Source organism: Epargyreus clarus, unplaced genomic scaffold (assembly GCF_041222505.1).
Source record: "Epargyreus clarus isolate Ecla_fem2 unplaced genomic scaffold, WU_Ecla_fem_2.2 ptg000010l, whole genome shotgun sequence".
Taxonomy (NCBI): Eukaryota; Metazoa; Arthropoda; class Insecta; order Lepidoptera; family Hesperiidae; genus Epargyreus; species Epargyreus clarus.
Window position 1 is genome coordinate 7,623,449 of NW_027332218.1, and position 990,434 is coordinate 8,613,882.

Genomic DNA, 990,434 nt, shown 5'->3' on the forward strand with positions numbered 1-990,434 from the left:
AAATTGTAGATACTAATTTCCAATATTATTAAAACGTTAATAAGATAAAATGTCAATAACAATAAAATGTCACATAAAGATAAAAATGAAAAATGTATTACATAACCGAAAAATGAGAAGCGCTTGCCTGGAATTTGATTAGGCTATCATTGTTTGTACGGGCAATGCACGTACAGTCCTGTGTCAGCAATTTACACCCATTCATTGCTTTACTTTAGAATTGTTAATTAGTTCGCAATCGGTCATTAAGCGTACCGCGCGTCACTCACCCCATTTTTAGTATATTTCCATTAAGTAAGGAAATATAAAATTTTAAGATTCTATCTTTCTTTTATTAAGTTCCTTTAAACAGTTACGGTCTAACCCGTACATGGTCCTTCGAGCTTCGGAAAAGCGGGATCATTTCGCGATACACGTGTGTGATTTCGTTTACCGGACCCTATAGAGACATAGTGCATATCGCTGACAAGACATTTTAGTGTGTGCCACGTGCTGAAGAAATCTGTTATATTAAGAATAGCAGAGCCTGAGCAGAAGTTAAGGGTTCAGATATTCAGTGAGGTGCAGGGTGGTCAAAAGTAAGATCTATCCATTTTTCTTTTTTTATAATTTACATCTTTAACCATGTCTTCGGTCAGTGACCTCTTGGCCAACCAGCAGCAGCTGGCGTCGGCTATTGAAAGCGTGTACACCAATTTTAAGAAGGATGGTGCTAGTCGTAAGACCGCTGAATATATTAAGAAGAGGTTAGATTTATTGGATAGGTATTGGTTCGAGTATGAAGCCAACTACTCGAGATTGTCGGGAATGGATTTAGACGCCAATGTGCGTGATTTTATAAATAAGGATTTAGAGGGAATGAACGAGAGGTATGGGAATATAAAAGGTCACATACAAAGTAGTGAGGTGGCAGCTGCAGAAAGGCCGCAGTCACCACTTTTAAAACCGCCGACATTCGCGCTTAAACCGCAGGGGCAAGCTGATTTACCTCAAATTACTCCGCAACAGGGTAGCAGTAAGGCTGCCTCACAATCGTCAAGTTCGACGACAAGCTTAACGGAGGATATGCTTCGAAAACAGCAAAGTAACTTTAAGGCTTTTCACCGCACAATAGAATATATACACGTAGAGGATATAAGTGAAAGGTGGGAGTTGGAGGATTCCCTCCGCACTGTCCAGTCCCGCTGGTCTATTATCGACACGTTGCACTGGGAACTGGACAGCCAGCTGAACGGATCCAATGAGGATTATGAGCGTGCCTTTGCATCATATGAACGCAAGTACCAGGATATTAAGAGAGCCATTAGTAAGAAAATGTGGTCGGTTGCCCATTTGGAAAAATCCACACCTCAGATGGAAATACCAACATTTAACGGCAATTATAATTGTTGGGTTTTCTTTAAGGATCTGTTTAATGAAGCCATCCATAGTAATTTATCTATGTCAAACGCTCAAAAAATGCAATACCTTAAATCTAAGGTAAAGGGGGAAGCTGAAAGGCTAATTCAGCACTTGCAAGTTAGTACTGATAATTATATTGTTTGCTGGGATATATTAAACCAACGATATAACAACAAGAAGCTCATATTTAATTCTCATATGAACATTTTAACAAGCCTTCCAAATATACAACAACAATCTGTCTCTGCCATAAAACGAATGCATGACACAACTCAAGAGTGTCTCAACGCTATTAAGAATTTAGGCGTGGATATTAGTACCTGGGACCCAATAATTGTGTACCTACTGACACAAAAATTAGATTCAGCAACGTTCACCGACTATGTAGAGACCGTCAAGAAGCCTAGAGAGCTACCGGATTTGAAAGAATTTTTAGAGTTTTTGGAAGCAAAATTTACGTCTTTAGAATCGCTACGTAAGAATCAAGATAATTATTCTCTAAAGCAAAATTTAATTAATAAAGGTCAACTACATATTAATAAATTTAAAAATGAACATAAACCTCAATATTTTAAAACTTCTTACACGAGCAGTAAAATGACACCTAAAACGAAGAATAATAAAAAGGTGGCGTCATCAAAGTATCGGTGCTTATTGTGCAACAGCAATGAACACGGTATTTATTTTTGCCAACAATTTTTGGAAATGACACCCTATTATAGGCTAAAAACGGTCAATAAATTAAATCTATGCGTGAAATGTCTGTCCCATCACCCGGGAAAACAATGCGAATCAGATAAGGTTTGTCGCGAATGCAATAAGAGTCATAATCGCCTGTTACACGACGCGCTTGCACAATCACAAAATACCTACCCGACGAAAGAAATTGACCGTAGTAGAGAAGGCAACGACCTACGCGGGTGCAACGCAGCAGAAATGAACGGAAGTGCTCGGAACCTCGAAAAACAATTCCAAGGGGGGATACACGTGTCACTCCAGAATGACCCCTCTGAAGTTTTGTTACCGACGGCTATGATTAAGGTACAAGCCGCCGATGGCGAATACCACGTCATGCGCGCCCTCCTAGATCAGGGGTCACAGACGTCTTTAATAAGCGAGCGAGCAGCTCAACTCTTAAAAATACCTCGACAGAGATGCAAGGGGGTCATATCTGGAGTCGGCGCCAAGGATAGCAATTGTAAGGGGATGATTAGTATTCAATGTTTCTCGCTAACTTGCGATTATAGCTTCGAAACGGATGCTCTTATTATGAAAAATCTAATTAAAAATTTGCCTACTAGTACGTTTAGCAAACCGAAATGGTCATACTTAGATCAAATAAAACTAGCTGATCCCGAATTCTATATTAGTCGCCCGGTAGAAATATTATTAGGGGCGGATGTTTATTCTAACGTTTTAATGGATGGTGTTTGTAAAGGAGAAGCAACCCTACCGACCGCGCAACAGACCCAACTTGGTTGGATTTTAAGCGGGAACGTAAAAACTTTTCAATGTAACGTCGTTATCAACAACCTGGAAGAAATACAAAGGTTTTGGGAGATAGAGGATATAGCAGATTCATCAGAATTGTCTTTAGAAGATGAGCACTGTTTAAATTTTTATCAGGACACTACAGCTAGGAGAAAGGATGGAAGGTATGAAGTAAGGCTGCCATTAAAACCAGGTTATGAGGAAAAATTAGGCGAATCCAAGCCCAAGGCCATTGCTCAATTTTATCAGTTAGAAAAGAAAATCAATAAACAGCCAGAAATTTTAGAATCATATAAATTATTTATGCACGAGTACTTAAAATTAATCCACATGACGACAGCGAGCGGTAATTCTAAACCTAATTGTTACCTACCGCATCATTGTGTGCGTCGCGAGGACTCTACTACTACAAAGTTACGTGTCGTATTTAATGCATCGGCAATAACCTCCAGTAGTATGAGTTTGAATGATTTGATGTTTCGGGGACCGAATTTACAACACGATCTCCAAGATATCATCATTGCGTGGAGGCAGTATAAGTATGCCTACACAGCTGACTTAGAAAAAATGTTTAGACAAATCTGGCTGCATTCATCAGATCAAAATTTACAAAAAATCATCTGGAGAAATAGCCCATTAGATCATTTGCGAGAGTATCAACTAGCAACGGTTACGTACGGGACAAAGGCTGCACCATTCTTAGCTATGATGACATTAAGGCAATTAGCTAGAGACGAGAAGTCAAACTATCCAGACAGCATGGCACCTGAGGTATTAGAAAGCTCCTTCTACATGGATGATCTGGTGCATGGTTCTCACACCCCAGAGGAAGCAAAACAGTTACAAGTCGACTTAATAAATATTTTAAACTCAGGGGGATTTAATATTAGAAAATGGAAGTCTAATCTGCCGGAGTTGGTAAAAGGAGTCAACAGTGATAGCTTAAATCCAGGATACGACTTTAAGCAACCGGAGTCCACAAAAACATTAGGCCTCGGATGGAATCCTGAAGAGGATCAATTTACCTTTCAGTTGCAAATATCTTTATCGTCGGCAAGACCAACTAAGAGGTCATTGTTATCCGACACTTCAAAGGTATTTGATCCTTTGGGTTGGTTATCACCTGTTACAATAAAATTAAAAATTTTATTTCAAGAAGTTTGGAAAGCCAATTTAGCATGGGATGATAATTTACCGACTGATATTTGGCAGGAGTGGGAACGTATTAAGATCGATTTAAGAGGTATCGATCAATTTACAGTTCCGAGGTGGCTTAAGACACACCGCGGGGATCATATCGAGTTACACGGTTTTTGCGATGCGTCTACTAAGGCATATGCGAGCGTTGTGTATTTGAAGATTAAAAGGAATGCCTCGACTTCTGTCGTATTAGTTGCCGGAAAAGCACGCTTAGTACCTGCAAGTAAAACCGTATCTCTTCCAAGGCTGGAATTATGTGGAGCTCTTTTACTTGCACGATTAATGGCTAAAATTAAGAAATGCCTTAGCAGTTATGATATGAAAATTTATGGCTGGGTTGACTCTATGGTAGTGTTGGGTTGGCTCAATGGCGACATTAACCGGTGGAAACCATTTGTCGCGAACCGGGTACGACAAGTCACAGAGCTGATGCCACCGGATTGTTGGCAATATGTGGCGTCTAAGGAAAACCCGGCTGACTGCGCTAGCCGAGGTCTCACAGCGTGTCAACTTAAAGAACACAAATTATGGTGGGAAGGACCTACTTGGCTAACCATGTATACACCTGAGAATAAAAACCAGCCGTTATATGTTACAAATGAAGATATGAAGAAGGTTAAACAAGCTAATGTTGTGTTATCAAATAGGGATGAAATTATAGAGAAATTAATTGATAAGCAAAGTTCTTTATCCAAGACCATAAGAATATTGGCGTGGGTGCTTCGATTTAAGAGGAAAGCACAAAAACATGCCTATTTGACATTACAGGAGCTAACTAAATCTAGAAATTTAATTATTAAATATTTCCAGGACAAACACTTTATTGACGAAATGGATCGTTTGAAAGAATGCAAGACTGTAAGTAGCTCTAGCAAAATCTATAATTTAAATCCGAAAATAGATGAACACGGCATTCTGCGGGTCGGAGTTAGACTTAAGCATGCAAATATAGATTGTGACATGAAATATCCTGTTATAATACCGAATAATACAAGATTATCAGACCTCATAATAGATGAGACGCATAAACTTACCTTTCATGGTGGAGCGAGACTTACTACGGCATTTATACGGCGCAAGTATTGGATAATTGGTGGAAATAATGCTACGAAGAAGGGACTTCGTCGGTGTGTCCAGTGTAAGAAACAGAGTCCAATTCTTGAGCGTCAGTTAATGGGTGACTTACCTTCTGCGCGTATAAACCCGTCCCGTCCATTCTCTCACTGTGGTATCGACTATACTGGCCACGTGAGTGTCAAAGCCAATAAGGGCCGAGGTATCAGGACTAACAAGGGATACGTGGCAGTTTTTGTGTGTATGGCGACTAAGGCTGTACACTTGGAACTCGTTTCAGACCTCACGACGTCCGCCTTTCTTGCAGCGCTACACCGCATGGTTGCTAGAAGAGGCGTTCCCGACCATATCTATAGTGATCAAGGTAAAAACTTCATTGGAGCTGACAATGCTTTAAGACAGCAATTAGAATACATTAAGAATACCTACAACGAAGAACTTATGACAGAGTTGACTAGTATGGGCATAGAGTGGCACTTCAACTCTCCATCGTGGCCGTCAGCAGGTGGTCTATGGGAGGCTGCTGTAAAAAGCTTAAAACACCACCTTAAACGAGTGCTAGGTGACCAAAAGCTCACATTTGAAGAGTTTACAACGTTACTTAGCCGGATAGAAGGATGTCTTAACTCCCGTCCACTCTGTCCCCTCACGGAAGATCCCGATGACTTAAATTTCTTAACTCCATCCCATTTTTTATCTAGTGGACCCGTTTTAACTATTTATGATACGGAGAACGATCTGAGAACGAGATGGCATCTCACTCAGTAGATATTTAAAGATATATGGCGTCGTTGGCGTGAGGAATATTTGACATCTCTAACCGTAAGAAGTAAATGGAGAGCACCTAGGGAGAATATATGTTTAAATGATGTTGTCATAATTAAGGATGATAACCTCCCGCCCGGGAAATGGACGTTAGGTCGGGTCGTCAAACTGCATCCGGGAGCAGACGGCTTTGTAAGAGTAGTTACACTTAAAACTAAGAATGGTTCTATGCAACGTCCTGTAGTAAAACTTGCAATATTACCCGTGCATGAGACTGATCAAATTTCATCGTCAAGCACTTCAGTTAACTTAAAAGAGCCAAAAGTTGACCAGAAAGAAGTCCCTACCGAGCGTCATAGGAAGAAGAAAACATACAGCTTCATTTCAATCTGCATGTCTTTAATTCTATTCTTTATGACTATAATATCGTCTTCGGAAGCGGCTTACTACAACATTACGCCTTTGCCAAAAAATAATGGTCTCTATTTTGATAGTGTAACGAACCTACATTTAATACGCGACGATTGGAGACTCATTGTCTACTATGACATGTATCCATATCAACAAGGGAATACTGCGGTGACTCAGTATATCAAATATCTTGAGACCACATGCGCACGGATAAAAACACAAATAAATTGCGAAGGGGTCTTGTTGCAACTAAGGCACGAGTTCTCAGAATTAAAACACAATGATAATATTTTACTGAATCGTCAAGACAGCGCGCGTGCCAGGCGCCGGCGCGGTCTTATCAATAGAGTTGGTTCCCTAGCAAATAGTTTATTTGGTGTCTTAGATCAAAGTTTTGCCGAAAAATATGAAAAGGATATCACTCTTCTTAAGGATAATCAAAATCATTTAGCAAAATTGTGGAAAAACCAGACTTCTATTGTAGAAGCGGAATTTAATATTTTAAAGCGTACTGAAAACGTAATGGATAAGCAGCATAAAATTATAAATCAACGGCTAACTAACTTAGAAAACTCTGTTAAAATGATTAACACGGATCTACAGAATGTTACACTCTTGAGTGATTTCTTTACGTCCGCAATGATTGCAAATAATATTTTGTTTAGTTTAAAAAATACACAGGAATCAATAATGGCTACTCTCACAAATCTGTACAGTGGAAAATTAAACTTTCATCTTATAACTCCAGAACAGTTACAAAAGGAATTAAACATAATAGGAGGACAGCTACCGAGAGATCTATCAACACCTATAGAAAATATGGAATTAATGGCTATATACGATTTAGTAAAAATTAAAGCAAGATTGCTTAGTAATTATTTATTATTTGAAATAAGAATTCCCTTGATAGATAGAGACAGATTTGAAATATTTAGACTTATTCCCATACCCCAGAAGTCTGAAAGTCAAATGATAAGTGTAGTACCTGTATCGAGTTACGCAGCTATAAATTTACATAAAGATATTTTAATTCAAGTAACAGCGGACGATATGAACATATGTTTGCAGGCGTCGAGTTCACTTTTATGCCATTTAAATAAACCGATTTATCACATTAAGGATGATCAAGCATTATGTAAAACCAAATTAAATTCAAGAACGTGTAAGGAAATTATTAAACCCTGTGAAAACCAATGGATTCCGTTAAAGGAAATAAATAAATACTTTTACTTTTGCTGTGACATGTGTCAGCTGAAACTATTGTGCGGAGATCAAGTTACTTCGGTGCAAATGACCCGAGCCGGCCTTTTCGCAATTGTAGAAGGATGTATAATGAAGTCAGCTGATTTCTACATGTACTCGCAGCGTCAATCTTATGCAAACAAGATTACCATCAGTCCAGAATTAGAGTTACCCAAAATACCTCCCATAAATCACGTAGTTAACATATCCATTCCTCGACTTTCCGAGATAGTCTCAAACTCGACAATACGAGAAGATTACCGGAACCAGCTGCAACATTTAGAAGAAAAAATAAATAGAATGAAGAAGAGCGAACCCTTAACAAGTCAGGTGTCCTACCATGACGTCCATCACTACTCAGTGATATATAGCATCGTGGCCATAATTACAGTGATAGGCGCAGTGTTTTTATGGAGACATTTACGTCGTCATCAGCGTCGGCCAGCAGCGACGGAGGCGGCGGCGGCCAGCGCGGAGGCAGGCGCGGCCGCCCCGAGGCCGCACCCCGCAGTGCGTAGTGATAGTGTTAAGTGTTCCAAATTTAGTGTTAAAGGACCCAATAGGGCATATAGTGTAAGTGTAAGTGAAAGTGACACTGATAAAGTGGAAAGTGCGCGAAAGGTGTCTAAAAGTGTTAATCGGAGTACTTCGCCGGTCGTACTTCGATCCGTTTTTACCCCTTTTAGCAATTAAAACATTCATATTCATTTAGTTAGATAAGAATGTCCTTCAAAATCATCATTAACAAAACCAGCATGTTAGATTTAAAAAAAAATATGTCTTCACCTTGTTAGTCTAAGTTCACAGGGTATTCATCTCATCTCTACTAATCTCATCTCTTGCGCCCGGGAGCATGTACGGGCAATGCACGTACAGTCCTGTGTCAGCAATTTACACCCATTCATTGCTTTACTTTAGAATTGTTAATTAGTTCGCAATCGGTCATTAAGCGTACCGCGCGTCACTCACCCCATTTTTAGTATATTTCCATTAAGTAAGGAAATATAAAATTTTAAGATTCTATCTTTCTTTTATTAAGTTCCTTTAAACAGTTACGGTCTAACCCGTACATTGTTTGATCGTAAGTTCACATTTATTCGTCAGCAGTTACTCATATATAACTTATTTAAAATGCTGTGCATATATAATAAAATCCTTGTTGTGTGTAAAACTGACAGAAAAGCGCGGACGCCTGCAGGTGCACACACAGCGGGTTTCCTCCGCAGCGTTTTGCAAACTTACGTCAACCACAAATAAAACATTGCATTTTTCATACCTCCTTGCTTGGTTTTAAAATTTAATGCGGAATTTTATGTTGTGGAGCTGGAGCTACTTCAGACCACACCGCTTTATTAGTCAAATAATCACTCAGTAAGTACTCTTTTTTACGTAGCGTTTGTTTAATGACAACTTTTTTCTGTGAGATTCAAGATGAATGTTTATTTAAATCATAGTAACATGAAAATAAGCACATACCATTTTAAATAGTATGTAGTATATTTAACCATCTTCATTTCATATTGCTTGCAAACACTTATTTATTCATTCTGTACTGTAAACAAGTACTGTTTATTTCACAACGAAATTTGTTCCTACAGACCCGTTATTTAAAATGTTACTCACATTCCATATTTGGTGAGTAAATATTGCAATCCATTAAATATATTGTACATCCCGAGACCCTCTAAGGAAGACAGATTGACTAAATTTTCAATCTCATTAAGCTTTAATTTAATTGTTTTTGCTTTTTGCTCGTAATTGGATGACCAGGGTAAAGCCTGATTTATACATAAGCCTTCATAATAGTGATGCTAAAAGAATCATATGTGATTATAGAAGGTACATAGGTATAATCCGCGCCAAACTGCTAGTCCGCTCTGTTGTTGCGAGCAGTTGTCGTCATACAATTTGCTATGGCGACGCGATTCATTTCTATATTCAGAGCGGGCTAGCAGTTTGGCGCGGACTATATGTCAGAAGTTCACTATACAAATATATTCTTGCACAAATACAAACTTTTATTTAAGACAAGACCTCGGAAAATTTAAAACAATGAATTTAAGAAGAGAAGGCGATTCTATAATCGGTTCGAGTAGCATTTTTGCACGTTTTAAAATCAGTAATGTAAAGCAGTGATTATTTTAATGTAATTTAAATTGAATGAGAGAAAAGCGGCCATCTTATTGTAAGTTCCTGTGAATATATGCAAAAAAATGGAGTCGCAAGTGTACCGACACTTTTGAAGGAGAATTATTTTTCTTTGAGCTTTTTGAAGGCTCTCATTTTGTGTTTTTGGAATGCCCCAGCAATGACCAGCATGACGACTGTAGATGACGCACTGCCATGGACGCGGACACCGTAGCTCGTGTATATACCTACTATACAATACAGCTGATTTCCTTTAGTTTGCCATTTATCATTACTTTCCAGATTTGATCCTTTTAAGCGACACTATCCGATGATGGAATAATCCAAGGTGTGTTGTTTTTTCGAAATGAACTCGTTCGATTCCCGGCTAAGAAAATAAATTTTCAAAAATCAATGATGCAGTTTTAGTTTTTATCAAAATCGGCCTACTATAAGGATACTATACGGATTAGCTTGATCCTTATTTGAGGAAAGGAGTTACTCCTTTCAGCATTTTTAGCTGATCCTTATTTGAGGAAAGGAGTTACTCCTTTCAGCATTTTTAGCTGATCCTTATTTGAGGAAAGGAGTTACTCCTTTCAGCATTTTCAGCCGATCCTTATTTGAGGAGTAGAGTAACTCCTTTCAGCATTTTTAGCCGATCCTTATTTGAGGAAAGGAGTAACTCCTTTCAGCATTTTTAGCCGATCCTTATTTGAGGAAAGGAGTTACTCCTTTCAGCATTTTCAGCCGATCCTTATTTGAGGAAAGGAGTTACTCCTTTCAGCATTTTCAGCCGATCCTTATTTGAGGAAAGGAGTAACTCCTTTCAGCATTTATAGCCGATCCTTATTTGAGGAAAGGAGTTACTCCTTTCAGCATTTTCAGCCGATCCTTATTTGAGGAAAGGAGTAACTCCTTTCAGCATTTTTAGCCGATCCTTATTTGAGGAAAGGAGTTACTCCTTTCAGCATTTTTAGCTGATCCTTATTTGACGAAAGGAGTTACTCCTTTCAGCATTTTAGCTAATCCTTATTGTTTCGGATTTGGCACTAAAGGTCAATTTAAAAAATTCATCCTGTATAGCTATATTACCTCTTTTATATGTTGCACATGCATAAGAATGCAAACGCACAAACCCGTTTTAATAACAGGAAAATATCCCGAAATCGCATTTGAACTTTTGCCAACATTTTCAATTAACAACCTCTACGACCTATTTAAATCAGAAAATCGATAGCCCGTAGAGTTTTCTCGCGAGTAATTCAATTATGCAAAATACGTTTGATTTCCTTTTTACTTTTGCCTATAGTATCATTAAGAAGACATTTATTTTCTTGATCAGGTAAGATAAGGTAAGGTAAGTTTACTTGAAATTGCCTTATGGTGGAATAGTCTGCCCATCGATTTCAATTTGAGGGAGCCATATCTGTTAAAAGTACCTGACTCATTAGTACCACTATAAAACTATTATATTTAGTAAAATATAATAAATAAAAACAGTAGTTTTACGATAAAGAGCAAATTCTACATATATTATCTATTCTTCCAAAAAGATAATTCCCTTCCGTTTCATCCTATTACATTTATTTCAATCTCGTTACTTTCCATTCCGTTTCGTTCCATTCCTTTCCATTATATAATATTGTAATCCACCATGTAGTGATGCAAATAAATGCATGTATAATTAATCCCAAATAGGATTGTGAGTCTTATTTGATATGAAACAGTAGTGAACAAGCATTTAGAACACTTGATGGTAAGTAGTGATTGCCACCGATTGACATACATAGTGAAAACCTAAAAGAGTTGAAGTATTACCCGAGGGCAGCAAAAATTGCGTTGTTATCTACGAACTTGGACTACCTCGTATAAGGGTATCTCCCTTCCAAAAAGTACAGCAGCACTTGATCCTCCTGTTATAAGGCAGAAATTGGTGTAGCGATTGTGCCTCCAGAAATCCAAAGTCAAACTACCTTCGAAAGTTCGAACATAACATTACATAATTACGTAATAGCACTCACATAAACATAACTAACTGACTTGCCACTTGAGCATTATGTAAAATGTCTATCAATCATGACGCAGGGGAAATTTAATTTAATAAGCGCAAATAGTCACCACATCAATCACACCCCGTCTCCCGACAGCTGCATCCTTGTATTAAGTAGGATATTAACAGATGCATAATATGTAAATTCACTTTGAACAGAGATAGCTTAGGTATTAATTTTGTGATGTAACTGACGAGGTTAGGGATTTGGTATTAGTTTCGTTTGTTTGTGATGTAGAGCTGAGCCGTATATTATATAAGTTAGTATTACAGTTCTATTAGTTACTTATAATAAAGATATCAACGGAGCAACACGTCTTTCAATAATACAAGAGCCTACTCTACACTACGAGTTATGTGCCTGTTACAAATTAGTTTTATGTAAAATTTAACGAAAAGCACTAATTGCCTAGTGATTAAGAAACTCTTGATCGAGGGGTCCGAGGTTCAAACCCCAGGCACGCAATTCATTAAAATTATGTGCGTAATCACAGACCTGTATTTGAGGTCTGTGTGCGTAATATAAATTAATAATTACTTGCTTAAACGGTAAACATTGCGATGAAACCTGCACACCTGAGAAAAATTAAAAAAAATCAAAGGTATGCGAACTCTACCAATATTCACTTGGCTAGCGCGGTGGACTATGGCCTGATCTATCCATCCAGTAGTGGGGCAGTAATAGGTTGATGATAATGAGGAAAATGAGGATGATAAAATTTATCTAACAGCAGAGGAAAATATGTTCGTGAGTCATAAAAATCTAATTCCATAACGCGTCAATGTAAAATGTATAAAAACTAAAAATCTGCACTTAGCCAGTGTGATGCGCGCCCGACTGCAGGATTATTAGCTTTAAGTTAATGAAAAGTGAAAAACCTAACCTACATTCAGACATTAAACAACCTGTGATTACTTATTTTTAGGCGTTGTTAAAAGAATAACGACGTTCTTTCCATAGTCATCCGTTATTATATAGTCGTAAACTCAAATTTACGGGTTTAATAAAGTAGGTATCATTATATTTATAACAGCAATAGTTAAAGTCTTCCTTACCCGAGTTTTATGATGATATGGATTAAAATTGCCTTATTATTTAAACCTTATAATTAAAAGGTATTACATATTTACATAATTATGTTCTAGAAAATTCTAAGATTTGTAATTGCAACTTGATTCAGCAAATTAGAAAGCTGAATTTCATACGACTGACTAACAGTGGTAATCGCAAGCTGTTTAAATCAATAATACTAAAAACTTCATTGAACCCTACATACAAAGGTTAAACATGTATATAGATTACTACCCTGCCACCCTTTACCACGATGTCGCACAAACGGCATTTTAATACGAACATTTGTCATTCGAATTATCAATAAATTACGGCTCCATCGATACAGTTTGGATATTAACGATCGGAATATTTGGAATTCGACTCGCAGGGGATCGTCACTTTAATAATAATAATAATAATAATATAAACATTTATTGCCATTAAAATAAAAATATACACATTACAAGATAACTTAAAATTAATTCTGGGCAAAAGGAAGTGCCTCAGCTTTTACTGACAGAGATTGTTATCCTGTGCAGCGCTGGTTTTCAGTCACCCCCTTCTCCCTATGGTGTTATGCGGGAGAAAAGGTTCTGGGTTCCCAATCATTCACTCGCTTTTACCTTTAGATCGAAACTCGAAACAATAAAAAAAACGTAAATAAATAAACTTAATAAAAACGTATCATGCAGAGAGACAAACATATGAAATAGAGAAATAAGTAACAAACAAACATTTAACAAACTATGGACACAATCAAAAGAAGATATGTAACTCATGCGTGAGGGCGTTTATGCGTAATTGTGTGTAGGTGTGTGCGTGTGTGTGTGTGTGTTATCAATAATGACTAAAATATTTATTTAAATTTAAATATTTACTGTAGGCAGGCTTCAAGTTTTCTGTTGCAAGTTGTTTCCTTAGTAATGCTGTTTTGTATTTTAATTTAAACGTTTCTGTAGTCATTTTGATTCTTAAGGGAGGGGGTAAGTCATTCCAAATACTTGCCGCGGAAAACTTGAAGCAAGTTCTAAATCTTGACGTTTTATGAGCAGGTATTTTAAGGAGGGTCTGTAATCTAGATCTCTGGCTTCGATTACGAGAGTCTTCGAACCAGGTGAGCTTTTCGAAAAGATATTCAGGTCGTTTGTTCCAGATTACTCTATGAACCGTGGTTGCCAGGTGGAGATCTCTCCTAGCTCTCATGTTGAGGATACCCTTTCTATTTAAATATGGGGTTATATGTTCTCCCCTGGGTACGTTGTAACAAAAGCGAATACACGCATTTTGTACCCTTTGTATTGCTTTATCTGTGCTCGCATTAATTCTTGGGCCATAGATGGAACTACAATAATTGAATTGAGACAGAACTAGGGAATCACACAAGAGTAGGCGTAGTTCTTCGCTCAAATAAAATCTGATTTTATATAAGATCTTTAACTTTAGGTATGCGATTCTTATCTTATTATTGATATGGTCATGAAATTTTTGTTCCCCGTCCAGTATTAGGCCTAAATTGCGCGCCGAGCTTACCCGCTTTAGCGCGACCTTATTGATGGTTAATTCTTCTTTACAGTCCAAGGTTTTTTTGATCTGGTTTTTAGTCCCCAAAATTAAGACCTGGGATTTTTCTGGATTAAGAACCAGTCGGTTATTTTTCGACCAATTGTAGATGGCGTTAAGGTCGTCATTGATCTTTTTAATTGCTTCGCGCGAATTTTGGCTTTCAAACGAGTAGTATAATTGCGTGTCGTCTGCGTATAGATGGTATTTGCAATATTTTATTTGGGTAGGTAGATCTGCTGTAAATAACGAGAACAAAATAGGACTAAGCAAAGATCCTTGAGGACAGCCTCTTTCCACCGCTCTGAGTGACGAGAATTTCCTATTGCCGTCGACATCATCAGTTACTACTATTTGCTGTCTATCAGTTAAAAACGATTTAAACCAGGCACACGCATTTTTGGAGAATCCGTATAGTTCTAGTTTTTTTAATAGCAGTTCTGGATGTAGACAGTCAAATGCCCGAGAGTAATCAAGCAATACCATAATCGTACTCAGCCCCATATCAGAGGCCTCGGTAATGTCATCAGTGACATGAAGTAGAGCAGATTCCGTGCCGTGACCTTTTCTGAACCCTGATTGGAATTTTGGGATTATATTTGCACTCTCTACATACTGTAATACTTGATCTAGCACCACTTTTTCTACGACTTTTGACAATATTGGTAGAATAGAGATGGGCCGCAAATCTTTTAATTCATTAATGGGGTTTTTTTTGGGAATAGGTCTAACTAGTGCTTTTTTCCAGCACGACGGGAAAATACTTTTTACGATACAATTATTTACCATCCATGTAATAACAGGCAGAGTCACGTCTAATGTGAGCTTAATCATATCAATGTTTAGGTTATCATATCCTGCTGCTTTAGTTTTTATATTGTTTAAGATTTTCCTTATTTCTATTTCTGTAGTCGGTTTAAGTTCAAAGTAGCAACTTGGTAAAAACTTACATGAGCTTGTTATGTTGATTTCGCTTTCAGCTTGGTTGCCGGTTGGGAGATTTAAAAAATTGTCATTAATTTTATCGGGGTCATTGAGATGCTCGGGAATGGGGTCTGTATTCTTACTGTTTATCTGAATGGTTTTTCTTATATTTTTCCATAGTATTGCGGGCTTGTTTAGATTATTATTAATTGTATGTCTAAAGTAGGCTCTTCGTTCACGTTCAATTGTCGCGGTAACAAAATTTTTTAAACTACGATAATAATTTTTCGAAGCTTCGGTTTTATCTTTTAACGATTTGATTAAAGCTTTATTACGTAGACTTATCATAAATTTAACCATATCGGTTACCCATGGTTTCGGTTTATCCCTTATAACAATTTTAAGAATTGGTGCGTGAATGTCAAATAATGTAGTAATATATGTGTTAAAGACTTCCACCATTTCGTCCATATTGTCCAAAGTGTAGATAGTTTCCCAAGGAATACGAGTTAAGTCATGTTTAAATCACTCAGGATGCAGACGTAGTCGCAACGTGCCATTGAATTCAATGAGTCGCTAAGTGAATCCAATGCCTCTGGGACTCCCACGCTCTCTGGCCTATAAGCAGTTCCCAAAGACATTGTCGCTCCTGGTAGTTGGACTTCCAGCCACATCTGTTCCAGTGGAGATGCCGGATGGCGTCGTACCTTTGTAGTGATTCCCCGTCTAACATAAAACCCAACGCCTCCGCCTTTTCTAGATTTCCTGGCTCTGTGTATAAACTCGTAATTTGGAATCGCTGGCGCAAGTGCCTCTTCTCCTGTTTTTAGCCAAGTTTCATTAATAGCTAAAATATCGGGTCTATGGTTTATAACTGTTACAAGGAGCTCGTTTTTGCCTGTATTAAGTGACCGAGCATTTAATAAGCCCAATCTAAGCATGTTTTTCTTATTAGACATAATTCGTGATATTAATGTAATGATTAGTATTTCAGATTTAGCTGTATTGATTATAAAATTTGGTGTAAATTTGTTTGTGTATTTGGTGAATTTTAGTGTAGATTTGTAGAAAGTGTGTATGTTGTATTTATTTTAAATTTGAAAGTAGCAAGAGTTCCATATACAAAAGTTAAAAAAAATTTAAAAAAGTAACCAAATAATAGTAAAGTTAAACATGAATAAATCTGCTATAAATTAACATGGGGTATTACACTATTCTGTGTTTATTCTACCGAACACTCTTATTAAGTCCGTTTCGTTCCGTAGTCGATGTCGTATTTTCCCCTGCTCCTGACGTATGAAAATCTTTCCATCGCGTATCCATACGTACTTGTATCCAAGATCGCGAGCACGCGCGCGTGCTGTTTGAAATAGCAGACGGTTGTATTTTGTAAGGCGTTCATTTACAAATATTGGTTGCACGGGTCTGGATAATATCACACCGTCGCTGTTAAGATCACGCCGAGCTCGCGCAGCTTGCAGCAGAGCGTCCCTTGTAGCGCGGCGAACCAGGCGAACGGCAACCGGCCGCGGCCGCTGCGTCCCTCCGCTCTGTGTCGACAGCCGTACCAGGCCCGCTCGTTCCGCTGACATGACGTCTTTTTCGTCTATCTCGATTCCAATCTTTTTCGCGACCTTTAAAACTATATGAGTGCAATCTTCATTGGGCGATTCTGGACAGCCAGCTATCTCCAGATCGTTGGCGAGTAGTGCTTGATCTCGTTCTGCGATATCAGTTTGAATCTGGGATACTACATTTTCGATGGCTAACGCTGGTTGCGCCTTCTCCGCCTTGCACTCTAGTGTATTGACTCTGGCTTCAAGTTGCTCTATTCGGTGGTTTTGGGTTTTGATGGCCTCAGTCAAGCTGTTGATACTTTCTTTTATACTATCCATCTGACAGCGAAATAGATCTCTCATGTAACTTTTCAGATCATCGACAATAGCCGTATCAAGACCCTTATTACCATCATTGTTTGTCGGGCTGCTGTTTTCACTTGATGGATAAGAACGAGCGATCTTAGCTCGATGAGTGATATTGTTGTCCTCACTCTTTGTATTACGCGACAGGGAACAAGCACTTAACTCCTGTATATCCTCAGCTATTGATGTAGTATTTCGTACAGGAGTATTCGTGTTCCCTTTTTTAGGCTGTTTGCTTAAACACTGTGGACATTTCCACTCATGTTTCCTTTCCATCATACTAAGGGATTTGGAGCTAATATTGGCGCACTGTAGGTCATATTTATCCTTACATATGAAACATTGTATGAATTCTTTTTTCGGCAGTGGATTTCTGCAACCTGAACATCTTTGGGCCATATTCATGATAATATCGTTCACTATTCGAGTTGCTACGAGTTGTTCCGAGTTGTTCGAGTTGTATACGTACAAACTTGTTAGTTATTTATTATTATTAAAAGTTTCTTCTTTAAACCTTTTTTAACAATTCAATTTTTTAATTAATGTTCATTCCAAATTTATAAAAATAAAAATTAATATTTAAGAAACAAAAAAAAAAATAACAAAAAAATCTGAACTCCGTAGGATTTGAACTTAGGAACTACAGAGCGTTATGTCCAATGTTTTGCTCGCGGCGCTACGCACGCTACTTCTCGTAGAGTGAAAATTATAAACAGTTGCTTCTTATATTCAAAGTAGTTCTGGTTAGTAACAGGGTCATAAGTGATGATTCATATTAGCACTGTCTCTGTTCACTTGTATTTAACCGTCACTTAGTAGATTTGTTGAACTTGCAAATGTTTAAATTAACACAATTGCACACTTTTAGGTTTTGTCTTATCACTCGTACAAAGATGCGCGCTTAAACTTTATGTGTATGTTACTTTGGTACACAACACTATAGTCCAAACCACTTTTTATGATTTTTGTTTCGAGAGACACAGTAAGAACGTCTTTATAGCTCCGCGGGTGGCGGGGAACCTCCTTTATAGCTCCGCGGGTGGCGGGGAACCTCCTGCTTTAGGCTGATATATTGTGAGCAGTTAGGGAAACGTTACCCTTTTTTGTTCTGTCCCTTGTTCCCTCATCACCGCGTGACAGTGGGCTCGGACTAAGCTTGCCAACTTTCAAGCGCAGAATTGTGGGATTGAAAATTTAGCTGAATTAGATACTCGAGAGCATTCAGCCAAGTAACTCGCAGAGATGTGACGTTGCACACTATAAAATCGAGTTTTAATTTGATGTAAGCGTATTTTTTTATTTTTCGTGCCTTAATAATACTTATGCTATTATTGTGTCATGGGTCTACAAAATTACCGCTACGGCGTAGAGGGTGATGCAAGTAAACCTTTTCTGTTGGAAGTAAAATAATAATAACACAAGAAGTTCTTTGGGTCAATAATTCTTGTCCCTGTAGTTCCGGGACTAGAATAGTGCTACGGTATCCCTGCCCTACGGTAGCCCTGCCTGTCGTAAGAGGCGATTAAAAGGGAGCTTCCAGGGTTGCCGGCGGCAAGTGTGGGAGCTCGAACCGTCCGGAGAGCAACCCCGGGAAGGACGGCGGCATGTGTGGTCGCATGCCGTCGTAAACACCAGGTGTGCGGGAGGAGCGTAAAGTGCTACCCCCAGGGCAGAGCCCGACCTGGGCATCGCGCTCGGAGGACTCTGGTTGTGTTCCATCGGAGATCCCGGAGTTCTCCACCAAGCGCTGAGAACGGCCACCGGGGGGGTTTTAGTACGGTAAAAATCCCACATAACCCGTCGTCGTAACCCGGCGTCGCTCCCATGTCGTCGGGTACCTTTTGAAGGTTTCCCCTCGAAATAAAAACAAAAAGATCAATTCTGTATATCTGTATATCTGTAAAGGTCAAATTCCGTATTTAATATAAAAACATAAAGAAAGGTCAATAATTCAAGCTAAAATTAGTTTAACTTTCACCACTTGAACATTCATCCCTTTTTGTCCTGTCTCAGAGTTTTAGAAACATATTTAGTAGTCGTAACCTAAAACAAGATAGTTCTTTTGTGTCTAGCAAGAACCGCAACATTCAAGGCCGGCCAAACAGAACGCGTATTTTAGCGCCGCGCTAGGCGTCAGCGCTAGAACAAAACCCAGATGCCGCGCTCTAGCGCCGAGTTGTGTTGTACGGGGATACTACTGTACCCGTACCAGGAGTTTCTACGTATCGACAAATATGACTGTTTTGGTATTTGTTTACGTATTTGTCCATACAAATTCCAATCAGCGCCCCTAGCGGATTGTGTCAGAACTAGGAAATCGTATAGGCCAATACGTAAACAAATACCAAAACAGTCATATTTGTCGAAACGTAAAAACTCCTGGTAAGGGTACTGAGCGGTCACACAGAGCGCGTACGCATACGCTTGTCGCGGCGCTCGGCGTTCTTGTCGCCGGGCGTTGTATTTTTTACAGATTTGCGTACAAGCGTCATTATATGGGAAAAATTACGCGTACGAGAACGCGCGTACGCGCTCTGTGTGACCGCTTACTAGTAACTCAATACAATACAACTCAGCGGCGTCAGGATTTACTACTAGCGCTAACGCCCTAGCGCGCCGCTGAATACGCGCTCTGTGTAGCGAGGCCTTTAAACCGAGACATCCCAGCTTGCACAAAAATATTGGCAACCCTAGCTTGGAAATTCCCGAAGTGATCCTTCATTACGATCAAACGCCATTTAACAAACGTTCATCGGTTTTTTCGTTTATCGATATGAACACATAACTGCTGTTATGGTTTTAGAAGCTCATAGAACATTAGCAAATTGATCAAATGTTTTGCCGATATTTATTAAAAGTTTATTACTTATTTCTGTAATGCTTTCATCGGAAGTACATTCATTTCAAATGTACTGTTGCCATTGGCTCGGTGCAATAAAGGTTTGCTAATATGTCTTTTAATTACCAACTGTGGTGAAAACTTCAGAAGTAATTAGAATATAACTTATCTAATATTAATAATAAGTTGTACATAAGTTATATTTCTACAATGCGATGTGGGTGTAGTTTTGTAAATTATAAACGATGTTTAAGTAGAGTAAATATCTATATGACATATCAGATACAGCTTTTAATAACTAAATTCTTGTAGAAGTGAGTTTATCCATTCGTCGCGTATGTATTTTAAGGACCTATTTGTTAAGGAGGTCGTAGATCCTTCTTCATTGTTTCCCTTTTAAAGCAATATGAATAACGTTTATAAACGTTTATTTAATACATTACTATTTGTTTTTAAATAAAATTGACTAATAATATAATTACTGCAACTGAGATTACTATTGTTTGAATAACATTATTGCAACCGTGCAATAACCCGTTAAAGAACTTATTAAAAAGCTTATAAAATTTCCCCCGACGTCCATATCCAGGGAATTCGTACCAGTCCACACATGTTCGGGTAATATTTTTTGTTTCCAAACCTTGGGGTTCGCCAACGGCAATATTCAAGTCATCGTTATTCTGACGAAACGCAATTCGGCCGGAAAATAACCATTTCAAGTTTTGTTTCGATAACTGATATTAATGTACCGGCCCTTTTATAAGATGAGTCGGCATATGTAGTGAGGTCGTTGTACTTCGGTTTATAAATTAAATTTTGTATTAGCTCTAAAGCAGAAAGACGATTTTTGATTAGTTACATAAATTAATTTTAAATTTAAGACAAAAAATAATATATCGTTTTAAGTTTATGGTTTGTTAAGTTTTGTGTTTTGGATTTTAATCGGTCACTAAACTAAGTGCTTTCCAAATACATTCTATAGAGCTTATAATACAATTTGCCTTTTTTACTTAAATAGGTATTTAAAGACGGATTGAAAAATTAACTACCTGACTGATTTTTTATTCACTTTAATCTTAATTCCAAACTGTAAAACATATTTCAAACTAAACAGACTATTCAAAAATGCGATATTTTTTCAACATAGGCAATAAACTTCGCTCTTATTTTCATACAACATCCTCTGAACATACACGGAACATTATTTACGTACAGAAAAGAGAAAAAGTTTTTTTCCACAGAAAGTAACAAGAGTAAGGTGAGTTAGGAAACTGGGAAGTTTTTGTTTGCGTTTCGTTGGAATACGCGCTGCACACATTTACATGTGGTTCATGCATGATACGTTGATTTTGAACTATGTAGATTGTAGCTATCTGCATAATAATAATATATTTACCGTACGCATAACGTTTACTGCATAATAATTGATTTGAAAAAGAGAAGGGGCCAATATGCCTTAATATATATATATATATTTTTTATATTATATGGGAGTAGCAGACGAGCATGCAGTCCACCTGATGGTAAGTGACTACTGCCGCCCATGGACATCTGTAATCCATCCCAGATAGGATTAGATATTCCTACCTGAGGTCGGCCACAGATGCGCTGCTACCCCTGAGGACTAAGTTGGACGCCTCGGTAAAGTCTGTCTCCCTTACCACACCCTTCAAAACGGAACACAGCAGCGCCTAACACTGCTGTTATTAGGTAGAAATAGGTGTGGCGGTGGTGCCGCCGGAGTCGAACCACAAAGGGTTCTATCACCTTTAAATATGAATATTATACAGGACTCCAAATTACTGGTAGGCTACGGTGTAGCAACGAATTTGTTATTAATTTTATTTAAGACTAGCTAACCCGGCAAACTTTGTACCGCCTCAATATCTATCAAATATATTTCATATAAAATATAGCCTATGTTACTCGTCGATAATGTAGCTTTCGAATGGTGAAAGAATTTTTAAAATCGGTCCAGTAGTTTTTGAGCCTATTCATTACAATCAAACAAACAAAGTTTTCCTCTTTATAATATTAGTGTAGATTTTCCTATTTTCCTACTTTTATTTGTTAATTTATCGTTGAGCGACTTGTATAATGTTCAGTACAGTGATCATTCTCCATTCGAAAAATATAGAATTACATTGGTACCCATGTACAGTGAAGCTAATATTGGTACTCATACGAGGCCAGATAATTCTTACTTTACAGCTCCACAACGCAATTTATGTTTTAAAACCCATATGATTATTATTATTTTCAGAGTAACGTAAAATAACGAACGAAATAAAGGGGCTGTAAACATATTTGATAATTCACAGTAATACTCTGTTTGAGTACATCGAGGTCTGTTAATAATCTGTGAAACATTCCGGGTATTACGTTATGCAGGATTAGGGAGCAGATTGTGGTTGCTCGCGTCATTCTGCGCTTCATAAGGGAGCCTTTATGTTTACCTTCAACGTTGCAAATTATGAAATATAGAGATACTTACTATATAATCATCAGCAACCCATTACTGTCCCACTGCTGGGCACGGGTCTCCCCTCAGAATGAGAAGGATTAGGCCATAGTCCACCGCGCTGGCCAATTGCGTATTGGTAGACTTCACATACCTTTGAGATATTTTTTTTATAAATCTCATAGGTATGCAGGTTTCCTCACGATGTTTTCCTTCACCGTTTAAGCAAGTGATAATTAATTTCTAATACGCACATAAATTTGAAAATCAGAGGTGCGTGTCTGGGATTTGAACCTCGGACCCCTCGATCGAGAATTCGCGTTTCTTACTTACTATATAAACTGTATTCAAAGAGACGGGTATGCATTAGGTATCTGGTAAAATTATAGAAGAACATAAATGTAATGTTATTTTAGCCATATAAAAATATTAATGAAAAGCTTCTAAAGTTAGCCATACTTTTTTGCTAATTTTAAAAATAATGTACGTATGAAAATATTAAAAACGATGAATAATGTTTTATCACCTACTAGGTAATACCTAATTTTCGCTAGTGGTCGAAATTCAACCAAAACACAATAGAGGGTTTTAAAAATACAATTTGTTTTGGAGCGTATCGGGAATATAATGAGAATGATTTTACAAAACACAAAAAATGAGAAAAACCCTATGAATATATTGCATAATGTGCAATAATACTTTGTTAATAAACTGTGAAACGTTCCGGGTCTTACGTTATGCAGGATTAGGGAGCAGATGGTGGTTGCTCGCGTCATTCTGCGCTTCATAAAGGAGTCTTTATGTTTACCTACAAGGTTGCAAATTATGTAATATAGGGGTACTATGATTGTAAAAACTTTATAGACAAAGTGACGGGTACATTAGATGGCGTAAAATAATGATAAAACGTAAATGTTTTATTTTCTTTTAGTCCTATAAAATATGAACATAAATTTAATGTTGAACATCATTTATTTATCACAAATACTCTTCGTTTTACAAAATTTATTATTATTATCAGTACTCATGTTTGCCTAGTGGTCGAAATGAGATCGTAATCATAATTTTTCCATTTCTTTAATTGAAAGCTTGTCAATAAACAATTCATAGACAAAAATATTGATTGAAAAAATACAAGTACCGTATTTTGTCTGTACCTAGTGGTATAACGGTGGTAGAATCATTTGTGGTTCGACTCCGGCGGCACGACCGCCACACCTATTTCTGCCTCATAACAGCAACGTTAAGCACTGCTGTGTTCTGGTTTGAAGGATGTGGTAAGGGTGACATACTTTTCCGAGGCGTTCCAGCTTAGTCTTCAGGGGTAGCGGTGCATCTGTGGCTGACCTCAGGTAGGAAAATCTAATCCTATCTGGGGTTGTTGCAGATGTCCATGAGCGGCAGTAGCCACTTACCAACAGTATCAGGTGGGCTGCATGCTCGTCTGCTGCTCCTATATTATAAAAAATATATATAAACGGTCTTTCCCTATTTGTGTATAGATTTTGAGTATTTTTATTTATCTCGCACATAAAACGCAAACAATTTAACAGCAGTGATCCCGTTTATAAATAAATCCGGGGAACGCTGACTTTACTAAGTTATGCAGGATTAGGGAGGCTAAATTGAGATTGTTCGCGGGGCTGACAGACTGATTCTGTGCCTTGATGAAGATTGAAGACTTAATTACTACTTAGCATACTACAAGTCATGGGATCGTATATTGAGAAATTAACACGTTGACAGATGAATTAATTTAACTGTTCTGTGTTCTGTTGTTTGAAGAGTGTGGTAAAAGGAAAGTACTTTTACGAAACGTTCCAGCGTAGTCCTTAAAAACAACGTATTTATTGACGATTTCAGGCACAGCTTACGAGTAAGTTCTATCTACTGTTGATTGCACATGTCCATGGGAGGCAGTGGCCACATACGAGATGCTCATCTTTATATATATATATATATATATATATATATTGCTTATGGGCGTGTGTATGTCACTGAACTCCTCCTAAACGACTGGACTGATTTTGATGAAATTTGTTGTGTGTATTCAAGGGGACTTCAGAATGGTTTAGATTCACAATTTAGTACGTTTTTAATTCGTAATTAGTTATAGAATCGGAAACTATGCATTTTATCAAGTGATGATCTTTAGCAAAGTTGTTGTCCAAGAGCCCACGAGGGTTTGGGAGTTGGTAAGACCAATTTTCGACAGATGGCACCACTGTCATTCCAATGAAGGTACGAATTTTCAGTTTTATGTATGTTAGCATGTCATATTATTTCTTTATAATGCAGGCGAAGCGGCGGGCACCACTAGTATAACATAAAAAATCAAAATCAAAAGTTGGCTTACAAACATTTACAAATAAGATACCTAGTTTATTAGAAAAGCGTAAAAAATATATAAAGATGTAAAAGAATAAAAACAGATTGTATAGATTCACTTACCATAGTTTATCTTTTAAGAAACTCTAACTTTTTAACCCATGTGACATTGTACAATTTGCATATGGTTGCTACCTACTAGTTTACTTACTTGGTTTTTAAATTTTACTAATACCTCAACGAATACTTTTGAAATAAAAAAAAATATACTCACAAAAAAACCATACAATTTTAATACATTTTCATAATCATAAAACCTTTTAAATGGCTATATACACCTAGAAAAATTTTTCAATTGGTCCAACGGAAATCAAAATAAGTAAGGATGCGACAGAACTACAAACATCTGTGACTCGTTGCAGATATTCGTTCGAACCGCCTCAGGGCATCTATAACTTTGTCAGTGCTCTCGTAACTCTATATGAAATAAAGTTACTAAATTGTGCTTCAGAGAGCATCTTTAGTTCCTTTACACTCAGCTTCCTGACATACAATAATGTACGTAATATTATAAAGATGTATTTAAGTTGACCTAAATTGAGAATTTTTGTTATACCCAATCCCAGATAGGATTATATATTCCTACCTGAGCTCGGCCATAGATGAGCCCCTACCCCTGAGGACTAGCTAGAACGCCCCGGAAAAGCATGTCTTAATTACCACACCCTTCAAACCAGAACACAGCAGCGCTTAACACTGCTGTCATTAGGCAGAAATAGGGGTGGCGGTGGTGCTGCCGGAGTTGAACCGCAAAGGGTCTACCACTAATAACTACATAGTTACTAAATGTTAATTTGCAAGATGTGGGTACATAAAGCCCGGATTTTATCGGGATATCCACGCTAATAAGGACTAATAATATTATAACGTCATTATAATATTATTTTTCTACTTAACAAGTGTTAACAATTACACGATGTTTTTAAAAATCCTTTGTCCAACTTGTACAAACTTTTTTTGACGAGGGGGAGATCTTTAAAAGGCACCCGATGCCTTAGGAGAGACACGGAGTTATATGGGATTCTTACCGCACTTAAACCCCCCGGTGATAGACGGACAGGCAGGGGATACCGTAGTCCTATTCTGGTATCGGAATTACAGGGACAAAGTAGGTAGAGTCTACTGAATTCACAACTACTTTCAATTTATAATCATCGACATAACGAGTACAATTCACACAAATATATTAACATTAACATACGATGACACATGTCGTAAATTGCTTCGCTAGGGTATCAAAATTAGGATGTATGAGGGACCGCGTTTATACAGGAAATAGCTGAAACTCATCACGAATTGCGTCTTTTGAATAGGGATGCAACTATATATCGAAAGTTCGGCCCAAAAATATCGATATTATTCTAATGCCGATACGTTATTATATATAAAAAGAATTTAAATATTAACATCGACAATTTTAAATCTTATATATAAAATTCTCGTGTCACAGTGTTAGTTACCGTACTCCTCCGAAACGGCTTTACCGATTCTCACCAAATTTTATATGCCTATTCAGTAGGTCTGAGAATCGGCTACTATTTATTTTTCATACCCCTAAGTAATAAGGGTTGTTAACCCTTATTTTTTTATTTATAATAATAAAATATAATGTAAATTTAATAATAAAAAAGGTCGCCAAAATGATAATCATTTCGGTCGGTAAAAAAGAGGTCCTCCAGTGAATAATTTGTTAAAGTTTAGGATTATCGGTAAAATGAAATTTTCAATATTATTATTTGTCGGTATTTTATGCCTACGTTAAATTATATCGATAATTTCACCAACACCCCTATTCATGAAACGCTTGAGGGCATTCGTTCACTTAGATTTACAGAGCTTAAGCTTTCTTAATATAAATTTTAGTTTATTGTAAAATTATTAAATAAATTAAATTTTCATTATAATTTAACGAACAATAAAGTTTTATAAAGTTCATTGCAATGGAAGTGAACGGTTCATTAGAGCTGCGAAAGATATGGAGTGGGTTTAAACTGGTTTTATATGTAATATTTTTTTGATTAGCGCTTTATAATTTAGAAAATTATTATTACTTTTATAAAGTCGGGTTTAAAAAAAACTCTACTGGAATAAATAGAACAGACCTTAAATGATTAAGCTGTTGGGATTTTTGTTTTTATCATAGCTTTTTTAATTCTTTAGTAGGTTCGAGCTGTAGTTACCAATAAAATTTGGGATTTTATGATATCATCATCATCATCATCAACCCATTATTGTCCCACTGCTTGGCACGGGTCTACTCTCAGAATGAGAAGGATTAGGCCATAGTCCCCCGCGTTGGCCAAGTGCGTATTGGTAGACTTCACATACCTTTGATTTTTTTTTTTTATAAATCTCTCAGGTATGCAGGTTTCCTCACGATGTTTTTCCTTCACCGTTTAAGCAAGTGATAATTAATTTCTAATACGCACATAACTTTGAAAAATCGGAGGTGCGTGCCTGGGATTTTTTTTCATGATATATTTTGTTCAAATTTAAACAATTATTAAGGTCAAAATTATATCATTGAGGGAACACTATACATATTAATTTGTAACAACATATTTAACGTTAAATATAAGCAAATGTTTGAAGGTGGTAGAACCCTTTGTGGTTCGACTCCGGCGGCACCACAGCCACACCTATTTCTGTCTAATAACAGCAATGTTAGGCGCTGCTGTGTTCCGGTTTGAAGGGTGTGGTAAGGGAGACAGACTTTTTCGAGGCGTTCCAGCTTAGTCCTCAGGGGTAGCGGCGCATCTGTGGCCGACCTCAGGTAGGAATATCTAATCCTATCTGCGGTTGATTACAAATGTCCATGAGCGGCAGTAGCCACTTACCATCAGGTGGACTGCATGCTCATCTGCTACTTCTATATTATAAAAAAAGCAAGACTAATATCAGACGCGAATAAGGTCAACGATGGAATATACTTCCTATTGGTTTATCGTACGGCAGATGAGATTACTGTAGATCCTCTCGCTGCCTCATACTTATAACTTCAACAAGTAATATTCTCTGTTAAGAAACTCACACTGACTCAAACTTTGAGGTTTCGGAGTGCCAATTCACATGTACTACAAGTACCACAAAACACGGCAACGGTAACTGTGTGAACGGGTGTGATTTTGTATGAAATGTAAAAATATTAACATAAATATTAGTGAATAAAATTTACAAGGACTACTCGTTTTGCAGTTAAAATCTATATCGTAGCCATTTAGCAATCACATTGCAATTATTTCACAAAGATACTTTGTAGTTCACAAAACGTAGCAACAAGGGGCCGCACAAGCACGTAACCACTTGCCATATGCTTGTGTGATGTGGTTGTGGTACGTGTGAATAGGCACTTACAAAGCTAATATGACCCCATAAACAATAAATTGTCTTTATGATATGACACCAGTGATATTATTGACCTATAATTCCCAGAAGCTAATATATAGGCGACGCTTATGGCCGGCACTTGCGTAGAACCATTAGACTTAATGTTCTTAGTGGAACAGTTTGCACAGAGCACGTAGATAACGCAAGTCATAAACTGAATTAATATTCAACATTTTATTATTAGATCATCATCACTGTCCCACTGCTGGACACGGGTCTCCTCTCAGAATGAGAAGGATTAGGCCATAGTCCACCTGGATGGCTAAGTGCGTATTGGTGAACTGACTACACATACCTTTTAAAACGGCTTTTTTAAGATTTATCAGGTACATATGCAGGTTTCTCACGATATTTTTCTTCGCCGTTAGAGCAAGTGATAATTAGTTTATAATACGCCCATAACTTTAAAAACTCAGAGGTAAGTACCTGGGATTTGAACCTAGGACCCTTCGATTGAGAGGCTGCGTTTCAACCACTACGCTATTACTACTTAGCTGCTATTATTAGCTACTATTGATAAATAAAAGAAATTAAACGGAATCATTCTTCTGATACAATTGTATTCCTCGATTTGGTTCCGCGCCGATGCGCGCAGAGATTCATCCAAGCATTTTTTATTAAAATTTCAAAGTAATTAAGTTGAACCTGATTCGTTTATTTATAGAAGACTAGCTTTTGCCCGCGGCTTCGCCCGCGTTTAAAATAAAATAATATGACATACTAACATACATAAAACTGAAAATTACCGAAAAGTACCTTCATTGGAATGACAGTGGCGCCATCTGGCGAAAATTGATCGTACCAACTGTGAAACCTTCGTGGGCTCATGGACAACAACTTTGCTAAAGATAATCACTTGATCAAATACATAGTTTACGATTTAATCCTTACTAATATCGATTAAAATAATCGATTTTTTTGTTCCAAAAGATTGATTCTCCGATTAATCGATCTCAGATCGCCATCTCTAGTTCCCGTGGGATTTCCGGGATAAATCTATCCTGTGTCCTTTCTCGGGTCTCAGACTATCTATGTACAAAATTTCATTAAAATCGGTTCAGTGGTTTAGGCGTGAAGAAAAGAAAAACAGACAGACAGACAGAGTTACTTTCGGATTTATAATATTAGTAAGGATTATTTAAAGTAATATTGGAGCTGAAATAAATGGAAACTTCATACATGTACCATGTACAATCATATTATTTCACAGCGTGACGTAGGCCATTATTATAGTAGTTGACATGATATCTTGTGGTACAAAAATAACGATATGCTATATATTATACGGTATAGTATCTCAGTATACCATTATTTTTTACCAAATGATAATCATTATTAAATTTTTTTTTTCAATATAGATATATACTTAAAATTCTTTTATATTACACTAGCTGACCCGGCAAAGGTTGTTGCCATATAAATAAAAAAATGTTAAGGGTGAACAACCCTTATCACTTAGGGGTACGAAAAATAGATAGTAGCCGATTCTCAGACCTACTGAATATGTATATAAAATTTGGTGAAAATCGGTAAAGCCGTTTCGGAGGAGTACAGTAACTAACATTGTGACACGAGAATTTTAACATGCTAAATACGAGAAGTTAGGTTAGTTCGGTCGAAAAGTAAAACGAAAGCAATCGCGGGGTACAACTTGTCTCTAATATGTTATAATTCATATACCGCGTCTACAGGCTTATCAAACCTCAACAAACATGAAAATGTGGACAGTGTTTGACTTTATTTGTGTAAGCTTGCAAGCGCTAGCAAGTTTTTGATTCCCCAAATAAAACCAAACGTTTGTAGAGATTTGGAATTTCGGTAGTTCAAAAGATTATGTAAAAAGATTAGATAAAAGGTAGTATAAAAGAAGCAAGACCCAAAAACAACATTGTAGCCATAATAACTACAGTTTTTGTGTCTATTTGCGCTATTCTCTTGTTTCAATCAACTATAACTCTTGTCGGCCCCATTATCTCCCACCAACATGTTGCTTACGGCCTAACACATTGCGTAGAAGCCATTAGGTTTGATGTTCTTCGTGAAATAGACCGCTTTAGTAGATAGATAGAAACTAAGTTTGGTACACTATCTTTATGTAATTTTGCGTAAGAACTACCGTGTTTAACGCTGCTGTGTTCCGGTTTGAAAGGTGTGGACTTATCCGAGGGGTTCCAAATTAGTCCTCAGGGGTAGCAAAGCATCTGTACCCTTCTGTACCTACCTCAGTAGTTTTTACGTTTTGACAAATATTACTGTTTTGGTATTTGTAAAACATCTGTACCCTTACTTGTAGTTTTTACGTTTTGACAAATATGACTGTTTTGGTGTTTGTTTACGTATTTGCCCATACAATTTCCAATCAGCGCCCTCAGTGGATTGTATCAGAACTATATTGTCAGTAACGGAACATTAAATGTCTAAATCATAGATTAGTAAAGATGACTCACTCCTAACAAGAAAACGTAACCAGTTTTTGAGAGTTATTTATTCGTAAATTTTCTCTAAAAAAAGTTTTTATTTGTCAAGAATTCAAAAAAAGAACTAACAAATAAGCCGTTTGCGGCTTCATTCAATTTCGAGGCGGCGAAGTATCTTTACTAATCTATGGTCTAAATTGACAAAATGGCGCTTTATGTTTTGTCTCCCTTTTTGCGAACATGTGAGGTAGACAAAAAGACTCGAGCACTTACTTATTGTTACGTTTACTTTATCTACTAAGCAAACGGAACAGAATAATGAATTGAGTAAAATTGTGGGATGTTTTGAAAACTCATGGTAAGGGTACTGTGGCCGCCTGTATGGTGTGATGAATCTATGAAATGCCTCATATGAAAGGGATTGTTATTTTCACTTAATTGGATTGACCTCCACATTATATGCGTACTTTAATACCTTAATCTTACATCTTTTATGTAAAAATGACAAATAATCAGTCTATTGATATAAGGTGCAGCCCACACAAGTAAGTCACAAGGAAATAAAACGTTTGATTAACGTAATAAACGTAAATATAGAGCGATGCTCGAAGAAATGGCTTGAGTTGTAAGGGTGGCGTTTTTACATTGTACATACTTTAATGCCATAAAAATTTTCTTAAGAATACTATGGATAATCTCTTAAATTACTGGACTGATCGTAATTTTCTCAAGCTACAAGGAAACAAAGATGTATATTTTTGTATCATCATCAACCCATTACTGTCCCACTGCTGAGCACGGGTCTCGTCTCAGAATGAGAAGGATTAGATTAGGCTATAGTCCATCGCGCTGGCCAAGTGCGTATTGGTAGACTTCACATACCTTTGAGATTTCTTTTTTATATAAATCTCCCAGGTATGCAGGTTTCCTCACGATGTTTTCCTTCACCGTTTTTAGAAAGTAATAATTATTTTCTAATACGCACATAATTTCGAAAAATCAGAGGTGCGTGCCTGGGATCGAGAGGCCGAGTTTCTTAACCACTGGGCTTTTATTTTTGTAACTCACTGTTGTCAATATTGAAACCTCTAAAATACAGATGAAATTAAAACACTCTATGGAAAAATCAAAGACTTCTAATTCAGTTTTCTCCTTAAATAAAATTAATCATCCCTTAATATCAAACCAATATTCCAGCAAAGCCGCCGCCGCGCGGGTCTCAAACTAATTTTAGAATTGAGCAAGAATAAATCTGACGACCTATATTTTAGGTATTCTCTTACCTTACGTTGAGTAGACTATTTCAGGTACATATTTTTGGATTCATGGTTCGACTCTAGAGACACCACCGTCACATCTATTTCTGTCCTGTAATAAATATATTAAGTGCTGTATTGTAATTTAAAGAGTAAGGGAGAATAATTGGCCAAGTGTGAGTAAAATTATGTACCACACAATTTTCATATACAAATTTGTTTATTGTTAATATTTGTTATTATAGCAGCACAAAATTTGAACCGAGCGAAAAATGACATATAATAGCGTTTTTACTCTTTGGGTAAACCCTAAAAACTAACGGTAAAAATAAATGAATAATCAAACGGAGAATATTATTTTGTAAGCTTGATATTTTTTAAATCTTATACCTATATAAAATTCTCGTGTCACAATGTTCGTTACCGTACTCCCGTTACCGTACTCGTTCGTTAACGGCTTTACCGATTTTCACCAAACTTTATATGCATATTCAGTAGGTCTGAGAATCGGCTACTATCTATTTTTCATATCCCTAAGTGATAAGGTTTGTTCACCCTTTTTTATTTATATGGTAAAACAACGTTTGCCGGGTCAGCAAGTTTCAATATAAATTATTGTAACTATGTGAAACAACTGAATTCCTATTAAACTTTGCATTTACAGGTTAAAAATAACCTACTCCGGTAACAAGTAACCCGATTTTAGTTCCGAGAACCTTTTAGGAATATAAAATATCACTTTTATTAAATCAAAGCAAAACTCCATGCGAAATATCCAATATTATTTTACAGTTATACATACGAGTATTATGTAAGGGATACCAAAATTCTCTTTTGTATTTAAATACTCTGTTGTAAGCGGATCACTCCTTTTCGAAATGTCAACTGAAGTATATGACGAGCTTAGAATCTTAGATGAGTAAAATACATAGATTGATCACTCCTAACATAAGATGTTTTGAGAATTGAAATTGTGTGCGTAAATAAAGTGTTGTCACGTCTCCGTTCTAAAATGTTACAAATTCTAATTTAGTTATTACGTATTAGTTATTTATACGTAAATTTTCTCTAAAATTTTCTTTATTTGACAAGATCTCCAAACAATAATTGATAAGTTCATCCTTTTGTGGTTTCATCCAATTTCAAGGTGATGAAGTATCTTTCTATTTTACTTATCAATGATGATGAGTGAGTAAATTCTGCGAAGTTATGTTCTGACGAGGAAACAAGTCAAGCTCGTCATGTCTTTGAACTCTTGATATTCGCGGCAAGTTTTGATGTTTGTGACAGTTTTGGGGTAAACAAAAATACTTGTGTATTTGGATATACTTGAACAATTGTTGTTTCCACAACTTATGTAGTTGGTATTAAGCTGTTCTTTACTGGGACGACACGACACCGGCACAGACGCAATATGTATCAAAAGGGATATAACTCTTCTAGAAGGTAGTAGAACCCTTTGTGGTTCGACTCCGGCGGCACCACCGCCACACCTATTTCTACCTAATAACAGCAGTGTTAGGCGCTCCTGTGTTCCGGTTTGACGGGTGTGGTAAGGGAGACAGACTTTTCCGAGGCGCTCCAGCTTAGTCCTCAGGGGTAGCGGCGCATCTGTGGCCGATCTCAGGTAAGAATATCTAATCCTATCTGGGGTTAATGACAGACGTCCATGGGCGGCAGTAGCCACTTACCATCAGGTGGTCTGCATGCTCGTCTGCTACTCTTATATTATAAAAAAAAAAAAAAAAAAAAAACCCATTCTTTCAACATGTCCTGCCCATCGTAGGCGTCCAACTTTAATAAACTTGATAACTTTAGGCTCATCATATATATGGTAGACCTCGTGGTTGTATCGAGTTCGCCAAACCCCATTTTCTTGCACTGCACCGAAAATACGTCTCAAGATTTTTCGTTCTAATATTAGTAATGAGTCCTCGTCCTTTGCTCAGTGTCCAACATTCAGATCCGTATATCAATATAGGTCTTAGTAAGGTAGTGTAGAGACCAGCATATTACACTGAGCTAAAACTACGCATAAGATGAGTTCAAACGTAGAAGTAAAGAAAAAAGTAAATAGTAACATTATATAAACAGAAATGCGTGTGGTCAGAGAACATTAATCAGGAATGATGTTGCTAGTCCTCATTGCAAAATTGCAAAAAGTTTCCACGCGATCATTATTGAAGTTATACAACCGGCCGGTTACGACGCTAGTGTGCTTTGATCTTGTACGTACACACACACACTAGTTTATAGAATCGAAGAGAGAGAAAGAAAGTCGAGGGAACATGACGTTTTACGTGATATTTCACATCACCGTTTTGAAGGTGGTAGAACCCTTTGTGGTTCGACTTCGGCGGCACCACCGCCACACCTATTTCTACCTAATAACAGCAGTGTTAGGCGCTGCTGTGTTCCGGTTTGAAGGGTGTGGTAAGGGAGACAGACTTTTCCGAGGCGTTCCAGCTTAGTCCTCAGGGGTAGCGGCGCATCTGTGGCCGACCTCAGGTAGGAATATCTAATCCTATCTGGGGTTGATTACAGATGTCCATGGGCGGCAGTAGCCACTTACCATCAGGTGGACTGCATGCTCGTCTGCAAAAAATCAAGAAACTTCATTCCAAAAATGATTTAATCAAGAATTCACAGACAAACTGTAGATTTAATTAAGGAGTAAAGTATATAATGAGCGAAAATTACTTCTCTACGACTTGTATGAAAATGGAGATATTTGCGGTTAATACGGTGTATGTAATGAATATCTTACATGTACGGATTCCATTTTCATTAATGATTAATGAAAGCAAAGTGCAGTAAGGTGCATGTTCAATTAAAGTAGCCTCCATATTGGATAGCAAAGCTTTAATAAAAGCTTTCATTAATATAAAAGCTCTTTAATTAACGCGTGAGTAGGTACTGTGTAATCAGTGGAAATAACTTATCAGGAATTTTTATTAAGACGAATTCATTAACAAGTGTGAAGTTACAAGTTTATTTTTTTTCTTCTTTCTCTCCAGTAGTACTATTCTCTACATTGGATATATTAAAGCATCATAGATTTGGAGCGGTGCTATGTCACAAATGTTCTAACTACCCTATAAATTTATGTTTACTATCTTGCATATCATGGAACATACAAGAAAAAACAAAATTCTAATATGCCTGTTCCATCTGCTCCTGAACAATACAAGCCTAATAACATCTTACAGAGGAATATATCAGAAGGTTCGATATAAATTTGTAAAATCACAACTCAATTTTGTTTTGTGAAGAGTTTCAGCAAGGAGCTTGTTTATATAAAAGGAAATACAAGCTCTTATTAGTGGAAACGTATAAAGAACTATTATTGTGTTAATATTTCATATAATACTATGTTCTAGCCGTTAGTTTCCTAAAGAAAATAACATAACATTAGATGTTTAGAAATCTTCCATAGCGTGATTCAGCTATACCAGTAGCGCCATCTCTTGACAAGTTGCAAAACGCTTCAATGCTCAAAGCTTCCAAAATTAAAACCAAAATGGAAGAGAGTAGATTATTTCTTCTACGGCGAAGCTTTTAATTAAACCATGCTAACCAATTTAGACGTTAATGCAAACTTACCGCGAACAAGTTGTAACAGCACACTGAAAGTTTTAGTCTTGAACAAGTTCGCTACGAATTACTGTTGCAATTGTGACAGAAGCGTCAGATCTGCACTCAACTTTATTTTAAACTTGGACGGAGTACCTGATTGCTAATTTATAAAGCCAAGTTATATTTTAATGAGGTACTCGCCGTAAGTACTATTATATACCTCTAATAGTGATTTTGAGAAGTGCACCGTATAATTTGAGACCAACTGCGCCTTAATAGTAAGATTGACACATTTTTGATAAAAAAAACATAGTATGTCCTACAAAAACATCGCAAAAATCTAATATTAAATAAATACATTTTATATGTGCTCTTTGTTTATCCTAGTTATTTATTTACTTGCTATATATCTATTTACATGTCCTTTTGTCTCTCTTTTCTTTATATCTCATGTTTGACTTTCTCTTTCTATTCTTCTATTTTTTTATTTTTTTTATTATATTTAAAATGCATTTTGCGCCACTTTTATATTTTCTGCACATCCTTAAGGTTGACTGGTAGAAAATGCTACTTAGCATTAATTCACCACTTTTTTATTGGTCAATAAAGTGTAATAAAAAAAAATACTTGATAATTCATAAAAAAAATATACGTAAGTACATTTATGCTCAACTCCACTTATAAGGCGGCGACTTCTCAAGAAACGATTGCTCACGACGTCTGAATTAACGATATACATATAGCAATATCGTAAATCACTACTATCGTAATGTACCATCTTGTGATTCGACCATTGGTGTTGGAATTCAAGTAAAAACAATTTGTATTTCGTACGCTTGCGACACGTCCGTCTTTCGCCACTACCGTTGTAGAACTGACTCAAGTTCACCATTTTCACCAAGCGGGTAGTAATATCACATTTATTATACAAACGGTGGGTAGTACACTATAATATTTAATTATGGTACAGATGGCGACCCCAAGTATCAGGCGTTGTTCTACCACAAGAATAGATCTTAGCAGCGCCACCTATCGGACCCAATAATGTATCCATAGTACTTATGTCAATTACAAACTGAACTCAAATTATTTGCTATTCTCCTCCTCGGGACCTCGGGAGGGTTCTTCACAATTACCTACAGTTTCATGGCGATCGGATGTATTATATATTTAATATACATGAAGCACAGACAAACATACATACGTACATTTAATTATATATACACTTATATACAACTAGCTGACCCGGCAAACTTTGTCCTACCTCAAAATCTATTTATCAAATATATTTAATATAAAATATAGCCTATGTTACTCGTGGATAACGTAGCTTTCGAATGGTGAAAGAATTTTTAAAATCGGTCCAGTAGTTTTTGAGCCTATTCATTACAATCAAACAAACAAACAAAGTTTTCCTCTTTATAATATTAAGTATAGATAAACATATGTATACAAGATGTTCTTTATAAGTCGATGGGTGATAACTTTAAAATGTTATTAATAATTCTAATTAAGTAGCTGAAACAACAGCTATCAATATGACTATGAATAATTATATTTAAGTTTTGATTAAGTGACAAATTTCCTTGTAAACGTTTAGCTTGCCAGTAAAACATAGCCCGAACTTTAGTCGGCAATTAGTGAGAAGTTGCCCCCGGTTTAGTTTACATAACTGTGTCGTCAATAATTTCGTTAATCGAAAACAGGACACAAGTTATTTGTTTAATCACTGACTTCTGAAGATGGTAGAACCCTTTGTGGTTCGACTAGGCATGAACAACAGACACGAAGTATGTTTTAATTACAGCAGTATTTTTATTGACAAAATATAATCAGAACTAACTCTATTTCAACTTTATGTAATTGAAAATTTTAATTTTGTACTAAAGCGGAAAGCCGAGAGTATCCAGGTGTTAATCAAATGAGTGTTGTCTTCAACAACAAATCAGTACAACGTAATATACGACTAATTAATTTAGATTTCTATTCTATGTGTTTGTTTAAATGGCACCCATGACACAGAGAATACTAGTGTAGGCTGAGTGTAGGAAGCGTCTTTTCACCGTGTATATTCAGACCCATTAGGCACTAATGAGTCTGAATATAGTTGACTAAGTAAGGGAATTTATAGACTTAGATACTTAGAGTTAGACCATACTGACCAAGAGCGATTTCCTGGCTAATAAAATCAAAAACCAAAAATTCAGGATATCCGGGATGTTGATCAAACGTGTGGTATCTTCAAGCGCAAATCGGTGCGGCGCAAAACTTGGCGAGACGCCAGCAGCAGGACTCGCCGCTTACCGCACTCAGGGCACACGTCTTGTTGTTGTTTTGTTGCTGGCCAGTATTTTTTCAGATAGTTTTATTTATAGGATATTTAACCACTAACCAGTTTTAGTCCCATTAGGCACAAGGCTCTTAAAGTGCCAAGGATTGACGCCATAGTCGGCCACGTTAGCCAAGTGTAGATTTATAGACAGTGTTATGTTATCATCGTTAATACGAAGCTTGAATATTAACGATATCGCATTTTTATATTAGTACTTTAAAATAATAAGTCACTCATTTGATTACTACAGTTCAAACATAGATGCAGTGGGGATGTCAAGTGGGGATGATATCATGGCGACGCTCGAGTTAACAGAGAGCGACATTCTGATTTCTGGTCGGAGACTTCAGTAAGAACAGTTTAATAACGGGAATAGTTATAATACCTCTAATCACTAGTGTGTACCTACTTACGTGTAATTGTAATATCGTTACTCTGTACCGTATATGTGACTATATTTATACATGACTACCTTCAAGAAGGCTTCGATCAAAGTTACTCGTAGTAGACACTTAAAGTAGAGCACACGGACAAGTACGGTTTCGTAGATATTAAGTATGGAAAAACACCAGAATATCCGCGTGTTGACCAAATTTTAGGTATCTTCAAGCGCAAATCGGTGCAGCGCAAACTTGGCGAGACGCCAGCAGCAGGACTCGCCGCTAACCGCACTCGGGGCACACGTCTTGTTGTTGTTTTCCATTAATTTGTTGCTGGCCATTATTTTTTTAGATACAGTTATATTTATAGGTTTTTTAAGCATCGACTCGTTTCGGACCCATGAGTAACAAGTCTCTTAAAGTGACAAGGGTTTAGGTCATATAAGGCCACGTTAATTTCATAGTAACTATTTATTAATCTGTGACGTTAGCCAAGTGCACATTTATAGACAATTAGATACTTAAAGTAGACCACACTGACCAAGTACAGTTTCATAGACATTAAATATTGAAAATACCAGAATATCCGAATGTTGACCAAATTTATGGTATCTTCAAGCGCAAATCGGTGCAGCGCAAACTTGGCGAGACGCCAACAGCAGGACTCGCCGCTAACCGCACTCGGGGCACACGTCTTGTTGTTGTTTTCCAATAATTTGTTGCTGCCCATTATTTTTTTAGAAACAGTTTTATTTATAGGTTTTTTAACCATCGACTCGTTTCGGACCCATGAGTAACAAGTCTCTTAAAGTGACAAGGGTTTAGGTCATACAAAGCCACGTTTACGTAGTAACTATTTATTAATCTGTGACGTTAGCCAAGTACACATTTATAGACAATTAGATACTTAAAGTAGACCACAATGACCAAGTACGGTTTCATAGATATTAAGTATCGAAAATACCAGAATATCCGAATGTTGACCAAATTTATGGTGTCTTCAAGCGCAAATCGGTGCGGCGCAAAACTTGGCGAGACGCCAGCAGCAGGACTCGCCGCTAACCGCACTCGGGGCACACGTCTTGTTGTTGTTTTCCATTAATTTGTTGCTGGCCATTCGTTTTTTGGGTTCAATCGTATTTTTTGGTACTTTTTTAGAGTACCGTAAAAAGAAAAGACGAAATCTTTATAGGATCACTTGTTTGTCTGTCCGTCCTGTCTGTCACAGTCAATTTGCTTCGAACCTACTGGACCAAACGATTTGAATTTGGTAGTCATATGCTTCTCTGTGACCCAAACACGAAGGTATAATGAAAACAACAAAATTTTTAATTATGCGATGATGATGGGAGCGAAATAAAAAATGTAAAAAAATACAGTGTATCGAGTGGCATATAATATATATATGGCCTTGTGGTAAGGATCTCAAATATATTTTGGATATAGTTCTACAATTAATAGTTTTAAAGTTCCTAAAACCTATTGCGATCTAGACGTCACTGTGGCCCGTGGACATGCGCTATCAATTCTGTTGACGGAAGTTCTCCCCGAACTTGATGAAGACGTGTTGTTACCCCTAAGGATGCAGTTTGAATATTATATGAGCTTTACTTTTCAAACTAACACCGCAGAGCTACAGTGCTGCTTGACGGAAACAGGTCTAGCGTTAGACTCCGCACTCAAAAGTACGTACTACGAATAGTTATGCTAACTAAAACTGAGTATTTGAAGTAAGATTAGTCTTGTGGTCATCAAGTAAATAAATAACGCTTTTCTTCTACCTATGGAAAGAGTGTATTACTCTTTCCATAGATTAGTAAAGATACTTCGCCGCCTTAAAATTGAATGAAGCCACAAACGGCTTATTAGTAAGTTCTTTTTTCGAATTCTTGACAAATAAAAACATTTTTAGAAAAAAATTACTAATAAATAAGTAATACTGCGTAATTTACATAATACATAAATAATTATTGCAAATATTTTAGGGACATTTTAGCACGGAGACATGGCAAAACTTTTTACGCAACTATTTCAATTCTCAAAACTGGTTACATTTTCTTGTTAGGAGTGAGTAATCTTTACTAATCTATGACTGTTTCATACCACAACCTCTTGTATTGCTTGCGATAGATACACATTTCAATAATATGAAACAAAATATCGATATTTATGTCGATATAGAAATTATATGATTAGCCGATATTATGATTCTTATGGAAAAAATCGAAATTTTAAATCAATCATCATTATTTTCGAGCTTTCGATAATAAATATTGACACAGAGATTGATATTTTTCAAAAATTCCATCCCTAAATACCTACAGTCCTTCGGCCAACTTAAGTGCTTACTGATAAGGCAGCCATCGCCAACTTTATTTATATTAAAGTTAACATTAACCTCCATTATATACTACAAATGACGTCACTTAATTTTATGCGATGTACATAAGGCTTATATACCTTAATACGAATCAATCACTATCGGTCGCTAATCAATCTAATGGCTAGTGCACTGCACGAGCTTCTATTGCAATAAATAAACTGGGACGTTAGATTTATATTGATAAGTACAGTCAGCTTCATTAGTAGATGAGCAAATCAAAATTCCAAAACGTAAACGTTCATAAGTAGATAAACACCCCTTTTTGTTGACAAGGGGGAAACCTTCAAATGGTACCCGGTGCCAGTGATACAGAGTTATGTGGGTTTCTTACCGCACAAAATTCCCCCGGTGGCCGTCCTCGGCGCTGCGTAGAGAACTCCTGAGATCTCCAAAGGAACGCAACCGGAGTCCTCGTAGCGCGTTGCCCAGTCAGGCTCCGCCCCGATGACCACGAAGCTCGCGACTCCTTATGGAGCATACGACAATATGCGGTCACACTTACCATCGTTCTTTCCGGGGTCGCTAGCCGAGCGGTTAGGGCTCCCACTCCTACCACCCGCATCCCTTAAAGCTCCCTTTTTAGTCGCCTCTTACGATAGGCAGATACTGTTGCCCTATTCTGGTCCCGGAACTACAGAACAGAGATAAACACCCCTAGCATCATAATTAAATGAACATCGTAAAGCGTCAAAATCAGATAAACACGCGTCAGAAGTAGCCAAACCCTGATATATGCAAAAAATAGTAAACGTCATTAATATGATATGTCACAATTAAATTACTTTTGACGATGTAGTGTTTATCTACTTTCGAAACGTTACTTACTAATTACGACGTTCATCAAATAATGGTGTTAGTGTGTTCAGTTACTTATGAACCCTTATTTGTATAAGGGTACAAAACAAAATATTTGTGATTTTAAGAATCTAACGTTTAATGCGATAAGATTATATTACGTAAGGTTTTATGAGATTAAAGTAGCGAGTCAATGATGATGAATTCATGACTAAGTTTAACCAGCAGAGGTAGATGCTGACCAAAATTTTGTTTTGGCCAAGTTTATACTATAAAATGTTCTTCGGCCAAACAATTGATTCTGGCTAAAAGTCGGTCTAAGATTTCGGTTCTGCCGAGACGTATGATTACAAACTTTCGAAATTAGGACTAATACCGAAGATGTGTCTACTGTCTATCTCTGCTGACCACCTCCATATAGGATAAGGTTTGTAGTTACCTAAGTCAGCCAGCAAAAACACACATTTACCGAAAAGTAATAAAAATATGTCTTTGTTTATTTATCCGTACGTAATCATGTGGTAAGTATACATACTTATTCCACCTACAAAGCTTTATGCTAAATTAACAAATAAAAAAGAAACAAAAGGAAATTATAATAACAAAACAGCAATTCAATTCAAACATGGTATAAACATTATTCTTATTATTTTCTACGTATTATTCGTATTACGTATTATTAGTATTAGTAGGTGTTTTTTCTTATTCTTATTCAAAAATATAAGATCAATGAGTTTTACGAATTCAGACAATTATAACGTGGCTTTGATTCGTGAATATGTAAGACTTCGCCGTATACGAACATGAAATATTTAGTCTCATTGGAAAAGAATGAGCTCTCGTTTATTTTATTTGTATTCCTGTTTACTCATACCTTTGTAGGGTTCACGTGAGGTAACTGTAAAAAGTGGTCGGTCTGATGTGGAACTGCTAGTGGCAAATGTTTGGCTGCACCTCTTTTTATGAACTGTTGTTGGACATGGCTCTCATCCCAAAACTGGAGGCCTGGATGTAGGTACATCATGATAGTTGGTGTTGATGCGGCAAATGCTTAGGGTCACGTAAATCTGTTGATTATAGATAAAATTCTATACACAAATCTTCAAGGCGGTTGAAAAATAACAGACTTATAGACAAATTCTTCTTAGTACTCCAGGATGGGGGTAGAGTATAATAATAAACATTATAGAGAACTAATAATAAATATAAATTTATTATATGCACGAAAATAATTACCCGCTCCAGTCGTATGATAAAAATAAAAACAATTGCGCTATTAATACAAAAAATACATAGTTAAAATATAGGCTAAAAAAGATAAGGACTATATAGGAAAAATGATGAAATGGTGCATATATATAATATATAATATATATAATAACACAATCCATATCCATATATGATATTCCCAATTATATGAGCACCTCACGAGAACTAAAACAGGTCTGAAAGAAAACTAGAAGGAAATAAAGTAGACAATATAGTTACCGCTCCAAATAATCTTTACGGATTAATTTGCAGAATATCTAATGTGTATCCTAATAAATATAGGTAAGTGTACGTAACCCCAACCGGCCCAACCGCTACTAGACTCTTACTAATACGTACATGTTGTCTAACTAACCTACTTTAGGATTTTGTGTGTTATATAATAAAGTGATTTTGATGGGAGTTTTGATTAGATTTAGTTCAGCGGTTCTCAAATTTGTTTCATCTGGCATTTTTAAAATAAATTATCTGGCCCCCCTTACAGTGTTGGAATGATAATCTCAATTATTTACTTTACTTTTAAACAGAGCAGGATAAAATCAATACGAGTAATAATACTCGATGAACAAGAAGATAAGTTTGATTTAGATCTAAATAAATATGTAAAGGATATCACTATCTACGCTAGTGACATTCCGTTTCTATTATTTATGCAGTTATCATATAATGTATGGAACTATTAGCTGTGAAGGTGACGTTAGTGACGACGATAAATTTTAGAAGGTAAAAGAAAAACGTGGAAAATATTCTCCTGCTTAATGAAAAAAAAGAAGTATAATATGATGTAAACTAGAAGTAAAGGCATTTAATGTTGTTTCTGTTATTTCAGGTAAGCTATTCTGTTTAAAATATGTTTGTTATTTCAGAAAAAGCAATTACGTCTTTATTTCACCCGAGGATATACCATTTTAAATAATATAAAAAATATATAAAAATAATAAAAATAATAATAATAAAAAATATATGGAAAATTGCGCTTTCAACCTTCTCCGCCTTTCTTTGGGGCCTTTACCTTCCCGTCCACCAGTGGTCACAGACGTTAGCCTACTTTGAGAAAGACTGATTTAGTAGAAGCGGGCGAGTAAAGCTACACTTGATAATTGAATTATTCAAGCTCGGGTAGCTGAGAGCGGAGCTTGCGTAATTTAAAATTGCGGTGTTAAAATACGGTACTTGTCTGAGCACGTGTTACACGCGGTTGGGTAGAAAGCTGCAAGTATTTTAAAGTAAAGTAAACGCTTTCTACACTCACAGCCCCACACTAGGATTCCCTATGTCGTGGGTATCATGTCACACACATAGACAAATACACAAACACCCAGACCCAGAAACAGAAATCTAAATTCATCATTTAGATATCTGTCTGGCCGGAGATCGAACACGGGACCCTTTGCGCGTCAGACCGGTATGGTGGCCGCTCCGCCACGCGGGTCGTCATTTTACTTAAACAAAAGTAAATTAGACAATGTAAACATGTTCAAGAACATTTTCTTTACAGTACGATGAAGTACGATTTTATTCAAATTTGACGACTCGTGGCGGAGCGGTCACCATATCGGTCTGACGCGCAAGGGGTCCCGGGTTCGGTCCCCGGCCAGACATATATCTAAATGATGAATTTAGATTTCTGTTTCTGGGTCTTGGTGTTTGTGTTCGTCTATGTGTGTGTCCATGGCACCCACGACACAGGGAATCCTAGTGTGGGCTGTGAGTGTAGAAAGCGTTTAGCGTTTTAAATTTTATTTCAGTTATATAATTCAATCATTTTTGAATTATTTTCATTATTAATTAATTTCTTTTACGGTATTTGGCAGTCGCTACGCGTAAATACTAGAGACTAGAATAACTTTCTAGGTCTTCGCTTCGACTCTAAGGGAACCAGTGCCTTGTAAGATGTACTCGTATATAGGACGGCATTTTTTATTTACGAACCCAGGGGAATGAGTTCAACGACTGTTTTAACGGCGCAGGTGTAATACTGTAAATTTCGTTAATACAATAGACAATTGGTAACTTTATTTCCAAATTTTAAATTTTTTTCCTAATACATTTGTTATTATACTATTTTCACAAAATGTCTCTCAACTCGATGTGCCTTACGGCATAGGCCTCCTCCAACTCCTTCCATTGCTGTCTATCTTTAGCTACTCTTAGCCCCCCTCTGGGTCCCCTCTATCCAAGGTTAATTTTAGGTCGTCCTCCCATCTCCTTGTTTTTCTACCTCTTGTCCTAAATCAGTCCCGTGGATACCAGACCGTCACCTGCTTGCACCACTTCTCTATTCCACAACGGAGCATGTGTGAATTAACTTACTTAAAACAAAACCTGACTTGTCTAACATGACTACTCAAAACACGATTTCTATGCCAGGTTATGACAAATGAGAACGAATTTCAAGTTTAATAAATATTATATTTGAAACACAGACCTGATTTGAAAGGTGGTGATATAACCGATACAGTTCGATGCAGAGGTACCACCACCACACGTTTCCCTAGCGTGAAGAAGTTCTTGCAGTTCGAAATGGTGTGGTATGGATGCTGACTGACTAACACATGAGGCGACTATCTAAGTCTTCAGGAATAGCAATGCATCTGTGATTGGCGGTAGAATCATTCTATAAAGAATTGGTTTCAGGCGGGCGTACGTAGCGGGCAAAAACCATTTATGATCAGGTGAACTGTATTCTCTTTTTTTATTTAAATCTAATAAAAATACAACCAATAAATATAACTCAGGTGTAACAAACTATAGTTCGCTTTACATTTCTCGTTGACGGTGAAGCTACTCCCTAACTAAGTTTGGACTGCGGCATGAAGAATGTTAAGATATTTATGAGGTGAAGTTTCGACTGGCACACGCCCGCAGTCAATGTGGGGAACAATAGCCATATAATGAAGTTTCCATTCAATGCCCAACTTGGGAAGTTGCCCCGGGAGCTGTGCTTAACGTGCGAGGTTCATTAAATTCGGTGCAATTGATAACTTTATACATATCGGTAATTTTGGCTTGTGTCTAACATTTTAGTAACTTGTTAGAACTTTTGCAAGTTTATTTTGATACGGGATTTGCGGTTACCTACCCTGTCCAATGTCAAATTATTTTTAATGTTATAGAAGTAGCAAGTGAACATGTTGTCCACCTGCTAAGTGACCACTGCTACCATGGTCATCTGTAATCAATTCAAGAGAGGAAGGAACTATATGAATGAATAGTTTGGAATACTTCTGATAAGTATATCTCTCAACACACACATCAAAGTGAAACAAAGCAGCGCTTAACACTGCTGTTATTAGACAGAAAATAGGTGTGGCGGTGATGCCTCCGGAGTCGAATCATAAAAGATTCGACCACCTTTAAATCTTTATAAAAAAAGCTTTAGTAACGTTTTATATCTTATTTTATTAATTTTAATAACATTTTAATACCTACCTTTGGTATTAAAGCACAATAAAGTAAACCATAAAAACGGAGTATAACCCCCGCAGTAGGTAACCGGGGAGAGCGTTCGTCGAGATTTAATTTAATTAGCCAAAGACATTAGCACCTGAGTGTAGCACGAGTTGCTAAATTAATGATTCCGAAGAGATTAGCTCGCACTCGTAAAGGAAAAAGATGATGATACTTCATATAGTTGGAGCAATGTTTTAATACGGCACAGGTTTGTACTCGTATGATATAAGACATAATGTAGGTACGATTTTTTGAAGTGAATATTTCTTTAGCGGCATTGTGCACTTTTTATGATGGATAGAAAAATGTTTAACTCTCGTCAGGGCACGTGGCCTGATCGAAAATTTGTAAGACGGCAAAGCAAACCGCAAAAGTCAAGATGTGATGTGGTGTTAGCATATAAAAATATGTCAGTTTTATTTTTATCTATTATATTTTATTATTTAGGTTAGGTTTCGAAAGGTTTCACTTCTGCCGGTATCTCGGAGTGCAACCCGATTTTTAATGTGAAGTAGCAAAAAAGCATGCAGTCACCTGATAGTAAGCGTAGCCACTTAGTAGTAGCAGTAGGCTACCACCCATGAACATCAATAACCAATCTCAGATAACATTATAGTCCTACCTGCGGTCCACATACGCGTTACAGGACTAAGTTGAAATGTCTCGGAAAAAAATGTCTCTCTTAACAAACTCTTCAAACCGGACCTCAGCAGCGCTGAAGTCTGTTATTAGGCAGAAAAATGTGTGGCGGTAGTGCCACCTGAGTCAAACCACCTTAAAAGCATGAAATACCACCGTATATACGAAACGACAACACAAAACTTTTTAAATGTACCCAAGTAGAGTTAGTAGAAAATGCAACGTACTTTAAATACTTTTATAAATGAAGGAACCGCAAAATATCCTTTCATTTAATATTCCTGAGGTATAAAATGATTCTGTACTACAGTAATACTCTTGCAAGTGCTGACTTATGGTGGCAAGACGTCCTTTGCCGTAAGCCTCTTTGGGAAGCTCAGAGTCACTCAGCGTGCTATGGAAAGCGTGATACAGTTCGCAGAGAAGTTTGGAAATGATAACGTATTAGAAGGTTTAAAGGTGGTACAACCCTTTGCGGTTCGACTCCGGCGGCACCACCGCCACACCTATTTCTGCCTAATAACAGCAGTGTTAGGCGCTGCTGTGTTCCGGTTTGAAGGGTGTGGTAAGGGAGACAGACTTTTCGGAGGCGTTCCAGCTTAGTCCTCAGGGGTAGCTGCGCATCTGTGGCCGACCTCAGGTAGGAATATTTAATCCTATCTGGGGTTGATTACAGATGTCCATGGGCGGCAGTAGCCACTTACCATCAGGTGGACTGCATGCTCGTCAGCTACTCCTATATTATAAAAAAAAAAAACGTAGAGTGGCCTTACTAATTGCATAGAGACATGCTTTGTTATTTTTTATATAATTTATTGTTAGTCTTTGCTAAATTTTACAAGTACTCGTATATGTTATGTATCGAAGGAATAAAATATAAAGGTATAGCCCTTTGTAGTGGACATTGCAAAGATTGACATACAAAAACCTTCGTTCTGCATTCATCAACATGATCTTTAAGATTACTTTAAGATCATATTGTAAAACTAACACCATTTCACATAGATTGGTACTTGGCATATATTTCAAATCAACTTTTATCCAATTGGTGGACTCGTAGATACTTTTCCTCTATCACTACTAGAAAATTAGACGACCCGCGTGGCGGAGCGGTCACCATGCCGGTCTGACGCGCAGAGGGTCCCGGGTTCGATCCCCGGCCAGACAGATTTCTAAATGATGAATTTAGATTTCTGTTTCTGGGTCTGGGTGTTTGTGTATTTGTCTCTGTGTGTGTCCATAGTACCCACGATACAGGGTACCCTAGTGTGGGGCTGTGAGTGTTATATCGTTAGCATGTATTGTATAGAAAACGATACATTTTCCTTACTCTTTGTTTGCTGACCGTAATACGTTTTCGTGCATTACAAATGGCTTCAAACTAAGTGAAAGAGTTATGATCTTGATAAAGGTACAGAGAGGCTGAATGGTTCGAGAACTAGATAATCATAATAAAAACAAAGACCAAAGAAAGAAATGCTTTGAATCATAAAATAATTTCAGTTTACGTATAAAAGTTGTGCATTTTGCAGATTTTAGGCGAAAATGTTTTAACTAAATGTTTGCACCATTTTCATTTCAAACTATTTAAATAGTAGGAATACCAGGAGATAATGAACTAACTTAGATAAACAAGACTGCCCCAAAATCCCTCTTATACGAATTTCCACGATTACAATTTTTATAGGGACCCTAAATAAGTGTTTCGGATACTGCCTTATGTAATTCGTAACCACCTTAACACGGTAAAAAACATATTCTTTAATATGTATTTTTCTTCCAAATAATACGTTGTTAAAATTATGTAATTCACTTGTTAGTAGAGTAACTGGTACTTAACAGTTTTGAATAATAGGCACTATAGTCCGTGTAAAACTGCTAGTCCGCTCTGAATATAGAAATGAATCGCGTCGCCATAGTAAATTGTATGACTACACCTGCTCGCAACAACTTCAGAGCGGACTAGCAGTTTGGCACGAACTGTACCTGTGTTTCATTCAAAGCAGTTTAATCGAAGTTTTTTTGGTATTTATTCAATTGTTATTGTTTATATATTTTTCCTGTAAATATTTTCAGTTTACGTATCTACAGTACTTAATGAATTTAGGAGAAAATAGTTTAATCATATTATCTATGGCATTTAAATTACAAACCATCGAAATAATGTACCAGGAGATAATGAACTAACCTAGATAAACAAGACTGCCCCAATTCCCCGGCATACGAATTTCCACTATAATAATTTTTATCCGACCCTAAATACGTATCGCGGTACTTCAATATGTGCGAACATATTCAGTCGGAGTCGTCCTTGATGTCAGGCAAAATTAATTCCTAGCACCTTTTAACTGAGAGTCACTGGAGCCGACGACTCTCGAGGGACGGGAAATTTATACGCCACATTACCTATTCAAAAAGGTCTCTCGGCAACAAAATAAAATGAGATCGATAGAGACAAAATATAAATAGCAGTTGTGTCCGCTCCCTCCGTCATATATGAGTTCGGAAGCTTTGTTTGTCGTAACTTTTGTTTTACGATTGATTTGACAGGTTAGGCTCGGATGTAAGTGCTGTACGTTTGAATAGGTAAAGGATCTCGCTTACACACATGAATGAGTCCCTTTTATCATCTTGCATGTTGTTTTTCTATTTATGAAGAAATTGGGAAAACTGTGTAGAATACTATAAAGTTCATTTATCTATTTGAATATCCCATAAAGTCCCTTCAATTTGGATTTATTATTTAATATCATAATTACCTATTTTGAAGGACCTAGTTTGTAAAAACTGTTATTACAACTTATTTAACCATTACAAACTTTCCGTTTTTAAAAGTGAAACTTTGCTAACCATTCTTAAAAATAACATCATTCTATCACTCTTCAAGTAATTTAATTATATTCGCGCAAATGTATCTAGCTGTTTATGTTTCCCCTGACAAAACGAGTTCAACAGAAATGTTTTAATTACGCCCAGGATTAATGCGGGGAGCGTCCTGCATAAACAGGTCTTTTTTATCCTAAATGACACCACGTACGGCGTCGGCGCGGCGAGGCCTTTTGTCAAGTTAAATAAGATCTGTCAAGAGTGAATTTCACTCACATTGTGGAGTTTTTTATTATATAGACGAAATAAATAAACAGTCTACCTGATGTGGAGTAGCTACTGCCGGCCGTGGAGTCTACCTGATGTGGAGTAGCTACTGCCGGATTAGATTCAATTCCTGCCTGAGTTCGACCACAGGTAAGTTAGTTGGTACGTCTCGAATAAGTAAGACTCCCTAACCGCATCCTGTAAACCAGGACATAACCGCACTTAACACTGCTGTTATTAAGCAGACATAGATGTGGTGGCGGTGTGTTGTTTACCTTCGTAGTACTCAACAACATATATTATAATGGTTATTTCATAGATTAGTAAAGATACTTCGCCGCCTTTAAATTGAAGGAAGTCACAAACAGCTTATTTTATTAATTCTTGACAATTCTTTTTTTTAATTCTTGACAAATAAAAACATTTTTAGAGAAAATTTACGAATAAATAACTAATACTGCGTAATTTACGTAGTAAATAAATAATTATTTTAATTATTTTAGAGACAATTTAGCACGGAGACGTGGCAAAACTTTTTGTCGCAACTATTTCAATTCTCAAAACTGGGTACATTTTCTTGTTAGGAGTGAGTAATCTTTACTAATCTATGGGTTATTTATAGACCTTCGGTTATTTTTGGGATGGTAAATGGACATCTGTAACCAACTCCATATGAAACAGGTGTTCTAAACTTGAAAGTAAGTAAGTATATAAGTACGCTAAATTGCTTCACGCTCGTAATAGGTATGCACTATTTATCACATACATCTGCATTCCCATCCCATCTAGGTTCTACCACCTTTCAAACATTTGTCACTTCCGCCATACACAACACTATATCAATAATTACATTTTTTTATAATATAAGAGTAGCAGACGAGCATGCAGTCCACCTGTCGGTAAGTGGCTACTGCCGCCCATGGACATCTGTAATCAACCCCAGATAGGATTAGATATTCCTACCTGAGGTCGGCCACAGATGCGCCGCTACCCCTGAGAACTAAGCTGGAACGCCTCGGAAAAGTCTGTCTCGCTTGCCACACCCTTCAAACCGGAACACAGCAGCGCGTAGCACCGCTGTTATTAGGTAGAAATAGGAGTGGCGGTGGTGCCGCCGGAGTCGAACCACAAAGGGTTCTACCACCTTCAGACTACACACACTACAGTATCGCAACAATGAACGGTTGTTTGTATTTACGAACATAGCCAAATGCAGTTTCCAATATAGAATTGGACACAAGGCGGTTCAACACAATCCCACGGGGTATGAATAGCGTCAACCAATTGTGTTGTTGATATTCATGGGCATACTAATTTCGGCAGTGATAGTCTAGTGTTTGAAACTTGGCCTCTTTGGGGAGTCCGAGGTTCGAATTCCAGTCTCCTCTGATTTTTCTGATTGAAATTAATTATTGCTCGCTTTAACGGTGAAGAAAAATGCTGTGAGGATACCTGCATACCTGAGATTTTTCAAGTTCTCAAAGGTATGTGAAGTATACCAATAGGCAGTTGACCAGCGCCGGACTAAGGTCTAATCCTTCTCATTTGGAGAGGAGATCCGTGCCCAGCAGTGGGACAGTAATGGGTTGATGACATACGGTAGTGCGGTATGAATCCCACATAACCCCGTGCCGCTCCCACGGCATAGGGTACCTTTTGAAGGTTTCCCCCTCGTCAACAAAAAAAAAGACTAGAACAAAACATTGAAGCAATATTAGTAGGAATAATATATAGGACTGTATGTATATATACACTTTATACGGAATTACGCACATATCTTTATCATAGAAATGCAATGAAAGAAAAATTGTAGGAAAATAGTTGGAACATATTAGAAAAGTCAAAACTTTTGCATTATTCACGTAGAATGAAAGTCTTCGATACTTCTTTATAAGAATATAAGACTGAACTAGCTATCAACCATGCAGTCCATCTGATGATAAGTGGCCATTTCCGCCCATAGACATCTGTAATCAACTCTATATAGAACAAGGAATCTACCCGATAACCAGGAATAAATGATTGGTAAAAAAGAAAAAAACCTTGTTCAAAAAATCTACAAGTCATTCTTCAACGTCAGAAATAACTAAAAAATAATTATTTATTATTTTGCAAAAGATTACATCTCCTTTTATTATTTTTCTCCTTATATTTCAGTCTATAAGTAGTGAAGCGATGCCGTCCTCGGAGTGCTCGCTGAAACGTAAAACATTGCTCAGTCTAGTCAACTTTAAACTTGACTAAGTATTTACATAAATAGATATAATTTCAACAAAATGAGCTGCAAGATGAAGTGGCTAAGGAAAGCGAACGTAGTTTTTTTCCGACATCTAGCAAAATTTTGTTAAAGGCCAATTACTGGTAATCTCTTAAAATCATCCGTACAGAATATGTATGTAAGCTGTGTATAAAACAAACCTCCTTGAAATATGATACAAAGAAATTAATTATTGAATATTGAATTATAAAGTTCGCCTGTATAGAACGGAAAATTCTCTCTAAGTATCATATTTAAGGATAACGATGTAATTTTCCTAGCATATAGTTGAAATTGATACTAGTGGATTGATTACCGGCTTCCGAAATTCCGATACTTAACTAGTAACGTATATAGAAAACCGAATGAAAGGTCTAATCACAGGCTAGCATTTTTATACCTGTAACGTGCAGTTTAACTGTAAAATGTTGCATTATTATGTAATTCGTCAACCTTTGTATAAATAATGAACACTGCTTTTGATAACCTTTGCCAGTTACGGTTACCTGAAAATGCCGTAAGATAAACGTAACAGCGGAACTACGCGCGGTATTTATCCGAAACTGGTCCCAAGAATTTAGGAGTGACCAGTGGGTATGGTGCGAGTTATGCTGCAGTAATTTCACAAAAAGGCCCGTGAATAAGTGAAGCGACCGCAGCAGACTCGTTAGCTCGTGAAATATCGCTCGGTCTGCCGTTCTGTTCGAGCCCCTGCACTAGGGATGGGGAATATATGCGAAATTATCGATTTCTAAATCGTTTCGAATTGACGAATCTATTCACAAAAGTCGATACTTTTTGACAATTTGTTAATACTTTCGATAAATTCGATACTTTTGTGAATTGATTTTATAGTTTGTGGGTTAATGTTTGTGGAGCAATTAAATAAGCTTGAGCGTATCCAAAACTTATTTATCCGATTCATATTTGGAATTCGTAAATATGATCACGTCTCTGAGTATCGTAAAAAACTCAAGTGGCTCCCAATTCGCCTTCGTCGGAATACTCATATACTTTCTGCTTTATACTGCATCTTGTTTAACCCTAACACACCTAATTATTTAAAAGAGCGTTTCCATTACTTGCATCTGTCTCACGATACACATTTACTGCGCTCCAATAAAAACCTTTCCCTATTAACTCCTTCTTCTTCTTCATCATTCTTTAGTAAATCTTTTACTTCAGTGGCTGTGCGCCTATGGAATGCCTTACCAATTACTATCCGACGTGCGCAGTCACTGGATTCTTTTAAAAATCAGGTAAAAGAATTTTATCTATCACTATAATCTGCTTCCTAGTTACTCTGTTATTTTTATACTATTCTATTATTTCCTACTTTATGTATTCTCCTCTTTCTTTCCTTTTCTTCCATTCTTTACTACTCTAGCTGCTGATATATTTAAAATATAACTCTCGCTACATTATACTTATGTACACCCCTACCCTGGATCTCTTTTTATACATTATTACTTTCTTCCTATTTGTAAACGGTTGCCTGGAAGAGATCGCTATTTAGCGATAAGGCCGCCAGTTGTACCTTTAATTAATTTTTATTGTGTATTTCTGTTTGTTACTGTAAATCTGGTGTACAATAAAGAGTATTGTATTGTATTGTATTGTATTGTTAATACAATTTCGATAAACTGTCAAAAATCGATCTGTTTGATTGTTTATATCATTTTATTTATTTTATTGCTGCTCTGGGAACACTGCGATAAAAATATTACCCACCTACTCACTCGTCCAGAAATTTGAAAAACAAAAATTATTAAGGAAAATTAGGTAGCTCTATTAAAATTCTCTGACTTTAAAATGGAATTTGCCTTACAAGAGAAAAATATCGAATGTCGTTCACTCACTCATCATCGTCTCACTGTTTGATTTATAATGTATTTACATATTTTAATTAAAAAATCGATTCTCTGATTTGAATTTGAATCGATTAATCGATCTCTGATCGCCATCCCTTCTCTTTCATTCAGCCAGGTGTCCCGAGGCAATATTCATTTATCACCGAACAATAAGAAGCAATTTAGACTGCAGTGTGCACACGAAATAAATAAAGGGCCTACAATTTTTCGAATTAAGAACTCACTTGATCGTTTGTGCTGTATTTTCACGAATATGCACAGATTTACATATTGTCATTTTCTGACCAGGTAAAGTATTATTATGAGCAAACGTACAGTCATCATTTGTGAAAATCATCAATCATCATTGGTTTTTTTAATACAAAAGTAACTTGAAAAAATCGATTTAAATAATGTTGAGACTCTTTCTTGTATAAACTTTTTAAAGCCTTTGTGTTAGAATTTTAATATTTAATTGACAATAATAAACTAAGCATTAGTTTCGAGGGTGGTAGAACCCTTTGTGGTTCGACACCGGCGGCACCACCACCACACCTATATCAGCAGTGCCTTATAACAGCAGTGTTAAACGCTGCTGTGTTCTGGTTTGAAGGGTGTGGTAAGGGAGACTTACTTTTCCGAGGCGTTCCAGCTTAGTCCTCAGGGCTAGCGGCGCATCTGTGGCCGACCTCAGGTAAGAATATGTATCCTTACCACCTCAACATTATATTTGTTTCGTTCGTCTATTAAATTAAGTTATTATTGGAATTTTTTAGCCCGTAAAACACTTTTCCAGGAAGTCGACAAACATGAGAAATACGTTTATTTAGGTTTGGTTATATTTATTTTGGGTGCCAATATAAAACCGTGGAATATTATTTATGAAATATAGACATATGAATAAATATGATATTTTTAGATAAAAACGGAAGCCTATTACTAAGGCTCCGCTGTCTGTCCGTCTGTCTGCAACTATCTCTTGAACAGGATTACATAGACACTTGAAATTTTTAGTATTTCTACACTTTCTACACTCACAGCCCCACACTAGGATTCCCTGTATTGTGGGTGCTATGGACACACACAGAGACAAATACACAAACACCCAGACCCAGAAACAGAAATCTAAATTCATCATTTAGAAATCTGTCTGGCCGGGGATCGAACCCGGGACCCTCTGCGCGTCAGACCGGCATGGTGACCGCTCCGCCACGCGGGTCGTCATTTATTTATTTATTTATTCATTTATTTGGCAATCCAACAGTGTTACACATCGATAAAAGAAGATTTCAATTTGTTACATTCAATATGGCCAAAAATGGATTACTCTAAATAATAACTATGAGAAATTAAAATTACAAGTAGGTACAATAAACAATTAATAAACAAGTAACAAGTTTATGGTTGTGTTTGACTAAATTAGTGTGTGTCAGGTATATGTACAATTGTACATGTGTGTGTGTTCGTGTGTGTGTGTGTGTGTGTGTGTGTGTGTGTGTGTGTGTGTGTGCCTGTGTCTCTGTGTGTGGTGTATATTAATGTGGGTATGTCTGTTATTGTAATGTTAGGTGCATATGAGGTTTTGTTTAAATAAAATAAGTCTAAGTTTGAAAAATGTTATGATTAATGATTATGTACTAACGGAAAGTTTGTAGAAAAGTTTTCTTAAATCTATTTTCTAACCCAACTACAACAACACACTTAATAAGTGACTTATTTTTTCCATCAATATATCTAATAGCAATTTACTTCTAATTAATACAGAATCACTGTGACAGCCAAAAACAAAGGAATTTCATCTCAGTGAGACGATAACCACGAGACGTGAGGGAAATTCGGGAATAAACGAAGAGAGAAGATATTACGATAATTATTTCGGGCTAGTTATATCTACATAATTTATTTTTGACCTAATTATCAAAGAAGGGATCTCTGTAAATTACTAGTATTATTAATGACCAGTTTTTGCCCGCGGCTTCGCCCGCGTTTAAAAGAAAATAATATAACATACATAAAACTGAAAATCCGTACCATCAACTTTGCTAAAGATTATCATTTGATCAAATGCATAGTTTACGATTCAATCCTTACTAATATCGATTAAAATAATCGTAGTTTTGGGTCCAAAAGATCGATTTTCCGATTAATCGATCTTAGATCGCCATTCCTAGTTCCCGTGGGATTTCCGGGATAAAAACTATCCTATGTCCTTTCTCGGGTCTCAGACTATCTTTGTACAAAATTTCATTAAAATCGGTTCGGTGGTTTGGGCGTGAAGAAGAGACAACCAGACAGACAGACAGACAGAAAGACAGAGTTACCTTCGTGTTTATAATATTAGTAAGGATTTGGCAAGTACGAGTCGAACTCTCACATGGAGGCTTCGGTACCACCAAATATTTATTATTTTTTATTTTGTGGTATTTATTTTATTCTTTCTGACAATATTTGGTCGTACGAAATATACGTCGTGTCGATATAATTGTAGTAAGTAATGTCATATATTCAGTAGGACTACCATGAGTTTACAAAAGTATTACTCGCTAGCGACTGCGTAAAATAAATGTATGAAAAATTGTACAGCGCCTCTGGTGGTTACTCGTAGAACTAAAATCCGTAGTGACGTAACTCGATACGTAAAAAACCTATCGAAATCAAATCGCTAGCGAATGTCATTATGATCTATTGCCATACAAATTCGGTCCCATGAGTCATTAATTTGACAGACGTTGTCAAGAAATACCGTAACGATAGTAGTTATGTTATTCACTAGCAAAATGACAATAGTTTTCTATTTACCATTTCTATAGTGGCGTTTCTATGCCAACTCATGGTAATGCTACTGTAGCACTACCATGAGTTTACAAAAGTATTACTCGCTAGCGACTGCGTAAAATAAATGTATGAAAAATTGTACAGCGCCTCTGGTGGTTACTCGTAGAACTAAAATCCGTAGTGGCGTAACTCGATACGTAAAAAACCTATCGAAATCAAATCGCTAGCGAATGTCATTATGATCTATTGCCATACAAATTCGGTCCCATGAGTCATTAATTTGACAGACGTTGTCAAGAAATACGGTAACGATAGTAGTTATGTTATTCACTAGCAAAATGACAATAGTTTTCTATTTACAATTTCTATAGTGGCGTTTCTATGCCAACTCATGGTAGTGCTACAGTTCTGTATACTACCGACATAGATAAGTATAGATATCTCACCGCCTTGTAATTGAACGAAGCAATTAAATGGCTTAAACGGCTGACAATTCTGTCAGCCATTTCATGGCTGGCATAGTGTAATTTACGCGGAACAATGCCGACATGCGCAGTCAAATGGTGCAAAAATACGAAATCGAAGAAAAGTGTGGGACATATGGTTTTATTCGTAAATACTCTAAAAACTACATTCTTTAAATATTTATCAAACACGAAAATATAGGACAGACGACAGTGACAATTTCAATAGTCGAAACTGGTTACATTTTCTTGTTAGGAGTAAGTAATCTTTACTAACCTATGACTACCGATGTGTGATGCGCCTGACAACTTATTAATCTTATTATATTATGTGAACACAGATGGCGTTAGTGGTAACGTCTGGTTGTTGATTTCTTGCATTTGGACCCCCTTTTATCCCCCCCTATCCACTTTTAGTTTTTTTTTTTTTGTTATAGCGGCTTACCTTTGATATACACTGTAAAAAAGTGTCTATATATTACGGTTCAAGAGATAGAGATAGCTTTGTAATAGAGTTCCGTTTTTACCCATTAGATACGGAACCCTAAAAACCCTAAATAAGTTCTACATGACTACATGTTCTAACTTCCTTCTGAGGTATTCCGTGAGCGCTATAACATGGGGCTCTTCAAAAAAGGTGTAAAAAGAGCTCTCCTCCAAAACCGGCGATGCATTGGCGACTCCTCTGGTGTTGCAAATGTCCATAGGTGACGGTGACTGCTTTCCATTAGGTAGCCCATCTGCCTCATCGTTTAGTTATATTTATTAACAAAACCAAGAAACTTACAACAGGCGCATTGCTTCTGGTGGAACATAAGTATAACAATCTCATATAAAGTCTTCATCACATTCTGAAAAATCGCTTTTATATAAGTATTAACTGGAAAATAAATAAAAGGAAAAGTACCAGTACCTAATTGAACAACGTACATACCTATGAAAATATGAAAACTTAAATAAAGGTACTTCTGACCCAATTTATATTAGACAGAGCGTGAAAATAAAACTGTAGCTGCAGAATTTAATAATTGGAAAAGTTACAAAATCGCAGCCATATTACTTTGTTCTCAAATAAAAACCGTTTTATCATTTTACCGCAATAACTGTAGAAGCCAATAAAGTTGAGCGAGCATTTTAAACAGCTGGTTGTTTTATTGGATTCCAACAAATACCCAACGCATGACGCAAAATGGTGGTTTTATCGATATCTTGTTATGTTATGTGAAAAACATTTTTCTATATACGGCCTATATTAGGGTTCTGTACCCAAGGGGTAAAACCCCTGTTACGTAGCCCCCGGTGGCTGTCCATCTGTCACCAATCATCATACAAGAAACCGCTAATTTTCGGCATTTTTCGCTTTAAACCGTAATAGGTAGACAGTTCGTTCACAATAAATTTACTTGTATTCATCATCAACCCTTTACTGCCCACTGCTGGTCACGGGTCTGCTCTCAGAATGAGAAGGATTAAGCCTTAGTCCACCGCGCTGGCCAAGTGCGAATTGGTGTTACTATACCACCAATACATTTATTTGTATTGGTGGTATAGTAACAAATACTAAATATAAAAATAATGAAAAATAGGTGGTACGGACCCCTCCGTGTGCGAATTTGACTTATACTTGGCCAATTACTCTCTCTGTCACAGGGCTCTATCTCCTGAACCGTAATAGATAGTCACTTGAATTTTTTACAGAGGATGTATAATGGTGGCCGCTGTAACAACAAATGTTAAAAATAAAAAAAAAGGTTCGCTTCGCCTTTTTCGACATTTTCGCTTTACCTATTGAACCGTATTAGGGAGTCAGTTCAAATTATCACTAAACATGTACTTGAATGCTGCTATAAAACTAAATAATGAAAATACAAAAAAATAAAATGTTGGAAGTACGGAACCCTCAGAGTGCAAGTTGGTAAGGGATGATTGCTGCCCATGGACATACATATATAACTAACACCATATAGAACATATGTGGCAGTGATAGCCTAGTGGAACTCTGCGTCTCGATCGAGGGGTCCAAGGTTCAAACCCCAGGCGCGCACCTCTGATTTTTCAAAGTTACGTACGTATTGAATATTTAATTATCACTTGCTAAAAGGTGAAGGAAAACATCGTGAGGAAACCTGCATACCTGAGAGATTTATAAAAAAAATCTCAAAAGTATGTGAAGTCGACCAATACGCACATGGCGAGCGCTTCTCATTATGAGAGGAGACCTGTGCCCAGCAGTGGGACAGTAATGGGTTGGTGATGATATAGAACAGGGGTCCTCAACCTGAAGCCGAATACTGAGGTGTTGTTACTCCTGAGGACTAAGCAGCTGTATATGTAAGTCAATCGGTATCTATTATATTTACCTCCCTTAATCTAATTTATAACCATTAATTAAATCACAGCATATCCTCAGAACTCGCTCGCAGAACTACAGAGATATGGACAGGACGTCTATCGCAACCGTTTTTACAAAATGAAATAGTTTTCAAACTGCGGAACTAAAGTTAAGATAACTTTTTGAAGCTGGTAGAACCCTTTATGGTTCGACTCCGGTGGCACCACCGCCACACCTATTTCTGCCTAACAACAGCAGTGTTAAGCGTTGCTGTACTCTGGTTTGAAGGATACGGTAAGGGACACATACTTTACCGAGGCATTCCAACTTAGCCCTAAGGGGTAGCGGCACGTCTGTAGCCGGGCTCAGGTAGGAATCTAATCCTATCTGGGGTTAATTACAGATGTCCATGACAGCAGTCACTTACGATCAGGTGGACTGCATGCTCGTCTGCTAATGCTATATATATATATATTTAAAAAAATATATAAATTAAATCACAGCCTATTTAAAAAAAAAAAACCTCAACTCGCTCGCAGAACTACAGAGATATGGACATAACGTCTATCGCTTCCGTACAAAATGAAATATTTTTCAAGCTGCGGAACCAAAGTTAAGATAACTTAAGATACCTGAGATGTCACTCAGTTATCTTAAGTACGGTATCCCCGTCAAGATACAAATCCAGTCGGCAGCGACGTGAACCAAATCGCGTCAGGAATTCGACGAGGTAATCCAAATACGATTTGTTACCATCTCCCGTCTTCCAAAACGCCTCACTGCATAATGATAGGATTGGGACGAAATAACCTTTTCTGTATAGGCAAATATAACAGCAGCACGCTTTAATATTTTGATAGTTTACATTTACCTATTTACTAATATTAATTATTTTAAAAGACTTTTCTAAATTTTAATTAATTTGAATTAACCGACTTTTCAATTTAATTATCACATTGATAAAATAACTATGTACTTTTATTATGTTTATTTAATTGTGAAATAAACTACACTTGCTATCCACTTGCTATTGTAAACCAATATGTAATTAGTGCATGCATATTTCTATGTACCTCCACAATGTTGATTTTTTTATAATACTGTCTGTACCGTACCTACATGATTTCTCATTTGTATTTCTCGTGTTAAATGAATTGTATTCGAATGAGGGATAAATGTCTTAAACCATAATATTAGTAAATAGTAACATATCAACTGAGAACCCTTCGTTATTCAACTTCAGAAAAATCACCACACTTATTTCTGCCTTATAAAAGCAGTGGCAAGCGCTATCATGTTATTATGTTTTAAAGAGATAAGGGAGAGAGAGGAGGCTACTTAGTCTTCAGGAATAACGACACTTTTGACTACACACGTACAGCAGTAGCCACTTACTAGGTGGTTTAGTAATACAACTCCCAGCTACAAAGAGTTAAACTTAAACTCAAATATTCATACAGTCAGATTTATTAGTAGACTCCATCATCGCTGATGGCTAGACTGGTTTTTATAGCATAAAATATTTTTAACCATTTATATATTTTTAACCATATTCGACTATGTTTGCATGTGCGCAATTATTTTAACATGTGTGTTAATAATGAGAGATTTATTTTATGACAAAAGTGATATTAAACTGCTTTGTAAGAATTATCTGAAAAGATAATATTACAATTTTAACTAAAAACAAACTTAAACTTTCTAGGCATTCGATAAAAAATCAAAAATATATATACAAAACCTTAGAGATTAAAATCAGAAAATTTAAGATTAAAACCGACGAGTGTTTTATTTATAAATATCATTAAAGATAAACTTGGTAAAATGGCTATATTATCTCTCAAAGTTACTAGCATCCATGATTTATGGTTAAAACAAATTTATAAACCGAAGACAGAGGCGTGTCTGCTTATCTCCGCCTGGGTAAAGTTTTAAATAATCGATGATGCCTAATTCTATCTCAATTTATTTCTGGAAAAACCTGCAGGAAGATACATTTATATTTTTCTTAGCGCCCTGAAACATTGATGGAATCCAATTAATTATTCTCAATAAATGTACCTTTCCACGTACATAGATAACTGGACACGCTTTAAATCAATCTATCCAGTGTTTTCCCAATCAAATCCCAAAGATCAAAATTTTATAGTTTCTGCGTACTATTCAATTTATTATCGAAATCAATAAACATTGCAATTGCATTGTCTACATAACTTTCATATAATAAAAAAAATGAAATTATATTTTTTGTATATATTTTATGTATATCTTTTGTTAGAAATGTAAATATAATTAATTGTACAATTATAAACAATATATATGTTTGAGAAATACATTTCCATCGCTAAAAGTTATATAACTCCATCAGAGGTAAGGAATAACTGTATCCATAACAACAATATGGTACTCTTCTAAGTAATAACTCCCACATATCCGTTTATATTCCTTTTCCATTAATATCCCTGAAAACAGCAACAAACAGTTAAAAGCACTCCTACGTTCCATTAAAACTGCTCACAATACTCTATTATCTCTTTTCCTTGCAAATATCTATCCTTTGTTTAAAGTATCTACCTATTAGGGTGATTACAAACTAGACGATTTAAGTCGGACTCTTACCGTACGGCAGTATGGATGTCGTACTGCACACGAACGATTTATCTGTCTGGTTTCTGGTGGGAGGGCATCTTTGAGCAACCTGAGGTGGTAATCTAATGTTATCTGGGATTGATTACAGATATCCATGGGCGGCAGTAGCCACTTCATCATCATCAACCCATTACTGTCCCACTGCTGGGTTCGGGTCTCCTCTCAGAATGAGAAGGATTAGGCCATAGTCCACCGCACTGGCCAAGTGCGTATTGGTAGACTTCACATACCTTTGAGATTTTTATTTTATAAATCTCTCAGGTATGCAGGTTTCCTCATGATGTTTTCCTTCACCGTTTAAGCAAGCGATAATTAATTTCTAATACGCACATAAATTTGAAAATCAGGTGCGTGCCTGGGATTTGAACCTCGGACCCCTCGATCGAGAGGCCGCGTTTCTTAACCACTAGGCTATCACTGCTTTTTAGCTATCAGTGCTTTTTAGCTTAGTAGCCACTTACCGTCAGTTAACTTGTATGCTCGTCTGCTACCGTCCGTTATAAAAAAATATTAAAGCAAGAAGGAGTACATACTCCTGTACCACATGGTACGTGAATATGTTAACCTGCTCCCTCGTAATTTCTGAATAACTTACTAACTGAATAACTTATCTCTCTCTAGATATGGATATGTGATGTACGTTTTTTTCTAACGTATGAAAAATATCCGCACGACAATCGCACAGCAGTCGCGGCAGATATCCGACTGAAATCGTCTGAGTTGAAAACGCCCTTAGGTTTAGCTTTTATTACGTAGAGCAGCGTTATTGGCACCGGAGCTTTGAGCTGACCCAGTTTAGAATGAGGTTAACTCAGTTATCAGCATCACATTGTTGCCAAATTCACGGTAGTTAATTGTAAAAACATACTAGCGAGCGTTTAGAGCAATTTTAGATCATTTATAAAACCTTTATCATTTTCGCTCATCGATATAATTATCGACATTTTTTTTAAAGTTCATGTATTTTATAATACTGAAAATTACTATAAAAAGAAAATAGTTACAGAAGGTCAAATATATTCCAAATTAAGATAAAAACATTTTAAAACAGTACATAGCTTATTTTAATTAAAAGTTTTTATACGCTGCGGAATTAAATATGCAAACAAGTTTTAAAATTACTGAACTCTTTGTCGCCAACCATTATTGGCCCACTTACTAGCTACGGGTGTAGACCCTGAATAAGAAAAGTTTAGTCCATAACAGGGTTGTTGCTGATGCAGGTTTTTACTAGATCAGCTGATGCTGATGCTGATGCTGATTTTTTCAGATTAATATCAGCTGATGCTGATGCTGATGCTGATATTTAAAAATACTAAATATAAATATATTTTATACTGAGGTATTTGTACGTCCCTTATGAGAATAGTATTTTTTAACCAACTTCACAAAATGAGGCGGTTTCTCAATTCTACCGTATATATGTCTTTTTTATGTTTGTTCGCGGATAACTTCGTCGTTTATGAACCGAACTGGATAATTTTTATTTTGTTGGAAAAAAAGATATTTCCAAAGTAGTTCCATTATAAGAAAATAAGGGTCTGATGATGGCAGACCAGAGAAATCGAGGGGAACTTTCAAAAATCGTAAGGGCGACTAGTGCATTTGTAAGATTTTTAGTATGTCATCACTAAAAAAGGTGAAAAAAAAATAATTAAAAAATACAATCAACTTCCATGTCACTACAAAGCAAAAATCAACTGAAACAAATTTTGGCTCAGCACATATCTCCGAAGCCGGCGCTCATATTGAACACGCTGTCTACGCCGTTATCCATATTTATATATTTAGCGAAATATATTTAGCACCGACTTCAGAACCATGTACCAAACCAACATCCACTTCAGCTACCCTCCACTTTGCAGTGACACAGAAGTCGGCATTTATTTGTTATTTTTTTTACATAAACTAACTGTGTCGTATCTTTGTTCAATAACGAAATATTTGGTCATATTGCACTTTTCACTGATTGTGGCATTATGAATTAAATACATAATTCTGTTATTGATTGATTGAACTATGATCGAAAGTTATTGATGTCTGACCAGATTACGTTGTCAATACAATCGAATGATTGTTTGATGACAACTTGTGTTTATAAACTTCTGTGATTGGCTAAAACTCCACGTGATTTAAGCTCGGTCCCGCCTTCAACGAACACGTTACCATTTCAATATCAGCATTAAATATCAGCATCTTTTGTTGCGGATGCGGATGCTGATGCTGATATTCAAAAGAAAGCTGATAATCAGCGGATGCTGATGCTGATGCTGATATTCGCAACAACCCTAGTCCATAACGCCTTGGCTAAGTGCAAATTAGCATACTTACATCAAAAACATTTAATTTTTTTTTAAAACAAAGGCGTGTAAACCAATCCCTCACGATGTTGTTCTTCACAGTTAAATCAAGTGAGTGATACGCAGATGCTTCGAAAAATCAGAAGTCTGTTATTTTAAGTCAAGATGTGCGTTTTACTCTACATGACAAAATAATTGTAAAATTGTATATTTTTACCCGCCGGCGGAGTGTAATGAAACGCTTTCTACACTCACAGCCCCACACTAAGCTTCCCTGTCGTGGGTGCTATGGACACAAACAGAGACTAATACACAAACACCCAGACCCAGGAACAGAAATCTAAATTCATCATTCAGATATCTGTCTGGCCGGGGATCGAACTCGGGACCCTCTGCACGTCAGACCGGTATGGTTATGCCACGAGGGTCGTCAAAAAAGTTTCTAATGTCCGGTTTTATTTAGCTTGACTGTAGTAGGTCAAATGTAGTAATTGAGATCCTAACCTCTTTCCTACTAGGGGCGCTGATTGGAAATTGTATGGGCAAACACATAAACAAATACCAAAACTGTCATATTTGTCAAAACGTAAAAACTCATGGTAAGGGTACAGGTAAAACCTGTTCATCTGAAATTTGGCGCATTTGACAATTTTATTTTTATTTTATTTATTTAAGTTTCAAGTTTTTTTTTATTGTGTTTACATATTTTTTTTTATTATAAAAAATCACAAACAAAGAAACATTAACATAAAATTAATTAAAAAAGAAAGTTTCAAGTTTAATTTTAATTTCAGGCAAATACACATTTAGAATATTATATAAAATAACATTGCATAATAACATGTCGAATGGTAGAGCGATAATACGAGTACCTACAGCTATTTCTGATTCCATGCTCAACTATCATTGGCAATCTCGATAACGTAACAACCGTGAGATTGGTGACGGATTGAACTTAAGAGAAATATTCCAATCATTTCCCTGACCTATATTCGGTGCATTCAGTAAGTTAGGAACGTTTACCTGACATTTATTAATCGAAAAATATTTTTAAGCCAAAATAAGATACTGTGCATCCAAATTAAGTCGATATTGCCTACAAAAATCGATACTAGATTTTCCTCTGTTGCCGAAAACATTTTTTTTGTGTTGATATTATATTTATTCGTATCTCTAAAAGGTCCTCTAGTCCTTAAAATGTTTGTATATTCATTCTTCCGACTTCGATTCGATTTTTTTTATAATATAGGAGTAGCAGACGAGCATGCTGATGGTAAGTGGCTACTGTCGCCCATGGACATCTGTAATCAACCCCAGATAGGATTAGATTTTCCTACCTGTACCCTTACCATGAGTTTTTACGTTTCGACAAATATGACTGTTGTGTAAACAAATACCAAAACAGTCATATTTGTCGAAACGTAAAAACTCCTGGTAAGGGTACTGAGGTCGGCCAAAGATGCGCCGCTATCCCTGAGGACTAAGCTGGAACGCCTCGGAAAAGTCTGTCTCTTTTACCACACCTTTCAAACCAGAACACAGCAGCGACTAACACTGTGGAACCAGAGTTGAACCACAAAGGGTTCTACCACCTTTATATGGTCACCTTCGAATGGTTTCAAAATGGCTTTTTTGGGCAAAATAGCCTTATGCCTAAACATCCGTAACGTCGTCCGCTTCACATTTTGTTATTACTTAATAGAGGTAGATATTTCTCATGTGTTTCAATATTTTTCATGTTAACTTGTTACGTAACTTTTATTTTTATTCTTTTGATTTTACCGTGATCCAAATTTTTAAAGGTTTTATTTCTCATCTTTTAGAGTCATAGAAATATTCAACTTCATTCGTGAGGTATTAGCTTTTAAACAAATATTACGAAATATCAAGCTAACTATATATGTATAGTAATACTTTGAGAGGTACCTCTAACCTGACGTACTTTGAAATAAAATTGTTTTCTTTTTTAATTTTCTTGTAACGCTGTAAATATTTTACACAATAAAATTGAGTAAAAATATCAATACCTTTTCCATATTTCTTCAACTATTGATAATATTGTTATTTTAGGTAAGAAATATCTCTTGTAAGTGTATGTTTTAATATCTACCTATCAAACTGGTGCACAAAGTCACTATTTAAAAACTTTAAAATAAAATCGTAAGTCAGAAAATGCAGAAATTAAAATTCCAGTCGGGGCTCCCGGGAACATCACGGCAGCCAGACTCTTTAATAACGAATAACATTATTATAACTAGAAAATGCTTTGAAGTTTACAATCAAGTTTCGCTTTGTAAGTACCACATAATTGCATTCTGTGCGATACTAAACTTCTTAACTAACTCGGATGCTCTTGGCAGTGGCATCCTGAATTTATTGCACTCGGCGTGTTTCATTAAACGTACAGTAGGGTTCAGTCTATTTTTAATCGCGTATGAATGATACTACAAAGCGCCGCATCCTCTCAGCGCCGCTCGAGGTCAAGATTAGGGTTGCCACCTTTGAAAAAAAATCACATTTTGCCAAAATATTGCAATATTAGTTGTTTTGGGAAATGCAGGAAAACTATTCTATTTTCTATTCTCATCGACTGGCTACATACTGCATCGGTACTTCATTTTTTCGACAATCGGTTCATTCGCTGACAGACACGGTCATTGTAGTCCCTGTTTATACAACCTCACATAAGATTAGAGTTCTACCTGAGGTTGACAACAGATGGATTAACAACCTTGAAATCTATGTTGGAACTTTTTCCTTAAGTATGTCTTCATTACTACACACTTCAAACCCAAAACACAAATCACTTCAAACCGTTGTAATTAGGCAGAAATAGGTACCGGAGGTGCCTCCGGAATCGGGGTACGAAATAAATAATTTTGTGATTTTGATTCCGGGGGCACCGCCAATTTAAATTATGGTACGGGTGGCAGCCCTAGTCAAGATGGCGCACACTGTTCAACGTTGATATCCTCGGTCTCGCCTATTCGACTGCACGTATTGCAATCGATGCATAATGTTGAAGCATAGAAGAGATTTTCCTCTATGATTTTCCATAACTATGTCCGTATTAGAGTCGCTAGAAATTCGGCTTCTCGGAGATCGGAGATTTTAATATAAAGCACACATCTCTGTTTTTTCAGTTTCTTAAACAGCTGGAAATCTACACGCCTAAGAGTTCCTTCAAAAAGTTCTCAAGGGTGTGTGAATCGACCAATCCGCATTTAACCAGCGTGGTGAATAGGCTAGGTCCTTCACACTTTGAAAGAGGACCCGTGTCCAGAAATAGGGCAATACTGGATTGACAACATGTGTGTATTAGAATTAAATAACCACATTTCCATATGTGGAGACTTATAAATGGCCATTATTGTACTACGATTTCATGTTATACTATGTACTAGCTGTAAGTTTTCCAAAATAAAATAAAATAAAATAAAAAAATATACTGTAACGAAGGAAACATAATGAGAAAAAATGCATGAAATATCTGTAAAAAACCTTCTAAAAAATGTATGAATACACACTTTATATGCCCTTAACCCTACTAAATAGGTATATGCGAAGACCCATGCCGACAATCCGTGTACCTAAAAAATCCTTGGCGGCAGAAATACGCTTAACGGAAAATGCAAACAACGTCACAGAATAATGCAAAAACAATACAAATGTTGCGAAAATGTAGCTTGTTTTCCTTGGAGCGAAAAGCCGGAAAACATAAACATATTTTACGTAAAGCGTTCATGCAGATAGAAGTAAAAAAGCCTAATCGCATTAGCAGCGCAGAAACATTGTATAATATGTAGGTTACTTCAGTTACGTATATGCAGTACATACGTATTGTAATTAACATTTGTAATTCGTCATAAGTAATACCATAAGTAGTAATTGTTCTTAAAGATGGTAGAACCGTTTGTGGTTCGACTCCGGCACCACCGCCACACCTATTTCTGCCTCATAACAGCAGTGTTAAGCGCTGCTGTGTTCTGGTTTGAAGAGTGTAGTAAGGGAGACATATTTTTCCGAGGCTTTCCAGCTTAATCCTCAGGGGTAGCGGCGCATCTGTGGCCGACCTCAGGTAGGAATATCTAATGCTATCTGGGGTTGATTACATATGTCTGGGCGGCAGTAGCCACTTACCATCAGGTGGATTGCATGCTCGTCTGTTACTCCTATATTATAAAAAAATCGGCCTTTGTTTTGTGTCCCCTCGACGAATTTTGCAAAAGGAGATCTTCCGCCGGGCTAGATGATCAGGCCCAAGGAGCGGCCGTGGTCCGTTGGTTAGTCTCAGTTAGGAGCTTGTATATGTATAAGATGTTTAGAAAACTTCGACAATGTGATTTAGAATGCTCGTGGCGCCATCTCTTGACGAGTAGCGGGAAGTCGCCACAGTTTAAAGTGTTTTTTCTAACGTGAAGCATTTCTACATTTCAGTGGAAGGGTGTGGATGCGGACTGACTTAAATATGAGGCAACGATCTCACACCAGTTATTAACAAATAAAATCATAATAAAGTAGGCTAACAACCATTTTAAACTCCTCGAATAAGTGCCTTACCAAACCCTTAACACTGCTATTGTGTTTCCGCAGTCGAAACACAAAGAGTTTTAGCACTTTTCATGTTGTATTTTCTTTAAATTCGGTTCACTTATTACGCGTAGCTTAGTTTGTAAACAAATGAAATAGAATTTCAGTCTGAAAATCGATTGAAAACTTCACAGACTTTAAACTTTTGAAATTTGTTTTCATGTTTCAGATAGAGCTAAGGGATTTGCAGTCTCCATGATCTTAAGTGGTCACTGCAGTATGCCGTTATTTATCTATAAACTGTCTTGGATGAAGACAAGTTCACACACATGCTGGTATCATCATCAACCCATTATTGTCCCACTGTTGGGCAGGGGTCTCCTCTCAGAATGAGAAGGATTAGGTCATAGGCCACTGCGTTGGCCAAGTGCGTATTGGTAGACTTCACATACCTTTGGGATTTTTTTTCTTATCTATATATCTCTTGTATGTAGGTTTCCTCACGATGTTTTCCTTCACCGTTTTAAGCAAGAGATAATTAATTTCTAATACGCACATAACTTTAAAAATCAGAGGTGCGTCCCTAGGAGGCTGAGTTTCTAAACCATTAAGCTATCACTGCTTTTTATGCTGGTATCACATTAGTCAAATATGTCTTAAGAAACTCAATTTCAGTCAATTTCTTCTACATTTATATTAAGTGCTCTTCCAAACAATATTTGGATTATATGAAAGTACAAAGCTATATGGTAAATAACTTTTTAAATTTGTATTTTAATATAACATACAACATGACTCGGCGTTAACTAAACTACTCCATTTGAACTAGTGTGTCATTAAACACCGCGCGTTTATATGGGCTAATCAACGCGCGGTCTAAGCCAATCAACGTTTAGTCCTCCGCTCTACATATAGTCCGCGTAAAACTACTAGTCCGCTTTGAATATAAAAATGAATCGTCGCCATAGCAAATTGTATGACTACACCTACTCGCAACAACTTTAGAGGGGACTAGCAGATTGGCACAGATACTAAATATACATTCAAAAATCATAGTCTAATTTAACCATATTTCCCCTGTAACGGAAAAAAAATATGCTATTAACTACACGAAGGTGGTAGAACCCTTTGTGGTTCGACTACGCCGACACCACCGTCACACTTATTTCTGCCTAATAACAGCAGTGTTAGGCGCTGCTGTGTTCCGATTTAAAGGGTGTGGTAAGGAAGACAGACCTCAGGTAGGAATATCTAATCCTATCTGGGGTTGATTACAGATGTCCATGGGCGGCAGTAGCCACTTACCATCAGGTGGACTGCATGCTCGTCTGCTACTCTTATATTATAAAAAAAAAGGATTTATACAAACTGACAAAAAGGGAATTCAAAACATATTGTGCAGTATTATACTAATACTCGTATATATGTATCTAGGATTGGAAAATGTCTTATACTGTGAATTGGCTTCCCGAAGTAAAGATGCTACATCTTTACTTTACTCGGGTAGTTATTGTTCAAAAAGTCTATTTCGCTATACTAGTATTGTATAAAAAATGGAATATTGATCGTATCTTTGAACGAGTTGCTCGATGCACAAGTTGTGAACGCAAACATTCTGTCCTAGCTCATAAAGATGCAGATCGGGTAGTTCCACAGTATTTTAAAGTGAATTTAAACTCTGATTCTACGGCGCCTGGTTCTGCATGCCTTCAAAGTTGACGTTTGTTAGAACTTAGCGAATATTTTAATGTAATAATAAGATATTTTATAAAGGAACTGGTAGTGGAGCAAAGGAGATATAAATAAAGGTTCGACTCCTAAGGGTGCCCCACTACACCTATGTCTGCCTAATAACAGCAGTGTTAAGCGCTGCTGTGTTCTGGTTTGAAGGGTGTGATAAGAGATACATACTTTTCCGGGACGTTCCAGCTTAGTTCTCCTAGTAGCGGTGCATCTGTGGCCCACCTTAGATAGGAATATCTAATCTTATCTGGAGTTCATTACAGATGTTCATTAAATGCCTGAAATAAGTACCATATTTAAAATATTATCACGTACCTAATCAGGAGGCACGGCAGTACCTCCGCCATTATAGTTTTCACGAAAGTATACGTTTATGTCTTTGGAATCCTTATTATTACATTTTTTCTTTTAAATACGCATTTGAAACTTTCATTTAAAATCCAGAAACCTATGAGTGCATATCAGTCAAATTGACTTTCAAATTAGTATCTAAAACATATTAACGTATTGATATGTAGCGGACCAACAATTAACTCTACATCCAACAAAACAGTAATATAAGAAATTCAAGACCAACACTTGTAATATGTTCCACGTGACATAAAGCCGAGTTAAGTCCCCGCGTGTCAACTGCCAGTGCGTGACAATCTTCAGCGGCCGTGAACTTACCATCCGCCGTGTCGTGTCGCGATTATGTTTATTTATTGCAATTTGTTGCACTGGCCTATATCGTGCCCCTCTGTCGTTGGCCCAGGGGGCCTACCACCATCTATTAAAAACCATCATCTGTTCAGTTCAGTTCAAGAAAGTTTTCCTTCCTTAAAACTTAAAACAGTTTTCTTTTATTCCTGCCGAGTGATGTAAAATAATTAGTAATTTGTCTATTTCTTATCTAAGAGAAAACGAGACATCGGATCTAGTGTCATCTCTTTCGCACCAATTCCTGCAAAAACGAAGAATGAATAATTTCGACCAACATAATACAAAACTCCTTATTGTAACATTATAAAAACAACCTTACTTTAATGACGCCGTGGTACGAAATTTAAATGTATGATTAAAATAATATTTTTTATGAGATGGTAGTAACCCCCCAGGAGGACAACACGGCCTCGCCAATTTTGTTTTGAAAGACCCTTTCATTGGTATGCCGATTTAATGTATTGTAATTTGCAGTTGTGAATTGGAGCAAATTCTTTAATGTTCCTGTTATGATGCTTATCGGTAATACACATGAAGGTCAGATCTTTACAGTATTATGATCATCATATTTAAGTTAATAAAAGTGAAAAAAGTATAATGTTTTTGTGCTAAATCTGTGTAAAAATGTAATAATTCGGTACCTAATAATATACTCTACCGTTCATATACTATTCTCTACATACCAGAAATAAAATCAAGGCCGTTTTATGATAACAAAGTTCTTGAAGACTACAAACATAAAAATATTTAAATCATTATATAGATAGAATATTCTTTATTGCACACTTCAATAGATCATAATAATAATAGGTATAATAATATACCATTTTATTAAGAATATAATATTTTTTCTCTAAAAAGAAACAAACTTGTATGCATTCCACGGGTTCGGCCACGAATGCGATGCTTCTTCTGAGGACTAAGTTGAATCTTATAAATGTGTTTTCCTTTAAACTAAAACAGATCAGCACTTAAAATTAGGCAAAAACAAGCTGAATTAGAGATAATAGTTCGTAGCTATTAAAATAACTTTACACAACAGATTGTACTATGTAATAGTCAGTAGTACAGTACTTGTTGGTGTTTCAGCAAAAGATAATTCCATTTGTTTACTGTGGTCGCTCTGAAACAGAGAAATTATTTCATTCATTGCGTTAATTGAAATTGCAATTAAAGCCACTCGAATTCATTTCGCTCGTAAACCACGGACGGAATACTTTGTTACTGTAATTAAATATGTTTGCATTTATTTTTAAAATTTACAACGATTAATTTAATGGTGGTAGAACCCTTTGTGGTTCGACTCCGGCGGCACCACCGCCACACCTATTTCTACCTAATAGCAGCAGTGTTAAGCGCTGTACAGCAGTGTTAACAGCTGTGTTCCGGTTTGAAGGGTGTGGTAAGGGAGACAGACTTTTCCGAGGCGTTCCAGCTTAGTCCTCAGGGGTAGCGGCGCATCTGTGGTCGGCCACAGGTAGGAATATCTAATCCTATCTGGGGTTGATTACAGATGTCCATGGGCGGCAGTAGCCACTTACCATCAGGTGGACTGCATGCTCGTCTGCTACTCTTATATTATACAAAAAAAAAATTCGGAATCTTCTTAAATTCTAAAAACCATGCATAGCATTAGCATAGTGCAAAAATAAGCGGCAAAATTTGCCAAAATTTATTACAAATTAATTTATTTATTGAAATATACAATGTTGTTGTTGTTGTCCTCCAAGACGTATACTACGGCGACCCTTCAGCAGTGCACCTGGCGTGTGCCCTGAGGTGACTTGCAAAGCCAAATTTGGTTTTAAAAATTTTGTTGCATGCTGCACAATATAGTTGCCCATTTTGGTTATATGTGTACGTATACGAGGTCTTAGAACGAGACATGCGAAACAGTCGCTTAGCTTCAAGATCTTTACGACGATTCTGTTCAAAAAATTGTGCTTTTGATTTAATAGCGCATCGCCATTCCGACCTATTTTGCGCAGTCTCCTCCCACGAAAGCGCAGATATTCCGAAAGCACTAAGGTGGCGTTTTAAGACATCCTTATACCGTAGATATTGATAATGTAAGTTACACGCACGAAACGAATTGCGTTTAATTGTAATATATTTTAAGAGATAATATGTGTTATTTTAGTCACGAAGGAATTTATTTCAAAAATCCACCACTAATATACATATACATAGAAATTAAATACAGCTTGAGCCCCATAAAATTACCTTCCCTCTCCTATCATTGAACTATTTGAACTATTTACATAACAAACTTTCTTATACTCGCATTTTGTACTTTTTGCATGTTATTGAACAAGTTGATAACACGGCAAACAATATACAAATATAATACAAATCGTACGCCAAGCAAGGAGATAAGAAAAACAAAACCATGTACCTGTTCGTAATGTTTTATCGTCGAAAATACAATAATAAGGTTAGCTCTGAACAGTGAATAATATTCTCGCATCTCCATGATAGCAATTTCCCCAGGGCCTTACATATTTATTACAAACACGAGTACATTCATATCCGTTAGTGGAACGTGAGCGAGTCAAACAAGCCCATATTATGTTACCGACATAACAGTGGAACAGCCTGAATGGAAGTATCTACTGCATGATTTGGGTAATGTTCTTAGCCCCTTATAACTTATAACAGTAACATACGGGATACTATTCCTAGTTCAATCTGTAATTATAGGTGATAGGGATAGATTAAACAAAGGTTTGGTTGACTATAAGCGCGATCCAAAAAGCTGGTGAATTATGATCTATTTGAAAAGATATGCCACAGATGAAAATTATACATAGGAACGTTCAGGCGCACTCTTGAATATTAAAGACTACAGAGCACATAAAAACAAACACTCGCATGCTGTGCTAAGTAAAATATAAAGTATTTATTTATTTATTTATTTAATCTTCTTATACCTAGAATATGGTACAAAGGCGGACTTAATGCCATAAGCATTCTCTACCAGTCAACCTTTAGGTTAAGCAGAGGTCAGCGAGGACGGCACTAGCAAAATCAAATATGTATATCACTAAAGAGTACATTCAATATACCTACTAATAATATTGTATACATAAAAGTATCATATAGCTATTTAACCACATAATGAATAAAATAAATACATCAAAAGGTAATTATTAAAATATATAGACCGTCGCCTACAGTACTAAAGCGGTGAAATGGCACGCCGTAATCTATGGCACTGCCATCGTAAACTTATAACAGGTAATGTTATATTAATATGGCGTTTGTATTTTCTAAGCTATATTGTTACGGTTCAGCAGCTGTTATCACATACCACCAGGTGGATTGCAGAACTTTTTTAGAACATTACAAAAATAAAACAAATATATCTTATATATAAAATTCTCGTGTCACAATGTTAGTTACCGTACTCCTCCGAAACGGCTATACCGATTTTCACCAAATTTTATATGCATATTCAGTAGGTCTGAGAATCGGCTACTATCTATTTTTCATACCCCTAAGTGATAAGGGTTGTTTAGCCTTAACATTTTTTTTATTTATATGGCAACACAACGTTCGCCGGGTCAGCTAGTTTTTCTATAAACATACCACAGAGTAACATACTCATACATACCACATCGCTAAACAATGCCATGACGTAATAGTTTACGCTGTATTGGATATTAAATGCAATCCACTGAGAAACCTTAACCGTGCACTCGTCGAGATAATACCCCATCACGACAAGAATACCTACCAATGTTAAGGTTTCATAAAAGGAGCCACACGCGTTGTTAAGTGGTTTAAGATCAACATAATAGAGTTTATAAAACGTTATGTGCATCTTCGCTATCTACAGTCTCAAACGCAACTATTTTACTTAAGGAGCCTCTTTAAAGTATTAAATCATCTTGGCTACAAACAAGATTTGAATCAAGGCTTCTTAGCCAACAAATGTTATTTACTTACATAGGTAGGCGGGTTGATTGGTAGAGAAGGATTAAACATAATTTTTACTTTATAAATCATGTAGAGCTCTAGAAGCTTAAGGGGGGGAGGGGAAGGGGCTGCACGCCGCGGGCCTCCGATCTTGGAGAGCCTCCAAAACACGGTTGCTAAAAAAAGTCGTCACCAAACAATCTATATGAAATGTGTATCCGTCATCGAAAAAAAAAGGTTACCGAATCACAGGCGAACTTTTTACACTGGGGGCCTTCATTCAACTCTTTCCGCCCTGGCCTCCGATAACCTTAGTCCGCCACTGATGCATGCAGAGGAGCGTGCAGACGTAGCAAACAAGCATGCAGTCCAGCTGCCGTCCATGGACATTTGCATTCAACTCCATATAGACGAGGGATTCTACCTGAAGTGGTCACAGAATAGTTGTCACTCTTGAGGTCTAAGTTAGTCACCTCATAGGTAAGTCAAACTTCATCCGAACCACGTCAAAAGAAATGCAAGAAGCTTCACGCTAGAAATAGATGTGGCGGTGGTATGTCCCGCCGGTGGTATGTCCCCAGTCGAACAATACTGGATCTATTGCCTTTCAACTACCATAAAATCATTAGTGCTAAAATAACAGCATCACATACCGTACCTACATCATTCTACTCTTTGCAATATCTTTCAAACACACTTTCAAACAAAATACACATAAAAAGGCACATCTACTTAAAAAATGGTTGACGATCACTGGTTATTACTCATTTTATCGACGGTAATTTGTAAGAAAAACCCCATATAACGTGTCGCAGGTAAATCTCCCCGTCGGGAAGGGTGCAAATCTATACAAATAGTGTCATTTATCGCGAATCGTACAACACCGGTGTCACCCGGAGGTGCCAAATGAAGATAGAACGCCGTTCTGCCTAACCTTAAAATAAATCTCCCTCGGTGGGATCCGCTGTGGGAATCTCTGGGTAAGCTAAGGGTAAATTAACGTATTAAATGAATGAATTGAAAAGACTGAATGTTTATCTGAATAGTTCAGTTGTAGGTAGTAGGTAGGTACACTGCTTCAGGAATTGGAGTAATAGCAAGTGGGTACTTTGTTTCACACCACTCGTTAGTCAAGGTAGAACCCTTTGTGGTTCGACTCCGGCGGCACCACCGCCACACTTATTTCTGCCTAATAACAGCAGTGTTAGGCGCTGCTGTGTTCCGGTTTGAAGGGTGTGGTAAGGGAGATATATTTTTAGACTTTCGCTTAGTCCTCAGGGGTAGCGGCGCATCTGTGGCCGACCACAGGTAGGAATATCTAATTCTATCTGGGGTTGGTTACAGATGCCTATGGGCGGCAGTAGCCACTTACCATCAGGTGGACTGCATGCTCGTCTGCTACTCCTATATTATAAAAAAAAAGATATTTTTTATACTAGAAAAATCAGACCCAAATTTAAAAGGTTTTAATAATAAGGTTTCATAACCAGGGACAGCCCCATTCTATAATTTGTCGAAATTATGTTCGCATTAGAAATTAGTTATCATTTACATGAACAGTGACCTACATCTGAGAATCCACAATTTTCTTAAAAATACTTACCCAAGGCCAACTATGGAACAATAATGAGTTGATTACGCTCTATCTAACTGGTCGTATATAACCCCCTACCATAGATTAGTAAAGATACTTCGCCGCCTCGAAATTGAATGAAGCCACAAACGGCTTATTTTAGTAAGTTATTTTTTTGAATTCTTGACAAATAAAAACATTTTTAGAGAAAATTTACGAATAAATAACTAATACTGCGTAATTTACGTAATAAATAAATAATTATTTCAAATATTTTACGGACATTTTAGCACAGAGACGTGGCAAAACCTCTTTACGCAACTATTTCAATTCTCAAAACTGGGTACATTTTCTTGTTAGGAGTGAGTAATCTTTACTAATCTATGCCCCCTACCTTAAAATCTGGAAGAATAAGAAGAATGATTGCGAAATAGTCCACGACCTAGCGACTGTGACCTCTAAAACTAAATGTCACCCAGTTGGCGATACCTGTTCTCACAGTATTTTTCCAGCTCAGCTTTTATAAAAGAACAAAAGCCCCATCGAGTGAAGACGTCGAAATGTCACCGAGAGGTTTCGTAGCGCATAACACCGTGATGCGCCGCATTGCAGGCCACGAGGCAAACCTAGCCGATAGCTATACGTAACATGTTAACGTAACATATGTGTGTTGCTTATCTTTTGTTTGTTATAGAAGCAAACGAGTTTAAGGTTCGTTGTTAATTAATCTATCCAATTATAAGCAACCAACATTTTAAATGTATTAATTTTTTGTAAGAAGACATGATCAAATACCGATCTTTGGAAGGCAAGATTGAGCATTAATAACAGACGTAAAAGAAGAATGGTTTAAAACTCTGCATCTCAGTGGGGCGGTCCAAAGTTTGAATCTTAAGAAATTACCCCTCTAAATTTTGTAGGTTCTATATATTTAAACATAATTATCTCATACCTAACGGTGAAAAAAAAACATTCTGAAGAATACCTACACACCTGAGAGCCCTAAAAAACGTTCTAAACCCATTCACTCTCACCAAGAAGAAGAAAATCGGTTAACAAGTAAAAGAGAAAAATGTTCTTAACACTAAAATGACTACACTCAAAAATCACTCAAAATTGAAATGTGGGGCAACGCACACCATTAAAATCCAGATTTTTTAGCTTGAAGTGGCGAACGAATTGCGTCCGGTGTTAATTGGCACTACAACTTATAAAAACCAACCCATTCAATTAAACTGCAACCTAGTGCGTCATACTACATAGCATTTTTTCATTTTACTAATTTATGTAGGTATTTTATTCACTACTACTTGTACACAACTAACCTAACCTAATCTAACCTAACTACTGTTACATTTAAATAAAGTCAGTAATTTATTACCCATTTTCTATTTAATTTAAAATATGTGAATGATCAATAAAAACAGCTAAAGCAAATGTAAATTGAGATACAATATACTTAAGTAAATATATTTGGTATCTTTGCAAGCAACGATAAAAATATATCGTGTATAAATGAAAGAAAAAAACAGGAAATAACTAATATAATTAAGGTACGAGAAAAACTGCATTTAGCCTGCTTAAATACTAGTAAAAATACAGACGTTTTTATTACTGATCTATACTTTTAACTACTAAGCTTAAAATGCTTAAATATTCATATTTGGAGCATAGATACAAATCTATTATTTGAGGTATAAAGTTATCTTAAAATATTTTAGTTACTATGTTCGTATGATAGAAAATATTATAAAACTAAATTACATTTGGAGCAAAATACCCCTACAAGACCACACTACGTGGGTGTGTGTCCATACATAAAAACCCCATGGTCCCAAAGGACCCCTTTACCCAAAACTAATTTGAATGTACAAAGGAAGGTTATGTTTACGTAATATATTTTCACTTTGACGTATCATGATCATTAATAATGTTATTTCAACAAAAGATGGCTACTCAGATACATAATGTGAGAGTTTACAGGATATACCTTCATATATTATAATCCCTCTGTCACACCGTACAACGTACCATATTAAATTAAATTAATTATCAAATTTGCATAAACCCTTACAATGATATTACTGAATTATTTAAATAAAATCTATGGAATATTATAAGTTTTAATGCATATGGAATTCAATATAGTTGATGGCACTCTTTCATACTCGTTCGCTGTTTCGATGATAAAACAAATACAAAAAAATCTTTCCAGTCCCATATCCAACGCTTGAATCGTTTTCTCTTTTCTACTCTTCAACGTGGACAGTTTCATCCCCGTAAAGAAAAATAAAATACACTTCAGTTTGGACGAGTTCGTAACAACTTGTCTACCTGTCCATATTTTATTAAGTTGCGTCATAGTTGGTTTCGTCATTCCCATTTTTTATATAACTATACATAGGCACGTATCATATTTAAGTGTTATATTATATATTTATTAATTTAAACATAATACCGTTGGATAACAGATCTTATTCTCATATTGGACACCCAGGACAGATAATAATATAGTTCCATCCAATGTTTTACAGATTCAACTATTTAATTGGTACGTGGATGTATCTTCCTACAAGTATCAACCGCTGTAATACTTTGCGCTATGATGCCAATAGAACCAACAAAACGAATATACACCGTACCGTCGTAGGAATAGCATTGTTTTTATAATTACAAAAAGTGTGTCATACGATAAACGGCGCGATTACCGAGCGGCGTCCGGCCTCGTCAACTATATGCTGTTTATGTATAACAAGAACTTATATAGCGAATACGTCATAATATAAAGTGTACGCTGCTCTACGTCATGCTACGTATGCTACGAGCGGACACCGGGCCGCAGTACGCGCGTAGACAGCGTACGCGCGAGTTTACGGTACACATTCAAATTAAAACACTATTATTAAGGTACATTTATATGCATACTCGTATTCGTAATTTGAAAATATTGTTCCATGAAAAATTTAAAGTTAACGTGCAAATATTTTTAAACCAATCCACTCAGACTGCGCAGTTTCTACTGAATTTTGTAACATTGTCTTTCTTACCTTTATTTTCATTTCTCATAAGTTTCTCTTAACTTCTGTGATTTAGATGGCGACAACAAGGCCGAAGTTATGGCTTTCAACGTCGAAAATACGAATAATAAACGTTGTTACGTTGTTAATGTTAAGTGGTGAGTAACCTTTGGCTATTTATTTATGTTAAAATTGATTAATGTGTCTCAATAAATTACACCCGACTTTTCATAATTAATTTATTTGAAAGCTAATGCGAAAGAATTAAATGCCTTAATACTACTATATTAATGTTATTAGTATTGTTATTTATGTCCAGATTTTTTGTTTGTTTTTGTCAATTGTTCAAAAGGTGGCGGTAGAGCAACACTTTTTTAACGTACAGACAATTTTCTGAAGGCTGATATTCTACAGTTCTACACTGTTGGTTACTATGAAGCTACGTTCATATTGTAGTGTACATTTAAGTGTAGCTTTCATCTATTAGTCGCTTACTCAGTTAAAATTTGTTTTAATGTATAAAAATATTTCTTTTTTCACGCTAAAGAACAACACACAATACAATTTCTTACGGACACACATAAAAATGTGTACTTAGTTTTTTCATTCAGCTATATATTTGTAAGGCTCATTCACTAATTGGTACCATTCCTACACACAATTAATGGAGCCATACAGAATTAATGGAGGGAAGGGAGGGCAGTGAAACTTCCTCCCGTTTCCTCCCGAGTATTATGATTTATGTAACCAATTCACGTATACCAATGAACGGCGGACATACACGTATTTACGTATTCGAATTACTCGTATTCAAATTCTAACCGTGCCGTAACAAAAAATTATGGAGATGCAAGAAAATTTTCAAATATTAATTTTAAATGCTTTTTAAACCAACCTATGGTAATAAGGATATTTAATCTCACTTACATAGTGTAGTGGGTTGAAATTCAGAGTGTATATCTAGTGTTTAGTGGTTCGACTTCTAGGATTCTCTACACCTCTGATTATTCGAAATTATGTGCCAAGAAAACATCGTAAGAAAACTCACTACTGGGCATGGGTTTCCTTTCCGGCTAAGAAGGGTGAAGACAGGGCCGGATTTAAGGGAGGGCAACGTGAGGTTTTCCTTCACCGTTTATGCAAATCATATTTATTTTCTAATTCGCATATACCTTTGAAAAAAATAGGTTTTGAACCTCGAACCCCTTGATTGAGAGTCCGCTTTACCAACCGCTAGACTATCAGTACCATGACGAAACATAGATATGTGAAGGTACTAAAGTCCACCAATCCACTATTGGCCAGCATGACTTGAACCCTTCTAACTCTAAAGTACATGCCCAGTAGTGGGACAGTAATTGGTAACATAAATTTAATCACTTAAAACAATTGAAATTTATCATTGAATATTTTATCGCTCTATGACCTACATTGGCAATCGAATGTACTTCATAAAATAATAACTGACATCATACGTCTTGGCCTTCTATCCACCTGTCAGGCTCTCACAGACACACGTTAAACGTGTCCTCGTATTAAAGTTTTGCATAATTAAAGTAGCCTTCAAAGCAGTCCACGTAAAGTCATAATGTAGGTAGGATTTTAAGCGAATAATATTCACCATTAATATGCATTTCTGTTCTACGATTTGTAATCTCAAATATGATTTTTTTTAAACATCACCAACCCATTACTGTCCTACTGCTGGGCACGGGTCTCCTCTCAGAATGAGAGGGATTAGGCCATAGTCCACCGCGCTGGCCAAGTGCGTATTGGTAGACTTCAGACTTTTTATAAATCTCTCTGGTGTGTAGGTTTTCTCTCGATGTCTTCCTTCGCCGTTTAGCAAGTGATAATTAATTTCTAATACATATCTTTGAAAAATCAGAGATACGTGCCTGGTATTTTAACCTCGGACCCCTCAATCGAGAGGCCGAGTGTCTTAACCACTAGGCTAACACTGCTTTTGGAAGTAGCAAACGTGAACGCATTCTACCTGATGGTAAATGGCCATTGCCTTCCGTGAACCCTTATAATTAACCACACAAAGGATTAGACACCTAACTGAAGTTGACCACAGACGGGACGTAACCTCTAAACACTAAGTAGGAACGCTTCGTATACTTAATAGTCTTTTCCTTGCCTCATCCCGCAATTGATTTTTTTATATAGGTATACTTGTTTTCCGTCAATACTGAGCTTAATGTTTCAATCACGAAGTGCCTAATTAACTGAAGTTTATAAATAACATTTATTAAAATATTTATAGATATATTGACGACCCGCGTGGCGGAGCGGCCACCATACCGGTCTGACGCGCAAAGGGTTCCGGGTTCGATCCCCGGCCAGACAGATATCTAAATGATGAATTTAGATTTCTGTTTCTGGGTCTGGGTGTTTGTGTATTTGTCTATGTGTGTGTCCATGGCACCCACGACACAGGGAATCCTAGTGTGGGGCTGTGAGTGTAGAAAGCGTTTAAGCGTTTATTATTATTCAAGTGGCTATTTCATATAAACTTTTCCATATAAATGATATTTAATGTCACTGTTATTTTTAGCAAAAGAACATGAGATTACACATAATTAAACAAGTTGTAAGTTAGTTACAGATTTGTCTTATTTACCAATTGCCCACACATAAAGTCCAAATCATACAGACTACGTTAGAAAGCGTCTCAGATAAGTCTTTACGTCGTTACTTATTCGTCCTCAACATTATGTAATGGAATATATAATTTAACACTGCACAAAAAGTCCACATTCGCAATTTTCTCATAACGTAGCGTTGACTCATTCACCAAGTTGTAGGTCCTTCAATGCAATATTTCCCGAGGCGAAGTCTTTCTATTTAGTCCGAGGCTTTAAATAACACTTTCTTGCTGCATTAACAATCTTTTCTTTAATCAAATCTGCTTGTTTTGATGTTTTATTTATTCTAGTACGCCGGTGTTATTATGGTAATGAAGAACCTTGTTTAAATAATACGACCTCATTTATAAGCCGTATCATACTGAAAACAAAACGGCCATTGCGACTAATCTTAATAATAAACGAGCTTCCGTTCCCGGCTCTGTCCGTGTACTGCCCTGTGCACGGTTTTTAATTTTTTACGCAAGATCCCTAAATCTGTTTAGGGAAAAGTAGCTTAACTCTTCATGAAATGACATAGCATTTTAAATTGCTTACTTTAATAGCTTCATAAACTAGCTTTACTTTACTTAAGCTCCTATTAACAGGGATTCTCATATTTTCAACAAATAAGCGCACTTTTTATCAAATTGCAGAAAATAATAATTATAATACAGCTACATAAGTATAGGTACAGCTACATAACTGTAGAAAATATTAACACTATTATAAGTTATGACCATCCCGTAGAGGCACCCGTAGATTTGTCCTTCCTCAGAAATTTACAACATCTAAAAAAATATATAGGTACGTAGACACTTAAATATTTTTTATTTACTTAAGAGTCTAAGTAAATAGACTTAAGTAAATAAAAAATAAATAGACTTTAAAATAATAGACTTAATAATAATAATAGACTTAAAAGTAAATAGACTTAAGTCTTAGACTAATAAATGCTAACTTGACTTTACTCGGAAATAAGTATTGTAAGAATACAATGTAAATAAAAAAACAATGTTTTCATTTACATTTTGTTTTATACTATACCTTGTAATAGCAGTGTTCAGCGCTGCTATGTTTCAAGGGTATGGTAAGTGAGACATACCTAATTATCCGAAGTATTCCAACTTAGTCAGACTTATTTTTTTTTCGCTTCGCTATATATCTATGAATTTAGTCCTACACATCTGTGGCCGACCTCGGGTAGCACTTATCTGGAGTTGACTACAGATGTCAGGAGCGGCAGTAGCCACTTTCCATAGAGTGGAATGCATGCACATTTGCAATAGTAGGTATAATCCACGTAAAACTGCTAGTCCGCTCTGAATATAGAATTGAATCGCGTCGCCATAGCAAATTGTATGACTACTCCTGCTCGCAACAACTTCAGAGCGGACTAGCATTTTGGCGCGGACTATACCTATATCATAAAATATCCTCACCAGTAGGATCTACCTACTGACGAGGCAATGACCTTCTGTCAACAATAACGGAAATATTGACATACATAGGCTTATGATTAAAGTACACCTAGCAACCCAACGCTCATTCACAAATTGTGTTAGTGGGTTAGCAGACACAAAGGGGACTCTAGACAGCTTTACGAGTCATCAAAACGATAACAGTACAGTGCTAGAGACAATCCAATTTCGGTCTAGATTTTAATGTGTTAAGTTAATCTGGTACATTATCATATTTATTATAAAATATCTACGTTATTTTTTATTTCAGAAAATTATATCAACACCCTGAAAACCGTAGCCCATTGCTCGTTATACTATGTACAAGTACATATAAGTAATTCCAAAATATACTCCCCTGTATGAAATTGCATTTTTCAAAATCGATTACATTTTTATTTACTAAACTGTAACAATACACTATTATATAAATACAATATGTTACATAATTACATTTTATTGGGTATATGTATGTATATAATTATTAAAACAATTTCATTTTAATATATACGTTTAATACAGCATCGTATATATCGTTCTTCGTAGCGTGGTCGTAGCAAGAGATACATATCAAATCATAGGTGTATTTTCATAGATTTAATCTATGATTTTATACACATTGTATACCTGTTATATTGTGATAGGTGCCTTGAAATAAATACTTTTTTATTTTTTCAAAACTACGTTCCAATTTTGGGTATATTTTTTCCAAAGTTTTATTTCTACGGCTCTATTATGAATGTTTCTTACGGCTCTATATCAATACAAAACTTAAGAATTTTCAATACAAAACTCACAAACAACAAAGTTAATAAAAACAAAAACAGGTTGAAACAAAGATATACGTCTTTATTAGTAGTATATCTATGGCTTGAAAGTTTTGACCTTTTCGTGATATCAACGAGTTATAAAGGTACATCCATGCGACCACACGCGAACCGTAATAATCGCATTTGTCAATATTTACTGCATCTGACAAATAGGCCGGCAGTAGGAGTAATCAACATTCGTTGGCGGCGAGTGGCCGCAATATAAATAAATTATAGTGTACCGACCACACTCCACCACCTGAATTAATAACAAAACTTTATAAAACTGCTGCACTACGCTGCGCTACCTTAATAGTTTTTTGCATAAATCATTCTCCTCTCGAGACTAGCTTTTGCAAAATACATTTTCGTTTCGTTCTACGATATGAAATAAAAGAATTTAAAAGCCTGTTCTTTCACTTCTATTTTCACATACTTCACTCCTACTTCTGTTATTTGAATTGTGAACTAGCAAATAAATTCTAAATTACTTGAAACAAGGACTACTACATTATAAAAATGTGTTATAGTAGGTAGGTACTAACTTATTACGTCACCCTGGCGGGCTTAGCCGTTGAACGAAAACTTTCATTATTTCACTCATAAACTAATATTATTTACTACTTTAATAAAACAACAATATTCCTGGTAATAAATTAATTTCGGCTCAGATGAATTAAAAATACGCAATAAAAGTGGTAAATAACCATTACGGTGTGATATTATGGTAATATTTCACTCACCACCACCACCTTTGTAGTATGTAGTATACGGCATGCGTACTATATATGTAGTGCGTAGTATACCTACTAAAGGTGCAAGAATCCATACTTGTTCAATTCCGAAAGCACCATAGCCACATCTTTTTTGTCAATTGTGTCCAGGGCTTCTGGTTTGGAGTGTCTATTTTTAGGGTGACACATTTTACACAGGACATTCCAACTCCTCAGGGGTAGCACCGCACCAATGCCAACCTCAGGACTCTAATCCTATATACAGTTGATTATAGATGTACATAGGTGGCAGGAGCCACTTACCATTAGGTGGAATGATTTGCTACTGGTATATTATAAAAGATATTAACTATTTTATTCTTGTGTTTCAGCAGTGGCAGTGGCAGACGAAGGAAACTCTACTCGTCAATGTTATTGGTGCGGCCCTATCGCGGAACAGGTGCAACGCAGTGATGTGGCGCCCCCTTGCGGACCTAAAAACTCCGTGGTGTTTAACTGCCAGGAAGGCTACAACTACTGTGCCATCGCCGCTTCTTCTCCACGTGAGTGTTAATATACAGAGTGAGAATATTTTCTGTAATATATATTTAGTCCGTACTCGTCATATAATTAGGCAATTATAACTTATACAATGCATATTATGCGCGCATCATTTTAACAACCTAAAATATAATTTTTCCCACTCATCACGGATGGGTAAGACAGCTTACTTTTCACTTAAAATGAAATATCTAGTCCCTAATTCAAGCTTGTCTTCCAATTTTCAGCATACATGGTATCGAGGTTCTGCAGCAAAGTTTACCAAGACGAATGTTACCCACAGTACTGCAACTCCACCAAGGTATGGAGGATGACTTGTACTTGCCGCGGTGATCTGTGCAACGAGAACATCACAAAACGAGAAACTGATGCCTTCGCAACGCTTCCACGAGAAGTAGAAGCAAAGGAGACCCGAGATAAAAGAGATACGAAGAACGCTAACTTTGTCCTTTCCGATAGTGAGAAGACCGTTATTATTACCAACTTATCCACCGTGCAGACAGATGTTGAAGCGATAAAGCCTGAAGGTAATCACTTAAAGAAAGAGAATGAAGCCGAAAACACTCAAATTATTGTATCTCAACCAAAAGTACCTGTCCAAATCGTTACCAAAGATGATGATATAGTCGCAAATGATACTGCAGATAGCGAGAGCATAGAACTAGAGGACAATCACACAGATGTTCTTAAAAAAGAGGATAAAATCATCAAAGAAGACAAAGTAGATCGTAAAAATGAAATAACAGAAACATCAGTTAAAGATATACTGCTATCGAAAGTCGTCGTTGGAACTACAAAAATGACGAAAGAAATTGAAACACCAGTGATTACAAATACTGCAAGGCCAAGCGAGAAGCTACCAACAGCTGAAGCTCTCCAACAAGAAGCTAGTTCAGAAAACGACGATACCAACACAGAACACACGACAGTCGACGACGAGACAACTGAATCTAGTGCTTCTAACGACGACAATGACGATGACGAACATGACCACGTCACAACAGAACCTAGCGATGCCGACGAGAGTTCTGCCAATGACAACAGTGCAAACATGTTGCTGCTCGCGAATGGATTGTTATTACATTTTATTTACAACCGTAAATAAATTAGCATCAATAGTAACACCATTTGTAACGTAAATGTCATATGAATATTAATTTTATTTTTCATGATTGTTAAATAAATGCTTCGTAAAAATACATTTCGTGAAGAGCAAATTCCAATTGTAATAATTTGCTGAAAATTTTAAAGAACTTCCTTCATGAAACTTTAGCGCTGTATTGCAAATTGATCTCTATAAATATTTATTGTTATTTGTGCAGATTACTTTGTGTTACATGAATATAGTGAATAATTATTAAATCATTTTCATTCCTGTTTAATTGTTAGCATGTCTATTTATGAAAATCATATCAAAAGTTAATATCTGCTTTCTTCCTATATGGGAAATATTATTTTCATTAATTTTGTATTCAAGTTCCACTGAAATAAGAACAATAGCTAAAAAGTTGTAAAACTATCGGAGAGTAGAGTTTATAAGAATAACATTTATAATTAAATCAGAAATTGAATGTCGCTCATTAGGTGTATTGAATTGAAATAGTATTTCCTTGACTACTAAAAATTGTTTCAATAAAATAACAAAAATACATATATCGTTTTATTTTACATCTGTCAATCGAAGGTGAAGTCATAATTCTTTGCTAGTTTTCTATTACCACATTTAGCTTCTAAACTCTTGGTACCCTGATCAAACGCTTCTCTTAAATCTGAATCAAAAGGTTTTTTAGACCTTATTTGTTTTGGTACAGGGCCGTAGTATTCATATGTCGGGGGAGGAGCAATTTCTGTGTGATTTGACATTAATTTCCTCTTTTCACATTTCCTGTTTTCAGAGGCATCCTTTTCTTCATCACCTAATTCGTTAACGATGGGTGCAGGTTCGTGATGGGTAACAAAATTCCGATACTTAACAATAGTCTCAGGTTTTTTAGAAGAGAAATAGAGTCCTTTCTGTGGTTCTAATTCAGAAACATCGCCTATAACTGGCGGTGGCGGTGTTTTAGCTTTCGGTCTAACATCTGCCCAACTCTTCGGTATCTTAGAACTATTATCATCAGTTTGTACAACTTTACCGTTACTATCAAAAGTATAGTTGCTGTCTTTATCACTATTCGAAGCTCCTACAGGCGCAAATTCTTTTATTCTTTTAGACCTCTGTTGTTCTACATACTCTTCTTGAGTCATTTCTCTAAACTTCTTGACTTTGTCATCAACTCCATCTTTACCTATATCCCACTCACGAACATAAGCTTCGCGTAGCTTCTGCCTTTCTTTTTCTTGTTCCTCCTTAATTCTTTTCTCTTCTTCCTTGGCTTTATTTTCAGCTTCATTCTTCTGTTGCGTCAAAAACTCCATAAGGCAAGTTGTAAAATCTTTTTGATTTTCTGTAACAATATTACATTTCAATTAATTACAACCTCCACTGCTGTATTAACTTCATTTAAAACTCAGTAGGTCAGAAGTGTCGTATTCGTTTTTATATAAAACATTGAAATACAAATGTAATCCATTTCATATTCCACTGCTATACCGTCTTTCCTCACAACCAGGGCAGGCATGGAGAGAATTCTAATGGCCTACTAAAAATTGTGCGTACTGTCTCCATACAAGCTGTTACAGATGTTCTAGTCGCGGTTGGTGGTCGAACTACCGTTGATGTAGAGTTTGATATGCCTAATAACAGTGTTAAGTGTTGCTGTGTTCTGTGGTAAGGAAGACATGCTTTCCCGAGGCGTTCCGTCTTAGGCCTCAGGGGTAGCGGCGCATCTGTGGCCGACCTCCGATACGAATATCTAATCCTATCTGGAGTCGATTACAGATGTCCATGGGCGGCAGTAGCCACTTACCATCAGGTGGACTGCATGCAACTCCTATATTATGAAAAAAAAAAAAAAAACGAAACAATAATTCCCATTTACCATTAGGATCCTCAGGCGGCAGACCAGCCCGAGCACGCTGCCTCGCTCGGGCAGCCTTCACCCGCGCCGCGATCAGCTCATCTCTCTGCTTCCTCATCTCCTCCGCTTCCTTCTGTGCCTGTAGTGTCGCCTGCCGCTCCTTCAACAGCTCTTCCATCTGTTTCCGACGCTCTGTCTCGTCGGTACTGAACGCGTAGTAACCGACGCCGTGGATGCGAGCCTCTGTGAAACGAATATAATGTATTGTTTTAGTAACCTCTCGTTACACCAGTGTCATAACGTAGTTTCCAGCTGTCTACGATGATGATTATGTGTGCAATACAAAAAATCTGTAATTTGTGAGATTTTGCGACAGAATGTGCAGCTTGGAATGGACTGTCCCTTCATAAAACTTTAAGCTAGTAGTCCAATATACACTATATACTACTATATATATACTAGAACTTGGGTCCATAGGGATATAAAAAGAAATCTGTACATCAATTTACACAAATACGCAGCCCAGGGATGTTACTGTTATCCCTGTAGTTCCGGGACAATAATAGGGCTACGGTATCCCCTGCCTGTCGTAAGAGGCGACTAAAAGGGGGCTTCTGGGGTCTCATTTGGGAGCTTATATAAAATGTTTAGAAAACTTCGCTAGCATGATTCTGAATACTAGTAGCGCCATCTCTTGTATTGAAGTAGTATAATGTCGCCACAGTACATTAATAATATAAAGAGATATACCATCAAAAAGCAAATCTTGATAATGAATATCTTTATCCTTAGCAAGCAATTCTCTTTCCTTTTCCTCCCATTTATCACGTAAGGATTGGAGATAATCATTGGTCTTCTGCACCAAATATGGTTTTTCAGTTGTCTGAAAACAAAAAATGAAATGTTTTAAATATCTACAACTTATGCAACAATAAGATAACAATATTGTGTCAAACCATAAAATAAAAACTACACTACTAATAGGATAATAAAGAAATCGTTTTTATAATGTAATCATTGTATCACATTTAATCATACTATCCATTAGTATTTAAAAAGCTGGTTAGGTCTATTGTTCAGGAAAAACAGATACCATCCTCCATATAAAAAAGCATCGCACCAATAATATTAACTATATCTAAGGATATCTACTGAAAAGAAAGAAAAACGCTACATTAAATAACATAAAATACAACTTTACTTACTGTTTCTTCTGTTTCATTTTCTTCTGGTATTGTCGTGAGCTTCATTAATTCTTTATCTCTTTTTTTATAGAAATCCAAATCGGACTTAAGGCATTTCCGTGTACGACCTAAACAGTCGGTAAATTCAATCCTGTAAAAAATAAGAATATTTACTAAAAAATAAAAGCCAAAGGAATGATGTTGCCATACAGGAATGATGTTTTTTAGAAAAGGTAGATTTTAAAATCACAAAAAGACTTCAATTTAGTCATTTTTGTTTATACAGGAATACAAATGCAATATCTCATGATGAAATCAACCAGTTCCATTCTAAAACCATAATACATAGTTATTAAGTTATTAATCAAACTGAAATAACTATTAATTATTATAAAAACTAAAACTAATCTGCATTAAAATGTAGCCAATGAAATTACCATTTAGAAAAATCCCACAATTTAGAAAAATCTAACGTCACCTCATATATTAATTTTTTTAAGTCATTTCAGCTGTAGTTTGTGACAAAAGAATAAGACAGACATATGCTACATATGCTAGAAAACTATTACCATCCATAGTAATAATGAAAAGATCATACCAATCACCGTCATCTTCACAAATTTTCTCATTGCATTCTTCTGGTTCTTCACTGGTCTCTTGTTTTGGTGGTTCCTGTTGTTTCTTCTCCTTGAAGTCCACGAGGAACCTACCAGCCAGCTCCGAGTTACCAGCTCCATCTGCCAAGTGGTTGTATAGTTCAGCCTTCTTTTCCAATGCAGACCTTAAATATGCAGTTTTTATTTTAATACAAAATTTCTCAAGATGTATTGAAGTAACCTAAATATTAAAATAAAGGTAAAACTAGTAAGTAATAATAAAGTAAATAATACATTATATTGTCATTGGAAAAAGGATATGCAAAAGGTTCACTTTGCATTTTAGACTTTTAGCTTTTACAGTGAAAATACCTTATTTTAACGGTTCTGAAATACTCAATTATTCTATTGTAAAAGCACTACATTGACACCTAATACATAGGTACTATAATTATAGTACACACAACTGTGGTAGACCTAAGGCCTAGTGGTTAAAACATGACCTCATTAATGGGGGGACCTTAGGTTTGAATCCCAGCCATGCACTTTAGATTTGTTACGTGTATACATAGATTAGTAAAGATTACTCACTCCTAACAAGAAAATGTACCCAGTTTTTAGAATTGAAATAGTTGCGTAAAAAAGTTTTGCCACGTCTCCGTGCTAAAATGTCCCTAAAATATTTGAAATAATTATTTATTTATTATGTAAATTATGCAGTATTAGTTATTTATTCGTAAAATTTCTCTAAAGATGTTTTTATTTGTCAAGAATTAAAAAAAAGAACTTACTAAAATAAGCCGTATCTGGCTTCATTCAATTTCAAGGCGGCAAAGTAACTTTATTAATCTATGTGTGTATATTACAAATTAATAGTAATTGTGAAGGAAAACATTATAAAAAAAACCTATATGCCTAAGAATATTTAAAGAAGGTTTTCCAAGGTAGGTAAAACACAAGCGCAGCGCAGTGGACTATGGCCTATACCTCTGACAAAAGACAAGTCCTCTGATTTTTCCAAGAGTTATGTGCATTTAAAAATTAATTATCACTTGCTAAATGGTGAAGGAAAACATCGTGAGGAAACCTGCATACCTGAGAGATTTAAAAAAAATCTCAAAGTTATGTGAAGTCTACCAATACACACTTGGCCAGCATGGTAGACTATGGCCTAAGCCTTCTCATTATGAGAGGAGACCCGTGCCCAGCAGTGGGATGTTAACGGATTGATGATGATGATGAAAAGACAAGTGCTTACTTAGATTTACGGCATGCTTCCAACTCTTCAGTATCAACCGCAACTAATCTATCTTTGAATTTCTTCTTAGTTCCTTTATCGGGATCAGTTTCTTTTTGCTCTGATGACCTAACTGGTTTAAAACATTCCACCTTATGCTGTGGCAGCTGTTTCTTTTCCCTTACTTCTTCCTGCTTCTTTAGAAGCTCTGCTTTCAAACTAAATAACTGTAAGTAATAAACACAATTGAGTGCATCATCACTGAGATTGATCAAATGATGTGAGGGTGCTGTGTGTTGGTTTACACAGTATAGTAAAGCAGACATGTTTCTGTATTATGACGATTTAATCTTGGGGAAGCAATTCATTTATAGTTAAGAAGGACTTCTGCCTTATTTTTGATTTGCCACTATGACCACATCAATGAAAAAATGGACATGAATTAAAGTGAACACTTATATTGCGTGAATTGTATATTTGTTACAATTATAACATGATAATAAACACCATAGGTGCTTCCTCTCTACATATAGAACATAATAATTATTCTATATACTTACTGTGGACTTATTGAAGAGAATCTTCTTTGAATTTGGTATATTCATTGTTGAATATTAATTACTACAAACTACAACATAATATCATACTTTGTATTAATTAAACAAGGGTACTTGAGTTGACCGTGTAAGGAAAATTTAATTAAATTACGAAATTACAATATTCTTAGAATAATGAATGAAAAACAAATATATATTCAGATCAGTATTATCGTCGAATATATTGATATGACAATTATGACATTGTCATATCAATATATTCGACCATCAAGATGGTAGTTGATGCAACAGACTATATAAAAAAAATAGTCTGTAATGCAGAAATAGTTAATATATTTATATGATATTACGAACATAAATATGTTCGTAATATCATTTGAATTCAAGATTAACTAAAGCAACCCTTGATCTGATTGTGTCTGATTCTATTTGAATTCCAAATCAACTAGTTTCAAAGTAAAATAACTTCATTAAAAATTGTTATTACATTGACTTTGAATAGTTATCTCAAACTATTTGTTATTTTTATTTTATAACATAATAAATAAAAGTAGAACCCACATTTATTATATTCTTTGAACATGGTATCTTCAGAGGTAACGCTTGCACATACATACACATTCATTTAGTTTTTTTATTTAAAAAATGTTATATTTTTTTGTTTTTGTATAACAATATCATTTGTAATAAACTGCAATGAATAAGGCAGAATAAACAATGTTTAATCACCTTTTTATTATTTGCCTATGAATTTGCTTGTGTGAGTGTGTGACACATTATTTGTCATCTTTGCATTGTAGAGATCGCAGCTCGTTTTTTTTGCTAATTTCATGGTCATCCTGACAACCTTTTATTCGGTCGTGACGACATAAATCTATTTTATACAACAAAGAAAGAATCTGCTTTAAACTTAGCTGTTAACGAGGCTGATAGTCTTCCAATACAAAATAGAAAACGTGACCTATAAGATTCAAATAACAATCTTCCAAGTTGAGAAATAATTGTGTGAAATCAAAATGTCAACTCCTGCCAGGAGACGTCTTATGAGAGATTTTAAACGGTAAGTATCTTTAATTTAGTGCATTTAAAGCTTCCTGTAACTATCGGGAAAGTCAATTTTGTGACGCTTGTTAATAAAATTACATCACTGCCTTCCCCATCGATTTCGTTCTTGGGTCGCCCATAGTTATTCAGCACAACAGACCAATTGTGGGCATTCTCTTTATCTTTACTTCATAGAAAACCGTTATGCAGTACAATACATTCAGATATTCCATATACATTAAGATTACGAGTAGTATATGAAGTGTGTGTGAGTGTAGAATCGAAAGTAGGTTACGAACTTTGTTCCATTTTGCCTGGAGACTAAACATAGACAACCAACATATTTCTTTTATTTAGGTAGAAAAACACTTAAGATTTAGAAAAAATTAAATACAAATGCCAAATTGCTTTTGTTTTCAGTTTACAAGAGGACCCACCTACTGGTGTCTCTGGTGCTCCTACCGACAACAATATCATGATCTGGAATGCTGTGATATTTGGACCTCATGATACTCCATTTGAGGATGGTACTTTTAAATTAACAATAGAATTTACAGAGGAATATCCCAATAAACCTCCTACTGTGCGATTTGTGTCAAAAATGTTCCATCCCAATGTGTATGCGGATGGAGGCATTTGTTTAGACATCTTGCAAAACAGATGGAGCCCTACATACGATGTTTCAGCAATTTTAACCTCTATACAGGTAAATACATATTTGTGTAATACTTATCCACCTTTTATTCAAATGTACTAAAGCACACTTGTATTAATAGTGTGGTTTTAACTAAATGTAGCTTTTATAATCCTGCTTAAGGTATCACAGATGTGTACTGAAGTCTAACCTACAGTATGTGGCCACTGCCACCCATGTATATCTGTAATCAATCCAAGATAAAATGAGTCCTACCTGAAATTGGGCTCAGATGTGTTGCTGCTACACCTGAGGATTTATATGGAACAACTCTTGTTTTCCCTTTCTCTTTCTTATTAATTATTTTCCCTTTCCCCATTCTCCAAATCAAACAACAATGCTTGACCCTGCAGTTATAAGGCAGAAATGGGTGTGGTCATGTTGCCTCCAGAGTTGAATCACACAAGGTATCACCTTCAAACATAACCTCACAATTACACAATGCAATATTTCAAGTACTTGTTCATTTTATCAGAAGTATCATTGAGCAGTAAAAAGTAATTAGTATTTTTTGCCTCCATACTGAATTAATTATTTTTTTCGTGTTGTACTAATGTTAAATACAATTTGCTTTAATGCTAAAGGAGGCTTAAATATTTTAGATTTATGTGTGGAATTTGTGTATGAGAACTACTAGTACCACAGCTACACCACTCTATACAGTGGACCCGCGGTAATCCAACAATCATTTTGCGGGGTAGTGCCGGACTATTGAATTTGTTGGATTATAGAGAACCTAACCTAAGGCTATAGTCCGATTTATTTTTATGAAAGAGTACTTTGTCATCATCCACCCATTATTGTCCCACTGCTGGGCACGGGTCTCCTCTCAGAGTGAGAAGGATCAGGCCATAGTCCACTGCGTGTGTCTGCATATTGGTAGACTTCACATACCTTTGAGATTTCCTTTTTTTTTTTATAAATCTCTTAGGTATGCAGGTTTCCTCACAATGTTTTCCTTCACCATTTAGCAAGTGATAATTAATTTCCAATATGCACACATATTTTATATACATGTGTATATGTAAGTATGTACTCTGAAGTACAAATCATACTTCATTATTTATGTCAAATTTAGTAAATTAAACAACACCGTAGAGAACTAACGTTTTATTATAAAATTAATGTCATTAATGTTATAGAACTTACAAAAAATATTGTCATAAAATATTCTATACATATGTATGTTATAAGTAATAGACCATGTCGATAAGTTGCGACAGATTAGACAGGGGCCGCACTACCGCTGTATAGATATAGGTTTCATCCACCTTAATTTATGACACCTGCATGTAGCCAATAATGGGTTGATAAAGAATTATCACAGAATAAACCATAGATGAATGTCCATTATAAATAATTAATCTATCAAATGGTATTTTTTACGCTTTCTACGCTCACAGCCCTAGGATTCCCTGTGTCGTGGGTGCCGTGGACACACACATAGACAAATACACAAATACCCAGACCCATAAACAGAAATCTAAATTCATCATTTAGATATCAGTCTGGCTGGGGATCGAACCCGGGACCCTTTGCGCGTCAGACCGGTGACCGCTCCGCCACGCGGGTCGTCGGGTTTTGCCTACCAATACCTGTTCTCCATGGGTGATAGTGGCCTATGTGGCCACATGGACATCTGTAACAAACCCCATTCAGTTTCTTACCTGAGGTCCATCACAAATGTGTGCTTTCTCTGAGGACTAAGTTGAAACTAGTGATGCCGTTCGATATGCTACTATCGATACACTATCTATAGTATTGTACTATCGATAATGTAGTATCATCGATACTATTGCACTATCGATAGTATTGCTATATCGATAGTATAGTACTATCGATAGTATTGTACTATCGATAATGTAGTATCATCGATACTATTGCACTATCGATAGTATTGCTATATCGATAGTATAGTACTATCGATAGTTTTGTACTATCGATAATGTAGTATCATCGATACTATTGCACTATTGATAGTATTGCTATATCGATAGTATAGTACTATCGATAGTTTTGTACTATCGATAATGTAGTATCATCGATACTATTGCACTATCGATAGTGTAGTACCATCGATACTATTGCACTATCGATAGTAAAGTACTATCAATACTAATGCACTAGCGATAGTATTGTACTATCGATAGTATAGTAGTGCAATACTATCGACAGTACTATACTATTGCAGTCCATCAATGATATTGACATATTTTTACTATAGATAGTATTGGTTCAGCATCGCTATTTAAAACACCTTAAATAAGTGCATCTCCCTTACCTTACCCTTAAAACAGGCTATGGTGTGGTCTGGAATCGAACCAAGGCTCTATCACCTTTAAATGGACTATGTATGGTATCCAAATTGATTGTATATTTAAATCTTTTCTAGTTTGTAGTTGTGTATTATGTTTTATTTAGGTATGTCACTGCAAAATAATCAACTTATGGGATCCTGCCTGCATTTGAATACTATAACTAGAGATGGGCAAAGAACCCGGTTTAAACCCTGTGCAGGGTTTAAACCCAATAAATACCCGTGTATTTCCTCCCACTGGGTATTTATTTGGGTGTTTATAAAATGAGTTAATAAAATCTACACAAAGCTTTTAAAATAGTTCAAATGTTTATTTAATAGATATACTATAGGTTTTTACTGTATTTCTAATGTTTTTACATTTTTAAATATTACATTTTTAGGGGTTCATCTATTTTTATTACCTTTTTAATTATTATTTGTTTGACGAAACAAATAGCGCACAACTAAAACAAATAAGTATACCTCTCGTATACTATTGCACAGGTGGTGTGGGAATATGGGCATATAATGTAAAATGTAATTCTTACGTATCTTAATATCTTAATAATTATAGCTTTAAGAAAAAAAATATGAACATTATTTTATAGAAAATTTTAAGAACTACAACTTTGGTCCAAGGTACTTTTCGATAAAATTTACCGTTTTCGAGAAAAATCCAGAAACCCGAAAATTTTGACGTTTGACCCCGAATAAGTGCCGACACACACATCGATGAGGACTTTTGGAACTTTACTTGTGATGGTAAACCCAAGGTCTCTACGGAAATTTAGCTTTATGTTATTTGATTACTATTTTTATGTTTAAATTGACCGGACTATAAAAACTCCTCTATCAAAATGTTTCAATGTCATTTTCTGTAAATTAATTAGAAAAAAGTTTAAAAAAAAGTCTTCCCAAAGTTTAATCTATTATTGTTATTATCTTTGTTATTTTTGGTTTAACGACAAAAAGTTATAGAACTAAAATTATAGATAAATCAATTTGAAACCATAATTGTTCTTACTAAATTTCTGTGCGACAAATAGTTTGCCTGATAGAGCGTAAAAACGCTTTGTGCCCCTTTTTTCAAGATGGCGGCCGAGGGACAACAGTTGGGACTCCACAAATTACGATTTAACTGTACACTAAGCCCTTTACACTAATCATTGACATCTATAAAATATAATTGGGTCTTCGAAAATTGCAATCCAAATGTAACACATCCGAATGGACTATAACAGCGTAATTAAATGAAATATGTGCTTTTAGAGTGCATATTTAGTGAATTGTTTACAATATTATTTTAAAAATGATATTACTCGAAGAAAATAAAAATATGAATGACAATAGTTTACACCCGCTGTTTGGGTGTTTATTTGGGTTTAAACCCTATTTCACCCAAAATACCCGGTTTAAACCCGTATCCACCCATTGGGTTTAAACCCTCTGCCCATCTCTAACTATAACATAATAAGAGCCATGTCATAAGAAAGCTCCACTTTTTATTATTCAAAATAACATTCCCTGTGTCGTGGGTACCATGGAAACATTCAAACAGACCCAGAGTAGAAATCAAAATTCATAATTTAAATATTTGTCTGGCCAGGGATCGAACCCAGAACCTTCTGTGCGTCAAGCCAGTATGGAGACTGCTCCACCAAGACAACATTAATTACACAAATAATTGCTGAGATTTATAATTTTGTTTCAGTCATTACTCAGTGACCCAAATCCAAACTCTCCAGCGAATTCAATGGCTGCACAACTTTACAAAGAGAACAGGCGGGAATATGAGAAGCGGGTTAAAGCATGTGTAGAACAATCATTTATTGATTAGCAGAGGAGCATTGCGATACTACACAGTATCACATGCAAACATATGCATTGCCAGTACTGGCAAATACCTCCATCAAAACTCATTGGGACAGGAGTTATTCTACACTTATTGAATTACCATGTACCATTCACTGTCATATTAGAGTTTGGCAGAGAAAAAAAAGAAAATTTTAGGTTTTGGTAAAATATGTTTATTAATAAGATTTTCAAAATTTTTTGCTGGTAGTCTAAAAATAAATCTATCTATTTCAAAATGTTTGTTCTCTTTAAGTATGTAGGAGCATAACAATGTGTGTATTGCAAGCCATTAATAATAAGGTAGTTGAAAGTTTAACATTATTACATTATCAAACATCTTTTGTTGTTTTACTTATAAACGAGTAACGCCTGCATAGAAAAATATCATGTTTGCTTCAAGTATATCTAAACAAGTCATTGTAGATATCTAGGAACAATAGGGTTTAACCTCTTATGCTTGAATTTATTAATATCTATACTTTATGTTTATTGTATGTTTGAATCTGAACAGTCACTAATACATTATATTTTCATGTAAACAATAATAATGCTTGCGAAACATAAATGATCTGATTCGAATCAGATCTTCAAGTTTAAATAAAGTATGAAATAAAATAACTTACAAACATTTTTCAGCTTTTTTTATTATGTTTGCCCATTTATGTATGTAAGCAATAAATAACTTGTGAAAATATTACAAAAGTAAATTTTTTCAAAGCCTTATTCACAACTATTATGAGCAATTATTGCTTTCTTTAAAATATATTTTTTTATAAAGTTTTATACCAAGTAAAACTTCCAGGTGACGTACTCTGTAATAATATATGGCAACTTGATTGTATTATAATTGTGGGTTCATTATAATTTGTGTAGGTATGTAATATTTTGTCTTTTAGTAAAATGTTATTTTCAGTTTCATAAATGTGTTTTAATTAATATTCATTAGAATAAGAAATACCCTCTGATATTATCACACCTTTTATCCCAGATACATTTTCAAGGCCTTGAAATAATAATTCATAGTACAAAAATATATTTATAAAATTGCCTTGTTTACTCCTTAATATTATAAGTATCAACTAATTTATTGCAACAATAAATAAATTTATACTAAAATTATTTCTCCATATTGAGAAATATCAAAAGAAACTTCTTACATAATATAATACATTAATTAAAATCATATACCAGTTAAGACCTGTCACAACAGAACTTAAATAAATCTTAACTATTCACCTTGTTTTTAAGTCTTCCTTTAATTTATAAAGGAGTAGTTCCATACATACAGTGGCATCCTCAGCGCTATCATGACCATCTACTGAATTTTGTATTATTTTCTTTAAGTACTCTGAAGACAAATTTCTTAGTGCCCTCTTGTATGGAGGGCCCATTTTATGAGGAAATAACACACTTGTATCTATTATAGTGTCATGGATTAACTTAAGAGCTTTAAAATCAGACTCCAAGCTGTGGCCAATTAATATTGTTTTGCTGCTAAACATAGTGAGTAAAGTTGCTTGGACTTCTAACAAAGTAGTTTTTACTTGGGCCATTTGTTCTTCAGTGATCCCTGAATATCTTGTATTATAATCAATGATGGGATGTAAAGGCCTTACTAGAGTTTCATAAATTACTTTACATGATGAGTTTATGACTGTAATTCTAGTTAAATCTAAACCTTGTGTAGTGTAACACATTTCACAATCTAAAGAATACACTCCGTAATCATCTGATACACTGTCAGGAGGTAATGTTTTCACGTAACCTTTTAAATTTTCATAGTCTACATATTCGTAGACATGGCAAGATGCAATACAACAACCGTCAGAAGTGCCATCTTGACTACAACACTGATATCGTACTTCACCACGTATCCTATATTTATTATTCGGATGATAAATGCATTCCTCTTTGTTCACAGGGAATCCTTTTTTATCAATGGTATATTCTTTCTTACATCTACAACAGGTTCTAAAATAACCCTTTGGTGGTGTTTGCTTATTTTGCTTATAAATTATTGCTCGGCCTTTTTCACCGCTGATATGAGGTCTTGGAAAACCGTTTTCTTCTAACTGTTCTTCGGTGAGAATCCATTTACTTATATTTTTGTAAAATTTTGCGCCACTCAATTGATCATTATCCACAGCATTTCTATTCTTATTTACTATACTCCAGGACCCTGTAGTACCTGATTTACCCGTTATTGTCTGAGTTTTTTGAAGACTATTAAAATCAGATCCAGATTTTTTAATCCCATTACATTCTTTAAGCTCCTTCTTCAATCTGCTGACTGTTAAGACAGCTGAATTTTTATAAATTGGTATTGTGGAGCATTTTTTACTAGTTGTCAATTCCTCATGTTGAGCTCTAGCATAAGCATCTTCAGGAGTAAGGTAAATTTGAAGGCAATGGTCTATCATCATATTCAAATACGTAGATCTAATATTTGCAGGAATTTTTGATGCTAATGGTTCGAGAACACCTGGACGGTCAATGAATTTTTCACTAGGCATATGTGCAACCCGTTGAGATCCTTTCTTAACTGTTTGCACTATGGTAGTGCTAGTAGATGGCTCAACTGAAAGTGATTGACTTGTAGATATTGTGGATATTGTTCTCTTAGCATTTAACATAGTTGAAGCATATGGGACATGAGCTATTCGAATTTTGGAGCTTCCACTTGCCGGAGCACTGATTGTTGGTTTTGTCACATTTAAGTTCACATGATTGGTTTCCATAGATTTTACTGGGTTTGTTGCATTTTTTGCAGCATGAAATTCTCTTACTTTTGCTAATCTACTGGCCATTGCTTGTACTGCATTTGCTTTAAAATCAGGTTTAGCTTGAGGTTTTGGTGCTACAACAATGTTTTTATCAATTGTTCTAGATATTCTCTTTTTACTTGGAATATACTCCTCATTTTCTTCAGCTTTCTCTGATTTGTTTTCATCTATCTCGTCATTAGCTACCTTTGCGACTGGCACATACTCTTCAAATATCCTCTTACATTCCAAGGCAATAGCTTCTTGGTCAGATTCTGATGACACATAAGCCTCGTCATTGTGAAAATCTGACCGGTCCTCATTATCAGATGAGACATTCCCTGAGGACTTTCTCTTTTTGTGCTTATCTTCCTTTTTCTCTTTTGAATGCTTATGTGATTTATGATTCTTATCATTTTTCTTTTTCGAATCTTTTGAATGCTTCGAATCCCTTGATGTACTTTTTGAGGATCTAGACTCCCTATGCGAGTCCTTTGAAGATGATTTCTTTTCCGATTTTTCTTTATCTTTATCTCTATCTTTTGATTTGCTTTTGTCTTTATCCCTTTCCTTAACTTTATCAGACTTTTCTTTATCTTTATGAGAATGAGAACTTTTGTGACTTGATTTCTTATCTGAACTTTTAGATTTTTTGTCTTCTTTATTGTCACGTTTTTTATCAGAGGAAGATTTTCTGTCACTTTTACTATTATGCTTTTTAACACTTTCTTCTTCTTTTGGAGTACTATTGACAATTGATTCAGCACCATTTTTATCATGTTTATTAAGTACAGTCTTACATTGTTCTTCAGATTTTTCTTCATCCAAAATTTGATCTAAAATATCAAATTCAGCTCCAAGTTCATCCAAGCCATTTAAATCATTTGATAACTTAATTTTTTTAGAGTCTGGTTCATCTTCATCACTTGAAAAACATGGTGCTAATGACCGAGGTGTGGGTTTGTATGTAACTGATGGAGTATGAGTTTTAACTACCTTGGTGGGTTTGTATTCCAAAATTTTCTTTTTACTAGCGCTTTTATCAGACGGAATATAATTTAATTTCTTCGATGTTTGTGTATCATCTGGAATATATTCTTGTAATTCTGCTCCCGTGCCAGGTAAATATTTCTCATTGCTTTCTGTCGAACCTTTTGGAGTGTATGGATCAGGTTCTGCATTCTCGGTAGAACCAGGGGTATATTTGGCTGGTGGTATGTATGTAAACAGGTTACACCCGTTACTGTCGACGGGTCTCTTGACAGGGACGCTTGCTGGTTTTCTCGGCGTGTACGGCACTGGTATGTGTTTCCTTCTCTGCTCCTTATCATCGTCATCATCATCACCGTCTGAATTATTATTGTTTATTTTATTTAATTCAGCTATAGGCGTGGGGTTATAGGTGGGTTTAGGTAACAATATCGGTACATTGTTAGGTTTTTTACTAGACTCGGGAACTTCAGTTGTCTGTGTTGGCGACGACGATCCGGCCTCAGTTTGCCGTAGAACTTTCTGTACCGCTGCCGATACCAATTTTTGTAAGATAGAACCACTGTCTATTTCATCGTTGTTTAGAGTTTGAGAATCTTTTTTAACGTGACGGAAATGACAATAAGGTCGCTCACAAAAGCCGCTGTCATAAAAGGGGCAGTTAATTCCCTTGAAATACCCCGTAGAAGGGAGCATATTAATGTACGAAACGTTTAAGTAAATTCACAGAATATTTCGATCGGAATAATAAAATCAAAACTCATAGAATCACCTGAACAACTGAACCAATTCAACATTTCAACTTGATATTTGTAAAAAAAATTAATAGTGTAATATTTTTTTTTATAATACACATAGGCAAAAGAAAATATATCATTCAGCCACAATGTACATCAACCCTGTGATGTTACATTTTTTTTTTAAATAAATTCCCGGTATTTTAGGTGGCTAGAAAAAAAAATATATTTATCAGACTTTTCTTATGCCAGTATAAGAAGCGTACATGTATAGTATACCAACGTCGTATTGGCCTGTATTAGTTGGAGTTGTGAACGCCTCGAGCATATGATGATATATTTAAAAAAACCCTTTTAATAATGTAAGTATAACAGGCGTACAAGTCTACTGTTTCCAAGAATATTATTATTTCCGCAATTGAGTAAATATTCCTATCTATTTTAAATAAGGCACGACCAGCTCACAAAGTGTTGTGGCATTCGCTGATGATGTCACACCTCAATAGTACGGTTTCAGGAAACAGTTTTGTTCTGTTGTTTACATTCATTTGTTTTTAGCTTTTGAGCGATTTTTTATTATGCCATTAAAGTATTTAGTTGGTTATGCAATGACCATCGATATACTACTAATAAAGACGGCAATGACCTTAAATTTTTTGTGAATAAAATATTTTTTTTACATTATTATCAGACATACGCATAGCAATGTAACCAGTTTTGACAATTGAAATTGTCACTGTCATCAAGTGTCATCTATTTTCGTGTTTGAAAAATATTTAAAAGTATAGTTTTTTAGATCATTTACGAATAAAACGATATTTCTCCGCACTTTTTCATCGATTTCGTGTTTTTGCATCACTTAACTGCGCATGTTGGCATTGTTCCGCGTAAATTACACCATGACAGCCGTTAAATGACTGACAGAACTGTTTAAGCCATTTAATGGCTTCCTTCAATTACAAGGCGGTGAGATATCTATACTTATCTATGAACATGCTAACTACGGATAGATATATAGAACTTAGTTTTTAGGTAACCTGACAACACTGTGATCGCCAGTGGCGCCCATCACAGGTCCGTGTTCCCTATATTAAGTGTATCATCTATGGGTCCGTGTCCATAGCCACACAGCAGTCATCGAGTACAGAACTATGGAGTATAGACTATAGACGTGTTCTGCCTAATGCACAGTAAGCACAGAATAGTTATAAGTTTTATGAGTATAGGTGTTCTGTGTATAAGTTAGTCGGATTCGTTCGACTTATAAATTTTTCGATTCGATTAGGATTTCGGACTTTCTTATTCGGAGTTATTCGTTTAAGTCACGAAGGAATCCGGATAACTTTATATGTAGTCCGTATAGGCGCAGACTAGTAGTCGAAAACTCTGAATCATTACTGTTGGCTGTGAAAGGCAGTCTATTTTGTTGGTTAGTTGCAAAATAAGTTTCGAAATGTATGTACGATGAAGGCCGTTTGAGTTAATGTTTGCAATGATTATTCGAGTCATGCCGTCATTTGAACCTCAGGTGTAACTGTGCAATTATTATGGATTTATTTGTGAGAATCCTACACCGTTACCATTATTCTTTCGTGGAGTTATCAAAACTAGTGACAGATGTGATTGATAAGTTATTGGGTACGTTTGAATATTTATATCCAGACTTTGGCATTTAAGTTGTAAAGATGTTGGAAGATATCGTAAAAGACTACGCAGCATACTTTAAATTGGACGTAACAAGTGGATTTCAAACAGTGCAAGATGTCATAGATAATATGATTACCCGACTGGAGGAGTTGACGAGCGTAGTTAAAATGATCAAAATGAAAAACAATGATTGCAGCAACTATGTTACAGGCGATATCAGTAAATATAAACACGAGATCAATATACTTTCGAAGAAAATTGCAACTTTGATGGAAGTTATACAAACATTACAAAATAATGTTGATGAACTTGAAAAACGTGTAGAGAAGGTTGAATCTGATTTTGGTGTAAATAATGATAATAAGTTGAAGAGTCTATTGAAACCGTTCTTGAAGAAAAATCCGCCGACCAATACTGTAATAAAACCTTTCGAGAAAACATACTTTACAAGTGTACTGGATAATTTCGAAGGAGATAATAATTAAGATTTATTAAATAAGTACAAATAATATGTAGTTATGTTTATACAAAGTTTATTTGGTAATCACTTAATATTATATTACAAAAAATGCCTTTTATTGAGATCCCGTTGACCCAAAACCTCCATCTGCCCTTTTTGTTTCAGATAAATTAGAAACTTCTAATAAATCGGGATAGAATATTTTCTCACATATGAGTTGTGCAATTCTATCACCCTTTTTTACAGGAAAATCTTGGTCAGAGTGATTAAAAAGTACAACTCCAACATTCCCACGATAATCCTCATCTATTACACCAGCTGAAAAAAAGAATTAGGCAAAAGTTAGTAAATATACACTTTCATACAGTCACAAATGATGCCGCTCAATATGCTACCATCAATAGTCTATAGATAGTGTGGCAATCCTGATTTTCGATGTCAACTATCGATAGTGTATATTAACTATCGATTTTTCGGCAAAATAAAAAAAATGTGTAAGTTTTACCATGTGAAATGTTAGATAAATAAATAATGATAAATACAGCATAACTGTAACAAATATGCTTAGTGAAATTCTATTGTACGAGTTATTTAGTAGTTTCTAATATTCTATTACACTTATAAATAGTTACACATATTTTATTTATATATTATACTAGCTGACCCAGCAAATGTTGCATTGCCATATAAATAAAAACATGTTAAGGGTGAACAACCCTTATCACTTAGGGGTATGAAAAATAGATAGTAGCAGATTCTCAGACCTAATGAATATACATATAAAATTTTTTGAAAATTGGTAAAGCCCTTTCGAAGGAGTACGGTTACTAACATTGTGACAAGAATTTTATATATAAGATGTAATCTCAATAATTGCTGAAGAACATTGAACATTTCAATACAGATTTCTACAATTATTTAGAAGGTGTTTTAGCTAACCAAAGTTAAAAATAAGAAAAAAAAAAGAAAATTGCAGTATATTACCTCCTACATCAATGAAATTTTTAACAGCCAACCCAGACCGAGGCGCCACCCTGCCGTAACATCCACTGGGCAATTCAATTTGCAAGTCGGTTTTTACTAATTCTTTCCCTCTTGCAGGTATCACATAATCATAGGCACTATAACAATAAAAATAATAACTGAACAATCATCAAATAAATCTATTAATCTATTGATGATATTAACATGTGGCATGTGTCTATAAATTATATGGTGTCAGCACTAAAATAAGTCCCCATGAAACAATTTGCAAGCTACTTAAGCTATATTTTAAATTTGCCAACATTATAAACATACAAGTATATCATTTTTAAAGCTTGGTGTATGATATTGTCTATTTAAAACTAAAGTGCTCAAATTAGCCAGCTATTTTATCTTATGGCTTTACCTTTACACTTATTGCTTTTATTTACCCAATCTTTCAGTAACCTTAACTTTAATAATAAGTACAATGCAATAGCGAGACCTTGAACACATTTAATATGAGCATTACAATCATAAATAATTAATTCTACACAATTCAAATTACAACACATTCAATTGAGAATCATTAATTGTCTAACATTATCATTAAATTCCACTCTGTTCAAATTCTAGATATTCAATGATGTTTGTGTATTGTAATCACTACTGTTGTGACATTACTGTGATTATTGTGGACAAATCATTTATGTGGTTTAGTTACAAAACGCATGTATAATAGACATCTAGCATAGGCATAAAAATAAATGAGTAAATAATGTGAATAAATCTGGGAACAGGTTATATGAAAATGATGAAAAATATTGCTGTACTACAGCCTAATCATATTGGCACCTTAAGACCAAGAGAAAGCTGTGAATAATAATGTTTAAAAAACTATTTATATTCTTGAAAATGATGTTGCTAACCAGCATGCTGCCCATGTGATGGAAGAAATGAAACGGGAATGAAGATCTACATGAGGGTATTAGGATGCATTTCTATCTTTGATGTTTAAGTTGGAATACCTAGGTAAGCTCCTTTCCCTTATGCTCTTTAGATCGAAACCCACACATACTAATCTCCTGTTATAAGGAAAAATAAGTTATGGTGTCACCACACGCAACCTATCATGCCATTCACACATAAGTTAGTAAATATTCTCATCGAAACCAGAACAAAAGAGTACAATGTAAGCTGAAATCTTGTTTAAAGCTATCAATTAAAATAACGGTTTTTCATTACGATAAAACCGAGATACTGTGCCGAGAAGGAAAACATATAGCATAATAATAAGTACACATAGCTTCTACATAGCAATGCTATAAGTTTTCAAGAGGCACACCCATAATGCTATATAGCATTAAGTCCGCTTTTGTGCCTTTACATTTCTGTAAGGTTCATAAAGATTAAATAAATAAATAAATTAATTAATTTGCAAGGACAAAGTAAGTTAACTAGATATACCTTTTTAAGTCGAAACCAGCTGCTTTTTCAGAACCCTTTACTGGCGGAAATGCATTGTCACTGAGGCGTGTGAATTTTAACGTAGTCTGTTCAGCGGCCGGCATCTTGAATCTTTGAAAGTGCTTCAGGAATTTATTCAATTTATGAAACAGTTTTACCGAATTGAATAACCGGTAATACAAATGCTTTATTTCGTGAAATATTAAGGGAGGACGGCGATATTGATTTCAAAATATGATGAAACAAACCTAAAAATAACAGAAACTGAACTTAGTTCTTTCTTTGTTAAGTTGAAGGTAATTTAACTTGAGTTTTAACGTTTTTAAAAAAAATTAACACCTTGATATGCCTTTGATTGACCACATTTGGCGCCAAATTTATATACGTCAAAAATGACAGCTTTTTATAAAGTGTTGCCCGATTTAATTTCGTACTGGATAATCGGATATCTATGCTCCAAGATTTTGTAGGTTTTTAAATATTTCAATTTATCAAATGCAGAAAAAATAGAAATCCAATATACTTTTAACTGGTAATTGGGTACTTGACAGTTATAACAATAAAATATGAAATATGTTGGATATGATAGCTTATAAGTAAACATAAATTATGCAGTATTTAGTTTATTTTTTAATACGTTCTAAGTATTTTAATTTTTAAAAATAAATTTTCGATTTTTTATCTGTGGATTTTAAATCCCAAAACGGCGACAGTGCTGCCTCAAATGTCATGTGACGTCACCACATCCAAAAGTCAAAACCAAACAAGACAAATAATAATTAAATCGTTTGCTGTTAGAGTTGGTTGAATTTATGTTGTGAACCGAAATGAAGCCATACTATATTAAAGCTGATAGCGTGAACCTGCTTAAAGAAGATCCATATATGCAGTGCAATAAATCAAAATGGATACAAAAACTTCCGTGAGATAACCTATGGAAATATCAAATAAACAACGTAAGTAAAACATTCTTTATATTTACATTTAATCATATCGGACAATTAAAACATTTCTTAACTGACTTCAGACAGAAGAAAGGTTGTCTTTAAGTAATTATTAAGATTTTTTTTAAATATACTTATATTCTTATGTGAACTGTTTTAAGGTTATTAATTGGTTATATTTATATTTACAGATCTTCCCGACAATCGTATAGTGACGACGTTATAGAGTATGTGCAGTTTAAGAGGAAGGCAAGTTTGTGTTTCATGAAAAGTAAAAGTTGTCCTGAACACAAGGTACATTAATGAAAATGAAAATGTGATGACTGTCCTGCCTAGAAGAAGTGAGGAGCCAAAAGTTTCGAAAGTGGGCACCAGTCTGAAATACATAAAGTAAAGGACACGGGAAATAGTACTTCTTTACTTGCGTAACCTACCTAACCAGATGAAGGAAGAAAAGTGACCATACAGTTCCTATTATTGCATTGCAATTTAATTCTGAAAATGACAGTGATAAAAATATATATCCATTTGTTACGGAAAATAATTTTAGTAATGAAGAAAAGCAGACACGCAAGCAGCACAAAAATTTAGCTTAGGTGATCTGTAGTAATTATTGTAACTGTAACATATGATAAATATATGCAAAAGTTCTACTGTGTGTACTCACTAATAGAACCATATAAACCAAATAAACAAAGAAATCGGTCAATAAAATACTAATATTAGCAAATCATGTATTTTTAATTATACAGTCCTGTAAGTTAATTAGTGCACATGCACAAGCAATAATAACACAGTCATGAAATATTTTAATTGTGTCCTATTAATTACAGAATGGGCCCTTAAAATAGAATTCTCATAGACGTCTTATAATTCTATATATTAAATATGTGAATACTTCCACTTGCTGTTTTGTTTTGATTACGTCCCGTTCCAATGATTTGGAATTGACGAATCACTCGAGAGTTACTAAATTTATTCCTTTTTCTCAATAATACTTCTCTTACATAAATAGTATAAAATGTCATTGCTTGCAAACAGAGGAATTAAACGTATAAGAATCTGCAAGTTCTTTAACGTTTATGAGATTTGGGTTTAGGAACTTGTATAAGCAAATTTGTTAGGATATTTAGCGATCGTACTTGTACACATCGTCACTGCACACGCCTTGTAATTTGACAATCTTGCAATTGTACTAATAAAAGTTAAATAATTCCCAAGATTTCCCCTGAAGTATATGTAGCGTCGAAGTTTATTTCTATATTTTCAATGTGTTGATGTCACGCTACGAAATGACACTTGACCGCCTGTTTTGGAGTAACGTTCCGTTTACCGTAATAAAAATATGTTTTTTATTAATAAATAGCACTTTTTTCGAAAAAATGATCAATGAAAGGCATATATAATACGTATATGAATTCATTAAAACAGTTTCCCAAAAAGTGTCAAGTAGCCAATTATACGCCGTCTAGTCAAGCCTAAAGAAGTACCGATACATACGCCATCTATCACTATTTTCTGTCAATGTATCTATCATTATAGATGGCGTTGGGGTGATGATAATTGATACCTAAACCAAAGAGTATAGTAGTCCATATACCTAAACAACGTATTATAAAATTAAATAACTATATTAAAATATGTTTTATTGTCCTTAGTTGTATTAATTATAACAGTTATAGTAGTAAACGATTTTGTAAAAAAAAAAACATTTTTTTTCCTAGTATGGTTTAACAGTTAGATCAAATATGCTAAAATACCGGTTAGTAGTATGGAGACCCCCTTTAATATTCAACTTTATTTTATTTTTAGTATTTGTTGTTATAGCGGCCACCGTTATGTACCCTCTGTAAAAAAATCAGGTGTCTATCTATGCCCTGTGACTAACGGGCAGACGGACAGACAAAGTCTTATCAATAGGGTTCCGTATTTTCCCTTTGGGTACGAAACCTTAAAAATCGCTCATGACACAAATGAAACGGCCACACCCACAGAAGAGTTTGTCGGACTATATAACAACGAAGTGAAACTTACAATAACTAAAACAATTGAAAACAGGTTCGGTTACTTAAATATAAATATTGAATAAATAGAACTTTGATATATGTTAAAATTACTTATTAAATTTATTTTAGTTTGATATTTTTCTTTTTATTTCAGCACCTTGGAACGTATCCTGTAATGTATGTATTGTATTTCATACAAATTACGATTCTGCAATTTGTTCATGTACAGTCTCTTAATTTTTTATTCATCGCGAATATTCGTAGCATAAAGAGGCGAAGAACTTATTGTATCATATACCTGGGTTATTCTTCGAAAAGAGGGTCCCCGACTCATTCGTATGACTCAATTTTGTTTTTTCCTTTTTAATATAAATAATAAACTGCTGGGAGCAATATCAGCTTTCTATATTTTTCGGTATTGTACCCTGCCCGTGTAAACCCTGTAAAGACGCTTATGTATCGTACCTCTTGTACGTTATACCTAAACTTAATACATTAATTGCATTACACTTTACTCATTTATTTATTTTAGATTAAGTCACGAAACACTAGTCTAAAAAAATTCACTCTAAGAAAATAGTTAAGAGACTAATCCCTTAACTTTTCTTATTCTTATTTCTTCTGTTTGCGTTTTCCTTTTAGAAAATTAGAAATTCTTTTACAAATGTTAACGTATTTAAACGCCATTACGTCCTATAGTATAATAATAGATATTTAATCGGATAGATAAGATAGATGAGAAACAGAATCGAGTTAAATAGAGATCAATCGTTTACACGTACAAATGTCGAATATACGAGATCATTTTATTTAAAATCATAGACACTTAATTTTATTTATTTCTATATATGTATGTATGAATATATTATTACGGGTAACCTTTTCATTTTGAGAGGGAACCTGTTCCCAGCAGTGGGAAAGTAAGGGGTTGACGATGACGTTATAATCTTAGGTTTCCGTAGCTAGAGGGTAAAAAGAAAAACGGAATCCTATTGCTCAGCCTCCGGTGCCTATCTGTTCTATAGATCTAAAATTTTACAGAATTAAATTTATTTTATTTTCTTTTTACACTTGAAAATTTTACAGAGTTTGTATAATGTGTAATAAAAGTAAATTAAAAATTGGTTGTACGGAACTCTCCGTATGCGAGTTCGACTCTCACTTGGCCCATTATATTGTATGGCTAAAGTATTACAAGTTAAATGAAATATGTAGATGGGAAATTCCTTACATCTTTCCATCATAAAAAATGATTGGAACGAAAATTGGCTATAGTAAGCGATGGTATATTTTTGTGACCATAAAGTAGTCTTAGGCTCTCAAGTTCTTTATAAATGATGTTTTCCACATAATATACAAATTATACAAATATATAAAAACAAAATTAAACAACTTCGGATTCGCCAATGTCCATACCGGCTTATTTGCTTCGTAAAGAACATTAATGCGCCCCACTTATTATCATTAGATAGCTGTATTAAACCATCTAGAAGGCGACAGCGGTGCGAGGGGTAGAATATCTGACCACCATATTTCTCCACTCACTATTGGGGAAAGGAACATGATGCATTATTTAGTTGGAAAGGAGTAGGTAAGCTTTTATGCTGCATAAGTCAAGGGGAAATATAGCCAGGTCGAATATAATATAAAATGACTATAAATGCAAACGAGGGTACAATTTGTGACTATAAATTTGTCAACAAATTGCACGCGATAGAGTACTCAATTTTTCTGGGTGAAAATAACACTGCTGCCTTCTAATAGAAATTGAGTAATAAAAACATGCACAAAAGTTTCAACCACATTTTCATTAACTTATAATTTTATTATATCAAATAAACTTTAATACAAGAAGATTTCAACTTGAACTCTATTCAATAACGAAGCTAAATCGATTACATTCAGCTACCTGCTTCGCAACATTAATTTAATAATAATATGTTTTACCAACTTCGATTTTTCAACTTGTATGAATCACAAACTTTTTTACCTACTCTAGTCAACCCAAATAATACAAAAAACTTCTACCTGCTCGCTTAGGACCTCACATTTGAGCACAATACGGATAGTAAGCGGCTGATCTACAGCGATTATCCTGCTTCCGAGAGGCGGTCTCAGTGAAAAATGTCCACAGACGGCGGGAGTCGCGTCGATCAATATTTTGTTGAGGGGTACACGGAAGTTAGCACCACAATTCGATACCGCTCAAATTTGAAACGCGGCATTCGTGTGTCTGTGATTACGAACTCTACACCCCGCGATCGCTTGTCCTATTCAAAAAAATATGTTTACCGAGTGAGAGACCGTATCGTAAAGTACTGTGATTCATTTGGGTGAGCCCCCAGAAGGGGAGTTTGTCCATTTTTATATTTACACCGTGTCCCTCGCGGCATGCGCGGCGCCTCTTTGCCAGTCTCGCTACTACAGTTTCACGCACGAACACCAGTGCAATGAAAGTGATGTAAATATTACTCCTACCATAATATTTACACGCGAATTGTTGTTTTCAAGTTGGGAACATAGTGTGTTAGTGAAAAAGTTACTAATATAAAAGAAAACATGTGGTGTTTAAGTGAAAATACGACGGAATTGTGAATTGTTTAGTTTCGATCCGACTGAACTGTGTTCGAGGACATGCCACCCGTACTCAATGTATTTCAGGAAGCGTTTCAGCAAGGAACTTTTTGTTCTCATAACTCACGCTAGAGGTCAGTATTAATAAGACAACATTAAAAATATAACGACAATGTTTCAAAAGCGTAAAATTCTCCGATTGTGTTTAGATGCTTGTAGCTATTTAGGGTTCAAGCACCGATGCTCTTCCCTTTTGCATCCCTTCTCCGCCCTTTACGCATGATCGACCGGTCGAGTTTAGGGGTTCACTGTAAGTAGGGTGCGGGTACTGTACGCATTTAGAACGATGTACCTATATGTTTATTGTTTGAACTCACACTGATTCAAAGTTTATAGAATATTTAACACTCACTGATTCTTTTTGATTACCTACCCACAGTTGCAATAACGAAATGAAATGTATTCAACGCAAAAATGGACTGATGTAATGTTGTTAATAGTATTTAATTAATAAATGGGTAATTTTACTGTAAATTGTTACTTTTTATTATTTTTTCTTTTATGAACTGTAAAGTTTAATACTTTTGAAATATTTCAACGCATAGTAAACATGAAAAATTAAAAATACAATTATAATTTATAACACTACCGATTACATTACGATTATAATATTATGTAATTCCAATCGCATATTTTTCTTTCAACGGCTTCTCTATTAGGTTCCATCAATAGTTCCATAATATTATTTAATCGGATTTATTTAAATATTTACGTAATGATGTTACGTTACGTACTGAATACAATAACAGAAATCATTTAGAAATAATAGCCTTGTAATATTTCGTTATCATACGTAAATTACAATAATAATGATAGATTATAATAAAATAAATGCTAACAGCGACCATGGACACATCGCGCAGATTAATCAAAACAACATTTTTTATTGATAAAGTAGTGAAGGAAGAGTGAGTGAAGCGTCTCTATGCAGATAGGCACTTGTAGAGCAAGAGCAAGACGTAGCGAGCGACATCGGACATGTTTGTTTTCATACCGGTCCGAATTAACGTCGCGATTGGTTCAAAATCCATAACTGGCCTCCGAGAGCCAGGTGTCGTTCACACCGCGGCCTCGCGCGCCTCGTCTCGTTAATCACTCGTGTTCGCTATTGTTATAGCGCGTCGTACAGCCATCTTTGTCAAATTACGGGCGATTCATTTCAATAATTCGGTTTGAGTTAACAAATGGAACACAACGTTGATATCGTTACTGACGCTTCGCGTGTTCGTATCGAGTATACTACTACATTCTCTTTTGTTTTATCGACGCTGACGCTCCGCTGAATGGAAGCGTTACGACTTACGGCGTTAACGATCAGCCGACCATTAAAATGATGGATGATGTCGTCTTTTGCAAAAACAGTGTAAAGTGGTAGTTTTAGTGGATAATGTGAAGGGTGCTATTGGTGTTTATGTTTGGATGTGCTTGTGATGAAAACTGCGTCGTAATTTGTCGTACACATTGCATAAATGAGTGGAATGGCGTTGCGGAGCGCGCGGCCCGGAGCATGCGCGCCAGTTTCCTCGCGATCGCTGGGAACGCACTAAATGCCCTTCGTTTACGTGCATAACAAAATGGGAAGGTCCAGGTTCCCCGGGAAACCGCTAAAATTCCAGAATAGAAAGCGTATTAGTGTTTTGTCGGGTGCTGTTTACCATGAGAATGCTCCGGAGACCCAGTCAGCCAACCGTGGCTCGGCTGCCAACGATTTTGCTGGGGAGAAGGAGGTAATGCTTTGAGGACGTGAAAATATATCTTTTGTGTTATTGTTACATAAAAATTAGAAATGTTCATAAGGAAATGTTATGTTTACGTAATAACTACAAGCGTAAACCAGGCGCCAAATGTATCGTAAGCGTTCGATTAACGTTCGGATGTGATTTTCGGGAATGTTTTATATGATATGTGATGTCAACAAAGAATAAAGATGTCAGAGCGAAGTGGTGCAAAGGCAAACATGAAAATAGTTCAGAATAGACGAATAATTTCATCTTCTGACTTCTTGTAGTTATTATAACCTAACTTTTTACAGTATCAGGACAATGAAGTTACATACAGTGTTTTGTAAGGTGTCCTTGATAAAGCATGATGTGTATTTATAATCAGACCATCACTGATTATATATATTTGTCATTTTTAAGATAAAACTTTATTAATTAACACAGTAATCATTGAATAGAAAGTAGATACAAATCATATTTTTATTTTTGAAAAGTATAAGAATTTTTTTGCTCAATTACATGAAAATGTAATTATCAACAAGAAAAATGTAGCGCTAAAGTTATAAAATATAAATTTTAAAGTAATATGTCCTTCTTATCTCAATGTCACAATATGTACAAATAGTTTGTGTGGCCTCAATGAAAGAATAACACAGATACATAATGTCATAATAATAATTGAGTTATTATTATTTCTTTTATGTGTAAACTGCAAACTATTTCTATACTATGTTCTTTAACCAGGAAACTGTTTCATTGAAACATTCACTGAGTTTTTATGTCTAACTTGATTAACAAAAGATCCTTCAATGCGGTTGTACTATTTTTGTGCAGGTTTCCTGAAGTAAATATTCACTCAGTGATATTTTTGGCTTAGATATTGTGTTTTGTTTCTGTCTTTGAACTCTTATCTTAATGATCTTAAGGTATCAATACATAAAAACAATTGATGAATAATACATACATAACTACAAATAAGTATAGTACAATATTTTGAGTAGATGCATATAATATATCTATCATAGTACTGTAGTCGTATAGTATTAATTAAATATAAAGCAAAAATACTATAACATAAAGAATTACTCGATCAATGAACCATTCTGTAAAGCTTTCACAGAGTTGAAGTAACTTAAAGAAAACTGTAACGTATATACACAAATGTTTGTTTACTTTTCTAGCTATTTTTTTCACCACTATTATTTTCCCCCAACAGTATTATTTTCATTAACTGATTAAACCCATATATTTGAAAAATCAATTTTTTGTGACTACTTAGGTTGTATCTTTATCTTGTTTTTGAATTGAATAAATTCATAATTAAGTAAAAAAAAAATATATAAATCTTTCAGCAAAATTAACCCGTAATTTTACTATACACTCCAAAAGACAGTGTGCCCTAATGAGCCTACATAACATATTTTGATTATACATTAATTTTAATAATTGTTTTTTTATTACGGAGTATCTTTTACGTTAAAAAACTATTTTATTATAGAGGCTATAATTTTTTAGAGCTATGTAGAAATTGTTATATTTACATACATGTTTCTGAAACCAATTAATGAACGATGTAAGGTTCATTTAAGCTATCTAACCATTTTAATAATAATAATGATAAAATATATTTCAGGAAGAAGAGAAGAAAGAAAATAATGAGAATGAGGCAAATGCCATTTGTGAAAATAAAGTGACTAACAGTATATTAAAAAGTAAACAAGATAATTCAGAGAATACATCTGATTTATCAAAATCACCAGTGCGAACAAGATCACAGAACAAAATGGAGCCAAATAAGGGAGACAAACCTAAACCAGTGAAGAAGACTGTGACATTTGGTACTGTTGAGAGCTGCGAAGACATTTTCTTGCCTCTTAAAAAGGTTCCTATCAAGCATCATGCTCCTCTTGTGTCAATCATTAAGAAGAAGTCATCACTAAAGCAAACAGAATACTCAACATTCAATGGTATATTGAAACCGGCTAAACTAACTGATTTAAGTTCTAAATCAACATCAGACCATCAAGAGGGATATATGAAAAAGAATCTAAACCCCTTGTCGAAACCAGTAAATAAGTTTTCACAATTCAGTGAGAGTCGTTGTATTTCTCCACCTCCAAGAAATGCATCACCAGTGGAGAAAGAGAGTGGCACTACTAAATTTGTTTTGCCAATGAGAAGCACTCATTCATCCAGAGTTATTAAGCCTAATAAAAGATTTATTGATGGGGAAGATCAACCCACTGTATCAGCTAGTGTAAACACTGGGAAGGTTCTCAAGAAGCCTAAGTTGAAGAGACTTGTTTTCAACAATTTGCATGATGAAGAAGATTCTGCAGAGGAAGAAGAATCTGAAAAAGTTAATGAAAATAAGAGTAGAGATAAAAATTCATTGTCATCTACAAATCTCTTCAAGGACAAGACTACACACTCATTTACAAGTTTCAATACTGGGTCAAGAAAGATACCAAGAGATTTGTTCTCATATGATAAGGAACAAGATTACTCTCAAGATGAAGATTCTAACATAGAGAGTAGGGAAAAATTGAAGTCACCAGAATCAAACAAGGAAGAGCGTTCAGGTCACGCAATGAGGAAGCTCATGGATATTTCAGATGCAAGTACATCAACAAGTACTAGCAGTGGCTCTGAGTCTGAGGAAAGTTGGGAGAGTGAGAGCCCTGGTGGTAGTGGCGACGAAGAAGCAAAGCAGCCCCCAGCTAGTCCAGAAAAGGAGAAATCGACAGCATCACAACTTTTAAGGGGAAAAGTGATCATCAGAGAGGCCAGGCTGCAATTGACCACAACACCACAGACTGCCCCTGGCCTAGACGGGCCTTTTTCTATCGTTACATCAGTTTCACGTAAGTTCCCATTTGCACACTTATTAAAATGTGGTAGAACCTTCCATGGTTCAACTCCAGAAGCAATATGTCGTAAGAAAGACATATTTATATGACATCTTTCAACTTAGTCTTCAAGGGATTTGCTATTTTTACAATTTAAAATCAAATTGTCACATATTAAGATTCTATAATATCATTACATTTTAATTGCAGCTGTCAACCTACCTACCACTGTAACATGTGGTGTATGTGGGGCCGTAAGATTCTACAGGTTTGTGAAACAAGCCAGAAAATTTGGAATATATTCATGTGAATCTTGTCGCAAGTTTATATCTAAGATGCTGAAAAAAGAGAAGATTTCACATAGGGCTGGAGCGATTGTGATGCAATGCTTGAAAGGAGAGGGTAAGACGAACTTTACTGTTATTTCTATTTACAAGTTATTGTTATTCATTGAAGAGTATTTAATAATTAATTCGTTTGTTTGCAGGTACTTGTCATGTCCCTCCTATAGTCCGATCTCAACAATGGAAATTACTCCGGTGTACTAATAAGACGCGCTGTCCTGCTTGTTGGCTAAGAATGTGCCTAAAAGCCTTCCAAGTGCCACCAAACATAAGAGCAGGACTTACTGCTATGCTGCCTCCATTCATGAGGGCTGAGGCTAAACAAGTTGGACCATTAATATCAGCCAATCCATTAAGGATTACTCCAACTAATGCAGCGAGCACCCAATCTGTATTTGGAGCTTTGTCTAACCCTGATAATGACACAAATATTTTTGGAGCTGTTGCTTCAAAATCCATCAAAAAATCTTCTGATGAAGTTGAAAAAATTGAAGTGAGCATTTTTAATAATATCAAGCAAATTATTTTATTATATTTTGAATTTTGTTTAACATGAGTTTTATGTATGGTTTACAGGAAAAGGCACAAAAGGACCCAGAATCAATCAATGATTCGAGCGAAGATTTCAATGCTAATAGGAAACGTCGCTTGACAAGGGTTAAGGTTCGGAAGAAAGAAAAGAGTGAATCAAAACAGGCAGAAGATCCCAAGCGACAGAAAATGGAGTTGAAGGGACCAAGAGTAAAGCATGTGTGCAGGAGTGCCTCCATTGTCCTTGGACAACCTATTGCAACATTCCCAACACAGGAAGAGAAAGCCAAACAAGATAAACCATGTCTTGTGGATGTTGAAGCCAATTTACGACCATTTGGAGAGAAAGATAGGGACACAGACTTATCCAGTTGCGATTCTGAAGTGGACACTGAGAATAAGGCTCCTCAGATAGTCCCAGAAGCTATCATTAGTAAGGACAGTGATGCAGAAAATCAAATTGAATCTAAGAAGAGAAAGATTGATACTCCACCAGCACCACCGCCTCTGCCACCACAAATAACGGTTGTGTCAACTAAATCACAAAACAAGACTGAGTCGAGTGAAGATGAGATTGTTATGGACCTGGTACCGAAAAAGTCAACAATAATGAAACCGTTGATGAATATTACAAATGTATGTATTATTTCTATAATAATCTCAATATTTTTTATAAGAAATGTTTTTTTTTGTGCTTTTTTTTACAACATAGTAAAACATGATTATTTTTATTAATTGCAGGTGCGAGGTCGATCTCAGAAATCGTATGTTCAGAACCGCCCAGAATTAATTTGTGTTGATTTCTGGGAGAGCTATGATCCGGATGAAGTTTGCAGTTCTGGATTTGGTCTTATTGGAACTGCTCCATTTACTGTCGCGAAATTATGCTTTTTATGTGGAAGCGCAGGAAGTGAAAAGGTATGTACTTATAGTCATTATGTCATTATGTACTAAATTATCCATTAAGAATTATTATTTACATATTTAGTGTCTATTTGTGCCTGTTTTGACAATTTTTTTTATATTAACTCCAGAGAATTTAAAAGTAAAAATTGTACAGCATTTCATATTAAAATGTAATGTTGAAGATATTAATTTATTATCCCTTTTTATTTGGTTTTATGATACAAGTTTGACAAGGTAAATCCCTAAAGATACTTACAATAGACTTAAAAACATCCTGAATAATTAGAGACAAAAGATATTGTAAAGGTAAATGAAGTCATAATGCAATGAGTTATTTTAAAACTATCTTACTTGTATTCACAACTAAATTAAATAATAATTTGTTATTATTAACTGTCACAGATGTTGGTGTGTTCGAGCTGCTGCGAGTGGTACCACAGCTGGTGCGCGGAGGATGCGGGCGGCGGCGGCGGCTGGACGTGCGCGCGTTGTGTTTGGTGCGCGGCGTGCGCCCGCCCCGCTGCCCGGCTGCGCTGTCGCTCATGCGCGCGACATTATCACGCTGCGTGTTTGCCCGCTGCGCCGCCGGATCATCGCAGCGATTGGCCGCAGGTGAACATATGACGTCTTTACTAAAGGCTATGTAGTACGACAACTAGTGCGTTTGATTCATGGCATACGCCTGCCCTGCCACCGGTCTGTGCTGTCGCTCCTGCACACGGCATTAACACGCTGCGTGTCTGCCGGCTGCGCCGCCTGACCATCGCAGCGATTGACCGCAGGTGAGCATGTGACGAGATGTTAGCAAAAGGCTGATCGAGGTACTTTAGTTCGTGCAGGCACACAACTTACCTGACCGCTGCGTCGCTGGACCACCATAGTGACTGACCGCACGTGCGCACGGTGAGGTAGTGGCGCAAGCCGCAGGTGAATATAACGGATTGATAGCTAAAGGGTAAAAACAGGTTGTGGGTTGAAGATATAGGCAGTGGCTGGATGTAAGTTGAAGCTAATTTTCAGCAGTGAACAAAGGTCATTTTTTAACTCTTCTAGAGAGGATCTTAGTCAGTCGGCTGCATGTAAATTTATCTACAAAACCCTAAATCATACTGTGATAACTAACACTTCATACTATTATTTTCAACAGATATGCAGTGCCTGCCTCAAATGCAAGAGCTGTGATGACCCACGAGTAAACAAGTTCGTTGGCAGCCTACCCTTCTGCAGGCCATGTTTCAAATTGCGCCAAAAAGGAAATTACTGTCCACTATGTCAAGCTTGCTACAGGGATAATGACTTTGACAGCAAGGTAATTATGTTCTACTATTATTGAAATTAAAAATTTGGATACTAATGCTGTAGCTTCAAAATCATAGTTTGAAAGGTGGTAGTACCAGTATAGTTCGGTTGAGAAGATAACGCCACCACTTCCACTTTAAGCGTGGCGCAATTTTTGTGTTTTAATAAAAATGTGTGTTTCCATCAAGTCTTTAGCGAGGGCCGCAGTCACCATTTACCATTTTTGATTACCATTAGTGAACTGCATGCTCTTTTATTACTTTATTTGTATTAAAAAAGTTTATATTTGGATCCTCATTGTTTCAACTTATCTTTTGCAGATGATGGAGTGTGGTTGGTGCGGCAGATGGGTACATGCGAGCTGTGAAGGTTTATCTGGCGAAGGTTACCAGTTACTATCAGCATTACCACCATCCATTGAATACATCTGCTGCAAGTGTATGCCCCATGATCCACCATGGAGAAAGATGTTAACAGAACATCTCAAAGGAAGACTGTTGCATCTTCTGAAACTACTGGCAAAGAATAAGAAGGCGTGTGCGTTATTAAAACTCACACCACACAAAAATACTCCAGTACCGAACAAGCCGTATAGGCTAATGTCGCCGCAAGCTATACGAAAACTCCACTTTGACGGCGGTGACGAATCCATGAAAAATACATCAGAGACAAAAGTTTACCGAAACACTGCAAGAGGGAGACGGAACACTCACTTCACACAAAACAAGTTCGAGAATCCAAGTATGTCTCAAGTGTGGCATTGCTCATCTTTACTCACAGATGTGGAAATGGAAAAGGAGGAAATTCCACATCCCTCACACAAAGTTGTAAATCTACAGGAGCCACTTATGCAAAATAAGGAAATATGTTTCTCTACTAGTCTCTACAGTACCAAAACTGAATTCGACACACCGTTTGTGGAGGTTCATGAAAATTATCCGCCACAAAACAAGGCAGAGAAGGCAACAACAATGTTGCCAACACTGCATGATGATAAATATGAGCCAATATCAGATGATGATGAGCCAGTGAAAAGCTTCTCTCACGCGCGCAGTGAGCAAGATTTGAGTCCTGCAGTCATAAGACATCCAGATACACCCATAGATGAGGTACTTGACGAAATGAGTAGGATAATATCTCCAACTCTACTTGATGTAAAGAAAAGAGTTAATATGGATGATTATGTTTCATTGAAAGACTTTAATCATGACATGAAAGCTGTTATTGATAGAACATCAAATATTGATCTTAAAACTATATACAAGGACTTATTCTCTGAAACATTCCCATGGTTTGACTGTGAAAATAATTGCCTACAACCTAATCTAGAGGTGGAAGGTGAGCAGGATGACACAGAGTCTCTAAAAGACCATGTAATGTCTGATACCAAAGGTGTTAAAACTGCAATGCACTCTGTGGAACGGCCATTAGATCAAATAGTGCCTAAACTGGAATCTGAGGGACAGAAAGAAGAAGAGGAATTGCTAGAGTTCTATCCTATGGTTGATTCAAGAATTTGCATTCTATGCAAATCTGTTGGCGACGGCGCACCAGCTATGGAAGGTCGACTACTGTATTGTGGTCAAAATGATTGGATACATGCTAACTGTGCACTTTGGTCTGCGGAAGTTTTTGAAGAAATTGATGGTTCTCTTCAAAATGTACACTCAGCGATCTCAAGAGGCAAAATGATTAAATGCGCTGTTTGTGAGACGAAAGGTGCTAGTGTAGGATGTTGTGCTAAAAACTGTAGTGAGACATATCATTATGCGTGTGCAAGGAAAGTAAGCTGTGCATTTATGGACGATAAGAGAGTATTCTGTCCTACACATGGCAAGGATGTGCCAAAGAAGTGTTTACAAAAAGATGCAGACTTCGAACTAACAAGACCAGTGTATGTGGAACTGGACAAAAAGAAGAAGCGATACAGCGAAATTAATAAAGTACAATTTCTCATGGGTTCATTAACAGTCAACAGCCTTGGGAAGATAGTACCATCAGTGTCAGACTTCGAAGATTTCTTGATGCCGGTTGATTTCTCCTGCAGTCGTTTGTTTTGGTCTTGTAAAAAGCCTTCAAAGATCGTAAGGTACACAATAAAGACTAAACTAATATTAGCGGAACCTCTACCCGGATTTGACTTTGGTGTGAACATAACTGTTGACCACTCAATGGATGTCCAAGTTGTGGACAGAGTGATAGCTGAGATTGGAGCATGGCATGAGAGCCTAGAGACTGGTTCTGGTAAATCGGTGCTTATGTTGAAAAGCGATAAATCACCAATAAAATTCGGTAATGGTCTTACATTGGAAGATTTAGCAGTAAAACAAGTTGTGGAAACTTTGCTTGACAGTGTTTGTAAGCAAGAGCAGCAGGATGACGAGGAACCACAAAATACAGCAGATCTTCTACCACCTGAAGTGAAAGACGCTATATTTGAAGATTTAAATCACGATCTGCTTGATGGTATATCAATGCAAGACATATTCCCGAAATTAATGTCCTACGAAGATCTAGTTGCAATGGATTTGAAGAATAATGAATTCTATGGCGCCTTAAGCCAATCAGATGATAAATCCGACTCCCGATCTTCAGATTTTATTGACGATCTGTTGAATACCCGTTTAGAATCAGGAAACAAAGAATTAAAGAGAAGCAAGTCGGAAATGTTATTACAAAATCATAATTTCAAAACTTTAACCACAGGACGTGGACAACAAAGATCAAGCAGCTTAACATGGAATAACAAATTTGATACCAACTTTTTGTCATCTACAATAAAAAGATGCAAAATGAGTAAATCCTCAACAGTCACTGGTAAATTGAGTCCAGTCCAAAGATCGATCTTATCAGAAAGTTCACTAGAAACAATAAAAGAAGGAGAAAGAGTGTCAGACAAAAAAGCAAAGGGAGAGTCTAGTACCAACAACTTAAATGACGAAGCACATTCATCAGGATTGAATTACCGAACCACGTCTCCTAAAGAAAAAGACGAAATTAATAACGAGAATAAGGCTAAAACCGAGGGCTACTTTCCAGATGTCATTGATTTTTACACTAAGATACAATGCAGTCCAATCTCGCAACTTGACGGAGCAGCTGATTGGTCGGGATCCGAAAGCTCTTGTAGTTCCCGCCCTGGAAGTCCCAACGATAACGACTTTACGCCAATTCAACAACTCGATGGCGCGGAGGATAACACAAGCAGTGATATGTCACGAAATCAAACAAATCAATTTTTGTATAGGGCTAGTGGAACCGAGAGTACATACACAGTAACCATTGCTGGAAATTCCATAAGCGGTCAGCCCGAATTTGTCATGAGACCTCTGGATGATGCCTCTGTTGTTGGAGGACAGATGGAACAGGTAGTGAGATGCGACAGGTGTCAATGCACCTATAGGAACAAGGAATCTTACGATAGACACATTCCTTCTTGTGATATGATGTCGACTAGTGAGAGTGAAAGCGAAAATCCGAAATCACCGGAAAATAGAACTCTGACAACGTTGCAAAATGCGTTCCAGGGTGCTTTCGCACAACCCATGATAATTCACGCTGGTGTTGTAAGTGGAACGGATAATACCGTTAAGGCAGAAGGTATCGCTGCGAGGAGAACGTCTATTAACACGAGACAGATTACAATCAACGGAACTATAGTCGAAACCCCTTCGCCGGGTCCCAATAACGAAATGACCATGACTATTACCGAACAGATGAAATCCGGCACTGTCATTTTCGATCAGAGTAAAACAACTAACGTTCAAGTGTCTGCCAATCAACAAGTCCTCTCATCTCCACAAATTGTTGTTACACCACAAATGTTGCTGCCACCTCCTAAGACAAGTTCTGCAGCCGGACAGAAAATAATGACGCCACAAATTATAACACAACCTGGAATTCTACCCTACAATATTTGTGTAAAACCAGGAAACGGAACTGCAAATTTACAACAAATTCAGAGTGGAGCAGATATGGCACAGTTGTTGTCTGGAACTGGAGGCATACAAGTGATATCGTCGAATTCCAACCAGGTCCTTACGATACCCTCTAATCAAGCAGGCAACATCACGCCAATGTACCAAGGAAAGAATCAAGTGACAAACTTTCCGAATATGGCAAGTGCGTCATCTATTGCTTTACCAGTGAATTCGATCCAAGGAATGCCAAATACGTCAATAATTCAGAACCTTCAACCAATGATTCGACCACAAATACAAGGAAACCCAACAATCGTAGTGCCTGCAATGACCGCACAAAGATTGTCTTCACCAAATTCTCAAAATAAACAGCAAATTATCATACCGGGTGTACCACAAAAGTCGCCCAAAAAGCAACCAGCGCAGGTTCAACCTAAGCCTATTTTCCAAAACACAAACCGTGGAAGAGGTAGACCAATACCAAAACCGGCTACTATAAAGAGGCAACAGACTAAGTTGGAGAAGACATTCACAACTATCAATCAGTCTCCTTTAGGAGCAGGCAATACCGTAATTCAATTGCAAACAAATAACCAGACTGGGCAGCCTTCGATCATTGTGCAACCAGTAGCAAATCAAAACATTATGTCATATGTAGAAGCCTTATCTCAGCAACAGAACCAAAACATGCAATATATAGCAACCATTGGGCCACAAGGAGATTTTAAGACAGGGCCTACACAATTTATTTCACAAAGTGGTCTTGTGCCTCAAACATTCCAAATACAGCAAACAGAGTCGGGAGGATTAGTTGCTGTGCCTAGCGGCGGAATACCAGTTTTGTTGCCTCAAGGTAATGTTGGAATTCTACCACAAGCTATCCAGCAAGGTGCCACGATTTTGCCTCAAGGAGCAATACAAGCCCAAGGTATTCTATCCCAAGGGCCTAATGGGCCAACGATTTTGCAAAATGGTACCACTATTATACCCCAAGGAACTATTCAGGGGCTCACTTCTGGAAATCTAACATCTCAGACAGCAACACTTCTTCCTAACAACACAATACAAACAGGTGCCACTGTAGTTCCTCAAAGTGGAATTGGAAATGGTCAAACTACTATTATACCGAATGGATTATCTTCACAAGGCAATACACTTATTTCTTCAGCGCCTGGAACAACGATCTTACCTCAAGGGACAATATTGCCTCAGTTTTGTAATGACCAAGTGTTGCTCGGGTCTACTCCAACCTTGGAAATGGTGACGGATCCATCGGGATGTATGTACTTGACCACAACTCAACCAGTTTACTACGGTCTTGAAACAATTGTGCAAAATACTGTGATGTCATCACAACAGTTTGTGTCGACAGCAATGCAAGGGGTTCTTGCTCAAAACAGCAGTTTTTCGGCGACAACAACACAAGTATTCCAAGCTAGTAAGATAGAACCGATTGTTGAAGTGCCGACAGGATATGTTGTTGTTAACAATGTTGGCGATGGTGTAACTCAAGCAGTATCGTCTGCAGCTAATGTTGTCACAGCACAAACTGTACAGTCTACACCTCAAACGCTAAAGACACTAAAGTCTAATGTTCCAAATTTGACGCTACAACCCTTACCGGATAAGCAACCTAATGCTAATCGACAAACACCTAAACTAATACAGATGAGTCCTGTTTCTATGGGCGGATCACAGCCTGGCGCTGTTATAACTGGCAGACAGAATCTTAATCCAATTACGTCTCAGATTCATAGCATGTCCTTGTCAAATTCACAAAATTTGCAAAGGGCTAATATATCTAAAGCTAACAATGTATCGATGTCTCCGAACGTGACGTTGATTTCATCGACGGGACAGCCAGTGATGGCGATATCGCAGTCTATTCCGAATTCGTCGACATCATTCTCAATGCAGTCCATACCTCTATCTCAGCCTATCGTGTCAAGCTCAGTAGCACCGTCATCGAATAAAATGAATAGTAACATGAAAATCGAAAATTCACATGTGATTGAGATAAGTGGAAACTTACAGGAGAGTTCAAACTGCACAAGTGTGCCTACAATAAGTGTGACTCAAAGTATAAAATCACCTACTCCGTGGCGACAGCTGACTACGAACAATGGTATGGGCATGGCAGATAATAAAATTGACATGCACAATATCACTATGAAGAACACAGCTACTTCAAGCAGTTCAATAAATATTCAAAATAACATCGCTATTGGTAGACAACATACTCATAGTGAAACTGAAAAATTGAATCAGAACTGCCTTCTTTCGGTATCGAATACTGGAAATGTGTCAGGCATTACTTCCCATCAATTTGATTCTAACATAAATGTCAGTCATCATTCTTCAGGACATTCCTCATCCAATAATGTCATCCAAATTACAGCGGGAAATATTTATCCACCTTCATCCATGACTAGTAACTTTGACGCCGATACAACAATGAAGCTAAGCAAGATTAATGCGCTTTCGAAAACTGAAGGTGGTCATTTGAATTTCTCACAGGAAATAATGGCATCCCATTCGCATGTTCAGAATGATAAAAGTTTCCAAAACATGGGGCCCAGTGACAATAAACATAATGCAGATGGCATGCAAAACCAAATAAATATTCATAAATTAAGCAGTTGTCAAGTAGCGGGTAATATGAACAACTCTCCAGCCATAAGCATAATACCGCACAATGTTATCCGCCCACAAATGCAAAATAACCAAAATACTATTTCTATAACCAATAATCAGAACCAGATGTGCTCAGCTTCAAACAATGCGTCTCATGGACAAGTACAAATATTGAATTCGGTAAATAATTCAATGCAAAATGTGAACATGGCATGTCAAGAAATGTCCATTAACCGGTCGAACGTGCAAGGCGACAATGGTAATCAGCAAAGTAATCAACAGAATGACATGATGAGTTCCTCTATGAATACATCAAACTTGGCCCATGGGAATATGCAAATGATGTCACATGAGAGTAATCAACTCACGTCTAACCAAATACATATAATGAATGGACAAATACAACAGCATCATCGTCAATTGGAAAATACAAATCAAATAAATCAACTTAATCAAGGAACGTCCAATAGATCATTCCATGATAACATGATAAGCAATCAACAAACACACAACCAGTCTAATATGCTTTCCAGTCGAAGTACTCCGGATACTAGCAACCTTATTAACCAGAATATAAATATGCATAACATGTCTAATAATCACAACTTAAATCGTTCCGACCTTAATGATTTGTCTCATATGCATTTGAATCAGACAATGTCAGGCATGAACAATATGCAAAACAATAGAATGATTATGGAAAATATGCAAGGACATGGACTTAACAATATGAACCATCAAATGCATTCAAATAGATCAATGGATTCTATGCACAACCAGCAAATGCATACCATGCAACAAATGAACCATCACATGACTAACAATGCCAGCCGCGCACAAGTCGATAACAATATGCATTTGAATCAACAAATGGCTATGCCACAAAATAGACAAATGGATAACATAGGACATCATCACCAACATCAAATGTCTAATGTTATGCAAATGCAAAATAATCGGCAACATATCGATACTAATTTAATGGGCATGCACCAACACGTGCCAAATCAGATGCATAACAGACAGACGATGGACAATAATATGCACATGCATCATATGTCTGGAAATTCGAATATGAATATGAACAACCAAATGGATAACTCCAATGTCATGTCCAACATTCATAATAATCGACACGATAATAATTCTATGTCTATGCCGAACCTCAACACGATGGCCCAAATGCAAAATAATAGAACTTCTATGGAGCACTCCAATCTAATGCAGCATCAAATGAATAATATGAATTCAATAAATAATATGAATATGCACAACAACATGCAAATTTCCAACACAAATCACCAGTCAATGAATAACCCCTTGATGCACGTGCCTAATATCCCTGACATCAAAAATGAAATACAAAACTCGTGCAGTGGTAGTTGCTCCAATAACTCCGCTCAGTTTTCAAGTAATCAGTCTACATTTGAAATATGCTCTAACATGAATTCCACCACAAACATGAATGTCAATAATGCAGGAAATGTAGTACATGGAATGGGAGTCAATAATACAAACAGTATGGTAATGAACAACGTAAGTAATAATTCCATGTACGGAGCCAACAATCAGAATAACTTAACTGGACATGAAATATTAATGAACTGCAATAATACAACAGACCATAATGTCAACAATCTGATGCCTGGTCCTTCAAATCATATGATGTTAAATAATTCACAGCCCCTCACCAATGGCGGCCAAAATCAGATGTTAAATAACCAAATGCCTGGAAATACGCAACTGAACATTAACAGCTGCAGTTTAAATACAAACAACACGACACAAAATCAGATACCAAATGTTGAAACACAAATTAATAGAACTTCTCTACCAGTTAACGAGTCACCTAAATTTGCTCCAGAAACGTTAAGAGGTAAAAATATTATGGGTCCGCCACCTGCTCCCAGTATGCCTATACCCAATATTCCGAGCAATGATTGCGCGAAAGTAAATATTATAAGTAACGACAAGCAAAACCACACGATATCCGTTAGCAATCAAATTGGATACATGCAGATGAACTCACAAAATAATAGAGTAATTAACCTACCAGAGAGGAATAGAATAAATAATGCTAACCTCGATAATAATATAAATCAACATGTACCCCAACAGCACAATATACGTGTGGTTACTAATAATAACAACAGCAATGTACCAGGAATTGCGACCGATCCATTGACATTCCAGCAAAAGAGCGAAAACAGTGGTACGATGATAAATGTGCCATTCCAGGCGATACCAAATAGTGCACCAATGAACATAAACGTTAATTCAAGCAATAACACAGTTAACATCACTGTGCAAAACAACTTAGTCGACCCTAAAATTGCATCTAAAGCAGCTGCCGATATAAATTTCCCTATTCAGGGTAATACTAATCTTCTTCAAAATCAAAACAATTCTAGTAATATGATTTGCATACCTGTCCAGAACAATACTATTAACTTACCAACTCAAAATAGTTCCAGTATTATGCTGCCTAAAGCGCCGCCGACGCAGCAATCTGGGATACCTACTAATGTGGTCAATCCTATGTCTATGCGGCCAATGAACAGAGTATTACCGTTGCACAGAGATGGTCAGAGTAAGGCTTCTACAAAAACAACGACCAACAGGGCACCACCGGTACCAAAACAAAGACCTGTTAGTCACGATATGCCTGATCTAAATATTAAGGATGAGAACGTAGATAGTGATCTAGAAAAGGCTATTGAAGAATCTAAACGAATGATGGAATTAGAAAGAGTTAAGAAAGAAAAAGAAGAAAGCGATGCAGCGAGAGCTATGCAGTTGTCAGCGGAAATGCATCAAGCAAATACAAGTTCAGCTCCAACACAAGTAGAAATGTCACGAAATATCGAGCCTGTGCAAAAAACATCTAAGATGGCATCGTTGCCAAGTTTAGACGCTGATTTAGGAACAGATCCACCAAAGATTCTCGTCGAGAAAGAAAGTAATAAAACTCCACTGACAGCAAAACTATCGAACTCTTCAGCAAAAGTCATGAAAAGGCCTTTCACAGAAAGGAAAACTGAAAGCAGTGAAACAGTCACAGTAAAGAAACAAAGTAAAGTACTAAAAGGACAAGAAAATAAGGCATCGCTTCCCAAACAGGCACCCGATCCACCAAAAGATGATGGTCCGAAGTTAATATACGAAGTGACTTCAGAAGACGGCTTCAATTACACCTCGTCTTCATTGACCGATCTCTGGGCTAAAGTAATTGACGCTGTGCAAAATGCTCGTAAAGTATCCGGTCTACCTCTTATACAGTACAATCTGACATCTACTCTTTCTGGAGCACATCTTCTGGGACTTAATAATAACGCATTGAGATACCTCATTGAGCAACTTCCTGGGGTAAGTTGAAACAAAACAAAATATATTCATTGATTGATAGTTTAGATGTGGTATTTAAAGTTCTAATTTTTGGTGTTTATTTTACAGGCGAGTCGTTGCACTAAATACAAAATACGACAGGGCAGGCCGCTTAGCAGCTGGGACAACAACTTGGACTTGAGCGAAGGTTTCAAGGAGAGCCCTTGGGGAAGTGCTCGTACTGGCCCCGTGTCTAGAAAACAAAATCACGACATGTTCAGCTGGATGGCCTCACCTTTCAGGGAGGAACCACCACCCTTCGGCGGACAAGAGGGTGATAGCTCTATTTCTAGGTTCGTATATTATAACTTTTATATCGTAACAGTCAAAGGTGATACTCGTAAAACCCTTTGTGGTTCGACTCCGGCGGCATCACCGCCACACTTACGAGGGTGCGTTTTTAAGTCCGCGGAATGGCGGGGTTGGAGGGAGGATAGCGGCCTCGTTAAGGGCGGTACGTGTTAAGTGACTCATAAATAATATAAATATAAAGTTTTATCACAATTGCATCATTAGTTTTAAAACTATCGACAATTAAACAAGTCAATCCGGAAGAAAATTTAAAGTATGGATAAAATCGAGCATCGCGCCGTTATAAAGTTCCTTACCAAGCAAGGAAAGTCTGTGCAAATCATAATGGAAAAGATGTCATCGGTTTACGGGGACTGTTGCCCTGGAAAAACGATGGTTTACAAGTGGAACAACCTTTTTAAGCTAGGCAGGGATTCACTTGAAGACGACCCACGACCAAGACGGTCTGTTGAGGTGACCACTCCGGAAACGATGGCGAAAGTCGAAAAAATAGTACTGGAAGATGCTCGGCTAAAGAAGGAACAGCTTGCAGAAATGGTTGGAGTATCGGATACAAGCATTTTTAAATTTCTGCATGACCATCTTGGCATGACTAAGGTCAGCGCGCGGTGGGTGCCGAGAATGCTCACGCCGCCTCAAAAACAACAGCGCGTTGAATGTTCCCGTGCGTTTTTGGACCTCTGTGGAGAAGATAAAGATATTGTATTGAATCGAATTGTTACTTGAGATGAAACTTGGGTTCACCATTATGAACCTGAGTCTAAACAAGACTTCATGCAGTGGCATAAAAAGGGTACAGCACCTCCTAAAAGGTTTAAGGTGTCACAATCGGCCGGAAAACTCATGGCGACAGTCTTTTGGGATTCAGAAGGAATTTTGTTAATAGATTATAAAGATAAAGGTGTCTCTATAACCGGAGAATATTACGCAACTATCCTGGAGCGGTTAAAAGAAGCCATCAAAGAAAAAAGGCGAGGAAAATTAACCAGAGGTGTCCTGCTGTTGCACGACAATGCGCCCGTACACAAAAGCCGTATTGCACTGGCTGCCCTGCATAAGGTGAGCTTTGATATTTTAAATCACCCACCCTATAGGCCAGACCTGGCTCCCAGCGATTATTATCTCTTTCCAAAAATGAAAAAAGAGCTTCGTGGAAATAAATTTTCTACAGACGAAGAAGTTAAGGACGCAATTTTTCCGACAAGGACGAAACATTTTTTATGAGGGTTTAAATAAGTTAATACAAAGATCTTAAAAATGTATTCGTCTTGCATGAGAATATGTAGAAAAAGAAAAATAATTTTGACATTTTATTTTCCCTCCTTGTCCCTCATTCCGCGAACTTAAAAACGCACCCTCGTATTTCTACCTCATAACAGCAGTGTTCAGTGCTGCTGTGTTCTGGTGTTGTGGTAAGGTAAAAATACTTATCCGAGGCGTTCCACCTTAGTCCTCAGGGGTAGCGAACCGATGGGCGGCAGTAGCCACTTACCATCAGGTGGACTGCATGCTCGTGTGCTACTCCTATATTATAAAAAAAACTTATTGGGTGATTATGAAGTTTAATATACACAGTCTTATGTATTGTTATTAACGTCATATATTGTTGTTTCTATAGGCGTTTGGCGACATTACCTCCGGCGATGAGATTTAGACAACTGAAGGAGACGTCGAAAGCATCTGTTGGTGTTTACAGATCTCATATACACGGACGAGGCTTGTTCTGTAAACGGGACATTGAAGAAGGTACATTCTATTAAGATTATGTTTTATATTATTTTATGATTTTAGAGTAATAAACATGGGCGTAAAACTTATATCAATTTGTGTTAAATTAAATCATCTGAACGTCCAGTAAATGGAAAATGGTATTTTTTTCACTAACAGTAACGTTTTTTAATAGATAATTTTGCTATACAATGAAAGTCGTGAAACTCTTCGTGTTTTGACTCCAAAGGGACCAAAACTTATTTCTATCTTATAAAGACAGTGGTAGCACTGTTGTGTTCTAGATTGAAGGGTGCAGTTTGAAGGGAGAGACATTTATTTGAGGTGTTGCCTACTAGTAGTACCCAAGGGCACCAATGTATCTGTGGTCAACCTTATGAAGGACATCAACCCTGTCTGTGGTTAATTACATAATAATATGTCTAATAGTGGTAGCGTGTAATTAACATCAGGTAGACTGCATGATTTCTTTCACATCCTTAACAAAAATCGAATTGCAAATGAGACGTTAAAATTCTTTCCAGGCGACATGGTGATAGAGTACGCGGGCGAGGTGATCCGCGCGGTGTTGGCCGACCAGCGCGAGAAGCGCTACGAGGCGATGAGCGGGCGTCGCGGCGTCGGCGGCTGCTACATGTTCCGCATCGACGACAACCTCGTCGTCGATGCCACGCTCAAGGGCAACGCGGCGAGATTCATCAACCATTCGTGTGATGTGAGTCCTCTTACGTAGGTTGTAGTTTAGACGCAGGTCACTTTGTAACGTACTACAGGCTACTGAACGCTAGAAACGCTACGATGAGTGAGCTACGTGGCGTCGGCGCGTCACGTTCCTTCGGTCTGACCTGCATTTTTATGTACTGCTTCTTATTTATTTATTTATTTACATGCCAACAGCAACACACACAATACATTATATAGTACTTAGAAGTACACTATAGTAGTATTAATAATATAAGGTTCGTATGAGTGCCAATTATAGGCATGAACAACGTTTATATTATATTAGTCTGTATTTTTAATTTGTATGGAAGAAATCGAACCATACGCAACCATTATAATGCTGACTGAGCATGGTAATAATGAAACAACCGCAACTGTTGCCCACTAGTTTCGATCTGTGCCATTTAACTATGATATAAGTTCTACTGATATAAGTAGTGGGACAGTAATGGGTTGCTGATGATGATGATAGGTGCTACTTATGTGCTAAAATTTATTTTTTTAAAGAAGATAATGTATCAAAGTAAATGTCGAATTCCTTATCTATATTGCATAGTCGGTTGTATTCGGCGCAAATTCGAGGAAGAGGGGAGTGTTTGAGGATGTTTGTTCTACACGCAGGAATGTGGAAAAGTTTACTAATGTGATGGCGTAGGTACCGAGATGGAACGTTCAACGTTCTTAGATTAGTAATTAAAATAAAATAGTAAATGTTGGAGAAATATCTAAAACAGTAACTGTAATCTAAATAAATGAATCGAATAACTACAGAATACAGATGCTTCAATAGCGAAGTTATTTAAAATTCTTATTATTTATAACCATCTGAAATTGTTACCAATCGCTTAAACACTATTCGAAAGACAGGGTGCAAGTAGAGTGCTTATTTATTAAGCTTCTTTCATCTAAACAAAAGTAGTTTTTAAACTAAATTGCTAATGATACTAGTGATATGGTTTTATGGACTAGACATTATTTCATACTTTTAAACTATGCACATTTCTGTCGTGGACCTCATACTACATTAACAAAATGTATAACAAATAATGTATTTTCTTACAGCCCAACTGTTATTCGCGCGTGGTGGATATCCACGGCCACAAGCACATCTTGATCTTCGCTCTGCGACGCATCACGGTCGGGGAGGAACTCACGTACGACTACAAATTCCCATTCGAGGAGGTTAAGATACCATGCACGTGTGGCGCTAAAAAGTGTCGCAAGTACCTCAATTAATATCGACGATGTGAGTGAGTGAGTTGTGTCAATTATACTATCAATACCGAGGAGTCCAATGTGGTGTGGTTAGATAATATGACTAGAAAACGCTAGCTAGCAAGTGTATCTTAACGTGAACTCAACTGTTTGTACTACAAATGTCAAGCGTCTAAATATAACATTCTCGTAAATAGTTATATGTAACAGTCTTTCTTATTGTGGCTTAGTTAACAGATTTATAGTATTTAATTATTAACAATATAAACAAAACCATTTTTGCTATAAACATATAAGTGTTTCGCATCAAGTCAAGTTGTCTAGGATTTTATTTTTTGATAGCATAATATAAGTACACTACATACTGATTTAGACATTAATACACTTTGTAAGAAAATACCTTAACTTAGGAGATGGTCAGGTAGAAGAGATATCGGGAATGGACGATAAACGAACTCTGCGCTCGTTTCATATATTTTCATACAAAACGTACCGAAGCGGCACGTTTACGCTAGATTGTTGGTGTATTTCATCCTTTTATATGTTTTATATGAAAATATTTGTTACTGGTGCCACATGTCTCTTCTGTTTGACCTGCACCTAAAAGTACGTCGTTGCTAGAACGGAAATGTTTATATAACAGACATGTAAATTGTTAGATCACTTTAGAATTTTAAATGTCTATAAGATATTTAAAATTTTAAGGACTGGATGTATATGTGCCGTAAAAATACTGGGTTGAGCACAATTTTTAAATGTAAATATGTATGTAAGACAATAAGTCGGAATCACATATCGAGTTGTTCCACATCTTTTGTTGACGTTTCGAATCCGCTGACGAGAATCGGATGCAAAGTTTTCATGAATCTTGTTATGATCTCCTTCTTGAATCTGCCCAGTGTTTAAAATTGTTAGATTGTATATTATATTGTTTTTACTTAAATTGTATCTTATTTTGTGATAAGTTTTACATATTATGTATATAAATTTAGTTGTATTTTTTTAAGAGAATGTGACGGTTAGCGGCTTAAGAGTGGATGGAAGTCTGCTCTCGGCCAGGATGTGATACGTGTTAGACCCACGTGGGTGCGACAATGGTTAGTGCATAGTGTACATTATTTTGTTCCTTATTTGTTCTTATTTCTTCACTTGTGATCAGTTAAGTCTCGACTAACATAAAGGTGTACATGTATATAGTCGATAGGAACTAGTTATTAATATAAACGAAATTAGTACATTCGAAAAAAAGGGTAGCAAGTTAAAAGTACAATGTTACTTTTTCGTAATTCTATTAAGTATTGTATGTATAGTTAATTTGTAAATAAGAGGAATTATCTGTCATAATAATGAGGTTAAGCGACAAATCGTTTTATTGTAGTCATAGTGGTAGGTTGTATTTTATAGAGCATTACTTATTGTGTACATAATAAGTTATTGGTGTATGGGGCGGCTCGGAGGGATTGTTGTCACACGGAAGCGCTCCGCGAATACGCGAGTACGCGAATGTAAACTCCTAGCCACACGGAATGATTTATCATTGAAATGCACATTTATTAGCTTTAATACATTTCAGCACAGTTTGGGTTTTAAAAGCGTTTTTTATTTGAATCAACTGTTTTTTTTATTATTGTTTTTTTTTTTAATTTCTGGGTGTTTTATCCATATATTAAATTTATACATAGAACTTAAGCATCACAATATCATCACATAATTTTGTAAATGAACCAGTGGATACAATTTTAATGTAACACATTGTTTAATAGTGTATAATTTAGATGCCGAGGCGCATATAGATGCAAACGTGTGGTTCGAGACTGCATCTGACAAGCAGTATTAATATTACATGTCCTTAAGTATTTTCGAAATCAATAGAGCTGATAACATATCTACTTTAAAACGATTAACAATTCAGCATGAACATAATGCACCAAATTTCAGACATTTACAACTTGAATAAGATAAATAATTAATGTATTAATTTCGAATGTTATAGTTATCTTATACAATTGAACGTTTTGAAACTTTTATACCAAAATTAGCTAAGTGAAAATTGCTTAATATTCCCATACTTGTATATGTATAGAAATTTATTGTTTAGATTCCAAACAATCATGATCGATTTGTAGTTTTTGATAAAAGATTCTATGTAACTTTTAGTCAGTATTAAGGCTTTACTACAAGACTTTAAGTGCCATCTATTTTAATGATAAAATATCTCTTATGTATAAAAAAAAATCTTCATTATCTTATCATATGTTAGAGGTAACTATAACATTCTAGAATATTTTGCAAGTGTTGTTCATAAGCATATTTTACTTTTCATAGTCCGCTAAAAACAATAGACTAGTTTTATCATAATGTGGATCTGGCCATACAAGTAGCAAGCCATGATTTATTTCATAGATTCTCTACATTTTGATACAAGAGGTAGTCGATTAGTCTACATCGATTTATGATAATAATAAAAGTACAGATAATTTTATTGCTATGAATTTGATTATTGTCTATTTTAATATTAGTTTTTTTATCAGATATAATTTAATTGGATTATATGTTTCCTTCTATACCTTCTGTAATGTCCATTTCCATTTCTTGTCCATTACATTATTTTGTTTTTGTTTGACTAATCTGTTTCAGAGGTAATTAGATGTGGTAGGAAATTATCCTAATTGCTTTAAAATGTGTGCATGTGAATTTTAATAATTTGATATAAATTATAATAAATTAGAAAGACCAAATCACCAAGTGATTACTGAATCATTAATCTTTCGTTAATTATGTATAAACGTCGGCTCTTGATATTATTTTCTGTGTTAAAAATAATGCTTTTATTTTTAATGTACACATGCCATTTTGCCTAATGTTATTATAAATTTTATTGCTTTAAAAGCACCAATTTTACAATGCATAGTTCTCTATGACCTGTCTATACATTTTATTACTTTATTTATTTCTATCATTATTTTGTATTATGGTAAATTTTACCAAAAATAAAAAATACTAAAATGTGCTTAACACTTTGTTTTATTTGAAAATCTGTCAATTTAAGTAATTATGTCTAATTCCCTACATAAAGGAAAATATATGGAGATACGGAGCAAGCGTTCGCACCGTAGGGCCTATTAGGAGGACCTAAGCCGCGTGGAGCACGTGGAATGTATTAGGGGTTAGGACGCACTTAGGACGAAAATAATCCAACGTAACGGTGCCACGGCGCGTTGGGTTTCTTTTGCAAGGTGCAGTAGACTTCCTCGCCACGGCAAAAGCGCACCGCTTTAAATACTAACGCACCGCACACGCAGCCTCGGCAAACTGAGCTGTTTGTCGTGTCGATTGTCGTGGATTGTGTTTTCGCCTTAGACGGAATAAAATATGGAAATGTCCAAAATTTAAAACGTTACCTAGAATATAAAGTTTTTTGCATTATTGCAGTTTTTCGTAACCTCGTTATCAATGAATTATAATATACCATTTTAACAAGAGAAATGAAAACAAAAATAGTTTCTAAAATTTTATTTATCATACCTGTAGAGCCATTGCCCATATATTCACTATACAATACATGTACTTATTTTCCCAGCGCACGGTACAGGTACCGTCTGTTGCGATGTCCCAGAAATATGCAGCTGCAGTATGAAGTCCCGAGCCGTTCTTCTGAGTCACAGTCATTCTCACTATAATGGGAAAAATAATATTTTTATAAAAATAATGATTATAAGAAAAAGATGTTCTATGTAGATAGGTTATTATATTTTTTGGTATAGTCCGCGCCAAATTGCTAGTCCGCTCTGAGTCGCGTCTAATAGCAAATTGTACATATTAGCGGGTCGAAAACGGGGCCCTTCCCGGTACCCGTACTCTGCCTGCTCTCGCCCATTAACAACGTAAGGGCATACTAACGCAGCTACGTACCTAGCTGCGTTAGTATGCCCTTACGTTGCTACGGAATATATGCTTGTAGTTGAGCGCAAAAAATTCAGAGCGGACAATCAGTTTGGCGCGAGCTATAAATCCTTTTTTTCGCTGATGGCTATGTACCATAAATATAGTAACACTGTAAACGAAAAAGTACTTTGATTCGGCACTCTGATAAATAACTGAATAGATTTCGCGACTGTAACATACTCTGGCCTAACCGCAGTACAGGAGGCGGTTAAGTGCATTTGATGATTTGAACTTGAAAGTTCTAAGCATAGATGTTATACATACAGTAGCTAAGTAAAAGTAACGGTGCCGAGACGTGGTCTTTCACTGTGAGCCCTATACGAAGACTCAAAGTCGCTCAGCGAGCTATGGAGTGAGCTATGCTCGGGATTTCCCTACGCGACAAAATCCGTAACAAGGAAATCCGTAGGAGAACGAAAGTTACCGACATAGCTCTCAAAATAAGCAAGCTGAAGTGGCAATGGGCTGGCCACATAGTTCGTAGGACAGAAAACCGATGGGGTAGGAAGGTCCTCGAATGGAGACCACGTCTCGGCAAAAGGAGTACAGGACGCCCCCCGACCAGTTGGACTGATGACCTGAAGCGGACGGCGGGTAACCGCTGGATCCAGATTGCTCAAGACCGGTCGGAGTGGCGTAGATTAGGGGAGGCCTATGTCCAGCAGTGGATTATTAAAGGCTGATGGATGGATGGATGGAAGTAAAAGTATACTATATTTAACGACGTTAAGTAAAAAATAATTACTTATGTATTTGAATGGCTTGTTTAATTTATTAAGTCTTGCTATCGTCTTTTCGGTAATAACTGTAATCCACTGCGGAGTTCGGGTGTGGCTGTAGATGTTACCTCCGAGACAAAGTTCAATGTTATCTCTTACTATCTTTTGCACTTCTTCAACATTAAATGTTACGTCCTGTATAATTGTATATTTAAATTAATGTTTTGTATAAAAAAACGAGATATAAATTTATCGAGAAAAAAATACAAAAACTGGTATTTATTCAGAGCCTGAGCGTTTTCAAGGGCGAAGAGGAGATTATTCGGAAGGCATATTTTTTGGGGCGGCAAAATTCTTCAAATTACGATTTTTTGTAGGTAATATATTTAATATTTATTATTCGCAGATTTTATATAAGAATACTTTTTTCTTATCACAGACCTATTTTTTGTACTGCACATTATCGTATGGAGGCAAAATATCAGGTTTATCGAGATAGTTTGTTAAACTATTGAGTGACATAGATTGTTTATGAGCGCTATTCATAATCGAAAACAACGAATGAGATCAACACGATTCAGTGAACAACGATAAAGATACTTGCCTCTTCGTCGTCTTCTTGAGCCATTTTTTATTTAAATATAATACGTGCGATAAAACAAATGCTACAATGGCCTGAAAATCTAAAGGCACGGCTGTGCCTTGGTATAAATTTCTTATACAATAATATGCGATACTGACAATATTTCGTTATTATTATGATATGATTATGATTGACAATATTTTCTTCTTTATATTGTTTTGATAATGATTTGAAAATCGAATTATTCGACCTGTGCTTAGCTTAGTAAACAAAACATTTTTGCGATTTAATAATAACATGGAGCCTCTATGTTAATATTAATGGAGGGCAATTTCGTGGTATTTAGTGGTATGTATTTATCAAACGGAGGGCATTTTATCTGGGTAACAGGGCCTACATTTTCTATAATCAAAAGTATTCGATTATTATAATGCATAACATCATGATTGTCAACCTAACATTGAAGTTTTTGAACGTGTGCGTACTGCTGTCAGTTACAAATAACATTGGAGTTTCCGAACGATTTTTCTCATAACCCACTTTATTTTTCTATTGTTTTTGGAATGTTTGTTTCGCATTTTAGCCTAATTTGTGTGTTAAAAACGTCGGAGACTGATTAATGAGGTCTATAATGGTGTCCTAAATGTGTGAATGAATAATTGGTGTAGTGAATTGTCATAAATTAATGGAGCTGAAGGTCTGGGTCGAGGGAATACAAAGGATTGTTTGTGGGGTGACAGAGACCACCACTTGTCAGGTCAGTGAAATAATTCTCTTCTCATCATTACATACAATGAACTAAAGGTCTAGCTTTCTAATTTTCACCACCAATCCTAGTTTTGCTTTGTACCTAATACTCAACATTATCAATGTCAATGTAAACCAATTAGTGGAAGTAGTAGTGTAAAAATAGATAAGTGTAGTTTTTCAAACGATTCCTAATTTTGACGAAATATCTTAGAAATTTGGTGTCAAATTGTTCTTGCTACTTTGATTGTTAAACAAAATAATGTTAATAGTAGCAAAGAATAGGAGGAGGTTCTTTAATCCATTATCAATTTTTAACAATAGAGTATTATATTTCAGATATAGAAGAATGAATAATATCAGTACATAAATATTACATAGTTAATGAATATTTGTTTATGAATTTAATAAAATGTAAGAATAAAATATGATTGTATTAAAATTGAATCTTTACTTATATCTATGTTTACAGGATGTAGTTTTCGCCTTGGCCCATGCCACAGGCAAAGTGGGCAGATTTACCTTGATAGAAAGGTGGAGGAACAATGAAAGACTCTTAGCTCCACAGGAGTTCCCCTTAAAGGTTGTATATTGTATTGTATTGTAGTTATATAGATGTAAATCTTGTTAATATTTAAAAGGTCATATATGTTTGGATAAATGTAACATATTTAAATGTTTGTTTAATTACCTTGTTATTTATATTAACGATACAAATTGATGTGTGTTACAATGAAATATGTAATGTATAGGATCTTCTTCCTATCATGTGACTGTGTGTGCATGCAGATATGGTCCCAAGAGTTTGTGTTAATGCACGCACACATGCATATGAAGAGTGACACGAAAGGCTCTTACAGTCACATTTATGTTTTTTTTGTTTTAGTACAAATTTATAATACTAATATTATGTCCACAATTATTACAGATTCTTATGAAATGGGGAGAGTATTCTAATGACATCCAGTTTATATTGAGGAGATCAGATCCTAGCAACAACCAAAAACCACCACAACATACTAACAACTCTAGATCACCAATAGGAAATGGGTATGTATCACTTCTTTTATGTATAACTACAGAAATAACTATTTATTTAATGATGATTATATTTGGCTACTGACAAATAAAATAGGCACCAATTGAAGAGCAAAAACTATGTATGTGACAATAGGGAATATGCACATTTTTATTTTATTATTTTAAACCACTTATCACATCGTTTTAACATAGTAAAGAATATAAACAATTTTATTAGTGTTTGAAATATTTTTTTAAAAATTATTTAAAGTATCAATAAAATTTGACACATTTGAACGCCGCCATTTTACGCGCTCTTTGAATGACGTCACGTAGCATGATTTGTATTAATGTTGATGATAACTGTATGCACATAAAGGTATTATTAAACGTTTTCAGGTTTCATCGCTATTTACATCATGGGAAAGGCTAAATAACCACTTTATAAATATTTCCTAGAGTTATTGTGCAAAACCAGTACCATAAATACATTATAGTGTTTTTTTCTTTTGTAAAAGATGCGAAAATACGAAAAATGTGGTGCAAGATTATAGGAAACAGATATAGTATCTCCAAAATCGCATTAACATTTGTATTTACTGAAACAAACAATAATTTTAGGTAAATGATTTTAAAATATTGCATTGATCATCTACTTCGTTAGGTACTTATCGACTTCTACAACAAACACTATCATTTGAAACACACACAATGCATTATAATCTATTTTAATATTATAAAAATAGGTGAAGATAGGTGATAGGTTGAAGGTGGTAGAACCCTTTGTGGTTCGACTCCAGAGGCACCACCGCCACACCTATTTCTACGTAATAACAGCAGTGTGTTCCGGATTGAAGGGTGTGGTAGGAGACAGACTTTTTCGAGGCGTTCCAGCTTAGTCCTCAGGGGTAGCGGCGCATCTGTGGCCGACCTTAGGTGAGAATATCTAATCCTATCTGGGGTTGATTACAGATGTCCATGGGCGGACTGTATGCTCGTCTGCTATATTATAAAAAAATAATATTAACATAATAAGTTATGATCAGTTAAATATTTCCGAATTGACCTATGCATAAAAAACAGTTTATTCATTTTGCATATTTTAGGTAAATAGTCCGATTGTGCTTTGACAAAACTACTTTCAATCATTGTTCTTGATTATTCCTAATAATACTATCTAGAAAAATCGCACTAGGTAATAAATAACACTGTAGGAATATAGACAAAAACAATTTTTCTCTCAAACAGTTTGAATATCGACGCCGATAAACATCGTAACACGCTATGTGACGTCATTTTTTGATTCGACCAATGGGAATGCGTTTTGCAAATTTGAATTTCGCGCGCATAATTTACGATTTTTGAATAAAGTTTTAAACAATTTAACACGAAATAAAGAAAAAATAATGGTTTAGATGTAATTTCAGGACCGTAATGTACCGAGGAAAAAAATAACAAGCAAATCTAAATCACATGCATATTCCCTATAAAGCTTTAATTAAACCTATTAGAATTATTTAGGTGAATGTCAACTAATAATTTTTTTGAGGTTAATTGTCATATCTTTACAAATTTTGTATTGTGTCATTGACTTTAAATTTACTATTGATACAGTTCGTGCCAAACTGCTAGTCCGCACTGAAGTTGTTGTGAGCAGGTGTAGTCATACAATTTGCTATGGCAATTCGATTCATTTCTATATTCAGAGAGAGCAGTTTTACATGGACTATACTCATGTTTTATATACCCCTGCGTTTATTAACTTAATAAAAGTTTAATGATTTTCAACCTATAATTTTATGTAAACCACTAATATAAAACAAATAATTATCACATGCTTTAACAGTAAACAAAAGCATTGTGAGACCTACACGCTCAAGAGTTCTTTAAAAAAAATCTTAAATAGTTGTGAAATCTTCCAAGCTGTGACTAATATATGTGTCAATCTTAAAGGAGATCTGTGCCTAACACACATTCAACAACAACTATGAAAATAGTAATAGTTGGCCTAACAAAATAATATCCTTAAAATACATTTAACTATTTCAGATGAAATCGGAGTTATCTTACATTAAAACGTGAAAATTGTAAATGTATTCACTGTCACATATTTTTTCTCCATCTCATACCATTTTCTATTTCCTTAGGGGTCATAACACATCAAGTCCTAACGTAGCAGATAATCAAAGCTCACCAAATAGAATGAATACCACCCCAACCTTTAATAATAATGTAAATAACACCTCCCCCGGGAACCCCGTCGGAGTGGTGAAGGGAGTGCAGCAAGCCAAAACGCCTGAATCCGATAGTCCTATGTTAAAAGATGTCCCACCTTACAGGTAATAATTAACTAAATACAATTAAAACTAATTTTGTTTTTATTTTCCTTTACTATTAAGTGTCTATATTATAGACATTACAAATTGTTATAAGGGATAAATTACTGATTTCTTACGTCCCAATAGACTACTCATCCCACAAAGGTTACCATGCTGTAATGCTAAGTTACAGATGATTTCCATTTTATCTTAGAAATTATAAATCATGAAAGTAGAATAATAAAGATGCTAAAAGTTAGTAGGACCAGTATGGTCCAAACAAACCATACCAGCTGCTTGCTCAAGAAAAGAACATCGCATTCACTCTTATTTCTAGCATGAATCAGTTAGATTAACACAAATTGCATTCATGTATGGATTTGTGATTTGACATTAAAAGCTTTCACTTACTTTAAGTGAAATATTAAATACTTATGTAATAAGACAAAGAAGTGCAGTGTCAGACAGAGGACACCGCCTTCATTATATGATTATTTAGCAGTTTAAATTAGCGTAAAATTACTCATTAGTCTTATAGTAGGCAAGATTGTAATAAATATAAAGTACCTAATTTCTCATTCGGTACTTTATACATGCGAAAAAAAAAAAACTAAAAGTTTACTTTTAAGTAACTTTTGTCTTCAATTTTTAGAGAGCCCCCTCCCCCATACCGCTCTCCGCCACCGCCTAGCCAAGCTTTAAGGAAGTCTCCAAACCGCACAACAAGGAACAATAGGTCTGCGCACATGTCGCCAGTGAATTTGACGGATGAGAGCCCAGACAGCAGGAGTCCGGAGGCAGTTAGTTATAATAGTCAATACAGGGAGCTGGTGTCTCTCGTCAACTACCAGCGGGAGAAGCTGTCCAGTCAACAGGTGGATCTTATTAAGGTGAGATAGACAATATAGACTTTAAAGAGAACTGATGCAACTTTTCTCTTCGGCCTCTTAACGCAGAATAACCGTTTTATTTTAAAATTCATAAGACCACAGTTATGTGTGATTACGTAGCCGCCACGGCTATTTAGTATAGTTCGCGCCAAACTGCTAGTCCGCTCAGAAGTAGTTGCGAACAGGTGTAGTCATACAATTTGGTATCGCGACGCGATTCATTTCTATATTCAGTGCGGACTAGCAGTTTTACGCGGACTATAACAGATTACAGTTATTAGATATGTTCTGTTTACAAGAATTTGACAAAAGTACTAATTCAGCGACTAAAGGTCAGGGAATTTTGCAGTTGTAGATGTTTTGTGTAAATGAAATGGTTCATTGTTCCCCTCATTTGCTCATTAACAGAACTACTCATAAGAAGTTATTATATTAAATCTTAGCATCACCAGAATGCCTTGCAGGCATTTAAAAATCATCTAACACATATGATTTCTACCATATTAATACCCATCTTTAATATTTAAAAGCCTATTTCGTTAAACCAGGCATGTAATTATTAATTTTCAGTATGATGCTGAGATTGGTTACTGGGAGAATAAGGGTCGTGAGCAGGAGAGGCAAGTGGAGTTGTTGCAGCAACAGATCAGTTCTGCCGATAATCAGCTCAGAATTAGCACCGAACAAGTTAGTTGTACTCTAAATAATCTAAATAGCAACTTTGCATTAATAATCAAAGAGTTACTGTAAAGTAAATATTGATTATGATTAATCATATGGTGATAAGTTGGGTTGAAATTAAAAAGCATGAATATTTTGCCGCATTGACATAGGACATGATAAAAATTGAGCCTCTAATATTAAAAAAATGTTTTTGATTTTGTTGGCATATATGAGGGCAGAACCTGCATTCAGGCTTGCTCGCATAAACATGCCATAGTCGTAACTACTATGAGCGACACATAAGAACTTTTTGACTAATGTCATACCAGAAAATCCGTATGTTACATGAGAAATTCTTTTGGAATTTCATTTCATTTCATTTTAAAAATTTGTATTATTTTCAGGTGCAAGCACTTACATACATAGAAGAAGAAAGCGAAATCGTGAAGCAAAACGAAAAAACGCTGCGTTCGGAGATAGTGTTGGTGCGTTCGAAGTTAGCCAACTGCGAGACGGAACTGTTGCAGTGCAAGAACAAGATACGAAAGCTGATGGAGGACATACACAACGAGCAGAGGATTTTGAACAGCCGGCAACAGGAGAATAGGTAAGTTTTTTGATTTTTAAAAATGGTAAGTAAGTAAGTAAAGTGGATTTAAAGAAAGAAGAATTTAAAGAAAGAAAGAAAAAACAAAAATAATTTATTTATAGACCTCGACAGTACAATCGCCATATATACCCCCACTTTGTGGCGGTGGTATATTTTTTTAATAATATAGGAGTAGTAGATGAGCATGCAGTGTTACAGTCGCTCATGAATATCTATAATCAAACTCAGATAAGATTAGACTCCTTGCTGAAGCAGGCCACAGACTCCTGAGGACTTCGCTGAAATGCCTCGAAAAAGTATGCTTCTCTTACCAGAGCTGCTGCTAGTGTATTGTTTGAGATTATTTTTTTTTTTTTTTTTTTTTTACTTATGTTCTTTATGCGATCTGTTTCTTGTGAACATTCAGCATAGGGTTACGAATTTATATGTTTGACTTGGGGGGCAGTCAGTCCAGCGACATACGCCCCTTGTGTTTATCATTCCCTACAAATCTCTAGGGGACTTTCTTTTCAGCCTTTTGAATGTTGAGGTGTTATTCATTAAGTGTTTAGTCAGTCTATTTGGATGGTTTTCTATTCTATTCCTGTAGGATTTCATTGAGTGCTTGATCTCTTCTTGGACTGTTCTGATTTGAAGGTCGTGGTGTAATTGTTGGTTTGTTATAAACCATGGAGCGTCTGTAATGATCCTTAGCATTTTAGACTGAAACCTCTGGAGTATTTCAAGGTTGGCGTTGGCGGCTGTGCCCCAGAGTTGGATTCCGTAAGTCCAGATTGGTTTAAGGATACACTTGTATATTAGGAGTTTGTTTTCCATTAACAGCTGTGACTTTTTTCCAAGCATCCAATACATTTTCCTCAATTGGATTCCCAGTGCTTTTCGCTTGGTGAAGATGTGTTTCCTCCAGGTGAGACGGCGATCAAGATAAAGTCCAAGGTATTTGACTTCATGTGCTTGGGGTATTTGTACTCCGTTGAGCTTCACGGGGGGACACGTTTCGCGTCGCGTTGTAAAGGTTACCTGAACTGACTTTGTTTCGTTTGCTTTTATCCGCCAGGTAGTTAGCCAATCTGTGATGCTGTTTAGAGAGCGCTGTAACATGTTACTTGCTTGTGCTGGTTCATCATGGGCAGTTAAGGCCGCGGTGTCATCGGCAAAAGTACCTATTACGACGCCATCTGTTGTTGGTAAGTCTGCAGTGAAGATTAGGTATAGGATGGGGCCAAGCACACTTCCTTGTGGTACCCCCGCATGGGCTCTGTGCAGTTTGGATATTTGTTCACCCTGCTTGACGTAAAAAAATCTGTCAGACAGATACGATTTTAGTGAAATGTAATAGTTTATTGGGAGGTGTTTTTTTATTTTGTACAATAAACCTGTGTGCCAGACTTTATCAAAGGCCTGTGATATGTCGAGAAATGCTGCACAGCAATATTTCTTATTTTCGAAACCCTTGTGTATTTCTTCTACTAGTCTATGTACCTGTTCAATAGTCCCATGTTTTTTTCTGAAGCCAAATTGGTGGTCGGGTATGATCTTATTTTGTATGATTACGGTGTTTAGTCGCTTTAGAAAAAGTATTTCCATTACTTTTGACAGGATAGGCAGTAAGCTGATCGGTCTGTAGGAAGATGTATCTTCAGGTGCTTTACCAGGTTTAAGAATCATTTTAATTTCAGCTACTTTCCATTGCGGAGGGAAGATACCTCTGGTCATTATGCAGTTGAATAGGAGCGTCAGAAAGCGTATTGCTATTTCGGGTAGTTCACGCAGTATCTTTGCAGTAATTAGATCGTATCCCGGGGCCTTATTCTGTTTGAGATTAATGAGACAAATAAAATAACAATACTGTATAGGTAACAATCTATAGGTACTTGTGAAGTAATAATGTTTTATCAAGCAGTTTTGTATCTATTACAGTTAGATTGACATGTTTATAGTGCAACAAAACGAATTTTTAACATTTCAGGCAAGCATTGGAGCGTTCAATGCTCGCTGAAATGGAAAACCTGCAGACTCAGATCCAACAAGCGAAACACGCCACCGAAATCAACCACTTAACAGCGGAGAACTTGAAGCGAGAGGTTCGTATTGGTGTCATTATTTAAATACTTTTTTTTATAGATTAAATAAAATTTCTTCTACTATTTCGGTAAAGGGCCTAAATCCTTTGCAATCTTTGTAATAATTCTGGGTAAGAAATTGCTTTGTATGGGACCACCCATTCATTTTACGTAGGACACTTAAACAGTCCACTAAAGAACCATAGGACAATTCTGGGATTGTTATTGCAACTAGCTGTGCATTACAGATAAAGAGATCCATTTTGTGATACATAAATGAGGATTTAGTTGATATTGATATTTAATTTTAATGAAAATTATCTAAATTTTGTTAAAATTAAAACCTACTCTCCTACAGGTTGGAGTGCTAGAAAATGCGATAATGGAAAAGAAGCGTCAAGTGGAGCGTTTGGTGCAGGAGATGAAAGAAGCCAACTTGCAGAGTTTGACTGGCAGCGTGGATGAGCTACGACATCCTCTCGATGGTAAGAATTTACTTAATATATCTTTTATGCAATAGAAACACCTTGCAACCGATGTGAATTACGTATTAGAAAATTATTATCAATATCTTTAGTAGTGAAGAAAATCTGTGTTGAGAAACAGTGTGCCCATGAGTTCTTAAAAAAATGTGTGAAGTGTACAAATTCGCATTTGTTCAGTGTGGTGGGCTCCAGCCCAGCAGTGAGACAATAATGGGTTGATGGCGACAAGGCGGTGGCTTATGATATCACAAATTATAAAAGAAACAGTTTTAGCGTTGTAGGGAACACATTTACCTAACTGTTTACAACAATATATAATTTTGTAAATATATAACAAATTTTAAATTACAGTTTCTATAAATGTATTTGTATCTTTGTGTTTTTGCTGTTCTAAATGAATGAAGAAGAGATTAAATGGTATTGATTTTTTTCAGGGTTATGCAAGGCGGGTAGTGCACGTAGGATAATAGGTTCACCGCGGCAGTTGGAAAACGCTGCGCCCACGAACAAAAATCCACACGGCGTATGGGTATAACTAAATAAATATAATAAACATTATTTATGGCCATTTATTAGGGAGTTTCTTCTCTTATACGCGTGGATGACTTTTAAACATTTTATTTAATAATATTAAAGTTTGTGTGAATGTTTTAGCACCTAGGTTAAGACTTCAGTATGTCGTATGATTATTTTAGTGGTGTATTTATTATTTTTGTGTTCAATTTAGTGTCATATTTAAATTAATGTCACAAATTATTACTTATAACATCCCATTTACAATGTTATAGGTTTCCTACTTAGTGGATCTGTTTATTCAAAGCATTTTTATGTTAATCTCTATCATAGTATTATTGATTCTTGCCTTATAATATGTGCATTTAAATGTGTATTCGATTTTAACTATACAAAACAAAATTTAAATGTTTTTGTGAAGGGGAGAGAATAGCTCATTGTCGCCATTTTATTTGTATTTTTAAAGTTGCAGCGCACTATGATCCTCTTATATAAATAAAAGACACCTAAATGAACAAAAAATGTTAGCAATATTCACCTAGTGTAAATTATCACTTTACTACAAGTTTTGTGTATTGCTAACATTTTTTGTTTGTTTATATTATGGTCTATACCTATATATACAGGTTTCACTATCCACCGTTGCATTGAAAAATAATTAAAATGGCGTCTTGTAGTATATGCCAGTTTTCCTACAAACTCCAATATGGAACCCCTTTGTTCCTTAATTCTTATAATTATGGTTAAAAACGAATTACGATTATTTAAAATTTTTGATTAAAAAAAGTGCCATCAGATGTAATCCTATCCACTTATAACTGTTTTGTGAATTTGAAATTATTATTGTTTCTTAAGCAATTCCATATGACATAATGTAATACATACAAATTATTTTATGATAAATTTGCAATATAGAAGTAATTTTATTGATAATAATAATCTAGTCGGAAATATAAGCCATTGCAATATATTATAAAAACCAATATTATAATCTCAATGTTTAGATACATTTAATAGAACTATGGCAAGTTAAATGAATCAATTTTAATAATGTAATCAAACATAATAGAATTTTTATTATGAAGAAATTTAACTATTTATAAACTGTATTAGTTTATTACAAAGATATTTTATACATTTAGATGAAGCAGAGGGCTTGGGTAAGCTGTATAAAAATATTTGGGGATAAAAATGTTGGCATCTATTGATTTTAAAGAAAAGAGAAAATCTCAAAGGTGTGTGAAGTCTACTAATTGAGACTTTTCAACTGTTGTGGACTATGGCCTAAACTCGTCTCACTCTGAGAGACCTGTGCCCAGCTGTGGGTTACTAGTGGGATGATGACGGCAAGGATAAATTGATTTTTCCATCCCTTGTATTTTGGTAGATACTACACAATTATCTCATTTGGCCTCTGACGAAGAATCTAGATGTATATAATATGTTTGGTTTATTGCATGGTTACTAATAGGTGATTTTGTGTATATTCATATATCAAATAAATGAATTTGGAAAGAAGTATTGTTTTAACTTTAAAGGCATTGTTTAGTGAAAGAAATCAATCTGTTAAACCTTATTTATTCAAAATGACGAAATTAAATCTGTCGATATTATTTTTTATTATAGAAAACATTTTTCTACACATAAGTATTATAAATGCGTCAGTCCAACGCTGTACTTCTCGTTATTAAAATCTCTGTTCTTTACCACAAGAGAAATATACAATCATATCATATATACATTACTTATCAATAAAGAACATTTAATAAAAACAGATTTAATCACAACAGTCCCCATTTTACTCTGTCCGTTCATGGAGATTCTTAAGTGACAACATTTGTAACAGGAAACTCTGTTACAAAACTGTTAATAAAATATTATATCCATATAATTGTAATCACATTTAAATATGCTTAATATGCAAGCTTCACTTAGTTGTGGCAAAAATGGGTGACTGGCTCATACAAATGCTCTTTACTGGTACTCCTGGCTCATATAAACGATCAGATGAGATTGAAGAGCGAAGGCAATGTCAATCAATGACTTTTTCAAAAACAATTTAAGTAAACAAAAAATATTCTCCCCTTATTCTTAAATTAATCAATACAACCAAAATTGACTTTAATCTTATATCTTCATGTAATGATTTAGTGAAAAAAATCTTTAAAATCAAAAGTAAAATTATAAAATCGGACAACATGCAATTGTTAATCGTCAATCATTCAAATAATTATTGCCATCGGTCCAAAATCACAAATCAACCCCATTCCCACACCATACGCACTATCACAATCCCAAGGCATCTAACATAGGACCATGTCACCTCACTTTCACGCTTTAGTCACTATGCTTTCTCCTCCTTCTCCCTATTATACCGTTCGAGTTCTTTTAGAAACTGTCCTTTAGGTTTCATCACGTTTGGTCTGTCGCCGCGGCACTTCGGACAGAACCATTTTCCTTTAGGTTTGGTGGTGAGTGATACGCAGGAGAAATGGAACCATTCGATGGGGCATAGGTCGTTGTCACATAGGATCATTTCGCCGAAGGAGATCTGGTCGCAGAGGCAATAGCGCGGCTCGTCGGGGTCGATAGGGTCTGTCTCTTCGGGCGGCGTCTCCGAGCGCTGCGCTGCTTGTCGCGCTTTGCGTTTTTTCTTCTTTCCTATACCTGCATAAAAACATACATTTGTATTACAGAGAAATATTAGACAACTTAATATAACGTTTTTGTTTTTTTTAATTATTTAATATAATGAGAAGTTTTGTATTTTAATTCTATTAAATAAAATTGGTTCAGACATTTCCATATAATCCAGATATAAAATTTAAAACCCATGGAGAAATTGGGCTTCAAATAAATTACTTTGTAATAAAATGTCTCGTTGTTGCATAAAGAGATTTACCGTACTCATTTTTCATGTATGACCATAAAATGATATAAAAAAATAACCTTTCTTGTGGGTAGTGTTGTGTGTGTGTCTCTCGCTATCTCGCTCGCTGGAGTCTGCTCCATCTGTAGCCGCATTTGTAGTCGTTCGTGATCGACGAGCGCGTTTCGACCAGCGTTCTCCTATTATCAAAATAAGATTAAAATTGTGAGTATAAAAAAATCTTTTTGAATTTATGAATAAGTAGGGAGACTATTTTAACTAACAAATATTTACCACAAATTTAGTTAATGCTGTTCCACTCATCTTATTTTCTATAAGACTTGCATAGCGAAACAGTGATGTTATATTTTTGTGCACAACTGGATTGTTAAAAGAAAGAGTTGAACACATACCGAGCAGAGCGAAATAGTATTGTGTCTTACTATAATGCATAATATTCCTGAAGAACACTGCATGAACATGTACCATGTTCATATACTAGGAAGCAAAGATATACCGAGTAATTTAGTGGTAAAATAAGGGAAATACACTTATGTGTGGCAATTCAAATTCGTCCTAGGGGTAGCAACATCTGTGTTGGAACACAGGAAACACTCTGATTCTATCTGCATTGATTATAGATGACCATGGGCGTTTATGACTAATCACAGGACTGTATGCTCATTTACTACTTTGAAGGTGGTAGAACCCTTTGTGGTTCGACTCCTGCGGCACCACTGCCACACCTATTTCTACCTAATAACAGCAGTGTTAGGAGCTGCTGTGTTCCGGTTTGAAGGGCGTGGTAAGGGAGACAGACTTTTCCGAGGCGTTCCAGCTTAGTCCTCAGGGGTAGCGGTGCATCTGTGGCCGACCTCAGGTACGAATATCTTATCTAATCTAGGGTTGATTACAGATGTCCATTGATGGCAGTAGCCACTTACCATCAGATGGACTGCATGCTTGTCTGCTACTCTTACATTATAAAAAAAAAACTACTAGAAAAATAAAAAAAAAATCTAATATGTACCTCCAGATTTATCTCTTTCCCCTTTATCTTTTTCTTTATCCGCGGTGCGTTCGGGTGGCGGGGGTGGTGGCGCATGCTGCGGTTGGACTTGCGGTGCGCTCGGCTCCTTATCTACCGGTCTCGCTGTTTCAGATACCGGTGTCGGTTCTTCCTTTGCTGTGCCATTGGTGTTCACGTCGAGACACGTAACTGACAATGTAAGTGTTATGTATGTTAGAAGTGATTAATTAATGTAATGTAGTTTGTTGACTTTCACAAAGCATTCTATATGAATCAATTTTGAATAAACGAGATTTGAATTTGAATTGATTTACTTTTGTACTAATATGTCTCTAGTAATAAATGTTGTTCATTCCTGCAATTAAATGTGTTAACGTAATACCAAGTTATAACAGTAAGTATTGCTATTTAAATTAAAATCTTATTCTTATAAGGCATACATTTTGATAATTTCAGGGATCTTTCTGTTTCAATTTGACACTTTGGTGTTGTGTCGGTATTGCAATGAAAATGGTAATAAGAAATTCCAATATGAATTGATTGAAGAAGTTTATGATTTATGAAAGTAAACTCAGCTCTTTGTTCAAAATATGATAATATAGTTTTCTTTAAGATTTATAAGCCTTTTTATTTTTCCCCTGTGTATGTGAATATACTTTGTAATATCAAATGTTTTTAACTTTTATTTTATTATGTTACAAACTTTAATGTCAAATATGTACATTATTATTAATCATGAATTAGGTATCAGTTAACTATACAATGAAGTATCTACAAGAGGCATTAAATATTTTTTTTTGTAAAAATAACTTTAAATTTTTCTGTTGCTTCTTTTACTTGTGATCTCAAATAAGATCCTCCAGTGGGTTACAATGTATAATCGAGAAACACTGTAGTAAAGCATAATATACTTTACAATAAAAATGAGATATATAATTATAGTTACCTAATTTTTTGTGATCAGCATCCAGTGATCTCTGTTTGTTGTCAATAAGATCTTGCAGCAGCTGGACCACTTGTAGCTTCTCGTCTCCGATCTCCTGTGCAGCGACGAGGGCTGTTTGGAGACGTACAGCTGCTCGCCCTCGTCTTCTTTCTTCTGTATTGGGACCTATACATACCGCTAGGTGCGTTTCAGCATCACGGAGGCATTCTGCAGAAGGTTAAAGGGTTAAGAATATCGCCTCTGTATGCTGCTTATTAGTAAATGTGTAGGTGTTTGTTAATGTACTGAGTAAAAGTAATAACAAAGGTTTTAAAAAAGTGTGTATGATAATGGTTTTAGATATTAATATCAAGAGACTGTAGACAATAAAAATGTATATGTTTAGGTAGTATTTTCAATATGCCTTTTTTTTCTAAGAGATGATGTATAAAACAATGTCAATAATGTTTTTAATAAGAAGTAGTAATGACTTGAGAGAAATTCATACATGAAAAATTATATGGAACTTACTAAAAATATTAAATGAAATACTTATTAAGTTGAATCATATACATCTTAAAGGCTTTTCTCTTCTTCTTGTCCCACTTTTGTGTCAGAATAATAGAGTAATAGGATTTTAAAATTATAAATATTAACCTTAGTTGTACAATTGTGGTAAAAACTAGAAAATAAAGAAGTATGGAATCATTTGGTTGTGGGGGACGAACAAAAATAGAAATTGATTTGTGTTATTTTTGGCCATAGCATCGGAGAGTTGGTGTTGTGGAGAAATATGGACGTAGCACTCGCGTCTGGGTTAAAACGTCAACAAATGCCGCCTTGACCAAAACTGCATATAACATTATCATACCTTAGTTTACAGATCATGACATGTAATGAGATAACACAAAATAACAACAATATTACCTCTGTAAGTTACGTCGAGCTCTCGCATACGTGATAAATGTCGCTGCAGGTCATTCGGAAGATTTTCAACACAATCTAGGTAATTTTCAACGTAAGTCGCCGAAAGCAGCGCCTCCGTTGAAGTTTGGTTTAACATGGTTAAATATTTCACACAGTTTTTATCATAACGCTCAGAAAATACAAGTATTCTACTTTCGAAGCAAATAACAAGTTATTACACAAAACACCCGTCAAGCATCAAAACGACAGAGACCGTTCGGAAATCAGTGACATGACGTTAACTGTCCATAGACGCTACAATCCACAGACAACTTAAGGCCATTATGTACAATTTATTTCATGATTGTAATTTAAAATGATTTAAATCGATATTGAAGTGTACAATAATAATAGCATTTTTAATAATATGCATTTCGAAAATAATAATAATTGTATAATTTAGTCAAACAAAGACACTGTTATCTGGAATTTACATTTAATAGGTACGAGTACGTATGTCTGAAAATAATAAAGATAAATTAGCAAATCTGTTTCTTTTCTAATATTTTTAGTAGGATGTTATGAATGACGTAAAAAATATTATTTATTCAAACGTCAAAATATTTCTGAACGAAATTGTGTATTTTTTTAAAAATTAAAGCTATAGAAATTTTATAGACCTCAAAAATATATAGAAATAGATTATATATAAATTAGAGTATAATACTTAAATACCGCTACTACTTAATGTAGTGTAGGTGATTATTTTGGCCGCCCCCCGACCAGGTGGACCGACGACCTGAAGAAGACGGCGGGAAACCGCTGGCTTCAAAGGGCACGGGACCGGTTGGAGTGGCGCCAATTAGGGGAGGCCTATGTCCAGCAGTGGACCTCAAAAGGCTGATGGATGGATGATGATGGATGACTTAAATACAGAGATACCGGTGTTTATCGAGAATAAGAAGGTCATGTTTTTATCTTGGACACCCGAATATTTCCCCATGCACTGAATTGATCAATTCAGAATAAAAAATGTCTTCACCAACAATCAATAAAGTTTAGATCGTAATAGTGCTTAGGCCTTGGGGGATTAGGTCATAATCTAGCAAATGCTAATTTTATCGCCGTATGAAATATAGATCGCTCGTGAACAAAAAGTTTTATTTCTTTATTTGATATCAATTATCCACGCATTTTGTTGTATATTCGAATGACGAATATAAGTATTTACCTATCTCAATGTCTAACTCTTACTTTCCAATTACCATACTTTGATATTCAATTTCATTTTTTTTAAGGTTTCTTATTTTTTTATTATTTGTAGAGATGTAGTGTAGGTGATTATTAATGTTATTTATTCAAAGTAACAGCTGAGTACCTACTAAAAGACTGATTAATATCGTTTTCGTGTACCTACAGTTACTACGGTTACTAGTACGATTATAGCATAGGATGGTCCTCTATATATTATACCTACGCCTTATACAAAATACTGATCGTTCTTTATATTAGATTCATCGCTTGAACAGTAACTGCTAGGCGTTTCAACACATTAGTTTTGAACAAAAAGTTATGTTTTCGGGCTCACCAGGTGATCGGGTGTTTATAATGTTTCATCTGTGGTCCACTGCACGCAGAGCCAATCTTATTTTGGCTTGATTACAAATATTCATGGGCAGCAGTGACCACTAGATCATCACGACGCCGACGAAATCTTACTTTTCCGTTGCCGTTGTTAGCAAATATACATAAAAATATTCATTTAGCTGTAGGTATACCTGCGTGATTATAAGGTTACTATACTATTTGATTATAAGATTCTATACTATAGATATTTTATCACACAGTGGCGCGCGATTTGCTCTATATCTATATTACAAGAATTGTATATATTAACAGTGCCATGACGTAACGCCTGGAAGAGATGAATAAATTATGATAATTACCCACAATTTTAGTACCTACCCACTGACGCTTCTATAGGACTTTGTTCGTTATGATAATGAGAAAATATTATGTTAGTTTTAGATTTCTTAGTAGGTAATGTTTGGCTTAATCCCGCAGATAGAAAGAGCAAATATAATGAGATCTATTTTGGAATTTAGCAGAAAAGGAAGCCATTATTTTAGATAATAATGCAGGCAACTTAGAGCGGAGGCCGACGTGAACACCTACATAAGCTTCGCCCACGGCGCTTTGTCATAAAGTTAAACTTTGTAAGCGACAGTTTGCCATATAAGTGCGAACATACTGGCGCGTAAATTATCGTTGTTTTTATTTTGATACACTCTGTCAGTATATTGACAACTCCGGTTAGTAGCGTTTAGGATTCTGGGCTTTTTCTGCTCAAGTTAAATTTCCGGTGAATTTATTAGTGTTTTGTGATTTTCGTGTAATTAGTGTGTGTACCAATGTCGTCGACGTTGATCTTTGTTGGCCTGCCCGAAGACTCGAAAAGCTCCATAACAAAGTATGTTTTTTTATTTATAATCTCATTTTCCTCTCCAATCGCATTTGTTAATAGTTTTTGTTTGAAAACTACCCACGTTACGGCGGGATTCTTTCGTTTTTCTGCTAAAAGAATCATAGACTTCAGCTTATTCATGGTGTGCCTGTAGTTTGAGGCATATCCGTTTTTAACGTATATCCAGAAGACCTGGGGGCCTATCACCATATTTTATAAACCATCATAGTTCAGGAAAGTTTTGTTTCAATATTGCATCAACATTATTTTTTTCGTACCACGACTTCCTTAAAACAGGTCGTGGTACGAAATTTCAATGTATGACTAAAATAATATTGTTTTAAGAGATGGTAGTAACCTCCCTGGTTTTATTACAAGAAAAATCATTAAAAACTTTGATTTAATTTTACCTATGAAGGCAAAAAAGCTACAAAAGAAGATTGAAAAATTACGGTGTTCAGGTAGAAATTCAATATTAATAGGTAATTAAAAGTTCAAGTCGTAAATATTTTGTCGTTAAGTAGGCAAAAGGAATAAAAATGGGAATAGGTTCTGATTTATATTTTATAAAAAGTTTATATTCTTAAAACATTATAAAACGTATATTGTAGAAGAGCGCTTTAAATTTGTATTACATTCTTTGTGTAATGTAACACGACTAGGTTTACCTACTCACAAGTTTTGTTCTAGAAAATATGGAACATGTAAAGCTTGTGATTATGAATAATATATATTTGCAATGGAAATATCTACAATTATTGCAATTGTTCCACGTAAGACCAGTACAAGGATTCTCGGTGTTTATATGACGTTGGGTCTAATTGAAGGTGTGGGCTGCACCAGATTTATTCCGGTGGCCACCGTGGGCGGCGCGCATTCGCTCCGCTCTTCCCAATTAAGGAAGGCGACAATCTTGTGTATTGGCTTAAATTGAATATTGTTTTGTAATACACCAGAAAATATGTAAGATTCGTTTAGGGCTAGAATTAAGAGGATAGAAATTACAGTTAGGTTTAGTTAGAGCAGTATTGAGATTGACCCCTTTTGCATTTTTATGTTGATTGGCATGTAAAGGTCTACTCGTGTGAAGCGTTCTAGCTTAGTTCTTAAGCTAGCAACGCCTCACTGACCTTACTTTGGCTTCCAGATCATTTTTTTTTTATAATTTCAAGAACTTTCACTTTAGACGTTAAAATGATAATTTCAATTCGTATTACTTCGACTTGAAAGCAACTTAAAATGCTCATATTCCTTATGAGCAATAGCTCATATTCCTTATGAGCATTTTACACGTGTGTAGAATTGACAGTCAACCTATTACTGCAATGTATTTTTTCTAAGTTTATTAATATATTATAATATCAATAAATCAATCTATTTAATGCTTTGCCTACTTACGATACTTAAATCGTAATTTGACTCATTTTGCCTACTAGTCTATTAGAGCTTACTGTTTCATACATTGTTTATTTGTATTTCTTTATATCTAAAACACCCACTACATGTAAATGTAGGAAGTACTTATTTCATATTTTGATTTCTTCCTTAAAGTATACAGTCGAATTTAGTTACCTATCATAGCTCAAATTAAAATTATTGAAGGCCGCAAAATTTAAATGTACGCTCACCCTAAATAGAACAAACAATTACTAAAACCCCTTTATAGAGCCATTGCAAATGTTCATGGTACTACAATTACACAAGGGCCACGAGAGGTGGCAAACAATTGGTGTGTTTTCTTTGATAATTCGCCTCGCCATTGCAAAAGGTTCGTAAAACAATAGAATTGTATCCTTGCAAGCAGACGCGTGCAAAATTATCGTTCTATTACAGTGTTTCTCAAAGTAGGCGATGACATTCACATAGCGAAGGTCTACAGGAAGCAGGTGAAGGGCCCAGCGAAAAGGGCGTTGAGCGGTTTAGGGTGACAAAGGAGGATTTGTATTTTTCATATTTCCTGAGATTTCGAGTTACTGAAATAGGGGTTTATTTTTGCCAACTTGTTTCAGAGACAAGTTATTTTATAATTTTATAATTTGTTGCCAACGCCTAGCGCCACTTCTGCTATTAACCGTGCGTTTGACATTTTGGGGGCGTTAAAAACAATTGGTTCTTAAAAGATTAAAAGACGAAATAAATTTGAGAACCGGTGTTCTGTTACGTTGCACTGGATTTCCTATTGGGGTTGAGATTTTCATCGTGTTCGTTGCGTAAGTTTAGTGAAAGGCATGATTAACGATCGGAACAACATATCGCTATTAGACAATAACCCAGGTATAATTACGAGGACTAGGTACAAGATTTCACATCTAACTAGAACAACTAGTGTACTTATAAACGTGGGTAGATCGTTCGAAGGTGATAGAATCCTTTTGGTTCGAGTTTGTGACACCATATGTGGCACATATGTGGCGAGTATTTCTTCCTAATAAACGCTTTCTAAACGCTTTCTACCCTCACAGCACCACACTAGGATTCCCTGTGTCGTGGGTGCCATGGAAACACACAAAGACAAATACACAAACACCCAAACCCAGAAACAGAAATCTAAATTCATCATTTAGATATCTGTCTGGCCGGGGATCGAACCTGGGACTCTTTGCGCGTCAGACCGGTATGGTGACCGCTCCGCCACGTGGGTCGTCACATAAAAGCAGTGTTAAACGCTGCTGTGTGTTAGAAGGGTGTCGCAAGGGAGACATACTTATCAGAGGCGTGCCAATTTAGTCCTCAGGGGTACTGATGCACCTGTGACTGACCTTTTGTGAAATTCTCATCTTATCTGGGGATATGAAGATGAGCGACTATGGCCACTTGACGTCCGATGGTGGCCTTGCTTTTTGAAGGTGGTAGAACCCTTTGTGGTTCGACTCCGGCGGCACCACCGCCACACCTATTTCTGCCTTATAACAGCAGTGTTAAGTGCTGCTGTGTTCTGGTTTGAAGGGTGTGGTAAGGGAGACATACTTTTTCGAGGCGTTCCAGCTTAGTCCTCAGGGGAGCGGCGCATCTGTGGCCGACTTCCGGTACGAATATTGAATCCTATCTGAAGTAGATTACAGATGTCCATAGGCGGCAGTAGCCACTTACCATCAGGTGGACTGCATGCTCGTCTGCTTTTTCATATTTTAAAAAAGTGCTCGTTTGCTATCTATATTATAAAATTAACATCGGTTTGTCTCTCTTCAGACTTGGATTGCACCCCATACTGATGTCAACAAGTATTTTGATATTTGACCTTTTTTTTACCATAATAAGTATCCTATGTTAACTTGAAACCATCGGAGCATTTCAAACCATTTGCACCTTCAACCCGCGCTATATTATAACAGGATTACTGCAAGCTCAGACTGCAGGACAGTAACAGGATAACTGGCAGCTAGTTCTCCGAAGCCTCACAACGCTATTCTTCCGGTTCAGTAAAGATTTTAATAATGCGGGCGTGTTGGCGAAAATAGGGAATTCTTTTCTCTACGGAATTTATACAGCAAGGAGTAAAGTCGTATAGTATAAAAGCATAATATTTAACGGGTCTGAAATTTGGATCTACAATGTGGAAGTTTCAGGTTCGAATTCCAGACCTATTACTGTATTAGGCGTAACAATGTACATGTGGTCGACATAAGGACTTATCATTTGCAACGATTACTTACCATTGAACGAACTGCACGCTATATATATGTCTGCAAGAAAAAAAATAATAATGATTACCATCAATTCTTATTTCATACACATTTTCCCAAATACTTTCCCAAATGCTTGTAAAATTATTTATTCATTGATATTCTTACTTCGGCTTACGAATCACGTATAAAATTATTTCAGCGCGCGTCAAGCCTCGTTATTATACCTAATGATGTGATGTATGTGCAGACGTCTGCAGAGACAGCAGTATATACGGTATACCTACATATATATGCGTAGGTATAACGTCGCAGTTTCCGCGAGGGAGCGCCACCATTGTCTCGTAAATGCTGCGACCTACCTCTAGGCGTTTTGCAAACAAGTCATCGATTAAAATTATATTTTTAGTACGAAATGCAAATGAATTGTGAGCTTAATAAGTATAAAAAATCGTAGTAAATACAGGCAGACACTGTTGGTTTGTATCATAAATAAAATGTAAGTAATAATATTTTGGATTTGTATCGTATCTCTATGATGCTTTAAAAGTCTCCAGCTTGAAATAGGCTCCTTCTATGTTACACTATTTCTACAGGTTTTCACCCTTCTTAACTGGTGGTTCTTTGCTATCTCCTTCAGTTCGCATATCTTACGTTGATTGATATGTAGGTAAGGCAGTCTGCTTCTTTTATTGGCGTTGTTAGCATTTGAGGTTTTCTTTCCCTTTGATTATTAATCCATTTAACTAAAAGCCTGTTGTTTGCCGTTCTAGCGTGGTAATCGTAGGACTGGAGAAATCCTTTTCTATTTCTATTAATATTATTTCTATTCGTAAACGTTCCTATGTTAACGTATGTCTACTATTCAGATTTTGTCACGTAGAGAAGTACCGAACTTAGAACTTAGTAGTTTCTATGGGTCCCTTAGTGATTATAAGTTTGGCCACGTCTCAGCGCCATGTGTTACCATAGTTCAAATCGAAGGCTCTCCTATTGCGGATTGTAACAATTCATATATCTTTGAAAAGTTTATGGAAAATAAGCAAAGTAGTCCCCTCCCCTGTAATCATTAAATTTCAATAAGCACGTAATCTGAGGTTAATTTTTGGCTTTCATTCCTTGGATGACCGTTGTGAGATTCTGATGTTTTTTATATAATATAGGAGTAGCAGACGAGCATACATTCCACCTTATTGGTATAGGTATTCCTACCTTAGGTCGGCCACAGATACGCCGCTACCACTGAGGACTAAACTGGGACGCCTAGGAAAAGTATGTCTCCCTTACCACACCCTTCAAACAAGAACACAGCAGTGTTTAACGCTACCGTTATGAGGCAAATTTCTGCCTCATAACAGTAGCGTTAAGCGCAGGTGGTGCCGCCGGAGTAGAAACACAAATAGTTCCTTTAATTTGAAATTTAAACCACTGGACTTACTGTAGTATTAGTAGGTAGATCTCAATAATTTACAGTGAGAGACAAACGAAGCAGTAACGAAGCGTGAAATGCGCGCGGCTTCCGCCAGGGAGCGCCGTCATGGTGCGCGCACCGTGGCCCTGACTGTCGCCATACGCCTCGGGATGTCTTATAATAAATACATTTTTATTATTATTGCCTACAGTATCTTATAAAAGTGACTTATATTATATTTATATTACTGTTATCAGCTAGTCATATATGCAGGGCCGGATTTAGAGGTCTAGAGGCCTTGGAGCAACAAAGGAGTGGAGGCCCGCTGGCCCCAAAGTATTTTCCGAATAAAATAAACAATTTTTTCAGTTGAGTTTTTCAATAAATATTTTATTGTAGCAGGTACGCAGGTAGATTCTTCTAGTATTCATATTTGTACAAAGTACTGTAGATAAAGGTAAAACAGCGAAAAAAAAGCGAAAGGAAAAGATTTTTTTTTACTAGTGTTTACTAGTCTAGTAAAAAAAAATCCGACGTCTCTATTGTGGGGGCCCCTCTTTTGTGGAGGCCCCGGGGCTACCGCCCCGGTTGCCCTCCCTTAAATCCGGCCCTGCATATATGGAACAAAAACATTTTGGTTTAATTGTAATTCACTTGTCTGGGATTATTGGCATTTAATACCGAGTGGAATTGGACATAGGGAAGATTAGGATTAAACTGTAACGATTCATGTTAGTCTGCCTACTTTTTAGCTTCAGATCAGAATGTAAGAATAATCGTTAAGTGTTCGGGTTTATACCATACGAGTATAGTGTACCTACTGGTAGCGTTTTAGGAGTCAACTTTTAATGATTTCCGGCATAGGTATATAAATGCACAAAGCTTCTGCATTTGCACAAATCGGTCGCAGCGGTATCAATTGCTATAATATTTTGTTTGAATATCCCTTATATGGAGAATATCTTCTCATCTCAAGTTCTTATCCCAGGCTATATTTTCTCAAAATTTTCCCTTAAAATATTCTTAATCATCCACTTTAATGAGCTATAGTGAATAAGACTGTAGAGTGTCCATATAATTATTATACGTGGACTCCGACAGAGGGCGCCGGTTGCGTTGTTTTTCGTCAACCCTCAGGCAGTCGCCGCTCGTTTTTTGTTCTTCTGGGATGAATGACTGTGGATCATAATTATGATACATACATTCAATATTTTAAAATAAATGTCTACCGTATTTTGACATAATGGTATTAACTTATCTTTTATTAATTTTAACCACAGATATTAGGGAGGGCCAAAGCTGGTGATAATGGATACAAGTTTTGTTTAATAATTATATTATAAATAAACTGTATTTGCTAATACGTACTTACCTAAAAATTAAAATTTAATATCCATTAAATTTCAAAATTATTTATCACTTTGGGTATAGATATAGCTAGTGAGTAGGTACCATAAATCATTAAGTCGTTCTCGTAGCCTTTATTTAAGCCGAACACAAGAAGAATAAATAAAAATAATTACCTGTCCATCATAAGACGCAAAAATTGTCGTAATTTCACCTTTGCATTCTCCACTATACCAAGGCATTATAAAAAAGTAAAGATTTTTTACAGAAAAATGAGTCCAATTGTGTCCCATAAATTAGAAATCATCGTTTTGACGTCGGCGAGACGGTCTAGTGGCACATGGCGCCAAATACGGTGTTCTTCTGACAGGACTAGTCATAAGTCGCGATATGTGGTGTTGTTCGCGACACCTTCGACAGTTCTCGGTCAAATGATTGACGTTTTTACAACACTCTTCATATCGGTCTAAATGGATCGCAGTCTACAAACTTGTGACACGAAGAAAAGTTTGCGCGGAATCTTTTAATTGCGATATTAACATTTTTATGATAAGACGAGCTTTTGCCCGCGGCTTCGCTCACGTTAGGAAGTAATATTATTAACTAAGAAGATTTATACAAACTTTCATCCCCTATTTTATCCCCTTGAATTGATCAAAATCCTTTCTTAGCGGATGCCTACGTCATAACATCTACCTGCATGCCAAATTTCAGCCCGATCCGTCCAGTGGTTTGGGCTGTGCGTTGATAGATCACTATGTCAGTCAGCCACCTTTGAGTTATATATATTTAGATGTTATTGAAGTACGTGAAGTCTATCAACTTGCACTTGGTCAGCATTGTGACCTTGTGTTATTGCCAACCAAATAGGTGTTGTTCGTATACGCGATACTATGAGAGATCTATCAAATTATATGAAAGCTTTTTACGTAAATTATCTCTCGTCACATATATTGTTTAAGTCGGGGGTTATTTCCATTACATTTTAACCGTAGTGCGTACTTTACAAATTTTTAATTTTGTTTTTTCCAACAATGGGACACTGCAAAGGTTTATATTACATCATGACTTTGTTATTGAAGTTGTTAATTTGCTATAATAAATTAAACGTGCAATTACAATGGAAAGTTCATTATTAGTATTTCTTTTATAACTGGCGGAAGAATGCCGGTACAACGTACCTACAATGTTAATGTACAATGTTTGAGATGTTTGCTCGGTAAATTCCTGAAGTTTTATTCACCAAAGAGCAAATATACAGTCAGTAATATATTCTGTGTAAAGTCTACTTAGTTTTACAGCCCAATATTTAGGGCAAAAAGATTGTTGCATATAGGTAACGTAAGTATCGTTTTCAAAAAGTTTTACCACGATCTTTGCAGTAATGCCTCCGGCGTTAATAGAACAATTTCGCCACTTCTTTTTGTATGATTTTACTCATACATAAAGATCGAATTACTTCAGCAAGCAAAGCTTTTGTTTACTCGTTTGCAAGAAACAAGTCGGAAAGAGTCGTAAATGCTTTGATCGTGGTCCGAGAAGGCTAGTGATTGTTCGCTACTCGCCCCATCTCGACAGCGATATCTGTTAATTAGAGGGTTCGATACAATAGCTATAAAGACAGATAGTGTCAATTAGAGACTGGAACGGCCGATAGTAACTCTTTGTATTTCGACCCATATAGAACAAATTGGTGGGATGAGATATAAATTAAAGGGCGCTTTATGGCTTACAAATTGTTTCCTAACTTTTCTTTGAAGTGGAAATAGGTGAGGCGTGCCGGTTTGATTAATGTCATGGACGTAAGGATGTGTTAGGAATTAAATGACAGATGTGAACGAGGTATTTTATTGTAGTCATGTAGTGTTTTTATAAGCTTTTTAACTTGCCGCGTTTGTTAGTAAGTAGGTATGTACGAGTATGTAAGGATTGAATGTTCCAATTAAATTTGTTAACCGATGCAGCTGAAATTTTGCATACATGTTTGTTTTGGATGACAGTGCATAGATTAGTGACGTTATTCTAAATCTAATATAGCGGACGCCCCAATATGGTTTGTCAATTGTTTTTATGCAATCCCTTGATTTAGCGATAAAATAGATTTTTGAGAAGAATAAAATAAACGTGTTCTTAGGTAAGAATGTCTTAAAGCACAATATAATCTTATATATAAAATTCTCGTGTCACAATGTTAGTTACCGTACTCCTCCGAAACGGCTTCACCGATTTTCACCAAATTTTAATGCATATTCAGTTGGTCTGAGAATCGGCTACTATCTATTCTTCATACCGCTAAGTGATAAGGGTTGTTCAGCCTTAACATTTTTTTATTTATAATTATTTACCAACACAACGTTTGCCGGATGAGTTGGTTTATTAAAAAAATATGGTGAAGGAAAATGGAATGGATGTAACTAATTAGGCGAAATTTTGGCGTGCATTGTTTTAAGTTTACACAATCTGGCTGAACTCATCGCCGGAGGTGGTAATTTCCGCAAATGTTATGGTGGGCGTTGGCGTTGGGATGAATCTACCTATAGGTATACTAGGGATGGTGATAGTGCCCGAAATATATCGATTTTGAACTCGATTCGAATTGACGTCTGTAAAATTTATCTATAAACATATGGAGGACATAGGAAAATAACTAGCAATATATCGGCGAAAAACGGCCATGCGCCTGTATATTTAGTCAATAAAGAAAATAAGAATACGCAAAATTTGCTATTATATTTTCTTCATTCAAATTGCAAAAGAAAAAATGAAATGACGTTTTTTTGGTCGGTAACTGGGAACGATTCGATATATCGATTCATAACTAATTATTGATTAAAAATCATTCATTTTAATAGAAGAATTTAAATGAAGGTTTTTTTTTAAATCGGTAACTGGGAACGATTCGATGTATCGATTCATAACTAATTTTTGATTAAAAATCTTTCATTTTAATAGAAGAATTGAAATGAAGTATTTTGGTTGGTAACTGGGAACGATTTGATGTATCGATTCATAACTAATTATTGATTAAAAATCATTCATTTTAATACAAGAACTGAAATTAAGCTTTTAATTGGTAACTGGGAACGATTCGGTAGAACGATTCATAACTAAATATCGAATAAAAATCAAATGTTATGGTGTATGATCGATTCTTCGTTTAATCGACATCCCTAGCATGTACATACGTAAGTACAACTACACATCTTTATATATATATTTCTTATGTGCGCGTGTTTGTCACTGAACTCCTCCTAAACGACTGAACTGATTTTGATGAAATTTGTTGTGTGTGTTCAAGGGGACTTGAGAATGGTTTAGATTCACAATTTAGTCCGTGGGAAAAGGTTTTTTTTTAATATTTTTTTAATTCGTAAGTAGTTATATATAGAATCGGAAACTATGCATTTGATCAAGTGATGATTGTTGTTGTCCAAGAGCCCACGAGGGTTTGGGAGTTGGTAAGACCAATTTTCGACAGATGGCACCACTGTCATTCCAATGCAGGTACAAATTTTCAGTTTTATGTATGTCATATTATTTCTTTAAAATGCGGGCGAAGCCGCGGGCACCACTAGTACATACATATAATAGTGAAATTCGCTTTCAAATCCAAAGTAATGGCCGTCGTTCGACATATTAATGGCTGCCGTGCGAAGCCGCGTCCGATACACTTTGTTTTAATATAATTATAAGTAATCGACTTGTTTTTCACAATTTGTCCCGCTTGCAGCTAGCTAACTGATAATAAATTAATATGCACAGATTTATTAATATCTTCCTTTAGTTTAATGCAAATTTCTCTAGTTTAAACTTAATAAATTAATACAGGCAGATAGAAAAGAATATGTGATGGTGGTAGAACCCTTTGTGGTTCGACTCCGGCGGCACCACCGCCACACCTATTTCTACCTAATAACAGCAGTGTTAGGCGCTGCTGTGTTCCGGTTTGAAGGGTGTGGTAAGGGAGACAGACTCTTCCGAGGCGTTCCAGCTTAGTCCTCAGGGGTAGCGGTGCATCTGTGGCCGACCTCAGGTAGGAATATCTAATCCTATCTGGGGTTGATTACAGATGTCCATGGGCGGCAGTAGCCACTTACCATCAGGTGGACTGCATGCTCGTCTGCTACTCCTACATATAAAAAAATGAGAACACTTGATGTTATAGTTTATGTATGTGTTTAGTGCTTTTTGTTTTATGCACATATACACATATTTTACTCGGAGCATTATTCCGGTATAAGTGCTTCTGGTACCTACAGTAACGTTGTTTCAAGTAATCTCACTTATGCGTTATTATCCTTAGAGAATAATTTATGCCCGTTGTTTATACTCAATCTTCAAATTTTACTCTAAAGATTGAAATTTGTCAATATCTAGTATTAAGAAATGGTAAAACGTTAATCTTTTGTAGGCAAAACGTGGATTCATTATTAATAACGGGCGTATGTTGAAGCCACGATTTAGTATCTCTACCTTCCGTGACGAACAGTTCTTCGATATATATATATAAGTCAAGATACAAATGCGACTGAAAAGCTATATATCTAGATTCATTAATGATTACACTTATTAGTTTATCACGGTGAACGTAAGTTACTACTTATTGCTACGGATAGAAATGATTACTTGGTCAGTTTACTACTAGCTAACTAAGCAATCATTTTTACCGGATTTCTTATAGAGGGGTCATTAGAAAACCGCGTAACTTTTTAATGTTCCACTCGAATGACAGCGGTCTTGAGGCAGCAAATGACTAGGTTTCATGTACGCTAATGAGCCCATACTATAGCACGTACACAGAGGTACAAACAAAATCGACTCCCACTTAAATATTTTATTGAAGTCCCATATTAAAAGTCTGTGAGGTTAAAACTCTACGAGGGATAAGTGATTGTCTAATTAGTGATTTCGAATGAAGTCTGATTGCTTATGGATGTTGCTTTAGACTATAGATAAATCGATTGAATCACTATGCGTTTGTCGGACAAACTTATTTTAATTTTATTGTAAAATCTTGCACAATTAATTTTACAATAACATAAGCTGACAGTGGCTCTACACTAAATTTTCTGACGGAAGTAGTAATATGCTTTTGAAGGTTGTAATGGATTTCCGGTTGATTATAAACATCGCCAATTGGCATATGGCATCGCCAATTGACCATAGGTAAATTAAATGAAAAGTAACAACGCGTACCAGCAGTAATTTTATTATTAAGTTAAGATTAAAACTACTTCGCAACAATCCGCTACGGTATGACTTAAGAAACTTAACGATTAACCGTCGTAGAGTCAACTTACCCTGATGATGCTCCGTTTTGGAGCAAAACACGTGTTGGTGGTGGTATGTATGGTGGTGTATATTTTTAATTTTTGCATCTTCACGCATCCTTTGAGGGAGGGAGGGTGGTACATACTGCATGGTTTTAAAATATATACCATCATACATATTTGTCGCGGATTGTTGCGAAGTAGTTTTAATCTTCACTTAATACCATGGATTTCCGCAAAGTAACGCCTGATACAATTAACTAGTAATTTTATTGGGAACAGAAGGTGTATAATTTAGGAGTCTATTAGATTATTTAGCAATGGGTGTACAATACAGTTTCACGCTACCGTCGGCTGCCCCAGGCCATTGCCCACTCACATTATGGTTATTAGCGACCTATTGCTGGCAATTGATTGATTGATGGCGATTGATGAATTGTATTGATTGGAGGAAATTAGATTTGATGGATTTTATACTGTAAATAAGGTTTTAGTATTTACTCAATGGTTTTATTTTACAAGATTCGAATAGTAAATGAGCTTGTAGTTCTTCTGATGGTAAATGATGACAATCACCCATGGATATCTACAACTAACGCTATAAAGTACAGGGGTTCTACTAGAAGTCGATCACAATTGAGTTGGCACTCTTTAGGGCTAACACAATCGGCTTATATGTAAGTCAACCGCTTCATATATGAGTCAGCCGACTTATTTGTGAGTATAACGTGGTCAGCAAATACTTAGATAAGAGTGATCGTGGCAATCCTTTTTGAACTTAGGCATTATAAGTACCTATGTATATAAAAAAATCTAGATCTTTGTGTACAAATCTTAAGTCAATTTATCGACAGTTTTTTAGTGTTGACGAAAATTGAATTTTAAATATAAAGATGTAAAAATACTGCAAAAGTACCTACTAAGTGCTCCTAACCTAACTTATCCTATTCCCTTGTTCCTATATCCTTCCTATACCTTTATTCCTTTGCTCCTTCTAGGGCTCTCTCTGTGTCCGAATCCGCTGTCGCTGACTTGGCTGCCGGGAATCTTGATATACCGGATGGGATAACCGGCGAAGATACAGCAGATAGAGGGTGAGTTGGCATACGTTATATGACTAAAGTAGATATTGTAGAGATATAAATACATATATCTCTGGAAGAAAAACGTGCGACTCATGTGCAATGAGTAATCTAAATATATATAACTCAAAGGTAACTGACTGACATAGTGATCTATCAACGCACAGCCCAAACCACTGGACGGATCGGGCTGAAATCTGGCATGCAGGTAGATGTTATGACGTAGGCATCCGCTAAGAAAGGATTTTGTTCAATTCTACCTTCAAGGGGATAAAATACAGGATGAAAATATTACTTCGTAACGCGAGCGAAGCCGCGGGCAAAAGCTCGTACCTAATAGAATACATTGCGTTTGTAAGCAATCTTTAACGTTACCGTAAATACTATACGTTAATTGAATAAAAAGCGGTTAAACATTTTTGCGACAAGATTTTGGCTTTCTAGTAGGCAGAAATGATCAAAATTCAATCTTTGATAAGCAAAATATTGGCTAGATTGATTATTAATAATGGATATTTGGCAATGTTGTTTATAAATAACATAAAGAAAAATACGTTAACGACAAGATTTTGGCTTTCTGGTAGGCAGAAATGATCAAAATTCAATCTTTTATAGGCAAAATATTGGCTAGATTGATTATTAATAATGGATATTTGGCAATTTAGTGTTTCTATGTAACGAGCTTGATTTCTGTAGCAAAGTGCTTCTGTAGTTTTGTCTTTAAATACTTTACTAATATTTTTCAATAAATTATATGTTTTACCGACGTGATTATAGTATACAGATATTTGTAATAATAGAGGTTTTGTTTTTGGATTCGAAGGATCTTTCAGCTTTTATAGGTACAGCAATACCTCGGAACGGAAGTAATACCGCGTAAGTCGAATTCGCGTAAGTCGGGGTATGCATGTACATACAATGGTATGCTATGATTTCGAATGTGTTGACTTCGCGCAATAAATTCAAATGTTTACATGAATAATTGTAATTGTATTGGTTAGTAGCTTATTTTTTTATAATCGGGAATTACGGGACACTCAAACCATAGGAGAATCGACGAGATTTGAAAATCGCGTAACTCCGAATTCGCGTAAGTCGGGGTAGCGTAAGTCGGGGTATTACTGTATTCATGTAATAACATAGTTATCATGAAAAAAATATTCGGAGGAAGGTCATACTACTATTTGCACACGCACTTGTTATGTGACTTCATGATTAGACATTGTTTATTTACTGATGTAAATCAAGACTATCTGAAATTATGATTCTAGATATTAAAAATGTGCGCTTCACTAGTGTTACCCACAATATTACTAAAGCAGGACATCTCTAAAATAAAATTTCTCATTTAATATGTGAATATTGAGTAATTTATAATGAACCATGTTTGTTCTTTTTTTTTTTAACTGACCTAAATTGCTACTTATGTTGCGCGAAAAAATAAAGGTTTAAGGCATATTCAAAGTGATAGTATTTTCTAATGTTATCACATATTAGATTAACGTTTTTTCAGTAAGTATCTGTAAGACTAATTCCAACAAATGTATTGGTTTCAATATGCGAATGGCCGGGTAGAGTTTGCAAGGTTGCAGAGTTGACAAAAAGCAGATTACTCCATATGAATTTTTGAAGTGAAAACTTCTTTATGGGCGTTATGGACGTTTGGTGATGGGTAAAAAATGGTAAACTCGCGGAGCCTGATCGAAAATTGGAAAGATGATCTTTAATGTAATATAAAATGTCATGTTTGTGTACCATGGCGCCATGAATGAATATTGTATTTTACCACATAAATGATAGTACTTTTATACTGATAATTAAAGTAATTTGAGCAAAATTATTCCCTAACCATTCCAAATTATCAAAAATGCACAACGTCCAAGTTTTCACTTCTGCCGGCACTCCCGGATTGCAACCCATTGATTTTTTTTTATATTTTTAAGCCTCAAATGAGATTGTCCGTGTAAAGACAAACTTGCATACATAACAACACTACTTCCATCGAAACATGAAAGCCTGGGACGCCGTCCCGTCGCCGCGTGGTACGTTCCACTTGCGGCCCGATTTCGAAGGAATCGATAAAATAAATAATGTTCTTGATTGATGACTCCCGCCGAAGACGCACTGCGCCGTGCACAGACCGATTGTTGCTGACCCGCTTCTGAAACGTAGGTAATTAGCGATTTGGGAATTTGGGACACATGGAGCCAGTGTTCTCGAATCTACCGATTTTAGCCCTGTCCTACCGAAATACCGAAATGCATTAATTTTTCCACGATTATTGAGAATGTATATTATACTGATTTTTGATGCAGAATGGCAAATTTTAAGAAATTATTAACATATTAAGACATTCCTGATCATTTTGAACTATTATGGGATGTAGTCTGTTTAGTAAATCGATGGATAGTCAATCATCAGCGAAAAAGAAAGCTCGTCAGGACGAAATAATGTGTGAAATATCGATAGGTATGTGAAGGAAAACATAGGTCGCCAAAATGGAATAGTGTATTATTGTTGTGTCATATACCGATTTTGGGTACGAATATACCGATTCTAGTGGGTAACTTTACCGATTTCCTTTATTTTCTCTCAAGAACACTGCATGGAGCATGTTTGATAGAATGTGTGTTAAGGAATGTATGGAGATGCAATGTATTTGATGACTCCCTCCGAAGACGTACTGCGCCGTGCACAGACCGATTGTTGTTGACCCGCTTCTGAAACGTAGGTAATTAGCGATTTGGGAATTTGGGACACATGGAGCCAGTGTTCTCGAATCTACCGATCTTTGGGTATTTCTACCGATTTTGCCCCTGTCCTACCGAAATATCTAAATGCATTGATTTTTTAGAATGTAAATTATACCGATTTTTGATGCAGAATGGCAAATTTTAAGAAATTGTTAACAAATTAAGACATTCCTGATCATTTTGAACTATTTTGGGATGTAGTTTGTTTAGTAAATCGATGGACAGCCGTCAAGAAAAAAAAACAACAATTATACAAATACATTGATGACTCCCTCCGAAGACGTTCTGCACCGTGCACCCTCTTCTAAGCCGTAGGTAATTAGCGATTTGGGAATTTGGGATAAATCGAGCGTGTTTGATAGAATGTGTGTTAAGAAATGTATGCTGATGCATTGTATGTTTGTTTAGGAATATGATTTTATTTTGACTATTAAATATGTTTTGGAGTATCTACAGTTCAGTTTGTATCTTAAATATTTTGTTATTTTCTTCTGGCCTTCATAGCCGGGAAAATCAGTCTAAAATGTAATCTATCTAAGATTTCTTTGTATATAAATCTACATACTCGTGCTTCACTGTAAAATGTTAAGGTTCATACATTCTTCTGAGTTAGATGGCTTAAGTATTTATTATCCTTCTAAGGTAGGTAGTTGGGTAAAATTATTACGAATACTTTACTACTTTTAATGTTAATTCTCGTGCCTTATAAGAATTATAGAGATGTACCAATTCATAAATCAGAACTCTAATTAGAAATTAAAAGATACATTAATAAGCATATTAACTGCTAACAGCTATAAAACCCTCGATCATTACTGTAGATTTATTAAGCTTATAAATTTAGCGGGTATGCGCAATGTTCAGCTGTCCAAGCTCAAATCGTGTGAAGCATCGCTAGCCGATAATCTCCTAAGTACTGCAGATATCGGTATAATAATCCGGCTCCATCACGCTCCGACGCATCGCTCATACCCCAGTATCGGTGATCTGCAGTCTCTTCCACGTATACTAATTGAATAATCCCTTCCTGTGAGATTAGAGTCAACTTTAATTGTGCGGAGTAAAAGTCAATTACTCGTGGCGTGTTACGATATCTAATGACGTTGGTGCGGCTCGTTCGTTACTCCGAGCGAACACCGATATCGGTGTGGGATTACGGTTCATGCTCATTTAACAGCGGTAATTCGAAATTAACTCTACTAAAATGATCAAACTATAATAGTAGCAGAGTAGACATCTTCGATTCTGTGCTAGGGAATACTGTTCTGTTCCTATTTACCCGACTGCCAAGGAAGGGTTATGTTTTTCGCGCGTATCTTGTATGTTTGTCTTTCTTTATTTGATCCGATCTAACAAACGGCTGGATGAATTTCAACAGTTAAAGTGTCATTATATTTGTCTCAATGACCCGAGTGTCCTTAGATAGGTGTTAGTAAAAAAAAATCAAAATGGCGGATTTTTGGCGCGAAATAGTAACACATTTAAAAAAAAAAGTTAACCGAACCTATCGAGTAGGGTATCAAATGAAAGGAAATTAAACGGAGATTATAAAAACATATTTGTATATATATAAAACAGTAAGGTGACTGACTGACTGACTAACTAAATGACTTTTTCATTTTTCAGAAATCAACGTACAGCCTAAACCAAGGACTTTACAGTTCTGAAATTTTGCACACAGGTTCTCTATATAGCTTGAATAAGTACTAAGAAAGGCCTTTTGGAAATTCTACCCTTAAGAGGGTAAAATAGGGGAAAACAGTTTTTTTGAAATCCTTTAATTTTGAAGCAACTACTATAAAATTTTATATTTGGCTGTCTGGATAGGAACAAGGACGCACTTATTTATCCCCCTCCGAAAAATCAACCCCGTAGAGGGTAAAATAAGGGTTAAAAGTTCATTTGAACTATCGTCAATTTTGACATTTTGACATTTTGACATCGTCAAACACTATGACATTTTGTATCAGGCTTGTTGGATAAAAATAATGAAATGCTACCTCTAACGAGGTAAAATAATGACCGAAACTTTGATTTACTGAAGTTATATATTTTATAGACCGTAAATGGTGAATTTTTTCGCGATATAGTAACACGTTTTAAAAAAGTTAACCAAACCTATCGAGTAGGGTGTCAAAATAAAGGAAATTAAGAGGAGATTACACATACATTATATAATATATCTTATATATAAAATTCTCGTGTTAGTTACCGTACTCCTCCGAAACGGCTTCACCGATTTTCACCAAATTTTATATACATATTCAGTAGGTCTGAGAATCGGCCACTATCTATTTTTTTTACACAAGGGTTGTTCATCCTTAACATTTTTTTATTTATATGGCAACACAACGTTTGCCGGGTCAGCTAGTACATATATACTCGTATATACACATCGAGATGACTGTCTGACTAAATGAGAGAGTTGATGTGCCAGAGATCAACGCAAAGGGAAACCGCTGAAATTAAGCGTGCTGGAATTTTACACATAGGTTCTTTATATAGCGTAAATGAACACTACGACGATAAAATAAAATAGGATAATATTGTTTGAACATTTTTTGTTTTTGAAGCAGACACCTACTATGAAACTTTGTATTTGGCTTTCTTGATAAAAATAATGAAATGCCTATTTCACTGCTTTTGGAAATTCTACTTCAGCCTTTTTGGTGCAGTCGGGTTTTTGATTTTTTAAATTAATTACTTGTTTTCCATTGTATTCCACATAACTCCAAACGTGTTTGGTTTTCATGTGTTACTTAATAAACCATGAATTAAAATACTTCGCAAAAATATGAAGTAAAACTGTTAGTTCTAGCTTTAGTTTCTGGGATTTATAAACTAATAGATTAGGTTAGGTTAATTGCCGTGTGCAAGGTTCAGCTCTCCAAGTTCAAATCGCGTGAAGCATCGCCAACCGATAATCTCCTAAGTACTGCAGATATCGGTATAATAATCCGGCTCCATCACGCTCCGACGCATCGCTCATACCCCAGTATCGGTGATCTGCAGTCTCTTCCACGTATACTAATTGAATAATCCCTTCCTGTGAGATTAGAGTCAACTTTAATTGTGCGGAGTAAAAGTCAATTACTCGTGGCGTGTTGCGATATCTAATGACGTTGGTGCGGCTCGTTCGTTACTCCGAGCGAACACCGATATCGGTGTGGGATTACGGTTTATGCTCATTTAACAGCGGTAATTCTAAATTAACTCTCTTACTATTATCTCTTCTGTTCTGTGCTAGAGAATGGTATTTTCTTTCTTCTCCTTTCTACAAACTTCTGTTTCTATTTCTTTAAATAGGTACTCTACATCTTTTCAATCTTGTTTGGTTGAGTTAATAGTTTGACATCTAGTTCCTACAGTTTTTTTCTTGATAAAATAGAGTTATTCCAGTTTAATCGCTATATACCTGACATGGTTTAATTCTCTAGTACTGAAATATAAATTTCATGAAGATCGTTTGATAAGTTTACATTAATATTGAGCAAAAGATTAAGGGTTCATGTGTTTTGACAGACACAGAGCATGTAAGATGCTTATTATATAGGATAGTATGTTTTTGTCTGCTACGCTCTGTGCCTGACACAGTTCTATGTCTGTAGATATAAATGGGGCTTAAATTTTGCAATTATAACAATCACGAGTAGTATTGGTACGGTTCTATTTGTGCTAAGTGTTACAACAGGGTAAACAATGTGATAGCAGTGCACGGCCAGACAATAGTACAATTATGAGCTAGACTGGCGTGAAGGGTGTAGATAGGTATAGAATGTATCGTAGGGAAAGAAGTGTTTTGCAATAGAAGGACCAATAGACTTTGAAATAAGAGAATACTTACTTTTAAGAATTAAATTGTACTCAAAATAAATTAATCGTAGTCTTTTGCTTCGTTTGATCTTGTGAGTGATCGCTATATCACTGATGAGATGCCCAATTGGCATTTAGACGAGGGGTTCATCAACATTAACCCTTTAGTGTTCTCCTTCTGAATACAAGTCTCCTTACATAAGATTTATCCAAGCGAGATTTATACCATGGTCCACCGTGTTGGCCAAGTGCGGATTGGTAGACTTCATATATTATTGATATATTTTTCAAAGAACTCTCCGGTATGTAGCTTTGTCATGGATTTTCTTTATATTAATAATTATGTTAATTTAAGAGAAAATCACTTAGCAAGCTAGGGAGTCGAATCACGGACCTAGTATAAGTGGCCGAACCATTAGACTTCATAAATATAATATAGTAATAAGGGAAATATTATAAGGGAAAGTATTCCGTATATTTATTTCTAGAAAGGAAGGAGGTTAATTATTTTTAATGGCTAAGTACTCGTACTTTAAATAGCTAAACAGTTATAATTTTACGACATGCAAGTTATTGCGGGCTTCGATATTGAATTTATTTAGGAAGTAATTAAAATGGGAGTATATTTTCTAAGTAATGACCAGTAAAGTTAACGGCGGTACTAATTGACCTTATTTCCTTATGGGGCATGAATTAATAATTAATTTAATTATTCATTCATTATCAACCCATTACTGTCTCACTGCTGGGCACGTGTCTCCTCTCAGAATGAGAACGGTTAGGCCGTAGTCCACCGCGCTGGCCAAGTGGGTATTGGTAGACTTCACATACCTTTGAGATTTTTTTTAAATCTCTCAGGAATGCAGGTTTCCTCATGATGTTTTCCTTCATCGTTTTAGCAAATGATAATTAATTTCTAATACTCACATAATTTCAAAAAATCAGAGGTGCGTGCCTGGGATTTCAACTTCGGTCACCTCGATCAAGAGGACGAGTTTCTTAACCACTAGGCTATCACTGCCTTAATTTAATTGTTAGTGCGTCCTTATTATTCTAAGGGCGTCCACCATATTGGATTTAGGATGACGTCACTAAGTCTAATGTCATGCAAACTAAACGTGTAAGCAAAATTTCAGCTAAAATCGGGGTTAACTTGTTTAAAGTTCAGTTGCAACATTTCACCCACACATAGACATATGAGCCACCCACCCACACACACACACACACACACATACACACACACACACACACACGAATATGACACTTTATACAGAAACTATTAAAATATGTTTGTTTTGTGTATATAGTTATTAAATAGAAGTAGTCTAACATTCATGTTTTTGTTCACTCCTTTCTATCAATGGTTTTTTTACAGACAGACTACTAGGGCAAAAATATAAGGTGCGTTTGATTTCTTACGATTGTGGGATAATAATGGAATAGAATGGAAGTAAAATAAAAATAATTCGCCATGTACGAGTCGAACTCGCACATGGAGGCTTCCGTACCACCAAATGTTCATTATTTTTTGTTTTTATTCATTTTATTATTTTCAACAATACTTACTTATATGAAACAACAATAGATGGCGTTGGGGTGATGATGTATGATACGTAAACAACGTATAATAAAAATAAAATAAGTATATTAAAATATGTCGTATGTTTCTTATTTGTATTTATTATAATACTAGTTATACTAGTAAACGGATTGTAAAAAAACCAACCGTCTTCCTAGTACGGTTAAGCAGTTAGATCGAAAAATGCCGAAAAAATCCGGTTTGTTGTATGGAGACCCCCTTTAATATTCAACTTTATTTTATTTTTAGTATTTGTTGTTATAGCTGCCCCCGTTATGCATCCTATGTAAAAAAGAATGTGTCTATATATTACTGTTCCGGAGATATAGCCCTGTGACAGACGGACAGACGGACAGACAGCGAAGTCTTAGTAATAGGGTTCCGTTTTTACCCTTTGGGTAAGGAACCCTAAAAAAAGAAAATGGGCCATTACAAACACATTTACATAAATCCCAAAAATCTTTAAAAATAAGTTTAAAAGCGTTAATTTTTTTAAAATAATATATAGGTATATATAATATATATTATTTACCTAATATTTGATATCTTTATTATCTTACGGTACTTACACTTTACTATTGTCATTTTAAGAAATTGTTCTGGTAGCAAAGCTGTTACGGTTAATGAGGAAATATAACATCCTCTCGTGACTCGCTCCTATGCACTTGTTGCACAAAATAAACCATAGCCCCCAGGCATAAGCGATTTAACTGTAATCGATCGTAACAAATGTATCCGTATTTCTACAATTGTATCATATACAATGACTGTTTTATACCATAACTTCGAATGACAGATCGAACAATGCGTGTATTGTATGCTGTTCAAGTTTGGGGTTTCGAAGTTTTCTTAGTATTATAATATTTAAGCCCCCAGGGGACATTTTGTCTAGTGTTTAGTGTTGTCCAACACAGTTGTTTCGAGTGCGTGATGTCACGATCCCGTAGAAACAGTATATTGATGAATAGCCTCATTTAATACTGGTAACTGTCCTTGTACAGAAGGTCTCGGCTAAGGAGAATAGTTTTCTGTCGCGATTGTACGAATGGAATTATTTTGGGTTGAAGTAATTCCTGTTTAATTTCTTTAGAGGTTGTCCCAATGTGTTTGTAGATATCTCAGAAAACTACTTAATTTATGCGTACGTTTCAGTCATTTCGACTAGTTTTAGGTTCATTTTACCTTGCTTTGTATAACTGTAAGGTATTTGCAGGTGATATTTAGTCTTCGCTCTTCAGTGTGTCCTCTACGAGAGATTCAGCTCTTCTTGTGGAACTTATTAGGAACTTTGAAATTATATAAAACTTAGTAATAAAAGTAATCAATCTTTCAAATTTTGGTTTACTAAAGTTCACAATTTATCAATGAAATTATTGTCAAATTACGCAATTACGTAAAATTTTCTGAGATTGATTATTAAAAAGAGCGTTATTTATGCGTTTAATAGAATAAAAAAAGGCAAAACTTTAATGGCTTATACATGTACCTATGTGTTATTGAAGTAACAAACACGAAAGTAAAACAACGTACAAAGTAAAATAACGAAAGTAAAGGAAAGCTTACATTTCTTTCACACATTGCCTACTGAAGAAGCCTTCGAATGTCTGTAGCAGAATTCACAAGTAGGTAACAAACAGATGATTATATGGTAAGGTAGACGTTATTTTATATCTCACACCTTTATCTTTTAAAGTCAAACAATGCAGAAGAAATGAATGCAATAGATGGTCTGATTACGGATACGGTATCGACAAGTAATCGATACTGTATTACTCTTTGAAGTAATTTAGAAAATAAGTATCGTACTCATGAAAGTATTGATACTTTTTGGGGCCTACTGCTCATACAATTTCAGGGACTATTTGTGACTTTATTTTGAGAATGTTTCTTTTTGCCGGCCGATAGCGGCCTGCCATCGTCTCAAGTAGCTATTGCGTGGCCGTCATGACGAAAAGGTAGCCGACCACTGTTTCACAAGGATCGACATGATTGAACTAAATAGCGCGGTTTTAAGTAGGTTCTTTCTAAGATTTATTCGGTACTCCTCATTGAGTGTAAGTATCAAATGTAGAATATCAGAATCAGGGGCCGGGAATAGCCGGGAATTATATCCCACGGAAGAAAAGTCATGCCATAAAAAGTTTAAAAAAGACGAAAGGAAAAAAGATAAGGAATAATTTCTTCGGGCCCGCAACAAATTTTAATACACTAACCGTCTAAGTTATTCTACGTCACTATATCGATTATAAAAGTATCGGTATCGTAAGGAAACGTATTGAAAACTTTTCAATACCACAAAGTACCGATACTTTTTCCGTGTCCCTAAGACCGGTTGGTGGGCGTAATTAAGACTCTTGTAAGTTACTGACGATTCCTATCCCTACCAACATGCCGACAATGATATATGACGGTTTCTAATTGCCAATGTAATTGCATTCGACACGCCTATAAATTTCGAAGAATCGTTGGGATGATGGCTAAAACAAGAGATGCGAAATCGAACATAGTTTTAGAGAAATGTAGATAATAAATTATCAATTGACAGTTCAAAGTGTAAGTAGTGAGTTGTGAAATAAAAAGTACTTATACGAGTGAATTGAATATAATAAAATAATTTGTGGTAAGAGAGACATTGTTTTTCGAATTCTAAGAACTAAGTTGATAAGCTTAGTTCTTAGGGGTAGAAACGTATGTATTTCTGGTCGTATGTAGGTATGTATGTATGTATGTATTTTTGGGTGATCTCAGGAATTCGGAATCAAATCTTATTTGGGGTTGACGTTCCAACTTAGTTCACAGGGGTAGCAAAGCATTTGTGGCTGACCTCAGGGAATCTAATCTTATCTGGGGTTGATTACAGATGGTCCTGGGGAGCAGTACTTACCACCATGGACTGCATGCTCGTCTGCTACTTAAATGTAATAACTTATTTTTTTTTAATTTGGAGTAGCAGACGAGCGTGCAGTCCACCTGATGGTAGGTGGCTACTGCCGCCCATGGACATCTCTAATCGACTCCAGATAGGATTAGATATTTGTACCGAAGGTCGGCCACAGATTCGCCGCTGAGGACTAAGCTGGAACGTTTCAGAAAAGTATGTTTCCCTTACCACACCCTTCAAACCAGAACATAGCAGTGCTTAACACTGCTGTTATAAGGCAGGAATAGGTGTGGCGGTGGTGCCGCCGGAGTCGGACCACAAAGCGTTCTACCTTCAGAATATTTACATTCATATAATTGTGTCAAGCCTTAAAAATTAACTTAAGATCATAAAGTACTTATAACATTCCCATTCATCTCATATCAATCATCGTTAAACCGAAATCCGGCTCACAGACGGAAATATTAATGTCCGGTAATTGTGCCTACTTAGACAGCGATGATAGTATAATCTGTCGATAATTGTCAATACGATCTTACTTATAATCTTGAAAGGAAATAATAAGTTTATAACTTAATCTGTTTAGGAAGCTGGTGTTATATCTAACAACTTAGTGAAGTAAAGAAGTTATTTTTGTTTATAGATATGTTAGATTTTCATTGATTTTTTACAGACATTTCTCGAAGATTGAATGAAGTATGTTTAGAAATCTTTTCTAAATTTCCAAATGATGACAAATCATCAGATCATCGTGTTATTACAAATAATTAAAATACCCAATTTTGTTTTGTTTCTACAACCAACATCACCTCATAATAATATGAGGTCAGTATTAAGCTGACAGCTCATAGGCTACTTGCATAGGCTTCCAATTTGTCGCTTAAGCTCTCCAGTCGCTTATTGGGCGTTATCCACTGTTGTTCGAGCGTCTAATGTGTAGTTTGAGCGACCGACTATTTTATTTTATTCAAAAAAATCTGTCAGTATTTTTATATTAAACAGTTACAAGGAAACTTGATAGTCGCGTTAACAACTACCCAATCGCTAAAGCTACTCAAGCGATAGTAGCCAATGGGCGGTCAGTCTTTCATAACATTGTCTTAATACGCTTATGTATGATGTATCGATTATTTCCATTTGGATTTTCCTTTACACGTCACCTCCAAATCAGACATACCGATATGTCGCAATTTTCTAAATCTAGACTGGCAATCTGGTATGATAAAATAATCCAGCTCTTTCCAACAAGACCATAGAATCACTTACAGTTGTATATCACCGACTCAATTTGTGGTAACGGTCACTCCACCGTCCATACGTCTCGAGTGAAACCGGGATTTACTATCGCATCACGTCGCCTGATAGAACCGATGTGAATAAAATAAGCACATACTACACACGTCCGTAGTTGGATTAGAAATAGTTGATGTAGGAACGTGTGATTTGAAATTTTTGATGCGAAATAATTTATATTATTCTGTGTAAAGCAAAAGCATTTTATATACGAGTATCAAGCGAACATGCAGTCAATCTGATGGTAAATGGCCACAACAATTTATGATCACCTAAAGTTATAAATTATGCATGATATCGAGTCGTGAATATTGCTAATTGCGAAAAAGATAAACTTGGTAGATGAATTTATATCACTTTTTAAAAAAAAATCGCAGTACGCATCACCAATTTTGAGATACGATACGATGTCGCAATGTGCCACGATTTGATTGCGTACTGTTTGTATTTTGTATGTGTTTCATATCTTGTTAACCTAATATATAAAGGTTAAACTAAAAAAAATGTAAGGTCTGTGAAGTCTACCAATACGCACTTGGCCAGCGCGGTGGATGGCCTAATCCTTCTCATTATGAGAGGAGACCCGTGCGCAGCAGTGGGACGTTAGTGAACTAAACTACATCGCATACTATAATATGTACCTACCCAATCAACTTACGACAGGTTTTCATTTATCAATCATATTATTTTCACAGTTTGATAATTAATTTTCATAATGAGATGTAAGTTTAAAGATTTTCTTATATTGTTTGTTAGTTATTGAAGCTAATATAACACATGTAAAAACCAATGAAGTATCTGCAATGAAATTTTCCCAAAAGGCAGCGGAGTGAGAGTAGGATCGAATATCATTATGTCAAAAGTTATGCTTCGTATTTCGTCTCTCGTTTGTATTCGTCAATTTGTCATCCGATACCTTGTGAACTTAGTGAATACGTTTCACTTTTTAGTACGGAATGTTATCGCTTTCATCGATTTTCTAACTGTACACTTGTACATAATTGACAATACTGTAACATTGCTAGATGCTGTTCGCTCAGACTCTATTATCTGTGATGTGTTCGATCTCTACGTGACATTGCAACTTTGGTCCAATCATCGTACCAATATTGTATAGTAGTGGTGTAAGCTAGTGATGTCGATTAAAGTTAGGAAAAATCGAATTTTGTTCCCAATTTATCGATTATAGATATCAGAAAATCACCAGGTGACTTTTACAGTTGCAGTTGGCTAAGTACCTAATGTTTTCGTATGTATGCGTCGTTTTTCGATCCATTTTCTGAGCGCTATGTAAGAATCATCTTTTTTTTCGATTCTCAGAGCAGCAAATAAAATAAATCGGTCATAGATTTTTCGGAAATCGATCTTTGATTTATCGTCTTAGATATTTTTGGGAATCGATTCTTCGGACTTTGAATAGAATCGAATACAAATCGATTTCAATCTCTTTTGGAATGAATCTCTAACCTAACCTAAGCTTTGAAGTCAATATTAAAATGAAGCTATTTAACAAGGCGTGAATGTTATTTGCTTTATGCAACGATCGAGTGCGCTTTCTCCTGTATTAGCTTGCATCTTCTTTAATTCATGTCATACAAGTGTTGGACTTTCTTTGTATATGTTTTGTTGAATGACACTTCCATTTACGTTTGTTAACTTATTCGAATTTATGTACATTTAACGAGGTACATAATGTTTTTGTAAAGTTGGAATCGTATGTTAGCCCACGGACATCTGTAATCAACCCCAGATAGGATTAGATATTCCGGCCACAGATGCGCCGCTACCCCTGAGGACTAAGCTGGAACGCCTCGGAAAAGTCTGTCACACCCTTCAAAACGGAATACAGCAGTGCCTAACACTGCTGTTATTAGACAGAAATAGGTTTGGCGGTGGTGCCGCCGGAGTCGAACCACAAAAGGTTCTACCACCTTCAAATGTGCGTTAGTTTATGAATTATGAATTTATTGAAGTTTCTATTGAGGTTTTTAGTACAGATAATATCTTTCGAGATTCGACTGTAGTTGTACCACACTGTTTCTGCCCTATAATTGGAGTCTTCCTCAGAGCTGTCTTTGAAGGGTCTGATAAGTAGAGACGCACGTGTCCTCCCGACTTTATCCTTTGTTGACCTAATCCTTTGTTGTATGCTTTTTTATATTTCGTAAAAAAGGCTAAATCAACAAATGACGGTTGATCATAGAATCGTTAAAATTAAAACAAAACGATTAAAATTTAACGATTTAATTACAATGTTCATATAGCGGAAAAGATGTGACTACGACAAATGAAACTCTTTTAATACAAAACACTAATTTATCACTTTCAATAAAATCCACTCGTATTATATTCAAGTCATTCGTTAGCTTGAACCATATAAATATCTAATTAAGTGTCGACAGTCCCACGTGAATCAAGCTCTGTGGGTATAAGCAGGCATAATTTATCGTAAGCTCCAATGTAATCTATCAATTTATTATCTAATCAACCGTACGGCTGAATTGAATAATGCTTCACTTTATTAGTCTAAGAAGTCTTAAAGGGGCTCTCATCATATCATTACTAATCAGCTCGAATAAAATGGGTTTATGCCTCGTAGTTAACTTGTATACTTAAATCTTATAACTTATATGTTGACACGAGAAAGTTTGGCATATATGTAGGTTTAGAAATGTAAGTTATTGGCTGTAATGGTTATAATGTTTTTTTTATTGTCACAGTGTTATATTTTCCAATTATTTTAACATAGGTGTTATTTTTTTAAGTTATCAACAATTTCGTTTTGTTACGCCAACTAACGCCATCTCTCAGACGATTGAAGTACTAACCGATATTAGGCGTTAAAATTTTACATTAATTTTAAATGCCACGATAGATAGCACTGCAGAGAACATGCATGCTTGTGAATAGCTCGTTCAATCAGATTTTCAGATACCCACTAAATATAAGAACTATACAGATAGAGCTAATATAAAGTTATCGTACAATATATAATAGTTATATTATAACGATATAATGCTTAGTATTAAAATTACAATTCGTTTTAAAAATATATAAAAGTTGGAGCTGGAACACACTTATTGCCTGTGTTTTCTATCATTTTCAAAAACCATTTTTAATCTGTACTGTTATTGCGTATGCATTGTAGACACATGATATGATTTGGATAATGTATTTTTGAAACATTAATTACTTGTACAGTATAATCTTTAAATGTCATTTTGATTAAATCTGAAATAGTAAATTGCCAACTTTCCCACAACCCACCTGGAATTCGGTGTTTATCTGATATGTGATAAACATCATCATCAAGACACCTTGATACTGATCAGAGTATTTGCATTCGACCTGGTATTTATTTTAGTCTACTTGAACTTTGTTCGTAGCTACTGACTGCGACTCTAATGATATCCCACTGCTTGAATCTTTTTCACTTAAAAATGTTCAGGAATGTAACTATGTTTCTTCAAACTGTATTTTTTCGATTCCGTTGCCAAAAGCATAGGACCTTAATCGCCGTCCATCTGGTCGTCACATGGCTCTATCATTAGAGCTATTATAAAAACAGACAGGTGATTTTGAAGGTGGTGGTTTAACTCAACGTGGTGGTGGAGGTCAACGTCATCAACCTATTTCTAAAAAAAAACAGGCGCTAAAATAAAAATTTTAAAATGATAGAGATCCATTCATATACCAGAAACCAGTATTTTCCGGTTCTCCGTTTATCCAACCGTAATAAAAATATGCATTGTCCATATGAGAAATTCAATTAATTAACAGATTAATTGAATGTCGAAGAAAAACTTTGCATATTTCAACATTATTTCCTACGTTCAGCAACCGAATAAATAATACGAGAATTTTACAAAAAATTTTAACCGACTACAACAAAGGGTGGAGTTTCTCAATTCGTCGAAATCTTCAAGAGTGTACAGAGTTTCGTCAATTGGCCCTTTAAGCTCGGTCGCAGAACATCGATCACACTGCGGATACCCGCTGCGCAACACTCAATCAATTTTGAATGAGGGTAAGGAGGACTTTAAATTTGCAGGCTTTATATTTGCTTCTCCGTGATGACGAGCACGTTTGTGGTACATTATTTCTGCCTTATAACGGCAGTGTTAAGCGCTGCTGTGGTCTGGTTTGAAGTGGTCTATACCCTTTACCACACACGGAGAGTCGTATAATCCGTCATAATAACATTATGATGTTATTGTAGTGATTGTTCTGAAAGGTGGTAGAACCGTTTGTGGTTCGACTCCGGCGGCACCACCGCCACACTTATTTCTGCCTCATAACAGCAGTGTAAAACGCTACTGTGTTCCGGTTTGAAGGCTGTGGTAAGGGAGACATACTTTTCCGAGGCATTCCAGTTAAATCCTCAGGTGTAGTGGCGAATTTATGGCCGACCTCAGATAGGAATTTAATCTTATCTGGGGTTGATAATGTCCACGGACACTTACCGTCAGGTGGACTGCATGCTTGTCTGCTATGCTACTATACCAAACCTTGAAACCAGAATACAACAGCATATTATAAAGCGTAAATAAATACGTGTGGCGGTGTTTCCTCCTTAGTCAAATCAGGAATAGGTGGAATCAGGTAATAATACCTTCTTGTTCAAACATAGATATCTATAGACAGCGATAATTTCTGATTTCATGTTTCTTAATTCTGCAATAAAAAGTAAGCTTATATGTCGTTTTGGTATTCAATTTAAAGGTATACAAGTCTACACACGTCTGCCAATAAATCTGTTTCTATGTGGCTTTCTAGTCAGGCCAGCGATTGACACAAACATCATTGACATTAAACTTATCGGAACTAACTTGTAAGTAAACCCCAGGTACGAGAGAGTTCGGTTAATTTATTCTTCAAATTATAATCTTCCAACGGTAATATGTTGGTCTTTTGAAATACCTATAGTGACATTTTGCTTAAATTTAAATTAAATTTGAAATACTTGAATTGAAAATAATTCTTATGCCAAAATTGAGAATTGTAAGTTAAAATTCGAATTAGAATGTATTCTTAACCAGAAATTTAATTTTGTTATATCTGTAAGAGATTGGTGTCAAAATAATTGTTACTCTATTTTCATCCTAATTTTCCAAATCAGGAAACATATTAGATACTACATGTATTTAATATATTGTACAGTTGAGAATAATTTTCGGTAATCCTTTGTTTTATTAGGACTTCATTATAAATACGTTGAGGATTTATATCTCATTGATATACCAATATTACAAAAGTAAAGTAAATACACACGGTTAACACCAATAAATGTAGGGGTTTCTTCATTTTGTTAATAATTCGCTGTAATTTGCCGTAATAAAGCATTTAATGTCTAAAACATCATGACCTCAGTGGAGTTTAACATTAAACTTATTGACATCACATCGTAAATACCTGTGAGGTACGACCGACGACGGCTAATTTCTTCTGGGCTCGTATAAATTATTGTATCCAGCCGTTGTAGCTTCACTTGTCGGAAGTGCTTGAAAATGTTATTTAAACTTATCTTTCCAGTTTTAAAGGGTCTAGAGATGGATAGGTTAGGATAGGATGGATATATGATAGAAATTGATGTCGTTGGCGAAAGTAGGTACTGTGGTATATTATTTAAACCGAGGAATATTTAGCAATTTACTTTAATCACAGTTTAGTTGTGATGTTTACCGTTAGTCTTCTCATCAGGTAGATTTCTTTCAATAATCCTAGTGTTACCATCAGCATCAGCATATAACAGCGCTACCTGTTGTTATATAGTCAATGCATAACATCGTAATTTATATCATGATTGAGTGTTCATCGATTTGTTATACGTAAATGTCATCGAAAAATCAGATGTGTGTACCAACCCTGACACACAAATAAAAGAAAAACAAAGACTTAAAACAGACAACACCTTAAATTTTACACCGGGAGCAGGATCGATTATCGTTAAACATTATCAATCAAACCTACACACGTGAATATCTCGTATCTCATGAGTAACTGTGTTCTAAAACGAACTGTGTATACTACTAATATTATAAAAAGTTTGCATGTTTGTGTGTTAAACACGCCGCGACTACTGGGGCGGATTTTTATGAAATTTCGTATACAGATAGGGTATTAGCTGGATTAGGTGATAGGATGCGTTTTCTTCCGTAAAGTTGTGCTGTTTCTCTGGGATGAACAAGATAAACATGTGAACATCAGTTACTTTCAGTTGAAGGTATATAACAATAAATTTTTTTTAAATATAGGAGTAGCAGACAAGCATGCAGTCCATCTGATGGTAAGTGGCTACTGCCGCTCATGGACATCTGTAATCGACCCCAGATAGGATTAGATATTCCTACCTGAGGTCGGCCAAAGATGCGCCTGCTACTGCTGAGGACTAAGCTGGAACGCCTCGGAACAGTATGTCTCCCTTACCACACCCTTCAAACCAGAACACAGCAGCACTCAACACTGCTGTTATTAGGCACAAAATAGTTGTGGCGGATATATACATATTTGTACGTCATGTTGTTTTGTTCAACGCAGGTGTAACCGCGGGCGCAGCTAGTACGAGTAGTACATATTATAATGTGTTCAAATGCGAGCAGACAACCCTATGAGCGATGATGGATTTCACAGGCGCGTATCTAATTATTTCGTGTAAGATAGTTAACGTGGGCCAGTTTTGTTTACGCCACAAATAACTTTCGACAGATGCAGGGCACGTGGAGTTGTGATATAATGGATACGGCAAACTATTTTACAAAAAAAAATAATGTAAGGCTGATTATCACTTTTACGGTTACTATTATGAGATCTTTGTGTAGTTATTTGATGTTTAACTTACTGAACAGTTGACTAATCCGTTGTAGCTCGGGCGAAGATATTGTTGTTTGACAAACTTATGACAATCGCGTTAACGACCACTTAGTCGTTAAAGCTCGTTCGTCAATTAATGGTAGTCAAAATAATTGTTATTAGTTAAATTGTTTAGAAATACCTCATAGATTAGTAAAGATACTTCGCCGCCTTGAAATTGAATGAAGTCACAAACGGCTTATTTTAGTAAGTTCTTTTTTTGAATTCTTGAGAAATAAAAACATTTTTAGAGAAAATTTACGAATAAATAACTAATACTGCGTAATTTACGTAATAAATAAATAATTATTTCAAATATTTTAAGGACATTTTAACACGGAGACGTGGCAAAACTTCTTTACGCAACTATTTCAATTCTCAATACTGGGTACATTATCTTGTTAGGAGTGAGTAATCTTTACTAATCTATGAAATACCTATACAATATATTGTTAATATTGTTATTGTTTACATTTTATTAAAAGGCTACCTTTAATAATTTTATGTTAAAAAATGTTGAAGAAACTAGAGGATTCATTATCGTATTTTTCGTATTTTTCCCATGAAATCCTTTAATTTAATTTAATTTTAATTGGAGTGTCCGCTTTTTTTAAATCATGCAATCCGTTGGGCTTAACTAGTTTAAAATTTAGAGTCAAATTTTGTCCAGCACATACTACTTAACAATCAAGAAAAAATATATAAATGCTTGTAAAAAAATGTTATAACTATGATCATACATATTACTTACCAATTATTTAAAAACTAAGTTATTTATCCAATCTTGTCTATTACCACATCCACACGCACCGCTCTATGGTCGCTCCCGTTTCCGTGTGCGGACGCATTCGCGGAACAATGCGCCGGCGCGGGGTCGTCGACCTCCGCCGCCGGGCAGCCTCACTGCACTTTGATTCATCTCTATCGTCTTATCACTCTGCGGATAAAACTATGTAACATTCTTAATATAATAAATTTAAGTAAAGTAGGATTTTTTTGTGTGGAAAATTTGGAATACATTTTGTAGATTTTTTATTTCTTATAATATGAGGTAGAGCGTAATAAAAATATTATAATATCACTTAACGTGTTCATTCCTTACATTACATAAATTTTACTGTTTAAATTGAATCGAAATGTTATGTAGCCTATGTTGATATCTTTTTCGCTTTATCAGAATAAAATGTAATTTCTACAAGACTAATATTATTTAGGTATACAGTTATAGGTACAATTAGTTAACGTGAAATGGTTTTCAATCTACAATTTTGAAAATATTCCTCTTAAGTATTGGCATAATTTGGGTCTAACTGGTGATAAATGCTTTGGAGTGTAACAGTAAGGATAGATTGCAACTTAATTTAACATAAAATAATAATAATTAACACGTATAAGGTATCAGAGGCTCATAGTATGTCACGGGCGATGACTAATGACACAGATTAGTAGATAGTTTGAATATCGATCGGTTATTTATGGACATTACGACCACTTAGCTACTGTGGTTTGTTAAGAGTGTGCTATAGAATTTTGTATTTAAGGTTTGTAGGTGGTAGAACCCTTTGTGGTTCAACTCCGGCGGCGCCACCGCCACACCGGTTTCTGCCTCACAACAGCAGTGTTAAACGCTGCAGTGTTTTGGTTCGAAGGCAATAAGGAAGATATAATTTTCCGAGGCGTTCCAGCTTAGCCTTCAGGGGTAGCGGCGCATCTGTGGCCGACCTCAGGTAGGAATATCTAATACTATCTGGGGTTGATTACAGATGTCCATGGACAGCACTACTCACTAACCATCAGGTGGACTGCGTGCTCGTCTGCTACTCCTATATTGTAAGAAATAACGTACATATATGTATTCCTGATGGCAAATAGGCGGTCAGCCAAAAGCTAGCAAATCATGTGTGATCCACATCTGATAGAACTCTGGTTCGATTTTAAGTCCATGCGCCCCAATAACCGCTTAAGATATGTACTGCACTCCCGTTTGATATATCCATCGGATACCATACATTAGTAAAGATACTTCGCCGCCTTGAAATTGAATGAAGCCACAAACGGCTTATTAGTATGTTCTTTTTTTAAATTCTTGACAAATAAAAACATTTTTAGAGAAAATTAAAATGACTAATAATGAAATAAATAACTAATACTGCGTAGTTTACATAATAAATAAATAACTATTTCAAATATTTTAGGGACACTTTAGCACGGAGACGTGGCAAAACTTTTTTACGCAACTATGTATTTCAATTCTTAAAACTGGGTACATTTTCTTGTTAGGAGTGAGTAATCTTTACTAATCTATGTCGGATACATAAAAATAAACGCATGACTGAGCGTACAAACTACAAAGTATCGATGTTAAAATCGAACGCCTATAAATTATTCTAATCGTTCTAATAGATACGCATAAGTTATGAGCGATAAATTATATTTTCTCATACGTAATGATGCCGGTGAAACAGTGCAGATTTTAATGGTGGTTAGTTTCTGTTGGGGCAGTGTTTTTCAAGTGGTGGTGACCCCCTGGGGGTCGCAAAGTCTCCATTAGTAGGTGTCGTGAAGTCGCGTTAAAACGATAAAAGAAAAAAGAAACAATTAAAAAGTAAAATATTTTCCTCTGCAGTATGGTAAAGGAAAAAATGTTTATAAAGTATTTTTACTAAGAAAAGGTTAATAAAAGTATATTTGAAGTTTCTTCATTATGTATTAAATCCGTTGTTTATTATGAAAATAAACATTAACTAAAATGAAATATTTTGTGTGGATTTACTACTTAGTAACATAATCAAAAAGAAGGTTTGAAGGTGGTAGAACCCTTCGTGGTTCGACTCCGGCGGCACCACCGCCACACCTATTTCTACCTAATAACAGCAGTGTTAGGCGCTGCTGTGTTCCGGTTTGAAGGGTGTGGTAAGGGAGACAGACTTTTTCGAGGCGTTCCAACTTAGTCCTCAGGGGTAGCGGCGCATCTGTGGCCGACCTTAGGTAGGAATATCTAATCCTATCTGGGGTTGATTACAGATGTCCATGGGCGGCAGTAGCCACTTACCATCAGGTGGACTGCATGCTCGTCTGCTACTCCTATATTATAAAAAAAAGAAGTCATAAACAACGGGGAATAGGGGGTCGCAATATACTTCCACATACTAAGAGGGGTCGTGCCATGAAAAAGATTGAAAGCCACTGCGTTGGACGGTAATTTTTATTGCGTCTCTGATATGAATATGCTGATGAGGCGCTTTTGTTTCTAAGTAGTGCGCGCCTAAATCAGATTATATGGAGTTATTGGGTCAGTTAGATACTGCGTGCGTTTTACGTATTTTATGCCTACTTTCTTAATGCACATGCACAATGTACATGTACCTCATTATTCATAGTTTTAATACGCATCAAAATTTGCATAAATATCTATTCATTGTGTATTTTTCATGAAACAAAGAGCTGACGCCCCCGGTTCCGTTTTTAAATTTTTATTTGTTACACAGGATCCATACTTTCTTTCGGGAAAAGTTTAAGAGGTGCTTTTATGTAAGGACTATTTCGCTCAGCTGTTTCCAAAGCTATAATGTAGGTACATAACTACAGATGGACAAGTAAAATGTACAAAAACGTGGTTTTATATTCCGGTAACGAAACGATATTTTACCTAACCTGACTTATAAAAATATTTCGAAAATAATCTGTTTCCTTTTTATAATATACGAATAGGAAATGAGATTGCTATTGTCTCAACCACTTGACGGTAACTTGTAAACTTGATGTAAATTATGATTATAATGAACCCCAGATTGGATTGGGATCTTGCTTGTGGTTGGTCACAGATTAATATTTAATACTTTCGACGTTGATAGCCCCTTGCCAGGATATTTCTATGTCGTGGATGCCATGGATACACACAAAGATAAACATGCAGACCAAGAACAGAAATCTAAGTTCATTATTTAGATATTTGTCTGGCCGGAGATCGAACCTGCAACCCTATACGTGTCAGACTGGCACGGTGGCCGCTCCGCCATTTTGGTAATCGCAGATTCGTTGCTATCCAAATATTATTCGCTGGAACCGCTATATCATTATCAAATTTCAAAATTTAAAACGTATACCCACCGTTACGAGATCCACGAGTCGGTGTTATCTTCGTGCATACATATTTATGAATTGTTTGCATTGGACGATATTAATCCGTATTTTATTAAGCACATTTAGTTCCGTTGGTTGTTCTAAGTAAAACGCCGTGCAATCTACTTACACATTACAATTGAATTATAATTTTTAGATTGCACGAATTTTACATAAAGTTTGCAAGTTACTGTAAATTTGAAATGCATATTTAGCGTCAAGTAGATTTAATTTTGATGGTACGGTGTAGATGCCGGCTGTCCTATAAAGGGCGGGATCATTTTAGTCCTCTGAAGTCCTAGAAGCTCTGCTCATTGCTCTGAACTTAGCTTATAAGTCTATTCTTATCTATCTTATAAGAATGCAGTGACCACTTACAATAAGGTCTTTTTCATAATTTTCTAAAGTCCTTCTTATTCATAACTTCAAAAGTTTCTTACCTACGGACAATTATGTGACTAATAGAGACAAAAATTCATGCGCACTTCCGTTCTTCGGAGGCCTTCGTGATTCATAGCCCCTTTAACAATATGTATTGGAGCAACATTGTGGAACATGCTACAGACCCATCCCAGTTATGTAAAAGACTCATATCCAGTAGTGGGATCCATATAAATATGGTCGTGCCACGTGACGACCCGCGTGACGGAGCGATCATATACCGATCTGACGCGCAAAGAGTTCAGGGTTCGATTCCCGGCCAGACAGATATCTGAATGATGAATTTAGATGTGTGTTCTGGGTCTGGGTGTTTTTGCGTATTCGTCTTTGTGTGTGTCCATGGCACCCACGACACAGGGAATCCTAGTGTGGGGCTGTGAGTGTTTTTTTTTGGGTGGCATGCAGTCCATCTGATGGTAAGTGGCTACCGCCGCCCATGGACATCTGTAATCAACCCCAGATAGGATTAGATATTCTGAGGTCAGCCACAGGTGTGCCACTGCCCCTGAGGACTAAGCTGGAATGCCTCGGAAAAGTCTGTCCCCCTTACCACACCCTTCAAATCGGAACACAGCAGCGCCTAACGCTGCTGTTATTAGGTAGAAATAGGTGTGGCGGTGGTGCCGCCAGAGTCGAACCACAAAGGGTTCTACCACCTTCGAAAAGTGTAGAAAGCGTTTACACTGAAATCACAGAATCCCAGTATTGGGCTATGTGAATAGTGTTAGCATGTTTCATCATACAATTTAAACTTGAGTACGCAGTTACGCACACAATCACACCGAATCTAAAATAAGCTATCTGAAGAACAATAATTATGTTATTTTTTACGTTTTACGACCGACTATCAAAGAAGATGAATCACCGGATGCACATCAATAGTTCTAAATCTATCTATACATATAAAAATGAATGTTTGTCTGTATGTCCTTTATAGTATCGTAAAGTATGCATTTGATCATGTGATGATCTTTAGCAAAGTTGTTGCGCATGAGCCCACGAAGGTTTCTGAGTTGGTACGATCAATTTTCGAAAGATGGCGCTACTGTCATTCCAATGAAGGTACAAATTTTCAGTTATATGTATGTCATGTTATTTTTAAAGTGAAAAATTCTTTAGCAGCGTTGTGAACCTTTTGTAATGAGTACAAAATGTTAAACTCACGTCAGGACGTGGCCTGATTGAAAATTCGTAAGACGGCAAAGAAAACTGCAAAGGTCAAGATGTCATCCGGTGTCAGCATAGAAAAAATATGTCAACAGGTGTCAGTTTCATTTTTTATTTATTACTAGCTGACCCGACAAACTTTGTACCGCCTCAAAATCTATATACCAAATATATTTCATATTATTATAAAATATAGCCTATGTTACTCGTGGATAATGTAGGTTTCGAATGGTGAAAGAATTTTTAAAATCGGGCCAGTAGTTTTTGAGCCTATTCATTACAATCAAACAGACAAACAAAGTTATTCTCTTTATAATATTAGTATAGATATTTTATTATTCAGGTTTGGTTAGGTTTCGAAAGTTTTCACTTCTGCCAGTGCAACCCGTTGATTTTTTTAAAATGCGAACGAAGCCGCGGGCACTGCTAGTGTCTTCTAAAATACGAAACGCGGTCAAGTGGTTGGTGCAATGGTATAGTGATTAATAGTATTTGTTTGCAATTAGAACAAAACCAAATGCATCCTCGTGAATCTCGTGATGTACAAATCTCTCTCGATGATATACAATTACAATAAAATAGTGTATTCATAAATAAAATGGAAGTTCGTCTGTTCGGTATTGCAAACTATAATCTTCCAAGCTTAAAATTATGACTTTTTTTATTAAAATATAAAACATGTTTTATAAGTGCCTAAAGGCCGACTTAAGATATTGTCTTTCAGACTTTCAGGCTTTTATCTCCCATTTAACGCTCAGGGAATGATCGAAAATGCTTAGCATCTTTTATACTATTTTCACACGGTTTTCATTATTCAGAGACGTATATTTTCAACGCATGAAGTTGGCCCTAGTAGCATAAGTACTGTCTCTGAAAGTTTTTTTTCTATAATATAGTAGTAGCAGACGAGAATGTAGTCCATCTGACGGTAAGTGGCTACTGCAGCGCATGAACATCTGTAATCAACCCCAGATAGAATTAGACATTCCTGCCTGAGGTTGACTACATGCGCCGCTACCCCTGAGGACTAAGCTAGAACACCTCAGAATACTTTTCTCCTCCCTTATTACACTTTTCAAATTGTGTTTCAAACCAGAACACAGCAGCGCTTAATACTGCTGTTATTGGATACAAATCTTATTATGGATTCTAGTTATTGGATCTGAAGGTGGTAGAACCCTTTGTGGTTCGACTCCGGCGGCACCACCGCCACACCTATTTCTACCTAATAACAGCAGTGTTAGGCGCTGCTGTGTTCCGGTTTGAAGGGTGTGTGTGGTAAGGGAGACAGACTTTTCTGAGGCGTTCCAGCTTAGTCCTCAGGGGTAGCGGCGCATCTGTGGCCGACCTCAGGTAGGAATATCTAATCTTATCTGGGGTTGATTACAGATGTCCATGGGCGGCAGTAGCCACTTACCATCAGGTGGACTGAATGCTCGTCTGCTACTTCTATATTATAAAAAAAAAGATATGGCGGCAGTATCGCCGGAGTCGAACAAAAGGTTCTTTCTATCACCTTCAGCTCATAGCTTTCTATCTATATGGTAGTCTAGAACCCTCTACGCCACGCGTGTATCATTCCTACGTTCTTTGAACCCGAGTGAAGTAATTGGCAAACGACCAAAACAATATACTCGTAGCGTGGCGTTGCACAACCTGCTTACTCTTGCGTCACTCATCTGTTCCACCACACTGAACTGATTGTTTCTTTGCCCTACGGCTTTATTTTATTTTCAATAAAAAATCAGCTTGTATGGACGTGTTGGTAGTGAATTTATTTGGAATCATGTTTGTCGGAACTAATGTACCTACTCGGTCAAGTGAAAGAATTTACAGAATGATTTGTTAACATTTATGAACTTTCGTTGATTATTTTTGTTTTCTTATCTACTCGTATTTATTATGTGAAGCGAAAACTTGTGTCAGATGGTGTTTGGTATAAGTAGTTCAAGTTTGTATGGATAAGTAGTGTACAAAGTCAAAATTATCATCAGTATTTCTGCCTGGCAAAATTGTTAAGTGCTGCTGCGTACCACAATGAAGGGTTTTTTTTTTATAATATAAGAGTAGCAGACGAGCATGCAGTCCACCTGATGGTAAGTGGCTACTGCCGCCCATGGACATCTGTAATCAACCCCAGATAGGGATACATATTCCTACCTGAGGTCGGCCACAGATGCGCCGCTACCCCTGAGGACTAAGCTGGAACGCCTCGGAAAAGTCTGTCTCCCTTACCACACCCTTCAAACCCTTCAAACACTGAAGGGTGTTGTAAGGGATACGTATGACATATGCGGCTTTCTAACTTAGCCTTAGGGGATAGCAAGAAATCTGTGGCTAACGTCAGGTAGGAGTTTAATCTTATCTTAAAAGCCCCTTGCTTTAATTTTGTAAACTAAATATTTTCGTCTTTTTCATGTAGGTTACAGGTAACAGTTGTTTTTTTTGATACATATAAGTAAAATAAAACTATAAGTCGCGAATGATGAGGAAAGTAGTCGGTAGCTTACGGGACCAATATTTACAAAGAACTTTAAATAAAATTGATTACTAAGAAAAATCGGATCGGTTAAAAAAGGTGCAAAAAGAGCTCTCATACAAAGCCGGCGATGCATTGGCGACTCCTCTGGTGTTGCAAATGTCCATAGGCGGCGTCGACTACTTTCCATCAGGTAGCACGTCTGCCTAATCGTTAGGTTAAACTACAAAAAAAAAACGATTTCCCTACCGATCGTACGAGTTCAAACAAGAATGTTAGAGAATTACCGAATTATGCGCAGTTCGCAGATGTTCGCGGAAGCGGGGACACCGTCCGCGGGCTATATGCGGCTATTCCGTAACTAATTCCGTATCGTCGCGCGCTCGGATCCACTAGGAAGCGTGCCGGCCTATTTCTGACGGATTAGGGTTACTGGTTCTAGCTGTCGGTGCGGATAATCCTAAAATATACGATGTTTTTACATACATACATTCAAATTTAAAAGACGCAACTCTATGTAACAGTTCACAGGGGGCTGAAAACTAGTTAGAAGACCTCACTCTAAACACTATTGTTATAAGACCAAAATGGCCATGGCGATAATGCCTCAGGAGTAGAATCATGAAGGGTTAGGTTTCTGTCATAACTGTCTTGCACCTAAGTACTAAAGAATTACAATAAATCTTGTTTAACGATGGCTATTGAATGTCAAACGTTTTCGCTTTTCGCCACGGACCATTGTGTTTCTTGGCATTGTCTGTCTGTGCAACCGCAATGCAGGGATTCTAATGTCTGGCTATGAGTGTAGAAAGCGTCACGTACTCACATATAGACACGGGAAGGTTCCTATGTAATTTTGTCCGAAATAAATGCCTGTTTATGTTCTGGTGCAATTGCGGATGACCGGAACTACTATTATTATTAGATAGCTAATCCCTACTATACTTGTATATTAATGTATATGTCGTTGACCACGTTCGAAAAAGTGAAATATCAGATTTTAGTATGGATATATGGAAGTTCAGTACCCTTACCATGAGTTTTTACGTTTTGACAAATATGACTGTTTTGGTATTTGTTTACGTATTTGCCACTACAATTTCCGATCACCGTCCCTAGTGGATTGTATCAGAACTATAGTGCCAGTAACGTAACATTGAATATCTAAATTGACAAAATGGCGCTTTATGTTTCGTCTCTCTTTTTTGCGAACATGTTAGGTAGACAAAAATACTTGAGCACTTACTTATTGTTACGTTTACTCAGTCTACTGAAGCAAACGGAACAGGATAATGTATTGAGTAAACGTAAAATTGTGGGATGTTTTGAAAACTCATGATAAGGGTACAGGACGCTTGCTAACAAAGATAAGGACGGTTCCGTCTTTCATCGTCTATATAGACACTTGACCAAATTTTATGGACTTTACTGTTTTTAAGGAACATTTGCTGTTTTTTAATTCGGAAGGGTTGCCAATGTTCTTAAGCCTTTTTTCTTTGGAAAATCATTAAAAAACGAATATTGAGTTCAAGACGCTTGCTACCGATGATTAGGACGTTCCAGCAAAGCATCTTAGATCTGTCAGCCCTACACGCAGCCCTTTGTTGTCGTTTATTTGTGTGCAGTTCTCGTTTCGTAACTTTACGAGCGGCATCGGACGCGGCTGTTGCAACAGTTATTAGCGGACGCAAGCGCCGAAGCTGATGAGAAATGCTCAGTTTACGGATTATGTAATGGAATTGTATCGATTGTAATGTATAGAGTTCATGGGTTTCGATTGAAGTGATGTTAAGTGATTGTTGGCAAGTTAAGGTTTGTGTACAGTAAGCGATACTTTAACTTAAATGTGATAAGATAAATGTAGTCAATATTTAGGTTTTTTTTTTAATTAGCGTTTCGGTGGGTGGGTGTAATGCCGGCTTTACATATGAGGCGGTCATCTTAGTTGTAAGGGGTGGAAAATTATCTCTGATCGGCTTTAGGTATATCTATTCTATATGGATGGTCACAGATGTTCACGGGTAGCAGTGATTACTTATAATAAGGTCGACTGTACGCTCGTTTGCTACTCGTAATTCAATCAAAGATGCATTTACGTGGACTAAGTTGGAAAGGAAAGTGTCTTCGCATTACACGTCTTTCAAATTTGAACACAGCAGTGCCTATATAAGGCAGTAATAGGTAATGATATTCCGTGATATTTGAATATTAGTTAAGGATACCTTTAAGATTATAATTTAATTTATTGAAATACATAATCCATATTCAATAAATCTAATCTATATTCCGGAATAATTTATATAAATCTAAACTATTGCTTGAATTCAAATTCAAATTTAATTGCACGAATTTGCCGATTTCCGATAGAGGCTTAGCGAAAGTTGTTATTAAATGAACACAGAAAGTGAGGTACAGTCAGCTCCAAAAGTAGATGAACATGTTATGGTTTCATAAGTACCTAAACACCTTAAACGTTCATAAGTAGCTGAACACAATTATCACCATAATTGAATGAATTAAATGAACACAGAAAGTGAGGTACAGTCAGCTCCAAAAGTAGATTAACATATTAAGGCTTGAAAAATACCTATGCCTAAACCCAAACGTTCATAAGTAGCTGAAAACAACTAGCATCATAATTAGACGAACGCCGTAAAGTTTCAAAAGTAGATGAACACTAGTGTCAAAAGTAGCTGAACAATGACATATCATATTAGTAGCTGTTTTGTACACACGTTGTTCAGCTACTTTTGACGCATTAGTGTTCACCTAATTTTGATGCTTTACGATGTTCATCTAATTATGGTGCTAGGGATGTTTAGCTTGTCCCTGTAGTCCAGGGACTAGAATAGGGCTACGGTATCCCCTGCCTGTCGTTAGAGGCGACTAGTAGCCCCCTGGCTTTAGGGGTTGCGGCCGGCAAGACTGGGAGCTCGAGCCGTCGGTGCCTTTTGAAGGTTTCCCCTCGTTAACAAAAAATGGGGTCTTTAGCTACTTATTAACGTTTTGGTGTAAAGGTATTTTTGGAATCTGGATCTATTCATCTACTAGCGAATCTGACTGTACAGTGATATTGGAACAGAATAGCCATAGATGTAATGGTAAGTAATGATTGGGCTCCATTAGGCTAGTATTACACAGAAGCGTATTATCGACCTATGCCCCGTTCTCACATTTGATTCGCTTGGCGTTAGAAAGCTCTGAGCACCCATTCACACATACCACATGTACACACATAACAATAATTGTGTGGGCGGGCGGAAATTTGTGTGAATTATTGTTTTGTACATACGGACCATTTTATGTTAAATAGCGTAGAACAGCTTTTTAGAACGTTTTTGGCTATACATGCTGCAATGAGGTAAGGGACGGGCCGTAATTTGAAGAAGTCTCTAAAAAAATCTGTCTGCGAAAAAAGGTAGTTATGTATAAAAAAGATAGTCTGTTCTTTTTGCACACTTTTTGTAGCTGCTATTGTTGCGTTATGATGTGGTACGTGTGAATGGACGTACGCTTCATACACATCACAAAACCAGTAACTGGTATAGTAATGTAAACGGGACATGTTATTATCGATTTAGAACACATATTGTTCAGGTCATCATCAGACGGGCCTGTTGTGCAACGGATCCCGGGTTCGATCCTGATCGAAAACCTGGTTCTAGAGACAATAATTAAAATTGAATTTAATTTGAATATTTTATGTATCTGCTTTAATAACTTGTGACATACGCTCTGGACTATGCAAAAGGCTCTGTGTTTGTGACATACGTTCTAGATTATGCAAAATCTCTAACAATATATCATAACACAATGTACAGTGCAGTAAAATACTGTTTAATTTTATATCGCTACACGCACGAACACAAAGTTTTTAAGCTACTTGTTGGAAGTTTAGTTAACGGGCCCGATAATTCTTGTTTTTTTTCTAAAAGATCTTAGAAATATTTAGACACGTGTGAATTCTAGTAAAAAATAACAAAATCTCGTCTTAATTATTGTTTCAACAAATAATGGTCTCATCTCATCATTCATAATTATTAAAAGAACAAATTATAAGTGTTACAAACTAAAAGAAGCGTATTCATTAATCTACACTAATATTATAAAGAGGAAAACTTTGTTTGTTTGTTTGTTTGTAATGAGTAGGCTCAAAAAATACTGGGCCGATTTTAAAAATTCTTTCACCATTTAAAAGCTACATTGCCTACGAGTAACACAGGCTATATTTTATATGAAAAATATTTGATAAATAGATTTTGAGGCCGTACAAAGTTTGCCGGGTCAGCTAGTCCTTTTTTTTTTCTTCTCGAGGGGGAAACCTTCAAAAGGTACCCGATGCCGTGGGAGCGACACGGGGTTATGTGGGACTTTTACCGCACTAAAACCCCCCCCCCAGTGGCCGTCCTCGGCGCTGCGTAGAGGACTCCGGGATCTCCAAAGGAACGCGACCGGAGTCCTCTCAGCGCACTGCCCCGTCGGGCTCCGCCCAGGTGACTATGTGTCACCACACCGTCTGGTATATATGACGGAATGCTACCACAAATACCGTCGTCCTTCCCGGGGTCAGGGGCCAGCTAGTCCTATATACATACCAAGTATGTAAACGTCTTAGAATTATGCGCAAGCGCACGGTAATGCATGTGCGAGATTTACGCGCAGTTTTTTTGCGATACAGTGCGGAAAAGATTAATTGAGACTGCCGTTCTGTTGCGCACGAGGTGATGACTTGGGCCTCTGTAATTTGCAACAATCGTGGTTGTACGTGGATTCATATCTGCTACTCTTCTCGATAAGAAGTGATGTAGATATGTATCTATATACACTGATTCCCAGCGCATAACATTAAGTACACATTACCAATGAAGCTTCATTTCGTGTAGGAAACAATCTAAATATATATAACTCAAAGGTGACTGACTGATATAGTGATCTATCAACGCACAGTCCAAACCACTGGACGGATCGGGCTGAAATTTGGCATGCAGGTAGATGTTATGACGTAGGTATCCGCTAAGAAAGGATTTTGATCAATTCTATCCCCAAGGGGATAAAATCGGGGATGAAAATATTACTTCGTAACGCGAGCGAAGCCGCGGGCAAAAGCTCGTACGGATTATATGGATAAGTTATTTGTGTATGATTTTTGCAGGAATAAATTTCAAAATGTCGCTAACATTGAAGTTGTGGTTTGATATTATCACGTACGAAACATGTTGTTTTTTATGTCAAACTAATAATTTAATGGTAATAATGGTAATTGAAGAAAGATATAAGCACACAGTTCACTTAATAGTCCAGCACAATCAGAGCTCCTTCTGAAAGTCTAATACAAATTTGTGTCTACAAATCTTTCAAATCACTACTTGGCTTAGCATTCATTGCTGTTGTAAGACAAATAAAAATGTGTGGCTGACAGAGTAGGGCCAAAATAAATTTGTAGTGCTCTTGTAAATTTCTCCTACTCATTCATTTACTTTTTAAATTAAATATAAAATTGTCTTAGTTCTATTAAAAATTCCTTTATTTTTAATCACGTCGTAGTCAATAAATAATTTATTTATTCAATATATATAAATTCTCAGAATAATGACAATTTTAAACGAACTCGATTATGAAATTATTGCAATGAAGTCCAGTTAAAAATCAAATAATGAGTTACATTCGCAACATTAATGACTTTTACAATTTTTCATTACACAGTTGTGTAACGCTAATACAGTCTAAAATCATAAAGAACGGAATTGATACACGTAATGCGGCTTTATTATCGAAAGTTTGCTCCGTACTGTTGTAATTATAGAATGTAATATCAATTTTATTACATTACATCGATCTCGAGACGAAAATTACATAGTCGTGAATGAAATTAGGTAGATTTCTTTGATTAAGACATAGTTGTTATGTTGTTTTTTTAAAGAAAGTTGTGTTACGAGTACGTTGTTCCGAGACATGTGGAAGTTGATTTTACGGTACTATACTGAAATGTTAAGACACGTAAGCTTATATTCTTTTTAAAAGGTAGAAGAAATCCTTTGTGATTTGACTTCAGAGTCACTGCCGCTACACTTATTTCTGCTTAATAACAGAAGTATTAAACCGTGCCGTGTTCCTTTTGAAGATATCTTAGGGGTAGAGACGCATCTGTAGACGAATTCATGTTGGATTCTGATATTAGTTGAGATATTCTTACATTATAAAAGTTTTTAGACAAATATGGATTGGTAATGTTGGAAGTATTCAAGCAATTTTGAGAAAACATACTACGAAAAACACATATGTAGAGACGTTTCCTCATAACTTCTTCAAAAATCTTAGAAACATATAATTTTTACTATCTTGACATCTTCGCATCCAAAAATCTAGAATATCCAGGATCTGAATCCATTCCTACGTTTAATATGTTCGTGCTAAAGTTATAAATAAGTTTATCGGTATTTGTTTTGGTTCCTATATGTTTAGTTTATGGGGTATTAAATTTACGTACTAGGAAGCGCAGTCCATTACAGTTAGGCGAAAATAGCGACTATGGTAGCCACTAGGGATGGGATACTTCCAGAAAAAGATCAATTTTGATATCGATGTGAATCGAAGTCAGAATAATGGATGAGAATATCGAGAATATTTGAAGTATGTATCTTTGACTTAATCTTGGAACATATCGACGAAAACATGGAAGAATCAGAACGAAGAAACTTTACAAGTACGTAATTATAGCAGGAATTTTGTTAGCTCCATTCATTGCTAAATATTGTTTAAAATAACGCTTTCTATATTCACAACCCTACACTAGGATTCCTTGTATCCTACTATAAACACGCACAGAGACAACTAAACAAACACCCAGACCCAAAGACAGAAACCTAAATTCTTCATTTAGATTTCTGTACATATGTGTAAAAATCGATTTATCGCTCTCAAATCGTCATGCCTACTAAGCAACGCCATCAGAAATCATTTCCTTTGAGTATGCGCAAGCGCACGGAGCGGAATAAAACATTAGCTTTGAACTTAATAAACATTTCCATCACGCCGATCTCGTTTTCACGCATCGAATAAACATAATCTTACCGTATAAGTTCGTATCAAACGCAAATAAATCTTGAATGTCTTGGCTTCGGTTCGAATCGTTATTATTCCTTGATTGGAAACTACCTTCTTAATATTAATACTATTGGTTAGGTTGAGTGTACATCGCCTTATATCCATTTCTAAAAAAACTAAGTTTAAGATTTTTAACTTAAATCTAATTGATAAACACATACTTGTGTCGTAATATTTAAAAAAAAATAAATGTGATAATTGTTATTACCTGATTAAACTATGTGTTTGTATATAATATAGGAGTAGCAGACGATCATGCAGTGCACCTGATGGTAAGTGGCCACTGCTGCCCATGGACATATGTAATCATAAGATTAGTTTACTATTTGAGATCGGCCACAGATGCGCCGCTACCCTTGAGGACTATGCTGGAATGTCACGGAAAAGTATGTCTCCCTTACTACCCTTCAAACCAGCTATAGTTATTAAAAAAATATACAGAGTAACTATATATCTTATCATATCAGTGAAATAATAAACAATTTTAAATGCATTGTTTCCTCTGTTTTTGCAAAATGTAACACAGTTTCATTTACAACTACATGGCATATTCATACACTACCATATCTTGTTCGAATGGCTCTGTATTATTGGAACTATCTGCGTCCATTGTGGCAGATCTGATTGACGTGTCACAACGGCATTCCTATGATGTAACTGTGCACTACTTTCTGTGTTATTAAAACGCGTTGCAGCAAATATATAATTGTTTGATACATATACATAGTTTATAATTATAGTAAAAAAATCTAAAAAGGAGAAGGTATATTTCTATATGAATTGTCTTAAAATTAAAACGGTAAAGTTAATTTTGCACCAAACCACTGCTTCTTAAAACTTCTATTTATTTAGCAGACGGTAAATCGGTAAGACGGTAAAGTTTTAATTATATTTAAGATAAGTAAATAAAAACACGTTAATATGACATAAATGATTAATACTCCTCCGAAACGGGTTTACCGATTTTCACTAAATTTTATATGCATATTCAGTAGGTCTGAGAATCGGCTACTATCTATTTTTCATACCCCTAAGTGATAAGGGTTGTTCATCCTTAACATTTTTTTATTTATATGGCAACACAACGGTTGCCGGGTCAGCTAGTTTTATTTATAAAAAGACCTACCTTAAGACTAATATACTAGTGCATTAGCTTATGAATGGTAAGTTCAAATAATCGACAGTCATTACCCGACCGGAAACAGATATAGCCTTTAGGTATTCCCAGGGAACTCGGCATTAGGTGATGATGGCCATTAATTCTTTTATTATTTGCAGTTAATAAAATTGCCTAGCGAAAGGCCGCAACCGGTTCGCAGCGACGCTGTAGGTAACGATATTAAAATAAGGATTAACGTACGTACACTTGTCGCACTGAAAAAGATTAAGCGATATGAACGAACACAGATTTTAATTATTTACGAGCTTTTGCCCGCGGCTTTGCTCGAGTTACGAAGTAATATTTTCATCCCCTATTTTATCTCCTTGGGGGTAGAATTGATCAAAATCCTTTCTTAGCGGATGCCTACGTCATAACATCTACCTGCATGCCAAATTTCAGTCCGATCCGACCAGTGGTTTGGGCTGTGCGTTGATAGATCACTATGTCAGTCAGTCACCTTTGAGTTATATATATTTAGAAATAATTGTTGTGCCGAAGTAAACACTAAAACATTTATTAGGCGTAGCTATACAAACTACAATTCACAACACTATAACGAATAACAATACATTTTGAATACATAAATTTAGATAAAAAATATTAATAACATTAACAATAAATTATATCAATATAATTACATTATAATGTTAAAGGCAACCAAGAAAAGAAAGATTTTGCTCTTTTTCTTTTTTTTAATGAGATTGATGTGCAAACGAATATGCAATTCAACTGACGGTGTGTGGTTACTACCTATGGATATTTGTAACCAACTTAATATAGAACAGGTATTCTGTAAGAGGCCGATCACATATGAGTTGATGAGTTGCCGCTCCATAGGACTACGATAGTTTCTTTTCCAAAGCGTTCCAGCTTAGTCCTCAGGGGTAGCGGCGCATCTGTGGCCGACCTCAGGTAGGAATATATAATCCTATCTGGGGTTGATTCCAGATGCCCATGGGCGGCAGTAGCCACTTACCATCAGGTGGACTGTATGCTCTCTGCTGCGGCTATAATATATAAAAAAAATTGGTCACCTCATATTTAAGTAAGTCGACATCCACACCTTTACACTGAAATGCAAGAAAATAATGTTCCAACAACATGCAATAACACATACACACACAAACACAAATACACACACACACACACGATACAAAAACACATCTTACAGAAAATATTGCAACCGCCGGGATTAGATGACCTATTTTAATGCAGCTGCAACTCGTATATCTTATTTAAACAACAATGTTTGGATTTAAAAACTTGTCACTCTACGAGGTCCAAAAACGTTTCAATCTCAGCAGTGTGACACTATAATAAATAAATAATTACAATATCCTACCTTAATTCGCTGGTCGCCATACTGAAACGGTGAAACAAATCCCTTTTAAATGAACGCTTAAGATGTAATGGCCGCAAGTGAGATAAGACGATCCACACCGCTATCGTAACGACCACAATTAGTAAATATTTATAAGAAAGTGCACAATACTTTGCGGACTGGAACTATTTCGACAATGATTTATTGTCCGTTCGATCGATATTGCGTCGAGTTCGAGATTCGTGCGATAAAATAACGAGCGAGATTTGCGTCTCACGTAAAAAAGTGTTGTTTAGAAAGTCGCTTGACGTTGTTTGTACGTTTCTTTTATTTTTTCTTTTATTTATTTTTTGTTGTCATAATGTTGTAATGAAATGCGGTCATGTTATTTCTGTAATAGTGTTCTTTTTGCATTTTTTACGGGTGGAATATTATAAGTAGAGTACAATTTTTATTTTGCTACAAAAGTAGGTACAAATGTTTAGGTGAGATTAAACATGTCAATTCGTAACATGTTTTTTTTATGATAGTTATCATGTTTCGTATGCGATTTAACTAAATTTATACGCAAAAAACTTACTTTCTTTTATCGCTGTGATTTTGAAATAAATGCTGCTTGTTTTTTTTTGTTGATTTCGAAGTTACCAGAATTAAATATTCATTTTTAAATTCTTTTGAAGATGACCAAGATTAATGACTTAATCTTGAAGAAAATATTTAATTCTCTTCTTCTTTCTCTGATTCTTATAGTAATTTCAAGCACAAATACAAATATTTTCCGGGAGTGTTAAAGACTACTTCTTAATTGAAGAAAAACTGGATTTGTCCCGTTAAAATTTAAACAAAAATAGCTTCACACAAATGAAAGGCAACTCGTGATTTTTGTATGTACTAAAAGGTCTTATATGGACTAAAAATATTGTCATAATTCATTCAGTAATTTAGTTACCTATTATCTGCATAATGGGTGGGATATCCGGTAAAGTAGTGGAGTTGGCTTAGTAATTGCGGGAAGCGGGGAAATTGCGAGTGGGAGCAGTTCCTCACGTCCGTGTTAAGCGGGAAATGGTTTCAGGAAACTGTACCGAGGGAAAGGTGTTTGATTGTAATTTAGTACCTGTGTATTTTATTGATTTAAAGTGTCCACTGGTCCGTATTGGTCCAAATTGTTGGAACCCGTGCTCAGCAGTGGGACAGTAATAGGTCGTTGATGATGATGTTGGAATTCGTTGAGGTCCACTTTCAGTTCTTTCTTAGTTCATGTTTCCTTGTAAGAATGGTCCTTCTTATTTCTCGGACATTAAGGGCTTATGTTGGAAAAAGGAGGCTCGTTAGGCTTTTAACGACACGTTATTTTCCATATTTTTTAAACGTTTTTTATTTGATACTCATATGAATTAATAATTAATTAGTATTATTAGGGTGACCGCCATATTGGATTAAGAATGACGTCACTAAACGAATCATTCATTGTCATACAAACTAGATGTGTGTGCAAAATTTCAGCTGATGATGGGAAGTGGGTTTAATTATACTCACAAGATTTGTACCTCACATACATACAAATTAACAAGACAAATTAAATAGAAGCTTGTGAAAAAGCTTTTAAAAATAAGTATCTGGTAGCTTTGCCGCTATTACGCCAAGAATTTATATTTCTCTATGTTTAGCTACGGGAATCTACTTAATTTGAGCAATTAACACGTCTCCACCAATTATATGTCGTTTAGGTGTGACATCCAAGATTCATGCCATAAACGGTAGAAACTAGAAAAGGCTCTCTCATTCAGGGCATAGACATTTCTCTTGAAAAATGTCAATGAAAACATTACGTGTGCCTTCATTTCTCATTTTAATATCACAATAAAAATGCTTTTGCTTTAAAGCTGACCGTACATTGAAAGAAAGAAAGAAAGAAAGAAAGAAAGAAAGAAAGAAAGAAACATTTATTTGTAAAAAATACTACAACATTATGTGACATAAATAATAGTAAACATAACTTTAAAATCTAAACATTGCTGCAGTAAAATTTATCAAAAGGGTCCACACTCAGCCTCACCGCGGCGAATCACGGCCACTGATTTTCAGTGTGTCCCAATTCGACGAGTAGTTCGGTCGGGTGGTGCGTTGCCAAAATTGGATACAAAGAAAAGATACAAAACAATACTTAAAATTAAACTTAACTTATTAACACGTGTGGTATTGGATACTATCGCTTAAGCAATACTAGTGGTTTTAGCGATTAAGTAGTGGTTAAGGCGACTATCAAAAATTGCTTAGCGAGTATTTAAATACTTAATACGGGCGTATAGGAAGGATCGTTGACAGGTTTAAATTTTTTTTCTGATTTTTTAAATAAGTTCACGCATGTGCCACTTGTCAGTTGCGCAAATGACATTAGACTTCCGAGCGATTCAATTAAGGGATGAACTGCAAAATCTTCCGTTGATGATGTTCATGTTTAAAGCGATGTGTTGGTGTATGGCCTGTATGTATTGAAGAGGACACCAGGCTCCTAAGGGCTAGCTGATGATTGAATGAAATAAAACTAATTTGAAGGCAACAAAATGCACAATTCTTTTTTATTGTAACGCAAGACAGATATTATTTCACGAATTAATTTCATATAGTCAGATTTATTATGCTCACCTATCTACTTATGCTCACATATGCTACCTTCTGTGTTTTTTTTTACTTTTAATCACATTAAGAAGCATTATTCATTAATGCTCTTAGCATTTGACTAGAAAATTAGGCCAATTGACTTTGATTAATTACTTCTATGGTATTAACAATGAGATCAGGCAACGATTAATTAAATTATCATTGAATAAACGAAAAAAATCAAAACGGCACATCGAATTTTTAATACTGATTGAGACGTAGGTAGTATCGAGGATACAGATCAGAAATTCGAGCAATTTGAGCCTGATTAATGACTCGAAGACGACCAAAAGGAACGAACGCTTGCAATTTAACCAAAGACAGATGGGTTCCGACACAGCGAAGACGAAAGATCATCGATTCGAATCTCCATTTCAATTTTATTGTGCTCAGTCTCTCGTGGCTTGTTTTCACTTAATCCATTTAGATAAAATCGGCGCACCACTTTAATGATTTTCGAAAACTCGACTAATAAATGGTGGGCCCCGTTATAAATTCTGCATCGCAGCATCAAATATTGTTATTACCGGACAATTTATTGCTTGTTACGGTAAAATGTTCTACGTTTAGGTACGGCCTGAGCACACATGTTTTTTTTTTGTGTTGGCGATTCGCGTTTCGGCGATTGCGTCGATACTGCATCATGTTTGTCAAATTGCTGAGTTCGGTTGTGGTATCGAAATCAAAAATAAAAATAAAAATATGTTATAATTGTACATAGATAAGTATAGATATCTCACCGTCTTGTAATTGAAGGAAGCCATTAAATGACTTAAGCGGCTGACAGTTCTGTCGGCCATGTAATGGGTGTCATGGTTTAATTTACGCGGAACAATGCCGACATACGCAGTTAAGACACGAAATCGAAGAAAAAGTGCGGAGAAATATCGTTTCATTCGTAAATGATCTAAAAACTACATTTTTTTAATATATTTCAAACACGAAAATAGATGACAGTGACAATTTCAATTGTCAAAACTGTTACCACATTTTCTTGCTAGGAGTGAGAAATCTTTACTTATCTATGTTATTGTAAATATATCTTTTATAGAGTTCTTTTTGAATGTCAATAATCTAGCATAACCTACATACAAAAATAATATAATGTGTCGAGCTCATGTGGAGCACATCGTTTATGCGTTGAGTTTCGGTATCGAAGGTTTAAAAGTAGTCGCGACTGGCGCTAAATCGCGCGCGGAAAGTAGCGTTTGATCGTTGCATCTTGCTTCAGTCGATAAGCAGTTAAATCGCCAATCGCCGATGCTAAAAGTAGCATGTGTGCTGACGCCGTTTATCGTAACTGTGCGTGTAATATCTCTTATCATCCGTGGTTAATTGTATTGTCGTGCAAATTGAAGATGCGAATAAAATTATGACGCGTTGAGACACTCCAGTACCCTTACCATGAGTTTTTATGTTTTGACAAATATTACTGTTTTAGTATTTGTTTACGTATTGGCCCTTACAATTTCCAATCAGCGCCCCTACCGTCTTGTGTCAAAACTAAAAAATCGTATAGGCCAATACGTAAACAAATACCAAAACAGTCATATTTGTCAAAACGCAAAAACTCATGGTAAGGGTTCAGATGAGACCTTTGAAATGACCTGTTTTGTATTGACTTTAATCGGTTGTAAACTGTATTGTTCATGACATTTTCAAATAATTATGTATTTTATTTATGTGTTACTTTCATTAAACATGTGTAATGAAAACGAATCGAATTGAAAGTAAATTGCTATCAGGGTTAGTCATGTATCTTGTGGAGGATTTTTTATTTTTCACACATTTTTTCAATGTTTGAGAAAGTCAACCTGTTAAGTTATTAGTAAACAAAACCTATGTATAAGAGCGTATTACATAACAACCACTTATTACAACGATATTGTATGGTCCAAAGAAGCGTTAGCGTAATATGATTTTTTTAAAGATTTGCGTTATGGAGTTTCTTTCGCCGCCTATTTTGTATAACGAGATATCTTGTGAAGACGTACATTATTTACGTCCAAAAAGACATTTACCGCTCTTAAACAGAACAGCGATCTGATAGATATTGGAGGATAAATTCGATCCCTTTCTGAAGACATTTTAATGCTTATAACAAAATTACAAAAGCATATAAAACTGTCATTATTAGATGTAACACATCTGTGATTGAGTATCCTGTCTTCTATGGACTTTTATTAAAAAAATGTATCTTCATGGATGATCATGAAGTGATAATTCATCTACCATAAGGTAGATTGCAAATTCATAAAAACTGATATAAAAAAAAACACCAACAAGCTGTCAGACCATTTCGTTTCCACTACGAATGTAGCATAAAACCGATATAATTCAACAAATTAAAGTTACGTAACATACTTTAATAACTTCATTCGCATCGTGGGATTTGATAGAAGTGTTGAATTTAGACAGCGCTGATTAAGGGCATGTCTGATGCTGACTCGGTATTTGATACGGCCGTTCTATTTCGTAACTACATGTATGTACGTATTATGTATACTATAAGGTGGAGCGTTGATTGAAATCAGCGCCGTTGTGAGATGTAGCTTAAGGCTGCTATCACACTAGCGATTTTTTGACGACGATTAGCGTTAGCGTTGATTGAATGTAGTCTCGATGTCGATCGTAATATCGCGACAGTAACGCGATTGAATCGTAACGTTTTTTTCGCCGCTGTCTATGTACTTTTCTATGGTATTGAAGTTTAGTTTTCTCTATAATTTTCGTCTATCATCTATAACTAAAAATAATATTATCCCGATGCATATTTTGCAACCGTATTTGTCTAATTTTACTTAACACGTCCAAGCTTCGATTGCTCTGGGATTTGGTGTCGAAGAAACCGAGTAGAATCATAGTGGTGTATTTATCTCTTATTTATTTTCAAGTCAGAAAAAGTGGTTCTCAACATTGTTGTTCAACGTTGTTATTAAGCAGAGATAGGTAATGTTAATAGGTTCTTAATACTCAGTTATCAAACGGAAATAGGTGTGGCTGTGGTTCCTCCGAAGTAGAACCACAAACAGCAAAGAACATAGTAGAACGCTATGTTATAGGTTTAATATAGCTAGCGGCGGTTTAGTTGCGACTTTGCTTGCGCTCAGAAAACGCTAGTGTGATAGGTCTCTAAGACAGATGGAAACTGACGCGGCCTATACATCTAGTTGCGAATATCGGAGAGTTCTCGCTCACCGATCCCTGCCTTACAACGCTCCGTCTCGCTAATCCCTTATCTTTCCGTGTTTTTGCTCGTGAAAGTAGATACAGTCCGTTTTAAATTATTTCACTACTATCCCCTTACACGGCACGATGGCCTTTCATCGTTTTCACATTTGAGGTTAATAATAAACGTGTTTATAAATTTCGTTGAGAATTATAATCAATATTTAGTAATTAAGATAGGGTCAAGTTTATTAACATGTAAGTAAAGTTCGATGTAATTTTACTGTAGGTTGATGTGGATTAAATTAAGTGGTTGTTATTGTATGTTTTAATAACCTCCTCTGTAATATCTTCAAAGTAAATGTTTTAAAACTTTCTTTTAAAGCTGTAATTAAATAATACTTCAAAGTTACGTAGTGTAGTGTAAATTCTAATGTTATTGTACATTGTACATGTCGTAACTATATCCAGACGTTGAAATAATAACACTCTTTTCACCTTTTTAACAATAATTTATTTGCTTCTTTTACAAATTCACAATTACACTGACATACACAGTTACGACCGTTCGCGCTCAGAACTAAAAGTCGAATCCCACTTTTCGCACCTTCCAACTACCCTTGGGACCGGAACAAAAACTAAAGAAAAGGAACTGCTTTTATAATACCGGAAATGGCGTGAGCGATAATAATTATTCTTTTAATTGTTTATAAATTACTTAATTTGGCAAAACACTAATCACAAATACAAATTACACAAAATACACTATTAAAATATTATATGTTAAATATACAATTTATCTTACAGTTTTAACAATCTGTTTTTATAATACCGGAAATGCCGTGTGAAATTATAATTATTCTTTTAAATATTTATAAATGAACTTCATTCTAAAATACACAATCCCAAATAAAAATACACTGACTAATAAATACAAAGACACGATTTATCTCATAGTTCTTACATTACATTACATATAAAATTGTAAAATGGACATCAAAATGAAGTTTACAGTTTACAAGTTACATATTTATTTTCGTGAGCCCAGACATAGGTAGTAGAGCCTCTTACAAATATCCGCTATAAAATCGCTAAGTGCTTTTCCTATCATGTCTTCATCTAACCACATGTAGCAGAGGTTAGCGTTTATCGCCTATTACCAGTCTTTATAGACTTCTAGGCATAGATTTATGCTTTTGTTCCTCTGTCCCATTCGCACAGGTACTAAAACTAACGTGTGAACGAGATAGATATAGAATTAACACTACATTTAAATGTTCAATTGCAAAATGAGAATATTACGGCGTTTGCCCGCGGCAAAATCCGCGCGCATTAATCATATGTCCAATCAAATGTCTATGTTATATAGAATTAATGCTTTGTAATTGATGCTATCAGATAAATTATCACTTAGTGTTTATAATGTCGTACGGTGAATTATGTTTTTGATGCGCAGTCTGTCAAGCTAACTATTTTCACAAAAACAATGAGAAATTTATTCCGTAGCAACGTACAACGAGTATAATAAAAAAATCCTTTTAAAATGCAATTGGACTCTATTAAACACTAACTATAGTAATATTATTACCAGATCAAAACCAAATAGTGGTAAATGTGGTTGTGTTCTGGTTTGGAGTGAGGTAAAGTAGAAATACTTTTTTGACGCATTCCAGCTTTGTCCTCAGAGGTAGCGGAGCATCTGTGGCCGACCTCATATCTAATCTCGTCTTTGGTTGATTACACATGTCTGGGTAGTAGAAGCCACTTACCAACATGCTCGCCTGCTATTCCTATATCATAAAAAATAATACCATCGTTGTACCTACTAAAAACTCCGACAACACCTTTTTCCTACATCTTACCTAAGAACGCCATATTGAGTCCAACAAACCCACTTAAATTGCAACCATTCTATCAAATTGTTTCCTTTACCACACAAATGGATAGAAATTTCCATCTTAATACGAACATTCTCAAGCACGGCCAATAAAACTGTGGGAAGTGAACATAATTATTATGTCACTCTGTTACGCTCGCTTCTGATCAACGATATTAAATATAGTAGACTACAGAATGGACATTACGAACATTCGAAGGTGATAGAACCCTTTGTGGTGCGACTCCGGCGGCACCACCGCCACACCGATTTCTGCCTCATAACAGCAGCGTTAAGCGCTGCTGTGTTGTGGTTTGAATTGTGTGGTAAGGGAGACATAAGTTTCTGAGGTGTTCCAGCTCAGTCCTCAGGGGTAGTGGAAGTAAACTATCATCATGAAGAGATCACAGCAAAGATAAAGCCTTTTTCCTGTCACATGATATTGTTGTATCGGATCTAGTGCGCATGCGTGCTACTTGTTTGCTTTCCTTTAAGATTATTTCCTGTCATGCAAGTTACAGGCATGTTGGACACGAAGATAGTGTAGTACCTAAGTTAATCACGTGTCTCAGTGGATCACGCGTACAGCGTGACAGGAAAAAGGCCTTAACAGCACGCAATGCAATAGCTGAGTCACTAACCAAAAATAATATCTACATTATATATATTATTATTATATCACTAGTTATAAATAAATACCATTGAAATTTGAAGGTCGATATTTTAATGGCGATAAACTCAATTTCTTCTAAAAAGGAGAAATATATACGTTTTATAGTAATTTGGACGTTAAGTACGCAATACCAATTATTGGTATTAACTCGTAACTCGTAAACGATAGTTTTCTTTGCCATGTCCACTCTATTTCTACTATATACTTAAGTCTTTGCCACTGATAAACTCGTCACGAGCAGATTTTAATTGAGATTTAGTCAAGAATAGTTTCCACTTGCAAATGTAACGATACTAATTACGTTTCGAAGACATAGAATTTTATCTTAATTATGATTACGGCTAAGAATTAATTGGATGTTAATGGCAGGGAAAAGGAATGGAGTAAACAACGAACTTTTTATTCTTTTATCCGAGTGCGGAGGGTAATGTATAACGAGTGTACGTATGTTATTGTATGTGTGGAATACATATGTGTACACACATACATACATACACACTGTGTATGTATGTCTCATTCGGTACGCCCTGCAGCAGCCCCTGTTTGACGGATTTTAACGTATGAGATGTCGTTAGATTCGTTTAGAACTTTAGATTGTGGGAGTGATATAGGGTATAATATTTTTAATTATTAATTACTAGTTCAAGTCCTTTTTGTGTTTTAGTATTTGAAGATGTCTGGCAGCAGATGTCGCTTAGCATCAATCAAAGAATATCTAGTGGCAACAAATTTAATTCGTGAAATGAAAAACTTCTGTATATATAATTCCTCATAATTATTTTTAGTGTTCAGAATTTATAAATAGGTTTGCAAGATCAATAGTATATTTACTGCTCTATAATTTATACTTATGTATATTTAATCGGACAAAAGACAATGAAGTCAGATCAGCGATTCAGTTCTCATTTTACTTATCTCAAATTTTAAATTGGCTTATTATTCTCATTGTCATAGTAATCATTTTGGACATTCATTGTAAGAGATAATCTTAGAATTTACGATATCTCCGGCCACATTATGTATATCGCTCTACTTGCAATATGTTTTTATCTATACAGAATTAATCAGCCGTAGTGTCAATCTGTCAAGTATGGAATTTTGCATCATGAGTTTTTGTGTAACGTAAAGGCGGTTTTCTGTCACGCATGATAAAGCATAGCCTAGTGGTTAAGATACTCGGCCTCTCGATCGAGGGGTCCGAGATTCAAATCTCAGGCACGCACCTCTGATTTTTCAAAGTAATGTGCGTATTACAAATTAATTATCACTTGCTAAACGGTGAAGGAAAACATCGTGAGGAAACCTGCATACCTGAGAGATTTATAAAAAAAAATCTCAAAGGTATGTGAAGTCTACCAATACGCACTTGGCCAGCGCGGTGGACTATGGCCTAATCCTTCTCACTATGAGAGGAGACCCGTGCCCAGCAGTGGGACAGTAATGGGTTGATGATGATGATGATGATGATGATGATAAAGCATGCACGCGTGTCCCATCGCCCTGTTTTTTTATGCACCCCCGTTAGTACTAGCCGGACATTGACATGGACATTTGAGAATTCTGAATACTACATTTTTCTAATTTCGATCTTTGAATGGCAAAAATTATGTAGGTACATTGATTAATATATTGATAATAACGGGCCTTAGATAGTCTAATTAAAGTTCGTCATTAGAGATTATTTCGTCAATACAAAATAATCTCTGATTATCTAATGTTTTTTTTATAAATTGGAGAATTTTAATTTGAAACATTGATAACACCATAATGATGGTTAGTGTTACAGCTTGAAGTATGCATAAGCGTTTTGTCAGACTTATCACTGTCTTGAAGAGTTAAACCCATAAATGATATTTTATTTACTCTGTTATTTAGGACTAGTTTTACTAAGATAGGTTTTTAAGTACAAAATAAATACTAATATACTATGGACCATGGTCTGAATTAAATGGAAATAAATAATTAGGAAGGTGAAATTTCAAGGTGTCTCGATTTGCTCAGAAGTATGTTTGGACTTTATGGTTACTTATACTCATTATTCACGTAACAGAATAGGTACTTTCTATTATTTTTTTAGAGTACTTGTCTAAAAATTTAAAAGCCGTTTGCAAACTCAGGCGGAGCAGAAAGAAGCTCGGTGTAAAGGTATGTGAAAGTCTGCTTATAATCGTTTTAGTCGTTTCCAAGATAACAAGAGACAGATCAACGAAATAAATTAAATCAGTTTTTCCTGTTTTGGTATCGTGCAGATAAGCACGTGACCTAAGACTCACAAGCATCCCCAGTGAAATCATACAGGCTCGTATTCTTCATTGTTCAAAAGTTAATAGATAATTTAGCTTTTCCTCTAGTACATTCCATGTTAAGCGAGTAAGTAAAATGATATATACTTTTCGGGAAGATTAGAGTAGAGTAGAGTAAAGTAGTAATAGATGATCTGATCAATCCAATTCAGTGAGAACAAAATATAAATAAAACAATAATGAAAATAAATTCATTTTGATAAAAAAACACAGTGTGTTACAAGAATACTCATAATATATTCATACTCAAAAGGTATTTTTTAATCACAGACAGACACTTATAGTCATAATATGGACATATATATTAGGTAGTATACAAAGGCGAGAAATGCTGTACAGAGACGCGTAGGCGTCGTGCAATCGAGCTTACGTTCTTACGAAGATGCGCGTTCATCTTTTTGTTCAAAACCCATTCGTACCGCGAATTAATCCGTTATTAGTGAAAAGTTCTCATTTAGATGGATTTAGTTTGATTAATGAATGGCGTAGTGAAAGTGAGTTGGTCTCTTATCGGCCGTGTCTTTGTTTGTTGGCCAATCTGCTTTAACTTCGACTTCACTTTCATATTTAACAATTCCGCGTTATTACTGTCTGTTCTATTTGCCCGGTTCTGATTTATGTTTTTTTATCCGTTACGGTTGTTAAGAAGGAAACGAAAATGGTTCGTTATTGTGCTACTGTTTTGATTTTAGTCTTAGAACGCGTTTCCTGTCGCGCGTGTTAATGTATGTCTCGCGTCACGCGTCACTTGCATTTTTAATAATAATAATAATAAATCTTTATTGAATAAAATTAGACAATTTAGTACACAATGTTATTAGGTGTAGGGTAACATTATAGTAAGATGGGCGAGAACCTGTAATATAGGCAACTGATCTCTCCCGGTGTGAATCTAACATACTATAACTATTTGTACTATATGTTTACTATATCTTTTCGTTTGATACGCACACGTATATGGGTTGCGAAGAGACTGCAGCGCGTGCGGGCGTAAACACGTGTGGTAGGAAAACGCCTTTTCGAAGGGCGGATTGCAAAAAAAATATTATTATATGTATTTATTTGTATATTTATTGTAACACAAACACAAGGTTAAGGTACATCAGGGCAAGCTTAATGCCTGATGACATTCTCTACCAGTCAACCCTTGGTGAATGGAGAAAATGTATGGTGTTTGTCATATCATAGTTTTCATAGTTCCGTTCTTCATTGTATGAGCAACATTGCTACAGCTGTTTATATCTTACATATGCAGTGTATTAATGTATTTTGATTATTATATGAATATTTGAGATTTTGAGCTTTTAATAAATTACTAATTCAGCCATTACCTTTTTCCTCATTTCTACGTACCGCGCGTTGTGTAATATCATCCATATACACCTGCTCAAAACTATGTACATAGCAGAGGATATAGTACATACTATATGTCTTTCCATTTTGAAATAGGAGCGGCAGTGGTATCTCTGTATTTGAACCACTACATACTATTTTACAAAATCTTTGCATCCACTTTGCTTTCTCTGCTTATAGCGATAAGTCTATTAACGGAACCTTAGAGTGACTTATATGGACAATCCGTCGGCTTTATTATAAAAAACGTTTTATTATTACTTTCATTTTTTGTGCATAATTTACTTTTATACAAGTATAATTAGTAGAAGTACATTTACGTATAAATACATGCATAAGTATATTTAATTAGACGAGTAATTTAGAAATTTGCATAAAGAGATTGCCTCAATTTTGCGAAAGTATTATATGTGGATTTATATCTCATATGATAAGAAGTGGGTATGTAATTACCATAAGACAGTAAACTAACTGTAATGATTAACGAGTAAAAAAATAACTTGGATACATAACTAGGTTTATAAAGACTAGGATTATGTTGGTTATTAGATAAGATGGGTAAAATTGGATAAGCATTTTCAATATAACTGTGGCTCAAAACTGACGCCTATTATATATAAGTTCAATATATAATGTAAGTCTTTATATTAACTTTTATCAAACAATGAGTAGTAAGTGATAAGTACAATTATTTTTCTTTTTTAATATTTTTTTGAATGAGAAAATGAGCATGCAGTCCTCCTGAAGGTAAGGACTGCCGCACATGGATATCTGTAGTCAACTACAGATAAGATAAAGACTCCTATTTGAGGTTGGCCACAGAAGTGTTGCTACCCCTAGTGTGATATTGGGGTGTGTGTTTTTACCTTGTGATCTAGTGTATTGACCTCCAAAATCTTATGTATTACCTTTAAGAAAAGTCATTTTAACTTTAGTTTACAACTTTCCTCTTACCAACTTCCGTCCATCATCAGAATCAGCACTTATATAAACGTTAAGTCGTCTAATCCGTAATAAATATTAGAGTGGCTACGAATTACCCCCGAGTGGGTCAGTGTACCGCGTATTATAGTACCGTTTATGAAAAGTAGGTGTCTTTTGTGAACGAAAAAATGACTGCCAATTGTTGGTAGGTACAACGTTTAAATGCACAATAGAGTACAGTACTTTCGTGATCATTAGCGGTGGCCACTGATGCCGTAGCTGGCGACTAATTTCGTTATTATTTTTTTAATCTCGTTCACGTCATTAACTGTCATTTCGGGGCATTTCACGAACCGTTAGATGTCTGACAAGCGTACGTTCGACGGATTAGGGTGCGACTTTTGGTTGGAATTATAAATGAGGAAATAGTGAATGTGGTTGTGAAGGTGGTAGAACTTATTATGTTTCAAGGGGTATTTAAATTCAAGGTAAAGAAAAGGGTGACCGAGCCTTCAAGTAAGTTGTTTTGAATAGTGAGGGATGGCCAACTAATAAGTGCCGACTGAGCCACCAATATAATTCAGAGAAAATATTTTGAGCATGTTTTATGTCAAATGATCCAAAAGAAATGAAGAATCGAGCATCATTGATATGACTATCTAAATATGGTGAATAGAGAAAGAGAGAAGAAGAAAAGTGAGAAGAAAAAAAAGAATAAAGCCTTGTCTATAGTCGTTCAGCTTCAACAGTTATGTTCTGTCATGATCCTTTTGCTTTGAAAACGAGAGAATACGTTAAACATTTATTAATGACTCTAAAACGGTCGCTTTAGCCAAAATCTCTTTATAATTTTTTCGGCCAAGGAAATTGTTTCCGTTTAACACACTTTTGGCAAGATTTCCACAGATACTGAAACGTCGCACCATCATCAGCACGACGTGTCATTATTAGCCAGACAGAAAGTTCACTTTTCCCGCCCAAATCGCTGTCATTGTCATGAGCCGGTGTCATGGCCGCCTCGCTCTCGATTCTATGTTTTTGATGAATCGCAATTAGAGTAAAACACTACTAAACTGTAATTTGGCCAAATGTCCGTGCTTAACACGCCATGTAACTTTCTTTTTTGTAACCAACAGATTAAATAGACTGTAAACTAAGCTCTGAGCAATTGTTGTTCACAGCTACTATACTATTTCCTTAAGTATGACTTTAAAATGCAAATTGTCCGTAATCCGGGACCCTTCATTATGTAAATTCGGTGGTGGGCAACGTAGCTTTAGTTAATTAATGGGTAAAATTTTACGAACCATTTTTAGATTTTTACAATAGGTAAACATAGATTAGTAAAGATTACTCACTCCTAACAAGTAAATGTACTCAGTTTTGAGAATTGAAATAGTTGCGTAAAAAAATTTGCCACGTCTCCGTGCTAAAATGTCCCTAAAATATTTGAAACAATTATTTATTAATTATGTAAATTACGCAGTATTAGTGTTATTTATTCGTAATTTTTTTCTAAAAATGTTATTATTTGTCAAGAATTAAAAAAAAGAACTTACTAATAAGACGTTTGTGGCTTCATTCAATTTCAAGGCGGCGAAGTATCTTTACTAAATCTATGGTAAAACACTACTGAACTGTAATTTGGAAAAAATTTCCGTGCTTAACACGCCATGTAACTTTCTTTTTTGTAACCAACAGATTAAATAGACTGTAAACTAAGCTCTGAGCAATTGTTGTTACAGCTACTATACTATTTCCTTAAGTATGACTTTAAAATGTAAATTGTCCGTAATAACTTCCTGATTCCGGGACCCTTCATTATGTATCATTAACTTCGGTGGGTAAAGTAGTTTTAGTTAATTAATGGGTAAAGTTTTACGAACTAGATTTTTTACTACAGGAAAATAACAAAAAAATATTTGATTCTTTATTAGGTAACCTGTGCAAAGGGGCACTTGAGGCATTTATAATATGTTGGATGGATTACTTAACAGGAATATTAATACATTCCATTTATCTATACGTCAATCCTTAGAAGCTTACTATTAGATACTTACATACCACTCTATACCTGCCTACCAAATAAAAGAGAACCTTTCTTTATCAGTCCCATCATTTACCGTATTCATTACGTTGGGTTCTACATATTGATGATAGGAATAGAACAATGTTTTCCGCAAGTTCTGATCATCTCTTTACGAAGGGAAAGATGTGTTGTTCCACGCACACATACACACATGACACTACATTAGATTAATGTGAAACAGCCCTAAGAAATATTGCACATAATACATTTGTAAATGTATTTACCGGAAGATTTAGTGTTACTTTCGTCGCAGCTAATAACCGTCTTGAAATTGTCGACTCACTGTGAGAGCGTCGTATTGAAAGGATTTGATTCATACGATCTGACTTTTTTTTTATAATAAAGGAGTAGCAGACGAGCATGCAGTCCACCTGATGGTAAGTGGCTACTGCCGCCCATGGACATCTGTAATCAACCCCAGATAGGATTAGATATTTCTACCTGAGGTTGGCCACAGATGCGCTGCTACCCCTGAGGACTAAGCTAGAACGCCTCGGAAAAGTATGTCTCCCGTACCACACCCTTCCAACCGGAATACAGCAGCGCCTAACACTGCTGTTATGAGGCAGAAATAGGTGTGGCGGTGATGCCGCCGAAGTCGAACAACAAAGGGTTCTACCACCTTTGAAATGTGAAGCAGCCCTACGAAATATTTCAGATACGAGTAATACATTTGTAAATGTATTTACCGGAAGATTTAGTGTTACTTTCGTTGCAGCTAATAACCGTCTTGAAATTGTCGACTCACTGTGAGAGCGTCGTATTGAAAGGATTTGATTCATACGATCTGACTTTTTTTTTTATAATAAAGGAGTAGCAGACGAGCATGCAGTCCACCTGATTGTAAGTGGCTACTGCCGCCCATGGACATCTGTAATCAACCCCAGATAGGATTAGATATTCCTACCTGAGGTCGGCCACAGGTGCGCCGCTACTCCTGAGGACTAAGCTAGAACGCCTCGGAAAAGTATGTCTGCCGTACCACACCCTTCAAACCAGAACACAGCAGCGCTTAACACTGCTGTTATGAGGCAGAAATAGGTGTGGCGGTGATGCCGCCGGAGTCGAACAACAAAGAGTTCTACCAGCTTTGAAATGTGAAACAGCCGTACGAAATATTGCAGATAATACATTTGTAAATGTATTTACCGGAAGATTTAGTGTTACTTTCGTTGCAGCTAATAACCGTCTAGAAATTGTCGACTCACTGTGAGAGCGTCGTATTGAAAGGATTTGATTCATACGATCTGATTTATCCCGATGTCGATGATTTGTGGTATCGGTATGCAACACGGAGATATGATTGAAAGCTTTGGATGAATGTGAAAGCTATTTATAGGAAATGCTATTGCTATTGCATTTGTAAGTGTTTACAAAAGTGCGATGTGGTCTCGTGCGCAATTGCTGAGTCAGAGGTTATGACTTTTATTCGCTGTTTCTTTAAAAATCGAGCTCGTAACGTGTTCATACAATTTAACTCGATAAGCAGACTTGCTATGTAGGGTCTTATATGGTAATATTTTATTCGTAAAAGTTTTCATATTACTCATACTTTTTAGATATTGTTAAGGATAGTCTTTTGAATGTTTGTGTAAATCTTTAGTATGTGCCTTTTCATCATATTATTATCTACTGGTATACATAATGGTCTGTCAAAGCCCAGTGATATCGTCCTGAAAGTCTGGGTTCCAAATCCTAGATACGTTGTACGTGTATCTTATTTATTCTAATGGCTTTATAATTAGTAAATGTGAACGAGAAACCATTCTGCTTTTCCAGACATAGCCCTATTTCATGTTTAGTGGGGTTCTTTTACGAGAAGCGCTTAGCAAGCAGACGCCAGATGTGCACAGAAGAGAAAGTCTTTTATCTATTACTTTACCTAAGTTAACAAGCTATGTATGACCTTAAAACTGCAATGCAAACCATATTTATCATTAGAAATTAATATTTCCTTAATAAACGTGTAACGGACATTTTCTATGAAAATATGCAGTGCAATATAGAAAAAAAGGAATAAACATTTATTAACATAATTGTTTGCGGTCATTAGATAAGGCAGACGATGCTAATCGCTACAATAATTGCCATTACAATTCTCACAGTAACAAGGTCGATAGAGAAATTTCTGCATCTGGTAGATAGGAGCAACGTTGCCGTGTACAATCGCGCACAATATTATAAACGGTGGTTTATGCTTTAAAATCTAAATGGACATGATTTAAGCATTTTAAATGTATTCATTTTTATTAAATACAAGCAGTTAACGAGTATGCAGCCACTCAAGTGGTCATTTTCTGCATCTTGTAGATAGGAGCAACGTTGCCGTGTACAATCGCGCACAGCATTGCAAACGGTGGTTTACCTATGCACTTTTAAGCCGGAGTTTTAAGTATTCAAATTGAAATGGATATGATTATAATGTTTTTTTTTAACTCTAGCAGTAAACGAGCGTACAGCCTTTTTTATAACATAGGAGTAGCAGACGAGCATGCAGTCTACCTGATGGTAACTGCCGCCCATGGACATCTGTAGTCAACCCCAGATAGGATTAGATATTCCTACTTGAGGTAGGCCACAGTTGCGCTGCTACCCCTGAGGACTGAGCTGGAACGCCTCGGAAAAGTCTGTCTCCCTTACTACACCCTTCAAGACGGAACACAGCAGCGCCTAACACTGCTGTTATTAGGTAGAAATAGGCCTACAATGTAGTCAATTTCTGCATTTGGTAGAAGCAACATCGCTGTGTACAATCACGCTCAACATTATAAACGGCCACCATTTTATGCACTGAATTCTAAATAGACGTGATTTCAGTATATTTAAATGTGATATTTTTAACGTAAACTAGAAACAAGCGAGCATCCTACCAAGTGGCCATTTATTGAACCTTGTAGATAAGAGCAACATCGCCGTGTACAATCGCGCATGACATTATAAACGGTGGTTTATGCTTTAAAATCTAAATGAACATGATTTAAGCATTTTAAATGTATTTATTTTTATTCAATGCAAGCAAGTATGCAATTATGCAGCCTTTCAAGTGGTCATTTTCTGCATCTTGTAGATAGGAGCAATATTTCCGTGTACCTGTGCAATTGCATGCAACATTATTAACGATCGCCGTTTTTACACTGAAATCTAAATAGATATGATTGAATCACTGCATAATAGTCCGGTCAAGTTAGACAAATGAAATAGCAAAAATTCCGGAAAAGCTAAATTTTCGTAGAGACCTTGGGTTTACCACTACAAATAAAGTGTCAAAAGTCCCCATCGATTCGACGTGTGCGTCGGCAATTATTCGGGGTCAAACGTAAAATTTTTAGGTTTTTTGGATTTTTCTCAAAATGTATGAAGATTATTGATATTAGTTATTGAGTTCAACTGTCGTCCTAATTTTTTTGTTTCTACGAATTTTTGCTATTTGACCACTATTTTTATGTCTAAATTGACCGGGCTAATAATTTTTAAACCTAAAGTAGACTACATAATTTTAATTACCAAAATTTCAGTAGCATGAGTGGTGTTCATAGACACCAAAGCCAGCAATGTTAAACGCTGCTATATTGTGGTTTGAAAGGTGACGTAAATTTTTGAGGCAGTTTAATCCTCAGGAGTAGCGGCGCGTCTGTGGTCGACCTCGGGTAGGAATCTAATCTTATCTGGGGTTGATTACAGATGTTCATGAGTCGCAGTAGCTACTTACCATCAGGTGGACTGCATACTCGTCTGTTACTCTAATATAACTCGTTATAAAGAAAAAATACAGCATTTTTACATGCCTGAGGAATTTTGATAAAATACCGTTGTGAGATATTTATACAGAATTTAAATTATAGCAAAGAAGAGTGATACATATATCCTGTAATCTGACGTAAATGTTAAAATAACAGATTAATGAGAAAGATATTGAATTTATACGTCAAAAAATGGAATGGCGTTTTAGAACACGGATGTTTTTTGTAACTGACATGATATTATCAGTTATCAGTAAACTAAGTAAGTTTTGAAGGTGGTAGAATCCTCTGTAGTTCGCCTCCGGCGGCATCATCGCTGCACTTATTTCAGCGCTGTTGTGTTCTGCAGGTTCTGCTTAGACAGGTGTAGTAAGTGAGACATTCTTTCCGAGGCATTCCAATTTAATCCTCACGGGTAGCGGTGCAGTTATGGCCGACCTGTGGGAGTTTAATTCTATTTGGAATTGATTACAGATATCCACGGGCGGCTGTAGTCACTTAACATTAGGTGGACTGCATGCTCGTCTGCTACTCCTATGGTATAAAAAAATCATTTATAGTTACAGAATTGTGTACAGGTTATCTCTCTTATGGAGGAGCGTCGAGTCCACCACGGTAAGCCACTACTTAAGTGCCTGTACCTGCACTTCACACTTATTTTAATTCCTTTTCGTAATCCAACTGTAGAAAGTAATGTTTTACGCGCATACGTATGTACGTCTCAATCTTTGGCATGCCCTTTTTTTTTCATGCACGGATTTCAACATTATGAGAGAGAGGTAGATTCGTTTATTTTTTGAAGTAACATATGAAACATTTTCGTGCAGCTGAGTTGTTAGTTTTTATAATTATTCGTCTAGTTTGGACAATCCTCCGGCTTGTAGGTTCCCTCACGATGTTTTCCTTAAATAAATCTGGAGGGTAGAGTTTTAACTTCAAAACCCAATAGTTGTGGTATAAATCTACCGTTTAGTTCGAATTTCATATCGCTAGAGTATCACTACAACGGACACAGAACAAATAGTTAAGATGATAATTATACAATACAAATTGTGCGCCATTCTAAGCGCTATCTCGGTCCAAGCGAAACTTAGTCGCGTGTTCTCGGTCCATTCGTCTTCCATTTGTTTCTGCTCTCGCGACGGTAACTTAACAAGCGCTGTGTTTTGTCTTCTACATCTTTATGCATAAAGCTTAGAGCATACTATTGTTGTGTGTGTGATTAAGGAAAAAACTTCTTCGCGACAGTCCGCTATCAAAATGTTTGATGATATATTTATTTTTGGTATATACAAGCAAAAAACGGTTTATAGTATATCTAATAGTAAATTACCACTACCGCCAATGGACACTTGTAATCAACCCACATAAACCCGTTACTAAAAAAACTATCCATCATCATCAGCAACCCATTACTGTCCCACTGCTGGGCACGGCTCTCCTCTCATAATGAGAAGGATTAGGCCATAGTCCACCGCGCTGGCCAAGTGCGTAGTGGTAAACAGCTTAAAAATCCAAAAAGCAAAAAACTATCCACAAAATGTTATTTCTATGAAATATTGACATTTGGCAAGTTCTGCCTAAAATATTTTGTCAAATTTCGATATTTTGCAGGCAAAATCTATCTATTTATATATAAGTCAAATCAATTTAAACGAACGAGATAGTTGGTATCCTATCTGAAATTAGCCACAGAATATCCGAAACCAATTTCATATCGCTATAAGGAGCACATTACAAATCGTTAAGATGATAATTATACAATACAAATTGTGCGCCATTCTAAGCGCTATCTCGGTCCAAGCGAAACTTAGTCGCGTGTTCTCGGTCCATTCGTCTTCCATTTGTTTCTGCTCTCGCGACCGTAACTTAACAAGCGCTGTGTTTTGTCTTCTACATCTTTATGAATAAAGCTATGAGCATACTATTGTTGTGTGGTATCAATATAAATTAGGAAGAAAAAACATTTTGCGATATTCCGCTATTAACATTGTTGTGTGTTGGATTATTGTAAAGTTAGGAATCGCTACTTCGCGACAGTCCGCTATCAATGAGTATGATGGTATTTAAAGGTGGTAGAACCCTTTGTGGTTTGACTCCGGCGGCACCACCGCCACACCTATTTCTACCTAATAACAGCAGTGTTAGGCGCTGCTGTGTTCCGGTTTGAAGGGTGTGGTAAGGGAGACAGATTTTTACGTGGCGTTCCAGCTTAGTCCTCAGGGCTAGCAGCGCATCTGTGACTGACCTCAGATAGGAATATCTAATCCTATCTGGGGTTGATTACAGATGTCCATGGGCGGCAGTAGCCACTTACCATCAGGTGGACTGCATGCTCGTCTGCTACTCCTATAATATAAAAAAAAATGATGGTATAATTTTTCTGATATAGAAGTAGAAAATGTGCATGTAGCCATCTGCTTGTAAGTTCTACTGCCCATGGAAACTTATAATCAACCCTTTATAAAATGAGTTTGGATTTAGCCACTAGTGTGCTACTCCTGAACACTAAGTTGAAATGTCTTAGGTAACTCTCTTACCCCTCTCTCAAAATAGTATTCCGGTTTCAGGGTATGCTAAGAGCTAATAAGCACTGCTGTAGTGCAAAGCACTGATTTTATACCATAAGACAAATAGTTTTGGCGGTAATGTCTCGGGAGTCGAACTACAAAGTCGATTCACGTTGATACCACGTTCTATCATTTTTTTCATACTTCTCTGTCTTGTAAAAGTTCTTTAATACTGTCGAAAAACATAAATACAGCATAGATTCATTATAGCGGGTAGTTACTCACAAACTCCGCAACATTATGTTCATACCCTTAGTGTCCACCGAAGATATAGAATTGATCGATGCGAAATTCGTGTTGTATGTCTCCACGTCTCGTTTCTATCTATCTTAATAATTACTGACGTGAATTGTAGGATGCAAGTTAACGTACGTTGAAACGGCGTAATCTGTTGACAGCTACATGTAGCGGACCTTGGATGTACTAAAGGCTCAAGGGTCTTCGCACACTATTTTTCATAAATTGATTATTAGTTTTTAAAATGATCACGTACTACGGGGTAAATTTCTGGATAATATGCCACATCTAGTAAGTTTAGTGTTCTTTGGTATTTTTGACAAATCTTGTGAGCTTATGCCAGAAAATTTTATCGCAATTCCGTAATTATATGTTTACCTAAGTAATATAAACAACAAATATCTATAAAAATGTATATTTCTTCCAAAGCTTCATTCAAAATATTTATATATTTATTGTGTATGCCCTTAATTACGTGAAAAGGTTTGTGATGTTTTATGAGATTCAATGAATTGATTGATTGATTACCCTTTATTTATCTTAATTTTATTTATGTTTGCCTTTATTTCGTTACCATGAAATATAAAAAGATTATAGATAGTATTAAGAATTTATGTTGAAACTTTTCACATAGATACTGCCTCAACAAATGCGAAGTACTATACCTCGATCACTATTTGTCTTCATAATTACGGGTATAAACTACCCTATAGTACCTTATAGTATAAACTACAGGTATAAAGCTAATAATCGTAAGTTGAAATCTCGTATCTAAAAATTTACACGTGACGATGTTCCGTGTCGTGAAAGTGAAAGGACATTTATTAGCATTGCTTGTTTTTTGTTTTAAAGTTTTTTTTTATATCGGATAGTGTAAAGGAATTTAAAGGTAAAAGGCGGTAAGACGTTTCGTGATCACTTGTCAGTATGTCAGCAAAATGATGATCTGTACAGAGGTGACGGTTTTGAGAAAATATATATCTGAAGTTGATATAACCCTTTGTGGTTTGACTCCGGCGGCACCACCACCACACCTATTTCTGCCTCATAACAACAGCGTTAAGCGATGCTGTGTTCTAGTTTGAAGGCTGTGTAAGTGAGACATACTTTTCCGTGGCGTTACAGCTTAGTCCTCAGGGGTAGCGGCGTATCTGTGCCCGACCTCAGATAGTTATATCTAATCCTATCTGGGGTTGATTACAGATGTCCATGGGAGGCAGTAATCACTTTCCTTCAGGTGGACTGCATGCTTGTCTCCTACCCCTATATATATTATAAGAAAAAAAATATTTTTGAGCGTTTCCGTACATTGATCATACAATCAGAGGTTATATAGTGACAGACAAGAATGTTACATAACTGAGAAATTTCTATAAAATGACTTTTCACCCCCAATTAGGGCTATAAGACCCGTTATCTAAGCCCTCGCTTAGATAACAATTACACGGGCGTAACCGTGGAATCAGATTATGTTATACTTTGATTGTTACGCAAACAAGCGACGCAAAGCTTTGGCGATCTTAGATAGTAAAGTACATAGATAGTGCCATAGATTAGTAAAGATTACTCACTCCTATCAAGAAAATGTACCCAGTTTTGAGAATTGAAATAGTTGCGTAAAAAAGTTTTGCCACGTCTCCGTGCTAAAATGTCCCAAAAATATTTGAAATAATTATTTATTTGTTATGTTAATTACGCAGTATTAATTATTTATTCGTAAATTTTCCCTAAAAATGTTTTTATTTGTCAAGAATTCAAAAAAAGAACTTACTAATAAGCCGTTTGTGGCTTCATTCAATTTCAAGGCGGCGAAGTATCTTTACTAATCTATGTTTGGTCGTTTCAACCAATTTCAAGGCGGTGAAGTACCTTTCTATTTATCTATCAAAGTTCGCGATAGATAAAGTGTTTAAACATTCACTTGAAGTGCATTTACGGAGTCACAATACACTGGCTATCTCGGATCTCTACAAAGCGGTGTTTAGCGGACAATTTGCTGTTGAAATGTTACGAGGAAAACCGGCTAAGTACAAATGCGCTAATGTACAGATTACGACGTAAACAATTGTGTATTTTAAGTTATTATCTACGAATTGAAGGCGGCCGTCTTTCCTGTTATAGTGCGATGTGACGTAGGTATATAAGTAATATATAAACAGGTATTTTCATGTCGCGCGTGTTTGCGCCTACACGCGTGGCTCGCACGCACACGTGAATTGATTCGCTTCAGTCTCTTCGCGATTCATGTGCGTGTGTGTAAAACGATATGATGCAAGTAGCGCGGTTGGGACGCGCGTGTGGACGCGTGACAGGAAAATCGCCTAAAAGCATATCCTTATATTTACCCTAAAAAATATTTTTGCGGATGAATAGACAAAATTATTTCAGTGTGCCTGAAGTACTGTGAGTAAGATGAATGACTGTGTTGTATTCAACAATGTAACAGCATTAACTAAAGTGAAATACTTAAATAAATTCCTTCTGCCGTAGCCATTGTCACCTAAGAAAGTTGATATTAAAAGATAAAAACGGTGTAATACGACCGTTGCCACGCAAACATGGAGTAGGCAGGCGCAATAAACGTGGAATACAATAAACGACTTCCTTCATAGCCAACATCCTTCCCAAGTTTATAGAAAGAATAACTTTCAATACGGAAATTAATGTCCGAACTAATAGCTGAGCTGTACCCTTACCATGAGTTTACAAAACATCTCACAATTTTACGTTACATTTACTCAATCCATTATTCTGTTACGTTTGCTTCAGTAGACTGAGTAAAAGTAACAATAAGTAAGTGCTCAAGTCTTTTTGTCTGCCTCACATGCTCGCAAAAAAGAGAGACAAAACATAAAGCGCCATTTTGACAATTTAGACATTTAACGTTACGTTACTGACACTATAGTTCTGATACAATCCGCTAGGGGCGCTGATTGGTAATTGTATGGGCCAATACGTAAACAAATACCAAAACAGTCATATTTGTCAAAACGTAAAAACTCATGGTAAGGGTACTGGGCGGTCATTACATTGATACTAGGGATGTCTGTATAATGTCGATTAATCGATGAATCGATTTTTGAACTAAAAGCATCGGATATTTGAAAATGCAATGTATATTAAATTTTTTTCTGTTGTAATTACAATCTTGCTATATTTTCATGTGAAAAAAAAAACAGCAAATGACTGTTTTTTTCATTGAACTGAAATTAATTCTGTCTCTGATATTGTCTGTTTCAGTAGAAAAATACACCGAAGACCGATTTGCAAGAAATCAACTCTCGATATTTTGATCTTGTCGATATTTTTGTGGTACGATTCTTCGGACTATCAAATTCAAATCGATATCTCTCGGGAAGAACCGCCATCCCTAATCGGTGGTAGTGCCAACCTTATCTATATGGGTTATTACTATCTGTGTGCAAGCCTGTAATACGGTCAAATTTACGGGTTCGTACCTCTGCAACAAGTGTGCAGGAATTAGAGGCACTTTGGAACTTATCGGTTATCGATGTATTACAGTTTGTAATTTCAGTTCTAGCCGCGCTCTACGTAATTACGTTTGCACAGAGTGCACTGCCCATAGACGGGAAATATGTACGGGAATTGTTCGAGATATATTTTGTTATGTTGGAAAATATTTAAGGCTCATTCTATAGTGGTCAGTTCAGACTATGGACATTGGTCATACTTTGCATTTCCTAAAGTATGACCAACTAAGGAAACATAATGTGTACCTCGTTCTGGTTTGGAATCTTTCCTTTATCACTAACGAAAAATAAATCTCTTATCGATGTGTATTATGGAGTTTGTTTCGCCGCTTCTTCTCCATAACGAAACATCTTGGGAACTGGCGGTACATATATTGACGTTCAAAAAAGTTCTGTATAGAATGTACTTTGAATAAAATATTTTTGTCTTAAATTAATAAATACTTGTTTTGTCGTATGATGTTTTTCTGTTATTTTAAAATTATGTTTGTATTTAAGTTAATTATAGATCGTGGCCTGCTACCATTTCTCTCCATTATATTGCAATTTTAAGCTATATGTGTTGAAAGTGTTTTATCATCAAATCGCTCTTAAATTTTTTATTTCATTTCCTAAAAACAGTTGTAATTTCAGTACTAAATGACTGTTGCACAATTACCCGCTCTCAGACCTAACCAGCAGACTAGAAAATAAGCGACCTAAAGAAAAGAGAAACGAGCGAGTATTAGGTTTTTCAGCTCTCAGCCCACAAGGTACAAAAAATCCTAGGGCTTTGTACTGGCGCAATCGTGGTCGTTAAGCACGAAACGCCTCGATGTCACCCAATTAAACAGCAGAGTATTTTGTTAACAGACTTCTTTGTGACGCCTCGTTTTATATTCTACAAGTGCTATCAGTATATTGTTTTAGTACTGAAATATGAATAGGTAGCAAATTTTAAGAATTTTTGTAATAAAAGTTACTTAATAAGTCATAGCTATATTATATGATTACAAATAGAATAAAAATAGAATAAAAAGGTATATTATATTACTACAAATAAAATAAAAAAAGAAAATATGACCATGAGCTACAATAATTTTAATGGTACAACGATATTTTCTACATTTCTTCCTGTAAATCTACAAAAAAAAAAACACCCAATATTATTATTTGTTGCCTCCCGCTATAGCTAACAAAAAAGTCCTTTAAGTTAAATTTGCCGCACCTAAAATTTGTCACCCCCACTGTCCAATCTATTCAGCCTATTTTAAATCCGCCACTTCATGTATGTATCCTATGTAGGGCCAGCAGACAGCGCGGGTAAAAGTTTCTTTTTTATTTTTATGTAGAAAATGTTAACAAATCTCTTAAGTATGTTGAATGTGTCTTTCATCTTAGCGTGGTCTCTACACTGTAAGTTACCTACGCAGTAAAGAAAGGCGTAAGAGCGGAACGAGCACGCGGCGTACGTATCCGCTGCCTCCCTTATAATTGCCGCGATAATTATCGACTCATCTCGACGATATACGACTGGTATTATTTATAGCATGGTTATAAAAAAAAGATAAATAAATAAAAGTATGTATGTACAATGTACATATGTATGAGTCTTTGGCACGTCCTGTAGCCGTAACGGCTTGAGGGATTTTTATCTATGAAGTGTCGTTGGATTCGTGTAAATTTTGGGAGAGACTTGGATTATGTTTTCAAGCGATTGCTTGAAAATATAATCCACATCCACGGGCTTTTTGCTTTCATAAACATAACGTTTATAATCATATATTTTTGTAGTCTCTATGCTATAATTGATCTACGTAGTAAAGAAAGGCGTAAGAGCGGAACGAGCACGCGGCGCACGTATCCGCTGCCTCCCTTATAATTGCCGCGATAATTATCGACTCATCTCGACGATATACGACTGGTATTATTTATAGCATGGTTATAAAAAAAGATAAATAAATAAAAGTATGTATGTACAATGTACGTATGTATGAGTCTTTGGCACGTCCTGTAGACGTAACGACTTGAGGGATTTTTATTTATGAAGTGTTGTTGGATTCGCATAAATTTAGGGAGAGATGTGGATTATGTATTCATGCAATCGGGCTTTTTTATTTCATAAACATGACGTTTATAATCATATCTTTTTGTAGTCTCTAGACTACAAGTGATCTACGTAGTAAAGAAAGGCGTAAGAGCGGAACGAGCACGCGGCGTACGTATCCGCTGCCTCCCTTATAATTGCCGCGATAATTATCGACTCATCTCGACGATATACGACTGGTATTATTTATCTTTTCAGAGTACAATTTTTAAGCATTCTAGTGTTTTTTTTTTAGTTATGAAGATGGTAGATCCTTCTCTGACTTGACTACAGCGGTATCATTTCAATCCATCAATAGGTGTGGCTGTTTTTGCTTATTATCGGCAATGTTTAGTGCTGCTGTGTTCTGGCTTGAAAGGTATGATAAGGGAGACATACTTAACCGAGGTCCCTTCAGTCATCATGTAGCAGTTTAATCTCATTGATTGGGGTTGATTACAAATGTCCTTGGGCTGCAATAACCACTTACTATTAGGTGGACTACATGCTTATCTGCTACTCTTATATTGTAAAAAAATATTTAATTTTTGTTACGTAGTCTCTATGCTATAATTGATCTACGTAGTGAAGAAAGGCGTAAGAGCGGAACGGGCACGCGGCGTTCGTATCCGCTGCCTCCCTTATAATTGCCGCGATAATTATCGACTCATCTCGACGATATACGACTGGTATTATTTTCCTAACGATTTCCAACTTTTTGAACGGCACCGATATAATTATATACAATTACAGTAACGAAATTACTGCCTATTCATATGTACTACAACTACACCACAGCATAACGACAAGACGACGACTATTTGGGCGAGTGCTACATATGACAGTTTTTTTTATAATGTAAGAGTAGCAGACGAGTATACAGTCTATCTGATGGTAAGTGGCTACTGCCGCCCATGGACATCTGTATAACCCCAGATAAGATATTCCTACCTGAGGTCGGCCACAGATGCGCCGCTACACCTGAGGACTAAGCTGGAACGCCTCGGAAAAGTCTGTCTCCCTTACCACACCCTTCAAACCGGAACACAGCAGTTCCTAACACTGCTGTTATTAGGTAGAAATAGGTGTGGCGGTGGTGCCGCCGGACGAACCACAAAGGGTTCTACCACCTTCAATCAGTGTTTTATTAAAACGATTCACATTTTGCTATGTAAACGAACATAATAATAACAACACAACAACAATTACAAGGTCACGTGCAAATTTGTATGAAAATGCGTAAGTTGTTTAAATTAAACGTTATCCGCCAAATCTACAGTATGGATGATACTGACCATATTGCAACTACAACGCAACTACTAGTTTTGTAGTTGCTACAACACAGCTTCAAGCTTGCTTGCGGCTGTGGTGTATCTATGTGCTGTAGCTTAGGTAGACTTTACATACCTTCGAAAACTTTTTTTTAGATTTCTTAGGTATGCAACTTTCCTCACGATTTTTCTTCACCTTTATCAAGTGATAATATGCAAATAATTTTGGTACACTGGTTCACTTAGGCAGCGCGGTGGACTATGGCCCAATTCTTATCATTCTGAGAGGGGACCCGTGCCTAGCAGTGGTGCAGTGATGGGTTGCTGATAATGATGAAGTGGTGTAGTTACTGTAGTCGTCGTACGTGTGAATAGGCACTAACACTTTTAGTATTTTAAAGTGAATAACGCGATAAGTCAACTCGAGTCGGTGACTACGCTAGAATTAAAGTCTAAGCAAATTGATTTAGGTTCCGTGCGACTAAACGTTTTATGAAATGTATCGTTGGAGTATTGCCACTTACTATAGTGTATTTATCTTCTTTAAACACGATTTTTGTTGAAAACATATTACTTTTGGTAAAATCAGTGTGAATTGTTCGCAATATTTTATTATCAAAGTTTTTTATGAGCAATATGATTAAAAGATAATTTATGATGAGTATGTTATATAATAATATTTTTTTTTAAATTTCAGAAGGTGGTAGAACCCTTTGTAGTTTGACTTGAGTGGTACCACCGTCACACCCGTTTCTGCCTAAATGTTATTAGGCGCTACTGTGTTTTGGTTTGACTAGTGTGGTAAGGGAGAGACAGTGTTTCAGCTTAGTGACGCATCTATTGCGGACCTTTAGTAAGAATTTGATCGTATCTGGGGTTGATTAGTTTTGCTAATCGAAGAGAAATTTATTGAAAAATAGTGATTTTTTAATTGATTTTCCGTATTAAGTTACTCGTATACCATTGTATTCAGTACGTAAAATGATATATGTATATATTATTTATATATTATTATTTGTATATTATTTCATTTACAATCAGGTGGCTTGCATGCTTGTTTGCTACTTCTATAAAAATAGGATCACTTCATGGAAGTAACACACTAATACTGCATCTATCATTTAATTGCACCCTCCCTATTATTTTAAGTCATCTCTTCTTTAACTCCTCATCCTAAGGTTGTCTGGAAGAGATCGCTGTTTTAGCGATAAGACCGCCTTTTGTATCGTCCAAAATTGTATGTTTTGTTTTGTGTTCTTTTTTGGGTACAATAAAGAATATTATTATTATTATTATTATTATTACTAATCCCCTTAGTTAGTGTGGTAGGCAGATTGCATTCAACTTGATAATCATACTACAATTTTATGCAAATGTATGTACGTAAATAAAAGTTCGAAATGGAAAAAGAATGGTAATTATCTACCAGAAGTGGAACTGCGTATTCAATGAGATAAGATTAATGTAAGAAAAAGTTGTTTTATCGTGAAGAAAACATTGATTTTAGACAACACATACATCATTTTTGATTGGTCATGTATGGTGGATGTCATTCCACAAACGAGGGAGCAACATAAAGCTATATAACGTAGGTATAAATGGAAGACACATATGTAAACACATTTATAAAAGCTACCTTTTAGGTGTACCATTGCATGAAGGAGGTAGAACCCTTTATACTTCGACTCCGCAGGCAATACCGCCACACCTGTTTCAGCCCACAGCAGTGTTAAGTTCTGCTCTGTTCCGCTTTAAACGGTGTGATAAGGATATTTCAATAGGAATCTAGTGTTATCTGGGGTTGATTACAGTCCATGGACGGCAGTAGCTGCTTACCATCAGGGGGTTCGCATGCTCGTTCTCTCCTTCCATGTTATAAAAATGTTTTGTTTGAAGAAATGTGACATAAATAAAAACTAAAGGTTTCAAAGGGCAAAACTAACAGTAAAATAAGTCATAAAGAGCTAATTTAACAGTATACGGAGCTATAAAGAGCGAAATGAAACGTATAAGGAATTAAAAAGAGCAATGATAGCGATCAATTTCGTGTGAATATAGAAAATTTGTATCAAGTATTAATGTGAAATATAAATTTGATTTGACGATAGAAATGAAGTGTAAGTCTTTCTCAGACAAGTTGCTTGATAATTTGCGGTCCGCGGCTTGCCGCTTCTCTTGTAGAATGGTGATATTAGAATGAACATCTCGCTAGAAATTCAACTTTCAATAGATGGGAAACTGTGAGAAATAGTAGTTTTGAAGGATGCGGTTATCGTGCAGAGATTTGCATTAATTACTTGATATTTTTTTCGGATTTAAATGCTAACGATTATTTTATTAAACAACCAACTTTAATATGGACTTGGAGGTACTCGTAATACGCAACATTTCTTTAAATTAGTACGTTAAGTTAGTTAGTTAATTATTTTTATTGTAATTCATACTCTCTTTAACTCTTCACCCTAAGGTTGTCTGGAAGAAATCGTTGTTTTAGCGATAAGACCGCATTTTGTGTCGTCCTAAATTGTATGTTTTTTATTTTATGTTCTACACCTGGGCACAATAAATAATATTATTATTATTACGTAGTAGTGAAATGAAAAAAGTTTAAAAGGAGGATATTTAAATATTTTTAATATGATACGGTAATTTGCTATCATACATAAGTTGCAAGCCATCTGTAGCCTACTTAGATAAGTCTAAAATTTTATTTATGGTCGATTACAGGTATCCATGGGCTTCAGTTACCATTTACCAACGATCGACTACATTATCGTTTCCTGCTTCAATAAAATTAAACAAAAAAGTCGTTGGGGCTGAACGGAGTTTAATTAGCGATAAGATTACCTTTCACCCGTTCACAGTTCGTATTTGCTCTCATTTCGTCAAATCAACAGATTTAAATTATTCAAATCGATTCGTTACGCAATTGTGGAGCAATCGTTTCTTCCTATCGGAAACGGTGAGATTGTTTAAAACGATTCACCCATTTCTAAGTGTTGTTTTTGAATTAGGGTTCCGTACGAAAACGGTAAAAACAAACCCTATTAGTAAACCTCCGCTGTCTGTCCGTCTGTCACAGGGCTCTATCTCTGGAACCGTAATAGATAAACACTTGAAATTTTTACAAAGAATGTATAACGGTAGCGCCGCTATAACAAAAATTACTAAAAATAAAAAAATCTTGAAAATAAATGGGGACGCCATACATATTGAACCGTAATAGGTAGAGTTCAAATTTTCAAAATGAATTCACTACTATGGCTGCTATGATATGATAACAAATACTAATAAAATAAAAAAATGAAAATTTTCGTGGTACGGAACCCTCCCGGTGTAAGTTCGACTCGCACTTGGCCAATTTTTTTCGCTCTTTTCACGTTGAAGGCTCCGTGACAGGTTTTGTTAACGATTTGTTTATCGAGGTCGATTCGATTTAGTGTGAGATAAGTTCAATATTATTGTGTCTATTGATTCTAAATGGGAATTGTTTCCTTTTCCTATCATTTTTGTCTAATAAAATCTTTTTATATATAAATCACTGGGATTGTAGTAATAGTTCGTACATGCTGATCTCCACGACTGTTCAACTGATTTCAATGGAAATTTGGGTGTGTCATCATCAACGACCCGTTATTGTCCCACTGCTGGGCACGGGTCTCCTCTGAGAGTGAGAAGGATTAGGCCATAGTCCTCCGTGCTCCGTGCTGGCCAAGTGCGTATTGGTAGACTTCACATACCTTTTTGAGATCTTTTTTCTTTTTTAATAAATCTATCAGGTATGCAGGTTTTGCTCACGATTTCTAATACGCACATAATTTTGAAAAATCAGAAGTACGTGCCTGGAATTTGAACCTCGGACCCCTCGATCGAGATGCCGAGTTTCTTAACCACTAGGCTATCACTGCTTCTTCGTGTGTGTGGTTTGGGTGTGTATGTGGTTGAATTCAGTTTCATGGACAGACATAATAGTGCTGTTGTCGAGATCTGTTTTTTTTATGATTTGACAACCGGGCCGATAGCCAAATTCTAGCCAATTTTAGCCAAATTCTAGGTGGTAGAAAATGTCAAATTTCAGTTTTTCAAAGCAAAAAATCTTACAAAGTGATATCTTTTGCTCCTGTCACAGACAGTAGTATCACGTGGTAGCCAGAAAACAAACAGAAAACAAACTCTTTATCTGCCATACAATGAAATGGTTAAGAATAATTAATTTAATGATTAATAGTCTTTGGTTTGTATTTCCTTTAGCTTTGAAAATAGGTTAAGTACATAACTAATCTATATAAAAATTAAAATCGTAGCGTCTGTCTGCTGAATAACTGTTTTATTAACTTCGTAGGTTTATATATATAATAAAAGCAAAAATGACTTACTTTTCGCCTTTTTATTGTATTTTTGAGTACTTAGCTCCTTTTTAGGCAAAGACAAATCATTATGTAACATAGACCTCATTTTATAAAAAAAATCAATATAATTTATAAAAAAATACAAAAAATGCAATTGTTCATTTATAAAATGCATGTTTTTTTACGAAAATTTAGAGGTGGTTTTCGAACACTGCACTTCTCCGGCAAAACGTCGAAGTTATTATAATAATATGAAAATTCGTGAAGGATAATGGAAGGTACAGTCGCGCGCACAAACTTGTTCAATGTCGTCTCCATGACTATTATAATATTTAGAGGTACGGTACGAAAGCCTTTTCTTCTCGATCCCATTGTTGGTCCATCTTTCGTGTACTTAAAAGAACATTAGGGCAGTCGTCACAGACGTTTGAATGGCTTTTCTCGGCTCTTTTTAATTTACCTTCGACCATTAAACTGTCTACGTGTTACTCTGTTGTGTGTGTGCTAGGGATGTTCTGTTTATTTACTTCACGTGATTTAATGTTAGTCGTAACTATTCTGTCGGGTTAAAACGAGCGCGGATGCGCCATAGATGACTGGATTTTTGACGAATTTATCTATTTATTCGATGCTATTTAAAATAGTAGATATTTAAAAAAGATCTCAGTGATATTTTTTTAAATGATAAGTAATGAAAAAGGAAACGAGTATGCAGTCGATCTGATGGTAAATGGCTATCTCCGGCAATGGACATATGTAATCAACCTTAGATAAGATTAGAGTATTAACTGCTGACCACAGTTGCCTCTGAGGACTAAGTCGGAACGTATAGGATAAGTATGGCTCCCTTACAAGAAGATGATTAAATTAATTAATCTAAACATTAATAAATTAATTAATCAAGAAGATTTAATTAATCCCAACTAGGATACATGTGGAGCTTAACACCATTGTTATTAAGCAAAAATTTAGTGCCGGTGGACTCGCCGTAGTCGAACTACAAAGGATTCTACCACCCGATGGGACGTGGCTACTGTTCACCCATGGATATGTCTAATAAATCCTTGATGACGTTAAAGTCCTATTTCCGTTCAGCTACAGTCGCCTTGCTATCTAAGGACTAAATTCTTTGCTGATCGTTGCTGCTATTAGGCGGAAATAAGTGTGTTCCTATCTCAGTAGCGGCGTATCTGTGGCTGACCTCAGGTAGGAATATCTAATCCTATCTAGCGTTGATTACAGATGTCCATGGGCCGCAGGAGCCACGTAACATCACGTGGCCTGCACCGTCTGCTACACCTATATTATAAAAACACACTTTTTACATTATCCATCCCTACACGTTGGGGCCACGGTCAGTCCTCATAATATCCTGTTAATCGCAAGTTCCTTTGTATGGTAATAAGATCCAGAGTGTTAATATCCCGTCACCCGCCAGCCCGACACAAAGAACGAGCGCATTGTTGATTGAATCTCCAGTCTATTCAAATACGTGTATTGTTTCTTGGTGTATGGAATTGAATGAATCGTCTCTTCAGATGAGCCCTGCTATGGAAGGGCTGGCGAGTGTATCAAAAATGTATTTTATTTATCCGTTTTGTAAAATGTAATTGACATTTTAACCGTCGTGGGTTTTGTCAAAAATTTTAATTTTGTTTTTTATAATTTTATTATGTTACCGTCCTCACTATTGTTGAAGACTGGGAGAAATTTAATATTTATGACAATTTTAAGATCCATATATACATTCATTATATTCTTGCAAAGGAAGTAGAGTTGCAAGAAATATGGTAGTAAATATGAATCATTGATGCCTCTAAAATCCTTAGCTCACGATCGTAATTACACCATTGGGATTGACATTTACTTGGCATTAAGCTTAGATCTCAGTTAATCGCTTGTAATTTATAGCGTCGTGTTATTTTATTTTATTATTATTGCACTGTTAAGAAATTAATATGTTTATTTATATTGCTGTTCATAAAATTGTGACAACCCTGAGAAAGTAAGGGGGCGGTATGGGAACCATCTTAGAACCCTTGTACAAAAGTAACTGTATCTAAGTACTTTTTTATTTATTTATTAACCTTTCATAAGCAGTGATAGCCTAGTGGTTAAGAAGCTTGACCTCTCGATCGAGAGGTCCGAGGTTCAAATCCCAGGCACACGGCTCAGATTTTTCAAAGTTATGTGCGTATTAGAAATTAATTATGACATGCTAAACGGTGAAGGAAAACATCGTGAGGAAACGTGCATACCTGAGAGATTTATAAAAAAAATGTCAAAGGTATGTGAAGTCTACCGATACGCACTTGGCCAGCGTCGTGAACTATGGCCTAATCCTTCTCTATACGAGAGGAGACCCGTGCCCAGCAGTGGGACAGTAATAGGTTCATGATGATGATGATGATGATGATCCTTTCATAAAGTTATGTTTATTACCGTTATTTGAACCAAAGGGAATACATTTAAAGGGTTATACAGAACACAAAAATGTCAAGATTTTCAAACAAAATCTTTCATTACGCTTCACAACTACCAGTTTGCCAGTTGACCTAACTAATTGAGATCGACTTACTACCAAGTGGAAAATATCTCGATTCGGTTTGGTCACTGGCTGGTTCTAGCATTTGATATAAAATTGGAGGAGCATAGTAGAGCTCCATATGCTCCATGTAATGTGTTGTAAGGGAGACATACTCGTCTGAGGTGTTTCAACTTATTCCTCAGGGGTAGCGAAGCATCTGTAATAGGGTGCTTAAATTACGTATTCTTACGCGATGGGGTCTACATTAACACTGTAAATATATTTTGATTAAGTATTGCATGTTAAAAACATCATAAATGTTAAAGTCTATGAGTAATCTACGATCTTTTAAAGGTTTTTCTTACCTTTGAAATTTCCCGAGTTCCCGGGATCCCGGTCCATTTACCCCGTCCCGACTCATCGTAGATTTCCCGGGAATTCCCGACCAGAAACCCTAATCCGTCACTGACCTCAGGTAGGACTCATTATTTTATCTGGAGTTGATCAGGTGGACTGCATGCTTCATTGGTACTCCAATTTAAACCAAAGTATCTCTTGACTTTGAGGAGCGACCCATACACTTGAATATAAAAAAAAAACATTTAGCCACTATCTGTAACGTTTTTGATAATACTTTATGCTACTCCTCAAAATATTTTATGACTAATAATATTGGCTTAAATTTAAGTTAACCAATAAATTAAGTGTAAAACTTAATGGACTTGTATGACGCCAATTGCGATAGAATTCGCCGCGTCCGCGATAATGCGCTTATATTGGCTTATAGCGGAGATAAGGCGATAAGCGCGCCTGTCCTTAAATGCGCGTTAAACTGTTATTCTGAAGATGTAAATGCACAGTAAGATATGTATCGGTAATATTGTCAAAGACTCCTTTGTACCAATATCGCCATAGCGTTTTTTACGAAGAGGGTTTTCGGTTCGATTTTCGGCTAGGTATGTATCGAAAAGATTAGTTTAATTTTATACAAATGAAAAATACACGTAACACAACTTTTGAAAATGCCGTATAAGTAGTAATAAAATAAGTAAAATTATAATATATAATAAATATTTAATAAATGCAGAAATTTAAGTTTATCGATAAATCAAGTGATGAATACTTAACAGACGTTTGTTCGACGCCGATCGCGATAGAGTTCGCCGCGTCTGCGATAACGCGCTTATATTGGCTTATAGCGGCGATAAGGCGACAAGCGCGCCTGTCCTTAAATGCGTGTTAAACTGTTCTGAAGATGTAAATGCACTGTAAGATATGAATCGGTAATATTGACAGACTCCTTTGAACCAACATCGTCATAGCGTTTTTTACAAAGAGGGTTTTCGGTTCGATTTTCGGCTAGATATGTACCGAAAAGATTAGTTTCATTTTATACAAATGAAAAATACACGTAAAACAACTTTTGAAAATGCCGTATAAGTATGTCCAGCATAATACAAGTAAGTGTAGTAACAAAATAAGTAAAATTATTCAAAATCGCATAAATTTAAGTTTATGGATAAATCAAGTGATGAATACTTAACGGACGTTTGTTCGACGCCGATCGCGATAGAATTCGCCGCGTCAGTGATAACGCGCTTATATTGGCTTATAGCGGCGATAAGCCGACAAGCGCGCCTGTCCTTAAATGCATGTTAAACTGTTATTCTGAAGATGTAAATGCACTGTAAGATATTAATCGGTAATATTGACAGACTCCTTTAAACCAACATCGCCATAGCGTTTTTTACGAAGAGGGTTTTCGGTTCGATTTTCGGCTAGGTATGTATTTGAAAAGATTTGTTTCATTTTATACAAATGAAAAATACACGTAATACCACTTTTGAAAATGCCGTATAAGTATGTCCATAATACAAGTAAGTGTCGTAACAAAATAAGTAAAATCGCATAAATTTAAGTTTATCGATAAATCAAGTGATGAATACTTAACGGACGTTTGGTCGACGCCGATCGCGATAGAGTTCGCCGCGTCCGCGATAACGCGCTTATATTGACTTATAGCAGCGATAAGGCGACAAGCGCGCCTGTCCTTAAATGCATGTTAAACTGTAATTCTAAAGATGTAAACGTACTATAAGATATAATGGAACCGCTAATACTGACAAAGACTTGCTGATTTGGTTAGATATTAATAGACGACCCAGTACCCTTACCATGAGTTTTCAAAACATCGGACAATTTTACGTTACGTTTACTCAATTCATTATTCTGTTCCGTTTGCTTAGTAGACTGAGTAAACGTAACAATAAGTGCTCAAGTCTTTTTGTCTACCTCACATGTTCGCAAAAAAAAAAAACAAAACCTAAAGCGCCATTTTGTCAATATAGACATTTAATGTTACGCTACTGACACTATAGTTCTGATACAATCCGCTAGGGGCGCTGATTGGAAATTGTATGGGCAAATACGTAAATAAATACCAAAACAGTCCTATTTGTCAAAACGTAAAAACTCATGGTAAGGGTACTGTACGGTAGAGTATGATCGAATAGTTTTTGTCTCCAATAACAGGTATTCTGGGTCGTAAAAGCCATTTTCTGTCCAAAACACAATTTTACGTTCGTTTTCCTCATGTGAAGTACGTGACAATGGTATTTTTTAGTTTAAATACAGAATACAGTTAACCAATTTAGAAATCATAACGTCTGACTGTGTGATTTAAATTGTGTCCGTCTTATTCTTTTGTGTGTTCCATTGGATTGAACGTGCAACAGTTAGTTCGGTTTTGAAACTGTCTGTTTGGAACTTAGATGAGTAAAATACATAGATAGAACACTCCTAACAAGAAACTGTAACTAGTTTTGGGAATTTAAAGTGTTGCGTAAATAAAGTATTGTCACGTTTCCGGGCTAAAATGTTCATAAAATGTTTGTCATACTATTTTATTAATATGTAAATTACGTAGTATTCGTAATATATATTTTCTCTAAAAATATTTTTTATTGGTCAAGAATTCAAAAAATAACTGACAAATCGGCCTTTTGTGGCGTGGTCCAATTTCAAAGCGGTGAAGTATCTTTCTATTTTCCTTATCGGTTTAGAATTATAGAAATGTTACGATGCGCTTCGGGTGGTAAACAATCTTTTGACGAACGAATGAATTTATTTTTAAAATGCTCGGACGCCTGTGGTCGACTAATTAGGAACATTTAATCTAGCTAGAACTCTTTATTTTTTTTTGGGTTCCGTAGGCGAAGGCTAGAAACGAAAGCCTGTCCGTCAATCACAGGGCTCTATCTCTTGAATCGTAATAGAGAGATACTTGATCGTGTAGATAGTTCCAATTTTCACAATCCATGTAGGTTGTAGGTATCAATTGTTGCTATAATAACAAATACTAAAAATTATAATTAAAATCAAAATATAAAAACATTTTTGGTGGTACGGAACCCTCCAGGCGCGAGTTTAACTTGTACTTGGCCATTTTTTTATCTATACTACTTAGCATAAGTATACGGCTACTGTGTTTCGAAGGATGTGGTAGGGTATAATGTTATAAGTAAGCTCGAATGGCCCCAACGCCTGGTGAACGATAGCGTTGTGATTAGAAGTTGGCCTCGCGATCTGTTGTCAGAAGATCGATTCCCAGGCACGAAGCACGTGTGTTATTTTATATAGTATTGGACATTGAATCACTTGCTACAACAGTGAGAGAAAACGTGGGAGAAGATAAGAGCGACCAGAACGGCGGACTCACTTTAAATGGAGACGCAAAGTATATGGTTTTTGCGTCTCCTTTTAAAGAGATGGTGTAACATAATATAAATTCCGTTTTCGTCCATTCAAATAATTCCTTAAATTCCTAGTCATTATCTCATGTCTCCATTACAAAATTATAATCTGTTAGCCGTATTCTGTTTAAAACGTGTCTACTTAAAAATTCAGTTTTGCGATTAGAAAGGCCTCAGTACGGCATAGATTAGATAGTTGCTACCGAAATGGAATACGTTTGTTTATAAATTCCATAAAAGACCATTAAACTATCAGCATTTTTAATAAGATGTCTTTGTAAAGATAACCATTTATTTTCACATAATATTTACAAACATTTTGAAGCAATTGAAATAAGTAAGGTCTTAATTTAATGGTCATAGGATTAGGTTTAAGAATTTTTATTTCTCATAAGACTTTTTACGTCACTTAGAATGAGAAACTTAAAAATAATTATAATTATTACTGGTGTCCGGTATGCCTATGTGCGTGTGTGTGCGTGCGTGTGTGTGTGGAATTTATTGGTCATACATATTTTTTCTTCCTACTTAAATTTTCTTGTACATAGTGAGTTAAGCTTATCACTGTAACTTTTCGATATTTTCGAGAGTAACACCTCGATACAAGGATACTCTGTTATCGTGTATTGTTATCGCTGACACATATAGACAGAAATACAAACATATATGTAAGTGTAAACATGCATATGTACTGTGTCGGTACATACTCTATATAGAACAAGGATTCTACGTAGCCACTCCTGAGGGCTATGATAGTCTTTGAATATGTAAATTACGTTTATTATGAGGGTTGTGGAACCGTTTGTGGTTCGACTTTTTTCTTTTTTTTTTTCATAATATAGGAGTAGCAGACGAGCATGCAGTTCACCTGATGGTAAGTAGACTCCGGCGGCACCATCGCCTATTTCTGCCTCATAACAGCAGTCTTAAGCGCTGCCGTGGTCTGGTTAGAAGGGTGTAGTAAGGAAGACACATAATACTTTTCCGAGGCGTTCCAGCTTAGTCCTCAGGGGTAGCGGCGCATCTGTGGCCTCCCTCAAGTAGGAATATCTAATCGTTGGGGTTGATTACAGATGACATGTCCGGCAGAAGCCACTTACCATCAGGTGGACCGCTCGACTGCTACTTCCGTTATAACAAAATAGCTGATTTTATATAATAACCACTAAGCCACTCGCCTCGTCATAATAATTCGGTATAATTATAAGTAATGGTACAACAATGCGGGAGCACTTTCGAAATTAACACCATTATAATTTAAGTTACTTTCGTTCACGGAACTTAGATAAAGAAGAGTTAACCATCTTACGGTAGCCCGAGAAAGTTGTAATCACAGTGAGATAATGCATGTCGATTGAATTCGGCATTAAATCGTTCGTCATAGATAAGGATTGATAAATGCTCTGTGTTCGGAGATCGACGCGTGAATCACGAGATTGTACAGTCAGCATAGGAAATTAATTAAGTCGTGAAGGAAAAAATTGGGTTCGGATGTTGGTAGGACCCTATGTGGATTCTGGAAGCATCGCCATAGCTATTTCTGCCTAATAATAGCTGTGTTAAGTGCTTTTGCGTTTTGGTTTGAAGGGTATGGTTATAGAGACATACTTACCCGAAGCGGACATCTTAGTCGTCACGGGTACCAACGCATCTATGACCGATCCCAGGTAGGTTTTTAATCTTTTAAAAACTAAGTAAATTATTGTGAAAAGTAAAACAATTAAACTAAGAAGTGCTGTAACAGTTTTATAGACAATCGAACTAGCAGTGTGGCGCGAACTATACAAGTATTAATTTTGTTTAACATAAAACCTGAACAATGGGGTTGATTAAAGATGTTTATGTACAGCAGTGGTCACTTACTATCAGTATAACTGCATTCTCAAATTGCACGCCTAAGAATTCTTAAAAAAATGTTTTCAAATTTGCACTTGGGCGGCGCGGTGGATTAAGGTCTCAATGGTTGTCAATCTGTGAGGAGATCCGTGGCCAGCTGTGGAAAAGGTAAAAGGCGTGTAAAAGACTGTCGGCCAGATAAGAGTTGATAAATGCTGTAAATCATTCACGCCTAGATTGCTCATTCAATATTTAAAAATCAAATATCTCTTACTTAAACTGTGAAGGCAATACATCGCGAGGAAGTCTGTACTTTGAGGAGAGTTCTTTAAAAAATGTTGTTAAAGGTGTGTCAAGTGTACTAATTCGCACTTGGCCAGCGCGATGGACTATGCATCAACCCTTTTAACGCTATCCAGCAGTGGGACAGTAATGGGTTGACGGACAGATAAGAAGTCAGTTAAGTGGTTAAGAAACTCGCCCTCTCGATCGAGGGGTCCGAAGTTCAAATGCCAGGCACGCACCTCTGGATTTTCGAAATTATGTGCGTATTACAAATTAATTATCACTTGCTAAAACGGTGAAGGAAAACATCGTGAGGGAACCTGCATATCTGAGAGATTTATAAAAAAATAATCTCAAAGGTAATTGAAGTCTACCGATACGTAATCGGCCAGCGCGGTGGACTATGGCCTAATCCTTCTCATTCTGAGAGGAGACCCGTGCCCAGCAGTGGGACAATAATGAGTTGATGATGATGGACAGATAACTGTTGATAAATGCTGTGTGCCCTCTTCGACGCGTGAATCACGCGTAGATCGCACAGTCAGCGTTCTATAGATCGTATCGATGTTACACGCCTTTTATTGTACAGTATATACGCACGAATGTGGCATATTGGACGAAACGTGATTTTGTTACGATTATATATATGCGTTTGTTTTTATAAGTCATAAAAATGTGTTGTCAGTTGTGGTGTTCCGAAATTATGAGAGTCGGAAATCAATGAGTTTACAGTTCCATTGATTTGTATATCCAGATTTATGGACGTTTTTAATAATCGAAATATCCAATATTTTGCCTACTAAATATCAACATTCGAAATTTTTCCACGGAAGAAATTGTCAAACTGCGATCTTTGGTAAACACACTTTTGATAGATTGAGTATTAACAACGGACGTCAGTTTGTTACATTTGTCTCTTTTATGCTATGAAACCGCTTGCAGTGTACTTAATGTTAAGGTTTCACTGTCGCTCATGGTCATCTGCAAACGAATGATCGTTTGTACCAGACTTAAACATAACATGTCACATCCAAATCCAAAATTAGAATCCAAATTAGATTGATAATGTAAAAAAAAATACTCACGACAAAATTGGTGTTTAAATCTAAGAAACATTGTAAAACCGCGAACGCGGTTCCGAAAAATTAAATTGCCATATATAAATAGTGTTGAGGTATTGAAGAAAGCCAGCTGTATTACAAGCCAGGTGAATTACAAACAAACAACATGAGATAACAAACGCGGCGATGTTATCTAGCGTAACAGAACAACAGGAAATACAATCCAAACATTGATTTCCATAGAAAATACCGGTGTTTCTGGTGTCGGCGTGTCAAAAATATAGAACAGTATCTGTTAAAACTTTGTAATGTTTTTTTTTATAATGTAAGAGTAGCAAACGAGCATGCAGTTCACCTGATGGTAAGTGTCTACTGCCGCCCATGGAGAGTTGTAATCGACCCCAGATACGTTTGGATATTCCTACTTGCGGTCGGATCCACATGCGACACTTCCCCTGAGGACTAAGCTGGAACGCCTCGACAAAGTATGTCTTCCTTACCACACCCTTCAAACCGGAACACAGCAGCGCCTAACACTGCTGTTATTAGGTAGAAATAGGTGGGGCGGTGGTGCCGCCGGAGTCCAACCGCAAAGGGTTCTACCACCTTCAGATAATAATTTGTAAAAATGTTCGCGAATTCTATTATATAATACGGGATAATCTTGTGTTATTATAGCTCATACATTATTCGTGAACCAAATTTTATGCAAATCCCTTCAGCTGTTTTTGCGTGATTGAATATCAAACAACATAAGTTAACAAACGGAGCGATATTATCTAACATAACAGAATAACAGGAAATACAATCCGAAAATTGATTTCTATTGAAAATACCGGTGTTTCTGATGTAGTTGCGTTTAATATATAGGCCACAAGGTGTTATTTTTTCAATATTACTAATTTATAATCATCGTTGTCAATCTATTACTGTCCCACTGCTGTGTCTACTCTCACAGTGCAAGGGGTGTAGATCTTCACCCACCGCGCTGGACAAGTGCAAGTTGGTAGACTTAGTAAACTTTACAAACTTTTGAGGTCCTTTTTATTTAAACCCTAGACGGGCAGGTTTCCTCACGACGTTTTTCCATTAGAGTAAGTTATAATTAAATTCTAATATGCACCTCGTGATTCGAACCTCCGACCCCTTGATTGAAAGACAGGCTTTCAACCATTTGGCCGGGTTGTCATAAGTTAAAATATTTGTAGTAATATTACTTTTTATTATACATTACCTATGCCTTAATCCAGGTCATAAATTATTCATGAACCAAATTTCATGCAAATCTGTTCAGCTGTTTTACTTGATTGAATATCAAACAGTATTCAAACATCTAAACTTACAAGCTTTCACATTTCAAAATATTAATGGGATAGGATTATGCGTGTTAATAAATATTAATTATTATGACTGATTTTACATTATTCTAATCAGAAATATTACTTGTATTATCATAGCTGACAGGGTCAGAAATTCATTTTCTTGACGTATCTTACTTATAGTATATAAAATAAATATAGTTCAAAAAACTAAAAAACACGCTTTTATGATAAAATTAACTAAAAAGTAGAAAATCTAAATGAATCTAGGAATCAATTAAGGAACAGTAAATAGTATAATTGTGAAATAAATCTACAAAGTTTGAACGAAATCTGGCCGTTTAAAGTGGGTCAAAATCGCGCCCAAAGAAGTCGGTTACAAACATACAAACAAACATACAAACATACAGGTGAAGCTAATAAAAAGCGTGTAAAAACAAAATTGATGCGATATCGGCATTAATGATTGCTGATGATTTACATGGCTATTGTAGATGCTGTTGCCTATATACAAAAAATGATCTCTTACGAAATTAATGAAATATGCTTAAATAGTATTTTTAAATTTTGATTTCACTATTGTATGGTAATAATTTTAATAGACTAATAATAATACTGAGGTATTATCGGAGCGCTATGACATGGGGCTCTTCAATAAAGGTGCAAAAAGAGCTCTCATACAAAGCCGGCGATGCATTGGCGACTCCTCTGGTGTTGCAAACGTCCATAGGCGGCGTTGACTATTTTCCATCAGGTGAAAAGTCTGCCTAATCATTAGGTTAAACTATAAACAATAATGATTATAGTTCACAAACTAAAAAAACACGCTATAATCGCTCAAGGCAAATCGTTAATCCTGATTCCTGACGATCCTGATAAGGAGAATGGGGTAAAGTTATTAAAATCGTGTATTGTCATCGGTTCTTGATAATTGTTCAAAATATTAAATTAATCGGACCGTTCAAAGTGGGTAAAAATCTAGTTCAAAGATTCCTTTACATACATATATACATACATAGATACAACCCAAGCCAATAAAAGCGTGGTAAAAACACATTGCACAAGTATAAAAAACGTGACATGTTTTTATCGAATGTGCTACCAAATAATGTACTAAACCAACGTAATAAAATGTCGGATATTAGCCAGAGTAATTTATAAATCATCGCAGCTTTAATATACATAATTAAAAACGTTTAAACGTGGACTTGAATATGTCAGTAATATATGCCAGTAAGGCTTTGATCCACGCTTTTGATCACCCCATATACGCATGGATGCATTAAATGCACTGCCCTGCATTTCGTGCATAAACGACACATGCATGGCGCTTTCATGCTTTGATTTTTATGCATCATCATCATCAACCTATTACTGTCCCACTGCTGGGCACGGGTCTTCTATCAAAATGAGAAGGATTAGGCCATAGTCCACCGCGCTGGCCAAGTGCGTATTGGAAGACTTCACATACCTTTGGAAACTTTTTTTAATATTTCTCAGATATGCAGGTTTCCTCACGATGTTTTCCTTCACCGTACAAGCAACTGATAATCAATATCAAATGAACACATAACGTTGAAAAATCAGAGGTGTGTGCCTGGGATATGAACCTCAGACCCCTCGATCAAGAGGCTGAGTTTCTTAACCAATAGGCTATCACTGATTACACTGATTTTTTATGCGTATACCCATAAGGCTGAGAATTGATTATTTTTTGATTATGATTCGCGTGAAATAGTGCTACAAATTGTATACGTGGTAATGGTGTGGTGTTGAAACGGGGAAGCTCTCGGCCGTTTGACGTGTGCCGCTCAGAAGATGGATGGCGACGCCGCTGGTCCATGTATGGTGACATACGGTCGTTTAATTTTGCGGCGAGTACGCCGGAGCGGGCAAACGCTGTTGTGATTCAAATCGATAAAATGTGTGGTATGCTTAAAATAGAAAAATCGTAAGCCATAATAAATATGAGCAACCATAATAATATGTATAGAAATTGGTACTTTAATCTTATATTAAATTATATTAGGATAACTTTTATAAAAAAAAATATTTCTATATTTTTTCGTAGAATAATCGTTAAAGTAAAGGTGAAATTTAGCATCATTGAGTTTTTAAATGAAGTAAATAGCCTTTAAACAGATCATAGAGAGAAGGTTATCGATAATTTTATGGTTTATAAATACATTAAAGTTATTTTTGGTGATACTAAATTAATTGCGTAATTATGATATTCATCTACCCTAACTTCAAGCTTCATGAAAACGAAATGACAGCTTTTAACATTTCTAAGTAGAACGTCATCATTCAAAATATTCGCCCGTGTGTTTCAATTCGCACATTAGTCGATGTTTACGGTTCACTACTTAAGCGGACATGCGGTGATTTAAGTGCAGGTACGTAAACATATTCCCACAGTAATGCATTTCCAAGACACTCGCTCCTATGGTACACTAATAACTTTCCTAACCTCGTGTTAACCTCGCCAAAAGGTTTTTGACAACATTATAGATGTAACGTTGACGTTGCAAGTGGCTTTTACTTTTTATCTACTTTCGAGTCCTTTGTGCGTTATGTGTTGCTAGTTGTGGCCCGTGGGTTTGCCTGAGCTTAAAAATAGTGTCTCGTAAAATGTTTGAGGAGCCGTGTGACGGAGCGGTGGCCATACGTGATTTTTTATATATATTATAGGAGTAGCAGACGAGCATGCAGTCCACCTGATGGTAAGTGGTTACTGCCGCCCATGGACATCTGTAATCAACCGCAGATAGGATTAGATATTCTTACCTGAGGTCGGCCACAGATGCGCTGCTACCCTTCAGGACTAAGCTGGAACGCCTCGGAAAAGTATGTCTCCCTTACCACACCATCCAAACCAGTACACAGCAGCGCTTAACACTGCTGTTATTAGGCAGAAATAGGTGTGGCGGTGGTGCCGCCGAAGTCGGACCACAAAGGGTTTTAGCATCTTCTTACCTACCTTTGTGTACGCGTATGTACTCCGCAATCGCATAAAAAATATTACTGTTTTCAATGAGCTCTCGGTACTGATGCGTACCGACTGAGTAGGTACATACAAGAAAACGTACAAGTGCTTAATGAACAGAAGTCAATTATGCAGCAAGTGCGTGATTCATGAATTAACATTAATGATCTATCGCAGGAAGATCCCATTTGAAATGATATCGGCACACTCGAGCGCTGCGGTGCTTTTAGTTGCTTGTTTCATTTATGTTTTGGTTAGTAATGGATATTATAATATATATATATATGTTTTTTATAAACCATTTAAGGTTTCTGCTCTCCCTCGCTTCTTTTTAGCACGACATTAATTTCTTTCTTATATACAGTACATACTATTATATGTTACAAAGAAATTATGTTAAAATATTACTATTAGTTATAGTTGTTTTGTTATAATAAATTTACGTAATGAGATGATCCAATTTACTACTCAGAAACAGCATATGTGACTTTATCACACCTTTTATAATATTCAATTGTATTTTCTACACATTCATATACGTAATAGGGTTTTTGCATTTAGGTTGTATGTAGGTATGTAGGTGGTATGTATGTATGTATGTTTCATTCTTTGGAGCGCCTCGTATCTTAACACTTAACACGTTTAAATGGCTTAAAGGATTTTAACAGCTGAGAGAGATGTCGTTGGATTCGTATCATATCACGTCAAAGGTAAATCCAATATTTAGACGATACAAACATTTTGAGGCCTCGATAATTTAAGTGGTGCATTATTGCATTTATTATATCTTAATAACTCCAGAATCTACTGTTTATTGCTTATGTACAACAATAGTACTAATAACAGCAGTATTAGGAGCTGCTGTGTTCCGGTTTGAAGGGTGTGGTAAGGGAGACAGACTTTTCCGAGGCGCCGCTACCCCTGAGGACTAAGCTGGAAGCTTAGTCCTCGCCGCATCTGTGGCCGACCTCAGGTAGGAATATCTTATCTTATCTGGGGTTGATTACAGATGTCCATGGGCGGCAGTAGCCACTTACCATCAGGTGGACTGCATGCTCGTCTGCTACTCTTACATTATAAAAAAAATAGTACGCTCGTGACGTGTATAACTGTATATAGCAGGTAACATTAACCTGTGCTTACAAATAACATAAAAAAACGTCACACGTCACGTCACACACGTCGTAGCTCAAAATATGTGATGTATTAGTTTAAAAGGGAGAGTTATTTGGCTTCCGAGGAAGCGACCGGTTCCATGTCAGTCATCGAGACGTTTTTTGTGTCTGTAACCAGTTTACCCTATCTGTTGACACGTGTCATCTGGCCGGGGCATATGTCGCGCGCGAACAGGACCACCAGGTGATGGTTGGTGGAAGTAATTGGTCAAGTGTGAGTCGTACTCATGCACGGAGGGTTCCGTATCACCGATCTTTTTTTAATTTTTAGTATGTTTTATTGCAGCAACTACAAAAGTAGGTACATGCCTTGTTAAAATTATTAAAAGTGTTTAACTATAAAGGTCCAATAGATACAATGGATAAAACGTCGAAAGATACCAGTTTTTTTATTGGGACTCTTCTTTTAAAAAAATATTATTTATTTTAGTATTTTTTGTAATAGCGGCTACAGTATTCACTTTATGGTCCTGAATTGTCACTTTACAAATCAAATCAAATAAATTTAAAGTGCTGTGACAGGCAGACAGACAGACACACAGCGGAGGCCTAGTAAAAGGGTTCCGTGTTTACCCTTTGCGTACGGAACCCTAAAAAAGCAAAACAAGCCGCACGGAAGCGGTGAGCATGCGCGGTTCACTTTTCACGCGCGGGCGGAGGGTGGTGCCATCGACTTAAGCGAGGGTACCGGCCCGCGCGCGCTCAGTCAGCTGACGACAGCCGTAACGGACGCACGTCGATCTATCACACACCATCTGCCGGTATCGCGCAGTGTTCCACACTCAGTGCTAATCCCCGTGTATCAAAGAAAAAAACTACGATGGCCACCTACGCCCAGTTCAAGCACGTCGAGCTCTACAAGATCGGTCATGGAAAGAACAGGTATGTACGTAGATTGTAGGGTTGTTTCTGCGCTGCGCGGATGCTGCGGTAGAGCTTTCAGCGTTTCAGTTTTCAGTAGGGCTTTGTTTTGGAAAGGTCAGGGTTGGGATTGAATATTTTATTGCTGAGGTCCAAGGTTAGGTAGACAAAAATCTAGTTCGTGAGAAAATAATTTTCAGAAAGATAGGGAAACAAAAATCTAGATTTAGATGAAATATTTTTCAGAAGCAATTTTTTTCGTTTTCAGAAATAAAGATTTCAGTTACGTAGCCAGGGTTATGTGTAACCCGATATTACAAAATAACCAATTTTTTTTTTAATAACGAGGAAACATTTTCAAAACTATAACATTACAATATTAGTACAATTATATTACACTGAAATTTAATATAACAAACATTTATTAAATATTAAATTGAACTCTTATTAGGCCTTAGGTATATATTATTGCGGAGGCCGCATTGTAAGTTTATCAAGATTTCAGTGCCAGCTGTTGGAGCTTTTATGAAGTTCTAGAACGTTGGGGGCGTAAAGTTCGTGAACTTACAAGTCTCGGGGTTATTCACACCTATCGATATTATAAGTCTAGGTTAACGAGCCTCTGTGAGCTGAAGATAGATCGTTAAACGCAGACATATAAAAAGCTTGGAATATTTTTTATAGATAGCGTTCTGATTATACAGTTTTATGACGTAATAATTTTTGAAGAAAAGAAAAAAAGGTTCGTAAAAAATCTTGAAAATAACGACGAATAAATTATCACTAATCATCGAAAAGAAATATTCAAAATAACGACTAATAAACTGTTAGTTGGTAAATATCGCGTATATATAGGTTATTATGATAAAAAAGAAATTATTTCATCAATAAAGTCATCGTTAGTTTAGTTTTAATGGTATTAATTAGAAAATGTGTTTGTTACATATCTCAATCAATAGCCTTTGTATAAAAAAATAAATAAATAAAACGCCTTTGTATAAAAAATCTATAACGTGAAATCATGTTTTGACAAGAACAATAGCCTTTGTATAAAAAAAAATTAAATAAAACGCCTTTGTATAAAAAATCTATAACGTGAAATCATGTTTTGACAAGAACGACGCTATTGTAGAGATGTAGAGACGAGCTTTAAATAAACCGTATATGTCTTGTCCAACATGAGATAAAAAAAATGTTTTAAGTATGTTGTACCTTTTTCTTACATAATTGTATCGAAAGAAAAATATATTAATATAGCTGGATTAGGAATTAAAATATTGATATTGAAATATACCGTGATGAAATGGCGTCTGATTTTCGCTTTATGCTGAAAGTCGTGTCATATCCATAAAACATGAGTCTTGAAGTCATTCCCATAAAGGCTATTTGATTCCGCTTTACATTCCTTAAAATAGAACTCATCCTGTTTGTAACACCTTCCCCTTAAAACCTCAGTAGAACTTAGTAGCGTAAATTGCATTTATTACAGAAATGGTTGCAATACAGCTGACATTAAAGACGCAAGTCTAACCATTTCTTAAAAACATTTTATGTTCTACGCGTGTCTTTCGAGCATAGATCGAAAGAAATTCTTAGTCACATGCCGCGATGACGAGGCAAATTCGTCGAAGCGCCAGATTGCATTGTATCGCATTCCGTGACAAAAAAGCAAAGAATGTTGCTCCTACTGTAAATTCTTACCGTTCGGTGAGCAACTGAGCAACGCCGCATGAGCGAGCGCCGATGCGGTGCTACATCGCCCGCGGGTCCGGCAATATCGCCGACACACTGAGTGGACACAAGCGATGATGAACGATAAAGCGACGATTAAAGTCATGACGTTACGTTTTTTTACGTTTGTGTACTCGTGTTTTTTGCTCAGTCTAGCTACCTGTTTAAATTTTGGTGATACCAACGGGATTTGTTATCTCGAGCGAAATAAAAAACCTAATAATATGGCTATCTGGTTGGTTGTAAATTTTTACATTATTTTGACATTACGTTGACTTTCAACACATTACGCACAGTCGAGGAATATTACAAATGTACTGTAATAATAGTGTATTGTACAAATTTACTTAGTAAATCACTAACACAAATTTTCGGTTGAGATTTTATTAGGTGAAAAGGAATATAGCTCGCAATAACCTCCCTTTTAGTGTTGCCTGACGTTTTTATAGATATTTAGTAGGCTCATTTGATTTTAAGTGTTCACTGTTGTTCTTAGCGTTCCTCTATGTAGCACATAAGCCGTACATGACGTCGATCACAGATGCATTGTTGCTACTGAGTAGTCAAGTGCCTAATATTAGAACCTATATCTGTTTATCACAACAAATTAGAATACAGTATCACAACATCGTCAAAGATTCAGACGTTACAAGAAAGATTTACAGCTGTTACAAGGCAGAAATAGGGAAATATATTTCGGCTGTTTCCCCTTTCTCATAAAGGATGACAGATGAGGTTGGCGCGGCGACCGAGCGCCATTGCGTAGCTATACGGCGCGGATCGAACTAAAACCGCGCACCCCTTGCATATGCATGCATTGTGACAAGATAATTATCCGCTTACAACTTGTCTTTGTATGAAAACCCTTTCGAAGTATTATACATTGTAGCATTCGATATGTGGAGGGTTTGAACTTTGAAGTGGAGTTAATTTTGATATAAGTTTTAATTACCTTCTATAGCAATCCTCACTCGTAATAATGCGAAGACGTCGATATATTTCGCAAAAAAAATACTTATCAGTCCTGAGATAATTTAGCTATTTTAGACCTAAGCTAGTCCGTAGAAGATAATTATGTTATACGTGTTTGTCGGGGGTGTTTTTCATTATGTACATAGAATTCGGAATAAATAATTAAATTTATCATTTACATTTCCGACTGCCCGAGACTCGAACCGGCAGACCAGAGTAATTCCTTACAGTATACGTCGATAATATTTTTATCAGTGTCTGAAGCTGAAACCTAGACTTTCTAGAAACCTTAGGCTACGTTCAGATTAAATAAATAACCACAAAATATTATTTACATTGCGACCAATAATCATTATATTCCATTATACTTTTTCTGCGAAAGTTTCAATATTCAGAATTCGATTCTATGAAACAAATCGCGTAACGACTAACTGCTGTTATAGTTATAACACTTTCTTTAGCGAAATTTCGGAATAAAACCTCAATTGTATAATAGACTTACATAATTGATATGAAATATCAATTATATTTCGGCGATATTTGTATGAAAACACGCATTTACATTCGATACGTGCTCAATAACATAACGATATTATAAAATATCTATTAATAACAATCGATTTTAAAGTTGCGCGAGTTGCGAATATCTTTATGAATAGATACTTTGAAGTTTGAACCATGACTAAATGTTGTTTTTTAGTGAATGGGGCAATCAATACACCAATATTGATTGGTAAAATCAATTTGTTTGTTAATTTTTTTGAATTCATTAATGTTTGCTTCTAAATGCTTCTAAATTTTAATGTTTGCATTTTGGATTAAATCAAATGTTTTTTTTTTATTTATTTTTACGCTATCTAACGAATTGTTACTTTACGGTACATTTCATGTTACTGACATAAATTAATTCGTAATATGAATAAAAATCTAAACTAAATGTAAAAGCGGAATTTGTAGTCTATTAATACGGAGTAGGAAAACTGTCATGACAAATATAGAACAAAATTCCTGAACAATTACCCTGTTACTTTGCAAAATTAAAGCTTCATTAAGCAAAGTATATTTCACTTCTAAATTTGTATGGTAGTGGTGTATGTTTTATCATTTTGAGTTTTTTTTGTCTAAATAAATCCGAAAAGACCGTATTCCGTGGTTACAGCTGATTATCAGAAAAATATACGACAAATGAGCATGCGAAATGGTCATATCTTCCGGTACGAAAATACACGCAACGCCATGTTGCCTACTTTATGTATTTTAGGCGAATTTTCTTTCGTGCCATTCATCCATAAAGCCTCATGTATGTTTGATTGTGATTACGGAGTATGAAATATTTTATTTATATTATTAATTTCGTAGTAAACTAATTTTAATTAGTATTTCAAAGGTTGAAGAAACTATGAAAGTGTACCTAAGTAAAGGAATTTCCTTTAACATTCAATATATAGTCATATTTTATTGCTAACAAAGGTGTTATTATTAATTTCGTCTCATATTAACAGAAGCAGTAACAGTAATAAAAATAAGGTATTCGTACCTAACACTATCTAAAATAATAAGCAATTATTGGTAGGCAAGTAGTAGATACCTACTTAAACAATCTGCCCTTTCAAAATCAGCAACGCTATAAATTCCATTGTGTGACATTGATTTTAATCCTAAAATTCGTCGCAGGAGCCCAGACTAATTCGTTGGGGAGACGGGGGTGGCGGCGTCGCCAGACGGCACGCGCTTTGTGTCACGATTTTTTACCCTCTTCAAATACTAGTATAACGAGCTTCTTTCGTATATAGTTGCAAATGGTGCGGTTAAATAGTGGCTTTGATGCTATTGTATCAAATTATGTGGCAGTGATAGCCTAGTGGTTAAGAAACGCGGCCTCTCGATCGAGGGGTCCGAGGTTCAAATCCCAGGCACGCACCTCTGATTTTCAAATTTATTTATTAAATTTATGTGCGTATTAGAAATGAATTATCACTTGCTTAAACGGTGAAGGAAAACATCGTGAGGAAACCTGCATACCTGAGAGATAAAAATCTTAAAGGTATGTGAAGTCTACCAATACGCACTTGGCCAGCGCGGTGGACTATGGCCTAATCCTTCTCATTCTGAGAGGAGACCCGTGCCCACCAGTGGGACAGTAATGGGTTGATGATGATGATGATGCTATTGTATACGACTCGTTACTATCACACTGTTAAGAAAAATACAACCTCTTACAGTGAAAGGGAATTATGGGCCACGCTGGCGAAGTATGGATTGTTAGAGCTCAAATATTGTGAAGTTTTTAAAACACTCAAGTGTGCATGCCTCACGATGTTCTCTCTTCGCTGGTAAAGCAAGCGATAATTAATTTCTAATTCGCACATAACTGCGACAATTCGGAGGTGTTGGGGATTCGAACTATGGACTCCAGATTGGACCGAATTTAAAATTAACTACCCATCATTTTTAACAGTATATAATGTATGTATATGTGGCTACTCCCTCCCCCTAAGGATAGAGTAAAAATTTCTCGTGCATTTTGTTCAGAGATCGATGATACCGGCTTTGCCCAATTGACCTATATACCTTAAACACTTTCAAGCATAAAAAACCCTTAAAACATCGATAGTTCCTACACCTATCCGACTTTAGTACCGTCGACATATAAACTCGTAGATGTTCCAAATTACATTAGCTAAAAACCTCAACCCGAAGAACGTTTATTAAGGACCTAAGTCTATTTGATCTTAATAAATCCCGTTGCGTATTGATCGCATTGCGTAACAAGCGCTTACAACACGCCGCCTGTATTTTGGAAGGGCCCTAAAATTGCGTGACGGTATACGGATTAGCATATCCGTAGGAAGCGTCGTGATTACACTAGACGCTTAGTCAGAGGGTCTGCGATGCTAGACGTCGGGACATTTTCTAATTAAACAAATTAGACTAATATAAATTATAAGTGTGAACGAATTGATACGATTATTTATTTAACGTTTAAGTTTATGTATATATTGGATTAAAACTAAATTAACTGATTGCTGTTACTTAAAATTTTTCAAAGTATTTAAAAAACCCGGGTTACAATTATCTTAAAATTTGACTAATGAATTCAAAAAATAAATATTAGAAATGAATGCTTAAATGAATTTCAAAATGTATTTTCTTTATAAAAACCATTACTATTTAGCAGTAGTAACTTGTGCATATTGTTGCCGTTTTCAAACAAAGAATCTTAATCTATTCTTTCCTTTATCAAAAGACGTCAGCCCTAAAATTACATTTAGTATTCTGTATAGAAAAGCGGGTACCGTCCTTGGCCCGCCCCTAAAGATATATGACATCGTTAAACGGTTAAACTGCGATAACAAACTGTTAAATAACCACAAGGCCAATTATTGAAAAGGCGAGGAAAATCTAGAACTCGAAATAGTAACCTCGAGGCCTATTTAAAGACAAGGACTCAATTTATTATGCGCGAGAAATGCTTTCTTTTACCTACTAGATATAGGTATATCAAGTAGTATATGTGAATTCTTTTGAGGGTTGTTTTCTTTTTCATTTAAACCATTCATTTAAAAATCTTAGAATGTAAAAAAAAATTCATCATCATCATCAACAACCTATTATTACTTTTTTTCATTCAAATTTGATTCCCAGCAAGATTATTTTAACAATTCAAATTTTGTTTATTACAAAAAACTGGTAAAGTATTACTTTCCCAGTATTACTTTTAAATAGCTCACCAGAATCACACAATAAGGGGTGTCGTGGTATAGTCCGCTATGAAGTTGTTGCGAGCAGGTGTAGTCATACAATTTGCTACGGCAATGTGATTCATATCGATATAGATATTCAGAGTGAACTAGCAGTTTTATGCGGACTATATTTATAATAAAGTTGTGATACAAAAAATTAGAAAACATACAAGGTATATGTACCTAGAAAAATGAATACCTATGTTTTATTTATGTCTAACATCCAAATCACAAGGATTATTGTGACATTACTCACACAACATATTTGTAAATATTTTAGCCTTATTCTATTATATTTCTCACACTTATCAAAACATAATAATAGCAGTTCAATTACATCCAAGTTGTAAGCTAATAAGAAATTTTAATTTTCTACCTTATTGACTTGGGTGACGATAGCATCCAGCACCTCTCCCTTGAAAGGGCGGAACACAATGGCCTTGTACTTCACTGGGTAAACCACAAAGCCTTGTCCAGGTTGAATGAGACCAGCACCTATGCTATCTATCGTTGTCACTGCTATGACAAAACCATATCTGCAATAAACATGTTTCAATGTACACATATTGGTGTTTAGTATTAGATGAGTAGATTAATGAATTAGAATAGCATGAGGCATGACTATGAAAACAAATATTGAAGGTCCTATGTGGTAGATACTTCATAGCAGGCCGTTTAACTTTGTTGAACTCCATTCAGGATTGGTTGAGTTGGTTTGAAATATATTTGTCCGCTTAAATGCTCGCTAATATTTGAATCAAAATAACCTTTAATCCGCTCCAAAGACTGAAACATACATACATCATCGTCATCATCAACAACCCATTACTGTCCCACTGCTGGGCACGGGTCTCCTTTCATAATGAGAAGGATTAGGTCATAGTCCACCGCGCTGGCCAAGTGCGTATTGGTAGACTTCACATACCTTTGAGATTTTTTTTTTATAAATCTATCAGGTATGCAGGTTTCCTCACGAGTATCAGAGGTGCGTGCCTGGGATCTGAACCTCGGACCCCTCGATCGAGAGACCGAGTCTTTTAACCACTAGGCTATCACTGCTTGTTAAAAAATATTTATTTTTGACAATTAAAAATAATTCTAAACAATTTGTTCTAAAAATCACTTTTTCTTCTTTTCTTAAACTTTTCTGAGGCTTTTATCGTATTAGCGACGTCTTTATATTTAATTCAACTCTACCATTTTAAAGTTTGCAAAGTCTCTAAGTGTGTTGAAAATAAAAAAAATACAAAAAATATCATCTCTTCTAAATATCGCACTATATTTATAGTGCGATTTTACCTAAACTATTTGTGGTACGTGTTCCAATAATGCAACACATTGTTTCAAGAATAACGGTGATCATTCACCATGAAATAGACCATAAAATGGGCCCTTAAATCGGTAACTGGGTTTTGGGTGATAACCCATAAATTAACCATGTTTTATAGTTGCATCACAACAATGTTTATCCAGGAAATACATTAAAATGGTGACACATTAAATATATTGTATTTAAGGCCTTTTGAATCGGTCTTTTCCCGGTCACTTTCAGACTTTTACGGATTTTAGACTTTTTTTTAATAAAAAAATTATAGTACCCCTAGAAGTTAGTATTGCTTTAAAATAAATATACAAAATTCATGCATTCAACATTAACATTAACAAATTATTTCATTCTTCTCTATTACAATTGAAAAATCAGATATACAAATATAAATGTAAAGCGTTAAGCACCACTCATTTTTAAAAAGATTGTTTGTTCTTATATAAAAATCTCACGCGATTCGCATAACTCTTAGGCACAAGATTTTTCTAGGTTAACAGTGAACTTAGGTGTAAAGGAAAAATCTAGGCTACCGTGTGACGCTAGGCGGTTTAATTCAGTGTATTTTTGTTCACAAATTTAATAGAAATCTCCACTTAACCCGTGAAAGGCGTACGGCTCTCCAAACAACATTAATGAGATTCTTACATAAAAATACATTCATATTTGCCCATAGCAAACAAGTCTACAAGCATTTCTGTTGTAGCGTTCCAACATGCGACACGAATTTATTTGTTAAACTCATATGAAAATATTTAAGTCCAAATTAGAATTTCGTTGCAATCGCTTGTATGTATGTATGTATTTATGTAGCGACAAAACGTAAAAGGGGTAGATGTCACGAGCGGTTTTCATTCGCCCCGTGCGGATGTGAATTAACTGTTTTATTTAAAAACTCATAGACCGCAGTTGTGTGCGGTTACGTAGCTGCCGCGGTTACGCTACTGCCCCCAAACTTGACGACTGTATACGATCGCAAGTTGGACGGAAAGAGATCGATATAAGATTACAACAATAATCGCCGATAACGATAACCGAAATAAATTAATATATTAGATTTTCATATTTTTACGAGTGTTGCGGTTCCGCGTCCGCGGCGGTGACGGAAGAAAAACGCTCCGTAGTTCTTAGTGTTAGTTACAAAATTGTTTCCGCTCTTCGGAATTCACTAACATATTTTCTTAAAATTATTGAAGATGTTACAAGTTATTGTTTTATTACATAAGTACTTATTTGTACAGAATATGTATAATTAACACTTTCACATTCGTCTGGAATGTCGTTTCAAGTGTCTATACTTGTGATTAGTGGTTGTTATGTGCCTCAACGATTAGAAGTTTTGCGGACGCTCCCAGATACATTCGTACAAATGTTTATGAGTGGTATTATAAAACATTCAATCATATTTTTAATTTTTTTTTTATCTTCGGTACACTTTATTTGTATTAAATACAATATGATATAATTGGTATAAACTAAAACTTTTTTATCACATTTTAATTTTAATCAGTTACATTGTTGGTTATCAATTTTAATGTTAAACAAAGAAGCAAAAGAACACAAATAAGCACATGCTTAGTTAAAGTAAATCGAGCGCAATATTAAAACGCGGTTCTAACCGACACGCATCGCTATTCACAATTCATTTTAATGCCGTTCTCTTAATATCTATCGTGTAAAAAGTGCACTTGTCTTCTCCGCCGACGCTCATATTTCTTTCTAGATCGAACGTTTTAAATTCCGGCTCGTGCTTGTCCAGTTACAAGCGCGTTGCTATGTGAACGTCACCTGCCCGAGATGCGTTCAATCTACGGACGAACGCTTTTTATATACGGAATTGCACCACTGGGAGCCTACCACCATATTTTAAAATCATCATAGTTTAGGAAAGTTTTATTAAAATATTGCATCATCATTATTTTGTTTCGTACAACACAACAGTTAAGCAGTTTTGTTTTAGCCCTGCCGAGTAATTTAAAAGAATGAGCTATGTGTCTATTCCTTGTACGAGAGGAAACGAGACATCGAAACTAGTGTCATCTCTTTCGCACCACTGTCTTGATTGTGTTCCGTTATACGCAGTGGAACAAGATTAAACCCTTATTAATTTTTTGCTTATCCATTGAATAAAACCAACTGAAATTGGTATATATTGCTAAAAAAATAAATTTCCTGCATAAAAAGAATGAATAATTTCGACCAACATCATACAAAACTGCTTATTGTAATATTGTAAAAACAATCTTACTTTAACGAGGCAGTGTTACGAAATTTCAATGTATGATTAAAATAATATTGTTTTAAGAGATGGTAGTAACCCCCCAGATGGTAATGCTTGGATCGCGAGCGACAGAATAAAAAAGGCAGGCGCATACTGCTCGCATTAAATAGATAATCGACGTATTGGAAAAAGCTCGAACGTCAGTTTCAAATCGCGTCCGTTCTCTACACGTTTCTTGCGCATAATTATGTTTTAATAAGGGCAAAATAATGCACCATTGACGATGATTTCACCTCAATAAATAAATAACTACGTGGATGCGTCGTGCGTGAGAACCGCGCTTATTACGATGCCTTTAAAAATGACATATGGTCGCCTAGACTGATGGCGTTTCATGATGTAGGGCCATTTCGTAGCACACATTAAGCATATAGCAAGATTTATTGTCAAGTAATTTATAATATCAAATTCTCTGGCTTATTCAGCAAAAACTGTTACGTAAAAATGTTACACTCATAATTACATTAAAGTTTCATTGCAGGTTCTATTTCAAAGTCTCATAATTACGCAAGAGTTCCATTGTAGGTGCTTCTTTGTAAAAAGTAAAAGATTAAAGCCGAAAATACTATCTTCAAGTAAGGACGCTTTTCCTGTCGCGCGTGTTTACGTTTCCACGCGCATGCCTCACACGCACATGAGTTAACTCACTAATAAAAAATAAATAAATAAAAATGCATTTATTTAAAGAAAAATCCTTAAAACTAGTAGTCGTGGCTTCCTGGTAAGTTGTCAGAGACACTTGTGATAGGAACGCCTCGCTCTTCCACTGTTGGATTTCTTAATTAGGATTATACATAAAAGTATTGACACTAAATTACAAACATAGGATTAACATAAATATTACACCATATTGAGTACAATGTTTAGATATCATTAGTGCCCTACGGAATCATAAAGATATCCTTGGGATCGGAGGCTAAATCCACATATAAAAAAATTATCTAGTTGAAGATGTTAGACTCAACTCCCTGCAGTATCTTCGCGACCCTTATGTATGTACGTATTAAACGATTGGATCCAATTGGCATGCATGTGGTTGGGACGCGCTTGCGTACACAAACACGCGCGACAGGAGAAGTGTTGTAATACCTGAGTATGTTTTATTACCTTTAAATTTTGAATACAAAGGGAATAGGTACTGTCATTATTTTATATATAAAATTCTCGTGTCACAATGTTAGTTACCGTACTACTCCGTAACGGCTTTACCGATTTTCACCAAATTTTATATGCATATTCAGTAGGTCTGAGAATCGGCTACTATATATTTTTCATACCCCTAAGTGATAAGGGTTGTTTACCCTTAAATTTTTTTTATTTGTATGACAACACAACGTTTGCCGGGTCAGCTAGTAATTAAAAAAGCTTGTAAAAAAGTCAAGTGCTGCTATCTTTCTATCTATCTCCATATGATACTCGTAACATACACGCTCCACATAGGTTTACTATTGATTTCCAGTTACGAAAATTACGTAAATCTTTGTAGGTTTCTGGGAAGTTGGCGGTTTAGGCATTTATTGTTGAGGCTATATACGGTAATAATGTCCGCTAAAGGTCCAAGGCCGTACGTCGCGTGTACCACGAAACGGATATAAGATTTTCATGTCGCGTAACGTCGTGTCATGACAATTTGGCATGATGAAAAATGCCAAAAGTGATATTACGTTTGGAATCGCAATGCGAAAGTTTCGCTCGATAACGTAAGCACGAAATGTACAGTTTGAAAGCGTCTTCCTCGTAGAATAAAAATTGTATTTATATTTTGTAAAGGATAACTTTAGTTTTGGAATTTGATTAAGAGTTGAATTAGGGTCAATTGAAATGTTTTGAATGGAAATAACTAACTGGTAAATAACACTTTGATACCGTTTTTGTTTGATTTTTTGGTTGAAGCAGACTGTGGAAGGTAATATTTTTGTCTGCATGTATGTATGTTATATATAGTATATTGTCTTTATGTCTGTCACATTCTTTAGCACGCTCTACAGCACAAACAACTTAATGGAACTTAATATATGAGATGTTAAGGTTGGTTTCTCCTAATTTGTCCCACAAATCATCATCAGTCATATGCTACATTTGTAAGCAGTCAGGTTTATTTGTTTTGTTTTTATAACTCTCTAGTTTAACGATATTATTCTTTTATTAGTCATAATTCATATTCATATTCATATTAGTCATAATCTTGACTAATATGAGTTTGTCAGTGGCAATTATCAATAAGTAAGTACTAATCGTTTGTGCTACATATACTTTGAGCTGTATTTATTAGGTTTCCTGTCCCGATACCCAAAAATCCTTTTCTAATACATCGATGTTGGACTTTCTCCACGCATCAATCACCTGGATCGCGTCAATGTTACAAAGGGCTCTTTCATACGTTTTATATCTGTTATAAAGAAAAGGCCAGACAGGTTTTGAACCGTTAACCTATTATCCGTATAAAAGGAATTTAGTTATGCTTCAAATGACTTAGTCGCTCTTCACACGTGCCACAATCACGACTTGTCTTTTTTATTTTAAAGAAGTAACAATTTAATAAATAAATAAATGCAACGAGTATGCAGTCCACCTAATGGCAAGCGGAAACTGCCGACCATAGACGTCTGTAATAAATCTCAAATAAAATTAGAGTTTTACCTGAAGTCGGCTACAGTGTCGGTGCCCCTGAGGACTAAGTTGAAATGCCTTGGATAAGTATGTCGCCCTTTCCAAACTCTTTGAACTTCCATAGCAAAGTTTATCACTGCTGTTATTAGACAGAAACAAATGTTGCTAATGACACTGCACGAGAGAGAACAGTTACTCGGTCGCAAAGTGATATATTTGTAGTTACCACAATAAAGTTAAGAGAAACTGTAGCGATGTTATTCACACGTAACCACAACTTGTCAACATTTTGTCGCCGCTGTGTGGCGTTGTTGTGGTACGTGTAAATAGATTCTTATTAGTGTCAATGTATTTTTACACGTTAATCTTAGAAACCGATTTCAATGAAACTTTACCAACATCTTTTAGTAGCTACCACGATGCAGCTACACGAAACTGGACGTGTTTTTCACACGTTACTAAAGTTTGCCCACATTTTGTTCCCGTCGTGTGTTATATTTGTGGTTTATGTGAAAATAACTTAATTCCGTCCGTACATTTGATGGTTTCGTGGATAGTGAGTTTTATGATGACGACGGAGAAAGGTAATTACAAAGAGTGGACATTTGTGGTTTACTGGGAATTGTCAGTTGCTTTATGAGTTGGTACCGTGTTATCTGATTCACGAATCACGGAAGAGTTCTCTTTTCCCACAAATCAAAATGTTTGTTTTAACGTTACTGTAACGTGTTTTTTTAATGTCTTACGGTTTAGATTGTCAAGTAGCTTTTTTTATAATATAGAAGTAGCAGACGAGCATGCAGTCCACCTGATGGTAAGTGGCTACTGCCGCCCATGTACATCTGTAAACAACCCCAGATAGGATTAGTAGTTCCTACCCGAAGTCGGCCACAGATGCGCCGCTACCCCTGAGGACTAAGCTGAAACGCCTCGGGAAAGTATCTCCCTTACCACATGCTTCAAACCGGAACACAGCAGCGCTTAACACTGCTGTTATGAGGCAGAAATAGGTGTGGCGGTGGTGCCGCCGGAGCCGAACCACAAAGGGTTCTACCCTAAAAAACATCTAAAAACTAGAAAAAGAAGTATAAATTTGTTGCTTATTCAGTAAAGTGTGTATAGTACGAGTTATACTGAATCCTGTATTCGAAACCGTATAACGTACGTTAAACCCAAAACTGTCTAACACCTATCAGTCACATTAGTGCTAATGTTTTCGTCAATTATTGCGTAATCTAAAAATAATCATAAAATTCGCAACTTGACATTTATATCGTCTATTGTTTTATGTTCCTTTTCTGCGGAACGAAACTACTGCGGTCTTCATATTTGCTACAAAATTTTGGATTTGTATACCTACATCATTTTGAATTAATTTAAAAATTTAAATGAGCAATCCCATTTATTATATCATATTTTACTTCCGAGATTACGGTATATAGCTAGATATCATTTGGTAGTCGCTAATAACAGTTTTATCGTATTTCAAAATTCACTACGCCCCATTAGAAATCTATTAGATCGATATTTTATCGATAAGTTGATATCGCATCATCATGTTGAGCGATTCTTGTAAATGAATCGAATATAAATGAATAATAGAATTGGATTCAAATTGCAATATTTCATCGGAGTGTAATGAACTGTATCGATTGAGGTGGTCCGCTTCGAATATAAATTTACTTTTCTACGATGATGCATGAGTTTTGTGTTTTGTAACGAGTCTTATTTACGGTTCACACTTAAACGTTGACGATGTAAAGTTTGTACGGATATGTTTAATAGTCTTTCGTATGTGTCTCTTTTCAAAGGTAGAATGAAAATGATTCGACCTGGGAGGTACTAATACACAACACCTATTTCCAGTGTGAAGTTTCGGTGAAAGGCAGACTTACGTATGAGGAGACTTAGATCTAAGTCCTCAGGAGTGTCAACGCGTTTGTGATCGACTTCATGGTTGGTTACAGATGTCTATGGGCGGTAGTGGCCAATTATCAATAGTTGGACTACATCTTATGTATAAAATTCTCGTGTCACAATGTTAGTTCCCGTACCTACTCCTCCGAAACGGCTTCACCGATTTTCACCATATTTTATATGCATATTCAGTAGGTCTGAGAATCGGCTAATATCTATTTTTCATACCCCTAAGTGCTAAGGGTTGTTCACCCTTAACATTTTTTTATTTATATGGCGACATAACGTTTACCGGGTCAGCTAGTACTATTATACTTTGAATGGTTTGCTTCTCCAAGTATTTTTTTATAACGTTATTATCATTGACGCATTTTTTTAATTTAAGCAAAGTATGACAAATAATTTGTTATATGCACAAAACATCTTCGGATAAACTTTCTTAAGAGTACTATGGAAGTTAAAAGCTCTAGCTTTTAATCAACTTTGCAAACTTTTCTGCTATATAATATACATTGGGAAACTTCCTCAGACATTGCGCGGGCGCAGCCGTGTGCGCGATGACGGGCGGAGCGCATCGCTCGATCCGTTATGAGCTGGCGCGCTGTTTTTTTTTATCTGCGCGCGATTATCGCCGGCCCGTTAGACCACCGCACGCGCACAATCTGTGCACTCGAGTTAGGGATGGTATTCTTCCCGAAAAATATCCATTTTGAAATCTTAATCGATTTTGAAGAATCGATTCACAAATTATTCAAGACTAGAAGGTCGGTTTTATGAAAAAATAGAATCGGTTTATTTTATTTAGTCCTAGAAAAAGGTCACCCGTTTTCTATAGGAAACACATACTTTGTGATGACAAATTTAATAATAATAATAATAATTTAATTTTAACACTTAAAATATTATGGCGATAGAAAAAAATAAAATATCAATTTTTGGTAATCAAGCGAATATCTTTTCGAATTCCGAGCTTAACATCGATTTCTAGTTTTTGGACGAAAAATCGATTTCTCGATTAATCGATACCACATCGCCATGACATCGCCCTACTCGGCGATCGTCGGCACGAGATACCAGCCACGTTGCATCGACTAATTGCTAATGTAAAATTATACGTATCGTACCCTTCCTCCGCTCGTTGATTGCTTCCCTGCTAATTAATTCTGTTAAAGTTATGTATAATAACGAACTAACTATATGTATGCACTGTCCGCCCACAATGTTTTTTATATGAAAAACTAGTAGCGAACGGGAGTGTGATTCACAAGATGGTAAGCGGTGACCGTCACTGTAGAACTAACTTCAATAAGTCAAACAGGAATCTTGTTTTGAAGTCAAGTAGATGACTAAGTTAAAACACCTTTAATTGTGAACAGTATTAAATGGTGTAGTGCATATTATAGACGCATTATTCCTGAAATACTAATTTATATGAAAAGATTCAATAACAACTCCATTCTTTATTTTATCTGACAATCGATTCTATGACATCTTATTCTTTAAAGTCTAAACAATATAATATCCTTCTTTTTTACATAGTTTCCCGCTAGATTGAAACAATTAAATAGAATCCTATTAACATGATAATAAATAATTAATTTAAAAGTATTGTAATTAAATATACCCTTACAATACTTATATTGTAAAGAAACAGAAGGAGATGTGTCGAAGGTGCCACTATAATCGGACTATTTGTACTAATTACTTTTACTTTGACGAGCCCAAGCTTTTTATTCTGATAAAATGTTTTAAAGTGTACAAAGCAACGCGTGTTCGTAATAAGAGTTATTTGTCATTTGCTTTAATGTAAAGATAAAACTTTACAATAACCGCGCCCATCTGAAGTGATCACTGAAATGTAAATATGTAATACACTTGAAACAGCATTAGAGTGCTAATTGAGGTCGGTCCCGGATGGGTTGTTACCCCTGAGAACTAAATATAAACGCCTCGTGTAAACACTTACGGGACACCCCATATTACATTTTTTTATAATATAGTAGTAGCAGAAGAGCATGCAGTCCATCTGATGGTAAGTGGCTACTGCCTCCATCGACATCTATAATCAACCCCATACAGGATTAGGTATTCCTACCTAAGGTCGGTCACAGATGCGCCGCTACCCCTGAGGACTAAGCTGGAACACCTCGGAAAAGTATGTTTCCGTACCACACCCTTCAACACAGAACACAGCAGCGCTGAACATTGCTGTTATAGGGCAGAAATAGGTGTGGCGGCTAGACAGGTATTATATGTAGTGTCGCCCGCATGCGCCACGGTGACACATTGCAAATGTATGCAAATCAGTGATAAGATACATCCTACAGCGATTTTACGCAAATAAAACTACAGTTATAAATATCTACACTGCTATAGTATGTGAGTTATTCAAAGAATTTCATGGAAATGTATACTTTCATGGGATGAAAGTAAATGAGGTTTGGGGTGAAAACTCCTTGAGCACCATCGTAATACCTCTTTCTGCCTTATAACGGCAGTGTTAAGCGCTACTGTGTTATGGTTTGAAGGATGTGGTACGGATATTCACACGAGGCGTTGAAGTTGAAGGTAGCAATGCAACTGTGGCCGACCTCAAGTAATGGTTATTTTCGAGGGGGAACCTTCAAAACGTACCCGACGACGTGGGAGCGACGCCGGGTTATGTGGGATTTTTACCGCGCTTGGTGGAGAACTCCGGGATCTTCAATGGAACACAACCGCAGTCCTCCGAGCGCGATGCCCCGGTCGGGCCCTGCCCTGGGGGGAGCACTTTACGCTCCTCCCGCACACACCTAGTGTTTACGACGGCATGATGCCGCCGTTCTTCCCGGGGTTGCTCTCTGGACGGTTCAAGCTACCACTTTTACCGCCGGCAACCCCGGAAGCCCCCTTTTAGTCGCCTCTTACGACAGGCAGAGGATACCGTAGCCCTATTCTAGTCCCGGAACTACAGGGACAAATGGTTATAACCTAGCTGGGGTTGACTATGTCAATGGACCTTTAGATAAAGGAGAATTGCTAAAGTATCAGGAAAATTACTAAAATGCAATTTATGATCAAATAATACCTATAAAGCAAAGACTTGATATTTTAACGAAAAAATAATTTATAAAATGTACTGTTAATGTTTATGTATGTAATATTTATGGTAATTGGTCACAACTTATTTGTATCTTTTTTAAGTAACCGTTTATTGATATAACCTTTGTTATTATTAAGGATATACATTAATAGAACTTACTTCATGCATTGCAGATATTTATAAATCCAATAAGAATTTTATCGCTAAGCCGGTTTATAGATTACAAAGCATTTTTAATCCGTGTGCTTTTCGAGTAAATAAATGCATTAAAAAGTGCGCAGAATAAATTACTTCGAGTTAATCGCAAAGAGATGACTGAGTCTGGTTGTCTGTCAAGGATCATAGACATTATATAAGCTAGAAATGGCATATATATTTTTTCTTTTGTTATTACATTTTGTTTTGTTGTTGGATAAATAATTTCGAATTAAAAAAAAACATTTATTCAGTTATTTATTCTTCAACGGCTGGATTTTACTCGCAGAAGGAGAAGACCTAGGGCTAGTTGACGATACAATAAGTACTCAAATTTTATTATTAGTATGTCTGGAAGTCGATGTTTATAAATATCTTCAGTTAACCTATTAAATATAAATACGTGATATTTCTAATAGATAATGTATTCTATGTCACCGACGGTGGGTAATCAAGCAAAGTTGATAGATATTTAATCTCGCGGGGCTAGAAGTTTTATTTTTCATATCACATTTATTTATATTTTACTAGTCACATATATTGCTGTCAGGACAAAGTGGCTTGAGTGAGAGTTATTGTATAAGGGTTCATTTACATCTACAGGCATAGAGCGTATAGTGTCGTAGTAAAAAAAAAGTATTCTCCTATAGAATGTGTATCGACGTTTTTATGAATACCGTAACATAGCCACACATGCATGGGCCAAACCTGTCAAAATATTGTATGGAAAAATTTATGCAATATTTTAATTTAGTCTACACCAGTCCATGGCTGACACGATAAAACTGTCCAGGTGGCCTACCACCATCTTTTAAAAACCATCATAGATCAGGCAAGTTTTGTTTCAATATTGCATCAACATTATTTTGTTTCGTACCACGACTTCCTCAAATGAGTTTTGTTTTATTGCTGTCGAATGATGTAAAAAGAAAGAGGTTCATTTTTCGTTTATCCATTGTTTAAAACCAACAGAAATTGTCATAAGTATTTTGCATAAAAGAATAAATTACCTGCAAAAACAGGATGAATAATTTCTTACATATACACATGCGTCGTACACAACTGCTTATTGTAATAATATAAAAATGTAAATTAGGATAGAACATTTTCAATAAAATTTTAAATTGTTAACAATTTACGTACGTTTACTGTGGTTTAAACTCGTATGTTTGTAGTCAACATGGGCGTAAAGCCTTTTACTTTTCAGTTTAAAAGCTTCCGTTTCTATCCACATAACCTGTAAGTTTATTACTGTAATTACCACCTTTGCTTCAAGATTTCCCTCGTAAATCTTTTCAATATTTGATTACGTGTGTTGACATTGTACTTTCTGTCATAAAAGGAATGCGATAACATAATGAATGGGTTTGAAAGCGGCTACTGTTGAAATTCGTGGAATCTACTTGCGTCATTGTTAAATGTTAGGAGCTTATGAGTATCAAAAACATTTTTTTTATTTTTTTATACTACAGAAATAACAAACGAGAAATTATGTGGTAAGGGAGACATACTTTACCGAAGCGTTTCGGCTTAGTCCTCAGGGATAGTGGCGCCTCTGTGGTCGACCTCAGTTAAGAACATATAATCCTATCTGGGGTTGATTACAGGTGTCCATGGGCGGCAGTAGCTACTTACCATCAGGTGGACTGGATGCACGTCTGCTACTTCTATTATTATATAAAAAAACAAACGAGTATGTATGTTACCTAACAGGAGTTTTGACTACGGACATCTGTAATCAACTCCAGATAGTTAAAACCTACCTGTTGACCGGTAGAGATGCGTTCCTACCTCTTAGGATTAAATATGAATGCCGTATAAGTATCTCTTCCCCACAATACCCGGTTAAGAATTTAACGCCATAGTTGTAAGGTAGATAGGTGTGGTGATGTATGCAACTCCGGAATCCTGCTGTATAAATAAACACTAATAAACGCTTTCTACACTCACAGTCCCACACTAGGATTCCCTGTGCCGTGGGTGCCATGGACACACACATAGACAAATACACAAACATTCAGACCCAGAAACAGTAAGCTAAATTCATTATTTAGATATCTGTCTGGCCGGGAATCGAACCCGGGACCCTTTGCGCGTCAGACCGGTATGGTGACCGCTCCGCCACGCGGGTCGTATTATTAAAACGTATGCCGTTAAATGCATTTGTGGAAAAAGTCAACAAAATGACACCGAAATAATAGCGTTGTAATTTGACTGCATTGTTCCACAAAATGCAGTTGAACTGTGATAGTTAAACTGCATTATTACACTAAAAGTGCTCACTTCCTAGTCGCATGGTTTCCAGTTCACAGTTCACAGTTCACTTAATTTTTTTTTCAATTTCCCGTGTGGTGGATAGTTTAGATGTGGTGATAAATGAGTTCATTGAATACAGTTGTTGTAATGTTAACAGTCGGGAATTGTGATTTAAAAGTACTCACTGTCAATATTATAAATAATTGTTATGTTCTGTGAAACCGAAATTTGTGTTCCAGAATGATCACTTAATAAATGGAGCTCGATCCTTGACATATGAATTGGATTAATTAATTTTAATTAAATTGGCACCAATTTTGAGATATAAGGCATCGCTTGGATAAACATTTTGTAATAACATGGCTCTATTATAAAGTAGACTGATAGAATTTGTACAAAAAAATGTCACTCTTATATTTTGAGATTTTCCATGATAATCTGCTAGAATATTCTATGCACATTTTTCCCGTTTTTGTCGTCATAACAGATGAACATTGGATGTATAAAGACACTTCTGCACATTTGATTGGATTTAATCCATAACTTGCTTCCTTATCAATGATAAAGAAGGGTGAACTATTTGAAGCACATAACTTTATTGTTTATTGGTAGTCAAATCGCGTAATTTACTTAATAGCGAGAACTGTGCAGGTGGACGCAGCACGGCGCGACTTCTTAATATGTTCAACTCATTAACATATACCGATCACAATCGGCATACATCAGTCATCAGCAACCCATTACTGTCCCACTGCTGGGCACGGGTCTCCTCTCATAATGAGAAGGATTAGGTCATAGTCCACCGCGCTGGCCAAGTGCGTATTGGTAGACTTCACACACCTTTGAGATTTTTTTTTTCATTAATCTCTCAGGTATGCAGGTTTCCTTACGATGTTTTCCTTCACCGTTTAGCAAGTGACAATTAATTTCTAATCGGCATACAATCTATTATAATTACTTGAAAATGTAACGTGTATAAATGTATAAAATTTTCCATTTACATCTGAGTTATGTCAATTACATAAATAATAATAAAATAGTGTACGTAGCGACTTTCACAATTATTATTTTGAAATGATTAACGGTAATCAAATTACTTTTTAAATTATAGAATTTTATAGCGTTTTTCTATTTCTCGTTACAGATATCGCTCTATTTTATTATTATTTATATCGTAATATAGTTTTATAGGTGTTAATTTGCTGAAATAATAACTATTTTATAACTTTGCGTAACGACATAATTCTCTGCGGTTTTTCTCACTGATCATATAGTTTTAATTTTGTAAAATGCGCTCGTTTTCCGAAGTTCCGTTAGATTTTACTGCTAACTTTAATTAAATTTGATTAAATCCACATTTGGTTAACATAAAATTTCATGTTTATCACTACTTTTATTTCTTAATTGGCATTACTTAAATAATGCAGATAATATTAAAAGTTTACTGTTAATATAACTTCGTTGTATAAAATGTGGTGTTTTAAGTGTTTAAGGTGGTATATTAATGTAAATTGCGGTCCAATTCTAAGTTATTCAATTCTAAAGGAATCATTTATATTTCTGTCGTATAACAGCAGTTTCAAGCGTTGCTGTGTTCTGTTTTGAAGTGTGTGGTAAGGAAGATATACTTTTCCGAGGCGTTCGTAGAGTGTCGCATGTGTAGCCGACCTCGGGTAGGAATATTTTATCTTATGTGGGGTACAGATGATTACAGATGTCCATGGGCTGCAGTAACCAGTAGTAACCACTTACCATCAGGTGGACTGCATGCTCGTCTGCTACTCGTATACTGTAAAAAACAATTTCTATTTCCTAAAAAAAACCCTAGGGACAAATTTTCAAAATTCAGCCATTGTTTAAATAATGCTAGCGTTGAGCTTTTATAACGGGTTTTGCTCCATTTAATGGGAGTGGAGTAAGGGTGCTTCTTAGTTCGTAGCCATCTGACGCAGAAGCATGCCTGCTAGCTGTGAATATGTAAGCTATGCAGGGTCTAATACAGAGGTTCTCAAACTTCCATTACTTAAGAAACTTTCATAAGTTAGCGAATTACTTACCATCCACGTTTTGAATAAATTATTGTGTAGCGGTTTTATTTTATAATAACAATAAGTATATTTCTGAAATACGTGGCCAAAAACATGATCCTTCCGCTTTTTGCCTAGGAAATTGAAGTATCCTCTTAGAAGGGCCTTCTTTTAATGTTTTAAGTTAATTAAAAAATATATGCGGTCGAATTGAAAAAACTTCCCTTCTTTTTTAATGTTGCTTAATATTAGAAAAATATTACTTAATCATAACACCTTAATCACGTTAACTCATCCCCATTTCTCTGGGCCTTTTGCTGCATCTCTGTAGCCTTTCAGCGACCACAAGGACGTGGTATTACCCACTTTGAGAACCACTGGTCTAATGCATGCAACGCCTTTGAAGCAAACATGTATACTGATTGTAAGCATCGCGGACTCGTTGGTATTTGCAAATGGAAAGGAAAATTCAAAGGAAACATAGTTTGTATCAAGAAATACCATGAGATCGCTCGTAAGAAACACGTAAGGAATGTTTTCAAATACGTAGCGAACGTATTAGCTGACCGATAATGACTTAGTGTCGTACGATTGAAAGAATCTTAAATATTTTACATTTATTTGAATATAACAATGATAAGCCCATTTGCAATAACAATGATAGCTAGATAGGAATTCGGCACGCATCTCTCTTTTGAAGTTATGTGCGTTCACTATCACATTGACAAAAAATGTACGAAATATTATTTTTTTGTATTCTATACACCGTAGGTGGTTTGAAGGTGACACATTTTGAAGTTGGTAGAACCCTTTGTGGTTCGACTCTGGCGGCACCACCACCACACCTATTTCTACCTAATAACAGCAGTGTTAGGCGCTGCTGCGTTCCGTTTTGACGGGTGTGGTAAGAGAGACAGACTTTTCCGAGGCGTTCCAGCTTAGTCTTCAGGGGTAGCGGCGTATCTGTGGCCGACCTCAGGTAGGTATATCTGATCCTATCTGGGGTTGATTACAGATGTCCATCGGCGGTAGTAGCCACTTACCATCAGGTGGACTGCACGCTCGTCTGCTACTCCTATATTATAAAAAAAACGCCTGCAAGTGAAATTATATGTCTGAAAGAGCCTTGTCTTTTCGCAACGCAACAATAAAAAACTCGGGCAATCTATGTACTCTAATTAACTCGGATGCTTAGTGATCTATGCCCCTCCGAGTTGGGCCGACTGGCCGTCACGTCTGTGAGGAAAGCGTGAACGAAATGGTGCATTGGATGTCCGAGATTTTCGCTGCGTACGACGTTGTCGGGTCAAGCTTGGACTGATCAAATCCATCAGTGCGTCGGATGCTTTTATGAAGGGTTTAAGTTTGTGAAACTTAATTTCATTATTATGTTTTATAATATGTATCTTTTATGTTTTCATAGTATTCTACATACCTATTGATTTTTTATTATTTACATACTTTTTACACTGAGATTAGCGAACTATGAGGCACCAGAAAGTTAGTTTCGTTGTAGTGGATTCATAAAAAAATCTCCCTATTCGGGGATGAATTCGCAAAATTCCTTCATTGTCTTCATCTACATTATAGGTAGGTACCTATACTCACAAAGAAAGAAAGAAAGAAAGAACGATCAATAACTCATAATATGCATAATTCCATGCTTTTTAACCCACCACTTCGTACAATAGGCATTTTTAAATGAACGAACAGAACTAATCACTAATTAAGCTACATAAATAACTTTCAATCAAAATTCAATTTTTAAATAACTCACTCGATAAAATTGCACCAAAATTTCACGAAACAGAAAGTGGTCGTGGTCGTGGCCGGGCGGAATGAAATCTAACGGGCCGGCCGGTCGTGACGTGAAGCAACACGTGCGCCTGCCACGTCTAAATTTACAGGTGCGCGTGCGCACGAAAAGTATGATCTGTCCGCTGATAAGCCTTTATTGCCCAGTTAAGGGCCGCTTCTGCTCTCTTTAATCATACGAAACAGTAAGGGTTTGGTTATAAAAATAACGATAAACTATTAAGTAACTTTTGCCTTATTCTTGTTTCGATTTGTCGCACATACATAAATTTCTTACGCATAATAAATTTGTGCGTACGTACATAGTTACATTTATATGTCGTTATAAATTCACTATTTTTTTTTGTTTATAAATTTAACTTTATTTTATATACACAAATAAATGTAACTGAGCAAACGATCCATACAACGAAAGCAAATAATACAAATAAATTATGTGTTACATCGGCTCCCGCAATACCGTCCTATGCTAGAATTAACATCTGATCTAACTTAAAACTGAACCTAGAAGCCACTGCTATATTTGTATCAGCTAAGAGACATTCTTTATTTTAAATTGTTTTTCCATATTTATTATATGCGGTGAATGTGAACGAAAACTTTATGAAAAATCATACTCGATATAGAATAGTTCCTTTCTCGGCTATACCTCTACGCTTTTATCAATCAATAGTAATTTTTCATGTTCATCGATTGTAATAACCACTTAACATCGAGTAGATGTCTCTCGTCGATATAAAAACCTGACCGGTACCTAATGAGTACGCAAAAAAACTGAGAAATTGTCGCGTGCTCACTTTTTACCTGTTGCCATATATAGTAGGTGTCTACATTTTAATTACGATATAAAAGTAAAAGTCGCATCGTTAAGTCGAGAGGCTGTTTGTTTTCGTATCTATATCTTCGATCACAAATATCTATATAGATAAACTTGTACCCGTCTGTCTGTAATTTCAAAATAGTGTTTTTAAAGTTATATTTTTATTTGATATCAAAATCTATTGTTTTGTGTTATGCTATGGGATTATTTTGAAAAGTACCTACTGCTCTGGTTCTTGAAGTTCCCATTCTACATGGGTTAATATGCAGTACTCTTAAGGGTTTATTTGCATTACTTTGTTTGTCACGGCGCGTGTTTGAAACGTCCAATGTAACACACAATTAACGAAACCTTATTTTCTTTCTTACTAAATATGTCATAAAGTTCTAGAGAGGATATCGAGAAGTATAATTATAAACTGAGCATATTTCCTTTAACGGACAGATAAACAATCCATCGAGTGGTCTTATCAGGGTTCTGTTATTTTTTATTTTGACGTACGCAACCCTAAAAACCCCTAAAAATAGCAGTAAAGCGTGGTCATTGTGCGATGAGTTTGGATGTGGGTATGTGAGCACGCGCCGGTCGCACGTGGACACTACGTTTGCGGCGCAAACACCGCTAGACATGGTGACCATGCGTAACCATGTAATTGGGACTAACGCGGACATAAAATATTTTTTAAGCAGGCCATTTTTACTGTTTAATATGGTTAAAATGTACTTTGAAGCCCAAAACATGAAGGATACAAGACGATAAAAAAATCTGTTTATCCTTCACCAGATACGAAGACAATTGTTTTTGTCAAAACTTAAGATATGTATTCATGATTTTATAAACACTTGTACTAGAAAACTGTTGATCAAATTTGGAAGTGTTTTGGTCAGTTTAGACGTATTTTACTAGGAATATTTAAGTACGTTATATTTAAGGTTTTTTAAGTCTTATGTCGCATGATGTAATATTTGGAGTATTGAACATCTTTGAAGTCCGGTACGTAACCGATGATATGGCCATCCTCCACCAGACCGTGGATAATCGTACGAAGTCGAATAACCGTTGTAATCTCTTGCTACCGCGCTTACGAGACGTGTCCATCCATTCTATACCAAGTTCACATAGCACGTCTTAATCGACTGCACGTTGACGTTTTTGCTATGAGTATTTCGTTTCAACTATGGTGACTGCTCGTGTACAACGGTACTTGCTGTAGAGAGATCTAAACGTGTAATATTAGCAAAATATGTTATAAGTAATAAACTTATATGATATTGAAAATATTTTATATGACGGTACTAATTATACTACTTGGTGAGGATAGAAGGATGTTTGTTACCCTTTCACATACAAATTGCTGGTCGGATTTAGATGAAATTTCGCATACATATAGTTCCTGAACGGCATTAATACATAGAATACGTTTTACAGTGGTAAAGGTAGTATTTTTATTATTTTAAGAACATAAAGTCCTTATTTAAGTCATTGTATGGCATATAGCAAAGATGGAGGTAAACGAATAGATTCATGAAACTAGTAAGTTATAAATTATACTAATACTAGCTGACCCGGCAAACGTTGTGTTGCCATATAAATAAAAAAAAAATTAAGGGTGAACAACCCTTATCACTTACGGGTTTGAAAAATAGATAGAATATTTGAAACTGCGATGGTAGCGAAGTCTGTCGAATCCAATATGAAATATTCCAAAATCACCAACTACTTGCGAATTAAAAATTCATTAAAAAACCTTTTCCCACGGACTAAATTGTGAATCTAAACCATTCTCAAGTCCCCTTGAACACACACAACAAATTTCATCAATATATATATATATATATATATATATATATATATATATAAATATAAAAGTAAATATTATTGGATTCATTGGCCTAATATAAAACACGTATTGCGTACAACTACAGGAAAACATAACACATGTGAGTTATTACTATTATTCCCTCAATACAGATGACGACACACGTTGATAAATTGACAGTTATTTATAGAATCAAGCTATTTTCCTTAAATGTCGATAATTGCAGTGGCCCGAATTGACTAAAACAATTATTCGACACAAAGCTATGCTTTCGACAAATTGTTTAATGGTTCCTAATTGTTCAATTGCTCAACTTCCTTATTTGAATCTTTTCTTGCAGTCGTTGTACTTATTTACCGATGAACAAATCTTTGAATTTAAGAAACACAATGGGTACATTTTATTTTTGAAAAAAAATGATTTAATATTTTGTTTACGTAAAATAGAGATTCCAATATTAATGTGTTCCAATATTAGTGTGAATATGGTTACTGGTTACACTTACTACTGGTTACTTACTAATGTGAGTTATAGAAAGCTTAAGGAGCGTATTCCGAGTACGCAAATTAACTTTTTATTTAATAATTCCTGAGACTGCAGTTTTGTGCGGTAAGTATCCGCGGTTTCGGAGTCGCCTGTAAACGTCTGCAAACACGATCATTAGTCGGATGAAAGGAGATCGATTTATATCCGTTATTCATAAACTTAGGTAGGAAAAATATTGGATAGATAGATTAATAATAACAGGGGATAAGTTGCCCACCATTACAACGGAGACATCAGCTGCGAAAACTGCAACTGTCTTTTAACATTTTCCTATTTTTACGAGTCTTGCGGTGGTACCGCATCCGTGGCGGCGACGGAAGAAAAACGCCCCGTGAGTTTTCACCGTAATACCATACGGTACTTTGCGGATTTCAACAATTATGTCCGATATTTATTGAGTTGAGACGGCAAAATCACCGTTAATCCAATAATAATGTGCCAATATAATCTACACTAATATTATAAAGAGGAAAACTTTGTTTGTTTGTTTGGTTGTAATGAATAGGCTCTAAAACTACTGGACCGATTTTAAAAATTCTTTCACCATTCGAAAGCTACATTATCCACGAGTAACATAGGCTATATTTTATATGACATATATTTGATAAATAGATTTTGAGGCGGTACAATGTTTGCCGGGTCAGCTAGTTAGTAATATTATACGACAATGTGTAATTTAATAGGCCGTTATTTATAATTTCTTTGCACAGATTGTATAACTAATTAATTTCATATCTGATTGCTTTCTTTAATATTCCATTTCTGAGTCACGTTTAAAGAATTGATTAACTTTCATATTAGTTTCGTGTAAATCTTATATTATTAGCAGTAATTGAAACCGTCAGCCGCCTGAGGCATATATCAATTTATAATACAGTAACGGTACAATTTTTATTTTTACTATAAAATATATGGTCTTTAGTTAATTTTACATTTGTGTGTATATTAGTTGGGAAATTGCGGTGATGTGCACTACTGAACTTTTATAATACATCCCTTAGTTAATACTATACTACGTTAATATTATTGTTGCGGACGGCGAATAAAATAGTCTTAAGTTGTGATTATAAATTGTTTTTTAAATGCATAAATTGTTATTTAGTTAAGGTTTATGTTATATTACGTTTTGTTATGTATTAGAAATAAGTTTTATGTAAATAAATAAAGGAAAAATATAAAAACCCCTAGGATAGAAAGAGAGGTACATGTATGAGCGAGATAGCGTGTTAGAAAGAGAGGGCTATAGGAAGTGAGCGAGACGGGAATAAGAGCGACTGCTGCGTTAGCCCCCCGTCGGTTGTAACACTCACTTTGCCACTTAAGGTGGCTAAAAATAGGGTCCGACACGCTCCGGAAAATAGAAGAATATTGTAAATGGTCAAGAAAAGAAAATACAGGAAGAAAAATTCAATTGGAGTTTTTATTGCAAACCCGTACTCAACATTGGTCCTTCGATCGGCGGATACAGAAAAAAGAAGCAACCAGCGCGTCTACAATGAACACACGAAGCAAGAAGACCCACTCCGAGTCCGGCATCGGCGAATCGGAGCACCCTCCACCAGGTGGGCGGGGGCTGTTCCACCGTATATATGAAGAATCGCCGAGATCGCCATCGACCGCAGTCCTCACCGGGACGCCCGCCGGAACATCCGTCGGGAGGATCCCACCAGGAAGGGTCCTCGAGCGCTCACCTGTACGCAGCACCGCACACCCCGAGCACCCCACGTCGCAAGAGATACCGTCGCGCTCCAAGTCGCCTATATGCCGGCCCACGTCTCCGGCATATAGCGCGGCGCCCAGTATACGTTCGCATCGTTCGTCGGTCAGCGTCGCGGCACGAGTTAGGCTAGTCGAATACGAAGCGGAAAAGGAGCTAGCTGAATTAGAAGAGAGAAGAATACAACTTAAGAAGACGCTAGTAAAGAAGCGGCTAGAAGCGGAAATCTCTGCGATCGAAGCGGAAGAGGGGGGGGAAACTATCTGCGACCAAGAAAGAATACACGACTGGGTGAACAAGAGCCACGAACACGCCGGAACGCAAGTACACAGGGAACAGGAGGTCCTACCTCCCCCGTTAGAAGTACGGGGGGAGGAACGGCCTCGGCAGAGGGGAAGGGGCATCGAACAATTAGCAAACGCCTTAGAGAAGATGATGCACGTACGACCCCCGCCGCGGCAAACGTCGGAGCTCCCAGCATTCTCCGGGTCCGTCATGGAGTGGCTACCCTTCAAAGCAGCAGTAGAAGATTCGACGCGTCTCTACAAATTCAGCGCCACAGAAAATTTATTGCGGCTTCGAAACAGTCTCCGTGGGGAAGCGAGAGAGACAGTGCTCTCTCAACTGTACACGGCGACTCACCCGGACAGCATAATGAAGACGCTAGAAATGAAATACGGTCGACCTGAATATATCTTCGATAAAGCAATGGAAGAACTGAAGAGACTCCCCAAGGTCGGCAACTCCAGCAGCGAATTGAATGAATTGGCCATCAAGTTACAGAACGTCGTCTACACTATGAAGAGTGTGGACCACCGTGGTTATCTACGAAATCCATTACTGATAAGGGATGTAATGGAGAAGCTAAGCCCTCACCTGGTGAGCAAATGGGCGGAATACGCGGCGATCAACGAAGGGAAGATTGCATACAGCGACGAAATTACAATACTCTCGGAGTTCCTGATGGGTGAAGCAGACAGGGTACTACGCTACACGCACACGGCGAGGAACAGCGCTCCGGGGCTTCTCAGAGGGGAGAGGCCAGTAAGGAGGACAGCACCTCGGGAGAAGGTCTATTCTACGAGTGAATCGACGCGTGAAGAGCGAGCACCTAGCTGTCTACGATGCCAGTCTACAAGCCATCACACTCCGAAGTGCCCTCAGCTGAAGGAACTCACCATCAACGACAGGTGGAATTGGGCGAAGGAACAGCGGTTATGCTTCAAATGCATGACACGAAGACACAGTAGAACCACATGCAGAGCGAAGCCGTGCGGAGTCGACGGGTGTAGCATGCAGCATCACGCCATCCTACACAAGACTGCAGAGCCCGCCAGGAGGGTGGAGACTTCTGAGTGCACAGATCAGGGTGCACCCGCAGCGGTCATGAGCGTCACATCAAAGGTGGCACCAAGAGCGGTGCTATTGAAGACATGTGAAGTAAAACTCAGCGGTCCACGGGGGGAGATAAGGACGCACGCCCTCCTGGACGAAGGGTCTACAGTAACCCTTATAGATGAAGAATTGGCAAGTCACCTCACCAGCGGCGGACCGAACCAACCTCTAAACATAAGAGGTATCAATGAACAAAGAAGAATCGACAGCAAGGCGGTCAAGATTCAAATCAAAGGTCTACACGAACATGAAGCATACTCCGTGACAGCCCGCACGGTGAAGGGACTTCAATTGCATCATCAGCGCGTACCTCAGAACCTGGAGCGGTATGCACACCTGCGAGTCGTAAGGGAGAAAATCAGCACGGGGGAAGCTCGACCTCGCATACTAATAGGCACCGACAATTGGCACTTAATAGTGTCCCGACAGCTGCGCGCCGGCAAGAAGAACGAACCTGCCGCATCAAGAACAAAGCTGGGATGGGTTCTACATGGGTCGGTACCTAGGAGGTTCGTCTACCAGGACCAGGCGGCCGTGCTTCACGTCTGCACGGGCGACATACAGTTACAGAAGCTCGTCGAGTCGCATTTCGACGTGGACTCGCTCGGCGTATCTACGAAAGAGAAGATTAACAAGTACGACAAGAGAGCCAGCGACATCTTCGAGGCGACCGCCAGACGGAAGGACGGACACTTCGAAGTGGGTCTACCTTGGAAAACTGACAACCCCACACTCCCCGACAGCTACGAGCAAGCATATAAGAGGTTACGCACATTGGAAAAGAAGATGGAAAATGAGCCCACATTCAAGAAGGAATACAGCGCTCAAGTGGCTAACCTGCTGAAGAAGGGTTACGCAGAAGCATACGACGGCAACGAAGAAAGAAGTAACGCCAAGACGGTACTTCATTGGATAAGGAACGATAAGAAGAAGTACACACCGTTCGTGGCGCATCGATTGGCGGAAATAGGCGAGCTGTCCCAGGTGGAAGATTGGCGATGGGTGCCCACGGCCGACAACGTGGCCGACGACGCCACGCGAATCGAAACGAAGAAGATCACTGGCGCAGACCGATGGTTCACCGGGCCGTCATTCCTGGGCTTACCAGAGGAGGAATGGCCTACCGAAGCTACAAGCAGTGACACTTCAGAAGAGGCGGCGTATACCATCACCACAGACGACATCACGGACCGCATGGGCTGCCTGCCGGACATAACGAGGTTCTCCGCCTACAGACGACTCATAAGGGCCACAGCGCTAGTTCAACTCTACGTACAGAAGCTAAGAACAAAGAACAGAAGCCTGCTGTTAGAAGTCTCCCACATACAAGACGCCGAGCTGCGGTGGATACGACAAGCACAACAGGACTCCTTCGGCGAAGATCTACGTAGACTGCGGGCTGGACAGCACTTACACCGGCATAGTAAACTAGCGAAGTTGGACCCCGTCATCGAAGAAGGAACACTGAAGGCCCGAGGCAGAATAGGAGCCTCTAAGACGTCGACGCACTCGAACCGACCTGTAATATTGGATGGTGGTCACCCCTTCACACGCCTACTAGTGATGGACTACCATCGAAACGCCGGACACGCTAACAACGAGAGGGTCGTAAACGAGCTGCGACAAAAATACGTTATATTTCGACTACGACCGACAGTAAGAAAAATGGCTAAGGAATGTCAATTTTGCAAAATAAGGAAAGCAACGCCGCAAACACCGCCACGAGGGGACTTACCAGAAGAGAGGACAAGTCCAGGGCATCGACCGTTCAACTACTGCGGCGTGGATTACTTCGGCCCCCTAACAGTCACTATTGGGCGCCGACATGAGAAGAGATGGTGCGCACTGTTTACCTGCTTAACTACACGAGCAGTGCATTTGGAGTTGGTGTCATCGCTGTCGACCGACTCGGCAATTATGGCACTCCGAAGGATGGCCGCCAGAAGAGGATGGCCACAGGTGATCTTCTCAGACAACGCAACGAACTTCAGAGGTGCTGACGTCGAGCTAAGAAACGCGTACCGGGCATGGGGTCCGGAGCTACATAACTTCTGTCTACAGTATGGAACCAGCTGGCGTTTCATCCCACCGGGGGCTCCGCACATGGGCGGGGCATGGGAGCGGCTCGTGCGGTCAGTCAAGACCGCGCTGAGCACCACACTGAACGAGAAGTCACCCAAAGAAGAAGTCCTTCAAACCCTACTGGTGGAGGCCGAGTACTGTGTCAACGCTCGGCCACTCACGCACGTCTCCGTGGATCCCGCCGACTCAGAAGCACTAACCCCCAACCACTTCCTGATTGGGTCGTCGACCGGGCTGCCGCTGACGGGACCCTGCGAGGAAGCCGACCGCAGCGTGTGGAGAAAAGCACAGGCGCTGGCGGACCAGTTCTGGGGGCGGTGGGTCAAGGAGTACCTGCCGACGCTGATACCTCGAGGACAAGAGACAAGGGCATCACGACAACTACGGGTCGGCGACCTGGTCATCGTGGTCGACAACACGCTACCCCGCAACACATGGCCACGCGGCATCGTCGAGCGAGTGCACGAGGGACCCGACGGCATCGTTCGCTCAGCAGACGTGAGGACCAGGGGAGGAGTCTTCAGGAGGCCCGTGATGAAGCTCGCCGTCCTCCAGATAGGGAGGGCTACGACGGAGCTGCGCCGGGGGGAGAATGTTGCGGACGGCGAATAAAATAGTCTTAAGTTGTGATTATAAATTGTTTTTTAAATGCATAAATTGTTATTTAGTTAAGGTTTATGTTATATTACGTTTTGTTATGTATTAGAAATAAGTTTTATGTAAATAAATAAAGGAAAAATATAAAAACCCCTAGGATAGAAAGAGAGGTACATGTATGAGCGAGATAGCGTGTTAGAAAGAGAGGGCTATAGGAAGTGAGCGAGACGGGAATAAGAGCGACTGCTGCGTTAGCCCCCCGTCGGTTGTAACACTCACTTTGCCACTTAAGGTGGCTAAAAATAGGGTCCGACACGCTCCGGAAAATAGAAGAATATTGTAAATGGTCAAGAAAAGAAAATACAGGAAGAAAAATTCAATTGGAGTTTTTATTGCAAACCCGTACTCAACAATTATACTAGATATAATCATCATCAACTCATTAATGTCCCACTGTAGGGCACGGGTCTCCTTACAGAATGAGAAGGGTTAGGCCATAGTCCACCGCGCTGGCCAAGTTCGTATTGGTAGACTTCACATGCCGTTTGACAACTTTTTTTTTTAATTTTTCTCAGATATGTAGGTTTCCTCACGATGTTTTCCTTCAGCGTTTCAGCAAGTGATACTTAGATTCTAATACGCACATAACTTTGAAAAATCAGAGATGCATGCCTGGGATTTGAACTTCGGTCCCCTCGATCAAGAGGCCGAGTTTCTTGACCACTAGGATATTACTGCTTTATGGTAGGTACGTTAGGACGTCTAAATCCAGCGGTTTCCAGACCTTTTCATCCGCTCGATAATGTTTACCAACAATGTGTCCAGCTCACTACTACGAGTACTTCAAATTTATTTTAATTCTTAGCTTATATTTAATTTAATTGACATATGAAAATAGTTATCACAGACACCAAAGATACGTACTCTCAAGTCTTCCTCTCAAAAGTCTTCCTTACCACACCCTTTAAACCAGAACACATCAACACAGCAGCGCCTAACACTGCAATTATTAGGTAGAAATACTCGTAGGTGTGGTTCAATTTCCTTTGGAACTGTAAACTTATATTTCTTATAATTGGCATATGAAAATAGTTAACAAAGCTACTAAGGCTACTTTCACGAGATGTCGCGTGTGGTGCGGCCGAGTAGAGAGATATTAGGGGAATGTGCGCGAAACACCGGAACGGTATCACTGCACCGGATGCATTTCAAATGTGCGCGTGATGCGGTAAAGTTTTGTTTCTTGCTTGTTTTCTATGCTCTTCGGGGAAATGTGACCAGTTTGAATTAGTTATTTATACTTTGATATGCTGTTTGCCTGATTGCGCATTATTTTTTATACTTTTATATACCTACCTAACGGCTAGTTACTGCGATATACTGATTTACTGTTTACCAAATTAGTATGAATCTGCTATAAACCTTTCTTCAAGGGCCTGTTTTTAATGATCAATTTATCTAATTTTCTGGCTACCAAGGATAAAAAAATGACAATGTCTTGTATGACGAAATTGTCTTGTATGAAGAAAAGGTGATCTTGGATTGGTAGGTAAAATTTGGGTATATGTTAAAAATGGATGCAATAAATAAATGGATTAAGACGTATATTCATGATGGTCGTATATTAGATACTGTAAACTTCGGTCTAGTGGATTTTCAGAAGTCACGTAGTAGTCATTAGTTGTCACTTAGTCTTGTTTTAACGGTAAATCTAGCCACATACACGTATATCTGAAAGCTTTCCAAAATGTTATCTAAGATATGAAATCTATCAATGCCCATCTTGATGAACTATGACCTGAACTGGAATGCTATGAACATGAACGTGAATGGCCGTTCGATCTGTAAATCAGATTCTAGATAAGATAGTGTAAAAAAGATAACGAAATGATATTAAAAGATAGTAATAAAATATAGTATAAATTAGAATATAAAAATAACAAACGAGCAGTTTATCTGATGCGGTTACTGTGGTCCATCTGTATTGGGGACTGGGACGGTCTGCAATTTGATGAATAAAGTAATGAGGGGGTCCTAATTCCTTTAATTGAAGACTAAATTAGAAAGCCCCATATAAATGTGTACCTTTAAAACAGAACACAACAGCATTTAACATTGTTTTCGTGTATAGTGGCTTCAGAGTAGAGGTTTTACTACCTTCAAACACATTATTCTTACAACTCAAATATTGTATTAACGGTATTATAATCTACATATATCTATTAACAAAGAATTTGAATTTGAATTCGAACAGTTCAGAGATTTCACTGAACTCTTCATTTGATTTACAACGAAACACAACACAATAACAATAGATTGTTACGAAGAAATTAATTTTAATGTAACATTAGTCGATATTGTTTGAAAGATGTAGAGATAGGCGTAGTGTTTGAAAAGGTCACTCGGATTGCAAATATTCGATCCATTGTCCGTCGATCCGTTATGAACACATTCACGCCTGTATTAAAAACTTTCTCTCGTATTTATGTAGGGTTATAACTGTATTATTTTGTTATAATTTTATAACAATTGTACTGTATAAGGTCCTCGAGTGGCGACCACGCGTAGGCAAGACGAGTACAGGCCGCCCCCCGACCAGGTGGACCGACGACCTGAAGAAGACCGTGGGAAACCGCTGGCTTCAAAGGGCACGGGACAGGTTGGAGTGGCGTCAATTAGGGGAGGCCTATGTCTAGCAGTGGACCTCAAAAGGCTGATGGATGGATGTATTGCTTTACAATCGATGACAGGATCTGATGATAGGATTACATTTTATTATCACTTCGCTACGCAGGTCGCCAATATGATCTCTCTATCAGCGTTTAAAAGTCCACTGCTGGACATAGGGCTCCCCTAGTCTGCGCCATTCCCACCGGTCTTGAACCGTTAGCATCCAGCGGTTATTCGCTGTCCGCTTCAGGTCAACAGTCCACCTGATCGGGGTCCTGTACTCCTTTTGCCGACACGTGGTCCCCATTCCAGGACCTTCCTACCCCACCGCCAATATGATAAATATGTTAAACTAACCTAATGTTATACGAAAACTATCTTATATTACAGCGCCTTATCTCCACACTACATGATCACCGTACCGGTCTGACGCGCGATGAGTTCCTAGTTCGATCCTCGCTCAGACAGACATCCGAAAGGTACAATTGGATATCTGTTCTGGGTATATACTCGTACGTAACAAAACGTCTGGGTAAATACCCAGAGTATTTGTGTATTCGTTTTTATGTGTGTTCATAGCACCAACGACACAGGCAATCCTAATCTGGGGCTGTGAGTGTAGAAAAATTCTTCATGTACAATTGTAAAACCTTTCTTACTCTGAGAATTGCATACTTAAATTTAAATCCCGAATTTCGTTGCTGCCAACCCTGCAAGTAACGCATTGAAACTTCAAGTGAGGGTAAGCATGTATTGAACATAGTAATTGTCGAACGAAATTATTTACGTAAGTTGTAGCGTAATGGACTCAATTTTGCTTTGTCATTGATTGGCAATTGAGATGTGTCGGTTCTTTTTTACATAACTTTCACGTGCCAGGCATTATATGAAACACTGTCAATTGATTCGAGTTTACCATTAACATGATATTTAATCTCTAATTCGTAGCAATTTGAATATGTAAGTACGTTATATAAGCTTTTAAGTTTTTTTTTTTGGTTTTTCTGATAAATTATTAATTTGAATGCGACGTACAAGTTACGAGAACGAGTCTGTTATTTATTTTCAATAATACTTGTATTTTACTGCGCTTTATTCAAAATGCTTTCAACTCAATTACTTCCCTATCTATATAATTGTATTAAGATTATTTTTAATTTTTTTGAATTATTAAATGTAAATATAAACGCGGACGGAGAAGCGGGTAGATAATGGGGTCGATTTCCCTGTCACGCGTGTTTACTCCCGCACGCGCGTTACGAGGCACGCCTGCCACTTGCATCCTTTCATTTCATACGCACACGCGTACGAGTCGCGAAGAGACTGCAGCGAGTTAATTCATGTGTACGTGTGGGACACGCGTGCGTGCATTAACACGCGCGACAGGTAAATAACTTTTAGTAGAGTTTTATATATGCGTGAAATACGTGCAGTATGTGTCTCTTTAATTGAGTTTTGTATGAGCTAATGAGCGAAAAGTGATGCCGTCTGGTTGTAGTTTGAATTTTTTGTTATTCTTGTTGTCATCGAATGACGTAGACGTTCAAGTTTAACGTGAGCTATGACGTACAACATATACAATACCAGACCTAACATAAAAAAATTAGACGTATCACATAATATTCGTAACGCATCATTTTGCTGTTGGGGCGTTAAATTGAATGAGCTATTAAACGGCGAAGTCAACGATGGCTCGTAAGGATGAGTACCGGTAATTATGGACCCTTCATACCGCACATGCTAGACGGATAACGGGATTGGACGCCTACACAACCTGATAATAGTCATAACGAAATAGGTGCGTTTATAGAGATTCCGATTATCGGAATTGAAGGTGGGCGATGTAAGCGTCATATAAATGTAATACGATGTATTGTACCTATAAATATATTTAATTTGAGCATGTAAAAAATGAAATATTTTTACGCTCATAGATCCAGACTAGGATTCCCTATTACGCACACATACATACACACAAAAACAAATACACAAACACCCAGACCTAGAACAGAAATCTAAATTCGTGATTAGATTTCTGACTCGGGACAGAATCCATTTGAGATTCAATGTAGGAATACCCTTATAAATCAAAATGCAATACTTACTATTATTTTTCCATTTCTGAATATTGCTTTCATGTCACACGAACACAGCTTTAAATAATCTATTCTAACTGACATTTCGTTTAACTTTATTCCAAGTTCTTGTTTTTTTTTTCTATAATCTATGACTATTTCCGTAGATTATAAAAATAATTTCGCTTTACAGCGGTAGGTAGTCTGTGGTAGCAATGGTTAGCTTGTAACACGTAGGCCAGGTTTATTGACCGTAATTTTGTGGTCAAGTGACCATGATTCCAGGTTTCAACGCTTATAGAATGCAATCGGAGGCAATCTACCTTCAGTCAGACGGTAACCAATGCGTTTGTGGTTCATCGTACTTCATAATGGCTAAAGAAATCCACTTCGTAATGAAGTCTGTTAGTATTTTACGGATAAATTGGAAAATAAATTGGACCGATTCTTGCTAGCATAGCGTATGTATGTATGTCTCATTCTTTACCATGCTATTTAGTCGAAACAGGTCGACGGATTTAAACATATGACGTATCGTTGGATTCGTCTAAATTGTAGGATTAACATAGGTTATATCATAGATTAGTAAAGATTACTCACTCTTAACAAGAAAATGTACCCAGTTTTGAGAATTGAAATAGTTGCGTAAAAAACTTTTGCCACGTCTCCGTGCTAAAATGTCCCTAAAATATTTGAAATAATTATTTATTTATTACGTAAATTACGCAGTATTAGTTATTTATTCGTAAATATTCTCTAAAAATGTTTTTATTTGTCAAGAATTCAAAAAGCGGCGAAGTATCTTTACTAATCCATGGGTTATATATATTTTTTTGTTTTTATAATAATGACTATTTAATATTAATGATTAAAGTCTACGTTTAGTTCATACTAATTAGGGAAAAGAAGATTGTGGAAAAAATTGTTAGTCATTTAACACGCCTAAAAGATATATAAACAATCAAGGATGTGTGAAGTCTACCAATCTTTTCTTGGCCTGCGTACTGGATATTGATCTAAATCATCTCAATCTATAGGAGACTCGGCCAGTATATTTAAAATTCAACGATTCTATTTCATAATCAACCTTTTACTGTATTTTTATTATGAAATAGGATCGTTGAATTTTAAATATACCCCAATCCAAAAAACAGAAATTAAAAAGTAAATACAAAATTTCGCTTTTTAGTAAAATACATATAAGTAATAAAAATAAGAAAAATATTAAGTATAAAATGCTGTGACACTTTTCTCCTTTAGTCAGTCGGCATTGAAGTTTTAGCTGTATCTGGAAACTTTATAAGGCCATCGGAACGTTGTAGGAAAAATAAATTTCGATCCAAGTAGCACTTAGCGCAAATGGATTTTGATTTGTCCTTCCATTTCTCGGGTTTGCAGTAAAGATTATTCTATGGAATTACTAGCGATCTGTTGCGGCAATTCTGCGTTTATGAATGGTAATAATAAAGTGGGTAATTTATGTATGTATGGAAATGTACTTAAGGTATAGAGTTACTATTGGGCCGCGTTAGTACGGGATGTGCTGTTTTAAGTGATGATAGTGATGCGCTTGTATGACAGGAGGAGCAATAAAACATGTATTTTATTATAGCAAGTAGCTATCGAGCATGTACTTCATTTTTTAAGGGTGGTAGAACCCTATGTGGTCCGACGGCACTAGCACCACACCTATTTCTGCCTAATAACAGCAGTGATAAGCGTTGCTGTTTTGAAGGTGTCTGGTTTAAAGGATGTGGTATGGGAGACATACTGCTCTGAGATATTCCAGCTTAGTCCTCAGATGACTAAGTTGAAACGCCCCGTGTGCGTCTCTCCCTAACCGCTCCTTTCAGACCAGAACGCATCGTTTAACAATGCTGTTACAAGGCACAGATAGGTGTTGGGTCTCCGAAGTCGTACCATGAAGACTTCTACCATGTTTTACATTCCCCTACACATAAATAAACATGATTTTAAGCATTACACAAATCTAACAAGGTAGGGAGTGTACTGAAGCCATACAAATGATGTCTATAGTCAGCTGTATTAAGTCATCATACGAATAGGTGTTTTAATAGTATCTTGGGCTTATGGCTTGAAACATGGCTTTCTTTATGCTCGGCATAATGATATATTTTGTTTTATTATTATTATCATCAGTGGATTTCGTTTTCATACAAATTTCTGTTATTTGGCGGCGAAGAGTAATGTTTAATGAGTATAGATATTTATTTATTTATTTATATATTTATTGTAACACAAATACAAGGTTAAGGTACAACAGGGCAAACTTAATGCTGATGGCATTCTCTACCAGTCAACCCTTGGTGAGTGGAGAGAATTTGAGGCAGGTGTCAAAATACATAAATATTATAATACTTACTACATATATAAATACATATCCAAATATATAAATACACGCATATATCTAAAATATAATAATAAAATATTATGTCTAATTATTTGGCATGCCGTGCATCATCATCACGAATTAACAGATTTTAACAGATGTAGTTGGATTTGTCTAAATTGTGGGAGTAACATTGTAATACTTTCCTTTTAAGTTGGTTATTTTTAAGTAGTCTTGTTTTTTTTATATAAAAAATATTAACTTATTTTATTTTTTACCTTAATACGCGATAGCTTTTCCTAGTAGATTACTTTATAGCTAAATTAAAAACTCTTTGTAAATTTTTATTATTTAAGGACAAAGTAGGTACTTATGGCATTGAAATTAATAATCGTCATGATAATAGGGATATGACATCCAAGTATCAGGTTTTTAGGACGGATATAATGAGCAGTGTTAAATTTAGTATGAAAATTGAAATTCATACACTGGCGCGTGAAAATAGTAAAATTAGCTCTAATTAAACGCTTGAATACGATACTCACGATACTCTTAAACTTGTGAACTCTCATTAAATTGTGTAAAAGTTTGAAAGATTTTTCAATTGTTTATCTTTTTGAGAGTATAAATTTATATTTTTTACGCTGCTTTACTAATATAATTTTTTAAACATTTATTTTCTAAAGTACAATATTTCGAGTATTTTTGCACCTTTTTTGAAGAACCACGTGAACACCTCAGAACTATTAAGATTAGACTGAAATTATGGTGCCGTGGCACTCAAAATATTAGTTTATTATGAAACCCATGTTATAAATTATGCTATCGGCAAATAACACATATTTATTATTCATACATGTAAGCCGGTTTAAAACCTAAATATTTCTGAATGAACAGCCATCTACAACAATGGTTCCGAGTTGAGAAGATTTTATCATACGTAGTTTTATCGCCGTGTGTGTTTGGCTCATTGTGTAGTTGATTTTTTATTAAAAAAAATGTATGTCTATTCAAAAATTATATAGCGTGTATTGTTTTAGACGATGTAGATGTGCCGAGGCACGGCGTGGCGTTGACAATACTTCATTGTTTAGCGTCACGCATGAATAGCATATTTTTGTTGATCCCACCGGTAACCAGCATGCATTCAGCATGAGGTAATTGATGTCATTAAATGGCTTTTTGCCGACAACAATACCTATAGTTTCCGGTTGAACAGAGAAAACAAATGCCCCATTAGGACCTATTGCGAATTTTCAAGGGCCGTCGCGTAAAGTTTTTTTTTTATATACCCGTCAAGTTGTATACAACATTGTTAATTAAGTATTGTGCACGTTATTCCGAAGTTCCTCTCGCGTTGGGCTAAAATATATTTTTTAATTTGATGTTTGGATACTTTACTACGCTACTGGGAAATTTTAATGAGTTGATCGATCTCTTGCTAAATAGGCGTAGGTACAGTCATTAGCTTATATCCCAACGCTCGTATAAATTAATCACTGTTTTTATTCACTTTTCAGGAAAAAGCGTATCTGTAATTGAATGTTTGAAATCAGCCTGAGTTACATATGTTTTTAAACTTCTAAAATTCAACAAACATATTATATTGAAATATTTATTGCATGCTATAAAACACTTAGATTATTGATGTAATAAAGAATAGTAAGTATAATAAATTATTGAATTTAAATGCCAACGCATATCCGAATTTAGATAACTTATAACAGCAGTGTTAACGCTGCTGTGTTCTGATTTGAAGGGTGTGGTAAGGGAGACATACATATCCGAGTCATTCCAGCTTAGTCGTCAGGGGTGGCGGCGCATTTGTGGGCGACCTCAGGTACGAATCTAATCTTATCTGGGGTTGGTTACAGATGACTATGGGCGGCAGTAGCTTGCCATCAGGTGGACTGCATGCTCGTCTGCTACTCCTATATTATAAAAAAATGAAGTGTGTGGTATGGGAGACACACTTATCCGAGGCGTTCCAGCTTAGTTCTCAGGTATATAAAAAAACAGCTCAGCGACCCGCCGTGGGCGTACACGCGTCCATCAACCGTTCCACAGATGATGCGTCTCGAAGGTGTCTACCTTCGCTTGATGGTCGTCTGATGGTCGTCTGTTACGTTTCGCGAATATCGTCTAAGCCTGACCTACATGTTTATCAAGAAGTACAGAGTGCGTTACCAAATTCCAGGAACGCACGCATTAGGCATTATATTTATACTTCTATGTACATGATACATGTAACGACAGCAGTTATAGTATAATGGTTTAGAAACTCGGCCTCTCGAACGAGGGGTCCGAGGTTCAAATCCTAGGTACGCACATCAGATTTTTTCAAAGTTATGTGCGTATTAGAAATTAATTATCACTTGCTTAAAACGGTGAAGGAAACATCGTGAGGAAACCTGCATACCTGAGAGATTTATATAAAAAAAAATCTCAAAGGTATGTGAAGTCTACCAATACACACTTGACCAGCGCAGTGGACTATGGACAAAACCTTCTCATTCTGCGAGGAGACCCGTACCCAACAGTGGGACAATAATGAGTTGATGCATGTACTGGTCTAACACCTTTCATCACTTAGCCAGCTCAGCGTCTGTCAACCATGATACGTCTCTACGGAAGACGATCATTACGTTTCGCGAATATCGTCTTCAATCAAACCCGTATCTCGCATCAATCAATGAAAGTACACGACTCTTCCGTTCATTGTTCGCATGATCGCGATCGCTATTGTCTACACTCGAACATAATCCGAATACACGTGATTTATGTATGTTTATCGCGATGTTTTGAATGGGCACCGGAATTAGGATGATTGCACGCTTTGAAATATATCGGATTTTTTAACTTAGTAGTAGATTGGGCAGACGTTGTTTTGCCTTAGAGAAATGATTATGGCAACAACGCCACTTAGGTATTTATTTTCGAATAGGTACTAGAATTAGGAAGATTGAATGACGAGCAGACGATATTATGTCACACACAAATATCGATAATATCTCCATGTTTTGAAGGTGGTAGAACCCTTTGTGGTTCGACTCCGGCGGCACCACCGCCACACCTATTTCTACCTAATAACAGCAGTGTTAGGCGCTGCTGTGTTCCGGTTTGAAGGGTGTGGTAAGGGAGACAGACTTTTCCGAGGCGTTCCATCTTAGTCCTCAGGGGTAGCGGCGCATCTGTGGCCGACCTCAGGTAGGAATATCAAATCCTATCTGGGATTGATTACAAATGTCCATGGGCGGCAGTAGCCACTTACCATCAGGTGGACTGCAAGCTCGTCTGCTACTCTGATATTATAAAAAAAAAAAATGTATCTGACTAAGTGCTTATCATAGTTATCTTTCAAAAAAACCCATAAAATTTATTCAAGTCTCTGGAGTCGTTGTTCAACGGTTAATATTTCAATGTCTCTATGGTAAAATTGTACTTAAAAGTACACTCTAAATATTCATTTTAAAACAATAAAACCTTTGTTTACATGAAATATAAACTGTTTACCTTATTTCCGTCACCGAAGCATTTAACTTATCATGCACGTTCCACAAAAGGGGTTTTAAAATAACCCTTTGTAATTTAAAACGTTGAGCTTAATCCACTTAGCTTTTGAGGGTTAAATAAAATATGTATTTCTATGAAATATTTTGTATGAATAGGAAAGGCTAGTTATAAACTGTGAAAGATATGTTTTTTAATTATTATATTATAATTTATGCAATGTTACGGTAATAAAGTTAAGTCTACTTTTTACAAATATGGTATTTTCGATGATTTAGCATATGATATTCTTGTCCTACATTTGAAAAATGCGCGCACATGCGAAATTTATATAAACTGCGACAAATGTAAATAATTTTTGAAATGTGTACAAAAAATCTTCAGGTCTGCAAATATTCAAAATACGCAATAAAATTAAGATGAATGTGTTTAAAGGGTTTAACCAACTTTTTGCTACAGTTATAATGCTAACGTATCTAAAAAAATCGGTTCAAGAGACAGAACCCTGTGACAGACAGACAGACGGACAGACAGCGGGGTCTTAATAATAGGGCTCCGTTTTTACCCATTGGGTACGGAACCCTAAAAACTATCGTATTATTTCATTTCAATATCATTTAATTCACACCCAAGTAATCAACTAATTCTTGAAACTTTTCTTCGCGAGAAAAACAACGGATACATGCTATTATTTATAATTCTTATAATAATAATAAGCCTACTTATGAGACATAATAACACATCAGCAAACGTTTTATTTTACATCAACTATTTAGATTTCTATGTCGACAAAAAGAAAGCTACTAATTTGCCTTATTAGCGAGGTAACGTATAACAATCATTAAAAGAAACGTTCTAAACACAGTTTACATTATAACAGTAGTTAAAATAAACGGTTTAAATTGAGTATTTGTCGTAATTGCTGTGTGTGCGGTCGGACCGATGCTGTTCACCATCGGTTTAATAATCTAACAGTTTCTTCGACGACAGAGATTTAACACCCGCTCATTAGATTTTTTTTAATATTCTACTGCACGACAAATTCAATTGTATCTTTATTTTCCTTCAAATAGAATTTTAGGTATCTTTAAGGTACAGATGCATTATGATTCCTGAAGACAAAATTGAAACGCATTATATTGATCAATCGTCATCAACCCATTATTGTTCCACTGCCGGGCACGGGTTTCCTCTCAGAATGAGAAGGATTAGGCCATAGTCCACCGCGCTGGCCAAGTGCGTACTGGTAGACACACATACCTTTCACATACCTTTGAGATTTTTTTTATATAAATCTCTCAGGTATGCAGGTTTCCTCACGATGTTTTCTTCACCGTTTTAAGCAAGTGATAATTAATTTCTAATACGCACATAACTTTGAAAAATCAGAGGTGAGTGCCTGGGATTTGAACCTCCGACCCCTCATGCGAGAGGCCGAGTTTCTTAATCATTAGGCTATTACTGCTTTTTGTTATTGATGATATGTTTGCTGCTATTGATCAATCACAATACATCAAATAGGATGAGGTTTATATTCTAGGGTTCTATCTTAGACTACCAACTGATGCGCTACGATTTCTGAAGACTAAACTGAACTGAACTGAAGTACATCATATTGATATTATAGCCACTTACCATCAGGTGGACTGCATGCTCGTCTGATAATCGTATATTATAAAAAAAAATCAGGTAAATAAGATTGGCGCCACATTTTAATAATAGAGAAATGTAAGCAAAACTTTAATCACATAAAATTTCTTGACTGTGAAGAATTCTACTTAACTACTTGAGTAGGAAGTATTGAATTGATTATGCTGGTATCTGAAGACGTATGTCTTAGACCTTAGTGGATGGGAATATTTAAAGGCCGGATGAACAGTAGGACTTAAGAACCCGTACTTGATTTCATTCCATTTAAAATTAACCATTGCATTCATGTTTTAAAATTAAACCTGTAATTAAATTATACTGTCCTAAAGGAAAATATTTAAAAAAATGTTAGTCTGTCAAACTGATGAATCGTTAAAATAACTCGCCATCTTTGCTTCGAGTAGACTTGATAAAAAAATATTACGATTCTTAGGTGAAAACTGAAATAGACTGTGTAGGTTAAACCTTAGGTATTACTTTATACATGGACCTTTGCATTAAGACAAGTATACACTTTCAATGGCTATTCAAATTCTATACACAGTTTTACGATACCGATACTAAGTATGCATTTCTAATGGACCATTCATACACATAACAAGGTTAATATTCAATCCCATGGCTATCGTATTCAAATGAATTATTACAAAATCAAATATTTTGTCAAGTTGTCGGATTACTCGCAGGTGTACGGCCCGACCACTTTCTTTCTGCCCAAATGCATAATTTCCCTTTCAAGGGACCCGATACTGACCTCCAACCTGGTCTGTAGAAATGTTCATGATTAATATGTTAATACTTTTACGCACGTGTGACTAAATATTGTTTTCTCTTTGCAGGTAAGGAATTTTCTTATTCGTTAGAACGCCGGCCGGTGCATTCCCCAAGCGGGTAAGAGCATACTTCTACTGTTTAATGTTTTACAAAGTCGTAGTCGAACATTCTTTGAATGTGTTTTCGCTTAGTAAGTATGGTGTTGAGTGCTGAAGCGTGAATTGTTACAAATAAACTACTAGATTAATACTTCCTTTAGTTTCTAACTTGAGTTTTATCAGAACTTTAGCACATTTTTCAATGCTGCATGTTGCGAGGAAAAATGGTGGAAAGACGGAAATTATATATGAACCTAGACTTATAATAATAGACCTTTAACTAATAATTTATTGAATGTAGTTAATTATGTAGATATCGAGGATTACATGTGGATTATTTTACATGGTGACTTGCCGGGTTGCATGGTGAATGATTGCGGTGCCGCGTAAGTCATCATATAAAATATATAGGAACTATTTACTCCTTATGATGATTATTATACGTATACGGTACCAAACAAGACATCATATGAAATATATAAGATTGACTTAAACTTGTAGCTTTGCCGCCATCCAATCTATTTTTGGTAGCATTACCATCTTTGATCATAAACATAATAATGAAGATACTTCGGAAACGTTCAAAAGAAATAAACCCCATAAATAAAATCATTTCTAAGGGTCTAACCGGCAGCGTTTGTTGTGGGTAATGAGAATTGATGGCCAAAGTACAAAGCAAGCGATTTGTATCCGTAATACTTGTTGAATATTTATCCACTAGTTTTTGCCCGCGGCTTCGCCCGCGTTTAAAAGAAAATAATATGACATACTAACATACATAAAATTGAAAAGTCGTACCTTCATTGGAATGACAGTGGCGCCATCTGGCGAAAATTGGTCGTACCATCTCTAAAACCTTCGTGGGCTCATGGACAACAACTTTGCTAAAAATCATCAATTGATCAAATGCATAGTTTACGATTCAATACTTAATAATATCGATTACAATAACAGATTTTTTTGGTCCAAAAGATCGATTCTCCGATTAATCGATCTTAGATCGCCATCCCTAGTTCACATGGTCTCAGACTATTTTTGTACAAAATTTCATTAAAATCGGTTCAGTGGTTTAGACGTGAAGAAGAGACAATCAGACAAACAGACAGAGTTACTTTCGGATTTATAATATTCGTAAGGATTAACGAAGGTACTCATTGCGTAAAACTTCACATGGTAATGATTACCGAGCAATACGAAATATGACTTATAATAAAAACAGTGAACCCGGCTGCTTAAAAATATCTCACTTCCACGATTGAGACGAATCTTACGACACCTCATATGTTAAAATCCGTCAAGCAAAGAATGAGCCATCAGACGGTCGAACATTACCCTCCCCACTCGGGTAAAAATATTAAACTTGGATAATAGTAAACTGAAATAACTTTTATTATTGCCATTATTATTACACATCCCTTCTTTTATAAAATAGGAGTAGCAGACGTAGGGTAGAGGCTACTGCCGCCCATGGACATCTGTGATAACCCCAGATAGGATTAGATATTCCTACCTGAGGTCGGCCACAGATGCGCCGCTACCCCTGAGGACTAAGCTGGAACGCCTCTGAAAAGTATGTCTCCCTTACCACACCCTTCAAACCAGAACACAGCAGCCACTGCTGTTATGAGGCAGAAATAGGTGTGGCGGTGGTGCCGCCGGAGTAGAACCACAAAGGGTTCTTTTGGTTCGACTCCGGCGGCACCTTTGATAAAAGGACGCTATAAAATTAAAAGTGCATCAAATTTAAAATCAAATGGAATTAAACGGGAAACATTTCACGTAGAAGGTAATGAAAATAAATAGAACTCAGTATACTTTTGTTTATGCGCCAAATTGAACGTGAATTGATAATAATGGACGTTTTACTACCTCTCGTTTTGGAAAATGGGCCAAAATAATTACGAATTCCATTCACAAAAACGGAAGCTATAAATAGAACTACGTAAAAGGCTCGAATGGATAATAATGACACCTAATTACAGACATCGTTTTACAGCGCGATATATTAGTCATGTATTGAGAAGTTCGTGTATTGTACATTGATGTACATATATGAAGATGCGTAAATCATAATATAATATCTTATATATAAAATTATCGTGTCACAATGTTAGTTACCATACTCCTCCGAAACGGCTTTACCGATTTTCATTAAATTTTATATGCATATGCAGTAGGTCTGAGAATCGGCTACTATCTATTTTAATTTAAAAATACGTGTTTCTTCATTCCTAACGAAAAAGCTTAATACTAAGTTTTATAGAGCTTGCTTCAAAATTGACGGATTTTCAAACAATCTTACAACCGTTATAAACACCTTTAGGCACGGGTAGCAAAGCATTTAAAACAAACAGTATCAAATCGCAGTTTGTTTTAATGCCAATCTATCCAATATATTTAAACAAAAATATCTTTTGGGAATCATAAAGCACACTCTGATGTGAATACAGAATATATTTCAAGAATACCCACAGTATTAATAAAATAAAAAAAACCCTTAGGCGTGAAATATCACAAAATTCTTCCATAGTTGATGTTTACGTCCCAAAAAGAACCTATAGCCCAAATTATATTGTCAGTAGTTTAGGCTCTACTATGATAAATCCGTCAGTCAGCCAGCAAATTATTTTAAAGAATAGAATAGAATAATTTATTTGTATAGAATAGGTACATAATCAGGTGTTACAATATTTAGGTCCTCTTATTCTGCTAACAATATGGTAGCATGCAAATTTAAAAAAATAAAATAAAAAGTAGTTATCATAAAAAAATATACAATTATAAAAAAAAAATGTCAATAGAATCAATTGCATAGAAACTCATTTATATTATAAAAATTGTTCAACAATAAATATGCCCTTAATTTTGTACAATTTAGTACATAAATATATCTTTTGTTACCAATAATTTCAGTTTCGAGTATAAAGTTATTACGGGATACAGGAAGCTATGAATAAAACTACTTTGAAGGCTCGAAGGGAACTGTTGAGGATGGTAATGAGAATTAATGTTCACAGCGCAGTCTATTTCTGTGCGCATTATTTACCGAATGCTAATGTGTTGTGTTGATTAGTTTGCTGCAAACTAGTATTTTATGTTGAACGTGTTTCATCTGCATGCATTGCTACATTTTCTTACCAGTCTTTAGAGTTAATAAACATGACGAGAGTGACGTAGTGAAACCGTAAGATCAGAAAAGACTTGGAATCTTTCTTGCGTAGTCTTTCTTTATTTAGCAAGTTCTATATTTACTTATATTGTTGCTACTATTCCTGTAGTATTGAAGTGTAATTTATCCTTCATCATTTACGTACACTACTATTAAGTTATTGGACATTAATCTGAATCTCTTCTTAAATTAAGAAGATCCTACTCCACAATATTATAAAGTATGATAAATTAAAGTAGTAAGCCATATTAAGGATCAGTGATTGTAAATATAACCGTATCCAAACGTTATATGAAAGAAAGTACAAATAAACAGTAAACGTATACCTTAGGGCAGAGATTAAAAAAATACAGTACCATTGTCCCATTTCAATCCACTGGAACATATTCGAGTTCGCATCGAATTTATAATATTCAATAACAATAATCGATCACTTAAACATGTCAACCGGCGCGATCTAGAGTCGATTGTGTCGGGCGATGTGTGTGAAGATCTCGCTCGGACCATTCATACGAGATTATTATGACAAACAATGTTAGGTAACAATGTTGTAGGAACATAAGTCGGGCTGCGATTGGCGTATCATCTGATAATGGACATGATAGATTCGTTGTGGTCCGGATTTTGAATGCGAGCGCACTCTCTCGTTCGTCGTATTTGCATGATATATAATATAATCTTAGTTTCACTCAGTTTTATAGATGTAGATATGATGTATGTTATGTGTATTTGACATGTAATGGTCTGCTAATAGTTATTTAGGCTATATGTTTTGTATAGGTTTATTTTGTTATAAGATATAATGCTTACTTTCAATTGACTGTACTTCTCTGATATTTTAAAAAACGGTATCATGATTTTAGGTTTCAAATCAGTAATTCTTCCGTCTGCATATAAATTAAGACGGTTTATAATCTGTGATAATCAGTGTATATTCGGTGGAATTCAGGCGTGTTCTTTTTCTTATTTTCTATTCGTCGATTCCAGTCGATTGAAACATCATTAGGTAATTTATAAAAGTTGTCCGAAGATGTGTGATCTCCACTTATACTCCTACGATCAGGGTGGTGGAATAAATTTAATCTGCCCTGATTCCGAGAGGTCAGTCGTTCCAGTAGTAGGATAGTAAATACCTCTTTTCATGACGATGACGTCATACGTCAAATTGCACGCAATACTATTTCTGGTAGAATCAGAGGAAACAAATGGAATTATCCTCCTATACTCCTATACCCTTGAACCCATCGACATAATTCAGATTTTGAAGCGAATATCGGCAAATCGGTACATGCTACAAAATATACTTATTATGTAAATGTTATTCCAATTACGTGCAAAATCGCTCGTCCTATATTTGGGAAATAAGGTCGCGTGTACCTTGCGCCAGATTGCGGGTAAATAAATAGGGTGGGTTTATAGTTTGCTTTGATCGTAATTTCTTGTCCCAACTCCATTTCGTTTAATAGATTTGATTAACTGATTTCTTTAATTAAAAAATGTTTTCTTTTGTTGTTCTTCTTTTAGCGTAGTGTTAATGATTAGAATTAGATTAGCGTGAATTTTTCAGAATGAAACTCAGAATATTTTTCAGCATAAGTTGCGCACGTCTAACACGGGATGAAGTACTTTTATTTACGTTTTAAAAATAGTAAGGGCTTATACTAGGATAGTTAATTTATTGATACCTGCCTTATCTGTCATGACAATTAATTTTCATTTATATACATTCAATTGAAATAGATACATACACAATAGAAGAATCCTAATACATAATTTTGGATTTTTTAAATGTAGGCACTTTTAAGGTCTTTTTCGTTTTTTTTAAGCTATCTATCGAGTTAATTAGTATTAAATTAGGATTGAACGGTATCCAATGTCGCTACGTACTTTCCTGTTTACAAACATCGAGGGGGAACACAAAAGGTAGGTACATTGGCGTGCAGGTAAGAGTTTCAAAACATATGTACGGGCCCATTGTAATAGCTCTCTAAATATTTAAATGTCACTGTCAATTGTAGGAAGTTCATTGACATCCGATAGAAATAGAATACGTAGATCGGATCGTAGGTACTCTACGGAGTGTCTGGGAACTATTGAATGAAAGCTCTAACTGGTCTATATTGAGAATGGGTGCGATTAGATACTCGAATACAAACCGGCTCAGAATAAAGTGATACAAGTAATGGTGGTTTGTGGATGTTGTATAGTGTCGTAAACTCTAACCGTAAAACAATGTGTTGACATTGGAGAAACAATTTCTTTTGGGATCCAACCATAAGAAAATTTCAAGTGTCTCTCTATTGCGGTTTAAGAGATAGAGCCCTGTGACAGACGGATAGACGCACAGACGTTTGGGTACGGAACCCTAAAAAATGACGTAAAAAAATGGTTATTATAATATAATCTTTTCCGGATTACTCCTACTTTATTATTTTAGTGATCTAGATCTACAAAAAATCAGTTCTTACTTTCATTCTAAACTAACACCTTTGAAGGTGGTAGAACTCTTTGTGGTTCGACTCCGGCGGCACCACCGCCACACCTATTTCTGCCTAATAACAGCAGTGTTAAGCGCTGCTGTGTTCCGTTTTGAAGGGTGTAGTAAGGGAGACATACTTTTTCGAGGCGTTTCAGCTTAGTCCTAAGGGGTAGCGGCTCATATGTGGCCGACCTCAGATAGGAATATCTAATCCCATCAGGGGTTGATTACAGATGTCCATGGGCGGCAGTAGCCACTTACCATCAGGTGGACTGCATGTCCGTCTACTGCTCCTATGTTATAAAAAAATCCTAATCCACAACAAGTATCTTTATATCTATATATAAAGATACTTGTTGTGGATTAGGTTATGTATTGATTCGAGAGACTCTATAGTCTCTCGAATCAATACATAACACAACTGAACAAGCTTTCACGCGATAACTAATACTCACTTCATTATAATCGTACCCTTCAGCCCGATAGGATCGCGTCGATGGATGGACGGTCTATTAATATTCTTTAGCACATACATCGATTTTCAGACGTCGAGGTGAATGTCATATGAGGTGCCGTGCCGTCAAAACGATTCGACGAACCGAACAATAAGTGAAAGGGTAAACGAATGACCCAAATAGACCCACTGATCCAATATAATAACGACCCATAAAAACGAACCGTTATATCGTGTAAAGGATGCGATTGATACGTGACCGAACACGTGAATGAATGAATCGCCTAGCTAGCAATTAATATTGGAAACAACGAACGATTGTTATTCGCTACGTACATATTCCCTTAAGGTTCCAGTTAAATAACCGTTCGAAAGTGCGGTTCAGTTCTAGCGATGCAAAATAATGCCGTGTGTTCTAACTGAACGTTATACGATATGCATATAAAGTGGATTATGAATGGTCGCGGCTTATCATTCAGACTTGCGGCTTTTATTTTTCTAAGGGTAGACCTTCCGTATTCGTTTTATAATGTGTCACTGCCCCGTGATTTTTTTTATAATATAGGAGTAGCAGACGAGCATGCAGTCCACCTGATGGGAAGTAGCTACTGCCGCCCATGGACATCTGTAATCAACCCCAGTTAGGATTAGATATTCCTACCTGAGGTCGGCCACAGATACGCCGTTACCTCTAAGGACTAAGCTGGAACGCCTCGGAAAAGTCTGTCTCCCTTACCACACCCTTCAAAACGGAACACAGCAGCGCCTAACACTGCTGTTATTGGGTAGAAATAAGTGTGGCGGTGGTGCCGGCACCACCTTCGAATGTTTAAGGACAAATTTTAAGAAATTTTATAACGTGCATTTTGCCTTTAAAACTTAATGGATTATGGATCTATGATCGATGGAGGAAACTTTTGAAACCCGAGTTTTAAATTTAACTATAACGATAATACTCTATTCATATTGTAAATGCAAACAATAATCATTTAATTACACTTTATAAGTTTCTTGCTCTTAATAATAAATTTATATTCAATGTTCGTGCTTCAGAAAGGTCAATCTGTGACGATTTTAACGTTGGAAAAAAATATCACATCCTATTCTGTTTTTGCAAATTTGCAAATGTGTTTTCTTTGCAAAATGCTCATTATGATTAGCGTTGGCTCGTAACAAAGTTGATTTTGTGCCTCTGGTTCCAAATTATTATTATTTATATCGTAAAATCTTGTCCAATAAATATATTTAGTACAAGAACATGAAGATTATCAAATATATTTCATATAAAATATAGCCTATGTTACTCGTAGATAATGTAGCTTTCGAATGGTGAAAGAATTTTTAAAATCGGTCCATTAGTTTTTAAGCCTATTTATTACAACCAAACAAACAATTTTTTCCTCTTTATAATATTAGTATAGATATCTTTGTATCTTTATATCTGAGATCTAACACGTACTTCATAAACGTATACATACAAAAACGTTAACGTAAACAAACAAAACGATCTGTTCCAACTATACAATATAACATTACAATATTAATACCTATAGATAACTTTCTTTGAATGAACGTACCGCACGTATATTCTCCAGATTGCCATAAAACCAAACCGTAGTAAATAGTTCTGGGGTTCGAGGCGTTTAACTTTAATCGATACTCGATATCCGACAGCAGGTGTCGAAAGCAACTATTAAGACTTCAATCGACCAGTGTTATGGTGCACCGGTGTCGTTGACCTTCCCCATTATTTATAGTGTACTCTCGAAATATGTTCTTTATATCCCGAGTACCAACGATGTTTCTACCGTGATGTAATTTTAGATGAAGCATCTGCCTTGTGTATCTAGGGCTGGCAGAGAAAAAATAATCCAAATGAAATATCAATTAAAATCAAAAAAATATTAAACAAGATGAAAATCAAATATTAGTCAAAATAATTTGTGCAATGTTTTTTTTTGTTCTTGAACATGAACATCTGTCACTATATTACTACATTGAGACTTGAAACATGAAATTTTACTGTTTTATTTAATACTAGTACTATTTTGTTTAATTGAAAACATGACGTATTTTTTACTGTTTTAGTCGTAAAATTGTAAGTTAATTAATTGGAATTAATTGGAATTAAAGTGGAGGGAATGCTCCCCCCTGAACGCACTGTTACCGTTTTTTTAGAATAATTTACATTCCACCTTCCTAAGATTAAATGAAGAAGTATAATTGGATTGGATTTATATTCTGAAGGTATACTAAGTCTTACTACTGTATGAAATAAACGACAATACAGTCCACCTCATAGTTAGTAGTCATTGCCATCTATGGAAATGTATTTTTCATTATATCATATCTATGCATAGCTACAATTGAAGCTTAAAAAAACACGTGCTTCTTTCTATTACCATACCATACATGCAGCAAAGTACATCAGTGCTTGGAACTTAAATAATAGGCATAGACAGGCAACAATGTTTTACTTATGCAAATATCAAAGTCTACTCTGAAGGGTACGACAGCCCTAGCGGCCAACCCTTTCAGATTCAAAAGAAACTTTTAAACTTCCATGGCTGTGTAGGACAGCTCTTTCCTGAAACTGAGACTTAATTTCCTGCACGATTCAGTTGCTTTGCGCAAATTTTCCGTTACATTCATTCTTAGTTACCTATAGTCCGCGTGAAACTGCTAGTCCGCTCTGAATATAGAAATGAGTCGCGTCGCGTTAGCAAATTGTATGGCTACATCTGCTCGCAACAACCTCAGAGCGGACTAGCAGTTTGGCGCGGACTATACTGTATTTTCCAGTTCTATAAATAACAGTTTAATAACACATTACAACCGCGTAGTTAAACAATTGTTAGTTGGCAAAAAATCAGCGATCGAAATAATTCTCAACCTCAAATCAAAAATGATTTACCTGTTACACAAACATAATTACGTGTTTGTAATTAAATGATATTGTCATGTTATTAATATGAACAATGACGCAAATTAGACTAATTAATTCACGTTTATGTTACATGCCAAAACATTTTCATGGTATTAATTATTTTCCGTAATATGCGCATCTGTCTATTTACGGCAAAATTACATGCCACCAATATTATATACAATTGGTATCGAAAGTTATGATAGGTGAGTTTTTTGGGGTAGAGGCGTTTATTTCTTAATTAAATTTATTATTAGCTGCTTTAACGGCGAAGGAAAACATCATGATAAAAAGTTATGTGATTGAAAGTTCTTAAACAAAAAACTTAAAAACAAGTAAAAATTACCCATTTGCAATTGGCTAGCGCAGAGATACTAAAACCACTCTCATTTTGAGCCCGTGCCCAGCTGTGCCCAGCTACTACGAGTAACATTGCTATACCGACAAGGTCCTAAATGTCATATATTGTGATCGTGAAACAAATAATTTCATTTTATTATTTCCGACTACCTATCGTTACACACATGTCATGACAATTACGTTAAATCACGTCAATATTTACACTACATTCACGTACACGTGTAAGTACTTCGAATCGATTGATTGAATGCGATTAACATTCTGTTTGTATATTGTTATTCTGTTAGAATCATTTTGAAGAAATCAAGTTAGTACTGTGTTAATGTAATGTGTAAGGATAATACAGAACTTAATTGTAATGTGTAGAATATTTTACTGAGTTTTATGTCTAGTTTGTTACAAAACTTTATCTTCACAACCATTTAATAAATTTCTCAAATGACGTTTGTTATTTTTCAATGAAATTCGTCTCTGAAATCTAGTTTTTGATTTTAATGGAGTCCCTTTATAATGAGACTGTAATTTTGTAGACGTAAAATTACGACTTCTGATTGCCAATATTAATATCAGCACGCAATCGGGATACCTAATACCGTGCACTAATCCGTATCTCCCTGTAGTAATTGGCATATTCGCGCACAAGACTGTTATCGGACGTAATTTTACGGTAATTCATCATTATCGGTAATTCTTTTCTTGTAAGTATACTTTTAAATAATTTGACGTGAAAAATAAATGACCTTTTTTCCTTTCAATCGTACACATATTATTCGTTCTCGATGATGAAGTTTTAGGTCGAATTTTTGTAAATCTATTTAGCGATTACTTATACTTTCACTTATATTTTCAGACTGAATTTTTCATTTCTTTAATGACGGTTTTCTTTCGAATTCAGTATGTATCTTTTTATATCGTTTTTCTTTTAATGGGTGTGTAATCTTGTAGACTGTATACAAGAAAAACCGTGGCTACTGATTGCCAATAGAGTAACTAATCATCATCATCATCAACAACCCATTACTGTTCCACTGCTGGGCACGGGTCTCCTCTCATAATGAGAAGGATTAGGCCATAGTCCACCGCGTTGGGCAAGTGCGTATTGGTAGACTTCACATACCTTTAAGATTTTTTTTTTATAAATCTTTCAGATATGCAGGTTTCCTCACGATATTTTCCTTCACCGTTTAGCACGTGATAATTAATTTCTAGTACGCACATATCTTTGAAAATTCAGAGCTTGGGATTTGAACCTCGGACCCCTCGATCGAGAGGCCGAGTTTTTTAACCACTAGAGTCTAGACTAATACAGCACACTAATCCGCATCTCCCTGTAGTAATTGGCATATTCGCGCACAAGCACGGCTATCGGTCGTAATTTTACGGCAATTCATCATATCGATCATCGTCGGTGTGGGTGTACTATTAATTGGATAATTTTCTACTTGTATACACGGAGCTGGCTAGGCGGTAGCCGGTTTCGATCTAAATCCGTGTAGAGTCGTGTATACATAGATACATGATAGTGATTGCTAATTAGTCTAATTATTACCGCGCTGTTATCATAACCGGTTAAAGTTGTAACAAATAATTTGAAGTATAACGAATAATTTCTGCTTTTCTGTTAATGAAGGTGGTAGACTCCTTATGGTTCGACTCCGGCAGCACCACCGCCACACCAATTTCTACGTAATAACAGCAGTGTTAAGCTCTGCTGTGTTCTGGTTTGAAGGGTTTGAGGTAAGGGCCTCGTACACGTCATGAAAAAGACATACTTTTTCGAGGCGTTCCAGCTTAGTCCTCAGCAACAGCCCTGTGGACGACCTCAGATAGGAATGTAATCTTATCTGGGATTGATTACAGACGTCCATGGGCGGCAGTAGCCACTTTCTGTCAGATGGACCGACATCTATGATCGTCTTCAAGTAGAACTTCTGTACTATACAGGGTGAATTTTTCAAATAGGCCTTCAGGGCCAAATCCGAAACTATAAGGATTAGCGAAAAATGCTGAAAGGGGTTACGAGACCGATTTTGATAAAAACTAAAACTGCATCATAAGTTTTTTAAAATATCTTTTTCCTTAGCCGGGAATCGAACGAGTTCATTTTGAAAAAAAAATACACCCTCTATATTATTCCACTATCTGATAGTGTTGCTTATAAGGATCAAATTCTGGAAAGCTTTGATCCTTATAAGCGTAAAATAAAATTAAAATTTTTCGCTAATCCTATGAGGAGGATTAGCGAAAAATTTTAATTTTATTTCGGTTTCGGATTTGGCCCTGAAGGCCCGTTTGAAAAATTCACCCTGTATATTAGCGAGTTGGTTACGGACGTTCATGATCCGTAGTGACCACCTGATTGATGGTTGACTGCTCGGTTGTTCCTTTAATCATGAAATACCTTTTGACATAAATCGACTTTACATAACCATAAAGATAGAGAATAGAAAGTTTTTAGTAAACACCCATTACATATTCGGATTTTTATTTATATTTGAATAACTTTGACACGATATGACATATTGGGTATATTATAGTATGAGTTAAAGTGAGCGAAGCGGTGCAAGATACATAAATATAGATAATGGATCTATGTGTGAATGAATTCATGTGTAGATTGAATTTCTATGACAGGTGTGACGGTGCCTGCCGAGATTGGTGTCAAAAGTGTCAGTGGTTTTATCTAAGTGAAAATATCATAATGCAAAGCTATCGTGGGCATGTAGCGTTTTTAAATTATAATAATTTGAAATATATGCATGTGTAATCACGTTGGGTATATGTAAATGCAGGTGTGATTGTGTTTGTAGTTCTTTCCCTTCTAAATGGCTTATCCAATTTTGATTATTGGGTTCAGCTGACCCATATGTCTTAGCCGAGTCTGACCTGGTAGAACACATTGCTGGTGAAATCTCAATTTATTTTTAGTTTTTTCACCACATTGTTATTTAGTTTATTATTTTAGGTTACCTCACGTATGAAACATATCATTCACAATTTTTACACTTCCAGAAACTCTTTAAGTATATTGTTTATTTTGTATTCTCGAATTATATTTCATATTTCTATTATTTATTATGTACATCACAAAAAATATTGCGTACATGGCGTACACAAATTAATGAAATGCTTTAAATAAATAAATAATTAATGCTTTACTCCTGTTAAACATAAAACAGTCTGCCTACCAACGAGTCGTGTCAGATTGCGAACTAGGAACCGCTCAGATAAATGTGCAACAGCTGAGTAGATAAGGTGTAATGGTCACAGTATCTCGGGCGACGTATCGCACCGCGGCTTAATTGGGGCGGCAGACGCGACCCGCCGCGCGTGCTCCGCCGATACTGCCCTCACGATCACACCGTTAGCTTGGTCTCACCACAGTAATCTCAAACCTAATATAGTAATAATAATAATATACACGTTCATTTAAAATTTAACTTAATAATGCAGCTTGGTCCAACTATAATAATCTCGCACTGAATACAATAATAATAATATACATGTTAGTTTAAGATTTAATTAGCAATATATCATAATAGTTGTGTTTCAAGTGTATTTGGACACGTTAATCTCCGAAACCGCTTAATCGATTTCAATGGAATTTTGTGATTGTGTGATAGTTCCAGCTTGAATGATAGGACACTTTTGATTCGGATAGCTGACGCTATTGTCGAGATTTTTTTGTGGAAAGATAACGTCTACCCGGCACACTATTTCGCACAATTTTAAAAATGGAATGAAAATATGTTACTATTATTATTATTCTGATTATTTTTTATTTCAAAACATTTTTGCATCTATCAAGAGTTGTGTCAAATTGTTAAGGAACTAGGATCTACACAGAACTAGGGACCGCCGCTCAGATAACTGTGCAACAGCTGAGTAGATAAGGTGTAATGGTCACCGTATCTCGGGCGACGTATCGCACCGCGGTTTAATTGGGGCGGCAGACGCGACCCGCCGCGCGTGCAGTCCGCCTATAATACACTCACGATCACACCGTTAGTTTGGTCTCACCACAGTAATCTCTAAACTTAATATGATAATAATAATACTCAAATCAATGTCACATTTAAAAATTTTATATATTAATCACGTATTACTGTGTTTTCCCGCGCTAATCTCCGAAACTGCTTACCCAATTATAAAGAAATTGTGTGCGTATGTGTGGTTCCGATCTTAAAGATTTTTGAGTCCAATATATGAGTGGCAATATTTTCAAGATCTTTTTTTTACACTAATTGGTATAAGTTAAAAATGAATAAAAATATGTTGAAGTATTTATTTTAATCTTAAAACAGTCTTGCATCTATCAAGGGTCGTGTCGGATTTTATCAACAAATCCAAAACAAAATTCATCATTTTCATATCTATTTGACCGGGGATCGAACCTGGAGCTGCTTGTGTGTCATACCGATAGTATATTGTGATTGTTCCGCCACGTTGGTCCTCATTAGGTACACAGAAAATTATTTTGAATCTAGCTTTTTCTTACCCAACTGACGTTAAAATTTGATTTCCCGTTCAATCCTAGACGCCAGAGAATTGGTTTATACCTGAACTAATATCAAATTAGATTCAAAGCGAATATGGTATTGCAGTTGGACTGCGTGCCAGTTGATCCCTGTCAAGCAGGCACGGTGGAAATGAGGTGATGACCTCATTAACCCCGTTCTGAGCTACGACTGACGCAGTGTTTTAGTGCTTTTAAATGTATGAAAGAGTTTGGGTGTGACAAGAACTGTGTTAATTTGTTTGTCATGTGTCATATATTGCCTGTTTAGTTCAGATTAAAACAACTTCTACTAGTTAAAAGCATGGATTTCCGCAAAGTAACGACTGACACAATTAACAAGGATTTTTTTGAAAGCTATTTATACCTACCTACTGGAGAGTTCTGCATACTCTATTATTCTTGTTCTAAGGTCTATCTTCTCTGTGTTTTGAACGATGTTTGCAATCTTTCTCTTGTAGGAGTAGTACCAAAAATTACTTCAAGATTTTTTAAAGAACTCTCAGATGAGTAAACTCACAATGTATTCCATCACCGTTAAATAGAAGATAATTAATTTCTAATAATAATTTCTCGGATCTGTCGATTGAGTGGCTACCACTGCTTTAGTACGCGTACATACATACATACATACATACATACATAATTATAAATACATTCTATGTGTACGCATTTCACACAAATAGAACCGTCCTGGTTCCATTGTTTCTACTGCATTAATTGTGAATTCGACCGCAGACGGTCGGTATGAAATTATTTCGATGGTACACCACCACTGTGGTACAACGGTAACGTGGTCTGTGTCGACTGCCGACGGTGACCACTCACTGACCATTTTGCGGTCAGACCATAATTCGAGTTGACGTGTAGAAATGTAGTAGTCTCGGTATAGCACGTAGACCATAAATAAGTATAGATATCTCACCGCCTCGTAATTTAAGCAAGCCATTAAATGACAAACAGCTGACAATTCTGTCAGCCGTTTAATGGCTGTCATCGTGTAATTTACGCGGAATAATGCCGACATGCGCAGTTAAGACACGAAATCGAAGAAACAGTGCGAAGAAATATCGTTTCATTCGTAAACGATCTAAAAACTACATTTTTTTAATATTTTCAAACACGAAAATAATTGACAGTGACAATTGACAAAAGGTTACATTTTCTTGTTAGGAGCGAGTAATCTTTACTAATCTATAACGTAGACATTATTTTGTTTTTATGCTTATGTAGTTTGTGTTTTGATCAAAAATTTTATTATACTAAGGTATAGTGATGTACTCGATAATAATAAATTAAGGTATATCCGCGTATACGGAAAATTAGTGTATAGATCCGCGGATCTTTTTCTCCCTTGGATATCTGTAGATAGCCTAATCCTTCTGATTACGAGAGGAGATCCGTGCCCAGCAGTGGGACGTTAATGGGTTGATGATGATGATGATGATGATGATGATACTAATACAAATCCGGCACATCATTACTAAAGTGTCTGTAGTTTGTTACAATGGAAAGGATAATTTATACGAATAATGAAATTTTAGTGTAGTTTTAAATATTACTATATTCAAATGTAAAGTCTATATTAAAAAACTAAAAAACACGCTTTTATGATAAAATTAACTAAAAAGTAGAAAATCTAAATGAATCTAGGAATCAATTAAGGAACAGTAAATAGTATAATTGTGAAATAAATCTACAAAGTTTGAACGAAATCTGGCCGTTTAAAGTGGGTCAAAATCGCGCCCAAAGAAGTCGGTTACAAACATACAAACAAACATACAAACATACAGGTGAAGCTAATAAAAAGCGTGTAAAAATGAAATCTGTTGTTTAAATTTTCGAGTGTCTGTCTATCCTTAAAACTAATTTTTCAACGATTTTTTCGAAACTTTTACGCAAAGATTCTGCGCAAATTCTATAAATTTATAAGTTCCCACATTGTGTCAAGATTAGCCTAAGCTGCAACCAGTTCTAGATTGGATTCTAGAACGGATGTAGCAATATGAATTATGTTTACAAGTTTTAAATCGCGCAGTCTGAAATAAAATGTTACTTTTTAGGGTTCCGTACCTAAAGGGTGAAAACAGAACCCTATTATTAAGCTACCGTTGTCTGTCCGTCTGTCACAGGGCTGTATCTCTTGAACCATAAAAGATAGACACAAAACTAAAAATAAATAAAGCTTAAAAAAAAATGGGTGTCATATAAGACACCGTTATTTTTCAGTATTTTTGCCGCCATACGTAGACAATGAAAAAATTCACAATGCATTTATTTCTATGCTATGATAAAAATTCTAGAAACGAAAAATAAATGAAAATTTGGTTGTACGGGACCCTCCGTGTGCGAGTCCGACTCGCACTTTGCCAATTATTATTTCCACGTGACTTGTAGTTTTATAAGTCGCTAATTTACCTTCTCATCATAATCAATTTGTTTAGACATTGTTTATCGTAAGTTATCGTTCAAGTAAATTTTTCATTAATGCTTACAAGATTGCTCTTGGGCATTTATAAGCGAAAACCAGTATTACCCGTTTGTAGTGTGTTTGAAGGAGGGTGGCGCGTCTCAAACTGAAATTATTGCCATCTAGATGATAAATAGTTATGAGACGATAGTATGACTTCGTGGTTTCGTGTGTTAGATGACAGGGTTTGGAATGATTCGCATTTGCTGACGGCATCCGGCTATCATTGAGCTACTATATAAATAAACAACATTAATGTTATAATAACAATCATTAAAAAAGTTTTGAAATTTATGTGAAGGCCAACCAATTCGGAGTTGGCCAGCGCGGTGGACTATAGCCCAATTCTTCTCATTCTGGGAGGAGACCCGTGCCCAGCTGTGGGACAGTAATGGGTTGATGATGAGTTCTAGGGTTTGAAACTGCCACTCTCTGAATCTCATCAATCTCTGCTGATTTTCAAAGTTATGTGCATTTTAGAAATCAATTGAGAAATTGTTAGCGTTAAGTGGGATGAACTTTTTTGTATAAAATTCTTGATGATTAGAGATTAAATATGTTTAGGAATATAGAATGGACATTCCATTCTATATTCCTAAACATATTTAATCTCTTTCGCTGAAACACAGCTTACACAGCCTATACCTAAGTAACTAATCACGCCTCGCCAGCCCAGCTCGTAATAAAGATATAAATTACTAAAAGTTAATTAAAACGCTTATCTTCCGGAACACGCCCGTGATCCGATCGCACGAAGCGTCCAACGGCAACGTTCGATCGCTTTAGAAAATGCGCCAGATTTATTAGCGAAAGGTGAGATATTTCACGCGTGTCGGGATTCGTTTAGCGACGTTCCAATCGCCGTATTATTCGTGTGATTTCTACTCGATGATCTGTAACGGTGCTGTAGTACGCTTGGTTGTTCTTTTGTGCATTTTAGACGGTAAAGGCTCATGTTTACATTGAATGTATACAGACAAAATCATATTTTTTCTGTACAATATTTTGAAAGATATGGCTAGTGTTTGCAGGGTAGTGTTATGGAAGATATAAATATGTCCATATACTTAGGTTTTGAACAGAATATTATTTTGATTTAGATGTCTCATGTCAGACACTTACGATGTATGTTGATACATGTACCTTAATATTTAGAACGTCTCAATTTTAATAGTTCGAAGGATTGGCCGTTGCTGGTCCCATTGCTCGGCATGAGTCTCCTCTAAGAATGATAAGTATTTAGGCCATAGTTCACCACACTTTAAGACGTTTTTTTATACGTCTCTAAGAACATTTTTAAACCGTCAGACATGTCGATTTTGGCATGATGTGAATGCGGTGAAGCAAATCACCGCAAGAGTAAGTGATGAAAAATATTTACAAATGTACCTGGGGTTCGAACCTCGATTTCCTTCATTGAAAGGGCAAATTTCAAATAACTAGGCCATCAGTGTTCCTTAATTTAATATTTACTTTGTTCGTATCATGTACGTTTAGTATCGAAGGAATATTTTATTGAGGCTTTCGTATTTCAGAACAAGCTATTTTGTAGGTACCTGACTTACATATTATAGTATACCTTTATGTACCAAATTCGTAATAATATAAAACTTTTGTACGTTTCTATATAGGTAGTTAGTATATTTTTAATAGATTAAATATTCGAGGCACAAAAAAGTTAGACATCTTTTTATCTATCTATAGATATGAAGATGAATGTTTCTCTGTATGTCATTTATAGAATCGTATACAATGCATTTGATCTTTCGCAGATCTTTAGTAAAGTACATGAGCCCACGAAGGTTTCTGAGTTGGTACGACCAATTTTCGATAGATGACTCCACATTTCAATTAAGGTACAAATTTTCAATTATATGTAGGTACATATGTCATGTTATTTATTTAAAAACGCGACCGGAATAGGCCACTACTAGTCATCTATAAATAAAATCAGTATCCTGCTGTCTTGTATAACTATCTGGTTAAGTTATATGAATGTTATATATCATCATCAATAATCATGATGCGATCGTGAATGCCTTCTACAGTCAGTGTTCCCTGGGGAAGAGCAACGGATGTATTGCTTTCACCACGGTTCCCCAGGGAAATGACGGTAGCGCAAGGATTATAAAGTTTCTAAATAATTCCTTTTAATTAGAAATATTTATTAGGATTAATGATATAGTCGCGCCTTTTAACAAAAACTTTCATTCTTACGTGGCTAAATGTTTTTCATATTTCATATTTTGTGTTTAAAAATATTTTGCTTTTTCTCGAAGGCTTTTTCCGACTTTTGGATGGACCAGTATCCTGATAGACCGCGTCAAACTGCTAGTCCGCTCTGAAGTTGTTGCATGCAGGTGCAGTCATACAGTTTGCTATGTCGATGCGATTCATTTCTATATTCAGAGCGGACTAGCAGTTTTACGCGGACTATACTTTTCTTTTTCCGAATTAAATATAATGAGTCACATATAATACTAACGTTTCATGAATTAATTGATTAACTCAATTCACTTTCACTCGACAATCATACTCGAATCATGCAGTGATCATGCATAATGAAATCAGCGCATGTCATGACCAATCATGATTGATTGATTATCTTGCAATATTTGGTTATATTTGACAACGTTAACGTTTTCATTATGAATGTGCATTAATTATTCTGTATTCAGTTTGTAATGTTAATTGCATTTCTCTTTTGTAACCGTATCTCCTACAGATGGTCGAAATGGTTGATTGTAACTCGATTTGTTCTAGCGAAAGTTGTATTATTAATAAGTAATAGGTACCTATATAGACGTCTCATTGATATTCCCGTATATAATTATAATGATAGTTTGAAGGTGGTAATGATACTTTGAAGGTGGTAGAACCCTTTGTGGTTCGACTCCGGCGGCACCACCGCGACACCTATTTCTACCTAATAACAGCAGTGTTAGGCGCTGCTGTGTTCCGGTTTGAAGAGTGTGGTAAGGGAGACAGACATTTCTGAGGCATTCCAGCTTAGTCCTCAGGGGTAGCAGCGCATCTGTGGCTGACCTCAGGTAGGAATATCTAATCCTATCTGGGGTTGAATACAGATATCCATGGGCGGCAGTAGCAACTTACCATCAGGTGGACTGCATGCTCGTCTGCTCCTCCTATAATATATAAAAAAAAAGATATGACATGATATAATCGTGTTATAGTTAATTTAATTTTAGTAAAGATTTACAGGTTTAAATTCTAACTTCATAGACATCTTAAATTCAGTAGGTTGTCCGTGTTTTTGTGTGTCTGTTGTTGTTGATCACTGAGAGATAGGTTTGTGTGTTAATGTATTTAAAGCATCCTTTAGAGTCTTTTTCTTGTCACGCGGGTCGCAGGTGTATATTAATCCGATGGGGTCTCGTAGCCTGCGTACGCGTAGCTTATATGACAGTGGAAATGTATATAAAATTATGGGATTTGAGTGGCAAGCATCAGGGCCAGAAGCCCACGCGCAGAAATCCGTACGAAAAATCCGCATCAATAGACCCTCACTATGTGTGTACAGTAGGTATATTTAATTTCAAAATAAATAATGCGTGATTCAAAAACATTTTTTTAATGTTTCGTTATTGGATTCTTAATAATAAAACGAACTTAGAAAAAAAAGACAGTTATTGTCAAATTACGCGACTCTTTCAGCTTATATTTATTTTTATATAGTTGCGGATAACCGCTGATCTCTAACTCATTTAACGGTTTATATATCTAATACGGAATACTAAAATGTCTATTTTCTCACGAACAGCAATTTTATTACGGCCCTAAAGTGTGTGTTATTAAAATGAAACACGTTTTACAAGGAGATATATGCACTTCATCGTCCATTAAATGCAAGCAATAGATGCGATTAAACCAAGTAAGTTGTTAAAATTAAACGTCAAACTATGTACTTCGTTACATGTTTATTACATACTAACATTTCCATAAAATACATTTCAAGATAAATTAATAACGTCTTTATAGTTACTGTCTTACGCTAGAATTATCTGCGAAATGTCTTTAAAATCTGTTCCCTTCACAAGAGAGATTTAGATTAGCGTCTTTGGTAGTGAAGAGTATAAAACAACGTCGGAGATCAGGGGGCCTACTACCATCTCTTAAAACAATATTAGTTTAAGCGTACATTGAAATTTCGTACCAGGACTTCGTTAAAGTAGGATTGTTTTTATAATATTACAATAAGCAGTTTTGTATGATGTCGGTCGAAGTTAGTCATTCTTTTTTTTTTGCAGGAAATTTATTTTTTTAAGCAGAATATGTCAATTTCAGTTGGTTTTCAATCAATAAGCGAAAAATGAATAAGGGTTTAAGTTTACATCGCTCGACAGGAATAAAACAAAACTGTTTTAAGGAGATCGTGGTACGAAACAAAACAATGTTGACGCAATATTGAAATAAAATTTCCGAACTATGATTGTTTTTAAAAGATGGTGGTAGGGCCCCAGATCGAATGAACGGTTATGCGAGATTAGTAGATATAAGCGTATCGTTCAGTTCCATGAATGATTAGGTCGCGTCACCGACTCGAAACCATTAGTAACCCCGCTAATGGTTGACTTTCGAAGTGGCTGGCTTGCGGCTTGCGATAGCGGTTTGCGATTGCAATTCATGCTGCCCATATTCGCATTTTGATAATGATAATTAAAAAATACGAAAATAAAATCCGTGAAATAAATATTTGGATTTAATCCGATTAAATTTAATGAAAGTGGCTTGGCGTAACAATTTAAAAAAAAATAGAAATTCAGAATATAATAATACAAAGTAGAATTTAAGAGCTAAAGAAACATATTAAAAATGTTTTTTTTTTTGCTTCCTTTTCCAATGAAATTTTCGAAATAAATCAATTTTTAATTGTTTGTATCTAAAAATTGAATTAATAAATAAAACGTGTTATATACGTGTAAATAATAGCAATGAAAAGCATTAAAAATTATAATCCCTGCTAAAAATATATTTGGGATACTATTTTATTTTGACTGTGACGCAAGCCGCAAACGCAAGACGCGAACGCAAGCCGCATCGTCAACAAGCAAGTGAAACAACTATTACGGTGAACCGAACCACCAAGACGGCACCGTAGATTTATGGTACACGTCTGCTATAATTTTTAATGGCGAATCATTGTGGAATCACGTTTCCAATGGATTATGATTAAGTAAGTGCGCTACACCGTTCCAACTTCCGCGTTTTTGTTCAGAAAAACGAGATCAAAGAATCGTGTTCGAGATAACAGGGCATTGTTTATTTTGCTCCGTGTAGGGATTCTTTGCGAAAAGGTCGATTTTTTAAATCGATTCAAGTGAATGTTTAAAGACTTGATTTCAGTATCGAAGACAAGAAGATCGATTTCTCAGAAATCGATTTGTTTTCTTTACTCCTTTGGCTTATGTTTTCAAAAAGATCTTCGAATAACATGTTAAGTTTAATTTACTCTTCATGATCGGCGAAATATAGGTCAAAATCACAAAATTCGGATACTTTTTATTTTTTTGTTTCATATTAAATTATTTGATTGCAATTGATAAAATCGAATCTTCTCGATCCATTCTCTAGTTTCAGAGATCTGTACACTATTTAATGGTTAGAATCGATTGAAAAAGTCAGAGCTTTCGAAACAAAAAATCGATTTTTCGATCACGAACCAAGCCCAGCCCGGTGTTTTGTATGACGTTTAGATAATGCATTTCGCTTGTTATTGTTTTCAGTGGAAAGTGATATACGATCGGTCTGTCCATTGAAATACGTTTGACCTCGATGTTTTACAACAGCACCTTTTACTTGAAGGGATTATGGAAGTAACTGGGCCGTTTGATCGAGTTAATAGCTAACAGTTCCTGGTTCAGACTTCAAGGGTTCGAAACTGATCGAAAGTTCAAAAGTGTCCATTGAATTTATTTCATTAACTCACTATTGTAAATTTAAAATTTTGTAAAAAACATCGTTTGTATCTAATTGTGTGGTTCTTGAAAAGTCATTTTAGTTTAAGAAACTATGATATTGAAGTTATAGGTTTTACTATAGGCAAAAGCTTTCGAAGGTGGTAGAACCCTTTGTGGTTCGACTGCGGCGGCACCACCGCCGCGCCTATTTCTACCTAATAACAGCAGTGTTAGGCGCTGCTGTGTTTCGGTTTGAAGGGTTTGGTGAGGGAAACAGACTTTTTCGAGGCATTCCAGCTTAGTCCTCAGGGGTAGCGGCGCATCTGTGGCCGTACTCAGGTAGGAATATCTAATCCTACCTGGGGTTGATTACAGATGTCCATGGGCGACAGTAGCCACTTACCATCAGGTGGACTGCTTGCTCGTCTGCTACAGCTATATTATAAAAAAAATAAGAAAAAAACTAGAGGCATTTTGTTATTTTTGTTTTAACAAATTATCAACTTTTTATTCTATTATTATATGTAGGTTTTGTAGCAGTGTTGTATTTTTTTGACATTTTTTAATTATATTTTTGTATGTAGCAGCGTTGTATTTTTCATGTGAAAATTTAAAAAAAATATAACTTTACTGAACTTTGTATAATAACCTCCGTTATCTAGGAGAGTTGTTCAAATGAACTCAATTTAGCCTTTGAAGAATACCAATTGTTTTTGAACCAAGTAGACGGCGAACGAAATCGCTAGCCAAGACTAATTCATGGTTCAATGATTTCCCAACCGTATCAAGTTTTAATAAACTACTTAAGCAAAATATCAATAAATTTTAAGCAAACACATCGCATGCCACTAATGGCGAATAGAGTTATCCAGCGCGTAACCGTAACGTGTCGAGAAAACCTTCACTTATCCGTCAATATCTATCTATCCGTCAATTATCTTCAATCGAGCCAATGGCGTAATTAGAGTTTCTAATAAACGACTTGCCCGTTCCCCACTATATTCTAATCTAAGCTGACATCCTTCCATTAAGTCAACAAAACCAGCTGGCATTAATTGAAAAACGGCCCGCAGTGCTATCGACGCTGTATTTCTTCCTGACTGACTTATGTTTGTTTACTTACTTTTTGAGAAATAAAAATAGTTTGGTTGCCTGTTTCTCTATAGTCCTAATAGTAAAATCCTAGTAGCTATCCAATGTTAACGAAATTTGACAATGTCTGTACGTATTTATGAAGAAATTTTAAACGTCGATCTTAGATAGATAAAACGTTGGAAAGATTGATTATTAATAATGAGCGTTAATCTACTCGATATTGTTTTCCTAATAACGACTGCATCATTAATCTCCTTAACTCGCTTTAGCTATTAATTTCTTAGTGGAATGTTTTTCAAATGACGTTTTGAAAGTGTAGTTTATTTTACTATTCGGTATAAATATATGCTTTCTCAATTTTAACTCATATTTAATGTGATACTGTCATACTACCAGAAAAAATATTGCCTATTACCATAGATAAGTAAAGATTACTCACTCCTAACAAGAAAATGTACCCAGTTTTGAGAATTGAAATAGTTGCATAAAAAGTTTTGCCACGTCTCCGTGCTAAAATGTTCCTAAAATGTTTGAAATAATTATTTATTTATTATGTAAATTACGCAGTATTAGTTATTTATTCGTAAATTTTCTCTAAAAAAGTTTTATTTGTCAAGAATTCAAAAAAGAAATTACTAATAAGCCGTTTGTGGCTTCATTCAATTTCAAGGCGGCGAAGTATCTTTACTAATCTATGCCTATTACAAAAGTCATTCAAACGTGTTAATAAGTGGAATTTCGAAATAATATTGTTCCAAGTAATTATATACTTTATTAAGCGAAATAATAGCGAAGTCTTAATATATAGAGCATGACCATTTCTAAAATAAATTTACAAAGTTCACAATTGTGTGAATAATTGAAACAGAAAGTGTTGCTGGGAATTTGAATTTCAAATTCTAATTATTTCTTCGAGCTCGGTGTTCTCGTAAAATTGTTTGAATAAAGTGTTATATTTTAGGTCTAATGAGTAGTACATTTTGTTTTTTATAATATAAGAGTAGCAGACGATGCAGTCCACCTAATGGTAAGTGGCTACTACTGCCATTGGACATCTGTAATCAACCCCAGATAGGATTAGATATTCCTACCTTAGGTCGGCCACAGATGCGCCGCTACCCCTGAGGACTAAGCTGGAACACCTCGGAAAAGTCTGTCTCCCTTACGCTCCTTCAAAACGGAACACAACAGCGCCTAACACTGCTGTTATTAGGTAGAAATAGGTGTGGCGGTGGTGCCGCCGGAGTCGAACCACAAAGGGTTCACCTTCAAATTTAATTATTATTATAAGGGATTTAAATAGGGACGTTTATCGTGTACCGACTACACTTTTATACATGTAGTTTAGTATCATTAACGATTGTTAGCCGTTTTACATTCTTCGACTTTTATCCCTTCGATCAAAGTCAATTTAAATTAAATGAATGGAAAGGTAAGTGGGTACTTGTGAATCCGTCTTCATGAGAGATCACGATGGATTGTTAAATGTCGAGTTCGTGATTAGTTCCCTGGTCAAGAAATGTGAGCCGAATACTTAGAGAGCCGTTTGCTTGTCTGCGAATAATTCAATCGGTTCGATTCGACCACTACATCTTAGGCTGTCTATGCACTTGGCAAATATTAATTAATAGCCTTTTATAAGACGAATCAATATTGATACAGATAATATAAGCATTGGTTGAATATTAGTACTGATAAAATGCACATCACGGCATGCTGTTTTGTGTCAGGGAGCCTACCACCATCTTTTAAAAACCATCATAGTTCAGGAAAGTTTTATTTCCTCCTTAAAACAGTAAAATATTCCGTCATACACAGTTGAACAAACTTGAACCCTTATTAATTTTTCGCTTATCCATTGTATTAAACCAACTGAAATTGTCATATTTTGCTTAAAAAGTTAAATTTCCTGCAAAAAAGTGTGTGTGTGTCAGCTACGACGCACGATTGGAGTTTACTCCTTACGAATGATAATTATGATATATATCGAATAGAAAAAAGGGTAGGTAAATGAACGCATCTGCTAAAATGATAAGAGAAACAAACATATATCTGTAATTATTCGGATTATTTATATTACTTCAATAATGCGTATTACATAAAGTATGTTACAAAATAATATAAAATAGCGCCATCTAGTGGCAAGTTTTATAAATTGTAAGTTTGCAAGTTTATCAATCTATGTATTTTGGTTCCAAATATTATAATGGTAACTTAATATAATTGTTTATATTAAAGTAAATTTTAATATAATATAATTATTTATATTTAAAACAATGTTAAACGTTTTATAACTTAAAACTTAATAATTATAATTTCTTTGCCATCTATAAAATATCCTTGTTGCAATTTACGGATGAAATTTATATGAGACTCAATAAACATGTTATTATATGTAATTTGGATTGTTTCTGAATGTTTTATAATTCTAGAATTCATTTAAAACGTATTGCTAATTGTATATAACTTATTTTGAACATAATTCATTAGCAATAATTCTGTAATAAATATTAAATAATACTGTTTTGATTTTGCCCGTTTATCGTTGATAGATGGTGCTGATCAATAATGCATCCATTTTATTAATACGCTTTTATTAGCTTCAGACGTATGTATGTTGGTATGTTGGTATGTTAGTATGTAACGGAATCTTTGAACATGATTTTAACCCCCTTCAAAACGTCGGATTAACTTGAAATTTGGCATACTTATTAAGGACCGATGACAATTCAATATTTTAAACATTCTGACCCGTTATCCATACTAGGATAATCAGGATCAGCGATTTTTGTTTTCCTGAGACCCGGAAGGTCTGCGTTAAGACCAATAAAGGAATCTACCAGGCGCGCCGATCACCTAACCTAACCTGACCTGACCTGACCTGACCTGACCTGACCTGACCTTGACCTGACCTGACCTGACCTGCCTGACCTGACCTGCCTGACCTGACCTGACCTTGACCTGACCTGACCTGCCCTGACCTGACCTGACCTGACCTGACTTGACCTGACCTGACCTGACCTGACCTCAACTTCGACGCGTCCGTTGTTAATAGCATCATGAAGCGGTGTCTCATCATCCTTATTCATTAGGCACTTCAACATCTGCACCTTCCTTTAACAAGATTTCCACTATTTCATTGTTCCCATTTCTTGCTGCCAAATGTAAAGGCATATATGATTTCAGCTCATCGTCATAGTCACAACTTATATTATTAACTCGAGCTGTAAAATTAATTAAACTACTAACAGTTTTAAAATCTCTGCAGGCAGCAGCAACACAAAGAGAAGAAATTCTAGAATTATTTTTGATATTAACATCATCATGCTGTAATATTAAATCGATGATTGGACGACGTCCTTTTGAAATGGCTAGATGTAAAGCAGTTGACCGTTTTTCTCTTGAGTATTGCCATCAGCGCCTGTTTTTAAAAGATGCTCTATCATCCTTTTTCCGTGATTACTTTTATCCAAGATAGAGGACCTGGGATATGGTATAAATTATGAAAGAAAGCAGTTAGCATTGGCAATTCGGATGTCATTCAACAACTCCTCTGGGATTTTCACGTTAACAATAAAAATAAACACCAATGTAAAACACCACTTCATACAGCTGCGTTAAACAAAGACCCAATATTCATTTTTGCACTGCTAAGCAAAGGTGCTGATGCTGATTCGAAAAATAAACTTGATAATACGCTACGTAATAATCGTTAAAATAATCGCTAAAATAATCACTAAAAAATGAAAAATAAATAATAGTTTAAAAAAACTAAAAAAATACACTTTTTATAGAAAATCCAACTAAAAAATAGAAAATAATGTTTTTAAAATTTGAATTAAGAATAGTGTAAATAAGATAAAAATATTTTTTATTGTAAAAAAAGCGTGGGGTGCTTTTTAAGATATTATCAAAATGATAATCCTTTTACTCAATATCTATCAATAAAATATTTATAACTATTGACACCATGCACCCCACGCTTTTTTAATACGCTTTTATTAGCTTCAGACGTATGTATGTTGGTATGTTAGTATGTAACGGAATCTTTGAACATGATTTTAACCCCCTTCAAAACGTCGGATTAACTTGAAATTTGGCATACTTATTAAGGACCGATGACAATTCAATATTTTAAACATTCTGACCCGTTATCCTTACTAGGATAATCAGGATCAGCGATTTTTGTTTTCCTGAGACCCGGAAGGTCTGCGTTAAGACCTATAAAGGAATCTACCAGGCGCGCCGATCACCTAACCTAACCTAACCTGACCTGACCTGACCTGACCTGACCTGACCTGACCTGACCTGACCTCAACTTCGACGCGTCCGTTGTTAATAGCATCATGAAGCGGTGTCTCATCATCCTTATTCATTCAACACTTCAACATCTGCACGCTTTTTTTACAATAAAAAATATTTTTATCTTATTTACACTATTCTTAATTCAAATTTAAAAAAATATGTTTTCTATTTTTTAGTTGGATTTTCTATAAAAAGTGTATTTTTTAAGTTTTTTTAAACTATTATTTGTTTTTCATTTTTTGGTCGAATTTTTTATAAAAGCGTATTTTTTAGTTTTTTTTAACTATTATTTATTTATAAGTTAAATTAATATATCAGTAACTTACAAAAGCCTCTTTATGTTAAAAACTTATTTTGCTAATATTATATCTTATTCAATTGCTTACTGATTTTATATGTTACTCTTCTTTAAAAACGTTCATAAAAGAATGTTAATCATATTATGGCGCCAATGTTCATATTTTTCACAGTGTTTATAAATGATCAAACCTATAACTTAATTTATGCAAAAATGTAAATAAATTAGTTAATGACGTTTTAATGTTTTATATATTGCTAATTATTTTTATTGTAATAATTACTTTCATATGGGATTTGAACTTACTGTATTTTAAATTAATAAAAGCACTCTTGATTCATATTTTGGTTTCCGTTACGCCTCAACTTTTCGTGTTACACTTGATTTTACTCCTCATAAAATTTCCGTACCGGGCCTTATAACTCAAATCGTTTCTTAAGGAGTAAACTCCAAAAAAAAATGTAAAAGTATGATTAAAATAATATTGTTTTAAGAGATGGTAGTAACCCAGGTCTTAGATTCAATTCCTGGTTGAGACATGTCTATTATGTAATGAATGATTTGATGTCGGATACTTGTCATATTTCAGTGTCATCCGTAACATCGAATCCCAAATTAACATATATAGTTTTCCTATTTTTTCAAACTTGTCTAGTTACAAAAAGTTATAATAAAGTTTTTCTTAACGCAAAAAGCATGATAATCATTTACTCTGTCCATATTTATTTACAAGGAATGCATCAAGATGACTAATTATAATATCAAGATTCGATAAGAATCTGTAAGTTTACTTATATGGAGAATATGTTAAATAGAATTTATCGTATGGGCTGAGTCACGCGAACCACATGTGGTTTCGCAATGCCCGCTAAGGTTTTTGATGATTTGCACAATTTGCACAAGGTAGACTCGACGGCACCACCGGTCCACCGCCATACCTATTTCTGCCTAATAACAGCAGTGTTAAGCGCTGCTGTGTTCTGGTTTGAAGGTTGTGGTGAGGGAGACATACTTATTCGAGGCGTTTCAGCTTAGTCATCAGGGGCAACGGCACATTTGAGGTAGCTTCGAGTAGGAATCTAATCCTTTCTGAGGTTGATTAATATAGTAGTGGCAGTAGCCGCTTACCATCAACTGCATGCGTGTGCTATTTTTATATTTAAATAAGGCTTCCGTTTTACGATTTTTCTTACGGAACCCTAAAACAATATAGAATTTATCGTACAGGTTGAGTCGCGCGAACCACATGTGGCTTCGAAATGCCCGTTCAGGTCTAATGGATGATTTGCACAATCTGTAGTGATTGAGACGTGATAGAGCTGTTACTCGTAAGCTGTGTAGAATTAATAAGACCTCTCGAATCACTTGGCAGTGGTATGTGAATTGAGAGTGTTATCTCGGTGGAGTGGTGATATTACTGTATGTCGGTTTGATTTGCAGTGGGTTTCGGGTTCGATCCCAGGTCAGGCAAAAGTCTGGATGATGAATTTAGTTCTGAGTTCTGTGGTCTGGGTGTTTGTTTACTCGTCTTTGTGTGTGTTCCTCTGACCCACGGCATAGGGAATACTAGTGCGCGGCTAAGAGTGTAGAAGCTTTTAAAGCGGCACTTTAGAGTGGTCCCAGTGACTAGGTTCCTCCCAGAGTGAGAGCGGGTTTTCGACCGTAGTCCAACGCGATGGCGAGTTATAGATTAATAGACTAGACAAACCTTTGAGTTTTTTTTAACTTTAAATTGTGTTGGTTTAGGCATAGGTAGGTTTTATTTAATGTTGCAAAAGATACTTAATTTCTTATACGCACATAATTCAAAATCAGAATTGTATTCATGGGATTCGAACCTCGGACTCCGTGAGCGAATTTTGAAACCACTAAGCTATAACTGTTTTTTCACACCGTAAAAAACCTAATTCGGTGCACTATTGTACCGCTGTCGAACGATGTGAAAGTCCAAGATGGCGGAGGTCGGCGGGTTACCTGTCAAACTGTTTTTTTTTATCTATTTTACTTTTGCGCGTGTTTTTTGCCCACCTGATGAATCGCCGTTTCAATAGAAAGTATTTTATGGTGTTTTTTCACTGAAAAATGTACGAGTAGCTGGTGTTTTGATTATGAATCAGTCTTTTTAAGTAAACAACAAATTTTACGCATCGCTAGTAAGAGTTCATATTTGCTAGTGGACTTTGTGAATTGTATTTTGAGTAGCAAAAAGGTTGATGTTGTATTGTTAATCAATGGAAATCTGTAACTAACTGTGTAACTAACTAAAAATAACAAATATGATATCCAAAGTCGATCACAGTTTTTTTCTCCTGGAGGACTAAATTTCTGATTTACGAGTAGTCACTTTTTCCTTACCTTTTAAAATGTCCATTATACAGCAAACTTGAAGAGTTCTATCATCTACAAAGTACGAGTATATTACTGGTGTGATAAAGTTATTGTGTTTCCGTGGAAAGATATGGATGCCGGTTGACTTCAATAGGGCAATTCTCTTAGTCATTAGTCCTTAGGGATTGCCGCAGAGGTGCCACGGGGAAATTCCTGAGGTCTAAGATGAGCACCAATGAGGAAGAACGTAGCACGTAACACCAATACTAATGATTACTGGTGGACTGTATACTCATTTGCTATTTCATTCCTATAAAAGATATATCTGCACTGACCGGAAAATGTATTTACGTAGCGGTCGCAATCCTATCAGAAATAGTCTTCAACTAGACGCACTGACGTTATTGGATTCTAATTATAGAATCCACGCATAAACACTAACACATGTCGTACAAGATCTTAACCATATCCTGGATACGTAATGAATATTCAATATCTACCTCATACGCATACGCATTTCCCATAAATGAATAAATATTCAATGACGAAAATATCTTCAGAGTTAATGATACGAGTTGATTTACATGCTATCATTCGAATGATCTGCAGCTTTTCTGTACTTTATACATAGATTAGTAAATATTACTCACTCCTAACAAGAAAATGTACCCAGTTTTGACAATTGAAATAGTTGCGTAAAAAGTTTTGCCACGTCTCCGTGCTAAAATGTCTCTAAAATATTTGAAATTATTATAATAAATTATTTAATTATCATGTAAATTACGCAGTATTAGTTATTTATTCGTAATTTTTTTCTAAAAATGTTTTTATTTGTCAGGAATTCAAAAAAAGAACTTACTATAATAAGCCATTTGCGGCTTCATTCAATTTCAAGGCGGCGAAGTATCTTTACTAATCTATGACTTTATATAATTGTATTGAATAAAATATAAGTAAACAACTGTAAAACCACCTTTTAAGTTGTCGATAAATCAAAATGATGCCTGCATGGCTATTATTACAAATATACAAATTACTTAAAGATTCGAGAAAGAAACCTTGTCCGGTAGTTGATTACTAAGGGTTGATAAAAACAAGAGCTTATATACCTATAAGTTTAGTTTTTTTTAAAGAACTCTTATCCGGCAGTTGACTACTAAGTGTTGATAGAAGGAAGAGTTTATATATATATATATATATATATATATATATAAACAATCATTAAAAAAAAACTAATAAGCATTTGAAAACAATCAAGCAACAATATTCGTGTTTGTCTCCAAATGTTTATTTACAAAAAGCAACGAAGACTCCCAATTCGAGCGTAGAATGGTGCGTCCTGTCCTCACGTCCGAACAAGCCGCGCGCATATGTTCGCCACATGCTTCCAAAACGCTATTTCTAGCCAAATATGCTATTACCATTTCTGTGTAAGATTGAGCTGAGGAATTTTGATGTAGTTATTTTCGTTCGCCGACAAATATTGAAAGCATTTCTTCCCGTCTTTGTCCATTGGCGGAATCTATTAAGGGCCCTTTTGTTCGGCTTTATTGAATCGCATTTAGGTACCTATAGAGCTGTTATTGCCTTTTTTCGGTATTGATAGATAGAGAACAAACTTTCTACAGTCTACGTAATCGAGGATATTAATCTTTGAATGATCTTAATTTTGTAAGGCTATTTTGGCATTAAGGAATTAGTCTCACTTTGAAGCTAATAAAATATTTAGATGTTATTTTACGTAGCTGATGTTTTAAGTGATTCGAGATTCATCATATAAGAATGATGTTGTGTTGGCTGCTAATGACATTCGACTCAACAGAAATATATGCCAAAGGTCTTTCAATCCGAAATCGAATTAATTAAGTTTTTGTATGAAAATCGAGTGACTTTGAAAATCTAGGTAGTTTGATTGTTTCTGTTAATTTTCAACGCGTACCTACTAGCATTATTCAAAACAAAATGTAACAAATCAGATAAATTTGATAAAAATATTTTATGATGGAAATGTGTGATGATTTTTCTGTTCCAACTCTACATGTAGAGTTGTACAGATCTTGTATACCTAAGTCATTCAATTCAACATTCAACATTATTCAATTCACTGGAGAAATTGAATGTTATACGATCAATCTCTCAACCGCTCTATAAGCGGCATTTACTTTGAAGTACGATTCGTTATAGTTACAGTAACTTTAATGGTGTACTTGTATTTTTTATAACGTTACGTCATCAACCCATTATTGTCCCACTGCTGGGCACGGGTCTCCTCTCAGAATGAGAAGGATTAGGCCATAGTACCGCGCTGACCAAGTGCGTATTGGTAGACTTGACATACCTTTGACATTTTTTTATATATAAATCTCTCAGGTATGCAGGTTTCCTCGCGATGTTTTTCTTTAGCGTTTTAAGCAAGTGATAATACATTTCTAATACGCACATATCTTTGAAAAATCAGAGATGCGTGCCTAGGATTCGAACATCGGACCGTTCGTTCGAGAGGCCGAGTTTGTAAACCACTGGGCCATCATTGCTTTTTATAACAACTCATAATAAATACGAAATACCGTTTTTACGCAAGCACTCCATAGTGATGTAACCGCGAATTTGTTTTGTTCCAAATCGCTCAAAGAGGCGGTTATGTAACTTGTAACGGTTGAATAAAGAAGGGAAACAAACAGAGTCACAATAGATGTGATGAAGATTGTTCGGGCTTTTGTTTGTAAATCTTTGACTAGTGATGTACGTTTGTCGTCGTGTTACGCATAATACGAAAAGAGGACGACGTAATAAAAATTGGCCAAATGCGAACCTACGAGTAGCTCTTGTTATCTTTAAATTCGTTTTACTTTTTCTTGATGGTATTTGCTGTTAGCGGCCATAGATATATACTAGGATAGAGAGCGGAGTCTTAGTAATAAGTCCCGTTTTTACCTTTTGAGTACGGATTCATAAAAAATACATAATAATGTGCTTTAGGTAAGTAAATAGTTATGTAATTTTCTAATACGTTCATGAAAACTATTTATGCCAATTGAAATCCGAAATACAACGAATCAAGTTTGATTATTGCTTTTTAAAATAGTTAAAATCATTGTCATCGTCAAGATAATAATGAATTGTACAAAGCGAAAACTAGAGTTGTATTTCAATAGAATTTTACTTAAATTTTCACGGTATGAAAAGTATAAAACAGTTTTTAATTTATTGTTATCCTTACCTTTGTAATTTGCGTGTCTCTAATTTAAGAAATTATTTTATAGAAATACCAAGAAATATACAATGCAAAACTAGGGCTGTCTACAACTGACATACGAGTACTTATTTCACTAGTTTGGACCTTCAATTTAAGGAATAATTTCGTAGAAATACCAAGAAATATACGTAACAATACTTAGGGTTGCCTACAATTGACATACTTATATCACTGTGTGTGTGCGTGTGTCACAAAAAACGGTATTTATTGACAAAACAGAGCAACCCGTGCCTGGCCCGGTATCGAGTAAAAAGTGCCGTAAAAACCGCAATACCCTTCGCACGATTATCGAACACGATACCCTATAGGTACTTGTATTCGTTGAAGTGAAATATGATGCTCTTACTTTGACATTTAACGTATGTATTTTTAAATTTTGAATCATGTCATTCAGGTCATTCTTCCATTAAATTGGTTGCCAGCTTTTTCGCCGCTAGAGTATGGATCTCTAGGGTATGGTCATAGGACTCCGGTTGCGTTCCTTTGGAGATTCTGGAGTCCTCTACGCAGCGCCGAGGACGGTCACCGGGGGGGACTAAGTGTGCTAAAAATCCTAGATAATCCCGTATCGCTCCCACGGCAATGGGTACATTTCGAAGGATTCTCCCTCAAAAAAAATTGGGCCATAATCTACCACGCTGGCCCAGTGCAGATTGGTAAACATCACACAGCTTTCACAACATATTGTTTAAAAATCCACAAACGTATACATATTTCACGTTTTTTCCTGTTCCGTAAAAACGAGTTATAAAAAGAATGTGCATACTTCGAAAAACCAGAGGTACGCGCTCGGGATTCGAACCAGGAGCCCCAAATTGAAAGGCCGGTTTCCATCACAGCTGCAATTCACTTTATCTTGTGTTAAGTGTCGTATATGTTACAGCAACATAAATAACATAATAGTAATAACTGATATGAATGAAATGTGTGGAATTTAGAGTTTGCTTTCTAGCACCAACTAATCAAATAGCTTCGATAAAAATATGACTTCATAGGTGGTCTATTACCACTAAGGGCGATTTAAAGAACAATAAATTAATCGTAATATAACTTTGATTGAACACATTAGATAGGCAATAAACAATGATTAAACTTATCAACAAATATGCTAAGTTTGTATTTGACCTTTCTATACCTATTAAAATTCCCATTTCTCTAAGATAACAATTATGAAGCCTTATGATGTTTTATTACAAATAACAAATTTCTGAAGTATATTAAAATTAGAGGCGTCGTCGATGCCACAAACCTACATTAGTACTTATATTTTTTTCTGATTTTTTTTTATAATATTGGAGTAGTAGACGAGTATGGGGTCTTCCTGATGGTAAATGGCTACTACCGCCCGCGGCCATCTGTAATCAACCCCAGATAAAATTAGATTCTACGGATGCGTCGCTACCTCTGAGGACTGCCTAGTCCTCAGAGGTAGGTCCCTTACCACACCACTGAAACCAAAACGCAGTAATTCTTAACATCGCTATTATTAAACAGTAGTAGGTTCTATCTTTATAAAAGGGGCTTCCGGCGTTGCGGGTCGTAAGAGTGGGAGCTCGAACCGCCGGTACACCGACCCCGGGAAGGACGGCGGTATGTGTGGTCGCATGCCGTTGTGCACACCAGATGGTGTGGCGAGCGTCATGCTCACCTGGACGGAGCCCCGTGGGGCAACGCGCTAAGAGGACTCCGGTTGCGTTCCTCTGGAGATCCCGGAGTCCTCTACGCAGCGCCGAGGATGCCCACCGGGGGGTTTTAGTGCGGTAAGAATCCCACACAAAATCCGTGCTGCTCCCACGGCATAGGGTACCTTTTGAAGGTTTCCCCCTCGTCAACAAAAAAAAAGTAGGTTCTATCACCTTCACGCTCACCTTAACGTGAAGGTAATAGAACATTTGTGATTACACATAAGTAACTCAACTCGACAAAATTAGTATTACTTATCTATAACAAAAAAATAAAATGCAGTTTTACCATGTCGTACGTATTACCGTAACACACAAAAAATCGACACTCGATACATTCAATGAATGAACTTTCATTTTTTATGTTTTTTTTTCTCGACTCACGGAACACTTAATCGTCTGTCAATTATAACGATTTAGCTCGAAACTGAATGCGAATTGATTGATGAATTTACGCAACGCGCAATCAATAATGTGTTTAAATACTTTCGCTTATGTCCATACGGTTTGTTCAAACGTTAAATCATTAATATCGAGATTTATTGCATACTACACTGGCGTTAGTTGTTTCTTTAACGGTACATGTATTGTAGGTATTTGTAAAATATTATTTTTGCGTTCGTTTGCGATTTATTACATGCCGTTGTGGTATCTACCATTGTGTTGATTTATTTCCACGTATCAGTAAGTAGGACTAATGAATTAGTTTTGATATTCGAAGTAATTTAAAACTGATCAGTCATCATCATCATCAACCTATTATTGTCTCACTGCTGGGCACGGGTCTCCTCGCAGAATGAGAAGGATTAGGCCGTAGTCCACCGCGCTGGCCAAGTGCGAATTGGTAGACTTCACATACCTCTGAGATTTTTTTTGTTAAATCTCTCAGGAATGCAGGTTTGCTCACGATGTTTTCCTTCACCGTTTAGCAAATGATAATTAATTTCTAATACGCACATAACTATGAAAATCAGAGCCGCGTGCCCGGGATTTGAATCTCGGACCTCTCGATCGAGAGGCCGTGTTTCTTAACCACTAGGCTATCACTGCCTTATCACTGATCAATATATAACTACTTTAAGTATGTAACTAAATACTTATATTATTGAGATATTTTAAGCAAAAATATCGTAAATTTAATTTATGATAATAATTAACTGAAGCAGGTTAATATAAACTGATCAACTTATAGCTGATTAACTTTGAAAATTGGCGATTTGCTTTTTAACGATTTACTTAATGCTTTATCGCATTTTCGCGTTAGTTTGCAGTATCTAATAGTAGATTTGGCCGGCGTATTTAATTCCTGCGGAAGCTTAATTTCTCAAAAGCTGTTAAATCATCGGTCACCGATGTTAAAAGTAGTTAGTCTCTACCGGCCCTTAATCTTAATGTCGCCTAACACGAAAAAAGACTTTTATTTACAAAAGTTTGCGTGTTTAGTAGGTAAAACAGTGTTTATTTTTTGCTGGAACCCGATGCCAATACCATTTCGATGGCTGACAAAAAACAGACATCAGATAAGGTCACCTTGGGCGACCGTGACTGTACGAATCAAGTGTCTATGTCCTGGCACTAAACAGACATGACGGAGAAATGGTAACGTCACACTTATTTTATATGCTCTTTTTATATGTGGATATTTGCAAACTGAAGGTTATATAAAAGGCATTCGACATAGATTACATAATAGAATAGATTTGAACATTGAATTCGTTAAATACGAGTAGATTTCAGCATTTTTTATAGCTCTGGGTTAAGGTTAATTTATATCTATAGACATGTCTGTCATGGTTCGTGTCTGACACGGTTATTGACTGTACCCATAAATGGCGCCTTAAATTAGATATTAGAATTAGATAAATACTTTTACCGAATGTCACAGTAATTGCTTTTATGCAAAAATAGAGCAGGTTCTTGCATACAAAGTTTAAAAATTTCATGAATAGAGTTGTTTTATTTATTTATTTATGCACACAGATAACCAATACAAAAGACTTGTTATATAGTTTCTTGAGAAAACTTGTGTTCCGATATCCGTTTGAAATTTTTCATATTGCATAGAAGAATTTATGCAAAATGCGCTGTACGCACGTCAAATTATCTACATCTCATTACTGGACATCATTTCACACTTTCCCATCGCGAATGGGAGCGGTCGATTGTCTTATTGGCTTCCGTTCGATCGTGACGATAGGGATGGCGATTCCTTCCGAAAAAGATCGATTCGAATAGAAGTAAAATAAATCGATTCACAAAAAAATCGAGGCCCAAAGAATCGATGTTCCAAAAATCGATCTTCGATCTTTTGAGTTAAAAAGGGTGAAGATAGCGACAAAAAGTCATCAGGAAGAAACAAGCACTGAAATACGTATCCGTCGGCAAAAAAATGTGTACAACACATTTAACGAACATCGAAGAGATCGACTTTCGATTTTCTAGGATGAAAGACCGGTTCACTGAATCGATCCATTACAGGCGATCGATTAAAATAATCTATTTTTTTGGCCCAAAAGATCGATTCTTCGATTAATCGATCTCAGATCGCCATCCCTATGTCTTATTGGCTTCCGTTCGATCGTGACGATCCGTTCCGCGTCGCTTATCCGATCTGTTCTGTCGATAAACGTTAAGCAAAACAAACCACCGTCTCGATTTCAGACAATTGTATCTATCGCGCCGTCGATCGGTCCATTGATCGGTCGGCCGTGAAATCCGCGCATTGTAATGGGAAAAGTATTCGCGATAACTAATACTGTAATGGATTCTTTTCAATTAATTCGTCTATTAAATTTGTAATCGATTGTCGTTGTTGTAACAAACAAACAGTCGGTGGAAACTTTGCCTCTCACTTAGGGGTTCGAGGTTCAATCCCATGTACAGTCCCATCTGTCGTAAGAGGCGACTAAAATGGGGTTTCCGGGGTTACAGGTGGCAAGAGTGGGAGCTTAGACCGCCCGGCCAGCGGCCCTGAGAAGTACGCCGGTATGAGTGGTCGCGTACTGTCGTGTACACCAGACTATATTGCTAGCGTCACGCTCATCTGGGCGGAGCCCGACGGTACAACGCGCTAAGAGGACTTCTGTTGCGTTCCCTTGGATCCCGTAGTCCTCGGCGGGGCACATTTTAGTGCGGAATCCCACATAACTCTGTGTCGCTCCCACGGCACTGGGTACCTTTTGAAAAAAAATGTACAATCCCATGTTACATCACTAGTTATTATCGTAAATGAAAATCGTGAGGAAACTGCATACTTGAGAGGTCAAAAAAAATATCTCAGAGGAGCAAGAAGTTTGCGAAATCTCACCTGGCTAGCAGAAGATTATGGCTGAGGTAAACCCTTTTACTCTTAAAGGAATCTGTGCTCAAAAACAGTATAGTAATGGGTTGACGACGAAAGAATTGTTGAAACTTTCTGTCAACGAGGTGAAAGTTTGATGACAAAGCTGAAGAACTGAAAAGTGCAGTATCATAGTATAGCAATAACATGGATTACTCGGTGACATGTTTTCTTTATTGTGGAGATTTGCATTGTACGGTATAATGTGACTGACATTTCAAATAAACTGTACGCGGATGAATCAGGCGATTTATAATGGGTTTTGATATCATGATAATGTAAGGCTTTTTTTAATATTTTTTAAAAGTTTTCCCTTTTTCGTAACAAAGAGAGACGAAGAGGTATATTAGTGAGGATTGGTAGAAATATGTGTTAGTAGTAAACATATCCGTCACTCGATAAAGATATGGATAAAGATCTTTTGGATATGTCAAAACTTCGTATTGTCGAATGACATTCGTCATTTTTGGACCATTATTTAAACGACGTAGGACATGGGTAAAGTACTTTTTTAAAGGTACTTATGGTAGGACATAGGTACGTACGTACGTGTCTTAGTTGTACTACTAGTATCAAACTTTATTAAGTCTGATCTTATTTTTTTGCAATTCTAAGAGTCTAGGGTAAGATAAGAATATTTTCCTATTTAATCCCGCAGAACACAAATGCTGTATCTGAGGTCTACCTCCTGTCTAGTAGGAATCTTAACTCTTGCACTGTCGCTATTCATTCCTGTTGGAGTCTGTTACTATCATAACTCCGTTCGCTATTCATTTACTATTTACATACTCCAGTAGCCCGTTAATATGTCCGCATTTGGATACTTGCAGTCTTCTTCCATTACCTACACACGAAGATAATTTTATCAATCTACAAGCATAGATTGGTAAAGATACTTCGCCGCCTTGAAATTGAATGAAGCCACAACGTCTTATTAGTAAGTTCTTTTTTTGAATTCTTGACAAATAAAAATATTTTTAGAGAAAATGTACGAATAAATAACTAATACTGCGTAATTTATATAATTTATTTTTTACGTAATTTATAATTATTTTAAATATTTTAGGGACATTTTAGCACGGAGACGTTGCAAAACTTTCTTACCCAACTATTTCAATTCTCAAAACTGGGTACATTTTCTTGTTAGGAGTATAATCTTTACTTATCTATTTCTACAAGTATAAACTTATTAACATAGCGCAATGAAACTTAGTTTAAGTGTGCCAAGCATGAAAAACGCAGTGTGAAAATGTAAAACTGCGCAGACACGTCGATCGCGGCAATTAGCACGAACTCGTTTTTACCGCTGACTGTCATTAGTTGTGGTTTTAGGGTCCCGCATATAAAGAATAAAAACTAACCCGTCACTGTCTCTTCGTCTGTCATAACTCTTTCTCTTAAGCCGTAATAGAAAGTCCCTTGAATTTTTCAAAGGGTATTCATAATAAAAAGTTATTTCGTATTTTTATAACTTTTTATGTATCATTTCTATAACTGTTATATGTTTAACAATATGGTATTTTTCGATGTTTTTATCATTGAAACTATAATAGATAGGTACACGCGTTTCCACAATGCATCTACTTCTATTAATGGATGCCATGATAACGATTACAAAACTAAAAAAAAATGATATGTAGTACGGAACCCTCCATGTGCAGATGCAGCTCGCGCCTGACCGATTTTTTGTTTCACTGTTTTGCTTGAAACTTTTTGCCCGGCCACATTCAGAGCGGATCAGTGCGGTACCGTTTCTTACCGCTCAGCCGCCGATTAGCGCCCGGAACCACTTAATGAGTTTATTATATGCGCCACCATTGTACGATAAAGCCGATAAGCATCTGCATACTTGCTGGTTGCTAGTTGCTTGTAAGCGTATCGGTTATGCGCAAATCGGAGGCGTTGGGACTCCTTAATATCCTGTCGTTAAATGCAAGGAGTGTTGTAATGCAATGCTTTGGAATTTCAATGGGCTTTTGTTAGTGTTTATGGTTGTAGCTTTATTCGTAAGAGTATATTAAGCATTTTCATTTAAAATAATTGGTCAAGTATGATTTGGACTCTCGCACAGAGGTGTAGGGACTCATAGTTATATAAGTTAGGTTAAGCTTAGTATTAGAAGAGTTACAATAAAGACATACTTCAATCAACACGCATTCTTTCTCTACATGACGACCCTGCCAGGTTCCGTACCATTATTGTTTATTTTTTATATTTAGTATTTGTTGCTATATAGACCATTACAGTCACATTACACACTCTGTAATGTGACTGTAACATATGGACCGACGATCGCACAGTGAGCGGTGGCTTAATAAGGAACCTTTTTTATCTTTCGGTTACGAAACCCTAAAATGATTGATATTTAAATCCCGCGTGGCGGAGCGGTCACCATGCCGGTCTGACGCGCAGAGGGTCCCGGGTTCGATCCCCGGCCAGACAGATTTCTAAATGATGAATTTAGATTTCTGTTTCTGGGTCTAGGTGTTTGCGTATTTGTCTCTGTGTGCGTCCATGGCACCCACGATACACGGAATCCTAGTGTGGGACTGTGAGTGTAGAAAGCGTTTTAGTTTAGTTTAGTTTAAATTGTATTTACTGTGTAGTGTGTTACTATTATTAACATATTGTGTGTATGTGTTACCATTAATTTACTAATGGACTTTATTTTCTGTTTCAGGTATGTGTTCAAAACGTCTTAACAATAAAGAGTAAATACAGTAAGTCACTCACATATGGTATGTTGTTATACTTTAATTACTTCAAATACAAACTTCAATTACTTAACATTAAACTTAAGTTCATAATAATATGCTGTTTCTTAATATGAATATCGAAAAAAATACGAAAGTAATTAAATGAAAGAATTGTCATAATAATACAGTGTAATCGCTTTAAATTTATGTATATAATGTAATAAATATATAAATAAAATTGTAATAAATAATAAATAAAATACTTATAAATAAATAAATAGAATTGTAGTTAATACATAAATAAAATTATTGAAAATAAATTTCAACAAAATTACGTCGTAAGTCTGAACGGAGTTACTGACTACAAAATCGAAATTTACTCGTAACTTGTACCAACCGAGTAGTAATACTAGTTTCAATCACATATTTCATTATCATACTCATACAGCTATATAATTTGTTGAATAATTGCCAACACTGATTGGTTTATTAGCGAGCGCTAATATCTTAGAGACTACGACCGGGATTCGAACGTGGGAGTGAAAGATTCGTGCACATGCATCTTTGTAGGGATGGAGATTCTTGCTGGAAAATATCGATTTATAAATCGATTCGGATCAGTCTGATCTGAAGAATCGGTCTACAAAAATATCGAAGAATAATTGATGTTTTTTTTTGTAAATGTATCTGCGTTGGAAATATATCTACGGTGTTCCGATTAGGTGGAAAGTGGATAGATCCATAAGCGGCCAGAAATTAGGTCCATAAAAAAGTTGCAGTCAAAGCACTTTGTTAATTAAGTAGCTTCGATTCAGTTGTTCGATTCATGTTTTGGTTGTAGCAGGCTAATAGACAGACATATCAATAATCTTATAAGGGTTCACTTTTGTCATTAGCATACAGAGAACCCTAAAAATCAACACAAAAAAGTAGCAAGCTCTGATTCACTCGATTCAATGCTTAGTAACGATTAAAAAATCGATGTTTCAGTCTAAAAAATCGATTCTCCGTCCAATCGATTTGCGATCGCCTTGCCTACGTCTCGGTGGTCATTTCCCACGTGCCCCGCGGCGAATGCGACGTCGTAAATAAGTCTTTGGCGTTTAATTTGCGATAACACAGTAGTTGGTCGCCCATCCACTCGTAAATAACACGAGCTAGTGTTGTGCGGACCCACACGGATGCTATAGATTTGGGCGGGGACATTTCTCCTCTTATTTCATCCAACAACAGCTGCGGCCGCAGAATCGACGACGCCGCGGGATGTTTTGATCGCGATTCTATTCTGTTAAGTTATGAGTGGTGTAAATATTTGTGTCTAGGTATGTGTAGAATGTCCATAGGAATGTGTATTCTTAAACACGTGTTAGTTATTGAATATTTTGCCCGTAATATTTCGAATGTTTATTTTAATCCAAAATTTTTGAGCGATATCGATGATATAAAATATTTACGTAGAGTCTCGTAGCGTATGCTACACAATTCGTACATTCTTATATATTTCACATATTATTATATGAAATTATAATTTTTGTTGTACCTTTTTCCGGAAATGTTAATATATTTAAATATAATGATATCCTCACCTGTTTAAACATTTGTATCTACTGCTATGTAGCTACAGTAATTTCTGCGTTGCTTAACAACAATTTTTTTTTCAATATTTACGCTTTTTGTAACCATACTGTGAGTTAAGTAAATAGTCGTAATATAGTCAGTTAAAATAAAATGGTTTGCATACATACAATCATTCTCCATGAAAAAGTACATAAATGTACCAAACGCGATCCGTCAAACGTTGTTTAACGATCACTCATACATACATACATACAAACATGATTTTTTATATATAGATTACCTAAAACATGCCATCGGACGAATGACATGTGAGGAAACACACGTAACTACGAATATATTGCATTCCACAAACGTCATTGCGTGTAGCCGGTAATTTGATTACATGTAGGTCGTACGATACGGCAGAGGCTTCGTCTAATGACTAAGTAGGTACAGTCTCCGAAGGTTTGTTTCTTTGATCGCGTTTGTTTATTGACATCCGATTTGATCCGATAACAGGATTAGAGGTTTATAGATTCAGTCGACGTAATGATCGACTCTTGAATGTCCTACTGGCATAGGGGTCCTTTTGGAATAGGAAGAGTTAACAATATGACCTTGGCTACATGTAGATTGATAGATCAGACCTTACACTTGTTTCTTGGCTCAAAACTTGAATCAATAATCTTGTACACAAACCATTCGTGATGTCTAGGGGTAACAAAATTAATCCATTAACTTAAAAAAATATTAATTAATTTAAAAATTATTAAAAGGTAGGGAACTTAAGCCTAAATCTAAAATTATGCACTTATTTCATTAAAAATCACGATTTCGATGGGGTGGCAAAATTTTATACGAAGATCTGAGCCCATGAAAATGTAAAGTGATGTATTTATTTATGCGTCGACTTACGTCTTAATTAGAGGGAGAGAGATTCTTTAGATACACGCCGCTGCCCAAATGAAAATTCTGAATCCGCCACTTCTTCAAAGTAGAAAGACAATCATAGTCATTTTTTTGGTGACGTCACAGTGTTTGCGCAAAAACCTCTGACTTATCCCGTAATCTCGCGGTCAGCGCCGGGTCACACGTCCGCGAGCGTGTCTTCATTGCGGCTCGATTTGCAGCCAATTTCGCCACCTTGTCGACACGTACACACCGATGTTCCCACGTTGCACTATCAGCGGGTGCGCTTGCAGCAAGAAACGTGTTATTGCAATATAATTCCATCGTTAGTTTGAAGATGTGTTGATATCCCGTTAGCAATAACTGCAATGCGAATTCAATTCGAGTCAAATTCAATTTTGATTTGTATTTCTATCTTATAGTAGTGGATTTCCAGAATGCACTAGTTTGAAGGGTTTTAAGGCACACGAGGGTGTCATGAGGCGTTCTGACTTAGTTTTCGGTATGGAAACGCGTATGAAATTTACTTAATATTACGTGTTCCTGTTTAGTTTACAATTGTGGCATCTACATAATTTAGATTTGTTCCCACTTAGTCTTTTGGCGATGCTTGTATAATACATCTAATATGAGTAAATCCATCTTGGTTATCAGTGGCAACGCATCGGTAATCTGCTCGATATGAATCAACCAACCTTGTTCATGGTTTTTGTAAAATAGCTGTAATATACCTATGAGGCGTTCCAAATTAGATCGCATTAGCGATAACGCATCTATCATCAATGCTGCAATGTTGAATATAGAATTTATCAGTTATCAGTAAACAGAATGCTCCTTCGCCGCTTTACTTTAAAAATACGCGATTACTTTTAAACGCGAAAAGCTACAAACAAATAAACAAGCCACATCTACTTGGCGTTTTTGCTACAACTACTTTTGCTACACGGAAAAAGCGGCACGTGTAGCACCGTGAACTACAAGCACAAGAAACAAGTGGACGTGATTAAGTTCAGCTAGGGATGGGATTCACTTCCGAAAAATATCGAATCGATTTCAGATTCGTATCAAAGTCGGAAAAATTGTTCCACGAAAATATCGCGGAGTAAGTATGGAGGATCGTAAAGTTCGTGCTAGGGATGGGAATTACTTCAGAAAAATATCGAAATTAAATCGATTCGAAGCAACGTCGTAAAAATTAATCCACGTAAATATTGCGGAACAAATATAGAGATTTGTTTGCTGCATAATAATTGATGATCCTGGGGATCATAAATTGATGATTGATTTATTTCGTTACTGTTCTGGGGATACATTGGGACAAAAGAAAGACAAACACCCTCGTGCCACCCAGAAATCGACTTTTTGTACGTCGTCTGTCTTTACAGATCGCGAAAAAAGCAGCCACTTACAAATTACAATAGCAGCAATTGACCTACAGCAGAAAAAATAAAACATCAATTTGTTTTGATCGATTCGCGACTTGGATTTATTCCGTACCTATATTATACCATTTATATTTTAGGTCCAAAAACTCGATTCTTCGATTAATTGGCCATCCCTATTTTGAGCTACTTTTACGAGTATATTTAAGTTTTGTCCCAGTAAACGTACTTATTTTGGCAGTAAGATTTCATTTTATTATGATGACATCGCAGAATCTACGTGGGAACGTAGATTTATAACGTTTTACGTAACGTAGTACGTGTACGTCTTAAAATGAAATTAGAATGTAAATTGGATTAAGTTTATTTTAACCGTTAAAGTCAAAGTTGTAAAGTGCTCCCCGATTGGTACTTAGTCCAAGTATAACTTTCGTTAGACGAGATTTATTACTTATATTGGTATTGCTTCAACCTTTAAGGTATAAATTTTTTTTATTAGTATCTATATATTAAAAATAATTGGATTTTCAAAGATTGACGTGGTAGAAATCATCATATTGGTTTACTAAGCAGTTAGTTCCGAGTTCAATCCCCCGGCCAGGTAGTTCAGACTTCTGATCCTTGTTGACTTGTCATTTTCAAATGCTGGCGTTGTATATATTTTCATATTGGTTTACTAAGCAGCGGGATACGGCTTCAATCCTCGGTCAGGTAATTTAACCTTTTGATCTTTGTTTACATGTCCTTGTGTATCCATGTCATCGACACACTGAAGTATAAAAAAGTTATAATTATATTGAAAGATAAAAGAGAGAAACCTTATAATAGCTGCAAATTTTATATTAATTCAAATTACAGACATTTTAACCACGACTTACTAACTTACTTACCCGCTAAAACTAACTTTCCCGTTTTAAATCGGTCCGTACATTGTCCAAACAGACTCGAAGATGTTTAACTATCTAGTTGGAATCAACACAGTATATTTGCACAGCGAATTCTCCCATCTCCTCTATAGCAGTGAAGTCGATGCAAGGTTTTTAGAGCGTATCAAATATTTGCATTACCGTTAACTCTACATCTTTGCGAGAGAGCAATATGGTTGAATATTAACCGACTCGTTTAAACAAAGTAAGTCAGATTTATGATATTACCGCAGTGATAGCCTAGTGGTTAAGAAACTCGGCCTCTCGATCGAGGGGTCCGAGTTTCAAATCCCAGGCATGCACTTCTGATTTTTCAAAATGATGTGCGTATTAGAAATTAATTATCACTTGCTTAAACGGTGAAGGAAAACATCGTGAGGAAACCTGCACACCTGAGAGGTTTATTAAAAAAAAATCTCAAAGGCATGTGAAGTCTACCAATACGCACTTGGCCAGCGCGGTGGACTATGAATCCTTGAACGAATCCTTCTCACTTTGAGAGAAGACCCGTGCCCAGCAGTGGGACAATAATGGGTTGAGAATGATGATGATATTACCGGGTAGATTAACACTTGTCATTAATATTCAATCTGTCCAATTCTTGCCTACCAAAGATCAAAACTTGACCATTTCTGGTAGGTAAATAACTGCTGTTTAAATATAAGATGGTTTACGAAATTATTATTTTAAGTTATTATTTTTTTAAAAGACACGCACTTCTGATTATGTACGTGCTTTTAATATAAATTTATCGATTATCTTTTGATTTGGCAGTGAAGAAAAATATCTTAAGAAAATTTATAATCCGGAGAGCTCTTAAAAACAAAAAAAAGTTTTCAAATGGTTTTCAAAGTTTGGCCAATGTGGTGCCCTGAAGTAGGATAATAATGTCATTCTTACTAATAACAAAGTTGAACAGGAGTGACGTATTATTTATCTGCAGCTTACTCCAAAAATCGCAAATTTAGCGAAGCTTCTTCTTATTCTTAAAGGTAGAATATTGAACATACTGATTTAAGAATAATTTTACTGACGTAGCTGATCGTCAAAAAATACTACATATTAATAATAGACATCGCCTAATTAAACCTGGTGTTAGTGAACAAAACCCATTAGCTTTCTATTATATTATTATCTCCTTGACAGATGACGCGCGCGCGTCAGTTTTTTATGCGCACATCGATCGGAGCATTCGTACGAGGCAATTTAATTAATTAAGATAGTTTAAGGCAGTGTTTCTCAAACTTTTTCATGATACGACCCCCTTTGTAAGTGAAAATGTTTCGTGTTAGTGTAGGGGACACTACTTTTTGTCTAACCTGTATTTTATTATGTTACAAATAACCTTATTATTTATTCTCATAACGGTAAAATGAATAATTAAGCACTTACAAATCATTTAATTCACATTTCCTCAGGGGCTTAATCCAGTCCAGCAACAACCGATTGTCACCTGTCGTCAGCGACCGTCGCTGACTGTCGCCGTCTGTCGTCAGCGATAATTCGCAACGAACGTAAATAGGAACAGTCGCTAGTGTATTGTTTTTCCTTCCTTAGTGAAAACATTGTTTGCACTTTATAATGTCGCTTCTCCTTACGACCCCTTTGCCATCCAGGGGGTCACGATACACTTTGAGCAGCGCTGTTTAAAAGAAACAACTGTATCAATTAATGTCACAATCCTACCATCACAAGAAACCGTAACACGATTATATTATGGTCGCTATCTACTCCTCCATGACTCGACGTCCTACGCGATCGTTCCGTTGTAAATTATTGTCCGGTTAATCGAATGATTGTTATTTAAATGAAATCGTGTAGTTAAAGTAATCAATTTGTTAACTTCGACCATATTCGTAGTATTGCGTCGTAAAAGGCAGCGAAAGAATCAATTTAGTACATCTGTTGTTTTATTTCTGTATAGGTAAGCACAATTGTATTCATTTTTGTGTATGTGTGCACAATTTACATTTTCTTTGTGTGTCGCAATCAAGTAGCTTAAATTAACCGTTTAATTAATCTAGCCTCTTTATTAAACGGTGCCTTTTAGCGCCGTAAAGTCTAATATGACATTTAATGAAATGGCTGGTTGATGTTTAGGCCAATCATACAATAGGCTGTGATGACAAAAAAAGCTGAAATATCCCTGATCTAAGCCAGAGAGAAGAAACAACGTAAGCCTAGGTTAAATTGGACACATCATGACCCATCAATTCTGAGTCTTGGTGATACAACATTCCTATTATTCTTCATTCATATGCACACGTATGGAGTTTCTTGCGCCGCTTCTTCTCCATAGCGAAATACTTTCCGAAGCAGTGGTAGTTTGTTAACTTTCAAAAAGTATTATATATGAATCAATTTTGAATAAATGAGATTTAAATTTGAATTTGGGATACATTTAACGGGATAGACAGCAATAGTCTAGAAATCAGTACTTATAGTAGCTGAGCTTGTTAACAAATAAATATAGTTTTGATGGTAAAATTATCACTATTGAAATCCGCAAAATTTGCGTGAAATCATCTAATTTTCCAGCTACGTGCTTTTGCTATTGGAAAGTAGGTACGTGTATTAAGATGGCGAGTCTAGGCAATTTTATACAGACGTGTTCAAAGCAACGCGTGTATATCCGCAAACTGTACTCGCTGGCTGTAATCCAAAAAGAAATGTCGGTGTATTGATTGATAAGTTCGTGGCAGATACTGTTAGACACCTAATATATCAAGGATAAATGTTTATCCGTTTCCTTAATTTTCTTATGGTCTTGCTGGATTAGCGTGATTTTGGCAATTTTCTTGTCACGCGGGTTTATGTCAGCGTGCGTGTCTCAGTCGCATGCGTGAATCAGGCTTTTGCAGCTTCTGTGCGACTCGGGTGTTCGTAGCGTATATGGACTACATAGCGGGAAGATTATCTAAGAAGCCATGTCATGCAAGTGGCACGCATGCGGACCTGAACCGCACGTGGGTTCTAACACGCATGATAGGAAAAGGTTCTAGCTGCGGCGCTGTCGGTATTGTAAGGGTCGGTCGATTGTAAGGGTATATTTTTATAACAATACTTTTTAGTTAATTTATGTTAATAAGAGTCTATTTAATTGCTGGTGAGCAGCAATGTAGCGGGAAACTATATAAAAAGAAAGAAGGATTTTATGTTTTTTAGAGAATAAGATGTCATGGAATGAATTGTTAGAGAAAATAAATAATGGAGTTGTAATTGAATCTTTTATTACATAAAATAGTATTTCAGGAATAATGAGCTTACAGTATCATTTCTATTTTTCTACGGCATCAAAGTTTGCGGTATTGTTTTTTCGTTTAAGAGTGTCTTTCTACCAAATGCGCGCAAGGTAGCTGATCCATGGATGTACATATGTCAAATCCACCAATAGGAATTCTCGATTTCATTTCAATTTTCGTTTTATTGAATTTATTCCAAATCAATATTATAAATGGATTGCAGCACACATATTCACACCAGACATACACCCATAGCTTAGCTAAGTCGCATATCTCTGATGGAAAAACAGCCTTAGGCTATAATCAGGTAATTAGGTACATATATAAATAACATTTATTATAAACACGCGAGCTAATCTTGCCGATAAATTGTTTCTTTGTTAATTGTTTTAAGTCAATATAATGTATACGTGGAAATACAAACAAAGTTTACTGACCAAGTTCAAAACACAAAAGACAATACTCATTTACTGACCTCGTGGGAATGAATGAGTCATTTGAACAAAACAAACGAACATGATTGTCTTGTAATACGTTAAAGTTAAAGATTGAAGATTGCGAAAAGACAAAGCTATCGGAAACATCAAATGCAACTTGCTTTTAAATGAAAAACTGCGCTCTTCAATTAAGAAAGCTTATGTTTCTTTGTTGATCGGTAGGCGTGAAATAACATCAGAATATTAGCATAGAATATCGTCTTCATCATCAATCCATTACTGTCCTACTGCTGGGCATGGGTCTCCTCTCAGAATGAGAAGGATTAGGCCATAGTCCACCGCGCTGGCCAAGTGCGTAATGGTAGACTTCACACACCTTCGAGATTCTTTTTTATAAATCTGTCAGCTGTGCAGGTTTCCTCACGATGTTTTCCCTCACCGTTTAAGCAAGTGATAATTAGTTTTTAATACGCACATAACTTTGAAAAATCAGAGGTGCGTGCCTGGGATTTGAACCTCGGACCCCTCAATCGAGAGGCTGTGTTTCTTTACCACTAGACTATCACTGCTAGATTGATGATGATGCTGCTGCTGCCACCATAGAATATAATATTTGCATATTAGAAGATGGTAAAATTAGTATGATTTAGGTAAAATTAGTATTCTTGTTTCGGTGGTAGAGTGAGGATACAGACTGGCTTACGTATGCGGCTACCATCTTAGTCGCCTAGAGTGGCGACACGTCTGTGATCGGTGTGTGTCGGGGTAGCGGCGCATGTGTGGCCGACCTCAGGTAGGAATATCTAATCCTATCCTACAGATGTCCATGGGCGGCAGCAGCCTCTTACCATCAGGTGGACTGCATGTTCGTTTGCTACTACTATATAAAAAAATATAAAAAAAGGTAGAGCCCTTAGATGTCAAGGAGCGTCGTACATACGAGCAAGTTGACTGAATGCTTGTTTGCAACAACAAGCAAGTGATAATTAATTTCTATTACGCACATAACTTAATCAGAGATGCGTTCTTCGAATTCAAACTTTAGAACCCACATTAATAGACCGAGATTCTAACCACTAGGTCATCACGGCTTATGATATATGCTATTCTATCTGACAGGAAGGAAATTGATCCGGTAGCAACTACAATAGCGGCCACATTTACATAGATATGAATCACCATACAAATCAGTTTGATTGTATGCATAATTTTGACTATAATTCGCAACAATATATCGATCTCTCTTACCGATAATCATCTCCATGTCATGTCCTTTGAGAATGAAACGCCTCGATCGGCAACAAAGCCGAGATCCGATCTTATCTCCACGTCAGCCAACATTGAACTAATGCCCACGGTAAACATCGATCGTTACAATTACACGTTCTGGATAATCCGAGCGTACAAGCCTATCGTGAAAGTTCAGATGCATTACGGTTTTTGTGCTCGGCTTTTAACGGCGAAACCATGTCAGCGTTTCAATGGAAATGGAACAAGCGTTTAGGTACTAGTTTCGGTTTAGGTACATGGTGGAGTGAGGTCGTAGACGCCCGCCAGACGCTCTGCCGGGTTAATGGCCGGGTTTCGTGCCTGAAGTAGATCTACGGAATACTTCAACTGTCAGGGACTATCGGTGTTCTGGACACTACGATGTGACTAATAGTTCGTATTACTACATTTTTTATTAGGTGTCTACCGTACCTTTCATTTTATATTATTTGAAATGAAAAAGTGGTTCCGGTTTTTTGTCAGATAATGTTAGTGACTAATCTAGCTTTAATCTCAATAACAAAACGATAATATTTAAGTTACAAATTCTATTTACTTCTCATATATGAAACTCTTACAGTACTCCATTTTATTTTTACACTAGCTGACCCGGCAAACGTTGTGTTGCCATATAAATAAAAAAATGTTTAGGGTGAACAACCCTTATCACTTAGGGTATGAAAAATAGATAGTAGCCGATTCTCAGACCTACTGAATAGGCATATAAAATTTGGTGAAAATCGGTAATGCCGTTTCGGAGGAGTAAGGTAACTAACATTGTGACACGAGAATTTTATATATAAGATAAGTAAAAAATGTGTATTTCAGTTGGACTTATCCTAAGTTACAAAGAAGGCTTTACTACAAAATTCATTTTAAAGCTTGAAGGGACTGAAGATGAATTGAACTTAGCTAAGAATATTTCTGCTTAAATACTTGCACAGCATTTTTAAATATAGCGCTTTAATATCTATTTTTACTTTGCTTACTTTATTTTAATAACAATAGGTAATGTAAATTCATCGTTTACAATTATGTCGGGCCGGAGAACGAACCTGAAACCCACTGCGCGCTACACCGGTATGCTGACCGCTCAGACACGCGGGACGGTAATAAATCTGGAACTACATATGAGACAACCAATTAAAGTTAATACGAAGACAAAGACTGAATGTAAACAAATCTTCGTGCATATCGTAGATGTGTCTAGAATTTTGTACCCAGCATCAAAAGTATAAGTATCAGTGTTGTATAACTTGTGAAAACACTTCTGCGATGAGCTAGGGCTCAACACATACATACGACACGACATGATATCGTGACACCTATTTCTGCCTAATAACAGCAGTGTTAGGCGCTGCTGTGTGGTGGGGGTGTGGTAAGGGAGACATACTTTTCCGAGCCGTTCCAGCTTAGTCCTCAGGGGTAGCAGCGCATCTGTGGCCGACCTCAGGCAGGAATATCTAATCCTATCTGGGATTGATTACAGATGGCCATGTGCGGCAGTACCTACTTACCATCAGGTCGCCTGCATGCTCGTCTGCTACTCCTATATTATAAAAAAAAACATCGTGACGACGTCGTGATGTGAAATTCATCGGCATCAACCCATTATTGTCCAACTGCGAGTTTACTCTAAAAAAAAAGAGGGGCGTAAGCCATAGGGGATAGGTTCACTGCGCTGCGAATGCGCCATGTGCGAATTGATTAACTTCAAAGGATTTTATAAGTTTCTTTAAATAGCCCTCATATGTGGAGGTTTTCTTACAATGTTTACTAACACTGTCAAGCAAGTGATAGCTAATTTCTAATACGCTCATTACTTTGCAATGAAAACGTGCGTACATTTCAACGGCGTACATTTCAACGGCGGACGATTTGCAAACCTAAACAACGAAATGAAATCAAATCTACGTCGTGCATCGTAAAAATTTACAGTTAAATTATTTCTATAATATTGATATACTAGCTGACCCGGCAAATTTTGTACCGCCTCAAAAATTTATTTATCAAATATATTTCATATAAAATATAGCCTATGTTACTCATGGATAATGTAGCTTTCGAATGGTGAAAGATTTTTAAAATCGGTCCAGTAGTTTTTGAGCCTATTCATTACAATCAAACAAACAAACAAAGTTTTCCTCATTATAATATTAGTAATAATATTAGTAATAGATAAGTATATTTTATTTTTTAATATTAAATTTACGACATAACATCGCAGTTCGTTGTGTAACACGACATGTCGTTGTTAAGTATCACGTGGTATCACGATTAAGATGTGACGTCGTGTCGTATGCATCTATTTTAGCCCTTAGGGATCTCCGCAGGTGCGAAATATGAAAAATGCGAAGGAACAAAGGTCTATACACCCGGGGTAGATTAACACCTGGATGCTAACTCTCGTTGGGTAAACTCATACACTATGGCACGCCTTTGGCGAAATTAGAAATTCAATACAAAGCCCTTTGTTTTGCGATCTCAAAGGGTGCTAATGTTTTAAAGTTTGCTAATGATTGTATCGTGTCTTTGTTGTAGATGGATTTAAAATGTAGGTACTGTGTGTGTGTGTGTGTTTTTTTCGTGTTAAATGAACAAAGGGGTAAATACGATGATTATGTTTCTATTAAAATCGATTCAAAATTATTTATGAGACATCTATTCTGAATTAAAACATTTTTTATTTAAACCTGGGCTTAAAAGCGCGAAAGGAAATGAACTGCTTATTCTTAGTAACTTGCCTACGTAGTAACTTACCAAGTAGTCAACCAAGAAACCAGGAAAATGTCTCTGCTTGTTCCTCATCAACACATTTTGTAGTGTCATCCTCCGTAATGTAAATGTAAGAGTATATGAGAGAGCTAATACACAAACGACGGTCCATGTTACGAGTTGAAGAGATACAAGTCGACGACAATCGCTAAAGGCAGGTGGTGACAATGCGGCAATCGGTGACGATCGTTGAAATGAACTGTCGCTCGTGTGTAACCACCCTAACGGTTACAGTGCAAAATACATAAATAAGCGTACATAGCGTAGAACGAACGAGGCTCCATCTATTGTGTGCCCGCACGCTATTAGTTCCTGACAAGGATTTGCAATTCCCTTTGTTGAGAATGTTCGGTGTCTATTTGTTTTTTCGTCGGTGTTAATGTTTATAGAGGGACAAATAAAGCCTGAGAGAGATTTGGCTTTTGGTCATTGGTGAAGTTTGCGTTGTTTTGAGACAAATCAATAGTCTGCACATCGCAATTTTGAATGAGATTTGAAGTTTAACTAATTTTAGTGATAGTAAAACTTGTCAACATCGTCATCAACAACCCATCACTGTCCCACTGCTGCACGGGTAATTTTTATTTTGAATTCTCAGCTAGTTACTACTAACACGATATTTCCATTCACCGTTTAGGCACAGTATAAGTATCTATAGATCCTTATACTGTGGTTTAGGTAAGTAAGTATCTATAGATCCTTATACTGTGGTTTAGGTAAGTGATAATTAATTTGTAATACGCATAACTTTGAAAAATCAGAGGTGCGTGTCTGTGCTTTGAACCTCGGACCCCTCGGTCAAGAGGCCGAGTTTTTTATCCACTAGGGTATCGTTGCTTTTTTTGTACATATATAATAATATACTTACAATGTTCTACACAGTTTATTTATGCAATACTTATCGTTATTTCACTTCGATAATGTAACCATTTGAAAATCCATTTGTCCGTAATAAGTACAGTGACAGCTAATAGTAGTAGTGTCGTGAGAGTACCACTCTCGTGAGACTGACATTGGGTTACTGTAAATTTTATAAGAGTTATGTCACGGTATGTTAATTATTTTTTCTAGCTCATACCTATGATATATTTTTATCAAATCAAAATAGGTAATTTGTGAGCAGTCCAAATGATACAGTAAGTTACTTTCGCCCATTAACGTAGTATCTAATCAATCACAAATTTTTAAAGTTCTGATTTGTTGGCCCCGATGAGTTGTCACTTCTAAGTATCAAGTCAGAATATCTCGAATTAGTCGGAAATTTCTATCAATGTTCTAATAAATTAGCGCTGAAACAGCGTGGTGGAGTAGGTATATCCAACACATAATAAGGGCCTGATAGTGTACCGATTATTTTATAGCAAATGTTTTTTTATATCGAAGTCTAGCTGACCCGGCAAACTTTGTACCGCCTCAAAATCTATTTATCAAATATATTTTATATAAAATATAGCCTATGTTACGCGTGGATAATGTAGCTTTCGAATGGTGAAAGAATTGTTTTAAATCGGTGCAGTATTTTCTGAGCGTATTCATTACAGTCAAACAAACAAACAAAGTTTTCCTCTTTATAATATTAGTATAGAAGTATAGATAAATGAAAACTTCTATTCTCTTTACACTTCATTTTACATTCCAATATATTCCCATTGATACTTATAATATTTCTCTATAAAACACGTCAATAGAGGTTATTTATTTAAACTAATATTAAAAAGTTTTTCATAGAAGCTGATTTTAGTCCTGCCTATATAAGGTAGAAACGTGCTAATCGGCTCATCTATAAAACAATGGGCCCTGATTATGCAGTGTTCAACCACCGACATCTAATTAACCAGCTTGTCACATACCTCAAACCTGCTTGTCACATCATCAAAGCTCAAACTTACTATGGTTTGAGCTTTGATCAATTGTGTTGCTGAATGGGTAGAACCCGTATAGGGTCCGGTGAGGTACCCCCGCCACAATTATGTCAATGTGAAGTTGTTTTGCGATTCGGTGTTGGGTGTGGATGCCTGATTTGCATATGAGAGGAGCATTTCTATCCTCCTAAGTGGCAACGCATTGACGTATTACTATGAATTTTTGAAATAATTTTCAGCATTTTCGCTATTTCTTATAGTTTCGATTTTTTCCTAAAGGCCCATATGAAAGTTCACCCTGTCAAAAACTAATGATACCTCATGTACTATCTGTTATGTACGGTATACCAAAATAGAATGATAAATGATACATACTATCTGTCATGTCCTATTAGCCAGAGCATACACTAAAGTAATAGATAACATACATACATTTTTAATGATAATAAAGTTTCTTTATTAAAACACTACATATCAACACTCGAATAACCTGACCCTTGCGTCCCATTCCGTAAAAACTATACACGCGAGAAAACTTGAGAAACTCTTTTCTTTAGGAAGTCTGTTTTAAAACCACATCCTAAACAAATTTCCCTCCAATCTCTTCAATAATAACAAGATTTCAACTCGATGTTGAAACTATCTTTCACTCCGCCTATCTTATTGTACTTGAAAGGCTTTGATAAGTAAAATAGAAAGATACTTCACCGCCTTGAAATTAAATGAAGCAACAAAATGATGAAATTATCCTTTATTGTTTGAATTATTGACAAATAAAAACATTTTTAGAAAAAATGTAGGTACGTATAATTAACTAATACTACGTAATTTACGTAATAAATAAACAAGTATTTCAAATATTTTATGGACATTTTAGAACGGAGAAGCGCAACACTTTATTTACGCAACAATTTCAATTCTCACAACTGGCTAGACTTTCGTGTTAAGAGTGATCAATCTGTGTATTTTACTCATCCAAGTTGGAAGGTTACAAAAGAAAATATGTGAAGAATACAAGAAGCCGGCCGAAATTGAAGCTCCGATGGCCAGAGAAGGTGTAATTTGATCCAATTTGTGTTTTTTTGTGTGCGAAGGTACTGTTGAGCGTACGGTTCTTTGTATCGTAGTGTTGTACGATAACAGTATGTCTTATCGATGTTCACCATACGTAATGCAGTAGTAGAGGAGCTTATTCGTTAATATAATATGATCAATGACGATCGCTGTCCGTGAATATCGCTAACTAATCGCATATGCAGCAGATGTTCTGATTACAAATACCTTTTTTCCCTGAGGACTAGCTATTCTTTTCTCTCAGGACATCACTCATAGTCGTATATACATTTTCAAGTAGTTTTACGTTGCTCTTTCTAAGGACTAAGTTAAAACATCTTATATTATCTATAATAAAAAAGAATTTTAGGTGTGTTTAAAATTTGCCACCTTTAAACGTAGTATCGATAGTACAATTGATAGTACGTGCCAGTCAGAATGACTATTATCGATAGATCAACTACCGATATGTCTACAACACTAGTATCTTGTTTACAATCGAGAGGTGAGGAACGGACAGTCAATTACACAATTACAACACTAGATTCCGTGTCGGTTTCTAAATTTCCCATTATGTTCAAGTAGGTGTGTACCATCATGAGGCTCAATTGCCTTTGTACTTAAAGTATTTTGGGAATTTGAGTGATGAAAGCGGAGAAAATTAGGAATGTAATTTATTTGCCAGTTTAATTGTGTATAGGTGCGTTGAAGTGTAAAAAATACAGCAATATACAGAGTTTAATCATTATTTTAATATTTTTGACAACTCTATAAACTCGGTGGTACGAATCGGAAAAAAAATTAAAGATCAAAAATATTAATACTTTCAAAAATATAAATAAAGATCATAAATATTAAAAAAATTATAAGAAGCAAAGATTAAAAATAAGTGTAAATTATTTGTATTAATAAATTGTGCTATAAGTGAGAAATATTTTGTAGCCAACATTAGGTACATAGGTAGGTAGGATATGATTAGGATTCTACCTAAGATTAGCCACGGATGCGTTTCTACCGGCTGTGTCTAAGTTGGAACGTATCGTATAACTGTATCTCCCTGCTACTGAACATTAATTAATAATTTAGTTACCTATTATTACCAGGTTAATACCTGGTAATAATAGGTAACTAAATTATATACTTGCTCTTTTTAAATGTCACATTAAATAATAACCAGATAAATAATAACACCATAGATTAGTAAAGATACTTCGCCGCCTTGAAATTGAATGAAGCCACAAACGGCTTATTATTATAGTAAGTTTTTTTTTTGAGTTCTTGACAAATAAATACATTTTTAGAGAAAATTTACGAATAAATAACTAATACTGCGTAATTTATATAATAAATAAATAATTATTTCAAATAGTTTAGGGACATTTTAGCACGGAGACGTGGCAAAACTTTTTTACGCAACTATTTCATTTCTCAAAACTGGGTACATTTTCTTGTTAGGAGTGAGTAATCTTTACTAATCTATGAATAACATAGAAAACCTAGTAAACTAATCCTATAACATAAAAAAATGTATCAGACGTATTACAGCGGATTAACCTTTACTAATTGTGTTCGTAACGAGTATTTTTTATTCATTTTGCGTTTATTAAACCCAAAGCCAGTAAGCTTGACGGTAATTGACCAACGCGTTAAATGTTCCTTTTGTTGGAGCCGGAAAAATGACGCGGTGTCCGTTCTACCAGAAATATTAGAAGTGGTGTATTTAAACAGTAATGAAATCTAATGAAAGTAGTTTGATTAGATGTTAATTATGTTATTGTTACTCACAGATTGATTTTTATCGAATTATCGAAAGAATAATGAATGAAAAATGACGACTTTTGTCATTAAAAGAACATCCTATATTATTAAATGATCTGAACGTGTCGTTAATAAAAAATAATTTGTGTAGTTTTAAGAATTAGTTTTTTTTTTCTATTAACAAATTAACTTTCTTAATTTTAACTGAATTCCAACGTAGGTAGGCATTTTGTTTTGCGAAATTTGTTTTAGTCTTAACTAACATAATCATTTCTGTTTATATAAATTTTTTGCTGATTGACGAAAAAGTAACTAGGTTTATAGGCATATAAATAGTTATATAGGCAATAATAAATAGGCATAACCCAGATAAATAAAATCAATAACAGAACACAATTTCCTTGTTACGACTAAGCATTTTATTTGCAAGCGAACCGATCTGCGAATCAGCGATGCAAATGGAATTAGTATTTATTATTTATGATCCACGATTTTCAAAATTATGGACGGAATCATTGCATGATTATCGTGGGACAGGTCTTAAGATTACAATACTAAAAGTTGGTCAGTCTCATTATATTTATTTGCATAAGGAAATCAACAGCCAACAATAATTCATAATCACATTGAATAAATGATAGAAAAAATAGAAGCGTGAAATTTGGACAATACTCTTAGATTTCTTTTATAACGTAAGCATTTACTAAGGAAGATTTTTTTGATATTTCACCCTTAAGGGGTTATATAGAGGTTGAGAGTTTGTTTGAAAATCCGCCAATATTAATGCAAGTTAATGAAACCTAGTATTTGGCTTTGTGGTTAGATCTATATCAACTTTTTTAGAAAATCAACCCTAAGGGGGTAAATAGGGGCCGAACGTTCGTATAACATTAAAAATAGAATAGATTAGAACAGGCGTAAGTCCGTAGATATGTATCAAGTTTTTGTATGAGATAGAATATTTATAGTTTCTATAAATAGTTTATTACGTTGGGAAGTCGTATCATTAGTATAAAAACGACATCAAAACGCAAAACGGAAACAGAGTGGGCGTTGAATTTATATATATAAAAAAATCGGAATTGAACCGTTTATCAACGAGGCCATTAAATTCAAATTGCCGTGAAAGTGCAACAATCTGTGTTCTCCTTTGATAAATGAAATATAAAGATACTTCACCGCCTTGGAATTGGATGAAGCCACAAAAGGCTCATTTGTCAGTTTTTTTTTTAAATTTTTGACAAATAAAAAACATTTTAGAGAATATGTATGTATAAATAACTAATACTACGTAATTTACGTAATAGATAAATAAGTATTTCCAAAATTTTATCAACATTTTAGCTTCGAGACGCGGCAAAACTTTATTTACGAAACAATTTCAATTCTCAAAACTAGTTACAATTTCTTGTTAGGAGTGATCTATCTATGTATTTCACCCATCTAAGGTGTTCTCTACAACGTCGTAATGTATTGCCTTTCATTTGAAAACGAAGAGCGTTTTCTCCTGTCGTTCCGCGTATGATAAAGTTACGCTGGCTCCCATTACCTTTGGATATCATTAACGTGGGCTCTCGTTACTCTGACGTGTTAGGGCTATGGATAAATTGGGCTCTGAACCAGTAGGAGTAGGAGATGAATGTTTAACTCGCGTGGTTGTAGCGGGTTCCTGGATCGATCCCCGGCCGGACAGATGTATAAATTAATTTGCATTTGTTCTAGGTTTGGTGTTTGTGTCTTTGGGTGTGTTGACGGAAACCAAGTTTAAAGAAAAAAACTGGTGTAGAAAAGCATTATAGTGAAACTAGTGGTTTGAAACTCGGTCTTCCAATGCTTTTTTAATCCTATTCACGCACTTCTAATATTTCTAAGTTATATACTTATTAGAAATAAACTTTCACTCGCTTTAACGTTGAACGAAACCATCGTGTATGGTTTACACGCCTGAGAATTACAGAAAAAACTTTGTTTAAAAATAATGCACCAGAGTATGAATTTTTTTTAAACGATTTAATTACTTCTAAAATATACACAATACACAAGTGTTATTTGCATTTTCTTCGAGATGAACAACAACAAAAAGTCCCAACAAGAATGTTCTAACACAACATGCTAATTAATTACATACATTCAACTATGCGGATGTAGTGGACATATTAAATTGACGTAAAAGGCTTATATCAGAGACGATAGGGGGACACAGGACCATTTATTCGCCCGACCGCTTTTGATATCTCACGCCGCGTCAAACCCCTGCCATAGATTCATAGCGTACTCCGTTCAATGAATGACGTTATCGCGTACAGCATCTCGCTGGTGTAAGGTGGCCCCTAGACCTACAATACTTTTTATTGCACAATACGATTTAATGACGCTCTGAATGCAAACGAGCGATCCAAACGATACAAATAAGTACTGCACAATGTTTACGTGTTCAGTAGGAGATTGGTATTGATCCCGTGCGAAGCAATATGTTCGAACAACACTGAAAAATATTGCGCAATACTGACCCTACACGATGCAATGAAAAGATATGGTGCCATAAAAATTAAACTCGTTTAAACTTTCGGTCAATAATTGATGTGAAACATCTATAGCCGCACGTAAAACCGATTTCTGGCGTGGCGACGCATGCCGTGGCGTCGCCACGCTATACGGTGGTATATATATACAGTCTATATGCAGTAGTGTGTACGGTGTGGCGACGCGTCGCCATGCGCAATCGAATTCAATAAATAGTCATCGTTATCTGGAAAAAAATCGTAATATTTTATTTTATCATTATGACATATTTAGTTCCTATCACAATATGTTCTTTTCTGCATATTACTTTTACAAAATAATGTCGATGTTTCACATCTGCCAGGCGTCCCGTGACAGCTCACATTTTTTTAATATTAACCTTAAACGGTCAGTAATATTACACAATTCGCAATATTGCACAATATAATTGACCGTTTAGGCGGCCTCTAACGCAGACTCATGTGGGTGACGTCGCGTTAGCGTCAAATAACGCGTTTATGCTTGCGTGTGACAATATCGATGTAGGGCGCATCGGGGTAGGGATAGGAGGCATTTAATCATTCATTTTTTACAAGCTTTACAATTTGTCTTTTTTTTTATAATATGAGAGTAGCAGACGAGCATGCAGTCCACCTGATGGTAAGTGGCTACTGCCGCCCATGGACATCTGTAATCAACCCCACATAGGATTAGATATTCCTACCTGAGGTCGGCCACAGATGCGCCGCTACCCCTGAGGACTAAGCTGGAACGCCTCGGAAAAGTCTATCTCCCTTACCACACCCTTCAAACCGGAACACAGCAGCGCCTAACACTGCTGTTATTAGGTAGAAATAGGTGTGGCGGTGGTGCCGCCGGAGTCGAACCACAAAGGGTTCTACCACCTTCAGACCTTCTTCCTTGTCATTTTGTCACCCTAATTGACAATCTTTTGTCCACACGTACAATACGGTTACTCTGAAATTTGTCGCCTTTTTTATAATTAGGACTAGGTACTGTGCATGGCCGTCCATGGACAGTACCTACTCCTAGATAGAATTAGTTTTCTACCTGAGGTCGGCATCAAATGCGCCGCTACCCCTGAAGACTAAGCTGGAATGCGTCGGAAAAAGTATGTCTTCCCTTCAAAGCAGAATACAGCAGCGCTTAACACTGCTGTTACATCATATCATATTTGTTATATTATAATTTTCATAATAAAAATTACCATTGTCTACCGACTAACCATTGTTACATAATCAAAATATATTGTTCTTGTCATAATTTCTTGTAGCAGATGAAATACACGAGAACTAATTAAGACAGGACATTTGGTTTGACCGGCGACTATAAATGCGCCATAATTTGTATTGCTTTTTGCGCCATCCGCATGATCAATAGTTCGAAGGCTCACGCACACAGATATACGAGTACATGCAGTGTAGGGACGCCCTGCAGCTACACATAAATTTAAAATGAAACCATTTCTCACATCCTATGAATATCTGAAACCTGAGATATATCATTATCATCATCAACCCATTACTGTCTCACTGCTGGGTACGGGTCTCCTCTCTGAATGAAAAGGATTAGGTCATAGTCCACCGCGCTGGCGAAGTTCGTATTGGTAGACTTCTCAAACCTTTGAAAACTTTTTTTTTCAGATTTCCTAGGTATGCAGGTTTCCTCTCGATGTTTTCCTTCACCGTTTAAACAAGTGATAATTAATTTCTAATACGCACATAACTTTGAAAAATCTGAAATGCTTGCCTGGGATTTGAACCTCGGAACTGTCGATCAAGACGCCAAGTTTTTTAACCACTAGGCTATCATTGCTATATATTGCTGGATACTTACAAACTAAACAGTGTCTAAAGAGGCGTAATGTTTTCATTAGGATATATTTGTAGTTTATTATTACCTTCCGGGCGACTGTTTTCTATATAGATCCCCTTTGTCAGCTGTTTATTTTTGTAAGAGCACCCTGTCGGCGCTATGGTGCACATTGCGTGTGGTGTGTGCAGTTACCGCGCGTCCACACACTCGACGTATCGAGGTAAGTGGACATGGGGCGTCGTGTGGCCGGGCTCTCGGCATCCTCGTCCTGCCGCTCGTTTACCGAATTTTGTCGACCTTTTAAGATTGCCAGTGGTTAGAGAATAGTATTGTAGTAATATATGTTAGTCGATCGTACTATATATTGTCTGTCAATAAATCATTTCGTACAAAAGATACTATAGTATCATGGATATCCAGATGTCGTAGTCATTTCCTAAATTCATTTCATGACAATGTTTTCAAAATAAAATCATCTGAAAAATATAATATACGTTTTTCCTGGAGTTTATTATAGAAAAAGCTTATCAGAAAAATGTATGTACTTACTCATATGTTAATCGGCGAAATTTGTACCTACTACCTACTATATATTTTTTCCTAAACCACTTATCATGTTTTTGTAAGAAATAATTTTCCTTCAAAAAAAGTGGTAGCTGACACGAATAGGGCAGTGTGTGGCCACGACGGAAATGAACGCGGCAACTCGAGCAGCGCGAAGAGCAGTGCGAGTAGACGGAGTAGTAGGTGTAGACGCACCATAAGAATGCGTTCTATGTGTATTACAAAACATTTTACCAGCACGCACTTTCTTCCCGTAACTAATTATAGGATTGACTCTGCATCGCTTATTTTGAATGTTTATAATGAAATGCGTGCGTGCTGTTAAAAACATACGCCTGTCCGGTTCTTTGATGTATGTATGCATTCGGATGCATTATTTTGTAAACAGAATAGAATCGTGTCTATTAGGGTTGGCGACGTTGCGGGATATTCACAATGAAACTACAAGTGAACCTCAAAAGATTGACGGATGGATGGATTTGTTTGTAATATAATATTCTGAATACACTCAGCTTAGAAAAAGCGGTTATAGCTAGCTGGTTTGAAATTCGGTCTCCCAATCGGGGGATCGCAGGTTCGAATCCCAGGTCTGTGATTTTTAACGTTATAGGCGTATTAGAAATTAATTCAATTACTAACTTAAACGGTGGAGTATACCGATGGAGTAAGAAAACCTACATATCTGCGAGTTCTCTTCTCAAGGATGGAATCAGGCAATCAGAAAATTTTCAAGGATATGTAAAGTCCACAAATCCCCATTCAGTCATCACTGTAATCTTCGCTCTAAACAGCCCTCATTCTAGGAGGAGACCCGGCCAGCTGGACCAGCAGTGGGACAGAACTTAGAATTTAAAACGGCGCTGCGTCTCTGCGTAGTCGCCAACTCTGTGCGCCACAGACAGACTATTGTGCACGCAGGGAGAAATTTCAATCAAAACAGTAGTGCTATGAAGGGTGTGGTAAGGAAGACATACTTTTCTGAGGCGTTCCAGCTTTGTCCTCAGGAGTAGCAGCGCATGTGTGACCGACTTCAGTTGGGAATATCTTATCATATCTGGGGTTGATTACAGATGTCCATGAGCGGCAGTAGCCACTTCCTATCAAGTGGAATGCATGTTCGTTCGCTACTCCTATATAATAAAAAAGATCTTAGAACTTAGAACGGCGTCTCTGCGCAGTCGCCAACCCTGCGCGCCACAGACAGACACGCCATCTATTGTGCACGCAGGGAGAGATTTCAATCAAAAGCTATTATCAGCTACCGCGAGGCACGTATTTGATTACGCGGTTATGATGATGCGTAATATACGGGATTCGCTCGCGGCTACGCGCGCCGACACGCGCTCTTCTACGCTCTTTGTTTGTCGCTACGAATGGGAATGATGGACGGTTGTGTGTGACTAATGCAAATTAAGTTGTAGTAACATAAACATTACTCCGACATTACAATGTTTTAATGACATTTTTCTCATCAGATTGAAGTCGCAAGTGAACATATAGGCCATTAGATGGTAAGTGATGTCGTCCATGGACATCTGTAACCATTTCCATATAGAACATGGATTCTATCTAAAGTCGATCACTTCTGAAAACTAATGTTTAATTTATACGTCATCTACATTTTAGTTTCTATGGTGGTCTTTTGACCCCGGTGGCTCCACCACACCTTAGTCTGTTGAAGGGTGTCGTAAATGAGACACTTTTACACAAGGCATACCAACTTAGTCCTCAGGAGTTAATATACGTATGTGGTCGAGTTTCAATCATGTTATTTGTGGTTGATAACAGACGTCTGATAGAGTGGTTACCAACTCCGATCATGTAAGCTGCATGCCCATTTGCCACTTTGACATAACTACCTAATAAGATCACTATGATTTCAAGTTAATGAACCATTGTAATGATACAACTATTTACTAAATCATTTTGAAGCAAAGCCAAGTTTCGAACTTTTGGAAGATTATAGCCCAGAGAGGCGCTACAAATGAGAAACCAATTTTTATCGTAAAGTGTAATATTTCTCAAAATATTAACCACTAGCTGACCCGGCAAACTTTGTACCGCCTCAAAATCTATTTATCAAATATATTTCATATAAAATATAGCCTATGTTACTCGTAGATAATGTAGCTTTGGAATGGTAAAATAATTTTTAAAATCGGTCCAGTAGTTTTTGAGCCTATTCATTACAACCAAACAAACAAACAAAGTTTTCCTCTTCATAATATTAGTGTAGATTATGTACGTACCTAATAGAGCAAGATCCCAGGGCCACCAGACGTCACGTATTTTCTGACGAAGGAAATGTGGACGATTGAGTAGTGTTAGTATGTACTAAGAACGCATGCCTACCTGCTAGCTTGCTCAGACGGCCAATTTTCAGGTATCAGGTAATCAAGGTACATAAAAACATTACTTACCTCACGTAAATTCTCCAAGCTGATTTTTACGTATATTTTAGGCAATATCCTTAAAAATAAGTCGCCAATACTCCCAGACACTTTCCGTCGGCCGTATTGCTTTGCAGACGCTTTAAAGCTCCCAAAATAATTACTTAACTTCACGTAAATTCTGATGCTCCATTTTTATATATGTCTACCAGACAACTATTTTAAAATCTTTTACAAGAAGACAGACCGATCCAAGGGGCCAATCATCCCCTAAGCTCAATTTTAATGCCTCTGTGGGTAGGAGCGCGAGGGCATTATCCACGCGCATGAGACTGAGTGAGACATGTATTAGGATATATTGACCTCTCTCTCTCTCTCACTCCGTTACAATTTACTCATATAACTTAATTATTAATATTAAAAAAAATCAGCTAAAAATTAAAAAATCAGGTAAACAATTAAAAATTAACTTGTAAAAAAATGCTCATTTGACTACAATAATTCTAGAATTTTATCCTACAAGCTGTTTTGATAAATTCGAAAAAACTTCAATTTTTTTTTTAAGCAATATCAAATACTCGATAGTGTTAACGAATTCATTGAATAACAGCAATTTTTTTTTAATTATTTATTTATTGGGAATTAATCATAAGTAAAATACAAAGTAGAAAAATATTAATCTCTCAAAATTTCTGAGTAGTGCCTCTAATCTTCATTATCATCGTCATTGAAATTAGACAATTCATCATCCAGCCAATCTTGATATTGAATATCTAAATCGTCATTGTCGCTATCAACATTGTCCTCATTTCCTTCCACTGTAAAAAAAAAATTCAAACAATGAAGATCTGAAAAAACTAAACTGACACAAAAAATATGAGAAACGAAAATAAATTACCTGATTGTTCTTCTAGCGACTCACTGACAAAACCCGGTAATTCATCTCCGTCGAACCAATGAAAATCATATGTTCCATCTTTTAATGTCCAGCCATTATTTTCGGGTTTGAAAATATTTATCATCTTCATAGTTGCATTGTTCCAAAGACTAGCAATATAGTTAGCTCGTCGGAACTGTTGCCAAAGCTCACTTTTGCAAGGTGGTAAGCTGCTAGCATCGAAGTTTTTAAAATTTTTCCGATTGAATTCTTCATTAATGTCAGAAACCATATAATTGTTAATAAACAGTTGGAGTCTGGCAGCATCTACATCAATTATTCCAGGAACGTTGTATACATCACAGATAAATTTTTGTATTATGTTGAATACAACAACTGTTAATTAACAACTATAACTATATATGTTATTAACTGTTTATTAACAATTATATGGTTTCTGACATTAATGAAGAATTCAATCGGAAAAATTTGAAAAACTTCGATGCTAGCAGCTTACCACCTTGCAAAAGTGAGCTTTGGCAACAGTTCCGACGAGCTAACTATATTGCTAGTCTTTGGAACAATGCAACTATGAAGATGATAAATATTTTCAAACCCGAAAATAATGGCTGGACATTAAAAGATGGAACATATGATTTTCATTGGTTCGACGGAGATGAATTACCGGGTTTTGTCAGTGAGTCGCTAGAAGAACAATCAGGTAATTTATTTTCGTTTCTCATATTTTTTGTGTCAGTTTAGTTTTTTCAGATCTTCATTGTTTGAATTTTTTTTTTACAGTGGAAGGAAATGAGGACAATGTTGATAGCGACAATGACGATTTAGATATTCAATATCAAGATTGGCTGGATGATGAATTGTCTAATTTCAATGACGATGATAATGAAGATTAGAGGCACTACTCAGAAATTTTGAGAGATTAATATTTTTCTACTTTGTATTTTACTTATGATTAATTCCCAATAAATAAATAATTAAAAAAAATTGCTGTTATTCAATGAATTCGTTAACACTATCGAGTATTTGATATTGCTTAAAAAAAATTGAAGTTTTTTCGAATTTATCAAAACAGCTTGTAGGATAAAATTCTAGAATTATTGTAGTCAAATGAGCATTTTTTACAAGTTAATTTTTAATTGTTTACCTGATTTTTTATTTTTTAGCTGATTTTTTTTTATATTAATAATTTAGTTATATGAGTAAATTGTAACGGAGTGAGAGAGAGAGAGAGAGGTCAATATATCCTAATACATGTCTCACTCAGTCTCATGCGCGTGGATAATGCCCTCGCGCTCCTACCCACAGAGGCATTAAAATTGAGCTTAGGGGATGATTGGCCCCTTGGATCGGTCTGTCTTCTTGTAAAAGATTTTAAAATAGTTGTCTGGTAGACATATATAAAAATGGAGCATCAGAATTTACGTGAAGTTAAGTAATTATTTTGTGAGCTTTAAAGCGTCTGCAAAGCAATACGGCCGACGGAAAGTGTCTGGGAGTATTGGCGACTTATTTTTAAGGATATTGCCTAAAATATACGTAAAAATCAGCTTGGAGAATTTACGTGAGGTAAGTAATGTTTTTATGTACCTTGATTACCTGATACCTGAAAATTGGCCGTCTGAGCAAGCTAGCAGGTAGGCATGCGTTCTTAGTACATACTAACACTACTCAATCGTCCACATTTCCTTCGTCAGAAAATACGTGACGTCTGGTGGCCCTGGGATCTTGGACTATAATAGAAAGCAACTAAATTATTTATAAAAATATCGCTGTGTTATTCCAGATGTCACATCCCTAATACCCTTTTTGAAAGTACAACAGAAAACCTTAGAAAAGTATACGGTATTACGGCTTAAATCTGTCTTTAAGTAATGATGGAGCTACCAGCGGTTACTGGGGAATATTTTCGCTACAATTTCGCCTTTAGTTCTATGTTATGAAGCACACTTAGTGTGATTGTGCAGCGGTATAGGGAAGGCGATTCTCCCCGACAAATATCGATTTTGAAATAGATTGGAATCGAAGTCTGAAGAATTTTTCCACTAAAAGTATGAGGACATGACCGATTACTTAATAATCGATCATTTGTTTATTGCTTGCGATTTTTTTTATTGCTAACTTAATATTAGCAAAAAAAAATAAGGAAAAAAGGTCACCGACTTGTGCCCGTTTAGATTTTGAGATAAATTTTGTCGACGAACAAAGAACATGAACACACATGTACATAAAATATGTAATGTCGTAAGTTTTTATGTGCCTACAGTAGAAAAAAGTCTGATATCAATTTTCAGGTAATAAAAATCGATTCAATGCTTAGTATTGATAAAATATCGATACTTTTAGTTCAAAAAATCGATTATACCACCTCAAACTCACATCCCTACACCGGTACGCCTCGGGCTACCGGCGTGCTAATGCGTGGGCAAGCTATTACGGTTCCCCGTAAACGCATTACACGCTGTTGAGGTTATCAACACGATCGATGGCGAATTTGTTTCTAATTTATTTGCCTACAACAATGATATATTAAAACTGTAGATACGTTACATACCCACTAAACGACACAAAAAAGTGAGCGAAACGCAAGCGCGTTGACAGCACACATGCATTCCATTCCATTGTATAAAACTTTTTTTTACAGATGTGTGTTATGGAGTTTCTTTCGCCGCTTCTTCTCCATAACGAAACACCTTGTGAATTGGTGGTTGTATTGACATTCAAAAAGTGGTCTGTAAAGAACCTATTTTGAATTTTAAAAAATCATTTGATTTGATTTTGCACGTTTTTCATTTTACATAGACAAATATTCTATAAGAGACAGAGTTATTGGAACAATATGATAAAAAAGACTAGTGTTTGACATTGCGTTTCAAGTTTTATTCATACGTAAATATCTGGAGTCGACAAACACCAATTGGTTGCTTTTGTACGTTTCAAGTTTTGCCCGCTAGTAACGTATCTTTAGTTATTATATCAATGCCCTACAGTACCTATATGTCGTACTGAGATCACATTAATGTACCGCTAGGATCCTAATTGCTTCTGTATGCTCTAGATAACTTGTCGTTACGCTTGTCATGTTTTAATCCGCACTTTTATACGATTGGAGTAGCAAACGAGCATGTACACTTGACGCTCATGGATATGTAATCAACTTTATGAAGAACGGGGTTTTATATTCATATTAGAGAAACGGGGTTTTAAGTAAAGCCGATCACAGGTGCGTTGCTATTCCTGAGGGCTAAGGCGGTCGCTTCAGATGATAATTAGTCGGCATCTACACCTTTCGTAACGCAGAACTGCTTTACCCTAGAAATCTGGGACTTATGACCCGTACCCAGCGTTGGAATATAAAAAAAGGGTTTCAATTATCTGTGTGTTTTTATGATGTCAGTTATGGAGTTCCTGTCGCTACTTCTCTATAATAAAACATCTTACGAGGCGACTGTTGGTGCATGACTCTAAAAAGCAATTCTGTAAAGGAGTCTATTTATTTAGACTTTAATAACAGATTGTCGCGAATTCAGTGCTGGTTTTTCACACACTTTTTGCAGCGATCAGACAGAGGTCCGTGAATTTATTCTGTCGTTAATTATTTACGTAAAATATGGAATGAGGGCGAGGGCGGCATTTCGCCTTGACACGAGATGCAAATCTGCCTAAAGACGGCCCGGGCCACTGGAAAAGCCTCAGTTAAATGTCCCGTATAAATCTACGAGTATGTAGAATATAGAATAGACAGCTACATATGTCTGCTTTTTATGTAACCGAAGTCAAACGGATATACATTTCTAACTACAGTTAAAGGTCACGGTGGCTCATGAATGTTAGAAACTAACTGAATAAAACTCCTTTTAAAGTAGGTTATAGAAGTGGGTGCTATCCCTCTGGATTAAGTTAAAACGTATGTGACATGGGGCTCTTCAAAAAAGAAGCAAAAAGAGCTCTCTTTCAAAGCCAGCAATTTGCATGCATTGGCGACTCCTCTGGTGTCAAATGTCCGTAGGCGACGTTGACTACTTTCCATCAGGTAGCACGTCTGCTTAAAAAAACACCTTGTCACATCCGTGTTTGTAACCAACCCCTGATAGGATTTAAAGCCTACTTGAGATCGGCTATCGATGCATGGCTATCCCAGAGGACTTTAGAATGTCTCGTATTAATGTATATTATAAGTAATTTTACTTTGCCATGATGTTAAAATCAAACACAGAAGACTAAACTCTAGTACATAACAAACCTTTGTGGTCGTGCCGGCTTAATCAAACCATAGAGAACTCTATCGTCTCTAGATAGTGCTTTGATAGCATAGAGTTTGTTCCTAAGGACAGGTCCGAAGCCGCACTGGCGTGCTATCGATTGCCTTTGTACCATCTGCGATGCGGAATCATTTCATCTTGTCGTCCACACATTACTATGTCCCGCTACTGCGCATGAGTCTCCTCTTAGAGTGTGACAAGTGCTTAGGTTCACCACGGTGACCAAATGGAGATTTTTTTATAATATAGGAATAGCAGACGAGCAAGCATCTGTAATCAACCCCAGATAGGCTTAAATATTCCTACCTGATGTCGGCCACAGATGCGCCGCTACCCCTAAGGACTAAGCTGGAACGCCTCGGAAAAGTCTGTCTCCCTTACCACACCCTTCAAACCGGAACACAGCAGCGCCTAACACTCCTGCTATTAGGTAGAAATAGGTGTGGCGGTGGTGCCGCCGGAGTCAAACCACAAAGGGTTCTACCACTTTCAAATTGATAGACTTCGTACACTTTTGTTAACTTATTTTTAACTCGATTTCCTTTACAGTTAAAACAATTAGTAAGCACATAATAAGTTACCAAAACACAAACTTACGAAAAATAAGAGTCACAATTGACACATTGCTTATTTAGGACGGGATTCGAACCTAGCAACACCAGATTAAGAGCTGAGCAATCACTCCTATTTCATGTTGCATGATCTAATTCATCTTGTTGTATGTATATTACGATGATCATTAATTATATGCGCAGATGCTCGTGTTGTGTCAGGAATGAACGATGCCCCTAGATTGCGGATAGGCTGAGCGGGTTACACATTATTCGCCTGTCACTTGAAAGGGTGTAGGCAGCCTGAAGAAGTGTTTGACGATTACGGCCAGAGCAAACTAGCTACTCGCACTTTTATGATTGATATTATAGTTTTGGTTGTTTAGCGCGTTCAGTTGCTGCGTTGAACTATAATACATAGTCAATACATCTATGAAAATATTATGTATGTTAAAAAAAAACACTGATAGGTTTGAAAAAAATAGTAACCACCATAAGTTTCAATACCAGAAATAGAAATAAATTAGCAATTCCGAAACATAGACTATGTAAGGTGGCTAGATCTTTCATGGGCAACTGTATTCGCTACTACAATAAAATACCCGACCACATTTTGAATCTCACAGAAAAAAAAGTTCAAACATGTCATTAAACAGACGCTGTGTAAAAAAACGTACTATAAACTAAGCGATTATTTGACTGACAAAACCGTGTGGTCTGAAGTAGCTCCAGCTCCACATGTACCATTACGTTAAGTTTGTCAATGTAAAAAACTTTTTTTTAAAAGATGTGTGTTATGGAGTTTCTTTCGCCGCTTCTTCTCCATAACGAAACACCTTGTGAAGTGGTGGTAGTTGTATTGACATTCAAAAAGTGCTCTGTAAAGAACCTATTTTGAATAAAAAAAATTGATTTGATTTGAAATACCAAAAGAAGCTCAGAATGTAGCTCCGTTGTAATGTGTGCGGGGTATAATGTTTGGTCGCTGCCTCTTGTTTTTGAAAAGCCAAATCGTAGATCGCGGTCGAAAAGTAGCATATCTGCTGCGATCCTTAGATGGTACTGCAGGTATAAAAATAACTCCGAAAAGTATCCGAGTATAAGTACTTAATGGGTAAGTACCGAGTATTTTATAAGTAACTGCTAGTGCAGATACTCATTCTGATATATTATTATATTGGTATTGAAGATTAAATTCAATCGGCATTTCTCTACGACGCCATTCCTAGGATATAAAAAAATATGACTCCCAAAATAGATTAAATTATTGTTTGGTAGTTATTAATTGACGAGCTTTAGTAGCTACTCAATAAAAATGGATTTATAGTAATGGATAAATTTCTATCATTGTGCGTATTTAACCCTGATAAATAAAATATTTATCTCGGATATTAAATCTTATATTAAAATAAAAGCTTTTAATATAAATAGCCTCTAATATTACGTAGTAAATCACACATTGACTCGACTCTGATTTATAAGGAACTGAAGAATTATTATTTGTATTACTCACTAGGTATTTAATTTAAACCCACGCTCTGAATGACCGGGGAATAAACATTTTTGCGTGTGAATGAGGGCCCTGTAAACGTCGGCATTCGTTCATTTTAGCTCGCTAAATTGACATCTCGCCATCGGTAGACAAGCTGCTTCGTTAGTGTCTACTCACACGTACTATAACTACTCTACATAGCAGCGATATAATGTTAGCAATGAGAACTACTTATTGCTGACATTATATCGCGTACGAGTAGCATCTCCGCACATTCTCGTAGCTGCTTTTTCGCGTAGCTCAAAGTTACCTGTATTTTTTATAATGTAGAGGTAGAAAACAAGCATGCAGACTACCTGATGGAAAGTGGCTACTGCCATCAATGGACAACTGTAGTCAACCCCAGATTGGAAGGTGGTAGAACCCTTTGTGGTTCGACTCCGGCAGCACCACCGCAGGCGTTCCAGCTTAGTTCTCAGGGGTAGCGGCGCATCTGTGGCCGACCTCAGGTGGGAATATCTAATCCTATCTGGGGTTGATTACAGATGTCCATGGGCGGCAGTAGCCACTTACCATCAGATGGACTGTATGCTCGGCTGCTACTCTGCTACAGATGCATTGCTGCCCCCAAGAACTAAGTTGGTTAGCCTCGGATGTTTATGTCTCCCTTACCTCAACTATCAAACCAGAACACAGTAGCGCTTAATACTGCTATTATTAGATGTGGCGGTGGTGCTTTTAGGGTCGAACAACAAAAAAATACAAAAAATAGTATCCTGTATATTGTTGATTTTGACGGCAAAATGTGGTCCATATTGAGGTAAAGGTATGGTCGTAAATAAATAATTGTCGTTATAATGTTGTTGTCGTGTAGTTGTCGTACGTGTGAATCGCCACTTAGGCGCCGGTTACCGCTCTCAGCGCAGATGCTGTGAACGATAACAGTTCCCACTTATAAATCCACATATTTGCGCTTCGAAACTAAACGCTATCTAGCCATCGCCGGCTCGAATTAACTGCCCGTCTAGATTTATAATCACCGCCACATTGCCGTTCGAGTTTAACAGTTCGTACAGTTCTATGGGTGTTGCGCACCGAGTTATCTTCGAGTTATGCAGTTGCGTTCGCGATTCGCGATTCGCAATTCGTTGCAAATGTTGCATGGTAATTATGTTTCATTTATTGAGTGCGATTTTATTTATGATGGAACATGTTTAAAGTAATTACTTAGGTTAGGGCCTGGTTCACAATGTTGAGTATAGTCTTCAATAAGCTACTTGGAGATTATACAACGAACAAAGGCATTATTTAAGTTTGAAAATATTCAAATACAAGTAAATGATAAAGCATTCGGGATTTCAAGTGACAAACAATCCTTAAAATAATTGTTTTGTTGAATAACTTTACTCTGTCAATCACAAGGGGTATTTATTGTAAAGAAATATAATGTTTAATAATAATCATACATTTGAATTTTATTGACATTATTATGTTCTAGAAGAACTCAAAGACAAATATAGTATCAATTTACCTACCGTCTCCAAATAATGTTATTTTTTGTATTTGTACTATTTGGCTATTAATACCAAATTACTTGCGTGTACCATTATAAATCTAAAATCAGGGCCCCGGAATACGCACGTCGCGGTCGTTTTTCTGTCGAGTCAATGAACTTTTGACGTTTTACCCTTCGCTCTATGTGTTTTTGACTGGAATTATGCTATTGATTTGCGTTGCTGACCAGGGGGCCGCCGGAAACGGGACCCTCCCATCAGCGTGTCCACTCAGGTGTGGGGAAACGTGGTTATCCTACACTGTTTAATTTCAATGTGCGTGCATATACAATTTCTATGGCGATATGGAATTAATATTGACCAGTGGTTTTATAGATATCAAATTTACGAAGTACGTAGGGCGGATATTATGTTTTTTTTTAATTAATAGAATGGGTTGTTAAATGTATTGTACAATTATGAACCATTTCATCTAAAACTAGCTGACCCGGCAAACGTTGTTGCCATATAAATAAAAAGAATGTTAAGGGTGAACAACCTTTAGGCGTATGAAAAATAGATAGTAGCTGATTCTCAGACCTACTGAATATGCATATAAAATTTGGTGAAAATCGGTAAAGCCGTTTCGGAGGAGTAACTAACATTGTGAAACGAGAATTATATATATAAAATGAAGTTTACTGGTATTGTATCAATAAAATTAAGTATAATACATTTACTAATGGAATGAGTACGTACCTACCTACAGGTTAGTATTCCAAGTTCTCTCGGCAATATTCTTAAAGTTTTAGATAAGTATATCGAAAACATAACCGCCACAACTACTTTTGAAAGCCATAGAATATTTTGAAATTGATTTTCGACAGTCATTTAGAGTAATCATTTTTAAAAGGTATCCTGTATAAATGTAGCATGTCTGTTTCTATCGTTTATTGTATAAAAAGACCCGTTACTTACGTTCATGAGCAGGAGCCACCCCAGCGGAAACGCGCTAAGCCCGTCCGCTCTGACCGCTCAGGTGTGGGGCGTCCGTTATTATCCTATCCCATTTAATGTTAATGAGCGTGCATATCGAATTTCTATGACAGAAGGGTATTAATGCAGCTCGCACACGAGCTATTTCTCAGCGGATGCGGAGATCGATGTCGCTGCTACGATTTGATCGCAATAATGACGCGGCGATTGGCCAATGCAGACATGCGTTTACCATCAGTGTTTGACGATTCAACTACTTTTTGTATTAACTTAATGCAAACGTTAATGCAAACGTTAAGTGAACGTGAAAAACGTGATGTGTGAATGTGTGGAAAACGTGTGTTTTATGTTCCCGCGACTGAATGCTGCAAGTGGAAATTGATGCAGCATTGATACAATTGCTAAAACGCGAATCGCCGATAGCCGATCGTTAGGGCCGTAACGCAACGCAATCGCTGTGATTTGGGAACCGTCGTAAAATTTGTGACTTTTTTATGAGAAATGTGGCATCAGTTTCTCAATAATTTTCATGAGGAGTTACACTAATATATTATTTCCTCATCAGAATCCATATTTGTTTCATCTAACTTTATTAAACAACGTCAAAGCTTCGACTTTTCTGAAGAAGATGAAGAAATCGCATAGTCGCAACTGAACATCGCCTACGCCTATAAATCGCTAGTGCGTTAAATCTCTAAGACCCAATACGGACGAGTCCGGTTCGACGGATTAAATAGATTTAATTTATTATCTACCTATGCGTTACGAAATGTTCGTGTTTCAAAGTCATTAAGAACGGATTCATTGTTAAGTTTGTGTGTTAACTAATGCGATGAAATATTGTGATTATTAAACATATGTACGTAGCTATTGATTTATTGTTGTGTTTAAATATGGCATGTATTCAATAGGTTAGGTACATTCTATATGTAAGTAAGTAGGTGGGTACAGCGTATAACAAGTGAGAATTTTATAACAACTTTATATTATTTAAATACAGGAATTATTTGTAGTCGAACAAACACGAAATTGGCAAATGTAATGTGCCGTAATACAATTGCAACTCTTACGATCTGTCAATTTCTCACAAAAGCTAAATCGAAATCAATTTATTCGTTTGTAAGCTACGATGCTACAGACAAATACACATACACACATTTAACGCTTTTGTAACAGCCTGCTTTTTTGCGTTTTCGGTTATAAATATAGCAGACGATTAATAGATATAGTATACTCCGGAATATATGTCTGACGTTCGTTTTTCTCCATTGCAGAGTTCCCAATGCACCAAAGAGCTGCATCGCTGAGATATTCAGCTCGGACGCGATCGACGGCGGCAGCCCCGTGAAGAACGGCAGCTCCCGTCAGCGCGTCGTACGCGACACGCCCACTCGCCCCCGGGACACGCACTCCAGGCTTTTTGGACAGGTACGCCAAGATCCACTTGATTAGATACCGTTCAGCTCGGACGCGATCGACGGTGGCCCCGTGAAGAACGGTAGCTCCCGTCCGCGCATCGTTCGCGATACGCCTTCTCGCTCCCGGGACACGCACTCCAGGCTTTCTGGACAGGTACGCTAGGATCAACCTACAATTAGGTACTGTTCAGCTCGGATGTGATCGGTAGAAGCAGCCTCTTGGAGGACAGCAGCTCCCGTACGCGCCACGCCTACTGGGCCCCCATACACGCACTTCAGGCTTTTTGGATTAAGCAAAAATAGGTACTCTGTAGGTGGTACCTATTTCTGCTTAATAACAGCATTGTTAAACGTTATTGAGTTTGAAGGGTGAGCTAAGGGAGACATACTTATTCAAGGCATTCCAGCTTAGTACTGTAGGGTAGTGGCTCACCCCTGGGAGATTTTTGGACAAGTAGGTTTACCCTGATCAGTTTAGCTAGACACCTTTCAGCTTTGATACAATAGACGGTGGCAATCCTGTGAGGATTTTTGAACTTTTTGCCGTCAATAATCTTTTACCATCCATAAGGGTTCGTACACAAAACTGCGATGCGACGTCGCATCGCAAAAATCTGCGAGCTCCCTCGACGCATCGCAAGAACTTGCGAATTGATTCGCATCGCACAGTGGTTGTTGTTGTTGGTCACCCTGAGAGACGCTACGCCGCACGATATCGCATCGCAGCAATTCGCATCGCAATTTTCTGCGTTGCGAATTCGCATCGCGTCGCATCGCAGTTTTGTGTTCGAGCCCTAAATCATGGTAGCTTGTTTGATACCTAATGCAACAAGAATACATTCAAATGTTTTCTTTTTTAAAAGACATCCCAAAGAAGAGAGGTTATCTATTCATCGCGTATACTTTTTTTACTCCGTATTTTCGGTTACAATTCAATCGAAATAGAATAACACGGGCTCAACCAAGTGTAAATTAAGGTTGATGCATAAATTTGATATTGCATGTCATTTAAAGATACCTAATAGTCTAAGACAGAACTTGGTTCTTGTCTCGGGCACTTTGATGCCATGTAATCTGGACGAACGGAAATGCACCTGCCATAGACGGCCCATAATTTGTGGGCATGACAGGTGTGCAAGCGTTCTAGATTATGGTCCGACAAACTTTTCTGTGCGTGTAGCGGGGGCGCCACTAGCGACCTTAGTGTTGCTAGGCTTAAAAAACAACTTAAGAAGCGGAAAATTTAACGATTTTTTTTTATTAATCAAATCGAAAATATTTTATTCAAAAAAGAAAATTCTTTGCAGTACTCTTTTTGAACAATGCATCTACCACCAATTTGCATGGTGTTTCGTTATGGAGAAGAAGCGATTATATGATTGTGTCTTTCTAAGTAACACTATATTCAAAATTTTTAACAATATTACCATGAAAACTTGTTTAAGAGTAAGAATTTAATAAATATACGATATATTTATTAAATTAACATAAAAAGTAAAAACTTTTTACCTGGCAAAAGAGGTAAATCGTTGATGGAACTGGCAATAAATGACCATAGACAATAGAGCATAGCTGTTTTCGTAAACCGCCACACGCACAGATAATCTTGTCGAACTATAGTTAGCTTGTTGCTCCTTCAGATACCCGCTTAATTTAGTTTCTACGCGGAGCACAGATAAACACAGATAGCACTGGGTTTGTTTATTGAGTCTGGCCGGTACGAGATAAACTGTGTAATAATAACAATAAACGATATCTGAGCACAGTCCCGCAATAGGATTTCCTGTTGGGCGTTAAATTATTAAACAAAGGTAGGTGCACAAAAAGTCAGTCTAAAGTGTTTATAGGAAAACTATTTATTTTCAATTTTTTTTATAATACAAGAATAGCATACGAGCATGCAGTCCACCTGATGGTAAGTGGCTACTGCCGCCCATGGACATCTGTAATCAACCCCAGATAGGATTAGTTATTCCTGCCTGTGTTGGCCACAGATGCGCCGCTACCCCTCAGGACTAAGCTAGAACGCCTCGGAAAAGTCTGTCTCCCTTACCACACCCTTTAAACCGGAACACAGCAGCGCCTAACACTGCTGTTATAAGGTAGAAATAGGTGTGGTGCCGCCGGAGTCGAACCACAAGGGGTTCTACCACCTTCAAAATTTGCAGGTTTTGTGTTATTTTTCAGTACCTATATAATTTCCACTTCTTATTGACGTGTAGTTGAATACTGCTCTTATGGATAAAAGTAAGTAAGTAAGCTGGTAGAATTTTTCGTGCTTCGCCTCCGTAGGCACAACTACCAGTCGCATGCGCATTCTTGCCTAGGTTTCATAATGTGAAATGCTGCTGTTTGGTTTTGTAGGATGTGATAACAACAACACTTAAAATATGTATGTATTCCAACTTAGTGCTCAAGGGTAGCAACACATCTGTGAGCGGCATCAAGTGGTACTATTTGAGGTGGATAATAGATAACAGCAGCAGTGACTACTCCCAGCAAATGGTTTGCATGCTTACTTCTACTTCAGTGTTATTAAAAAAATGCTGTAGCAGTAGCGTTATGGTCGCGATTTATTTATTTATATTCATTCAATTTTAGTCCATTTCTGATTATAACCATTGTAAATTTCAGGTCAACAACTCCCCGGTAGCGCCGATGGTGACAGACACAATCCGCAGCCACATCCAGTTCGGCGACTCGGAGATGAACGGTGGCAGCCCGTCGCACTCACCGTCCAAGATGAACGGCAGCGCGTCCTCCACGCCCAGCCGAGGTGAGACGGAGGTCGCCGAGCACTGTGAGTCGATTCTGATGTAGGCACGATGACAGCACGGTAGCGAGGCTATGGGCGAGGATCACGTTCGAAACTTGAATGGAATAGTGTTGCCATGTTAAAAAGTTATGACGTTACACTATGGTATTATGCCATAGAGTCATACTAATCTATGCTGTTGTCAAAATTGTACAGAATCGTTATAGTTTAATTATTTAGTTCGATTACAGTAATAAATAGGATAGTAAGAACGAAACAAAATTAATTCTTTTGACAAATAACCATTTTTAAAAACAGTTAGATTTGGAATAATAAATAAATCCGGTAGTGATGTTAATTTCATTCCATTTTCGAACAATATTGAACCGTTGAGAGAGCTTCAATATATTTATAATGCCCTTTATCAAGAAAGGGATCAGCTCTTTGAACGGTCACGGTGGAGCACCGCTCGCGTGCCCGGCACACATTCGGCACTCGTGCACGCTAGGATGTTCATTTACATGCTTCTTAATACTTGTATAGGTATCGCCAAATTTTATGGCCGCTCAGATATTGCTGCGTTTCGCAACGCAGTAGGTATGTACCTTAAGGACTCCGTATACTGACTTTGGGAATCCTCAAAGCGGTGATAAATTTTGGCGCGGATCATACATAACTATCGATTTACTCTCTGATACCCTATCATTTCGATTACCAAATAACTAATGTCGAATGATTTCATAATTACTTATCTGAGATAACATGACAATAATAGCAGAGCTTTGCCTGTGAGTACTTATATGAATGAATATATAATCCAGAACGTTTGATTTTAAAACAATAACAAAAGGACTGACGTATGCGATTGTAACTTGAGATTGTTACTAACGTAACACAATAATAAATAGATTCTATTAAATAATTAATTAAAATGTTATTACTCCCATGGAATAAGTACGGTTTATTTTAAAAATAGGGGTGTAAGAGCAGGGTCAACGTTTCTTTTAATTCTTAACCTTAATATTCGTAAAAATGGCGGCTTAATGAGAGTTTAATTATTTTACTTTCGAACCAAAAAATGAAAAGAGTTTTTGTTCATTAACTTGATTATTTTTTGTTGGATCTACGTGAAATGAAACGTGATGAAACGTTGACCTTGTACAATTAGTATACAAATAAAAACCGTTTGTTCTGTAAATGGTCAGTATCATACACGCCACCGAAGAGGAATCCAGTGACCGGTGACGGAGTGGTAGTGCCACCGCCGCGCCGTCGCCACCCGGCCGCCAGCTTGCGAGGTGCCGACCCGACCCTCAACTTCCCCGACCTTGAGCTCGACTACCAACCCGTGAACCCTTACCTAGAACCCCAGCCGACCCATCGCTACTTCACCCGCGATTGGCCGCCAAAGCCAGCTAATTATTATGTAGAATCGACCACCAAACCTAGTGTCGCTGTCCGTCAAACCCCATACACTTTACTAGGCCTCAAAACGGACGACCCTGAGAGGAGCCATCCTATAATTAATCCCGATTCGTTGTCCCCACAACTCGTTCTCGATAAGCACTGGCCTCCGTTTCCAGCGCAACATTACCTCGAACCGACTGAGCATCATATTCCCCATCATCCGCTACCACCATACGCTTTCGTCGGCATGACTTCCGCTTTAGGCGAGAGACCTATGCCCGATTACAAGTACGATCCGATTCCCACATTAGACGGACCTGTCGATCCTTTCATTATTGCGAATACGCATCCACCGCCTACCCTTTTTAAATATGAGCGTGACGGTCCAATACCGGATGTGATTCCGCTGCAAACTCCCTCGGCTCCAGGCCCGGCTACCTTGACAGGATTTCCGCCCATATTCCATAAATATGTCCCCGGATATTTGTTCGATGTCAAACGGCATGCAGAGGACTTGAAACCTAAGACGTACTATGTAGACTATGTTCGCCGACGAGAAATGGGTGGGTGTTTAATTTTGTAGAGATTGAAGGAGAAATTTGCACTAAATCTAAACTTACTTAATGCCAAATGCGAAACAGTTCACTAAAACAAAGCTTTTGTACTTTGCAAATCAAATGGTTAATTAAGAAGATATTTTTGCTTGCTACAAAAGGACTGCAAGACGATTCCTTCAAGACGTTTAAATTAAGCACTCACAGCCATTTTATTATTTGCTTTTTGTATTTGAAATAAAATAGTTTGATAAATAAATAAAATTGTAAGGCTCCTGAACGACGGGCTTGTTTCAATAATAAAAACAAAATGTTAGAAACTTCGTTTTATACACATTTAAATCTTCTACAATAACAATATCGTTACGTAACGGTGACATTACACTTATTTCAGAAGTAGGCGAAATGCAATTAGAGCACCATCCAACTGAAATTCTGCAGTCAGATGGTGGTACTACTGCAATTTTGCAGTAATTGTGGCGTCCGATATATTCGTCCGTGATATTATCACGCGTTGCAAAACAAACGCCCGTCGCTCAGGGGCATCAGCCTTATTTCCAAAGCATCTTATATCGATATAATTAGTTTAATGATGTATTTACTTGCTTGTTGTGATGTGACCTAAATTGTAGATGTATTCTGTATTGTTCTTTTAGTATTTATGTAGAGCGTAGATTAAAAACTTGTTTGAATTCCTATCATTTCGGTACCTAGAAGACTATATTTGTGGGTAAACTTGAAACCTTAGTATGAGTTTTCAATATTAAAAAACATAAAATATAGAAATTACTTTATCTAAAGTTAATTTAAAGTTTACATCAAATTATATTAAATATGAATAACTTTTACTTATTGCCTACTCGTACTAATTTTACATTGTTTTAATCTATAGTGGTTTTCGAAGGACAGGAATATAAATAGACCAAATTATGAAATGAAAAAGAATTCAGTTTAAGCTATGTTTTATAAAATATGTATCTACTTGTTATTTTCCAACTATCGCACGCCTATCCAGTCTTGCTGTAACGCTATGTTGGTTTGGGTGTATAACGTCAAAAAAGCAAAATGCCATAATTATCGAATTGTCAGGTGTCAGTATTTTGTTGCAAATTCCCGAATCCGCAAGTATAAACCTCGTTGTAAAAGACAACTATGTTTTGTCTGTTTTCTCATTTGTACACGTATATTGTGTGTCTACCCATGGGGTATAAGACTGCTGCGTGAACTCGTAGCCTAAGAAGAGTTTCTAAGCGTTGAACTCACGATTTGCACATATATGGAGCACGTCTTTCTAAGTTCCTCAGGAATGCTCTTCCTGATTTTTCTTCATTTTCTTGTAATAATTTATTTTAAATGTATTTACTTCTTATCTATTTATATCTTATTTCTTTTTTCTCTCTCTTTCTCTCATTCTTTCTTTTTTATGTTCTTCTTTCTCCCCTTTTTATTATTTTATTTTATTTCTTATTTATTATTATTTTTTAGTATAGTTGTACCGCCTTTAATTTTTCTGCACATCCCTAAGGTTGACTGGGAGAAAATGCTATTTAGCATTAAGTCCGCCTTTTGTACCACATTGTTTTAACATGGTCAATAAAGAGTTAATAATAATAATAATATATCGTATTAAAAACCTAGCATTTTACAAATTCGTCGGCAAATCTGTACCTTTACAATTCGCTAATATGTCGTTCTGTGTTTTCGACGTTATCCACCTAAATCGCTACGTTGTATGTACCCTACCTGTATTCTCTAATAAGTTGTTTCCTACGTTGTAGATAGAAATTGTATTTGTATAGTTGTAAACAAAAAGTATAGCTAATAGCGTAGATAATGACACTGTGTAAGAGATCTAGCTACTATAGTTTACATTTATAATTACTGATGTAGAAATCTAGTTATTAATTAAGAATGCAATTATTGTAAAATAGAAAAGTCACGTTTGCATGTTGTACGCAAGTTAATTTACTATAATAATTTACGTGTTCATCTTACTGTGAAAGAGTATGTAATAATTGTGCTTAGAAAGTGTTTCATTTTGATGATTTAATGAATCTACAAAGATCTTGACATGTCATTATATTCGCATAAAATTTTGAAATTTCTTAATGGTCACATGACGAAGACTACGGTTTTCTCTCACTGAGTGCGTTTTGTGGATGAAAAACCAAATGAGTTGAAATTTAGACTTTATTTTAGATCATGCTGGAAACACCATAGAGAATGTATTGGCCTTCGATAAAATCAAGATACAGAACGCACTCTGTGTGACATTGCCTTTACTGATATTTTAATGGCATTCGCATTGTTTCAATTGTATTTATGTTATTGCAGTGTTTCGGCTTTATCTTGACATTATTTTATTTCATCGCATTGTTTAATACTCTCCGAATGCCTCAGCTGGCTGATTCATAATGACATGTTATTTAAAACTGTATTGCAGTTTGATGGTCGTACTTCAAAATGTACGACCAAAATATCCATTCTCCATGTAGTTACTGCATTCGGAGTAAAACTTCATTGTTGTGGCACGTAAACATTACGTTAAATGCTACATTGTTACATATGCACGATTTTTTTAAATATTTTATACAGATTTTTTAAAGGTAATTTAATTTTTCCAGAGGGCAACCCCATCACCGGTGACGGCTACAAGTCGATGAACGGGCAGATCAACACGGTCACGTCGTTAAACGGTAACAGCAACATGATCAATAGCCGCGTACCACCCGGCGGGTTCTCTTCCGGACTCTGGTAGACCGCAGCAACCAACGCCACCACACTACGAGCGGCCAACCACTATAACTCCACTGCCGTCACTATATAAGTGCTCGCACACGCGCAATATTATCGATAACTTGACATCACTAATAATTTATTGTAATGTTGACAGTAGTTCGTTCACAAACGCAATTCTGGCAATATAATGTATTCTTATTTGTAATATTGTGCGTGTGCGGGCGCCTTTTCGACGACGACACCGCGAATTTACACCCAGATTCCATTGTGCGATCATTCCCACACAAAAAAAAATTAACGCGGTGGTAAATTAAAACGCATTTATTTCTTAAAGTTACTATTATGATATTCCTTTTTTAATTAACTAAATTCAAGTAGCATTGGCAACACTTAGTAACTTGCACAGATAAAAAATCCAACGTCCATTATAACTGAAAGGGTATATGTTGTTTATAAAAATCCTTAGCCTGTCCCAGTAACATCTTACTCGAATAATTTAGACTAGATTATTATTATAGATATTTTTGTAATAGTAATTAATATTTCGATAGCTATTAAAGGTAACAGATTCGAATGGGACTTTGAAAACGTTGGAGATTCGAACTTAGAAACTGCGTTGAATGAAGCGCGGCTAACGATGATTCCAGAATGTTTCTCCCGTGTTTTCAAATGTCTCCACATTTTTAATTAAGACCATGAAAATTGTAATCTTTCACACTTTAAGCGCATGTTTACGGATTGATATCTTGAATTAGGAGTGAGGATACGTATCAGCAATATACCAAAACGAATAGTGCCTTGATCGGTGATGACGAGAAATTCTATAAGAATCAAAGTACGATTGGTTTAGCGTGGAATGGTAAAATCACGTAAAAGCAAGAAAAGTGATTATATATCTATATATCACGGTATAGAAATAGTAATCATGCGGCACTCGGCTAATTGATAATATTAATTAACTTAACTTATATTCGACACTATTTAAGGATCATTTTATCTCGTTTGTTGATTCATTATCATAATATTTAAAAATAGAGGGTTTATAGATTGCATTTATTTTGTCTGTTTATACATTTTTTTAGTTTATTTTCTACTCGTTTAGATTAAAATGTAAAAATGGATTTGAATCTTGGTCGATTATCTGTTAACAATAACTATTATTATATTATGGACCATAGAGTTGTAGAACATTCTCGTTTAAATGACATAGACATTTTTTAGAATTAGCGTAGGCATATCATCTTTGTAAAAACGTTTATTATTATTATTATAACATAATCGCTGACACACTGGCCTAACTTTAACAAGTGTTAATAGATAATAACCATTACTTCAAAATAAAGTTTTTTTATTAATAGTGTAAAGTGTTATTTTATTTATTCACCCAAGTCATACGTATATAAACAATAATAGTGAAAAATTCAGTCTTATTTTTTAACGAGGCGATCATAGATGCGTTACTTCCTCCTTAAACTCGAACGTCTGGATCAGCTAAAGTGCTTCTGTATAATCCACTTTATCATACTCATCAATTTATTATCTATCTTTTTTATTATCTATGGGCGGTAACGCTGAATTGAGAACGGTGGCGCCAAATTCGCGCGCTTTTTGAGTGTCCGTCAATTATTTGTGTGTTAAATTGTTGTATCAACTAAAGTAAAAATATAAAAACATTATTAGAAGGATAACTAGTTATATTAATACACTGAAGACGGTAATAGTATGGCAGAATATAAAATACATTTTGAGGTAGGATTCCTAATTTTCTATCGTATTCAGATTCGAAAGATGTTACATTGACATTAATATCAGGTGTCCGATGCCTAATAATAAAACGAAACATTCAGTAAATTCAAAGCACAGTATTGTTCGAAATTGATCCACTTTATTGAATTGAAATAAATCAGTATATTAATGAACGTAAACTCCTGCTGGGAACGATTAGCAAATGTACAAATATGCTAAAGAAAGATAAACGTATAGGAGTACCATGCAGGAAAATATTTAGCACAATAGTTGCCTGCAAAAGTTGTCGTCTGATTCCATAGCTCTTTATAAGAATTATATAAAATAGGCGCAGTAGCAATAATCAGAAGATACAGATTAAATTTAATGATACACCACAATGTCAACGCCTCGCCGATAGATGGCTCTGTTAGCATTGAAATGGATTTTGAAGCAGATGGCGACCTGGACTTCTGTATCAATTTGAATACGGATAGGAAAAATATATGTGAAAAGTACTATGTTATAAAATAAATTGAAAGAAAACTGGACACGACATTTTATTGTGTTACACTAAATTTAATATAAATAAACATTTATTACTTAATTAACTTGAAATATTCTATCAACTATCTTCCCCTTTTTCTACAGCGTCAGTTGTTTCAGTTATTGCAGGTTGATTCTTTGGCGTTTTGGTGAGAATTGGAGATTCTATTGAAAATGTCACAGGTCCGTCATTTTGTATGTAAACTTGCATGTATTCACCGAACAACCCGTCTGAAATGAGATATACATATTCTTATAGTATCACTAAATTTGGTCGTACCAACTCTGAAACATTCATGGGCTCATGGACAACAACTTTGCTAAAGATCATCACTTGATCAAATGCATAGTTTACGATTCAATCCTTACTAATATTGATTAAAATAATCGACTTTTTGGTCCAAAAGATCGATTCTCCGATTAATCGATCTTCCCTAGTTCCCGTGGGCTTTCCGGGATACAAACTATCCTATGTCCTTTCTGGCGTTTTAGACTATCTTTGTACAAAATTTCATTAAAATCAGTTCAGTTGTTTAGGCGTGAAGAGACAACCAGACAGACAGACAGAGTTACTTTCGGATTTATAATATTAGCAAGGATAAGGTAGTACGCGGAGTAGGCAGGCCAGGCAGTTCTACTCTGTAGACATCACTGCCACACCTATTTCTATCCTCTAACAGCAGTGCTTCTGTGTTCTTGTTTGAAGCATATCGTAGGAGAGAGACTTATACAAAACATTGCTGTCGAAAGATTAGAGTATAAACTTACCTTTAACTTTGTCAGGCACATATGCCTGTTTTAATCTTTGTAAAAACTTTTCATAGAATTCCTTAGATTGTGCAGCTGGCATTGACTTATGAAAATCTGGTTTGGTGCCCTAGAAAATAATTATTAGGTACTTAGTAGGAATATTTCACAAATTTTACAATAACTAGTATTCCCTGAATGGTCGAAATTTTAATGGTCAGATTTTTTTAATGATATTATAGTTTGTCAATAGCTACCAAAAGAAACGAGCAAGACACTAAACTGTTTTGCCTTTTCTTATTTGATTTTAATATTGTAAGAGGTATGAACAAACGAAAAACGAACTATATGTAAGGTAGATAGATTAATCTACCACTAGCGCTTATAAACGAATTCTACTGCCATCGCAGTTTCGCCGTGACCACGATCTATGTAACTGGTTCGAAATATCGGCAATAGAGGATATGAAAAAAACGCGTATTGTGAGTACCTGTACCATAATAAAATGTATCAATTCCGTGACATTCATACATTTTTAGTTAGACTAAAGGCATCAGTGACAAGCCTATTTCTCTCTAGGTCAAGATAATAAGGGGCAATACTTCCTATAAGGGAACGTACCCATACTACGTGACTCATTTAGGGGGGGGAGGGAGGTCTTTAAAATGTTATGCTAAATCACAGAAGTGGAGAGGGGCTTAGATTTTTGTCACGTAGTAAAATTCATCGAGAGAAATCTCGCAAGCAAGCAAGTCGACGAGAATCTGTGCTACAGGTGTATACAATAATTTCGTTGTACGATCGGGGCTCAGGACACAGTTCCCGTTTTTTTTTTTTTGCTCGTCTCGCCGGCTTATGACATGTTTCCCGGTTTTTTTATTTTGCTCGTCGCGCCATTTCATGACATGTTTAAGGCATACCTAATCCCAAATTTACCTAGTACAACCCATTTCTAATACTACGTAACAATTTGAGGAAGGGGGGGGAGGGGTCTTAGCATATACTACGGGTGGTCACAGAAGGGGGGGAGGGGTCGAAAAATATTAAAAAATAGGTTACGTAGTATGGGTACATTCCCTAATAGTTGTTCTTACTACTAAGGTAATTGTTGCAATGTTCTGGTTTGAAGGGAGACATATTTAGGGAGATATATTGGAGAGATTGGAGGCATTCCAACTTAATCCACAGTGGTTGAAATGCAACTGTGACAGTCAGACAGTCTAATGTCTCGAATCCCTTCTGAAGTTGATTACAGATGTCAGTTACAATCAGGTGAACTACATGTTTGTTGTATCAGATGGACTACATAATACCAACCTGCCATGTATTGTAGAGAGTAAATTGACTAACACAGAGGATCTCAAAATTCTTATTAACTATATTCGTCTTCCATCTCTTGTTGTTGTCATCGTCAAATAGTTTTATGCTTAGAATTTTACGTACACTGAAATAAAAGAAAAAACAATTTTATTACTTTTAATTTTTAACAACTACAAACATTAAGTAAGTACCAAAGGAGGATGGGAAGGTTTTTAATTCGCTTATTTTTTACTATTATATTAAATATAATCCAATCTAAACAAGTCCTGAAATTATTGAGTCAATAACAACTTTATATACTATATCTAATTTTTAGGTTGCTAGCCACCCAGCTTGATACTTTTATTTTAGAACTAAATAATACTTTTAGATTTTAACTGTAGTTGTCCATTGCTACTTAAGAGCATACTAAAAGTAAAGTATAAGTAACAGATACTTACATATATTCCATATCTTTTTCAGTATCGGTAGTACATATACCGACAAACACACAGGCTCCTTGACCAATGCTACCGACAACTTCATCATTTACTGAAAATGAAAATTTAACTATTATTTATTGGTTTTGAGTTATAATTAACAAAATTCCTTTCTTTCTATTATTTTGAATAAATGTTTAAGTAAATAAAGTCAGCCATTTAAAAGTGGTATACTTTTTCAGAAGTTAAGAATTAAATCAGTACCAAATTTAAAACTAGCATCAATTTAAATCATATTATTTTTATACTTATACACATTATTAAATCTTAGTAATTATGTTTGTTAGGATAATATTTAGGCCAGATTTATGTAGTTTTCCACATAAATGAAATTTCAGAATCAACCTGTGATCCAAAACATATGGTTTTACGCCAGCAATGATATAACCCTAACTAAACTTACATATTTGTATAATTCAATAAGAGTATAAAAATTATTATGATTGCAATCGATGTTATTTTTAAAATCGGGGCTTATTTTACTTAATAGTTTAATTTATATCAAATCAAATAATTAATCCAGCATAATATTAAAAAATCGTGTGTACTTGCCTGTAACTTTAAGCTAAGCGCTCTCATTTTCGGACCTTATGTTAAGATAATGTACTCTAATACTCTTAAATGTGTTCCTTACCGAATATTTATTGAGTATATTTAATATATTCTATTTCATAAAATAAGAAATGAATTTTTTAAAGAATAATATTGATAAACCGGCAATGACTGTTTGTCAATCTGACATTGACTGCTGACAGTCTGATTTTTTTTATCTATTATTATACTGTCTTAGCTTCTTGTCTTTCGGCTAGTATGTTGCTAGTATTAATCTCGCATTCCCAATACGTGAGTGGGTGAATTTAATATTTTATTTAGTCTAATGTAAATTAAGGAAGCTAAGTACTCATAGTTTTGTTTTCCGAGTGCAGTACGACTGCGTGTAAGTTCGCAGATTTTATCAGGCCGACGACGACTGGTAAGGTTTTTGTTAACGTAGGGTAGATTTAAGTGTTTGCGTAATATTAATTTGTGGATGAACAACTGTCTGACGGTAAGGACTTTAGCGACTTTAAAGAGTTCCGCGGTAGGAAAAAGGATAGGCTTGTAAAGCATTACTTTAAGAACTGCCCTTTGAGCTCGCTCTAGATGAAGAAATCTCGTTTTAACTGGACCGCCCCAGACTGTAATACAGTAGGACAACACTGATTGTACGAGTGAGAAATAAACTAATTTTAGAGTTTGGTGATCTACGACAGCTCTTAAGGTTTTAAAGATGTATATAAGTTTCCTTACTCTGGTAACTAAGGCTTCAAATTAGTCTTTTCATGTTAATAGGCAGACTAAGTGGACTCCTAAATATTTTACAGTATATGAATATGTTAATATTGAACATGAGCAAGAGGTCTCATCTGCATTACAATTATGCGCAACAATAGAAAATGGCAGTCGGGGCATGGCACTTATATTTAAAGCAAAAGCGGTGTAGACAGTTTTGTCGAGGTTTATTGTAAGTAAATTCTTTGTCAACCACTCCATAACAAGGAAGGCCGCATGTTAAAGTTTGGGGGAGACTAAGGCAACCACCAATTTTCACACGTTGTGTACGATTACTAAGGTAGCTTTTAAATAAATCTTGAACAACTCCTCGTACACCAATATGCTCCAATTTGTTTAAAAGAATGGGGATAGAGACGGTGTCAAAAGCTTTGGAAAGATCTAAAAAGATACCAATCGTTTTTAATTTGCTATTAAAATTTCTCACTACAGTATTAGTCAGTTCTAGTACGGCATCTTCAGTTTCGAAAGCCAAACTGTCGATCGGAGAGAATATTGTACTTATTAAGATAATTAACTAGTCTATTGTTTAGTACTTTTTCTATTATTTTAGATAAAGTCGAGAGAATAGAAATGGGCCGGTAATTGTTGACACTGCCTCTATCTCCACTCTTGTAAACTGGAAGCACTAATGCTTCTTTAAACACAGTAGGAAAAATGCCAGATATGAAACAGAGGTTGAAAAAAAGTCAGTCATTTCGGCGCGGGGACGAGGAAACGCACACACACAATTTCAACATTAATTATTCTTTCAATCACAACGCCATGCACGCACTTAATAGATTAATTACAAAAGATTACAGAATAAAAAGATATTTTAAATGATTATGACTTATTTATTAAACAAAAGTTAACGTAACTATATTTATATAGTTAACGTAATTATTTTCTACAATATGTTTGGGTAATTTATGATATTTGATTTTAACTGCATTATATTAGGAAAATGCAGTGAATTTAATATGTAATAATATTGTGTAGAGAAAATTGATTTTCCAGTATTCACTTTGAAGTGGTTAGAAAGTAGTCACACAGATCATTTTAAGACAGAAATTATGTGGATTTTTTTTTATAACATCGGAGTAGCAGACGAGCATGCAGTCCACCTGATGGTATGTGGCTACTGCCGCCCATGGACATCTGTAATCAACCCCAAATACGATTAGATATTCCTACCTGAGGTCGGCCACAGATGCGCCGCTACCCCTGAGGACTAAGCTGAAAAGCCTCGGAAAAGTCTGTCTCCCTTACCACACCCTTCAAACCGGAACACAGAAGCGCCTAACACTGCTGTTATTAGGTAGAAATAGGTGTGGCGGTGGTGCCGCTGGAGTCGAACCACAAAGGGTTCTACCACCCTCTTAATATTTAATTAATTGATTAGGATTATTTAATTGTAGGTATTTAAAGGACTGTTTACATCACATTGTAACTAAAACGACATGTTTAATTTTGAAAGACTAGTTTATTTTCAAATCTTACTTATAATCTAAATCTTATGCCACAAATAATTAAAACAAACAATAACTAAGAAGTCTTAAAATTAATAGTTAAGCATGTAAATACACAGGGAGATTGTGCAATAAATTATATTTTAAATTAACACTCATAAGGAATTTACCGAAATTCTTCTCCCTTTAAAATTTGGTCAAATTACTCAATTTAGATCACATACAACACAGGCCCTCTTGCAATTTCAAAGCGATATTCTTATAAATTGATATAAGGTACTATGTAAGAACCTAATAAGGTTTTTTGTCATCACTGGATAATTTGTTTACACCAATCGCGATATAAATATGGTAATTGATATTTTTATTTATATCAACAAACAATATTTTATCCGTAACTCAATTATATACTATAAACATTTTTCTTTATTTAAAATTGGAAATAACAAATCAATATTTATAAGCTTAGTTATGAAAGTTAATAAATAGTTTTAAATTAATCCTTAGCGACGCCTGTGCCGTTGTGACAAAAATAATACTTAAAATATAAATTTTGTGAATGTTTTATCGAAATTACATGAACTACTAGGTACTTTAAAATGAACACAGTGATTGGTAGATCTGTGCATTAATAACTACATTCTATTAAATGCATCTAAAGTAATAAAAAGTGGCGAAAAACTAAACTACATACATAATAAAGGACGAGGTATATGTAAGCTAACGGGTATTTTCCAAAACTGTACAATTACAAAATAACAATATGTTTAGATTTTACAGTAGGTAAGTATTACAATAATTAGCAAGTATTTAACATTTTTTGTTAAGTATGCAGTATTTTTAGAGAGAGTTAGGTATTTTATAGGTTCCTATCTAAATTTAAAACTAATAATGATAACGTAGATTTTTTACTCCTGGGAGTTATATTTTTACAGATGGAATATTCAAATTATGATCTATTTTCCTAAGTTTTCAATACGAAAAAAAAATCGAATATTAATGTATTGTTTATGGTCATAGATTAGTTTCTATGTTTATGGTATAAAATCATTGAAATTTAAAAAAGACAATATTTTAAAACATACATAGACAATCAGTCAGTTTATATATTTCTTGCTGTTTTCGTAAGTGTTTTCGTATTGAAACTCAAAGGGCCTCAGTTAATGTTTCATGATTTCGATTGACTATGAGTATGAGATCTATTCAGTCACATAATATATGAGTTATTTTGTTATACAGCGAATAATTCCATAACAATATGATGATCAATCAAATTGTCAGTTACATATTTCATAAATTATTTGATACAAAACTTATTTTATTTACCAATATGACTTACGTGTGCTGTTCCTGTACGATTAACATAAATTTTTAGTTAATTTTCAACATTGACGACCGAATTTGCCAACTATTTGTGTATAATTTTGAGATTTAATAATAATACAATAAAGTTTAAACATTAAACAGCCTCATATTACAACCTCATAATAATAGGTATATTATGATTACAACAAGAAGTATTCTTACATTAACCACAACATTTTCAAAGACACTGCATTTAAATATTATTGCAGGAAGGTAAAGCTAAAACAATTTTAATATTTTCGAAAAGGTTTTCAATTTACCTTCACAATAAGTAGTGAAATCGCTATCCATGACGCCTTGCGATAAATGACGTAAACGCGACTCATTTTTTTAAAAAGCTCATAAAGGACAGTCAGCCGCTTTTTATCTTAACACATCATACATTATGAATATAAGACAATACACTTCACTAATCACTAACAATAAGATTTTTTAATTTAAACGCAACAATCCAATCATTCAATGACAATCAGATTTTGAATTTTACTCCAATTCAAAGTCAATAATACTTCAGCACTTAAAAATACGACACAATGCGATCAAAACAAAATGAATAATTACAAAAACAGCGCAGTCACAACGTTTCAACCATACATACATTATTCATTCGTTTCACGATAACTGAAACGTGTCAAGCTCAGGCATTTACACCTTGGGCTCTACTTTCAGGGGCAGACTTTTGTTTTCCACGGATTGTACTTGCGCCTGTGATTGCGCTTGCGCTCGTGCCAAAGTGTGAAGGCGGACGTGCTCGAGATACCGCTGCCTGTTTTCAGGGTTGTTCATGACGGAAGCGACGAATTCTGAAGTCTCTTTTTGCAATGCAATTATCTTCTGTTGAATTACTCTGTTTTTGTGCATGAGGGCGATTGTTTTCCATGCTAGTTCTAGGATGACGCGATTTTGGGCGGCCTTGTCCACTTGCGGTGGGCAGGGCGGTGCAACAGTGGTTACAATATTTGGAGACATCGGCGAAGCTAGCCACTGTAGTCTCTGCATCCGTCTTGCCTCGCGCAAACGAGTTATCTGCGATCCTGGAACAAGTAAAAAGTTTCATAAGACATCGTAGATATATTACAAAGTTAAAATATATATTTTACAGATTAAAGTAACGTAGGTAGTATTTGATAGGATATCGTATAATAAAACGTGTTACTCTGATAACCATAACACGCTCTAGTGATTTAGCGGAGATTTATGCACAATTACCTACTTATTTTACGTAATAAAGTAGATAACTTGTGTAACCTACGAAACAATATGCGACTAATAATCTGTAGGTACCTAATAATGTTATTTTCGACGTGTTGTTTATCAACACCGTATTATGTCTGGTACTAATCTAAGTGCTCAATTGTGCCTACAAATATCTAATTTTATACTCCACGTCAGCCGTAAGGCACGTTCAAGTTGTTCCAAAAATAAATATTAACAACGTGGTTAATTCAATTCACGAACAGTACCTTTAGTATGAGTTTTTACGTTTTTACAAAAATTACTGTTTTTGGTTTTTGTTTACGTATTTCTCATATATCATAAATATAATTATATCATAAATAATCAATATCAAAAATATAATTCTCATAAATGTATGGGCAAATACGTAAACAAGTACGAAAACAGTTTAGTAAAAACGTAAAAAGTCATACTAAGGGTACAGACACGAACGTCTTTCGTTGCATTAAAAAAACGTGTCAAGTTCAGTCACGTGGCAATAGCGCGTGTTCGAAAAGCGAGTGCCAACAAAAACGCGACACTTGTTGTCGCCACGTGAGTCAACAACAAAGCTTGCAGGTCTGACTAGAGCTTATGTACAAGGTATTTATTACAAAAGGGTTTAACTGTCCAAAACGATGATATACTGGCTTGGAATTCAATTTCTCATTGGAGGATAAGTATCAAATTCGTTAACAAAAGTTATATGGATTTTAGATATAAATGATAATTTTTTTGGTCATTATTTAAATTAAAGAAAAAACATGAGAAAACCAATACGCATGACAGTTCCTTAAAGAAAGTTCGGAGAGGTGTGTAAAGTCCACTAATCCGTACTTAGCCAGCACGATGGACTATGTCCTAAACCCTTGTCATTATGAACCCCGTGCCTGGTTGAGGCAAAAATGGGTGGATGATGACTCCAAGCGCTGTCTGTGTGTGTGATACATTGTTATCCAGACGTTAGAATACGTCCTACGCCTTTGTTGTTCGAAACGTGATCTTTATCTTCTCGGCGCACGTGGTCTAGCTTTATGCTCTTATTATTATCACCACGAAGCATAAACTTCGTCACATAACATTTATAGTCATCGCTTTAAAGCTGCGCCCACAACACTGCGTTATTATTGATATTGTGAATGTTTTTGGGAAATGTTACGTCATCTTCACAATTCTCAACTCACAGGTCAGTCTAAGGGATATTTCTATTCGTGTCCGCGGATCTGGTCTTGATTATAACATTCTTACCAAAAGATCAGAGTGCTAAAACACGAGCGTCTTTAAATACATGCGGCATAACTATAGTTTCGGTAGTTATCATTTAAATTGCATTATGTTGTTGCGCCCACCTGCATGTGATAATTTTACATTAGAATAGACAATCACGTTCTTTGAAACGCTTTTATAATACCTGGTTCTACGTATTATATCGTCAAACTCGTTAGTCGTATTATTGTCCTCTCGCTGTACCACGGTACAAATATCTATATCCTTATACTGTGGCTGTACACTGGTCTCCTCTCAGAGTGAGAAGGGTTTAGGCTATCCACCACGCTGGCCAAATGCTGATTGGTAAACATATAATTTTATTCAAAAATCTCGTAGGCATTTAGGAGATTCCGTTAACGAATTTGCACAACATAACTTCTAAAAATCGGTGACCCTGGGATCTGTTCATTAGATTGAGAAGCCAAAATCACTATTTTAACACTGCATTTTTTCTACATCTACATTACAGGTTTTTACAGGTATTTTCCAACGTAATTAACTATGTCACGGTTTGAGTGGTTTTATCACTTCTAACGGAAGATGTTCTTGTCAGTTGACGTCAAATTACGCGTATCATTAATAATCGTGACGTAAGAACACGTCCAACTACTAACGATGAAAGAACAATTAAACAACGTGACGTGTTGGTAGACATATGTACATGTATAATGTATCGCATAGATATGTATCTTCGTAAAGCTGAACTTTATCGATTTATCGTATTCGTAATCTTAAATTCTATTGTTATGAAGCTAACGCTACTAAGCCTCAGGATTTAATACCACTTTACGATGACAAGCCGTGAATAATTACATTTTGAACAGTTAGAATAATGGGTTTGAATGGTAGTAAAATCCTTCACGGTTCGACTCGAAAGCAACACCAACATTCCTGATTTCACCCAATAAAAGTAGTGAGCTCTGCTATGTACGAGTTTCAATGACATGGTTATGGAAAGTTACCTAAAATATGTATTTTAACTTAGTTCTTAGGGCACGTACTGTCCATCTCCGATACCTTTCATTCTACCCGGAAGTGAATGCAGATGATTTTATGTTATGGTAATAGTGACCCACCATCATATAAATAGCATATTCCTTGACTATTTCTATTTCCTAACACACAATTACAATGTAATATTTCTATGTTTCGCTTTGATTAATTGTTGAAACATAGGAATATTCATAGTACCAGCGTTTCTAAAGTAAGCCATGATCTAATACAGCGTTTATATGTATACTTCCTTATCGATGGAGGTGTGGGGCGTTGAGTAGACGGTCGGTGAATGACCTGTCATCACACCGTTGTATGTAAGTGTGCGTTATATTAAAGTTATATTTACTTATACTTAAGGTGTTATCCTATGCTATTGTTCCTTGTACTTGTATCTAGATTATTCTGTTTTATGTAACTAGCAAACGAGCTTGCAGTCTACCTTTTTTATAATATAGGAGTAGCAAACGAGCGTGCAGTCCACCTGATGGTAAGTGGCTACTGCCGCCCATGGACATCTGTAATCAACCCCAAATAGGATTACATATTCCTACCAGAGGTCGGCCACCGATGCGCCGGTACCGCAGAGGACTAAGCTGGAACGCCTCGTATAAGTTATTTTTGTAATAAAGTTTCTAATTTACAGTATTTTTACTACGTCTAAATTATTAAATCCAGTTTAATCCAATCTACTCCAATATAGTTTCCCTAAACATAAGAATAAACTGAATTACGAGTTTTAATATTACTTAAAATTAAATAATACATAACTTTATATTTGGCTACAAAATTGACACGTAACTTTTACTAGTACCATGGTAAATGACCTAACAATGCTTTTACGGTTTCTCCTTGACACTTCGTGGAAGGTAAGCTCAGGTTGATTATGAAACGTGTATTGAAGACTTATACTAACATTGTTTAACGTGAAATTCCTCATGGCCTCATTCACAGCGGTTCTTTTGTTTAGGTTTAAGCCCCTTATTTCGAAGTTTGTGAAGTCTTTAAAACGATATTTTGAAGAATTTACTTTACGTATATAAAAGTATACTTAAGTAATTTATATTTGACTGAAATTTAAGCAATATAAATTTTTCTAATTACATAACCAACAATCTTTGAAAGACAGGCTTTTTTCTCTTTTATTCATATAAATACCGGTACCCCACATTACACCACTACAATCTGCACATTTGAAGGTAGAACCCAAAAGCTTCTCTGAGGCTATCTTAATCAAATGTAGAATATCTAATGCAAAAACAAGTAATTACATACAAAATGTTGCAATAAGCGCTGTATTTATATGATACATACAGGAAGTTACACAACAAACTGTTATTAGTTTTTTACTTTTATTTTTATATGGTAGTACGTACGGTTGAGTACGCATCATATGTATACTAATTTGTAATACAACTTTTGAATAGAAGTCACACAAAACACAGGCCTACATTTTTATATTTATGTTAATCAGTAAAAATACGTAAAAACGTGTTAAATAAGTTCTTTAACGAGTTTTTATCTATTTTGAACTGTTTTTTCATTAGATATTTCTTTTTATTCACACTTACAGTTACAAGGCTAGATGGTAAATACAATAAATAATCGAGCACTTTCAATATTTTCTTTATCACTATATCGGTAAATACACTACTTAAACAATTTAATAATAACAATGACTTTTCATTGTTTGCGGTAGGTCAGTTGTTAGTAGGCCCGAGTTAATATTACTAAAAACAAGAATATAAATAGCACCAACCTTTCTTGAATTTCCTTCCGCGTTTCTCACACATGTTGTTACACAGTTTGGTAGAAGCACAACACTCAAAGATGAACCGATATTCGGTATCGAAACAGTTATTACGACGAGAAAACAATGGACGCGTGCGAACCGATTGAGCTCCGAACGTAGAATGTCGTTGAGTGCTAAACGGCGGTATGAAATCGAAGGCTTGTCTCGTGTCGTACCGCGAGAAGTCAGAGTGAGATGGAAAGTTGTATTGTCATGCGAAAATTTGCATTACCATAGTAGACGGAAAGTGTCAACGTTTGCCCTATAGGTATGTGTTTATTGTTTTACGGCGTCTGGAGCGCGAACAACGTTTAAACGAGGAATTCCAGAAATTAGCATATTAACTTGAATTGTTAATAGTATAACAGGCACAACTTTATTATAATAATATTAAGTACGTAAAGTACGTTTTAACATAATACTAAACACTAGGACCCATGTACTTAATATCAATAGCGAACCATTTGGAGCTTTATAAATATGCACTTTGATAAGAACAGCGTAGATGCATTATTACGTACTACGTACGTTACAGCTACGGTACGTCATAATTATAGCACGCTATATACGCTATAGCATGTACGTATATTCATTGCCTTATTTTAGTATGTTAATTTTGGGTATCATATAAACACAACACTTGGTTACTCTTCATTATTGTTACATTACTTTAATAGACAATATTATAAATAAATAATTCCTCCTATATTTAGGGGTAAATCTCCCATTCTTGAGCTGGTAACCCGATGACGCGGCGGCTTCCCCTCCCTCCTCGAATCCCCCTGACACCTCGTAAATGAGCACGTGTTTTCGTTGACAACTTTTATAGCTATCTGCAAAGAGAATATTACCGTTTTACGAGAGCTCTTTGTAGATGCAATCAGCCTTGTGATGGGGTAGCCAGTGGTAGGGTTAGTGGTATGATGATGGTAGGGTGGCAAATGATGGTGGTTAGACGGTTAATAGTAGTAGGAAGATAGTACCTAGATGGTAGGTCCGACATAAATAGAGCACAGTTCCTTAAGAAGAGTTATAGATATTTAATTTATTATAATATAAAATCATTATGTCTTTAACAGCTGCTACATGTAATGTGTAATCCCTGTCTGATAGAAACTTTAGTTCGAAATATGTTTTGTAACCGTTTGTTATATTAATATTGTTTTACTCACTTTACAATTATGTATTCATATTTGTACACTATATGAATAAATATTTGCTACTTCCATATACTGTATGAGTAGGCGGATTGCATGATATTTTACAATTTATTTCGATAAAATAAAATTGCTAGAAATATTTCGTTTGCATTAGATTGTAACGTGACGTAACGTCAATTTCCGACAGAAGATAAGGCACGTGTCGGGATGGACAAATTATTGGACGCTATAATTATTATAAATTGACATACGAATAGTTGCTTAATAGAATTTTCATGTATTAATTTTTTGCTCTACAATCTGATGGCTTTTCTTATTCCCTAGGAACATTTATATTATGCCTGATTGTTTTACAAATTACAATTATTAGTACTCCTAATTCTAGCAATTTAGTTACAATTTTGAATCACTTGAGGATATTTAAAACAACAGAATTCTGTGAACTAAAACATTGTATCTACTGAATAACTTATTGGCAGCATAAACGTGATGGTAGCACGTAAATTAGCTAAAATATACCAATAAAATTATTATTAAATACAAAATATACAAACAATAATAGAATGTATTCCAAGAATCATCATCAATTCCATCATCAACATTATCAAACGTAACAACGTTCTAAATTCAAATAAATAAACTCCGTTCTACGTAGCTCGTAGCCGTGCACGTTGTCGGTGACGTATGCACGAGCCAACGCGACATGACTCACCGCGACGTATGTACTATGCACGCGCCGCGCTCACATTGATAACAAATTACTGGATGACTCTCATTATTTAGGTAGAACTGTCGATTTGTGTCGTTTGTCATATCTATTTTTAACCGACTTCGAAAAAGGAGGAGGTTACTCAATTCGACCGTATATATATATATATATATATATATATATATATATATATATATATATATATATATATATATATATATATTTAAATCCCGGTATCATTTCTGCGTCCTTCCACAGACCAGCATTTCTGCGTCCTCTATTTATTTTCTCTTTTTTGCTTATAGTTGCTGTGTATATTCTTTAATACATTACATAGATGACATTACTCACATTTATTTAGACATAACTGACAAAAATGACATTATACACATTTTTCATTTCGCCCTCCATATTACATCCAAATACTCCGCCGCCAATGTTGCCTCCATTAGAGGTCAATGCTTCGAAAATGTAGGTATACAGCCAAAGTGTCCTTGAAGAACTACCTACGTACGTACGAAATAAACTCCGGTAATTTTTTTAGGGAACGGATGTTTGAAAACTTGTATATTGTCTTTATTCATTAAAGGCATCCCTTAAAAACAGACGACCTCTTTGTTATTAGCAATGTCTAAACATTTACTTCCCATCTTCAGTTTTTTGTTTTAATTTATAATAGGGAATATGCATGTGATTTAGATTTTCTTGTTATTTTTTTTCCTCGGCACTTTATGGTCCTGAAGTTACATCTCAACAATTTTTTTTTATTTATTTCGTATAAAATTGATTAAAACTTTAATCAAAAATCGTAAATTATGCGAGCGAAATTCAAATTTGCAAAACGCATTGCCATTGGTCGAATCGAAACATGACGTCACGCACGTCGGCGTCGATATTCATACTGTTTGAGATAAAAAATGTTTTTATTAAGATTCCTGCAGTTTTTACTATTACCTAGTGCGATTTTCTATATAAGAAATAATCAAGAACAATGATTGAAAGTAGTTTTGTCAAAGCACAATCGGACTATTTACCAAAAATATGCAAAAATGGATAAACGAGTTTTTATGCTTAGGTCAATTCAGAAATATTTAACTGATCATAACTTAAATGTTGTTAACATTCGCCTATCTTAATCTTTATAATATTCTAATAGATTTTAATGCATTTTGTGTGTTTCAAATGATAGTGTATCATATAGATGTCAATAAGTACCAAACAAAGTAGATGATGAATGCAATATTTTAAAATTATTTACCTAAAATTATTGTTTGTTACAGTAAATGCAAATGTTAATGCGATTTTAGAGATACTTTATCTGTTTCCTATCTTACACCATCTTTTTCGTATTTTCACTTATTTTGAAACGGAAAAAAAAACACTATGTAATAATTTAAAAAAAAAATATTTGAAACACTAATAACATTGTTTATATTTTTACTACGTTAAGACGAAGTGATAAGTGATTTAAAATAATAAAATAAAATTGTGCATTTTCTCTATTGATAATTGAAGGATGAGTGCTAGATCAGATCGATCCCGGGGTCGTAGCTCTTCCGTCGAGAGTCTCTGGAGTATGCAGCGATACTGAAACATCTTTGAGTAACGACAGTCATAGAGAGTCAGAGCTCTTGACTGGTAAAAATTCGATGTCACCAGGAAAGTTCAGCTTGGTGGATTCAGACATGACGAATTCAGAAAGTAGTGACTCAGAAATTATTTTTCACTAGTTTATAAAGTGCGCTCTTTGTGGAAGACACAACAGCATCCCTAATTATAATTACTGCGAAAAGTATTTCAAGATTAGAAAATATTTCCATTCAAATTTTAACCGAAAGAACAAAAACTGTAAAACCAAAGATTTCAGTAATCAGAATCAAGGGAAGACAGAATATAGTACTGATAAAGACACAAACTCATATAAGCATTATATGCATCGCCGTAGAACCTATTATAAAGCAACCATTGAAAAAACATGCTAACCAAGATTTAAATGTTGCGTAGTACTTAATAAAAGGACATTTCATAATATACTGAAAATCTTGATGTTCGGTTGCTCTTGTGGTATTTCAAGTGGACATGACCGACTTTAATGCTTTAGGTGCCTGAATATACTTACGAATAAATTTAATATAATTTATCATTTATTTTAGCTCATAAAGGCTCTTTTGTTTATATTTACTGCACTTGTGAAAGAAACAATTAAAAAAACCTACAAACATCTAAAATTGCGCGAACGAACTTCATCTTATTTTTTTGTTTGTTTAGTTTGCTATTAATTAGTAATTATAATATTGTTTTTTATGAAATGCGAAACAAATACACGTTTCGCAGAAGTGCCTAAATACCTACTAAATTAATTGATAATTTATTTCTGTTATGAAGATTAAACTTTCCATCGAGACATAGATTCCTAGCAAAGAGGCACCTTTAAGGAGCACAGGTGAGAATAACCGGTTAGAACCAGTTTATCCATAAAATACTTAGGACGCGGAACAGTCGTTCAGATGGTTCAAAATATACGTTTAAGGGGTGAGGTACAGAGGAGAGGAGATATACGTAGGCGCGTCCAGCGCCTCCAACGAGGTGCGGCTAAGTTGCGAATTAAAATTTCACTCTTAGAACAAAAGTGCGTCCGAACAAAAATTGAAATTAAGTAGCATAGATGTCAGCACAGTACATTACCAAAAACTCACGGCGATTGCAAAACTGCGTCCGTATACGGAAGCAGAAACGCGGTGGACGCAACATTAAATGATAAGTTGGCAATAGAAGGACGCAGGAATGTTTGTGGGATGTATATATATATATATATATATATATATATATATATATATATATATATATATATATATATAAATATATATATTTTTTTTTATGTTTGTTCGGCGATTTTTTTTTTGTTTTATAGTAGCAGAAGTGTTAGTATGGCGAAGTACAATAGCATACATGCTTTGTAGCTTGTTGAGAGGAAGACTAAACCATGTGGGTTTAATTTATAGGCGAAAAAAGATCCTCCTATTTGAATGTTATTTTTTCTTGCTAAAGCTAAGGGAGAGGGATCAGAAATCAGTACAGACATATAGACAAAAGGCAAGCGGACATTTAAGTTTAAATACATTTTAAAGCTTAGAATCAATCATACACGGTTTGAAGTTACGGGACAAGAAAAATAAAACAGAAATGATATGTTCCAAGTACACATTATACTTCAATAATCTGTACTTGGAAATTGTATGTATCGTACAATAGAGTTATTTAGTATTGTTTAATATAATTAGCCAGTAAATCTCGATTATTAATTGTTCTATAAAAAGTATACACGTGTTGGCTTCATAAAATAAGTAATAATAATATATGAATTAATAAATATAGGTACATATTTTATATAAGAAATAGATAATTATGTTCTAGATGCAATAACTATGGCAAAATTTTAGTTTTTCAGATTCTTTCGATAATACACAGCTGATTTTAAAGGCACACCATTTTTATATCCTTTCCCAAAGAGGAATAAGTCTACTATTCTGGGAATGCTTAAGAACAGCTGTCAGTAATCCGCGGACCTCCCGCCGCGTGAGATCCGCGACCCTTTCCTTGCGGCTCGTGAACTTTCCATGCTGTTAATTTCTTGCGTCTGTAATTATAGGGACAATTTATTCTTGATGTTTTTTTTTTTTTTTTTTTTTTTTTTTTTATAGTATAAGGGTAGCAGACGAGCATGCAGTCCACCTGATATCCGCCTGTAATCAACCCCTGATAGGATTAGATATTCCTACCTGAGGTCGGCCACAGATGCGCCGCTACCCCTGAGGACTAAGCTGGAACGCCTCGGAAAAGTCTGTCTCCCTTACCACACCCTTCTAACCGGAACACAGCGAGCGCCTAACACTGCTGTTATTAGGTAGAAATAGGTGTGGCGGTGGTGCCGCCGAAGTCGAACCACAAAGGGTTCTACCACCTTCAAAACCTTTTTCTTCAAACACAAATTTTTAACGACATTTTGTTTTTATACACGATAACCTTTTTTCACCTACCAATTTAAGACTATGTGGGTTGCCCAATATATTGCCGATCCCTGCTTTATAAGGTCTTATAACACCATACACGTGTTCTTACAAAAAACTCTCTTTATAGTTTTGAAAGAAACACGAAAAGCAACATTATATAAAGGTACCTTATTAAACTTAGCTTATTATTATTTCAGATCTTGCGTAAACATCTAAGCTTTGGCTCAGTGGGCGTTCCATCCCAATGGAAATCATTACTATAATTAGATACAAAAACAAAATCGTTCTAGAAATATGAGCAGCTTATCGTCTATTCTGTCGTTCGACGTTGGCTTACGTAAGAAATGTAACAATATTTATATTATCCGCTGTACCTGGGTGACAGATCTATACGTTTTATAAATTTTATAAGTTATACGAGTATTTATATCCAGTAATAGATATTTGACGACGTAATGTTCACTACAAACAATTATGAAAAGTCTCAATTATTGTACTTTGAAAACTATGTTTATACTTATTTCTACCTGTAACCTATACCTAATTCATGTATGACGTACCTCCTAGTTTATAAAATTGGAATAGCAAACAAGCTTCTCGACATCTGTGAAAAACTCCATATAAGAAAACAGGTTCTACTTGATGCTTATTACAGACACGATGCCACTCCTGTACCCTTACCAGGAGTTTTTACGTTTCGACAAATATGACTGTTTTGGTATTTGTTTACGTATTTGCCCATACAAATTCCAATCAGCGCCCCTAGCGGATCGTGTCCGAACTAGGAAATCGTATGGGCCAATACGTAAACAAATACCAAAACAGTCATACTTGTCGAAACGTAAAAACTCCTGGTAAGGGTACTGAGGTCTAAAATGGTCGCGACATACTAAAGTCAGCTGTCTACTCTTTCTCTCACTTCTAATTCTCTTCTCTACTCTTCTCTTTTTTATATAAGTAATATTGATATTTTTTTCTGATTATTTTACAAATTGCAATTCTTAAGGCTCCTTATTCTAGAAATTTTGTTATAATTTTGAATCACCTAATGTAATAATACCCCATCATTTTATATTATCAATACAAAATAATGAAACAATAATATGTATTTCGATTGAACCAGCAACGAAATTGAAGATAAAATATTATTATCGAAGCTTCCACTATTTCAGGCACGACTTTATATAGAGTATCGGGTAACAACTATTCCGTCTTATATTTTGGCACGTGGCACAATACAAGGTTATCTTATTGTAAGAAACTATTTTATATAATGTAATAGGAAGATATTGTTCTGTAATTGAAGTTTTAAAATGAATCAAATAAAAAATGTTTAGCTGAAAAATATGGTTTAATATACATTTCAAAGAATTTGTCCATATAATTAGTATCCAAATATATACTGTGAAAAGCGGTGATCCTAGTTGAATCGAATTGCCAGTAGCCATAATTATGATCTTACGTATGTACCTAAATTAATAACACTTTTGAAATAAAAAAAGGAAATTTGATACAAGTTACTACACGAATGAAATTTTCTAAATACAAATTCTAATAGTATAACTCTTATTAAAACTGAAGACCCTAGTCAAGTCTATGAGCTCCTAAGATACGTACCTAATTTTTAAAATTTCTCATTTTACATAACACCTAGTCAATCAGGTAGTATCTAATAATACATTTAATACACAGGAACTTACAACATCAGACACATAAATAGGGGACACAACTTTTCTGTCACGGTTGTGCCACGAGGTTGAGTCAGGTCGGGCACGTCACGTTGTGCAGCACGTTCTGACGCATGTGCTCAACGTCAGCTATGCACTTTCAAGCATTTACTACAGGTATTGTTACATATAATATAAGCAATTAGCGATATATTTTAGCGCTGTTTACATTACGCGTTCATGTAAGTTTGTTTTTGAATTTGTTATGATGTACCTAACGGACGGTAACTATATAGTATGTACGGACTTTTAGATAAGTACTTACTTTACACCATAAGAAATTTAGGCACAAATTCAGTGGTTATCATTATCAGCTGAAATCTTGCTGTAACTACAGCATCCAAAATATTTAATTAACACCTCTTACTTTGGGCTCGAATTTAAATATATTTTTGATAATAGAAGATTTGATTTTCGTTTCCTGTTTTGTAAGTATTATCTTTTGCTTTGAATCTGAATAAAGGTATCAAGAAAAACAAACTTGTACTCAGCCAACCAACTATGGTCAAACCGGTTTAGTTTAGATCGTATATTAGGATAGGTTAAGTTAGATTAACGATGGTGGATCAGTTCGACATTTACATAGATAATTTAATTCATAAAAAGCAGTTATTTGAAATGAGGAGCTCTAGCGGCTTAAGGGGGGGGGGGGGGGTCCGCGTTGTGTTGCCATATAAATAAATAAAATTTAAGGGTGAACAACCCTTATCACTTAGGGGTATGAAAAATAGATAGTAGTCGATTCTCATACCTACTGAATATGCATATAAAATTTGGTGAAATTCGGTAAAGCCGTTTCGGAGGAGTACGGTAACTAACATTGTGACACGAGAATTTTATATATGAAATGTTATAAAATAAATTATCTTTAACTAACCTAATACCTCTTGTATCGCACGGACAACAGTTCACATAGACAACCGTCGTTGATGATTGCTGACAGTCGGCAATCAGTGACAGTTTTCGATATAAACTGACTTTTGTGTATGAGCACCCACCCTAAGGTAACTTTTCAAGTAGGTAAATAGAAAAACGTTAATTAGTTATAAAATACGTGGATAATAAATGCGTGAATAAAATATTTATGTGTTACAAATTAATTTCAGTCAAGTATTACATAGAGTTGGTTATATTTCCAATTATTGTTTCATATTTTCATTGAGGCCCCTATTATAACTTGTACCGACATAAGACTCGGACACGTGACTGATGTGTAAAATGTGACGTCATTATTCTAAATTTTATACGTTAGCAATACGGTGCGAAATGAAAGCTTTTAAAACACGTGACGCGTTGCAATATTTGCAAAACTTGATGGAAATTTTAATGTTTAACATTAGGTATTGCAGTAGGTCGCGCTAAGAGGACTCCGGTTGCGTTCCTCTGGAGATCCCGGAGTCCTTTGCGCAGTGCCGAGGACTGCCAACGAGTTTTGGTGCGGTAAGTATCCCACATAACTCTGTGTCGCTCCCACGGCACCGGGTACCTTTCGAAGGTTTCCCCGTCGAAAACAAAAAAAAAGGTATTGCATTAGGTATGTTAAAAAAACGCTTTCTACACACACAACCCCACACTAGGATTCCTTGTGTCGTGGGTGCCATGGACACACACGTAGACAAATACACAAACACCCAGACCTAAACAGAAATCTAAATTCGTCATTTAAACGCCTGTCTGGCCGGGGATCGAACCCGGGACCCTCTGCGCATCAGACCGGTATGGTGACCGCTCTGCCACGTTGGTCGTCATACCTTAGTCATAGGTACATGATGTCTGTGTTACCTAGTATTTAAAATATATTTTAATAATACAATAGAGTCCAATAGAGTTCTTATATGATTGTAGACTAAAATTATCGCATTTTAATATGTAATATAAACATCTAAAAACAGTGTTCAAGTAGTAAAGACGAAAATAAAAAAAAATACGACACAAAAGAAAAAATAAGATAACATTATTCGGCAACTTATATTTTACTTATCATTTAAGCCGACAATTAGTTAGGCCATAATAAGTTACAATTTAATATAATTATTAAATGTCATGGTACTCGTATGTCATACGTCACTTCAGAATACTTGTTAAACAGGAAAAAATGTTTGTCATATAGGTAAGTACATTTTACATTGTTAATTTAAAGGAAGCAATGTTATTTCCCACCATCTAGCAACAACATATGACGTGTGTAACTGGAAAAAGAAACAAAACAATGACGTAATAGATTACACATTTTTATGAAGTGAGTAATGGTTATGTACTGTTTAATGCTAATCCACTTGCTTGTTGGAAGATGGTAAGCTCGTGGTTCGACCCCGGAGTCACAACCACCAGTTCCTGCCTTTCATCAGCAGTGCTAGTTCGTGGGCACCCTTCCTACAAAACGCAAGACCTACTCCATGCTAGAAACGTTGTATCTTACACGTCACGTCTACTTGACACGTCTTATCTTTGTATTAAATTGCTTACACTCATACTGAACGTACTCATACACGTTATTATATAACAGAGACTAAAAAGCTATAAGTGATAACAATATACCATGGCAAACGAAATTCGTATCTCCATAATGATTTAGTTCTATATTTCTTCGGCCTAAAATCTTTGGAAAATTTGATAAACTAAATCCGATCGAAAGACAAGAACTATAGTTTTACTCATTTTTATACCTAAAATAACTGGTTTTATTATGAATACATTTAACATTTAAAAATTTTAACATACTACATGGACATGGAAATAATATTAGAATTACCTAACAACATAAACATTTTTATATTTAGAATTCATTTTAAAGAATTCACTTCAATAGCCTATATTGTAATTATTTCTATTTTATACAATACTTATTGATTTCATGAAGAATATAGAGTTACAAATGCTTCTCTATAGCGAGCTAGAGTCACGTTTATTTCCATGCTCTACAAGGCTTCCATGTGCTTCCATTCAATGAATCCATAGTACCATCATTTATAGATAAAAACGCTTCATGCTCAAGTGAGAAACAATTAATTTACATTCGTAATATAAATTGCATTGTTATCATAGATTATTTTCAATTACGCCTGTCACGTTTAATCCTATGCTCAACATGGATTCAATGTACAATTGTGTAATAAATGCACAGCTTTGTAAATGATAGCTAAAAATTGATGCTCAAATGAGAAATAATTTAAATTCATAATTTAATGTATATTAGAGTCACGTTTAATTCCATGCTCTACACGGCTTCAATGTACAATTGTATAATGAATACACAGTTCTGTAAGTGATAGATGAAAAATGATGCTCAGATAAGAAAACATCATAACTTTTGGTATTTTATTGTGAGTGATTTTCAATTGCGACCCCGTCACGTTTAATCCCATGCTCTAAACAGCTTCCACGTGCAATTGTTTAATAAAGCACAGTACTACCAAACATGGGTAACAATATGTTCAAATGAGAAATAATGTATAATCGTAATTTAATTATATGATTGTTATGGTGAGTGATTTTTAATTTTGAGCCTGTCACGTGTAATCCCATGCTTTAAATCGCTTCCACGTGAAATTGTTTAATAATGCACAGTACTACCAAACGTGGGTAAAAAGTTTACTCATATGAGAAATAATGTATTTTCATAATTTAATGTATACTATTGTTATGGTAAGTGATTGTTAATTTTGAGCCTGTCACGTTTAAACCCATGCTCTAAACGGCTTCCTTGTGCAATTGTATACTTAATGCACAGTACTACCAAACGTGGGTAAAAAGTTTGCTCATATGAGAAATAATTTAATGTTTATTATTGTTATGGTAAGTGATTTTTAATTTTGAGCCTGTCACGTGTAATCCCATGCTTTAAATCGCTTCCACGTGCAATTGTTTAATAATGCACAGTACTACCAAACGTGGGTAAAAAACTTGCTAATATGAGAAATAATTTATATTCATAATTTAATGTTTATTATTGCTATGTTAAGTGATTTTTAATTTTGAGCCTGTCACGTGTAATCCCATGCTTTTAATCGCTTCCACGTGCAATTGTTTAATAACGCACAGTACTATCAAACGTGGGTAAAAAACTTGCTAATACGAAAATAATTTATATTCATAATTTAATGTTTATTATTATTATGGTAACTGATGTTTAATTTTGGGACGGTCACGTTTGATCCCATGCTCTAAATCGTTTCCATGTGCAATTGTTTAATAATTCATAGTACTATCAACCGTGGGTTGAAAGCATGTTCAAATGAGAAAAAAATGTATTCGTAATTTAAGATTATATGATTGCTATGGTAAGTGAATTTCAACTGCGAATCTGTCACGTTTAATCCCATGCTTTACATGGATTATATGTACAATTGTATAATTAATGCATAGTATTACCAAACGTGGGTAAAATATGTTCAAATGAGAACTAATTTATATTCGTAATTTAATTATATGATTGTTATGTTGAGTGATTTTCAATTGCAAGCCTGTCACGTTTTATCCTGTCATATTTATTAAATGGTTTCCATGTGCAATTGTTTAATGAATGCACAGTACTCACGTGATAAACAAAATGTGATGCTCAAATGAGAAATAATTTATATTCGTAATTTTCTACAGCCTATGGTATATTATTGTTATGCTGAGTGATTTTAAATTGCGAGAATGTCACGTTTAACTGCTGCTATTAGGCAGAAATAGGTGTGGCGGTGGTGCCACAAAGAACCACAAAGGATTCTACCACAAAACTCAAACTACTTATGCTCAACTGAAAAATAATTCATTTGTATTTGTAATTTAATAACAATATCAGAATTTCATTATCCTTTGCTTTTACAGCGCAGAAAAACATCGCGATGAAAAAAAACACAAAGGTATGAACACTCTACCAAATCCCCCCTTGGCAAGTGTGGACTATGACCTAAACCTCCCTCTGAAACGTTACCTGTACTTAGTAGTTAGAAGCAATCGCTCAACAACTAAAAATGTAAAGTCTATTGCTTACGTAAATGTTTTTTTTAATTGTGTGCTAGAGTCACGTTTAATCCCATGCTCTACAAGGCCTCTGCAACGTGTTTCCGTTCTTGCAAGTAGGGATGGCGATCGGAGATCGATTAATCGAAGAATCGATCTTTTCGACTAATAAAATCGATTATTTTTACCGATCTCCAGTAATGGATCTATTCAGCGAATCGATTTTTCTACCTAGAAATTCAAAAGTCGATATTTTTGAATGTCTTATAGATATATTTTGTTGACAGATACGTATTTCAGTGCTTGTTTGGCCCTGGTGACCTTTTTTTGCTTTCTTCGGCCGAAGCTGAAGCTTTTTAGGCTGAAAAGATCGAAAGTCGATTTTCGGAGAATCGATTCTTTGGGCCTCGATTTTTTGTGAATCGATTCAAGAATAGGTCTTTATCGGAAAGAATCGCCATCCCTAGTTGCAAAGGACCGTTAAATGATTTCGTAACAAAACTCGATGAGAACAAAGTTTGTTGAATTCAAACAATAAAAACTTTGTATTTATAATCGAAATGAGTGGATTAAAACGTGAGTTAAATGCTTTTAACAGGTGGGATATTTTACGTCTTAACAATCGAAAATTTTATGTTATGTAATTACATACATTATGTAATAACATACACACACACACACATACATACACACTCAAAAATATTATTTTAATCGTACTATTGAAATGATTTCTTTTATTTATGTGTATTTCGTTGGCAATATAAATAACAATTTGGTTTATTGTAACTGTGAAAATAATAGTTATACTTAGGATACATTTATTTTTCTAAAATTTCAATTTCTTGGAGCGATGAGTTTGTTAGTCTTTCAGTATTGTAACTTGTAAGTATGGATTGTTATGCAAAAAGATAAAACAGACTAAGTACTATTTTATAAGAAACAGTGAACCTAAAACTATATAAATAAATAAATAATATTGTCATCGTAAATGTTTTTAAATTGTGTGCTAGAGTCACGTTTAATCCCATGCTCTACATGGCCTCTGCAACGTGCTTCCGTTGCACTCACTCCCACACACCCACACTCACACACACACACACACACACACACACGCACACACACACACACACACACACAAACTACACACAAACAAACACACACACCCATGTGCACGAACGTACGCATAAACGCACACCGTCAATTGTCAAACCAAAATCCGTTTTGGCTTAATTTACAACATGCTGTATATATTGTGAAAATATGATATGTATCGCTGTTGGATTACCTAGTAAATAAATAATATTGTCATCGTAAAAGTTTTTTATTGTGTGCTAGAGTCACGTTTAATCCCATGCTCTACCCGGCCTCTGCAACGTGCTTCCGTTGTTGCAACGGGCCGGTGAAAGATCTCGTAACAAAACTCGGTGAGAACAAAGTTTGTTGAATTTGAACAATAAAAACTTTGTATTATAATCGAAATGAGTCGGAGTTAAAACGTGTTGTCTCTTCTACAATGCTTTTAACAGGTGGGATGTTATACGTCTTGACAATTGAATTGTGTTATATAATTATTTTTTGTTTGTACTTACGTAACTAGATTATTATTACTTACGTAACTAATTTAAATAATTCGTTTAAAATTTAAATTAATTTATTAACTTATTAATAGTTGACAATTTTAATAGCTCTTAATAATTAAGTCCTTTAGATAGATCATTATTTCTAAAATATCCCCCTTTTAGTCGCCTCTTACGACAGGCAGGGGATACCGTAGCCCTATTCTGGTCCCGGAACTACAGGGACATGCTTTGATACACCTAAGCACTAAGTTGGAAAGTCTTGGATTAACACTGCGAACACTCAGCGATTAGTACTGCAATTATTAGGCAGAAATAGGCGTCGCAGGTGTCGCCTTCAGCGTCGAACCACAATGGTCTAACATTAAAATATGTTGTTCACTTGTAACGTATCTACCAAAATATACAATCTACTATACGAGTATTTAATTTGAATAAATGATTGAGCCATGTTCGTCACGTCAATATTATTCGTCACGTTTGTTTCCATGCCTTCATTAAATTGCTTCATTCAAGGCATTAGTTACAAACTTTGTAAAAACGTGCCAGAATTGTATCATTGTGAAATGATTGTTGACTAATGATTTAGTGTTAGCTCTTTGTCTCTTTGAATGACTAATTAATGACTAATGGAATTAACGTGATTGATCTTCGTAGAAGTGGGACATGGTATTTCACAAAAAATATCCTTCAACATTTTTATTGGGAGGGATATAAAGTTTTTCGAGCTTTCGAGTTTGTCTCATTCTTTGGCACGCCTTGTAACCCAGACCGCTCGGATTGTAACTATATAAAGTGTCGATGGATTAGTTTATATTCCGTACCCATTTACTTTATTTCTTTTACTTTAAAAACTCTGTAAAATTTTAAGTGTAATAAGAGTATATATGGTGTAATTTACGCCATTAAACGGCATGACAGCCATTAAACGGCTGGCAGAATTGTCAGCCGTGTAAGCATTTTAATGGCATTTCAATTACAAGGCGGTGAGATATCTATACTTATTGATGATTATAAATCAATATTATAAATCATGCAACCTTTGAAATGAGTAATTTTTTATATTATTAAAATGTCTGGTAAACAAAATTTAATATTACACGGAAGCACAAAATGAGTTATGAGATACCCGCCCACCCAACCGTTGTTTTGGTAAAGAAAACTTACAATAACAGATTGAATTACGTAATATGAACCGATCAAAACAATCATAATTATCGTAAAATAGAAATAAACGATAAGAAACATAAAATGTTGCTAAGAATGTCTAAATTTCCTAGAAATGATACCTAATCTTAGCTTAAAATGATGATCTTCTTAGAAAGAGGGTATACATCGGTGATCAAGTATGGGTGAGGTACTTTCTAGATGTCACACATCTTTGTTATATTATGGAGCTTCTCAACTGTCACTGAATTTTATTTTTATAATAAGTATAGAATCCTTGAGGATTAAGTAGAAATGCCTGATATACGTTCATCTAATTTACCCTTTAAACACAGCAGCGCATATACTATTGTGACTAGGCATACATTTTATATAATATATAAACAATAGTAAATGCGCTACTAGGCGTAAATTTTACTACGCATAAAAGTTTTACTCTTTAATTGTCTGACGGAAGGACGGAAACTTAAGTAATATAATTCTATCTGTAACTAAGAGAATAGTTTGGTGGTGGTATGTATGGTGGTGTATATTTTTAATTTTTGCATCTGCATGCATCCTTTGAGGGAGGGAGGTACATACTGCATGGTTTAAAATATATACCATCATACATATTTGTAGCGGATTGTTGCGAAGTAGTTTTAATCTTAACTTAATAAGAGAATAGCATAAGATTCCTCTAACCTTCTAATTAGCCAAAATTGTATTAATCTTGTATCAAAATTTTTACATCAAATATGGGTAGAGTAATTTATGGATGTGTTACAAATGCACCAATATGATCAAGGACTAAGGATTGAGCTGGAACTTCTCGGAAGAGTACGTCTCCCTTACGACATCCTTCAAACGAGAACAAAGCAGCGCTTAACACTGCTGTTATTAGGCAGAAATAGGTGTGGCGGTGGTGCCGCCGGAGTCAAACCACTGAGAGTTTTATCACCTTTTAATAATACTGTTATAATTCGGTTGAATTATTTAGTACGTCCTTGACCCGAACAAATAAATTTAAATAATCGCCATTAGTTCATTTCGTATTATATTAAAATACATTACCAAATGTACATAAAATATGGTTACTGAGAATAAACTTTTTATCTTAAACTATCGGTTTAAATTATCATGATAAACAGTTTTTTCAATGTAGCTTTTATATTTAATTTAGAATAGTGTTATATTATATCATTTATCTGTTTCATATTATTTCAATTATAGTAATGTTGTTGTTTTTTAATTGTTGTAACATAGACTATTTATAAACAGTTATATATAAATGAATATTAATTACATTTAGTACCTTCGTATTTTGTTGTTGTTATTTGTCTGTACACACTATGTATTATTATTATTTTTTATATTATAGGAGGAGCAGACGAGCATGCAGTCCACCTGATGGTAAGTGGCTGCTGCCGCCCATGGACATCTGTAATCAACCCCAGATAGGATTAGATATTCCTACCTGAGGTCAGCCACAGATGCGCTGCTACCCCTGAGGACTAAGCTGGAATGCCTCGGAAATGTCTGTCTCCCTTACCACACCCTTCAAACCGGAACACAGCAGCGCCTAACACTGCTGTTATTAGGTAGAAATAGGTGTGGCGGTGGTGCCGCTGGAGTCGAACCACAAAGGGTTCTACCACCTTCAAATTATTAAAATAAGTCGGTTAAAAAGTATTCAAAAGTTGTGTGAAGTCTACCAACCTGCAATAGGCTAGCGAGGTAGACTGTGGCTTAAATCTTTTTCGTTCTGAGAGGTGACCCGTGCCCATCAGTGGAACAATAATTAACAACTTTGATGAGACAGATAGACATATTATGCTAAAAGTATTAAAAGCAGTTCATTTTCATGACTTTACGAGTTTTGGATTTTCATACTAGTTTTCTAAATCTGCTTTTATGAGCCTTTTAAGTTTTTACCTCTACAAAGTTGTAAATATGTAGGTACTACATTTTGTTCACGATTAACTAAAATGTGGAAAATACGGCAAAAAGATTGTTTTGTTACGGTCCCTTATCCATTTTTATGATAATGTGTTCCATAAATGTGAAAAATCATTTAAATATGAAAAATAATACTGTAGGTAGCCTGCGCCGAGATTGCTAGGGCTGCCACTACGTTAGTTATTGAGCGAAAGCAGTTTGAAGCGAAATGTTAAGATTGAATTAGTTATGCGTACAAGTATTAATAGTTTTGGTAATTGAATTAGGAACGGAGTAGGTTGCAGTTCATGTTGTATTGCAAGTTCAAGTGAGTATTACACGCCATGGACTTTTGCAACAAACTTCAAGCTCTATCTAGAGTCAGCATCAGGTAAATTGCTACCCACTAAGTTTGGTAGTGACTTTTGGCTTACCATATTTTTCGAAACAAAACAGAACAGGCTTAAACACTGCTGTTATAATATAGAATTCTACATTGTACTATGTTCTACCGTCATTAAGCATACAGGTGTTAGGTAGAATATAATATTTGAATTATTACCAACATATTAAATATTAATTCATATGCTTACTGCTAATGTGTGTACCTATACATCAATACGAAATAGGCCGAAAACATTATAAACAAACTGACTAATAAATAACCTACAAAACCTGTTCCAAATAAACAAATCAAAACAATAACAAATCACTCAACGCCGAATTCTCCACACTTCTTCAAGGGCGTTTAATCGACGCATCATATCATTCAAACACCTAAACACATAACAATAACAAATCAACACGCCGAATTCCCTACACACGTTAAACGGAGTTTAATCGACGCATCATATCATTCAAACACCTAAACAAACAACAATAACAAAGCAACACGCCGAATTCCCTACACACGTTAAACGGAGTTTAATCGACGCGTCATATCATTCAAACATCTAAACAAACAACAATAACAAATCAACCCGCCGAATTCCCCACCCATGTTAAACGTTTAATCGGCATCGTAGCAGCCCTGAGTCACGTTGTGGCCACGATTCGGTGCTGCACATGGCCGACCACGCCTCACGTTGCTGACATCGACGATACATCACCTACGTTACAGAAATACTGTCGCCCCACCACGTGTCGGCCCAATATTAATACATTATTGAATAGCCGCTTATGTTCAATTTATAACTCACGTGGCGTTGGACAATGGTAGCCAATGCGCGCATTTTTTTATGATTGTGTTTTCGTTTATTTTAATTTAATCTTTCCTTAAACTAAATCAGATCTGGAAATAAACTGTATATAATATACTAATGCATCGTTACCTTTTGTTGAATCTACGCATAGCGTAATAGTTTTTCATGAAACTCGAAATAGCATTTAACATATAATTCTATGATAAATTTAAATATTAATAAAATGCTTTAATGAAACATCGTTTTATAAAGGTCATTAATTTAACTAGATATCTGACAGTTTGTTAGTTTATTTTTTATTTTTAATTAAATAATTTTGTCGCTGAGCGATCATATGGTTTCGTGAATATTTTATTAGTTATTTTTTGCATTAATCAATCTGAAAAGCAGCGATAGCCTACTGGTTTAATCTCGGCTTTTCAATCTAGGGTTCTCAGGTTCGAATCCCAGACAAAAATACAAATAAATACAGACTAGTCCTTTCATCAAAATTACCTTTACACCTGCTTTAACGGCTTACTAGATCTTTAAAAAAATATTTTTAGTATTATATGTATTTTAGTGTAGGTATGTCTACCAATAGCTAAGCCATGGAACTAAAGGTGGTAGAACCCTTTGTGGTTCGACTCCGGCGGCACCACCGCCACACCTATTTCTACCAAATAACAGCAGTGTTAGGCGCTGCTGCGTTCCGTTTTGAAGTCACACCCGTCAAAACGGAACACAGCAGCGCCTAAGGGAGCCAGAGTTCGAGGCGTTCCAACTTAGCCCTCAGGGGCAGTCAGGGGTAGCCGCGCATCTGTGGGCGACCTCAGGTAGGACTGCATGCTCGTCTGCTACTCCTATATAATATATAAAAAAAAATATATGTCCTAATCCTTTTCATTATAAGAAGAAACCGAAGCCCAGTAGTGGGACAGTAAGCAGCTATTTTGTTAGAATCGATTCCGTATTTCCTAGTTTCGAACATTAGCACGAACAGTGATATATTTTTAAGATGTGTGCAATGGGACTTAACTAAATGTCCGTATTACAGTATTCTAAGTATTCTGACGCTACTCAACTACTTAGTGTGAAGTCGAAAGTCCATTACAGTCGCCTGATAGTATTTGCAGTATCGACAAGTTTAATAGCTTCAATATTTACATAATAATGGCGTCTACGACTTAGCATGATTCATGTTAATTATTGGTATCTATATTATTATTATATTATGGGCATTTATAGGAGGCTTTAGAGGTTCCTTTGCTTAGTCAATAAAAGAAAAAATCTTTAATCTTTTATTTTTCGTTGATAAATTTTGTTTTTTTTTTATTTCGAACTAGCTGACCACCAAACTTTGTACCGCCTCAAAATCTATTTATCATATATATTTCATATAAAATATATTTTATGGTACTCGTGGATAGCGTAGCTTTCGAATGGTGAAAGAATTTATAAAATCGGTCCAGTAGTTTTTGAGCCTTATATTTACAATCAAACAAACAAACAAAGTTTTCCTCTTTATAATATGTATTAGTATAGATATTCCCGTACTGCTTTGAACCACAAAATAAATGTGATTGATATTCCCGTTTGGTTCCTTCCTGTGTCAATAAGAGGCCAACGACATACTTTATTCCGTTGCCCTAATTTGGTGGTTTTCCGGCACACTCATTAACGTTCATATTCACCGATATAAAAACGTACCTACTGTATATACTTCCTATTTTTTGTAAATTATACTTAGCTTAGAGTTATTTTAGCTACGAGTATATAAGGTAAAAGACATAAACATTTGGTCGGACAAGACCGATAAAATCCAAACATTTCCGTCTAAAACCGGATAGATGGTAAGCCCCATCGCATAGAGAGGATTTCCTGAGATTGCTTATAGCTCATGTACACAGATCTTCTTGATTAATCTAAATATATCTATATCTATATATATAAATATATATAACTCAAAGGTGACTGACTGACATAGTTATCTATCAACGCACAGACCAACACACTGGAGGGATCGGGCTGAAATTTGGCATGTTGGTAGATGTTATGCATCGCATCGTAGGCATCCGCTTAGAAAGGATTTTGATCAATTCTACCCCCAAGGAGATAAAATAGGGGATGAAAGTTTGTATAAATCTTCTTAGTTAATAATATTACGCTTATACAATAAATATTTGACGCTTTATACATTCATAGCCCCATACTAGAATTCCCTGTATCGTGGGTGACATTCAAATCGTCTATGCAAATTTATCATTTACATAGACGATTACACAAACACCCAAACCTAGAAAAGAAATGTAAATTCAACATTCAGTGTTTGGCCGGGGATCGAACCTGGAACACTCTGCGTGTCAGATCATTATGGTGTATGGCGCGACAGGGCTCTATAACATTTATGTGGTAATATTTTTCGGCGCTGGTAATATTTACACAACCTCTGATTAATCTAGCCATCACTACATTACAAATGTTGCACATATTGCATAAAACCTTCAATACCTTTATTGTTGCAAATCACCATATTTTTATGAATCCACGTGGTCGGCAATATGGGTGTTGAAAAACAGATAAACAGACATTTTGCACTAGCAACAACGGCCTTGGGGAGCACGCTGGCATACATAAAACATCTGGGACTCATACATAGAATACATTAGCTAGGTACATACATTTCGTTAACAAATTCTTTTACAGTTGTAACGGGTTATTGAGTTGGATGTGGTTTAATTTATTTTACACTTTCGTTTGTTTTTAATTTATAAATGTGTCTGTAAGGCCCGTCCAGACATACCACAAACATTTGAACACATGTTTGAAAACAGTGAAGAACTGGTATTTGAGTATTTGTTCAAAGCTTGCCTCAAATATTGGCACTTTGCCATTTGGTGTCGGTTTTTCGAGCGCACATCAAAGCGTTCAAACTTCAAATATGTGCGGAGCCTGCTACACATGCGCAAAGTCCAGTTGCTAGGAGTGTTCAAATGTGTGAACAAAGCCTTTGTTCAAATATTTGTTTATGTCTAGCACGAGCCTTTGTTACGGGTCCTTGAATGTAGTTGAGTTTTCGTTGTCGTATGTACTGTCCCACTGATGGGAACAGGTTACTTCCAGATTGGCAGGGATTTAGGTCATGATCCACGGCGCTAATCTAATGCGAGTTGGAAGAGTACAAACATGACTTCTCTTCACATTAGATTTATGAGAAATTACAAGTTTATTAATAATTAATTAAGTTTTTTTTTAAATATAAGAAAGATATATCTATACTAATATTATAATTCTGAAAAAATATTAGAATTCTGAAGGTGGTAGAACCCTTTGTGGTTCGACTCCGGCGGCACCACCGCCACACCTATTTCTACATAATAACAGCAGTGTTAGGCGCTGCTGTGTTCCGGTTTGAAGGGTGTGGTAAGGGAGATAGACTTTTCCGAGGCGTTCCAGCTTAGTCCTCAGGGGTAGCGGCGCATCTGTGGCCGACCTCAGGTAGGAATATCTAATCCTATCTGGGGTTGATTACAGATGTCAAAAAAAAAAAAAAAAAAAATATATATATAAAGAGGAAAACTTTGTTTGTTTGTTTGATTGTAATGAATAGGCTCAAAAACTACTGAACCGATTTTAAAAATTCTTTCACGATTCGAAAGCTACATTATCCACGAGTAACATAGATAGCCTATGTTTTTTATATGAAATATATTTGATAAATATATTTTGAGGCGGTACAAAGTTTGCCGTGTCAGCTAGTAGGTAATATAGGAGTTACGAATTCCGCGAGAATTGTTTTCTTATACTAAGGTATATAAAATCTCTTCTATGTATAAAATAATATTACCGATTACTTAAATAAATAAATACCTACTACACTATACATACATAATTTTTTTAATTAATTAAATTCAAAGTTTTACATTTCATTGTACGTATAATGTGTATTTACTTGTAAGTAGATACTAAGGTCAAGTTTATCACTTATTGAAATAGTATAAGGCGCCTCATTCGCGTCTAAGTAGGTTGGAGGCAGGGTTGCCAACAAATAATTATAAGGTATACCTAGTAATGATGCATAACAATTTTTTACAAAACAACCCAATATTTTAAAAGAAAAAAGTGCGATTTCTTTTTTATTTCTACATTTAAAATTGGGTAGGAAAATGTGAAAATGTATAGAAATAAATTCAAATTTCTGACAAGTAGACAAAAAACTGTATTCTCAAAATAAAATCATTTGTGTTTTAAATACCATAGAAATATGGTATAAATTATACGTTAAAGTTATAGTTGGCAACCCTATTAGCGCACGTGGCGTGCGCTCTCCGCACGTGTGCTGGCACCCCTGACACCAATTGCATCTCGGGTTACGGCTTGTATTTTAGTTTAATTACAACTGTTACGTGTATATATGTTGACCGTAAGAAATGGTAGAATTTTTCGTACGACTAGGATGCCCAATCGTTATGCCCATATCGCCTTGTAGGAGTAGTATTGTGTTGCTTTTTTTTTTTAATTTATTTATTTTTATTTATAGCAAACGATCCAGTCCACCTGATGTTAAGTGTTTTTTTTTTTTATAATATAAGAATAGCAGACGAGCATGCAGTCCACCTGATGTGGCTACTGCCGCCCATGGACATCTGTAATCAACCCCAGATAGGATTAGATATTCCTACCTGAGGTCGGCCACAGATGCGCCGCTACCCCTGAGGACTAAGCTGGAACGCCTCGGAAAAGCCTGTCTCCCTTACCACACCCTTCAAAGCGGAACACAGCAGCGCCTAACACTGCTGTTATTAGGTAGAAATAGGTGTGGCGGTGGTGCCGCCGGAGTCGAACCACAAAGGGTTCTACCACCTTTAAATGTGAAGTGATGGACTAAGTTGACTCTCCCGGACAAGGATGTCTTCTTCCTCTTACCATAGAGATCAAAAATTTGACAATATCTAATGTTGATTTTTGTACAGTTGTAAATTATGAAATTTGAATAGTTGGTACGTAAAACATTGGATAGATCGATTATTAATAATGAGCATCAATTGTGAGGAATTGCAACACGTCTGACCTCAGCTAGGACTCTAATCTTATCTGGAATTGATTACATATTATTATGTCCATGAATGACAGTGGCCACTTATCAGGCGTAGCATGGTCATTTTCTACTTCAATATCTTATATATCAAATGGTCGATCACAATGTTAGTTACCGTACTCCTCCGAAACGGCTTCATCGATTTTCACCAAATTTTAATGCATATTCAGTAGGTCTGAGAATCGGCTTCTATCTATTTTCCATACCCCTAAGTGATAAGGGTTGTTCAGCCTCAACATTTTTTGTTTATATGGCACAACGTTGGCCGGGTCAGCTAGTTATTATATAAACATCTTATCTTCACTTACGTATCGCAAATGATCAAATCAAATCAAATCAAATCATTTATTTTGCTTAATATAGGTATACAGTTGTTATATCCTCAAAATTGTCCTCTATATTACACCTCTTAGAGGTATGCAAAATTTTAATTAATACATAATTGTCTTCTTATTATTCAAATTAAATTTTAAACAGTCAATTTATAAATTTAAAACATTAACATAACAATATTATTAAATTATTATTATTAAATTAATTATTATTAAATTATATATGTCATTATTATTCTATACATTGTCGTTTAAAAATTCTTTAACGGAATAGTACGCTCGTACGCATGATCTTTCAGACATCCCTAAGGATAGTTGATGTAAACGTTAACAAAAGGTATGTTTTTGTTTAAGCCATTATTTTATAATCATGAACTTAAGTGTTTGTATATTTTCTCAAAACAATAGAACGTTATCCCTTGCAGATACAGACAAGTTCCATTGATTATTTAATTAATTGGCTAAATGAATGGAGCTGGCGATAATCACAGAGTCAACTTACACTCTTAATTAATAGAAATAAATAAGCAATTCCTAAACATACATTATGTAAGGTGGCTAGATCTTTCATGGGTAACTGTATTCGCTACTACAATAAAATACCAGACCACATTTTGAATCTCACAGAAAAAAAGTTGAAACATATCGTTAAAAAAACGCTGTGTAAAAAGCCTAGATACTATAAACTAAGTGATTATTTGACTGACAAAACGGTGTGGTCTGAAGGATTTCCAGCTCCACATGTACCATTAGGTTAAGTTTAACATTGTAAAAAAACATTACCAGCCGCTTAGCACATCTAACCAAGTCACCTAAAGTAACCGATATTAACCAATATCAATATCAACCAACAACAAATATCAGATATCAAGTTTGTTGATGCATTAAATTAAATTTTAAAACATCCGATACTGTGTTATATAACGTCCAATGGCTTAAAAGATAAGTCACGCAAATCCAATTTAGCGGCCATCATGGTCGGGTCAGTGCACTAGTTAATGCGTATCCGGCGTAAATACAGTACTTCAACTACATACAATAGTAGTATAGTGTCTGATACGATATATGAGATAATATCCGATTTTAAATACAATCTATGTATCTCTTTTATTGTCTTTGAGTAGCAAATGAGCATGCAGTCCATCTGATGGTAATTCACTGTCACCCATGGAGATTTTTAAACCGGAACACAGCAGCGCTGAAAAACTTATTAGGCAGAAATAGGTGTAAATGTAGTGCCTTTACAAATAAACATTTATTTCTTTCTTTTGTTTATTATAGAAGAAGCAAATAAGCACGCAGTCTCCCTGATGGCAAATGGCCACTGCCGCCTATAGACATCTATACTCAACTCCAGATAAAATTAGTTTTCTACCCTTGCGACCGACCCCAAGGTGACCTTGCCGGAAGCGCCGCTACCCCTGAGCACTAAGCCGGAATTCCTCGATAAAAGATGTCTACTTTACCACACCCATCACACCAGAACACAGCAACGCTAATCACTATTATTTACACAGAAATAGGTGTGGCGGTGAAGCCGCCGGAGTCGAACCACAGGGGGTTTTACCACCTTCAGGTACCAGCCTCTGTAGACTCAGAAATCAGTAACGTACTTATTCTACGTCTTCTATTTGCTATGCTTCCGCTATCGATATAAGAACCAGTTTATCACAACGATATCAAAAATCAAATATCGGTTATAACAACTAAACTAAACCGAAAACGAGCATTATTATCATTATCATCACCAACCCATTAATGTCCCACTGCAAGGCACGGGTCTCCTCTCTGGATGAAACGGATAAGGCCATATTTCACCGTATTTGCCAAGTACGCATTGGTAGAGATTGAAGGTGGTAGAACCCTTTGTGGTTCGACTCCGGCGGCACCACCGCCACACCTATTTCTACCTAATAACAGCAGTGCTAGGCGCTGCTGTGTTCCGGTTTGAAGGGTGTGGTAAGGGAGACAGACTTTTCCGAGGCGTTCCAGCTTAGTCCTCAGGGGTAGCGGCGCATCTGTGGCCGACCTCAGGTAGGAATATCTAATCCTATCTGGGGTTGATTACAGATGTCCATGGGCGGCAGTAGCCACTTACCATCAGGTGGACTGCATGCTCGTCTGCTACTCCTAAATAATAAATAGAAAAAAAAGCTTTTAAAACTTTTTTTAAATTTCTCGGAACGTTATATGGTTTAGAAGTTCTGCAGTTTTATCCTCAGCTCACATTAACGGTAGGTGGTCACGTAGGCAGTGGTCACGTGTGCGGCAGCCCTGACACACTTCGTGCTGCCCGACGTCTCAATAGACGAATGTCGTAAACGAAGGCTTTGTTTAAGGCTAAATACAGTTTTTCTCGTATTTTATTCAATTCTGATATAAGTATATATTTTTTTTATTTTTTATGGTTACTGATACCATTGATACAATGTTTTGTTTTGGACTCAACCGAGATTCGAACCCGGCTACCCTTACCTTTTTTATTTTAAAGATTCTTATTTTATTTTTAGATAACTTATAGGTATGATAGCGACTCTACTAAAATCATCCGTTAAGAACATAATTACATATTACTCTCGGTATTTTAAAATGTAATTATATTATCTTGGTGGCCCTCTATGTGAACTTTTTAAAGAACTTTCAAATATAATATGCGATGCCTCGCAATGTAGGTATTTCTTCATCGTTAAAACGAGTCATAACACGAGTATTACTAATAATCAAATGTTGGCCTGGGATTTGAACATCGAACTTCCTGATGGAAAGGCTGAGTCTCATGTGTTAATCCAGGTCATAACCGACCCGTATGCATAATTGTATCCAAATCCGATCCGTAGTTTTTTCGTGAAAAAGTAACAAAAATCCATCCACCCATCCATCAAAACTTTTGCGTTTATGTGAGATATAACCTAATCAATTTTATTCATATAGATTACTACACGTGAAGTAAGACCATGTGACTAACGAAATTATCAATTTACAGTGTCTGTTCTAATTTCTAACTCACGTGCTGGCTTATCACCGCGCTGATAACAAAGCACGTGCCAAAATATATAATTATATTAGGTATATAAATAGTCATAGCGCCGCAGAGGTGTTCATCTATACTCCAAAGTAATTTTATCTACAAAGTTAAGCAACGTCAGGCGCGGTCGGAAGTTGGATGGGTTACCGCTAGTGGCAATCATGCGCGCTATCTTGCTTGACGTGCAGGACACGCTAAGCGGTTATAAATATGGATTTGTACTAACCCTTCCTTTCTACACCAACACAATGGAGCAGCGTGGTGGAAGTTGCTCCCAATCTCATCCAGTTGTGAGGAGAGACCCGTGCTCAGGAGAGAGACATAAAAATGTATAATAAATTATCACATATGAACGACCATATTATAGTCTTTGGAATGACAAGATATCCGTAATGAGCAACATATATTTGCCACTTACCATTATGTAGAATGTTAGCTCATTTGCTTCTTCAGTTTTATAAAAAAAATCCAATTAACAATATCTTATCACAGAGTTTAACATTTGCATTCTTCATGTTGTTTAACTCTATGTTAATAGCACTACGATAATTTTGTAAATATTAAATTGCAAAAAATATATTTAATTAACTTATATGAACATACATAATTTTATTTAACGTGAGTCAGTCGAACCCATAATTAATAATTTACAATGTAGTACAACTGTGTGAGTTTCAACAGTGGCGATGCCTTTTGACTATACTTAAATATATTTTTTATAAAAATAAAAAAATATTTATATTTTTTTTTATAAAAATATATTTTTTTATAAAAATGGTGATAGTACGTGATAATTGCCTTGTGAAAATTTCCATAAATTCTTTCATTTCTGGATTTTTTTTTAATTAGACATTAGCAAATTTGCTCTAATGGTATTTAGCTTATCAATATTTAATTAATTAATGTTTCGTTTGACCGTATTGTTTTCTGTTTTATTTTTATTTTAATTGCACATTTAAATCAAGATGTAATGCTTAAATTATTACTTTATTTTAAGACGTGCTGATAGAATTATCCAATTCTTCAATAATCCTTAGTTTGTTAAATTTATAACGTTTTTCGAGTTTTTGTTAAACTAGCACGTAAATAGGTGCTTTATCTTACGATTTATAAAATTTATTGTGGAAAGCTACTATCACTAACAGCTTATATGTTTACACAATCAATTAGTAGGTTTCAAATCGGAGAGCGCTAATCAGGAACACGTACACGCAAATAACAAAACGTGTGCATCGAAATTTCTGGCAGTAGATAAAAAAATCCCGTGAGTCGTACGACATACGTTCGTGTGTCACGTTGAACAACACGCGCCTCTCGAACTGAACAACACGTTGTCTAGACGAAAATATCACTCAGAACACAGGATAATGAGTAGGCCGTTTGCTTAAAGTATTTGCGAATCGTATCGTACAAATAATCAGCAGTTATCGATTACGTGTTACAGAAATATAAGTAATATTTATTTTCCGATGTTTTTCCGATTTGTCTTCTATTCGTTTAAAATACGCCTGAGTTTCAAAGCTTAAATAATGAATGGAGAGTTTCCTTTGTCCTCAAAAATAAAAGGAAAAATAATTGAGTTTACATTTTTAGTTCTGTTTTTATACGTTACTTACAATAAATTAAGTTTTATATGCCGAAAGAGCTGCACGTGGTATCAGCCCCATGTTTCCTTGTGCACTCTGTTAATTCTACTTTCATTATAATTAAATCAATTAAGCTAAGAATATACATTATATGAATATTTTATTTTTATATGTTCTCTTTTTTTTTGTTGTTGTCATTTTTCTAACTGACGGACAATAACATATCATATAAAAATATGTATGGTGTATGTATGCATAAGAGATAAGTAGAGCAAGATATTTCTAATTATCTCATACAATGAATAACGTAATTTTGCACATTTATGTCCTAGTATGTAGTATGATGAAATAATTTTCAGTTTTGTATTACACGATATGATGCCAAAATTTAATACTGTGAATTTGATCTTAAAACTTTGTGTGAAATCAGAACTGTAATTGTAGTCTTTCTCTTTGATGTGTACGTAATAAAGTATCAAGTAAATAGCTTTTTTGGAGGTACAAATTGGTGGACCGTAACTTTTTCAAAATAAATATCTTTAGTACCTGTCGCACCTCAGCATTTCGCATTTTTAATCTCCAATTCTTGGTTGTTTCTAAATTCTAGAAACTAGTCACTCTGTCTATTGGTCAAATCTATATTAAGCTGGAGAGCAGCAGTCCATTCGAAAACAGTGTACTTCCTAGGAAATAATAGGTTAAATTTTAGAAAAACTTATGTTCTATTTCAAATTTCTATTCATACATTTATCCGTAAAATCTGGCAATGTCTTAGTGATCTTTAGTTATTCAAATACCGAGATCTTTAAAAGACTCATCACTTAAAACTCTCTCTACATTATGTCACTTAAAATTAATTGTAATCTTAGAATAGACATCGCTTTCGTTTCTCGTAAGCAGGCACGTGATTGACAACGTGAATGTATAAATTGACATTGTTATTTTGCTAACGACACTTATAGAATTTAAATTAGGTAGCACTGCAATAACCTTTTATTTGTTCAAACAAACTGTTTAACAAACAAGTTCTATAGTTGACAATGGTAATTTAGCTGTTTAAGTCAAAAATATAAATATTGAAGTATGTACAATTTTGAATTATCTGTTATTTGGTATAAAAACCTTCTTATTTTAAAATGCCAGAAATGAAATAAAAATGATATAAAGGATGAATTTCAAATGGTCCTTCATGGCCAAACCCGAATCTATAGGGATTAGCGAAAAAGGCTAAAAGGAGTTACGAGGCCGATTTTTATAAAAACTAAAACTGCATCATTAGGTTTTTTTTAAATATCTGTTACCCTAGCTGGAAATTTAACGTGTTCATTTTGAAGAAAAAGAACCACACCCGTTACCACTATCTTCCACTTTATTCCACTATCGGATAGTGTCACTTATTAAGGATCAAATTTTGGGATGTATAAGTAAAACAACAAACAAAATTTTTATTTTTAAAGGTATCTTAAAGGATTTCCGTAAGAATGAATATACGTTTCACTGGCAGTATAAAATAGCTTTTATTTATTTGTATAGATTTTGATAAACAGTAATACGTGGAAATAAATATGGAGTGTTTGTTATTAAAACCATATTTGGGGGAACATATAAATGCGATATACCTATAATACGAAGATGTTAACTTGTATGTTGTATTCTAAAATTGGAACCCGACATAGACCTGCTTCTAAAAAAGCCATATTTTTCACTTAATTTTTCATGAAATTGCACTACTAGGAACATGACGTCATAACTTCCATAAACATTTCAAACAATGCCGTCTCATATCTATTCAGATTTAGTCCAAGTTACGCCTATATTTCCCTTGCCATTATGTACAGCTAGGTAAGTAAAAAGTAATCCCCGGAACATAACTCGTAAACAAAGTCACTCGTAACGTTTTGACGTCGCTTTCCGTGACGGAACGTGACAGAAACGTGACAACAACGAGAAACGTTGCATTCCCTCGTGAACCCAACACGTTTTCGTTGCAGCTGTGTATTTTAAGGATTTCAGCGACTGTTTTGTTATGGTTTGATTTATATTTTTGAGATCAAAGATTGTTTTTGCTGAGAGGAAGTAATTAGTTGGTACGATACATAAATAGCATTGGAGTTTGTATATTACGTCATACTTAGTCTTTCTGATAAGCACGCATAACCCGTGTGACCATTTAAAATGTGAACAGAAATTACCAGTGAATAAGAAAATATTAGTGCAATAGTCCATGACGTGATGGTGGTAGAGTTAGTATGCTTTGACCGGGAAGTTACCACCTCCATACATATTGTTAGCTAGCTAGTTACTAAGCAACACATCTGATCGGCTAAATATAGTATGTAAAAGTTGGTTACAGATGCCCATAGGACCACTTACTATTTGTCCCTGTAGTTCCGGGACCAGAATAGGGCTACGGTATCCCCTGCCTGTCGTAAGAGGCGACTAAAAGGGCGCTTCCGGGGTTGCGGTCGGCAATAGTGGAACCTCGAACTGCCCGGCCAGCAACCCCGGGATGGACGGCGGTATGTGTGGTCGCTTCCCGTCGTAAACACCGTGGTGGGGAGGACCGAAAATTGCTCCCCCAGGGCAGAGCCCGATCGTGGCATCGCGCTTGGAGGACTCCGGTTGTGTTCCGTCGGAGCTCCCGGAGTTCTCCACCAAGCGTTGAGGACGGCCACCGGGGGAGTTTTAATGCGGTAAAAATCCCACATAACTCGGCGTCGCTCCCACATCGTCGGGTACCTTTTGAAGGTTCCCCCTCGTAAAAAAATACAAAAAAAACGGACCACTTACTATTAGGACCGCATTCTCGCTTGTAAAAAGGGTGGCTAATTGTGAGGCTTCCCTAGCCCTTTGAGAATATAACGAAGAACTTTTAGGCATATGTGCTTCCAATAAATGCAATCCGCAATCCATATATACTTTCTCCATTTTCATGCAAACATTTGCTAATATTTCTACTCGCATTACAGTATGTGCGTTCGTGATATCTCGAATTGGGTTAAAACAGATGACGTAATCCCGTTCCTAACGAATACACAGTTCGTTCTAGTTGTTTTTTGAAATTTTAGCACTCTCGTGGCGCTGGTATCTATAATATTATTTACTAGCTGACACGGCAAACTTTGTACCGCCTCAAAATCTATTTATCAAATATATTTCATATAAAATATAGCCTATGTTACTCGTGAATAATGTAGCTTTCGAATGGTAAAAGAATTTTTAAAATCGGTCCAGTAGTTTTTCAGCCTATTCATTACAACCAAACAAACAAACAAAGTTTTCCTCTTTATAATATTAGTGTAGATTAAATTATCATCTTCCAGGAATTTACTGATGGTACCATTTACGTAGAAAATACATACTAAATACATATAATAGCTTATTTTACGCTAGGTGTGTCGTGATTTACGAATTTGTGTACACATGTGTTTGGTTTTTATTTCCTTTGATAATGTTCAATATTTGATCACATAATTCGCTTCTGCCCTGAGGACTAAGCTAAGAGGACGCTTTATTTTAATATTTTTTATTGAAAACGTGAAAATTTTCTTCAAATCAAGACAGTAGTGCATCTCTGCTACAATGACTTATAATAGTTTTTATGCCCTCGACTCATGACTATGACCTAATGGTATCATGACCTATGCGGTCGCAGCAATCCAACAGGACTCAAAAATTCAAAACGATAATGTTCCTCGTCAAACACACATAGTATATGTTCTTTATACATGCATTATGTATATGCTATATTAAATGATGTGATAATAAATCCTTATCGGATCGCACTTAGTCTAGTAATGTTTACCTTGTTACCTAAATAAGCTTGTTATGTCAGCGGCGTAGCATGGCCTCAATAAATTCGTATTTAGCCTGTAAGAAGTCGGTTAAACAAAGAATAACAATACAAGAAGGTTAGTTAACATATTTTTTCGTAACTACTATATACTTGATTTGTAATTATTGTTATTTGAAGTTAGACTTTAAAATTATCGTTTTGTATTTTAGCATGAAAACGCGTTTTTACTGTAAAACAGATTTTATTTAACAACCACTCTCTTTCCCTTTGAATCTTGTAAAAAGTGAAATTTCTAGTTGAATATTCTATCTACTACTAGGTATACAGTAGTATTAGTACAGTACAAAACATATAACATTTTAATTAAATTTGGTCCAAAAATTTAGGTCATAATATGCAGCTTATCCAGCAACGAGATTACGAGACGGGCTAGGCTGCCCTATAAATAATAACATTTTCAAAGCTCATGCCCATATACATCAGACACATACAAAGATGAGTAAACAGTTAAACTAATAAATATAGTTCAAAAAACTAAAAAAAAACACGCTTTTATGATAAAATCAACTAAAAAGTAGAAAATAATTTTCTATCTAGGAATCAATTAAGGAACAGTAAATAGTAATAATTGTGAAAAAAGCGTGGGATGCTCCATTTACAGTTTTCGAAAAGCGCATACATACTCGTACATTCAACCCAAGCTAATAAAAGCGTGTAAAAAACGGTAACTTAAATTCATCATTAAGACCTGCTTGGGTATTTAACTTACGAAGACGACTTATAATAACTTATAAAAACGAAGAGAACTTTTGAATCAGCAATGAATGATTTTTTAACGTTAAACGTGACTCGCGTGGCGTTGTCACGTGAGTTGACGGCAACGCAGCAACGCCATGCGATCACATGGACACGCTTAGATGTTTTCACGTTTTCTAATAAATCCACTGATAACGCCCATCGTTCAGATAACTGTAATCATACAGTTACGCGAGGAAGTTACCAGAGTATAGGTTTGTTTTTTTATTAGTATAGGAAAATTATTTGTGTTATTATTTTCTCTATCAATACGCACTTGGCCAGCGCGGTGGACTATGGAGAGAGAGGAGACCCGTGCCCAGCAGTGTGACACTGATGGGTTGATGATGATGATTTTGTGACATAGTATTTTCGTAATAATTTAAATAAACAGTATTTTAGACTTTATTTATATTACTTTTAAGTACATATAATATCATTTGTCTAGAATTATTAAAGGTTTTCAAATGAAATAAACTTTTTGTGTTGTTTTGCAAGCAGCCCTAATTTACCGGTCCCTGTATTGTGGGAAAAGATCTGCTTCCAGGATTGGGATATTAAAAGGGTTGCCATTTCCACAGTACAGTTAGGAACATCATCATGAGTGGTCATAAAGGGGGTTTAAGCGAACCAGATCCCCTGGTAGCATAGGCAAAAAAACAAATAGAGTGACCTATTTTTTAGTCCAAAAATTTCAGACACTAGCTGACTTTTTTCGCCACCATGGCCACTTTATCAAGAGTGAACTGAGGAGGAGCTATGCCCAGCAGTGGACTTTAAATAGGTTGAAACCAAATATATAACTGCAGTGTTAGGTGCTGCTGTGTTCCGGTTTGACGGGTGTGGAATGGGAGAAAGACTTTTCCGAGGCATTCCAGCTTAGTCCTCAGGGGTAACGGCGCATCTGTGGCCGACCTCAGGTAGGAATATCTAATCCTATCTGGGGTTTATTACAGATGTCCATGGGCGGCAGTAGCCACTTACCATCAGGTGGACTGCATGCTCGTCTGCTACTCTTATATTATAAAAAAAAAAAAAATTATACCATTTATGTCATACAGAGTAAAGTATCTAGATCACGTGTAGGAATAATAGTGTTTACGGAAATTACAATAACGCTTATTAACATTTATTATGGAAATTAATACCTGGACCCAGAAAACAGAAATATTTTTCCTCGTATTTTTATCATCACCATTAAATAATGCGATTTACGAGTACATATAAACAATGCACATGCAATTGTTTTTTATTCAATGGCGCTTAAATTTCCTTCTTGATTTGCCTCGTTAATTAATAATGATGATAATTATAACGTAACAATGAGAAAGATGCATGAATAACAACTGATGAGCGGTTATAAAGGGAAATAACATATGAGATAAGGGTGGTAGATTCCTCTGAACTCCAGAGGCACCACCGCCACACCTTTTTCTGCCTAATAACAGAACTGCTGGGTTCTGATTTGAAGGGTGTGGTAAGGGAGACATACTTGTCTAAAGCGTTTCAGTTTAGTCCTCAGGGGTAACGGTGTATCTACGTCCGACCTCAGGTGGGAATCTGATCTTATTTGGAATTGCAGACGTCCATAGACAGCACTACCGACTTAACATCAGGCGGACGGCATGATCTGCTATTCCCATATTTAAAATATACTATAAAATCCATTGAACCACAAAGTAGTACTAATGTGGAGCATAGAGCAGTAGAGAGTAACAGTTGCCGGCTGTATCTATTTTCGCGGTGAGCGGCTGGCTGGCCTCAATCGCTATCTGGGAAGCGACGACCTCGGATCACGTGCACGTGACTATTGCATAGGGTTGACACTCATGTATATTTTTATGTATATTTCATATTTATGTATGTTTTGGTCATAAGCAGTGGATATATTTTATATATATATATTTCATTGTTATGTATGTTTTAGCCATAATAGTGGATGAGTAGGTACTCATGTGGATGAGAGGTCTCAATCGAGGTGACTAAGGATTAAATCCCAGACACCTCTGATTTTTCAAAGTTATATATGTATTAGAAATGGATTATCATTTCCTTAATCGGTGAAGAAAAACATCGTAAGGGAATCTGCACACCTATGAGTTATTTAGTCCAAGAGCGACAGCCACTTACCTGGTGGAATGTATGCTCGTCTGCTACTCCTATATTATAAAAAGTTCTAGTTCTGGTTGGCGTTAGTTCTATTCTAGGTAGTGCCTACAACCCTTTAGCTACGCTATGATACGTCATCGACCTCAATACTAGTATCGCTAGAAAGCTGTTAACTCACGTGTTTTATTCATTTGTAAGATGAATGGTTTCATATTTACTGTTCTAAATAATTTGCAACATTTTGAGTTACATTTTATTAAAGTGAAATAGGAAACGGACTCGAAACTTTTTTCGACTCCGGCGGCACCACCGCCACACCTATTTCTACCTAATAACAGCTGAAGGTGGTAGAACCCTTTGTAGTTCGACTCCGGCGGCACCTCCGCCACACCTATTTCTACCTAATAACAGCAGTGTTAAGCGCTGCTGTGTTCCGGTTTGAAGGGGTAGCGGCGCATCTGTGGCCGACCTCAGGTAGGAATATCTAATCCTATCTGGGGTTGATTACAAATGTCCGTGGGCGGCAGTAGCCACTTACCATCAGGTGGACTGCATGCTTGTCTGCTACTCTTATATTATAAAAAAAAGAAACCTTTTATATGGTTACGCCGGACTCCTACCGGATAAAACCCATGGTGTTCTTCTGGATACTTTTTTTCGGAACCACGCACTCGTCTCCGGACCCGACGGCGTTTTCCCACGTCCGGGCCCATCTCGGTTCGGGATGGAGCTGGAGCTACTTCATCCCATCTTTGAGGTGCATCATGAAGGTACATAATACACGAAGTCCACCTACTGGTAAATAACTATGGCACATTGACAGAGGGATCAGTATTTTACCTGATATTGATGCGTGGATGGCCTGAAGACTAAGTTTGAACGCCTTTGTCTCTTTTATCGCACTGTTAAAACCAGAATACAACATACCATACCGAAACTTTTATAGGGCAGAAATAGGTGTGGCGGTGTTGCCTCCGGAGTGGAAACAAAGAATTCTACGACCTTCAATATCATCATTACTGTCCCACTGTTAGGCACGGCTCTCTTCTCCGGTTGCGTTCCTTTGGAGATCCCGGAGTCCTCTACGCAGCGCTGAGGACGGCCACCGGGGGGGTTTAGTGCGGTAAGAGTCCCACATAACCTTGTGTCGCTCCCAAGGCATCGGGTACCTTTTGAAGGTTTCCCCCTCGTCAACAAAAACAAAAAGGCACGGATCTCTTACCGTATAAGTCTCTTCACTACATTTTATCACCGTTTAATCAAATGGTGCGCACATAACAGAAATATCAAAGGTTCGAACCGTAGAGCCCAGTTTAGAGGCCACGGTTATTCTATAATACGTAAATAACTTCGAAATATCAAAGCTTTGAACCTTAGAGCCCAGATTTAGAGGCCTAGGTCGTCCTAACCGTGAAATGAAGTAGATTTTGTATGCCTACCATTAAAGGTACACTTCATGACATGACTTGTGTTGCTTACTGAATAATTTTGAATTAATGAACTCGTCTTATTTTGTATTCTAATTCAAACATTCCTTTATTTCAAGGGCTTTCCTTGTACTGTGTTTATTTTGTTAAAGTACTTAGAAGGGAATTATAATTTTATGAAATCATCATCATCAATACTGTCCCAGTGTTGGGCACGGATCTCAGAATGAGAAGGATAAGGCCATAGTCCACCGCGCTGGCCAAGTGTGTATCGGTAGACTTCTCACACCTTTGACATTTTTTTATAAATCTCTCAGGTTTCCTAATGATGTTTTCCTTCACTGTTTAAGCAAGTGAAGTTTCTCATACGCATATAGCTTTGAAAAATGAGAGGTGCGTGCCTAGGATTTGAACTTCGGACCCCTCGATCAAGAGGCTGAATTTCATAACCACTAGACTGTTACTACTTTTTTATGAAATAGCCAACATTTATTTGGTGGTTCGTAAACCCATTACTGTGTCTCTGCTGGTTATTTATGAGCTCGTAGACTAAGAAGGGGTAGAGTAAGGTCATACGTTAATGGCCACATAAGAACACTAATCTTATCTGGGTAGATTACAAATGTCCATGGGCGGCGGCCACTTACCATCAGGTGGCCTGCATGCTCGTTTGCTATTTGTAAATTATAAAAAGTAGAAACTTACACGTACTTAATATTTGTCAGTTTTGTTTAAGCAAAATATTTTTAAAACACAAACCAATAATTTTGAAAACCACTACAGCCGAACATTACCTCCTCTCTTTTCAATGTTGCAATCTAAATAGAATATACTCGCGTTAGAACCCTACATCTACAGTATTTGCTAACAGAGTACCTTAATTTCTAAGTCCGAAAAGATATTTAAATAACAATACGTACAATTATTCATACAATAGCCTTAATTTTTAATTCTTAAGTCACAATGCTCATAAATATTCTGTAAAGTACTCGTATTGACCTTAAAATTACACGTGACGGTAAATTACCGTTAGGGTTTGTACACGACTTGCATTTTGTAATATGAGTATATTTTGATAGATGTGGTATCTTTTTAATGTAATGAACCTTTATTATTTCTTTATTTGAATTTCATACTTTTTTACAATCTTTTATTTTGTTTCACCTGTCCCCATCGAGTTGGGGCTCGTATTGATCGTCTTAACGAGTACTTTGGTGCTAGACCACGGGCTACATAACCGAAAAACTACTAAAAATTTAGAAATAAAATCAAAGTTTTTTTTTAAACAAGCTTTTATTACTTGTTAATAAAAAAGAACTAAAAAGTTAAAAAGAATTGGAACCCGATGTATTAAATATTTGCGTTTTTTAAATCAGACACAAAATTTTATAAATAAAAGCGTGTTACATTGTGACTGACAAACAAAAAACCATTCCGGTGTTATAATGCTTTTTTAATTACGTATTTGCCAATACATTTCCAATCAGCGCCTCAGCGGACTGGATCAGAACTGATTGGAAATGCATGGGAAATACGTAAACAAATACAAAAACAGTCTTTTTTTGTAAAACGTAATAACTCATACTAAGGGTACGGTAGTGTGTATCAACCACACATCATTATTAAACATGCGTGAATAATGGAGTCGGTCACGTGCTCGCTACGTCTGCTGAGTATAATTTATGTCACCAATATCCACATTATCACATGTCCCTGCTTAAAAACCATATATTTCCCGTTTTTCCTGTCGAATACGTTGTCAGACATTATCCTACTGAATATGGTGGTGAAGGGAATTATAATTCGGCTGTTCACGGCTGCGGCGAAAATAGTCGAGAATAAACTTATACAGGTACTTACTTACCGAAGACTTATTATCTGAGATAGAAACTTAGGTGAAACAGTTTTTGTTACGGTAATGGTTATGCTGGAACGATTAGAAGAACGTTACGATTAGAAGTAGATTTTTAAGTAAGTACATTTTAAACTACATTTTTAAAATATTTTTTTAAATTAGAAATATCAAAGGTGGTAGAACCCTCTTTGGTTAGACTCCGGCAGCATCACGGTCACACCTTTTGCTTAATAACAGCAGTGTTAAGCACTGTGCTTTGATGTGAAGGGTGTGGTAACGGAGAAATATTTTTCCGAGGCATTCCAGCTTAGTATCAAGTGCATCTGTGGCCGACCTCAGGTAGGAATATCTAATCATATCTGGGGTTGATTACAGATGTTTATGGGCAACAGTGCAGACAAAAAAGCAGTGATAGCCTATTGGTTAAGAAACGCGGCCTCTCGTGGGGTCCGAGGTTCAAATCCCAGGCAAGCATCTCTGATTTTCAAATTTATGTGCGTATTAGAAATTAATTATCACTTGCTTAAACGGTGAAGGTAAACGTGAGGAAACCTGCATACCTGGGAGATTTATAAAAAGAAAAAAAAGCTTAAAGGTATGTGAAGTCTATCAATCCGCACTTGGCCAGCGCGGTAGACTATGGCCTAATCCTTCTCATTCTGAGAGGAGACCCGTGCCCAGCAGTGGGACAGTAATGGGTTGATGATGATGGGCGGCACTCGCCGCTTACCATAAAATAGACTGCCTGCTCGTTTTCTACTTCTATATTATATACTAGCTGACCCGGCAAACTTTGTACCGCCACAAAATCTATGTATCAAATATATTTCATATAAAATATAGCCTATGTTACTCGTGGATAATGTAGCTTTCGAATGGTGAAAGAATTTTTAAAATCGGTTCAGCAGTTTTTGAGCCTATTCATTACAACCAAACAAACAAACAAAGTTTTCCTCTTTATAATATTAGTGTAGAAAAGACCTAAAAACTTGTCCGACGTATATCCTAGCGGATAAAGTAGCACAATCTGCCTATCAACAATAAATAACCAAGAGGCAGTCACGTGCCACAGTCTCGTGTACAAAATCATTCACCAATGTGCCTTCAGCATTATCACATGCGCTAGCATAATGTAAATAGGTAAAATTCAATGAGGGGTCAAGTTGCTTAGAATAGAATATACTTTAGTGCACACATACAGTAGAATTTAACAGTAGTATTAATTAAGGTTAAAACAGCATGCAATAGGCGGCCTTATCGCTAAGCAGGTAAGCAGCGATCTCTTCCAAACAACCTAACCCTTCCAAAATAACAAAAGCGCATCAAATAAAGTAGCAATAATAATAGACAGAATAAAAGATATAATAATAATAATTAAAAAACTAAAAAAAAAAAATTGTGGAAATGACGAGAGCAAAGGAGGAAAAAAACACAAAATTATAAATAAAATTTTACTCAGTTGATTTTTAAATTTGTAGCTTAGTCGGTTAAATTTACCACCCTTTGGAAATAAATTGGTGAAAAATTACCTCTTATTAGAAATTTCGTCCTTTACAAATTGAATTTGGCTATTAAAAAATAGGTATTATTCGAAATTTTGCCTTTTATATCTACCTACATTGTTGTTGTTTACTGCAAGTGGCAACTTTGTTTGCTTTCTCCTGTCGGCATTAGTTTACTGTTGGACGTATGCCTTTTTTATAATATAAGAGTAGCAGACGAGCATGCAGTCCACCTGATGGTAAGTGGCAACTGCCACCCATGGACATCTGTAATCAACCCCAGATAGGATTAGATATTTCTACCTGAGGTCGGCCACAGATCACTACCCCTGAGGTCTAAGCTGGAACACCTCGGAAAAGTCTGTCTCCCTTACCATACTCTTCAAACCGGAACACAGCAGCGAATGCCTCTCCCAAGGTGCTCAAGTAAAACCGATCTTCAGCTCTGTACATATTTTCCACTGCTTAACTGCTTTCCAAATTAATTTTTCCAAAGAAAAATAGAGTCACAAATTAACGAGGTTAATTTGTATTCCTACTGACAAAAGTCCAATATTAATAAGCAATCTATTCCATTTTTACTTACCAAAAATTGGAATTTGTCTTATACAAAAAATTGTTATGATGTAGATCTTAGGTAACCAAAACATTAGATAGATTAATTATGAATAATGAGCGTATGTAATATATAATACTATAATTAATCGTCACGTGCTTTACTTGTCTCGTGTTTCCTTGAATGTGCGTGAGTATTATCACATTTAGTACTCGTTACATCAGTATTGGTACTGTCAGCAAAAAAGGAATTATATTACAACTATTTTTCTTTATTAATGAAATTTAATAATGTTTTATGTCAATAGTTGCTATAATTTTTGCTACATTACTCAAGCAAATCACAAAATCTTATTTTTATTAAGTTCAACCCGAATAAGATTGAAGTTCTGTTTTTTTAACCTGAATTTGCCACATTAACTTTGCGACCATTAAGACTAAGGTGGAACCGTCCAGCAAGTAACCCCGGGAAGGACGACGGTGTGTGTGGCCGCATACCGTTGTAAACACTAGGTGTGCGGGAGGAGCGTAAACTACTCCCCCAGGGAAGAGCCCGATTGGGGCATCGCGCTCGGAGGAGGTTGTGTTCCATCGGAGATCCCGGAGTTCTCCACCAAGCGCCGAGGACGGCCACCGGGGGGGAGTTTTAGTGCGGTAAAAATCCCACATAACCCGGCGTCGCTCCCACGTCGTCGGGTACCTTTTGAAGGTTTCCCCCTCGCAAACAAAAAAAAAAAAAGGTGTTTCAGCATTACATTCAATCCAAAATAAATGATGCCGAAAACAAACGCTGCTATTATAAAACAGAAGATTCTACGATGATATTAAAATGAAAATGATGAAGAGTTGTACCACTATCAAATGATAAATGATTATTTTGCTAACGGTACCACCGTGACCACGTGAATAGTGACGGTACTAGATATTACCAACTACTCATCTACTCTACTAATCAACACGTGAATCCAATAGTCACTCGCAGGAATCACATTCATATTATCTTCAAGACTTCAACGTCATATATAGTACTACATACTTAAATTAATTTCTTCTTCATAAATGTCTCCTTAAATTTGGTATACACCTTTTTTATAATATAAGACTAGCAGACGAGCATGTAATCTACCTGATGGTATGTGGCTACTGCCGCCCATCTGTATCAATCCCAGATAAGATTAGATATTCCTGCCTAAGCTCGGCCTCAGATGCGCCGCTAACCTTGAGGAATAAGCTGGAACGCCTTGGAAAAGTAAGTGTCCCTTAATAGAACACAGCATCGTTTAACACTGCTATTAAGAAATAGGTGTGTAATGTACAAAATGTACAAAAGGTTCTACCGTCTTCATCTAAAACTATTTTTGGTTAAGTGGTTAGGTTACAACGATTCAAGAGTTTTTTTTTTTTTTTTAATAATATAAGAGTAGCAGACGAGCATGCAGTCCACCTGATGGTAAGTGGCTACTGCCGCTCATGGACATGTGTAATCAACCCCAGATAGGATTAGATAATCCTACCTGAGGTCGGCCACAGATGCGCCGCTACCCCTGAGGACTAAGCTGGAACGCCTCGGAAAAGTCTGTCTCCCTTACCACACCCTTCAAACCGGAACACAGCAGCGCTTAACACTGCTGTTATTAGGTAGAAATAGGTGTGGCGGTGGTGCCGCCGGAGTCGAACCACAAAGGGTTCTACCTACTTCAGATAGAGCCCCTTGATAGACGGACAGACAGACAGCGGAGGGTATACTACACCTTTTTACCGTGTTTACCATTTGAGAACGGAACCCTAATAAAAAAAATTGTATATCATGGAAAATACAAATAGAAGGTACCTTAATTAAATAGAAGATTTTATATAATATCAGTACCTCCTCTTATTTGCTCTTTTCGCCTACAAATGTCCTTGAGGCGAAGATAGCAACAAATTTCCTTTGATATATAATACCATCAAAAGCTATCGGAGAAATGTTAATGAGGAGGCATGTAGGCGGAAAATGATGGAAATAGGGTTGCTCAATTTTCTAAATTCGCTTGCTTTTAAAAATTACTCGCTCAAAATATTGGCTCTTAATTTGTAACTTAACAACTTTTGGTTTCATTTTGTTGGTCACTTTCGTATATAAATAAAAGCATTGTTTTATAATATATAAAATTGAGTTTTTTATTCTTTTTGAGTGAATTTCATTTTTGGTTTATTATTTTATTCGAAAAGCTCGAAAAATTTCAAGCTAAACCATAGGACATTTTTATTTAATCTTCATTCATTTCTCCCATGTGTTATCGTTATTAATCTATTCTTTAGCTATCAGCGTCCTATTTTTTATGAAATAAAAGGAATGTGAGCCATTTAAATCCACATTATGTCCCGTGGCATATCATTCTGAAACTCCTCATGCTGCAATATAAAAAAAAAAACGCTTTCTACACTCACAGCCCCACACTAGGATTCCCTGCATCATGGGTGCTATGGACACAGAGACAAATACACAAACACCCAGACCCAGAAACAGGAACCTAAATTCATCATTTAGATTTCTGTCTGGCCGGGGATCGAACTCGAGACCCTCTGCGCTTCAGACGGGTGACCGCTTCGCCACGCGGGTCGTCAAAATATCATTCAGTTGAATTAGAGATGAACATATATTTTTTGTACCATATTCATGATATATTCGTAGAATATGTACATTGTACAATTGGCTACGTCGTACGATACTTATTATTATACTAAGGGAGGCAACCCTAGATAGAAAGTATCAAAGTATGTTTATAGAAGAAAACATTGGCGTGGTAGTAACAGTAATTTTATGTGGAAAATCAATATAATATTCCTTTTACGTATTTATTTACGAATAGGTGGGTCGGTGGGTGGTTAGGTGGCGAATTTTGTAGGTATTAGAAGCTTTTATTGTTCGATTTCGGGGCCACCACCGCCTTACCTATTTCTGCCTTATAACAAATGCTAAGTTTTCTGTTTAGAAGGGTGTGGTAAGGCAGATACTTAATTTATAATTACTTTTAAATTATTTAGGATTTTTATACTCCTTTGATGTTTAAATTCTGAATGTTTATATTCTAGCCTACCTAGAGTCTAGTCTCTAGAGTATATACAAACCGTGCAAATCCGGAAGAGCCTTGCAACCAAGACCTCTGGTACACGCATCCATGCGTTTTACAATCACATTGACACGCACGTGAATCTTATCTCATTTCAGTCTTAAGTTATGTGGAGCTAACTGGTAAGTGATATTTATGCGTGTTTTTAATATCAGTTATAGGCAATTTTTGCCTACCAAATATTGATTCCTTCTCATGCTGAGAGGAGATCCGTGCCCAGTAGTGGGACAGTTACGCTGATGATGATGATGATGATAAAAGATTGATTTGTCAATTTTCTACACTAGGTTTGATTTGATTATTTGTAACGGTTCGGGTTTGCGCAGAATTATGTTTTATTTATATTTTAAAATTACAACAATATTTAAGATTTATTTTTTCAGTGTTTTATTAACAACATCTGTTTAATATAAGGAAATTTTAAGGAAAGTCGACTAATCTAAGGAAACCTACATGTTTGAGAGCTAAAAACCTTCTAGCTAGACAGATAGATTTATAGGCGAACCGATCAAAAGAGACTAAGCAAACAGTTAGTTGACCATATATATAGTTGACTATAAAGTTGACCAGTATTTTTTTGTTTAGGTTTTGATGAATTCTTTACATAATTGCATTGCATAATTGCAATTGTTTTAAAATTACTGATAGTGGCTTCAACTTTATATATTTGTACTAGCTGACCCGGCAAACGTTGTGTTGCCATATAAATAAAAAAATGTTAAGGGTGAACAACCCTTATCACTTAAGGGTATGAAAAATAGATAGTAGCCGGTTCTCAGACCTACTGAATATGCATATAAAATTTGGTGAAAATCGGTAAAGCCGTTTTGTAATTGTTTGGTAATTTTATATATTTGTATTTGCCGGTCAACAACAAACCACACATCCGTTCGTGATTGTATTAATTCATTTAAACAATGAGTTGAATTCGCCAGAAACGGTTTCACCTCCTGAGTGGGTCTGACCTCTAAATTCAATTAGAAAATCGTTCTTGATGCCACCGATTTTGTAGTCAAATCAATTGAAATATATCGCTCGATAGTTTTGGCGGTCACGTGTTAGCAACACAGTTTCAAATATTAATGTGGAGTTTTGACTGGACGAATCTATTTCAATGAAATATAAATCAGACCCAAATCTAGCTCTGTGAGAATAAAATGTGAAAAAACGTCATAAAGTGACGTGAGCTTTTTACCTAAATCTTTGGTACGCACTTTTTCTAATATAGTAGTATAGTATAACATAGTAGTAGTAGTAGAAGTCGAGCATGCAGTCCACGTAATGGTAAGTGGCTACTGTCGTTCATTGACATCTGTAATTAACCCCAGATAGGATTAGATATTCCTACTCGAAGTCATCCACAGATGCGCCGCTACCTCCGAGGACTAAGCTGGAACGCCTCGGAAAAGTATGTCTCCCTTACCACACCCTTAAAACGGAACACAGCAGCGGTTAACATTGCTGTTATTAGGCAGAAATAGGTGTGGTGGTGGTGTCGCCGGAGTCGAACCACAAAGGGTTCTACCACCTTGAAATATTATTTCTTCGTTCTACTTTTTTGGTGCAGCCCAAAAGCTCGACGGATTTTAAAATATGATCTATTGTTGGTTTCTATAATGTCGGAGTGACATACTTTAAACAGTGGGTTTTTTATTTTATAATCATTTTCTTTTACTCTAATAATGATAGATATTCAGTATTCAGATTAATCAACGCAATGCTTTCCTAATTTTGGAATTGGATGTCATGTCAGAATAGCAGTCAGCTAATTGCCAGTTTAAAAGAATAAGAAGTATATTAGGTGGGTATCCCTCTCTCCTAAACTAAAAAAAATCATAATCCTTACTAATATTATAAATCCGAAAGTAACTCTGTCTGTCTGTCTGTCTGGTTGTCTCTTCTTCACGCCCAAACCACTGAACCGAATTTAATGAAATTTTGTACAAAGATAGTTTTTATCCTGGAATACCCACGGGAACTAGAGATGGCGATCTAAGATCGATTAATCGGAGAATCGATCTTTTGGACCCCAAACATCGATTATTTTAATCGATATTAGTAAGGATTGAATCGTAAACTATGCATTTGATCAAGTGATAATCTTTAGCAAAGTTGAAAGTACGAATTTTCAGTTTTATGTATGTTAGTATGTTATATTATTTTCTTTTAAACGCGGGCAAAGTCGCGGGCAAAAACTAGTCATACATAAACCTGGTGAAGTGGTGGTAGATGTATTGAATTTCAAAAAGTGCTCTGTAAGAAACCTACTTTGAATAAAAAAGTTTGATTTGATTTGATAAGTTATCTGAGGCACAAATTTCATACAATTGAGCATCGATATTACTGATACTACTATCTTTCCAAATATTAAACTTATTTATGATATTCTTAATACTTGTAAACACAGTAAGTATAGTGGACACAGTTGTAACCTAGATATCAACTGATCATACACAAACACGCATGCAATTTATGTTGAATTAGCTAAATGTTCTAAAACAACATATCCGCTACACACACCACTAGTTCTATCATGTGTGTGTATACGCAATAGCACACATCGCTGTAGAACGCACGTGGCCGAACTGATTCGGTATCAGTGATGCGCGGGCGCAACCCACGCGTCGGATGCACGCACGTGCGCGGTCACGTGACGCACGCACATGCCCCGCCCGGGGGAACGACCTTGCTGCTGACCCTATGCTTTTGTGTAGTGTGTAGGTATGCACAGAGGATGTCTGGTTTTTATGTTTTCGAAACAACAATACACTAGGTATAGTCCGCGCGAAACTGCTAGTCCGCTCTGAATAAAGAAATGAATTGCTGACCCTATGCTGGTGTATGTAGTGTGTAGGTATATGAACAGAGGACGTCTGGTTTTTATGTTTTCTAAACAACAATACACTAGGTACCTACAGTCCGCGTAAAACTGCTAGTCCGCTCTGAATATAGAAATGAATCACGTCGCCATAGCAAATTGTATGACTACATCTGCTCGCAACAACTTCAGAGCAGTTTGGCGCGGACTATACTAAAATACTTGATAACAATATCTTCTTGATGTATTAGTCACATTTATAATTTAAGTCTTCGTTTGCTTGCAGCCATTGAACCCGAAAAATATTTGAGGAATGAACCTGAAACTAAACAAGGTTACATTTGTACATATGGTTGTTAGGGTTCCGTACCCAAAGGGTAAAAACGGAACCCTATTACTAAGACTTCGCTGTCTGTCCGTCTGTCACAGGGCTATATCTCCGAAACCGTAATAGATAACCACATGGAATTTTACAGAGGATGCATAACGGTGGTCTCTATAACAACAAAAAGTTTGGAAAATCCAAAAGTGCACGACTCATAATGCTCATTTAATTATGAAATATAAAAAAAAAAAAATTAAAAAAAACAGCTGTACTAGGAAAGTGATGCACAGGCGCCCCTGGTGGAATAAAATGTACATAATATCTATAGATATAGATATATCACCATCCATGTTAATTTTATATGGATATATATAGATATACAGTCTTGTAGTTTTCGTTTTTTATTAATTGCAATTAAACGACACTGAATTAATTAATTCGCATTCAGTGACCTACAATCGTCGATTAGAATTTTTAAAAAAAAATTAACTCAAATGATGGATTTTTTCACAAGTTACAGTGTTTTCAGGTTTCACACATGACGGACAGGAAATTTTTTTGACCTATTTTGGTGTTTTTTTCCAATTCTATTGCAGTAAATCAATTTTTAAAAAGTATGGAATTAATCTCCATTAAATTATCTCGACAATAGTATGCAAAATATCTTGATTCCGGGAACTATCAAGGCTATAATAATAAAAATAGCCGCCAAAATGAAGCGAGAAAAATTTTTCGATCGTAAAGCACTCTCTGATGCTTCGCATCATGAGTCGTGCAATACTAAAAATAAAATAAAATTGAATATTAAGGGGGGTTTCCATACAACAAACCGGTATTTTAACTGTTAAACCGTACCAGGAAGACGGTTGAAATTCTTACAATCAGTTTACTACTATAACTGGTATTATAATAAATAAGAAGGTAACAAATAAGAACCATAAAACATATTATAATAAAGTTATTTTAATTTTATTATACGTTGTTTACGTATCATTCATCATCACCCCAACGCCATCTATTGTTGTTTCATATAACTAAGTATTGTTGAAAATAATAAAATGAATGAAAATAATGAACATTTGGTGGTATGGAAGCCTCCATGTGCGAGTTCGACTCGTACTTGGCGAATTATTTTTATAATATGTTTATTTACAAGTTCTCTTAGCTACACCTTTCTATTTATGATAAAAATGTAAAATTGAAAGATAATTGTATTAACTGTAAAATCTTGTGAATAGATAATTTGTGTTAAATCTTTAAATTAAATTATAATTTTAAAATTGATTGTTTGATTGATATCTAAATTAATGACCAACAAAATATAGATAAGGCAAAACCATCAAATTATTGCTCCAACTCGCACAGATTGAAAAGAAGATTATTTAAAAATAATAGCATCAATATATTTTATCAACAGATAACAAATTGTGCGTATCGACGCGTAGATGTATCGATCTATCTATCACTTCGATCGACAATATTATAGTACTCATTGTTGATCGAACATTTGTTATTTTTATATTACGTTTCGTCACGCTTTGATAAATAAACGAATTATTTGAATGATGTCACGTTGATAAAAAAATAAACAACGTAGTATGCATTTTTTTTTTTTTTTTTTTTTTTTTATAATATAAGGGTAGCAGACGAGCATGCAGTCCACCTGATGGTAAGTGGCTACTGCCGCCCATGGACATCTGTAATCAACCCCAGATAGGATTAGATATTCCTACCTGAGGTCGGCCACAGATGCGCCGCTACCCCTGAGGACTAAGCTGGAACGCCTCGGAAAAGTCTGTCTCCCTTACCACACCCTTCAAACCGGAACACAGCAGCGCCTAACACTGCTGTTATTAGGTAGAAATGCGGAAGTGTTTAAGTACTGCGTGATTGACTGCGTGTCGAAAGATGCGGTCTGTTCTTGAATGAATGACCGTGAATCGAATGCAAATTTAATCAGGCATTAAATCTTAACAAAGGGTTTTAATTATATGTTTTTTTATATAATATAGGAGTAGCAGACGAGCATACAGTCCACCTGATGGTAAGTGGCTATTGCCGCCCATGGACATCTGTAAGCTACCCCAGATAGGATTACATAGGATTACATACTGAGGTCGGCCACAGATGCGCCGCTACCCCTGAGGTCTAAGCTGGAGCGCCTCGGAAAAATCTGTCTCCCTTACCGCACCCTTCAAACTGGAACACAGCAGCGCCTAATACTGCTGTTATTAGGTAGAAATAGGTGTGGCGGTGGTGCCGCGGGAGTCGAACCACAAAGGGTTCTACCACCTTCAGGTAACATCACTACAGTCGTATCCAATCAATGAATAGTAGGTATCTATAATAAAGTATTTACGAATAACGAACAATGTTTTAACAATGTATTAAAAAACACTTGACATAATTACGTAAAAATTAAGTAGAATGAATATTAAAACACACGAAAATATTATTTGGCTTGGTATGTTTTAATTTTCTTTTATTTAAGTCGTCCATTTGTTCAAGTTGTACTAAATTTTACAGTGAACAAAATTGAATCCAGCGCCATCTAACGAAAGATCTAATAACTATTACCCGACTGTTTGTTACGTATTCAGCTAGTCAGCTTTTAGGCTTGCTAGTTTCTACATTATCTAATAGATGGAGTCACTTGTTTGAATTATGTGCCTCTACAGTAATGTTACAAGTAGTGCATGAGGCACAAATAATTACGTACTGAAAATTCTTTGGTATATAATTTGTATTGTAGAATTTGCGAGCATGAAGAAGAGTAAAAGTCAAGTACAAGGGATTTTACCGCAAGTATAGCTTGTACGGAAAGATTTTTACGTAGATATCCTGTACCCTTACCATAGGTTTTCAAAACATCCCACATCCCACAATTTTACATTACGTTTACTCAATCCATTATTCTGTGCCGTTTGCTACAGTAGACTGAGTAAACGTAACAATAAGTAAGTGCTCAAGTCTATTTGTCTGCCTCACATGTCCGAAAAAAAGAGAGATAAACCAATGACATTTTATACTTATAGACAGGTTATACCCGTACTAACTTGACCGAAAACTTGAGCGAAACTCCATTGATAGCACACATGCACGTTTTTTATTTTACTTACCTTTCACTACTTAGACAAATGTTCTCTAAGGGACAGAGCTATTAGAACAATGTGATAAAAAAAGACAACTAGTGTTTGACATTGCGTTTAAAGTGTACGCCAATGTAAATATTGACCATGGAATATAGTGACCAATGATTACTTCAGTCAAAACGGGACATCGATTTTTTTATGTCAACTACTTTTTATTTGAAAAAATATGGTTTAAAATACTAAAAACACGTTATTATGATAAAATCAACTAAAAAGTAGAAAATAATTTTCAATCTAGGGATTATTTAAGGAACAGTAAATAGTATAATTGAGGAAAAAGTGTGGGGCGCTTTTCGAAAACTGATAAATGGAGCACCCCATGCTTTTTTCACAATTTTACTATTTATTGTTATTTAATTAGAAGTTACTTAATTAAACGTTACTAATAATTCAAGATGGCGGAAATTTGCTTTTAAAACATTGTTATTTTAAATTTATGGATTTTAATATTTAGTTATCATTACTGTTATTTGGGAAAACGGACCAATTTTGTGTCCCGAGGTTCTTTTCGGAGACAACGGGACGAAGCATCGAAAAAAGGGACTGTACCGTTCAAAACAGGACATATGGTCACTTATCCATTGATCCGCATGCTTGTCAAAGACAAAGAAATAATGGGACAGAAGGTAAAAAATATACAAAACTGTTGATATGTTTTAGTGCGCCGTTTACGTAGAAATTTTATAGTACATTTTAACTAAATAATTTATTATATAAATATATAATTTAAAAGTCTGATACAAAATATGTAGATTTTATGGTTTATTCTATTTTATCTTTAAATAATGTATCTATACAGATCGATTGGTTTAAAATAGACAATTTAAAAATATAATCAATTTTTTATTCAAAATAGGTTCTTTATTCTTTTTTAATGTAATTGCATCTACCACCACTTCACAAGGTGTTTCGATATGGAGAAGAAGCGAAAAATTTCTGGCTATACAAAGATTGTTTATCAAGTTCAATAAAGACGTAGATAGGTTACTAACAAAACAACCGGCGCTTGTTAGTGGCACTCATCGGGAGAAATACACACTACTTTATAAATATTATATTTAAACAACACACTAATAAATAGTTAAGAGGAGCAAGTAGGACGGCATGTTCGCCTCTTAATGTGCGGGCGATAGGTGCGCCGGCGGCGGCATCCGCGGCGCGCGGCCAGTCGCCCCACTCCTCGACCACTTGGCCTACGGCGGTGGGCAGAGACGGACGCTCGCGATAATTTGTAACCGATCCCAATTAAACAGTTAAAATGCAGTCCACTTCTTTCATTTCGAGCCCTATGCATATTAGGTTGTCCCTGTAGTTCCGGGACTAGAATAGGGCTACGGTATCCCCTGCCTGTCGTAAGAGGCGACTAAAAGGGGGCTTCCGGGGTTGCGGGCGGCAAGAGTGGGAGCTCGAACCGCCCGACCAGCGGCCCCGGGAAGGACGACGGTATGTGTGGTCGCATACCGTCGTACACACCAGATGGTGTGGCGAGCGTCAAGCTCGCCTGGGCGGAGCCCGACGGGGCAACGCGCTAAGAGGACTCCGGTTGTGTTCCTTTGGAGATCCCGAAGCCCTCTACGCAGCGCAGAGGACGGCCACCGAGGGGGTTTTAGTGCGGTAAAAATCCCACATAACCCGGCGTCGCTCCCACGTTGTCGGGTACCTTTTGAAGGTTTCCCCTTCGATAACAAAAAAAAAAAAGGCATATTAGGTGCTCTAACACGGCACGTCTAACTGAATATGCAAAAAAAGGATAAACATATAACTTTATGCGTGGCAATCATGATGACTATTCGTTAAAGATGAGTTTAAGTCTGATCCGTCTATATGAATTAATTGAATAGCTACCTATAATGTGCTTGGTATAGAGAGAATAAATTCGTATATGCATTAATTTAATATGGTATTAGTATTAAGGGAAAAATACGTAATTCAGTGCGTGTCTCTGCGTGAATGTTGCATGGAATGGAGAAGGGTGTTCAAGAGTGTTTTATGATTAACTACTAGTATGATTTTTGGATGCAGGCAAAATAAAAAATAAATTCTTTGGTTTTGTAAGATTTAATTATCATCGTCCATGGTATGTTCAGAGCAAGTCCGACTCTAATAATTTGGATGCGAATCGTCTTCCCTTCTTACCTTGCGAACAATGTCCAACCACTTTAGTCGCCCTATTTCATTTAATGGGAACCTAAAACATACACAGAAATACAATCACTACACAGAAATAGTATTAGAAAAAATATCGACTTAAACATCAAATTAATAAATATAACTTTCAAATTAGTAAATGATTTGTGTAGTTTCTTACGATATATATACCAATAATGTACCTTCTGGACTATTTATTAATTTAATCTATGATACATGGATACGCACAATTCATAACGCTTCTCTTTTACACTTAGTAATATGCCCATCTTTTTATTCGCTCTATTATCTGTGACATATATTTACGCTAAATTTAATTTGAATTTTTGAAAAATCGATAATAACTTCTTGAAATTGAAATACTTACGAATGATAAGTGATTCCACCACCTTGGGTGATTTTTTCGCTATAGTTTGTGCAAAATATCATGACACAAGACGGCATTTTTAATCACTTTTCAACACAGAAACTTTGACATAGACACGACCATTCTGAGAGGCGCGCGGCCCGTGACTAAGTTGTCATAGGCCAATTAGCCCATGAATCATGTGCCAAATTTCGAACGTGTATAACTCATCTACGTCTTTATTAGTAGTATATCGATGGAGATAAACATAAAGCGCCATTTTGTCAATTTAGACATTTAATCTTACGTTACTGACGCTATAGTTCTGATATAATCCGCTAGGGGCGCTGATTGGAAATTGTATGGGTAAATACGTAAACAAATACCAAAACAGTCATATTTGTCAAAACGTAAAAACTCATGGTAAGGGTACTCTGTTATAGGTATAAAATAGAATAAGTAACAAACTAATTTGCACTCTACATAATTTTAAGCATTCACTGAAACGAAAGGACATTTCGATTAATTTCAATAAAAATCTCTACTAGTCTACTAGGTAGTCGAAACCATATTGTTTCACTACTCCTGAAGTAATCCTCAGAGTTTCAGGTATTCAAACTAAGTTGTTGTATCGTAGTATTTATCGCGCCAAATTGCTAGTCCGCTCTGAAGTTGTTGCGAGCGGGTGTAGTCATACAATTTGCAATGGCGATGCAATTCATTTCTATATTCAGAGCGTATTGCAGTTTTACGCGGACTATACCGTATCTATCGCCATATCAATTGTTGATTAAATACTGTAATCATAACATCACAGTCAATATACACAAAATAAACAAATTGATCAAAACAAAATACACCTATTCAAATTAAGAAATATAAAAGTCAAACCTGACGTCATAAATTGCGTTAACAGTGATACATTAATTAAGATTAATGTGTTCTAAAATTTGTTAACAGCCCAAGAGTTAAAAGCGAGGTATCGATAAACCTACGTCTAATAGTTCGCTTTCGTGTTATCCGCTTTCGCTTGCGCTACCTATACTACTCATTGATATACCACTAGTAATAAACATAGATAGGTTACTACCAAAAAAATCGGCGCTATTTTATGACACTTATCACGAGAAATGCACACTACTAAGGTGAAGGAGTTGCGAATAGGATAGCGCATCTAAATTAATGTGCAAAAACATAAACATAGTTCGAATAACCTACGAATATTTCTTGTGCCACTTTTCGATTTTCGTGTATGATCCATCTCCGTTTTTAATAGTAATATATCAATAATATAAAGGAAGATTGTAACAATAATCCGAATTCGGAGGGAATTGTTTTTTGAACGTGTGCAAGTATGTCTCAATCTTAAGCAAGTCCTACAGTCCAAACCAAAACTAAAAGTGATTGGATTCGCCTAAATTGTGGGACTAACATAAGCTAAATCACTTCCTATTTCAGTTAATTATTTTTAATACAAAAAAATATTTATTCATATTTTGTACTCAGCAGCATTTAATACAGTAAGTACCTTATTTCTCATTATACTTTTATTTTGACACAAAAACAGCTCTATCTTTTATTTCACGCTTTTTAATAGAGATGCGCCGAATATTCGTTTGGTATTCGGTATTCGGCGTATTCGGCATCTTTTTTGCTATTTGTATTCGGCCGAATTATTCGGTTTTGGTGCCGAATATATTCGGTCCAAGTATTTGTATTTTCTTGTGTACACGACATGGTACAGGACTAAGGTACAAAATTTGTTACGTGAGATTTATGTTATATTATAAGTCAAACTCAAATCCTAGTAATAATGTGTTGAAAAAAGCTAATAAAATAAAGCATAATTGCTTTAAACTAAACTTCAAATCAACATTTATGTTAAAACCTCAAGTCAACACATCTATTACTTAATCTATAGATAGTATAGTCAACATTTATTTTAAACCTTAAATCAGTATTTATTTTTAAAACTCAAATCAACATTTTAAAGTGTTAATAAATACACATAACTGGCAAATTGACAATAAGGAAATGTAAACCGAATAATTCGGCCGAATATTCGGTTCGGTAAAGGTTAAACCGAATATTATTTGGTATTCGGTTATTCGGTGAAACCACTATTCGGCGCATCTCTACTTTTTAATAATCGCTACGCGCTGCGCTTAGTAACCCGCTTGTACTTGGACGAATATTTATCTAACATCCAGTTATTCAGAACCACTACACGTGCAACTGATAAACATATCTTTACTATTATTGAAATTTTATTAGTTAAAAAAGAAATCTTGTCCACAAGGCAGTGGGAAGAGACGGTATTGCGTGGTAGGTAATTTTGATTACATTTATACTTTCGTGTCAGTAAGTTTCTATTTCTCATTAATAAGACCATTTTAGAAGTCGTGGTGGTCACGATGGTCTTAGGACAATGGACGACCCGCATGGCGGAGCGGCCACCATACCAGTCTGTCGCGCAAAGGGTCCCGGGTTCGTTCCCCGGCCAGACAGATGTCTAAATGATGAATTTAGATTTCTGTTTCTGGGTCTGGGTGTTTGTGTATTTGTCTGTGTGTGTCCATGGCACCCACGACACAGGGAATCCTATTGTGGGGCTGTGAGTGTAGAAAGCGTTAAAAAAAATGGTCCTGAAACATTGAAACTAAGGATTATTGAAATGAAATGAAATTTAAGGTAGTCAATAACAACAAAAAATATTTTATAATACTGAACCCACGATCATGCAATGCAATTCATGGTAAGTGATTAATGCGGCCCATGGACCCTTGTAATAAACCCCAGATGAGTTCAGTGGCGTAGCTAGGTAACCAAGGGCCCTGGGGCAAATAAAAAAAAGGGGCCCCACTGCTATGGAAACTGGTTAGGTTTTATCAAACAAAAATATGAAATATACAAATACTTTATAAATGCTAAGCTATTTAAGCCCTTTTTTGTGCACTGCAGGGCAGGTAATAAAAATATTAAACAGTAACAACATAAATTACAATGAATGCTGGATGTAGGTTTGGCTAATAAAACGAAATAGGATCGTCAAGGATTTATCATATAAAGGTCGGGCCTAACTGACTAAATAACTATTTTATTTACAATCTTTCCTAGCTTTAGTTTCCGCAAAAGTATAACGTTTCCACATAAATCAAAAATGTTTCACTGTAGGGACATTTGTTCTTAAAATAGGCAGATCAAAGCGTCACAGGACCACGATTGGATACGACCCTATGACGCTAATGTGTCCGTTATATTTTCGCAAGTTACAAACATATATGTCATAACATCGAAGAATTAGTTGATTAACCAACAAATTCTTCCATGTCTTTATGTATAATCCTTAAGGATTAGTATGCAAATGTATGAAAAAATACGTATTTTCTTAAAAATTTTCCTTTTCCTTTAATTTGTCACATAACATTACTTACTTAAATAAATTAAGGGTCCATGTGTCGGCGCACCCCGATTTGATACGATTGCGCATTAACATGCCGATCAATACATTTATTGATTTATATATATACTCGTATATGTCTACCAAACCGCAATATACTAACAAATAAACACAAAAAAACATATGTCTGCAAACTATTCACATTTGTGCATAGGTGATCTGCACCGTATCCCTTAGCCGGTTCTTACGGCACCCACGGAAAGAGAGGGGGAGGCCCTATTTTACAACGCCGGGGCCCAACGGCGGAATACTTCCGTTAGGTCGCATTCTAGCACTCCATATTTGCTCATTATTTCCTTGCATGATTGTTGAACAGTCCATGCTTGAGTTAGTTGAGGTAAAACTAAGTACTAAGTTTCTGTACTAGAAAGAATTTAGGGGCATAACATTTAAATTACTTTCAACTGAGTTGTCATGTTTAAAGTGGGGTTGCAACATTTCATATTTATTTTGAAAATGGGAGAAATTTCCAAAAGTTCCGTTCGATCGAGATTTCTGGTAAGGGTTCGAGGGCCCCCTGAGTTTGAGGGCCCCGGGGCACTGCCCCGCCTGGCCCCTAGGTAGCTACGCCACTGGATGAGTTGCTACCCCTAAGGATTAAGTTACAACTTGTAACGCATCAGCTCTGAACACTGCTGTTATCAGCCAGAAATAGTATAAACCAAAAATGTTGTAAAATAACTGAAAACTGAAAACAAGAGTATTAATTATTTTTTTACTATTATTCATCTTAACCTCAGATATTTAATTTAGCAAGTTTCCAAAATATATTGCAGCTAGTGCATATGCGAGCAACAAAACTGCTTTTACACTTTTATACGACTTCCTGAAACTTAGATATCCTAAATTCTAGATCTATAAAACACTATATAGGTATAGTTTCTTAATCATGACATTAACGTAGTCACACTATAAAATAAAAATACATCGAAATACTATAAAAATATACTCGGCTTATTTACATACGGATTTCTGTACAATGAAATGCCTGCTATAAAATTTTAGGTAAATTGGGGTAATATGGGTGCGGGGTAAACCATCTTCCTATTCGCACTTGGCCAGCGCGTTGGACCTTGGCCTAAAATCCCTCTCGGCCTGAGAGGAGACCCAGCAGTGGGACATTTAGGTGACGAGAAGGTAAACCTGACTGTATGGTACGGTATGGTTGATTAAATGTGCGATATCATTCATACAATGCCCTGAAATGATATCTATTTTTTAAAACAAAACATAAATCCTGACTGATTGACTGACATCGAGGGTTTGTGGGTTTACGACGTAGATACTACTAGTGGGGGTAAAATAAGGGATAAAAATTGGTCAAAAACACGCTGGTTTCAAGCAACTTTCTGCTTAGTAATAAAGAAGCACCTATTTCAAAGTTTTCGAAAAATAAACTCCGGACGGTTTTAAATAAGGGCTGAAATAAGCTCTTACCTGTTTAATATTTAAAAAAAACAGTTAAACAATGCGACCATAAGTTTTATCTCTATATCGATAATACTCCAACTTACTTAATTAGCCAAACAGGAACATCTTTTATGTAAATAGGAGTAAATATATTTTAATTAATTATATGAGGCAATACATTATTGTTGACCTCAGACCAATGGTTTCGTAAACAGCCCATAAACAAAATAATTGCCTATAAAGTTCTTTTTAAGTTCACCGAATATTTCAATGTAAATAAAACTAACTGACCCTTTCAAACCGGAAACGTATGAGATGTAGGTATATATTAAAAGTTTTAAAGACATCCAATCTTCATCTTTTAAATAAATTCGCGTGTGTTATATGTGTTATAAGATAATATAACAGAGAACTCCGGTTGTGTTCCCTCGGAGATCCCGGAGTTCTCCAACAAGCGCTGAGGATGGCCACGGGGGGGGGGGGGGGGTTTAGTTCGGTAAAAATCCCACATAACCCGGCGTCGCTCCCGCGTCGTTGGGTACCTTTGCAAGGTTCCCCCTCGTAAACAAAAAAAAGTATATAGCAGAGCATGTTTAAAATGTCACAAAATTAGATTTTTTTTACCTGACTGTGAAGGGTTTATCGAATGTATTTACGTCTCATCCTTTGGCGCGCCCTGGAGTCTAAACGACTTGACGGAGTTTACGTATGAGATGTCGTTGGATTCTTCTAAATTGTGGTAAGTATAAAAGCAGTACAGACAGTTTTAAGCAGTCGATTTATTTGTATAATTCTCAAGATAATATTCGACCGACATTGACATTGCAGTTTACGTAATGGGAAATGGTCACTGCCATGGATACTTATAACGATAATAAGTGGTGTTGCCTCACGGACCATATTTTGCAGTCAAAATCAAGTGTGGACGATACTGATCTTACCGCAACCACTATGCAACACCAAGTATTACCGTGCGCAAGAAGCCGGTGACTCCACAAGGTGGTAGAACCCTTTGTTGTTCGACTCCGGCGGCACCACCGCCACACCTATTTCTGCCTAATAACAACAGTGTTAGGCGCTGCTGTGTTCCGGTTTGAAGGGTGTGGTAAGGGAGACAGACTTTTCCGAGGTGTTCCAGCTTAGTCCTCAGGGGTAGCGGCGCATCTGTGGCCGACCTCAGGTAGGAATATCTAATCCTATCTGGGGTTGATTACAGATGTCCATGGGCGGCAGTAGCCACTTACCATCAGGTGGACTGCATGCTCGTCTGCTACTCTTATATTATATAAAAAAAAAAAACTTAGACATTATAAAATATGTATGTCTAATATAGGAACCTCAGATAGGTTGATTACAGATGTCCATGAGCAATAGCCACTTACTATCAGATGGACTGCATGCTCGTCTGCTACTTCTATATTAAAAAAATATGGATCAAATTATTAATTCGTATAGATGTTATGGAAAATATTAAGTTTTGTCTTAAATGTGTCTTGTATGAGGATATAGTTTGATGCATACACGAGGCATTCAAACTTAGTCCTGAGGCGTAACGCATTCGTGACCGAACTTAAACAGGTATCTAATCCAGTTTGAAGTTAATTACTAGCAAAAAGCGCAGCTTTATAAGGGCTCGCGTATCGTGAATGGTATATTCAGTTTAAGATCCTATATCAAAGATGATGTGGTCACTTATTAATTAACAATAAATTATTAAATCTACCTTTCGTCAGAAGACCTATGAAGAGCAAAGCTACCTTTGATCCAGAACCAGAACCACTTTAAATGCTTGTGGTGGATAACTTATATTAGATCCATTTTTTGGGATTGTAATTTTTTGCGATTTATCCTTGGTATCTTTTTACTCTTGAATTTAAACTCCGCCATACTTATAAAATTATTGCGTCTGATTTGCAAAAAATATTTTTTAAGGATATATATATATATATTATAGATATATTAGGTATAAGCTATTTTGGATGTCTGGAACGCAGTACATTATAAGCTAATCTGGGGTCTGTTACCAATCAACAAGATGGTGAATGACCTTTATTATTACCTTCATGTCGATTTGGGTCATTTATCAGTGAATGTTGAATTCACCACGACTTCTTTAATTTACTAAAGCTCCGAGGGATACATTCTGTAAAGCTGCGAATGAGCTACTAATTAATTCTATTAAATAACATTTTTATCAATTGTTAAATTAACTATTAAATTTATGAATTAAATTAATGAATTATGTGTGTGGGCTGCTCAATTAGTTTTGTATTTTCTTTTATGTTTCTACCTAACATAACCAATTCTATACAAAACGAATTTCCGTAAAACACAATGTGATAGTCGCTAAATTGTAAATTTGTCACTGGGCTTTTTGTCACAAACAAAGTATTTTTTGACGATGGAAATGAAATTTGCGGATGGATTCTAAACGGGTAGTATTTAAACGAGTGACTGCAAATAAAAGTTTTGAATGACAAAAATAATGAATTTTGGTTATAGTATTACTAAGGGAGCAACTGGCTGCGAGTGACGAGAAATCAACAGAACAACAACTTACAAACATTAATTTGAGCGACCTAATATTTTTCTAAGTGTAAACATTACGTCCTGCGTTTTATTCAATATTTAGCAAATGTTTTTTTTTATACTGAGCAGCATTTTATTTTAAATGAAGTGTTTCGAGTACAAAAATCACTTTGAAAAATACTATAATAAGTAGAATATTGTGTGCTCATGTCATTGATCATGAATAAAGGTAAGGTCTAAATTCATACAGATTGGGCCCACCCGCTCGCTGGGCGCTGTCGCACCCTGCTCGCTTCGTTTAATATTGTCTTATATGTTCCAACCTAACCTAACCAATTAAATTACAAAAATCTAATCTATCTTAATACTAAAGTTGCCTCTCTATATTTCCAGTCGCTCACTAAGTAATGTAGTCGCTCACTTAGTAATGTAGTCGCGCAAGTTATTAAAACAGTATGTCATTATCAGTCGCTAAGTTTTTTTTTTATTTGATCGTTTTATAATTTCCCACTGTAAACAAAAACTTAGATTAATCGGATATGTGGAGTTTTTGAAACTGCACTGCGTCAAAACATTTATAATATCCAACGAATATTATAAAGGCGAAAGTTTGTGAGTATGGATGGATGTTTGTGCCTTATATTAGTCGGATTTGAATGAAACTTTACAGTATTACAGTCTATAAGTATACCAGTATAACCTGGAGAATACAATTCATAAAGATATGGCTATACTTGAACTCGGTACGCATATTGTAAATAGATTAACTTTTTCTTTGACACTAAATAAATCGGACGGATAGTTTAAATTAAGGTGGTAGAACCCTATGTGGTTCGACTCCGGCGGCACCACCGCCACACCTAGTTCTGCCTCATAACAGCAGCGCTGTGTTCTGGTTCGAAAAGTGTGGTAAGGGAAACATGGTTTTTCGAGGCGTTCCAGCTTAGTCCAGTTTAGTCCAGGGGTAACGGCGCATCTCAGGTAGGAATATGTAATCCTATCTGGGTTTGATTGCAGATGTCCATGGACGGCTGTAGCCACTTACTACAGGTGGACTGCATGCTCGTCTGCTACTCAAATATTATTAAAAAAAAAACTTATCTGAGACGTTCCAGTTTAGTCCTCAGGGGAGCGGCGCTTTTGTGGCCGACCTCTGTTAATTACAGATGTCCATGGGCGGCAGTAGCTACTTACCATCATATGGATTGTATGCTCGTCGGCTACTCCTATATTATAAAACAAAGAAAATCTTGAAACAAAACGCTTTTAAAATACACCGGTGAAACCTCGGTGAAACGCTGCCACGTTAGCATTTTCATATTTTTGATTGACATAATTATGTCATAAATGTCTGCATTCATCATGACGTTTTTTTTTATTCTGCCATTATTTAAACAAAAATAATCCAAGTCATACAGCCATCAATGTTACACTAAATTTAAATTTGATAAAAAAGTGTTTTTTTTTTGTGTACAAAACCTTATTTCAATCGTGTTGGTCCAATCTAGACATGACCTTAAGTAACTATGTTGAGTTTCAAATTTATAAGCCCTGTAGTTTTTTCAAAAAAGGGATGGAAAGCTTGCAAGATTTTCGAATTATAGAGGACTCGCTTCGCTCGCCCTAATAATGTCTATGAGCGGCAGAGGTAATACGTGTGCAGTTCACTTAATGGTAAGTGACCATTAGGTGAACTGCACACGTATTACCTACTTCGATTTCAATATACAAAATATTATGTGGATTCCAATAAATTTGCTTGGCCACGAATATTTTAAATGTGTGTGCAGTTATCAAATTTCAATACGATTCAGTACTTTTACAAATGACTGAATTTGCGTTTTCTAATCTATGCCATTCGATTTATATGAAATGTAACCTAATTTGTATAGTAGGCAATATTTTAAAAATATCCGTCATTGTTTTCAGTAATTGCCTATTTTATATAAATCAGTAATAAGAACCTTACCGTTTCGGACATAAAATGTTTTATTTCTTTTATAATATAGGAATAGCAGACGAGTATGCAGTCCACATGATGGTAAGTGGCTACTGCCGCCCATGGACATCTGTAATCAACCCCAGATAGGATTAGATATTCCTACCTGAGGTCGGCCACAGATGCGCCGCTACCCCTGAGGACTAAGCTGGAACGCCTCGGAAAAACATGTCTCCTTTACCACACTTTTCAAACCAGAATACAGCAGTGCTTAACATTGCTGTTATGAGGCAGACATAGGTGAGGCGGTGGTGCCGCCGGAATAAAACCACAAAGGGTTCTACCACCTTCAATATCTCCTTCATTATTATGTTTTATTATGACGGCGTCAGGCGTCAGGTACCAAGGGAAGTAGGTCCGAGGACTAGAGTAAGGGATACAAGTGAAAGTGACGAAATTATTATCAATATCACCGATACTTATATCTAAGAAGTTAAAACATCATTCTACCAATAATATCGAAACCTCAACACAATAATATCGATATATCGTATATTTAAAAGTTTCCTAATAACCGACAAATCATAATATAATTTGTCGGTTATTAGGTCATAATCAATAAATAATAAAAATATTATTTTCTTAAAAACTTTCCTAATAACCGACAAATCATAATATAATTTGTCGGTTATTAGGTCATAATCAATAAATAATAAAAATATTATTTTCTTAAAAACTTTCCTAATAACCGACAAATCATAATATAATTTGTCGGTTATTAGGTCATAATCAATAAATAATAAAAATATTATTTATTGATTGGTCTTCTTAATAAAAATCTAGAATCTAGACGTATTAAATTAGTTACATAAAGTATTTTTAAAATGTTGATGTCCTGATTGCATTTTATCGGCATGGTAATTAATATGATAATATACGAGTAGTATCGGCAATATTTTTAGTTCGACATAAATATCGATATTTTAGGTGGTTATATTATCGACATTTTGATATATTTTCTCATCCTTAGTTAGAATAATTCTGGAAGAAGCTATGCGATCATAATTCTTAATCAGCAATGTGTCTGCTGCCCACGACTTCCCCGCTACATATCATTCCAGCTATCCCGTAATATCTACTTTCTAGCATGTTTTCGTCATATATGTGAGATTGGAAAACCACAACGATGTACTCGTAAAATGCCTGTAATTAGGCAACATACTCGTGCACAATTTGACGACCCATGTGGCGGAGCGGTCACCATATCGGTCTGACGCGCAAAGGGTCCCGGATTCGATCCCCGGCCAGACAGATATCAAAATGATGAATTTAGATTTCTGTTCCTGGGTCTGGGTGTTTTTGTATTTGTCTATGTGTGTGTCCATGGCACCCACGACACAGGGAATCCTATTGTGGGGCTGTGAGTGTAGAAAGCGTTTAATAGGTCGAATAAGTTGTCGAACAATGAAGAGTATGTAAACGTTGTTCATAAATACCGTCTGTATTAACGTTAACGTCTGTATAAAACATTTATGTGCCCAGCAAATATATCATATAAATTAATAAACTTTAACTTACTAGATGTACACAGGGCATTAATAGAATTTACGATTATGTTATTATGTAATAAAATATTTATAGTAAACGTAATTGGATATAAAAAACAATTCAAAATAATGTCTTCAGATAGTCGTGCGTTCACCTAATAAATAAGTTGTTTACACTGGACAGCGCGTGCGAATAAAAATAAATTATTTCAGGAAAACAATTATATACCACTATAGCTAAAATTAAAAATAAACAACAAAATACGTGAGGCGCATTCGGTAGATAGATATAAAGCATATAGTTTATCAACCAATATATTATCTATACAACCACTTCATATATAGAAATACATGTGGCACCACCGCCACACATATGTATGGTTGCTGTGTTCTGGTTTGAAGAGTGTGGTAAAGGAGACATACTTTTCCGAAGTCCTCAGGGGTAGCGGAGCAATTGTAGCTGACCTCGGGTAGGAATATTTAATCCCATCTGGGGTTGATTACAGATATCCATGGGCGGCAGTAGCCACTTACCATCAAGTGGACTATATGCTCATCTGCTATATTATAAAGAAAAAACCTACTGCAAATGGTGTGAATGTGAAAGGCATATTTAACCTATCTAGGTTTTCTAGTAATAGACTCTAGTAGTCGTTTTGCATGGAATGCGCCGCACGAATTTTAGTCTGTTATAAAAAAAAAGTGAATAATGCTTTTTATTTTTTCTCCTAGAAGTGCATTTTTCATCTTTTCGTTATTATAATTTTATTAGTTTTATTGCAATACGAATCTGAGATTTATTTAAAATTTTAGATCTCAAACTCACGAGGAAGACAGTGTAAGATTAATTACAAAATTCCACACAGACAAAACCTGACGTTAATAAAAACGTGTTAAAGTTATAATTTTACATGAATGTCCTTCTAAGCCGGCTAGTTTGAATGAAAAGTTCAGCGGTCGCAGCATAGCGTAATCGGAGTGGTCGAGAATCAGTCCAAACTAATCATCGCAGTACGACGCTCTACCGGGAGCGACCTTACGCCGTACGCTTTGAAAGACACGTTGAAACCGCGAGTGTTTTGAAAATCGGGTACTGTGTTTACGTATTAAACTGGATGTTTTAGGCACTGTTTGTATGAAATTTTGGCACTCTTGTAAGTTTTTAACGGAAATAATTAGCTTGAATAATTAAATTTTTTCGTAATATTTCTACAATTACCTTTGACAATAACTTACATTACTTACTAATCTACTTTAAATTGCTAAATTTTCTTCTTATATTTATTTTCTAAAGTTATTATGGAGATGAAATATACAATTTATTTGCTTTGTTATGTTAGCATCGGATAAAAACATATTTATTTACCTTTCGGTGTCGCTTTTTAGACAAGTTTAATTAAAACAGAAATGTTATATAGAAATTTGAGTAATAATTGAAGATGAATGTGTTGATAACAATAATATTGTGAATACGGTATTCTCAACTAATCAAAAATTCATATTGTTGGCAAACTTTATCCATCCATGCGGCCCCCATCCATAAAACTTGTATATGGTTAGTTCATAGATTAGTAAAGATTACTCACTCCTAACAAGAAAATCTACCCAGTTTTGAGAATAGAAATAGTTGCGTAAAAAAGTTTTGCCAAGTCTCCGTGCTAAAATGTCCCTAAAATATTTGAAATACTTATTTATTTATTATGTAAATTACGCAGTATTAGTTACTTATTCGTAAATTTTCTCTAAAAATGTTTTTATTTGTCAAGAATTCAAAAAAAGAATTTACTAATAAGACATTAGTGGCTTCATTCAATTTCAAGGCGGTGAAGTATCTTTACTAATCTATGGATTAGTTGCAAACTGTGTTTTTATAGTGATTACACAATGTTTTGAAATTTGTCAAAAACAAGTCTCATCTTAAATCTAGGCAAATAAATAATATTTAGGTATTGTCATCCGTGACGTCTATAATCTGGAAATTATTATACCACTAATATTAATACTACAAGCACTATTAGAGAATCTGCCAAGTGCGAGTCGAAATTACACAAAGAGTTTCCGTATCATCATGATTTTTTTATTCGAGTCTTATAATTGTATAATGTTTAAAAAATAGTATGTTTGGTATTAATTATCATAGCAGTTAAAATATGAGTATTGTAAAAATTTTAAGTGTAGCTTTAACGGGTGAATATATAAAACGAAAATCGCCGATAGCTTCTAGTTACTTGTATAGTGACCTTTTTCATTTTTAACTTCTTTTATTTTTGTAACTTTAATACTTTCTATGTTTAGAGGTCCTAGGTCCTTAATACGTTGGAACAAATTCAGGTATATATGTATCCATATTTATGCTAATATAACTGAACCCTAAATTTTAGAAATAGAGAATTTTGCACAAGTTATTTTTTAAGGTACGAATTATTAATAATTATCACGATAGATGATAGCTACTTCTTCATTTTATTTTAAAACTTTGTTTAATATTTTATGACGTAGGCGCGAAAAGTTTTAACATTTAAACTGTCATGTTAAACAATACGCTATATTTATTGCTAGCTATTATTCAAACATTATTTCCATATTTAACATATAATTATAATTTTAACAATGATTTAATAGCTGTTAATCCGATCCCCATAGTTTGAATGCGGTAGAACTTATATAAATATGATTTATTGTGTATTAAATAGTTATAGGCATATAAAAGCTGATGGTTATGAACCATTATGGGTGATAAAAAAGATATATGTTTCTTTTTATAATATAGAAGTCCACGAGCGAACACAAGCAGACTACCTGATGGTAATTGGCCACTTAAAATTAGAGGTCCTACCTGAGGTCAGCCTCAGAGGCGGTGCTACTCCTGAGGACTAAACTGAAATTCATTGGAACTCGTATAAGTACTTTACCTTCCTTCAAAATCAGAACAGGGTTCAACATTGCTTTTATTACGAAGAAATAGGTGTGGCGGTGGTACTTTCGGAATAAAAAGGTTTCCACCACCTTCAATTACATGTTTAGTTTTTGACAGAATTACCCATTACTTAAATTTAAATAAACGTTACATTAATATACATTACTGCTAAACACTGAGTCCAAGAAAACATTGCTCACAAATGGTAATTCGATCATAAAGCCAAATAATTTTGATAAAAACACCGCGCTTCATGACTTACTTCGAGATTTCTTGGGTGATATTTTACGACTTTCTCAAGACTTTATTTCTGTTATAAATTAAGAATTTACATGTGTTTAGGGTTCTATATCCAAAGGGTAAACGGAACCATATTAATAATAACCGCTACATGCCCGTCGGTCCGTCTGCCCGTACACTGTCTGTCACAGAGCTCTATCTCTTAAACCGTAATAGATAGACACTTGAAATTAATACACAGTATGTATAACGGTGGCTGTATTACAACAAATATTAAAAATATAAAAAAATAGCTTGAAGATAAATGGGGGTCGCCATACAAGAAACCGCTATTTTCGGCATTTTTAACACGCTTTTATTAGCTTGGGTTGTATGTATGTATGTAACAGAGTAACGGAATCTTTGAACCCGATTTCTATCCACTTTGAACGTTCAGTTTAATTCAAAATTTTAAAGAATTATCAAAAACCGATGACAATACACGATTTTAATAATTTTGTACCATTGTCCTTATCAACATTCTCAGGATTAACGATTTTCGAGGCGAGAGAAAGTGCCTTAGAGAAAGTTTACGCAATGTTACTAGATTGATTTTTAGCTTTGAAAAATAATAATGTTATTTCCCTATAACTCAAATGTACTGAAACATATATTTAATGCCATCTTGTAGAATGATTTTTAGGATTCCGTAATCAAAGGGTAAAACGAAACCCTCCGCTGTCTGTTCGTGAGTAACAGGGCTTTATCTCTTAAACCGTAATAGATAGACACTTGATTTTTTACAGACGCTGCATAATGATGGTCGCTATAACAACAAATACTAAAAATTAATAAAATAAATATAGTTCAAAAAACTAAAAAACACGCTGTTATGATAAACTCAACTAAAAGTAGAAAATAATTTTCAATCTAGGAATCAATTAAGGAACAGTAAATAGTATAATTGTGGAAAAAGTGTGGGGTGCTTTTCGAAAACTGATAAGTGGAGCACCCCACGCTTTTTAGGGTTCCGTACCCAAAGGGTAAAAACGGAACCCTATTACTAAGACTCCGCTGTCTGTCCGTCTGTCACAGGGCTCTACCGCTTAAACCGTAATAGATAGACACTTGAAATTTTGACAATGTATATATATAGTTGGCACCTATAACAACAAATACTAAAAATAAAACAAAGTTGATTATAAATGGGGGTCCAAAACACGAAAACAACGCTCCGACCTTACCTGTAACGCCATCTGTGCCTTCTGTGTTCAACTATATCAGGTTGTCAACGCACACTGCACACGTATAATCTGAGTAGTGACAAAAATTAACAACAAACTAAACCTTTAAGAATTACACACATTTTAACAAACGCCCTATAAAAATAAGAAAGCATTCCAGTTCAAACACGACGATCACGAAAAACATGACTACGAAACGTTAAAATGTTGTCATTATCATATTTTAATATTCTACATAGATATATTATCCTACTGACGTATTATATATCTATGATATTCTACCATAAACAAAGTTTATGTTAGAAAATTAAAATGTGATAACGAAATAAAGTCAATATAAACATTGGAAAATGTGCATTGATCTTAAATCAATTGCATTACTATTTTATATATAATATCTTTTTTATTATAATTTTATTATATTATTATCGTAAAAAAACAACGACCATTTGCAACGTACCATTCATAACGTACTTTTGATCGGGTAACTCGGTTGTGTATATTATGAATGAGACTGAAGGTCAATGCGTACTCGTAGAATAGGGATGCAACCATGATGCAACTCTTTCCGAAAAAAAAAGATTCTTAAATCGATTCGAATCGAGGTAATAAATCAATAAATAAAAAAATCGAGGCTCAAAGAATCGATTCTCCAATTTTATACGACTATACACGATTTTAATCATTTTATTCCATTGAGACGATATTAGAGGCGGTATTTGAGGTAGGTAGCGCCGCGGCTATGTGGTGCGGACACAGACCTATATCTAAATAGATGACACATGTACCTTCATTTGTATGAAAACCAAGCGTGCCACTTTAATCCGATCGACTGACACTTGTCAAGAAAGATTTAGAGATGTGCATTGTTAATTCTCCGTCAGAGAGAAAATCGTTTCAAAAGTCGATTCGCTTCTGCTATAAAAATCGATTTTGAAATCGAAAAATCGAAGATAGATTTTCGAGAAATCGATCGTCTAGATTTATTTTACTAGTGCTCTGCGAATGTTTTGGTAAAAAAGTCGCCGAATCATCATTATCAAAATCTACCGTGTCGTCCATAAATTTAGTCAACAAAATAAAACAAGATGTCTACGGAAAAAGATTTAATACAAAATAAATATTGCTTAAACATTTATTAAATTCTGGTGTTAAAATAGTCTCAGCATGGGGCCAATTGAAGTCCTTCGACTTCAGTAGACCCCGTGTATATGCCGTATTATAAATGGATAATAGACCTAGAAAAACTTATGTTGCTTCATTTTTAACATAAGAACAAATACATAAAATGATAAATAAAAACACTTGCTACATTAAGGTATCTTACACTGTTTTATATACATAGTTCTCATAGAAAGTTGTAAACATATCGTTATTTGATTATGGCGATGGTGCGTAGGCGCACTCGCAATCGCAATGGAAACCTGTAAATTTAATGGTAAATATTAAAAAAAGAACAAAAAACATTAACATGATTAGAATAAAAAAAAATATGTTACAAAATATTTATTAAGACAACATTATTATTCATCCATTTCGAGAATCGATTAAATAATCGAGAACAAGAAACTGGCATGTACAACCCCAGGTACTCATTTTGAAATAACCAATGACAATCATCTTTAAGCAACAAGATGAAATATCGATCGTTTTACTTTTCATTGCGTGTTTTAATACAGATGCTTTACAACTTTGTAACCAAAATTTGCAATGGATTAATAATTTGATAAAACACACTCGGTAACTAATTGTCATTGTAAAACCACAACAAGTTTTAAATAATTAATTATAAAATAAATAATACATATTTTAAGAAAAACGTTACTTACGTATGAAAGGAAATATTTTCTTTATCGCGGCTACTTTTACTTGTAGAAGAATTTACTTGTAGAAGAAGAAGAATTTACACAATTTATTATAGCGCAATTCGGCATGTTTATTGCTGTCAATTGACATCCGATGACAACAAATGTTACTTTCGGACTAAATGACATTTCATCGAAGTGAGTTGAATCCACCTCCTTTAACCCGAGTTTTAGCCACGCTAATACGTACACATGCGGGATCTATTTAGATATAGGTCTGTGGGTGCGGATTAAATCATAACTAGTTGTCCAACTGATAATGTATCGATCTACGAAGCTTTCCACTAAGTCGCTAGATGGCGTTAACTACCAAAAAAAAATTTTAACAAAAAATACAACCGACTTCTATGTCACTACAAAGTAAAAAATAATTGAAATAAATGTTGGTTTAGTACATATTTGTGAAGTCGGCGCTCAATATATTTAATTAGATAACGATGTAAACAGCGTGTCTAAGTCTACCAATACGCACTTGGCAAGCGCGGTAGAGACTACGGCCTAATCCTTCTCACTCTGAGAGACCCGTGCCCAGCTGTGGGCTAATTATGGGTTGATGATGATGATGATGTAATTGTTATATATTTAGAGAGAGCAGGAAAATGGATCTAATATTGGCGAAATGTAGTTAATATTCACCACTTTATATTTTAAAAATGCATATACCTACTAATGAAGCTACTTCCTACTATGATAAAAAATACTAAAAATAAAAATAAATACGTGGTACGGAACCCTCCGCGTGCGAGTTCGACTCGCACTTGGCCAATTATTTCACAATTATACTATTTAGTGTTTCTTATTTGATTCCTAGATTGAAAATTATTTTCTACTCATCGATATACTACTAATAACGTCTTTATTAGTAGTATATCGATGTTTCTCTTTTTTAGTTGAGTTTATCATAAAAGCGTGTTTTTAGTTTTTTGAACTAAATATGTTTTGCTTTATGTATTGAACCGTTACAGTTGAAATTTTCACAATGTATTTAATTCTATAACTGATATGATAATAAATTCTAAAAATAAAAAATAAATGAAAACTTGGTGGTACGGAACCCTCCGTGTGCGAATTCGACTCGCACTTGGCCATATTTTTATTTAATCACCTGTTGTGAGTATGAATTAGCGTATCCCTAAATGTGTCCTTAGTTTAACCTTCAACCCTGTGTGAACGACATCAGTACTTTTTGGGATACCTTGAGATGCCATATGAGTTCATTAGCCGTTCATGGTTCATTGGCCATTTAAGAATATTTTTTTCAGTTTCTGTTATCAGAATTTGAACTCAAACCTAAATAAAAGGGTTTTTTATCACTTACAACATTTTATCACAAAATACTTTTTGTTGTTTATCAATAAAGTCAAGATTAACAAGTGTTTTATATTGTAAGACCGGAAATCTTCTTTTATATTGCATTTATTTGCTCCCCCTGGTGATGTTACCGTAACACCTAATTGCATTTTAATTGCGCCCCCTAGTTATTTGTTACCGTAACTACGATCTAAGAACATGCACCAATCAAATCAAAACCCATCACTGAAAACCGTATTAAAATCGTACCAGTGGTTTTGGAGATAAATCCTAACGTAAGTTTGTCCAAACGTAATCCTAAACGTAAATCCTAACGTAAGTTTGGTTGTAACGTAAGTTGTACAAACAATCTCTTACCCCAAACGAATAATAGAAAAATATACAAACGAAAGATATAAACATTTTAGAAATTAATTATCACTTATTAAACGAGGAAGGGAAACATCGTGAAGAAACCTGCATACCTAAGAGATTTAAAAAAAAACTCCAAGGTATGTGAAGTCTACAATACGCACTTGGCCAGCGCGGTGGAGTATGTCCTAATCCTTCTCATTATGAGAGGAGACCCGTGCCCAGCAGTGGGACAGTTATGGGTTGTTGATGATAGAAATTTGTATTAATTTATTATGTCTATTCTATGTTTATAGTAAAGGTAACTTAGTTGTAGTATAAATTTATAGACTAGTATTCCTATACAATTATTATACTAACAACAACAACAACAGCAATACTAACAACAGCAATAACAACAACAACATATTATTTACACCAAATATAAGAAACATATAAAACAACTAGCCGACCCGGCAAACGTTGTGTTGCCATATAAATAAAAAAATGTTAAGGATGAACAACCCTTACCACTTAGGGGTATGAAAAATAGATAGTAGCCGATTCTCAGACCTACTGAATGTGCATATAAAATTTGGTGAAAATCGGTAAATCCGTTTCGGGGGAGTACGGTAACTAACATTGTGACACGAGAATTTTATATATAAGATATATGACAGCATACAAAAAGGCGGTCTTATCGCTATAATATGACACTCCTAGAAAAAGTACAAAAGGAAATAAGAATATTACTAATTAATTTGTACTTTTTGCGCAATTAATAGACAGCATTCTGATCGCTATCAATTTTTTTACAAAATAATTAAAAATCAGTATAGAGCTCTAGATTAATTAATTCTTTTGACAGGTATTAATTACGATTCCGGATAATAAATACATGTTTGACGTTCTCTTAATTGGTGTTAATCACGTATGACATAATAATATTATCTAATACAACTTTTATTAATACTACCTATTTCTAATTCATTTCATATCAATAGTAAATATTTTTAATATTGTAATAAGTCTAAGAGGTACGTAATGTAGACTTGTTTTAGTTTGTTAATTGGGTACTCTGCCAGTTATCCCTAGGCGGATAGAGAAAATGCCAGCAGATGTTAATTATAGAATAAATAAAATCATAATATTATAAATAGATAAATATTCCTATTAATAAAAAAACGACAATTTTCAATTCTATTTACAAAAATAAAATTATTATTTGAAATATTGCCTTAACCTGAGTGGCACAATGGGGATCGGAGGAACGCGGAATTTTAAAAAAAGAAAATCCCTATACCTGAATAGGTTTATCGTTTTTTTTATTGGGAATGGTGGTAAAGAGAACATGCAAGTCTTACGACGGGGAAATGTTGAAAAGTTGGTAACCCTAGTTCTTGATTGTGATATAAGATTCACACTTGAAAGTTTGAAGGTGGTAGAACCCGTTGTGGTTCGACTCCGGCGGCACCACCGCCACACCTATTTCTACCTAATAACAGCAGTGCTAAGCGCTGCTGTGTTCCGGTTTGAAGGGTGTGGTAAGGGAGACAGACTTTTCCGAGGCGTTCCAGCTTAGTCCTCAGGGGTAGCAGCGCATCTGTGGCCGAACTTAGGTAGGAATATCTAATCCTATCTGGGGTTGATTACACATGTCCATGGGCGGCAGTAGCCACTTACCATCAGGTGGACTGCATGCTCGTCTGCTACTCCTATATTATAAAAAAAAAAAAAACTTCAGCATTAATATCGCTAAGATAATCATTGATCATTATGTCAAGAGTATCAATAAGAATACGTCAAGTAGTCAACTAATGTATTAATTATGATAAAATATTATTCTTAATTTGTCCATGCAACATTAATAGTTTTAATCCAACAGATCAAGGAGAGACATGACATTTTCTATTTGTAAACATTACCAGGATTTTTTTTATTGTGTCACAAAACGAATGCGATTGAAATTACTAAAAAAAAATTACTAAAAAATTACTAAATTACTAAAACAATTCTCACTCGCGCCATTTTTTCCCATCAATTAGTTAAATGTCATTGCCTTGTAAGATGTCATTTTAAAATGTTTTCTAATTATCAAAACTCTATAATGGTGCTTTGTAATATATATGGAGCGCTAATTACGTGCAAAAAGTACATATTATATATATTGGTGTATGTATATTTTATGGACAATCGAGCTGTCGAGTTCTCAATTCTATTAATCATTTGAAAACTCATACTAAATCTTCTGTAAATATTTATAGCGACAAAATCATCTTTTGGCTTTAAAATGCAATTTACCATACAAACATAGAAAGTACTATATTTTGTAAAATCCATACATTTTATATTTCTATAAATATACCTACATAAGAAGCTTAAATTAAAATGCAGATAAAAATTGCAGATTTAATGCTTTTAGTAAAGCTGGTCCCCACGATTCAATTGGTCCCAAGTGTCCATTTCGATCCCAAAATAACCCCAAAAATAAAGAACCCCAACGATACAACGGTCATCAAACTCCCTATTGCACCTAATTTTACAATTTTATCTTCGCGGTCGAAATGTTTATTTCTTACTTTTAAAGGTTTACAATACAAGAAACAATAAGATAAATCCTAAATGAAAATTGAACCCAAGTAGAATCTCTATATAAGCACATGTTTATCTATACTAATATTATAAAGAGAAAAACTTTGTTTGTTTGATTGTAATGAATAGGCTCAAAAACTACTGGACCAATTTTAAAAATTCTTTCACCATTCGAAAGCTACATTATCCATGAATAACATAGGCTATATTTTATATGAAATATATTTCATTTCATATAAAATATAGCCTATGTTACTCATGGATAATAGATTTTAGGCGGTATAAAGTTTGCCGGTCAGCTAGTAAATAATAAGAATGAAATTATGATTGGTTTTTAACTTACAAAGGGAACTTTGCATGTTCCATTATTATTTTAAAATATTATGATAAATAAAATATAACTAACTAATTAATTGAGCATCTAGTTATTTCGAGAAGGGACTTCTACATTCAATGTAAAGTTCAAATTTCATGGTGAAGGTCACAAAACATTTGTGGGCCGAACTTGTTTTTTAACATGCAAGTTTCATAATAATGACCAAACCATTATCTTATCCCGTGACCAGAAATGAGATGTAATCCAATTACATTTCAAATGCAGTTAAGAGACTTGTTCTACGTAACATCACTGACACTGGAATGTTAATAATGAATCACGAACAACTCGAAATTTTACTCCCATTATATACGCCACTTAATACGGGTGAAAGAAAGTGGGAAAAGTAACTTTGTTAAAATTATGAGTCAACATTTCAATTCTGTATTAGTCCGTTTATCCCACCTTTTGTCCCACTTCTTGGCTCGTATGAGGGATATGCGTTAAGGTGGTATAATTATTTGTAGTTCGACTCCAAAGGCACTTTTGTCAAACCTATTCCTGCCTAAAAAGCACTGTTAAGCGTTAGTGTGTTGCGGGGATGAAGTAGTAAGGGAGGCATACTTATACGAAGCGTATTTTTAGCCAACCTCAAATAAGCAGGTGGTTTTGAAGTTGGTAGAACCCTCTGTGGCTCGACTCCGGCGGCACCACCGCCACACCTATTTCTACCTTATAACAGCAGTGTTAGGGGCTGCTGTGTTCCGGTTTGAAGGGAGTGGTAAGGGAGACAGACTTTCCCGAGGCGTTCCAGCTTAGTCCTCAGGGGTAGCGGCGCATCTGAGTCCGACCTCAGGTATGAATGTCTAATCCTATCTGGGGTTGATTACAGATGTCCATGGGCGGCAGTAGCCACTTACCAACAGGTGGACTCATGCATGCTCGTCTGCCACTTCTATACTATAAAAAATCCATTATCCCACTTGGCATGGATGAGGGATTTGAATTCGTATTGCAAGCAAAATGTATCGACGTTGATTCTTTTATCCCGTTTCTAGTTCTACGCACGGGTGAGCCCCGTACCGGTCTCGACCATAACCATCATCATTATCATCAACCCATTACTGTCCCACCACTGCTGGGCATAGGTATTTCTCAGAACGAGAAGGATTAGGTCATTATCTGCCGCGCTAGCCAAGTGCGTGTTGGTAGACTTTACATACCTTTGAAAAACTTTTTTTTTTAGATTTTTCAGGTATGCAGGTTTCCTCACGATGTTTTCCTTCACCGTTTAAACAAGTGCTAAATAATTTCTAATACGCACATAAATTTAAAAAATCAGAGGTAAGGGCCCGGGATTTTAACATCGGACCCCTCGATCAAGAGGCCGAGTTTCTTAACCACTAGGCTATCACTGCATGCTACCATATCATCCCATCACTGTCCCTCATCAACCCATCACTGTCCCCCTGCTGGGCACGGGTCTCCTCTCATAATGAGAAGGATTAGGCCATAGTCCATCGCGCTGGCCAAGTGCGTATTGGTGGACTTAAATACCTTTGACATTTATTTTTATAAATCTCACAGGTATGCAGGTTTCCTCACGATGTCTTCCTTCACCGTTTAAGCAAGTGATAATTAATTTCTAATACGCACGTAACTTTAAAAAATCAGAGGTGCGTGCGAGGTTTTTCAACCTCGGACCCCTCGATTAAGAGGCCGAGTTTCTTAACCACTAGGCTATCACTGCATGCTACTATAACCATTACGTATTTAATGCCAACATGTGTGACGGAAGCTAAACTGACCGAAGGTCTACGGCTCTGTAACAAGGTTCACATTATTACATAACAAATAACATTATATAAAGTAATCATATACTCTTAATGCTACGCTGATCTCTGTTTGTTTATATTCACATTAAAGTTAACCGCACATTGGTCGCTATCGCTTGAGCAACTGGTAGCTTAATGTCCGTTATTAATAACCCATCTGTCAATGTTTTGCCTGTCAAAGATTGACATTTAATAATTTCTTCCTACTAAAAATTGTTTAATTTCGATCTTTTTGTAAAATGACAAAATTTGGATAGATTGGTTATTAAAAACGGTTATTAATGGATAAGTTTTCGTTAACTGAACAGTAGCTCCTCAGCGAGTATTTAGTAGCTCTTGCATCTTGCAGACGCGTAGACTGTTGACATTTTTTTAATATCGTTAATTAAACATGTATTGCTCGTTGGTAGCTCACAAACCAAATCGAACGCTCGAATGATAAGATTAAGCAACTGCTCAGTAGCTCCAACGACAATATGGTTGCCGACGCAGCTATGACACGATAGTAACCAATACGCGGTGAGCCTGTAAAGTCATATTATGTAACACACATGTCTGAACGAATAAGTCAAATCTATCTTTTTCTTGTATAAAGTCAGGAAACTTATAGAATTATTGATCAAAAATAATTAGCTGTGATATTGATTTAATTTGTCTATTACTATAACAACTAATTGACAACTGATCGATTATCTGTACCCTTAGTACGAGTTTTTACGTTTTTACAAAAATGACTGTTTTTGTATTTGTTTACGTATTTCCCATACATTTCCAATCAGTTCTGATACAGTCCGCTAGGGGCGCTGATTGGAAAAGTATGGGCAAATATGTGAACAATAATACAAAAACAGTCAATTTGTAAAAACGTAAAACCGCATACTCAGGGTACTGGTTGAATGTCTCGTTTCTCAGATTTTTTATTAATAAAATTGACCGATTGCTTAATTTTAAATTATATGGAAAATTTAGGGGGAAATCTCGTCGTTGTACTTTTATAACGTTACTAACGCGGCAAACGTTGTGCCATATAAATGAAAAAAATGTTAAGGGTGAACAACCCTTATCACTTAGGGGTATGAAAAATAGATAGTAACCGATTCTCAGACCTACTGAATATGCATATAAAATTTGGTGAAAATCGGTAAAGCCGTTTCGGAGGAGTACGGTAACTAACATTGTGACACGAGAATTTTATACATAAGATATTTTTATGCGGCTGGTGAGGGTAATGCTTCTGAGCGTATATTTTATCTATGCCTCATACTGTGGTACGCCCAGCGGCCCAAATGGACAAAAACTGGTGAGTAGCCAATTCTGAAAAATTGTAATTTTTGAAGTTAAAATATCTGAAGGCGTCGTTCATATAAATCATGTTTAGATTTAATTGTTTAACCTAACGATTACGCAGACTTGCCACCTGATGCAAAGTAGTGAACGCCGCCTACATTTGCAACACCAGAGGAGTCGCCAATGCATCCCCGGCTTTGGATAAGAGCTCTCAGATTAAATTTTGGTCAAATATTTATTTAAATTAATAAAGCCATTCAGGTCGCTTCTACGAAATATATAATTAATATATTTCGTGGAATCTACCTGATTGACTTCACCGTTATTTAAAGTTATGTCAGATCACGTAAGTCAGCGTTGATCGGTTATCAATATGTACTCGTACGACGGTTTGAAATTACACCCGCCAACGGTGCAATACACGAATATGCAAACATTATCATGTTACATATTTAAAGGTATTGAGTTGAAACATACTTCTATATTTCTTTATGATTTTTAGGGTTCCGTACCCAAAGGGTTAAAACGTAACCCTATTACCAAGCCTCTTTTTGTTACAAAAATATATATCATTAAATTATACCAAGGCTTATAAATCCTAAAGACAAATTAGTAGTTGTAGCTTAAAATTATAAATTTATATAATTATAATTGCTTTATTCAGAAGGCTGATTATAATCTAAAGTTGACAATAAAAATATGAGTGTCATTAGGGATTTAAAATGTTAATCTTCTAAAAATTAAAAGAATATTTAAGGAATCCATTAAGTAGCTTAATTATCAATCTTAACGCTGAAATAGAACGTCACTAAACATTTATATTTTTTTATAATATGGGAATAGCAGACGAGCATGCAGTCCACCTGATGGTGAGTGGCTACTGTCGCCCATGGAGATCTGTAATCAACCCCAGGTAAGATTAGATTCTTATCTGAGGTCGCCCACAAATACGCCTATACCCCTGAGGCCTAACCAGGAATGCCTTGGATGAGTATGTGTCACTTACCAAACCCTTAAAACCACAATACAGCAGCTCTTAACACTACTGTTATTTCGAAGAAGTCGGCGTGGCGGTGGTTGTCCCTATAGTTCCGGGAGTAGAATAGGGCTACGGTATCCCCTGCCTGTCGCAAGAGGCGACTAAAAAGTGGCTTTCAGGCTTGCGGGCGGCAAGAGTGGGAGCTCGAATCGTCCAGTAAGCGACCCCGGGAAGGACGGCGGTATGTGTGGTCGCATACCGTCGTAAACACTACATGGTGTGGGTGGAGCGAAAACTGCTCCCCAGGGTAGAGCCCGATCGGGCATCGCGCTTGCAGGGCTCCGGTTGTGTTCCGTCGGAGATCCCGGAGTTCTCCAACAAGCGTTGAGGACGGCCACCGGGGGGTTTAGTGCGGTTAAAATCCCACATAACCCGGCGTCGCTCCCACGTCGTCGTGTACCTTTTGAAGATTTCGTCCTCGAAAAAAAAGAAGGTGTAGCGGTGGTTCCGTTGTTGAACCACCTACTTCTACCACTTTCACATAATGGAGAGTTAATGATATTCTTTCTTCCTCTGTATCGGTCCTTCTAATATCGCACAACTGTAAATACTGATTACAAATCCCAAGCGTCCTATATAACTCGTAGTTGATTTAAAACAATCGTTAAAAGTTCTATTATCTCAATTGGTAGTTATTGACCGATATCATTATTGGTATGCAGTACGTATTTAATTCAGTTTTGGTCGCATATTAAATGTGTGTCCTAAAATTGAACGGATTGTCATATTACAATAACATCACGCGAGATCAATGCCCCTACAATACAATACAACTACCTACTAATCAGTTTATGTAATGTTTTGCTTCCCAAAAATTCACCTTAGCTAATTTGAGACTACTAGATATTGTCAACTTTCGATCTTTAGTAAGAGCTTTGATATTTTTAATATGTTTACGAGGGAAACCTTCAAAATGTGCCCTATGCCGTGGGAGCGACGCAGGGTTATGTGGGATTCTTATCGCACTTAAACCCCCCCGGTGGCCGTCCTCCGCACTGCGTTGAGGGCTTCGGGATTTCCAAAAGAACGCAACCGGAGTCCTCTTAGCGCGTTGCCCGTCGGGCTCCGCCCAGGTGAGCTTGGCGCTCGCTACACCGTCTTGTGCGTACGACGGTATGCGAGCACACATACCGCCGTCCATTCCGGGGTCGCTTGCTGGGCGGTTCGAGCTCCCACTGTTGCCGCAACCCCGGAAGCCCCCTTTTAGTCGCCTCTTACGACCGACAGGGTATCCCCTGCCTGTCGTAAGCCTTAGCTGTAGCCCTATTCTGGTCCCTAAACTACAGGGACAATACTGACTTACCTTTTTTTTGTTGATGAGGGTATCCCACCTTCAAAAGGTACCCGACGCCATGGGAGTGACGACGGATTATGTGGAATTTTTACCGCACTAAAACTCCTCCGGTGGCCGTCCTCAGCGTTTGGTGGAGAACTCCGGGATCTCCAACGGAACATAACCGGAGCACACTGACTTACCTACCAAGCGTTTATCTTGGCCCTTGGGAGTGGCCAACGCCTCACTAAGCAACTTCATGTGGAATCCCTGTTCTATTAATTTAGAACAGGGATTCTAAATTAATAGAACAGGGATCGTTATAGCTCTAGCAGGGAGTAGGGCAGGAGGGGGCGGTATGCCCCGGGCCTCCGGTCCTGAGGGCACCCCAAACACAGTTGGTAACGCTTCCGAATATCTGTGTACAAAATGTGCTAAAAGCTAAAAAAGAAGGTCGTTAGAACCAAGCCATCTGTGTAATGTGTATAAACCAGCGAAAAAGAAACCATCGCTGAAATACGTATACGTCGCCAAGAAACCCAATGACACATTGGTAATTCTGTAAAATATAATCAACTTTTTAGACTGGGGGCTTCCGTTCAACATCACCGTTCACCAACAGGTTGAATGCACGTTTGCTACTGCAAATCTTATAAAAATGCATTTGTGATGATCAAACAACACAGGTAATCTTGAGACTACCAATAAGGAAGACATAAAAACTGTTTATATATATGTGCATGAATAAATTAAGCTAGATTTTTGGAAACCTGATTGTATTTAAATTTTTCAATATTTTTGATTATATTTCCACATGATCACTGATCGTGATCGTGGCATCTTATGCCAAACACCAATTCTCAAACATTTCATATTTTTCCTATATCTTAAAAAATATGATCAAATGTAATCGTCCTTCTAGGAATTTGTGATCTCAAACTTAAGTAATATTACAATATTACTAGTATAGTAGTAGTATACTAGTCTAGTTAACGAATTGAAAAACGTGAAAAATAGAGTTAACGCTCCTAAAATATGAGAGATGGCTCATTCTATTCAGAATGACGTACAGAAAGAATATCACAAGGATTTTTCATCACATAAAAATGCATTTTCTTTTAACAAAACAAAATTTAATAAAAATTACTTTAGTTGTTTGTTAATAAATAAAAAACGACTATGAGTTAAATGATGTAAAAAGAAGATCCGGAAAGAAGAGGAAAATGCATGTATAACTTAAATTTAACACTGAATATAGGTCTCTACATAGTTTGTATTTACTATAATTATAAATTTAAAAATTAGGAAAAATTATCCTGTCATCCGAACAGTCGAATGAATAAAATCCCTTTAGATTTTTCTAAAGTTTATTTTTCAAAATGTTATTCGATTGTTACACATTTTTTCTATATTTCTGAAAACACTAAAATTGACGCTATATTTTTTTCCAAGAAATGTAATATGAAATTAAAATAATTTTTTTACATCTTATTTTGTTTAAAAAACTTTTTGTTTATGTGCAGAAATCCTTGAGATTATTGTTTTTTATAGATACTTTATTCTGAATTGAAACAGCTATTTGTCATATTTCATACTTTTCATTTTAGGAGCTTTATCTCTATTTTCCACGTGTTTCAATTGTTGACTAGACTATACCTATGTGCACTGCTATTAATCGCATGCTCGTTGTTTGAACGTCCTTGTCAACCCATTACTGTCCTAACGATGGGCACGGGTCATCTCTCCGATTGAGCACTAGGATATCGCAAAAGCCAAGTGCGATTTATTAGACTTCTAACCTTTGAGAACTTTAAAGAACTTAGATTGTAGATTGGCGTGTAGATTTCGTCCTTACGGTCATGAAGTTTTCCTTTACCGTTATAACAAGTAATAGTGATATCTAATACTCACATATTTGAAAAATCAGAGTACTCATACTACTCATCTACTTGAGGTCAAGATGAACGGAGTGCTTTAACAAATTTAGAGAACACATACATCAGTAATACATCAGACGTCAGTACATACACACCCACTGTAAACTACCAGAACGGTTCTATCATGTTTATCCCCTATAAAATGAACTAAAAAATAATCAGGGTATTGTACTTAAGAAAATCATGGCAAACACGCAGACAGACATTATTATTACATTCATAATTAAAAACAATAAATAGGTGACGACCAATATTTTTCTTCCAAATTGTTATTGACACCACATGACCTATTTGAATAAAATTTTTGTTGTTGTAAACTAGATAATTATGTTAATCTAAAGTGCATTTTTAGTTTATGAATGTGTTTCAACTTCGTAGACGCCGTGACATTAGACAATTTAAGGGCGTGTCGAAATCTCATATGTAGGGTCCCGTACTTACGTTTAAAAAACTATTTTAAACGTGTGTCATACACATTTTGTAAAGGTTTTAAGTTTCTACTGATTAAGTTTTTTGTTAACTCGGAAAAATCCTCTTGGATCCTCTTCTGCCCGGGGAGCAAAAGGGGTATGTCGGACTCTTACCGACTAAAACTCCGCGGCGTTCCTCTGTACGCTCGATGCCGGGTCATGAGGAGCGTGAGCATTACTTTCGCCGCCCGGCAACGTCGGCTGTTGCTGGTGTTAACGCCAGCCACGTCCCGAGAGGGAGGGGCCTATCTCATTGTGTCCCTCATAAGATGAGCGTGCAGAACGCACACACGACATCTCGAGCCCGTGACGCTGGAGTTGGATTCTCCCGAATCCACCGCCGTAGGCTCATGGGACTGCTTTCTTTGCATTCTGCCACCTTCAAAATATTTTTAGTAATAATGTTCTGTTCGCATTATTTTTGTATGGAACCCTAAAAAATCTTAATAATACATACACAAGTATGAATTTTGGATAATTAAATGTCATGACACTAAGATTATCCGTGCGGCATCGACTTTTTTTGCTAAAAACTATCTAAACTCTGAATTGTTATTCAGAGGTAGTACCGAAACAGTTCAACGATGTGAATATTAAGATGTTTGTGACATCTTTTACAATGTCAATATTGTTTTCTTTAATTTGTAGCTGTTTGCAGTGATCACCTTTGATGGTAAGGGACAACAATGTAACGCGACCGGCCGTCACGTCGCAGTAGAAATATTTCACGGTGTCCCAAAGAACAACACTTTTTCGTCAACTAATTCCTTTTAGGGAGGGGCGCCCACCACTGAAATAAAATGTTCCATAATAACATAGATTAGTAAAGATACTTCGCCGCCTTGAAATTGAATAAAGCCACAAACGGCTTATTAGTAAGTTCTTTTTTTGAATTCTTGACCAATAAAAACACATTTAGAGAAAAATTACGAATAAATAACGAATACTGCGTAATTTACATAATAAATAAATAATTATTTCAAATATTTTAGGGACATTTTAACACGGAGATGTTGCAAAACCTTTTTACGCAACTATTTCAATTATCATAACTGGGTACATTTTCTTGTTAGGAGTGAGTAATCTTTACTAATCTATGCATAATAAAAGTAAAATTCGTAAGTAATAATGTATATTACATTATTATTTACGAATTTTTACCCAAAATTGCCTACATTGTGGATTAGCTATTAACAAACTAATGGGGATTGCATATAAATGAACGCCATTTTTCAATTTGAACAATTTGGTAGAGGACATTTTATTCTATCGGTTTTTGGATTTTTTGTTGTAATTAATTAATGTTCACATTGTTCGCATTACTAAATGGAATATTATGTTACTGTGCGCAATTTTGTTCAATACTGATGCATGCTGATGATGATTTATACAAAGTCCATAAAAATGTTTATATATTTTCATTATTACTTGTTGGTTAAATAACAGTTGTTTAATTAGCATTTTCTTATATTAGCAAAAATGTAAAAAGATCTCTTTGGTCGTTTTTTGTACTGAGACTACGCGGACGCTCTGTACCCTTACCATGAGTTTTTACGTTTTGACAAATATGACTGCTTTGGTATTTGTTTACGTATTGTCCCATACGATTTCCAAGTTCTATAGTCTAAGTTTCCAATATAATCCGCTAGGGGCGCTGATTGGAAATTTTGGTGTGGAAAAAACTCATGGTAAGGGTACTGTAGAGACTTTGCCCCCTCAGGTGGTCATTTCACACTTTGAAAAACACTGATCTACATCAACAACGGCTATATACGCGCTGTCATCAAATCGTATGACGACATCATTTTTTAGCAACTAAAATTAGTACAAGTTACTAAAACATTAACAATAATTAATGCTACATAGACATTTGCATTGTTTTAAAACTGATGAGCTACGTAATTTAGAGAAATTTTATTATAAGCAATGTCGAAATATTGAATATAAATATTGCGCCACATTTCAACTTTTTAACTTAATTGAATGTGTGGTTAAACCTGTTTGCGTATATATTTGATAATTATACTCGTTAAATCTTAATCGTTGTTTTTTAAAACCATTATCGTTAAAAAAGTAAGATATTTTTAGGTGTTCTCTTAATTTCGTAATATTATTTATCAAATATGTATTTAAATATTAATCAAGTATACGATAAATTTATTATTGCCTGCAGCTCAAACGGCTTAACAGATTTCAACGTAAGAGGTGTCGTTGGATTCGTCTTAATTATACGATTTAGATAAGCTAGGAACATTTTTAAAGCGTCTGTTTTTTTTTTGTTTTTATAATTTTCTTAAACCTCTTCTAGAACGTAAGTCACTTATCTCATTGTAATTCTAAATGTTAGAACAGCTGTTAGAACATCTGTTTAAATGACATTTATTTATTTATTCTTAAAGCTCGAATAGTACACATTTCGCTTCGCATTTCGCATTTTTTAAATCTTAATTCTTTATAAACTATGTATAATGAATTTTAACGGCACCCGATTAATCGTCGTATTTGATAAATAATCCAAAATTGAATTATTTTTAAGTAGCCGTTGCTCCCGACTTTGCTCGTGTAGACTATTAAAAAAAGGCAACTGCCGCTCATAGACATATGTAGGTAATTAACCACTAAACTTGAAAATCCGTGTCACTACCCTCATCATCAAAAATCGGTAAATCTCATTTTACCACATTTAGTCTTGCCGAATACGGAATTTCAGGCGAAAAGAAACACCACACTGATTAGGCATGTTATTATTGGCAATTTGACAGCATAAAAATCGGTCGCCTATAACCTAAAATTGATCCGAATCACAGCTGAACACCTCAACACTGCTGTTATGAGGTAGTATCAGTTTATGGTGGAAACCTTCAAAACATATATTAGATTGAAGATGTACCATCGTTTTTAGTAGAATTTAAAAGATAGGTAGGTATATTATAGAAAGACTAGTTGACCCGGCAAACACTGTGTTGCCACATAAATAAAAAAATGTTAAGGGTGAACAACCCTTATCACTTAGGGGAATAAAAAATAGATAGTAGTCGATTCTCATACCTACTTTGCATGCATATAAATTTGGTAAAAATCGATAAAGCCGTTTCGGAAGAGTACGGTAACTAACATAGTGACATGAGAATTTTATATATAAGGTATACACAATTAATCATTGATAGCAGGGACCTATAGTGTACGTAGAAAATATAATAATTCTTCATGTAAACTGTATTAAAATCGTTCATTGATCTTTAATAGTAATACTATTATATCATAACATCACATACAGGTACCAGTTATGTAACGTTTAAAAACTTCTTCAGATAATTCATTTATCTCTTAATAAAACAATTAAACTATTAATCATAATTGCTGCGCATTTACTTGAAGTGTTATTGTTAAGGTGATCTACTGAGCTCAAATCACAAACAATCAGTGCCTATAATAACATCCCAGTGCAAACAGTTTTAAGTCCTCTATTACGAGATTAGTTATGCCTTGTTCACATATCATTTTGTAAAAGTGTTTGTAGATAAGATTTTGTAAAAGATTATGTAAGCGAGAATTTCATGCTTGACGAAAAGTATTTTTTATAATACCCATTAGAGTAACAGATGCAGTCCACCTGATGGTAAGTGTCTTCTGTAATCTGTAATCAACCCCAGATAAGAGTGGATTCCTACCCGAAGTCGACCATAGATGCGCCGCTACCCCTGAGGACCGAGTATGCCTCGAAAAAGTATGTCTCCCTTACCGCACCCTTCAAACCAGAACACAGCAGCGCTTAATACTGTTGCTATAAAGCAGGAATAGGTGTGAATCCAAGTTACCATTGATGGTTTCACACCCATCCACCAAAACGATGATGATGATAGATGAAGGTGGTAGAACCCTTTGTGGTTCTACTCCGGCGGCACCACTGCCATACCTATTTCTATCCAATAACAGCAGTATTAGGCGCTGCTGTGTTCCGTTTCGAAGGGTGTGGTAAGGGAGATAGACTTTTCCGAGGCGTTCCAGCTTAGTCGTCAGGGGTGACGGCGCATCTGTGGCCGACCTCAGGTAGGAATATCTAATCCTATCTTCCTATCTGGGGTTAATAACAGATGTCCATGGGCGGCAGAAACTTACCATCAGATGAACTGCATGCTCGTCTGCTACGCCTATATTATAAAAAATATAGTATAGTCCACGTAAAACTGCTAGTCCGCTCTGTATATAGAAATGAATCGCGTCGCCATAGCAAATTGTATGACTACACCTGCTCGCAACAACTTCAGACGGACTAGCTGTTTGGTGCCAACCATACCGTCCTGATCTACAGTGGTTTTACCACCTTTCAAACGTCAATGTTTTTTATAACACTAGCAGTGTAAATGACTTCTGGTTGTAAATTATCGTTGTCACATAGAATACTAGATGCGTTGCCGATTTTGTCATTACATGGTAAAACACTGCACATCCTACACGTGCGATAAATACAATTAGAATAAAAAAAAACTGGTGACGAATGTTTACGCAATAAAATAATAACATGATTTTCTCGCAATTAAACTCTTTTGTAAACCAGGCCTAACAATGCATGTACAGTATAAAATTGATATTATCATGTGATGTGTGCGAATCAACGTTGGTCACAAATACGTTATTTTGAGTACACTGGATATTTGTGATTGAAAATGACTACACAGAAGAGTGAGGGGCCCATCAGTCGAACGAGGGTAGTCTTATCTCAGGTATGTTATATTATATTAATTATATATTAAGTGATTATATGTGTTTAAATATGTACTCTTAAATAAACAGGGAAATCAGAGGCTTTTAGGGTTCCTTACGCAAAGGGTAAAAACGTAACCCTATTAATTAGCCTCCGCTGTCTGTCCGTCTGTCACAGGGCTCTATCTCCTGAACCGTAAATGTATGTTACGATCAAAGAAGTAATAGAACCTGCGGACCACCTGACAAGTGGCTACTGCCGTCCATGGACATCTGTGATCAACCTTAGATAAGATTAAAATCCTAGCTAAGGTCCCTGAGGAGTAACTTGGAACGCTTCCGATAAGTCTCCCTTGTCACACCCTTCAAACTAGAACACAGCAGCGATTATAAACTGTTTTTATTACATTATTTAGTACATATTTCTGAAGTCGGCGCTCATATTAGACACGCTGTTTACATAGTTATCCAACGAAATATATTGAGCGCCGACTTCAGAAATATGTACTAAGCCAACATTTATTTCAATTATTTTTTACTTTGTAGTGACATAGAAGTCGGTCGTATTTTTTGTTATTTTTTTTTTAATTAATCGGACTGTTCAAAGTGGGTAAAAATCGAGTTCAAAGATTCCGCTACATACATAAATACAGGTCAAGCTAATAAAAGCGTGGTATGTATGACTGTAGCATAACGTATTTTTTGTGGCTACATTTGTCTAAATTTATCAGATATTTTTTTAATGTTTACGACATAACGTATTCAAATTTTAAGCTATCATAAATACACTAAATTAGATAAGGATTTTTTATAACTTCTTAATTAAATTATGCCATAATAAAACACTTAAACTAACATTCTAGATTGTATTTAAATAATCAATTATTGTTAAGAAATACTATCAAAAGCATGAATGCATACCGTGAACACTGAACAGTAAGTATGTGGTTCGACTCAGGCGGTACCACTGCCTCACCAGCACTGCCTAATAACGGTAGTATTAAACGCTGCTATGGTGCGCTTTGAAGGATGTCTTATAGGAAATATCCTTATCCGAGACGCTCTAATATATTTCTTAGAGGTAGTAACCCATCTGTGGTCAACTTCAGATAGGGATTTATCTTAAATGGGGTTGATTACAGTAGTTAGTTGGAGTTTTTACGTTTTTTACAAAAAAAACTGTTTTTGTATTTGTTTAATAATTTCCCATTCATTTTATGATATAATCACTTCTGATACAGTCCGCCAGGGGGCTGATTGGAAATGTATGGGTAAATACGTAAACAAATACAAAAACAGTCATTTTTGTGAAAACGAAAAACTCCTACTTCTCATACTAAGGGTACAGATGTCCAGGGGCGGTAGTATGCACTTCCATTCGGTGAAATGCATGTTCGCTTGCTACTTCTATATTTCCCACTATTATTATTATTAAAGTATATTATTAATTAAAGTTTTATCGTAATAAAATCTTAACATGCTTTAGGTTACCATAGGTTAGTTCTCTAATCTTCAAAGGTAACTAAGTTGCGTAGTATTAATTTATTTGTTGTTGTTATACTTCTAAGTACATAATTTATCCAGGTCTCAGTATTTTAGGTTAATATTTTAATTAAATATATCAATTAATAGTTACATGTTATAACAATGTACCTACACGTACTTATCTGATTACACTTCATGGAAAGATTTATTTATAAATATTAGGTTATGATATTTTACTTAATACTACTATTGTTGCGATATAACAGAGGTCTGGTTTATATGCTATGGTAAACTAGACATATATATACTACAGTAATGTACTGATTATGGCTAACAAAACTATCGTCCTTATGGCCACGGACACCTAAAACCAACTTCTTATAAGTTAGATAGTTAATTGTATCAGGCGTTACTTTGCGGAAATCCATGCTATTAAGTTAAGATTAAAACTACTTCGCAACAATCCGCTACAAATATGCATGATGGTATGTATATATATATATAAATATATATATATATATATATATATATATACCGGTGATCTGTTCCAAGACGTTAAATTATGGTATTGTCATTCAAATTACATACATGTACGAAGTTTCACTTCGAAACGACAGTTCAAAGTAGGTAAAAATTGACTTAATAAATTGTAATACTTTGTTTGCTAGTTAGTTTCTAAATTTTTTTTTTTACAAATGAAGTATGATATTTTTAAGTGTGTGAATAGGTAATAATGTGATTTAGTACTGCCTGACACGTTGTGAGTCGGTAGAAACCGTAATTTAAATAAAAACTCGATCATAACGTTTTAGTTGGTTTCAGTCCCTTTCATGCAAAAACGGCCTTAACTTTTTTTTTCAACTTTAAATAGTAAGTGTGGTACCTTTTTCAAATCTCTTATAACTGGACATATTTTTTGGCGCAACGTACATTTATAGTCCAGTCATTTTTTTTTCACCGCGACGAGTCAAAGTTGAGGGAAAAATAGTAAAAAAATTAAAATCTAAAAATATCCCTATTTTTTTCATGGTTCCTTTACATCTTTTAACCAATTTACATTTCAATATGATACACCAACTATCTGATAGTATTTAACAGAAAAAATAAACACTGCATCATCAAATTTGTACACGCAGTTGACGAAAGATGATGAAGAGGGCTGAATTTCTCAAAAAATCTAAAACAATTGATAGTGCAAAAACGGTGACACTTTTACTTAGGTAATTTTTTTTTCCCAGAGAGGTCAGACCCTCACCTATGTTCTCCCCAAGTTAGTCGTGGTACTTACGGGACACCCTGTATATATATATATATATATATATATATATATATATATATATTTTAATATATATATATTTTTTTTTACTGCATGGTTTAAAATATATACCATCATACATATTTGTAGCGGATTGTTGCGAAGTAGTTTTAATCTTAACTTAATTCTTATAAGTGGCAGCAATTACCCTTTCGTTGCCACCCCTGGAGACTAAGATAGTTGCTTCATGGAAGTAAGCATATGTAAGTCAGCCAGCATCGACTCCCACGGCATAAGCACAAACTACTCACGGTAGAAATAGCTATGTAGGTGATACCTACCCAGTTGGTATATAAGAGTACTGTATCTACTTTTAAAGCTCTGTTGAGTTCCCGGGATATTTTATAAATCGACCGGTTATTGTAGGCAAATAAAAAATGAGAGGCATTGCGCTATGATTTTTCATAGCGCATTTTCTTTGGTATCTACCAAATCAATTCATCCTCAGATCAGATCAGATCAGGGTCCTTTTTACATAGGCTGGGCGGTTACCATAAAGATTTTATTGGCTCAAAATGGAACGACCGGGGATACAACAAGCTGCTTTAGCATATTTTCCCAAAAAAATGGAAGTATTTGAACCTGTGGCGGTTCGTTTAGTCCGTCACTCTACTGTTAACTTTATTGTACTACTTTACAGATATTTATAAATGTCTATTATACAACTGATTACTTACTTTAGAATATTATTGTGTCAATAATTATATTATCTAGTTAATTTATAATATTCATTTGTATTTCTGTATCTATGGTAAGTCTCGCATTTCTTTGCCACTGTCTATGGCAACACAGAGGCGTCCATGTTTTTTACACTCTTCGCACATAACTCCGTTCGAGTAAACGTTAAGATTTAAAAGCGATTTTTATTTGCGTAACCCGAAGATTAACACGCCCGCAATTTATACACCAAAAACCTTCTTACAATTTACAGCCTATTCAGACCCTAGTAGAGTACCTCTTGGCTACTTCGGTCATATAAAAATAAATCAAAATTGATTGATGATACTAATTATGAGTAAGTGGAAACTTAAACGAAAACATGTAATTTATTTACCCAAGAGGTCAGGCCCTTGATTTTAACTAACGGTGAGTAAAACATCGACATAGACTAATTATATCTATATAAAGTCGACATTCCGCGTCATATTTTGAAGGTGATATTTTTTTGTGGTTGAAAATCCTCCGAAGGTAATGCGACCGAAAAAACATATTTCCGTTTTCTGAGCTGACCTACGCCCTTTATCAATAATCAATCTGTCCAGTTTGACTACGTGATCAAACATTGACAATTTCTAGGAGGCACAATTTGACAAATTGACATTGGTATGCAAAAGTTTAGTTTAATTGATATTATTAATAACGTAACTTAATACGTAATATGTAATATTATGTTTTGAAGGTGTTAAAACTGTTAAAGATGTTTCTGTCGCCTGGTCTGCGACGCATACTAGAACTTAATGAGTCAAACGGATACGCCATGGCAAATCTATTTCTATCATATATCTCTGAGTAGAGTGCTGTTGTATCCTAGTGTACGAAAATAATACGCACATAATGTTCCCTACTTAGACCTCTGTCTATTCAGTCTTTACCCTAAGGACACAGTGGGCCCGCGCCCAGGGCCCCCGATATGAAAATGGCCCTAAAATATATTCAGTGTACACAACACACTAAGATTTACTTTTATCTTTTTGTTTCATTATTTTCAAGGGGCTCCGAATTTTTATATGCCTAGGGGTCGTGGCATTCCTAAATAACAAAAAAATAATAAATATCATTTATTTCAGACAATATAAACAAAGATACTAAAGATATAAAAGTATAATTGAATACAGAGGTTGCTTATACCTTACAGACTAACATAGATATACTTATAAAAACTGCCCTACTTTAAGGACATTGATTTTAGACTCCTATCAACCTATTTTTAGTAATGTTTGCTGTTGGGGCTTTCATTATAACGTTACATTATTGTTGGGTTGCCAACACTTGCTAGTTTAAAAAATATATTTGTCAACAGGTTTTAGCATGCCTTGCTTTGGACTTTCTTCTGGTGGGGCTGGGTATGTCGATCAGCTTCGTCACCATGGTCCTCCCTGACGTCCTTGACGCGAAAGTGGGGCTGTCATTGAACAAGAAACAGGCCTCCTGGTTCGGTTAGTATATTAATTTCGTTTTTTGTAACATTGAAGAAGGAAATTCGGTTAGTAGGTATATTATTATTATTATTTTATAACATTGAAGTAGGTAACGAGTATGCAGTTCACGTGTAAACATCTACTGTCAACCATGGACACGTGTAATCGACCCTGGATAAGATATTGAGGTAGCCCACAAATGCACCGCTACCCCTGAGGACTAAGCTGGAATGCCTTGGATAAGCATATCTAGGGTGGTAGAACCCTTTGTGGTTCGACTCCGGCGGCACCACCGCCACACCTACTTCTACCTAATAACAGCAGTGTTAGGCGCTGCTGTGTTCCGTTTTGAAGGGTATGGTAAGGGAGACAGACTTTTCCGAGGCGTTCCAGCTTAGTCCTCAGGGGTAGCGGCGCGTCTGTGGCCGACTTCAGGTAGGCATATCTAATCCTATCTTAGGTTGATTACAGATGTCTATGAGCTGCAGTAGCCACTTACCATCAGGTGGACTGCATGATCGTCTGCTACTCCTATACTATAAAAAAATCTCAGAACACAGCAGCGTTTAACACTGCTGTTAATATGCAGAAATTAGTGATGGTGCCGCCGGAGTCGAACCACAGAGGGTTCTACCACCTACAAATATAGCCTGTTATAGGACTAAAATGTTTTATTTATTACTGATTAATATACTCATTATGTGGATTTATAACATTTTCAATTTAACGATATACTTACCAAGAATTAATAATTTGTATGTAAATCAAATTCGTCAAAACATTAATACTTTTAAGGTTTGTACAACAGGTTTAATTTTTTATGTAATCACACCATAGTCTTAAATTTACTTTTTTATATTTAGACCATAGATTAGTAAAGATTACTCACTCCTAACAAGAAAATGTACCCAGTTTTGAGAATTGAAATAGTTGCGTAAAAAGGTTTTGCCACGTCTTAGTGCTAAAATGTCCCTAAAATATTGGAAATAATTATTTATTTATTATGTAAATTACGCAGTATTAGTTATTTATTCGTAAATTTTCTCTAAAAATGTTTTTATTTGTCAAGAATTCAAAAAAAGAACTTACTAAAATAAGCCGTTTGTGGCTTCATTAAATTTTAAGGCGGCGAAGCATCTTTACTAATCTATGATTTAGACCTAACGATAATGCAGACGGGCTAGTTGGTGGAAAGCAGTCACCGTCGCCTATGGACATTTGCACCACCAGAGAAGTCGCTAATACATCGCTGGCTTTTTAGGAGGGTTCTTTTTGCACCCCTCTTGAAAAGCCCCATGTCATAGCGCTCAGGGAATACCTCAGGAGGAAGTTTATTCCACATTTTGCACGCACGTGGCAAAAATGACCGTGGATAATCGTTACTTAAACTTTCGAAGTCAAATAGGTACTTAATTATTTTATAAGATGGTCCAACCCTTACTGATTTGACTCCGGAGAAATCACCGTTAAATTTTTTTTCTGCCTATTACCAGAATTATGGCTGCTGTGTTCTGGTTTGAAAGTACAAGAGAAACAGTTATACGTGACGTTCCAATAAGCGATTGCCACCTAACATTATATTAGTTTTGAAATACCTATAACAAATTCCAATATTCATTTTAAGCAAAGTTTAAGAAATGAATTCGGTAAATATTTATGCCGATCGGCAATATGAAATTACAGCTCATATGCATAAATTGATATGTAACACTGGTAGCGAATGACAATCGCTACTGTGCAAATATTAAGCAAATAATACATAGGCTATACTTATGACGACTGCAATAAAATATGCATTGATTAAGTTTTGTCAGTAAAGGAAGATATACATGGGATCGATTATTTCCCCTTAGGGGACATTCGCGATTCAAGGGACATCTGAAATACCGATGCTTTTTTTTATATATATATTTGAGCCTTACGATAAAGCAGACGTGCTACCTGATGGAAAGTAGTCAACGTCGCCTATGGACATTTGCAACACCAGAGGAGTCGCCAATGCATCGCCGGCTTTGAAGGAGAGCTAGTTTTGATAGTTTTTTTCGTACATATATTCTCTATACCATATGTGGGTATATGGTACACCTGACTAAAGTACTAGGTATATAGTACGAGAAAAGTCGAAACCTACTTTCGAAGCCTACTTTATTTTGGGGTATGCGATTTTAGTCACTTGCGTATTATTAGAGTAATTATTTACTTAAACAGTTAATTTTCGGAGTGCGACCCAAATCAACATAACATGTAAATTAATTTATTTTTAATTAAATTTTCGTCATGACCAAATCTAAATGTGTATGTAATGTAAATCTATGCGTTTTTATTTACCATAGAACCCAATGCACTACCTATAGTTAACCGCCTTTAGAAACATCCTGCCATATAATTGAATTCTGTCAATTTAAAATATTTAATCTGTTATCAAAACATATACTTTACAGGCAGTATGGCGTTTCTCTGCCAGCCACTGGGCAGTGTGTTCTCCGGACCACTTCTGGACTACTTCGGGCGAAAGAAGGCCTTGTTCATCGTCAATATACCACATCTGATCGCGTGGCTATTGATGTACTACGCCTGGAATGTACCTTCGTTATTCATCGCGAATGCTCTCCTGGGAATCGGTACTGGAATCATGGAGGCGCCGTCTGTCACTTACGTCGGTGAAGTTAGGTGAGAAATATTTTTTTTTTATATAATATAGGAGTAGCAGACGAGCATGCAGTCCACCTGATGGTAAGTGGCTACTGCCGCCCATGGACATCTGTTATTAACCCCAGATAGGATTAAATATTCCTACTCCTGAGGACTAAGCTGGAACGCCTCGGAAAAGTCTGTCTCCCTTACCACACCCTTCAAACCGGAACACAGCAGCGCTTAGCACTGTTATGAGGCAGAAATAGGTGTGGCGGTGGTGCCGCCGGAGTCGAACCACAAAGGGTTCTACCACCTTGTATATATCATATATCATAATTAAGTCCATAGAACCCCCACGTGGTTGCAGATTAGTGGCACCTTCGCCACGCCTAGCTCTGCCTATTAGTGTTAAGCACTGCTGTGTTCAGTGTTATAGTGTGAAGGATGTGCTAACAAAACGATACTTGTACGCAGCATTCCAACCTCAGATGGACTTAAGTCCTATCTGAGTCTTGGCTACTTACCCTCAAGTGGACTGCAAGATAGTTTGCTACTCTGATATTATAAAAAGTCAGTAATGAATATGAAATTTTCAATCAATTCACATGTATAACAATGAAGAAAGAAAAGAGTTAAAAACATATAAGCGTATCAATGTTAAAAAGTTGTGCTTACTTTTGCTAACAAGGGGAAGGCCGATTAAAAAACTAAACTTCTGCTTATGAGATTAGGTACTTAAGTGAACCCTTGAATCGATACTACAGCATCTACACTCTTTGCTCTAGTAGCAAATAACGGCACATATCGGATAAAGCTATGCTTAAAATGTCTCGATTTCAGTAGTTCAGCTATATTTAGCCCATTAGTATTACCCTTATCAAGACAAGGCCGATTTCTCAATATACGATACTAGCTAACCCGGCAAACTTTGTACCGCCTCAAAATCTATTTATCAAATATATTTCATACTAGTATTTGCCCGCGGCTTCGCCCGCGTTTAAAAGAAAATAATGACATACTAACATACATAAAACTGAAAACGTACCTTCATTGGAATAACAAGATCATCACTTGATCAAATGCATAGTTTACGATTTAATCCTTACTAATATCGATTAAAATCATCGATTTTATGGTCAAAAATATCGATTCTCCGATTAATCGATCTTAGATCGCCATCCCTAGTTCCCGCAAGATTTCCAGGATAAAAACTATCCTATGTCCTTTCTCGGGTCTCAGACTATCTTTGTACAAAATGTCATTAAAATCGGTACAGTGGTTTAGGCGTGAAGAAGAGACAACCAGACAGACAGACAGACAGAGTTACTTTCGGATTTATAATATTAGTAAGGATTATAATATTAGTAAGGATAAAATATAAACTATGTTACTCGTGGATAATGTAGTTTTCGAATGGTGAAAGAATTTTTAAAATCGCCCAGTAGTTTTTGAGCCTATTCATTACAATCAAACAAACAAACAAAGTTCTCCTCTTTATAATATTAGTATAGATAAAAGTGCGTTTGGCAATAAACACGTGTAATTAAATATATATTGCTCTTTTATTCAAATGATGTAAAGCTAAAAAAATATTCGCACGCGCCTATGTGTCTAATATGATAATTTAGAGCGAATTTATTAGTTTTTTAAAAAGGTTTCGCTCTTCATTGTATAATTTCTTCCTATTATACAAAACATTAGCATCATGTTAATTAGTTGGCGACAATTAAAAACGTACTTCGAATAAAATAAATAATTAAATACCAATAAATCGTGTCTATGGTTATAAAATTGCCTAAAAACAAACCTGGCACCTCAAATGGATGCGTAGATTTGAGAAAATAAAAACATAAAACTAACATTAATCTAATTATAATTTTATAGCTAATTGACTTTTAAAGGTTTACATAGCATAAGTTTGCGTAATAAAAAATCTAGGAAATTTGCAAAATACACGGTCGTTTCAGCAATGCTAAAATTAGACTGATTTATAGTTCTAAAGTAACAAATGAGTATTTTTTTTTTTTATAATATAAGAGTAGCAGACGAGCATGCAGTCCACCTGATGGCAAGTGGCCACTGCCGCCCATGGACATCCGCAATCAACCTCAAATAGGATTGGATATTCCTACCTGAGGTCGGCCACAGATGCGCCGCTACCTCTGAGGACTAAGCTGGAACGCCTCGGAAAAGTCTGTCTCCCTTACCACACCCTTCAAACCGGAACACAGCAGCGCCTAACACTGCAGTTATTAGGTAGAAATAGGTGTGGCGGTGGTGCCGCCGGAGTCAAACCAAAATGGGTTCTACCACCTCCTAAAATGAGTATGCAGTCCACCTGATGATTAGAAGACATTTATCGCGGTCACGGAACTACAAGGACCAGGTTACTACCCCTGAGTACTAAATGAAACGCCTCACATAAGTCTCCTTTACCACAACCTTCAAATCGGAACACACCAACACCACTATTTTGCGCCCAGACGAAAAGGGTCTAGGGCAACCCTGCGGAGAGAGGCGGTGAATGCTCGTAGCACTATTCTGGCCGCGATGGAGCCTGGGGAGTCAACCTTAAGGGATGCCTGCCCACTAAACTTATCACTGTCATAATTAAGTATATATTTGTATGTATATATTGTCATATGTATATATTATTGTATATATTATGTGTATATAATTGTATATATGTATATGTATATGATATCTATCTTACCTATCTATTTTGTGCACACTTTATTTGCCTTTCATACAATTTTTCTGACCATTGGGGCTGCTGGAAGAAATTCCAGGTTGGAATAAGTAGTCCTTTGTACTACATTTCTTTTTAATGCTCTATTTTTTTGTTATGTTCTGTGTACACAAATTTGTAAATAAATAAAATAAATAAATAAACACCCCCTTTCGGGTAATAGTCCTCGGGGACCGTATAGCCAACATTGGATCGCGACTTCTTATTCGGGAAAAAGGAGGCGCTAGAAAAAAAAGGCGCTAAGCCAGCACCTCACTTGTAATACCACTGCCACCGCTAAACGCATTTTTGCGTAAACGTGGCTGGGATTCAAATCTCGGACCCCTCAACTGAAAGCCCAAGTTTCAACAACTAAGCTATTATAGTTCTCGTCAAACTGCTAGTCCACTCTGAAGTTGTTACGAGCAGGTATAGTCATATAATTTGCTATGGCGACGCGATTCATTTCTATATTCAAAGCGGACTACTATTTTTATGCGAACTTTACTACGTATTATAGAGTACAAAGAATTCATTTTAATTCTCCTCATATTCCCCCTTCCAGTGAGCCTTCAATCCGCGGGATACTTACAACGCTGACAAACAGTTTCACCTCAACGGGTATGTTTTTGGCGTACCTCCTGGGAACAGTGCTGCCGTGGCGACAAGCTGCACTTGTGTCGCTCACCGTACCAGTCGCAACGATGGTCTTAGTGCTTTTCGTAAGTATTTTTAACCTTAAAACCCTATAAACAGAGGAGAAAAGGAGAATAGACGATAAATAGAGACTATTTATTCCAGATTCCTGCCTATTCCCTTAGTATAGAATGAAGAAAAGACAAGCCGGTCTTTTTTCGAACAATCTTCCGGACTTGCCCTTGCTTTTGGATCCCCTTCTACCAAATTCGTTCCTACGCCATGCCTATTTAAAAAGTATATGGGGTTCAGTAACTTAAATTTAAATACAGGTCCCTTTTTGCTTTAATAAATAGTATTATCAAAATTCTTAAATATGTAAAGTAAAACCCTTAACAGCGCCTTTAATTATCGTATATTACCTCAACGATAATATACTAACTTGCGAGTTGCAATTGTTATTGTAAAAGTAAAGAAGTGACTGTTGGTATTAGAACGCATAGGTAGTTATTATAAAATTAACTGATTAAGAAGAGATAAGAAGAGATTTTCTCAAAGTCAATAATATTACGAATCTTAATAATTCGTCTTAAATATTTTAAACATTCTAGTAAAAACGGCATTTTTTCCTATGAATTATTATTTCCTATGAAATAATAAAATATATGGTCAAACAGAAGTATTAATTTACGTGAATACCTATAGTAAAGTAAGACTTCTATTTTTAAATTGTTTACGTTTATACATATAATCAAATCGATCACGTGGATGGATATCTTTTATAGCCAATGTTTTTAGTACATATATGTAGACTATGACCGAACTCTTTCCTTTCGTTCATATGAGCTGCAGTGATATTTTTTTTAGTGTGTCCACACACCAATCGATCGAAGGTCGAGTTCTTCGATCGATAGTGAAATCGATCATTTAACGTTGTTCATCCGTTGCTACCACACCAATTCGTATCAACTGAATACCTGGTTGTATTTTCTTTGATTTGATACATTAAAAACAAAAATACGGTAGAACATCGATTAACTCGACTATTTTTTCTTTATTGGCATTTTCATAATCGAAAATCCGGATAATCGAATGTATGAAGGACAGCCGGTTCTGTGCACATGTTGTACATAATGTTATAAACAACAACAATACAATCAACGAAAATCAATATTTTTTAAGAAATTATTTAAAGATACATTTTCCAACATACGGTGTATTGAAGTACCTACATGCACTTTTTGCAAGATTCCTGGTATTTTATTCATCTTCTATGCTACATGGTTTTATAAATCTATATTACATTATTCATAAAAAAGCATATTTACATACATATATTAAAACTATATTTATGTACATATGTACAAAAAAATGGGGTATAAAAACAAAAATCATTATAAATAAAACAAACCATCTAAAATAGCCGTGTGAGGCATGGTTCCCAAAACGCTGGCGGCGTTCCCTTGCTGCACCGCAAGGCTCAGTCTTTGGGCGAAGTAGCCGCCAGCTCTTTGATCACCAGAAGCGAGGACAAGTCTGGTCGACATATCTGACATGAATTTCTTCATGTCAAAAATTTCTTCATTTTGCAAGATTATATTCAAATATACATATAGCATTAGTTGCGGTTAGCATTTCGATTTCCGGATAATCGTGAATCCGGATAACCGAGGTCCGGATAATCGAGTTTCTACTACGGAAATATTTAGTAGTAGATATTATTCGATATCGTAGTATTCAATACTTCTTTATACGCGTAATGACATTATATAAACACTCAATGGTCATTCATTTCTTTCTATAATCTGGTTGTTTAATAATTTAACCTGAACGGGATTTTTATTGAAGCAACCCGATAACACTAATGTCGTTTTCGGCTAGGGTTGCCACCCGTTCCTATTTTATAATAAGTATTGTTTATTAGATAAATACACTTCATATTTTAAAGGCCTATCAGGTAGGTTCATAAATTTTATTTTACCTATTTCAACTATTTGAATAATGACGCTTATAAACAAATGAATAATCTTAAATGAATATAACAACATTGGGTCACTTCCCTAAATTCAATTGAATATGAATTATACTAATTGTAAACAGGGGTTAAGACATTCTTCAGTAGAATTAAGTACATGGTGTTTAAAACAAGGTAACCACCTGAATAAATAATCATTTATTTTTAGATAATATAACTCAAAGGTGACTGACTGACATAGTGATCTATCAACGCACAGCCCAAACCACTGGACGGATCGGGCTGAAATTTGGCATGCAGGTAGATGTTATGACGTAGGCATCCGCTAAGACAGGATTTTGATCAATTCTACCCCCAAGGGGATAAAATAGAGGATGAAGATATTACTTCGTAACGCGAGCGAAGCCGCGGTCAAAAGCTCGTTTTTAGATAGTGTTCCTACTTTTATCATATATTTTTTTCTTTATCATAGAAAATGTAATTCTTAAAAAGGGCAACCCTATCTTCGGTCTACTTAACATAATCTGAGGTCGTGTAGCAGATAGAGCTATCGCGACGTTTCGACATCACTAATTCATCGACCTCGGCTACGATGTGGCCTTCATTTATACCTTACCTTATTTATCAATTTTGGATAGTATATAGATGCTTTACATTAGTTATAATATAGAGGTAGGAATCAAGCATACAGAATACCTGATTGTAAGCGGCCATCATCGCTGGAAATCTGTAATCAACCTCGGGTAAGCGTAGAGTCGTATCTGAGGTTCGTCACAATGACATGTGGACGTAGTAGGAACTCCTCGGATGAGTATGTCTCCCTTACCACACCCTTCACATCAGAACACAGATGGGCTTGACATTGCTGTTATTAGTCAGAAATAGGGATAGAGGACAAATAATAAAAAAAAAAAAAATTACTTGCGATTTTTACCCAGACTAATTTGTAATTACCCACAATAATTTGAGACATCTGTTGTATTAAGGTGAAATTCCTACTATAATCTAAAAATCAGTATGACATGACCGTCAATAAAAGGGTGCACTGTTATACCCACTACTAAACGTATTTGCGCACACATTTGTATTAATTAACACAATATAATGTACTGACACAGTGATATCAAAAGAAAAAAGCGACAAACGCAATTAACACACTTATTTTTTTACTTTCTTGTCGCAAATTCTAGATACTCGTAGACGTAAATGACATAATGATTACTAAACGTATTCAATATTTTTAAAGTTTTTGTTACAAATCAAATATGCATCATTATCAAATCATTCTCAGAGCAATAACCATGTCAATTCCTGTCTTTTTAAGTGTTAACCATGTCTATTAACTGTCATATTAGATCATAGATCATTACACGTCGCTACCTCCTAGTAATTTATAAACGACAAAAACTATATGCCTTATGCACTAACTTCCTAAAGGTTTGTTATTAAAAATAAATATCCATTAGAGAATTTATTATTATATTCCTGGACGCGTCAGGTGCAAGGGGATGCAATTGCACTCCCGAAAAAGTACATAGGCGAAGAAATCTCTGAAATGTGTATTTATTAGCAAAATAAGTGTCGTCAGAACCAAACAATCCATGAAATGTATATATATCTGAAAAAAGTGTGTATATTCATATTTATTTATTTTGTTTTACCGATTTTCACCAAATTGCATATGCATATTCAGTAACATTTTTTTTATTTATATGGCAACGCAACGTTTGCCGGGTCAGCTAGTTCATGTATGTATGCATACAATATTATTATGATGCTTCACATAGCTAAGGTCTCAGTCTTATATTGACTTCTATCGACAGTATATAATTATGAGCCATTATTCTACATATTTTTTGCCAATTAGGCACAATAAAGACGCGACTTAAAGTCTAGTCTTAATCTTAGATAAATTTTAAAATGCGAAAAAATCAGCACTACACACAGAGGGATAGGAACTAACAGTATTAAGAAGAAAAAAATGGCCATGTACGAGTCAAACTTGCACACAGAGAGTTCCGTACAATCAAATTTTCATGAATTTTTTGTTATCATAGTCCTAGAAGTAGATAAATTGTGAAAATTTAAATCGTTTACCGATTACGGTTCACTAGATAAAGCGAAAGAAGCCGAAAAATAGCGGTTACTTATATGGCGACACCCATTTATTTTGAAGCTATTTTTATTGTTTGTATATGTTATTGTAGCGGCCACCTTTATATATGGACCTGTAAACAATCCAATTGTCCATCTATCTATTACGGTTCAAGAGATAGAGCTCTGTTACAAGCGGACAGACAGCAGAAGCCCGAAATAGGGTCCCGTTTTTACCCTGCTTGCTTGTCCACCAACCACTGATACCGAGCCGATACCGATAATTAATGACGGCGCCGAAGTAGCGTACATACATTTAATATAGCAGCTTGTCCACCGAACGTCCGTCACCCGAGCACCGTCATCCCGGCCGCTGATATTCCGAGTAGATAGGCGTGACCGCTAGATCGGCGCCGAGTTTTTGACGGACCGACGTGCCGGCAATGTAAAACACATTGTAACATGTCCATACACTGCCGTCACACGAGTGACAACTAGAACAAAATAAACCGACGATATCGGTCGCAGTGGACAAATTATCGTCGTCACGAGATAATTAAAATCGGCCCGAAATAATCTCGTTTTCTGTATCGGCTCGGTGACGGTGCAGTGGACAAACAACCTTTGGGTAGGGAACCCTAAAACATGTATACGCTGACATTCAAATATGTATAATTTGTTCATTAATCATACGTAAAATTACATTTAAAAACTGATTAACTCTCTTTAAATATAATTTATGATGCAAATTTAGTTTTTATTTTTGATAAATAATAGGTACAACTTTTTGCTTAATGTCCATTAATAGGATAGGTTTGGATACGGTAATATTCCCAACCCGTCAGACTAACCATTATAGACTAAAACTCGACTTAAATAAGCAAACGGGTCATTAATGGAGTCTGGTGTATTTAATATTATTTTGATTGAATTGAATGCGCTTTAATACTTACATTTTATAACACGCTTTGTAACATAAAAGTGTAATCCGTATGAAGAATTTCGTAATTCCCTAATGGTGCTATTCATATGAGCAATATTTATCACAATTGAAATAAATCTAACGACAGGTTGTGTTCTAAGTCCGTCATGCCGTTTGAGCTGTAAGACATGCCAAAGAATGCCAATAGTTCCGGGAAATTAATTAACTTACGGTATCATCTGCATGTCGTAAGAGACGCCTAAAAGGAGGCTTAAGGGGTTGCGGGTGACAAAAGTGGGAACTCGAACCGCTCGGATAGCAACCTGATAAGGACGGCGGTTTGAGTAGCCGCATACCGTCCTATTTTTTTTTATAGTATAGGAGTAGCAGACGAGCATGCAGTTCACCTGATGGTAAGTGGCTACTGCTGCCCATGGGCATCTGTAATCTATGCAATGGAGGACTAAGCTGGAACGCCTCTGAAGAGTCTGTCTCCCTTACCACACCCTTCAAACTGGAACCCAGGAGTGCCTAACAGTGCTGTTATTAGGTAGAAATAGGTGTTGCGGTGGTGCCGCCGGAGACGAACCACAAAGGGTTCTACCACCTTCAAAACCAGACGGAGTGGCGAGCTTTATTCAATGCTTTATTAAAAGGCAATTTCGGAAATGTACCAATAAATAAAATTAAATAATTATTCTAGAATTTGCGCAATTTACGACCAGAAATAATGAATATTAATTTTAATATCATGAATTATTACTCCGACTAAAAAGTAATTCTTTAAAAAAATACCGATTTTTTTTCAACCTACCGCTAATTTTTTCAAGAGCTTCCTCTTAGCTATAAATTAGAGAAACCCTATTATATATCATTAAAAGCGATATAGAATAAAAACAGGTCACATTTATTAATGAGCTTGTCACTTGTACTGTTTCCTAATGGGCATTTGTGTTGCGTAACTATTTTAATGTGGATTCTTAAATCCGATTCGAATTCCTACTTATCATTTTTATCTTTTACAAGGACGTTAATATATATTTTATTAAATGTCTAGAGTGTAACGATTTCGTCTGCATTTTTATGTAATGTAGGAGTAGCAGACGTGCATGCAGTCCACCTGATGGTAAATGGTTACTGCATCTGTAATCAACCCCAGATAGGATTATTCCTACCTGAGGTCGGCAGATGCGCAGCTATCCCTGAGGACTAAGCTGAAATCCCTCGGAAAAGTATATCTCCCTAACGTACACCCTTCAAACCAGAAGACAGCCACGCTTAACACTGCTGTTATAAGGTAGAAATAGGCGTGGCGGTGGTGCTGCTGGAGTCGAACCACAAATGGTTCGATCAAATCAGAGGGTTCTACTACCTCTTATATAAAACAGTTTAATAGACATAATATAGTATGTGCATATAAGTTCAGTGAAATACTTAAAAGACAGAGTACCTACCTCTAATTTGACAAATTTATGTAAATTGTTCTTATTACTAAATAATTAGCACTTATTCTGACGACTTATTTGAAGGTAAACATAGTGACCACATACTCTAAAATTCTCCATAATATTTTAAGCTGTGTGTCAAATATCAATCCCAGATTATCTTCTGAGTTGAAGTAAAATATAGTACCTACTAAAATATAGTAGGTGCCTTTTAAATATTACGAAATCCCCATTTATTTAATATTGGCTATTTATTTCACTTATATTAGATACACTCTTTAAATTATGTACAACGTACACTATGCAACAAAATATAAATCACATTAAAAACGAAATATAATTAAGTAGAATTTAATTAGTATAAACAAATTGCAAAGGCAATTACAAATTGTGTTTTCTATTTTAAATCCGTCATAATAAATAGTTCACGGGGCAGTACACAAAATATAACTATTTTTCTAGGTATTTAGTACTTTAACCAAATTCGATTAAATAATAATCTAACAAATAAATTCTGACTTATTTCAGGTACCGGAGACTCCAATATGGCTGCTATCGAAAGGCAGACAAAAAGAAGCGTTACACTCCCTTTGTCGGCTACGAGGCTGGGCCAAACCAGAAAACGTAAAAGAAGAGTTTGACCAACTCCTCCAGTACCATGACGTCATCAGACAGTGTGTGATATGCGTTAAGGAAGGCAAATCAGAAATGTACCCATGCGAGCACTCATCTGCGAATATTATTAAGAAAATCGTACTAAAATTCAAGCATGTATTCTTTGTGAAGGAAACCATGAGGCCGTTTACTCTGGTAATGGCTTATTTCTTCTTTCACACCATGAGTGGTTTGATACCGGTTAGGCCCAATATGGTTAACGTTTGCAAGGCGCTGGGAATGAAATATGATTCCAAAACTATTGTGGTTAGTATTTTAATACATATTTTTATTAGTATAATATAAATATTTTTTTATCTGTTACTGTTACTGAGACTGTTATTGCCACTGTAAGGGTCGCTTGCATCGAAAGCCCGTTTAAAGTTTGCGTTAACGTTAAACATAACAATAACTTTGATAATAGCTATTTTGAGATTATCCCACTTCTGAATTAATAACACAAACTATTTTCTTGATCCAATTTACAACTTTTTTTATTCCCGCGTAAAATACAAGTCTCGCGTCAAGCGCGTTCTTTTTCTTGTTTTATGCTAATGCACACAATCGTATAACCCATACAGCCAATGACTATACAAATGGGCACTTATTATTATAAAAATAACACATCATGAATATAACACAAAATAATTAATTAAAACAATACTATAATTAAATAATTTGAATATATTTCTAACACTATGGAATGTAACAAATCTGTGTTGCACCAATTTATTTGTCGTTTGTCGTTTAACATCATTTGTGTGGCTGTCGCAACATTGACTAAAAATGTGGTATTTTACTCAGAACATAAATTGTTCTGAGGTATTTTTAGCCAATGTTGATAGATAGGAATGTTGACAAAACATAATGTTACTTTTTTTTATATAATGTAAGAGTAGCAGACGAGCATGCAGTCCAACTGTTGGTAAGTGGCTACTGCCGCCCATGGACATCTGTAATCAACCCCAGATAAGATAAGATATTCCTACCTGAGGTCGGCCACAGATGCGCCGCTACCCCTGAGGACTAAGCTGGAACGCCTCGGAAAAGTCTGTCTCCCTTACCACACCCTTCAAAACGGAATACAGCAGCGCCTAGCTTTGTTGTTATTAGGCAGAAATAGATGTGGCGGTGGTGCCGTCGGAGTCGTACCACAAAGGGTTCTATCACCTTCAAATCATCATCAATCGATGATTGATGAATAACACCGAATTATTATTGCAAAAGAAATACAAGGAAATAATTAAATATTCTCTATTGTTACAGGTCCTAGTTGGAGCCGTCTTCATCGTAATGAATTTAATCTCAGCAACTATAGTGAAACTAATTGGCAAAAGAAAACTTGTCCTCACTGCCCTACTGGCTACGGCTTGTTGCAGCTTTGGCTTGAGTGTCTACTCTAAGACATCACTACCATCAACCGTCTTCTCATATGAGATTCATACGTTTACCGACAAGAAAGAAATCTTGCCAGTTATTTTGTTTCTTCTCTTAGTCTCGTTCACTAGCTTGGGCATCCCGTGGGTTCTGCTGTCTGAAGTATTTCCTTTCAGGTAAGGCCTTTATAATGTCTAACAAATTTGTGATAAAAACTTTGAAGTTATACCTACAAATATTAGTGTCAGAATCAGTTATAATATTAATACTGTTACAATTAAAAGTTCATCTGAATTAGGTTAGGTGAGGTTACTTGTCTTAAAATAGTAATTAAATATTAAGTAGGATTAAATTAAATTATTCAAATTAAATTCCATAGGTTGGTACTTTTTTTTCTTTCTCTTATTAGACACTATGCAAAGATATAACTGAATATGATTAAGTCATTTTATAATCTTAAACTATTATCATCGTCAAATTTAATACATGTTTGATTTTATTACGTAACGCCGACTTAAGTCTCTTGTTATAGAATTAATAAATATTGTATAAAACCTTCTGAAGCTATAGAAATTTGATGATAGGAAGAATTTGATGTCAAATTTATTTTATTAATTATCATCATCATTTTTCAGGAGTCGTGGTATCGCAACGGGCCTCGCTGCTGCTATGAGCTACACAATCATCTTCCTGGCCTCAAAAACCAACTACAATCTTGAAGCAACTTTAAATTTAAGCGGCACCTTTGCTCTTTACGCTAGTTTAGGATTTATCGGTACTATTTACATGTATTTCTTCTTACCAGAAACAGAGAGCAAGTCCCTCGTTGAAATAGAAGCATTCTACAAGGGAGATCAAAAGATATTCGCCGATGATTTTCTTATTAATGCCTTCAGGAAGAAAAGAAGAAGCGATAGTAAGGCTAACAAACCAATGCTAGTCAAATAAATGAATCGGTTGTGTCCAGAGTTGCCAGCTCCAAAAATATAAATACCTAAGATTTTTTGTAGGCAGGATAAAGGATAAGAAATCATTTGCCACATTTTAAAGCTTGATTCCAAAACATATTATAATTAAAATTTAAGCCTGTTATAAAGTCACAAATTTTGCCCTTTTTTTGGGTAAAAGGACTGAACAATATGTTCAAAATGAGCTGAATGTCTGGCAACTCTAAATGTATCGTACATTCCTAGGTTATTGTCTCTAGAGCTAGTTACACAGTTAGTCATATTTTTTTATATTAGTTATAAATACTTCGACGCCCAATATTGTAGCACCAAATTAAGTAATAGTAGAAATATCGAAGTGTTCATAGTATTACTGATTAATGAGATTATATTTTTTAATATTCTTTTGCATTTTCCTGTCATGCGTCGCCAGTTCGCCACACTATCATTATAAGTATGTAAGGGTAAAATACATACATATGTATACGACACAATGTCACATTGTGACCCTGCCTGATTTCGGATAGCGAAAACATAGCGAAAATAATAAATAATATCGTAATTTTTTACGATGTACTTCAAAAATTTCCACGACACGATGTCGCAAAGTGTCACGATACGACTCCGTACCGTATTTGCATAAGTTTAGCCCTAAGTCCTGTATATGTAAATTAAAATGGATAAGTTACTAATAAGAAAACTCTGATTTTGAATAAGTTTTATGGTGAAATACCTATGTATTCAACAAGTGGAGTTTGGTTCACCGTTGGTACACGAAGTTGTGGCTTTCGACACGTATTCTGAAAGATAAGGTATCCAATTACTTGGGTACATTGCACAATAGGATAGATAATCGAATTGTTTAATCCAATAAAACTATTTCGTTCATGTCGATAATTAACCTCTCTTAGACGTAATGACAGACACAATACGCCCTTTATACCGGTATTATGTATACAGGGTGAATTTTTCAAACGGGCCTTCAGGCCCAAATCCCAAACTATAAGAATTAGCGAAAAGTGCTGAAAGGAGTTAGGAGGCCGATTGTGCTAAAAACCAAAACTGCATCATTAGTTTAATAAAATATGTTTTTGCCTAGCCGGGAATCGAACGAGTTCATTATGAAAAAAAATACAGCCTCTATATTATCCACATGTGATAGTATTGTTTATAAGGATCAAATTCTGGAAAGTAATATTAAGAGTCAAATTAAAGGAAAAGGAAAATTTTGAAGAAAATACATATTTTTTCCATACATTGGTACAGTAATCCATAAGGATTATACATAACATATGACTTATCCTTATAGTTTCGGATTTAACCCTGAAGGCCTACTGAAAAATTCACCCTGTATATGTATATATAACACTAAATCACTACTAATTTCCTGTAAAGTAGACTTTCAAAACAGGGACTTTATACCTGTACAATCAGGTAATTGTACTCAAATTTTGTTTTCACCAATATTCATAACTTGATTTCTGAATAACATTTACGTAGCATTATAATTATGTATTATGAAAATGTGTAATTGTATTTGAGTGTTTGACTAATGTACTCGTATATCCTACTGATGATGTTAAATATTAAAGTTATAGAACAAAGAGCGAGATTAAATGTTTACACAACAGATTGTTTTATATCCCTTTGTTTTGCAGCATTCTATTGAGATGATCATGATATGTCTCATTTGTTTAAAAATTGACAGAATGAATAATTATGTTATGTCAATGTCATATTAAGCTTTGTCCCATTGTGTACTTACTTACACAGTCTGATGATCTAAATACCCTTTTGTATTTAGTTTAAATTAATTTTGATAAAGGACACTAAAACCGTGCACTAAAGTAGATCAAAATAATATAATAATAAATACTGTGTATGGTAGAATAGATCTGTCAATTAGTCAATCAATTATTCAATATAGGTATCAGTCGATCAATCAATAATAATTGTCTTATTCGCAATTGCATGCAAACAAACATTCAACAATATAATTATTCTACAACTATAACCTATATCTATTTGAAAATAGTCCTATACTTGCAAATATTCGTATCTAAGATAATAAATAAATAATAAATAACGCTTTCTACACTCACAGCCCCACACTAGGATTCCCTGTGTCATGGGTGCAATGAACACACACATAGACAAATACACAAACACCCAGACCCAGAAACAGAAATCTAAATTCATCATTTAGATATCTGTCTGGCCAGGGATCGAACCCGGGACCCTTCGCGCGTCAGACCGGCATGGTGACCGCTCCGCCACGCGGGTCGTCATAATATGTTTTCAACGATGTATTTTCAGTACATACGCGTGCCGTAGTCGCAGTTATACTCATACATGTCACACGTGTCGAGGAAACCGCGTCGACTGCATCCGTCCTGCGTGGACGCACACACCGCGATACTGTCGTGTATGCATGTAGACGCCATGTTGCAGTAGTTAATTGGCTGTAAGCGAATATTTAAGTATTTTAGGTGGCATTCTTAACAGTAAAATAAAAAAAAATGTTCAAGGCTTTTCTAGTCGCGGGAGTTTATGTCCGCGTCACGATAGAATGCGTGTGACACGGATGCGGGCTAGAACCGCACGCGGGCACAAACCCACGTGATAAGAAAAATGCCCTATTTCTTCTCCGACTATAACATAATAAAAGATATATTTTAAAAGGGGCTCAAAAATAATGTTATTTTTTTTATATAATATAGGAGTAACAGACGAGCATGCAGTCCACCTGATGGTAAGTTGCTACTGCCGCCCACGGACATCAACCCTAATCAACCCCAGATAGGATTAGATATTCCTACCTGAGGTCGGCCACAGATGCGCCGCTACCCCTGAGACTAAGCTGGAACGCCTCGGAAAAGTATATCTCCCTTACCACACCCTTCAAAACGACACAGCAATGCTTAACACTGCTGTTATTTGGCGGAAATAGGTGTGACCATAGTACCGCCGGAGTCGAACCACAAAGGGTTCTACCACCATCAATTATGTAATAAGCTTTATATTCCTTTCGACATTAATTGAAATAATACAGTACCCAAATGATAAATATCGGTTTCTGCACTTGTAGCTCTACACTACGATTTAACTGTGTCGTGGGCGTCGTAGACATGCACAAAGACGAACACACAAACATCCACCCCCGGCAAAGAAATTAAATTATTAATTTAGAGATCTGTCTGGCCGGGGAACGAACCTAGGACCGGTAACCGGTATTGCGACGCCTCCACCACGCGGGATTATAATTAATTTTGAAAATTCACTAGCACTTGTTTCAAATGTTTACAATACAACATAATAAAATCGATAAAAGGTATTCGCTGATATCTCAATTAAGCTTTAATTACTGCCAATTAAATTTATTTCACGTGCTAAATGTGACTTTCCTGAAACTTACCAAGCCTGTTTTACTTGAATCTTTTCATGAGATCAAAATTATCGTAATTAAAATATTTATAATATAATGGTGTAAAGTAATAACATTGTAATTGTAAGGTAATTTTGGATACATTGTGCTAAAATTTATTGCCATCTTAGGATTATATATTTATATAACACGAACATTTCTCAATTTTCATAAATATACAATTATTGAAATAATACGCAAGGTTAACATTGTTATTCATATTTAAATTGTTTGCATAATTCTTAATACCGTTGAGGTAAGATACTGTGAGTAATATATTGGTTCAATGAACGTTTATAATCTTGTCACTAATTAAATACAGTACCTAGATTTGCTCTTAATAAGTTGTATGCGGTGTCATAGAACAAACATCCTTAGACATGACGAATCTGTCTAATAATTTCATATGGATGTCTTTAACTTTATATTAATAGAGGAACCCAGTATAAGACGACCTTCACCGAGCTGGTTAATGGATGAAAAGTATTTTAAGTTCAAATAAATATGTCTGAAGATCGTCTTATATCGGGATCGGGATCGTCATATGGATAACCGCCGGCAAGCGGGCCGGATCCGGCCCGGTCCGGGCGTTTGCAGGGGCGGCAAAATTCACCTCGCGGCCGGGGCATTAGAATATGCCCTTACCTTTATTCCAGTTCATTACATTTTAAACGTGTTATTCAAATTATCACTCATTTAAAATTAATTTGGCAATTATAATTCCGGTTTTATCATCTTTATTGTAATGATGCAATGATCTATACTAAGAATCGAATGTTATTTTACCAGACAGAAATCTCGCAAACGAAATTATGGGATGAATAAACTTTAACAGTATAATTTTTGGATGAATAGATTAAGTTAAGTTCCAATACCTGATTCCATATTGTTGTTTGAAAATGTACAATTTTCACATGGAGGTGTAAATGAAACAGACGTACAAACACAGAATCGTGATTTATGATATTGTTTATAGTTATTGGAACTGACGAGTAGATACATCGGGGAATTATGGGTGACTCAAAGGAAATTTCAAAGTTAACATTGGACTATCGCTAAATACTATATATATACTATATACTAAATGTATATTCAAATAAAATTAGGTGTATGTCTATTTGTAATTCTAAAACATAAAATTTGAAGAAAACAGACATTTGAAGGTGGTAGAACTTTTCGTATGTCGACTCCGGTACCACGGCCACATCTTTCCAATTACTATCTCAATTCTAATACTGATATCGCTGGTGTATTGTACGCCTGTCTAAAAGAACTCCTATAAGTACGCCTTAACTTTACCATACCTTACGCCTGACCTTTGCAACTAAAACAGAACTTTGACACTATAAGGCGAAACCCTAATTGTTCTAACACACTCAAACAATTATCATAATTGGCCCATTTATGTATTCTCTTTCTATAATGTTTTCACTTATTTTGAAATTCACTTATGTTGAACTAACCATATTTAAATATCAATAATATCAAAAAAATATCTTTTTTTTTTATTTTTGAAGCGGAAACCTTCATAAGGTACTCGACGACGTGGGAGCGACGCCGAGTTTTGTGGGATTTTTACCGCACTACAACCGCCCCAGTGGCCGTCCTCAGCGCTTGTAGGAAAACTCCGAGATCTCCGGCGAAACACAACCGGAGTCCTCCAAGCACGATACCCCGATCGGGCTCTGCCCTGGGGGAGCGTTTGCTCCTCCCACAACATCTGATGATTACGACGATATACTACCACACATACCGCCGTCCTTCCCGGGGTAGCGGACTGGATTGTTCGAGCTCCCAGTCTTGCCGTCCGCAACCCCGGAAGCCCCCTTTTAGTCGCCTCTTACGGCAGGCAGGGGTTACCGTAGCCCTATTCTAGACCCGGAGTCTACAAGGACAATAAAATACCTAATGTGCCCTCAAATATTAAGCGACATTCTTAATTGAAAATGTATAGTCACTGTGACCTAAATTTGTATCTAAAATGTCTCAATGAAATCGAAATGAATCGGGCCTTGACAAAGAATCTATCTTTGCTAAAGAATCTATCTAATGATATGTCATTGACCTTTATAGACCGTTTATAGAACATGTTATATGAAACACTGTACACACATTTTATATTTGTTTACATTTACGGTAACAATGGGAAGATCCGCGACATACAAACGTGGTTTTATGTCAATCCTCGGTAAACATAAGCCTTAACTGTACTTTATTTGAAAATGTCATACCAACTTGTTATAAATAATGTTAAAAAACACACTAGTAACGTTGAAAACTCACATGGACTCGGCGAGGAATCTGTTTTGATTCAAAACTTACGAGAACGCAATTTTGCGTGATTAAATAGCCGATGCAGGTATGTAGTTTAGGGGCACTTTAACCCTTTAGGGTACTTTAATGGTTTTGTAAGAGCAATCTCTTAAAATCTAGCCAGCCAATAACTAGCACTGTCTACGTGACTACGAGTATAGTATAGTTATTGATACTAAGATTAAAAAACAAAAAATGGTAATTTACGTATGTTAAATGTGCCTTCGCCCAAGGAATTGATATTAGCACTGAAAATAATCATGTCATATTAGTATTCGTTAACTTCACGCAATTTTTTTTTAATTAACATTTTAAACGCTTAGGAATTGTTTTACTCACGAAATAATTCCGAAAACATTTTTGTAACATGTTTTACATTGAACTTAGTCCATTTTAGGTTTTTTATACTTTATATTGGATTATTGATTGTAAATAAAATTCACATAAAAACAGTTGTTTTATTTTCAAGACGTGTCGCACACACAATTTTGACGTATACCGATAAAACAAAGATTTTTATATGTACAATTTTATTAACAGTAAAATTTTATTATAAGTACACTTACAAAGTGATAAATCTCTTAGGTGGTTCTACATACATTTTCAATATTTTGAATGTTAAAAAACTTCGTAATTCATCTGTGGAGACACTTGAAGGTGGTAGAACCCTTTGTGGTTAGACTCCGGCGGCACCTCCGCCACACCTGTTTCTACCTAAGAACAGCAGTGTTAGGCGCTGCTGTGTTCCGTTTTGAAGGGTGTGGTAAGGGAGACGTACTTTTCCAAGGCGTTCCAGCTTAGTCCTCTGGGGTAGCTATCTGGGGTTGATTATAGATGTCCATGGGCGGCAGTAGCCACTCACCATCAGGCGGACTGCATGCTCGCCTGCTACTCCTATATTATATATAAAAAAAACACTACTATTTTTGACTTAATAATACTTTATTTAATTATTAACAGTTTTGAGCCACTGTGTCCAGTTTGAAGGTTCTGGTTATTTAAAGATGTGGTGTAACCAAAAAATGAAATTCCTCGGGAGCATCAAAGATGTTTCTTAACGACTTCATCTCCTGTCCCATTTGAGGTCGTTTAGTAATCATCATCATCAATCCATTAAGGTCCCTCTGCTGGGCACGGGTCTCCTCTCATAATGAGAAGGATTAGGCCATAGTCCACCGCGCTGGCCAAGTGCGTATTGGCAGACTTCACATACCTTTGACACTTTTTTTTTTTCTATATAAATCTCAGGTATGCAAGTTTCCTCACGATGTTTTCCTTCACCGTTTAGCATGTGATACTTTACACATATCTTCGAAAAATCAGAGGTACGTGCCCGCGTCGATCAAGAGGCCGAGTTTCTTAACCACTAGGCTATCACTGCCTTTAGTAATATCCATACTCAATAGATGGCAGTAAGCGCCTAACATCAAATGCACCAGTTGCTAAAGAATCTAAAAAGTAAACACCAAACACCATAAAACATCTAAAAATATATAGTTAGTCAGTGTCTATAGATAAAACTAAGTACCCAGTTAAAAGGATTACCAGTGTTGAAATAAACTGACTAGGTGTTACATTGTTTCTACGATCCTTTGGTTACTTCATTCGGGGATCGAGAGCGCTCACGACCGGTGTCTTACCGTCAAAATATTTTTTATAAACCAATGCGTAGATTACGTAGTGCGTAAAAACTTTAGTTAAAAAGTGTTTAAACTTCAGTGATCTAAAAATGACTTAAGAAGATTATAAACATATTTTTTGTGATTTGTTTTTTACATTACAAAGTGAAATCAAAATGGTTTACAAATTAAATATCAATGAAGCACATCCAGCTACAAGCCGGTTGAGATGTGTGGCATCACAAGTGAGTATTTACGTTTATTACCGTTTGATCCATTTAATACCCGGTTTTTAAAACCGATTTAATGACATTCTAAAGTATAATTAAAGAATTTTCTGTTTAATATACTAAGTGAGGTAGTTGCAAATGTAGTATCATATAAAAAAGATTCTGTGTTAAAAATAAATGAAATATTAAAATGGATGCACCTAACTAATCAAAGAAAACCTCTATTTTCGAAAATTTATCTCTAAAATCTAATCTAAATCTAAAATTGATCTCTAAAGTTTAATAAAAAAATGACCGTATAATTTTAATTGTCAAAGATTTAACGCTGTCTTATTGTAAGGCGTTTCCTTATATATATACCTAGGAATCCTAGAATCATAAATCATTGGTATAAAATGAATGAAAATCTTTAATATACTTACGTATTGCCGAAATCCCAAAAATGTCATATGAATTCAATAACAATGCTTAAATATTGAGTATGACAGTAAATTAAATTGTAAATTTCATATGTGTATGCTGTCAACCATATGAGTAAACAAAATAAGATTGAGTTAACAGTAAATTTAAATTTGGTAGAATTATTCGTGATTTTCACGCACCGTCCGCCTAATATTACATATAACTACTAACCCTAGCATAGGGTTAATACTAAAATATCATTATTATACAGTAAGCAGAAACAAAGGACACAAATCGGAAACAAAAAGTACCAATTCGCAATTAGTAGTTAGTTTGTTTAGGTACAATTTATTTCTAATTTAATTTCTTATTTTTTTACTAAAAAACCAAAAAATAATAATAAAAATATTTTATTGATTAAAGTACAATTATATTATTGATTAAAGTAAATATAATTGTAATATACAAAACAAGGCGCAAGGGCCCCTGTACTGGGTTGGTAGCCCGTATTACTGGGTTACTTACTGGGGTTACTTATTTTATTTATTACAACTATTTAATTCCGAGAACTGTTTAACTCCGATTTGGTATGATACTACGATTCCCATCTTCTGACAGGTCTACGTCTTGGCTTACGATCTTCCAAAAACATACAAGAAAACAAATAAACCTCTGCTATGTCAACTCGATGCACTTGTTCTTTCCTATATAATTATTACAAAAATAAAAATTCCAACTGTTAAAAAATATAGCCAATATTCTTAGGTATATGTTAAAATTCATCAAGCCGTTTGAGCTGTAGGGTGTGCCAAAAAATGAGAAATAGGTACAACGGTACATACGCATATATAAATAAATTATACTTTCGTTAAGAAAACATTACCTTCAACATGCGGATAAAGATAGGTAGGTTGACCAATCAGTTGAGTAATCGCCATAATTATTTGCCTTGTTGTTCCGAATACAGGTAGAAAGTTTATTTATGTCTTACGTTGTAAAGAAACGTGCACGCTAAATACTGAAAAGACGGATATGACTTTAAGAGTATATATGCGAATGGAACTCCATCCTTCGGCGAGCAATGTGTTACTATAATAAAAATGTTATGACATCTTAATACTTCTTTTTCTCTCAGACCTTTAGTAGGTGGTAAACCCATTGCGGTTCGATTCCAGAGTAATAACACAAACTATTTTCTTGATCCAATTTACAACTTTTATTATTCCCGCGTAAAATACAAGTCTCGCGCCAAGCGCGTTCTCTTTCTTGTTTTATGCTTATGCACACAATCGTATAACCCATACAGCCAATGACTATATAAATGGGCACTTATTATTATAAAAATAACACATCATGAATATAGCACAGAATAATTAATTAAAATAATACTATAATAAAATAATTTGAATATATTGCTAACTATCGGCCATCCTGAATTTTTTGCCTGACCTCAGGCAATAGAAATACGAGTACGAAATACTCGTATATTTATGCAATTTTATTTATTTAACAAGTAAAATGCAACCAAAAATAATGCAACCAATACACTGCTATTTTACTCAATACCTGAGTTAAACTTAATTAATAAAAACATACAAATAAGTGTATAAATAAATCATTATTTTTGCCAACGGAATTATTTTGAGGATACATCAAACTTAATTCGTCATGTTGGTAATATATTCTTACCGGTAATTATATGAGGTAATATATAATTCGGCCATGCTTAATGATTGAATGAGCTCATTCAGTTACTTAAATTCTATAATGTTGTACCTATTTTAAAATATAATCTTATTTATAATATTAGAAAATAAAACAGCTAAGTTAATCCAAAATAGGTAATTACAAACTGACAAACCAATTACATTCATTACACTACACATGATTCACATTAACAAACAGGAAATACGCGATTATTTTTAATTGACCTTTCAATTCCTTCAGATTACAATATCTGAGCTAACGAAATAGAAAAGTCAAGTAAATGTCATCCATTTAACAGTGAAATACCTAGATTTTGAAAATGCCTGTTATACTAATAATAATAGGAACAACAGGAAAAGTAGTCAAAAGTTTACATAAAAACATTACAATAGACTATACTACAGATTGTACGGGGACAGTCTCCATTCAATCCGAAGCAATTGTGTTGAGGATGTAGCAATGCCTCGTACACGTGCAATCTGCACGGCACAGAGCGAAGTGGCCTCGCAGTTGGCGCCTCATGGCGCACGGCACAGAGCGCAGCGGCCCCGCAGTTAGCGCCGCATGGCGCACGGCACAGAGCACAGCGGCCCCGCAGTTGGCGCATCATGGCGCACGGCACAGAGCGCAGCGGCCCCGCAGTTGGCGCCTCATGGCCCACGTCACATAGCGCAGCGGCCCCGCAGTTGGCGCCTCATGGCGCACGGCACAGAGCGCACAGCACGTTGCAGCAGCCCGTTGTATATCGTTTCACCGCGTACACACACAGGATGTATCGGACTTATTTTTACCGCGTACACTCCCAGGGTGTATCGACCATGTAGTACTGTACTCTTACCGCGTACACTCCCGGGGTGTATCGGCCTTTTTATACTGTTTTTATTTCACGCACAGGGTGTATCGGCCTTGTTATACTATATTTTTTCATACACGCACAGGGTGTATCGGCCTTGTTATACTGTATTTTTTTATACACGCACAGGTGTATCGGCCTTGTTATACTGTATTTTTTTATACACGCACAGGTGTATCGGCCTTGTTATACTGTATTTTTTTATACACGCACAGGGTGTATTGGCCTTGTTATACTGTTTTTTTTATACACGCACAGGGTGTATCGGCCTTGTTATACTGTTTTTTTTATACACGCACAGGGTGTATCGGCCTTGTTATACTGTATTTTTTATACACGCACAGGGTGTATCGGCCTTGTTATACTGTATTTTTTATACACGCACAGGGTGTATCGGCCTTGTTATACTGTATTTTTTTATACACGCACAGGGTGTATTGGCCTTGTTATACTGTTTTTTTTATACACGCACAGGGTGTATCGGCCTTGTTATACTGTTTTTTTTATACACGCACAGGGTGTATCGGCCTTGTTATACTGTATTTTTTATACACGCACAGGGTGTATCGGCCTTGTTATACTGTATTTTTTTATACACGCACAGGGTGTATTGGCCTTGTTATACTGTTTTTTTTATACACGCACAGGGTGTATCGGCCTTGTTATACTGTTTTTTTTATACACGCACAGGGTGTATCGGCCTTGTTATACTGTTTTTTTTTATACACGCACAGGGTGTATCGGCCATCAGGTACACCAGAAAACATTTGTTATCATTATTATACGTTACCATCCATTATTTTAGTAGGTTCCATTATCGCACTACTGAATTAATAACACAAACTATTTTCTTGATCCAATTTACAACTTTTATTATTCCCGCGTAAAATACAAGTCTCGCACCAAGCGCGTTCTCTTTCTTGTTTTATGCTTATGCACACAATCGTATAACCCATACAGCCAATGACTATATAAATGGGCACTTATTATTATAAAAATAACACATCATGAATATAGCACAGCGCAGCATATTAACGCGCTCATAAAGCGTATAAAGGTTCTTTGTTCTACAAAATATTTTAGGAAAATTATCAATAATGTAACAAACAAGGTCACATCCGTGCAATACAATAGTTAGCCTTTTATGACGACAATGTCTCTATTACACCATGGACATTAATTTTACTAATTACAAATTAGCATATTTTATACAGCATTTTTTTAATAATATAGGAATAAAAGACCAGCATGCAGTCCACCTGATGGTAGATACGAGTAAGTGGCTACTACAGCCCCTGGATATGCATGTTTAAATCTAAACGTCGTTTATTAGAAATAATTTAGGGCTCATTTGCAGATTTCGGCAACTGTAACCTTACCATGAGTTTTTACGTTTTGACAAATATGACTGTTTAGGTATTTGTTTACGTATTTGCCCATACAATTTCCAATCAGCGCCCCTAGCGGATTAAGTCAGAACTTGGAATTGGCTGTAGAATGAGAGGCTGATTGGTTCAAGTTAAAACGATTTTGACAATACAATCACTACGATTCAAATACCAGGGATACATTTTTTCGACGACATTTTTCCAAGATTGTTTTCTGAGAGTTTTTATGATAATCTGAAGGGCGTATTAAGAATTCTACCAATTGCTACTGCATCCCAGATGTCCCATGCCCACCGATAAATAATACCTACCTACTACCTACCGAGCGATAGTACCTACCTACTAATAAAAGTAATACCTAATAATACTAATAAATAAGGCCAACATTTTTTAAGCCTATATTTAATCCGGATTCATTAATCTCTATAATTTAGGTAACAGTTAACTTAAATTCAATAATTTCACATTATTGTCGTGCCGACATTTCGAAACAATACTACTTACTATAGGCACGCATATCTATAATTTAAATCTATCTTGACAACAGTGTCTCAATTTTTATATGATAAGAGATTATGGATATTAAAGTTAGATAAACGCAAGATAACAAATGCATGCCCATTGACCAAATATCCGTCACCTTCACCTTCTTTAGTATTATTTCAAGGTTTGTTTCACCTTCAATGAGTTTCTTGTATGCGGAAACTGTTTAAACTCTTGAATCTTATAAACATCAACTTTAAAAATCTGTTGTTCAGTAGGTATGGCATCAATCATTAATTTTACGCGTTAATGGGCATAATATTAAGTGGTGGAACTGGTGGATATAAACCTTTATTGACCAACATTAAAATATAGATGAGAATGTCTTGAATATTTTTGTGGCTAACTGGCTACGTTTCAGACGTTTTACGTCATTTTTTAATAATATATAAAAGTAGGTAGGTACATTTATGATTTTCAAACGTTATACATGTGATCCAAGACTAAAACTTTTCGGATCCAAGACATATGAAGTTTTTTTTATAATATTGTAGTAGAAGACGAGAATGCAGTCATCTAATGGTAAGTGGCTACTGCCGCCCATGGACATCTGTAAGGAACCCAAAATAAGATTATAGTCTGATTCATAATTAGGTGTCCAAAACGTAAAAAAAGAAATGACAAAATACGATTACAGATATTGTAAACACTAACGAAGTAACAAGAAACAAAAACTACCCATAATTTAACAAACGCACAATGAAAACGAGAAAATATTCGAGTTGGACCACGATCACGAAAATGAATAATATCAACTACGAAACTTAAAAATAGCGGCACAAAAAATGTTTTGGATTCCGATTGTGTTACCATTATCACATTTTAATTTTCTACCATAAATCTTGTTTTTTTATTATTACTGTATGAAACGAAATTGACTTAATATGAATATTGAAAAATGTAAATTGATCTTAATTTTTTTAGATTATTATTTTATTATCGTTTTATTAATTTAATATCGTCAAAAATAAGAAACGACCATTTGAAACATATTTTCTTCATAGGTCAACACCTTTGTTTACATTTTGGACACCTAATTATGAATCGGACTATAGTATTCTACTTGCGGTCGGCTTCAGACGCGTCGCTAACCCTGAGGATTTAGCAGGAATGCCTCGGACAAATATGCCTTCCTGACCACACAAATATGTTGCTACTAATTTTCGTTTTTATTCCAGGTAATAGCATGTATGTGTCCAAATCTACTTTTGTTGGATTTGGGCATGGCAGTAAGCTTTGTCACTATCGCAATGCCAGACCTTCTGAATGCCAGCGAAGGATTATCTCTGGATGAAACCCAGGCTTCCTGGTTTGGTAAGCATAATTTTATTGCTTGATTGTATAATCGTCCAAAAATTGTAGATACATTTATTTTGAACTTGAGCAATTACCTACTATATTCCTTAAGCTTTTAAATTAAGAATTTACTCATAATATTCCAAATACATCTGTTTCAATTTCTATATCTTCATGATCTTCTATACATAACCATTTTAAAAACACATTCTATTCACTTTTATTTATTTATTTTACACGATAGCTCATTTGCAATTATGTATCTAATATATTGACTAATATCATTCTCTTTTTCAGGCAGTCTTTCATATTTAACACAACCAATCGGCGCTCTAGTCTCTGGTCCTATTGTTGACTATTTTGGCAGAAAGAAAGCCAATTTCCTCGTCAATATACCACATTTAGTAGCATGGTCTCTTATGTACTTCGCCTGGAATCTCCCTTCGCTGTTCATAGCGAATGCTCTCCTTGGTTTAGGAACGGGAGTCATGGAAGCACCCATCAACGCATATGTCGGAGAAATTAGGTTTGTATTTTCATGTTTGGAATTAAAAGTTGAAAACACAACTCAATCATTGATAGATAAATAATTATTTATATGGACGTATTTCTTAGCCGAGATAAAATAGACGTTACAAGATAAACGTTTATTTCAATATTTAATTTAATTAAAAAAAACTTCCTACCACCTCAATAAACATCAGAACTTTCTACAAAATACGGCATTATATTACTATCTTCATTCTTTCTTTTATCAAAAAATAAATATATGCACGCATAATGCTTTATCTAAGTCGCTTTGCGTACATATTTGTATACACATAGTTTACTTTATGTGGTCAAATATTTGTTCAGGATTGTGAGAATAAAAAACGATGAAGTTGCAAAAATAAAACAAAGTATATATTGTTGCTGTTAAGTTATATAGTAACCAAAGATTTATGAATAGATTTTAAACTTTAAGCGACCATCTTAGACCTCAAAAGTCGCAACGCATTTGTGATCGAGTTCAGGTAGAACTTCAATAACAATATTATACAGTTGCTTTTTTATAATACAGGAGTAGCAGCCGAGCATGCAGTCCACGTGATGGTAAGTATCTACTGCTGTCTATGGACATTTGTATTCAACCCCAGATAAGATTAATTTCCTACCTGGGAGTCACCCACAGATGCGCCGCTACTCCTATTCATTAAGCTGGAATGTCTCTTAAGAGTATTTCTCTCTTACCACACCCTTCAAACCAGAACGCAGGAGCGCTAAACGCTTCTGCTATTAGGCAGAAATAGGAATGGCAGTGGTGCCGCCAGAGTCGAACCATAGAGGTTTCTACCATCTTCAAATTGCTTGCAAATGCTTCATTCTTATAAAATGTTGTTATAATTTCTAGTGAACCGACGGTACGTGGAGCTCTTTGTACTGTCACCCAATTCTTCACATCAACCGGAGTGCTAATTATGTTCTTCCTTGGAACGGTGGTGAATTGGCGTGAAGCAGCTCTCATCTGTCTCGCTGCCCCTATTGCTTCTATGCTGTTAGTCCTTTTAGTAAGTCTGTGCTGTCACATTACCTATAGTATCAATTTTTTTAATATAATTTTATGTTGTGCTCCTAAAAATTATAATTTGGTAATATTGCATCAATATTTATTTAAGATTCCATAGTTGTAAATTGAACCCTTTAACCTCCGTACAGAATACAAGAGTCATTTTCTCAAGAATTTTCAAATGTTCCCGCCATTGAGCAGTAATATTACTAGTTTTATATTTGTTTGCTAATGCTTAGGTACCAGAAACACCAGTTTGGCTTCTCTCAAGAGGAAAAGAAAAGGAAGCGTTGAAATCCCTATGTTACTTACGAGGATGGACCACCCCTGGGAACGTCCAAGAGGAGTTCCAACAACTAACAGTGTACTCGCAGAAACTGAAACAATGTGTGATCTGCGATAAGACCAAGGGGTTAGATACAAAGGACTGTGAACATGTTAATATGAATCGGTTTAAAAGGTAAGTGTTTTATACACCCAAATCACGCTTTTATATAGAACTTTTGGGTAGGCCTGGTTGAAAAATAAAATTAAGTAAAATGACAATCGATTAATAAATTTGTATTATGAAGTTTCTATCTTCTGCCTCTCTACTTTCCTCCCTCCCTTCTTCTGCCTGGTGAGGCAGTGTTAACCTATTGTCTTTTAAAAAATCTATATGTGATCAAACCCTTTGATTTTGTTTTTATTTGAAATATAATACTCGTAGAACATACATATTTAAGTAAAAAAGTGTTTACGTATTTAAATCTAAAATTGTTCTTCTATCTTGCAGTATCTTATTTAAAGTAAGTTAATTAGAGTAATATTTTTCTTCCACAGGGCTCTCCTAAAGTTCAATTACGTGATGCTAGCAAAGGAAACAATGAGACCACTGACTCTCGTGATGATGTATTTCCTGTTCTACGTGATGAGTGGCTTCAGCGCTTTACGACCAAACTTAGTGAATGTTTGTGGGGCTTTAGGAATGCCTCAGGATGGAAGGAAAATAGCGGTATGTATCGTAATTTGGATACCGTGCTTTAATTTACCCATAATTTAAAGACTATTTTTAATAAGAGAAGAGCATTTTTCTTATTGAAAGATCAATATTCCTCAAAAAAATGAGACCTGAATGGATGCTGAAGGTTTCTAATATGCTGCACATTCGAATATAAGTATTGACGTAACGAATGTTTTGTTTCAATAGAATATCTACACGTACCTAAAAAGTTTAAGCCTACTTATTTCTGAGTCTCTTCACTATATTACTCTTTATTATGTAATATATTCTGCTCAATAACCATTTTAATCTTTCCAGCTAATGGTCGGCGTGATCACTTTCATTACCGGCTTCTTCGTAGTCGCTCTCATCAAGGTTCTCGGGAAGCGCAAGCTCGCCTTATCAGCGTTATTAGGAACTGCCATCTCCTCCACTGCCATCAGTATCTACGCAAAGAATAACTTAAGCGATTCTGTGTTCTCCTACGATACGACCACGTTCCCACAGGAGAAGAGCTACGTGCCAGTGGTCATGTTCTACGCATTTATTATGTTCACAGGGTTTAGCATACCTTGGGTTCTTCTTGGAGAAGTGTTTCCATTCAGGTAAGAATTAAATTTGTCTAGGATCCAAAGAATGTACCTTAAGTCCCACTAAATAATCCGATTTAAAAAAATAATATAAACTATTATAACTAGAGAAATAAATCTTAAGAACCGTTGCTCCGTATGTATAATTTAATTGTATATACACACATATCCATCTGGATATGTATCTAGTATCTACTAGTACAAAGATAAATAGTAATACGAATCTACAATGAGCGCCTGATTATTTGATAATAATCGTTACCTCTGCTTAAAAAATAAATGTATTATGTCATATAGAATTTACCACATTGTTTACTTACAACAATATGTGTCTAACCAGCTCTGTTTTGGACACAGCAGAATCCACGTTGCTAATTTGTACCGCATCATTTTCTCATTTATTTGATAATTCCAAAATTATTTTACTATTTTTATAGGAGCCGTGCATCCGCCCAAGGTATTGCAGCAGCCAGTAATTACGTATTCACGTTTATTGGAGCGAAGACTTTCATAGATCTAGAAATTAATGCCAGATTGTGGGGGACTTTCGCCACTTACGCTGGCTTTGGCTACATTGGCACTATCTACCTTTACTTCTTCTTACCAGAAACAGAGGGCAAATCTTTGCAAGAAATCGAATCCTACTACAGCGGGAAGCCTAGGACTTTTGCTGATGATCCATTTATTAACTTATTCAAGCGACTTACGAGGAAGCTACTACGAAGGTGAATTACAGAGGAGTTGTAAATAAATTTAAAGAATTTGTACATACTGTTATATAGTTTTAATATATTCATTCATAAGGAATTGTTTTTTCTTGAAACCAATGAGTATCATGAAGGATCTTCGATCTTAGCAATGAAGAGTGGTATCGAGAACTGACTATCCCACAGAACAGCTATGAATGGTCTATCAGCTCTGAATATGGTTGCCGATTCGTCGTAAGACAGAGCTACTGCAGCAAATGCTGTAGCAGCCGCAGCAGTCACTCCTTGCTCGTCCACAGATAAGAATCCAGAATGTACTGCGTTAGATATTTGAGGTGAGAAGTTTCGGTATAACCCAATACCAGAAAGATCGGTCTTCGATCCGAAAATATTTGTAATGCCCATCTGAAAACATAATAAAGTATATCAATTTATAGAAATGATTAGTGCAACATATTTATGTTGAGTTTAGTTAAGAATAGTATAGTAAAATTATAATAATTGATAACATTTTTATAACGATTTAAGTTATACAACTTGTTAATTTGTAGATATTGAAACTATTATGTATTTATCAATGATTTAGTATGCGAATATATTTTAACAACTCCAATACTAAGAAACTTATGAAGAACTATAAAATAATGTAAATATTTTCTTACGTTTTTCAATACGGGATTTAGTTCAGTATCAGTTTTGAGGGTAAACTTGGGTATTTCAACTTTAATTTCGACTTTGCTAAACTTATGATACGAAAGTAATTGTTCTACAGTCAGCGTTTCCAGTAAATTTTCAACATTATCGCTTTTCTTCGGTAGTATCAGCATTAATGAGTATTGTCGGCTCTGTAAATAAAACATTTTATAAACAAAAATTATATAGATTCTTATTCATCGAGAGAAAAATTATGTAAATTTGTGCTTCTGATATGTACGAGTATGATACCCTGAACAGGAAACTCTCTTCCACCAGTTCTTTTGTGCCTATCTGCTATAACTATTAAACCCAATTATTATAAAAGTTTGTTACTAGCGGTGAACTATGAAAACAACACTTCTCGGCGCAGTTTTGTGACACATACTTCATGTACTTTTATGATAATATAGAAGAAACAAACGACCATGAAGTCCACCTGATGATAAATGGTTACTGCCGCCAATGCATATCAACCCCAGACAAAATTATATTTCTACCTGAGGTCGATGACAGATGCGTTGTAACCCCTAAGGACTAAGTTGGTACGCCTCGGAAAAGTATTTTTTTTCTTTACCATATTTTTCTAAACCAGAACCCAGCAACGCTTAACACACTGTTCTTAGGTAAGGTATATCGGTGGTGTCAACATAGTCGAACTACAAAAGGATCTGCCACCTACTTTCTTAACCATTATCATCCGTACAAACTCCTCTAAAAATGAAGATCAGGCATACCAGACATAAAATTACACAACCTTACTACGATTTCCTACGTTGTTAATAATTAAATATTTTTACTACTTACTTCAAAAGGTAGAATAGTAACCAGAGCTCGTGTATTGAGATCAAAGCCAACTTGGAAAGAGTGGCGTATGTGCATGAAAGGAACTGTCTTCTTAGCACCAGATCTCAGATTGAATGGTTCCATCTGTGTTTTTTCGGGCTTGAATTTAGTCTCCCAAAGCCCCTTGAAGTAAACAGCGTTTACTAATATTAGTTGAGTATTTGCTGATACCATCCCTAGAAACAGAAATATTAAATATTGTAATTGAATTTCATTTTAAATTTTAACAACATAATAGATGGATTCCGTTAAAAAAATCGCTATTCTATATTTAAAGTAACTTTTAATTGGACATACGTATTGCTAATTTGGTGGATTTAAAAGATAATAACGGACACTTAAAGAAAATAACTAAAAGTACTACTGAAATGCCCAAAATATACTAATTTTCATAAGGAACATTTCATATTTGGATCTGCGGAGTACGAGTATGATGATAAGAATTAATTGGACGTATATTCATATTGGAGACTTGGAGTACCATGCGAATGTATACCACTACCACCTGATGTTAAGTTCTAGAAATGGGTGTGATCAACCTGATCGAACCATACTGGCTCTATCATCTTTCAAATTTTACCGTCTTTAAAATTACTCCTCCTATGTACACGGAGCATGTGAGACTATTAATATATGTATAGAAGTACCTGGCTGTAATAGATTTGTGATCTTATTGTTAGTTTTAGATGCTACCCATCCGTTGATCCATTGAGCAGCTTCTACAGGCTTTCCGAAGTTCGTGGGCGTGACCTCACTCCAGAACCCTCGAACGGCTAATGACTTGAAAGCATTGTTCAACTCGAAGGCATCAGCAACCAGAATATTGTTAGCTATAGACAAAATGTTGCGGGAATTCCTTTTCTGGAAGATAAAAATAGATTACTTAGGACGGTTGCAAAACTCTAGCAGATACATTTATTCTTCAATTTAATAAAAAAAACGTTGTGAGATCAATGAATCCTAAATTGAACACAGATGATTCACTCAGTCAGACAGTCAACTCAAGAAAAGCATTGCCTACCTTCATACAAAATGATTACAATATTGTTAATCATTAATATTAACAATTAAAAAAAATTGGCAAAATCAAATCCATTTAAATAGTGTCCATCCTCTGTCTTACCCGCATATTGGCTACGATGGATCCAAAAGCCATCTCAGACGCTTCTGGGGTCATCTGCAGTGCCCTGGTGATCTGTTCCCTTCCATCCCCAGTCGCTCCTTGTTGCAACAACGCCAGTACTGTGGCAATAGATGTTGGAGATATGATTATATTGCCTTGTTGAAGCTGGCTTGCAATCTGGAATTAAATAAATGGGATTAGTAGAATTTTTACGTTATCTATTACAGATAGGAAGAAGTTGCGATGCACATTTCAGAATAATATCGGGACTTGCGTAATTACTAAAATACTTAATATAAATTCATCATTCAATTAATACGTAATTACTGGTTTATTTCCTACTTGTTTGTTACACCTATTGCATGGAATAGAATTAGTAAACTTTAAACCTCTAGATGTGGCACCTTTTCTTGAGTTCTTGAGTTTTTGCAGTATTTTTTTCTTTGCAAAGCATTTCAGTCGATAAAATAACAAGAATTTGTATGTTCAAACTAGCAACGTTGTAGCAAGACCGATCATCAACTATGCTATTAGCAAGATATTTTTTATTATTATTTGCAGCTTAATAGCTAATATCGAGTAATCTGAAAGGTTATCCTTCTATGTGGCATTCATAACACTAGTAATAACACGTCTTCAAACTATTGAAGACGTGTTATTACAATAAAAAAATATAAAACGTTCAATTCGATCCACGAAATATTGTGCAATTTACTTAAGTTTATTTTTCCTGGGTCAATTTTATTTATCAAATAGTCTATTTTATAAGGTATACACAAATCTATTTTGATAACTCTGCCTCCATCTAAATTCTCGATAAGATGTTGCACATCTAGATCTAAAAAACGATTAACAAAAAAAATACTTTTTTCGAAAACCTGATTACAGCATCCCTGAGGGCTTCAGGAATTTTTGTCTTGTCTTTAGAAGACAGACAGAAGATTCCTTCGAATTCCTTTCTTACTTACTGACTACTTCTCCTTAATAAGAATTACCAAATCAGGCTGCCGAAAATAATTTAAGCTTCCAATTTTCATCTTATTTTCTTTCTTTATATTAGGTTAGTGAATAGTTTACTTTAATAACTTGAAAAAATTGAAACATACCTTCATCAAATTTAAGCCAAAGTTTGAAATAGCAACTGTCACATTATTCAGTCCTTGGTTGTCCACTTGAGGCTGCGTGACGCTACTTCCCTGACCTGTCTGATAATTTGTAGCCTCATCATAAGGTCCAGGGGTAGCCAATGGAGCAGCAGTTGCTTTTTGTTGCGTTGAATAATAATTTGGCGTTGAACTTGTACCATATGGTGGTGGCCTTAGTTCCAGACTTGGTTCAACAAAATGTATGCTTCCATCGCCATTTTGACTTGTCTGTTGTGGGTCAGCTAAGTTCGGATTTCTAGATATTGCTTGTACATAACTATCATAATCTGAAGCTTTTGACTTTTTTGTTTGTGCAATTGGTGCAAACTGATAGTCTTTTGATGGACCTATATTAGTTTGTCGAGTATTGAAAGCTCCGGCCACGTTTGAATTGTATTGTCCGTTTGCATCGTAATATTGAGATTCCACTCCGAGTATCAAAAGACATATAGGTAAGGCTGAAATTATAAAAAAGCAAATTAATATAACATAAATAGGGCGTCTTCGTAATTATATCGAATATAAATCGGTATATACCATAAATGTGAACGCATTTGATTTACTAATTTTGGGAACCCAATCTTAACTCTGAGGTAATTAAATTCCTACTTAACATTAATTAATTTTTAAAAGGTTTTTAATTTCTATCTTCACTTGTAGTCAAAGTCAAACTTTAACTGTCTTTTAAGTGTTGTATCGAAATAAAACTTTGTATGTATTGTTTTTTACAAGTAGTTCGGATTACAATACTGTTTGGTAAGTTGATCTTAGGATGGAGTCAAACGATAGGAAACAGAACTTTGTAATGGCTACTAATAAACCCTCGAGTTTGAGTGTATTTTATTTTTACACTACACATATAATTTATATAACGAAAATTTTGTGTATGAGCTAGATGTCTTATTAGAAAATTCACAAGCGAGCGACAATCGTTGATCTCTTCTCCAAAAGGCATTAATATTTGCAGCTTTAAGAAGTTTACCATATGTTAGCAACCTTGACAAAAATTTGGTACTTTTATCAGTAGTGACGACCAAACGAGATAGTTAAGGAAAACATCGTATAAAATCTACTGGTCAAGGTAAACAAATGTTTGCAAAATCTCTGGTATGCTCAATAAAATCGTATATTTTTTTGACTTATTAACTAACTAACTAACTAATTAATAAACTAACTAACTGATTAACTTATTTTAAAATATTATTTACACTTAAAATCGACTTACTGATTTCTTATAAACTTTTACTTTAATATTAATTTTACTCTTGGTATCTATGATACCAAAAATTGCACTTGTCATACAAGAATCAAATCCTCTTTATAAAATTGTGAAAGTTCATCTTAATTTATACCAATTGCCAATATGTCAATTTAATTATGTCAATCTTTATTATAGTGAACTATGATTAAACTCTATCATCTGGTGTAGATGTTCAAAGGTCATCCTTAACTACACTACGAATAATTAAATGATGCTCCCCTTATGCCATTTAATCAGACTCCCCAACGACGCCAGCCACAAACCACTAAACGTTATAGTCTTCATAAATCCTATACTAGTAAATGAACGGTGAATACTTACTTATTAACTTCATCATTACTATCTTTACAAATTGTTCACAAACACAATATTTGTTCAGTCTTAATAATGGCACTAGTAACGTATTACTACCAGTTGTATCACATCGCTTGCACTCGCCTGCACCATCACACGACACTTGACGAAGGAATACGTTAGTTCTGTGCGGACGAGCGTAAACAAGATTTAATCTACCACAATACGATTCGACTCATCAACAGTGAAACTTGAACCTTACAGTGCAACCACAAGACGCTTATTCAATAATAACTTGCTTTCGGCTAAAGATCTTTTGTTCACGATGTACGAAATACCTACGTAGATACGTTTGTGGTTTTTCCATCACAGCCGGTTTTGTTTCCTTAACGATTCTCGCAGCATTTATAGCACAAATCGATTAAAAGTTCCCAATATTTCTTCAACTAATTTACACTTTTAGATCCTATAAAATGTTATAATCATTTAACCAATTATTATGTTCATCTATGTAGATAGCTAGCGATAAAAATGTAAGCTATAAGAGTAAAGAAGTAATTTGTATAATGCAATGTCCGTCTACGGAATTCACCTTATTTGCATTTTTAGATGTACTTGTGCAATTTATAATTATAATTGTCTGTAAGACCTTCTGTTAATCTTTATCCTTTTGTCAAATCGAAAATAATATGGTTAAATTATAACGATTTTATTTTATTTAAAGCATATTGTCAGGTTTTCTAATCTTAAGCCCTATTAATGGAGTTTAATGGCGTTTCTAAAATTGACGTGCTAATTTTCGATCATAAATCATAAAACTTTAAAATCGTCTTAATATAAAAAAATCTAATTTTATATTAATGAATAATGCTTCTTTTATTTCAAAGAAGCCTGTGTGTTATTGTGAAAATACTGAAAGAAGTTTAGCGTTCTTTTAACGTAATAGCGTGTGGCGCGGCGCCATCTCTTGCTTAGTTAATTAATCTAAAATTATTGAAAATATAACTGTTTGTCGTAAATATATCAATCACATCAACCTTTTTTACATCGATTTTCAAAAGTGAGCAACAAGTCCATCTTTAATATTTTTATTAAAAAGTACCACAACTACGTATCTTTTTAAGTTTTCACATATCTACTAATCTATGTTTTCACACGAGAAATTAAAAAAGCCAATTTAGTTTTCTTAATATGTTATAATTTTCTTCAAAATAAAAAAATAATATATAAATAATGTCTTAGTAAAAAGAAACCGTTTTATTCGTTAATACTGATTTATTTGCAATCGACGTTACATGTTTTTATATACACGTGTAGGGTCTCCTTCTTATACCTTAATATTATATATTCACATAAATTTCGAATTGTAACAGATAAAAACGCAGTCTACTTCAAATACACTTATTATATTAGGCAATTGTAATTTTTTAGTAATCATTAGTTTTTAGTCCACCTACAAAGTTAAAACGTTACAATAAATCGCTTTAATCATATTATTACATATACTCATATATACAGAGACTTACAAGTTCTTTAGATTTATTACAATATAAGTAAAATAGGTATGTTTTGATTTTATAATAATTAACAGTCATCGTAAATGTAGGGCGCTTCTTCATTAGACGACAACGGCACGGCACGGCACCGATGTCAGAACTTCTATCAGTTCATCAGTGTCAACCATAGGCACAAATTAAAATAGATCACTATCATATACCATAATCTGTATGAAAGTATGGAAACCCGTGTACCATTTTGGAGATCCATTTGAGATAAATATTTGAACATCGATTTTAAGACCAAAAATATAGCATAGATAGATAGACAAATCGAGAAACTTTTAGCGATACGCAGCCATAAATAGATCTAGCAGAATAGTTCTTAATAGCAGCAATAACGAATTTATTATCTGTAAGAGCTATGCACTCCCTTTTGATACGCGAAATACCTTTTATTACGCACAGTAACACTAGCGTGAACTAGTAACACATCTATTTAGAAATTATATCTGTGCTTTGCCGTGCCGTGCCGTGCCGTGCCGTGCCGTACCGTGCCGTGCCGTGCCGTACCGTGCCGCACCGTACCGTGCCCTTATCGTACCAATGAAGAGGCGACCATAATATTTATATTGTTTATATTTTGCTATCTACGCATATCATGGGTTATTCCAACTTTTGTTGATAACTAGTTCTTGTCATAATATATCAACATCATATAATAATATAAGTTCATGCAAGTCAATTAATGGATACCTATAAATTTATTATAATACAATATTTTAATGAAGACGTCATTAAAATATTGTATTATCGGTTTTTTTCTACAAACAATGTTTTTCCTATCTACTATGAATGCCTAAGAACAAAAATAAAATTGTAGTTGTGACTGTCTCAATGTATATTATCTACCTAAAAGTATAAGATACGGCATTTTTTCCAATTATTCTTTCTTTGTAACTATAATAATAATTTAAACATATTTTCAGGACATTAAAATTGAAACATTGAACAATTACTATTACCAGCTAACTTTTCAATATATACAACGCCTTAAAAATAAAATAACATTCTACTTATCCTAAACTTATTCACTAAATTTATATTCTTCTCCAAACTCAATTATTCTCCAAAGTTCTATTGTTCTGCACTGACTATCCACTAGTTCCTGGTTGTAATCTTGAGTCCATGCCTAGTTCATTGGCCGCTTTGACAACCCTTTGTGCGATGTAGTAAGGGCGGCAGCTGTAGTGCTCGAAGGGAGCCTTGTATTCATATGAAGGGACAAACATCAACCGAACCGCTTTTCTTTGTACTGAACTCACGAAGGACATGCTTTGCGCTTTCTTTTCGATTTCTTTGAACCTGAAGCATTAAATTGGTACGTTTTTAAGCAACAGTCGCAGCAGCAGAAAGCCAAATGGTTGAAACATAGCCTGTCAATATCGAGTTCCAGGTTCGAATCCCAGGATTGATTTTTCAAAGTTTGGTGTAGGAAAAACTGTGAGGAACCCTTCACATCTGGAGGTTTCATAAAACGCGTATAAAGTTTGTTGATAGAACCTAAAGTTAGTTAGTGCGGTGGACTATGGGCTAAACCTTGCCCATTTTGAGAGGAGACCCGTACCCAGCAGTGGAATAGTAATGGATTGACGACGATCTCACAGTTATTTTCCAATAACGTACTGCATGATGACAAGAGTAACTCAATCAGACTATCTAAGATACAAATGTATTTTTCAGTTATAAACTCAATATTAAATCTATTCGCTATGATCTGATAAATTCAGAGATTTATTTTATAGAAAAAATCTCCAACAAACTGATTACAGATAACTTACAGACCAATAAAAAACTTACACAGGACACACCACAAAACGCATCATCGCGTCCTTCTTCTTCAGCAACAGCAAAGCGTTCCTGACAGCGGCCGCTCCGACCACCGACGGATACTCATCACACAGCGCCTTATCCACCATCAGGCCTGACAGGCAGAGGAAGGTAGCCGCCACCTCGATCTCCCCAGGGTGTGAGCTGTCGCACCACCACGACAGGTATGTTATGTAGTCCTGGGGTACCACGGGTTGACGGGGAAATCTCTAAAAATCAAGTTGAATTCTCTGGAGTATCAGAAATTAAGATTTTTTACACCTACAGACATTAACCGCACCAGGTACGTGCCGTGACAGACAAGCTAATATTTTTATACAATATTGAGTATTGACAGGCACAGCACGTGTCTATAGAACCGTGCTACGATAGATAGAAATTTGTTAGATCATTATATTAGAAAACTAGCTGACCCGGTAAACGTTGTGTTGCCATATAAATAAAAAAATGTTAAGGGTGAACAACCCTTATCACTTAGGGGTATGAAAAATAGATAGTAACCGATCCCAGACCTACTGAATATGCATATAAAATTTGGTGAAAATCGGTAAAGCCGTTTCGGAGGAGAGGAGGAGGACAGACTGTGTCTGATACTTTTTGTGTGTATATTTTTTTCGAAAAATGTCCATTTAATTAAATCTGTCCTTTGATTTTTAGTAATACTAATAATATTCTTTATTGTACCCAAAAACAGAATACAAGAATAAAAACATACAAATATTGAACGATATAAAAGGCGGAGTAATCAAGATAAATCAAGATAGAAGAGTAAAAATAGTTGTCAGCCATTCTTATGAAACCTGTCTAACATTATGTCGTTTGTTATGAATCACTCTATCGAAAACCACCGTTTCTCATAAGAGAGAAACTTTATACTTCCAACTGTACCTACTACTAGAACTCTGTAACAACTTACATATCTTTATTTCTCATCAATCCAAATAGATGTTCAAACATTTCTTACCAGTTTATACAACACAGCTTTCTCAGCAGCCATTAGCTGTTCACCAGTGAAGGCTCTGTTCGCACATTTCACCAGCCTCGACGCCTGCACCGAGGGCCCGTGCAGCTTCTGCGATATCCAGAAGCACGCAGCAGCGACCAGTTGCAACTTGTCCAGCTGAACATGCCCTATCCCTAGGACCGCGTCGAGATACCAACAGGCGGTTTGGACTATTGTTGGGTCACCGTCAGCGCCCTATAAAACAAAAGAAATATAAAATAAAATGCTATCTACACTCACAGCGCCACACTAGGATTCCCTGTATCGTGGGTATGAACACACACACAGAGACAAATATACAAACCGGGTCTGGGACCCAGAAACAAAAATCTAAATTCATCATTTGTCTGTCTGGCCGGGGATCGAACCCGGGACCCTCTGCGCCTTATCTTATAAAATAAATAAATATAAAGGTAGCAAATGAAGATGTAGTCCACCTGATTGTAAGTGGCTACTGCTGCTGGAACATCTCTAATCAACGCCAGACGAAGTTAGAGGCATACCTGAAGTCGGCCACTGATGCATTGCTAACTTGAAATGCCTCGGATAGGTTCCTACGTCTCTCTTACCACACCCTTCGATTTAGAACATAGCAGCGCTTAACACTGCTTTTATTAAGCAGAAATAAGTGTAGTGGCAGTGCTCCCGGAGTCGAACCAAAAAGGATTATACAACATTCATAAATATAAATAAATAATAAATAACGCTTTCTACATTCGTAGTCTCGCACTAAAAAAATTTGTGTACTTAGGATTTTCCAACAATATATTCCTAAGCGTTATATGTTTTTCAAGTAAAATCCAATAGCAAGCATATTGGAAACTTGACTAGTTATTTTAAAACTTGCTGGGGATTTCTAGTGTTTAATAAACAGGTTTTATATTAATATAATGTCGTATCTGACTTACGCTTATGCTTATAAAAATAAAATTTGACCTTTAAGTAATAACGACCAATATTATTTTGTATATTTTTAACAAAATTCATTTACTTAATTTTAAAATACAGAACATTTATGTTTTCTGTTAAAAAATGTTCTAATTAAACGCTTCCCCCTTTCCTGCTCGCTCCCGGACGCCCTTCAAACATGGGAATAAGAAACCCGTGGTAGGCAAGTAATAATAACTAACGTCAGGTGAACTATGTAAAAAAAGGCACCCCCTTTTTTTAAGAAGTAAGAATATATTACATTTCTTTCCATCGATCATGACAGCCATGTGTAGTTGATCTAATTAAGATTATATGACAGAAAACCTAATGACGCGTGTACTTACATTGACTTTAAGAAGCCAGTTGATAACGCAGGCGCGCGTTATACTCGGAATGCGGGGAACTATCGTTTTTTTCTCAGCACTCAGTAAATACATGTACATGTCACTTATGTAATCCCGGGAAAGACATGTCATGTACAACCTTTTAACTAAAACAAACACAAATACTTTAAAGAAAAGATCACTTGTTTCCTACATTTCGTATCCTATCCATGACTGATAATGTCTTTAACGACCATGACGTTACTTAGTAAGACGTGAATGGGTTTAAGTCAAGTGTATGAAATACGTAACGTTTTAATCGTAGACGAAGGATGTAAACACATTTGTATTCATCTATTTTTAAAGTTAAACAATCGATAGTAAATAAAGTTGTACCAGCCAGTTTTGGTACCTCAACTGGTTATAAACCTCTAAATCTTCCGGGTAATATAAAAACATTAAACAATTTAATTGTAAAAAAGACATATTAACTACTTAGTTATATACTTATACATTTAACTTACAAAACGTAAGTAATGAACCCAACCTTATCTTTAAAAAATACTGTTGATATAACTGTACAAAAATGAGAATGATGCAATTAATTAAATAAATGATTAACTACTACTAACCACAATCTTGAACATTAAAATTCCAATACTAACAATGATACAATGATAATTTCAATTATCATGGTATAATAAATAATTAATAACTGTGTGCGAAATCATATTACAATCTTCACACAATTCAGTCAGTAATTTATTTAAAAATGAAATCATAATAATTATAAATGTCACCAAAGTTGGTCTCGAAAATATTCCTACGCCTGATCATGTATATTGCTTACGAAGCCTGCAACTTTCTAGGTCATAAAATAATCAGACTAGTACTTATTATGTTAACTGCTGTCTCAGTATATTATATAAAGTCAAAGCCAATAAGTATAGAAACTAAATATGCATAAAGTTCAACCAGTTTACGGTTCTTAACATGCGCCTAAAACATTAAAATAGAATCTGCGATGCACAGTGAACGCGAAAGATTAAATCAAGGAGAAGTACGAAAAGTTGCACCATTCAAAGTCAGTTTTAACTGATATACTCAAGGAACATAGTGTTTGAAATAATACTTACAAAAATCAGGCGACTGTAATCTTTCATGCAAGCGTTCGTTAAAATTCAAACGCCGTTTATGTTTTTCATCCTCCTTTCTATCTTGTATAAGCACAGAAGAAAGCCCTTGCAGTTCTCGACTGTGAGGTCGTTTGAGACTCCGCTTAATATTCTTTATCCTGCTATGTTCGAGGGAATTTAGAACTGGCGTTGCATTTTTCTTTGCGTCGCCGAGACAGTTTCTTTGGATATTATCAGCGAAATACTGGACTTCTCTTCTATTATTCTCTATGTTATCTTCATCATCGCTTATTGATATGACACTATTTTCTTCCTCAGACTTATCTTTGAAAACATTATAATCCCAATCCAAGTCCTCACTCGCTTGTCTTAAAGTTACATGACGTGTGTCAAGCTTCAAAGGTTGCGCTGCTGTATTTAACACTCTTTTCGTTTTCTTGCTGGACCCTACCGAACCAGTTAAATTCGTTTGTTGATTATTAATAGTTTTTAAAGGATGCCTATATTCTGTTTCACTATTTCTCCGTTTTTTAAACACGTGACCCGATATCGCTGGCAATGGATCTAACGGTAAAGGTATTTTAGACTTCGTTTGTATTCTGTTTATGTTTTCCTTATCCATATTCATCATTAACACTATTTAATTATTTATAAGTTATGATCACACACGATTGATCACGACCAGCATGACCGTTAATGTTAATTATGTGTTGCGTAAGAAGAATGTTTGCAAATATTTTCTAACTACCTACATTAGAATTAATATTATTGAATCTGAATTTTTACACAATAAATACACATATCGAAAATGTGTCAAAATAGAAGATGATTAAACTTTTAACACTGGTTAAAAGGTTGCAGTAATAGATATTTCTTTGGGGTGTTCCAAATTACTCCTCAAGAGTAACTTTAATCTTATATGGGGTTGATCACAAACATCCACGGCATGGCGATTTACCGTTGTGGAACCATCGTGCTAATTATATAATTCAAAAAACATGACTGTTAATTTTCAGAAAATTTTCAGAAATGTTCTTTTGGTAAATCGAAGATATTATTGGCAAACACTCAAGTTGTTTTTTTATAATATGGGAGTAGCAGTCGAGCATGCAAACCACGTGATAGTAAGTGGCTACTGCCGCCCATGAACAACTGTATTCAACCCCAGATAGGAATAACCACCGACTGCGCCGCTACCCCTGAGGATTAAGGTGAAATGCCTCGGAAAAGTATGTCTCACACAGCATCGCTAGTTGCGCTTCTTGCCTGTTTTCTAAAATATAACATCTAGTGAATCTGGATGCTGAGGCATACCTGGTAAGGTGTTTGTAATAGAGTATAAGAGCTAAACTATGAAAGGAAACAGTCATTATTAATTGAATTTGAGGTACCTAATTTGTTGTAGCCAATTTCTTCCACTAACTCGGTAGCATATTCCATTATAAAGACATTCAACTATAGCAGCAAAAAATACATCGGGTATGGTAAAGGATATGTCATTATCGTATTATTTCTAATTGATAATAATTTGTGTCTCAAACGCGAAATATATTTAATCGCTATTCATTACATAAACCAATTTCAGTTTAGCCCCATATAAATAAATAAAACTACAATTTATTGTATGAAAATAAATAATTTAATCTTAAACATATCACAACGACCACAAAAATAAATAATAACTTAAGACTAGGTAGACTTAATTAGACTTAACCTACGCTGTGTACTTTTTCGCTATCAAATGCTTCTGGTTTATATGAAAAAATCTGTAACCTCCTTACAAAAGTAAAAACAGTAAACGAGTAAGTAAGCACAAGTAAAAAAATCACTGTTGTTAAAAATAGGGTGGGTTTAAACAATTTTAGTCGAATATTCGATTCACCTCCTACAGAAGAAGCTGATCATAATGAAACTGTTCTTACAAAGAAGTTAATATTTAGTCAATTGCCTTACAATGACAATATAAAGATCTCAGTATGCTTCGGGACTCTTAATCCTATTTAAAGATATTATTGTATTTTAGTCATCTGAAGGCGGCTGGGGGTCAGTGACCTTTCCGGCAACCACCACGAGGTTATCTAATCTATCCACAATGAAGAACAGGAAGGGATGCTCCACGGAAAAGCGACGCGGCGTGGTCTCGTAGAGCGGCAAGTTTTTCAGGGACTCCACGACTCCGTTGGAGGCTGTAAAATAGAATTAATTAAAAATAAATTATGTTAGTAAAATAATACGATTAATGTTAATGAAATTTCAGTAACATTATTATTTGGACATAACGAAAGGACAGACAACATGCCTGAAGATAAGTTACACAATCATAACGTGTGACTTCTATAAACATATTCTTATGAGATACTCTTAATGAAGCATAATAAAAAAAAAACTGTACAGACTCTTCCTTCCTTAGATTATTTAGTCACATAAAAATCAAAAAATAGATTTTTGACATTTTGCGACTCTAGTAGCAAATTTATCGTGCCAATGTTCTGAATTCAAATTCTGTAGGTTTTTTTAGTCAGTTAAGCGGACATCGAAATGATGAATTTAATTAATTGAAAATTGTATATATAAATATTTCAATTTAAATACACTGGCTCCATTTGTTTCTGAAGATGTTTGAGTGACAATAAGTATAAAATCAATTGTTAAATTAATCATTTTTGGCTCACCTCCAATAAGTGATGACGTAGCACCAGCATTGTCAACCCGAACCGCCACATTTTGCACCAGCTCCTGCACGAAGAGTCCTTCCTTCGTTGACACTCCAGACAGTTCTGCTTCACGGCCGAAAATACTGCTTACACCAAACTGAAAAATAAATGGAAATCACTTAAAGAAAGAAAGAAGAGGAAGAAAATTAATTATCTGCAATGGTGGATATTTTTTGCAATGGTCACTTCTGTCAGTGACTTTTGTGTTCTGCTCTGTTGTGTTCTGGTTTGATGGGTGTAGTAAGAGAGACATACTTTTCCGAGGCGTTTTAGCGTTTTTTTAATCCTAAAAGTTAGCAGCGCATCTGTGGCTGACCTCAAGTAGGAATATTTAATCCTATCTGGGATTGATTACAAATGTCCATGAGCGACAGTAGCGACTTACCATTAGTTACAACAACAAGTTCGCCGGCTACTCCTATATTATAAAAAATCTAAATAACCTACATTTTATGATGATCAGTCAAATAGTGTAGGAGATTAATGATCTTACAATATCAACACCCATTGTAACGTATAAGAAAATATGTGTCAATATAATTATTGCTACAAAAGAATACATAACATATTTTCCTTAAGAAGAAATACCTACCTTGGAGATGATTATTCTTATATTTTACGTCACTTCCGTGATCCAAATGAAGATAAGAATGTGGTTATGATAAATTAAATTGCAGTTATCCTTCAGATTTTAAACGATGTGATTTGCTTTTCGACCATATATAGTATTTGACTTTTTTCTTTCATCAAAGTAAGATGTAATTATAATGATGATCATTATTATAATCTTCCAATTTTGGGTTAAATATTTAGTCTTAAGTTTTTGTTATTTACCACAATAATTGAATAATTAGACAATGAACTCTTACTTCCCTATTTGTACAAAAAATCAATCTAATACTTTAAATCTGTACTTTAAATACTCCCTTCATTTAAGTTGAGTCCACTATTAAGAGAACGTTTCGAAGAAATACTAACTTTGGCCAAAGCCGCCACCGGTTTAGTGGTAGTCTCGACATAGTAAGTGGGGATAGAAACATCCAGCTCTTCATCGCTGAGACTCTTTTGGATCTCAGATATGGGTGCAGCAGGCAAGTCAGCAATCAGACGAGTCAAGCCATCTCTGGATCGAGGAGTAACTACTAAGAGTGCGTATCGGCCGCCCTGAAAGAAAAAAAAATAAAAAGTCTAATTTTGCTATATTCACTACTATTATACTCCAGGCAGATTTACGTTAGTTTTTTTTAATTTCATTATGCTCATGATATTATAAATTAGAATTTTTAAGCCACCACAAGCATATACGACATATCTTCTATTATCTACTTCAACATAAGAACATCGTTCGCATGTCCTTGTCAGGTGTTTTATATAAAGCGTTTTAAAGCATCATAAAAAATCCACAAAAATAGGATACTTTACATATATTTGTATAAAAAACTCAGTCTAAGATTCTTAAAATTATTGCTTATCAAACTCACATCATATGGTAAAAGAATAGCTTCGCTGTCTAGATCGGGGAGCTGTGCAGTCTTGAAGGTACCACGAGTCTTCATCATGGGGACTTGTTTCTTCTCGGTGTTGGACTTGTAGAAAACGCCAGGTTCGATGGTGTCGAAAGGTTTCTTCCAAGACCCACGGAAGTACATGCCATTGAAGAGCAGCATCAGGGCGCTGGTTGCTGAAAAATATTATTATAGAAGAATGAATTAACACTAGCAGTAAACACAGTTGTAGTAGGAAATTAAACCTTTAAATATTAAAGTTTTTATAATTATAGTTGATGTTTATATTAACGGCAACTTAATGTAGATATTAGCACATTAATAAACCCTAATTAGTCGTAATACAAACTACTACAGTTTGTAAATTAATACTTACTTTTGCTAGATTTCTTTCCAACGCTGTTTACAGAAATGCTGGAAGTGATGTCGTTTTTGTCTTGCAATACTCTGAGACTTCTGGCGTGATTTCTTGCCTCAACAGCGACCATAGTTTCTTCTTCTTCGCCAAACTCTTCTTTCTTGGGGTAAGTCTTGACTAACTTAATTTTCTCTTTGATATTTTTCGCAGGTTTGTATTCAACTTTAGAAATGTCCACTTTTTCTGGTTTATCTTCAACAGCAAAGGAAATCAGTTTCTCATCCGTTTCCTTAGGTGGCATTAAATCGGGAAGTTCTTCGATCTTTTTGTTATCTTCTGTCTTCTTTTCCTCTTCATTAACATCATCTGCTTCAAGTTTGTCTGTGTACCGTTCAACAGACCTCACATCAGTAAGATAATATTGTTCTAAAACTTTCTTGTAGTCCTCATTAATTGTGTAGTTCTTGTAAATATAGAAGTAATTTTTCAGTTCTGGTTGATTCAATTTGTATTCGTTCCTGAATTTAAGTCTCTCCATAATGTACCGGAATGTCTTTCTGGTTAGTGCTGGATCGTCCGGCAAATGTAAAGCTGTGGTAAGCTGTTCTCTGGTTTTCCCACTCGCGCCTTCAGCCAGTATAGCCAGGATCGCAGAATAGCCAAGAGGTGAAAACGCGATGTTCTTGTCATCGTCAATGTATCCCTGAAATACAATATTTTGATTATAAGTAAAAGACGTAGTATTAAACATTCTTCAATGAATCGTGCAAGTAACCAACACTAGAAAGTCCAAGAACCAAGTGTTTGATGAGATTTTTAAGATTTTATTTAGCTAAACTTTTGACTGATGATAGGGTATATTAAATTCCTACAGGGGTAGAGTGGGACGAGGGCGTGTGATTTTTTTTCTCATTGAATTGTACATGACACGTATTTCATTTCGGAGAGTGATATCTAGTGTATTGGACGATGAGGCTGGCCAGAGCCGGATGGCTAACGGCAGACGTGGTGTTATATAGTAAGTTTAAAATTTAGAATAGCAGTAATTTAATAATAAATTAAACATTTCCAAAAAATCCAAATTCTGACTGCTTTATTACATTCATTTACCTGCATAATTGCCGTAGATAGCTCATTTGTAGCTTCGCCGATGAAGCTCGTTTCTTTGGGTTGATCGGAGCGCCCGCGTCGAAGCCATCTCGCGTTAGCTACACCCACTGCCACCAAAAGCACTGGAAAAATAAGAACAATTATCACTATTAATGTGCATGTCATTTGAGTGTAACAACTAGTGGATGTGTATGGTCAACACTAGTTTCCATATTCAAAATTGTCTGGAAGACTATCGCATCAAATTCAGGAGACATATCAGACGTGAGATCTGCAGTATTAATATTGTTCACATAAATAAATGTTAGTTTGATTCAAATTCAAATACAATATAATACCCCTATGGATTATCAAGTATCAGAGTTTCTAATAAGCTACGTGTCTGTTTACTAATAGTTCATAGCAATAGGCTAAAACAATTCCATTAACAACTTCGTTCAAAATTTAATTAAATATACGCGATCTTTATAATCTTTTCCTTTTTCGAATATGCATTTAGACATTAAAACAAGAAACAAAATGACAAAAACCATTAAAAAGACAATAAACTGCATGTTTAAATCACACAAAAATAGCAAAGCTAGTGCAATTATTAGCACGGCGGCAATAACTTGCAGTTTCAAATGGACTTGACCTGGCCGGACCGTTAGCCATTGTCTCGAAACGTAATGCCACGGAACTTGGTCATGTTTACTATTTCGTGTGATAGTCATGTACGAGTATTTTAGGTTCTTGAATGTATGAACGGAATTTTGAGTTCCCATTTTCAAATAATTATGAGAAAGTTATGGATTAGTTAAAGTTAAAGAGAAAGATAAAGTTAAAGATCCAAATAGATTTGGCTCACTTGAAATGTATAAGTACGGTACGGAATATAAGGCTATAGGCTGAGACCGCACTGCGATTAAACGCAGACTGAATAAAAAAAGCTGAAAACGCCAAAACGCATACGAACACGCACTGCGGTTTTCTTTTGGCTTAATTTTATTTCAGTCTCATCATAGATTTCAGGCGAACAGCACGTGTTGTGGGGTTAGAGACTGAATAAAAAACCAATGATATTTAAAACTATAGATATGTTACCTGCCCACAAAACAACACAAATAAGTGTTACACTAAACACACAAATACACGTTTTTCTTTTTGCTTACCCGAAAGTAACTCATTCATTCATACGTAAATATGTACGTAAATTTTGCTTCTCTATTACTACTTGTGGAAGGAATACGTTATCTCTATTTTGTCAGTTACGTAATTATAGCGGACCAAGCACGAAAAACAATCAAGATATAATGATTTCTCCTCATTTACTTGTGAAATGTGATTCCATGAATCTTGGGTATTTTTTTGCATAATTTGTACATTTAAGCATTGCCCAAGAAGGCATTTTGAGGCTTAGAAGACTAAAATAATGACGTTAAACGTATACAGTGACATACATACGTGTCAGTTACTACGCCGCCGCGAGAGCGGCTGGAGTCGATTCACTCCAATTGGTGTATTTTGTATATTTCATGTTTTACCCACTAGTAACATATCTTTAGTTTATATCAATGCCCCACCATACAATTACTATGGGAGACAAAAAACCGCGCTTTAAACAAGCCGCGGTCAAAATGTAACAATAAATCAGTCGACTGAAAAAGTCACTAGTGCGTGCACTTGTATAGAAAGCAATATGTTTTATATTTTAGCGGTTTCAGTCTTGCGGTTAAACGCGTGCGTTTAATCGCAGTGCGGTCTCAGCCATAAGTCCATTATAACAACATCGATCTTCACAACGATTAGAAGTCATATCGATTTAAAACTTTGCAAAAAGCAATACAGATGACGCCAAATCAATGATTAAATATGTAATTGCTAAGTTGATGACGATTTTTATGAATTCGAAAAGTAACAGAGTATGGCAATTTTACAAGCCATTACATCTAAACTACACTACTAAAGTACTGCTACTACTACTACTACTACTAAATTACTACTTATACTACTAAAGTAAAACAAAATAATTCAATATTAATCCTATGTGTACTATCTCAAGGGTGACCTCATGGTCCCTATCTTTTAAAACCTAGAAACGAATGTAACTGTATATGTTAATAAAACACTAAACATGCCAAGAGGTCACAAAAGGACATAAAGATGTGTTTTCTACGATCAAAACAAGATTATGTCCTTGATAAACAAGATAGGATCTGGATATAACTGTGTCGTGATATCGATGGGACTGGTTCTTAAGAGAAGACAGGCGGCGAAGTAGGTCGAGAAGTAGCGGTATACATGCATTTACCCAGATAACTGTATCAGGTAATAGCTTATGTGATTCTAATCTTAGGCTTAGATTATGGAATATATAGAAAACGCATAGAAGAAAACTCATTTAAGAATCGTGTCTAGTTGTAATGTCATTTAAGATAATATTATTAAATTATTAAATTATAAACAGCTTAACAGATTCCAATGAAGTCTTGGTGTTGTTTGTTCGTCCTAACTCGAAATAATTTTGTACCCGAAAGGTGGCGCTATCAAAATAATCGTTTTTGAAAGAAATAAATAAAGAAACATTTATTTGTAAAAAAACACTACAACATTATGGGACATAAATAATAGCAAAAATAATTTTAAAATCAAAACATTGCTGCAGTAAAATTTTACAAAAGGGTCCACACTCAGCCTCACCGCGGCGAACCACGGCCACTGATTTTCAGTGTGTTTTTGAAGGTCGAAAATCCTTAGTGGTATAACTCCGGCGGCACTACCGCCACACCTATTTCGGCCTCATTACAACAATGTTAAGCGCTGCTGTATTCTGGTTTGAAGGGTGTACTTAGGGTGATACTTTTCCGAGGCGTTCCAGCTTAGTCGTCAAAGGTAGCGGCGCAACTGTGGCCGACTTCAGGTAGGAATTTTTAATCCTATCTGGGGTTAATTATGGTAGGATAATCTTCGCATGATATTGGTATAATACACGTTAAACATAATAAGAGTTAGTTATGTAAAAATGCTTTCAATTCTGCATAGCAACTTAAATATACCGTGAATTCTATTTACTTTAATATCTATAGCAAAGATCGCAAAATACCAACATTTTGTAGCGTGTGTTTATGGGTAATTTACTGAGTAGAAAGTAACAATTTCAATCTCAGATAGTAGATACACACTTAATAATAGTATAGAGTAAGGAATTTATTCGCTATACGTTACAATGTTTGCTTTACTTCGATGTTATATATTATCCTAGATTGGAAATAATGAGACAACTTTAGATAAAAGCTCTCGGGGGATTGTATTATATCTTATCTAAAGTGTTTTAAGGTGTATTCCAGGTATGCTTCGTATTTCTTGAAAATTAAATCTAAAAATGCTGCAGGTACACGCCATGGGGTAAATTGTAAAATGTAACAATGTTAAGATTAACTATAGTAATACTTTTAAGTAACTATAAATGCGAAATCATTTAGTATTTTCGGTTTTGTCGCAAATATATGTAAATGGATTGTAGCCGACACATTTGTATTTCTTTTTAAGATACTTCGTATTAAATGCTATGAATCCCAGTGTCGTACGCTGTTTGTCCACCGTCACAGAGCCGATACCGATAATTAATGACGGCGCCGAAGTAGCGTATATACATTTACTATAGCAGCTTGTCCACCGCACGTCCACCACCCGGACACCGTCATCCCGGCCGCCGATATTTCCAGTAGATCGGCGTGACCGCTAGATCGGCACCGAGATTTTGACGGGCCGATGTGCCGGCAATATAAAAAACATTGGAACTTGTTCATACACTGCCGTCACACGCGTGACAGCAGGAACAAAATAAACTGCCGATATCGGTCGCGGTGGACAAACTATCGCCGTCACGACATAATTTAAATCGGCCCGAAATAATCTCGTTCTCGGTATCGGCCCGCTAACGGTGCGGTGGACAAACGACCGTAGGCTGAAAAGTAAACCATTAAATGTTTAAATAATAAGCCCTACGGTTAAAACGCATCAAACGTATGGTTAGTTCTTAGCTCACTAGCATCAAATGATGACGGCTAGGAATGCAAGCCTCAGGTTGTTAAGTCAACTGTACTTACCTCGTACTACCTACAAGCCTTAATGACCAACTTAGGTAAGACCATAAGTACTTATGTGCGCGCTAAAGGGGCGACGTGATTAAATAAATCAGTGTTTCTTATGTAATAGAACCGTTATTAATAATCAATCTATCCAATGTTGTTTTGCATCATCGTTTGAAATGACTTCAGACGTCCGTTGAACATTCGTTCGAATATGTTGATATCAGTCAATATTCAGTCCATGCAGTATTTTGCCTCCCACAACATTTTACAATTAGTTCATACTAGACATTGACAAATTTCTGTGGCACATTAAACCTGGATAGATTAATTATTAAAAATGGACGGTAGTGAATTTAAAGCGTTTTTTAAACACCCGTGTCAGCTTTGTAGTCGCAGTATTACAGCGACAGTAGCTGACGCCAGCCGGCGAAAATCGATGTCGACTTGGAGACCTACTACCATCTCTTAAAACAATATTAGTTTAATCATACATTGAAATTTCGTACCATGACCTCGTTAAAGTAGGATTGTTTTTATAATATTACAATAAGCAGTTTTGTATGATATCGGTCGAAATTATTCATTCTTTTTTTAAGCAAAATATGAATGTCAGTTGTTGATTTTATAAAATCAATACAATGAAAAATGAATAAGGGTTTAAGTTTACGTCGCTCGGCAAGAATAAAACAAAACTGTTTTAAGGAGGTCGTGGTACAAAACAAAATAATGTTGATGCAATATTGAAATAAAACTTTCCTGAACTATGATTGTTTTCAAAAGATAGTGGTAGGGCCCCTGAATCGATGACGTATACTGTCGCTAGTGTATTATCTCCCTTATGTTCCTTACATTTTTTATCAATGTTCAATATTTTCAGTTTTATAGCAATAGAATCTTAATCGATTTTATATTACAGCAAGACATATCGCTACCTTAAAACAAAAGGGCCACAAATCAAAAATATTCAAAATCCTTTTTTTTGTTAAAACTCAAATTTTGTCGCTTATATTTTCATAATTTAAAAAGACTCCCATGAATTTTACACTTTAAACAATAAAAATACTACTGACGTCTCTTTTGTATTTTCGAATTTACGCTGCATCATTTGTGCAAAGCCGCCATTTTGTTAGTTGCGGCCCGAAAGTCGACGAGAGCTTACGTTTGTTTGGTGCTAAAGGGCCATAACGCAAAAAAAACTCTTGATTAAGCTTTTATTATTTAAACAAAAGTGCCATATTTTGAAAAACGTCCGTTTTGCATATAATATTCATGTAAGAATCATTTATTTTACTTAATCAAAAGGACCATATTACAAAAAGGCCTGTTTTGTTTATAACACTTTATAGAAGTTGTAATAACAATTTAAAAACAAAACTACCATATTTTGTAATAAGTATGTTTTGCATAGAAAATGCACTTAGGAGATAATAATTACGTTGTTTCAAAAGGGGCATGTTAGGAATACGTCATTTTTGCTGGTGATTTTTTCTAGGTTATAGTAAATATTCATGAATAAAAGTTCTTATTTTGATATACATTTGTATTGTATATTTATTTTTAAAAGTAAAATCATATTATTTTATGAATTCAATGGTCTGTTTTTGCTTGTTATTTTATTGTAAGTTTTTTATTAAGGTAAAGGTTTACTTTATACTATTATAAGCTAAATCTTTACCTGGTTTAGTTTATATATTATAGTTATATTTATATAGAATGAACAACAGAGCGCATAGGATACTCGACATGTTAAAGTACAATAACCAAATCAAACTAAATGGCAATGATGAAACTTTATTTAAAAACAATTACGTTAAATGTGATCCCTGTATTAAGAAGATGAATAATGCACCAGCATTGGATGACTCCTCGGACAGCGATTCTATTCCTGATAGTCAATGTAATTTCAGTTTATCTCTGAACAGCGAACCGGAGTTGGAACCAGGTTATAGAAATAATAGACCAAACGTAGTTATTGAAGAAACCGATTATGATAGCGACATTTCTGATTCAAGTTCATGCAATGGTGATTTTTCATCCGACGACAATGTCCAGGATCCAGATTTACAAATTAGAGACGACTTGCGGTTAACTGATTCTAGCTCAGATGACGATAATAACATCAACCAGTTTTCGCTTAAACCTGGAACTTCTGGTTTGAATGACGAGTCTGCATCAGTTCTTAAACCTGATGAGGTCTTATTGAGACCACCTTCTAAAACGGTTATTATTCAGTCATCGAGTTTCGTTTTACAGCACCTAATAATGACGATATTCAGATTCCTAGCGTTGTTACAATATTAAGTGTTAATACGCCATCTCCTTGTGTTGACAATGAGAATATTCAAAGAAAGAGTAGTAAAAGGCAAGCGAATTCACAATTATGGGGAAGAAACATGACGAAAATACTCAGAAACAGTGGTCAAGCATATACGTCCAAGTCAAAAACGAATAATTTTGGTTCTATGATTATGATTATGTTATTACTCTACTTTGTAAGGTTAATTATTTTTCATTGTTTTTTGAGATTGGTTTAATACTTGGCTAAAGTCTAGTTTTCATACTATTATTATTTTGAAGTTGATCACTGTAGTTATAAACTTTAGTTACGTAGGTAATAGCACTATTACTTTTGTATTTTAATAGTTTTTCAGTAAGTACAACATTTCATTTTGAGATTAATTTTATAACTAAAGTTTTTTTTTTTAAGTTACCTAATACGTAAAACTTCTTCTACTACTACTTGTTTGTAGTTATTTATTGATTTTTTATTTATTTTTGTTTGTTTGCCAAGTAAGTATTTTTAGTAAGTTGCATTTCTTTATATTTTACAAAAGCAAAAGTTATTTTTGTAATTATTTTTATGTGACATAGTCACTTTCTTTGGTTTATAATATATATTTTTTTAATTTGGGTAAGCTAGTGGCACAAAAAGAACCATGAATACATATTATTTTTAAAAATTGTGACTGTTTTAGTAAATTTTCCCCATAATTCAAACAATATATTTATATACAAAAGAGACTTATCTGCTCATAACTTTTTTTTTTGAAAAAAATACAAATATCCGAATTAATCATTAAAAGCAGAATAAAAATATCTTTCTAACAGTGTATAACACCTATTTATTAGTTTTAAAATTACAGAGCAATTATACAAAAACTGATTTTGAAAACTTTAAATGGCTCTCCTGTAAAATTAGGTCTATTCGCTTTGTGGCCCTTTTGTTTTGAAGTAGCGATATATAGAAAACTTCGCTCCTTCTAACAACTATATGGATGTAATGGAACTGCCTCTTACATAGAACTGGTTTTCGTCTAATCGAGGTAAACAAGTAAGTAGATTATTTAAATATTAATTGTTATTGTTGTATGATTCTATTTACGTATCTTACAAGTTATAAGTTAATTAATCCGTTCCTATAGCCAAGACATAATTACTGCCTCATACTTAGCTTTGTCATAAAAAGGCATTTAATAAAATATAAAAGGAATCATAACGTATTTCATTTACCTAATCTTTTTTAAAGTCACGTTTATTATTCATAAAAAAATCATGAATAGTATCTCATATTTATTATGTTTAGCTTTTTTTCTAACCTATAGGTAGGTAATTAAGTTTAACTGCTTCATTTTATTCTACCTTCGGTAAACCTTTTTAACAAAACTATAACATTGGGGCTAACAAACCTATGAGTTTAATTCCCGTTTTAAACCGATAATGAGGCAAATTTAAGAAAACCTAAGAGGCGTTGCACAAACATAATGCATAATTAGTTATTATTTTGTTTTTACCAATAATGTTACTTATAAAAATATCGTACTTATCGCAGACACAAGCTGCGACGAAATCTAAGATTTTATAACCAGCATGGTCATCACTGACCATCCTGATGTGTCAGCCCTAATTCAAATGCAACGTGCATTGCTGGCGCCGGTACCGTTGGACGCTCTGACCGTGACCACATGCGCGGTTTCTGCATCGTACAAGCGATATACTACATTTATTCAATAAAAACTAATAAGGCTTTGTTTTTATATCCCAAAAAAATAATTAATATCATTCCAATCAATTCACAGATTTGAATAATAATTTCTCCTTAAAAATACTTTGTCCCACCTGCGCCTTTTTATATATTTTTTATAAATAATTATTAGTTAATTTCATAAATAAAAAGGTCATCACTGACTATCTTGATGTAACATTTTATAACCAGCACAGTCATTACTAACCATCCTGATGTGTCAGCCCTAATTCAAATGCAACGTGCATTGCTGGCGCCGGTACCGTTGGACGCTCTGACCGTGACCACATACGCGGTTTCTGCATCGTACTAGCGATACAATCTTTCAATTAAAAATACTACAATATTCCTACAATAAATCTATAACCTTTGTAAATTATAAAAATAACAATATGTGGAAGAATATCAATGGTTGCAATATCCAAAAGTCGGTTAAAATCTACATTCATTCATGTTTGCCAACATGAAGTCTTGCATTTCAGTATCATATATTTTACTTTAAACCTGTTAAAACCACTTGCAGAGAAAGTTTACTTTCATTTTATGCAAATTGAATTATTAAGTTACCAAGTTATAGGCAACCTTTTCTCGAATATTTCTATAATTAAATAAAGATTAAATACAATATTTTAATGTTTTCATACAGTTTGCTTTTAAGTTAAAAATAGCTTTTAGTAATAATAAACAGATCAACAAAAACTCTTCTAATGGCGTAAATGAAAATTGATTTAAATCTAAGATCGCTAGTATGAAAGATCTATTAATAGTGCGAAACGGTGTGGCGGAAGTGGGTACGGCATAAAGTAGTTCATCTGTAGCAGATCTCTTAACTGTAGTAGTACTTACGTACGTAGTTAGATAAAAAATATTTGATCTCCCTACTAGCATACGAGAAAGCAGTGCATCTGATGGAGAGTAGTTTCGTGGTCTCTACCGCTCATATCTACCTCTTATCAACCCCAGATAAGTTACGAGTCCTACCTAAGATCGGCCGCAAATGCGTTGCCTCTGCCTGAGCACAAAATTAAAACGCATACATACATACATACATATTAAAGGTATATTTATATGAGATGTTTCTTGGAGTGATTACAAGTTCCTGAGACATCTTTGCACGGCAATTACCACTTACCATCAGGTAAACTATATGCTCGTTTCTTACTTCTACAATAAAAAGATGGTAGATCCCTCTGTGGTTCGACTCCAGCGGCACCACCGCCACACTTATTTCTGCCTCATAACAGCAAAGTTAAGCGCTGCTGTGTTCTCGTTTGAAGGGTGTGGTAAGGGAGACATACATTTCCGAGGCGTTCTAACTTAGTCCTCAGGAGTAGCGACGCATCTGTGGCCGACCTCAGGTAGGAATATCTAATCCTATCTAGAATTGATTACAGATGTCCATGGGCGTAGCCACTTACCATCAGGTGAACTGCATGTTAGTCTGCTACTCATATGTTATAAAAAAAAGAAAAATATATACAGCAATCTATGTGAGGCATTGATCACTTACCTCATATGGTCATTATTTACCCAATAAACATGAATATGTAAAGACCTGTATGATTTTACATATCATGCATGAAAATTTAACACATTCGTCAATGTTGACAATATCATTGACTTTGAACGCTGTAAACATAGGCTTAGCACATGTAAATGTCAGCCTATTTACTAAGAATATGAGCACCTGTATATAACATAGGTTATTTATACTCATATTACTATTATTTCCGCATATTTGTAAGTATTTTCAAACATGACAGTTCTCAAACTATTATAAGGTTTATAAGCAAAAATATTAACGTCATAGAGATCTATATCAAGATTTTCATACAAAAGCGTTTAACATCCTGAAGGATGGATTAATATGAAATATAACACCATTTACACGATTTCAGATAATAAATTGACATTGTTAATTTAGGAACGACTTTTTACCAATTGGTAATAACTTGATGACACTTTTCCTCTCCATGTCCACTCTATTCGCTTATATCTTATAAGGCAAAACACTCGTGTTCAAAGTTGTTACCAACTTGAAATTTGCCACAACTTTTTTACCGGATTTTTTTACAAGACAGTTAAGAATTAACACGAACAGCGTCGATTATAATAACGTGGGCCTAATTGTAGGCTAAACTAAACAAATGAAGTCGAGTATTTCCGTGCAATAAAAACATTGCTCGGGTAAGGCACAACGAAGCGGTGAACGCACTGCACTGACCCTAGCTATTGTACTCTCTAATGTACCGATGGCATAAAAAAAAAATTGTTACTTATTTTATAATATAATTATTTTTGAAAATCAGTAAATTACCAAAAGTTACCGACGCTTCGTATATTATTTATGGAGAAAGATTGGCAGAATTGATTGGTTTGTATGAAAGAAACGAAAGAAAATAATGCAGATTTTGTCTATAATGCAGTTAAAGTTGTTTTTGTACTCTATAACAAGCACTTTATCGTCACAATGTATAAAAATAATTATAGAATAATTCAGTACGTGTTTAATTATAAAATGGTAACTTTAAACTTCGTAATCGTAATTTCGATATAGTTACCTACTTAATTTTTTATAAACTTAAATGAAAAGTCAAAATTCCAACAAAATTAAAACTCCTCACTGCTACGTACTTATCTTTCTTTCGTAAATAATTTGTTTTAGATCTAGGTAGCAATAAATTACCAACTTTTATTGCTAACTATACAATATGCACATCTGAAATGCATTGTCAATAAAAAAAACTATTCTGCAAATATTGCATTATTAGAAAAAAATGAGAAATGTGTATGCTAACGGTAAAATCTGTAGCAATCTAGCGCATACCGCCTGGGAAAGTAATCTAGCTGCCCGGCCATATAACAAAATTATAACGCGAATGCAATTCCCATTCTAGCTATTTCTCCTCAGTATTTTCTTTTATAGGGATTGTAAGACTTCGGCATGTTATGAAAGTTAATTATTATAATTTGTTATTATGCCGTGCAGTTCCTTTCTTTAATTGCTTTAATACGTGTAATTGGAAAAGTTATATTCTTTTTCATTTCACGCAAAGTAAAACTGACTTTTGAATAATAATAGTTTTAACTATTGTATTGTAATAATTTTCGTCTGAAATTAATAATCTGTAACGTCTACAAAATTTATGAAATACTCGGTTTTAACGAATACAATTATATAGACTAAAACTATGAGTAAAAAATAACCCATTGACTTTCAAAAAGTAGATGTTTTCTTGGTTCCAACACAATTGTTTCCAAAATTAGCTCAGACATACAAAAAAATTAGATACATCAAAAATACGAAATACTTACATATAAATTTGAATATTTGTACATAATATCGACAGCATATCGATTATTCAATAATAAAATGACTTTATTGAAAATGAAATATAATATAAACGTGCCAAAGAAAAAAGTCTAAAAGGTAGTAGTCATATTTGTGCATGAACTATTACGACTTTTAGGAAGCAGGTGTTACGAAATATTTTCACCGACACGCGAACTACAACGGTTAGGTAATTATCACTTCCTTGGTTTATAGCGTTTATTGTTTAGAACAATATATCTAACGTATGAATAGAGTTTCATATTTTGAAAATAAATTCCGTTATCTATTTTTTGTCATTTTAAAATTGACACCGTATTTTTAAGTTTTATGTTAGGTAATTCAAGTAATGGGCCCGTTCCTACTTCTGCTTTATAACAACAATGATAAACGCTGCTGTATTTTGGTTTGAAGGGTGCGGTGAGTCTCTCCCTTACAACGCGCTTCAAACTTGTACGAAGCGTTTCAGCTTAATACTTAGTGGTAGCAAAGCATCTGTCGCCAGCTTCAGGTAGGTTTTTAATCCTATCTGGGATATCATAGATACCATGGGCGTCAATTGCCATTTGCCATTCCTTGCTTGTTTGCCATTTCTATATAGGTACGAGTAATATAAAATACCTAAAAGATTCATTTTCATACAAGTATGTGTAAAACTTTAACATTAATTACTTTATTTATAAATCGGAAATATAATACACACATGAGGCAATGTAATTAAGTGTTATAGAATGATATATAAAGTACCTATTTTTATATCAGTGAGCATTTTATGTAGATGTGTGTGTGTAAACCAATAACGTATTAACATACAAAAAAGAAAAAGAAGATGACGAGCCACTCAATCTTTCTTCATCAAAAGTCGAATGCGTCGTGAAATCCCGACATTTTTATTATTCTCACGTAGGATACCGACAATGGGCAGGCTGCAACGGATGTAAATAAACAAGTTGAAATTCAAATTAACCATAAATCACTATGCAGAAGTATCCTGACGTGATGCGAGCTTGCTGGGTTTCAAAGAATTTCTTCATTTGCCTCTTATAGGTATCTTTTTGTAATTAATTATCTAAGCAATTGTACTAAGTAGAAACGTCGTTAGTTTTAGAAAAATATAGATTTTTTATGTAACTGTTTTTTTTTTAATATTAGGCAAATAACATTTGATTAACATGAAAATTGTTCTTTATTTATTTATTTTCATTTATTATACTTTGCCATTTAAGAATAATTAAATACTATACTCGTATACAATACAATCACTTATATAACAAAGAAAATAAATCGTAGATATCTTCATTTTAAAATTTGAACGAAGATAGTTTTAATATCAAATACTTATAGTACATTTTCACAAATGCATAGAGGTCCTTAAGTTAAAATAAAATTGTTTTAACGTGACAATTTATGCTAATTAAGTGACTTAAGGAGCTATTGATATTTATTGGAACGGTCCTACTGATTAATCTATCAACAAACAATATTAGATTAAATATTCTTATTTCAAATGTAATTAAAACTTACCAAAGAATAAAGGCCGCATTTCACTGATGACTAGCGCCTTCCTTAAAAACTGAAAAAAAAAAAAAATAATACTTTTGTAATTATAGGTATGCAACTATAAAAACCCAAGAGATACAATTGTAATTAAAGAACCACAAAGCTCTTCCATTCTATGTCTATAAATGGTCATCCAGACTACATTGAATGATATTTTTAAAAATAATGCAGTCATATGAATTCGCATTATCATGTTTATATCATGGAAGTTAATTCACTAATGTGTTAGTATAGCAATTAAGTACATAGAGCATAGCAATGAAATATACGTATTATTGCTTTTATATATTATTAAATAAAAATGTAGGAGACCACGTATAGATCAGAACTAAGTGACCACTTACCATCGGATGAAAGCATGCTTGTTTGCTATTTCAATCACATAATAAATATATTTTCCTATATCATAATTGCAAATGATTAAAAAATGTTATGTCTACGTATATTATACCTATTTTCCATTCCAAGGTGTATAATAACATTACAGTGAATCACGATCAAGTGATTTCAATTTTGCTTAAACTAAGCATACCCGCATCCGTATACCAAAGAGTATAGTAACCCGTATACTAACTATAAATTAATTCAATTAATAATGACTACCATAAGACACATACATAATCAACATTGTAGAATAAACCATGATAATGCCATGCCGATAGTTACCAAAGAAATGACATTTGTGGATATGTAAAGATATTGTTCAGTTATTCTTTATTTTTTGTCAGTTGTTTTATATTAGAGTCACATAATTTATTGGTCACAGTAGCCTTTAGACCTCTGCCTTCATCAAGCCAGTACCATCCTACTGTTGAGCACGGGTCTCCTCTCAGAACGGAAAGGTTTTATGACATATACCTATCTCCTTACATTATAATAAGGTTTCATTTCTAATACTCTTTGAATATAGGTTCCTGGAATTCGAACCTTGGGCCGGCATCGAAAGATACCGGAATTCATACTAATAGGGTAAGCAATTCCAAAAACTAAGCCATGAGCCTTTAAATAAACAGACCTCCTTTTTTTCATATTTGTCTCTATGTATTTGATCGGGCTAACCTTAAAAATGACCAAATGGAAATCGATTTCATACAAAGAGGATTCTGTACGCTCAATTTCTTTATTATTTTTATTTTTAGTATTGGTTATGATAGTGACTATAAAATTACATGCATTGTGGAAATTTAAAGTGTCTACCTGTTGGTTCAATACGAGTATAAACCGAAGTTAACGATTTCTTCGTTGTGACAGTCTGTCAGACAGCGGAGGCTCGCAAATAACTTCTCGTTTTTCCCCTTGCTTACGGACCTCCATATACAATTCAAATATGATATCATTTTACAAGATGCACACACTGCGACAAAACTGTCTGATACTTAATAAAATACTTAGTTATTCCATAAAAGTATATTAAATAGATTGCAAGCAGGCCTAAGGTCTTACTCATTCGAAACTTATTTTAATCATCATTATTTACGTTTATGATGTCATGTGCGTTTTCTGTACGAATTAGCCGTCAACATTTTAGAAGTTAAACCGGCTTACACACGATTCGAGTATTTGTTTAAAGCAAACAAAATAGATTTATAATTTAAACGTCTGTGACATAAATAACTATAGAACAAGTCATGGATATTTTTGAAACGCATTAATTATGTTATTTTGAATGATTGTATGTAAATCGGAGATGAACTTTGTCACAGATTGATAGATAATAACTATAAATAATATAGCATACATTTCACCTTGCAATTAATTTTAACTTTGAGAATTAAAAAAATAGCAAACTCTGCCAAAAAAGAAATCAGTCAATTTTAGTAATTTACTTATTTTCCTTTGAGAGTATTACTATACTATTAGTAACGTTAGTGTCTACCGCTAATGTAGATAAACATAAAACTCCATAAGTAACCTAAAAGACAATGTTTACTCAAACTATGCTTCCATAGAACAAGCAAAAGCTGACAATTTCAAATCACAACAAAACCTTGCACTAGAGTCAATGACTTTAATACTTACATGTTAAAATGCACTAATTAGAACTGCACACTTAATACGTCATAACACAGGAGCGGGTGCGCGTGCGCAGAGCCCGATCGAGAGTGATTGCGCGGAAGCCACCACCACTCTTTATATCAACATTTAACAGTTATGTTAGATGCAGCCATAGCACGCATAGAAGTGGCTTCCTTAAACCTTTTACTACTTAGTTCAAATGATGTTTCAACTGCATATCACTAAAAATAGTATAAAATTTAGTCCAATCTGACAGGCATAATGCGTGTTTTTATTAAGTTATCAAGTCTATTATTGTCCTACCGCTGGGCACGGGTCTCCTCTGAGAATAAGAAGGATTAGGTCAGAGTCCACCGTTCTGACAAGTATTGGTAGATTCGCATTCACATACCTTTGAGATTTTTGTAAGATCTCTCAAATGTGCAGGTTTCATGACGATGTTTTCCTTCACCATTATAATTATAATACGCATCTACCTTATACGTGTTGTTTTGATTTCTTGAGCAAAAATAAATCTTCAGGTTTTGCCAAACGTGTCTATGAAAAAAATATGCTTTGTAGCATGGATCAGGATAAGTTGACGTCATCTCTGTTTGCACAACAGGAGGTCCCATTTCCACACCGATTCAAAAAACAGTAAAACTGAGCGCATGTTTCGATGTCAATATACTGTTTGGATGTTAACTTTACGCCAGAATTAAGTAAATTAACATTTTATAAGTGTGTCATCCAAATAACTTTGTGACTGACAACTTTGAAACTAATTTGCCAGCCAATAAACGTATGTATTTACATTGCAACGACATCTGTATTAAGTTTTCCCGACCTCGCTTTGTTGGCCTCGCCAGCTAATCTTCAAGTTACATAGTATGTTATGACATTATGTTCTAGTACGAGCGTATGATGAATATCTTTTCCCTAAAAATAATAGGCAATATATGCCGCATAATCCTACTTTGATACAGATTTTACATTAGACTACAATTCTAGTAATAGGCTTTATAGTAAAACAAGAAATGAAGATATAAATTTCTATTCCGTATTCTTTAGAAATAATTTCTAATTTATATTATTACTATCCATATATACCTACAATCAGATTTTAACAAAATCTAATATTAATTCGCAATTCTTATATTTTCAGAAAATACATTGTACTTCATTCATTGAAATATAGGATTCTATTTATTTATTTAAGGCTCAGGTCGTAAATAACGAACTTATACCTGTTAAGGAATTCCAATGTATAAAATACCCAAATAAAGAAAAGTTTAATATACGCAAATTAAATGGACCAAAGGGTCCATATACCTGACTTTTGGGTATCCAATAATATTCCAATAATGTCATTGACCCTAAAGGAAACGAGATTTAAAAATACCTACGTTCTACCCTAAAATAAATACATATATTTCAACTACTTATACATGCTATGTTACATAAATTTTCTTAAGTAACAAAAGTAGTGAAAATATAAATTTAATGTGTCATTTCTATTATTTCCTCACTCCGTTATTCGACTGATATTGAGCGCGCGAAATCGAATAAAATGCAAAAGAAAACGAAGAAATGGCGTAGAAAGGTCGCAAACGATGCCAACTTTATTATAATAACTTGGGCTTTGGAAAATAACCTTGAATAACCAACATTCACTAACAACCCATAATCTCACTACTATCTACTAAGTTCTCTTCCAGTATTTTATTATGTAACGGGTACTCACGATATGCGTTTTTTATTGCCGATATTTCGACCCAGTTGCATGGATCGTGGTCACGGCGAAACTGAGGTTGAGGGGAGAAACCGTTGACAAGTACTAGTGGTAGATTAATCTCTTCCAGTAAACTATACTATTTCCATATCTTTATTTTCTCGATGACAGTTCTTTGTAGTGTTGTGACCAAATAAGCAATGATATCGATCGCATATATTTATTATATGTATTTTGAACAAAGACAAATACAACAAAGCTTACGCCGTAAGAAAAATAAAACAATTATTCTAAGTAATCATTATGTGTAGCACATCACTACCTGTCCATGAAGTGCAGTATTATTTGTGTGCCAATTTAACGTAAACAACACAAAATTACATGGGCGTCGATCTGCCATCGAGAAAATAAAAAAATGGAAACGGTATAGTCACTAACATAAAAAGAATGCCATCCTTTTGGTGTCCTCCTTCTTCTTATAGGTATTCTGGCAATGATTTCCATCACCGTTTAAGGAAGTGTCAATTGATTTTAGTACTAATTATCACTTTGGAATACAGAGGTCCGTGTCTAGGGTTCGAATCCCGGATCCCTATTAATTGACCGAATTTTGAACCATACGTTATCACTGATAATAAACAACTATATTATAAGTACTAAATTTAAATGGTATCGGTCTATAATAGCATTACTTTGGGTCTTGTAAAAGGTAAGTAAGGGATTATATTCAGAAGATGGTAACAACGTCTTCCTACGTATAGGCTTAAATAAACGGTTTATATTTGAAAATTGCAGTACATAAAACAGTAAGTTGAGGCGTTTCTAGTTAGACGTCCGAGATGATATAGGTATTTGATTGACCTCAGGTCCAATCCTATTTGGAATTGATTGTAGATGTCGATAGACGGCAATGACCCACGTATAATGTAGGTACTTACATCTCTGTAAAAAGGAGTAATCATTTTTTATAATATAAGAGTAGCAGACGTGCATACAGTCCACCTGATGGTAAATGGCTACTGCCGCCCATGGACATCTGTAATCAACCCCAGATAGGATTAGATATTCCTACCTGAGATCGGCCACAGATGCGCCGCTACCCCTGAGGACTAAGCTGGAACGCCTCGGAAAAGTCTGTCTCCCTTACCACACCCTTCCAACCGGAACACAGCAGCGCCTAAAGCTGCAGTTATTAGGTAGAAATAGGTGTGGCGGTGGTGCCGCCGGAGTCGAAACACAAAGGGTTCTACCACCTTCATACATCGTTTCTCTAACTTTTATAAGAAATACCTACGAGAATTAGACATATTTCATTTCAACAGATGTGAACAAGCGGGATCTGAAATTCAGATACAGACTCTTGAGAAATTAATATGTAGCATATTATTATTCTTATCTATGTTCTATCTTGTTCTTCTTTTAACTTTTACCTACTCCACCACCTGTGTTCATCATCATCATCATCAGCAACCCATTACTGTCCCACTGCTGGGCACGGGTCTCCTCTCATAATGAGAAGGATCAGGCCACAGTCCACCGCGCTGGCCAAGTGCGTATTGGTAGACTTCACATACATTTTTGAGATTTTGTTTTTATATAAATCTCTCAGGTATGCAGGTTTCCTCACGATGTTTTCCTTCACCGTTTAGCAAGTGATAATTAATTTCTAATACGCACATGACTTTGAAAAATCAGAGGTGCGTGCCTGGGATTTGAACCTCGGACACCTCGATCGAGAGGCCGAGTTTCTTAACCACTAGGCTATCACTGCATTATGAACGAAACCATGCACCTGTGTTATGAAGGAAAATATGGTAAGGAAATTTATGAAAAGTTTTCATAGCGAAGCCAAGCAAGAAGATGAAGGTTTGAAGGTGGTAGAAACCTCTGTGGTTCGACTCCGGCGGTACCACCGCTACAACTATTTTTGCCTAACAACAGCAGTGTTAAATGCTGCTGTGTTCTAGTTTGAAGAGTGTGGTAAGCGACATATTTATCCAAAGCATTACAGCTTAGTCCTCTGGGGTTGCGGCGCATTCGTGAGCGACCTCAGATAGGAATCTAATCTTATCTAGAGTTGATAAAAGATGTCCATGGGCGGCAGTAGCCACTTACCGTCAGTTGGACTGTACGCCAATCTGCTACTCTTATATTATAAAAAGCAACCGCACTTCAGAGGTCTTTTACAATGACTATACTTATTTTTCATTTTGAGAGAAATTTGTGCGAGCTACTGCTAAACCCTTACTGTTCCCAACGAATAATAAAGGGTTTATGATTAATAAAAACTTTTACTGGATTGCTATTCCCATTTTAAATAATCATCCAGTTAAAATTTAATTGTAATTGCTATTAAAGCGCACGCGAGAAAATTGAATTTAAAATTGGCCTTTTATAGCACCTATAACACTTTTGAAATAAACATTTTGCAGAAACTTTCGACGCAAGTAAGAACTTTTATATAAACAAGCTGTAACACAACCAGAGCTTTCTTTTAAACTTGCTCCGGAAACTGTCTATATTGAACTATTTTTGTTAATTAAGTATAATTGAATTTAATTAATGTAGTTTATCATAAATATTTGGAGTCTTATTTATAAATAAAATATTATTTACAATACAATACAATACAAAACTCTTTATTGTATACTAAATTTAAAGTTAAAAATACAAAATTTTAAAAATAAACTAATGTACAATTGGCGGCCGTAACACTAAAATAGCGATCTCTTCCAGGCAACCATTTACTTGTTGCACAAGAAATATAAAATAAAAGAGATTCAGGGTAGGGGTGTACAAAGGTATACCTATAATGAAGCAAGAGTCATACTTTAAGTATATCAGCAGCTAGAGTCTTTAATCGTTGATTAAAGAATAAATATCTTAATAACGTACGTATTATGGATGGAAATAGGACATTTTATATGCAATAGTAATCACTTACAGCATACACCTTTCTTACACCTATTATATTTATTAGGTACCTATTAATTTTTATAAAAAATATATTTTTAAGGAATATAAATTAATTCAATTGTCACATAAGGACATGTACCTTTAACATTTTAACAATCTTCAGATTACCATAAGTTACCACTTTATAAACAGACAGCATAAAATAAAAATACTTGTATCAATTTCTTCCGTATTCGCTAACGTAATAGACCTATTGAGATCATTTGCACAGATCACAAATCTGCCTATCACGCTACTTGTTTATTAATTTATGACGTCATAAAACTTAATCAAGGCGGACGTTAACATGCAATGGCGGCGCCACGAAACTGGAACACGCATTCACACATAAACAGTTTAATCGTTTTGCCAGCTTCGTGACGAATTTTAATTAATAATATAGTTTTTTTTTATAATATAGGAGTAGCAGACGAGTATGCAGTCCACCTGATGGTAAGTGGCTACTGCCGCCCATGGACATCTGTAATCAACCCCAGATAGGATTAGATATTCCTACCTGAGGTCGGCGACAGATACGCCGCTACCCCTGAGGACTAAGCTGGAACGCCTCGGAAAAGTATGTCTCCCTTACCACACCCTTCAAAACGGAACACAGCAACGCCTAACACTGCTGTTATTAGACAGAAATAGGTGTGGCGGTGGTGCCGCCGGAGTCGAACCACAGGGGGTTCTACCACCTTCATTACATTCGGACTGTGAACTTCTTTGATAGTAAAACTAAAGTCTCTCTCTCTGTAGTCGTGCACTCTTGACAGAGTGGTCGCGGCATGATGATGACAACTGGTCAGTCATCACAGCTGTCTTGAACAGTAGCTCTTGCGATCCTTCGCCACCGGCTTCTGTTGGTATTGCGACAACACTCGACGACGGAACACTGTGTGCTAGACTTTATAAGATCTGTCCAGCGAGTAGGCGATCTGCCGCGTGACCTCTTCCCTTTTCCTAAAGTATTTTTGACTAATTTGAAAGCGGAACTAGAAAAAATTTAAGGGAATGCAAACGCATGTTGTATGCATAAGTAATGTTGATTGCTTTACGAATCTCTTTACTAATAATAATAATTTCTACACTCCAAAATCTCAAACTAGGACACGAGAAGCTAAATTTATTTCACTAGACCTACTAAAAGTACTATAATGATAGCTAGTAGATACATAGCAACTGATCAGTACAGGACTGTATTGGTATTAGTATTAAAAATCTTATATTTATAATTTGGATCATAGACCAATATAATTATATATCAAAGTATAATGTATATAAATATTAAAATTACGTAGTACGAGTATAAGTATACTACGTATATGTAAGTACATACACGCATTGGATAAATTAAAACATCTCGCTAAATCCGTCTAAAATTTGTTCCAAAAACTTGAATCTACTCGTAAACAGAATCTAATTTTAGTTATCAGTCATCGATCCACTGGCTGCACAAAATAAAGAAAACATCTCGCCGAATGCCCGATTCCTTTACACATTCCATTTTTTCTACGTTCCATGCCTTTCTTGGAATCTCAACGGAATTAATTTTAAATTAACGTTGCGCAAGAAATATAGATAACTTGTAGAATATAAATTTGTTATTTGTATTTTGTACAATACTCTTACATAATGTAAACAATACATTCTGTTTATTTAGGCACGAGTCTGCTCTCAGTGTGAAAAAGTTAAGGCCATAGTCCACTGCATTGATCAAGTACATTAAGGCGTGCAGGTTTCCTCCCAATATTTTCCTTCAGCGTACAAGCAAGTAATAATTAATCTTACATAACTTCAAAAAAGCTGTGATGCGTGCCTGGGGTACGAACATCAACCTCCTCGATTGAGAAGCCCAGTTTTAACCATTGCTTACTCTAATTACTATTCTGAATAATCCTGTCACTTAATATCCCGTATAATCAGTTACAGATATCTAAAACTAAGTACTAGCATAATTCAAAAGTACAGTTTCAAAGGTACAGTTTTCCCCAGTGCACCCAAGTCATTAACTAATGCCACTGATGCCAGACAGTACAGCTATCGCCCGTTCAAACCTTAGATAACTAAAATAAATAGATTGACCATCCTCACAACAAAGTGTAAACTGTTTTGAGAATTGAAATTATTGCATCAATTAAGTTTTGCCACGACTCTGTTCTATGATGTCCCTAAAATGTTTCAAATACTTATTTATTTATTACATAAATTACATATTATTATTTATTTATTACATAAATTACATATTATTATTTATTTATTACATAAATTACATATTATTATTTATTTATGCATAAAAATTCTCTAAATGTTTTATATTTGTCAAGAATTCAAAAATTAAAATCATCCTTTTGTGTGTCATTCAATTTGAAGGCGGTGAAGTATCTTTCTATTTTACTTATCAAAGGAACTAATAAATTATAGACGCCTGGAAAAGTAAATGATTAATTCGAGGCTTGTTTCACTCGCAACCCGTTCCAACTGGCCCGTACAACTTCATCTAAAGATTTCACCGACTTATCCTACTTAGCTGTTAGCAACACCTTTCTTTTTTAAGCTAATTTCTTTTATTACTTTATATTAAAGTTAATTTTCGTCGATACAAATAGCGAGTAGTTTAGACTCCTTAGAAGAAGGTCCTTTGTGTTTCGACGGCGAAAGTACCACCGCTACAATCATGTTGCCTTATGAAAGTAATGTTGAATGCTGTTGTATTTTGGTTAGAAGCGCGTAGGAAGGCAGAGAGACTGACGGGGCATTGCAGCTGAGTCTTCAGCGGTAACACCGAATCTGTGGTCTTTAAATACAATTTCAATCCAGTCTAACGGCGACAGTGACTACTTATCATCATCATCATCATAATCAATCCATTACTGTCCCACTGCTGGGCACGGGTCCACTCAGAATGAGAAGGATTAGGCCATAGTCCACCGCGGTGGCCAAGTGCGTATTGGTAGACTTCACACGCCTTTGAGATTTTTTTTATAAATCTCTCAGGTATGTAGGTTTCCTCACGATGTTTTCCTTCACCGTTTAGCAAGTGACAATTAATTTCTAATACGCACATAAATTCTAAAAATTAGAGGTGCGTGCCTGGGATTTGAACCTCGGACCCCTCGATCGAGAGGCCGAGTTTCTTAACCACTAGGCTATCACTGACTCTGACTACTTATCAATGAGTAACAACTGTTTAAAAAGGAAATGTATATGCATTACGCAGTTTGCCTAATACTATAGCTTTGTCTTACCAATGCATACAAAATAGCCTCGTTTACTACTTTGACTACATTGAAATCCTACTGTCTGTAAAAATCCTCGTTTTCAAATAGCTGTAAAAATGTTAAAAAAATATTTCATATTAGACGTGTTTTCAAATTACCACATTTTATTTACGTAGTTCAATCAAAAATTATTTAACTATATCAGAAATAATAGGTACTTAAAATCGAAATCTTTTGGATTGTAAGTAATAAATGAAATAGAATAACCAAATAACAACTGTTCTAGTCTAGGCGGCAATGAATTATTTTCTATACTTCTCTTCCAGCTCCCTGCAACATTCCATGGCAATTAAAGGAATTTCTGAAATATTTATCCGTCTAGACGTGGGCCACATTTTTTCCCGTCAGGACGATAGCTAAACATATTCCTATAGAATTCAAGTTAATTCTTATTTCTCTTCATATAAACAGGTTTATCAGTTTATTAACAGTGATAGCCTAGTGGTTAAGAAACTCGGCCGCTTGGTCGAGGGGTCCGAGGTTCAAATCAGGACAAAGGAGAGGGCAGGCAGTCTCCAGCCCCGGGCCTCTGATATTTTGGGCCTCCAAATGTTTACAAGGGAACTTATAGATACTTGCTTGTAGAATCTTTTAAAATTAGATCAACTTCTCAGAATGGGGCCTCGTTTAACTTCGCCACGAGCGTTATTAAACACTAGCTGACCCGGCAAACTTTGTACCGCCTCAAAATCTATTTATCAAATATATTTAATATAAAATATAGCCTATGTTACTAGTGGATAATGTAGCTTTCGAATGGTGAAAGAATTTTTAAAATCGGTCCAGTAGTTTTTGAGCCTATTCATTACAACCAAATAAACAAACAAAGTTTTCCTCTTTATAATATTAGTGTAGATTTCCGCCCCGGGCCTTCGACGAGCTTAGTTCGCCAACCAAACATATCAACCAAACCATACCAACCAAATATGTCATTGACTTTCGAGGTCTAGTAATTTCCTTTCCACTCTGGGTTCCACCTATCTCAGGTGTCTGATTTTTTTTATTTTAGGTTAATTTTTAATGAGGAAAGAAACAACGTGATATTCACTCTACGTTCTCAAAAGCGTATGAAGTTTATCAACCCGTCTTTGAAAATCGTGAACTACAACAAACAACTTATTTAAGTAACTAGCTGACCCGGCAATCGTTGTGTTGCCATATAAATAAAAAAATGTTAAGGCAGAACAACCCTTATCACTTAGGGGTATGAAAAATAGAGAGTAGCCGATTCTCAGACCTACTGAACATGCATATAAAATTTGGTGAAAATCGGTAAAGCCGATTCAGAGGAGTACGGTAACTAACATAGTGACACGAGAATTTTATATATAAGATGGTCAATGATTCTAAATGACTGATCAGTGAAATAACCGTACAACGTACAATAGTCGCAAGAATTTGGAGTAAGTAAATAATTTATGAATTTGTATATTGAATTAAGTGAAAGTATATTAATTGTTTTACTAGCATTACCTATATACTCGTAATGCAATAGACAAAATTGGTGAAACATCTGTTCTAATAGTGACCTGGATACTTCAAAACTTGCCCAATAGGTTTGGAATGCAATGATTATTTTTATAACTTTAGTCCAATGTATCCTGCATGACATATATCAAAATATATCTTATAGAACCTAAAACGAAAATAAGTGTAAACTCGCACTTAATAATTGAGTTGATTAGTTGACTCAAAACCCCATCGTGTCGTATAAGAGTCAATCAAAAATGACAAAACAGCTACAAGAATGACGACACGTCACCGGCATTTTTGGAACTGTCAGTTGACCCCATGTCACCCAACGTCATCGTTTATTATTGCTGCCTTAACCCAGTTGTAAATCATTTACAAAGATGGTAGAACCCTTTGTGGTTCAACTCCGGCGGCACCACCGCCACACCTATTTCTGCCTAATAACAGCAGTGTTAAGCGCGGCTGTGCTCTGGCTGGATGGTAAGGGAGATATACTTTCCGTTACAGCTAATCCTACCTGGGGTTGATTTTATTTGTCCATGGGCGGCAGTAGCCATTTACCATCAGGTGGACTGCCCGCTCGTCTGCTACTCCTATATTATAAAAGTTTTAAGCAATGCTACTGTGTACATAAAAAGAGGTTTTGAGCAAAAGAAATGGAAGTATTCAGAAAACTGTCACTCTTTTCTAGTGCTTATAAAAACGCGTTCTAAATAATTTCTTTGGTTACTTTTCATTACCGACTTAAAGTTAAAATGGTTTCAAGAAAGGAAATTGTAAGTTAGTAGCTATAAATAAATATAAGTCAATTTGTATTTTGTACTAATTTTATTTTTATTTTCAGTCTACTGAGTATTTGGAGTGCATCTAACCAAATATTCTTTTTAATGAGAATGTTCGTCTGTTATTCTTCGGCCGTGGCACTGGCTCTGTAACAAAAAGAAACATGCTTTTATATTTCATAATGTGCTTTATTAATAAATTGATGAATAAATTAATTCTATCAGTCATTTGTTTCAATAATCGCGATGTAAAATGTAGTAATAATGTTGATGTACAGTGAGTTTCAGAAGTAGATGAGCAGATTAAAATTTTAAATATATCTATCCACCCAAGCGTTCATAAGTATGTAGCTTAACACTCATAGCGTCATAATTAGATGAACATCGTAAAGTGTCAAAAGTAGCTTAACACCTATGAATGTTTGGGTGTACAGCTATTTTTGAAATCTTCATCTGCTAATCTATTTCCGAAGCTGACTGTACTTGTGTTCTGGTTTGAAGGTTAAGGGTTTTTTATTTTATCCGAGGCGATCTAACTTAGTCCTCAGGAGTAACAACGCATCTGTGACCGACCTCAGGTACGACTCTTATCTTATCTGGAATTGACTGAAGATACCTATGGGCAGCAGAACAACTGCATTTTGTTTGCTGAAATGATCCAAGTAAATGTTTTTATTAACTCGATAATTTACCTGGATTAACCTGATTTTCATAGAACGGCATAAAGGGATTTTCAATCTTGCCTTCAAAAAGTACTAATCCCAAATCGTTGTCCCGTATAAAGAACAAGAAAGGACGGTCAACACGGAGTTGTATCTCCTTATCTATAAGTGGTATGACCATCGCGGCGGTAGCTGCTGCGGCCACTGTACCCTGCTCATCAACAGTCATCTGTACTTTATGAAGGACACTATTTACTGTGGGGGATCCATTTTCATACATCCCTGATAAGTCAGCGTCTTTACTGAATAAGGTGTTTATTTCCATCTGAAAATAAATAAACATTTTTTTACGTATCGTCTCTTACCGTTTTTGTTCCTTAATCGGGCTATAGAAAGTACGTAAAGTAAATAAACAAGAATTATACCTTTATTATTACAAGCTTGTAATATTAAGTTTTTGCATGAAATCGATTCTGATTTATATTTATTAAGTTTGTGTTTAGATTCTAATCGTTTTGCGGTTAAACTGTAAAACCCCTTCATATTTGTTACTTGTTAGTGTTCAATGTAAATGTACCTATCATTGTGTGCGAGCTCTATATTCGTCTCAATCAACTGAAGCACACTACTTTAAAAGTTAGCGACAATGAGTCTTGTTACGTATTTGGGACATAGGTTTTAGGTATTGCCTACGAGGGGCTTTACGGATGGTTTGACCACATCCGTCACAGGTTGGTCAATAACCTTAAACCAATTCACGTTATAGCAAAGTGGTGGAATACCCAGGCTTCTCTCTATTGTAATGACAATATGGATAAAAACGATAGATATTTAATATTCATCACATCTTGGGTGCAGAGTTGTAATGACGACGTTTATGTAAATTATAATAATTATATTTTATAATAATTATTGATTACAAAAGTGTAATGTTAAGTTGTCTAAGGACAACCCAAAAGTGAGCAAGCTGTCATACCGGTCTGACACACAGTGGGTTCCGAGTTCGATACTGGGCTAGACATACATCTAAATGGCGAATTTCGATTTTCAGTCGTGGGTCTGGGTGTTTGTGCATTCGTCTTTGTATATCCATAGCTCATACGACACAGGAAAAATCTTACTGTAGTGGATTGTAGAAAGCGTTATTATAAATTTAACTAGCTGACCCGGCAAACTTTGTACCGCCTCAAAATCTATTTATCAAATATATTTCATATAAAATATAGTCTATGTTACTCGTGGATAATGTAGCTTTCGAATGGTGAAATAATTTTTAAAATCGGTCCAGTAGTTTTTGAGCCTATTCATTACAATCAAACAAACAAACAAAGTTTTCCTCTTTATAATATTAGTATAGATAAAACCACTTACCCGTTTAAGCGCCGCAACCATGTTCTCATTATAATCAACGGTGAATTTGGGCATATACAGAAACACATCACTGGGCTGCAACAGTTGTGATATCTGAGGGAGACTCATGTATGGAAGATCTCTGATGACTGAAGCCAATCCATCCCTGTCTTGAGGGACCAGTAAGATCATGGAATAGCGTCTACCCTGGAAATAGATGATTTTGTTTAATAATTTGTATTTATTTACAATATACAAATAAAAAATTAAAATAATCATTAATTTAATTAATATAGAGCTTATATATAACTCGTGTCACAATGTTAGTTACCGTACTCCTTCGAAACGGCTTTACCGATTTTCACCAAATTTTATATGCATATTCAGTAAGTCTGAGAATCGGCTACTATCTATTTTTCATACCCCTAAGTGAGAAGGGTTGTTCACTCTTAACATTTTTTTATTTATATGGCAACACAACGTTTGCTAGTTCAACTATATAATAATAAAGATGTATTTACAAAATGTACATAGGTACGAGTATAAACAAAAATGAGAAACAAAAACATAAACACTACCATAAAAGGAAGGTTCCTAAGATGCTGGCAGCATTTCCTCTAATACTAATTAAATAGAGAAACTGTAGTATATAGAGTTTCTATAATATAGAAGTAACTATTTCAGCTTATGGTAAGCCACTGCCGCTTCTACATACTATTACTATTAACCCCAGATAGGTATGAGTCCTGCATGAAACCGGCTACAAATGACCGTCCACACTAGCCGTGAGAACTAAGCTTGAATGCCACGTATAAGACAGAAATATGGTGTGGTAAGGGAGAGAAAACTTTTCAACTTAGTCCTCGGGGGTAGAGGCGCACGTGTGGCCGACCTCAGGTTGGGACCTATCTGGGATTGATTATAGATGTCCATGGGCGGTAGTAGCCACTTACCATCAGGTGGTCATGATCATTTGCCTTGATGTTATAAAAAATACAGCGCTTCCGAAGTTACGAAGGATTCTAGGTTCTTGGCTAACTTGATTTTTATAAAGTAAGTCAGAGTATAGAAGTAATAAATTTAAAGGAAAATATTCTATGACAAGAATTGTCATTTTTGCGACAAAAACTTTACACAGCCGGACAAACATATGACAAAATTATTCTTACTTAACTAGTTTTATTTATAGAATAGATGAAACAGGAAAACCTTGAATAATGACAATCAAGTCACCGCAGCAGCGATGAGTTAATTATATTTAACAATTTCATAGTTACGTATCGAAATGGTTAAATAATAGTTATCTATCGCGTGTTTATCATAAAGACGACTACATTTTTAGGGTTCCGTGCCCAAAGGGTAAAAACGGAACGCTATTACTAAGCTTCCCCTGTGTGTCCATCTGATCGTCTGTCACAGGGCTCTATCTCTGTAACCGTAATAAATAGACTCCTGATATTTTTACAGAATATGTGTAATATAACAGTGTTAAAAATTTAAAAAAAAAAACAAAGTAAGTAAAATTTAAAGCCACGGAACCCACATTGTGCAAGTTCGACTCGCACTTGGCCACTTATTCAAAAGCTTTTGTATACTGTAGGTATACACGATACGAAGGTTTATGTATATTATATGGTACTTATTACTACGCGTATCGTTTTTCCCCTTTCCCGTAAGAATTGTACAAATGAAGTGCGATGTTTAAAATTCGAGGAAAAAACCCGTCTGTTTACGAAAAATTACCTTTTTTTTATTATAAGAGTAGCAGACGAGCACGCAGTCCACCTTATTGTAAGTGACTACTGCCGCCCATGGACATCTGTAATCAACCCCACATAGGATTAGAAATTCCTACCTGAGGTCGGCCACAGATGCGCCGCTACCCCTGAGGACTAAGCTGGAACGCCTCGGAAAAGTCTGTTTCTCTTACCACACCCTTCGAACCGGAACACAGCAGCGCCTAACACTGCTGGTATTAGGTAGAAATAGGTGTGGCGGTGATGCCGCCGGAGTCGAACCACAAAGGGTTCTACCACCTTCAAAACGATTTCATGTACCAAATTGTCTATGTTACTCCCTCGATTTAAACGAATGTAACGAAATCTCATGTGCTAAAATCCAGCAAACCGTTTGGGCTGTTGAGGTTGCCAAAGATATAGAAAAGAAAAACATTAAGGGCTCGAACACAAAACTGCGATGCGACGCGATGTGAATTCGCAACGCAGAAAATTGCGATGCGAATTGCTGCGATGCGATATCGTGCGGCGTAGCGTCTCTCAGGGTGACCAACAACAACAACCACTGTGCGATGCGAATCGATTCGCAAGTTCTTGCGATGCGTCGAGGGAGCTCGCAGATTTTTGCGATGCGACGTCGCATCGCAGTTTTGTGTACGAACCCTAAGGCAAGAGGGTAAAAATAGCCTCACTTTCTTCTTTAACTTTACGTGAAAGTTTTATTAAAACAAGTTCCACCATTTCCAAGATAACCCTGTAGGGTTATCGTGTACGCAGATGGACAGACATGACAATAAATTTATACTTAATGTTATTTTAGTATGCAAATGAGAAAATGGCATTTATTTATATTTACTTGTTATGATAAAAAGTAATATCGAGTATCTTTTAAAACCTGTTTGAAGGTGGTAGAACCCTTTGTGGTTCAACTCCGGCGGCACCACCGCCACACCTATTTCTGCCTATTACCAGGACTGTTAAGCGCTGATGGTTTGTAGTTTGAAAGGTGTGGTAAGGGACACATACTTTTCCGAGGCGTTTCAGGTAAGTCCTGAAGGGTAGCGGCGCATGTATGGCTGACCTCAGGTAGGAATATCTAATCCTTGGGGTTGTTACCGATGTGCATTAGCGGCAGTAGTCACTTACCATCAGGTGGACTGCATGTTCGTCTGCTACTCTCTACTACTATATAAAATACTACTACTACTACTCATATAAAAATAATCCTCGTGCTTAATCTGCTTTGAGCGTTTATATTTAACTGTTGATGTCTTCATCAGTTTCGAGTACCTATTTACAACAAAATGTAAAACACATATCACATTCAATATGGATCTATTTTGTATTAAAGGAGGCTTAAGTGTCAATCATAATTTGTACGCTGCGAACGATTCAGACGAGAGCAAAACGTGAGAGGACCGGTATTATATAATGACATGTTTATAAGCATATCATATTACTTCTCTGAATATGTCATAAAAAACATAATTATGTCGGTTTCGTGTGTGGAACTTTTCCATGTTTTGGAGGCATGTTGAGATATTTTAAAAGTCGTTAAATATTTTGAAAGTCATCTGGGGATACGAACACTTCCCAAGAGGCAATCCGTACCTCCTACAGAGTCTAAATCAGTAAAATTTACTAGCATAGTAAGATTCTTAAGAAGACTATAGGAGTAGCAAACGAACATCCAGTCCACCTGATGGTAAGTGGCTACTACCGCTCATAGACATCTGTAATCAACCCCAGATAAGATCTGATCCTATCTGAGGTCGGTAACAGTTGCTCCGCTACCCCTGAGGACTAAGCTGGAATACCTCTGAACAGTATATCTCCCTTACACTCCCTTCAAACCATAATACAGCAGCTCTTAACACTGCTGTTATTAGGTAGAAATAACATTTGTATATTTAAGATACAATTTTACGTCAATACCTGATACGGGAGTTCAACAGCATGTGCTCGAAGATTATCCACGTAAGTGTAGTTCAATTCGCAGGAGAGAAACATCATAGCAACATCGATGCAGGTGCCTTTGGAGAAGAAGCAGTCCTTTTGGGTGTGACGAGGGTCAAAGGCACGTTGCCAGGTGCCCCTGAAGAACATGGCATTGGTTAACACCATGTCAGACGTCGCGCTGATGTCACCTGAAATGTTAATTATATTGTTAGTTTTAAAACTAGGAAATTAAGAAATTAGTGAACGTTATATCATACCTCTATCTAAATTACACACATTTAAAATGAATTGAATATACTCGTAATTCTGAATTAACGGATTAAATAAAAATTATATAAAACGCTTTCTACGCCTTCTAAGAAATATGTAGGAAAGTTTGTAAGGAATAGTAAAGAATAAAATGTCATTTGATCAAAAAACAGGCCAAAATATTAAAAAGAAAGCTGTTTCAAATAGACCTCAAGGTCATTTATTGCACATCTTTGAGCTAAGCTTCCTACGGAATCGTTTCCGATTTCGGTTCAGTACAATTATGGTTGACAGCCGGTTATACTCGTAGCTATTCCGTTCACAAATACGGAGTGTATTCTTCAAGTGGACTATAAGTCCATTTGGACAATGAATTAAGGTTCGAATGTCAGGAAACCTGTGGTGTGTAGAATGTATCAACTCGCACTTAGCGCGGTGAAATGTGCCCTTCTCACTCTGAGAGAAAACTTAAGTGCACAGTACGGGAACAGTAATGGCTTAACTACGACAATAACACAAATTGTACAATAAAACACCATGAAGAAAGTAATGTATGGTCTATCAGTATCTGTTACAGTTATCTTACCGGGCCCAACAACATGAGTGATATGCGCGTTAGTATTCGCACTGGTCCAACCATTGATCAAGTCTGCAACAGCAATAGGGTTCTTGAAGTCGGCGAAGCGTACTTCTGAATGGTAGACCTTGCGCAGCATCAGCTCGTAATCCCGTTTAAGTTGCAGCTTATTTGAGACGAAGACCGCATTTGCATTGTGTAGAAGTGTACCGGTTTTGTTACTCTGAAAGTAGGTTTACACGTTTTATATGCTGTGGAAAAGCGAAAATTTATAATGTGTGATGTAAACGGGTTCCAAAGTGATTTATGGTGACTTAGATCAGTCGATGTTATCGGAAGATATTAAAACCAAAAGATAAACAGTGATTCACTGCGATTTTTTTTTATTGTGGTCTTTATAGCCTAATGCGGTGACCACGGCAAACCACTCTAATAATAAAGACGGATAGACTAAGGATTCAACCAGAACCCGTCAGGACTACTTTGTTACCCACGAAGATTGTGAAATTTCAAAAAATCTAGAAAATAGCAGCTATGATCCTCATAAATTGAAATAGTACATTACGATACGAGGACGAAAAATTTTTTTCTGACAAGTGTGAGTTTGCAGGCCGAGCCGCAGGCGAGGACTGCAATCACACGAGTCAGAAAAACATTTTTCGTCCGCGTGTTGTATAAAATTTTATATTACGGGGTCGGAAATGGGGGTTTTGCGCACGCGAAGCGTGCGTAAAACGTCAATTTACGCACGCCGTGATATAAAGATATTTTTAAACTAGTAGATCATTTTGGATTCAAATATTGACATTGCCAACGCTATTTATATTTATTAGTCAGCAATGAACAACTTAAGGTTAATACTAATTATTTTATAATTCACCTATAAATTACTCTGGGATTTCCAGAGTTTAAACCACTTCTTATTAAAACCACTCCACTATTTCACGGCATTGAGTTTTAAACGACAGGCTTCATCTAAACATAATTACTCAATTTATTATTTACTACTTACATTTGAATTTACTTATAAATTGCACTATTGTAAAAAAGAATGCCTATTTTTATACTAACTATGGAACTCTATTGCAGCCCAATAGATAAAGGATTTAACAGTACCTAGAATTGGACACAAAAGAGAAGTGATGTCATTCTTTAAATAAACTGTAGGTTCTTTTCTTGGGATTGGTGGCAATTGTGGCATAATTTATAATTGGTTAAACATGATTAGCATTCCACCTTTTCTTCTTCTCCACCTTCAGTATAGAATTTTACATTTTACATTTTACTCTACATGTTTTTGACTTTAGTAGCAGTATTAGAGTGTGCTGCTCTATTCTGGGTTGAAGGATAAGGTTATATCTATCCGAGGCATTCTAACTTTGTCCTCGGGGATAGCAACGAGTCTGTGTCCGACCTGAGGTAGATCTTCATACCTAGAGTTGATTACGGATTTACAAAGTTGGCGGTAGCTACTTACCATCAAATCGAATACATGCCCGTTTGCTACTCGTATAAAAATACTAAGACAAATTTTCAGAATTATAAATATGTACTTACCATAAGTAAAGATAAATACAAATTCAGCTGTTCTCTATACTCCTCCTTATTTGGCGACAGTCGCAGAGCACTCCTGATTTCCGATTCAGTGTTCCCTCTAGCGCCCTCTAGTATCATAGCTAACGTGGATTTGATGCTGGCTGGAGATATCATCACATTTCCACTGTTATCTTCGGTAGCGTATCGGAGAAGGTCAATGTCGAAGAAATGGAGACGCGAGTTTTCTTTTAATCGCTCTCTTTGGCAGTCGAAGGTGTGGAGAGTTGCTAAGATTATCACTAAAATGATATAAGTACTTAGAATATTATCTTACTCTTAAACTCTTAATACTAATCGCCTATTGACATCTATCGTCGTCGTAGTTGCGTCGGCGACCATCTAGTCGCTTAAGTTACTGAGCAGTGTCACTCGGGAGAACAATTTGTTGTTTGAGTGACCGACGAGAGGTAGATACATGTGTGATTTTATTTGAAAATATCTGTCAATTTTAGATCATCTTCGCACTAACTGAGCAACTATTGCGATAGTATCTCCGTCGCGTTAACCGCTATTTAATCACATCTATCAGTTGCTCAAACGATAGTTGACAATGGATGCTTCGTCTTAGTATCAATCATATTTACTTAAATTAAAATTTAAAAGTACAGAACAGTTTCGGACTAATTGTTCTTTTTGTATTTCACTGGTATTAAAAGAACACTAATTTCGCCCAGAGGTCTCATGAAGAAGGATTCTGATATTTTTTTGAGTTTAATAGCCTCAGGAAAGCCCCAAATATCTTTGCGTGCAGATCTCTAAATGAATGATCAGTGATTTCCAAGAAAGACCGGTACAAAAACAGAAAAAAATCAAACAAGAAACATAAATATGTGAGGCATGCATATTTGGATTTGAAATACCTATTATTGAATTGGTTGTCATTATTAAGCTGCACTATATAGATACGTTATATATGACATGCCGTTTTTCTTAACATACGTATTTTTCTTCTTTATCCCACTCAAAGAAATAATAATAAAAATAAAAAAGTGTGTAACTTTTGCCATTATTATTCGCGTTTAAATTAAAATTAGATGTGGTTTACGGCAACTTAAGTGGTAAGTGCTTAGTAGGTACTCGTACTCGCAGTAAATACATATTAAGTATATAAACAAATAAATAAATTCATCTAAAATATTCAGAATGATCATCACTGGCTTGATTTTATCTCCAAGCAATTATTACTTTTTAGACCTATATCATTATCTCCAAGTATTTGCAAAATTCTGTTTAATTTAATCGGAATTAGGTACTAATCCGTCTAGTGGTAATAGGAATATCATCAAACAAGACCGGTTTACCTCCGTCATCATCTCGTAACTTGTCGTCGAAAATTAAAAATACATCTTATTCTTATTTGACCGTACAAAAACAAATAAACTGAAGGTTAGACTTAAGCATAATAAGCATCGCATGAAGTGTTTACAATTACTTTAAATGAACACGGTAGAAAAATACATTTATTTATGTTTTAATCGCAACTAAAATAAATAAACTCACCAATAAATAACATTAAAGCCATTGTAACTTTATTTTGAATACACAAACAAAACACAATATTACCGTGTACAACACAAACGCACTTTTATCGAACACCAAATCTTAAATGTTTTGTAAAAGGACCCATAATCTAAGTGCGAATTATGTGAATGGAGAATGGTTTCTGTTCTGAATCGCAGAGTCGACGTGAGGAATAATGACCTGTTGAACGTGATTCACAATAGAGCGGGACAGGGCCACTGTGACGGATTTAACGGAAACAGGGAAATTCGAGTCTAATGAGCGCTAGGAAATATAAGGGTCTATTTATATGCAACTCTTTTATCTGCTTATATTGGATTTTTAGTAAAATGACCTGTTGATTCATAATAGAGCGAGACAGGGTCGCGATGTGACAGATTTAATAGAAACACTGAAATATGGGGTCCAATGAGTGCAATGAAATATTAGGGTTTGTTTATATTAATCTTTTTTGTTTGCTTGTATTGGAAGGTTAATAAACTGGCCAGTTGAACGTGATTCATAATAGAGCGGAACAAGGCCGCGATGTGATGGATTTAACGGAAACAGGGAAATATCAAGTCTAATAAGCGCAAGGAAATATTGTTTGTTTATAGGAAACTGATTTTTATTTGCTTGGATTGGATTTCTAGTAAAATGACCTGTTGATTCATAATAGAGCGGGACAAGGCCGCGATGTGGATTTAACGAAAACAGGGAAATATTGGGTCTATGAGCGAAAGGAAATATTAGAGTCTGTTTATATGTTTGCTTGTATCGGAAAAATCCGAAACTGTTTATACGTTTGTTTGTATCTAAAACAACCTGTTTAGCGCAATTCATAATAGAGCAGGATAGGGTCGAAACATGAAAGAATTAACGGAAACAGGGAAATATCATGTCTAGTGAGTGCAAGGAAATATTAGTCTGTTTATATGTTTACTTGTATCGGGAAAATCCGAAACTGTTTATACATATAAACAGTTTCGTAAGTAAACATTTACTTGTATCGGGAAAATCCGAAACTGTTTATATGTTTCCTTGTAGCGGAAAAATCCGAAACAAAATAATCTAAAACGACCTATTTAGCGCGATTCATAATAGAGCAGGAAAGGGTCGAGATGTGAGAGATTTAACGGAAACAGGGATTCCTATAATTAATAGGAACCTGATTTTCGCATGCTTGTATTTGATTTTTGTAAGTTTCTTAATTGAGCTAGACTCTAATTTAGATGGCGGATTTAATACAATCAGTGAAACGTATGTTTTATAGAGGGCAAGAAAATATTAATTTATTTACAGTTACTATATTTATATATTAGACTAATGTTTCATTATCTTTATACACAACCTATATATACATACCTAGATAAGGTTAATTTAATATAAATATATGTACATTAAGGAAAAATATATGAATAAACGTATAAAAGATATAACTGACATTTACGGGACTTGTAAGACTACTTTTATAGATATACAAATTCCCATAATATACTCTATAACATACACATAAAATGGCTGCCATTTCATATCATTATCATCATCATTATCATTATCATTATCGCTGTTGGATTACCTAATAAATAATTAAATAAATATTGCTTAGAAAATAATGATAAATAATAATCTGTGATTTATTGACAAAATTAACCGTGTTCCACAGCATTAAAGATTTTGAATGTTGTACAACTCTATGTGGTTCGACTCGGGCGGCACCACCGGCACACCTTTTTCGACTTAATAACAGCAGTAGTTAGCGCCGCTGCCTTGATGCGAAGGGTGTGGTAAAGAGACATACTTTTCCGGGGCATACCAGTTTAGTCCCCAGGAGTAGCGGCGCCGTGGCCGACCTTAAATAGGAAACTAATCTTATCAGGGGTTGATTACAGATGTCCAAGGGCGGCAGTAGCTACTTACTCAGGACAGCATTTTCGTGTGCTACTCGCATAGATACTCCTAACGAGAAAATGTAACCAGTTTTGACAATTGAAATTGTCACTGTCATCTATTTTCGTGTTTGAAAAATATTAAAAAAATGTAGTTATCAGAGCATTTACGAATGAAACGATATTTCTTCTTTTTCTTCGATTCTAAATCGAAGAAAAAGTGCGGAGATATTATTAATTAATTATTGGTGTTTTGCACTACTTAACTGCACATGTTGGCATTGTTCCGCGTAAATCACACCATGACCGTTGGATACGTAATGGGAAAACAGTCAGCCATTTTACGTATGTGTCAGGCATTTGTGGCTTCCTTCAATTACAAGGCTGTGAAATATCTATACTAATCTATAGCTACTCGTATAATATCTATATAAATCTATGGCCGAACGCCTTGCATATTCTCACGGAACTGCAAGTGACTAGTCTGGCTAATCACTTACGTCATTTATCAGTGACTTGTAAGCATAATACCCATTACGTTCGGTCAACGCAGTTCAAGGAATGGAAAACACAGTCATTAGTATGTATTATCCTCATTTCACAATGTCACTTGTGTGCATAGGTAATATAGTATACTTAAACGATAAGTAGTATATTGAGTATGTATTTTAGGCCAAAATTATATTTAATATTGTACTTATAATAATCGATAATGAAATAATTTCAAACTAAATAAATAATCGTGACGACCCGTGTGGCGCAGAAGTCACCATACTGGTATGTTAAGCAAAGGGTTCCGAGTTCGATCCCCGGCCACTCGGAAATATAAATTATGAATTTAGTTTTCTGTGTCTTAAGTGTGTGTCCATAGCATTCATGACACAGAGAATTCTAATGTTGGGTTTTGAGTACAGAAAGGTATTTTTATTATTATTTTTTAATTAGTCAAACCTGTCATTCACAGACCTATATTTGTTTGTAATGATAGATGTAAGTTTTCATTAAATGAATTAATAACATTAAAATAATTTTAGCTAACGCTGTCATTAACACATAACTCGTCTCAATAAAAATTGTTATTTTAATTGGCGGGGTATTTTTTACCTCTTGTTCTCTATTACGTGTGAGCTAGGAAAATAATTATGCAAAAGTCGCCTTTATTATTTATCCATATTTCCTTGTGTACATACGTATTTACCTAAATACAATGCATGGCATTTAACATCGATGTACATATCTATCGTGTTACGTGACCATGCGTCCAATCCTTGTCCAGGATTGTCCCATTTTTAGATCTGTACCTACCAGTGTCCGCAAGAGCAACTCGAGGGCACCAAAATGTTCCGTTTTAGGAAAACCTTTTCGTCATAACCTTAATGCTAAAATATGTTAACAAATATATTACCTAAAATCATTTAAGAGAAGATTGTAAACTTCCGAGGGTAAATCCTTATAAGCTGTTTACCTTTTTTATTCTTTTAATTATCGTCTTAATAAGACTTCTCTTAAAGAAAAAATATATTATCACATAATTATTAACCACGATGCTTACGATCGGTAAGTGGAGTAGATCTGCGTGTAATTCAATGTTCCGCTGTCGCTTGAAATAGTTAAAAAATATGGGAGAAAAAAGCATAGACAACATAACGAAACACGTTATTTTAATATTCTTTTTACAAAAATAATAAAAATATTGTAAAATAATAATATTAAATTCGGATACATGAGTTATTTGATCTGAAATAGATATAAGATTTGGTACAAATTATAAATGCTGGTTTAATATGGAAAACGTGTATTTTTATGTAATTAAGTCTAGATCCAAAGTCGGGCGATCGTACCACAGATGCTTGCTATCTTTGAGGTCTAATGCTCGTTATTAATATTTAATCTATCCATAAGATACACACCAAAGATCGAAATTTGACAATTTCTAGTAGAAAGTAATTATCAGATTCTTCTCCATAGCGAAACATCATGTGAAGTGACGGTCGATACTTTGACGTTCAAAAAGAGTTCTGTCAAAATGTACTTTGTATAAAATATTTTTGATTTGATTCGAAAAAAATGTCGATTGTTAGTTGGCAAAACATTGGATAGATTGAATATTGATAACGGGCGGAAATTGAAATGCTCCATATGTGTGTATATGACTATAACACTATTGAAAATTGGAGCGGGTAGAATGAAAAACAAACGGTTATTCGTGTTCTTGTACGGTATCTAGACGTTAATAAAGTAGTATTTTAGATAGATTTGGAGTTGCCGTTCGATATGGTAGGGTCGGACAGCCTGCCCATGAAGAGCATTTGCTTAGTAGCTTCGTCCTGTATGAAGAACAAGAACGGACGGTTCGCTATCATTTCCGCGTTGCTCACCACGTCCTCTCCAAACTTGTTGACGATTGATATTTCTGAAACAAACCATGTTTTTTTTTAATAAATCTGGTCATTTTTAATGGTGGTGTTAGGATCGCAAATGAGAACAGAGTCTACTATAAAATTATGCCAATCACAATGATATACTCTCACACACACACTTTTCCAAAAGTCCAAATGTTCTTCATCTTTTTTCATTGTTTGACACTGTCTTATTGTTGTTCGTAAATGCATTATTTCAAACTCTTTGCAGCACCACTATTTTATGAAATACAACAGTTATATGAACTGTTTTATTCTGGTGACCACTTATAGGCGAAGGACTTAGGTGGTTAGGGTTAACGGGTAACCCCAACCACCAATCTACACCTCCACTCACACACTCTTGGGAAAATATTTGGAACATAAGAGGGTTGCCGTCATTACGAAAATCGTAAATAAAAAAAAATGGTACCCACCTGTAGCAGAATACGCCACGCTTCCCAGTTCATTGACTTCAATTCCAGACCTCTGCAGAACCTTGGAGATCTTCAGCCGTTGAGGTAAGTAGTTCCCGCGGGATATGCCAGGGAACGACGCTGTATCCTCAAATGCTTGCCTAATACCCATCTGAGGAAATCGTATGATAAAATGTTATTTATTTCCGAAACTTTATATATACACTTACATACAGGTATATTACAAGTAACATTAAAAATACTATGTAATAAATTAATAAGCTAAATATTACTTCGGTGTTAGGTTACCAGGAAAATATACTAATAATTCTTTGTTTTTTCAAATTGATCCCATGAATCCCAAATATAAAACATTTTTTTTAAAATGTCTGTCAGTACGGTTTAAGCAAAGTCAAATTATCGAAAAGGTTGAATCAATTTCCACAAAATTTACACCGAGTAAGGTACCAAAAAAGTGGATACCTTATACGAACATTATAAAATATATAACTTTAAATAAAATAATAAGGACAAGTCACTGCAAAAGCCCAACTTTTATGGCCAAACTTATCCATTACCCAAAATACACACGAATAAAAAAATAAAACTAAAAATAGTTTATTACTTTCAAATGGAGTCTACAAAACAAGTGGCAAGGACCCCTGTACTGGGTTGAAAAACCTGTGTTAGTGAGTACCCCGTTCTTCCAAACAAGGCGATATTAACAATTTGAGATCTAATTTTAGTCCAGAAAAAATGTATGAATGGTTACAATGGAGTTAAGGTATGTTATAAAAGTGTGTGAGAGGGTGTGTGTGCGTTGTGTGTGTGTGTGTGTGTGTGTGTGTGTGTGTGTGTGTGTGTGTTGTGTGTATGTTGTGTGTGTGTGTATGTGTACATGTGAGAGTGTGTGAACGCGTGAGTACGTGTAAGTGTTAATTAATCAAGTATGTCCAAATTGTACTGACCTCTCTCAGAATATCATCCAACAGAGTCGTATATTCAAACTGGAACTTGGGTAGAGTCACAGCCACCAGATGCTCTCGGAGTTTGAGCAATTCAGCGCGAAGGCCCGTGATGTCGTTTATGATCTGATTGAGACCCGTCAATGTGTCGGGTAGGACGATGTAAAAGGCGAATTTACTGCCCTGAAAATGATTATGGATTAATCTATTGTTTATTACATACGTTCTATTTCTAAGGTAAGAATAATTATAGTTTAAAAATTAAAAACCACGCTAAAATCGCACAAGGAAAATCGTTAATCCTGATTCCTGACGATCCTGATGAGTTGATTGGGTTAAAATTATTAAAATCGTGTATTGTCATCAGTTCTTGATAATTGTTCAAAATTTTAAATAAATCGGACCGTTTAAAGTGGATAAAAATCGATTTCAAAGATTCCGTTACATACATACGTTATACGAGTACATATATACAACCCAAGCTAATAAAAGCGTGCTAATAACAGTACCCTTAGTATGAGTTTTTACGTTCATCCAAAAACGACTGTTTTTGTATTTTTTACGTATTTCCCATACATTTCCAATCAGTTCTGATACAATCCGCTAGGGGTGCTGATTGGCAATGTATGGGCAAATACGTAAACAAATACAAAAACAGACATATTTGTAAAAACGTAAAATCTCATACTAAGGGTAGATACTGATTTAAGCGCTGCTGAGTTTCATTTGAAAAATGGCAGACTGACATTTTTTTATTATTATATTAAAACTTCTTTAATCACATAATTATTCTTTTCTACACAAAGTTGATTCAGTATTGGTTTTACATAGTGGACTTTTGTTTAATCGTGGGTCGATCGAATTAGGTATGCCTTAAATGACATTCTTAAGTACTTAATATCCGGCCGATCTCAAGCGTACAGCAATTACATTTAAGATTCATTACATATGTCCATGAACTGTAGTAGCTATTTTTGCAGTCATAATGAAGAACGAAGTATTTGCAGATAGTGTCGAGAAAATGCGTTTAAATGAAAGATTACTATCTAATCTAGTGCACTTTGCTATCAAAAGTTCTTTCGTTACTTATTACATAATAAAAACCTACAATGGTGTGCCGGAGCACTTACGATGTAGTGATGTTTGAGAATCTCCAAGGGCATTGACATTTCATCAATAATCAGATTGTGAGTACAATATACCTTGAAAGTCTTTCGTTATAAATAAAAAAGTAAAGGTAGAAACTCTTCAAGTTCCGCTTTGCTGGTAACATGTATATTACCAGTCAGTTTCCGTTTCATTATATTTTGGTCCAATAGTATTTAGGCGCAGGTGTCAAGAGGCGCGTCTACTGCATGCCGTTTGCTACTTCCATTAACCAAAAAATCTGTTAATTGGTTCTGCTTCGGCTACACGGCTATACAAGCAAAAAAATATCCGCCTACCCACTCTTTTGCTCACAAAATAAAATACGAGAATTATTCTTGAAACCTCATTTCTCAGTAAGTAATCTTTTTGGGAAATAAATAATGTTAAATCATAAAATGATACTCACTAAGTAAGGCAGTCTCAAAATTTTCGCACTGAACCTAGTTGATTCTGTGTAGTAAAACTTGTTCTTAAGCGTCATGAAGGAAGTTTCCTTGATAACGGTCGGTGTTACGTAAAAAATGTCGGTCTTGGTAGCATTTGGCAGGAACTGGTGACGCCATGTGCCCTTAAAGAATAGTGTGTTGATGACCAACAGAATTGCTCCAGCGACGTCATCTGAAATATGAAATAAGTCAAATAATGAGACACAGACTTTATAATGAAATGAAATAGAACGTTGTATCGAGGAGTTGTATTCTAATATTCAGATCTTCCTTTCTGTACTTCCTCATACAGCATTAAAACGATGTTGCTCATTATCTATAGGTATACAAGTTAAAGATCAGCTGATATGCTTATATTTTTTGGTCATAAGGTCTCTTATCTGAATAAACTTTTTAAAGGTCTGACAAATGTGTATATAGAGATTCGGATTTATAATCTTAGATGGCAGCAAACATGTAGATTCCTTAACAAAGCAAGTACCTCTCGCTAAAAGTATATCGTCAATAAAACAAATTGCAAAATGCCAGCTCTCGATGGTGACACACATTTGAGGGGACTGTCGAATGGTTAACACATATATGACGGTTTCAGATAGAACCTCTTTTCTGCATGGTGTTGGTTACAGATGTCCATAGATGGCAGTAACCACTAACTATCAGGACTGCTAGCTTGTTCGGTACTTTAGTATAGAAAAAAAATACGGTAACTATATTGAATTGTGACCAATCAAAGCGTTTTTCAGCAATTTTTTTTCGATTTTAGTTCTGCTTAACTAAGCGAATCATTAGCAAATTTCCAAGGTCGGCAATCTACGAGCGTTTCAATCTATTCTTTACTCGATAACAACATATTTGTAGGCGGTAGAATCCTTTGTAGTTCGACTCCGGCGGCACCACCGCCACATCTATTTCTGCCTAATAACAGCAGTGTTAAGCGTTGCTGTGTACTGGTTTGAAGGGTGTTATACTTTTCCGAGGCATTCCAGCTTAATCCTCAAGTGTAGCGGCGCATCTGTGGTTGACCTCAGATAGGGATTTCTAATCCTACCTGGGGTTGATTACAGATGTCCATGGGCGGCAGTAGCCACTTACCATCAGGTGGACTACATGAACGTTCTCCTATATTATTTAAAAAAAAAGTTTATCGTTTTCCTACCTTCGTCAACCAAATCAGTGATTCTTCCCATAGTGCTATTTGAGACCCATGTGTTGATGGCCTTAGCAGCTAATTTGGGCTGGCTAAAGTCGAGGTTGCTTATATCAGTCTTGTAAAATTCATGAGCAATGGAAGCATAGCGTTGGGATATCGTCGCATAGTTTCCAACGTAGATCCTACTGGCTAGGTTTAGAATGTATCGAGATAACTTTGTCTGTAAGTGGAATTAAATGTTATAAGTATATAAGTTTGAAGATAGTAGAACCCTTTGTGGTTCGACTGCGGCTACACCACCGCCACACTTATTTCTACCTCATTACAGCAGCGTTAACCGCTGCCGTGTTCTGGTTTGATCGGTTTGTTAAGGGAACATACTTTTTATATTTGTTTTTATTGTATATTTTTTTGCCGAATAATTTTTTTTCTTTCTTTCTTTCTTTTCCGACGCGTTCAAGCTGAGGGGCGCATATGTGGCCGACCTCAGGGAGGAATATCCTATATGGGGTTGATTACATATGTCCATGGACGGTAGTAGCCACTTACCGTCAGGTGAGCTGCATGATCGTCTGCTACGCATATATTATAAAAAACAACAATATAAGTATTCATAGACGAACGAATTTTACATGTCTATGATTTAAAAATATTTTTTTACACAAAACGAAATCTTAAATAATTTTATCTACATAAATGTTATACCGTTTGTTTTTATTTTGCTACGCATGTGCGGGTTAACTTTTAATCGATTAGGCAGACTTATCGACGCATTTCTAACAATCATTACTTAAATTGCATCAATCATTACGTTATCTATACGATGCTAACAGTATTTTCCTGCAGGTCACCAATCCAATGACCAATCCACGTACAATTATAAAATATAGTTGATTCACATGCGCCAATGCAATGTATAAATACAAACTCAAGTATTAATCAATGACAAGCAATGGATTTATTCAGGTATACAAACAAACATTATCGAAAATAAATCATCCACACTACTTGGTTTAGAGCAGTGACATGTTAATATCAGGCGAACTGCAAGCTTGTTTGCTATTTCAACCCACACGAGTCATTTATTCAGATAATTAACAAAACTTTGTATATTTCTTCATTAATCTGTACCTTAGTATGCGTTTTTACAAAAATGAGTGTTGTATTTGTTTAAGTATTTCCAATCAGTTCTGATTCAGTCCGCTAGGGACGCTGATTGGAAATGAATGGGCAAATATGTAAACAAATACAAAAACAGCCACTTTTGTAAAAACGTAAAACTCATACTCATACGCTGATTGTCCACTGCACCGTCACCGAGCCCCGAGTCACTGACGAACGTGTGGTGGACAAGCTGCTATAGCAAATGTATGTACGCTACTTCGGCGCCGTCATTAATTATCGGTATCGGCTCGGTGACGATGGCGGTGGACGAACAGCGTTAGTGTACAGTTGTCTCAGTAGCCGGAAATCGAACTTGACACCCTTAACGCATCAAACCGGTATGACCGTCGATCATGACCTCCACGAGTACTTACTTGCAGTGAATCTGTCATCCTTGAGAATTTCTGCCTGACTACACTCATGTCGTTATCGAACCCCAATACTGCGTTAACTTCACTCCGAGTGGGCCCCGTGGCAGCTTCGCTGAGGATGGCCATCGACAGCTTCAGGCAAAGTGGTGATAGAAGGAAGTTTTCACTCGAAAGAGATGCTATTCTCTGAAATCAACGGGTAATTTTGGGAGTATTTTGTGAATTTGAATGTTAAACGGATTTTGATTAGCGGGGCAATTCACGAAATAAGGCTTGTAACGATACTTCATCATGAGTGGATTGATAAAGATTTGTAGGCATGCTGATGAAAGTACAAAGGATACAAAAGTATAGATTTCTCTTGTGTACACATTTGAGTTACTTTAATCTTCTTTATAATCATGTTTAATTTATTTTTCCTTTTTAAGAGACTGATTTAGCTCATCTTATGATGGCTCGCCCACGGCAGATTTAATTTGTTCGGTCCAGTATGAAATATTACAGTCGCGAAATAGCGTCACTTTTTCGCTGGAAGACCTCAGCCATACATGATAAACCACAATAATATCGTACAAACGTTACATTTATATACACACTTAAGTGTATTTTATATACTTACATCAAGTTCCCAGGGGAAGAGAAATGTAACTTTTGTCACTTCCCCAATACATAATTAGTAGTAGTAGTCCGCCTAAAATTGATAGTCTGCTTTGAATACAAAAATGAATCGCGTCGCCATGGGAAATTGATGACTTCACCTGCTCGCAACAACTTCAGAGCGGACTAGCAGTTTGGCGAGAACTATACCAAACTGATCGATAGTCAGCAGCCAGGTTAGTTGGTTACCTAATTAAAAAATATCTTACTTTCGTCAGAGCCAAGTCAAACATGTCGTACTCAGCATCCGTTGGAAGATATTCGTCCATCATGTCATAATAGTCAATATCATCTAAACTCTGATTATTGGGGTAGACTGGTGTTACAGGCACAGCCTGAGTGCTGGGGTAGTTGGGGGTAATGGGTGTAGCCTGGTCTGCGGCGGGAATACTGAGTGTGTTCGGAGGTCTTCCGAAAACACTATCAATCAGCGGCTGGGGTACGCTTGCCCCGCCACATAACAGGATCGGAGCTGAAAATAAAATAAAATATCATTTTATGGACTAGGGAAGGAGCAAACGAGTTCCCAGTCAATCTGGTAAGGTTAAGTTGCAACTGCCGCCCATAGACATTTATATCATATTTTTCTATACACTCCCGTGACTACACGGCTATATAACACGCTCTAACAGTAGTAAATACGTTAACATTTTACTATAGGAGAATACGTTTTGTCTGTGTTTGTGGCTAAATGTTTATAAACCAGTTTATTTGTAATTCAATAGCATCTGCAAAATCTTCATATTTTGTCTGATAATAGTTCCTATAACGAAGCTTTATTTTACTTTGACAAATTAAAATGCATGAGGCATTTTGTCATTTGCTATTCAGTCCATAGAAATCTACTGCAGGATGTAAGACTAAAATAAAATTATTTTTAGCGTACTCACTGCATTTACATGAGTTTTGATAACGACACATAAAGAACATTATATGTTGACGCATTTATTTCTGACCATATCGTTTTAATACCATTGTTTATTTCATTTACGAATCATTTAGAAACCAAGAGCTTTTTCTGCGTACGATGCCCTCATCTATTTTAAAAACCCGCTATTTACGATAATTAATGACGTACCTACCTACCAAACAACGCTCGCTATCTACTATTTTCCCAACTTTCAGTCAAAGGCTAATTTGATAACTCATTATACATTTGATATACTTATAATACGTGATATAAGCAGCTAAGCAAATACTTACTAAATTTATTAATTAATTAGTTTCTCGTTAATTTAAAACTCACTATCTTAGTAGTTTTTTAATATGTTTACATTGACATTTCACCTCTGGGGTAAGACGCCCGGGATATATAAGATTTTTGCCGTTGGGTTTTCCCCACAACATATACATATGCGATGTCTAGCTGAATAGATCAAGTGAATACATCCATGTTATATGAATTAAGCATATGTGGGATTCATTTTATGAACATCGTTCAGCAATTTATAAAATAACATTAATTTATGAATAATTCAATTATTTACGCTATTATAAAAAAAAGAGATAGAATATGTTAATCATGTTTATGTATACTTTATTGAAAATATTTTCGGTAATCCCGCTATTTTAACACGTCCATTAATAATATCAGCTAACCCTATAAATGACCTCAGAGATAGCAAAGATTCAAATGTAAACATACGCTTACCTAAGTATATGAATAAACTTATTTTATAATTATTTTGTTATGCAATTATTTTAGTGGTATCTAAATTAAAGATCCATATACCTGAATAATATCAAAATTTTACAAGAACTTTTACTTAATTAACAAAAAACTTAAATTGCAATAGGTAAATAGGTAGGCAAGTAGTTAGAAGAATTTTTATAAGTCAGTAAATAGAAAGAGTAGGCGGATATTGCGAAATTATATTCTACGGGACCTTGAGAGATTCCTTTATTATTGTCCGAGCAAGCATTATAATGCCACAAAATTTGCCTTGCGGAAAATAAACATAAAACTCAGCGGCCACGACTAGTTCACGCTGTAAGACAAATAACATGTAATGACGTCACTAATATAGATATATTTATAATAATTACGGGGAATACTATTTTCCCTATATTAATATTCTACCCAATACGTTACCTACCTACTACATCGAACATATATGTTAAAGGTGACTTAGGTATTATTATAATACATATAATTATTTTAATAATAAACATTTACTTAAAAATAACTGTTGCTATGGGTAGACAGATATAAAAATTTTAAAGCTTTTCGTAAACGCGTACATAGTTGATTTTATTTACCTGTATATAAAGAATATATACCTTTTGAGACCTTTAACATTATATAGGACGTACAATAAGTAGACAAAAAACACTCACCGAAAAGAAATATAAGATACATCCTCATCTTTTAGCAGGCGTCCGTGATTGAGGAAAAAATATATTTACGTAAAAAAACGTCGTATGTATGTGTAGATACACAAATACAAAGCCGAGTGCGATTAACACTTAAATGCGTGGATAGTAACAAGATATCACTTATTATAATCGAACACAAAACTTGAGCTTTTAAAGATTCATTTTAGTATGGTTAAAAATACGTGTTTACTTGACAAAGTGCAAATCGCCACTGTTGACTGGAGGAAGGTTTTGTTATAACCGGTCCGACGTGGAATGATGATAGCGTGTTTAAAACCAAACTCATAACGATCAATATGTTCATTTATCGGATAACCGGACACGGTGATAATTTGCGGCGAAATACCCATTAGGATATCGTAAGCGGTCACAGCCGTTTTTTGTGACCAACTTGAAATACTATAGGAATCCTAGATAACGGTATAAGCATATTGCTACCCGCGAATACTATTTTTAGCCACCTTTGCATTTGTAGTGAGGATCATCATCATCATCAACCCATTAACGTCCCACTGCTGGGCACGGGTCTCCTCTCATAATGAGAAGGATTGGGCCATAGTCCACCGCGCTGGCCAAGTGCGTATTGGCAGACTTCACATACCTTTGAGATTCTTTTTTTTTTAAATCTCTCAGGTATGCAGGTTTCCTCACGATGTTGTCCTTCACCGTTTAGCAAGTGATAATTAATTTCTAATACGCACATAACTTTGAAAAAATCAGAGGCGCGTGCCTGGGATTTGAACCTCGGACCGAGTCCGAGTTTCTTAACCACTAGGCTAGTGAGTATGCATAGGTGTAGTGAGGATGCATCCATTAATTAAGAAGTTTTCAGCGATTTCCCGACCCACCCCTCCTCTCCCTCTTGTGAGATATTGTGGGATTAGACTCAAACAATCAAAAATATTTTTAGATGTGTTTTTGTAGTGTAAATGTGTTGGATTGATATTTAAAAGAAAAAAACTTGCATTAATATTTAGTTAATAATATTTTAGACTAGCTAAGATGCTTACATGCTTTTACTTACATTATATGCTTTAACACAATTTTCTCGCAATTATACTTCGTTTCTTGTGAAAAAAAAATACATAATGTTAGCCCAGATATTTACACAAAGTAAGATTAGATGAGATTTGTCACGACTCACTCCACTCCTCTCTAAACGCCTCATGTAACTAATGGACGCCCCCAAGTGAGGTATAGGTTAAGGTGAGGTCCAAGACGTTCCAACTTAATCCTCAAGGGAAAGCAACGCATGTATAGTTGACCTCAGGTAAAACCCGAATTAACCAGAATTAATTACAGATGTACAATTTTGTAGGCAGAAGCTAACTTATCATCAGGTGGATTATACATTAGTTTCTTAATGCTATACGAGTACTCGTATTTAAGAACACCTCATGCAGGCAACATGTACGTAGGTAGGTAACTATCTAGGACAGTTTAGAACAATAGATATAATTTTTGGATAGATAACATTCTCTGTCTATAGGATAATTCTATTCGATTCGTCTCTCTTCGTCTATATTTTTCATACTGCATACATAAAGTCGTCTTTCTAAGAACTGTTTTCGCCAGCCTGCCTTCGGCTGGGTCAAGTCCCCAAAACGAATTCCAATAACGAACGTGAACTGCATGCTTTATTAATAAGTATTACTGGTGTACGAATAAGTGGCTACTGCCGCGCATAGATATCTGTAATTAACCCCAGATAGGATTAAATATTCTTACTTGATGTCGGCCACAGATGCGCCGCTACCCCTGACGACTAAGTTGGAACGCCTCGGAATAGTATGTCTCCCTTACCACATCCTTCAAACCAGAACACAGCAGCGCGTAACACTTCTGTTAATAGGTAGAAATAGGGGTGGTGGTGGTGGTGGTGTCGCCAGAGTCAAACCACGAAAGGTTCTACCACCTTTAGTATTTAAATCCATCCATATTTGGTATATGAAATATTATAATATTGAATTACATCTTAACCAAGTCCATCCGTAAGTAGGTACACCGGGAAAACCACTGACTATATCATTCTGAAGGAAGGTTTCGCTAATGACGTCAAACGAGTAACGTCAGAGTTTTTGGAAACTGGAATTTGATCTTGAAGATGACCTAGGAAGGTACCTACATCACTTGATCATGTTTAAGTTATAACAAAATAATGTGTAACCCTTCCAAGCAAGTATTAACCTTTCTTTTCTATTTTTTTTATGTTTTCTATTTATAGTGGCATATTCATTTTGTCAAAATCGGTTCAGCCGTTCTAGTAGCTTTAAGTGCTTTGACATCAAAAATGTTAATAAACTGGAATTTTGATACAGAAATATTAATTATACATATGAAATTGAAAAGGACTTTTTAATTTTTCAATACATAATCATAGAAAAATGCAATCAAACTTGTGAAAGTGGTAGATACAGTTCTCTCTTTGTTGTTCGACTCTGAAGGCCACCTCCATAACTGGTTCTGCATAATAACAATAGTCTTAAGCACTGCTGGTGTCTGCTTTGTAAGGTTTTGTAAGAAAGACATACTTATCTGAGGCGTTCCACCTTAGTCCTCAGGGGTAACAACGCCGACCGATGCATCCATGGCCTACCTTAGGTAGTAATCTTATCTTAACTGGGATTGATCACAGATGTCTATGGGCGCCAGAAGCCAATTACCATCAAATGGAAGCGCCAAAAAAAATAAACGCATTAAGTATATACCTATTGATAAGGTTCGTCTAGCGTCAGTAATAGCACAGTACAAATATCTATAATATTTGTACTGTGCTTACAGTACAAATATCTATAATATTTGTACTGTGCTTACTTATAGATCCTTATACTTTGGTAATAGGCATTATTTTTATTTAATAATCGATCTGAAAAACCCAGAATAAAAATACAGTTACTACTACTACGTACCTATACCACAAAATATTAGTTTTTATTTTGTGCCTATACCTACGATGGTCGGATGTTGGTCGGAGACACCAAATTATGTCTCTATACGTATGGAAAAAAATATAAGTTAATGTTCTATATATAAATAAGGCTAGTAGACGCATCAAATACTACCCTGCATGTTTAGGCACATGAGTAAAGAAAAGGAAGTTTAGGTAGGTACATATTTCTCACATAACATTACAACCCAGAATTTGATCCTTATAAGCGACACTATAAGATGGTGGAATAATATAGAGGGTGTATTTTTTCAAAATGAAGTCTATCGATTCCCGGCTAGGGAAAAAGATATTTTAAAAAACTAATGATGCAGTTTTAGTTTTTACAAAATCGGCCTCGTAACTCCTTTCAGCATTTTTCGCTAATCCTTAGTTTCGGATTTGGCCCTGAAGGTCTATTTAAAAAATTCAGCCTGTATGTATTTTTTTAGTGTCATTGACTTTAGAGGTAGGTATATCGACAATCGCACAACCAATTTCAATGAAATTGTGCGTGTTTGGCTGTTTCCAGCTTGAAAGATTAATTATAATAGACATTTTTGGACTCTATAGCTGCTAGTAGGTGGTTGACACAAAAATTTAAAAAGTGGTACGGATCGCGTTGCGTCTAAAACCCGCATATATAATACTGGGTCACTGTGACTCACTCAAAATCCAATATACGTACGTACGGTTACGGCTTACGTACGACTTCTTGAAAAAAACAAAATACCAAACATCATTTAAAATCAGAAATAACTTATTTATTTTCCTCAAACATCCACAACTGTATTTTACCGATCGGGCGTGTATTACACCTGATCGGTAAAATACAATTTACAGTTTACAAAATGATTTTTTTACGCATTCTGAAGGTCATAGAACCCTCCGTGGTGTGGCCGATCTCAGGTAGACTAATCTGAAATAGTTCATAGATGGCACATGGCATCAGGTTTGTCAGTGTAGGAGGGAGGTGGTACACACTACATCGTTTAAAATATATACCTGCCATCATACAAATTGGTAGCGGATTAAGAAGTAGTTTTAATCCTAATTTAGTATTATTCACTGATTTTTACAAAGTTCCAAAAAGGAGAAGATTCTTGTTCTGAATGTATTTTTAATTCGCATAATTCAAGGTCATAAGTTCAAAGACGTACCGTTCAAATATTTTCGTCTCGTGCGAGAGGATTTGCATACCTGTTTAAAATCTTGAGTGTAAATAGGGATGCACCTTACCCCACGAAATTGGCATCAGTCTGATTTCAAAATGAAAAAATCTTATATATTTATATATTTTGAAGGTGGTAGAACCCTTTGTGGTTCGACTCCGGCGGCACCACAGCCACGCCTATTTCTGCCCAATAACAGCAGTGTTAGGCGCTGCTGTGTTCCGTTTTGAAGGGTAAGGGTGGTAAGAGAGACAGACTTTTCCGAGGTGTTCCAGCTTAGTCCTCAGGGGTAGCGGCGCATCTGTGGCCGACCTCAGATAGGAATATCTAATCCTATCTGGGGTTGATTACAGTTGTCCATGGGCGGCAGGAGTCACTTACCATCAGGTGGACTGCATGCTCGTCCGCTACTTCTGTATTATATATATAAAATTCTCGTGTCACAATGTTAGTTACCGTACTCCTCCGAAACGGCTTTACCGATTTTCACCAAATTTTATATGCATATTCAGTAGGTCTGAGAATTGGCTATCTATTTTTCATACCCCTAAGTGATAGGGGTTATTCACCATTAACATTTTTTTTAATTTATATCGCAACACAATGTTTGCCGGGTCAGCTAGTTTCCTATAAATATAATCAACCTTATATAAACAGTTACTAGTTTACATATTATAAAAAAAATCATCATCATCAACCCTTTACTGTCCCACTGCTGGGAACAGGCCTCCTCTCAAAATGAGATAGCCATAGTCCACCGCGCTGGCCGAGTGCGAATTAGTAGACTTCACGTACCTTTGAAAACTTTTTTAGATTTCTCAGGTTACCTCATGATGTTTTCCTTCGCCGTTTAAGCTAGTGATAACTAATTTAGAATACGCACATAACTTTGAAAATTGATAGGTACCTGGGATTTGAACCTCGATCTCCTCGTTCAAAAGGTCAAGTGCATTAACCACTAGGCCATCACTACTACATTAGAAATAGAGCAGGTTCTACCTAAAGCAGAATACAGACCCGTTGTTACTCCCAAGTAACACTAATAATAAAATAATTCTAAGAATAGATATCTTTAGTAGATACTTTTCGTGATAAACTTCACCTTGACATTAAACAACGTCTGTTTCCTTTTCTTATTAAAATCATAGGGAAAATAAACATATAATAATATAATGAAATTGTTTTTATTACAATTTTGCGATAGATTTGGCGCAGATTTAAATAATTTGATACATTTCGTTGCTTCAATTTTAATTTTGATATGGATGATGGTTAATCTAATTTGTAAATACATAAAACAATTGAAATGTGTTATTGACTCATGAATTATTTGGTAATTGGACATTTTTTACTAAAAATACCACGTCCTTTTTGATATGGTGCATCTACAACTATAGTTGATATACAAAACTAATTTCCCACAACATGTAAAAATATAGCTGACGTGTTTCAATAATGAATATTATAATAAAAATTTGCGACATTTAAATGTATATTACGGTTCACCGGGTGACCGAAATTCGATCATAAGTAAAACATAATCATAAATTTGCATACCTCCCGTACCGTCAATTTTGCCACAAAACACAAAAGTTCGATAATTTTGGAATATAATGAAGTTTTACATAAATAATAAGCAACTTTTTTATCCGAGTGAGGATGTCCTAATGTTTATTGACCGTATGTATGTGTTTCATTCTTTGCCAGGCTCTACAGCCCAAATGGCTTCACATCCTTTAAAATATAAAGTGTCGTTGGTTTTATCAGTCGAATATTTTGTTTTTATAATAATTCTCCAGATATAAGATTAGTAGAATACGCACACGCAGTCCACCATGATGGTAAGTGATCCCTACCCCCCCATGAACATGTGTAACCAGCTCCATATAGGATAGGAGTTATTACCTAAAGACTCACAAATGCGTTCCTGAGGACCAAATTTCTCGCTTCAAGTAAGCCAATTTTGTATTAGTTTTTTTTAATAATTAAAAGATAATATACTTTTATATCCCATTTTGGGAAGTCAGGAATAACAAAATACTGAAAACGTAGATATACATATGTAATGTCATATACATGTCTTGTAGACAATAATCACTACAAATTTCAATATAAACTATACTAAGAAAATAACTTTATTGCTTTACATACAGATTTCAAGGTACATAGTGATATTATCAACATTGATTCCTGTTTTATGGATTATCAGGACTTTATTGGCCTCGTCCCGTAGCTCTCTGGAGTGCTGGTGAAGAGTACTGTTAGAACCCAAAAATGTAGACCAATCTGAAACAAATAAACCTCCACTTAATTGTCCAACTCAACCCAAGGGTCCGAGGTCCGTATCACCTCCCTGGTGAGATGTCGTGAGATTTGGCTCAACCCTCTCCCCCAACCCTTAACCTCACGTATTATTTTTCAAGACGTGTCTGTCTCTCTATGGTAAATTCATTGAATTGTTTCTAAAAAGAAAAAAAACTTCTTCATATTTTTATTTGATAATAGTTTAGACTAGTTATGCGTAATCTGGTCATATTTCTATGAAGAAACATCCTTTATTTAATTTAATACTATTTTCTCACAATTTTACTTTCTTTGTTGTAGAAAAAAATACATGATATTTTCCGAGACCCCCCTGCTCCCCAAAGTAAGATAAGCTAAGATTTGGCTCGACCCCCTCCCCCTAAATACCTCACGTAATTAATGGACGCCCCCTTGAAAGTAAAATAAGCATGGATCTTACCATATAGAATATAATGAATATCCTGAACAGCGGGAACCTCTTGAGAATGACTCCTAGCCGCACGGACAGCTTGGAGAGCGGTGAGGGCGTGGGGTAGCGGGTTCGATTCCGGTTCTCGTCTTGCACGTGGATCACGCTATGTGTGTGATTCAGTCGCCGAGACGCCATCTCTGTTTTATATTTTGACTGGAAATATTTATTATTATATCATACATACACTATGCAGGTGGATTTGAATTCACGAAAGATGATGGCTTTTGAAGTTGGTAGAACCCTTTTTTCGACTTTGGCGGCACCACCCCCACACCTAATTCTCCCCCATAACAGCAGCCTTAAGTACTATTGTGTTCAGATTTGAAGGGTGTGGTAAGGGGCATACTTTTCCGAGGAGTTCCAGCTTAGTCCTCAGGGGTCGCGTCTGTGGCCGAACTCAGGTAGGAATAACTAATCTAATATCCTATCTGGGGTTGATTACTGCTGTCCATGGGCGGCAGCACCCATTTACCATCAGGTTGACTACATGCTCGTCTGCTACTGGTATATTATAAAAAATATTGAACGCCCTTATTAATAAATCAATCTATAATTGACAATGATGCTGAGGTCGTGATACTACCCCTACATCAATTTGTGACGTAAAGAAATTTTTGCGTTTAGTAAAAGTCGACAATTTTAGTCCTCAGGAGTGGCAATGCACCTGTGATCGGTTTCAGGTAAAACGCCAGTTCTATATGACATTAGTTATAGATGTTCAAGTCATAGATTAGTAAATATTACTCACTCCTAACAAGAAAATGTACCCAGTTTTGAGAATTGAAATAGCTGCGTAAAAAAGTTTTGCCACGTCTCCGTGCTAAAATATCCCTAAAATATTTGAAAAAAATATTTATTTATTACGTAAATTACGCAGTATTAGTTATTTATTCGTAATTTTTTTCTAAAAATGTTTTTATTTCTCAAGAATTCAAAAAAGAACTTACTAAAATAAGCCGTTTGTGGCTTCATTCAATTTCAAGGCGGCGAAGTATCTTTACTAATCTATGTAACAAGTTTATACTTAATAACAACAATAAAGATAATACTATAAAACATAAACAATACTCGTATTTAATTATGTGCCTTACCTCCAATTTCTCCAACTGTATCCTAAGTATATTATTATCAGCCAGTAGTTTATCTATCTTTCCCTGTCGTTGCACTAGCGTCTCAGTGAGATAGGTGATCTTGTCGTTCTCTAGGCTGTCGCGAGTGACGTCATAGTCCGCTACATTCAAGGCGCTGGTATCGGAGGTCGGTACAGTGGAGCTGCTGTCGCGAAGGTGTTGTAGTTCGTCTTCTTTATTCTGTAGCGCTGTCCGTAAACTGGCTATCGTTTGACCCATCTCTATTTGCATCGACTTGTATTCCTAGAATTAAAATCTGTTTACAATTTTTGACTAGAAATATTTATTTCATGTAACTGATACATAAGAAGATAAAAAAAAAATAAAGTAAGAGATAAAAAATATACAGGGTGAATTTTTCAAATGGGCCTTCAGGGCAAATTCGGAAACTATGACCAAGAAGAAAGAAGAAATGACCAAAAATGCTGAAATTATGATAAAAATTAAAACTGCATCGTTACATTTTTGAAAAATCTATTTCCTCGGCCGGGAATCGAACGAGTTCGTTTTGAAGAAATAAACTCACCTGTATTATTCCACCATCTGATAGTGTCGCATATAAAGAACAAATTCGGGAAAGTAATGATAAATGACATACTAAAGTGAAAGGCTCTGTTTGAAAAATCGACCCGTACATTAATTGTTTACTGGTTGAACAGAGTTGAACCGCAATTCGGTGTGATTCAGCCTTATATTTCGCATGAGAAGTTCGGCAAATACAATATCTAAATAATAAATACACTTTTACGTAGTTGCAACGTAAGGTAAAAATTTAGTGTAAATCCCTTGGCTACAATTCGAGTTTTGCGGTAAGCAAAATTGCGAAATTTGCCTGTAACCGTTTTATCATCATAATTAGGCAGTTAACAAACAACTTTATTCTCAGTAAAAATATGATTTCATACTATATTTTACCGAATTGTTTCATACAATTGTTTAGTTATTATTACCGCTTTCGTCATTGCTTTACTAAGTTTACGCTGTAATCACCACCTACAATGTATTAGTAAGAGCTTTAAGTAGGTAATATAACAATCTTATAGGTAATATAAGTTACATCATTATTTTATAGCAGCATTACTCTTTTTTTATTTAAAATTAATTTAAATTTGGTCCTTCAAGCTGGGTATATTGACATAGAAATCTATTTGCTTCGAAAATTTTGTAAGAAATTCGCATTTTAATTTATTCAAGAAATGATTGCCTTTGTCTTCAATATTAACATATTATACAAATCTTCATTTGTTATACTTTGTAGGCTGTTTAAAAATCTATTAAGATTAATCCGTATGGGTAAATTCTCTATGGCGTACATTCTACGCCAACCCCATTGGTGCAGCCTAATAATTTTCAAGACAAGTACTGTTTAAGGACATATAGGAATGCCGCATTTTTATATATATTTGAACCTGACTATAAAGCAGATGTGCTACCAGAGGAGTCGCCAATGCATCGCCGGCTTTGAAGGAGAGCTCCTTTTGCACCTTTTTTGAAGAGCCCCATGTCATAGCACTCCGGGAATACCTCAGGAAGTTCATTCCACATCTTGCACGTCCGTGGCAAGAAAGTCCGTGCAAACCTAACCGTGGAGGACCGCCAGGACACCAGTTGGTGTGTATGGACCTTCATCCTTCGGCGAGTGGTGCGCTGGAGGAATGGTGACGTAGGCACCAGCATTTCGCTGTACTCTGCACACGCTGCAGATATCGCCGACGATTGCTCGTCACACGCGACACCCGCGTACCTTGCCTACGGCGCTGCACTGCGCGTCGGCGCGGTTCCGGGCGGCGCGCTCGTCGCGCAACGCATCGCGCAGGCCGGCCAGCGCGCGCTCGGCCGCGCTACGTCGCGCCTCCAGCTGCGACATGCTCTCCCGCATGTCGCTACACTCGTCCCGCACTAGCGATATCGCCGAAGACAGCTCGTCGCGTTCCTCTCTGTAATGAACATATATTTTTTTAAGTTATACTTGAAAAATAATAGTAGAACTATCTTTCACATTGACAGATAGCTCGTCGCGCTCCTCTCTGTAGTGAACAAATGGTTTTTTTTAAGTTATATTTGAAAAATGATAATATTAGTTTTTTTCACATTGACATCTAAAACGGGCATCTTAAATCTGTAATGATAGGTGGCCATAGAGGGCCACCTATTATTACCGCTTTAAGTTCATGAGGCACTTTAGTAAGAAAGATACGTGAGTCACATGGCGGACTGCATAGTTTATTATAGCCAGTTAATAGTGATAAGCCATTGTTAGCCATGAAAACTGCACCGTTAGATTTTTTTTTAAATCCTTTTCCTTAGCCAGAAATTGAACGAGTTCATTATGAAAAAATAAATCCTGCATTATTCGACTATCGAATAGTGTCGCATATACTAATCAAATTCAGCGAATTAATTTATCATTACAAACTAAAGGACAATTTACATTGACAAACTGACTGATTTAAAAAAATGTAATTATGCAGTCTTAGTTTTATCAATATCGGCCTCGTAACCCCTTTCAATATGAAAAATTCACCCTGTATAATATCATCCTACAAACATTACACTTATAAGAAACATCAAATCACGAGTACTATTACATGGAGTTTGTGAGAGATAAGATTAATATTAATACTTATAAAAGGTTATCTTTTAAATATACTGTAATATTATAAAACATATAGAGACTACATGACAAACACTTTATACTATTCGAATATAAATAATACTAATATTTGTTAGACTAAATAATTTGTAACTTGTATACCTATTAACAGTAGTGTTAAGCACTGCTATCTTCTTGTTTGAAGGGTGTGGTAAGGGAGACATACTTTTCCAAGGCGTTCCAGCTTAGTCCTCAGGGGTATAGCCTTATCTGCAATCTGAAGGAATATCTAATCCTACTTTTCTACTTGATTACAAATGTCCATGGGTGGCAGTAGCCACTTACCATCAGGTGAACTGCGTGCTCGTCTGCTACTCCTATATTATAAAATAAAATCTTACTTCAATTTCTCCAACTCTTCCATGAGCATCTTAGTGTCCTCAGATATGTTGGTACCGTCTCGTAACAGCTTGATTTCATTATCCTTAGCGTACAACATTCCCTTTACCCTCAATTTGTATGACTCCCAATCTTTCTCAAGTCTGCGGCACTCTCCTGTACTCTTCTCTAGCTCCCCTTGCAATTCACTGTTTACTGATTGTGCGTGACGTAACTCGTTTTCGAGCTTAGCTTGTGCGGTTTCTTTGTTGGATAGCTGTTCTGTGAGGTTCTTCACTCTAAAGTGATTAAAGGAAATTGATAATTAATTTTTTGAACTATTTTTATAAATGCATATTTATGTGATACATTACAGTTAAATGAGGAAATTGTTCTTATGTGTAATGTAATGTACATTATTTTTACAAAGTTTTATAAGTATAAGTATCATCATACAGGTAGCAAAAATTTGTGATGGAAATCAAATAAAAATCCCGTTCTACATTACAGACATCCATTACTGACAGTTATTAGAAGTCCCTGATTGGGTACTCCGCTAAACAGATATTGCCATAGTTACCACATTTCTTTACTCAATCAATATTTGCAAACAAGTTTGTAATAAACCTATATTAATTCTAATAGCATATATGTTTGAGTAAATAATAAATGCATTTAAAAAGGTAAACCTACTTCTCTTCCAATTCTCTGTTTTTATCTTTTAAAACTGTTGTCTCAATCTCCAATTCCCGATAACTCTCCTTATACTTATTAATTTCCACATTGTTAACTTCATGGAGTTTCAATTGAACCTGATTCAATTGTGCTGTCAACGATTCCTTCTCTAAATTGGTTGTATGATTCAAGAGGTCTGCTTTCTGTAGTTTTGTTTGGGTATTTGTTAGTTCTGAAAATAAATACATCTGATTTATTTTAGGGATGTGTATTGCAAAATATGACTGTAATTTGTGTGTGTGAAAGAAATTGTAAGTAATGAGGTATGGTGAAAAGATAATGATTTTTAAATGTTTTTGATATCTGTTTATGTTACTTCATACATTTAATGTTGAGATTTAATTTAAATTAGCTTTATAAGGTTTAAAATAAAGCCATGTCATTAACATTAATATTTGAATAGTATTATTTGATGTCATCTCTAGTATGCAACATATACGCCTAATATTTTTTTGGTTTTTACATTTACAACTACTAGTCCTTGAGAAGTGCAAATAAAGCTTGAAATCAATGTCATTCAGACTAAGTCTGTTTCTATTTTAAAGTTATTATTTTGCATATATTACCATCTTCAGTTTTCCTCAACCTATCCAGCATATCTGCCATCTCTCTGTTTACAACATTTAGCTCATTCTTTAACATGGCATTTTCAACTTCTAAATTTTGCATCCTATATGTATAGGCTTCAGTGTTTAAAATTTCTAAGTCGGAAGGCAAGCTGTATCCTGTAATATTAAAAAATGTGTAAGAAACACACTTATTGCATTTTTTATTTATTCGATAAACACATATTGCAATAGGATAAGAAAGCAAAATATGGACAAAAGAACATAACATTCTATTAATAAATGTATTGTTGTTAATGCAATCTAGGAATATTCTAAGATAAAAATTGAGAATGCTCATTTGGTCAGTTTCATTGTATCTTTGATTAACTTCAAGCATTCTTTGAATAACTTCATATAAAAGATCTATCCATATTAAAATGCAGCATATGTCATCTAATAATGGTATATTTCTATTTATTTTTCAGTTAATGTTCACTTACTCCTCTGGCGCAGCCCAAAATGGTCAACAGACGCATCCCGGCCATCATGCTCCTCAATCAATGTGCGCGGACAGTTGTTAAGAGTGTACTGATTGTTCGCCTTTCTACTGGGCGACTTCCGGTTTCTTACATTGGAAAATTCCTGAGTTTCTTTAGCTAAAGATCTAGATTGGTGCGAGGTGGGTGAACTTTTCCTAGATGGAGTATTAGTGGATCTATTGTCTACGGCAGGTACTGTTTTCTTTGTATTTCGTAGCGCTGGACGCCGTTTTTGGCCAGACGTCTCGGGTTGGAACTCATGTTTTTTCGGTTTCAACGCGTTATGGTTTCGCAGAGCGGCGCCGGTCTGTTCGTCCAAGTTGTTCAGAAGGCTTTCCGCCTTGCCGGCCAGATCCGCGAACCATGACATTGAGAATTATTGTTTTACGCCTGAAATAAACAAACTTTACCATCGCCACTTTCATATACACTGTCAAAAATAATAAGCTCCATCTTAATAAAATACTGCAACACGTAAGGGAAACTTCTTATAATAAAACGCACCGATCATGAGGAGATTACAGCTGAAATACCTCCGCGATTTTAGAAAATTATTTGCCGAACACAATCATGACAATTTCACCAGTTGAAATTCTGAAATAAATAAATAATTACATACAATAAAACTGAAGGCCTGACATACCATATGACAATGACAATTGACAGTTGACACGTAAACAGACAAAACCACAGATAGGTGAGATGTATAGACAAAAACTTGTGATTGCGAGAATATAATCGATATTTTCATCGCGTAAAATTCAAATATATTGCAATCAAAAATGACGAGTTTTATGTAAACATGTGATAACAAGTGTTTTTTTTGCCGAAAAAATAAACATAAAGCTTAAAAGCAGAACCCTATTATTAAGTCGAGCACTATTAGAAATTTGAACTTTTTAAATTTCGATTTTTCCAATTTACCTCATAGAATCGATTTTACGATAAATGTTGCATAGATTTTTATACGCGTTGATTTTGATAATTACCATTTTGACAACTTTTACATGACTGTTTGATTTGACATTAGGCGATCAGCGATTTCGATTAAAAACATTTATTCTTTTAAATCAATAAAGTTAGTTTGGGACTTGGGTTTATATTATTATTTATATAAAAATATGGACTTTGAAAGTCCAGATGTAGAAAAGGACTTTCCAGGCTTATATGCTTCCGAATCTGGGCGGAAGAGTAATGAGAGCGATTGTAAGTATGCAAATAAAAACATTAACAGGCACACATACGCATTTCGCGATAATCTAATAACTGTTATTCTTATCAGTATGAACTGTTTTAGAATGCTACTCATGCATGAGGCTGAATTTCATTTCGTCTGATATAAATCCATACAAAATGTATGGGATATTTTACTGTTTTTTGTTTTGTTGTTTATTGTCACTTTTGTTTGTATAATAATTGTTATTTTTAACAGTAGGAACTGTATTAGAATGCTACTCATGCATGAGGCTGAATTTCATTTCGGATGCTCAGATAAATCCATACAAAATGTATGAGATGTTTTACTGTTTTTGTTGTTTATTTTTAACTTTAGTTAGTTTAAACAGTTAAATTTTCTACACTATATTTACTACTCTACTTATTTTTGTGAACTTATTCTAGAAATGCTAAAAGAGATTAGTGTCTCTAATTTTGAATAAATTTGATATTAGCAAGGTTGGCACTGTCTTGATAGCACTGGAGCCACACCTATTTCTTTTGTCACTTCTTTGGATTTGCCACCAGCCACCTTCCATATGAAGTGATTGTCTCCTAAGAACTGTGAGTGTATCTGTGATGGAGTTCAGGTAGAAACTGACACATTACAGATATCCATGGATGGCTGTGACTAATGACCAAGACTGCATCCTCATTTGCTTAAATAAGCATTTAACTGTAGACAATAACTATTTCAATGTGAATCATTACAGATTTTGCTTTCAATATAATAGTGAAACATATCTTTCATTTAAAAACAAATTATTTTTATTTTACAGTCAGTGATGGTGGAGAGCATGAGAAGCCAAGTAAGAAGGACTTGTTAGGAAGACGCAAGGAGAAAAAAGAATCAAAAAAAGACAGAGGTTATGCTGCACTGGAGGGAGAAAGCTCCCCTGAGGAGGACACTGATACTAAGTAAGATTCTATTGAGACTTTTAGTATTGGAAGTAGGCTTCGTGATTTTAGAACAGTATGCTTAAACATGAATCCTTTATCCTGCATCACATCTTTAGAACATGATGATATCACCTCATGATAGATATCTCCTCAAAAACAATAACTATAATTTACACTACAGATACCTAATTTGCTTAAATTAATATAATAATAATTAATACTTTAGCAACAATATAATTGCAAATTGTGGAGGTATCTACATTGAAGAAAATCTATAATTTCTCATATAGTATGAGATAGTATTTCTATGAAGCTGCTGTGTTTTGGTGCAAGAGTGTGCATACTGACTCACTTACATATGAGGCAACCAGGACTAGCAAATTTGTGATTGGCTTTAGGTTCCCTTGTCCTATATGGCTACAGATGTCCATGGGCAGCAGTGACCATTTACTATGAGGTCGATTGCATGTTTCTTAAATAACATAGAACGCAGCTATAAATTTAAAAATATACAACAGTAATTCTATTTAATGAAAGTATTTTAAGAAAGTTACTATGTTACTAAGTTTTATAATTATGTAATTCATGTTCATATAATATAATAGGGAATAAATGTTTTAATTAAAAAACAAGTACATGTTATGGAATAATTGTTTGAAGAAAGTTGTAAGATGTAGAATTTTGCATGTGTTATTAAATGATAAGATCATTATCAATTTAAAAAAATGTGCTGATAAAGTTCACTTCTTGTATTAAAACAATACACTTTATGACAGAATATTGTATAGTAGTGTTTATTCTAGAAGTCCATCCAAATCAAAGAAGACGAAATCATTCAAATTTCCAACGAAAAGCAAGGAAAAGCGGGAAAAATCAAGAGACAAGGAGAAAGTCTTAGAAGATGCAGCAAAGCAGAAGGAGTTAAATGAGAAGGAAAAGAAAAAAGAAAAGGAAAGAGAGAAGGAGAGGGAGAAAGAAAAGAAAGAAAAAGAAAAACGTGAGAAGTTGAGGGAGAAAGATAAGGTAAGACATATTGAAATATTTTTAGGTAATACTATCATTAAATGAGTAGAGATCGATTATGTTAATAGAAAAATATTTTTAAAAGGAAAAGAGATCAGACACATCAGATCCAATTTTGCAATCACATCCAGTAGCATCATACATAATATTATATTCTATGATAACCCTGGGAAAATTAAAAAAAATATATCTAATACAAGTCTGCTGAAGGTCACAAAAAATTATGCTTTGACAAATTTTTGACAGATGGCGCCACCTCCAAATTTTAGTTGGTGGCGTAGCTACGCGCACAGTGTACATCTAGTGGATAATAATTAATGTAAATAAAAGTGACGGTCTTTACTTCCAACAAGACATTTCTTTTTGTGTACTTATTTGAATTACTTTCTATAAGTTAAAATGTTGAGCAACATGCATAACTTTTTTTTGTAAATGTTAGTGAAAGTATAAAACTTTCTTGCTACTAAAACAAAGCAATAGTTAATAATTATTTATGAAGAAGTAGCAAAAGTACACAATTTTCTACACATCATATACACAGAAACATAATAAAATTGAATTGTTCTTATAAAATTTTATTTTATCTGTCAGTTTGTTTGAATCAATTTTGATAGGACTTTCACCAAAAGTTAAATGACCAATCCACACAAAGTAATTTATGTTAGGAATTAAAATTGAAAATCCAAAAACTATGACTTATATTAAGTTTTATTTAAAACGATAAACAAATTCTCGATTGAAACTCGTAAAGTTTATTAAACAATTTACGCTAAAATCAAGCGTTTTCGTTTGAACTCTTTAAGAGCCGTAAACTTGTTTATGTGAAAAAAGATGTAAATAGATAAAATATTATTTTGACGTTAATGAGACTCTGTAGGTTTTATGTTTCACCAATTTGAATATTATTTTATTTTCACGTATTTCACGAAACCTTGTTTACGGCTCATTAAGCAATGTTTGATAAACAAAGTCGTCAGAAAGCACAGCTACAGCAGAATAAAATGAGGCACATACTTTATTAATTAATTACTCAATGAATTGGAATGTGCGGAGTGTGCTTGAATGCGATTTACTTTAATTTTTAATTTATTACTTATCGTTTAACAAAGACGGGATTTTCTTAGAAATATAAACTGCCTGGGTCTTATATGGACACTGAAAAAAGGCCCTTCAAAACTAGGATTTTCATCATCAACCTATTATTGTCTCACTGCTGGGCACGGGTCTCCTCTCAGAATGAGAAGGATTAGGCCATAGGTAGTCCAACGCGCAGGTCAAGACTTCACATACCTTTGAGATTTTTTTAAACATAACTACGATAACTTTGGAAAAACTAAAGATGACAGTCCTTTGCCAGGACAACGTGGGTGGAGTTTAAAATACATCAGACATGATAAAAGTTGCTCTAATCAATGCTAATGTAATGCATTATGCAGAATAAGTTCGCCATAATTCCTCCAAGTGGCGTAGTTTCTTGCGAACGACGCAACAATTAGTCGTGCGATTCTTTCTACATGCATTCATGTTTTTTTTAATTTTCCTCTTTAGACTGCGACAATCTGTTATCATGTATCTCTGTATACGTTACTAGAATCGACTAATTTCATTTTAATTGCTATATTCTAAGTTAATTTTCAAAATGTAAAAATATAAAAAAAATTAAGGGGTAATCTTTGAAATGTGTCTACCCATTTTGAATACTATTTTGAGGAAACTCACGCACAAATAAACGACCTTACATCATAAATTACTTTTACCGAAAATTATTCAAGAAGAATTTAAAAACACGAATGCCCACGCCTACTAAGTAAATAAAATGTCACGGCTTTACATAATCCTTGTCTTACTATTCGGATTAACTTCACAAATGCAAAATAGACAAAGTGTACTTGAGCAACTCGTTCGATATTTTTACAGTTTGTAGAAAACATTTTTCTTTGGTGTTCCTAAGGGTGATACTGTTGGTCCGGTCTTGTAACTAACTAATTTTTATAAGAACAAAAAATCCGACTGCTTAAAAATAATATATTGAACAGGGACGTAATATTGCCTATAACACTCCCACAATTTAGTGGAAACAAGATACTTCATATTTATGTTATAATCCGTCAAGGTGTGCAAAACAATGTAACGTACATACATAATGCTCGAAAAACATAGTAATCGATTAAAAAGTAAAGCAAATATAATTTTAGTTTTAATAATAATATTTTATCACTATATATTTCTGGTATTATACTTACATTCCATATATTTTCATTACTCGTTAGGGGTAGCAATCCATCTACAGTATGATCAACTTCAGTCACGTTTCCTATTCTATTTGGAGGTCATTATGACGATCCATTACTATTACGATAGATAAGTGTCAATGATATCTAAACCACTTATGATCAGACGGACACAAAGGAAAATAAAATATCTCACGATCTCTAGACTAGAAAGGTCACCTAGGTAGCACTTGACTTTTTCTGTGTTGATTTAGCGAATCTTTCTATTTTTGTCGAGGACTTAGATACGTGTTCTCCTTTGAAATCTAAGAGGCCTATTCAGCTCAAACGTTATGGAGTACTGCAATTTGTTGTGGTTTATGTTGCTGTAATTTTTCGTGCCAAATGTTGAATATGTAACAAATATTTAATCTTCTTGGCAACAAGAATAAAAATATACATTAATTGACACTTGACCTTTTACGCTCTCGCCAAAATTTTGTCTGATCCAATTTAGGCATATTTTTCGTGTTTCATTCTTATTCAGATATTCACTGAAAGTTTCTGCATGAAACGAATCAATATTTATATCATAAAAACATTAATATTTGACGACCCGCGTGACGGAACGGTTACCATACCGGTCTGACGTGCAGAGGGTCCCGGGTTCGAACCCCGGCCAGACAGAAATTTAAATGATGAATTTAGGTTTCTGTTTCTGGGTCTGGGTGTTTGTGTATTTGGCTCTTTGTGTGTCCATGGCACCTACGATACAGGGAATCCTAGTGTGGGGCTGTGAGTGAAAAGAAAGCTTCTTTTCTTATGATGAAACATTTACCATATCGGATAAAAATTAAGATAAATAACTATTTTCTTAAAATACGTAAGCTATTGTAAACGCTAAACATATTCCAAAAACAAAAAAATACATTAATATACTTAGCAGCAAAATTTAGTTTATGAAATGCGCGTCTTTATCATGTACTTACTCTGAAAATCGATGTGTAATGTAATCAGAACCGACGGATACCTTTATGCCGATTAAAAGAGATACGCACAAATGAGGTGTAGTTAATGAATGAACACGGTTCAGTAGCTTTGAAATGTTAACGCAGTGTCATGCTACATCGGGCCCGACTCACGGAATATTAATTTAAAACTTCTACGTTTCATTCATTACGTCTGATAAAACTTATTAGTATTAGCTAAGGGCAGGTTTTATGTACAATAGAATAATTAGGTCTGCACATGTATGTCTCAGAGCTATGGTTATTTGTTTTAATTAATTGCGCTTAAATTTAATAATGCCGTCTTTTTAGGGACCAAATTTAATAATGTAATGTAATGCTTATAATTCGCACACACAATTGCACTCTTCATTGTAGAGTTCATTACGACCCGCGTTGCGCGGCGGTAAACGCATCGGTCGGACACGCAGAGTGTACGGGATCGATCCCCAGTCTGACACAATTAATAAAAACTATGAACTTAGGTCTCGGTCTAGTGTAGTCTTTGAGAGTAACATGACCTCCACAAGACTCGGAATCCTATCAGAAGTTTATAATATGTAGAGCGCTACTTATTTTTTAATATGGTTCTAAAAAAGAGAGATTATGATTATAGTGTAAATGCATATACAATTTTTAGTACAGTTTGATTTTGGAACGGGCCCGGCCCGGCGTATCGTGGAGCAGCCTTTACTAACCAGTAGGTAGTGGCGGCCTTGATGGGCAAACACGACAAAGCCATAGTTTATTCAGTTGAGTTTTGAAACCGCGACATGAACCACCTGCGAAACGTTTTCACGAAGGTGTCCGAATTTTGTGCGAATTTTTTTGCCCATACTGTAACGTAGCTCATTAGCATAATTAACGTGCTGCATTACGGACAGACCTTGTTTTTTTTAACTGTGTTATTATTTTTCTTTGTTAAATTTGCCAAAACTTAATTGAATTCCTTTTTATTTTTTATTAGCAATTCTTTTATTTAATTTTTGTGCCTTAAAAATATACTCATATGTTACGCGTTATATGTATCAATAACAATAAATACTCTTCAGGAAAAGGAGGAAAAGGCGAAGTTCAAGCTAGAATCCAAGGAAAAACTGAAAGATGACAAGAAAGAAAAAGTAAAAGAGAAGGAGAAGGAGAAAGTCAAGGATAAAGATAAGGAGAAAGTTAAAGAAAAGGATAAAGATAAGAAAGATAAGAAGCTGACCAAAGTGCCGTCGACGGTCACTTCGGGTGTGCCCTTCGAAGAGATATTTACTTTGGGAGGTGAGTGTTATTTTTATAAACACCCACACACACACACACACACACACACACACACACACACACACACACACACACACACACAAACACCTATCCTACGCTATACTTTATATTGATATAATATGATATTTGGGTTGATAAATCTTGATATATTATATTTTTGCTATATAAAAATAATATTACATATTCATAGTCTGCACTCAGAGTCCCTGCATTATAAGTTTTCAAAAATAAATACGCAGAATTATTATTAAAGTTTATTATTCAGATATCCGTTTTTTTGGAGTTCGACTTCGAGACCCCGCAAGCCTATTTGAGTTAGACGATGTAGCATGCAATGTGGGCCATTTTTTGAATGAACATTCGATTAATAACAAACTAACTGATATATCTGACCGGATACAAAAAAAAATACATAAGTGCATGTACAATGTACATGCTTTTATAAATAAATAGTTACAAGGATGTGTCTAATGTGTTACTAATTCTTAGAATATTCTTATTGATACATCTATTCCATTCTTTTAAACAATGTGTCTCGTCTAATATAAACAGTATTTGTTAGATGTTTATATCAAACTGAAATATAAATATCCTATTCTCGGTATCTCATTGTTTGTCGTATAACAATACATTGTATTAATTGAAATTAAAATTGAAGTACATTTTTTCATGTCATACTTTACGAATATAAAAGTCCATTTTTGTCGCATATTGCACATGTTCTATCTTTAAAGAATGATGTCACTCATAACACATGTTTAGGTATGTTATGTTGCATTTATGTTAATAATGTAGTTCGCACATTTCTTTACTGTTATTGAATAGTTCGTGGAATATTTATTGTCCTCTTGTGGTTAATATTTATAATTTGCAAAACATACGTTGTTTTCTTTACATCTTTTATATGTTTTAACGAAAAGTAAGTTTATATTATGCTAAAAGGATGTTTTAAATTCAAAGTAAAACTGGTGTTAATATAAAAAAGTTAATTAAATCTTGCGACGTCCTTTATATATTTAAATCATGCAAATAAAACCGTAGTTGATGTGATCATACGTATAGATATACGCATACTTATACATAGATATGTACACAAATATAATGCCTATTTATCAAATTGACAAAAGAAAGGACTGCATTGATTACAGAAGCGCTGCTACAATTGAAAGTTGAAATGCTATAACTAACGATTCACTAAATTACTACTTCCTTCCGACCTAAACCCCTTGTTGGTCGATCTCCACAAATCCATATTCCATGAATGAGTTAATGGTTGCTAGTCATCCCGTGTCGGGTGTTTTCAAATCGCCCTTAAGGTCTCCGACACGATTTATTAACGGTGATTCGACTTTGCGTGCCTTTCCAAGAACAAAGTTTAGCAACTTAACTTGTCACCTTTGCAACTTTGTAGATCAGTTACGATTAACGTAAGTCACGAGGTAACCTAACCGTTCCACACCTTTGAGTTTGTATATAACTGTTTATTTTAATTAACTAATCGTAAAGTGAATAATTGCAATAACGTTATCAACAATGAAAGGATCTCGTAGGACGCATTTTCGTTGTTTTGGAATTTTTGTTTGTTTGTATGTTTGTTTGTTTGTTTGAATAAACACAACGAAGAACAAATATTAATAAGGTTCCAATTTTTGTCCTCTATTTTAACTCTCAATACAAAGGAGTGAAACGTTAAAGATTTTTATCTAGTTCTTTCTTGTTGAAAGATAAGCTGTTCGCGAATGTGCTATGAGCTATAAGAAAATAAAATAATTTTGGTGTTTGACGATCATTAGCACTTGTCTAATAGGATAGGTTCTTTATTGACTTTTTTATTAACTGTGTAAGCAAATATACCTACTAGTCTAGTTTAAATTGACAGTAAGCAATACTGCGAGAAATGAGTTAGTTTATATAAATAAATGTCATTTGAAATCACGACGTACACAATTGCACAGTCGAATCGTGAAGTGATTTCACGATTACGTGTTGAAATCTCAAGCCGAGGTCGGAGTGGCACTGCAAAAACTAACAAATTATGTTACTGAATTCGGATAATAAGCTGAATAATATGAATTAAACAGAGAATTGCAGTTGTTTTTATTTCAATGATGTATTTAATTTAAGTGAGCCGAGGTAATGTTCGTTTTTCATATTGAGCTCGGTCAGTGTTCGCGTTTATTAAGATTAGCTCATATAGATTGGAGGCCATAACTAGTTGTTTGCAGAAAATTAAGAACTTTTATTTAAAGGTCCTCTGTAAAAAGTCTTAAAAGCGGAGATCCTTTACTTCTACAAATAAATGTTAAGTAAAGATAGATCTAATCTTATATATAAAATTCTCGTGTCACAATGTTTCTTTTAATATTTCTTTATAAACAGACATTTGGAAATGGGTATCGAAAATCGTAATCACATTTAATTCCCAGAAATTCAAGGTTTACAAATAATCAATGCACATTCATGACTATAATGAGGACAAACCCTTTTTGTTAGCTCATTAGTACAAAGTACGTGTCATACAAAATTAGCTCAAGCTATACAATATTTTCTATACATCATAACAGCATATTAGCTTCGCATAAGCTCGCGATATCACTTTCCAATCGTGCAGAAACTCTCACCTTTATTAGAATGTATGTACGTATTTTCGTGCAGAATGCAGTATGATATGGTCAGAGAAATGTGAACAATTCAAAGCGAATGTATTGTGATTGGATATAATTGGACTAGTAATCAGATACAAAAAAGAATATGCAAAATTGGTTTGTTGGTGGTAAGATTCAGAAATTTGCCAATTTTAATGAAGGTGGACGGAGTTGCAATATGATATTTGGCGTGATAATGAATTTAATTGGCATTTTCAATGTTTAGTAAACACAGGGTAAATAAAATAAGTATGAACATCGAAATAGAGATTTAAAAATAAATTTAATAATTTTTGATATTTAATTACATACTTTATTATAATACGACCGAAGAACGGACTAACGGTATATATAAAGAAAATGATCTCGAAGTTCGTTATTGTTATTTCAATCGCATTTTTCTACTATTTTATGTTTTTCAATTAATCATAATATTATTAGTTAAGATAATTAGACGTGGCGAAATTGATTTGAACGAAACTTTCACTCAAAGATAAGTAAAATTGAACGGAAAGTCCTATTTTATCATTTTTCCTTCAAAAATGTCTTGTATTCTTGAAAGAGTATCAACAAAACCATGCACATGGATCCGTGGGCGGAGTTGTAGGGACCTCGTACCTATGACACTACATCCTTGGATTTGATTGACTGCAACGACGTAATTGCTTGTTAATTACGCTTTTAGCATAAGTAATTAAACCTGCGCCCAGAATAAATGCACTAGTGACATTATATGTAGAAGAGGTCTAGGACCAAGTGAATCACTCGTCCACCTATGTCATAGTAATAGGTTGTGAGGCCTATGAGTTAATTAATTAGGTCACTTTTGGAACAAATTATAATTACAACTTGAGGAGTTACATCGACGAGTATATTCATAAACTTTAAAGTATACAAACTATAACAATTCCTTAATCTGAGCATCGATGTAAAAATCATATGCATCTCAACTTAATATAGGTAATATGCGATCTTGAAGGAATGCAGGTACAATTGTCAAGTGACAAATTTAGTTCTTATGACTTCTTAGTATGTCGTCCTGTAAGCGACGAATGGAGTCCGCTAAACCCACTTCCGCGATCACAGGGGGAAAAATATGTTACACATACATACGTAATGCATACACATAATGGCATCTAAATATAGGACAAGTCCTGTGAATTAACCGGAACTTTGAGGCCAAGCTTCCGTTAATTAGTGGATAACCCGTTAGCTACAAATAATTCCATATTACAAATCGACCAATTAAATTTTTTTTATAATATAGGAGTAGCAGACAAGCATGCAGTCCACCTGAAGGTAAGTGGCTACTGCCGCTCATGGACATCTGTAATCAACCCCAGAGAGGATTAGATATTCCTACCTGAGGTCGGCAACAGATGCGCCTACCGCTTCCCCTGAAGACTAAGCTGGAACACCTCGGAAAAGTATGTCTCCCTTACCGCTCCCTTCATACCAAAAGACAGCAGCGCTTAACGCTGCTGTTATGAGACAGAAATAGGTGTGGCGGTGGTGCCGCCGGAGTCGAACCACAAAGGATTTTACCACCTTCAATTATCAACTATAGTTTCCCCTCCCTTTTCAAAATTTAACATTTATAATTACTTTCAGTAATTCAGTAGGTGTGGATAGTGTATCGATGTCGATGGGGACGATTGGCTTATGTAAAATGCATAACTTTTATGAGCCTGCCAAGTCCTTTGATCTAAAAATACTGAACATGGCCCTTGTCGTAGTATTATTTATAAGGGATACAGTAAATATCTCTTTTATTATGCCCAACTTTGTAATCCGAATAAATATTTTATAAACTCAAAATTATTGCAATTTGTTTCATTTTTTGGATACGTGAAGGCCAACTGGACAATTTTATATTACCATGCCAAAACGTTATCGTGCGTTGATAAAAAATATTACCGGCGTCGCTTATCTGTGCTAATAGCAAAACAAAACGTTTTCAAGGCGGCTGATAACATAGGTCGAACTTTCGTTAAATTCATTATCGTCATATGAATTGCATCTTATTACGCCATTCGTGTCTACGGTCAATTAAATAAAGAAAGTTGTTTTAAAAGTTATGAATCCATTCATAAATGGATTTACGATAGGCGGTGAGTTTTTTTTTTTTTTTTTTAATTTTTATGCCATGCGCCAGTTATTATCACAAGATCGTACAGATAAAATATCTCATACAGCCATCTTACATAATAATAAATAGTGAGTATTGGAAGTTTGTGTGTTGGATAATAAAAAAAATACTATTGTTTCGCGACTAGAAGATCAGAATCGTTGTAGTTTTTTTGTTTGTTTAAGATCAAAATTTAAAAAAACTTAAGTAACATGATGAAATGTAATTATTGCATATATATTAACACAACATTTTTTTTGTAAGATTGAAGTACTCGTAATAAATGATCATGTATTCCACCTAATGGTAAGTAATCACTATCGCCCACAAAAACGTCTGTAACAAAGTGTATATAGCACTAGGGTTTTACCTGAAACTGATCACAGATGCATTGCAACCCCTGAGATCTAGATCGTCACCCCATATGTAAGAAAGCCGGTTCGAAATAGATTGAAATATAACATGCTACGTAACGGCTATAAATAACTTCATTATTTCTAATACTAGAAATATCTATTTTTCTATTTCTTCAAATGACTTCACCAAGGTGTGGTCTTTGAGTTTGTATATTAAATTATATTCACGGATACATACTATATGTTAAGATTGTGTTATGTATTATGAATACAAGTAGGTAGGTGTGTCAGGTAGGTACTATAAATAATGCATAGTTATACCATTTACGATGCTTCACATAACTATATGTTTTATACTCCTACTTTAATAAGTACATATAAGATTAATATTTTAACTGTTATAACTGTCGGTCTTATGAACTCATGATAGTCATTATTTTTTCGCGTATAATAATATAATATAGTATGATATAAATGTAGTGTAATATATTGTTTACTTTCGTGTGAGCAAAACCGCGTGCAAAAGCTAGCTAGTTATCTTTTAGTTGTCGTTGTGGGCCTAGACTTGACCTGATTTGACACAGCCCAATATGCTTTTTACCAAATTTTCAATTATATAAAATGCAGTTAGCAGTAGTTTTAATTAATAATTTTGCTATTACAGACATGTTAATATTATGAGGTCAAACAATCCGCGCCTGATCAGCCTGTTAGAATTTGACCTAAACTCTTGTCACAAAGAGGCTGTAATGGGTTGATGACAATTAATAGTTACAAATAGTAATGAAATATTATACAGTTACTAGCTGACCTGGCAAACGTTGTGTTGCCATATAAATAAAAACATGTTAATGGTGAACAACCCTTATCACTTAGGGTTATGAAAAATAGATAGTAGCCGATTTCCAGACCTACTGAATATTCATATAAAATTTGGTGAAAATCGGTAAAACCATTTCGGAAGAGTACGGTAACTAACATTGTGACGCGAGAATTTTATGTATAAGATAAAACTTAATGAAAAAAATACCACTGTACATCGGGTATGACATACTTCCTAACACACTTCTCTGACCTTCATACATACATATACAAGACGAAACAGCTCTCTAATAAGTTTCATTACCTTTTCAGTTGCTCTCCCCATTTTCGGAGTGCCACTTCAGCAGTCGGTGGAGCGCTCGAGATGCCACGACGACAGCGGGCTGCCACTCGTGGTGCGCGATGCTATCGACTACTTGCAGGTATACTCAAAATAGACTAACCTTCATGTAGAGTGGACTGAATCTTACTTCTTGCAAAAAAATTAGGTACATGACTTTTTTCCAGAAATACATTTTGTTTACCATAAGCTCTGGTAACTTTTGCAGTTAGCTTTTGCAGGCGACTCTACTGGTATATTAAGACTAATTCAACCGAAAGAAAAATATAGATACTAAGAAAAGTATAGACACTTAATCTCAGTCGATTTCTGCATAGTCTATCTTTTGTTTTTAGTCTTTTTTTTTGGGAAATCTAATGATATGCAGCCTTGTAGTAGGAAGATAAGGATAAGTGACGTAGCCGCATTGCGCATATGCAATTACGAATGTAAGAAAACTCCGGGATTTTATGTAACACTACTATTTATGATACATTGTAAGAAACCTTTACGTCAGTCTCGTAAGTGCAGTTGTTTCTTCAAGATTACCCCATACACCCAGATAGAAATCTAAAATGGATTAAGATTTTTTATTCGTGTCAAAAGTTATCATTCGATTCAATTATCTCCAAGATTCCCCAATACCCACGAAAAAAAACTAAATCATTTTTTAAGTGTTTTATTATTTTTTCAATATTATGCTAAGGACTTGAACGTTGGAGTATACCGACTTGGACATAAAAATATTTTAAGAATGTACAATCCAAACTACATAGTAACAACAAGAACGTTTCCTGAGAGTGAACCACTCAATCACACTTAAACATTGCTACGTTGTCACCTCGGCTATTACGCTTAGCATTGAGACCGGCCGCTCCACTCCACCGCGTATTGTCATGGTAATGGACCAACGGTTTATCTGTTAAGGTAAAAGAACAATAGGGAATAGTCTAGCGTTCGGTTAAAATGTATGTAGCTTGATTTTAACGTAGTAAAATAAAGTTATTTTCATTGTTATCCAGTGACGTGAAATACTTTTCATACTTCCTACATTTAACATTTTAATATCACTCTTATAATTCTGACATTTCTGACCACTGACCGTTCTTGCCGCGGACGTGTAAGATGTGGAATGAACTTCCTCCTGAGGTATTCCCGGAGCGCTATGACATGGGGCTCTTTAAAAAAGGTGCAAAAAATAGCTCTCATACAGAGCCGGCGACGCATTGGCGACTCCTCTGGTGTTGCAAATGTCCATAGGCGGCGTTGACTACTTTCCATCAGGTAGCACGTTTGCCTAATCGTTAGGTTAAACTATAAAAAAAAAAACATAAATAAATATACTTTCTTTTATGTTATTATCCATACGTCATCTACAAGGACTGCAGGATATAAAATAAAAAAAATAAACGCTTTCTACACTCACAGCCCCACACTAGGATTCCCTGTGTCGTGGGTGCCATGGACACACACATGGACAAATACACAAACACCCAGACCCAGAAACAGAAATCTAAATTCATCATTTAGACATCTGTCTGGCCGGGGATCGAACCCGGGACCCTTTGTGCGTCAAACCGGTAAGGTGGCCGCTCCGCCACGCGGGTCGTCAATATAGATATGATCTTACCGTAGTCACGGCGCGTGATTTTATTATACATATAATATTGATCTTAGTTCTCTAGTGCAATTGAGATAAACAATGTTGTTGCTTTGAAATTTAGAGAAACGACATTAATGTTGCTTTTCCACGTTTAAATTAAACGTCATAAATAATAGACGCAGATAAGAGTATTTTAATCATAGACAATAAAATATAAAAGAAAATATACTTTACCTTTTCCGTTGAAAAAAATAAAATAAGGAACTGGCTTAGATAGAAAATTTCACAACAATACGTTGCAGTCCAACTCCTGAATTATAAATTCGTTAGTGGCCTCATAATACAATCACGAGAAAAGAGGAAAAGGTTAAGGATCTACAGTTTTCTATAGGGAAAAATGTTTCCCTATAGAAAACTAGATTAGAAGATTCCCTAATATTTTTATTTCCTATTCATCTAACATCGTATCTTTGTTTATCTTTTACAGGCTCACGGGATCAAATCGAACCAGATATACCGCACGGAGCCGGACAAAATAAAGTTGCAACAACTGCGCAAACTGTACACGGACCGCGCGCCCACCTTCCCCTACCACTGGGACGTGCCCGTTGCTTGCGCGATTCTCAAGATGTTTATTAGGTAACTAATATCGCATTTTTATAGTACCTATAGGCAGTGTTGGACAATATGTAATCTAACTACTGATTACTAACTACGATTACATATAGTAATCAGTTGTTATAACTACAGATTACATAAAGTAATCGTAATTTTCCTCTCATAATGAGAAGGATTAGGCCGTAGTCCACGCGCGCTGGCCAACTGCGTATTGGTAGACTTCATATACCTTTAAGATTTTTTTTTATAAATCTCAGGTATGCAGGTTTCCTCAGGATGTTTTCCTTCGCCGTTTGGCAAGTGATAATTAATTTCTAATACGCACATAACTTTGAAAAATCAGAGGTGCGTGCCTAAGATTTGAAGCTCGGACCCCTCGATCGACGAGCCGAGTTCCTTAATCACTAGGCTATCACTGCTTTTTGTATTGTCATTGGTTCTTCATAATTGTTCAAAATTTTAAATTAACCGGACCGTTCAAAGTGCGTAAAAATAAAGTTCAAAGATTCCGTTACATACATACATACATTCATATATACATAGATAAAACCCAAGCTAATAAAAGCGTGGTAAAAAGCGTAACAAAATGCGGATTTCGTTCTACGAGTAAATAGTATTTTCCGAGTAGCCAACCTTGAGGGTGCGAACAATAAAATTGAATTGGTATAATTTTTCTTAGACTATGTTTTTGTTATACCAAACAATTTTCAATAAAATATAACTGGTTACGCATTCGTTTAGTCTAAGCATTACATTTGATGAAATTTCTAAAAAAAATCGCTGTGTGTAACAATAACAACGTTTTCTGTTTTACTGCTGCATTTATTTTTATTCGATATGAGCAATAGTGTTTTGTATTGTATTCATCACATGAAATTAAATGTTTGTTTCATAAAGTTCACCATTCCACTTCAAGTGTTAAATTTCGTTATATTGGATGGGTGGAATTACAAAATAAAGAATAATGAAATGTAGAATAAAACACATTATGTCTGAGATTTCATTTCTTGTTGTTGAGACTTATTTAGTATTAAAAATATATATTTGAATGTAGAAATCATTAAAAAAATGTTCATTTGAATTATTTTTACAATGGGGAGACATTATATTAATTAAAAAATAACTATATTATGTTTAACTATCTTTGTCATTCTGTTATTTTTGAATAACAGCGTGCACGCTGCACGTGCTTGTGACAATGACCATTTGGCTTTGCTTTTTTCCCCTTAATGGGCACAAAGAAATATAACTTTAAAATGTGTCCTGTATTGTATCATATGTTTAAGTTCACTTTTCAGTTTTGCTCGCAATTTTTTATAAAAAGTATTGTTTGTACACAAAAGAGGTTTCCAATTTACAACGAAACAATTATTTAATTTTTTTTTTTTTTTTTTTGTATAGTTGTACTGCCTTTAATTTTTCTGCACATCCCTAAGGTTGACTGGGAAATGCTATTATAGCATTAAGTCCGCCTTTCGCACCACATTGTTTTTAACATGGTCAATAAAGAGTAAATAAATAAATAAAACAGAATAGATTGTGAAACGTCACTTTGAAAATACTCGTTCTATTCCAGCGAGCTGCCCGAGTCGATCTTAACGCAAGAGCTGCACGGTCAGTTCGAGCAGGCGACGGCGATGTCGGAGCCGCAGCGGACAGCCGCGGCGCTGTCGCTGGCGCGCCGCCTGGCCGCGCCGCACCGCGCGCTGCTCGCCTGGCTGCTCGCGCACTTCGCGTGCGTCGTCGCCAACGAACAGGTACGTGCTGGGTGATATGTGCACCCACTGGTAGCTTTGCTTCTCCTTTCCTCTCCCCACAGAATAGCATGGATTAGTAGCTATAGGTCTTCTCTTTCAAATCAAATTGTACTCTTTAGTAGGAATCTGTCTTCTTCTCCCTCCCCAACTGTATAACAGTGATTAGAAACTATGGGTCTTCCCCCTCCCTACTAAATATCATCCATTGGTAGTTATGCGTCTTCTCCCCTTTGTCCTCCAGTCAATAATACACATTGATTGCTATGGGTCTCCGCTTCATTCTCGCTGAATAACACTCATTTGGTATACAGCATACAGTGTGCGTGTACTTTCCTTGAACTCCCCCTGCGTTGGATGTCCGCGTCTGGTTTATCAGGCGTTTCGCCACTATTGTCGACAACGAACAAATACGTGGATAAGCGTAGCAACATTAATGCTAGCTGTGAGTCTCCTGACTGAATAACACACGTTGATAATTATAGGCTACCTTTTCCCCGCACTGAGTAACACCAATTTCAACATTACTCTCTTATTATCAAAATTACATTACTACGGTTTTAGTAACAATGCAATTAAGTGGTTTGATAGTTACTATAGATATCGGTCACAATCGGTCAAATTGAGTAATGATTCAAACATGAACATGACGTCCAGTTCTAAAAGTATCAAAGCTGGTGCACCTCAGGGCTCGAATCTTGCGCCGATCCTGTTTGCAATTTATAGTGCTGACGTGGTGAAAAATATACAGAATTGTAAATACCACCTATATGCGGACGATCTGCAAGTATATACAGGGTGAATTTTTAAAACGGGCCTTCAGGGCCAAATCCGAAACTATAAGGATTAGCGAAAAATGCTGAAAGGAGTTACGAGGCCGATTTCGATAAAAACTAAAACTGCATCATTACTTTTTTAAAATAACTTTGTCCTTAGCCGGGAATCGAACGAGTTCATTTTGAAAAAAATGCACCCTCTATGTTATTCCACTATCTGATAGTGTTGCTTATAAGGATCAAAATCTGGAAAGTAATGATAAATGACAAACTAAAGGAAAAGCCTCAATTTTAAGAAAATACATATTTTTTCATATTAATTTGGCAGTTAAGTTCCCGCCATTCATTAATTTAAACATTTCGTGTATTAACATTTTTTTTTGGCTCAATGTTTCTAATCATTCGAAATGGACGTTTTGTTTCCCAATTATTTATATTTTTTATGTCCGACTTAGCTAAGGTTATTTTTAGGACCATTAAAATAGATTTACTTGCTATGGGCGGAGTTTCGTTTAATACAGATGTAAAGTTGACAATTCGCGAGAACTACTTTTTAGAGTCAAATCCGAGTGATTAATAAAATTCAGTTATCTATTTTCATTAAAAAATAAATCCTAAAAACGGCGGTAACTTATTTGCCAAACTATTACTTTCTCATACTAAGCCGTATGTCATAGTCATAACATCGAATAATTAGTTGATTAACCAACAAATTCTTCAATGGTATGACTTATGTCTGTTTCTAAAGAATTATACATAAATCATTTGTTATGTATAATCCTTAAGGATTAGTATGCCAATGTATGGAAAAATACGTATTTTCTTCAAAATTTTCCTTTTCCTTTAATTTGTCACATAACATTACTTCTCAGAATTTGATCCTTATAAGCGACACTATCAGATAGTGGAATAATATAGAGGTGTCATTTTTTTTCAAAATGAACTCGTTCGATTCCCGGCTAAGGAAAAAAATATTTTAAAAAACTAATGATGCAGTTTTAGTTTATATCAAAATCGGCCTCGTAACTCCTTTCAGCATTTTTCGCTAATCCTTTTAGTTTCGGATTTGGCCCTGAAGGCCCGTTTTAAAAATTCACCCTGTATATATTGCAACCCTCGTGATACTCATGAAGCGGTAAATAAAATTAACGGAGATCTAGATCGAATAGCTAAATGGTGTAGCATGAATTGCCTTGTGTTAAACGGAAACAAGTCCAAATTCTTAATACTAGGTTCTAAGGCTCAAATTAAGTATATATCTGACCAAACACCTATTATTAAAATAAAAGATGAAAACGTCGAACGCGTCCATGAAGTACGTAATTTAGGATTACTCATGGACGAAAACCTTCAATTTCAAAATCATATTTTAAATACCAGTAGAAATTGTTTTTACAGGTTAAAGGTTCTATATCAAATACGAAATTATTTAACAGTTAACATACGTGAGAAACTCTGTGAGGCATTAATTTTATCAAAATTAAATTACATGGACGTGGTTTACGGTCCACGACTTTTGGCTCATACACGACAGCTAGTACAGCGCGTTCAAAACGCCTGTGCGCGATACTGTTACACTGTACCACCCCGCACACATATCACACCATTCATTAACAATGCACAAAAACTAAAAATGGAATCACGCAGGAAGCTTCACCTTGCCACACTTCTTTTTGGTATTATAAACAATAAAATGCCTTCTTATCTTGTCCGAAAATTGGTATGGTCAGCTAATGAGAAGATGTACAATACACGTCCTCGAAGGAATCCATTAGTTGTACCTCTTCATCGCACCCATTCCTTCCGAGGTAGCTTTAGGTACGCCGCATCCAAGTGTTGGAACGATGTCCCTCCACCTCTTCGTAGTCTACAAACAGTAAATATATTTAGAAATAAGTATAAATTATACTTACTAGAGCTTCAGGTGAACACCTAACAAGCTACGATATACTTATTCAATTTACTGTCACTCACCTGATCAATTATAGACTTTACACCAATAACTCGCTTCTTTACAACTTGGATGCGACTTAGATGAAAACGAAAATTCATATAGCTACATAAACACCACATTATTACAGGCAAACATTCCTAATATGATTTTAATAACAATTTATTTCATTCACAAGCACAGTTCAAATTGAGCAATACCAAAGACTCCCAGTGATATGAACAAAATGCGTCTACCCGCGATATAACAATCGAACTCAGCTGCTCACGTGTTTCCTCTCACTTCTCTTCGCTGTACGCATATCCGTGAATCACTCTATGGGCTCACTGAAAATCAGCGCCGTGGTGCAACACACCATGGCATCAATGCTGAGTGAGTGCCTTTTCCGTATGCAATGTATACATACAAGCATAGGGATATGCTGTAACTTACCTAAATAACTATTGTATTTTTATTCTGCTGTGTTGTTTTAGTATGTATCATGTTTTAGTTTTATATGTACCTATATCCCATTCTTTTGTAATTAACTTAAGTAACTTGTAATTTATATGTGTGTGTGTACAATGCATTACGTAATAAAGTTATTTCATTTCATTTCATTTCAATTTGGTTGCTATAGATCTTCTGCACCCTTCCCAAACCGAATAAAACTCATCAGACAGCTACAGGTCTCCTTTTCCAATTACCGCACACTGGATTTTCGCACCAGTTATCTTACACACAAAATACCATAATACACCATCTCGAATTTATGGAGTGTTCTCTCCTTCAATTCACTAAGTTAATAAATATGTCTTTTTTTTCCAGGTTAATCATGCCAACATACAGACGATAGTAACCGCAATGGGACCAGCGCTGAATATGTCCCAAAATCTCCTTACATATTTGATCACTAAGGCTGACAAACTATTTCCAGATGTTCAACTTACAAAGTGAGTATAACTGTGATATAACTTTTGCGTTGCTTAGCAAACTTAAAAAGTTTATTGTTTTTACTCTACTTTGTATGTATCATCCTTTGCCACGCCTTGGGCTATCCAAACGGCTTGACGGATTGTACAGTATGAGATATCTTTGGACACCTTTAAAATTTTAAAATAATACAGGTGGTATTTTAAAATAGTCTGTGCCATTTTACTTGTGGCAGCTTTAGGAGAGATGACGTTAATATGCTAAGTGAGAGTTCAATAAGCCTAAAATTTAATCTGTATCTGCAGATACGTGCCCCCGCTACAAGCGCTCCCTGCGGACTTCCCATCGTCTGCATGTGAGCTGAGCGCGGAGCTCCGCAAGCAGGAGTCGCTGCTGGCGCAGGTGCACGCGGAGATGCACGCCGGGTTCATCACGCACGCGCGCGACCAGCAGCTGTGGGAGGCGCAGCGGATCGTCACGCAGCTCAAGGTGAGCCTCGGTACCGGCACGTGCGAGCTGAGCCGGAGCTCCGCAAGCAGGAGTCGCTGCTGGCGCAGGTGCACGCGGAGATGCACGCCGGGTTCATCACGCACGCGCGCGACCAGCAGCTGTGGGAGGCGCAGCGGATCGTCACGCAGCTCAAGGTGAGCCTCGGTACCGGCACGTGCGAGCTGAGCCGGAGCTCCGCAAGCAGGAGTCGCTGCTGGCGCAGGTGCACGCGGAGATGCACGCCGGGTTCATCACGCACGCGCGCGACCAGCAGCTGTGGGAGGCGCAGCGGATCGTCACGCAGCTCAAGGTGAGCCTCGGTACCGGCACGTGCGAGCTGAGCCGGAGCTCCGCAAGCAGGAGTCGCTGCTGGCCTCATTAGCTCAGAGTAAACTCGTAACGACGGGCGATAGTGACACAGCTTCAAGATGGTGGAACCTTAAGTGGGAAGTATCACCAACACACCTAATTCTGCCTAATTATAGGAGTGTTAAGCGCTGTTCCAACTTAGTCCTCAAGGACGGTCTTGTCGGTCAGTTCTGAAGTTTAAAGGCATTTTGCCGTTCCAAAATTCAAACTGAAAGCGTTGTATTACCGACTAATATATAATTCCAGAAAATCAGCTGACATTTTTAATATTCATAATCTTTATCCCAAATAGTACAGTTTTATATTTTTATGTTTTCTTAAATGTTTCAGAGAAAGCTACGGTCGGTTCAAAAGTCAGTGGAACCGAACACGTTGCCAGCGCAGCAGCAGTCTGTAGACGAGAAACAAGAAGACTTGAAGGAGGAACAGAAGACAGAAACCATACGGCGGAACTCACAACCAAGCGAAACATCAACACAACCAATACAAGCGGTTGAAGTAGATGTGAAGACTCCGATAGCCGCCCCAGACGCCTTCAACGATAAGCTAGATGGGTCGCCTAAACAAGATCCAACTTTCCCAGTGGAATTCGAAGATAACTTCGATTTTAATCTAGAAGCAAAAGAACCACAAGAACAAAAAATAGAACCAGTACCAGAAGTGCCAGTTGAACCAGAAAAAGAAAAACCTAAGTTCACAGAAAAGGAACTCAAAGTACTAAGACTGGAGCTGGAGAACGCTGAGTATCTCCAACTCAAATCTCTCTTGCAAGCGAAAATAAACTCGGAACAGTTCGAAATAGTTAAACTTAGGAGTCATGTCGCTTTGAAGAATAAGCAAGAAGGGAATTTACAACCGAATAAGGAAAGTAAGGAGGCGTTCACACCCGAAGATCAGGAACTAAGGCAAAGGCTTATTAAAGAGAATGCGATGTTGGAACAAAAGAGACTAAGCTTAGTCAACCAGATCTTCCAAGAGAGAGTCGCGTGTATACAACTCAAAATTGAGCTGGCGATGAAAGAAATACTATCTAAGTCTTAATTATATATTACTTTAAGCTATTTATTCCTGATTAGTGTTATGAATATTTTATAATTAATTGTTTATAATAAATGTTTTCTGGCATTCCGTTTTATTACATGAATAGCGTTTTTTTTTTTTATAAAAATCAAATTACTAACTCGAATAAAAAAGCTATATAATTATATATAATAAAATATTATTTTAATACCTATTGACGCAAACTAGATGAACAAAATTAAATGTATTTCTTATAGCTATGAGGTTGAACGCTCAATGGCTACTTACCGCTTGAGCAACAGACAGATTACGTTTAAATAATGGTTAGCGCAACTGTCAAATTGTTCGGCCACTATGTCGTAGTATATGCGTCTAAACAGACTTGTAAGCAGTCAACTGGAAGATAAAATCAAGCTGGTAGCGCAAGCAACAAATTGGATGGTAGATGGTAGCTTTAGGAACTACAGCTCAAGCAATGGTAACCAGCGGCTGGTCAGTCTAAAAGGTTAAACGTAAATTGAATTTTTGTTCACCTCCGGCGGCAACACCGTTACACCTATTTCTAGCTAATAACAGCAGTGTTAAGCCCTGCTGTGTTCTGGTTTGAAGGTAAGGAAGACATTATTTTCCGAGGCGTCCCACCTTAGTCCTCAAGGGCAGCGGCCCATCTGTGGTTGATCTCAGGTAGAATCTCTATCCCATCTGGGGTTGATATCAGAGGTCCATGGGCTTACTTACCATGAGGTGGACTGTATGCTCGTCTGCTACTTCTGTTACATTTTGAAAAAAAAATCTAGAGGAATGATGAATCTAGTCGAACGCTAAGGTACTTGAAATCAATGTACACAGTTATCTGCCTGTGACATTATCAAAACTGTATATTTGCGACTATGACAACTTTTATATAGTTTTGTATATTTCATCATTTTTATAATACACCTGTAAGAGAATTTGTCTTGAAATATGTGTTTCCTTTACATACCTTTATTCAAAAATATATTCAAATGTAGGAATGGACAAATATATAACTGTTTAATGCGTAAAAATCGTTTTATTTCCCCTTCGTTTTAATTATATTTATACATTGTGCAGACAAAATATCTCCCAGACTGTAAAGTAGTAACTTTCATTTAATAATCTACGTTATATATAATAATCTCATGGATATTTCACATCAGTTAAGGTACGCATCCTTGATAAATATCTGAAGTATCCGGTAGATATTATTATTCGACATTATCGGTAATTGTAAATATTATTTGGTTTGTGTAAATAATATACTCGTTATATCAGCATAGTATAAAAATATCAAATAGTCTTATCAGCGTATGCTTATTTTTTACACTTTGTAACCAAAATTTGTACAATAAGTCATTGACCACAATATTTAGGTACCTACTGTTGTGTACAGGCATCTTTTCGATATAAAGGAAACTATTTTAATTATCCGATAAATATTTGGAATATTATTTGTATTAATCAGTAAGCTGGCGAACTGTTGCGTAATTTAATTGGAATTATTTTAGTTATTTTGAATTCAAAACTCGTTTTAAAAACAACATAGCACTTCTGTAAGCTAATGTAGTTGTGAAATAATTAAAAAAATTAAATTAAAAAAAAAAACAATCTACACACATCTAAATAGAGTCCCAATAAAATTTATAATAGTTATCTTAATCTTGAAACAAGTTATATAATGTTGAAACAAGAAATATGTTTTTCCGAGAATATTTATATTTCAAGATTAGTATAATGTGTTCTAGAAAATCATAATATAAGCTACATTCGATACCTATTTATTTGTTTATCGCTGCTCTAATTGCATAACTGTACGGTAGTCTTATCATTCTTCGGTCGATTAATTATCGCAACAAGTACCTTCTATATATCATCGTAACTACAACTGGTTTATTTAAATTTAAAATATTTTAAAGCCATTAGGCACCTTTTTATTTTTGCAAAGAGATAGTAACTTATCGTCGCGTAGGTACCTACTGCTGTCTGTCTAAAGAAAGACACGACTGCTTTGCATACTTAAATCGAATGCGTATCATACTTAACCACTTACGCTATTTATAAATGTATTATGTAAGTGTTGCTCGTTGGTCTAAATTTAACAAGAAAGCATTGTTTCACAAACACGCTACTGTAAAGAGTAAAAAACTATAATGAATCATAACGATCATTTTGATCTTCAGCCGTATATCGAACCGAATCGAATTTCTCCCCATAAATTCTTATTTTTAGAAAAAAGGTTAGGTAAGCTCTGTAATAGATAATAGCGAAGAGATATTATTCTTTAATTTGGTCTTTAAAAGGAGCTAAGGTACTAGGCAAATCAAAAAATATTTTTTCTTGAGTAGCAATCACATACAAGACCAGTTCACAAACCCCCAACGGAGAATAAAATACAATTTAAGATTTCTGCCTGGCCGGAGATCGAACCCGGAATCCTTCGTTTCAAACTGTAATCACAATGCCTTCGTAATGTAATCACAGTGCCATGGAGGTCGCGCGTGAAATAAAATCAAGAAAAACAAACGTAAAAGAGTTTGAGTTAAAAGATCTACATTGGTACAAAGACCTTGCTATTAACCCAGCTAGAAACATGACTCACTTTCCGCTCTATTGCGGGCGAGCACGCTCATAGCATCTAAACGTGTGTACGAACACCTAATCTTACGAATAATATTACAGCTTCTATCTGATTACTGCAATTTTCTCATCTAACGCCTATGTGCATGCTTTCAAAACGATTTTTAATAGTTTTCTATACTTCTAAGAGTTCTGACTATTTACAAAATAATATCGGGATAACTTTGACATAGCATTCATTTTAGCGTACTTACAAATTATTTTAGGATAGAAGGATTTAAAAAATACGCTCTTTAACCTCGTCTGCAATCAAAATTAAACCGAAATTTTCCGTAACATATCAAAGGTATGTATAATATTAAATAGATAAGTAGGTACGTTCGTGCCAAAACCCAAGGCAAAAAGTGTGCCCTGTGTGACATAAAGTCTACGAATTCCTCGCACGCACTAGATGACTAGAACTTCACGGGCAAATCCATAGCATAGGAAATAGTTCAGTTATTGAGTCCTCCGTCCTTGTACTGGCAAATAACGGTAGCTGGGCAGTCTCAACCGATTTCATTAATTATCATACAATTTATCAGCATCATCATTTTAGTGCACCACACGGACTTATTTAATTGCAGATTATTATGGTCACACAACTCAAACGGAGGTGAAGTAACAATATGTACCCAAGTATTTTTTATTATTCTGTGCCGTTACCACGCCCAGCTCTATCGTGTTTGAAATGTATCTGGAAGTTTTTATGCACATTGCAAGGTGAATTTTGTACATGTAGGTACGTAGTAGGTAGGTAGGTACTCTATATGCCAAGATAAGTAATCGATAAAAGATATAAGTAAATAAGTCGGTATCTCTTATGTACATTTAGATTTATACAAAATATACTTACATATTACTCTATAAATGTTTTCTGTGTAACCATATTTTAGTAAAATATATTAAATTGAAAAGGAGATTACCTAATATCAAAGTAAAATGAATATAAACGACATAGTTTAATTTGTAGTATGTCTTGTATACATACAGTAGTTACTTACCTAAACAAATATTATTATCTACTTACCCATTCATTCGTTGCAAATTTTTCCTTATAAGAAAACTACTATGTATTATAGTCTATTAATTATTGTGGGTAATGGAATTTACCCGCACATTATTCCTTTTAAAATGGCCTTACGAAATATGCAAAATTACCTATATTTTTTTTTAAATACTTGCGTAATAATATCTAAAAAATAATAATAATATCTACGTCGTTTCTATATCGCGGTGTAAGAGTCAGATGAACGTATCTACAAAAAATCAAAAATAGTTTTTATCACAAAACAGTTCACAATGTAGTCCTTTAAGAAAATTGCAAAACAACGTAACGCTATTCAACATTTCACAGGTTCCAAAAAAACTAAATAACATAAGAACCACTTTAGATTGAACCAATAACGTATTATGAGTACCGTTAAAATAGCTTTAATTCATCTGACTCTTACACCCCGATATATACTCAACTATTTATATGTATTACAGGTTAATGTTATTACTTATGTATCATTTCATAAAGTCCAATAGATTAATAAGTATCGTTGGACACACAGTCCAAAAAGTCGGAAATGCAAACGAGGATGCAGTTCGGCTGATGAGGAACAGTTATTGATGTCTATCAGTATTATTTACGTCTATCAGTATTCGTATTTCATTTCAAATAAACAAAAAACTCACGGGAGTAATTGAATAACAGTCAATTACAAATACCTACGGACAGAAGACATTTAACCTCAGGTGAACTGTTCGCACGTATGCTACTCTTATTATATGAAAAGGTTAAAAAGAAATATTGGTAACAATTACATTGAGATCAGCAATGTAAGATGTGCTATGCGGAGATAGAGCAAAATATATTATTTAGTTAAAGAAAATAATGATGTCCCCTTAATTTTCAATTTTTACCTAATTACATTATTGTCCTCAACCAAATTTTGGTTTCGGCCGAAGTTTCGGTTTCGGCCAGAAATCGGCCGATTCTTTTCGTTCGTGATCTCTTCGGCTAAGTTCGGCTTTGTTCGGGCGTTTGCATCGCAGGCGTACCATGTCCACCATCCTATTGACGTATGTCCACTGTACGCCGATGAGCCACTTTTAACTATCGATATAGTGAGACTTTGCTTATTGTTGTATTTATGTCCAAAAAAATATTTTATTATTTCATTTCGTGTACCCAATTGAAACAAAACAAAAATAAAAAAATAAATAGTGGTCTGATATTAAATATTATATTATACATAGTTATAGTTAAAATATTAGAAGTACCGTCACTATCAAATTCATAAAGCAATACACGAACGAAAAGAAATTTTATTAGAGGAAGAAGAGCTCTTTGTTACATTGTTACTATCATTCAGATACAATAGATCTCGAAGACTTCAATTTAAGCTACATTACATACATATCCGTGCTACTAAATTACCTTACTACTACGTAATACCTACCTTTTACAGACAGTAATTTAACGCTTGAATTGAACGAACGTTCAAGTAATTAATATCACTCGGAGTTTTTGTTCAGAGTCCAATAATGATTTATTCAGTAGCTTTAAGTGTTTCATGCCGATACCTGATTAGGTAGGCTGGATACACGATAAAAAGCATTTTAAAAATCGACTAAGATCCTTATAAGGCAGTCGGCTACATTTCTAAACGCAGAGGGCGTGGGCGTATTAAGAGCATGAAGTTTCCGGATCACTCCTTGGCATAGGCAAGAAAAGAGATCTTTAGCATAGAGATGTTTGTGGAACGCGAACCCACCAGACCCCTCCGTCCCTTAATCTCTCTCATAATTTATAGTATTTTCCTATACTCTTACATTATTTCATGGTTACCGTATTCTTGATTTACTCTTACTCTATGGGGTCTATTCGACTAACATTTACCCTGGCCCCTAACTTTTATCATAGTTATGACCTAATACTGCTCAATAGTTTTAGTCTACCACAGTTCCGGCTTAGTAGCTAAATAACACCTTTGATATTTAACCTTTATATGTCATGTGCGAATTGAACATTAATATATCACTTGGCGATAAAAAATTCGCGTAGGTGCACATTGGAGGTCTCAATAATGTTCTTAAAAGTGTGTGATGTCTTTTATAATACTTCGGTATTTTATTTCTATTATTATCTACCAATAAGTCACACTTAACCTATAAAAAGTACCTTACAATATACATATTTTGCATATATTCACGTACAAACAAATAAAAAGAATGTACCTACGACCCAACGACCCTAGACGGGGATTGAACCCGGAACCCCTGCACGTAGAACGCTGCGGTGAACACTGTACCTACCTACCTACAACGTGGTCTTAACTGAATCATGATTATAGGGCACATAGTACTCATGAGCTTAGAGCGACAAAAATGTTAAGTAACACCTTATATAGAAATAGGCCTTAAGCACAATATGACCTGAATCTGTCAAATTTCGTACAAAGATAACTTAACGAGAGTTGATTAGCTGCAAAAGAAAATGGTCCACTGATTTAGGCCCGTATCATATTGTCAGCATCAAAGGTCTTAGTTCAAATTGATTAGAATCATCCAAGCATAATGTTTGTATATCAGGCTGACCATGCTATTAATTAGCAGCTCTGAGGTCATGACACGAAATGTTGTGGAGCTATATATCTTAATACAGTTACATTTACACATATAACTTATTTTAATAAAGACTGCTATTTAAAATGACAGTATTTTTATTTATCTACCTTTTCCTAGCTTCCTATAAGGTGAGAGCCGAGAACATAAGCCACTGTTGGTGACATGAGCTGCAGTGACTTGCCACAGCCCACTTAGTGGCCTGAAATATTTAGATACAAATCTATATAATTGGGTAGGTATGTAACGCATTTATACTTTGTATATCATTGATACAAATACACTATTACACTAAAGATGTTAAAACTCTTATTCCTTTTGTAGGTCAGGTCAACATATCTCATCCATGCCGAAATTAAACGTCATTTGTATTTGGAATGGATTACAAATTTCCTTAGACACAACTACAATTGGGTAAAGTGTACTCGTTCAATACTTCTATTAAAAAATAAATAAACATTTGTGAGAACTAAGTGTTCGAGTAGTTAGGTGGTATATCTAGTTTATCACATCCTTAAAAGATAACAAAAGCGCCAGCACTACTGTTAGGTGTGAGGCGAAAAGAGAGCTCTCATGACACTCCTATTATAAATAACATAAGATCAAATGAAATATATGACATTTAGCTACTTCTTTAACATAAAAAAACCGTTTAAAAAGTATATATACAAGGTACCTACTGTTTTTAGAACAAGTAAAAAGCTCATAGACAAAAATCTTACGAAAATAATTTACATACTGTCTCTTGGAGACAAAATGTGTAGGAAACGGATGTGTCATAGCCAATAAGTAATGCAAATAAACATCATTATCAGTTACCGATAATCTCTAACAGAATTACTTTTCTAATTAATTAACGATCTTTACGTAATTGCAAATCGAATTTAGATTTTATTATGTATTTTTATCTACATTCTTGTTCAGTGACATAATGAATCATGAATTAGGTAAGCCTTCAGTACTTAGGCTTACCTAATGTAACGGCTCATAGTACACATAGTACGCAATAGTGCACAATACAAAAGTACAATTTTCATGTATAGTCTTCTTAAAATATTCTATAGCCACAAATACCTACATGTTCATCATTTATTAAGAGAAAAATATAATAGAAAATAAACTATAAGTATAATTTATTAATAAAGTAGCAAAGTGTTTTGCTCTGACGCCCAAAATTTACATAAAATAAGAGAAAACCACTTAATTAATGATTTATCTCGCTTCTACATTTATAGCCCTGTGTCACTCTTTAAGAGATTTTATGCAAGGCCCTCAGAAAAACGTGGCAAGGCCATTATTTTTTTAACATCAAACAAACAGCCAAGTGGATTTATTTTTATTGATGCCACACAAAAGAAAAAGTATTTTTTTGTTAGAACAATATAGATGAGACAATATATGAGTACGTGAATATTTAGCTTGGCACAGCCAGAACCATACCGATCTGGCACGGTATTTTCCGGGTTCGATCCTGGCGTGGAAGACATATCTGAATGAATAATATTTGTGTATTCTGCTTTCTATCTATCTATGGTATCCGGGACACATTGAAATAATTATTTATTTATTATGTAAATTACGGAGTATTAGCTATTTATTCGTAAATTTCCTCTAAAAATGTTTTTATTTGTCAAGAATTCAAAAAAAGAACTTACTAATAAGCCGTTTGTGGCTTCATTCAATTTCAAGGCGGCGAAGTATCTTTACTAATCTATGTGTTTAATATAAAGATTATGTATGTTCATTGTTTAGATAACCTAAGATTTAACTAATAGATTCAAATAGAGAATTAGTAAGTATTTTATGAATTTATTAATTCAGGAATGTGTGACAGTACAGCAAGTATGGTCACAGCCTAATCGTAATTCTTCTTACTTTAACTTATCTATAAATCAATACCAGCTATCTATATACGCTGAACTACTCATCATAGACAAGCTAGGTAATAATGTATTTCTTTGTAAAGGTGGGGTCTCTACTGCCTACCTATAAATTGTACCCACTCCAATCCCGCGTTTGGTCAGATTACGCCAACCTCTATGTAAATTGAATGAGATCATTGTCCAAATACCGATCGAATTGCTATATCACATTCTAGGGTCCAATAAACATCAATACAAACCATTACAATGAATAACGCGATAGAATGTTCCGAAGCAGCTTTGTCCGTTGTGAATCGATACAGTACAGACATTCGTAGTAGGTATATAAATAAAATTAGCTCCAGATCCCGGGAAAAATGACAAAAAAATGTTAGTGCGTTAAAAATAAAACGGCACGAATCGGTAGTGCTTGACGGAACCCACACATCGTCGGCACGTCTATTTTGTGATTGTTTGGTGACTCGTTCTGTTGATATTTACAAACAAGATTTTAAACAAGATGAGAGCATTATTTCTGAGTTTAAGGAAGAGTGAACAATGTGTGCGTTTCAAATAAGGATTCGGAGATTGTACGCAAATTAAGGACAAGTATTCGTTACATCCGGTTTCAAGGAACTGAAGACGTATTTCAGTGAAGAAAGTGTAAAATCTCCAAAGGCTAATGAGGACGAAAGATTTACAGTTGAATAGTGTTTGCCAAGTCTATTTGTTGCTGAAATTGTGCAAAGTTACGACCGGCGAGAGCAGCGCTTTGTTATCTCCGTGAAAATACAGTTTGTGTGGAGCGTGAGTTAGCTGCCGTTTAATGACCACTTATGATAACTGTAAAGTTTACGTGAAACTCGTTCTAATAATTAACTAGTAGATATTACAAGAACCCATCTTGTAAATGCTCATTAACCGGTAACATTCAATACATTTTGTGTGATTATTGTTGGTAGGTAAATTATAATGATTTTGTTATTCGTCATAAACGACTTTCCATGAAGAATCGTTTGTTCCAGACAGCTAATTTGTGAACAAACAATGTACTTAATATATTTTCGTGACCCAAACAAATGAAGTGTGTAATGGTGAAAAGTGTATTGAGCCGTACGTAACAAAGTGCCAATTAAATATTCAAGATTAACAACCGGCAGCTAAGTCAGTGTATCGTATTCGGGACATTTGTTTTAATATTCATTATATAATGACTGTTCGCCGATCGGCAGCCGGTGCGTTGCTTTCACTCAGTTCGCTATTAATTACGAACATGATTGTGTTCACTCGCTTCTATTTACTCAACTGTTTCGACTGCTGAAAGATAAAGAAACCAAGTACAACGCTGCACGACGCCCGTATCTTATCGGAACCACTCTATTGATCACTCATCATTATATCGCGAACGGCCCGCCTTATACGGACGAGCGGACCACCTTTATTGTCCAATTTAACGTGTAGACGTGTACTTTTAGAGCGATGTTACCGGTGAAGTCATAATGTGTGGGGTACTAAAATAGAAATACAGTGTGCAGGAAAATAGTTTCAATAATATCGTGTTGTGGTTTATTATCGAACGGAAATGGCGGCAAAATCGCCTACAACCAGTGTGAGGTCGCGGGAGATGATCGGTGGCGACCAGTTCAGTCAGCGACGCGAAGTTTTCGACAAGCACGACACTATGTTCGTGCCTCTGCCGTCACCCACCACAGTGTTACCAGTGTACAAGGACGTCGAGCCAATCGTCACTTCGAACCACGGCAAGACCACATCCAACTTCAAACGGAACACGGCTGGCTATTCCAGTATGCGGGAATCGAGAAACGAAGACCGAAATTACGATTTTCGACCACGAAAGTATTCCGATAACTTTACTTCCGAGCTGAATCAACGCGACGATGTCGAATACAGGCACACCATGACGGAGCGGACCAGACGCTTGTCCAAGTTGCGGAGGGAGTTTTTAAATTCAAACCTACACGAGCCAAACAGTACATTCACTCGTTCCGGAGTTCGCGCTTCAATGCCAACAAACAGCACATCGCCAATTAAATATAAAATCGAAAGTCCTAATTTATATAAGTTTCCGTTTGCTGAGCCGTATACTACACCAACGCCCGTGCGCCGGGTTATTGTTGACTTAGGACCGGCTGATGAAGACAACCTTTCAGAAGGTAAAGAGAACAAAGATCCGGAGGAAAAAATTAAGTATCACAGTTTGTCAAGCGAAGGGAGCCCGACAAAAGTTGATCATCATAAACTTTTCGAAGAACTTGTTAAACGTTACTCTCCCCAACGTAAAACTGTTGACTGGACTTTGCCGCCGACCATGCGAAGACCACGGGTAGTGGGTTCGGTTCCTAAGTCAACCTCTAGTGCTGCCGATAGTCTCGATACGAAGGCTTCGAAAGAAAAACTCGAAATTACAGATAATGATGAAGTTTTTGAAAAGAAAGAGGACCAGAAAGAGACTGAAAAACCAGCGGAGCCTGAAGTCGTTACTGAAGTAACACCACAGGTAGAAATCATACAGAACGGTCCTGAAAATATAAAAACAGATGAAGATACAGGCCAAAAAGACGCGAAAACAAACGATTCGAAGGCATCCTTGATTGCCGCGGAAGCAGAAGATCACGTGCCCGAGTTATTTACCATTCAAATGCAGATAAGCAGGGAATCCTCGCCTGCCTCCAAAAAACCACCGCTCGAAACTATAACTGACTTAACCATTCCAGAAATGATTAAAAAGATGACTGCAGAGGGTGAATGTTTGGAGATTCAGAAAAATGATGTGAAGAAAGTGAAGAGAAAGAGAAGTTTCCTAGATAAGCTTCTGGGTCGTAACAAGGGAAATAAAAACTAAAGTATAAATATGACATATACATACTGCATAGCCTCACTGCATTGCTGCAAGCGTACCAAAGATTATATAAAATTTTCTGTACGGTTACGGCTTATAAATGACGTCAGCATTTGTAATCTTAAGATAATGATTGAAGCAATTTATAGTAATGTAATATAACAATACTACTTTTCATGTAGGTAATTACATTGGCATACAAAACCGTCGAAGGCCAGACTTCCTCTATTTTTTATCTTAATGCAATGGTAGGTTATCAGAAACTGATAAATGTAAGTGCCATGTGACACTCCCTATCGACCAAATTCTAATTGTATTAACAAAATGTAATTTTGTAACTTAAATATGTAAATTATTAAGCAAGTTATTTATTATCGTGAATATTATGTTGTTTGGCGCAAAATGTGATCAATTTTCCTCTTAAGTCTTAATTAATATGACTCATATTGTTTTTCGTTAATTTAGTGTATATCTTGTAGGACAAATGTTATAGATTAAAGCGCGTTATTAATACTCAGTCTATAGAAACTTTGCCTGCCAAAGATTGAAATTTGTCAATTTTATTATAAAGGTATTGTCAGATGTCAATCTTTGATGGGCAAAGCATTGGATAGATTAATTATTAATAATGGGCGTTGGTTACCATTAATAAAAACCACAGAATAATTTTCTGTTATGTTTTGTTATTTCAGTTTTTTTTATTTTGTAGTAATATATAAATATTAATTAATTAATTATTTTTGCTGTGGTAATGAAGTCAGTTTTCTAAATAAATGTTTTGAAATAAAATATAACTTTTATTTATGTCAAAGTAACAAAAAATAAACTATTTCAATGTAATACAACCAAAATCAAAAAGCGTAACAAAAAACCTATGTAAAATGAATGAATAAATAATATAAATATCATAGGATACAAAATTCCTTTAAAACAAATTAACATTACTTTTTTTAATAACCTGATAAAAGTATTGCACTTTACCCTTTCAGAAACAAGTTAGGTTTATGATATGTAGCTATCGTTAAAATTTATTGGAGGCCTTTGAGTGGATTAGAAACATTTCAACACATATTCTAACTCATTTCAAACAATAAGTAGGCTTAGACAGCTAGGATATGCTTCATGGGGCGCAGTTATAAAGCTTTAATACAGTTATATCTGTTTCACTGCAAAAATACCACCTTTAATTAGTGATAATAATATTAACAATTATGGAGCAAAAGCCACAATAACACACAATGTTTATAATTGAATTATTTATCCTCATGGGGTTTATTTAATTTGTTGACATACTCATATATTTTCCTGTATTCCTATAGCAATGGAATCGAAATAATTAATAATTAATTTTGGCTTATTTGTTTACGAGTTTTATCAGTAATTTTGCATATGTTACCGGTATTGTATTTAAGCATTTAGACAATATTTTTCCGAGATAAAATATTTCGTAACAGTTTAGTCTTGTTCGTCCTATATAATAAGTATGAGACAATTACCATTCTACTTGGTAATATTACCATATTACCCATATCTGCGCCCTACAAATGCAAATTTATCACGAAAAGCATGTAAACAAACATTTGTTATTTATATTATTAAAGAAATCATGAAACACTTCATTTCAATGAGGTAACATATCCGTTATCCCTCTATAGCAATCCCTTGCATATTTATATACATTTTTTTAAACACTTAATTTATTTTATGATCATTCCTAATAGGCTCTTTACAAATGGATATTATAACAATAACTGGTTTAATTAAACATTACTTCTTAATTTGTTGACTCATCAATTGATATTGCACATTATGTAAAGTTAACAAATGAGCTAAAAACAAATTACTAAATTGATCTATTTAGACTAGTGATTCCCAACCTTTTTAGAACAACAATGTTTTGTTATTGACAGAAATAATAAGGTTCGAGTAGATTCCATAATTACATACTAATTATACTTCCTTAATTATTTTATATATGGCAGTGTAACAACACATTTAATTAAAGTGTATAATTTGGTATAGTCCGCGCCAAACTGCTAGTCCGCTCTGAAGTTGTTGCAAGCAGATGTAGTCATACAATTTGCTATGGAGATGCGATTCATTTCTATATACAGAGCAGACTAGCAGTTTTACAATACTGTAGGTGTCGATCAAAAGTTGAGAACCAATTGAGACAATTTGCTATTTCCCTTCTCTATCCAGTTTGCGCAAGGTGGCTTCTAAGTTGAAGAGGTGGTCATCTTCCACATCAGGTGCCAGTTGCCGCATAGCTTCGGCCAGGTTGTACACATACTCCTTGTTAGGGCCGCTCGGACCTTGGCAACTGATCACTTGCTTTGCAATGTCTTCTATGGATGCCGGACCTGTAACGAATACACACTTCTGTTTATTCCTAGGCAGTTGCAAAAGTATATTCCTTGAAAACATGTAATAAATGAAGTCACATATGTTGTTAATATTACACATAAACAAAAAATACCAAAAGTATTACACATAAGATATTGTTGAAACTATCAAATTAACAAATGTAAGTTCATAACATATTGTTGGTATAACAAATGAAACAATATCTATTAACAAGGAGATGAAGGCAATTTTTAGCTGTGATATGCTCATAGTTAGCTTAAGTTAATTCGTTTTGGGGGTCTGAGGCTCAAATCAGGCACCTATGATTTTCAGAATTATCTTTGTACTTGTTTTAAAAATGAATTATCACATGCTAAAGCATTTAAGGATAACATACTGAGGAAAACTGCACAGAATCGGAAAAGGATGTGTAAAGTCTACCAATTTACACCCCTCTGGGAGCACACCTATGCCTAGCACTGACACAGTAATAGGTTAAAAATGTGTATTGTGTCAGTGTGTATTACCAATGGATTTAAAGGATAATAATGTTGATGTTGGAATACATAGTAACAAAATCAATCCTTACCAGCAAAAGATTCATTCTCCTGAGTCGCCACATACAGTGTCAGCACAAACGGCTCCCTACTCTTGTCTTTTGGATGGAATGTAACAGTTTTCTTAGAGTACCCATTCTTTTCTCTGTAATCCAAATGTTTTGTGACTTGTTCTATATCTTCAGTTCTTATTTTATAAGCTACACCCCATACTGCACTGTTTGGGTCTTCACTTGGTATCAATGTTACTACTCGACCAGGCTGGAAAATATTATGTTTTCCAAGTTTAATGACATGTATTAATAAGACAATGAAAGAACTTTGAAAGGTAGGCAAATACATACAATTATATTTAATATTATACTTAATTCTATACCACTTTCTACAAATCAGATCACAATAATTTGTCTAGTGAATAAGATAAGATCTTTTTCTTTCTATATTGTATATTGTAGCATTGCAAATGCTCATTTGATGCATGCTCATGCAGTCCACCTGATAGTAAGTGGCTACTGCCACTCTTGAACATCTGTAATCAATCCTAGATTGGATTCCTACCTAAGATAGGCAACAGCTGCATTGCTGCCCCTGAGGACTTATTTGGAACAGCTTGGAAAAGTATGTTTCCCATAGCATAGTCTTCAGAACAGCAGCACTTATCACTGCAGATATGGATTAAGCATTTAATCCTAAGAGATTTTTGTGATTAACTTCAGCTCAGTTTCGGAACCTATATGCTGGTAGTATAAATTACATTACAGTCAGGTATGAATCCTATTTAAGTTGGTAACAGATACCTTCTAAAAGAGTGATCATTTTATACACATTAGACTGCTCATTTTAAATCTAGATTTCCTTATTAGGAAGAAATATATGATGTGAAAAAATACATAAATTCTTGGTGCAAATAATAACAAAAATGTATTAAGTATATTAAAAAAAGATATGTATAAAATTTGTAAAAAAAAAGGTTGAAAACTGTCATAAAAATTAAAACCCATCCTATAATTAATTCTTACCTTCTCAGGCACTCCTCTGTGATCAATACTATGCTGGTAAAATCTTCTTAAGTAACCTTTGATGTAACCAACAATTTTGGTTTCATATTTAAAATCAACTTTCCACACCAAAGACCCGTATCCAAAAACCCACATGGTCGATTTGCGGTTTAAGCTTGATGAGTCTGCATTTTGTTCCACTCAGTAATTTCATATTTTATAAAATTCCATCAATCTGGAAATTGTTAGGAAATATGTTTGTTTAACATTTCACATGTTTGACAAATGACAATGCATATGATTATGACTTTTTCGTCTTTAGTTTATGGCAATGTTCTCAGAGTAATTATAAAGTAGACTCAACTTACTTGGATGAATCTCCATAAAGTGCACATATTGAAACAGGTAAAATTAAACCGCATTTTGTCGACAAAAAAATATAAAAAAAATAAAAAAAAAAATTTTTTGGGTTTTACGTAAGTAAGTATATCGCTATAACTTTTAAACTAAGAGGTTCAAACAAAAGTAACAATGATTGCCAATGATAGTCCGTACTGATCCATGAAAAAAAAAAACAAAAAAAAATCATCTTCCCAGGAAAAAAATGTCAGATTAGTGCAAAAAAGCACTTTTTTAGGTAAAATTTTCAGTAATCATCAATTTCCTCAAAATAATCTAGGCATTTTATTTTTTTATTATTGTTTAAGTAATGCAATTCTACGTCGTATTAGCTTTCAAACACTAAAAAAACCACGCCTCTAACTAACCACTGAGGACTAAGCTGGAACGCCTCGGAAAAGTCTGTCTCCCTTACCACACCCTTCAAACCGGAACACAGCAGCGCTTAACACGGCTGTTTTATTAGGTAGAAATAGGTGTGGCGGTGGTGCCGCCGGAGTCGAACCACAAAGGGTTCTACCACCTTCATCACAAAGGGTTCTACCACCTTCAAATCACGATGCTGTGAACATTTATAAACATTATTTAATGTATACAACTTAAATAGTTTTAAACAGTTATTTCTCAACTGCCAAGGCTCGTACGAACTACCGGGGCTAAGTTATTAAAACTTGGTACTATTTAAAATAAGTTTATTCTTAACTTGCGATAAAAGGATTCACCTAGATAAATTATAATATTGACTTAGGTATGTGTAATTTATAACAATGCAGGTATCACTTTTTTTTTTTTTTTTTTGTTTTTGCGATGGCTTCTCGGTCTTATGACCATTTTGCCAATGTCAAGTTGATGTACGTTTAAAAACGGGGAAATTCAAAATATAAAAAAGTAAAGATCGATTAATTTGGAAAAGGACAAGGATCAGGGAAGTTTAGGAAAATATAGATAAATAGGAAAGGAATATAAGTATTAAGTAATTATCAAAGGTTGATATTGTTTGTAGATAAATAAGATGCTAAGATTGAATATATTTGTGGATTATCAAATATTAATAGGGTAGTAATACAAAGAGGAAAAGGAACACGGAGAGAAATAAGGCTTTGCAACAAGGAAGAGCGGTCATAAAGTGGACAAGCAAAAAATATATGATTTAAATCCCCCTCATCAACACCACAAGGACACATTGCGTTATTAACAATACTAATTCTAGATAGATGTTTGGGAGAACAGACATGACCCAGTCGTGAACGTATCAAAATAGATGTAACTTTTTTACCAAGTTTAACCCTAGAGAACCACGGTTTAGCTGGAATGTTAGGTTGAATAAGTGCATAAAATCTACCTTTAAATTTACAAGTTTGAAACCAAATTTCATTCCATGATTCTCGAAGGTAAACCTTAGGCAAGGTGAGTAAATCATAAGTATAATTGATGTATGGACAAATATCACCACATTCTATAGCATCAGTCGCAATCTCGTCAGCCCTAACATTTCCTTTGATGCCGCAATGACTAGGTATCCATGCAAATGATACCTCAGTATGATTAATGGAACAATTTAAAAGTAATTTTCTAATTTCCATAATTGGAGGACAATTTTTAGCTTTAAATGGAAATTTAGCTAAAGCTTGTAAAGAACTTAAAGAATCAGTAAATATGACGGCTCTCCTTAATTTCATGAGTAATACATACTCCAAAGCCTTCAATAAGCCGAAACACTCGCCTGTAAAAACAGAAGATTCTGGTGGTAATTTAACTTTCTGTACAATCTCATACTGCTGATGATACACACCCACACCCACGCATCCAGCGTTTGACTTTTTTGATGCATCCGTATAAATATAATGCCAGCCATTCCAATTAGTTGCCAGAACGTTATTAATTTGTTTATCTATTTCTTTACTGTATTTATTTACACCAATATTGGAACATATATTTGGAGATATGGTTATACACTTATAATCGTATTTATAAACAGGTAAAGTAACTGACCGGAATGTTGGAGATGATAAAGATTTAAATTTTTGATAACTATTAACAATACAGGTTTTATGTTTCCAAAAAGTTGATTTATGAACATTTTGTGACAAAATTTGTAATATAGGAAATAAGGGATGTTCAGAAAACTGTAAAGATCTAAATATGAAACGATCTGATAAGTACTGACGTCTTAAACGCAGAGGAGGATCATTACATTCAACTTGTAAGGCGTTTATTGGACTCGACTTCATACAACCTGTTATTAATCTCAGACATTTTGATTGAATATTGTCTAATTTTTTCCAACCGTGTAAACAACCAGGCTCTAATAGAAATGTACCATAGTCAAGGACGCTTCTAATTAATGCATTATATAATAGCTTTAATGAATAAGGGTGAGCGCCCCACCAAACTCCCGTGAGACACCTTAAAATATTAATATTACGTTCACACTTAGAAGCAATATATTCACAGTGTGGAAGACCAGTAAGCTTCGAATCTAAAACTAAACCAAGAAATTTGGTTTCTGACTTTATCGGGATTTCATCGTTGTCAAAAAGAATTTTTACCGCAGGGATGCTTCGTTTTCTAGAAAAAATGACTGTAGTACTTTTGGGGGCAGATATATCTAAACCATTTAAAATTAACCAAGACTTTAATGAATCCAGTGAATGTGAAATTAGATCACAAGCAATGGGAATTGAAGCATTATTGGTGTATAAAAGAAGATCATCTGCATACTGTAACATTTTTACGGGACTTATGATGGAGTATACTATGTCATATGTATAAATATTGTATAAAAGTGGACTGAGAACAGACCCCTGAGGGAGTCCTTTCCACACAAGTCTCTCAATACAGGCGCCGTCATTAATAAACAATTTAATTTTCCTCTCAGTGAGGAGGTTTAAAACAAAGTTTGTGAGCATCTCCGGAAGACCTAAATTATTCATCTTTTGGCGTAACACTGGAAGAAGGACACTATCGTATGCAGTTTGAATGTCTAAAAATACAGCTACAAGTGACTCACTATTTGTGAATGCAAGTCGAATATCGGTACAAAATATAGCAATGCTATCTAATGTACTTTTACCTTTTCTGAAACCAAATTGAGTGCTTGAAATTAAGTTATTATGTTCAATGAACCATTCTAAACGATTTTTTATTAAATGTTCAGCTATTTTTGCTAAAACGGATGATAAGGCTATAGGTCTATATGATGTAGTCTCCACACATACATATATGATGTATGTATGTGTGGAGCTAACTTGTCCATAAAATTAAAAGCAAGTGTTGTCGAAGGATAAGTGAAATTGGATTCTTTGTAGACTGAACGGAATCGTTTAATATTTTTCCAAACAACTGAAGATCGGGTGTCGGGTGAAACTAATGAGCAGAATGTTCTCCACCCGTTAGACTTTTTCTTTTTCAAAAATTTATGTGTATTATTAATAGTTTCAGATAATATTTTGAAGTTCACAGGTGTCATTTCACAGCTATATTGCTTTTCAGCCTCTTTTCGCTTTTTAACGGCCTCCGTACATTCTTCATCCCACCAAGGTGGAGATGAAATTTGGCAATTTTTTGTAATGTCATTTCGTTCGGGAAATATTTTATTAGCTGCCCCTTGCAACGTGCTTACAAAAGCATCATTGCAAAGAGGTTCGTTATTATAACATACTTTAGGAAGTAACGTGAATTTAGAATCTGTATAATTTTGATAATCTGCCAAATTTGTTTTATTTAATCTATATCTGGGCCGAATCATATGTTTTTGTGACAAGTTATGGCTAAACGGTGAAGGCATGTTTATTAAAATTGGATAATGATCACTGCCGTATGTAAGAGGAAGTGTATCCCAGGATAATACCGAGGCAAGGTTAGGTGAACATATGGACAAATCAACAGCACTTATATTCTCAACGGGACTAGTACGGCGTGTAGGCTTACCTGTATTTAAAATACACAGATTATTACTATCTATTATTTCTAACATTTGTTCGCCGTAATAGTTATTTATGGCGCTGCCCCATGTTTGGTGATGACAGTTAAAATCTCCTAAAATTAAAATTGGTTGCGGCAGGGTTGGTAATATTTCTTTAATTGTATCAAATACTAGTAGGGAAGGATGAGCAATGTAAACTGTCACATAACATACATTATCTATAGATATTGCGAGAATTGGAATATCATCATTAACAGGGAGAGAGACAGAAGAGAAATTTACAGAATTTTTGACAAGGGTGGCTATACCACCATAACCATCTGATCTATCCTTTCGGAGACATGTGTATCCAGGTATTTTAAAGAAACTACCCGGAGACAACCATGTCTCCGAAAGGGATATAAGTAGTGGGTCATATTTATTAATTAAATAAGCAAGATCAGTTTTCTTGCTTATTATGCTTCTGCAGTTCCACTGCAGGATTTTGGATTTGTGATCCATTATCAATTGTGATTTGTTTCAAAATTTCAACAAGAGCAGCAGCGTTGTTCGGTGAACATATATTATTTTGTAACAAAAGATTTATTAAAGATACTATTATTTCATTTACATTTGTTTGTTTATTTACATCTACATTTGTGTTAATTAAACTGCCATTACTGGGCAATGGAATATCATATTCTCTAATCATAGATTGATGTGTAACTTGATCATATCCTTTCTGTTGTTTAGGAGGGGAGCGAGGTTTTAAAAATACTGTTTTCTTATATGAAGATCTATTTTGTTGGACAGTTGAATGATTGGCATGACTTAACTTATTTGATCCTGGATAACATATTGTTGCTGAGGTGTTTTTAAAGCATCTGAGTAAGACTTTGGGATAGGAGGATGCAATTTTGATGCTTCTGCATATGATATACAACTTTGAGCCATAGTTAATTTTATTTGTTTATGTCTAACAAATTCGGGACAAGACTTGTCAGTTGCAAAATGAGCACCAGTACATGAACAACATAGCGCACAATCATCCTCAATATCACACGAATCACCAGTGTGGCCTTCACCGCACTTAAAGCAGCGTGGCTTGGAACGACACTGGGTCTTTGTATGACCATACCTACAACATTGATAACACTGGATGGTAGGGTAGGTGTACAGTTCAACAGCAAGGGCATTATAACATATATAAATATGTTTTGGTAAAATTTGACCATCAAAAGTTAACACAACAGTTTGTGAAGGTTTCCACACAGGAGAGCCATCGACCATTACCTTATAATTAAGACGTCTAATTCTTATTATTTCTCCACAACCAAATGGTACTGTTATAGATTCTTTAATATCTTCAGGCGACCATTCTACTGGCACACCTCTAATCAAACCCATTCTAGTAATACAAAATGTTGGAATAAAAGCTTTTAAATTATTTGAACTTAAACTGGAGTGTTGTAGGAATGCATTAGCATCAACATAGTTTGAGAATGCTAGGGAGATCTTGTTCCTGCCAATCTTTTTAATGCTGCCATTGATAATATTTCTAAAGGAGAATTTTTGTAGGAACAGGTATCACTTATATATTATTGTTATTTTTAGGTCCATAGACAATGTACAGACCTTTGTAATATGGCTTTTTATATCTATGTCATATAATTATTCTGTTCCTCGCGTCATAGTTTGAACGAGAAGAGGTAAATTCAAAATCAAAAATAACCTGATGGATATTCAGGAGTATTTCTTTTATCTTTAATATGAATATAGTGCAACAGTGAAACCTTGACGTTTACTCATAATTGATAAAGTAATCATGAATCCTGGATAAATAATTTCCAAACACAGGCCAATGTTCTAGACTGGCCAAAATTTTCATGGATAATCTCTAGTCTAAAATATCGGGTACCATTATTTAAGTGATCAAACAATGCCTACCATAGCACAAAAGCTGTGCCACGATATCGTGGACCCAATATTAGCGTCATCATCTGCTAACATCGCACAATATGTTCAATCAAGAAAATCTTTCAAATCTGTTCATGGAAACTCCTCTATTCGGTTTGCTAAACCTACAAAGTCAATAGTTATCGAAAAGAAAAAAATAGTAAGCCAATTGGAGCCATCTAGTAAGACTGTTATTAGCCAATTAAAGTCAAAAGATCGAATTCTAAGAAAAGAATTTGTTGATGTAGGAGTAAATACATTGATTTCTGGGCCTCTGAGGTGTGATAACAACTGTGTTACGAATGTTCGTAAAAGAGACCAGTGCAGCTGTAAATTGAGAAAGAAAATTAATTTTCAAGCTAGTACCAAACAAGTCCAGACACTTAATAAGACTTGTTCACGGTCTGACAAAGCCTGCACCCATTGCATCGACACTATGAATACTGGTACCCAGTTTATGGAGAACCTTAACAGATTAAGAACTCAAATTAGCAACAGACTGTTACTAAATCAAAGTAATGAGTTTGAACCACAGTTCAGTTTCAGGAATACTCCACGGACATCAAGTAGAATGAGTAAAACAATAAATTTAAACCAATATGGAAAAAGATGGGCTCTATCCAGTTACCCTACAAGAGGTCCTGATTTTTAATTAGCTTGTTTTAAATTCTAGCATCTTTATATTTAACCAAGGTTAATTTTTACAATGCAAAATATAAAAAGTGGATTTTCCCACTTTACCTCTACATATTATGTGATAAATACATTTTGTTTATAGTTCTTCATGAACACATAGAGACATAATTGATATTATACTGTGTAAATTAAGCTAAGCCCCTGTTTCCAAATAAAAAATACTAAAACTCAGCTGTCTGATTATAATTATGTACCTATGTAATGAGGACATGGAGAATAAAAAGCATCCCATAAAGAAGTTATGAAAACCTTTATTTCAAGTCCAGTCCACTACATCAGCATACAAAATTAGTGCTTTCATCTTGTTTTGTACCTAAAAAAATAATACAATGTTTGTAATATATGACAAAAAAATTATATATTTGTGAAGGAAAGTTGGAATACATCTTATAATAAAAATACTTTTAAAAATGTCAACCAATAAGATATATTACTTATAACTTCTTTAGCTATAAGTCAATTTATTTATCAAAAAATTTAGCTATCCTACGCAACAACAACTCAACTCTATCAACGACATAGGGAAAGCATTGAGGCAGTTTACCAAGCACTAAAAGCCCCACATGCATATTGCATCTATTTTGGTGGAATATAATATAATCCTCATTTCCAATTTAGTTTTGTCACCAGCAATAACACACATGGGAAATAGAGAAGACAATGATGGTGAACAGTCTTATTTGACTGTATGATTTGTTTGGATTATTATCCGATTTGTTTACTTCATCATTTTAAATAGATAAATTGGCTATGCCAGACTTATTGATATAACCATTTTAGTAAATAAATTTGATTAATATGGGGCATACTTTAGAGTCTACTGCAATGTTTAGCTCTCCAAAACCCTTAAATATTGATAAAACAATATTTTAAGGTGTTAGCCAATATACTAACTACTAATAACTATCACTTTGACTTTATTGTTCCCTATTATTGTGAAATTTTGGCATTATAAAGGCCAAATAACTTGTTGACTACAAATTATTGGGTGGTGTCACAAACCATGGAGTTTATATTATATGAGTAATTGTTATAGTAAATATCTACATGATGAACATTTCTGAGTAATGTAAAACACTTAATTAACATTAGGTACAAGATTTGTTCAAGAAATTGCTTTCAGGCCCACTACAAAAAATACAAAGAGTAGCAATCTTTTCCTTAATTATATTACATAATAATAGAAGGGATTCAATTTATTGCTATAATATCACTAATTCATTCCACTAACTTAAGTTTAGACTGTTTTTAACAACCCTTAGGTCTTATTTGTAATATCTCTCCTGGTTTCCGAGTCTCCACTGGTATCACCACAGCAGGTACCCGTTTATCTGCACAACCTGTCAGTCAGTAAAATAACAATATAGTTATTGCATAGGTTAAGCCTACGCTACTATTTGCATGTTTTGTTTAGGGCTGATAGCCACAACATTAAATCTCACATGTTCTGTTGAGCTGGACTAGCAGGGGGCTGCGCTTCCAAATTCTTAATCAGCTGCGCCAACCAGTGCTTTGTAGAGTTGTCTTCTTGCAGGCATGCCGTGAATGTCGCGTCACGCAACTGGTCTGGAAGACATTGCCTCAGAGCTTCCCTTGCCCGGGGATTATCAGACAGGCGAAGGTAGCATCTAACAACATGTTTCAAGAGTCGTGCTGAGGGGTCTTTCGCCAACGACAACACCATTTTACCTAATATCATTGCTACATGTGAAAATCTGTCATATGTTTGACAAATATAACATAGGCCACTGTCGTCCAATAAAATCTTCTGCAATATGAAGGTAGCTACTGTTTTGGACAATTCAGAACCATTCTCCATTATACGAAGGCATAGAGGTATTATTTCGGTAGTTAAGAGAAATGTGATGACCTCCTGTTCATCAGTTTTAACAAGAGCCCCTATTACACCTAGACTAGTTAGGCGCAAGTATTCGAAAGGTCGTGTTTTGGAGACTGTGTGGAGGAAGGGATAGAGGAAGAGAGGTACGTGGGCTTGGAGGAATGCAGATCTCGTCTCGGGGTGCGAGGCCACGCATTGCATCAGAGCGAGAGCGTTGCAAACACGATTGCTCTGATGGGCTGTTAGCGTAGGAGGTATCATGGCCACGTATATGTTTGTTATCTCTTGCAGCAAAGCCGCTATAGTACCGAAACTGTGCCATAGCATAGGAGCCAAATCGGGTACAACTTCCCGTTTCTTACTAAGCTCGAGGAGAGCATTCTCGCGGGTTTCAGGGTTGCACAGCTCCAAAATCCAAGTGTATATCTTCTCTCTATCTACGACAGCTTGCATGTTTGCCGGACTTTGTTGTGCGCTCATGTTGTTATTCATTGACGTATACCAACTTCTTAGGCATAGTAACGTTGAATCACACACGTATTTGTTGTCGTTATAATTGATAGTAACTGTTTAGTATTGAAAAAGAATACTAAGCGGCAATTTGTTTACAGTTATAACAGCTTCATTACGTTATTTAAGACTGATTTTAGTTAAAATTAATTTTATACAGTTGCCATTTGCATTTGCAACCAATTCAAGCAAACGATTCAGTGACAGTTGACAGAACGCAACACCGAAAACTGCACAGATAAACAAGACATTTTATGAAAATGAATTAATATAGAGTATATACTAGAAAAAACTCTTGTTTAAATTTTTATTTCTAGCAAATCCTGTGTAAGAGAAGTTATTGTATTATTTAAAATTTAAGTAATTTATGTAGTTTTTATAATAATTTGTAAAAAATTACTATATACTTTTTTATTTTGTTACACTTGGCTTTATACGATAGTCATAATAATAACAGGAAGTATGAAAATAGACGAGAAATTCCAATTTTCCATATGACGTTTAGTTAGTTTACTTTGACAGTTTGACATTGATATAAGAAGTTGATTGCTGAGTGCTGACATATTCTTTCGTTCATTAAAATTTCATATTTCATTGGACTGGAAATTCAGTAGCATATTGTACATTTCTCATGGACCGATGGAAATCAATTATTTAAGTGTTGTTGTACGTGAACTTTCATAACTCCACTGTGGGACTGTAAATCTTGTATTTAAGGTATGTAAATAAACTGTATCACCCACACAAACTAATTGAATCAGTCGGTATGTTGAAATTAATTGTATTATAAAGTATAAATTACGGTATTTTACTGGGTTTCTGCTTACAATTTCTGTATTTATATATTGTGTCCTTTCTAAGATAAATAGAAAGTGTATACAATATGTAGCACCCAGGATATTCTCGTGAAAATGATTCATTCCATATGACGCCATTGTTTACAGGCAATCATCTGGCAAATGAGTAGGTAGGTTTACGAGTTTACGTTACGAAGGCCGACCTGAAATTAGTGAAACACCGGATGGTACTGAACTAGATAGAAATACTTATTGTTAAAATCAAGATAAATGTATCAATTTCAGATACCTTCTGTTTCATGAAATCAATAATTACTACTTCTTTACTGTTCCTTTTTTAGATTCGATATTTATAACTAACAATAATTTTATTTGCAATTATATTTAAAAAAACAAACAAACAATTATTATTACTTAATTACCATAAATTAATACATTATTGTTTATTTTGATATCTATATGGCATACCCTTATTTAGGGTTTGTAAAAAATTTTTTTTTTTTTTTTAAACCAGGTGATATTGCAATCTGTCCCTATGGACATTCAAAAAAATATGACGCACATTCAGTTTTCCTTCCATGTCCATTAATTTTAAATAAAACATTATTACAAAATTAGCAGAGAGAGATAGTAAATATACATATATGTTATAAAAACAGATTTACAATAGAAAAATAGTTCACATAATATATGGTTAGCGTTATGTATTTTACTTCATGAATTATTAGTTGCAAATATACAAATGTATTTATATAACAAGTAATAGCATGAAAGTTGGCCCTGTCCTTAGCTTTACCCTTGCTCTTCAAGATCTCGTACTTGTGTTCATAGGGATTCATATTATGTAAAAAGTTGTGAAACTTAACAGAATAATGTAATATGTGGCATATTCTTGGCAAGTATATACATTTCTTTCGAAATGTCATGAATTCTGGTTGCTGTAACAACTTGGTATATTAAAAAATATCTTGGTAAATTAAAAACTGAATTTCTGAAATACCTAAATATAAAGGGTCTCAATAAGTATTATTTGTAACATATATAGGAAAATTTAAGATGGAAATGTATGAAAACTATCGTTACAAAGTGCTAACTTAAAATGTAAATATATTAAATGCATTTTTGTGTCACACATCAAATTTATTGATATGAATTGAAAAAGAAAATATCATATTTGTGATGGGTTTAAAATTTTTCTTAAGCAATGCAAACTTAGTTTGCTAGTAATATTTGATTGTTTTACAGAAAATGGAGGTGTCACATTCATTGACACTAAATGAGTCTGCTTTGCAGCAGTTGCCTGATGACAAGAAACCTCATTTCATATTTGAGTGGCTAAGATTTCTGGACAAAGTACTAGTTGCTGCACATAAGGTAACATTATATTTTGTCTTTATTTACATTAGCATCTTTTTTTATTTAATTGTAGAAAATTAGGAATTTCCTGAGTTCTTTTTAATGTCCGATCTGGTAGTAGTTTAAGAAAAAATATTGTAACTGACAATTTGTATGTGCCACCGTAGAACTATACAAATAAAAATGGTTGCCTGTAAAGTCGGTTTTACGGGCGAAGATTTTACGTGACAACGTCTTTTTCTCGGTAGAATATTTATTGATATGAATATAATTAAATTGCACAATAGGAACAAGGAATTGAATGAAAATAAGAATTGCACAAATTTTAACAGTTGTTGTAAATGATAAATGACGAATCTAAGCACTCCATATTTTCACTACAGACACAGCTGACGATACTTTAACCACACGTGTGAACTTGTATTGTGACGCTTTCTTGTTTTTCCAACGCCAAGAACGTTCGAGAAAGACAAAGACAGAGACACAAGCATGCGCCGATTCAATGCGCCTAATTCTCTAGTGCTGCGCGCGCGGCAGACCGATCATAGTTGAGTGGGAGAGAGACGCAAGGCATTCGGCGGGCCTCTCTCTCGTTCGGTGACTCATCGTAACGTTACCGGGCGTTACACTTTTTCATAAGTGACTCCCAGCCGCAACCTAATTTAAGACGTTGTCACGTCAAAAATATATTTCATTTCAAAAATGTTATTCAACCTTAAAGTTATTTAGGATCTTAGGACAAAGCTTTCATTAACACTGCTTTATCTTACTTTTAATAAATTTATAAACTTGAGAATCTGTGTGGATGGATGTTTGTTACGCTTTTGTGCAAAAATGGATTTGAATGAAATTTGGCACATAGATAGTATATAGCCTGGATAAACACATAGGACACTCTTAACATGGTAAACCACGATCACGCGGGCAGTAGCGGAAAAACTAGTAACATATAAATGGGTAACTCAACCTGTATTATATCTTTTTATTTTTATTCTTTTCAAACAGTCTGATATAAAGAGCTGTCAGCAAAAGCTAGTGGCTCAGCTAGTGAGCCTGTTACGCGAGAACCTCGGCGCCCCGGCACGCAGGCTACTTGCCAGGTGCCTCGCGACGCTGTTCTCTGTTGGCGACACCTTCCTGCTGTTCGACACCGTTAACAAGTGCAATGACATCATCAAGATTAAGGATGATTCGCCGTCTTACTTGCCGACGAGGCTGTAAGTTGAGTTTTAACTCTATCTCGTCCTTAGCGATTTTAAGCTTGATTAAATAGTTTTTATGCGTTTGTTCACTGAGTATAACACGAATTGGCGCTAGATATTAAAAAAAATAGTAGGAAAGAATAGGATTAAATAATACTTTGCTGCTAAGAATAATATGTACCGAAATTTCTTACAACGCGCTCCCTACAAGTTTTCCCTTGTTTGATAAATAATGGTTCGTAAGGGGTTTCACAGCTTATTATGAGGTTGAATCTGGCATTTATTCAAATTTCAGCCTGTGAAATTCTTAAAATGTTTAGATGCGACAATCGTATATTCTCTAAAGAATACGTTCCTATCTTATGAATACATTTTATCAAAGTTATTCATCATTTGATTCCAAACAACAGGAAAGATGTGTCAAGAACATATTGTTTAATCATATTTTCAGTGCAGCAATATGTTGCCTCGGTAGCATGTATGAGAAACTCGGCCGGATGATGGGGCGTTCGTACGAGGAAACGGTGACGACGCTCGTCCGCTCGTTAAAGAGTGCCGAGTCGCAAACCCGGCTTGAGATTATGAATACATTGGAAAAGGTAAATTACTCTATTGTCCCTACAATGCTTACGTATAGGTGTCCTCTCAACATGAAGAGGGTAAAAATGTTATGTTCTTATGCTTACTGGTTAAGTATGGGTTGACTTAACGAAATTTGTCTTATACGTAAGTGGAAGGTAATGTATTTTTACTATGTACATGACTTTGTAAATCACATTTTATATATTTACTAGCTGACCCGGGTAACTTTTTGTTCCGCCTCCAAATCTATTTATCAAATATATTTCATATAAAATATAGCCTATGTTACTCGTGGATAATGTGGCTTTCGAATGGTGAGAGAATTTTTAAAATCGGTCCAATAGTTTTTGAGCCTATTCATTACAATCAAACAAACAAACAAAGTTTTCCTCTTAATAATATTAGTATAGATTTACATTACGATGCATACTTATAAGACATGCATGTGTGTTATATACATAGCATGTGTTGTTAGGATAAGTCTTCAGGATAATTTTGTTGAAAAATGCTAATTATTTCCAAATTATTTGTATGATACTGAAGTATCTTATACTCGTATTGTTCATAAAAGTAGTTGCTCCCTTTGGTAGATAAGTCGTATGGGTAGTTGCTTAAGTGAAGTTTTATGTAATGCAATTCGATTTGCAATTCGTATTTCCGGTATCAACAAAGAAAACCTGTTAGTGATGAGTGTATTGTGTTATGTATACTGTTGAAATACTTGTAATTGCATTATGATAAATTCTTATATAGATAGAGCTTACATAATACAATTTTTCTTGGGAGTATTTCCCTAATCTATATTTTTTTACCTAGTAAAGGCCAAAAATTGACATTATTATGATATTTACCGTCACATCAACGAAACTAGGTAACTAGAACAACCTTGAACTTTATTATGACCGTTCGTCCATATCATATGCCGCATAGTGACGGTGTTTTGGCATTTACGTATTTTTTGTACCTGCCGGTTACTATATAGTTTATGGAATTAGGTTAACATAAAAGAGTTAAGAACATTAATTTTTCTTTTTATCAATATTTTTTTGTAGCTATTGACGGGATATAGAGTGGATATTCACATTCGTTTCTCTTGCACATCCGCGGGGAATACGGGATAACTGTTTAAAACTTATAAAACTACAGCTTTGCGCGATTACGTGAACGCTGTGGTTACGTGGTAACCGTATGAGATTGATAAATGTTACCTATCGTAATGGAAACAGCAGGTCATCACGTTGCAGCGGAAATTCATACATTGTGCCGTGAAAACTATCTTTTATTTATATTTTCATTCTGTAAGTGTCGCGGTTTAGCGTCTGCGCGCTCATGTGCAAGGAAAACATTTTATGAGTTCTATGTCTTGGAGTTATCAAAGAGTTATTAAAAAGTTTTCGCCATTTTTTTATTAATTACTATGGTTTTATTACGACTATTAGGCGAACACTAGTGCTATACCTATAACTGTGCAAAAACGCATAATCGCTGATCTGTTCGAATGTACAAATTCGAACATAATACCTATAACCAATGTTTGCCTACCAAAGATCGAAATTTGACAAATTCACTCGATTACCAAGATTACCAAGTCGATCTTCGATGAAACAGGATAGATTGATTATTATTTATTATTATCGTGTGTAGATCTGCGTGGGCATGGGCACGGCGGCGGGCGTGGCGTTGCGCGAGGTGTCTCGTGCGGCGCGCGCGGCGCTGCTCAACGAGCGCTCGGCGGCGGTGCGCGCGGCCGCCGCCAGCGTGCTGCGACACATGCTGCCGCTGCTGCGACTGTCGCCCGCTGATGTGGACGCTATTGCTGCTGCGTGTCTACGTGCTGCACATCCTAGTGACTACGCGCTCAGGTGGGTTGCTGTTACGTCACCAAGCAGTGTGTGTGTATGTCGAGTGAGGTGTCGCGTGCTGTGCGCAGTCGTGAGTGTGCTGCGGCACATGTTGCCTCTGCTGCGACTGTCGCCCGCTGATGTGGACGCTATTGCTGCTGCGTGTCTGCGTGCCGCGCATCCTAGTGACTACGCGCTCAGGTGTGTTACTGTTACGTTATCAAGCAGTATATGTTCGAGCTAATTGTAGCGTGCTGCGGCACATGTTGCCGTTGATGCGCCTCTCAGCCGCTGACGTCGACGCCATTCTTAGTAGCATTTTTTTAATGGACAGTGGACGGTCTATTCCTGAAGATCTTAATTAGCTAAATAGTATATGCTTAGAAGGTTAACTATCCTAAAAATTATAATAACTTTTTCATATTTGCAGGTGTGCAGTTGCTGATCTTCTTGGTGCGCTCATAGCTGCCACGCAAGCCGGTGAAGTTACTAACTTGAATAATAAAATGAAAATTGGGATGCAATCAGGTAAGTGTGGATTAAAAATACTATTAATTTAATTAACGATTTTTTTAAGTTTAGTTAATATACATCTGACGTCAACTATTTTTCCCATGTTAGCTTCATATAAACATGATGACCTTGTACATTTCAGTTCAACAAAACAAAAAGGATCCTCCGAAAAATGTAATATCCTTGGACGAAGCCTTAAATCTATTGATGGGAGCTTTCCTAAGAGGCGGTACATCATTCTTGAAAGGCGAAATTATAAAATCTGGGTCTGGAGTCAATAGAGAAGTGCGAGTTTGTGTCACCCATGTGAGTATAATCGGTCATTTTTCAATGGGCACATTGCAGTGGCCAGTAAGCAATTCCTATAGAACATGAATCTCAAAGTAATTATACATTTGTAATTATTATGAAGAAATAGAGTTTCATCTAATTTTATTTGTTTCACCACATCCCTTAGACAATATTAGCGCTTAGACAATATATAGGCATGGTGGTCTTACCACAGTAATAAAATCATGAAGAGTTTTGCCACCAAAAAATTAGATTTCGTTCATATTCATTTCAGGCGTACGTAACATTCGTACAAAATATGGGCGGAGTTTGGTTAGAACGTAACATGACAACGTTCTTGACGCACGTTCTGGATCTAGTCGCCAATCCCAAAGCTGCGAGTTCGCATGTTGATGCGGTATATTCCAGGTAACGCATGAATAAACTATAGCCCTATTTGAAATATGGTTATTACATTTTAATTTGACAAATGTATTTAATAAAATATTACGCATATTAGTATATCTTTTGACGTGTCGATCTTGTTTGTTATTTTTCTATTTAACTTTACTTCTGTTGTATATTTGTTTTTGTCACTTTATGTTATGTAGACGTTTAAATATAATACTATCAATATTATTTTAAAACTTTTACAACAAAGCTCGGTTTGAACGCTTGTTTAAGTTAATTAATTCTAATCTTTATAGATCTTAATTTTTATTCAAGTGAACATTTATGTTAATTGTACCAAAGCAACTATTTTGTGTTTATTACAGAAAGTGTATAAACTACATTCTGCGGAACACCCTCGGCAAGATGTTAGGCGAGAAGGCGCAAGCTTCGGCGTGTAAAGAGATCATACAGATTGTCGCCAAGCAGATGAATAGCATTGATTTTAACCCTGAGAATGCTAAGGATTGTAACCAGGTAATAAGATATATAAATGAAACATTGCAATAATATTGAACTAAATTTTATCACCAAAAAAAAAAAATGTGTGAAAACGAATGATTAGATTAAAATTAGTTTGAAATTTAATATAAACTATTTTCCGTGTTTCAGGAGACACTTTTCAGTCAACATCTGCTAGTGTGTGCTTTAACAGAGGCTGGGGAGTTAGCCCTACAGCTGGGAACTTCTGTTCAAAATCTTGTCTCTGATACTTCACTGAACATGATTGATACTATATTTACGGTAAGTTTTTGAGATAGTAATAATTAATTTTATTTCAAGTAAAAGATTAATTGAAAATGAAAATATCCAAATTAGTCCATGACATTATGATCTAGTTTAATTTTACTTTGCCATTTTCATGTCTACATAGCCGAAAATTAAACCAGTTAAATCGCTAGATAGCCCCGAAATATGAGTAAAAATTCTCAATGAATCATAAAAAAATCCTAATACCTCGTTAATTCTATTAATAAGTCCGCTAAAACCGGTTTGTGTGTTACACGCTCGCAGGTGTTGGAGCACCCGTGCGTGGCGGCGCGGCTGGCGGCGGGGCGCGCGGCTCGCTGCGTGTGCGTGGCGCTGCCCGCGCTCATCGCGCCGCTGCTGGACCGCTGCGTGGACGCGCTCGACGTGCCGCGCCCCACGCCGCACCGGATATCCGGTGCGTGTTACACGTCCCCAGGTGCCGGGACACCCGTGCGTGGCGGCGGGGCGTGCGATTGCTGCGTGTACGAGGCGTTACGCGCACACGTCGCGCCGCTGCTCAACCGGTGCGTGTTACACGTAACCAGGTCCCCGGACAACGTGCGTGGCTGCCGGTATCTGACGGTGTCTCTGTAGACGAACCACGAAGTTCTACAATTTGTGTGTTATGTACCATTTGGGCTTATATACTCGCGAATAATCCGCCGAGTAACAATGACGAGTATCTAAATGCCATGCACAATCATACGCATGGGTTTATAGCGCGAATCCTTTGATTACCGCTGTAAACCTACACCTCGAGGAAAAAGGACATAGTGAGTACCAAATATGCCCAAGTAATTAATTTACATACTCCTAAACGGTCCTATTCGTCTGTGCTCGGTAAGTATTTAGATGTGGTATTAAAAGTTACCCTAGTTCTTGGGTACCTATACGTACAAAAAACGTATACCTAATACCGAAAGGTAAGCAAAAACAAATCAAGCACTTTAAACCATAATCCTTAAATAAGAACACGAACAAACATTAACAAAAAATTAAATTTGGCTAATTTATTACCATTATTATCTCCAGGGTACTCAGCAGCGCTGTCGGCTATCCTGGGCGCGGTCCGTCTGTCGCCGCTGGGCGTGCCGCACGGCCGCGGGAAGGTCGCCTTCAACGCGGCGGAGCAACTGTTGCGCTCCGCGGGACAAAGCAGTCGCCTCACCGCCGCCAGGACTAACGCTGGATGGCTTATTGTTGGCGCTATATGTACTTTGGGTGAGTTGTTGTTGGAGTTTCTGCGAGTTAGCAGGCCAGTAATAAATCGGTAGATGACGCTTATTTACATTAATGGAAAAACCGTTTGTATAAAAATGAAATCTGGGAAATGTAATTAGATTACATTGCCTGGTTACCATTGTTTAGTTTCCTGAAATAAGTATGTAGTTCTGAAATAGTGATCAAGTAAGTAATCATTATTTTTTTCTTTAGGTGTGCCCGTCGTGCGTGGATTATTACCTCGTATGTTGCTACTGTGGAGAAACAGTTTCCCCCGATCCGCTAAGGAACTTGAATCGGAGAAAGCCAGAGGAGATGCTTTCACATGGCAGGTAACTTTCACATCATAACTAAACTAATCTTGTTTTTGTTTGTCAATTACTATTTTTTTTCATACTTGTGTTTATATTTCCTATTTTTCTAATAATTTTGGATTTGTATTATTAATTATCTGTTTATCTGTCTGATACATATGCATTGCATATGAACAGAAAATATGGCTTCACTACTTTACGTATTTCTGATGATAATGTAGAGTCGACTGACATTTATATTTTGTTTGGTCATATTTTGCTTAGTACACCAAAAGAGAAGATATTAGATATAAGTTAAATATGACTTTGCACACTGCAATGTGCAATAATAATAAATTTCATTTGATTGATACTAACTCGTTTAGTATGAATTTTTATTTGACAGGGGATAATTACTATCTCCCTAGATTTTATAAAAGACGGATAGCTGTTGTGCTAGAATTTTATTTTGACATTTCTGCCAAAAACTTGGCAACCAAACCTGCTTCTATTGAGCAGAATAATAATTTAAAATTATTGACATCCAATAATTTAAATTTGACATTGGAAAATTTAAATTAGATGATAGGACAACAGAGTGCACCTCTGGCAAATTATTTAATTTACAACCATTGTCAAATAGTAATTCATTTAATAACATTGACATATCAATAAATAATTATGTAAGTAATTCATATGAATATAATAATAATAAGCAAATTAAGAGACATATTTCAAATAAATGTCTTCATATGGGTAAATTTAGTAATAATAAAACTAGCAATAAAAAGTTTTCATCTCTAAAAATATTGCACCAGAATATCCAGGGTTTTTCAAGTAAGGAACTGGAACTGGAGTTATTTTTAGAGAGTAACAATTATGATATAATTTGTTTAACAGAGCACTGGTTAAAACAAGGTGAAACACAAATAAACTATATAAATCACTTTATTGCTAGTTCGTTCAGCCGTGAGTCAGCTATCCATGGTGGCTCATTAATAATAACTCGTAAAGGTTTAAAATCAAGAGAACGCTTGGATATAGTGGGGCTCTCGGTTGAACGTGTTATTGAATTATCATGTGTCGAGCTGGATAGCCTTATTGTGGTTAGCGTGTATAGGCCCCCTAACATAGAAACATTTTCTAGATTTGAAGGTGTAATGGAAAATGTTTTGGATATTATTTGCAAATGTAAGAAATATGTTGTTGTTTGTGGTGATTTTAATGTGAATATTTTAGAAAACACCACATTGAAAGTAAAATTACTTTCCTTATTTAGATCATATAACTTAGAATATAGTTTTTTTGAGCCAACCAGGGTGACTTCATCCTCTGCTACTTGCATCGATAACATTTTCTGTAACTGCTCTGTAGTTGAAAAATCTATAATAAATCAGATTAAATCTGATCACAAGGGGCAGTCTGTCCATATCCAATATAACATATCCAAGGAAGGGAACATAAAGTTTCTTCATAGACCAATTACAAGTCACCGTTTATTAAAATATAATAAAGTGCTACTAAATAAGTTGTCAGTTCTGAACCATAGCACTTGTGTTAATAATTTATATTCTGCATTTTTCTCCACAGTGCACACAGAGTTTAAAAAAATATTTTCTGAAGTTAGGTATGAAAAGAGTACTAGACTTAGTTTTTGTGAATGGGCTACTAAAGGTATTCGTCTAAGTAGAAGTAAACTTTTCGAGCTTTATAGTGAAAGAGAGAATAACTGTAGCCCTCACTTCAATGAATATGTTCGTAAATATTCTAAAATATTTAAATCAGTTTGTATGACAGCTAAATCTAAGTTCATACATAATAAAATAAAAAATGCTGATAATAAAATTAAAACAATCTGGAAAATAATTAATGCCGAAACACGAACTTGCAGATTAAGTATCAGTAAAGTATCTCTTACCACTGAACGTGGTCAGATTACCTCAGATAAAGAAATTGCACAAGAATTTGAAACTTTTTTCTCGAATATACCATTTAATACCACTAAATTTTTAAAATCATCCCCAATTAAAGCAGTGACCATCCTTAAAGAGAATTTAAGTCAGTGTCACATTAAATTTAAATTTAGACATATTTTAATTAATGACATATTAAAAGCTTTTAAAGAATTAACTGTTAAAAATACAGAGGACATTTGGGGAATGTCAGTAAAAGTTTGTATATCAATCATTAAAACTTTAGCTCCCTACTTAGTCACTATTTTTAATATGTGTGTTGATCAGGGCTGTTTCCCTGATTTAATGAAACATAGCAAAATAATTCCATTGTTTAAGGCAGGTGATACTAAAGATCCCAACAATTATAGACCCATCTCAGTACTGCCTGTTCTAAGTAAAATTTTTGAAAAGATCCTCTTACAGCAAATGTTGCTTCATTTTAAACTTAATAATCTTTTACATCAAAAGCAATTTGGCTTTACTAAAGGCCGTTCTACCACAGATGCTGGTGTTCAATTGCTGCGACATATTTTTGATTGTTGGGAACAAGCACATGATGCTATAGGTATTTTTTGTGACTTGTCTAAAGCTTTTGATTGTGTTGATCATAAAACCTTATTGTTAAAATTACAATATTATGGTATTCAGGGAAATTCTCTAAAGTTGATAAATTCTTATTTAAACAATAGAGTCCAACGAGTGCAAGTAAATGGAGCATTATCAGCAGGTTCTAATATTAAAATAGGTGTACCTCAGGGCTCCATCCTAGGTCCGTTTCTATTTTTAGTTTATATAAATGATTTGCCAAATGTAGTAAAGGATTTATCTGAGGTTGTTTTGTTTGCTGATGACACTTCCTTGGTGTTTAGAGTAAAACGACAATCACAGGATACGAACGATATTAATGAAACTCTTTGCTTGATTCAGAACTGGTTTGATGCAAACAACCTACTCTTAAATTCTAATAAAACTAAATGTATTAAATTTATGCTACCAAATGTAAGGAGTACGGGGATGAATGTCGCTCTAAATGGTGAGACTTTGCAATTCGTCAATGAAACTGTTTTCTTGGGGATTACCATTGATTCTAAACTCCAGTGGGGTCCCCACATCTCTGCTTTGTCCAGCAGACTTAGTACTGCAGCTTTTGCAGTCAGAAGAATTAGACAGTTAACAAACATACCCACTGCCAGACTTGTCTATTTCAGTTACTTTCACAGCATTATGTCTTATGGCATTCTACTGTGGGGCAGTGCTGCTGACATAGACTCTATATTTACTATTCAAAAAAGAGCAATACGGTCAATATATAGTCTGCGGCGTGGTGAGTCCCTAAGAGAACTGTTTCCCACTATTAATATATTGACGGTGCATAGTCAATACATTTATGAAAATATTATGTATGTAAGAAAACACACTGATATGTTTGAAAAAAATAGTAACCACCATAACTTTAATACCAGAAATAGAAATAAATTAGTAATTCCTAAACGTAGATTATGTAAGGTGGCTAGATCTTTCGTGGGCAACTGTATTCGCTACTACAATAAAATACCCGACCACATTTTGAATCTCACAGAAAAAAAGTTTAAACATGTCGTCAAACTAACGCTATGTAAAAAAGCGTACTATAAAGTAAGTGATTATTTGACTGACAAAACGGTGTGGTCTGAATTAGCTCCAGCTCCACATGTACCATTACGTTAAGTTAACATTGTCAAAAACATTTTTTTTTAAAAGATGTGTGTTATGGAGTTTCTTTCGCCGCTTCTTCTCCATAACGAAACACCTTGTGAAGTGGTGGTAGTTGCTTTGACATTCAAAAAGTGATCTGTAAAGAACCTATTTTGAATAAAAAATTTTGATTTGATTTGAAAAAAGAAAACGCGCATTGGAATGCCTGTATAGGGAAGAAAATTTAGTTAAAATTTTTTGAGATGAGTGATTTGTATGTGGGTATTTCAGGTAACCTTGGAAGGTCGAGCGGGTGCCTTGTCGGCGCTGCACAGTTTGTTGATACACTGTCCGTCTCTCGTCAACAACGATGATACTGCCAAGAGGTTGACGCAACCGATAGACGGAGCTATTGCAGTTCTCACTAAGTAAGTTCGATTATATCAATCTTTGCGTTATATTTCGCGTGCTTAAAGGTAAAAGGGCCTATAGCTAAGGGTTAATAGGGATTTATGCTGAAAGGGCACATAAATTTTTTTTTTTGCCATTCGGTTTGAAATGATCTGAAACGCAAAAATTTTTTACGTTTTAGATAATTTCAAACCGAACTGAAAAATTTTTACGTTTCAGATAATTTCAAATCGAATGGCAAAAAAAAATTTTTTTATGTGCCCTTTCAGCATAAATCCCTATTAACCCTTAGCTATAGGCCCTTTTACCTTTAAGCACGCGATTTGTATCTTAACAATTTCAGTTTTCGGGGTAGTGAATACCAGATTTTTAAATTTATCTTATAGAATCATATCTATCCAAAAATATTATCAAAATATATTATGTACTTGTGTAGGTCAATTATTACTAAATTTGATTTTACTAGCGGCGAAGAAATAAAAATAAAATAAGTTACTTTCTTCATAAAAGTAATTTATTTTATTTGTTCATAATGGCCCAACTATAGTGCTAACTTTACGGTGTCGATTTTAAATGTCAATGTTGTAAATTTACTCTCATATTTTCCCTAAACACGACTGCAAAAATAGGTTCTATTATATTTAATCCGTGTAACAGTGGCAAATATATAACACCCGACTTCCATATACTTAGTTATCCGGTTCAAGCAATATTCCTTTTAAATTTAAGCGTCGGCGGTGTGGTACGCAACTACGGCGGTGCTCTAAAGGCTCCGGCGGCATTACTAAGACTCCGGTTGTATCAAGCGTGTGCGGCGTTGGGGCTGATGGGTGCGGCACCGGCGGCGCCCTTGCTGCGACTGTTGGCTGCGGAGCTCGCTGGCTCCGCGGACCCTACTGGGGCTACTGTGGCTACTGGTGAGTGAGCGACTTCCCGATAATCGTCAAGAGATGGCGCCACACGTATTATGAAACACGCTTTTTTTAAAGTATAGGAGTAGCAGACGAGCATGCAGTCCACCTGATGGTAAGTGGCTATTGCCGCCCATGGACATCTGTAATCAACCCTAGATAGGATTAGATATTCCTAAGGTCGGCGACAGACGCGCCGTTACTTCTAAGGACTAAGCTGGAACGCCTCGGAAAAGTATGTTACCCTTCAAACCAGAACACAGCAGCGCTTTATGCTGCTGATATGAGGTGGAAATAGGTGTGGTGGTGGTGCAGCCGGAATTCCCGCTACTCTTCAAGAGATGGCGTTCCACGTATCCTGAATCACGCTATCGAAGTTTTCTGAACATGTTATATGCATATATTCAAGCTCCGAACTGAGATTGTCGGAGCACGGCCGCTTCCTGGACATGATCACCTAGCCTGCCGGAGATCTTCCATGGTCCAACTAGTATTTACTAGTATGTAGTAGTACATATTATTATTGCAATGTTTCAAATTGTACACACATGAATACAACTAAAAAGTTACTCAAGACTAACATATAACAAAAGATTAAATGGTTTCGATATTAATGGTTACTTACATTTTGTTGATATTAGGTATGCTAAGGACTGCAATGCATCCGCGTGACACCATCTTACTGGGCGAGGAGGGCTGGATTTACGACACTGATCACGCAGAGATTGAAGAACAAGTGAGATTCAATTTATTTATTTATTCTTTTTGAAAATTATGAGAAGAATTGTTTTATAACGATAATATGAAAGTAATTAAGGGCTCGTACACAAAACTGCGATGCGACGTCGCATCGTACAAATCTGCGAGCTCCCTCGACGCATCGCAATAACTTGCGAATTAATTCGCATCGCGCATTCCTGCGATGTTTCGTCACACTTGTTGACGCCATTTTTAGTTCGTTCTGAGACAGCGTGTGAGGAAGATGCACAGACCTGTATTTGTTGGGTGGGAAGATGTATACTTTAATGTAAAAAATCACAAAGTACGACGTTGACTTTTCATATTACTGATTGAGGAACGGGACTCTTTGGGAAACTAAATATAAAATAAATGATATATGATAAATGGATGAACTCAAAATCTTCTTTGTTACTCTTTCCTGTATCTCCGAAGTAAAAACAAAAGTGCACACTTCTTTTTACGATCCATGTCACGACCTAATTTTCAAAATACGGTTGTCGGAAGAATGGTCACCCTAGGAGACGCTATGCCGTACGATATCGCATCGCAGCAATTCGTGTCGCAATTTTGGGCGTTGCGAATTCGCGTCGCGTCGCATCGCAGTTTTGTGTACGAGCCCTAAAGTCATGATATTGTTTTGCGACATGACATCGTAACGTTACATAATGTAATGTCGTATTATGTGCTTTAAGGGTGTTCGGAGAGCAAGTTGGCTAGTCGTTGCACAGGAATAAAACGTCTTCTGTATGAGCGATATAATGTACCTTATAAAAATTGTTACAAAATGGTGATACGATCGAGTGTTCGTCTGCGCCGAGGTATGTTCGCGCACCGGGACCCGCCCGCCGGTGAGGTCAATGCTCCCAGTGCGCGGTTGTTGGCCTCAGTCCCGCGCTCCGCTCCCCTCGATCCGCTACTTGCTTAGACAAGGGCATTTGCTTAAACTAGCACGCGTGCACGCGTGATCAGCGCCTTAAACGGGGGTACGTCCTAAACCGTTTTACACGCGCGGCGCCGGCTCGCACAGTTTTTCGAAATTAGTTAAGCGCCGTCATACCATACCGCGTGTATAATGCGACGGACGCTCGCGGCGGGTTTTACCGTCCAAAACTCATGACCGTTCCGTGCACGCTGATTTGTTTTACCGTTAATTAAAAAAATGTTTAATGAACAATGTCGTGTTGGTGGTGTTAAAGTTAATTCATAACGAATGTGTTCCCAGCTGATTTCCCCGCTGAGCGCGAGCGGCTCGGGCGCGCTAGAGCACGACGCGGGCTGCCTGTTCGGCGTGCGCGCGGCCGCACAGCCGCTTGGGGTCGCCGTCATCGACGCCTCCGTCGCGCTCTTCCCGCAGGTGTTCGCGCGCGCCGCCAACAAGCACAGGTCGGTGTGGGGTGTGACGTCACCGCTCGGCGTCGCCGTCATCGACGCCTCCGTCGCGCTCTTCCCGCAGGTGTTCGCGCGCGCCGCCAACAAGCACAGGTCGGTGTGGGGTGTGACGTCACCGCTCGGCGTCGCCGTCATCGACGCCTCCGTCGCGCTCTTCCCGCAGGTGTTCGCGCGCGCCGCCAACAAGCACAGGTCGGTGTGGGGTGTGACGTCACCGCTCGGCGTCGCCGTCATCGACGCCTCCGTCGCGCTCTTCCCGCAGGTGTTCGCGCGCGCCGCCAACAAGCACAGGTCGGTGTGGGGTGTGACGTCACCGCTCGGCGTCGCCGTCATCGACGCCTCCGTCGCGCTCTTCCCGCAGGTGTTCGCGCGCGCCGCCAACAAGCACAGGTCGGTGTGGGGTGTGACGTCACCGCTCGGCGTCGCCGTCATCGACGCCTCCGTCGCGCTCTTCCCGCAGGTGTTCGCGCGCGCCGCCAACAAGCACAGGTCGGTGTGGGGTGTGACGTCACCGCTCGGCGTCGCCGTCATCGACGCCTCCGTCGCGCTCTTCCCGCAGGTGTTCGCGCGCGCCGCCAACAAGCACAGGTCGGTGTGGGGTGTGACGTCACCGCTCGGCGTCGCCGTCATCGACGCCTCCGTCGCGCTCTTCCCGCAGGTGTTCGCGCGCGCCGCCAACAAGCACAGGTCGGTGTGGGGTGTGACGTCACCGCTCGGCGTCGCCGTCATCGACGCCTCCGTCGCGCTCTTCCCGCAGGTGTTCGCGCGCGCCGCCAACAAGCACAGGTCGGTGTGGGGTGTGACGTCACCGCTCGGCGTCGCCGTCATCGACGCCTCCGTCGCGCTCTTCCCGCAGGTGTTCGCGCGCGCCGCCAACAAGCACAGGTCGGTGTGGGGTGTGACGTCACCGCTCGGCGTCGCCGTCATCGACGCCTCCGTCGCGCTCTTCCCGCAGGTGTTCGCGCGCGCCGCCAACAAGCACAGGTCGGTGTGGGGTGTGACGTCACCGCTCGGCGTCGCCGTCATCGACGCCTCCGTCGCGCTCTTCCCGCAGGTGTTCGCGCGCGCCGCCAACAAGCACAGGTCGGTGTGGGGTGTGACGTCACGCGGAGCACGACGCGGGCTGCCTGTTCCAACAAGCACACGTCGATAGAGTGTATTGTTATGTTGGTTTTGCAACATATCGAGCACGTGGACAAACTTCCACATCGACCGTGAAGGGGCTCGATTCTACAAATTGTCCTCCTGTGCCACGGAAGCCAAAGACAACCAAGTCGGGGAGCAGCACCTTGACATTGGCAACAATCTTTTGCATTTTCATATTCTACGCGTGTTAAAGTTTCGAAACCGCGGGCCACAAAGCTGCTCCGTAAGTTTTTAACCTTGGCTACCGTGTTTCCCAAGAAATGGAGCAAATGTAATAATCAAATTAGTTATTGTTGACATTACCATCGATTGCTCGACCAACTGGCCCGAAATTGTAATATTTTTTCTTTTTCGTTGCATTTTTAAAGCCGTTGGTTTCAAAGCGCAAAGTCGACGATCATTAGCTTTTATATCAACAACAACAAGACCATTAGAAACTAGTTTGTTAAGGCAACAACATCATGTAAATGTCACAAAATCATGTAAATGTATTGGCATAAACTAATTTTAGTGTAAAAAATATTTTTTATTGATTTTTCAGACAACAAATGCTAGAACACTTTGCTGAATGTGTGAAGATGTCCAAAGGGACCCGTCAAGAGGCGATACAGATAAACGTGTACACGGCTCTGTTGCTGGCGTTACGCACTCTCGCCGAACAGAAGAGTTCCCTGGGACAAGAAGCAGTGAAGAATGCTGCTACTGACTTGATCATTGTAAGTTATTATTTAGTAATTTTAATGGTTCGGTTAGTACAAATATAATGCAAATCGATCCACTACTGTCCTACCCGCACGGGGTCCACATTAATAGTGACCTACCCGATCAACTGACAGCTAACTCGATGTCGCCAGATGCACACAACTACCGCACGCCACACCAGTACTCGTATCTGTTTAGTGTCTGATTATGAGGGTGTACGGGCAATGCACGTACAGTCCTGTGTCAGCAATTTACACCCGTTCATTGCTTTACTTTAGAATTGTTAATTAGTTCGCAATCGGTCATTAAGCGTACCGCGCGTCACTCACCCCATTTTTAGTATATTTCCATTAAGTAAGGAAATATAAAATTTTAAGATTCTATCTTTCTTTTATTAAGTTCCTTTAAACAGTTACGGTCTAACCCGTACATGGTCCTTCGAGCTTCGGAAAAGCGGGATCATTTCGCGATACACGTGTGTGATTTCGTTTACCGGACCCTATAGAGACATAGTGCATATCGCTGACAAGACATTTTAGTGTGTGCCACGTGCTGAAGAAATCTGTTATATTAAGAATAGCAGAGCCTGAGCAGAAGTTAAGGGTTCAGATATTCAGTGAGGTGCAGGGTGGTCAAAAGTAAGATCTAACCATTTTTCTTTTTTTATAATTTACATCTTTAACCATGTCTTCGGTCAGTGACCTCTTGGCCAACCAGCAGCAGCTGGCGTCGGCTATTGAAAGCGTGTACACCAATTTTAAGAAGGATGGTGCTAGTCGTAAGACCGCTGAATATATTAAGAAGAGGTTAGATTTATTGGATAGGTATTGGTTCGAGTATGAAGCCAACTACTCGAGATTGTCGGGAATGGATTTAGACGCCAATGTGCGTGATTTTATAAATAAGGATTTAGAGGGAATGAACGAGAGGTATGGGAATATAAAAGGTCACATACAAAGTAGTGAGGTGGCAGCTGCAGAAAGGCCGCAGTCACCACTTTTAAAACCGCCGACATTCGCGCTTAAACCGCAGGGGCAAGCTGATTTACCTCAAATTACTCCGCAACAGGGTAGCAGTAAGGCTGCCTCACAATCGTCAAGTTCGACGACAAGCTTAACGGAGGATATGCTTCGAAAACAGCAAAGTAACTTTAAGGCTTTTCACCGCACAATAGAATATATACACGTAGAGGATATAAGTGAAAGGTGGGAGTTGGAGGATTCCCTCCGCACTGTCCAGTCACGCTGGTCTATTATCGACACATTGCACTGGGAACTGGACAGCCAGCTGAACGGATCCAATGAGGATTATGAGCGTGCCTTTGCATCATATGAACGCAAGTACCAGGATATTAAGAGAGCCATTAGTAAGAAAATGTGGTCGGTTGCCCATTTGGAAAAATCCACACCTCAGATGGAAATACCAACATTTAACGGCAATTATAATTGTTGGGTTTCTTTTAAGGATCTGTTTAATGAAGCCATCCATAGTAATTTATCTATGTCAAACGCTCAAAAAATGCAATACCTTAAATCTAAGGTAAAGGGGGAAGCTGAAAGGCTAATTCAGCACTTGCAAGTTAGTACTGATAATTATATTGTTTGCTGGGATATATTAAACCAACGATATAACAACAAGAAGCTCATATTTAATTCTCATATGAACATTTTAACAAGCCTTCCAAATATACAACAACAATCTGTCTCTGCCATAAAACGAATGCATGACACAACTCAAGAGTGTCTCAACGCTATTAAGAATTTAGGCGTGGATATTAGTACCTGGGACCCAATAATTGTGTACCTACTGACACAAAAATTAGATTCAGCAACGTTCACCGACTATGTAGAGACCGTCAAGAAGCCTAGAGAGCTACCGGATTTGAAAGAATTTTTAGAGTTTTTGGAAGCAAAATTTACGTCTTTAGAATCGCTACGTAAGAATCAAGATAATTATTCTCTAAAGCAAAATTTAATTAATAAAGGTCAACTACATATTAATAAATTTAAAAATGAACATAAACCTCAATATTTTAAAACTTCTTACACGAGCAGTAAAATGACACCTAAAACGAAGAATAATAAAAAGGTGGCGTCATCAAAGTATCGGTGCTTATTGTGCAACAGCAATGAACACGGTATTTATTTTTGCCAACAATTTTTGGAAATGACACCCTATTATAGGCTAAAAACGGTCAATAAATTAAATCTATGCGTGAAATGTCTGTCCCATCACCCGGGAAAACAATGCGAATCAGATAAGGTTTGTCGCGAATGCAATAAGAGTCATAATCGCCTGTTACACGACGCGCTTGCACAATCACAAAATACCTACCCGACGAAGGAAATTGACCGTAGTAGAGAAGGCAACGACCTACGCGGGTGCAACGCAGCAGAAATGAACGGAAGTGCTCGGAACCTCGAAAAACAATTCCAAGGGGGGATACACGTGTCACTCCAGAATGACCCCTCTGAAGTTTTGTTACCGACGGCTATGATTAAGGTACAAGCCGCCGATGGCGAATACCACGTCATGCGCGCCCTCCTAGATCAGGGGTCACAGACGTCTTTAATAAGCGAGCGAGCAGCTCAACTCTTAAAAATACCTCGACAGAGATGCAAGGGGGTCATATCTGGAGTCGGCGCCAAGGATAGCAATTGTAAGGGGATGATTAGTATTCAATGTTTCTCGCTAACTTGCGATTATAGCTTCGAAACGGATGCTCTTATTATGAAAAATCTAATTAAAAATTTGCCTACTAGTACGTTTAGCAAACCGAAATGGTCATACTTAGATCAAATAAAATTAGCTGATCCCGAATTCTATATTAGTCGCCCGGTAGAAATATTATTAGGGGCTGATGTTTATTCTAACATTTTAATGGATGGTGTTTGTAAAGGAGAAGCAACCCTACCGACCGCGCAACAGACCCAACTTGGTTGGATTTTAAGCGGGAACGTAAAAACTTTTCAATGTAACGTCGTTATCAACAACCTGGAAGAAATACAAAGGTTTTGGGAGATAGAGGATATAGCAGATTCATCAGAATTGTCTTTAGAAGATGAGCACTGTTTAAATTTTTATCAGGACACTTCAGCTAGGAGAAAGGATGGAAGGTATGAAGTAAGGCTGCCATTAAAACCAGGTTACGAGGAAAAATTAGGCGAATCCAAGCCCAAGGCCATTGCTCAATTTTATCAGTTAGAAAAGAAAATCAATAAACAGCCAGAAATTTTAGAATCATATAAATTATTTATGCACGAGTACTTAAAATTAGGCCACATGACGACAGCGAGCGGTAATTCTAAACCTAATTGTTACCTACCGCATCATTGTGTGCGTCGTGAGGACTCTACTACTACAAAGTTACGTGTCGTATTTAATGCATCGGCAATAACCTCCAGTAGTATGAGTTTGAATGATTTGATGTTTCGGGGACCGAATTTACAACACGATCTCCAAGATATCATCATTGCGTGGAGGCAGTATAAGTATGCCTACACAGCTGACTTAGAAAAAATGTTTAGACAAATCTGGCTGCATCCATCAGATCAAAATTTACAAAAAATCATCTGGAGAGATAGCCCATTAGATCATTTGCGAGAGTATCAACTAGCAACGGTTACGTACGGGACAAAGGCTGCACCATTCTTAGCTATGATGACATTAAGGCAATTAGCTAGAGACGAGAAGTCAAACTATCCAGACAGCATGGCACCTGAGGTATTAGAAAGCTCCTTCTACATGGATGATCTGGTGCATGGTTCTCACACCCCAGAAGAAGCAAAACAGTTACAAGTCGACTTAATAAATATTTTAAACTCAGGGGGATTTAATATTAGAAAATGGAAGTCTAATCTGCCGGAGTTGGTAAAAGGAGTCAACAGTGATAGCTTAAATCCAGGATACGACTTTAAGCAACCGGAGTCCACAAAAACATTAGGCCTCGGATGGAATCCTGAAGAGGATCAATTTACCTTTCAGTTGCAAATATCTTTATCGTCGGCAAGACCAACTAAGAGGTCATTGTTATCCGACACTTCAAAGGTATTTGATCCTTTGGGTTGGTTATCACCTGTTACAATAAAATTAAAAATTTTATTTCAAGAAGCTTGGAAAGCCAATTTAGCATGGGATGATAATTTACCGACTGATATTTGGCAGGAGTGGGAACGTATTAAGATCGATTTAAGAGGTATCGATCAATTTACAGTTCCGAGGTGGCTTAAGACACACCGCGGGGATCATATCGAGTTACACGGTTTTTGCGATGCGTCTACTAAGGCATATGCGAGCGTTGTGTATTTGAAGATTAAAAGGAATGCCTCGACTTCTGTCGTATTAGTTGCCGGAAAAGCACGCTTAGTACCTGCAAGTAAAACCGTATCTCTTCCAAGGCTGGAATTATGTGGAGCTCTTTTACTTGCACGATTAATGGCTAAAATTAAGAAATGCCTTAGCAGTTATGATATGAAAATTTATGGCTGGGTTGACTCTATGGTAGTGTTGGGTTGGCTCAATGGCGACATTAACCGGTGGAAACCATTTGTCGCGAACCGGGTACGACAAGTCACAGAGCTGATGCCACCGGATTGTTGGCAATATGTGGCGTCTAAGGAAAACCCGGCTGACTGCGCTAGCCGAGGTCTCACAGCGTGTCAACTTAAAGAACACAAATTATGGTGGGAAGGACCTACTTGGCTAACCATGTATACACCTGAGAATAAAAACCAGCCGTTATATGTTACAAATGAAGATATGAAGAAGGTTAAACAAGCTAATGTTGTGTTATCAAATAGGGATGAAATTATAGAGAAATTAATTGATAAGCAAAGTTCTTTATCCAAGGCCATAAGAATATTGGCGTGGGTGCTTCGATTTAAGAGGAAAGCACAAAAAAATGCCTATTTGACATTACAGGAGCTAACTAAATCTAGAAATTTAATTATTAAATATTTCCAGGACAAACACTTTATTGACGAAATGGATCGTTTGAAAGAATGCAAGACTGTAAGTAGCTCTAGCAAAATCTATAATTTAAATCCGAAAATAGATGAACACGGCATTCTGCGGGTCGGAGGTAGACTTAAGCATGCAAATATAGATTGTGACATGAAATATCCTGTTATAATACCGAATAATACAAGATTATCAGACCTCATAATAGATGAGACGCATAAACTTACCTTTCATGGTGGAGCGAGACTTACTACGGCATTTATACGGCGCAAGTATTGGATAATTGGTGGAAATAATGCTACGAAGAAGCGACTTCGTCGGTGTGTCCAGTGTAAGAAACAGAGTCCAATTCTTGAGCGTCAGTTAATGGGTGACTTACCTTCTGCACGTATAATCCCGTCCCGTCCATTCTCTCACTGTGGTATCGACTATACTGGCCACGTGAGTGTCAAAGCCAATAAGGGCCGAGGTATCAGGACTAACAAGGGATACGTGGCAGTTTTTGTATGTATGGCGACTAAGGCTGTACACTTGGAACTCGTTTCAGACCTCACGACGTCCGCCTTTCTTGCAGCGCTACACCGCATGGTTGCTAGAAGAGGCGTTCCCGACCATATCTATAGTGATCAAGGTAAAAACTTTATTGGAGCTGACAATGCTTTAAGACAGCAATTAGAATACATTAAGAATACCTACAACGAAGAACTTATGACAGAGTTGACTAGTATGGGCATAGAGTGGCACTTCAACTCTCCATCGTGGCCGTCAGCAGGTGGTCTATGGGAGGCTGCTGTAAAAAGCTTAAAACACCACCTTAAACGAGTGCTAGGTGACCAAAAGCTCACATTTGAAGAGTTTACAACCTTACTTACCCGGATAGAAGGATGTCTTAACTCCCGTCCACTCTGTCCCCTCACGGAAGATCCCGATGACTTAAATTTCTTAACTCCATCCCATTTTTTATCTAGTGGACCCGTTTTAACTATTTATGATACGGAGAACGATCTGAGAACGAGATGGCATCTCACTCAGCAGATATTTAAAGATATATGGCGTCGTTGGCGTGAGGAATATTTGACATCTCTAACCGTAAGAAGTAAATGGAGAGCACCTAGGGAGAATATATGTTTAAATGATGTTGTCATAATTAAGGATGATAACCTCCCGCCCGGGAAATGGACGTTAGGTCGGGTCGTCAAACTGCATCCGGGAGCAGACGGCTTTGTAAGAGTAGTTACACTTAAAACTAAGAATGGTTCTATGCAACGTCCTGTAGTAAAACTTGCAATATTACCCGTGCATGAGACTGATCAAATTTCATCGTCAAGCACTTCAGTTAACTTAAAAGAGCCAATAGTTGACCAGAAAGAAGTCCCTACCGAGCGTCATAGGAAGAAGAAAACATACAGCTTCATTTCAATCTGCATGTCTTTAATTCTATTCTTTATGACTATAATATCGTCTTCGGAAGCGGCTTACTACAACATTACGCCTTTGCCAAAAAATAATGGTCTCTATTTTGATAGTGTAACGAACCTACATTTAATACGCGACGATTGGAGACTCATTGTCTACTATGACATGTATCCATATCAACAAGGGAATACTGCGGTGACTCAGTATATCAAATATCTTGAGACCACATGCGCACGGATAAAAACACAAATAAATTGCGAAGGGGTCTTGTTGCAACTAAGGCACGAGTTCTCAGAATTAAAACACAATGATAATATTTTACTGAATCGTCAAGACAGCGCGCGTGCCAGGCGCCGGCGCGGTCTTATCAATGGAGTTGGTTCCCTAGCAAATAGTTTATTTGGTGTCTTAGATCAAAGTTTTGCCGAAAAATATGAAAAGGATATCACTCTTCTTAAGGATAATCAAAATCATTTAGCAAAATTGTGGAAAAACCAGACTTCTATTGTAGAAGCGGAATTTAATATTTTAAAGCGTACTGAAAACGTAATGGATAAGCAGCATAAAATTATAAATCAACGGCTAACTAACTTAGAAAACTCTGTTAAAATGATTAACACGGATCTACAGAATGTTACACTCTTGAGTGATTTCTTTACGTCCGCAATGATTGCAAATAATATTTTGTTTAGTTTAAAAAATACACAGGAATCAATAATGGCTACTCTCACAAATCTGTACAGTGGAAAATTAAACTTTCATCTTATAACTCCAGAACAGTTACAAGAGGAATTAAACATAATAGGAGGACAGCTACCGAGAGATCTATCAACACCTATAGAAAATATGGAATTAATGGCTATATACGATTTAGTAAAAATTAAAGCAAGATTGCTTAGTAATTATTTATTATTTGAAATAAGAATTCCCTTGATAGATAGAGACAGATTTGAAATATTTAGACTTATTCCCATACCCCAGAAGTCTGAAAGTCAAATGATAAGTGTAGTGCCTGTATCGAGTTACGCAGCTATAAATTTACATAAAGATATTTTAATTCAAGTAACAGCGGACGATATGAACATATGTTTGCAGGCGTCGAGTTCACTTTTATGCCATTTAAATAAACCGATTTATCACATTAAGGATGATCAAGCATTATGTAAAACCAAATTAAATTCAAGAACGTGTAAGGAAATTATTAAACCCTGTGAAAACCAATGGATTCCGTTAAAGGAAATAAATAAATACTTTTACTTTTGCTGTGACATGTGTCAGCTGAAACTATTGTGCGGAGATCAAGTTACTTCGGTGCAAATGACCCGAGCCGGCCTTTTCGCAATTGTAGAAGGATGTATAATGAAGTCAGCTGATTTCTACATGTACTCGCAGCGTCAATCTTATGCAAACAAGATTACCATCAGTCCAGAATTAGAGTTACCCAAAATACCTCCCATAAATCACGTAGTTAACATATCCATTCCTCGACTTTCCGAGATAGTCTCAAACTCGACAATACGAGAAGATTACCGGAACCAGCTGCAACATTTAGAAGAAAAAATAAATAGAATGAAGAAGAGCGAACCCTTAACAAGTCAGGTGTCCTACCATGACGTCCATCACTACTCAGTGATATATAGCATCGTGGCCATAATTACAGTGATAGGCGCAGTGTTTTTATGGAGACATTTACGTCGTCATCAGCGTCGGCCAGCAGCGACGGAGACGGCGGCGGCCAGCGCGGAGGCAGGCGCGGCCGCCCCGAGGCCGCACCCCGCAGTGCGTAGTGATAGTGTTAAGTGTTCCAAATTTAGTGTTAAAGGACCCAATAGGGCATATAGTGTAAGTGTAAGTGAAAGTGACACTGATAAAGTGGAAAGTGCGCGAAAGGTGTCTAAAAGTGTTAATCGGAGTACTTCGCCGGTCGTACTTCGATCCGTTTTTACCCCTTTTAGCAATTAAAACATTCATATTCATTTAGTTAGAATTAGTTAGATAAGAATGTCCTTCAAAATCATCATTAACAAAACCAGCATGTTAGATTAAAAAAAAAATATGTCTTCACCTTGTTAGTCTAAGTTCACAGGGTATTCATCTCATCTCTACTAATCTCATCTCTTGCGCCCGGGAGCATGTACGGGCAATGCACGTACAGTCCTGTGTCAGCAATTTACACCCGTTCATTGCTTTACTTTAGAATTGTTAATTAGTTCGCAATCGGTCATTAAGCGTACCGCGCGTCACTCACCCCATTTTTAGTATATTTCCATTAAGTAAGGAAATATAAAATTTTAAGATTCTATCTTTCTTTTATTAAGTTCCTTTAAACAGTTACGGTCTAACCCGTACAGAGGGTACTTACTAATACACTACAGTAATTAGTGGGCCAATGTTAAGTCAAGATTATAATGTGATGAATGATTGTTGCTCAGACAATTACATAAGTTTTCCACATTTTGATACCAGTTCCTCATTAAGGTTAGGTTAGAATACTTTGGGGTTTGTTTCTGGACGACTGACCTTCACATTAACTTTTGCCCAGACAATGGCAGTGTTAAATGCATCTGGTTTCAAGGTTGTGGTATGAGAACAAACTTATCCGAGGAATTCCAATTTATTATTCAGTTCAACTGAACTAACAGTTAAATAACGGGAACAATGTTGTCGCAGTTACCGTATCCGTTCTGCGTATTACGATGCACTAATCAAGTTGATGATAACAAAAACCTTGGCCTGATCTAAGGCCTAAGAGTTTCTTTTCAAGCTCAGGCTTGCTATATCTTTATTAGATAAAAATAATCTTTATAAATGTTTTCCTCCTTCAGGCCGGTCTTTCATCAAATAGCGCGACAGTCCGAGCGGCCGCCGCCTCTTGCGCCGGTCGTCTCTGCGGCTGCATCACTGAAGCGGAGAGTCAAGCGCTCAGCGAGAAGGTCATCGCCCTAGCGCGCACCTCTGTCAACAGGGCCACCCGCGCGGCCGCTGCAGCCGCTGTCGGCGCTGTGCAGCGGGCCAGAGGCGCTGCGTCGAGCGCTGCAGCGCTGCCGGTATTGCGGGCGCTCGCGCAGGATACTGCGGCGGTTGAAGTGCAGGTAATGTTTGGGTAATGTTTAATTAGATGTTTGATGGAGGTGTTCATATAATGTCATAATAAACCAAAGAATACATTAGGTTTTTGGTTTATTATGGCCAATTTAAGTGTTGTTGGTTTTTGAGAAAGCTCTATGATTATTGTTCCTGCTTACAATCTGCACTGTCATATTATTTAAATTAAAACAAATGTGCTTATACATATCGATACCTTAATTCGCAAATCAGCCAACTCCACTTTTTGACAAAAAGTGTAGTTTGCTGATTTGCAAATTAAGGTATCGATATGCATTTTGTTTATGGATGAATGCATGAACGGATGAATGAATGGAATGATATCATAAATGATAAAAAGTACGATCTCAATCATTCTCTAGAAACAGTTATGATAGACAAACAAACAATAATTACGACAATTTGGCCTCAACGTGATTTGGAATTACATTTTCATGTTGGAAACGAACTGCATGGAGTTACGAATGTTTCAATTCTTCTATCCTGCATTGCAACGTCTGTACTTTTAATATATCTCTTAGGTGTGGTCGCTCCACGCGTTATCAGTACTGGTGGACGCATCCGGTCCGATGTTCCGAAGCCATGTTGACTCCACTCTCAATCTTGCGCTGAAACTGCTGTTCACCGCGCCGCCATTCTTGGAAGACTTGCAAAGAAGTATTGGAAGACTTCTGTCTGCGTTGATTACAGTTGTTGGGCCAGAGTTACAAGGTATGATAATAATAATTATAATTTAGTTTCATAAAAATGGAAAACTTTTAAAGGATTTGCGGATATCTGTGGCTACATAATTATTTATTCCTTAATTTTTAAATGTTAATTTCCTTGAGAATTCTTATTTTAGCTTATTTAATATACCAAATTATTATTATTACTAGATGTTAATATGTACGATTGAATATGAATTTTAGCGAATATATAGACAAATATTCTATAACATTTCACAGCTTGTTCAACTTTGCGTGTACATATTAAGATCGTGTACGTGTGAGTTAGAGACTGAAGGTGTGCATGTATACAATGTTATGTACGTTTGTGTACAGCGGGCCGTTCACGTGTGAAAGTGGAGATCTGCGTGCAAACAATGTATCATAACATACATATATTTGATTGTAGCGTGCGGCGGCGCGGCGGTGGGTCGTTTCATCTGCGCTTGCGCGGCGCTGCACGAGTGCGGCGGCGGCGGCGCGCGCGCGGAGGCCACGGGCTGCCTGCAGCAGCTGCAGATGTTCGCGCCCAACCACATCAACCTGCACACGCTCGTGCCGCACCTGTGTGTGAGTAGCGCCGTGTGTGTACAAGCGTCTGTGGCGTGTGGCGCGGCGGTGGGACGGATCATCTGCGTGAGCGCGGCGCTACTGAGTGTTTAGTGTTTTGTTTTGGGACCACAATAGGAGTCCAACACTCCTGTTGTTGAAATTTGATTGTTGATAATACGTTCGAGTACGATTGATATTCAATGGGATTGAAATGGTTGGAAGTTAGATTTATTTAAGTTAAATTTATATTTTTGTAATGGTCCTAAATATGATTTAACTTTTAATTTTGAATTTAGGGACTTGTATGAGCTTCGGAAATATTTCATTATTTATTGGGATAATTGCCCTTTTTATTAAAGTTATCTTATTTACATTACCGTTCTATTCCAATCAAGTAATTTTAAAAAGCATAATTTTTATTTAAAAATTAAATTTGGCTTTTGTAGCGCGATCTCTCCAGCCCTGAGTTAGCGGTGCGTCGCGCGGCGTTGTGTTGCCTGCGCCAGCTGTCGCAGAAGGAGGCGGCCGAAGTGTGCCGGTTCGCACTCATCGCCAAGGACCACGTGCCTGCTAAACCGTATTGTGGTAAGTGGAAGATCTATTTTATTTTAACTTAATGTCAGTCCTAATATCAATAAAAGAATGTTCAAATATTGTAAATAAATGATTAACGTTTAAGTGCGTACTTCCTTGTCTTTATAATGAAAATCAATATAAGTAGCGCCAAAAAACGTCAAGTATAATAACTTTTCTTACCATCAACGGCCAATTATATGCGGTTCGGAAGCTAAGTGTAGCGCAGTGATTAAATGGGAAAAACCCGATGCAGCTTTACTGTTATGCTATAATGCGTGGAGTAGACGCCCGATCTTGTTTTAGTGTACGTTCTCATTAAAATAGCCGTCAATCGTTCCACAGGTGTGGTGATAACGGAGACGGGCTTGCCGGGCGCGCTGTTCGCGTACCTGGACACAGAGCGGGACGACACGGCCCTATCGCACGCGCGCGACACGCTGACGTGCTGCCTGCTGGCCGCCGCCGCCGCGCGCTCCGTGCGCGACTGGCTCGCGCTCGCCAAGCGCGTGCTCACCGTGCGGCTCGGTGAGTGTAGTGGTATAGTCCGCGCCAAATTTCAAGTCCGCTCTGAAGTTTGTGCGCGCAGGTGTCAGTCGAAGAACGGAAGGGCACACTAACGCAGCTATGTCCCCGCGGGCGAGAGCGAGCAGCAGACGAGTGCCGGAGGTTCTTCGTACTGCTAATATCTACAATTTCCTATTGCGACGCGACTCGTTTCTATATTCGGAGCGTTCTAGCAGGTTGGAGCGGACTCTATGGGTGACCGGGTGCCGGCGCTGTTCGCGTACCTGTACATTAGGTGTAGCTGATAACGCCCATTAGTAATCTATGCAGAGAGAGGGATGGCACGACGTTGTCGCATGCGCGCGACAAGCTGACGTGCCGCCTGCTGGTTCGCGTTTGCCTTGCGTTTGTTTGTCAGGTTGGGTGAGTGTACTTAACGATATGGTTGTAGAAGATGTTCCGTGTCTGTGTTATTATAAGGACGGAATTGGATTCCCACTTAAACTGGGAAAATGGCTTAAATATCCCTCTATGATGCTCTTTCTCATCAATCCCCTCTGCTTTTCTGTGCTCTGTTATTCTATGCCTCAACCTCTCACTCTCTCTAGTAGTAGAAGACTAAGAATTAATCCAAAAGTAGCATCAACAAGATGCATATCCAAACACTTAAACATTACTTACACTTATAACCTGACAATATATTTTCGTCGCAACAGGTATGATGCATTCTGATTGAAAATATTTTTGAATTGCAGAGGACAACAACAACCCCGAGACTGACTTCGATGTGGAGGGTGACGATGACCAAGCGGAGTTTCATGCGGAATCTGAACAGTCTACGCACCCCGCTGTGCAATCCAGGTGGCCCACGAGGGTATGTTAAGTTTATATGTGTGTTGTATGAATTGTAAATTCGTATGTTTAGTTTGTTACATTCCTGATTCTCTGAATCCGGGTACAGCGGTACAATTATTATGTGATGATATATGTTAAATTAAAATACAATAAAAAATATGATTACAAAATAATAAAGTGTCATACATAAAAAAAAAAACAGAATTCAGTGTGTTGTATGAATGAAAGTGTATGTACTATTAAGTAACGTATATTTGGTAAAACCTTTCATTACATACTAACAATTATTATAATTATCCGTACGAAATGCGAGCTGTAGTTTTTTAGTGATATCCAGACATAAGAATGAACATGTGAATAAAAATAAACCGTGAAACTGTTTCTTGTATTGCTTATTTTAGGTATTTGCAATGGAGTGCATTCAGAAGATAATGGGCGCGTGCGAAATGACCGGTGACAACGCACACTTTGATTTGGTCAAGGCTAAGGAAAAACTTGCAGATGATACGAACGGCACGTATTTCTTTGACAATAAATATCTATGTTTAGTATATCCATATTGACTTACAATCCGAATCTAAAATTAAATTCTGAAAAATAATATCCGAAGAAATTGAAATATTTATTTGGTCTTTTATTTCTCCAATGACAACAGTGATGCGTCATTGTCGCTTATTTTTGGTTTTATTGCTCTTTTTATATGGACACTTCAAGCGCAGACCAGAGGTATTTTTTAAATGCTTTATCAAGTAAAAAATATATGTCTATTTTTTTAAATGAAACACTAGTTATCATGTGATATAATGTGAATCATTGGTTTACTTTTCCAGGTGACTACTTATCTCTTCACCTATCAGACCTAGTTCGTATGGCGTTTGTTGGCGCTACGGGAGAATCTGACGCATTGAGGCTGTGTGGCTTGAAAACCTTGCAGATGATCATTCAACAGTTTGCGAGGGCACCCGAACCTGACTTCCCTGGACACTTGCTCTTGGAACAATATCAAGCACAGGTTAGTCTTTTGTGCTGCAGCTCTTCTTAAGTCTCACGGTTGTGAATGGATCAAGAAATGTATATTTCGCCATACTTTAAGATTCTGTATATAAAAATAAATAATGACAGGAATCATAATTAAGGTAGTATTTTCTGCTGTGTAACATCATTATCATTATCGTCAACCCATTATTGTCCGATTGCTGGGCATGGGTCTCCTCTCAAAGTGAGAAGGACTAGGCCATAGTCCACCGCGCTGATCAAGTAAGGTAGACTTCACATACCTCTGAGATTTTTTTTTTAATAAATCCAGATTACAGATATCCATGACCGGCAATAGCCACTTACCATCAGGTGGACTGCATGCTTGTCTGCTGCTCCTATCTTTATATATATTTCTTATGTGCGTGTGTATGTCACTGAAATCCCCCTAACCGACTGGACTGATTTTGATGAAATTTGTAGTATGTGTTCAAGGGGACTTGAGAATGGTTTAGATTCACAATTTAGTCCATGGGAAAAGTTTTTTTTAATTAATTTTTAATTCGTAAGTAGTTATAGAATCGGAAACTATGCATTTGATCAAGTGATGATCTTTAGCAAAGTTGTTGTCTAAGAGCCCACGAAGGTTTAGGAACCCTTAAGAAGGTGGTACCCTTAGGAAGGTGGTAGAACCCTTTGTGGTTCGACTCCGGCGGCACCACCGCCACACCTATTTCTACCTAATAACAGCAGTGTGAGGCGCTGCTGTGTTCCGGTTTGAAGGGTGTGGTAAGGGAGACAGACTTTTCCGAGGCGTTCCAGCTTAGTCCTCAGGGGTAGCGGCGCATCTGTGGCCGAGCTCAGGTAGGAATATCTAATCCTATCTGGAGTTGATTACAGATGTCCATGGGCGGCAGTAGCCACTTACCATCAGGTGGACTGCTTGCTCGTCTGCTACTCTTATATTATATAAAAAAAAAAAAAAAAAAAAGTGATGATCAAGGGAGTTGGTAAGACTAATTTTCGACAGATGGCACCACTGTCATTTCAATGCAGGTACAAATTTTCCGTTTTGTGTATGTCATATTATTTCTTTAAAATGCGGGCGAAGCCGCGGGCACCACTAGTTTTATATAGAAATAAAAGTACTTACGTGTTTGTTGTCAGGTGGGCGCGGCGGTGCGGCCGGCGTTCGCGCGCGACACGCCGTCGCACGTGACGGCGGCCGCGTGCGACGTGTGCTCCGCGTGGATCGGCTGCGGCGTCGCGCGAGACATCAACGACCTCCGACGGTAATTATTGACGTTTTTATCTTAATACGGCTTGTAACTTAAGTATTGGTAGCCTTTGAGATTTTCATGTCAATACGTCCTATAATTCGTTAAGTATTGGTAATACAGGCGGTAACCTTTGAGATTTTCATCTCAACATGGCATGTAACTAGTTAAGTATTAGTGACCTTTAGTATTTTCATGTCAACATGTCCTCTTACTCGTTGAGTGTATTGGTAACCTTTGCGATTTTCATGTCAACACGGCTTGTCACTCGTTGAGTATGATTGTTAAATGGAATAACAATTAATTTGTATATGTAACTTATTAATTTGTATATATGTGTACGGGTACAAAATTATTTTTTAAAGTTTTCAAAAATCAAATGTCTCGGACTCAAACCTCGGACCCCCCGATGGAGTGGTCGAATTTCAAGCACTAGTTTATCACTGCAGGTTCAATGAATTCAAACGAGGTTATACATTTTGTCCAATTTTTGTTCATTGTTGTGACAAAATTCCACCTAATTTGAAAATATACATTTATATTATTATTTGCAGAGTTCATCAATTACTGGTTACCAGCCTCGACAAGTTAAATAAAAAAGGCAACACCACATTGATCTACAATGAGAGTATGGCGACATTAGAAAAACTTTCCATATTGAAAGCGTGGGCTGAGGTGAGTAGCATCGAAACCAATATTAATTAATTATTTTTTTAAAAACAAAACAGAAATCTGTACTATATTACATTAGTTGTAGTTACTTGTTATGCTTTTGTTTATACTAATATTATTTTTCGTTTTGGTTTCAAACACATTTATGTGAAATGCAATGACTGGTGACATCTTTGATTATTATTGTATTAATTATTATTATTATGTAACAACACAGACGAATTAGGCTATAAACCTGTAATGTTAGGTGTAAGAATAATAATGAAATAAATATATAATTTCTAATATTCGATACGGTATTCAGGTATACATAGTAGCAATGGTGAGCAACGACAGCGCTCCGGGCAGCTACGTGAAGAAACTCCACACGGACTCGAAAGCATTCAACAGTTCAGTGGAACTGGCGAAGTGGCGGAACCAAGTTCTCCAAAACAACAACGAGATAGACAACGCTAACCAGGAAGTCGAGGAGGACGATGAATATGGAGAATTTGAGTCGAAAGGAGAGAGTCTGTTGAAGCTAGTTGAACCGGAGTTGGAGAATTTAGGGGAGAATTGGTTGGCTGCGTTGAAGGATCATGCGTTGTTGAGTTTGCCGCCGGGTAAGTAATTGTTTTACGATATTTTATGTTATGTTTATTTTAATTCTCATATTCTTTTATTTATACATGGAGTTATAGCGGGAGGTACGAATTTAGCAAGATAAATTAGAAATTATTCTCACCGCTATTATTTTACTATTTGTAAAATATTTTAATTTAAATTAACTACAAACGAATCAAGAGGAAAGTGCAAAGAAAGAGTGATATACGAGCGAATGAAGAATATTATTTAGAATGAAAGAAAGCAATTTATTACTTTAGCGATTAAATTACAATTACTATTAAAACTACGAAAGCATAAATAAGTAAGCAAGCGCGAGCAATAAGATAGGCAGACCGAAAGCAAGCGTCCCTCCGCCGGCGCGCGCGTCTCGATGCAAAACCGGTATTCAAAGGATCTGGCCCAATTTCATAAGCGGAAGCGATTTAACTTGAAATCAAAGGTGTAGGTCCAATATTTTATTACAACGATTTTTTCTGCTAAATCACCACAAGTATAACGAATACGCCGCAGACTCTACCAAATTACCAGACCAATGCCTTTAATATCATGCGTGTTTTGTATGTTTGTACGTATGTTTGTTTGTTTGTTTGCAGAGTTCGCGTCCCAGCTGCCGCACGGCGGCGGCGCGTTCTACTCGGGCGAGACGGCGGAGGCGTCCCGCGAGCACTACGCGCGCGCCTGGCCCTCGCTGCTGTACGCCGCCGCGCTGCGGTACAACGCAAGGGACGCGGTCGGGGACAGCGACGGTAGGGGCCGGTCACTGACTAAAATAATAAACCCCTGTAATATATGGGATGACTTCTTTGCGTGATATTTTCGGAGTCTATAATATTCGTAATGAACACAAAATATTGATTTGACAACACATTGACACATCCGTACCGGCCGACCTTCGAGCATTAACTGTTTCACAGTCCGCTTTCGTTCCGTTCTCACCTTGTGACGTGTGCGTTCGAGTCAAACTACCCACATTTATATACAGTACACATTGTTTTATTGACTTGTAACGTAAAGTGGTTAATTATAATAAATCCCCCCACAATTTAGCCAACCCTGAGGCGGCAGGGTGTGCCAACGACGAGACTAACTAGGATGCCATAGTAACGACAAATTGTTTGTTTTTTAGAGAAAAATGACAATCGCGGTACGAAAACTGAAAATGGAAACTTTGAATTCTTCGAGCCTATTGACGAACGGTTCCATCTTCTTTTTGGTAAGTGTAGCAAAAATATTCCATGAATCCAGAATATTACCACAGAAATAAACTTCAATGTTGATGATAATTATTGTTTGTAATTGAAAGGTATTTGCATGGAGGCGCTGTGCGCTCAACGGGACATGAGCGTGGAGAACACAATATCCGTACTTTTGTCGTTGGTCACGTTGCTAGACGCGCCTGAGAACAGAGCGAGGCTGCTCAAAGACAGGTGAGAAGATATTTTAGATCTATTTATTATTGAGGCACGGTTAAGTTGATGCAATTCTTTTTGGAAGAACATTGATTTAGATGTTTATTACTACTCACTTTCACTACTACTTAATAAAATTAATTTGTTTAAAATAATCTGAATCTATTTCAATCTAAGAATTTCTATCAATATTTTTTTTAGTTTAATCCAATTTTATCTATTTTAACTCCTTTTGATTTCCACATTTCTAGATGTAAAATAAATTGCATAGTCTTAGGTGATAACAAAATGACTGAATATTTTTTCCATTATTTCTACCAACGGCTATATCCGTCTCTCAATAACTATTATTATGTTCACAGGGCGCTCGCAATAGAAGTGTGTCAGATCATTCATCGTACGGGGCTGACGCAGCAGAGTATCGAGGCGTTGCTGCTCGCTGCAGATGTGTTGCAGTTGATCATCGTGGGCGCGCGAGAACAGCTGCATGCCAGCATGCAGGCGAAGATTAAAGGTAGAGAGTTTGTTCATTATGAAAGATACGATACAAAATGTCAATGAAACTTGAATCTCCTATATTTTGGATGAGTTGATTACAGTGAATTATATGCAAATCCCAAATCATCTTAATTGATATAATACAATTTTCCTTGATTATACCATGGTTACCATTACATTACCCACTACAATACCCTCTTTAAGAATTTACCCAATCAAAGAAAGTATTCCGGAGATCCTAATCACTCTTTACTACTTTGTCATGTGTGTTAGTCATATGATATTAGGAATGGTAGAGTTCTACCATATTATATTTAGAATTCGTTACAGATATTTTGACTAAATCTTAACCCTTACCTTAAGCTGACTAGACTTTACCCCTTAAAATTATCCAGACTACACGTCCAGTTGCTGTTTAAAGTCATACAGTTTATTCACCTCTTAAAAATATATCTGAATATATATTTCCAGAACTAGCTCCCGAAGAGTCAGCAGACGGCAGCATACCGCAGTCGGTGCTGGAAGTGGTGCACACGCTGGGCGAGGGCGGGCCCACGGGCGACCTGCCGCCGGGCAAGTCGCTAGTGTTCGCATGTCTGGAGGTGTGCGTCTGTCTGCTTGTGCGAAGGTACGTTAATTTATATATCTCTTTACACAAACTTCTTTCTATATTTCAGTATTTTTTCTTAGATTATGTATTTTTTTATGTATTTAATGTTATTTTTAGTTATTTGTATAACAATTACATTACATTACATTTGTATAGTAATTACATTAATATTAAAGAGAAATCTTAGCTAATATATGTTAAGATGAAAAGAATCGGCTAAATGCCGATAGTTCATTAAACCGATCCTTTGTCTTCTTAAAATATGTTATGTTTTTATTAGACGTCAATTACATTTATTTCAAATGTATTTAAACATAATAACAAGTTGGAAGGTGGTGGAATTCTTTGTGGTTCGTCTCCGGCGGCACCACCGCCACACCTATTTCTACCTAATAACAGCAATGTTAGGCGCTGCTGTGTTCCGGTTTGAAGGGTGTGGTAAGGGAGAGAGACTTTTCCGAGGCGTTCCAGCTTAGTCCTCAGGGGTAGCGGCGCATCTGTGGCCGACCTTAGGTAGGAATATCTAATCTTATCTGGGGTCCATTACAGATTTCCATGGGCGGCAGTAGCCACTTATCATCAAATGGACTGCATGCTCGTCTGCTACTCCTATATTATAAAAAAAGTCAATTATTTGTATTTGTAGGTTGCCTTCCTTGAGTCCATTGAAGCAGGAGGGCACAGTGGGAGTGATTGGAGTGAGGAAGGGTCTTGGAGTGCACGGAGACACGTTGCTGGTGAAGAGTTTGGCCTCCATGTCCGAATTGACAACACTGACTAGCCCTCAAGGTAATTGACCACTATGACAACAAATTTGTAATAAGATTACATGATTTTGAGTTGCATCTTATTTCATAAATTATTTTAATTTTAGTTCTTTATTAAATTGCTTTTTTTGTCAAGTAAGTAATTGGCATTAATTAAATAACTAGTAAAATATGAATGAATAATTCTTAACGTACAGTTACAAGCTTTCATTTTAAGCGCACGTACCCCTACGCATAAGCACGTAAAAAAGTATGTCCATCGGAGCGTATATATAACGCTCGTATATATCTAAACATACATAAACATATTTACAGGCGCCCTATCGCTCCTCCCAACTATCCTCTACCTGGCAACGGAGATCCTCCGCGAGAGTAAGGGCGACAACACACTAGCGGACGCGGGCGTGCTACTGTTGCAACAGGCGGCCGACTGCAAGACCGCGAGAGTGCAGGAGGATACACGAGCGCAACATGAGATATTGCTGCAGAGCGCGCTGGCGAAACTCGTGGAGAGGGTTAAAGCGGGTAGGTTAAGTTATTTTTATTATTTTCTGATGACGGTGGTGGTGATGACTTGATAATGATGATGATTATTATTATACGGACCTCTGTAATTAACCAAATAGGATTGAAGTCTTGTCTGAGGTTGACAGAGGTGTTGCTCCCTCTCAAAATTATTTGGTACATTTTGTGTGTCTGTCTTACCACTTACTTTAAATCAGAACAGTTTGGAGTTTCTGGAGTAAAATCACGATTTGATCGAAACACTGGCAGTATTCACAATGATAAAATTTTTAAAGACAGCTATTTTTTTGCGTCTTAACGGAAAAATATAAGAGGTTATACGTGAAGTTTTGAGCTATTGTACCTCTCATGTCCTATCATCATAACGAATTCGATATGTATATGTAAGATAAAATGATTGTCCCGATAAAAAAAATCGCGACTAAACTTATTCTAAATGTGATTTACAGACAATGATGGATGTACAGTCCGCGCCAAATTTCTAGTCCGCTCTGAAGTTGTTGTGTGTAGGTTTAGTTAGCATATACTTCGTAACGTAAGGGCACCCTAACGCAGCTATGTAGGATAGCAGAGGGTGCCTGGGGGTCCTGCGCTGTCTTCGTCCCGCTAATATCTACAAGTTGCTGTTACGACTCGACTCGTTTCTGTATTTGGAGCGGACTAACGCGGGCTCTATACATCTAATATGTATTATTTCTTTGTCAGAGGAGGCCGACCAGCGCATAGAAGCAGTAACCGGGGCCCGCGGCATGGCGGCCGTGTTGGCCCGTGCGGCCGCGGCGCCCGCGCTGCACTACCCCTGCATCAACCACTTCCGACAGTGCCTCGACACGCGCGACAACGATGTAAGTAAACACTTCACTACTGTTCTCTTATAATAATATCATTTTTTTTAATGAGCAGTGATAGCCTAGTGGTTGAGAAACTCGGCCTCTCGACCGAGGGGTCCGAGGTTCAATTCCCAGGCACGCACCTCTGATTTTTCAAAGTTATGTGCGTATTAGAAATTAATTATCACTCGCTAAATGGTGAAGGAAAACATCTTGAGGAAACCTGCATACCTGAGAGATTTATATAAAAAAATAAATCTCAAAGTTATGTGAAGTCTCTACCAATACGCACTTGGCCAGCGCGGTGGACTATGGCCTAATCCTTCCCATTATGAGAGGAGACCCGTGCCCAGTAGTACAGTAATTGGTTGATGATGATGATGATGAATATTTTTGTGTAATAGTATCAATGTACGTTTTAGTATTAAGAAAGTAAATCTTAAATCAGATTTTTAAATTTAAACGAAGTCCAATTTATGACTGGAAAATGTCAATATTATAAAGCGACAACAGCGGGCAAGTTTACAATTCTATTTAGTAGATACGTAGATAGACTAAAGGCCCATTTAGAGTTTAGAGTTTCTGGAATTTGCGATTATCGAAGGAACATAAAATATTTTGTTCCTCTAAACATTCGCTCTTCTCACTCGTTGCATTGGGCGATAGTCGCCCTAGGCAACGAGCGTATCTTCGAGGCGAGAAATTGTCTCCATGTAAATGTGCCATAAGTTCGTAGAAAACTTTGATAAAAATATTTAAAATTCAAATTCATAGAGCAATTTTTTTTCACGATATCCATTAATTTCCAAATTTCAATGAATCTACCAAAATGTTTGTAAGCAGTCCTGTGAAGTCATTAAAAATACAAACATATAACAGGTGTTCGCCCGGTGCTGTGCGGTGGTTCGCCGCGTGTGGGGCCGCGGCGCGCCCGCTCAACGTGTCTCCTGGTGGGCGCGAGCGCTGGCCGCGCGGCTCGTGGCCCGCGCCGCAGCCGCACGCCGCGCACCCGATGCGGCTCACTCACGCGCCGCTATCGCTGCTATCACCGCGCTGGATGATCTGGTTGATGCTGCACCGGATTCTGCACGTAAGTCTATGAATATATTGTATACGTGTGATTCTTTGCAAGTGATACGTAACGGTGTGTGGCAAACGGCGAGAGGAAGAATTGCCTGGAGTTTGTAAGGTGAGACACTGCATACACGTGTGAACATTGGAGATGTTGTTACATGAGGCGTGTCGTGATCACCTCTAGCCCTACGCGGCGCATGCACGTTCTGCGATAGGGAATGAGAAGCTTACAACGAAACTCGATAACGTACATGTGGGAGAATGCTTCATTTCATATATAAATATTCCGTTTTTAAAATCACATGATATTAATTTCGAACTACCGCTCCGTATTAACAATTGGCTACCTGTATCATGGTATAAAAAAGGGGCGCGCAACTGTCAGCAGTTCAGAAGTTGTCCAATAGTGGGCATGGCACGGTGGTGCTCTGAACTGTTTGGTGTTTTGCTTGGGTGTTATTGTTACTATGGTGGCATTAACGCTTATTCATTTAATTATTTTAATTACATTTTTATAAATATTGGTTAAATTAGTTGAATCGAAATACCATTGTAGATCTACCTACCGGCGCGCCCACATACATACGCACTGTATGATGTGTATCTTAGGGTTATTGCGCTCGATGATGACATCAATAGACATAACAGAGATACACATTGTTTACATTAAGTTGAAACATTGTCTTTAAAAAATATGTAATACAATGGTAAACTTTAAATTTATCTATTTCTTCTCTTCTTGCTGCACAGAGGATCCTCACAAAGGTTAGAATTTATTATTAGTCATTGTATACTAAAGGACATTTATTTTTTGCGTAAATTGATTTCGTACTTACCTAGTTGTAGGGACGGTACTTTGTATTTATTTCATGTGATAGCATCACGGCAACATTTATTTTGCTTAATGGTAACATTAACAGCTGCTATATTCTAATATGATATATATTTTTCTACCATATAATGATATCCCAGGCACATCGCTAACCCACGTTCGTCCCCCAGGTATCCAGCTGCTATGGCTGTTAGTGCCGATCGTGATATCGTACTTACGAGCGACGCTCGCCGCCGCGTCGCCGCCCGCGCGCGCGCTGCACGAGTTCGCGCTGCAGTGGCTGATGCGCGTAGGACCCAAGTATCCGCAGGTATGCTTAACATATCACTTTGTTGGACTTTCATAAAAATGTCGCCGAACATTTTTTTATATTAACTTATTAGCACATATCTCTCGGTTTAAATTGTGTAAGGTATTCACTACATATTAAATAGCATACTTATTTACGTAGTTAGAAAAATATAATAAACGGCCGGTCTTAGCTAACACCGAATCGTAAAACCACGTCGGAGGCTTTTGAGCTCAAAAAGGTTCAAACATCCAACTTGTATCATAGTTTTATAATTTACTTTAACAATCCACAATTAATAGCGTGATGAAATGTGTTCTTAAAGGGTTGCAACCCAAATACTGTTTACTTCTTTGGTAATTAATACAAAATCGTTTTTGAATTATTAGTAAACGTTTACATTTTTTTATCCGCAGGAATTCAAAACAATGATGCAACAGTCATCCGAACTGCGCACGAAACTAGAGAACGCGGTGAAGACAAACCAAGCCAACAGAACCACGAGGAACTCGCAGCCGCAACGTCCCGTGTTCGAGTCCCGGCCGGCGAAGCCCACCATACAACTCAAGATGGACTTCAGCAATTTTCGGTAAATGAGAAAAGAAAAAGTAATAAGGGTTTGATTGAAACGAAATTACCATATCATTGGATGTAAGCAGATTCTGGACGATAATTCTATATTATGATGTTACAATATGTGTAATTCAATATTAAAATTTGAACCCACTACATAATATGATATAGATACCTAATAATAGCAGAGTAAAGACTTGCCTTGCGCAGTTTGTTAAGTTTAATACTTTGTCAGTAGTTTGCTACTATTCCACAGTTTTGCTGTAATTTAAGGAGTCTTGGTGCATTCATTCGGTTTTAGGACCTCAAATAAGATTTATCTATTGCAACGAACAAATGTTGACAAACTCACCAGTAGTAAGATGGTTCAGTAAGTACCGATTGAGGCTTATTGATAACATTGAATAAAATTTTAGAATTATTTAAACTTTATCGCTCGAATTTTAGGCACATATTTCGTGCGTACCATTTCGGTTTAGATATAAGTGTCGGTGTATATGAAATTAAAAATTATATGATAACCTAGTCATGGAAATTGCATGAACAAAATTAAAATAATATATTGGGATTGACTCGAAACACTTTATTTACTTAAAATGCTGCTATGAAAAAGATTTTAACTTGTTTTTACCACGTATTTGCATTCCATAAGCATTTCTTTTTCCTTTATCTTGACATATTTATCCCATTGATGTATCTTTTGTGTATTTTTCTTACCATTAACTAAAATGACAGTGATTATATTCAATATTATATTAAACTCTATTAAAGGAATTGTTAGAAATGTAGGACAATACTTATTTATTATTATTTAGTTTAGATAATAAGTATTACGTGTATAATATAAACGACAGTTATTTACGGATATAAATTGATTTTACCTATTTATATTAAACGAATAGGGGTTGAATCGAATAATTAATTCTTTAATATTTGCTTAATTTTACATTATTTTGAAAAATAATGATAGGGTTTTATATAATAGAAAATAGTCAAATTTAACATTCATTAACTTTAAAGTTCGTCGTAGTGTCGTTTATGTTATATACTTAACATAGCACAAAGTAATTAAGTTTTAAATTATATAGTAATATTATCTATATACAGGGTGAATTTTTAAAACGGGCCTTCAGGGCCAAATCCGAAACTGTAAGGATTAGCGAAAAATGCTGAAAGGAGTTACGAGGCCGATTTTAATAAAAACTAAAACTGCATCATTATTTTTTTTTAATATTTTTTTCTTTAGCCGGGAATCGAACGAGTTCATTTTGAAAAAAATGACACCACTATATTATTCCACTATCTGAGAGTGTCGCTTATAAGGATCAAATGCTGGGAAGTAATGTTATGTGACAAATCAAAGGAAAAGGAATATTTTAAAGAAAATACGTATTTTTCCATACATTGGCATACTAATCCTTAAGGATTATTATACATAACAAATGATTTATGTATAATTCTTTAGAAACAGACATAAGTCATACCATTGAAGAATTTGTTGGTTAATCAACTAATTATTCGATGTTATGACTATGACATACGGTTTAGTATGAGAAAGTAATAGTTTGGCAAATAAGTTACCGCCGTTTTTAGGATTTATTTTTTAATGAAAATAGATAACTGATTAAATAGTAAATTCTTATTGTTTGTTGTTTACAACTTCGTTTCAACGTTAAATATGATTTTCTATATTTCTTTTTTTAGTAATCACGCGGATTTGACTCTAAAAAGTAATTCTCGCAAATTGTCAACTTTACATCTGTATTAAACGAAACTCCGCCCATAGCAAGTAAATCTATTTTATTGGTCCTAAAAATAACCTTAGCTAAGTTGGACATAAAAATATAAATTATTGGGAAACAAAACGTCCATTTCGAATGATTAGAAACATTGAGCCAAAAAAAATGTTAATACACGAAATGTTTAAATTAATGAATGGCGGGAACTTAACTGCCAAATTAATATGAAAAAATATGTATTTTCTTAAAATTGAGGCTTTTCCTTTAGTTTCTCATTTATCATTACTTTCCAGATTTTGATCCTTATAAGCAACACTATCAGATAGTGGAATAATATAGAGGGTGCATTTTTTTTCAAAATGAACTCGTTCGATTCCCGGTTAGGGAAAAAGTTATTTTAAAAAAGTAATGATGCAGTTTTAATTTTTATCAAAATCGGCCTCGTAACTCCTTTCAGCATTTTTCGCTAATCCTTATAGTTTCCGATTTGGCCCTGAAGGCCCGTTTTAAAAATTCACCCTGTATAGTATATATTATGTCGCTCTTTATTGCTATATGTAATATTATATAAACAGTGTTAATTTTAACTTTATTAACATGTGGGAGATTTTTTAAATTTGAATTAGATTGTATTTTAGTTTAATAAAAAAAATATTTACTTAAAATTTAAATCAAACTTTTTTTATTGACATAATTTGACATTAACGGTCTGTGAACTTTAATCTATGATACTTTGTTTTTTACAAAAATAAATAAAAAATATTTCAATCTCCCATATTACTATTTAGGAACTAGGTATTAAGTGAAATATAAAGAATATATAGAGAGAGCATAGCATTTCTCCTCATATAAAATACGTCAATTGGTATACCATGACTTAAGCGTCAGCGAACGAACGAACTTATAACCTATTATAACTTCCTATTAACTATATCAGAAATATTATATAACGTAGATTTTTTTTTGGAAAAATAACTGTTCCTTATATAAAACTATAGTATTAATTAGGTATAGTTGCGCGGCAACATTTAAAGTAGAAAATTTTAACATTGAAATTATATTCCAGTCATTTTTTAAAACATTTTTAGAATATAAACTCTTATTAATACCTTATAAATTATTGTTAATTAATTTCTCAGTTTCAGACATTTATTAATAATGCATCGATTTACAAAACAGCTTCCCTACATAACAATTTCTATTTGAATAAATACTATAATCCATATGTGAGTTTATCCTTTTACCATATAAAATAGTCGAGTGTTCGTTCATATAATGTAACAAGTTTTAAAGAATTGAATTATGGTGTTATGTTGTACGTATGAGGAATAGCATAATAAGAAGAATTGGATTGGCCAGTGTTTCAAACTTTATATTCAATACCAATCAAAATGAACAATACAAACACCAATATAAAATTAATAAAACCACAATTAAGTGACATTTGACAATCGTCAACGTTAACGTTGTATGCAAGCAATTGAAGATTGGCTAAGCCTCTAGTAGAATTAAAAGTGTTGATTCCCCCCGAGACTAAAGTAATATATGGATGGATTTCTTTGGTACGGTTAGATGATACTTATGGTTATAAGTTCCAATAAATGAAATAGGTAATACAATCTAATTTTGAATATACGTTAAGAGGTTTTCACTGGAGTTCAATATGAATCATAGCATAGAGAATTATGACGTCATATCTAGTACGTCACAGAGTGTAAAAGTAGTGTATTGTGAGATAGACTGTTACGCGTTTGTAGAAAGATAGATACGAATACTGCTGTGATAGGACTTTTTCACGTATTCAAATCCAGTTTGCCAAAATAAATTAAAACTAAATAGTTCACTGCCCTTCGTTTTTTGAGAAACATATTTATGTCCAGAAGTAATCTCATTGACTTTTTAATAAATTATTATGTGTAAACGATTATATTGTAGCGTTTAGTTTCGTAGTTATTAAACTAGTTTGAGTTAATAAAGTATTAATCATCTATGTTGTTTTATTTTTTATTTATACACAAGTACCCATAGCTTACTTACAAGCTTTGCGTGGAAATTTCATAATTATGTTGCTTGACGTCATTGCAATATATATCGAGAATAAAAGCATTTAAATTTTGACGTATATAGTTGTATATAGTATCCGATGAAATCCAAATAAAAAGGGTGAAAGATATGGTATTTTTTTAACAATTGTAGGTTTTTTGAACATGACTTTATATAGGAAAGATAATGAAACACATTTTTTTATTTATGAAATATTTTATTTTAATATACAATTACTTATATCGTAAAATACATGTTAATTGTAATTTATTGCGTAAATACAAACTTGTCACACATCGATGCACATTTTTTCATCGTTTATTGTTTTAATTGTGTCTTCACTCGTTTCCAACTTAGCTGGCTTTGTTTTCTCTGTTGAAAATTGAAAATATAACATATTTTAAATTTTAATATTTAATCTAGTATGAATTAATTATTATTATTTATATCAAATGTTTTATATTCTTATTTGCAATCTTTAGTAATATGCAAGTAGAATACCTATAGTTTCACATTCAATATAACATGTAGGATTCTATTCTGGTGTTTTGCTGTACAAAGTACATTTTGTATGGCATTTCAGCCCCCTCAGGCTTCTTAGTGTCTATCTACATAAATATGTGCAATTAATTATCCTTTTCGACTTACTATCAGTTTTACTGAATCAATCAAGATATAAGTGTAAAAGCACTCACTTCGTAAGAAGTCCGGTGGTAGCGTGGCGACGGTGAGGTAGCCGGTGTGTCCGGCGACGTTGGACGGCCACGCGCCCACTATGTAGCTCTTCTCACCGCTCGGTCTCTCCTCCACTGGGCTCTCTGCACTCTGGAATAATTGCACAGAGTTTAAGATAAGGATAATATTACATATTGTGCCAGTAAAGAGATGTGCTAAGATAACAATATGATGCTAGTAAGTCCCTTGCTACTGAAATGTGTAAGCTAAGCTAAATCTATCCAAAATAGGCACATCCATATGTATCAAAACCAGCAATAGATGTGTTTTTGATTTATTAATAATATTGGTGAAATTGTAACTCATGCATAGTTTACCTTTCTCACATAATATCTCCGGTACAAATGTTATATAAAGGAGTTATGCGGGAAACATTAAAAAAAACGATATAAACATGATATATAGCACTAGAAAAACGGCGATAATCATATGGCGGATATGATTTTCTCCTGTTTCCTTCTATAATCATATTTACAGCTCTCTAATGAGCACGGAGCTTTATATACTGATGAAGGCATTAACATAATTTCAATATAACTTGTACACGATTTACAGAAATTCACACGTTTACCAACGAGGTTGGTTATTGCAAATTGGCGATGCACCTAAAATATCATGCATATTCATAGTATTGCGTTTTGTTTGCGCAAAGACAAATAACCACATCGGTATTTGTTGATAGCTTGATAGGTATCATTGACTGAGCCGACAGTGTAATTGCCTTCATCATTAGCCGTATAACACCGGCTGTAATGCCTACTAAATCTCGGATGGCGTCATCTCATCATCACCTGCTAAACGTGTAAGATCAACAGTCGCGCTGCAGCACCTGTCGACTGTACGTGTTTGATGGTGCGGTACAGTCAACCACATAACACCTTGAGTTTGTGTTTTAAGAAAAAGCTTTGGATGAATTTATAAAATATTCTATTCTTGCCTCACATAAAACTGTTCGTTAATAAGGTTCACGTATAAGAAGTATTTGATCATATGGTAAATATCAATTCTCCGATACCTCTTATCCAATCATATCAATTGAGACTAAAGACAAAAGTATCTATACAAGTTCTGAAGTGCTCAAAACAAAAAAAAAATACTACAGGTCACCCATCCAGCTCCTGACCACGGTCGAATTTGCGTATCTTAGATTGGTTACAATCGGTTTATTTACTAAAATACAGACCATACCTTGAATTAAAAAAATCCACATTACCACTGAGCTTTAACTGCTTAATTCACAAAATCCCTTAAATTTAAACACTTGTGTACACAACATTACTCCAAGGGGGTCAGGGCGCTGCGTTATTATCGATGTCACGGATGGGGCTCGTAGCATCGCGGCCAAATAAAGACATAATAAATATTTTATGCTCTGTTTCGCCTATGGGAACCCTATGAGCTAATACCAATGTGGGGGGTACATTTGAAACATTGTTTATTTAGTCTACAGGTAGGTTAAAACCGATTGTGTTGTGTGTAAGAAATGAGATCTGACTTAAGTTTTCTCATAATAAGTATTACTTACGTAGGAATAGGAATATTTTGAGTGAAACTGGATAAAAATATAGGTCCTTTGGATCTCTACGACACACAATATTTGATGGTTAGACAACGACGCCGATTATAAATAGCTAGCTATATGTTAGCATTAGCACTTGTAGGTAAATACTTCATCACTTCTTCATACTTAATATATAGTACCTAGTATAGCATATATTACTTGATCAGTGAAATGAAATGATTTTGATTACGGGATACACAGAAGTACCTACCTACATAATAAGTACCTATATTACAGAATAAAGTTATTCAAACTCTATAATCGATTACAAGCGGCAATATTCGTATTTACGTATTGTCTAGACTGTACGGCTTGCAACTTCTATCACCTACTAACTGTCGCTAAAATGTATGCAGCCTTATACGTTAATAGGTATTCGATGCTTTCGATATCACCATTAGAAATCGACAAGCTAAAACCGACAATCCATACTTTAGCCGTAAAACTTAAAGCCTGTATTACCGTTGATACGAGAGCGGCGCACACAAAGCATCTGACAGTACGGTAGGTGCCAGCAACGGTACTGTTTAGCAATCTCAGCAAATGAGAGACGACATCGTGTGCCCTGTTATCAGACACCGCGTGGCGCCACCGCAATCACTGTGGGTTTATATAGTGCCGCGAAATAGTAGGTTTTGTTTTGAGTACGTCACTTACATTTGATGGTGTAGTATAAAATCATTCCTAATGTAAATTAGCAAGATAAGAGCATACAAGATTTCTTCTTGGATCTCCTATGGGTTCATGGATTTTTTTTGGATACTCGTATGTCTCGTTTCATGTATTCGTATGTCTTTTTCTTCTTCTTTTCATGATTTTTTGCAAATTTTTATTTAAGTCGTTTGTTCCTTCATCTTAACTTGGCTTTGTCGCAAATACATTACCTATTTGAAAATGTGTTTTGTGAGCCAAAGCATCTATAGACTTTAGTTCATTGTTACAGGTGGCTTATTCTTGTAGATTTTTGTTAAACATTGTTATGGGTACTGGGTATGGGTACTAATGCATTTCTGCCTTTTCTATCGGACTATGATGTATAATTAAAACTTATTAGTTTTACTTACTAAAGATACCCAACACAACGCAAACTCATGGGCCCAACCAGTAATAAGTAGGTACTATACACATTCAAACAAACTCGTACCTACATTTAGACGTAGGGTCATCTCGCGATGCCTGCGCAACAGGCGAGGTCGCAGCCAAGTTCACGTTGCGGTTTCCACCCGCTCGTAGTTGGGCCTAAATTAGTGTAATCTCCGCCACCAGCCAAGGTTACGTACATCTAACGTGGTTATGGTAACTAGCCTCTTCAATGGTACCTATGTTTGAATTTGGATGCTTAAATGATCGTGGATCGACTACGGCTGCGCCAGATCAATTTCTGTTTTACTTATATTGAACATTTTGTTCGTCTCTTAAGTTATTAGTTTGAAGGGGTTAATTAATAGCCTGTAGGAGCTTGACTGATGAGCGCCTGTCAGGGGTGCAATCTTCAGAGGGATATTTCGCATATAAAATGGTCGTCAAGTTTATTAAACTTGACCAATTAGAATACCTGTACTAGTAGAACCTACCTACAATGCAAAAGCCTTGTATAATAGATACTATTAAGCAAGCTTTACAAATATTAATCGATCAAACCAAATATACTTAGGCTTCGTTTTACTCTAACACATAAAAAAATAATTTTAAAAATGACCAATCACGATTAGTTTTTTGGTCATATTGTGTTTCATTAAATAATATTGTGGTTCATTAAATAATCGCTCAACAGTCACATGGTTGGTAAAAAAACACTTTATAAGTACAATATAGTATAATGCTCGCACGCACTGTAATTACGTAACATAAATAGACGAAATGACTCCATGAATGCCGTGATCGATGGGCCCACTTCGGACCAGAGCGGCCCGTTGGCCCACCTTGGTTTATAGGTACCTAGTACTCATACTATTGTAACTTTATCACTAAAAATTGCTTAATAACTCAGCCTGCAAAAGTTTCATTGTTTGTGGCAGTCATCTTTAGTGACAAGCAGTGGTAGCCTAGTTGTTTGAAATTTGGCGTTTAGCACTGGTAATGCCGGGTTCGTATCTCAGAAAAATAGACTTTTTTAAATATGCATATCTTAGAAACTATCAGTTGCGTTAGAAATGAAGGAAAACATTGCGAGGAAACCCCTACATGCTAAAGAGTTTTGTTAAAAAAATCGAAAGTTTATTAAGTCTGTCTGTAGAGTATGACCTAAATGCTGAGTTGTTTTTGAGAGTCGTTGCTGATAAGTCATCTTTATAAGATCTGCCTACACACTTTAAATCAATCAGTGCAGCACTATATTTTATTTATATTAACTAATTCAAATATAAACAAACTACGCACCGTATAAGATAAATAACGAAAAGATCCATAAACTAGAAACCATAAACGATACATAGAATAAATAATCTTCTAACTGGCGATTAAACGAACATAAACTCCAGATTAAAACATAAAAACTGGCGCTGTCAACACAGAATTTAACATCTCGTTCGGCTGACGTGTAGAAAAAAAAGAAAAGGGATTTAAAAAAAGAACGAGCAGCAAAGAGGGGCATTAAGAATTGAGATAAGAGAGATGGACGAGCACTCAGCGGTCGAGTTTATTATTTATTGACACTTAAAATAATTACTCTGTTAGCCCGTGCCGAAACATTTGGAGGCGAGTGAAGCGACTAGATGAGTTTCGACGTAGATTAGTATCACCATATCAACATCGAAAGAAAACTATGAGCGACGGATGATTTAAATAGAGTTCTAATACGATTATTTATGAAGATAAGGCCAAAATTTTGCAGAGGAGTATAACCGTAACAGCACTAGGCAATAATTGCAGTGTGTGGAACTGCAAGAACATCTATTTGTCTAGTTTATCTAAGACTATGACTAATATAAATTACGAGATCATCTACTAGGGGTCGCTTTTTTGGTTTCTTAGTTTAAACCTTCCAATTCATGTTTGATTTAAACAGTCCGTTTCTAAGACAGGAGCTATTGTAAGGTTTAGCATAGTACATTAGCATGAATATACCATATTTTTGTAGGAAAAAATATTACACCTAAATAGCAAAATTAGTTTATAAAAAATAAAGACAAACTTAAAATAAAAAGATATTCATATAAGCAAAAGTAGAACCGACGAATAAAATAATACCTCATTTTCACAACAACTTTGTTGGCGCTTTGAATTTTTAACACGGACAGTCGCATAATAAAGCAATATTTCTTACAAAATAACAGATTTATGCAAACAATTCGCGGATCCATTTCGCCGAATTGAGGCGACGATACGAGCAACCGCAAGAGGAAAAAAAATGGCGATAAAATGACGCAGCTGCCAAAATGTTAGCGACAAAATACACAAAATACACATTTTATCTCGGGGGCATGTATCCTGTCGGTGTAGCCGTCTGCGTCTGCAGATAAACGCTCCCCGGATTTAGACATTCGAATGCCCACAAATGAGGGATAAATAAAAGAAAAGTAGCGAGATATCGTTAAAGTATCGGTAGCGGTCGAAACGCATATGTGTACAACTCGATTTGTTTGTGCTAACTGTACAATTAGTAGTTTAGAAATTTAGATTGTCATCATCGATATACTTGTATACTACTACTAGATGCGTTGGTTAAGAACAGAAAATAGACTTCGATGTTTTAAGAACTATGGGTAAGTTTGAAACCTTTATGAGTAAAAACTCCTTCGTCGTTAAATTAAATGATAGTAAGTACATATTTTGTAATTTTAGGAAGTGCATGAAATACGGATCGAGAAATAATAAAAATGTAACTTTGCGATATAATTATTGTATGAACATTGGATTTTCATTGAATTTCGTCTAATTTTCAAATATTGAGATCATGCAATCATATCGCAATGATCATAGCGCACCGTTGGTACGTCCTAATTAATACGCGGCGTAAATATAATTTTACCAGATGGTGTGGCATTTGGCAAACTATAAATTATGAAAATCCCTTTACTGTCACAACCCTAGCAAATATTACTTAAATTGCGTTGCAAATAAGACTGCGAGGCATAACTAAAACTATATTCGATTGGACTAAATTGTATCATATCCTTTGTTAACAAAAGCCAGAAATGTTCAATTACAGACCAAATATAATAAATCAATAACCCCATTTTCTTGTTCACTCAGCTCCGTCTATAAACGCCATTATCAAAAAAGTAAGCTAAAGTAATCCATTCAATACAAACTACGGAAGACCGTATGATAATGGCAACTCCAGGTATATAAAACTAAAGTTAAAAACTGAAAACGGTGACAACCCTAACACCTCGCTAGACCCGAGCTAGACGTTTCGCACCTCAACGCCACGAAATAGTCTCGAATTTGTATCGCCGAATTAGATTACCTACCAAAATTAATCGTGATATATTACCGGTGATAAAATATGCAAAATTCTTACGACATTCCGAACGCCGCTGGTTCCGAACGCGGTTGAGATATTGCACCGTAAAGTTGGGACTACTCTACAAATTACATCCCGGTGGACAATAAATTGTGGCTGTATTCAAATTAAGAGATAATGTCCGTTCCTTTATTGTTTAATTACGATCGCGGCACGTTTTCGTTTGCCACACACGCGGCACCTGGGCGCTTGCTGTTTTACTAGGTACTCGTAGTTAGGTATAGGTATTGCCTTTGAAGTAGAATAATACGTTCAAGATTTTAGGCTTCAAGCTTTAGGAAACAAAATGTAGACGGATTGAGTAGTTTTAGCTATGTAAGATAGTCCAAATGGTTCAGGCGATTCAGATTAAGTCTGATGACAAATACTGCTCTTTTCTTTTTTTATATGATACATATGTATGATATGATACATTTTGAGTGTTACAATTTTTCCAATGTATCATATAGTAATGGGAGAAATAAATGTATTTATTATAAGTTACGTTTAAACATTGTACCACTACACTTTTACGCCACGAACGTCATATTATTGATTCAGAAACATTAGAACAAAAAAATCACAAAAGGGTCATTTAATATCCATTATTAAAAGATAATATATACTAATACGTAACAAACTAAAACGAAAATCATATCATGCATTTGCAAAAAGAGCCAGATATGCTCAATAGCATTACAAAACAATTTTTGTAATATGCAAAAATATTTTCAATCAGTCAATGCAATAACATATATCGATCGATGACCTTTCAAACATGGAAGGTCCAGATTATGTTCACGTATGCATAAAATCAGCATAACTGAGTGCAAACCGACACCCGAGTCACACGTGGCACCGCAGCGATTACGCAACGATTATGTAGCGTTATCGTAAATCAATCGCACCATTACGCCGCCATCTGTCAGTAAGGAGAGCGCATGAATCACGGACGTGTGATCCCGTTTTGGTATAGTTTGATTTCGTACACGTGTACATTTTAATTTTTAGTACTAAACTGATTTGAGAAAATACCACTTTCGTTTCCGTAATGCGTTAGTGTTGGCTTTCCTATTTGTAAAAAAAAGGTTATATTATCGACATAAAAAACCTTAGGTGTAAGCAGCTCAATTAAAAATTAAACAAATGGCTAAACAGATTTTTTAATTATACGAGTAATGAAGAACACATAGTATCATTCAAGTCACCTTTCAAACACACACTCTCCTTTTTGAGAACTACTGATTTAGAGAAGTAAATCAAGATCGGTTTACCCGTTTAGGAGCTATTATGACGCCACAGACAAAATATGCACGTTAAACTTTTTACACCCCTCTTTTCGCGCCGGGGGTTAAAAACCGGGATTTCAAGTTTTAATTTCTTGAAAAGCGAATGAGCACAAAGGAGTAACTAGTTTTATTGATAACTCAGACGGACTTTTTATTATATATCCATCGCGGCAATGAATAGTCAATTCATTGGAACAATAATGACAATTGTATTATATAATAAAACTATATAACAGGTCTCCTGATCTATATAGGTAAAATTGACTTGGCACGGAGGACGCAACGATTTTAATCCAATAGTTCTTACGAGTTTTTTTTTGGATCAATATCTAATTCCGCCTCAATATTGGCGGGTAGACCCTAACACTGACCGAAATGAGACCATGCCACTACGCGCGGCTTCTAAAATGTTCAGACGAATGCTTTGACGGCAGTATATCGAGCCTAAGCTTTTTGTTGTTTTAATTCATTTCATTTTTAATGCGATAATCATCGTCAATCAATTTGATAAAGCAAGTGCCGCAATGAAGCCGATAAGCTTAGTCAATTACATAAATAATATTATTAATATTAAGGATATGTTTTTTATTTGTACCTATACCTAAGGTCAATGCTTTTAAAAAATAAATCTTTTTTACTCATTTTCCTATTTTTACAACTATAAAATAAGTCGATACTTATTTCTTAAAATACTACTATTTGAGTATTTTGTCAAACAAAATTAGATATTTAAAGTACACTGTAAATACAATAATAACAAATTTTTGCGAAAAATCATAACATAATAATATTTTGTACATTTGAAATTTGAATATTGAAATTATGGTTGCTTATAATTCAAAATATTTTTTTTTAAATGTGAAGGTTAGTTTATTCGAATACATTAAACTCGTCTTAATGGTATACGATTACAAAATAATAAAGCAAAAAGTTAAATGACAAAACGGCGATAATAACGATATTTTAAATGACATATTTGGTTCAGTCGTGTTATCGCGTTCTCTTACAGTTGAGGTTGTAATTATATTGATTGATTTGGGTTTTGAAGGTGCATTAATCACCAAAGTTACTCGATATGTTAAATCTCTGATCATGAAACGCATGATACCTATATTTATCGTTGTTTTAAAAATAATAATTTCAACGGACTGGACCTTGTTAATATCTCACTACATGGCTATCGGTGGCTTACCTCAATTGGTGAAGTTTAGAACATATATCAATAAGCTACTGGTACGCAAGCGCAAGAAGAAAGTGTGAGTTAGGGAGGTATGACACGATCTATAGCGACAGTCGGCGACAATCGCCAGCTATCGGCGGTGTGCGACGAGCAACGACATTCCCCCAATGTCGACGACGGACGTCAGCGACTATGAGGCAATACGCACTATAATTAAAATATACTTTGAAATTCATTAATGATTTCTGAAATTCATTAATGTACAAGTTGATTACTCACATATATAGATAACAAATCGATACAAATCACACGAAAGCAATTCCGATATTAACACCGATTGATCCTTGTACCGGAGTCCGGACCCCCCGCGTCTCGGTAATGCGATTATGCGTGCCGGCCGATCGATTAACAATCGAATCGAATAATAAGCCCACTTTCACCCACTGTAAATGTCAAATCCATGTGACATTATTAAATCTGGATCGGAACGTAATCTTGTGAGTGCTTGGGTATTGATAGGGTTGCCAGCTTAGAAATTATTACCATCGATAGCAGCGGGTCGGTTAAGTATGCTTACATTTTACGAATCAAGAAATCAGTTGTAGCCTAAGCTAATCAGTAACATTTTTAGCCACAGATATTAGTCGATTGTATAAACATAGACTTCATATAAGTACAATGCGGAAATATTTTTGAATGCCTGGAATGATTCTTGATCAGGCATATGATTCGTTTTTTTTTAATTTAAATTTACGATACAATCGATATTCGTTTTTATCGACTTTTTCATACAAATGTTGCCATTTTATAAGAAAAAAATAATCGACTATTATTTAATTATGTAGTTCGTTATTGTTTCTTCATATTTAAAAAAAAAATATATATTTTTATTTTATGACTTCCGATATTAATTTAATTTATTCAATCTTTTAATAGACTGACATTTGGATTAAAACATACAAACGCGAAGATATGTTGGCAACCCTAACAAAAATCCTTTTTGTCACGGTCATTTGTTTTCGGGCAATATACAGGGATCATGCGCTGTTAATGCGTTACTCGTATTAAGATCGAGTTCATAATACCCTATAAGTACGTATGAGGCATTCATAATTTATAATTGTACCTTCATTATCTCTATATACAAAAAATACCGTATGTTTGTATTTGTAACAATAAAACTCAAAAAGTAGTAAATTGTAAATCATCATCATCATCATCAACCCATTACTGTCCCACTGCTGGGCAGGGGTCTCCTCTCAGAATGAGAAGGATTAGGCCATAGTCCACCGCGCTGGCCAAGTGCGTATTGGTAGACACACTTCACATACCTTTAAGATTTTTTATAAAACTCTCAGGTATGCAGGTTTCCTCATGTTTGGATGTTTTCCTTCACCGTTTAAGCAAGTGATAATTAATTTCTAATACGCACATAAATTTGAAAATCAGAGGTGCGTGCCTGGGATTTGAACCTCGGACCCCTCGATCGAGAGGCCGCGTTTCTTAACCACTAGGCTATCACTGCTTTTGTAAATAAAAAATCATAAATTGAATACTAAGACTAATATTTAAATTAGAGCGACCCTCTATGCGTCTTGGAAGAACCAATAATTAGAGAGCAAACGTAACGTTTTCTTCGCCGCCAAAAGGGTCTATGGACGGCTTTTTCTATTATAAAGATAAATATTTTTTTTTTATTAAAGTATTGATTTATTTAAATGAAATAATGATTATCTATCTATTTTTTCCAAATTAAAATCGGTTTTTTATTTGTCACATCATGTGACACGTCCCCCTATATTTTAGTTATAGTACTCTGCCTTTTCCAAGTCGCTTAATGCTAACGCAGGTTTGGACTTTGAAATCTTACTTCACTTTTCAATAAGTTAATACAACTTATATTAGAGGTTAGTAACGCATATCTGAGCCGGTTCAAATATTCAGATCACTCAATATATGAGTTTGATCTGCAGATCAAACCCAAACAGCTCAGAATCAAATAAAATCAGAAACAGATCAATTGAGTTAATTTGATCTCATCTGTGAGCCGATTCATAACTCCGGCTCAGCCTTATGACTCGCGATCTGATCTGCAGCTCGTTTGATTTACCCATGTCTAACTTATATTAATATTTCCTATTCCTAAATTCTTTTTCTTATAGAAATTAGGAAATAGGAATTTCCTATCTTTATCTTCTTAATAAGGCCTTTACGGCCGTACAAAAATTGCCATAGCGGTCGGTATTTCACGACCACAAGGCGGGGTATTGGTAAAGTTTTCAACTAGCAATAATCGCACCTCGGATTAACCTCATTGGTTACGATATTGCCGCTGCGCAAAGTTAACTCGAGTCAAAAAATTCGTCGGTCTTATAGTATCTACAACGACAAGTCGTTAGCGCGATTCAGCTTCTAGCACAGCGCCATCTCTTGAGCGATGATGATATAATTTTGCCCTCATACAACATGTATTGTAGCAACTGCTCATACAAGAGTTTTATGCGTGTATGAACATATCTAGACAAATTAGGTTATTCATAATGATTTTTATTTGGTTCAAAATATTTAAGGATATTTTGATATCATTTTTTTACAAAGAGATCTTTAAAAAATGATGTATATTTTAGTGATTGTTACAATTGGCTTTTAATTAGTTACATATGTATTAAAGTAATTAAAAATGAAACAATGTAGATATTTCATTGTAATACTTTTTTCTGATTCTTTTATTCTCGATAAAAAGTTTTCGACGAGAAAAAATAGTATTCTAGTATTAATGAATATCTACTTCATGAGGCTTTTACCTTATACATATTACATTCCTTAATTTGTCAACGAATCTGAAGCATTGATTTTAATGATTTTATTTCAGTATATAATTATACTTTAATTTTGTACTTTCATAAAAAATATATATATTAGCAATTATTGATAAAGCACTAATTATTGGAATTGTTTTATTACATGTTTTATAAAATAATAATCACTACCTATTAAAATTAAATAATTAAAATATGTACATAATAATTGTAATAAAATTGTGATTATTAAATAGTTTATTTCTTTTTATTTTACTTTAAAATATATCTTTATTGTTACTTGTCTTAAATATGTTAGATTAAATATTAATTGTGTACATTTAACTAAGTTATAAATTCATTTAAAATGGTATTATTTTTTGATGAATTCATTTATAATCAATACTAGTAATTGTTTGAGTGTTAAAAAAATAATATCTGCATTTGATATTTTGCAGATTTGTTTTTTTTTATTTACCACATACGTACAAATATTATTAATTGTCATGGTAATTATGCAGTTTGGCTACTTTTCCGAAAATCAATGCAATAATTTTTTTTAGCATGGGTGGCTTCAATTAGTCACCATTGATGATATTCCGTCGGGGGAGGCTAACATTGCATAATTACCTTTTTTTTCACCCTTTTTAGTGATGACTTACTAAAGTCTATATTAAAATAATATAAAATTACATAAATGTGATCATGAATAAAGGTAAGGTCTGGATTAAACCCACCCACTCGCAGGGCGCTCCCGCGCCCTGCTCGCTTAGTTTTATATTGTCTTATGTGTTCCAACCTAACCTAACCAATTCAATAGGAAATGTTAGCCTCCCCCGACGGAATATCTTCAATGGTGACTAATTGAAGCCACCCATGCTAAAAAAAATATATATTGCATTGATTTTCGGAAAAGTAGCCAAACTGCATAATTACCATTGTCATTTCTATTAAATGTAGTTATTACTTTGACTGATGCCGACTTGGTACATGCCGAAAAGGTTTCCATTGAGGGCGCGTGCAATGGCCCGTGGAAATAGTTGCACGTAGATAGTTTCTCAGCGGCGTCCCGTGAACGGCGGGACGGTGTCACGACAAACATTGTGACGATTTTTTGTCCGAGTCGGGTCGAGCCTTCCGTGTCGGAGGTCGACTGGCCGGGCGCTTGTCCATTGTCGCTCTAATGTTGGTGAGATACATAATGAAAATACATATATATATATACTAAGAAAAAAATATATTAATAAAATATATATTAAATAATAAAAATTCATTTCAATATTTATATATAAAAAATATTTTTATTAAGTTCGAGTTAAAAAGATCGTTATAATGTAATTTTTATTTGTAACTTTATAAAAATGAAAATAAATATAGTAGGTAATTTAAAATTAGTGTTTTATTCTTTTAAGATTATATTTTAACCCATATTTTGTGTGATGTTACATTAAAATGTTTGTGTACATTTATAATTACTTATTGTTTTATTTTATTTCTATTGTACTTTTCGACGCAGATTACATTAAAATATTGCCCAACAAGTTGGTAATAGGTATCTATAATTACAATTAGGTATACTTTTATCTCACCCAAGTCTAAATATAAATAGGTAGATTTTAATTAAATAAAAATTGTAACAGAGTTTTAATATCGCTGTTCTATAATCTAAGCAGATTATAGGACAGCGATTTATGTATAATGTATATAAATAGATGTAAGCAGATTTTTTTATGGATATAAGCATTACTAGTAACACTTACGTATTATAGTAATTCTTTATATCCAGGAAATTCCGTTTATAAGAGGTTAATTATTTGAATATGCTAGGAATCTTATCTGTATGTCTCGGTATAATATATTTATGACTTTATTTACACGTCCCATAAATCGTCTTTTTACAATGTAAATAATCGTAATAAAGCATTCATGTAACAGGAAAATGTTATTTAATAACAGTAGTAAATAAATATAATTGCTTATCACCATTTAATTCAATTTTGTCGCAGTTTCATAAACAATCTAGGCTATAAATGTTTAAATTTTAGATAACAATTTGCGTTTATATTTCTACAATTTGTCTATTTACAGATTCTATAATTGTGAAACTGATATAATAATCGGTATTGCGGTTAATTTTCATTTAAAACTAGATTACTAATCTAAGTAGCCATATTGAATGTAAAAGTGATGTCAAAGTAAATTGGATTTTTATGAAAAATCGTACAACCCATAGGCATCACTTTTAGAGTCTCTAGAACTCACGATAAACCAAAATGAAAACACAACAATTGTTGGCCAAGTGCCAGACTATCAAATTTACTTTACTTTTGTTGTGTGCGATTCTTATGATTTTGTTCTAGGTAATGTGTGCAACACTTATTTATTTGTATAATATCTTAAAAAGCAACAAAAAAGTCTTTAAAAAATATGTAGGTACGCTTATAGTTTAAATTAAGAAGTCGATTTCGTGTCGACAGCTATGTCAAACCGGCGGGTCATCTTCGGGAGCGGCTTCGTGACCCGACCGGGGGCATCAGTCACGAGCTAGGCCCCAACTTCTGAATGAAACGGCACAGTTATCCATTTATAAACCCACAAAAACCCCCAGACACTTAATTGCCGTGAAAACTACACTTCAGCCATTGTTTCCCTAACCGTGCAATCACGAGCCGGTCTCGACTGAATTATTTCGGTGAATAAGGAAGTTTCTTCACTATTTTTAGATCGATTACACAATGCCACAAAAAATAGAAAATAATCCTGTTATGTAATTTATTATTTTTTATATGAAATCTAAATCAGAATTAAATCAATTAATATGTATGATTGAAATTGAAATAAATTATAAGCCATCTTTTTATTGTGTTATATGCTATGTATTTGAATTAAGTTTATTAACGTGTATTATATAGTACCTAATATAGAAATAAAATTTCTCGAAATAAAGACAGTATTACAAATTAACAGAAATATAAACGTCATAAAAATGTACTTAACTTATTATGTCATTAACTTAATTATGAATTATAGCGACTTACACACTAAATTATTTTTTTTGTTACGTCAACTTATTTTTTACTTATTTTATGCCTTCAGCAACTTTATACATTTAAATCAATATCAGTTTATTAGTAAACTTAAAACGATTTGTAATAAATAATAAATACTAGACCATTATGTAATTATCTCAAAATATCGGCTATCTAAGAGCACTAACACTAAAATGATTTGTTAGCGCTGTTAAAATATTAAATCGATGCCAGATAGTATTGAGATATTATCGCTTGTAGTACAAACTGCTTGGTTGTTTTCTGTAGTTTCTAATTGGTACTTAGCTTGATCTCATTTGAACTCTGTGTTGCAAAGTCGATCAGGAAACTACGAGCGAGTAATAAAAGTACAGATACAGGTACCAGAGCTAACCAACAACTTCAAATATTTGTTTAGGTAAGTAGTCTACAATTCCGAAATTAGCCAGTAAGTACGATAGACTAGATCTTAAATCCCCTCAAAGAATTGACGACGTATTTTATCAATCAAACTATCAAATTAATGAATAAAATAAATAAATAATTTAATATAAATCGCTATGCCGCGTCATTTCATTTAATTCCCATTCAAAACTAGATTTGATTAAAACACGCGAAATCAAAGTAAAGTAACAAATGAATATTAATTTAATCAGTTATTCATTCAGTAAGTTGAATAATTGGCATATTTCACGAAATTCCACCAACTTATAAAATATAAACCAGCAAATATAATTCAGATTTATGGCTTCGTTTACCATAACTAACTCGGGTACAGATTTAAGGGTTACTCATTCAAAGTGAAACATAAATTATAAATAAGTCCAGTTTTCATGTTCATTTTATTTTGTAAATGTAAATAATGTGCGTAATGCGATTATGTAATTCAATTTAATGTAATGTAATTCAATAATTGTAATATTATTATACTTTTAAATTGATTCTTGCACAATTTTGAAGTGTATTTTAAAATGATTTGTAATGCTTGACGTGTTTATAAAATCGGCTGATGTTGTAGATATTATCTATGCTGATGTAATTGATTATCGAGCTATTGTTTTATATCCAAGCATTTCTAACGTTTGATCATCAATAAGCAACGTTTATTACTTTGGACTTTCAACTATTTACAATTATATAATATCGATAAGTTTGCGATTTTTACATGTACCTAAATATGCAAATGAAATAAGTGTTATTTGGAACAACATGATATCGCTGATAATTTTGCCTGATTATATCGATACTTTTGATAATGGAAGGTAGGAGCAGCATGCGACCGGGGAGGTACCGCACATATTTCTAGCGTGAAATCGTTTTTGCGTTTCTATGGAACGGTGTTACCGTCTTATCAAGGCAAGGCAACCATCCTAGTCTTTAGGAGAGAATTTATTTTATATAGGGATCAAATGTAGGTAGAAAACATCTTTGATTTATTGTAGTTGGTTATAGATTTTCGTGAGCGGCGTGAGTGAGTATTTCATTTAAGCACATAGCGCGACGGTTTGCTTTTTTTTTAACATATCGATTGGAATTTCGAGTGCTTAATATCGATCAATCAAAAATAGATTGTTCTGCACCAATCACATAGTGTCAAGACAACAGCTGAGCTATTTTCATACAGCTTTCGATGTAAATTAGGGTGTCCCTTGAGGCAGGTTTAGTATGAGTCACGTGGAGCAGTTTGGTTCAGCTCAGTGATCCAGTTATTACAAACAGGTATTTCTGATATTTAGGTATATTAAATATTGACTAACTAGGTATTGGACTGATCCAATAGTTCCAACATAGTTGGGGAGTTTATCATAGGTTATATTAGTATAACAAATTCTGACAAAATATACCTAAGTACTGAAGTCATAAGTCTATATCATTAAGAATGGATAGGATAGAGCAAACAGCACGTTCTTTCGCAAGTTGCCTTTTTTCAGTGTACAAAATTCAGTAGGTGCTTTATTAAGTGTCAGACGTAAATTTACTTTATTATTAGGAGGACAGAAAAATAATCAAAATTTTGTTACCTGGCAAAAAACATTTATTGACATTTATTGAAACGTAAATTCTAATTAGCAAAATAATTTCTATAATTATTCAAAACTTTGCCACTGTTGGAAATGATGGATTTATGAAATTGGTATCAAAGCTTTCTTTAATAAATAACTATTTCGCTCGCAAATAAGATTTTGATTGTTTTTTCATCCCTCTAATATTTTTTGCTGATAAGACCGGCCCACACATGCTCCGCTCAGGAATAATGACGCTAGTGTAGACTTTACAGTTCAAATTCCATTGCCGTCAAGAGACGGAAGATAGTTTTAAAAAGACACTTAAATAAAGACGCTTTCTACACTCAAAGCCGCCAGTGTGATGGAGAGAAATCTTAATACAGCATTTAGATATCTGGCTGGCCGGGATCGAACCCGGGACCTTCTACGCTTCAGACCGGTCTTTTGTTGTTTTGAAATATAGGTATATTTTACTTTTACTTATTTGTATATCTATAAACTATCTAGATGTGTTGTACTAAAATTATCAACGAGATTTGACCGGTATGAGATGTATTATTCAGATAACAAAGCCGTTTAGCTTTGGGCAAGCAGTAGCTATAAACATAGTTTGCCCACATAATCTGAAACATCGATAAGTTTGCGATTATGATCATCGTTTGCGAGGTTGAAAGTCGACCAATAATATCATTAAGGGCACTTGCAGACTAGCTACTTTTAGAAGCCGCGATCAACTATTTAGGTAGCTTTAGAAAGCTAGATAACGCTTTCGACACTTATACCCTTCACACCAGGATTTTTCCTGTGTCGTGGTTGCCATGATCACACAAAGACAAATAGACAAACACCCAGACCCAGAACACAAATCTAAATTCATTATTTAGGTATCTTTCTAGCGGGGAATCGAACCCAAATACCATTGCGTGATGAATGACCACTGGGTGAATACTCCGCCACGTGGATCGTCATCAGCAAAGTCGCAGCGATCAAACGCTCTAAACTACAGAAATAAAAACGCAAGTCGTCGCCATCGGCATCTCAGACACATCACTAAAAGCGATTGAACGTGCGTGTAGTAACTATAACGCGCGATTTAAATAGCGCTCCTGAAAATAGCTAGTCGCATAAACGCGAATCGCCGCTGTTAAAAATAGCCAGTCTGCTAACGCCATAATCGGCTCCGGCTAAAGACAATAGGCGCCGAATGTGCTCATTAACGTTGCACAATCGCTTCTATGTGCTTTGTTCCCCATACCGACACATTAGGAAATATCCAACAATCCGCAATCAGAAATATTGTTATCAATCAATGGGTTAATGATGTTAAGGTTAGTAAATTTAAATAGGTTTTCTTTAATTGCATGATTATTACGTTGTTATTATGTAAAATAGTACCATATACAAATATTAGCTTTAATCGCATTGACTCTTGTTGTCTTTTTAACCTTTTTTGTTGACTATGAGGGAAACGTTAGGGACAAGTATGCGATGTTCTGGGAGTGACACCAGATTGTTCGGGATTTTTACCCAGTCAATACCTTTTTCGTCGTCTTTACCACAGGCAGGGAATACCGTAGCTGTATTATTGTACCGAGACTACATGGATCTATTTTTGCCTGCAGAAGTTTAGCTATAGTCGCCAAAACTAGTCGTAATTATTAAATTAGACCGCCTCGTTTATGAATCCCTACTTTTACTTACTATCTTTCAAAGTAGAACACTGAAATGTTGCGCTGAGTCTGGTGCTGTAGATTCACGAAGTTTGCAAAAAAAAAATAAAAGTTTGGAAAATCCAAAAGTGCACGACTCATAATGCTCATTTAATTATGAAATATAAAAAAAAAACTTAAGTCGTTCAAAATTAATTGCCGAAAAAACAGCTGTAGTAGGAAGAAGGTACTGCACAAGCGCCCCTGGTGGAATAAATGTACATAATATCTATAGATATACAGTCTTGTAGTTTACGTTTTTTATTAATTGCAATTAAACGACACTGAATTAATTAATCATTCGCATTCAGTGACCTACAATCGTCGATTAGAATTTTAAAAAAAAAAATTAACTCAAATGATGGATTTTTTCACAAGTTACAGTGTTTTCAGGTTTCACACATGACGGACAGGAAATTTTTTTGACCTATTTTGGTGTTTTTTTCCAATTCTATTGCAGTAAATCAATTTTTAAAAAGTATGGAATTAATCTCCATTAAATTATCTCGACAATAGTATGCAAAATATCTTGATTCCGTGAACTATCAAGGCTATAATAATAAAAATAGCCGCCAAAATGAAGCGAAAAAAATTTTTCGATCGTAAAGCACTCTCTGATGCTTCGCATCATGAGTCGTGCAAAAATACAAAACAAACCTTTAAAATGAAGTGAATAAGGAAATATGCATGTAAATGCTTACTTTAACTGTAGCTTACTTCAGTGGTCATTGTAGTCCATATGTTACCTACTAAATCCATACAAAAATCGTGCCTTAAATATGATAAATATTTACTCTTAAGAATTAAGTTACAATTCTTTATGTAAATGTGGCTTATCACACTCTTCAAAGTTGAACATACCGGCGCTACTACTGCTATGAAATGGGTGTGGCTTAAGTATCTCTTACAATCGGACCACGAAGACTTCTATCACCATAAAACGTATTACTACTGGTTATCTCAGTATTATCTAGATGTGAGTGGTTTAGCGCGTGCCAGCTGTCCAGGTAGACGTTTCAATTAGGTGCCAGATTATAATTCGCTATTCGTCAGATAACCTTATCAGTTGGTACCTAGGTACTTGATATGGATCTAAGTTATAAGAGTTGAGAACATTGATTTAATAAATTTTGAGAATTTTTAATAGTTTTGGATTTCGACTTGGACTTGGACTTGAGCTTTCGCCGTTCTTTGTTTTATTTTTTTCTTGTATACTTTGACATTACCCTAAAATAAAATTATTTAATGGATTATTATCATTTTTTCTATATTTTGTATTTTTAACGCTTTTACGATAAAAGAAAACGTTGCGAAGAAAACTATAGGACTAAGTATTCTATTTATTATTCTTAAAACTTCTTACGAAAGGACTTCTCAAAGGAAACGTGACCGACCTTCTCTCACTCTGAGTGGTGATATATGTCTAACGCTAAAAAATTAAGGTAACTAAAAACAAGTAGTGATATCTTGGGCATGAAATTCGGCCGCTCAAATTGGGTGATGATCTCAACTCTAAGTGATGTGCATATAGGAAATTATCAATTGCTTTATCGGTGACAGAAAATAATGTGAGAAAACTCAATAGTGTAAAGTTTACTAATTCGCTTTTGGCTAGCGCGGTGGAATGAGGTCCCTAAAATAAATAATAAATAAATGAGGCTAAATCCCGCACATTTTCAGAGGAGACTCATGCACAGCAGTAGGACAATAATGGGTCGACGACGACTAAGCACTAATGGGTATATTCCGAAGTCAAAAAATCCCGCACCTTATAAGTCGTAAAAGCTTACAAATTGGGCCAAGTCCCACAAAGACAATGGTACCGGACGGTTAGTAGATCGGGGTCGCGGTGGGTCACGAACTGACTGCCACCAGTTTTGGGGTCGGCTACGAGCCTCCGAGCCGGCTGTGTGGAAATTATGGATTTACCAATACATGCTGCAGTCATATTTTGGATACTTTTATATCGGTATTTTGTATGCCTACTGAAAGTAGGAATTTATAACGAGAACTGGCGTAAGGCAAGAATACTTGAGTAGGTACATTTACCGGGTTTATGAAGATTTGGACCCTTTGAGGTTTGACTCCGTAGGCAACACCGTACAACGCATACTTATTTTTAGTTTATAGCATTAGTATCAAGCACTGCCGTATTCTGTTTGAAATAGGTGGTAAGAGATAGGTATACACTTACACAAAACGTTTAAAGGAGGTTAGTTCACAGGAGGTAGCAAGGATCTGTGGCTGACCTCAGGTTAGTCTCAGCGGCCGCTTACTCCGGATAAATTGCACATTTGCTAAAAGTACATAAAAAGTTAAATACTTTTATAAGTGTATGACACTGGTTTGAATAGATTAATGTTATCGGGAAATTAACTAATTAACTATTTCCTACGATAAAAATTCGCAATTGACAAAATCACATCAATCAATTGATAAAATTAAAATGTTTTAAATTAAAATAAATAGGAAAAAAATAAATAAATCAAAGACAGGTAATTTATAATAACATAACTAACCTTATAAGGATTATGGAAGTTAGGCGTAAACTTACGACAGTTTAATTCGTTAAGCATTTATTTTAATAAACTAAAAGTATTTAATATCACGCGTCGGTATCTCGTTCTACCATAAATAAGTATGATTGCTGTAAATTAGTGTGACTATTTGGTATTTATGCGATCGTAAATTTTCCGTAATAAATAATATTAACAATATGACACTATGCGTAGGTATATTAATTAGAATAATATAATAAAGTGTGTTCAACGACTAAGTTACTGTTACACTTTGAGCGGTTTATGTCAGTTCTTGTTCTGCGAAACCGAAGCATATATTAGCGCCTTAATTACATATTATTAATGTATACGGATAATTCTAGATTACTACTTAAAAGGAGTATTTATTTAATAAGACTAATCGACCTCTAGGTTAGTTTGACGTTTTAAAGGGGTATCGTAATGAACAAAAATATGTCTACAATTACTATACCTATACCTCCTGAAGGTTTCTTGTGCAGTGGATATCATGACACATCATACAAAGAGAATATGTTCTTAATCAGCTCATTATAGTCTCACCGGAGGACGTGGGTCTTCTTTTAATGAGAAAAGCAAATGTGCATTGCTTTTCTCATTAAGAGGACCAGTAAGCTAAGAAAGGGAGCTGTACAAATGTTTAACATAATTAGTTACCTACATCTTTTTAAACGATAATGTATTTAGAGTTAAGTGAGAATTAATGTACAATTCATTTTAGTTATCTATCAGAAAATTACAGATTAATTTGGACTACAATAATTTATTCCTTTTGAATATTTCTTTCAACGGCAGACAGACTTCAACTCACTCACTCACTTCAAGTGTTACATGTCGACAGTCGACTGTCGAGCGATTGTCGCAATCTCGTGTCGTGATCATTTGTATCGTAATTTCCATCCGGTTAGTTGGCCCACGTTGAATTCCTCAGTGGACAGCGGGCACGATCTATCACAATTACGGATGTGGTGCTTGATCATATTTATTCAATTAATTAACATTTACACGGCCAAGGTGATCGCTATTGTTTCGTTCATGGCGTGGCGTTTAATTACGGAATCCGTGTTGCTTGTCGTGGGCGATATGGTTCCTACATACCTGTGCTAAATATAGCATGAAATATTAATTGAAACTATGTCTTATAATTACTGTGCATTAGGTAAATAGTATTATTACTGTATTTTATTTTAGACGTACTAAATCAAAAAGCTGTTTTGTAGCTTTTAAAGTGCCACAGAATCTTGAACTTAATGCTACAAGTAGGCTTTTTCTTCTAGTAAAACTTTATATTAAACAGAGAACATACCTACAAGGCGGCAATGAAATGTTCATAGAGTATAATTGGTAAATCAAGTAGTCTATGAAGTACAACTGACCACATAATATAGAATCCTAAGCAATCAACATTGCTACACAATATCAACCCATCCGAACAATTTAGAATTTGTCTATATCACCCTAGAATTTTACTCCTGATAGAAGCCTGGCGCCAAAACTCCGTATAAATTATTTAACCCAAAAAAACTACCACGGCTCAAGTTGAACTATATTTCACAAACAACCCCATCCGAGGGTATAACACAAAATCTCCGGTAACAAACCAAAGGCAGTTCGTTACGTTTCGCGAGTGACAGTTAACAAAACGCAAGGGAATGTCACGTGGAATAAATCGAGCGAGAAAATAAAGCATTTCGCTGTCCCCGTTCCGAAGGCTCGGACGCGGTACAACACACAGACATAAATCCATAGATGTGGCTCAAAGAAACAGTAGTCGAAGCGTAATTAAGAAATCATGGAAAATGCTGCGATGAATACCCTTAAAAATATTTAGACTCTGACGCGGTAAGTATAACACGTTGATATACATTAATAGATATGACTCACAAAAATGATTAGTATTTCTTTTGAAGAACAAATAAGTAAGTAATATAGGTCTATAAGTAATTGATCTGTATAAAAATATTTGTATTCTTTGGACATTTTCCGACAAATTTCTGACTTATTCTACGGAACACCACTGTAGCGGAGTCGCGACGAATACTTCATCTACGTCATAAAAAAGCTTATCAGGACCCATAAATAAAGCTCATTAGGAACGTACGAACTCATACGAATCGAAATGACCGAAAACGTAAATCTTAGGAGACAATTTTAATGAATTGTCATGCACATCTTAAATCAACAAATAAAGTTTGATCTTAGGTACACTTGCGCAATTCAAAAACAATGGCCTCCGATATCCGTCCCAAGGCACATCCGCCAACCTAAATCCGCGGTACAACCCGAGCACAGCGCATCTTGATACGGTCCCGTTCGTGGGAAACACAGAACACTCCTCTCTCCGCGCTAATTTATTGCCCACCGCCTCACTACATGCGACTGACGACTCTATCCAGTCCGCAGCTGTCGTAAATCCAACTCGCAAATGAGAACTCGCGCCAAAATCTAATATGAGGGCGACAGCGACGGAGTGGGTTAAGGCGGTAACATACTGTTGAAACGCCACGCTACATGCGACGGATGCGACGCGACGTGTGTCGAGTGGGATCAAATTTATCCAACGCACCTATATGTTTCCTATTAACAGAATCATATTAACATATGATAACGCGATGTGATAATGACGTCATTATGATCATAGAAAATACAAAGATTTAATTTGACTCAACGCGTGTCGCGCGTCATTGTGTCGCGTTTCAATAGTATGTTTCCGCCTTTATTTGGCCGCGTTGCTCTTATTGGCGTTGTGTTACAATGTGCAATTTGTTTGCGCTTTTTGCAAGTACAATACGTTTGTTTCATAGACTTGTGTTAAAAATTATTGCGACAGCTCTATTCTGTATTATTCTGTAAAGCCTATGAATCCGTTGTACAGCCTGTACAAGTAATGTTTGATTTTTTTGTGATGTTACTTTTCCATCAGGCTACGCGTAAAGGCAAAGCTTAAAATATAATTAGAATTTGACTAAAGGGATACACTGATATTATAAGAGCATTGTAACACACTTTGAATATGAATGTACTTATAATTAGCTCACTAGAAAGCGATTTTAAGAGGAATTATTGTCTGCACCAAACTGTTAGTCGTCTCTGAAGTTGTTGCGAGCAGGTGTAGTCATTAGTCATACAATTTGCTATGGCGACGCGATTCATTTCAGAGCGTTTTTCATTCAGAGAGTATGTAATTGTTAATTTTATTTTAATTATGATGTTATGATATTTTGTATAATTATGATATTTTGCAAAATTACCTACATTTGCAAAATTACCTACATTGCTAACTAACTAGGTAACTATTCTACTCCATTACTGTATGTTAGACTTAAAAAATATTAAATATTTTTTTAAGATCATACCCATGTAGCTTTGGAAAATAAATCATTATCTAACCATACAATTTCACTAAAACCGTTAGTATCATTTGCGAGAACCCAATTACATGTATTATTACAGCTATAAGATGATTTCAAAACTTACCTCCCTTTAACGAGCTTTAGGACACAATAATAATTAGGTTTTATGGCTGTACTATCTCAATTGCCTCTGCTTTATGCCTAGATTTAATTCTACTTCATTAAAATAATACCGTTGGGTTAGTTCTGCATAATCAACATGTTCTCTTTACTCTAGGAACTGACAGTTGGACTGTTATAAAGATTTTACTTTAATTAATATTTTCGTCTCGGTCAGCCTCATCAGATTCAGTACTTTTAAAGTTTGTTTGTCACTTACGCCTTTTGAAATCGGCGTTAATGTAATTATGTTGAACATACAGAGATACCTATACCACGGTATTGTTTTATGACTATCTAAGGATTGACTACTCTTATAAATGTGTTAACTCGTAAGCTTAATCGCAACAGTTTCTGTATCATTAACATTACAAGTACCTCACGACTAGAAAATGTAACGTACCTATATACTAAAATGCAATGTAAAAATCCTTCAAAACTTAAAAAAACTGCGCACAGCTGAGATATAAAAATAAGCGAATCGTTTCAAACGAAAACTATACAACTAGCCTTACATAGAGTTAAACCATAAAAATAAACGTTTGGTTCAAAACGGATTACGGCAGAAACTATAGCGCTAGCCTTTACGCCATTGCGCAAGCGTACCATCAAGTTATATTTCACTCACACGGTACACACTGTAAATCAGATTACTAAATTGACTCTAACCGCTCACTTAGTGGTGGCATAAATAAATACGAACGTGCTAAATGATGCACGAATTTAGAAATATACCCGGCGTGGCCTAGATGATGCCTCGTTTAATAAGAACTAACCTCACCTGGATGGTAGAAATAATTATTTAGAAGTTGCAAAAGGATAGATTTATCGACTGAGTCGATCCGTGCTATACTTATTATAAATGTTAAAGTTTGTGTGTTTGTTTGTTGTGTGAAGCGAAAATTGAGATAGTGAATTGTGGACGATGTTCGCAAATATTGATTAAAACGAGTTGAGTTATCATGAATTCCAAATTTTTCACGTCAGCGAAGATATGATATGTGTATATTGGAATTGAAAACATTGTATATTCAGTTAGAAATCACCAACTCAAAATTGATTTGTATTTAATTTAACATATTAATTATTCATTAGGTTATTCACAAGTCAACCTAGCATAAAATTGTAGGGACTTCTGGATAACGAAAAAGAAAAGATATGGTTCCAAAAGTATTGGATGATTTCGAAACAAAATATATTTTGGCTTTAATGTGTCGGAACACAAACTAATGTTAGTAACTTCTCAATTGAACACATAATCAAATCGATTAAAGTACTTACCTACATACTAACACCAATCAATTATGCGCACATTCTTGTACGAATGGATTTATTAAAGTAATTTGATAAATCTTCGTAGTCATAGATACGTCATTCGATAGTGACCGATATCTATAACTATACCGATATCTGTAACTATATCGAGATAAAATCAAGTCTAAAAGACGTCACAATAGACGAGCGAGGTACCATTTCAAGGCTAAACGAAACAATTTGATTTTATAAGTAGGTATAAATGTATTGACGGTGATGGAGTCACGGTTTAATTCATTACATTTTTGAGTAAGTATTGTAATCATAGAATTCAGCCCAATGTTATAATGCAGCTCATGAACATGAACAGTACTTCTGTTTTACGATGAACGAGTGTGTACCTAATACATATGATGATAATAATATTGTTGTCCTTTTTCGGATGTTCAAAGAAAACATAATATGTTCTATTATTATATTCTATTTGCCGATTTAATAAATTTCACCCAATTGCCGTGGGGAAGCCTGCTTCGTTACCTGGATTTATCTAATGAGATGCATGGAACAAGCTATGTTACTGACTGACCATACGGTAATTTGACAAATCCTAATCAATTATAGTAACTGTATAACTACTCAAGGTGTCGTACATAAATGGTCGATCATCCAACCCTTGAGCGTACTAACCGTTGCTGTATTTTATGCATCAGTTAAAATCCACACAGGTTATGGGGCTACGGGCGTTTCATGTGTCACTATTGACTAATGACTAAGTTCGAATGTAACGAGTAGGTACTTAAGACTTGCAACACCCTTCAAAGCAGTACACAACGGTATGATCATTACAAATACATAAATAACTGTAGCAAAAAGTAAGTATGTAGCAAAGATAAGTATATTGCAAATGTGTAAATATTTTAAGCATAACTTAGTTACCTTCAGTTTTAAAAAAGAAAAATATACAGATATTTAAATTACAACTAAAAAGAATGCATATCTACTGATTAGCAAGCACATTTATCATTCTCCGTGAAACTTCCTCAGACAGGCTGTCAGCATAGAATTGCAAATTCAACGTATTTAAAGAAACACCAATAATTATTGGGAGTGACGTTTTCCAATAATTAAATCGGCAGCGTTTCGCGTGCAAATTAATCGAGAAAGCCATTAGGTGTAGATAAATCGGTTTCAATTTCACGTCGCAATCGGGACCGGATCGCGGCGCGTGCGCAACCGCGCGATCGTATCTTATCGGCGATCGAACGCGACGCTTTGTCGTTGTCGGTCGCCGGACGCGTGTCCAAACAGTGTCCGCGGCTGCGCCCGTGCGTCCGACGACACTCAACAGTGCGAGAGACGAGACGTTGCCGCTTTTAATTTTATTTGAAAACGGTTATACAGCCGATATCGATATTAATAACTGTTTAACTGGATAACTGTTTTCTTATATTGATATTAGAAGCGCAGTTTGATAGTAATGTTAAGTTGTGAATTTTACTTGCAAGTGAACGACACACGCCCCTACTAATTTTCTTTAATTTCGTGTCTCTTTCATCGCGAGCGTCGACTGTTCAAGAGTCGTAGGGAATATAAAATTAAGAATGGAAAATTTGACCATACCATTTTACAAATTTTTGGTAATTTGATTTCGTTTATTGATTCGTTGGTTTCTTTAGTAACTGTTTACGATGTATAGTGTATCGATATTAACGGTTATAAGATACGATATGATATATCGGAACATGCCTACAGTTTTGGCATAATCAATCGCCACCGTCTTGTCAGGATGGACGTGTCGAATTGATAAAATGCGTTTATACAGCTTGATGGATTTTCTTAAGCTTTTTCTTGAGTATATCTTATAAATAAATATTTCAATTGAATTCAATCAATATATCTTAAAGCGGATATTTTAAAATGAAACCTCTTATTCCCGTTTAACCCAGTAGATTGACTTGACATTGCTACAATTAAATCTACGACAAGTAGTTTATTATTATTTATAAGTTAGTCATGCGTTAGTCCGGATTTCATGAAATATAAGTATCAATAGGAAAAACAGAGAGAGATAAAAGAAATATTGTTAGAGTCTACCTTTCAAAGTGTATCAAAATGAAAACAAAGCTCTGAAGAAGAGAATAACAAAAAGATTTAGTTTTTTGATCCGAAATTCTTCAAAAAACCCTACGATGGATATTACACACATCATTGATGAATAGTAACCTTATGCAGAAATCTCTAACAAAGCACATATTGTACAAACTAACAAAGAATAGGTTAGTTTAGATCAATCGAACCAAATTTCATAAGATCGATTGAAAAAACGCTCAACCCACTCAACTGGGTCACGTTACCCAATTCCAACCGACTATCATTTATAACGCGGCTGACATTATACTAAACGCTGGGGATAATTCCAATAATGTTTACCAACACCATTCACCACCATTCGTTCGAAGAACAAAGAGATTTAGGGCAGTGTAACACGATCCTCCATATTGTTGGTGTGACGCAATCTGTCGCACGGCAAGATGGCGGCGTGATCGAGAGTCGACAGCCGTGGATAAAGGATGCGCCCGCTCCGTGAAATCACTCGTTACGGCCGTGGAGCAATGCGAGCGAAACTTATGAGCGAACTCGTTGTCTGTTTCATGGTTTATGATGTTTGCTCGTTTACATTTATACATTTTACTTAGGTTTTCAAAAATTTAAGTGGGAATACGGGTTACTTTATTTTGTAATGACGTACATATATACAGATACATGGATTCAAATTGAGGTGCTTGCTTGTTTTGAAAAAAAAGCTGTTTTGCAATCATGCGCTTATTTGCTCACAATACAAACAAACCGTTTAGCTTTTTAGTTTGAATACGAAATTATATTGTTAACAGATACATCAATCCTTCTCATTCTGAGACTCCTCTCACCCCACTTTTGAAGGTGGTAGAACCCTTTGTGGTTCGACTCCGGCGGCACCACCGCCACAAAGAAAATAGGTTCTACCTAATAGCAGCAGTGTTAGGCGCTGCTGTGTTCCGGTTTGAAGGGTGTGGTAAGGGAGACAGACTTTTCCGAGGCGTTCCAGCTTAGTCCTCAGGGGTAGCGGCGTATCTGTGGCCGACCTCAGGTAGGAATACCTAATCCTATCTGGGGTTGATTACAGATGTCCATGGGCGGCAGTAACCACTTACCATCAGGTGGACTCCATGCTCGTCTGCTACTCTTATAATATAAAAAAAACCCGTACCCAGCAGTGGAAAAATATTGGGTTGATGACGAAATCAATGTTGACGATATTTGACAAGGTATATAAAAGACATTGAAAGGTGATAACAATGGGTAATACATTGGGAATATTCCTAGCCGTCATAGATATGATAAATAATCCAATTTCGTGTGACGAAGCCCTTAACAAAAGCTTATTTATTTTGTATATTTCACAAAATATTATACTCTTTTTAAATAGGTACCTAACTTTTTTCCCTACTTCAAATTATGTATTGTAGAAGTAACTCACGTACTGTAAGTTCATTAAATTTAATTTCCACAGAATAAGCGTCGCAGTATACATTAAAGTCTTAAGTTATTTTATACTACACCTATTTCTTAGTTTAAAGCATTTTAAAACGTAGTCAAATCAGATTTGACCGACGTCTGAAAAATGTGTAAATAATTGTAAATTCATGGTAAACATTTAAGATCTGGCGTCCCACGATGGCTAAACTTCGGTTCCTCAGAATCTTGATGAATTATTCAAAGACTGATTCGACCAGCGTTCCCTGAGCAACGCCTTCTTGCTTTAAATCAAAAATCTTGTACATTTATTCGTTGAGAGTCGCTATAATGTAGTGTTCTGTTTCTGCCAATGGTACAAAATTATTAAAATTTGTGTCTTTGGCTATTTTTCCAAATTAACTGTTATTTTTGAGTTCGTGCGCATATTTTCTTGACACACTTTCGAAACTTACATATATCCTCGTCCTAAATAACTCAGACCTTAAACAAGTTAATAATTTAGATGATTTTAGTCAATAATCGGAATTCAATCGAAATTTCCGCGTATGATACAAGTATAATGTGTTAGATTATACGGATCGCCTTTCAATATAGTTTTCTGAGTAATTTGATACGTACTAGTCTTAAAAGTGGATAAACTTATGACTACATATCTAATCTAGAACAGAAGGGTTTGCGTTCCATGTTTTACATCCAAAAATATATGGAATTTGTTTATAAATTTAGAAAAAATGCGGACACCGGTATCACCCCGACCCCGGACAGCGCCACGGGCGGCAGCACGTCTGATAGTATCACCGGTTGTATGAAGACGACCTTTACAACACCATCGGATGGCGAATGTTCCCGGGCCTACGACACAGCTTTACCGTTACAAAAGCGAACTATAAATTCGCAACTTGACAAAATAATAGGGGAGTCGATAGTTCGACGCTATTAACGCCCAGAAAGATATATTGAGTCTACTCTTCTCAATCAGATACCTTAATACAGGCTGCGTCGTAATAGAAATTTCTCTCCGGCGAGATTTCAAGATAATTTCGATTAGAAACAACAATAGGACGATGGCGGTTTTGCATCGTATCGAGGCGATCTTTTATCGTCTGACTTTCGAATGTTTATTAAGTTGGAAACAATTTTACGGGTTTAATATATGTATGTGGTGTAAATAAATGGTTCGAAGGTAATTCAACGGCCGTAAACTGGCCAAGTGCGTATCTGGCACTGCGTCTAAAAGTTTTCATCTTACTTTGAAAATTATTTTGCGCACAACAAAATTTCTAATATGCAATAAGGTGTGGACCATCTAACAAACATCTGTGAGCAGCAACTCCTTAACTCTTGGCTCAACTCCTGAGCTTACTCCAATAGTTGCTTCATACTGACTGATACCAAAATTTTCTAAAGCATTCCAGCTTAGTCCTCAGGAGTAGCGGTGCATTTGTGGCCGACTTCATATAAAATGGAATTGTCATAATAAAAATTGTAATGTTTCGCAAGAATTTACTGCTCAAACATTAACATCACGTATAATAACCTTCTTTATTGAAAACGGAACATATTTTACAAGGACAGACATTTACACCTGAGTTCAATCGACATGAAATATGTATAATAAGATCGTTATTCTTGACGTAAAATATAAATTCTATGTCTGACCGAGCAATGTCTATACGAGTTAGTCTATTTATTGATGTAATTTCGCGTTGTCTTTAGTATGGATAAGAACGAGTCTTATTTTTTCGTCACCAAAATGTGGTTATTACTCTCTAATTATGTTTGCAATTTATATGTGAACATAAGTGAATGTTTGAAAAACAATATTTCAAACCCTTTTGCGGCTTTATTACTTTGCTTTGTATATGTTTAGGATAAACTGAAGAGATCTTTTTTTTTCTTTTCGAGGTGGAAGCCTTCAAAAGCTACCCGGCGATGTGGGAGCGAAGCCGGGTTGTGTGGGATTTTTACCACACTAAAACCCCCCGATGGCCGTCCTCAACGCTTGTTGGAGAACTCCGGGATCTCCGATGGAACACAACCGGAGTCCTCCAAGCGCGATGCCCCGATGGAGCTCTGCCCTGGTGGAGCAGTTTTCGCTCCTCCCACACCGTCTGGTGTTTGCGACGGAATGCGACCACACGTACTGCCGTCCTTCCCGGGGTCGCTTACTGGACGGTACGAGCTCCCTCTCGTGCCGCCCGCAACCCCGGAAGTCCCCTTTTAGTCGCCTCTTACGACAGGCAGGAGATACCGTAGCCCTATTCTAGTCCCGGAACTACAGGAACAACACAAAAGAGACCTAGTGTATGTACACAAAAAATGTTTTTTTGTCTATGAAAGCACACCTAAAAAACCTGTATAAACAAGCATCACAATTCCCATTTTGTAAAAACAATTTCAAAATCTAACATTATTCTGAATTCTGTTAACGAGATGTGTGTTTTGTTTCGAACGGGACCCGATAGACCATTAGATCGAAGCGAGTGTCGCGTGTGTCACTGATGTAAGTGTCGACACCGCTACACTCGTGTACTTGTGTCTTGCGAGGGTGTGTAAGCCTATGTAAATTCCATGAAGTAACCGTAAGTTAGATAGGCCGTAAAACTTACATGTTAGGTGATGCAAGTTGGGCTATTTTACTTTAATTTGGTTAATAAATTTGATCGGTTAATAGTGTTCTACTTTAAATTTTGATAGAATAAATATAGCATTACTTTGTTACATTACTTACCTCAAAAATATTTTTGACTTTTTAACGAAATAGAGGTTTAGTTTTGTGTTTGATGAAAAATACTGACAATTATACACATCATTTCAATTAAAACCTTAGTTTATTAGGAATGAATGGCCATCCATGGCATGCACAAACCTCTTAACTTCAGGTGGATGGTGGGTATGTCCTTTTCCTACTATCAAATTTTAGGAGACATAGCGGATGTTCTTAAATAACTACCACATGTTGCAAAGTCGTACGTGTTGTTTGGACAAACAGTCCAATACATACATTTAGGTATTATGTATTTTTTTACCATATAGGCGAGCATGCGGTTCCCCTGATAGTAAATGGCTACTACCGCCCATAGACATCTGTAATCAACCCCAGATAATATTAGATTCCTACCTGAGGTCGGCTAGAGGCACCGCTACCCGCGAGGACTAAGCTGGAGTGCCTCGGAAAAGTATGTTGCAAATGTTGCAAAGCAGTACGTGTAAGTTAGACCAAGTGTAAACGCACTACACTGTCGTATCTCTTACAAGCTGAACTATGTAAATTCTGCCGAGCGATCATAAAGTAAGGTTTGGCCTTAAAACGAAAATGTTCCTCGTAAAACGACGTGTGTTAGCGAGCTAATAACATAATTTAGATACTTTGCATCTAATTTGCATCACCTACTCGTATGAAGCACTGCCTTGTGTTCTTCATTGTTCACAAATGTAATATTCCTATTACATGTCCCATAATATGCAATATTAGGTACAAGTGAAGTTACATATAGTCTGATTCATAATAAGTTGTCCAAAATGTAAACAAAGAAATGTCATTGTTAATACGATTACAGGTATTCTAAACCTTAACAAATTAATAAGAAACGATAACTTTCACAAACTCAACAAAAAACTAAAACTTAATAATTGCACACAATTTAAATAAACGCGCTATGAACACTAGAACACATTAGAGTTGGACCACGATCACGAAAATGAATAATATTAACTACGAAACTTAAAAATGGCGGAACAAAAATGTTTTGGATCCCGATAGTGTTACCATTATCACAATTTAATTTTCAACTATAAATCAGGTTTTTTATTATCATTACTGTATGAATTGAAATTGAGTTAATATAAATATTAGAAAATGTGAATTGATTTTAATTTATTTAGATAATTATTTTATTATCGTTGTATTAATTTAATATTGTCAAAAATAAGAAGCTACCATTTGAAGTGACCGTCAGAATGGCCGGTCACTACCCATATTTTACATCGAAATAATTACTAAGAGTTGCTACCTAGTTGCTACTAGTTGCTATTAGTTGCTACTAATTGCTACCTTTGATTAAAAAAAGATAAACTACTTTTTAAGGTGACCGGCCATTCTGACATCAGGATGGCCGGTCACCTATCCAGTGAGAAGAAACTGCGCAAATAAATAGAGTTTTTTTGTAATCAATAGTTGCTACCAAATTGCTACCTTCATATGCATCGTATTGGACTTCATAGCTTTTAAGGATAAAAAAATATTACGGATTTAATATAAGAGGACTAAACGCCTAATACGCCTGTATAATTAAAAGAGAAAACCCGAAATTAAACATATTATGCTTATACATTATACAGGCGTTTAGTCCTCTTATAATAAATCCGTAATATTTTTTTATCCGTAAAAGCTATGAAGTCCAATACGATGCATATGAAGGTAGCAATTTGGTAGCAACTATTGATTACAAAAAAACTCTATTTATTTGCGCAGTTTCTTCTCACTGGATAGGTGACCGGCCATCCTGATGTCAGAATGGCCGGTCACCTTAAAAAGTAGTTTATCTTTTTTTAATCGAAGGTAGCAATTAGTAGCAACTAATAGCAACTAGTAGCAACTAGGTAGCAACTCTTAGTAATTATTTCGATGTAAAATATGGGTAGAAACCGGCCATTCTGACGGTCACCAAAAACATATTTTCTTGATAGGTACCTTTATTTACATTTTGGACACCTAATTATGAAACGGACTATAGATTTCTTGGGAAGATTTGAGTAGTAGTGGCCGTATTCATTCGAGGTCCTACGACGCACAAATCAAGCCGATGTTGTTCACTGAATGGTAACTTTTCTCATGACATGAATATAAAGAAAGTAGAGTCGACTTAGACCTCGTCAATTAATTACTGCACATGGATCTCCTCTCAGCGTGGGAGGGGTTCAGGTCATATTCCACCGCACTGGCCAAGTGCTTGATAGACTTAGAAATTACATTGATATGCTCGTATTTTTGTGTGTTTTTTGACGAATATTCTTAACGAGCATTTGCCCGCGGCTTCGCTCGCGTTACAAAGTAATATTTTATTCCCTTGGGGGTAGAATTGATCAAAATCCTTTCTTAGCGGATGCCTTCGTTATAACATCTACTTACAATTTACATGCCAAATTTCAGCCCGATCCGTCCAGTGGTTTGGGCTGTGCGTTGATAGATTATTATGTCAGTCAGTCACCTTTGAGTTATATATATTTAAAGATAAATAAAAAAATATTCTTAGTCTATTTTATTAAATACACTAAGAAATTGCAAATACAAACTTAAAGTCGCTCATAAAAACTAAGTTACGAATTGTGACATATAGTTCATAGACAATAATACATTATGATACATATAAGAAGCCCTGTGAATAGCTAGATAAAGTAAGTTATTATACAATTAACTTAAAACAAACCATGTATAAGAAGTCGTGCACTCTTAAACTACCTAAACATTTGAGAATACGTAACACGGGAGCGAAACGTGCTTGCGAACTGATTTCAATTTAGTTCAACTGCGATAATTTCAGCGAATATACGCTTTGGAATGAAAAGATTTTAGCAATTACGTTATAATCATTATAATTTTATTTAATTTAATACTAGCCAACTTTCTCTATTAAGTCAAATGATTTCTCAGTACATAAATAAGGAAATCAACATTGCATTGAAGCAGTCGTTTTTTTTAAATATGTTTAAGTTTTGATGGTGGTAGAACCCTTTGTGGTTTGACTCCGGCGGCACCACCGCCACACCTATTTCTGCCTAATAACAGTAGTGTTAGGCGCTGCTGTGTTCCGGTTTGAAGGGTGTGGTAAGGCAGACAGGTACTTACCTAAGTTGTGGTAGTGCTAGTCCGGAGAAGAACCACAAAGGGTTCTATCGCTCCCAAAAGGGACGACTTCGCACGCACTTTCACAAACGCATCATTTAATACCTATCTCTCTATCTGTGCATACCTTTTTTTACGATCGGGAAACTTTCAAAAGGTACCCTATGCCGTGGGAGCGGCACGGGGTTATGTGGGATTCTTACCGCACTAAAACCCCCCCGGTGGCCGTCCTCGGCGCTGCGTAGAGGACTCCGGCATCTCCAAAGGAACGCAACCGGAGTCCTCTTAGCGCATTGCCCCGTCGGGCTCCGCCCAGGCGAGCATGGTGCTCGCCACTCCGTCTGACGTACACGACGGTATGCGACCACACATACCGCCGTCTTTCCCGGGGTGGCTGGGCGGGCGGTTCGAGCTCCCACTCATGCCACCCGCAACCCCGGAAGCCCCTTTTAGTCGCCTCTTACGACAGGCAGGGGATACCGTAGCCCTATTCTGGTCCCGGAACTTCAGGGTTAACTTTACACACTTTAGAGTAGGTATGCACAATCTGTGCATACCTACTCTGAAGTGTGTAAAGTCAAATGGCTCTACGCATAGAATTATATCAAATCGTTATTTCGTTCAGCTAAGTCTTCATCTCACTGATATGAGCACATCTACTAGTAATTACGATTAAACCAAAATAAGCCCTTGCACAAATCTAATTGCATTCAATTAAAATTTTACTACACACTAATTAATGGCTTGATCTTAGTTAAATTCCATTACACTAGCCAGTTGACCATAAGGAAGACACTCGTGACAGGAATTATTATAATACACGAGTTACTGATATTTTAATCCTCCTTGATATAACGTCAAATTTGTTTAATTGGACTCATATCGAATTAAACAAATTGGATGTTTAGCTACTTCCTGATGCGGCTAATGCTGATTGCAACCGTCCATCGACATTTGTAATCGACTCCACATACAACAGATTCTACCTGAAGCCACATATTTGGACTATAGGCGATATGGTGTCTTATATGTGAGTGAGTGAGTCAGCTGGTATTTTCGTTTTTTCTTTTTCTTTTATTTTCTTAAACGGTATAGGATAACACAGGGAGGAAACCTATAAACGTCTGAGAGTAATTAAATAAACTCACGATGGACTATAGCCTAAACCTCATTCTAGGACGACCTGTGTCCAGAAGTGAACTGTGTTCATTTAACATAAGAAATATTTTCCACACATTTCAGAACACAAAGTCTATAGTCACGAGAGTTCTAAACAAACATCCCAAACAATTGTGGATATGTTCAGGTACCATCTGAGCGTCGATCAGTCACCGTAAGTAATGTGGTTGTAAAAACGTAAAATCTCATACTAAGGGTACATTAAAGGCACCCTTACGCCAAATTGTTGACCGTTAATGCAACCTTTATAATATTTGCATTAAAACAAAATTGTATTAAACTTGCTGATGGAAATATGGAACAACTTGATAGTACATTTTTAATGTCTTATTAGCATACTGCCTGCGTATGAAGTTTAAATTTAATTACCGTATTCATAAGTGTGGGCCTTTTATAATCGAATATTTAAAATTAAATAATGTTTGTTAAAAAATCATAATCATAAAATTATCATATAAATAAAAATATGTTTTTAAGGTACGACGATAAAATTTTGACATTTTAAAAATAAGCCTAATTCTTGGTATGTACGGAGTCTTAAAGTGATATCGTATTATTTCCATCTTTTTGTTTATCACATTAGGACTTAAAATAAAAATCTAAATATTTTATCAACCCATTGCTGACCCCAGCTCCTCACTGCTGAGCACGGGACACTATTGCTCACCATGGAGATTGCCCATCTATGGAGATCACACGCCATTGCCATTTGTTTCTATACTTCATTAAACCATGTATGATATGATTTATAGTAGGTACATATAATGCAATCATTTAGATAAACAGTGTTGAAGAAAGCTCTACGCAACTTACTCTTAAGTTTTTCGTAAGTAAATATCTATTAATAACTTTGCGGCTAACATTTCATCACAGGGTCTATTGTTCTATAAATAACAAAGTTACTCACATACATACAAGTTTCTATACCAACAGTATCAAAATGGAATTGCAACCGGATTCCACGGTGGTCTATTTATATCCATCCGCTTCTATCCATCACTCGATAAATCAAGGCTTTTAAATCGATCTCGAGGAAGATTCAGAGCTGATATAGCACTCGTGTACGAGTACTAGCGGTTTCTGTTAGCACAATCTAGGAAAGATTAACGGATATTGCACTGTCACCATGTAGATGGTAATGATACGGCTTAAAGGTGGTAGAACTATAGGTACGTTGTTTAACTCTGGAATCATCTATTTCTGTTAGAGTTGCCATACCTATTTCTGCCTTATAACAGTGTCAAATCCTGCCTTGATTTTATTTGAGGGGTGTGGTAAGAAGGGATAAGAACATGAAGCATTCCAACTTAGTCTCTCGGTAAAACGCATTTCAGCTTAATATTGGTGTCGAGAAGAATAAACATAATTTTTACCCTCATTGATTATGAAGGAGACTAGCAATATCATAGAGGACCTCTACTAATTTTCGATTATTTATTGGTTATTCATGATGGATGATACATAACTTTTAAAAGCTTTACTCAACTTTCGCTCTATTCATATCCTTACCAATTCAAATTTTATAATAATATGTCATCTGTCAAATTCTATCACTATCAATTATTTATATTTTATTGTTATCTTTATACATGAAGGCAATTCTTAAAAGCTCTACTCTTATCTTCATTTCGTGGCCGTTCATTCACATCCTTGCCCATTCATATTTTATAATCCGAGCGACGTTGACGTGCCCCTTCAGTTTCGCCACGGACTTCACGCCGACCTTTAGCGTTTCATAACATGCGTGTGCCACCTTTATCGGAAGGTCTTACGCTCGCGGCTTGAGCTCTTGAGGTCTGAGTGCGAATTTATCACGCGTGTCACTTCCGCCCTTCTGTTTTCATTCTGAGTTTAATTTTTGAATTGTATTATAGCTTGCGCCTACCACGATCTTTGCGTAGATCTTATGACTACATATATTATTTGGTACAAGTACTCTCTCCGACAATGTTTGCCTGAGAAAGAGCTTTCCAGCTAGAACACAGTCCTAGTTCACTGTTTGTATAAGTTTAACCAAGAAATAGTTGTGGAAGTAGTCGAACCATACAGAGTTTACCAACAAGAAGAACTTGATGCATAGACCGTATGTGCGAACTAATTCGCGCTATACAAGTGGTAACTTTAAATACTGTCAATTATCGCTTGGTTAGTCTGTGATCGATACCTGAACCCTGGCCCCAGTGATAGTGTGTGTAAGAAAATGTATCTTACATAGTCCCTTTAATGTCCTAAAGGGTAAAGGGTAAATTTAAATCGAATCTTAATATTTGTAACGACATTTTTTCTAGTACCTATAAAAAATCGTACTGTAGATTTTCAATCATTTTCCGTATTTTCGGCAAAGGACCGTGGCCGTGTGACTACATTTTAGAGACCCCTTAATCTTCTGTGACATTATTTCATATAATAATATGCTAAAACCTCACAAGTTTTATCACGTGAATAATCCCGCCAGATTATAGCCAAATTTGTCAACTTGATGCGTAGACCACATATGCGCAACATGTCGCAACCAACGCACTATACCTACTTGCTTAGTAGTTTATCCTGTCAATTATCGTCTTGTTAGCCTCTGATCGATTCCTGTAGCGGTGCCAAGTAGCGTCGTAACTTAGTTAACTTAGGGATGTCGATTCTTTCCCAAAAATATCGCTTCTTGAATCGATTCGAATCGAAGTGTAATAAATCAATTCACAAAAAATCGAGGGCTGAAGAATCGACTCTCCAAAAATCGATCTTCGATCTTTGCAGCTATGAAAGGGCGAAGATAGCGAAAAAAGTAATCAGGACTAAACAAGCACTGCAATGCGTATCTGAAAAAATCGCCTTTCGATTTTCGGATGAAAGATCGATTCACTGAATCGGTATATTGCTGGAGATCGGTTAAAATAATCGATTTTTTGGCCCAAAAGATCGATTCTTCGATGAATCGATCTCAGATTGCCATCCCTAAGTTGACTTAATATGTCGGCGAGGAGGTCAATGGGCGGCCCAGATTACGATATTTACGTATTTAAAGCAAGGCTCAATCTCAAATCGGTTAGGACGACATTCTAAGGCCTACAAGGTGATATATATTAATTGATATTGCAAGATAAAGATTTTTATTAAGGCTTTTGAAGAGAACATGTATACAGAGACTTTTTAAATTTTACTTCATGAGTAGGTCAAGAGGTCACTGTCCCTGTAGTTCCGGGACTAGAATAGGGCTACGGTATCCCCTGCCTGTCGTAGGAGGCGACTAAAAGGGGGCTTCCGGGGTTGCGGTTAGACGGCAAGAGTGGGAGCTCGAACCGCCCAGCAAGTGACCCCGGGAAGGACGGCGGTATGTGTGGTCGCATACCGTCGTAAACATACATGGTGTGGGAGGAGCGAAAACTGCTCCCCCAGGGTAGAGCCCGTTGGGCATCGCGCTTGGAGGGCTCCGGTTGTGTTCCGTTGGAGATCCCGGAGTTCTCCAACAAGCGTTGAGGACGGCCACCGGGGGGGTTTTAGTGCGGTAAAAATCCCACATAACCCGGCGTTGCTCCCACGTCGTCGGGTACCTTTTGAAGGTTTCCCCCTCGAGAAGAAAAAAAAAAAAAAAAAAAAAAGGTCAAGAGGTCACAATACAGGGATGAGGTCAGGTCAACATTTCGGAAAAGCATTGCACTATGAAAAGGCACATCGTCACTATGTTTTGCGGTATTTCATCATTTTCTGTTATAATGTTATAGCTATATTTTACAGAATAAGAACTTTTTCTTATGTTTTATTTATTATAAAATGGAAAATATGAAATATTTATTTTAATGGAAGTCCTTTTGTGAAGGAGTGTTTAAAAATTGACGGATCTTGCATTGTAACCTATGTTGATAGCAATAATTTGTCTTTAGTATACTGGGCTACGTAACTAACCTTATGTTTCAGGAACGACAAGTCCCTCACGGAGACCGTCCTACGGCTGATCTTCAGCTCGGTCTGCAGCACCTCCATAGTGGCCACGTCCTGGAACCCATACTGCTGGAGCGCCAGGCAGGTGCGCTGCACTTGTTCGATGCAAGGCGAGAAGGAGCAGAAGCGACCACCTGGAAAATAGATAATTAGTATTTTAACATCAACTCATTGATGTCCATCACTGAACATAGGTCTACTTGTAAACTGGAAGTATTTAGGTTATAGTCGCCATGCTGGTCAAACGCGGATCGGTAGACATATGGGAACTCTTTAGCGAAAGTATAAAATTATGGGTTTTACGATGTTTATTCACCGTTTAATTATTTCGTAATACGCAAGTAACTTCTTAAATTCCATGTCTTAGAATTTGAATTCTGGACTCCTTTGCGTGATAAGCAATTGTGTTAGTTGAGCCACCTTCGGCAAATCATAAATACTTTAATGACTAATATGGAACACCTAAGTATGTTGTAGTAATGTCCCAGTACAATAAATTCTGGTTTCCATAAGACGCCTTTAAATGCAGGTTTTGTTTGCTGTATTAACATTTGGCGATGGAATTCAATTCGTTCGAGACGATTCATGTTTAGGGTAGTGGAAAAGCGGGACCAGAATAGGGCTACGGTATCCCCTGCCTGTCGTAAGAGGCGACTAAAAGGGGGCTTCCGGGGTTGCGGGCGGCAAGAGTGGGAGCTCGAACCGCCCGGCCAGCGGCCCCGGGAAGGACGGCGGTATGTGAGGTCGCATACCGTCGTATGGCGGAGCCCGACGGGGCAACGCACTAAGAGGACTCCGGTTGCGTTCCTTTGGAGATCCCGGAGCCCTCTACGCAGCCCACGCACTACGCAGAGGAAGGCCACCGGGGGGGTTTTAGTGCGGTAAAAATTCCACATAACCCGACGTCGCTCCCACGTTGTCGGGTACCTTTTGAAGGTTTCCCCCTCGATAACAAACAGAAAGGGCAGTGGAAAATAGCGATCGAAACCGTTTATAAATTACGATCTTAATTTAATTTGAACAATACTTTACTGATAACCTTACATGTAATAACGCGGCACATCCTAACAATGTGTTTGAAATATGCTGGTTAAGATGAAAGATGGAATCGTTACATAATCTGTGCGCCGTCTCACAACACTATCTGTACGTCTATTACTCTCCGATACAACAATGTCGACAGATGTTTTCAATCCCACATGATAGATGCAAGATCGACCGGCGGTACCGATAGCGCACCCAACTTTTTGTACCACTGATACCGTTTGGAGATTTTTACAAGCCGTAAATACCCGGCATAGGGTGAGAACAAACGGATCGTTTTTCTTCTTCCACCACTAGAGGCGAGAGATTAACGTCAATTCAATCGAGATTCACGTTATTAATAATCAATCTATCCAATGTTTTCTTTCCCGAAGTTCGACATTTGACAAGTCCTGCATATTTAAGATTTTTAAAAGCCGTAAATTCCCTAGACCTTACGGAGTTCGCCAGGGACGCAGGATAGCTGTTTAGTTTAAAATAAATGTCAATTTTTAGTTTGAAGTAATTGACAAACATCAATCTTTGATAGGTAAAACATTGGATAGTTTGATTATTCATAGGTAAAGGCGTAAGTAGCCACCGTGGTTACGTAGTAATCGTAGGTCCAAAAGGTATCGATATATGTCCTCGTACGCAGAGAAAACAGCAGACAATCGCGACGCAAAAATAGTTCGCGTGAAATCGCGTCAACGGTCACTTCTTACCGGCGTCCGCGCGCGGGAGAAAAACGCTCCGTGAGTTCCAAGCCGTACGCCCGAGACACATCAACTTTAATTCCGCCGCGGTCTTATCTGTCAAATCTTATCGACCAATAAGGACAGCGGACGTCACTCACCATGCCAATCTGAGGCGTAAGCGGGCGCGCCGCGGGGGTCAATTTTCAAATTGTTTCGCTTTTGAATGTATATCGCGTGTCTCTATGATTTTTAACTGAACTTACTGGGGATTTACTGTGGTACCCCTTAGCTCATATACGTCGTTTACTATAAGTGTAACGCTACTGTGTTCTGGTTTGAAATTGTAAGGCAGATATGTTATATATAGCATAACTACACGACGTGTTTAGGTATCTGTTACCTACTTGAGGTGTCTACTACCTATTCTTTACGGTTAGTAGAGTAACAAATGTTAGCAAATTAGAATGATCATGAAGGTGGTAAAATAATTCTTGGTGGTTTGACTCCAGAGGCAACGCACCTACTCCTATGTTTGCCTTATAACGACAGTTGCGCTGTTTTGTTTTGTTTCAAGAGTGAGTGTTGTAAGGTAGAGACATTTATACCAGGCGTTCCAACTTAGTCCGCAGTCAACACATTTGTATCTGATCTCGGTTAGGACTCTATTCCTATCTGGGATTGTTTATAGATGTCCATTGGCGGCGGTTGTCATCAGGTGGACTGCATGATCGTTAGTCACCTCTGTAATATAATATGAAAAAATCTGTAACCAACTTCAAATACGAAGTTACTAAGTAATATTACAACTTAATATCAAATAGAGTCGTATCGTGTATATTTATGTGATAAAAAAAACTGGTTGCACTTCACCATACGTACATGTGAGGGTAATGAAGACATTATGGCACTGCGTATGTGTTGCCCATACGTACGAGTATATGTGAAATATGTAATGCGTTATCTTAATGCATCCAGTCACGTACCTTGTCGATCAGTACCCACTCGGCATTTAGAATCGCACCTCGTGGCGCCTAAACACAGCTACCTTTAATTAAAGTTAATTAATCGTTGATGACGACCGGATAGCTATTTAGATACCGATATTTAAATTAGGAAGGGATAATTTCTTGGGCGCTAGGAAAACCTACTTAGAGAGGTTAGAGGTGACGCTGGTGTCTCTATTGTTCGTAGGTGAATGTCTAAGTGCACACTAAACTGTGTGGTTACTGCTCATTGAATGCAAAATCGATGCGAGAGGAAAAGATAACGATGAAGCGGACTGTTGTTAGCGGTTACAAAAATGTAGGCTTTTGTTAACAGATATTCATGTAGTATGGCACCTTGATAGGATAAAATTAGTTACCTAATTCTAAGGAGTATTTTTAGATTAATTGGTATGTTAAGAGTATTCACACGTTATGAGATTGTACATAATGCGGATGATAATGTTTTTGTAACACGCTTTTATTAGCTTGTGTTGTATGTATGTATGTATGTATTTATGTATGTATGCATGTATGTATGTACTTAACAGTAACGGAATCTTTGAACCCGATTTCTATCCACTTTGAACGTTCAGGTTAATTCAAAATTTTGAAAAACTCAAAAACCGATGATAATACACGATTTTAATAATTTTGTACCATTGTCCTTATCAACATCCTCAGGATTAACGATTTTCGAGGCGAGAGAAAGCGCCTTAGGGAGAGTTCAGGTGCTTTTCGAAAATTCATAACTGGAGCACTCCACGCTTTTTTCACAATTATACAATTTACTGTTCCTTAATTGATTCCTAGATTGAAAATTATTTTCTTCTTTTTAGTTGACAAAAATGACTGTTTTTGTTTTTGCTTACGTATTTCCCATATATGTCCAATCTGTTCTGATACAATCCGCTAGAGACGTTGATTGGAATGTATGGGCAAATACAAACAGTTATTTTTGTGAAAACGTAAAAATTCATACTAACGGTACCGTTCGGTCGCTTGTATCTAACCTCCCTAAGTGCCAACTAAGTCTTCAAGAGTTCAAAGCTTTCATAACATATTTTATAATACACGTACAATATATGTGAGTTTAGTTGTAAGGATACCAATAGCCGTTAGTCATCCTCGGATAGAAAGGTGGTTGCGACAGTGCTAGGTCGCGTAGTATGCGGGCTAATTGACAGATGGTTAAGGACATCTACTTTAATTAGACCTCAATGTACTTCATAAAAGACCACTTTATTATTAAGGTGAGTAATTACTAAAATTTACAGGGACCGTTGATACTGGGAGTAATTAATCTGTTCGCATTATTACATAAAATGTATGTACCCAAAATGGTTTCTTAAATAATTAAATATTGAAAACAAAGTTATAAATTAAGGAGACAGAAATGATATTCATTGCCAGCCCTTCAAGTGAGAGACATTTAGGCTGATTTCGAGACAAAATGCGGATTGGTAGACTTTAGACATCCTTAACAATTTTACTAAGAACTCTCAGGCGTGGAAGTTTGTTTTTTATAATATAGGAGTAGCAGACGAGCATGCAGTCCACCTGATGGTAAGTGGCTACTACCACTCATGGACATCTGTAATCAACCCCAGATAGGATATTCCTACCTGAGGTCGGCCACAGATGCGCCGCTACTCGTGAGGACCAAGCTTAGTGTAACGCTACTGTGCTCTGGTTTGAAATTGTAAGGCCGGTATATCATATAACTACACGACGTGTTTCATCATCAATTGTTGTGCCACTGCTGGGCACGGGTCTCCTCTCAGAATGAGAAGGATTAGGCCATAGTCAACCGCGCTGGCCAAATGCGTATTGGTAGACTTCACATACCTTTGAGTTTTTTTTATAGATATCTCAGGTATGCAGGTTTCCTCACGATGTTTTCCTTCACCATTTAAGCAAGTAATAATTAATTTCTAATACGCACATAACATTGAAAATCCCAGGGGAGCATCCCTGGTATTCAAACCTCTGACACCCGCTTGAGAGGCTGAGCTTGTAAGCATTAAGATATCACTGTAAATATTATTCCAGTACCTATTAGGTATTATAAAATTGATTCAAAATTATATCAGTTACATTAACTGCGATTTTGAAGCACATAGGTACTATAGTCATTTGCATGACAAGAAAGCACAAAAACTTATTTAAAACTGTCCGTCTGTACGGATTAATTTTGGCAACGACCGAACAGATTTTGACGGGACTAAACAGAACAGAAACCTCGTTAGTCATTTTGTAATCAGACAGACGGACAGTTCAATTCTATTTATTCGTATAGATATGTTGAATGCGCCTCAAACAGATACATGTAATTATTTTCCAATCAGATCACGATGGAACAATATGGAGTAGCCGACCTCATTACGTTCAGTATGTGATTTCTCTGCTTAAGATTCCTACTTTATCTACGCTAATGCATCAAAGCCTTGTCCGGTATTGTTAGTGACGCGACGCAGCTATCTGCCATTGTGATACGTACGGTAACGTCACTAGTGATGAGAAATTTTGATCGATAAGTTTTTAAATGTCTTGGTACTCGTTTTATCGATAGTTTTATAATAATTGTGTTCGCTATGTTTAAATAGACTTACAAATGTCCTTCTATTTTCAATCTTCATTGTTGTAGCCATGCATCCATAAATATGTTGAATACCCAAACATAACTACATGTATTTTTTTCTTCGTAGATGCATCAAAGCGTTGTCCGGTATTGTTAGTGACGCGACGCAGCTATCTGCCATTGTGATACGTACGGTAACGTCACTAGTGGTGTTAACATTTTATCGATAAGAGTACAATATTCAGATGCTATTTTATCGATAGTTTTGGCCATGTTCGCGATGTTGGTTTACAAGAAAATTACAAAAGATCCTCCAGTATACTTAATAAGCCAATCTATTGAATTTGAGTCACTTGTCCCTTTAGATTATGACAGATTATGGTCACGGGTAATGCATAGTTTAAATATGTACTAATAGAGAAAATATATTATTAGGCAGCTTAACACAAAATATATTGTTCCTCTCTGAGAGATGCTGCACAGACTTAAGCTCTTCATTGTTCATAAACGAATTCGAGCAAGAATATAAACATTTTTGCTTTTACTTGATTGTCCCGTGATATGCAAGATCGCATGCGAAATTATAGACTTGTTTGGAAGATTTGAGTCATAAAGCGAGCTTATTATCAATCCAAATAAAATAGTTAAAAATGAGGACTACATAGGAATACTTAATGTTAGTGTTAATTATATACCTTTTATGCTAAAATGACCATTTTTTAAACACCAGATTAAGTTGAGATGTACTTTATTATTGTAAAAATATAAAATATGAAAGCTAGAGATTTTGATTTAGACTTTCTTTTTTTTTTCTTCGATATTATTTTTTATCGACTCAATATGTTTCAAAACTTCACTACAACACGTGATTGAATAGAGTACTCAGACACAAAGCCCTTGTTGCATAACGTTTGGCTAAATCGTTACAAAATCTAAACCAGGATCTCAGTTGATGACCTCTGCGAGATTTAGTGTTCTGTGGTCCCGAGCAATAAACATCAATGGTAAATGCTAAGGCCTGTGTAAACCATAATTATACCCATTGAATACATTAATAAAGAATCTTATACAATCTGCACTTTAGCGGGGGTAATTTAGTTTCGCCAATATAATTTATGTGTACACTACACACTACACATATTAGCGTCGATAATGGAGGAAGCAAGCACGTTTGAAGTGCCCCTGTAGATAAACCATAAAAAGTTTTTACGTATGAAATCTAACTCATCTTGTAGGTCTTGAAGTCATGTAATAATATAGTCACATAAACGGTACAGAGTAACGATATAACAATTATACGTAAGTAAGTTCACACTAGTGATTAGAAGTATTATAACTACACAAGTATCTCCGTTATTCGACTGCTCTTGCTGAAGTCTCCGACCAGAATGTCGCTCTCTGTTAATTCGAGCGCCGCCAAGGTGTCGTCCCCACTTCACCTACCCGCATCTGTTTTTAAACTGTAGTATCAAATGAGTCACTTATTACTTTAATGTAACGTTATAAAAATGTGATATCGTTAATATCCAAGCTTCTTATTAACGACGATAACATTCGGCCGTCCTGCTCACACGTTCGTCCTCGATCGTGTATGGTCTGATGCAAGAGCTGCAAAAGAAAACCAGTTGTTTAATGCCTAAGTCCAGAAGAGTTACACATTTTCTTGTAATACCGACTCGCACGTAAGAGGCCCGAACTGTTTATCAAAAACATGGCTTAAACTCTACGCATTTTCTTGCAATACCGACTCGCATGTAAAAAGCCCGAACTGTTGATCCGAACCAAGGCTTAAACTAGGTGATGTTCATATAGAATCACACTAGTTGTGTATTACCTAGGTTATAAATCTGCCCCAACAGTGTTCACCACGGATTTCTGTTGCAGGCATAGTTCATAAGGACTCTTTACATAAATGTCATATGCGCGACAGGTATTGAAGCGAATGCATTAGACCATTGTTAAATAATAAAACACACGGTTTAAACTAGGTGATGTTCATATAGGATCACTCTAGTCATGTATCACCGCAGTTTTTATACCTTGTTTACGATAACATTCGGCCAGTGCTCAACTCAAATTTACTCTAAAAATGCAATATTCACTCAATGTAATACATCCACCCAACATACATACATACATACACCCAACCATATGCATCACCAAGAGACACCCGCGAACATTACACTGCTCGAGGCATCTGCACTAATCCATCTTAACTACAGATAAATAAAAATCAAACTAAAAAAAGTTTCCTACACCTACAGTAATGACAACATCTAGCTGCCCACTTTACTTATGTCTGGATTCTAAGTCCAATAGTTAAATCTCCAACAACTATTGATTCGATAAAGTTACGCATCAGAATAACGACGTTTATCTTATTAGTCCATTTCGGAATGCTCAACAACCTGTTCAATAACTGTTATACTGATAGATAGATAGATCTATAGTTGGCCACTAAATGAATCTGTGCGACTCAAAATACTATTATAAAATTATTTTATTACTACTTAGTACTTCTTTTAATTATTACAATGTTATTTTATACAAATAGTTGCCTTTCCAATGTACGTCTTTTATCAACTGATGAAGCAGTATCAAAATAATAATATATCGTGAATATTTGAAATGAATGATATCAAAGTTAAAGACTAAATAATGGTAAACTAACCATGAATTTCACACAATATAACACGTATAAGTTGTATGAACCCAATTTTTTTACGTTATTTATCACAAATTCAAATTATTTCTTTCAAAGTAGGGCCACATAACCCACTTTTGAAAGTCAGAAAGAAATTTCATTACATTAAATTGAATTTATATTCAGTTATAATAATACATACTATTACATGAATTTCAAAATTTAATTAACAAAGCAAAGGACCCATGCGTTCACGTCAGCGACATACTTGTCAATTGTGTATGGCTTAACTACTTAACTTTTTTTTTTTTTTATTTCACCAAAAGTTTTAAATTAAGATTCCCATAAGGAAGTTATAGTTTGGGCTATTTTACTGTAAAAGTTATGCATTATACTAAGGAAGATTTGCTAGACTTTACGCAAACGTCGTTTTTAAAAAAAAATCAAATAATGTTATGGAAAGAATAAACACATTAAAATGGTCCGTTAATCTAAACGGAGTTTAAATAGACCTTGTCTTACATTGAGTTCCTCGGAAGCGGATTTTTTTTTCCGTAGGTAGTTATCAAACGGATAGTGTTATTGAATACACACTCGTAAACTACCTACCAAGAAAAATGACTTCAGAAACCGGCCATTATTTAACTATACTTATTTGTGTCTACAACTGATAAAAGATTTTTTTTAAACACGCTTTTATTTTTGCCACGCTTTTATTAACTTGACCTGTATGTATGTAACGGAATATTTGAATTCGATTTTTACCTACTTTGAACGGTCAGATTTATTTAAAAATTTTGAAATACCTATGACATGACATGATTTTAATAATCTTGTCCGATTCTAATTTTGTCTCATCACGATCGTCAGATTTAACACTATAACTGTTATTACGGACGACAACGGCCTAAGAATTTAAATGTAAATGTTGATTAATGTAACTTGTGTATGTAATTAAGACTATGTAAATAAGACATTTTATTGCAATAGATATAAGTCCTACGTAATAAGAATAGATATGTAAGAGTAGGATAGCAATAGAGTGTAAGCATAGAATTGTAAGAGTAAGACAGGCTATGTTAGAAAGGGACGGCAATAGGACGCGGTTGCTGACTGAGCCTGCGCCTGTTGCGGTACCCAAAATAAGTACTTAAGCTCGCCTTTTTGTATGGAAAAATGTGTACGCCTCGAAATAAAAACAAGAAGAAAAGAACTGAAGATTCAAGTTGGAGTTTTATTTGAAAACCCATAATCTACATTGGTCCTTCGAGAAGCCGGATTTAAAGAAGACTCAAGATGAATACGCCGATCGCAATGAACACAAGGGGTCGTGTTCGCTCCGAATCGGGGTACAGCGAGTCAGAAGCAGCCCCGGGCGCTAAGGGTGCGCCAGGGCCATTGCTACACCGAATTTATGAAGATTCTCCGCAGTCGCCGTCGACGGTCGCAGGAAATTCCCAAGAAAAAAGGATGGAGCACTCTCCGCCAGAAGGGGCGAGAGAGACAGCACCAGCGACGTCAACGCGGACGTCCGTCATGGGGCCACCTGCACGACCAGCTAGCACGCCACCAAGGCGTGAAACTTCATCGCCGGTGCGGAGACCTACATCGCCGGTGCAGAGACCTACGTCGCCGGCACTCACCGCTCGCAGTAACACTTCAAAGCGAAGCATCGACGCACGTATGAAGATGGCACAATACGAAGCGGAGAAAGAACTCGCGGCTATAGAAGAGAAGCGGCTACTTATGAAAGAAAAGCTAATCAAATCGAGATTAGCCGCCGAAATGACTGCAATCGAAGCCGAATCTGAATATGCGGCGAGCTCATGCAACGAAAGGGTACAAGACTGGGTGGATAGAAGCATGGAACAACCAACGGCGACGAAATACAGGGAAGAACCGGAAGAGGTTCGCCCTCCCGTTAGTAAGCAACGGGGGGAGAACGCGAAATTCCAAGGCATTCAACGGCTAGCCGACACCTTAGAAAAACTAGTCGCCTCAAGACCGTTGCCTCGCCAAACAGCGGAACTACCTATATTCACGGGAGCCGTCGCCGAGTGGCTACCGTATAAGGCCGCCATGGAAGATTCTACAAGACTCTTTAAGTTCTCTCCAACGGAAAATCTCCTTCGACTGCGAAACAGCCTGCGAGGGGAAGCGAGAGAAACCGTGCTGTCACAGCTATTCACCGCATCTAACCCAGATATCATCATGCGCACATTAGAGATGAAATATGGAAGACCGGAATTCATAATAGATCGGGCCATGGAAGAGCTCAAAAAGATCCCGAAATTAGGGAGCGCGAGCACCGATCTGTATGAGTTCGCGGTGAAGATTCAAAATATTGTCTATACGATAAAAAGTATAGATAGAAGAGGCTACCTACGAAACCCGCTACTCGTTCGAGACGTAATGGACAAACTGAGTCCTCATCTCATAAGCAAATGGGCGGAGTACGCAGCCAATAACGAAGCACGCATCATGGAAGATAATGAAATGATAGTACTCTCCGAGTTTTTAATGGCCGAAGCGGACCTTATGATAAGGTACACCCACACAACGAAGCGAAGCGTTCCGGTACCCGTCAGAAGAGAAGTAGCACCAAAGCGGGTTGCTACCAAGGGCGTATACACTGCGGGGGAAAGTGAACCGGAAGAAAGAAAATGCTTCATGTGTCCAACTGGGGGACACTACACTACTGAGTGCGATAAACTCAAAGCACTCGACGTCAACGAGCGATGGAAGTGGGCAAAGGACAACAAGATGTGCTTCAAATGCATGAAAAGGAAGCACAGCAGGTTCACATGCAAAGCCAAGGCCTGCGGAGTCCACGGATGTACCTACCAACATCACGCGCTACTACATAAAGAAAAAGTAACGGAGTCTACGACTACAGTGAGCACTCCGGACGACGGCAGGGAAGACGAAGCAGCCGCGCTAGTAATGAGCGTCACGACAAGGAGGTCGCCTATTACATCAGTACTGCTCAAAACCTGCGAGGTGAAACTCAGCGGTCCACGGGGGGAGGTAAATACGTACGCCCTCCTAGACGAAGGGTCTACTGTGACGCTAATAGACGAAGAATTAGCGAAGCAACTCACTAACGGCGGACCGAATCGACCTCTGAACATAAGGGGTATTAACGATCAGAGAAGGATCGACAGCGAAGCGGTCAAGGTTCGTGTCAAAGGGGTACACGAACAAGAAGCCTACTTAGTGACAGCCCGCACAGTAAAAGGACTACAGCTACATCACCAACGCGTACCGCACAACTTAGAACGGTACAAGCACCTGCGAGTTGTACAAGATAGCATCAGTAAGGGAGAAGCTCGACCTCGCATATTGATAGGTGCCGACAACTGGCATCTAATAATATCGCGACAGCTGCGCGCCGGCAAGAGAAATGAACCCGCCGCGTCGAGAACGAAGTTGGGATGGGTACTGCACGGGTCGGTACCCAGGAAATCGATTTATCAAGACCAGGCGGCCGTACTTCACATCTGCGCGAGCGACGTCCAACTACAGAAGCTCGTCGAGTCACATTTCGACGTGGACTCGCTTGGCGTATCGACTAAAGAAAAAATTAATAAGCATGAGAAGAGAGCCAACGACATTTTCGAAGCGACCGCCACAAGAAAGGACGGCCACTTCGAAGTGGGTCTGCCCTGGAAGATAGATAACCCCACGTTCCCAGATAGCTACGAGTCTGCCCTTAAGAGACTACACACGCTCGAGAAGAGGATGACTAAGGAGCCGGCGTTTAAAAAGGAATACGCGGCTCAGATCGCTAACCTTATACAAAAGGGTTACGCGGTGCAATGCGACGGCAGCGAAAGGGATAGCAACGTAAAATGGTTCCTGCCGCACTTCGCCGTCACCAATCACAACAAGCCGGGAAAAGTTAGAATGGTCTTCGACGCGGCGGCTAAGGTGAAGGGAGTCTGTCTCAATGACTTCCTACTAGAAGGACCCGACCTACTAGCTTCACTCACAAGAATATTGTTCGGGTTCAGAGAAAAGAGAATCGCCGTCACAGCGGACATCGAAGAAATGTTCCTTAGGGTTAAAATCAGACCCGAGGACCAACCGGCACAGATGTTTTTATGGAGGGACAAGCCTACGGACCCTCCGAGAAGATTTAAAATGGTCTCCATGATATTCGGAGCCAGCAGTTCGCCATACCTCGCTCACAGCGTAAGAAACCGCAACGCCGTCGACTATGAAAGTAAATACCCAGAGGCGGCCACGGCGGTCAAGGAGCGACACTACATGGACGATTACCTAGACAGTTTCCCATCTGAAGAGGAGGCTATTAAAATGGTGAACGAAGTTACCTACATCCATCAACAAGCGGACTTCAACTTAAGAAGATGGAACTCAAATAGCAAGAGAGTTTTAGCTAGCATACCCGAAGATAAGAAGTCTGAAAGCGCGAATGTAAAGTTAGCAGCACACCAGAAGGAAAAGACATTGGGGCTGCGCTGGGACCCGAGCTCCGACACCCTCACCTTCAACACTGACATCAAGAGGGTTCCCGATGAGGTCAGACTGCGGTTGAGAGCACCGACTAAACGCGAAACCCTAAGCGCGGTTATGTCGGTGTACGACCCACTGGGGCTTATCAGTCAATATACGATCGTCGGCAAGATGATATTACAACGCTTGTGGCTCAAGAAGGTTGATTGGGACCAGGAATTGCCATCTGAAGACGCTAACCTATTCGACGAGTGGATAAGGCGACTCCCAGATGTCTCAGCACTAGCAATACCGCGGTGCTATAGCTACAACGTAACGCCGGAAACTCACATCGAGTTACACGTGTTTGTCGACGCAAGCGAGCAAGCCTACGTTACGGTGGCCTACTGGAGGATCGCACACGGCGATCACATAGAAACAATACAAGTAATGGCCAAGGCGAAGGTGGCTCCACTGAAGTTACTAACCATTCCGAGACTGGAGCTCCAAGCTGCGTTAATCGGGGCACGAATGGCTAACACTATAGTCAGGGAGCACAGCTGTTGGAAACCCAAACGAGTCATATACTGGAGTGACTCCCGCACCGTCCTTCAGTGGATAAGAAACGAGACGAAAAAATACACGCCGTTCGTCTCACATCGCCTAGCTGAGATCGCCGAGCTCACACATACAGAGGATTGGCGATGGGTGCCTACAACACTCAACGTAGCCGACGATGCGACCAGGCTTCAAACCGACGGGATCGACAGCCGGGACCGGTGGTTCACGGGACCGCAATTCCTACGAGCCACAGAAGAGCACTGGCCTACGGAGAACGGGGAAGGTGAAGAGACCGGGGAGACGTGTTACACCGTCTCAGAAGAGGACTCGGACCGCAACGACTCATTACCCGACATTAGAAGGTTCTCCAGTTACCTGAAGCTTATAAGGGCGACGGCACTTACTCAGCTATTCGTCGAGAAGCTTCGATCTAGAGACAAGACTCTACACTTAGAAGTGTCACACTTAGAAGCGGCCGAACGACGGTGGTTTCAACGCGCGCAGCGGGACTCCTTCAGCGAAGACTTAGCGCGGTTAAGTCACAACCAGCCGCTACAACGACACAGCAAATTTAAAAGGCTCGACGCAGTATTGAACGACGGGCTAATAACCGCAAGAGGCCGTATAGGTGCGCTCTATTCTACAACGCACTCTAATGAGCCGGTAATACTCGACGGGCAGCATCCCTTTACTCACCTGCTTGTCGAGCATTATCATCGCCGGGCGGGACACGCGAATAACGAACGAGTCGTCAACGAGCTCCGTCAACGATTCATCATACTGCGCTTGAGGCTTACAGTCAAGAAAGTAGCACGAGCGTGTCAATACTGTCGCGTGTACAAGGCGACTCCGACGACACCACCGAAAGGAGACCTACCTAAAGTGAGGTTGGACTCGGGGCACCGCGCCTTCACCTATTGTGGCGTGGACTATTTCGGGCCCCTAACGGTGACTATCGGACGAAGACACGAAAAGAGGTGGTGTGCACTATTTACCTGTCTCACCACAAGGGCCATTCATTTAGAGATCGTCCAGTCGCTCTCTACGTACTCAGCTGTTATGGCGCTGCGAAGGATGGCCGCCAGAAGGGGTTGGCCGCGCGTCATATACTCCGACAACGCCACTAACTTTAGAGGGGCCGACGTCGAACTGAGAAATACATACGGAGCATGGATCGCAGCACGTGGAGAAGGGCGCAGGCACTGGCGGACCAGTTCTGGCAGCGATGGCTGCGAGAGTACCTGCCTACGCTCATTCCGCGGGGACCGTCCAACGCACAGGCGTCACAACTGCGGGAAGGCGATCTCGTAATTGTGGTCGACTACGCCTTACCCCACAATACCTGGCCGAGAGGAGTCGTCGAGCGAGTTCACCCGGGACCTGATGGCATCGTCCGGTCTGCAGACGTCCGCACAAAGGGAGGTGTGTTCCAGAGGCCAGCGACGAAGCTTGCCGTCCTTCAGATGGAGGAGGCTTCGAAGAATCTACGCCGGGGGGAGAATATTACGGACGACAACGGCCTAAGAATTTAAATGTAAATGTTGATTAATGTAACTTGTGTATGTAATTAAGACTATGTAAATAAGACATTTTATTGCAATAGATATAAGTCCTACGTAATAAGAATAGATATGTAAGAGTAGGATAGCAATAGAGTGTAAGCATAGAATTGTAAGAGTAAGACAGGCTATGTTAGAAAGGGACGGCAATAGGACGCGGTTGCTGACTGAGCCTGCGCCTGTTGCGGTACCCAAAATAAGTACTTAAGCTCGCCTTTTTGTATGGAAAAATGTGTACGCCTCGAAATAAAAACAAGAAGAAAAGAACTGAAGATTCAAGTTGGAGTTTTATTTGAAAACCCATAATCTACAACTGTTTTACATAACATGTGGCTCCTTATCAATCACAACCTAAAATTTCTATGACCTGAAAAAGGTCTATTAAAGTTGATCATGATTTTATACCAGCCAGCCAAACAAACAGTTAGTCAAACTATCTTATGATACACCTTATTACCGAACAATTCATATTTATTATATATATTTCAAACGCCTCGGCTTCACCTGACTTTTATATAGTTTGTAATAAAAATTATATTAGTGCGTAATATCTATATAGATTATATTAATATAATATGTATCATTTACAACCAACACTCTCAAGGAGATGCTCGATGTTTCTATAGAGAAAACCTAGACATGACGCAATTGTGAACCGTATGAAATTTATATGAAAAGTAAATTATTGTATAAGAAAATCCCATCGAAATGTACCTATGCTTTTATTTGATTACATTATTATTCATTTGGCTATGATATACATATAATAAGAATGAAATCTTCACGTGTTTACATCGAATATATTTGAAAAAGAAAAATTGTCTGTCGGTTTGTATATTTGAAAATGCATTAAAACCAAAACTACGAAGTCGATGTCAAAAGTATACATTTTTTTTAAAAAACATTACATGACCAGGTAATGGACAATTCCAAATTACTAACGTACTCCGTGATCTTGACAGAGGGCATTGTATAATTCAAATTATATTTTGAATCCACATGAACAAAGTCGCAGGCAAGACTCGTTTTAAAAATGCAATTCAAATTATATTTTGAATCCACATGAACAAAGTCGCAGGCAAGACTCGTTTTAAAAATGCAATTCAAATTATATTCTGACTCCACATGAACAAAGTCGCAGGCAAGACTCATTTTAAATATGGTATACAAGAGACTATCTAAATTTATGTAGGCTTCAGTGACCGTTTCTCACTTAATACGTATAATAACTTAATTGCTGTAACTTGTAAATAAAACTAAGCTCAAGTTATAAAAGCATCAATTTATTATTATTATTATTATTATTTTACTTAAAATAATTTATTCTCAATCCCATACCAAGTGGATCCCGTTTATCATTTCGTAAATGGCTCACATAATTAATAATATCGATAGTCTAAGCGTCTCAACGTTTAAGGTACAAACTTCATTTACCAGTATTTGATAGTGCCCAATTTTCAAACCAAAAGGACGTGTAATGTGTCAAATTCAAATTGAAATTTAAAGATTTAAAATTACGAGATGTAAAGAAATATTAATACAAAACGAAACGTTGCATACTAAATTTAAAACAGACATTTAATATTATGTATAAGTGAGTCAGTCTGAAGTAGAATGGGAGATAAGAGAGATATTTTTATATATAATATTCCAAAGACCGCTGCGCATAAGTTTCTCAGTTTTCTTATAGATCATTAACTAATGTGCATTTATACTTTATGGGAGTCAAAACACAGTAGTACACAGTACTGCGTGAATTCGCCTAGAATTGATGGAAATCTAAATTTGGCAACGTACGTATGCTTCTTTCATAACAATTACGTATCAAGTATATGAAATCAAAAGGAAACTTTCATTGATTTATAAAATGAAAATGTGAACAATGTAGATGTGAATGCAAGTTTATTTTTAAATATAGTCAATTAATATCCAAAAAAAAAAAACAATAAACCTTAAACTCATTTACCATTTCCCTCCTGGGTACACTCAGCCACTCAATACCGTGGTCGTGATACTTTTTTGCAGGCAGTTAAATATGTACCACGTAGATATTATACATTTCTGTACAATTATGAATAATCAAAATTTTGCAACTTAATAAACGTGTCACTTATATCAAGTAGGTATACTGTACTCTGTAACTGCGTTTGTTGCTACCGCATAGTCCCTTCCATACAATAAAAACAAACGCATATACGTAAACCCCGTTTGAAACATTAAAAGTTATCAAAAATAAATTCAAATCTAACCTGTATGCAATTTCTGGCGTACATTAGCCTATATTAACAACCATTAGGTTCCCATATCTATAAAGCCTGACATTTAAGATTAAAGATCCTTAAAATATTTTCATAAGTACGTGTATTTCTATATATTTCAAAGTAGGTGTAACTTTAGAACAATTAGGATTTACTTTTTACACCACAGAATTTAACCAAATGGACAGATTTACCACAAGAACTGCCTTGCAAAATTACTTTTAGACACTTCTTCACAGAAAATGCACTTATTTTGAAGTAAACACCTCAGTTTACAATGTTAACAAGTAATTTGATAAGAGTAAAGTTTGTTCACAAAATTTAAGTATATCATTTTCAGAGGGTATTAACATTTCATTGAATTACTAGTCTCAATCTATCCATTTTCTTAATTCAAATGAGTTTTCCCTTACATCAACGACATTTATCTACCCCCATTTTTACTTATTCTACCAAGATGAATTCACATATGACATAATAATGTTTTAACTCACGGTTTTTATTCCTGTGTCAAGTATGTTCGTACTTACGAATCGCCGTCCATGATTGTGAGCTGGTTCTTGTACACTTCTGATGAAATCTAACTCATCTTGTAGGTCTTGAAGTCATGTAATAATATAGTCACATAAACGGTACAGAGTAACGATATAACAATTATACGTAAGTAAGTTCACACTAGTGATTAGAAGTATTATAACTACACAAGTATCTCCGTTATTCGACTGCTCTTGCTGAAGTCTCCGACCAGAATGTCGCTCTCTGTTAATTCGAGCGCCGCCAAGGTGTCGTCCCCACTTCACCTACCCGCATCTGTTTTTAAACTGTAGTATCAAATGAGTCACTTATTACTTTAATGTAACGTTATAAAAATGTGATATCGTTAATATCCAAGCTTCTTATTAACGACGATAACACGTATGTTTTGTGTTTGTATAAATACCGTGGTTTTATGAGCAGTTTAATGGGATCAGTTGTCTCTTTTGAAATGAAAGGTTCGGGATGAAAATGTCTAGTTTTTGCAAAATGTAGCAATAGGCATTTGAAGCGCGCGGCTTACAAATAGTCCTGCATCAGTTTTATAGTGGTTTACAATGTGAACTTATATATTTGGTTTCATACTAGTAATTATAAAATTATCAGTATTTATATGAATAAACAAACTGGCATGTAGAGGTAACAATTGTAATTAGCTCTTATTACATTCAGACAGGAATGTGTATCTTCTCATAAATTGAGGAAATCAAGTTACTTACTTGTAAATGCGAATTGGTGTAGGATGGCACGGCTCAGTGGTGGTTTCAAACTGTTCGTAGAATAAGGCTTTTCGTGCTCTCTGAGTTACGAAATTATGCATCCATTTTAGTAACTAGCAGTCACTCATTCAGCTTGCTACTCCGAAATAGCTCAATATTGTAAGATCGATTATAATCGGGACACATCTCCATGTACCTATAGTGTATTTCTTGCTGAATTTTATCGTAGAAAAGTAAGTAAAGGTGCTTTCATCATTAGTGTTCACTGTAACTCCAAAACAAAACCCTCGCACTGTTTATCCCTAATGGTCCAATCTGTTGATTTTGCGTGACGTTCTCGTACAAATCACAAAATGCCTTCCACTATGTTAGTACTATATATTCATACATTCATCAGGATTACGGCAGGCTATCCTTCTAGACTATCATAAATTGTATCTGTTAAAATTATTAAATTAATTGTTAAGCCGACCGTGACCCAAGCACACGTGCGCTTAGCTGTCAACCCTATATCTATAGGTGTCAAGTTGGTTGCGAATTATTAAGTTATTATTATATTAAACTATATGGAATGGGGCCTTCGTTTACGTGGACCTTTAGACTTACTGCGAAATATAGACTTAGAAAATCTTTTTAATTTTTCTACTTTCCTTTTATACTATTTAATTAAATTTGTAATTGATGTTTCGTTGTAAGACGTAAGTTTACTGCATTACGCAATAATATAAAAAAAAAACATATTTGGCTTCTTAATTTGTTTCAGACAATTAGACTGAAATGGTTTTGACTTGATTATCTCGAAAATGTAGCCTTTTACATGTGACATAAATTATACACACATGACAAACTACACACCCCTAAAAAATATCCTTACTTATTTAAAAATATTTGTAAATTATAGTCGCAAATACAATGTAGGTACATTGATTACGTGAACTGTCTACGTCCTTAGTCTTCGTATAAACTATGAACTGAGCGTGTGTGGTAAGTTGTCACCCTTCGACCTATGTAAGGTCCTAGTGTAGGAGCTGTGTTCAATGTTTTGAAATAATTATCCAGTAAAGCGCAATATTAGCCACTAGCTTGGAGCTACTTCGTAAGGTTTCAATAAAGTTATTTGTGATTTGGATACGGAATAAATGTCGATTTGAGTAAGGTAATCCATATGTCATTGAATTAAATGTTGTAGATGAAAATTACATGCGTCCCTAGAATTGCGTGCATTCCTGGAATTTGGTGGAAATACTGTCGTGCGTCTAGATCAAAAACGTTATTCCTAACCGATTAACAAAAGATGTTCAAATTTAAATGCAAAAAGTGTTGTGGGCGATTATACAATCTCAATGCAAAAAATCTTAATTCAGAAAGCGTAATTTCAAACAAGTTTTAGGTCTTTAAGCATTTATCTATACGTAAGAAGTCAGTAAAACTAGCAAAATTGCAACATTTCGCAATCACAGAACATCATTAAAATGTTATATTTGTTGCCACTATCGCCACCCCCTTTTCTCCCCAATAACAGCAATTTAAACTGCATTGTGTTAAACGAGACATCTCCACTTAGATCTTTGGGACATGTTAGGTTAAGTTAGGAAAAAATTAAAAATCACACACGCACATTACAATTTTATATATGGACAAATATTTAACGTTCTACCTAGAGAGCACTCAGTGGTACCTACGAATTATAAGACACGTGTACCCGCGTCGCTCGAAGCATAATGCAAATGAGCCTCGCGGTCTTATCTATCTATATCATCGGCTATTGTTATCCTCGCCAACACGACCACTCATAACTGGTCGCTTGAACCACTCTCAACTGAGTCTTAATTGTAAGATCTTGGAATCTGCGTTCTCTTTTACTAGAATATTACGAGAGTTTATTTCTTAATTTATTGTTAGGTCTTTGAATACGTTACAATTTTTAATTTTGAAAACATTGGTCTTACGCGTATCTGTATAGGTAATTTTGAGCTTCTAAAGTAATAAGTTAATTGAAAGGTAAATACACAGGTCTGTGGTAAATACTTTAAACTACGTAGGTTAAAGTATTTACCACGTAAGTATTATTTGCCAAATTTCAAAATGTGGTAGCACCGTTTGGGGATCGAGGCGTACTAGCTTAGTTCCCAGGGGTAGCAATGCTTTGTGGAGTTGATTGCAATTGTCCATAGGTGACAGTAACCAATTACCACGTGGAGAGCATACTAGTTTGCTTCATCACTTATAAATAAAAAAAAATCCATAATCGTGTCATAAATGTCTGATCACTAGTATTTTGAGCATACCGCAGTACTATACCAATATCCGTTACAATGCCATAGAAATCACATAACAATGTCCATATAAAGCCTCATAGCGACAATAGTGAACTAAAAGGCAGCGTATGGCCTAATTGACCCGGGCTGATGTCCTCAGCAATCTGTCAATTAGTCGGCATTCTTGTGCCCTGACCTAGTCTGACGCAACCGCTTCTGTGCCGAAGGATGACTAACGGCTATTGCTTGAGCTTTTGAAAGTTAAAAATAAAAGTCAATATATGTACTATATTTATATTAAGTATCATATTCATGGATCGACAAACGAATGCTATGTAAATTTTAACTAGGTTATTTGTTTTCTATCGTGTGTCCCTTAGAACTTGTTATCTTGTCAATTTGTAATGAATGTTACATTTTTTTTGTAATTATCTAGTATTATTAATTATACAAAAAAATAATGTGATAGGTATCATTTTATCCGGTTCATTTTTAGGTCCAAGGAGATAAATCAAAATCACGAGATTGTTCAATGGATTAAATCCTAATTTTTTCTTTTTTGTTAAATACGAAATGTTATTATCATATTTTATATTGAGCTCTATGTGTCCCCACGTTTAAATCAACGTGTAGTTTTCGTAATAATCACATCACAATAAGGAAAATGTGCGTTAGGAAGTCATATTCTATGAACAAACCAAGTTTGCTATTTCATATTCCTTGCTCCATCGCCCCACGTGGGGCGTCAGCGCCGGGGTGGCCGCGCCGCCCCCGCCCGAGGGCAAGCAATGCCACCTATAAGCTATTCAATGTAAACACTACGCTGATTGTTTATTTGTAAACGTAATGCTATGTTTACGTTGCGTTTCCTGTGTGGCTTACTTTGTTAATATCATGATGTAATGTTACTTTAATGTTCGTTATTACCGTAATTTTCGAATCACGACCCGCAGTACAATGATAATGTTACAGTTCTATCGTGTAATCCTAAGTTAAATTCGCCTTATAGAAAACGTAAATGTAAAAGTAGATATTTGAAGTAGAATCCTTTGCGGCTCGACTCCGGCGGCACGACCGCCACGCAGTGTTATGCGCTGCTGTATTCTGGTTAGAAGGGTGTGGTAAGGGAGACATACTTATGCGAGGCGTTCCACCTTAGTCATCAAGGGTAGCAGCGCATTTGTGACCGACCTCACGTAGGAATATCTAATCCTATATGGGGTTGATTGCGGATGTCTATGGGCGGCAGTAGCCACTTACTATCAGGTGGACTGCATGCTCGTCTGCTCCTCCTATATTATAAAAAAATCCATGTAGTATATGTTGTAAATGCAGTGGTAACCTAGTGGTTGATATTCTAAAGGATGTGATAAGACAGGGGGTCGTTGGCGTCGACTTTGACCTCAGATGTAGCAATGCATCTGTTACTTTGTGTACAATCCTAATTGGGATTTAGTATACATATCTGATTTACTGACTTCAGCGACCACTTAACGTCAAATGATATACGAGTAAGTATAGCCATTTATCACTTTTTTTAAATAAATTAGTAATAATCATTTCAATGTCTTCTTAAAACATTGTCTGAATGTCGAAGTTGTCCTCAAAAATTGTAAACATATGAAACCTCGTAAAATTACACATGTTAAACTCTATATGCCACAAAAACATTAGGAGATAGACCAATCTACGAATTAAGAAAAAAGTCATCAGTAGATAATAATTAAAACCTCAAGTTAAGTACATGTTCTTTAGCGTTTCGCCCGTACAGCACACGCAGGTCATTGGCTGGGTACACACGATGCTGGATAACAGAGTTCCGAGTAGGGAGAGTTCAATTAATTTAAAGAGCATTCGTTAATTTTATTAATGTGCGCCAGCCTAAATCTACGATCGGCGTAGATGTGATCGCGAGCGCCTTCTCATTTTCGAAATTAGCAAATGAGTAAAAAACAAAATGTTAACCGCCAACAGAGAGGACAAGATAAAGAAATATACGCAGAGGTGCTGCGTTCGAGGGGCAAGATAACACCATTAACTGGGGAGGTTGCAGGACAAAACAAAAGAGCGGGATGAACTTCGACTACGTTACCCAAAAGACCGTAACGACCTTGTGACTTCACGGGATAATAGACCTAAAAGTTTCGATAGTAAAGATTCATAAGGTCCTAATTCCGATGCATTACAATTATGTGTTACATGGGCTATTCGCACGAGATATTGTATGTTGCTGCGAGCGAGAGGGGGACGGCATACGATTGTAATGATAGCGAAATGAGTGAAGTAAGTTTTTCTGAGCCACCCAGCCAGCAACATAATTAATGACGCTCGTGTTGGAGACGAATTTATAAATTGGCTTCATGCCGTTTTAACAAAGGGTGGGACATGCGTGATACGACTGATAACCTATCTACGCAGCGACATAATTACCTCAACGTTGGTACTTTATTAAAATGTATGCAAAATATTCTCGCTAATGTTAAAATTTCTCTACAAGCAATACGCTATAATATATAGAAGTTCTCACGTACAACGAATGAGGAAAACCTACGCTTAAATAAAGGTTTAACATTTCTCGGTACTCAAACTGCAATAGCACTAACGCGACACATGCCAGCTTTATTAGTATGTACTTATAGTAGTGTTTGTTGTATTATGAATACATACGTGTATATAAGCGGTTACTCATAAGTTACATGAAATGTTCAATTGTATAAAATCAAAGCACGTGTTAAGTTATTCAGTAAGAATCATCCTCCTCGACCCTTTACTGTACTCTTGACGCATATGGATAACCCTCAGACTGCGAACAACTAGGCCATTCTCCACCACACCGAACGTGGGGGGACTTTGAGATCTTTGAAAATTCTATACATACCCTCAGGCGTGTAGGTTTATTCTTGATGTTCTTTCTCATTTACTTAAGTGGTATTCAATTTTTCCTTGTCCTGAAAGGCTATCGATACTGATTTACAATTTTAAGAAAATATAAACTAAATACCTTCAAGCTTCATAGTTATAAATCAAAAAGAAGACAGTACATTTTGGCGTGTAAAGTAAACTTTCGAATTTAATGCCACTTATATTCTAGCTGTACTTACATCATACTAAAAGATGATAAAATTACTCTATTTTGGTTAATTTAAAAACAATATAGTCAAGTGCTTTCAGCTGAGACAAGTAACATCTCACCCGATATTTACCCCTATGTCAAAACAGTCTTTATTGTACCAACGATAATACTTAGCTGTCACGATAAACATGACGAAGCGACTTGGATGTTGGTCGCTCATTGATAGATTTGATTTTTTAGGCTCAGGAGTTCAAAAACAATTCTATATTCAATATAATTTACATTACTGCCAGATGCTAAATAATCGATCGATTCAGTTAGAAACCATTCAACGAGGCGGTGGTATGCAAGAGAATGATTGATCATTCTGTCGTACATCTGAATGAGTAAGTTCAAGTAGTTTTGTCAGCAACGAACAGTAAACAGCTACTGTAACTTACACGGCATATCTCTAACAGGATATCTGTCAGAGATTGATTGAGTGCGCGAAAATAATTAATAGAATCCGTGAATTTTGCAGTGTCGCAAGTTTCAAGCTTGTGGAAGGATTTGAGGGACTAAAGGAGGTAACACACTAGTATTAATTAATTATCACTTGCTAAAACGGTGAAGAAAAACATCGTGAGGAAACCTGTATACCTGAGAAATCTTAAGAAGTTTTCAAAGGTATGTGAAGTCTACCAATTCGCACTAGGCCAGCGCGGTGGCCTATGGCCTAATCCTTCTCATTCTGAGAGCAGACCAGTGCCCAGCAGCGGAACAGTGATGAGTTGATGATGATGAATAAATTCATGTCGTCTACGGTCGCTTATGACAGGTGGTGATGGTGGCGATCGTCAGTGACGACAGGTGGGGACAGTTGACGATGCCGCTCATAGTCATAAACGATAGGCGGCAACGGTTGCTGACGACAAGAGGCGACAATCCTAATCCGTTTTCAACATGACCTATTTTTCCTTTATAGGCCTTTCGTTTTTATAAACGAAAGGCCTATAAAGGATTCTATGTTCTCTAAAAATATCTGTCAATTTTTAAAGGGCAAAATCTTGGACAATTTTACAATGTTTTGAATTTTTTAATCCTTTCAGAGTTTAGCCGTTTTTGTATCAAAGTCGGGTATTGAACAAAGTCTTTTCAAGAAGTACACAGGGCAACAAATAAAAAAAAGGCCATCGTCGCAATTTTACAAATTTACAACATTACGAAAGACAACAATGTAATGCTTTAAAGGAAAACATGTTCCGGAAATGCTTCAGAATAAAGTTAAATCCACACCTCGTAAGCTTGAGATAAAAACTAATAACTTATCAGTCCATTATCGTACACGTTTAATCTTCTTGGGAATTGGTCCATACGCATTTATATTAGGTCAAAGTTTACTTCGCCAGGCAATGAATTCGTAATAACTAGCCGAGCGGGCAACAATTCACATTTTTATCAGTCCCATCAATAAGAGCTAATCGAACTTATTAGAAAATATCTACGGTGCACCGCTCGCAATAAATCGAGATTCCTTTCCCAGCAATAAATAAAAAGGCATCGCACAATCGTGGTTGTAACTGTTAAAGAGCATTATTTGTTTCGCATATAATAATTGCATATTTGTTAGAGATGTGCGCTGCTGAACGAATGAAAAATGGAATCCGTCAAACGATTTCGGACGTACTTGAGAGATGGCGGTATTAAACGTTGTTTGTGGACTAGACGAGAATGAAGTAGTTCACTGATAATAAAATTGTTACTAAATTTCAGTATTCATAGAATGCTTATTTAAAGTTTTCACAGATTTCCTGTACTTAACGACTATCTTGGAGTTCCTCATATATGTCAATATAAATATTTGTTCATTACCTCTTGAAAGAAAACAAGTGTGTTGTACAACAAACATAAATATAAGTAGGTGCCATCTTAAAAGCAGGATCAGCTGTGCCTAAAATGTTATAAGAAGATATACCTATCACGCATTTTATATATGTTCTATTTAACATAACTTGACTATAGTGTATAAACTAATGGTGACTCATATCAGCTGTTCAGAGTGGGCTAGTAAGTGCTACATTGTATTTTTGTTGGCATATTATTTGAGTGGCAACACCCATAAATCGAGACAAATTCCTAAGTATTAGCTTATTTTAAGGTAATGTAGTTGCTTATTTTAAGTGTTTATTGCAAATAAAAAAAATATTTCAAATTCGAAAGGACTAAATAAGTCGTCACAATTATTTCAATCAAACTTTACAAGTAACCATCTTTCTCAAAAACATATACAACACAAGTAAGTACAAATAAATGAATTCATATAATGACTGAATGTGAAATTCTCAATTCACGCGTGTAAATTGGGAATTTCACATTGATTCCTAGAATGACCGAGTTACTCGTAACATACCAATTATGGTCAGTCGGTCCCATCTCTAATACTTAGCGTCCGATATCAGTTAATACGGCGGGGCCGGTATAAATCGGCGCGCGCGCAATCTAGCATCGCGCCCCGCCCCCCGCGAGTAAGTCACTGCTATCTGCGCCGAATATTGTTAATCAGTGTATCATTAGCTCTCGCGGTCCACACTATTCGCATTTTAATTGTATTAAATAAAATTATTCCTTGATCCAATGCACAACTTTTATTATTCCCGCGCAAAATACAACACTAACGTCAAGAGCGTTCTTTTTCTTTTTTATGCTAATGCATACAATATTTAACGTATACAGCAATTGACTATATAAATGGGCACTTCTTATTATAAGAATAACACATCATGAAAATAACACAAAACAATTAATTAAAATAATACTATAATTAAATAATTTGAATATATTTCTAAAAATGTGTATTATAAACATAATTTATTGATATATGAAGAAGTAATTTTTATCTAAAAAGTGATTCATAAATTTTTATTGACGTTTGATGTCAGCATATTTTGTATATTATGTATTCTTTTTTGTAGTTGATAGGCATCGATCTCGCCTGATGGTAAGCGTTGATGAGGGCTAAGATGTGCCACGCTTGCCTAGAAGTAGCATATTCACTCTTGATTTGAAGACTCCAAGATTATATTTGTCGGGAAATACAGAAGGCGGTTGGGTAGTCCACTCCTTGGCGGTCCTTGGAGGTATAGGGAACTTGGTTGCAAATATAAGTTAGTTCAGTCATTTTTTGTATTATTTGACAACGTATTAAATTAACTACCTAATCGTGTTTAAAAATACTTTTATAGATAGGGACGGTCTTTCTATCAGGTCATATTTAATCGCATTTTAATCACTACAAAACGCCAATTCGGTAGGTATTCGATAGGTTTAAGCCTTCAATCAAATCTTTATATTATACCAGAGTATTTCTTCTGACGGCAAGAATATACAGATATAATGAGAAACATCACTGAAGGGGCCAAACGTGTTTATGTACAGTCTATTAAAATGATCCTTCAATCGACATTAATTGGCATAAAATTGGTGTTCACTTTGAATCTGATTGGCAATAGCAAAGATGCAATTCCACGATATTCGCTTATTAAGCTAGCAGGATTTATTATTTCATAAAATATGTTAATGATAGTGGGCTGTGTAGGTGTGTATTTTAATAATCTGTTATAAATTGAGTAAGTTAAATGTTTCAATTAATTTCTGCCCTAAATTGACTGTTGGATCATATTTAAAACGACTTTATTTTCCAACACAGATACAAAAAAAAGCTGACAGTAAAACTTACTAACCTATTTGAAAAATAGCAGTTGCCTATTCCAAAAAGTATATTTAAGAAAATATTTCACTGTATCAAAACCAGGCAGTGTGATAGCAGTACAACTGAAGCAGATGGCGCTGCTGGTATTTTGTGATGAAGAAATGACCAAACAAGACAACTTGTAAAGTTGCTGTCATCGGCAATGGGGGGATTTCCCACCAGTTGCCAGCTGTCCATTAAAAAAATTATATAGCTTCTTTATGAAAAAAAAATGCACAACACCAGGCAGTGTGGTTAGCAGTGAAACTGAAGCAGATGGCGCTGCTCGCGATAGCTCCATAGCGCACGGCAGATACAGATAACGCGGGGAGGCGCTGTTATACAACCCTAAAAGGAACAAAACACCCATATTCTTCAAGTTCGGTCTTTTGCGGTCAAGACACCGCAAGACAAGGGAAAATGAAAAGGTCTACAAAGAAAACAGTTGCTGTCTTCGTTAAAGGGAGAACTTCTGTCAAATGCTGCCCATTGAAAAAAATCTTCATTTGCTATTTTAAAAAAAATAGTCATCCAAAAACCAGGCAGTGTGGTCAGCGGTGAAACTGAAGCAGATGGCGCTGCTCGCGATAGCTATATATCGAATGGTAGATACAGATAACGCGGGGAGATGTGCTGCACATAATAATTCGTATATTTTAAATGAGAATAGACGCAATTTCTGCAAAAGTCTTCATACATTGCTTTTAGAGCTTTAAAAAGAATAAGTGCACAAAAACCAGGCAGTGTGGTTAGCAGTGAAACTGAAGCAGATGGCGCTGCTCGCGATAGCTCCATAGCGCACGGTAGATACAGATAACGCGGGGAGGCGCTGCTATACATCCCCAAAAGGAACAAAACACCCACGTTCTGTCTCATTCCTTTACACTAAAAACTAACCCCGTTAGTGGTCTCTCGCTCTAAGGTGCAGTCGGATTCATGTAACTTGGTGTGAGGATTGCAAGTTGTTACACTTAAAATGGTATAAGGAAAAAGGAGAAAAATTATTTAACATCCGAATTATAGCTTAAAACAATCTCCATTCGTTTCTAAGTGGTTACCTTTTTGTTTGTAAAAAAGACACCGTCGTAAATAATGACATATTGGAGTATAAATCTTAGGTGTGTAAATTATATTAATTTTATATATTTAATAAGGAAGCAAAAATATTTGTTTAATAAAAACGCAAAAAATAATTAAAATTTTAAATAACTCAATTTCGGTAACAATTGCTGAAATTGCTTTTATGTTTTTAATAAACATTTGAAGAAAAACATTTTTGAAGTGTTGAAAAATAATTAATATTTAAATTACAAGTACATATTTAAATTTAGAATTGACGCAATTCACGCAAAAGTTTTCGCACATTGCTTTTAAAGGTTTTTAACTGCAATTGTAATTGAATATTCATTCGACATGCATCCTTCGTCATCAAATAAAAAAAAAATGTTAAAATCACCGAACAAAAACATCACATATAAAATTAGAATCCTCACAATCCGGAAAACAATCACACACAATGCCTATGAGTTTTACGGCGTACTTTATCCAGGCCACTTTATAGTGGGTGTATTACTGAGCCAATAAAGTATTTTACAAGTGATACAAGAGTGCGCCAATCGGCGAGCCGGATCTCTCGGAGCTTTAACTTTATAAATACTGCGCTATTTATTTCTGGAAATCAGCCAGCTCTCATCAATATGGGTTTGGGTGTTCTGCCTTCGAGGAATCGTATTGCACAGTGAACTTTATGTTAGGTATAAATCTGTTTTATAATGATTTTTAATAGTGGATTTTAGGGAGTCAATCAGGAAGACACGTAGATAATTATGCCATAAAAACAAGTTTTATGTTAAAAGAAATAGACAGTATAAGATTCTTCACAAAATTTGGAGAACATTTACCTAATTTATACAGATTACTCGTAATGTCCCAAGCCACCAGGTTTCTCCCTTGTTATATGTTTCAGACTCCAATTAGTCTTGGGGATTCCCAAGTTCCCAGCCACGGGGTTCCATTAAAAAACTGCAGTTAATGTTTTAGTTCTTATCAAAATCGGTCTCGTAACGTCTGTCAGCATTTTTCGATAATTAGAATTTGGTCCTCAAAGTCCATTTGAAAAATTCACCCTGTATATTCAAAAACTTGCAAAAGTATAATACATACAAAGTAAGAATAAAACAACCGTTAACCGCTTCCAACCTCGTCTAAACTGGAGCGAATATTAAGCCGCCCAAATTCAGAGGGTCGTATATCAGAGTCCATACTCCATACAGTAGCCGAATGCGTCCGATGTCGCGTGTCGAGCCGCTCTGTGCGACATGTCGCGAACTCCTTATACGCAATGAATGGGCCCTGTGTGCGTGTAGGCGAACCTAAACGGAATATACCCGTGTAATTAGGAAATCTCTACTTTTATTTATTAGGCACGCGCGAACCGAATGCTAATTTCGTAAATTGGCTCGATATTACTTCGACCTATCTAATAAATTCAAGTGTTTAGTGCTGAATAGATAATAAATAAGTTATCTAAACGTTAGCGGGTGAAACGATTGTTTCGGTGCTCACGCTAAATTGTCACGTTGCGGATAAGTGTATCTAATTGTTTGATATAGACCAGTGTTTATCAAAGTTTGAGTCGAGAAAAGCTGGGGGGTCACAAAGTCTTTATATGTCTTTATATGCCTTTATAGGTCGTGGGGCGTCTCGAATATCAGCAAAAAAGAAAAAGTATACAATATGAGATTGTAAAAGGTACCATCATATTTTTACTGAGAAAAATTAAATGACATTTACTTAACTATTAACTTAATTATGTAAGAAATAAATACTTTGTTCGGATTTCATATTAAATAATAAACTACAAGTCAGGAACAGAGAAGAGTAGGGGATCGCGAAATATTTTCATATGCATAGGTACTAAGGGAGTTGCACCAATATTTTCACTAGAGGGTCCTGCCACGAGAAAGATTTGAAGCGAACTGATATAGATTAACGATTTTATTATTTAGTATAACTTTAACAGTCCGTTACATAGAACGTTTTACTCCAGTAAATCATTAAGGGACGTGCCAATGCCTCACGGCTCGGCACCGAGCGGATAAGGCAATAAAACTCATTCACACGTTCGTCAACGTAATAGATGCCTTATTAAAAACGTGCCGCTTACTTGAATCGATACCATACACTTATAGATTTATTCGTCGATGCTCTCAATTGAAATTAATACCGCCAGTTGCGTTTACGCGCTGATTTAGATTTAGCGTTAGTATTTAAATTTATTCGTGTTCCATTTTATGTGTACGCCTTGTGTAAAACTTCAGTGGCGTGTGATTTATTTAGGGTCACTGCATTTAACATTGGTTATACGCCGCGGCTATTAAATATTCATCTTAACGCCAGCCAGCTCTCAGTTACTGCTTCTGTAGTAAGCAACTATAAATAAAGTTATTATTTATTTACTGTCAATACTTTTTAATAATAACAAGTGTTACGGTATAAAATAATTTTGTAAATTTTATAATAATCATTTGTTGAATAAACTCTTTAACATCTTTAGACTGTACGCACAGCCGGCACTATTGCCGGATTTCTTTGTAATGATTAACTTTTCTATTTTATCATTAGAGTTTTTAAACATAAAGTATAATTATTTAGAACTATTAAATGTCAACGAAATAAAAAAATATCAACTAAGGATTTTTTTAATCAACTTAAAGTGATGAATATACAAACGACATAATGTGTCCTAGAGTCAATAGCAACTTCAAAAAACAGCCTTTTACAGTTTTGATAGATCAAAAGCTTGTATCTTTATTCTAAGCTCGGAAATATTCGAAAGATTCTATACGATACCTAACAAAATCAAGCGCAATTTATTCATAGAAACATCCAATCACCGAGGATCGAGAGGGTTAAAGCGATTCGCCAGTCATTGACCGGTTGGCGGGCTCCGTTAGAAATAATAAGGTGGAATCCACCTGTCGGGGTTCGGCGCGTGGGAACGCTCCCCTAATTACCCGAGGCCCAGATAACGAGTCTAATTCGCGGGCTGCGTGCGCCCCGTCCCGGTCTCACGCACGCATTGTCTTCGGTAATTGCCGATCCTGTTCAATTTGTTGGATTTGTTGCCTCTCCGCGCTGTGATTCCTTTAAGTGGCCACTTTCAATTGGCTAAATAAATCCCGCCGTTTACCCTCCTAAGCGTTCCACGGAATCCCACTATGGTAAATATAGCGCGCTATTATTTTTGCAATCGTGTACTGCTCTGGAGCGCGTGTGAATTTTGCATGTGGGTGTTTTACTGTTCGCCATTCTCAAAAATTAGATAAACCGAACAAAAGTTTACTCTTTTTACATTATTTTTTTTACATTGGGGATTGAAACCAAAATCCTTTGAATGTCATGTGAGTATTTTTATGGAAGTGAGTATATCTGTTGATAAATAGTGACCACAAAATTAATATCAACATTTGTATAATAGATTATGTATCAAACATGTAATACACGATAACGTTTCTAGGTGATAAAATTACGGACTTGATACTAAGTTACGAGTACTATAACAAGGACGGTACAGTCAGTCCGAGTATTAGACTTCAACGCGTTACCAGAAATACAAACGTAAATCGGATTTCACAAGACATCATAGTCGTACAAATACAGCATAAAAGGTTTAACAGAAAGCACACTACGAAAGCTTGCAAACTTGCCTGTTGCCCAGTTTATCGCAGAGGTTGGCATTGAGGAATATGTGGCGTACAATGTCTAGGTTGCGCCAATCGGCCATTACTCACTGCTGTCATTGTTTTATTTCTGCATTACAAGGCACAAATTACGGTTGACCTAGTTACTCGGATAATAGCATGACATCGTAAACGATAATTATATAACCGCGTGTGGATATAGTTTTGTACTTTATAAATAGCGTTATATTCGATGCGAGTACAAAAGCTCGCGACGTTAGGTGCGCAAGCGCAGGGCGTAACGCCCCCAGGCGGCTGATGAAGACATCACGGTGCCCGCCAATTGATTAGTCGCGTGACGACCGGCGTGGTGCGCGGACGTGTTATTATGCGACGTTAGACACGCGTCCCGGTTACAGGGATAGAAGATTATCCAAGCTGACGATGAGTTGCGAATATTCACGCGCTCGTGCCTATAATTCTCTTTCGTTTCAGTTAGGACTGCTTTGTCTATAAAATTGTGCTCTCGGCTCTTCTCGAGATCTTAGTTAAATTTAAATCTTTAATGTCGCATGTGCTGTAGATAACCCGATTGCTATGAAATAAAACGAACTCCAAGTAAAGTGGGTGATCCATTAAAATTAAATAAATGAAATGAAATCCAAAACGATTTGTAATATATTCGTTACGGTTTAAGACATTTATTTTTCGTTCACTTATCTTTTTATTGCTTTTTATAAATATTTTCAACACACAACATATGCAAATGTGTTACTATGGATATCTTTTTATTGACTAATGTATGTATGTGTTATTTATTTTTAAGTGAACTATTTAGTAAAATAAAACGATCAATCAAAGTTAATACCTAGGTCTCTACTCGCTAAACTTTAATTACTAATGAGTACCGGCTATCTGACACTTAATCAAATGTTTTGGACGTTAATATATTCAATGTAGTTTAATCACTTCATGCTTACAACTCGTATCATTTACACATAATTAATTGCATGATTTTAAACCTGACGTGATACTTTATTATTAATATTACGAGCATATGCTAGCTTTTGTCAGCGACTTCGTACGCGTAAATCATAACAATATAATACAAAATTTAAGCCCCTATTTTACCCCCTTAGGGTTGTTTTATAAAAATGGTGAAATAGATGTTTTATTATAATACACACACTAAACAGAAGTTTTCGCAGTGTTTGCTTTAAAATGTCATAACATTTCTTTGAAACCCCGTAGGGTTACAAATAAACTTTTAACCTCATTTAAAACCCCTTAGGGGTCGGATATCAAAAATTTTACTTCTTCCTTAGTGGATGACTACATCATAAAAGTCACCCACTGTCAAAATTTCACCGTTCCCGTTTCCAAGACATAGATAAAAACTTCTGACCACCAGCGAAGCCGCGGGTAAAAGCTAGTATGCCATATATTATATGCCAATGTCACGTGCAACCAATTTAGTGAACTAAATAAATAACTGATTACTATTTCATAAAATATTAATGTCTGCATAACTCTACCACTTGTGTTTAATATGCGAGCTCGTGAAATATAAGGTTGTCGGGATACAATTTAAATGAATTATTTACGAGATGTTTAAATTAGTACACAAATAATTTGCATATCACAATTTGTAATGTTTGTTTTCCTAAACGTTTTTAGAATACTTATTAAATTTATGTATTTAGTATTGCGAGGTATGCTAGATATGCAGAGGTATTTCATTTGTGCTCTCACAGTTAAACCGTGTCGAAATAGAGACTATTCTTATAAATGGTTTCGGAATTGACCTCCAGTTTTACAGTAGGTTCGCCAATACGTGTCGATGGCTCGTTCTTTTAATGAAATCGAAGTAGTAAGCGAGCGTGCTTTTAAATGAAGGCAGTGTTTATTGTTGCTTAGGGACACCTGTTGTCATACCATAGCCTGGCTTAAATTCCTACCAGAGGCTGAACACATATATACTATTATCTCGGAGGACTAAGTTAGTATGTCGAACAAACAACCTACTCTTAAATTCTAATAAAACTAAATGTATTAAATTTATGCTACCAAATGTAAGGAGTACGGGGATGAATGTCGCTCTAAATGGTGAGACTTTGCAATTCGTCAATGAAACTGTTTTCTTGGGGATTACCATTGATTCTAAACTCCAGTGGGGTCCCCACATCTCTGCTTTGTCCAGCAGACTTAGTACTGCAGCTTTTGCAGTCAGAAGAATTAGACAGTTAACAGACATACCCACTGCCAGACTTGTCTATTTCAGTTACTTTCACAGCATTATGTCTTATGGCATTCTACTGTGGGGCAGTGCTGCTGACATAGACTCTATATTTACTATTCAAAAAAGAGCAATAAGGTCAATATATAGTCTGCGGCGTGGTGAGTCCCTAAGAGAACTGTTTCCCACTATTAATATATTGACGGTGCATAGTCAATACATTTATGAAAATATTATGTATGTAAGAAAACACACTGATATGTTTGAAAAAAATAGTAACCACCATAACTTTAATACCAGAAATAGAAATAAATTAGCAATTCCTAAACATAGATTATGTAAGGTGGCTAGATCTTTCGTGGGCAACTGTATTCGCTACTACAATAAAATACCCGACCACATTTTGAATCTCACAGAAAAAAAGTTTAAACATGTCGTTAAACTAACGCTATGTAAAAAAGCGTACTATAAAGTAAGTGATTATTTGACTGACAAAACGGTGTGGTCTGAATTAGCTCCAGCTCCACATGTACCATTACGTTAAGTTAACATTGTCAAAACATTTTTTTTTAAAAGATGTGTGTTATGGAGTTTCTTTCGCCGCTTCTTCTCCATAACGAAACACCTTGTGAAGTGGTGGTAGTTGCTTTGACATTCAAAAAGTGATCTGTAAAGAACCTATTTTGAATAAAAAATTTTGATTTGATTTGATTTGAACAACGATTTATAACGATTGGGGGAATCATTATTCTCTTACATAAAGTATCTGGATGAACATGTCTATATTTACGTGTCTATAGCGTCCATATACTGTAATTTCTAGTATGCGGCTATATGTGTAGAAGGCGTTTATACGAGTGGATTATAAAAGTTGTGCAATCATTACCCAATATAGGAATAAAATATCACCCCATTAAAGAATTGGCGTACACTAAACGGGAAAGAAACTCTTGATTTAGACTCATTTAAATCGATTAAAGCAACAGTTCAATAGGAAATTATACCTTGAAATCTTCAATCGATGCCCCCATTCTATGCCAATAGGATTTGCATCAAACTGGTTTAGGCCTTGTATCAGCTTAATTATCTCTTTATGGATGTAATACATCGTGGCATGTGGCTAATTAAGCGGATTAATAGTTAGGACGAAAGAGGCAATGGATTAGATGCAACTATAAATTATTAGGAACGGTTTTGTAGAAGCATTAGACTTCAACGCGTTCCTAATTATGATATCAATTGGATGTGCCTTATAAAATTTAAAATTGATATTTATTTAGAAAATATAGTATTATAATAGTAAATTAAAGTAAATAGTAAGTAAGTATTAATATAGTAAATAGCATAGATGTAAATAGCATAAATGCAGATTACATAGATTGTTTATATCCTTGAACAACTCATTGAATCGAGCACAAAGTGTAAATGTAAATTTTTAAAATATTTTAATGACTTCGAAAAAGAGGAGGTCCTATGTTCTGATGTACGTATCTTTTTTATTGTTTCTTTGCATGGTTCTGAAATAAAAACATCCTTTCTTTATCTATGCGTGTATAAGGATCACCAATACCCTCGGCCAGCGCAGTGGACTATGGCCTAAACTCTTGGAGGAGACCTGTGCCGAGCAGTGGGACAATTTTCGGTGGGCAACGTATAAAGTCTCATTTCGAAAACGGCTCAACTAGTTTAACCTTGAGCGTAAGAGTGGAGTGTGAGGAATATTTGAAAATTAGAATAGTTGGAAGAAAGTTTACCGTAAAAAACGGACCTATTCATTTTAAATCCAATTAATTCCTTACACCAAACACACACTTTAATTTCCTTACCTCTAGGACTTACACGTTCCCCGTTCGCACTCACTTCACAGCGTGAGTACACGCTTCGTTTACTTGAAGTAGTTCGCATTTCGCGATAATTATTCGTACAAATAGACAATAATTCGTTAGGTACAAGCTGGCTAGCGTGCTTGGGACCATTTGCCGCGCAACGGGCGCGCCGATCGCCCGGGGACACACTCCAAATTGTTTTAAAACATCCAACGCGTATTAATTGCCGACATAAATGATTTTAATGCGAGCCATTACTTTAATGCACTTTAGGGTAGTAGGAAAGTACTGTACGCCCAATTTGTTGAACGTGGGAGCGTTTGTAGAAATCGTTTCACGCTTCTACTGAAGTTTTTGTATCATTTGTAAACTTGTGTCTAGGTTAAGTTTAGATAAATATTTTTTAAAACAGATTATGAGCAAGTACGTCACGAACAATTAAAATACTGACTCTTAACATGGGTGTTCTTTTTTTAACTACACTGCGGTCCATGTGACCTGAGGTAGCGAAGGAACTATGCGGATATAATTACATATGCAATGTTTTTTTCTTTACAGAAACATTTCTTAGTGGTGAGGATCAAGTCGAACTCAGCGCCGTACTGTCAACACTAACTTTACCTGCATGGTGTAATCTTGAATTGTTATAAGAGTTATATTTATATCTGATCACTACAGTGTTTATAGGTACTAATCTGTATTTAAGGAACGTAGATAGGTATGGTCCAGGCCTCTATTAGTTGGAGCCACTGAAACACTTGCGCTGCTACGAAGACTATGAAAAGGTAGCTACTTACTTAAGGCATTCCAAGTTAGTACTAAGTAGCTACTTATTGCCGTCACATTGACTACTTCATGAAGGACTTCAGCTTCATTTGGGATCTGCTGTTATATACGTCCATGGGCGCTGATAACGACTGTAAATTGATTGAGATGTGTACCCGCTTGCAACAAATGTTCACCGTATAGTAGCCAAACCATATCTATCCTCAGTACCGACTTCTATACAATAACTAGCTGACCCGGCAAACGTTGTGTTGCCATATAAATAAAAAAATGTTAAGGGTAAACAACTCTTATCACTTAGGGGTATGAAAAATAGATAGTAGCCGATTCTCAGACTTACTGAATATGCATATAAAATTTGGTGAAAATTATTTCGGTAACTAACATTGTGACACGAGAATTTTATATATAACAATTGAAATGTATATTTCTATACAACCTCAATAAATTCACGACACGAGAAAGCCAGTTGATATTCAAATAGACGAACTAATCGAGCTATTGGAGATACGACGGTGACAGTTCATGATGAACATTGAATCGGATACTAGATCATGTTAATTGTTATATCGACGGATCTATTAAAGATTGTGCTGTCAACTGTTGAGAACTTGACGATTGCCTTGAATGTTGGCATGTTTTATTTCTACGTGATGTAAATAAATTATAAATGTAAAATGGGTAAGGAGTGTGATTCTAAAAAATATTCAAATGTAAATATTACGAGGAATAAATTCCCTGAATTCCCTGAAGATATTTGTCAAGAAAACATTATATTACGAGTATATAATAGAAAATAATATTAACTTATATTTAGATAGGTATATCTAATTATTTATCCAAATTCAAGATGCGTTTGTCAAATTAGTCTTAAGAAATGACTACACGTCGAAAAGTTTAATATTAAAAAAGTGTTTTTTTTTTATTTCAATGTTAATTCGTGTTATTTTCTTGTACGGATTCTGTTATAATATCTAGTAACGCATAACTAATAAAGTTGATCCGAATTAGAAAGTAAATTCAAATAATTCTAAGACAAATACAAAATAGAAGGCGAATCTAATATCGTAAATTTAATAAAAAATCTTTAAATAATCTTTAAATTTAATAAAAAAAATAACAAAAATTGTTCAAACGCAAAATAACTCATGCAAAGCCGTCGAGTTTATTACATAAGCAGCACAATAATGAACAACCGGCAATCGGTATAAATTACGTATAGTTGACAGGCGCGTTTACCGCGATGGCCGACCATATTGAAACTAAATCAAATCTATATAATAAATAAATAAATCTTACCACCGTGACCCGCCGCCATCGCGAAATACAAATAACTCCGCTAATGAACTTTGATTAAAAACTGATTTATTATTTTTAACGATTACATCCGGCTGAAGGGGCGCGTAAAATATTATTTGCCGTCTCGATGGAATAAAATATGTCTTAACCATTTTATAACCAAAAGAGTGATAGCCTAGTGGTTGAAAATCGGTTTTTCTATCAAGAGGTCCAAGACTCGAATTTTCAAAGTATGTTAGAAGAAGTCAATATTTACTTTACTTGCCTTATTTACTTTAACTTTATGTGCCTTACTTGCCTGAAGAAAAACAACGTGAGGAAACATGCAACCCACTTAGCCAGCGCGGTGGACTACGGCCTGATTTTTCTCACTCCGAGAAGAGACCGGTGCAGAAGGACAGTTATGGGGTGTCGACGACCATGATTTTATAAGCAAGGTGTTTTTGCGACAAATACTAATAATGTAAAAAAGTAGGCTAGTACTTATACCAAATACTTAAGCCCAATAAATACTTCCTTAATATACTTTGTATTTAACAAATCAATCAATCATTTTTATTGCTAATGGGCTATAGTGTTAGGAATGTTATTTTTGTTAATCGTTGAAAATTCCAAAAAAAATAAATACAATAAATAAATAATAAACGCTTTCTACACTAACAGCCCCACACTAGGATTCCCTGTATCGTGGGTGCCATGGACACATACAAAGACGAACACAAACACCCAGAACAGACATCTAAATTCATCATTCAGTATCTGCCTGGCCGGGGATCGAACCCGGAACCCTTTGCGCGTCAGACCGGTATGGTGACCGCTCCGCCACGCGGGCCGTCAATTGGCAGTAAACTATTTGATACATAATATATCTGCTATTCGGGCCTAAAACAGTTAATACTGATTGGAAAGAAGAAACTTCTAAAAAAGCGTAAATTAGTAACTGCGTATTACAGAGTATAATGCGTAGAGTTAGTGCTACTAATTGTCATCCCGCTACGGCTTTGCCTACACTTCTAAATATAATAAATATTACGTGAAGAATATGATAATTTTGGACGACCTATGGAAGACAGCTTTAAGGGAGGCAAGGGATTAAAGAACATAGTTTCAGCAGGAAGTTATATAAAGCTTCCAAAAAGATTGATTTGATGAATTGATTGATTTTTGATTTCTTAAAAATTGATATTAGTAATGAAACTTGAAAAGTGGTATTTTTATCGTGAAGCATTTCTATCGATGGCAATCATGTAATTCACAGATATGGCAACACGAATTGGCTTTTGGCACAACCCTTTTTTAAATGGAATTGGTTACAGGCACCTATGGACAGTAATACTATGGGCGGCAGTGACCATGTGGTAATTTTTTTTTATATTTGAACCTGACGATTAAGCAGACGTGCTACCTGATGGAAAGTAGTTAATGTCGCATATGGACATTTGCAACACCAGAGGAGTCGCCAATGCATCGCCGGCTTTGAAGGAGAGCTCTTTTTGCACCTTTTTTGAAGAGCATTTGCTACTTCAATGCAATAAAAATGCTATACATCAACTGAGATATCAAGAACAAAAACACATGTACCTATATCTGTTTAGGACATAGTATGTTTACTGAGCGCAGTGACGTGTGCTACGGTATGCGAGCCGCAAGGCGCGGCGAGTCAAGGTAAGGGGTCAAAGAGAGAAAGGCGGCAGGCCTAACGTCTGTATTAATTTTATACCTCGCTATCAGTGCTTAATGAAACAATGTATACACGGTAGGCTGACAGACGCACGCGCTAGAACAATGTACAAGATTTAGAGGCTACGGTGCAAGCTTCAGCTCATTTCGGCTCCTAATTGCCTATTGAATTTACGTCATTAGTTGCTTTCGGCGCTTTGGTTTAATCACGCTTGTTATGGCAACAACATAAATTTAAATATAGATTAGTCGATGATGTGAGTAATACCCTAGTGGTATGATATTCGGCTATCTAATAGGCTGAGTAGGCGACATCGTCACGCGACTAAGTTTTTCTCTGTTTCGTGTCTGGGTCTTGTGGTTTTGTATATGAGGTTACCCACGACAGGAAAACTCATCTGTAATCAATCCCAGATATGATTAGATTCCTACTTACGGTAGGCTACAGATGCGCCGCTACCCCTGAGGACTAAACTGGAACGCCTCGGAAAAGTATTCTACAACCTTAAAGTTAAGGGACGAGAAAAAAATATTATGATTTTCTATTGCTATGGCAAGCGTTATTAAGATGGCAAATGTGTCTGAGGAGGTCTCTGTAATCATCAAATCCTTGCTACCCCCTAACCGCGCCTAGGTCTTCTCCCAGAATAAGAAGCGCTTGGTGTCGATCGCCGCTCAGGCAAACATCTAAGAATTTTGAAGGTTGTAGAACCCTTTGTGGTTCAACTCCGGCGGCACCATCGCTATATATTTCTGTCTCATAACAGCATTGTTAAGCCCAGCTGTGTTCTGGTTTGAAGGGTGTGGTAGGGGAGACATACTTTTCCGACGCGTTCCAGTTTAGTCCTCAGGAGTAGCGGCGCTGTGGCCGATCTCAGGTAGGAATAACTTATCTTATCTGGGGTTGTTTACAGAAGTTTATGGGCGACAGTAGCCACTTATCATCAGGTGGACTGCATGCTCGTCTGCTACTCCTATATTATAAAAAAAATCAAAATAATGAGTTTCTTATTTGGCTTCTGTCTTTTTTTGTCCATGTGGTTCATTTATGTATTCGTGGAACTTAAGAAGGTCTATTTATTACTAATTCATTTATTAAAATTAAACGCCTACCAAACTTATGCAAAATGACAAAGTTTACGGCATATCAATCACAACCATGGAATTCGGACCAATTACAAACACAGTTTACCTATACAGACATAATTCTAAAACGTCGTAAATTCGTTGTTGTGTCGTAAATACTCGGGTGACCTAAAAACAATGAGATTTAATACAAGACATAACTTTTGTGTTATGACAGGAACGGGTAACACATTGCTACAATCGCTTAAAGGAATCTATATTAATAAATAAAACTGAAGTGTCCGCTTGTAAGTTTACCATTAAAAATTGCAACGAAAATAAAACGCATAAAGTCGGTAAAACTTTTTTCATGTAACAGAAGTAGTGGTAATGGGCATTGCAGCCGATCTGATGTTAAATGGTCAACTGCAACTGTCTCTTATGGACTCTTGTAACCGACATTACATTTCAGATCAGTACCAATTTCACCTGATATAAAAATTGTCGCCATGAGTAATTTTATTAATGTAAAAGATGTTATCTTGACGACTACAAAACTGATTTTATTTGTAGTAAAGTTTTACATAAATCCATGTCTACGACATTAAAACATAAACAAATTTGTACGTATTGTATTTTATGACCTGTTTGTGTTTTAGAAATAGTTTAAGGAGATGCTCATACGTCCACGGTGAGACTTAAAATATTACAGAAGTCAGGCGTGGATGCAGTTTTTATTAAACGTCTAAAAGAAAGGCGGAGGTTCTCAATTCGACAGTGTTTTTTTTCAACTAAGAATTTATTAAAACAATATCATGAACAGCTTATATTCTGTTGAAGTTTAATGCGAAGGGTTCTTAATTATAATTTTGAGTCGCGCCGATACATATCCAGCCTATAAGGAGGCAATAACAATTTGTCTTTAGAGTACAATTAGTCCGAGTGTACACTGGAACTACATGGTATAAAGTATCCATCTCAAGTATATCAAGAATTTTCGAGTTAAGAATTGGATAACATAATAAGAATTGCTCCTAGTTTTTTAAATGGCTCTAAAAACTGATCAAGGAATATTGCAGGGATACCTTTTCTTTTTTTTTTTTTTTTGTCGAGGGGGAAACCTTCAAAAGGTACCCGACAACGTGGGAGCGACGCCGAGTTATGTGGGATTTTTACCGCACTAAAACCCCCCCGGTGGCCGTCCTCTGCGCTGCGTTGAGGGCTCCGGGATCTCCAAAGGAACGCAACCGGAGTCCTCTTAGCGCGTTGCCCCGTCGGGCTCCGCCCAGGTGAGCTTGACGCTCGCCACACCATCTGGTGTATACGACGGTATGCGACCACACATACCGTCGTCCTTCCCGGGGCCGCTGGCCGGGCGGTTCGAGCTCCCACTCTTGCCGCCCGCAACCCCGGAAGCCCCCTTTTAGTCGCCTCTTACGACAGGCAGGAGATACCGTAGCCCTATTCTAGTCCCGGAACTACAGGGACAATTGCAGGGATACCTATTCGTAATATACAAAATTATTACACATACATCCTGATGTTACTACGTTTTGGAGCGAAACACATGTTGGTGGTGGTATGTTTGTGTATAAACATAATATTTTTGCATGCACTATCTTATATGTGAGAGATGGTGTTACATACATATACAAGAATGTTGAATACCATTATACAAGTTGTATTATACAGTAATTATAAAAATAAAACTTCAAATATTCAAAAGAGTTTAAAAAGTGATACCTATTCTATATATCTGGGATAAGATTGATGTATCGATGGTTGATAATAACCAATTTCATTCGCTTTATGTTACACAATAATGATTCCGATTGTATTCGTAATTAAAGCCAAACGCACGCATAATCATTATCATAGAACTGTTGGCCAAACAGGATTTAAAATTAATGGCATCTATTTCTCAGTACATTTAATTGCTCTATCAATTAGATCTAATGCAGAGATTACTCTCAATAAATCTTAATGGTGCCGATTAATTATATCAAAATTAAAATAGTGATACATAAGATAACGAATGTTGATATGATATTTTGATTGCTTGACAAATTGAAATTGCTTTTTGCTGTTGAGGTGACGTATTTTAGGGTCCACATATTTGAGATCTAAGATATTTTTGATCGTTGAGGAATTCGTTACGTTACGAGTATGTTGAGTTTTGTCACAACATATTCCATTTGAAATACATCAAGTCCATAACGTTTTTAACAGACATTCCGAATGGAAGAGGTGATCTATTCAACGTACACATATATTTTTTATTTCATGTTCTTTTTTTTTATTTACAAACTATTTTAGCTGTAATATTTAAAAAAAATATTTGTATTTGATAACAATTTTTTGATACACTTCTAAAAGTAAATATGCAAAATAATTGCAAATAATAAAACAAATCAAACCTGGTTTATTTAAAGTAACGTTTCAACGTATGTATTGGTATATTTCAGACATATGAATGATTCATCTGTGATGAGCTTACGAAACATTATATTATTATCTACAAAAAGATTTTTTTTATCTTTACTTACTTACTTACTGCTTACTCCAGCCAGTTCTCTACCCGGAGCTCACGTAGGTCCTTCATCATTTTTTATCTTTAGAATATATAAATAATAATTTAATTTTTAACATTTAACTTTTGGTAAAGGTATAGCTTTTGTCTTGTTTTGAAATTCTACATCTAATTGGGTGGTGTTTACAGAGGACTTTTAAAAGTATTTATAAACGTATTCAAGGTTTTATTTTTTATTAACAATCGATATATTGATATCACTAACAATTCAATGTACAGGAACCAACCCGGTTGTAATTCAGTTAAGCAAACAAAACGCCGGATTAGTCATATGCCGTATTGTCCGAAGCTGTCGGTCTCTGAGCTTTATCTTAATTGACTACCATTTGATTTAGTAGCTCAAACACAACCAACTTATGTAGTTCCTTCTGAAAATACACCCTAAATCATATTGATCTGAAAATAACAATCAAAATCGATTAACAATAATTTTATCCGTTGTATTCCATATACTGTGTTGGAACAACATAAACAAATTTAATATTTCGGCAGCGACAAGCCTCTTATTGTGTTATTAATCTTATGCATAACAACGTACATAGCAATATTGTTAGCGCGGCCGTATCAATAAGTTGGTTGTGTTAAATTGCGCGAGTACCGCCTTGGGGGACGGGCCATGACATGTGACTATTTCATGTATAACATGTTTAGTGAGAAAGTAACAAGGATATAAGATTGTTATCGCGCCTTAGGGAATTCGATTCGAGTACAGTACCCTTACCATGAGTTTTTACGTTTTGACAAACATAACTGTTTTGGTATTTGTTCACGTATTTGCCCATACAATTTCCAATCACCGCCCCTAGCGGATTGTATCAGAACTATAGTGTCAGTAACGTAACATTAAATGTCTAAATTAACAAAATGGCGCTTTGTGTTTTGTCTCTCTTTTTTGCGAACATGTGAGGTAGACAAAAAGACTTGAGCACTTATTGTTACGTTTACTCAGTCTACTAAGCAAACGGAAAATAAAAATGGATTGAGTAAACGTAACGTAAAATTGTGGGATGTTTTGAAAACTCATGGTAAGGGTACAGGAGAGCATTGAATAATGCGTCGACTGCGCCATTCCTTGATCGTGATCATAATTACGGGGTTTTGGTAATTAAATGTTTTGGGAACGTAATGATTAATATATCAAATGAGAGTTAATCGGTTAGGCCGTGGTGTTAGTGTTCTGCTCGGGTTTGTGAAGGTTTGATATATTGCCGACAGTGGCGCAACGGGGCGACAATAACTCAATTGCTTTCACCGTAACCACAGGGTTTAAGTATTGTAAAACATTGGCACGATATTAAAGTACAATTTAAAGTATAACACAGCGGCGCGAGGCATATACGAAATATGTCTTTTATCCAAAAATATCAATTTATATAGGGGCAATAGCTTTGTCAATACACCTATGTATATGGAAATTAGATGAATTACGTGTGCTCTTTAATTACGAGTATATTGTATACATAATGACGAAATCAGTGATTGTTGCACATAATTATTTGTAACACATAGTCTTCGTACCGTGACTTCAAGTTCTATTAAAAGCCTTTATTGATTAATCCGTTTATTGTCTCAATGTATATTTCTATCTCAATTCTAACAATTACCCATAAAAATCTGAACAAAATCCCACAAGATAACTCCTAACAGGACTCTTCAGAACAAGATCGTTGCTTCATCAATCATGTACAAAGTAGTTAGCGCTAATCAAATTAAATGCTTCGTTAAGATGCGAGATAGAGTAATCGCGTGTGCGCGTGCCGCCGGCGACTGTTTTGTGCTGTGACAGGCAGGCGTTGATATTGGTTGGCGAAGGAAGCTTGATGCTTCACTAGAGATACATAAAGTTTTAAGGGTTCTGTTTTTATTATAATATATAAGTAGCATACAAGCATGCAACATATCTGACGACAGTTAGTGTCGCCCATGGACATCTGAAATCAACCTCAGAAAAGATAGCCTTATTTGAGGTCGGCCACAGTGGCTCTCCTTGAGGATTAAGTTAGACGATTTCCGAAGACGAAGATAACTTCTAATAGGACTTCATCAATCATGTAGTCAGAGTAGTTAGCGCTAATCAAATGAAATGCTTCGTTAAGATGCGAGATAGAGTAATCGAGTGTGCGCATGCCGCCGGCTACTTTTTTGAGCTGTGACAGGCGGCCGTTGATATTGGTTGGCGAAGGAAGGCTTGAAGCTTCACTAGATATACATGTATTTTTTGCGATCTTGTAGTAAATGAATATGCAGTTGTATCTGGTTACAGTACTATGGACATTTGTAATCAACTCTGGTTTGAGGTCCAAAGATCTATGGAATCAACTTCAAATGGATCGAACTTCGGATGTCCTACCTATGATGCGTTGCAAACTTTTATTAATGAATCCATCTAACCAATATTTGCTTAACTTTGACAATGTGACTAGTGTGAATAAAATTGTGAAATGTCGATAAGCAAAACTATGGAGATTTTGATTGTTAATAACGAACATTAGTTGAAAGACCGTATTTCCCACCAGAAACAGTTATTTGGTGGTCCTGTACCCTTAAACTACGTAAATTCGAATGATATATTAAAGACTATGTCAACGATATTAGTAGGGTTTTATATCGTTGTAGACTATCATGTAAAACGTAGGTCATCACTTAGAGTAACATTTAGAATGAAGGCAGGTTGCATATACCAAAGTAGAATTAATTTTACAACATTGTATTAGTAAACAATTTGTACAGTAACCAGCTGAACTCTGCACTAGGCGAGCCGTGGATTAAAATCTAGGTACTAAATAAGATAGTAGTCACGTTGATAGTTATGGTTGTAGAAATTGTATCGTAAGCAAGCAATTAGACGGCTAAGCAGCGCGTTACTCATAACTCGAGTGGTTTATTAGCGGTCCAGTCGTTAACGGTTACTGCTAAACTTGTCGGTTCAATTTATCCAACTATTAGTGTAAAGCTTGGCCTACAAAAACGTACCAAAAACGAGACATATGTCTTGAATATGTGATTTGACGGAAATGTTGATATGGAAGAATTTAAACATGAACGGAAACGATAAGGATGAATTCACACGTGAACGTAGACCTCAAAATAAAGTATAAGAATTTTATTCAATATATGATGGTATTCAACTCTGGGGCTGTACCAAAAAGAGTAATTTAAATATCATACAAACGTTCCAAAATAAAGTACTTAGGGGTATTGCAAATGCACCTTGGTATGTAAGAAATGAAGATCTACATCGGGACCTTCAAGTAGACCTTGTTAAAAAAGTGATTAGCACTTATGCAGAAGGTCATCAAAAAAGACTTCACCATCACGTCAATATCGAGGCGGTCCAGCTCCTCGATACGACGAACCTAGTGAGAAGACTCAAAAGGACTAAACCATTTGAGTTAGTGACATGACACAGTGTAGTGTTAGTGAAGTAGTGATAAGTGAACATTATAGAACACAAGAACAATGTGTCTACTCCTTTATGTGATAAGACAAAGAAGTGCAGTGTCAGAGGACGCCGCCTTCATTATATGATTATTTAGCAGTTTAAGTTAGCATAAAATTACTCATTAGACTTATAGTAGGCTAGATTGTAATAAATATAAAGTACCTTATTATTCATTCGGTACTTAATACAAGAAAAAAAAAAGGATTTTATTATTTATTTATTTCTACGTCGATAGCTTCTGTGGAATTTTAATGCGTACATTTCTACGTATTAAACATAAGAAAAACAAGGATAAAAGTACCTATACATTTTTTATACATGATGTATATTTTTTTTTACTAATTATAATAATAAAACATCAAGGAAACGAGTGACAAAAGGTGTTAGAAAATGTTAGAACTCATTTTGTGACTAGCATTTAAGATTTTTTTAAATAAACTTCTGCTGCAAACAAAATTTTGATTATTTTTTAACCTTTTAATATATTCCACTATACCTATAGATAACGAACTTCACAACTTCAACAACCCAAAACCGTATAAACAATTCATGTATGTACGCTCTGATGAATTGCAAATGAGATTACGAGTATGTAAGAATAATGAATAGGCTGTGTACATAAGAACAGTGAATTACAAAGCAGTCATATGAGAAAAAATTACGGGGACAATAAGAATTAATTATCATTAGCGAACCAATGGCGAGAGCTGGTTTGGTCACGCTTCAAATGATTTTGGAAGAGGGGATGTGTCCAATGGGAAAAGACTAACTTGTATGTCTGTATATTAATTAGTTTATTTCATAGAGTCACACTATTATGAGTAGTACAGTATGATGATAAAATTATCATCATTTGACAATATTAGGTTTTGCTACGAAAGTTATGCGTATTTTTTTATTTATAATACAGGAGTAGCAGACGAGCGTGCAGTCCACCTGATGGTAAGTGGCTACTGCCGTCTATGGACGTCTGTGATTTACCCCAGATAGGATTACATATTCCTACCTGAGATCGGCCGTAGATGTGCCGCTACCCCTGAGAACTAAGCTGGAATGCCTCAAATAAGTATGTCTCCCTTATTACCACACAAAGTATATTATTGCGTATATTCAAGTTTGTGTGGTTAAGGATTTCGACAGAATTGAGGAACTGCTCATTATTACTTATTACCATTTAGAGATAAACCAGCATTCCCCGGTAGAATTATGGTAATAGCTATTCCTATATCTAGAATTTTGATGGAAGGCTGTGGATGACAGACTGTGACGCGACTATCTCAATTTTTAAAAGTTCAATGCATCTGTAATCGACTTTCGAAATCTATAATATATGGACTTGGTTAAAGGTCTAAGGGCGGCAGTGCTCACTTACTAACAGTCGACTACATGTTAGTTTGTTACGTCAGTATTTTAAAAAAAGTGTTGTACCAGTACATAATTTGTAGGTGGTAGAACTCTATGTGGTTCGACTCCGGCGGCACCACCGCCACACCTATTTCTGTCTAATAACTTCTGTGTATGTATTCTTCTGTTTTGAATGGTATGGTAAGGGAGACATTCTTTTCCGAGGCTTTGAAGCTTATCCCTCAGGGGTAGCGGTGCATTTGTGGCCGATCTCAGATAGGACTATCTAGTCATATCTAGAGTTGAATACAGATGTCCATGGGCGGCAGTAGGCACTTACAATCAGGTGGACTGCATGCTCGTCTGCTACTCCTATCTTATATCAAAAAAATGGGAACCATTATCACCGCCAGCTGCGCCGATCCAGCAGTAACATGTAAACACCATAAATCCAGTCCATTACAAATTGGCGAGTCATTACGTTTTAATTTTTGACACTTATTCTCGACGGGCGTCGTGCGCCGCGCGGTCCTTCTGGCAGAGGTACAAAAGGTGCTATTTTTCACTCGGAGATAACGTCCAAAGTACGACAGCTGAGCTAAGGGGCTGTCCTATTAGACTTTCGTTCGTTCTGTGCCTAGACCACCATGGGAGAGGGTTTTGTTACATTGATATGTCATGTTCCGCGCTCGGACATTTGTAAGTGTTCTAAATGCAACGATTACGCCCCGACAGTTGTTCTGCACGTAGGTACTCGTGGGGCAACGTGCCCCGCGATTGTGTACGAGTAACACATTATTTGTAAAGCATTTACTGAGATAAACGCTTTTAATTCTTGCGTTCGCGTCCCGGTTGTGTCGGGTACCGATTGCCGCTATCCCGGGGCTCGTATCAACAACTGTATAAATCCTGTGGGTATAGCAATTACTTTTGGCGTCAATTACCAGTAGTTTTATTATTTCTTTTAAGTTTGATTTAGTTAAGAAAATACGAATACTTTTACTTAAAAGTTGGCGCAACGAATGCAAAGATTATTATGCAAATTTGTCACAACTTATGTAATTATAATTGCACACTTGCATAACTTATGTAATTATAATTTTATTAATGGATTTAAATATTAAAATCGTATGTTTAAAGATGAATTATGTCGACCAAAATGAAACCCATAGGAAATTAGAGAATTATAATAAAACTCGACTGCTTAAAAATATGCCCATGCCACTGCCATTAGGACAAATGCGTCAACATCTTATGTTCAAATCCATCAGGCCATTTGAATTGCAAGGTGTACCAAAGAATTATACATACTTACTGACAAACGCTCGAAAAATTTTACCCTTCACAGTAGGCTAAAACAAGACAAGTAAATAAAACAATACAATAACGCTAAAAGACTAGAATAATTCACTGGATACCAGGATTTACGGTTACAAAGAGTTGAGAAAGTCTTTACAAATGAGAACGATCATGTACATACACAGCTAAGTACCCACATAAGCAGTATGAGGTTTACAAAGAGAATGGAACATTTCTCATGCATTTGTTATAGCCATTGTAGTCGGCCCATCATACCTCCGCTGCCCATTTATTAATAGGACATATTTGGACAACGGTCGACATGTGATAAATAATCCCATACAATTTCGAATTTGGTACAGTGTTTGTTAGCAAAGATATTGCGGGTAGGTATTAAAACTATTGTCAGTTTGAAGTTATTATTCGTAATATGAAAAATGTGCGTCAAGAACGTTTCTGTCTGAAATATGTGGCAGTGATGTACTATTTAAGCCTATTTTTAAAATGTATGGTAAATTAGTAAATTATATTTACGAAATTATATTAACTAATTTATCTTGGGCGGCAGTAGCCACTCAACATCACGTGGACTGCGGAGTATCTTCCTTATTCCGATAGAAATGAGTATAATGTAACACTCTTACTAAAATGAGATAGAATCTAAAATATTTCAGTTTTGCTCTACATATCTAGCGCTAGCATAAGTTACCTTCTCTTCTAACGATCATAATTCAAAACCGATTTGGACTATAAAACCACATTATTACCTCCTTCAAACACACTCAAACTACCAGGAAAACATGAAATCCCTGTTAGTAATTTGCACTTAATTAAAATCACAATGGCTTGCAAAACAGCACATAAATTATTGACTGCATCTTCATACGTCACTGCATAGTTGTTGCAAAGTGCATTACGTCAGCCGCATATTACGCTTATTTGCTTGCATATATTATTTGTACACGCAATATGTAATTACGGGTAATACTATATTATATACTGGCGCTTGTCTGCACTGTCTGGTGTTATTTGTAGTTTCCCAAGGATTCCGTTGTAATGAGGTTGTATCTGACTATCATATATGCAGGAAAGTTGGTAATGTGCCTCGTAGGACTTTGATTCATTGCTAGAAGAGATGTATGTTTTTGTGTTATGTCACAGTTTCATTTTCGTATAGATATGTTTTAACTAATTTGATTTTTGTTGAATTGTTTAACGTTCGGTAACTACTTAGTTATATTAATTACTACTAATTAGTATAATATTTTTGTATTTAATTACCTTTGTAATAAAAATGTAAAGGATTAAAAAGTTTAAATTTTATTCAATGTCAGAATATATCATCTAAGCATAGGCCAAATAAAGTTCGAAAATTGTTATAGAGCCGGGCGAAGTAAAGTTAACTCTCCATTCTAATTCCCACAATGAAATATTACTTTTTCTTTAACGTTATACAACTTTGGCGCTTTTAAATGAAAACTATCAATAAATAATTAAAAATATAATTAGTAACATATAGCAATACCGTAAACCGTAAGAAAAACTTAGCAAACAATATAATCATTATGTGTTACATTTATAGAAAAATATATTTTCACATTAGTATTTACTTTACGAGTATTTACTTTCCACTAAATAAAATAAATCCGATGCGTTTATGTCGAAAGAGCTCGGTGCGTAAGCGCAGTCGTAATTGAGGCCATGTATTTCGTTCAATGTCCATACATTGAACTTGGGGCTATGCACTGAGCAAAATTACGGTCGAGCTCTACTAGAGCGTTCTCATAGATCAATCCGTGTACCTTTCGTCATTTAACTTTATCTGGAGTAAGTTTTATTGCACATTAAGTACATGTAAACCGTGAATGTTAAACGCGGTATTAAACGTTTTTAAAGTTAGATAAATAATTTGTCCAGTAGCAAATAATACAACAGCACTAATATTATAAAACCTGCCGTCTCTAAAAAATGAGTTCCTTATGTATCTAAGCCTCGAGCTTATTTGTACGTTATTATATCCGCAGAAGATAAATATTAAAATAAAATATGAAAATTTTGGTGGTACAGAACCCTGCGTGCGCGAGGTCGACTTGCATTTGGGCAATTATTTGATTTTAATTTCTTAATCCTTACTCATCTCACTACTACGCTATCCACCGCAAGATTGGGCATATAACATTTATAGGCCGCCAGAACTTAATGACAGGCAGACAAAAGAAATAATACGATTTTAAGATAAACCTTCACAACGCAATAGGATTCTACATAGCTGTCAGTCAATACGCAACATTACACAAGTTCACGTCAGCTTAAAAGCCAAAACTCCATTAATGCTCGCTTTAAATGTGTAACGATCGCTCTGTCAATACACATCAATGGAGATTGATTGCTCTTAGGCAATTCGACATGAAGCATCATTCAATAAAACTTGTGGCGGTCAGGGAAGGATCAAGACCGGTCTTTGTGGCTTACTTACGATTTACGTATACGGTTTGTTGCAAGCAGTGATAGAAGAGTGGTTGAAACGTGGCCTATCAAGCAAGGGGTCTGAGGTTCGAATCCCAGGCACAACTGCGATTACTTAAATTACAAGCATAGTGATTGTCGTAAAAGGTGTGGTAAGGGAGACATACTTTTCCGAGGCAATCTAGCTTAGTCCTCAGGGATAGCGGCGCATCTGTAGCCGACCTCAGGTAGGAATATCTAATCCTATCTGGGGTTGATTACAGACGTCCATGGGCGGCAGTAGCCACATATCATCAGATGGACTGCTATTCTCGTCTGATACTCCCATATTATAAAAAAATGTAGTCTTTTATTATCGTCGAGTAAATATTCCGACCGTTAAAAAGACTATTAGTTAGGCAACCATATTAGAATTGGTTTAAGACGTCCGTTATCGACAGTCATTGGCATTTGCGGCAGAGATGTGGCTCGACGGACGAGATTGATATAAAGTTGGCATTGATTTCTTCTAATGGCTATTTACTTAGACACCGCAATTCTAGACGTGCTGTGACACAAGTGCTTCTATGTCGGTAAGCTTGTGGAGATCCAGGTTCGATTCTCTGCCAAGCAGAAATTTAAATGATAAGGTTTGTGGTAGGTATGTGTAAACATATACATATTATTTTTAATTTTGGTTTTCTCTAAAATTGACAGATGATAAATAAAAATCAGGGACATTTTATATGGTAAAACGTATAATATTTTCGACAGTAAAACGTTTATTACATAGCGATGATAAGATACGAACTCTATTATATAAGACTTTTAACAACATTACTTACACTTGACTTATAGTATTCATATTACTGTTATACTTATAGTATAAGTCAACTGTAAGTTATGTTGTAAGGTTCAAAGTTTTGTAGCGCAAATGCGCTTGAATTGTTAGGTTACAGGCTATTGAAGTTACAGATAATCTAAGCGGGCTGTAACAAAGATTACGCTGGATTTATTGGGGCAATGTCACCAACAATGGGACAGCCTGGCACTTTGGAGGATAACTAACAAATAATGTGTCATTTGTTATTGGTCAGGCGCAGATGGGTATCTGTCTGGTGTAAGCAGATACCAATTAGGCAAATGTAATTAGGGTTGCGCGTTTATTTAAAAAAAAAATAGGCACGTAGTGGGAAAGTAAATGTAAATTTAGAAAATTTCGAATAATATTTGCATCTTAATACTTTTCGGGAAAATGAGCTTTATATGAAATTATGCGCCAGGAAAATGATACGATTATTACAAATATTTCAAAAACTTTCTTAGTAAATTCACGGTACAAAATTGCAATTTCGAAAAATTGCAAAATTGTAAGCCGGTGAATTTGGTAAAATGTTCAATTCAATTATTTTCGTAAAACTATAAGTCAATTTTATATCTGACACTAGATTTTAAAACATCCCCTCGTGTGTAAAAGACAGAGAAATTGAGAAAATTAAAAAAAATATCGACAAATCTCATGTAAATACGGAATACGCGCTATAAATACGTCAGATTCGCTATACGTCAACCAACATTTTAAAATGTTCTTTATGCGCCAGCCCTACATTCAGTCGAAGCTAAACCACTTTCAAATCAATGCATTGATTTTGAACGCGTTATCTGGTTCGACACAAGCGAATTTAATGAATAGAGTCGAATAACTTACGGGGGATCTGAATAATCGACACCGGGCAATCAGATCGCTATCGATTTCGCCGATTTATAAGGATCTCATGCATTTCCTGCTACGTACAACCGATTCCGAGATAGTGCTCTAGTGAGCCCTTACGAATGTAATTTGTTTCTTGAGTTGTAATCTCTCGTGTAAGTTGTAACTATGTTGCAATTGTACGTATATTTTGTTGTTTGGTTAATTACTATGCGTTTATGTAAGTGTACATTTCATATTTTGGCACACCCTACAGCCCAAACGGGTTGGCGGATTTCATAATATGAGGTGTCGTTATTTGGAAGTACTTAACTTCTAAATTTATTTGCATAAATACATAAATAATTAGATATATTTAGAGTTGAATCGTAATGCGTAATTAATATGGCTTTCACAACTATAACATTAATATATGGCACATGGAGCCATTGATCGGCATGGATATGATTTAATTATCTTTTCATGTTCTACGGTTCTTTTAGAAGTTACCGTTTTAAAGTGTAAGTAACAATACGATTGTATTGTAGCTTCTTAATCGAATTAAACATTCAGTTCTATGAAATACTTCTATGATCATGTCCATATTAATAATGAGGATAAATGAAGATACACTTTCGTCGTAGGCGGTAAATTCTAGGTTTGATCCCAGTTAGACAGATACTTAAACGGCGAATTTAGATAATTATAATATGTTCTAGTTTTAGCTGTTTTTGTGAGATATATTTTTATGTAACACTATAGCACTCACTCTTAACAAATAATGCGTTGAGTTATTAACAACTCGACATTCGATTTGCATTTCATGCTTAGATTGTACGCATTACGATTACTTTACGGGTGCGTCGTATTTATCAAATTAAAATATCTGAAAGGCATTGATTGTGTTGGTCAGATATGCACAAATTATAAGGGAATGGTTGTAAGGCTTATGTAACTTGGTAAGCGAGTACCTATACTTATTCACATACTTTAGTATGTTGTAAGATTTCTTTTGAAACCGTTGAATCTCTTTTGAAACCGAAAAATATACAGGATGAATTGTTCAAATAGGCCTTCAGGGCTAAATCAGGGAAAAATGCTGAAAGGAGTTACGAGGCCGATTTAGGGTCTGTTCACACAGACCTGCTCGGAGAGAATCGGCTCGCATTTTTCTTTTCACACAGACCGGATCGTATACGCTTGGGATTGGCCGGAGCGTAGTCGCCAACTATTTCACATAGACCGGCTGGTAAAGATCTGAAAGCGGAAGCGCTCGCAATAGGAGCCGATCGGAACCACTCAGAGCTGGTCGGCTCCTAATTATTTCACACGAAGCGCGTTCAAGCATTCTTAATGACAAAAGAAGTGCACATGCAAAAATAAACCTTAATACAATTACTCAAAAATCTGTTTCCAACGTGATAAAAATCTGGCCTTCTCTCCGAGCTGGTCTGTGTGAACGGACCCTTAAAGTTTAAGCGTCTTTCGCTTAAACTTTTATGTTGAACCGTACACCGTACCGTAGGTACAGTTACAAAATTTGACCGTCGCATATTAACAAACGAGTAAATAAAAGTTTATAAAACACGTTTGGTAAACTCTTTGACAAGTGATTGACTTACCTTCTTTCTTAATGGCATTCACGGCATGTGGAACTCCTGTCCAAGGGCTGGGCAGGTCCAGAAATACTGCGTCGGCTTTGTCATTGAGCTCTTCGCCAAAACCGTGAGCGAGAACGTCTCGGTGTTTTGCCTAAAGAAAAAAAAATAGTTTTAATATCTTTGTCATTGAGGACGAGTTACCTTATGAATTACCTATTTATAGAGTTACATTAAGAACGAGCAGTGTTGAAATCGAAAACTAAAAAACCACGTCGATTTAGTCTATCGTATTAAGTATAACATTCTACTCATATTCTATTCTATAACATTCTCCCTTTGTTTCGTCGTCACCACGCTTACCTACTCATTGCTAAGCATATTGAATTGTTGACCACACTAAGTTTTCTTTTTCCAAGATAATAGACCCCCCCTTCTAGAAGATTCCTACAAAAATATGAATGATGACATATTCGTGTGTTTCAAGTTTAGTTAAAGAAAATTAAAACTGCCCCATTCACGGTGATGCTTTTTAGGCGCAAAATAACACTTTAAATATTTCATCTACTTCCGTATTTACTACAACTACTTAATTATTTACTTACAGTAACAAATTCAGCTAGGCCATGCTCCTCAAACTCCTCCCGAGCGACATTCGCCCGGTGCTCGTGGAAGTCGAACGTATAGATGTGTCCATGCGGTTTTACTCGACGTATCAGAGCATGCGTGAGCGAGCCACTTCCAGTACCTTGTGGATACAATTCTTTATATAAAATGTTATTTACAAAAAATCGTTCAAAAATGAGTTATTGCGGTAAAATGTCGTCATACACTTTTGTGAGTATAGACCAAACAATTGTAAAAAGGTGGATTCTCGCGAGAATCTCGCGAGAACGCGATAAAAGTACGAGAAACGAGAATCTGGATTTGGAATATGGATACGACTCGGGTGTTTCTCGCGTTCTTGCGAGAATGTGGAGTGGGCTTAAGAAAAAAAAAAGTTATTTTTGTTATCGTAATTTTGTATTTTTTTTTGTAAATTGTAAAAGGTAAATTTACGAAACTATATATAACATAAGAAATAGCAAACTATATAACTATAAGAAATAGCAAAAAATTAAATGAATATGATAGGAGTTACGAAGCCAATTTTGATAAAAACTAGAACTGCATCATACATTTTTTGAAATATTTGTTTCCCTAGCTGGGTATTGAACAAATTAATTTTGAAAAAAAACACCCTGTATTATTTTATCAAAACAAATTCGTTTATTGTGGTATGTAGGTAAGCTAGGTACATGTACAGTCATCAAATAATATTCCTCTACATTCCCGCCGCAAGCAGGCATATAATAATTATAAGAAATACAAAAAAAAATATCATCAGATTGTATACCTTATAAGGATCAAATTTGGGGGACTCAGAATTCCCTAACAGCCTTGTTTATTGTTGTTGGTGTTGTTTATTTATCTAGTACTTTACACTACAATACAAAAACTTACCAGCTTCCACCACAACGCTACCCGGAACTAAATCAAGTTGTAGAATAATCATGCTAATATCAGGAGTGTAGATAATCTGTGTGCGATGGGGTAAGGTCAATGACCACAGCTCTGGAGTTGGCTGGAGCACATGGCCCCAACCTTTTGATAATTGTACCTAAAAAATAAATTTGTAATGAAAGTGAGGATTTGTTAATGTCACAAACTTTGAGTGTAATGTTGAGATATTAATTAACAACATGAAAACTCTTATGGTTACTAAAAAGTACAAAAACATTTAGAAAAAGATTTATAAGAAGAAAGTGTTTTTGGAAAAAAAAATCTATAATATTTGGTTAGTTGGGATAATATTGGTGATGGAATAGAACCTTACAAACAAAATTGAAGATTGATTTCTAATATATTTATTTAAAAGTCATCATTAAAATATATGATGACAGACTTATATTTTAAAAAATGCGCCTATAAAAATTTTTATATAGCCTCTTTTTGAAAAATTTGGTCTATATTACCAACGCTTTCAATGAAACAGTAACTCAAGCTCCAATATTACCCCAATTAACCTTATATACGAATTTATCAAAATATCTATAAGTCAAAAATATTATCTAGTATTACTGATAAAATAGTAGTAATAGTTATATGTAAATCATAAGAAAATAACCTAAACAACTTACAATTGTTAAGTATACCCATCAGAAATTAATGTTCTTTGATATATGGAGAACATAGGAATTACTGGTTCCTATTTTTTGTTATACTAATAAATATTTGGTACTTACTCGGCTTCCATAATCAGCTCCTATAAGACTTGCAACTTTTAACGCGCCGAAAGGCGTTTGGTACACATTTTCCACCAAATCTCCTTTTTTGTTCGTAATTTCCCTTTTTACGTCAATTGCGTATATGTTATTGCTCAAATACAGAATCACGGTATCTCCCTCGTCGATTTTCTCTTTATAATTAGCGAAACTCATTTTGTAAACTTTTAAACTAAGTGCCGAAGTTTGTAAACAAATCTCACATGGACTTGACGTGACACTGACATTTCATGTTGAAAGCAGAACGAATTACGTTTCGTTTAACAAAGAATGATTAAAAATAAAAACTATTTTTATACACAATAAATAAGCGATGTATAATTTCTAATATATTCATATAATTAAAACTCAAATCTATAAAATACTGAATCAATTGACTGAAAAAAATAATAACCTGGCTATCATATGCATAGTGGGCAATACACCAGCGTCTCTGTCAATGTAAGTCATGTAAGTGTCAATTTGTCAAACATTTATAGAAGAACGGAATCGCAGAAATTATTCTATTTTGCACAAAATTGTGTCGATCAGATTTCTGTAAATTTAAGAGCACAGTACACAAATGTTGTTTGTTAACAGTGTTTCGCTTTTTTATGATGATTTGACTTAACTTATTTCATAATACGTGAAGTTTGGTGGACTGAAGTGTAATAAGATGGTGAAAATGGACGCGTCAAAGATTACCAGCAAAACTAGTTCGCTGAAGGCTTTGATTCTCAAAGCCTGGCGGGAACGGTGGACCGATATTCAATGGGGTATCAATATCAAGACCATTCTGCCACGAGGAGTAAGTGGAGATCTATATAACCTCGCAGATTGTATTCTACAACAAGCTATGGTTGGCTGCGGGGCGAATCAGTTAGTAATATCATATCTGAAGCATTCCCTCGCGTCACATCTCGTATCTTATGCTGCTGTCCTACAGAGAATCTCAAAATTCGATGCCTTCCACAAACCACACTGCATCCTCAGTCTCCTAGAATTTCTAGAAAGTTTCCTCGACAGTATTACATGTCGAGGCAAAATGGAAGAAGAAATACTGGCATATGCAGTCTCGTCTATAATATTGTGGCTTTTACAAGTCTACCACTATTCTCTGAGCAAGTACCCATCCTCTAACCCGATACAGAGTCAAGAACTTTTAGAAAAGTCAACATCACTGCTCAATTCTATAGTTCACACTGATTTCTTACTCGCAATGTTTTATTTAGCAAAGCAGAATGACCCAGATGAGTACAGTGAAGTGACGAAGAAATGTCAGGAGATTACTGCTTTTATGATGATGAATACACAGTTCAAAGCACCAGTTACAATACACGAGACTCTTCAAAAGCTTTGCAATATGGATATTGACAAGGTAGCACCTTTGAACACAAGGCCAGAACCCGTGACTCATATACTACAAGCATTAGTCGCTATCAATGTTGTAGGGAACCCTAATGCTGAGATGCAACAACTTGCCAACCAACTGGTAATGATTCAGCGAATCAAAGGGTACCCACTTTCAAGACTTTACTGTGAACTTATCAGAGCATGTTTCATTTCCTTAAATGATTCTAGCAAGGATGCTTCAAGACAAGCTTTGTGGGCGGCATTTACTTTCCTTAAGATACCACAAGTCATACATTATGTACACAGCTCCTGTGGTACTAATAACAAGGAAGGGGATAGCTCGGTTGAAGTTGTTGAAGCCTTTGAAAAGCTCCTGCAAGCCACTCCTCTACTGGATATAGTTGATGCGAAAAATTCTTGCAACAGTCTCATATCGCTCCTAGAAGCATTGGTCAAACTGAATGTAGTATCAGATACTCAGTTGGCATATTTCAATCAAAAGCGAGAAACTAAAGATATTAAACTGCAAAAGCTGGAACCAACGGGCCTTCAAGGTTCGGTGCCATCATTTTTAGTTAGAGCTGAGCCGACGTTAGCGGGTATTCTGAAGACTATGGGTGGTGATTTTCACAAAACACACGATTCTTTACTCTCTATGCTTTGCCAGTTGGTCGGTGGAACTACGTTAGATACTATTCTACCAGTCGCAACAGTGGAGGGAAAGCTGAAGTTGTTTGTATCCAGACTTATAAAGTTCAATGAGTTCGCTTTACTATCAGCCAGTGAGAAAGGCGCTTCACAATCGAAAGTTTATACATTCGATATATCATTTTTAATACTGTGTTCTATAGTGCAAGATTATGGTCCTGAGGCAGTGTTAGATGAAAATGGAGATTCGTTTTTTGAGCAGTGGGTCAGAGACTGTATGCCTCATAAGGGTGTACACAAATCACCAGAACAAATACTCCAGAAGTGCGATCCTCAAAAGGTTGATATGTTTATTCATCACTTGAGTACCCTAGATTTTGATTTCAAAAATACTAATATCAAGCCACATGATTTATGCACTAATGTAAGTGGGGTAATTAAGGAAATTCTTTTCGCCTGGGAACAAGGTTCAGTTTCAGCAGCAGATGTGAAGCGTATGTTAGATTCGTTACGACAGAAGATGACTTGCTTAGCTGTGTGTGCGTCTGTATGGTTGTGTTCGTACATAAATGTGGTTCACCAAGATGCTTACTTGAAGCCATTGAATATGGTTCAGCAATTTTTGATTCCGCCAACGGAAGGAGAGTTGACGCAGATAGATAACTTTAAGGAACGTTTTATTTTGATGTGTCAAATAATTCGGAAAATGCAGTATGATATTCATCCCACATCACTTGCTAAGACTAAATCTATAAGTTTTACGCACATTTCTCGACAGCCCATGCTGGAGCAATTGCAAACAGTTTGGGAAGATATAAGTTCAAGAGGCTATCTTCACATTGATGCAACTCATATTATTGAAAATTTACTCAACACTGGTGGTCATATCTGGTTTGTTACAAATTTAGTGAAAGAAACTCTCAAATTTAGATATCAAGAAGATCTTGATAGGTCAGTGGATATTGTTCTTGCACTGTTTCATTTAGATATAGAAAAATGCACTGAAGCTCTCTTGTTGCATGTGTTGCCTCAGTATTTGTATAATTCTAAGTTGTGCGAAGAATTAGTTGAGCCTCAATCAGCAATCCTGGCTAAGTTATCAGTTTACTGTATTTATGCTGCTCTTGAGCACAGCAATTCTAATAAAGTGCATACTTCAAGGAAACGGAGACATGATGATTCTGAAGATTTGGATCCTCTCTGTTCTTCTAGCAAAGTGAGGAGGTTGAATGACAGTTCAGTTGATGCAAGTATTTATTACTCTCAGGGGCAAAGTGGGCCAGGAGTTGTACTAAAGGAGCCGTTACTCTCATCATTAGAGTCATTGTATAAGACTTTTTCTCAATTAGTAGCAAAGCATGGTGATGTTACACCTCAAACTCACTTTATTTTCGATTTTTTGCTATATATGGTTCAATGTGGGCAAGACAGAACACAGTTAGTTTTGCAAAAGATGCCCTCTGAAATTGTACCTACACTTATCAAAGCTCTTCCAGATAATTTTAATATTGGGTTAATTTTAAGATTGTATGATTTGTCAACTCCATATGGTAGAAAGGATACTGCTAGGGATCTATGTCTTCTCAGGAATATGCGCTTGAGACCAGATTAAGTTTAATCTAATTTAATTTCAGAATTTCGTTTTTATTGTACTTATGTATCAACTTATTATTATAAAAAATAAACTCTTTGGAATTATTAACATACTTTTATTATTCTATCATCCATTTTTGGCCAAAATTCAAATGAAACACGGTTTTTGTTATATTTCTTTATTTTCTCAATTAAATCAACAAATTATTGCTTGTTTCCGCTAGCACCAGCCAGTTGTATTTTATTTATTTCGATAATATAATTTTACAAAAATCTGAAAATTTGTACATTTTATGTTCAGAGATATTTCAATTATCATGAATAAATAGTATACACTAATAAGCTTTTATTTCTCAATTGGAACTAATTAGGAAGGAATTAATTTTACAATAACATTTTAAAATCCCATTTACAAATAATCATAAAAATAATATAATATACATTCGAGAATTCAAATCGTGATAACCTTTCAAAAGCTGTTGATTTTTACGTTACTTAAAAGTTAATTACACTAAAAATATTGTATTACAAAATAATAAAATACGTAATAACTGTAAAGGCTGGTATAAATTCACCCATAATTATATACATCTGTTACAGTTATGGACTTAAAATAAAAATCACATTGTATGTGATAATAGAATAGTTCATTAAATAGTTTGAGAAAGTAATTTGTACAATTATTTGCAGAAATTATACAATCTATCTATACTTTACAAAACATCTTATAAACACAAAGATCACAGGAGAGTTCCAGAGCTTTCTCTACAATAACTTTAAAATAAAATCTATCGATAGGTACAGGTAACGAATTAATTAACTACAAATTATAGGAAATTATACTATAGTTATAATGCAGGTTTTTTGGCACCTGGTGAATCTGGATGGGGGCGATCTGAAACAAATTATACAGTTAATTCTGGTAGTTGTAGAACCAGGGTAGTTCGATCGAGGAGGTATATCGCCACTATTTTTAGCGTGAAGCAGTTTTTGCATTTCGCTGGAAAGGTGTAGATGCTGATTGACTTACACACGAGGCCAACATCTTAGTCCTCAAGAAAACACATCTAGGATTGGCTTCAGATGAAACCACTGTTAAATATGGAGTTAATGGAGTAGTTAAAGTGCCACTTGAGTATGGGTACCACAAGCAGTTTGTTTCTTCTATATAATAAAAATATCATGATTTCGCACGCAAAAGATTAGTGTAACATTCAAAGGTTTAGAAATATTCTAGGCTTACCTATTTGCCTTCTTAGAATCTCTCCGTCTCTATTAATATATTCTGGCGGTGGACTACTGACCCTCATTGGTATGCTTAATCTATTAGGATTGCAGTTTTCATCAACTGAGTTTTCAGCACTGTTTGCGAAAGTTGTCCTCTGACTCCTATTCCAATTTTGCTGATAGGAACTTTCTGTGGTTACTGTACTACATCTATTGTTAGTATGAGGAACGTATTGCTCTGGTGACCAGTCAAAAACAAAAGTATGACTATAGTTATGAGTGTATGCAGACGGAGTTCCCGATGGTGTAGGAGGAGTGGTCGTGACGTAAGGACTTAAGTCCTGATGGCATACATCTGGAACTTTCTGTAACGCTGATTCTGACCATGTCGGACTAGGATTCCACTGATCAACCATTTCTGTTTCTGTTATGTTAATATTCTTAGACCCTGGACGCCTGCTGGCTATCGAACCCGTTGATATAGCTACTAATGTGTCTCCACTAGAATGTACTGTAGAAGGTGTGAAACGTGGGGATGCTATAGGAACAGGAGTGGTTGGCTTCTCATCGATGGGCTTTCCTTTCCTTTTCGCATTGGATTGAACTCTTGAATCTTCAATTCGTACATTAGGGTACCTGGAATAGATAACTAATGTTAAACATGCAGAAAACTTAACACGAGTTACTTAACGAAAACATTTGTTGCTATTCTGGTTTGGATAAATGTTATTAAATAATATGATCAAACGAAGATGATGAATTTTGTATGTATGAATATATCAATTATCTATATCTTCTCATGGTGCGGTAATGCTTTTGAGTAGGTTCAACACATTTTACACTTTACCTAAGACTATCAATTACTTTTACACAGAACAATACCTGTTATCCTGAAGGGATACAGAGTAGTCCACGGGCCCATTTTCAGGTCTTTCATAAGCGTAGTGAATTGGAGTTAGATGCGCAGGAACGTGTGGTATGTGGGGTTGAATGCCAGAGTTTGGCATCATCACAGCTTGACTCCCGTTGATGCAGACTGGAGGCGTTGGAGTGTACTGCATAGTTGGTGGGTACACCTGGATGTCAGGTGGAGGTGGTCCATACATCCGTGTTGCCGCTTCGTATGCTAAGCCGTAGTGGAGTTTGGATTGCACGGCGTAATAGTGGTAAAGCCATGGGTTTGCCTTCATCACTGCTGCTTCTTGTTCACTGTTGACAAACAATTTCTGCTTTAGAATGTATTAAGATTAAAATAGAATATCAGAAAATACGGGCAAGTGTATGTGGGTCACATTTTCCCGATTTTATTATGTCTTATAACAGGGAAATAGGCTTTTCTTTGTGCAGATAGGATAAATGTAGATAGGTAGATAAGTATAAATCATTGTAGTCTAGCCAAATGGTAAATATTTTATGTCCTTCCATATCCGAAGAACGGTTTGGACCATTCCTAGCATTGATTATCATATTGAATTTACATTCAAATGCGCGCAAAAATAGTTACTTAAGTTTGCTATTCAATGTCTTTTAAAGGCTTATTTCTTGTAGACATTTCTTTGAGTCTTTAATGTGAAATTGTGGTTATAATGGACCGTAGAAATGACAGTAACTTAGACAGTCGTATGTTTTTATTGTTGGAAAGAATCACACTTTACCACGCACGGCTTTGTTACATGCTTTGCCCATTAGTAGGGCTGGAATATAGGCACCACTAAAGTTTAATGTTTATATTAAGTAGTGTTGCGGAGTTGCGACTTGTATGTGTAAGAAAGATTACAATTGATGACACTGCGATGTAATTATATGTACGTAATATCGCATTTGTCGTTGTCTTATCTTATTAGTTATCTATGATTGGGATAATTGTTTAAGTTCAGATTTGTATTGTAACTTTAATAGGTTTAAGTCGCAATAAAGTTGACTCGATCGCTCGCTTATCTTTGCGTTGGTTATCTTATCTTTTATGTAAGTACTATAAGTGAATAACGAATTAAGCTCTTCGTGTTTTTGTTTGGCAAAAAAATATACTTAATAACTTTTTGAAGTTAATTGGAGACACTGGTTTCTTATAAACTAATACGGACTATTATCGATCAGCTTGATTTACCTTATAAAGAAAAATAAAAAAGACAAACAAATAGAGAAAGATTTTTCCAAAGGTTTAATGACTATAACGCATTAATTACACACATTGATATAAAGAAAATAATATGTATGGAGTTAAAAGGATTTGTTTGTAAATATAAATACTAGGATAATCTAACGTTAAATTCAAAAGCAAAAATTATACTTTGTGTTTAGGCTACCTGTAAGTAATGTTCAATAAAGCAGGAGGTAGGTATTCGCTTAAATAGTGTCACAGTATAGAGTACCTACAAGGCGTGCTTTATCTGCCGGTAAATCTCTTTTATGTCGAAAATAACCGCCATCGGAGTTATCGATTAATGTCTTGCTATTTGTAATGCCATTAGTAAATTAATGTATTTGGTATTTACATATGTATGGACTTAATTATCTTGTTATTTGTCGTATTAGAACTTAAATAGAGCCGTGTAGAAGTACAAAAGTTTATAAATAGTTTTCATCATATGTTCCAAAATTTTGAGACGTCTTATATTGGTATTCTTTTAACAAATCTGATTCGTGTTACTACGGTAAACTCTTTGTCTTAAAATAGTAAAACATAAAAATAATAAAAAAAAATGCTTGTTGACGTTTCGCTCGGTTTTAGGCAAATAAATATATGAAAAAAATCATATATAAATAAATATAAAATATAAATAATCATAACCCAAAAAGAAAATAAAGTTATGTTCGCCAGCTTTTTGCCGGATTTTCAAGTTGACTTCGTGTTCCTATCCCGTAGTAGGTAAATTGAGAATAAAATGCGACCCAGTGTGTTTCAGACCACGCACAGTGACATATCATTAACCATTTAATGTTATTACAGTAGGTACTATATCTCATAAATATCTACTAAAAATCTCACGATTACTAGTCACTTATAAAGACAAACGATTGGGTCGGTAGTGCACACTTCTAAATAAGGATTAAATTCCATCTGAAAATAAACCTATTGTGTAATCGGATACGGATATAAATTGGAGAATGGGAGAATTCTAACAAACGGCAATAATGCTCAGTGACACCACTTCGAAGGTGGTATTAAATTTGTACGTGGTTTCTACAAAAGTCCTAATGTAACCTTTAGCGAACTCGGTGAGGTTTGAGTAGGCAACCTTTAGATAGTGGATGCAAGGAAATGTCACATAGTTGGACTTACTCCTGGACCCACATAGATAGGTACAGGCGCGGTGAAAAGCTTAACAGGACAGAGACAAGCGTAGAGTTGACATCCGATACACGTGTCTTGAGATATCAAAAGTTGCGAATAAATCACATCTAAAGTCATGTATCTAATATTTTATTTTTACATAAATATAGGCATAGTTTAATTTGTAAGTGTTTCAAATCTGAGATAGTATCTAAGTACCTACTAAGTGGGTATGACATGGGTAAGCGGCTATTTTGTGTTATTTTAAGCTATGATTTATCACTTTATTTTAATTTGAATTTTATCTAGTTTTTTTTTCTTTATGAAACAATTAAATGTATGGTACATAAATATAGCCATAGCTTAATTCGTAAGTGGTTCAAATCTGAGATATAAGTTTCTTGGTACTAAGTAGGTATGACATAGGTAAGCGGCTATTTTATCTTATTTTAAGCCATGATTTATCAGTTTATTTTAATTATCAGATTTAAGTAAAGTCTTATACAGTAAACTGTTGTATACAAAGTCTCGTTACTTAAAATATGAATTATGGTCGTGAATGTACACCAAAGTTTTGATATGTGTTGGACTTGCGACAAATCGCTTAACATTACCGTTTGCAAAGAGAGCTTGTTACTAAATGGCGAATTGATATACCTACTTATCGCTATCAATAAATTTTATGACATAGGTACAACAATTTGTTTCTATTTAGCGGCATGTAGCGGATATGGCTATAAAAACTTTAGAGTTAGTGACATTTTTAGTTAGTGAACTTTTAAGTTAGTGACAATACAATGGTATGAACTCTTCATCATTATCTTAATTCGGTGTGAGTTCCTGGGCCCGATTTATTATCTTATTACAAAAGGAACATGCATATGTCATAGACTCGTATGTTTTGGTCAGTTCTTGAGTTCCGGTGGCGAAAGTGACCACTTATCATCTAGTGGACAGCATGCTCGTTTGCTACTGCAATCTTATAAAAATACTTATAGACAGAACATGAAAGATAAATTTACTGCACTTCAAAATATAACAATAAACTCAACGCCACTAATTTCGAAATTTCTAATTCACAAATTCTCGCTAGATCCCGTATACGGATAATAGTTCAAATCATTTCAGTTAAACTAGGTACGAATGGTAAGACATATCGATAAAAGCTAGGAATCAAAAGGGCAAACGGATAAACGAATTCCCTGTGTTTACACGCTCGCCATTAATGAGCCCGACCTTCGAATTAAACGTGCTTCATTACGCATCGCGACAGAAGCCCTATTGTATACAGGTGAAAGGGTCGGCGACAGATTTTCTAATTTGTGTATCGCTCTAAGCATTTTGAAGCTAAACTTCTCTAGGGGCGCAATGAGAAGGAAAAAGTATTGGTGTAACAAATTTTGTAACGGAAACGTTACGAAAAAAATATTTAAGTACTATTGATTTATAGATATAGATATTTATGTGTGTTATAATGTCAATACAATATTAGATTCACCTTTCGTCTTAATTAATTAGTTAAAGTAATAACAAAGATATCCGACAAATATTGCTAGTCCTTCCAAAAGTACGCAGATTCTTTAAATCTTAATTGGTTTGTACTTTTGTAGTAGGTACGGGCCAATTAAAAAAGGCATAAGTATGAAATGCATAAGTACGAGTATGAAGCCATTATTGCCCGTGTTTCCATATCACTTAGGTCTCTACATCCTAATTGACTCCAGGCAACATTTTAAATTGTATATCGTTCAAAAAATACTACTTCCCGACCATTTGTACAGATTGTATGCGTAATCCGGCCTCGTTATGAATAACACAGTTACGTACCAGTTAGGAACGTATCCTTTGGTCCAATTTGAGTGTTCGCATCGATGGCGCATAAATTGTGCGATATGTTGACAATTTGTTGGCTACAGTACCGGCTGCGTTTAAAATATTATATTGTATGTAGGTAGGTAACTGTTAAATCAAGTAATAATTCTAGAAATGTCGGCGTTCGTTGAGCAAAATTTATATTTGTGATATCACATAGGTACCTATTACATTTAAATGTGACAAGAAAAAACGGATCCGTTTTTTTCGTCTGTTCGCATGTCACAGTCTGTTTTTCTGGATTATTATATTAGCAGGTATACTTCAAAAGTACATGCAAAATTGTAAGGTACGGAACCCTAAAAACAATAGAATGTTTGAATTTCGCTAATTTACGCGTCCACGTCGTGGAAGCGCATAAATCTCTCGGACATGACGTAGGCGACATGCTGACAATTTGCTGTCAGTCAACTGCTTATAATGTTGTTGTAGCAGTTGCTCCTCAATAACCTCTAGCATAGATTTTCTGCATATGCATCTTAAGTACGGTGGTTTCAAATGCCAAGTCTTGGTTTTTTGAGCTTAATTTACTAGTTAAGTTATTAACTTATAATATATTATATTAATGGTATTTAGGTTCAAGTAGACTATTTGATATTTTAGTACATACCTACTTATATTTATTAAAACCTGTTTTATCTGTAAATTGCTGTAGTTAATTACGTTTATAGGTGGCTGTAAAAATATTCAATACACAGCATGTTGGATTTTTTACTTCGGTAAAAATGTTAAATTTGATGGTAATAAGGTATAGTTTTATTTATTTAAATATCTAATTCGTTTCAAATCATGCGACTTTACTTTTTGTAACGCAATTTTGTTATGCGTAAGAGAAATAAAAGAATCACTCAGTCCCGCCGATTTGCGCGTCCGCGTCGTTAGAGTGCATAAATCTCTCGGACATGACGTAGGCGGCGACATGCTGACAATTTGCTGTCAGTCAGCTGCTTATAATGTTGTTGTTGCAGTTACTCTTAAATGATCTCTAAGTGTATAGTTTTTCCACATATGGTTTCAAATTCCAGGCCTTTTTTAAGCTTAAGTAAATATCTTAGTTATATATCAATTATGGTATTTGCTAATTTTAGTAGATCCTTTTATTGAAACTTGTTATATTGTCACATTACTATAGTTTTTAACGGTCATAGGTCGATGTGAGAATATCTAAAACACTGCATACTAGTTTACTATTTCCTTACAAACGTTTAATTTGTATGGTAATAAAGTTTAATTCTATCTATTTACATTTAAATAATAAATTAATTGCAGATTATGCGACTTTACTTTTCGTAACGCAATTTTGTTATATATAACATAACTAACAGAAATAACAGAATGTCTCAGTCCCGCCAATTTGCGCGTCCGCGTCGTTAGAGTGCATAAATCTCTCGGACATGACGTAGGCGGCGACATGCTGACAATTTGCTGTCAGCCAACTGCTTATAATGTTGTTGTTGCAGTTATTCTTCAATGACTTCTAACTACATAGTTTTTCCACGTATGGTTTCAAATGCCAGGCCTTTTTTAAGCTTGATGTTTTTATTGAAACCTTTTATATTGTCAAATGGCTGTAGTTTTTAACGGTTATAGGTCAGTGTGATAATTTCCAAAACACTATGCTAGTTTGCTACTTCCTTACAAACGATTAATTTGGATGGTAATAAGGTACCTATAATTGTATATATTTAAATAATGAAGTAATTGCAGATTATGAGACTTTACTTGTCGTAAAACAATTTTGTTATGCATAACATAACAGAATGTCTCAGTCTCGCCAATTTGCGCGTCCGCGTCGTCAGAGCGCATAAATCTCTCGGACATGACGTAGGCGGCGACATGCTGACAATTTGTTGTCGTTCAACCGCTTATAACGTTGTTGCACGTGTTTCCAAATTACTATAGTTACTTAGTTACATAACGTGTGCATGGCTCCGTGTCAAAATATAATTGTTTTGTCTTGTTCGTATGGGAATACAATGTTTCAAAGCTTTTTTGATATCGTTATGTATGTATTTTAATATTGTTGTTGTTATAGTGTTGCAGACTTGATATCCAGTCAGTTATCACAATCTGAATCAGATCTGAATATCTAGCAAATTAATTCAAATATCTTGAATCTTAATGTTTGTGTACTTGATTTCAATTGACTGTATTAACTGTTATGGCTTTTAATAACATAAGAAAATATTATAGAATTTATGATCGATATGATAGATAGATTTATGAATTTACGCGGCGCTTTTAAAACATTAGCATATCTTGTTATTTGAAAAATTAGATACAGCAACAGGAATTCACAAGGAATTTATAAACTTGTTGTATTGTACTTACATAGTAAACGAGAAAGTTCTAGTAAAAGTTAAGTCCCTTAAGCTGTATTGGATGTTACTACGAGAAAGGTAGATAAGTACACCGCTCAATATCAACTTTATGGGGTGCTTAAGTATGTGTAAAGCCAATAAGCAGGGTATGGACCATAAAATTTGTAATTCACGTAAGTCGGTCTCATTATTAAAAGCGCAAACATTTGTCAGTGGAAAGCACGAAGAAACATGAGTCGGTTGCGCAACGGCGTTAGCGTAGAACGTGACAAATGTTGCAATTGTCCAAACAATGCGGGGCTGAGCCTCGGATTAAACTCCTTTTAAAAGTGCGAAGTGTGCTTTACTTTATTCAAGTTTTGCTTAATTGAAATTAATCTTATTCATAAAAGAAGTCGACGAGAATGTACAAGAAAACATGAGTCAACTATGGTGACAGCGCGGAAACATGATAAATATCGTAACTGTCAAAATAAGACAACTAAATCGAGGGTATAATTGGTTCTAGACTTATAATATGTGCCTAGAGCCATGTCATAATTAATGATAGTGACACTTTAAATAATATGATTTTTACACTCATGTCCTACCTACATATAATACCAGACTAAAATACAACTATCTAAATTCTTATTAAACGCCTGCTTAACCAGAGAACGAACCCGGAACCCAGCGTGTCACAGATAAATGACACTGGGCGTAAATTTTCTATATATTTATTCAGATTTTCCTAATATAGTTGAACGTGCTTCATGTAAGCAAAATCGATATAAAACGCAAGCTTTTGTCAGTGGAAATCACGACACATGAGTCAGTTGCGCAATCGCGTTAGTGGCGAACGTGACAAATGTTGCAATTGCTCAAACAATACAACCGAATAACCTAAGAAAGGAATACTATACCCAAGGAATACTACACATAAGCTTAATTAAGGAAGAACATGCCTATACATGGTAAATACCTAGGTGTTCTCCATATCTTTAAAATGACCTGCGTGGCGGAGCGGTTATCATACTTGTGTGATGCAAAGAGGGTTCTGGGTTTCATCCCCGTCCTGGCATCAAATATCTAAATGGTGCATTTAGATTTTTGTTCTAGCTCTGGGTGTTAGTGTATTCGTCTTTGTTTGTTCACAGCACCCGCGATCAAGGGGAATTGTGTAGGGCTGTGAGTGTTGAATTGTCTATCGCAGTAGAGTCAAGCTTTAAATTTAAAAACGATAAAATTTGATTTTGTTTATGCTACAAATAAGATTTATAGGGACTAAGATAAGTTATTTCATATAACAACTTTAAAAATATGCTCAGAGTTTACTTATGTTTTTCAGTTTGAAATATAAACGCATTTTGCGATATTGTTCCGGCTAGCGATCTTAGTTTTCATAAGTGGCAAAGTGTCAGTGATCATGATGGAGAATTGTATAAGAAGTAGAGGCATAGCACGAACATTAAAAATAGAATAAAGGCCATAATATAATAGCACTGATAAACTTAATTGATAAAGCATAGCATATAAAACATGAATAACAACCTCAAGCGACAAAGTTCAAGATGGATGCATTCGTATCGCTAAACTTAAACCAATATATCACCCCTATTAACACAGCTAACATTTATTATTCAAATGAACCAAGTCACGTCCAGCCGTCAGAGGTATTATTCAGTGGATAATTCTGTAACAACCTCATTATGGTCGTACAGTGACTAAGGACTGGGCAAATTAATCGGCAAGTAGGCGCTAGAGATAGTAAATCTAAATTAATATTGCGTTGGGTCCTGTTGACCTAAACAATCAGCGGGACAAAGGGCCCAAGACTAGCTACAGCATTGTTTGGTGCAAATTACGAGATGCATGACGACGTATCTATTTAAAGCTTCAGTAATGTTGCTGGTTTAATTTGCATACGCTTGAAGCTCATAAGGTAAATAAAGTTGAGTGCTTATTTGTATTTGGGGTTTTTATAAGATTTAAGTAGCTAATGAGCATATTCCATGTAATGTTTAGTGGTCAGTGGTAAATACAGTCCATGGACATCTATAACCGTATTTATATAAAAAAAACGGTTCTCCTTGACCCGATTACGCGTTACTTTTTTTAAGTTTACTTAAAAAAAGTTTAACTTTACTTTTTTTTTTGTTTACGAGGGGACCTTCAAAAGGTACCCGGTGCCGAAGGAGCGACGCAGGGTTATGTGGGATTCTTACCGCACTAAAACTTTTACTTGAGCAAGACTTAACTCGAAATTAATTACACATTTTGAATGAATACTTGCAAAATAGTACCATTTAATTGCAATACTTTATGAATTCTAAATCCCTCAATGCCCTCGTAAACGATACAAACGAACAAAATTGCCCCGATATTAAATTCACGCAACAGACTACGTTGAAGCGTTCGAAAATTAGCGGGTTTTCATGTATTTTCGTGCTATAAAATATAGTTGGGAGTAAAGACTGCGGAGCGGCGCCATCGATCAACCGCGGCGCTTGTTAAACACCGTTTCTCACATCACAACAATAGCCCTCTGCAGGCATATTTCAAACCATCCCGATAGTAACATCGGCCGGCCGATCGACTTGCAAGACCCGCTCAGACTCAATAAATCACCCCCTTACAATATTTATTCACAGTGAACCTTCACCACGGAACCGCGACGCCGTTCTGTGATCGTTTTCAAGCGATGCGTAGAAACGAAACGGAATCGTTTACAACGGTTAGACGCGATGGTTTCAACTCGACGTGTTTCGTGGTAAGGGGCTGTGTTTACGCGAGGTGTACGTCGTTGGACGTCATCTAGTATTGATATCTCAATAGGGAAGTCTGTAAGTGACCGCGTTAAGTTATGGCAGCCATTTTTCAAAGTCGGTCGAGCACAGGTCGGACGGAATTATCGGCCGGCTTAATAGAGCAGCTTTAAAGCCAATTAGTTGCTCGCACAACCACCACTTAGGATTGTATTTTTATACACAATGCAAGCAAAAAGCATTAGTTACACGTGTGGCTAAAGGTTTTGTTTACGGTCTGCCTGTTATATTATCTTTAAGTTAGAGTCAACTTGTTGCAAAAGAGCACATATTTCACTTTTACTATAGATTTGACTACACACATGTTTTTTTTTAATTATTAGGCCGGAATTCATTGATTTCCGAGTATCCGTAAATTATTACCAATATTAATTCAATATCGAATTATTTAGATTTTTCTGTATGCAAGTCTTTTTAAGGTAATTTCATCTCATTATCGGTACAACCTTGTAAAGATCGACAAAAACTGTATTTAAAAAACAGGTTATTTTGTTTTGTATATCGTTGGGTATTTACCTACTTTGAATTTATCGCACCCAGACACTTCAGTTTTATTCAATTAAAATATTACGAAACCTTTCTACTTTTTTTAGCATTTTTTATTATAATTAATTTTATTGTAGGTACAGCTTAGGCCATAGTCCACCACGCTAGCGTTGTAGAAAGTGATAATTTGTAATTAATTTCTTATATGCATACAACTTTCAAAAACAAAAGTTTTGAGTATTAAAACTCCGAGACTGAGAGACCAAATTTCAATCACTAAGCTAACACTGCTTGTGAGCTAAAGAGCTTAAATAAAAATATTAGTTTCATAGCGGTCATATTCTAAACGCACATTCTATGAACCATTCTTTAAGAACATTATTTCAAACTGCGACAATAATTACATAACGCAAACGGCTTACCTTAAACTATTCTCAAATAGTCGTATAATCGAGCAAATAGGACTCCAATTACAGGTTAATTCATAATTACTATTTGCTATACCATACGAGCATTATTAAAGCCGTAATCATAATAGGCTCTTGAAGGCACTACGGCTAGTTGAAGATAAATACCCTTCATCTTAGCCTGCGCTTAAATGCCTTTACGATGTCAATTATTGTATGATGTAATGTAACGAAAACATAACAAGCAAACTGGTCGATTGGCATTGTACACACACTTAACATACTGGCTAGTTGTATACGAAAATATTTTGTTGTTTTTTTTGTAGTAATACAGCTAATCGTAAATACTTAACACGATGCGTCACTTCTGAGGGCTAAGTTGCTGTAGAGATGTTGCACACCACATTGCAACGCCTTGTGTCTTTCCCTTACCACAACTTTCAGTTAATATGAGTTTCACCCTTAGTATGAGGTTTTACTTTTTTACAAAAATGACTGTTTTGGTAATAGTTTACCGTTTTCCCATATATTTCCAGGGTACAGAACACATTAAGCTTAAAACTACTAAGACAAAGAATAGTGCAGTGACAGTTATTTTTTAAAATATGCATGTTAAAGCAATAGAACACTTAATGACATTAAAATAAAAGAATCGTGTCTTATTGATATTTTCTGTTCCAAGTATAGCAGTAACCCTTTAAAATCTGGACTGCATACACGATTGCTACTTCTATTACATTATATATATTACATAATAACTCTCTTAGCTGCACTTCCATGGTTTACGATGTCGATTATTACAAGCATTATGATGTAATAACTTAAAAATTACGAACAAAATTGTTTATGTCTTAACTATCGAATTCCGATACTGCGATTATGTTGGATATCGAGATAATCGAGATATCGGAGCCGGCATTAATTTCGCAATGGAAATAAAATTTTATGTTTATGCCAGTTTACTATATCTCTGTTGTACGATAGACGGAATTACTTCTAGAACAGGGGTTCTCAAAGTGCGGTATACCTTGGAGTACCTCGTTAAGTTAATCGTAGGGGGTACAGGGTACACGATAAATTTACGCAATGGCTTAGTTTCGTCGTTGCATCCATGGGTGTAAAACACATGTATACGATACAATGAAACATCATAAGACGTTATGATATTGTGTCGTAATATTTTACGACGCTTTTCGTAGAACCCCACGGTACGACATGGTATGTACGTATTTAGCTCTAAATCAAATCGCTGCTCTTAATTTGCAACAAGAAGAGTTTTCACCAATTCTACAATATTCATCATAAGATCATTGTCTATTACTTTTATAATTGTCTATTTTTATTTTAAGCAAGTTTGGGGGTTTACCGTTGTTTTGAAAATTTATTAGGGGTACATGGAGCTATAAATTTGAGAAACAGTGTTCTAGAACGATCGATAAGACCCATAACAAACAGTCAAGTGATTTAGATGGAAATTGATTCACCAATTCGATTCGGATCTACTTGTACAGTTTAATTAAAGTTAAATTGATTGCGCTTATTGCTTATGAGTTAATTTATTTTTTATTTAAATTTAAGTTTGTTATCAATTCTATATCTCTAAGTTTTGTATGTTTGTTACTGTTATGTAACAGAAATAACGATTCGGCAGTACATCTGGATTTAATTGCCCATTGGACTAGCTTTGCCCCGCGGTTTCACCCGCGTTAAAATGAAATCTAACAATATCATAAACAAAAAAATCGTCAAGACTAAATGTCTTTCTAATTTGCCTCCTGGAGCCTAATTTAATTTCAAGGTCTTCCTTTAGGATATATAACAATAGCAAAATAAAACAAAAACGCTATGTTTGCCTAAATGTTTTGTTATCCCACGTTTTATAATGACTTCACTGAAACGCGGTCGAAAGGGATAAAAAGTATCCTATGTCCGTCTCCTGGTTCTAACCTACTTCACCACCGATTTTCAGCCAAATCGGTTCAGCTCTTCTTGAGTTATAAAATGACTTTACGGGAACACAGTCGAAAGGGATAAAAAGTATCTTATGTCCGTCTCCTGGTTCTAAGCTACCTCACCACCAATTTGCAGCCAAATTGGTTGAGCCGTTCTTGAGTTATAAATAGTGTAACTAACACGACTTTCTTTTAAATATATAGATTATTTGTAAAGTAAAGGCGACAACTCGCATGTTGGACTACGAATAGTGGTGGTGTCACGGCGTGACAGTACCTTTATAACTTTAATCTATGTGGAGTTGCGGTCATGATAATGTGGTCTGATATAGTCCGCGTAAAACTGCTAGTCCGCTCTGAAAATAGAAATAAATCGCGTCGCCATAGTAAATTGTATGACTACACCTGCTCGCAACAACTTCAGAGCGGACTAGCAGTTTGGCGCGAATTATACCTAATAAAGCAATACTCAGTTCATTTTAGGACAGAGAAACATTTAAATTATAATTAATTAATAAATTTTGTTTCAGATTTGGAAATTTGTGTAGATATTCATATATAACGTCTAAGAGAAGTTACATACGAGCCAGTTCACCGAATTCGTCGAAATTAACTGTCCCTAGTGAATTGGTTTCCTAATATACATGAAAGAGGAGTTATGAGTCTAGGAAAGATAACTTCAACATTTATCACTACCTAATCTTTTATCTATAACTCTGCCTTTGTAAAAATTATAATTCACTCACCTCAACACCTGGTTAGTGCAGACGATGACGGGCCGCTGGGAGTTCTCCAGGTTATCCTTCAGCTGCAGAACTGCGTGAACCCACAGGAACTGGCCGCAGCGGCGCTGCAGTCGGAGGAGGGCGATACAGGAGCGCTCTTGTTCTGATTGCGTTACTGTGAAAAGGATGGAAGAATTAAGATGATGTTTTAATGCATCGAAGGTCGTCGCCAACACATGACTGTCACGTTTAAGAACTTTTTTAATGAGTTCTCGAGTGTGTCGTGTTTCTCCTAATGTTTTCTTTCACCGTTAATAGGTGTTAGTAGGTGATAATTTCTTATTTTCGTTTGAACCTTGGTTCACCCTATTATGAGGCCAAGTTTTAACCACTAGGCTGTCATCGCTTATTTTGTTGAACCAAACGTTCCTGTTGTAAATAGATAGGTACTCTGTTCGTGTGCGTAAAATAAGGTTTCTGATCAGGTAATATATTTAATTTTATTGTCTTAAAAAAATATAACTGAAGATTATAATGTATGTAAATAAATGAACTTGAAACACATTCACAGTTTAACCATATGTACAGTATCACGTGGTGAATATTAAAAAAAAAATTAAGCGTTACCGTGTAAGGACAACTGTATGAGGGTCTCAAATAGGATTAGTAGTCCTATCTTAAATCGGCCACAGCCGTCGAAAAAGTCTAAGCAATTTGTGTGTCTCACTTAGGTATCTAATTCAAACCAGAATATATTGTAGCACTTAACGGTAACACTGCTGTCATAAGGAAAGATAAAATATAAGAAACAATATCGTAAACCGTTTTATCAAATAAGAATCAGATCGCTTAAACCGTCTTAAGTCGTTATTAAAAATTAATCGATCATAGTAATAATGCACTTAATGTTCAACAAGTACACTAACAAGATACCAGAGGCGAGAAAGGTCAGGTGGAATAAAGCTGTCTATACACGATACCTGATTATTAGCTACTTATGACGTCACGCATCGCATCAAGGATGGTAATCATCAAACATATCCGTACACTTTTTTGTGATATAAGTACGTGTTTTTTTAATTACGGAGATCGAGAGATGGAGAGATAGATGCCTGTTATTAATAATCAAACTATCCAATGTTTTGTCTACCAAAGATCAACATTTGACAATTTCGTAATATCTACTAAATAGTGTACAATTTTCATGTTTGGTTTGGATAGACTGATAATAAATAAGGGGCGTAAGTTATTAAAGAAATGTACTTTAATTACAAAATTTAAAACTTTACAATGTTATTTACCTAATTTCTGGCTTTCTTTAAGTGGATAGAACCACTGCATATTACCGTGAGCAATTTTGTATTTTTTACAAGATTATTACATTAATCAAATAGAATAAATATTTTCGGTTTGAGGTAGAATTTCGGTATACAAACAGATGATAAAATTGTTAACTCAATATTAACAGTTTTTAATATTATGTTGTTAATCATGTTTTAATGCGTAATTTTAATTGTACTTGAAAAGATTAACACTGAGTCTTCACCAGATATCAATCAAACAAATGAAAGGTATTCCCCATAGTTCCACCACCATAGAATTTATAACAATTAAAAAAGTTACGATAAAGCTTCGAAATAGAGTGGCGAGTTAATCAGATTACATTAAAGTTTTATTTATAGATACTTATTCTACAGTAGGATACAAAACATCTCATGATATCATTAGATTTATCCAATAAACTTTTTGCATGTGTCCGTTGATGCCAACTACGATAATGGACGAACAAAAACTATCAATTGTTAAAAGTGATATAACAAATAGGCAATCACTAATTCAAAACTGATTGAGTGTGAATCGTAATAATTGAATGGATCTAATATTGGACCATTGTTAATGAACAGATTATCGAGTTTAAGTTAACGTACACTGCCTAACCAGAGAAGAATTCACAAATCCGAAAAGTGACAAGTGGAATATGGAACATTGTAAAATGAACGTTACGATCGTTAAGTGGAGTCTGAAATTGAGTGGGATGTTGTATTATTTGGTACATGACAATGATGTTATGATAACAATTTACGCTGGCCAGATATGGACGGTCAGATGATGGGCTTCGTTGACGCATGACCGTTTATGGAACAATTCAGGTGTCTATCGCCTTGTCATAGATGGCCCGTTTGTTTGTTGATGATTGTGATAAGGTCTAAGTTTATTTTGAAATATTTTGTGGTAGTACTTAGAAGCTATAAGGAGTTACAAATAGGTATTTGAAATATTTAAAGTCTAAAGTCTTAATGGAATTTTGTGTATATTATCAAATACCATATATCTAATAGTTCGATATTTGCATGCACTTTGACATTTGAAATATTCAACATTATAAGGTTTTCATTATTAAGCCATTTTATGCCCCCATTATTTTTTCAAAAATTCAACGGTAATTGTTTAGAATACGAATTGCCGATGAAGTTTACTATGCATATTTATTTCATATATCATATCATATTAATTTAATATATTATTATAAGTATGTTATCTTTTGTTTGTCGTACCCTAAAAATTAAATACCCATAAAACATAAATTTCATTATTTTAAGCATAAAATCGCCTATTTTGATAGCGAAGACAGAACGGATCGGAATAACTACGATACTAAAGTATAATAGGTATGAATATTTAATATTAAACAGAATAACAGAGCTTTAAAACAAGTATGTAAATATGTAAATTAAATGGCTATTCCGTAGGTAAATCATTTTAAAGACACCAGACTTGCAGATTCAAATGAATTATTTGCATGTACACATTTCCGTTCCATATTAAGTGAATTTGTAGGCTAGATTTATTTTTATTGGGTTAATGGTTCGGCTATTAAGCTTTCAAATAAACTGAATAATTTCAGCCTGTTTGGATTTAAATTATGGCGGGAATTTGCATTTAAACTTGGTAGCGTACGAGCTGAGATGAGAAATTCTGTGTAGTATAAGAAGTTACAGATTTTGATATTCAAGCACATGTTTGTATTTATGAGGAAATATTGATGATATGGTTTAAAATGGTAGCTATGTTTTACTGACATAGCTTTTACTAATAAAATTAAAAGTTTTATGACTGTTGTTAGATTAAAAAAAAAACATTTCGATAGTTAAAACCATAAATACCACACGAAAGCAACGTATTCAGATTTAAATATATTTAATGAAGATAATTATATTTTTGTGTTGTAAATATTCTATTTATCTGGTGTCTCGTTTTATTTTAAATCTTTATTCCATAGATTAGCAAAGATTACTCGCTCCTAATAATTGCGTAAAAAAGTTTTGCCACGTCTCCGTGTTAAAATGTCCCTAAAATATTTGAAATAATTATTTATTTATTATGTAAATTACGCAGTATTAGTTATTTATTCGTAAATTTTCTCAAAAAATGTTTTTATTTGTGAAGAATTCAAAAAAATAACTTACTAAAAAGTCGTTTGTGGCTTCATTCAATTTCAAGGCAGCGAAGTATATTTACTAATCTATGCTTTATTCTTAAAGATTATGATAACCCAATGTCAGTAGTCACCATAGACTTAAAATTTTTCCCCTACGCTATGTATCTACGGTAGTTTACTATATCTACTGTTGCTTTACTACGCACAGAATTCCGGGTATTAACACATTAAATATGGTAACCCTTAGTATAAGGCTATTGATTTAGGAAGCTTTGTTATGATAAATGTGACCCTTTTATTCTACTTATGTAACTATTTTTTACAAGAATGGATTGAATTAAAGTTAAATCGTATGTAAGTCAGCCGTCACTCACATGAATACACTGAAAGTGTTCATCATTCACAGTTCACAGTCCAACCACACTGGCTCCACCACCATTCAAGGATTTTTTATATTATAGGAGTAGCAGACGAGCATACAGTCCACCTGATGGTAAGTGGCTACTGCCGCCCATGGACATCTGTAATAAACCCCATATAGGATTAGGTATTCCTACCTGAAGTCGGCCACAGATGCGACACTGCCCCTGAGAACTAAGCTGAAAGGCCTCGGAAAAGTATATCTCCCTTACCACAACCTTCAAACCAGTACAATGCAGCACTTAACGCTGCTGTTATGAGGCAGAAATTGGTGTGGTGGTGGCGCCGCCGGAGTCGAACCACAAATGATTCTATCAACTTCAAACTAATTACTTTTATATAAGTGGATTGCATTGTTGTTAAGTGGTCGCCTCATATGTAGTTCAGTTTATTATTTACAGTTTACCTACCCGGCCGAACGATATTTGCTCTACCACCATTCAAGGAAACTATATCTCTATTTAAGTAATACGTCTATTTTCCTCCGGTCCTAAAACCCATTCTGAAATAAAACCCACCCACCTACGACCCTCGTAAGAAATTTCATTACAATCGTTATTTAGACCGACCGTACATAAATTACAAACGCAAATAAGCGATTAACGAGCTTTCAAGCTGAACCGCTGGTACGGTGACATGAAACGGTGGTCATAAATATGGATACCGTGGTCTAAGGTCGCAATTAAATATGCATTATATTAGCTCTCCAGGACATCCGTGTCGATCTAGGACCTTCGATAGATACTATCGTTTCGATTATGTTGTGACGATTAAAGTTATTGACATAATCCGCGGAGGATTTTGCGTGCGAAATCTGTAAAAGTGTAAAAGTGTAAAAATCTGTAAAAATGCAAATTCGGGATCTTGTGGAGATTATGGTTAAATGGTATTTAAAGAAGTAAAGCTATCAAAGAATAATTTGTTTTAGATAAATATTTTTTTTTATATTTATTAGCTACGGGTCGTGCAGTTACTTAATAGGTAGTCAATATCTTTGAGTGGTTCCAAATATGCAAACGCACAGTTTTAATTTTCGGGTTAAAAATATCCAAATTTTTAACCGAATATATTGGTTATCATCATACTTATTTGCCTTAATATCCGTTCAGTAGTTTTTTGTTACGTATGCGTGAACAGAGGCGGTTAAAATTTAGTTTCGTCATATTTAATTATAAATGGATTCAAATTGTCGTTAACTGAATTAACCTGCATAAACCTATCCATTTTACATTCTTGTTACATTCGAGTGGGTAGTTTGTTTCTGCCCAATTATGAATTTAAATCAATAGCGTAACATTAACGCACTTTGACATTTCAAATGACTTAGAACGTACATTTGCATCTGTAGCACTACCATGAGTTTACAAAAGTATTACTCGCTAGCGACTGCGTAAAATAAATGTATGAAAAATTGTACAGCGCCTCTGGTGGTTACTCGTAGAACTAAATTCCGTAGTGTGAGCCACTCGTAACGTAAAAAAACTATCGAAATCAAATCGCTAGCGAATGTCATTATGATCTATTGCCATACAAATTCGGTCCCATAAGTCATTAATTTGACAGACGTTGTCAAGAAATACCGTAACGATAGTAGTTATGTTATTCACTAGCAAAATGACAATAGTTTTCTATTTACAATTTCTATAGTGGCGTTTCTATGCCAACTCATGGTAGTGCTACTGTATCACAGAACTCCCAATCGACGCTATCCCGATTGTAGGCGTTAATAAATTTATAAGCGATGTAATTCTAATGCTATCTTATCTTATGCTAATAATTACTGGAATTCCCACGAAACATGCCAATATCTGATTGCGATACTTAATAAATCCAATGTGACAGTTGTGGACAAAGAATGGGATTAAATGCTAATATCTTTTAGATAATCTATGCGGCAAATAAACTGTGGAATCGGGGGTGACAGCTGAATTGTTAGCTAGCTAGGCACTCATTTCGTTGGGTAACAGAGTGACAGTTACGGCTTCTGACAATACTCTGGGACTGTTTTGTTCTCGGTATAGCGCAGGTGAATTATAAACATTACCATTCAAATTGGTACATTTGGCTTAAAACGCGCCTTATTTGGAAGTTAGCTTCGAATTAATTTGCATAGGGCAGGAGTATAAAATAATTTTGAGTTTCAACTTCTTTTCCAAAATTAGATTGTGATAGAAAATCAGCATATAAAGATACGTGAAATGTCCAAGAAGAATGTAGTTAGATTTTTATGAGACGGAAGTAGCAAGCGAGCTTAGCTAGATGGTAAGTGGTCACTTCCGCCCATGCACATATGAGCAAATCCATACAGAGTATGATCTACCTGAGCGTGGTCTGAGGACACACATACTCAAGACAACTGGCATCTACAACTTTCCACCGAAATAAAGAACTGCTTTACGCTACAAAGGAATGAAGCGTTGGTACCTCTTAAAACGGAGGATACTAGGTCTAATACAATTTCAATTTATTTTATTTAAAAAATATGTTTATATCACGGCGTGCGTAAATTGACGTTTTACGCACGCTTCGCGTGCGCAAAACCCCCATTTCCGACCCCGTAATATAAAATTTTATACAACACGCGGACGAAAAATGTTTTTCTGACTCGTGTGATTGCAGTCCTCGCCTGCGGCTCGGCCTGCAAACTCACACTTGTCAGAAAAAAATTTTTCGTCCTCGTATTGTAATGTACTATTTTTACACCATACAAAATTATGCCAAAGTTTGAAGAAGTTTAAATTTTGAAGGTATTGGCACCTTTAGCGATAAGAACGTGACCTTTTAAATAGTTTGAAACTTAAAAGTAATTGAATTCTATAATAGGATCCTATTTCTTTACAGGCTAATTTCTCATGTCAACAGTAATTACGGGGTCATTCGAATGATGACTTAAAACACCATTCTTCAACTAATATCCAAATACTCATTCCGTTTACAGTATTGATTCCGTTTTCCGGGTTTTTCAATTATTTTAAAGGATTATCAACTTTATGTTAATGTCACAAAAGATATCGTCATCCATACTAGGTAATGGGAGGTTTGTGAAAGAGTAATGAGGGTTAATGTCGGTCGGTTATTTGTGCAATCTCGAATGTTGGTTTTTGAGTAGATTGACCATGTAAAGATAGCAAACTTAGGACTCTATAAGCTGTTCTAAGATCTAAGAAAACTATAAACATGTTTACTTTTGACACACAGATTTTGTATAGGTAACAACTAAAACAGGACTATTATGTATAGATTTTTAATGTATACCTACATTTTCACTATTTTCAATATACGAATTTTAAAAAGGAGGAATATATGAATTATTAAACATGGAAAAAATTTAATACGAAATATGTTTAGTGTATAATTATTGATCGAAATAAACCGATGCAGCATAAAAATCTAAGCATAAGTATGGTACGTCGTTTTTTGCTGAGATTTTACACTAAAGATCGTTAAGGTCTATTGTAGAAGATAATACTTCTTCACATAATATACAACACAGTTTCACTTCATGACGACCCGCGTGGTGGATCGGTCACCATACCGGTCTGACGTGCATAGGGTCCCGGGTTCGAATCCCGGCCAGAGAGATGATCTAAATGATGAATTTAGATTACTGTTTCTGGGTCTGGGTGTTTGTGTATTTGTCTATGTGTGTGTCCATGGCACCCACGACACACGGAATCCTAGTGTGGGGCTGTAAGTGTGAAAGCGTTTATTTATTTATTTATATCACATAGTTTTATTTAAAAGCAGGACTATTCCCATAGAGTCCAAATTCATGGTGTACCCACCCTAAAGCCGAGAAGAGATTGACGACGTCTATGATTGCGCCGGTCTGGATAACTGCTGGTGTGTTTATCCCTGTAAGATGCTGTTAGTGTGTGCCCCGCCTAAGTGGGTTTGATTTGCGAGCCTATTGCAAACGGCCTACGCTTAGTAAATGAAATTCTAGCGAAACGGATTGAATGGGCGCGTATGTCGTCCGGTAATTGGGTGTATACTCGTATGTTCTCGTATGCTCCACGATAAGGCTAGTAGTAATAGATTAGTGATACGATTTTACTTTACCTCGGTATGCGGTTGAATTCCCGGATAGGAGTCTCTCCCGAATAGGATTAAACTACACGAATCAGAGTTGAACATATTAAACAATACTTGAACTACTTGGTGCTTTATGGCCTAAACTCATGCCTGTAGCAAACCAACCATAGGCTGACGATGATGATACTCCATCACATTACTTAGTTACCATTTGGTAATTGGTACCTAAGTACCAAGGTAATTAATAATTGGTACCAAGTATAAGTTACATTTTCTGCTGCAAGTGAGCTTTGTTCCTCTTCCATAGTTTTATTGAAATTTTTATTTTATAACAAAGTAATTTGAGTTTTTGCTAATTTATTATATTTGCTATTTAACAGAGCTTATGCTTATGGTTATGTATGCGGCTATAATGATTCGAAGATTTTAATATCGCACCCCTTTCTTTCCAAAAAAGTAAAATCATAAACATTTTGAAGCTACAAAAACATCTTATTCGTAAGCAAACCTTCGAATCCCTATCCACAATAGTCACAATATTAGAAAGTGTTCCAATTTCATCACATTTCCTTCAAACAGTCACGAACCCTCATTCAAAAAGAATTCTAGCATTCCGCATTCGTCGTATAGAGTTGAGAATTGTTTTAGAGGTTCGAGAGGTTGGTGATAACATCACTCACGTGGAAGGATCGTTCACACCTGGGGGGTTACTACCATCTCTTAAAACAATATTATTTTAATTATACAGTGAAATTTCGTACCACGACTTCGTTAAAGTAATAATGTTTTTTATAATATTACAATAAGCAGTTTTGTATGATGTCGGTCAAAATTATTCATTCTTTTTTTTGCAGGAAATTTAGTTTTTTTAAACAAAATATGTCAATTTTAGTTGGTTTTATATAATGGATAAGCGAAAAATGAATAATGGTTTAAGTTTGTTCATCTGTGTATGACGGAACATTGTGTTCCGTGATACCCAAAACCGTGGTGCGAAAGAGATGACACTAGTTTAGATATCTCGTTTCCTCTTGGATAAGAAATAGACAAATTACTCATCCTTTTACATCACTCGGCAGGAATAAAACGAAACTGTGTTAAGGAGATCGTGGTACGAAACAAAATAATGTTGATGCAATATTGAAATAAAACTTTCCTGAACAATGATAGTTTTTAAAAGATGGTGGTAAGCCCCCTGAACATCACGCGCTTGTCAACTTTCTCTAAACCGTGGGTTTGCTAGGATTCTTATATTTCGTCATAGGTTATCGAAGGTGACACGTCAGATGGATGTGATTCTGATGTGTCAGCTAGTGAATTTATTACGACACTTTTGTGAGTTAAATGGTATGTGTTAGGTACAACCTACATTTTTATATAATAAAAGTAGTTAGCAAGGCGTCTTATTTTATAATATAAGGGTAGCAGACGAGCTTGCAGTCAACCTGATGGTAAGTGGCTGCTGCTGCCCACGGACATTTATGATCTACCCTAGATAAGATTCGATTTCTACCTGAGGTCGGCTGTAGATATGCCGCTAACCCTGAGCTGGGATGCCTTGGAAAAGTATGTCTCCCTTACCACACCCTTCAAACAAGAACACAGTAGCGCTTAACACTGCTGTAATTACGCATAAAAAAGTGGCTATCTACATAAAATATCTCATCAACAAAGAGCTTTCTTTTTATTATGATACTATTTCCTCACTTTTCAATCGATCAATATATTCATTGCCTAAGAACTTTTTAGAAATGCCTTTTTATCAGTTTATTATAAGTCTACTTCATCTATATTTGAATATTAATATGATAATATAAAAATGTTAGTAAGGTATTAGTCACATCTTGCTTGACAGATATTGCAATCTCGTCAAAATTTAATTTTTAAGGGGTTTCGAAACATACCGCTCGACTAAGCAATAGGTAAATTTAATTTCTAAAAAACTTCAAGCAATTGACGAATAACAACGCACAAATTGTATGCCTTTAGTAGACTCGGTCTTACTAAGTACGTGATACGTCTAATGCAGTGTTTCTCAATATTTGTTGTTTGTTGGTCCCCGAGGGGGTCGCAAAGTCGAATAAAGGGGTCGAAATCGAAATCGCGATAGAAAATAGAAAGAAACAAATTTAGGTTCATAATAAAAATATTTAAAAAATCTATGTATATAGGTATTTACCGGTGATTATAATCATTGATCGAGTAAAAACAAGAAAATTATGAAAATAAATAAAAGTCTAAAAATTTCATAATAGTAACATAATAAAATACAGGTTAGAAAAAACGGAAGGTAAGGGTTCGTGACTTTTTTACATGCTATGGGGATCCTGCCATGACACAGGTTGAGAAACACTGGCCTAAAGGATCCAAGGATATATTTTTATAAAGTACTTTCATTGCATGACGTGATGTGATAGACGTGACGAAACCAACGTTCAACTTCAATGTTATCTCTTTATAAGTCATGAATGACATAAATGAAATACTTGAAATCACAAAAGATCGTTTGATTATTCGTATAGCATGAGATTGCTTAAAGATGTGTAAACAGTATTACAAACACATCATTCATCTTACTATGAAGCCGATTTCAAACAAAATCAACCTTATATCATTTATATAGAGATTACACGAAGCGCACAGAAAAAACTACTTAGATGTCTAATAGAGTCATTTCACATAGAGAGTGCTCTATCATTTAGTGCCTAATCGTCGGTTATTGAGGCTTAAACAAACGTCATTAATCACAGATTGCGAATAAACGAGGCGTTTGCGCAGGAATCTATTACGATTTGCAGTTTTCGCCGCGGGCACTTGTTTAATACACGGCGGCTGATCTGTCAGGGCGGTATGCGAATATGACAGGTAACATAGTAAGATATAAATGATAAATTGTCTCTTCTAATTACGTAAACTGAAGCACTTTTTATATTGTTTAGTTGCTTTATTAAGTAGGAACTTTGGTCCTATAAGTAGACCATAGTTCCGCGTATCTGTTTTTATTGAAATAATTATTAATTTTGATCTCTTGATTTTAGTTAAGTATTTTAGTTAGAATAACTTTTTTAGTGAATTAAAAAAGTGATTTTTAGTAATAGAAATCTTTATCAGGACCTGGAAATTTTTTTGCCTATTAGAAAATATGATATCTGTCAAGTGTCTTCCACCAGCGTTGACACAAATTTGCGCCCGATTTTCCACGACTTTCCTTAATATTTCCTCCCATAACACTTCACATTAGAGTGATTTATTTTGCGCCACCCTGTTTAAGATGTATGAAGCTTCCTTAGCAGCACTTTAGAATATATTTCGTGTACCTTACCACATATTTGTAATTAGTTAACTTATAAATATACTTAACACTAACTGATAGTAAAAGGTTCTATTAAAAAACACTATACATACACACAAAATCTACAAAAAATACCTCTTATATGTGATTTGACGCCGTTAAAAATTTCATTTAAAAATCTTTCACTTGTTGTTTCATTCACTCAATATTATTTTTATTAAGTCGTACTTTAGTTTTGTATTATATTTTTATAAGTAAGCTGCAGGTACATATCGTATTTTTCATGGTTTTTGTTACATTGCCTTAGTTATTTAAATGATATAAAATAAAAGCTGTTCCACACAATTACTTTTGAATGTCAATATTTTGAATCAAACAAGATCAGATATAATCTGTTACAGAAAAACATCTTTCCATCAAAGTTCGTTTACGTTTACATTACAACATCAATTGGCTTACGAAATAAAGCCATGAAGTCGATTAGGCTTATAGCTGGAACATTGCAGTTTAACATTTGCGTATTGTGAGCGAATGTTTTAAATACGATTGTAAAACCAACGTGGGAATATTACATTGGCAACGATAAAACATTGTGTGCATAAATGTTTCTATTATTTTTATTGTTAATGCCGATATAGTTATTGACGTAAACCTTGACTCGATTTGTTCGAGTTATCAACTCAGTTCTGTCCCATTGCTGGGCACAGGTTTCGTTTTAGATGAGAAAGGTTAAGGCTATTTCAAGCGGGGATTTATAGAATTGTTTTTTATATTTATATCTAAATGATGAGGCAGACGGGCTACCCGATGGAAAGCATGGACATTTGCAATACCAGAGGAGTCAAAAAAGAATCGTTAGCTTTGGAGGAGAGCTCATTTTGCACTTTTTTTAAGAGCCCCATGACATAGCGATGCGGAAAAACGTCAGGGGGAAGGTCATTCCACATCTTGCACGATTTTTGACTTCACATTTTTGACTTGTTACAAAATAAGGTTTACAAAATTATAAATCCCTATAGTTAAATTCTATTAACTTTTGAACAAAGTTTAATAAGCGATCTTGGATTATTATTTCCGGAATTGCGCAATGCACTTCTATACAAGCTATTTGGAGGTATTTGAGCATTAAAATTGAAATAAAATGACCCATAATGACTTTAGTGTCATTGTTTTAAACCTGACTTTTCCTTATTGAAGGTCAGAGTAAACTTTAGTGTTTTGATGGTAATGAGATGCCTAACATCCGTTTTGATATTGTTTACAGATTTAAAATAATAATGAAAATGAGTTTTTAATTTTTTTTAATAAATAATGTTTAAATTGTATCAATTTAGATTCACTTAGCAAACGGAAGTGATTGAATATAAGTACTATATTACATTATTATCTATACATATAAATAAAATTTGAGTGTCTGTTTTTAATATTGAAATAACAACTTTTATATCACGGCGTGCGTAAATTGACGTTTTACGCACGCTTCGCGTGCGCAAAACCCCCATTTCCGACCCCGTAATATAAAATTTTATACAACACGCGGACGAAAAATGTTTTTCTGACTCGTGTGATTGCAGTCCTCGTATTGTAATGTACTATTTTCTACATGCATATGAATATACATACGATACATACACCAAAATAACATTTTTTACAATTTTTGTCTGTCTGTCTGTTTGTTTGTTCTGACTAATCCCTAAAATGGCTGGCTGGCCTGCCAAAATCGGTGATTTTGGCAGGACTTTGATTAGCAGGTAGCTGATGTAATAAGGAGTAACTTAGGCTACTTAATCTTGACGATCTTTTTTGTTTATGACATTGTTAAATTTCTTTTTAACGCGGATGAAACCGCAGGGCAAAGCTAGTCCTAACAAATATTATAAATGCGAAGGTTAGTTTGTAACCCTTTCACGCCTCAACTACATAATCGATTGTCATAAAATTTTGTACACACGTTGTCAGGGGTTCAGAAAAGAACATGGAGTACCTTTTTCCCGAAAAAAAAGTGTCATTCCCGAGGGATAGTTACAAATCTCTGACTGCGAGCGAAGCTGAGGGTAAAAGTTATTCCTCAAAACCTGGGGGTAAAAGTTGTTACTCAAAACCAACACATATCAAGATTTTTCATACACATACACCTATAGGATAGACTGGCTGTCTGTTATAAACACGAAGTTCATGGTAAAATAATATCGCTTTCCAGTAAAATTATTTTGAATATCAGAAATACCATTTGCTGTACAAATCACATAATACATACATTTATTTAATGAGTGACCACATATAAAAACTATGTCAAAATTCTGTAACTCTTTAGATGTCTTATTGTGCGGGAATCGAACCTGAAACCCCGTGTACCAAGTCGTTGTTTCTATCAAAAAAGTTTTTAATTGAACCTAAAATCTAAATATAGTATGTGATCAAACGTATCATGCGATATTATCTTTGAGTGATTAATTGTTAGTGTTTAAGGACCGATGTAAAAAATTACGTCTATTAACATTTAAATACTGACAACCGTATAATTGACCGCTTATGGCGTGCTTACATGGAAGCTAATGGAGTCTGTCTTATAACAACAGTGTTATGCGCTGCTGTGTTCTGGTTTGAAGGGCGTTGTAAAGGAGAGACATTTAAAGGAAGAGTTCCAATATATTTAGGGTGGTAATGCAACTGTTAAGCTCAGGTAGATTCAAATTCTATATAGGGTTGATAACAGATATCCATGACACATGGCCATTTACTGTCAGGTGGACTGCATTCTCATTTGCACATTTGCAAAAAATAAAAAATATACAGGGTGTCCCGTAAGTACCACGACAAACTTGGGGAGAACATAGGTGAGGGTCTGACCTCTCTGGGGAAAAAAAATTACCTTAGTAAAAGTGTCACCGTTTTTGCACTATCAATTGTTTCAAATTTTTTGAGAAATTCAGGCCTCTTCATCTTCTTTCGTTAACTGCGTGTACAAATTTGGTGATGCAGTGTTTATTTTTTCTGTTAAATACTATCAGATAGTTGGTCTATCATATTGAAATGTAAATTGGTTAAAAGATGTAAAGGAACCATGAAAAAAATAGGGATATTTTTAGATTTTAATTTTTTTACTATTTTTCCCTCAACTTTGACTCGACGCGGTGAAAAAAAGTGTACTGGACTGTAAGTGTACATTGCGCAAAAAATATGTTCAGTTAATAGAGATTTCAAAAAGGTACCACACTTACCATTTAAAGTTGAAAAAAAAAGTTAAGGCCGTTTTTGCATGAAAGGGACTGAAAGCAACTAAAACGTAATAATCGAGTTTTTATTTAAATTATGGTTTCTACCGACTCACAACGTGTCAGGCAGTACTAAATCACATTATTACCTAGTTACACATTTAAAAATATCATTCTTCATTTGTAAAAAAACAATTTAGTAACTAACTAGCAAACAAAGCAATACAATTTATTAAGTCAATTTTTACCTACTTTGAACTGTCGTTTCGAAGTGAAACTTCGTACATGTTTGTAATTTGAATGACAATACTATAATTTGACATCTTGGAACAGTTCTGATGATGGAGCCAGGATATGGATGGTAGATCTCTTACCAATTTAGCCCAAACTCGAGGGATTTACTAAGAAACTAACCATGCACCTGCTGCCATGCCATGCATCATCAGATCTGTTCCAAGATGTCAAATTATGGTATTGTCATTCAAATTACATACATGTACGAAGTTTCACTTCGAAACGACAGTTCAAAGTAGGTAAAAATTGACTTAATAAATTGTATTGCCCTGTTTGCTAGTTAGTTACTAAATTGTTTTTTTACAAATGAAGAATGATATTTTTAAGTGTGTAACCAGGTAATAATGTGATTTAGTACTGCCTGACACGTTGTGAGTCGGTAGAAACCGTAATTTAGATAAAAACTCGATTATTAAGTTTTAGTTGCTTTCAGTCCCTTTCATGCAAAAACGCCCTTAACTTTTTTTCTTCAACTTTAAATGGTAAGTGTGGTACCTTTCTGAAATCTCTATTAACTGGACATATTTTTTTGCGCAATGTACACTTATAGTCCAGTACACTTTTTTTCACCGCGACGAGTCAAAGTTGAGGGAAAAATAGTAAAAAAAATTAAATCTAAAAATATCCCTATTTTTTTCATGGTTCCTTTACATTTTTTAACCAATTTACATTTCAATATGATAAACCAACTATCTGATAGTATTTAACAGAAATAATAAACACTACATCACCAAATTTGTACACGCAGTTAACGAAAGAAGATGAAGAGGCCTGAATTTCTCAAAAAATCTAAAACAATTGATAGTGCAAAAACGGTGACACTTTTACTAAGGTAATTTTTTTTTCCAGAGAGGTCAGACCCTCACCTATGTTCTGCCCAAGTTTGTCGTGGTACTTACGGGACACCCTGTATATTAACTCTCATAGCGCGCTTATAATATGGTAACGCTTAACACGTGACGACCCGCGTGACAGAGCGGTCACTATACCGTCTGACGCGCAGAGTTCCGGGTTCGATCCCCGGCCAGACAGATTTGAATGATGAATTTGGATATCTGGTCAGGATCGTAGTGTTTGAGTATTCATCTTTGTGTCCATGGCACCCACTACACAGGGTGTCCTATTGTGGGGCTGTGAGTGTAGAAATCTATTTTTTAGTACTGCTATGATTAGGCAGAAATGAGTATGATGGTGATGTCTCCGGAGTCCCAGAGAATACTACAACTCCGGCTTCAAAAGTATTCAAATCAGGACACAGTAAGCAATTCGTCAATTGCTTACTAAAGTGTGCCGTTGGTAGAACGTTACAGAAAATCTAAGCTAATAGTTATAGGATACTCACTTAATCGGTGTTTGCTTTGTGCTTCCTTGCAGCAGTCCGGATGGAGGAGGTGGTACCAGCTGACGCCGTGCAGGGAGCTCCGGTCCCAGCCGAGATGCCACTCACTACTGAACAAAAAAGTTTACTTTGTTATCAAGGTTGATTTTGGTTGAATATTTGGCTTACTTTTATTGGATTTTGGCAATAGTTTCTACTGTATAGCAAGCTAATTAAATTTTTAATGGTAGGTTTCACACATTTTTTAGAAGTTTTGTAAACAACTCTTAGTCGTGTCAGTTTTCTTATATTTTTTTTACCGTAAAGGAAATAATGATTAAATTCTAATACGCCGAGCCCGATTGCGCTTGTAGCAGCCTAGTGGTAGAAACTCGGCTTCTGAATCGAGGAGTCCGAGGATCAAATCCAAGGCACATACCTCTGTTTTTTCTAAGTTATGTGCGTATTAGACATTCATTATCATTTGCTTAAAATTTCAAGGAAAACGTAGTACGGAACACTGCATATCTGAGAAAGCTTTTAAAAAATCAAAGGTATGTGAAGTCTACCAATTTGCGCGCTTGGCCAGCGCGGTGGACTATGGCCTAATCCTTCTCATTCTGAGAGGAGACTCGTGCCTAACAGTGGGACAGTAATGAGTGATGATCGAATGGTGATCGTTCTTGTAATATTAAGAACTAAAAATTCACAAAATGAATATCCATTTCCAATTAGCCAACTAGTCCATGAGCTTACTAATTACAAGCTTTTATTATATTTATGATTTCCATTCATTCCACAAAAAAGACGGAACTAAAACCATGCATTTCATAAGAGTGAAACCGACAAGGTCTCAATGATTGATCGATGAGATGACCCCATGAGATATTTGTTTAGTCAATGTCAAGTTCACTTTAATTACATTTATCATTATTTTTAATCGACTATCCAACTGGTACGTATAAATGATTAAGCTCATGCACACTGTAAGCGAAGCTTCGCGGACATAGCTTTACTCAAATGCTATAGGCGATATCAGAGCTAAAAAGTCCGTTTTGTATAGAAATACACAAGAAAATTATAACCTCCTTCCTTTGGAAAGTGTGTTAAAAAGGAGTTTTGATTATAAGATTTATTTTCGCGCCTTGGGATAAAATTGTATAATTAGCCGTGAGTGGGTGAATTCTCTCAAATATCGAACTCTACTTATTTGTGCGTGGCCCATATGCTTATTTCTTTCTTTCTAACTATGAGTAGATACTGTGTGTAATACATATGTATTACATGTTAACGAAGCTCTATGATTTTATTTATTTTTGTCCATATAATTATTGATTCCCTTTAATCTAAAATCTATATAACTCAAAGGTGACTGACTGACATAGTGATCTATCAACGCATAGCCCAAAACACCTATGTAATATACTCCTAATATAACATGTAAAAGGCAATACGCAATATAATACACGGGTCAACAAGGTTTTGATTATCGCCTCGGTCGCTCGCCTCGCTTTTAGTATACACGAGACCTTAACCAATGTTCCAAAATGAGTAGGTAACAAAATCATAGTGTAATAAATAGATGTGATTGTAATTATTATTTTTTAAAAAGGTCAGAATATGTAATTAATAGCTTCGTACTTCAAACATTGACAAGATAAGAATACCAATTAGATTTTGTAATTTATACCGTAATCTAGATAAATGTTGACCTCAAATAAAAAGTAGGGCCTGTTTTGTTTTATCTGATAGTGTTGTTAATCTTGTGTTTTGACGACCTGCGTGGCGTGATCTTCGATGTCGCGGGTTCGATTCCCCGACAGGCAGATAATTTATTTTCATTTTTGTATTAGGAGTGTTTATTTACTTGTATGTGTACGTATTTAAAAGACATGAAGACTTGTGTAGTGGTTTGAATAATTATAAAATATGATATGGTTTCCAATCATGTGTTGAAACTATAAAAAATACACACACATAGGTAACGAACGTTAAAAATGCAACTCAGTTTTATTGGCAAAATATATCTAACTTTTATTACTACTAAGTAAGTCTATTTAGTATTTACCGTGATTGCCGTCGAACACACACAAACACCAAAAATGTTAATTCATTAGATGTTTGTCTCATCAGGAATTGAATCCAGAATTCTTTGTGGTAAGCCACCCGGCCACGCAAATTCTATAGCAAATGTAACAAGATATTCGCACCTTACACAAGTGTATTTTAACGAAATAGGCGAAAGTAGGACCCGTTCCCTGACATCGAATTCTGAGTTATTACATGAAATATTGCGTTCACTCTGTCAACAGACATTGTTATTAGGGTTGCCAACCAAACTAAAATATAATTATAGTGTTGTACTATTATATATTTCAAGTTTATGGAGGTACTTAACGCTGTTAAATATTGAGATATCCCTGTATAAATACTATATTTGAGTTAATTAGAGATTTTTTAAATAAATATTTTTGCTGGTTTGAATATAATACTTTTGGACAGAAAAAACATCAAAAATTAAAGTAGTGTAAGAAACAGTTATCACAAAAAATAAATGTTACCATAAAATAAAAATAGGTGGATTTTTGATAAAAAAAAAGTTTTGTCTTTTTTCACATAAATTGCTACACTTTTGTAGTGTATTATCTAAACTATATTTTTAGGAGCTAATAAGCTGCTTTAGCTTATTCTGAATATACCAACTATCCGAAAAAGTATTAGCAACCCTACACTACAGTATAGTCTTACGAATAAATACATCCAACAAAGGCTAAACCATGACCCCATTAAGCCCACTGAGAAGAAAACTCTCGACACAAGTTTGAGACAAACGCAAACATAATAGTTACGCTTGATTAATCCTTGAGTACTTCAATAAATATATATCTTATTACAACGTAAAGTAAAAATTAAGTAAGGTAGAGTTCACACGGATGTATTGAACGTTTTTTTGTCGTATTCGATAGAATCGTTTGCGATTTTCTGGATAAGCTCGGGGCACGGTGGTAGGCAGTGTAAATTTTTTGGAGTTCAAGTTTTTTTTATATATTAGAACCTGACGATAAAGCAGACGTGCTACCTGATGGAAAGTAGTTAACGTCGCCTATGGACATTTGCAACACCAGAGGAGTCGCAAATGCATCACCGGCTTGGAAGGAGACCTCTTTTTGCATCTTTTTTGAAGAGCCCCATGTCGTAGCGCTCCGGGAATACCTCGGGAGGAAGTTCATTCAACATCTTGCCCGTCCGTGGCAACAATTATGATGATATTGCTTTAGTTAAGTAACAATGATGGTAAGTGGTAACTGCCGCCCGTGTACAGTATTGAATCCTAAATACGATTAAATTCTCACTTGAGTTTGGCAATAAATTCTGAATACTAATTTGGAATACCTCGGATAAGTATACCTTAATGAATGGTGTGGCATTCAAAAAAAGAACTGCGTTTGACATTGTTGTTATTAGGCAGAAATATTGTTATAATTGTTATTAGGCAGGTGGCTATCTTCTAAATCAATTGTATCATGCACTAAGTATGCGCCACTGTTTATTCGATAAGTTTTGGCTTCCAAACAATACCATGCAGTATAATACTACATGAACCCAGCCTAACAAACCTTTTTCACGTCACTTATCATAGCCACTTGTGGCTAAATCTGAAGACCAGAAAGTAAGTGGTAGCCAATCATAACTAACTTGCGTATAAACAATTGACTGGGTCAAGTTTAAAATAACTCTTGCGTAATTTTTATCATGTATCAATGCGTTAAATAAATAATCTAGCAAAGGTAAATGAAAACCACAAAAATATATCTGTTTTTTTATAAACACTACGAGTATATACGACTTTCGTGTAAAAAATGTGTATTTAGTATTTACATTTGAATTTATTACAACTCATGTCGGAATATTGTCATTAATATTAGAAAATATTTATACTGAAATGACTATTTGAATAATTATTATAAGTAACCATAGATTAGTAAAGATTACTCACTTCTAACAAGTACAACTAACCAGTTTTGACAATTGAAATTGTCACTGTCATCAATTTCGTGTTTGAAAAATATTTAAAAAATGTAGTTTTTAGATCATTTACGTATGAAAAAATATTTCTCCGCACTTTTTCTTCGATTTCGTGGTTTTGCACCACTTAACTGCGCATGTCGGCATTTTTCCGCGTAAATTCTTCAATTGCAAAGCGGTGAGATATCTATACTTATCTATGTAAGTAACTCCATTGATTAGTATAATTGTGCTATCATGTCATGTCAATGTTCTATTATGTCGTGGATGTGCAGCAGGATTAAAGGGTTCAATTTAGGTTCAGGCATCTTCTAACAAGTTTATTTATCTGCGGAAGTTCAGTAACTGTGGAAAAATTTTCTTACTTAGAGTGTGTTTATGTCAAGTAGTAGGTAGTTTTCCAAAAGCATCTTTGTTAGTTTTTGACACATACAAAGCAAGCTCCCAGTTATAATTGAAAGGCGTAATAGTCTTAAGTATCGTGCTAGTTAGCTGCCAAGAAAATAGTGACATAAAAGATAACGACCTTGTTACTTGAGCACTTCTTAGTTAGTGGCACCGATTTTACCGATGGCACCGTATTGTCAGCGTACCAACTAACCAACAACCTTTTTTTTATCGCAGCGCAAAATATGGAGGATGCTTGGAATCTCATGGAAAGAGTTCCGTACCAACGACTCTATACTCCGGGAACTCGGCATCACACAGCATCTATCGAACTTAGTACAACGTCGTATTCTAAAGTTTTTCGGACACATCTCGCGGAGAAATAGCGATGCTATTGAGCGTTTTGTCGTGCAAGGAACTGTGGAGGGCAGCAGAGTACGAGGAAGGTCACCCACACGTTGGACTGACCAAATCAAATCAGCCGTGGGCGGCCCATTGCATGAGTGCACCAGAAAATCGGCTAGCCGCGAGAAATGGCGTGAAATCGTAAGGCAAACTACATCAGGCCCGTAGGAAAGACAAACATGATGACCACGACCACTCTGCCAAGAGTACAACGACAAAGAAGAAGAAGAGCGCAAAATATCGCCGCTTTTTCCTAATTATTCGTCTACCTATTATATCTCCGTAAATCTTGAAGATCAAGTACGAAAAGCTCAATTTTTTACCCGCAATTCAAATATATTGCTCATTAACCCGAGTCATATTAGAATATAGTTATAACAAGGTGCTCAGCTCATTGAGAATCGCACAGTGTCTAATAGAGACAAGACAATGATGTTTACGACGGTCAGTTGCAATAGAATATTATGGACGTTATGACATACGGGCGTGCGTGCGAATACGCGTGATTTGCTTAAGACATAAATTATGAGATGTAAAGCTCTGTGCACAATTAAGATTATCTTGACAAATTAAAATTTAAGTAAGTACTATAAGAAATACCGTGAAAAAGGAATTCTTTTTATACTAAGACTACGCTCGATTTCCTGCGTTGTAAGTTATTGTGGTGCATGTTATGACCACATACATTTTTACACATTTTTATACATTTTTTAGGTAAAAACCTCAAAATTTGTTCAATAATGCGAAGGTTTGAAAATAAAGAAAAATACGACAAAAACCGTAATTAAAGCTCTGTATGTATTCGCGATTTTTTTTAAAACTTCGATAGCGTAATTCAGAAATATTTGATGCGCCATCTGTTGACGAGGTACCGAAAATTAGCATAAAAGCATTACAAGTTAGCATTAAATTAGAAAGAAAGAAACATTTAACAATTAGTAAGAAACAAACAAAGAAACACAGAAAGAACAAGAAAGAAACAGAAAGAAGCAAATTTATATTTGTATTTGAAAAAAGGTTTACATAAAGTTTAAGTTTATTTACATGTATTAATAATTTTTAGGGTAAAGTTATTTTTTTATATTATGCACTTATACATTTAACAACTTTTAAAGTACTCAGAATTAATCTTATATTCTGATCGACAAGTCAAGCAAATATGTGTAGCTTTTTAAATGCGATAACAGCTGAATGGTGTGTTGTTTTTATTAAGTGATAACTGTATGTTTTCCTATTAAAATTAAAAAAAAAAAAGAATATTCGGATAATTGCAACACAGACGGATTAACAGAAAGAGACAAAAAATAAAAATAACAAAAAACAAAAGAAAAACAAAAACAACAAGGAAAGGACGATATAAACGTTTTATTTTCTACTTTGTCGCTTATTGTATTCATGTCGCTTCCTTCAGCTTGTATTCTACGTAATAATGATAACTGTGATGTATTCGTTTCAAATAAATCGTATATTTCAGCGATACAAATCTTTCAAATGTTTCAAGTACATTCTTAGTATAAATTTTTACGTTTTTACAAAAATGTATGACTGTTTTAGTATTTGTTTACGTAATTCCCATACTTTTCCAATCAGTTCTGATACAGTCCGCGGGGGCTGATTGGAAATGTATGGGCAAATACGTAAACAATTACAAAACAGCCAATTTTGTAGAAACGTAAAAACTTATACTAAGGATACAGACCAATAGTACCACCGCGACCATTTGTTCGGGTTATATCCGTGTCGAATGTATTTCTGAATATGGTATCGGGAAATACAGAAGTGAAAGTGAGTGGTATTTGTGGTGCCCTTAGGGAGTGGCTCTGACGGGATGAAAGGAACTATTGTTGATTTATTTACGGTTACAGAAATCGATGTTAAGTTAAGAAGGTGTAATATTGTAATGAGTAATGTTCCCTTTTACAAAAAATATTTAATCCATATTTTTGTGACAAAACGATCAAGTAATTATACATATTACTAGCTAATTCGGCAAACGTTGTGTTGCCATATAAATAAAAAAATGCTAAGGGTGAACAAAGGGTTGTTAGGGGTATGAAAAATAGATAGTAGCCGATTCTCAGACCTACTGAATATGTATATAAAATTTGGTGAAAATCGGTTCGGTTTCAGAGGAGTACGGTTACTAACATTGTGACACGAGAATTTTATGTATAAGATGTAATATTTGATAAAAGTCGATATTGACACCTTTTATTGGCAACTTATATTAGACTGTAATAAGTAAAATGGTGCTCACTGGAGTTTATCATAAATGTGTTGCTGAATACTAAATTGGAATACATTTAATGTTATTCTACTTTAGCACTATCAATTAATTTTCGCCATGATTAGACTAGGAATACAGACCGGCACAGGAATGCAAACAGATATAGATTTAATACCGCCAAAGTCGAAAGACTCTACTAACTAATAATTATCTTCATTTCAAGTCAAACTATAGCACAGCTATAAACGTGACGGCTTGAACAACTACGATTTACCCATGCAAATTACTCAAAACCAACAATGAAGATTCTAACTGAAATGATGAAATTGAAAAATTACAAGCTAGCTTATCAACTGTAGACAGGCCCTATTCATTCTTCCTAGGGAGCTTGTAAACCCGTCATTGTATGCAAAGACGCTTCTCTCTTGAGCAGGTGACGCTTGCCTTTCAAAACGGCATAATGCAGAAAACATATATTTGTACTTGACATGTACTTGTTTCTGTTATAAGTATCTTACTAGGCAGTGATGAGTAACTTAAAGATTAAGAGTATTCCAGCAGTTTACGTGTATTAATGTTCTTTACTGTTAGAAAATTAGCTAACTTTAAATTAGCTAGCTAAGTAATTAGATTTATTGAATTTTGCTGTAATATTTACATGTAAAAACATGTGTGTAGCCTATGAGCGCACGTAAGAGTTATACTTCTTTGGCGTTATCATTTAAATATTTTTTAAAATCACCTTTTAAGTTAGCCAACCACTAGATACTAATGATAAATTATGTTTTACATCGGTGGGCGCAATTATCTGTAGCGTAGACCAACTATCTGATAGTATTTTACAAAAAAAAAAAATAAACACTGCATCACCAAATTTATATACGAAGTTAACGAAAGGAGATGAATAGTGCTATTTTTTTTAATGGCAAAGCAATCGATGACATTCTATTGAGGTATTTTTTTTCTCAGAGGTCAGCCTATGATCTATACTTTTGATCTCCCCAAGTTTGTCGTGGTACTTATGGGACATCCTGTACACATGTGTCATAAAATACGTTATTAAGATAAAGAAAATCCATTAAAAAGACAAGTGCTTAAAAAAGATTTTTTCTTAAAACAAAAGCGACAGCTAGTAAATAGTTTGATTGACAAGCAAACGTGGAATGCATAACTGTGTTACGAAATATGAAATTATTAATACATACACGTTTCCCATACATACATCTTTGACGGGAGCTTATTACTTGTACTCTTCAATTGAATTATTGATAAGTAGAAACTTAGAAAAGAATATGCGAACAGTTCTCTTGAATGAACCGTAACTTTGCATGCATGCCTCGTAGTCATAACGTAACAATGTTAAGGTATGCAGAATTTATCCAATATCTACGCAGTTCGTGCATTGGTTAAATTGTTGTTTTATTCATTCTTTTATTTCTTTTTAATTGGTGTCTCATATATGCTGTCGTTTTTAGCCTAAGTATATTGTGTAATTGGTTATCTATATATTTAAACTCGGTACTGATTGAAGGATCAGACCTACGCACAGCTGTAACCGTTGAACTTGTTCTTTTTAGCGTGAGCACTAAGAAAGTAATTTGAAAATTCCATCCGTAAGGGGGTAAAATAGGCGTTGACTGACTGTTTGAAAGGCTTTTGATCAAGAAGCAGACATTATGAAATTATGTAATTGACTTTCTAAAACTGTAACAATGAAACACCTAAGAATTTTGCTGCTTTAGGAAATTAAACTTCGGCCTTTGTAGTGCAGTCGGGTTTTGAATTTTTAAATATAAGTACTATTTTTACTTTCATCTCTCTTTTTTACCTTTGCTTATTTTTTTTATCTTTGATTAATTTATTGCATCTACTGATTACATTGCACATACACATTTAAATATATTTAAGCATAAATATATTGAGTTAAATATTTTAATCCATAATGGGTAGGTATATTTGTAAAGAAACATCTTCATATAATCCCAAGCAAGCCTGCTACGCGTAAACTAAAAGAAACAAATCGAGTACAAAATTCTGTTGCATTATTAACATGTGAGATACAAATATGCTCTCAACGGCTCAGTACGCGATATTGTCAGCGAGGATGGATGGGCGCGCCCACTGGTTACCGGAGAAATGGCGTAAGCGACATTTTTATACAGAATAAATGAGTATACGGCGCCAACTGCATGTGCCGTTTTTAAATTAAACATAATTTTAACATACTTTTCTATAGTACTATAATAGACTTATAAATAAAATAAAACAAACAACAAGGCAAGATTTTGCATGTACTATGCAACACTACTATGATTTATTTTTTTCGTGCAGTACTATCGTGTAGGTAGGTATTTGTTTTGACATTTTTTCACGAAGTGATAGTTACAAATTTTTGAGAAAAAAACTTGAGAAAAAGTCATTTTATAAGTAGTTGTATTTCTTTCAAGCTTTGAAACTATCAACTAACAGGGTTCAGCCATTGTTATCCTTAGCCGGTACACTACACGCTCGGGATTTGGTAATTCTTTTACATTAAAAAAAGACCTTCAGTTATTTTGTTTATTTTGTGCAATATCAAAATTTTATGAGTAATTTTTATACTTAAAAAATAAACATTTACGAGCATAGTCCTTCAAACTAATTAGACAAAGAAAATTATAGCCACCTATTACAAAGCCCATCAAAATACAAAAGATTATAACATAACGCTACTTTTCACAATATGAAACGTACAGTTGAAAAGTTTATCCATATAATTTCCTCAGTAACTTAACGTCGCTTACACCATTCTGCCGATCCCCACAAAGTGACAAACTCATCTGACCAGTGTTTACCATTGCATATTATCTCTCGTCTTATTATTTCGTGCCACCGAGCAGCGGTGACGGCGCATGAATATGAAACGACTTCAATAGAGACATTGTCATACATCTGCCTGCCTTTGATGGACGGTGGCTGGCTGCGACAAATGCTAGGGTTGTCAACTTGGAGAAATAAAGATTTTTGTATTTATTATTTCTTGTTACTTTAAAAAATAAGTGCAGTGTTCAGTTGAATTGCTAACGTGATTTTTGTTTAATCTTCTTAATAATAACAGTTGCTGTTGTTACTTAGAACTCGTTTTTATATCAAATATTGGTGTGCGTTATATGCAATAAACTTGGGCTAAATACATAAATTATAACGAAAAATAAAAAAGTGCTTATAAATTTTGTGGTGCAGTTGGATTTTGTGAGTTGAACCATTCTATAGCCTACTCTTTACGCTATTTTATTTAAAAGTTGATAAATATTATAAAAAATATAATATTAAAAAGTTTTTTTTCATTTAATTATTTCCACACAACGAATTAGCATGTGCCAACCCTAAATAGGCGTCGATAATGTGTGTTTATTGTCGCCAAGCCTTGAACTACTATATTTTATATAGAAGGAAGCATATAGAGAAAAGCGTATTACATGGGAACAATATCATGTCATCATACGAACGGCCTTTGTTTTTTACAATACCTTGGCCTTTCCGAAGGTCTACAACGATTTGTATCGTTGAATTATGATTTCAACACGTGTTTTTTGTGTTACTTACCCATGTGTGTGTATAAAATATATTCATCTACGTGTGTGTTGGATTAAGCTACGCAAAACATATGTTTATTGTTGTTTTTGTAGCATTTAAAAGGCTTGTGTAAAAAAAATAAAAAAAGGAATGGGTAATACCTATTTTATGTAATACGATTTGCAGAACTCGGTGTACCTACCTTATCTAGTGACCTACCTTTGTATACGAATATTATTTAAACACTTGAAATAAATATAAATTGGTAATATTTCAAGTATGAATTTGGATTCAGTCAGCTATAATTTACGAATATGGACATCTCTAACCAAGTCTGATCGAACTAAACTGGCTCTATCATTTTTCAAATTCTAAGAGAACGCTGTTACCAATCTTCTCCAGTTAGTCTCGCGCTCCAAGATCAATAAGGGTACTTACTTAGTGTCAATATGCAGTATCTTCATGTCCATAGCATGTACTGTAGTGAACACGTTCGTGGCGCCGTGCACCACGCACTCCCGCGTCTCCGGCATGGCGAGTGGCGTGCAAGCTGCCAGGAACACCGGCTCGTTGCGGCTACACAGCGGCAGGTAGGAGACGTAGTGGCCTCGGACTAACACCACCTGGGAAAAATGTTAATGTAAATTTAATGGTTCAGTTTCATTAAATGTAGACTCTAGGAGTCATCTCGTATATATGATATTAATATAATTGATTGCTTGTTTTAGTGGCGATACACAGTCTACCAATAGGCTACCAATTCACTTCGAGAGGAGACTTTGTAGGTACATCCTATGCTGATGATGATAACCATACAGTTTACCTGATGCTAAGTAACGTATTTATTTTCAATATTCGACCTTAGTTATGTTAGTATTAGTAATGTAAGTCAACAGCCATAGAATTCAGTGAATACATTTCTAATATGCGAATGGTTCCGAAAAAGCTATCTTATATGGAATTGGCGTCGGATATGGTTGAATTATTCCACGGTCGTTAAAAGAAAGAAATTTAAACAAAATGACAACATTACGTCATTTTACATGAACTTTATACAATTACATACGTAACCTTTTATTCTACTCTTACTTTTACTTGTTACTAGTTACTCGTGACTAATGACATTATACAAAATCCGTTTCCGAATACCAAATAGTTGCCTCACATTTCGGGGCACTGAACTACTTTTAATAACAGATAATCTTGTTCGCGGAATTAACTTGAGAGACACCTACACTACTCGCTGAATAAATTTAATCATTCTAATATGAAATAGGCATGAATAAAGAGTTATAATAGAGTGAGTTGTTCCTTATTAAAGTTCGTTGTCTGAACGCAGCGGGAATGTTACGTGTGCACAGTTTTATGGAAAAAACATGTAAAACAATATGGAATTAATTTAATGCCTATTTTGCATAATTTCGACTGCAGTAGAAGACAAAGCTCATTAGATGCTTTCAACACTCACAAACCTACGTTAGGAATATAATAAAATAACTATTAGTAAACAGTATTTTTTGTTACACAAGGAAGGTGCCCGGATTTTTACCGCACTACAACCCCCTCGGTGGCTCTACACGGCGCTGTAGAGGACTTCGGGATCTCCAAAGTAACGCATTATTGATGGCATAGAATATTTTTTCACATAAAAATCTTAATCTATACACTTCTTGTATGTTATAAAATGAAGAATTGTCTCTAATACAATACCTATTTTTTAATATAACAAAAAGCTCTTATACGAACACTCACTTTTGTAATACAGACATGATACCCATTCAAACCTGAATGAGTAGCTTATAAGAGACTGCGAAATCTGTCAAGCAAAGGTCGGTAGATGACTGAAAATCATTTATCGGTGAGTTACACCGCAGGCCGTTAAAGATTGCATTAAAGGTAATTATAACGATACGTTTGACGATAACGATGGAATGTAACAATTCAGTGTTGCTTTACTTGTCATAAACGTCATTTGTGTCACTGTCTGTCACCACAATATTTGTTCCACGTGGACAGACGGAAGTTGACATAAACAACAAGTTTAATAAACAGAAGTTGGCCATTAAAGTGTAGATATGACGACGTCTTAATCGTAACTAAATTGGTGCAACTCATAAACTGCTAGATTTGACGGCTGGTTAGCCGTTTGTTAACGTTGGTTACATGGTGCAACCCACTAAGCTTCAACTCTGACCCAAGATGACTAAAGACGCTGTGGGCGTGGTGCTTTGACATTCTTTAAAGTTTTAACAACAATGGATAGATAAGTTCGACAATAGTTCATAGTTCAACCACTCACCGAGATATCTTCGATCCGGATGCATTCGGCCTTGGTATATATTTTATTGTATAACGTATTTATAGTATCAGTTAGCCAACCACTATAAATCGTAGTTTAAACGGATAATAAAAATGAAATTGCACGTTAACTGAATTTGATATGTCGATTTATGTTTGCTAAGCTATATGTGTAACATTAAGCCAATGTTTCCTAATCTTTACTAATCCGAGTGATAAAACAAAAAATGGCTATTATTATTTTATTTTCAAAACACATGGTTCTATTTTTATTAACCGTGTGTATCTCTGGTCTTTTAAGTTTAATGAGATGATTTGTGACGTCATTTTGCGACCAATATCGTAATTTGGGTGTATGTTCTATCTCATACTAGACCGTATCACTATTGTTTATGATTTTAATGTTGTTACCACACTGCCTAAGATAGGTAGGGAACCTTAAGGACTAGTTTTAGAAACCTTGTTACAACAACTATACACTATCTAAATATATATAACTCAAAGGTGACTGACTGACATAGTGATCTATCAACGCACAGCCCAAACCACTGGACGGATCGGGCTGAAATTTGGCATGCAGGTAGATGTTATGACGTAGGCATCCGCTAAGAAAGGATTTTGATCAATTCTACCCCCAAGGGGATAAAATAGGGGATGAAAATATTACTTTGTAACGCGAGCGAAGCCGCGGGCAAAAGCTCGTGACTATATATACATCGATTAATATGGTAAAATAAATTTTCGTTTGAATTTAATTATCAAATGGCTTGACAATAAAACGATAGCAGTTCGCCTCAACGATTGTTAATTTTAAATACTATTTGGTCATAAACCTTCCATTTGTCTATAGCGGCTATAATTGCCGTGTGAAATATAACGATTAATTTTACTGTAGTCATGATATATATGCTTTCTGCATGTTGATTAACCATTTAAGTATTGGACAACACCATTTTAAGTGTCTATTTATTTGGTTCACTATCTAATTTTGTACGATAAAATATAACATGTCTAAAGTCTAAATTATACTTATACAACTTAATTATATTATAATCTATTAATATAATTTATTGTGTCAAGTTGATATTTTTTTACCAGAACATAATAGAACCTTTCCCACATTTATCATCTGCAAACTTCTAGAACAAACTATATAGCTAGACAAATTATTACAGCAACAAAAAAATACTGATTCGTAACATATAATATACCTATTGGCATTGACACGTCCACAATTTAGACGAATCCAACGATACCTGATGGATTTAACCGTTGAATTATAAACCCATTCGTACTATGAATACTTAAAAAAGCTCATACAAACGCAATGGCATTTGGCGTTGCGTAAAAACTTTAATCTAGTTAACAAGACATTCAATGGAGTCTGATGTGGGCCAGATTATATCTATTTGTATGCAGATATAAATAGAGCACGGGTCATTATAGTTCCTTATGATGCAAATAAGTGACGTCATAGAGGACGATCACAACAGGATATGAAATGGAGTGAAAAAATGAACTTTATTTAACGAGTAGTTTAGCAAATATCATCGGCGAGTAGTAATGTGAATGAGCTGTTCTATATGAGCTACTCGTATCATCAACTCGTTATTGTCCCACTGCTGGACACGGGTCTTCTCTCAGCAGGAGAAGTATTAAGCCATAGTCCACCGCGCTGGCTAAGTGCGAAATGGTAGACTTCAGATGCCTTTGAAAACTTTATCTAATTATGAGTTATCGGTAGTAGCAAATTTTTATGAGCGGTCCTTTTTTTAGGATACATGATGTAGTAATAGATGGTAAAAACAATTCAAGGTTAAAGAAAAACACAGTGATATACTTAATATTGCAGTACTTCAGGAATATGATTGGAAGAAAGAATCGTATTTCCGACGGTGTAACGTGCGGACGTTGCGCCAAGGTTAGTTACTTTTAGAAGTAGAATTACAAAGAGATGCAGTTTAGTCATCACTATGGACACTTGTTGATAGTCGCTAGGGCTATCAGTGATTTGATTGGAACGCTTTATGAGTCATACATCTTTTTCTAGAAAACGGTTTCTTCTAGAAGACTTTTTAGAACATTTAAAATTACATAATAATAAGCCATCATACCAGATTATAACTGACGAAGTTATCAATTCCGATTCCCGCGATTAAGAGCAAACGAAGTACGTCAACATGTCTCCGCCCACCGGACAATATGTAATGACGATAGATCAGCCGGATACGATGCAGATTACCGTATCCACTGTACTGATACGCCTAAACGTAAGGCACCGGGGGTGTGGTATAAGTTATGGATAAAAGCGGGAAATAGGCGACAGTTTTTACCGATTTTGAAATAGGAGGAGGATTTTTTTTATTTCTAAGTTGTTAAGAGAAGAAAAGAAATTAAGCAGGAGTGCAATCAACAAAGAGAATGGAGTTATAAGGCAGTGTAGTAAGTGATATCGATGTGGTTATAATGTTGATGCAAATACTGATGAATTGGTTGAGAATCCTAGATACTTACCTACCTACTTACTTAAGTACTTCTAGCTTTTTACCTAGACAAGTAGGTGTTACCACCTAGATTTTGTTTACACAAATGAGGTTTCGGAAATAATCTAAATTTAATGCAGTTTTTAATTTAATGCAGAGGTCCTTATAATTTGCAGAAATCTTCTCGCCTGCAGGATATAGAGCCCACAGATGGCTGAAGGTTACATCTATGTTGTTTTGAGAAGCAACTTCTGAATATCAGTACAAACATCGATAAATGAAAATATATGAAATATATATTACATACTTAGAATTATTACGGTTAAGCGTCTCAAATGAGGAAAACTCTTATAACTTGGACCATACATCTAATCTGTCTCAGACTTGAGTAGCTGTGACAGCGCAGGGCGATCAATCGTGACTATTATCTGCTACAAACCTCGAAACCATCAGGCAGCAAGGAGGTGAACAACCACTTTCTACCGCAGATAACGCATTCAAATTATCGTGACCTGATCGCGTGTCATGACCAGTCAACCCAGCTCCTTATTGTACTGACGCATAATCCTGACATTAGGGATGTGAGAAAAATCGAATAATTAATAATCGATATTTTTTAAACAATAATATTAATTAATAATTAATAATATGCAATATTAATAACGATTAATATATAATTAATAATCATTTTTTTCTTTGAAATAAATCGATTATTAATAATGGATCGTTGTAGAAATAATCGATTTTTGAAATTGTATAGAAAATTGGCGAGCGAAAGTTCTAGGTGGCACGCCGCGCGTTTGCGATATCTCACTAAATAGATTCGAATCAAATTATTGATTTGTTAGAATAATCAATTTATTAATACTCAATTATTATTAATTTCGAATAATAAAAATCGATTATTACACAAACGTAATCGATTATTATAACAATTAATTATTATCACATCCCTACTGAGTGAGTAGGTACATTTCGGTTCAGCTGTGTTTTATTACAGCTAAAGTTATATTGGTCAACGATCAAATGAGTCGTCAATACGAACAATTGATATTGACCATTTTGACGACTCGTGCGCAGAGGTCTAATCTAAGAGTATGTCTAATCAAATTATCATTATTTCTTTGTTGGGTAATGAATTGGTTCTGATATTTTTGTTATTGTTAGAAGACGGTGATATTGTTATAATTGATAGTCAGATTTTTATTGAAAATAATATTTTTAAATAGGTACCTATCTATATATTATGAAAATAGATATCTGTATAAAGAATTACAACTTCATAGATAACTGTAACAGGAACACAACACATTACAAGAACAGAACCGAGCAGAGACTTCTGAAGACTAAACTAAAACGCCTCATAAGATCCTTATATTATATACTAACCGTATCCGCCAAAAACCACAGATCGCTCTCCAAACATACAGAAACCATTGATCGCTCTCCTAACGCAATAAGAATTCTAACTAAACCGCGACTTCTGAAGACTAAACTAAAACGCCTCATAAGTGTCTATATTATATACTAATCATATCATTCCGAAACCATAGATCACTCTACAAACACAAAAAAAATCTAACAAATCCGCGACTTCTGAAGACTAAACTGAAACGCCTCATTAGTTCCTCATAGATACTAATCACACTCTTTTATCAAAATAAAGCACGCTTTGCGACAGACGTGTGTTTTTCAAGCATCTTACATTTTATACTGCAATTACAAATATCCAATAGAAATACATGAAAACGCATATTATTGTGAAAAGCTATATTAGAAAACATTCCACTATAAAGCTCACAAAAGAATTGAATGCACTATTACTGTAGAAAATCTACTTACATTGGTTGACGAGATAGACCAACTAAGTCGTCAACGTTTCAGTCATAAAATCTAAATTACTTTGATACCACGCGGCGCTTAGAAGAAATTAATATTACTTTATCTTTATTATAACTGTAATTCGGCTTTGTACTTAATAAGCATAAATACGCAGCTTGATTACTTCACTTAGTATTTTAGCGCTTGAAATATGGAGATTTATCAAGTTGTTTCACATAGAAAGGGTAAGCGATAAGCGAATAGTGATTAATCTGCTTAAGAACTTAATATTTTAGATGAATATCCCAAAATATTGCAATTACTAACTCTATTACTTTTGTCAGAAAAGTTAAAATTTTCCAGTAGCAAATATGATTAATCAAGTATAATTTACTGTTTATTTTTGGTATTTATAACAATATAACTTAATGCCAAAATAGAAATATTCGGCATTTTTGAATTCACAGTATTACAGGCGGCTCTGTCAGTTCCGATTGCACGAAAGCTTTAAAATGTATAATGCCCGTTTTACTTCATGCCCATGTTCTTAAAATTGTAGCTAATGTAAGTTCATAGCAATTTTGTAATGGTTTTGATTTGAAAGATTTTAAAAGATACGAGTACGTTTATCTAATTAATCTTTGAGTTTTTCCTGAACGCAAAAGGCGTTCTTACGTAGATGCCGTATTGGCGACTTAATTCTAATGCCAATATTGCCATATGCTACGCGATATTGAAATGTTACTAACCTCTTAAAGTAGCAGCTACAAAAATATCGTATTTCGCTTTACAATAACGAGGAGACAAGTCCTTTAAGCACAATGCTTTTATGATACTGAGTAATGGTACTCTTGCTAGGTTTATGGAAGGTTTTATGCCTGTCCTTTGAGTGAAAGGCGTCAGATTCTACGCTCTGTTGGCGCATTGTTACATTTAATGGCAAGCGGTATTGCAACATACACTTGTGACTAAGTTCCAAAGAGGGAATTCAAGAGAATCTTACTGTTTGGTATGCGGTTAGTAGTGAGAGTTGAGTGTTAAGCGCTGCTGTGTTATTATTTTAAGGGTTTGTTTTTAGTGTATATAAGTAATAAGCATGCAGTCCACATGATGATAAGTGTTGATAAACGGTGCAACCCTTTAAGGTTGCAACTTTTGAAGGTGGTAACTCTTTGTGTTCTGTTGTGTTCTGGTTTGAAGGGTGTGGTAAGGGAGACATTTTTTTTGAGGTGTTCCAGCTTAGTCCTCAGGAGTAGAGGCGCTTTTGTGACGCACTTCAGGAAGAAATCTTATCTTATTTGGGGTTGATTAGAGATGTCCATAGGCGGCAGTAGCCACTTACCATCAGATGGAATGCACGTTCATCTTATATTATAAAAGAAATAAGTCATTTAGTTAGTTAGATCAGTTAGTTGGATTTAGTTAGATCATATTTGTAGAGTATGTCATAAGTGACAAAAAGTTAAGTCCCACAGTTAAGTCCGGTCAAAAGAGTCACGCATCCAAGAATGGAGTCACGAAGTGTTACGTCAGGGCACATCTTGTGTTTTGGTTATTTTTTTGTTATTTGTAACTGTAGTGTATAATTATTGGCATGAGTCAATTTGTATTGAACTATAAATAGATGTTAAGGAATCACGACCTATTTGTTACGTTATTTAATTTGGTAATATTACTATGAGCAACCACCATACACTCCACCTGACTGTAAGTAGTCATCTGTAACTAACCCCATATTAAAGATCATCTCAGATTTTATTAAATTAACTTCGAAATCGATTCAATTATATTTATTATTTCTTTGACACATCATTGACAAATCAAAACCAAACAACTGAATACCGTCTATTTTTTCCTCTATCTTCTAAAACGTTAACAATTATATAATTAAGGTATTGTCATATCGACTTCATATTAAATAATTAAATCTCAACAAATATTATCTATTAGTATCGAGCACTATTTGTACTACAACGATGTCGTATCCTTACAATATAGAATAAAGGTTATATCTGAAGTCGATCACAGAAGCGTTGCCGTTCTTAAGGACTAATATGATCGCCTCATATGTCAGCCAGTCGACATCCACCGAAAGGGATTCGGGATTCTTCATCTTAGAAATGGCTGTGATGGTAGTACCACACTGAATCATACTATATTTACCACCTTTCAAATTGGTTGCTTTGTTGGATTAATTTCGAATAGTATCATTCATTTTAGTTCAAGAGCAAAATAAAAGCTTGTTTGTAAAAAAAACATATATATGGTCGAATTGAGAAACTTCCTCCTTTTTGAAGTCGGTTAAGAAAGATCTGATACACGCTTTTTGTATCGCAAAGAACTTTGCGATTACCTCACAAAGCTAAGGTTGCAACTTATGTCAAAATGATCTAATTTACTCACTGCATCGACACGATATCGACAGGCAGATGCGGAGTTACTTTGAATAAGTTACACACTTAAGATCGGTCAGAGAAGTCACGCTTCGACGAGTGAAGTCACGAAATGTTACGTCAGGTTTAGGGTTGTCATGGAAACCGAACACTTTAGCTGATGGGTAGCCATCATCGTGATTTACTTAAAACAAAAATGCTATTAAACTTCAGTTTAATACAAGGTTATTTTACTCATCGGTTTGATATTTCGTTAATTAAAAACATTTTTGTGTATTATTTTCAACGGTTACTTATTATTTTTAATTCTGTTTTATTTTCGTAATAGTAATGAATCTGCGAACATGGGAACTTCTTTGGAACGCACCATTATAAACAGCAAGGACGGTGGTACAACCCTTTGTGGTTCGACTCCGGAGACACCACTGCCACACCTATTTCTGTCTAATAACAGCAGTGTTAAATGCTGCTTCGTTCCGCTTTGAAGTGGTAAAGGAGACATATATCTCTGAAGAGTTTCAAATCAGTCTTCATTTGAGCATCTGTGGCCAACCTCAGTTAGGAATCCTATCTTATCTAGGATTGATAACTATAGATATCTGTGGACGGCAGTAGGCACAATAATCAAGTGAACTGCATACTCATTTGCGAATCCAATATTATAAAAAATAAATTTATTAGAAGGATGGCAACCCTACACAGGATCTCTCACCTCGTTTTTTTCACTCGATCCTTTATAACGGTCATCGATCGTGGAGCACGTGTCCGTTGTCGACTGGAATTCCGATGTTAGATAGATATTATTGTATTGTTGAATATTCATACATTACACCGAGACAGTTAAGAAAGATACATTGATAGAGTTGTTTAAGGCAAGAAAGTGAAATATTTATAGCTTTGGGGAATTTAGCATAATGTTAACGTTTATCGATTTACGACGTGTTTTATCTGAAGTAACATTTTTGATAATTTGTCTATATGGTGGAATGTATGTTCGAAAGGTGGTAGAACCAGAAAGATTCTACAATCCTTGGTATAGTATAATCTAGAATGAGAACCGGAGAAGTACCACCGTGGTACCTATTTCCAGCCTGTAGTATTTAGTTCAGCGTTTCAGTCGAAGGGTGTGGCTGGGTGTGGGTGTGGTGTGGCTGACTAACATATTAAGTGATCATCATAGACCTCAGGAGTAGAAACTGGTAAAATCCCTGCACTATATGAAGTAGGTAGCGCCCACTTATCACTTAAGTATCACTTACTTTCATAAAGCATACAGTTCAACCTAGAAGTAATTTGATGAGTAACGAAAAAGTATAATAACATAAGTAAATGAAGCAAGTTGATAATTTTTTTAAACACACATGAAGTGGTTCCATTAATACTAGCCAAAATTTAGCCCATTTGATTGATAAGTTCATTTTTTAAATTGATTTCTGACGATTTTCAAAAATAAATAATGAATTCTTTACCTATGTAATTTTTGAATGAAATTGTCACCAATAATGGATGGATATCAATTGTTCGGTAAATATCAAAGAGTCCGGCCAAACTTTTTATTCTTTTAAAACGTTACTGATTTTGCAAAGGAACGTGTTAGAAAAGTTCTGTTATATTGAAATCAGAAGCAGTCCCTTCGTTTTTGTATAGATGGTCACGACCCGTCGCGGTCTCGTGACGATGTCGGCGCGTGATGCGTGCGCTTCTTGTCCGAATTCCCACTGAGGTCCACTGATTGACTGTAAAATACCGTTTCAAGTTTCGTTCAAAGGTTTCTACTATTCTTCAAGGTTTTAATTCTGCGTCAAAGTTATTTTTATAGAATAGCAGAGAAAATTTGCTATACTGCAGTTATTTTGTTATTTGTACGAATTGAATCACTGGTTTTTATTTTCACATCATATTTTTTATTTCTTTTGGGGATGGTATTGCTTTGAAATGAGCCTATGCCACTTTATCCTAAGGGTTAAGTGCAAAATACCATACCGCGTCTATACTCTGAACATCACAATAAGAATGTCTTCTTGTTTCATACTCTTTAGAGCGCTACATAGAGCCCTTATTTTTACGGAGTCATGTTAGTTTTTACCAGACTACGAAGTATGTTTTAGAGCGTATGTCAAATTCTTTGACACGCCCTAGAACCCAAACGGCTTAACGGATTTTAGCATAGGTGATGTCATAGAATGCGTCTGAATTATGGATGTGACCGTAGGCTATGTTTTGGTTGTCCCTGTAGTTCCGGGAACAAAACAGGGCTGCGCTATCCCCTGCCTGTCGGAAGAGGCGACTAAAAGAGGGCTTCTGGGATCGCGGGTGGCAAGAGTGGGAGCTCGAACCGCCAGGCCAGCGGCTCAGGGAAGGACGGAGGTATGTGTGGTCGGTCAGCGTCGAGGACGGTCACCGGGGGGGTTTTAGTGCGGTAAGAATCCTACATAACTCTGTGTCGTTCCCACGAGATCTATACCTTTTGATGGTTTCCCCCTCGTAAACAAAAAAAAGCTATATTTTACTGATTAGACTTTTTTCTACACATAAAATATCTACTTAAATCACACTATCATTAATATACTTGTATAATGCAGGCTATGTTTAAGTACTTTGTTTACTTCTCAGTACAAAACTTTTTATACAAATGTCAAGGTATAATGTAGTTAGGATTATAACTAGCTTAATGACGTCACAAATCAACAATATGCCGGTGACATTTTGTTTTATTAAACAATTATACTGACATCTAGTCCTAGATTTATTAACATCTAATATGGAAACTCGTAAGATATAAGGACACTATATGACTAGTTTTGTTTACCTGTTTTGTCTAGCATTGCCGACAATTGAATCAGGTTTGTTATGGATGTTCTGCTAAGCTTCTAGCTTCTTCTCTATAACGAAATACCTCGCGAAGAGGAGAGAGATATATTGACGTTCAAAAAGAGTTTTGTAAAGACTTTGAATAAAGTATTGATGATAATATGATTTTTGATTTGATGACAGGTCTAGGTATTCCTATTCTAACATGCTGCTTCGTAAGTAAGGGATAAGTAAGGCTAGTAAGGAGTAGACGTCGAAGTGTTCAAAGTAGAATATATCAAAATTACACTCTAGACAATTGCTTATAAACCAATCGAACCAGAAAGAATCTAAAAAGATATTTTCATACAGATTCTTATATTAATCTAGGTTTTCATTAAAATCTAAATATATATAACTCAAAGGTGACTGACTGACATAGTGATCTATCTACGCACAGCCCAAACCACTGGACGGATCGGGCTGAAATTTGACATGCAGATAGATGTTATGACGTAGGCATCAGCTAAGAAAGGATTTTGACCAATTCTACCCCCAAGGGGATAAAATAGGGGATGAAAATCTTACTTTGTAACGCGAGCGAAGCCGCGGGCAAAAGCTCGTTAGGCAAAAAAATACATCTATCCTAAATAATAAGCAAAATTCAATTTTCATGAACTACTAAATGTTCCTAAGGTTAGTGCACATCCATACAACTATATCTTCACAAAGTAGACGAGAGGATTGACAAAGCGAAAAATAAAGCCATTAAGGCAAGCGTAACACACACGTTCACACGTTACCTCAATAGTATGCGGTATGCAAATAATACATCTTAATATAGAGAGCAGTGGCTCGGTTTTGTTATTACAATCAGATGAATTTACATTTCATAAATAAATGCATCTGCGGGCAGCCTAACGACGCCACACTGAATGTTTTTGCTGTGTGCGAGCGCCTTAATTTAAATAAGGCACGCTCGTGTGGCAGTAGTGTGAATTTCAGATGGACTTGTATTGTTGTAATATTGTTTTGGGATTTAAGGTCAAATGTTTTGTTATATACATTGAAGTTTAATGCTATGCCATGCAAATTGTTTTGTATGAAGTGCCAAATGGTCTCTGCATATAACACATATCGATTCATACCTTAATTCGCAAATCAACCAACTCCACTTTTTGTCAAAATGTTTTTATATTTATTTTCGAATTCGTTCAACGCCATTTACTGTCAAAATAAACAAAAAAAAACATTATCGATATGTATTTAGTCTTTTATGAAGTGGTTACAATTTAGGGCACCTTTTAAACCAGACAATGGCAGAATTTATAAAGTAATTAAAATCTATCCATCCTTCCTTCTATCTGATGATAAGTTATTAGTACAGACTGGAGATGGATATCTGTAACTGACATTCAAAAATAACGACAATTAATAAATACATTAAATAAATAAATAACATTCAATAATAAAGTTGCAACCTTGCTTTTCTCTTCTATGGTATTGACATTTAAAAAGTGTTCTGTAAACCTATTTTGAATTGAAAATTGATTTGATTTGATTTGACTGTATATTATACAGGGCCTCTACATAAAAATCATCACAGATAATTGTTTCTTGAGAACTAAGATGGTCGCCATCAGATATAAACATATCAATGTTTGTCAGCCGGCATACACCATTCTAACCAAACGCAAGACGCAAGAACGGATCTACGCTAGAAGGAGGTGGCGATGGAGTACCTACCACCGAGGAAGTCCAGGTCCTTACTGTTTCTACAACCCTTTAAGTTACAACAAAAAGATCAGAAGCAGTAATAAAATGAATAGTGGTAAAGAAGAAGAAGTGGTAGAACTCTTTGTGGTTCGACTCCGGCGGCACCACCGCCACACCTATTTCTACCAGTGTTAGGCGCTGCTGTGTTCCGGTTTCAAGAGTGTGGTACGGGAGACAGACTTTTCCGAGGCGTTCCAGCTTAGTCCTCAGGGGTAGCGGCGCATCTGTGGCCGATCTCAGGTAGGAATATCTAATCCTATCTGAGGTTGATTACAGATGTCCATGGGCGGCAGTAGCCACTTACTATCAGGTGGACTGCATGCTCGTCTGCTACTCTATTAGAAAAAAAGGAGCAGTAGCTATTAAAATATAAGTAATTTCTCAACGAATAATTTAAGTGGTTATATTCACTCGATTAATGCATTACGTAAAGGTGACCTGTGAACTGTTAATCTATTGGTTGCGTCCGAATTAATTGAACTCATACTAGCTCTAATAGAAAACATCGGTTAGAATAGAAAGTAATACTATTTAATTGTATATAGTAACTTTAATGTTCAAATTACGAAGTTATATAAAAAGTACGGCTTTTAGTGGGTATTCTAGATTGCTGTATTGAATTAATTTATGGTATGTAGCTATAGTCTCGCCAAACTGCTAGTCCGCTCTGAAGTTGCGAGCAGGTGTAGTCATACAATTTGCTATGGCGACGCAATTCATTTCTATATTCAGAGCGGAATAGATGTTTTACGGACCTACCTAATCGTTAATTTCTGGAGATATTTTTTAGAGTTTAGACAACCCGCTGTTACCACCATGTACATCTGATATGTAGGGTGCACATTCGATTCGTCTGTCTTTTTTACACTGAACACAATACACAATGATTTAACGCCATCTTTATAAAACCATATTATACTAGTAGTGACCGCGGCTTCGCCCGCGTTTTAATAAAAGTAACATGACATACGTATAAGTGAAAATTTGAGCCACTGTCGAAAATTAGTTGCACTAACTCAGAAACCTTCGTGGGCTCATGCACAAAAACCTTTTCCCACGGACTAAATTGTGAATCTAAACCATTTTCAAGTCCCCTTGAACACACAGAACAAATTTCATCAAAATCAGTCCAGTCGTTTAGGAGGAGTTCAGTGACATACACACACACATAAGAAATATATATATAAAGATATAAAGATGAGGCGGCGTTGTTACAGTTATAACCACAAAGAGTAAATTGTTGTAATCTTCAACTCTTTACTGTCCTACTGCTGGGTACGGCTCTCCTCTTAGAGTAAGAAGGGTTAAGCAATACAAAAAAAATAGAAGTACGTGCATAAGATTCGAACCTTGAACCACTCGATTAAGAGGCCGTTTCACCCACTAGGCTATCAGATCACAGTAAGATTTTAAATATATCTATTAGTGATTTCTAACGGACCCATTGTACACGACTCGACCATCGGGAAACATCCATTACTGCTCCTAAATCTAAATTATCGGTCATATCAATTACACGTAGAATGATACAACGAATTAGCCTATTGAGCAAAAGTTTCATATGATGGCCAGAGACATATTATTATTTAGCTATTCTCACGGGTACTATAAAAATCGAGTGCCGATCATTAGTTGAAACCTCTCGAACTGACACGTAGGTATATTAATTCCAGTAATGACCATCTCAATAGGCGTTTCTTTACAGCGACGATACGACACGGATCCGGCACCGATGGTACGATAAAGGCAGATATTCAACGGGCTCGGCGAGAATTTTACTATTAATTATTTGGATTATTTATTAAGTAAATTAAAAATAATTTATGTTAATTTATTTTTAAGATAAGGATGAAGTATATGTCAAATAATAACTTCACATAGGGAAGCTTAAGTATATAAAACACATATCGATTCGCAACGGCATGTCGATGATGTACCGGGTCAGTGAGACACACAATAACAAGTAAAATTTATAGCACGTCGACGTCGTCGCCGTACCAGCATCGTGTCGTCCCAATAAAGAAGAATCCAATGAGGTTTCTTTCATCACAGCGTATAGAAAACATCAAATATATATAATTAGAGGCATCTATAAACTACGGTAATTGTAAGCGTCTTCTTTAATTACGAAGGCCGGTATCGAAGGTTGTGGCGTTGTGAAACCGTGTTTATTTGGTGACGTGATCGATTGGACAGTATGTTTCGGATATGGTCAGATTAGGCATCTTATATACAATTAGTGGTTGTTTAAATGATGTATTGTGTAATTAAGTTGGTAAGTATGGTGTGATTAATAGTCCCGTGGTATTAAATAAAATAGTATTTGTATTATTCTGGAGAGGTAACTTTAAATTGTTTTTTTAATAATATAAGAGTAGCAGACGAGCATGCAGTCCACCTGATGGTAAGTGGCTACTGCGGTACTGCCACCCATGGCTATCTGTAGTACTTAATTAAACCCAGATAGGATCAGACAATAGACATTCTTATCTGAGGTCGGCCAAAGATGCGCCGTTACTCCTGAGGACTAAGCTAGAACGTCTCTGAAAAGTATGTCTAGCTTACCACACCCTTGAAACTAGAACACAACAGCGTTTAACACTACTGTTAATAGGCAGAAATAGGTGTGGCGGTGGTGTCGCCGGAGTTGAACCACAGAGGGTTCTATCATTGCTAGAGTGCTGGAAAGTAGGTAGTGAGTTCAGAACTGACCAAAATGTTTGATGGCAAGCTTTTATTTAACTTGCTCCGTAACTTTGTAAGGGTCAAATCCTGCAAGTGAATTTTAAACTCCAACCGATTAAACCGAAATTTTGCATACTAGTTTGGTTTGGATGACAATGCACGATTATTTTAGAGTTATTCTTAATCCAATATGGCGGAGAGGCCAAGATGGTGGACTTATAATTTTAATACTCCCTTTATAATTACTATTGTCAAATAAAATGTAAGAATTTTCACAGATATACAATAAATCGTAGCGAAAGTCCATGCAAAAAACAAATCGACGCAACGAAAAAGTTTGGTTTTCAAACTTTTTAGGGTTCCGTACCCAAAGGGTAAAAACGAAACCCTATTCCTAAGACTTTGCTGTCTGTCCGTCTGTCACAGGGCTCTATCACTGGAACCGTAATAGATAGAGACTTGACATTTTTACAGAGGATGCATAACGGTGGCCGCTATAACAACAAATACTAAAAATAAAGAAAAGTTAAATACAAATAGGGGTCTCCATACATCAAACTGCTATTCGATATTTTTCCAACTAACTTTGGAAACGTTATAAAAAATTGAACTGTCTAAGTTCAAATTTTCACAATGTGTGTACTTCAATGGCTGTTATAATAACAAATAGTAGAAATTTAAAAAAAAGAAATGTTGGTTGTACGGAACCCTCCGGGTGCGAGTTTGACTTGCACTTGGCCAATGATTTAATGTATGTATTTCTATACATTTACGAGACATAATTTATTTTAGAACACGCAAAAACATGGTAAATCTAGCAAAAGATAGTTACTTATAATAAAACTATTAGTAAAACGGTTCTTTTGTGACAAGGCAATAAATGTCGGACATTATAATAAGAGATGTTAATCGATTTATTAATAAATGGACTTTCTAGCAAGCTTGTTTAGTTCTAGTATTAATATAAGTCTTCAAGGTTTTGGTTCAGCAGGTTAGCGATATATTTCTGTCATGATATTTTTAGCTGTTCTCTTATCACCAACCATTAAGCGGTAGAGATTAACTATAATGGTATTCAATTAGCAATATTTAGCCTTAAAGAAAGGTGTTAATGGCGGTAATTCTTTTATTGCGTCTACTACTTTTCGTCTCTACTATAAGCTATTTTGAAACTAGAAAAGTAAATATTTAGCTAAAGACAAATAAAGGATCGAGTACAAGAACAAAAAGTAGAAATCAAGCGGCGGGTAGTATTTAGATTTTTAAGCAATAATTGTCAAATTTTGAATTTTTGTAGGCAATTTTTTTCCCGACCCGCTGCACTCCACTGTTTCTAAGTTGTATTTTATTATGTTACAATTAATATTAAGGCCATACAAAGCTTTTCTTTTCCATAGTTAGGCATGGGCTTAATACACTTAATACTTATGACTCCTTAGGGGATCACAACCACACACTTTGAGAAATACTGGTAAAGGAAATTCAACTCCGGACCATGTGTTATACATTCACCACGACCATTAAATAGCTACTCGCTATTCTTCTAAGGTGAGACACACACCTAAGCTCGTTCAATTCAATCTTAAACGATTTTTATTTCTGAAGCACCAACAAGTGCTAAGGTCAGATTTGTGTAGCGATAACGTTAATAGACTGGAGATTTTAACAGCTCCGCTAAACCTTTCTGGTGCTCATAAATTAGCTTAGCACATAATTATGCGTTGGATTTAATTAATAACTTCTGCGCAGACAACTTTAATGATGTATCGATGATGTCACAGGTTTTTAAATAATTTTAGGATTGTACGCTCGATATTTATTTGTGATTTTGATATTTGTAACTTCGTCTGTTGTAAGACTTGTAAAGTAGAGCCGATATGGTTCGACTGAGGAGGTACCACCGCCTTACCTATCAATTTCTAGGGTGAAGCAGTTTTAAGCTTCGTTGGAAGGGTTGGCTAATTACATATAAGGCAACCATCGTAATCCTCATTAGTTATAGTTTCATCTGATATTAGATTCAGGTAGAACCATGTTCATGGGCAGTAACGGCTTACCATCAGGTAGATTGCGTATAAGTTTGCTGTTTCAATCTAATAAAAAATATATGTCAAGACGCTTTTTTATACTGATAAGGTTTCATTGAGTGCTTTCGGTGTTATGGATACATGCACCAAGCACCCAAACCCAGGTGATTTCTTTTTTCAGTTAAACGTTACCGGGACCGAACCTGGAACCTTTTGCATGTTAAACTAGTATAATGACTGCCGCTTAAATCTTCATATTATAGCCTTTCGGAAAACCTCTTAAGAAACTGCTACGGCACATTTATATACTTAAGGCAATGTATGGCACAATAACTATATTTTCTTACAGATACTAACAATATGTTGCGCGTCAACAAGATCTAATGTTAAATGTATGTAGGATATTGTCGTTATTGCGCGGAATGTACCGGCAGCCATCGGAGCCGTTATTGTAATATGGAATAAGATTAGCTGGAACCGATCGGTGGACGGTCAGCAAATAAATGTAGATCGATTGTTATGATATAGAACAAATACAAAACAGTTTGTAAACAAAGTAAACAAGACTGCATTAAGTAAAAATCACTTTTACTGTTAGGAAAAGAAGTTTTTTTTGGAGATTTTCTATGTTTATTTGGGAATAATTATTTTTCTCTTTATTGGATAGTTTGACCCAGTTAGAGGTTCGACTTAGATAGCATACATCCATTGCCTCTACGCCTCTACGGTGTATTGCTACCTCATAATTTCATTACTGTATAAACAGTGGTACCAACTCTTAATAATACATTTAGTGTTGCAATAGTAGATTTAGTGTTTTCATCCATGCTATTGCTGATTCCCCTTTTGATTTTTTTACTGTATCATCACCAAAAATATTGTTTTCGTTATTATATAACGTGCAAAATGCAAAATACCTTCTTTCGGCGACAACTATACATTTCAGAGATTGTTTACTTCTGACTACCTTTTTTTCTTCGTGTAGGCATTTGTATATTTACTGTTTTCTGCTGTTTTTCAAGGACAATATCCTTCTCTTTAGAAGGGTTGTTTGTCAAAAAGTACCACAATATTTGTCTTCCGCATTGTTTTTGCTGACCGTATAAGCAGATCGTACATTTCAAGTAGTTGCGCAAGTTTCTTTTGTCATTGTATAATGATGGTTAACGTTTGTGATGTTTTGTGTGTTGGAATGTGCTACGATTAGACTTAAGCTAGTGACACACGTACGAACTCTAGGTATATGTTTAAGATCGCGGACTTACTCAGTTCGACATCGATGACATACGGAAAACTTGCTCACAGTGTATTGCGGTGTTGTCGGCAGAAGAAGCTTTTTCGGGAGGAAGGAATACAGGAGTAGCAGACGAGCAGTCCACCTGATGGTGGCTACTGTCGCCCATGGACATTTTCAATGAACCCCAGATAGGATTAGATATTCCTACTTGAGGTCGGTCACAGATGCGCCGCTACCTCTGAGGACTAAGCTGTAGAGCCTCAGAAAAGTATGTCTCCCTTACCATGCCCTTCCAACCAGAACACAGCAGCGCTTTCACTGCTGTGTAGGCAGAGGTGTGTATCATTCAGGAATATCTGATATTGCATTTGAAAAACTAATGAAAAAACACGAAAATGACGGCTCGTGGGTCGCGGTGCCACACGCATGCGCCAAGACGAGCTACGAGCAATTTCAAACAAGTTGGACAGCCGGCGGTTTTAAAATACGCATTTAGTCCGCGTAAAACTGCCAGTCCAGTCTGAATATAGAAATGAATCGCGTCGCTATAGCAAATTGTATGGCTACACCTACTCGCAACAACTTCAGAGCGAACTAGCAGTTTGGTGCAGACTATACTTACGGCGACACACAGGCGAAAAGGACGGTAAGTCAGAAGTGCGCGTACGTACTCGTCGGTGTATCACCCTCTTTATGTGCGATAGAGAAATGGATTATTCTCCATCTACATTATCTTTAAGGTGACTTAAATCTTATTAGAAAGTAATAAAGTTGTGTTTGAAGACAAGAGTATAATGAGTGGGAATGTGGTTGAGAAAGGTATGTGATTTGGTGATCGATAGTTTTGTTGATGTCAAATGTTTGTTAAATTAAAGTAATTGATTAGTGAAAGCGGAATCGATTAAGTTAAGTTATTTTTTGACCGAATTAACTTTGTACTGCTTTCTTTAAATGAACTTAATTACTGTTTTTAACTATAATGATTAATGTTTTAGTAAACGAAAATTGACTCGTAATTGTAGTACTTTTACGGGGTATGTTATTGAAAAATTATCTACCTATTTGTTATTGGTTTATTTATTTTTGATAAACGATAAGGAAGATGTTGGAGTGCTGATGCCAAGGCAAAGTTACAGGGTATGGCTTAAACAGGAGGATTAACGGCATGAATAAGTAAGGTAACAGTTGTATGAAAAAGGTATGATTGGTCTAAGTGCATTAAAGGCATACAATATCCTACAGTAAATCTCCAAAAGCTGATGGATGAAAATAATAATAGGTAAATAATTTATAAATATGAGTAAGGTACGAGTAGTTGTCTTCAGATGACATTGACAGAATTTGACAACGAAAAAATATAAGGAAAACATAATTTTCTTTTGTTTCATGTTACAATAAAGTCACGAATAAAAGCCATATTCATATTGCATTTGTATTTCGAGTTGTTTTACAAATCAACCAGTTGCATGACGTCAACCTTGTGAATACAGATAATACTAATTGCCGACATTAATTTCTGTTGATCTATTGTGTTGATTAAAATCATAATTACACTAAAGATAAGTTAAATTAGATTCGCTTCTGATCTTAAGAAATATTGCCCGGCAAGATAGTCGGGTACCATTAGTGAGCTAAGCATTAGTACTTTGCACAAATGATCATAAATTAAAATATTTTCTCTAGTAACTAATATTATGTTTTAGAATTTGTTAGTGTCGGCATCGTGACTGTTCGGGCATTAGCTTGCGTAAACCCATGTTCGATACTTTAGCAAATTGGTGGAAATGTTGCTAAAGGCAATGTTATAACGGTTTTTGAGTTTAGATACGAGAAGTGGCAAGATGCTCAAAGTATTTTATAATATAAAAAAATAGACCTCAGTGTGTCGATACTGAAGCTTCTAATTATATACTGTAATCATATAATTACCAGATGTTATTTACTTTAAAGGTGGTAGAACCCTTTGTGGTTCAACTCCGGCGGCACCATCGCCACACCTATTTCTGCCTAATAACAGCAGTGTTAGGCGCTGCTGTGTTCCGATTTAAGGGTGTGGTAAGGGAGACAGACTTTTCCGAGGCGTTCCAGCTTAGTCCTCAGGGGTAGCGGCGCATCTTAGGCCGACCTCAGGTAGGAATATCTAACCCTATCTGGGGTTGATTACAGATGTCCATGGGCGGCAGTAGCCACTTACCTTCAAGAGGAGTGCATGCTCGTCTGCTACTCTTATATTATAAAAAAAGCTATAAAAGTCTTTTTCAATTTTCCTGCTAATTTCACCGATCTTCTGTACCTACTACATACTCAAATTCTTTGAAAAGAATCTGCACAAAATCATCCTCATAGCTAAGTGATGTAATTTACCATTGTTAAATTGAATTTGATGGTGGATTATAGGCGTTAGCTTAAATCCTTACACGGCTTAGGCTTGATCCTAACATCGATACAAAATGCCAATGATGAAACACCCTCTAGAAGGCAAAGTAAAGGTACTAGTAAAGTGATTCAAACACCTGGTTGGCGCATGTTTTAGAAATAATATTCAGATGGATTGTCTGAAGTAGAAAAATACTTTTGAAGATTACTAAATTTTTAAATTAAAAACGTGTTTATCTTATATATAAAATTATCGTGTCATAATGTTAGTTACCATACTCCCCCGAAACGGCTTTACAGATATTCACCGAATTTTATATGCATAATCAGTAGATCTGAGAATCGGCTACTAACTATTTTTCATATCCCTAAGTGATAAGGGTTGTTCGCACCTTAACACCTTAAAATTTATATGGTAACACGACGTTTGCCGGGTCAGCTAGTATGATATATTTTTTCATAACATCAAGAACAAAGAAAAGTAAAAAAGCATAAAAAAGACATACATCATTGTCAATGTTTCAATGTCAAATTCTATTCGATACGGTAAGACAAAGTGAAATAAACTTAAGGAAAATCTTAAGGTATTTAGAATGTATAAATTCATGCATTTACAATCCCTAACTGTTGTTTGTTTACAATTGTTTAGTGTTACTTGTAGTATCGATGTAAGTGAAACGATTTACAAAAACATCGCATGTCAGTTAACGTTAGAAGAATGTCGTAAGCTTGTTGCATCTTTGCATTATACGAGCTATACATTTCCGTGTTTATCTAAAACGGAGATAAATGAATTAACAAAATCTACTATTAACGTTACTAAAAGTAATAACAACGATGTAAAAAATGAAATTTACTTTGAATTACTCAGCGTTACTAAAAGTAATGATATTGACGTGAAAAATGATATTTGTTTCGAATTACTTAAGGAATGGAACAAAAAGGAAGGTAAAGACAGCACACACGAAGTCGTCGAGCGTAGACTACGACAAATGAACAAGATCGAACTCGCTGATTGGTTGGGAAAGACCGTGTTTCATCAACTAGCGAGCGATATTAATGATACTCTACTTCGGAACCCATTTACTGATAGTAATGAAGAATTAGCACTTAACATTAAACTTCTTGAGGATAAGGCACTTTTGCAAGACGACAAATTGACACTATTTGATTCCGTTTTATGGATAGTGCTATTAATTTTATGTGTGATTTTAGTGTTTGTTTGCTGTAAAATTTTATTGCTATCGTGTTTGAAAAAGAAAGCAAAATATACAACGCTTGGCGATGAGATGAAAAATTTGGTTCACAGTGAAAATAGTACCGATAATTAAATACGTATTTTAAGACTTCGAGATATTTATGTATTGATATGCTAGGAAAATTGTGTAGATATTTATGTGTTAAATTAAATTGAATAAATAATTACGTATAGAATATTTGTTTCTAAAGTCATTTAGAAGGAATTTTTAGAAATGTTATTTTCGAAAAAAATATCTTTTTCTATGTCCGTAAAATCATTTTCAATTAAAAATATTATACTAGCAATACACCTCAATTCATTTAATTCAATCCATAGGATATCGATGTATCAGTAAGGTAGCGACTTCTTAACTGCAGTCGCACTGCATGCAGTTAAGCAGTCGCCTCTAATGAGCTTCATCGAGCGATGACACGACCGATGGCTGCGTGAAACTGCCTCAACGGACCTATTAGCGACTGTCGTTTTGAAGAGATTCTTAGTCACATCGTTTATATCAATTCTAGAAATTGTGATTGAATATTAAATATTATATTCTGAACCGTTATTATTTTTTACACCTTTTTCTATCATCTTTTTATTAGCCATTGATATTAAGTGACAGGTTTTTGATATATCACAATTGGAAGGTTTTTTTAAGATCTATGTGGCTGTGGCGGTGGCGACTTTTCGCAACTGATCAATAGACGGCGTCACTAGGTATTTTTGAATCTCGCTAATAAAATTTCCCAACTACTTGCATATGTAAAAAGTTTCGAACTGAGACTATCGGACCACGACCCCATCGCAGATCGCCCCTTACCAAAGAGCAAACTGACACGCAATTTACGTGATGGCAAGTGGTGCCCATGGACATTGGTAAGCAACTTCACGTAATATCTACCTGAAGCCAATCACGGGTTCGTTGAAGATTGGGATGGTAGTCTTATTTATAAATTAGTCGGCATTCACATCAACTGCAACGAAAGAACTACTCCAGCCAAGACATCGGTATTGGTCATTTTACATACATATTAACCAATTCCTCGAAGATGCTTACACATATTTTTATTACACTACTAGAATAACAGATAATTAAATGCGTGTAAATACACGCAATCATCTACATTATCTTAGATTGATATATAACTTATATACTCGTAATTATAAAAGACGCTTTCTTCACTTAGGTACAGCCCCACACTAGGATTCCCTGTGTCGTGAGTGACATGGACATATACATAGAATATATAAAATATAATCTAAATTCAGAAATCTAAATTCATCATTTAGATATCTGTCTGGCCGGGGTCGAACCCGGGACCCTCTGCGCGTCAGACCGGTATGGTGACTGCTTCGCCACGCGAGTCGTCACCCATGTATAGTCCGCGCCGAACAGCTAGTCCGCTCTGAAGTTGCTGCGAGCAGGTGTAGTCATACAATTTGCTATGGCGACGCGATTCATTTCTATATTCAGAGCGGACTAGCAGTTTTACGCGGACTATAACTGGGTCGAAATATAGACACTGAAGAAATAAAAAATGCGCATAGTGATTACCCATTGCATATTTAAATTTTTAGCTTAGACATATCGTCTATTACATGGATGAAACAGACACAAAAGTTCGGGATGTTAACAGTTTACTCAATCCAGACATCGAGTGATGGTAAGCAGCGGCCTCTAATGAGGCTTATCGCGCGATGACACGAGCGATGGCTGCGTGCGCCTCAACCCAGAGGTCTATGCGTCGTTAATTGCGTGTATTTAAATGAGTTACTTAATTGAAGATTGATAAGCAGGTTGACAAAAGCGCACATATTGTAGCTTGCTCGGGATTTGTCTATTTGTTATTATAGTGATTGGTTTTTTATGCATCTTTTTGGAAATGGTTGTCTATTCTTCTGTTTTGTATTAGAAAAAACGTGGCTTAATCCATTTTATTGTAAGGTAGCTAGTGTAACAATGAATATATTTTTTTAATTTAAATAGCAATGAGCGCTTAGTCCTTGAACCTTATGGTTAGTAATCCCTGCTTTTTTTTTTGTTAACGAGGGGCAAACTTTCAAAAGGTGCCCGGTGACGAGGTTATGTGGGATTATTACCGTACTAAAACCCCCCCGGTGACCGCCCTCGGCACTCAGGCGTCGGCAACCCCGGAAGCCCTCTTTTAGTTACCTTAAGACAGGCAGGGGATACCGTAGACCTATTCTGGTACCGGAACTACAGGGACATAGTAATCCCTGCTGCCACATCTGCAACCACTTACTAGATATAGAATAGGGGCCCCGCCTTAAGTCGATCACAGAAGCGTTGACACTTCTGAGGACTATGATTACAGCTAAGGTCTGCGACTGAACTGGCTGACTTACAACTGAAGGTCGCTTCATTTGTAAGTCAGCCGCACATAATAAGCTAATTCCGAATTATTTAATCACAATTTATGCTGACTTACATATGCTGCAAATATTATATATTACTTAAGAAAATTTAATAAACTCAAGCTTTATTTCTTGAAGCCTTAGTTCGCCTTAAAGCCTGTAATTCCAATATTATGTTACAAAGCTCGGAAAATTCAAATGGCATGATTTCAACTTATATAGATTATGTAGGCAACTGACCAACAAGTGAATATTTATTCCGAAAACAGGTACTAGGCACGTTATCCAACAATATCAGGAAGCGAGCTCAACCGCAGACATAGGTTATTCATTGTTTTAACAAGAACTTGCTTGGTTTCCAGTTAAATGTTGTAACACTAATTTGTTTTTATTGACACCGTATAATATTCCGATTTGTTTAATAATAGGGGTTCTACGGTCATTTTAATATGCGGTCTTATACTGTTTTAGTATTACGTCATATTTAAGGTCTTTTCAATACCTGATTACCAATGAAGGGTTTATTTATTTTATTTATTAATGTGATACCTACTGCATAGGTAGGTAAATACCACGAATGTTAAGTATTTATTTTTTTATTTTCATTTTGTATGCGTTTTATTTGTTAGATGTTTACCCGTTGTTTTCTCAGATTAAAAAAATGTGTAACGTGTGTTGCTGTACGTATGTTAAAGTACTTTATTATCCCGGATATATAATGCTGTACACTGGCTTATAGTTTAATTCTTGGGGAGTAAGTTAAAACCAAACAGTATGCTAAGTTGTTTTATTCATTTTTATTCTGTGACCGACCTCCGGTGATGCTAATATCGCTGCTACAATAAGGCACATATAGATGGCGTTGTCAGCGCAGTTGATACAGTAAAATACAAATACAAAGATTTTCCACCTGCTGGCAAATTATTCATAAAAGTTTATAAAAAATATATTCATTTTATTTTATTCATCGTACCTTGTTCAGAAACGACACTTATTCAATGCCTGGAGGTTCGCATAATAATTTCATTATAATTCCTCTTGCCTTAACATAAAGGTTGGATCGAAGTTTCGTATACATTCTGTATTGCAATGCCTTCAGGCTCACTGCCTTATTGAATAAACATTGTACAAGTGTAGTGTTGTAAGTGTAAAGGTTTTTGTAAAAACATGTGTGTGTTTCAACGTATTTTAGTGCTATCTCAAATACTTATACAGGGGGAAAAAATGGATACTTATACAAATATATACAAAGGTAGGCGAAATAATTTATTTATAGTATAAATAGATACAGTCGAAGTGTGAACCTTCAATTTGAGCGAAAATTAGAAAAGACGTAAGTTCAGAAAAAATATCTGAAAATCGAGCGTATAGGTCCCAATTGATTTTCTTCTGAAACTATTAATCATAGAATTTAGAAAAATATGATATAATATGTGGTCTCACATCTTAATCAATTGCATACAATTTGCAGAAATCATTTCAAGATTTCATTTTCGAGTCATAAGTTATACATAACGTTAGTCTCGGATATGGTGTGTTTACACTGTAAGAGTAGATATCTATAGAACTAGATAGTAATGTAGAATGCTTAGTGAGTAGCACGTGCGGAGATATTAATCGCGAGCAATGAGCGCTCGGATTGCAAATATTTGTTACTTTGTAATGGCCTCTCTTACTTTATGCTGTCGCCCTAAAGTCAAGTTATTTACGGACCGTCCGGTGTATGTACAAATTAATATATTTTTATAAATGATATATTTTTATAATATAGGAGTAGCAGTCGAGAATGCAGTCCACCTGATGGTATGCCCCCCATGGAGGGCCATACTTGGGCTCAGCCACAAATGCTCCGCTACTCCTGAGGACTATACAGGACGCCTCGGATTAGTAGGTCTCCCTTACATCATCATCATCAACCCATTACTGTCCCACTGCTGGGCACGGGTCTCCTCTCAGAATGAGAAGGTCCCCCTTACAACATCCTTCAAACCAAAACACAGCAGCACTTGACACTGCTGTTATTAGTCAGAAATAGGTGTGGCGGTGGTGACATTAAATTACTCGTAATATACCAAATCATTGAAACCTTTTTTTAAATTTCTCTTAACACAAAATGATCTAGGATACCGCTAATTTGATTTTAATTAGAGTGTTCCCTTTCGCGCACGTAATTCTTAGGCTACCTATTGTAGAAATGTTCCACTCTACTCATTATAGGATATATTATATGAAGGCTTATCTTAAAACTTTTTAGCGCTATCTACCCAAAAAATGTATTACGTAACATAACAGCAATAAAGATATCAAAGAAATACATAACATGTCAGAAAATAAAACTAAAAATATCTGTAAAAATATAGTACATAGATATAAAAGATATTATGCAGCATATTGAAAAGCTAATACTACATAATGTTACATACGGACGAGTTCACGGGCAACACGAAACATTAAACGACTATATGTTTAATAAGTTAGTGTAATTCATAATTCATAAACATGAATACTTTGATTTAATCGTAGCTAATACTATTAATACATTGTAAACGCGTGGGCGTTGCCACTGAGTGCTGAACTTATAAGGACGAATAAGTCTCTATTCTGTCGTGAAATATTATAGTGAGACTAACCACTTATTGCGTGTAGGCGTCGACTAATATAAAATGTGGTGTCTGTTGCAAGCAAATGTGAGTACCGATATTTGTTTGCGGGAAACCCGATGAGATGCGAATTATTTGAATAATAACATACTTTGGATTATGTCTATACTAATATTATAAAGAGGAAAACTTTGTTTTTTTGTTTGATTGTAATGAATAGGCTTAAAAAAGTACTGGATCGATTAAAAATTCTTTCACCATTCGAAAGCTACATAGTCCACGAGTAACATAGGATATATTTTATATGAAAATATTTGATATATAGATTTTTAGGCGGTACAAAGTTTGCCGGGCAGCTAGTAACTAATATAGCTATTCCTCTTTTATTATTTAGTTTAGGAAACTGAAAGCAACTTCATTTTCACATGAAAAGGGTTGACAAACCGCATGAAATATTATGAATGAACTTCTTCTTCTTAAGTAAATGACTGTGAGTGCTATGGTAAATTTATTGATGTTGCGTTTTAATCATTTTTTTGACATTTGCCTTTTTTTCAAGTACAACAATGTCAGGCAACAACAACAATAACAACTTCATCAGGATTGTACTTTGTAATTAATGTAATTGACAAATGCACGAGTTATTTGTGCTTCAATATTTTTTTCATAGCCTGTCTACTTTTTGTATCACTTGTGAGTCCCCGATCTTTTAATTCGGAAGTTGACAGAAGTAACTATTAGGTTCGAGTAGTATCCAAGATTAAATAAAGTTACTTCATATTTTACAATTAGCATTCAAATTCACTTAGGTAGTTGTCCATTTAACTACTTAAAAAAACCCTGCCTAATACTAAGTATTCTTGTAAAACAGGCTATCTTATATACCTATCTTCACTTCACATGTAAAAAGATCTAAAGCAAAACACTTGACCTGTCACGTGTTACAATCAATTTTCTCAGTGAGTGAGTGTGAAACTATCGTAAACATAATGCCCTCTTGCTCAGATGCGGCCCGAGATAAGGCTGATTACAGATCAGGCTCATGGTGTAAAATAATTACATCAGAAAACAGCATCTTCACACTGTACTTTCCTACGTGAGCATTCAATTACCTGTAATAACTTGAGCATTGATGCCTATCAATTTGTACGTCAGATCATCCCACCTTTTTATTATGGAGTTTGGTTAGGGTTCCGTAAAGGAATTCTATTACTCCTTGAGACATTTATGAATTTAAAAGCTACAGTAATATTTTGTGGTTATGTACATCTAAACTTTGAGCGTATATTTCAATTTATATTTACAATTACATGTAAACTTTTCAAATAAAAAGGGAAAGACTAAATAAATTTAATAAATGCTAAAATCAGACTGTTCAGAAATAAAATCATAACCCTCCTTTGCTTCGTCGCAATCATGTAATATCTAAAACTAAGCTCAATATATTATTAGGTGCATCAATTTTCTACTGTAATAGAAACAGAGACCCTGTTGTTTTATTGTAACGCGAGTATAAAATTGTTTTCTCGTACAGCATTTAAAAATTATAACTTTAAATCCCTCCCAATATACTATACGGAATCCAAACACCATAAAAACAATGTCGTAATTTTATATTCACTTAAACGATTTGAAAGTAAACTTGTTAATTACGTTCTCATCAATAACTTTTATAATATTTCAACATTGGTTCGTTTGACTGACGGTACAATTTCAATATGAAGTGCGTAGTCAAAGTTGAAATGTTATATTTAATGTAACTAGTATAACCAAATTACCATTTGATCACTTCGTCTGGGAGGTAGGATTATGACATTGTTTTATGTTAAGCGAATAACGGTAAGCGAATGAGAGACTTGAGCTCGATGTAATAGAGTTTACAGCGTACATTTATGGAGTGTAGGTAGTTTTTTTTTTATAATATAGGAGTAGCAGACGAGCGTACAGTCCACCTGATGGTAAGTGGCTACTGCCGCCCATGGACATCTGTAATCAACCTCAGATAGGATTAGATATTCCCACCTGGAGTCGGCCACAGATGCGCCGCTACTCCTGAGGACTAAGCTGGAACGCCTCGGCAAAGTATGTCTCCCTTAGACCCTTCCACCCACACCCTTCAAACCAGAACACAGCAGCGCTTAACACTGTTGTTATTAGGTAGAAATAGGTATGGCGGTGGTGCCACCGGAGTCGTACCACAAAGAGTTCTACCACCTTCGAAAAGTTTTATATAATAAACGAGCTTTTGCCCGCGGCTTCGCTCGCGTTACTAAGTAATATTTTATCCCCTTGGGGGTAGAATTGATCAAAATCCTTTCTTAGAGGATGCCTACGTCATAACATCTACCTGCATGCCAAATTTCAGCCCGATCCGTCCAGTGGTTTGGGCTGTGCGTTGATAGATCACTATGCCAGTCAGTCACCTTTGAGTTATATATATTTAGATTGTTTTAGTGGTTTTAATCTTTTTAATCATTACCCTTTAACTTGTTTTATTTTTGGTATGTGCCTGCTGTATATTGAAAGACTAAATGCCTAGTGAAAATATCTATTGGTCAACCGTTTCTGATTCTGAAAATTTCGGTTGACTAAAACTAAAATAATGAAAATAAATAATTTTCACAATGTTTATTCTCACACAGATCCATTATACAATAATATCTCCTAATAAAAAATAAAATTTAATATTTTCTTTTAAATTAAACAATAAAAAATTTGGCCGCAAGACTTCACTCGCTCGCGACCCCCGGGCTGATCGGACAGGTTCTTAACATATCATATATCTTTAATGTATTAGCATTTTTTGTTAAATATTAATCAACTCATGACCAGGTTATTCTTTTAGTTTCGTTACCGTTTAATATTCAGTAATTAATGCATATTTACTTATAGTTCAGTAAAAATGGTTTAAACTAAAATAATATCTTTAAGTTCTTTTTCTATGCGATCAAACAAAATTTAGCATTAACAACTTAGCCAAGTCGGTCAAGTTTTGAAAACTATTTTAACTCCGAAAGAATTTCGAATTCCTACCCAACTGCAAAAGAAATTTCATAGAATAAAGTACAATTTGAGACTAACTTCATTGGAGACGAACTTCATCCTGTGTTGATGCTGAGCGCACAACTTATTATCGCAAAACGCTCTCTCACTCATCTGATTCTCATAACGCGACAAAATAAGTATTTACAATGTGTTATGTTTTTTGAGATGTAGTTTATTTAATTGCTTACCTTCTGATCGCCAAACCGCATCTGTCGCCGTGCATTCCTCGCTACATTCATTCTGCAGAGGAACACTCTGTCTTCGCCGTCAGTTGGAGCTCTGGATAGCTCTGACCTGACGGCTTGCTGGTCTTGCTTATCGATCACGTCGTACACGCTGTCTCCGTGGATCAGGAGGTCTTCCTGTTGAATAAGTTAGCAGTTAATTACTGTGGTCGTGGTGATGTTATTATTGGAGGATCCAATGAAATAACACATTTTTATAATAAAGAAGTAACAAACAAGCATGCAAACCAGCTTATTGTACTTACGATAAAGTCTATGAGCGGACATACATACATAATTAAACCTAAATACGATGAGATTCCTACCTGTGATCGTCCACAAATGCGTTGTTTCTAGTAAGGACTAAGGTTTATTTCTACCTAATAATAGCAGTGTTAGGCGCTGCTGTGTTCCGGTTTGAAGGGTGTGGTAGGGAGACAGACTTTTTCGGCGTTCCAGCTTAGTCCTCGGGGGTGGCGGCGCATCTATGGCCGACCTCAGGTGGGAATATCTTATCCTATCTGGGGTTGATTATAGATGTCCATGGGCGGCAGTAGCCACTTACCATCAGGTGGACTGTATGCTCGTCTGCTACCCCTATATTATAAGAAAAAGTACATATGCATAACTTCAAAAAAACAGTATGCCCCTCTTATACACACTTTAGATTTCTAGCGTAAGTAAATAAATAACTCTTGACGTAAACATCTTAGACGTAACACCGTCTCATATTTGTCTCGTTGCTTTATAAACAGTAGGGATGCAACAATATATCGACATTTCGATAATATTGGACCAAAAAAAATTTTAATAATATCGATAAAGGTATCCTAGTCGTTACGATATTATCATGTACAGAAAAAAAAATATTATTATTTTTATCGTGATGCGACTAAGTTCCAACATGACATGATATATCGATTAAATCGCATATAACATTTAACATCATCGGTATCTCGATATTTTAGGCCTTCGATATAAATATCGATATTTCACAGCATCCCTAATAAACTTAAAAACGGTAGATGAAGCGGAGGTGCCGTCTGCGATTAAAATAATACCTTGCGGTCGGCGCTCTGATGAAAACGTCGAAGCAATCTGCGTTAAGTATACGCCTCTTTAAAAATAAAAGTTGCTTTGACTCTGCGGCGACGGTCGTAGTTCCGCAATTAGCATTCTCCTTTCTTTTGTTTTGTGCACAACTTGCAATAGGCATTTTGTACCAAGACTAGATCTTTATACTAAGACATTGGGATCGGAGCGATTTTACCATAGAGCTTTACATAATATTTCCTATATGTTATGAGGAGGTAATAGTAAGTGACTTATGTTAGTTTGTGATTTAAATGCGAATATATGTTTGTTCTTGTTTTCCATTTGTACTGGTATATTCCAATTATTAAATTAACAGGTCTTTGAACAATTCAAAATATTTTTTAAGACAAATTTGAGAAAATAATGATGTTCAAGAATTTGGAAGATTTTATCTGTATGTCAGACTTTGTTTTGTAGTCTATCAAATTTAATCTGTGATATACTTAATTATAATAGTGATGGGACGCTATGTTCAGAATATGTATGTTCAATAGTGGTGGCACTAATATCACAGCTTCTGTTTTTAAATTTAAAAGGTCTGGTAAGGCAATGACATATAAGTTTTGAAGGCAAAATAATATATAAATTAAGAATGAACATACAAAACAAATGAAAATTCATTTTAATTATTATCAACAACCATAAATCACGTCGTTAAACTTAGAAACTTAAAACAATATTTTGACGGCGACTATCTTAAGATATAATTTCAGTCCATCTTAATGCTACAGAAAATCTCCACAACCGACATTGCCCCTGGGTCGGACAAGGTTAATAAAATCGTACTGTAATTATGCTTGTTTTCTGCACAATATTAAACAAATTTCAATTAACCTAGGTCGGCTCTATTAACTTTAATTAAATCATAGTTCTCGTGCAACTCGAGAAATCTCTCTGGCTTTGAAATTTTGAGTTTATTTCTGATTTAGGGTTGTCAATTTTATATATCATACACAGAAAAAGTTTTTTGGCAACTCTAATATATTACATGTTGTATAATATGGTAGTAGCAACCAAACCTCCAACCGATTCGGCAGTCAGTGGTCAATACCACAGCATATGGACATCTCTAATCAAATTCGGATATTTTTGGAGTGCTAAACAGTGCATTGCATTGCTGGTCATGAGGATTAAAGTTGTAATGGCTCTTATAAGTGTCTCCTTTATCAACCCTTTATCAAGGCAACGCTTAACACTGCCATTATATGATAGAAATAAGTGTTTTGTGTTCGAATTTTTTAAATAAATTACTGAGAAAAAAATGACATCACATCAAATTTGTAAATTTTCATTGAATTTCGTCGAATTTTCCTATAATGTCTAACATTTGATATCAAATATTGTTACTACGTATGTTATATAATTATAAGATTTTCAACTTTTCTACTTAATTCTGAGTTCTACAATAGAATAACCGCTACGTAGCCCTGCGTACGTCACGTGTACGTCACGTGCCCCGCCCACCTGTCGCGCGCTCGCGTTAAGACATAATTATGCGCGCCGCCCGCCCACACAGCGCATGGGGGGCGAAAATGTTGAATCTTCACAATAATACCGAGATTTATCGCGATTTGCAAAATATTCTTGGACCTTGGACACGAATGAATTTATTTTTGTCAAATTGTAAATGTTGATAACGTTGTTGATGAGTTCTATCATAACCCTTTGGGATTTCTTACGTTGTGCACGTAAAGTGAGTATGAAAATATTATTATGATCAGAACTCGGAGCCCTGTACGTGTCACACCGGTAGACCTCTTTGTCAGCTGTGCTACGTGGGTTGTCAAATGTCTGATACATTTGAGTTTAATGACTTTTAATTTTTGTTTTTGAAATTTTGTAGGTTGACCTATAATATAACGAATATGGCTCAACTGATTTTAAAGCAAAAGATGGACACAATAAAACATACCTTAATCGCTTTAAAAATAACTAAAATTGTCTCGAAGAGTCAACGTTGATATGTTCATATTTTAAACAATATATTCAGTTATTTGTATACAATTTAATCGAATGGATACCAGTAACAACTTCCATTTGTTACACGTAAAACGATCCGCATGTAAATCTTACGAAGTACCGTAATCACGACATTGCGTAGCGCTGCGCAAACGCTGACTTATCATTACAATATCGTTCATAATATCATAGAAAACATACGCTTTCCAACAAGTCATATAAATTAAACAATGGTATGAAAGGATATACAACAGCGTTACGCAACGTCTTCGTTATATAGATAGTCTTGATAATCATAATAATAAATATTTCTGTACATAAAATAAAAAACACACATGAAGCAAAGTTACAAGGTAGTACGATATACAAAGTATTTATACAATATTACTAAAATAGAATATAAAGGGATACACGATTTTGTAGTAGGTACATGCATGTATGTTACAGATTATAGAAATCTAGGTCCCATACTATCCCCTGTATCGTGGGGACTAGTCTCTTCTATCGTAATATGAATACTTAAAAAACCCTTGAAGTATGCAGGTTACTTATGTACTAGATGAATATAAAATTTTGAACTTAAAATATTATTAATTATATCAGTGGGTATTTTACTCGTATGAGTGTGTGTATGTGTAAGTGTGTGTGTGAGTGTGTACACATGTTACGTAGTGCGTTTTATATGATGTATTGATTATAGAAGTGATAGCCTAGTGGTTAAAAACTCAGTCCAAATCCGGTCTTTAAGGCTCGTGTGCGTTCTGCACGCTCATCTTTCGAGGAACATAGCTGAGACGGGCCTCTTCTTCTCGGGACGTGGCTGGCGTTAACACCAGCGCCGGCCGACCTGGCCGCCGCGAATGTAATGCTTAACGCTTCTCGTGACCCAGCACCGAGCGTCTAGGGGACCGTCGCGGAATTTTAGTCTGTAGGAGTCCGACATACCCCTTACGCTGCCCCGGGAGGGAGAGGAACCATGAGGTTTGATGAGTTCTCCGCAAAAAAAAGGTGGTTAAGACCGGCTCTTGACCTAGGGGTCCGAGGTTCAAATCCCAGGCACGCATATCTTATTATTAAATGTTATCCACATATTAAAAATTAATTGTCACTTGCTAAAATGTGAAGGAAAAACATCGCGAGGAAACAAGCGTAACTGAGAAAGAGGCCCTAACACAAAACCGATGAGTATAAATCAAACATTCTTTTACCTTTCAAAATGAATGCATTTGAAAATAACCTAAGAGCTATATGAATTCAATGGGTCTACCGCAGCGCAGTATTAATGTTGTAAAATAAACAGAATCCGAAGTAATGAACGCTATCAAGCAGTTTTGTTGTTCGTTGTATGCAAAACGTTCTATTGATGGTTGTAACATGAATATAGAAAGATGCACTTGGTTTATATCTCAATTTTTAAATTTACTCTTCTGTGGCAGAAGTTTCACTACTAGGTCTAGGTCTAGGTCTTTGAAACTCGGCCTCTCAATCTGAGGGTCCAAGGTTCAAATTTAGATTTTTTCGAAGTTACGTACCTACTAGAAATTAATTATTACTAACTTGAACAATAAAGGAAAATATGATAAGAAAACCTACACGCTTAAGGGTTCTTTAACACAACACAGTTCTTAAAGGTGTGCGAAGTCCACCAGAGCGCACTTGGCCATCGTGGTGGATTGTGGCCTCTCACTTTAAGAGGAGACCCGATCTCAGCTGTAGGACAGTAATGGGTTGACAACAACGATAATTCTCATTTTGTTTACTAAGAATAAGACAATGATTATCTGGACTAGTTAACTGCATAACTTATATCTAGAAAATATCTATAACTGATTTTTTGTTAGAAATATAATTTTGTGAACCTCCTGATCGCTGCGGTGGGCCCATTGAATTATCTTTACATCTATAGAATTATTTTCTACACCGCTTTCACTTGGTTTCGTTATTTTCAATTGATACTGTGTTGTATTGTGCGGTCCCACCGTTACGCCATAGAGTTGATATGGGATACAAGTGGTGTGCAATTAAAGAAACAAAATAAATTGATATTACAAAAATTGCTTTCTACACTCACAGCCCCACACTAGGATTCTCTGTATCATAGGTACTATGGACACACACAGAGACAAAAACAAACACCCAGATCCAGAAACAGAAACCTAAATTCATCATTTAGAAATTTGTTTGGTCTCTCTGGGTCGTCAAGTAAGAAATGTAAGTAACAAAGAAGCCAAAAAAATCACATCCCAAATTATTCCACTATCGGATAGTGTCGCTTATGATGATCAAATTCGGGGAAGTAATGGTAAATGACAAACTAAAGCAAAAACCTATTTCCAATTTGGTCAAGTTAATTTATTGCTGATCATGCAGAATATTACTTTAATTTGAGAGATTGATAATTAGTGAAAAGTGAATGATAATAAAAAACACAATTATCCAGACAACACTACGAATACAAAATTAACGCAAATCCTTACGCATTTTTAACATACAAAATAGTATATAAAGTTTTACACCCCTTACAACACAGAAGATATCAATTGGGACAATGTTCCGAGAGCTAAGTAAAGTATAGTATTACAGACACATCACACTGATTCACTTACAGGTCTCATAATAACTGATATTAATAATTTACGACACTTATAAATTATTTTTCTAATTTTATATCTTTGGAATTTTCAATCTTGCAGATGACTGCAAAGTGGAAGAATTGAAATCCCTTCTGAGCGTGTTAAAAACAATAAGCAAATAAATTAAGTAAACAGAAGACATTTGAATTTCCGAAGGACATTTCTAGTAGTTATAAACTCTGTATATAAGCCCAACATTTAGATTGGTCGATGATACGGAAGATGATTGCTCTACTTATAACCGTTTGTGAAATACTTTGTCCGATTTGTGATTCATTGTGCATCGTAACATTTGTAACCGATTCAAATTTGTACGTATTCTTTGGGACATACGTGAAGAATAGAATAGTTAAACTTCGAAGCCAACGGCACTGAGTCACTATCGACACAAATGACGTAATTTTACTTTAGACGATGTGAAATATTTTGTGTATCTCTATAAAGTATAAACAGTCCTATTTGCCACACAACACTTATCTCACGCGTTTCAATTTTTTAAAATTTTAAATGATTAAAATTGTACTTGTTTTAAATAACTTCTTCATCTGTTTGAACTTTGAAAGCGCTAATCAGAATATTATTTCAGTTTCATAAGTAGGATATTATAGATTTCGATTTTAGGATAAATAAAGGATAATTAAAGCTAAACTATTGCAATTATTTGGTATTTATAGATTACTTAGATAACATATTAGTTATAGAAATTCAGTTTCTACTATACTACGTGTACAAATTCTGCTAATCTCACCTAATTAAATACCTCTCTTAACAGCAAATTACTGAAATATATCCGTAAGATACCTCAAGCTGTTAATAATTAACATTATATCAACAAAATAATAGGTATAATAAATATTAATTAATAAAACTCCACAAATTTAATTTCTACGATTGTACAAAGTCGCGGGCATAGCATTGTTAAGCATAAAAGATTACTATGCTAATCTCACCGATCCAAATGCCTCCAACTGACAGTTTATTAACAGCACATCACTCAAATAAATCCGTATGATACCTCAAGCTGTTAATAATTAACATATATCTACATTGTAGCGTCGTAACAAATGTTTGTGGTGTTATACAAACAGAATAGGCCTCCGGATATGTAGATTAATGATGTGCAGAGCTCGCCCTAATTGCGTTACAAATGAATGTTTGTGTGCTGTTTGATTTATGGTGTATTAATTTTGATCAACTGATCGGGCATTTGTCAATTTTTTGAGCGATGCTTGATGTGGTCCAGTTTGGATTGTCCGGCGGTATGCCTCTGATGTGTGGTACTCTATAAATAATAGAAAGGTGCCTGCAATTATTCATGTTAGATTGTTTTATGGGTCAAGTTTGGGCCAGGAAAAATCTTTATCGTTGACCATCTGTGTAGAATATTTCTGCTTGGTAGGTCGGCATTTATTGATTCATGCATGAATCATTTTTCTAAAGTTATCAATAACGTGTACTACGTAAAGAATCGTCGAGGTAGATATTATACAATAATCGTATGGATAATCTAAGAGCAAATATTTTTGGCATAGGAAAATGTTATATTATATTAGCTGACCCGGCAAATGTTGTGTTGCCATATACTCTCAGACCTACTGAATATGCATTTAAAATTTGGTGAAAATCGGTAAAGCCGTTTCGGAGGAGTACGGTAACTAACATTGTGACACGAGAATTTTATATATATAAGATTACAATGTACACAAAAATACTTAATAATAATGTGAAGGTTTTGTAATACGAAATAAATTTGCTAAAACATACACTAGCAAAACTGGTATTGAACGTAAAAGGTGAGCTAAACCGTTCATAGATCTGAAAATCTCGCGTTCACTAGCAACCGTCCTTTGCAGCGCCGGCTGCCCTTTACTCGATAACAATTGACATTACGAACAATAGTGACACGTCAACGCTTGTGAAGTCATTCCAGATATTCCTTCAGAGCCACAAAAGGGCAGTCTCACAATAACAGTGATAAATACTGTATCGCCGCGGGGGTAGGCGCGGAAACGTCCGACCAACCTAACCATCCTAACCTAACCTCCGCTGCCCCCCTCGCTTCAAACACTTACACACATGAGAGGAAATCTCGCATTAATTTCCGAGATCTCATCATAATGGTTGCGTTATTACAAAGGTATTAATGGTTAGCATCAATAAATCGGCACGGTGGTTAGCGACGAAAGAGCATTGTCTATGGTATTATCATTACATTGTTCGGTTTGCATATTGAATTGTGCGTTCTCTATTGTTTACGAGTGGCTTTTAGCCTCAACGTGTGTGGTTTGAGCGGGCTTCAACAACTTCATAAGTTCAGAGAAAGTTCCGGTGAATTTCATATTCCTTACTGTAATGATAGGCAATAAAGCATTTCTACAATCGAAGCGCGGTGCCGCCTACGAATTAAAAGCGGTAGAATTCTTCATGGTTTCAATGTGGAGGATAGTGTGTATCCATTTCTACTCTAAAGCACCAGCATTATTAAATAATGAAATCTATAGTTTCATCCGAAGTTTTGAATATTTGTCACTTGAATGCGCTTCAAAGTCCCTTCTAAGTAAGGTTGATGAGAATTGAACAATTTGCCCACTAAACCCTGTTAAACGTTTGACTAAGCTCTATAAAATATTAAATTTGTTATTTAAAACAATTATCACTATCTGTCTTAGTCCGATCGTACTGCTCAAACAACCAATTTTTGACATTGAAACGGCAGATAACTTTTAGAGAGACTCAAAAATATATTGATGGATGAATGAAATAGACTTCCTGATTTGAAAGCTATACTGAGGTTATTACAACCATACGAGGAACTTCAAGTGATCTTACATCAACAAAATGGTACTATTTGATGAACTTTAGTAAGACTCTTGTTTAATTTGCAATTTTGTTTCCAAATCCATTCGTCTATTTGGCAGTAAGCATCAGGCTGCACGACCGCTTTCTATCTACGTTCAAAAAAATCAACTACACATTTTAAGCAATTTAATAAATGAGCTTATAAAATACTATTTATCCGCCCGTTCAATTTGGAAGATCATTAATACTGGCATGCATCAATAGGTCACTCCCACACAATAATTTGCCCTTATAAATGGCATATTAACGAGACCGCATTGTTTTTAACTAGATGTTTGGATTAAGCACTTACTGCCTCTAAAATCTTATCATTAATCTTAATTGCAGAATAACAATAAAATATTGCCTGGAGTCTAGAGTCCGCGTTTGGTAAAGTCACCTTACTCTGGTCGGTTTTAGAGTTTACTTTGGCATTTGGGGTTACTCCGCGATCAGTATCGATCATTACATTACGGGGCTTATAAGAACGGTATCGTGGGAATACAGCCGATGGTTGAGTTATGGGACCGATTGAGATGGACTTTGGTAAACTATGTTTGGAGATATAGCAAGCGAGATACGCTTTTTATCGATAAATTAAGCGGATAGTTCAATTAGTGAATGCGGCTAATCTAATAAATCGATGTTACAACATGCTAATGTGCAGCCTACTTCATTTATAAATCTTTTGTTTTAAAATACTGTTACTGTTGTCTTCCAATTAGTAATTGGAGAATTAGGAATGTTATTCTACAAGTTATTCCCGTGGTCTCATCTCATATAACTTAGAATCGTGGTAGGTCGTCGTAACTTAGAAACGTGGTTCATTTCATATAACTTAGTAACATGAAGAAAGTTATAAGTGGCGTATGCTCAGAAAATTTGACAATGGCTTTCATTAAAAAAAATAACGAAATATAATTTTTGATCTTTCATTGATTTTTGTATTTGTGACCTTCCCAACTGTCCTATGGGGGAAAGTGAACATTTAGTATTAAGTAGACTGCATTCTCGTTTACAACTTTCGCTGCATAAAATAGATTTTTCCCAAAAAATATAATTCGACTTCATTTGCTTCAGATAATGTAAAAGCTAATTACTAAAGACTTGCGGTTTGAAGATTAGCAAATGTAAACCATCTGCGTTACAAGAACCAGATTCACACGGCTTATTCCACCGTCCTGAAGAGCAAGGTTCAATCAAAGTACAAGTAAACAATAAAAGACGATCGGTATCTGGCACCGTAACTGCCCGGATGTATCTCCGATGCCCTATCTCACGACATCAGACGTCCGAGACATCACAACAGAATTATCGAACAGTTCGACTGGAATGGAACTGTACACAGGTAATGGAGTGTACACATGACTGTGCACACAAACGGAATACTGATTTCAAGTTCATATTCGTAAATGTTGACAATATCACTTTTAATCAATGTTTGTAACATTTACATAGGCAATTACTATTTTTTTTTTGTATAATATAATTAGATTGGAGAATAAATCGAAATGACGGAAAAAACGACATAATTTTCTTCCTTATATAAGACAAATCGTATACACGGTTTGAAAGACTTCCTGACGGGACTTTTTGTATTAGTAATATTTCATAAGATTTGTTTTTAAAATGTACTGTATAGTACGTGCATATTTACTGTATAGTATATATAGCACGGACTGATAATTTAATCAGTGAAACAGTTTTTAGTTTAAATCTGTAAAATATTACAAGCGCTGTATTGTCATGTGATTTGCACCCCGGCTGACATGAACCTACCCTACATGACAGGGTACCTTATATCCAATTTGACATAGTTTATCTGCTATTCATTTGTGGAAGAAATACAAATAAAGCGATTCATAAGAAAACATTTAGAACTTGCGAACCCGTGTGGCAAGCGGTCACCATATCAGTCTGACGCACAGGGTTCCTGATTCGATCCCTGGTCAGGAAAACATCTAAATGAAGAATTTAGATTTCTGATTTGGGTCTGGGTATTTCTATCTTCATCTATGTATGTGTCAAAGGCGCCAGTGACACAGATAATCCTAAAATGTGTCTGTGAGCGTAGAACGCATCTTTCCATTTCTTAATACTCAATAATTTTAGACGACACAACATCAAATCTTGTTTCAAACTATCCGGATGTGCTCAGATTCGTTGATTCGCTTACCTGTCATTGTAGATCCTATCTCAGATCAGTGTGTCCAAGGGGAACTGAATTGAACTGTTCAAGTGGAAACTAAACTATAAACAGATTAGATAAGGAACTAGTTCAGTTTCAACACGGCTATTAATCACAATTTGGACTATTGTATATATGTGAGTAGGTACATCAATTTGGTTGTACCAAACTGGTTGGGTTGTGGAGTTTGTTTGAATACAAAGCAAGCCGATTGATATTGACTTAGTTTTAGTATAGAGAAAAGTAAGGAAATGAACATAGGCTTCTCAAATAGATTTGACGTTTAGCTGCGTTTACATATGATTGCGAGTATATGAGCACTACAAATTTACTTTATTAACATTTTTATTTATAGTTTTATTAATCTTTGGTATATATAAAATTCCCGTGTCACAATGTTAGTTACCGTACTCCGCTGAAACGGCTTTGCCGATTTTCACCAAATTTTATATGCATATTCAGTAGGTCTGAGAATCGGCTACTACCTATTTTTCATACCCCTAGTGGTAAGGGTTGTTCACCACAATGTTTGCCGGGTTAGCTAGTATACATATATTATCAAAATAGCAATAAAATAATTAATTGTAAGTAGACAATCTGTCTTTGATCTCATTTTTTAATAAAATAAAAAAACTCAAAAGAATTTGGTATACAGTAAGCACTTTCTATTAACTTAGCATTTTTACAACAATAGCACAAAAATCTAGACTCCAAGATAACGGAAACGAAAGATACGTAAACTTTTTATTTTTAACTCCAATACGCGAATGAGATAGCATTATCACGGATCAACCTGTACCGACGCGGCGAACAATAAACGCTGTGATTAATTTATCGGCGCATGCTAGGGTTCCCAACCAATCCGGGAGGGATTGCAAGGTAAAGGCCCTCTCTCAAGGTGGTAGAACCTCTTGTGATTCGACTCCAGCGGCACCACTGCCACTCCATTTTCTGCATCATAACAGCAGGGTTTAGCGCTGCATTGTTCTGGGTTGACGGGTGTGGTAAGGGAGACATACTTTTCCGAGGCGTTCCAGATTAGTCCTCAGGGGTAGCGGCCCACCTCAGGTAAAAATATCTAATTCTGTCTGGGGTTGAATACAGATGTCCATGGGCGGCAGTAGCCACTTATAGTCCGCGTAAAACTGCAAGTCTCCACTGAATATATAAATCGCGTCGCCATAGCAAATTGTATGACTACACCTGCTCACAACTTCAGAGCGGACTAGCAGTTTGGCGCGGACTATACCATCAGGTGGACTGCATGCTCGTCTCTACTCCTATATTATAAAAAAATATACACATTTACATACAATCTCCTGGGTCCTTTCTAGAGTTGGCAACCCTAGCGCACGCGCAGGCTAACGAGAACTATTCGGGTCGGTATCCGGCCCACCAGCGAACAAAGCTTGAAAAATTGGCCACAAGATCATATTGATTTCGCTATACAAATAAATTATTTGGAGTCTAATAGCGTTGTAGACAGAGCCTTAGGTTATATTTATGCTGGGATTATAGTATTTTTAATAAGTATTAATTACTAAAAAGCAAAGAAAGTAGATCTACATAAAAGCAATCTACATCAAAAATATTTATATAAAAGCAAGGTTATATGAAATTATAGTGTATATAAACATTTAAATATTGGATATAAAATGTTAGGTAGCCGCAGAAATAACTTGATTGCACAATTAAACGTAGTTACAGGAAAAAGTAGTTGAAGTGTCATTCCTTTAATAGAGTAAGCTGAAATTATATGAAGCTCTACTATATAGTAGAGTATCAAAATATTTAAATCCACCAAATGATTTTGAGTTGATTTAAATATTTTGATTCCCAAAAATGTAGAGATTTAGGTTATATATTTTCTTGATCTTGGTATTTCTATATATATCTCCTTTCTATTCTATATATAGCTCCTATTCTATATAAAGCTCCTTCAATTTATAGAATCCTAGAAAAATATTATTAATTTGTTCATACATATTTATTACATAAAAATGTAGGTAATGTCTCATGTGAACACAGCTTTAGTGTAGTTTGTTTGAAGTTACCGGCTGTTAAATAGGAGATGATGGTGTTTTATCATTCCGTTTGTAATGATTAATATGCTTTATACGAATTAAATATTACTGACCCGTTAAGGTCACTGTTTTGACATATTGATGAGTTGTACCTGTAATGTATATTGCTGATGATATGTTTCGGTACAAATTTAATGTAGGTATACAGTATATACAGGGTGAATTTTTCAAATAGGCCTTCAGGGCTAAATCCGAAACTATAAGGATCAGCAAAAAAAACTGAAAGGAGTTACGGAAAATGAAAACTGCATGTTTGAGTTTTTATCAAAATCGGCCTCGTAACTCCTTTCCAGCGTTTTTCGCTAAGACTTATAGTTTGGGATTTGGCCCTGAAGACCCCTTTGAAAAATTCACCCTGTATAACTGTAAATAATGTGTTATATCCTAATAGCTCACATTAGGATTCACAAAGAATACATTACGCGTAGAACCAAAACATTGTTAGGAACCAAAACATAGTCACAAAATTAAGCAATATCCGATGCAGTCAGAAGTTGGATGGGTGACCGCTGTTGGTGAAATTGATGGTGGTATGCTCGAATGCCTTCTATATTACTATAAAAAAGCTACAAGAGAGATTTCACTTACCATAGAATGTCCTAGGTATTCTGCTGCGTTGTCGGATATGTACAAGAGTTTGCCGTTCTGCGTCATCATCATCAGGAAACCGTTTAGTGCCTGTCGAAAAAAACATTTAATTACTAATCTTTCAAAAAAATGTGTTACATTTTAAAATAATTAATTTGAAAACAATAATTAAATAGAGACATTTAGAGATCTTCTACAAGGTTTTACGAGTGCTATCTTATATATTTCCCCCTACATTAAAGGGAATAAAATATAAATATATAATTTTTAGGCGGTTAAAATGTTTGGGAATATAATTTCGGCGCCAAATTTAAGAGACACAACAATCTACTTATATGAGTTTTTTTAATAGTAAAAAAATGTAAGTGTATTTTTTTCCAATTGTTTGATTTCCCTAAACTCACGAGCTTTAGGAATAGGTATAAAAATAATAAGAGAAAATCTTTTTTTGGATTTTTTATTCAAATACTCTCTTAAGTAACAAGCAAAAAATTCGTCTTGGTTGCGTACTTCATTGCATATGGAATTCATATGTTGTAAGCAAAATACCAGCACTATAAGGATAATCGCACAATCAAATATATTTCATGAAGTACAATTTAATTTAAACTTTATTTCCTCTTGATCAATAAATAATTACCTATTGAGTTAGATAATGCAGAAATAAACGTAAGTTTTTTCGTCTATATAATTAATTACAGATAAATATAATTAATTATTACCGATTTTAAAATGGGCGTATAAATGCAACTAAACTTGTATGTATATCTCATAATATACGTAGAAAATATTTTTTTCAATGAAGTTATTTGTCACCCCTTGAAAACACTAGTTGATGCATTTTTTTAAGTTTTGTTCTTATGAATAATATAAACCGATATAAGTTTTTTATATATCACGACGTAAATACGATATAGGATTTACAAATATAGTTATTAAAGATTTTTATGTTCTTAATTAAATTCCTAGTATTAATTGTTACGTTTGACAGTAAACTGATTTATAACTACTAAAGTCCACTTAATAAATATAAGTTAGCTTTACTTTTGTAAGTGGTAATACACAGCAGTGTGCGATGTCCCTACAGCTTAGTGTTCTCGCTCCAGTTTCTATTATTCACCGCGACCGCGATACGTCTGAGTTATGGAGGGAATATATTAAAGGAGACGACTTAGACCTTACGACACGACTACGATACCTGATGACGAATACTTGTTTGAGAGGATTTTTAAGCTCTGGCTGCTCTATTCAAATCAAAGCGGCGAAAGAAACTCCACAACACACATATTTAAAAAAAAAAATGTTTTTTACAATGTCAACTTAACGTAACTGTGGAGCTGGAACTACTTCAGACCACACCGTTTTGTCAGTCAAATAATCACTTCGTTTATAGTACGCTTTTTACATAGCGTTTGTTTAACGACATGTTTGAACTTTTTTTCTGTGAGATTCAAAATGTGGTCGGGTATTTTATTGTAGTAGCGAATACAGTTGCCCATGAAAGATATAGCCACCATACACCTTATTCTTACAAAGAGTTAAAAACAAAACGTTAAATATAAAGATAAAGGCTGACACTGACTTAGACTGATCTATCCCTTCTACCCATTGCTTTTCATATTGACTTCTTGATAACGAGAGTAGAATTATATTTGGCTCTACAGCCCAAACGGTTTCACTGATTTTGACACATGAGGTGTCGTAAGGTTCGCCTAAATTATGAGAGAATAAGTTTGAAGGTCACTTAATCATATTTAAGTTGGGATTTAAATAAGTTATAAGTCGTTTTTAAATATAATCGTATAGTCTAAAATTAGCATTCGTTTCAGCTCAGAGAATATATTAAATCGGCACACAATCGCATCGGCGATCTCACCGTCACCGCACAATTGCGTTTGTCACATAAACCAACGACTCGGTTCCGAGGTGTTTTCTAAAGGGGTATTAGCGTAAATGCTCATTGTGTCAAAATTAGCACGCACTTTGCGCTAAATACCCTTAATTCGAGATAATTCGTCATAAATACTGGCATTCGACGTGATTTGTCGTCTAGTTTTAGATCTAATTTTCTGTGTAGGAATACTTTTTAGAAGTCCATTGCTGGGCGTGGGCCTGTACCCTTACCATGAGTTTTTACGTTTTGACAAATATGACTGTTTTGGTATTTCTTTACGTATTTGCCCATACTATTTCCAATCAGCGCCCCTAGCAGATTATATCAGAACTTGGAAATTGTATGGGCCAATACGAAAGCAAATACCAAAACAGTCATATTTGCCGAAACGTAAAAACTCATGGTAAGGGTATTGTTCGAGATAAGAATTTTTCGTCGTTACCGCACTTGCATCAATGTCACTGAAAGTTACTTTAGTATGTAGACTACAAAAGGAATAAAAGCGATTTTTTCTATAGAACGATCACATCTAATCCAATATATTTTTAACAAGAATGGAACCTAGGTTCTTAAGCATTTTGGGCTTGACATGACCATTGTACCAAGGAGATAAATAAATATTTACATTTATTATGAACAATGCAAACATAATGATTGAAAGAAAACGTAATGATAAAGAGTTTAACTTCCACTATGAAAAATCACTTCCAATTTATGATCAAAATCCCCAAATCAGAGATAATGAGCGGTTGCCACAAGCCCAACCCCTTTAATATTAACCTTGCTTTAATTTAAATACGTATTTTGTATCTCTCTCTTTCTAATTGAATATGATAGCTAGCGAGGGAAAGAGACAGAAATGATAACAGAATACGTAAAAGCGGCATAAATCGCTACTCAAGCGTGGGAAACACAAATTATGGAACCGTAAACACCGTTTAATTGCAGTCGGTTTCGTAAGGCTGTGTTTATATGTACGAAAAAATTAGAGCCATTGATGAAGTGTACTAGAATTTTATTTTATCACACGGATTTTAAAATAAAAATGTTGTTTCTAATGATTAACACGTTTTATGTGATGGATGGGTTGTGGATTTTTGTCCATCACATAAAAAATCGAAAAAGAAATATAAAAAATGATAATTTTATGTTAAGTTAAAATGCATAGAAATATAAAATTGATCTTTCTTTATCAATCATGGTTAAGTAAAGGTTGTTTTTTTATAGTTTTATTAATATTCTATGGAAAATGAAATAGTTATAAATAAAGTAAATATTAATAGTGAAACAATGCACATACCTTAGAGAAACCAAAATTGGGAGCAGTAGATGGTTGTTGGTTGATGTCAAAGCGTTTGAAAACTGTAACAAAAGAAAATAAAAAATAAATCAAAAATTAATTAATTAAAAGAGTCAATGGATTTTTTCACGAACACTGCATCACGTTCAGTTTGTCCCTCTACATCGACTACATCGATATCAGTAACCAGATCTATATAGAACAGGCTTTCTACCTGAAGCCGATCATACTTTGCCACTCCTGGGGATTAATATGGTTGCGTCATATTTAAAGTAAGCCGGTCAGTTCTTCCACCGAAACGGAAGAACTACTTCACGTTAGAAATAGATGTTGCGGTGGTAACTCCCCCGGTCGTAATATAAGTTCTACCATCTTGCAAAGTATTATTCTTAAGTGTATATATTTTAAATATAACTACAATTTCGCGTGACTTTGTAAGTGTGGTAGTATAACACAAACTCCTCAAAGCCCAGGTATGGGACAATAACAGATTAAAGATTTTATCTTTGCGTGATTATGATTAATAACGAAGGAAATTATTATACTGACACATAACCTAAAGTCAAATACTCAGGAGTAGGACAGTAACAGATTGAAGATGAGACCCAGAGAAATCAAGCACAAAAACCACGTTATGCATAGAAAAGCAGTTACAAATGTCGTGTGCCGTCGTTTACCTGCAGATTACACACCTACCGTGTTGTAAAACAGTTAATACGAACATAATGCTCTTCGATAAGAACTTGTGGCGGCTGATGCGAAATGCCGCTGTTTAAGAGGAGTATACAATTGCCAAGTGGAAATAATTTATTCATCAATTTTCGTATTCTGTCTGGAATAACAAGCTTTTGCATTACATGCCTTTCGATACATTTTGTAAAACTTTTTTCTACAATTTTCATTTCACCCCCCAAAAGTCACCCCAGTTAAAAAAACAGTTGTAAACGTTATACTTTCGCCTTTAAGTAAAGGAAAAGCATGTGAATATCTTTCAACTCATTTGATCCAGTAGTTTCAGAGCAAATTGGCTGTAACAGCCTAACGAACTTATGAACGAGTGATCTTATAAGGATTTTTCGTTTTTTTCATACGTAACTATTGACCCGCTTCTACTACATTTAAATTAAAAAAGTGATTTTAATGTATGTTTGATAAAGAATTGGTCCCGGAACTTTCATTTTCATCAAAATGTAGATATTCAGATATAGCCATAAGTGAGTAAGCCCCTAACATTGATAGATAGATAGGCGAAATTCAAACAATCGTCGAATTTGTTCGGCCTACTCGTTTTGATCCAAATCTCGTCTATTGTGATATGTTGTTTGGTTGGCAACTTGTACTGATAAAGAAATCGATATATTATACGTCGATCATGCACTATTATTCCACGAGAGTACGACACGATATACATGTATAAGATCGTATGATTTAAAATTGATTAAATTGTGGCATTAAAGTAAGTGCAGTGTGAAAGGAAATTGTGTTATGGTTTTTGAAAGCAAGTCATGGGCAAGTTAGGGTAGGATCTACGGGTAGAAAGAAATCACAGGCTATTTGGCCATATCTTTCGAAATTAGCTACCCAATACACGTAAATCATTTTCATGAATCAAAAATTTAAAGTTCAATTTAGCCTACAATTTTAAACTATTTTTAATCTTACGTCTTATGCATTACGATCTTGCTGTTCGATTATATAATATCTTAGTTATGTATGTATGTTAAACATCTATACTAGTGGAAGCTAACTTTGTTCTTTTCTCTATTAATCCACATTGTAGTAGCGTGGTCGAATATACAACTAACCTTCCCCAGTTATGGAAGAGCAATAGAAACAACCTGCATACCTGAGAAATCTAAAATAAAGGTTTACGCACTTGGATAACGCGGTGGACTATGACCTAATTCTTCTCATTCTGTAAGGAGACCCGTACCCAGCAGTAGCACAGTAACGAGTTGATGATAGAATGGAAAAAACTATTCGGCATACGGCATACCAACCGTTCTTATATTGTACTTGATACAGTTCATTGTAAACCAAAATTACTTAGCTGTGCTTCAATAGCGAACATACTTAGCATATTCCATACTTGGTACCGCATACCGCAAACGTATAGTTTACACATACTACCGAGCATTGTTAGAGTGTTTACATAACGTAATTGGAATCAATCAAAGCAATCATGATTGCGCCACACGTAATGCCCATAGCCGAAGGCGAAATTCTGTCCGCATTTGTAAATACCATCATACAAAATTAATGCTTTAAATAATACTTCACGCTTCTTGATTTGAGACTTTGCATCTTAATTGTTGCATCTTAATTTTTTTGATGCTCTAAGTAGTTGATATCTATATTTTACCAACAGAAGAATAAAATAGAGACCTAATTTTAAACTTATCTGAACCCTTGGTATGAGTTTTTAAGTTTTTACAAAAATGAATTTTGGTATTTGTTTATGTAGTTGCTCATATATTCCCAATCAGCGCCCCCAGCGGATTGTATCAAAACTGATTGGAAATATATGGGAAATGCGTAAACAACAACGAAAACAGTATCTTTTGTCAAAACTTAAAAACTCATACGAAGGGATAGGATTGTTAATTTCGAGAAAGAAATTATGTAAAATAAATACACTCTTAATTTGAAACACAATAATTTCTCCCCGCTAGAAATAGGCATGACGATATAATTTCTCCGGTCAAGGCATGCTAGTTATACCATTTCTCAAAAGTGAGCCAAGTTATTTCCCCAAAACCGGACTAATTTTACTAGTCTTAACTTCTTCAATCCTCCTTGATCTTAGGCAAACATAATAAACATATAAACTACTTTAGTTACATAAGAACGTCACGTTCATATTTCCTTCAAAAATCCGATGTCATTGCATGACCACCAAACATTCGTAATTAATCGATTAATCGATCGATACTTTCTCGTGCTGGGAACGATAAACAATAACCTTAGTAGTCCCGATTACATCGATAAGATAACCATACTGCACTAATGGACCCGACGCAGTATAAGGAGATTTACACTTTCTAAACTATCTCAAAAGGCGTTCTAGAGGACGGATCGGAATATTGATAAGTTATTGGGACTAACTCATATGACTACGATACGATGGCGTTCATTAGTAGCAGTTGCTGGCACTGTGCGCTTTTGAATATCTAAGTTAGGTGACTGTATGGAATCTGGATTTTCAACGTCATAAAAACTTTGTAATTTTATTAGGTATATGTGGTATACTTCCTTATTAACTGTGAGATTAAGAATTTAGTTTCAACATCGACAGGGATTATTAAGCGGGAATTAGTACCTAAATATACCTACTTATAGGGAGATTTTTTATATATATCTTGGCCTAGTATTTATCACATCCTGTGAAATAACATGGAACTCCCGATAATATAAAAGTAGTTTGTCTTTTATGCTAATAATTCGCTATAGGTAGATGAATTTCTTAGCCTTTATAGTGTCGAACCGTGAAAAATGACAAAAAATCGTTAATTACACACACACACACGCACACACATACACACACGTACACACACACACACACACACACACACACACACACACACACACACACACACACACACACACACACACACTACCTAATTATTTAAAAAGTCAGTGACGGAAAAAAAACTTTATCTTAGTGTTTTGTTACCTTACGCTGAATCCTCACATGTTTTAGCCATACAAAGCTCATCCAAACTTAATATTCCTAACGAATAGCCTGGGAAGTCAATTTGTCGAAGACAAAACTGTACGATTATCGGCTAATACAAATATAATCGTTCCCTCGTCCGTATATTAGTCAGAGTCAGCGCAAATCGTCCTCACGAACCTCTAACTGATTCTAATGCGCCACCATTTGTCAGAGCGCCCTCTTGTGGTTCCACAAATTATTTTGTTACATTAAACTTAATGGGAACACGAAAACGTTAGCTTGGGTAATTAAATATCGCGTTGAATTGCTTTTATACTTGTTTATGACGGTGTAGGCTAATAGTGTAAGAAGATGAATTAAAAGGACCAGATACATCTTTTTTAGAACTAGGAAGTAATTTGAGTTATTGAAGTTTATTCTTTTGACGCGTTAAGAGAAACTTTTGAATACATTATTATTTTGTCTGTAATAACGAGTGTCTGGCAAGCTTATAGTCTGGAGATTAAACAAGTCTTTAAGGACATAAAGTATTGGATCGACAATGATGTTAGGTTTTAAAGAAGGACTCATTAGGTCTTCAAGCAAATATTTTATAAGTTGGATATCAAATATACATAATTTCGATAACTCATCCTACTTTTTTGACTGTTACTCTAGTAAGTTAACTAGCAAATTGGATGAAAAATATCCAGGAAAAATTTACCATTCATTATTTTTGATACTTCTTTTTCTTTCGATGCTTACCCTTAATCTAAGCATCCGAAGACAGAAAAGAAACAAAACCCTTCGTTTAAGCATTTCAAACTATTCAACGAATCAGGTCCCGATCGTTTAAAGCAGTGGCGAGGAATCACACATGGGCACTGCGGTGGCGGGCTCAGTATAACTGGGGCCAGATTGACGAGATACATACATTACTGAGCTAACGAACATCTCAATTTAGCCAGCCACCTGCCGAGCTCGCTTGGATAAACCGTCTATTCGGTATTCGGATGTAGGATAAAGGAACAGGTTTGCAACTTTCGAGGTGTTAATTGAGTAGGTTTGAGGGAAAATTGTGTGAGAGTAGTGAAATTTATCCGTCATTAAATAACTGTCGTTAAAAATTTCTATAAAAATGTTTGAAATTTTGTTCGAAAATTGAGTGAGTATTTTCAAATATGGTTTAGGTTGGTTTAGGTTAGCTTGTTAATAATGAAAGTTGTTGAGTTACATACATCACTGAGCTAACGGACATCTTAATTTAGCGACCCACCTGCCGAGTTCGCTTGGGTAAACCGTCTATTCGGTATTCGGATGAAGAATAAAGGAACAGGTTTGCAACTTTCGAGGGTGAATTGAGTGGGTTTGAGGAAAAATTGTGTGAGCATTTTCATAAGGTGATCGTTGTGAATTTAAATCTGTTGGTAAAAGGTGTGTTAAAAATATGGAGGTCGAAAATGTTTGGAATTTTGGTTGGAAATTGAGTCAGTATTTCATAGGTAGCTTAAGTTGGTTTAAGTTAGCTTATTAAATTTTAAAAAAATGAAATTGAATTATATAAAAATGGTTATGAATTTTGCCTTACTTTCAAATAAGGAGATATCTATTTCTCTTTTAATTTTTTTCCTAGTTGATTAAAAAATCTCATAAATATTTTTTTTTCATAGTTTAATGTATAAAATATCTTCGAAGAATTAAGATTAAGAGAGGAAGTTTTCGATTCTTCGACGATTATCATTCTACACACTAAAAAGTTACTTGGAATCTGTTTAAGGTTTTAGAACAAATCATTTTACACAGAACATTTCTTGGTAAAGTAAACGTAACCACCGTGATATTACTCTTAGAAATAAAGTACGTCAATAGCCTTAATGTGAAGGCAGCCGTGACGTGCAATCCTAATAAATTTCAGCTACAATACCGCATAAAGCTACTCCAAGGACCAACTAGCCTACAAGATTCTGCAGTAGTGCTTATGCAAATCCTATGGGCAATTACAAAAGAAATGGCCCTAGTCCTGCACGAGGGCTTGGTCGTGCGATGCCTTTTCGGGTTCGCCCTTAAATAAGTCTATTGTCTGTCAGTCTGTTCGTCTATTAATGAAACTGTGTGCGAACACGGTTTGTGGGAATTAGGGAAACTGGTATAAGTAGAATTAATATGTTGGCTGTCGCTAACATTACGTGTGCCAACTGTATCCTTAAGAAAAGCAACATACCTATTGATCGAGTTTAGATTCGATTCCAGTCCTATTTGATGTGCCTAATATAGGTAATAAGGGTTTTTAAACATACATTTATAGATTAGTCCTCGCGTGCAAGAGGCTTAGATCTCATGGAGCGGTCTTCTCTCTGCGTGCTGACGAGGAATAGCCTTCTTTTGTTTTAAAATTGACAACTATATTTAATGCTACATTTCATATTCTACGCGTATATGGATATCGGGTACAGAATCAGAATACATATAATGTGGAAGAAAAACGCTCCGTGAATTCCAAGCCTTAATCAATTATTTCCTCTTCCGAATTCGAATTTACTTAATAAACCCGCGCTGACAAATGCAGGCTGTCAGTTACGACACGCGGGTCGTCTCGACCGCAATTAGCGTTTCACACGCGTCTACCAAATTGGCTTGTCATGCCGCAGTAGCCGCAGGGTTTGGCCAATGTTGGCCCAATGGAAGCTGCTTGTCACCTTGTTTGCGTTAGTTAATTTAGTTATAAGTGCGATTTTAGTTAGTAGGTATAAGAAATAATATATATATATATATATATATATATATATATATATATATATATATATATATATATATATATACTTAGTAGAACAGTAATAGTGTGACATTTATTTTATACAATAGCGCTATCTTGTATACTAGAGGCACTTATGGTATTCCAACTTAGTCCTGAGGTTTAACGATACATTAACTACTAACTTCTGCTAAAAATGCTGTCCTTCATTTGATGACAGATATGAGTCTACAAAAATGTCTTTATCAAAAGCATTATTAGACATATTGAAAAGTTAAAGTTACAATAAATTTAAATTCTTAATACATATCTATATAATTTAATTACAAAAACAGAAAAATTAAAAATCAAGAAGAGGTTTAGTGAGTATTGAAGTAGCAAGAATAAATCAGAACTAAATCTTTTAAAACATCTTTTACTTAGACAAAGTTGAATTACTAAAAAAAAAATACTTGTCCTGGTTTAATTCCCAAAGGAGTCCATCTACTAAGTATTGAATCATTAATATATTTGAAAACATACACCAAAACATTTCTCTACCCGTCGACTATTACCCAAGACATATGGACTTTAACTGCTGCGGACATTACCATAAAACACATTATATTTCACTGATGGGAAAACATAGCGAACGATCATTTACTTCCATATGTTACTAATTGAGTTTTAGGTTATTTCTATCTATTTCTTTATTATAGAGACTTGAATTTTTGTCGCTTCGCTAATTAAATTTTAGAAGTAAGACATTCTAATTTTTTTATGTCTTTTTTGTGGAAGTAACGGATAGTTTAACCGAGGTAGCTTCTTCAGTAATTATATTAAATTAAAATTCATATAAATTTGGAAAGGTGGTAGAAACAGTATGATACGTGCGGAGAGGTCCTACTTGGATCTGGTTCTAGCGTGAAGCAGAACGGAAGGGTGTGCATACGTCTCCCTTACACATGATGCGATCATTTTAGTCCGCAAGGATAGCAATAGAGAGTTCAGGTAAAACCCATGTTCTGTATGGAGTTGGTTACAAATATCCATAACCAGCATTGAGTGCTTACGACCAGGCGGACTCGTGCAGTCCGTTATGCATTTACTTTTGTAACAAATGAGCATGCAATCCACCTGATAGGAAGTGGACCCATCGAATAAACATTCGTAATTAACCGCAAATAAGACTAGGGATCCGCCTGAGATCAGTCTTAGATGCGTTAAGCCCGAAGACCAAGTTGCATAATACGTATACCTTACCACACTTTTCAAACCTAACATATCACCATAACATGGCAATGGTGCCTCCTAAGTCAAACGATGTATACTACCCCCTTCAAACATTACTACTAAAAAGAACAAACGTACATCATCAAAACTTTTCCACTTCACAAAAAGAAACATAACAGCAAGTAGAACTGGAGGCATAACAGATAAATGGATGCCACTTAGAATTGATTAGGCAGGGTACGCGAGCATTTCCGAACGATCGCCGACCCAGTACTAATTAATTAGCTTAACGATTACGCTATGGAGATGCGCGTGCGCAACCTGCTTTATTATTGGAGCTGGTGGTTATTTTTAAATGGTCTCTGTTGTTTTAGATATATCTATTGAAGAGACTATACAATGTAAATAGGTAATTTTTATCCTACAAAAGGAATATAATAAAATAATTGTATTCAACAGCTAATGAATATACTCGTACCATGATGGTGGTAATAAAAGTAGGATTAAGTTTAAGATAACTCTACAAAATTTATAACTGATTAAGTTTTAATCTACAAAAAGGTGCAATATACGATATGGTACAAAAATATTTAAAAACAAACTCTATACTTCAGTGGGCATTCTCCTTTAAAATAATTTATTTATTATTACTTATAATTACTGAATAAGGGACTTCTATCACCATAAACAGGTAAACTTGTATAGAAATTTCGTCAAAACTTTTCTTTTACGTTAACAATTAATTAATTTGGATTACCACTTATTCTAGAACAAAATAACTTGCCTAGGATTCTTCGGCAGTCAGTGTGAAATCGAACTTCATAAAATACAAGTCTGTTGCTACTCTATTTAAATATATGATGACAAGGTACAAAAGATACCATACACTAATATGTATTAAAAATGCATTTATTCTTAATAGTGTTTGCATATGTAACTCCGCCCATATGATATTAAAATGACAGCTTAATCTCATTTCACTGCAGTGTGAGCCACATATGACAGAACATTAACATGTTAACCAATATGTTAATAATAATGTTTGCTATGTGTTGTTAAATCTAATTTATATTTCTAATGTTTAGGTACAGTTATATAATTAATAGCAAAATCTAACAGTCTAATAAAAAAACCGATACCGTATTAAAATTGTCCGTGAATTGTAACAAATAAATTTACATTAAAATTAGTCTTTTTTCCTATTTTTTTCAGGAGAGTATTTTGTTTGATATCCATATTATGGGGTTGCTTCTTAGATTACTAAAGATTACTCACTCCTAACAAGAAAATGTAACCAGTTTTGACAACTGAAATTGTTACTGTCATAAAGTTTCGTGTTTGAGAAATATGTAAAAAATGTAGTTTTTAGATCATTTACGAATGAAACGATATTTCTCCGCACTTTTTTTCGATTCCGTTTATGCACCACTTAACTGCACATACCGGTATTGTTCCGCACAAATTACACCATGACATCCATTAAATGGTTGACACATTTGTCAGCCGTTTAATCCATTTAATGGCTTCCTTCCATTACAAGGCGGTGAGATATGTATACTTATCTATAGGTTGCTTAAACCGGATTCATTGGATTTATTTAATAGATTAGGATTAATTGGTTTAAAATTCAATTGTCAAATTTGCCCCCTAAACTCATGCGAACTAACACAGAAATTAAATCAAAGGTTGTAATAGAATTATGTATTGTAAAATATAAATATGCACCTTTTTGCCATTAAGATAAATTATAATGATGGATAACATTTGTAAAATAATTATTCATCTTATATTACGAGTACATGATAAAGTTGAACTTGAGAGCAGACAATAAAACAATCAAATACATATTGTTTGTACATATTAACAACGTTGAAACAACCGATTATTTATAATTACACGTAAAACACACATGAACCTCGACCATAATGATTTTTGTATTGAAAATAACAATTCAAATTGTAATTATCCTTAAAATTTATTTCCAGTTAAAATAACGTTAAAGTTGCAAATATTTGCGTAATGGCTTCCGAATATTGCAAGTGCTCAATTAATTTCAATAATTATCGATTTCCTTGACATTTATCGTCCAATATTTTAGGAGGAGTGTGAAATATTATTTATTCACAGTTACGGTTTTTATTTGGTATTTACCATTAATCCTTACTAATATTATAGATCCGAAAGTAACTCTGTCTGTCTGTCTGTCTGGTTGTCTCTTCTTCACGCCTAAACCACTGAACCGATTTTAATGAAGTTTTGTACAATGATAGTCTGAGACCCGAGAAAGGACATAGGATAGTTTTTATCCCGGAAATCCCACGGGAACTAGGGATGACGATCTAATGGGATTAATCGGAAAATCGATCTTTTGGACCAAAAAGTCGATTATTTTAATCGATATTAGTAAGGATTGAATCGTAAACTATGCATTTGATCAAGTGACGATCTTTAGCAAAGTCGTTGTCCATGAGCCCACGAAGGTTTCAGAGTTGGTACGACCAATTTTCGCAAGATGGCGCCACTTTCATTCCAATGAAGGTACAAATTTTCAGTTTTATGTATGTTAGTGGGTCGTATTATTTTCTTTGAAACTCTGGCGAAGCCGCGGGCAATAACTAGTTTTGAATATTTTGAAGTATTTTTTGCGACTAAGTAGCGAGGAGCGTGCGTTTGGTTGAAGGTAAAACGTGTGGCAGTTAACTTTGAAATTGTTTTGAAGATAACTTTAATTTTTATATGAGAAACTTTATTATTCGTGTTTTAAACTGTTAAAAATAGTATTTATATTTTAATTATATACTTGAAAAAAAATCCATTAGGAATGAGAAGGTTCTAAAAACGTATTTGCTGGTATACAAAAAAGAACTCATCATTAAAATAAATATGATTTTTTTTTTCATTTTGTAATGTACATTAATAAAGATAATCGCAACAATGGAACAAATACACGCATTGTAATACAGAACTAAAGTCAAATAATAGTAATAATGATAGGTACATTCACTTAACAAATTGCCAAAAACAAAATCTCCTACATTTTATAACTGTACTTTTTGCTAAAAATGCGATCTTTTTTACAAAATGTCAAATTTTTAAATATAGTCAAACTATAAATATTACAACTTTTTACACTATTCTTAAAACTATTGGACTAAAACACGTCTCGAGTTGTTAATGTAACCTTTCACAATATTTATCAGCAATCCTGTCTTAGACTAACAAATGATGTGCATAAAACATAAAATCAATATACCAAACAAGATTTAACACCATAAAATACGTCAAAACAAATTCTTAGAGCGGAACCCGTTCTTTCTAACCGATGTAATATATTCGAATAGTATTCATAAATACAGGTCATTCGATTTATAAATCAACTTCGAAATCGATTTCAACAAGTGGCTATTAATTAAGTTGTAGTTAGATTAGAAATTAGATAGAATAACCGCTGGGCGGCGATGGTGTTCTGATATATGGCTCAACTCGAGTACAGTCGGAAAGTTAAGTCGAATAATTTACGCCTTATATTTAGTATCGTAAGCAGATTAAATTATTTTATGTACGCAATAAAACACTGCTTCAGCGCTGATTAATGGTTGTTAAAAGTAAGGCAATGAAGTAACGATTAAAACTATAATATTTATAGGATATACATTACTTTGTACATGTTTTTTGTCTATGTTTTTATAGTAATAAAAAGTTAAGAAGTGATGTATCACAATGAGATTAAAATATTTAAAACAGATTTTTGTTATTATAAAAATGATACTTATATATGCTATTAGATTTAATATGTGTTATGACTACACAGTCATATGACGGCAATGGTAAATTATTAGTACATTACAATACGAGGACGAAAAATTTTTTTCTGACAAGTGTGAGTTTGCAGGCCGAGCCGCAGGCGAGGACTGCAATCACACGAGTCAGAAAAACATTTTTCGTCCGCGTGTTGTATAAAATTTTATATTACGGGGTCGGAAATGGGGGTTTTGCGCACGCGAAGCGTGCGTAAAACGTCCATTTACGCACGCCGTGATATAAAATAATATAGATTTGCAAAAAGAAATGTTGCGCGAATTATTCTATGTAGTAGGTATATCTTCTATTCCAATGTATTCTAAGTATACATTCTTAGTTGTAGCCATACAAGCGTAATATAATTTTGAAAATTCAAACAAAGGCAACTCACCCACTATAGATCGTCTATAAAACTGGTATTATTTACTGGTGTTGTTTTGTGTATTAGTATTGTTTTGTTCAAGAATTTTATATGTCTAATTATGTAAGAATAATTAATTGCATCAAGTCTACATCGTATCCATTCTCTTCAATGCCACCATGGAAAGCTATGATCAACACCATAAATCACCTCACATTAAATACGTTTTGAATGGGAACTGAATTGGGATTGATAAAAATATAACAAAATATTATTAAGATCACATACTTGTACGCTTAAAATATATTTGTGGTATAAAGGCGTTTCATAATTATGTACAGGTATTTTGAATATCATTATTAGGTACTATAGCCGATAAAAAAACGAATAACAATAAATACGAAATCTAAAAACAGCTAACACTAACCTAAGCTTACCGATAACAATTAAGTGGCCACACTGTTTAAACCGGATGCTAAAAACTACTACTATATGCTAGAAGTAAGAATATACCAATTATGCTAATAAAATCATAAGGTTAGACTTAATAACTTTGAAGTGTCAATCAAACAATTATCTCTGAATTAATAAACGTTTTTGATAGATTACTTGAATACTCATCACATAAATCATCATCATCGTCAACCCATCAGTTAAACTTATCCTGTCACGCATGTTTACTTCTGCACGTGTGTTCCGCATGCGTGACATGGTCATCCTATCGTGGAATACGTATACGGGCCCCAAAGAGACTGCTGCGAGTTACTTCATGAGTGAGACGCGCCTGCGGGTGTGAACATGCGCGACAGGAAAGGGGCCCTTGCTGTCATGCTGTACAGAAAATATATGACTTTAGACTAAAATGTATCCGTATTGTGTTTCGCCGATATCATCATCCATGCAACTGGGTCGAAATATCGGCATAAAGGAATTAAAAAACCGCATCTTGTAAGTACAAAGGGTACACAGTAAAATGTACAGAAAATGTCAATTGAAGTACATTTATCGATACTTAATTATATATTTGCTAAATATTTTTTTATGGATTAAGTGTGAGTAATATAAAAAAATATAAAGACATTTCTAACGACGACCTAGGGCCGGAGTCGTATGCGTCTCGAAATATTTTCAATTTCACATGCATAATTTCACTTCATAAAATAATTTGACTCATTCGTACTTGTACCTATTAAGAAGTCGTGCCATGAAAAATATTGAAAAATATTCCTTATTCACTAAATATCACTTAATAATAAAATTACCAAGCCCGATACGCTAATGCTATAAATCTATTGCTCAGTGGTCAGTTGACACTTACTTATAATTATTACAGTCAGCCATTTCTACTTGATATCGCTCTGTGTTTTCAAAGCTAGGAGCTACGAAGATAAAAGCTACTCAGGAAGTAGACTAGGAATGGATACGCAGTGATAAGAGCTAGTCTAGGTAATATATCAGATCAAACATGTAGGCTTCATAGTGTAGGCCTTTGTAAATTCTAGACTTGCGTAATTATAATAGAATTGATCCAAATATATATTAAGGAAATGAGTAAAAGAAACATTGGACAAATATTTGAATTTTCAAAGTTCAAATTATGAGATTTTTAATTCAATTAAGTAGAGAAAAAATGTTTGTACATTCAAAAATTAATCTAAAATTAAAATTAATTTGTTTACATGAATTATTTTTTGGAGTTTTGGAGGCTATATGGCATAATTATTAGTGCCGAACACGGATTTGTCCTTCGAAATACGGCAGGGCGTATATTTAACTACTAGCAATCACCCATCCTACTCCCGACCACGCCCGTCGTTGCTTAATTCTAAGGTTCCTTAATAATATAAAAATACTAGTTTTTGCCTGCGGCTTCGCCCGCGTTTAAAAGAAAATAATATAACATACATAAAACTGAAAATTCGTACCTTCAACTTTGCTAAAGATCATCACTTGATCAAATGCATAGTTTACGATTCAATCCTAACTAATATCGATTAAAATAATCGATGTTTTGGATCCAAAAGATCGATTCTCCGATTAATCGATCTAAGATCGGCATCCCTAGTTCCCGTGGGATTTCCGGGATAAAAACTATCCTATGTTCTTTCTCGGGTCTCAGACTATCTTTGTACAAAATTTCATTAAAATCGGTTCAGTGGTTTAGGCGTGAAGAAGAGACAACCAGACAGACAGACAGACAGAGTAACTTTCGGATTTATAATATTAGTAAGGATAAGTATCTAATATTGTATTGTTACATTCAATATACGAGAAATTATCTACAGACATGCACCGTTTCAGACACGGGCCTTTGCAGGCAAAATAATATTCATCTATACGTGCCACGGTTACGCGCACTTCAACATCAAAGTTCATTGTTAATCTATAAGTACACTCGTAAATAACTGTCGAAATCGAAATATTACTAGTTTCGTAACAACTTATCTAGTAAACCCAATCAACAGCATAACGTCGCCTTAACATCACGCATTTAATCAAAACCAAACACTGTAAGGTCAAACTTTTACGAAATTCGCAATCAAAGGCATTCAGATTTCAAATAAATCATCGTAGCCCTCCAAATTGGCTGTCAGCGTTCGACAAATAAAAATTGCGGAGTAAACATAAATTAAATATGATATTTCTTTCCATTAATCTACCTATCAATAATTATTAAGGCACCTTGCCGATTGAGTCATCAATTTTAATTACGTATTCTTTGGCGTGTCAATACAGATAGAACTCCAATATGTCTTGTAACACAAGGACATTAAAACAAAAGTCGACTGTATTTCGTGAGCCTAAAGAATATTAGATAATGGTCCCCGGTCAATAATAGGTCAAAGGCTGAGACCGCACTGCGATTAAACGCAGACTGAATAAAAAAAGCTGAAAACGCCAAAACGCATACGAACACGCACTGCGGTTTTCTTTTGGCTTAATTTTATTTCAGTCTCATCATAGATTTCAGGCGAACAGCACGTGTTGTGGGGTTAGAGACTGAATAAAAAACCAATGATATTTAAAACTATAGATATGTTACCTGCCCACAAAACAACACAAATAAGTGTTACACTAAACACACAAATACACGTTTTTCTTTTTGCTTACCCGAAAGTAACTCATTCATTCATACGTAAATATGTGCGTAAATTTTGCTTCTCTATTACTACTTGTGGAAGGAATACGTTATCTCTATTTTGTCAGTTACGTAATTATAGCGGACCAAGCACGAAAAACAATCAAGATATAATGATTTCTCCTCATTTACTTGTGAAATGTGATTCCATGAATCTTGGGTATTTTTTTGCATAATTTGTACATTTAAGCATTGCCCAAGAAGGCATTTTGAGGCTTAGAAGACTAAAATAATGACGTTAAACGCCGCGAGAGCGGCTGGAGTCGATTCACTCCAATTGGTGTATTTTGTATATTTCATGTTTTACCCACTAGTAACATATCTTTAGTTTATATCAATGCCCCACCATACAATTACTATGGGAGACAAAAAACCGCGCTTTAAACAAGCCGCGGTCAAAATGTAACAATAAATCAGTCGACTGAAAAAGTCACTAGTGCGTGCACTTGTATAGAAAGCAATATGTTTTATATTTTAGCGGTTTCAGTCTTGCGGTTAAACGCGTGCGTTTAATCGCAGTGCAGTCTCAGCCAAAGTTCGGTATATTGTTTTAATATGAAAGATGTTACAACACTGAAAAAGTACAAAATAATATAAAGTATGAACTATTGTTCACTGACCAAATGCTTCTAATTCTGTTTAGTGAAGGGCTTTGTTTTAAAAGAATGGGTTTGCGCAATTAACACGAGAAACTCGATGACAGGGTTAAGACGATCGCGTGAGTGTCAAATAGGACACATGTTATAATAATATCGTTTTTTACAATGTATTGTGCGTCTTAAATGTGTAAGGTCTCATTGCTTCTCATTAAATAAGAAGAGTTAAGGTCGTAGTCCATTGCGGTGACGAATTGCGGATTTGTACCTCACATACCTTTAGGAACTTATTTGATCTCTCAGGTTTTCTCACGATCTTTTCTTTATCGCGTAAATTGTTCATAATAATTCCTAATCGGCACATGACTTTGAATTATCTGTGTTGCTTACTTCGGATTTTTTTAATAGTTCTCAAATGCGTGTGAAGACTACCAATACGTAATTACCCAGCATGTACTAAGGCTTAAGCTTATTTCACTCTGAGAAGAGACACGTGCCTTACGGTGAGACAGTATTAAGTTGATGTAATCACACAAAAATATTACTTTTTTTATAACATAGAAGTAGAAGAAGAGCATGTATTCCACCTGATGGTGAGTGGCTACTACCGCCCATGGACATCTGTAATCAACCCCAGATAGGATTAGAAATTCCTATCTGAGGTCGGCCACTAATGCGCCGCTACTCCTGACAACTAAGCTGGAACGCCTCGGAAAATGTATATCGGTAGAGGGACCTAGGCAATGGTACTATTTCTATATATGAAGGCGCAAAAATTACAATTTTAATCGTTTTCCGTGAGATATCACCTTTCAATTAACAATTAATTAAGCAGTTGCTATTGAATAACAATAATGAATGGTAGAAAATTATGTGCATAATAAATATGAAGGTGTCAATGCAGGTGGGTGGGTACGAATATTTATTTAGATCTTATTCTAAATGGTATTAAACCTTGATTATTGTTACTAAGGACAACTATTTTGTAATACTTTTCGCCACTATTAGAAAATGATGAAAATTATTCTGTTGATTAGATTTTTAGATTTTCTTAATAAATAACTGTTTTCGCACTCATAATTTTTAATTTTCAGTTGTCATAATATTAAGAAATTTTCCTGTCCGATGTCACACAGGCTAGTGTTCTTTATTGTTAACAAAAGGATACAGCAAGGAATTTCAGAAGTTTTCTTTTACTCTTGTATGTTCCATGATACGCCTACACAAAGGAAATCACATAGACTTGTCGGGAAGATTTGAGCCGTAGGTACCACCAAATTTGTCGTAAGAGGCGACTAAAAGGGGGCTTCCGGGGTTGCGGGCGGCAAGAGTGGGAGCTCTAGCCGTCCAGTAAGCGATCTCGGGAAGGACGGCGGTATGTGTGGTCGCATAGCGTCGTGTACACCAAATGTTGCGGGAGGAGCGAAAACTGCTCCCCCAGGGCAGAGCCCGATCGGGGCATCGCGCTTGGAGGACTCCGGTTGCGTTCCGTCGGAGATCCCGGAGTTCTCCAAAAAGCGTTGAGGACGGCCACCGGGGGGGTTTAGCCCTTTACACCCGAGATGATATGAGCGTGAGTTTCACTTTAAAAAAATTCCCACGTGATAGCTTCTTATTTTTCGAAACGCAACCGATGCCGATCGATCGTGAGGAGAGTATCGCACGTGCTACCGGCTAAGAGAGCGGGGTGCAGGCGGTCAGTTGTGCTAGGGACTCGTCCAAAGATGGCAGATTTTTTCGACTCGCGCACTGTCACAGGTATATAATTATTTTTGGTATTAAATGTTTCGTATCTACTATGAATTATAGCTAATTTGAAAGCTAAAAGAACACTAAATACGTGGAATTTAGTAGTTTATTCGATTAACTTGCAATTTAGATACAATTAGGTTGCAAATTTCAACTGTTACGATCGTGTGCCTACGGTTGTTGGTGCAGAATAACGTTTGATGAAAATGCTTTTATTGCTATTACCAGTTATGTGTAAGTTTCGTCAATATCAATTTTGTTTGTTTCAATTTTAGAGGTACATTTAAATGACGATCAGATTTTGCCAGTGCGGGGTGAGGAGAAATGTATCGGACATTGAAGATCTTCATGAAAGTGAAGAGCTTCAACCAAATAGATTAGAAGAGTTTAAATTTGAAGAATTGTGCCCTGAAACAGATCCAGAAGCACATGCAGACCCTCAAATAGAAACTGACCTAGAATTGGATCTGGAACTTGAGCCTGAACCTCAACCATCTACTTTAAAATCATCCCTAGAAATTTCTCGCCGCCGAGCATCTTCACGTCCAACACATCGAAAAATAGCTTGGAAAAGAATACGTTTTCTGTCTTGAAAAGGTCTACACATCCCTACCAACATCTCCAGTAAAGTTTCCAAAGAAATATTTTTCTTAATATTTTAATTATGAGGCTCTTGATATGTAATCAGATGCACAAATTTATATTATCTAAGAAGAACCGGTCGAAAACTTAATTTAATTGCAATAGATATGGCTAAAGTTTTCTCCATCTGCATTATCATTGGATGTATTCCCTAGCCAAGAATACCTACGCCTTGGAGACCTGGATTTAAGACGGAGGCAATAACGGAAGAAAGAAGAATGTTGATTTTCATAGAATTACGTATTTTAGGTTTCAATGCCAAGACAGATTTTTTATAAAGACTAATGAAAATAAAGACAGTGATGTTAAATTTCTCCAAATTGTTTTAATTTTCTAATATTTTTTGATAAAAAACTATTTTTTTTTGCAATTTTCACGATCGTGAGTGTGACAGTTCCCACCGGAGACTCACGATCGTGCGGGTCGATTTCTGGATTACGTATAAACTCTGGATTTTTTTTCGTATTTTTTGTGGATCCCTTAAGCTATATAAAAAGCCGTAATAAACGTTTTGAATCGGAAATTGCGAAAAAAAATCTTCGGGTGTAAAGGGTTAGTGCGGTAAGAAAAAAAAAAAAAAGGTACCACCAAATTATGTCGCGGTCCTATGACGCTCTAATCCAATGTAAAGTATTACCATGTATTACGCACTAGTACCATAGTGAAATAAGGAATGAAGTGTAAATAAAACAAAACTTTCGAACAATTCGTATGAGTAAAATGTATGAAGAAGTATTGTTAGGTTCTTAAACTGTCCTTACGACATTTATACCACCATTTTGTGTTAATACATTGTCTTCAGTTTGGGGTCACACAATTTATGTTTATATTCGCCTAAGTTTAAGTTTATCTGTTTAAGAATAACTTATAATGCGTTTGCCATAGAACTAATATTGCATAGAAACGGCATTTGCATGTCTTTATTTGAAGGGTTCAATAATTTGGGTTTAATTTAAAAGTTCAAATAAATGTAATTCATTACAATATTAATTAAATTTTAATGAATCAAAATCATGTAAAAATTATGACATAAAAATAATATCAAAAGATCATTTGGTTGTTTCATCAAAATTAGGACTTGGTAGGTATCACCGTAACCACAGATTACATAATAAATATAAATTAAAATATTTTAACTACTTTACGATTTTAATATTCTTTTATCAACATACACATAGCGACAACAATGCGATCATTTACAACAAAAAAAACTTATAAATATTTCTAGAGATAGAATACTTTTATTTAGATTTTTGTTCAAAATCTGAAAAAACACCAACATGTCATTACTAGTATTTCAATGAAAATAGTGTAAGCCATGTCTAATTAATATGTAGTCTGTGGTCCAGAAGATAAGAATAGGTGATTTGAATAAGCAATGAAGTGAGGAGAGTCCGATAGCGTGTCCACGTGCCTTTTGTTACTGATTGTAAAGATATGTTGAAATAAGTTACATACTCGTATATCTAAGATATTGTAAGTAATGTAGGCTACTTATTTATGCTACGTTGATTGGGTCACCAAGGGATATCATTTTTTTCGATTAAAACATTTTTTCTTCTACAATTATGACCAACTCGTTTGTATAACAGATTGATTCTGAAATTGATTTTATTTTTATATTATTCATGTAACCGTATTATTAACTGTAGCCGATAATTCGTATGTAATTTTGCTTGTAATCATGGGACAAGCAAGAATAATACCAAATTTGTGATTTCACTATCCTTATCATAAGTTTTCTTAACATCCCACAATTTTATGTTACGTTTACTCTGTCCATTATTCTGTTCCGTTTGTATGAGTAGACTGAGTAAACGTAACAATAAGTAAGTGCGCAAGTGACGATGAACTTTTTGTCTACTTCACATGTTCGCAAAAAAGAGAGACAAAACATAAAGTGTCATTTGTCAATTTAGACATTTAATGTTACGTTACTGACTCTATAGTTCTGATACAATCCGCTAGGGGCGCTGATTGGAAATTGTATAGGCAAATACGTAAACAAATACCAAAACAGTCATATTTGTCAAAAAGTAAAAACTCACGGTAAGGGTACAGTTTCCACAAGCTTGTGTAAGGATCAAATAGGTTGTGAAATACAGACAGTTCCTTGTTGTGTTGGTCTATAAGCTTTACCCCACGAAAGCCTAAAAAGTGTGAAAAAGCTTTATTTACTCTATAAACGCTTCCAAACCGTTACGTTTGCAAACATTTAACGGTGGTAGAACCCTTTGTGGTTCGACGACCACCGCCACACCTATTTCTGTCTAATAACAGCAGTGTTAGGCGCAGCTGTGTTCCGTTTTGAAGGGTGTTGTAAAGGAGACATACTTTTTCGAGGTGTTCCAGCTTAGTCCTCAGGGGTAGCATATCTGTGGCCAACCTCAGGTAGGAATATCTAATCCTATTTGGGGTTGATTATAGATGGCCATGGGCGGCAGTAGCCACTTACCGTCAGGTGGACTGCATGCTCGTCTGCTACTAGTATATTATAAAAAAACATCCTAAGTCTTAACGTCTCAGCAATTCGAATCGGTCATTGTATGAATCGAAATCGCATTTCCAATCGTAGTTACAATATGAAAAACAATTATTTCCGACCTCACTCTGAGTTAATTGTTCTTATAGCTTTGTAGATAATTAATTTAATTAAGAGTATTGCAACAGTTAGTAAACTACCGAATAGGTAGAGGTCAACAGTCAAAATTGGGTCATGTAAGTATCAGTTAGAAGCTACACCCGCGTGGGGGGGCGGTCACTATACCGGCCTGACGCGCAGTGTCCTGGGTTCGATCCCCGGCCGGACAGAAATCTAAATGATGAATTTGGGTTTCTGTTTCTGGGGTTGGGTGTTTGTTTGTCTCTGTGTGTGTCCATAGCACCCACGATACAGGGAATCCTAGTGTAGAAAGCGTTTTATACTTTTTTAAATGGATCATATTGGCATTACTTTTCAGAGACATTTTTTCACTTTTTCACAGACGAAGTAAAAAATTCCAAAGTATTTCTATTTTGAAACTCAGCCTCTCAATCGAAAGGCTGAGGTTTGAATCCCAGATGTAAAGAATGATAGTATTAAAAAGAAATTATCACATCAGTTTGAACAACAAGTAATTAATTTAAAAAATCAAAAACCCGACTGCACCAAAAAGGCTGAAGTAGAATTTCCAAAAGCAGTGAAATAGGCATTTCATTATTTTTATCCAGAAAGCCAAATACAAAGTTTCATAGTAGGTGTCTGCTTCAAAAACAAAAAATGTTCAAACAATATTATCCTATTTTATTTTATCCTCGTAGTGTTCATTTACGCTATATAAAGAACCTATGTGTAAAATTCCAGCACGCTTAAGTTCAGCGGTTTCCCTTTGCGTTGATCTCTGGCACATCAACTCTCTCATTTAGTCAGACAGTCATCTCGATGTGTATATACGAGTATATATGTACTAGCTGACCCGGCAAACGTTGTTGCCATATAAATAAAAAAATGTTAAGGATGAACAACCCTTATCACTTAGGTGTAAAAAAATAATTAGTAGTCGATTCTCAGACCTACTGAATATGTATATAAAATTTGGTGAAAATCGGTGAAGCCGTTTTGGAGGAGTACGGTAACTAACACGAGAATTTTATATATAAGATATATTATATAATGTATGTGTAATCTCCTCTTAATTTCCTTTATTTTGACACCCTACTCGATAGGTTTGGTTAACTTTTTTAAAACGTGTTACTATTTCGCGAAAAAATTCACCATTTACGGTCTATAAAATATATAACTTCAGTAAATCAAAGTTTCGGTCATTATTTTACCTCGTTAGAGGTAGCATTTCATTATTTTTATCCAACAAGCCTGATACAAAATGTCATAGTGTTTGCTTCAAAATTCACGATAGTTCAAATGAACTTTTAACCCTTATTTTACCCTCTACGGGGTTGATTTTTCGGAGGGCGATAAATAAGTGCGTCTTTGTTCCTATCCAGAAAGCCAAATACAAAATTTTATAGTAATTGCTTCAAAATTAAAGGATTTCAAAAAAACTGTTTTCCCCTATTTTACCCTCTTAAGGGTAGAATTTCCAAAAGGCCTTTCTTAGTACTTATTCAAGCTATATAGAGAACCTGTGTGCAAAATTTCAGAACTGTAAAGTCCTTGGTTTAGGCTGTACGTTGATTTCTGAAAAATGAAAAAGTCATTTAGTTAGTCAGTCAGTCAGTCACCTTACTGTTTTATATATATACAAATATGTTTTTATAATCTCCGTTTAATTTCCTTTCATTTGATACCCTACTCGATAGGTTCGGTTAACTTTTTTTTTTAAATGTGTTACTATTTCGCGCCAAAAATCCGCCATTTTGATTTTTTTTACTAACACCTATCTAAGGACACTCGGGTCATTGAGACAAATATAATGACACTTTAACTGTTGAAATTCATCCAGCCGTTTGTTAGATCGGATCAAATAAAGAAAGACAAACATACAAGATACGCGCGAAAAACATAACCCTTCCTTGGCAGTCGGGTAAAAACATCGTAAGGAAACCTGTACGCCTGAGAGTAAACAAATGTAAAAGATATGTGCAATCTACCAATATACATTTGGCTAGCGCAGTGGACTATGGCCTAATCCTTCTCATTCTGAGAGGAGACCCGTGTCCAGCAGTGGACAGTAACGGAATAAATCGACTATATGGAAATAACGAGCTTTTGCCCGCGGCTTCACTCGCGTTACAAAGTAATATTTTCATCCCCTATTTTATCCCCTTGAGGGTAGAATTGATCAAAATCCTTTCTTAGGGGATGCCTACGTCATAACATCTACCTGCATGCCAAATTTCAGCCCGATCCGTCCAGTGGTTTGGGCTGTGCGTTTATAGATCACTATGTCAGTCAGTCACCTTTGAGTTATATATATTTAGATACAAATTTTATATCTTATACCTATCTTTATTTCCAGACAGTTAATCTTTAATTGATATTTCACAGAACAAAACGATGATAGACTTAATGCGTAAACAGTATCCGAAACATAGCATTAATTATAATTATTATAATTATTAACGGCCACAATTATCATAGCTTCATTATTCAGAGAATAATTCAAGGCTGACTATTGGAAACATAAAACATTAATACGTATTTATCAAAAGTAATATTCAATTGTAAAACAAGTAATAATGGTGAGCAAATAGCAATAAATCTCTCTAGTAGACATATCCATAAGTGTATATTCACATGTACCACAACCACACTACGACAATAAAATGGCAGTTATGGTTACCAGACTGGTTGAAACTCAGTATCGTCCGAGGATCACACACACGTCCGACACACGCAATTTAGAAAATTATGTTAATATTAACAGGAATAATCACATTATAGTAGGTAGCTTTTTTATTTATTTTTTCTTCTCGAGGGGGAAACCTTCAAAAGGTACCCGGTGCCGTAGGAGCGACACGGCGTTATGTGGGATTTTTACCGCACTAAAACCTCCCCGGTGGCCGTCCTCAACGCTTGAACTCCGGGATCTCCAACGGAACACAACCGGAGCCCTCCAAGCGCGATGCCCAACGGGCTCTACTCTGGGGGAGCAGTTTCCGCTCCTCCCACACCATGTAGTGTTTACGACGGTATGCGACCAGACATGCTGCCGTCCTTCCCGGGGTCGCTTGCTGGACGGTTCGAGCTCCCACTCTTGCTGCCCGCAACCCCGGAAGCCCCCCTTTAGTCGCCTCCTACGACAGGCAGGGGATACCGTAGCCCTATTCTGGTCCCGGAACTACAGGGACAAAACCAATAGTGTCGTAGGTACATTGTAACCACAACGCAAATACAAGAGGCACCGCACATGAAAGATTCTATACTTTTATGTAGTAACGAAAGGTAACTATTGGTTGCCGGCCAGCGGCAATCTGATTTTGCCCCCCCCCCCCCCCTCAAATCGTGCCGCCCGTAACAGAAGGCCCTTTTCCTGCGCTACGCTCTTGTTGCCGACATTTTGCCGCACGGTGTGGATATGGTAAGTGTGAATAGACATTACGAGTAAAGTCTTAAGAGCCAGTATTACGCCTTGACCCACACTCGTGACCCAATAAAATCAATAATATCCAAGCTTATGGACATTTGTTTCGCTTAACTCAGATGAGGTCTGTTTTTGCTAAATGCTTCCGATAGGAATAGGAAGTTTGAAAATTCGTGATATAAATCCATCCTTCCACAAATTAGGAACCACAAGATTTTAGAAGTCATTTATTTCATAAAAATATTATTTCTTGCTTTAATACTATAGTAAATTTCGTGTTCTCTAGAATATTAAAAATACCAAATTTACTATTATATTTCGCCAGTTTAGTATATGACCTTAAACTTTATTTTCAGACCATAGTCATTGATAATTAAGACAACAAGAATATAGTTAAAACATGATGAGAAATGGAGTTAGATAATTATGTTTAGGCAAAAAGGGAAGCAAGTGGGAGGGTTATGATTTTTTTAATAGAAATATGAAAGGGATACGAAACCTTTTGAGGGTATACTTAGAAGGTGGTAGAACCCTTTGTGGTTCGACTCCGGTGGCACCACCGCCACACCTATTTCTACCTAATAACAGCAGTGTTAGGCGCTGCTGTGTTCCGGTTTGAAGGGTGTGGTAAAGGAGAAGACTTTTTCGAGGCGTTCCAGCTTAGTCCTCAGGCGTAGCGGCGCATCTGTGGCCAACCTCAGGTAGGAATATCTAATCCTATCTGGGCTTGATTACCGATGTTCATGCATGCTCGTCTGCTACTCTTATATTAAAAAAAAAAGAAAATGTATTTGACATTAATCTGTGACTGAACATGGGTATGACTTCTACGGTGGGTTGCTTAGTGTACATAGGTGGCAGTGGCCACTTAACGTTATAAGTACTACTAACGACTACTTGCTACTATTATTCCTATTACACAAAAAACATCTTAGAAAGATAAAGATCGAATAGATTCATTTGATATTGTAAGTATAGAACCGGTTAAATTATCTGAGCTTTTCAGTGAGATCTGGGTAGCAAAGTGGTTCCACTTTGACAAAGTTGGTGCTTACTTAATAGTATGTGAAAGCTAAAGCTTAAGATTAAGTAATTACTTAAAAATTAACGGTAAGGGAAAACATCGTGAGGACATAGTAATACTCGTGGCTTGGGTATATGTACACGTAATTACTTTAAAATGATTAATGAAAGAATACATCATGTGAAAACCTGAGAAATTTGTAAGAAAAAAAATCAAAAGGTCAATCTGCAGTTATTCAGCACTATGGATTATGGCCTAAATCTTTCAAATTCTGAGAAGGGATTCTTCCAACAATTGGAGATTAATATATAACAACAAATATGAGGTTATGATTGGCCCGTAATATGTTACAGTTCGAATTCGACCCTAGTGCCCGTCCATACAAAATAAATCTTTTTTGAGCTTGGGCAGTTTTATAGTTATTTTAAAGATTAGGTAAAGCGTTTAACATTCCTCAATATATAACATTCTATTTATAATTGATTTAACACATAACTAATTTAAATTCGTATAACATATGTACACAACTATTAGTCATAATTAACAACACAAATAATTACACATTCATTCATAATTAAGTCACAAATAATTACACATTCAACCAACACAATTCCCAATAACATTACTTTGTATCCTATAAAGAATCGATCACATATATTTAACGTGCACGTTATACACCTGTTGCTTCGTAACTAGTTAGAAGTAATTTCTGCCTGTTTTAAAATTCAAATTTATGCTAATTAGACACTGCACCATAGACGCTAATTGGATTAACGTCTGTTTGTCTGTACTTACATTATTTATATGCATACGATCGTCCAGTACTAAGCTGTCGATAAGTATGTTTAATTTATACGATTAGTCGATAATAAACGTCTTCTTAGTTTTATCTTGTTGTGATCGGAATATTTTAATAACATTATATTTATAGTAATCGATAGTTTTAATTAGAATCATAATAAGTTTTAAAATGGTTATTCTCTTTATGGTAATTCATTTTATTAACTTCTATTTAAGTACATATGTTTTTTCAGTTCCATAAATTTAATTAGTGGAAATCGATTTTAGTCAAATGGAGTCAATAAATAAATAAAAAGTGGAAAATGTGGATGGAGTTAAGCGAATCTTATTTCAAAATAAAACAGTTAACTCTAACTACTTTTATCCCACGACCTCGTCTGCATAGACTACGTATAATTATTTTAATGTTTTTTAAATATTATTACTTCTACCAACACATCTACCATTTTATTTGACCTCCTTTGTATACGTGTTATGGCCCATATAAAGTACAGTTCATGTTATATATATTTTTTTTATAATATAGGAGTAGCAAACGAGCATGCAGTCTACCTGATGGTAAGTGGCTACTGCCTTCCACGGACATCCGTAATCAACCCCAGATAGGATTAGATACTCCTACTTGAAGTCGGTCACAGGTGCGCCGCTACTGAGGACTAAGCTGGAACGCCTTGGATAAGTATGTATCGGATTAGTATTGTTATTCTATTAAACCTATTTAAATTAAGAGTAGATTAGGATGCCACTCTCAGAATTTAGATGCATCTAATGAATATATGGAAAATATTGCAAATGGCTTATATGACAAAATCCATCGAACTGTTAGGCCTGAAGGGCACATCAAAGAATAAGGCATAAACGGACAGAAAAATGAAAGTAGTAGCAGATTACAGTTTTATACCCACATCATCAATCAATCACATCAACAACCCATTTCTGTCCCACTGCTGGGCACGGGTCGCCTCTCATAATGAGAAGGATTAGGCCATAGTCCACCGTGCTGGCCTAGTGCGTATTGGTAGACTTCACATACCTTTGAGATTTTTTTTATAAATCTCTCAGGTATGCAGGTTTCCTTACGATGTTTTTCGTTCACCGTTTAGCAAGTGATAATTAACTTCTAATACGTACATAACTTTAAAAAATCAGAGGCGTGCCTGGGCTTTGAACCTCGGACCCCTCGATCGAGAGGCCGAGTTTCTAACCACTAGGCTATAACTGCAGATATATACATCATTTAGAGATCTAAACCTTAGTCTATTATTAGCATGACCACAAGGGAACACCAATGCAATCAGGTGCTCCTAGCGGGCGATTATCAATGCGAGAACTGTAGTTCGTTTGCACTTAGAATCACAGTGTAATTATAAATAATTGTGCGCAGTCAATAATTATTCCGAAGAGCAGTGTTTTACTTGTTGTTGCTTGGTTTTTAACCGCAGTGTTACATTGTCTGTTTATAATGATTTCTGGTTGTTCACTTGAATTTTTTGCACATAATATCATTATTCGACTTTACTATATTAACCTCTGGGTAAGAGATAGGAGATTAAAATAATATTTTTATAATTATAGTAGCATTCTTTAGCATAGCATAGTTAGCACTAAATCCAAGTAATTATTCTGAACGCTTCATATGTGCTCTACTACACCCTTTAAACCAGAGCACAAAAGTAACACTTATCTTCGAATCTTCTAAAAAATGTAGCAACTACCTTCGAACACACGGTATCGATGATCTTTTACCCAGAAACTATAGAATTCTACTATCTGCTATAGAAACTATAAATCAGTGGAAGCTAAACTAACCTTTCAATACAAATGCGTTTACAAGCAGTAGTAAAAAAAACAGCTTTAGACGGAAACTATATTACCTTACTATCCTATACAAACTATCCAATCTGTACGAGTTAAACTTAGCTTTCGATACAAATGCGTTTACAAGCAGTAGTAAGCAGTAGTCCGTGACTGCGCCGCACCTTACCAGCCGTAAAGTGCGCGCTACAAGCACAGTTCTCACCGGAAACTAACATGTACGAGTACTGTATGTAACGCAAACATGTACCACATACATGTTCGCGGTGCTACTTACCAAGTTGTTTAAACGTATTATTGGTAATTAAAACTAGTTTACTTAATGTGTGGTAATTAAAATTGTTATAAGCGGCAAGTTTAGTGTTATAATAATAGGAAATAATATGTGGCTCGAAATAAATCTATAAAACTCTTTCGATTTCACTGCTTGCGAACGTTTAAACAAAGTTTAGTCGCATATAAGTTTTATAACAAACAAACAATAAATATAAAAATAATAGTATAATAGTAAAGAAATAGTATAAATAAAAAAACAGCTTTAGACAGAAACTATATTACCTTACTATCCTATACAAACTATCCAATCAGTACGAGTTAAACTTAGTTTTCCATACAAATGCGTTTACAAGCAGTAGTAAGCAGTAGTCCGTGACTGCGCCGCACCTTACCAGCCGTAAAGTGCGCGCTACAAGCACAGTTCTCACCGGAAACTAACATGTACGAGTACTGTATGTAACGCAAACATGTACCACATACATGTTCGCGGTGCTACTTACCAAGTTGTTTAAACGTATTATTGGTAATTAAAACTAGTTTACTTAATGTGTGGTAATTAAAATTGTTATAAGCGGCAAGTTTAGTGTTATAATAATAGGAAATAATATGTGGCTCGAAATAAATCTATAAAACTCTTTCGATTTCACTGCTTGCGAACGTTTAAACAAAGTTTAGTCGCATATAAGTTTTATAACAAACAAACAATAAATATAAAAATAATAGTATAATAGTAAAGAAATAGTATAAATAAAAAAACAGCTTTAGACAGAAACTATATTACCTTACTATCCTATACAAACTATCCAATCAGTACGAGTTAAACTTAGTTTTCCATACAAATGCGTTTACAAGCAGTAGTAAGCAGTAGTCCGTGACTACGCCGCACCTTGCCAGCCGTAAAGTGCGCGCTACAAGCACAGTTCTCACCAGAAACTAACATGTACCGTATGTAACACAAACACGTACCATATACATGTTCGCGTCGCTACTTACCAAGTTGTATAAGCGTATTATTGTAATTAGAACGAATTTACTTAATATGTGGTAATTATAATAGTTATAAGTGGCAATTTAGTGTAATAATGAAAGGAAATGAGCGATTCGAAATAATTCTATAATACCCTTTAAATTTTACTACCGGTGACCTTTTAACAAACTGTAGTGGAATATAATATTTCATAAAAAACAAACAAAACAATTTGTAAGTCAAATCATATAATTAAAAGAACACAGCTCATTGAGATTGCTTTAGACGAAAACCATATACACCTACTATATAACCAGTGGGAGCAAAACCAAGCTTTCGATACAAATGCGTTTACAAGCAGTAGTCCGTGACTGCGCCGCACCTTACCGGCCGTAAAGTGCGCGCTACAAGCACAGTTCTCACTGGTAACTAACATATGGTACATGCTCGCGTTGCTACTTACTAATTTGTGTAAGCGTATTGCTGATTTAGAGAATGAACTACTTTACCTAATAAGTGGTAATTAAAATAGCTAATGAGCTCATAAAAAAAGGTACCCGAATAAATCAAAGTGCTATTTCATACTTCATCATCATCATCATCAACCCATTACTGTCCCACTGCTGGGCACGGGTCTCCCTTCAGAATGAGAAGGATTAGGCCATCGTCCACCGCGCTGGCCAAGTGCGTATTGGTAGACTTCACATACCCATGAGATTTTTTTTTAAATCTCTCAGGTATGCAGTTTCCTCACGACGTTTTCCTTCACCGTTTAAGCAAGTGATAATTAATTTCTAATACGCACATTAATTTGAAAATCTGAGGTGGGTGCCTGGAATTTAAACCTCGGACCCCTCGATCGAGAGGCCGCGTTTCTTAACCACTAGGCTATCACTGCTATTTTATACTATTGTAAATATATCACAACTCATCTTATAACACATAGGAAGAATCCTTATAAAGAAGTGTGGTAGAAGATTTGCAGGTTGCTGAACCCTTCGAGGTTCAACTCCGTGGGTACCACCGCTACCCTTATTTATGCCTTCTATTAATAGTGTTAAGCGTTGCTTTGAACTACCCAAAGCTGCAGCGGCCACTTACTGTAATCAGATGATTTTACTTCTACTTATATAAAAACACCTACAACGTCTACGCAATAAACGCTAAAACACACATAAATCTTTTGCACAGAACGAGAGCGCATGAAAAATGAATCCAATGAGATATTTCAAAGTCCCATAAAACGCTATGTAGCTTGTAGTTCTAGCAATAAACATACTGCCCAGTCGTAGTAATTAATCTCCGGGTTTGTAAACGATCACTTAGCGCGTATCGCCGAGATCCGTACACACGCCTTGATCAACGCACCTCTACTTACTCTTAGGGTGTGCCCACATTACCACATCTTATTTTTAAATGACTGTAAGTAAATATGGAACATAAAAAACATAAAACATGGTCAATCTATTGAAATCATTAAAACTAATCATATGAGCCTTAATTCGAGGTGTGTATTAGTAGCCACTAAAGAGTTCTACTATTCACTTTTCTAAGCTCCAAATTACGGTATCGTCATCCAAAATACTTAAAATTACATATAAAGTTTAATTTCGAGACAACAATTAAACTGAACGGTTAAAATTTACGTACAAAATCACATTATTATTTACAAGTGAAGCTAATAATAAAAGCGTGTTAAAAGGTTTCTTACTACAATATATTTAGTGCAATATATTTTTAGATTAAGTAATTTTAATCTGTTAACAACAACATAAATTGAAACAAAAAACAATTTAACACTATTTAAAATAAAATAAAACTAATACAATTAACACTAAAATTTTATAAATAAAGTAAATGTCCCGTGGAAGTGTACCCAAGATACTGGCAGCATTTTTGGATTAATTAATCGCTCATAAATATCGATTTTGTAATTGATTACTCAACTTAACAATTTATAATTGTTTTAAAACAAGACAAGCATGTTACAATGTCCTACAATATTTCTTACATCCATTTATTTACGTTCAACATTAATGTGGCAGCACCTCAAGCGGCTATTATTTCATTTTGCGACGCAAATAGTTTGTGTTCGATAGCGATTCCGTTTCTTATAATTCGATAATATCGCACGCCGCTTAAGTGGTCAATCACTTATGCAAAAAGGAAAAATGGCGCTATTCCAATTGCACGTAAGTGCGTAATTATTTAGTAGCTTAGGTCTTAGTGCATGTATTAAGTTTGTAGGAATGAATAAATGGGTTGTGAGTAACGTGTTGAGATTGTTTTGCGTTGGTTTTTAAGGTTTATTTTTTTTTCGCTAGATGAGGTGGAATGGTATGGTGGTGGCGGCATCTATACTTGAGAACTACATATTGAGCACATACCCTGTATATGTGCTCAATATACTTATCAAAGGCTCAATATGCAACAGTTTCATAAGAACCAAAAATCTAAATATATATGACTCAAATGTGACTGACTGACATAGTGATTTATCAACGCACAGCCCAAACCACTGGACGGATCGGGCTGAAATTTGGCATGCAGGTAGATGTTATGACGTAGGCATCCGCTAAGAAAGGATTTTGATCAATTCTACCCCCAAGGGGATAAAATAGGGGTTGAAAATATTACTTCGTAACGCGAGCGAAGCCGCGGGCAAAAGCTCGTGTATAATAAAATTATATTTTTCTATTTCAAAATTGAATATGAACACGTTCATTTCGAAAAAAAAGGATAAGTGTAGTTAAGTTATGATATGAAAACATGTACTTACGACACCATAGTATACCTATAAGTATATTATAATTAATCTGATTACTGATAGTATCTCAGGCACTTAGAGTTTAATAAGCTTAAGCATTCAAATTTTAGACAGCGCTAACTATTGCAATGATAACAAGATATAAAAATGCCATTGAATACACATAATGTAATATTTTTTATTTATTTATTAAGTGTAGGAAATAAATAAAACATAGAGATAAGTAATATTAAGTAGCCAGAATTGACATACAAGCACGTTTACGTGATTCAGGCATAAATGAATGAATAAACGCTTTCCACACTCATAGCTTTGAAATCCTGTGACGTGGGTGCCATGGGCACACACTAAAATTCACAAACACCCAAAACAGAAACCTAAATTCATCATTTCATTGTTTGGCCGGGGATCGAACCCGTAACCGTTTACGGTCAAACCAGTATTGTCACACGAGCCACGTTACCATTGATAAGTCACGTTAACGAGTGGTAATCTCCCATAATTAATACAAATAACATAAGTTTATTGGTCATATATCACATTACACTAAGATTTATTACGAGAATAAATTCCATTAAAGCATATTGATCAGTAGAATAAATAGCATGGAATTAAATCCGGACCACGCAACTCGGATGCTCCTTCGATTCCCAGTCTTAATGACTTGTTCCACTATGAACGGGTAAACGATAATTAATTAATATCAGATTTTTGAACTGAAAACTTCTTTAGCGGCGTTGGGCACTTTCGTAATGCGTACAAAATGTTAAACTCGCGTCAGGATCACATGTTCTGTCCCTGTAGTTCCGGGACCAGAATAGAACTACGGTATCGCCTGCCTGTCGTAAGAAGCGACTAAAAGAGGGTTTCTGGGGTCGTGGGTGGCGAGAGTAGGAGCTCGAACGGCCGGGAAGCGTCTCTGGGAAGGGCGGCAGCGGGGTAGAGCCCGACGGGACAGGATGCTTAGAGGACTCCGGTTGCGTTCCTTTGTCTCCAAAGGAACGCCGCGTTGAGGATCTCTCCCGGAGTCCTCAACGCGACGTTGAGGATCTCTCCCGGAGTCCTCAACGCAACGTCGAGGACGGTCGCCGGGGGAGTTTTAGTGCGGTAAGAATCCCACATAAACCCGTGTCGCTCCCACGGCATCGGGTACCTTTTAAAGGTTTCCCCCTCGTTAACAATAAAAAGGTTCACGTGTCCTGATCGAAAATTCGTAAGACGGCAAAGCAAAAAGTCAGATGTCAACCGGTGTCAGTATAGAAAAAATATGTCAATGGGTGTCAGTTTAATTTTTACATTTTTGCTACAGGTTATTTTTTACAAGTAGCGCTGCTGTGCTGTGGTTTGAAGGGTGACAAGGAGACATACTTTTCCGAGGCATTCCAGGTTAGTCCTCACTGTCGCATTTGTGGCTTCAGATAGGCATCTAATCATATCTGGGGTTGCTGGTGTAAATTTAATGTTTTATGTTATTATTGTCGCACATTCAATTTCTGTCGTTTATTTCGAGATCTGTAGAATATTGAAATAATAAAAGAAGAAAAAAGCGTTTTGGCCAGTCCCTTTAAAGACCTCAAAATTACTTCGCTCGTACAAAAAATAGCAATAAAAATATCGACAGCAGTTCGCTACTCGTAACTCGGGGGCAATAAAGCAACACCCTTACCGTTCTAAATGCTGAAATTACAGCGCATTAGCGGGCACGCACGGCGTATGGTATTTTCTCAACAATTTTTGCATACCACCATGGGAACTAGCGATGTATGCTTTCTTGTGCCTAATTAAGTTGTAAATGCCTGATCGGTAATGTGCATTCTGTATCGACGTCTTTCTCCAGTCAAGTTGTAATAACTAAGCGGGTGGTGTTATTACGTATAGGTTTATGCGGTACTACTTTTGTTTTGTTATGAACCTCAGTGCGTATTTTTCAAAAACATCTATATTAATGAGTGTCATAAGCAGTGCTAGAGAAAAATATTTAATATTAGTAAGATATGTATGTGTAGAAATTCGGCCACTCGATAGAGGTGTCCATGGTTCGAATTCCGAGCACGCACCTCTGATTTTTAAAAGTTATGTGCGTATAACAAATTAATTTTCGCTTGCTAGAAGGACAAGATCGTAATGAAAGGTTCTAAATTCTCATTCTAAATTCTCAAGTCTCTTCTAAATTCTCAAGTCATTCGGACAGTACGCTGGACTATTACCTAAAACCCTCTGAGAGATGAAAGACGTATGATTCACCATCAAGTAGATTGCGTGCTTGTCTCTTTTTTCACTTTCAGCAATAAACTATACTGCTATTTATAAAAAACAAAATCTAATAATTAAAACAAATACACTTAGTGCAATAGGTTTATTTCATATTGCATATTTCAATCAATTTAAATGCAAATAAATTAAACATGAGAACTGAGGAGGGAATCTTATCTTAAATGTTAGTAAAGATGATATATTTATGAATATGGATGTGACGCGTTGTATCCGTATTGAGTATGGACTTTGTTCATTTATCACAATCTCGTATTGTGATATACGTCTAAGAATAGCATTGATACAAAATACGGATGTAGATAGAATAAACTTATTTCATAATGTGCGATTTAGGACAACCTACCTTAAACCAAATTTAACTTTGCCCAAAGAACTTCAAAGTATAACAGGTAAATTCTGTAGAATAAAATTGTGTAAATATAAATTCTAGGTGATTTTAACTAAAGATTATTACACATAGTTAAAGCATATTATTATACAAGTAAACAAAGGATTAATAAAAAACAGTTAAGAACAATTTTCTCATTTGTTTGTCAACCGGGTTTCCTATTTTCCCTTGACAGCAAATGACAAGATTTAGTTTTATCAGTACAAAAGATTATTGGTTATAAAAAACCACTGGTCTGTAGGAATTTAAAACGGCGATTGAGCAAATACAGTAAATGATATGCAAACTGTGTTTCCCACGATTGCTGAACATCGCCGTTTATCGAGACCTAGCGAATTTGTATGTAGAGTGTACTCCTAAGAATTTGAATAAGAAAATCTATGAAGTATGATGGTTTAGTGGTATGATCTTTGGCCTTCTATTCTAGTTGTATTTTTTTTTTTATTTATTTATTTATGCACACATAGATAATTCATACAAAAGACTTATAAATAAAATGTCGTGCAAAGGTACTGTCATTGAATTTTAATAACTTTTAAGATTTGTATTCAAACATCTTCGTATATTTAGCAGGGAATTTCTTGAATGTGGCACCTCAGTGAAAGGGGGCTTAACACAGAAATAATTATAGATGGAAATAATGCCGTAAGCTACTTAGAAAGAGGCAGGTTAGGAAACCATTTGCAATTTTCAAATCATCACTAGCTAGTAGCTTCTCTCGGGGCTAAAAATTGTACACGTTCGAATCCCAGGTTTTTTCTAGGATTCTTGAAATACTTTCCAAAAAGTAAATTATTACTTCCTTAATTGTAAGCCTGTAGTCGAAGTCTTCGTAATGATAATATAAAGGTATTTGTTTATATGCAATTGGCTAGCGTGCTGATATAGCCTTAATGAGGATAAAGATTTGAGGACAAATTTAGTAAATAAACATATTTTAGTAACTCATCTCATAACAAAGGTTAATTCATTCGATTTTAATTTTAATTTAAGTTTATTTTCTTCATTTAAAGCGCCCGAAATTAAAGCTTTATTAAGTTTGGCTTTATTAACTCCAACATTTAAAATATATACAATGTTGCTATGCAATATAATAAAATAGCGTTGCAACACTACCATAAATATCGGCAATACAATAACCTTAGGAACCAATCGTTTTAGAAATAAAAAAGTTTCCCACGGTTACCGATAGCTGGCTATAATTTTTAGCCCCGAGAGAATCTACTAGCTAGTGATGATTTGAAAATTGCAAATGGTTTCCTAACCTGCCTTTTTCTAAGTAGCTTACGGCATTATTTCCATCTACAATTATTTTCATATTAAGCCCTCTTTCACTAGGTGCCACATTCAAAAAACTCCCTGTTAAACATACGAAGATGTTTTAAGACGAAACTTAAAAGTTATATATAAAAATCTCTAAGGTAAATTAATAAAAAAAAAACCATGTCGATTACTTTTCATGTAGACAATTATTCACTATTAGACCATTTAGAAACATTGAGGAGATTCTCAAGTCTTGCTGAAACTTAAAATATACCTACTTCGTATTCAATCTTAAGTATAAGTCTTTCCCATAATACAAATCAATTCCCGTGAATTATTGTACGACAAATTAAAATTCCCAAACAGTTTCGCACGCGAATTCTCATTTCCCTGAGTATTTTATTAAAGGCCTTACCCATGTGAACCGGCGCTCGGTAGCGTGCGGCGCGGGCGTGACATCGGTACTCGGGTTCGATTCCCCGAAGGCAAAATTAGGGCCAATAACAATCAGTCGGTAGCCGGTCCCGCTCGCTAATTTTCTCTAATTTTCCTATCAAAACCGAATCCCCATTGTTTTTACGGCAATGACGTGTCCGTAACTGTATTCGGGTGTTTCGGATCGTGAGAACATCGATTTTTGTTACGTACGAGTAATTATCGATTTTCGAGCTCAAGGGCGGGATTGGGAATCGATAGCGTGTATAGTCGACCTTGCGATAACGCGGTAAATTAAGCTTGAAGGAATTTAGCTAATACTAGGTGAGAATTAGGTACAAAACTGGCAATTATTTTTAACTGAAAGTGTTATGTGTAATAACTAAATGCCCATGTCTTTTCGGTCAAGGCTGCTGGTTATGTTTGCTACGAGTATTACGTATGAGTAATCTTCGAGTCGATATGGTCAAATTATATTTGCTGTGTATTGTAAGACGGGGATAATATTACATTATTTTTCCACTCACTATAACCACTTAAAGAAATGTTAAAGATGATAAATATTTTAGAGATCGACACTCTATAGCAGGGTTCAACAAAGTTTAAGCTTAGCATTTTTAGATATCTATTTGATTAATATACAAAAAAATATATGTCACCATAGGCGAAATAAAATACTGCATATTGTCGCATAAACATGACTTTGTTACTATTATAATTAAAGGAAGAAATCGGTTAAAAAAGTTTTAAAATATTTTAGTAGTCTTAATTGTGTAGTTGGTTATATAAATATAAGCTTATTATTATAACATGAAATGAAATGTATTAAATTCATGATGAGTATAACTTTTATAATATAAACTAACACTAACTCCAACGATAATTTTGGATATGCGATAACACTATCCATCAAAATGCCATGAAATTTGTAATACTATACTTTAAATACTACCAACAAGTGCTAAGGCCTTCCCTTCCATTAGGCTAGCAAAGCATTAATATAATATTAATTTACTTCTGAATTCCCTTACAAATGGACATGAACCCTGCGATCCTCGTCAGTGCGATATGACGTGCTGACAGCCGTATGCGTTGCACATTATACACGGTTTGTAGACGCATCGTAGTAGTACCTACTAGGCTTGCTAGGTAATATGATTTAACGGTTATTAGGGTTTAGACTTATTTTATTTGTCCTAATCTAATATAGCTCAAAGGTGACTGACTGACATAGTGATCTATCAACGCACAGCCCAAACCATTGGATGGATCGGGCTGAAATTTGGCATGCAGGTAGATGTTATGACGTAGGCATCCGCTAAGAAAGGATTTTGAACAATTCTAATTCTCCAAAGGGATAAAATGGGGGATGAAAATATTACTTCGTAACGCGAGCGAAGCCGCGGGAAAAAGCTCGTTACTCATATAATTGTGTTTATCAAGAAAATAACTACGTTATTACACATATATCGTTTATTGTGTAATGAGTAAAATAATTTCTATTGGACTATTAAAATGCGACACACAAAGATCATTTGTATATAACACAAATTGATAATAAATGATTATGGGATAGAAACCCCCATAATAAAAACATCTCATAATCGGACATATAAAAAATAAACTATGAGTTTCGGTTGGGTTTTAGTGTGACTTGAATTACTCTACTTTTTTAAGAAAAGGAATTATATATAAGGCTGCTACTAAAATGTTGCTTTTTAAATAATTACAAAAAGCAATGTTTTTAAGGTTCAACAGTAGACATAGTTATACGGAAACATCCCAAATATCCACCACATTAACATCGCAAATACCAACTAATTTACACATGTTTGTTGTTAAATCTAATGGTGTATTTAAACATTTATTCACGGGTATATAGTTTCGAACTACAACTTTATTCCACGATAAATTCCTTACGTGCTGATCTCCGGCGCGATTAGCTCAATGCTAGCATAACCTATGGTCTCTTAACATACCATGACGAACCATCAGTAAATCTTACATGTATCTTCCATTGGATTTCGCTTTTACATAATATTAACATTAGTTTAATGTATTTTACTGGCAGAAACACCAAAGGGCTATGAAATAAACAGGTTTGAAGGTGCCAAAGCTTTTGCTACGCATGTTTCTAAGCTGCGAGTTATATAAATATTCTAAGTAAGGAAGCACTATTCTTCGGAAGATACCGACAATGGGAATACATTTAATCCACATTTTCCTCAATGTATATTTTTTTACCTTATACTTTAGTTTATCTAATGTGTTCAAATTTTACACAAAGCGTTTCAACTAGACTTATAAAGCTGATGTGTTGAATTTTAAACTACACTATTGCAGAACTAGTAGATCAGAGTATAAAAAAAAATACATACGATAAGACCAAATTTACTTTTATCGTGCAATCGGCTTTCTACAATGTTGTGTTGTTATCCTCGAATTGTGTAGTTACTGGTGGCTCTAGCTGCCTTACTAGCTTCACCAGGTTTTGGTAGCTCCGGGACAAAAAGACTCTTATAGTTTTAGTCATCAGTGTTGTTGTTGTGGCGTTACTAACCTTGTTGGAAGTAGTTGGACTTCCGCACGTAAACACACACGAGGGCCATCAGCTGGAGCTGCGAGAGGCGCTGCCTGGTGGAGGGGGGGAGAGGCAGCAAGTCCCGAAGGTTCGCGATCTCTGCGTTGATAAGATCCCGTCGGAGCTTGCTCGCGCCTTTCGTCGATTTGCCTTGGTCGAACCTGGGGACAGAGTTCATATGAAGTCGGGTTGATTTTGGTAATAAAAGTAGAAGAGCTTGAAGTTGATCAGATATAAGGAAGTCACCGCGGCTTATGATATTTTTTACTGTTGTTTGAAACTTTAAAAGTCGCCTGCTAGAAATTGTCAAATTTCCCTTTGTGTTGGTAAAATTAATAAAGAACGTGAGAATAGCACAGGAGTTTTATCGAAGGTCAATTGTAGATGCATTGTTGTTTCTAAGGATTAAGTTGGAATACCTTATTCATATGTTAACCTAACCAATTCCTTCAAATCAATTGTATCGTTAAATTGTGTAGCGTCGATTGTGAATTCCTTATTGTCTCACGTCTAGTCAAACCTTAAGGGCAGATATATACGAATACGGCATATTTAATTTAGATTTTTTTTATTCATACGCAGTAGATGTCTAATAGTGGAACTAACTCACTTCAACTTAGTGTAGATTTATTATTTACTGAATGTAAGTAGGTATTTATTATTTTAGCCTAACAAAATAGTTTTGAAATATTCGAAAGATGCGTACTGTATTTTAATTCGAGACATGAAGGTATTTCAATATTGATGATGGATTTTTAGAAGAACTTCGATATTCGAAATCCGGGTCACTCAGGTGTTGCTGAGTCCCATGACGTGATGCTACTAAAAATAGCGATGCTTCAATCTATCGGAACGCGGGTAATTAGTTTTGCTAATGGCAAACTCAATCAGTCTGCACCGCTACCTTTACGTTAGGGCGGCAACGAATTAAGCGTTTTCCGCGCGTTTCAGAGAATCCTTAGCGTTTCGGCAGCGTTACAATCGCTACTCCTGTTTCTACCATAAGTAAGGCAATATTTACTTTATTGGTAATTATTTCGCAACTAGCAATAGCTTAGTAGCAATTTTAATGCTTTTATATTATAAGGCGATACTGCTAGATCTTGCTTTTCTTTTTCCTTGTCGTGAGATCCTTGACAGACTTCCTTTATTTAGAACTTGATAAAAAATAGTTATGTATTTAAATAGTAAAATATAAAATATAGTGTTAACTCACACACACACACACACACACACACACACACACACACTCACACACACACACACACACACACACACACACACACATACACGCTTGGATTTTAAAACCCAGGAGATGCCCCACTGACGGCTGACTATCTTCTTATCCCACCTAACACCACAGGGATTATAGGAGCGGCTGAAAAACAGCGCTACTCGAATCCCTGATTCTGAGACAGCAATGCTGAGCCGAATTCCTTTTGTCATATTAATATTACTGTAAAATGTACATTTATTCTTCCTGTAACTGTGTTATTATGGCAATAAACGTTTATTATTATTATTATTATTATTAAAACTCTAAGTTTTAATGTGCCTTAAGGTCGATGTGGAACCTGTGGGTCAAACTGAACGCTGTTTATCTTTGATATGTCCGATGGTTACGTGACAAATGACTATCTCTTATGCTTTAAAGAATATCCAAAACATTAACACCGAACTTAATTCTACACATTAATGTTATACTTTGTGGAGATAATAATGTAGCTGCGATGAAAGCGTACGATAGAAAATGTAAGCTAAATTAGCTATTAAGACAATATCGCCAATTTTAACTTTACACTATAGACATAGGCGTCTTCGTATTAAAGATATACAACTTAAAAAAGCCGATTGCAATATCATGCAAAACAATAGTATCAGTAAGGTTCTTGTACTCTTGTAATTCATATATTACAATAGATGTAGTACAATAGATAGAACAATAATGCACAGTTTTAATCTTTTAATTATCTATACTTCTATACTAATATTATAAATAGGAAAACTTTGTTTGTTTGTTTGATTGTAATGAATAGGCTCAAAAACTACTGGACCGATTTTTAAAATTCTTTCACCATTCCAAAGCCACATTATACACAAGTAACTTAGGCTATATTTTATATGAATTATATTGTATAAATAGATTTTGAGGCAGTACAATGTTTGCCGGGTCAGCTAGTAAAAGTTAAAAGTAAAGACACGCAAATGAGCAGTGACAGCGTAGTGATTCAAGCTCGGCCTCTCGATCAGGGGGTTCTAGGTTCGAATCACAGTCGCAACTCTGGTTTTTGCAATGTTACGTGCGTATAAATTATTTATCACTTATTTAAATAGCGAAAGAAAACATCGTGAGGAAACCCGGATACCTGAGAGATCTTCAAACAAACGTTCTCAAAGACATATAAAATTTACCAATACGCACTAAGCCAGCGCGGTGGACCATGGCCTAATCCTCCTCATTCTGAAAGAAGACCCGTTCCCAGCAGTGGGACCTTGTTTGATGACGTCGACATGCAAAGTATAAATTTGATTTGTTTACTTACAATTTCATAAACAACATCGTTATGCAAATTGAAACGCAAGTGTTAAAAAATTTAACGCCTCCAATTTATCAATTCTGAAAACACTGCGACTAATGGCAAATTCTCCGACCGATCAATTTGATATGCGGTTAGAATAATCGCTCCGAGGTTCGTTCTTAAGATTTATTAACGATCTAAATTGATTTTAATGGAAAATGTCCGTTGTAATGGAAAATATTTACATTATAATTATATTTAAAATGTTATAAAGGTGATAAAATGAGTAGAGTTCCACTGAGGACGTACCAAACATATAGCGAGACGCATTCTTGTATTTCGGCGAAAGAGTGTGGATGTTGTTTTTTTTAAATAAGCGTGGTAGACGAGTATGCAGTCCACCTGATGGTAAGTGGCTAGGTACTGCCGCCCATGGACATCTGCAATCAATCCCAAGTGAGATTACTACAGATGCACCGCTACCCATGAGGACTAAGCTGAGCCTCGGAAAAGTATGTCTCCCTTACCACACCCTTCAAACCAGAACACGGCACCGCTTAACGCTGCTGTTATTAGGCAGAAATGGGTGTGGCGGTGGTGCCGCCGAAGTCGAACCACAGAGGGTTTGTAAAAGATGCCGCCTCACCAGTCCTCAGGAGTAGCAACAATGTGGAGTTGATTACAGAAGCCTATGGGCGGTAGTGAACACTTACCAACAAACTCATTACTCATTTATTAATCCAACTTAAAATATATTCGATAAACACTTTATATTATAGATATAATAGATTTTAACGGAAAACGTCAATTGTAATGGAAAATTATTTCCACTATTGTAAGCAATCAGCTATTTTAATTTATAGAACCACCACAAAGTTGTCGAGTTTTGATGTTGATTTTGTACTCAGAACAATTAATGTTTACATAATAATTATTGTTTGTTTTAATTATTGATAAAAATTATTTTATTCAACAGCTTTTGAAGGTCCACCTGTTAGTTAACTTCTTATGAATGCCATTCTTTCGGACCATGTCTACATTATTTAATCATTGACATCCTCAACTCATTATTGTCCCCCTTTTGTAGGCAGTAGAACCCTTTGTGGTTCGACTCCGGCGGTACCATCACCACACCTATTTCTACCTAAATAACAGCAGTGTTAGACGATGATGTGTTCCGTTTTGAAAGGTGTGGTAAGGAAGACAGACTTTTTCGAGGCGTTCCAGCTTAGTCCTCAGGGGTAGCGGCGCATCTGTGGCCGACCTCAGGTAGGAATATCTAATCATATCTGGGGTTGATTACAGATGTCCATGGGCGGTAGTAGCCACTTACCACCAGGTGGACTGCATGCTCGTCTGCTACTCCTATATTATAAAAAAATCCCACCGCTGGACAACAACCTCGTCTCATGATGAAAAGGATTTAGACCTTACTCCTCTACACTGGCTAATATCATATTGGTAGACTTTACAAACCTTTGACATTTTTCAAAGTAGTAGGTACGTACGTAAGTTTCCTCATTATAATTACCATGACCGTTATTGGAAGTGTTAATTAATTTCTAATGTGTACAAAATTCCAAAAAATCTAATTTCAAACAATCATTATTTGTTTAAATTAATCACATATCGATAAATACCAGTATGTCGAAGCCATTACATCATCATTAAAACAATAAAACCTCAAAATCTATCAATAATCCTAAATTATTCTGTAATAACAGCAAATTGTTTTAATTTCCTAAATCTGTGTTTCAACCTTGATCGGACAATTGGAGTAATAATACTATACACGCAATTGCCTTTAAGGTCAATTTGTATGGTAACCGTGGTCTAATTATGCGGTATATTTTCTTATGAATTTGAATAGGACTAGTACCTTACTATAGTCTAGATTCATAATTAGGTGTCCAAAATGTAAACAAAGAAATGTCACTGTCAAAATTAACAAGAAACAAAAACTTTAACAAACTCGACAAAAAACGAAAATTTAACAAATATACACAATTTAACAAACGCGTTATGTAAACGAGAAAACATTCGAGTTCAATCACAATCACGAAAATGAATAATATCAGTTATGAAACTTAAAAATGACGGCACAAGTATTGTCTTGGATTCCGATTGTGTTACCATTATCACATTTTAATTTTCTACCATAAACTTTGTTTTTTATTATTATTACTGTATGGAACGAAATTGAGGTGATATAAATATTAGAAAATGTGAATTAATCTTAATTTATTTAGATTTTTATTTTATTATTGTTGTATTACTTTAATATCGACAAAAATAAGAAACTACCATCTCTAACGTATTTTCTTGATAGGTCAACACCTTTGTTTACATTTTGGACACCTAATTATGAATCAGACTATAGGTAACGCTTACCTACTGGTACCTACTGGTAAGCATTAAGCAGTAGCCTAGGTTAAAACTCTTCTCAATCGAGAGGTCCAAAGTTCGAATCCCAGGCGCCTCTGATTTTTTAAAGTTATGTGTATGTTAAAATTATCACTTCACTATAACGGTGAAAGAAATGTATACGTCTAAGAGTTCTTTAAAAATCTTAAAGTTGTGTGAAATTAAAAAAAAATCTTAGTTAAGAGTATTTATACCCAACTGTGGCACAAGGATGATTTAACAACAATGTAAGTATCAATAAAACTGCATTTAGAGTATATTACTTTACTTAGTCTATATTTTGTCGTTTGTCTGACGAGTAGACTAAAAAAAATGTTTAACAAAAAAATAAAACCGACTTCTATGTCACTAGAAAGTGAAAAATAATTCAAATAAATGTTGTTTTAGTACATAGTTCTGAAGTCGGTGCTCAAAACATTTTGATTGATAGCGGCGTAAACAGCGTGTCTAATATGAGCGCCGAAAAAAAATAAAAAAAATATATATACGTGTCGAATAGACCTTTCTTCCTTTGGGAAAAAACCTTCAACTAAATCTGTACCTAAATTCATCATTTACAATACACGTGACTGGGAATCGAACCCTGTACCATCTACAAGGTAAGAATCATACTTATATAATTATTCTTGAAGTTTTTAAATCACAAAGTTATACCTTTATGTATTATAAATCTAAATATAAAACCAATTATAACTTGTACCTAGTAGGCTACCAGTTATTTTAGCCTGTTATTATTTCGTCAGTGACGGTATTATATACCTCGTAGACAAGCTACACAATAATACGATAATAGATTAAACCCAAGTGTAATTAGCGTTTGCGATTGGCACTTAGTGTCATAATCTCGATGGGGCGCCGTGTGATAACGCCAATATTGTCGCCAATTACAAAATACTTAGTAACACTTGGCGAAATTATATTTGTAGTTATATAATTAAAATTTTAAATATCTGTCTGTAGTTTTAATTCCGTTTTCTTACCTTGTAATTATATTTTTCTTACCTTTTTGATAGCACAATAATATGTTATATGAATATTGTAACGGCGACAAGCATAATAATGCTGTGGTTAACATAATTAGGTTTATAACAAATAATATTAATTTACTTTAATCCGGTTTTTAATTTAATAAGGTTCTTTAATTTAATAAGGTTTTTTTTTATTCGCTGATCCAATTTTTTCTACAGAATTTTAAGATAAGCGAATATAACAAAGGGGTTTGTTAAACCCAAGAAATACCTGGAGAATTTTAAAAGACGCATGTCTTATATGTATGCTTCTTGCAAAGTATACAAAATCTATGTATTTGGTAATACAGCTAACGCCAGTCTATATACACTTGTAGTGGTCGTATATTCAAAGTATGCTTTCCTAGTAGTGTAATGCGCGGGCCGTGTACCGACTGAGGTCCATACGCTGTTGCGGTTTCCGAGCTCAACCCCTGGTGTGTGGTACAAGTGTTAAACTTATGGCGTAATTTAAAATGCATATGGAAATTTAGCAAATTTTTACGGGTATAATTTTACATTGAGAGCTTTGTATTGTGTTTTATATTTGATAACTGAATCAGTTATACTAATAATTTTATGTCATTAAACTACACTACTACATTACTATTATAGCAATAAATACAATTAGGTATAATTCAATAATGATAATGATTATATTATCGTTGTAGGTATTGTAAGTAATTCATAGTTCTGTTCCATATTTTTGAACAAAACAACTAACCTATATAGAAGCAAATTTAAAATAACGCTTTCTTTGCGTGTGGACAATAAATTAATAGTATCATTTTTGGGCGATGGAAAAATTGAGAATTGCACTCACATGAAGATATATGATATAATGATGAATATTTTGCCTAAAATTAAGTAAATCGTGTTAGTTACAATATTTTGCTATAATAACAATCTGTTCTGTTTTTCTTAACTTGGGCCAAACTGTAATTGATATTAGAAAATTGTCTAAATTATTGACTGCTTATACAACGGCTCGAGGCGTGAGAAAACAGGGGCCGTTTTCACATACTATATTTGAAGTATGTAGGTACTTTCATAATTAAAAGGAAACCTCTTAGAGTATAATAGAGTGAGACTTTAGGAAAATGTGACAAATTAGATATAATAATGTTTATGTTTATTATAATTATTTTTAAGTACCACATAATATGATGAATTTGTGGCTCCTATAATTATAAAAGCGAATTTATTACTTATTGTAATATAGACCTACACAAAATGTTTTTTCAAAATTTACGAGTATGTAACACTAACTCACATTTGCCCAGGGCGGTGAACTATGGTCTAATCCTTCCCATTTTGAGAGGAGATCCGAGCCTAGCAATGGGCCAGTAATACGCTGATGTTGAAGATGATGATAAACTCACATTATATAATATGTGTACAATGTCAATACAAATATTCATAAAGTCTACGAATCTCAAAACCCATATCTCAAAATCAATCACTAAAAATTTTATTTTACTGCAAATTAAAAAAATACGAATAACTGACTCGCATAGTTTACAAAATCAAATGAATTCTGCTGTAAATCTATGTAGAATATAAAAGGTGGTATTAAACTCTTTACCAGCAAACTCGTTTCGTCTCAACGATCCATATGCGCAAGCGCAAAGCGCAGAGGATCGCGTGCGTAGCTTTATTAGCTAATAAGCAATCCTCGAACAAATGCACTCATTGATTTCTCTTTGTACCACTGATTGAAGCCTGCGGAATCGCTAAACGCTTCTTTACGTGGGAATTTTAAATTCTTTGTCCGCGAAGCTGAAAGAATGTCGTGTTAGGGCTTTTGCACACTGGCGTTTCTACGACGTAGGCATTCGATGAGTGTAAGCGCAGTTGTCGGTTTGATATTATCTTAAATAAAATATTTTGAGAATAAATACTACTATTGGCATTACTTATGAAAAGAAAATTATAACAAAAATGAAAAATAAAAAAATGGCATCCTTAATAGAATTTGCAATGGTGAAAGTGGTGACTTTATATATTATTAAAAATAAAATCAAATTTTGTCAAAGAGAAATAATTCACTGTTAACTTTTCAATGAAAAAACCTATAATTAATATAATATACGAGTAGAAGTTTCGCTATTAACGATTCACCATTGGACACATTGGTCGCGTATACGCTCTAAAAACGCTAATGTGAAAGTATCCTTAAAATCGTGCGACTTCGAACGATTGTGAGAAATATTTCATAAAATACAATGTCTCAATATTTCACGGTACGATTTTCAAGCAGCATGCCAAGGGCTGTGAAAGTATTTTTCATTGTAAGTATCAATGCTTTGATATTTTCAATATAATAGGCGCTTTGTTTAAAATAATTCCAACTTTCTTAATGTACACCGACAAAAAGAGTAAAGATCCCAGAAATTTCATTTTTAAAGAAATGCAAAAAGTAGGCCGTTCCATTTAAATGATTGTCCAGAACAGTAATTTGTTTTTATTTAAATAACATTTTTAATGAGCACTTACATATGAGGTTTTGTAACAATAAGGGGATCCCCGAATATCAAACAAAACATAGATAAATAACTTATTATTGTAGAGACTACTTGGGCGACAGAACATGTCAATCACCTTCGTAGATTCGGCGCATGTGTTTAGCCAAAAAAAATTAGGACTATTAAAAACTTGAAAGCTTAAAAACACTCCAAAAGGAGACCTGTAACCCAGCAATGGGACAATAATAAGACAATCATCATCATGTACCCATTACTGTCCCACTGCTGGGCACAGGTCTCCTCTACGAGTGAGAAGGATCAGGCCATAGTCCACCGCACTGGCCAAGTGCGTATTGGTAGACTTCACATACCTTCGAGATTTCTTTTTTTATATAAATCTCTCAGGTATGCAGATTTCCTCACGATGTTTGCCTTCACCGTTTAGTAAGTGATAATTAATTTCTAATACGCACATAACTTTGAAAAATCAGAGGTGCGTGCCTGGGATTTGAACCTCGGAACCCCTCGATCGAGAGGCCGAGTTTCTTAACCAATAGGCTATTACTGCCTTCACACACACACAGTAATAAGATAATGATAACGATATTTAAAAAATGCGTTATATCTCTAGATCTCTACCTATATCTCGACTCGACTGACTACATTACGTACATATAAACGTATAAACATATAGTTATAATATAGTACTATAAGAATACCACCAGTATAGGTCCCCGGCTCGTATGAGGAAAATTGTCCGCCTCGGGCGCTGTTTAGCGCACTTTCCTGAGCCAATCGTTAAGCCATGATCAACTGTTTATAAACGGGCTCCCATGTGAAACGCAGTCTTGAAGTTTAACATGGCAACAATGTTTGATGTAGGCCGATTTATTGTCAGATTTCACGGTAATTCATCTAGTATAAAATTTTAATAGAAAGTTAGTTATACTTGATTAATAATATTTTCAATTTTAAAACCAGAAACACATACCATAGACTCTACCTCGTATGTCGGTGAAGTTCTGGGACCAGAATAGGGCGACGGTATCCCCTGCCTGTCGTTAGAGGCGACTAAAAGGGAGCTTCCGGGGTTGCGGGCGGCAAGAGTGGGAGCTCAAATGGCCCGGCCAGCAACCCCGGGAAGGACGGCGGTATGTGTGGTCGCATATCGTCGTGTAAAACAGACGGTGTAGCGAGCAGCATGCTCACCTAGACGGAGCCCGACGGGGCAACACGGTAAGAGGACTCCGGTTGCGTTCCTCATCTGAGTCCTTTACGCAGCGCCGAAAATGGCCACCGGGGGGGCTTTAGTGTGGTAAGAATCCCACATAACTCGGTATCGGTCTCGAGGCACCGGGTACCTTTCGAAGGTTTCCCCCTCGAAAACAAAAAAAAAACTCTACCTCGTAAATACGAAGTTCCGTTCACAATTTGGTTTTATTTACTCTAAAACCCTTATTCCGCAGTGATGGGCAATGTACAGTGACAGTGTCGTACAAGGCTCGTGTCGCAATAATTAGTGCATGCAAATACAGTACTAATGAGTGGACCATTGTGCTTGGTGCGAGCAATGACCTACCTTCCAGTCCTCTGTCAATGTTTAACTTATTGATTCTTGCTTTACTGAGTTGAAAAATAAGGATAAATTGATTTTTTTGTCATAGGAACTACTTATTTTTGGCAAATATTTTTTGCTAAAAAATCTAGACCTTTAACTTTACTGGTACGAATACCAATACTGATTGAAAAATTAGGCCAATTACACATTTGTCGTAACATATAAAATCAAAAACAATTATTTTATTTTCCATGCTAATCTTTGCTCGCATTTTGGATCGAAGCATTTTGAATCGTAATATCTATATCAGTGTAGGTATTTAGTTGCATTTTCTATCATTTTGTTAGTGATATAATAATAGGTAAAAGGTAATTTATAACAGGCATGTAGGACCTCTTTTATTTAGTGTTATTTAATATCATATTAGCTATGTCATATACTCAAAAAAAAAGGTTCTCTAACCGTTCAAAGCAAAATTTCCAAAAGTTTGCAATTTATGGGTGCATATTTATCCCCTTTATTCTCACGAAAATGTACAGTAAAAGATTTAAAATGGCATATAGCCATGCAGCTCCATACAACAGTTATCATCACAAAAACATTTGAGAACAGGAAGTACGCGTCTATGCAGACATAATCCTCAAATCTCACAGTATCGGTCGTTGACAACTCGAAATGCGCCGACTGAAGCGACATTTCTTTTTACATGATTGAACTAGCAAGTAGTGCACCTGATGATAAGTCACTGGCGTGCTTGCTCACAGATTTGCATAATCTGTAGCCAAATGCATTTAGAATCCTCTACTTAGAGAGTATCTACTTGAAGCCGATCACAAACGCTGTCACCCTTGATGACTGAGATATGCGCTTCACATTTAAGTCAGCCGGCATCTACACCCTTCGCAAACGCAGAAATTCACGCTCGAAATAAGTGCGGCAATGATACTTGCGAACCATATTAGTACTAGCTTTCAGAGGCTTAACATTAAGCACATTAAAAATGCTTCCCATATTTTTTGCCAAAGCCAGGTGCGTCAAAAAAACGCCAATAAACAAACATCAAATATGACAGACGAAGGTTAATTGCCTGCTAATAACCAACCCATTACAGTACAAACGGTTCTCATAGTGTCAAATACGATCATTACTCATTCAAATGTTAATGGAAACGCAATTTGTATCGAGATCGGTTTAATTGTTCACACGGTATTGTTTGCTTGGGGTTGCGTAATAGTTATTAGGGATCCGTACCCGAAGGGTAAAAACGGAACCCTATTGCTAACTCCACTGTCTGTCACAGAGCTCTATCTCCTAAACCGTAATAGATATACATTGATTTTCTTACATGTATGTATAATGGTTGCCTTTATAACAACAAATAATATTTTTCGATGTTTTTCGCTTTACCCATAGAACTGTACAATGCATTTACTTCAATGGCTGCTTTACTAACAAATACTATAAATAAAAAATATGAAAATTTTGGAGGTACGGAACCCGCCGTGTGCGAGTTCGACTTGCACTTATCCAATTATTTATTAGTACCCTGTGGTTTGGTTGAGGGCATCGCCGCCAAGCCTATTTGTGTCACTATGTACAATTTGAAGGTTATAGTTAAGCAAATTGAAGATGAGAGGGTTCTACCACCTTTAACGTTTGAAGGTGGTAAAACCCTTTGTGGAGTGTAAGGCGCTGCTGTGGTTTGAAGGTGGTAAAACCCTTTGTGGATCGACTCCGGCGGCACAGGTAATAACAGGAGTGGTAGGCGCTGCTGTGTTCCGTTTTTAAAGGTGTGGTAAGGGAGACAGACTTTTCGAGGCGTTCCAGCTTAGTCCTCAGGGGTAGCGGCGCATCTGTGGCCGACCTTAGGTAGGAATATCTAATCCTATCTGGGCTTGATTACAGATGTTCATGGGCGGCAGTAGCCACTTACCATCAGGTGGACTACATGCTCGTCTGCTACTCCTATATTATAAAAAAAAAACGTTAAATTGAAGCGTGGTGGAGTCTGGCTGTCACAGTTGATGGAAGAAACCTGTACCCAGCTGGGACTTAAAACTTGCAACCAATGTTCTTTCAAGTTTATAAATATACCCAAACCAGTTTGACAGATCTCTTCATTACACCATGTAATGAGTTAATCCCGAGGTACAATAGTTTAATTAATTCAAGCGGGTTCATTAACATATGATTGTGTCAAAACATTCCGACGCTCTACGCGACTGTCAACCGGATGTCACAGATGTCGCGTACACACTGACACTAGTGTATTGAAGCAATGTACTTGTGTGGAGAAAAGCGTTTAAAATATTTTATGAGAAAGGGCTAATTCTCTGTTATTTCTTTTTTTTTTTTTGTAATATAGGACTAGCAGACGTGCATGCAGTCCACCTGATAGTAAGTGGCTGCTACCGACCATGGACATATGTAATCAACCCCAGATAATATAATATTGCCACCTAAGGTCGACCACAAATGCGCCGCTACTTTTGAGAACTAAGCTTTAACGCCTCGGAAAAGTATGTGTCCCTTACCACACCCTTCAAACCCTTCAAACCAGAACACAGCAGCACTTAACACTGCTGTTATTAGGAAGAAATAGGTGTGGCGGTGCTGCCACCGTAGTTGAACTACAGAGAAATCTACCTTAGTTTATTTCTGCCTGCAGTTATTCTCATGTTATAGGCAGACTCATAGTTTGTTTCAATTGTATATATTTTCTTTTTACATGTACAAGAAACAGCTGATCGGCTCATGTCGTTCAACGAACATTGATACAGTCCACGTGCCCGAATTAAAATCTGATTGTATACTTATTTGTAACAGAACATGATTAATGGTCTAGCTATGCATTTCTTAACGGCATTTTTCTTTTATATGTATCTAGTTTTTATATATCGGTATGTAATATTTGATGGATTTCGGTATCGGTATCGGGAACATAAAATTTAAAAGATGTCGGTACAGTATCGGTAGTCTGATTGAAAAGAGAATTACCTTTTGTAAATAAGGATATATGCTTTTCCGAGGCGTTTCTACTTAGTCTTCAGAGATAGCATCTGTGACTGACCTCTTATCTAATCTGGAGTTGATTACATACGACCATGAATGGTTGTACCCACTTACCATCAGGTAGACTGCATGATAGTTATATATTATAAAAAGTCTTAACTTTTTATACAGCCCGCAATCATAGGTACAATATATTATTATATCTAAGAGAATCGACATCGATAAAGTTCACCATAACTCTTCTCAAATCGTATTAATAATAACCAATATCACTCAGGCGTTATCCTTAACCAGTACCTACGAATATCTGTAATTTCACAAGACCTCTTTAACTTAAAGCGAGCGACACACCTGGCAACATCTAATAAAAATAGGACATTCCATTAAATCTCCGATGCAAATCATACTAAGTTATGCTTAATTCATTCCATTACAAGAAACTATTCAATGCAAATAAATACAAAACTTACGAGCACAAGGGTCAACAAATGACATAATAGTAATCGAACGTTTGTGAGTCAAGGTCCAGGTACATATCCGGTTCGAGCAGTTATAGGAATATACCATAAATTATAATTAAAATAATAAATGGGATACATTGCGTGTAAATGTGTAGTAATTTGAAAAATAAACGGAATACATTGCTTCGTTGCTTTGTGAGATATAAACCCATATTATATTCTATGCCTTACGTCGGTAATTGATATTCAGTCTATCCATTTATTTGAAATACTAAGACTACTTTGAAATTTCACAATTTTTGCTTACTAGAAATTGATAAGGTTTGGAAGGTAAAAATAAAATGATTTATAAATTAAAAACGGGTGTTAGATGAAGTACTAAAGGATCTTTCGTTTTTGGAATACGCAAAATGAAGATTGGACATAAATTGTACCTCATTCAATTGTTCATCATCAACCCATTACTGTCTTACTGATAGGCACGGGTCTCTTTTCAGAATGAAAAGGATTAGATCATAGTCCACCGCACTGACCAAGTGCGAACAGGTAGATATTCCATAACTTTGAACATAATTATTATCTTAGTAGGTTATAAAGATCGAAAACATTAGTTTACTTATTTTTAAGTAGCCTATGTTTATTTCTACAAACACAATACGTTATAAATAATAAGTATAATACAATAAACACAAAACATAGACACAAATAGATAGCTTGACCCTCGAATCGACAAATCAATCGACTAGCTTCATTGCATTAAACTGCTTTCCGATCAAACCTCCGATTAGATTTAATACCGATAAAATTGCCTGGGAATCAATTTCACGCTGAAAACAAAGCGCGATAAATGAAACTAATAGATAATATCTCATTATTAATAAACAAAACACGAAAAGGTAAAACAAAAAGCCTTCGAAAGCATCGATCGCCGTTGAATTGATACACTTTGGTCTCATTAGCTTGCCCTTGGACTAAGAGCTTGTAACACCATAGACAAGTAATTAAAATAGAGTCCGTGTATTTAATTTTGTAGGAATAGATCTGTGTATTTATTGTTGCCAAGACTTCATACCGATTGGTTCAGACGGAATGACTCAGAGTATACGATGATTCGTTCAAATAAATCCGTCATAAATTGAGACTAATATTGGCAAGCTGGGATCTATAAAGAATTTATATTTTTATTTTTTTAATAAATTATTTGAGTAATATAACAGCAGAAACTCGTGCTTGCAGAAAATACAATTGCTTACTATGGCTGAATATTTATAGCGATAAATGGCGATTTCATGACAAGAATCGTAAGTCGGCCAGAAATCAATCAATAATCCCGATAAAGGCACGTGCGTGATGATTGAAGCATCAATACATACATAAATCCATGCAAGCAATACGCGATCGCTTGTTACTTGTTGCTTCCTTGTCTGTCAACCTGATTTGCAGTTAAATAGGCGACGTTTCAAATGTTTTATGGCATAGTTACCTTTTATTTTAATAATTAACTACCATACTAATATAGAGACACGGGTCTGTTACAATTTGATTTTGTATATAGATTAATAATATCGCTTCCATACTAGATAAACAGATATAGATGTTTGTAGGTGGAAAAGCTCTTTGTGTTTCAATTCACGAGCTGAAGACACCGCCACCACACCTATTTCGGCAGCAGTGTCAAGGGACACACTTATCCGTGGCATCCCCACTTATTCCTCAGGGGTAGCAACGCATCTACTGCGATTCTCAGGTAAAATCTAATCTTATCGGTTGTTACTTAAACCTGTCCTTAGGCGGCAGTAGCCACATATAGTCCGCGTAAAACTGCTAGTCCACTCTGAATATAGAAATAAATCGCATCGCCATAGCAAATTGTATGACTACACCTACTCGCAACAACTTCAGAGCGTACTAGCAGTCTGACGCGGACTATACCATCAGGTGCAAGCTCGTTTGCTATTTCAATATCATAAAAAGCTAGAGTCCACATACGGACATTCTAGAGAGATAAACGGCATTATTCATTTTCATGCTTTCAAATAACCAAGGTCCAATGAACAATCGGATCTGCCGGCGAGCAGAAATGGATCAATCAATTAAGCGGGATCAGGCGCGAGCGGTTGTTGATTGATGCATCAATACGTACATAAATCCATTAAGGCAATACGCGGCCGCTTGTTAATTGTGTGTTTCTGCGGCTGTCAGCCGGATGTTCTATTGTAAGTTTTGATGCTCCGTTGTTCTTTAGTTAATGATGGAAATCATTATAAATATATCATTTAATGAAGAATAACGGTTTCTTTATAATACTAGGAATGCCACAATGCCGTGTAGGTAACATGAACACTTTTACCTATTTCATTGTTTTCATTTGTTTTGTAAATTGGTACTAAATTTGGAGAAAAGGTATATAAAAACCCATGTGGTGCAGTGGACAACTCAACGATCCGTCACGCAATGGAATGAAGGCTCGATCCCCTGCTAAGCATACATATAAATTTTTAAATTGGGCCTACTAGACCCATTTTCTGCATTTATGTTTGTGCGAGTGTATGGCACCAACAACATACATGGTTATTGTTTGGTGCAATGGGTTAAAAAAGTATATTCAGATGACTTTGTTACTTACGTAAGATACGTAGATATTTCATTCTAAAATTCGATATTAAATTAATATAACACGGCGACATTTCAACGTATAGAAATTTCACTGAAATTATCAGGCCGTATTAGTTCCTATCTAAAGGTTCGTTCCCACGAGTGCAGGCGGTAATAAATAACGCTTCCAATAACAGTGACTACATTAAATCAAGTTCCGGTATAGCCTGCATCACAGTTGATATAACATCGATAGCCCATTTAAACCGGAGCGTCTGCTATTGTGATAAATAATATCCTCTATATAAAACATTCAGAACTGACAGCTTTATAAGTGTAAGAATGTAAATATCTTCATAGCATAGTGCTTATTAAATGATTTGCAATAACTATAGCATTTTTACATGATAGTTAGAAAAATCAATGTTTTTAAAAATGTTGTCGTATTGAAGTTGTTGTCATTTTTGTGTCCCATTTAAACAGTTAAATACTAAGAAATTATGTTTGCACTAAAAGCTTGTTGGTCATAATAATAAAAAATCCAACTTCTATTATATCTTCTATCAGTATTTGAACACAATCAACACATTATATCACACTGCTGGGCACGGGTCTCCTCTCAATGTGATGAGGTTTTAGGCACATGTCCACAGCGCTGACCAGGTGCAAATTGGTAGAGTTCTCACCACCTATCAGAACCTTTCAGAACTCTTTTAAAGAACTTTAAGGCATATAGATTTCTAAACGAAGTCACCTTCACGGTAGAGCGAGTAATAATTGTTTTCTTATACGCATTTGCAAAATTAGAGATCCGAGACTTGAATCCTTAAATCGCCCGATTGAGAGTATGTCGTCATTGTTAAAATATGCCAACCAATATGCCATCATTGTTACAAGATTAACTATTTACTAGATTAAACCCTATATGCAAAATATTAGTAATGATTACAGAAATTCAAAGTCTACTTGAAATGTAGTATTCATGTTGTATGTTACTTACATACGCGGTACCTTTTAAGTACGCAATAAATAACACATTACTTAATGACAATGAATAAAAGTGACCTTTGCCTACTCTATCTAGTAAGTAGCAAGAATAAACCTGTCGGATTTTTCGTTAGAAATAATGCTTCAAAACAAACCTCTTTGCTGTGTCAGTCACTTTGAAATGTATACAGGGTAGCAAAGTTAGTTAAACACCGAAATTAATGCATAGAATTCTCGCCTTTCTATCATTGAAATAACGGCTCTATTCCCGTGTATATAAGTTGGTCTACGGCCAAACTTAAGTCGCTTTCGTACAGTTAATTGCATTTTGCGAAACACCGTTCGACTGTCATAATTAAAATGTCTATAATGCGAGAGATAACAGATGAATTTTCAAATGGTCATTACTATGAACTTGTGTCCCGGATATTTTGATCGATGTAAGCATTTTTGTATCCGCTTAGGGATGGTGAACTGATATCGATTAATCGAAGAATTGATTTGAGCCAAAAAAAATATTATTAGAATCGATCTCCGGTAATGGATCGATTCAGTGAATCGATATTTTATCGTAGAAAATCGAAATTCGATTTATTGGAATTTGATTGAATATTACCAAATGTGTTATATACATTTTTTGCTGACGGATACGTATTTCAGTGGTTGTTGTTTCAGTTTTAGTGACAACCTCTCTTTTTTTTTTCGCCCACTTGTTTCCTCGATTTTTATAGATCGATATTTGGAAAATTGATTCTTCAGACCTTATTTTTCTGTGAATCGATTTATCAAGCTTCGATTCGAATCGATTAAAGAATCGATATTTTTCGGAAAGAATCGCCATCCCTTCGTTTTTATTTCCAAGTAAATGCCTGTTGTAATGCTTAAGGTGCGGCTATAAAGGCACCGGATTCCGGCTTCGATTGTCACGTGAAAGGGCATTGGTATAGCAAAGTTTGCTATTTGAGGATAGACAATAATTCAGATACATAATAATAAATGTCATTTATTAAAATAGACAAATAACTTTATATACCAACTAACATTGAAATTTTGAACGTTGGATATAACGCATATTGATTAATCGCTTTCATTTTTCGTCAGTGAAATGCTTTAAAAAAGTTTCGATGCTATGTGAAGTCTACCAAGACGCAGTTGGCCAGCGCGGTGGACTATGGCCTAACCCTTCTCATTCTGAGAGGAGACCCGTGCCCAGCAGTGGGACAGTGGGATGATGATGATGAAAATGCTCAATCTCAAAAAATACATTTTATTAGGGGCACAAAAATCTTGAATTTTTAAAAGACTTTCTGACTTTCCTCAGATTTATTAAAAATGTAGCTAACTTCACGTAGACCTCGAATTGGTTATTGGAATTGATTAAACGCACATTAACAATTTTACGAGAAACTGCACAAAAACAAAAGCGTGCAAATCCAAAATTATTTATATCTCATAGAAATCATATAAAATAGAAATCTCTCAAACATGAAGATTTGCTCATAACATTTTCTCATAAATATTCCCAGGATAACATCAAATACTAAATTGGCTTCGTACCCAGAGTTATAAAGCGAGATGCTAAATTACTTATCATCACATCTACGCTAGGCTAAACTAAGCAGCCTAGATTAAGATAAGATTCACTATCAACCCTATTGAGGTTACCCATTATTCGTCATTTCACGGTCAACTAAACCGAAAGTCATTGCATCACAATACATATGACTAACGAGAAGCCATGTACATGTTATGACGAATAAAAAATTAACCTCCAACGAATTGTGTCATTCTATTCGCTAATCTGGCTCTCATCATAATAGGCTTTGTACTATGATTCAGATGTCTTTTGTGTAAGTTTTATGGTTCCCTGTTTAATGTGATGTGAGAACTTATGTGTGTTAAATTGTAAGTTAAGAAAAAATAGTTAAAGATTATAAAGAATCATGTTATCCACATTTCTAAGCAATCTCATTCGCTCGTTGAAACCAAGGTAGAAAGAGGTAATCCAAAACGATGGCACTGCCTTAGAAAAATCTGAAATTTCTTTAAATATATTCCTTTGAGCCTTTCACCGCCTTAAAACGTAACAAAGAAAAGAAAATTATCTTACTTAACAATTAATGTTAAGTACATTATTATATTAATAATTACGCGTTATTAACAATAGTATTATTCTCTTCTAGATTCATAAAAAAGTTACACTTCTTACGAATAAGTTTCTTTCGGACTAAAGTAAAATCTTCCGTTTTAATCAAATCATGGCACTTAAAAATAACAGCAGCTATTATCATGTACGGAACCAAAATATAATTGTTACTACACCATTGTCTGATGAACTAAGAGGCTGCGTCGCTTCCTGATCATCTCAGTGCAAGCCAAGGTCACACAATCACTAAAGTACTACCAAATTGTAAGACCATTATTTTTATTGTTTTAATACAAGATACTACTTATTTTTATTATAATAGCTAGGTAGTCTTTGACTTTACTTATAATCATTTTTGTACTAATGTGAGGAAATGTTACAATTATGAATTTTATTAATGCACCGTACTTAGTGGTTAACTTTATTGTTAGTATAATGAAATTATTTATTTAATAATAAAAGAAGTAGGTATACTGATACCTATAATGTGGCCTGTGTACCGTAAGATCATACATAATGTACCAATAAGATCCATACATTTTAGATTTTTTAGATGATCAACTTGATCTTCATATTTTGTTATTGTTACTAAGTAATGGCCTTATTTTTATTATTGTCCTATGTATATTCTATAACTTTCTATTTCTATGTCTAGGATCTATGAAAAAAAAATAGAAATGATACACAAATTAACACTGTTCATTGCCTTTCCCTTGTTTCTAAAATTTTCCGCGATTTTTTATCTATGTGGCAAAAGATAGATATTTGACAAGCATTAATATGATGAATTGAGCCGTAAAAACTAAATAAAAAACACACATTTGCATTTATCGTAAAGACAACAATACGTATACGTACAAATTAACGTATAATATTCTTAATCTACCAAAACAATACAAGTACAAACGCATCCAGCTTAGCATTCCGACCAATAAACCACAAAATAAATATCAAGCGCAAGATTTATTTCAATTACAACAAATGAGCGTGAAAAACAATTATAAAGCAATTGGCAGTACGTATCCGAGGCGGTAAACAACAGCGTAGGGTTGCTATGGTACAGAATATTGACAGGACAAAGAAAGAAAAGAAAGTTAAAGTTCCAACAGAAATGTTTTTATATGGTAGAATTGACTGGCACGTGGTTTTAAATCCATAATATGCCACTTGGTCAATCAGATGATGTTAATTTTAAAAATTATTAGAAAATAAATGATGTATTTTATTTACTACCTTATTTCAAGTTCGATAGAGGGATTTCTTTTTTCCTTGCATGTAAAAACTTTAATTGGTTGCATTGTAAAATACGTCTTATTTGCCTTTCCATCTTCAAATTTGCCTAGTTCATTCTTCATACGTATGAAATCTACAAATGTATCGTTGATAAATGGAACCTCTTTCCATTTCAATAATGCTTAACATTTTATAAACCTAAGCGTATTTTAAGAGCGTATTTTTATTCGCCTATCAATAAAAAATAAATTTATTGATTTGCAAACAAAAAAAATATATTGAAAGAAAAAGATACGAAGCTCTTATTCATTTACCCACTGAATTTGAAGGACTAGGTCACAAAAATGTTTTAAAAATAGTACATGGTCAATAAGAAATTAGACGTGTGGTAACCCTGATTCCAACGCCACAATGTTCATTAACTGACAGCTAATTTTAATCTTCGATTAAGGGTTAGTAAAATTAGCCTTGGGATGTTTTATAGATAGGCTTTAGGCTCGAATCGTAATCTCTTAGAAGCCTGAACAGACCAATCTTAAATTTCTAGTTGTATAAATATATTGGATCTTATTTTATTATTAAGATTAATCGTTTAAGGTTTTAAATAAGGAGTATACATTTAAAAAAAATGACCTGACAAAATCTAAATATATATAACTCAAAGGTGACTGACTGACATAGTGATCTATCAACGCACAGCCCAAACTACTGAACGGATCGGGCTGAAATTTGGCATGCAGGTAGATGTTATGACGTAGGCATCTGCTAAGAAGAGATTTTTATCAATTCTACCCCCAAGGGGATAAAATAGGGGATGAAAATATTACTTCGTAACGCGAGCGAAGCCGCGGGCTAAAGCTTTTGATTTTTTTACTAATGTCACCTGTGATTTTAAATTTAAGAGTTTGACTCTACCTAGTACTTTAAAATTTTATCTTAACTAACATTTAATGTAAGTCTATCCCAAAGCGGACTATATCATTGGCACATTATCTATAAAATAAGGTAAAATATAAAAAAATCATAAAGTAGATATGCCATTCTTACTTTATTGGCAAATTATACTAAAAAATGAATGTTAATATATTATCCACTTTCACTGACAATAATGTATATTTACGTATGTGTTAAATTAGTGGAAATTTTATTGATAAAAAAGGTGAAAGACACTTAAATATTCAATCCATTACAACCCGCTTTCTATAATGTGTGTCGTCTAATTTGGAATAATTTGGAATAATTTGGAATAAAGTATAATTTGGAAATGCCAGTAAAATACGTTTTGGCTGCAATAAGAGCAAGTCATCTCGTGTCCTAATATAAATAGCCGGCATTAAATAAAAGACTACTTAGGGCTCGGTCACAGTGGAGTTGCGTGAGAATAGATTTTTTACCGTAAAGCAGCAAATTATTGTTTTTTTATGTGATATGGAGGTAGCATAGAAGCATGTAGTCCATGTGGTGGTAAGCGGACATCTGTAATCAACCCCTGACGAACCTCCCTCGGATAAGCGTATATAGCTTAGTTCAGATAACAAGCAATAACAACATCAAGCCTCGAGGTGGCGCGAGCGGTGTTCCCGCGCGCACCTCAAAGATGAGCGGATGGAGTAGCTCCAGCTCCATTCCTAACCGAGACGAGAGACGAGCCCGGACGTAGGCAAAAGCCGTCGGGATTGCGGACGAGTGCTACCTGCGTACCCGTGGTCCCGACAAAGCGTGTCTAGAAGAACACCCTGGGGTTTTAGCCGGTAGGAGACCGGCATATCCCCGCGGCACGGGAGGAACCCATGACGGTTTTTCCCACGAAATAAAAGGATAACGAGCACATGTCAAAATGTAATAATTATTACTATTGGATTATTTTATATCTGTGACTATTTTTCCATCTCCTTTAAAGTTTAAATTTCGCAATTAAATATTAAAACAAAACAATAAGTCGACATATTTTTACTCCCAACCATTTTACCAATAGCGCCACTTATTTGAAACAAGGTTACTATCTTATTTTTATACCTTACTATACAGTGTAACCGCCGCCTAAATTCCGTAATGGTCTTACGCGCATTACGTTATTTTGAGTGGTTGTAAGAACAAAAAGTCGGTTTAGACAATTTGAGTTATGCGTGGAACGCCGTTTTGTGCCGCTCGGGCTTACGGAGATTTAGTGCTTAAATATATCTGTACTTTGTGAATATGTACATGATAAATCAAATTTTTAACGTAGTGCAATTAGAACCTTGTAGCAATAAGCACGCATATTTTTACACTTTTACAGTATATAACATCGTAATTTGAGAGTAAATTTATTACGCCGCTAAAACTTATTTGGGGCTATATTCAATTTATATTTGTGTTGCTAAGACTCGGGTGTATGACGAGCGCTCGGGTGGGGAAAACTCGGGTAACTTCTGCTCGATTTCCGGATATTAAATTTGCATAAAGAAACATAAAATTATACTTTTTTTTATAATATAGGAGTAGCAGACGAGCGTGCAGTCCACCTGATGGTAAGTGGCTACTGCCACCCATGGACATCTGTAATCAACCCCAGATAGGATTAGATATTCCTACCTGAGGTCGGCCACAGATGCGCCGCTACCCCTGAGGACTAAGCTGGAACGCGTCGGAAAAGTATGTTTCCCTTACCACACCCTTCAAAACGGAACACAGCAGCGCCTAACAATGCCGTTATGAGGCAGAAATAGGTGTGGCGATGGTGCCGCGGAGTTGAACCACAAAGGGTTCTACCACCTTCAAGTATATAAAACAACTCCTATATAGAAGTGTAACGTCAGTTAAAACCTTTGAGACATCGACTTCTTTTTGAGTTTTGCGAAGACGAACATACGGACAGTGAATTTGTATATATTACATATATTTTTGTCACATTATTGACATAATTTCCTAGCCGGTTATATTGATAAGTACACACATATATGAGTACCTCTGTACATATCGATATTACAGACTGAAATATTCTTGTGTGTGCACAACTTATTAGGAAATTTCACAATTTGGCGCCAGCGTGTGACGTATAAGTACATAATGAATACACGTGTGATACGTAGGTATGTACGCAATGATATAAATAAAATGTAAGTTCTTGTAGGTGGTTTTAAAATAATAATTTTCTAACATAGTTTAATAAGGCACGGGAATGGCAATGGATCTTTTATTAACTTCCCTATTTTTTTTTTTTTTTTATAATTATACCTATACGATGAGGCAGGCGGGCTACCTGATGGAAAGTAGTCACCGTCGCCTATGGACATTTGCAACACCAGAGGAGTCGCCAATGCATCGCCGGCTTTGGAGGAGAGCTCTTTTTACACCTTTTTTGAAGAACCCCATGTCATAGCGCTCCGGGAATACCTCAGAAGGAAGTTCATTCCACATCTTGCACGTCCGTGGCAAGAACGTCCGTGCAAACCGAACCGTGGAGGACCGCCACGAGTCCAGTTGGTGTGGATGGAACTTCATCGTTCGGCGAATAAAATTAATATCAGTCTACTTCAATTTGAAACGTGGTCGCGTGATTAGCTAGTTTATCGAACAAAATCAAAACAATATTAATATATGGTATTTTAAATATTTTTTACAATTATTGTCTTTAACGTGAATATCGTTCAAAATCGAAATATTACATTTATGGAATAAATTAGTCTCAAGTGGTGCTACACTTAAACGTGGACTACCTCAGTTAGGAAACTAATTTAGAAGAAATTTAGAAGTCTCTACTTGTCGGCGTTTTTCGCTTTATCTATTGAACCGTAATAGATAAGCAGTACAAATTTTCAAAATGTATTTACTTCTATGGCTACTATGATAAAAAAAACACAAAAAAATAAAAAAAAAGTAACATTAGCTGGTACGGAACCCTCTGGTTACGATACGACTCGCACTTGGTCAATTGGGTAAGTATAACGTCCTAGTGACCAGTTGACTACAATATTAACATAATGTCACATACTAACTCAATACATCTATTTATACAAACAAATCAAAAATCACTTCACATATATCAAAGATATGTGCCCATTATAATTTAGCATGTGACGTCACGTCATAAATTTCGGTTGGAAACGAAACGTCATTATTTAGCACAATTAACACCGCCAACGCAAGTTGTGTACATAACTACTAAAGGAAACTATGAAAATTCAGCAGTTATTACCGAATATGAAATTTTGGTTTCATAATAACTCACAGCTTCAAAACGCAATACTGTTTTTCTTTTTCTTATGTAATATAGGAGTAGCAGATGAGCATGCAGTCCGCCTAATGGTGGCTACAGCCGCCCATGGACATTTGTAATTAACCCCAGGTAGGATTAGATATTCCTAAGGTTGGCCACAGATGCGCCGTTACCCTTGAGGAATAAGCTCGAACGTTTCGGGAAAATAGTTTTCCTTACCACATCCTTCAAACCAGAACACAGCATCGTTTAACACTGCTGTTATTAGGCAGAAATAGGTGTGGCGGTGGTGTCGCCGGAGTCGAACCACAAAGGGTTCTACCACCTTCAACACATATTTTTGGCAGTATAAATGTTTGACAATTAGCATGAACGCTTTGTATATCAATGTATGTATAGTATTTTTATTATTTTAAGTAGTTTATAATAGACGGTTTTTCATTACTTTCACTACTTTCTCACACCATAAAGACATTATATCTAGTACGAGTATCAATCAGTGTATGTTGTATATGATTCATATGTTATTATAATATTTATCTTTCGGCTCCAGAAATTATATATAACACTAACTTTGCATACACGATACTTCGACGGTAGTAAAATCGATGAATACAGCCATTTGTCGTGTATTTTTAATACCATAACTAACTAGAACATAATCTAAAACGATTAAGATAAAACTAAAAATGCCAAAAAACAATTTACACGTTTATTGACTACTTTCAGAGAATGAAGATGAAAACAAACATATTCATTATTGAGCCAACATTCGGTACCTACCTATTTTAATAATCCAAAATTTTATACAATCATACATTAAAATATTCAGGAACTAATAAATCGTTCCATAGTGACACATATATAAAAAATTAACATAAATCACAAGTTTCTAGGTAATAGGGTGAGAAATGGTGAGAATTTAATCAATCAGGCCTAGGTGTAACGGTCACCGTCCGTGCTACAACAGTGGCGTAAAGTCACGAAAAACTCATTTGAATCGCGTGACGTGTGCCATGAATGTCCTGGATCGTTAACATGGTCATATCTGAATATTGAGAGGAAATCGTTGCTATGTCAACTTTGTCATTTAATGGTAGGTGTTGTATTACTATGTTGTCGTTTTGAGGTCGATTTCTACCGATAATAGTAGTTAATTCGTTTTTTACCGAATGTAATGTAGATTTTTTGACGTTATGATAAAACTACTTAATAAAAGCCGTAAAAAAGTAGTTTTATCAGAGCGGACTAGCAGTTTGTCGCGGACTATCATAGGGTGCGTAATGGTGAGAATTTAATCAATCAGGCTGTGGCGTAAAGTCACGAAAAACTCATTTGAATCGCGTGACGTGTGCCATGAATGTCCTGAATCGTTAACATGGTCATATCTGAATATTGAGTGGAAATCGTTGCTATGTCAACTTTGTCCTGTAACGGTAGGTGTTGTATTACTATGTTGTCGTTTTGAGGTCGATTTGAACACTATTTTTGCGATTTCTACCGTTAATGCGGCTTTGATTATTCTTGATGCTAATTTATGTAACGGTCTACGTTGGTACAAGGATAGGCGAAATTATGTAGTTAGTCGAGTGTACTGATCGGTTTTTCTATGGGAAATCTCGTAAACTTAATGTTTTCCTATTTAAGAACAAAAAAATAGAAATCGTTACCATTTTTGATATACGTAGTCCATCGGTTTCTAACATTAATTAAGTTAAATACCAAGTAGAGAAAATATTGCGAGAATTTTACAATGATAAAATTGTGGAAAGCGTAACATTTTACTCTATTTAAATACGAGTAAAATATTTTACTGTTACCTACATCTGTCAATCATTTCAATTAGAGCACCTGCCAATGGTTATGACAGCTCCTGGAGATTATAAATCAATCCCTAATAACAAAAGTCATTTGACCGAGCTACTCCTGAGGACTAAATTGGCACGCATTTCTATAAAGTTCAAAATTATACCAGTAAGTAAAGATTTTGCAATTCTTGAAACATATTATACCAAGTTTAAGCAAAGATTTCGTAATTTTTGAGACATTTACCTTGTGAACATGGTGGCTAGGTGGGTGTGGTACGCTCTGAGTGGCGTCCCCTCGCGCCCCTATAGTTCTCATCATTAGCGCCCCCAACCACCCCTCCAGCTTGGTAGCCACTGACCGATACCTGCGAACAACAAAAATATTATAAACAATGTGCTTTTAGAAAAGAATGCTATTATTAATTCACTTAATCAATCAATTATGTACATGTTTTAATGAGGCGTATAATTTTGTCCCACTATTGGGCACGGGTCTCCTCTCAGAATGAGAAGGAATGGGCCATAGTCCACCGCGCTGGCTAAGTGCGAATTTGGAATCTTTTCGTTTTTTTTTCTTAATATCCTCAGGATAAAAAGAACCTATTTATATGAAACTTGTTATAAGAAAATTGACACAATACCTATATGAATAGAAGCAAGTTGAAAAGGGTACTGATTTTTCCTATATATCACTTTTTGTTTGTATGATAAGACATACAGCCTTCAAAATAAATCTGTTCAAGATTGTATATTGTAACTTACGGTAAAGTTGATTATAAATTATTAGTATTAAAATATTCGTCTACGTATCTATAAATCTATAAATATAAAATAAAAAGTTTTAGGTACCACAAAAACGTAAAGGAGTTTTAACATAAGAAAACCATTATCTAAAAGCAACAAAAAATACCTACTGTTTATAAATACTTTAAACGTAACACAATATGTTTTAAACGATCTTTACAAGTATAAAATTGTTTTATTTTAAAACTAGCTGACCCGGCAAACTTTGTGTTGCCATATAAATAAAAAAATGTTAAGGGTGAACAACCCTTATCACTTAGGGATATGAAAAATAGATAGTATCCGATTCTCAGACCTACTGAAAATGCATATAAAATTTGGTGAAAATCGATAAAGCCGTTTCGGAGGAGTACGGGAACTAACATTGTGGCACGAGAATTTTATAATATATGAGATTATTTCGTCTCTTCTTTATTCTTTACATCAATTACGAGAGGAGGTTATGATTGTTACTGGTATGTGTGTAAGTCTGATATTTGTATGTATGTATGTATGTTGTATGTATGTATTTATGTATGTTCATTTGTTCCCTTATGCCTTCTAAAGTACTTTTCATAATTTCACAAATGAGATAAACTTTGGATTCGTCTAGGCCGTCCGGTGGTTATAGGCTTTGAGAGTTACGTTAAATTAAATATGGCGCTACTGGATATAAAGGCATTAACTAATAAAATGTGTTATCGCGTTGAAGTTTCCAAAGTATTTTTTTATTTATCTCTCTTCTCCTTAGTTCTTGATAGCAAAATCTCTATTTTAACGTTATATTTGAGAAATACAATTGATACAGATCTGTTTTTACACCTACTACTTTTTACAGCCTATTTACAAGTATTAAGATACAACTCGTATTGGTTGCTCCAAAAATGGTAAGTGATATGTTTTTACTACACAATGCTTTTAAAGGTAGGTGCGCTAAGAGATTCCGAAGATCTCATAATTGTGTTTTGACCAATAACAAAGCGGGTCCAACATGGGCATAGGTGGATCATTGCTACTGGGTTACAAATATGGTAAGTCAAATAATAAGGTGTCAAGTCGAAATACAGTTTAAGGAACTTGTCTGATCAAAAGCGAGAAACTTATTGCAACGCTTTAATATTTGCAAGATAGTAGTTTCTGAATGACTTTTTTTAAGTTAACATAATATGATATATCAATTTATTCAAAATCTTGCAAAAATTCCAACAAACAATCTCGTTGCTCTTAAGATGAATTTTAGTTATTAATTATCTTGTCCTAGTTGAGTTACTTAATAACTATGGATAGCTCTATTAAATATAAATCAGTTGTATTTGCCAGAAACGTGGAGGTAGACTGGACTGGAGAGATTTACAAGGGTTCGACATTTACAAGCGAATAACAGAAAAATAATAACCCTTAACATAAATTAATGTCCATTATGAGATTGTTCATCATTTTATAATAGAGGAAATAGAAGTATTTCGGCCAGTCCGAATGCCAAAATACTTTTTAATATGAGTAAAATGTCAAATTCAGGCAGAAACATCAAATTACATTTTTGTTTAATTTTATTCATATTGGTATTTCGGCTAGTCCGAAGTACTGAAAAAGGATGTCATCACTCTCCGCTAACACGCGTACAGTATGACAGGTGAATAATAATATGTGAGTGCTAACAAGTTTTTGCCTTTTAGGTTTCGACAAATCGGAGTGCATCGTGTTTTTGTGCTAAATTCAGGTCCGTTTGTTTTGTGCATTCCGCTTTATGTCTGTTTTTTGTTTATAATTATGTCATTATTTTTCAATTAACATGTTTTTGTTGTAACGTTTAATTTTTATTCAACGGAGTAGGTAGGTAACCTACTCTTTCGGATACTTGATTTTGATAGACAGATAATCTATATATCATTGAATGTTTTTTTTGTTATTTATATGATAAATATTTCGTAGAAAAGCATGTAGCACAATGAAGCGTACATATTTAAAAACTCGTTGTAATAATTTAAATATATAGAAATTGTTGTAAAGCTTATCTATATATGTATTGTAGATACCTATAATATCCTTACAATTTTAGGTTTTGATTAAACTCAACAACTTTGCTCAAATGTAGATTGGTGTTGAATAAATAGTATTTATAGTGTCCACTCCGAAAACAAGATATTTACGAACATAATGTACACTTTTTACAATTAAGACAACTATGCAATCCACCTGATGGTATGTGACTTATCAAATAATATGCGGTCCATGAATATCTATATTCAACTCCAAATAGGATTTCGGTCCTACTTGACGTCATACCCCAAAGAACTTTTAAAGGTGATAGAACCCTATGTGGTTCGACTCCGGCGGCACCACCACCACACTTATTTCTGCCTAATAACAGCAGTGTTAGGCGCTGCTGTGTTACGTTTTGAAGGGTGTGGTAAGGGAGACATACCTTTTCGAGGCGTTCCAGCTTAGTCCTCAGGGCTAGCGGCGCATCTGTGGCCGACCTCAGGTAGGAATATCTAATCCTATCTGGGGTTCATTACAGATGTCCATGGGCGGTAGTAGCCACTTACCATCAGGTGGACTGCATGCTCGTCTGCTACTCCTATATTATAAAAAAAAAAACTTGATAGTATGTGACCTATTAAATAATATGCGGTCCATGAATATCTATATTCAACTCCGAATAAACTTTAAGTCTTATTTAACGTCATCCAGATTTTGCTAGATACCCCAAAGAACTAAGTCGGAACACTTCACTTACCTTACGCATAGATTAATAAATCTATCAGTATTTCCCAACCAGCTTAGTACACTGTTCATAACGACACAAATTACTATATTCAACGGGTCAATAATTTTGGTCCGCGGTGTATGTTCTAAGGGCGTGTTTAAGATGATTACGTCCACTTTCGTTCGGTGATTGAACACATTTTAGTGTATAATTTCTATGCCATTATTTGTCAAAAGCCGTGTAACAGCTATTAGTTAAAACCTTGTTTAGCTTGATAAATTGTTTTCTTTATGACTTTCGTACAATTGTTATTAAAGAAATTTCTTTGCGAGTTATGGCTTAATAATATATCTGGTGTCGTGTGTTGATATTTGCGATAACATTATATGTATATTTTTATTATATGGAATTATAACGGTTCCTATAAGTGTACTCGGATCTAATATTAAGTGTAGTTTTTATTGTATTTAAAAAGAGTTCCCTTTTTATTGTATCCCAGTATTTATTATTCTTAAAATGCCAGAATATGTACATTTAGTCTTATTACGCTTGATATTTAATAATATTGTTTACGTTTCACAAATATTATAAAAGGGAAAACAGCAAAAAAATGCGTATACCTATGTTATATTAGCTAAAAAATATCTTTTAATATATTTTTTTCATATAAACTACACTACAAATGTTTTTAACACAAATTTTCCGTATTCACTCATCCCAAATTTTATTACAATCTTTTAAAATCGTCCACAATTATGTAACAATTCTATTTCTAGCGGGAAGCACTTCTTGCGTTTGATGTAAGTGGATGCTTCCTGCTTTAGTACCCAAGAGTGGCAACTCGTGAATGATCGGCTTCAGATGGTACCCTTGTTCTATATGAAGCTTTTTTATAATATAGGAGTAGCAAAAGAGCATGCAGTCCACCTGATGGTAAGTGGCTACTACCGCCCATGGACATCTGTAATCAACCCCAGATAGGATTAGATATTCTTACTTGACGTCAGTCAGATAATTTTACAAGATACCCCTGAGGACTAAGCTAGAACGCCTCGGAAAAGTATGTCTTCCTTACCACACTGTTCAAAACGGAACACAGCAGTGCCTAACACTGCTGTTATTAGGCTCAAATAGGTGTGGCGGTGGTGCAGCCGGAGTCGAACCACAAAGGGTTCTACCACCATAATATCTTGTTACAGATGTTTATAATCGTCAGTAACCCTTGATGCTCAGGTGGAATTGTTGTTTGCTACTGTAATCTTATAAAAAACTCAAGACTGAAGCATTAGAATTGCAAACTCAAACCTCAAAATATCTTCCGAATCAAAACAATCCTCTGGGAAAATTTATCATCCCAAGTACCTACCAAGCAAAAAACACATCGACAAAACGCTGCAAGGGAACAGTATGAGAAACTGCAGTAGATACATTTCAGTTCTAGCCACTTACAAATCGAATAAAACAAGACGATATTGTATTATGGTGATCTGCCAGCCGTTTCCCACTTACTGGAATAGAAAAGGACGGGGATATCGGTTGAAATGTCGTAGGTCATTAGGTTCCAACCATGTACGGTTCGCAATATGCCAATATGGAAACCGCCGTGACTTTTATACGGTTGCACTACGAACAATAGATTTAAGTTAAATACGTAGATGACCCATGGTATATGGTCTTAGATGACATTGATAAGCTAACACTGCAAGTGGAGAAATTAATTGTGTGATTATTTCGAGAGTTATTGAATCGTTTGGATTTGTTATATGCAAATTGCACATCTAAGGCTATTCTGTGGCGGATAGTTTTGTAATCTTATCGGAGTTATCGTTTTATCGTGTATGCTGAGTGATTTAGGGTTTAACACGTATGGGATATACACATGTACGCAGGGATAGGCATTTGGTTTTGCCATCTGTTATAGGTATCTAGTAGTATAAGAATAATCTTTTATACATGTTTCAAGTGAGTGATAGCATAGTGGTTAAGAAACTCGGCCTCTCGATCGAGGGGTCCGAGGTCCAAATCCCAGGTACCGCAGATTTACAAAAATTACGTGCGTGTTAGAAATTAATTATCACTTGCTTAAACGGTGAAGGAAAACATCGTGAGGAAACCTGCATACCTGACAGATTTATAAAAAAAAATCTCAAAGGTATGTGAAGTCTACCAATACGCACTTGGCAAGCGCGGTGGACTATGGCCTAATCCTTCTCATTCTGAGAGGAGACCCGTGCCCAGCAGTGGGTCAGTAATGGGTGATGATGACATGTTTCAATGGTTTCTTAGTAATAAAGCTGGTAGGAAGTTGTTTATTATATTCCCACGGTGTACATTGTGTCCAGTAGGTAACTGGTTCAAATTAAATATTACATTATCATCTCCTTCATATTTAGACAACACTTACACAAAATGCTGCAACAATTATCTTCGAAACAAATTTTACCAATTACATTGGTTCGCCTTTTAACGTAGGTATTAATGTATAGAATTTTATGTAATTTGTTTATGTCACTTAATACTACTGCGAAGTGCAATTATTAGATAGAAATAAACATTAAGTCAATATTAATAGTAGATATTTAACATCTTGGGCTAACGCCTTGTCTCTATCTAACCACATCCTTCAAACCAGAACAAAGAAAAGCTTATCACCGGTATTAAAAAAACAGACATAGGTATAAAGATATAAGGTATAGATTTATTTCTCATTGCAGTTTTCTACATATAAAATTGTAATGTAACTAAAAAAAAATAATTGTAATTAAAAAAATAAGTCTTTGTTACTTAAAATAAACAATTAAATTATAAAAAAATATAAATATAATTTCTATGATTAAGAACAATAAGCTCGTAATATAAATATAATGTAAGAATAGACTTATGCTAAATGTTTAAATAAGAAAGCTGATCTACATATGTAACGAAAAAGTTTATTTGATTTTTTTTGTAGGTACCTATTATTTTATTATTGTCTATTTATTTGTGACGATTGATTCAATGTCACATAAATTTAAATATAAAAATATTTTAGTGGAATAAAAAACATTACATGTCGTTTCTGTATTTACAGAAAAACAACATTCGTTTTTTCCACAAGTAAGGTCACTATTATACATATACAAAATAAACTTGTGTAAGCGCACTTTTATCAAACCTGAATATAATGCTATGTTCAGCTATGGCTGTTATAATGCACTAAAATGTTACTAGCATTTTACCTTCCGCCAAATATTTAAGTAGCAAAGGTGACCGACCTACCTAATCACGTTTAATGAACACAACAAGCACAGTACAGCTACGAAATTAATAACCGTAAGGAAACACAAGTTTGTCATTCAAAAGCCATCGGGAATGTCGATTCAAATTATGATAAGGCTGCATTAGTTCTGGTACGGCGTAATGGCTTACGATTAGGCTATTTGGGTTGGAGGCACGAAGATTTGGATGCGGTTGTTTGAAACAACGGGGACTTTTTTGTTTGGCACAGAGCGTACTTGTCAGCTTTTTGCCGTGTACTTGCACTTGATGCCTATTGACATCTGTATTCAACACCAGACAGGGGTTTCTACTAAAGTCGATCACAGGTACGTTGGCATTCCTGAAGGCTTTGATGGTCACTTCATATAAAAGGCAGTGCATCCACACCGTGCCACCGAAACGCACAATTACTTCGATAAAAAAACGTATAGTGATGTACCTCCAATGGTCTTACAGTACTGAGTACTCAGCCTTACCGTCATAGTACGTGTAGTTACTTTACTGTACTGGATTGAAGGGCATGGTGGGCAAAATGCAAAAGTTCCAATTCTTATTATAATCTTAACTTAAAAAAAACTAATTAATTATTTATCTTAGGTAAAAACTTAAGGTTGAAAAAGTCAACGAACTATTTTAAAATATTGATCCGATACATCTTATATATAAAATTCTCGTGTCACAATGTTAGTTACCGTAGTCCTCCAAAACGACTTAACCGATATTCACCAAATTTTATATACATATACAGTAGATCTGAGAATCGGCTACTATCTATTTTTCATACCCCTAAGTGATAAGCATTGTTCACCCTTAAGATTTTGTTTATTTATATGGCAACACAACGTTTGCCGTACGCTCAATTTAATATTTTATTTCTTAGCCTTGGATACTATTTTACGGATGGATTTTCAAACTATTACTTTATTAATTATGTCGTTACATCAACAACACGGATATATTTGTGTAATAACATCATAATTTCATAAAGGAATATTAGTATCTTGATTTACTTATAAAACCTATGTCATATCCATTATTCTCCTCTTTTATACATCTCTGTGGGCTCATAGAAGCGCATTGAAATGATGCGCCGTATCTGGCGAGACCAAATAGGCTATTCTTGATAAGCCCAGAAAAAACTAATATAGCCAGAGCATCGTTACAATTGTTTATTTTTTTCGTATGTATATTATGCAAAGCTTGAAGTGGTACAATAGCGGTAACTATTTAGACTTCCTAAGCTTGGAAATAGAACTTAGATTACCGGGCACTCGTATTTTTCGAAGCGTTATCTTATATATAAAATTCTCGTGTCACAATGTTAATTACCGTACTCCTCCGAAACGGCTTTACTGATTTTCACCAAATTTTATATGTATATTCAGTAGGTCTGAAAATCGGATTCTACCTATTTTTCGTACCCCTAAGTGGTAAGGGTTGTTCACCCTTAACATTTTTTTATTTATATGGCAACACAACGTTTGCCGGGTCAGCTAGTATTATATAAACATTAGATATCACTTATTTTGCTTTATGAAATGTAGAGAGTTCCGCGATCGACGCTCAGATAAGTGATAAATTTAGATTTCTATTCTGGCTATCATGACTTCTGAGATAAAGGAAAACTTTGAGTGTAGGAATTTTAATTTTATTTTTCAGCCGATTTAATCGCATAGCTTTTTTTTGTGAGAAAACTTCCATGACTTCCATAACATATAGTTCTCCATCCATAAAAGTTCATGGAGGTGTGTTAAATATAAATCCGCTTGCCTTTTCGTGAACTATAGATTAAACCATTATGTTATTTGGGGTCTTGACCCCAGCATTCAACTAGGTTAATTTTATTATGATGTATATTATATATCTGCTATTAACTTGCGACTAAAATAATTGACACTACTTTCTCGACTTCGACTACTAAACAATACATTACCTACTATGTACTTAAAACACAAATAAAACTACGAACTAACAATCATTAAATACCACGCGTCATGTACCTACATGCATTTGTAAATCAAAGCGCGTCCTTGGAGCCCATTAGCGCATCCTTTTAAACGGTAATAAGGGGTCAAAAAGACCTCTTTAAACAAGGACCACCTGCGTCCAACCCCATCGCTAAGTGGTGGTGCTAATTCGACCCGTTGCGCCCTCCACATCAGTCTGTTAATGCGAGTGTTAAAACTGGGTAAATATTTGACAACCTACCGTTAGTTTTTTGGGCTGCCAGTGGCGGATTTTTTGCGTTTTCCGTACATAATATATTGTAACAATAACACAGTATACGCTTTAAAGATATCGTTAGTTAAGATATGTGCCCAACAGTGGGACAGTAATGAGATTGATGATGGCATGTGGCAAAGAGAACACGAACAATACATTTTCGAATAGTTCTGAGAGATATGGCAGACCTCTGATAAGATTCAAATTAATTTTAGGGGTTATTAAATATATGTACTCATTATAGATGCAGGAGATGCTAAGTGTTTACTGTAACTATTAACGTAACGTTACTTCTAAAAAGAAGAAGCAGTGATAGCCTAGTGGTTAAGAAACACGGCCTCTTGATCGATGGGTTCGAGGCTCAAATCCTAGGCACGCAACTCTGATTTTTCAAAGTTATGTGCGTAGTAGAAGTTAATTATCACTTGCTTAAACGGCGAAGGAAAACATCGTGAGGAAACTTGCATACCTAAGAATTCTTAAAAAAAAAGTTTTCAAAGGTATGTGAAGTCTACCAATTCGCACTTGGTCAGCGCGGTGGACTACGGCCTAATCCTTCTCATTCTGAGGGAAGACCCGTGCCCAGCAGTGGGACAGTAATGGGTTGATGATGATGACGATAATGACTTCAAAACAAAAAGGCTGCAATGAAACATAGCTTTTATAAGACAGAAATAGTCTTGGCGATGCTGTCGAGTTAAAATTATTTGTATCAATTTCAAATATTAACTTTAAATATGTTGATTACTGTCCCACTGCTGGTCACGGGTTTGTTTAAAGAGTGAGCAGGTTTGTGGCATATTTCGCCGCGCTGGCCAAGTGCAATTAATGGGCTTTACACACCTTGGAGAACTTTTTATAATCATACATAAATTTTTATATTCAAAATAGCTTCTTTACAGAGCACTTTTTGAATGTTAATACAACTACCACCACTTCACAAGGTGTTTAATTATGGATAAGAAGTGCCGAAAGAAACTCCATATGGTCATATGGTCATATTCTTATAAATATAGTTACTGATTGTTGCGAATTTGTGAAAATGGTTTTAGTCATAAGAATTGTACTAATTTTCGCTTATACCATTAATTATTCGCCTAGACTTTAGTCAGCATGCCATTGAGTATAAATAGAACCACGATACGATACCATGCAACAAATATGGAATACTTAGTTTAAATATTCATTAGCAATAATTCGATCTGACCGTGAACCGAAGTAAAAGGTAATTTATTGATTCCACTGTATTGACTTAAACGTACTGAATCCTTAGTATGAGTTTTACGATTATACAAAAATGATTTGCCCATACATTTCCAATCAGCGCTCCTAGCGGACCGTATCAGAACTGATTGGATATGTATGGGAAATACGTAAACAAATACAAAAATAGTCAATTTTGTAAAAACGTAAAAACTCATACTAAACGTACAGAAGATATAAATAATAATAACTTTATAAAGAGAATCATAATTATTATTACATACATAAATACAAAAGTAATCTTCAGATGTGATTAGATCATCTCATTTGTTTGTGGGAAAATTATTACTCAGGACCAGGATTCGATTCCGGTTTGGATGTGCTTACTCATTTTATCCACTGGTTTATCAATTCCTATTACACCAATGAGTAATGTTAAATGTAAATGTAAACGTAAATGTAGCATTCATATTTTATTTCCGGATATCATGTTGAAAAATATTTTACTAGTTTTTGCCTTCAGCTTTGCCTATGTATAAACCATTTTTATAACATTGAAGTATGCTTGCAGACCAGCTGATGTTAAGAGGCCATTGCCTTACATCTTTAGCGCCAGACCAATTCAATATAGAACCGGGATTCTTCCTGAAATCCCTCACAGATGGGTTGCTAATCATGAGAAACCCAGAACTTCTTTACGTTAGAAATAGTTAATTTCGCCGTAAAACCTATACTCTTTATGGAGAAGACGGTTTTCTACCTAAGAAATAATTTGTAAATTGGTGGTAGAGCACTGACGTTCAAAAGGACTTCTGTGAAAATCTTTTTAAAATAAAACATTTAAATTTTGATAATTAACTTAATCTGATTGGAGGCTCAAGTCCAATAGTGAGACAATTTATAAACGGTGCTAATAATTTCGAACTGAAAACCGAGAATAAATCAACGTATCATTAGACACTGACGTCACGTTAACGAACTTGATATATACGAAATACGCAACATTGTATTGCGCGCGCAATGTTTCAACAGAGTAAGTTGTACGTAATTATTTCAAAAATAGCTACTGACGTCGATAGGCCGTCTTATTGTGATGCATCTGGAAAAGAAATCACATGGATGCAAAGTAAAATAAATAAAAAGGACTTGGAACGACCGCGTACGCTAAGATCTCGGTCAGGCAGGAGCCGATTCCTTTTGTTTCGAGCTTCGAATCAGCCAGTGTTTCGAATCTAGATTTTATTTGTTCTTTTTTCTCCTTTCCCCATACCTTTTTCTTTATTGTCCCTGTGCGGCCCTACGGCTTTAAAAAAGGTACACGACTTGGTGGCTTATGGCTCCCCATTGATATGCGACGTTCGAATTGAAATTTAAATATTTGCTCGCGGATGCTCGACGGGCTTCATCGGGTATTTTGTTTTTAAAAAGATCACAGTGTTGCCATCTTAATATTTATTGTGTTATTCCGAAACGCACAGATTGCGATCTGAGCGCTAGAAACTGAATACCTATCGAGCGTTCGAATTTCGAATGCCGTAATTATGACATGGAATTAATGGTGTTGCCATAAAACATGTCCAATTTAACCTAACATAACATATTAATCGCGTAAATGAAGCTTGGTAAATTGAAAACGGAACCAGTTTGGGTCGTTCGAGTATTTAGACCAAAGAAATTTAATTGCGTTTACGGAACGAGGGTCAGGGGGCACTGCGGGCATTTATTTGTAACGTTCCAATGAGTGGCCATGACAGGTTTTTTAATAGAAGCCGAAATAGTAACAAAATGTAGTGCTGTGGAACTATAGAACCTAGAAGAGACTAGTGCGTGGAAATTTCAAGTTACCGTCACTGAACTTGACATTATTACATAACTAATAGAATTAAAGCTCTGAATGATATCATTGCGTTCATACACTTAGATTTGTTTTGTATAAATTTACAAGTGTATTTTTATTAAGTAGTAATATTTAAGTAACCGTTGCCCGCGGCTCTTCCCGCTTGGGTTGCCTGTCCTATGTGTGTTAACCCAGGTCATAAGTTATTTGTATACTAAATTTTATTCAAATCGGATGTGTTGTTTTTACGTGAAATTGCAACGAAAATTTGTTCGTCCATCCTCACAACACTTGTGTTTATAGTATTAGTAACAAATAAGGAATAGTAGGAATTAGAAATAGTATATTAGAAATAACATGTTATTAAGGTAGTAGAACTCTTTGTGGTTTGACTACTAAGGCATCATTGCCACACTTCTGCCTTATAACAAGTAACATACATATTACAACTGTTGTTTTAAAGCTCAAAGTTTATGGTAACGTAGGAAAAGTTTGAGATGCTGTATCGAGTTGTAAGCGACCAGCTAAGTACCAAGGTGCCGTCCATTTTTTTTTTTTTATAATATAGGGGTAGCAGACGAGCATGCAGTCCACCTGATGGTAAGTGGCTACTGCCGCCCATGGACATCTGTAATCAACCCCAGATAGGATTAGATATACCTACCTGAGGTCGGCCACAGATGCGCTGCTACCCCTGAGGACTAAGCTGGAATGCCTCGGAAAGGTATGTCTCCCTTACCACACCCTTCAAAACGGAACACAACAGCGCTTAACACTGATGTTATTAGGCAGAAATAGGTGTGGCGGTGGTGCCGCCGGAGTCGAACCACAAAGGGTTCTACCACCTTTAACCATTTCTATTGCGTAGCAGTTCTTTCCTTTGAAAGGGTGTGGATGCTGTCTGACTTACATATAAGACAATCTTAATAGGTAGAACTCTCGATTTGTATAGAGTTGCTTAATTGCTTACATATGATGGGCAGCACACACCGCTAACCAACATAACCATGGACTGCAAACTTGTTTATTGTACTGCACTAAGATTCAAATATTCTAGAGGGTGGTAGAAGCTTATATAGTTCGTCTTCTGAAGCACCACCGCCGCCGCAACTACTTCAACTTTGCAACACAAACAACATGGATTTTTTAATTAACTGTTTGTGAAATTCTCAAACGGACAGATAACGAGACGTCATCTGGTTTTCTTACATATAGAATAAATAGTGAAATTCGAATTCAAATGTTTCGGTCACAGTCCACCGCGTTAGCCAAGTCAGATTGGTAGACTTCACACACCCATGTGATTTTTATATGCCGGTGCCGGTTTTCTCAACATTTATGAAAAAGTGATAATAAATTCATAATTATTACCTTTTTTTATAAATTTTGAAAAAGTGATGACTATTAACGCACCTAACTCTGAAAAATCAAAGATTTTTCGGAATCCAACCTCGGATACCCTCATTAGGATACCGAGTTCGTAAACTGCTTAGGTTACCTACCTATCACCTGATAGCCCCATAGCCTTCTACTCTGCTTTCTTACTATTATTAGACTAATAGCAATCAGACGGATAGGTATATCCGTCTGATTGCTATTAGTCCCATCATTATTACTTTAAGTTAAAATAAAATTAAAACCGAAACCTTTTTAAGTGAGGTTAACAGTGTCATCTCTAACTATTTGCAGGCTTTATATCTATGATGGTCAATTTATCAATCTCACACGTCCGATCCAAATTGAACTTGAAATAGTCAGCTCATTTTTATTTACTTTACAGTTATTTCACATCTGTTGTAAACATACTACAATTTTGTAATTAATACGAGTATAATGAACGAGTAAATATTCGTCTACTTATTCATGTTATAATAAGTCGGTATACTTTGTATTGGTATATTTAGTTTAGATATTTAGATGGTATATATTTCTTATTTCTCCGGATTTTAAATTTGAAAATATTTTCTGAAAGTCAAATGGTAATAATTTTAAATCTTATAAATCCTTACTAATATTATAAATCCGAAACTAACTCTGTCTGTCTGTCTGGTTGCCTCTTCTTCACGCATAAACCACTGAACCGATTTTGATGAAATTTTGTACAAAGATAGTCTGAGACCCGAGAACGGACATAGGATAGCTTTTATCTCGGAAATCCTACGGAAACTAGGAATGGCGATTTAAGATCGATTAATCGGAGAATCGATATTTTGAACCCAAAACATCGATTATTTTAATCGATATTAGTAAGGATTGAATCGTACACTATGCATTTGATCAAATGATGATCTTTAGCAAAGTTGAAGATACGAATTTACAGTTTTATGTATGTTAGTATGTTATATTATTTTCTTTTAAACGCGCGCGTAGCCGCGGACAAAAACTAGTGTTTCTATATTTAAATCTATGGATTTATGACTATTTTAAAATTGCAACATAATATAAATGAATACTAATTTTTACTAAGAACAGAGGGAGTAAGTTTAATAATGTAAGACATAGATACCTTATTAGGTATCTATGTCTTACATTATTATATATGCCGATATAGGCAGTGGTATTCCACTGCCTATATCGGGGATTATAATATATACCCATTCGTAGATATCACGCTTAATGCAAGGAATATCTCATATATGTAAAAGCCAAGTGAATTTAGATACGTAAATATTTGACAATAAACGTTTATAAGGAATTAATGATATATCTATATTTTTACTTTACTATTTATATTTATTTATATTACAAGTGTGTTAATAATAAACAAAATTTCCTAAAATCCCACGCTTAACTATTGACAATATAGATATTACTTTTGTGTATACTTCAACAGCTTCTAGACATAAAATTGAATGATTAAACACGATATAATAGAGTGTATCGAATGTAAAAATTGTTTTTATATCTATTATTGCTTGGCGTTTTACAAATTCTTATAAACCGGTCGAGTACCTATACGTTTATTTGCCTTTTTTCGCTAGTGTTTTAAATAGTAAGATATTATAAATATGCTTTGCTATTATTTGAGTTTTAATCTTTTCACAAAATGTATCCACATTAATCGTGTTTTAATTTCTTTCAGTCATTAAAATTAAGTTTTTCACGAGAATAGGAGAACGAAAGAGGGAAGGAGAGGCGCTTTTTTAAACCGACAAAATACGGCTAATTTTGAAATTGCTGAGGCAAAAAATATCTCTGAAGTCCGTGTATTTATTTCAATTTCAATCAAAATACACTACTCAATTTTCAATTTTAAAAAAAAGCTAAACAAGCGGTTGTACTCACTTTTTAACTTTCAATGTTGTTTCCTCTCAAATAATTATCTTATACTTGGGTACCTACTTATTTATTAAAAAAAACAATGAACCGGAAAAATCCAGCTTCAATTAGACAAAACCAAACGGATTTCCGTGTAAAGTGACCAATGGGAAAAAATACTTCAAAATTGAGTATATTTTCTTGTTAATTATTTGTTATTGATTCTGACGCACTAAGGTTCGAGTGTTCTTAGAATATTAAATGTAAGTCGGATTGAAATCGACGTAGGATAATCCGAAGCTTAGATGAGTAAAATACATAGATTAATCACTCCTAACAAGAAAGTGTTACCAGTTTTGAGAATTGAAATTGTGTGCGTAAATAATGTGTTGGCACGTCTCCGTTCTAAAATGTCCCTAAAATTATGAAATACTTATTTATTTGTTACATAAATTACGTAGTATTGGTTATTAATGCGTTAATTTTCTCTAAAAATGTTCTTTGCTTATCAAGAATTCATACAGTGAATGATAAAATCATCCTTTTAATGGCTTTCAATTTCAAGGTGGTGAAGTATCTTTCTATGTTACTTATCATAATCCAAGAGCTGAACAAAAAGTACGCGCCACGGTGCGTCATACATTTGACCTATTAAACGTAACGCGACTAAAAAAAGTACCAATTCTTTTTCTATTCATGCTTATTGTATTCATACTCTGAATATAAGTGGTATTGATGTAATAGGCATGTACTTGAGTAAAATAAGTTCAATGTTGATGTACATCTTCAGATCCCTTTTTGATATTTTGTACTTATAGAATTGGGGTTTTAGCTCTGAAATATAACAACGTAAGTAACAACTTATTTCCTGAATGCGGTAAATGTGAAACACCTCTTTCCTACCAATATCGTATAAGGAAAATAATTTAGGGGATAGACTGCAGGATCTCTTTGTGGTGTTACCTATTTATCTATTGCTTCTTATTTGGTATACGTAGCCAAGCGCGTTGACTACCTATAAGAAATTCTAAGCACAGAAGTGAAAATTAAGTGTTCATCGATACATGGTTGCATATTCATAGGCTCTCCGTAGCGTGCAGTTTAGAATATTGCACGAACAAATTTTAAGTTTTTTAAAAATGTTCTAATCTAACAATCCGCATTTAGCCAGCGTAGTAGAATGTGGCCTAAACCTTTCATTCTAAGAGGAGACCCATGCCCAGCTGTGGATCAGTAATAGGTAACGACAACAACTATAGTCGATCGCGTATGAAGAACCTAACCTATTTTAAGACCAATTCGGAACGCCTGTCTATAAAACCTACCATCATTCCTTTCATACCTACGTAGCGGTCATACCAAACATTATAGCACCTTTACAAGCAACTACTAATATATAATATAAACTATGGATGTTATAAAGAAATAAATGTACAAAAACAATAGTAAACGATAATTGAATTACCTGATCACAAGTTTTTATCTTGTTTAGGTGTCAGTAGTGTATATATTAACATCAAACACTTCTAAGTAATACCTTAGAGACATTTCCTACTTTTTTGCATTTGAGTTTTTATTATTTATCTTGCGATTCAATGCAAATGTCTTTTTATAATGTGTTTTTCTAAGAAATATTACTGACACGAATATTATTAACGTGAATGTGTTTGTTCCTTTTTCATTAGTTAACTACTGAACAGTTTTTAATGGACTTTGGTAGGGAGATAGCTTGTATTATTAGTCGGAATATAGGCTACAAAATACGACTTTGTCCTTCATCAAATGAAAGTAAACTTCAGACCCATACAATGAAACATGCTAAGTGCCTATATGATGGAAATATACAATAAATAGGTACATTCTCCGAATTTAATACAAAAATGTATGGACTCCTTCACGATGAGGGTATTTGTTAAAGTAGTCGCCAATCCAGTTATCATAATATGACATTAAGCCACGTGAAGCCTTAATAAAGTTTAACGTAAGTCCTATGTAGTTTTTAAGAACACAAAACAATATCCCCTGATACGCACAAGACTTTATTAGTTTTCCGCTGCCCATCTTCCATCTAAGTATCGACTACTCTAGTCTACTGTAGGTATTCAATACCTACTACTATATAGTATAGAGTACCATAGTACTACTACTACTACCTACTATAGAATACCATAAGGTATGTGGAACCATGATATACAGCTTTAGAATCATAAAGCCACCATAGAAAACCCCAACACTCTCTGCCTACACATTTGCGCTTTTTATTTATAGAATTTCTATAAGGTTACAAGGATATTAAATCTTAAAATGTATTGCACATTAATTCATATTAGCACATTTACCTACGTAATGTAGAAATTTAACTATTGTTAAACATAACTAAATTTATTGTCCCGTTAATCTTAACTGGTAGTTTAAGTATAAATCAAGGATTAACTACATGTAACTTAACTAACAATTTTACTCTGAATGAAGTGTAATTTTGGTTATTGCAAGTTCCAATAGGAATACAACAAGAATATTAGACAAACTTTTATTTGTGGTATCTCTTGAAGATGAATGTAATGAACTTTAATCCCGGAACTGTTGTGATGCTGAGGGAGTAATGAAAATTGTGGATTACAATCTATTTTACCACATGCTGTCTACTCATCATAAGTAAATAAACTCGCTAAAAATCAAAAGTGGTATAAGAGATACAAATCAAACAAAGAGGATAACTTTTTGAAAATTGAAGAAACTTGGCGTAACGTATTGACATAAATACGATTTATTGTATACCGCCGTGATTTCGTTCTTGGAAGTAGGTATTTATTGTATAACTATTAACTTGGTTGCCTAATGTTGTAAGTATTTTAATTAAACTATAATTTTACTAAAAATCTATAGGGGATACTCCAAAATGCAGAATGAATCATAATAATATTATTAAAACATCATATTGTCAAATTAACAATAGAAGTAAGGAAATAAACTTCCATAAAGTATTTCGCTTATACACCAGTCATGCACATAGACTCGAATGGAATCATTTTAAAAAAATAAGTAGTAAGGTACTTTTTTACAAAAGATATAAATACCGAAAAAATCTATTTGTCTCAGTCAAGGTCATATTTATAAACAATTGTAATATCGAGATTTGCTCACCGTTAGTATTTCCGCTGAAACCAATCCTTTCAGTGGCCTTAAATGGTAATAGATTGTCACAAGTTTTACCAAAAACAGTTTACACCTTAGTTCACACTTCGAGTCAAAATTCACGCCCTTGTAACACTGACTAAACAGAATTAAGTAGACCTTACTGAACGTTTAGCACTCGGTACACTCTAACACATGTTTATTTACAAGTATTTCTATTTAGTATCGCATCGATTCGTTCCATTTTTACGGATACGTTTATTGAAAAAAAAATGGTGTAAAAAAATCTACAAAAAAAGATCTGAAAAAGCCTAAGTGAGGTCGACGCCGAACCGATCGGGGATCATCCGTTCCATTTTGAATTCAGCGATGACAAGACAAGGACCAATCCGCGCCCGATACGAACTGTCACGCGGTTGACAGATCGCGTGTGAGCGTGTTGTGCGCACGAGTATCGGCGCTGCACTGCGTTCGCGCGCTTTTCGACCCACGAAACCTTTACTCGACTCGCAGCCTCTCTAGTATAGGATGTATTAGAGCTGACGGTACGATTTTCTCACGGAAAGGACTCATCCCATGAGCTCCGTCGACGGCTAGGTTCAATAGCATCATCGCTGACTGATGTTGTCTCGAGTTTTGTTTTCGTTTTGACGTTTGAAGCGGCTAGTTTATTTTTTGGAACGGGATTACCCGTTGGATTATGGATGCTAGAGTTTTATGGAGCGTGGTGAATCTCAACCGAGGCTTTTTGTGTGATCGTAAGATGACAGATCTACTTAACTGTTCTTATCTCGCTATCGGTATAACAAGATAAAAAGCAAATGTGAGGGTTCGAACAACTTTAATGAACTCTACAGTTTGTCTGTGTTCTAATCATTACGTGTGAGGATTTAAGATTTATGTCGTTAAGAGCCTGTCAAAGGCTTACATGGCCACGTTGAACGCAGTAACTAATCCTTAACCTTCAATATAACTTTCAACGTAGTTTATAAGCCAACAAACTTATGTTTGTTTTACAATTCACTTGCTCTACATATTTAATAATAAAATAGATACCTATAAGGAAAATAATTTTTTTTATAATTAAAAAAACGTAGTAGTATTATTTATATTTTATTGATCTATGAACAATCTTATGAAGGTGGTAGGACCCTCTGTGGTTCGACTCGGGTGGCACCACCGCCACGCCTATTTCTGCCTTATAACAGCAGTGTTAAGCGCTGCTGTGTTCTGGTTTGAAGGGTGCGGTAAGGGAGACATACTTTTCCGAGGAGTTCCAGCTTAGTCCTCAGGAGTAGCGGCGCATCTGTGGCCGACCCCTGGTAGGAATATCTAACACATGTTATCTAATTATCATTAAAATTTTCTTACATGTCTTCTGTCTACTGTTATTTTTTATATAAACTTACATCTAATGTAAGACACATTAGATTTTTATAACAAAAATAACATGTTTGATTATTGCAAGATGTATGTGAATAGTATTCTTAATATTACAAATTTATTCATGACAAGTTGACAGAACCTCTGATATATCTAATTAGATAAAAGTCAAATGTTGTAGGTACTGATTAATTGTTTGTGTTATTATAATTAAGGTAATCCTTGCTCGCTCGACGCATATTACGAGTATATATATAAATACTTTATACCTAATTTACCTACCTAGTTTCCGAAGAGTCTAATTAATTGATATGAAGCTTTTCAAAATAAGCCTTCTTTAAAAATATGGCCAGAGGTGAAGGTGACTAAACCAGGACTGTTTGCCAACTTTATTATAAATACTACAAACGTGACAAAAATACAAATAGTAAATACTTTATTTCCAGTATTGTGTAAAACATTGAATTGTTTACGTCTAAAGGAAAAATCTAGACATCTAGATTACATTTACGAAAAAACTTGCAATCCATTCTAAATTAACTTACTTCAACATGAATTTCGACATCTTCTTAGATCTTTCTTTACAGATTTGGGATTAGTATTTTGTATTTTAAAGTAGAAGAAATAAAACATTTTTCTATATAATTAGATACCATTTTCCTTATAGGTGTAGCAATACTTGGTGCACTTTTCATCACACAGTTTTAAAGATGACGTCAAAAGTAGGTAAGTACAATCGGCATCATGTATTAATCGAATGTTTAATTAAACCTTAATAACTGAAACTGGTAGAACAGTCTGTAGTTTACTCAGGTGGCACCACCGTCACACCTATTTCAGCCTAATAACAGCAGTGTTACGTTGTACGTGTATGGTATCATATCATATCAGATATACTGCATGCTTGTTTTTCTAGTACCTAAATATGGCTTACGCTTTTCATTCTTTACATTATACATTTCTCGTTTTTATACTACGTGTTTGGTTTATAGTAAGTTTTAATTACCTAACATATGCCTAATATTATACCAATAAAAGACAATTAAATTCAAATGTTAGCTGCTAAAAGCTTAAAGATAAGCTTCACCATTTGTTAACTCTACTTTTACTTTCCTACGTCATACAAAAGACATCAACGCATTCACATTTTTTTAATTATCATATTTGACTAATAATTAAAAAATAAAACATGTAATTAATATTATGTTTTAGATAATAATACAGTAAAGTCATTATATCACGTAATAAATAGTCATCATTAAAGAATCAGTAATATAATTCTCAATTTAAAAAAGGAACTTCTTTATTCATATAATTTCCTAGTAACAAACGTATAATGAACAAGTGTAAAACGCCTTTAAATTAGAGCGAAGAGCATAAACTGATAATGACAGTCCTGATAATTCTAACAACGTTGCATCACCGCTTGTCAACACTGAATCGTTGAAAAAACCAAGCGAGAGCGAGACGACACGACGTTCACCGTTTGTCATTGCCTCTTCAAACGTACAGTCGTCACGGATCACTGCGAAAGACTGCCCCCTTCGAAGCGCACTTACAAACTATACCCGTCTCTTTCACTCTCGGCGTTAAGAACCACGCATTTGCGTAGAAAAGGACGAAATACTCCGTTTTTATGATCTACTGGTGCATTTTTTGTGAAATATAGATCAACTTTTAATATTGTATCATTGACCCGGGTAATGAGGTCTGTAGAGGCATGCGAAATGAGAAATGATTATTTTGATAAGTAAATCTTATGCTTTATTTTCGAGAAACATCAACGTGATTTGATTTTGAACGGGTTTTTACACGTACCGTGTTTTTTAAATAAGAAAACTGTACAATTTTAGAAAATTCAATCCGATCTAAATTCGATTCGGTTCAATTTGTTTCAAATTAGTTGAGAAAATAAATAATACGAATGGTGGAAGAGTTAAATGCCGATTGACTTATCCACCTTTCTACATAAAATAAAGCGACCATGTCAACTCTGTCTTCCTTATCACACTCTTGAAACCGGCACACCGCAGCGCATAACACTGTCTACTCTTCTTCATCAACCCATTACTGTCCCACGGCTGTGCACGAGTCTCCTCTCAAAATGAGAAGGATTAGGCCATAGTCCACCGCGCTGGCCAAGTGCGTATTGGTAGACTTCACATGCCTTTGAGATTTTTTTTTATAATTCTCTCAGGTATGCAGGTTTCCTCACGATGTTTTCCTTCACCGTGTTAGCATGTGATAATTAATTTCTAATACGCACCTAATTTCTAAAAATCAGAGGTGCGTGCCTGGGATTTGAACCACGGATCCCTCGATCGAGAGGCCGAGTTTCTTAACCGTTAGGCTATCACTGCTTGTAGAAAGATTCTACCACCATCAATATGAAACTACTCCTTCTAAAATAAATAAAAGAGTTTTGGCCATATGGTTAGCTATTATAATTCTATTATTGTAACTAAATGTAATAACTTAAATGGGTACTTTACTCATTGTATCGTGTGAACATTACAAGAAAGAATATGTACAATTATTTATATCTAGTTCCAAGAATTTTCTTCGCTATGCTCATAACATGCACAATAATTGTAAAACAAGTTATTATTCCTATGAATTATTAGTAATTCATATAAACTAATCAGAAATGGTCTCAGCTACATAGGTAGGTTACGTTAAACTATAATGGGTAAATTAAACAAGGTATTCTACAAGTTTAAATATTATTCACAAAATATAAAAAAAAATAATTATATCTTATATATAAAATTCTCGTGTCACAATGTTACTCGTATTACCGTACACGTCCAAAACGGCTTTACCGATTTTCACCAAATTTTGTATGCATATTCAGTAGGTCTGAGACTCGGCTACTATCTATTTTTCATACCCCTAAGTGATAAGAGTTGTTCACCCTTAACATTTTTTTTATTTATACGGCAACACAACGTTTGCCGGGGCAGCTAGTTTCAATATACAGGGTGAATTTTTCAAACGGGCCTTCAGGGCCAAATCCGAAACTACAAGGATTAGCGAAAAACGCTGAAAGGAGTTACGAGGCCGATTTTGATAAAAACTAAAACTGCATCATTCGTTTTTTAAAATATCTTTTTCCCTAGCCGGGAATCGAACGAGTTCATTTTGAAAAAAATACACTCTCTATACTATTTCACTATCTCATAGTGTTGCTTATAAGGATCAAATTCGTAGTAGGTACTCGTATATACCGTTATAATGCCAAAATTTGCACAGTAATGCAAAGGCGGTGTAAAGGTTTAGAGTTTGATTCCCGTTCTAGAAAACACCTTAACAAACTGTAATATTGACTGACAACTCTCTCCTGAACTCGACGACAAAATCCGGCAAGTCGTCGTTTAAAAACGGAAAATAACTAGAGCATGGAAAGATATAGGCTCTCGTACATGAGATCCTAAAATATAAAACTGTAGGAATATTTCATCCCCTAAGAGTGTTAGAAAATTGTTTGTAATAATACAAGGGTATGAATTATGAAAATCTATATGATTTTATACTAAAATTATCGCGGAATTGAGACATTTTGTTATGTAACGGGTACTCACGATAGATAAATAGATAGATAGGTATATATTCTTTATTGCACACTTCAACAGAACATAACAATGATATACAATTATATAGTTAATCGTATGCAATAGGCGGCCTTATCTCTAAGCAGCGATCTCTTCCAGACAACCTATGCATGGAAAAGTAAGGAAGATAGTGAGGAAAGACGATAGTGAGGAAACTCACGATATGCGTTTTTAAATTTCTTTATTGCCGATATTTCGACCCACTTATTAATTTACTTGCATTACACTTACACTTGCACTTGCATTAGTTTATGCAAGTCACAAATAGTACGAAGTACGGTGCGTAAGGATACTTTTAGTGTTGTGTGTCATGATATGGAACCTAGAAAAGAAAAACGAACTAAACGTAGGGTAGATAGATTAATCTATCACTAGTACCTACTTGTCAACGGTTTCTCCCCGCCACCGCAGTTTTGCCGTGACCACGATCCATTTAACTGGGTCGAAATATCGGCAATAAAGAAATTTAAAAACGCATATCGTGAGTTCCCGTTACATAATAAAATGTATGAAAAACTATATGTGAACTCTACCTATTCGCAGAGCATAACTTTGTAAGTGCCGTAGACTGTGGCTTTAACATTTCTTACTCTGAGGAAAGATCTGTGTCGAGTAGTAGGAGAATAATGGGCTTACTATAACGACCATATAACAGTAAATGTATTTACAAACTGAAGTTAACCCACAAAAATCTTACCAAATGTACAAGACACTCAAATAAATGGCTCTATCTCAATCTCTTCTTCCAATCTACAATGCTATATAAAAACTCTTTAATAGTGAAAATGTATGCGCGTTATAAATGTAATTATCAGTTGCTATGACGGCGAAAAAAAATCGTGGGAAGTCTAAGAGTTCTTTTAAAACCTCAAGGGTGTCTAATTCGCACTTGGCTAGCGCGGTAGACTATGGTTTAACTCCTCTCACTGTAAGAGACCTATGCCCAACAGTGGGATAATAATGGGTCAACAACGACGATACACTGGCAGAAAACCAACAACAATCCTACCAAATGTACATAACAGTCCAAGAAATAGCTCTACATCTTCTATTTTCTTCTAATCTACAATCCTAAGTAAAAACTCTTAAATAGTGTAAATGTAACGCAAGACAAATGCTGGCCGAGATATTTGCGTCTGAACTCCATCTTTTATCTCACTGGCCGGTGCACAGGAATTGAATGACGAGGTACAGGGTGCTGTTAAATGCAAGGGAGAATAAGCTAATTACTTTTGTTAATACACTTTCCATAAATTATATATTTATGTTGGTATCCATTAGTTATGTAGTATATAACTCTGCGTAAGAATAGGGTTACCCACTACAGTTACCATACCTATATTGTTTACGTTCATATCATTATTGGTCAAAAGATGTGCTGATTGTATTTAAACGCTTATTGGTGCTCTTAACCGAAATGGTACGAATTTTAAGTTCAAGTGACCTTTTTTAAAAAAAAAATACTCTTTCTTGCGCCAGCTACTTAAAATTTTAATGGAGAAAAAGCGACGCAAGACCTACTACATAAAAGAAACGTTAAAATCTTTACATAAATAAATCACATTCTCATTATTACGCAATTTTGTAAATACTTTCCATGAAGGTACCAAAAAGGAACCCAGGAAAAGAAACGAAAACAATATACGACTTGTAAAATTCAATTAGTCTTACCTAGACCTAGTATCACCCTGTTCATATTGACCATTGCACCTATGGCATGGCCGGGGTCGGGCAGCCCCACGCGGGCGGTTCCCACGCCGTCGCCATGGCAACCGATACTGGCATATCGCGCGCATTCAGCGTAATTTGTAGCTTCGTGGCGCGCGCGGATTTACTGCGCCCGAGATACCGTCTGATGCGGAAAAGTAAGATCATTTGAGAATCATTATGTGATTTAGGTTGCTTTTCTTTCTTTGATATTGTTCAGGACTGCAGCATAGACAAAAGTCTCAAAGTCTATATAAGATACAAAAAGGGATCTCTCATTTGTATATTTCATTGTTAAAATTTTTCTTACTATAATTAATATACATTGTACATATTTCAAATAGACTTACTAGACCTAGTATCACCCTGTACGTATTGACCATTGCACCTATGGCATGGCCGGGGTCGGGCAGCCCCACGCGGGCGGTTCCCACGCCGTCGCCATGGCAACCGATACTGGCATATCGCGCGCATTCAGCGTAATTTGTAGCTTCGTGGCGCGCGCGGATTTACTGCGCCCGAGATACCGTCTGATGCGGAAAAGTAAGATCATTTTAGAATCATTAAGCGATTTAGGTTGTTTTTTTTTCTTTGATATTGTTCAGGACTGCAACATAGACAAAAGTCTCAAAGTCCATATAAGATACAAAAAGGGGTCTCTCATTTGTATATTTAATTTTTAAAAGTTTACTATAATTAATATACAATATACACAATTCAAATAGACTTACTAGACCTAGTATCACCCTGTACATATTAACCATTGCACCTATGGCATGGCCGGGGTCGGGCAGCCCCACGCGGGCGGTTCCCACGCCGTCGCCATGGCAACCGATACTGGCATATCGCGCGCATTCAGCGTAATTTGTAGCTTCGTGGCGCGCGCGGATTTACTGCGCCCGAGATACCGTCTGATGCGGAAAAGTAAGATCATTTTAGAATCATTATGTGATTTAAGTTGTTTTTTTCCTCTGCGTTTAGAAGTTCAGCATCGAAGAGCTTACCTACAAGTATGACGTCATATTTTAGTGTCGAATTAACGCGAATTAAAGTAACGCACGAAGACTTACTATGCCCAAGATATGGCCTGATGCAGAAAAGTAAGATCATTTTAAAATATTATGTGAATTTGCTTGCTTTTTTCGTCTGTTTGTCTTTAGAACAACAGTATAGAAGAGCCGTCTTATAAGTATGACGTCATATCCTGCCAATCAAAACCTAACAAACTTGACAGTAAGAGGTGACTGCCGCCCATGGGCATCTATAACCTATACAATTTAGAACTGGAATTCTACTTGATCCGATCACAGACTACTCCACTACGGATTATAATAATCACCTCACATGTAGATATCCATACCTTTCGACCGAAATGCAAAGATTGCATCCCGCTACAAATAGGTGTAGTAAAAATAAAGTAAATTTAATTTAAGATTGGATAAAGTCGAATTTATTTGTGCTTAAAAACTCTACTAACATTTGTAAGTTTTGTAAGTACGTATAACGTACTAAGACTGAAATAATTATCATTATTCTTCGCTCACAATTAAGTCGCTTTCGTAAAAACTCATTACAATGATGAACGCGTGAAATTCATTAAGTGCTTAAATGTGGAAAAAACGTTACATTTCTCACCGTTAGCGGACTGTGACCGCGGGCCACGCGTGCCTAGCGTGCCAACAGTGCCTAAATTAGGTAAAAGGGATCGGTCTTATTTATAACTTACTTTTAAATTTGATAAATTCTCTAAATTTTCATTTCTTTAATGTGCGTCGTTTCTCAAACATTTAGTTAAAACCTATATTTTTTTAATCTGCTGTATTGATAGCCTATACATTTAAACCGTATGAATCATAGATAGACGCAGAATAGTAATTAAAATTAAGCAATTAGATGTCTGCACGGCCGAGGATCGAACCAGAACTCTTTGTAAATCTGGCAGATATAACTACCGTTCCTATAGTGTCTAACTGCACGTTATATGTTTAATAGTATCTATTACTGCAAATATCATATTGCTTCAATTAACATAGTTTCTTTCAACTTATCCATGAAGAGTATATCTATATAAAAGAGTATATCTCTTTTACTCAACGTATTCAGTAGTCTAAAACAGTTTTAGCGTTACATTATCCTTTAGTTTAACGCTAAGAATCTTAATAGCATCTTATAAAACTGTAAAAATCCCTTTAACGCCCAGTTTCTACAACGAATACTTATTCCAGAAATTTGCTTTTTTCTCCGTTTTTTAGCTTAGAGTTTGATTAAGCATTCTACTCGGTTACAATTGCCGGTCCTTTCTTGGGCATCGTCCAATTTAGGAAGACCTGTTGGGATGCATAATGAGGGAACGTTGTAGTTGGTAATGATGGGTCGTCGTCAATGGTTATGGAATACCTCCGCGATCAGAACGGATCGCAGCGATTCGGTTACACGTCGCTATGTGAGGAATTTTCGGAAGTAGTTTTTGTGAGATTAACACAGTCGTGAGCGACTGTACGCGGCTTGTTTTTTGACAGTTGAACAGCCTGTGACCTAATTTCGAGTAAAATAACTGATTTCTCTGATTAGTTATGTTATCTGTTTTTTATAACTTTATAAAAGTAGGAAGAAAGCGCTAAGAACAGACTTCAGATTTTTATCAAAAATATGAACCATTTTTGATTAATTATTACCTTACTTTTTTATTAATTACAATCCTCTGTATAACCTTTTGTCCTGTCCAATATAGATTTATATTCAAAATCACCCTACAATTATTTTATGGCTCTTATCTACCTTAAAAAAGAAATAGACCCACACACATTTTTAATAATTTGCCAAGTAAATATTTATTTAAAATTATCTCTCAACAATTAATTCATTTATTTTTAGTACTCACTTAATCTATCGTATAGATCTATCATATATCAATTATACTTGACTATTCAATGCTGATTTACGTACTCTACATCGTATTCCAAGAATAATGAGTAAATGAGCCAGTCTGGTTGCTACAGCTTATCCCTCGGCATTCGTATCAGCAATCTTACACAACACGAGGTAGGCACGTGCACTCAATTGTTTAATACCACACAAGTTTTCATATGTGCCTTATAATGGATTATTTTTGTGAAATATTGAATCGAAAATCTGTGTATAAAATGTTCAAATATTGTGTGAAATTTATTATAAGTATAAAAATGATAGAACACCTTGTGGTTCGACTCCGAATGCACGATCGCCACACCAAATTCTGCGTTATAACACCAATATTAAGCCGTTCTGAGTTCTGTATTGAACATTGTGTCAAGGACAGGACATGTAATATGATGCATTCAAACTTAGTAGAAACGCATGTCTGACTGACTTTAGTTAGGACTGTGATTACTTACCAAATGATTTTATAGGGATTCGAACCAGGCAGTAAATGAGCGAGTCTGGTTGCTATTCAGCTTATCCCTCGCTGTTCATATCAGCAATCCTACAACACTAGGCAGGCACGTGCACTCAATTGTTTTATACCACACAAGATATCTTTCATATATGCCTTATAATGGAATATTTTTGTGAAATATTGTACCGAACGTATTGTATATAAAATATGTTTTTTTTAGAAGTTTAAGTTTAAAAGTAGTAGAATATTTCGTGGTGCAACTCCGAAGGCACGACCGCCACATCAAATTCTGCTTTTAACAATAGGATTAGGTTATGCTGTCTACATGGAAGGGTGTGGAAAGATAAAAATATATATGAGGTATTCCATATTCGCTCACTCAGGGCACAGATTTGTAATAGTTACTACGTAACTCAGGGGTCGCAAAGTATCGTTTTCACTTCCATAAAATAAGAGTATCGTTGTTCGTTATATGTAAATATTACTGGCTGGCTGCACACTGCCAATGAAAAAAAGGAGGCATCATATCAAATAAATTTTATAGATGTAGACAATTACCAAACCTTCTGATCTTACATCAGTATTTTAGTACTTCTATGCTCAGGTTAAAAGTTATTAAATCTCGATAAAAATTGCATAAGCCGACCTGTGATTGTTAACTAATTCTACTTTTGTTCCACAACTTACCTAATAATTTTATAGGGATGTGAACTATGAGAACTAATCCCAATAAATAAAGTATCTAATCCCGCGCTATAAAGTAATCGTCGGTATCGCACCGCACGACGAAGGCACGTGCACACTCGATTGTTTTATACCGCAAAAGTATTCAACGCACATGGAATCCCGTGCAGGCAAATAAAAGATACGACGCATTGTGATAGGGATGGGGTTGGTCGATTGTTTAAATGAGTTACAAATGTAAGTCAACTACATATTTGTTTGTGTAATTTAATTTATTCTCGAATATTAACGATGGGATTATATGATTCTTAAATTTGCTTCTGTGTTATATTAATTGTAACTAAGCTGATTTATTCTTGAATGCAGAGTTTAATTACAGACTGAGTATTTCTACTTTAGTTCTCTGCTAAAGTAATTTTAATGTAAAATTGTTTGTGGTGCCAATCCTTTTCGCAGTGGCCATTCAGTACCATAAAATGAATAATAAATTATATATTTTATTTGAAAAAATCAATAAACGGTAATTAATAAATTAATAAAAGTTAACGTAATTTCACAGCACGAGGACGAAGTCCTTAATTTTTACTATCCACCATCCACCAGCAGAAGATAAAACCAGAAGAAATGTCAAAAAAATCATAAATGATTATAACTATAGTTGGTAGTATAATTTTGTTTAACTAAAATAACTCATTATCTTCACAAATAAAATGATATGTGCCTAAGATGAAAAGTTGCGTTTAAGTTTTAATTTTATTGATAAAGATTATTTATTAACCTTGTTCCTTCTTAACATAATCTTGCCAAACCACCCCATCCCTAGCGAACAAAATCCCATCGCATAGCGGCGCGTACGAGGGAATCTCGCGTTACGCAGACCATCCCACTTTCCATTTCCTCACTATATTACAACTTTTTATACCCACCATCGGTATGCAAGCAACAATGTTCTTTGTCGTTTTCGATAAAAGGAGATTTTGTGCTTTAAAATCAAGTTTTATACGCTTTTTGTCCATACGTATACCTCTACTTGACTTTTTACTTGAATATCTACTTTTGTGTTGTTATACGTAATCCCACGACGTTAAGAAGTCGTGTTACATCTGTAATTGTATTTCAAATGACAGTAACAGAAATATAAGGCGTAGAAATCATTGAAATATTCGTTAAGTGACCGCAGGGGCACAAACAAAACTACTTGAGTTTTTATTCGAGTCGGCAAGAACGTTTTTGTAATGTTGTTTTGGTTTGGAAGTTACTTAATATATCATAAGTTCTATTGTCGAGTGCTGTGGTATTTATACACTAACGGTGCATTAGGTACTTCCGTACTTCGTACCGTATTATGTGGCAAAATTAATAAATAGCTTATATTCTATATGGTATCGTTAATTTTTTTCTATATTACTAAAGGTAGGCCTCCCACCCCTGTATGGATCATAAAAATATAGACTAATAATAAAACAAATGTCTATCGAAAAATAAAATTAAACTGAAAATATTTACTCAAAATTCGTTCAACATATTTAATCTTGAATGCGATGATAGCCGACATTCCCCGCAATCCGTACCCGTACCTGCACAGTGCCGGATTAAGGCCACTTGATGCCTTAATCCACACTTTTGGGCGTCCTTATCTATAATTATGCTAGTATCGAACTTAACAAAAGTTTTTTTTAATTATAATATAGGAGCAGCCAACGATCATGCAGTCCACCTGATAGTAGTGACTACCGCCCACGGAGATCGGATAAAACTCGACCTAACTACCTTAGGTCGACCATACATTCGAATAGAGCGTTAAAAAACAATATTTCCTTTACAACACTTTTTTAACCAGAAAACAGAAACGCTTAACACTGTTAGCATGTCGATATAGATGTGACCGTGGTGGCGCTGGACTAGACCCGTTAGTGGCTGTAGCACTTTCCAAATCAATTGATAATTATATCTTCTTATTTCGCAATTGAATAAATAAATCGCCAATTTAACTACAATTAATATTCATAACAAAATTAAAACGTGCGGGTTTTTGAGCTATTTCTGTTGCCCCCAAAACATGATGCCCTTAGCATGCTTAAATTGCTTATAACCTAATCCGGTACTGCATCAGTATTTATAAACATGCAGTACGTACAGGATTCCCGCATTATGAGGGAGGTATTGTTCCGATTGTTTATTGGACGCGGTCGGCCGGTAGTCGGGCAGACTGCGCCGATAAATTGTTACGGAAAATAAGGATAATGCCCTGGTAATCGAGAAAAACAAGGTATGCTTTAGAGCTAAATATTGAACAAAATAATCTTCACCAACTTATTTCAAATCTACTGTATGTGATGCTTAGACTTATTTCTGCCTCTTAACAACAGTGTTAAGCGTTGTAGTATTTTGGTTTGATGGGTGTGGTAGAGATATACTTTTCTAAGACATTCCAACTTAGTTCTTAGGGATAGCGGCGTGTTTGTGGTCGCTCAGATGAAAATCTGAAGACTTTTCTGGAGTTGATTGCCATGTCCATAGGCAGTATCTACCTAACATTAGTTGGACTGCATGCTGGTTTGTTACTTTTATATTACGAGTATGTATACAAAAAAGACTGAGTAGAATTAAGTTATAGACCAACACGCTAGCCCAATTTAAATTACTAATGAAGTGACTTATTTTATGAGAACTTTTTTACACAAAATTTCAGACTACAAGTTTCTTCGCTCTCTCCATCGAGGGGAAGAAACTAAGAATTCCAGGGACTGACTTTTGACAAAACTTGACAAAACTAAACATCGTGAAGAAAACTGCATGTCCGAAAGTTCTTAAAATCAAGTTTACCAATTCGCACTTGGCCAACGCGGTAGACTATTTACCTCATCCTCAGAAGAAATCTATACACAGAATCAAGTACTCGGGTCCAGAGAGGACCAGCACTGGATAGGTGACGGGAGTCAAAATTTTTTAATTTGTAAATGTGGTAAAGATCGTCATACGCATACATTTATTTATATTACAGTTATATTATGTTTTAAGATTATTTTTTTCTCAAAAAGATTTACAATCACTTACTGAGAAATGAGGTTTAACAATAATTGTCGTATTTAATTTTGTGAGCAAAATAGTGGGTAGGCGAATATTTTTTGCTTGCAAACGTTAGCCGAGTCAGAAGTAATTGACAGAACGCGCCCAGTTACACCATGTACTTAATTAATTGATTAATGTTCATATTTTACGATTTGATTTTGAGTTTGTTTACGTTTTCATGAAATTATTTATATATGTGTGTTAATTATTACTTTTTAAATATGTGTAAAGGTTTTTTTTTAATATTATTATTTTATGTATATTACCCATAGACTAGTAAAGTTACTTCGCCGCCTTGAAATTGAATGAAGCCACAAACGGCTTATTTTAGTAAGTTCTTTTTTTTAATTCTTGACAAATAAAAACATTTTTAGAGAAAATTTACGAATAAATAACTAATTTACGTAATAATTACGTAATTTACGTAATAAATAAAGAATTATATCAAATATTTTAGGGACATTTTAGCATGGAGACATGGTAAAACTATTTTACGCAACTATTTCAATTTTCAAAACAGGGTACATTTTCTTGTTAGGAGTGAGTAATCTTTACTAATCTATGGTATTACCTCTAAAATAATTTAAACGTCGCCTCAACAACGGTGTCAAGATAACACGGTATCCTAGTATCGTCATTTTGTTTATCGCCGACAACCGACCTTTATTTTCTGTCCTACAACGAGATGATAAGATGAAATTACTGATATTACCGGACGTTAGAACCTCCTCCGAGTTATCAAGACAAATCGTAAGCTTTAAGCTATACGTCTTTAAACTGTTTTATTTTTTAATCGATTTTATTTTGTGCGCATTTTCTAAAATTATTTTCATTTTTTTGTAGCACCTTTCGCTCCTTCTGATTTGTATTTAATATGCTAACATGACGAAGCCACGAAGAATAAAATTTATCTTAGTTAAAACATTTTTGAAATTTAAGTTATGTTTTTCTTTTGTTTATGAGATTTCAGGATCCCTTTATAGAAGCTTTGTGACCCCACGGACGGCCATTAAAGACACTATTCTAAAGTAAGGATCACAATTACATTTTATTATGTAGTGCCAAGATATTGTTTAATTAGGTTCTGTAACTGCTTACCGTTAACTTCACCAATTATCCCTCAACTACCACATGATTTTATTTTATTTGTTCCCAATTTACTTAGTAATATCATAATCAATTTAAGAAAAATCAGGATCAAATTACACATCGCACCGAAACCAGCTGTTGAATCAATGACGTAATCACACAACAAAAAGTAGACCACACGCTCTGTTTTATTAGCAAGTTTAATATTTTTTCCTTAAAGCATTTTCTCGCTAAATGTTAAAGAGTTAAGCCTTGACAGCCCGTCCATTGTATGCGACTTAGTAAATATTTCTGACTTTAATCACCATCCAATCAATTGAAGATCAATGTATGTTTTTGCTCACACGTCGCCCACAAAAAGCGTAACGACGGCAACTTTTTGTGTTTTTGCCGCGTTATTTTTTATAATCCAATTTTGCTAGTGGATAAGAGTATCGCCTTTTTACGAATGACCACTGTTTATAATGCTCTTTCGATCAAATTTCAAAGCTGCAAATGCGCGGTTGTTTTGTTGCAAAGTTTGTTTTGCTGTGTTCTAAATATTGGTATTTCTTATGGTTTTAGTAATAGGACTCAATTTCGAGTAAATATTGGAAATTTAACGGTAAATGTTAGGTGGTAAAGGTTTACGCGTATGGAGTGACGAAGTGACAGCGCGCTGGCGGCATCTTTTGTGACGCGCCAATCAATTTGTAGCCTCACAATGCGCAATGCATCTTCCCAACTAACTGGGACTGTAGCGAGATTCCACTACATTTTGAGTAAATATTTGTAGAATTTTTTAAAGATTATTAGTTTTAAAATGAGGTTTTTCAATACGGTGTGTTTTTGTGAATGTTACGAGGATGCAACCATATTTTTTAATATTTTAATTTTTTAACAATTTCCTTCGATTAAATGGTAAACATTTATTAATGAAATAAAATTTAAGTGAATAGAAATTATAAATACCATTTACCACAATATACATTTTGGTAAATGATATATAATTATATATAATTTCAGAATGGCCGCTGTCTCATACAAGCATGCATACATACTCGTAGCGGCGCTCAGAGGCGGTGTCGACGCGAATATTATATAAGCACGTAAACGAGAGAAAATTGTATGAAAATATCCAAATATCACGTTTAGTAACATTAAAAACGTTTGATATATAATTTCAGAATGGCCAATGTCTCATACAAGATGCATAGCGGCGCTCAGAGGCGGTGTCGGTGGCACTGTAATGAAGAGAATCGCGACTCATTAGGCGCTTGTATCGAAAAATGAGAAATTTGTATGGAAATATCCAAAAACCACAATCGAATACCAAGTTTACCAGATTAAAAAGTTCGATATATAATTTCAGAATGGCCGCTGCCTCATACAAGATGCATAGCGGCGCTCAGAGGCGGTGTCGGCGGCACTGTAATGAAGGGAGCCGCGACTCATTAGGCGCTTGTCTCGAAAAATGTCAAAATTGTATGGACATATCGAAAAACCACATTCGAGTACCAAGTTTACCAAACTCAAAAGTTTCGATATATAATTTTAGAATAGCCACTGCCTCATTCAAGATGCATACCGGCGCTAAGAGACGGTGTCGACAGCAGTATAATGAAGAGAGCCGCGACTCATAAAGCCCTTATATGAAGGAGTGACAAAATTGTATCCTAATACTATTTTTGCCAGATTAAAAAACTTTTGATATATAATTTCGGAATGGCCGCTGTCTCATACAAGATGCATAGCGGCGCTCAGAGGCGGTGTCGGCGGCAGTGTAATGTAGAGAGTCGCGACTCATTAGGCGCTTGTATCGAAAAATGACGAAATTGTATGGAAATATCCAAAAACCACAATCGAATACCAACTATACCAGATTCAAAAGTTCGATATATAATTTCAGAATGGCCGCTGCCTCATACAAGATGCATAGCGGCGCTCAGAGGCGGTGTCGGCGGCAGTGTAATGAAGAGAGCCTCGACTCATTAGGCTCTCCGTAACGAGAAGTGAGAGAATTGTTTGCGGAAATATAAAATCCGGGTCGGACGATCGAAACAAAGTATTGGAAGTGTTGCAAGAAATTATACTGATGGATAAATGGCGATATATTTTTTGTTTTATTTTATTTTCATCGACCATTCTTGAATTTGAGATTATTTTAACGGTTATATGAATGTTAATAGTTGTTTCAACAACACATCAGTTTCTTGACTTTACATTTCTACTCATAGTAAAAAGCTTTATTATAAATAGCTACTAATATGGCATTTTTGTTATGAATATTCTGATCTCAACTTACTCCTCATGTTAGACTTACCTATGTATTTTAATATAATCAGGTGGAAATCACGATGGTTGACAATCTCAAACATGGTTTTAAAAAATAAATAACTTTATTGATTAATAACCTTACACTAGCACATTATATGCTAAGGGCATAGATTAGTAAAGATTACTCACTCCTAACAAGAAAATGTACCCAGTTTTGAGAATTGAAACAGTTGCGTAAAAAAATTTTGCCACGTCTCCGTACTAAAATGTCCCTAAAATATTTGAAATTATCATTATAAATTATTTAATTATCATGAAAATTACGCAGTATTAGTTATTTATTCGTAAATTTTCTCTAAAAATGTTTTTATTTGTCAAGAATTCAAAAAAAGAACTTACTATAATAAGCCATTTGCGGCTTCATTCAATTTCAAGGCGGCGAAGTATCTTTACTAATCTATGGCTAAGGGTGTCATAGACTCACACACCAATACCTAGATCAAAAGTAACAATTATTACTTAAATTGTCTACCTCAGGAATCGAACCCGAAACCTTTTAACAGTCATTCAAATGTGTCTGCGTATGATATTTAAAACAAAAATCGCAAAACCATCCGATGTTGCGAGTATAATGGCCATATCGTACAAACAATACGTTCTCAGGGTCTTATATCATCTGAATTGTATCAATAATTCCTAACCAAACATCGAGTAAGTAGCCACTAAAAAGGGCAACAAGATAAAACAATGGTAGCGGACGCATACAATAAATATTACAAAGACATGTTGAGACAAAAATGATCGGGATTATTGTAGACGAAAGGATATTTATGCTCGGAATCGAACCCGCGACCTCGGGCTACCGTGCCGGCGCTGGTGGTCTATAGTCCTTGAAGCCTGCATCTATTTAGTTGTTTATTTAACGGATGAGATTTACTAAGTCATGAAGATTAAGTCGATAAGAATCGACAAATATTTTTTTGTTAAACTTCGACTGCGTTATACGAGTATAATCGGTATATATTTATGCGTGAAGAAGTTTCGTATGTATCCAAGATTATAATTATTTCAATCCTTTGTCCCGATCCCAATCCAATCAAAGTAGATTTTTCATACAATTCTTTTTGAAGGTCAATAATCTAGCACTACTTTGTTGTCTATAAAAGCGGCAGAAGAAACTTCATAAACTTTTCCATTAAAAAAGAACAATCTAGATTGGTTTACTTATTAATAATATTATAATACTTATTATTATTAATAAGTAATATTATTAATAAGCAAAGAAAAAATAATTAAATCATCTTTTCTATAAGATTAAATTCGCATGATCATGTATCCCAACTAATGCTAACTACCAGCATAGATATATGTAAAAGACGACCTCAAACCTATTTGTGCCTAATAACAGCAGTGTTAGGCGCCGCTATGTTCCGTTTCGAAGGGTGTGGTAAGGGAGACAGACTTTTCCGAGGCGTTCCAGCTTAGTCCTCAGGGGTAGCGGCGCATCTGTGGCCGACCTCAGGTAGGAATAACTAATCCTATCTGGGGTTGATTAGAGATGTCCATGTGCGGCAGTAGCCACTTACCATCAGGTGGACTGCATGGTCATCTGCTACACCTATATTATTAAAAAGGTAATGATCTAATCTTATCTCTGGTTATCGGTAACCTATTTACATGTTCGTCAACATTAAAAAAAACGAAAGGCCCTTCCACACTACGCAACCAATAAGCTCCTACAAATATTACCTGCTTACCCAATACCACCAAACAATACACCAGTACAATAATTCAGCGCATATTTACTACTGCTCTCAGTTGCGCATCCCACAGATAAGATTAGTGCTGCGTATCGCACATCACGTGTGCACCCGCCTTTATAAACAATCAGAGTTGCAGTACATAGATTACGCTACTTCGAAATGCTTTTTGTTATAAACTTCTAAGGATACTATTGTACGAGACTATAAAGGTATAAGATAGAGGATAAAACAATAGATCTTTCTATAATTTTACTTACCTAGTGCTTAGTTTAATTTAAATATAAAGTGAAGGTTTGAAGGTGGTAGAATCTTTCGTGGCTTGACTTCAGCGGAACCAACTCCACACCTATTTCTACCTAATAACATCAGTGTTAAGCTGTTGTATTCTGCATTGAAGTGTGTGGTAAGGGAAACATACAAAACGAACATGCAGTCCACCTATTAAGTGGGTACTGTCGTCCATGGACATCTGTAATCAACCTG

At 35.7% G+C, this 990,434-nt stretch overlaps 29 protein-coding genes, 1 long non-coding RNA gene and 1 other non-coding gene across 42 annotated transcripts; 14 read left to right on the forward strand and 17 right to left on the reverse strand.

The window, feature by feature from the left end:
- Positions 1–624: 624 nt before the first annotated feature.
- LOC140745637 (uncharacterized) lies at positions 625–5,934 on the forward strand. Its single transcript, XM_073077573.1, has 4 exons — positions 625–1,306; positions 1,769–1,876; positions 2,840–4,003; positions 4,445–5,934. Exons 1-4 carry the CDS (start codon positions 625–627, stop codon positions 5,932–5,934), a joined length of 3,444 nt encoding a protein of 1,147 aa, XP_072933674.1.
- A 73,801-nt stretch (positions 5,935–79,735) lies between these two features.
- Positions 79,736–87,689, forward strand: LOC140745469 (uncharacterized). Of its 2 annotated transcripts, none has more exons than XM_073077341.1 (4): positions 79,736–79,860; positions 80,079–80,160; positions 86,007–86,177; positions 86,403–87,689. In XM_073077341.1, exons 1-4 carry the CDS (start codon positions 79,792–79,794, stop codon positions 87,278–87,280), a joined length of 1,200 nt encoding a protein of 399 aa, XP_072933442.1. In that variant the 5' UTR covers positions 79,736–79,791; the 3' UTR covers positions 87,281–87,689. The 2 variants fall into 2 exon arrangements, with proteins under 2 accessions (XP_072933442.1, XP_072933443.1); XM_073077342.1 differs by having other exon boundaries at positions 79,760–79,892.
- A 131-nt stretch (positions 87,690–87,820) lies between these two features.
- LOC140745470 (uncharacterized) lies at positions 87,821–92,953 on the reverse strand. Of its 2 annotated transcripts, XM_073077344.1 has the most exons (8): positions 92,869–92,887; positions 92,713–92,780; positions 92,174–92,379; positions 90,918–91,100; positions 90,341–90,470; positions 89,886–90,018; positions 89,157–89,378; positions 87,821–88,622 (listed from the first exon to the last, which is right to left on the reverse strand). In XM_073077344.1, the coding sequence occupies exons 2-8, from the start codon at positions 92,755–92,757 to the stop codon at positions 87,850–87,852; spliced, it is 1,692 nt and encodes a 563-aa protein (XP_072933445.1). In that variant the 5' UTR covers positions 92,758–92,780; positions 92,869–92,887; the 3' UTR covers positions 87,821–87,849. The 2 variants fall into 2 exon arrangements, with proteins under 2 accessions (XP_072933445.1, XP_072933444.1); XM_073077343.1 differs by having other exon boundaries at positions 92,713–92,953.
- Positions 92,954–93,469: 516 nt separating this feature from the next.
- Positions 93,470–98,938, forward strand: Ubc6 (ubiquitin conjugating enzyme 6). Its single transcript, XM_073077346.1, has 3 exons — positions 93,470–93,769; positions 94,174–94,459; positions 98,458–98,938. The coding sequence occupies exons 1-3, from the start codon at positions 93,726–93,728 to the stop codon at positions 98,581–98,583; spliced, it is 456 nt and encodes a 151-aa protein (XP_072933447.1). The 5' UTR covers positions 93,470–93,725; the 3' UTR covers positions 98,584–98,938.
- Positions 98,751–103,187, reverse strand: LOC140745471 (uncharacterized). The gene has a single exon (XM_073077345.1). The coding sequence runs from the start codon at positions 103,046–103,048 to the stop codon at positions 99,833–99,835; it is 3,216 nt and encodes a 1,071-aa protein (XP_072933446.1). The 5' UTR covers positions 103,049–103,187; the 3' UTR covers positions 98,751–99,832.
- Positions 103,188–105,247: 2,060 nt separating this feature from the next.
- dUTPase (Deoxyuridine triphosphatase) lies at positions 105,248–107,984 on the reverse strand. Of its 2 annotated transcripts, XM_073077348.1 has the most exons (4): positions 107,966–107,984; positions 107,627–107,874; positions 106,181–106,317; positions 105,248–105,514 (listed from the first exon to the last, which is right to left on the reverse strand). In XM_073077348.1, exons 2-4 carry the CDS (start codon positions 107,728–107,730, stop codon positions 105,312–105,314), a joined length of 444 nt encoding a protein of 147 aa, XP_072933449.1. In that variant the 5' UTR covers positions 107,731–107,874; positions 107,966–107,984; the 3' UTR covers positions 105,248–105,311. The 2 variants fall into 2 exon arrangements, with proteins under 2 accessions (XP_072933449.1, XP_072933448.1); XM_073077347.1 differs by lacking the exon at positions 107,966–107,984 and having other exon boundaries at positions 107,627–107,933.
- Positions 107,985–108,164: 180 nt separating this feature from the next.
- On the forward strand, positions 108,165–109,300 carry LOC140745473 (uncharacterized). Its single transcript, XR_012102665.1, has 2 exons — positions 108,165–108,582; positions 108,762–109,300. It is a non-coding gene; the product is annotated as an uncharacterized LOC140745473 (long non-coding RNA).
- A 4,977-nt stretch (positions 109,301–114,277) lies between these two features.
- trx (histone lysine N-methyltransferase trithorax) lies at positions 114,278–137,791 on the forward strand. Its single transcript, XM_073077349.1, has 13 exons — positions 114,278–114,937; positions 116,565–117,795; positions 117,991–118,182; positions 118,268–118,617; positions 118,701–119,291; positions 119,397–119,573; positions 119,964–120,173; positions 120,709–120,870; positions 121,181–130,780; positions 130,868–131,091; positions 132,729–132,856; positions 133,363–133,553; positions 134,624–137,791. The coding sequence occupies exons 1-13, from the start codon at positions 114,758–114,760 to the stop codon at positions 134,795–134,797; spliced, it is 13,410 nt and encodes a 4,469-aa protein (XP_072933450.1). The 5' UTR covers positions 114,278–114,757; the 3' UTR covers positions 134,798–137,791.
- A 2,729-nt stretch (positions 137,792–140,520) lies between these two features.
- On the forward strand, positions 140,521–150,516 carry RASSF8 (ras association domain-containing protein 8). 2 transcript variants are annotated; one of them, XM_073077350.1, is made up of 10 exons: positions 140,522–140,780; positions 141,243–141,353; positions 141,699–141,820; positions 143,938–144,129; positions 144,761–144,998; positions 145,569–145,685; positions 146,066–146,268; positions 148,241–148,355; positions 148,693–148,819; positions 149,254–150,516. In XM_073077350.1, the coding sequence occupies exons 1-10, from the start codon at positions 140,709–140,711 to the stop codon at positions 149,352–149,354; spliced, it is 1,398 nt and encodes a 465-aa protein (XP_072933451.1). In that variant the 5' UTR covers positions 140,522–140,708; the 3' UTR covers positions 149,355–150,516. The 2 variants fall into 2 exon arrangements, with proteins under 2 accessions (XP_072933452.1, XP_072933451.1); XM_073077351.1 differs by lacking the exon at positions 143,938–144,129 and having other exon boundaries at positions 140,521–140,780.
- A 378-nt stretch (positions 150,517–150,894) lies between these two features.
- LOC140745478 (inhibitor of growth protein 1) lies at positions 150,895–155,353 on the reverse strand. The gene is made up of 5 exons (XM_073077353.1): positions 155,084–155,353; positions 154,178–154,384; positions 153,232–153,420; positions 152,282–152,401; positions 150,895–151,999 (listed from the first exon to the last, which is right to left on the reverse strand). The coding sequence occupies exons 1-5, from the start codon at positions 155,217–155,219 to the stop codon at positions 151,677–151,679; spliced, it is 975 nt and encodes a 324-aa protein (XP_072933454.1). The 5' UTR covers positions 155,220–155,353; the 3' UTR covers positions 150,895–151,676.
- A 1,935-nt stretch (positions 155,354–157,288) lies between these two features.
- Jupiter (microtubule-associated protein Jupiter) lies at positions 157,289–387,534 on the forward strand. Of its 7 annotated transcripts, none has more exons than XM_073077354.1 (6): positions 157,290–157,532; positions 170,176–170,271; positions 378,572–378,725; positions 381,350–381,515; positions 382,676–382,768; positions 386,056–387,534. In XM_073077354.1, exons 1-6 carry the CDS (start codon positions 157,474–157,476, stop codon positions 386,187–386,189), a joined length of 702 nt encoding a protein of 233 aa, XP_072933455.1. In that variant the 5' UTR covers positions 157,290–157,473; the 3' UTR covers positions 386,190–387,534. The 7 variants fall into 7 exon arrangements, with proteins under 7 accessions (XP_072933459.1, XP_072933455.1, XP_072933456.1 ...); XM_073077355.1 differs by having other exon boundaries at positions 157,291–157,532; positions 381,350–381,491; XM_073077358.1 differs by lacking the exon at positions 170,176–170,271 and having other exon boundaries at positions 157,289–157,532.
- Positions 387,535–388,439: 905 nt separating this feature from the next.
- Positions 388,440–391,075, reverse strand: Dtd (D-aminoacyl-tRNA deacylase). Its single transcript, XM_073076947.1, has 4 exons — positions 390,949–391,075; positions 390,506–390,632; positions 389,210–389,318; positions 388,440–388,672 (listed from the first exon to the last, which is right to left on the reverse strand). The coding sequence occupies exons 1-4, from the start codon at positions 390,957–390,959 to the stop codon at positions 388,521–388,523; spliced, it is 399 nt and encodes a 132-aa protein (XP_072933048.1). The 5' UTR covers positions 390,960–391,075; the 3' UTR covers positions 388,440–388,520.
- A 2,689-nt stretch (positions 391,076–393,764) lies between these two features.
- Positions 393,765–400,558, reverse strand: Cipc (Clock interacting protein circadian). Its single transcript, XM_073077362.1, has 2 exons — positions 400,372–400,558; positions 393,765–396,169 (listed from the first exon to the last, which is right to left on the reverse strand). Exons 1-2 carry the CDS (start codon positions 400,403–400,405, stop codon positions 395,781–395,783), a joined length of 423 nt encoding a protein of 140 aa, XP_072933463.1. The 5' UTR covers positions 400,406–400,558; the 3' UTR covers positions 393,765–395,780.
- A 64,094-nt stretch (positions 400,559–464,652) lies between these two features.
- Positions 464,653–507,414, forward strand: LOC140745482 (facilitated trehalose transporter Tret1). The gene is made up of 8 exons (XM_073077363.1): positions 464,653–464,759; positions 486,863–487,028; positions 491,829–491,964; positions 494,388–494,616; positions 497,874–498,030; positions 504,909–505,301; positions 506,301–506,587; positions 507,047–507,414. Exons 2-8 carry the CDS (start codon positions 486,972–486,974, stop codon positions 507,357–507,359), a joined length of 1,572 nt encoding a protein of 523 aa, XP_072933464.1. The 5' UTR covers positions 464,653–464,759; positions 486,863–486,971; the 3' UTR covers positions 507,360–507,414.
- A 647-nt stretch (positions 507,415–508,061) lies between these two features.
- Positions 508,062–511,411, reverse strand: LOC140745638 (uncharacterized). The gene is made up of 3 exons (XM_073077575.1): positions 511,396–511,411; positions 509,682–509,855; positions 508,062–508,158 (listed from the first exon to the last, which is right to left on the reverse strand). The coding sequence occupies exons 1-3, from the start codon at positions 511,409–511,411 to the stop codon at positions 508,100–508,102; spliced, it is 249 nt and encodes an 82-aa protein (XP_072933676.1). The 3' UTR covers positions 508,062–508,099.
- Positions 511,412–514,523: 3,112 nt separating this feature from the next.
- On the forward strand, positions 514,524–525,058 carry LOC140745484 (facilitated trehalose transporter Tret1-like). Its single transcript, XM_073077365.1, has 8 exons — positions 514,524–514,959; positions 521,016–521,151; positions 521,431–521,659; positions 522,524–522,680; positions 522,919–523,139; positions 523,502–523,673; positions 523,980–524,266; positions 524,689–525,058. Exons 1-8 carry the CDS (start codon positions 514,891–514,893, stop codon positions 524,978–524,980), a joined length of 1,563 nt encoding a protein of 520 aa, XP_072933466.1. The 5' UTR covers positions 514,524–514,890; the 3' UTR covers positions 524,981–525,058.
- serpin-12 (serine protease inhibitor 12) lies at positions 525,021–530,512 on the reverse strand. The gene is made up of 7 exons (XM_073077364.1): positions 530,348–530,512; positions 528,727–529,223; positions 527,621–527,797; positions 527,145–527,358; positions 526,459–526,673; positions 525,621–525,803; positions 525,021–525,363 (listed from the first exon to the last, which is right to left on the reverse strand). The coding sequence occupies exons 1-7, from the start codon at positions 530,361–530,363 to the stop codon at positions 525,085–525,087; spliced, it is 1,581 nt and encodes a 526-aa protein (XP_072933465.1). The 5' UTR covers positions 530,364–530,512; the 3' UTR covers positions 525,021–525,084.
- A 2,208-nt stretch (positions 530,513–532,720) lies between these two features.
- On the reverse strand, positions 532,721–537,829 carry LOC140745486 (uncharacterized). The gene is made up of 5 exons (XM_073077368.1): positions 537,099–537,829; positions 535,984–536,129; positions 534,671–534,904; positions 533,677–533,915; positions 532,721–533,181 (listed from the first exon to the last, which is right to left on the reverse strand). Exons 1-5 carry the CDS (start codon positions 537,727–537,729, stop codon positions 532,971–532,973), a joined length of 1,461 nt encoding a protein of 486 aa, XP_072933469.1. The 5' UTR covers positions 537,730–537,829; the 3' UTR covers positions 532,721–532,970.
- An 885-nt stretch (positions 537,830–538,714) lies between these two features.
- On the reverse strand, positions 538,715–557,937 carry serpin-10 (serine protease inhibitor 10). Its single transcript, XM_073077367.1, has 8 exons — positions 557,790–557,937; positions 555,735–555,783; positions 542,786–542,907; positions 541,694–542,378; positions 541,294–541,493; positions 540,791–540,976; positions 539,771–539,909; positions 538,715–539,284 (listed from the first exon to the last, which is right to left on the reverse strand). The coding sequence occupies exons 2-8, from the start codon at positions 555,751–555,753 to the stop codon at positions 539,118–539,120; spliced, it is 1,518 nt and encodes a 505-aa protein (XP_072933468.1). The 5' UTR covers positions 555,754–555,783; positions 557,790–557,937; the 3' UTR covers positions 538,715–539,117.
- Positions 557,938–568,015: 10,078 nt separating this feature from the next.
- On the reverse strand, positions 568,016–590,829 carry serpin-3 (serine protease inhibitor 3). Its single transcript, XM_073077576.1, has 14 exons — positions 590,561–590,829; positions 588,433–588,695; positions 587,570–587,752; positions 586,038–586,251; positions 584,842–585,053; positions 583,290–583,469; positions 582,343–582,493; positions 581,755–581,919; positions 576,079–576,356; positions 574,531–574,744; positions 573,672–573,883; positions 570,022–570,207; positions 568,681–568,975; positions 568,016–568,135 (listed from the first exon to the last, which is right to left on the reverse strand). Exons 1-14 carry the CDS (start codon positions 590,586–590,588, stop codon positions 568,074–568,076), a joined length of 2,643 nt encoding a protein of 880 aa, XP_072933677.1. The 5' UTR covers positions 590,589–590,829; the 3' UTR covers positions 568,016–568,073.
- Positions 590,830–596,801: 5,972 nt separating this feature from the next.
- Positions 596,802–604,061, reverse strand: Golgin84 (golgin A5). Its single transcript, XM_073077369.1, has 9 exons — positions 603,901–604,061; positions 603,358–603,786; positions 602,876–603,034; positions 602,268–602,481; positions 601,598–601,873; positions 600,348–600,540; positions 598,565–598,846; positions 597,441–597,626; positions 596,802–596,983 (listed from the first exon to the last, which is right to left on the reverse strand). The coding sequence occupies exons 2-9, from the start codon at positions 603,764–603,766 to the stop codon at positions 596,903–596,905; spliced, it is 1,800 nt and encodes a 599-aa protein (XP_072933470.1). The 5' UTR covers positions 603,767–603,786; positions 603,901–604,061; the 3' UTR covers positions 596,802–596,902.
- Positions 604,062–604,390: 329 nt separating this feature from the next.
- Rlip (Ral interacting protein) lies at positions 604,391–626,902 on the forward strand. The gene is made up of 10 exons (XM_073077370.1): positions 604,391–604,602; positions 605,391–605,529; positions 606,315–606,534; positions 610,804–611,020; positions 617,284–617,393; positions 619,381–619,532; positions 621,088–621,268; positions 624,800–624,924; positions 625,210–625,393; positions 626,093–626,902. Exons 1-10 carry the CDS (start codon positions 604,518–604,520, stop codon positions 626,801–626,803), a joined length of 2,124 nt encoding a protein of 707 aa, XP_072933471.1. The 5' UTR covers positions 604,391–604,517; the 3' UTR covers positions 626,804–626,902.
- Positions 626,903–635,189: 8,287 nt separating this feature from the next.
- Positions 635,190–638,547, forward strand: LOC140745489 (uncharacterized). The gene has a single exon (XM_073077371.1). The coding sequence runs from the start codon at positions 636,476–636,478 to the stop codon at positions 637,754–637,756; it is 1,281 nt and encodes a 426-aa protein (XP_072933472.1). The 5' UTR covers positions 635,190–636,475; the 3' UTR covers positions 637,757–638,547.
- On the reverse strand, positions 638,538–641,975 carry LOC140745490 (putative glutathione-specific gamma-glutamylcyclotransferase 2). Its single transcript, XM_073077372.1, has 3 exons — positions 641,676–641,975; positions 640,689–640,917; positions 638,538–640,116 (listed from the first exon to the last, which is right to left on the reverse strand). The coding sequence occupies exons 1-3, from the start codon at positions 641,808–641,810 to the stop codon at positions 639,935–639,937; spliced, it is 546 nt and encodes a 181-aa protein (XP_072933473.1). The 5' UTR covers positions 641,811–641,975; the 3' UTR covers positions 638,538–639,934.
- A 5,647-nt stretch (positions 641,976–647,622) lies between these two features.
- Positions 647,623–648,780, forward strand: LOC140745493 (uncharacterized). The gene has a single exon (XM_073077375.1). The coding sequence runs from the start codon at positions 647,897–647,899 to the stop codon at positions 648,563–648,565; it is 669 nt and encodes a 222-aa protein (XP_072933476.1). The 5' UTR covers positions 647,623–647,896; the 3' UTR covers positions 648,566–648,780.
- Positions 648,781–648,840: 60 nt separating this feature from the next.
- On the reverse strand, positions 648,841–651,172 carry Rcd-1 (Required for cell differentiation 1). Of its 2 annotated transcripts, none has more exons than XM_073077373.1 (2): positions 650,052–651,172; positions 648,841–648,922 (listed from the first exon to the last, which is right to left on the reverse strand). In XM_073077373.1, the coding sequence occupies exons 1-2, from the start codon at positions 650,939–650,941 to the stop codon at positions 648,907–648,909; spliced, it is 906 nt and encodes a 301-aa protein (XP_072933474.1). In that variant the 5' UTR covers positions 650,942–651,172; the 3' UTR covers positions 648,841–648,906. The 2 variants fall into 2 exon arrangements, with proteins under 2 accessions (XP_072933474.1, XP_072933475.1); XM_073077374.1 differs by having other exon boundaries at positions 648,841–649,949.
- Positions 651,173–651,492: 320 nt separating this feature from the next.
- On the forward strand, positions 651,493–693,850 carry LOC140745494 (HEAT repeat-containing protein 5B). The gene is made up of 40 exons (XM_073077376.1): positions 651,493–651,676; positions 653,002–653,130; positions 654,118–654,329; positions 654,766–654,913; positions 656,541–656,758; positions 657,168–657,265; positions 657,393–657,556; positions 657,816–657,949; positions 658,297–658,447; positions 658,583–658,714; positions 658,985–659,135; positions 659,753–659,941; positions 660,155–660,273; positions 664,155–664,291; positions 665,004–665,191; positions 665,827–665,921; positions 667,149–667,309; positions 669,003–669,177; positions 678,364–678,630; positions 679,165–679,354; positions 679,760–679,920; positions 680,349–680,487; positions 680,821–681,003; positions 681,738–681,856; positions 682,239–682,350; positions 682,668–682,849; positions 683,980–684,104; positions 684,644–684,764; positions 685,066–685,363; positions 685,961–686,113; positions 686,494–686,580; positions 686,671–686,794; positions 687,139–687,290; positions 687,746–687,902; positions 688,531–688,673; positions 688,967–689,176; positions 689,882–690,021; positions 690,886–691,096; positions 692,083–692,222; positions 692,618–693,850. The coding sequence occupies exons 2-40, from the start codon at positions 653,005–653,007 to the stop codon at positions 692,792–692,794; spliced, it is 6,189 nt and encodes a 2,062-aa protein (XP_072933477.1). The 5' UTR covers positions 651,493–651,676; positions 653,002–653,004; the 3' UTR covers positions 692,795–693,850.
- Positions 693,851–696,752: 2,902 nt separating this feature from the next.
- Positions 696,753–794,685, reverse strand: Trmt61 (tRNA methyltransferase 61). The gene is made up of 7 exons (XM_073077378.1): positions 794,427–794,685; positions 793,645–793,801; positions 792,747–792,889; positions 792,166–792,295; positions 737,051–737,220; positions 697,252–697,381; positions 696,753–696,928 (listed from the first exon to the last, which is right to left on the reverse strand). The coding sequence occupies exons 1-7, from the start codon at positions 794,619–794,621 to the stop codon at positions 696,846–696,848; spliced, it is 1,008 nt and encodes a 335-aa protein (XP_072933479.1). The 5' UTR covers positions 794,622–794,685; the 3' UTR covers positions 696,753–696,845.
- On the reverse strand, positions 707,974–708,112 carry LOC140745666 (U4 spliceosomal RNA). Its single transcript, XR_012102688.1, has one exon. It is a non-coding gene; the product is annotated as a U4 spliceosomal RNA (small nuclear RNA).
- A 239-nt stretch (positions 794,686–794,924) lies between the features above and the next one.
- On the forward strand, positions 794,925–798,147 carry MED24 (mediator complex subunit 24). Its single transcript, XM_073077379.1, has one exon. The coding sequence runs from the start codon at positions 795,121–795,123 to the stop codon at positions 798,055–798,057; it is 2,937 nt and encodes a 978-aa protein (XP_072933480.1). The 5' UTR covers positions 794,925–795,120; the 3' UTR covers positions 798,058–798,147.
- A 54-nt stretch (positions 798,148–798,201) lies between these two features.
- Positions 798,202–971,470, reverse strand: LOC140745497 (PAS domain-containing protein cky-1). The gene is made up of 12 exons (XM_073077380.1): positions 971,020–971,470; positions 952,848–952,968; positions 926,170–926,351; positions 887,670–887,731; positions 884,476–884,565; positions 871,055–871,228; positions 840,158–840,342; positions 829,144–829,250; positions 813,128–813,281; positions 800,148–800,474; positions 799,282–799,901; positions 798,202–798,933 (listed from the first exon to the last, which is right to left on the reverse strand). The coding sequence occupies exons 2-12, from the start codon at positions 952,856–952,858 to the stop codon at positions 798,887–798,889; spliced, it is 1,959 nt and encodes a 652-aa protein (XP_072933481.1). The 5' UTR covers positions 952,859–952,968; positions 971,020–971,470; the 3' UTR covers positions 798,202–798,886.
- Between the last annotated feature and the right edge of the window lie 18,964 nt (positions 971,471–990,434).

Bases quoted from the DNA above. Each gene is read 5' to 3' on its own strand.
- LOC140745637 (XM_073077573.1), top strand. From the start codon at position 625: ATGTCTTCGGTCAGTGACCTCTTGGCCAACCAGCAGCAGCTGGCGTCG. The intron at 1,877-2,839 runs GTAAGAATCAAG...GTGTTTGTAAAG, and splicing joins TACGTCTTTAGAATCGCTAC to GAGAAGCAACCCTACCGACC. The intron at 4,004-4,444 runs GTTGGTTATCAC...ACTCTATGGTAG, and splicing joins AAAGGTATTTGATCCTTTGG to TGTTGGGTTGGCTCAATGGC.
- LOC140745469 (XM_073077341.1), top strand. From the start codon at position 79,792: ATGCTACGTATGCTACGAGCGGACACCGGGCCGCAGTACGCGCGTAGA. The intron at 80,161-86,006 runs GTGAGTAACCTT...CTTGTGTTTCAG, and splicing joins TACGTTGTTAATGTTAAGTG to CAGTGGCAGTGGCAGACGAA. The intron at 86,178-86,402 runs GTGAGTGTTAAT...TCCAATTTTCAG, and splicing joins CATCGCCGCTTCTTCTCCAC to CATACATGGTATCGAGGTTC.
- LOC140745470 (XM_073077343.1), bottom strand. From the start codon at position 92,757: ATGAATATACCAAATTCAAAGAAGATTCTCTTCAATAAGTCCACA. The intron at 91,101-92,173 runs GTAAGCACTTGT...TGCATATTTAAG, and splicing joins GAAGCATGCCGTAAATCTAA to GTCTGCATTGGAAAAGAAGG. The intron at 90,471-90,917 runs GTATGATCTTTT...TATTTTTTACAG, and splicing joins TGTGAAGATGACGGTGATTG to GATTGAATTTACCGACTGTT.
- Ubc6 (XM_073077346.1), top strand. From the start codon at position 93,726: ATGTCAACTCCTGCCAGGAGACGTCTTATGAGAGATTTTAAACG. The intron at 93,770-94,173 runs GTAAGTATCTTT...TTTTGTTTTCAG, and splicing joins CTTATGAGAGATTTTAAACG to TTTACAAGAGGACCCACCTA. The intron at 94,460-98,457 runs GTAAATACATAT...ATTTTGTTTCAG, and splicing joins CAATTTTAACCTCTATACAG to TCATTACTCAGTGACCCAAA.
- LOC140745471 (XM_073077345.1), bottom strand. From the start codon at position 103,048: ATGCTCCCTTCTACGGGGTATTTCAAGGGAATTAACTGCCCCTTTTAT.
- dUTPase (XM_073077348.1), bottom strand. From the start codon at position 107,730: ATGCCGGCCGCTGAACAGACTACGTTAAAATTCACACGCCTCAGTGAC. The intron at 106,318-107,626 runs GTATATCTAGTT...TTATTGTTATAG, and splicing joins GCTGGTTTCGACTTAAAAAG to TGCCTATGATTATGTGATAC. The intron at 105,515-106,180 runs GTAATATACTGC...TCTTTTTTTCAG, and splicing joins AAATTTCATTGATGTAGGAG to CTGGTGTAATAGATGAGGAT.
- trx (XM_073077349.1), top strand. From the start codon at position 114,758: ATGCCCTTCGTTTACGTGCATAACAAAATGGGAAGGTCCAGGTTCCCC. The intron at 118,618-118,700 runs GTGAGCATTTTT...TATGGTTTACAG, and splicing joins ATGAAGTTGAAAAAATTGAA to GAAAAGGCACAAAAGGACCC. The intron at 131,092-132,728 runs GTTCGTATATTA...TTGTTTCTATAG, and splicing joins GGTGATAGCTCTATTTCTAG to GCGTTTGGCGACATTACCTC.
- RASSF8 (XM_073077350.1), top strand. From the start codon at position 140,709: ATGGAGCTGAAGGTCTGGGTCGAGGGAATACAAAGGATTGTTTGTGGG. The intron at 145,686-146,065 runs GTTAGTTGTACT...TATTATTTTCAG, and splicing joins TCAGAATTAGCACCGAACAA to GTGCAAGCACTTACATACAT. The intron at 148,356-148,692 runs GTTCGTATTGGT...ACTCTCCTACAG, and splicing joins CGGAGAACTTGAAGCGAGAG to GTTGGAGTGCTAGAAAATGC.
- LOC140745478 (XM_073077353.1), bottom strand. From the start codon at position 155,219: ATGTTAAACCAAACTTCAACGGAGGCGCTGCTTTCGGCGACTTACGTT. The intron at 154,385-155,083 runs GTAATATTGTTG...AACCTTCTGCAG, and splicing joins GCTCGACGTAACTTACAGAG to AATGCCTCCGTGATGCTGAA. The intron at 152,402-153,231 runs GTACATATTAGA...TTTTGATAATAG, and splicing joins GGAAAGAGATAAATCTGGAG to GAGAACGCTGGTCGAAACGC.
- Jupiter (XM_073077354.1), top strand. From the start codon at position 157,474: ATGTCGTCGACGTTGATCTTTGTTGGCCTGCCCGAAGACTCGAAAAGC. The intron at 157,533-170,175 runs GTATGTTTTTTT...TGCTCCTTCTAG, and splicing joins TCGAAAAGCTCCATAACAAA to GGCTCTCTCTGTGTCCGAAT. The intron at 170,272-378,571 runs GTGAGTTGGCAT...TCTCCATTGCAG, and splicing joins GAAGATACAGCAGATAGAGG to AGTTCCCAATGCACCAAAGA.
- Dtd (XM_073076947.1), bottom strand. The intron at 389,319-390,505 runs GTTGGTATTATG...ATTATTTTCTAG, and splicing joins CTCTCTACAATACATGGCAG to GGCACCAAACCAGATTTTCA. The intron at 388,673-389,209 runs GTAAGTTTATAC...ATCTCATTTCAG, and splicing joins TGTGCCTGACAAAGTTAAAG to ACGGGTTGTTCGGTGAATAC.
- Cipc (XM_073077362.1), bottom strand. From the start codon at position 400,405: ATGTGTGAGAAACGCGGAAGGAAATTCAAGAAAG. The intron at 396,170-400,371 runs GTTGGTGCTATT...TACTTGTTCCAG, and splicing joins CGGAAGGAAATTCAAGAAAG to GATCGCAGATAACTCGTTTG.
- LOC140745482 (XM_073077363.1), top strand. From the start codon at position 486,972: ATGACTACACAGAAGAGTGAGGGGCCCATCAGTCGAACGAGGGTAGTC. The intron at 487,029-491,828 runs GTATGTTATATT...ATTTGTCAACAG, and splicing joins CGAGGGTAGTCTTATCTCAG to GTTTTAGCATGCCTTGCTTT. The intron at 505,302-506,300 runs GTTAGTATTTTA...CTATTGTTACAG, and splicing joins ATGATTCCAAAACTATTGTG to GTCCTAGTTGGAGCCGTCTT.
- LOC140745638 (XM_073077575.1), bottom strand. The intron at 508,159-509,681 runs GTATGTACTGAA...CTTATCTTTCAG, and splicing joins TAACTGCGACTACGGCACGC to AATACGTGTCGAAAGCCACA.
- LOC140745484 (XM_073077365.1), top strand. From the start codon at position 514,891: ATGGTTTACAAATTAAATATCAATGAAGCACATCCAGCTACAAGCCGG. The intron at 521,660-522,523 runs GTTTGTATTTTC...TATAATTTCTAG, and splicing joins GCATATGTCGGAGAAATTAG to TGAACCGACGGTACGTGGAG. The intron at 522,681-522,918 runs GTAAGTCTGTGC...GCTAATGCTTAG, and splicing joins CTATGCTGTTAGTCCTTTTA to GTACCAGAAACACCAGTTTG.
- serpin-12 (XM_073077364.1), bottom strand. The intron at 527,798-528,726 runs GTATGTTTCAAT...ATTTAATTCCAG, and splicing joins TTGGCTTAAATTTGATGAAG to ATTGCAAGCCAGCTTCAACA. The intron at 526,674-527,144 runs GTACTTCTATAC...TTCTGTTTCTAG, and splicing joins CACAAATCTATTACAGCCAG to GGATGGTATCAGCAAATACT.
- LOC140745486 (XM_073077368.1), bottom strand. From the start codon at position 537,729: ATGATGAATATGGATAAGGAAAACATAAACAGAATACAAACGAAGTCT. The intron at 536,130-537,098 runs GTAAGTATTATT...TGTTTGTTTTAG, and splicing joins ATTACAGTCGCCTGATTTTT to TTAAAAGGTTGTACATGACA. The intron at 533,916-534,670 runs GTAAGAAATGTT...CTTGATTTTTAG, and splicing joins AAGCTGTGTTGTATAAACTG to AGATTTCCCCGTCAACCCGT.
- serpin-10 (XM_073077367.1), bottom strand. The intron at 542,379-542,785 runs GTAAATGAATGT...ATTGTATTTCAG, and splicing joins TATCTACGGCAATTATGCAG to GGATACATTGACGATGACAA. The intron at 539,285-539,770 runs GTGAGCCAAAAA...TCTATTTTACAG, and splicing joins TACGTCATCACTTATTGGAG to CCTCCAACGGAGTCGTGGAG.
- serpin-3 (XM_073077576.1), bottom strand. From the start codon at position 590,588: ATGAGGATGTATCTTATATTTCTTTTCG. The intron at 582,494-583,289 runs GTCAGTACAATT...CGATTTCCTCAG, and splicing joins TGGATGATATTCTGAGAGAG to ATGGGTATTAGGCAAGCATT. The intron at 573,884-574,530 runs GTAAGATAACTG...TTAACATTTCAG, and splicing joins CACTCATGTTGTTGGGCCCG to GTGACATCAGCGCGACGTCT.
- Golgin84 (XM_073077369.1), bottom strand. From the start codon at position 603,766: ATGTCATGGTTCGCGGATCTGGCCGGCAAGGCGGAAAGCCTTCTGAAC. The intron at 603,035-603,357 runs GTAAGTGAACAT...TTAATATTACAG, and splicing joins TTTTGGGCTGCGCCAGAGGA to GATACAGCTTGCCTTCCGAC. The intron at 600,541-601,597 runs GTAAGATTTTAT...TGTTCATTACAG, and splicing joins GAAGAGTTGGAGAAATTGAA to AGAGGAACGCGACGAGCTGT.
- Rlip (XM_073077370.1), top strand. From the start codon at position 604,518: ATGGACTTTGAAAGTCCAGATGTAGAAAAGGACTTTCCAGGCTTATAT. The intron at 611,021-617,283 runs GTGAGTGTTATT...TTACCTTTTCAG, and splicing joins AGAGATATTTACTTTGGGAG to TTGCTCTCCCCATTTTCGGA. The intron at 625,394-626,092 runs GTGAGCCTCGGT...TAAATGTTTCAG, and splicing joins GGATCGTCACGCAGCTCAAG to AGAAAGCTACGGTCGGTTCA.
- LOC140745489 (XM_073077371.1), top strand. From the start codon at position 636,476: ATGGCGGCAAAATCGCCTACAACCAGTGTGAGGTCGCGGGAGATGATC.
- LOC140745490 (XM_073077372.1), bottom strand. From the start codon at position 641,810: ATGTGGGTTTTTGGATACGGGTCTTTGGTGTGGAAAGTTGATTTTAAA. The intron at 640,918-641,675 runs GTAAGAATTAAT...AATATTTTCCAG, and splicing joins ACAGAGGAGTGCCTGAGAAG to CCTGGTCGAGTAGTAACATT. The intron at 640,117-640,688 runs GTAAGGATTGAT...TATTCGTTACAG, and splicing joins GGAGAATGAATCTTTTGCTG to GTCCGGCATCCATAGAAGAC.
- LOC140745493 (XM_073077375.1), top strand. From the start codon at position 647,897: ATGCCTACCATAGCACAAAAGCTGTGCCACGATATCGTGGACCCAATA.
- Rcd-1 (XM_073077373.1), bottom strand. From the start codon at position 650,941: ATGAATAACAACATGAGCGCACAACAAAGTCCGGCAAACATGCAAGCT.
- LOC140745494 (XM_073077376.1), top strand. From the start codon at position 653,005: ATGGAGGTGTCACATTCATTGACACTAAATGAGTCTGCTTTGCAGCAG. The intron at 660,274-664,154 runs GTAACTTTCACA...TGGGTATTTCAG, and splicing joins GAGATGCTTTCACATGGCAG to GTAACCTTGGAAGGTCGAGC. The intron at 665,192-665,826 runs GTGAGTGAGCGA...TGTTGATATTAG, and splicing joins TGGGGCTACTGTGGCTACTG to GTATGCTAAGGACTGCAATG.
- Trmt61 (XM_073077378.1), bottom strand. From the start codon at position 794,621: ATGAGTTTCGCTAATTATAAAGAGAAAATCGACGAGGGAGATACCGTG. The intron at 792,296-792,746 runs GTAAGTAAATAA...TTTTTTCTTTAG, and splicing joins GCCTAGCTGAATTTGTTACT to GCAAAACACCGAGACGTTCT. The intron at 737,221-792,165 runs GTAAGTCAATCA...TCTATTTTCCAG, and splicing joins GAATGCCATTAAGAAAGAAG to GTGGTCGCTTCTGCTCCTTC.
- MED24 (XM_073077379.1), top strand. From the start codon at position 795,121: ATGGTGAAAATGGACGCGTCAAAGATTACCAGCAAAACTAGTTCGCTG.
- LOC140745497 (XM_073077380.1), bottom strand. The intron at 840,343-871,054 runs GTAAGCAATTAA...CATTTTTCCCAG, and splicing joins TGCGGTTTGGCGATCAGAAG to GTGGTGTTAGTCCGAGGCCA. The intron at 813,282-829,143 runs GTGAGTATCCTA...TCCTTTTCACAG, and splicing joins ACAAAGCAAACACCGATTAA to TAACGCAATCAGAACAAGAG.